The 1102141-nt window shown below is 46.5% G+C and overlaps 12 protein-coding genes and 1 long non-coding RNA gene across 40 annotated transcripts in view; 6 read left to right on the forward strand and 7 right to left on the reverse strand.

Moving 5' to 3' along the window:
- LOC112994432 (cytochrome b5) overlaps positions 1 to 8818 on the forward strand; it is a 13491-nt gene extending 4673 nt beyond the window's left edge. The window contains exons 2-5 of one of the 2 annotated variants that reach the window (XM_064519871.1): positions 2909 to 3037; positions 3559 to 3585; positions 7014 to 7045; positions 8052 to 8818. In XM_064519871.1, coding sequence (XP_064375941.1) covers positions 2909 to 3037; positions 3559 to 3585; positions 7014 to 7045; positions 8052 to 8142 — 279 coding nt within the window. In that variant the 3' untranslated portion in view covers positions 8143 to 8818. The remainder of the gene's footprint in view (positions 1 to 2908; positions 3038 to 3558; positions 3586 to 7013; positions 7046 to 8051) is intronic. The other variant, XM_064519872.1, reaches the window with a different exon arrangement.
- A 16871-nt stretch (positions 8819 to 25689) lies between these two features.
- NFAT5 (nuclear factor of activated T cells 5) lies at positions 25690 to 107259 on the forward strand. 5 transcript variants are annotated; one of them, XM_064519877.1, is made up of 16 exons: positions 25690 to 26138; positions 54063 to 54188; positions 61608 to 61720; positions 66804 to 66865; positions 67337 to 67895; positions 72805 to 72997; positions 79540 to 79730; positions 81713 to 81885; positions 84206 to 84340; positions 84517 to 84569; positions 86940 to 87072; positions 89340 to 89417; positions 92821 to 92969; positions 93500 to 95933; positions 98679 to 98925; positions 99871 to 107259. In XM_064519877.1, exons 5-15 carry the CDS (start codon positions 67366 to 67368, stop codon positions 98915 to 98917), a joined length of 4308 nt encoding a protein of 1435 aa, XP_064375947.1. In that variant the 5' UTR covers positions 25690 to 26138; positions 54063 to 54188; positions 61608 to 61720; positions 66804 to 66865; positions 67337 to 67365; the 3' UTR covers positions 98918 to 98925; positions 99871 to 107259. The 5 variants fall into 5 exon arrangements, with proteins under 5 accessions (XP_064375947.1, XP_064375946.1, XP_064375945.1 ...); XM_064519876.1 differs by lacking the exon at positions 61608 to 61720 and adding an exon at positions 64775 to 64843; XM_064519875.1 differs by lacking the exon at positions 61608 to 61720.
- Positions 107260 to 111761: 4502 nt separating this feature from the next.
- On the reverse strand, positions 111762 to 115316 carry NOB1 (NIN1 (RPN12) binding protein 1 homolog). The gene is made up of 9 exons (XM_026104245.2): positions 115159 to 115316; positions 114946 to 115078; positions 114259 to 114392; positions 114106 to 114177; positions 113803 to 113940; positions 113436 to 113654; positions 112941 to 113038; positions 112647 to 112791; positions 111762 to 112399 (listed from the first exon to the last, which is right to left on the reverse strand). The coding sequence occupies exons 1-9, from the start codon at positions 115219 to 115221 to the stop codon at positions 112130 to 112132; spliced, it is 1272 nt and encodes a 423-aa protein (XP_025960030.2). The 5' UTR covers positions 115222 to 115316; the 3' UTR covers positions 111762 to 112129.
- Positions 115315 to 163605, forward strand: WWP2 (WW domain containing E3 ubiquitin protein ligase 2). 4 transcript variants are annotated; one of them, XM_026104268.2, is made up of 24 exons: positions 115315 to 115419; positions 118695 to 118779; positions 119805 to 119952; positions 120262 to 120380; positions 128273 to 128554; positions 129221 to 129317; positions 135526 to 135665; positions 138664 to 138877; positions 147071 to 147160; positions 149463 to 149637; positions 152859 to 152913; positions 154793 to 154874; positions 155582 to 155710; positions 156068 to 156146; positions 156309 to 156380; positions 156482 to 156570; positions 157566 to 157725; positions 158966 to 159099; positions 159228 to 159368; positions 160035 to 160155; positions 160565 to 160669; positions 161085 to 161181; positions 162074 to 162146; positions 162422 to 163605. In XM_026104268.2, the coding sequence occupies exons 2-24, from the start codon at positions 118710 to 118712 to the stop codon at positions 162519 to 162521; spliced, it is 2772 nt and encodes a 923-aa protein (XP_025960053.2). In that variant the 5' UTR covers positions 115315 to 115419; positions 118695 to 118709; the 3' UTR covers positions 162522 to 163605. The 4 variants fall into 4 exon arrangements, with proteins under 4 accessions (XP_025960053.2, XP_064375948.1, XP_025960056.1 ...); XM_064519878.1 differs by having other exon boundaries at positions 160586 to 160669; XM_026104271.2 differs by having other exon boundaries at positions 128273 to 128410.
- Positions 163606 to 164625: 1020 nt separating this feature from the next.
- On the reverse strand, positions 164626 to 170455 carry PSMD7 (proteasome 26S subunit, non-ATPase 7). The gene is made up of 7 exons (XM_064519880.1): positions 170046 to 170455; positions 169652 to 169743; positions 168718 to 168810; positions 167759 to 167856; positions 167377 to 167457; positions 165805 to 165896; positions 164626 to 165114 (listed from the first exon to the last, which is right to left on the reverse strand). Exons 1-7 carry the CDS (start codon positions 170453 to 170455, stop codon positions 164676 to 164678), a joined length of 1305 nt encoding a protein of 434 aa, XP_064375950.1. The 3' UTR covers positions 164626 to 164675.
- On the forward strand, positions 170407 to 905978 carry ZFHX3 (zinc finger homeobox 3). Its single transcript, XM_064519879.1, has 18 exons — positions 170407 to 170526; positions 220245 to 220389; positions 221497 to 221662; positions 250838 to 250970; positions 328765 to 328896; positions 433523 to 433619; positions 486250 to 486334; positions 614722 to 614835; positions 712458 to 712845; positions 779614 to 782381; positions 786153 to 786649; positions 818718 to 818949; positions 862082 to 862189; positions 875067 to 875200; positions 875402 to 875602; positions 884954 to 885056; positions 886686 to 892148; positions 900012 to 905978. Exons 10-18 carry the CDS (start codon positions 779660 to 779662, stop codon positions 901577 to 901579), a joined length of 11028 nt encoding a protein of 3675 aa, XP_064375949.1. The 5' UTR covers positions 170407 to 170526; positions 220245 to 220389; positions 221497 to 221662; positions 250838 to 250970; positions 328765 to 328896; positions 433523 to 433619; positions 486250 to 486334; positions 614722 to 614835; positions 712458 to 712845; positions 779614 to 779659; the 3' UTR covers positions 901580 to 905978.
- On the reverse strand, positions 707173 to 711984 carry LOC112985555 (uncharacterized). Its single transcript, XR_003259775.2, has 2 exons — positions 708189 to 711984; positions 707173 to 707467 (listed from the first exon to the last, which is right to left on the reverse strand). It is a non-coding gene; the product is annotated as an uncharacterized LOC112985555 (long non-coding RNA).
- A 13759-nt stretch (positions 905979 to 919737) lies between the features above and the next one.
- LOC112985566 (uncharacterized) lies at positions 919738 to 1039956 on the forward strand. 10 transcript variants are annotated; one of them, XM_064519883.1, is made up of 14 exons: positions 919738 to 919810; positions 920253 to 920471; positions 960782 to 961026; positions 961589 to 961705; positions 970643 to 970849; positions 976303 to 976568; positions 979033 to 979145; positions 979351 to 979603; positions 992847 to 992914; positions 995983 to 996015; positions 1024042 to 1024185; positions 1027796 to 1028239; positions 1028371 to 1028451; positions 1037583 to 1039956. In XM_064519883.1, exons 8-13 carry the CDS (start codon positions 979509 to 979511, stop codon positions 1028415 to 1028417), a joined length of 831 nt encoding a protein of 276 aa, XP_064375953.1. In that variant the 5' UTR covers positions 919738 to 919810; positions 920253 to 920471; positions 960782 to 961026; positions 961589 to 961705; positions 970643 to 970849; positions 976303 to 976568; positions 979033 to 979145; positions 979351 to 979508; the 3' UTR covers positions 1028418 to 1028451; positions 1037583 to 1039956. The 10 variants fall into 10 exon arrangements, 5 of the variants coding, with proteins under 5 accessions (XP_064375953.1, XP_064375951.1, XP_064375955.1 ...); XM_064519881.1 differs by lacking the exon at positions 979033 to 979145 and having other exon boundaries at positions 1027778 to 1028239; XR_010391497.1 differs by lacking the exons at positions 995983 to 996015; positions 1027796 to 1028239; positions 1028371 to 1028451 and adding an exon at positions 983236 to 983562.
- A 15112-nt stretch (positions 1039957 to 1055068) lies between these two features.
- Positions 1055069 to 1066607, reverse strand: DHX38 (DEAH-box helicase 38). Of its 2 annotated transcripts, none has more exons than XM_064519886.1 (27): positions 1066468 to 1066607; positions 1065517 to 1065908; positions 1064797 to 1064984; positions 1064524 to 1064628; positions 1063937 to 1064102; positions 1063698 to 1063816; positions 1063467 to 1063543; positions 1062770 to 1062925; positions 1061569 to 1061730; positions 1061376 to 1061483; positions 1060515 to 1060627; positions 1060275 to 1060412; positions 1059834 to 1060020; positions 1059558 to 1059743; positions 1058952 to 1059092; positions 1058665 to 1058775; positions 1058473 to 1058589; positions 1058124 to 1058231; positions 1057893 to 1058005; positions 1057231 to 1057439; positions 1056995 to 1057149; positions 1056762 to 1056917; positions 1056553 to 1056687; positions 1056349 to 1056474; positions 1055856 to 1055951; positions 1055497 to 1055618; positions 1055069 to 1055338 (listed from the first exon to the last, which is right to left on the reverse strand). In XM_064519886.1, the coding sequence occupies exons 2-27, from the start codon at positions 1065843 to 1065845 to the stop codon at positions 1055254 to 1055256; spliced, it is 3708 nt and encodes a 1235-aa protein (XP_064375956.1). In that variant the 5' UTR covers positions 1065846 to 1065908; positions 1066468 to 1066607; the 3' UTR covers positions 1055069 to 1055253. The 2 variants fall into 2 exon arrangements, with proteins under 2 accessions (XP_064375956.1, XP_064375957.1); XM_064519887.1 differs by having other exon boundaries at positions 1066482 to 1066578.
- Positions 1066608 to 1067480: 873 nt separating this feature from the next.
- On the reverse strand, positions 1067481 to 1070182 carry LOC112985572 (haptoglobin). Its single transcript, XM_026104274.2, has 5 exons — positions 1070085 to 1070182; positions 1069693 to 1069754; positions 1069449 to 1069550; positions 1069195 to 1069269; positions 1067481 to 1068280 (listed from the first exon to the last, which is right to left on the reverse strand). The coding sequence occupies exons 1-5, from the start codon at positions 1070087 to 1070089 to the stop codon at positions 1067496 to 1067498; spliced, it is 1029 nt and encodes a 342-aa protein (XP_025960059.1). The 5' UTR covers positions 1070090 to 1070182; the 3' UTR covers positions 1067481 to 1067495.
- A 3719-nt stretch (positions 1070183 to 1073901) lies between these two features.
- Positions 1073902 to 1077704, reverse strand: DHODH (dihydroorotate dehydrogenase (quinone)). 2 transcript variants are annotated; one of them, XM_064519888.1, is made up of 9 exons: positions 1077613 to 1077704; positions 1076728 to 1076922; positions 1076324 to 1076523; positions 1076069 to 1076151; positions 1075384 to 1075571; positions 1075126 to 1075239; positions 1074757 to 1074910; positions 1074526 to 1074685; positions 1073902 to 1074421 (listed from the first exon to the last, which is right to left on the reverse strand). In XM_064519888.1, the coding sequence occupies exons 1-9, from the start codon at positions 1077631 to 1077633 to the stop codon at positions 1074367 to 1074369; spliced, it is 1170 nt and encodes a 389-aa protein (XP_064375958.1). In that variant the 5' UTR covers positions 1077634 to 1077704; the 3' UTR covers positions 1073902 to 1074366. The 2 variants fall into 2 exon arrangements, with proteins under 2 accessions (XP_064375958.1, XP_064375959.1); XM_064519889.1 differs by lacking the exon at positions 1076728 to 1076922 and having other exon boundaries at positions 1077613 to 1077700.
- Positions 1077705 to 1078525: 821 nt separating this feature from the next.
- On the reverse strand, positions 1078526 to 1088547 carry IST1 (IST1 factor associated with ESCRT-III). 4 transcript variants are annotated; one of them, XM_064519898.1, is made up of 10 exons: positions 1088524 to 1088547; positions 1086183 to 1086282; positions 1085295 to 1085475; positions 1084943 to 1085030; positions 1084533 to 1084616; positions 1084040 to 1084150; positions 1083455 to 1083655; positions 1082228 to 1082320; positions 1080949 to 1080997; positions 1078526 to 1079795 (listed from the first exon to the last, which is right to left on the reverse strand). In XM_064519898.1, exons 2-10 carry the CDS (start codon positions 1086268 to 1086270, stop codon positions 1079596 to 1079598), a joined length of 1095 nt encoding a protein of 364 aa, XP_064375968.1. In that variant the 5' UTR covers positions 1086271 to 1086282; positions 1088524 to 1088547; the 3' UTR covers positions 1078526 to 1079595. The 4 variants fall into 4 exon arrangements, with proteins under 4 accessions (XP_064375968.1, XP_064375966.1, XP_064375967.1 ...); XM_064519896.1 differs by lacking the exon at positions 1088524 to 1088547 and adding an exon at positions 1088238 to 1088374; XM_064519897.1 differs by lacking the exon at positions 1088524 to 1088547 and adding an exon at positions 1088213 to 1088337.
- A 99-nt stretch (positions 1088548 to 1088646) lies between these two features.
- On the forward strand, positions 1088647 to 1101708 carry ZNF821 (zinc finger protein 821). Of its 6 annotated transcripts, none has more exons than XM_064519895.1 (7): positions 1088647 to 1088848; positions 1090110 to 1090200; positions 1097865 to 1097990; positions 1098169 to 1098311; positions 1098901 to 1099005; positions 1099919 to 1100085; positions 1100780 to 1101708. In XM_064519895.1, the coding sequence occupies exons 2-7, from the start codon at positions 1090161 to 1090163 to the stop codon at positions 1101432 to 1101434; spliced, it is 1236 nt and encodes a 411-aa protein (XP_064375965.1). In that variant the 5' UTR covers positions 1088647 to 1088848; positions 1090110 to 1090160; the 3' UTR covers positions 1101435 to 1101708. The 6 variants fall into 6 exon arrangements, 3 of the variants coding, with proteins under 3 accessions (XP_064375965.1, XP_064375963.1, XP_064375964.1); XM_064519893.1 differs by lacking the exon at positions 1088647 to 1088848 and adding an exon at positions 1088859 to 1089004; XM_064519894.1 differs by lacking the exon at positions 1088647 to 1088848 and adding an exon at positions 1089011 to 1089368.
- Positions 1101709 to 1102141: the final 433 nt, after the last annotated feature.

The raw sequence follows: 1102141 nt of genomic DNA on the forward strand, positions 1-1102141 counted from the left end.
GATGTTTTATCTGATCCAGCAATCTAATTAGTCTTAGAGCTTAGGGTCACTTCTGAGCTTATTTGTAGTTTATGGTGAGTGTGTAACAGCAGTTGTCAGCCACGCGTGTGCAGACTGGCGCTTGGGCTTTGTGAAATGGTGACTCTAGGCGCTCAGCTCCCGTGGTGGGTTTCTGTGTTGCGCTGTTGGTGCCTTCCTTTCAGCGGTACCTTCTGCCCTGCTGCTGCTGCTTGCTTACTCCTCACTCCTAAAGGCTGCCCAGAGCAGGGCATCTTCTGAGGTCTCGTGAATAAAGACCTTGCTGTCTGAGCACACAACATGAACTGTATGGGCTGCTCCTAAAGGCTCATTATGGGGAGAGTCATCAAGAGCAAACTTTTTTTTACTTGCCACTTTAAAGCATCAGTGACATGTTTAAAGTGAGCTTGGAGTGAATTTGGGGTTATACAGCTCCCTAATTCTGCTGTTCTTTGCTGCCTTGTGGGACCCAGTTTGGAAAAAATAATGTAGAGAAGTTGATTCAAACAACACACTAAAATGATCCTTTCAAGAGCATCTGCTGTAGCTCTAAGTGTTGCAGAGAATGAGTAAGTCTTGGGTTTTACTCCCCCTTAGATCTCCCGACGGGACAAGGGCAGGCGAATGCTCTTCCTGCGCTCGCTGGGTCAGGGACTCTGCAGAGCGGCTTGTATTAGCGATGGTGGTTGTGGCTTTCCTTTCCAAGTGAGAGTGTTCTTCCCATAAAACTCCCTGCTTTCTCCACTCAGTGGCATTGGTCATATCCTTCCAGAACTGGTGCTACGAGACTGTTGTTGCTGTCAGTGTGTACTTCATTTATTGTGCATGTTCCTGACTCCAGTGACGAGGAGATTCCAGTTACGCTCCTGTCGTTGTGGAAGGCTTGCGAGGAGGGGCTGCTGGGCCCACCTCTGCTGGATCTCGTTTGCTTCTGTCTGCTTCTTTCTGGAATGGACAAACCTTCATTTCAGCCATTATTTCCTCTGGAAATACAGGTTTTTTTCTGAGTCCGTAATGCTTCTTGCAGTTTTTGTGTTTTCCTGCAGGAGCTGTAGTTTGGGGAAGTTCTGTGGTGGAGTAAATGACTTCTTGTATAAATAGTCTCTTTTTACATTTGCTCAGGTATGACAAGGTAAGAGCTGTCTGGCTGCAGATGTAGGTGTCTAGAGTAGGGAGTCCTTTCAGAAATACGACATGCCAAAAATATTGAAGAGGTTTTCTTCTTCTTTTCTTTTCTTTTTTTTTTTTTTTTTTTGACTTGGAGATTATAGTGAAGAACAGATGTGCACGAATAGAGGTTTTTTTTCTCTTACTTGTGGATTTAGCGAGTGCATAGAAAGGCTTCAGACCCAAACATGTAAGGAGAAGTAAACTTTACCATTCTTTTCTCTTATACTTACTTTACCATTTTTCTTCTCTTGTACATGCAAAGACAGGCTGTTACCGAAAGCCAACACACACTCCATTTTCCCTGTTTTTGAGGGATTTTGCCTTTTGTTTTAGGGTTGATGATGAGGAAAATAAGGTTAATTCTTTAAAATCTTAGTTCTGGTATTTTTCCATTTGAAATGAGATTTCTGGTGAGCCATTCCTAAGGAGTCTTTGAAGGCTTAAAGTAAATAGTACTACAGAGAGGTGGTCTAAAGGGTGGTCTTGCTCCAGCCTGTGTGCTCCTGTCCGCTCCTTCGTGTGAGCAGACATATGCGTTTGGCTCTGCAGTGAGCTGGTTCACGGAGCTCCTGTCTGGCTACCCTGGCAGGCAATCAGTTCCTTTTCTCTTCTGCAGGGTTGGTTTTCTGCTAGCGTAGTCCCTGCTCTGACTCCCTCTGAGATCAAATAAGTATGAGCGTTGGGGCATGAGAAACGGCAGCAGGACGCAGAAGGAGCAGAGTGGAGCCTGCCTTGCCAGCAGCTACTCATTAGATTGCCGTAGCTGTAAAACCAAACCGTGTCCTAGGACTGCGGACTTTGCCCTTCGTGGCTGCTGAGAAAGCTCCACATTGGTGGTTTTCTTACATACTTGGCCAACGAAGGGATTTATTCAGAATAAAAAGCTCTGGTATGAGGACTGCAGAATTGGCCACAACAACTCACTGGAGTAAACAACTGGACTGGTTTTGTGTCCGTAACTGAGTATGTTTGGTATGAGGTGTGATATCCAAGGGGGAATATCTAGACTTTTGGCAGCAAAAACAGACAGTCTGAAGGAAGAGGGGCATTGACAACTGTTCTATGTCTGTGTGAAGAAAAAGCGTATTGCAGAGAGAAACAGGTGTTTCAGTCCTTTGATCTGAAATTTAGTCTAACGTCTCTTCTCCTGTTCCAGACTTGTAGGTTGCAGGGGTATTTTCAGGCAGCTGTGAACAAGTCTCATCTTCTCAATTAGTGAGTTTAGGTGCCTGATGCTCTAGAAAACTGGGTTAGTCGCTGTGTGTGTATTCAGAATCCTGATCTCTTTATTGGTTTAACTGGATTAGCTGATAGTTTAAACCGAACTATTTGTTCACACACACACGCACACGCTGTAAAGAGATTGTACTTTGCTGGCCTTGTGGTTAGTGCTTTCCATTGCCAGATCTGTTCCTGGAATTAGGGTATTGACAGTGCTAGAGAGGAGCCCAACCCATCAAGGAAAACAGAATTGCATCAGAGTCTTTTGTCAGTTTATACCACTCAGGCTGTTTCTGACACATCAGATGCCTCTGTTTGACATTAGGGTTGTGGTCTGACATGTCTGTGACTGTGTGCAGAGAGGTTGGGCACTTCAATCTTCGGCAGGGTTTATTGTGTGATGTTGTCTTGGAGCATCGGTGGTGACCTGGAAGGGTTAGGAGAGAGGTGCTTTTTTTTTGCGTCTAGCCCTTTGCTCACCTGAAGTCTTCTTTTCCAGCATCCAGGTGGAGAAGAGGTTTTGCTCGAACAGGCTGGTAGAGATGCCACAGAGAGCTTTGAAGATGTTGGGCATTCCACGGATGCCCGGGAAATGCTCAAGCAGTACTACATAGGAGAGATCCACCCGGTAAGGACCAGTTGGGCATGACAGTCTTCTTTCAAACACTGTAAAAGTCTGACCCTCCTTTATGTAACCCAGCAAACAAATACACCAAGATGTGCCTTGCAAGATAAGTTAGGTTTTTGTACAGTCTGTGTATCATCCAGGACCTCTGTTGAGGAAACAAAACAGAATGAGTCTTCTCTTTCCACCATTCAGAACTGATTTCTGACTACAGTTAAATAAGTATCACTTAAAGAAGCTAATCTAATCAGTTCCCTGCTTAGCTGGTGGTACCATAACTTCCCCTTGCCTTGTAGTTTAGAGTTCAGGAGGGTGAGAGTTCACAGGGCCAAAGCACGAACACCAGCTTCCTGCCTGCTACAGAGCTAGTGCCTTTGGGTGCTGAAGGTATAATTGGTTTGAAAACTGGAGTTAAGGCAATTGCAGATATGAGGAGGACTGTGTACAGAACAATTCCTTCATGATGACTACAGGCTTCTCTTAAAGTCAGTGCTTTTTTTTGCTTTTTTTTTTTCCTTTGACAGCATGACCGTAAAAATGAAGGTTCTAAGGTAAGCTATTACTGTTTTACTTTTCCATTTTAATTTAATGCTGAGAAAATTATACTATGTTAAATTAGTATATATTCTATATTTTTCCCTGTAGTATTTTTTTTTCTTAATGGCTTTGGGGTTTGCCCTAAATGGAAAATATTGTGCAAAGCATTAATTAAACAGTTTGAAGACACCTAGAAAGAGTTCTACTTACACAGGAGAATTACTTTAATCTTGTAGACTGATGCTTTTGGGGCAGGGGTGCTCCATTCAGTGCCAGTCATAGCAGGGCTCTCAAAATGGGGATGAAGAGATAGAAAGAGCTGCCTAAGCGTTCTCTTGTATTGCCTGTATGCTTGGTTGCTTGGTCCTTTGCTTCTGGGCTTTCAAAGCATTCTTGCCTGGAACTGGAATTCTTTGTCAAGCCATCTACAAAAGATCCCCCTTGTAATTGTAATAGATGAAGTATTATACTTAATTTTTCTGTTGCAAGCTCTAATGTAATATTGCTGTGGGTAGCTAAACAGCTCCTCTTTTTCATATGGAGTGAGCTGCACTGAACTGGTGGGAAGAGATGATTATATTTAAAGTGCTGTAAATTTAGCCACTAAACAGAAATTTAAATTTTTAAAATAGGTAAATTTGCCAGAAGCTATAGATTTCCTTTGCTGACAACAATTTAAACTTATCTGGATTCTTTTTTCATACCCAGTATATGAAACACATATACTAAGTTTGTGAGACTTAGACATGCCAAATGTTGCATGTTAGAGGAATTCTCTTTTTTAAAACTACAAAATTCGTTCCCATGGGGCAGGGCATGGCCTCACTAATTTTATGTTTACTGGAGGAAAGCTGGAGCTCTCTCTTTTGCTAGGTGCATGTTCAGACATACAACTCCTCTGTGGATGGCTGTTTTTCCTGCTTACTACTAAGTTATACTGTTTTTTGGGTGGCCAAGTTTACACAGCTCTTATGTGGAGCTAGGGCAAGCTAAGGGAGAAATGTTGTGTTGTCAAACCTAACTTTGAACCAGATGTTTTACAATCACTAGGCTTCTGAGTTTAAGTTTTTTGCTCTAACAAATTCCATGAGCCTCAACTAACCTTGGTTGTTCTAGCCAAGGAGGAATAGACATTGCTTCCTCTACACCAGTGTTGCCCAGTGTGGGCTGTGACTCTATGTGAAGTTAGAAGAAATACAAGCGGTGCTGGAAGCAAGATATAAATTGTTTATGCTGATTTGGAGGCTGCAGGTCTGACAGAAGAGATGCTGTACTGCTGCTATAAATTCTTGTCAAAGCAGTAGGAGGAGCTGGGTTAATTACATGGAAATCCATTGTGTACTCCCTGCGAGGCACTGCGCGCTGTGCCTCACTGCCTGTGGCTCAGAAAATGAAGGAAGAAGTTGAGTCACGCTTTTTTTTTTTTTTTTTTTTCCTGTGGAGCTTGTGGCTTTATGTTTACACAAACTACAGTAACGAATAAATCTGCCAAGCAAATTATTCCTTTGTTTTTGCTCAGGAGCTCAGCAGGCACTTCAGTGTGAAATTGGAAGTGTTTTTTGTGCCCTCTCTCCCCTGCCATCAGTGATGTTATTTCCACACCTTGAGCCACAGACTTTTTTTTTTTTAATAACTCGCTGTGTCCTGATCACTGGGCTGTTAGTGTTGTTACATTCAAGCCAGCAGACATGCACAGCCACCATGGGGTTGGCTGTAAAACAAGAATTCTCTGTTAACTGCCTGAGAAATCACTGGTGTTGCTTAAAACTCAGGTACTCCTGGATCAGAATGGGACACAGTGTTGCAAAAATGCCTTTGAAATGGATGGGGATGGGGAAATGGTAATAAATAGAATCCCATTTGGGAGGTAAACATGTGTCTTGCAGCTGGCTTCTCTTCTTGGTTGGCTTGAAGGCTTGGACCAGAGACAGCTCTGCCTTCAACAACGCTTTCATTAGATGTTGTTCGAAGCAGGGCCACTTGCAGAGTACCAGGAATCAGTAAGGAAACTGTCAACAGAGAGAGCAGCAACTGAAGCCCTTGGGAATGTTTGTTTGTTTTAGTTAGCTATAGAAAGAGTAGCTCAGGCTAGGTAAAACCTACTCTTAGTTATAAAGTGGAGCTGCATGATTATGCATATATTTATCTTTCAGTTTATTATTTGATTCAACTCTATTTCACAAATGGAATCACAGGCCTGAAGTATGCATAGAAATAAGTATTAATCTGAATAGCTCTCTTGGATATAAGAGTTAAACATTTTTGCAAATTACTTTTTTGTTTAGATCTATTTAAAAAATATGAATTATAATACTGTCTAAGGAAAGACAGGGGAGCACCAGGATAAGTGGCAGATTAACCTTATTAAATCTCTGATGTTTACTGGTGAACAGGAAAATTGATTTCTCTTCTATTGTTATCAGAATTTGCAAAAGCCTCTAAGGAGAAAGTCCAGTGACTTATTAACAGCTAAGATCTGCTTTTTTTCCATATTAACAGCTAAGAGCTGCTTTTTCAATGTGCAAAATCAGTTTTAAATTATATTTTGGCCTATTTTTAAAAATGATACCAAGAGATAGCAGTCAATAGTGCAAGAAAAATGGGGGAGGGCACAAAAACAAATGCTGTACATATACACTCTTGTAATTCAGCTCAAAGGTGACTCCCCCCAGGTAAGTGTCAATGTTTAGCATCCACTGAATGTATTATGGCAGACAGGAAAGCAGTGAGACCCTCAGGAGTGGAGATAATACTGTTTAGGATGGGCAGGAAAGTGATTTTGGGCAGGTAGATATTGATTAGACTGGAGAGCAGTAACGTTGCATCAGCCAGGCCATAGAGCAAGAGGACGTGCAGTAGTCAACACAGTTGATGAAAGCCTCAGTGAGAATTTCAGGTGACTAGACAGAAGTGGTTATCCTCAAATCCTCAAAACTTTATGAAAGAAGAAATATTGAACTTTGGAAACCGTTTGTATGCAAGGGAGGAGCAGAAGAGAACCTTGAGGTTATATGCTTGAGTGATCAGACAGTAGCATAGAAAATGGGGAAGTGGACACAGCTTTGGAGAAGGGATCATGGGGAAAGGGTTGTCCATACTAAGCAGAGGGAGTCTGCAAGTTCTCACTTGCAGCATATAAAATGAAGAGACAGGTTTGAGAGGTGATGAGCAAGGCCTGCTTTCATTTGAAAGAGGTGTAGCTTCCAGCATGAGGTTGAGGACTGGGCGGGAGGAATTGGATTGATGGAAAGAATGCAGAGGTAGGGAAGAAGGCAAGCATCCCCATGAAGCATCCCCACAAAAGACAGGGTGTTTGAGGAAAAAAGGGGAGCGTTATTTTTCCTCTGTTTCTGTAATCAGATGTTCAGTCTTGTAGTTTTATTAGCATATGTTTAATGTTTCTTTTTTTTCCCTGCTCACTCCCTTCCCTTTGCTTCTTCAGGACCCAAATGTGACATCCTCAGGCCAAGCAAGGTATAGTATCTTCTTAAAATAAGAGATTGAGGGGTAGGGACTTGCCATTTGTAGAACTACGTATTAATTCTAATGTACAGGGAAAAAAAACCCTCAGCAATATTACTGCACTGGCCTTCCAGCAAGCAGATGGTCCGAAATAAGTTGCCAGACTGAGCGCACTGAGTTATCTGCTAGAGCCTACACCTCCCCTGTTGGAGATGGAGGCACAGCCGGGGGTGAGAAGTCCCCTGCTCCACGCTGGGCAGAACAGGCAGCCCGGAAACCCTGGTATTTTGCAGCTTGCAATTTCTGGCCCATGTGTTCATCCCACATGACTGTGGCTGCAGTCCCTTTGCGCTACAGTGGCTATTTGGGTGGTGACTGCAGATCACTGCAAGCCAGGGGCTGGTGCAACAGAGCGATATGCATTTTTTGGAGGGTCTTTATAGCAACCAGCCCAGTTCAGCTGAAATTTCAGCAGTGCTTACAACCAGAGTAGGGCTCTGGTCTTTCGTAGCTGATGCAGAACTTTTTTGCTAAGGAGGCTGCTGAAGGTGAGTTCCTACCACTGCCTGTGGCTTCTGGTTTATGAGCGAAGAAGATTTATTGTGGGATAGCTGTAGCAATTTCTATCCTTGAGTCAACTCAGCTGTTTGTATAGCACAAATTACAGCCTGGCTTATTTAAGAAAAGAAAAACAACCAAAAACAAAAAACAGATTGGTTTCTGTATGTGCCAGGCTGGAAACTTCAGCAGTTCAGCTGCTGTTTTATAAGCAACTAAGCCATCCTTGCAGTGGTAGGGGCCGTGCTCAGGGGCCGGGCAGACCACTGAGTGGGAGGACTGCTAGAGCTGTCTGAGGCCTATGGGCTTGGTCTCTTAGCTGATGAGACAGCTCCTGAGAGTTTCCTAGATCGAAACAGACGTGTAGTAAGTGTCAAACATCTTGAATAAATTATTAACTTGATACTTTCTTCTGTTTTATGTTGTGTGTGGGTTTTTTGTCTTTGTTTTCTCCCTGTAGTTTCTGGTCAACATGGCTAATCCCCATCTTCGGAGCGCTGGTCATAGGTTTAATGTATCGGTATTACATGTTGGATGGGAGATCCTCTTGAACTGCCCGTGCTGGAACCTTGGAAAGCCTGAAAGCGAGAGTGTGTGCATGCACCACGTGGAATTCTGGTTTCCATAACCTTTTATGCTTTGCTTTTAGCTTTGAGTCTGTAAAGTGATGTTGATATCCATGGACCAAGCTAATACCAAACTCTGTCTATCCCAGCTCTGGGACAAGCAGACCTTGTCTTACATTCCCTTCGCTCTGTGGCAGGGCAAGTGCAGCTTCCTGTTACTCCTTTACGTCTGTGTGTGGTCTCCCTCGCGTGTGCGTGCCCGCGCACGCCCTCGCGCTCTCTCTGTGCAGTAAAACACAGATAACCTTCTTCTTTCAATGCCTTTTTTGTTAAGCCAGACAGACAACATGAAACAGCTGCTAGTGAGCCTGTGGATTGCCTCAGTCTTTCACATAGCGTTGTAGGAAATAAACTGCAAGTTGTCTACAGTCCTTTCCAGAAAAGATGTCTGGAGATCCAGTACCACAGTGGCTTCCCCAGTGCATGCAGGCAACACTAACTGGAGCAGCAGGAAATTGTTAGCTTTGCTACCTCTTTCTGTACGTGTCTGTTTTTAACGGTTAAACAAATATAAGTATTTTAAAAGCGATTCGGTTCATTTTGTAATATTTGTACTTGTCCCTTTAACATGTATATTCTATGAAACAATTTATACCTTGGATCTTGGTTTGTCTGGGTGCATTTGTGCTGCATGGGGTGATACCAGAAACAGGAACTGACACGTGGCTTCTTGAAATGGAGATTTTCTTTCTTCCCAAAGTCTTAGTCTGACACGTGTATTGGAAACAAAACTCATTCTTTCTTACTGTGAATCTAGACCAGATGGGGGAAAAAAACCCAAGCACTGCCTCTTCTCCCAAAATGAAAAGGGAAAAAAATCCATTTGGGAATTGAAGCATAATGATGGTTCTGTCCTGGAATTAGAGTAAGATGTTCTTCCTTTCCACTCTTTTTGCTTATTGCGTAGTCAGCCTCCACCAGTGCGGAGACGATGTAAGGTGCTTCATGCATTGTAAGATGTGAATCCTTCCAGCTTCAGGAACTGGGGTAACAATGCTGGGAAAAGGGAACTCGGTTCTGGTGTCTGATGTCCTTCAGTGGCACCGTGTGACATTGGTTCCTCACTGGTTCCTTTAAGCTGGTCACCTTTTTTGAATTGCAGCAAAAAGGGAAGCAATGTCGCCCTCTTTGTGAAAACCTCCTGGGGGATGTATTTTTTTTTCTCACTTCTCTCTTCCATGAAACTGCTGTGCTCCCCGGAGGGTTCTTTAGACAATTTCTTGGTGTGGCGTTGCGCTCTGCCCTCTTAAAAACAAAGGCCATTGAAGCGCATAGTCGTCAGGGAGGGAGAGCCCTGCTCAGGCTGTATTATTCTCTTTACCCTCCTCCAGCCGTATTTTCTTTACTGTCCTGTACCTCCCAGCTCATCAGTCCCTGTTTAGTAGAGGTGCCACAGAGTCCCTAAAGGCCGTTCTCCCTGCAGGACCTTTTCTCTGCCACAGGTCGTTCTGTCTCTTACTGTGAACTGTCTGGCTGCGCCGCACAATCTAGGGAAACCGGAGCTACCCACCGGCAAAATGTCTTGAATATCCTATTGCAAGCTGCATTTGTCCTTCAGTCTGTCCTGAATGGTGGTCTACGTTCTCTTTATTCTATCCTAAGAAGAGCATAAACTTGAGCCAAGGAAGATCCGGTGGGAAAGATCTGGAAAATTCTATTTAGCTACATTTTTAAAGGATAAAGGTGATAGGCCACTTAGTCATACGTTAATACAGGTCTTAAAGTAAGCAATATGTCTGTCAGCATAAGTTTATGGAAAATAGATCTAATCAGACTAACATATTTTTATATTCCAGATTAGTTGATAATGCACTGATGTGCTGCTTAGGCTTCCGTAAGGCATTTGACTTGATACCGCAAGATATTTTGCCTGATTTAGCAGGAGCAACACAAAAATCCACAAGGACAAATGGAAAGTCTTGATTTAATTGTGAAAGTCTTGATTTAATTGTGAAAGGGGAATGGGCACTCGGCAAACGTGTTTCTAATGAACCCCAAGAGCAACGTGTGCCGTTTACAACTTCTTAGCGACCTGGAAGAGGGCAGACGAGGCGATGGCCGCGTGGTGCAGGGGATGAGTTACTGCCGGAGTGGTTGGGATCGTTGGTGAGTTAGATGCAAAGTTGCATGTGTAAAAATAAACAGTTCAGGCTAAGCTCGCAGGGTGTTGGCTGCATCGTGGTCGCAAGTGATCTCAGCATCACATCAGATAAGTAGCAGAAAGTGACTCTATGGGATAGAGGTTTGATATGTTCCTCTTGTGCACTAATGGGAATGTTAACTAGGAGAGTCATGCTTGTCTGTTTGGCACTGTTGCTGCAGTGAATGGATACTGTGACTGCTTTTTGTTTAAAAAAAAATCCAGAGAAAAGCCATGTAAATTATTAAAAGCTTGGAAAACATTATTTATGGTGAGAGACTTGAGCTCAGTCTAGCTTATCAAAGGGAAGGTTACAAAATCACAACATAGAATTGAAACTTTATAAAAGGGCTTTTTGAGCTAAAGGATGGTAGCTCAAAAAATCCAGTAGTTCCAAGTTAGAGCTAGACCAGTTCAAACTGGAAATGGTACTTTTATTCACATGTATCATTAAGCGATTTCCCATGAGAAGAGTTTAGTGGGGTTTATAGTGGATTCTCCATCAATGGAAAGTTTTAAAGCTGGAAGGCATGTATTTTCTAAAAATGTTATCATACTCGGTCAGGGTTAATTCTGGGAAGTCTGGGACCCTCTACGCAGAAGTCAGATGATCTGATTGCAGGAGCCTCAGATGAGCTTGAGGAAAGGGACTTGCAGAAACGCCTGGTATGATGATGGAAGGTGCCTGCTTTCTCCATAAGCATCACTTTTCCCTGGGTTTTAACATATCTCCTTTTTCATATGGTTTTTCTGCAGCTCTCTGCAGTCAGTCTGATTTTGGCTACTCTGAATAACTTTTTGCCATCATCAAATTTTGTCCCTTTGCTATTTACCTTTGGGAAAAAACGGTCATTTATTCCCATTTGTTATGACGCTGGGTTTTTGTTGTTGTCCGTTTGCTTGTTTTTTTGCTGCTGTTTCCTGTTAACCAGTTACCTGCCTGGGACGGACCTGCAATCCTGTCACATGCTTTCTTGGTGCTTGTAAGAGCCCGGGGACAGCAGCCTTGTTCAATGCCTCATGGAAATCCAGGTAGCCCCTGCCAAACAGCCGTCCCCTGTCCTCGCGCTTGCTGACTCCTTCGGAGAACTCGGAGCACCTGAGACGTATTGCAGAAGCGACGTGGAGGCCTCCCCCCTCCTCCGTTCGTCCCGTGCTTAGAACAGTTCCTGTCAGTTCGCCCCGTGCTGGTGTCGGTTCTGCGGGTCCGCAGCTCCTCCCTGGCCCTCTCCGTCGGTGGGGACGGCGTTTGGCTTGGAGGACAGGCGTGTGCGCGATGGCCACGGGGGCTAGCGTGAGCCTGGCAAAGCCACTGGCCAGTCCTTTCCCAAGCACCGAGCTAAGCTGCCTGCCTGCCTCCTCCCGTGAGAGTCAGTGGGGCTCTTCCAGTCCTTTTCATTCCTTTTCTCTTGTGGTTCACGTAATGATGGGTCCAACAGGCCAAAAATTTCGACTAAACAGAAGAGGCATTAACAAACTTGTTTACCTTTCTTATTTGAGGATTAAAAAAGAAAATTCCAAATCTTTGTCCTTATGCTGAACTTCTCGCACAGCAAATGTTTGTTACCAGATCCGCCGCACAATGCAGGCACTGTCTCAGCTTTCATCCGCGCAAGAAAAGCGTTTCAGGGGAACGAAAGCTGGGTGTGGATGGCTTGCTTCCTTCAGGTGCTTTGGAAAAGGGATCGAGTGAAAAACTGCAAACCTGAGCACGGAGGCAGAGCCTTACGTAACCGGGTTCAAGCTGCCTGAGGAACGCCCAGCATTACTGGAGTGCTGCTGTCGCATGACTCTTTATGAACCCAAATTCCTTGACAATATCGAATGTAACTTAATGGGTTTGATGGTTAGCAAAGGATGAGTAGAAGGCTTGAGTACGTTCCCGTTTTTGTTGAAATTAGCTGATAAGGAGCAGCAAGGGAACAAGGTCCAGAACTCCCTGAAGGCAAGGTTCAAATCTGGTAGTCTTGGAAACTGCCCCAAGGAGAGTGCTGGTTGTGGCAGAAGTAGTATTTAAGCAATTGGCTGGTTCTGAAGCAGTAATAACTGTGCAATGCGATTCCTTGTGCATGGATGCCGTCTGTCCAGAGAAACATGCTGCGTTGTATATTTGCCACCTCAAATAAACGTGTACAACAAGCGAGTGCGCGCTCCTCTCTTGCAGCGGGCTCCGAACGTTTCGAGTTAGTCTGTCGGTGTTTAAAACCGGTCTCTTACTGTAGTCTTGAATGTCCACCTATTTTTATGCTTTCTGAATATCAAGTGTTCCTCAGACTTGCAGTTTACAAACTTGACAAGTTCACATCACCTGTGCTTGAGGCACAGGGCTTTTAACTGCACCTCGGTGGTAATTATAATCAGACAAAAGGCTTCGGGGGGGCAAAAAGCATTCAACAGCTGCTTGCTGCTCCCTGCAACAATCCTGCACTCTACTAAAAGTCTATAAAAAAACCAATAGCGCTACATCAGTATATGGCAACGTTAGCTGTAACTTGAATTCCTTAAAATTACATATATACGTGGCGCAGATTGAGCAGGAAAGCTTTGGTAGTGACAGTAGTTCTGGTTAAAACTACTTACTGGTTAAAGCTAAGACAACGTTGAGCTATTGCAGATGCAATATTTGTCTTCCTTTTGACAGAGGGAAGATCTTTTAGATGGCATCGGTCGAAACGGCCTATGCCAAGGAATTTGTTCAGTGTCAGAACCGAATAATACAATTGTTCTTGCGGCGTGTTAGGAAAGCAATGCTCTGTGCAAGCAACACAATCCAGATTTTTGGGGGGTGGATGGGGGTGTTTACATAACTCATTTCACAGTGACCTTAATTTGGATCATTGTTAAACTTGCAAATATTAAACATTATGAAATGATTATCCTTTCTGTTCTTTTACAATTGCTTATTTGCAGTTAAGGCCTTTATGAAGAGCTGATGTATTTACACTGTGAAGTGCTGTCTTACTTTTCCAGTTCTGAGAACTGCTTTCTGCTCAGCAATTGCTGATTCTGTACAGTGCTTTAACACTGCAATAATGTGACTTTTTGCAGTCACGCCAGGGGAGCTGTGAAGGCTCAGTACGTAATCCGGATAAATTTCAGCCGAGCTGCTCGGGAGGTGCCAGGACCAAGCAGCGAAGGAGTTATGGAAACAAATTTTGTCAGACAAGAAGCCATAAAGTCTATTACTGTGGAATAAGTATACCCTCCTGTTCTCTGCGATGAGTTTTACTCCGTAGGATATCAAAGTGTGCCCGGCCGCTGGCGAGGCCGAGGCAATGCCCGGGGAGGCAGAGTGTCTCCACCGCTAAAGCAGTGTGTGTGGGTGGGTGGTGGTGGGGTTTCAATGGAAAGATGAAACGGAGACCAGCAAACACATTTTTATTAGTACTTGTAAATATATGGAGTTTAACACCCATCTCACAGAGCTGCCAGCAGAGTCCGGCTCTTGGCCATTTGCCTCGCTATTTGTAGCGTTTATGGTAGCTGCAGTCAGCAAGTTCAGGGAAGGAGTACCCAGCGAAACCGCCCGGGAAGAGGGCAAAAAGGTCGGAGAGGTAACTACTAGGCAGACACTGACCTAGTAGAAGAGGCAAGGAAAAGTCAGTGAGAATTGTCTCTTTTGGTCCTGCGTTTTAGATGAAAGAATTTAGGGAACAAATACATTCCAGTATGTAAGGATAGCCTAGGGGAAGAGTCACGGGTTCGCTGTGACGGGTCTGTGACAAGCGTCGAACTCGTGGACATACTGGAAATACTCTGCAGTAACCGAAATGAAGAAGAGTACGGTCACCAAAAATAAACAGGAAGCATCGGGACCTGCAAAACAGAGATTTCATAATAATGAAAGATTTTGTAGTAATGAAAATGGAAAAAATAGTAGAATAACTATTTAGAGGATTTGATGACATGAGTCTCCTGCGGGATGAAGCTATTGTGCAGCCCTGTAACTCTTCAAGAAGGGAACGTGCACAGCTGAAGCAAGACGTTAAAACAGGAGCCTGGATGAAATGCCGGGGGGGGGAAAATACTATTAATGGGGTTGAAAGTGGAGGTTTCTGCAGTGGGCGTGGGGGTGTTTGAAACTGGTGCGGGATAATCCATGAAAGCAGCTGTGCATCCTTTGAGAGGTTCCTGGATGTTAAAACCGATCCGTGGTGCAGGAAGCAGGTACTGTGGTCACAGGACAGGACAGGACATCCTCAACGCGCCTCTTCACAGGGGAAAAACTGATTCAGAGCACGGAGGAAGGTTGTGAACTGTTTTCTTGGCAAACGCTGTTTTGCTGTAAATTCTGTTTATCTTTGGTGATCACGAGGAACTGGATCCAAAATCTACAGAGATCGGGAGGAAACTCCTGAACTGCTTTTAAATCTGCCTCCCGGTCCGGCAGGGTCAACGCGTCCCGCCGTCTCGTTTCTTCAAGCACCGAGGAGAGTTTACAGGGCGTCCGAGAGCCGGGAGAGCCCGAGTGCCAGGGCACCGCTCGCCTGCCGACGGCTCCGCTCGTCCTGACGAAACGAGGGCTCAAGTTATTTGGGTAAAGAGAGAAAACTCAGGGCAGCCTCGGTGCTGCAAGAGGCTGTGACACGATAACCGCGGTCGCTGCTCGAGGCGTTGGGTAACGCAGCAGCGCTCGCTACGCTGTCCTCATCTCACCTTATTAATGAAGCTAGCTGGTTTTCAAGTTTTAATTACTTTCGATCGGTAAATTTCCAAATTAATGATGTATTTACTTTCCTCTCCAAAAACTATTTTTACATGGAAGGTTATTTTTAAACGCTTCCTTGAAAGGAGCATCGGCTGGAGAAGCAAACGGTCTGAAGCGACGCTGAAGGCGATGTCTGGTCCCTCTGTCCGTCCTCACCCAGACCCTGCTCCCGAGCAGCACGCTGCGACAGCCGGGCGCTGGGGCCAGTCGCCTTCGCTGTTACCCTGTGACGTTTCACGTGTTCCTTCCATGCTTTTTTTTTCCTACTTATTGGCAGTAGCCTCAAGGCCTGTCTGCCGCGAGAAGAGGCGATGCTCGCGCCGTGTCGCTGGCGGGTGGCAGGACACCGCTCGCCGTCCGTGCCGCAGCCGACAGAAACCCCAGGTGCCGAAAAATGAGCCCAGTTCTTGTATTACCCTCTCCTGCTGTGCCAAGATTTAGTTATTCCCTGTTTTGTGCAGTGCGGGACGTGGCCCGACCTGCTGGCTGCATCGTTGGAAATGGTCTTCGGGAGGTATTTCACGAAGCCTGAGAAACCCCTCTGCACTGGCTGTTCTTCTAATGCTAAAAACACTTTATAGTGTTTTTCTATAGTGTTTTCTTCCAATAGTAAAAAAACACTTTATATTAGGCTGACCTAGATGTAAATAGTTAAATATTTTTAAGAGGAAAAAAGTGGCTAAATTATGTCGTAGAAATTAATACAGATGTCTTCTACAGTCAAATATTAAGTATAAATGTTGCAGCTTCAAAAATACCTTCCGAGACCACCACCAACGCAGCTCGCCTTAGCATTGCTATAATCTGCGTAGTTTTGCCTAACGGACTTGCCAGCAGCCTAAAAACATGAAACATCATATTGTGACATAGGTGACAGGAGCTTTTGAGATGGGGAAAGCTCGGCACCGGCAGCCGCAAGAAGGACCCGTGCGCGGCGGGGACCCGGGGGCAGAGCGGCAGGACGAGCCCGGGGCGGGCGCTTACGCGGTGACCTGTGCCGGCAAATACTCGCGCGAAGCCCAGCTTGTCGCTCGCAGCGGCAGGGGAGGCTGCTCTGTCTTTGCTCCCACTAATCACTGGATAAATTAGCAAGCAATCAAACCTATTCTTTAACATGTAGTTTACTAAAAATGCACAGTTTACCACACGCGTGGACCTGAAGTTAATTCCTCATTATTTTTCGCAGAAGCAGCCAAAGCAGGCTAGGACAACGCAGGCTTTTTGACCTGTGCAGACTACTGGTTTAATTATACAGGTCTCTGTTGACCTAAATACATGTAAATTGTCTCTGCCTGCTCTTATTAGTTGGCATTTTGATGAAATAGCTCCGCATTTCACAGAAAGGCTTGCCTGGTTCTCGTCACTCTCCACAGAAGACCCATTTCTTGGGTTTTGAATGGTTTAAATGATCCCTCTCTTTCCTCCTCCTTACATCCTTGCAAACCAGCTAAATATTCAGAAAATCAACAAACTGCAAATACCAGATTCTAGTCCTTAAAAAGTAACATTATTAACCAGTAGCCAAGTGAGCTGGGACCACCAGTCGCTCCTGTTTCCCATTTCAAGCACTGGGCTATAAAGATATTAATTTCTAATGCCGGCACCGACAATCGCCCTGCGAACGCGGGTGGCAGCGCGGCCGGTTTCCGGGAGCCCGCTGCCCCGGTCACGAGGACGGCGTTCACTCCGGCGTCACATGCTCACTGTTGTCCCTTCTCCAGGGACACTGCTAACAGAAATTACTATAAAACAGGTTTCCTGCCAACCTCAGCAGCCCTAATGAGTCAGGAAGCAGTAATCTGGGAATAGGGGAACTGTTGACAGCCTAATTATTTTCTGACAGCCTTTCTGACACAGTTAGAAAATAAAACACCTACATCGATTCAGAAATTGCAAATGGAGCTAGCGATATTACGCATGCACCTGCTAATTCATCCACATGATCCCGCTTTAGAAACCTTCCCACTCGCACCTGCTGTTATCCAACTGCTTATGTAGGGAGAAGAACTTAATTATAAAAGGAGAAAATACCTTAATTACACAGAATGCGTGATTTTTAATGGGAATGTCTCCTGTTTCAGTCCATTTGCCCCTGTTCAGTGCATGGCAGCTAATTGGTTGGGGGGGTTATGTTATTTCCATTTTTTCATATTTTTTAACTCCAAGATCAAGGCGCACACAGAATGCGTTGCACGTGTCGCAGGTGGGAGGCTGAGACCAGACTTGTTAGAGCCCGCTGGCCCCGTCCCCAGCCGGGCAGCTCTGCGTTTCACGTGCTTTAAGCACTCTCCAAACGACTGTACAGGACGGACCAAAGCTTCATCCCGGCGCCAATGGAGCAGCAAGCGCGTGCGGCGACCTGCCCCGGGAAGCCTTCCCGGGCTCTGGAAAGCAGCAGCCAGGAGACCCCCGTGGCTTCGCAGCGGTGGCCTTCCCTAGCCACAAAGGGACACGGTCCCTCTTAATTTGTCTGGTCCCTTCCTGGGGATCTCACCGCTTCCCACTGTCTCCTCCTGCGCTCGCCGCCGAGCGGGGTGGGAAGCGCGGCGCCGGGAATACGTTCCCGTGATCGGACTGTAACCTGCCCTCGCCGTGAAAGCTGATAGGTGATGCATTACTTCCCCTTCGCTCTCACCCTTTAACCGGTGGGGTTGGACCTTGGAAGGAGCTTCCCCCCCGGCAGCCGGGGTGTCGCCAGGCTTCGGCAGGGCTCCTGCGAGCGCGAGCAGCCGCGCCAGGCGCGCGAGCCGGGGGCTCACCGTGAGCCCGAGCAACACGGGGGGAGAGACGGGAAGCGCCGACCCGCTCTGGGCTCTCGGGGAGCATCCAAAAATTGAGGCTATTTTTTAAGCTCTGCCACAATGAAGACTGGGAAAAAAAAACCCAGTAACTGCGTATCACCACCAGTTGTGATCCCCCCCGCTCCCAAGTGGAACATAGGCTTCCTCTGCCCTGATACTCAAGCTTGCATTGCTGGCGTCATCTACCAAGCTATGACCATCCGCACTCTTTCCACTGGAGTCATCACTTGCAGTTTGCCCTCTTGGGACATTAAAGATTTATTTTGCCCATCAGCCACATGTGACGTCTGAAAAGGGTCTGCAAAGCACATATGAAGGGTGCCACAGCAAACCTGCCCAGAGCTGCAAGCCTGGGCACTCAGCCTGGGCGTTTACCCAAAGCCAAAGGCACAAAATGTTCAAAACTCGTAAAAATACAGAAAAACGCACAACAAACTTCAGTGGTCATTAGTATATGCTAACCATGAGGCCTGAGAGCTCGGTCCCTAATTTGGCTGCCGCAGCAGGCAATCCGCTGGGCTCAGAGGCCAAATGGGGTCAAAAAGTCTTCCTGCACCACCCCAGGGATGGAGGAACCTGCCACTGCTCTCACATCAGATCTATGCTGCTGATGTACAAGGTCATTTATCGCCATTCTTGTTGTTCATTGACTTGTGACATAAGACAAGCACCAAAGTTGTGCTAGTCCGTGAAAAAACACACGGATCTGTTGGTTTTGTTACCGAAACAGCTAGGCTGTGCCAGCCACTTGGTGCCCGTCGGCCCCCCTCGAGCGCAGCGCGGTGCGAACTCCTCCCGGGCTTCCCCTGCTCGTCCCGGTCAGGGAGCACAGCCGGAGCCCCACGTGCTGCAACACAGCACAGCGGCGGGGCGCGACGTGGGGCGCGTGGCCCAGGGCTGGCGAGGACGCCCAGAGGAAAGACTGGCTTAAACGGGGTATTTTCACCCGCAGTTCACCTGACCCAGACCTCGGGCAAGTCGTGGAGGCTGAGTGAAGGGTCCTGACTCGTGTCGTGGTTGGAAAGGGTAGTTAAACCTCTGGCTTTTGCCATGCTTCACCAGGCTCATCTCATTCACGGGGAAATTTTCTCCGTCCTGGGAAGCGAATACCGTCTACGGGGCCGTGGCTGCGCGCTGGACTGGGGACCGGGCGAGAGGGCCTGGCCGGGGCTCCCCGGCGGGTCCCTGAGCCGTAATTCCATGGCTTGGTTGGCCGCACCCTCTTCCCTCCCCGGGACGGTGCTCCCAGAGCTGCACGATGGGCTTGGTGACGCTGGGGAGGCTTAAGCTCCAAACGGCCTAAAAAAGCCAACCGTGGCTCCGTGGAAGAGCAGGTCCACCGCGGGGACCCCCGAGCGGGATTCTCCGCGTCCTCCCAGCTGCGGCCAACGGCAGCCGGAGCGCGGCACCTCCCGCGGCTGCAGGGCCGTTCCCTGGTGCCCGTGGGCTGTGAGCAGCCGGGATTTTGCTTTCACACACCCGCATTACGCAGCACCCAGAACAACTGTTTGCCTTCAGGCTTGTCAAGGGCAGGGAAGCGCCCGAGCTGCCCGTTTGCGGGGGCTGCTCGAAGCGCCGCTTCCTGCGGCATCTTTTGCTGTTTCCCCGTGCAGCCTGCGTCCTCCGCCGGCCCGTCAACGCCGGACACGCGCGATCTCCCGCGCAGCCCCCTGCGCTGCCTTGAACGTCTTTCCGCTCACCCACCTGCGCCGTGTCTTCTTGCTTCTCTGCCCATTTCGGCGTATCTTGTAACTCAAAACTTGTATTGCGGAATTATAAGATAAGGCAGGTACCACCCCAGCTTCCCCAGCAATAACTCTTCCGCGTGCTCCGCACTGCTTTTTTGCATGCTCGGGACCCACCAGAGCAGCACTTTTTGCTTGTGCTTCCCCACAGCCCTTGCTCAGTCAGACAGGCACCGATTTATGGCTCCAGCCGGACTCCAGCAAACCTTGTACCTGTGTTTTTTGACCCAAATCAGTGCAGTTATTTCACCAAGTCCCACTGCTAGGCACTGTGCTATGCTGTCTGCACCCCGGAGAAGTCACGTTCAGTTCTTAAAAGTCTAATTACCTGCGACTGCCTTGTCTTCACACAGAGCAGATTATCTAGTCTTTCCTCAAATTCGGCCTTTGCCCACCGCCTCCCCCCCGCCAGAGACAGGGAGCTGCTCTCCGGGCACCCGGGCACCGCGGGGCCTGTCTCCGAGCACGTCATTCCCGGCCTTTCCTTCCCATCCGTTATCACAGCCTCACTCTGGAACCTCATCCCAGGTTGGGAAAGCCGCAGGAAGGGATTAAAGCCATCGGGCTGTTGCTGCCTCATCCCGTAAGGGATTCTGCCTCCATTTGTCTCCACCTTTCTCCTCACTCTGTGCAAGGTTTTGCGGGCAACAGCTGCAAGAACTGCTCTTGGCTTCCTGCGGGTCTCATGACTTCAGCCACTTCCAAAAACACCTCCCGAGCTCCGGGTGTGCCGCCAGCCCCCCTCCGCCGATGCCCCGTCCGGGCTGGCAGCGCTTTCCCACGCGCCGCGTCCCGCCGGGCAGCCCCGAGAGTGGGGGACCAGCCGGCAGAGGGATGCAGGAAGGCTGGTCGCGGCCGTGAGGACGCGGTTGTCGTGCCACCTGCGGCGGTATCCGCGACCGGAGCAGCCGGCAGCAGCGGGGTGACCCGGCTCCGCCGCGTTCCCTGCTGCAGCAGAAGCCCGTGGCATTGCGGCGTGGCTGCTGCTGCCGAGCAGGAGGTTTCGTGGGGATTTCTGCGCTGTACAGTCTTTCCAGCCGTTAATGAATTCCTCTGCCTCCCAAAGGCTGTTAAACCATCCGCTCTGTCTAAAATTGCTCCATCCATAATCGCTCCCCTTTCGGGAGTCAGCTCTGCTCTTGCTCCCTGTCACAGAGCAGCTGTTCGCGGTCCCTTCTCAGAAAGCCTGTGTTTCCCCTCTTTTCTTGCAGAGGAAGTGATTATATCCCAGTCTTCTACATTTTCCCCGGCTGGTTGCCAAACGGTTTGGGTTTTTTCATGCCAGTACAAGAGTAGCCCTCTTTCTTCACGGGGGAGGCTTCCCCCCCGGCACCGCGGGGCAGGCTGGCGCATCTGCTCCTCGCACCTCCGTCCCTCCCCGCACACGCAGGCGCCTCCAGACCCCTCTCCCCGCTCGTCACCTTCCTCGGGCTTGCAGGGACGTGGCCGCCCCGGCGCGTCCTGCCCACGTGCGGAGTCTCTGCCTTCGGCCCTTCTCAACACGACTACGGCGCATCTTTCTTTCCTCTCTAAACTTCCCATGACTTGATGAAACTAATTGCCAGTTGTGCAGTAAATTTATCAGCTAATCTTTTTAAATCCACAGTCATATAATCTGAGCCTGCTAATTTGTACAGTACTACGTACACTCGGTTTTCCTTTGCCCTCCTGCACGTTTTGGACAGCTCTGCAAGACCCTAATGCATTCAGCAGAATAATACGTTGGGACTCACCCTTTAAAATTCTTTCTTTATAGGATTTATAGCTGATATTTTACTTTATTTCAATCACTTAGACAGCATTAGCGGGTTCAGCAAATTGTTTTGCTGATTTTCACATTCTCAGGTGGCCGAGAGGCTCAGGCAGTTCGGCCACAGTGCCCCAGTCCCCCGAGCGTGGGCGGCTGCCCGAGACCGACGGGGCCGTGCGGCCCCACGACCTCCCCGGGCTGGCGCGGAGCAGGACGGGGCCAACCGGGAAACGGAGCTCACCGCAAAGCAACCTCACACAAAGTTACTGGCTTGTAGGCAGAATACTTTACTAACACCGTTCACGGGGGCCCTGCAGCAGCTCTGGTGCCAGACGTGCAGAGGAGGTGCAAATACGCGGCTAAGAGCAGGGCACAGCCGCCTCTCCCTGCAGCCTCAGGGTACAGTGATGATGGGACAACAGCAGTAGTTTCAATTTTCAACTTTTACTGGCCGGCTACAGAAGCGGCCCCAGCTTCAGCAAATCGAGGCTGGAGTGCCATTGCTAAACCACTCAGAGAGGCAGCACTGGTAGCTCCCAGCAGAGCTCATTAACGCTCTGCGATTACAAGAGGTCGTGCTCATCCTTAGCCCTGCTGCCCGGAGTTCACAGCTGCTTCCCACTTCTTGTGCGCAGGAACGAACTGATGGTTTTTCAGGACAACGAACCAGCGGCAGCAACCGGTAACAGTTCAATGCAACGCTCGAGCCCGTTGTGCAACATACGACGCTTGTGGGGCCCATGAGCTTCCATCAGGGACCCCCAAGTTAACAACCTAAGCCTCCAGCCCTCCTCTCCAAAGAGCGTGTTTTCCATCCCTTCTCCAACAGCAGTTCTCTGTCCCCCCGTGCCCCACCGCCTCTCTCCTCGCTCCGGCACCCCGATGAGCACACGCACGGCTCGCGGCCGCCCCGACCAAGCAGCACGTGCACGCGGCTGCCGCGGAGACACCCGCTCTCTGGCCAGCGAGGCAGGCGGGAGGAACGATCCTTCTGGGGGCATCGGCCCTTTGCAGAGGAGACACACACTCGTTCTTTCACCTCGCAGACAGGTCGAATAGCATGCAGTTCTTCAGCTGCTACTAGGCCACAGAAATTGTCCATGCAACACCTTCAGCCCTACTTCCAGTTCTGCCTCATGCTGTTTCCCTTTGCACCACTAACAAAAGGATTTTTTACTCAGGTAACATGCCCAGAATTAACACTTTGAAGGACTGCTGTAGGGATGCTCCTGATCTCCTTCGAGCGAAGGATTTCTCTGTCCAAGCCTGCTGCGCAGAAATCCGCAGCGGCACACCACCCTGTTACTTGCTAACTCCTATTTACGGTTGCTGTAACTTACGAGATTGCAAAGCAGACATCCTGGTTGCCACAAGGAAATTTTCAACTGCCAGCTGAATGATAGCGTAATGACTATAGCGAAATCCTCTGGAAGATTTTTAACTCGAGAGGATATTCACGTCTGGCTTGGAGCAAACGAACAATGCCTCACATGACGCCGTCTGCCTGCCCCATTTGGCACGAGAGCGATGAGAGCAGAGGAAAAGGCCTGTGCAAGCACTGGGCACAGGCAGCGGGGAAACTTGCTTGGCATTTCTAATAGCCAGAATCACAGCTTTTATTGGCAACAAAAAACAACCGTGGTGATTTGTCCAGGAGGCTTTAACAACCCATTCTGAACAAAATGCATGAGTGCCTTTGTTGGTTTGTACGGAAACATGCAAACACCCAGAACTGTTCCCAGGGATTTCGCTTATTTATTTTGAAGGAAGGAAAAATACTTTGCTTTATCTGTGGGTTCAGCCTGTGAAATTTTCTTTCGGGCATGATGAAGTAACACCTTTGAAAACAAATATACTGCGCTGTTGAACACTGCTGACCACACTGAACCGGCCTCCGAATTACGGAGCGCTACAACGCGTGGTCTCCTGGGGAAACGAGGCAGCCCCAGCCAGGCTGTAACGACTTAGGAAAAGGCCCTGCAGACCTCTGCTCTTGCGCGATGCACACGCAGAGCAACCTCTCAGCCCCATGCCTGGTTTTATTCTGGTGCAGTGAGCTGGTCACCAGGCATTACACTAGTCCGATGGCATCCGCAGGGCAGGGTTCGTAGGCGCTGTTGTAGGCACTGCCCAGTTGTGCACATACTGGCTGCCTTAAAAGACAAGGTGACTTTTTAAGAAAAACAGGGAGAGCCTTACTGAACAAATCCTTACATACGCAGACTGAGGCTTGGTACAAAACTGTAAACAGCAAGTGGGCAACTGGAGCAGAAATAGGAGATACAGTAGAAAGAGAGGGTAGAGTCTGGTTACAAATTAGCCTTTAATCACTGCTGAAATCTGTAGACCTATTCTACTGCTTCAGCACCATGCCCTCGCTAAACGCCACAAATGACAACCAAGTCATGCAGGGGATAGAGAAAGCCGGCACAGCTCTTGGGAGATTAAATCGGTATGTCTGGAATGGAGGAGATCTCTAACTTCAAATAAAACTAAATGTGCACCGCACAGTTGTCATCATTCTTCCGCAAGGCTGTGAAACTTGGATAGCTTGCATTTGTCATGCCAAATGTAAATGCCACATGGAGCATCTTTGTGCCCTCCTCTGTATTAAATGGCAGAACGAAGTCCCAACGCTTAAAGCATCAAAACACGACTCCTGCGAGCTCACCAGCGAAGATTCAGACACCTGGTGAGCGTGCTGGGCTGAAGACTGCCCGAAGCCACTTTCCGTGGCCAGTTAGAGTGGTGAGCAGCCGAAAGGTGGACAGTGAAACGGTATGCGACACATCTCAAACACCCCATCGTTTCGCCACTGGTTTCCTAAGATGGGGAAACACAAGTAAAACTGTCTGATGTGGTGAAAGCTGAGAAGTAAAACTGGACTGATGTTGTGCCACAAAAGATGCTGGAGGACGGAAGCAGAAGAGGGAAAGCGGCGTCGGTAACACCTGCGCTGCGGCCCCGAGACGGATTTCACACTCGGGCAGGGTTCTCGCCAGCCAAACACTCAACCAGTGACTCAAGAGATGACTCCACCGAGGCAGGTTTTTGTGAGAGACCACGAAAGTCTCTGCAGGGTTTACACGGGCAGCAGCACCATGGAGGAACCGTTCTCGCCGCAGCAAAGCTGAAGGCGTGGGGGGCACGTGTGCTGGGAGAGCCGCCTGGCCTGGGGCTGCCTTTCGGTCGGGGACGGAGGCGATGCCGAGCGGGAGCCCGACGAGGCTCTGCTGACGCGAGCGCAGGGAGGTTCAGAAAGCTGCTGCGCTTCTGGAGAGCAACGCTGGGATCCAAGAGCGGACGTGCAGAAGGGACACGAGCAAGTCTTTTGGCGACACAGTTCCCCGGTGCAAATTAGGCTGAAGATACACATCAGCCGTTCACAAGCTTTTCTTTCCGCATTTCTCACACCTTTAATATTTGTCTAACACCTTTGTCCACTCACAGGGTATAACCGTTTTCTTGGTTTCCTGCACCTTCCCCAGTTATGAAGCAGACTTTCATCACCCTAGAATGGTAATTTTAAATCAGCACCGCTGACCTTTCCTTACCTCCTTCCTGCACTTTCTCAGTGAGGGAAACGGGTTTCAACCAAGAGGCCCCGAAGTCCCTCACCTTTCACGTATGTGGACTTTAGCACACCTCATGTTCTCCAGATTACCTGGTTCCAGAGAACTTGTTTTCCTCAGACACACACCATATCCGCTTAATTTAATTAAAACACCCTGTTGATGCTACTTTCCACCTTTATTTGCTTGGAAATACCTCCTTCTTCCTGGGGACAGTGTAACTAGGGGGTTGCTTTGCCCGCGCGCTGTGTTTCCGTTACTGACTACCGGGGCCCGTGGCGGCGGTGCTGTGGCACCTGCCCCCGCCCAGAGCCGGCAGCGGGGCCTGGCTCGGCTGCGGCCCCCGCGACGCCCCGTTCAGCCAGGACGGCCCCGAGCGCGGGGGGGTGCCACCACGCTTCGGCGCACCCCTCGCACGGCCAGCCAGGCCCCGCCGCCCGCCGTCCCCTCTCCGCGGCCCGCAGGAGCCCGGGCAGCCGCGCGGTGCCTCCCCCCGCCCCCCCTTCTAGACGCTTCCGCGCCCCCCGCCACCGCGGCGGCTCTTCCGGCCGGCGGCCCCCCGCCCTCCGCGCGCAGGCGCCGCGCCTCTCGCGCGCCGCCCGCCCTCGCCGCGCTCCGCCCCTTCCCGCGCGGCCCCGCGCCACGCCGCATGCGCAGCGCGCCGCTGGCGGAGGCGGCCGGCGGAGCGCGCCCGCGGGGGCCGCCGCGCATGCGCGCGGGGCCGGGCCGGCGGGCTGTTCCGTTGGGGCGCCTCCCCGCCCGCCGGCGGCGCATGCGCGGTCCGGCGGCGCTGGGGCAGGCGGCGCGCGCCCCCTGCGCGGAGCCCGCGCGGCGTGCGCAGGCGCGGAGCGGCGGCGGCGGCGGAGGGGGCGGTCGGGAGCGGTCGGTTGGCAGCAGCCGGGTTCCTGTCAGCGGCGGCGGGTGGCGGTGCCCGGTCCCCACGGCGCGCGCAGCCCCCGGCCTGGCCCGACCCGGTTCCATCCGCGGCCCGACGGTGCGGAGCGCCGCGCTCTCGCCTCCCGGCGTCTCCCCTCCCCACCGCGGGGCGGCGGAGGCAGCGGCGCCCCCCTCCCGGCCCGGCCCCCCCCTCCTCCCGCCGCCCCCCTCGCCCCTGCCGGGCCGCGGAGCTGCGATGCCCTCGGACTTCATCTCTCTGCTCAGCGCCGACCTCGACCTCGAGTCCCCCAAGTCGCTCTACTCCAAGGGTGAGTGAGGCGCGGGGCCGCCGCGCCGTTCGCGGCCCTCCCGCCGCCCCCGCCCGGCCCCGCCGCCGCCGCCGCCCCCCGCCGCCCGCGGGAGATGCTCGGCCGGGAGGGGCCCCGCGGCCGCGGCTTCGCCCGGCTCCCCCGGCCGCATTCCTGGCCGGGCCGCGGCGGCCTCAAGAATGTGTCCCGACAGGTTCCTGGGCGCGGGGGGCCGCGGCCCGCCGCTCCGCCTGCCGCTTCCCGGCGCCTCCGGGGGATGCGGCCGAGCCCCGCCGCGGCCCCGCGCTGCCCGCGGGCGCCGAGCCCGGGCGCGGTGCCGGGGGCCGCCCGCGAGCCGCGAGCGGCGCGTCCCGGAGGGGGGTTTCGGCGGAACCGGGGGAGACCTTGGAAATCCTGGGTCGGGGTTAGGAATTGGCCAGGAGCCAGGAGAACGGCTGGGTTCGCGTGGGGAGCGGCGCTGGGTCGCGGCCGCGGCGGGCTTGCGGCACATCCAGCCCCGCCGGGCGGGAGGAGGGAGCGGGGAGTAAAATGGCATCAATTTTACGTGGAAAGCCGAGACCACGGGAGAATGTCGGGAATGTGAGGAGTAAACTGAGTGCGTATTTTCGGGATTTGTAAATTCTGGCTTTGACAAGTGCACGGCAATAAGGATAGGTGTAGTAGGAGAAGTGCTAACTACTCAGCTCTTGCTCTTATTTAAAAGATGAAAAGTCCCTGCTAATACTTTAGTGAAAATACCTGTCTGGAATACAACTGGCAGGAGCAATTTTGGGGGCATATGACAAGAGAAACGCACCATTTGTTATTCCTGTTACACTGAAATTAAGGTAGCTAAGCAGAGTTTAATTTTGCTTAGGGAAATACCAAAATTTTCATAACTTTGGGGGGCTGATTATAAGGCGTTTATTAATTGAGTTGTAAGTCACTAATGCTGAAGTTTAAAAAAACTGGTTTCTTTTAAGAATAGGACACTTCTCAAAGTGCTCTGAGTCCTTCTTATACTGTGCAGAGATCTTGATCAACATATAATAGTTTCTAAATTGTTTTTAAAGATGTTAAAGACTTTTTAATTTCTTTTCTTCTCATGTTATTACAAGGGATTTAAGGTTGTCCTGCTATTTAAAATATACGTATTCCAGTTGGTCTCAGGCCTAGTGAGAAGGGAAGGGAATGACTGTTCTGAAAGAAGGCCATTCTGATAAAAAATTCTAGGTGATGGGTGATTGTTCTGGTGGGTTTTTAATGCATAGGAAATTTGAAAAGTGTGCATCATTAAAATAACTTGTAGAGCTTTTAAAATAAAAAGGTTCCATGTAAGGAACTATGGTTCTTCAAGGACTTATGCTTAATTAAGCAGAACTTGTAAACTCACCGATCCTACTGTGAATTCTCTAGACTTTTAACCTTTTTATGTTTAATGGAATGGCTGGATGTCTGTTTTAGGTAGGTAGAGGATCTCAGACTATTAAATCAAGAGTTTTTTTGCTTTTTATCCTAGCGGCACTGATGTGGCTTCAGAGCTTTAAAAGGTCTTGAGAAAGATGTATGGTGCTTAGCAGTGGCAAAAGTGGTTTCTTGATGTAAAGAGATAAAACGGCATATGATAGAGGTGTTATAAACAGTGAATGGCTCTAAAGAGGTTTAAGCAAGGCTTTCTTTTCATATTTTGTCATGATAAAAGATTGAGGAGACCTTAAATTGAAATGCAATTCAATTTAAATTAACATTTGGAACAAATGAAATGTACTTTTACAGAGTGAATAATTAAGCTTTCCTCCTCTTTGCTGCAAGATACATTAGTAAGATTCTAGCTAGATTTAGGGAAAATTGTTAATGGTTATCTGATAATCAGAGTACCCTATATTGTATTATATATATGTATATTTTACAACTTATCCTGTGAAAAAATGCTCTGATTTAATGTATAAATGCAATTAATGAGATTAAGAAAAAGCTTTGAATGCAGTGAGGAGGCTACAAGTATACATTTGTTACCTGGGTGCATTAGGAACATGTAATTTTTTTATAATTGCTATCCCTTTAGAAATATAGTTATCCTGCAGTTCAGAATCCTGTTTGCAGTCAGATTCAGTTATGACCAATAACTTTTTTTCTAGGTCCTCAGTTGTGAAACTAACTGTGTGAACAGAATTGCATTCTTGTGTTCGCATTGGGGTGATTGCAGTTTAATGAATACCTGTCTTGTAAGTTTGTAAATTATGATCATTATGGTTTTTGGAAATAAAAAAATTATGAAAGTCAGATAAGCTGCAAGATCGGGGTTTTTTCATGTATAATTAAGGCTTTCTAATGTTTGGGCTTTGGGTTATTGAAATTAAAGTAGATGAGTTTTAGAGTACTTATTAAAATGTTCTTGTCTGCTTTTAAAAGTAAAGCTATATTTGAAAACCCTATGAATCAAGATGTAGCTTATACTATACAATTCTTCTCGTGGTATACCTGGCCAGTTCCCTGAACAGGCTGAGTTACGTCGTTAGAAGGACGTACTGTCAGTATGCACTAAAGTTTTGGCTTGCATGGCCATTTCAGTTAAGATTTTTGTTTTCATATTCCTTTAAAAATGTTAGGCAAAACTTTTAAAAGCACACAGACCTAAGGCAATACAGGCAAAGCGAGTATCATTAATTTAAAATTTGATCTGATAGCCCAGAAGGACCTGTAAAAAATGTGTCTGTTTTGGTAATATGTTTGTTTTGGTTAGTCTCTGTCCTCCTTTGAGTTATCCCTTTTCACTCATACATAGCTTGGGAAAGAGAATACTCTTCTTTAAGTATTTAAAAATACTTTATCTTCCAAATTTTTACTCATTTGCTGTAATTTCATAAGCACTTCAAGCACATATGAATTCACACTTGTTGAATTGAAGCAGTCTTGTCCCCTGTCTTTTCCTTGCGGTTCTGCTGCTGCCAACCTTTATGTAGCCGTGTAGTGAGTGGATTGGGGAACTATCATGTGAAAATTAACTCAGCTTTTCCCTTCTGCCTTTTCACGCTGTCTCGTAACAACAAAGGAAAAAGGGAGGAAGAATGTTAGTTTTGACTAGATCAGTGTCCTCATCATGTTTACTATGTGGCTTCATAAAGGCTTGTGTTAGCACAAGGAAGGGACATGTGAAAACTAGTAGTGGGGAAGGGTGGGACTATTTCTTTCAGCAGCAATGCCAGTTTATATTGGCTTAAAATGATAGTGAAACTGAACTTAAATTGTGGGCCTCTGGAATAGGACTGGTTAGAGCTCTTCAAGGTGAAAAGAAATGCTAGGTGTTGATTCTTAGGCCTGTTGCTGAAGCTCATCCCCACAGCATGTGAGGAACTGACTGGGGCTAAGGGCTAAAAATCCACCCTTTTATGTATGATCAATATACCTGTGTATAAAAAAAAAAAGGTACATGTTTAGTAGCAATTGCAAAAGATGGTATCTCCTAATAAGAAAATAATGGAGATAACTATAAATATCAATACAGAAAGGACAAGAAATAAATTTCTAAATGCTGAAAATGTTTAGAATGTAGTGGGTTTGATTCACATCTTTACATAACATACTGCCATTTTTGAGATAAAACAACCAAAATGCGCATACTAATTAGTAATGTAGTAGAAAAAATCACTGGAGCATGAAACAAAACCTTGAGGCTAGTTGTTCTGTGGTTGAATATCATATGCAACATTCAAATATAACAAAGTTAGGTATTCATTATAAACAAGCAGGAGTAAAAAAAAAAAATACAGCAGTTCATCAAATGTCAGGCACTAAATCTGAACTGATTAAATGTGCCAGTTTAGCTAATACATTTGTTTTTTTTTTTTTAAAAAGTAACATATTGCCTGTACTAATAAAGTCATGTTTTCACTGGTGCAAGTAAGAGCAGAACTCTTTATTCTTTTTTTTTTCCCTTTCTCAGTTTGCTACTTTACATGGCTGAATTATTGTAAAACTCTGAGGTTTTTTTGAACTTGCAAGCAACAAGAAAAATGTTAGTAGTCCACTAAATAGATCTTTAGCCCTGAAGATGTTGTAGAGTCAAAATTCAATTTCCTCTCCTTGCTTCAGTGTTAAATGACTGTAATCTGTTTGTGCTCACTGAGAATTGCTGATACAAGATATATATTTTTATGTAAAATTTTATTTAACTTTTTCTTTCCGTAATTGAAGAGACTCTAGTCTGCTCTCTGGTAGGACAGTGACTGAGTTGTCAAAGAGGAATGAAGCAGATGCCTTATAAAGATAGTAAGAGCCTACTCTTAGTTTTGAGCTTCAGAACTTGTCTAGTAATAGAAATTCTTAGGAATAGAAATAATGCATGTTTTTTAGCGTCTTGCTTTAGACCACAGAAGATGCCATACTGGACGAACAAGCGCTGAGCATTACCGTCAGCGACTGGATTGTGCACTATGGGAAAGAGTGCTTGGTGCATCTGCCCCTTGCAGTATCCCTACAGCTACCTTCTGCATGTTCTGACTTAAGTCAATTAGAAATTCATTCTACCATAATCCCTTAAATTTCGTTAGTCTTGTAAATGTCTGATTGTACTTTGAATCTTCCTAGCCTATTGGCTCTAAAAACAGACTGTGGAACATGTTGCTGCAAAATGATTATGTGTGATATGGAGGAACCCCCTCCCTCCCTCCCTCCCTCCCAGGATTTTGAATTCACAGGTTTTCCCACTGTAGTTTGAATATTCCTTCCAGTGACAGTCTTATTTAAGCAGACCTTTTTTCCTGCAGTCTGTTGTCAAGTACTGTTCCCTCAGTTGTGCCAACACTATTGTTTTTTGTGGCTGCAAGGTGAATGAGATTGGGAGAACAATCTAGAATGAGTATATATTATTTTTGATAGAATATTTATTGCAGGTCTGTTCCCTGATCTAGTTTACTATGCAGCTGCACAAACAGTGGTGGTGTTAGGACAAGAAAAGGGATATTCAGTGGCTGGGATTAAGTGGTGGAGGAAGTAGCAGAGGAGGTAGACCTGCTAAATTGGCTCTGCCGCAGAAAGAGATGTTCCTCAAAATGTGTCTGCCATTGCAATCAGTGTGCCTGTGTTCTTACCCGGAGACAAGGAAAGCCTGACTTCCTAACTGGGCTGGTTTCTTGAGGATCTGGAAGGGAATTCCCTTTCTGCCCTCTGGTAATCAGGTTGGGATGTGTGGAGTCTTCTCTGCTGAAAGTGTTGAAGAGCGTGGTACAGTTCCTGTCTTACATTCTCCTTTTCTTACATGTTTGTATTTGAGTATAAATGCATGATGTGGGTCAAGGAGTAGGGAAAGTTAAGATGAATTAAGTCAGCTTTTTTCTTTTAGTTCTAAAACTGGCTAGGCTTTTTGTGGTCAATTTTACTTTTTAAAATATTTTTAACATACTTCATTTAGTTCTGTGAAAATTTTAGGGTTTTTCATCAGAGAATCTGCATATATTGCTCAATTCTATTGTCCCATTGTAATTTAGATATTCAAAGAAACTGTAATTGGAGAGAATAAAGTTCAGTCCCGTGGAAGGATCTGAATATTGACATGAGGAGCTTGAACTGGGCTTAATTTAGTGAGACCTAAGCATGAATACAGCAAGTGCCACAGTAATATGTGCAGTGATCTGTTTTGCAAGGAAATGGGCTATGGTGCTTTGTGTCGGTTCATGCTTTTCCTAAATGAGTGGTGATGTTGAAGCCTGAAGGTGGTGAATGTGTGGTTCCCTGCAATCAAATGCATTGGGTTCAGACTTCTTCCAGGTGCAAACTCAAATGAGTTAATTTTATTGCAGTGGCTGTTTATCCAGTACTGTTGAAAGGGCCTCAGGGACTCAGATGTTGGAAAGCTGTTTTAAGTTGTTGTGCGGATACTTCTGATTATTGACATGCTATAGAGGAAGAGAGTCCGTCTCAGTACCTTCTTTCCTCCTGCCTTCATCTTTCTTTCTTCAGTTAATCATATTCTCATTGATGTAAGGTTATGCCAGTGGGCATCACTTATACTTTGTTTCTTTTTGGGAAGTTCTCTGCAGAGTTTTGAAGCTTACTATATAATGAAGAGCTGAAAACTGATAGATTTTGAAAATGCTAGGGGTCAAGAGTACTTCTGCTTCAATTGGTTTGGGAACTGAATATGTGAAATGCATTATAGCTACTTGTAAGGGAAATCTGTAGAATATTGCTTTTTAGTATAGACAAGAAGTATTTTTTTCCGCTGTTTCCCACATTATAGATTAAAAATTCTCAATTTTCATAGAGCATCTGATCTTTCTTGGTGTATTTATAAGTTTTCAGCAAAGTGTTTACTTTCTGTGGTCTGCTGATCAAAATGCTTGTCAGACTTCATATGAAAAATTCTATGGAGCCTTTATCTGATTGTTATGCCAGTACACAAATTACTTAGTTTTAGGTGGAAATGTACTTTTCTGAGTTAGAGAAAATGAATGAGTTGTATCATTGCCTTTTTATATAAAAAGAAAGTGACCTGAACCCATTTTGGAGTTTAGATACGCCAGTAAACCTAGCAGAAATTGATGAGCGGCCAAAGTGCAGGTGAAGTAAAGGTATGTGGTCGTATCTATGCAGCTTATCATGTATGTTATCTTCTCTATGTTTATGTAAAGAGTAAACTGTTGAGGTTGAACATTCAGACAAGTTTTGGCTTTCTCATCAATAAGTACAGCAATTATTTCGGGAACTGACTGAAATGAACTTTCAGGTCTCGCTCTGAGTAACTGCGTGGTAACATCTGATTCTGCTGGGCACATAGTAAAATCTTAAAAGTAACTGCTATTTCCAAAAGCATGCAGCGTTTTAAGTGTTTGAAATGTTCAGTGTTAGTTACTTTATGTTACGAACCCTTGTAGTTGTTGGTGATCTGTGTGGCGAGTGTCACTACACCCGACAAAGAAGAATGTTTTCGCTATTTATGTAAATAGCCTGTGAAGAATCCCTCTCCTGTTCCCATTGATCAGTTGTCCCTGCAGCAGTTGGCAAGGTTTTGCAGTTGCTTTGTAAATAGCTAGGAAGGATTTCAGGCCACCTTAAAAAGTATAAAACAATGCCGTATGCAAAATAATGCAAAGTTCTGATATTAAAAGCAAACTTCAGTTGTGGTGAAGTTCAGGCTATTTAGTCTGTTTGGCAGACAAAAGGGAGATAGCAATTCATGTTAATGCACAGACAAGATGAAGCATGTGGAAAAGAGATTTAAAGACAGTCATAAAAAGTTCTCAAATGCTGGAGTTTCGCTCCAGTTCAGAAAAGCTGACACTTATAAGCCTGTTGTTTCAGTCTCATTGTCAAGAGATCTGATTTTTGTGTGGATTTGCTGAGCAGAAGAATCTGTAAGTTTTGATAGTGGCACTATGGAGCAATTGGAAAGTAATAAACTGCAGAGTTCAGTGGTTTCTATTAACTGATGGAAATTTCTGTTTTCTTGTGCAAAGGGGAAGATAATCTACTAATTCAACTATTAACTGATAGCTGTCGTGCAAACTGCATCCTAAGATGGGGCAGGAAGATGTAAGTTTTATAAGGATGTGACAGTCTGTCCCCGTTAAAATCGTATTTCACTCCTCAGTGCTTTTGCTTGGATAGCAGTGTTGGCAGCAGCAGCTAGCACTACTCATGTCAAACAACATGACATACATACATACATACATACATACATACAGTATGTAAGTAACACAGGTACTGCTAATAATGTGTGTTTCACAATCTGGCTATGTTTAACTATTTGGGGTACAACAGGACTATCTAGAGTCTTAAATTTTAAGTTCTTTTTTGACTCGTTTAGTTTCTGGATTAAGCAAGAAAAAATTCCACAGTCTGATTATATGTTTGGTGAAAAAATATTTCTGGTTTTCCATTTAAAGTTTGTCTCTTCAGTATAATGTTAGGAATAAGGAGGTTTAAAATATTTCTATGAATATTTTTTTGTCTTTTAGAAAAAAATGTTGCTTAGTTTAGAATATGTGTTCCTACTAAAACAAATGTGCTGAGAAGTTGTAATTAATTACAGTACCTAATAGTCTTGGTTGTATCTCATAACTAAACAGTACAGACTCGAGGAACCTGACTGAGGTTAAAATCCTGAAAACGGCTAATGTGCTAGTTGTGCGTGGGAGAGGAGCGGAGTGACGGGCGGTGGCAGCTTTAAGCGCGTGTCAGATTATGCGTTCTGGTGAAAGCTTTTACTGTTTTTGGGGCATTCGTGATTTCTCACATCAGAAATTCTCATGTCTAGTGCTGTGTTGCAGCCCCTTTCTTACAGGGACACTAAGCTGGCTTTTCTGTCGTGAATGTGGAAGTATATCTTCATGAAATCTGTATGAATTTTACACTGAGATTTGTATCCTATTGTCAGTTTGGCTGAAGTTATCTAGTGGGTTCAAAAGGTACTGGAGGACGTGGCTGAGGTATTGTTTCTGTAAGAAAGTGGATTGCAGTGGTTTATTAAGAGTATGTTCCTTTGCGACTGGCTTTCTGGAGTTGCATGCAGCAGGCACGCTCAGCACACTCAGGAGTTTTAAAATCTCTTCTGCATGTATTATTGATAGAGAAAGAATATCAATCATCTTTTTGTCTGTAGGCACATCTATGTGAATGCGGTCAGTGCCCTTCCTTAGCCTATGTGCACATTTCATTTGGGAATAAAACTTATTTGTTTTTCTGCTAGGGCATCTAAATTGTAGAGGAGGCCATCTGTCTCACCTTGAAACTTGAACTCTACCTGCAATGGAGCTGTGCTGTAATCCGATGGGGAAGTCATTTGGTTTCTTATTTTGTGGCATGAAAGGATTCAATTTAAGCTTCAGTACTTCATTTAAGTTATGTACTGCCACTTAAATAAAAAAAGGTGCTTTTAGAGGTGTGGTAGCAAGGAAGGGATTATGTTGTTGAGAGTAAATTTAAGGACTGCCTGCCCTGCAGGTGTTTCAGTACATTAATACAATAGCAAAAGAATCTGTTCAGGAAGATTAGTATCTTTCTGCCCCTGAGTCAGGGAATCTGCAGAGCTTTATTTTTACTGAATTAAGCTTTCAGACATAGAGGAAAGAAAACTGAATTACTCTGGCAGTTTGAAACAGACATTTTATATAGTGAGATATTAATTACCTGTTGAAGAAACTCTGAGTACACTTTTTTTTACTCAGCTTTTTACTAAGAGCTTTTTTAAAACATTCCCCCCCCCCCCCCCCCCCTTGGAAGTCCTGAAGGGAAAGGTAAGTTAATTGAGGTGAAGAGAGATCTTAAGTATAACAGCACATGCTGCTGGTCATTATAAACCAGTTAAAAACCTTATTTTTAACTCCCCATTGCTACAAACAAATGGAGAGTTTTAAACAGCCTTACGTGAGGAATATTGGAATCCCAAAAAGCTTTCGACAGGTATGCAGTTTCCATCCAGATATTGCCTTTATTGCATGCTTGCTGATTCTCCTCATGAACTCTAACCCTCATTGAATTTATCTTCCATTAAATTGTCTCTCCTTGAATCCACATAAACCTTTAGCATATACAGCATCCTATGTCACAGTGCTGTACAGTTTATATATACAAAATTGAAAAAGATTAGAGTGAAGGGGATACTATGGGAGTATGGAAACCATGAATGGATTGTGCGGATAAATAGACCATGTTTATGTACTGGGTTTTTTTTAGCTTCAGAGATAGAAGACATCCAATGCAATGACCAGGCAGCAATCTAAAACAAAAGGCTGTCCCCCCCCCCCCCCCCCCCCCCGGTGTACACCATTTAATTATGGAAACAATTGGCAGATGTTTTGGATGGTAAAAGGGTAAATGGTTCCAAAACTGTTAAATTTGTAGTGGATATATCTGTTTAGAGAAGTCCATAAACTAAGGAGTCCCTAACTGATTATCAGAATCTGGAATGTATTATAGTAGAAATACTGTTCTCAACTTACTGGTTCATATAAATTTTTCCTTACAGTTTGTTGCTATCAGAGAAAACATATGGGCTAAAAAATACTTAGTTTGAGGTAGTATGACCATCCTTATGTTTTTATATAATTTGGCAATTCCAGACACTCAAATGTTTGTCTTTTGTTGTTTTGGCTACTTTTCCCTGTTGTAACGTTGAAGGAATTCATCCCTTCTCTATGTGTACATTGCTTCTAAGAAGTTTGTTTCTGTAGGACATTGAATACTCATTTACGTTAAATGACCCCTGCCTTTCAATGCTGCTCTCTGCTGGAGTTTTGTAGCAGCTAGATCAGTGGTTCAGCCCAGTCTTGCCAATCTTGATTCATAGATCAATCCAAAAATTAATACTTTTTGTTATTGATTACTAGAGCTATTTGCAGAGTGCACGGAACTGTCTTCTGTTGCTGTATTCTATGGCATAAACTATATAATTCAGCTCTTTCTGTAAGAAGTGAAAGCTGTACTTTTTTACTTTTGTACTTTATTGATCTTCAGGGCCTGTTCAAAAAGCTTGTTAGACAGAGAACTGTCATCTTAGGCTTTGTTTAGTGTTCATCTTGGCATTTGTTTGAAAGGGGGTGAAAAACTATGAACATAACGAAAGAATTATGGGAGACTTCTGTTAATCTCAAAGTAAGCATGTCTGCAGATATGCTTTTGACATCTTTTCTTAGTTTTCCTTTACTTCCTCAAGGTATTCCAGGAGGGGAGATATAAAATTTAAGAGCAATGTCAAAAGCTTTGAGAGAGTGTTATTTAAAGTATATCCTGAGTCAAATGTTGTAGACTATCTTGGTGTCATTGCAATGAAAAAACGCAAGAATTCCATTCAAGAAGTTGCTCTTAAGGACAAGTTACAGAGTCCTTACAAGTTATGAGTTCTTTAATCGTTGTTCTCCTTCTGATTCCACTGGAATTTTAGCTCTGTGGTAGAGAAGGGAGTCTTTTATCCACATTTTGCCATTAAATGTTTGGCTTAGGTTCCCACTTGTCTCCTGAGAATCGTGTGTGAGCATATTTGGAGAAGAACTTGCTTAATAGTTTCAAAACCTGTTTTTACAAACAACTTAAATCTTTGTTTCCTTGAGTAATTCCTTCCAGGAGCAGTATTTGTCACGTAGATTTACCTTTGGACTAGTATGCATCTTTTTAGTTGCATCTGTCTTTATCTGTAGTCTAAGGGATGTTTGGGATGTATCAGAAGCGCTGTTAGAGAAATAAGGAAGAGCTTTGCAAATGTAGAGCCTGAGATGGAACTGTGGAATTGTAGAACCTTGTGTGTTATGAGTGCATGCTTTGGAGAAATACTGCTTATGAAACATACTTCAGTTAAAATCCTTTCTAGTAAGCCTGAATTATATATGTATAAAATAATATATATGTGTGCATGTATAGTCTTTGTTCTCCCTTTCCTATTTTCACGTTCACCATGAATGTGTTCGGAGTAGCTAGTTGCAGCGTGCGGTTGTTAAACATGGTAGAAGGTTGAGTGCACGATCTGAGACGTTTATGCCGTGTTCTGAGATGCCTTGTGGTTGTATGAACTGTGTGAAGTGTCTATGCTGTCTGTCATTGTTTAGTGTTGTTTTATCCTTCATGCAGTTTTACCTCCTAGTATTGAATCTTGTAACACTAATGAGAGAAGTTGGTTAGATACAAGAGTCTATCAGGCTTCTTTGGTTTGCGTGCAACATTTTCTCTTTCATGTACCTGATACTCAAATTTATTAGAAGTAGTACTACATATATCAAGCTTTCAGCAGAGCTTTCCTTTAGTTGTGCTACGGAGTTTTGTTTGTTAAACATTATTGTGTATTTAGTTTTAAAAAATTATGTTTAGCATCAAACATAGTACTTGAATTATAAATACAACCCAAAATGATCATAGGAAGCATAAACATTTCTCAGTTTTTGGGAAGATATACGAAAGTACACTTTAATGTCAGTTATCTTATGAAAATGAGTAAAGAGGGAATCAAGATGGCTTGTGGACTCAAGATGCTAGTTATCATGCTAGCAGTTCCTGGAATGTGTCAAATCTCATAAACATAGTTCTTTAAACCCATGTTTATTCTAAAATACTGAATCAGAGAGGTGGTTGCAATATATGGAAAGTCTCTCTAAATCCTTGCACATTTTTATTTTTTCAAGGTCAAATAACCTAGCCTCAAAAGAAAAAAGTTCTGTCCTTTTTCTTCCACCACCAATGTAAGAGACAGTAAAAATCACCCCACTGGAAAAATTTATGCAAACCTGAAAATGTTAAAAAACATTCTACCAAAACAATAGTAAATTGAGGATCGGGAGGCTCTTATGCTCTTTTAATTCAGATGAACTGCAGATGGGTGCATCTTTTAATTCAGATGGTGCATTGTGCCTGTGGATCTAACAACTGGCTGGAGCACCTGATTACTTCTATGTTTCTGGTGAATTCTGATTTTGAAATAACTTAAAATGGATAATAAATATTTATTATTAATATTTGTTCTTTGGACATACTTTGGCTTTCTTGCTTGTTTATTAAAAGCTTTTGGATTAAAATTATATTCATGGTTGAAATTGATGGTCTGTATCAGTGATTTAAGGGTAGAAATGTGTGTGTTGTTTCTTTTCAAGATGCTTTAAATCCAGGGAATTCAAAATTAAGGATACACTGAAATACTCTTGAGCATATTAAAGTATAAGTATTCAAAGACTGGAAGTGTTTGAAAAAATTAATTAAAGTCTTTGTAGTGACAGTGTGAAAGAGGATGGGGAGAAAACTAAGTATTTTTAAAATTCAGTTTAGTATACAATCACGAATAATGCAGTGCCATTGTTATATACAGTTGTTGCATGGCAAAATGGGGTTATTTGAATTCCTTAATTGAATTTGCATGCCTATCATATTTGGACTCTTTCCAAACATAAGCTTAGCTCAGTTTCCTGCGTGCTGGATAATTAAAACATAGCAGTACTGATTTTTTTTAAGGTATTACTAATAGATTTCTTTTGTGTGGGTGTTTGTGAGAGAAAGGTACATTTTGTTTTAAGTATTACTCCTCATGTGTAGTAGTGAAGCCTTTTAAATATGCTGCTGAGTGGTTTGGCTGGTTTGAGGAGCAGTACCCCGTTATGTTCATGTACTTGTAGTCTTGTCATTCCTTAGTTGCTTTACTTTGTACATTGTGGTATTTTATTAGTGAAATCCATATTAAACTCAAAAGATACAACTGCATAGGATGGACTTTTAGTAAGTCATTAATGGTCGATTTCTTGAAGTGACACTTACTAAATAATGTTGTTCTCTGTTTCTAGGATATGTAGAATTGGATGCAAACAAGACGCAGGATTTATACTGTCTGTCTAAATTTGTAAAAGTGCTCTCTGAGCTGTGAATGAGGATGACTGAAGCACAGCCAGGAAAGCTTTATTTGATATTTGGATGCACGCCATAAGCAGAATTCAGCTAACACATGCCTTTGTCAGTTGTTGAAATTCAACTTTAAAAGGATTAATTTCTCAACTTACCCTGCTGTGCAGAATCCTGAATATTGGGATTAACAGCTTTTCTGAAGGGTATTGGAATAGTGCAGTAACTGATTTTTGTTTAATTATAAGTTGTTTGCAAAATTATGCTTTTAATACTAGCATTTTTGGTATTAATGCTTGCAGCATTTAAAAAAGCAATAAGAAAATGCTTTTAGCTCTATTTATTTTTAAGTATAAGAGATAACGTTATTTCAGCCATGATTAAATTTAAATAACTTTGGTTAGTAATATATTGCTGATCATCTTTGTTTAAAATAGGAGTGGCTGTCTTTCAGCAAGCTCTTCCCTCTTCTTTGTTAACTTACTGTAGTTTGCATTTCACTGTTGGAGTAGCTACATTTGCAGGCAAAACTTGGATTTTACAGTATTTAGTGGTGTGTCGTCAGTGCAGAATGCTCAGACCCTGCAGGCAATACAGCTTCTGCTGTCTCTTTGAAGAGTGGCGTTGCAGCAACAGTAAACTTTAATCAAAAAGTGTTCTAGAGTGGGCAAAACCATGGCACCTGCCTTTCACTGTGTGCTCGTGAATCATGCTGATTTAGGGTTTGCCTCTTTTGTCTGAAGCCGGAGGGAACTGGAAGGAAGATTTTGTGTTTGGCTGTGTGAAACATCCTTGTATACACTGCAGCTCCTCTGCAAAAGCCTGCCGCTGCTGCGGTAGCAGCAGTGTAGTGCTGCTGGTACGGACAGTTACAGGAGCACTGGGGAAGACTTGCTTTCAGGAGTTTGCTGTGGTACCATCTAAAGATGCTCTTGAAGGCCCCGTGAAAGAGGAGTGGGGGAACTCTCCCCCACCCTAGTTTTCCACCGTTGTCTCTTCACAGGTGCCACTGAAATGAAGGCACCAGTACAATGTCTGTAAAGTTACCGAAGGCACCAGTACAACGTCTGTAAATTTACTGAAAGTCTTGAGTAATATGTGACGTACCTTTGTTTTAGAGCTATGTGAAAAATAGTGGCCCGGGTAGCACTGGGGTATTTATTCAGAGTACATTAACGGGTGCAGGGACAGCTGGAAGTGTCCTTACACGCTTTAAGCTGTTTCTGCGTTTGAGCTGGTTCCTACGTTCGGTCGCGTTCCCCAAGTGAGACGTGCCGGGAAGTGGGAGTTATTTTAATAACGCCATCTAGCGGGTCGGGCGCTGGGCTGTGGCTCGGGCCGATCCTCCGTCCTGCTGCTCGCCGCCTGCCCGGGCCGCCCTGCGAGTTGCTTTCCGTTGTCTTCCTACGGCACGGTTTCTGCGTCTGCAAAAATAGCAATAATCAGACTGACAACTTTACAAAGTGTTTTAAGATGTATGCATCAAGACTGTTAAGTGGTATATCATTTCCTTCTGCTCAGCTTCACCAACTATAAGCCCTTTCTTTGCTCTTTGACTTACACCATGCAGTTATGTGGGAAGTGTTTTTCCTTCTTTGTATTTTAGCTATTCTTGTATATGCCCATGTAGGGTCTTGCTCTGTAACTTAAATCTGTTTTCAGAGCTGTTTGCCTCATTTTAACTACTGTTAAACAAACCTGTATTACATCCATTAAAGCTGCAAAGGTATTAGGAAATATAGAAGTTAAGGTAGTCAGTAATATACTATAAATCCCCTTTTGACGGATACAGAACACAGAAGCTAGGTGAAGAGTGTCCACTAGTTTTGGGTATCCAATCTGAGAAGTCTCTAAGCTGATTTACTTTTTATATTGTCTAATCTCTCCTCCTTCCAAAGTTTTCCTAAATGTGTAGTCTTATCATATAAACTCTGCTGTGCCTTAAATAGAGCTGCAGTTGTCTTTGGTTGTTGTGCATGATTTTTCCTTCTGCAAGTGAGAGTTTTTGGATCAGCTATGGAGTGCTCAAAAATTGGCAATGCACTGTAGTGAAAAATACTGTAGTGGTCACAGGTTCATCTGGCCTGTCCCTGTCTGACTGTTTCTGTTCTGTTTTTATGTACCAAGCTCTTGGTCTGAGAGAGACAACCAGAAGAAAGACAGTCAATGCTTCCTCTGTTGAAGGAATTTTCACTGAGCTCTATTTTTCCTCCTTTAGCTTCCTGTCTCTCCAGTTGCAGTTCCTATTTACTGTGCCAGCCCTCTTATCAGCCCTCCATCTCATGGAGCAGCATTCGGCAGTGTTCCACTGATTTGTACAAATTTGTCTGATTTACGTATAAGGTATAGGTGTGTGTTCTCAGCGTAGTTATAGTGATATTTCTTGTTGATAATGTATAGTTAAAAAAGCCATAGTCTGACTTTAGTTATACTGTCACTGCAAAACAGCTCAAATTGGTCCTTAGTTACTACTCCCAGTTAGGCTTAAATCAAGTGAGAGCAGTCACTGCACAATTTAATGGTGGCATTTCTGTGTTTGTTCTAATGCCTGTTAAACTCATGGATGACTTAAAACTTCTGAAGCATATCCCGTAACTCTGTACTGGAATAAGAGTTTTGTTCAATGAATTCTTCACGTGGGATCTGCAGGAGAACTGCTTGTCTTTTTCGGACGTATGGAGGGAATTGCGAGGAGGGACAAGATTTGGAGGGCTGGTGACACATCAGCAGAGTTAGCTTGTGTGTCTGCTAGGACATAAGAATAGTGCTAGTTCTGGCTCTTGAGTTCTTCCTATAGGCTAAATAGCTTATTTCAAAGTATTCCCTCATCCAAGCCTTTTTGTGCAGAAAAATCAGAAAGGGTCACATGGCCCTAACACTTTGCAGCATAGCCAAGCACTTTGATTACGAGTTGAATATCTAGGGCTGGTGTTAACGCCTTTGCTACCCCCCCTCAAATCATTCCTCAGAAGGCCTTTGGGAGGTAACCTTTTTTGGTTGAGCACTGGCATATGTATGCATTGGTGTACAATGAGCAACCGCTCCGCTATATGATTTAGCACAGAAACTGGACTTTTGGATAGAACTGAACTTCGGTTAACAACCAACCAAACAAAAAAACCCAAGGTTTTCTGGGAGTTTCGCAGGCCTTGATTTTTCAGGAGTAGAACAAATTTTGTTTTTAGCATATTCTACTCCCAAAAGTTTCTGAAAGACTCTCAATTGCATATACGGTTTTACTAAAATACAGCTACCTTTGGGATGAGGAGTACAGTCAGGCCCTTAGTTGACATTTGATGGTATAGGCTGAGCCCAGAAAACTATGTTTTAACATGAACTGATTAACATCATAGACTCTTTATACATGGAGCATATGTACTTTGAGCCTGAGTTTGTGAGCTTAACTGGGGACACAACGGAATATGGTCACCAGTTTGTTCTTCATAGACTCCCTTTCATTTGCTGAGTGCGTGCTCCACTTTAATTATTTCTCCCCTGCCTCCTGTGTAGCAGAGCGTGCTTGCAGGCTCATGCACTTCTAATTGTTATTTAATCTTAGTTCCATATAGACAACTCTTTGCCTGCCTGCCTGCTTGCTGCTTCTGTGATCAGCTCGGAGTACTGCGGCGGTTCTGCTCGCGTGCTGTCAGCCGATCAGGGGAGTACACCAGGGTTTGTCTGGTCTGTGCTGTGACTGTCACGTGCTGCAGTAAGGAAACGGCTTTGGAAGCAGCAGCCAAAATCTTTACAGGTATTAAAACATGTGGAGGAGACCAGTAGCAGTGGGGATCAAGCAGGCAGCCATTCAGAGCAGGGAGCTTACTAAAACGCAAAGGTTGTTTTCTTTACTGTTTGTGAGCTTGTAGAAGTGGTAAGGGATTTCCAGGCTGTGCCCTTAAAGGCAAGAAGTGCCAGCTGCAAATGGAAATCTTGTATTTGCCTCTACTACAGACGGTTTGGCTGGTTCTCGCCAGCACCCGTGTACTGAGCCCGCTGTCCTGCATGGCTGCCTCTGGAGCAGGATGGGCCCTCGTTTCCTAGACTGAAGGCAAAGGCAACAGGGATGTCGCTGAAGAAGACCCTGTGTTAGAGGGGTGCAGTCCTGGGAACGGATCATGCTGGTAGAGCAGGCCCCAGGGCGGGCCACGCAGCCAGATGGGCTGGGGCCGAGGCTGTTCCAAGCCTCTCCTGGAGACTGGGCCTGGGGAAGGAGCTGGAGAAGAAGCGTCATCAAAGCTGGGCTGCAACTGCAGGCAAGTAAGTGATGGCTGCCATCTTTGCTGTTAAGAGGAAAACTATAGCAAAAGTAGTGAGAATTTTCCAGATCATGATCAGAAATCGATTTAGAGAATATTATGTGCAGTGGGAAGATGGCTTCAGCTGAAGGCAGAAGCCATACTCTTTTCCTGCATTCCTTTTTGTGTTACTGACCATGCAGTGTCAAAAATAAACTTGAAATAGTGGGGAAATGTTGGCAGGTTAACTAGTAATTCTACTGAATTTATTAAAAAAAAAAAGTGCAATTACATGTCTAGCAAGCAGGAATAGATATTTTACTGGGTATTGTTTTCTTTATAATTCTGTCACAGTGGTACACTGTTTAATGCTAGCAACAGAACTCTCTAAAATATTGCCATGGGCACTGTGGATTATAAAAACCAGTCACTATAGCAAGTGAAAAAGTCCCTTGGAAAGCACTAGTAATTGTTATCCTGATTATTTCTGTTGGCAGCATGTTATCTGGGTGTGAAAAAAGACCATTTCTGTGATTTTCCGAAACTTTACTTCCATATTAGCATAATCTTGGTATGTACCCCAATTTCTGCTATTTTTTTAATATAGGAATTGTTTTATATGGGAAAACATCAAAGCAGTTGGTGGATATTTCAGGAGCCACCAAACTTTTAATGGCCACTTCTGTTTCTTATAGGGTGGTCAATGACTAAGTAGTAGATGGACTTTTACTACCAGTCATATGTGCTTTGGGAGCTATAGCAGAAACAGTGCATTCTTTTCGGCTTCTTGGCCTTATATAATTTGAAAACTAATATATAATCAGGCTTCTAGTCTGACTTTTACCCTCCTTTCTTGAACAGTGCCTTGCTTAAGTAGATGTAAAGTCCTTACTATAGCAGAGATAAAGGCTGTAGACATGACTAGCCAGAGCTACTTTATAGGACAAGGGAAAAATTAGGTAATGGCATCTCAGTTTGATATTGGCTAATATATGGACTTACTTTATATAAAAGTGACTTTTATAATAAAAGTGACTTTTTTCTCTTTGCTTCTGTGGACAAAATGCAGTTTCGTTTTCTCAATTTCCTGCTTTCTCTGGTAAACCAAGGCAACCACACAAGAGTCTTGTGGAGAGGGCGCTGAACCATCAGGGCAAAGGAGAAGGCTAAGAGATGATCTGCTGCATGAAATGTGTAGCAGCTTGGAGTGCATGTCAGGTGAGCATCTGAACCATCGTGAAGGAAAGAAAGAGCAGGAGACAGAGAAGGCAGCAATCTCGGAGAGAGGAGATAATGGCCGTATGGTATGGTAGGCTCCAGTTCCTGCAGTAACAGCCGTTCAGGACTATAGCATAATGCTCTCCCGTGACTATCAGTCTATGTGCTCTATCCATGACTGCTGTGCCATGCAAAAATTAGACAGTGCTGACGTCAGCGGGATGGGCTACGCACCAGTTTCTAAGCTGGAATAGGTGGATATCTATTCTTATTGATTCAAATTAATTTTCTTGCATTCATTTTCACACATACAGGTATTCAAAATCCTGATCCAACATGGGTAATAATTGTGTAGCATCACGATATGTCAAGGTTTTAGTTATGTGGTTAAGCTATTAAATCAGTAGTCTGAAGTCCACATGACTGACATTTGACTTGCTACCACCAAAACTGCCAGATGGGGACCTGTAGCAGTCTGAGGTAGATGACTTCCAGATGGTAGTATCAGTCTCTGTATTAATGTGGCCTCATCTGCCAGTAGGTCAGGGCAAAGTTCTCCCTCAGATTCATAACTCTGTTTCCACGTGTGAAAGTTCTGGATTGCATGACTGTGCTGCTGGATAGCAAAGCATAAGGAAATCACTGAATTATGTAAAGAGGACTTCATAACAATTAATGGGTTTGGTGATATTGGCAAAATGAGGATGTCTGCATTTGTACGAATGAACTCGGGGCCTGCTGTTGTGTTTAAGCATTGGAAACTAATATTGTCTGTTATTTTCCATATCTTCTATGCTCCCTGCTTGATGAAGTGTTGAGTTACAAGAAGAAACTGTTTGTCCAACAGACTGGATTCAAAACTTTGTACCAGCTGGAGTAGAAGCACAGAGCTTGCAGATACAGAATCATCTCAGTTACCTGTGTTGGTAGATTAAGAATGCCTTGCAGAGTTTTGGTAAGGACAGACAAGTTCTTCTGCAGCACTGTGAACCAGTCCTAGCATAGCTCAAGTTAATGAGGCACTAAATTACTAGAAATCCCAGTTCTTAAGCTGTATGGCTGAAATTCCTCTGTAGATGCAACTGAAAAGTCATTCAAGACTCATTAAGTATCGGTAACTACAGAAGGGTTTTGCAAGTGCTGCTGGTGACTGAGTACTGGATCAGTGCATGTTCGATTTGCTGCGTTAACAGCTGAACTGATTACGTGCGACTACTTTCATTAGCTATTTTGGTGAAACTGTAATTCTCTTTCCTCTTCCCACCTTTCATCCACTTGAAGTGGTAGCATGACTGTATCTACATTTCAGTATTGGGCTTATATATTTAACAAGAGAGTTTTTACTTGAAAGTGGCATCTGTTCTGACCATGGAAGGTTACCTGAAATTCTACTTTTTAATAACATACAGAGCACTCTCCATGATGAGAATGCAAATGTCTTGGAAAAAGCAGTGCTTTCTTTGGGTCATATCCAAAGCTGCAGTGAATTCTCACAGAATCTTACAGTTATCTTAACATAACTGCTTCCTGTTTGTAAGTGGTATGTTTTGTTCACTTTGCTTCCATTAATAAAAATGAATAGCTTAGCAGGTATGTTATTAAGAAAAATGTTTAAATAGAATCGCAGTTTCCTACTTGGTAAGAAGGAGGAACCTACTGTCACAATTCTAGTCACAAAGTATTATGTATTTCTTGAACAGTCCTTTGATACTGTGGCAATGAGAGTAATGTGAAATCTGAAAAATAATAGGTATTTTTTGTTGAGGGTGAGGGGGAAGGCTGGAGAACTTAGATTTTACTCTTAGCCCAGATGTCTGAAATAGAGTCCATGTAGACTATTTGTGTACAGGAATCTAAAAACATTCCTACAAAAGGGGCAAATGTTATGTGTGTGCATGAAGGCGAAGCTAGCAAAATATGGGGAGAAATTTCAATTTACATGTTTACATTTACAACATGAACTACCACCCTTTCGTGCTTCTCCTGTAGTCATCACATCAGTTATGTCTGTAGTTTCCCGCAGGACTTCCCTTGGTTCTGTTTTGCCTAAATCCCTTCCAAGCCTCGCTTTTCTTCACCTCCAGGACGGTAGGTACCTCCTGCCGTCGGCAAGGCTGCCGTGGCTCCAGGGATGCGCTGGCCGCCTGGCCGGGGATGCGCGTTCCCGGGCCGGGGGGGCCCTGCTGCCTCCTTAGCATCTGGATAAGCTGAACGGGGGGACTGGCGTTCTTATTTTGATTGAGTTTCTGGGAGGTGCATCTTGCCCCAACTTTATATTTTATACAGACTGGTAGTAATGCATTATCTCTCACTTTCACAGGGAGATTTTTGTTACCATTTTTAATTTAAAATGAGCTGATGCCAGTTGTGCGTAGCAGTTTACACTAGGTGAGCATCTCTTCTGTGTTGTGTATCCTTTTGTGTCTCCAGAATTTGTTGCTCCTCTTGCAGCTCTTTTGAGGCAAGTAATGGTGAATACCTTCGCCTGAGACTAAATGTTGGCCAGATTTATGCTGGTAGTGCAGGTGTACTGGAAAGCTTATTCTTTTAGCTCTGGTACATTGTTCTTGCTACAAGTGAGTCCTGTACCATATTATTTTAATTGATTTTTTTTCAATAATATTTCAATTATGAATGACATGCATTTTCAAGTAATACACTAAGAAAAACTGGTCTACTCCAGATACAGAGTTTTACTGTCTTGGATATTGACCTAGTATTTAGTGCTTTGGGGGTCAGTTTAGCCACGTGAAATATAATTTTCTGAACTTTCAGTGTAACTGGCAGGAAGGTCAAAGTTACAAGCAGCTGATATCAGATGAGAGATTAGAGTGGAAGGATAATCGGATAAAAGGGAATTGAAGAAATTTGACATTTAAATACTTCTTATAAATCTGCCTGTCCCCATGTGTCCTTAATTTCATTAGTAAAATTTGTGAAGCTTGGGATGGATCATCTAATTAGTCTAGTGAGGTATTTTGAGAGGCAATGCGAGATTTGGTTTATTGTAAATAGGATGTCTAATAACTGCTTAGATGAATGCATGGGACAGAAGGCACATGAGGGCTTGTATGTAGAAGTGAGTGTAAACTTGGCTGATCATCAGTATTTGATTTATTTATTAGTATTTTTTTTTACCTTTCTCATGTGTTGATCTTGTTTCTATTTCATAATGCTAAAAATAATCCTGAAATGGAGGTTCCTTGTTTCCTACATGGAGAAAGAAAATGTATTTCAGGAAAATGTTGGACATAAATGGAGCTGCTGCTAGGGAAAAACAGAAACTTGAGATCAACTAATATATTTTTCAAAGGGATTTGGAATAAGCAGTAGGTTATGAGGTACCTTATGCTGTCAGCTGGCTGAAATGTGCCTCACTTATTAACACAGCAGCTGCTGGAAGCAGGAATTCTGTTTACATATTTTTCTTGCTACAAGTAGGTAAAACTACATAATGAAGCTGAATTTTTATTTTTACCTTTAAATGTAATACTGTATTTATATAACAGCTTTTATTTGTGGATATGTTTTCTACTTGAAAAAATGCAGAACTCTAGGAGGAAAACTTTATATAATACATATATATATATATATATATATGTATGTATGTGTGTGTGTATGGATGTAAAAAACATGGTGATGGAGGCAAGCTGATCCGTAGGGAAGGGAGCCTTAGTTACGTCAGTGTGGTATCAGGAATAGAGAAAAGCCATATCCGCTGGAGAAGAATTGGTTTCCTTGCAACAACTCTAATCTTTCTGGAATTTGTCAGTTTTTGCTTTAATGCTATTTATAGAGCAGCATACATAAACATTGGCCTGTGTTTAGGTGAAAACACAAAGTTTTATTTGAAGTATGATTTGCTAAGATCAGATTTATTGCAGCGAGCTTTCTTAAAGGTACCTAAACAATTTTAGATTCCTTGGGAAAGTTTTGAAACGATAGTTCCTAATAATCCGGTTCAGTAAAGATGTGTTTTAGACTACGAGGCTTTATCTGTTCTGAAGAAAAGCTAGAAGTTTTTTTCTTTGAAGTTCAGGTCTGACATTGAACTTGTCTTGTGTTAATCCCCTTCCCCCTTTTCCCTCTCCTCTCCTGTGCTGCTTGAACCTTTGCAGCTCTATTTCTTCTCTTATTCCACCATATCTGTGTTCTCTTGGCTGCACCGCACAGTGACTCCTAACAGCACTTTGTTCCTCTCCCTCCTAATACATTTTGCACCTTCCTGTCATGTAGACACCTGTCAACACTAATGTTAAATTCTTTGCAGAGCACAGACATTGCATCTTCAGTTTTAGGTGCAGTATCCAAGTACATCGATACAAAAATTTGACTGTGTTTTAGACCCAGTCTCAAGTAGTTTGCTCTTTACCATCGAAGCATAGAAGTAAAGATTTGTTCTTAATGCTCTTGTGATCTTTGGGAATGTGTTTCAATTCTAATGCTGGCTTTTCTTTCCTTCCCTCTCTTATCGTACCGTTGAAATTACTGTTCACAAAGATGATAGTTGTGCTTGCTATGGATTACTGCTAAAATTACCTGTTCCCCAAGAAAAATATGCTTTGGGAGTTTCGGAGCTGAACATCCCTTTAAAATGGTGAACTTGAAAGAGCCTTCATCACTTCTGAGAGTTAAATATGTTTCTTAACAATAACAACAAAAAACCAGGAAAAGAAACAAAGACAAAAAGTCTCCCTTACCTAATTACTTAGCTTTTGGAATGAGGCTTTGTGATCAACACCAAATATCTTATGACTTATAGATTTTATGATGATGAGCAGCTCTCTCCTTGAAGAGGAACTCAAGAGACAATAGTAAGGAATGAAAATGTGTGTGCATATATTTAATATGGATACCTAAATATGTATTTGTATTCATACATATACACACATGTACACGTACGTGTGCACACACACATTGTATTACGGTCTCTAATTTTTGGGGTCGGTTGCTAACATTTTATGCAGTGAGAAGCATAACAGAAATACTTGCTCCCAATGTCTCGAGCGTAAAAGTGAAGTTGCCTGCTGAAATGACTGCAGCAGCTTTAAATACTGCTGCTCTTCTTCCAGGAGCTGTAGCCTTCCAAGCTCTCGCACAGCAAAGGGTGCGAGTTTCTTAGATCGTTTGGTAGCAAGAATTTGTTGCAGGGCATGTTTTCAGCTAAGATCACCTGCTGTCGGAAAAGCTGAACGGCCACAGCTTTTCCTGAGAGAGGTGGTGATGAGCACCTTGGGTGGCGATTAAGCAGCAGCAGCTGCTCCATGTTGAACATCTGCCTGTGCCTGTTTTTTGTCAGAAGTGAGCGTGGACTGTATTAACCCCTTGTAGGTAGTACTGGCCAGGGCAAATGCTGGTGTTCACTTAAAGGGACTTCTTCTTCAGCTAGTGGCACGTTTCTGACTTCAGGGACAGTAACGCTCAGAGGCACAGAGGCATGGCAGGTAGGGAGGTACCCCTGCACATCGGAACTACGTTTTTCTGAAGCTGATACCTGTGGGGATGAAAAGGTTATAGTTTTTCACTGTAGGGGACAAAAATATAAACCTTTCAGTCTTTAATCTCCTGAATTAAGATACTCATTTTGAAGAAAATCTGTAATTTAGCAGAAAATACACGCACAAATATCCTGTGGTTTCCAAATGCACATTTTATTTGGATAATTCTTTTAACACTGACAGTTTTGCCAGTGGCCAAGCTTATAGGAACCATTCAACACAGAAATAAGTAAACGTTTTCTCTGAAAGCTGCTTGGGATTTTGTGGTTCGCAGAAGCTTTCTCAGAATGCAGCATGACGAATGGACTTTTACAAAATGTGCTGTGCTGGCGATATTTTTGTGCTTGGGCAGCGTGAGGTGGCTTGGGAACTTCAGGTGTAGTTAAACTGCCCTGTGTATGAAGGGGCGAGAGCACGTGTATGTTTCGTTCTTTCACAATAATTTCATTGTTTGCACATGAGGATTGCACTTGTCTTCGCAGTTTTCTGAATGGAAGAAGAGAATTTCAATTAAAAGTTCCTGATATCAGCCAGTGTTGGTGTGCTAATAATAGGGTTATCTCTCTAATGCTTTTTTGCATTAAAAAAGAGATCTAAAATTCATAATGAAACCTGCAGATAAATTATGTTGTCCCTATATTGCCAATTTAGAAACTGAGGGACAGCAATTACTTGAAGTAGGTACTGTTTTTTCTTGGCTTCCGGTTCTGGAGTGTGCACTATCCTTCCTGTCACCATGAGCTGTGAATATAACTACACACAGCCTTAAATATGCTAGTGATATTGCATCAAACGTGCTTCTTTTGCAAGTCAGATCATGCAAGACTTCTGCTTTTTTTTTTTTTCCTTTCTCCTCCTTTCAGTGAATTGTCCACTCAGAAGTCGACTGGCAGGTTTTTTACAGATGGCAGAATATGTGAGGATTGCTTCTCGAGTGCTGTACGTGTTCTTGCTGTTCTGAGAGTTCCCACAGATTTAGCACTTCTATTTCACTGGCAGAAGTATGTTCAATATAATACAGCACCAAATTACTTTTTCCTTTGTTTCTTTTCATCAGACTTTCTTGTTCATATACTTGTATAACTTCTTTTTCCTTATTTATTCAACAGATTTTTTTCTATTCTTAACCTTTCTGTACTCCCTTCCTATCTGAAAGCACAAGTGTGTTTTCATAACCTTTTTTTTTTTTTGCCTCATAGGCACAAGGAGCATAATGAGAGTATTTGGCTAGTACAGACTTTAAATGTTTGTTTGCTTTTTGATTGAATACGAGTCTCCACCTCCACACAATGTAACCTAAATAAAATTCTTAATTTCTTAATTTTAATTGTTCTCTTTTTTTAATGGAAAGTAGTTTACAGTGGGTTTAAACTATCTAAATGCTTATACATATAGAGGATACGCGATACTTCTACTTAATAAAATAAAATACCAGGTCATATCACTAAAGGAGAACTAACCTCTTTGTGGAAAAGTAAATGAAGTATAAAATAAAAAGCACCGTTATAATCCTGTCTTTGTATAATGAGTTTCAAACTGATCTAATCTTTCACTTTGAAAGCTAGTTTTATGGTGTTGAAAATTACTAGTACAGAGGAGTGAGAAATCAAGCCTTGGTATCTGAGAAAAGTGAGTTTAGGGTATCTGAGAAAAGTGAGTTTAGGGTATCTGAGAAAAGTGAGTTTAGGGTATCTGAGAAAAGTGAGTTTAGAAGGGGACTCATCTTTGAGGGAAATGCCAGTGCAGCTGTTCTTCATTGTAGAACAGCAGCCAAAGCATGGGTGTCTGTCTGTTCTTTTCTTATCTTTCTTTTCTTATCTTTTGAGAGATCTTCAGTAAGCACAAGTAAATATTTTTCCAGATGTTCTAAAGAATAAAGTCTTGAATTTAGGGTCAGTTAACCTGAGCTGTATTAAAACATTTTACTTTTTGTTGTCTCAGTATTAAGGATAATTTTTATTAAAAACAAAACCAAAAAAACCTCTGCTGAGGTTTTCACTTGGGGTTTGGATGGCAACAGTTGGCTGCCAATCTTTTGATTATCAGCCTAAATTCAAAAGTGTTTTGTTTTATTTGTCACATTACTGAAAGATTATTTCTCTGAAAAGGGGGTGTAAATAAATAAAAAAAAATACAGCAAAGAAGAGAAAGTTTGACAGGCTGTGGGGTAAACTCAGGTTACATCTCATGGCCAGTTTGTAACCACTCTTTGTAGATGCTTGTGATTTTGCACATAGCAGACAAAGTAGCATTTCCTGTAAACAACACTGGAGTTTTCTTGGGTTCCTTTTATGCCGGTTAGCAGTGAGAGTATTTTCACTCTTACCGGTAAGATAACTGTTCTGGTTGACAGCATGACAAGCATTTGGTATGTGTTATTTTTAATACAATTACATATTGTTAAAAGTGTAGATAGCTCTGCATTTGTATCGAGTGTGTTTCATTTATTACAGGTCCTAATGTGGATTAAACATTTTAGTTGAGCACGCTTCCTCAGTCTTCAGTTACATTACTTTTATAGAAGAAATGCTGCGTGAGTATGTATTACGTTAGGATTGATTGGGTATTATTGTTGCATCATAGGAAAAAAAATTAAAAATGCATATCGAGTTTTCCATACCTGTCCTGGGCACATAAATGATACATATAAAGGGTTTTCATGAAGTTTGGTGGCCTGGAGTTGTTGATTCCATTTGCATCTGTGCATCTAGGTTATTTTATTTGCTGAGCCAAATTGGGTGTTTGAAGTAATGGTGCATCTTTAGTGTATGGTCTTGAAGAGGTGGATTTGCAGTTGTGTGTTTAGTTATCTCAAAATAACTCGATACATGCTCAGTCTTTCAGTGCAGCGAGCTCTATAGCTGAGCTCCTCTAAATAGCCATCTTCCTGTAGTCAGAGACTGACTGAGCCATCAGCAAACACGGAGAAACCGAGGGCGAGGTTAGTTAGCTTTTTATATCTTGGCTGTTTTAGCTTCGTCAGGTGTGCTATGTGTAGCAGCCACAACTGTCTCACAATAGAGAAGTCACAAAATCTTTTTTCTTAGGAATTGTACTACCACGCAGGATCTGCGCGGTTTTATCAGATTTTTGTGTTGGATGTATTGGCAATAGCGGTTTTCTTAGTGGAGACTGCCTTCTTTGGAGTATCTGCTTCAGTTTAGAGAAGTCCCAGGCAACAAAATTTTTGCAGAGAAATGTAAATAAGGGATCCTATAGAACAGGAAATGACATTTATTAAATGGGAAGACTTTATAGAATATTCTGTAGATGATACTAAATTAGTCTTTCTTTCTTTGGAAGTCAATCCCACGGTCTGAGTTCTGAGAACAGGTTTGTCTTCGGATCTCATGTGCTTTCCCGTATGTGCTGTCAGCCCCTTCATTCTAAATGAGTACAGCTCCCATGGAAGTTTATGAATGATTCCTTTGTTTGAACAAATCTCTATCTTTTTGTTTCAGTCTTGAGAATCTGTATCTTAATTTTTTTGGTGGTTTGTTTGCTTTTGAAATGACTTTATTCTGTGGTGCTAAGGTCTCCTAGTACTCAATGTAACTTTTTAGAAAGCTTCTGAAGAAATTGTATCATAGTTAGTATTTCCAGGCTAAAACATTATTTATCCTTCATCTTATAGAACACAGAGATTTGTTTAAACTCTTTTCTTTTTCCTCTCCTCTGCTCAACAGAATCTGTCTATGACCTTCTCCCAAAGGAGCTGCAGTTACCACCTTCCAGAGAAACATCTGTAGCATCCATGAGCCAAACAAGTGGTGGTGAGGCAGGTTCGCCTCCTCCAGCTGTAGTTGCTGCTGGTAAGCATTCTCATTTTTTCAGTTGCTTTGTTGAGGTCTGTGACATTCTGGCCAACATGAACAGTGCTGGCAAAGTTTTGGTTCTAAGAAAAGCTTGTGGAGCAGTAACAGAGTTCATTCTAGGAAACTTTAAGTAATATACATTAAAATAAACTAGATGATCTAAATCATCAGGTATTCTATGTTAGTGGTTACTGTATTTTATATAGGATATATTTAAAAGAAATTTTTTATTTCGCTTTTGTATTATGCAGCATAGGCCTGTTAACTCCTAGAATGCACTCTGTCTTCAGCTGTAACAAATACCAGTTTGGAACTGAGTCAGAATGCTGCCTGACTGAAAAACAGTGAATTCTAGCTAGGATAAAAAGTGTTATGGGAGGTTACATTTTGGGCCATGAGACTTTTACCAAACTTTAGGGAGGAGAAGAGGCCATATTTTCTTCTGTGGGGCCTGAGGAAGCTTAGTATTTAGACTGCATTCCAACATAGCTCTCTTTTGTAAGATGTTATATAATTCTTAAGCATGTGAAAACATAACACGTTAGGGTGGTATATTCATAAAACTGTCTGAGAAATCTAAATTGGTTATATTTTTTAATTGACAGCATCTGAAAGTGAGGCATGTCCTTTTTATCTTAGCGTTTTGTACTCTAATTTACTCCCAGTCGTATTTTAGGCTTCAGTCTAAAGACTGTCGTTGATCTTCCTTAAAAATAAATAAGTGAAGATTTAAAAGCAAAGTTTCGATTTGTGAGGTTAGCCTCAGTACTTTTTTGCATCTGGAATTTTTGTCAGTCCCCTGTATAGATTAGTAAACATCTGCACAGTGAGGAAAAAGAAAATGATCATTATGCTTACAATTGCTGCATATTTCTCCATTGGATAAGATTATTTGCGTAATCTGATCCCCATATTTCTTACAAGGTAATGTTCCACTCTCTTAGTTGGCCTTAGGTTGTTGCTTGAGGAAAAATATATATATATTTAAGGTGAGGATTCTGGTAGTTGCATTATTCTTTTTTTCCCCTATGAATTCATATGCATTAAATATTTATTTGAGAGCATTTCCCAGGTTTGCATGGTACAGTAATCCTGATCAGAAATTAAAATGTTTGTAGACTTGTCAGAGAAACTTTACAGCACTGCTCACCATTCATGTTTTGCCAGACTTCTTCTGAGAGAACCTGTGGATTTAATTGTGCACAGTGGAACTTCATTCATTACATCGAAAGAATTGGATATTTTTATTCATCATATTGAAAGAATTTGATATTTTTGTATCATTTATTCAAAAAATAATTTGGGCATATGTTTCTGAAATTGAAGATTTTTAATAGTCAATCGCTTCAAAGTTATAGCAGCAACTGAACCCTGCAGAAACATAGATCTAAACAAACAAACGAACAATCTCCCCCACCCTGTTACACTCTAAATCCACAGACAGAAATGAACTGCTAATTAATTCTGTATCTAACAGAAAAAACTTGAACACTTGAGATGAATGGAACTAAATGTCTGTTACCTCCAGGTATTTAGTGTCTGTTAACAGCCGTCCGGTTCCTTTCAAAAAGCTAAGAATGGGTTAAACTGCAGCACAAACAATTTTCTTTAATGAAAATGCAAAAAGTAGTGTAGAGATTTATTTGTAGACACTGGATGAAAGTGACATTCTTTCAATTAAGAACACTTTCTTAATGTCATAGATGCGGTAGCTTCGTAAAGACTTGGCATAGGCTGGCACTGAGTCTGACAGAAGGAGTCTTCATTTGTGTGTTGCACAGTGAATTGGACTGAGGAGCTGATCCAGGTTCCAGTCATCTTGGGTTGGTTCCCTGGGTCGGTTGGCTGTGTCTCCACGAATGCTTTTGGTGGCACAAGGAACAGGCGATGCAGGGGTAGGAAGTAGCAGTAGGAAAAGGTTGAGCTCTAGCTTCTTTCAGTGGCTGTCAGTTTGTGCTGGTTTAAAACGCTTACTGAGCTGTGGTTTTGGATGATTCGGTATTGTGAGGAGACAGTTTCTGGATGCTATTAAAATCTGGATCAGTAGTATTAAGTATAAGAAACTATAGTGCTCAAAGTTGTTTTTTTTTAAAAAAAACCAACAACCAAAGATTACTTTTGTTCTCATTGCTCCTGTCACTCTCCATGACAGTGAGGGCATGAATGATTGAGTCATGGTCTTTTAGTAAATAAACATATATCCCTGATGATCAGGATAATTAATCAACAGTCGGTTGTACTGTATACACCGGTAAGAAAGATATAGTCCCCAGCCCAAAGCACTGTAGCTGGTGCTTTTAAAGGGAAGTGGCTGCTTAACTCCTGCAGGCCTATATGAATACTCAACCTCATAATTTGGCCAGTGAATGATACTAGATTTTTTTTTGTGTATGTGTAACATGTTTTTTCTGCACTCCTCCACTGCATCCTTAAAATAAGTGCATTTTAGACACTGTTTACTTGGGAAACAGGTCGGTAAGCTGACTACATTTCAAAACTATAAATACAGAACAGGAGGCTGAAAAGGACAATCCCTGCTCCTTTTTCCAGTGTAGGAGAAAAGAGGAAAAAACTCTTCATACCCCAAGGATGGAGAGGATGGTTGGGTATTTCTGGTAAGTGTGAGGCCAGGCTTCTTTTCTCTTTAAAACTGGGAGTTAATCTAGGAATATGGGGACAAGCTCCAATGTCTGCAAAAGCTTTAGGTGGGGGAGCAAGAAGAAGTGCATCTACTCTTTGCAGTGGATCCCAGTGGATTGATGTATAGTCATAGTCCCCACTGCCACAAATTCCTGATTTAGGGTTGCCCATTACTGTTCTTCCTCCAGCAGACTACTGATTTGCTGTTGGAAAACTGCCACCCAGGGAGGATTCATTTTTACCGAAAGAAGGGGACTTGTGGGTCAGCGGTGCTCCAGAACTTTTCCTTTCTTCCTTCCTATTGATCACAGGGCCATAGGAGAAATACCAGAAGCTTGTTACTATGGTAGTTCAGCTGTGCTGGGGTAGTCTTGAACTTAGTATTTCTGAACTGCTGTTAGTAACTGCTGTGCAGGACTTCTTTGGAGCAGTAACATTCTTAAATATTCTAAGTTGACTTTCAGATTCCTAGGAGTGCCTCTGCTTTTCATCGAGTTTAGCTCCATGGGTTTCTTCTACAGCCAAGCATCTCCGCTTTCTCAAGAGAATAGGATACAAGTGTTTCCATAGTTGTATCATGTTTTGAGATATATAGATATATCATTTTATATTATTTTCTGTAATTATATTAGGATTGCTTCAGTATCTTTAAAAAGTTACTACCACAATTTCAAGCCCTGGCTCTGACAGTAACATGAAGCCTGGGTGGATTGGACTCAAAAATAACAGGAAGATGAGTCTGGGCTTTATGCATGTTTGTATGTTTGTATAGGAATATTATAATATATATCTTAAAAGACCAAGATCGGCTATTCATTCACTTATCTGAAGTCTGTAATAACAGAGCCCAGGCATACCTTCAAGTATCTGACATTGTACAAATAATAGGTAAGGAAGAGAGATGAACTGGGCAACCTGGAACTCCAGTATCACAAGCCAGATTGTTTTTGAAATCTTTCACTTGCTTTGTGTAAGTGTGTTTTGTCAGCTCTTATTTAAAACATCACTGTTCTTCTGAAATAGAGAAATGATAGAAGTGCAGTCTCTGTAGCACTGTAGGTAATCTCATTTACTCTTTGTTTTTTAAAACAAGGGCTAATTTGAAATGCTACTAGCACATTGCATGAGTCAATTACGGATACACTTTACTTTTGATAATGAGAAGATTATATTATAAGGAGCAATCCTAAGTGATGAGAGCTTTTTCTTATTCATGTAAGAGTTCAACACAGTTTGTTCTCTGCTTTACAAAACACAGAGTAGCATAGTATCTGGCTGAAATTCAAGTTACTTGAATCTTTTCTATCAGGCACTTTGCTGTTGGAATTTTGTTCCACATAAATAGCATTATAGTTGAGAGATATATATTGCTGCAGTTAACTTCTCTGGTTTTTTGGAGGAGCAGGATGGGCTGTTTTCAGCTGAGAAGACCTTGCAGGGGCAGACTTCTAGTTCTTCCATTTAAAATTTATTGCAATTTACAGAGCAGTTTAAAAAGTATTAAAATGGCATGTTACTAATTGGATTGTCATTAATTTGTTAATAAATGTGTATCATATTCATCAATCCAGACAAAAGGGCTATTACCCACTCTCTGAATATTGATCAGGCAAGTATAATTTAACAGAACTCTAGGATTTTGAGCTGCAATGTTCATAACCTAAGCTGCTATCTCAAGCTCTTGGTTCTACTTCTTAATTCTACTTTGGAAAGCAGAAGGGAGTAAAAGGGCATGCTTTTAGCTCTACAAACAGCGCTCTGTGTTTGCTATTTGAATTCCTAGTGTCTTTGTTCAGGGGACAGGAAAAAGAGTGGTTTCCCGGATGAGGTACCATGAACACATTAAATATGAATCATTTGACAGGATCTTCAAATGCGTGGAGAGGTCTCGCTGAGAAATGTCACTAAGCTGTGCCTGGAGGTTTCTTACATGATACAAGTATGGCTGACGCTTTAACAGCGCCTTCTTCCCAATAGCCATTGATAAAAATATGTTAAACAAGTGCTTCAAATGCTTAAAACTCAAAGTGCTAATTTAAGTCTTTTCCACAAGGTTTCTTGTTAGTAGGTCAGCACTTTGTCCCTGTATTTTGGGGACAATTCAGATGTATTTTCAGCCATTTACTTTAAACAGTGTTGCTATTTCTTTTTTTTTCCTCTAGTAACAAGAACGTTCAAATCCTCTGAACCTCAATGAAGAAACCTGTTAGAGAATCTTGATTCTCTCCTGTCATCTGTTCCTTTTTTCTATAGTAGAATCTTCTATGGGTTTGCAGGATTTTAGAATGAGCTTCTTCAGCTTGTTGTTGATCTTTTATGCTGCTTTCCACTTTCCACAGAATTGAATATATCCATCTTCCATATTTTTCTCATCGCTCCTCAAGATAGTATTTCCTGCATCATTTCCATTCTGACAGTTTCCAGTTCTTATCTCAAATTGAATTCTCCACAAAAAAGCAGTGTTCTTGCAGTAGTAAAGGGAGAACAAATTTTGTGCCATTGAAATGTATTCACTGAACTCTTTTTGCATTCTTCACATTTAGATACAATTAATCTATGATGTATTGAATTTTCATGGCCCAAAACAGCTACATTTGTATCCTGAGGAAGTATTTGCTAAATGATGAAATCTTTACTTTTTTTTTGGTCAAATCATTTTGTATTCCCCTTTAAATAAAGGGACAAACTGTTTGTCCGAAATAGGAATAATTAGCTATTTTTGACCGAAGAACTGTTATTGAAATACTTGCTATAAGCATTTTGTTACCTTAATTATGAAAATAAGGCTTTGCTTCTCAATTGCTGCTGTGGAGAAATGAATAACCATTTGGATTGTCTGTGGGTAGAGACCAGGTGCTGAGGGATATGGCTAATATATCTATATATTTTTTTTACTACAAAGATGAGGCTTTTTGCGTCATTCTCAAGCTAAAAATTCTAATAAAGCTTCAAAATGGAAATTGTGAGGTTTTTTGAATAGGAAGAATCTGAATTCTTAATTTTTGTTTTAATCAAAATATTTTGTTGGTTTATCATCCATTAAAGAGTTCTTCTTGTTGATACAGAAATAATTACGTTGAATTTCAAAGGGGATATCAATGCCAATATTAATTCTGCTATCCGGGGTTTATAATAGGGTTTTCTCTTCCCTCACCCCCTCTTCTGGGAGGATGCCTTTCAAGGCTGTCTGTCTGCCTTGTGCTTGTTTCAGTCTCCTGTCAAATACTTCTTTCTTACAGAATTAGTTTAAACTAGATCACGGTGCTCTTTAGCACTGCATCTCCTTGTTGTTGTGTATTAGTACAGTGCCCGGGCCACTCTGGCTTCTTAGCAGTAACATAGACGTGAACAAGTTTAATGTTTTAAATGTTACTCCTGAAAATAATGCACGTCTGGCTCTGGAAAAGCTATCATGAAGATATTTTCATTAGTTTAGGATTGGCCAGTCCTTGATTTAGGTATGGGACAGTGAAGGCAGGGAGGAGATTCCTTCATCATCCTGAACTGGTGAGAATTCGTGCCTGGGAAATGCTGAAGAATAAGACTTCTCTGATAAAATTAACACTCTATGGAAACTTTTTGACAGTATTTGTTCTCTGTAAATACAATGGTTTGGGTTGTGGGTGGGTTTTTTTTGTTTTTTTTTTGTTTTTTTTTGGTTTTTTTTTTTGAGTAGATCCAGTCTTGTTCAGCTTAGTCAGCCAGATAGTTAAGAGTAAGCTCTGATGGGGAAATTGCATGGCTACTGCTAGAGAAGAAGTACTGAGTCTGAGATAGTAACCCCTTCTCAGAGCCAAAGTGGATTAGCTCAGACTTTGTGCCACGCTCTGACTCAGCTTCTGATCTGCATGGAGCAGACTTTTCTTATATTTGCCTATAAACAATCGTGTAGATGTACCCTCGTTCCTCTCTTTTTTCCAAATTAAGTTTATTTTCAATCTTCCTGATTCTTACATAGCCAGTAAACCTCAAGTTTCCAGAACTACTCAGTCAGACATGAGCTCTTCTATTGTTCTGACAGATTCTTGGTGGCAAGTTCTTACGTTAAGTGGCTCATATTCTTGCATGAAAGAGGTTTGAGTATTACTTTGTCACAAGAGAATTCCTTGTTCTTTATTGAATAATGAAAAAACAAGTAAGTGAAGGGAAAAAGAGAACAACCTTAATGTGCTATTATTTGGGCATCTCCTTGCAGTGGCAGCATTAAAGACTTCCCAAAGGCCAAGAGAATTTCATAGTTTCTTAGGAGAAAACATAGATCCAGAAAACAAAAGAGCTGTTTCTTAAATGGGATGTTCTTTGTTAGATCTATCAATCAAGATATCATCACACAGTCACTCTTTCAGGATAGCTGGTTATGGAGGGAAGCAGAGGAGATGACAGGCGAGAGCTTGAAGAGAGCAGCTGAGGAGGCCTGGAGTTCTGACTTGCTTGTGCATCTGATTATCGCTCTGAGTGGGAAAAATCTAATAAATGGAATTGTTGGGTGTGAGCCACTAACAAAAGTTCCACTTAGATATCTAAACTGAACTGTTAATTTGGTTGATGTCATTCCTAGTAAAAATAGATTGATTGATGTATTTACGCAGATAATGCACTGCTTGGTTCAGCATGTGACTATAAAGGGAATTTACACTGTTGGGCTTAATGTAAATTAAATTAACCTACCTATTTTGAATCTGAGTGCTTTTAATAACTGGTGAATTGGATTGCTTTATTATATTTGCTGGGATGCTAGTTTTTTTTCTCTATTAATACACTTAACTTGCATTCTAGCTCCGCCATTCAGAGGCAGGCATCGTGTGGTGGGTTGTGTGACAGTGTCTGTCAATAGTGAAGACAAATAGTGCCAGAGACACTTAACCCATCCAATCTCACCCAGGGTATAGGTCGGTCTTGTTTTCAGACTTCTTCATAAGTCTCTTTTCTTTCTTTCTTTTTTCTTTTTTTGTTTTGTTTCTAAATAGTGGATTGATACTGATTTGAAACTAAACTCTTTTTTTTTTTTGGAAAAGTTTTTGACTTTACATGAGTAATACGAGAAGAAGAAAAGTAGAAACCCAAGTTTGGCATGTGAGGTGTTGAAAGCAGGTTTGCAGCCACTTTGTAAGTTCTGGTTTTTACCTTTAAAACCTTTGGCAACATAAAGGTTGATGCTGGAAATCTTATGTATAGAATCTTCCTGGTTTTGTTCTGAAATTGTTCTTCCATGTCCAGTGGGTCTGCAAATAAACAAATTAACATACAGAACTTTTATCAAGAACATAAAATGTTAGATAAATTAAGAATTCAATAAAGGGGTATATTTTGTGTATTAAACTTATACAAGACCTAAAACTCACCTGTGTGGAGAGTTTTCAATTTTTTACAATGTCTTCTGAACATACCGTAGTGGATTGCACAGGATGCAGGCTAAATTATGAGAAATACAGCAAGTTCTTTAATGGCTTGTAGTTTGTAGTGGCCATTCATGCACAGGTGGCTGGAAAAGTTATAAAAATAAAAAGGCCTTCAATTCATTTGCATTTGCAATCTTGAGCTTTCCAATGTGGGAAATTACTTGCCTTATTCTCTAGCTGCAATTAAGAAAAGATGTCATTAGAATGACGTTTGTTTCTTTCGGAGGATTTGGTAATCCTTGTTGTATTGAAGTATCTCTTCGGAAAGAATGAACAAGCATTTCAGGATTGTCTCCATGTGAATTTTATCTAAAGACAGGACTTCCTCAATGTCAAGTAGTGATATATATATATATATATATATATATTTTTTTTTTTCCTCCCTTTCAGACTTTTTTTTAAAGGCTGAATGCCTTGTTTGACTTCACAAGATGATAGGATATAGAAATATGTCATTGCTTTAGTTGATAATCAGGAGGTAATAAATTTTCCTTGTACAATGGTTTGTTATTGAAAAGAAAAAGACTGCACTGATTTGCTCATGGGGATGCTCTTTGCTCTGTGTTCCCTTCTCTGATTTTTAGCAGCATGCATTTGTGTCACATGCGTGTTGCATCACTTCTTCCACTGCCTGCTTTTTGGCTGCTTTTTGTTTTCAGAAAGAACCTGAATTATTTAGTTTCTTGGTTGTGAATGTAATTTTGTTCACTGCCTGAAAGTAAGGTAAATGTTTGGGAGCAGTAAGCACCCTGCTTGACTTTTTGGGAAGCAAATGTACAAATGACTGAAATGAATAACTGAATACCATTTCTATGAAATTTAGTCTTCCCACAAATAGTGCAGAGTTATTTTTGTTTGTATTCTAAACTCTGGCACAAACCACTTAGTTTGTTAATTCTTGGTTATTTTTAGTCTTTCATTTGTGCACTACAGAGTTGGTTATAATTAATGTGTAAATTATGATGTCTAATACAGAAGAAGAAATTCCCTGTATTGAACTGACTGCTTTGTACCATTCTGCCTGTCTTAGCGAAGAAAAATTTGTAGGACAGGCAAAAAAATCTGAACTACTTATTTTAACCCCCTTATTTGGTATGGAGACAGTAGCCAAGATGGGTTTAAGAGGTTTAGTTTCAACAGTGATCAAAGTTGCTCTAACATGAAAGTACCATACTTCTTAACAAAAAAATGAACTTGTAATGCTGGTGCATGTTTCATTTATGATACTGTGCCTGCATACTTGCTGTAACATGCACTTGGCTTTTATTACGTGTTGTTATTCTGAAGTTATTTTTAATTCTGAGATTGTATTAAAATCTTATATTCCATCTTAGATTTCAAAATGTACATACTCACTTAAGCTATATTTATACTTGTGGCTGCAAAGCACTGTTAAGCTGCAAATGAAAGAGCCATATGTGACAATTCTCTAATATGTGTCTAAAGAAAGTAAACCACAAATGAAAGCAATGCTTAAATAGGGAAAGGCATGTGTATGTTTTCACTGTAACTTGGTAGACTATCAACCAGATGTACCCTTCTGATTATATTTTCCCTAGCCTATTTTGTTTATTTTGCATGTTGGGGAAAATTCCGTTGTTAGGTCCTCAAAAAAAAAAGGAAACACAAAATGCTTTCAGCTTTTAAAGCAAGATCAATCAAAATTCAATACCAAAACCTTCATTGTGAAGGGTTTTTTTTTTTTTTTTGTGTAGCATATTCAACCAAGAGATCCCCATTGTGTGTCAGATAAACACATATTTTGTTCTGGCTTTACAACAAATTGATAAAAACAAAATGGGAGCCATGTAAAATATGTAGTGCTTTATTCATTATAGTAACTTTGTGAAGTTACTGATTTGGTTGATCCCACTTATTTATGCACTTTTTAGTTTAAAAGAAGATAAGTTGGCTAAAGGCCTGCTGACTCCGAGAAAACATAAGGTTACTCCATTTTTAGTATTTGCGCAATTTGAAATGTTCATAACGGTTACTAATTTATCCAGAGAAATATATTTTGTATTTGTGTATTTGTTATTCTGATATAGCCAGCTTATTTCATTGGCTTTAATATTTGTCATATTTTCCTATATATTTTTTAGTTGTTATAATAGAAAAGACACTGGCCTGTATCTACTTTATAACACTTAGATATTTGTGGATGGTACTGGCATTCATTTGAGCATATTTGGCTACAGAGAAAGGAAAGCCATGATCGTTTAGCCTGATATTATTGTTTCTATAATTTGATTTTATTGATGTACAGGAGTGTCTTTTGATAAGTGAAGGAGAGTATAACCAATTTGTAAAGGACAGTATTTGTTTCCTTATGTGTGTATATATGTATATGTACATGCACACACGGGCGCTGTCTAGAAAAAAAATGGATGAGATATTATCTTGGGAACCTGGAAGCAATAATGATTGCAATTTAAAGTACTGCTAAATGCTGCACACTAAAAAAAAGAAAAAAAGATACTATTAGCAGCTGTTTTAGCCTTATGCTGAGAAGTATTTTGTTTAGTGACTTTTTTTTTTTTCCAGGAAAGTGAAGGAAAAATGCAACTGTTGGATTTTTGGACAGGATATACTTTGAACCATTTGATATGCAGGGTATGATCAGTGCTTGGCAAACCTATTCCAATGCAGACCTGTGTATGAATTGCAACTTTAAGTTTTTCTTATAGGTATTTTAAAAGACTTTTCTAAAACATTTTCAATTTTTGCTGCAAAAAGATAATCTTCGTTATTAAACTCTCTATAGGAGGATCAGTCTTCCAATTCTAGAGCCTTGCTACCTGGTTCAACGTACACAATTATTTCCTTGTCAAAGTCTTCTCATGGACAGGAAACCATGAGATGTTCATACGCTGTATTGTACTCTGCATGATATTTCGTTTCGTCTAATAAAAAAACCCCACTGATTTTAAAAAGAGGAAATACTGCTATTCAGTAATCCAGTGCTGCAGCTTTATTGCTGTGTGCTTCATGTATTCTATTTGCAAACATTTGCATGCAGCATATATGCTGTATGCATGCTGCATATTTTATTTGCAGTTGAATGTGTAAATGCTGAATGGAAACTAATGCTGTTTTAACAAAAGAAGGTAAACATCTCAAATAGCAACAATCTCTCGCAACTCAAAGTGGCTGCAAATCAGCTCCTAAATATTGTCACTGAAATTAATATCTAGATTTAATAGTTCTTACCAATCCTATATATGTTTTTGAAAAAAAGCATTGCATTAATGCATGGTATAGAAAGGATAAAATTGCCTTTAAATTGGAATGCAGTTCGAAGTGACTGAATTGTCCAATTTCAGCCACTATATTTGCCAAAGAACAGACTGGAAAATGGAACTGGTATCATTCAGCTATCCTGCTTCCCTGGGAGATTTTGGGAAGGGACTTCTACATGGATAAGAGCAGAGTAATTTATTGATAAACTGTAATCATAACTAATTTTTTCTTGGCTCCAGTTTGAAATAGTTGCCTTTAATTTCATTTAGTTCAGAAAAGCTTTAAGAAACAATATCTGTCTAAATCTTCCTTACCATAGATCACTGATTGCTCTTGTAATCCCAAATAGGTTTATAGGAAGGTTTCCTGAGTTTTATTGCTGGTTAAATATATGAATCATAGCTGAACATACTTTATTCTGTTACTTTTAAATTGCTTGGACTGGATAAAATAGTTCAAATGTCTCAAACCACTTAGATTTGACAGATTTGTATAATAATTCGAATTACTTTCTTTTAAAGCCCCAAACAACAAAAATGATATCTCATGTTTCTGTTAACAAAATTAATAGTATACTAGTAATTAGTTGAACAGATATTTTCTATAATATTTCAAGGCAGGTTTGTTTCCAAGATTAAATTGTTTCTATAGTTTTTGTTTATCCCATAAAGTGTTGACAGCAAAGCAGAAATACAGAAAATAGCCTCACCCCTTTAGAAAGCCTGAATCTGACTAGAAGCTTGTTATTTATTCCTCAGTGAACTACAGTTAAATAAATTAAATAAAAAGGCCCATGTTTGTCTTCTTACTACTTCCTCTGAAACGTTTTAGCCTAGGCTTTTTACTGATTTGTCCATAAAAAGTCTTCAGTGGAAATGATTATGCTGCTCTCCAGAAATCTTCAGGGTTTTGTTTTGATCATTTACCTGTCCCTCCACATGTCTAAAACAGATTGATCTGTAGGACTTCCAGAGAAGTCAATCATGTTATTTAAAGTTCTCTGTTTGATACGAACGTTTTAGAGGTCTGTCCCAAACTCTCTCTGTAAGGCTGTGACTATATGTTTAAGGGACCCAGCTAACAAATTTCAGTAACTCTAATGTAGAATCCCAGAGACTGAAAGAGTCAAATTTCATGTCATCTTGTATCAGCATGTCACCAATACAGATATTTCATCCCTATTTTGAACCTGCAAAATAAACAGCTATGTCATTGTGACTGATACCAGTTCCATTTTGCCTACCAGCTCAGTTGATTTTATATTTTATTTCTCATTTATGATGGAATAATCAGCAGCTCTTTTCTCATTTATTTTCTCATATTTTTATTCCAGGATTTGCCTCTGAAGCAGGGAGTGTCTGCATTAAAAATGACCTGTAGTTCTCTGCTTCATAGGTTAGAAACTTATTTTAATATTTCATGGCTAAGCACAGTCCCGTCTTTTTCCAAAAAAAAAAAAACCAAAACAAAACCTAATAATAAATGGTTTAATTGGCATTGAATGTGGACTATAAGCATTTTACATTGGGGCTTCCATTATTTTAGATGAAATGGCTTATTCAGAAATAATTAGTCCAGCTGACACAATGAAAGCTCTATTTACTTGCAGCCATTTTTATGAATTAACTATAATTTTAAAAACATTGATTGCAACACAATGCATTAAGTCTTATTTGGACATTTCCAAAGCACTGTATTTGTTAGGCTGTATTGCTTTAAGCATTTGCATTCTAAAACTTACCAAATTCCAAATATTCATTGGGGGAAAGAAATCAGTTCACAAATCACTTTATTTCAATGGGACTGCTATAGCCAGCACACACAGAACCATGTGTCTTGTATTTACTTCTGAATTGTACACCGCAGATGCTTCTTCAGCTCCTTCCTCTTCCTCCATGGGCGGTGCTTGCAGCTCCTTTACCACCTCTTCCAGTCCTACCATTTACTCTACCTCAGTCACCGACAGCAAGGCTATGCAAGTGGAGAGCTGCTCCTCAGCCGTGGGGGTAAGTAACAGAGGGGTAAGTGACAAGCAGTTAACCAGTAACACAGTCCAGCAGCAGCAGTCAACGCCGAAGAGACACACAGTCCTGTACATCTCACCACCACCTGAGGACTTGCTGGATAACAGTCGGATGTCCTGCCAGGATGAGGGGTGTGGATTGGAGTCAGAGCAGAGCTGCAGTATGTGGATGGAGGATTCACCCTCCAACTTCAGTAACATGAGTACCAGTTCCTACAATGATAACACTGAGGTGCCACGTAAATCACGCAAACGAAACCCAAAGCAGAGGCCAGGGATCAAACGTCGAGATTGTGAAGAGTCCAACATGGATATATTTGATGCCGACAGTGCCAAAGCGCCTCACTATGTCCTTTCTCAACTCAGCACGGACAGCAAAGGCAACTCAAAAGCAGGAAATGGGTTGGTATCTACATTTTTTTTTAAAGTTCTATCACCATGTGTAAAAACAAACTAATAAAACTTTCTGCCCCCCTCCCCTCCATCAAGTGTTCTACTCAGGTTCTCACATAAATCCCTTCCCTGCCCTTCCCTTTTGCGTCCTAGCCCATGAGAAGTTCTCATTAGATTTGCAAATCTGTGTTAGAAGATAGAACTAAACTTTCCTGCAACGATTGGACACAGTGCTGATAAAATCATCTGTATTTTTATTTACATTCCACTTATAAAATGGCAATTAAAAGGTTACTGTATTTAAAAAGAAAGGCAGAAGTGGACTGGACACATCCCAAACCTTGCAGTGTTTCAAAAAAATACCTTGTGCAGGATTTTGTGTGAGGATTTCAGTCTGCAGTTTATCTGCTTCTGTTTGTCTCTTTCTCTATTTATCAAATAGAGAGAGTGATAGTAATAGAACCTAATGGCTTGTTAAGACTTCTCATCATTTAAATTAACATATCCTTTACTTTTTTAAATAAAATGTTAAGATTATATGCTGAGCCAAATTTTGTTTTTTCTTGTGAATTCACTTCTGTATTTGATTTTCAGAAATAAATCTCTAATCCTGTTTCTCTGTTTGCTTCTGGGTTGTGTGCATGCATGTGTCTGTATGTGGGCACGCCTGGGTGATGGTCTCATCTCTGCCACTTCGCACTGTTCACTAAATGCATTTCAGTAGCTGCTTAACGAAAAAAAATGTCCATCAGTTTACAATGATGTATTGAGATATATATTTTTTAACTTGTGGCTTATTTAGTACTTACACAACAGTCAAGTGGATAGATTGGGCTTTTCTTTTTGATTTGGGGGGGGGTTATTTAGTTTTTGTTTTTATGTACATGCTTGCAGTATGTTCTAATGTTCATCATGGTAGTGGTGAATGTTAAAACTTGACCGATGGGAAGTATTATGAACTTCTCAAATTCCAAAGGGAAAGAGCCTGGAGTCTGTGTTCCCAGGGTCATTGCAGTTCCATACTTAAAATTTCACTGTGAGAAACTGATTCCGAGAAACTCTCCAGAGTGTGCTGCTGCTTCCTGATATAGCAGATACATCATTTGGAAAAACAGAGTTAGGCGGTAACGGCAGAATGGTTGGTACACTCACCCCCTCTTTTCCCCTTAGACCTTCAGTGACAGCAAATGCAACGACAACAGGGGTTTTTTTGGTGCCTCTTTACAGCAAATGCCTTAAGTGTGCCTGAAACTGTCCAGCATCTCCCACTTTCACCAGTTGATAATAATAACAGTAAAACATTGGTACTTGATTGAACCTAAGATGCAAATCAGTTGCTTGGAACTAGAAAAGTGGTTCCACCGAGCACAAAAGAAGTCAGTCGTTCAGTTACAAAGGCAAAAAACTTTATCAGAAGGCAAGAACTGTGTGATCATAAATGTAATCTCTAGACAAAAAGGGGAGTAAAGCCTGGAACGATAGATATGATTTCTAATTTAAAAGATCGTGGAATCTTTTATTCCCTAAAATATTAGGGGCTAACCAACACACATTATAAAAAAGATTTTATGCTCATCTAACCTTGCATTTTGAGAATACTGATGACAATATTGATGACTGTGTCATAAAGAGTCTAGATTGAAATGCAGCAAAAATCTGATGTAGTAGAACTGTCTTTTTAAATAAAAGCTCTGGGATAAGAAATCGCTAATACCTTAAAGTAGAAAAGTTAATTTTGCAGTTAGAATACAGAGATTTAGCATTACAAATCTAGGTCACAGTAGTGACTAGATTTTTTTACTTTCCAGTCTGATGGAGTACAGCCAAGTGAGTTAATTTATTTTTGGCTTTAAGAAAAAAGCAGGGAAAGAACACTTGCTAATTTGTGAAGTGGAAATAGTGTTTGCCTCAGAAGAGGCTTTTAGTTGTCTTTCAGAGCTAGAAAAAAAGTTACTTCTGTAGAAACTGTTAGAATTTATGAAAGCTTTCTTTAAAAGGTTTGCATTGATGGAGATTTAGAGGAAAGTTTCTCGTATTTCAGTCATGCTTGGTCTCGCTTTCACTTTCAGTTCATTTGGAACAGCTGTGAAACAAGTGCAGGACCAGACAAACATTAATGTATTAAATCTAGTGTAATAGCAACATGGATTTTCACTTTTTTTTCCTTTTTTTAAAGAAAAGAAGTGCTAGCTTTGAAGGAGACGTTTTCTGGTAACCATTTACCTAATAAATAATTATTTGTGTGTATGAAATATTTTTTGCTATTCATATGTACTTGGATGTTACTAGTATAAATTGACTAAATTAAAAGACTATGTAAATGATACAGCCTCATAATTTGAGGAGAAGGACCAATGAGAAACTCTAGTGAAGGCTTTCCAATTACTTTCACGCATTTATAATCTGATTTAAAGTAACCATAATTTCAAGGTTCTAGAAGGAAAAGTTGCCAATAACTGATAAGCAACATCTCTTCACACAAATATGATGTATAAAGTATTAGTATCTTGGCAATTAAGATAACTTGGGTTTTAAGAGCAAAGGAGTTTCAGGAAAGCATTGAAAGGCCAAAGTATTAGTGTTACGCTGTTTAAAGTCTTGCATTTTGAGTGTTAAAAGTGAAATTAATTTTGCTGCCTTTCTGACTCTTCCCTTCAAAAGTCAATAGTATCTTAGTCTTCTGCATTGATCTGTTTAGCTGGAATTGGCATGTGTGACAAGGCCAGAATGAGCAGTCCACATGATGTATTTCTGCTGTACCTTCTGCTGTGAAATTACAGTACGTAACCTGCCTAAGTAAGGCAAAGACAACGCGAATTCCAGGCTCGCAGTTCTGAATGGTGTCGTTGCGTTCGTAGTGGCTGGAGTTGCTCTGCATTCCTTTCCAGGTTCTCTGTGGGAAGCTAATAGGTTTTTAGTTGTGTAATTTAAAATTCTGAATAAGAAAAAGAGAAGGCATTGATTGAAAGCTAGTAAATGTATTTCTTTTAATTGCTGGAGTAATGGAGTGAATTGGAGTAATGTCCTGACAGGAAATACAGTGAAAGCGATAATCTAACAAGCTTGAATTCAGTTAGTGTTTTTGTGTAACTTGCACTAACAGAATACGGTGCTGTTCGTTACAGTTTATTTAGTATATTGCAGGTTTTGTATATGCTGCATAGGAGGAGAATTTTATCTGTTTTATTTTCTTAAAAGGAGATATGTTTTATATAGCCTGTTTCTTTTTCATAACAGTCTGTTCAACTAGGCTATGGCTGAGTGATGTTTTGTTATGTTTTGTTTTTAACATGTTTTTTAATAATCTTTAGTCTCCACATCTTTTCTGTTACTATTGAGAGCAAGCATACATGACGATCCAGATTTGGTCAGGGAAGTACCCTGAGATCCTGTGCGGTACTTGGACTGAATAAGCTGTAGGCTCACTGGGCAGTTCCAGTCCTAAACGGTTAACCTTCCTGAACAGAAAAAAAAAGGATTCGTACAACCCATGAAACCTCGTAACAGCTCACCAGCCTGCGTTTCAACCCTTTTTGTTACTGATATTCAGAGGTCTTGCAAGGTTTGCTAAAAGTAAGAGCAGGACAAATGGGATATGAATTGTAATACAGTCAAGGGACAAGATCTCCATCATTCCCTAGAGTAACAGAAGGCCCTTTTGTAGGAAAAGCACTGTTAAACTGTGCTTTGGGAATGTTTGTGTGCTCTGAGGCCTTGTGCTATTCCATTGTGCAGTGGGAGTTTTAGGAAAGGTGTCAGGATACGTTTACGTCAGCTGGTAATTGGGAAAATAATGCTGTAGGTTACTCCAGCTTTAAGGTCAATGAAAGAGCCGTGTAGTGGCAAAACTCTCAGCAAATGATTTTGAAGAAAAAAGCATTTCTCTCACCATTTTCCCTCGGGAAAAAATCCTGGATAAATTACTTTTGTATGTTGCACATTGAAAGAGGATTTGTTTTTTAGGCAGTTCATACCTGTTGTTTTAAACTGTTTTCTTCAATCATTAAGCATTAGAAACTCCTTTTTGGCAGTAAAAATAAATGTTGCATTCTGCATGAACTCATTGAGCCTCTTCCTGTCATATTTGCCATGGCATGTTTATATTTGCTAATAGTAAATGTCTTTACTAGACCTCAGTTCAGGCTGTACATGCAAAATAGTCATGTATAAGGTCAGGAGTTATACTCCCTTTTGCTTTAAAGTAGACACAAAATTGATCAATTACAAAAAGTTGTACTTTGGAGGGCTTCTTCGTTCAGATTTTAATTATGGAACTGATCACAAGATACAGTACACTACAAGATACACACCTGGGAAGAAACTGTCTTTTGGCATATACTGCAGCTTTAAAGTTTATGCAGTTATGTCAGTTCTTTTTACAGTAATCAGTTTATTTTAAGATAAATTTATCAATCTGTTTTGATAGAAATTAGCATTTGAGTTTGCATCGATATGCAAGTTCAGGAAGAGACAGGCATGAGGCTGTTTTCCTATTTGAAGTAGTAGTATCATTTAACCTTAAATCCATTCTGTGTGTGTGTACATACATTTGTAACAGAAGTGAAACAATTTATTCAGTGAATATCAGGCTGTATCATATGCTATGAAAATAGCAGGTTATAAGCCTGCTTTGGTTTGCTAACATATTTCAATGCTAATTGCTTTTCCCTTCGTTTATGTTCACTCTCTGAAAAGCAGTTCCTATTTGCAGTGGATGGAAGAGGCAAGGAAGCACCGTTCCTCTTCATCCTGCAGGTTTTCTTCTCTGTCAGAAAGAGAATTCTGAAGTTTGCTCTTAACTATAAATCCTCCATTTGCTAATATACACTCTTATCTTTTTAGCCTTTCTGTGATTTAGTTTGCTTTCGTTGGGGAGCTGCTTATAACATCTTTTCAATGGTCTGCTTTGACTTCTCAGAGCATCAGAGGGCCAGAAAGGAGCTGGAGGGAAGAAGACGCCAATGTTGTGTGGTCAGTATCCTACTAAAAGTGAGGGGAAAGAGCTGAAGATAGTGGTACAGCCGGAAACCCAACACAGGGCTCGTTATCTGACTGAGGGCAGCCGAGGCTCAGTGAAGGACCGGACACAGCAAGGTTTTCCAACTGTAAAGGTAGGCTGTTCAGTAATAATCGATGCAGGAATTCCTTTCCAAGGGATACTTTAGTAGAATGGGAACTGGTTCAGTACAAATAAGGCCTATAATTTCCATTTTTAAAGGAAGGGGGGAGGCTTTTCAGTCTCTTCACTGTACTGTAGTGCTGTACTGTATCTTGTGCCGGTACAAATAAGTCTATTTTCATCATGAAGTAACAGAAAGCAGGAATTTTTATGTCAAGAAAATAATTGTATCATCTGTGATGCCCACCTTGACTACAATTACACGAACTGTGTGTAAACAGGTGGACACTTGAAGCATACGTAAGTGGCACAGTACAATACTGCAGCTGTTAAATTGCTGCTGACAGTGTGGTCATCGTTATGTCTAGTTGGTAAGGACATAAAGCTCGGTTTCACTCCAAAAGACATGTAAAAGTTTTTTCTCTAACAAGTATCTAAATCCATACATTCAGTATCTGTTTTTCAAGCAGAGTCATAAAGATTTGTTAACTGAGATGTTCTTGTGGATCTTACTGCTCAGCATGGTTAGCAGCAGTGTGAAGTACATGTGGATTAGAACAACTGGGAGTTGAGGGAAAGAGAAGAGGAAGCGGTTCTATGCGCGCTTAACAGATGTCGCCGGTTTCCTACATGGATTTGGTGCCTTACAGTTTGTTAATCATTTGCTCTGCTTTATAGAGCTAGAAAACTCCTCCTTATGCAGCAGTTTGCTTTGTTTTGTTTTGTCCCCCAAGTGGGTTTTACAACATAAAGGGTTCTTCACAGATAACTAAGACTGGTCGGCTGTTGTCTTAGTACTCCTTTCTAGGCATGAAAATTGGTGGTGGGCATGTGACCTAAAGATTAAAAAAAAAAAAGTTGTCTGAAACCCTAAGTATGCCTAAGGAATTTATGATCCCATTCTGCAGTGGCTAGAGATTATTGTGAGTTTGCACTCTCTTTAGTTTTCTACTTTTTATTTATATTAATGTCTTGTCAGCAAAACAGCCTCAACTCAGGGAATTTTTACTTCATTTAACTTTTTGCCAGTTGACACAAAATTCTATTCGCTGATTTGGATATTGAGAAAAAAGAAAACATAAACAAACTCGTAAAGGGAGAAGAAAGGTATTACCAGGCTCAACTTAAGCAAAACAGCTCTCCGTCCATTTTCCTAGCCGCAGCTTTCCTTGTTTTTGCCACTGGTCACACTCAGTCTGTCCCCATCCCTTCATTGAGGGTCACGTGCTTAGTGGTTTCTGTCTGCCCCTTCTCCAAGCTTCCTAGGTTTCCCTCTCCTTCATGCTTGTTAACGTCTCCACTTCAGCATGGTTCCTCCACAGGCCGCAGTCTGTCATGGCTGTCCCTGCCCCGGTGTGGCTCACCCACGGCTGCAGTCTGTCAAGGCTGTCCCTGCCCCGGCGCGGGTTACTCCGTGGGCTGCAGTTTGCCAAGGGAGTGCTTGTTTGGCATGGAGCACCTCCTTCCAAGAGCACGTCTTCAGCTGCACGTCTCCTCCAGCATCTCCCTGTGTGTCTTTTTGCACGTCTCCTCACGTGTCTCCTCTCCCGACAGCTGCTGCCCTTTCTTAGAGATCTCTGAGCAGGCAGGGGCGTGAGGTGCTCCTCTGACACGCTGAAGTTTTGGCGTGCGATGAGGTGTTTACACTGGTTTTGGAGCTGGCTGGAACTGTTGTGACTGGCACACAGCAGTTCAGTGTCTCCTCCCACGCAGGTCACCCCTGCTGCCCCCAGCTACCGAAACTCAAATAGTGATGCCCAACACCGCGCTTATGCATGAGCTATGTTAGAGCACTCGTGTGCCAGCTGTTAGAGTGCTCATGTGCGAACACAGTAACACTCAGTAAAAAGTAATACGTCTCTGAGAAGTCTAATGAAGAAACTGAACTTGCAGACAACTGTCTTGGCTGTCATACAGATCGGAAAGATAAAAGACATTTCCTCTCATATTTTCTTAGTTATGCCACTTTGAGAAAGCAGCAAAGCGGTTCTTGATGACAACTAATATGCCAGGTCCATAAAGAAATGTATGTTTATTGTATGGGCCTTAAAATCTGTGCTGACTACAGCTGACAAAGGGAGTATGCAAGTATACTTGTCTTTAAAGTCTGGTTTGACTGTGTTGCAAGCATCTCCAGCACTTTACCCAGTCTTCATGAGCAATGCAGAAACCCAGTAAAGTTTCATAAGAAAAGAATCCATTCATATACCCCAGTTGCTGTGGTGATTCAGTGCTCATTTATGTGAATTTTCTTAATGGGCCTTTGTTCATCTGAACTTGCTTTTATTTCCTTTCCCAGTTACCCTTCAGCACCCGTCAGTGAAAATTCTCTGTTCAGAAGAGTCTCATGTTACTGAATTTCTGGAAGCTCAAGCTTGCTTTACCAGTAGGCAAGCTGGTTCATACCCTGCATACATAAGCCTGACAGGGTTGGACAGTCGTCATAAGTCAAGGGCTGTTCAACGAATCTGAACTAGGGGGGAAAAAAACTATACAAAGACCATTTAAACGTGAGGCAGAACAGTGTAAATTGCTGCTAGTTGAGTAGAGATCTTGTGCCTGGTCTTCTCTGGTAGCACTTGTGACAGGCAGCTATTCAGATGGAGACCGAGGAGGAGAAGCAGCTTCTGTGGTCCTTTAAAACAACGACAACAAAAAACCATGTTACTTGATGACTTCTGAACTGCAGGATCTACAGTCAGTTTGCAAAAGTAAAACTGTTTAAGCCAACCTTAGACTTGTCCGACAAAAGATAGATTATCCAGACTGGAAACTGTAAGCAGAGGTATTCCAGCCACCAGTAAAAGATGTTCTCTTGCTGGCAGTATCACAAAGCTAGAACAGTTACCATCCAGCCAAGATGATGAGAGAAGCTCTTACATGCCTTTCATATCTTCTTCAAACAAGAACACTGTGGAAGAAAACCAGCACCGGTTATCTGTTTCGATGCTGTCCTTGCCAAGGAGACCTTGTTGACATGGCACTGAAACCATTCATTCAGCTGTCTACCTAAAAGAGGTTCCATGTTAAAATACCAGAACAGACTTCCCCCCTTGACTCTCCCTCCCCAGTCTTTCTCCTCAACAGAGTCTGTTGATTAGAGTGATATTGATAATTCTAGCTTCCAAGAAGATGCCTACTACATCAGTATATCCAAAAGTCTCGCTGAGGTTTGTCCATTAGTCAGTGGTCTTATCCCTCCACTAGTGTCTGTATTATGGAATCCTGAATGTTTTCAAGAGGAAATCAGTGCTGTCCAGACAGCTAGGAAACAAACTATTGCTTTCTCTAGAAACTTTTCTGTAGGAGAACAGTGGCTTTCATCACGATCAGATATCCATGGCTCACTTGGTTTTAGAATTCTCTCTTCTCTGTTTTTTTTCCCAAAGTACACAGAAATTTTCTATGCGATCCAAACTTGCTTTTGAATGCCTCTTCAAGCCTTTCATTCTAGCTGCTCGTTAAGCTGTCTCCTTGCATGCTAAGGAGTAAAGTGAAGTTTTTGGTATTAAGTCATATTAAAAAAAGGTTCTCAGAACTTAGGGAACCTAAGGGACCTAATGCTTCTTGGAGGGAGAACATTGGTCAGAACTATCCCTCCAGTAATTGCAGAGTTCAGATATAGGCTTTGGATTGGTAACAGTGCCCTTGCTCATTTGCCTAGGTTTACTGAATCCATAAGAGAAGTTGTGGTATAATACTTACTGTGTCCCTGAACATTCAAATTAACTGCAGAGTTGTTGAAAAAAACAAGCACTTAATTTTTGTTTTATTATTTAGTGTGCAGTGTTTGTTTGCTTTATTGATAAACTAGTAGCTCAGCATAGGAGGACTTCTAACTCTTAGGGATACTGAATGTATTACAGAAAGGTAGTGGGAATGGATGGATCAGTTCCATTAGCTTTCACTGTCTAAATTAATTTGCAAAATACTGTTTATTAAGTTATTTGCAAGGAAATAAATTGCACTGTTCATATGCTGCTTTGTCTAGTTGATACTGCAAAATCCTTGGGGAAGACAGTCTGCAACATTGACATTGGATAGCTGTGCTTTAGTGGTACTCTAGGTGTAGGGTTTGAGCTTTGTTTAAACTCTTAGTTGCTTGTGGCTGGAACTTGGCTGAAAAGAACTATATCTGGAGAGAATTTTATACTAACTATGCATTCAGGACTGTACCATGAATGATACAGTGAACATTTGGTCTAACTGCGCACAAAATTACTCTTTATTAAACAAGGAAGAAAAAAATGTTCCAGCTGTTTGGTTGAAATCTGCATTTTGAGTACTTTTGAGATACTTGCTTCTATTAAAAGGTATTATCTTCTAATAAAGTAAGCAACTTTATTAATTTAACATCAGATAAAAATATTAAACTGTTTATATGAATTGATGGTGATGCTTTGCTGAACTATGCAGCACTATGCTTTAACACTTAAAGAAGCATCTCCAACTGAATGGGGATTATTGTGTGCTTCTTAAAAGAACAGTAGGCTATCTCTTTGAATGATACATCTGCTCTATGAACGCAAACATGTGAATGAAGTGTATGAACATAAGTCGTGTGAGTATAAACGTGGAGAATCGCAAGAGACCAGAGACCTTTCTTCCTTCAATACCTGTAGCAGGTGGGTGCCTTCATGGCTTACCCTTTGTTGAACTTGATGTATGGATATAGGTAGTATTGTATCAGTTCCTTTTGACCACCTGGTGAAGGGAAGCTCGCCCTTGTTTGGCATTTTCTGAATTAAATGGTCTCTTGCTCATTTGCTCTCTCTTAGCTTTTGAGGCCTTTGGTGTGACCTATACTCGTCAGCCTGTGGTTCGCAATGGGAGCCTGTAGTAGGTCACCTCCAGAGACGTTTTCGCCTTGCCCGTCTATAAGTCATAATGCACTTACCTGCTGTGTAAACTATGTGCTCCTTTTGAAGGCAAGGGGCATATATATGATCTTATCAATATCTGCTGATTTTTAGAACTAGCTAAGCACTGCAGAACTAAATTTTCTAAATACGCCAGGGACTAATTCCCCAGGAGATCCTTTGGAGGATTCTGCTCTCATTTGCTGTTGCCTTACTGATGAAATTGAGCCTTCTGCTCTTCTGTAAGTGTTAGCTGGGCTTCCAGATCTAGGGTGAAACACAACATTGACCCCGAGAAATCCCCTAGCAACAATTCTGGTTTAGTGAAAATATTAAAAAATAGGGGTTTTACCTCCTCCTAGGATGCTTTGGCAAAGAATTTCCATCTCTGGCCTGGGAATTTGTAACTAACCTGGCCCTTCTTTTTTGCTTTGGGTCCTTTTTGTGTGAAGTATTTGTGCTCTGTTACCTAGAAATAAGACTAGAGGTTACTTTGTAATGCCCTGTCCAGGTTTACTTCATGACCTCCTCCACTTCTGCATCAGAGTCTTTCCAGTATGTAGCACTACAGCGGGATTTTGCTAATGAAAAAAAAGCATTGAAATGATACTAACCTTTTTATACCATTATGTTGATGCTATAAAAATGAATGCATTTTTCACTAATGTATTCCAGAACAATTCTGGCTTGCTCAGTGGGTTACAGAAAGCCTGCTAAAACTTTATATGAAATGTATGCTTAACATGCTTTTCTTTATTAGGTATTTGAGTGAATCTAACACCATTCACAAAGCTTAACTAGGAGACGTGTTGCCATTTTATTTTTACTTTGGCGTCTGAAGGAAAACTAGGCTTGAATGACTTGACCATACATTTGTCCTGTTTGAATGATTAGACCATGCATATATCCTGTTCTCCCTTGCACTCCTTCCCTACTCACTGCGTCTCACTCATCCAATGGTTATTTTGAGTGTTAGTGTGAATATGGTTTTACAGAGATGTCAGGGTGTAGCTGTTATGAAGATGAGATTCTAGACGTTTGACTGTCTAGTTACTTGATCAGCATGCGTGTATTGAGCAACAAATTCTCATGTGCTTTGGAACCAGCCACAGCAAATATTCTCTTTCTCAACTAATTGGTGGGTATAGGTGGTAGGGTGAAGATCCTGGGAAGAAAGATGGGGAAATAATCAAGGTTTGGCTGAGAGTGAGGAGTCAAAGGAGACCTAAAATTAGGAGCCGGGCTAATTCTGTGTGAAGACAAGATATATAGTGTTCAAGCAGTGTGTGGCTTTCTTTTTTTCTTTTTTCTTTTTTCTTTTTTTCTTTTTTCTTTTTTTCTTTTTTCTTTTTTTCTTTTTTCTTTTCTCTTTTTTTCTTTTTTCTTTTTTTCTTTTTTTCTTTTTTTTTTTTTGAAAAAGTAGTCTTCATTTCAGCTGTGTATTAAATGAGTTGTTTGTTTTTTTAATGGAAGAACCAATGACAAAAGATTAAAAGTATTAATTACCATTCTGTTCATAAACTAGATAAAAATGCTGCTTCCCTTAGAATTGCTTCTAACAACACTGGGAGTAGATTCACTTGAAATATGCTCAGCTGAATAAAATGTTTCCTTGCTTAATTAAAAAACATTGCTGATCAGTTGAAGTAATCTAGTTTTTTCTGCTTTGTTTCAGCTGGAGGGTCACAATGAGCCAGTAGTGCTGCAGGTATTTGTGGGTAATGACTCTGGTCGAGTGAAACCACATGGATTCTACCAGGCCTGCAGAGTAACTGGAAGAAACACAACTCCCTGTAAAGAAGTAGATATAGAGGGGACGACAGTTATTGAGGTTGGACTTGATCCTAGCAACAATATGACACTTGCGTAAGTAACTTCTTATTTATTTGTTTATGTGTTTTAGTGTTTTCATTTACTGGCCTGTTTTCAGAAACTGATTTTCCTTTTTAGGTTAGTGGAGAAGATGGTATGTTAACAGTTGAAAGTATGAAAATCTTGGCACGCACCAAGCATTTAGTGCAGCTACGTGCATAAGAAAAACTCTTAAACTCCATTCTCAGTTCTTGTTTATTATAGTTAATGCTTACTTTTTGTCTTTTCTAAAACTTTTTATATTAATTTAGTTATATTAGAAGGTTTCAAATAAAAAAAAACCAACATGCATATTCAAGCGTTGTATGAACTACAAAGTTGTTACTGGTTTTACAGGTTGTCTTTTCTTTTAATGACTATAGTACTGCTAGCCAGAGGAGAGAAGACCGGGAGTGCTTTATTGGGATCTTCAGATCCTATATTGAGGAGCTAGGCCCAAAAGGGTTGGGAATTGTGGATAGTGAGGCTAAACTCTTCCTGGATTTTCTCTTCTCTCTCTTCGTTTGTTCCATTTCTGTCATTTTCATCAGATAGTCCTTTGTCATGAATGACTGCCTAGTGCTTTGCTAACTTTATAGAACTTATCTGGTCAGAGTACAGGCATCATTCTGGGTATATAATGGTTTTCAGATGTATTTAAACAGTACTTAATTGTTGTTCAGAAGAGATGAAGTCTGTCTGAAGGCAGACTGAGAGATTTTTGAGCAGCCTTGTCTGCCTGGCTGCTTTATATCACCAAAAACTTATTTTTCTATGGATATGTGCTTGAAAGCCACACATCTTCATTTAAAAACCGGTCGTGTGTCAAGAGAAGAAACACTTCTTTGCTTGCAGTGTCTGCTTCTTAAGCAGGATAATAATGTAGTTTGCTAATAGACTAAATACTTTTTTTTTTTAATATGAAATATTTTCCCATGATAAGTTTGGAAACTGCCTCTTAAACAGTAGTTTTGTAATTGTCCTCAAGTACTAATGTAAAACCATATAAGTATAGCGATACTAGAAGGATGAACTAGGAATATCTGGGAAAAAAGATTTAACCTTGGCCATTTTCTCAAAAAAATCTTCCTGTCAGGTAGAACTTTTTTTTCTTTTTTTTTTCCATGGAATTTCAATGATACTATAGCACCTCTCCATTGATAGTAACGCCAGTGCCACCTTCTGAATTGCTCTCTCCTCTTGTTCTTTCCACTTCCTAGCTGTCTCTCCTCGGCCCTCATTTTGCAGCATGAAAATCTGTCCTCCATAAATTAGATATCAAATGGTCCCTGTGCTTTTTGGTCATAGTGCCTAAGATCCTGTTAAAGCTACAATATTCTTTTCCTAATGTTTCAAGCAAAAAATCCCCAACCTGATGTTAGTTTACATCTAATAGATGTCTTTCTAAAAGTTGGTATTGCACCATTCTCTGACCCCAGCCCTAAGTGGAGTATGCACTTCCACTAGGACCATAGATAAGGTGTGGTGTGTCTGTTACTTGCTTCGGCCAAGTTCCACTGGAAATAAATAAATGTTATGACTACAGTAAGTTTTATTCTATTACAACTTTAAATGAATGCAGAATATTTTGTAATAATAATCCTGGAGACCCAGAACTAGTCCCGGGAATGGGAGAATGAAGATCTGTGACGATAAACTGAATGCTTACCAAAATTACTTTGTTATGTTGAGTTTTCAGTTTTATTCATAGTACTTACATCTTCCTTCCTCCCATGATTCAGCAAATTAAGTAGGGATGCATTGGAAATAGGGCTGCATAATGAGAAAGTCCAATATAGAGATTTCATTTAAATCAAAAATCTAAGAATATTTCAGTGATTACTTTGTTACGAGTTTTGATTTTTGTGGCTTGTTTAACCGGTGACAAGATCTTTAAAGATGCTAAACTTACAAAACTCCATGCATTAGTGAACTCTAATATTTGTTGATTTTTGAAGTCATGTTCCGCCACTGACACTAATGTTATGTGTTGTTAGGGTTGATTGCGTGGGAATACTGAAGCTGAGAAATGCTGATGTTGAAGCTAGGATAGGGATTGCTGGTTCCAAGAAAAAAAGCACACGTGCCAGATTGGTATTTCGTGTTAACATCACTCGCAAAGATGGTTCAACTTTGACTCTTCAGACACCTTCCTCCCCAATTTTGTGCAGTAAGTAACAAAATAAGAAGTTGAAATTAGAGGAATCTGGATTTTAATATGACTGAAATAAAATACCTTATTAAAAAAAAAAAAGCAATATTAATCTGTAATTGTTGCAAAATAGCCATGGCTGAGGTCTTTCTCTCTCTCTCTCTCTCTCTTTTTTTTTTAATGGGGGTTTAACAATTGATTTTAAAAAATACTGATCAGTCATAAATCACTTGCTCTTTTATTAAACTAAATGTTGCCCTTTTAAAGCTCAGAGTTTTTCATGATTGCTTTGAACCTGACTTTTTTGATACTGGTTTTAATCTCTCTTGTATTGTAATTTTTACCAGTCAGCTTTCAGTGGTAGAAATGACTTATTAGAAGTTGGTAACCATGGCTTTCTATAGTTTTGGCAGTTCTTTGGGCCAAAGAATGAATCTGTTCTGATTCAGTGCAAAAAAGAAACTTTTTATAGCTATTTATTAAAATGCTTTGTTTAACACTGAGCGCAGATGGCTGCACTGACTATTTAACTTGTACTGTACGCCATGGAAAATGGAATCAGCCTCCGATGTAGTGGTCTCCTCTATCCTCCGCGTACAGGGTCAAATCCAGAGATGGTAGTATGCTAACAGGACAGGGCCTGTGCCCTGATCTACCCTTTGCTTACGGAAACCACAAGGTGGGGAAACATTTTCCCTGCTTTCTGGCAAAGGAGCCTTATTCATCTTGATCAAATTTCTGTCTGTCTTTTATGATTTTCAAAATAAGGAGGAAATTCAATATAGCTCACTACTGACTTCCAGTTGTGGGGATTTCTGTTCATCTGTCCAAGAGAAAAGATAAGGAAATGTGTTTAATACAGCTGTCGATGGGATTTTTACTATTTGTCAATGAACATGAAGACAGAGGGCTTTTCCTCAACGAGTGGAACACAGTACGAATAGGCAAGCTTCTGGGTGTTTCTGTTGTGCTCCTTCTGGTGTACAAAAAGAGGTTATTGTTTTTTTATCTGAATACAGTCAGTACCTATTGTGTCAGGGCTCCTGTTCAACTCATACGAAACTGCAGCTTTGTTGCCACTGAGAAAACAGATTGGAAGAGGAGATAATTGAAAACGTGCTAGCTTCCACGTTAGATGCCAGCACGCTACTCATGTAGAGAAGATTAAGGGATATGTGTGTTTTCCATGCTCTGAAAGTCTTCAAATTTTTCCAAGAAGGAAATAAAGCTGTCCTTCCATAAACACAGAAATGAAATAAATAGACTTAATTTTTAGCAAGCTAAATTTAAGTTAAATGATTTACATTTTCCACTTATCAGTGTCTGTTTATCTTGTGCTTTAAAACTAATATTGCTGTCAAAGTGGCAGTATGCTCCTGGAAAAGGAAAGACATCAGTGGATGCAGGTCCTTTATTTAAGGTTTACGTTTTTAAATAGGCTTTGCTAATTTGTTAGCAAACCTAAAGCAAGTTACTCTTTCCAGAAGTTCATGTGTCTTCAAGCATATTTTCTAGCTGCGTAGTGGTTGCCAAGCAACCCAGTTCAGCAGTTGCAGAAAAATCCTTTCTGAAGGGTCCTTAAATAATTTGGAATGTTACAGTCCAGTTTCTTGTATGTAGTGAGCCCGGAGAGTGCTCCTGGTGAGCAATCAAGGTGGACCCCGTGAGTCCAAAACTTGAGTACAAGCTTATGCCTCTAGGATTTTAAGGTGAACAGAAGAGGTGGTTGAAAAACCTTTATTAGAAACTGGAATTATCAGCTGAATATTTAGCTCTAGAAAGTCCTGGGTTAATTCTTTTTGCATCAGCCAAAAAACTCTGTCATGTAGAACCATACAGACAATATGGGATTTACTATTTTTACACATATGGCTTTTGCTTAGCAGGGCAAATAAGCTTCACGAGGAATGCTTTTATCAGCTTAAACATGCAATTTGAAGGCGTGCTTCAGCTGTATCAGATGAAGAGAACACGTTTGGCTCTGTGGATTTGCTTGTCGTTCTATGTGCTAGAAAATTACAGAAGCAGATTTTCTTCTCTTCTGGGCATTTCCTTAGCTTTAGCTCAAACACTGTAAAAGCATTGTTTCTTTTAAAATTTAATAAATGCAGTAGAAAAGGGAAAACATTATTAGTGGAAAATATATCTAAGTGCCTTTTTTAAAAGGTCATTACATTTAGCTAGGAAATAATAGAAATGGTTATTTCTTGAAACTGTTTGTGATGAGTCATGTAATGAAAAAATTTAGGAATTATTTTCTTCTTTCCATCTTCTGTTTTGGGATATTAATATTCCTTTGATTTCAAACTGTGTTTTTGTTTTGTTTTTCCTATTGCAGCTCAACCAGCAGGAGTTCCAGAAATCCTAAAGAAAAGTCTGCACAGTTGTTCAGTGAAGGGTGAAGAGGAAGTTTTTCTGATTGGCAAAAACTTTCTAAAGGGAACAAAAGTGATTTTCCAAGAGAATGTGTCTGGTTAGTGTGAAAGCAACATTGGTTTGGGGTGATGGAAAGAACATGTTCAGGTTTAAAATTGCATTGTTTGGTATAGTTTAGTTGTAAAGGATGAACTGATAAGCTGAATCAAAGGCACTAAAATAAAATGCTTTCTATGGACGTGCAATAAATTATGCTTTTTAACTGTCATTTAGATGAAAATTCTTGGAAAGCAGAAGCTGAAATAGACATGGAATTATTTCATCAGGTATTTTTATCTTTTTCTTTTCTTTATTAATAATTTGTTCTTTATAAATAACTGAAAAGGCTGCCCCTTAACATCATCAAGACAGATTTTGATTCACAGGTTTGTTATTGTCTTGACAAGTGTGGGCCAGGAGCAATGGCTTATTACACATAAAATGCAAGTGTATACTCAGGGAAACTGACTGCAGAGATCTCACTTGCAGTGCTGTAAATACTGTGTGGGGCTCATGCTGATTAAAGCTGAAAAAGATACCCAGTAGTTTTATTTTCCATCAGTAATGTAAGGAAAAATATTTTCCTGGCTTTGAAGAAAACAAAAATTTGTTTTTAAATAAAACAACATAGTAGCTATATTTGTGATGTATCATTTTTATGATACTTTGGCTACTTGAATTTTGCCCAACTTTAAGCTTCCTTATTTTCTGTACTTAACTGAATAATAACTTCTAAACAATTAAATTATTTGTGTCAGTGTTTTCTGTCTGTAATCTTTGTCAGTTCACAAGAAGTAACACAGACTGTTCTGAAAAAAATGAAATGTTATAGAGGCTTAGAAAGATTCTCATTTTCATTCCTTAGAATAGGAATTGTACTGTACTGAGCCCAAGAAATGGAGACCTCTTGGGTAAAAGTCGGTAGCATACATCTCTTCCCTAGGACTGCCTCTGTACTCTAGCGGCAAACTTCTGTTTTGAGGTTGTCATTTTGCATTCCATCTCTCTTTCCAAAAATGGGAATTTCCTTCTGTTGGATCTGTACTTCAGTTTGCTTGATACCATATGTCAGTTAATTTCAAAAATTTCCTGTTTAAGTGCCTAAACTGACTAGAACTATTGTGATACTGTGGAAGAAATGAGATGGGAGGTAATTGGCAACCAGACTGATTGGAAACTTTTTGGATAGGTGGCGTTTTGTTTGTATGACAAATCAATGTATAAATTGGAAGCTGACATGCACAAGTTCTAATTAAAGTCTGTCTGAAGCAAATCAGTAAGGTGTTTTTGCAAAAGGCCTTCCTTTGTGTTAATTCATATAAGGTAACATCCTATTCCGACTTGGTTATAGCACTTTATATAGACCGTACCTTAAAATCTAATGTTCAGGAAATGTTATCTTTGAACGAGTAGATACACTAAAGCTGTTTACAGAATACAGCTTGTAGTTCTTTTGTGAAAATCAACAGTAAAAGTAATACCATGAGCTTCTTGATTTAGCCTATGTCTGACTGTAGTTGAGATTCTGTTTCCAAAGAAAAATTTAACAAACCTTTCCCTCTTAACTGGCTGTATGGTGAGTTTCACTTAGGAACTAGGAATCAGATTGATTATCTTCTTTTCCTGTGCACTTTTATATAAAATACCCCTTTCCTTCAAATTAGTTCTTCAGTGGGTCTGGTAGGATATCATTGTTATCGGTTGGCTTTACACAAGTGTGATTGTTCAATTCCTAATCAGGAGCTTAGATACCACAGTAGGAGTGTGGTATTTGGAGAGCAAGTGTTTGCCCTTATGTACAGTTCAATTAAAAGGCCTAATACAAATTTTTGTTCCAGTAGTTTTTCTATGGACTCATTAGATTACTGCTGAGTGGAAATATATTGTATGTATTGTGTAGTCTTTATACCTGGCTGAATTTCTATTGATATTTGATGTTTCTTCCAACATGTTTGTTTATTCTTTTTGACACAACTAAGTGTCTTTATAGACTATTGGACTGAAACTGGAGAAATTATTAGATATAAATGACATCTAACAAATGTAGTCTTGCTCCCACTGCTCTAAATACTCTGAAAGCAATACTTTATGCATGCACTAGTAGAAACAATTTCTTGTTTCTAATGGATAGGTAGTTGGGGAGTAGACATTAGCCTATAGATTATTTGTGACTATTACTGTTGATGAATGATTGGGGGCATATCTTTTGATGTCTGCTTAGTGTTAAATCAGCTTAAGTATAGCATGAAACTGCATCCTCCATCTGTTCACCTTGAATACAAAGATCTGATGCAGCAGAACAGTGAAATCTCTGATTCCAGCAGAATTTTGCTTCAAATTCTGATTGTAGTTCAGTAAAGTTCTCGGGCATAAGTTTATGTTTAAAGTACTATACTTTGTATGATTTTCCTATCTGCACCTTCCAGTGAAGCTGTAAATTGCAAATAAGCATCATATAGGCAGAACATTTTAATGTCTCTTCTAGCTCAACTAAGTTTACTTCACTGAAAATGTAACGATCACATTCCCCCCAATGTTTTTGTTCTTTCTAGCATTTTATCAGTCTGTTTTTTTGTTTCAATGGATGTAGCTACAATTAAGACTTGCACTAATGAAATAAAGTCTCCAGTGTGGATTCTTTTGTTCTTGCAATGCAGAATCACCTTATTGTGAAGGTGCCACCATATCATGACCAGCAAATAACCTCAGCTGTTTCCGTCGGAATATATGTGGTGACCAATGCTGGAAGATCACATGATGTGCAACCATTTACATACACTCCAGATACATGTACGTAAAATAAAGTTGTGGGAAGGAATGGACAGTTTTACCTGCTAAGCATCTCATTTCTAATGCATAGTATTTAATCCATATAACAGAAATGTTAAGTAATGTGAGTCTTTTCAAATTTCTCTTGTTGGTGAGATTTGCTCTGTTAAGTAATGAAATCAAAAGGCTTGGCTTTCTACCTTCATGTGGAAGCAGCTCAAATTTCAGCTGCTTGCAGACAGCTGAATTGCAGCTGATTTCATATATTAGCATCCATTTCTAGCATAAGGCTCAAAGTGGAACTGAGCGCAAAAAAAAAAAAAATAGTGGACATACTACATGCAGTGCACCAAATGCAACAACAAAAAGAACCAAACATTATCCTAAGGAATGTTGAAGCTTCACCATTTCATTTTTTTTATGCATATCTGTATCACAGTCCACAGTGCCACTGCTCACTGGCTTTTCTGTTTTTGGAAATGAAAATGAAATTTTGGGCATTAGGATCATTAGCACAGACTACAGTTAAATGGGTTCCTAGGGTCCTAATGTAATTTACCTCAATTTTAAGAGCAGATTTAATACAGTGCTTTTCCTGTATGTAAAAGAGCACTCAGATTTTACATAGCTTTAGCAAACCGGAAGAGTGGATAGTGTAAACAGCACAGACAGCGTAAAACAAAAAGATACATCTGTGCAACTTTGCACGAGACCTTTGTACTAAAATTATGTAGGAACAACTACTCCTAGTTTTAGTCTTATGTGTACAAGATCTTGCTTTCAACAGTGCTTCAACTTGACCTATCCAAAGCTGCATTTGCCATTAATGTGTGCACATACCAGCCAATATCCACTGAGCAGATTTTGCAGTGGTCAGGATATTGTCATTTAGTATCTTCCTTGCTTCAGTTTAAGTTCATTATTTAAACAGTTCAGAACCTTTTATTCCATATAGCAGTCCCTCTTATCCAGAGGAAGTGAGCTGAGCTTTTTGAGAGGCCTTTAGGGTATTTATGGAATGCGTAGCAGTAGTGTCATCTTCCCTCATGAAACAGAAAATCCATGCTCGTCCATGCTTAGGCAACTGGCTTATTTATGGAAGCTATAGCAAAAGCCTGCGTGTGTATCTCCATCTCCCTGAACGTAAATTGGAAAAAAGAGAATTTTTTGATGATGCTTTTGGACTCTGACAATAATAGTCCGTTTTGTCTCCAAACTGACTGCATTCTAAAGTTCACCTAGCAACCACATCAGCTTTACACTTCATTTCAACACTGTTCCACGTTTTACCCTCCAGGTTTTTAAACATGGGAGGATATATCAACCGGCTGTAAAAATCCTTTAGGGTATAAATAATATACTCGAAGGAAAAATCAGCTCACTTTTCCATCCTTTTTGTCCTCAACTACATGATCTCTGCTTTAACTTGGCATCAAGAAATCTCTTAATAGAAGATGCTAGCTCTCTGGCAATATTTCCCTGTAGGGATATTCAGGAAGAGGAGAGTTCATAGTTGAGGCTTCAGCTGAGACATTTTTCTAAATGTAATCTCCAGCTTCCATGAAAGCCTGTCTGCCTTTTTTTCAAAACTATGTGCCAAAGAGCTTCATCTCCACATTGCAATTTGTATGTGTTTAGAATTCTTTTAGCCCAGCTAAATAGAATTAACGCCTTCAGAGTATTTTTCAGATTTTTTATAACCTTAAGGAGATTGTATGAACAGTCAGGTCAGGTCACATCAATGTAGAGACTTCCTGTTGAGATTTCTGTTTGTATCAAGCTGTTCTATAAAATAATACATACAAAATAGAAAAACAACTATTTGTGTAGCTTTCATGAAAAATACTCTGCGTGCAGGCTTTTGAAGAAGAAAAAGCAATTATTTACGTTACATAGCTGTGATTCCTTGAGATGCATATATTTTATTACACAACAAGTAGTCTTTTGCCCTGCTACGAAGTCCAACTAGGAATGGATGTGACATAGGAGAAGGATCTGAGGTATGGCTAGATTCAGTTACTCCTTTACTTGCAGCAAAAGATACAGTACGAGGTGCTTCCCAATGTTGTACGCTACACAGGGGCAGCACATGGTTTAGACCAAAAAGAATTGAACTTAAGTGTTTTGGTGTCTGCACAACCACAAACAAAAGGTTTATGAACGCCGCAGAATGTTTCTGTGGATTTCGAAGAACCTCGGTTACCTTCGAGTAAGTGACAGTTTTGGTTTGGTTTGCTTGCTTGCTGTTTTAATATAAGGAAGCTTTCAATGTGTTTTTGCCATAACAGCTGGTACTCTGAATGTTAATGTGAAGAAGGAAATCTCCAGCCCAGCCCAACATTGTTGTTTTGAAGAGGCTATAAAAGGTACTAAATTGATTCTTATCTATGTAGTTAATAATTTAACTATAAATTCCTGACCAGATTTTGCAGGAACGAATCAGAGGTCCTGTGCAGATAAGTATGATCATATAATCTGACAATATTCTTACAGTGAGGATTGTTTTCTGATTCCGAATATTTCACTTTGTAACTGTATTCTTTTAAGTATATTTTAATATGAGATAGTATAGAACAAAAACTTTGCAAAAATAATTAAATAAAAAGTCATTCACATTTTCCTGTCTCAGACCCTGCATGCTATCTTCATTTAATATGCTTGCAAGGGAAGACTAAGGAGAAACTTAAGATGGGAATTACTACAGGGAATTTAGAAACTGTGCAGTGTTAATCTAAGCAAAAAACACACAAAGAAAAAAAAAGAACTGACCACTGAAAAATACTCATGTATTAACTTGATATTTTCTCTTTAAAAAGTTACAGTGATGTGGTAGTACTGGAGACAGAGTAGAAGTTGTCCTGTGGTTTTTTAAGACTGCTTTCAGTGCAGCTAGTGAGAATGCGAATTTCGGCATTTTCAGCTTACTCCCTTCAGTGTGTCCCCCCTACCCCAACCATTCTACCCATGCTCAAGGTTTGTCATTTTGCTCCAAGGGAGCAAATTTTAGGTTTGCCTAGTTTTGAAGCATGAGGTGAATTGAACCTTCCTATATTCCTATATTGGAATAAAGCATAGGAAGGAAGAGTTTCTTAGTTGATTGTTAAACCTATGGTCGCGTACAAAGGTTAGTGGAAACTTCCATAACCTGTTCTGGTGAAAGTAGTTTGAAAGGTAAGCAGATTAAACAGTGTGATCACAAGTTTGATAGGAATCCATAGCTTCAGGTTAAAATCATGAAGCTCATGTTTAAAGTTAATAGCTCTACATTGGGCCTTGGCAGTGAAGATATTCACAACTTGACTGTACCGTAACAACTAGTCAGGGAAGATGGTACAAGATATGATGAATTCAAGCCTGCAGAGAATACTTGGGGAGAAATTTGGAAGAAGATTTAGGGCAATGAAACAAGCTGATAAAAGGACTGGAAAGATTTCTTAGACAAGATTAAAAAGATAAGGATAATAACAACAGATATATCAGAGCAAGCCTGACATCTGTCTAATCTAGTATGCAGCCTTCCCCCATGGAAGATAACAGATGCTTCAGAAGAACATGCATTGAAATACTACATTAGGCAGATATGAGATAATGTACTATTCTTATTGGTTCGTGTCCTCATATTTAAATTTGTGGGAGAAATGTTGATTTATTTTCTTGCATGGGTTTTTCTGCTAGCCAGCTCTTTTTTGGCTGTTCATTCTTGTACCTATTCTACTATAGGTTGAACAAGAAGCTGAGGACAGACAGTTTTGTCAGCAGTGTGCTTTGTCTCTGTATGTCCTGCCCTATCCCTCTTCACTGTTCTGGAATGACAGAGAGCAAGTGGAGATCCAGTGGGATGCTAGTTCTTTCCTGTTCCTTTTCACTGGGAACAAAATCCTAGAATTTGTGATTTTTTTTTGAATGGCATCATTTACAGCAAACCTGACCAAATAGAATAAACTAGAGCTGCCAGGCACACGTAGAGTTAAGTAATGAACTAAAAGGCCTTTCTGTTCCCATCATAAGCAAATTTAATCTTTGTCTTGAATATCTGTGAATATTCCATGTTAAATCCTTTCTATTATAGCATCTGCATATGTTAAAAAAAAAAAAAAAAAAAAAAAAAGGTTTCCCAAAACCATTTTAATTCAAAGCTTTGAAAGACTGCTGCAGATCTGACATATTTCAACGACGAGCTACATTTCAAGACAACAGACTTAGAATTCTAAGCTGTTTTCTAAAACAGAAAGATGGTATGTATGGGTAACTGCGGTTCAGGTCTTTGCCTGAGGAAATGCCCTTCCTTCTAACATTCAAGTAATGCTATAGCATTATTTTTAAATAGTTGATGGTGGTTTCAGTTTCCACCTTCTTTGGGAGAAATGGGAAAGAGGGTCTATGTGCCTTAGTTTAGAATTTTTGAACAGCTATTATCCTTCAATTGGATTACAGAAACATACATAGTAAATGACGAAAGCGAACAGACAGTGTTTCTTTCTTTGCTTTTGAAACTTCTCTCATTTCTTTCTACTGTTCTTCATTCTTCTAACTAAACATATCACTGTGAACTGACATACTGTTGCCAGCATCTAATCTGTATATCTTTGGGATTCTTTAAATTATTTATATATTAATTTTTCATCATTTCTGATGAGCACAAAATGATTAAGCACATAAGAGAAGCTTGTAAATTGTGACTTTACAGTATAGAAAAATATATAGCTCTATTTAAATAGTGTATGACTAGCTGTTTTGAAGTAGACTTACTTCAGAATTCTGGTTTCATTCTAATTGCATTCTGTGCCAATAGTACAGTCCAACAAATCAGGCCATGCGGTTTATGTCTCTGGAGCCATTCCAAACCTGTGAGGTTTGGGAGGAGGAGGGAAAGAGTTTGTTTGGCTGGTTGGTGTGCTGGTGGCTGGTTGGTGCACTGCTGGCTATGAATTTGTTACTGAAGACAAAGTGACATTTCAATAAAGAATGTTTGGTTTTACATAGAATAAACATACAGGAAGTGTGACTGAGGACATGGCATACTGTTGATGTAAATCCGCTCTACCATTGCTTTGTTTTAAGCTCAAACTATTTCAGGAGTATTTGAAATCAAGAAAGCCCATTTTGTTTGTGACCAAAATCTCAGTTAGCTTAAGTAATATTTTGAACCTAGATCGGAAAAAAAAAAAACCTAAAAAAATTTTAATTCATTTCAAGAAGCCACATTTCTACTTAACAACAAAAAAAAGAAATAAGAGACACTGAAGGTAAAACAAGATCCAGCTTACCTATCGTACTAGACGGCTGTCATGTAGAATTAATCAAGGTTTTTCTTGATCAGTCCTTTAACAGAATGAAAACATAGTTCTGAATGCTCTGTTGTTCATGTGCTTGTGTGAAAACAGACTTTTTTTTTCAAAATGAAATACTGTAATTGTACTGAGTTTGGAGTTTGTTAGTTTGGAGAATAACCTATTAAGCTTCTATGTTCAGGCAGTCTGTGGATGGCCGTCCTGGTCTAGAAAGATGTGAAATAAACGAAAGGCAAAAGTATGGCATTACTGTTAATCTTAAATTAAAAAAAAAAAAATCTTGAATGCTTTAGTTGTTCTCCAAATTAATTTGAAGTTTTCAAATGTTTGTAACAATCTCCATGTTAGGATCTTATAGGAGGATGAGAGCTCTTACGGAAGGGCTTAAAATTTATGGTGAAAGCATTAGAAACTCACTCTTGCTAACAGTTCATTGCCTTTTTTTTTTTTGTATTTGTATTTGTATTTGTAACTGCAGCAGTGAAAGCCACTGGTTGTAACCTGGAAAAGGTAAATATTCTTCCTAGTGCCTTGATAACTCCACTCATGCCAAGCAGTATGATTAAGAATGAAGATGTGGCTCCAATGGAAGTAAGTGCAGAAAAAAGATCCCCCCCTGTCTTCAAGGTAAGTTTGACTGTGACCTGAAGATACTGGCTTGTAATAGTCTTCGTTACATCTTGGCTATCAGTCTGTGTTTTAATAGTGCACAGTGGAGAAGAGTAATGCCTGGGGAAAATGTCATAGCTAAGATCAGTCTATGTTAAAAATATGCGCACAGAGCATGGATAAAGTAATAAATTAGTTTCTTTGAAAGTAACTTACCTTGTTCCTGCATCAAAACAGATTAATTGCATAATAATACTGTGATGATTTTTTTTGCCCTGTGACACAGAACCAGTCAGTCACTGTGAGAATATTAATAATTTAATAATTTCCTAGCATTGCTTTTATTAAATAAATTGTGTCTTGGCACTTTCCTGAACTAGCACTTCCACTGTTTTCCTAGTCATTTTCTTACTTCTCTTTAGTTATGCATGGAGACATATGTATATATCACATCTTCTAGCAGGTCTTTCCTGCATATAGTGAGATGCTAAAAATTTCTAAACATGACCTGAGTAAGCATATGATTTGTAACGTATTGCTTTTTTCAGGCTTCAAAGGTGGTTGGACCAGCTCAACAAACATTAGAAAACAGTATGTCCAGCATATCAACTTCTGCTTCCCATTTACCTTCTGATAGTGAAAAACAGCAACAAATACAACCGAAAGTGTATAATCCAGAGACTCTAAGTACTATTCAAACGCAGGACATTTCCCAGCCTGGTAGTTTTTCGGCAGTCTCTACTCCAGGTCAGCTGCAGAACAGTGATGCACTACTGCAGCAAGCTGCACAGTTTCAAACAAGAGAATCCCAAACCAGGGAGGTCTTGCAATCAGATGGCACAGTTGTAACTTTGTCACAGTTAACTGATGCGTCTCAACAGCAGCAACAGTCTACGCTATCAGAACCAGCACAGGCGTTACAGCAACAGATTTCATCAAGTATTTTCTCATCAGCAAGCAGTGTGAGTCAGTTACAGAACACTATACAGCAATTGCAAGCTGGAAACTTTCCAACTAACACTGCCGCTGGCAGCAGTAGAAATGTTGACTTGGTGCAGCAGGTCTTGGAAGCTCAGCAACAGTTATCTTCCGTTTTGTTTTCTGGATCAGACAGCAGTGAGGATGTTCAAGATCAGCTAAATGCAGATATTTTTCAGCAAGTTAGTCAGATACAAAACAGTGTAAATCCTGGGAAATTTTTCTCATCGGAGACAGCTGTCCATTCCAGACCCGAGAACCTTTTGCCTGGGAGAGCTGAAAATGTTCACTCCCAGCCTGAAAATGCGTTGTCCAGTCAGCAGCAACAGCAGCAGCAACAGCAGCAGGTGATGGAGACTTCTGCAGCAATGGTGATAGGAATGCAACAAAACATTTGCCAGGCTGCAACGCAGATGCAGTCGGATTTGTTCTCTTCAACAGCTTCGGGGAATGGAGCCCTGCAGCAGTCACCTGTTTACCAGCAGGCTTCTCACATCATGAGTGGGTTATCGACAAGTGAAGACATGCAAATGCAGTGTGAATTGTTCTCTTCATCTCCTGGTGTTTCTGGAAGTGACACTGCTCCTGCTGCTCAGCAGCAAGTCTCCAACAATGGACCAGCTATGTTTCAGACATCAAATTCTGCAGATGGAGAGGAAACTTCAGGACAGAATAAACAGATGCAAAGTACTGTATTTCAGACCATGGTTCAGATGCAGCACAGTGGAGAAAGCCAGTCTCAAGTTAATCTGTTTTCATCTCCAAAAAACATGATGACTGTTCAGGCCAGCGGAACTCAACAGCAAGGAGGTGGTCTGTTCCAGCAAGGTGGAGAAATCATGTCTATTCAGTCAGGAAGCTTTATGCAACAGTCTCCACATTCACAAGCTCAACTTTTTCACTCTCAGAATCCCATTGGTGATACTCAAAATATGTCACAGGAAACACAAGGTTCTATTTTTCACAGTGCAAATGCCATTGTCCACAATCAGACCACCACTAATTCCTCAGACCAGCTGCAGCCTCCAATGTTCCATTCACAGAACACCATGGGTGTATTACAGACTTCATCAGTTCCTCAAGACCAGCAGTCTGCCAACATGTTCCTTTCCCAGAGTTCAATGAGCAACCCTGCAACGCAGGAGGAGCAAATGTCGTTCTTTACAAACCAGAATTCCATTTCTCCTCTTCAGACAGCCACAAACACTGAGCAACAAGCTTCTTTCCAGCAACAAACACAGATATCTCATATCCAGAGTTCCATGCTTCCCCAGGAACAGCCCCAGACTCAGCCTACTCAGCAAGGTTTGTTTCAGTCTCAAGTTTCGTTAGGCTCCATGCAATCTAATCCAATTCCCCAGGGCCAGCAAGGAGCTATCTTCCAGCCTCAGCATTCAATAGTTGGTATTCAGAGTAGTCCTCCATCTCAAGAGCAGCAGCAGCAGCAGCAGAACATGATGTTCAGTAATCAAAATGCAATGAATACAATTGCTTCTCAAAAACAAAACATGATTTTCAACCCAAATCAAAATCCAATAGCTAATCAAGAGCAACAAGGTCAATCCATTTTTCACTCGCAAACTAACATGGCATCAATGAATCAGGAGCAACAGCCCATGCAATTCCAGAGTCAAACTACAGTGTCTTCAATTCAGAATCCCGGATCCAACCAGGCTGAATCACAGCAGCCAGCCATCTTCCATAACTCACCCCAGATTCAGTTGGTCCAAGGCTCACCAAGTTCTCAAGAGCAACAAGTCACTCTCTTCATCTCTTCAGCTTCCATGTCTGCGTTGCAGAATAGCATGAGCCAGCAAGAGCTGCAGCAGTCTCCCATATACTCTTCTCAAAGCAGCATGGCGGGAATGCAAGGAACTGCTTCTCCTCCACAGCAACAAGCCTCCTTATTTCACAACGCAGCAGGAGGTGCTATCAACCAACTGCAGAATTCTCCTGCTTCGTCTCAGCAGACTTCAGGGATATTCCTGTTTGGCATTCAGAACAGTAAGTGTTAGATCCCCAGTTCTGAGTTTGCAGTTTAGAAGAGCTAGTAATTGGAGTCCATGAGACCATGATTATTCAACTCCAAGACAGTTAGTGTGATTTTTAAGGCTAAATGAAATGATTACAGGCCTCTATTGAGAAGTGCTAATCATTCAAGATAGGTAGCAATAAATTATACCCAAATCTTTGGGAAACATCTGTTATATTCAGTGAAATATTAAAAAAGCATACATATTTTCATGCTGGTGCAGTTCCCATGCTACTGCCGATAAACTCTCTTCTCCCCGCCTCCATCCTCTTCTTAAATTGTGAAACTGTGGTGACTGGAAAGTAAAATGGAACATGTCATTAATTAGACTCTTGTGAAGTATAGATTTTTTTGAATGGCTAATTTGAATAATACTTAGATATGCCCCTAGTATGTATCTTTTTTATATATTTTTAATATAAAGGAAGACGTTAAGAAGAGAAAATAAATGTTTATAACTTGAACTAATAAAGCAAGTAGTTAATCCATACAATCTGATTTTGGAAACTTTTCCCATTCCTCCTCTACCCTTCTCTGAAATCACCATCACTAGTTTTGTTGACTGCATTAGCTATTGGAGCCATTTTATTATAAACTGGAGTACAAGTATCTTCTGTTGTTTAAATTTAAAAATGAGCTGGAGGATTAGAATTGAAGAAGGACACTTGTTTTCAAGGCAGAAAAAAACAAAGGCTATATGCTGTAGGAAAAATAACTGTGATCAAGAACATCCTGTTTCTGTACAAGCTGCCCAGGAAGTTCAATAGTGAATCGTGTAGGAGGCAAACCACACTTTGAAACCAATGTTCTACCACCCCCTTTAAAACATTATATTCTTTTGATTGGTGTGGGGAGGGGGAGGTTAGATGGTTCTTTCTGAAAAATCTGCCTCAGACATTTCTGTGGAGGAAAACCTGCACTGTTTTGAAATGTAAGTCTTTTAGGATAAATTTGAAACTTGTCCAACAGCCTAATTAGTGTTTGGCCTGTGTGATTGTTTATTCTCTTTCATTCTTTGAAATGCTGAAAATTTAGAGAGTAATTCTGTTTTTTAGAAAACAGCTACGGATAAAATGTTGTTTTAGAAGTTCCATGAACTTTTGCATGATCTGTATTTTCCTAACTTTGCTTCTGTGATCTGGTTGACTAGACTGTATTTCCAGAAGACAGTCTTTTTTAAACTCTGAGGTGCACCTCAGGAAAATGTATTTTCCTTAGCTCCCTGAGTTTTTGGAAGATGGGAACACAGCATAACCACACAAAGAAATGTGTGGAGAACTAAGGTGATAATATGATTTATCCATCCATGTAAGAGTAGATACTATTATGACAAATTTTAAGTTATTCCTATGATTAAACCTTCCCAACTTCAAATAGCATCTCGGTGCCTTAATTGCAAATCCATCTTTAGGATCTAGAAAACTACACAAATTAATTGGAATAACTTGGTGGCTCAATACTGTGTTCACATTTGAAAGATTTGACTGCAACATAGATACTACATCCATTTTATGTGCAGGTGTCAGCAGAGGGCAGGACGTATAGTCAGGTTTTTTTTTCCCTCCCTAATATGCCATTTGTATGTATTCTTTCATTTGTTCTTCCTTTTTCCTTTTCTTTATCAAAAAAAAAGCTGAAGTGGGTAATACAGTACTACAGTTGAGAGTTTACATACCATTCATCATATGCTCTGCATATACACTAATATTGCTGATTTTACATGAGAACTCTTAGCTTAACTATCCGTCGATCTTCCTACACTTACGATTAACGCGTGACCAAAAACACCTTTTAATTGTGTGTATATGTATATATATTTTTATATATATATATCTGTAAGTACTCACACATTATATTAAAAATGGTTATGCTCTCTTAAGACAGTTACCCTAACCTTTCTGATGCTGCATTTGGTTCCCATAATTTATGTAATGAATTTTTAGCACATTGTTAAAGAAAAGGATTTTTGAAGCTGTGCAGTCCAGAACTGTCTATTGTAGTGGATTTGAAACCCCTTTAACTTTATAAGCCTGTTTTTTTTTCCTGTATCCCATCTCTAAGTCTAGCCTCTGTTACAAACTCTTTGGGACATGTATTTCTGTAAAAGGCTGTACATACCTGTGAGGCTCCAGAAGTAACAGATGCAGATGATGATTTAGCCCTCATATAATGTCTAGACAGAAAGCCATAGCTGTGTGCTTGATCCTATTGTAAACACCTGAATGTTTGCTTTGCTGTATGAACTCTGTGGCTGTGTATGGCCTGATTATCAAAGCTTTTATGAAACTGGAGATAATGCTAGAAATGGTAGAAGATGCAACAGCATTTGCAGATTTATAGGAGGAGCTAGTGGATACCATGACTGAACTGAGACACGCTTCTGTAATTAATGAAGACAAAGAATGGGCATGCTCATTAATATTTATCTTGTGCTGTAGGTTTTGTTTTTCTTCCAGCTACATTCTGTCCTCTGGTGGGAATAGTAATAGTGTTTGGTTACAATACGGAATTCATATATTCAAAATGCATACTTTGAGCCTGTGCTTACACACTGAGGGGGTGGTGAGCAAAAGTTTTCATGTGAATAAAAATGCATATAATTTTATATAAAGTGTATAGTAAGTTTGGATATATGTAAAGAAGCTGGCTAAAATTCAGTGTGTGTATTAGCCTAATTTAAATGGTGCTTTGTTTGTTCTTCACTTATTACTTAACAGACTGTGGCCAGCTCTTAACTTCTGGACCAGCTACGTTGCCAGAAGAGTTGATGGCTATAAGTCAGCCAGGTCAGCCACAGAATGAGGGGCAAGCGGCAGTTCCAGCGCTTCTCTCCCAGCAGATACCTGAGACTTCTCCACTACCCTCATCTATGGCCGCCAATCAGAATATTGAGAAAATAGATGATCTGCTGGTGTCACTGCAAAACCAGGGGAACAATATGGCTGGCTCATTTTAATTAGACAAGTAAGTAGTGTGTTGGGGTTTGTGGGTTCTCTCCTGTCGTACAGTTTGTTCAGTAAGCTTTCATGTGTATGGGTACTGAATGTAATGGCTGATTGAACTTTGGAGCGTATCACTGTGCTTTAAGAGGTCAGCTAAAATGTCACTAATGCTGAATTAATGGTATAATACTAGTGGTTAGAGTGAAGAGTTATTTATTACAGTCAGAGGTCAGAATTTCTATGAAACAGTTGGCTGAGGTTGGGTTTTGTCCTTTAATTGTTATCTATTTTGTCACCTGCTGTTACAGTCTGGGTACTTTATTAGGAAGCAGGAGTGAGTAGATCACTGACAGCTTGGCAGATAAAAGCATTACGAGTGTGACTGTATTTAGAAACTTTAGGCTTATTGGGTAAATATCACACCTCAAATCTGTGCTTTTCTGAAGTTGTCCTCCTGGTTGCAATAATGTAAAGGGGGGTGCTGTAGGATATGGTGGGTAGTGAGTGTGCCACATGCTGAGTCTGTTAAAAATGAGTTAACACCATCAGCTGTTGCTAGGAAACATTCTGCTCTTAGGAGGTGCCTTTTTCAGAGGGGTGAAAAAGGCTTTGACTACAGACAAGTACCAAGTACAGAAGGACTCTGAAATCTGGTATTGTCCACCACGTATAACTTGGCTTTAGAAACTGTTTTGCCATCTTGAATCTCCCTTAAGTTTCACTTAAGTGATACACTGCATTTTCTAATCTAAACTGTTAAATGATGTTGTGAATTAAAAAAAAAAAATTACAGTGGAGGGGAAGTAATCCTGCTTGTCCTGTTCTGTGCAAGAGTGCTGCATTCTGACACTTGTTCATGGTTTGTTTCTGCTTGTGAAGGGCATTTTCAAGATGAAGGAATTACCTAAACATAAGAGGATGCTTTTTGTTATGTCTAACTTTTTTGCTTGCTTATTTTTTCCTGCAGAAAATCTATGAAGAAAAAGGTGTTGATTTCCCTGATCCTCTCAGACCTTGCGACTCTGGATTAGGCTGTGTGGAACTGATTGCTTCTGTCAAAAAGTGACCCTCTTCTCTAAAGAGCACATATGCGGCCTATTGCAGTGTATTGCACCTAAGGCTATAACCATAGTATTTGAGATTCCTGGTGCCAATAATGGTTGAAAAGCTATGCTTTGTTTTACTAGGGCATGGAATTGTACTATTACCATATTCCTGGACCTCATTAACAGCGGGGCTCTCTTTGAATTTAAAGCATATCTGGTCAGTTATTATTGTTGTCAGAAGATAGTATATGTTACCACGTTTACTTTTTTTTTTCCCCTCTTCTTCCTTCTTCACATCCCCTCTCTTGACTAGAAAAGCTTATGAAGCAGAAACATCAGATACTTTTGACATGAGCTGTGACTCATAGCATAGTTGTCAATCACTGAAGGGATTGCACATTTTAAAGGAGCATGGGAGAGCTAATACTGTGGTTGGTAATTGCAGTAGGTGATAAAGAAAATACTGATACATATGATAAGCAAGCAGAGAACTGCTTGTTACTGTAGATAGCCAGACAGAGGTGGGTGCTTCCCATCTGAGAATGTGATTAACGGTTTTCTATGTCTCTTACATATAACTGTACATAGAGTAAGTTTGGTGGCTCTAACAAAATGAAGAAATGAAGGGGAACTTACAAAATAAATTACGCTCTGAAAATTTTATCTTCTAAGATACCTTGAGATTGAAAGGAACAATCTGCCTGGCTGAGGAATCTCCTTCATGCCTCTCACTCTGACTGCTTAGGTCAGAACTCATTACAGCTGCATTACCCATTCTCAGACCAGTCTTTTCCCTTTCATTTCATGTTTTTCCTTCTCCCTCCCTCAGTTTCATATTGTGGTTTTTTTTTTTTTTTTTTTTTGAAAAGATATAACTATCCTACTGGCTTTAAAGATCAGAAGCAGCTTTTAGGAATCCATGGTACCTACCTTTGTGATATTGAATTGCTTAGTCAGTAGAAGCTTTGACAACTAATCAAGGATTAAGGAGAGAAGAAGTGATTTTTCCACCACCCTCCAAATGCCAGAATCCTCCTTAACCCAGTAATTTTCCAACTGTTACTGATGCAAATTTTCAGCTTAACTTTAATCCAAATAAGGGGGAAACTACATCGTTTCTAAGCATTCTTGAAAATTTCACTTCATTCTGAGCTGCTGTGTCTTTGTATCATATTGAGCTCATGCAGATTTGAAGTGGTGTTTTCTACTGGCAGTCCCCTACCTATAGCTTCTAGATTATTGTGTTTCAATTTAAAAAATTGACATGTTACAGAATGTAAAAATAACCCACTCCAGACCATGCAGTTGTATTGTGAGGCATGTGAATTTCCTGGGTGCTCCAGCTGTCCTGAAAGTTTTGTGATATCTCACTACAGCCTCATTCACAACCTTTTCTTCTCCTTCTCCTGCACGTAGAAAGCTGTTGATGCGGTTAGAGCCAAACAGCTGCCATGTATGGCTGTTATGCCTTGGTAGAGTGTAGCTGGTATCACGTCATTTTCCATTTTGTTATTTTACCTAACAAAGAATAGCGTGTAAATGGGTTAAGTTACTCTAGTCTCTTTCCTGTGTGTCTCCCCTATCTCGTGTGCTTAGTTGAGCCGTGTAGAGTTTTTGTTTGTTTTAATGGTTTTTCCTGTTTGTCAGTCTGTCATGTTCATTTTCTCTTTCTGTCTCTCTCTTTCTCTCTCTCATTGAGAGGCATTGAATTACGTTTTCAGTAGTAAGGCTTCTTGCCGATATGAAGGGAACTTTTCAGAAAGAGACCTGCTCTGGGTCATTTAATTTTGAATACAGTTTTCAATCGTTCAAGTTTTGGATGGTTTATATCTAATGTGTGTTTCATTTTTTTGGAAAGCTATATTTTGTATTTAGGAAATGGTATACTATTTTGCTATTTGTACTGAGTGAGTACATTGGCATAAATATAAAAATTTATATATATACATATATATAAAATATTCTTTTTGCCACACATTTTTGTGGTAAATTTGTGAGTTTGTCTGATGTTCTACCACAACGTGGCGTCTGATAACAGTGGGGGTGGGGTGGGATTTGTTATGTCTTTATTGAGTATTTAAGTACTTTTTGCAACATAAATAACTTGTTCATCTCTCGCCATTCCATCAGGCAATTTATTGTTCCAACTGGCTATGGGAAGCTTCACTGTGTGTTTTGATGTGTCTGTCACTCAGCAATACGATCTAGTAAGGAAACCCGTAGGCATTTAGGCGTATATAAAGTGATGGGTTTCATTCAGAATGAGCCATTCAGCTTTTATCCACTATCATTGTCTATTTAATATTTTATTATTAGCGCCTTTATGTTTTAACTTTTAATTTATAATTATGCTAAAATGTTTGAAATTTTAATCATGATTAAAAAAAAAAGAATTCCCTGCTTCATAATGTCCAGAGCTGCTTTATAACTTTGAACCGTACTTTTTCTTCCTGTGATTTTTTTTCCCCCTGCTCAGAAAATATATAACAAGATCCTGTTATGGTTCATGACATGAAAAGAGCAATCTTGCAGCATTGGCTAAATGCTCTATGAGGATACGTAGGAGACTGGGAATTATGGATTGAAACAGCTTCCAGATGGCTGTGGAAGTCAATAGCCAGTTATTCCAAAATGAACTGGTGACCCTTGCAAGTTCACAGTCCCAGGACATTGGGTGTCAGCTTGGGCCTTCATACACAGAAGAAGTAATAGGAATGATAAATTCACTTCTTTGCTGCTTCACGTTGTTCTGTTGTTCTGAAGGGAAGTATCCTTATTTTGAAATGCTGTCAGTCAGTGCCAAGTCACCAGGGACCAATTCTCCATTCAGTAATATGGGTGTCCAACAGATAACTTTTTACCAAGACTGCTACAGCTCCAGGGTGAGGGTATGTTTGAATTGTGTGCATATTTTAGGTTGCTGATAACAAGGGCTGTGCTAACACATTTTCAGTTTTGGATAACGCCTTTCTTGTGTTAAATTTATCTTGTCCATTTTAGGTCAATGTTTAAATGTACAACACTTCGAACATGTGATTTGGTTACAAAAAGTATTTGTCTTATGAATGAAGAGATTGCTCAGTGGTTGATTAGTGCTTGAACTGCTGCTTGCAAACAGCTGTTACAGGGGCTAACGAGAAAGATTCAAGAGCCAAGAAAAAGCTTAAAGACAGCTTGCAGGATTTCATGGCAGAAAGACCCAAGAACAGCATGAGCCACATCTGTATTTTATCAGAGTCCTGTACGTTTACTTGTGTGGTTTAAGCAGTTGACAGTTGGAGCTTACCCTGCATTTTGTTTCTTATCCCCTTATTGACTCCCCTGCATGTGCTCACTGGCATGCCTATTAGGCTGCTTGGCTGCAGAGCTGAGAGGTAGCGGTATCATGTCTGGTCCATTTTGGTTGTGAAGGTTAGAAAATATTGAGGGGTGAGTCTCTCTAAATTTAAAGTTCCTGCCATTATTATAAAGGAGAACTTAGTATATCCGCAAAGCAACAATTAACTATAGACAATATTACTAGGTGAAAAATTAAAAACTGTAGAACTGCACAGCTAGGATGGGTTTTCTGTATATTGTCTTTCTCTGCTGCTTGAGCTCTTTGTTTAAAAGAAAAAAAATCGTTTCTCTGAACATCTGTATTTATCATAGGTTGTACTCTCCAGCTGTATATGCCTCTAAAGCCCTTCCTGTCCACTACCAGTACAGCATCTGCGCTATGTGGTGGTATGCAGTACAGCAATTTGCTAGCACAGATTAAAATGTAGGGAGACTTATCTGCTATCCAGCAGACATGTCTTCTGTGTACATTCTCTTGTCTGCTTATATATTTTTAAAGAAATAATGGTTCATATGAATAATATATAATACACAAAATTATTAGCTAACCATCTCCTCTGGCAAGAAGTTGTTACTGATGCTTTAACTAGCAAGTTCACTTCTTGTCATTAGTTGCCTCCTCACTGTCTTCTCTTTCAGCAGTTGCTCAAGCCAAATGCTTTGCTGTTACTTTAACAGAAAAACAGTTCAGGAAGTAGTTTCAGCCTTGCTGTTTCAAAGTAAATGTTTAATCACCAAGCATTTTATTGTAATTATTTTTAATTACTGATAGGATGGTTACTTTATTTTTAAATTGAAATAAAATATGAACTGTTAAGTGTTTTGTAACTTTGGCAGTATTTTCAATGATAGTACTAAGAGCCTGGGCAGCTCTGTCAATGGACATTCCCTTAACTTAAAGTTGAACGTTTTTAAGCTTCTGTTGCGATTTTGATTTGGGATACAATTCCCCAAAAGAAATTGCAATTTTCTTCTTCTGACAAGACCTTCCACTTGCATACTGTCTTTCCAGAGTCTTCAGAAAGAATACCAAATGAGTCAGGAGCTTGCATTCCTCTTAGAACATGATTTAAAGCACTAGTTGAGTAGCAGAAAGATTTATTTTAAAAGAAAATGAAAAAAGTTTTTATTGGAATAAAAAGCTACAAATAATTGCCTCCAAATGTGTGTACGTGTGTGCATGCATGAATGCACATGCACATTCATTACTACTATCCAATTTTGGATCTCACATATCTTTATGACAAATTGTTGAGCTACCTATTCAGGGTAATTACAGGAGAGGAGTGCGAAGAGTTATAGACATTTATCTGAGTGATAGAAGCAAGAACTAGGGATGAATTGCATAGGGTGCTCTGAGCTATGAGTTGTAGATGGAAGGTGAGAAGAGGGGAAATATTAACTGATCGCTGGTGACTTCTCCTTAAGAACAAAATTTATTTTCAAGGAATTAAGTGCTTTCTTGTTTTCTGGAAGGAATTGTGGCAGCTTCATTATTTGAGAAGCTAAAAGGAAACTGGTACAGAGATGCTTTGTACGTTTGTTTTTTGTCTTTCTAATTTGGCATAGTCTTTTGGCATAGATGGTGAGAACTTCACATTCAGACCAACTATGCCTGTTGTATATGAAAATAGCCAGCTGGGTGTGCAAATAGAGGTGTATTTCTCTGTGCACACCTCCCCGTTAAGAATCAAGCACAGAGGATCTTTATTTGAAATGCAATGTGCACTATTTAGATACAAGGAAAAATGCAGCAGCAGATAAACTCGTGTAAAAATGTACACATAAAAATTCTCCAGCTTAGTATTGGGTTCTGAGGGGTTATGTAGGAGAGGCTTTTCCTTTCATATAATCTGTATAGGTATGTAAATACGCAATGCCTGTGTATTCCAGGCTTGTTTATATGTATATAGAAGAATCGTACATCTATTACATATATAAATAATTAGTGTACACATGCATAGAATACTGCTATATTTACATTTTTATAAACCTAAAATAATAAATTTCCTTAGTTGGAGGTTATTTACCAAGGTTTTTGTAGTAGCTGATTAATAGCCGTATCAACACCTGTAAGTACTGTACATGTGGCGCTATTGGTAGTGTTGTTCCAGAAACTTGCCCTGCTTTTTAGCTCTTCACTAAAATCCGTGGGGTTAAAGTGAAGTGACTTTTTGAAACAGCTATATACTTTTTTGTATTTTTTATATATTTTTATTAATCATTGCAAATGGGATGTTAACAGTAGAACTGACAACCTTGGAGAAGAGTCTGATGTTGCCCACTGGATGGGCTGTGGAAATGCAACAGTAGCACCTGCTTTCTATGTCCGTGTACTTCTCTGCCAGTTTTCCTCAGCTGACTCGCCAAGACTGTGTTTTCAGGACCTTTTCTGTTCTTAGTCCCTCAGCAGCTAGTGCAGATAACACAATACTGGGGCTTTGTGCTGCTCAGCGGGAGCTGAACTGACACAAGCAGTTCTCTCCCGGTGCGGGTTGTTAATCATCCTTGCATGGCAAAGGACACTGGCTGCTGCTCAGCTGAGCTGCATTTGAACCAAGAAGATGAGACTCAATTTGTAGGTCATTCCTTTTCTGTTTGCTCTGATTCTTGCATATAAGGCAACACATCTTTAAAACATCTCTCTCTCTCTCTCTCTCTCTTTTTTTTTTTTTAACTGACTTTGTATTGAAGAAATCAATAGCTAGGAAGCTTTCTCCTTGGATACTTTCTAGATATGAGGACCATTGCTCTGACTTGTACTGGTTGCTTACAGAAAGAAATCAAAAGTGTAAGAAATCAAACTCTTTACAAGAAATCCAGATCTGCAAAGCAATAACATGTGTTTTGACCACCAATGCTTTTCTTGCCAAACCACATGTATTCCACTGTAATTGCAAAATAGGTTAGTCAGCAGGCATTGTTATCTTGGTACAGGCTTTATCAAAGCATCTCTCCCAAACCAAAAGTAAATGTCCTTATTTCTTCTCTTTCAGCCATCAATTTGTAGGCCTGAGCTCCATCACTTCCAGAGATGGAAATCTCCTATAGCTTTTGCTGTTGCAACTTATGAAGTTGCCTCGTAACATTCAAGTGCAGTTGGCCAAGGGTGGGGAATGTGCTGCTGTCCTGCTTGCTGTGGAATTCTCATCCACCTCTTTGCAAGTCCTTGTTCAGATGCAAACTCTGGCTGTAAAGTATCCCCGTGGCGCACATTTGGTATTGTTTTCAGGTTAGCAAAAGGTCCTGCGTTGGGGCACTTTAAATTGCCTTAACTTCATTTTTTTAGTCCCTGGAACTACCCCTTTGTAAATCAGATGACGACCTGGCCCAGCATGTCGTCGTGCACGCGGGTGCCATGCAGGAGCAAGCCGGTGCTCTGGAGGTTAGTACAGTGTGGCAACCAGGCGAAAGCCTCGCATTGCTAGGTGTTTGGGGTCTGGAAGCAAGTTCCGATATCCTGCTTAAAAGACCACAGTATACAGGAAGCTTTTGTATTCTGGATGCTATTTGAAATGAGGTGGTTTGAAAGTTTTACATTTGAGCTCGCTGTTATTAGTGGGTAAGCTCCAAACAACTTCAGATCAGAGCTTTCTACCTCTGTCAGTATCTGCATCTTTCTTGAGCGGTTTACCTGCCTTTCTGCCATGTTTCTCTAGAGTGCACTGATCAACCACTGAGCTGCCTTTTCCCTTGTCCTGCAATGTGAAAGTAGCACCAGATATATTCCTTTGTGCATTTCTGTGTATATGGCTTTCGTAGTTGGGATTTTCAAGGCACTGATACCCGGTGTTTTCAGTTTGTTCTATGAGGGGATATTTCATTTGCATCTATGTTTTTAGCTATCCTGTGATAACTTGTTGAATATTAAAAAAAAAATAAAATATTTTGCTTCTATTGGGACATTTGTATACTCGCAACTATATTTCTGTAAACAGCTGCAGTCAAGAATAAAACAATGAAAGTTTTCATTTTGCAGTGTAAACTCTTGTTATGTTTCTTCAAGGGCATCTTCTTCCTGCCAGGAGAAAGTGGCTGAACCCAAGTACTGGATAAACCCATCTGGCAAACAGATGGTGCCCAGGTCGGGAAACGGGAGGGCAGAAACCCGCGCTGCTCCCGGCTTTGCTGCATCCCGCTGGAGTCCTTGCATAAGAAAAGGCACTGTGTCGAGCATGCGTTTTTTCAAAAGCTGTAGTGTTTCTCTTTGGCTTTGTGGCTGCCTTTCCACTCCAAAGTAACCGACAGAGTTTGCTTCCCAGACCCCAGCTTTCACATTACAAAGCATGGAGGGAAATTGCTTTCGTAGTCTGTTTGCACCACGAATCTGTCCCTGAGGTGTCTGTGTGAGGGGAGGGAACGAAAATCTCCCCCAGGACAGCTGGGGGGTTATTCGCCCTGGGGGGTGCGACCCCGGAGTTTTAAGCTGGGATGACTGGAGTTACGGTCTCTGTAGCAGGGGAAAAGACTGGACTTGGTGCCCAGGCCGCCGCCGCCGCGCGTTTTGGCACAATCCCACCTGTATTTGCATCTTTGGTGCGTTTCTGCCAACATGCTAAAAACGAGCAGCAGTTTGCTGAGGCTCGGGCGTGCATGCGTTCCCCTTTGCCGACCTTCCACGGGGATAGTGACCTGGAAGCGGCAACGCCGGGTTTCCTAAGGAATTACTGTGTTAGGGCCTTCATTTCCCAGGATTTTCTCCAGTGATCTATAAGTCTAGAAAAATAATGGCCGGATAAAACTTGGCAGAGGTCAGAGCATGCGCCCAGAGTAGTTTGGGCCACACACCGAAATCAGTAAAAATCATTCAAGAACGAGTTTTCAGCTAGAGCAAGGAATGCATGTTTTCCACCTAAAAACAAAGTGGATGCGAGTTCCTATTTGCGATGCTTGATGAAATGGGCCGTCTGCCCGTGGACGTGCAGAGACAGGCAGGAGCAGACAGGCAGCTTCACTGCTGTATGTAGAGCATCGACGTGGTAAATCTGGGAATACCGTGTCCGGTTCGGCTGTCGTATTTTTCCAAGGGGCTCTTTTGAAAAATTGCAGTGGGGGGGAGAGATAAAGCACTGAAGTTATCCTGAGAGCTGGACAAAGTGCTTTATTATGAAAGATTTAAGGAGATTTAAGGAGATTAGTCTGTTTAACTTATCAACTGCTACTTATCTGTTTAACTACAGCATATAAGTACTTTCACGGGGAGAAAACAGCAATTACTGGAGGACTAATCGGGTAGAGAACATGCAAGGAATATTGCAGATGAAAGCTGAAGCCAGACAAATTCAAAATAAGGACGGATAAAAGTCTGTTTGGAGAGCCTGATGTGTGCGCATTGTCTGGGAAGGAGAGAGGGGGCATTCTGGTTTTTGCATTTGTTTTGGATTTTTTTTTTTTTTTTGGATGATGCATCCGGATAAAGTAAGGTTCACAGTTTTTAACTTTTCCCTGGACCTGCTGAACGTGTGTGTGCCCCTGCCTTGACCTAGGTCCTTGTGTTAAAAACGTGCCCGTGGCTGCAGGCAGGCTGAGAGCAGGGTCCTTCACGTCCTTCCCACTCAATCCTGGCCGGCCGGCCCGGCCGCTGTCCCCGGCTTCCTCCTGCCGGCGCCTTGGACAGTCGGGCTTTTCAGGTCATCTAATGCAATTTTGGAACCAATTTTATTTATTTGTTTGTTTTTGTAGCTGCTGCCCAGCTTCTTACCGCAGTTACTCCTTGGGCTCTTGTTCATGTCTTTTAGCTGCTTTTTTTCTATGAAAGCTCCCAGTCAGCTCCCTCCAGCTGCTCGGAGGAAACGTTTTGTTCACGGTTCTGCTGTATATGTGTTTTCTTTTTTTTGTCTCTGTGCCTCTGCATATGCTTCTGACACGAGGGTGCAATTTGATTTCTGATCTAATCAGAAGTTGTTCAAAAGGAGTAAAAACACTTGCTCCCTTATGTTCTGGAAGGAGAAAGGAGTCTCCTCATCGCACACCGTGATGCTGCACGTGCATTTTGCATGGTCGCACCCCCCTTCCCCGGAGCCCGGGGCTTCCACGTGTCTGTCGCTACCCAGGTTTTTATTGTGCACCAGCAGCTGCGGGCTCTTCCCTTCGCTACAGAAAGGTGCCCACGCGCTGTGATTACCGAGCGGGTACCGCAGCACATCCGCGTGCGCCCACCTGCACCTCGAAACGCGCGGTGCCTCAGCGTGCAGCGTTTCGCTGCAGCGGCCTGGGTTTCCTCCAGCGGCAGCTGCACATTTGCTGCCTTCTCAAAATTATAACCAGGACAAAACCGGAGCGAGAGCACTAGAGGGAGCCAGCCCCGAGCTGGATGTGTTCGCTCAGCGATGGGCTGGAGGGGTGGGTGCAGCCGGGGTGCGGTGGGTGCAGCTGCAGCGCGTGGCACGACGGGGTTGTCCTGAGCTCCCTGAGCTCGCGCCGTTGCTGAGGCTGCAGGAACAGGACGCTCCAGCTTGTGCCGGACTCCTCGGGATGTTGCATCAAGTGCTTGGCTCAGGTCGATACCGATTTGTCGCAGACTCCAGTCACTGGCTTTCTGCTGAAATCGTAGTGCAAATTTGCAGCACCGGCCGGACGAACGCTGCCCCTCCGAGGGGCTCTCGGGGGAGGCCGCCAGCCCGCGCGGGGCGAGCCCAGCGTCCCGAGCGAGGCAGCTGCAGCCGTGAGCTTGCTGAGGGCTGGGGGGATTTTTTTTGCTGCTTTAGACACGCTGGAGGGAGTCACCGCTGCAGCTTCAGCGCTCTGGCAGTGCAAACACGGGTGACCGACCCCGGTCACGGAGCTGGCGGCTCCCTTCCCACCGGGACGCTGCTCCGGCCAGCCGTGCTTCCCCGCTCTGGCGCACAGCCTGGGTCCGTTGCGTGGCTGCGGCTCCTCCTGTCCCCCAAACCGTGCCCTGAAGGGAGCATCGCCCACCGCAGCGGCTGCTGCTGTTGTCCTGCTCCGGGTCCTGGGCGCAGCCGCGGTCTCGCTGGCCTGGTCCATGGCCGTGAGGTGCAAACGCTCCTGCTCCTGCGCCGCTGCTTCAAATCCCACACCAAAAAAATCCCTCAGTGAAGGCAAATCTGGGGTTAAAACCTCAGAGCAATGTTTTTCTTTTTTCACCCACAATAGGTGAAAAGGAGCCCAAACCAGCAGCTCCTCACGCGCAGGAGGGCTGCGATGGCGCAGGCTCGACGTGTGCAGCTGCGGGGACATGGTGAAGGGGTGTTGGTGGCTCCTGCGGGCACCGTCCTGGGGTCGGCACGGCAGAGGGCCTGAGGGCACCCCTGTCCCGGGCTCGGGGTGCTCGGGGCCACCCCCGCACCGGCCTCTCCTGCAAATTCCAGGTAACGCAAACTTTTAATGAAGGTGCGGTATTTAGTCATGTAGCAGAGAGGGAGACACACGGGTATATGTGATTTTTATCTGGCAGAGCTGTCAAAAGAGGTGGCAGGCCCAGGTGTGAAGACCAGCTTCCCTGGCCACCACATCCCTCAGAAATCAGTTCTGGTTTTAGCCTCTCATTCTTCGACCGCAACCAAAATTAGTAGTTTCATTATTTTGCCTCAGATGGACGACAAATTACTACCACGCTGTCCTTGGGACCGGGTTAGCCCTATTCCAGCTTGTTCCTAACAGTTTTACAAGATCTGTGTATGCGGTGTTACATGCGTGGCAAGAGCATTGCTTTGTGCCTGGATCCCGCAGCCGGAGGGTGTTGACGGGTCCTGGTGGCTCCAGCTGGGCTGGCGCTGCCCCACGGGCGGCTGCCGGTGGCTCCCCCGTCCCTGTCCCGTCTGGAGCGTCCCTGGACTGCTGCTGCCCAGCGCGGCACGGGGAAGGCCAGCGACTGCCTCTGTTTGCTCCGGGGCACCGTGGGTTTCTACCAGCTGCATCTTGCTGTTGCCAAACCTCATGCAGGGTCTTCTTTGTTATTAGTATTTTATATATATTTTTATATGTTAGTATATTTCTATCTCTGGAAAGCCGCAGCTCCTGCTGCGTTTGCCGGGTAACCAGGTGCGCGGCAGCTTATCGAATCAGTACAAACTCGGCATCGCATGACCTGGTCGGTGTTGGGGCTGCTCACAGAGGAGCAAAATAGCTTTTTCCTGACAAGCACGAAGATTTCAGCAGGTCAGTTGAAAAACCAGTTTACTGAAGCACAAGATGTGGCTCTGGTTCCCAGCTTCCAACTTCCAGGTACAAAACCAGGCAGGTGAGGCTGTTTGCCACACTAAGCAGCTGTTTGCTTTAGCAAACCTGCCTCTCTGTTCAGCGAGGCCCGGCCCCCCCTGCCATGCTTCAGCCGGGCGCAGACGCGGCTGCTGGGGGAAACGGGAAATCCCTCAGGGCGGTCGGCAGCCCTCCAGGCACCCGCGGGGCCGAGCACTGCTCCCCCCGTGCCGGGGCAGTGGCACGTGCTTCACAGCCCCCCAGCCACGCACCCCAGCCCCTTCCGCTTCCGAGCGAAGCAGCCACCACGACGCTGGTTTTTGTTTTTATTCGATGTGGACAACGCTGCCCTGTGCTGTGGTGCCGCGGGAGACGAGCAGGACCGCCGACGCCGTGCCCGCCCCGCTAACACCCCCAGCAGCGCCCCAGGCCTGGCGGACAGCTCAGGTTTGAGGCCTCGTGAAACGCGACTGCTGTCGTCCCCGGGCACTGGCTGCTCTTTACACAACCCCAGAAGCTTAAAAGGGAAGTCCCGGCCTCCTGCCCCAGGCAGCTGCCTTTGGAACAGTTCGAGGAAATATCTCATCCTCCCAGAGCCTCAGACGCGGGGCAATAACGCATGTAACACCCCGGTCGACAGCCCTTTCCTCAGCGCAGCCGGGAGAAGGCCGTGGCCTGCGTTCATCTCCTCTTTACAAACTTCTTTGTCACCGCGTTGGGGTTCAGGCGCCTCCGGCCCGCGCCCAGGGCCGCGTCTCGGATTTGCAGGTTGGCTGCCCGGCTGTAGATGTCGTTTTCCGCAAAGGGCGACACCCCCGCGATGTAGTCGGGGTCAAAGACGTTGGTCTTCTGCCGAGCCTTCCGGGAGAGCCGCTGCTGCGGGAAGGGCTGGTCTTCCACCAGGTGAGGGTTGTTCGCATGCTTCCCGCCCTGCGGAGCCGGCAGCGGATACTGCGAAGAGAGCAGAAGCTGTTACGCTCAGTCCCCCTCAAAGGGCTTCACCGTGCAACAGGCGGCTTAGCCTCCAGCAGAGAACTTGGTAAAGGAGCCTGACAGCCTCTGGGTCACGCGGAAGGGCTGCAGGGCGACCGCAGCTCTGCCTTGCCTCTGCCTGCCTGGGACCCCCGGCTCAAGGCAGCAGCAGGGAAAGCCCTTGTTCCAGCAGCAGCCGGCCGGCGCGGCGCGCACGGCTACTCACCCGGAGCCCCCGCGGGTTCAGCACCTTGGGGTTGCGGGAGAAATGCAGGTGGAGGCTCCCGTCGTCACTCACGCTCACCGCAACCTTCTTCAGAGTCTTGTTACCGCAGTGAGGACAGAAAACCTTGGTCATGTCAGAAGTTGTTCTGCAGGACAGAGGGATTTACTATCCCTGGGCTGCGGAACACGGGCTTAGCCCGCAGGAGCTAAGGCTCGTCCGGCCGTGTGAGCCAGGCTGAAGCCCTGGAGGGCTCCTGCTAGGGAGGAGCGGTGCTTCTCTGCGTGCAGCACTCACTTGAAGCAGCCGTGGCAGCGGAGGATGTGGCTCCTGGCCTGGCGGATCAGCATGCCGTTCACGGCCAGCACGTGGAGCCCCATCTGCAGCAGCACGTTCTGCAACGATGAGGGAGAAACGGGGCGCTGTGAGGTGGGACTGCCAAGCTCTGTAACCCGGGCCTGGCTGCCCAGGCAGCGAGAAGCCATCAGAAGCAAAGCAAACAGGCTCTGCAGAGGCCTCTGCTAGAGACAGAACTAGCTGTTTTTAACAAGGGCGCTGACACAAAGCGGGTCTTATCCTGTCCCGGGGATTCAGCAGCGCGTTCCTCTGCGGCAAGCGTCTGCGTGCTGGTTTAGCCAGCCCAGAGGTTTGAGGAAGCCAGGAACCTGCTGCTCCAGCCACCAGCGCCAGCCCCCGTCAGCCACCCGTCCCAGCAGGGCAGGAAGGGCACCAACAGGGTCCGGGAGAGCTGGAGGCTGCAGCCTGCCCTGCACAGCAGCTGCCAGCACCCACCTGCATGGCGAAGTCGGTGGTGACGCAGCCGACCTGCACGCCAGCGGGAGCGGTGTCACAGTGCCCTGTGTCCTGCTGGACCTGCTTAATGTTGCTGGGCGTTATCCAACCTTCGTCATCGCTCTCCTCCTCACCTTCGTCTTCCTCAGCACTGTCCCCGTTCTCTGGGCTCGGGTGCTCCTCAGCCGCCCCGGGGCTGATGGAGACGGTGTGAGCGTTCTGGGGGGGGAGAGACTGTCAGGCGGGGCCCACGCAGCGCCCCCCCAGCCAGGCCGCCTGCGGGGAGGCGTCAAGCAGAGGGGTCGGGAAAAGCTGGCCAGAAACCGGGGGAGAAAGCAGAGAGGGGCACGGACACCCCAGGTCTCACCAGCAGCTCCTGCAAGTCCTCCTCGATGCTGGGCAGGGGGGTTCTCCAGTAGAGGAAGGAGCTGAATTCGGGGGTCTCAGCCAGGGCCGGGCTCCTCTCAGGGCTGGGCAGATGCTGCCCTTTTCCTGGGCGCTTGTGCTACAGCGGGACACAGGACAGGGGGTCCCTTGCCTGCCACCTGCCCGAGGGCTCTGCAGGGCCGTGTCCTTGTCCCCTGGAGGGCCCCATCCCTGCCCCTGACCTCAGAGGGCTGCAAACCTGTCCCTGTCCCTCACCCTGGAGCATCGTGTCCCTGTCCCTTACCTTGCAGGGCAGGTGGAAGCCAGCGAGGTGCAGGGGGGCCTCGGGGTGCTGCGGGGTCGAGCTGAGCCTCACCTGGGGAGGGAGCGCGGCGGGTCGGCGGGGCTGGGCCTTGCCACGGCGCTGCAGGCAGCCCCATCCCCGGCCCATCCCTACCTTGTCCTCGGGCTCCCGCCGGAGCCGGTCGGGGCCGACGGTCTCGGCCTCCAGCTGGTAGGTGAGGGCGAGCACCTGCAGGTCGGTGGCCGAGAGACTCGGGTAGTCGCCGGTCTTCTTGGAAAAGTCGGTCACTGCGGAGAGACGGCCGGGGTGGCGGGGTCAGGTCGGGATGGGGCTGCGGCAGCAGTGGGTCTGGGCCGGGGGCGGTGGGGGGACTGGGACAGTGTTTGCCTGGTGCAATGAGGGGAACCGGGATCGGGTCTAGCAGAGTGGAGAGACACTGGGATTGGGGTGGGAGACACCGGGATTGGGCCCGGGGGGGGGCGGGAAGAAGGGGGGACACCGGGATCGGGGCCCGGGGGGGGGCGGGAAGAAGGGGGGACACCGGGATCGGGGCCCGGGGGGGGGCGGGAAGAAGGGGGGACACCGGGATCGGGGCCCGGGGGGGGGCGGGAAGAAGGGGGGACACCGGGATCGGGGCCCGGGGGGGGGGGGCGGGAAGAAGGGGGGACACCGGGATCGGGGCCCGGTGGGGGGCGGGAAGAAGGGGGGACACCGGGATCGGGGCCCGGGGGTGGGGCGGGAAACACCAGGATCGGGGCCCCGTGGGCAGGGGAAGAAGGGGGGACACCGGGATCGGGGCCCCGGGGGGCGGGCGGACCCCGGGGCCGGGCCGGGGCTCACCGAGCCGCACGTAGTCGGGCCGCGGGCGGCGGAAGCGGAGCTCGTAGGGCAGCGCGGCCAGGCGCCGCCGCGTCGGCTTGTCGCGGATCTCGGCCACCACCTCGGGCACGGTGTACACGCTCTGCGCGATGTCCTGCGGGCGCAGCGCCGTCAGCCCCGGCCCCGCCGCCCCGCTCCCCCCGGCCCGGCCCGGCCCCGCCGCCCGCCCGCTACCTGCAGCGGCGCCGCGCGGAGGAAGGCGCCGGCATCAGCCACGACGTGCGCCACGCGCGCCATGTTCGCCGATGGCCCCTGCGGCGCCCCGTACCGCCCCGCGGCCCCCTGGGAGCTGCAGTCCGCGCGGGGCACGCCGGGAGCCGCCCGGCCACGCCGCCGGCCCGCGTGACTCGCTTCCGGGCCGCGCGGGTCAGGTGACGAGCGCGGGTCACATGACGGCGGTTCCTGGAGCCGGAAGTGGGAGCGCAGCGGCCGCCGGTAACGGGGGCGGTGGGACGGGGCGGGACGGGACCGGGACGGGACCGGGACCGGGACCGGAAACGTGTCTGCCCAGCGCTGCTCTGCTGCGCCGAGGGTGGCTTGGCTCGGCCCGCTCCAGTGTCCCCCGCGGGCCCCGCCCGGTGTCCCGGGGCGCTGCCGGGGCCGCCGGCGGGCAGGGCCGTGGGGAGGTGCCCGCCCGTCCTGGGGGCCCCGGTCCTGGTCCCCGTGGAGGCGGCTGGGGCCCCCGCCTGTGCCCGAGCCCCTCACGCCCCGCGGGGTCTCCCGCTGCCCCGGGGACGCCGTGAGAGGCGAGGGGGGAGTCACTTCTTTAGCGAAGGGACCGAGCCGGAGGCGCGAGGGCTGCCCGGTGCTCCTGGGGCGGGGGGAGACGCGGGAAGGGCTGCGGACGTGCCCCAGGGAGAAGGGTGCGAGCGGGGAGCAGGACGTGTGAGAGCGGAGAAGGTCGAGCCGTGAGGAAAGTCGTGCCTGGAAGGGGAGGGAATGCTGCAAAACGGAGACTTTTGGCAGCTGAGAGGTGGTTGTGTGGCAAGGGAAATCGAGCAATGGTGCGAAACCAGGAGAAGAGAAAGCGGGAAACAGAGTGAAGGTTTAAAAACAAACAAACTGAAAAAAAAATCTGAAAAAAGGAAGTACAGCCCAATGGCCTGACTATTCACCATTGCTGGGGGCAGGCGGTGGCCCGTGGCTCAGCCGGTCGTGAGGAGGGGAAGCCGGTGGCAGCAGTGCTCCAGTGCACGAGGGCGGTGATGGGATGGCACGTGCGGCACCGGCTGGGAAGGGGATGCCGAGCGGTTCCTGCCCTCCCGAGCTCTGGCGGAGCTGGCCGAGGGCCTGCCGGGTGCCGGGGCGAGCTGGCTCCGGAAGGGCTGCTGTGCGATTCGCAGTGGGGAGAGCAGGAGCAGAGCCTGCATTTGTGAGAGGGGAACGGGGCTCCAGAGCCCTGCTGGAAGGGAGCGAGCCCTGGGTAACAACAACTTTTGGGGTCAGATCACTAATATTTGTGTAAGAAGCGTGCTGCAGGGCAAGCTCGCGGGTCCGTCTCACCCAGTATCTGGTCGCAGACCGTGGCCGCAGGAGATGCTGTTTAGGAAGGGCATGCGAGCCTGGCCGCTTTCTGTGGTCCCTGTTAATGGCACTAATGAAATAAGCTGGTAATGCAGAGGTGGGGACTCGCAGCAAACACGAGGAATAACAGTGTCCTAAGGGAAGGACAGGGTGATCTGTGGGCAGAATAATTGGAGTAGGAGTAACTGTAATAATAGCAAATGCAATTAGCTTTGTAAGAAGACCTCCTTCCCTAAGTAAATTCTTATCCGTTGGGAGCGAGGGGGAAGGGATAGGTGTGTGTTAGCAAGCTTTGACCCACCGCTCTGATAGAGCCAAGGTGGTGATGGGGTGGCATGGGGAGGGGGATGGAGAGAAGACCCTGTTTTACAAGAGGAGATTTGAAAAGGAGCTGGCGGTGCCTGCCATGGTGAAGCAAGGGCCTGGCTTTGGCTGCCCGCGCTGGCCCCAGGGGCCCTTGGCTGTGGGGGCTGCTCCAGCAGGCGCTTGGGGAGCCTTTGCAGCGTGAAGGGGGCAGTGGTTGGGCGTGGAGGGGATGGGGAAGGAAAGGGACTCCCGTGCGGCAGAGAGCTGGAATTGGAGATGTGCTTTTTTCCCTTTTTGTACTACTTTTTCCTGAGGGCTCCTGATCCGGGAGGATGTAGGAGGGAGAGGCTGGCAGGGGCTTGAATCCAGAGCTGGTCGGGGGTGTGCTTTTGGCTTTGCAGGATTGGGAGGGGGGTTAGGTTTAACTCAGTCCGAGCTCTCGCTGCTGCTCTAGGCAACAGAACTGACTCTTGTGCTCACATCTGCCTGGGGAATGGGCAGCGAGTGCCTCCGTGTGTCCTGTCGTCGGGTGCTTACGTGGGCATGTGGTCTGTGACCTTGGAATTTACTGCAGGCGCCGCTTCTCTGCCACAGGGCTGTGTTAGTCTGCGCTCAGCGGGTCCTTCCCGCTCTTCTGCCTGTGCAGTGCAGAGGGGGTGACTGCTGTCTGCAGGCTCAGGAAGACGATGGGAATCAATAGCCTGCTCTGTTGGGCCCAAACCAAACAACTCGTGCTTGTGCGTGATGTGTGACTGTGTGCTTTTGCTTCCTTGTCAGTCGTTTCGGCAGAGGCTCAGCCGCGTGTTTTGCCGGTGTCCCTGGCCGTCCCAAGGGGTCGGGGCCTCGCGCCCGTCCTGCCCGGCCGCGCTCTGCCAGCTCCCCTGCCCCGGCGGGCGTCTCGGAGGCGAGGTGCTGTGGCTGCGGTGACGGGAACGCGGTCCCTGAGAGAGCGAGGAATTGGCGAGTGCTTGGGAAGCTGGAGGCCTGGCCTGGGTTTCCCACACTGCAGCGTGATCCTTTCCAGCGGCTGAGGCAGCTGTGGTCCCGGTCCCTTCTCTGCTGCTGCTCTGCGGTGTTTTAGGGTGGATTGGACCCATTTTTCTGTGGAATTTTGCCACCTGGAAAAGACCTGGCCTGTCCTCAAGGGACTGGAGCTTCCTCTCTTCTACCGCAGTGTTCCTGTCTTGCTCGCTCCGAAGGATCCTTTGCGCTGTGGCCATGCAGGCTGCTCGTGGACCGGCGTTGCTGCTCGGCAGCACGGAGCAGGCACCGTGCTTCGGAGGCTGCTCTGTCCTTGTGCTGGTTGTGATCAGCAGTGACCTTTGGATCGTGGAGCTGGAGCTGCTCCAGCCCACAGAGCGCCTGTGGGGTGTTGTCCCGCTGGGATCTCCGGGCCGGCCCGGCTCTCTTCAGGCCTTGCGGGCGCTGCTGAGAGGAGTCTCTCTGTCGGGCACAGCTTTACTTCCACCTGTGGTACATAGTTAAAGTTTAACAGGAGCGAGAAGGACCCTGTGTTTATTAGCCATCTGCGTGTGTGCCGAGGGTGTCCCAGGCTGTCTGTGAGGCCTCCCGGGCTGGCATCGGTGTGGTGCTGACATGGCGGTAAAGCCTTCGGATGTGCCGAGGAGGAACCGGCCCCCTCCCAGCGCTCCGTGAGCAACTGGCAGCACCGAGGGTGTCTGCAAACCTTCTCGGTGTGGTGCTTCCCGGTGTGCGCTGCCGCTGCTCCTCACTGAACCCCCGTGCCGCGTGGGTCACTCGTCCTAATACAGCGGCCACGGCGAGGCCCGGAGCAGCCCTGGCCCTGGGGCCCCGCGCAGCCTCGGCTTCCTCCCTGCGACGGCGGAGGTGCTGAGGCGTCTCGTGTCTCTGCTTTCCAGCCCGGTGGTGATGACATGGCCTCTGCGAGCTCCAGCAGGGCCAGGGCAGGGCTGCCCGGCGAGAAGTCCCAGCTCTCCGTGAAAGGTGGGTCCGCCGCGTCGCGAGAGGTGGGGCCGGGAGCCCAGTGCTGGGAATGCGGATTTTCGAGTGCATCTGGCCCTGGCAGCAAGCAGCTCCTGGAGGGAGGGGATGTTCCCAGGCCTGTGCTCTCCCCACACCCTGGGGATAGGACACCTTCCTGGGGAGGGACTGGGTGCTGGGGAAAGCCTGCACCACCCCTGCGGTCGGATGCTCCATCCTCATGGAGAAACAGTGAGCTTCCTGGGGTCCGAGGCACTGGCCGACCTTACCAGCACGTGGATCGCAGCCCTGGGCGCGTGGTGGCTGGGGCAGGGTCTCCTGCCTTGGAAGAGGTTTATCCAGGGAAACCTGGTGACGGCGTTCCAGAGCCACCGAGGGTGACAGGGGAAGGACACCGTGTTCTCGGAGGCCTTCCTCTGCCTGGGGTGCTGCCTTCAGCCCCAGAGCCCTCCTTGGGCGTCTGAGAAGCCTTTGGGAAGCAGAGTGGCTGTCTGCTGAGCTCTGCCTCCTCCTCTTTGCCTCGGCTGCTGTTGGGCTGTTCCGCTGTGGCTCTGCCGGGGCCGTGTTCGTGCTCCCATGGCCACGAGATGGCTCCAGACGCCCGGAGCTGCGTCCCCGGCTCTGCCGTGCGCTGTCCTTCTCTGCCGGAGCGTTGCCCTGCCCTTCGGGAGCACCTTGTGTCTGTCCTGGGAGACTTGGGGGCTCACCTGAGCGGGCATCTCTTTCCCGGTTGCCCTGGAGGACCTCCTTTCTCCCCGGGCTCGTTCACGGGAGGCGTGGGGCCGGGGGAAGGCAGCGTGCAGGAGCTGGTGCCTGGGAGCGCCCGGACCTGGCCGCTGCTGCCATCGGGAGCCTTGCTTCCTGCTCCCCCTCTTCCAAAAGCAGTTTGACACCTCGCTGCTTGCGGGGCCCTGTGGCCCCCCAAGCTGGCAGGCGTGGGGCGGGGGTGTGGGTGGGCAGCCCTGCCTGGGGCGGGGGCCAGAGGCTCCCCGCCGCTGCCTGACCCCCTGCCTCTCCCCTCTGCCCAGTTGTGTCCGTGAAGCCCAAGGCGCCCAGCCGCCAGTCGCGGATGAACTGCTACGTGGAGGTGGCGGGCGATGGACTTCCCGGTGAGACCAAGAAGACAGGGAAGCAGATCGGGAGCTCTGAGGTGCTGTGGAACGAGATCCTCGTCCTGTAAGTGCCCGTGACCCCCAGGTGTGGGGCTGGCCGCAGCGTGCCTGAGCTGGCCCTGGGCTCCCTGGCGCAGCTGCTCGTGGGGGAACCTGACGGCTGCCGTTGCCTGGGGGCGTTCAGAGAGATTTGCCTGCAGACAAGGGCGCTGCGAGGGACAGGCAGGCTAGCGAGGTGGTGGGAGGGGGCTCTCCCATCACCGTGGCGTTGCCCCGGTCCCGTCCGCTCCTAGCAGGCCTGGTGCTGCCCGTTCCCTGAGTGTGGAGAGCGGACGAGGCCGTGCTGACAGCCCCCTTTGTGGTCTCTCCCCAGAAACGTCACGGCTCAGAGTCACCTGGACCTGAAGGTGTGGAGCTGCCATACTCTGAGGAACGAGCTGCTGGGCACCGCCTCCGTCAGCCTCTGGAACCTGCTGAAGAACGGCGGGAAACGTATGTACGAGCCCTCGGCCTCTGCCCCGCGTCCCGTCCCCTCCGCGGCGGGCGGAGAGGCGGCTGCCTGGGCCGGGGTCACGGCTGCTCGGGGCGCTGGGTGGGCGCTGCTGGCCGTGGCGGGCTGCCCTGGGCGCGCTGCCGCCCCGTCCTCCGCGGTGGTCCTGCAGCGTTTCCTTCCCCCGTAGGTGTGTGGCGGAGGAGTAACCGGCTGGAGCAGCTCCCCGTTCAGTCCCTGGCCCCGGGAGGGAACAAGGCAACATTGTGCGAGCCGGGCTGGCCTGTCAGGCGCGGGGGGCTGGAGTGTGACGGAAGCCATACCTTAATTAGCCAGGGTGCCGCAGCCTGCGCAGCAACACAAACCCCTCAGCTATTTGCTGCCATTTGTGGTCACCAGAGTGTGGCCCGTGGCAGCAGCTACCGCATAAAGGCCTCCATTCAGGGCTCGGGCCGTGCACGCGGCTGCGCAGGGCAGGAAAAGGCTCGTTCTCTCTTTTCCAAGCAAAGCTCAGCCACTGGCAAAAGACAGACTTGGTATTGAGAGGGGAGAGGGGCCTCCCGTGCGCCGGAGGGATATGGGGCTGGTTCAGACTCTCCCCCGTGCCAGGGGATGGGGCGAGTTGCTTCCCCTGGCACTGCCAGCTGCAGGCTCTGAAACCGCGGTGGTGTCCCCAGTGTGCCCCGAGGTGGGCAGGCCGCCCTGCCCGGGGCCCGGCCGGTCCTTGGGCTGGATGGCGAGCTATCCTCCCTGCCACCGGCATAATCACCGGATCCTCGCTTCGAGCTGCCCCTCAGCCTGCTGGAGCACAGACGGGCTCGCGCGGGGAGCTCTCTTGCCGCTCTCCTGTCGCAGAGGACCGGGACGTCCGTCCGCCCGTGGGTAGTTGCAGGTGGGCTGCCTGCCGCCTGGGCTCTCTGAGGAAGGTGGCTCGTAGCGTTATCGCCCCGACGTCGGAGCTAGCCGTGCCGCCAGGCCGCCTGCCCCGGGGGTCCCGCTCCGGTCTCGGCCTCGGGGCGCGCTCCCCTCTGCTCTTTCTCCCCGCGCCGCACACAAGTGCCATGCTCGTGTTCCCGGCACTGCCGCCTGCTCCCGCCCTACCTGCCCGCTGCCGGCAGCAGGGGCACAATTGGCTCTTTCATTAGCAGACGTCCCAGGGGGCCATGTGGAAAATGAATGGAAAAGGCAACTGGCTGTTCTAGCCTGTCCGTTAACATGCACCAGAAAAAACGTGTCAGATTTTTCCTTGACACTGTGGGCAGGGAGGGGAGGATTCTTAAAGCTGCAGAGCCCTGCTCAGCTGGAAAGGTGCCGCTGCGAGGTGGGAGCAGCCCGTGCTCCCGAGCTGCTGCGTCTTTGGCGGGCTGCGTGCTCTCACTTGCTGTCTCGTCTAGACTGGGATCCTCTCGCTCCTCTTCTCCGAGATGCTGACTTGCTGCTCTTGGCCTTCATGGCTTTGCCGCGGCCTCAGCTCTGTGTTCGTCCCCTGGGGCAGGGATTGTTGTTGTTCCTCCAGAAGCTCTGTGGTGGCTGAGAGCCAGAGTCTCCAAGGGGGCTTGGAGACCTCTTCCTAGGAGGGGTCTCCCATGCATCCTATCTGCTGTGCCTCTGGCTCCAGCGTCCTCTCCTGCCTGTTGAGAGGTGGCGAGCTCAGAGGCTGCTCTTTGGGCACGCCGCCTCTTCCCCGCGCTGGCCCGCACTTGCTGGAAGTGGCCAGGTCACACGGGTCCACAAAGCGGATTTGGGATTTCAAGCCGCCTCTCGAGGAAGGACAGGGATACCTCCCAGTGGGTCCGAGACCCCCACAGACCATAGTTATCCTAGTTCCCAGGCATGGCTGAGGCAAAGGAGGCTGTCCTGGACCTTGTAGGGGAATTGGCCAGCTGTGTGTCCCCCTCTTTTCCCCGTGACTCCCTGCAGAAGCACCCGTGGGCACTCAGCCGCTCTGGACTTTTCAGCTGTCCAGAGCTGGACAGGTCATGTCCTAATCCAGCCCTGTGACCCTCTGCCTGGGAGAAGGTGCTCAGAGGAGCATGTTCCCTGCCACTCGTGGAGACCCTTGCAGTCAGCGTCCCCTTCCTGGGAAGTCCTCAGCAGGGGCACTTCTCCCCCAAGGGCTGTTCTTGGCTGGCAGCAGACCCATTTTCTAACTTAGTTGGTCTTACTAAGGCTTTCTCTAAGTTACCGATATGCGAGTATAACTGTGACTTTTTGTTTGGATTTCTGTAGTTGTTTTACTTAGTGTGGTGGAATTGTTCTGGTCCCCCTGCGTTTGCACAGATGGGTGTTTTCTGGCAGGGGTGGTGTTCCCTTTCCTTCTCCAGCGATGTCCGTGGTAACGTAAGCAGGGTTTCTGCTTGCCAGAGTGAAGCTATAGCTCCATCTGTTCCTTCTCCTGGTTTTTCTGCCAAACATACTTTGCTTCAGGTGGAAGAGTCTCAGGTCTGAGGCCTGGAGCCCAGAAAAAGAGCTCAGCAATGAAGCCAGTCAGGCCTGAGCTCTCGGGAAGATGGAGAGCTAATAGCCCAGGCTGTCAGGAATGAGCTCCTGCTCCAAAAGGGTCAAGCCTTGCTTTCAGACTCGCTGCAGTTCCCATTGCCTTGGCAGCCCTCTCTGAGGCTCTCTACGCAGCCTCTTTTCTGGCAAGGTAGCACCCTCCCAGCTTCAGACAGGAGGATTGGACAGGGAGACAGAGAGGTGGGTAAGAATAGACTTAATCATAGAAAATGAGTTAGAGCCTTCTATGGAGCTGCTCCCAGGGCTCCTTTAAAACAGCTAATTTACAATGGCACAGCCCCCTGCCCTGGGCCTCCGCTGCTGTGTGCTGCAGAAGAAACTCTTTGTTCTGAGGCTCCAGGAGCTCCTCGGTGCAGGCGTCGTGCGAGGCAGGAGCAGCATCCCCGGGCGGCCTCACGGTTCAGCCTGCGTGGAAGCTGATACTGGGCCATGCTGGTTTTTGCTGGTCGCCCTATCTGCTGAGCAGTGGATGTCAGGGCAGGCTCGGAGCAACAGGAATGAGCCAGGCTGCAGTTCGCAAATGAAAGCGCTGGCTTTTATTACTTGCTGCTCGGGTTGCAAGTTACATCAACAGGCTCCTGTTTCTTGAGTGGCACCATATGCCAAGATTTTACAGATCCTGCAAAGCCTTTTCTTTCCATTCTGCTGCACCTCAGGCAGAGCTGCTGGAGCCGCAGCCCTGAGGAATCCTTTCAGGAAGCCAGCAACAAACCCCCAAACCTCTGGAAAGCTGCAGCTGACCCCACTTCGTGAATGTGCTGTCAAAGGAGCTCTGCTGCATGGTACAGAGCAAAGACTTTTTTAGCAAGGAATCGTGAAAGCAAATACAGAGACTAGCTGAAAGGCACGTTGAATAAGCTGGCTCTATCGGTGGCTGTGCGATAGTCCTGTGAGAGTGGTTTTTGCAAGCTGGTGTGTCACAGTGCAGCGCTGGACTGTGCCCACTCTGGGTCACCTTCCAGGTGCTGTGTTCTGAGTGTCCTACACTGCTGATGGGGCTGTGACCACCAGTGCTGTCCCCTTGTCTCCTGCCTCGTGCCCTGGCCAGCACCAGACTCTCTCTGCATGTCTTAAGAGCAGAGAACAGGCTCCCAACAAGTCGACGGGGTCCTTTGGCTCCAGACCTTGCCGGTGCCCTGTTCTGCAGACAGCTAGCTGCCCACCGTCAGAGATAGCGGCTCTTTGGCTTTCTCTTTTCATCTCGTCTTCGCTCACAAGGCTATGATGATTCAGAGGAAGGAAGCAGAAGTCTGAGGTCCTCCTGGTTATGCTACCTAGCAGTTACGATAAGTGGAGTGGGACACAGTTATTTTTAAGCTGCCTGCGGCCCCTCGGTTCAGAGCAGCCTCTCCAGCGTGACACATCACCCTTTTACCTCTCCCCAGCTCAGCCCCTGTGGCTGCAGGATGGAGCACCCAGCTGAAGTGCGGCCCTGCTTCTTGCACCCTCCTGTGTTGCTGGCGTCCGAGACTGGGTCAGCAGCAGAGCAAATCTTCCTGCTGCCTGGGAGAGTAAGGATAATCCATTCCCCTAAACTCCGGATTGCTCCTTGGCTTATGGATAGCTGTGGAAGGTCTTATTCTCCCCCCTCTTCTCAGAATTTTCGTGGCCACAGCATAGAGTCATTCTTTTGGCCACGGATACGCACAAAATTTAAGTTAGTCTTTGCCTGCCGAACCCCAGGGAGGTGAGTTCTGTGCGTGCGCTGCGTGCTGGGCGGCCACGTGTTGCGGGGTGGCACGGGGAAGCCTGTGACGGGGAGAAGCCAGCGTGTCTCGGTGCTCCCACCGTGCCTGAGAGCAGCCCCCACAGAAGTTACTTGCTGCTGTGCCTTTTCTGTCTAATGCCAGGATGCTTTCAAGGGAGGGCTTTGGCTTTGGGATTTGATTCTTCTGCTGGATTAATTGGGGGTAAATAGATTGCTGATTGCAGCACGTGGCTGTGGCGTCCAGAGGATCTGCTCATCTTCTGTCTGAATAAACGGCAGTCCTGGCTGCTTCGTGTAGGGCTTTCCTTGAGCGGTGACGGCGGACACAGCTTTGATTGAGTGGAGCCATTTGAGTTGAAACTGGTCCCTACGTGCAGCGGAACTGTGCAGAGAGGTGTTTAAGAAATGGAAGGGGTGGGAAGCTCGGGCCATGTGTCTGGAAATCTTTCCGTCCACACGTGAGAAGATGGAGCCACCACACCCAGGGAGAAGGCAGAGGGCCTGCCCCCTCCCCACGCTGCCGTTTGCGATGCTCGCGCCAACGAGCCGTGTCAGACGTGTGCGGTTACGGGAGGTCCCGGGGGCTTTGGGCTCGGCCTGGAGCCTTTATTGCTCTTGCTGCTACCAGCCTTACTTCGTGGAACTGTAAATCCGCTTAATGGGCTGTGTGGGAATTCCAGCTCGCCTCCGCTAAATGGGAGCTCTGATGCTGTGTGCAGGGCACTGGAAGTAGCTGAACTGAGACCTTATTCAGGACAAAATCACCCCCGACCCCCTCCCAAAATAATAATAATCCCTCTGACATTCTGGCTGCTCGTGAGACACAGGCAGCCTTTGTGCGCAGCCGTTCAGGGGACCCTCTGTTGGTGCAATAGCAATGTCCCTTTGTGCCTCCTGTGTGCTGGACGGGGACAGTGAATGGAAGGTTCTGCTGGTGTTTATTTTCTTTAAGAAAGCTGAAGGGGGTGGAGAGGGGGAGAAGGAAGCCGGCTGGGAGGTTCATGTTCACATCCTCCGCTCGGAGACACCTTGTCTTGCTACCGCGCTGCCTTCCCCCGTAGGCTGGGCGCCTTCACAATGAGGGTCTGTGCCGCTCCGGCGGGGCGAGCGGAGCCGGGGGATGCAGAAGGGGGATGGAGAGGACCCCGGAGCGTGCGGACACGGCTTCCGCACGGCTCAGAGGAAACGCAGGTTGTTACGGCTTAGAGAAGCCAGGGAGAAACGGGCTCTGGATTCGTTCTGGTTTTGGGCCGTGCTCAGTAGCATCTTCTGTCTTGGGCTCTTAAAACAGTCTGCGAGATCGGTTCCCTTTGGAAGCACATGGAGAATAATACCTTTAAGTAAGGCAGCAGGAGCTGCCTTCGGCTGAGCCCTATGGACCCCTGGCTCTCGGCCCTCCGGTTGAGTGTGGCCGGGCAGAACAGCTCTGCCCTGCTGCCTCCATCGTCCCCGAGCCTCTGCTGGCATCAGCCCTTGCAGAGCAGTGCTGGGAGCGTCCTCCCGCGTGTGCCCAGCTGGTGGGACCACGGGCTGGTGGCTGGTGGCTGCAGTGTCCTCCCGCGTGTGCCCAGCTGGTGGGACCACGGGCTGGTGGCTGGTGGCTGCAGTGTCCTCCCGCGTGTGCCCAGCTGGTGGGGACCACGGGCTGGTGGCTGCTCCTGCCAGGGAAGGAAGGAGCTGCTCTCGGGGCCTGGGTGAAGGGTGCAAGGCTGCTTCTGGCAGTGGCCAGGCCAGCAGCCGCCTCCTGATCCCTCAGCAGCACCGTGGTCTCTGCAGCGTGTTGGGCTGCGTGTGGCCCAGCGGACACGGCCGGTCCGGGAGCTCCAGCCTGGGGCAGTGCGAGGGGAGCAGTCCCTGCCCAGGGCTGCAGCGGGAGCGGCCAGGCACCGCGCGCTGGGCTGCGCTGAGCTGGTGGCCGGTACCGTAGGCACCACGCGGATGGCGGTTGCGCAGGCTTTTACTGCTCTGGGGCCTCCGCCAGCGTGCCTCGCCCGCGAGCTGGAGATGGCCCGGGGGGTCTGCAGGGAGCATGGTCCCCTCATCCTGCGGTTGCTTGGGACAAAGCAGGTTACTAGAAAATGGTGCAGTTGTGTCATGAGCAATCTGTGTGTAATAAAAATATTATTTGAGCAAATGAGTCAGGAAGCGTCTGGGCTGGCGTCCCAGGCTGGGACAGCCAAATTCTTCTGGCCTTTGGTGGTGCAGCTGGGTGTTTCGGTCCTGCCGGCTCCAGCAGGGCATTGCTGCAGCTGCGCTAGAGCCCTGCCCGGCCCAGGGCCTGGTGGCTCTCCCGTGGCCCCGGGGGAGGCAGGTCCCCTTCCCAGAGCCGCTCTGCGGGAGGGGGGTTAGTGTGGGAGAGGGTGCGGGGCACGGCAGGGCTGGAGGGCACCGCTGGAGAGGGCCGTGGCAGCCCCTCGCTTCCCAGCAGCGCCGGGGATGCCTCTTGCCGCCTGTACAGAGCAGGAAGCTGGCGGGGAGCCCGCAGGGCCTGGACGCGGGGCAGGTGTCCGTCACGGGGGGCCGTGGCTGCTGCACGCCCGCGTCCGCGAGACGGGGCAGGCTCTGCGTCTTGGAGGTGCCAGCGACCGCGCGGCAGCTGCCGGCCCCCGCTCCGTGCCTCAGCTCGCGGAGCCGGTCAGCTAAGGGGCTGCCTTCCCCCGCCGCTCCGTCTGCGAGGGCAGAACGGCGACCTGTGTTCTCGGGGTGGGTGCCTCCGGGCGAGGCTGCGGCGCCCGTCTGCCTGCAGAGCTGTGGCTGCCGCGGTCTCGCTGAGCTGCCGGGAGCCAAACTGGCTCACGAGGGAGCAGAGCGAAGCTGGTGGGTTTTTTGCTGTCTCCGGGGGCAGCTGGGCCTCGGGGCCCCTTCCAGCCCATGGCACCCACTGACGCTTCTGCGCAGGGGTCTGGTGCGTCAGTGGGGCGTGTTGTGAGTGTGTCTGGGGCAGCTCTTGTGCCCGTTGCGCTCCGTGGAGCAGATATATGAGGAATGTGGATGGAGGGAAGTCAACGGGGTTTTCCCGTGTTGCTTATCTGGGTTTTCTGGATGGGAAGAAGGTATCCTCTGATCCTGAAAGATGCTGTCTGCTCCTGCGCTGCAGCAGCCAGGGCTTCGGTCACCCTCTGGCACGGAGCTGTCAGTCTGCTTCGTGTCCCGGGTGTCTGCCGGAGTGCGTCCTCAGTGCAGGACCCTTCCTGCCCTACCTGTTATGTCAAACCAGCTGAGTCTCTCACCTTTCCTTCTGCGATCTCCCCTGCGGCCCCAGCACCTGGACCTGACCCGTGAGTGACTGTGGTCTCAGCTGAGTCGTTGCCCAGGCCCGCAGGGTAGTTATGCCTCTGCGATGGGGTGGGGTGGCCGCTCTTTGTCCCGGGTAGCGGTGGACAGCGGAGGAAGGTCCTTGGCAGTCGGTGCAGCTCGCCAGGCTGCTCCCCGGCAGTGCCGCGCGCGCGCGTGTAGGTGCTGGGCCCGTGTCGACAGCGTCTCGCGGAGGTGCGTGGTCCTGGAGGAAGCAGGCACGTTGTCCTTTGGGGGAGAGGGTCTGGCTCCACTGGTGAGGGCCAGAAGGCAGGTCCTGTGAGAGCTGGGATTGTGGAGCCTTCCTCCGTAGCACCTGGCTTCGCTGGTGGTGACTGCTTGGTCTCTTTCTCCATGTCCCCTCGTCTCCCACAGTGGAGAACAGGCAGCTGACCCTGAACCTGCAAACTGAGAACAAAGGCAGTGTTGTCTCCGGCGGAGAGCTGACGATTTTCCTGGACGGGCCCGCTGTTGATCTGGGAAGCCTGCCTAATGGCAGTGCCGTGACAGAGGGTGAGTGCCGCCCATCTCCGCATGCATGCAGCGGCTCTGAGCACGAGGCGGTGAGCACCGGCGGGGAGAGGAGTGGGGCTGAGATCACAGCCCTAAGGACCTCTGAGCAAACATCCGAGTGCCAGCAGCCACCTCCTCTCCCAGGTAAGGCCCCAGCCCCTGCCTGTCCCAACTGCAGGTTTGCTCGTGGACTGCCGTGGGAGCGAACGTGTGGTGGGACAGGAGCGGTGGCACTGACGGGATCACACTCCTGCCTGCCCCTGATGTGAAAGGAGCGGCTGTTCTCTGGGCCCTCCACAAACTGCCTGAGCGGCTTCGCTCCCTCCCCAGCTCTCCTGTGTTGAGCCCAGGAAATGTCTTCTGTATTTGATGAGCTGCTCAGATCGGGAACTCCCTGAAAGTGCATGCGGGGACGCAGACTGATGTCTGACTGGTCAAGGCCTCCCAGGGATCAAGCAATGAAAGATTCAGCTCGTGTTGGGCAGTGACTGGGGTGTCGGTTTCCCTCAGCTCCTTCCCTTCCTAGGTCGGAGTTTAGGCCTGTGACATCTGGGAGCCTTCAGTGAGGCTGCTCTCCTGGTCCTGCTAGTTCTCGGGAGGGCTGGCCCAAGGGGCTTTGCCAGATAAAAGATGCTGTGCAAACACTTGCAAGGAGATGCTTCCCCTGGATTTTAGTGTAGAGGGCTGGCAGGTCTGTCCTATAATGTATGGGGCTTTTGTGCCTTTGTGTCTCTCTTCTGGAAGGAAGGAGGCTGGAACTAGTAGGTGCCTTAGTCTCTTTCCTCACCCTCCTCTTCTTCAACCATTCAGGGCCTCAGGTACCTGGACGGGAACCCATCAGCATGGCTGCAGCCACAGAGAGCAGACACCAGCCTCCCAGCACGAACTGCTTTGGAAGCAGATCAAGGTAAGGGTCCCTTGCTTGGCAGCACCTCTCAGGCCATCAGTGGGTGATTACTGAGCCCGTGAAGCAGCTAAGTAGCATCTCAGTGGTCCTTTTACAGTGAATACTACTCTAGATCTCTCGGTGAGCTCGCAGCAAAGCAGCCTGTAGGAGACTTGGGGAAAGGGTGAGCTGGCAGGTCTCCTGGCAGACAGCAGAGCTGCAAGGTGCGAGATGGCCATACAGCTGTGGTGCAGCTTATCCGATCCTTTGGAGTGTTTCGTTTCTCGAGGAGTATCAGGTCTGTGATAGCTTGGATAGTTTCCTCCAGGTGCTCTCCTGGCAGCTGAAGGAGTGGTGTATCAGGGATGTGTGTGGAAGGCTGTGACTAGTCAGGTAAACAAGCAAAGGGCCTGGTCTGCGTAGGCTCCCTTCAAGCGGCTCCTCAGGACTATATGGACCACACCTCTCTTGCCTTGAGCACAGCCCTAGCCAGGTGCTGGGCCAGGCCGTGAAGCAGAGTGCTCATCCTGGCAGTGGTCACAGTGCGAACGCTTCAGAAGGTCTGGGGAGGGCAGGAGAAGCAACGCAAGCAGAGCTACAGGGAAATGACAGCTACTTCCAAAGAAAATGAGATGCTTGGGCACCAGGCCATCCTGTGCCTGGCACAGTGCCCTTCCTTGCCTTCTTGCTGGGCTGGAGCAACTCAGAGCTGTTCCTTTTGGAGCTGTGGTTATTGAGAGACGTGTCACGCTGTCAACATGGAGTTGAATTTAACACCTATTTATATTTCCAGAGCGTGGCAGTGGCCCAGCGGCCTATACAGATGTTCTGGTTAGAATTTTGTCTGTAGAGAGGGAGCCTGCAGCCTTGGCTGGTGAGAGATTCTGCACAGCCTGCAGGCTCGACGTCCAGGAGCATTCCCAGCAGCGAGCCCTGTGCTTTGAGCTCCTCTGCTCCTTCTTGATCTGCCAGGCACATACAAGAGAAGAGTGAAGGGAAGAAATGTTTTCCTCTCTAAGAAGTGACCCCATTCCTATCATGTTTGTCTCACCTGAGGAAGGAGTGGGACAGCAAATTAGAAACATATTGCTGAACATATTTTGTGCCCTTTTACTGTGGCTGCTCCTCTTGATTCCTGCTGTCCAGGCATAAAAGGCTTTTCACAGATGAGATGCATGCTCAGTGTCTTGTTGGGAGTTGGTAGCTATCAGTAGGTGCTAGAAAGCCTGTAAAGAAAGTTCTAGCTTAGGAGGCCTAGGTGGGACTACTTACTTCTGAATTCCTGATTGCTCTTCGGCTGCTTGTAAGTAGTTTCTTCTCTTACTGTCTTCTTGAGCTATGAGCCTGTCAAAGTGTGGTGAGTTCTGGACAGCACTTTTGTAGGTGACCTTCAAAGATCTTCCAGGTGTGGAAATTGTGTAAGCTCCTTAGCTGGTAGAACATCTTCTGCTGGCAGGTTGCTGAGCTGTTGACATTGTCAGTAGGCTTGTTGCTTGCATTCATTAAAAATCCCACGGTTTTTCTGCTATGGGAAATTTTCTAGCTAGTTGTCAATTCATCCTAGACTCACCTGAATTTAGGGTTGTTCTGGACATAATATCACAGTTGGTAGTACTGCTACGTGGGGCAAAGCACTGCTGTCTGTACCCACCACAGAGACAGCTGCCTTCTCCAGAGTGGAGTAGGAGTCCGGTGCACATGGGAAAACTGTTTGATATTTGCTCTGTTTATATGCAGAGCGCTGTTTATTTTCATGGGCTTGGTGATGGATGCTGGCAAACCCCCTCACAGGCAGGATGGAAAGAAAAGGGTCATTCTTTGCTCCTCAGCTATTTCTACTCTCTCCCCTCAAGGGAAACTGCTTGGTCAGGGCTTCTCTTTCTTCTCCTGAACAAATGTCATCTTGGGATTTGCTGCTAATCTTGGTGACGGGGTGTGAAATTCCACAGCCTTCTGTGTGAAGAGAAAATAGAGAGCCCAGAGGTCTCTGGCTGAGAGCAGGGGCCTTGGGTGCAGAGGGAGTTGCCACAATCCCCATTTGTTTTGTTGTGGCCAAAGGGGCCTCTTTTGACACTAGGGAGTAAAGTAGTCTGGTTTGCCGCTCACCCTCTGTGGAGGCTCAGGCTCTCAAGCCTTGTGTCATGTTGTGATCTGACCACGGGCGTGTGAAACTTCGCTGTCACCTGTCAAAGCTCGTGCAAACTCGCATGGTTTCTCTAGCGTAGTGTGCTTCGCTTTTTCTACTTTTTGATGTCCAAAATTCACAGCTCAGCTGGTGATGGGCATCCCCGAGGGCAGGTGGGAGACACCCCTCTGGGTCACTGGGTCCAGTATTTTCTCTGGCCCCCTCACGGGAAGCCCTCGCTCTAGGTTGTTCCACAAAGCCCTGTGTATGGCCATGGGACCTCCCTGAACGCGTGGCTTCTGGTGTGATGCCGCGGCAGTAAGAGGCCGGGTGAGCTCTGATCTACCGTTTGCGGCTCCAGGCCCGCGGAGAGGAGAGGTAGGCTGTGCTGGGCAGCGGGGTGCTGCCTGCTGCTGGAGAGCCTCTGGGGCTGGAAAGGGCCAGGACGTTTTGTTCAGGACCTCAGAGAACAAGTTATGAAATGGATCTCTGGGATGAGCGGGGAGGAGTCTGGAAAGTGGTGGGTAACTGGAATAAACTGGGTGGAGTTGAAGCACATTTTAAGGTGATTTTTAGATCTATTTTCAAAGGATGAGTTATACAAGACAAAAATACAGCTTCTTAAGGGATAGCCTCAGGGATACGGGAGCAGATGGATGCTGTGTTACTGCTGGAAGGCTGGTCTACCAGAAACCCAGCATCTCTCACATCTGTCATGGTGCTTCTAGACTGGGGATCTGCAAAGAGACCATGCCTAGGGCTGGACTCTGAGGCCAGCCTGATGCGAGCTGCCCTCTGGCCAGGGATGTCCTCTCGTAGGGCCACGCTAGGTCGATGTTCCTGCTGCACGTGAGAACAGCTGGGCCCCAGGGGTGAGAGAGCAGTGGGGATATTCTGCACTGGAAGGCCTGAGGGCAAAGGCCCTCCCGTGCTGGGAGTCCTAGCTCCAAGCTGTCGGTAAACACATGCGGCCTCTGCTCCCTGCCCTGCAAACAAGAAGGCTGGGTGCGGGGCACCTTGGCCACCTCCTCCCCATTTTTCACAGAGGCAGAAGGAATTTCTTAGCTCTGTGTTTCTGGTGGTGGCTGACGGCAGCGGGAGGTCGGCCTCCCCGGCCCCGGCTGCCCTTGCAGCGATGGAGATCTCTCTCCGGCTGCGGTTTGTTACCTCTTGCACTGAGCGAGGCTGAGACTGGCATCGCCACCTCTCCTGAGGCCCTGTGCCGGGTCGCAGGGATGGGACCGCTGCTTTGGGAGGAGGGAGCTGTTGCTGGGTTTGGCGTCCAAACCAGAGAGGAGCCCGGGCGACATACCGGGTCCTTTGGGCCCGCGTCAGCCTTTGCAAAGCAGGGGCTCAGCCTTGGGAGAGGAGGGGGAGCTGGAAGGTTTATGTCACCCTGGCTGATGTCCCTTTCCTTCTTCGTGCCGTCTGGTCCTCCTGCCTCTGGCCCGAGAGGAGTGATGGGGCAGTGACCCGAGACTGTCAGTCTAGAGGGAGTAACGGGGGCTCGCGCCTGCTGCCTGCTGCCCCGTGCCGCTCTGCTCCTTCCCCGGCATGCTGCGAGTCCGTTCCCATCGACACTCTGCCTCGTTTTTTCCCTGCTCCTATTTTAAGAGTTTGTTCCCAGTCCGGTCGGTGTCACGTGGCCCTGCTCGGTTTGTTTCCATGCATCTATTAAAAGACAATACCCAGATGGGAGCGCTCGTAGGAGGCTGGGCTGGGCTGGGCGGCAGGCTGGCTAATTCAGGCCTAGTAACCCTATGCGGCCGGCTGGCAGCCTGGAAACATCCTGTTTTGGTTTCTAAAAACTCTCCGGGCAGCTTTTAGCTCATCTGTGCTGAGAAGGGCAGGGACAAGATCCGTCCTATGCCTTGGCCGCGCGCTCTCGGCGGGGCTGCCTCCGGCTGCCAGCGCCGCCCGCTCCCGCGCGGCCTCCCAGCCCGGCCCTCCGCTCGTGGCAGACGCTGCCTCTGGCCCGGTGGCGGGGTCCCCTGGGCGCGGGGCTGCCGGGAGGTGTCCCAGCCCGCCGGGGCTCGCCTGGGGCTGGGGGCTGCCCCGGGAGGGTGAGCACGGGGAGGCTGGGCCCTGCCCCCGGCTCCAGTGCCCTCAGCGCAGCGGTCCAGACCCCGAGCTGGATGCTGAACGCTGCAGGGCACGTTGGTCCGCTGCCACGGGGCCGTCGGCGCCGAGCCGGGGCCACCTGAGCCCTCGGCCCGTCGCACAGCGAGGGAAGCTGCTTTGGTGAGGCAGGTGATGTCGGGAGCCCCCGTGCCTTGCAGGGAGGCAGCCCGGGGCAGCGAGGGACACGTCTCCCCATCAGCGGGGAGAGGAGCCAGCTCTGTGCCCGTGGCTCCTCCAGGTCCCAGTGTGCTGATGAGACGTTGCTTGGTGGCCCGAGCAAACCCTCGGCGCAGCCGGTTTCTGGGGGTAGCCAGGGTTTCTGGGGCTGGAGGAGGCGTTAGGCCTCAACAGCTCCTGCTTGCGGACTGCTCTGCTGGGCCGCCCGCTCTTATCCGTGGCTCGCATCTGGTCTATTTTCGACAATCGTCTTCTGCTTTCCCGTGTCTCCTCCCAGTCCCAGCCCTTCCTCTGCCTACTGTCATTGTGAGCTGCTCCCCAAGGAGGGCGATGGGGAGGGACCGCGGGCTCGCTGGAGCTGGTGAGTGTGGCATGACTGATGCCGTGCCCTGTTGCTGCCAAACTGCCTTCCCCTCCCAGCTCAGCAGAGCCCTGAGACACAGGGACAGTTGGAGGGTTTTGCCCTTTTAAGGGGAGAACTTGGCTGGAACAAGCCGGTGTTTTAATCCCTGTGGTCCTCACCCTCTCTGCCGTCGTCGCTTCGGCTGGGAGCGCTGCGCGTTGCCCCGAGGGCTGCCATCCCCGTGGAGGTGCCTCCACGCTCCGGCTGCTCCCTGGCCTGGGAGAGCTGGGGAGGAGACTTGCTGCCGGTGGTGAGAGGCTCTCACTGCCCCAAACTGTGGAGCAAATGTCAACAAGTGCACGCAGAAAATCCAGCTAGAAGATTGCCCTGAAGCAGTTGTGTCTCTGCCCTGACGTGTGGGTGATGTGATGCCCCCCTGCTGAACGTGCCCCGCTGAACGTGCCGCCCCTCTGTTCCTGCCTCCGGCCCCGCGCACATCGCCCTGCCCCACTTACAGTAATTACCAGGTTTCTTAATAAGCGTAAAACTGAACCTTTCCCGGAATGTCCTGCGGCGCTTGCGGGGGCCGGGGACGTGGAGGCCTCGCTGTGTTTGAGCGGGGTGGGTCGAGTTGTGCTGGGGTTGTGGATGCTGCGGATGCTTTGCCCGTGGGGGCCGGGCTGTCCTGGCTGCTGCCACCTGTGTGATTAGTGTCACCGCACAGCGATGGGGACATGGTGGCAGGGAGCCTCTGTCTAGACTAGATGTGGTGAGTTCCCTTTCCTCTCCTATCCCTGGAGAAAGCCAAGTGTCCCTGTGCGGAGAGCTGGGGCACTTGCAGGCGAGATCCAGGCTCGTGCTGTGAGGATTTAAGCTGCTGTCTGTCCCGGCTGTTTGTCCCACCCTTTGCCAGGGACCACGGCTGCCCCAGCAGGGTCAGCAGCAGAGAGTGCTTGCGCCTTCCTCACCTGCCCCTGTGCAAGGCTTGTGGCTGGGCTCAAGCCACTGAAGTGGGTTTCCCCAGGTGCGCGACGTGGCTCCGAGGTGCAGGGAGCATTTGCACGCCATCTCTTCTGGGAGCTGTGTTGCAGGAGTGGAGGGGGGCCACAGCGGTTTAGTGCCGCAAGCAGGTTTTCATCCGTCAGCGCCCGGGGCTGTTCCCTAGCCCGTGGGGCAGCTAAAGGAGCAGCAGCAAACAGGAGCGAGGCTTCTGCACCGCGGTTTCTCCTCCATCGGACTCTGATACCAATAGGTGGGATGCTGGCACCCACGTGCAGGCAGAAATAGCAGCATTGGGAGTTCGGGGCATTGAGTAAGGAGCAGGACCAGTGTCCCAGCAGTTCTTGGAGATGACTGACAGCTGCGCTCAGAGAGGACAGAAGTATTGAGGCAAAGAAGACAGGAGTAGGTTTTCTCTCCGAGGCCAGTTGCATGTCTCACGTCTTGTGTTTCTTCCCTTGCAGGACACACCGGCATTCGGCTGGAGCGGCCAGACAAAACACGGGGAGCGGAGAGCAAAGTCCTAGCACCAGGAACCGGCACCGGCTGCAGGCCAAGAGTCAGAACCACGCTGGCATGACAAACGGCACAGTGAACGGCACAGGTGAAACATGGTGCTCGTGGGAGCCGTGTTCTGGCCTTTCGGTTAGGGGTGTATGGTGGGCAGAGCTTGGGACTGCATTGAGTGGGAGAAAGTGAATTCCTGCTGAAATAAAGAATCTTCTGATACCCAGGAATTTCCTTCCTGTGAAGGAGCTATTGATTTTACTTTTGATAAGCCCGGCAGCAGCCTGACTCCCTAGATCTCACTGGTAGGACCTATTCTCCATTGCTTGAACAATTTCTGTAGCTCCTCTCTGGAGTCTCCATGACATAAACGCTGCGTCTGGTTCCAGGTTTTTTAAGGGAGACTGGAAAAGCAGTGTCACCGGTGCCACAGAGAGAACAGTCATTGCAACTGAATGGACTTTTTTCAGAGTTGTGAACATTCAGCTGAATTTGCCCATCGGTTTTCAGTGAAAATGTTTTTGAGGTCTTTACTCACCAAAATGGGGAGGAGCAGCTGTCTGTATCCAGTGCCAGGGAAGATACAAACCCACCTCTAAGCAGGGTGCTGATTTTTATGCCAGAGGGTATTTTTGGAAGCGTTTCTCTTGTTTTTGCTTGGGTTTGCCCACAAAACCGTAAATACTTTGTGGAGCAGGGACTGGGATCTGGTGAGTGCCTAACTATAAAGCTTTAAACAGTTATCTGTCTCTTGCTTATCTGGCTCTCGTGTGGGACTGGTAAAGGAGTTCCAGCTAGAGACAGAGGGAAGCCCCTCCAGAAGCTGTGAGATGTGATGGCTGGAACAGTGTCCTGGCATGTAGTTGATGTGGGTTCGGAGGAGGTGCAGGTGTCCCACATCCTGGGTGAGTGCTTCTGTCGCTGTGTTGTTGGGTAAGAGGTAGGCAGCAGAAGTGACACCACCGCCACAGGCATTTCCTCCTCCTCTGCGCTGGTTTTGCAAACAGCGCTGTCCTTTCTTTTGCTTTTGTCAGAGACCTGCAAGGAAAAGCCAAGTACTTTGTTTCGGGTAGAAGGAAATGTTTTGTTCAACCCTATATGAAGATTTTTTTTTTTTTTCCGTTTCACTGGAAAAACCTGGAGCAACGTAATTTCAGTTTTGCCAGAATTCATTTTGGGAGGGAGATGGGGGAGTGGGAGGGCGAAGTGAAATGTTACTGTTGAGCTGTCAGCGTTGTCTTGCTTGTTCCTGGTCTCTGCTCCCCTCCCTGGAGCTGAGGCTCGTGTCTGCCTTGGTCGGAACAGTGCTGTGTTTGGAGTAAATGCAGAGTTTTGTCCGCCGTCACCACCCAGCCCTTCTCAATGCCCTTGCTGTGCAGGGGACGGTCCCTCCGGCTGTGGACAGAGTTTTTGTTCCTGCAAGTGTAACTTGGTGTTTTGGCTTTGGTTAGTTAAAACATGTTTTATTGGACGAGCCCCAGCTTTCCCAGTGGCTTTATGACAGTGGTGTCCTCGTGGCTGTTTACTGCTCACCAACCGCTGTGTCTTCCAAAAGTCCTGTCGGCAATGACTTTATATTTCAGGATGGGGAGCTGAGTGTTTTGAGTGGTTGGGGTTAGTACTGGTCCTGTGTGTTACACTCTCTAGAATGCCTCTGGAAACCTTTCTCTCCTTCCATTTTAATAGGTTTTGTTGACATTATTATGTTCAATTTTTGAACAGACTATTGCAAGACTGAGGTCAAGGACTTCCCAGTTACTTTTGTCACTCAAAGCTGTAATTTCATCTGAGAATAAAAGCAGGTGGTTTCATGGCATGTTTCCTGCAAAGCCGTGTCGCTTAGCACTGACTATTCCTGCTGAAGTCCTTTCTTATCAATCGAACTTTGGATCAGCTTTTCCGCTGTTTTGCCCAGGACTGAGAACAAGCTAATTACGCTGCAGTTACCTGCATCATTCTGCAGGTTTCCTTTGAAGATTGACACAATATTCTCAAAGCTTCTAAAATTCCCCCTTCCAAGGCTTGCTATAAATGAACACCAGTCGGAGATCTCCTCAGCCAAGTGCTGCAGGGCTCCTGAGGGAAGTCACTGTGAGCCTCCTGATTCAGGAACCTGCATCTTCTTTAGATGCTGCCTCAGAGGCTCCTTTAGTAACGAAGTGGTGTGCACCAGATTTCCTCCAGCGATGGGTGATATTGTCCTGCTTCCCTCCAACTGAAAAGCAAAAGTGTACTGAGCACTTTGCCTCTTCTAGAAAGTATCTGTAGTTCTTCAGTCTCTATCTGTGAGTGATTACACTATTACGAGGTTTGTTTCCTAGAATACTTCTAAATATTTTGGCTTTTAGGCACAGATATTTCTCTTCTGTCTTTACCTTCCTTTAGAATTTTCTACATTTCTTAACTCTAGCTCATGGAGCTCTGCCTGCTTCCCTTTTTTTGCTGTATTTTGCTGTTTTGTTTTTAGTGCTTTTGTTGTGCCACTGAAACCAGGATGCCTTCTAGCTGAAGTTATCCTGTGCTTGACTGTCAAGTCATGCGTTTTGACTATCTAATAAGTATTCCCAAACAAATTCCCTTCCGTTTTTTTGGTCTGCATTTTCCTCCCGATCAGTTTTCATCATAATTTTCCTTTGCTCTGTGTCTTGCCCTTCCCTTTTCCAAAAGTGCAGTAGAATCCAGCAAAATTTAGCTCTTACCAGCGCAGCTGACTTACGCAATCTGTGCTTCCCCAGCCTGGAGGGGACCTCGTGCCCGCGGTTTTCTGGGCTCCTGCTCGTTACCTGAATGAACTGCAGGCCTGCAGCACGTTTGTGAGCAGCAGCAGAGATACTGAGCACAAATGCGAAAGACCTCTGCTTTTGTCTGGAGACGGAAAAGGTGCAGGCAGTGGCGGCAGTTCAGAGGATCTGACACCTGCGCCTGGGCGAACAGAGGTGCTGCCTTTGCTGCAGGCTGGGGCTCCCTGTGGGTCCCACGTGTGGGTGGCAACTGCTGCCGCCCACCGCCTGCCCTGGTCCTAGGGCTGGGAGCGGTGGTAGATCAGCCAGGGCCCCTGCTACCCTTCCTGAGCACTAACGGCTCTGCCTTTCCAGCGAACGGAGACTCGGCGGGTGCCGCAGACGTCGAAGAGGAAAGGCCGGCAGCGGGAGCGACCTCGCCCACGACGGAAGCAAGCGTGGCTGACGGCACCGTCACTCCTGCTCTTCCCGCTTCATCAGCCTCTGGGGAGACGGAGGAGGCAGCTTCTGGCTCGGGTGCCCCCCAGCCCCGGGCGGCGGTGCTGGCCCTGGATGCTCTTCCCCCTGGGTAAGCAGCTCTGCCTTCTGCTTCGGGCTCTTTCCTTGCCCCGACAGGGCCAGCGTGGCTGCGTGTACAAGCTGGCTGGGCGGACTGGGGTGCTGCTCTGCCTCGGCAGCTCGGAGCAGCAGATGGCTTGTGCAGAAAGACTTGCTGTCTTAGTCCAGATCGTGCCCCCGCTCCACGGAGACAGACTGTCCTTTTTAGTCTGAACTACGCGGCCAGGGTTTGACTGTGCTGCAGGACTCCTCTCCTCCTTCAGGCCAGGAGTCTCATCTGTGTCCGTGGCAGGTCTCTGAAGTAATAGAGTGCCTTGCATCTCTGTAAAATACAGTCTCTCAGTGTCAGTGCCCAGAAGGGGAGCAGCAAAATCCTCTGCTCTTCTGAAGCACAGTAGAAGCTGTTAAAGGATCAGTCAGTGAGAAGAGAATACATGAGAGAGTGAATATGAATTTCCAGGGAGTTGCCTTTGAGCTTTGAGGAGGGCATGACCATTGAAAAAGAAACCTATGGAAACACCAAAAAGGCATTCACTGCTGTTGGGGGAGGTAGGCAGCATCCTCACATAGCTCATTTGTCATGTGCCACCTCGAAACCATGAGCAGACAACAGCAAGCAGTATCAAATGCATCGGCAGCTGGAGGCCAGGCAGGACTTCTCCTGAGCCTCTCTGGAGTTACCAGTAAAGAAGAGGGAGACAAGGTTAGTGGTGGTGCTGAGTTGGTCTTAGATGATGTTTGTGCGAAATATGGAGACCTTGAAGTCTTCTGCGTGGAGGAAGATAACGTCAAGCACTGTGCTGCGCTTACGGAGTGGTGCTGCATGGTGGGGATGGCAGCAGGGGAGGCCCCGGGAAGAGGATGCTGTTCTGGGCCAGTTAGTCTCTCTCATGCTCTGCATCCTTCTTTGCCAGCAGCACGTGGCGGGAGGAGCTGGGGACTGAGTGGAGCAGTGCCGGCGAGCGCACTGATCCTTGGTGAAAGCTGTGAGACAGTCTCTGAGCTCAGCCGAGCTCCAGCCTGCTGCCCTGCTACCTTCTTGCAGGAAGGCTAGGCTGAATCGTTCTCCCCTTATATTTCAGACACCTTTAATTTTGCACTGAAAGTGCAAAGCAGGGGGGTTGAAAATGGCTTGTGTTCCCTATGAAGGGAGCTGTTTATTTTCCTTTGGCTAAGCCAATGCCTGGAAGGTCAGGGCCTCACTCGTGTGTCAGTCACAGGTAATTAGGGTTAACAGCTCAGTGTGCCTTTATGTGGGGTGTGTGAGGGTTACTGTTCTCAGGCCTGGGCTCTTCCTGTTTCCAGGCAGCTGGAAAAGTCCAGGGCTCTGAAAAAGGTCTTTATTCCAGCCAGAGCTTAGGCCTGTAGCTGCTCCTACTAGATAGACTGAAGGTCTCCTTTTCCCTACCTCTGCGCTGCCCGGGGTGGAAGCAGGGTGGTGTTCCTTTCCCGGGGTGCGGGGGCGGTGAGGAGCCTCTCGGCACCGTGTAGGTACTCGGGAATAGAGTTTACGGAGGCTGCAGGAGGCTCAGGGACGCTGCTTCCTAGGACACGTGAGTCTTCCATTCACCTGGTCAGAGGCACTGTGGGGCCAGGTGGAAGAGTGGCCTGTTTCTCCTCTGTGCCCATCTCCTGTGCTGTGCTCACAAACCAGAAAATCTTGCGTGTCCGAGGGGGAGGAGGATGAAACTGTTGCGTTTTGCTCCTTGGAAGATGGCAGGGAAGAGCAGTGGAAGGGGGGAGCAAACTCTCCCCCAAGCTGAGCTTGCAGTTTTTGGGAGCTGTGGAGACACCTTTGATTTGCACCTTGGATCTTTTTCCATCCCTGCCCTGACCGTAGGATCCGTAGGGGGTGAAACAGAGCACCCACCCTCTTGCATGTGCTGTCTGAATTATGCGCTTGTGCTGGGCTGGCCTGGATAGCACTTAATCTGCTCGGTCAGGTGGAGTCCGAGTATCACGTTCTTTCCAGGTGGGGGACAGGGGAGAGTTGAGTCCGTGCAGGTCCAGCGAGCCGTCAGGAGCCACGTTTCCATGGTGCGAGCCCTGCCCTGGGAGAGGCTGGACTGGCTGCCACATGGGCTGCTGCAGGAGTCTGCGTTGCCGTCGGTAAATAGAGACTGCACAGAAGGCTGTGGCACTACGACGACAGAAATGAGCTGCTGGGGCTCTCTTGAGACCCGCTCTGGGGAAGCTCGTTTTTGGCTGGCTCACCACACCAGGGTGTTGCTTTGGCTGGTGGTTTGAGGCCCAGCTTGGGAGGTGGGGATGCAGCTGGCCGGGTGGATGGAGGCAGTGGCGTTGCAGGCAGAAGGGACGTAGGCGAAACCAGGCCACGGCAGGTTTGGCAGCAAAGCGCTCTCTCGAGCGTCGTGCAGGATAGCCCCTCGCTGGCCTGGCTCCCGCTGCGATGGCTGTAGGGAGCATCGCGGGGTGCGTGAGCAATGGTTCTCGCTTTGCCGCTTGCGGGAGCGAAGTCCCCCTGCGGTGCCGTCACTGTCGCTGAAGAGCCCGAAAGCTGTGGTGTCACCCTCCCGTCCTAGAAACCTCCAAAGTTGTGTTTTCTGTGGGAACCCTGGCTCATTTTCTACGTGTCCCCTTTGATCTGCGGGAGCGTTGACAGCATTCAGGCTTTCGTTCTCTTCAGCAGTTGGAGGGGTCTTAGCTTCTCGCAGCTCTTTCTGCTGGGCGATGCTCTGAGGCTGTCGGTCCTGCGCTTGCGCTGGGCCGCGTGCGGACGGGGCCTGCAGAGGGTTCATGTGGGGATTCCTGGCTATTTATGCTGCTCGGATAGCTGTCTCTAAACAGCTGCACCAGATGTGGCGGGCACAAAGGCATCTCACATACAACTGGGAGTTTGTTTTAGGGGCTGGAGGATGCTGGAAGGTGATCTGAATAATTCCAGACCCAACAGCGCTCAGAACCCTCCTCTTTCGTCCTCCTGGCTTAGGCAGAGCTTGTTTTCTTGTGAGGCCAGGGAATGTGGGTGGGACAAGAGCAACTGGTTGCAGCACTCGGAGCCTTCGATGGGGGGTCCTGATCCTCACCTTTGGGTTTCCAAGCGGACTGATAGTGAAAGGGGGGGAGGGCAGCCAGAGTCACTGGCTCTTGCATCTGGTTCCTATCAGCGATGGTCCTGTGATGGGGACAGACGGTCGTTAGCGCGGTGTGTGTACACAGCTCCGTCTCGCGCGTACAAAGAGGTACATTATACTGCCTGGCAGAAGGCATGCTGCTGTGGTTTCTTACATAAGGAGGGCGTTTTGTTTGGCCCGCGGGGTTACCTCAGCACCGACACTTTGCAGCATCCAGCGCTCCCTGCGTCCGCTGCCCCTTGCAGCCGTTCCCTGCAGTCGGACGGGCGTGAGGGAGGTGCGCTGCGGGTCCAGCGCGTCGCGTGTTCCCGACTTGCACCCGTGGTGCACGTGGATGGATGAGAGCTCTAGCGTCTCCGCGGGTACGTCCCCGGACACTGGTGCAGAGACCCGGGAAGGACCGTTGCTAGTGTGTTGTGACTGCAGGCGAGACACGCGTTGAAATATTGACGGGGGGAGACGCTTGCCAATAGGTTGTGCTCGTGTCCTGAACTTGCCTGAAAGCAGAATCCCTGGCTTCAGCAACGGGCATGAGACAAGCTGATATCTAAACCAAACTCAGCCATTTGTGTTTTTACCATAATCCTGCCACTGTGTTCAGTGATTACAACTTTGCACCCTCTTCCACCAAGCTTTTAATCATAGCTGCTGTCGAGCACTGTGGGTGGTTGACCGTGTCCTCCTCTCTTGTGGGATAATGAAGCAACAGCGTATTCTAGATGGCTTTTGAAGGACTGTCTTCTGGCTGGTCCAGAAATCAGGTTCCAACCTATGTTCTCAGAAAATATTAGTGTTTTAAAAATCAGTCATCTTAAAAGACTTTGAACAAGCTGGTTGCTCTTTAGCGGTGTCTCAGCTCTTCCCTCAGATGGACTTTTGCTGCTGTGTTGGGTGTTGCTGTTCCCACTGTCTATCATTTGTTAAACTGTTGATCTTTCTCGCCGATGGTGGTGTGGCAGCACTCATCTAGGAGAGACGTTGGCTGGAAATAGGTTCCCAAGAGGAAGAGCCTGTTGTCATATGTGTTCCCTGACCTCTCTCTTGAGGGATGGCAAATGATGTGCAGGGAAGCTCGAAAAGGTTGAAGCCTTTGAAGAACTGGTGGTCTAAGCAGTGTTGGGCTTTATCAGCTCCAAGGGCCCTTATCTCTCAGACAGTTGCAGCATGACAGCAGGGATGATAGTTCATAGCAGCTTGCTGTTTAACAGCTGTGATTCACTCTTCATAGCAACAAAACATGAGATTACAGGTGAGGCATCCCTCAGCAAATTTACTTTTCAGATCACCAAGGAGCTGCTGACCTGAGGAGCGTGTGAGCTTGGCACCTGTTTCTAGGGAGCGTGAGATGGGGACACTGCAGTGGACATCGGTAACAGCCACTGCTTTGCCGCACTGTTAACAGCTCTCCGCAGTCCTCTGTGGTTCTTTGCAGTCATGTGGGCACCCAGATGAGTATCCTACCAGGGATCCAGAAACCCTCTGCTCTAGAGGAGTCTCTGCCACAGTATTCCTCATCTCTACAACCACAGAATTAGTACCTGAGGGCTTGAGAGTCTCTTGTCATAAGGAACTTCCGAGTCCTCAGAGCCCTATCGATCAGAGGAATCAAACTGTGAACGTATTGCCAATGAGTTTGGAAGACTGTCCCTTCCAGTGATGGACATCAGCACCATTGATTCTGTGAGAGCGACACTGAAGTCGTGTTCACCTCTGAAGCACTGCTCGCCAGTGTGGGCAAAATGGATAGGACACCTGGCTGCGGTTGCCTTGTGCTCTATAAATGACCTGTGCTGCGGTCTCTCGATCCATCCAAGAGAGTCAATTCTGTAGAATTAAATTCCTCACAAAGATGATCCTTAAGGGGGTTTCCTGTGAGGATGATCAGGGAGGTCTACCCTGGCGTTTCTCCAGACTGCGACTCATTCCAAGTCTTATGAGTGGAATTGTGCCTTGGAATTTTATTTGCGACTAATATTATTCTACCAGAGCCTTATTCTGGGTGTGTATCTGATCCCTGGTGAGGACTGGGATTGCCTGCAGTACGAATCTAGAAAGGGGCCTTTCCAGAGCTCCAGTGGCTGAAAAGCTGTGCTCGAAGCGGGGAGCTCTGCAGCCAGCAGCACTTCCGAAGGCCTGCGGTCTTCCTAGAGATACCAGAAATACGGCTCCTTTTCCATCCGCCTTGTGGGGTAGACGTGCCTGTGTCTTCAAGGAATCTCAGTTATACCAGCTCTGATTTTCTTTTTAGGGGTTTCAGTCTGTTTTAGCTTTCCTGATATTATTATGCTCGTGGAACACATGTTCATCACTAGTGAATGCAGAACAGGCTTTTCCCCTCTGGCAACACCCAACACTGTCCAGGGATAACTCGGAGAAAGAGCCGACCACTGACTTTAAAGACGAAGACTTTCTGATCTGCGAGTAGCACTGGGTAGTACCAGGTCTCCATGACAGAGAGTTGGTCACTTCTCTGGGTGGAGCTGTGCTTAGCAGCCCGTTGCTGTCAATGCTGTATGAAAGTGGTAGGTCCTGACTTGGACTGTTTCCGTCAAAGACAACCACTGGTGTCTGTAGATCTGTTCTTTGGGTGAGAAAGATCCAGTGTTGCTGAACAGTAGCTTTTATTTGCAAATTTTACCTGTTCACTGCAAATGCTTTGAGAGAGCTTTTCACAAGCCGCAGGAGCAAAGCCAACAGCTCTGATTAAAGTAAGGCAAATTTCTTGACTATATCTTGTGCTTGGCGTTTAAATTCACATCCTGTTTTCAGGGGACTGACTCTCTTATCTCAGAGTGTAGGATTGCCTTCTGCCTAGGTCAGAAATTTTTCGGGCTGCCCGCTTGGCTTCTGGACAGTTCAGGTCTTCAGCTGACGGCATGCTGCTGAGGTTTGGAAAATCCCGTTGAAACGGTCCCTGTGTTCTGTCTTCCCACCTCTGCAGAAAGCAGCGTTGAGACTGAGGCATGGTCTGTGGACCTGTGGTCATGGTCAGTGTGTGGTTGTGGCTCTTGGGGCACAGGCCACGGTTTGGTAGCTTAAATCTTACTCTGTGGAGGTTTGAGGGTAAGAAGGAATTGTGCAAACCGGACAATGGGGAATTGGCACTTTGCGTGTCTCCTTCACGAAGTGCTGCTTGCGTTCTGCAGGCCTGCATTTGTTCAGTTGCCATCACAGTGTCACAACAGAGGCGAGTATATTAATTTCCTAGGGCTTTTTGCAATGATTAATTGAGGTTGAACATTCAATTGGAAGGGAGACCTGTGGGAGTAGAAGTGTGGCAGGAGAACATTTTATCTGTCAGCAGCTGTACACTAGCCTTTCTCTGCTGTAGAATAAAAGCTGACAGAAAAGCATGGTGCTTCACGGAGGTTTTATGTTTGCCAGGGCATAAACTTTCATGAATGAATTAAGGCAAAGAATGGTTTCCAGTGTAGCTGTGTAAAACCAGCCCTTCCTATCGCACCAGCTCCCCTTAGGGGCCACCTCTAAACCGAGTGCCTTGTGGACACACAATGTTTTTAAGAGGTATCTGTCAGCAATGAGCAGGAGGGCTGCCAAGAAAAATTTCAGCCCAGGCCCAAATTCAAAGGCTCCCCTTTAAAAATGTATTAAGAGAAACCAAACAAAAACTACATCAAAAACTCACAGGGCATAAAACTGACCCTGTGTGAAATCTTATACCGACCCTCCTACTTTCTGGAGGAAATTAGGAATTTATGCTCCAAATTTTGCCTGTTTTCAGAATGCAAACTGCTGCAGCACCTCTATAATAGTCTTTATCTAGCAAGCCAAATAAATGCTGTGCAGATCTTTTAGATGAAGGTTAAAACACTGTAACTAAGCAATGCTAAGAGGTAGGTTTGCTAATCTACCAGATGCAACCCTCTGGATCTTCTTGGTAATAAGGTGATTATTAATTATTCACAGCTCGCGGATCCGTGGGGGAGGCTTGACTGCACAGCTGCAGTCTGAGTGTATGGGAACACAGGCAAAGTTTTCATTCAGAAGCTGTCTGGACACGATTTAAAGTACATGGAGATGCCTGTGAGGTCTCCTGGTCCTACTTGGAGCAAGGCTCCTGTCCGGGTCCGGGAACCTGGGTCCCCTGCGCTGCAGCCATCCCCACGGGAAGGGTGATGCTGCCAGAGCTCGTGTGGCCGCCCGGGGATGAAGGAGCCCTGAAAGGCAGCGGGCTGTCCCGTGAGCGGGAGCCGCGCAGGGGCCCCCGGCACGCCAGCCGCTGCTGCAGCGTTCGGTACATCTCTCCTTTCCCTGCCTCAGCATCGCCAACCGAGAAATGAGGAGAGGATCAGGAGCTATCGTGTCTGTCTTGGGTTGCCCCATGCTCTCGGAAAGGTGCTGGTCTGGATGCACGTGGGCTTTGGTGGCATCCCCAACATCTGGAGATGTCAGAGCGATGTGTTTTACGGAGAGACACCCGCGAGATCCCGCGGTGGGAAGCACGCTGCTCTGGCTGGCGTCGCGGAGGGCAGTTTTGTTAGCTCTGCTTGGACATCACCAAAAAGCAGATGTGAAGTGTCTGTCGGCTTCTGCTGGGTCACGCAGCGTGCAGGCTGCCTGCTGCTGCTTCCCGTCAGGACGTGCTGGAGCAGGGGAAGGGATCTGAGGATACTCGTGTCTTCTGCCATGTGTAAAGTGTCCTTAGCAGGAGGTCTGCACCACCGGCGCCTGAGAAGCACTTTGCTCTCTCTTGCTCTGCTGATGCTTGTGTTGGTGCCTGGTGAGTACCTCCAAGAGCGGGTTAGCAGGGTGGCTGCGTCTCACTCCAATTTCCTCCGTTCATCTACCGCTTCCCTTGCTCCACTGGCCGTGGTCGGCACCAAGAAGCGGTCTCGGCACAGGGCGTTTCAGCCGGCCCCGGGTCCTGAGCTTCCCCCGTCCTAGAGCGAGCTGGGGCGTGCTGGCGGCTGCGGAGCGGGCATCCCCGTCTGCCGCGTGGGAAGAGGCCTTTCACCTGCGGGGCTGCAAATCTCATCCCTTCACTGCTGAGCTCCTGCGATGATGAGGTGGTTGACTCCCCCCCACCTCTGCCAGGGTTCGATCTCTGTGTCAGCAAGTATCAGCTGTTTCATGATTTTCTCTTTCAGGTGGGAACAGCGAGAGCTGCCTAATGGTAGAGTCTACTATGTAGACCATAACAACAAGACAACCACCTGGGAGAGACCTCTTCCTCCAGGGTAAGGTGCTCTGGGGGCAGGTGGTGTCTCAGGTACCGAGCGAGCTTGTTGTAGTGGCTGCACAGGAGTCTGCGGAGAGGAGGGAGAAGTCAGTGGTGGAAGGGGTGGAGGAAGGTCATCTCGCCTAATTTCTTTTTAGGAATGAAAAGACCAAGTGTTTACTGGCTTGAAAACACACGCTTCATCTTCTAGAAGGCCTTTTCTTTTTTTATAAATGATGAAAAGACCTTTCTATCTGTTGTGTTTTGGCCTTTATTAAAAGATTATTTTTTTTAGACAGTCCATGGAAATCTCTGGCAACTTGAGCAGCAGCAATCGCTTGTGGGCAGAACAGAGGGGTGGGCTTTTGGGATAGGAGCCTGCAAAGTCTCCCTGAGGACCGGGAGAGGGGGATAGGCCCCATGTCACCCAGAAAAAGAGACACTTTAGAGGAGGGATGACGTGGAAGGGCTGAGTTCCTGGTGAGCAGAAGCAGCATGCTCAGCATTTCCCAGACCTGGAGTTGGACCTTTGTTCTTAGCGCGCTGAGGGGCTGCCCACTCCTGAGAAGACAACGCTGCTTAGCTTCGTGAGGTCTGCTAGAAGAACGCTGCAAAACGTGTGTCCAGGAGGGACATGCTTTCATTTGCAGAAGTAAACAGTCTTCAGGTCATGAAGACTGTACATAGCTCTCTGGGCCCCTGCGTTTTCCAGAAGCTTGTTGAATTCTCACCTTTGTGCGCCTAAAAACAGAGAAGTCCATAGAGCCAAACCAATATTGTTCTCTAGATGGCATTTGTCTGAGGCTGGGATGACTGGAGTGAGCTTTAAAAGCCAGTGTACTGTGTGAATGTGGAATAAAAGCCTGTTTCCCTCCATGGGAGCCTCTAGGTTCCTCTGGTCACTCGCTACCTTCAGTTAAACTATGACTTTTGCAGCCTTCCCTGCTGATCCTCTAACAGCTTAAAATCTGTCTGGTATTGAAAGAGGGAGGCTGTTACCTGAAAGGCAGGTTTTGGAGTACGCCAGGCGTGTTCCTCCCCTCCTAACACCATGGTGTTAGCTGTTAGCACCTAGGCATCTCCCGTCTGGGAGCTCAGCAACGCTGCTTCGTGTGATGTTGCAGGAAGAGCCTAGTGGTGGATCTCATTTTATCCAAAGAAACCTTCAGCTGTGAAATTGATAGTTATACTGGAAGTGGGAATGGAGCCTTCGTGTTAAAGGGTAGCGCTCAGTCTTGTGAGAGGAGCCAAACCTGCGTGTCTGAAATCAGCCCTTAGTGTCAGAGCGAAATGAAAAGTCGCAGTCTCCATGGCTAAACTCATAGGCCCAACAGCTCTCACCGTCTTCCTCCCTTGAAGGACGATGAGCTGTTTTTCTTACCTGTGTTTCTGGAGGCGAATGAGCCTTCGAAGTGTTTCTGGGAGCCAGAGCTCAATCTGTCTTGACTTCTGAGCCACTGCATGGAGAACACGACTGGAGCTGGCAGCTGGTTAAATTCACAACGCAGTGCTCCTCTAAATTGTGTTTTCAACACGTTCTTGTGTTCTCAGCAGCTGAATATTCTCAAGCTGCTGCTCCTTGTCCAGGGCCCCCGGAGCCAACTCTCAGCAGCAGGAATAGGAGATTCCTCCATGTTAGACCATGTTCTGTGCCTTCTGCCATGCCTCTTTAGCTCCGCAAGGTTTCTTTCTTCTGGCCTCCATAGCTTCACACTAGCATTAGTACTGAGTTGCCACGTGACGGCTGGAGACTCCTGCCACCAGATCTGTCTCTGCTGCTGCTTTCATCAGCCGGAGGGGCTTGTTCCAGGGCAGCTCCAGGCCTTGTTCCCATGCGGCATGCCTTCCTCTTCCTGGGCTGCTGGCCTTGGGGAGGAGATCCAAGGTGCTTCCCTTCTTGGGAGGTGGGTGCCTGGCCCAGTCCTGTCCTTGGAGCAGCGCTGATGGATGCGCTGGTCTTGGGGAGGACTTGCATTTGGGCTGGTTGTCACAGGAGGGAGCATCAGTTGTCTTGACTTTCCTGTGTTACGGCTGTGGTGCTTGGGAGGGACTCTGCAGGGACACGTCCCAGGGGCTCAGCTCTGCGCTGTGGCTGATCTCCTGAAGGTTCATTGGGGAACGCTGGCTCTGCAGTCCTGTGCTGTGTGTTCAGGCTCTGCAGGAGAAGGGTTGTGGGAGGAAGCAGGGTGGTGGTGTGCGTGTGAGTCTGGTGCGGACTCCCTTGGAGTGGGAGATGATCAAGCCCTGAAGCAAGGGCTGAAAGGGCACAGCTTTCCTGAGGGAGGACAGGTGGTGACATTTCCTTCTGGTGGTGTCCCCAGGTGGGAGAAGCGCGTGGATCCTCGAGGAAGGTATTACTATGTCGACCACAACACCAGGACCACCACGTGGCAGCGCCCGACAGCCGAGTACGTGAGGAACTACGAGCAATGGCAGTCCCAGCGAAACCAGCTCCAAGGAGCCATGCAGCAGTTTAGCCAAAGATTCCTGTACCAGGTGAGGGCCCGCGGCTGCGGTGGCTCGGGCGGTGCTTGCCCGGTGGGTCTCACCCAGCCAAGCCCGGCAGATGTGGAGTGCAGGGAGGGTGTTCGCTGGGCTGTGAGCAACCCTGTTCTGCCTGCACGGAGACGTGACTTGCAGCTGGCCTGTGCAGAGACGGTCTGCAGGCTTGGTGAGCTCAGCAGAACGGTGAGCTCAGGCCAAAGTTCCCAGAAGTTCCTCTGCTGAGTGTGGAGAACCTTGTGGGAATAGCTTGCTTTTTATAAAAACAGCTAGTGCAGCCTTGAAAGGTGGTGGGGGGTGTCCTCAGCAGCCTGTCCCTGATGTGTCCCTTCCGTGCTAGGAACAGGCCTTCTCCCTTGGCTCCCGTCAGCCAAGGCGTGCTGGTCCTGGGCAGTGCACTGGCCCTCCTTACGGCCTTGCTCCTGACCTGGTGGAGAGGGAGGGGGTCGGCCTGCAGCAGGACTTGCTGCCGGAGCCTGGGCCTGTGCGGGGAATGCCACCGGAGCCTCCGTGCTGTGGGTGGAGAGGCTCTCGGCGCTGAGCTGTTCCTTCCCAAGTCTCCGTTCAGCGGAGGGTGCTGTGGTTGGATGCTGGGCGGCCTCAGGAGACGGTGCCAGTAAACGTGGGCCCAGGGTGCAAGCGCTGGCACGGTGAGTGCTGCAGCCAGAGCCAGGGAGCCAAAGTGCCCCGAGAGTGAGCGCTGCTGGGCTCGGTGAGCTCCCTCCTGCTTCCTCTGCTGCTTTGATTTGGGCTGAATAACCGTGTTTCCTTGCTGGGGAAATGGTCTCCCACTAGCCCCGAAAAGCCAGGACCTGGCTGCCAGGGCTGGTGAGCATCCTCCGATAACCAAGTCTGCGCTGGCAGCCCTTGGTAGCAGGCTGAGCGGCCGTGAGGAATGAGCAGTCTGGAGCATTTCTGCTTCCCAGACCGGTGACGTTTCGGTGCTCCCCCCTCATCGGCCGGCCCCGTGCTGCATGGGAGGCTGCAGCGCTGTACGAAACAGTGCTCTTGCCAGGAGAAGGAGAGTCCAGAGGGGCAGGTGCAAAGCGGACATGTGAGGAGCAGGGTGACAAACTTCCCATTATCGTTCGGTTCCTCTCTGAGGAAGTCGGGAGGTTGACGTGTCCCAGCAGGAGACAGAGACGCTGCTGCTGCTCCTGCGCTCTGCTCTAGCGAGGAGCTCGGTGCGAGCTCCCTGCACGGAGGGTGTGCGGAGCTCGTGTGCGGAGCTGGGCATGAGGCAGAGCTGGGGCTGCTCCGCAGCACACGCAGGGCACTGCTCCGGGCCCCTTCCCACTCCCGCCCCTCTCTCCCTGGACGCCCTGCCAGGCTGCCGCACCCGGAGGGGCTCCGGTCCTTCCCTTCCGCGCCCCGCGGAGCGGGACGGGCTGCTGCGGCTTCGTCCTGCGGCACGCCGCTCGCGGGACCCGCAGGGGCAGCGTGCCGGAGGGGGCTTCCGCCAGCGGCCGAGCCGGATCGTGCGCTCGTTGCTCGCTCACGTCTCCGCGAGCGCCGGCCCTGGAGCCGCTCCCGCGCTGCGCGACTCGCCCTGGCAGGGCGCAGAGGGAGGGACTCGCGCTCCAAATTTAGCCTGATGAAACGATTGTACTTTTTGTTTCGAGCTTTCTGCTGCCAGCAGCGATGGCTCCTGCTCTGCCTCCTTCCCCGCAGGGGCTTTCTGCTTGGCTTCGCCCTCCTCTGCCCACCGGGCAGGGAGGGGAGAGCAGAGCGGCCGCGGGCAGCGCGGGTCTGGTGCCGCAGGGTCCCAGCCATGCGTGCGGCGAGCTCGGCGGTGCTCTGCCCGGCGCCGGGGGCCTCTCTGGCACGGGGGCCAGGCCGTCTCCAGCCGCGTCCCGTGCGCGCGGGGCCCGCTGAGAGCGGCGGGAGGGCTGGCTCCCCGCAGCGCTGCCCTGCGCTCTCGTCTCCCTGCCGTGTTTGTTTTAATTAGTTATTTTTAGGTCGCAGCGAGGCGATACCTCTGGACGTGACTCGGCTGCGTCTCCGGCCAGTCCGTCTGGGCAGGGAAGGAGCAGGGGCTGCTCAAAGCCCGAGCACGCTGCGGCCGGCCGGCGGCTGCCAGCGGCAGAGCCTCCCGCACCCGGCCGGGCTCGCGGGGCCGGGCGCCAGGGAGGGAGCTCGGGCTGCCGGGGACGTCCCGTGCGGGGCCTCTGCGGGAGTCAGGCCTGGGGGTGCTGCCCCCGCCCCGTCCCCATCCAGGGCGGCAGCGGGAAGGGTGGGCAGCGTTTCCGAGCCCGCGCCAGCTCCGTGCGTGCTCCGTCCCTAGGGCGGCGGGACGGGGCGCTGGGCCCTCTCCCGCAGCTCACTTTCAGGAGATGCAATGAAAAGGCCTTTTCGGTAACAATACGTTTCTTATTTAACCATTAAAAGCGTTCGCAATGCCCCCTTTTCCCCTGAATCCCCGACTGTTCGGGCCGCGCGCGCATCCCCGGGGAGCTGCAGCGGAGCCGGAGCCGAGGCGCAGCGCGGCCGCCCCGCTTCCCCCGGCCCGGGGCATCCCCCGGTTCAGGCTGGGTGACGGGCGGCCGGGGAGGAATAAAGGTGCTTTGTGCGGCAGCCCCCGACCTGCTGGGGGTGGGAGGCGGCGGGCCGGGAGACGCCTGTCTGCGCCGCATGAATGTGCCCTCAGTGCGAGCGCATCCCGCAGCCGCGCTGCCCCGCGCGGGAGGGGGCCCGGGCCCCGCCAGGAAGCGCTGGGCGTGGACAGGGCTTGTGGGAATGATTTCATTGGAAAGGCCTGCGATATTTTTTCCCTCTTGTGTGTGGTTCTTGGAGAAGGTTGGAGGTGTAACTGGTGGGGAGAGTCGCCGTGGCCAGCAGGCGCGGAGCAGCCGCGCACATCTGGACCTCGCAGCCCGGTCCCGCTCCTCTCCGCGCACCGCGGCACGGCCCCTGCCCTGCCGCCCCCTTGGCTGCCCCAGCCTCTGTTTAGGTTGTGCTTTTTTTTTTTTTTTCCTTTCCTTTTTTTTTTCCTTTTTTTTTTTTTTTTTTTAACACCCCTTGAGTGTGCAAGGTTTTTTTTTAGTTCTTTGGGAGCAGATCGCCTCTGCTGCGAGCTGTGGGCCAAGAGGAGGCGAGTGGCAAGCAGGGGGCTGCGCGACTCCCCGTCGCCCCCCGCTCCTTCCGCGCTCTGCTTTTTCCACGTCGTCTTTGCCTTGTTTTTTATTTCGTATTTTCGCCCTCTCTGTTGTCTCTAGTCATCCGGCGCCCCGTCTGACAATGATCCTCTCGGTCCCCTTCCTCCCGGCTGGGGTAAGTACGGCGCCTGCTCACCTGCCTCCGCTCGCCGGCCCCGGGCTGGGCACCGCTGCCCCCGCCGCGGGGGGAGCCGGGCTTCCCGGGGGCTCCCGCCCGCACCTCCCGCGTTCCCGGGACCGAGCCCGGGGAGACGGCGTTCCCCGGGGCCGCGCCGCATGCGGGGCCCGATCCGCCCAGGGTTAGCGCAACCTCTGATTGTAAATCCAGCTTTTTCCCACTTTTTTCCCTTTTCCTGGAGGAGTTCCCAGTTCTCCCTCTCGGCTACTGAGCACAGAAGTGCTTGTGGTTGTGCTCTGGACCTGAGGACAGGCTGGGCATCCAGCCCCCGCCCTGCTCCAGACCCGGCTCGGCAGAGCGGTGCTTCCCCGCCTGACGGTGCTGCCGGGGCCTCCCGCTCGCCGGGGGCCCGCGGTGGCGGCGGGGCCGGGATCTCGCGGCGGCGGGGCCGTTTCGCTGCCCCCGTCCCCAGCGCTGCTTTCGGCTGGGCTCTGCCGTGCCTCCCGCTCCGCCGCGTCCCGGCCCGGCCGGGCAGCGGGGCTTCGGCATTGCGGAGCTCCGGTGGTGGGCAAGTATCCGCGGTGCCGGGGGGAGCCGGGGGACGGGGGGGGGCAGCCCGCGTGCTGGGCCCTTGCGCGCGGTCCCTGTGCCGGCTCCGGGCAGAGCATCCCGGAGGGGGAGCGGCCGGGTCGCGCCGCTGCTCGTGGCCTGCCCGGCCCCTCTCCCGGGAAGCGGCTGTGTGGGAGGGCGGAGAACCCGGCACCTCGTCCTGCTCGGGGAGGGGGCTGTGGAGCAGCCGGGGGTGAAGGTGCTCGCGCGGGTTTGCTGATGGGCGTCGTTGGGGCCCGTGGTGCTGTCCTGGCTGGGCCTGGGCCTGGCCGCGGTTCTGCGGGTCCCCGTCGCGGCCCGAGCGGGGGTCCCCGTCGGCTGGGGAGGACGGCGCAGCTCCGCTCGGCGCTGAGCCCCCTGCCCGGGATGTGGGGCAGCCCGGCCCGGAGCGGCCCCAGGCAGCTCCCTCCAGCGGGAGAGCAGCTCCGCGCGGCTCGGAGGAGAAAGCGGGTCCTGCCCCGGGAGCCCGGAGAAGATTCGGGAAGGTCCCGGGGGCGGACGCGGTGCCGGGGGTGGAGGCAGCCCCGGTCGTCACGGGCATCTCAGCCGGAGCGGATGCGGGAGCCTTGGCGCGCAGCGGGACCCCGGAGCCCCCCTGCTCCTGCTCGGCTGCTCCGGCGGCTCCGGGAGGGAGGGCGGCGGGAGGGCGGCGGCGCGGCGCGTGCAGGGCGTCCGTGCCGGCATGGAGCGGGGCCGTGCGTGCGGGCCGTGACGCAGGCGCGTGGAGGGAGGAGGCGCGCGGGGCGCACGTGTTCGCGGGGGCGGCTGCGCGAGGCCGAGCGGTGCTGGCGGAGCGGGCGGGGATGCAGCGAGCGGGAGCGCGCGAGGCCGGAGGGGCGGCGCGGCGGCATTGCTGGTGCGAGCGTCGCGTTCGTTCCGTGCCAGTGCCCAGCGAAGGGGTACGCGTGTGCAGCGCGGGCTGTGCGGGCAGCAGGTCGTGGAAGGAGCCCGGACGCGCTTGGGAAAGCCTCCGCGGGGTGCACGGAGCGATGCTGCATTTGCAGCATCTGCAGAGCCTGCCGCGCGGCGACGTCTGCCCCGCTTGTGCAAAGTGGGGCCGCGCTGGGGCGCGTGGAAACGCGTGCTTTTATCTCGCCGTGGCCTGGGGAGCGGGGTGGGGCAGGCGGGAGGTGCGAGGGAGGGAGCGACGCGCTGCCGTGCGCTGGGAAGGGGCCGTCTCGTCCTCCGGGACGCGGGCGGTGGAGCCTGCTCCTCTCTGGTGGCCGGGCTGGCCCGAGCTAACGCTTCTTCTCCCTTTTTCTCGTAGAGAAGAGACAGGACAATGGGCGAGTGTATTACGTGAACCACAACACGCGGACCACGCAGTGGGAAGACCCTCGCACGCAGGGGTAGGGAGCTGCTGGGAAGAGCAGGGAGGATGCTCCTGCTTTCTGAAGACGTGTCTGACGGGCTACCGAGCGCGGAAAGCTGGGGGCCTGGGGCTGAGCCCCGAGCAGTCCTGCAGGCTCCAGCGCTGGGGAGCCAAAAGCGTGGTGCTGGGGTGTGAAAGCGCTGAGAGCAACAGGCAGAGACCTCGGAGCGTGAGGGAGCTGGAAACCACAAGCCTCGGCATTGCCGGGGAGCTGCCGGGCTTGTGGAGCAGAGCAGAGCGACCAGGAGATCGCTGGAAGGGCCTGGCCTGGGCGGTCGGTGACGGGGAAGGTTGCAGGGCTCCTTGGGCAGGGAGAGAGGCCTTCGTGTCGCCTTCTCGCAGGGCTTCACCGAGGCCCCTCCAGAAAGCTCTGGCTTGTGGCTCCCCAAGGCCTGCTGCAGCTGCAGATGTGGCCCAGGTCACCAGCTGGGCACCTCTCCCGCGGGTAGAGAGCAGAGCCGCAGCCGTGGCCCGGCCTGTCCATGGGCTGAGGACACGGGCAGGTGCTCGCTAGCTGCACCGCGGAAGGGCTCGTGTCCCCTGGCAGAGCTGCGAGGCTGAGCTAGTCCCACAGGGCAGCAGCAGGAGGGCCCCGGTTCGGGGTGGGCGCGCGTGGAAGCAGGCCGTGCGGGGAGCCGAGGCCCCGAGCCGCGTGTTCGGTAACGCCGTCCTTGTGCCGGGCAGGATGATCCAGGAGCCGCCCTTGCCGCCGGGCTGGGAGATGAAGTACACGAATGAGGGCGTGCGCTACTTCGTGGACCACAACACGCGCACCACCACCTTCAAAGACCCGCGTCCCGGATTCGAGTCCGGGTAAGTCCTTTTGCGGCAGCCCCTCGTTCTGGAGCGGGGCACGAGGAAGTGGGACTCGCCTTGCTTGTTCACAGCTCTTCCACACGTGTCGCAGCACAGGCCGGAGAAACGGGTCTGTGTGTCACAAGGACCTTGAGCTGTGGGCTTAGGGGCTTCCACGTGGCTCTGATAGAGGAGAGCTCCCTGCGTGCGGCTGCGGGGACCTGTCCTAGAGCCAGCGTCTTCCTCCTGCTTGGCCAGCGATGGGCTTGCTTGGCCAGCGATGGGCTTGCTTGCCGCTGGGGCAGGGCAGCTGGTGTCAGAGCACGGGGGGACGTGGGGCTGCGTGCTGAGCCGAGGCCCGCGTTGCTTTTGCAGGACTAAGCAAGGCGGTTCCCCTGGGGCGTACGACCGGAGCTTCCGCTGGAAGTACCACCAGTTCCGCTTCCTCTGCCACGTGAGTGCCGAGCGCCGGGGCCCGGGGCAGCACGAGGCGGGCAGGGCTGCTGAGCCGGTGGCTGGGGCATGTTCCTTGACGGCCCGACCCGGCAGGCAGGCTGGGGAGAGCAAAGCCGCTTGCCGTCCTCCACAGAGGCTTGTGTCTGTGCCTTGCTTGCAGTCAAACGCGCTGCCCAGCCACGTGAAGATCAGCGTTTCCCGGCAGACGCTCTTCGAGGACTCCTTCCAGCAGGTGAGGAGGTGCCGGGGCAGGCGGAGGGGCTGGGCCGGCCCCTCGCAATCGCACCCCACGTGCAGCGGCCCCGGCTGACGGTTGCCCTCGCCTCTCTTCAGATCATGAACATGAAGCCGTACGACCTGCGGCGCCGCCTGTACATCATCATGCGAGGAGAGGAAGGCCTGGACTACGGCGGCATTGCCAGGTGAGCGCCGGCGCGGTGGGACCGCGCGCCTGCCGCCGACCGGGGCTGCACGGTGACCCCCCCGGGGCCGTGCGGGCACAGAGGTCTGCGAGGTGGCTGCACTCGGCGTTCCCAGTCTTCCCCGCGGCGCCGGCTTGAACAGAGGAGGCCGAGGGGTGTTGGAGTGGAAAGCTGTGAGTTCTGGGAACGGCGAAGCGTCCCCAGAGCGTCGCGCCAGCTTGTCCCCCCTCCAGGGAGGGCCGGGGAGCGGGGATGCAGCTCGGCACGCTCCCGCCTGCTCCTTCCCTGCGGTGACGCTGCGCCCGGCCCTGGCGCGGGGGCTCCTGCGCCGTCTCTCTGTGTCCCGCCAGTGGTTTTACCCTATGGTAGGTTACGTCATGCTGTTCTACCACAGGGTAGAACCACGGACGGGGTGCCGGGGCTGCCGCCGCGCCGGAGGACTCGTCCCCCCGAGCTGCCGGGGGAGCAAAGCCGGGCCGGGCGCCCTGCCGGGCCGCTCCGAGCGCGTGGGGCGGGAGGGTCGGGTGCCCCGCTGGGAGCCCCGTGGGGCAGGCGGGTGGAAGGAGAGCGGGTGCCACGCGTGTGAACGAGCGGGCTCTGCGCGACGGGGCGCGTGCGCGTGGCACCGTGCGTGGGACTGAGCCGCGGTGCCTGCTGCTCCCGCCGACCGGGGTGTTTCTTGCCGATGTCCCTGAAAGCCCTTGCAAACCTCGCTCAGCACCTCCGTAACGGTGGATGGACGCTGGGGAGGAGGGTGGCAGGAGGCAGGGAATGCCCTCGCCCTGTCACCCTGGGGCCCAGAGCTTAAACCGGCACCCGAAGGGCTCGGGAGCTTGGTTGGTGCAGGGTGCTGCAGGGGGACGTGGTCTGTCCCCGCTTCGCTTGGGCGAAGGCCTCGTCCGGGGTGGACTGGCTGACGCCGGCCGCGCCGGCTCCTCGCCCGGGCGGCTGCTGGAGCTGCTGGTCACCGCTCTGGCCGTTCCTCCTGCCCCCAGGGAGTGGTTCTTCCTCCTGTCCCACGAGGTGCTCAACCCCATGTACTGCCTCTTCGAATACGCCGGCAAGAACAACTACTGCCTGCAGATCAACCCCGCCTCCTCCATCAACCCCGACCACCTCACCTACTTCCGCTTCATCGGCCGCTTCATCGCCATGGTAAGAGCCCGGTGCCGCCGGCAGCCGTCCCTCGGCAGGAGCAGCGCCCGGGGGGGGCCGCGGGGACGGGCCCCAGAGACGCGAGGGCTCGGGGAGGCGATAGCGGACGAGACGCTCTGTTTGCTCCCTGGTCGGCCGGACCCTGCTCCCGGCCTTGGTCCCAGCCTCCCCTGCCGCTCTTGCTTGGGCTGAGCCCCGGGAGGGCAGCGGGGGAGGCCGAGGGCAGGGGACCGCGGTGGGCATGGGACACGGAGGACACCTCGTGCCACGGGTGAGCTCAGCTCTACGGAGCCGCCCGCGTTGCCTTAAGCTCCTTCTCGCACCGGCTTTGCCGGGCGTGGGTCGGGAGGGGTGGGTGCTGCGGGGGGCCCCAGGGAGGTGCCCGAGGGGCTCGGGGAGGGCGCAGGACGATGGCTCGCAAAGCCGGGGGCGGCCGAGGCCCGGAGGGGACCCGCTTTCCCCAGGGCCGTGCGGCGGGGGTGGCTCAGGTCTTTGGCTGCCACCCCAGGTGCTGTCGGGTCTGCAGCTTTGGGGACTATTTTTAGCCCCAGCAGTGTGAGATTTTCCAGCTGCCCGAGCCCCGGAGCGGCTCCTCCCGTTCGTCTCGCGTTGCCCACGGCCAGCCGCTCGCGGAGCGCCCCGGGCCCGCGGCTGGGGGGTGCGAGGGGTTCCCGGGCCTGGGGGGGTCTCTGCCCCGCGGCCCCCGAGCGCTGCGGGAGCTGGTGCGCTGCGCAGGTCTCCCGGGCTGTCCTGCCCTGCCCTGCGCCTCGCAGGATACCAATAAAACCCCAGACTATTACTCACCGCTGGGCCGTTCTAGACAAGCGTCTGCATTATTTTTGGCTGCCTTTGCCTTGAGGCTCCTGGAAGCCAGGGATTCAGGGAAGCCGCAGCAGAGCTCTGTTTAAACAAGTGCTCTTAATAGAGCGGCGCGGGGAGCGGGCGACGCCGTGGAATTCGCGGGGGGGAGGGCCGAGGGGCTGCGCTCCCCGCTCCCCGCTCCCCCCCGGCAGCTCCGCGGCCCGGCCCGAGCGGGGCAGCACTGTCGGGAGGCGGTGCGTTGCTCCCTGCGCCGTTCGCCAGCCGGGAAGGGGCTCGGCGCAGCCCGCGGGGCCCTCGCCCCCCTCCTCTCGGGGGGGTTTTGGGGCCCGGCGGGGCGATTCCCTGCAATGAGGCGTCGTCTCTCCCGGGTCTGTCCCGGGATCCCGACCCTCGGTGGCAAGGTGTCCCCTCTGCGCAGGCTCTGTACCATGGGAAGTTCATCGACACGGGCTTCACGCTGCCCTTCTACAAGCGGATGCTGAACAAGCGGCCCACGCTGAAGGACCTGGAGTCCATCGACCCCGAGTTCTACAACTCCATCGTCTGGACCAAGTGGGTGCCCCGCCGTCCCCCCGCCCTGGGCCCCGCTTCTCCTGCGGGGAGCCGGGCGGCCCCTCGTCGACGGACCGTGCCGAAGCCTCGTGCTCCATGAGAAGTGACGCCTTGGTGTCTCCGTGCAGGGAGAACAGCCTGGAGGAGTGCGGCCTGGAGCTGTACTTCATCCAGGACATGGAGATCCTGGGCAAGGTGACCACCCATGAGCTGAAGGAGGGCGGGGAGAGCATCCGGGTGACGGAGGAGAACAAGGAGGAGTACATCATGTGAGTCCGGGTCCCGACGCCCCTTACCCCGCTGGCCGCAGGGCGGTCCTGGCGCGGAGACGTGGGGCTGGGGACGTGGCCGCTTCCCGGGGCTACGTGGCCTGTGACAAGTATGGGCTGGCGCGGTCAGCCGAGCCGCGAGCTCCGCTGCGGTCTGGCTTGCTGCTGCCTGGGCCGTTGCCAGCACTTTCAGGAAAGAGGAGAGGGGAGAGAGGGTGAGACTCCTCTCCCCGTCCTGCGGCTGCTCGGGGCTGTCGGGCCTGGGGGGGGGCTACCAGGCCCTGCAGCCCTGCCCCGAGTAGGCTCCGGCCGGGGGAAGTGGCTTGTGCCCCCTCACCCCGCAGTCGGTCGCTGATCCGTCCCCGGTGCCCGCCGCCGCCTTGTCCTCGTGCCGCTCGTGGGTTTGGCGGTGGAGAGAGAAACACGGCGGTGGGGATGGAGGGGAACCCTCGCAGCTTGCAGGGCTCCCTCTCTCCTCGCCCCCACGTGCCCCGGTGGCTCCCAGTGCCGCCGCGAGGCCGGCTGCCTCCCGGCCGTGGCCGTGGCCGTGGTGGTGGCCGGCCCGTGAGGTCCTGACCGGGGGGTGGTGGCGGTGGCGGCTCCCGCTCGCGCCGGGGCGGGAGGGCCCGGCTGCCTGCCGACCGCGCTCGCGCTCCGCCTGGGCAGGCTGCTGACGGACTGGCGGTTCACGCGGGGCGTGGAGGAGCAGACCAAGGCTTTCCTGGACGGCTTCAACGAGGTGGTGCCGCTGGAGTGGCTGCGCTACTTCGACGAGAAGGAGCTGGAGGTGAGCTGGGGCTGCGGGAGCGGAGCGGCGGCACGGGCCGGGCCGGGCCGCGAGGCTATCGGTGCCCCGGGCAGGCGGGAGGGACCGCGCGGGAGACGGCGAGCGCGTGGGCCTCGCTCGTGTGCTCCGCCTGCGCCTCTGCCCCTCGGCCCTGCTGGCAGCGGAGCGGGGAGGCGGCAGCGCCCGTGCGGTGCCCCCGCGTCGGGTCCGCTACGATGACCCCGTCGGAGACCGGGAATTGCCCCCGGACGCCTCCGTTCCCTGTCCGGGGACTCGGCGCGGAGGTGGAGCCTTTCGCGGCCCCGCACCGGAGGACCCGGTGCCCCCGCGTGCCTAGGGGCAGCCCACGGCGCGGGCGCAGGCCGTGTTTCCCCTCACCGGCTGACTGTCCCCCGTGCCCCGTCCCCAGCTGATGCTCTGCGGCATGCAGGAGATCGACATGAGCGACTGGCAGAAGAACACCATCTACCGCCACTACACCAAGAACAGCAAGCAGATCCAGTGGTTCTGGCAGGTGAGCCCGGCCGGCAGCACCGCCGCCTCCGCGTCCCGCCCCGGCGCCCAGCAGCGTCCCCCGCCCCAGGCCCGGGGCAGGCAGGGCCGCCCGGCGCGGCCGCCTCGGGGGCTCTCGGGAAGAATGAAGCATAAGCGAGGACCCGGGTGCAGCGAGAGGCGTTGGGCTGCGGCTGGCAGAGGCCCCGGCGCCGCTGCCGAGGACGGGCAGCGCGTAGCGGTCGGCGTGCTTCTAGCCGTAGCCGCCGCTCGTGGGCGGGCGAGACGAGAGGGTGGCGAGTCGTAAAGCTGCGTCGGTGCAGGTGACTCTGCTCCGGAGGCCGGAGCCCAGGCTGGTTGGGAAGACCCGGCCGTGGCCAGGCTCAGGCCTTCGGGGCCGCGCGGGATCCCGCTTTACCCCGGCGCTGTCGTCGCAGGTGGTTAAAGAAATGGACAACGAGAAGCGGATCCGGCTGTTGCAGTTCGTGACGGGGACCTGCCGCCTGCCCGTCGGAGGCTTTGCGGAGCTCATCGGTGCGTATTCCCGGCGCCCGGCCGCGGGAAGCGGGCTGGGGAGAGCCGGTGGGCACGTGGGAGCCGATTTTCCGTGCCCCCCCGCAGGTCTCAAGGCGGTTCCCAGTAAGCGAGCAGTGAAGTAGCTGGGAAGTTGGAGCACGGAGCAGGGATGCCCGGTGATTTAGTCCAGCCTTGTGCAGTACTAACACAAATTCCTTAGGCATGAACTATGTCACCACAGTTAACTTTGAGAGTCCGGTTTGTAATCTCTTCTTACATGAGATATGATTTCGATTTAATTTTGATTTTTGTGTGACGAAACCTATTTTCCAGAAAACCGCACTGTATGGCATTACTCTGCTGCCGTCCTTTAATTTGCTGCTTTCTGGGTTCTGTACCAGCCTTTCCACTATTTTCCTGGAATCGATGTCAAACTAACCAACCAACTTATCCCGTTAGTTTATTCTTATTGGCACATTAGCTTTTTTCCAGTCCCCTGGAGCTTCTCCAGCATTCACAATTTGTTAAAAAGCAACCTCTGTGACTCAAGAGTTCCTGAGCCAGTTCTTCTAAAGCTCTTGGATGGACTTGCTTGGGGCTGCAGATCTACAGATAATACATTTTAGCACTTGCTATTTAACATGCTACTCAGAAAATGCGCTGTTATCGCTGTATGGTGTGAACATATTTTTCAGCTTTTTTTCTTTTTTTTTTTTTTGGTACATTCTCTCTGCAAAAGGGGTCAGAGCAGGCGGTGTGTAGAAGTATTGATAATGGTTTGTGTCCCACCACGTCTGCAGGATCTGCGGGGCACGTGGCAGCGAGGTCCCTTTACCTGACGCGCGGCTAGCGGCGGCTCTTTCTCTGCTCCTGGTTAGGTGATGAGCTTTGCTGTGCTCTTCGTTAACAGGCAGCAACGGGCCCCAGAAATTCTGCATCGATAAAGTTGGCAAAGAGACTTGGCTGCCCCGGAGCCACACGTGGTGAGTCCAGCTCCTCCTTGGCCCCGTCGCAGCGCGCGGGGACGGAGGCTCACGGGGTCTGCCGGGCTGGGGGGCCGGAGCCGCCTCCGTCCTCTCCGTGTGCTCCACCCGGGGCTTTCCCTGGGATGTGGCCGCGTTCCTGGGAGCAGAGTCCAGCGGAGCATCTCGGTGCAGCCGCTGAGCGGGGCCGGACGGGGGGCTCCGGCGGGAGGGGACCACGAGCTGGGGAGGGAGAGCGGCATCGCCGTCGGTCACAGCCTGCCTTGTCCCGCCAGCTTTAACCGTCTGGATCTGCCTCCCTACAAGAGCTACGAGCAGCTGAAGGAGAAGCTGCTGTACGCGATCGAGGAGACGGAGGGCTTTGGACAGGAGTGACGGAGCTCGGTGCTTCTGCAGCTGCGCCCGGGACGGAGCTGCGTCCTCCCGCTCTGCCGCCGGCGCCGAGCCCTGCTCCTTTGCTCCCGCGCCGGCACCACCCCGGGAAAACGCGCCCGCCTCTCCCTGCCCGAGCAAACCCGAGGGGCAGAGGGGTGCACGAGCCCGGCTCCGCACAGCTAGCGGGAATTGGGCCTTGGTGACCGCACCGATGCTCCCTGTCCCCCCTCGCCGCACCGGGAAACGGGGAGTCGCGGGGAATCGCTCCCGCTGGCTGCGGCATGAGGCCGGTGCTGGCTCCCGCGGGGCCGGGGCGCTGCGCTCCCCTCCTGCCCCGAGGCCGGGCGGTGTCGGAGCTCGTCCCTCCCTGCCGGAGAAGGGGCGAGAAGCCTCGCTGCCGTGGGCGCAGTCCTGACCTCTCCCCTCTGCAAGCGGACATAAACCAGTTCTGGCTAACGAAGAGCGAGTGAGAATTTGGAGACAAACCCAGTCTATTTTTCTGCAGTCTGTTTTCCCTCCTCCTGCCCCTTTTGCCCCGTGCCCTGTCCCTTGGCGAGGGGGCGGCCGGTCCCCCCTGCCCTGGCGGCTGTCCCTCCCTGGGCAGCAGCTCTGCCAGGAGTGCGAGTTTTGGAGCCTGGCGGGGACTTTTCCTAGGTGCAGTTCAAATGTATGTATTTTTTTTTGCCTAGATTTTTCTGCCTTCTCACGGCATCTTAGTAGATGGGAGTGAGGAGGGGAAAGGGCTCCATCCTGCTCCCTCCGCTGTTTTATTCCAGCAGGGCGCTGCAGGGAGGGGGGTCAGCGGAGACCCGGGTGCAGGAGCTGGCGCGGGGCCTTGGCGAGCGCAGGATCAGCCCCTCTGCCCTGGGCCGGGTGCCCTGCCCTGGCTCCCGCCGCGGCCCCTGCGCGGGGTGCTCCCTGCGGGCCGGCGCGAGCACGCGCGCTGTGTATATACGTACCTGTACATACGCGACCTCTATGGATACGGACTACGGCAATAGCTTTTGAGGGATAGTTTTGTACTGCACCATCCTGCCTCGGTGATGCCAAGTTCTCGTGCAATAAAGGACAAGCGGCTGCTGTGCTCTGCGTCCCCGTGGCTGCGTCGCTGGGCGCGGAGGGGGCTGTGCTGTGGGCCCCCCCCCGGCAGGGCCGCCTCGGAGGTGGGGATGGAGGCCGGGGGAGTGGGGAATTATTCTGGCATCTGCTGGGGGTCAGGCAGCTCGTCCTGGGGACATTGTGGGCCCAGGTGGGCGAGGGGGGCTGAGGAGGCCCTCCCCACCCCCTGGCACACCCCTGAGCTGCTGAAACATGCAAATACTCATAATGTAAACCTAATACAGCAATGAATTAATGTCTTAATAATAATGATAATGCCCCATGCAAAACTTTCCCTCCCTTAGTGGAGCATGATTCAATCCTCCCCCCGGTGCTGTCATGGCTGCAGAGTGTCACCTAAGCAGCCAGGGTAGGTTTGTACCTGCGTGGTTTCCCCCCACCCCGGCCCCTTTCTTTTTAAAGTGTCAGGTAACAAAACAGCCAACCAATTCTCATCACTGCTCATATAGAAAGGCCAACAACAACAACAACACAGTATACTAGCCCATGAGGAGGCATAGCTGGAAGAAAGTGGTCAAGAGTAGCAACATCCCCTTTCCCCTTCACTCCTGGGTGCTTCTAGAACTCCCTAACACTTTACACTTTCTTGGCTCAAAAATGAATAGATACCAATAAAATCGGATCTCCTACAGTAGTGAAAAATTTAGCGACAGGTAACACAAGTATGGGATTGATATTTAACACACTATGCAGTAGCACTCTTACTCAGCTCTTGGCCTACATCAGCAAAGGATGAAACAAGAGCAATGGGGATTAGGGAGGAAGAACAGGGCACTAAATTAAAAAAATAGTCATCTTGCTTTTACCCCTTTCCTGTTCAGTGCGAGAATCAAACTGCCCGAGTAAGACTGTATGCTGTGACAGCCACCAGTTCGTGTAGATCTATCCAACTATTTATGAGGAGCACATACACAAATATCAAAATAGGGGCAAGCAGAGCACTTTGATCATTTCAACAAGGGAAAAGAATCCAGCAGCAGAGTGATTAGTTTACAAGATTTTTAATTTACAAATAAAAAAAAAAACCTACACATTTTACTTTTTCTCCTTTTTCTCCTCTTTCTTAACATCACTCTTCTCCTTGTCTTTTTCCTTCTCATCTTTCCTCTCCTTTTTGCTTTCTTCTTTTTCCTGTCCTTCTTTCTTCTCTGCATCCCTATTAGCAATCTTGTTGTTAATAAGGTTGTGCAGGGCAACCACAGAACGGATAAGAGAAGCCAGATAAACTACCACCATCTGGTCATTGGTCTTCAGATAAAAGGCCTTGACGAACTCTTGCAGGTTGACATCTGGTAGCAGGTTGAAGACATCCTGAAGGTGGTAAATGATCTGGTGATTGATGGGTAGCTTGCCCATGGCTACTTTCTCTAAGTAGCTCCTGATGTCCAGAAGCTTCGAGTTCAGTCCCTTTAAACCATGGACCTGATTTGTGATCCGCTGGGACAGAGTGCCCACTGTCGTATCCTTGATGTCTCTGAAAAACCCACAACAGAAAGAATCAGCATTAGACCGTTACTTTGCACATTAATAGGTTTTTCCAGCTTAAAAATAAAAGTACTGTTTGAAGCACAGATGAAGTACAATTAAACTGAATGCTTCAAGTCAAGGACCAAGAACAAACTGGTTTCCACTTGTGCACTCAGAAAGTAGCTCTAATACATCATTGTTCTTTGTTGCATCCTGTTGTGTGCACAGGTTCTCTTTGGAAGAATATTAGTAACACCAGTTGATGGATAGAAATAAAACAACAGGATTTCTTACAGGTGAAACAACTATGCAGTTTGTATTAGGTGATTACCCTTTTTGTTAGGCAGGAAATCTTTGCTACCATTTCAGCTACAGATGTATCAGCAATACTTCATTTAACACTGCTCTGAGAGATGTACAGTGGCTTGGAACAGGTCCAAACAATGTAATCCTCTGAAGCTTTGATACAGATAATTGCAGTTTTCATCATTTGATGAAATTTCAGTAAGTAATCACACATTTCACTAGCAGTGATTGAATATGATAAGCAAGACTGCTAAATTAATACTTTTAAAATTTAAGTAGCATGTTTAACAAGATGTTTTCCTCCAGGAAGCTGGCACTGGATGAGGCCAGATGGATCCTGTTCACTGCTATGCTAGTTTTATGAGGAAGCTTTCCTTTTAAAAATGTTTACCGTAACAAGTGTTCAACGCCAACTTCCTCTGCTTCTTCCGCTCCAATTTCACTGGTCACATGTTCAAACGTCTTGGAGGTTGGAGTGCCATCCTTTGAGGTGCCAGAATGCGAAGACACAAGGTTAGATACAAGCAAATAGCCGACTACAGGTACTCGGATACATATGAACTACCCAATATCAGGTGTCTCACGTGTAAACAATGGACACTGCTCAAACAATGTGAAGGCTAAGATTTACTGAAACCCGGATTTGCAAAATGATCTCAAAGAGGCAATAGAAAATATATGGCAAAGCAGAATATCAGGGGACTGAAGTACACAAGGCAAGAAGTTTATTAGTGAATCGCAATGCCTTTTAAAAATCAGGGCATTTTAGATAGGAAACTTAAGAAACTGTGTTGGGGAATCTAGCAAATATATAGTCCACAAGAAATCAGAGAAGACTCCAGTGTGAGTTTTCTTGGTTTAACTAGCATTAGCAATTGTTACATGCCCAGAGTTGCTAGTGATTTCTTCTCTTCTGGTCTTAGCATAGCTTTCAATTAAGATATTTTTTGCAGGTTTATGTGCTGGTAGGTATAATATGGACAGCGTTGCTAAATGTCACGATAGCTACTTACTTTCCTGATACAACCTTATTATATTTTGGGATACCTTTTGTCATCCTGATACTCACTCTTAGCAAGTTACAAGCACACTCACAATTCCAGAAAGAAATACAAATATGGAACAATGTCATTCAAATTACAATTTATACAGTGGAGATTAAAGAAGAAATTTAAGAGATTTACAAGCTGAATTACTGAGGATGAGTTTTACCCATGTGTTTTCAAAACCATTACTTGGACCAGTATACAGTCATAAACAGAAAGCGCTTCTGGGACTACTGTGAATTCACAGAACTAAGAACAAATCCTACATATGTAAGACCTGCAACACTGGGAACAGCTGTTTCTCTCTAGCAAGGGCCTCAGACAGGCAAGAGAATCAAACTCCTTTATAGCTGTCCAGGATGTATAAAATCGGACAACTGTGAAAGAAAAGCTAAAGCTCGCTTACCACTGTATGTTGTCTGTGTGCACAGTGGTTGCAAGTGATTAACAAGTGTTGCTCATGACTGACCTACTTATTCAGCACTAGCTGATAAACAAATGAATAAGCGTGCAGCTACTTGGAATGCTTCTGCAAACAGGCCGACACGTACAAGTGACATCTTAGAGGCATTCCAGTTTGACTTTTTGCAAGGCTGCAGACATGACAGAAACAGGTAAGAAGCATCTGAATCGTAACAACAGCTGAAGCTGTGGAACCGTAAAACACAGCTCTTCTTTCAAGAGCACTGATGGATGAAAACTTTAATTACACAGGCTTACATTCATATTGGGATTTAAACTCTGGTTTTAGAAAATTTGGCCTGACAGTTACAGGCCCTCATTAGTGAATGCAACATCCCCTACAATTTTAAAAGCAGCTACATGCCATGGGATGTGTATCTCCCAGAAAACATGGCAATCCTTTTAATGCAAACCCTTTTCCTAGGAAATGACCGAGAGGAATGTTAAGTACTTACATCATGTACTTCTTCAACTGAAATATAAGCTTCTGTGGGCAAGCCCAGATCCTTTGGTTTTACATCAATAATCACCAATACCTTATGGAAAAAATAAATACTTCAGAAAAACAGGTATCTTTCAAGGACTAGAACAAAAATACTGAAGCCAACTCTTCATTTTACAGCAATGGCATGCTGGCTGCTCAGAAATGTTAAACTCAAGCATAGAAAAGAAGATATCTATCTATTAGCTATTTCAGAAGATTTTGATCCAAGTTCCTCAATCACTTTACAGCTACCAGTCTTTAACATTCTGTATCACCAGTAACAACGGGCGGGGTTAAGGGTTCCTAGGCATCCCATTCGGAAGAAAAAGAAAAGTTACAAGTTTAACACTTACAGAGTTAGGACAGTATCTCTTCATCAGTTCATTGATGGCAATGTCATTCTTGTGGAGTTTAGGGCCTGTGTGGTACCATCCAACTATTCTTTCTCTAGCTGAGCAAAACCAGAAAGGATTCTAAATCAGATTTGTGCAGTAAAACACCAGAAAGATTTACACACAGAGATTGAATTAGCAAATCAAGGAGGAAAATCTGATGTCTGTGGAAGACAAGCGTAAAGCAGGGGAAAATGAATCTGTGTAGGCAAGATTAATGACATGGCTAGTGACAAAGACGTGTTACCATTCTTACTTTGCACATATAACTATACTTCTAGCATCTTTAGTAAATTACAGTGTTCCATGCAATTTATACGGTATTGAAGATAACATGATTCGTCAGCTTGAAACTTCAATACGTATGGATGCAAGAATTCTAGAAATGCAAACTGTTATGTGAGAAAAACAGTTGCTCCCAGGGCTGAGAAGATTCATAGGAATTGCAGTTGAGACTAAACATTCAGCTCCAAAGTCTCAAACTAAATAGCGAAGACACTTTTTAAAACAGTACCAAAGAGTAAATGGAATTATTAAAAAATGTTATTATATAAGTGGAAATTTGTAATGTTTACATTTGTACAAAAGTAATTTCAGGGCACATCTGTATAGAAAGGACTATGCACCAGAAAGATTTTAAGTTCTGTAGAAATAATCACATTTTTGAAATCTAAATAATTCTAAAGATACTTGGCAAAATTAATGAGATAAAGGAATGTGTTAAGAACACAAACTATCTGCACAAATTAACCTATGAAAAAAATACCAGTAATACAAAGTGAGTCCATGCAAAGAATTAGCATGAAGTAGCTTCTTACAGGAGCTGTTAATTTCCCACCTTACTATGAATTCTCTTTCTCATACAAACTCTTAAAAGTTTCTCAGAATATGTCTATTGCTTCAAGAAGACCCCAACTTACCATTTACTTTCTTAAACATTCCATACATGTTCTCCAGATAGTCATGGTCTAGAAACCACACAGTATCATCCTTATCGTCCTCGTCAAAAGGTACTGGAAAGAAAACAAAATATCAATGTTTAAGAATCCAAATTCCAGCCTGGAAACGTTCAAAGACCATGTTTTAGGATATCTTTGGCTGCTAGAGGAGACTGGATTTAAATCAGCTTAAACTGTCCTGCAGCATTACGATGCATAAACTAAACTGCAACGTCAGTCATTTTTCTCCGACAGAGGCTTTCTCATAATCACTGAATGAAGAATGAAGCAAAGAAACGCAAAGTGTTTTGAAGGTTATCCTCAGTGCACAACAGAGACCATGAGAGAAAAAAATCCTCCCATACAAATTTATGCAAGATTGGCGTGCACAAGCGTTTGATGTGATAATTTGAGTATCCCCATAGACTTATTTACACTTTAGGAACGAACTAGTTATTTTATCAGTTAACAAACACAAAGGAGCACAGCTTCAGTTCCGAGAACAAGTATTTAAGAGGCAACTATCTCAACGCAATTAGCAATATGCTTAAAGGAAGAATCACTACTTTCACTGCACAAAATCCGAGGAAAAGAGGCAAAACCTAAAACACACATCAGATCTTTACGCAAGCAGATAACAGCTCCAGCACCACTGTACGGTAAGATCTCTGCGTGTGCTACCGCGCTGAGACACAGATCGCCGTCAGGTCTGCAGCGAGCTCTCCGCAGCAGAGGTGCACGACAAAAACGGCTGCAATAGGTGCAGTTTCGCGAGCAGTTAGCGTTTTTGTTCGAGACGGGCTGATTTGGAAGTGCGGAGAAGACCATCGGGCCTGGCCGGGCGGCCGAAGGGCGAAATCGAGCACCTCGCCGAGGGGGCGGGCGGCGGCTCGGCGCAGGGCAGGGCGCCGCTCACCTGCGAAGCTGTTGGAGACGTCCAGGATCTTCTTCTGCCAGGAGCCCAGCAGCACGCCGACCACCCGCTTCTGGTTGCCCACCTTGCCTATGCTAAAGGGAGACAAGGCCGTCAGCGGGCGAGGCCCCCCCGGGTTGGGGGGGGGGGGGCGAGAGGAGGCCCCGCACGGCGCGGGCCCGGCCGCGGGGGGAGCCGCTCGCGATGGAGCCGGATCAGGCCCGAACCGCGCTCACAGCGCGGCCGGGGGGCGGCGCGGCACCCCCAGCCCGCGGGCGGCTCGGCGCGGCCCCCGTCCCCGCCGGGGCCCCCCCAGGCCGCGCTGCCCCGGCCGCCCCAGCGCCCCCCCCGCCGCCGCCGGCCGGGCCCGTGACTCAGCGCGGCGGCCGGGCCTCACCGGTTGAAGTGATCGACGACGCTGAGCAGCACCAGCGGGTGCACCACCACGCGCTCCACCGCCAGCTCCGGCATGGCGCCCGCCCGCCCGCCGCCCGCTCCGCTCCGCTCCGCTCCGCCCGGCCCGGCTCGCGCTGCCCCCGGCCCGTCCCGGCCCGTCCCTGCCGCCGCCGCGCTCCCAGCCTGCCCCGCTCGGGGGCGGTGCCCGCCTGACGCCATCTTGGCGAGGTCGTAAGCGGAAGCGGGAGGAGCGGCGCTCGCCTGACGCCATCTTGGCGAGGTCGTAAGCGGAAGCGGGAGGAGCGGCGCTCGCCTGACGCCATCTTGGCGAGGTCGCCGGCGGAAGCGGGAGGAGCGGCGGCCGGGCACCATCTTGGCGAGGTCGCGGCGGACGGGGGGCGCCGCCGCCATCTTGGGAAGGGGCCTGCCTGCTGTCTGCGGCGCGGCACCATCTTGGGGAAGTGAGGTCGCGGCGCCCGGAGGTGAGGCGCAGGGAGGCGGGGAGGCCCTTTCCCGGGGGGCCTGGGGGTGCTGCCGCCGCCTTCCTCGCAGCCGGGCCCCGCCGAGCCGCGGCGGCTCCCGCCAGCGGGGCGCTGAGGGCGGGGGAACGCGCTTCCCCCCCCCCCCCCCCTTTTCCCCCGCGGGCTCGGCCTCGTCCCTCACGAAGCACCGAGGCGGCGCCGTCCGCCCCGCTCTGGGCCCCGCCGCGGCCCCTCGCGGTCCGGCGTGGGCTCCTCTGCCCTCCTCGCCCCCCGGGGCCCCCGGAGCCCCCCGCGGGCCGGGCACGGCGGCGCTGGGGCGGGCAGGCCGTGCTGGAGCCGGGGCGGGTGCTGCCCGCTCTGCCCTCGCCCGGGTAGGAGGCAGCCGGGTGCCCTTGGCAGGGCCTCCCCGGCGGCTGCCCGCCTTCCCTGCGCGCCTGGAAGCGGCCTCGGAGAGCGCCTGCCCTGGGCTGGCCGCGCGCCCGCTCCGGCTCCTGTGGAAGACGAGTGCGACGCTTGCCCTTCTCTGGTTGCGGGGGCTCATCCCCTCGGCCTTCCGGAGGTGGTCGCGAGCGGCCGCACAGCGAGGTTATACCCTTACGTTCACTAGGCGGTAGGCTTAGAAAGCGGGGTGCTCTCTTCTCGTCTGGGTAGAGCTCAAAGACCCAAGGGAATATGTGGAAACTCACTGTGGCCCCAGGTGTGCTGCTGGTGACTTCGGCTCCGTGTCTGCCCGGGCGGCTCTGGGAGCTGTCGCAGCCCGGACTGAAAACTCAGTTCTCTTCCTTGCTTCAGATCCCTAAGTAACTTCAGGGTTCTCAGCACCTCAGTGATAAATGTCTGTGTGAGCGGGGGAATACTGCTGTTGCTGCTAGGAGCGTTAGCTTTCCTCAGAGGGCATCAGGTTAGGTTAATTTGTTTTGTCTTATAGGCGACAACAGCCGTCAGCGTGGTGGGTGGGTTAACTGTCCTTGGTGTGATGGAGGAACTTAAAAATCTCGGAGTTTGAACCAAGTCTAATGCTTAGCAAGTCTTTGTACTGGGCCTTTCCTACCTCCAGAGTGGGAATTAGCACACAGAATTTGTCTCTTGTATTTTACTTTAGCAAGAAAATAGAACCTGAGGCTTTAACTCCTGAATCTACTGTGGAGGTGATGCTAAGGGGAGAAATGCTAGCAAAATTATGTGATATTCTCACTGCTCTAAAGCATTATGAGGTCTCTTATTTTCTACACTTTCCCTGGATAATACTATGTATTTTTACATTTTTCTCAGCTCTGACCAAATGACAATATTCTGGGTGAAATCTAAAGGTTCATATTGCTGCTTCTGCTGGAATCTGCAACAACTTCCAAACTTTACAAGAATTGGAGACCTCTTGTGGAATTTTTAAGAGGTTACATCTTTTAGTGTTGGTTTTATTTTTTATTTTTTTCAATTTCTGGTAGAAGTAGTAGAGGTTTTTTACCAGCAGAGGGAGACATCTGACTGTGAAATTCAAACACAGCCAGTATTCTGTAGCTTGTTTTATCAATATACATATAAAACTCGATGTTCAAATTAACTAGTTCAATAAGTAATTTAGCTCATTGATTTTTGGGCATATCCTAAGTGCCATTACAAGCTACGGATATTTTAAATGCCATTACCTAATAGAAGGAATGTTTTAAGCACCTTTTATTGATTTTATTACTGCTTTATTTTGCTGTCTTGGTTTAAAATCATTTTAACCACTCTGTAATCAAGAAGAAATATATCGTTGGTGAAATACAGTCAATTTCCTAAAAACCTTTGACATCGTTAAATAAGGAATTACAGTTGTTAAATCATGTCAGGCAATAACCAAGGGACAGAAAAGATATAAAATTTGGAGCAGTGGGCCAGCATACCAGTAAGCTGTTCTGACCTTTGGCATTCAGACTCTGTATGTGACAATCACGCTTCAGTTCTGTTCTTGGTTCTTACATCAGCCAGGAGAGATTTAAAATCTCAGCATGCCAGGAAGGTTGTTGAAGGATAACAGAGTACGATCTAGAGACAATTAAGGGGCATTTTAATGACCTGCTGTGACTTTTTGTTAAAATTACTCTCTAACTTAGCACATTTGAAATTTCATTTGCCAGATTGTATTGCTAGTAGCATAGTATATTGATGTTACACACAAAAGGAGTAAATTGAGTCTGCTTATAGGGATTTCAGTTACTTCCCATCCCAGCTCTTTTGACTTGAGAAGATTATCAGTATTATTGAGCTAATCAGTTGGTAGATGTAGACTGGGGAATACAGGCAATATGTTGCTTAATCAAAGAATTGAAAAGTAAGTAATGAATGTTTGTGCTCAATAAAAAACAGCTAATGAGTTGATTGCATTGATGCTTGATGTAATTTTGCTGTAGAGTGGCAAACATCAATACCTATATATGATTTGGCTCATGATTGCTGAGCTGAGATTCAAAGTTTAGAGAGGTTCTGCAGTGAGAGAGCACCTGGTGATTGACCTAAAGTGGGGAGCTGCATTTCAAATCAAGTGATTCCATCATTAATTATTGTTTTTTTTCTTTTTGCCCATCCCTCCCTTGACCCCCCCCCCCCCCATAACCCCAACCACAGCGTAGAAGAGACTTACACATAATTGTTTTCAGAGGTTTAATAAAAGCAAATTTCTGGCTTGAAAAATGAGAGGAATAAGTTGTCATGAAATAGTTCAAAATTCAAATTCATGATTTTTAAATATAAAACCAGTCTCCAGTCTTCCTCTCGTCATGACCTTAACCTCAAGGGGGAAATCAGTCACAAAGAAACGTTATGCTCCCGGTGTGAAGGTGGACATCTGCTGTGTTTGAGCTAGATAATGGAAATGACATGAATGAATAGGATATGGCTATCCATTAAAAAAGAAGAAAGTCTTCAAAATAGTTCATTAGCAGAAAATCAAATGTTGTCTTGAATGGTGCAGCCTGTAGATTCTTTCTGAATTCCCTTTTTCCCCCTTATTATCACCATTTGGTTTGTTAGGCACTGTCACCTCTTGTTTCTTCGTGTACGGGTAATACCAGTAACACAGAAGGACATCTTTGTAGGCTTTTCTAAACCAACCTGTGCCACTGTCAACTGTTGTGTCGTTAGCAGAAAGAAAACTTGGTGCCCAGATTCTGGGTAGTTCCTATGTTTGCTGCGGCGTGTCCTGTCCTCTTCCCCCAAGCCTGGGATCAAGCTCATACTTAAGGAATGTGGTACTTCAGTTGGGAATCAGTATTTGTTTTCAAATTGTGAAGAATATATAGATACTTCAGAAGTTTGCTTTTTATCTCTGTAAACCATCTAGTGTCATGTTTGGGTCTAAATCTTCATTAGGCTGGTGACGTGTTTTCTGAGCAGCCATCAAGCAGAGCTTTCTGGGTCTCTGCTTGCCAACTGTTTTCTAATTTAACTAATGCTGGCCTACAGAAATTATGGTAGCATGGCTGGGGGACACTTGGTGTCTTGCCTTCTTTCCATCTGTCAGTATGGGGAGGGGAGGAAGTAAATTTTTAATGGGTCTAAAAAAAACCCAAATGCAGATAACTTTATTGTTAAAAATTGCAAAAGAGTCTGATTATCTACGGACCTGGCAAAGCACAGATTCACTGAATACGTTTACTGTGTACTTCCTAGGTGTTCTTTCCAGCCATGAGTTAGAAACATACTAGTGTTTTTAATGAAAATGCCAGCATCCTACAAAAACAACTTAGAGGTTCGTAAAGGCTTGGATGACTCTGCGTTATATTACCCCTGCCTAACCTACCGCCTGCTTCGTGTAGAGCTCTTGATGTCTGTTTTCTCTTCTTGTGTGAGAAGGAGCTGCGGCTGGTCAGTCGCTAGCCTCCCCTTTGGAAGAGGGTTGGATTATCCCTATCGCGGAGTCTCCCAGGTGTAGAGGTTCTCCACCTGCGGAAGGGCAGAGCGTGGGAAGTAAAGGCTGTGTAAGCAAGGCGATGGTGGGCTGTAGGCAGGGCAGGCTGGGAGGTGCAGGGAGGAGGGTGAATCGTGAAAAAGGCAGTAACACTTAGTCTGATTTGCTTTTTCTATGTAACTTTCCAGTGCCTGCTATTGATAAGTGACATCCTTGGGACTGTGGCTACCAAAGATCCATGCAGCTGTGAAGTATGGATGCCTGATGTTTTGGATCCTAAGTGACACATATTACTATACTCCTTTAACACTTGTTTTGGTTTTGTTTTTAAAGAAAATCCCTACTTTATTTTTCCTAGATAGAAAAAGAGGAAAAAAGATTAGAGACAATGTTCACTAATACTTATTTTTATTGAAATACTTTCTAAAATGTGTTTAAAATCCTCTCAAGAGAAGCTAGGCTTTCTTTTGAACTGTTGATAGTTTGTCACCTAATACTTTTGTGCTACCAGTTTGAACAGGAAATATATTTATTTCCTTATTTATAAGTTTAGCTTTGTCTAAATAGCTGTAGTTTCCTGTTAGATTTTCTCGACTAGGCTGTGCTGTAAACTCTTTTAGGAGGAATGATACTGTCTGGAATTGAACAGGGATAATGCAAGCCATGGAAGGAAAGCAGAAAGCCACTGCAACATTAGTTATAATTTTTTTAGTTGAACTGTAATTCAGTGAAATGCTAATGCTGTATCTTGAAGGCATAATGCCCTCAGAGAGCACTTAGTACTACCTGCAAAAATCCAGACCTCAAAGTATGTATCAGTTTGCTTCTGAAGATTTGCAAAATTGAGTAATAACAGTATTCTCCAACTGTCTGTTCTAGAATGTCATCTTAAGAAGTAAAGTTTCATTTATTGGTAATTATAAATTGATCTGTTTCTTCTTTACAGTCTGATCTTTAAATATTTATGTTGCAGTCATTTGTTTCTTCGTTTCCCTGTAGCGTACTGTCACTGTACCAAAAGGTATGCATATAAGTAAAACTTGTGCCCCTTACGAGGATTTGACCATCTGTGAATATTGCAGTAGTTCCTGTCATCAGCCTTTAAAACTCTTGTCTGGACATGTGGGCTGGTAACTCAAATAATCCTGTCCTTCATATGATAGTATCACAGTGGAGTTTTGAATGATAATTTCTGGATATGGAATCAGTGTTTTCTTGATTAAAAATTCCCCATAGAAGTGTGGTCAGCATCTAATGGAAAACTGTGGAAAAATCCTGCCTATTTTATATTGTCCGCTTCTGATTCTGGTGTTCTGTCCAAAATCATAAGGCATATGAATGCCAGAAAGGTCTTTATTTTTTAAATTTAGACTCCGTGACTTGGATTGAAATATAAAAATTAATAACTAATGATTTACTTATTCTGATGCTTTTGCTATAAAATGTTTTTTTGAAAGTAGAGGAAACTTAGTTAAAAAAAAAAAAAACACAACAGGTTCCAGTCATACTCATTTTTCCACACCTTGAGGACTAGCAAATTCTTTAATATGAGATTTTATTTGTACAAAGCAAAACTTCAAAACCACTCAAAAGCTTTCTTATTAACTGCTGTCAGTGCTTTGATTTACAAGGGCAATAAAGATCTAGAGGGGGCACATTTATCATGGAGTTCAGCACACCAGGAGCCATTTTCTCAAGCGGTAAAGCCAAGTGATAAAATGAGTTCTTTTGTTCTATAACCAAGACACATTCCCTATTTTTTAAAATGTGTGTGTTGGACTTCTTGGCTTATAGTTTGGCTGCGTTCCTGTAATACTCCATTTCTAAATAATGAAAAATTGCTAACATGCAGATGCTGATGATGCATCTGGAGAAACAGATTGTCTGAATGAAAGAAACTTACTTTCAACTTTGGTTTAGTTGACTTTTTCTCCAGTGTTAATTCTCACTTTAAAAAAAAAAATCTATATGTATATATCTGTATATCTATCTATCTATATATATATGAAAAAATTCAAGTGGACTGAAAAGTGATCGTATACCTCTTTGCAAAGCTGAAGGAATTCTGGTTTAGATGTAATAAAAATACTCTATTTAAAATAGAGCCATGCTGCTGAGGTATAGTGCTATTTTGCAAACCAGTTCTTAATCTGTTTCTAAACTGGTATCTGAGTGATTTTGAATGTTCTTTTATGTTGGCAGATAGAAACATTTATCTTCTTGTCTAGACTGAAATAGTGATGGCTTTTGTGGGCACTTAATTAACAGACATAGTTGTGTGGGAGGAACTGCTTGCAAGAGTAAATACCTGTATATGTGAGCAAGGGGCTCAGAATGTGATGATAAATGAACGTTATCCAAATGTGAATATTAAAAAAAAAAAAAAAAAACCAAAAACAAACAAACAACCCCCCCCCCCAAAAAAAAACCAAAAAAAACCAAACCCCACCTCCCTATAAACATGCTGCTACCTACAGTCTCTTCCTGGAAGAGAGAAGCATCCGTGCTCATTAGTCATCCGTAAAGACCAGTTATGCTCAGCTGGCCAATATTATTGCACAAGTAGGAGAACAGACCTCCAAAAAATACTTTATAATTTTGAACATAATAATCTTTAACTCTTAATCTAAAATTTTGTGTGAAACTGCTTTTGACATTTTGACCTCAGCTGGGCTTTGGTCCTAACGTATGGAAGAGTGAATCTGAAAAAGGACAGAAGCATTAAACCTTGTCCCTGCTTAAATCAGCACCATGCTAGGGTGCCTGTATAACTACAATGGTAAGTATTTACTGCAGTATTACCCATTTGTCCCCAAATTATGCAAAGTATTTGATGGATGGGCTTGGCAGATGTTTTGGACAATAGCTGCTTATTTGGTTTTATTCTTGATTTCTTTTGTAGACAGAGCTTTAAGAAAAGCAATGCTGTAAGCAGATTGCACGCATAGCAAAGCTATTGCACAGCTTCTAAATGTGGTATTACATGGACAAAATGAAAGACCATCAGTATATCTGGCCTATTGCACTTTCTTTGGCTGTGGTCTGTAGCAGAGTCATAGATAACAGTTAGGACAGGGCAAACATGGAGTGGTACTGTCAGAATACAAAATGTGTAACATCGTTTACAAGTCTTACCAAACCTATTTATCAATCCTAGGTAAAGAGTTTTTGACTGTATAGGTGCGTAGGGGACAAATGATTCTTCACTGTATTCTGCATTAAATAGTTTGATGGTAGAAGTCATACTATAGTCACTCTAATTCATATGCCCCCATGCAAGCATATCACTAAGAAATTAAAGACGCTGTTTCTTGTTGGCTGACTCATAATAGTTACTTATCCAGAAGGAAGCAGCTGTTATGACAGCCAAAAGACCCCGCCATAACTGCTTTACTAGCTTATGGAAAACTAAATCTTTGGTTGACCTATCGTGGTCATCATCTGTAGCAAAGTGATTTTTCAGATCTCTTTGCTCTAATTTTTTGTTGGCATTTGAAATGAAGCAAAGAGAAGATTTAGTCCAGGAGGCCCACCTTTTTGTTTCATAAAGCTGCGTATGTTACTTCTGATACTTATCTTATTGTAAAACTTTTAGTCTCTGATATTTAAAGTTGGGAATTATAAAGTGATTTTTTTTTTTAAACCCTGGGGCCTCTTACACTGTAGTCTCTTGAAAGATCCTAAGGCTTTGAAAAAATTTGAAATACTTCATTTTATGAAGCAGTTTTGGGGTCAGTTTTTCTAAAATGTATGCTTTTATGTTGGATAGTTTAAAGACCATCTGTTAACTGAAACCAACCGTAAGTGAAGTTGCAGTTATGTTTCCTATTAGTCTTGTATCACTCCTATTAGTCATGTATGAAGGAATACAGAGACATCCAACAGAACTCAAAACAAAAATTGAAAAAGCAGATGTTGAAACTGTGTTGGCTTGTTGCTTTTCTTTTACAGGAGCAAGTAATTATTAATGGATTGCAAAAATACTGTAAGACTAGTTGTGTAAACTGTTATGCAGAATCACAGCTAAGATGTATTTCTGAGTATTGTATATTGCAGTTGAAAATTGGAGTATTTTACTTGGAGACACTGAAGAGGATTTAAAAAATAGATCATGAATGTTATGTCTGGAAGCATACGATGAAAGATAAAATACAAAATTTTAAATAGTTATGCACTGCTAGTCTCTTAGGGCTCGTATATTATGTTGTCATGGTGAGCAACGAATAAAAAAATAAAATAAAAAGGCTGTTCCTTCAGTAGTTGTGACTTATTGGTAGTTATCTTTTACAAGAGTTCCATGCTGACTTAAGTAAAGATTTCTGAGGGAAGAAAAACAAACTTTATTTTTCAAATAAATTCAGCTAAGAGCTCACAGCCTTCCATGACACCACACTGAATTATTATTAGTGTGCACTGCTGTGAGAATAACACTCACTGCTGTTTAACAATAATGTCTTTCCATGGAATTTCAGAAAGTTGGTAGGAAAATGAAGAGCAGAATTAAGTGCTGAAGCAGAATTAAACCAGTCCATTCTCAAGGCAGGACACTCGTATTTTTGCTTCTGTAAGGGGAAATACTAAAATGTACTGTGTATGCAGGTCCATACAACTTGGTTAAAACTTTTTTTAATAGTTTGTGTATGTTAAGCAGAAAGCCTTCTCTTGTCTGAATAAAATCTCTTTAAGCATATTTCTTTAAGACTTTCTCTTTCTTTCCATCTTTAACCTTTAAGCAATCAAGTATCAAGAATGTGTGCAATTTTGTCTGTTTAAAGCTTCATTTGTCATGGAAAGTAGAGGTTAATTAGTTTTGCTTACTTCTGTCGTAATAGAAGATAATGTGTTGCACGTAGCAGATTAAAATAGCATTCAGGAATGAAAGGCCACGTCTAGGCCATTGTGGAAGATTGTTCAAAAAGACTGTCCCAACAAGGTCCCTGGCTGTGAAATGCCATTCGTGCAGGCTCTTGGGCGCTCGTGAGTTCCCCTCTTGTGTCCCAGGTATCTGGTCTCCGGGGTACTAAGCCGCTCCCACCGATTCTGTCTGCTGCTGGAGCCAGCGACTGCAATTGGCCTGTAATAACATAGCGAAACAGTAAAGGCTAGTGGGGTGTATAAAGAGATGCTGTGGCTTGTGTGTGTAGTGCGGGAGCTGAGGCTTTTCCTTGGGACACTGAATTAGGAGACGGGACAAAGGTCGTTCAAGTGTCGCAAACTCTTGTTCACTGCAAGAGTGCAGAATTATCATTGTTGTCAAGAGTAAATCATTTTATTGCCCTCATGAGCACAACTACGGACAAAAAGCCAAGTGCTTATTGGCGATTCTTGAAGAAAATCTTTCCCAAGACCTCAGTAATCCCTAGCCCCGTGGAAGTTGCACAAGTTGCTGCATAGATCAAGCTTCAGTTCCTGATCCTGCTTAGAGCACTCTCAAGCTGCATAATACAGGGCCCTAGGCTTAGACTGCTAGGGCAATGAAAGGATACTTGATGGAAAGTGGACATCATTGGGAAGACTTTTTGGCCTGAATACCTTTAAAAAAAAAAAAAAAAAATTTTTACCAAATTTTACATGCTTGTGTGTCAAGAAGTTTTTGCCTTAAATATTATAGAATCCCACTAAAGAATTTCCTCCTTACTCTGTTTCAGAGTATTCTTCAAATCCTGTCCAAGGCTCGTCTGCCAAGGCGCTTGGGCAGTTGATCTCAGTGGAAAAATTTCCTACAAGGAAAATTTTAAAGAAGCGCTGTGATACTCAAACTGTCCCTATGGCCCTGCCAGCCTCCTGGTGCCGTCCTCCAGTGCCCTGCTGGTGCGTTCAGCATCCAAGCACCTTGCCTGTCCTTAGAACAGATTTGCAGAGAAGTTGACATTGAAGACCTGTCCTAGCTGCTCTGCAAAGGTCTTTTCTCAAGCAGTTGCCAGCGCTGAGTATAGTGAACAAATTGGTTCAATCTTCCTCCAACTGTTTGAATGCAGATTATTACAGGTGAAGGGAACCTAAACCTTCTGGATTCCTCTGAATTCTTGTGACACCAAGGGCAAGATGGTATAAATGATGAAGTAAATTAGCCTTGAAGGGGCTTTAAAAGGGCAATGTTAATGTAACCAATGTTTCTCTCTTGTTTTGCTATTGTTTCCTGGTATGGTTTAGGCAAAATCACTTTTTCATTCTGTGACAGCTGTTTCATTTAGAAAATGGAAAATTAGTTGTACTGATACTGTGTTTTGAAATTCATATATTGTACATATTTTAGAAATGTTGGTAGTATTCATGTAGTTTACCTATTTGTGTTTAAAGAGATGAAATTATTTTATTGGAGCAAGGATAAGCAAATTTACTTTAAATCATTCGCTTTTGTGGGAGCAGCTGTTGTTGCAGAAGGTGCTGGGACTGGCAGAGGCAGAAAAGGTCTATTTCATCACTTTGCCAGGGACATGGTTACTCCCTATTTTACATGTACTGGTGCTTTTTAATAGGACGTTTTACCAATTCTACTGGTCCTAATAGTCACAATTTGAGGATAAGGAAGAAATGCATAATCTTTCAGAAGACAGAAGTTGTTCCGCCCTCCTCTCATTTTTCTGTAAGCCTGGTATGGAAAAATAATTGAAAAAAAATAAAAGAAACCTGTCAGCTTTTTTTCTTTCAGTGAACATTCGTATCTGTATTGTAGAATAGTGTTTAAAAAGGCTTTATTGGTATTGCATTTCAAACATATTTTAAAGCCTTTCAATTTTTTTTCTGTAACTAACAGGAATTTAAAATGTGTTTATTTCAAGACTTTAATATTAGGCAATTGTAAATCCTGTATACCATAGGTCTACATTCTGTAGGCTAAATTGACTCTTCTCAATGTTAATTATTGTGTAATGGAACATCTACAATAGGAATGTTGCATTAATTTTTCCATGCTTTCTCTAGAAAAATGTATTTCTCCTATAGCTACAACCTGTGGCGCTAGGCTTCTGTTGAAATACTGTCTCCGAGCCCTGCTAAATGCTGCAGAGAGGCTTTGTGACACACAGAGCAAGTAGAATACCTCCCCTTTGCTCCCTGTTTAGCCCGGTCTCTGGCATCCGCTTCCTCTCTTGGATAGTCCTCCTACGTATTCCCTCATCAGTGCTTTTTCTCCCCCTCATCCCGACTTTGATTGCATACATCCAACTTAATCAGTGAGGAAACCAACCTAATGCAGTGTTTGGGAGAAATGGGTTTGGGGGGGGAGAGAATCCTCCTCCTCCCTTTCCCCTTGCTCAGCCCTTTTCTTTCCAAGCCATCATCATTTCTGGAAAGCTTGCATCCCTGGGCAGAGGTCACTGAATGACTGAGGCAGTCTCACTGAAATGTGTATTGAAATGTGCCAAAACTGGCAGAAGAATTACGGTTATCTTTCGCACAGCATAGATGTGTGCGGTGGCTGCAAGCGCTGGTTGGGGTGCTGCTGCGGGAGGTGCAGCAGATGTCCGAACGAGGAAGGACAGAGCCTGCTGAAAGAAGTGCAACCTAGGGAGGACAAACCAAATAGATGGCAGGGTGTTTAGGCAGTAGTGATGGCCCTTGCTTCCTAACCACTGCATTCTTCATGTATCTAAGATACTCTGATTCACTGATAGCATCTATTCGCAGGGGACGGGATTCACATGGGATGCAGTATCTTTGTTGATGTAAAAGTGCGTGCAGGTTCTACTAAAGATTGCTTTCTCAATTTATGGAAAAATGTCATTCTGGCTCATCTGTTCTCAGACCCTGGTGATAGGCCTTTTAATTTCCTTTGGTTCTTATTGGATTCTGGAAAAGGTTAATTAGTTATCCACTGAGCTTGATAGAAGAAGATTTTTTAGAATATAATATTAAGAAATGTTCCATTGGGGTATGAAGGTAACACCACAAGGGGGTACTATAATTTTATCAAATTTGTCTTGGTAAGTTGCTTTATTAAGGTAAAGTGATTACAGCCTGCAGAGTTAATTTTAATATGCTAATACACCACAGCAAGTTGGGAACTTAAATAAAATGATACAATTAATTTAAATTTATAGAAGGTAGAGAAGCTTAGTAAGGTCATCTGTATGTTATATTAAGATTGCGTATAGGCTTACCAGATTTAAAAGTCAGTTTTCTTAGAAGCAAGCTTTAGATGGCTGCTGTATGCACTTTGTTGACCTTTGCATGAGTTAGTTAATGTTGTTCTGTGAAACTTAGTTCAGTTTCATGTAAGAAAAATAACTCTTTACTCTCCACGTACAAAAAGCTCAAGTTGGATACATATGTGTTTTAATGGTTTTAACAGCTGTGTGAAGGTGAAAATTTAGAAGGACTTGAAGATTTTTTTTTCATTTGCAATGGAAAAATACATGTCTGGTATTCTTCCTTTAAAATAGTTGCTCTTGATTAAACCTTTTGATAAAATATATTAATATGATTTGCTGTTGGGCATATGGGTGCAGGAATTATGTATTGCTTGTGGCTTTGGGGAGGAGTTGGTATTGCTTTTGTTTTGTTTTTGAAGGGAAGAAATGCCAGCACTGTAAAATATATAGGCTTTTGAATTCTTATGTCACTGCTGTCCTCAGATAATGCCTCACTGAGCTCTAGAAGAATAGGATAAAAATGAATTTAACAGAAATAGGTTCTTTGAAAATCTTGCTATTGTATTAGGCTAGGAGAAACTAGAAGAATAAAAAGTAAAAAGAAATAGAGAATGAGGGAACCAAAGAAGAATACAGTGAAGCAAAAGTTATGGGATACAATAGTTTTAACATTTTGCTTGTATGTAGCCTATTGGTATTTGGCTGCTTTATATATCTGGAGCAGAATTTATTTGGGGCAACATGAATACTTTTAGTGCAGAGAAGCTGTGATTTCTGACTAGGGTCTCTAGACGCTAGCATCCTGCAAATATAAAGCACCACAAACAGTACTAATGAATGACTGGTGGAAGGTAGACAGATGTTTAAATCTCTGTAGGGCTGTTGGGGGGGGGGGATATGAAAGAGAGGATGTATAACTGTTAACAGTGGTCTTTCTGTTGTCATTGGGTTTTGATAAGGTTCACAGAGAACCAGGTTAGAAAACAGGAAGGAAATAGCGTATGTATGAAACACATTAGAAAAATATATTCTCATAATTTCTGCAGGAGACAATTTTTCATTCTTGTCATCCTGTTGAGTGAATTTTACTTTCATTAAGAGGTTCCTAAGTTCAGTTTCCCTGCAGGATATGGAAAACCAGATTACGCATCAACAAACCAGTTGAGAGTCTGGTTTGCCAGAGACAGTAGTTGGCAATGATGTAACAAAATGGGATTTTCCAAATGCTTTTAAAGATGTTTTCAGTAATGTTTTCAGTATCCGTTTACAGTGTGTTACTAAAATCTCCACCATAACATCTGTGTATATTGAAGGGTATACTGAACTGACAGGGTCGGCATTGCCAAACTTCTGTTGATGCCGGTGGGTGAGTATGTGAAATCCACAGCCATACAAGGACTGACCCAGGTCGTTAGTAAGGACCCGCGATACAACTCTTTTCTGAAATCCACGTGTAGTACAGGCCTTGGCAAAATGAGAATTCCAGTGGCAGCGTCCTTACCTGCAGGACTCTGTCCTTATCTGTTTTGTAAACAGCAAACAATTCACCATTAACCATCCAATGTTTTGAGCTCTTCCCATCGTTGAATTTTTGTCCTTGCATGATGAAATACAGAGACAATGTTGAGCATGGCTTTTTGGCGGAGTATTTGGAATCTGACATTTTAGGAGGTCACAATGAGTCAGCTTTTGCAGAAAACAGGTCCTGTTTTATTGTGATCACTGTTTTTAATGATTTCCAGAGATTTGGCTTTCTCCTAGAAACTGCACACCAACAGAAAAGGGGTGTTGCCTCCAATGGCAACAGAACGGTATTCTTGTCATGGCTTTCCTTGGTCATTTCTTGTCTTTGTACTGAAGATGTGCCTAAGCAGCACCAGCAGAGCTTCATGAACAAAGCTGGTAGACTGTCTTAGGGTTCTGCATCTTCCACAACAAGATCAGGAGGTTGGATTTAATGACACTTAAATAAGGGAATGATTTCACTTGGTATGAATTACATCCTTTTTAGGAAGAGTGCAGACAAAATATTGCAAAATTAAGAATTCTAATGATGAAAATCCTTATTCACAGAAACCTTGAACAACATAACTTTTTTCAAAGAGAGAACAAATGAATGCAGTCTAGATTTGTATAACAAATTATTCATATTAAATTATCAAATTATATGCACAATTAAATTTTTATTAAATAAGAGATAATGTATGCGATGTTATGATAATCTTATGAAGTATAACAAGTTTTTAACTTTAACAGCACCATGCACAGTGCTTCTGTTCTCAGGGGACTAATTTTAAAAGTAAGGCATTCAGCAATTGAAAAGGAAATTATAAAATTAGTCACTTGAGTAATTTAAACATGCAAATAAGTATCCCAACTGTGTTGATACCAGATTTAGCTGAATTTACTAGGGCTGCTTAGACTTTATCACTTTAATTATTCCTGCTTAGTATCAGACTTTAGAAAGAAAAAATGTAGAATTATCTGTTACAGAATTTTTGTGCAGTATTGTATTACTGTGCTGTGTGTTCACTAATGTGCTCACTTGCAAAAACTTATTCCAGGCTTTTTTTCTCCTATTTAGCTAAACACGGGTAATCAAGAGTGCTCTATCACTGCATTCTCATAAGAATATCAGAGATTTGAAAACACTTTGGTTTTACTTGCTGAGCTAATTAAAGTATGATATATGCATATGTTCTGATATGAATCAGCACAGCTAAGTGATTGAATTCTGTGTGGTAGCCTCTTTTGAATTCAGTAAAAATTACATACAAGAATGATAGAGCAGATTGAGTCTTCAGTATGTTACAGATTAAGCATAAGTGCCATAAGAACTATGGGCTAGAAGCATATCTCCTAAAAGTCCAGTACGTGGTTCATAATCATTACCCTTTATTTGTATCACGTTAGTAAACCAATACCCTCGTGAGGGATCAGGAACCCCCTGCTCTGTTCAAGCCTAACGCAAAGGTGGTCGTTGCCCTGAAGAGCTTACGCTCTGCAACAGGTGGGTACAAGGGACAGAGTGCAAGACCCTCGTGAGATGGTGCTATCAGCACGATAAGCAATGGCTGCACACATCTGTCCTAATCACTATGGATTTATTAAAAGCATGACGGAGAAGATTTCTGTTTGAAGAAGAATGATGAGGTACGTCTGTTGTTTGTGATGCTCCTGTGCAACCACTGTATTATAGGAGAAATATCCTACTTTGAAAACCAATTGGCTGACATCTTTGGTGGAGTCAGAAGAATAGTGAACAAAAAATAAAGGCAAAGCTCTTAGGAATTTGTAGCTTCGTAAGGATGAAGTACCTTAAAAATAAAGATGGGTAGTTTTGTTTTTCAAAAAGTAAAAAGGGTAGGAAATAGGCAAAGCTGCAAAGATCGATTTCTCCTACTAAAAAATGGTTCAGGAAAATGATCCTTGGAGCAACTTTTTAAATGTTTAGATTTTGAGCAAGATTGCATTTATCAAGGCTGCAGAGAAAAAGGTTGTAGGAGTTATGATATGAGGAAGACTTGATCAAGGCATTTGGTTGTTTGGATGTAGAGGGAACATTGCATCCTCATAGTGATAGACCAGAAGATTGTTAGGTTAGATCTGATGAAAGAAATAAAGAGAAAAATGAGACTTTGGTAATGCCAAGTTTTAAGTCTAAGTAACAGAAGATGGTGATTACTGCGAAGGTGAGTCAGAAGAAACAAGGCACTCCCAAAGGCAAAAGTTGGAAGGTATGCTTTGGTAAGACTGCGTTTCATCTTGTGGTCGGACATGCATGTGAAAGAAACAGACTGTGATTTTAGTTTGGATGGGGAAGACAAGCAGGAGTAAAGAGATAGAACTGAAGTGTTTGCTTAAGGAGAAGGTGTATGGTTGGAACATTACAACTTGCTTGAATATAGGCAGATGCTCAAATGTGTCCAAGACCTGTACACCGAGTGCAGCAAGGAGTATGTCCCAAGCACAGTTGCAGCTCTCTGATTCTCTGTGCGGGTCCATCCCAATGCAGTTTAGAACTGGTTGAGATCTGTGTCACCTTTGCCAGTTGGGGATGGATGGAATTGATTTTTCTGTCATGCATTTCTGAAGGAAACCTTCATGGTGGAGAAAGCCAAATGGTGTTTGCCTCCTTTTTGTTGCCCGAGTGGCACAAAATAAATGGAGTAGGGCAGTGAATCAGCCTTGCAGACTGATCTGTTCAATCATCTGCTCAAGCTTTGCTTTGATAGAAAGATAACTGAGTTTGGCAATACTCTCCCTTTCTTCATTATGTTCAGACAATGATTCTTTTTTTCAGAACCGTCTCCTTTTGTGAGGTTTACTTTGACATTAAAATATATCTGGCTATGACGAAAATATAAATATATTTTGGAATTCTTATCTACAAGAAACTAGTTAAACCTTGCAAGAGGAATGATAATGAAAATAAATGCATGACCCAATTGCTTGTGCAGGACTGTTTCTAGGCTAGTATTAAGCTTAAAAGAATGTCTGTTAATACAAATGTTAAGAAATAAGAGACCAACGTTCACCTATATAAAGTCTAGGAGCTGTTTGCTGAGCTTTGGTGGACCAGCAGGTGTAGAAGTTACATTATTAAATGGAGTGATTTAGTCCTTATTATAGACATTTGGATGAGTGTTCAGAGCGTGTAAGAGGTGTTCTTTTTATTTTTTATTTTTTTTGTATTTTAGCGATAAAAGGCCGAGAGGCAAACAGATATTTCTTCATTTTTTTCATGTAACTTTTTGGATTTTTCCCCCAAGATCTGTACATAAGAACCACATTTTCCAGATGTGGGTATAAATGGAAATAATCTTTGCAGCTGTGGATACTTCTTAATATTAGTTGAAAGTAAGGATGCACGTAGGGCTTCTGCTCTATAAAAAAGGTGAGAAAACAAATAAGAACAAGTGTTAATTCATGTACACAGAATTTGCATCTGCACAGCAGGTGTAAATGCTACATTAATGCTGGAAATATGTGTCCTGCTGTGTAGTTTTCCTTCCTTTTTATTACTTCAATGTTTGGTCTCGTATGAATGCACCATACTTATTTGCATGTTATCACAATGGATTCCTCTTTGTTTCCAGTTATCCATATAAAGAAATAGATGCTCCACATAGACCTCAATAAAGTATTCAAATGAAATAATATGGTAAAAATATCTTTGTTTTCATATTGCAGTGCATGTGTACATAAATATTACTTTTTAGTCTAGGTTATTAATTGCATATGCAAAAATGCTAAATAAAAAGAATGTTATTAAATATGTAATTTTGAACACTTCTAATTATGGATATGTCAGAAGTAGGTTTCAGTCAGAATATACAAGAGACTAAATTGAAAATTATTTAGATTTCTGAGTCAGTCTGAGATGCTTTAAAAAATCAAATCCAAATTATCTAACATTATTGAGCACTCTATCTATAAAAACAAATCCTATTAACTTAGTATCTGAAAATGCGCAGTACATTGTAAATGAGACCCCCTGTTAGTAAACTGGATGGTTAGAATGCATGAAACAATTATAACTATCTGTGGCAAGTTTGATTTGACTGAGCAGCTTAAAATTGTGAGAGAACTCTATCCAGAGGAAGGATGAAATTCAGTTATCTAAGGAAGCATTTGGTTGCCTTGAACCATCAGAATTTCCTTCTTGTTGCCCCCAGACTAGCCTGACCTTGTATTTCAGAAGCCATTAGCTTGTGGCCGTGTTACCACCACAGCCCAATAACGTGTCTCATTAAAGCCTGCCTCTTCGGAAGGTAGTCACATCTTGATTTCTAAACATACAGAGATGGAAAAGCCACATATTTTGGGGTAACTTCTCAGTGATTGGTACTGTCATTGCTGAAAATTTAAGATGAGTGGCCAATTTGAATTTGTCTTTTTTCAATAAATGGAACCACCATGTTGTGACTGGGGTAGGATAAGAGGAACTTGTGCTTCAGTGCAGACTTCTTTGCCTGACCCAGACTCACTTTGTCATCGTGATTTTCAGATGTATGATGATTCATGCTTTAAATGTCTTTCTCCACTCGTTTTCCACTTTTAAGTGACAGAATGCTAGATTTCAATGTTTTATTTTAAGAAGAAAGGAGATTAGTCTTGTGGTAGGGTAGAGGCTCAGAAGGCTTGAACAGTTCCAGGGTCTGGCACAGACTCGCTGTGCACCTCTTTTGGTGGCTTATACTTGTAGTTTGTATCCTGCTCTTGCTTGTCGCCAGTCTGTATTAGAATTGTAGGTAGCTAAGTCAGGATCTCACAGTGTGTTTCTAAAGGACTTAACAAATAGAGCTGATTTTAAATCCTTCATTTATTCTAAAACACAAATAATACTATATATTTTATATGCTAAATTTGCTCAAGAATTGAATGGAAAAATCTATGTGGGCAATGCTTCAAAAATTTTTTGGGTGCAAATTATTAGCTATTTTAAGCAATTGTGTATGAATAATAGTGAAGTCTTAGAAATCTGTATTTCAGGGATTTACCTTGTTTTGGTTCTCCTTTCGATCTGCACCTTCCTTAAGATATGTATTGTGGGAATGATTTCTCTTTTTGCATAAGAATTATCAGGAAAGAGCATATTAAATTCTAATTAATTTGATATTTTGGTCTTGCCATCCACACATATTCCCAGTCAGTGCTCTTCATTCATGAGGAACTCAATGTGATATGTCATGTCCTGTTTTGATCGTTATGCAGAATTGACAGAATATTTGCCTACCTATTTTATTAATGCTATATAATCCTTTGAAAGGGTCAAAAAAGGCAGTGTATAAAGGAGAATATCTTTTTTTAAAAAAGGAAATGAGTGCAGTAAATGGAAGAAGACCAAAAGCACATAAAAAAGACAAGCATCACATCAGTCATTTTAAGTTACTCTTTCAGACTGCTTTATATGGCAATCACATTTTTCCAGTATATTTTTCTGATAATGCTTTATGTATTTTACTTGACGTAGCGGGTACTTGGGATTTGTACTTTCATATACGTGAATCACTAAATGGGCTTTTTATTTAAAATTGGTATTTTTACACTGTTTTATGTAGTGAAGTGGTGAATCAGTTTACTAGTACTTCAAACTGGCAGGTCAGTAAAATGTAGTTATAGTCAGAACAGTGACTGTAAAAAATTACATCATGGAATCCTAGTTTTATTCATTTTCAATGATTACAGTAAAATTGTGTTTTACAAGCTAAAATCTGTTTTTTTCCTCTTTTTTCCCCCACCCTCTAACTTCAGACTCCATTTGGCGTCTGAAAACTGCTCTGTTTCTTTCTGTCCCATACATTATCATCAGTAATAAGGGCTCCAAGTTAGAGCTTAGCGAATGCTTCCGTTTATGGCGTGTGAGGCAAAGCAGGCTACAATTTGTGCTTCTCGGTATGTGTTGCCTCTGCAGGGGTAAAAGGAATAGAAACTTTTTTTAATTAGTGTAAGCAAAAAGTGATGTGCAGAAGACAAGAAAAGGCTATTTTTATATTGTTACTTTCCTGTTCGTAGCTAGAACTTAAAACTTTAGGGCCAAGCTTGTAAACAAATGGCATGGCAAAACCTCCCCCAAGAGAAAAAGATTGCATACTAGTTACACTGCAAAGAATAGCAATAAGGTAATTAGAAATCAGCTGAAACAATTTTTGTGTGATTTTGGCTGCTGGTCTGGCTTCTTTTCCCTGCTTCTCTGATGTGAAGTAGCCAATGTGATTTGGCACTTGACAATTTCCCCACTGTACAAATTCTGTACAAATCTTATTGGTGCCTCAGATATTGGTAAGTTAAAGTAGTGTTGAACTGCTCTGAGATATATTTGAGATTAAGTTCACAAATCTATTCCAAGATTCAGGAGCCACATACATTCCTCATGTGTGTGGCTTATTGGGCAAAACTGAAAATATATGCTAGCATTTCTAGTGGGGAACTTCTAGAGCCTTTGATTTTCTTCCCTTTGTCTGCCTGTTTAAAAAGACCCAGCATCATTTATCTTCCCTTCCAGCTGAGGTAGTCACAGGTCTATTCCAGAATTACCATAAACTACTCTGAGCATTATTCTAGAAAATCATCAAAGCAACATGTCCTTTTTCTGCAGTAGCAGAGCATACCACTTAACCTGAAGCACTGCACAGCAGCATTAGTAGCCTCGGCTTGATCCTTAAAGTTCTTGAAGTGCTTCAGAGTAATCAGTTTAATAAGAGTGGAGATAAATTAAGCAGCATGTGCATGCTCAGTTGTAGCTCAAATGTAAAGAAAAATTACATATTGAATTCAAGGATGAAGACACAGCTATAACTTCAGTGAGAGAACCTTGCTGGAGATTTATACCTTGAAAAAAGAGAATCATTGTAAACTTAAGTGAAATGAGCAGAAAAAAGCAAACTGTGTCCGTTTGTACTCATCTCTCATCTCATACTCATCCTTCATCTTACTATAGCTTGCAAGATTGGTCATGAACCTCTTTTCTGCCCATCAGGCAGAGATGGAAATACATGAATGTTCTGTGCTTTCTTCTGGAGAAGGCTTTGGGGATCAGTGTATGGGTAGCTTTCTACAGTGAAGTGAAACTAAAGAATTTCAGTCTTCAGGTCTTCCATGTCCAATTCTCAGGTATGTATTGCTTGTACAGCTTAATTGTCTTATTCTGGTGTTCTTTGGTAATTCCCATTATTGAACTGCTCAAAAGAGCAGAGCAGTTTTAGTGTATACCAGCATCTGTAGTTTCCTTCATGGTGTTTCCCTATGAATATTTATATTGAAACATTCATCTTGAGAATGTAGGATATTAATACCTTACCTGAGGTTTGTATCTTCTGCTTCCCAAGTGATGCAAAGAAAAACTAAAAGCTGTCTCCCATCAGCTGCATGATTTTGGGCTGATGCGATGGATGCTGGAATAAACCTCAGCTGTTTTCCTGCTAACTCTCTTCTTGTCATATGACCAAAAAAATTGGAGCTATTATACTTCATGGGCTACAAGCGTGCTACAAGTTTCTCTTAAGTAGTCGGTCCTGAACGTTATCTAATGGTGACCATACCTCTCCAGTTTTCAAGAGCATGTAGTTCATATTACATAATGAAAAACAACTTTTTGAAATGAGCTAAATGGTCAGAAAAATCTCTTGCATGAGTCAATACACAATATACTGATTCAGTAAGTCAAACATTTGGAATTGCTTTGTAGGCATAGAACTTCATGAACTGAGGTATTCGTATTGGCTAGAACAGCCGGGGAACAGTGCGTTGCATCTCGTGTTCAAGTTTTACGTGCATGCTTATTGACCTGTCAGGAGACAGGACTGTGCTAAAATAACACTGAAATGAGCTGACTTGTGTTGGATAAGGTGATTGTTCTGGTCTTCAGATCCATAACATTTTGATTTTGTTTAATGTATTTCATCATTTTAGAAAAGTTCTTTCAGTTCTTCAAGACACAAAGCAATATTTAGTTGCAAGTACAGATTAGGTTGAGGATTTCTAGAAATGAAAGTAGTCTGGATCCTCAACAGAAAACTCAGCTTCTCCAGACAATGCCAACAGATGAGCTGGCTTTTCAATACATAGGTAACCTTGGGATATTTGGACCACAAATCTGAGTTAGCGAGGAGACTTTAGATTTTTCTGCAGATTGTTATTGGAGCTTCACTGGGCAGCAAAAGTATCGCTCAAAAATTAGTAGTTAAATGAAGCTGTTGCTCTGCGAAATATGAGTTAGATGAGGTAGTTTTCAAAATATGTGCTTGTTCCTCTTCTGACCTAAAAAGTCTTTTTTTTTTTTTTTTTGTTCCCTAATGTTATTGGGCCAGACTTTCTTTCTTCATTGACTTTAGAAAGAAAACTATGATTATGAAACCATATTAGATGCATTTAGGATTGTATAATTAACATCTGAAAGCTTTGCTTAATAGCTTGTCTTCATAAATTTAGATTCCCTTCTTCTAGAAAGGAAGTGTTGATATTTTAAGCATTTTAACTGTTCCTGCTTATTTTTTGCTTCCTTTTATGACATAAAAATTCAGTTTGCTGGTTCATTTTGAGCCTGACTGGAAGGCTAAGTTTGTTTATTTTGGCAGCTTAGTTGTAGATCGGCCAAGAGGAAAATGAAAAACTGTAGCCTGTAGGCATTCTGTGTGTATATGCTTATCTAAATACTGCTGGGAGCAGGGATAACTGCTGTTTTCATAGTGGAGAATCCAGGCTATGCAGATAAAATGTTGGGGAGAAGGCACACTTATTTATCTTTTTTGCTTATTTTTATTGTATCAATTATGCACAGGATCTTCAATGTGACAGGTCTGTTGTCAAGACAGGCAGTGGTACAGACACACCTATAAACACTAATCTGCAAATATAGTTGGCAGCACTTTTTTTTCTAATAGCAGTTTAAATTAATATATTAAATATTTGTTTTTTTCTTCCCCAATGTTTTTAAAATGTTTTTGAGACTGCATACCTTCTGTTTGTAAGCATTAATCTAGCAGTAAACCAATGAACAGTAATTGATTTAGGCTCCTTTTTTGGTGTTGTAATGCAAGAAAAGGAATACGCTCCAAAAGATCAGGCACATCTGACTTGTACCCTGAGAATCAAGTTTACACAGAATTCAACCTTGCTTTATTCTTAAAAGTTGAAGACAGACTTTGTAGGGTTTATATTGCTGTGATACCAAACATCTTACAAATTTTTCTCTCTCCTGTCAATACCCATATGGCACATGTAAAAGATGCACAGGGAATTTTGCCACCACCTCTTACTACATAAAGTGTGGCTGACTTAAATGCCACCAGTGGTTGCAAAAGTATAGAACTTAGAACTTGGGGTTGGCAGGTAAGTTAGGGATAACTCATTTTTTAATAGGATCTGTAACACCTGTAATGTGCAATATACTTCTGTACTGATGTGAGATACTCTGTGTAGTTTATATTTAAATCCTGTGATACTTGCTTTTAATTTGGTTGCTCTGCAGCACGAGGACATAAAGCATTATATATTTCACATTAAAACATTTTAAAGATCTATATATGTGAATTTTCTAACAAACTTTATCATTTTGCATTGTGCTTACCATCTAGTGGATTTACATGCTGCTTATCACTGAGGTATGTGAGAATACTTTATGAGATGATAAACACATGCAAAATTTAAATTCATTAAAAGTTGCTAACAGTTAAAATACTATTACTATTCTGTTAAAAAAATGCTTATAAAGTAGCGAAAAGACACTGGGTTCAGAAAGTGAAGGATATATGTGTTTTATTCTAAGTTTTAAGGAAAAAAAAAAGCTTCTTGTTAGAAGACGTCTATCCTGTCCTCTGAGGACTTGGGTATTGTTTTATATGTCAATTCTTTCACAAATAAATTATTAAATTATTCCTTCTGTTATTCTCATCATACGTATACACTAAAGCCTAATAAAATTCTTCCTCATATATCTGGGAGAAAAAAACTGCTTTCTTTTGTTTCAAGAAGTCTCACGGTTGCAGGCTCTGGTGGATTGGCTTATTCCAGACAAAGCTCTTCCATGCAAATGACTTTGACCAAAAACTCTAATTTGTGTGACCAAAATTTACATGCTTTAAAAGTAATTAGGCTAACTGACTTCAATTAAAATAGATAAGTAAACCAAAGGTAACTAACGTTATGTTTAGCTTTTGCTTGACAGCCTGCCTCAGACCTTTGAGTTTGTCATGCTGCTGCATTGCAAGGGAGTTGAGTAAAGGCAGAGAGAATATGGATTTCTGCTGTGGCATAAATTACTGACAAACGGTGTCAAATGTTTATTTCTGGCCTCTTTAGGAAAGCAAAATAATCCCTTTCTTCTAAGTGAGGAGTTCTATCTTTCAAGCATGTGCAGCTGGTAGCGGGGAGCCTCGGCGTGCCGGGCCGCGGTGCTCGTGCCGCGGCTGCGGTGCCTGCTAGGTACGTACGCGTCCGTCCGGCCTTGCACTGCTTTACACGTATCTTCTCGTAACGAACAGTAGAAGCGGACGTTAAAGAAACGGAGCGCTTCGGTAAATATTAAATGTACACTGTCACCTCAGACAGGCGTTACTGGAGGTAGGCGTAGCGTCACTGTGCTGCGGCCGGTATGCTCCCTATGTCACTTCACCTTTAATGCGGCCCTGGAATTGTCACTTGGCTCTTTTCCCCCAGCAGAGGGCAGAAAAGTCTGGGCTGTAAACGCAGTTCAGAAAATGCCTGTATTGGAAGAAGCTTAGCTTCAATATCTTCTTCATGTGTCTTTCTGAATTGTTTAAAAATGATTTTGGTTTGTTTTCTTTTTTTTAAAAGAAAAGCTCTGACAGAAGTAATGTTTTGGGGCTTTTTTAAATGGTCCATACACAGCACTGATCATCTTTTTTCCTCCTTCTTCTTGTCCTAATGATAAATTCAAATTGTGGATTTAATATTGCTTTGCTACTGTAAGCTCTGTGCCCGGGGCAGCTCGTTTCCACTGGCTCGTGTTTCTCCGTCTGGACGTGTACGCAAGGAAAACAAAGATGACTCGCCTTCCACTAGTTTTCTGGGCCAACCTGAAAAGGGCTGTGTACAAGAAAAAATGATTTTACATCTCTTATTGGAGATTAATCTTAAATTGTATTTTATTAGTTTCATTCCTTAAGTGCATTTCTCACCCATCTGTCTCTGATCCTATAGCAATGTAAATCACAGGTTATGATTTAAAAAAAAAGGAGGAGAAAAATCTGTCTGTGTTCTCCTGTTTGATCCAAAAACGCTGTAGTGACCGTGAGAAGCGAGTGAGAGGAAATGATCTGACAATTTCAGCTTGTGTAGTGGAAGTGCTTCTATGTTTGCAGGTTTCTGAGGCTTTTCTTTTTCTTTTCTTGTTGAAGTTCAGGACAAACCAAGTGGTAACTACAATTGCAGATTTTTTTAAAAGAAGCAGATAAATTTAATTTTTGTTAGAAGCTGTTAGTGATTCTTTCCAGCTTCCCCCACTTCCTTTAGGGCATGAAATCGAAATGTGTGTATAGGGCCCGGTGCTTGCTGCAGCAGTACAGTTTAATAGCAGTTGTCCTTTTTCCGTAGTCAGTAATGGTAAGATAGAGTGAAGTGGAGCAGTGCAGGTGGCACGTTTTTGATACAAAGAGGATGTTTTATATAGAAGTCGACTGTCACTGCCGTAGTTAATCAGCATGGACCTGGTGCTTGACGCTCGGCGGAGTAAAGGAACGTGGGAGGGTGCTGCTGCGGGAACGTGGCACTTTCGGAGACTGGGAGATGCGGGCTGTGTCACTGCACAACTGTGCTGGACAGATGCCTCGCTGCACGGCAGGGCTCTGCGCAGCGTGGGGGTTAGAGCGTGCTGGGCCACCCACGCCCGCCGCCGCGAGGGGTATCTGCCCGGGAACAGCAAGGCGTTCCGAGTGTTTGCTTTTAAGCACCATAAGAATTTGCAGCTTCAGGAAAGATTTGTCTGAAATCCCGATTGTTTTACTCATAATTGCAGATACAGATGGCCTCATTGGTATGGAAAGAAATCTAAACCGTGGAAATCTTAGATTATACCCAAATTCAGTCTGTGTTCTGTAAATTTCTTGTGCTAAATACTGTTTTATTTTCCCCCTCAAAGTATTTGCAGGCAGAGTTACCCAGCTGAGGACTTTTTAATGCATACGGGAAATTAAGAAGTTTTCTGCACAAACTCCCTATATTTACTTGTTACTCATTTTTGCCCTGTGCTTACTATACTTAGTTTTGTTTTGCTGAGTGATATCACAGTAAACCTGGCAGTTTCCCAGCAGCCAGCCCTTTGCAGATGGAAGAACGACAAACCTGGCTTATAATGCCAGAGCCTCGCATGAAGAGGAATGCACTAAACAGATTTCCCCCCAAAGGAAACATGAGGAAAACATCTTGTTTTAAGAGAGATATTTAATATGTTTTTCATATTTGGAAAGCAGTTAATGTCTGGGAATGTCCTTTTGCTCCCTGGCCAGCACGATTAATATTACTTTTGATCTTTTTTTTTTCCTTTTTTAAATTCAGATTAGAAGTGATTTATCTGCAATGAAAGCAACAGCAATTACTTATTCTGTATTAATATTTAAGATTGGTTTCTTTTAAATGTTATTTTTGGGAGGGTAAAAGTTTTTAATATAAACATGTTTCAAATTATTTTTAGATTAGAATATTTTATGGAAAAAGAGTTGAATTTTAGCATATGAGCAGTAAAACAGGAAGTCAAGAATTCAGAAAAAATACACAGATGTAGGAAGACAAGCAAAAATGTCCTTTAAACTGATTCAAGCTAATAACATAGAATGTCTAATTGAGATGCTTCAATTACTGTGTCGTAGGTAGGTACATTTTTCTTTTTGCCTCAGAAGCCTGAGACATACTGTCTACCATACAGCTAGGATGTGGATGCTAGGCTAGATCTGCACTGAAGGGACAGCTGACTGCTCTTGTCTATGCCGATAGCAGTATGTATGTGCTTGTAGATATAAAATACGGATTATGTGCAAGGCATTGTGCTGTTATGGCTTATCAAAATGAGTTGAGATAAGCTCAGTAGTCACAAATGGCAAAACCTGAAGTGTTCGGCTTGTTTTATAAAGTATCAATAAAAACTTCATTCAGCAGCATATCATCGTATGCTTTATAAAATGCTCTGAAACATTTCTCAAATGTTTCAGAATGTGCTTGAAGAAGTTTGTTAGAATTTTTCTTGTAGCTTTTTTGCCTGTGAAGATGAATGCCTCAGTTACCTGACCCTAAATGCTGAAGTCTTACTGGGAACCAAATAACCCTTTAAATGGATCTCAAGATAACAGAATGCAATTCATGACATTTATTTATGTGTGTGTGTATATATATATATATATAAATACATATATACACACACATATATGCACATGTCTGTGTGTATATACATATATATGTACATATATATACACACACACATACTAGTGTTATCATGGCCCCTTCCAGAGTCAGCAACAGGTGCTGAGTCCTTGAAGTCTGAGGATCTCTTGTTTCTGCTCCTGTGGGAATAGCAAGCTGTGAAGCCAGGATTTTCTTGTGTGTAGAAAAATGCAATTGCCTAGGGCTGAACGTTGCTCTTTCAGCATTTTGGACTGTTTCTTCTCATGTGGAGTTCTGCACTGGAGGGAGGAGAGAAGCCTGTTTGGATTGTTGTTGTTCTGTTTTCTGGTAATCAAAATGTTTAAAGCTGAGGATTGGGTAGGGTTATCTGAGCTCATGATAATGTATTATGTGTGATAACTAACAGTCCAACTCTCTTTACAAGTGATCTGAATGCACAGGTCGAAACTGTAAATGTGGAAGAACGGCAGTTAGAATAAATGGTCGCAGTTCTGTCACTAGCAATAAGATTATCCTGATTTTACAGGAGTTGGGGTTCTGGCCCAAATTTTTGGACAAATTTTCTTCTCGTTCTCACATGTTGAATATAAAAGGCAGTATTTGGATTATCAGCTTTGTCTAGACTTAATTTTATGTGTGAGAAAAATTATATATCCTCATTTGATTTTTTCCATAGCTTTTTGGGTATATTAGGCTTGTCACTATTTTATGTTTTAAGACTAAAGTCTTACAGTAATGCTGAAGAGCATTTTTATATGATTAATTCTGGAAGAAAAAGGAGTCCTTTGTATATAGGAGTAAGTTTTCCATACATCACATTTCCAGAATGCATTAAGGTTGTTACTCAGATTGATATTTTTCATAAGAAAATTAAATGGTGGTAGAAGTTTCCTGTAACAAACAGGGACATTTTATTTGCACAGTTGTGCTGTTAGCTACACGTGATAGCCCCTGTATTGGCTCAGCTTGCATGGTAAGTTATCATGCTTCTGAAAGCTTACGTGGAAATGTTGTAAACAGTCTTATTAGGCACATACGTTATTCAGGATGGATCTGCCTTCTAGGCAATGACCTTCGCAAACACTTCTGGTTACATATAAACGTAAATGTTATGTGTAAAAAGGGCTTCATTTAATTCAACTTTAAAATTGCAATCATAAGTAAAATCAGTTGCAGTAAAAATGTAATTTTTAGAGAAATAAAGCTTAATTACACTAAAAGCTTTCTTGCTACGTTTTAATATTGTTATCAAAATAGCAAATTATCCCAAGGAAATCATGACTGGTGCTGCTTACTTCTACATTTTTAATGCACCTTCAGTCACAGTAGCAAATATTCCCAACTTTTTAAAACCTCAAGTGACTATTTATTTATTTATTTGTTTTTAGAGACTTGCAGTAGTGTTTTTGCAGCTTTGTTTCTCACTTAAGACTCCGGATTATGACTGTGTACATCTCAAGATGTCTGAAATCTATAATCCCATGCTGGGGAGCGAGAGCACAATCTGATCCCGCGTGTCAGTGTAGAATAGCCGTCAAGCATGCTGGAGTCCTAAGCTTCACGGTGACAAAAACAACGAGTCGGTGGTGGCCGGGTTTTGTCGCTGAACACGGTGATGGCAGCTGAAGCATCGTCCACCGCAGCGGGGCGGCCTGGACCCTGAGCAGGGGCTGGAGGCGGCGCAGCACGGGCACGGGGCGATGCCCGCTCTGCTACTGGACGTGAAACCGCTGCAAGGTCGTTCTCCTTTCAGCCAGGGAAGAATCTGATTCACGCATGTGTTTTACTTTGTCTTACTGAGTTTGCTGCCTCTTAGGGTGGTACTAGAGCTTTCTTAATTTCGCAGTTTAACCACAGGAGGCCTTCTCACTTGGCTGTCAGAGAGGAAAAAAAACCAAAACAACCCTCTATGCCTTTTATTAATTTATAAAAGAACCCATATCACTGTCTTGTGGGGCCCTTAAGAACAAGAAAATCCGTATCCCAAGTTCTTGACTAGCATCAGAAGGGAGGAATCGCGTTCAGCACGCTGCCGCGTTCCCTCCTCGTGCGGTGCAGCTCTTCCAGGTCGGACACGGCGCCCCAATTCTATCGTCATTTAACTTCTTTTTAAAAACCACTTTCTGGATGTTAGAAAAGTTTTTAAATGACTGTGACTAAATTACTCAAGAACTAACTAACTCTGATCAGCTTACTGAAGAGTTTTGGGAAAAAACAGCTAATTATGTGTGTGGCCCCTCTGAATCCAGGATAATCTGGGCATCGGAAGACCCATCGCACTGTGGCTGCGTTCAGAGGAGGAGGGTAAGTTCCCTGCCAGGTCTCTAAATCAATTACTTCCAGCTTTTCTCAACCAAACTTCGTCCAGATGCTAGGGAGAGCTCGCGAAGGTAAAGACAGCGTGAAGAGGAAGGTGTTAAAAGGAGATAAAGGCTGTAGTGATGTGCATCCCGACTGCAGCGCCAGCCAGGTCGTCCGCTCGTCTCCCGTGACGAGTGCCGGAGGTGAACTGTCCCAGGGAAGCCGGCACGGTTTCCTGCGGAAGCCGGCACCGCCGAGGGGACGAGCGTGGCCCAGCGCCGAGGCCTTTCTCCCGGGTGCAGAGCGGAGCTGCTCCGCAGCCTCGTTTACCCCCGTCCAGACGAGGCAACAGCGTAGCTGCAGCAGGTGATACAGCGCTTGTGTCGCTCTACCCATCTGCAGCAGTTCAGTGCTAATTTACTGGAAAAAGACAGAAGAAATAATTCCCTCTGAAAGGAGGCGCCCAGATTCACCGAGGTCTTAACCGGGCGGAAGAGCTCGTCTGGTCAGAAACACGCAAACGCTGCCGTGCTGAACGGAAATACTTTGCCTCTGCCTGTGCCGCAGTCCTAGATTGAGACTGTTCCCTGTTGCAACAGGCTGGAACGTAGCTTCCAACCGCAGCATCCCGGTGTGCCAGTGCTATCTAAAATGGTCTCTTAGGTGCGAACCCATTGGCAGCTGCAGAGCCAAAGATGATTAGTATTTTCAGGACAGCGATTCAGGGGTTGGCGTAGGGCCTCATGTGGCGAGATCTGACCTATGCTCTCTTCATCTCTGCTTTAAAGGACGTAAGTGTATTTGTTTCGCTATTTCCTCTATAGCGGAGTCTAGAGACTAGAAAAATATTCTGGGCAAATTAAGAGTAGCAAAGACCTATCTGGGTAGTGAACAGAATCCGGTGGACCAGGATACATTAAATTTGGATCTTTGCTTTTTCTTCTAATTGTTTTCAGCCTCTGGCCATGCCATGTCTAATAATAATGTCCTGTTAAGAAACAAGACTAATCTGTTGAGTTCATAATGCATGAATGAGCTAAAAGGATAACCCTAAGTTACTTCTTTCCTATTTATAGAAAACAGAACTGAATTTTTCATTTTGTGCTAAGAGTTTTCTTTCTAGAATGATGGCACGTGATGGGGGCATACGTGATTTTGAAAGGGAACATAGTTTATCCTTCTCATTTGATTGAAGTCTGGAATGAATAACGAACAGATTTACTTACACCTTCCATTATAATCTTACAGAAACTATTTGGGCAGAAATATCACACTGGGCTGATTATCATGCAAAATCTTCAATGTTATTTTAAGCCTTATAAGCTCGAAGCAACAAGTGTCCACCACAACTGAGACGGAGATATCTAAAGGTGATTCTGAGAGACTAAGGAGTTTGTTTAAATCTTAGGAAGGGGTCTCTGCTGGAACTCACCTGGGAATTGGTTGTTTTCCAGGATTTGTTAAGATAAGACTGACCTTATCGTAGCCAAGGCAAAGGATCTGGCTGTGGCAGGGAGAAGTGGGGGGAGGTTGTGATCTGCGTGGAGCTGGACCCGCTTGTCCCTCCCGGCTCAGTGCTGGCCCTTTCGCTGAAACCCCTCTCCCACTTCAGTCCCGTATTTCCTTTAGCCAAAGGAATGTGAAGTGTTCAGGTGTGGCTGCACTGAAAGCTCGATACAACACGAGCAGAGCGAGGATTTAGTTTAAATCGAAAGTATTTGAAATTGATCTTCAGTGAATCCCTTTTGCAAAAACTTGTCTAAAAATGTCTTTTAACTTTTGGAAGTCTCTGTGTGTGTTATAATAAAAGTAATGTGACTTCCCACTAAAGTCCATTTTTTGTTGCTTTAATTTATTAATGATCTTTGAAGAGCTGATAAAAACACTGAAACAAAAATGATTTTGTTAGTGTTTCAGCTACTTACACCTTTCTTTAGTTTTTTAAAGCTGAAATTTTTCTTGCCTGGTGTCTGTTCAAATATTTCTTTAAATAATTCATAGTCTGGATCTTAGTGTGAAAATATTGTTCCTTTTAAATTTCTTATGTGTGCATAATGGAAAAAAAAGGTTGGAGATGGAATTTCAAATTTAGTACATATCATAGTCACTACTGAAGAAGGAAGGCAATACCAGCCACTTTTGTAGAAAATAGGTCCAGGTATTTCAAGTTGGAATATTTGTGGATAAGTACTGGAATAATTCTGAGTTGGAAGTTTTTCTGTGATACGCATTTAGCAAATTAGACTTCAAATCTGCAGGTGGTTATCTAAGTAATTGTATTCCCCCCAAAGAAGCTCACTGGGCTAAGTTTCCCCTCTGTCTTCCTTTGCTTGCTAACGTGACTGTCTTTTTGGGTACGGGTACTGAGATACATGTAAGGAGTCCCCCTACTTTTATAATTATCAGTATTTGTAGGTCCTGGTTTACTGATGGCTGGAGAGAAACTGGAGACTTCCTACTCTCCTTTGCGCTGCTTTAAGATTACCTGAACTTTAAGTCTGGCTTCTGTGTAGTATCCTATAAAATACGCAGTATTTACTGCATCCATGCTATTATTTTCTTGGTTATCCTGTGTCCTGTCCCATCACTTACTGCAGAATTTGTAAGGCGGTACAGGTCTAACAGAAGGTTGGCAGTTTGCTCTTTTAATCTTTTTAACCTCTTGTTCTTGGTTTGTAAATTTTACTATTACTTTTAACATTAGATGTACTCCTTTTCACAGAGTTGAGGAAAAGCCCTTGCCAGCCTGTGCGGCACCGTTGTGGACGTCGGGGTTGACCCGTGTCCCGTTCAGGGTGGTTTTGAGGTGTAAGCCGGACAGCCCTCCGCGTTACAGCTGTGATGTTACCTCCCTGCGTACGTGCGCGCTCCGGCCTTCTCCCGGATGCTGTTCATAACAGAGCTCGTGCCAGGGCGTGAATTGTTCTGTGTTATCCAGGACAAGTGTAACCACCAGCAGCTTGTTTGGATATGCTCTTAGTTTTCTTTTCTCGTTATGGCTGATGATGTATAGTGCTCTCCAAACCTGGCCTTTAGGTTATGATGGATACGTGTCCTGGTCGAATCTTTTATTTGTTGCCCTTCATGACTTCTGCGACGTAACTGAGCTGACTGGGTGCTCAGTCGTTGTTAGTCTGGGATTAGCTAGCGGATAATTTTTGATTAATGAAAGCAACTTTTGCCATGTAACATTTTCTGTTTCAGCAAGTTGAGGGCTGAAACCATCAGTTTCACCAATTTTGATACAGTTGTTTTTCTTTGTTTTTAGTGTAAGGAGCATAACTTCAGTAATAATGAGCTTATGCAGCTAAAACTATTCATAACGGCGAAGATTGTCGTCTGTCTTTGTTGCATCTGTATTTAGTGCATTATAAGCAATACTATAACCCGCATCTCTCAGATCCTTTGTCTTCAGGAATGCTTGTCCTTCCTTATTACAAAAGACATTCTGCCTTGTGTGTTGCTCATCCACTTTGGTCCTATTTCAGTTACTGCTTAGGAGTTTCTTTCTTATCGCGGTCTTTGCTGCATTGCTCTTTTGATGCAATAGATTCCTTTTTTTTTTTTTTTTTTGATAATGAGAACTGCTAGAATATTTTTATTGAACCTGCACAAATACCTGCAGTGTTTTACCCTCGTTCCAGTTTTCTGTCAATGTTCATATTTCAGTGGACGGTGGGAGTCTGCTGTTGCCTGCCTCAGTGCTTTGGCAGCGCAGATGGCCACACCTTCGCTTGTGCTTCAGATCCGCGGTGAATTAAAAAGTATATTCTAAAAAGCGCTAAGAATTGTGAACACTGTAAATAAGAGCAGCCTTAGAAGAGAGATATGAAACAGATGTTGTGGCTTCCAGTTTTAATTTCAGTGACCATTGTGGAAAAATACCTTAGATTTATTAGATATAAAAAGATGCTACTGCTAAACCACACTGACCTGCCTGATTCAAATTTTTGCTACTTCACATGGTAGTGGTTATTGCACTGGCTAACGGACTTTAAAAACTTTGAAAAAGGTTATGAGTTCCTGTTGTCTTGAATTTGGTAAAATCGCGTTGTATGTGAGTGGCAAAACTACTTGAAAAAATGTCAATGAAATCTATTTATCTTCCTAATAGGAATATGGTCTATTTTCAGAAAAGAAAATGAGGCATTTTAGAGAGTTTGAAAACGGCTTGTTCTTAGAGTGCTCCAGGTATGAATCCCGACCACCTCAGTTCACGTGTGTCTGTCTCCATGGGCACAGGGTCGAATGCTTGGAGATGCTCGTAACATGCCCTCGCTTGTGCCCTGACATGCAAAGATGAAGAGTCGATGGTAATGGGGAGTTAGAGAGCGACTAATAATCAGCTTGCTTTGATGCTGGTAGTGCGTGCATTACGCCCCTTGGAGCGGCCACACCAGCGTGTCCGCTGCCACGGAGGTCAGGCAGCGCGACGCCCGAAGAACCCCTGCCTCGAGGGGAGGAGGAGGAGGAGAAAGCTTTTCCTACCAGACAGTGTAATTGTACCTAGGTTTGATAAGTTGTGGATAGCTCTTGTGAAGCTGAATTGTAGTCAATGCTTAGGTGAATGTAAGTTATGTGGTTCAGTGATTTAAAAATGGTTATCATCACTATGCTGGTGTGTTTAAAAAAAAAGAAAAAAAAATATATATATACACCTTATATATCACAGACATTACCTTTATAAAGTATACAAACAGGGGGTTTTATCAGCTTTCCATTTACTGTTACATTTTGTTGTCTTTGCCATGGGCATTTAAAACTGAGATGTTCTAAAGAGCCCTGCATGAAATTTTAAAGAGACTGGACCTTTCATCTACACAACAGCAGGACACCAGATATATGAACAAGAAAGAAAGAGAAATTGTTTTTGAAGCAATAGCAAAAAAAAAAATAACAGTAGAAGCAATTATTTTATCAAAGGTTTATTTTCTTTCTTGTTTTTAAAGACCTTTTCTCAGTTGAAGTTAGCTACCTTCTTATGTATGTTTGATTTGTGGTTTTCACAAGGTCCAAATGAAAAATGTCAGCTGAAAGATGTGTATTGTTAATGAGCAATCACAATGGTACCGGTGATTTCAGCGAGTTTTGGTGCTCAGAGAGTTGCAAAACACCAGTCTTCTATCCTCGAAACAGGCACAAATTTCTCTTTCATATTCCAGTATATTCCTTGACTATGGAAAGAGCTTTTCAAAGAGGTAGAAAGGAGCTAGACTTTATGCTTGCCTCATTCCTGCTTGTGGTGAAATAAATTGTGTTTCTTATGAATAAGGAGCCCCATTATGATCCATCGATTCACTTCTTTCAGGCCACAAAATAATAATCTCCACTTATGTTGCTCGGACTTATCTTAGTCACTTGAAAAGTGGAAGGTTCTTTTGATTAGTTTTCTTTCTCCTGAATCGATTGGTCTCTCTTGCCTGTTGCTCCTCACCCCAGTGGGAGACAGTCCACGTGAAGGGACAGAAACGCTCCCACCCCAGCGCATCCAGCCAGCCGGGACAGACGCCGAGTTGGTACAAACGTCCGTACGCCCATACCTGCCTGTGGAATAGCTTCAGTTTTAATTGTGGTTTAATTTTGGTGCTGTCGCTGTGGGAAGGTAAAAATGTCCTATCTCCATACCTGTATTGCGCTACAGGCTGGAAATAGGCTGCAAACACTACTGGATTCTCCCAGAATTGATTTGGTGCAAAAAAAGGCTGTAAGGAGAGAGCAATGCCACGAGCCGTGACAACGCTGAGCAGCAGAACGGGGAGCAATGAAAGGGGCTGTGGTCGTGCCTGGCACCGACGGCTCGACTGTTCTTTACTCAGATACCAAAACCCCGATGTGCCCGAGGAGCTATGCTGTCCAGAACGTGCAGGGCTTCGTATACCATGTTGGATGGCTTATTTAAAGATGAGGAAAACTTGGAGACACCTAAAAATACTAACAAAAGTACCTCATATTCCTCAATTTCAGATATCTGTACCTTGTATTAATTACAAGGGCAAATGGGCAGAGAAAGGTTTTTTGTATTGTCACTAAATACTGGAGCTGGGATCTTGTTTGAATTAAAAAGATGTCTGCTGGGTAAAAGAGCTCTGCAGAGATATATAAGGCCGAAGCTTCCAGCAGTCCATACTGTCTTCACTGAAAGGCATATTTATATCTTCCAGACTAGTAATTAATCACTCAGTAGGATTTTTTGGGACGTGCATTCATAGGAGATCTTTTTGTACTGCCAGGAACCACAAAGCATGGGCGCAATTAAAACACTGATTTAATTTATTGCATAGATGCATGGAACGGGAATGTTTTAAGCAATGTTGACAGGCCAGGATTTCAGAACCACCTATTTTTTTTAAAAATAGAAAACAAATGCTGCTCCTTACAAAAACTAAATTACATTAATAGTAGCTTTCTAATACATTACCAAGAGACAAAATAAAGCTTTTGGTATTAATTAAGATGTGAAGAAATAGTATAATTTTTTAAGGAGAATCCATTTCAAAGCTCTCTATTTATGAAAATGAGAGATATTGCCTTTAGTTCAACTTCAGCTTAACAGTACACTGCTGTTTTGAGAGATTTAAAAATAATCACTGAAAAGTTTTTATATTCCGATAGTTTCCTTTTTAGTTAATCTAGGAATCATCAGTGGGTCTTAGAGGTTTTCTCACGTACTCCAGACCCAGGGCCAAGGGAGGTTGCAAACGCGCACTGCACTTTGCGTGTGAGGCATCCCCTTGGGAAGGGAGACTCTCCCCGGAGCTGGATGTGGTTCGGAGCGGGCTCCTCTCCCGCGTCCCGCCGCGGGGGGAAGCGGCCGGAGCAGCCCCTTGCTGCCGCTCGCCCTCCCTGGTGCGCGGAGCTCCTCGGCCTGGAGGCTGCGCGTGGCTGGTTTCCCGCGGCCGGCACAGCACCGTGACATTGTGCGTGTGTGTGTGTGTGCGTGCGTGTGTGCACATGTGTGCGTGTGTGTACGTCCGTCTGTCCCGCCGCACCGCCCCTCCGGAGCCCAGGAGCCCGTCGGTGCAACCGGCACCTGCCGACGTGTCTCCGGCCTCCGAGGGGGACAAGAGGGATGTCGCCCTTTAGATTTTCTTTTTTTGCCTGGGCTGTTGGCACAACAGTCGGGGACTTCCAGAAGCAACTTCTGTCCGTTAACGGAAATGCCTCGCGAGGAGGCAGCCCTGAGCCAGGACCGCGGCCCCGACGCCTCTCTGGACTGGGCTGCGCTCCGGGGCCCGGCAGCAGCGTGGGGGCACGTGCGCGCGGGCCGTCCCTCGGGGCAAAAAGCCAGTGGTTTGGTAGCGCCTGGAGATGCTCGAGATGTCGTCTACGTGCACGTTCACAGCCGTCCACTTCCCCGGGGTCCTGGTGCTGTTTTACCGTGTGTGTTCTGGGGAGGGAAACCTCGACGTTCGGCGGTCCGGGGGGGCAGGTGCCCCTCTCGCTGCCCGGCGCGTTTGGATGTCCCGAGGCGGCTGAGTCACTCTGCCCTGTCCTCCCCAATGCCCGAAATCAGCTTTCAGAGGAAAGCTTGCGTCTAGCCCGTTGTTTTCATTTTGTTTAAAGGATGTCCTTATTCTTTATTTTAAAAAAATATTTTAGTGAAGCCTAATGCAGCAAAATACCTACTTTACAGCAGCAGCAGGAAAGCAGCCTTTTTCTCCAGTGAATGTTCTCGAGGTGTTCGTGAATTTTCTCCTCATGATTATAGCTTTTATTTATTTTTATTTGACTCTTCCTCTGCCTTAAATATGAGACACAAACATGGTGGAAAGTTACGCAGGAGATGGATTAATTACAGCTTTCACTTGCTGGATCCAATTAGAACAACTCCAATACTTTAAATGTGGAATATGACTTGTAATGTTTTTGTGGTCTTGATGGTTTTAATGTTCTGGAAAATTATATTGTACTGAAACATCAAATTGTTTGAGGTCGTAGCTTAGGGCAGGGCTGCACAGCAAGTGGTCACCAGCTTTGTGTCACCACCATCTATCATAAAAAAGGCTATTTGCTGCCTGGCCTGTTGGTAAGCTGCTAATATGATCTGAACAGCATTTATCAAGAAGGTGGATAGTCCTGGCTTAGAATAAAATTTTTCTTTCAGGGGTTCTTGATGGGTTCTTCTGTGTGATCTGAGCGGTAGATGTTGTTTCACACCCTCCTTGGCATGCTGTTTGAAGGGATTCAGGGTTTATTTATTCCTCCGGAGTTGCAGGATGTGGTTGGCAGCCGGCCGGTCCCGCACCGGGGCTGCGGCTTCCTCGGGCCGCTGATGCGATGCCGGGAAGCAGGCGATGCTCTGTGCTGTGTTTGTGGCCGTGCGAGCTGCTGGAAAAGCCAGCCCGGGACGCAGGGTAGAGGAGGGCGGGTTGGGGCGGCGGTCCTGCGTCCGCGGGTGGCCGGGGAGCTTCCCGTGCTGGCACCTCCGCAAAGGCGGGCAGCGGGGAGGCGCGGACGGAGCAGCCAGAAAGGTGCTGCTCAGCCGCGGCGAGCACTTGCCTCTGGTGGTAGATACAGGGTGGCCAAGCTGGGAGGGATTTCCAGGAAAGCGGTGTTTTTATCTGGGGGATGTTTGTTAGACTGGAGGTCCGAAATTCGTGCTAGCTATCGATGAAGCGCCTCATGCCTGTCTGCGGAGCACAGGATGAACCTCCTCCGTGAATGCAGTGTACGCCGCCCTGGGTAAGGAGCAGCAGCACTTAGGTGTGTAAGGGATGCCCAGCATTCCCAGTCTGCAAAATTTCCTGTTTTTCAAAAGAAATATTGCCATAATGCCTCCATATGCAAGAGGGGATGAGACAAATTCTAGATAAGCTGCTATTTGACTTTTCATTTGACATTGTGTGAGTATCCTCCTTTCCCGTTTGAGAAATACCACTCATTTTAAAAGCTATTACAATGTATCATCTTAGTGATCTGTGAATTAATAGAAACAGGCTTCTGTTTAAGGTCATCCATATGACCTTAATAAAGTGTAAAATAATTGTGTGATCGTTGCTTCAAGACGTTATGACACATGTGAGTGTGTAGTAGAGGCTGTTTTGTTGTTGACTGAGTTATTTGTTGCTTGTAGTGTGATTACAGAGATATGCAAATAGAGATAAAACTTTAGAGGAATCTAGCTGATAGGTAACAGTTTCTAGACTGGATACGGGATATTTAGAATAGCAGAAATGTGTATTACTGCAAGAAAAGGTATATGCTTTCTCGTAGGTGATTTCTGCAGCATCCCGGGCTATCCTGAGAGGGTATGACTGGAAGAGATTTGAGTATCATGGTAGCTCATCAAATAAATATGAATTTCAGTGCAACACCAAGGCTAGAAGGTCTGATATAGTCCTTTCCTGTGCAATCTGGAGGATGCTGTGTAGGATTAGAGGTTTTATGAGTTGTCTATTGCCAGTGCAAATAACCCTGGAATACTGTCTGTTCCTTGTGCCAACACTTGGAGAAGGGCAGGGAAAAGGATGCAGGGAAAATCTGTGAGGGCGATTAAGTAAAAAACATATCTTATAGTGACAGATCCCCCAAAAAACAAACAAGCAAAAACTGACCCCTCCCTCCCCTACCCGCTCAAGCCTCTTAGGTTATCAAAAAGGCTCTTAAGAGGTGACTCGAACACGGTCAATAAGTGCCTACACAGGCAAAAGAAATTTGAGAATAGAGAGCTCTTAAATCTAGCAGAAAAATGTATAATGAGAGTCACTGAATTGAATTAAAGATAGACAAAAATTTGACTAGAAATAATGTACGTATTAACCAGGCAAGGTGATTAATCACCGGAACAGCTTAATAACCATTGTGGTGGATATTTAAAAATTGAGATTGGATGATTTTTCTAAAAACTGCAGTTCAAGTGCAACCACTGAGTTTTAAACTGGAAGTAATACAGAAAATTCCTGTGGTCTGTATTATGCAAAGTGTCAGATCAAATCATCACAGTATCTAGTGTCCTGTGAATTAACAAAGCACTTTTGTTTCCGAACAAACACATCTTCTAATAATTTTCTGATTCTGGAATAGTTCAGCCTTCCTGCAGTCCAGTGCTCTTGATATGATGTTTAATTCCATCACCAGGAATTGTCTGAACATTGGACTTATTCAGTGATGATCCAAAATACAGAAAGTAAATGGTAATGCAGTGAACTGTAAGAAAAAGATATTTTAAAAACAGCCTTTGTTTTTCTGCTTTTTGGTTATCCCTATGCATTCTTCTCTTAAATCTTCTTTGCTTTGTGCAGCTATGGCATCCCATGTCAGACGAGGTGCTGTGCAAGGCGAGGGTGACAATCCCAGCTTTAGTTTTGTTGCCTTTGTGAATGTCACAACATTAATGTTGTCTACTTTATTATTTGGTATTTACCATGTCTTTGTATGTGTGTCATATTAATTTAATGAAAGAGAGCAATGATGGGGTAAACTGCAAGGAACTGAGAGAAGTGACAAAAGAGATAAAGGGTTCTTCGTTTTAATAAACTGCATACTAACATATACTGTTAAAAAGATAGTCCTCACTGAAATGTGATGCAATACTGAGTGAATACAATGAATTATGATCATAAAAAATATAACACCAAACAGTGGCTGAACTGTCATCCTAAATCAGAGGCATACCTTTTGGAAATGACTTTGAAGGTTATCTTGGAATAGCTTTCCAAATTGACTTTACATTTCAAGTACAGAAGAATTGATGGATGGATGGATAAGGTAGTCAAGGAAATTAATATGTGGGTGACCATCTGCATGAGTAGAGACTTTATATAGGCTATCACCTGACCTATTTATTTTTACCATAAAATGATTGCATAGTGTGCCCAGAGCTCTGCAACGGTGATAGCCACTGTGGAGCTTTGCCTCTTCCAAAAAAAAATCTCCATTTGTCTGGTCTTGTAAACAAGACTCATCTACTGAGAAATTATGATGTTAGATGTATTTTCACAGAAGCTCAGAAAACAAGTTTTAAATCTCTACTCACCTCTCTGAAAGGTTTTCCTTCATTTATTAAGAACTTCTGTAGGATTTCAAAAAGTAGAAAGATTTTCAGCAATTTACCTGCTCCCCTAGAAGAGGAGCAAACAACTCTGCTTAAGTGTATACACTTGCCTAGGTTTTGGTTAACTCTCTTAAACAGCCTAAATTCACTCACTCTAATTTTTACTTAGTTTCAAAGAGCAAATTGGTGTGATCTCTGTTCACATGCTGCCCATAAAGGAATAGAGACTTGGGAAGTAAAATCCTAGTTTTTAATCTCTGTACGTAGAGAACAGCATAAAGGTAGAGCAGCCGAGTGGATTATGACTCCTGAGTTCTCTACACCGATAGAAAGATTCGAAGTATGTTTCCTTAGTTTCACGCAGTTAAATGGGTGGTTCAAAGGAGATGTTAGTAGATGCAGCTGTATAACATCATATAAACTGGAGTTTGCAGCAGGTCTTTATATGACTTGTCTGTGTTCTTTGCTGCTTCATTTCCTTCACCCAAGGCAGAGAGAAAATAACGAGAGAAACGCTTTCCGGGTCTGTTGGAAAGGCGAGCTATTCTGGCAAGATAAGTTCTTCAGTGCAGATCAGCTCTCAGGCAGGTGAGTCTGTGAGCTGCAGTGCAGATGCCTTGGGGCAGCGGGATTTCCAAAGCGCTCTCCTCTACGGTTCCCTCTTCTCAGATGGAAATGTTGCATGTGGTGGAGATATCAAACACAGATATCGGTTCTGGGACAGTAACAAACTGTCAGTCTGTTGTGAACGGTATTAAGTGCCCTGTGAATAGGCTTAACGCCTGGCAATCCCTCTTCCTGGGGGCTCTGACAGGCTCCATCCCAGGGATTCAGGTCCTCGGAGCTGTGGATAACATCGAGTGCCCAGTCTGCTGCAAGGACCAATGACTCCCTTGGCTGAATTTGCTTCTCTGCTGCCCTTGGAGTCTCAGCCTTCTACAAGAGCCTTTTTAGCCAAGAAGTGGGTACCCAACTTTGGGGGGTTCAATAAAAGTAGTTCCTTGTTTCCAGCCTAAAGACCTCAGACTTTTGCATATGCAAATCCCTGTTCAGGGATGGTGATATCGCTCCATGTAATTTCTGTTATTCAGGAGGGGAAATGAGTCACGTCTTTTGATCTTCAGGTTACTTGCTTTCCATAAGAAGGTCTCGCCATAAATACCTTTGCTTTATTTTTGGAGCACCCTTATCGGTATGACATGCTTTCATTTGGGATCTACGTGGCATCAACCGTCTTTGCCAACGTGCTGATGTGACTGTTCATTCTGGGTGGAATGGGGAGTCTGCTTCCATGGACGGCTGGTGACGGGAGAGCAGCAAGGGAGTGTTCAGTCCCTGCAAGGGATCCTAGGGGTTGTCCAGCCGCACAGATATCGCAAGGGCAAAAAGTGGTCACAGTCAGTCACTTGTTAGGACACGCTGTAGCCTTTGCGCCACCCTGTCATCTCCTCGCACACACAAATGCCATCATAATAATGCTTCTCCATTAAATGTAAAAGCTAACAGACTGCTGGATATAATTCTCCTTAATGCTTATAAATACAATTTGCAGTAGCCATTCATTGCATATATTGCTGTTTTCTCTTTTCTGAAGACAGTTTCTTCCAGATATTCTCTTTGTTTTGCTCATTTATATTTATTTCAAATTTTCCTCCCTCTTTTTTTTCCTCTCTCAAAATTTCCCTTTAGTTCTTTCAATTTCTTTTCCTTGTGCACATGATTATATTTAACCATACAAGCAAACCCATGCAACTAAATATATATGTTTTTCAGGACAGAAATATGTATGTTTTTCAGGACAGAGGATTTTAACTATTTACATTTTGTTCAGCTATTTCCCTTCTTATATTCCGTTTCTTTTCTTCTGCATGAGTGATGACCCTATGTAGATCAGAGTTCGTGTTATGTTCATTCGCAGCATGATATGTGTTTGATATTTATCTAGACAGGTCATACAACATTAAAACGTTTATTTAAATAGTTGAATTAAAGCCTAATGAGAAGGCTAATTCCGTTAGTTTGCATGTGTTAAATGCAATATTAACTAGTTCTTGCTAGCACTGTGCTAAACTCATGTTTTCCCTTCTGTTCCTTGTCTCTCCTCCTCCTCAGCACGTGGCCAGCCCTGCCACGTTGTCACTCTGCTCTGCGTTTCAGCCCCAGCCTGGTCCTTGCCGGTGCTGCTGCTGAGGCCGGGCTTATTGAGGTAGACAGGAAAGCTCATGTTGACTTCGGTTGCACAAAGATTTTGCTGAAAATGCTGCAGTCCATAGAGAAGAAAATAATCAAAGGGCATGGCAACACCTCCCTTGTGGTAACAGCATGGCAAAAGGTGATTTGAAGGAATGAATCAGTGGAGAAGTAATGGCATTTAAATTTCTAGATCTGTAGAAAGTGATGAAAATAATAAAATTTTTAAACTATAAACATAATTGAATTTTCCAAGCAAATTTGTCTGTAATTTAAGACTATTCTAAAATAGCATGTATAGAAATTCTAACGTTGGAATTTGAAGGACTCTTCTGCTTATGAATTGACCAGATACATTTTAAAGAATGTACAAGAAACCACAAACAGATTTTCAAACCTGTTCCCGGACAAGCTAAATTTCTGCATGATTTACAGGATTCCTGGCGGCAGTACTTCACAGCGTAAGTCTCGGTTTCTTCTGGGATTTAAAGAGGCATTTGTTATACATGTTTCCGTATTTTAAGGAGCAGGTATTACTGCATATACTCGTACCAAATGGTTTTGTCCCTAAATGGCAGGAGTTTTATGGCGCGGTTGATGTCACAGGTCAGGAGGCCGAGGGACACCTGTTTGCGTGGGTCCCCCTAGAAGCCCCGTCTGCTGACATCTTTTTAGATTTATTCACACACTAGAAATTACAGATGACAGTTTCTCTGACTTTCTTTTCAGATTCATGGCTTGAAAAGTTTTTTTTCTTAATGAACTGTTAATTCATAACAGTATTCGCTAGTGATGTAAAATACAAATCTGCTGCTTTCCAAGCTGGTTTGCATTGTGCTGTAGTTTGCAATTTTTAGAAGGAAAGGATTTATTTCCTTATAAGATTTCTTTTTTAGATCTCAGAATTTCTTAAGCAGATTTTTAAAAACTTGTTTGTGGTTGGTGCTTGCACAAATGTATACAGCATCCAAGGGTAAGTAGTTGTGTGTGCATTGTTGCATTTTTTTTTTTAAACTGTATTATCTCATTAAAAACCCCCCACGCATGCATCCTTCCAAAGCCTACGCTCACATTCACTGTATTAGTGCAGGTATGGTACAATTTTCCTGTGCTGTGATCTTGTCTTTGTCTGAAAACTCCAGAACGCCTTGATTTATAAACTCACAGATATGGGAAGCTTGCTCCTAAACTGTCTTTTGGTGTGAGATATAAAATTATAAATATAAAATTATACTATCATCTTGTCAGTATGGTTGTGTATTTATATTCTTGTGGCTTTTTAACTCGAGTTGTTAGCCAAAATGTGGATGTTATTTCAAATGGGAGGAGAAACTGATAATGGAAGCACGTACCTCTCCATTTTTTGGTGTGCAGTCTCACAAGCTTTCTGGCTCACGGTGCAAGTTCAAGGCAGCATACGGGGTGATGAGGATAACTTTGTTTCTTGGCAAGCTGAGAGGCTGTACAAAAAGCAACTCTCCGTCTTTCGTTGACGTAATGAAAGCTCTTGGTACAAACTGATGGTCTGGACTTTGGAGCATTATGGAAATGTGATGGAATCGCAGAGCAGGTGGGGTTGGCAGGGACCTCTGGAGATGACCCGGTCCAACTCCTCGGCTCAAGCAGGGTCAGCTAGAGCAGGCTGCCCAGCACCATGTCCAGATGGCTTTTGGATATCTCCAAGGATGGAGACTCCACGACCTCTCTGGGCAACCTGCTTCAGTGGTCAGTCACCCTCACGGTGAAGAAGTTAAAACTGACAGTGTGCTATCCAGACTATTGGGAATAAATCTTAGTGCCTGGCCCTGTCATCCTGATTTGTATGAGTTTTAGAGATTTAGTTGATTTTAGACAAAAATGACTGGTGAGTTTAAAGTGAGCTGTATCATTTGCTTTTGCACTGTTGGTAATTTAATAGCTTCAACCTACACACAAGCAAGCTTATGCGTGAGGTGAGCAGGCTATACGGGAACTCATGTATATGGTAACCGCAGCAGTGTCCTGTTTGGGGTAGTAGTTTTAGGTTTTGTAGAGTCATATGTTGCCCTTGTGGCAAGTTTTGGACTAAGTTTGGAAAAAGCAAAAACCAAGCTTCCTAACTTATATTAAACCAGCTGTCAGAAAAGGCTAAGGAGATCACTCAGAGCACTTAAATGAACCTAAATTAGGTGCTATGAATCAACCCCAAAGGAAGCCTTTTTCTTTCCATTGATGGTAGATTGATCAGCAGTAGAAGAAAGTTTCCAAGAATAAAGTTAACCTACTTAAGTATTTCCCTTAGCCTTTTCTTCTAGAGTCATTTGTGAAGCTAAATGAGTTTGTTTATTTGGATGTGTTTTAAACAATTAGGCCAGGACTGTCTCCCCCCTCCGGAGCTCTGTTATGATCTTTGGTAGGCCTACAAAGTGAATTTGGAGGAGATGTGAGTCAAGTTCTCAGATTAAGAGTTTATTAACTTGCTTGGGTATGCATGTATCTTCCATTTAAACCCTGCAGCCAACACATGAGCGCGGGGCCTTCATTAATCCTACCTTAAGGGCTATGTGTTGGCCTGCTGCAGGACTACGAGTCAGCTTGAGGTGGCTTGTGGTGTGTTGGTCCCATGGTTGAAAGGGAACATGCATGAATATGCAAGCAAATTCTGTATGGTGAGCTGAAATATTGAGATAAATAGAAAAAAGAAGCCCTGAAATAAGAAGTGTGACTACACATGAAAAACTGCATGATTAGCTCAGTCTCAATACTATATCATTAAAAAAATCTAGCACTTAGAGCCTCACCAATCACTACCACAGAATATATTAAAACATAAGTCTTGCCTTGGGTATCTTAGAAATGTAATTAAAGAACTGATACACCATATGGATATAGTACATGACTAAGAGGGACAGTGAACAGGTAACAAAAACAAGAGCACAGTCTGGTGATTTAAGGTTTGATTATCTATCTGTCTGTCTGTCTTTAATCTGCAGATGAGAAAGAGACTGTCAATCAAAAGTATTATCCAGGCCTTATGTTCAAATGCTTTGATTTCATATAGGTGGAACAAATAAGAGGTGGACAGTGTGGGGTTTCAATGTTGTTTTTTCTCTCTCAAGATAGTAAGAACAAACTATTTGGCGCTTTTCCCCATTATTATTATTACAGTATAGGCATTGCTCTTTAATCTGGTTAGTCATGGACCAGGATCCCAGGTGTTCTAGACATGTGCAAACATGGAGCTAAGTGTTTTATACTTCATGCTCTGCATGTATACGATGGGACAGAGGTTACACGCAGACAGGCGATGGACTGCAAGGATCAGGGAAACGATGTCAGCGCAGTCGGTGGTGTTCTCACAATGCCGGTGTCCTAAACGCCGCTAAGTTGTTGTTCTTTTTTAATAGCTGACTAGGCAAAAAGTGCTCTTAGTGGAATCTCAGTCTTGAAAGACAAAATGAAAGAAGGCACAAATGTGTCTGAAAACCTAACATGCAGACAAGAGGTGCTGGCACCCAACGCTGGTAAGAGGTGGGAGTCGACCTCTTCATTCTGCTTGGGAGATGTTAAATAAAACAGGGAGAGGCTGTGAAGGATCTTGAAAGTGAAGAGAAGAAGGTTTTGTTTGAAGGAGTGGAGAAGAGGTAGCTAATGGGAGGCTGCAGAGAGGTGTGCGATACCTTCTGGATGATGGATGGGAAAATTGCCTTTGCAGTAACTCTCTGGATAGGCTGCGAGCAGAGCAAAAGTGCATTTGTCAAGGGCAGAGAAGAGGATGTTGCAGTAATTGAGAATCATCTCTCTTCTTTAAGACTAGGAATTTAAGGCAGCAGTCCCCTCAAAATTCACTCTGGCCAGTAATCTCCTGTGCGGAATGTCCCTTACCTAAAAGTATTCAGTTTTTGTCCAATAAGAATAAGCAAGATTACTTATAGTGATATTTAAAGTCCATTACACAGCTTGTGTTTGCTTCTAAGACATCCTTCTGCTCTCTTCGGGCTGTAATACTGTGGTCTTCCAGAGAATCACAGGGAAATTTGTTTTTGTGTATTTTGTTACCATAGGAGTAAAGCAGATAAATACTATTTGCTGCTGCAAATATTCAAATACTTCATACTGTGTTCTGGCAAAACACGTAGGGAGAATAATTCCAATTCATCTTTGTCATCAGGTGTCATGAAGGCCTAACCTTTCAGTTATTTCATGCAAAATTTTAAATCAGTTTCAATGCTAAACATGCATAACTTCCGTAAATCAGGTTCTCCGGTAGTATAGAAATAAAACTGAAATGAGAAATAATCATGCAAAGAAAGCACTGATTCGGTAACTGTGTGTGAGGAGAAGATGCAACTGGTCGGTTGCGGTGGCCTTGGAGATCCTGTTCCTACTCCTGACTCCAGTGGCTAAACCAGGAGTCGCTGGTCGCGCTGGAAGGAAGGGCCGCGGCGGCGCGGTCGGCTTGGTGCCGCAGGTGCCGGAGCACGCCTGTGCCACCGGCCCGTTGGCTCCGGCAGCTGGGAAAGGAGCAGCGGCGAAGGTGTCGGGTACCTGCAGCGCTGGTACCTGGAGCACTGCTCCTCGTCCCTGCCAGACACATCGCCCCGGCCGCTCCCGGCGGATAAATAAAAACGGGAGAGCCAGTGAGTGCAAGTTCAGACATCAAAGATGAATATAAATAGGAAAGAAGCCAGAGATAAAAAGGACCATAAGGCTGAAACAGTCCACAGAGATATTACATGTTTATAGCAGGGTCTGTGGGAATAATGGGTGTTTATAAATGAGTTCAAGGGGATAATGTGTATTGAAATATGAGTCCAGAGGGAGAGTATGTATTCAAAAACTATCTACTGTATATAGCATAATAATCCCAGTATTTCATAAACTCATAGGAAAGTATTAAATAAAAATAAATTACAAATGTCTGTGGCTTGATTGCAAATCATTTCAGAGGAAAGGGGAAAAAAAATCCGTCACAAAATGTGGAAACCATCTTATGTTAAACAGCACCAGAAAAAAAAATATAATTGTAAAAAGTAAATGTCAGTTATAGTTATTACAGTGGCCATGTTGTTTCCAATAACAATTTGGCATTTTATTTAGTCTGTAACAATCTACAATTTAAATTTAAAATAAAGATTTTTCTTTTATTTCCCTCTGAAGTTGTGTGCCAAGCACAGCAGAGCAGAATGTAACATCTGTTGATGATTAAAACAAGCTTTCCTATGGGCCCTGAATACAAAGTAAACATGGATTTTATCCATAGTCAACAGCATTTACAAATGTAAAGGGAGGAAGCTACTGAGTTTTTGAAGAATGAGCTGTGAGAGAGGAAATATAAGTATGGAACGGCAGATGGCGATAATTAGTTCCATATCGTGAAAGGCTTCTATTAAAAAATAAAGAGGACAAAGTCCTGTATTATGCTGCCGTTTTATTAAAGCACCCTTTATTTGCCATTACTTCCCGCTCCAGCTGGGCAGTGTCCTTGCCCGCTGATGCGCAGGGCGGCTGCGTTTGGGAGCCGGTAGCTGCGCTTGGCGTCCGCGAAGGCCGACGGACCCGGGCCGCTCAGACCCGTTGGGTGCCGTCCCAGCCTTTCCCGCCTAGCACGGCACGGGCGTTGCTGGCACTGGGTGACGTTGGGGAGGAATTCATTGTGTGGGCCGATGGACTAGTAATCTTGCATTGTACTCTGGTTTAATTTAGATTTTGGGGGTCAGGATATTGCAGGTTAAGGGCTGGTGCACCACGATGGTGCCGCTTGTCTCTTACTTGGACTGTTCTTAATCACATGTTGCCCAGTTCTCACCTAGGTGTTCAGTTGTTATCCCTAAAGAGCTGCTTAATTTCTCTTACCAAAGCATGTTTTTTGCATTCTTCTAGTCTGTATGTTTATTGCACGATCTGTGTGTGAGTTCATTACATCACCCCATTTCACCATATTAAAGAGTTGATTATTATTGCTGGAATCTTTTTATTTCATCAGACTCTGCTCAGCCTGTTTGCCTTGTTTCATCGTGCTTTGATTTTTTCAGTTTTACTTAATGTCTTAAGTGAAATTTCGAAATGAAATTCTGATCTGCTGAAACTTTCCTCCTTCACAATAAGACGACAAACGTACTCCAGCTCTTAAGGCATAAGCCAGCCCCAAGCTTCAATAAAAGATTTTTCAGTCTTCTTTCAAACCTGGACTGTTTTTCTGTTTCTAACAAAAGCCATGTTTTCTCTTTTGTTTTGTATTTTTTCTTTTTCTGGAAATACTTTCTGGAGTTCCAATTAATATATTATTTTGGAGTTCTTTTTAATTTTTAATTACATATTCTACTTTCCTCACTTCCATCTTCCTTCAATTTTCTTTCCAACTGGAAGCTGTTATAACTGAGCTCCTAATGTAGATGCTGGTGGAAGCTGCACAAACATACAGTGTGTTAATCTCCCTCCCTGGCTTTTTTTTTTTTCTTCTTCTTTTTTTTTCCTTCCGTCATTTTATAATTACCTAAGGTGGTAACAGCTCTTAAGAGCCTAGTCTGTCACCCTGGAACCAAATGCTTTTCATTGAAAATTAAGGAGAGGCTTCAAAAGTTTTAGTTCTTTCAGCAATGAAATATAACAGTCCTCCAGTAGAAAGAGTATTTTGATGATGGATCCCATTACACTGAGTAATGTAGGATGTAAGTATTCTTTTGTGGTTAAGAGGAAACATAAAGACTCAAGACTTGTACTTGCTTTCACTAAATGTGTGAGGCTGGCTGCTAACTGTGCCTAGTCTGGTGAAAAGCACCGTATGAATAGCGCGGCTTTGTCAAGATGTGTAGAGCCTGTACGTACCGTGTACGAAACCTGATCTAACACCAAAGGAGTTATTAAAACATTCTTCTTCCTTGAGAGCTCCTTAGCCAATGGCTCTGTTATTCTCAAAGGTGTTAATGAAACTATCTCTTTAAACAGTGTATCTGGACAACTGTTAACTATTGCAACGACAACCAGAAGGTGCTGAGCAAGAAGGTGGTTGTTACTGAATTAAAAAGGAGACAATTCATTGCCGTGATATGAAAAACATGCATTAAATTTAGATTTTGAATGCAAAAGGAAAAACTGTGTAGAAATCAAAATGACTTTTAAACTGCTGAAAGAAATATGTGAGGAGTTTTAGGCAAAATAAAACTAGATCAAATGAAAATAAATATCCAGATTGGCTAAGCTATATATTTTGGCCAAAGTTTCCCAAAGCTCATAGCTTCAGCATGGTCTGCAGGTAACAAATATTGTATTTAAATGTCTAACTTCAAAGAGAAATGACTGCAGAAGAAGTTCTGCTTTTCTTTTTAATTAAAACTTTGAGAATATTATTGGAGTGGACCCCAAAAGTTAAAAGCAGAAGGTAAATAAAATGTTATGTCTTTTAATGTCTTTGCAGCTGGACCTTACAATTGCTCGATCCTGCTGTCTTGGCTCCAAGAGCCAAGGACGCGGGGGAGATGTCGTGCGTCCGTTTGGAGACGAAGCGGACAGGCACGGTGGTGGAGGTGACAGAGGTGTCCGCGAAGTGAGAGACTTGCCAGGTCCGTGGAGGGATGCGCTGGAGGGGGGATCGTGGGCTGCCGCTCCTGTTGCTTTGCTAGCGGTGCTCTCGGGAGCGCGGGTCCCAGCCCTTTCCCCTGAGGGCCCACGTGAAAGCAGTGCCCAGCACCCTCGTCTGCTTTAGCTATTAGTCAGTAATCCTGTTCGGTGGCTGCATGTAAGGTAGCACTGTAATTGTACTTGGCCAGTTTGCAGCAGTCTTTTACTGTTAAACTTCAGAGAAAACCCAGTCTGAACTGTTTTATACGTCATACTGCATAGCATTTCCCTAAAGCAGTCTGTGTACATGACTTAAATAATTTACAAACAGGCTTGTGACATGTGAACTGATAAAGTGAAAGTGCAATGTTTTGAATGACTTTATTACCTTGAAGCATTGGCAGATGCTCTCCCTCTTAAAAAAAACAAAAACAAAAAAGCCTTGCAGCCCCTTATCCCCTTTGGGAAGGGCAGAGGAAAGCTATGGTACAGAGCATTTTGTATTTGCAAGGCCCTTGGCGTCATCCCCGCTTTCCCCCGTTTCCAGGCAGTAAGGACTTTGGAGGCCCAGATGAGTATTGGAGCCCTTCCAGGAGATGATTATACTTCATCTGTTGGCCCTGTGAGGGAGGCTGTTGGAGAGCCGAGTCCCAGCCCGGGCCTCTCCGTGATGTTATGGAGTGCTACTAGAAGGCCACCAGACTAGCTCTGTCTTTCTTCTTAAATAACTAGTTTAATCATTTTCTGCTTGTAATTAAAAGTTTGAGTCAGTCACATGTGTTGTAAATCTGCTCATGGAGAACTTATTTTACTAATAAAAATTAGCCTGAAGTTGTGTTTACCTGAGCAACTGGAAACTAAACTCTGGATAAATCAACTCCAATCTCCTACTACCCACTGCAAAACCTCTGTTCCTGAGGAAGCTCATGCAGAAGCTACCCAAAGGCTAGCTTCGATCCCATTTAATAAAAGCCATTATTTCAGCTTCTGCACAATTTGGAATCAGGCCATAACATAGCATGGAAACACCTTGTAACACTTAGAGATGATCTCCTGCTTTCAGTGGATTGAGCCCAAGCTTCCGTTTTCCCTTCTTATTTTGTCTGCAGAGTCGGACGCTGCAGACTGAAGCGTTTCTCATCAGAGGGGTGGCAGGAGCGAACGCAGTAGCGGTGACTGCCAAGAACGCCGCCGCCGTCATGCGCTCAGCGCCGCAGGGGATGGCTTTCCTTACTGCTCTTAAAAAACATCTGCCTTGGGCTGCTAGGAGAACTGGTAAGATAAAATGGACTTACGTGCCATTGGTATGAGGTGATACTCAGCTTTACTCCCTTTTTGCCGTGCATTCCTATCACTGGCGTGACCCAACGCTTGGCAAGATCAAGCCCAAGTGAAGGCTGGGACTTGACTCGGTGCTGGGTGGTGGTGGTGGTGTGGTGGCCTACACCTCTGCCTGGGTTCAGGACAGCCGTTTCCGTGACCAGGCAGGGAAAGCCCTGCGAGGGGTTTGCTGTGTGGTGCAGCCTTGTTTGCCTGAAGGCTCTGGCTCAGAATTGGTCAATTCAAACTACTGTGAAACCTAAAAAAATCAATGTTTGCTCAATAAGACTCTGTACAAAACATTTGTGACTTGAGTTAATTTTATTCCCATCCTCTAATATTTTATTGATCAAACCCTACATTAACTTTCATTACTTTCTGCTGAGGATTGATGTCAGGTTAAGTAACCTATAGTTACAAGTCGTCTTGCTGGCTCTGTGTGAGTAAGGATATAATCTTTATGCTCTTCCAGTGTTCTGCGATTTCCCTAGTACGTTAACTTTTTCAGTTCATATTGACAGGTCAGTGATCCCTCCTGCCAACTCTCGTAGGATGTAGTAGCGCAAGGCATCCAGGGGCCTGCAGATTTTAGCCTCTTTAATACCTCCCTTGGCTAGAAGCTGACTCAGGCTTGCTTGTTGCCTGCATCTGATTTGTGTATGCTAGCTGTGTCTTGCCTTACAAGATATTTATTCTTGTCTGTATCCTTATTAGTAATATGATCATCTCCATCTAATAATGAACCAATTCTGTGCTTAGAATTTCTTCTGCTATGTTAACACACTCCTCTTCACTGTTCTTAGCTGGCCAGTCTGGACTTTGGCATCCTCTGCCTTTTTTATCATTGATCTACACTTCAAAATTTCTACGCGTGTATTGGTTCCCATTTCTTTTCCCTCCCCTTAACATAGATAGATAGGTAAATTGGTGTTCTGACTTCTCCTCTTGCTAAGGCCTTTCCAAATGCAGTAACAGCAACAGCCCAATGCCACAGGACCTTCAGCCTGGCTCAGATGGATCTGGGATCTGCTATTTTCAGACAGTGCACTGGAGCCTTCCTCTGTCTCTCTCAAAGCTATCACAGCAATATCGTATTAGTAGCGTTCCCACTTGATTAAGACTAAAAATGTGAGCTTCGCTCTTTGGAAATAATGAAAGAATAAATTATCAGTGACTTCTTCAAGTTGAGGCAGAATCTCAAGAACAAGTAATTATACGACCACTTGCCAAAAAAAAAAAAAATAGTTTTATAGCGATTTAAAAATACTCGGATGTCCACAGCTTTTGAGGTTTTGTTATTTATATAGCTCAGATGGGTCTGCATGGTACATTAAAACAGGTATGCAGGCAAGATTTCTGCCTTGCATTTTTTAGTTTGATTTTTTTGACAGAGTGTCAAGATGGCAATCTCCTTTTGGATCATTTTTTCTATTATTACAATGAAATACCTACTTTTAGGTTGCTCTGAAGTTTTCTTTTTGAATTTTTAAAAAAAGAAGTGCTCAAAAGATGTATTGATAAGATAATAAAGGACTTTCGCAGCCTGAAATTGGAGGGTTAAATGTATTTGCTTTATTCTGATACATAGAAAATCCACAGGAATGGTGGAGACTAATGTATGTGTATCTCTTGAAAACTGGCTGTCATTTCTTGAAGATTGCTAGGCTTAACCATAAATAGAAGACTATTAGGTGATCATGGTTTTTTACCAGCAATCTCTCTACGTTTCTCGAGTGCTCTTTAATGGGAGAAAGATGCTGGAATTTCAAAACTGCTGCACAGAGAGACAGGTTCAAAGTAACCCTGCAGATGTGTAGTTCACAGTAATCAGAAATCTACCAGGTATTTGTGATGGACCTGATACAGAAATCATTAAATGATTGCAATAGATGTGGCAGGAAGAGAAAAGTAATGTTTCCTGCACGTGTCTTCCTGGTCTTCCAACAATTTCCAAGTTCACCAGACTTGGGAAGAAGCTTCCTTTGCCTCCCGTGTGCCAAATAAAACCAGATCATGCCACAGCAACAACTGCAAACTTGCCAACCCTCTTAATCTTCAAAAAGTGAACCAAGGAGCTCAGTGTTCATTGAATTGAAATTGTGATAACAGCAGTAAAGGCAAAATGTGTAATTTTGAGGTGGTGGTTTTTTTAGAGCCAAGTTACTGGTCCTGAATTAATACTATGCATTTCTTTAAATAACATGAGAGATGAAGTAAGCACCATCAGACTAACATTGGAGAATGATGAGCAGTGAGGAGTTGTGTAAAGGTGATACCAGGTTATTTATAGAAGCTAGAAGCAGGAAGGGAAAAAATGAAATTCAGTCTTGAAAAATACAGATGATATAGCTGCCTGTGTGTGAAAGTAATAATCCATCACAGGTAGGTTCAATAGGAAAAACTTGGGCTGTGGTAATGCTAACAGACATTTCAGGGTGACAATAGACAGTAAGCTAGATATAAGTTTGCTATGTAACCTAGGAAAAATGACCAGTCTGATTTTGGATGGCATGCATGAAACCGTCACCTTAAAGAGAAGGGGGGAAAAAAAAAAGTGACCCCTGTACTGACCTGTGGCTGCACCTGGGAAATTGTTCAGTTCTGGCACCATGTCAGTAGCTTTTTGTTAACAACTGAACAAGTTCATAGAAAAGCAGTAAAGAGAACTGGGGACCTGGAAGAATTGACTTTTGGGAAAAGATTAAGAGAGTTAAACTTTTGTAGCTCGGCTAAGTGGTGACTAAGCAGGAGCATCAGCATACAAAAACGCCAAAGGCTGTGAGCAGTGACAGAGAAGGATGTTGCCTAGTGTGTTGTCCACGTTGCAAACCAAAGATAAGGGGCTGAAGTCAGCAAAAGACATTTTTATGCAATAGCAAGGAAAAATCAACCAACCCATGAAATCTTTAAGACTATGCAAAAGTCCCTCAAAGAAATGGGAGAAAACTGAATTGCTTGGAGTTTTAAAGCAACATTAGATAATGGCAGAATATGTAGTATGGTAAAATGTTGTAGATTGCTGCGATGTCCACAAGCATTTGATGTTCTCACCACTCCCAAATGCCAAACACTCGGTGATTCCTCAGTGTATCTGAGAGCCCATGTATTCTTTGGTATTGCATAGATGCGAGTTTAACGTATTTTTGTCTTGAAAAATCAGGATATGGATATGAGTGAAAATTAACTTTTTAGCTGTCAGAATCCTCATATACCTAGTTTATACCTTGAATCCTTATTGCAGCACCCCTCTTGTTGATTTTTAAGGTCTGTTTTGTCCATGATTTTGTGTTGTGCAAAGGTTTTTTTGTTGTTCTTGCTTCCTTGAATTTTGCCCATACAGTTTGGCAGGACACTCTGTCTGGAATAGCAAAGTTAACAACTTCCTTTCCTGCAATCATACCAAATTCTAATCTTTCCCCCGTGAGGGACCTTTTTGTGCCTCCCGGGCCCAGATGCGATGCAGCACCACTCCTTCTCTGAAATAACTTCCAGATATGTCACAAATGTGGTCAACCTGTTTACAAAAAAGTATCCACGGGAGCATGCATGCAAGGCAGCTGGGCAAACAGAGGCCGACTCACCAGCGAGTTTCTGTTTGACTTGACCTGTCACAAACAATGAGAATGCATAAGTAAATACTCCACATCTGGCAGCCTGATTTGGGGCCGCATGGATTTGTCTGGTGTAAAACAAAGCCAAATGTTTATAGGCTTACAAAGACTGCATTGGTAAAACACCGAGATTTCAAAATGTATTAATTTGTTTTTTATCTTAATGGCATGGCGCTGAGCTGTCGAACGTGCGTGCCTTGAGACTCATTGCAGGCAAATTGCCTTTTTTACCTTAGCAGCACAAAGATACGGGGTGTTTGAAAGGCTTCCTTGTAGCAGCTCACAGGTGATTATAAAGTTCACAGTGGAGATTCCCGCATGGGACCACAAGGGAGCAATTGATCTTCTGCATTGCACTTGGTCAGTTGCTATCACGTTTATTGTTTTAAGATGTCTGTATAATAAACAGCTAGGAAAACTGTCTCCACAGTGGTGTCATCAAAGCCAGAAACCCATGAGAAGGAGGCTATGATAAAAGTAGTTTCTGCACGTGTTTGGTTTCAGACTGTTAGCTGAATAGCATGTTAATATGGTCTAGTAATACATGATGAAGCAAAGAGTTATGATTTAATCCAGTAAAGGGAAAGTTGGCAGCTTCTCATTGCGAGAAACTAATGGCAAGTCCATCTTAAAATATACAAATCCCACTGCTCTACTACGTGGAGAATTTGTGCCATGGAGCTATGCCATGCTCTCCTGTTCTTCAGCGTTGTGTTATTACGTCCCTAACCTTGTTTTCAGTGCGTGACAAAATCTTCTGTATGGTGTTTAGCTCATGGCCAGACCAAAACGCAGTTTAAAGCCTTAATTGCTCTTTGTGGAGTTGGTCCCTTACGCAAGGATCGGTTTCACGAGTAACCCAGCAAATACTGGAGCAAGTGACTGGGGCTGTTGGACGCTTGGAAAACAAAAGGAAAAGTTTTCCTGAGTGTTTCTCTGCTCAGTAGCAGCTAAGCCCAGGCAGCGCGGGCTGACTCAGCAGCGCGTGTCTGAAAAAGGTCCTAAACGCGGCGTTCAAGCAGCACTTGGCTTGTTAGTTATCTTATCTGCAGCGCCTCGGGCTGGTGGACAGGTCTCATCCGTGGGTATTGAATGCATGTGTTCAAGTAACGCTCACAGATAGCTCTTTTTTCTGAGCCCTGGACAGACAAACTTGTTTTGCTTTTGTAATGTATGCTTTTGCCGGTTGGTGCTCTTATCTCTTCCAGTACATCCTAACGTTCCCTCACACACAGACGCTGCTTTGTTCAAGTATTCATCCTTAGCCTGAATTATTTATTCATTCATTTTTTTCCCCTTAATTTTTCCTTCTGTCTTTCCCCTGCTGGTGTCAAATGAATTCCTGTTTCTCCAGCAGCTCAGCAGGGCATGGATTAATGCAGCTGGAACACGGCTGCAGCAGTGTCAGGAAGCTGGAGTGACCTCCTCGATGGAAAAAAAAAAATTGAAAAGTATCCAGCAGTTAGAAATAGAGGGGGAAAAACTCTTGATACCTCTTGTTCATTTTCACAGCAGATATGTTCCCAGCATCTCTGTTCCGCTGGGAGATGAAATATAATGCAAATCTTTAATAGAAGATAAAATTGAAAGTGCAGATATTGAGTATGAGTTATATTGAAAGAAATTGCCGGCTATGAACCAAAAAACACGCAAACTTTAGGTGCTTAGTTAAGGCTAACAATTACGAGTTCTTTTCCAGCAGTTCTTACTGTTTCAAGCAGCATGATGCAGTAGAGAGCGTCTCCTTTCCTGCTGTCCTTCTGCTAATGGCTGATGAATTTTGATTACATTGCAATTGCATCCCTAAAATGTAGAAGGCTATGGTAACTATTTGGGACATCAGTTTTCCTTCTGCCAACTTTCAGGAGCATTTTATAGGATTAATATTCAATAAAAAACTCTTAACATTAAAAAAATGCTTAGTCCCACAATTGTTATTAAATTCTTTTCCTGTGCCATAATGCGGGTGCTTTGATCTAAAGTCCTGCAGTTTCTGGAAGGAGCTTGCGTGATTACGATAATGTGCAGTGCTCTTTCTGCTATTCCTATAGGGAAAATAAACCCCACATTAGTTCCATATTAGTACCTGACTTGGAGAAGTTAAAAAGTGCCAGAAAAAGGTTAACCAGAGTCAAGTACACATAAGAGAGCTGTGATTATTAGTGTTAAGGGAGCCATTTGAAAAAAACATTTCTGCTTTTACAGAAGAATTTATTGGTGTCTTTGCTTCTGGCTGCTTTATGCATTTTAATAAAGCAGTAGCAGCAGTAGTAGGGTATGGGAGCTGGTTATGCTTGTGTAAAAAGAAAGAATTTATCTGCGTGATGTTGCTCCTATCCCTGTTTTTAGCTTTCTCACTGGCTTCACAAGCATACAGCTACGTTGCCAATCAGTTTGTATATTTATTTTCACCTAAACTGGAAATGGGAGTTACAGGTAAGAGCATGTTGTTCCAACACTGCTCGGAAGTTTACATTCCTACATGTGAATGCAATCCCAGCTCTTTGACTCTGCAGCACATGAACTGTATCCATTTGGAGAGCCATTTAAATGAAGGCAATAATTGCTTTTGTGTGTTAAAAGTTACATATAGCCTACAAGCAGCTTTTGCAATTTCCCTGCCAAATGTCTGGGATTATTTTGAAAATGCACTCTTTCAATTGAAAACAGTTCAGTCTCAAGATACACTAGCACAATTAGGGCAATATTCGGGTGTCTGCTGTAACCGATCGGGCTGGAGAGACATTTTTCGGTAGAGCGCGTGTTACAGTGCTCGCTGTGCAGGGTCCCCGGGCCGCGGACTGTCGGCAGCAGCCGGGCTGCGGGTCAGGAGGGGCTGGGCTCCCCCCGGGGAGGCTTCGCCTCTGGGGCCGGCAGCGGCAGGCACGAGGACGGGGAGTCCAGGGTGTCCCCGCGTGCCCCTTCTCCCGGACACCAGGACGAACGCACGCTCTTCGTCACGAGTCACAGAAACCAGATGGAAATCACGGAATTCCCTCCGCTTTGCTGTATGTAGGTAGCTCACACGCAGAGACCGTCAGCTGTGGTTTGTCCCTCTTTGGAGTCTGATCAGCAATTTCATTTCTTACTAGAGCATATACAGCAGTTAACGCGGGTAAATTCTGTGCGGTTGGTATAACGGTTTGCTTAAAAAGACACGTATGAAATGCAGACACCCAGAACAAATATAAACAGTCTGTGTCTTACACAGAAGGTGTTCTGAGAAACATGGACACATTCAGTACATGTGGAAGCCATGGGAATGTAAAGATCTTGTATTTAAAATGTTAGCTATGCTGGTCTACTCTTATTACTTGGTGTTTAGTTTGAGCTGATTTTCCTTTCACAAAGCACTTTTTTCTCTCTGTGACTGAGTAGTGCCTTTGCTCTGCACAGGGTATTTCCTTGTCTGTCCAGTGAGGAAGGCTAAAAAGAGGGGTGGGAGCAACATCACACAGATAAATTCTCTTTCTCCCTTTTGTTCTTCCCTCACTTACAAACACGTCGTTTGCAGAGCATCTCAAAGTGCACCAGTGAAAATCATCATCTTTGCATAAAGTTTCTGTTTAGTAGGAACAGAGTTCTAGTGATCTGTTGTTATTGTTCTTTGTTGCTGTTTATCTGTGGAAGTTTTACAATTTTTAAGTTTCAGTTCAGCACAAAGACCTGTAATTTAATCGTGAAAGACTGTTACGTTGTTCATGCTTCGTAAGTGCCATTTACCACAGAATGGAGGTATGTCTTAAGGCCAGGTTTTGCTCTATGTCCCTCTCTTCCAATATTTACCTTTTCAGATTGTTTCTTTTTTGTTTTCACTACACTGGCTCTGATTTCAGGATCCAGTTTTCTGTTGCCTGTAATGATGCTTTCTAGGTAGTAATAACTTTTCATGTGTTATGGAACTGTCCTGTTCATTCAGGTGGAGATGGTCAGAAATTATTTTGTTTCCCAGGTCTGTAAGCCTGAACTTAAGTTTCTTTCCTCCTCCCATCGTCTATGGGACACTTTGTTCAACCTCATTTCCACTGTTCAGCCTCTACTCTAGACTGCTAATCCTCTCTCATGACGCTTCAGCTTGATCTGATGCTCTTCTGTTACTCTTTCATTTCACGGTTTTTCGGACTGCGTTTTCTGTTTCAGCACTCCTCCCTTTCCCAGCCCGCATCCCTGCCAGTTTTCTCATATTCCCCCTTACTGCTTTTCTTCAGGATTATCCCAGCTCATGAGGGCTTCTCCTGATCCCTGGTTCCCTTCCCTTGGCTCACCCTTGTTTGTCACTAGTTACCGTTACTTATTCAGTGCAATGGATTTCATTCAGATGCAATGATGAAATCGCAGTTGGTGTTAAATATAGCCCAGGGAAAAAATATATTTGATGAAAGGACAATATGGATCTAATAACAGTATGGATTTGATAAGCAGATCGTGTCCAGTCAATCTAATTTCCCTCTTCAATGGCGTAACTTGTCTGCTGACTAGGAGGAGGCTGCAGACGTGATGTACTTTAAATTCAGTAATGCTTTGGCGCTGTCCCGCACAGCTCTGCTTACAACTGTCTGCACTGAAATGCTCTAAGATGGGTGCACATTTCCTGGGAAAATATTCCAAGTGTAATGATCCATAGTTTGTTTTTAAACTGAGAAGGTAAATGAAATGGAGACCCAGGAAGATCAGTCTTGGAACAGGAGCTCTTCAGTAAGTCCAGGTCTATGACCGCTGAAGGAGCGAATACATTTTTAAGACCAGCGGAGGAAATGTTGAGAGTGGTTGCTATCCCGTTAGAGGACAAGATAAGAATTCAAAATAATCTTGGCAAGTTTGAGAAATAGTCTGAAATTATAGAGTTGAAATTCAATCAAGAAACCTGTAAATGGCCACACTTATTTATTTTTCCTTCCTAAATACAAAATGGAGAGAAACTGGCTAGGTAGCAGAGCTGCAAAAAATTTACAGCGGTAACCACAGATTGATGGTGACTTGACGGTGCGATGGTGTGTATTAGTGTCCTGGTGTTGATGCATTCTGGGATGTGTTATCAGGAGCATTATATCTTAAGACATAGTTATTGCTTTGCACTGATCAGGGCTTGCAAGGCCCCGCTTACTTACATTTCAATATCTGGTTAAAGCATCACACTTTGAAGAAGGTATTAAGTAAATGAAGGAAAACCAGAGGAGAGCAGGAAAAAAGAGACTATTATTTATCCAGGGGAGGGACAAAGTAACCTCTAGCCACATCTCACTCCCTCTCCCCAGTCAAAGTGGGAGATAAGATCTGGGGTATTTGAGGAGGGCTAGAAGCTGAACTTTTTGTTCATGGTTTGCCCGTGCAATTCCCCCTTTTGTTTTGAAGACTATGACTTTACCAAAAATAGTCCAAGGAAGAAAAGAAAGTTTAAAATTACTGTCAATGAACCAAGTTTTCAGTGCTAAAAGTGAATTATTTCCTAATACTTTTGAACCAAGATAACCACTCTCTGGCAACAGGCCAATTCATCCATAGTCACCTGCTTTGTTCTTTTGCTTTAAAAAATTTTGTGATAAAAACTTTTTATTTCCAGAGGAGTTTCGACTATCTGACTTTCAAAAGAGTGCTGATTCTTACGGTCTGTGCTACTGGTAGAGGAAGGTGATTTCATACAGTATTCTGTGTGTTTTTCAGCGTTGCCTGTAACAAATAAAATTATTACATGAAATAAAATGACTGTGTTTGGAAAGAATTGCAAGGTGGCATAATTAGACATTGGGCATTTTTAAGCTTACTTTACCACTTCAGAGCTACAAAAGATGGAAGTAATTTATTTCATCTTGGTAATGCTCCTTTCTGGTCCAGCAATTTATCAGAAATGGTAATCCAGCAAGCAGTAAGTGTGTATAGTGGGAGGAGGTGAGGGGAATGGAGGAAGGAGACGGAGAAAGCATTTAAAATTAGCTTGGAAATATTGTACATCTCATTAAAAATGTAATCATGCATAAAATGAGATCAATGAAAATTTATCTAAAAGTGCAAGGAAAAGGAGTTTTCTGGTATGATACTGGGTATAATAGGCTGGATTTTAATTTAGTCAGTTTGCAACAAAAATCCCTCCAGGCTAAATAAAACAGTTTCCCTCCCAGTTATTGTATGGACAGCTAATTTTCTGCACCTTTCCTTCTAATATTCAACCTTATCTCTGGCTGGATAGAGGTTTCAATATACTGCAGAGTTTGTTTCCTTTACATTTTCTATTACTGCAATTTAATTTGCATGATAAATGATGAGAGGTAAAAAGATGATAAAAGAAGCAGAACACTTCTTTATTAATTTTGTTTAAATTAGCGTAACTTTTTAGTGACTGTTTTTTACACAGAATGCCTATGTAGAGATTATTTTAAGACTGTACTGCAGTTAGAAAAAAATGTTATACTTAAAAAGCTTCCTGCCTCACATGACACTATGCATATTCTTATTATCATACGTTTTCTTCCTATTGTACACCATGTCTAATGATATTTCTTTATTGTTCTTGTGAAAGCCACTATCAACCTTCTTCCAGAATCTGAAATACTGAAATTGCTTTTTTTATATGTGGATTGCATAATACTGAATTTTTTATTTATTTTCTGCTCTTCAAACCTTTCCCCAAAGTTAGTTTTGCAGTCTTTGAAGGAGCACCGGCAGAAAAGACCAGAGTATGGATTTATTTATAAATACTACAGGTTTTTTTTCACTTGGGAGCTTGAAAACTTTTTTATAAAATATTTGACTGCCGCTTTGTTTTCCTCCCCACCGTGATAACTGGTGAAGCCAGTTCATCATAACTGACTTCTATTCAGTCATATGTTTTAGAAAAGACCTGGGGAAGTACCTGATAAGCTGTCCCAACAGTAGGCCTTTGGTAGCTGTGCACACTGTATAAATGGGGTACATTTGCCTTTTCACCTCTATTATGTCTGCTTCTGTATTAGTTAAAAACCCACTTACAGTGATGCATGAACTGTGAGACTCCTTCGCAGTGTCCTGCATCCGTACTAGAAGCTCTCCTGGGTCCATAGGATAATTAAAACAAGCGGACAAACGAACCTGTTGGAAGGACAGTCCTTTGGGGCAGTTAAACACCAGATATGCCCTGGCTCAAAAGCCTGTAGGCAGCGGGTCGCTGGGCGTCGGGAGGGAGCCGGGCAGCGCTGGCGCGAGCTCCCGAGGGCTTGTCGGGCGCCGAGCGAGGTGACCCCGGCTGCACCAGTGCCGCCGGTCTTGGCTTCTGCCCCTGGCTGCTGGAGAGCCCCGGCTTTGGGGGGTCTCTGCGGCAGGAGAGACCATGCCTCTGCTGTGGCATTGCGCCTTCTCGCTCTTTACAAGGGCTGGGATGAAATGACATTAGCTCAAGCAGATGTCATTATGCCCAGTTTATGCCAGTTGTCTGTGTCTTTGCACCTGCTAAATGTGCTTGAAGGCAAAATTCATTTGTCCTGTTTTTTCAGATTCTCACACAGCTTTTGGAAACAGTAAGTGCAGATGCTGAAAACAGTACTCATTACCTCAGCAGAAGTCTGAGCTGATTTCTATGAATAACAATGAAATATTCAAATATGTTTAGATAAAACTTGTCTGTGCCTGTTCTATGTCCTCTGGAGTTCACTCCTCTGGAGTAATGTTGGAGATTTAGGTAGTTATTCGCATGTGATGAACTGTGGATGTGTGTATTGCTTCCCTATTTATTTCTCTGCAAGCATGCTCATTAAAATATCTGAAGTGGTGACTTGGGCATCCTTCAGCCCTCCACCTTGCTTGCCGCTCCATGTTTCTTCCAGTAGCACAAAGATTTGATCAGCTTTATTCACAGCTGTAAGTTTAAAATACCTGCTCATTGCAGTGTTTCCTTTACTTCATATTTTCATTCCAAAGTCCTAGTAGTTTGGAGCAGTGTAGCCTGTACCGATGATCCATTTGGAAGCAAAAATGCATAGCAGCTAGAAAACAAAAACCTTTCAGCACAGACATTGTGATGTTCTTTGTATTTCAGTAGGCACAGAACTTTCTCTTAACTCAGGCAGATTCAGAATAATTAATTTTAAAGTTATGATTTTTGGAGAAGAAATTTATTTAAATTAATTCTAGTGACTGGTTTGACTTTGCTTAATGTTACCAAAGCTAAAGAGAATCTCCACTGAGCTGCTGCAATGAAGGAGAAATTTGGGTCCTTTGTTTGATATTTTTTCACCTTTCCTTCTGAGGTTTATGTTAATTAAGTACAAAGCAGTTAAAGTTTTACAGGTGGAAGAATTCAGTAAGTTTCCCTAAATATATTTGTAAGTGCTTGCTAGAATACTTCCAAAGTAAATTCCAGTAAAATTTATGATAAACGCATGTTATAGTGTATGGCTATAATGTTACTGTCATGCATTTGGAATGCCTTGCCTTACCCCCCCATGGTGCTGCCAGTCATAAAACCGTCATAATACACCATCTCGTTTTTGCAAAGCACCGATTTACATGTTTACAAGTGTATTTGTATATTAACATCTAAAAAGAGAGGCATGCGTAGTACTGGGATTGCTTCACATATTCCACTTTAGCATTTTTGTGAATTTTTCCATAAGCTTTAATGCTGTTGGGGTGTTCTACAGGCGTTTAAAAAGAGGCAAGGAAAAAGCACTGAAGATGGCAATTTGCCATAAATGTCCTTCTTTCCCCACTTTCCTGTCTACCAAATGACATTTCATTGTAGTAGAGTTATAAACTTTTGAAAATTGCCTTTTCCCTTCTCTGTCTGTGTTGTGAGGAAAATATAGGGAGCACAACAAAATAATAAAAATTGTAATCCAAGAATGTGCTGCTGCCTCAGCAGCCTGCTGCACTACAGACCGTTAAAAAAAAAAACTGCTGCATTTTTTTTAGAAGGTTAGAAAAAGATTATTTAAGCTTCAAAGTCCAAGAGCTGGAAAATGATGAATGAAGTTTTCTTTCAAAACTTTTTCTTGTCGTCTTGAGCCTATGCATCATGATGCGGCCTCTGGGTGCAGAATCGTGTACTGTTCTGGTCACACGCCTATACACAGACGCACACAGAGACGACACATTTACAGATCTGTGAGCCCCATCGCTCCTCGGAGCGGATGGTCCTTAGAGAGCGAACTGAAGCACTCCGTGTGTCAAGCTGCTTGTCGGATTTCCGTGCTCACTGGTCTGTCTGCAGCTCCTCTTCTGCATCTCCGATCTAGGCCCGCCTGAATCAGGGGACTGCATCCTGCGCTGTGCCGAGGCTTCAGCTTTATGAAAAACTTCCAACGAAATCTTCCAACGATGTCTTCTCAGCTAACGTGCAGCACAGGCGCTCCAGGCAGTCGCAGAAACTCAGCACAAGCAGTCAGCTTTCTGCTATGTCACTGGCCAGTCTCCTCTCGGGCTGCCTTTTTTTTCCCTGTGTTTTGTGTGATTCTCTCCTGTCTGGGTTATCTTTACTCCTCTGTAGCTTCATGGAGGTCTGACTCCACCAGGATCAATGCTACTGATGCATATATTAAACAGGCATAATGCAGTAAAATGGGGCTTAATTTCATCTAGGTTCCTTATCTCCATAGTTGACAAAATGCTTTGCAAAAATAATTTATTGATCTACACATGTAATATGACTGTATATGTGTTCAGACATCTACATTAAATGATTTATTTTTATATATGAGGAATTGTCCTCCTCCATGTTTCATCTCAAAGAATAATCAGATCAATATGTTTCAACTGAGAAGCAGAAAATATGATCAGATTTTATGTATTATGTCAGAGGATGAATTCTACATTAGTTTTTACTTGTTGCTGTCTGCCAGAGGGAAGAAAGGCTGGTAGTGTTTGAACTGAAATGAGAAAACTGTTTTTCTGCAAAGGAGCACAAAACACACAAAGGGCTGCTAGGGCTCCATGCGGGTCTGCTTCCGTGACATAAAAGAAAATTGTGCTGCGAACATAATATAGCCAATATAGCTGAACAAGAAATCTCAGTCAATAATGTTTTATCAAGAAAAAATAAGGACCACCAAAGGAGAACAGTAAGTGCTGATTTGCATTTTCCTCTGAGTAGCTGTCCCATATGTACCTTCACTCTATGGGTATTTTAATCACAAATACTCAAGACGGAGATGTGGCAGCATTCCCTCAGGACCAAACTTTTCCTTACTTTATTTTATTTTCTGTTTTTCTATTTCTATGTTTCTTTTGCTGCCTTCATCTTTGTTATAATTTTACTGAAGGTGCCGGAGAGGGATTGCTTCTATTTATTGCCCTGTGGTTCTTAATGCTGCTCACTCTCTGGTGTTTGTTGGCCATTGAGGTTCATGTGAGATTTTTATGAATTTGAAGAAATCTGTCCTTTGCAGATGCTGAATTTAGCAGCAAGTTAAGGCCTGAACTTGTAACAAGTGTGAGATTCAATGCAAAATATTTCCCTAAGAGGTGTCTGGCTTCCTCTCATACTCAGAAGTCTGAGGTTTCAGCACTGAGTCGGATCTTTCTTTTGTCCCAGCCAACCTCGTTCCCACGTCTCATTCACGTTAAGACTCGAGGCATGCCACTCCTCTTCCAGAGACATCTAAATGTGCGCTCCCTGACTCACCACGGCGTGGTTCGCAGAGGGCTGAGCCGGTTTCTCCTCTCTTGCCTCCCTCCGTCTGCCTTGCTAGCCTACTGCACATCATGAAATGCTTTGTAGTTATTTCTAAAGCCTCTTTGAGTTTCTTCTGCTGTGTTTCCTCCAAAGATATCATTATATTTAAAGCTTCTAATATTAAAACTCCTCATCTTACAGTTAAAATGAAAATCATGGCTATTATACAGCATATTACTTTATATTCTTCATGTAAGTGTTCAATGTGTTCCATGTGGTTGGATGTTTATGTCATGGTGCTCTTCCTCTTTTTCCTATATGCACAGAGCTAAACATGTTCCACTTTGCTCTGTTTTTCACGGATAACACTACCAGGCTGTTAACTTTCTAGATTTTATTTGTCCATTCAAAGTTGGTGCATTTTTTGACTTGCCATATTTTAATACGCCAGTCTGTGTGCTGTGATGTGTCAAATAACCTTTTAAAACCCAAATAGATTATGTCCAATGTTTTCTTCCTGTCTGGAGACTGTGTTACCTCTTTAAAAAATTCCAGCAGATTTGTCAAACAAGATTTACCCTTTATAAGACTCTGCTGGCTACTTTTTATATCAGCTCACATTTCTCCAGATGTTTTGTGATCTCATCACTTATTAATGTCTCCGTGATTCTGTCTTCTGCTGAAGTTATACAGTTATTATTGGTTAATGTGGCTATGAATGTGTAATCTCTTTCTTCCTTATTAGAATGCATTCGATGACAAGAATCAGCGTGGGTTTGAAGTTTAATGGAAAGAATCCTTTTTTGGGCTCCGATTCGGAGGATTTAGAAATACCTCCATTTTCTTAATCTATTACCTCATTACTTTTATTTAATAATCTTGTCCACAAGGACTTGGGATATTTCCAGTAACGCATGAATGGAGGGCCCCTACCATGAAACGTTTGCAATCTTAAGCAATTTTTTTCCGTGATGACTTCGTTTCCCTATCCAGCCTTCCTTTCTTCCCTACCCTTTTGACTCTGCGTCCCCTCACCTTTCCAATCTCACCTCATTTGATAACTCTCATTCGTACATTGTTTTAGCCTCTGCAGTTACAGACATATTTAATCTGTTTGCTCGTCTTGGCTGACCAGGCTTTTGCTAAGACCTTCTCATTTATAAAGCGATTACCACAGGGCTGTGGCTGGCTCAGGGTGCTTCTTGCAATGCAGACAGACAAGAAAGAAGTTTCTCTAGATCACTGAAGGTAAAGAAGCTGCAGTAAAAAAACCCGGTTCTTGGTTGCCAGCTGCCAATAAAAACTAGCGTACTGACTTTTTGTGGCTTTTTCATGAAGGCATTGCCAATGACAACAACTTGATTTTGTTTTCCCTGTGTGCTTCAATATGTTTAATTTCACCTAATTTCTAGAGTACTGTTTAAGTGTGTGAACTCCATTTCTGCCTTCCGTGTGTACTGTAAGGAGACAGCATGCATAAACAAACGTATCCAATTAGAGAATCAGTGAGAAGATGGCATAGGATATCCATTTGATTTCCATCCTTCAAAAGAAATAAAACTTTATGGGGAAGGATGAGAAGGAGTTCAAGCTTTTTCCAAAGCTGTCCCTGCTCTGGAACTGTTGCAGTGGCTGAGAATGGAGGCATGCCCATGCAGCAAAAATTTATGGGAAAGTCGTAAGCTCCATGAAGCGCATGGAATTTGGATCGGATACAAGTCAGCCTCTCCATTACACGTCTATGGCTTTCTGCATATTTGTGATTATCCTTATGAATTATGTAAGCTACTGCTTTCAGATGGGAGAGACTTCGAGAAGGAGCTAGGGAACATGCCTGAGTGCTGGTAATGAACTCAGAATAAGAGAAGATAAAGCAATTTGTCCGGTGGCTGGAGGACTACGGTCTTATGTAAAGCCAATAAAGTTTCTGGATAAAGGAACAAAAAGCATTTTTTCCTTGCAGCCACTGCTTCTAGAACAATCAGATTTTTTTTTCTTTATGAAAGTTGCATGGTTGGTGAGGAAGAAGTCAGATTGATGGCATTATGCAGCATAAAAATGCTAGCTTTTATTTTGAAAGTCTCATTTCTGTGAAAGTGGATTTTTGTCATGGCAGTGACTCTTGAATCTCTTGAAGACTGCTATACTGGACTTTTTTTAAAAAATATTTTGTAAAAATGTGACATTTTGATTCCCAGAACCAGAAGAATCTTCCTACTCCTTTTCAGGGAAATAAATTTCTTTGTTACAATATTTCTTGAATTTGTCTAGCTGGGAAATCCAGCAGGAGGTAAAGTTGCTGGAAGCCATTTAAATGCTTGTAATGGGTAAGATGTTTACATTTCATGTGCCTGGATCCAAAGGGTCTGTTGTATGGAGGCATTTTGATTAACTCATCTAGGTCACCGGAGAAAATTGTGCTTAAAATTCATCCATCAGCTTGTTTTCTCTGGGTGGGGTGTTGCAGCGGCTGGATGCGAGTCATTCATCAGAGAGGTAATGCATGTCTTCAGAGCAGTTATTCCTGCATCTTGAAATAAAAAGAATTCTCCAAACAATTAGTGTAAAAGGAGATTTTAAAGGAGGTGCAAAGGGAGGTTTTAATCTTTTCTTTGTCCTATCTAAATATGTTTAAGGGACTGCTACAAAAAAATGATGCCAGTATTCTATTGCAATAACATATGGCATATATAGCTGTACTCGGTTCTCCTATTCCTTTATATAAAACTTAGTATCTTGTTACTAGCTGTTTGGGGCAGACAGAAAATAACTAATAGAGAAGCTTAAGAAACCATTTCAGCAGCTTGGTAAAGTGTTTCCACTGCTTTTGCTCATGCTTGCAGTAGATGCTGATGATACTAGAACACCTGTACGTTTATTAGACTCATCCTCCTTTTAGTTGGTGGGAAGACTGCCAATTTAAATAGAAATTTTAATTCTGTGGATGCCGAAAGAAATTGGTTCAGATTAGATTGTGAGATCCCAAGTTTTGTCCATTGAGAGCTGCACTGTTTATCTGAATGAAGATAAGGTTTTGCATGATAGCCTTTCTAGTCTTCACCAACTCTCTCTCTTTACTGAAGGTGAGAAAGACATTGTATTTACTCTAACTAGGTTTAAGGATTCCATACTGGTGATTCAAGTTCCCTATTATCACCATGAATGTATGTCCATGTGGGACAAGCCTATTTTTTTATCTTTAGGCTACCAAATCAGCCAATCTCTCCTGCTTTGGCAATCATGTGGCAAGAGAAGGGAAAGGAGGGGGAAGGTTCCCTTCTAGTTCTGATTCATCACTTTTATTGAACTTAAATTCTTTTGTTTTAATGCACACTTGATTGAGCCAGCATTTATTGAAACAGTTATGGCTTGTAGGAAAAAGAGACAGTTGAAGAAAGAACAAATGAATCTAATGTAAATCAAATACTTAATGCTTTTATAGAAACTACAAAGCCTTAAATGTGTATTCTTAATGGTAATTTTACAAAACTCACTAGGCATCTTCAAATGGAGGTGTGACAGTGATTGTTTCAGTCTGGAGATGGCTTTCCTTTCACATGCTAATCATCTGTTCATGGTGATATTTCTCAGCGTAGTTGCAGTCAGTGAATTGAATAATTTATGGAATGAATTCTGTTGTAAATTTATTGTGTCACAAGCAGGTTGTAATTTCACTAACAGTACACTTAAGTTATTAAGTAAAAAAAATAATGTGGTTGATAAGATAGTGCATTTGGAGGTTCTCTTGCTCCCTCCCCAACTAGTTTTCATCTTATGTATTTTCAAACAGAGTATTTACCTAATTTTTATTCAGAATCTGATCTGAGAAAGAGAGAGAGAACATTAACATAAATGGGTTTGCATTTGCACACTATTGTTGAATCTGGTAGTCGTAAACAAATTACAGAAGATTTTATATAGACAGAAATAGCATTAAAATGGCATAGCTCTGTTGTAGTGCTGCCTTTGTTTCGTATTTGTTTCTGAGTAATTGTCCTAGGCTTACAAGTGATGAAGCGTTGAAGTTGCACACAAATATGCAGAGAAAAGTGAATCCTTTTGCTTCTTCCCTAACTTTGGGGTTAAGATAATTGGGAGTCGTTGCTGGAAGGTAGTTTCCGTCTTGCAAAGCACAGCCAGCATGGGCAGCCAGCAGGACCTTCTCGTTCCCAGCCGGTGTGCGGTGCATCTCTCCTCCGTGACCAGCCTGAGTGCGTGAGTCAACCAACGTCACATGTTAGCTCTCAGGTGCTGGCAGACCATGCAAATAAGGTTGGGGAGAGTTTTGGTGAAGTCTACGTGGTAAAAGGAAAGGGTTTGGCTGCCTTGGATTTTCATCTTCCTGTATTTCTTCAGGACAGTAATAAACAACTTAAATTCCCCATGGGTTGCACTGGTATTTTCCCATATCGTTGGCAGCATCTACGTTCTTTTCTTGGTGGTGTCTTCTGGAGGAGGCTGATAATGAATCTAAAAGTGCAGTATATAGTCTCACATATCACAGTGTCAGAAGAGTTAAATTAGAATATAAGAAAATAATACTGTATTTAAGTGTATATACTCTAAGTAGAGTAACACTCTATTTAAGTCAATCATGAGGAGCCTTCATCAAAGTCTCTTTTCATTCCTGTGCTCTTGTTGTTTCCCAAGAATTTTGTTGTCTTTTTCTTTCTGGCTTCTCTATACAAGCTCTGCATTTCTGTCAGGCCACTGAGGGTCTCGGAGGTAGCTGTCCCTGACTTCATGCCCCCGTTCGTAAGCTGCTTGTAACGTGGCTGGCTGCTTTCTGGGTGAGCTCTGGAGCCTGCTTGGACTGTCTAGAGCAGCTTCTCCTTCCTCCAGAACAGTTCTGGGGCTGGCTTGAGGCATCTGGTCCCTCCCCTCACGTCACTTGTGGATGCGGCTGTTGGAGGACAACCAAACACCCTTTAAAACTGGAGACGGCCTTCTGGATACTGTATTCTGTCACTTCTCTTACTTTTTTGCTGCCTTGCCATATTGTCAATTACCTCAGAAGAAGATATAAAAACAGTTTCTCTTTTAAAGTAATACTGTGTCTGTTCAAAGGAAAAGCATATTCCAGAATCATTTTAAGAAACATCTTTTCCCTTCCGGAAGGACAAACAAAGCAGCATCTCACCTCTGATGTCCAGTTCGTTTTCTCTGTTTCCCTTTGGATGTCTGCACCATGATTTGAGGTTGCATAGTTTGTATTCCACTCTATTAAGTGAGTTCTTCAGCTGTGTTTGTAGGAATAAAATAATTTTTGCTTTTGTTTTTTTACTTCTGAGTCTTTGTGGGAGGCTTGGAGAAGTTTTTTGGTGGAACTCCCAGAGAGGTTTCCATTTTCTATTTCCTCAAAACTTTTTTTTATCATTTTAAAACAGCTGTTGAAACTATATTTGGCTGCCAGCTGCTACTCTTAGGACATGAGCATTTTGGATAAAGGCCTGCTTTCATATTATTTTAGATGTGCTTATATATACAGTTGGTTTTGTATCGCTGTAGATATCTGCAGAACCTGACTGTCCTCTTCCTTTTATTTTATTTTATCCAATCTCCTCTCTATTCTCTTCCATCCTTTAGGGATATTGAAATGAGTCACCTGTGCCATTGTGTTTTTTGCACCTGTTTTTATCTGCAGCAATAGAAGGTGGCAATCCAACTCAGTGTTTCCTAAATTGCCAGAGACTCCTCATGCGTCCTGGCGTTTGTCTGCAGCAGGGCTTTGGCAACTGGAAGGTTGGTTAAGCTCGTGCTGGTTGAGATGTGTAAACAGCATGAAAGACAGAAGCGTTCGACCAGAAAGGGTTTTCGCTCTTTGCTTGTTAGCTACTTCAGTTGTGATTGCTTATTTAAGTCTCTAATTATACTAATCTTCATACACATAGTTATATAATATAGATACATTTAATTATTTAAATGAGCTAAATGACATTAAAACGAGTATTTTTGTATCTTATTCTCCAATTGCAACCCCAGAAATTTTCAGTGGGTGACAAACTTAGAGAAGACTTCTGTTTTCTGTTGACTGCATCTAAATACTCTTTTCTTTTAGGGATAGAGGTGACATAGGGCATGAAATACAGAAGAACAGAATTGCACAATTTAAGAAGTATTTAAAGCAGAGGTTTCCCTGGCTCACTTAGGTTTTAATGATGATCTTGAGAACAGCTGTATAGCAGGTGAAATTAATGAGCATACTAAACTCCCTCATGGAAATTGTAGATACTTATAGCATTGGTGCTTAGGGCTTTGTAACACTTCATATTTTGAAAGTCAATGCAAATTGGGTTGACATTCTTGACAAAATTTTCATGTGATGAGTGGGTACAATATTTTATTTGCATTTTGTGGTGGGAATACTAATGCAGAGGAGTAGCAAACAGGTGCTGGCAGTATCAGATGCCAGAGCAGGACTCGGCACCCCGGGCTGCTCCTGCTGCCCTGCGCCCTTGAAAGCCTTGCTGCCTCCCTCCCGACCATCCGGCTTCAGCCTCGACCATGCTCGTGCTTGAGTTTGGCTAGAAGTAATACAAATAAATCTCTCTTTTTCTCAGCACTCCTCAGAGTGTTAAATACTGGGCTAGTAGATTAAATTACAATGGATTGGTCACAATAATGTTTCGGGACTAGGAATAAAGACTTCATTGAAATCTCCTGTATGGATTTTTGTTTAGTTAGGCTGTGTATCTCTAGCCACTTTTTTCTGCTACTGTAAATTGCAGTTGAAATTGAGAAAGCATTTCTACTTTTCATTTCTCAGATGAAATTCCTGTTAAAAGCACTGTATTGTAATTACAGTTATGTGTGTTAAATTTTTAATTTGATTTTCATTTGTCTATTCAATTGATATAATTGATGTGCATCCTTTCTCCCCTGGGATACAGGTTAATAACCTACTAACCTCAGAATAAAGGGATGATAAAAGGATACCACACCAGGGTTTAAGGGACCGTTTATAATATATGTTTTTAACTGTATCCTTATTTTTTGTCCTTCGTAGCCTACAGCATTTTGTACTTTCAAAACTTTAATAGGCATTAAAAACATTAATTTCTTTAAGTTTAATGAAAAGAACCATTGATACCAGAGCTACAAGGAGGCTAATCATATTACCATTTGTGAACATCTGGCAAAACAAAAAGGAAAAATAAAATTTGTAAGTAGAATCAATAATTGATGTTCATTGTCTGAACAGGTTCTTCTGTTTGCTTTTGCTTTTGCACTTGTTCAAACTGCAGAGGGGACGTGTCAAACGAGTGATGCCTATAAGCTATGAAAGATGATAAGAGTGGGTAAAGAAGTATTCAGATAATATCAAGGCACTTACTAAAAGTGAAGATCATAAATTTGCCTTGGCAGAGGAGGAGAAAATGCAAAGGTATTTCGTTAAGGTAAAATACTTTGCAGATTTATTCTAAGTGCCTATTTTTTTCAAGTGAAAAGTCTACTTTCCCCGTTGTGCTGTGCAAAGGATAATCACCGCAACAGATCACAATCCTAAGTCAAATTCCTTGCTACAGCTTGGCCGTAGGGTCAAGCTGTTTTGCCAGCTCCAAACCAGGAGAGCAGTAATTCTTAGAGTCAGAGAAATATTAGTATCAGGGTGCTAAAAGTATTAGGAAAAGACCCTCCTTTGTTGTGTGTCAAGTTGGGGATATTTACCGTAGTGACTGGTCTCTCTTGATACCTGCTCTTTACTGAAAATGTGCTGTTTTATGCTTGCTGGGGACTGCTTCTCTCTGAGACCTTTGCAGCCAGCCGTGCCGGTGCCTGGAGCTGCCTCCTGTAGCATGGCAGGAAACATCACTTTTTAGGTCCCCCTTTTTTCCCTGCTTGCTTAGTTGTGCTTTGGTTGTTAGCTTTTGTGCACTACTTTGTAAAGATTCATTTCTTCTGGGACAATAATATGCAAAACTCACTGGAATTCCTGCTGAACCCTAGCCAAGCTGAAAGCTTGTTCTAGCAAAGAGAAACATTTTCTTCTAGGTTATGAAGTTGGAAATAAGGTGATTATGTGAGAAAGCAGTAAGTGCAGAATTAGCACATGGTTGATTCCACTCTTTTCCTAGATGATGCTTAAGATCTCAGAGGAATAGCTTAGCTGGGGAGGACCAGGCAGCAGCTGGGCTCTGCTCTGCCTTCTGAATATTGCTTTCTCCAGCAAATCTCCAGAATTAGACCATGGGGCTTGAAGTCATCTGCCTTATGGTTCTTTATGGAAATACAGGCTTTTTCTCCTACCTTTTCGGTCAAGAGGGTTTCCTCTTTTTGTGTCTGATTGTTTTTTATTCTTGAGTTGATTTGGTGGAATCAAAGGGAGGGAGGGGAGTGCACGGTGCGAAGGAATGAGGGCTCAGAAGAGTGGCAGGGGTGCTGATGGGCTGCTGCAAGGAAAGCTGTGGGGCGTGATGGCCATGTGCGCCCGTGGGCGGCAGCCCCGTGCCTGCAGAGCGCCGGTGGGCAGCGTGCCCTGCGAGGGCAGGTGGGGAGAGCTCTCGCTCATCTCTTTTTGTGGTCAAAAATTCCAGCAAAATGATAAAAACAAAAAAGCCCGAGCGCTGAGATGAATAACCGAAAAGTTCCCAAATACATTAAATAGGTAAGCATTGCAAGGCATATAAAATCTCATGCTTCAGAAAGCAACCCAGCTATCATCTGCTTGAAACTGGATAGAAAATATCTTTTGTAAGTTTTTCAATACTTGATTGCTATGGGATTTTCTTTGGAGGATCTAATCCCGAAGGAACGGAGGTGCTGCACGGAGTATTGCTCGGTGCGGGATCTCTGTGCTCATAAACAGCGCTGGCTGCCTGCAGCCGAATGGAGGCTGGCCTCGTCGGTGTGGCTCTGCTTAATCAGCTGCTAGTATCAGAGAAACTGTTCCCAGGTCCAGTATTAAATGAGCCAACTTGTCCTGCTTTTTATCACGGTGCAATTCCAGTACCTTCCGTGTATAGATAAGGTTAAGAGGGTCTGGAAAAAAGAGGCATCTGTTTGTTATGCAGTAAAGCGAAATGAGCAGTGGTGACTTCTTCTGAAACACTGCAGTTGGATATAGAAATGAAAATGGTTAAACATATTCCATGACTCTTTAGGGAGCTGATTGGTAACATATCTGCAGAGTATTTACTGTAGCTGGTAGGAAAGTTGTTAGATGATGGCAATGTAATATATTTTGTTTGCTAATATGGTGGAGAGCTACTTAAGAAGTGAAAATGAGGATTTAGTTAATTAGACCTAATCTTCATATTTCTTAAACCATTCCCAACAATGAAAAAGTAGACATTACCTTTGCATGCTGAAAATAGTGATAGCTTGCTGTGTATGTATCTTGCAGGCATATTTTCTCTATATGTAGAGTGAGTATAGTTCACAAATATTACAGCTTAGAAAGTTACTAAAGGTAGTTTACTGTAAGTTATTGTGAGGTTTAAAAGTATACAAACCGGACAGTATTTCTGGGCACATATATATATGTCTGTGTAAGGAAGGGGTAGTGGTTGGGAAGAGGGGCGTGAAGCTTTTCCTTTCACGCCTGTACCCTCAGGGGTTCGGGAAACAGTTTCAATGCACAGATTCCTGGTGTCCAAAGACTGCGAAGACCTCTGTTTTTTCTGTGCAGAAGATGGTAATGAATAAAACTGCCTTGAAAGACTTTAAATCCCTGGGACAGGCATCTGCTAGATTGGGCCCATGTGATCAAATGACAGTGAGAAACTTGTGAAAATTCCCTTAGCCTGCTCCCCATCCTGCTTGTACTTTTTGGCCATATTAACGAAGGCTGAATACTTTGCATTCAAAATTGTTATAATAAACATGTACAAATGAGCCATCTTTACAGATGCTAGCATAACTGACTTTAACGCCTTTATAAATACGTTCAGTGGTCATAGCCTGTTCTTGTAGGGAGAAAACTAAGTTTGCTATGAGAATGGTAACTCTGTTTTTCTTGACACTTGTGTGTATAAAATCTCATTCTTGAAGACATATGATTCAAAGGACATATCTCCCTTAAAAATTAATCCAATGCCTAGTGTAGTCTTGGACAGTCTGCATAACGATATGAAAATTGCGAAGCCAGAGGTGGATAGTTCATGAGACATGAAAAGCACCATCAGCATAAACAGTGCAAGATGAATTAGCCGCATTTCTGAGGTCTCCGTTCCAGTGGTGAAATCGAATCGGAGTCTCTGGGATTTACAAACAATGTGCCTTTCTGCTGAGGTAAAGCAGACTCCGCTTCGTCCTGCCAGCGGTAGTCCCGGGCACGGTTTTCCGGGGAAGATTGCAGCCAAAACCAACAAATACGTAAAATCATTAAGCGCATCCTTTCCTGCTGCAGGACGAGACTTGCCTACCAGGCTCGCCCGTGGGTGGTCTTAGGTCCGGACGCTGCTTGGGATCACACCCGCCTTACGAGGGTGACGAGGGGCGGTGGGTCGCGAGGGGACCGGGCGGGGGTTTGGTCTGCTCGTCTGCTCCCAAAGCGACCTGCAGCACCGCGGGGACGAGCCGCCGCTGCCGTCCTCGTTCGGCGTCCCCAGCCGTACCCAAGCCCGCAGTGTCAGTGCTCGTCTTTATTGTGCCCTTTGCTGTAAACACGCGTGAATCTTTGTACGGGTGAAAACTGAAAGTTTGGAGAATTCATGCTGCAGGAAACAAACGTGGTGCCATGAAACTTGGGAATTTTATTACTGGTTCTACGCATCCCCGTCTTTAACTGTTCTGGCATTTTCTAGAGGAAAATCCAGGAACCTTAGAGTACACAGGCATTGCGTAATCTCTCCCCAAAATGTGTATTTTATTTTGCTGTCTGATAGAGATTGGCATAAACCCTAAGGCACAAGGTTTAATATCCTTTCTAAATTTATTATAATTAATTAGGAAGAAGTATCGATTTTTAATCTTTTTGCATTTGTGCCCCCAGCGACTCCCTTCGTGCGGTCCAGCAGCAAGCTTCACGAAAACGTCTCGTTTGACCCTGTTTGTCCCGAATCCTGTAAAGTGTATAAGTGTAATTTCTTGCCTCCAGTGTGCGTTTCTTTCTGCTTATTAACATCGATTTCCATTCCCAGCCCTGTTGGCAGTGCCCTGCTTGTCCGGTTTTCTGGAATTCCTCGTGGTCCTCTCCTGTGCCGGTTGCCCCGTGCGGAGTTTGGCTGCTCCGCCTGACCGCTGCGCGCCGCAGACCCCCGGCTGGCGTGACACACCGGGAGCTGCTCAGCACGCAGTGCGGCACCTGGGCGGCTGTTTCGGTGTGGTGCTACCTTGTGTGGCTGTTTCAGCGCGATGGTACCTTGTGCGGCTGTTTTAGTGTGGTAGTACTTTGCGACCCTTTTGGCGCGGTGGTCCCTTGTGTGGCTGTTTCGGTGCAATGGTCCCTTGTGTGGCTGTTTCGGCGCGATGGTACCTTGTGCGGCTGTTTTCTTGTGGTGGTACTTTGCAGCTCTTTTGGTGTGGTGGTACTTTGCAGCTCTTTTGGTGCGGTGGTACCTTGTGTGGTTGTTTCAGCCTGATGGTACCTTGCGCAGCTGTTTCGGTGCACTGGTACCTTGTGTGGCTGTTTCAGAACAATGGTACATTGCGCAGCTATTGCGGTGCATTGGAACTGTGTGCGGCTGTTTTGGCGCGCTGGTGCCGTGTGCGGCTGTTCCGGTGCGATGGTGCCGTGTGCGGCTGTTCCGGTGCGATGGTGCCGTGTGCGGCTGTTTTGGCGCAATGGTGCCGTGTGCGGCTGTTTTGGCGCAATGGTGCCGTGTGCGGCTGTTTTGGTGCGCTGGTGCCGTGTGCGGCTGTTCCGGTGTGATGGTGCCGTGTGCGGCTGTTTTGGCGCGCTGGTGCCGTGTGCGGCTGTTTTGGTGCGCTGGTGCCGTGTGCGGCTGTTCCGGTGTGATGGTGCCGTGTGCGGCTGTTCCGGTGTGATGGTGCCGTGTGCGGCTGTTTTGGCGCGCTGGTGCCGTGTGCGGCTGTTTTGGCGCGCTGGTGCCGTGTGCGGCTGTTTTGGCGCGCTGGTGCCGTGTGCGGCTGTTCCGGTGTGATGGTGCCGTGTGCGGCTGTTTTGGCGCGCTGGTGCCGTGTGCGGCTGTTTTGGCGCAATGGTGCCGTGTGCGGCTGTTCCGGTGCGATGGTGCCGTGTGCGGCTGTTCCGGTGCGATGGTGCCGTGTGCGGCTGTTTTGGCGCGCTGGTGCCGTGTGCGGCTGTTTTGGCGCGATGGTGCCGTGTGCGGCTGTTCCGGTGCGATGGTGCCGTGTGCGGCTGTTCCGGCGCGATGGTGCCGTGTGCGGTGGTTGCGGTGCGATGGTACGGTGCGTGAGGAGGGCGGGGCAGGCCGTGCCGCCGCGTGAGGCGCACAGGCTGCGCCGCGCCGGCGCCCGAGGCGGACAGGTGTCGGCGCGTGAGGCGCAGGGGCCGCGCTGGCGCGTGAGGCGGACAGGTGTCGGCGCGTGAGGCGCAGGGGCCGCGCTGGCGCGTGAGGCGGACAGGTGTCGGCGCGTGAGGCGCAGGGGCCGCGCTGGCGCGTGAGGCGGACAGGTGTCGGCGCGTGAGGCGCAGGGGCCGCGCTGGCGCGTGAGGCGGACAGGTGTCGGCGCGTGAGGCGCAGGGGCCGCGCTGGCGCGTGAGGCGGACAGGTGTCGGCGCGTGAGGCGCAGGGGCCGCGCTGGCGCCCGAGGCGGACAGGTGTCGGCGCGTGAGGCGCAGGGGCCGCGCTGGCGCGTGAGGCGGACAGGTGTCGGCGCGTGAGGCGCAGGGGCCGCGCTGGCGCCCGAGGCGGGCGGCTGTGCCGCTGCGTGAGGCGGCTGCGTCGGTGCCTGAGGCGCGCGGGCCCCGCCATCTCGCAGGAGATCCGCGGGCGCGAGGCGCGTCGAGGAGCGCGTGGCGGCGGCAGGCCGTGCGCGTGGGACAGGCCGCGAGGGCGCCGCGAGGGACGGGCTGCCGCGGCGCTGGGAGGCGGAGGTGAGCGGGCGCCTGGCGGGGCGGCGGGGAGGGAGCGCTGCCCTCCCTCGGAGCCCGCTCGCTTTGCGGGGCCGCGTTCGACTTGCCTCTCGCTTTACCGCCGCCCTTCGCTGCCGAGCGCTGCGCTTCCTCAAGAGGTGTTCCTCGGCTCAGACCGAGCTCTCGCTAACCTTAAAGAATATTTCTAGTGTGACGCTGTGAAATTTATGTTTTGGCTTTCTGGTGCTTTTTGCGCAACACTTCAATGCTGGGTTTCGTTCTGGATATGCAGTATGTAAATCACTATATGAGAGACACCCCGTAGGTAGATATTTGCTCTGTTAGCTTTTTACAAAATAGCTTAAAAATAATAAACTGTAGAGCAAAGGCCTCCTAAAAATGGGAGATTTAATTACTAACCAACGAAAGACCTCAGCATCTCCAAATGATTTCTGCGCTGCTCTCGCCAGGTGCCCGGTGCCTGGGATGGGCCGCAGCTGCGCTTTGCCCACTATCGCTGTATTCCAGCGGTTAAACCACAGAGCCATCGTACTTTTATTTTCCGTCTTCGCCCTTCTCGTTTCTTTCCAAAAATGTTTATTTTAGACTGCGTACTAACATTTGAGCGAAGAGGCGAGATAGCCCTTGTGTGTGGCCTAATGGATCAAATCAATGGCTGCGTTCAATTTTTATCCCCTGATCACTTTATTTTTTGCTAATTATGAGCTGTCAATCGCAGACATCAGATTTCAGACCCAAAGGTTAGCTTTTTGCGCGTTTGCCGGCTGCTCAGCTGCAGTCGCAGCTCCGTTCACGCCCCGTAGCGCTCAGTAATGACGAGCGGTCACTGACACCCGCCTCGTTGTCTGTGTGTGTCCGGAGGTGACCGGTGCTCACCCGGCTGGCTGATGCCGATGAGCGCACGTACCGCCTCGCCACTCGCATTTACGTTACAGGAAAATGTAATTTCACAGTTACGGAAATCCAGCTGAGAGCTGGGAAGTAGGGGGAGGAGTGCGACACAACCAGTAGGAAATCGGTACGAGGGAGGCGCGTTCGACGAGCCGCTCACCCTTGTGGGATAGAGGCTTCTTAAATAAACTCCACATCTTCTTGATAAGTTGACAACATTAAGAAAGGTATAGCTGTGCCAGTTGATAGAAAATCATTGCATGCAACAGGAAATTTCCCCGATGAGTTGCAGCAGAAGATATTGGCAGTCACCCTTCGAGACGTAAATGGAGTATTAATATTAGGAAATTTGTTCTGACATACAGGCACTCGTGGAGCTACTGATTGATTTTTCTCTGGATAGACCCACTACAGATGAGATTTATTTTCTGAAAGAAGAAGGGGTGTGTGTGGGGAAGGGCGGTACAGCCGTGGCACGGGGGGTGCGGGGCTCCGTCCCCCGCCGTTCTCATTCCTGCAGGCTGAGCCTGCCCCGCTCGCGGGCGCTTTCCTGGCTGGGGCTCCTCGCTCCTCCTCACAAAGCACGATACTGTCCCTAGCGGGCTCCCTTTTAGAGAGGGGTACCGCAAGCACGAGCCTGATTAAAGCATACATCTTTTCAACAGATTCAGGACCTTTTAAAAATTTTTCGGTATTAAGTAGCTGCTGGACTTGGCCACTTTTGCTTGAAGAAGAATTTTTCCCATGCTGTCATGCAAGATTTGGCTTTTTATGAAAGGTCACCATGCGACTACAGAGTTGATGGTTGTTCCCAGAGTAACGATAACAACTTCATAGTTTCCTTGGCTAATCTGTTCGTTAATTTTGATTCATGACTGGGCCCTAAAATCAAGAACTCACCCATGTTGCTTGCAAAAAGTTAAAGATGTTACATCAAAGTATCCAAAATAGTAACAGTAATAAATCAAATTAAAAAAGTAATAAGTAAATTAACTTAGATTTTGTTCTGGAATGCTGAATATGTTGGAAAAAAAGTTGAAAAAATTTGCTCAAAAGTAAAATAAAATGCCAACACCTCCTCATCCCAGCAGGCTTTTGCGGATCCTGCTCCTTGCCAGAGATTGTGAAAATGAACACTTCTTGCAGCACGTTCTGGGGAGCAGCACTCAACAATCCCAGCTAGCACGGGAGCGGCGCAAGCCCCAGCCTGCAGGCCCTAAGGTAAATAAAATAGACGTAGTGTCCCCTCTTCAATATTGGTCAGCCTTCTTCTCTATCATGTCACTATGACTGGTGAAAGAATGGGCATTTCTGACCACAGAATTCCAAATTTTTGGGTTCGTCGATTAAATGTAACATCTTGAATTGCACCCAAAACTGGCAGCTAATGCAGCTCAGAAAGCAATAGCAGTTAATAATGTATTTTAGTCTTCTACCACACTCTAAGGCTTTTTTTCTTCAATATTATTCAAAATTTAGGCACCTTTCATATTAATTAAATGGTAACTTTCTGTATCCCATGATCAAACTATCCAATAATGCTTGCTCAGAGCAATCAGAAATGGCAAAAATAAAGTACTAATATAATTCTAATATGAATGATTTGATCCCTGGGGTTTCTATCATATTAAACAAAGAAACAAATTAACAAGTGACTGAATTAAATAGAGGAACTTGCATTATGAAGTGGTAATAGATTTTTTCATAGTTAAGCTGGTAGCTACTTTCTTGCTTTAAGTCTAGTTTTCAAGTTTCCCCACAAATTTCCTAGAAATAATCCTGCTGACATGTATCTTGTGGGCAGTTGCATCACAGTCTCATCCGTAAGTGTATCTTGTTTTTTCTGACAAGCAGCTAATGTTAATGGTTCATATAATCTTTTCTGTGCATGTGTTTTTGGAGTTGTACACAACATTTAGGTGGAGTCTCACCAGTGTTTTGTATCGTTATGGTAGCAGTGTCCTATCTCTGCATCTTAGGATCACATCAGTGGCCCTGACTAGCTCTTCGATCAATAAATACACTTCATTCCTTCTCTTCCTTTTCCATTTCCAATGGACAACATGCCTGTCGTATCCGTGAACTGGTATATGCAGCACTCAATTATGCTGTACTTGCCTTGGTACTGATGACACCTCAGAGCTTCCTGCTATGAGTAAATGCCACGGATGCTCTCGGATGTCATTCATGAAAACCATAAGCATGGTGGGTCCTGTGATATGTTCCTGTGGAAGGCTGTGTGTGATCTCCCAAGCCTGACTGCTTCCTGTTCAGCACAACCTGGTGACATCTCTTGTTTTGTCACTCCCTCACTTCAGTTTTTCAAAGTAATTACTGTCTTCCATATTTTAGCTATTAATTTTCTGTAGGAGACCATTGCAAATGCTTTATGGAATGTCAGACAGAAGAGATTCACAACATTTCCCATATTTAGAAAATATTTATCTTAACAAAGGAAGATACTTGATAGGTGGAAAGCTTTCTGGCACAACCTCCCTTTGGTGAATATATGCTGCAGTTTAACATGTAGTGGGAGATGAGTGTCTTTCAGAGGCTGCTCCAACCACAGACCTCCCCCTCCATGCTTTCTGCTTCACCTTTCCCTCAGGACAGCTAAGACTAGTCACACTGAGGACACCCAGGTCCTCTCTGTGTCACTGGGACAGTGCAAAAGAAGTTTACTGGGATCTGGCCAGTGACATTTGAAAACACCTGTGCTTTTTGAAGTGCTACTGCATGTTATAGTATGTTAAATTTTATATTATATACATGTATGTCATAAATTGCATTGAACTTTCCCCTTTAGGAAAGAGTCAGACTTTTAAAGGAGTCAGGAATCAGCTACTTCTGAGAGGAATAGTCTCTACTCTGCATTAATGTGCAATATTGTATGTGTAGCACCTGTTGAACATTTCAGTAAACTTGGAAGGGAAACACTACAAGGGATCCCCTGTTCCCCAAATAATTTTTCTCAAAAACACGTATAGTGTACTAATAGGACTGAAGTCCTCTTTACAGCATACAGGCAGTTTAGCTAACAAGCATGATGTCTGTCTACCTGAGCCATATAAATTAATATTATGGACACAGTTTTGGAGAAAAAAATCCCAAGATAAAAAGACACCTTATGGATGAATTACCATTTGGTAGAGCATTGCCACTGAGGCAAACTACCCCAGGTTGTATTTGCTGAACACGATTAAGGACCCATCATTCAGAAATTCCCCGTCTGCCTGATCATGGTCATGTTTTTCTGGAGCTTATTCAGAGGTGAAAAATCCAAGTCAGGGCACAGATTGTGGCAGTTCTCATGACCTGGCCGGTGGGGTTGCACCGTTAAGCAGGACACGGGAGCCATGGTGAGGGGCGTTGAAGCATGGCCCCGGGCTGCTGTGCCCAGCTGATCCCTGTGCTCACGCCCTGGGACCTGGCCCTGAAAGAACGGCACCAAAATCAGAGGGTGGGAAAGTGCTTACGAGTACGGTTATGAGGCAACATCATGTGGACTTGTCTCTGAGATACACTATTCCTTTCTAGCATTTAGACATCAAGGAAAACTAAATTCTTGAATCTGAATGCTTTTTTTTTTCCCCTTCAAATTCAGACTTAAAAATTTTCAGGTTGTTTGAGGCTACAAACTGGAATAAACACACCAGTGGGCTTTGGAAATCAAGATAAGAATGTAAGATCCTTCCCTCTGTGGGTTTGAGCTTCACTCAATCTCAGTGCCTACCTAGCTACATTACCGTAGTTTTTGGTACTATTAGTATTTAAGCTGTGTATATGTGCTTCACCCAGAGGATGAATGACAAAGAACGTTATTAAATCCCTCAATTTTTCATGCCACAGCTCGTCCTAATACGCCATATCAGATGACTTTGGTCACATATATCTGTTTCTAGAAAAGATATTATTATAACAGAGGGGTTAATCAAAATTCAGGGTGAGCTAAAGCATGTCCATTACTATCTGCCTTTGGTTTCAGCAGTTAGTGCAATGGCCAGAGTTGTGCTTCTCGCTATAAACATCTGGACAAGGACACTGAAAGAATAAAATTCTGTGCCTGAAAAATGACATATTGAGTAGAAGCTTTGCTTTCATCTCTGTGATAATGTTTTTAGGAGAATACTCACAGTGTCTCAGCGTTAACATTCTTTAACTGCTCCTCAAATTACTAATGCTTCACGTTGCTTTAATCCATTCTGCTGTAATAGCTTTATTAGATTAAACTCCCTGCTGAGCAAGCGAGGAACAGTGGGATTATCACACTTCCCTTTGAAGAGCCAGTAAAGACAAAATAAATGGTTAACAAAATAGAACAAATTCAGTTTGCAGGTGATCTGCAGTTTTTAGCCATCGTAGACGATGTAACTGCAGATAGACTCTAAGTGTTCCTATTATTCCTTGCTTGAAAATGCCTTTTTAGCAGCCTGAAGAAATTTCTGAGGTAAAAAAGAAGTCATAATGGAATAAAAGTTCTTTTTTTCCCTTTAGATGTGTTGCTAATTGCATCATGCCACTGTAGGGACAGTGTGATGAAAACCTGAAACTTTATTTAAAAAAAAATTTCTTTTAGCTTCACTTTTGACTAAGCCGTAGGTAAGCCAGTAACAGGCCTTTATCAAGTATCTCCCAGAGTGGTAACTCTTAATGATGGATTTTTTTTTTTTTAGCAAATCTAATTAACTATTTGAAGTATTTTGTCAAGAGGCTCACGATTACTATACACAAGCAGTGGGTGGCTCTTCTAGATTCTCTTAAAAACTCAGTTTCTTCTCAGCATTCTTAAAATCCTCATCTGCTGGAGCAATTTGAATTTTGTTATTAGTGACTGCTGGAAATCATAATTCAATAAAGACTAACTCATTTAAAAATGCTTCATGCTGAGTGTGCATTAGGTAACTTGGGAAACTTAGGAGACACAGAAAAACATATACTAATATTCAGGTCTACACAGGAAATTGGTATGGCACTGAGCAGTTTGAAGGAGGCTTTTTGTATTTTTTTAAGAAGCTGCAGAAAGGTTGGAAGGAATGCAGTTTTTTTTTTTTTTTTTTTAGTAAATGTATTCCTTCCCTCTTTCCAGCATTTTTTCCTAATGTGCTGGCATCTGTCCAGAGGAATTAACCCCACCCCCCACCATACTAGGGGATAGTGAAAATATGTTTGATAAACATTTCTATAATAATTTTATAGGTAAGTAAGAAAGCAGTCATGTTTCTTTTCTTGAACTCCTTGTATGTCCCTTATTACTTGTCTTGAATGAGTTTGGAAGTTTAAGTATCTCTCATGCCCCATCTCTCCTGTTCCCTTTATGGCAATAATATTATGGCCATAGAATATATAGTCTTGCCATAGGGGAATGGGCCTCCTGCTTGGGTTTGTAAGCCACATCTGCAGCTGCAGCTGCAGCAGTCTTTGAAAAATATTGGTATTATGAAAGGATGTCATTTTCTAACAGTGAATTCTTCTTCAGAGGATGCTCCACCATTTCATTTCAGCCCAGTACTGTCCGGCATCTGTCTCCTCTGCCGTTCATTTGCTGCTCAGGTTCACCATATGAAATACATAGGGGTATTTTTTCCCATTTTTTTCCCCACAAATTGTTTCATCTTTAGAATCACAATATTTCCTACCAGCATCAGAGGTTTCCATTCTTGTCTCCTTTCCCCTCGTTCTTTTTAGCCTTTTTCAGAGTTATATATCCCTTCTGTTTGTTATCATCTCTCCTTTTCATCCTCAGGTCCTGTATCTGTACCTCACTTGTTTCAATTCTCCACTTAACTAGGAGTTCAGAAAACAATTGTCTTTTTCCACCTGTTTTTCTTCCTTTGCTGCTTTGTAGTTTAATTTAGTCTCTTCTTGGTTTTTTTCCCCCTCTCCCTCTTCTTAAATTCAGACAAAATGATCAATATTATTTCCCCCTCTATGTTTGATAAGATAATGCGGGACTAATGCTGTGGAGATAGATTTGTTGTCACTGCCGAAAAGGATGAGATGAGGGTGAAGGTGTTCTAGACACAGCAAAGGGCATGCTGTCAAACTGCAAGGCTTATAAACCGCACGGAGTGGTATGTATTATCAGTCCCCTGTCAGGATTCAATACTTTTGGAGTAAGGCTGGACCAGCCTGAATAAATATATGGAATTCAGGGGATAAAAAACTGGGACAAAGGCCCGGGTTCTTTACCCAGGCAAAATGCCCATGAAAACAAGCTGGTATACGTCAGAATAGAGAGGCCAGTTTTAGGTTGTTTACCTAAGAGATAATTTAGGAAAGCTCCAGGAATGTACTTCTGTTGAGCTTTACACCACAGTTTGGTTGCATTTTCTAGCCTCCATTTTTTTGCTTGTGATCCACAGCTTTGTCCGTTTTGCAGCAAAACAGTGTCTCCTCCTCAGTTTAAGGTCATTAACCAGAAAGAATTAAATGCTATATTGTAGCTACCACACTTTGAAACTTGCCACTGAGTGGAGTGAATAGGGGGAAACCTGACTCTGTTTGCTGATTTGTGAGGCTGTTGCACTGACACCGAAAACCATGTTTGGATTTTAGGGGAGGTCGGGTTTTTAGAAAATTCTTTTTCTTTCTTCCTAATATTGATGATGTGGGAAAAGTAGGTAAAATTTATTGGGGAGAGAGTCAAAACTTCCCTCATTCTGCCCACCTGTTCGGTGTTTCTGGAGCCTTTCATTTTCTAAAGTGTTACATATGGATTACATATGTCTTTCTGCTACAGTTCTGTGGCTGAAAAAAAACCCACAAGGAAATCAATAAACACCTGTTATTCCCAGATCTGCAGTTATTTGGGCTCAAAAGTGCCTGCAGGCAAAGTTAAAACAAAAATCCTGGTAAGTCTATATGCCTTCACAGATTTCTTCTTGCCTGCATGAGGTTTTTTTATTTTTTATTTATTTCACTTTGTTTCATCTTATTTTATCGCAGAGTGGACCCTTCACCTCTGTTATTTTACTGCCCTGGATTTGTTCTCTCCAATGTGCATTTCCCTCTTCCTTATGCACCACATTTTGTATTCAGGAAAGTGGAGATTTTTCAAACGGCTGAAGAATGCAACCTTGCTTTCGCCCTCCCAGCTTTCGCAGCAGGTTCCCGAAGTTAGGTTGCCCCCTGCTGCTTTTGTTCCATTAAAAATAAAGCTAGATATAAAATATGTTTTGGGGCCTGCCATTATAAAAGTACATACTCGGTGTAATCTACTGGAACCAAATCATTTGAAAGCAGGTTTGAATATAGCAGTAAACAGTTGGTAGATGCTTTGGTGTAATATGGTTATTTTTTTTAAAAAAAGTAATGAACGCATTAAGTATGGTTCCTTTTTTCCAGAAAGGAAAAGCTGTGCTGGAAAAATACTTTTATGCAATTATGGATTGAGGAAAGAGTAGTATATGCAGTAGAGAACTTCCATGTCTATTTTACCAGAAATTTTTGTTGTTTTCTGTCTTTCTTTGCTAAGGCTTGAACCTCTGAAGTTTTATGAACACATGTCATTCAATACATGTATCTTGCTCTTCTGAGGTCACTTTGAGACTGCATTTATCTTTGGTAACTATGAGTTTACACTTGGTATATGACTTTATTCCTTCAGCATGTACCTAGTTCAGCTCCACAGGAAAGGTTTGGCATTTATCTGTCTTGCAAAGGCTGCAAAGGACCCCCAAGATTGCCTAGTTCCTTCCCTTTTGAAAGAAAGGAGAGGCAGGGGCAGGGTTGGCCCTGCAAAGCTCTTAAAGAGCCTGGCCAGTTCGAGCGCGATAGGTCCCAGACCCTGTGCAAATGACCTGACTATTTTATCCATATGTGTTAGAGTAAATGTAGACTGATGTGAGCATGCATAACAGCACCTTGTTGGAGGCGGGTGTTTTGTTCCTGTCGTTCAAAGACATCATTCCTGCTGAAGGTACAAGCGTATTGTAGCACAATTAAAATGTGTAGCAAATGCTTCTTGGCATGCCAGCAGGTAGTTCCTTTTTATAGTCCTGGGTATCGTCAGGGACCTGAAAATAATGATTGAAGCCAGTGCTATGAAATATAATTTCTTCAAATGTAAGAAAAAAGAAAAACTCAGAAAATTGTTATGGCATTTTAACTAACTTCAAGTGTGCTGACTGGTTCAGTCACTCCTTTGATGTTGCAGCCTACTGACCTGGCCTCCCTCACCATTCATCACTGCCTTGAAATCAAACTCTGGTTCTCTTGCTTTACAGTCTTTGCTCTGCTCTGCTAATAAACACTATGTTATTTAAAATAACCATTCAGGAGGCATTCAAAGGGGATATCCATATATGAATTTTAGCCAGAGTGCTGTCTCTTGCTGCGAAGTCCTAACCTTCATAATGCAACACAGGAAAAGATGGCATTAGTCTAAATACGTGGTTCTGGATTTGTGAAGCACGGGCTCACATATCCATTTGCTCTTGTGGTTATTCTGCCATCAGAACTCCCAGGAAGCGTGTTTAATTGTTTTATTTCATGTTCATTTTTTACAGCGTTGATCTATGGCTATAGTAACAGCTATGTACATACAAAAAATCCTGTTTGTTAACACAGTATTATCTAAAGTGAAGTGCACAATTCCCTATCAACAGGCTTCAGACACTGCTCAGTCAATGGTCCCACCAGCAGATCAGCTCTGGGAAGCTTTGCTAGAAGTGAGCAAATCCTGGCTCTGACCGTCAGAGCCTGTGGTGGGGACAGTGCATGGGCACAGTCCGTGCGACACAGAGGCACTATGTTTTTCTCCTGCCCTAATTCCTCTTGTGAACTGAACACATTTTAGTTGCTTTATTTTATTTTATTATGTTACCTAGAGAAAGGAGGCTTCTGAATAAATAGGTGTCTTATTCTGTGTTGTTTGTAGTGTGCTAACAGCAAGCATTCAAACAGTCATCACCGCTGTAAGAAGCAGCGGCGTTTTCCAGCGGTTCCCTTAGCAGGGTGCCCGGGTGCTCGTTCTTCGTACCTGGAGAAGGAATGCCGTGCCAGCTCCAATCCAGGATGTCGCAAAGTAAGAGGTCAAGAAAAATAGCAGTGTTGTGATATGAAACTAAATAAGAAATAAGAGTAGCTGATTGCATTGTGCTATGTTTGCCACTGTTGGCCTCTAGGTAGTCTTGCTGCTGCGACTGTCTGTCATTTCCTTATTCCTCCTTTTCATGTCACACACCCAAAGTGCAGCCTCTTTGCACTAACAGTGATTAACAGGATGGCTGGCTTAGAAATGTGAGAGGATACAGGTGCCTGTGGGAGGATGTCAGCAGACCCGAAGCCCCTCAATATAAGATAACTATCCCTTCATCCTCTATCCCAGCTTTCGGCGCAGCCCCTTGGCAGCCCAGGCGGCCCCTGTGCTGCTCCAGTGGCTGTGCACGGTCTCCAGCCCCTGCCGCCAGCCCTCCTACAGACTCCCTGGGGCCTGGGCAGCCTGCTTGTTCTGCTTCTCGGTACCTTCAAGCACACCTGGGCTACGTGCTGCTTGGGAATACCCTAACAGTTGTGGAAAGTTGACTACAGTGAGTAAATGCTCATCCGCAAGCCAAGAGAAACCCACCTGTGAAGGTGACACTGTGGCTTGGTGAGTTTATTCTGCATTTTTCTGCAGATCACCTTTTTAGAAATTATTTTTATGGTATCATGTAAGAATGAATGAAGTAAGGGCAGGGAAAGTCTTTTGGATAGGTTAATACGGCTCTGTGTTGTTTTTTTCATAGACTGTGTATTTTCTCCTCTTAGATCTGGTTCTTTTCATCCCCACTGTCTCTTTGCCTTTACCTTTTCAAAATTTTTATTTCTGAAAAACACTATCGAAGTCGATTCCCAGGTCCAGCCTTCTGTCCACTCTTCCATCTCCTCCGGAACCAAGTGATCAGGGCTCGGTGCAGTCAGTGGATGAAGCTGCAGATTCAGTACTTTCTTTCGAAATCTACCATTGACTAGCGTTTTGAAGACTGATTTTTTTCAATGTGGTGAGGAGCAGAACAATATTATGGTATGTCATCTAACACAAGTATGCCTTCTTAGGAGGAGAGAAAGCTGATCTGGGCTGTGTGCGTTTCAGCTTTATGTCAATATGGACTAAACCAGCTAACAAGAGTTGTTTTAATCTGATCTGTTTAATCTATTGTGTATAGAGTAACAGACATGTAATTCTAATACAGTAAATCGCTGTATGTATTATGGCAACACCATAAAAATATTTCATAGCAGCACCAGAAAACAAAGCATTTAATTTTCTGATTTCTTGCTGAATATGGAATGGAAAATATGTTGATTTAACTCTAAAAAAATGCACAGTAGATTTAAAAAAAAAAAAAGTAGGAAAGAAAGAAACCCTTTACCATATCTAATTTCATTAGTAAACTGTAAATGGAAAATGATGAAGAGGTAAGGTTTCAAAGGGCTGGTAACCCGCACATTTTATGTAGCATTAATCATGTGCTCTTAATTTTTCTGCAGCACAGCTCCGCAGTGCTGTATTTCTGCTGCAGGGCCCGTGGAGCGCCAGCCGGGGCTGGGGTTTGCGTGGACGCTCGCCCCGCGGGCAGCCGGGGGCTTTGGCACGCCGAGGGTGGGCTTGCAGAGCGCCAAGGGGCCAGTGTGCACTGGCAGTGCGAGAGCCCACCGCCCCGGCCCGGACCCCAGCACCCGGCTCGGGAACGGCCCCACCCGGCATGACCAAATTCATGGCCACGTGTCTGAGGTTTGGTTCCTTTCTGCTAGAACAGATTTTAAACACTACTTTTCTCCTGGCCGGCTCTTGTTTTCTGCTTTATCCTTTCATAGGCTCTTTCTGTTCCTGGCTGTAAAGAGGGTTAAGAAAGAAATTGTCTCTATTATGGTAATTAAACTCCCAGGAAACAGCCTCATTAGACTAATAAAGAGTAAATAAAGCACGCAAGGACACACTTTTCTTTCCAGTAGTCCGAGGAAGCTGGGCGATGAAGTTAACACCCTTCCCTTTGCCCACCCACCTGCTCCGCTCCTAGTTTGCAGAGCATCCCACACGTGCGAGTGAAGTGGGGATGTATATCTGTTCTGGAGTTAAAGTTATGGAGATTTATAATTGTTCACATTCGCTCAATCATAACAGCCTTCTGGGCCAAATCTTTTCTTGCTCGGTTTCAGCGCAAGGAAATAAGTGTTTTTAATGCTCAAGGAAATTTACATTTTGATTATCTTCCCTAAAAACAGCCCCCTTTCTGTTTTGTATTTCAATCACTGACAGCGGCAGGGTAACTAAGAGGGGATGAGGGCTGCCGTGAGCTCCCGGGGTGCAGCCGAGACGCGGCGGCAGCCGAGCGCGGGACATGGTGCCCTGGCGCCTGCCAGCCTGGCTCTCGGCATGGGCTGCCCTGCGGGGCTCGCAGAGAACAGCGCCAAAGCAAAATGTGCGAGTTTGTGAAAATTTGCAGGGATGCTGGGCACGTGCAACTGTTAGGCCAAAAACAACCCATCTCCCCTGTAGCATGTTCATAGGGGACTGAGAGAAGCTGTAGAAATCACAGTATCTACTGCTAGTGTTGCTGGAAAAAAGTCACTTTCCTACCTGCCAGATCTGTTGCCTACATAAATTTTATCAGATTATTTTACTTTGCTGAATAAGGACACCGTTTACTCTCATTTTTTTGTGTGTTTTGTTCCTATTCTTGTTAGCTCTCTGAAAAATGGTAGTGCAAAGAAATGAGCTGAAATGTATTTCTTTTTCTTGTGTACTGCTAACAGAATTGCTTACTAACGTCCTATTTGTCAAAACTTGACAAATCCATTGAAGGCAAGGAAAGCGACACGTATGCCACTGAGACGTTTTGAGTACGGCACCTTCAGCTGGCAGAGCCTTGCTGAGGAGTACCAGATTGATTCAGATAAGTCAGCCCCTGTTTTGGAACAAATACAGTGAAAGCTCACAGTGCGCTCACTCTCTGAATGCAAGTAAAAAAATTAAAGTGAGGGATGTTAGGTTTTGTTTCTTTTAAAAATGGACAGTCACAGCACAGTTTTGAACAATATTTCTTTTTAAACATTGACCACAGCTGAGGCAGGGTAGCTCATTGAAAGTGCATACGTAGCTCTCTTGCTTTTCCAGAAAGCAGATTATGATGGGAGAATGAAATTAGCAGTAAAAGTATTAAAATATTGATAGCAATCATTCCATGTCCTGGCTTTACCAATTAATTATTAATTTTACCTTGAAGGTTAGTGTAAGAGATGGACTTTGCTTTATCATGCCTTCACTTAGCAAGATGTTTGACTATATTTTTTTAAACATTATCAGGTCTCTAGCAAATAGCTCTCATTTTGTGTGGTTAGCAGTTGGAATTTACTTTGTGTGGCTTCATAAAATGGGAGAAAAGATTATGTTCTGAAGGTCTTAGGGAAGTGATCTCTCTATCATGTATTAGTAATTCCTGGTGATCTATATTGTTTACTGTTCTTTCTGTATAATACTTGTTGCTTTTTTCATATTAAGGGACCTTTGCAGCACTGTACAAAGTAAAGAAATGTTCTGATAATGTCAGCTCTGAATTGCGAGACAGTTAAAAAGAATTTTTTGGCATAAAACGAAGGAAGCTGGTAGTTGGAAGTAGAGGTAGGGTGCGTCCTTTGAGCAGGACCGACTTTTGAATCTGTCCCAAAACTGTTTTAATGCTGGTATGCAGTGAACAAAATGTGTGACTGTTTCAGTCTGTATGGTAGGCACTGGGGTTCAAATAGCACGTTTTGCCTGAAAGGATATTCTTGTCTGTACGCTACCAAACAATTCGTACTGAGATGACGTGCTACAAATTTTCTGTAAATCTGTGTAGTGAAGTGCTGTCTGGCTTTTTTTTCGTTTTTTTTTTTTTTTTTAGACACATGCATACTTGGATATTTTCTTTAAATAAATGCATACCTTCAGAAGGATTACATGACTTAATGAAAAATATTAGCACGGATATAATTCGTAAATGATTTCCACACTGGGCAAACTTTTGAATTTAGTGTGAAGAATGTTTGTGTCTTTCATACAACTTTAGTATTAATATAAGATTCAAACATGGAAACATTTATGTGCATCTGTGACTTCACTCATGTGAAATCGTATTGATTTCAGTGAACTATACACATGCGTAAAATTAGGCTTCAATTTGCAGGGCCGGGGCTTTACTTTTGTAAACCTCACATTTCCTCTCTTGCATCACAAAGGTTTAAAAGATCTGTTTTATTGTCTTGAGGGTAAATGCCTTTCATTTCTGAAATGATAAAATGTAGTTCTTACTGGTTTCCTTTAAAGTGGTCCTGATTTTAAACGTGGATAAGTGAAAAAAAAGCTTTATTATATCTTCTCAAGGAGAGTGACATTCCAAAACTTGAACCTTGGAATCAGAACATATTTTGCTGAGTTTTGTCAATTTTAAAACGGAATATTGAAAAAGGAAAATTTTGCTTTAACATTGTGAAAAAATGAACATACACAGTCTGGACCCTTTTAAGATAAAATTAAGAAAATTACATCTTTCTTCTGCAAGTTACATTCCATTTTTAGATTCTGAAACCTCACAGTCCCTATGGAACTGCTAATGTACCTAAAGTTAAGATGTGATTACACTATTTGCAGGATTAGGACTATAATTCTGCCTGTCTCTGTCGTGCACAGCCTTATACAGGTGCAGGTGTACGAGAGCATTCATGTGAGTAAACTTTTGCGTGGTTGTTTGGAGGCTTGCTTTCTCAAATGAGTTACAATGCTCTGCATTTCTTGTATGGGAGAGGGAGGGGGGCAATTATGTTTATTTGTTGAATTAAATGGCAAATTTTGGCTTGCACAGTCCTGTAAGTTATCAGGCACTCTTAATGCTGTTTTGCAGCTGATAATTGTGCATTAGATACTGATACGCTTTCACAGCTGCCCACGCATGTTTTATTCCCAGTGCTGTTCAAAGAGCAGGGGGGGAGTTCCCTTTCAGCCACTTTGCCAGTATCTTGTATTAGCAGAATCCATACATCAAGTACAAATACTGCATTGATACAAGTCCGTTGGGGCTATTAGACATAAAGATGCAGACGCAGCTTCTGGCTTGAGACACCACAGGGCTCACGGTGCCTAAGACGGGGAGGCTGCACTGGGGAGGCCCCGTGGACTCGTCCTGTCCGTACTCCTCGCCTTGGGCATCCTCTACGGCCACTGCCAGCAACAAGATGCAGGCCTGGATGAAGCTGATGGGGATGCTACTTTAGTCAATATTCAGTTCTTTTTCAAGAAAAAAAAAAAAATCCTTATGCCCAGAATCACATCTCAGTTATATAGATGCAAATATACATTGACTCAGGCTAAAGTCAAGGAATTTGCACTAGTGTAACAGAAATGTGATTTTAAGAAACTTACTCCCAATTAACCCCCCCCACACACTTTTCAGGGTATCATTGCCAGGAGAAAAACGCCATGTAGCCTCTATCTTTGTCCATCTAATTGCAGAGTGTCAGTCAGCATGATGTGATCATATTTGTATATATGACACAAAAGCAATCAGTTTATGGTATCTAAAAGAAAGAGCTGAAAAGATCATTGTGCCATATTATATGACTGTCCTGATGCCATTTCTATTATAGAAGTTATGGGAATAAATGCAAGATTAAAACAAAGTATCAGATAGAATATAATTAGTACCAGTTCTGGAGAGAGTGGCCGGAACAGATACAGCACTGCGTTGCCACCTCTTGTACTTATTAACCATATAAAAACGTTTTCCCCCAGATAACCATATTTTCAGGATAAATTATAAACCGTGATACTGTATGTCTCCAAAGGAAATGGAGCTTCCTAAGCTCCTCCCTGTGTTGTTTTTTCCATTCATGTCCTCTGTTGCGGCTGCAGTAATCAGCCGGTTTGGGTGCGGGACCGTGCGGGTTGCACAGCGCCTGCGCAGTGTGTGTCTCCGAGCTGAGCGTTCTCTCCTGGAGGTATCCAGAGACAAAGAATTAGAGAGAACAGCAGCAGTAAAAGGGGAGTATCTGAGCTCTGCAATCAAATTAAACCATCTGAGCTTCCTACTTCTTAAGAAATGTTTTTATGCCTATTAGGAGCAGATATAATGTATTAGATCTTTTAAGTTGTGTCTGGTCTTAAAACTGCAGGCTCTCTTCTGCTTTAGAGGAGAGACTGTACTTCCACAAAGTTTTTTTTGTTGCACCTCCTGTGGTTTCTCTTGAAAGCTGTGAGATGGACAGATGGACTTCAAGAGAGTCCAAGATTTAGAAAAGCACTCCAAAGCCTTGGGCGATGCAGGCAAATACTGCCTTTTGCTCCATGACAACTGGTTTGGGGTAGCTGCAGACAAAGGCAGGTTTCGGGAGTGAATGTCCCTGTGCCTCCTGTGGCGACCTCCCGCACGGGGTCCTGCAGCCCTCTCGCCCAGCGAAGGGCACACAGGGATTGCTGTGCTGCCCTGGTTGTTGCGTCTGGTTTTTCTGCATTTGGGGGTTTGATGCTGAACCCTTCTCCCTCTCCCTGAAGTATCACATAGACATTCCTGAATATCTTGTGTCTGGAGCCAAAGCGACAGGTACCCCTCTGCTCCCATAGACAAGCTGATCCAATAAGATAGGATTCCAGTTCGAGCACCGCTGGTCGTACGGGGGCAAACTGAGACTTTTATCTGATTTCATTATGACTTTTGATGTGAAAACCTTGTAGCGTGTTCTGTTACATGCCAGCAGCAAAGAGACGCTATGAGGCTGACTAGAATGAGTCTAGGATGAAAAGCTGAAATGAGATATCCACGTTTCCCCCGTTGTATTCAGTAGCACATTTCCTTTCTCTTCTGGTAGGTCCGGTCCTTTTGGCTTGTCAGGCAAGGATTTTTCCTGCAGGAGGTTTGCTGTTCCTGTTAGCTCCTGGGAATCGGCTCCATGGCAGCTCGTTCATAGGCAACTTCCCTCTTTGAGCCTGGTACTGAGAGCCTATTTTAAAGGTAATGTTCAATACAGTAGGCCAATAAACTGATGAGGCTCAAATTGCCTGTTTAAGAGTAGATGAGATGTTCTTGAGCAGCAACATGATACTAATGAGAAGCATTTCTGGTTAGAGAGGGGGGAAGTTACGATCTAGAAACCTGCTTCTTGCTCTCTCTATAGAAGTATCTGTTAGAGGTCGTGTAGAAAGGTCGTGGCCATATGGCCAGAAAAAATAAGTGACTTGTGGATTTACCTTATATATCTGATTTGTTAGAAATGACGTTCCTCTTCATTAATAGCATGTATTGTTGGAGGACACCATAGGACACTCAGGACAAGTACAGTATTTTTAACAAGTAATTTAGGGCCTGTCTTCACTGCAGCATTAGCTTGAGGTATAACCTGAGTGTTGCCTGTAACCTGACGCTTGTGCATATCTTTAGCTGGAGCTAAAGGGTGCTTTTAACTTGAGCTAGCTGACCCGCTTGCGCGGGGGTGTGAGTCTGAAGTGCTGGTGCTGGTGCGAGCAGCGCCGTGGGGCCGAGCCCAGCTGTGCTGCACATGTAAACACGCTGTGCAGCTCGAGTGTTGTTTTACAGTGGTGACTGCTCTCACTCAAAGCAGACTAACTTGAGAGGAGTTAGTTTAAGTGTAGATAGCTTCAGCTGACACTTAAGTGAGGACAACCCCATAGAGAGCTGAGAACCTGGATGTGACTTGAAAATACACAGAGAAAGTTGGGAGATGGCACATATCAATTCTAAGTTAAAATCTTTTCTTTCTTTTTTTTTTTTTTTAAATTCTTTCCACAGTAGCAGACTTGCAGCTGTTAACTAATCCCATAACAAGTGGCATTTAGCCACACATTTTCCAAATTAAATATGCTTGCATGTTGGACTAGTTTCATACCCTGTAACACAAATACTTTTCCTGCTGGGAAAAAAAATTAAAAGAAAAATCCTCTCAGGCATATGAACAGTGGAGAAAGGGAAAATGGTGTGCGTGCATGTTTGTGCACATTGCTGGTGCAGACTTGAGTGTAGCTACTGCTGTCTCTGTCAGAGGAGCAGATGAAGATTTTGCAGGTAGCACAATATTTGTTGGAAGATCTGGTGGGTTATCAAGGACTGTTCATGCTTAAATTATTAGTTAAGGCTGTGACATTAAAGAATTGTTATTTGGTCATGGTTTCATGACTGTGTTTTGCTAGGAGGTATTTGAAAATTCTTGTCTATGCTGTCACATAATCTGTACTTGCCCTTTTGTTTCATTTTTTTCCCCTGGTTATTTGAATAATAGTTTCAGATCCTCAGTTTAATCTGGATTCCATCTAGCAATATTTGGAAACGAGAAACTACCTGCGTATTTTATTAGAACTTATTTTGGATCTTTTCTGAACGTGTTTGAGAACACCTATGCTACCCCCTCACTCGTCTGCTGCACATTTTTAAGAATTCCATTAAAAATTTTTCAGGATCCCCATACAAGCCAAATGCATTGTTTCCATGGAAACAATTAATGGGGAGAGCAATTTATAAGACTGATGTAAAAAAATGAGCACTTCATCAGACCCCCTGCTGCTCTGATACACAATCTCAGGGAAAAGTCTGTTGTGAGGCACAGGCTATATTCTTGGGGGGGGGGGGAGAAAAAGGAGTCTAAAAGTACTGTCTGTGGCACAGTGAGCAATGCCTATTGTGCTGTGCAGGCATTATTAGGTCTTGGAAGAGCCTAGTAAATTCTCATTTCATGACGTCTTTTGAAATGCTTTCCCTTTAGAGAACGCTTTTTCGTAATCCCACCCTCTTCCGCAATACACATGTCTGCGTTTGGGGAAAGGAATCATGTCTTATGATATACAAGGCAGCTGGGTCCCCGCACTGAACCAGGCCTTTGATTAAAAGGCATTCAGGATGCCTTATATTGCGCTGGCTTTCAAAGGTCTCCTAGGTTCGCTGTTAAAAAAAACCTTGCCTAAAAGTGTTTGGTCTTTTTGTTTGCTTTTTTTTTTAATCTGCCATTATAGCTCTCTCCTGACTGATGTTTTGCATTGATTTTATCCATCTATAAATATAAGCTAAAATAGAATTTGCTGTTTAAAATGGAAAAAGTGAACAGTGCACACAGGGTACAGTGACTGCAGTCATTCCAAACAGGTGTCTGAATAGGACTTTATTTGGAATTTCTTAAATAGCTTATTTTTGGAAAAAATAGTTCCACTCTGTGCAGTTCTGCTGCATAATAAGCATGAATCCCGCATTTCTACTCTCTAAAATGCATGGCATAAATTTTAGAACCTGTCATAAAATTCTATTTTTTAAATGAAAATTCTCCTTATATATTCTTCTCTGTTAACGCCACTATCAAAGCAGATATTACAGGAGAACCAATGGTGTTTGTGTGTGATTGAAGCAGGTTTAGAATTTTTAAGAAAATTCAGTGCAGGCGTTTACCAGTCCACTCAGCATTCATTGCATATATCAATATTGACATCCTGCGTGTAATAATTAAATGAATAAAATAAAACCATAGAAGAGTTGTTATGCTCCTATTTTCTAATACTTCCCAGGGTATCTTTCATGCCTGAGGTTGAGGCTGGTTAGGGAGTCTTGGAAACGGTATTTTTTCCTGCAGAGGGCACTCGCTCTCCATGAAATACCGTCTCGCAGAGCAGGCTCTCATGAATCCAGAGCAGCATCTGAGCTAACAAAACATGATATGTGTATATAAAAAAAAAAATTTAAATTATGAAAGCAAATTATTCCCTTGTAGTGCATGAGGCCAGCTGAAAGAGCAGCTGAGATTTAAGGAAAAGGGAAAAACCATGGGGAGTAAGAGGGCCAGGCTGGAGAAGCTCGAGAGGCTGGAGGTGTTAGTGCGCGAGCACTGAGGCACAGGGGTCCGGCGTGGTGGGGATAACTGATGATAATAATAAAAAGGGTGAAGAAAGAAAAGGCTCAATGGTTGGTTTAAAATTTAATAACATTGAGGATGAGAGAGGCAAATGCCTTAATTAAACCACTGTCCAAAAACAGGAAAAGCCTACAACAGAATGGTACGAATACACCAAATTATTGTTATTCTGTATTCACTGAATTATTGACTATTGCAGTATTTGAAAACGGGTGTTTATTTCAGATTTATTTCTTTCATGGTTGTGTATGAGAAAGAAATATACTTAAAAGGAGATCAGCACAGAGATCAGGATCTCTCCATGTGTGGCTCTAAAATACACGTATGAGGCAGATAAATACTCAAGAGCCAAATGATAAAACAATTTAGATGTTAAGAGTTCTGGAGTTTGTGGAAAAACATCTCTTACTATTTAACCCCCCCCCCTTTGAATATGTTATAGAAAATGTTTGCAGTTATTTCAAAACAGTATGAGAAATGATCATGCACTTTTCCATATCCACAACTCAGCAAAGGTGGAAAAAAAATCTCACAGATCTATTACCGTTTTAATAGGACTTCCATTTTATTATTTGATTTTATTACACTAAAGGACTATGTAAACAAAAACACCTATTGACTGTAAAGCCAGCTCTCAAAAATGTAAGTCTGGATATTACAGAAAACTGTAATCTAAAACATTTTTACATTGCTAATAAGAATTGCAAATTATTTTTTAAACTTTCTTTTTGCTACCAGTTTTATTCTACCTTTCCTTTTTTCTTTGTTTTTCTCTGAAATATTTTCTACTTTTCTTTTAAAATTTGAGCATTTCAAAATGGGAATGAGAATTCTTTTATTTCACAAAGTGTGATTTTCATTTGTTGTGTCTCTTATTAAAATAAAATATTACTTATTTGAAGCAAATTCCGTTACGTCAGCATATAATGTCTTCACTTTATGATGAAGAGGGATGATGCGAACAGTATTAGTAGCAAATTTTGTTTTGGGACTCTGAAGTCTATTTTTAAACGTGTGATTTGGGTTCTTGGAGACTAAGGTGAAAAAGAAGCAAGAAAATGGCAGAGCAATTACTTAAAGAGGAGATCATGGAGGAATGTTGTCAGTTTTCAGTATGAAATTCAGTCAGTTTGTAAGGTGATATTATCTCCCCTATTGTAATAATCCATGCTTGTTTTGCAAATATAAATTATGAACACTTCAAAATCTGTAATACAAATCAGGATTCAAAACTGTATGATTTCTTTTGAAGGACCTGGTCTGTTAAAAATGCTCTTACTTTATTTTAGCAGGTTTTAGCTCTGGATTTAAGGAGATAAAACAACCTGTTCAGAATTATGATGATGTTATTTGGCCTACTCTTATGTTTAAGTTAATGCAACTGTTTCAGGTATTAACATCCTGTTTTCAGGTTTATAATTCAGCTTTAAAAAATTGTTTCAAGTCAAAAATAGACACAGAACATTTCAGTCTCATTTTTTCATAACAACTTTAAATTGTTTTAACTAATTTTAATTTTAGTTGTGATTTTACAATAAAAGCAAAGTTCAGTGGATTTATCTATATTTCTGTTTTCATATTTTAAAATGGTTGTGAATTAAAAGAAGCTTGGCAGGTTACTGTAATTTCATGCCATTTCTTCATTCAGTAGTGAAGAAATAAAGGTGAACAAGAAGGTAAAGTAGACTGTTCCTAAGTATACTAATTATTATAGAGCAATTTTCACTTGAAAAACATATGAACGTTCATCATATTTGTGCATAAGTGGGGTTTCCGGAATAACATGACAAACAGCATTATGTATCTTTTTTGATATATCTACTACAAAATCTATTCTTTTATAAATTGATTCCCCATATACAAAATACATCTTTTATTTTTACGCTTTGCCAAATACATTTATTTTTATCTTAGTGTATGTATATATATAGTTATATATAACTATACAAGATAACTATAATGATTGACTTCTAAATAATCTCACAATGAAAAATTTGCATCAATTCTAAATGTCTCTTTCTCAGAAAATTGGCTTGGAAAGCAAAATAAAAACAGACTTGAATTTTGCAATCCCTCCCTCCAAAAGCAAGCAATAAAAACAGACCAACAGTAAAAGCAGGGAAAGAGCTCCAAGAACGAGGCTGCCCCTGATCCTAGAGAGCAATTCGGGATGGGGCTGCAGGCGCCTCTGCCTCCTGCCCGCAGCCGCCCCGGCCCACGGTGACGGTGACCATGGGCTGCGGTGGCAGCTGTCACTCGCGTGCCCGGGGACCGCCTCTTGGCTTTGACCCGACCCTTCATGTTATTTCAGTTCCATTTTACATCCACTCTTACTACAGATATTTCCATTCATAAAATCTTTTTCTGCTTTCTTGTAGTTTAAAGGCAAATGTTGATGTGTATCAGAAATAAATAAGATCGTAAGTAGAACCTATTCTTCAAAATCCACTGTTTCCTGGAGCTCCTTTTCTGTTCTGTCGCGTGCATTGCGTTATATTTCCAAATCTATTTTTCATATTTTCTCCTGTCATTTATGAAACATCAGAATATTTTCAGTGTGCTGAAATCTTACGTATTCAGGAAATTTTGCCCGGCAGGGATTCATAGGGCAAAAACTGATTGTTCTGGGCCTAATCCTGAGTATTGTCTTTTATGACAAAATCAAAAATATAATTGTGAAAATCCAGCGTGTCTTTTTCGGTCTCATATCTAGAATTAGAATAGCTAATGGCACAGCTACAGGGGATGTGAAGAGTCGGTGCTCTGCAAGCTGACTGCAGTTGTTCGTGTTGTCGAAATTAAAATATCTCGTACCCTTGGTATCATACAGAGTCTGGGTGCAGTTGGCACTCGGCAGGGCGTGATGTGATGGGAATTGTGTGGAAAGTCTATGCAATAAAATGGCTTCTTTGGCTACTCGGTTTGCCAGTATGTTGTAATGCATGCTTTTTTTCTGCACAGTATCAGTAGTGAGGAAAAAATATTGTGACTAATTTAAAATGGTGGGACGTAACTAGTAATTCCTTTCCCATGTTTCCTCTACCTACTTCAGCAGGGCTGGAATAGTTTGTTAGGAAAAAAGCTTTTTTGCAATTATTCTTTTTTTTTTATTATTCTTGATTTACATTCCAAGTATTTTCACTAATATTTCCTTGCTCTTTCGCTTTCTATCTCCTCATTTAATTCATGTTTCACTTTTACCTCATTCACTGGACGGGTTGCATTTTCTTTCAGAGCTGAAGCCATTGCCTCCCTGTGCATCAGCAGGAGAGGATTATATGTACTTCTTTCAGACCTGAGGCATTACTATTTCTTCGCCATACTCAGCATCCAATTGTCTGGATCTATCTGGGTCCTAAATCCATCCTGAATTGGTTTCATAGCTGGCAGATTTGTGTGTTCCATCTTGTTTTGGGACTTGGCTTTCATATGAATATCTCAAATCATTTTATATTTTTCCAAGTAGAAATTTTATTACATGCAGACAATCTGTATATAACTAGTGAAAATGAGAAGATAAAGGATTGATTGAAAACATGTCAAATTCTAGTTTTTGCCAGGGTGCAACAAAACTGATTTTTATTGCTAAAGGAACAGTGACAAAACCTCTTGTTTTAAATGAATGGTCTTGTGTTGCCCTGTGGTAGAGAAATGGTTAAATTATGCACTCGTTGGAGTATGAAGGCAGTTCTTCTTTGCTGACAGATAGTTTGACCAGTGTCAGGTTATCCCGATGCGTTCAGCATACCTTCATTGCATCATAAATAAAACAGACAAATTACTTTTTTTTCCTAGGGTGGAATAAGCACCAGGAAGGGGAGGGATAGGGATTGGGGGTATACGATGATTTGGAGGGGGGGAGTGAAGAATTAGAAGGAAAAGAAAAAAGAGAGAGATCTTTGCAGACACTCTATGAATCTCTGCTTGGCAGCTGAGAACAATGAGAAAAGCAAGCAATTACCTCGAATCCTTCCCCTTATCCAGACATAGGAAATATATTCCTGCCTGAGCCTTTTTTTTCTTCTCTCTCTCTCCCTCCCTTTCTTGCCCTCCCTCTCTCTCTCTCCTCTCTCTCTCTCTCTCTCCCCTTCTCCCTCTCTCTCTCTCTCTCTTTTTTCTTGTATAACTAATTTAATTCTTAGAGGAAGGCAAGGCAGATGTAACAAAGAAAGGAGGCTGTGTCGATGGGCCACTTCCTACTGCAGGACAAAGCTGTCCTCTGTGGAAAATATTCTTTTTAATTCTGTGCCCTAGCAGACTTCCGTAATCTCTGCAGCAGCATCAGTGAAAAATGAGCAGAAAGGTATTTTATAGCTCAAACTCTTTTACAAATTCCTCCCAAATAAAGTGGTGTGAATACTAAATCACCCTGTCCGAGTGCAGGAAGCTGATGTGTTCTTTAGCCTTCAGAAGTCTATCCCAGAGGTGTAAATAGAACCCTTTCTCCAGATTTTTCTAAACTACTGTATTCAATGGCCTTTTTAATAGCGGCTTCTGTATTCTTCTGGAATTTCTATAAGATTTAAATTCTTTCTCTTGAGTCTTTCCTCCCCCTTTTTTTCCAAAGCAGCATCTGCCACCTTTTCCTTAGGGTTGCAAAGTAAATAATAAGAGGGATGACCCCGTGTTGTTCCCTTCTGATTTTCACTATCCTCGGTCCATTGACTCGCACGCGGGAGAAGGGGGCATCAAACTTATTCTGCTCCACTGGATTGAGTTACATGTCTGTGATGGTCCGTGGGCTGGAACTAAACATTTAGGGCCTGTGCCCCCTCATTTGACCATGAATCTTCTGCTTGTGAGAATTATAGTTTCCATAAAGATACTCTGGCCTTTTAATTGCTGATAAACTTTTAGCTAGCAAATTTATGTTTTGTTCCACGGGAATAAATTAGGCAGGCATGCTTTCTGCTAACAGTATTACCATTCTTTTCAGTCAAATATGGTACGTGCACAAATACCTGATTGCACAAATACTTGATGCTTTTGGTTTGCAACATGCCTGATTTATATAAGATTATCTAAAAATGTCCTCAATTACTATCCTGCTAGAAGGAATTAGTGCAGTTTACAGATACAGTGTTCAGGCATGGCTGGTACTGTCTCTCGCTCTTTGTGCGTCCTCCCAGGAAACCTTGCAGCAAGTGCTGAGCACCCCACGTTTGCCGTGCAGCACCCTTCATGGTACCTGCCACGTGCGAGGTACTCAGACATCCCTGATGTTTGAAAATTCAGCTCAGTTACAGTAAAATATCAGCACGCAGCGCTCTGCAGCCAGGGTGGTGCAAGCAATTTGTCTCTCGGTCCAAATATCACTGATCGGCTCACAGTACCCTTGTGTGTACCCTCTTTTCCCAGACTGCCCTCATATCTCTGATAGCTGAAATATTTGTAAAAGTCTGAACAGAGTTTCCTATCTGTACAGGGCTTTCTGGACTGGGCCACCTCTCTGGCTGGAATTGCCTTCTGAGTCCGGGCATTTAGATATTGTTCTTTTAGGGGACAATCAATAATTTTGTTTGTGCTGTACTCACCGTCTTTTGCTCACCTTTTCTTTTCATGGCTTGTAATTATCCTAACACCTGCATATTGTGATTTAAAAATTGGCAAATTATCTATTTCCAGGGCCTTTGCATAAAACTGCCATTAGACTTTTAATAATTTAGGATAAAAATGCTGTTCCTTAAGAATGTTCTTCGACAATATTTTTACAGTTGGGGGATAGGAAAGGAACATTACAGGAAATTTAAAGGAGGCTTTTGGCATTAAATCTTCACCTCTTCCACAAGATAACACAATTCCGTAAATCTGTGCAAGACCTTTGTTTAACCCACCCCCCACTATCACACACCAGATTTTATAGGAGCCTGTCTCGCTGCCGTTCACAGGCTGTGTTTTACATAATACCCTTCAGCATCAGTGATATTAACCTTGATGGCATTATTATTGCTATTTACAGTTCATATGCTGGTAATGGTAAACCTGAATGGGATTAATAAAATAAATTAGGTGATGGAAATATTAATGCTATTAACAATCAGTAACAATACTTGACAGCGTAAGAAAAGGAATAACCTGCCATTAACTAAGCAGAATAGAATCTATCTAGCATATGCATAAAGATATCTGACACTTCAGTTTGATAAATCCAAGATTAATTTTCTTTTAAGCAACTTTTCCAGAGCCTTCACTCTTCTCTTTTTCACAGCTTAGCTCTTTGCATGCTTTCCACTTGCCCCTTTGGGTGACCGAGAGGACGATGCACTGCAGGTAATTGCTATGGGCTCAATCCTGCTTGGCTGAACTCAGCGTCATTTTGCCGATGTCTTCTCTGGCACAGGATTAGACCCCGCAGCTTGATAGTGCCTCGTGCTGCTGCACACCTTGCTCTTGAGATGTCCCACGTTGCTCTACCCCACTGCGAGCGCCAGCAGCTGCACGTGTTCTCTGGTGGCTCCTGTTCCCGCTGCTCCGCGCGGCCTCCGTGCTCGCCCCGTCCAGTCCGCGGCGCGGCCGGCAGCGGGCTGCCCCGTGTGCTGCTGCCCGGCTGCACGCCAGTGCTGCTTCGCGTGGTCAGCAGCTGCATCCCAGCACAGCCCGGGAGGCAGAGTATGAGCAGAGATACTGCACAAGCTTTGTCCCACGCTAACATTTGGAGGACAAGAGTATTGTGTTTTACGATGTTGCTGGAACACATTCTCTGTTCCTTGAGTTTGGTTTTCCAGCAGACAAATGACATCCCCCCTTCTGGATGGGAAGCCGGAGCTGAAAGGCTGGTTAGCAATACATGGATGTTTCTTTTTGAATGTGTGATTTACATCTCTTAAGAGTCTGATGCATCAAAGTAGAGGGTTAATAAATGTGTTTTTGCAAGCAGTGCTGTTGGATGTCATTCCAGGTCCATCTGCCTTTCACCTTCCTGTAAGTGTAGCTGCCCAGGCGAGCACCGCTGCGCCGGAGGGTTTGCAGGCCGAGGGCAGAGCTGACCCTCTTCCCGGCCCTGGGAACTCTGCTCCGGCTGGAGGGAGCCAGCCACCAGCCAGGAGGCCTGGTGATTCGACACTTGTTTTTGAGAGAGAGCGCGATTTTATTAGGGATTGTGAGAGAACTGGTGGTTCCTGGTTTTCTGGTTGAGTTGATGTGATTTTGTCAAAGCTCTTGAGAACAGAAATGTAGACCTTTCTTCCTTTCCTTTTCTCCTTGTAGGAAGTTTCTCCTCAGAAGGGCTAAGACAAGAGCCCAGATTTATCAGATGTGAGCATGTTTCTGATATTTTTTGTAATGATGTACCGACTGCCATAGTATAGTGTTGCCTATGGGTCTAATACTGAGAGTATATGTGGCTTATTTAAGTACACTGAAAAATTCTCAGCCTAATAAGGTGGGCAAAGGTTGGTAAGAAAAAAGCGTTGCTACTTTTTTTTCCCCTTACAAATGCTTCTTACCAATCCTTTACAGCTGGCTAAAAGCTAGGATTTCTCACACTACGAAAGAAAGTGAGACCATAAATAAACCAGTGCAGGACACCTGGAAAGAATAAAGTGCCATTCTAAACCTTGCAGTGGACTCAGGATCAATGCATGTCTGGTTGGTGCATGAAAACAGTGTGGGAAAATGAGCTCAGGCTGCAGAGGTAGAAAAGCAAAGCAATGCTCTCAATTTTTTCTTTTGGAACAATCTATCTTCTGAAAAATACCTTTTTAAAGTTATTGATATTAGTATTCTGCTGAAATCTGGATGAAGGAGCTCTTTCTTTTATTCCGATAGTGCTGTGTGTAGTCAGAATAGAGATTGAAACCTATTTCTCAATATAAAACCAAATTTCAACCCCCTCAACTACTTCAGCAGAAAACAGATCAGCTCAAAATGCCATTCTGGGCAGGGGATTCCTGAGAATTTTGCAGATAAACATAAGATGTTTTGACAGTCTAGTTACAGTATCGACTTATCTACTGCTCTCTTTTACATTTTGGATTATCTAGTGTCCAAATTTTAAATGTGTGGCATTTTGCCTATGTTGACAAAAAGGCTCTTTTAATAACTTGTGTTCTCTTTGCTTTTTGGTGGGGAGAAAAAAGCTAAAACACCTAAAATACACCTTAGAAAACTTTTGTGAGTATAAATTGTCTTCCTCTTGATTCTCAAAACCATATTTTAGAAGTGACTATAGAGGAATAGTGGACTTTGATCTACAGACATGAAATATCACCACAGAAGTCCATTGTTTCCCGAGCAGACCTTATCTCTGATACAGCCCCTGCCCCTCTCAGAACCTGGTATTCTTTTTAGAGCATGTCAGACTTGTCCCTTCGTTATCCACACAGGAAACAGATAAATAAGTATACACTCTTTTCCTCGGGCTCTGAAAAAACTCAAAGGGGAGCCCTGACCTGACAGCTTGTTCCAGGTTTTGAGGGGCCCCGTGTTGGTGAAACAGCTCGCCATGTGCTTCTGGTCCTTCGCTAAAGTGGGAAGAGACACCCATAGCATCCCCGCGCGTCTTTCCTTCCTGAGAAATGGACTCACATGGAGTGCGAAGCACGTTAAAGAGTGAGCCTCTAGCACGTGCTAAATTAAATGTATATTACCAAAAGGTATTTAATACTTACACAATGCTGTCTCCATCTTTGCTGCTCCACTACCGACTACCAAGGTATTTCCTGTGTGATTCAGTTTCTTTAATCTGCTGTCGTCTGATTCATTCCCTGATAGTGCAGTCTGCTGTCTGATGTCGCCATTCCCTGCCCTGATGGGATTACAGTCTCCCAGGCACTGGGCTGTGGCATTGCAGAAAGATTTTGGCACTGGCTTATAGACCGGAATGGAAGAGCTTTCTCTTGCTCATACTAAGTGAAACCACTGTAGACAGGAAAGTAAATTCAGCAGAACTGGAAATTGATAAATTATCATATTTTAAAAATAATGTGCTTATACATATTTGGTGTATTTTAATATTGATTTAATACTGATATGTCAATGTGGAAGCACTTCAGGAGAGAGGCAAGGCTTTTGGTCCTGGCATTACAGAGTAATCTTGAGATATTAAGAAAATTCCTCTCTCTTTTTAAATTGATATTGGCCTTATTTAGCCATTAGCCATTACTTAGCACCTATTAGCATTTGAACCAATACTGTAGTTTATTCAAGGAAGTATACTATTTTCTGTTCAGTTCATTCTTATTGAACTTAAAATGGCTGCACTGCTTTGTAAAATGGATCCTCACTTCTGTACACATAGAAATGGAATTAGCAAATGTGAATTGTATTCAAAGTAGTGGTTCCTATTTCATCTCATTGCACTTGCCTTCCTCCTGGTCCTCCTCTCCTTTTCTCCTAAGCTATCTCAGCCTCTTTTGAGAGGGTAGCAAATAGTCATTACATTGGAGATTTTTTTATCCACTAGTTTAACTTGCATATTTCTGCTTCTATCGCAGCGAAGCTGTAAGACTGCTAGTTAAAGTTACAGCATGCTATTGTTTTTGCTGCACACTTTTACTCTGAAGGCTTATAAAATTGCCTAGCAGAATTCACACTAGGGTATGGCCTGGCATAAGATGTGTAAACTTGGGAATAATTTTTTTAATGTTACAAAAAATTTCAAAATACAATCAACTTTACTATTTTTAGCTTTACATCACTCTGGCTGTGCACATTTCTGAGCACCTTCAATTCCCATTTATTTTAGTGCTCAACATCTCCGAAGAGCAATTCAACATCTGAAAGGTTTGGATCCTAGAAGGGTTTTGTAAGAATAATGCCAGACACAAGGCGGGGGGGGGGGGGGGGGGGTAAAATGATCAAAGAGAGAGAGTTTAATATTGTTGCCTGAGCCTGGTTTGAGACTCATGTTTTCTAAGCAGGGCTTTTTTTCTTCTTTTACACTGACTTGAAGTGAGCCCTTTGGCAAGTCACTTAACCCCTAAATCTGTTTGTTCCATTTAAAAATAATAACACTGTGGTGATAAGGATTATGTAAGGACTAATTATTATTATTCATAATTTTACACCAAATTGGGCTGGTGTTAAGTGTAATTATTTTTATTAGAGAATAATACTGGAAACAACCATTTATAAACCTCAGTAAATATGCAGAAACATTTACTCTTAAAGTTTCATGAAGCTTTTTATGATTTCAAAACATATAGTGGTTAACATTTCTAATTAAGCTATCACATATGCTGCATATATTATGTAATTATACTAGACACACAAGGAGTAACTTAGAAATTACAAGACAAGGACATATACACAAAAAAACAATTAAAAATGTGAAGGCCATAAGAGGCAGCGAGAACAACAAATTTCAGGAAATTAATAGTCTAGATTAAAAATTATTCAGTATCTTAACTCTAATGGAATACCATTTTAATATTCAGCATTCCATGTCAATATTGGATGTTTAAATCCTGAAATGTGAATTTCCATGCTTTTGTGACTTTGACTCACAATCTTAACGTCCTTTTAATGTACTTTTTGTTGTGTAAATCTGTGTAAGTACCATCAGCCATCAAACTTGACATCTGACGGCGTGATGTAGACCCAGCCTGCATGTATTAGGGCTTTTTGTGTTTGTGCAGTGGAACCTACTTACACAAATTCCATTGAAGGCATAAACCTGTAAAAGGAATACATTTTCTTTACACTGAGACAATAGACCTGCATCAAAGGAACACCCAGGAAAAGAACAAGTCATTTCAAAAGATAAATTTCTTTTCTGCAAAAAGGCAAAATGTACTAATGGTCCGATCCAATGAAGAAATGAATTTGTTGATTTATCAGTATGGTGTGCAAACCAAATCGGAATATAGACAATCATTTAAAAATTATCAAACAAAAATCCAACCAACACCTTGTGTGTTTAATGTACTGCTAAGGTTTGAGATGATTTAAAAAATTTAAGGAAAATGTGAATGACAATATTTCCAGCATCCCTAATGTAATTCTCTTATTTCTACCCTCTGAACTTCAGTATATGGCTAAAGTTTAACTTACACATTGAATTATAAAAAACAAGCCCCAAATTATATTCCTAAATGCATTCAAGCTGAGAAATGTAAGTGTATGTCAAAAAATAAAAAGGTAATGGGGCAATAGTTAAGGAATTCAGGAACAGTGGGGCCAGTTCAGCTGGCTGTGGGCAGACATTTCAGCCTCGCGCAGGGTTTACGGAGCACGATCTACTGAGTGGACAGAACTCTGGGTGTTTTTCCTCAGCGGAGACCCAGCACCAAATGCAGCACAGGTTGTGGGTCTCCAGACAAGCCTGCAAGTCACCTCTCCGGTGAGGTGGTAATCCTGGTGCCACCGGAGAGGGAAACGTGTCTTCCAGCCACTCGGCTCGGCGAACAAGACTAGGAGTCTGTTTCCTAAAACTTCTGTCCCAGCAGCCTCTTACGCTTCCCAGCAATGGGGAAACAGGAGTGAAGGAAATGGACTCAGGAGCTAGGATTTTTCCTCTGGCACGTCAAGGTTTTTTGGCATTTGTTTTTAAAGATTACGAGGGGGATACCCATACTGAATATGGTGAGATCTCTGGAAAGTGCCAGGGAAAAGTCAAGTTTTATGAAGCTGTTTTTTCAGTACATCCTCCAAATTTCTGGATGTGTATAAGGGAGGGGAGTGGCACCATGTGCCTGGAAGCAGCAGGACCCAGTGCAGGCAGCTCCGCGCCTCGAGGTGTGCTGGAGAACAGAGAGGTCTACGCGCGCGTCAGGCTGGGTCGCTGGACTGCAGCGTTCTGGCACGGTGGCTTTGAGGGTCCCTTGACTAACATTTATGTGAGGAAACCCGGGCTGAAGGTGGAGCTGTAGGGAAAGGTGTTCTAGCCGGGCTTTGGAAGGCTGCATGTGAGTGCTGCCACCCCGAACCCCTCCTCACAGAGGAAGGAGGAGGGAGAACTGCCCCTTTGCCAGATGTGACCAGAAGTGGCATGCCTTCAATAAATGGCGTTAATCTGATTTACAGCCTCGTGATATGAATGGGCCAGTTGACTTTAGTTGATCCAAAGGGAGAGAGATAATAGGAAGAATTTCTATTTCAAAGAAAAAAGCCTTCAGCATGGGGCAATACCTGGTACCACTAGACTTCTCCGAGGCTAGATGTTGTCGGGATAGTCAGCAGCCTGCTGGAGGCATGCCAGAAGGACTGCATTTCCTGCATAAAAAAAAAAAAAAACCAAACCAAAAAGCCTCTTTAGAAATGTTGGTGGGAATGCAGCTGAGATGGACTGTGTTAAGCATGGGATTTGCCCCAAGTGGCAAAAAGCCTTGTTAGTGCTCTACTGATAATGTTAAAGTGGTTTGCCCGTGGTTAGGGAGCACATCAAGAACTGCACCACAGGGTCTCACTAGCTAATCCATTACTCCATATGGCACATTAAAGACGTTCATATTCTTGTATGAATTTAAGGCATATTATTTGCCTACCTGACATGCTTCAGTTCTAAGTATACTTTTATTGGTATCTGCTCTGTATTTGGCATTCCTAGTTGGATTTTTGGCCAGATTCCGCCCATAAGTAGATTCACTGCTGTCATTTGGATTTGTAGTGGCAGAATTTGCCCATTATTGTGTTATTTTAATTCCCTCAAGAATCTAATGAAAATTAAGTGAAAAAATAAGGCTTTCTGTACTCTATTTTCAGAATGATGGATTGATAGAAGGACAGGCGACTTGTACTTGTAGGCTGAAGATTTTATGCATATATACATAACAGATATGGAGACAGAATTTTTCCCTTATGGCAATGGAATGGTTTTGATAGTCTTCATTAAAACAGATTTGAAAATACCATTTGTTTTATGTTTAAACCTTAAATTAAATTTTTCAATAATAAAGTGTGCTTATTATAACCCAATTCTATCAATCACTGAAATGAACAGCACATTGGTGGGTTCAAGCAAGTAAATAAATGTGTTATTTTACTGCATGTCAGAAAGGTTTATCGGACAGAATTCTTCCCTTTGAAGCAGTGGGTTATAGGTGTAAGCGTCGCACTGAGGATTTGTGCTAATGCAGAGTGCTGATCCTGCTTCTCGGTGCCTCGGATAGAGGGTGGCAGTTCACATGAGATTTAAAAGCAAGTTGCTCTGTGTCCCAGCAGAAGTTCCCATGGTCCCTTTGAAAAGGTTAAACTCTCCGTATCTCGGTAACCTTTACCTCTCTGTATGCGTCGTATTTTGAGATAGATGTGGTATTGTGTAAGGATACTTAAGTTGTTGCTGAAAATCTTCCAGCTGCTGCATTTGTCTAGAGTCATTCTGATATTTAAACTGATTGTTTCAGTAAGTGCTTTGAGAGACCTCGAATAAGAATATAGTTTTAGACAAAATTCAAATCGATGACGTTCTCTGTTGGAAATAGGCATGGGTATGGAAGGTGTGTTGCTCTTTGGTCAATTTAGGGATTTGCACTGCACAAATCTTGCCAAAAATTTTCCTTTGACTTCACAATCAAATAATTGCCTACAAAAGGTGTATCGCACCTCTATAGGATGGCTGGCCTTTTGATGAACGGATACTGCTGGGCGAACCTTGAACATTTCTGCAAGGCATGCAAAAGCTTTTAGATGTATTCGAGCTGGGCTGTAAACCACCGTATCCAAAGCTCACTTCTGCCTCCACAAAAATAGAGGCAGCTCTAGAAGGGAAATACAGCCGCCACTCGGCACTTGTGTTTCTACAGGTGATCGTCCATGCTAGGCACGCACCCCGTTTTCCTTCATGCCGAAACAAGGGAACGGGGAAGGGGGTGGTGGATGCCGCTGTCTTACCTCCGCAGAGAGCTGCGAGGCAGCCGAGGTGTGCACAGGCGTGGGAACGCGGACATGCACGGAGTACAGAAAAAGTCTAGAGACAGTCCCTGTTGCTAGGACAACCCCGTTGTTGCCCGTTGCTGTTGTGCAGACCTGGGTGGAACAGCTTCCCGTGGCTCCTTCCTACGGCCGGTGAGGGCACACTGCTACGAGCTGAACGTGGCTGACTGCTCTTGGAGCAAAGCCATTTTCTTCTCACCGCTCCTTCTCAAACTAAAGCAAACCAAAACCTTTTTACAAGACTTGAGGGAGTTTTATTAACATTCCCTACACTCTCCCTTCGTTTTTCCTCCTCTGGTCTCCAAGCTGTGTATCCTTTTTCTTGTTGTTTCAGGTCGTGAAAGAGCCTTTAGACATCCTCAGAATTTTTTAGTGGTTTGCCTGGACGCTGCAGCGGAATAGGCCATGTTTGGGGCACGAGCAGTTCACCCATCCTTCTGCCACTGTGTGCCTCCAGCACCGGGGCCCGGGGCTCAGCAGGATGCTGCCGTGTGCCGGCTGCTTCGGCATAGGACACGGGGCCGCTGCTGGGCCCCAGGGCATGCTCCAGCTGGGCTGATGTTAAGCCAAAAACCACTTCTAATCTCTCTAACATGTGCTTCCAGCAGGCACCCTGCTTTTCTTCTGCCTGTTTGCCTTCTTTTCACTACAGAGGGAAGCTCAATGGTCGGCTACGCTTCTGTACTTTTACAGTCTCATTTTTGGGGGAAAAATGGTTGCCCGCCTGTTTTCTTCAGAGTCTAGGATGCTCCAGGGGCCATAAAAGGTGCTGCCAACAGGCAGAGCGGTGTTTTCGTTGCACCGAGGACGTGACATGCTGCAGGCCAGTTGGCATCTCAGGCCCTGCTAGGCATCCTTGCAGCAGCGGACGGGGTCCCCCGGGCTGCGTGGCTCTGTGCTGCCGCGGCACTGTGCCGCACGCAGCAGCTCGCGGCAGGCAGCCCTGGTCATGGAGCATAACTCTCACTAAGTCCTAGCTGAAAGCCTGTGCTCTTGTATTCGGTAATACTGCAGCCTGTGAGTGCTCGGTGAAAGGAACCCCAAATAAATCATATTATAGTAGCCTGGAGAAGAAGTCACAAATCTTTTTGAAGAAGAAAAGAGCCACTTCTGGCCACAGCTGAAACATGAACTTCCACATGTATCCTGTTATAAAAAAATGAACTCCATGTTGGAAAACTTATCAAAATGCTTGGGCATAGCTCATAGACAGAGAGAGCTACTAACACTCAAATGACACCTTCCAGATGTTCTCCCCCCCCCCCAGAATTATCAGTCTTATCCAGGTCAGCTTGCTGTTCCACTTTCACCCCACAAACATCCCTGGGTAGGCAGGATGGCAGCCTCCGATGGCCACTGACATGTTTGGCAAAGGTGGGAATATTCTGGCAGATTAAATAAATTCTGAATGTTTTGTGTTATTCATCATTAATATGGGTTAAAATGAAAGAGTAGGGGTAGAGTTCAGAGCTCCTTCCTTCTTTCAGCCTGGGGAGGACACTGTCCCTTTACCCCTGGGGTGAGCAGAATTTCCAATACAGATTTCTCCGTTATTCCAGTCTGTGGTTATCACCATGCAGAGTGGGACCTATATGCGCATTACACACAAAGGTACTAGCAGCTTTTTGAGGCGGTGATGTAGCAGATTGTCAGCTACCATGACTATCAAGGAGAGGAAAATGTCTATGACAGGTTGAAGTCTGTTACCAAATTAGTGGAAAGCAGGAGAAAGTGAGTAGCACTCCCCTGATGTGAGTTACTTTTAGTAATGGGATTTGGCTCCTGGTGTACAGCGGTTAATTCAAAATTCCCGTGGCACCCCCGGTTGTCTCAGGAGGCTGCAGCACTCCACCCTGGATTTTCAAACCCTCCATTTTCTTTAATGTTCAAAAGTTTTCTACTTAATGTCAGTCTAAGCTACCAGCCCATCCAATCTTAATTTTAATGGGGCTCCAATCACTGTGTAGTTCAGGTACAAGTGAAAAGTTAAATAAATATTTTCCCCAGAAAGATAATGAAGAAGAAAAATATGTATTACCAAATGACAGATGAATCTCTTTTTACAAAGAGATTTTGAAGATGAAACACAAACAACACAGCTTACATGGATCTTTTGTTTTACAGAATATATAAAAGCACAGTGATCAGTTACAGGAAAGCCCACAGAAGTGATTACTTCTAGTGTGTGAACAGTTTTGAGGAAAAGGGAGTTATTAATTTAAACAAGAAATAAGACAATGCCTCATCTGGGCTGGCAGTACCTCACCCTCTCCCCCCTTTTTTATCCCTCAGGAAGTAAAAGAACTGAGAAACAGAAGAACTTTATTTTAAGGAAAAAAAGAAGACAAAACTTAGATGGATTTAAAACTTTCAGAATACATGTAAAACTGACATTCCTCAAACACAAAACTTTTGGGGTGCAAATTTGTCACTCCTTAGATTAATGTTATCTGTGTTCTGCTGTTTGTGACTTGAGGCTTATGATGTTATTTCATGTTTATCTATGAATGAACCTGGGTATAACATAATGTGAACATGACAAAGTGTGATGGAATGCCAAAAGCTAAAGAGAAACATATGACTTCTGGACTGAATACCTGCTTTACCCTAGTATCTAATAAGAAGAAAACTGGGATGTGGAAACAGGGTGAACAGTAAGAAGAGAAAAAAATCTGGCACGTCTTTTGTTGAAATTCAATCCTCTCCCTCTCTACTATGCCCAGAAACCATCTGCAAACTTTTCAGTCATTTTTTAGGATACAGTGAATTTTATCATAATTTCGTCAACCAAAACCATATGTGCTTTTTCTATTGACAACATAGAATAACAGAATCATATTTGTTCAGACCACAAGGCAGGTAATAAATAACTGTGGACACAATGCTGCAACTTAAGGTTTTTCAAAAAAAAGTATTGAATATTACCAAAAAATTTAATTTGGGAGGTAAAGTAAACTTTTGAAGAGAAAACCATCTGAGGGAAAGCTTGTGGCTCAATAACTTTCCCTTCCTGTTAGACCAGTTCTAGCTTGGTGTCCTGAGGCCATAATAAAATGAGATCTTCTACCAACTGCCGCTGTACTTGCGTGGAGCAGACATACAGGCAAACTGCAGGTAGTTATGGCCCCGTTCCTGCTATGCACGCATTTTCAGATGTTATTGCGCTCAGACATTTTAGCTCACACTGGCCATTACTCTGGGAAGCGTGAATCTGGGAGGTGAAAAGATTAAATGTGAATTGAGGTAATTTAGGACATGGTTCCTCCTAATTAACCAGCCATGAAATATCTTTCCTTACTGGTATTAGACAAGCTAATCTTGCAGATGTGACCAAATATTGCCATAATCATGCAAAAATCCTCACTCTAGATCATCAGAATAGTCCTGGTCTAGATAGGCTTTGGTGACAGCCAACATTTATTAATCCTTTGGGTCTAAAAATGCAAAAATTTGGATGCACACATAGCTGCACAAAAGGTTGCAGCGGTTCGGATTTCTTCGCTCGGCAGTCTGTGCGGCTTGGGGCATGGTGCCCTCGTGCCTTCGTGCTGTAAGAACTTACGACGTTCACCTGGTGGAATAACGAATGAGAATTCCTTCTGTCTTCCCTTTGATGTAGCTGATTCTTTACACTTGTTTTTTGGAAAGTTTATTTGTGCTGTAATAGCATTCTCTTGACACACATGGCTTTTGGGAGGGCTCCGTACTGGGACCTGTGCTGCCAGCATGGTCACAGATGATCTAGGAGAGCAAGACAGTGGAGTTTGCTGGTGATGCTGAGGGACTCAGGACAGGGAAGGCTGGGGCAGTCTCTGAAGAACCGAACAATGCTGAAGGACTGGGTGAGAAAATGGCTGGTGAAATTTGATATAAGTAATGCAAAGTGATACATTTGGGGAAAAAAGTGCCTAACTGCCCATTTAAAAGATGGGCTCTGAGCCCGTCTGAGGGCGTCTGACCGCTACTGCCCAAGAGTGAGATTCTGGGGTTATAACAGATCATTCAGTGAAAACGGTGACTCAGGGCTCAGCAGTAAAATAAGAAAAGAGCACATGTGATAATCACATAACAGCAAAGATAATATCATTTTGCCATTTTATACGTGCACAGTGCACCTGCATCTCCCCCATCTCAAAAAAAAGGGTATAGAAGAAATGGAAAAGGTTCAGAGAAGAGCAACAAGGATGATCGGAGTTGCAGAGCAGCTCCACACCAGGAGCAAGCACGGATGCTGGGATGCTTGCTAGGAGATGCAATGCACACAAAGACAGCAGCCCTTCACACTGCACATAGTTAAGGAGCAGAACTGCTTGCTGCAGGAGGCAGTGGGTGCTAAAATTGGGTTCAAAAAGCTGCTCAACAGCTTATTGGAAGAAATATCCATATAAGGCTATTGCAGGCAAATAGAGCTGCTCTGGGGTAGGAAGTGCCTCAACTGCAAATAATGAGAGATTGAAAGTATTGGGGGGTTATCAATACTGTCCTGTTCATATAGTCTTTAAATTTCTACTCCCAGACACTCTCAAGGACAGGATCCTTGGCTACCCAGACCTCTGATCTCTCTCAGTGTTTTCTAATGGTCTCATTAGCACATTGTGAGGAGGAATGCATTAAATCTTACTTGCACTTTTAAAACTCTACTGTTGTCATTTCTGAGTTCTAGCTATGCTACAAAATATCTCTGTTTGCAAATAGTCAGAAAGAAGCTTGTTAGCCTCTACCTTCTCGCCATCTGCTACAGACATCTGGGAAAGCATATCCTTACGGTGCAGCACCATGAAAGATGAGCTCAATCTAGAAGACAAGAAACTGTATTATTGGTCCAGATCTGGGCTTGTAAGGAACTACTGGAAAGAAATAAATCAGGAGGAAGATGTAAGTGTATACTGTTCTGAAGTGTAGGGTCCAAGCATGAACTCCCAGTGCAATTTCTATGAAGACAAAGGGTGCATGTGATCTTCAGCTATGGGAAAGTAAATGGTGAACTGGACCTTACAGAAGGCATTACTAGAGACCAGTACTGAAACTCTGTGGCCAGTTCTTGTCACATTTTTGCATGTGACAACATTAATTAATTTGGGAATTTGTGAGAACCCCTACATGACTTAAAAGTTGCCTAAAGCACTTTACAAGACTCAATTTTTTTTTTTTTTTTTTTTGCATAAGCTAGGTTCAAACGAAACCCTTCCTTGTGTATGTGTGTGTCTGCATGGAGAAAGCTGTTACAAACTGAAGTGGGTCAACTTATTAATCACTAAAATTTGAATGAGAAATATGGGACAGATGTTTTAGCAATGATAGTAGTTAACCACTGGAAGAAGTTATGAAAGAAGATGGTGAATTATTCATCTCAGACTATCTATAACCTGGACAGGAAACTTTCCTGGCCAGTGCTTTAGCTTTAGTTAAACAAGCCTTTGAGCTCAAAGGATGAAAATTATTATAGTGTGGTTATACCGAAGTTTGGATTGCGTGTTTTTTTTTTAAAAAATCTATGAATCCATGTGTAGACAAACATGTGGTTTTAATATGATTATATATTACATTAATAAATATGCAATCATCATTGTGTTAACAGTGATAAACAGCCTTAGTGTTTTATAGTAATGCCTCATTAAGACTGACATGAGGACTATGGTTGAATCTTGGCCACTTGACTTTGCATCATTGCTCTTTACCTCTATGTCTAGTGGGTGTAGAAAAGCTTGCGCCCCTTTGCAATGTGCTCTGAGATCTGACGATGAAAAGCTATGGCTAAACTGCCCTGGTATTAGGAATGTTACTGTATTCTTCTTCCTTTATTTTCTTTAATTCAATAATTCTCAGTTTGTTGTCATTAGCCACAGGAGAGGATTCTGCAATATTAGTTACATTGTTCTTATTTTTATACAACAATCAGATAAAGTCATAATCCTTGGTCTGAAGAATTTACTATTAGAAATATGATTTCTGTTTATAAGCGTATAGGCTTGAGGTTGTACATGTTTATAGCATCAGATAGGACAGAGAAGAAAACAAAACCTCAAAAATGCCTTAGTAAACCATTTAATCAGTTCAGGAGATGCACACATTAAAAAGAAAAATATTCGGTTTTCTCTGAGATCAAACTCGGACACTCGGACACAGGTCACACCTGAACCTTTCACAGAAAGTCATCTTTTCTGGAAAGATTTACTCGATGGGGAAGAGAGAGAGAATACTGTCCTAGCCATGGCTTCGGGCTGCTGGCTGCCCCGCCAGAGGAGATCCGGGGTCTGGCCCGCAGCCCTCCTTCCGCGGGGAGCGCGGCAGCGGCTGGACACGGCGGAGTCCTCGTGACGCAGCGCTTCCCAAGGGAAGGGCCCTGCTCGCAGGGTAGGAAGCAGCGTCTGTGGCTACGTACCTAGAGGAAAAAACAGGACAGCTGTCAGACAGTAACCTTCCAAGACTGATTTTGACAGTAGTAATAATGCGTGTATCCATTATAACAGTACCCCAAGACTTCAGCTGGGATGTGGCCTTGCGGTGTCGTGCGCTGTACGATGAAGCAGGGAGGCAATGGGTGTGCCTTGAAACATTCCTGATCTGGAAGCCACAAAGAAGGAAGGAAGTCGTGTAATTTTTCAGCAATGATAATGATAAAATAATTAATAGACTTTTCAGGTCTTTAAAGCCTTCCTGCTAAGGTTCTTGATGATCTTAACAAATAATCAATTAAAGCTTTCTGAGATTAGTGAGTATTAGTATCCCTGTTTTATGGATTAGGTGACTGAGGTACAAAGGGATTAAATTCTCTGTCCTGTATCTTTTGCCCAGGTTAGCCCTGCTCCTGCCCCAAACCCTCTTAAAATAATATAAATGCCAGCATACAGCAAGTTGCAGGAGTGCCTTCTGATGGGTTTTTTTTAGGATAACGCAATGGGAGTGTGAGCGAGTCAGAGTGAAATTTAGCTTGGAGTCTGTGCTTTTATCCATTAGTTAATACTTCTATTTTAACCTGATGGTTACAGTAAATCCCAGTTTTGTAGTCGTATGTAACAATTTAATCATGTTACTAAGATATTGAAGGGAGAAAGTTGGAGATTATATGTGCTGTTTGGGAACCTATATTGAAATGCTGATATGCATTTAATAGACAGGAAGAGCATAAGAGAATAATGATGTAGATAGAAACTTGGTTAACAGTTGACAATAATACGAGCAGTACTACTCTCCTCTGAAAACATGCATGGCATTGGGAACGCTTCAGACAAAATAGTGCTTTAAACTTGGCTTCCCCAAGCCCTTAGGTATGAGTCCTCCTCAGAATGGCTGTTCTCATAAATAAAGCTGTGCATGTCTAGGCACACGTGCTGGTCAGAGAGACAGAATGTCACTGTCACTTTAGACCACAAAACCTACAAAAAAGTGGGTGTGAAAGGTGCCACCAGGTGTAGTAATGGTCTTCTTTCTCCTAACTCCCGTGGCCTGGTAGGTAATTAGCACTTCCTTAGGACATTGCCAGCACCTGGGAGATCCACCTGACTTCTGGCCCCAGAGCTGACTAAGGCTGCACCATGGTGTAGGCTGCTGCTTCTTGCAGGTGCTCTCTGGTGGGGTAGCTGCCTGCTTCCCTGGCTGTGGGGCAGTGCTAATGCTGTTATCCTGCCTGATGCTGCTGGAACGGAGCTGACTGTGGCAGGAGGGCGAGAGGGTGTGTTTTGTGAGCTGAGCCATGCAGAAACGGGTACCCTTCAGCTGCAGGATGGACGAGATGGCCCAGTGTTGGGAGGTAAGGTGGTAGATGTGTTTTTCTGAGGTGGGGAGAGAGACAAAATCCCTGTGTAGCTTGGGTCTTCTCCTACTGTAGCTAAGTGATGAACAAACTTTGTGTATGCAGGTGTTTCTAGTAACATGGAGCTATTCTCAACCTGACCATACATGGCCCTGAGCACCCTGTTATAGCTCAGCCTGCTTTGAGTCAGGAGGTTGGACTAGGTGATCTCCAGAGGTGCCTTCCCGCCTCAACTATTCTCTGATACTTTTAAACTTCTTTCTTAAACTGTGGACACCAGAACAAAGTACTGTGTTGGAAGGTGGGTTGTCTGATACCGCTTGCCATCTCGAGGTCTCCTCGAACCACTGCTTGCTGCAGTGTGGGCCCGTGACTTGTTTCACCAGCTTGGCGGGTTGTGGTAGCGTTAGCACCCCTGCAGAGGTGGCTCGGCAGTGACTGCGCGCTCATCCAGCCCTCGGTGCTCTCTCAGTTGGAGGGAAACTGCCACGTTTCCCTCCCCAAAGGAAACTTTCCAGTGATGGTGCACCTGCATCAAGCTATGTGCATCTGATTAGAGACACCTTTCACCTTCTGAGCTGTGACAAACTACCTTTGGGCCCAGCATTTAACCTTCTGTACAGCTGCTGAAAGAAAATGAACTTTCTTGTTGAACTTATTAAACTGCAAAAGGAATTGTTTGACATACGCTTCACTTAGCAAATCAGTATCTCCATGAGATTTAGGGAAAATGTGGCAGCTATCTGATTAGTGAAAGATGCACTAGAAATATCCAAAAGCCTTTGTTTCCAAATATAGCAGAGATCATATTTTTCCTCTAACAAATATTCTGTTTTTCATTCCTTTGACTGTTTACTAAAAGAATCTGTTTTGTCTCTCTTTATGTGATAAAGAGACAATACTTGTTCTATTACCCAAATGCAGTCTATTTTCTTAGAAATACTAGATATTCAAGCCCAGGCACCTGTGTCCCAGGATTTCTTCTGGGTAGATTGAAAGGGAGGGCATACATTTTGGTTTGCAGTGAAATTACATATTTTCTACTTTCGAGGAGGTCTCATTAACACCTGATTTACAGGTAAAGGGACTACTTGTTTCTTCTTCATTTTTTGAATACTGAATGAAGAGTATTTTCTAACTATTTTCTGCAACATGCTTGAACCTGCAAAGTCCATGACATCTTTTATAACTCACCTTCACTTATCTGTTTGTCTGTGTTGTAAATTCAACTGCTTTTAGCCTCCTCTTTTTTTTCCCCTCAATGTTTTAATATTGCATCTAATATTTAACAAGCATAGAAATGATGAAAATGCTATTGAATGTGTGACACAGAACTGTGAATTGAATCTAGCCTGCTAAGAGTCCTGTATTTAACAATTTACTGTGTGTGTGTGTGTGTTGGTTTTTCTTCCCCAAAACAGAAACCACTACAACAGTACTAAAGTAATTTCAAGAGGATATATGCTTTGCAGGTTTAGGTGCCAATAAATACAAGAACCCTATTCTAAATATGTTTTAAGGAAAAGCGTGATTACAGTTTCTTTCACAGCCACCTTAGCTCGGAGGCCAGAATTTTCAGAAAGCACCTTCTACATTGAGAACCGGGAATGAGATGCCGTGAGGGCAGGTCCCCTGCGCCACTGCGGGGTGGGATGCTAACGGGGTAAGGGCTGGGGAGGGAAGCTTGGTTGAAGAAAGTGCTACTTAAAGTAAATGCTAATGATTTAAAATGTTATTCCTTCTGTGCTTTTAGAAGGGGGGGAGGGGGAAGTAATAAAGGCTCCCAGCCTGTACCTCATCTCCAGTCACTCCAGTGAGATTCCCAAGAGAGCATCCAGGCTCCCCTCTCCTTCTCTTTAAAAATGGTGGACCTGGAACCACTTACAAGAGAGGCTTAATAAGAGGCAAATGTGTTTTATATTTTGTATCTTGTTAAGTGAAAAAAGATGGATTCTCACAAGTAGTCTCCTGGTGCAGATTTGAGTGGTCTATGCATGCAAATGTTGTGATGCTTCGTCTGCCAGCGTCCCTGTTCAAGTCCCCCTTGGCCACTTAAAATCCCACCCCCCCCAGAGCAAGCAGAAATGAAATTGCTTCATTTGTACAATGGATCTGCAGATCTAGGAAACTTGTTTCTATCTGATTTGCTGATAATTTACTCCCCCCCTGTTTTTTCTCCCTCTTTAAGGAAGAAAACCATGTCTCAGCTCACATCCCTTCCCTAAGGAAGAGGGAATTGTTTCACAGAGCTGAGAGTATGATTGAAAGCAACTGAAAAAATTAATAAAAATCTACACAAAGATGGCACATTTATTAGAGAACAAGAAAAACTCTTTGCATCTGAAAAATAGTAGTAAAATTTTTAACTTACATTCCTGCCTGCTGAAAAACCTGCTAGAAAAATGTAACTATTAAAAAATATACAGTATTTTATGTGAATGTATGTGCTAAACAGCAAGACACATTCCCCTTCTGATAATCTTTTTTATGACCTTTTGGTGCAAGATAGTGCCATGCTTACTGTCTGCTTTCACTATTCAGTGTTGAGGAAACGCATTATATTTGTCTTTGATCCAGAGATCTGGATTGCTAAAACTGATGGCCGCAATTAAAGACAGTCCTGTTGAAAACCTGACCTCTGTCTGCTCTCAACTTCATGTAAACTTTTCAATATGGATGTAATTTGGTATTAAATTACCCATGCTTTATTGCTTTTTAGCACAGCTCTGTCCTGTTGCCTTTTAAAAATATAGAGACTAACATAAAAGAAAAATTGCAGTGTATCTGCTTAATTATGTAATTATATACTTGTTTTCCTATATTTAGAAACCTTTTTGGATATGTTGTCTATAGAAAAGCAGTAATACTTGAGATGAATTTCTTTCCTGTGTTCTCAGAGCATATCCAGAACAAAATGTGTAACTGCGTTAAGAGTTGTGTTACTGTCTTGAAGAGCTTGCACTGAAATGTGTTCTTTTGTTAGGATGGCAAAATAAGCCTGTGAGGTTTTTCCCCAGACCTTAAACAAGACACCAGCCCATGATTTTCACTTTGTGGTCTTGCAGACTTTCTGTTCGAATGAGAACTAAACTCCTTAGCTTTAGGAGATCACGGAAATCACAGACAACATGATTGGAACAGACTTGGAGGCATCAACTAATCTCTCACCACTTTTTTTTAAGAAAAGTAGAATTTAGTGGCTGGGAGTCTATGGATTCCTGTTACTTGTGCCAGCTGCTACTGTGTCAGCGTTTGTGTCTCCAGTTAGCTCTTCCTTTATGCTGGTCAGTGAAGTTCTGGGCTTGCTGCAGCCTCAGCTGTAGCTCACAGTCACTCGGACATCCAGGTCCTTGAGCATCCTCTTTGTAAACCTCCATTACCTGCATCTCCTTAACCAAACATCTAGTGCTTGATCCATTGTGCCATCCTCCAGGCACTCAAGGATCACGCATTTTGATCCTGAAATGATAATTCTCTTTTTGCTGTGGCCTTCGTCCGTGGGGTAGCACATTTATTAGCAGACAAGAAAATTACTGTACATCTGAAAACAGCACTAAAATTGCTCCCTTCTGCTCACTGCTTCAGGGCTTCTCCAGCCTTTTTCAGCATAGCTCAGTGTTTCTGGCCCTTTGTTTTCACTTCAGTGCTTTACAGTTTATTACTTTGCAGTTTGCTAGGTGCATCAGTGTTAACGTGGCCTACTGCAATAAGGCCTATCTTCACCAGCATGAAGAGAAATCTGTATGCCAGATCCTTGGGCAAATACTGTCACAATGACGACTATGTCTTGATTGCTGTGTTTGCACTTCTTTATGTCAAAAGATGGTAGGCTGCCTGCTAGAGAGTCATGCCGCCGCTCACAGGTAAAGCGGTCTCTTCAGCAAATCTCTGAGATTTTTGTTCTTTGGATATATGCAACATCCCCTTTCTAGAACATGTTGTTTGATGTGATAAAATGCATGTTATCTGCATGCAATCAAGAGCTTCATTTTTTTTACCTAATAAACTTTAAGGCAGTGTGTCAAACACATCTAACCTTGGCCAAGAAGAGGCAATGATAACATCGTCTTAGATGTTGCCCCACTAAATAAGAGGGTGAATATGCCTTCTTGAAAGGCCATCTCTGTGAAGGCATCAAAGTAATCCTTGGCTGCAGTGGAACAATGGATTTTCTGTGAGCAACACCACTGTGGCGGAGACATCTGTTTTTCCTCAATCTGTAACACAAGGAGGAGGTTAAAGTTAAGGTAGATTTTTCACACTGTGAGTATAGTGGGAGATGGCACTTCTCCAGGTGGTGCAGTGAAAGGAGGAGGTGATTCTGCTAAGCTGGAAATGCTGCAAGCTCTGGGCTTGCTGCAGAGCTGGAGTCTGTTATGAGGATGGTATCTCTCAGGGTTTTTATTATTTCACAAATGTTTGTAAGTCTCTGGTGCCTTTTAAGAGTAAAATGACTGGATAAGAAATTCCTTTGTTAAATTCCTTATGTTCCTATTACTTTGGCCAAATAGGATATACAAGAAACCCAGATAAAGGATGGCCCAAACAGGTCCCTCGGGTGGAGGCTGTGAGCACCAGAGAAAGCTCTGAAAGTGAAGCAGTGTTTTTGGAATTGTCAGCAAGACTGGAAAATTTCATGCCCCAACAAACTAATCTCAGATGTCTGTCTTGCAGAGACAAAGCTAGAACTAGTGGCTAGACTTTACCCATCCATTTCTTTCTTGGAAGCAGCTGGTACTGTGCCCAGTTAAAAGCAAAAACCTGATAGATCACCGGCTTAAGCAACAAGGACATATCCCAGGTTGTTATGTTGCAGCAGGTTTTTCTACTCGCTACTTCAGTTTGTCTTTCTGTTGCATAAACTGTAATTTACACGTTTTTAATGAGATTGCAAGTATGTTTTGATGCATAGTTGACGCAGTCTGTCTTGATCACAGAGGGCACGTGGGCTCCTGGTCCCGGTCCCCAAGCTGCCCTGGTCTGGGGATTTCGGCACCGCATGCTTTCGGGGGTGGCCAGCGCTCGGGGCTCTTGGATGTGGCGAGAGGTGTGGGGCAGGGCCAGGCACAGCTACTGCACTGCATGCTTTGAAGACAAATAAGATAGGAGACATTTTTTATATTTGGAAACATGTTAAGAGAACCTTAGGGTTTTTTTTTCCCCTATGCCTTGCCATGTTAAATATACTGTGGAAAGATTTTTCTACCACAACCGCTCAGGTACCACAGTGAATAAATAAACAGATATCAAAACATAGCACCCAAGGGAGGTAAATGTGATTTATTAAAGACTTAAAATATAAAATTATAAGTTCAAAATCATTAAAAATGAATCTAACAGGTGCAGTAATAAAAGAAGAGTTAAAGGTGTTTGCAACCTAATCTCGTTGTATCTACTGGCTTTCCTCTCTCACACTGCCTTGCTTTGATCCTCTTCTCCTTTAAAAACAAATGCAGCTTTACCCAACTAATAATTTATTTATAGCTTATTTTGTAAAAATTGCATCTACCGGAAAAACACATACTGCATGGAATTTTATTGACTTCCATGCAAAAATATAACTGCAGACCATCAAGAAACTGATGGAAATAGGTTTATATCTTATCTAGCTTTACTTATATATTTATTTTTGCAGCGGTTCATTTTTTGGGTTGAGAGCACTCACAACAAAAGCAAAAACAAACAAATCAAAATCTACCTACAGGTGTTTTTTGTCATCCCCCCACCATGTTGTTTGAATAAGGGTCCATCATTTTTTCCTTTGGTCATGCATCATCCAGCTCCCTGCTGTTGCATATATTTACTACTAGTACTTTATCTTTACAGACATACTGTGGGTATACAGGAGCATATAAAATGTATGGACAGGTATCGAGAAGCAATATGCCACTGTGACAAGCTGAAAATACATTTATCTCTGTTACTGAGACTCAGATAAGTTATATATTTCCCAAGAGAGTGAAACTATGAATGACTTGGTATACGAAGGTACTTTCTAAAGTTTCATATTACCATTAATGCATATTATTCCTCTTCTGCTAAAAGTAAGGGTCCAGTTTCAGTTAAATAATTTGGGTACCGAAATAGCTCATACTATTTGTAGCAGGACAGCCTTAAATGAATTTAGGAGGAGAGGGAGACTTTGCTCTGATCTGAATGCGTGGAGCAGAAGGACGAACAGGGTGGCGAGCGTGCGACAGGGACCGTACGTGGGGCAGAAAGCTGGGAGGCCACCTGTCCTCGTGGCAATGCCGGGACATCGGGGCTACTGCAAAGCAGGTGGTGGTGGGGATTATCGCCCTCCAAAAGAAATTCATCAAAGGAGCAGAGCTCTCTGCTTCTTAAAACATCAGCGCGAAATGGAACTTCTGAGGCTGTGAAGTATAGTTATTCTCATTTGTTAGGTAGGAGTCTAAGGCATATTTTCAGTGACCAGACACACATGTTTAATAAGGTGGCAGGTGAAATTGTGCTATATTATTGGGAGAGACAGAAAAGCATCTTAAAATAATTATTATAATTCTGATTATTAAACTGGGGTCAGGAAACTTTAGAACTGTCTGTGTGTGTTGGCATACAGTGACCTCGGCAGTGATATTTGAAACAAATGCAGCTACTGAAGTTCTGTGAAATTTTGCCTGTAGGGTCGTAAGAAAGGTTAGTGTTTTCCTACACTGCATACTGGTAAAGTGAAGAAACCACATTAAGCTAATTAAGCTAAGGAGCAAGAGATGTTTGAAAAAAGCTTCACTCATACTTTTTTTTTCCCAGCTAAAAATGGTGTTATGAGGAAATGGAATTTTCACCCCCAAATCTGTTTTGACTGAGAATCTTTGACCTTTAACATGAAAAACAACAACTGAATTTTGAGAAAACGGGGGGGAGGGGGGGTTTGCATTTTGATTAAATTGAGCAAAACAACTTTTTCTGTAAATGGAACCGGTTTTTTTTCCCATGCACCAAAAAGGGAAAAAATGTTTTCTGACAAGCTTTAATAAAAAGACAGTTAAGGGGATGTTTTCTCACGTGGATTACATTTCCTGGGATTTTGAATCCAGAAGCACATAACACATGCTATCTATGGGCTTTTTATCCGGGATGTTTGCATATGTCGTTCTGCAGCCAGGAGGTAAACATGGGAATGTTTTCAAGAGTAAAGTCTACAAACAGCTTAGTGGTCTGAAGGTAAAGCCAGGGCAAGTGTGAAACTTAATGGAGTGCTAATGGGGCTTTGGAGAGAAAGGAGCATATAAATTATACATTTAGTGCTTTGGGGGTTTGATAGTGAAAGTATGGTGCGAATGCTTAGCTGTCATCTCGAAAGAGGAGCGCGGCTCTGAAACCCTCACTCAGAGGATGCTGGTGCAACGTTGCCCTTCTACGATGTCACCAGCGCTCGGGTGATAAACGCGCGTTGTAACCGCACGTGTGGGTCTGTGCAGGGCGACGGCCTGGGCGCCTGGGTTTTAACAGCGGCGTTTTGCTGGTGGAAGGAGGCTCCGTCAGGGAGGCCTGCGAGCTGCAGGCTTGGCTTGGTCTGGGGCTCGGAGCTGGCGGCAGACCAGGGGACCGGGGTCATTGCGCAGCTGGTTCACGCACCGGCTCAGGACGTGATGCCTCTTGTATAGGATAATGCAAGGGAAGAAGGACCTATAGTTGGGTGCCATGCATCCCGTGGGGAGAGGGAGCTATGAGGAACGGCTGTCTCGTATCTGGCTTCGATGCTTGGGCAGAGTCGCAAAGACATGGGGGTCGGCAGGATTTCTGCCCTTTGGCTGAGACGTAAAACCAAGCAATAGCCTCTGCGTCTTGGGCTCAGTGGGGTTCACGCTTAGCTGCAGTTACAGAAAAGGGGGGCTGCAAACTGCAGGAGGAGAGCTGGGGTTTTATTTTCATTTATTTACTTTTCTGGGTAACGAGAGCAGGAGAGGAGTCATCTGGGGAGAGCAGGGGGACCGCAGCGGTACCAAGCACGCACAGCATCGCCCTCGGCAGCTCCCCCTCAGACCCTCGTCCCCGAGGCGGTTGTGCCTGGGGTCCCTGCCCTGCCGGGGGGTTAATAGGGTGCTGGGGTGCTAATTGCCCCCTTGAATACAGCGTTTATGCAGTTCTGTAGAGCGAAGCTGCTGTCTCGCCCAGAAAACATGGATGGTGGTGAATGAAGCGGAGGTAGGAACCTGCTGGCGAGTTTTGCGTGAAGTCTTAAATAAAACCAGTTCCTTAAGAAGGGACACAGACCTAGGCTGAAAAAGCCTTTTGCTGTCCCAGCTCAGCAGGATGAGGCAGCGTTATAATCTTCGCTGTGGGCCGTGCTCGCCGGCAGGATGGGGCAGCCCCGAGGTGCCCGGAGCCGGGCAGGCCCTGCTCAAACAGCAAGTGCATCGGCGTGCGCGGGGCCGGGCCCGCAGGCACCAGTGCGGGGCTCGGTCTCCTCCTTCCGAAAATTTGGACGTGGGAAGAGCCGGGAGTTGGGTTTTTGGAAGAATATAAGCTTGAGTGCCTTGCTCCTCACGGGCGTTGCGGTGGCAGAGCGTGAGGCACCGTTCAGCATTGCGTTGAAAATAGCTATGGAAAGGGAAAAGTGGGAAAATAAGCAATGATGAAAGGGAACAAAGGAGATCCACAGGCAAAAAAGCAAGAGGAGATTTTGGTTGGATAAATGTGGAGACAGAGGATGGAAAATCCAAAATAACATGGTGCGGAGGAGTTGTCGCCTGAGTCATTAGTTCTGACATAGCTGCTGAAATATGGCCCACTTCCTCTGCTCATCAAGGGGAAAAGGTAATTGGTTAAGGGCTTGGATCTTGCGTCGGCGTTGGAAGAAGCCGGGGACCCCACGCTGAATCTGGGGCACCATGTGGCAGCGAGACCTTGGGGGGCTGGAGGTGGGAGCCGGAGGGGCGATGCTGGCCCCACGGAGGGTCGGCGCCCAGGACCTGGGGCAGGCCAGGCACCAGCCTCTCCATGAGGGTTTTGTTCCTCAACGCAGCAACTTCCTGGCTTTTGTATTTATTTATTTATTTATTTTAAGTTTTAAAGGTTTAATCTCTGACTTTGAGACCTGAAAATAACAGTAGTCTTTCCATTTTCAGAACCTGTGAGGCCTTCCCTTCTCATTGCTCACTAACGCGTCAGGTCGGGAGGGAGAGCTGCAAATGCAAATGCTGATTTTTTTTTTTGTTTGTTTGTTTGTTAGTTTCTTTGGTTGTTTTTTTTTTTTGTGTATTCTCTGGTAGTGAAAAATATTACTGAGGACCTGACTGCACCAGCCTCTCTGCTCCGCCTAACTCAGTGTCTTGTTCTCTGCCGGCTGCCCAAATGCTTCAAAAAGAGTAACAAGAAGTCATGGGTTAGACATGTAGAGTCGTCTGCCCACGTGCTGTTTGTCCTCTTGGTTCCCTATGATTAGAAACTGAGTTAAGCCACAACTCACATGAGGCAATGCTTGTTTAGAAAATTATGTTACCATTAACTATTATAATTCTGGATATTTTTGATATTAGCAGAAATGTCTAATCCATTTTTGCATCTTTCTACATTCTTCTGCTCTGCATAATCGCTATCAGGTAGTTCCAAAGTTTAATTTGCATTTGTGGAAAGAAATTTCCCTTACTGGTTTTGAACGCATCACCTTTTAATTTCATGGGGGATGCTCAGGTACCTGTGTTAAGAGATAGCCCAGAAGTGGCTGACCTACCCCCCCGTAGGTTATTCATTATCTTATACGCTGTTTTTACATCTCCTCTTATTTATTGCCTAGTTAAGGTTAAAAAAAAAAAAAGTCTTTCAATCTCTCATCATATGAAAGGTTTTCCATATTGCTAATCATTCTTGATGGTTTGCGCTGAATCACCTCTAATTATGTAATACTCTTTGAAATAGGGTGGTCAGTACTATACATTATAGCTGGGAATATATACATGTAGTTGAGAATTACCTGTTGGACATTATTTTTCCATAATATTCAACATCCTCATGTACTTGCTTTTCTGACCATGGTATTTCAGCCTTAGCTTTTCTAGTATCGCGTTCTGGGAACTTCTCGCTTTCAAGCCTATCCCAAATACAGGAGCTACTCTCCTTCCCCTTACCCAGATGTGTCATACCTACCTGTGAGGTTTCTTCACCGCTTTGCTCTTATGTTGTGCTGAACCGCAGATTTACCTTTCTGCCCTGCGCGCGGGAGCCTGGCAAATGCCGCGTTGGACTTCGTCTCCTGACATCGCTTTTGTGGCTTCACTCGCCTCTCCCCCAGGCCTGGAATTTCCTTCTCAATTAGATACTCGGGTCGCTTCACCTTTCTTCATTAAGTTTCTTCTAGAAAGAAGTTAATTTCTTCTGCAGGCCTCAATCCATGCCATTGAAATACTTTCATCATCCTTCAGTACCGAGGTAGAATTTAAGAATGATAAACTAAGTGTCTGATCCTGCAAACGGTTACACATGCGAGTCATCTCGTCGACTTCAAAGGAGCTGCTCACATGAGCAGAGTTATGTATTAGGGTATTTTCAGTAATGAAAATTCCTTAGGCTGCTTTTGCTCGTAGCATGGGACAGAATTTTGTGTCTCAATAAATAACTTCATTAGCATTTGAAGTAGGAGGGTTATTTAGATACTTTAAGTTTAGATACGTGCCTAACTGTCTCTCTGAACAGGTTCTAAATGCTAAATACTGCCACTCCTGACGTAAGCGGTTTGGGTGAGTTTGTGCGTGTGCGGTGGGGAAGGGCGTCCCGGTTACGTCCCCGCCGTAGGAGGTGGGCGTATAGACATCAGAGTGCGGCACAAGGGCGTTTATTGTTATGCTTTTTCATTTAAAGTGAATCACTGCTTATTTTGGAGGTCAGAAAAAATGCAAAGATTCTTTTAAGAAGAAAACTGTTTAAAATGGAACGTCTTCCTTCCACCTAGAGGGCCATATTTAATGTTCACTTTGTAGTAAATCCTTCTAAAGTCCAAGATTCATTGGTCTTATAAGATTATTTGGCACTTTATAAATGAGTTTTAAGCCAAAGGAAGGAAAGGCATTACATTCAAAAACCACTTCCAAACAATAACTTTGAGTAAGCCCATTTTTGTGCTGCGAGTTGATCTATGCTTCGTATACTGCGAATTTTATCTCTTTCTCTGAGCAGTGCGCTGATTTTTCCCTTGCACAGCCGTAGCTTTTAATAAAACATACATTTAATGTACTAAAAAGGAGGAAGAAAGCATACAGATTTTTATAGGAGCGTTGTATGCCGGTGTTGTCAGACATTTCACCTGACGTGTTGTTTGTTGTTTTGAATATTGCTAATGATTTAATTTTAGCAAGATCTCAGTAAGAGATAATTGAAAAAGTAAGAAAAAAAATAGGAAAACACATTTTGCTCTTCTAAATAAATAACATGGTGTCTTTTTCCATGTTTTTCTTTGTTTGTGTTCTCTCACCCATAACCACATCTCTTCTTGTGTCTGAGAGCAGCATTTTGTTTCTTGCATGAGGCAGGAAAGCCCATGTATCAATCACGCTTTGTCATGGTCGCTGTTGTTTTCCACCCTCTGTATGACTTGGGGAATGCTGTTAAGGCAGGTTCCGACCACAGGAATAGAGGACCTAGAGAGACAACCTGTGTCACCTTGTCCAGCGCCCACAGTCAAAATCCCGGTGGCGGTAGGTAGGTGCTAGGTCTAGCATGCGGCGCAGAATGAGCACCCAGCCCCACCTCTGCGCCCCGCGGCAGCTCCCGAGCTGCGGCGGGAGGTGAGCGGGAGGGACGAGGGTCGCCGTTCACATGGCTCCTCTGCCCGCTTGCTCGCCCTCCGTACGGTTAACAAGTTGCACTCGTCTGTACTCGGGAGCAAACCATAAAAAGAGAGAAACTCCAACACTGTGTTTTCTTCTCATCCTGCCCTCAGTTTTAGCTGCCGCAGATGTACATAGTTATCACCATTAATGATGGGGACAAGGGAAGTCAGTGGCTTTCTCAGTTTCTAAAAGCGGCACCGATTTCTCCGGAGAACTCTTGAGCACCCCTGTTAGGATTGCGCTTTGTTTGCTTGACTTGATTTGGTTCTTTTCATTGCAACAGAGACATGTTCAGCTTGTTTTTTTGCCTCGTATGTGCCCTTTGAAAGGGAAAATGGTAGGTTTTAAGGCAATAAAGGGATAGGTTGAAATTTGCTGGTTGCTTTGCAGCTCTCTGTTGCCTTATCATGCTTAATTTAAAACAGTAGAAGTTGCATATAGCATGTTCTGATGTAAAGGAAAGTGTAACTTGTAATAACAGGGACTTTGCATAAGTCCCTGCTTCTTTGGATGAAATATTTTGGAACTAAAATGATTCATCTACAGAACTGAAGCTTGGCAATAAAACCCTTTCTGTAGATCTGCTAAAAACTCCTTTTAAGTTATTTTCTGGAATTAAAATATTTTCTACTATTATTTTCCATCAGTTGTCTGTTAGCTAATATAAACCTGTTATAGCATGTTGGCTAGATTGGACCTGCCTCTGTCCTTTTTAATGCATCAAAGGAATTTCAGGTATTATTGTTTTTAATTGTTCCACCATTGCATGTTCAATTCTCATGGCACCACCAGGCAAATCATCTTTGCTCTTAGTTTGTCTTGGTTTAGAAGTATCTGGCAGATTTATAAACTGACTGAAGCTTCATTAGCTTCTTTGCCTATCTGCAAATTTATTTTATTGCAAATCGTACACCAGATCAAGTGACACAGTCAAAGAACTATTAATGCGGATTTATGTTTTAGGCCCCTTTCATAAAGGGACCCTTCATGACACTAAATTACATAGCGAATCCTACAGACCTTCATCCTGCACCGTGTCGGCAGCACGCGAACGGGTGGGAGAGGGGCAAACGCGGGATCCTGCGCACCTCTGACGTGCAGGTGTTGTGAGGGCAGCCGCGGAGCCGGGCAGGAGGGCAGCTCGTGGCTGCAGCACCCGCTGTATTATTCCCCCAAATCCTACCCTGGAACGGAGGTGGGTTTTGCTGGGGGTCCGCAGTGGCTTAGATCCCTGCCTGCCTCCACGGCAGCCTGGGGGGCCAGGTCCCACCCCGGGAAAGGTGCGGGAAGCCGGGGGGGGACCGAGCCCCATCCCAGGGCGGGTGTGAGTGGCTCCGTACTGGGGGCTTTCCCACCCCCTCCCGCATGTGTGTGCTTTGGGACACGTGGACCCAGTGCTGTTGGGAATGACTGGAGAGCTCTCCTGGCTGGCCAAGGAGATCCTAGTTCTGTTTTGCGTCCTTCTGTCTCAGATATAATCAGCAGGGCAATATAAAGAAACATTTTTTTTAATCTGGAGGAGACTTGCAAATGCACCAGGCTGCAGCTGGCAATCAGTTCCCAGTTCACACTTTCATCCGTTCTTGTTTTCCAGCTCCTGATGGTGCTGGCTAAGACCGGATCCTTGCTGCTTACCTTTCCTTCCTTAGAAAGGCCTGCAGCAGAATTGTAGCCCCAGATGTGCGACATCACATTCATTTTCATATGATCAGCCTGGTGCGAGTTTATTAAATGCTCACGCGGAAGAAGAGATTTGAGAGAGGAAAGCACACAGGGCTGAGCTCCTAGTAAAGGCAACACAGGAAGCAAAACCACCCCGGGCTGCAAGGCGCAGGGTTTTGTTTCGTTTTGTTTGTTTTTATCCCCCGTTTAGTCCGCGGTGAAGCCCTCGAGGCCGGCGCGGCCGCTGCTGCCTCCCGGCGCCTTGCAGCGATGCGCCCGGCTCCGCTAGACGGGGCTGCCGGCTCCGCGGCCCGACGCCGCGCGGACGTGGCTGCAGCGCGCTGCGCCCCGGGCGACGCACGAGCTCTGCCTTAGCGCTCTGCTCTGCTGACGGAGGGCGCTCGGCCAGTATGCTGTGGACTTCAGCACTGGAGTTGTTTCACCAGACGTCCACACAGAGCAATTCTGTAATTATGCCGATTACTGAATTTGCAGTGGAATTCATTTAGGTGTGTTTTAGTGGTATCACGTTTGTCTTTGTGTTATAAATAAATATTTCAAAGAGGCACAATGCTCAGAATAAAAAAAGCTATGTAGTGCAAATTAACTGTGTTTACTGGAAGACAAATGTCTTCTTTTTATCAAGGAGCAAAATTTGCTTGGTTTGTGTAATTTCTGGTATGAGGTAGAGCAATCGAGGCTAAGATGCCTGTTTGATATTTAGGGAAAGATTTGATGCTTTAATAAGGGAATCCTCTGTCTCCTTCATCTATCATTCGTCATCCTCATCCATCCAAACACCACTGTAAATTTGTCAGAGCCTTTTCCATATTCAGTACTTGTATAAATAATGGCTGTTGTGAGCTGAGAAAAGCAAATGTGCATTTTCTATTTCTGCTCTGTCTCCACTCATAGTCATGGAATCGTTTAGCAGTTTTTGTTTTCAAAAACAAAATGCTCAGATCATATAATATAATTGCATAAGCAAAAGTGCATTCCAGTGTTGCCCCTTATTGTGGTTGCTACTTGCCAAAATAACATTAGTTTGTGAGCTTTCTGTAATATATGAAACAGTCTGTGCTTCATTACTACGCGCTTTTATCCTACTTCATCATGTCTTCCTTCTTTTCTGTGCTATCTTAGGGATTATGCAGCTTCTCTGCAATATTCTGAAATTAATCAAACCAAGCAAAACCTCATGCTATATTATCCATCACTGGAGGAGAATGATTTCCACAATCCAGGCAGCTTTACATTGTTTTGTCCAGGGCTGCAGTAGAATTCCATTAACGAGAATACAGTAGAAATTTGATTTTTAACAAAATGGATTTGTTAAATATTTGCAAACAGCAAATTTTTAGATTTGATACCAAATACAGCCCTAATCATATTTTTTTCCTCTTTTTTAATTAGGAAGTGGACAAGCATAATGTCCACTTCTTTCTTTAAATTTTCACTCGGCTGAACAGCTGCCTGGTGCTAATGCAGCTGGGTTGAAGAAGCTTTGCTATGCAATAGGATACGTTAAAACTTAATGGATGCTTACCCAGACTATTTTATATTTTGTCTATTATATAATCAAGCTCTACAAGTAATTTCTTTCAATAAATTAGTAACCGTGCTGCCGATTGCAGACACTTAGTTTGATTGAAAGTAATAAAGGGAGATTATCCATAGAGTTAGTTGACTGACGGTTCTGACTTGACCCACTGCCCAGAGAGATAAGAATTAATCTTATAAACCTCTCCACACTTCCACCCTCTCTGATCCTCCGAACAACAGAGCAGGGTCCCGTTAGCCCCCTTTGTTCGAAGCGGCCGTGGCCGGGGCGTGGGGCTGTCGTCTGGGGTGAGCCGCTCTGCGTCACCTGAGCCCTACAGAATGACGGCGTGTTTTAATGACGGTGGTACCGAAACACACAGACTGCAGCCAGTGCCAAAGCAGCTTGGGGTCAAATGCTGTGAAACGTCTGTCCAGCCTCATACAATACCGCACTAATGCGTAGGAAACATAAAGATGGAAAATTAGAGGCTAAAAGAGGTATATGACTCTGTAACAGACACAGGTACTTATGCTACAGACTTTTTCTCTCTTCTTAGAGTAAGTTAAAGCCTCTGCACTGGACCTGGTTTGCAGATGGGCGTATCTGCCTCAGTTGTTTGGGTGGCATTTGGTAGCTCTCCAGACGCAAGGTTTTTCTCTGAGAAGTGTTACTAGAAGGGGAAAATAACAGCCACAGCTACTGCCCTAGCTTACCCCGGCAACGGGCTGGAAGAAGCCGAATGAAGCTTTAGATAACTCCAGTTTATTCAGGGCTGTTATATAAATTCAAATAATTTCTGCACTCCAAAGTGATTGTACCAGTTTTTCCTTTCACTGCTAGTCCCCTCCTGCTCACTGGTTTCCTCCTTGAGCCTGATGCTGCCATGGTCTAATTTTTTCCAGATATTTTACCATTGTCAAAGGTATTTCCTCTCTCTAAATGGCATTTTAATGAGTGCTTCCACAATTACTGATGATAATGTCATTAATTTATTTTGCACAGCTTTTGATAACAACAATGAGCTGTTTACTTGTAATGATATTGACTTATCACCTCACTCTTGGCATCTTTGGTGCTGAGTGGAGAAAATGAAAATGCCTTTAAATAACATGAATGAACCATTCTGGGCATTTTGGGAGCCATACTCAAGAAGCAGGGAAGCAAGATCCATCACAAATTGGGTGGAAGAGCCAGAACTAAAGCTTGGGGTGTATCTGGAGATGGGGTAGTGGACACACCCTTGTCATCCTTCCCCTTGTAGGCAACACCTGAGCCCAGGTGAGAGGCAGAGCAGGTTTCTTATGGAAGAGGGAAATTTGGATTAGAGCTGTTTGTTTATATTCCTTCATTTGGGAAATTAGAAGGTCACGCTTTTTTGTGCTAGTTTGTCAATATATGTAAATGGTATGCTTTGGCTTTGTGTTAGGATTACACAGATACTTGCCATTGTTCTCAGCATTGCCTGTAAAAATTGAGCTGTAGTCAAATATGCAACATAACTGTCAGGCAGATGAGATGAGAGGGTATGCTCGCTATTTTGTGTGTGTTACTTTATTGTGAAATAAAATACCAATGTTTTCAATTTGTGTAGAAACTATCAAACTGCTGCTCTCTTCCCTTTTTCTTGCCTGAATTTGTGACTTCTGTTAAAATTAAGAGATTAGGATAGCATAAATCTGTTATTTAACCGTCTCAACTCTCAGAAAAAAATAGTATGCTTCTATCTTTATTTCATGCTTTCCATTAAGGATATATACTGTTGTAGAAGAACTTCAGTAACTGGTGAATGATGACACTTCAGAAAAAAAATTCTACCTACCAAGGCAAAGATAAACAAGAATAGTGCAACTTCACTGTATTTTTCAGCTGAAATAGCACAATAGCCTCTTGCCACACCAAAAGCAAAACCCCACAGGCAAATAAATACCATCATAAATTAATGTTATGCAGGGGTTTGGTGGCTTTTTGGTTTTTCCTTTTTCTTCTCTGTCCCCAAATTTCTCTCTAGCTAGATAGCATGAACTTTTGTGACATTATCCATGCTCGTACACAAACCAGCCTCTCTCACTCTTCATTATGCATTCTGCTGGTGATAATACCACTGGGTTAATGCACCAGCTTTCACATCTGCAGACATCAGTTCAAAACCTGATATGCCTACAAGTGAAATGAGTGTGATGGTGACCTCAAACAAATCCGCAGTGGATGGTTTTTCATATCAATGAATAATCATATGATTTGACACAATGGGTAGTTTTTGCTCAGATACTGAGGAATAAAGTCCAGTTCTGTTGGTTTTGGAAACTATCAGCTGCATCTGAATTCAGTCAAACACTTGGTATTTCTCAGCATTGAAGATTTTTAAGCAGTTAGAGTAACATATAGCACATCTTCTGTTACAACACCTCAGTGTAATGCTCTCAACCCCTTATTTCTGCAGGGCGGATGCACAAAAGCAGGTAGTGTATAACAGTGCAGCTCATATATGATATGGAGTAAGGAATATCCTACTTTTATGAATTTAGGATGGCAATGATAAAGTGAATTGGAATCATTGGGTGAATTATGCTATGTCATTCCCCAGTTTCAGATAGGCAAACACAGCTCCACAGTTCTCTCGATTTTTGCTTACTATATTTATACCATGGTGGGATGAGCTTTTTTATTTTTTAATTTTGCTGTTCGTTGACAAACTGAACGTTAGTATATGAGAAGAACACTTGTGACATCACAGATGTTGGTGGTAATGTGATATTTAGATACTATGATGCAAATAATAGGTTTGAGTTTTAGGTCTAGATTACTTGATTTGATCTGTCTGTCTTAAGACCCTATGGGTGTACTGCTCTGGGTTAAAGAAATATAAAAAGGTCAAGCACCACTGAGCTGGCCTCAAAGAGTAAACAATTATTTTAGATGCCATGGTGTACTCACTTTCAGTAAGAGAGTTTCTGCTTGCAAGCAAAACAGTAGCATTCAAGTATTTAGGTCTCCTTAAAACTGTTTCTTCCCCCACTTGTGTTAATACAGATATTAAGCCTAATAGTATCTACTTAGCATAAACAAGAAGATAAAAATGATTTCTGTGATTGAAATGTTTGTTATTTAGCATTAAGCATCTTCATACTCTCATGTGTTTTGCATTTTAATCCACTCTGTGCTTGGTTTTGGGATTGATAGATTAGTTTTAATCCCCTGTCTAATAGTGGAGTACTGGTGAGATTTATTAAACAGGCAGGGTTTGGTACTTGGATTTAAGAGGACTCACATGCACTGTTCATGCATATTAAATTTGGGAAACCACCGGCTCAGTTTATAAAGGGCTGTGATGTCCTTTATCACTGAGTGTTTCTGTTGTGCTTCACTAGTTCAGTAAGCCTTTATATTTCGTAATGGAACATTTTTGATGGTTCTTTCCCACTGCATAAATCTAATATTCCAAAGATATGTTTTTCACTGCTAAAAGTATTATTGAAATTCTGTTCATTTTACCCCGGGTTTGTGTCGTCCCTCTCCTCCGGTGCTCGGAAGCGCTGAAGATGAGGTGAGTCGCACTCTTGCGCCCAGCAATACGAGGGACGGAGCTGCGGGTGCTGAATCCTGGGGCATCAGAGCCAGTTTGAGAGACTGATGCTCACGCACTTTTTCCTGCCCCTTCCTTAGCAGTTTAGCTGCAAGTAAAATGGGCAAAATGATGTAACTTGAAAAATTCTGTAACTTATTGTCATGTGCATTTTAAAAAGAAATAATAGACCAACACAAGCACACGCGTAAAACCAGGTCAGGTGTTCAGATTCGAGGCAAGCAGTCCATCTGCTCCAATCCTTTGGGCACCGTTACCGGACAGTTCCCCGGATACTTCTGGCCCTGGCCTCTTGTGCGCTCCGTAGTCACTAAATCTCCGGATCTTTTGCCCTGCGGGCTGGAGCCCGCCGGAGGCTGCGGGTGTTGCGGTGTGCGCAGGCAGGGCTGGAAGAGGCGCTCCGCAGACGCTGCGGCATCCGGTACCTTCTGCTCGGTTCCTGCGATTGAGCTTGCTGGCAGAGGTGCTGCCTTCCCGCTACGTGCTCCTCAGTATGGGAGCGTTGCACCTTTCCCTGGAGCATCCTTGTGCCTAAGGCTGGACACTTTGGTGTGCTTTCACTGGAACTGGCTTCTGGTTTTTGCTGTCTTTCAAGAAACAAATAATAAGTGCTATAAGGTGATTAGAATATTAAAATGACTCCTAGGTGTGTTTTACTATTATACTGGGAAAAACAAGCTTGCTGATAGTTTAAAAAAAAAACACAGAAAACTTTAAAATCATCCAAATTACAAATTCAGGCCCTATCAGTGGAAGATAAATTGACTTAATCTGCAGTTTTACTGGTTAATATACCAGTTATGCGGTAATATTGGTAATACTGTGTGAGAAATGTGGAAAATTAAGTTTTTTGTTAATGTAATTATAGGATTGCGATATAAAAAAAATGTTGTTAACTGCAGAAGTGAACACCAGGAAAAATCAGCTTAAATTTAATGATAAGAAACAACTAAAAGCTTTTTACAAGAAGATGCTTTATTGTAGTAGGTTTACTTCTAGGATCTCTAGCTAACCTCTATTTTTGATTTGCCTAGTAAATGCATATAGCAGATTATTGTAAATATAAGTGGCAATATTAGTAATAACCACTTTAGGAACCCAAGTATTAGATTGGAACATAGATAATTAAGAAATTCTTTCTGGTATTTCACGTGGTCATTTAGAAATGACAAGTCCAGTAAATTAAGGCACCAGAAAAGGAGAATATCAACACTTGGCTTTAAGATCTGGTAATGGAAGATAGTTTTTTAGAAACTTAAATTGAAAAAAAAAAAAGTGATATCCTGGATAATTAACAATACTTTTCTACCTCAGTTAAAGCAAATCTTTTATTCTGCATAAAAAATAATAAGAGATAAAGAAGGTAAATAGGCAGTTACTTGCTTCTCTCCCCTCCCCTTCCTTCTAGGGCAAGAATCCAATCGGTGACACTGAAAGGTGGCAAATTTAAACAATGATGTTTTTGCACAAGGTACTGTTATCCCTTGGATTCATTGCCACAAGATGCTGATGCAAAGAGATTGAAAATATTAGATATTTTATTTTATGACTAACAAGAACATCCATGCTAATGTATATATATAATTTCAATTAAATAATCAAAATTCTACTGCTCCAGGACATAAGACAATCCCTAACCAATGGTAACGGGGAGGGAACTCCCCTGTGGCCAGGTTATTTCATAATTATCAGCTGTGATGTTTCTTGCACATTTTGGTGAGATAGGATACTGAGCAAAATTAACCATTTGGAACAAGTGAAGCTAGCAAACTGTTTGGTTCATCAGGTTTTTTCTGTTCCTCGGAAAAAATATGTAAGACATTTGCAGCGTGGGAGTTTCATGGGAACCTTATTTCATGTGTGTGAATTTTTGAAAATATTTGCAGTTATGACATGTTGTCAGAAGGGTAGAAAATGACTTTTTTTTCAGTTTTCCCTTTGTGCATAAAGCTTTGGAGACCCAGGCAATTTAACACAATTTAATATATTAAAAGAGGGAGAAAAAATGCTATTTTGTATGGAGATGTCATAGCATCTTCAGAACGGGACCGTTGTGCCCTCCCAGGCTGCATGAGGGCTGCCGGGCTCTCTGCAGTGGCAGTGCAGGGCAGAGAGAGGAGGTGGCACCTGGGTCACCGGCTGGACAGCCTCTCGGTGGCAGCAGGAGGGAGGTGGCACTTTGGCAGAGAGTGTTTGAGAGGCTCCCTTTTTGCTCCCCCCTCTTTTCTTTTCTCTTTTTCTTTTTTTTCCTCAATGTGATGATCCAGGATTTGAGAGAAATGAGGAATAATGTGAAATGCTTCTACTTTTTTGATACCCTTGCTGGTCTGAAGTAGTTGCATTTGTAAGAATAAAATTAGCTTAACATCCTGACTGATGGAAGGTGGCTGCTAAATTAGCGTTCACCAGAGAGTCTGTTTGGTATCACGCTTTCCACAAGCTGAGGATTTGAATTTTACAGAGCCCCGCTTGCAACCTTTGATCTCCTTTAAGACACCGGTAGCCTTAGGTGCTCACTCGTCTTGAGGTATTCTGGCACATCACAACTTTAGCAAAGCAAAAGCCACGGCTGGGAATGGATCCAGCAAGTCTCGATGAACTTGTAGGAGTGCCATAGAGAGCTCACAGTCTGGGTTTCGATTTCCACCTCTATTTCCAAGGCAGTCACGGCACCACTTGAAACAATAGACAGCATATTTTGTTTTATTTTAATAGCCACCTTTGGCTTAAATTAAAGAGGAAATGTAGCAATGTGGTATGCAATATGTCTCATGTTCCTCCTGGCTTGCCTGGGGTATTCTATTAGTGGTGACTGTGCTATGGATAATGTGGCAACGGCACCGCACAGCCCTGCCTAAAATCTGCCCAGTCTGACTGCAGTCAGTGCTCGTTTGGGAGCAACTGGGCAATTGAAAAAATTCCCTTTCCTCACTTACGGTGACTTGTTGTAGGGAAGTACGCTACTAGGGAAAAACGTGAATGAAGCGGGAAATTAAGATCAAAGATTGCGCGCAGCGGTTCTGCAGCCCCAGTCTGTCTGGAGACGTGGTACCGGCTGCGGAGGTGATAATCTGCGACCATAGGCTTTGCCACATCCTCACCTAACTGAGACTTTTCTTACGGATTCATGTAAGACACCAGAATGTTCTCGAATTACAGCATATCTCTTATTTCAAAAGAGACATAATAGTTGCTCATGTTTTTACCATGTTTTCTAAAAATTGTGCAGGCACTGAAATACATGTGTATAAATGGAAAAGTGCTGCTTCAGACAAGACCCATGTGCGAACAACACAGACGCGGGTAGTTGCTGCTGTGTCTGGTATCTAATAGCTCATAGCTTGTCTTTCCAAAGGGGTACGGAGGGGTTTTCTCCCCCAGTCTATCGCTTCATCCATACGCCTCCTGACGCCAGCCGCTGGAAAAGGGGGCCAGCTGCAAGGCCTCGCGGCAAACCCGGTGAAGCGCGCGAGCTCCTAACAGGTAGTGCACGTTCCTGAGCTGATACAGATTTAGCTCTAGGCTTTGTAGCCTTCCTGAGCTTCTGTTGCAATCAAACACGATGCGAATGTAGGTAATTCAGTTTTTCCCCCATCAGATGGTGATGCCTGATGGTGAGAACAGCTATGATCTCCAGCAGTTACTTTTCCAAAGTACTCACACACACAAAAATATTTCACTGATTATTCCTGCTGTTTTAAATAGGTTAGGGGTGCAGCACCAAGACCAGATTTCGGCTTAGCACCAAAATCGAGGTGCTCCTCTGCCCCTCTCGCTCTTCCCCCTAAGCCTACAGACCTTTTTTCCCTTTTGGTTATTTGCAGAAGCCTCTGCCGTCTCGGGCATCGTCCCTATTTTAATGCAGTCCTGGGGTGATGTCCTCCTCCCCTGTGACCGTTTCCGGTGCTCGTAAATTGGGATGGGTGTTGTTTCAGCACATGGTGCAAGGTTGATAATATGCTTAACTTGAAAACAACAAATTTGCTCTTTAAACTTTTTAACATTACAAAAGTTATAGAGCATCACTGAGGTTTCCGGTGTACGACACCAGCCCAGTGCTGTAAGTGCTCCCCTTGATCGCTGAATTTACGTGGCTACTGTCACTCTTCCAGCGTTCCCAACTTCTTAAATTAATTCCCTATAACATGAAGTAACAGCGAATGATATCATATTGGTAGAAGTAAGAAAACGTCGACTTTTACAATAATTTCTGGTTTGCCCCTACTGTATGTCGGTAGTTCTTGCCATTTGAAGAAAAAATTTTTTTGTATCTTTTTATGTAAACACATAATGTTAAAAAAGGCAAACTATAAAATGTTAAAAACCCTGCAGGGTATTAAAAATACCAGTCTCAATGCATGTGTTCATTCCTTTCACTTTCTTTTTAGATCACCAGTGTTGGTACAAAATGAGCTGAGAGAAGGGGAGAATTCTAATTAGGTTTAAAAAAGAAAAAATATGGCAGTTTATTTTGAGCGCATGTCTGATTTGCAAAGGCATATCCCATTTCAGATGCAGGCAGAATGAATCATTATTACACATTTATCATCATAAAAATGCTTATTTGGACTTTTTTTTAAAGAAAAGGAAAAAATTATAAAAAGGGCAAAGCAAAGAGCCATCTCTGAAGGGCAGTTATTGCTTGCCCTTGCTTGGGAAAAAAGGCTTTCTCAATGGGATTACGTCCCCGCTCATAACCTATCAGCCGTCTGATCAGAAATTCATAACGCAGGCCATCCATTTCCAGCCCTGCTAGGGCTGCATGATTGAATTTAAATAGGCAAATGCCAGACTTGAGCTTTGACATTCTCTCTGTCTCTCTCAATCTTTCTCTTTCTCCTGCCCTCCCAATCATAACGCCTTTCTTCCTCCCTTTCTTCCTTTCTTTCTCTCGCACGCCACCATTTTATATCAGGCAGGAACCAGCATGATGAGGAGGTATCAGGAAATGGAGGATGGATGTGGGGGGAGAGGGAGAGGAGGGACGCGCAGCGAGGGAGAGGGGGAGAAAGATTAAGAGAACTGGACAGCAGAAAATTACAAATTGTTGCTGTCATGCTTTCATTGGGACAGTAAAATCTGTTTTTTAAAGCCTCTTACTTTTTTTTTTTCATTTAAAAAGAGATATTTCAAGATATATTAATAGCCTGCATCCCTACCCAACCTATGAGATGTCTGCGAGCACAAAGATCCTAAGCTATGCTCTTTTTTCTATTTTTTACATAGCTGATAAGGATGAAAATGAATTCAAATCTGGGTTTTCAGTCATGTTTTTTTAAGGTACAGCACATGAAAAAGCTGCTTGGTGACAGGAGCTCTCCACCGTTGCAGTGCGGTTCGTGTGCGTTTTACCGAGTGGAGCCAGCGCCCCGTGTCCCCCCGAGCCGGACCCGGGAAGACGGCACGTGCCGGTGCCACGCGAAGGGCGTCCTGCTGCGCTGGGGCCACGGGGCTCGGGCGCGGAGCGGGAACGGGAACGCTGCGGGTCACATCAGCACGTTGTTGGAGGTGTAATCCCGTTGCTGGGGCTTCGTACCGAAGCCGGTGAGAACCCCTAGGAATGATAACGTAGGTACTGAGGGGTGTTTTCTTAACAAAACACAGAACCGTAATGAGCTGGCGTTGCATGTTTTGTTGCCTTGTTTTTCTAGCCGGGGCTGGCATGCAGCCTGCCCTCACGTCAGGGAAACTTGTTTTCTTCCCCTGAAACCCGTTCTATCGCAGAGAGAACTGATTACTGAGTTAGGGATATTACCATGATATTTTTATTGCTTTTTTCCCCACTGGGGCTTTTATCCCCTGCGCAGTGTGCTGATGCAGTTTCGGCCCAAATCCTTGCTGTAAATTGTACTTCAAAACAAACATTTTAAAAGTCTTAGGTTGTCTTTCGAAGAGCATGTAAGCATACCATTGTATGAAAATACGAGTTCGGGTACTTTTTTGCCACGCAAGCACAGTGAAAAGAAGCACCCCGAGTAAAAGAGTGTGGTCGTTATAGAAGCTGTTCTCGACTTGATGAGATGGCTCGTAGGGTTTGGGAAGGGGGTTGCTCTTATTTTCACAGAATTTAAGGTCGGAGGGATCTCTGGCCTGATGTCCTCTGTCAGCTGAGGTTTTTCTCAATTACTGATTTTTCTAGCCAAAAACTGCAATCTCATTGAGGCTTCTCCTCAAGAAAGGCATCACATTTGGGATTAAAAATATTAAAACATGGAGAATCCACCCCTTCTTCCCTAATATTTTCCAGAGATTAATCACCCTCGTGGTAAGAAATGTGTGCTCGGATTCTCACTCAAATTTGTCTGACTTGAGCCTCTCACTAGTGGATCATCGTTTTGCCTTTCGCTAAGGTTGGGGACACGTTTGCGTCTGGAATATTCTTCCATGAAGGTATTTATTCACTGTAATCAAGTCATCTTTGAGCCTAATTTTGATAAATTAGACAGATTCAGCTCCTTACCGCATTTGCTATGAGGCATTTTCTTAAAACCTGGAATAATTTGGGAGCTCTTCTCGTCCTCTTCCCAGTTATTCATGTTTTCAATATAAACATCAAGAGTGGTGTGCAGCACTCTAGCATCAGGCTCATCAGTGCTGTATACGGAGGTAAAAGCCTTTTGATTCATTGTCCTCCTGCTCCTATATCCAAGGATACCATTAGTCCCTTCACGGCAGCAGCTCAGTGGGAGATCAAGTTTAGGTTTTTTTGACCTTTCCCTGTAAATGGTTTGGGGTCAGTACTCCCAGGATATAATCCCCTCCTATGTAAATTTGGTTTATATTCTTTATTTCAAGATGTATAACTTCACATTTGTTTGAATGGGTTCAGTTTAGCAAATGATCCAAATTGCTCTGTCTGTCCTCATTGTTTATTCACTGCTCTGGCACTTTGTGTCATCTTTATCAGCAGGGATATTATTATTACTAGTTTACTTCAGGAGTCCTGATGATGTTGCATGATGTTGGGTCTAGCACCAATCCTGCAGGGCTCCTGCGCACTGTCCCCAGTGATGGCGGTTTTCCACCGAGTGATTAGCTTTATGATCAGTTCTCCCTCTGTTTAACTTGCACTTTTCTGATACTGCATGTTGTTCTCCCTAAGTCAGAGAAAGTAGCAAAAGTCCCCTTTGCCGGATACGCTTACCTCCCCAAAGAACCATCCTCGGCTGATAAGATCCATTCCTCGAAGCCACACCAACTTTCACTGATCCTATATGTGCCCCTCGCAGCTGGTAAAGTAAGTTGACCCCCATATTACCTTTCCTAACTTAATCTCAATATTGTTACTGACTTCTTCTTACTGTGCTACTCCTTGCATCTGCTTTTGAATACTGCCAGAAGTTAAGCGTAGCTGTGGTGTCAGGACGTGCCCAGGCCTCCCTGAGCTGCGGAAGGAGCGTCCGCCGTGCCGCTGTCCCCTGGAGCCGCTACATCAGCAGAACCTAGCTGTTCTCGATCGTTGTTCAATTTTCCTTCAGTTCTTTACTAATAAACCTTTAAGTGCTTCATTTTTCTTCTTTGCTAAGTTTATGTCAAAATCCTTCTTTTGAAATAAGAACTGTGAAGGTTACTGTGTTTTCCACGTTACGTTTTCAGCTTTACCCTCCTTGTCTCGTGACAGCCTCACAGGAGCGCGAGGATTTCTGGGGTTTCTATCACACTTCCAAAAACTCCTCTTTTCAACATAGCTCTGCAGCCATGTTTCTCTGTCTTTAGGTGTCCTTAGCCACCTTCTACTGCCTACAGCTTCTTGTTTATTTTAATTGTGATCTATTTCCCTTGTTTCCGTTTGTCATTTTGGTTTTCTATTTTAATTGCGGCCTTTATTTTGCTAATGAACCAGGATGGCTTTTAGCCAAAGTTGTCATCTCTCTTCGTTGCTGAATTGTCTTTTTGGCCATCTAATACATTTCTCCTGTGGTTTTTTTTTTTTTTGTTGTTGTTGATTTCCTGTTAAATGCTTTCTTCTGATAAGTTTTTTTTTTTTAATAATTTTTGTAGCTTTGGGAAATCCTGCATACATGTACTTTGGAACTGCGATCTGCATAATCATTTTAAATCTAAGGTGAAAGTTCTTGAGGCCTTTGCTTCAGATTTCCAGATGTGAATTATTTGGTGCTAAAATCATATAGTTTTTCCTTTCAGTTCCCTGAGTAACTGAAAACTTAGTCTCCTTTTGTAGCTGAACAGCCTATTCCAAAGTTAAAGCAGGAAAGAGGAGTATAAAACTAACAAAGGAAACAACAAATAAGTTAATATTTTGGTTGATAGGAATAGCCTTCTACTGAATCACAGGATTTGTTTAATAGAATAAAAGAAAAAGGGGTGATAACTAGCCGGTCTCCGCATAAAGCAACTCTTAGAATGTGTTATTACCATTAGCAGAAACAAACAGTGTATACCCAGGAGTTTTTTTTCTTTTCTGTAGGTTGTCAAAATAGAAACAATAAATGATGATGAAAAAAATCCATTATGTGACTTTTGATGAAGGCATGGCAAGTGATTCTTTAAAATATAAAGTAAAGTTTGGCTCTTGCTAACCTTTTCTGCTTTTCATGACAAATTAATTAGAAAATACGTTTTGTCAAAGATACTAAAGCTTGTATTTGGTTTACTCTTTCACCTTACATATGCTAATAATTTAACCATGCACCAGGAGAAAGAATAAAGCAAATTGGTCTTCAGTTGCTTTCAGAGTAATACCTATGCTTGCTAGAGCGCATGTTTGCTAAAGTTGTTCTTTCTGAGATGCCAGATGTGTGCTCATAGCTCTGATATTTTAATAATGAATTGATTTAAAATCTCTGAATTGTTTCTGTTCTGATTCAGTGAAGTAGAAGTTGTAAAGTTCTTATTCCTTGGTCCTTTAAAACATTTGTATAAGTAAGGTCTTACAGTCCAGGAGGAGAGAAGGAGTATTTTGAATCTTAAGTAACCGATATAAAATATTTTAAAATGTAAATATAGTATCAAAGAAGCCAATTCAGATTATTTATTCTAAAGATAGATATAGAATTTCAAATATGAATTTAGAATAAAATGCAGAAATAGAAAACAAAATATATTAAAAGTATAATTTCAAATCATATTTCCCTTAAAAATCTTATTTGAGATTCCAGCTGGTTTTGACCCCTGTAAAGTCAGTTTAGTTAAGTATATAAAGGAGAAAAATAATAGACAGTCATGCTAATCCCCTCCAAAACTTTGCTGAGAATTCTAAAGAAAATGGTACTGTGCTGGAGTCAGAAATGCAAACGTGGTTTATGATTGATTGAATGAGAGATGAGTTCAGTTCACCCGGCAAAATGTTCATTTTCACTGAAAACCAGCTGATATTTTTAATTCAGAAGAATTAAACTCATCAGGTTACATCTATAATTAGCCCGAGACAGTTGAGTAGTTCTTCCTACAAGCTTACTCCTTCTACCTCTGAGTCCCCTATGCCATATTTAGACAGTACAGTCAAGAGCCAGGCGGGATTTATTGTTGGGAGTCCTGCAGCACAGCAGTACAACAAATTTGGGTTGTTTGTAGTTCTTGGTTTTACACAAACGGAAGTTCACCAAAGTGCAGCTGAGCTGTGTTAATTCTATTTAAATTTGAAGAGCATAAAATATTTGCCCCTGATAGGAAATTCTTATTCAGCAGGCTCTTCGTTTCCTTGGACATTTAAAAAAATCAAATGTATGGAAAACGAGCATAATCTTATTTGATTTAATGTTTAAAGATCTGCACACTTGTATTTAATACTTCTTTACGCAGTCATTTTCACACAGAGTATCCTTTTATAAAAATCTTTTTGGTTACTCTAGTCCATTCAGAACATTAAAAAAAAAAAAAAAAGTTTGCTAAGACTGAGCTCTGTGATGGAAGTGGATGTTGCAGAAGTTACACGACTATCTCCCACCATCTGGAAAGGACAGTTCAGTTTTAAATGGTCTATAATTCAGTTGTACAGTAGGCTTTTTAAAAAAATATATTAGTTTTTTTACTGTATCTAACCACATTATTTTTGAGAATATTTTTTCTTGTATACATTTTCCATGTCTTTATATAAAAATGCTCTTCACCATATGCCATGGCTTTTTAGGTTAAATATAAACTATGCAGTAGGATGCATGTGGTATGCGTGTATTTTGTATTTTTCTTTAAAGACACCGTGCCAGCACCCTTCTGGGTTTACAGTTCCAGAATAATCATCTAGTTTGTAAGAACATCTATTTAGTAGTGCATGAGACTTGTCAAGTAGCACCTATACAAGTTAGCTGCTGCTTAAAAGGAATGGTTTTTGTGCTTAAGATACAAGCACAGGAGCTGCAGATAACACTCAATTGACTATCTGTTCTTAAAATGCTCTTCTTGTTTCCCCTTTCACATTTTATGTTTCTTTCCTATCTGATATATATTTTTATATATATATATGTGTGTGTGTTTATATATGTGTACATATATATAAAAGCGCTAGATTGGGAGGAGGTAGGAGGCGGGGGACATTTGTAACTAAGCTTTAGACAGAAAGAAGTAGGCTGAATTGCGCAGTTCCACGTTCTAAACACTGAATAGTGCAATTTCTTGCTGGTCATTGACTGACATAGATACAAGGACGGGGCAGTTTGTGGCCTGCGGCAGTACCCTCCTCACTGGTGCTTCAGTTGGAAAAAACTTTTTTGGGGGTTAACTTTTATGGTGGATATATTTGGCTTGGGAAATGAGACTCTAAGACACTCTTCAGAGCAAAAGCGGTCTCCTGTTCCAGGTTTTATAAACTCCCGCTTACAAAACAGCTTGCTGCTGCTTTGGCTGGTGCTTCTGGGTGGTACTGCAATGCGCGTCTGTAGGGTGCTGCCAAATATAGTCAGAAGGTAAAAATAGTCATGCAACTATTCTTAATTTTTTTCTTTCAACAGCCTCAAAGAAGTTGCAAGAACAAATGGAAACACAGGTTTTCAAAAGCACCTAAGTGACTTAAGAACACAAGTGCCATTGAGTTTCAGTAGGACTTGTGCTGTTTGGGCTGTGTTTACATAGGAAAGTTACACCTTCCAGACCAGTGCAGGTCTGCTGATGGATCGCTCCATCTGGAATAACTGGCTTTTTGGGGTTAGTTTAACTTCTTCAAAATACTGTAAACTAAACCACTGGCTCCTAAATTGTAGTCTATAGAATTACATTAAACAGTGAAATTTATGAATGAGTCTGTTCTAAGTGGTCATGCAAGGTGACTCAGAGAAATTCCGCGAGTGGATAGCGGTCTCTTGGTCTTAACTTTAAGAACCACTGAAATAAATAAAATAAAGACTTTCTTATTCCATATTAAGATCATTTGGGGAGTTACAGCTGAGCGTGTTTTAGTTCATGCCTTTGTTTTTATTAATGTAGCCCCCAACTCGCAAAGGATTTTGAAAATCCAGTCAGGGTTAGTCTGTACTGTACATGGTACAGAACTACACCTAAATCCCTAATGAAAATAGGAAAATAGCAGTAAGATGTAGCTGATGTAGAATATTTTGGATCTTAAAATGCCTTTGAAAGATGAACATACTGATCGCCATTTTTGTTAAACAGCAATGTTGAATATGTGATTCTAAAGTTTCAAAGCGACAAAAAAAAAAAAAAAAAGAAAGCTTATCTGCCATTACTTTGCATACAATTGCCCATTTATGGGGCTTGATTTTTTTTTAATGCCCAGAAACCAGATTTTCATGCTCATGGCAGCTCAGAGATATAAGATGATCCTTAGTAAAAATTTGAATATCACTCAATTTTTCCTAACAACAAAGTCTTTTAGACTGTGAAATAATCTTCCCTGAAAAGGCCTAAAAGGGAGTAAGTCTTGGCACTTACATAATTTAAATGTCTTTCTCCATATCGTCGTCTGCTGTTATTACCGACGATGTGGCTGTTTGTTTAGCCATCTCTAGGCTTCCTCGCGTGAGAGCAGGTCACCCTGGAGTGGGTGCGATTGCGATTACAGAGCGAGCGCGGGAAACTCTGATGCCTGGGCAGCCGTAGCGGACACTTTTTTTTCCTCCTGAGCTTCCCTTTCTCCTGGCTGAGTGTGTACTTCACTCCAAAGCCCATGGCAGCCTCACAATAGACCTGCCTTCGATGTCTTGATCCGAAGCTTTATTCGTAGCTGGATAAAGTGGCCAGGAGTGCCCTCTAGCAGGCAATCCAGACGGATCGGCAGGGAGGAGCTGCGTGACCCAGGTTTTGGAGACGCTCAGTCGCCGCACGCTGTGTGCAGGCTTGCGCTCCTGCTCTGCAGCCCGAGGGTAACTCACGGATCCAGGCACCAGCAAAGGCTGCAGACCTGGGGTTGCAGCCTGCCTCGGTGTGTGTCTTCAAAAGTTTCCCCAAAGCGTATTAGTCACATCCTTTGTTTGAAAACCAAGGTCTTCTCCAGGAGCTTCTCTATTCTATGCAGCAATGCACTCAACAGGCTGCCTGTGTGAGGCTCTTGTAAACAAGATTAATTTCCCTAACCAGGTTGCTCCATCAGATGCTTAAATCCCCCCTGATGCTTTCCTGTTTTGCCTCCCAGAGTTACTCTGTGGTTTTCCTATGGGGGTCCTACATCTAGACTTCTGTTCTTTGCAGCTTTCTCTTCTGATTTTAACTCTCTGGGGGGTTGAAATCCCAGTTGTGATTTCTGTTTTCCTTCTGTTTGTTTTCTACAAATCATTGAGTACCTCTCATTGCCACTGAAGAGGAGGTTATACTTCCATCTTTACCAGACCTGGACCACTGGGCAGCTCCTCTTGTACGTTTTTCTCCATGGATGGTTTTGGCAGCGCTCAGCTGTTTGAAAACAAAGACCTTACATTTCTGTGGCTGCAGCGTAGTCGTGGGTAGGCCACCACGTTTTTATTATTAGCACTGTAAGAGCATTTAGAGACCACAGCCAAGATCAGTGTTTCACTATACAGACACCTGAACTTGTTTAACCTACAATTTTCATTTCTTGAAGTTGGTGCCAAAACTCACTGGTTTGAAAGGAGCTAAAATTTCACTCCCTATCTTGCAGAGTTCTAGTTTGACTAGTTAAAACAGACGAGTCATGGGAGAGGTGAATTACTGTCCTCATCCTACAGAAGCATTAAATAACTTTCCATCGCTCGAGAGGCAGCCTGAGGCACACCTGGAGGATGGACCAGGCCCGCTTCCTTAGCCGTAAGGAGGTGGTTCTCCTCTGACAGTTCTGTGGTAAAAAGAAAGAACAGACACAAATCCAACCCCCCTTCGTAACTTTTTCTATGACACATACAAAGGCTTCATACATCTAGGTACTAAGTTCTGGATGCTAAAAGCCTTGTGAGCTCTTTTTTAATAATTGACACTGATACTGCTTAGTAAATTTAGCAAATGACTCCTGTTATGTAAAATCTGATGTTCTGATTCCCAGAAGAATGGCTTAAAAATATACCCATATATTTGTTACAGATATGTTAGTTACAGAAGGCTTTTTTTTTTTTTTGAAGTTTTATCTGTTTGTCAGTTGCTGTTATAATTACAGAACTGGAAGAGGTAAGTACAACACAGAATTACAGTAGAAACATTGTACAGGTGCAGAGTAGCTACAGGCATATTAGATGCCGATGATATGCATATACAGTGGTTTTGAGGCACGGAAACAAGTCCTGCCAGGACTGGAATGCTGCATTACCACGCTAGCTGCTTCATGCTTCCCCGCTTTCCTCTCCTCCCCTTGGCCTGCTGTTGTTTCCTGGGTGAGAGGTACTAGTCTCCAGCCTTTAGCTCTCTCAGCCTTGCCAGATCTTTAGTCTTTAGTTCATTTCATTTCATTTTCATCTGTTTGAGCCACTTACGACTTCGTAGGGACTTCCCTAACCCTTTCTGATTTTAATAGCTGCTCACATTCACTGCCACCCTTGTGCATCGGTGGCTGCCCGTTGAAGATGGCCATGGAGTATTCTGGTATGGATCTGCTATGCAGTATTTTGGTACCATGGTTTGTTTGATTATGATCTGCAGATAGGCATGTCTAGAGAATTATAATTTATATATATTTAGAAATATTTTGATAAAACATGCTTTAGTCTGAATGTAATCCATAACCTAAGCAGAATTCAATTGCAGTTACCAACAGCACCTTCTCCACCGTCTGCCAATACACTATAAAAGTTATACAGACAATACAGTCTCATGACCAGTAACTCTGAAGTCTATTAGATACCAGAAAGGCAGAAGAAGATGATTTTAGATTAATAAAATGTGGTATCTAGAAAAGCCAAAATGACAAGAGTCATTTAAATGGTCAGTTTAAACACGAGATATAGAATTAAAGGTGAAGCAGGTTAAACACTTAAAACACTGTTTTATGTGGGAGATTTGGAACGGATATAATTTGATTAGGTAGGAAATAATTTTGTCTCTTGTTTTTATAACTATGCTTTTGATGTCATTTCAAGAGGATGTTCTGTGTCACTATGAGAGCTATGGGGGATTAGAAACCCTCAAATCAAACCACTTTTTTGGATGCCTAACTTTGCCAGGGTTTGTAAGGAGAAATTATATTTTTTATGAGATCAGCTGGTAGAGCTGAAAAAAGTCAACATGCTGTTAAGATCAGAGTTTGGCAATCATTTTTGAAAATGGTATTTTAAAATCCAGTAGAGTGTTATCACGGTTCTAATGCTCTCGTTACTTAAGCTTTACCACCTGAAGGCTGAGCCCAAGAGCTGCTTAACACAGTGCCCTGAGCCTCCACACCTTTGATTTCACTCTGAAACTTTTGTATATTCCAATAGAAATGTGAAGATTCACTTTTATTGCAATTATCACTACTAACAGGAGGGATACCTCATTAAAAATATGTATGAATGTATGTAAAAATGGCCAAAAACACTGTAGGTAAGGCTAGCCATATAACAAAGTCTTTTGCAAAAAGTAACTTTATGCTTTGGACATATGTGTGTACACATCAGTTATGAATAACTGCAGGTTAAGATGCAGGTAGAACTTACTTCGCTGCTTTTGATGATTCACAAAATTAGAATCCCAGAAAGGGAATAACTGGGGTGGGGGGGGGTTGTCAGTGTAGCTTCTGGTTTGCCTTTTTGTCCAGACATCCATTTTAATTCCGTGTTTATATTTGACACTATCAAAAATTTGGATTTGACCTTCCTGTCTTGACCGGCAGTTATCCCTTTGTTCTGAAGCAATACTTTTTATTTCTAATTTGTTGCCATAAATAGGTGTCAACGTTTCCTGTTTAAACTCAGTTTTTAAACCAATACTAAAAATTTACTCTGGTTTGTTTTGTTTCGTGATAGCTGTTTTAAAGAGAAGTTTTAAATGCCGGTACAAAGGGTGGCTGGACTGTGGCTCCAGAGGATCATCTTAGGCACACGTGAAGCATTTCCAATGACCTGACTGTTTCCAGCATCTCCCCTGAGAAGCAGGTCTCAACATACATCTTTCAAAGCTTTGGGTCATCTTCGATCAGCTCCTATATTACCGGCTGTTGAATGAACATTAGATGGTATACATGGTCCTAGTTCTGAGTGCTATGAATCCATACTGTGTGGCAGCCGCCCAGGCACGTGGCACGTGAGTCGAGGAATGCACCACGTCCTAGCCCGTCCCCAGGCCTGAGCTCCACGGAGGCCCTTCGTTGCCCCACGGGGTTTTGTTCTGGCCTGCTCAGGTATTTGTTTTAAATTATACCTGCTGTCAGATCTGCAGTTTGGCCCCAGAGCGTGCAGGACTGATACAAGTATGCTCTTTCAGTATCTTATGGCAGCTATATGCATGTCGTCACGTTGCTATGCATTGATTCCTCCTGTCATCCCAGGTCTTCCCAGCAGCTGCGCTGACCACATAAGCCGTTAGAAGAAGGGGTTGTCTCTGGACCTGCAGAAAACACGGTTGGGTTAGGACAGCTAAAGCTTTGCTGTGGCCCTCATTTTAACAATTCTTTCAAACCCCTTTGGTAACTAATTTGATGGAATCACAGATAATAAAACAACAAGAAACAAACAAACAAATGCTGCTTGGTCCATCAGAAACAACCTTGGTTCTGCCAGTCCACTGTGAACCGGTAAATCTTCTTCTGTATTTATCTTAAGGATTTTATTTATCATTTATGACCGTTCACTATGATGTCTCCAAGTAGAGTAAGAATGTAGAAAGCGCAGTCGGCTGGTTTGCTGCTGCAAATTAAGAATTTTTGAGCTCTAATTATTATAGCTACTTCCCTGCTATTCTGAATTGGGCTGGTGAGCAGTGGCTGCAGGTGTTGCACCATGACCTAAGAGTTTGTTTGATATACAGTCTCCCACCCTTACAAAGATAACATTTAAAATGCCTGCACATTAAAAACTGATTCAGAGATGGCAAAATAGTCTGAAAGATTGCTCAGCTCCTTTATATAAAATTTGATCTGTCATGTGAAATGTAAATTGCAGTGTTTTCGGTTGGTATGCTGTCCTCAAAACCTGCCATCCCAAAAGAGGGGCCGGCCCCTTGGGAAGACCTGCACGGTCTCTTCCGAGTTTCTTTTGGAAGTAAGCTCAGGTGAGAGGAGCTGGGCTGTTGGGGGAATGGGCAGGTGGATTTGTGGGAAGAGCTAAGGAGACAGAATACTGATTTTTTTTTTTCTCCTGTTTCTGTCTCTGAGTTTTGCCTTTCCCCACAGTTACTTACAGATCTAATTAGAACCCACAGATTGCGAAATAATTCTACATTTCGACACCCTTTTCACACAGTCCTTACAGATGGACTCATTTTGCAGCAGGTCCTTCCTGTTTCCAATCCGGGAATTGCTGTTATCCACCATGGGTTGCTATGGGGGTTTTTTGTTTTTCCTCTTTTTTTCCCCCCTTCTTCTTTAACTGCTGAACATGTGATGTAAATGAGAAGCAGTGCTACTGAATAATGTTTGGGAAAGGTTTTTGTCCCACAAGGCCTGCCATTGGACACAATCTGACCTCCTTTAAGATGTTTCACGCATTTCCTATTTTCTGACCATTTGCCATGGGGGAAAAAAAATCTTATTTTTCTAAACTAGATTTTATTTTTGAAAACAGTTCAAATAATAAATAACAACCTATTAACCCAGCATGCTTTAATGCTCGGAATCTTAATATAAAGACTACAGAGAGCACAAACATAACATTAAAAAAATCATGCACAGTTATTTATCCTCGCCGGCTCCTCTCCCCCAGAGTGGATGCAAGCTGTCTCTTTAATAATGCAAAGGAGTAGTAAATTTCAAGCTGAGGATGGGCAATAACAAGGAGAGTTATTTCCGCGGTGCCCCGGTGTCAGCGCGGTGGCTTAGGAGCGCACCTTATTAGTTCTAACAGGCTGGTTAGCATCGGGTCACCTCTGCGGCTCCGGCTCCCGCAGCAGGGTCACTCCTCTCCAGGCGATATTTGGGCGGGAGGGGGAAGGGAGGCAATATTTAGCGATTCTCTTATCTCGCAGCGTTTTTAGCGTTGTTTGTTTTTATTTATCCTCCTTCTCTTGCTTTTATTCCGTGCCTTTCTCTTGCCCTCTCTCTCCCACCCAGTACATCTCTGCAGCCTGCATAAATTCTGTGCTGAGCAAACCCCTCCCAAATGAGAGCAAATTAAAGCAGAAACCATGTTACTGAGGGTTTTCATCTGTATTTCTTTTCAGAAGAGAAATAATTCAAATTAATCAGGCTGTGTTTGTGTATGGACAAATAACAAAGTGCATTAAAATTTTTAATGAAAGAAAGCCCAACATGATTGCACTTCCAATTAAGCATGACTGTAGCATGACGATCCTAAATAAATGCGTGTGTGTGTGTATGAGCTGTGTATGTAGGGTAACACCAGAATGCTACCTCTGGTTTTAGAGGCAATAGAAATAATATTTAGGATTGTTCTTTTTTTTTTTTTTAAAAAAAAAAAACCTAGTTGAAGTAGCTTTTTAAATAAATGTTCTTTTTTTTCCTTCCCCTTAAATGAAATGTATTAGAAGCTGCACATTATGGAAATATACATGTGGGATTTTTTATATGTTCCTATCTCCAGCAGCCCCGTGCCTTCCCCTTCCCCCACCCGCCAGTTCCCATCCAAAAATGAATGCAAAGAAATACTATTAGGCTGTCTGGTTATGTATTTTTTATGAGGCCATACAAGACACTGCCTGACCTCGTGCAGCTCATGTTATAACCACATTGAAGATGCTTTTCATTTGGGTTCTGCTTTTCAGCCTGGATGACCTCTATTAAATAAAAAAAAAAAGGGAAAAAAATGGCCTAATATGTGACCCCTGGGACTAGTCGCTTCAAGGATTACATTTAATTCATATGATAATATTGAAATATAATGTTTCTGTGTCTAATGTTTTGGATGTTTTTTCTTTCTTCTTTATTTCAGGAAGCCTTTGAGTCTTGTCAAAGATTTTTCTTTTTTTTAAATCAGTTTTGGGTGGAGGACAAGTAACTCATTCTTGGTGGTCAGACTCTTAAAAATCACCTTTCTTCCTTCAGAGACCACGCGTGAATACAAAAGACCCCTTTCCCCACTTCCCTTGAAGGAGAACAAGAGAAGGAAAGGCAGAGAAATGATTTTTTATAAGCAAGATCTCTTCAGAATAAAGAAACATGCTTTGTTTTGGCATTTGCTTAACCAGTTGGTAACCACTGACCCCCTTTTCCCTTCTCTCCGCACAACTTTGCCGCCGGAGGAGCGCTCACCCCTCTCACGCCTCCGCTCGCCCCCAGCCCCTGGGGTCGGGGGCCCCCGCTGCCCCGCGTGCGGCAGGAGCTTCACGGGCACCGGCCGTGCAAACGCCCAGGCAACCCAGCGCCTGCGCCTGCTTCTGCAGCCCCGTGCCACGGCAGCGCTCTTCGTGCTGCCCTGCCCCGCGATCTGACATCCCCGCCTTTCTGACGGACGGCGCGTATTTCAGGGCTTTGCACCTTGTCCATAAAAGCGTACTCTGGGATGAAACACGGCTTGCAATGTTTCAGCTTAGGAGCGGATTTGGTTTTGCCAACTGCAAAAGCAAATTTGACTCTTCCTGAATATTCTGTATTTAAAAATGTTTATTAAAGTGTGTTTTATTTCCTGATCCTCTAACTAAAAACACATTCGGATGTGTACAGTGGGGTTTAGCTACCAGTCAGCACTCCGATCTCAGACCTTGTCTTGGGAAGCAACGAAGCCCTTAATCATTCAGGGTAATGACATGTTTGTAAAAAAGTGACCGTATGTATGTAGCACGTATTTTCAAGAAACATTTCATATAAGGTGGTTAAAGTGGGGACGTAACGCGGGCAGCGATGGTGCGTTTGATGCAAGAGCTTTCGGCTCGTTGGAGGACCGGCGTGGGCCGGCGGCAGCTCCTCGGCGTCGCGCTGGCTGACAAAGCCGCGTCCTGGCAGAACAATGGGCCTGGGCTGGCGGCCGCCCGCGGCCCTGCACGGAGGTGCCGCCTCGGCGAGGCTGGCGAGCGCGTACCCCCTTCCGACCTTCTTTTCCTTTTTCCTGCTGTCGTTAGAGCTGTGAAATATTAAAATTAATCTGTGTGAAAATACACCTCAAATAGCACTAATGTCGCAGCGCAATAGCCCGGGCTCGTAACGTGTGGTTAATGCTGAACCTGGAGGCTCGACCCTTGCAAAGAGCAGCGTGTGCCGGGTAGAGCCTAGCGCTGCTCGGGGGTCTGCGTGTGCCGGGGAGCAACGGGCAGGTTAAGGACGGAGTTTGCACATTAGCTCGAATGCCATTGCGTTTATTTGCGTCATAGGCTGAACCTTGACAGTTCTTGGCGAAAATCTAATTAGAGATATGTACGCTGCTCCGCGCGCGTGTGTGCATTACATGTAAATGCACGCCACTATTTTGTGTAGGATATTAAAAAAAATATACAGGCTTTTGGTTGCCTTTTGTAAGGCATTAAGCTGTGACCCTCCCCTCCTCTTTTCCCTCCCCCTGTAGCCCTAGACTTCATGATGCCCTGACTGCTAGCTTAACATGGAGTTGTCTTTTTTATTTTTTTTATAAACCCAGTCACAACACAGAAAGAGGAGGAGGAGGAAGAGAGAGAAAGAGAAAACTAAAAACCCCGAAGGATGGGTCTCAAAAATCCTAAAGGAACCACGGGGAATTCCTTTTGAGCGCGAGGCGAGCCAGCCAGCCGAGGTAAGGCAGTTCCATCTCACCCTTTCTTCCCTTTCCCCCGCTCCCTGCCTCTCCCGCTCTCTTTTTGGTTATAAATCGCTGTTTCTTCGCGGAGCAGGGAGGGGAGGTGGGTGGAGAAGACACCTTAACTTCTTCCCCGCTTAAGCAATCTGGGACCGGCGCTCATGTGAATATGCAAATGGGGCCGCGGGCGCTGCTGACACGTGTGTGCGCGCCGCCGCCGCCGCCGCCGCCGCCGAGGAGCCTCGACAGGGCGCGCGGGGCGCTGGGACCGCCGGGGTGCGAGTGGGGGTGTGTGTGTGTGTGTGTGTGTGTGTGTGTGTGTGTGTGTGTGTGTGTGTGCGCGAGTGTGTGTGCGAGTGTGTGTGTGTGTGTGTGTGTGCATGTGTGCGTGTGTGTGTGCATCCCCGTGCGTGTGCGCAGCCCCCGCGGAGCCCTTGCGGGCTGCCGGGCCGGGCGGTGCCGGTTCCCCCCGCGGGCGGTGCGGGCGGTGCGGGCGGTGCGGGCGGGCGGCGGCCCCGGGCCCGGCGGAGGTGCGAGGCGCGGCTCAGCTCCGCACGGGCGTGACACAGTAACGCCGGGAATTAAGCGCGGTGGCTCCCGCGAGCCGCCCGGGGGGGGGGGGGGGGGCGCCTGGTCCCCCCCGCCGCTGATTGATGTCAGGGGCTAAGAGAATGCGTCTCCTTCTCGTGGCGGCGGCGATGGTGATTGCGATGATTATACTTATCATTAGTGCGAAATTTAAATTTTAAAATGGTCAGTGCCGGGTGTTGGGCGTGCGTGCCTGTTCCGAACGGTAGCGTAAATCCTCTTCATGCCAGACCAACTTTTTTATGGTAAAAAAAAAAAAAGACAGCATGCAGGATTCAGAAAATTATTAATTTATGAAATACAGTGGGTTGAATTACAAAGATTTTAATGCAGTTCCATTTTTATTGCGAATATACGAAGACATAGGAGAAAAGATGGGAAAGACTTTTGTTATTAAAAGAAAATCTTTTATTGGAGGGATGTTTTAGAAATTTACAGTCAATGAAATTTAATTTTATCCCTTGCCTTTTGCTTTATCCACATTTTAATAAAACAGCCATAAAGAATAAAAATACCACAATGATTGCTGAACAAAGCACATCTCCGGCGGTTAGTTGTGGGTCTGAATATGATTTAAAAATTGTGGCTGCGTTCTCTGATCCTTGTTAGTGTTTCAGACTGAACCCTTAAAGCCTGTACAAAGCAGGGAGCTGGGGGAGACCATTGCAGATGACACTAAACACAAATTACTTACAAGATGAGTATTTCGTGTTCAGTAGAGCCAAACTTTTTGATGATTTTTTTCGGTGCTTGCTTACCTGATTATTTGGACATACCTGGCAAGGGCTTATTCTGGGGAGAGAGAAATTGCCGCCGAAGTTCAGTGCTGCTCGTGGTGCCTGCCAGCAGCCCTGACGCTGTAAATGACCACTTACGGGTCTGCAGAGCATCACTACCATTAATTCATTGGAACAAAACATAGATGCAAAGCAACTCTATTAGTTTTCCTTAGGTATTACTGGGGACTTTAAAAGGATATACTAATGGGATAACTGTATTCACTAGATTAATAAATAACTAGAAAACCCCTAATTCTTGCAAGGGGTGGGGCTGGAGGAAGTGGATGAAAGTGACTCACGGTTAACTGAATAAAAACCCTGCGCAGAAATTGCCTGATTGATCATACTGTAGTGCACTAAGAGACAGCGAGACAACTGGAAGTAGCGGAGGGCGAGGGCAGGAGCAGCGAGCCCAGGGCGGCAGTGCAGCCCTGCTACGACAGCGCGCAGGGTGAATCCACCGGTCTGTTCCCGGTCTCAAACAATGGCCGGTGCCAGCACCCCGAGTCACTCCCGTGCCGCTTACGCGCCTCGCTTGCCTCGAGTTTTCAAAAATCTCGACTTTGGTGCTCGTAAATGCTAATTTTTCATCTTATCATTCGTGGTTTCCATAACTAACACAGAAAGGTGGCCAGTCGCGCAGTGCGTGTTAGTCCCCTCTGTCGCAAACAAAGGTTCCCGTGGAGGCGGCTTCTGCGTGCAGCGTGGGCCGGCGTCGCTGGCCCTCTGCGCGAAATCCAGAAGCTACTGTTGACATTCGTGTGAACGGAAAGCATTAGCGACTGCGTTTTACCTCTTGCGACCAAATTACAAGGCTACCTCTTCCTCTTGGCCACCATTTCGGAGGCGTTTGCGGGGAATGAGACGTGAGCCGTTCCCTGCCGAGCGCGAGCACCTGCGTGTGCTCCTCTCCCCGTGCACCTGACGGGCCGTGCACGCGTGTGCGCTGCCTTCCCTTCGCCTCAGTCTTCTGTGCCAATAAAGAAGAAAGGCAGGGATGAGGATTGTTGCTATTGATCTGCCCAAGGGGATCATTAGGCATCAGTATCAATCTACAAATCAGTGGGCCTGTGTTACTTGCTTGGGCAGTCATTGCCAATTTGTTCCTATTAGATGGCCGAGCCCGGAGGTGTTTGATGAGCAGATTGGGTCTTTATCTCAGCACTGGAGAGCACGCAGGCTCGCAGGGAAGCAGGGGAGCTTTGGAGGATTTTGTTGTTTGTTTGTTTTCCTTTACTGAAATCTGGCTGCATTTTTACTGCACCGTAAAGAATTTTGTATGGCTTGAATATGTTTCTGGTTTATATATAGTTTTTCATATCATCACATTAAACATATTGAGAGTTAAGGAGAAACTATTTTAAAATAATCCACTCTCTTTTATTTGGTATGTTTACCAGCAGCTCTCCCTATAAAAATACATATTCATGCCAGATTCTTTTGTTATCCTTTCCAGGTCAGACAGAACATTAGAAACGCAAACAATTTTTCTTTCCCTATCCCGCTGCCCATTCTCGGGGATTTATTCAGTGACTGTTTGTGAGGTGACCATTCTTGCTCTGTTTCCCTCTGTGGTTTAATTAAATAAATGAAAAATTAAAGCTTGCAGGTTATGTTTTATTCGAAAGCATTATTTACATTTTTACTCTGAAATGGTAGTCCTAGCTTTTTGACAATATTGATTTGATACTAATCCTTTTGTGAGGAGGGCTATGCAGAATGTTTTAGAAGAGTATGTGTCCTCATCTGCATATTTTCTTTATTTTGTAATTTTTCATACTATGCAAAATGAATGAACAACAAAATTCTACAATTCAGAAAGAACGTAAATTAATAACAAAAGATGGATTAAAATGGATCATGTGAATGTTATGATCTGACATCGATGCCTCGTTATTTAATGCAAACCTTGATTTTCAACTGTTTCGTTTCACTCATGACATCAGCATCGTGCACAGTTTAAACATCTGTCCAGCCGTTAAAGACCCTATTGATGCTTGGTTATTGGATTTCTAATTTTCAGGTTTTGTCAGGGGGTTTAGCAGACTATATGAGTGTTTATAATTTCTAATGAGTTTAATCTGTAATTTGTGCCTATTACCTGTGACTGTCGAATCACTTTCCCAGTATTTGGTCTGTAAAAATTCAAAATAAAGAAATGCAGGCTTTTAAATAACCCCAAATATTTGTCGTATCTTTTATATCCAAGTTCATGTGCAGTAAACGGAACTATACATTCTTATTCTGTTTGAAGATCAGGAATGATTTTAACCCTGCATCTCTGCCGCAATCACAATATATATTATCTAAATCCAAGTTTCTTGGAGGACTCTTTGGATGTATGTCATTATTTCAATTGAGAGGAAATAGTGTATGTTTTCAGATACTGGAAGCCTGATTATTGCTGTTTTATTAGTATTTGATCCAATTCTATCTTTTTTTTTTTCCCTGAGCCAGTTCAGCTCCTCCACATTCAGAAGAGAATTCACCTCATTCTGTCTGACAAGTGTTTTTGTTGTTGAGCAGTCTATCGTAGCTGTGTAAACATACATCCCTGTGAGTTTTGGAAGCAGAGCAGTTTTAATTTATCATAAACTTCGTATAACTCATTAGCTTTCATCTTTACATTGCATGTATAGAAATGAATTTGAAGCGTGCTGAGAGGGGATTTTTTTCTTAGGAGTTTGCTGTACAAATATTTATGGACCTTTTCCTTTGTAGTGGAGATTCCAGTCGAAATAGCTATCATGATATTAGCAGCAGACTTTGGCTTAAGGAAAAGGTTGCCAAAAGCTATTGTTTATTTAGTCATATGGCATTTTGTATTGAAATTTGTTTTGCTACTATTTGTAAAAATACAGGACTCTCTTGGGATAAGAAATCAGGATTTTTCTTATACTGTGAAAAAAAGGGAGGAAAAAAAGCTCTCAGAAAATTAAATACAAGCATGTTTGTATATATGAACCTAACTTTGTAATCGCTGCATATTCTGACTGTTTTCAGTGTAAGAGGTTTGTTGCCCATTCAGAAAACACATACATGGAGATTTTATTATGTTTTTTGTTTTAAAGATAATAATTTGTCTCTCAGTTCTAGTTGTTTATGTTTCTGTCTATATCTCTTTCCTCTTCCGTGTTTTATTTAGTAAGGTTTCATCTGTGAAATTTCTCCATGAAACAATTGATACATTCTCAGCACGCTGTGGTGAGTGAAAAAAAGCCCTTAGATTAATGGTCAGTGTCTCATACACACAAATTTGTGTTACGATACTACAGAGAAGCTGCGAATTACTGACAAGATCTAGAATAATTCCTAATGCTGTCGAAGGCTTCATTTTCTCCTCCGCATGATGGATGAGGCATAAGAAGTGCTTTCTGAGATCGTTAATGTGCATCATTCTGTTAAGTGTTATTAAAGTCCGTCTGTCTTAGGCAGCAGAAACAATATCTTATCCCTTATTTTGTCTCTCTCTTTTCTAAACTACAACTGCAGATCCTGCCTTTTACTAATGTGCCCTTTTGTTGGTGCTCTTCTTTTAATGGCTAGTTTATACCATAACGTTTAGGCTGTTTTTAGGATTGCATTTTCCCATTCAGTCAAAATATTGGCTTGTTACATGGGAAAGTACACAAAATTTCAAGATTACCCTATTTGTAACCTGTAGGCAATAATGGACCAGCAGAGGATCCATACCGAAGTATTGTATTTAAGCTTAGAAAAGATGAGTGAACTTCTATTCGGAACCGGTGCCTGTGTTAGGGGGACAGTTTGGTAGCGCGGTCGGCCTGACTGAGCTGGCGCCGGGCAGACGGCCTGGAAACCTCTGGTGGGAGAACCGCAGCACCTGGTGCAGGTACGGGCAGCGCTGCTCAGCGCGCAGGGCGGCATCGCGCACGGCGTCCGCTGCATTAGCCGTGTCAAACCTGTGATCGTGTAAATATAGAGCAGCCGTGATTTCTTCTTTGGGAGGGAAATCAATGCAGAGAGAGTGTTCAGAGGAGAGCCAAACTTTGGCAGCGCTGTCCTGTTTGGACACAGAAACTGCCCCGCGAGTTGGTCCTTTTGGACATTGCTCCGCTCTTTCAGCTGGAGCACTTGACATTTTGGGAAGGGGGTAGAAAGGGGAAAGGCAGCAGCAGGAGGAGGGAGCTGGGCCAGGTACAGATTACAGATGGATCATATTAAATCAAAAGTAATTTTAACCAAACAGAAGAATTCACTTTAAAGGTTTTTAACCTTTCTTAAGAGCCAATTTTTCCTTAAGCCCTGTGATAATAAAATACAATATAATTTATAGAGCGCATGGGTATGCATTCCTCTTTTTTTTTTTTTTTTTTTTTTTGGTACAGTCAGATAAAACATATGTATATAGAGCATGGGTATGCATTCCTCTTTTTTTTTTGGCTACAGTCAGATAAAACATATCCAACTGGGATGATAATCAAGCAAAAACAAAAAGCAACTGATCATGAAGCCATTTAGAAATGTAACATTCCTTTTAAAAGAGATTCAGACATACTTGGAAAGCCTCACTTATATACTTTTAATAGAATTATAGAAGTGTGATGCACAGCTGGTAAAAGCTCACTCATCCACAGCACAGCTAGTTTTTGAGTATTTAATTTTATATTTGAATAATTCTCCAGATCAGGCTATAATCATGAATGTCATATAAAAAGATTTTTTTCATAAATTACATTATTTCACAGATGTGCAAATACTTCTGTGAAAAAAATTACATTGATCAGTTTTTAATACCCCCCTGTCTCACCCTTCAGTCAAAAGAAAAAATAGCTTTTTTCCCATCTTTGTCTTCAGAAAGGTGCTAGATTGTAAACATCTGAAGGAAATGAAAGGGGGTTGGCCAGTCCACCCCAAATTCTTTCCAGATTTTCATTCCTTTCACCAGCAGCCTTCTGTTCTTAGAAGAGAGGGAGGAACAGCAAAAGAAAGAGAGAGATGTCTCTGTTTCTTATTAAAATTTAAAGTGAAAAGCATTGCTATATTTTACTAATTTTCAATCTGCTAATTTGGAAGGCATTTAACAGAGAGGAGTGCAGGTTAGGGAAGCAAGGTTAGGCAACGTGTATCCGGGCAGTTCTGAATGATAAACCATTGCAGGCAATTAAGATCAAATTTGGAAGAGCAGAGAGCGAGACACAATCCACATTAAATCTGACTGTTTGTTTTGTTTGTACTAATTTGACTTCTAAACAGAAACTTATACAATCATGTTAATTTTTTATAAAAAAGTGACCCTTTTATCAAGAATACATTTTGCAATATGGCCTGTGCTCTTCACAGTTAGTACTTAGGTTGCACTGATTTTCTCTGACAACGTTCAGGTATGCCTGAGAGCAAGTGGTCTGATTTTGTGCTTTTGTGGTTGCTGTAAACACTCACATTTACTCCCGAAATGTCGCTAGGTGCTTGCTTAGGAGCAGGTGCTTTCTCATTAGAACTGCAATTTAATTAAAACTCCTGAACCCTTTTCTTTCATCTGTCCAAAACATTTAATTGAGGAATAGGTAATTATGGAAAGCATAGTATTACATGCAGTATATCTGATAATACTGGAAAAGTTTGCCTTAATGTTTAGTTCATGGAGGATGATTCAGATAAATGTGCATTTAAAAGCTTTCTCATCTAATATACTATTTAGTTATACTTTTAAGAGAAAAAAGGCTAAAAATAACTTTATAAAAAATAAAACAAGGTGTTATACCCTGACTGTTTGGTCTTAAATCATAGTTGCTTGCTTGTTTTTCAGGAAATTTAAGTACCAGATGCACTTGGAGAAAGCAATCTAAACATCAGAGTTTATTTCAATATGCAAGTGGTATAAAAATATGCAAACCCTGATCATAGTGCTATGGAAACTACTCCACAAAAATGTGGAACGAAAGCTGTTACTGTAAGTGTGGTTCATGTATTGTAACAGCTGTGACAGCCTGATGCAGTTTAACACTTGTTCAATTATAAGAAAATATTCAGAAGAAAAAACTTGATTTAAATCAAGATCGTAATAATCTTCCCAATTTACAAAATAAACCAGTAACAAACATTATCTTTCTCCATGGTGCACCCAAATTAGTATTTCAGTGGACTCTAGACGATGGAAGCATTTCTCCCCTCTCTCTCCAGTTCCAGGAGCATTTTTCAGGGTTTATGTTACAGTTATTTGCAGATTATTTTAGGTCTGTGTTCTTTTATATCCACTTAGCAACTTGCAAGGAATATTTCAGGAGCAGACTGTGCTTTACATGCATCCTTTTTGGGGAGCAGGAGAAATGGGTGTGGTGGATTTAAAAGTGATTATATATTTATGACAGATGGTTTTCAGTTTATGCAAGCAAGCCTAAATAGACACTAGCACAGAGACAACCAGTCTTGGAATTTGGATACGTATCATTAGGCTCTTTCTGTTAATCAAATGCAAGAAATACAGTAAATGTATTTTTATACATGACCTGTGAACAAAACTGGCCAATGTATATTAAATATAATAGGTCTTTAAAGGAACATTTATATTTTCAGTTAAACTTTTTTTTGATTTGTTACAAGTTGTACCTATTATCAGGGTTTTAAGAATATTAAGGATTAAAATCATCATACTGCATAAATTTTAGTTATTTACTATAGTTTATAAGTATCATGAAATGACCTTTTTCTGGCTTCATAAAATCAGTGGCTTAATATAATTTAGAATCTGAGAGTGTAAGTTCCTTGATTCATTTATCATTTTCTACTGAAATTTGTTTAGTCTAGGTAGAAATCCTACTCTTTACTTTTCCTACCAGCAATATATGCTTTGTACACTGGAAACTAGAAAACCTTTGTGTTTTTTCTTTTTCTTTTTAGCTTGACCAGAAATAATCATTATAGATTTCTTCATAAAAACCCAGACTTTATAAATAAAGGCTGTTGACTGACGGGAGATCCATGCCCCAAATGAAGGCAGAGTATGACCCATATTAGTTATTTTTCGGAATTGCAAAGTGTGTTAATATACAATAGATACTGAATTAATGATAGGTTTTGACTGTATGCCAAGCAACTCCTTTATGAATGTAATTAAGTGTATAGTTTTAATAGCTTCAACAGGAATTAAGTTCTGAACTTTCATATAAACAATGTTTATAAATATATATGTATCAAAATGAGAGTAGGAAGATATACAGTAATTTTTTAAAAAATTCTGCTTTAGTTAGTATGAATGCTTTCAAATGGGATCCTAAAATCTCCAAACTGAAGCTCTCATCTTCTAAGGAATTTCAGTTACCTGGAATAAAACGTTGCCTTAGAAATTACTGACGTAATAGTCCCCTTGGGAACTCCATAGCAGTCAGAGTGAAACCCAACAATAAATCCAGGGCCACCTGGATAACTACCATTAAAGGCTTTTTCTGTGGAAAAACTCTTTAAAAGCTTAATTCTTCCTAAATGTAAAGTTCAGTGATCATGTTTCTATATACCTTTCATAGTTAGGTCTTTTACTTTTCTTTGTTTAAATAACTTTTCAAAGCATTTTTGACAGGAAAAACATGGTGTTTTCCACGGATGGCATCACTCACTTAGCCCTACATGCACTGAACCCCGGTCGATAAGGATTTTCAAGCGTAGCTAGCCTTAGCAGTGCTAATAAGTCAAATTAGTTTGCAATGAAAGTTGGAAACAAATGGCATGATAAGAGGTAAAGAAGTATGCTTTGCAGTTTTTTTTAAATTACTGAATCATTATAAATGAAATCTGCTTATGAGTTAATCCTGCAAAGTGAATTTTGCATAGAAACCTCTTCCTGTGTGCAAGTGCCTCCTTGGGATGGAGCCTGGGTCTTCAGGTCTGCTGAAATCCATGGCGGGTTTGTCTCGGCGGCTGCATTCCAGCCTTGTTCCTCACGGAGAAATCCCACCGAAGTCAATTGAATTTTCAGCAAAAATTGAAGGTGGAATGTGCCTGAAAAAATGGAAAGGGCAAAATTGATAGACTTAACAGCTGGTAGACTTTGGCAACCGAAAGATGGTAAAAGGTTATACCACTTAGAACCGTTATTTTGCTCTCTTACTGCTGTAAATCAGGATTCATTTCACTGAACTGAGATGTATTAAAATGGTATAAACGAGATAAGAATCGGACCCCAAAGCATGTGTATTTCTGGAGCAATTGTTTAAACTACACCTGTAGATAATTGAAAGGAAAAACACAGGGATCTTGAAAGAAGATTCCTTGTCAGGAACTGGTTCAGCTTTCTTACTGCTAATGAACAGAGCCAGGAATGCCACAGAGCTTGAGATGGTTACTTGCAACTTTTGAGTGCTGTTTTTTTTTTTTTTTTTTAATGATATTGCTTAATTATGGAGCGGGGGGTTTATGACTAGACAAAGTAAAGCCCTGCTTTAACCCCAAGACCATTGACCTGATCGCTAGGGATTATTTACTTTTTTTTTTCCCAAGGAAAAAAGCATAAGACCTTCAGTGACCGTCATGGTCTCTAATGTATACAAGTAGACTAGCAAAATAGCTCGACTTTGAAAGCTTAATGTAGAAGTATCAAAGAATTTTCATGTATATGCGACAAACTGCACAGTTTCCGGAGTGCTCGTCTGCTCTGCAGCTCATCCATTATGTGAATGAGATGTGAAAATAGTTTCTTATTTCTTTGAGATACCAGCAGACCGCACAAGCAGCATTACTTTAAAAATGCTGGAGCTAGTTTGTATAGATTTATTCTGAAAGAGGGGGAATGTGTGGTCCAGATCATTTAAAGAAAAAAAATCCTGCTTTTAAGGGGGTGGGGGTGGGGGGGAATAAAGGCACTTGCATTACATATTATAGCACGGTAGCAGGGACTACATGTCAAAAAGTTAACGATAGGTAAGTTGAGAGACATCTGAGGTTAGCTCTTCTTATTTGCTTCAAGCATATATGAAAATAATTTGAAGCCGTTATTATATGCATGCAGTTAGTTTATGTGATTGCATGTTTCTAATCACGTTTTTATTCTTTCCTTGCTATCTTCCACTTTTCCACTGAACTTTTATTCTATCTTGTCTTAAATGACTATGTAAGGTCTTTGGGAAAGGATGGCTTTCTATTTGTTTAAGCAGTGCCAGTGATTTTCATTATGATACATACATGATGTATTTGTATATATATTTCATATATTTTGTATATATATAAAAATAATAGATTGTGATGACTCCAGTTTCTCCAGAATTCAAAGCTGTATTTTTTTACTGTATCAGAAAGGCAACATCTGAATTTAAATTAAAAATATTAAGAAACGAACAATGCCCCCTCATACCAGTGGAAGTTTTATGGCAATGTAGCTCATTATCAACATTTTTAGAAAGGAGAAAAGGAGACAAGAAGAAAGTATGTTACTCTTCTCAATTGTCTTTTAATATTGGCTAACGTTCTTCTACATCCATGTCCAGTAGAAATGTGTGCTTTAATATTTTGATATTTCAGACCACATTAAAAAATAGACCTTTTTGATTTTTATAGAAATATATAGATAAATAGATTCTGTTTCAGTGTGTATTTACGTATGTATTTACGTATGGCCATTTCACAGATTACCTGGCGTGATGCTTGGAAGATGATCCTCCTTGCTATTATTCCAGACTTCACTAAATTTACCTTATTCTAAATTGGTACATTAATACGGAATTTCAGTAGTTTTATATGGATACAATATTTGCTTCATTTTCTTCTGTGGACTTCCAATTTTAAACAGTCTCTGTTTTCCATACGTAATGCGTGATTTTTTAAACAGGCTAAAATAGTTATTTATACTGTTTTTTATCTTGAAAATTAGATTTATTATTTCTTTTCTTTTTGGTTCATTTACCTTATCCTTCTCTTATCACCAGATCCTTTTTTCAGATGCATTTATTTTCAAATGGCACTTTTTTTACTTCTAGTATAATTCTATTGTTTAGACAAGAGGGTTTTTCATGCAAGTATATGAAGGACTTGTTTTGATGTTCTCCCCAAACCAGTTTTATACACACAATCAAATGTAGGAGCCATCACTCATATTAGGGGAGATGTTTTGTCTACAAAGATCTGGGATGAAAACCTATCCTGAGAGAAATCCCAATTTCATTGAAAACATGGAACTCTCATTAAAATCCTGGCTCCAATGCATTTACCTGTCGGGACAGAAAGGCTTTCTCGATATTGCCTGATCTTAAAGTGTTTGGCTTGTGGGACACTGCATATGGCAGCCGCAGAACAACAGGTCTCGTGAAGCATGATTCAGATCCCGCGGTTTTCGCTTGTGTGCTCAGAGGTGGAAGCGAGCAGGCATGGTTTTCTTTCAGTGGACAGTGGAAGTTCTGCATTTTGGATGTATGTTGGAACTATTTCAGGAACTATTTTCATTCATGAACCACTGCTTTTCTGCAAGTTTTTGTTTTTGAGGAGAAAACAGGTTTCCTACACAGGGTAAGAGACAGTAGTTTGATATGTGACCCACTGGGTACGGTATGGGCCAGATTAAAGATGCCGGGCAGAGAGAACTGACAGAGTGTTTTTGTTAACTCCTGGAATAATTGATGAAAAAGCAATTTCTCTTCCTTCTTCAGCTCGCTTCCTTCCACTCCCCCTGCTACACAAAGCAAAGCCTTTAGTAGCCCCTTGACCTTCTTCTCCCTGCTTCTCCATGCTGGAGACAAACGACCATCAGCACTGCAGACGCTGGCTGCCTGGAGCAGTTTGGTGGGTCCACCTCCAGCCCGGTGAGCCCACCTCCAGCCTGGTGAGCCCACCTCCAGCCTGGTGAGCCCACCTCCAGCCTGGTGGGTCCACCTCCAGCCCGGTGAGCCCACCTCCAGCCTGGTGAGCCCACCTCCAGCCTGGTGAGCCCACCTCCAGCCCGGCGAGCCCACCTCCAGCCCGGTGAGCCCACCTCCAGCCCAACGAGCCCACCTGCAGCCCGTCGAGGCCAGCATGGCAAGGTCCTCATGTGCCCTCTCCTGCCTCCAGCCTCTCCCATGCTTCTGCGGTGGCTCTGCCCGCTCTGCCTCACCGCTGGACCTTGGCCTGCTTTGGCCGGAGGAGCGCGGGAAGCTGCAGACGGGAGATGGCAGGTCGGCTGAGGTCACGGGTGGCAGCGCTGGGGTTCCCGCTGCGGGAACAGGGGTCCGGGTGGCTCCTTCTCTGGAGCGTGGCAGCCGGCAGCTAGTGCCGGGGACCCCGGCGTCGCGCCCAGGCGAAGGAAGGGAAGGGAAGGGCTTCGTCCCCGGTGGGTTGCTGGCGTTGGCCTCGGGGAGGCTGTTCAATTTCTGACTTTTTGACCAGCTGGTTGACTGGACAAATACTTTAGTTCTTTGTTCTTCAGTTTCCCATCTGTAAAATAACGATAGGTTTTTTTTTTTCCCTATTATTCTTCGTCTTGTCTGCCGTGCTTGCACACGCTCAGGACACGGCGTGCCTTGTGCGCAAGTGTGCAGCGCTCAGCGCGGCGAGGGCTGGGTGGGCTCGTGCGCCCTTGTGCCGCTGTAATGCGGCTAATAACACATGAGATAAAAAGCACTTATGCGATTTAGGAGCATAAGAGCGGCCAGATTTCAATGGGACCGAGGTGCCTGTTTCACTGAAGTGCTGTTGAAAATTCCACCCCGCAATGCTGAGAGCAGCTCGGAGCGGCCCGGAAGATCCCGGGCAGTCCGCGGGAGTCCGAGGGACGTGCGGCTGGGCTCTGCTCGCTTCTGGGCACTTAATCCGCGCGCTGGTGCAAAGCACCCAAGGCTGCTTGTGCGCGCGACGCAGAGCCCTTGCTCCGCTCTCGCGGCTTCGAGGAGCCGTTGCGTCACGCGGGTCGCACGTGGCATCGCAGCCGCGGCGCCGTGTCGGGGAGCCGCCGGTGTCGGGCTGGTCCCGTCCTTTGCACCAGCGGTCCTGACACTCGGCGTATAAAAATCACACGCTGGAGAGGGCTGAGGGACACCGGGGTCGCTTGCTGCTAGTGATTATTTTTCCGGGTGTTGTTAACTTGTTACTCAGCAGTGCTTGGAGGGAGTTGAAAAGGACAGGCTTCAGCGGGAAATCACGAAGGAAAACGCTGGGAGGGGATCTCCGAAGCAGAACATAATGAACTATAAAAGGAGCTGATGTTTCAGGGACAATTTTTTTCTTTTTGTTCAGTGCCGAATGTTGGATTGGGCATTTTTCCAGTTAATTTTCCAGTCTTTTGAAATATGAGCTTTTTTAGCTAGATTTTAACTTCTCCCTCCCAGTAGATGGCATTGCAGCCTGCCCAGTGCACGGGGAGAGCTGCTAACGTGCCAGACGTACTGCTTCGTTTTTGCCGGGTATTTTCCTCCTCCTTTTTTTTCTCATCATTAAATACCAACTGGCTGTTATAAATAAGAATCCTGCTTTTTGTAGTTACTTGCAATTGTGAAAGGACTTGATTTCTCTTGATGTGTTACTTTAACTAAGTTAAATATCCCTTACAAATGCAGAACTATGTTGTGATTCAGCTTAAATATATGTATATGGGAATATAAGAGCAACCTTTTATTTTATTTAAATATACTTTCAGTCATCGCTTCTTATATTTACATGTAGGTAACACATTCAAAATTCAATTTATTTTGAAGATTTTTGCATTCAAAATGTATTTCTTATAACAATGTCCCTAAAATCTCACATTCATTGTTATTAGGAAAAAATCTTCCTCAAGGATCGCTAGGAAACAAACTAAATTTTTACCAGAAAAATAGAGGTTTCATGCCAAATAGTTCTAATATATTATTAATTTTAAATGTGTATAGTTATAAAAATTTTACTTTAAGAGGTGAGATTAAAAAGCAGAAAAGACAGATTTTGTGTGTGGTGTATTGGATTTCTGTTGGGGGGGTGGATTTTCTAGCATTTATATTTCTGCCTCAGATATTTGTGTTTGTTTTTCATGGGCTTTGTTAATACCTAAGGGAACCATTAATGCAGCCGAAATAACACGAGATCTGATGTTCTCATGGTATTTTAGTATTTCGATTCCTAGATGGAAATATCATGAGAACACCAGATCTCGCGTTATTTTGGCCCCATAAATAGCTCCCTTGGGAATTTTTAAAAAGCCCATAAAATACATAAACACAAATATGGAAATGTTCTGGTTCCTGCAGAACTTGCATGCGCAGTCTTCTCTCTATTGAAGGTATCAGTCAGCAGCTTTACTTGCCTCCGAGCTGATTTGTCTTTGTCGCTGAGTGAAACCACTCTTTCTCTCTCAAAACTGGTGCTAGAATACTGGACTCATATGGGTAATTTTTATTAGGTAGAAGAAAATTCTAGGTTTCTCATACAGACAGAATATTTTTCCTAATATGGCTTTACTCATATCACTGTTTCTTTTCTATAAACATATTATTAATATTTTGATTTTTGGTACAAGTATAACATTCACGGTATATTTAGTTGTATCTAGTTAATTATTTAATCAAGTAAATGGTGTCTTCGGCTCTTAGCTAAAACAAGATAACATCCCAGTATCAGGATTAAGTTTTCATCTGTATCAACTGGCTTAAAAATACTGAACTTGATTCCTTTTGAATTAACTGAGTCTTATTTTATTTTTTTTTTTCAATATCACCTATCACCATAGTAACCACTAGCTGTCAGTTCAGTTTCTGACATTTTTCTCATTTGGTAAGATTTCAGAATTGCCATCCTCCCTGCCAACATGTCATGAACAAGGAAAAAAAAAATTGCATGAAATATCTAATGGGTGTCTGGTCTGATTGTCCTCACTCGTGGCAGGAAAGACAAAAACTGATGAATTGTGAAATGTATTCAGAGGGATTCAAGAAAAGCAAGTGTCTAGGACCCCCTCCTCACCAACACCTCCTCGTTTTCATCTTGTTATGCTTGATGCACCATACATGCTTGCCCTGACACTTGGGTTTGTAGAAATTTAAGATTAACAGTTTTTACATTCACCTCGCTGATCCCTGTTTTTTAAAGTCATCATTAAAAATAAAGTTAGCAGAGCTTGTATTTAGCACTATTTCCCACTCATTGATGAGATTTTAGCACCTTTAAATTTGCAGCAAAACACTTTCCATGTCTGAAGTCAACAGACAATTCTGTATATTTCTACATTTTTGTTCTGGACTTCTATATTTTATGTTCATTAGAAAGAAACCTTTGAACAGACCAATAAGTGCTAAAAAGAAAAGCAAATTCTGGGTAACTCACTGGACTGATGTTATGCTAAAGTGGCATAGGACAGTAAACAGCAAAAATGTGCTTTCCCTTTTTCTTTCTCCAATCAGTTTAACTGAAAAAAATGTAAATTTGAAAAAGGTCTGATTGTGTTCAGCAAAGAGTGCATGTGCCTTCTGAGTGCAAAAAATATCAGCAAGGTATCTGATTATTAATGCTACAAAAAGGATAGAAGAGAGAGTACCGGTTTACTTTTGGTAAAACAAACAGAACTACAGCAAGAATGTCTGTATGTATAACATTTCTACGTAGGCATGTTGTATACATGTATACAAACATACATGTAATCAGCGTGTTACGTTTGCACAGGTATAAAACAAATATGTGCATCTATCCGTATATGTATAGAAAGAGAGTAACTGGGATGTATTTCAGAGGTTTTGTTTGGGGCTATATCAATCTATTTTTTTTTCCTGGCTGTCTCTGAATTCAGGCTCAGCAGCAGGAACTCATTTCAGAAACATAAAACTGATTTGATAAGCAGCTGCAGTGTTCAGTTCCCGTTTACTAACGGGTGGACAACCCCGCGATTTTCAGAGCTCCACTCAGAACTGTTTGTGGTTCACATTTCAGATGCTGTGTCTACAGTGTCTCAAAAAACATGCAAAACCAAAAGAAAATAATTGAAACAATACTAGACCGTTATAACCATTTGGGAACATTTTTAGAAATTCTTATTTGTAAGTATATATGCTCACTGCTGAAACCTCTATCTGTAATAAGACTAGAAACTCAGAGGATGTAGCTCTTTCCAGTAAAAATATATATTGATATTATAAAATCCAAGACTGCATATTTGTAAATGTTTTTCCCCCTGAATTTGTGGATTAAGCTTTTCAAACTGCATCTTTCGAATTTTTAAAATAGGGTTAAGAAACGTTGTCAAAATAGCATACTGGGGGTAAGCACACTACACCTCATGCTCTGGTATGGATAGATATATGCACTTCTGTATAAAAACACGTGTATGTGGATGCAGGATATATCTAAATTAAATGGATTTCTTAGTTTTTTTTTTTTTTTTTAATTAGACATTTGAGATACAGGTAATGTTTAAATATTTCCTGTATTTTAGAATGAAAAAACATAATCCTTGAGAAATAACTTGAAAATTATTATATTTTAATGCATATTTCAGACATAAATTTTGCAAACTGTATTTTTAAAATAGTTATATAAATATAGCTTATGAAATAGATAGTCTGGGAAAGTGTAACTCTTTTAATGATACTAATATTGTTTTATATAATATTTGAAAATAAATGGTGTAAACAAAATGAGCCCTAATGTCTTCATGGTTTATAAGATTTATAACAATAATCAGCAAAACACTGTAACACTGTTTGCACCTTGTGTGCCCTTAAGCCATTGGATCACTCAGTTAATTGTATAAATTCCATGCACTATGGAAAATCATGATGTATCATTTATATTCAGCTATGTCAGGTGTATAAATATTAAAATATATTGGCCAAAAATGGCTGATTATCCCTCAAACATTTTGTGATAAATCTTCTCTTTTTATGGTGGTGGTAGTGTTGAGGATGGGGTTGGGGGGGGATGAACTAAATATTTCATGTTATTTGGAAATATTCTTTAAATAACCTAGATATATTATTAATGTTTTACAACTGCTTTAAAAATCCTGAAGCTTGTTTCACTTTATAGGATAAAGTGGTTCAGTAGCCGAAGCAAAAGTTATTTTTATAAGGAAAATACACAAATGATAGGGATTATGCTGTTTATTTGGAATGCAACATGACCAGTTCATACAGATTTCATGCTGATGCCCCTTTATAAATAAAGGTGATGTCCGTTAATGCGTGCCATAGTCAGCACCTTGATGCAGTAATACTGGAAACGTTAATGTGTATTTAAGCATGGTTTTATTATTCACCTATAGTCTTCCTTAGTAAATGCACTATTATGCACAGTCACAGTGTATTTTTATATAGGTACAGCTGCAGTATTTATGACACAATCTTTTGACTGAAAATATATTTAAAATTTTATATGTGCACATATTTCTATATATCTTTACCACATAGCATGCAACGTAAAGATATTACTATGGAAGGAATCTATGTGACAATGTGAAGAAAATGCTGTTATACATATTTATTGATAGTAATGTATGTTTTTTAATGAATAAATAAATACAGAGTTGGACTGTGTCGCAAATGTGTTTAGCAACTAGCTGTATCCAGTGAGAAGGTAGGAAATGTCAGAACAGGGTCTTGTAAATGCATGTGGCTGGGAAGAATAAAATAAAAATGATGACTAGCTCTGACAAGCAGACTTGGGGTGTATGATATACTTTGTTCATTTGATTCTTAGAACTCAGTCGGGGTTAAATTGGAATCCAGACATCAAAGAATTCCTCCACCAGACCCAAATTTTGTCCGTATAATATTTTTCTTACAGTTGTCATAATTTTAGCTAATTTCACAGTGCAAAATTTTTTGCTGTTTGAAGTATTTTCCTAAATATACATACAATCCAGCAGTGGGATGTATTCTTTATATATAACGTGTTTCCCTGATGTCCGTGGTCAGGCAGCCGAACACCTCCGGAAGCCCCTGGACGCAGGGGACCTTTGTGTCTGAGCCGTCTGCGCCCTCGCGTGTGCCGTGCTCGGGCAGGACCCTCGAATTCTGCGGGAGGGGAAGGCTGAACACGTTCAATAGCAACGCCCTTGTTTCTTTTTCTGCCCCCGGCTGTTGTGTCTGAAATGCTTGAAGCATGTGGTGCTGCATATTTGGTGGCTTTGCAGATTTCTGCACGATTTCTATCTGAAGGTCAGGGCTGTGGAAATACATCAGGTTGCGATTTGGGATGTTTGCCATTTGCCATTTAGCCTCGCTCCTTCTTATCAGATCGCTCGGGAACACGGGCCTAATAAAACAGGGAGCTGCTAGAAAAAGAAGAAATAAATATTGTTCTGGTTTTACAGAGTTTCTTTACTATTACACAGCATGCAATTTGAAATGTATTTTTTTAAGTTTGTCTTTTTGCTTTGGAATTGTTGAACTTGGTGGAAAAATTTAATGGTGGAGATTTATAATTTTGCTGGCTATTTGCATATATTAGTATTTTTTTAAATTAAAAAATTCTTTGTGTTTCCATATTAAAAAAAAGGAAAAGGTTATAGGAAGACAGTGCAAGAGAGAATGAATGGGGAATGAAGTTTTCCTGTACATCCTAGATTGGTTTAAAAACAAAACATCTTGTTTGTGATAAGTTTTCTTCTGCATACCCTTATTGCGCCGGATTTTAAAAGCCTAGTCGTAGTTAACCATTGAAAACATGAAAACTCCTTTGAAGGCGAAGCTGGTTAATTTGGCTGCATGTCTCTGTGCCAAACGCAGAGGGACGGAGCGAGACGTGGTGAACGTATCGCGCACGGGCACCGTCCGGGCAGCTCCCGATGGCCGCACGGGCTTCGTACTCTCTTTTTAATTTTTATATTCTGCAAAGATTGAAATCGCTAATGCCAATTATCCGATTTTAATTTTTAAATGTAGAATCCAGTCTGTCTATCAAAGGAAAAGGTGGGTTTCTGTCCGCGAGGTCTGCGAATGACCGTCGCTTTCAGCGGTACCGGGGGCGGCTGGGAGAGGGGAGCCGGGTGGACGAGGAGCCCTGGGTGCCCGCCGCGGCTTGCGGAGCAGCGCGCTTCACGGGCGGCCTGCGCGGCTTCACGTGCGTGGGCTTGCTTGCAAATGAGGCTTTAAACCTGCACGCTCAAAATACCTCCAGTCTGCACTTCAGAAGGGGGAGGGGGCACCGCTGCCGTCCAGCCGAGGGTACCTGGGTCGGGCGCCCTTGCCGGGGCCGGCGCTGGCTCGGGGGCCGCGGTGGGCACCGCGGTGCCGGGCAGGACCTCGCCGCGCGGCGTTGCACCCGCGCAGCCCGGCCGGGCGCAGGCACCATTTTCCGAGCGTGCCCATGCAGATAGTTCAGGTAGTTGGGAAATTGTTTGTTGCTTCCAGGCAGTTATTAACGGTTCCATTTGCACAAAGCCGTCCCAGCTGTGGTCTCAGCACAAAATGCTTTGCTTATTATTGCCTCATGGCTAAAGCCTGTCCGACACACGGAGTTTATTTTTTTCCTCGCATTGGTGGGGGTGGGGGGGAGGGAGAGGACTGAAAGGCCACCACAATCTGTATGAAACCATCATTCTCTTATTTTAACATTTTTTAAAGCAAAACACTTTACTTCCGTGTTGATACCTTTTTGCATTTTATTATTTTGTTGCTAATTTACTTAACCATTAGCAAATTAAGGTGTATTACTGCTTGGATGCATTAAAAGCACCAAGGAGTTGCGGTCCTTGTGGCTATTTCGGGCAATGTCATAAGCACACTCTTTTTTTTATTGTCCTCCCAGGGAGCAGAATTTGAACTTAATATTCCATGAAATAAGCCATTGTAATCACGTTGGGTTAATAGAAGAAGTAAAATTGCCTCTCCTCTCACAAGACATTAGAGCAAGGCTGCATTATTAAAGTTTTCTTGCGGACAGGCGGTTTAAAATATATCCTCAGTGGCTGACGCAAGTCTTTTCAGTGGGGATGACAGCTTTTCAGATCTTAATAGGCTGTTCATTTCTGGCCTACGAGTTTTCAGCATTTCTTCTTTTCAAGCCAGGCTGTGACATGATGGCTAAAAACTGACATAAAGAAGTGCCATGTACTGTGAAAACCTTTATTCACTAAGTGGCTCCATGTAAATTGGTGTCAATAAGCAAACAATTAGAACTTTAAAATTGTTGGTTTAAATCCCTTTTCTCCTTAATCATTTGACCTAAAAATCTCTCCTTTATTTTTTACTACTTTGGATGTGGTGCATATAAAACGGTAGCAAAGTGTTTAGCAAGTTAAAGTGGCTCAGATCTTTATTACAAATCCGTAAAGGATATTTAGTCAAGGTGAGTTTGTCATAGATTTTTTTTTCCTTCAAAATGAAATTTACAGTGAACTAAATTCCAGGTAAATGATAATGGAGAAAGAAGGTGCTGTTTTTTCTGCCCTTTTCTTTTTTTCCCCTCCCACAAATTGCCTCATCCACGGTTTTGGAAACGCGTACTCTGAGCAGCAATAATAGCCTGCTGATTCTGTGAGCTTGGCTAATTTCAAGAAATTTGGTATTGTTGTTCATGCTTTCTGGAGATTGTTTACTTGAATTATTTGCAGAAAAGACTTTTTCTGTGTCATTAGATGAAGGAACACAGTAATGCTTAGTGCTTTTTGTACTACCGCTTTGCACAGGAAAATTTTCAGAAGAGCTTTTTGTCTCTTTGTTTTAATTTATGATTTCTCCTTTTCTTTTTATAGCTCTGCTCCTTTTCTCTTTCATTCCTCTTTATGCATCTTGCCTTCATCTGAACAAGGAGGCGAAGCGCCTGCTCTGATGGCTCCACGGGCTGGCTGCAGGCAGTGCTTTGTTAGCCGTGTAGCTCCTCGGCTCTGAGACCGAATGTGTCACTCCGGCAGCTCGCTCGGTGCCCACTGGTCTAGGGGGAAGACGCTCCGGAGCCTCCGACATTAAGAGGCTAATCTCGCCCTCGGTTTTCCCGAGGTCTCCGGGGATGTAACACACTGCACGGTCTTTCACACCGTGTGAGGCTTATAGCTCAGGTAAAATGGTGGCATTTAAAAACAAATCTGTTGCCATAGCAAGTTGACTTTACCTTACTTTTTGCAGTATTTCCTAACGGGGAATAAAGGTAAAAGTGCAGAAATAGGAAAAGCTGTATGCTGAGGCAGGATAGGTGAGCGTGCGAGGAGGAAGAGTGCATCGTGTGCTACAGCCGATGCGCGGTCGGTGGAGATTTGTGTAGAAGCCGCTTTCCCTTTCCGCAAACCGGGAGGATCTGAGCGCCAGATTAGCAGGATGAGACCCCCGCGCCTGGAGTCAGGGACCGTGAGTCTGTGGAGGAAGGCTGGGAAGTGCAGGGTCTCGATAGGGGCACGGGGACGCCTTCGTGAGGGACAGCGCTCGAGGACGAGCTGCTGCGCTTCTCCGGGTGTCCCCAGCAAGGCGAGCAGAGCCCTGACCCGGCGCGACAGCAGGGGCTGAGCGCAGAGGGCCTGGACGCTCGTCCTTCCTCCCTCCGCCCTTCCCCATCCTCATCCTCTGCACCCAGCGGCAGGCAGCAGCGGCAGGGAATTCCCGTGCAGCCCACGCGTCCCTCGCTGCCGGCCTGGGACCAGATCCCAACCCCCTGGGGAAGGCAGGGAGGCGGCAGGGCACAGCAAGCCTCGTCCAAGCCCCCGCGCAGGAGCGGCCGACAAACGGGCTGCGAGCGGGCGGGCGGCCCCGTGCCTCCAGCCGTGCCGGGGCTCCCCGGGCTGGGAGCGACCGGAGGGCTCTGCAGCGCCAAGCCGTCCCCACGGCCGCCCGCGCAAAGACCCTGTCCCAGAAGAGCTGCTCCTTCGCTGCTAATGCGCATGCCAATGGCTCTAGGCATCGTGGGCGGCTGTTCCTGGGTGCAAGGGTAGCTTTGGCCTGGGGTCTCCCGCCCTGGTGGATAATTATAGGTAGACTGCTGCTAATTAGCTCACACTACCTGCAATGAGTTTGTCCTCTGAAATTTGTTACAATCAGTTTCAGTTTAACTCGGAAACACTTCCAAACAAGAATGAATTGCTGTACCTCAGCGTGAAAAATAACTAAGTTTAAAATACCAAGACTGCGACAATATATTTAGCACAATGAGTCTAGTATGACACGTTATTTTATCTGAGTGGTTTTTTGTGATCGTTTTAAAAATAATATTTTTAAATGACAAAAATTTCTATCTAAATAGAGTTACAAAAATGCTAAATGCACCTCTTCAAAACATACCACTCTGTACTAGAAGAAAAATGATGTAACAGTAGTTTAAAAGAGGAAGACTTTCAGCTACAGGATTGGCAGGATATTTACTTTCCGTGCTTTCAAAACTATTATTACTTTTAGTAATAATGATAATAATTATTGCTTCCAATAGTATTATTACTGTTATGAATTAATGTATCAGTGTAATTTTAGAAAGTAAGACAATGCTCATAATTTATATAAGGTAGACATTTTATCCCAAGGAAACTGCATGTAGGGTACTGTAAAAATAGTGGGAATGGATAAAATGTGGGTTATAAAGGGAGATCTTATAGGAGATGTGAAACAGGTTGATGATTCTGATGATAGTAATATTTAGCGCTTGTCTGGCATCTGTCACCTAAGGATCTCATAGAATTTCCGTATGTTAAATAAATACGTATAAATACGTTAAAGTCCTCACAACACCTGTGGAGTTCAGTCTCTTATCCCCATCTTGTACACGGAGGATGCTGAAGTGAGGTGATTTGCTGAACGCTACATAGGAACCGAGTGGAAGGGGAAGGAATACAACCTTGGATTAAACTGTCGATGGGGAAGTATAGTTAGAAGTTACCCCACAAGTTATCCTGGCTGAGGAGCCAGTGTTAAAGGACTTAAATTAATAATCAAGTGGTCTAAATATACTTCAGGTTACCTGTGTGCTTGAAAATGTGTTTTTGTGTCTTCATACTTTGGTTTCTTATTTGTACCGTGCAGAAACCAAATTTTATTTCTCCCACTTCTGAGCAGTCCTTCTTCAGAGATTTCAAGTTACTCTGAAGTGGGAATCAGGACCAGCTCTCTCGTTATGTGCATAGAAAAAACAGCATAGAAGAAGCTGTGCAACTTACTCCAGTGCAAATTATTTTAATAACAAAGTGTGATGAAGTCCAAGCATCACAGCAAGAACAGTAAATGATGAAGGAACATGTTTCAAAACTGTTTGCCATGTAAATAAAAACAACAGTAAATTGAAAGGTTTAAGCCATTCAGATATGTTAGATGTACGCGTCAAGACCCGTTGTTATGCCGGAAAGTTTTATGACCATACCCAGGTTATAAACCAGGGAAAACCATATTCAAAACCTTTTTCATTCTGAGCTTTCATTCAGGTCCGTCTTGAAGACAATAGAGGCTGAACATAAAATAGGCTCCAGTTCTGTTCAGAATCTGTATTTTTTTGTAACTAAGATATAAGTGAGATCCACCTGTAAAGACTTTAATGGGCCCGTGAGAACTGTTGCACTAGACAGGAGATCTTCCACTCTTCATACAGTACTTCAATACTAGAAACACGTATTGCAGGTGCAGCTAATTTTCTTTACAGATTATGAATTTGAAAACTAGATTTAACAATTTTTCTTAAAGTTTAGAGCAAAAGGACTTGAGCAATATAAATATAGTTAAAATAAATCAAAGATAATATAATGAAAGAGTACATGTACATGAACGAAAGCAGCAAACATTTCTTTAAAATTTCCAGAAATAATTTAAATTTGTTTAGGAATTATTGTACTTGTTAGGATATATTTGTTTCAGTCAAAGCATAAGTCAAAAAATTATATCAATGATTTTTAACAATTTTTTGTAATTTTCTAATTACACAGTATTTGATAATTTAAAAAAAAAATTGCTCTTTTTCCACCTAAAGCAATGGACAATAAACCATCAATTATAGTTCTTAAAGGCTGGCTATCCTGACCCTAGATTTGTGTGTGTATATCTTGCAATATTTTTCAGTAATCAAGGCAATATCTTTAAATAAAAGTGAAAAGTTATGTGACCTTGACTGTCAGACTCAATTTAGACTGTGCCACAACACTTTGCTTTTTATTTTTTAAATTAGCTGTTGCCATCTTTTACAATTTGTTTATAAGCAGAAAGACTCCGACAAAATATAGAATATCAATGGGAAGTGTGTAGTTTTTGTCTTATTCACAAATATACTCATTTTTAAAAGCCTTAAATTGCATCAGGTGCTTTTTTATAGTCTTTCTTTAATCCCTCTTCTTAGGTAATCCCTTGATTAATCCTAATTTGTTTTCTTTTCAAAGAATTAGTTCCTTTTTTGAGAAATTTTGAGGTTGTGTTCCCCCCTTCATTTTTATTTCTCTTCTCTCATTTTAGATTTTTGTGAAGTGCATCATTAAAAGATGTGTAAGTTAATGTTTGCTCTTATGCTACACGTATTAAAACATTTTTTTCAAGCTGTTTTGCTGCATCTTACAAGTAGTCAGAAAAACAATTATGTCAGACTAAAAGATTTTTCCTGAGAGTCTATTGGCGAGAAGGTCTCAAACTTAATTTGTATATTATATATTTATTTATGTATTATTTTAGTGGCTTTTGGTTGACATGACTGCTGCAACCAATGCCTCCGTTCTAGGTTGCAGGTTTCTTTCTTGGGCACTTGCAGCGGTATCGATGTTGACTGACTCTCTCCCCTTCCTTTAACTTTGCTGCCAATAGCAGTGCAATTTGCCTGTTCTTGATGGCTGAAAGTAGGTCATCTGCATTTCCAGAGTCACTGATAAGCCCGTCTTCTCACTGATTTTTACTTTTTCATAAGCTAAATTTTGGAAGCAAATGTAAAATAGGACTTAAAATAGTATTCCAAATGCCAGCAGCCCTGTAGCATCTTAGCTGAATGTTTCACTATTTTAAACAGATAAAGTAATTCTACTCAGTGAAAACCGAGTAAAAGCAAATATGAATTGGAGCAAAACTATAAAATATTTTGTAGTACATTGCCAGGTACATAGAAAGACTGCTTGCTGCTTTTGAAGATGGAATATAAAAGGGAAAGGTGAGGCTTTTATTCATGTGAAATACAAGGATTGTTTTGCTCTAGATATAATTTTAAATTTAAGGAAGAGGAATATAATACGGCAAAATTCAAGCATCCGACTACAATGTATTCCTCTGATTGTTTTTCAAAAATAAGAATTCACTTAGTATTGTAAAATCAGAGCCTGACTGAAGGGAGATGATGGGGTGGGCATCACCCCTCAGAGCTGCTGTGTAACAAATAAGATAGGAATATATAATTTTGTCCTTTTCCCTTTACTTTCACAGCTTTGGTATGCATTTTCAAATGAATTGTTACGCTAAAATAGTTACTAGTGAGTATTTTAGGCTATATAGAATCAATTGTGTTGTTGCATATGACGCTTCTGCTACCAAAAATTATAATTAGATCATTTGAGTTGGTTTTATTTTTGTACCTTTAATAAGAACAAAATTGTTATAGTCCACTTGAATAAAAATAGCAAATTAACACTTATTATAATGCATCTTTAAAAGCTGTAACCTCGCCTTTCAGTGTGAGAGATAATGTACTACCAATTATTTTATGATGGTATAGCAAAACCATATAGATTGTTAACTTACAATACAATACAGTTTAGAGACATCATTATTTTCTTTCAAAACAGTAGCTTTTTTAAATGCAAAAGTACGTGGCCAGGTCTGAGTAGCGTCCTACTGTTTTCATTGGACCATCTGAAACACCATGTCTGGAATAAAAAACTGTAGGGAAACATATATCGCCAGATATCCCTTTTTAAGACTTCTAGTGTGTTTGGTGTGGAATTTGCCTTTTTCCTTCTACGTTTTTCTGACTTTCAGTCATATTATCCTAATACTGCAGGTACGCGTTGGACTCGTGACTGTTTGCCAGTAGAGCATGAAAGCGCACGCAGCAGTTCATAATGCAAGGGGATAGACACTGTTGGGCTACCTTGTCCTCTTCTGAACATATTCTATCCCTGTATTATTGTATCAAACGTGAGTTTTAATACAATACCACAGGAAACTAAGGGCCCTATTCAGAGATTACATGCACCCCATGGAAGGGTGCTTTTCATGTATTGGAAGTCTGATTTTAAAAAACAGCCCTACGTGACTCTTCCGTATACTGTAAGTTGCACAAAACGGGTAGTTCTTGAGGTTTCCTGTATTAGTATCTGCTCCTTTGACACGTCTGGCACAAGCCCGACAGGATCTCATTGTGGCATTTTTATTAAGAAAAAGGATGCTGATTCTTTTTTCTCTGTCAGCTGCTGAAATAAGAAGGTTTTAAGAACAAAGGAAAAACTTGGGCCAAGGAGAGACACAAGAGGATTATCATTCCCTAAAGAAGGGGGACGTCCCACACACCAAAAGATCTGCCATCCTAATGAGCCGATAGATTTTCCAAGGCTGGTAAATATATTTAGGGAGAAGTACATTTGGGTGCCATCTTTACTCATTTATTCTTCAAATTGTAATGCTGCACATTTTGGGTTTCAGTATATTGCATTTTAAAACTAATGATGCATTCATTCTCAGAGCAAATCTTATTTCTAAGCCCTAATTTAATAGAATTAAACTCTAAGCTGAATTGGTTTTATGAGATAAAACTCTGAAGTTGATAACTGCATTTAGGAATAGTTCAGGTATTGAGTTTCTAATTTGCTTCCTGAGCATGGAAATCCCTCAGATAGTCAATATTGACGACCTGTAATTGGTAAGAGAGGGTCTTGCTGAGTTTCCTCTCTGCTGAAGAGAGAGGCTCTGCACAAACGGCAGCGATGCGGCGGTGGCTGGGTTGTGCTCCGCCTGGCTGAGCACGGCTCGCCGGCCTCGGGTCCCGTGCAGGTCTGAACCGCTGCCGGTGTCTGACCAGTTCACACCACCACGTCTTATGTCATTAATAATTCCTTTTCCTCCAAGGAAAAAGCTAATCTCCGCTTTCCCTGAACTCGGCTCTGACACACCACCTTTGTGTAGTGCTGACCACTCCGTGTTTGGCCATTCGTGCAGGTACTTTTACAGTGACCGCATCTCATGGGGGCTGAGGAGGAGAATCTTGAAAATGAGCAGGAGCTGCCTCAGACAAAGTGCTGAGCTCGTAAAAGGTACAGATCATTATTGTGAAGCAAAGGGCTTAAGTGAGGAGTAGCTTTTCCGAATAAACGCACACCGAGTGATGGTGCCATAATTCCAGGATATTAAATCAATTCTAGCGTTATCACTTGCTCGACCAGAGCCCTGTAGATTTGAATGCACTGCCTGTAAATCAATTCTGTGCAAATCCTGGGGATGCTAATGGCCAACTGTAAGAAACAGCAGTTATTTTTGGACTCATGCCGCCATTTTCCCCAAAAGAATGAAGTCTTTCCATAAGTGGCTAGTGCATTACTTAGGACATGTAGGGCTTTACCATTACCATATACAATATGATCTAACTTTGATATTCAGAGGTAAAACAGGTTTTAATTCTGTTCCTTTGAGGTATGTGGAAGCTGTTACTGGAGATGCCAGCTGTGTATGGGAGTTCTTGCTGCTTCTGCTTTAGATTTTACTCTTGGTTTCAGAAAGTCTTGATTTAATTGTTTTACTTCAAGAATGGCTTAAGTTTTGAGGTCTCAGTTCCACTAAATAGTAAGACTAGGTTCTTAAAATACCTAGATTTCGCAAATTTACCAATGTTTATTTGTAAATATGTACCACTGAAAATACAACATAATCTTCTCCCAGGGAAATAAATAGCTGTTTAATTTGGAGCTACCTGAAGCTTTGCTGAATGAAGATGTGAGCACATTGACATTTCTGTTAGTTTCAATTTAATAGTGAATTAGTTATTCTAAAAGGACAAGGCTTGTTTTCTGAACGCTTCTGTTGGAAAGATATCCCCTGGTATGGTATTCAACTAGGAGAAAAACTTCAGTATCAATTGTTTTAAATGCTTATCATGTAAGTATCTCCAGTCGCCTTCATAAGTATGTCCCAGGCCCTGGAGCTGGCCACTGTGACCTGTCAGGGAATCCACGTGGCAGCGATTGTCCCGTGGGCTCACTCCAGAGTGTCCTACTTCTTTGCGGCAGTGCGTGGCAGTCGGACAGCACTTCCATTTTTGGTAGCTGGACACTGTATCACTTCCATGGCATTTTTTTGCTTTATTTGTCAGTATTAAATTCTTAAAGTTTAGTTGTGGTTGGTATTTTAGGAATGCTTGTGCCTCAGAAAATGAAAGAAAAGTTATATGAGAAGCCAGAGAAATACTATGAGAAGTCTTACAGGAAGCCAGAAAGTGCACAGAAGTCGTCTATGGTAAATTTTAGAAGACAAAAATTGCAGATATCTTTAAGAATCAGAAAGAATTCCCAGAACAATCAGAGGTAATTCCCAGAAGAGGCTGCTTCTTTCAAATCACTTAAAGTAAAGGACTTTGTCTCTCTTTGGGCGTGGGAGATATTCTTTTGCCTTTAAGAGCATGTCCTGGACATGTACAAGTAATGGGATGGTCATGGAAGTAAATGTTCCTCTTGTCTTTTTATTAGTTCCCAGCACGTTCCTGGGCGGAACTGCAGCAGCAGCACTTGTTCCTGAAGGTTTTAAAGCCTTGCATCCATAGGGGTTTCTGTAACCCATAATGTTAGATTACGTTGCAATACTGAATGCTGGAGAGAAGCTAGGGCTTCCATAAAGGCGTTTTTAGTGAATCCACGGAAAAGTAAATAAAAATTGCAGAAGTAGCTAATATATTTTGAGGCAAGTATGGGTATCATTAGCAGGAGAAAACCAAATACCCTAAGCAAAGCAAAACTACTTTGCCACCGTGAACAACAAGAAATTTAGCTGGATGATCTAGGGACCCCGGCTGGCATGTCGGTCTGTCTGGTCTGTCTGACTGCCAGCAAGAGCAGGGACTATCTCCGCAGCAAAATCCATAACTTACTTGGTCTGCGTACTTCAATACCTATCATTTGGGTCCGTGTACTTTGCACATACTCATTATATCCTCCAAAAATACCAATATCCGTAATGGAGTATGCTATTCATGACATATCTTTCAAGCGGAAAGGAAAAACTGTTACCTGCGATGCATCTGTCTGCTGGACCAGGAGGACATCAGCCAGGATTAGAAAACAACCGGCCTGCCCTCGCTTCCCAGAGCTGTGGCACAGGCGGCCTGCTGTGTATCCTGTTTTGTGCTGAAAAGATGTGCATAATTGCCCAGCAGTTTATGCTGTGGTCATTAAGGAACATCACGCTGTTATGAAATAAGAAACAACTTAGTCCTGTGTGGATGCAGCTCATGAATGTGCTGTCCTGCGAGTGACAGACCGTCTGTACGCACACCCTTCTGTTTCCCGTGGGTTGAAGGTCCTGTTTCATTTCTCGCAGTCTCTAAAGAGTTTGGTTGTCTGAATCCGTCATGTGTCTACTGGCCAGATGATGTGCCTTTGATAGTAAATGTCCTCACTTTTGAAACAGCTCTTCGCTTAATTTCGTTTATCTCCATCTTTTCTGGAGTGCTGTTTCCTGCTTGCTGAGTTCCACCAGCGTTTCTTTCCTGCATGTTTGGTGCTTTGGCATGCCAACCGATTGAGATTTTTTGTGTGTGTTAGCACCCGCAGTGGTACTAACCTGCTACAGTATGAAATACAATGGACAAGATCTTACTTAATGTTGAAGTATGAGTATAAATCGTACACTAACGGAAAGGGCCCTCAAACTACAGTCCCATGTAGCTCAACACACTTCAGCTGGGGAAAAAAAAAAAAAAAACCCAAACACACACACACCAAAACCAGACACAGCCCACTTTTCTTTCTGTCTACTAAATTTCTGCATAGTTTCCCATGGAAAAGCATCTTGTTTTACCAGCACTCTGCTAAGCAGCAGCATTTCCACCGCTGGCAACAGGGTATCTGCTGCCTTTCCCCTGGCAGAGGTGGATGCAGCTCAGTGGATCTCTGCAGTGGAAACAACACCCGTAAAGCACCTGGTGAACTTGCAGGATAAAAGATGCTACTTTCATGTATCTGGACGGTTATTTCTATTTTCATGCATGTTTAAGTTTTTATTAGAGTATATTTTAAATCTCAATCCTCTGAATGCAAAGGACATGATTGCATTTTTGTGCACTTGTGATACACAAGTGGCATCTTAAAAGTGGGGTTAATCTGGAAGAGTGTTTGCCGTGTTTTTGCCTGTGTATTTATAAGGCTGCTAATCATCTCCTTTATTAGACTGCCTTCCAAGAGGACTTTTTGCTAAAGCCCTCCTACCTACCTGTGTGAAAAGGGGAGTGAACAAAGAGAGTGTGAAAATGGATCAGGAGAAAGAGCAATGTTTTGTTTGACTGAGACTGAAATTAGACCTGTTGCATGCTGTAGAAGAGCTACTAGAGCCTGTAGGTAAATGATGGCCTCATACAGTTCACCATATTGACACCTTTTTTTACTCTCAAGTCTATTTTTTGGAGTAGCTATGCCTATCTTTTTGCAGATGCAATTCTTCATGGCATGCCGTTGCGTCACAGTTTACCCTGTTGCAGTCTGTTGGTTACTGCTTTGGCACAGGGCTATTTAATCTGGTATTGTTGCTGTTCTTCACCCTCTTTTTTTTTTCTGGTGGGAAGCTGAAAAGGCTTTTTCTTCCCCATAGTAGAAGCTGCTCGTACAAAGGTGGAAGCAGAATCAAGAGTGGTACTGACTGTAGTACAGGAAAGGAAATGTCCATCCTTTGCAAACTGAGTTTCACTATTGATGGTTGGTGTTTATTTGATTTTGTTTTCATTTATCTTATATAATTTTATTCTCTCACCTGAGGAAATCACATGTAGTATTCTCATGAAAAGTTTGTGTATGTCTCCACATACATCTCTCCTGGGGCAATTTTATTATACTTCATTAGCTTTCTGAGCTGTGAATAGTGGGTGGTTCTGCATAGAAATTGGATATTGAGCCTGTCAAGTTTCAAAAATAAATAAAAGCAAAGAGTTGTGCGATTTTAAAAAAGAAGGTGGGGACAGAAACAATCCATTTCTTATTGTAGTTGCTTAATGGAAAAGTTTTTTACCCTAATGTGTAACAACTTAAAGCATCAGGAAGAGACTTGCCAGATAATTTGACTTCCTCATTAGGTTAATGAGATTTTTATTGTAGATTTTTCAAAGCTGCTGCCATTGCTCCAGGTGTCTCCCTTGCATTTACAGCCTGCTGTATAACATTCGACTGATGAAAATACAAAAAGGTTCGTGTTGCCATATTTTCTCAGGTCTGCATCCGCATAGGGTGTGATGATTTAAGAGCAGTTCCTGAACTCTGGGCAATTACTGGTAGGCCAGTGAAGATAACGATGTACCGTGCCCTGCGCTGACGGCAATTCGTTTAACTTAGTGGGAAGACACCGTGTGGTGACCCAGGTCCATCTTTAAAAAAGGTCTGATGTGTCTTCTAGTCTTGAGCGGCTCTGGGCCACGACAGTGGTTGGAAGACATGCAGCTAGAAGAAACCACCAGCTTCCACTTACTGGTCACAGTCCAGACAGTCCCGTCGGCCACTGCCACCCCTCGAGCAGCCTGGGAGGCACCGAACGCTAATCCCATACCGGTGCCACAGACTTTGGGCCAGAGATTTGGGATCAGGTGTGCTGGGGGCCCTGGGTTTCTTGCTGTTAGTGGGCTAGCTGTACTGTAAAATCGGTTTCCTTGTTAAATCTCTAGGGATTTTCATATAAAATGTTCTATCTATTAAATTATACATCCAGTCATTTTGTGAAATGACTAGTTTTGGTAACTTCATAAAATAAATGAAAATCTTAGGGCAGTGTTATGTGACATGCTCATATATGGTCACTTAACATTATTGACTAAGGGAGACCCATGCAGAGATATACACACATTTAAAGACACAACTGCAAGCCACTGCATGTCGAATTCTGAATGGTATCATGTCGAATTCTGAATGGTATCATGTCGAATTCTGAATGGTATCATGTCGCAGAGTTAACGCTCGGCCTCACAGTAGCGGTGTCTGCGACGTGGACGCTGCTGCGTTCTGCAACGGCTGCACGTGGGACGAAGGCTGCAGCTCCGGCCGCCGGTTTGGTGCGTGCGCTGGGGCTGAGGATGGCCGGAGGGTGCCGGAGGGGACGGCTTGGAGCTGGGGCCATCCGGCAGCCGCGCGAGAGTGGAGGCATCGCTGCTGCGGAGAGCCAGGTGGCCGTGGCGGGACCGGCCCGGTCGGGCTCCCACGCGGTGCTGCAGAGAAGAGCCGGCTCGAGCCGGGAGGCTCCCTTTGGAAGGGAGAAGGATGCAGATCTTTTGTTCTCTGACAAAGATACGGCAAAAGTTTTGTCTTGGCATGTACATCTGCCCGCCGACTACTTGCTGCAAATTCCGCTTTCTCCTTTTCGGAGCGGCGATTCAATAGAGCACCCATAATGCAAGGTTTCACTGTTGTTCTTAGCAGTGATACAAGTTGTTTCATGAAATGCCTGGAAATTTTAGTCATTTTGTGAAATAACTGGTTTCATAATATGACTGTAACATGCACACTGAACAGGCAGTAGCGTGACAGAATAAAATTGGTTGCTATTTTCTCCTGTAGTCAGGGCAGTTTCTAGTCTACATTCTCATAGATTAAAGTTTCTTCTCTATAAATGTTATAAAGTCTGCTGTTTAGCTATAAACAGTTGCAAATGATAAACAAATCAATATTTGTTAATGTTATGATGCACTAGCATCTATCAGATACGCATGGAATGATTTATAGAGTACAGCATTTCAGGGCTGACCCTTGCAGGTCTCAGAAAGCACTTAAAAAATAAATTTACCCTGGCCTCTCTCACCCCATTTCAAAAAGGGTGACAAAGATGAAGTAATTTATAAGTCACACTTTTATTAATGCTTTTAACTTTCATATACTTGGCTTTCTTGCCCTCTGAGCAGCTAAGTGCAGCTCTTGGTCGAATGGTAACCTTCGGTGCTTTGACGGGGGTTTTGTACAAATGATCAACTCATAAATAGGTGCTGTGCTCCGCATTATCCTGCCATAAATTCACAGGACCTTTCAAGTACATCAAGAAAGAGCAACTTGAACTAGGCGTTTTGCGCTGGAGTTTACAGACTAATGCAGTACTAATGAGCAGCTGGGCAAAGGGTTTCCAGAGCATGTCTAATGCTTAATGTTGTGATACCGTGCTTATTCCCTGGTTGGAGCAGCCCTCATGAGGCAGGAGGGAAGCGGACATGATAGTCCGTTTTAGTGACTTCCCCTCTGCAACTCAAGTTAGAGCCTTTTGGTTGCTAACTTACAGCAAAGTTGTGGGGAATATAGGGAATATTAACCAGATTAGAATGCAACAACTAATTATCACCCCTCTGATTTTTGGTATTGTTATAAATTTTGACATAAAAGGCAACAATTTACAGATAAACTTCAAAATATTTTTCATGGTTAATTCCTGTTGCTTGCTGTAGCCCGCATGACAGTGATGCTAAGAAACTCTAGTAGCATTTCTGTTACTGCTTAGCAGTGTTTTCAGAACCAATTGTATACGATAACCACATTTTTGGGGGGAGAACTTGTTGAGCTGTGTGGTGATGCTCATTTGAATAAAAAAGCATGTATTTTATCACAGATGGACAAAAACCAAGTAGGTAACAGAATTTGGAGAGAAGCTATTTAGTGTGGGTTGGTTTGTTTTCTTTTTGAATCAGCAGTCAGATTTCTTACAAAATGGCAATTACACCCCTAATCAGATAATATTAGAATAAATAAATAGTTCAAATTCAGTTCTTCACAGTTAAGACTACATTTAAGCAAACAAGGGTGCACATCTGCTTGTAAGGGAGAGCTCGCCCCGTAAAAGCAGTGTCATCTGCTTGCACACATGCCTTCTGTCTTCCTGGTGGGTCCTTGAATGTCAAATAATTTACTGTGCTCGTGATGCAAAATGGCTGAGAGCTGTCCTAGTAACTGTTGGAGGCATCAGTAAAAGAAAAATGCAATACTCTGAGATAAAGCTGACCATCTAGATTGTTTTTTACATCAAGAGCCTAGAATTGCAATAGAAAAATACTTTTTCTTAAGGACTGTGTAAAGGATACATAAGCCAGTTGTGAAACCGTGATGCTGCCAAGGTATGCACGACTACAGAAATTTATACATCGAGTATATTGCTCTTTGGCTGTTTGGCGAAGAACTAAAGGCAGTGACTCATCCTATATTTGGAGATACTTAAACTGTTTTTTTTCACAGATAGTTCTAAACTAATAGCAAAGCCTTGCCTCATCGAAGGTAGGCAAACAAAGACACGGACTTTGTGAAACTGTGATTTTACCATTTGATTAGAATTGACTCTGGCAAGGGATGTGAAGGACAACGAGAAGGGTTACTGCATGTGTATCATCAACAGAAAGAAAACTAGGGAAAATGTGGTCCCACTGCTGAATGTGGCAGGGGACCTGGTGACAAAGGACATGGAAAAAGCCAAGGTACTCAGTGCTGCCTTTGCCTCAGTCTTTCTTGGAGAGATTTGCCTTCAGGAATCCCAAGCCACTGAGATCAGTGGGAAAGTCTGGAGCAAGGAAGATTTACCCTTGGTAAAGGAGGATCAGGTTAGGGAACATTTAAACGACCTGGACATACACAAGTCCATGGAACCTGATGAGATGCACCCAGGAGGGCTGAGATTGTCTCTGACAGGTCATGGTGTTTGGGAGAGGCTCCTGAGGACTGGAAGAAAGCAGATGTCACTCCTGTCTTCAGGAATGGCAAGAAGGAGGTTGTGGTGAATTACAGGCTGGTCAGCCTCACCTTGATCCCTGGGAAGATCGTGGAGCAAATAATCCTGGATACTATTTCCAGACATGTTAAGGATAAGAGGTTGATTGGGAATAGTCAGCACAGATTTCTGAAGGGAAATCATGCCTTACCAACCTGATAGCCTTCTATGACAAAATGACTAGCTTGTTGGGTGAGGGGAGAGCAGTGGATGTTGTTTAATTGACTTTATTGTGAGAGTGGTTAAATACTGGAACAAGTTGGCCAGAGAGGCTGTGGAGTCTCCATCCTTGGAGACATTCAAAATCCGACTGGACACAGTGCTGGGCAACTGCTCTATCTGACCCTGCTTGAGCCAGGTGGTTGGGCCAGATGATCCCCAGATCTTGGGACCCCAGAGGTCCCTTCCAACCTCAGCAATTCTGTGGCTTTTTGATTAATCCTTTGCAGGAAATTTTCCGTGGGTTGATTTGCTCTCAGGAGAAATCTAGCATTTTCTAACTGGAAGTTACATTAGAACTTGTACAGACTTGAGAAAAAAAATTCTTTACTCAGCTCCAAATGAGTGATGCAGTAAGCAACCCACTGTCTTCTAGATCTTTTGAGAGCTGACGGTTGGCAATTGATGTAATATGTATAATTATGAAAAGATGAGGAAAGAGGGAAGAGGTAAAAACACTTCAAAAACAGCTAGCTATTTTTCAGGAAGTAAAGAGGAATCATGCTTTAAGTGTCTCTGGTGCACTTCTGATACTTGAGTCCAATGTGCATAAAGGAACTCATTTTGGATTTTGCAGTGCTGAGACAGGGATTCCTCTCCTCTTATTGCTGCTTCCTCTACGAGGTCTTTAATAGCAACGGCCTGCTTCTGTGGTGTGCCCCACAGCCCAGACCTAGATTCTCTGCCTGCTTGCTGGCTGACGATACAAGACTCAGCTGTTGAAGCACAGCTGGTTGATGGGATCACCATCACCAAACAGCACGCAGGAGTAGGCAATTCATCAGAGATGTTATCTGGGTAGGAGGGAGTGAGGATAGGTTGACTGAGCGTGCTTAACATGAGTGAGACTGAAGCTGTGGAGAGAATGAGCTGCTACGATGGAAGCAAAGTATGTTTGGGTTTCTATTTTTTGTTTCCTGGTTAAACTTCCCTGTAGTTGTAGGAATTAAAGGCAAACTTTAATTTTACATGTCTCTTATGAAATAACCTTGTGTAATATAAGTTAAGTTTTAAGGGTTTTGCTGAACTCTTCTGTTCTTAGCCAGGTTGTCTCCTGCACTCCTGTTCTGCAGTCCTGAAAATGTTGCCTTACATGCAGTCAATGGCTTTAGGAGGTTTTCATTAGGCTTGTGTGCTGGGCCTGATGGCAGCTATGACTTGAGATTTATTAAACTTTGTACTAGGAAAGGAGCATTCCTTTTTGGGGGGGGGGGGAGGGGAATGCCTGATGTAATCAAAATACACTTTACCTGAAAGGAACGTCACTTCACACGTGAGACTTTCATTAGTAGTAAAGTGAATGTTCTGTTGGATATTGACTTGACTGCAAAAAAACTATAGCTTCAGAAGGCTATTTTTTTAAAAATAAAATCTGACTTAGAAAAGCTGTATTAAGTTTAAGTTATACCTAGTTTTAATAAAAAAGTGTGCACAGCCTTGTGTAATAAAGTGCTTGGAGCATAGGTAGAACAGCATGGATAGAAACAATTTGAATGCATTGACTGCGTTTTTTCTGAAAGAGACCCATCTGTCAGTTATCCTAGGAGGAGGAGAAGAAGGATCACAGAATCAGGATGGTCAAGGTTGGAAGGGGCCTCTGGAGATCATCTAGTCCAACCCCCCCTGCTCAAGCAGGGTCACCCAGACGTTGCACAGGATCATGTCCAGGTGGGTTTTGAATATCTCCAGAGAAGGAGACGCCACAGCCTCTCTGCGCAGTCTGTTTCGGTGCTCTGCCACCCGCACAGTAAAGGAGTTCTTCCTCGTGCTCAGGTGGAACTTTCTGTGTTTCAGTTTGTGCCTCTCACCCTGTCGCTGGGTGCCACTGAAAAGGAGAAAAACCAAGGGCTGTCTTTTATTTCAGTATAAATATGTAATGCAGGGCATGGGAAAAGCAAATTCCCTGTGTTCAAACCATATACATAGTCTGAGCGTGGGCAGTCTGGTCTTTAGTGCTGAGTATTGTCAACTCTAGGATCAGTTCAGAGTCATCTCTGATAGTGCTCTTTGGTGGCCAGGAAGGACTGCTTGAGGTAACCTAAAGATTGTTGTAGACAGCAGGTGTGGAGCTTTGTTTTGGCTTGGTTTTTTAATGTGAGCAGTTTTTCCACAATCATTGTTTCTCATGTGCTACATTTGGAAAATGTGGTTAAAGGAGAGAGATGAATCTCTTCTGGGACTCTGTGACTGACTGAGGATTCATGCAATTACAGCACTTGATTTTTCCCTTCTGAGCAGTTGGTGATGGCAATAGGGGTATAAGAAGTTGGTGGGAAATGATTTTGTCTCCCTAATGAGAAGACGACGGTGAAAAAGTCAGTGAACTAGAACCTAGAATTTTCTTTTCGGTCTCCTCCTTTTCTTCCTTCTACCCACCAGGGTCACTGCGTTTTTTGCAGCAGGGGGTTGATATACACTGGTGTGTAATGTACATCTTTACTGTACATGTTTGTACTTTATAACCATCGTCTTGTTCCAATTCAGTAAGAGAAAGTGTGGGGGCTGCAGAGGGTCTGTTCCACTGTAGCCCGTGGAAGGTGGACTTGCTGGGCTTTACTGCATGCAGTGCACGTGGGCACGCGCTGCTGCTCAGTCCTTCAAATGCTTCCTTTGGAAGCTGTGCCACAAACCGCCAGGACTGGGCTGAGGTGAGTCCAAGAAGTATTGAAGACACTGTGTGCTCTGATGTGTGGGATATCAATCAGGCAGCTTCGGCCTACTGATTACTGGGAGACACTTGAGCATGTGAATAACAATCTGCAGGTGACCATCTGGAGGAGCTTTTCCTACTCCGTTATTCTTATGTTCAAAAAAAAAAAAAAAAACCAAAAGTGGGCACTGAAATGAAGCAATGACCCTGAAGTCTAATTTTTTCCTCGTTTATCTGTGTCAGTCGATGTGTATCAATACATTACAATACAAGGCTTTGTATTTTAAAGCCACCTGTTCTGATAGTTTTCCAGTCGATGTAATTCTGCTGTTAATAATTTAAATGATGAAGTAGACTCAGCGAGAACAATAACCGTGAAACAGACGGAACTGTGTTCAGCGTAGGGCATAAATCCGTGAAAACTCAAGGCTCTGCTGTTGAGCATCCGAGTGGATTACCAGCTACACAAGAAACCCTGCTGCAGGTGGAGACCTTCACTCCCGTCAAGCAGGCGTAAGAATTCTACAAATTCCAACCTTTGATCTCTTTTTCAGGAACAACAACAATAAAAAGTAAACTCAATAGTACTAGAAATGACACGGTTCATTCTTCAACTCCACGTTGTTCTTTCAATTCTGTTTCAAAGCTGCTATTATATATACTATTAATATGCCGCTTTGAGAAAATTCTCCCTTCCTCAAATAAGTTCTTTCTCTTTGTATTCGTATGTAGGTCCTTCTTTATTCAGTCTTGTATTGAATATAGCTGTGGAGTACAAGGATGGGACAAATCTTCCTGCTCATGTAAACTGGCACACTGAAGTCAGATTGCTGCAAGCTCCAACTTCTAAATTTGAGAAGTTTGACTGAAGCCTTGCCAGAGCTAGGAACTTCTGAGCTGAATTCTTACAATTACCTGTATTTGTCTGTATAGTTTTATAAACCATGCTTAATCTTTCCATGTGCCTCAGCTGGCCTGTCTATAGAAAGGGTCCTACTAATACTGACCTGCTTCATATATGCTTGATGAGGAGGGAAAACAGATTGGTACTTACTTAACACAAGACCAAGATGTTGAGGTCAGAATTAATAGAGGATGGATCCTTTAGTTGCCTATGGATGAGTGTTAGGAGGTGATAATAGACAAGAAGAATTGTGATTTCTCGTTAATGAACGTAAATTGTATCTAGGTGGTATTATGGAAAAGTGGTGGCAACATTGACACGATGGAATGTAAATGGATTATTGCTCCTCGAGGAAGGATCACATGGACAGGAGGGGGAAGGATGCTTTGTCAAAAATGTTGTTACAGAAGCACATTATCTCAAATGCCCGGAAATCGGTGTCATTGTAGGTGAAGTAACACATGGGCTGTACTTGGTTGAGAAGTAACACAAGGGAGCAGGATGTGAGTGCTACCGTGAGCGTGCCCTGAAGCAAGCACCCTCTCCTCTGCCTTAACGCGGCTGGCACTGACCTTCGTCCTTTCACTTCCCTGAATGTCTCGGTGTCACCCCTCGTGTTTCGGCATCCCCCAGGCCCAGCCCACCCCGTTGGGGTGCTCCTGCTGCCCCCGGCTCTGCAGAGCGGGGAAGGCTGTTTGGGCAGCGACCTCTGATGCATGCTGGAGCTCCTCGCCCAGGCTGGCCGGAGGCCCCGGTGGCCCCTTCTCTGGTGGGGCTGTGGGTGCTCTGCACTCTCAGGTGTGGACATTCGCATCCGTTACAATCTTTTAGCACCCATTTCAGCTGATGTTTATAGTCATGATAAAAAGCCTATTTAGAAATAGCTTGTTGTGTTTTCAATGGCATCTTGTGAAAATGTGTTCCGAAAATTATTTTTATACTCAGTGCTCACTAATTTGCACTTACATGTTTAAGACTGCTGCATTGCAATATCTTTGTGTGTCCCCTATATTTGGTATTAAAAGATGATGGATAGGATCTCTTAATTTTCTTTTCTATTCTTTTTTTTCCCCACATATGTCCTTCTAATCTTTAAAAGCCCACTTATATAAAAGTTTTCTCTACTCCCTTTTGTGCATTTTTTTATTGCTTTTTTGTGGATTCTTTCTGCAAAATCCCTTTTTCATATAGTAGCCAAAACTGAGGCAATTATTAAAGAGAGAGGGGGGGAAAAAAAACCCAAAGCCTGTTATACTGGTTTCTATAAGGATATTTATAATATATTTAGTAACAGTCTTAGTAGAATCAAATATTTTGTTGACATATTTCAGCAGTATTGTGCGCTGAGCAGATGTTTTTCATTCAGATGCCTCATTCAGGATTCCTTAGCTCATTTCCTGAACAGTAGTATTGAATTCAAATCCTGCCAATATAAAGCTAATTGAAACTATTTCTTCCAGTGTACATCACATTTTAGTAATCCTCAGATTCTTTACCATTTTGCTACCCCATAATCTAGTTTAACCGGGTTCTTCTGTCTGGTGTCAGGTCATGTCTCCTACCATCTTGCAGAAAATCGTCTCCAACTCATCTGGATTTTAAAGCCTCGCTGAATCTCCACAGATCCCGTCTTCAAAGGGGCTGCTCTGGCTCGCGGCCGCCGGGGCTGAGCCCAACCGTCCTGTAATTGCTGCTCCTACGCGCTGGAGCAGGGGCTAATCCGGGCATCAGAATGGAGAGCTGGAAAACTTTCTTGTGATCTTATTGTTCCCGACTCTGACGCCAAAGCAGCATGAGGGAGAAGGAAAGAAAAACAGGATTTAAATGTACAGGGAGAGGCAGCGGGGAGGAGAGTGGCAGGAGCCGGAGTTTGGCAGTAATAGCGGAGGAGGCAAGAAGGGGCTGCTGAGGGCGGAGGAGGACGGGCAGAAGCCAGAGGGCATAGAGGTTAGACGTGCAGGAGGGCGTTAGATGCGGATGTAAGGGAGGGAGGGCCAAGAAACGCAGGGGAGAAAGAAGCAGAAGATGTGAGAGCTGTTCATGGGTGCTATTTTAGCTCCAAAATTTCCTTCTCTTTCTGTTGAAGATCCGTCAAAGGCGTTTGGCATCCCTGGGGGACTTTGGCAGTGCCACTATTGAGCTCATTTTATAAACGGCGTAAACGAGGGCTAGCATAACACAGTATTTTCCAAGACCTTTCGGCAATGATAGTCTCACTCGGACATGATAAGAAGTACTGTGTGAGACTGGCTGCATCCGTAGACGGTATCGCAGGAGGCATGCGAGCCCGCGGTGGCCGGGGTGGCTTGCTGTAGCATGCGCTCCCAGGATGTTGCGTGGCAGTGACTGTGTGACGCTGAAGTTGCCCCTGTCGTGTCAGGGCTGTGGCTAGACTGGTTGCTTATGATATTAGAAACTTTTACTTCACCGTAGTTTTCCCTCCTTTTTTCTCCTTTCTTGTCAGGGAGTAGGAGGAAAACATTTGGTAATAGCATGCGGAGAATACCGTGGTAGCTTTTCATGTGTCAGAGGTTTGCGCTCCCCGTGCTACGCGCTCTGTCCCCTCAGCGGGGTCTTGGGAGCTAGACCTCATTTCTCAGGGATGAACAACGAGAAATTGCTGCAAAAGGCCACAGGTCCTCAAAAAATTCTATTCAATTTTGGAGAAAGATGCTCATTAAAAAGTGAGCTAGCACTTCCTGGGAGCAAACTGTGATTTCACACACAAGAAAATATTGCACAGTTGCCTTGTGCAAAGAAACGAGAGGCTGGAGTCAGCTGCTAATGTTGTGCTCTCCTCCCCTTGGAATTCAAGCCCTCGATGTGTTTGCTTTGTTTCTTTTTAAATGCATTTTCTAAAATGTGCAACCAGAAAATGTTCATGCTGTTCCATGCCGCAGCAGTTGCGACTATATGAACATAATAGCTTGCTCATCTACAGAATAACAACAACAAATGTTAACTAAAAAAAAAAAAAAAATACTGTTTTCCCAAGTCTTCGCTACTGTGTTTTCCTGCTCCTGAAGTAGATGGTGAATCATTCATCGGTATTAGTAAAGTGTCAAGGATTGTCTCTCGTCAGAGAGGTATTTGATTTTCAGATTAAATTAGCTCATGTCCTGGTTGCAAACTCCTGTTGCCTAGTATGGAGATTCTTGTCTTCTCTGTTCATAAAGAGAGTAGAGGACAGTAAGCTGATAAGAAATAACCTGAGTGCAAAGATGACCAATACTGCTCCTATTACTTAGTTTTCTGATGGATTTTTACTGTGGCTGTGCTCGGTTAGCAGCTGATTCGCAATGCAGAATCAGAGCAGATTAAAGTTTGAAATGTCAGGGCGGGTTTCAATCACTGGTGACAGTCCCCACAGTTCGTCTTTCATGTTTAGCTCAATTGGCATTAATAACACTGAATGAATAATATTTGTTATTTTGATTATCCTGTAGTTCCATAATTCTAGGTGTAAAGAACAGGAGAATGAAAGGCACAATTACCTGCACAATTTGTTGTACTCATACCCATTTTTATACATAGATTACTTGTGTATATAGGAGAATGGGATTTTTGTCTGAGCTGCAGACAATATTAACAAAAAATGAAGTTGTGTTAAGGTTATCTATTTCTCCATGCAGCATGCCAAAATTATTATGCACTTCTTCAGTTTGTTCAAACCTTTCCTGGGCCATCCCCCCTTGCAAGCGTGGCGAGACAGGCGTTCCCTCGCGGGAAGCGAGCCCCGGCGTCACCGAGCTGTTGTCCCTTCCTCTGGCAGGGCGCAGGCTCGAGTGTTTTGCTCGGTCTCAACTGCCCTGTTAGGGAATGCAGGAGGAAGCATTCGCTCAGTAAGCAAGAACTAAGATGATTTTGGACTGCCGATTTAGGCCAATGCTTTGAACAGTGCTCAAGAAGGAATTAGCCGGCACCGCGCTCGGGAGGCGTTGCCGGGAGGCTGTCGCACGCCGCGCTGGTCCCCTTTGTTCCCGAAAGGGCTGCAGGTGCGTCGCCGAGAAGAGCACGCTGCGGGGACGCAGGAACTGTCACTGTGGTGGCAAAGGAGAGGCTGAACGAAGGGGGCTCCCGCCTCAGCAAGCCTCTGATAATGACCTTTAAAATGCATGCAAATTCATATTTTAAGGAAAAGACACTGAATAGTACATGATAGTAGAGGAAGGAAAGAAGGATTTCCATGCACCAAGTTTTTTCAGGTTCTGGAAGAAATGTAAATGATTTTAGGATGTCATTTGCCTTCCTTTCTGTGAAAGTCCGGTCTATCCCGTGGGCATGCTGCCCCTGTGTTTTTATGCCTGGTGTTTCTCTGATGTGTTGTACATGGTCATGGCCTGGCTGTTAGACTCAAACCCAACAACTTTATCTCATTGTTTAGAGTAGTACTGTACTTCTTAAATATATGCATTAAACAAACATGAAATATTTGATATAGTAATGTGCTGCACAGCTGCATTGTAGAACATGAGGCTCGCACTGCAGACTTGCCTGGTCGTTTGCGTGGAACGGGACAGGGCCCTTCTCCATCCCGTCCTGCCGTGCTGCCGCGGCACGCGCAGCTGCGAGCTGGCCCCGTCTCTGCTGCGGACAACCTCTGCGAGTCTACGGTCAGTCCTGCAAAAACAAACAAACTGACCTAAAAACCTGTATTTCCTTAAAGCTTTTGGAATCAATTCCCTGAGAGTTTTGACTGTCATTAAGAAGTAAGATCCTGATCTTCATAGTTCCAAAGAAAAGATTAAAATAACCCCAAAAGGTCAGAAACCATTGAGCAAATAAAGGGAACCCCAAAGTGAATGTTTTGTGGGGGAAGTGTCATGCTTTCTGGGCACCCAAGTCATGAATTTGCATGCCTGGACCCGGCAGAAGTGGATCCCCACGTGGGGAAATTCCCCGGAGCGAGCGCGGTTATCAGCTGCTGCAGATGTGGTCGTCGAGCCTGGTTCGAATTATGCTGGGGCAGATGGGGAGCTGAGACGAGCTCAGCGTGGCGATGAGGAGCACGTGAAGGTAGCGACCGAGGGACCGCGTGGGATTCATAAACTGCTTAAAATTATCACCCTTAATCGCGGTCAGCCCCGTGAGGAAGGGGTAGGAGGGAGCCACCGCCGGCACGGCCGGCCGAACGTTTCACGGGCCTCTCCGCAGCCCGGTCCGGGGATGGCGCGGTGTCTGCTGGCCTTGCAGAGCTATCGAGACTGGCCGTGACATTTCATTATGTTGATTTTAACTGGCGTGAGTAAAACTCGTGGACAGGCTCCAGTATGGGGGGAGCGAGGGGGAGAGAGTTGAAAAAGCAAACCATAAATTAAAATAATAACAGTATGGGCCAACAAACAGCGCACACATGTACAACAAAGAGAGTCACCCTAATAAATACATTCACTTTGATTTACGGTGTTGTGATAATCCGTACCGTCATCCTTTCAGTAGTTGGGAGGTTTTTTTGTGTGGTGATGAAGGACAAAATCAATGTTGGGTCTTTTCATTCTTTTAATAAGAAGAAAATAATTCCCTCTCTGTGTTGTGCCAGTCTTGGGACTTGGCTTCAAAACCCATATAAATCTGTAAAAATGTAATACTGCCTTAGGATTTTCTTCCTCCTTTTCCTGGAGGAGGCTTTTCCTGGAGATGTTTGTCTCCGAGCTTTGGCTCATAAACCTGGCTGTTCTCATACGGTCTCCCCGTTCCCGTTAACGCGGCCGGTAATTACACGGCTCTGCTGTAATCGGGCGCGGGGAATACTGATGGGGTGCGTTTGAGCGAGTGAATGCTGCTGATAAATGGCCAATGAAGGATCAGAAGCGCAAATGTTTACCCTCCGCAACTTTCTGGAATAACACTAACAATATCGAAATATAAATAACGGCGATGCAGCATCACTCGTCGGCAAGTATCTCGCAGCGGGCTACAAACAGGGTGTTACTGATATGCGGCTGCTTTTGTGGTGAGCAGCAGTAAGCAAACCGGAGAACGCTGCTCACAGCAGGGGAAAATAAAATTTGGACCGAGACACAGAGCGTGGGCATGGCGACTGGAGATGTCATGGCTTTCCCCATCCTTACGCTGCCATAACAGCAACTTTGTTCTTTGCTGGATTTATAGCCCTACCTCCCACGAGAAAGAACTCCTTCCAAAGAAGGACACGGAGGTCTTCCAGCTTGCTCTGCCTCGGGAGGGTCGCCGGGGTCCCCAGCCTGCGCCGGCTTCCCCAAACCAGCGCCCACGCGGCCTGGTGGTGCCTCCCGGGGCTTTGGGGGTAATCGAGCTGAAAACGGTGCATTGTGTAACAGCCTCAGCGCAGGCCTAGGACCCGCTCGCGGGACGTGGGGCCGCAGGGGAGGAAACCTGCGCGGGGTGGGAAGGAAGCAGGGCTGGCAGCCTGCGGCGCGCTGCTTTGGTGGCTTTCGTTTTGCGTTTCCGTGCTGAGCACGGCGGTGTAGACGGGCTTTCACGGACTTGCTCCCTGGATTAAGCAGTAAATAACGTACACAAAATTCTGATATAGGAATAGGACAAACATCCTTAGGACCCGTAAGACAAAAATATTCATTCCTAATATGTTGCATTTTGTTTATATTTTATCACATATACTCTTGTATATATAGAAAACTTTAAATTGATAAAACTATTGTTAAAATTAGCCCATTTCATTGACTTCTAATGATATGCTGGTATCAGCCTGGTCATCAAAGTCTTATGGTATTTCTGTAGGGAGACAGTAGCAATCATGAAAATTCTTTTCCCAGTATAACTCGGGCATCTTAAAACTCCTCTTTCCCCTGCCCTGAACAGAGGATATTTTGAAAAGTTAAATATATAAACTATTTTCTTCTCTCTGTGGAATTAACTGATGAGTAATTTAATGTATATGCTCTGTGGTACATTATTTTGAAATACATTTCATTATCTTCAAGTGCATTAGCTGATATTTTAAATTCTATGAAGATGAGGCAGTTGGGCTCTGCGGAGCAGCTTTCTCCACGGTGTGGGCATGTGGTTACCCAGCTAATGTACATACTGATACTGCGGCTGTATAAGCAAACAACACAGTATCCTAATTTGATGGGGTACATATAGCGCAGAAAAAACAAGTAGAGAGTTTTTAATTCTCAGTGTAGAACATACTTTTCTTTTTTTCCCCCCTGGAGAGAATTATCAGTGGAAACAAATAATTTCTGTATTTGTGGTGTATTTTTTACAGAGAGGAAAAAAATCCCTCTCTCACGTCAAACGGAGGCAGATATAGTCTGCCCATGTGCAGCAAAAATTTCCAAACAACGTTTTCGTCACTTCTAAAGGCGCTAGGCGGGTTACACGTGTGCGTAGCGAGGCGAGGGTGCTTTGTACCCTGAGGTTGTGGGGCGGAGAGCGGTGCCGGCGGCGGGGCAGGTCTGCGGCGGGATCCCCTGCGGAGGGGCGGCGGGTCGGGCTCCCCGGCAGCGCGCTCCGCTTCGCGGGTCCGGAGCCTCCCGCCCTTATCCAGCGCGGGTCCCTGACTCAGAACCAGTTTCCCGTGTTTGGCGAAAGCCGCGTGCTGCTTAAATCACTTTCCCGGGGCCTTTGACCTGAAAAGATTGCATTTTTTGGAAACTGCAGAGGACAAGCCTGCTGTCAGAGCAGAAAATCAAATTTTTTGATGGGATGTTGTTGCATTAAGAGGGCCGATCTCGTGTCATGTAGCTCGTGAATGATGGGGCTAGCGTGGGATGTCAAAAATCGCCAACCGCCTCGTAAATAAGCGCGGGGGCGGCCCTCCCCCGGCCGCGGGAAAGGTCAGCGCCGAGCCCCCTCGCAGCCCCGTCGCCCGCGCCGCGGCGGGGTTAAAGGTGCAGCATCCCCTTTCAAGAGGCACATGGCGGGGGCTCTGCGGAGGATGATAAATAGCGTTTGAAGCAGGCTATCAATTTCCCGGGCCTCCCCCGCGTCGTGTCGTGTCGTGCCGCGCCGGCCTCGCGCGGCTCCGCTCCCGCGAAGGAGTCCGTGCAGCGTCTCGGTACCTTACAAGGAAATTTCGAGGATATTTTGACAACTGTTTGTAAAGTAGGTGGTGTTCCTACGGTTTAAAGCCAAAATAAATCGCAAATTAACCCCTTTTTGCACAAGGCCACAAAGTCAGCGTGCTGGAGGTCACGCGCACAAGCGACTCCTCCGAGCGCTGCTTCCAGCGAGGCCCAGGCCGTCCTCCTCCAGCCCGCAGCCGCCCTCGGCACCGGGCGCTAACCCCGAGCGTCCTCCGCCGCGCTCGCTCAGCGGGATCGGGCTCCTGTAGCAAAGACAGCAAGCTAGCATATAACTTAAGCATATATAACCATGCATATGCAACAGAGGTGCAAATTAAGGTTGAATAGGTAAATTTGATTATAGTGTTTTCTAGCTCTTTGCAACTTTAGCATTTTCTACATGGTTTTAAAAAACATTTTTTCTATCAAAGTATTTTGCTAGGAAAACTGAAAAAAATGCTAGTCGGAGAGGCAGCCGGGACCCCGACAGGTCGGCGGTGTGAGGCCGCAGCGAGCCGAAGGGCACGCTTGCTTGCTCGCTCGCCTCGTGCAGGTCGGCGCACGGCGCGGGACTTTGCTGCCAAACCAGCGGTTTCTGGGGAGCCCGTGCAAACCTCAAGTAGTTTTGTAGCGCGTTTAGCTTGACTGACCTGGCTGAATGGCTCCCAGCATGATTTTCTGCTTCGAGCAGCGAGCCCTCAGCTGCGGCAAGTTTACTGCAGGCCGTGAAAGTAGCCCGGCAAACCGAATGCAGGGGCAGAGCGCGGGTACAGAAGTGCGCGTCCAAGGTCTCTGGAGCGGTGGGCAGCTTCGGTGGTTGTGTTCAGCTCGCCGCAAGGCTGGAGGATGGTTTTTGCTAGGCAACTTTCATGTTTGTAGGTTTAACAGTTTCTAGAGAATTTTTGTTTTCGAGGTTTATTCTAAGTTTTGAGAGTGCGAAGTTTTGTATCACAGATCTTTGGCAATTTGAGCAGTTCATGGGCAAAAAATACAGAGAAGGGGAACGAGTAAGCATGAGTTTGAAGGTTGTCCCGGTGTAGACGTGGACAGTTATGCAAACCAGATCAGAAGAGGCCGGGAGGTGCAGCACAAATCCGAACGCGCTGTACTCCGGCACGTCTCCGGCTGTGTCCGAGCCGAGGCAGGAGGCTCCGCGGCGGCGTTCGCCTGCTCTCAAAGGTAGGTGCAACCTTTGAGTCATCCAGGCTCTCGGCAAAGCCGGCGGAGACAAATAGCCCCTCGGAGGCCGTCGGGGGCCCCGTCTCTCCGGGGGGGCTGCTCGTCTGACCTGCCCTGGCCCCTCCCGCGGCATCTTCCCTCTCCAGCGACAGCAGAGGGAACATGTGTTCATTAGATCAGACCGACCTACGAGTCAGATGTCCCGGCTGGGGAAACGGATCCCTCCCTGGAGCCCCCCAGCCCCGGGAGGGTGCCGCCCCCCCCCCCCCGCGTCCCCGCAAACCTGAACCGGCCTCGCGGGAGGCGGCGTAGCGACCTGCACCCGGGCGCTGGGGCATCCGCTGCTGCTGCTGAGCCGAGGAGGGAGCAGAGCGGACGCCGCGAGGTGTTCGGGAACCGCTGCCCGCTCATTCAGCGTTAACTAGCCGCTATTGCACAGTCTTCCTATGTTTAGATTAAGATCAATTAAAGGATTTATGTATTATCTCTTGGCACATATTTTCACCTAGTCATTACTCTAGATTATCGGTCTAAGCCAATCACGTTAGATCAGAGTGCAACAAAGTCGAGTATATTTATAAAGCGCTCAGACGCCTAATGGCAAAGGATGTTTGACAACTTCTGGTGGGAGAAGTTCAGAAATCCTGTAGTATTTTGTGAATTTAAAAGCTTTTCTCTTCTTCCTCTTCTTCTTCCTCTTCCTCGTAGAAGAGTTTTCTTTAAGGAGGGTTTTTCCGCCCCTGGTTCTGCCGGTGACATCCTGACTGTTTGGCACTCGTTTTAGACCGCGGCGTTTGCAGTGGGTCGCTTTTGGAAGCAATAGCAGCAATACCTACCACAATTTAAAGCATCTCCCCTGCCCCAGCAATAGCTTGTCTTCTCTTTTTTGTGAGAACCTTCATTTCAGCATGTTCAGACTAATGTTAGATAAACTAGCTCGGCACAGAAAACCTATATTCATGTGTGCTTAAATGAAAGGAATGGATTCCTATCGGGTTAGGTCTGTAAAAGGCACTGGAAATCAATGCAGTTCTCAGAGCCCCTGATGGGGTACGAGTTGGGCTCCGTTTACACGTGCGTTTGCTTTCCGACGGCCGGAGCGGAGCGGGGCTCCGGAGCCGCTGTGCGTCGGCAGCCCGGGCCCGGGCACGAGCCCGCTGACCTGCTCTGTGTAGCAGACGTCAACCCCAAACCCCACCCGAGTAGCTACATCTGTTTTGGCTTTGTTCGCAAGGCGGAGGGGAGGGAGGTGCACTCTGTGGTCAAGGGCCAAACTACATGTCATATTTCATTACCTTCATTAGCTACTACAGAAGGCTGCGTTAAAAAGAAAGGAGGGTGTAGTTAACTCTTCAGCTGCCAGCTTTTTTAAAATTCATTTTTATTTCCACTTCCTGTGCTTCTCAATTTGTCTTTGCCTTCGTTTTTATCTTATCAAATCTACATATCAACCTTTATGCCCGGGATTTTGCCCCCTTAGTGTAAAAGAGGCAGCAAGCTACTGTTCTGCTCTTAGCGAGCCGCTCGGACGGTGAGTGAGCCATCTGGAAACGGTTAAGGGCAATGGTAGTGTAAACCCAAAAGGGAAAGTGTATTTAGCATTAATAAAACTTTCCTTTTTGTTTTGTCCACGGTTGTCTTTTCCTTTTCCAGCTCACATTATTCTGTTGATTTAATATTGCTGATTTCTGTTGGTGGAGGCGGGGGTGAAAGGGCATCTTGGTCTTGTAGCGAGGTTGGGGTGAATTGGTTTGCTAGTTAAAGAGACATTTTCTTACATGAGCAAGTATCATGAAAAAGAATGAAAAACTACCTATGCATTCATTCAAGAAAATACAATATAAGAGTGTTTTAACATATTGGTTAATGTATCAGATGTCTTTGTAACAGTTAGTCAGCTTGGAACAATATTTAAATTGTCACAGGCCTGCCTGGTCTAAATGTGGATGTTTTATTATATCATAGGATGCATCTTGCTAACAAGAATGTCCTCTAATTTAGTAATATTTTAAACGTGACACTATCAAACTTAACTCTTGGATGCTGCTAGAATGTGTAACTATTCCTAGAATCCTAGAAGAAATATTAGATGGAGTTGTAGACAAAAATGAAGGGTTTTTGTTTGTTTTTACTGAGTCAGACTCCTGGAGAACCACCTCCTAGGAAGGGGAGTGATCGAGACCTTGATTCTGCATATGCTTGGCAAAAACAGTGGTCCGTAAACTTTCTGTGGCATTACAGACTGCATAAAATCGCTCTTTCTCTGGTTTTGGAAGGCAGTAAGGATGGGCAGCCCCCAAAGGTGCTGCTTCGGTTCCAGTAGGAAAGAGGCTGCAAGTGGAACCAGTTTCGGTGAATCCGGTGTTGGGACTGGGGGGAGGAAGAGCAGGTCCTCTCCTCTCTCAGGTTGCTGAGAGTTGGAAACATCTTTGTTGGCTGTTACCCATGTTTGGTGCTGCTTTGCTCCAGTTTTGGGGTATTTGTATGTTTATTAATATAAACATACTGCACTCACACCATTGCCCTAAGTGAGAGGAATTGGAAGGGAACGACAAGCTGGCTTCGTTTTAACTTCCCAGCTGACTCTTTACTGCAGGCTTTCACAGCACAGCCTTTTTAGGGGTGAGGAAATGGAGGTCTGTTTTTTTAATGTCTTCTCTAGTACAGCAAGCATATAAAAACTCTGCAAGCAAGTCAATTGGTTACAGAGCCTGGAACTCATATACTATATATATATATTCTATACTACTTTGAAAACAAGCTTAGGAAACACACTGAGAAAATTCAGAAACTGAGAAGTATGTCTGTCTATTTTAAGTCTATCTTGCAAATTGATTAGGAAAAAAAATTAAGAATGGATAACAGCTGTAAATGTGTTTTTCACTGATGTTTCAGTGTTACAAATTTGACAACATAAAACTATATTCTATATTAATTAATAGGGAAATTCTCGAATAAGAGGCTATAAAAATGATGCCATTTGCCCGCATAGTCTTTAAATCTTCTCTCTTTTCTCAGGCACGTATCTATATTATTTGTTTTAACATTTTTACACAGATGTGTTGAGACTTAATCTGCGTTGAGGGAAGATAGCACAGCAGGATTAAGATTAGCTCCTTATCTGATACTGCAACAACAGCATGTAGAGTATTTCCACTATTATTCTTAAAATTGCAAAAAACTCCATTGTGAAACTTCTCACACTTGTGAAATGACAAGTGTGAGGGTCATACTTCTTTGCAAGTGTGTCTGTAATGTCAAATGGGCTGTACTTTTTCTCAATATTTAACCCAAATTTTGATTTGGAATGAGATTTTTATGTGACGGTGCTTTGGCCGGCACAGACGTCTGCCGCTTCAGAATCCCAAACCTTTAAAAATAGGTGTTTTAATGGAAGTACCTACACAACCTTAATGGTAGTAGTGTGAATGGAGTGTGATTAAAAATGAGGCAGAACAGCAAAGTACTGCTTTTAATTTATCATTTACTAGTAGAAAAAGGCTTGTTTTCTTCTTTTTCATCTTCTGCTGCTCCTAAGACTTTCAGCCATTATTTTGAAATGTATTTTATAATAGAACCTCCGTGGTTATGTTGCCTAGGGCTTCAGTGTCCATTTTCAAGAAAGGAAGTATTTTGAAGCTTAAAAAAAATATTCTGTTGACTGATTACGTTTCAGCATTTTAGTTGGATGCTGCTGCCTTGAAACATACTTATTATAGCAAAGATCAAAAATAATTTTGTGATCCTATGAATTGAAGGGGTTCGGTAACTTGCATGCATTTTTTGTACTACACAATTTTTATTCTACTTCAAGCAATTAGTTTAATTTTAAATGCATGGTGTATGTCATCTGTAGGTTCTTTCATTTTGTTTTTGTTTGTTTTTAAGCCTGGTCCTTTCGCTCACATAAATCCATGCACCAGGATGTGGGTATGATACGTGCCTCACACTAAAGTTTTAGCAGAACTGCCCTTTGGTGACTAACGCGACGTGAACAGGCTCCTTCTGCCCGGAGCGGCGTGTCCCCAGGGCTGTCCCTGCAGACGCCCCGGGCAGGAGGAGGTGCCCTGTGTCCCCTGGGGCCACTCCAGCGTCCCTCCCTCCAGCTGCCTCTTTGCCAGCCCAGCAAGGCTTTCTCATGGTAGGAATCACGACCCGTTGGTCTGTGCTGTAGAAACCACATGGGCGCGTGTGCAGGGCGATCCGTCTGCGTCACCTCGGCCGGGGGACGGTCCCCCATGGAGCCGGACTCTCAGGCAGGACTCTTCTTTGAGGTTAGCGCTACAGTCCGACCCAGCTTTGTCACATGCAACAGTTTTTCTTCTGTGTACATATTGCAACCTTTGACGTAGTCTGGAATCAAACACCATGTCCTTCTCACGCAGAGACTCGTGGACACGATGTCAACCTCACAACTGAACAACGTTATGTCCGTGCTGCTCTGTGCTATGTGGTGACCCTGCAGCTACAAGCTCTTCACTGTGAGGACTTTGTTCTTGGTCCTGCAGCTAACGTGTTAACTGGGAGCCATGTTAGTCCCTGAGACGAAAGCGCACAGCGAGACAGGGATTGTCAAGAGAAGCCTCTCAGGCGGTGGCTCTTACGATAAGACCTCACATTAATTCTACTCTGTGTCAAGAGCGTTTGGCCTTAGACACAACGGAGACAGTCACATTTCATTGCAAAGTCAGGTTTCAAAACCTGTTTGCCCAGGTGCTCGTTCAGTTGTCCTCGGTAGAACAACCTCAGGCAACTCTGTCTTTCTAGTGCAAACCAGAAATAAACTCTTGCATCCTTACACTAAGCGCTCCCCGGAGCCTGGAGGCCTGATCCCAGCCATCACTGCCTGACCCTCTGACCGCCGATGCTTCCAGGAGACAACCCTTGGCACAGAGAGCTTGCTGTGTTAGAGTGAAAAAGGAAATAGGAGAATTCAGCGAGGTCAATTAGGATGTGCAAAGATATGACTAGTAGATGAGCTGGAAGTAGATTCCTCATCTATCAGTCCAGTACCCAAAAAGACTTCATTAAACTACAGTCCTTCCTACATATCGATGTGAAAATACCTAAAGTGTGTGTCTCATTCCCCAGGGATGAACAAATATCTTCAGGAGTGCTAAGTGAGATCTACTGCAAGCAAAAACACAATGATATAGACACATTACCGAAAGAAAAACTAATTGAAAGCATCCTACGCAGTGTAGGTTACGTTTTCAAGGTTACATCCAGGCAGTGCACCCAAAGCGAGTGTGTGCTGGCATAAGGAGCGTTGCTAATTATCATATGCCACAGATGGTTAATGCCTGGAATTATTTTCACAAGCCTTGCTTGACTCTTCTGGGCATCTAAAAAGAAGGTTGAGGGGGAAGTGTGGAACAAGATGTGACTTTCCAGATGCGAGAAGACATAAGAGGTGAAATGTGGGTGAATGCATTCGGGGTCTGCAGAGACAACGGGAAGGAGTTTGCTTCTAGCTGTATAAGCTGTATTTGTGTTACTATCACACAGTAAGACTTTCAGGTTTCTTCAGTTACTATCCTCTATTAAAATCAAGGGCTCTGTCTGTCTTCAAATTAAAAGAAAAAGTGAAAACAGTGGCTTTGAGCACCAGTCCGTTTCCTCCAGCTTGTGCAGCAGTGGCCACTTCTGCTCGGCCTGGCTGCAGACCCGACATCCGCCGGCCGGGTTCAGCGGGGCGCTGGGCTGGAGGAGCTGGGAGACGGGGCCGCGCAGGCACGTGCCTGCTCCGAGAGCATCAGAGGGAATCTCGTGCTCGGAACCAAAATGCTGCAAATTTAAGGATTAAGATTTCTAAAATCTGTAGTTACTGTTGAAGATGGGGATTTAGTTTCATCATCTGCTGGTTCATTATTCCTGTTCAGTAGAATAATAATGTTTACTCAGCTTTGCAGAAACTACGTTACAAGTCTAGATTAAGGAAGCCTGTATGTGTGAAGTATTACTGTTATGGTATTGTCATCTCATTTCCACAGGTATTCACAGGGACTATTAGAAGTATTTGCTAAGTTTATGTGTAAGTGCAAGTAAAATGGCTAAGGAAACAAAGCACTTAAAGGTCAGCGTATACTGTAACACTTATTTGACCAGAAGTCTTTCCTTACAGTGTGCCCAGGACTGGAATTGAGGGACAGAGCAGATGAGAACTGTGGTATGTTGGCAGGATCGTGCAGGGCTCGAGGAATGATCTATGGGGGCTAAAGTAATTTGTGGGCGAGGGGCATTGTTCAAGCTCTGTAAGAAAGTGCTTACTTCCTGCCTTTAACTAGAGCTATCAATATATCACGTTCAAAATGAGAAGTTTAAATTAAAAGCTAAACTAAAAGAAACCTGACTGCATCTGGGACTTGTCAGAAGCCTCATCCAGATATGCTATTGTCACATTTTCCAAGAGCCTCAAGATGTGGAAGATAATTATCCCATCCCATAGACAAGTCTATTTGTTCCTTACACCAGTGGCTTCGATGGCTGTGCCATTTGAGTCGTTCTTTTTTCCTCATTTAAAGAGTACAACAGACTTATCAGGCTGCTGCACTCCTTATTTCCTGTTTGCATGTACTGCAAACAAACATGGTGTAAAGTTAACTTTGTCTGGATTCTCCTGTTCCTAGATCACCTTATAAGTCTGCAGATTACGTGGTTCATTATGCCTCTTAAATTAGCAGGTCCGTCACAGTAATCATAGCTTTTAGGTAGAATTCGCCCCATCCTGTGAAGACACATCTTTGAAACTTTTGTGAAGTTACCAGGCCTAGGCTCCGGTATCAGCATAAATTTGGAAGTCCCGTGGCCCGACACCAGAGATGACCAAAGCTCAGAGACTTTCTGTGTCTAAGTGAGCCAGCACGCAGCTAATAAGCCTGCTATGCTGGGCTGTGACTCTTGCTCCCTCCTAGTTCCCTTTTCTTTTGATAGATGTGGCGTATATCTCTAAATTTGGCCCCACCATAGATATTTCATCATGTAGATGCTGTTCAGGTTTTAGCTCTGTTCTAACGTGTTCAAACAGACAGGCGTGGCAAGAAGAGCACGGGCTGTGTTACGGTTCTTGCTGGGCTTTGTACGTGTGCTTCCGCGAGAGCTTACCTGTGAGCTGCAGCACTGACAGCGGTGCCCACACACCTAGGACACCGACTTTGGGAACTAAAATCACAATGTCTAGAATCAGTGCTTAATTCCCGTTCTGGTGTGCTTCAAGGAGCTCTGAAACTAGACATGCTTCACCTTTCCACGGGTCAGCCTTCCGTCCCTTTTGCTGTTCCTAGTATTATCCTGCATTTGGGATTATGTCAGCATCAACAAATTGACTTCTTGACTTCTTGAAAAGAAAACTGTAGTATAGTGACTTGGTGGTACAACACCAAAAATGGATTTCCCCAAAAATCTTTAGGCTTTTTTAAATATTGTTTTAACTATCTGGGCTAAAGTCTTTGTACTGAGCCATCTGTTTTCTCACAGTATGAGGTTAGAGAGGTTGGTTCTCTTTGTGTCACCAATCTTCACAGTCACAAATACAAAATATTCTGTAGAGAAACAAAAATAAGGCATGTAAGCTGTTGCAAAATTTTTCTATGATGGAGAATTTGCTTGCTAAATCGACAGTCAAGCCCTCGCATCCCTCATGTCCAGCACAGAGTCTGATAATATAACCCTAAGAACATCCAGCTAATTGGAATTACATTGTGTTTTCTGATGAGCCGAAGCAAGGTCAGGGTGATGCAGGGCTGACCACCTAGTCTGATGCATGCTTCCTCCTCTTGCCAAATCAGGATATCTTAGTATCTGGTCTTCACTCAGTCTTCTTTGGGCCCTTTGACGCCATGCAAGAAGCTCTATCAGCAGTTCGTCTTGGTCTAGCAGTTCGTGCTCTGTACCAGCTTGAGGAAGCAGGTTCATGCTCCGCTTTCCTACTACACTTTGTCCAGCTTTCAGCAATTTGCTGCCCGTGAAGGTTCCCAGGCACTGAGCCAGGTGCATCCTGCGGTAGCTCTGCATTGGTCCTGGTCGTAGGTGATAGCGGGCACTGCTTTTTGGGCAGAGGCTTTAAGATATGCTTATGTTCTCCTGTTTGCAGCAAAATAGAGACCATATATCTGCGCAGGGCCCACTGTCACAGGGCGTTGAGACCTGGGGGGCTGAATGGTCTGCAGGGGATCTGGTGGGGAAGGAGCCTGGTCCCTCAGCTAATGCAGCCCCCATAATACTGCAGCTCTCATGCTAGAGACATAATGATTTCCTTTAAATAAAGGAAATTTAAATAAAGGAAAATTGGAGACACCCATTTATACTGGTGAAGAAGAAAATATAAATTTCAGAAGTGGAGGGGAAAAAGAGGAAAGGGGTTGCCCTTCTTCGCGTTAGTATAAGATGAAGATTAATTCTGCTGGCAGGTTTCTGTCTTCTTGTCAGAATTCAGTGATTTTCTATTTTGGATCACTGCGGTGCCAGAATGTAAATCCGATCGCCTTGTGTCTTTCAAAATAAAATCAAAAAGCCTTACTGATTGCTTATATGGGCAGCTAGCACACCTTAAGAAGTAAGAAAGGTTCAGACAGGAATATAATAAGGCCCAGGAAAGTGGCAGCATGAAAGGGATGACCTTTATTTGCAATCATAGCTGAGATTTACAGTTTATTACTGATAGCTTTTATAAAGAGCCATTCAGTTCAGAGGTGAGAGGTTTGTCATCTGGAAATGCAATTAACTTTAGCCTTATCCCAATCCCCCTGGTCTTAGTGTGAGAGCAGCACTTCAGCAATATCATGATTTTCCCTCTAATTTCTTTTTTCCCTACATTTTTGTCTCTTATATCCCTTGTTCTTTGGCATAAATGCAGGTGCATGGTTTTTGCTCCTATTATTTCATTATTATTAGTGTCTATAGCATCAGCGCTTAGATACACCTTTGAATTTTTTATTAGATCCAACTTGATTTTTGAATGAGAAGATTTCAAAGAAGAGTGACATTTAAACCTGAGAAGAACGGAGATAACTCGTGGAAGGAGATTGTGCAATATATGTCAAAAATTAATTACAAGCATGGAGAATCTCGCAAAAAAAAGAAAGAAAAGAAACAACAGTTGCTTTTAAAATAGCAATGATTATTGCTCTCTCCCACACAGAAACCCCATATAGTGACACCTATCCTTGCGCTTGCACAGTCTAGCCTCGATGTTTGGTTATCCGCATCTGGTTGATGTATAAATGCGTATATACCGTACACATGTGCCCATGTATACACACTCCGAAGAATAGAGCAGGAACGAACGAAAGCAGGTTTGGTGTCCCTGCTGTGTGCGTATGAGAAATCCCTGAAGGTCTATTTTTGTTTCACAGGTTCACTTTTATGACCCTCTCTTGTCTGTTAAGTCAGGTCTGCAGGAATTTAAGAGCCAGACACAAAAAGCAAGAATTTAGTACATTTGGCCGGTGGTTTAGGTTATTTGAAATATAGCCTAGTATATTTTCCACCGTAGGATCCTGCCAGCTAGATCAGAGAAGAGGGAGGGCGCGGGCGAGCACCCGTGTCAGCAGGCTTTAACCCCGCGGAGCCGAGGACGGCCGGGCGGTTTCCCACCGCTGCCCGTGGCCGCGGCAAACGCCCTCGTCCGCGCGCTGCCCCGGATGCCTCTGCTGTAAAACACTGACCACAGGGACTTCTAAAATTCCTACCGGCTCTGTTTACTCTGGGGTAAGCTAGAGCAGAATAATTACTACCACCGTGTTTTTCATCCCTATTTTATTGTGGCTATTATTTTCATCAGTGTTAGAGGTTAATATCCCTATTTTTCTCCTCTATTGCCTGAATACAATAGGGGCTTAGCACGTAGTCAAACCAGGTGGAAGAGGAAATAACGCTATCTCTAACGTGAGTTCGGATTAAACCGTCTCTAATGAGGTACCAAGCCCTGGGGTGGGACTTGCCCGCTGCAGTTTGTCCCGGTATCGGATGGAATTAGGGTTGCCGTGCGGTATTTCTTCTTCTTTTTATCTCAGTAAAAAAGACAAAGATTCGATATAGCGTGAAACAATCCCGTTGTAGAACGTAGACAGTACTGAACTGGCAGAGTATTACATTAAAGATGTAGGTTTATTTTCCACCTAAGCTAATCTTGTCTACCTAGGGTCTTTCTAAGGCACCCACCTATCCCAGCGCTATTTAAGCGTCTAGTAGTGTGGAGGAAGAGGCAGCCCGGTTTCGGTGTCCTTAAAAACACCTTTCCGTGGTGCAAACAAGTGTTAATGCGAAAGGGGAGATTGCCTCAAACCACATGCTCTCCAACTGGAAAAGTAAACACTGCCCTTTTCTGCAGAAAGCTTTTGTTCTAAGGTGCTCTTTATCTTGATGATATTCCAGCCCCAAAAGCCTCCTTCCTGGCTCTTGACAGCAATAAAGAAGCCTCAGTTGTATTTATAGATTTTTTTTTCTTTTTTTCCCTAAGATCCAGAACTGGGTAAGGGTGTCCTTGGTAAGAATGCTTGCTTTTTTTTCTTTTTTTTCTTTCTTTTTTAAGTGAGTGCTTTTATCTTAAAACTCTTGGTTACACAGGAGAGAGAGTGCTACTTGCAGTGCAATTATTTATTTTGTTTGGAGGCAAAGGATCTGATTTTCCTCAGCTGAGAAATGGGATCGGTTTGTAAATCCTGCGGTAAATGTGCCTTCTAGTAAGTAAAAGGGAGCAGCAATAGAGACGCTGGATATAAAGCAGACCAGAGAGAGCATTGTTTTGAAATGATGGTTATGTTGAGTGTTTCCCATTGTGTAATGGAAATAGAGTAAGCTAAAATGTAAAAAGATTATAAACTTTCATTTTATTGTTGTTAATATCCTAGACAAACTGTTCAGTCCTGATCTTTATTTGTTTTCCTGTTCTGAGAATCCGGGTGAAAAGAAATTAGTTCACAGATCGTCAGGTATCTAGTTCAGGTTTTGATCTATAAGGCGAAGAACAATTTCTACAGCAGTTTTCCTAATAACAGCCAGATACATTTTAAAAAGTCCACGTGAATAAGGCAAAATAAAAATAAATGTACCATATGCTAAAACACACAAACCTAGATTGCGCTGTGCCCTTAACATTGCTGGATTTGGGCTGCTACGACGTGCTGCCAAAATCAGCTAATTCCAGAGATGGAGAATCCAGAGTCCGAACATAGACTCCATGGGATCTGCTGGATACGCGCTGCTTTTGGAGATCGGGGCAGAGACGTCTAACTTTGGGCAGTTGTCTTTAACGTTACGTTTTGTGTGTTCGAGCTCGATTCCGGTAGCCGCTGCTGTCACGCGGCCGCATCTCCCCTGCACCGTGAAGGTGGGTGTTACCTGCAGCTCCGGGGCGGCCGCGTTTAACAAGCTGCTGCTTCGAATCTCGGAGCGGAGCAGCATGTTCTTTGGGGTAGTCTCCACTCATCTTCGTATTTGCTACCATGTGTTAACCAGGTGCATTTAAACGATTCCACTTAACGTTCCCTTTCGTCATTAACTCATAGACGTTTGGTATAGTTCTGTATTCTTATTTAGTCAGTGATAATAGATAAAATGAGATAAAAAATACTTTGGTATGTTTTTAGTTCATAGAGGACAGAGAATAATTGTCCTTAAGACTAATGGAAGGATAGCAATCTGAGGCATTGCCTATAAAAATCAGTACATGCCAATAATTTATGAATTAAGATTTTCATTAAGGATCTAGAAAAAGGTAAAAAGTCAAAAGTGATTAATTTGGTTAACCTCAGAATCAGAGAAGTAGCAAATTCCCACAGGACAGAAACCAACCTTAGGAATCCAGAGAAATTAGGAACATGTACTTCAGGAGTCAAAATGAAAATCAGCACAAAGAAATGTAGTGTTACACCCAGACAGATGGAAAAATAGCACAGATTTGAAGGAAAGATTTAAAGAGACTGAGTTGGAAAAAGACCTGTTGTGGATTTCTGTCAAAATATGATATTGCAGTAAAAATGTCAATATTTTTTCAAACGTGAATATGTAGTGGGATTACGTGTAAAGCTAGGAGATTTGATAGAATGATCTATTCCGCTTACGCCTCCATGTCCCGAATATGTGTGCGTTTCTGCTTGGCAGGCTTCCGCGAGGAGGTGCAGACATTCCCGGCGTGAGCAGGTGTCTTCCTCGGTGCCGAGGAGCGCTGGGAGAGCCGAGCGCTCCTTGGGGAGAGGGAAAGAGGCCAGGCTTTCTAACCAGCTGAGAAAAAGGCAACTTTTTCTTCAGTTTATTAGTAGAAATTCTGTAGAACTGTCCAAGGTTTTCATGCAGTAATAAAAGAAAAAACTACTAACAGCTTGTTCGGTCAGGCATTTTTTATCATCTGCACCGTACACGTTACGGCGAGCGCTGGGTCTCCGCGTCCATCCGCACGCTGGAGAGGGAGCGCGTGGGACGGCGCCCCGGTATCAAAGCGTTGTTTCAATGGGTGATGAGGAAAAAAACAAAGCTGATGAAAAAGCCAAAGGTTTAAAAAAGTCCGTATGTTTGACAGCAGCATGGAAGCTTTTTCTCCACGTTTGCCGTTGTCCTGGCATCGACGGAAGCGTGTGGACAAGCAGGTTGCCCCGTTTCAGTTTTACTTCTCAGAGATGCTAATAAGCGACGAGCACAGAAATGCATCCCCCCCTTGGAAAGGCTGGATCCCGGGCTGTTTCGCTGGCTCTCCAGCTTTTGGGGCAGTTCGTGCTTTCCTCATCACTGCAGAATATTGCCGCTACTTTGAGATGCTGAGGGAGTGATGTACGTTTTGCCTCAAGTGTCTGAAAAATACATGGCAGCTAGAAAATGGTTAATATTTTTAATGGATTTATTTAATCCATAGGTGGCATGTAAATAATTTGTTACTTCTTGATCACCTAAAACATAAATGAAAATAAATACTGTGTGCACCTCCACAGAGGCTTTCAAAATCTGCATTTTCTGTGTAATAAATACAGATGAGAGCATCCCTGAGACTTGAAAAGGCCGCGAGGTCAGTCACCTCGTAGCTGCTCTGCTGTGATGTCTGCGCTTTCTCCCGGGCTCTGGGGCTGCCTGCTCTCGTCCTCGTCGCGGGCAGCGGCGCGGGCTCTGCCCCTCCGTCCGTGGCCGTCGGCTCACTCCGGCTGCAGACCGACGGCGCGTTCACTGCCGCGACGAGCCGGTAACTCTGCTGCTGATTTTCTGCAGGCAGCTCGTGGGGCGGAGGGGATTTGCCTCAGTGTTTTGCTTGGGAGTGTGAAGAATTAACTTTAATCAGTGTATCAGGTACCTCACCTCGTTTTACATCTGCAATAAGTTCGCTTTACATTTTTCTCTTTTCTGCAGAGAAGAAACGGGGTTTCTGTTACTTCTTAGTGTATCTTATATCTGCGGATTCAGTAGAGTTTTACTTAGTCTAAGTCTTTGAGACAGATTTATTTATACAGCTAATTCTTTTTTTTTTTTTTCTTAATGAAAGGCATATGGGTGACTCTGCAAAGGACGTGTGCCTCGGGTCTCCGGGAGGGTTAGCGCAGGAGCGGCGAGGGCATCAGCAGCCGAGGGGCCGGCTTGCTTTTTGTTTGCTTTTGTTTGTTCTGGTTTGTTCGTGTTTTAATTTCATTTTGGCCGAGAAAGTGAGTTTTGGTCCCCAACACGAACACCTCTGCTCCGTCGCGCCGAGCCCCTGGCCGATGTCGCCGTGCTGCTGGTGCCTCTGCCCGCGTGCGCGGGGCTCCCACACCGGGGAAGGCTCCCTTGTATCAGCAAGACGGAGTTAACGATACAGTAAAACAAATACAGTTTATAAAGCATCATCTATTTTACCTTACTCGTTTGCAAATGAACATAAATGGGTTCACATGAAATGTGGAAATAACCAAGATGCAGTAGGAAATTAATTAGAATTTATTTATAATTACACACCTAACTCAAACCTTTTAGTTGCACTATCTCTTTTTTAATTGCTTGCAGTTTGTGAATTTCTTCAGACTTTTAAAAATATGATGGCATTTAATTTAAACATTCTGCAAAGTTTATACTTAGAAACACATGTTAAATCTATTTCCAAATGGGGTAATTTTTTTTGCAACTGGGAAATTATGTTTTGGAGAATTAAGCACTCTGTGCTTTAAATATTTATAGACTGAAGCCCTGGGACAGGACTTAAAGGATATATGTAAAATCCTGAAAAGAAAGAAAGATAATGTATAGGAGTTTATTTCCAGATTGCCATCTCTCTCTCTCTCTCTCTCTCTCTCTCTCTCTCTCCCTCCCCCCCATCTCCTTTTTTCTTTTCTCTCCTTTTGCACGTGCAAGTGGCAGAGTTATACGTGGAATAGGGAGACACATTCACTAAGAATTCTTATGTTTCAAAATCTGATTTTTTTCCAAATTCTAACAGGACCCCTAGATCAGAAGAAAATTCTGTTAAAAATATTTTATGTATCTATCAAATTTTGTTTTGATTTTTACTACTTAAAATTTAAAATTAAATATACAATAGAAGCTCTAGGGAAAAAAAAAATTTAAATAGAGACTATAAATACTTTGTTCCAGAAATGACAAACAGAGCATGAGGGATAATAAGATACTTCAGTGGAGTTAAAGCATTTTTCCAAACTTTTTTTTTCATAAATGAATCTTAGGTGAAATTTTCAAAATTTGCAAAGCGTTTAAGAGTCCATTAGCGCATCGTGTTCCCTGGGAATTTCTTTACTGTGCTTCTGAAGTGTTCTAACCTGGGAAAAAGGGCTTAAAACGTGTCGGAGAGGATGCGAGCCTTCGTGCAATGAAGGTATTAAAAAAATACCTGCTGTTACCGTGCAGCACCAAGCAAGCGCCTGAGATGCCCTCAATCTCAGTTGGCGCAGGCAGGGCGGTCCTGGGAGGATGCGGTCTGCAGAGAGGCTGACGGCGGCAGAGACCCGAAACGCTCAGGACGGCACCGCGTTGCTTCGCCGCGGGCCGAAACCTTGGTGCCGGCTGTGGTCGGGGCAGGCTGGGCCGGGAAAAGGTCGTCTGTGAGCTGATCTCATGGGGCACAGAATGGATTTCCCCCCCAAGTCCTATTCGGGCTTGGGATAACCCTGCTGGTCGTCGCTTATGTTAGTTGACAGCAACTTCTACAGGGATATTTGTGTTTTTATGTGTATCGTTTTGCAAGGAACCTCCGTATGTGAAAGTATTTGGACTTTTGGGGAGAAGTTCAGAACTAACGGACAAATAATTCCTGTCCTTTCGTGGAATAAGAAGGACCCAGGGGTCAGTAAGCGCTGTAAATCACTCTCTACCTTTATTTTGTCTCAAGAAATTCTTTCCCAGTTTTTTTATCGGTCACAAATTTATTATATAATTACAAAAGAGAAATGACTGCTTCATAAATCGGCATGAAAGCAGATCTCTGTATCAGATAGTTCAGACCCCCCAAAATTATATAACTGCAGATGAGAAGAATGATGACTAGGATGCAACAAGACATAAAACGGTCGGTAGTGTTAGCACGGGGCTTACGGACATCACGGGGTTTGATTTGATTCCCTCTCTTGCATCTCTTCTGTTAATGTTTTGTTAGAAGAAGAGTTGGCTTTACGGGCGTTTTTAAGAACTGTGATTATTAGCATCTTGGGATTTTTTTTCTTTCAAGTACTGTAAGTTTCTTTATTTTCATTCGTGTGCAATCACCAACCTTGTTTTTTTTGGTTTTGGTAGGTTTTCCCCTATGTTTTAGCCTGACGAAGGTCCCCTGTTTTGCAGCAAGGCCCACTTGTGTTCTCCCATGCTGAACATCCTTTCCTGCTTCTCAGATATGCTTATATTTAAGTTTTCTTCCTTTACTGTTTTCATTCTTTCCATCAGGAAACTCTTTTGCAACTTAGGGTACGTTTTTACTTTTCAAGCTAGTAACTAGGGTCAAAAACACCTTTAGTTATTTTGCCGGGTTGAGTGATTTGGTGCTGCTGCATGGAGCCACTCACAACATCTGGCCACCGTTCTTTCCACGGGGGGAACAGAAACATTAAATCTTGTTATATGATGATGCTCCATTATTAAAATTTATCCTTATAGATTTGCTCGCACTGATAATTTCTAGATATTCTTTTAAAAGCAGAATAGAAATAGCATGAAAAATTCTTCATACATCATATTCTATCCTCAAAAATAGTCTGGTCCCCTATCTGCTTATTGATATAATTAAAACTAGATTAGTTGGGTGGATTATAGAGTTTTCTGAAGTCATTAGGGAGTTTTCTGTCTTTTGCCATCACCCCATCCCCGAATTTAACTATATTATTAACTGGATCATACCAGCAAGATCTGGCTACATTTTGTTCTTAAGCCTTTTCTGTAGTTCTTGATTTGCACACAAGTGTTTGACAGTTGTTGTGTCTTATTAGAGCTGAGTGTGAGTATGAATCCTTCAGACTCCTAATTTAAATATTAAAGCCAACACAGCGTGCAAGTAGGGGACTGACACATAAAACGATGGTGTCTTATGGAAGTGTAGAAGCAAAACTAAAATATTATCGTATGCTTCAGGGCTTTATTTTAGATTTCTGGGCAGACCGAAGGAGCAGGTTCACACGTAGTGACTGGCGGGGAGGTTCTCAGACCTCTTTCTTCCCTCTTTTGGGCATGCAGCAACCAAATTCCTGCTCACAGGTTAGATACAGAGAAGTAATTTTTAACCCAATGGGATCATCAGCGTGAAAGTCCAGTCTAAACTGAGCATCTCTGGGGAATTAGTGGCGTGTCTTAAGCCTACATCGTTCCATGTACGGCCCAAAGAAGGCAACTTCTCACAGCTGAATTAGTAACACTTATCACTGCCTTTGCGTGGCCTAATTTAAATTTAGCGGCTTGTTTAAAAATACTGGGCAAAGAATATATAACTTTAGCTGTTCTAATGCAATATTCATCCCAAAAGCTAAGAGCTGCTTTACTTCTTCCAGAATTATGTTCTCAAAAATGTTAAATGCATGGAGAGAGATTTATTCCATAGTTTCTTCATTTCTCCTATTCAACAGAAGAAAAAAAAAAAGAGCGCTATAAAGTGCAAGTTTGGCTCATGGTGCCACAGCAGGAGTTGTGTGAGGGAGGTGCTGAACACTTTCTGTGATGCATAAAATACCTGGAGGAGCTTTTGCTTTACCTGAGAAGAACAAATAACTGATCATCTTCATCAAATAACTCTATTTACCAGGGCAGCCAGGATTTTTTTTAGAGAAAAACACTCCTTATATAAAAATACTTTTACATTCCAGGGCCAAAAGATAATGGGATTATTCTCTGCTCACATGGGAACAGCACTAAAGGTACTCAGGAGCTGCACTGCAACTACGTGGCAATGCCAGGCGTTTCCACGTTATTTATGTTCTTAAGTACTTAATGAACATTCAGAGATGATCCTACATTAATCACCAGTTGTTTTGTTTTTTGTATTAATACCTATCCATTCTGGGATAACTATATTATATAAATTGATTGCTTACTTAAAATTTTCCAGTTGCGTATCATTAACTGTTTTGCTTTTAGTGCTTTTTTAATTTAAAAAATTAGTTGTACTTATCACAATCCCATCCACATATATATCATACATTTTCCACCAAAGTGACTTCTATATTAACATATCAGCGAAAGACAAAAAAGCAATCTTTAAATGGTAACTTTAAAATGTACTTAAAATGCATCATATATCATTTTAGAAATGTTAAAAGAAATAATTCTTTTATTGAGAACGAAGTTTTGGTTAGGATTTAGGATGAGTGTCCAGCATATACAGCATTTTCTCGGTTTTGAAGGAGTTTAAAGAACGAGTCTCGATGCTCTACAGCAAAGTTAGCCTGTTGGGTATTAGTAACGTACACGAAGCAGCATCATGTATAGCTGGTCTCCACTCACAGAGATTTTTCTTGGACAAAATTAAACAGAAGAGTCCCTGAAAAGGAGTTACTCTGTTCTGGCACTGTGAAAATAGCTTAATATCAGCTCATCAATAAGACATTCTGCCTTCTGCGTGACACAAAGCCCCACAGAATAAAAGGAATTATTGCTTATAGTGTATGGACTACACACGTCCCGCTCTGCTGCGTGACCATATTTAGTATGATTAAAAAGGGCGGGGGGAAGAATTATAGGTAATTCTTAGGAGCAATTTAAAAGCTGGATTCTGTTGAGCCTGCATCTTCTCCATGAGCGAGATATTTATAGTAAAATCATAACTAGGAGGTTCCCCTCTTTTTTACTGTTCAGTGATAGAATAATTTATGAATCTGACAATCCTACCCCTGGATAATGTTAAGACTAACATAATGTTCAGTTGAGTAACTCTACACTCCTAAAGTTTATTAGACTGTGTAACAACAGCAGCAGGATGGGTATAATGAAATGAGGTACGTAGTCGCTTTGGAGATAGAATGTCCTATTGCGGATCCACTACAAGATGGATATTGGGAATCCTTTCCGCAGGTGGCTCACCCCGTTCCAGAGAGAGATAAAATACAGCAACGTGCATAAGGAAAACTGCTGCTCTCAGGCAGAAGGGTTAACTAATAAATATAAGCAGAGAAAAAGCAAGTAGAAAAAAAAATGTAGGTCATAACATCTACTCAGCCTGGCAAATTTCCTGTTTCTGGCAAGCAACCTTCTCTTCTTCCACCCAGAAGATGCTCCAGAACAGAGGTGAAAACCCGGCTGAGCGGGTGGGATAGCAGAGCATCACGCAGCACCGTTCACCGCAGCACCTGCTGCCCCGTGCCCTGCACCTCGGCAGCCTCGGCACCTTTGTCTCCCACGGGTACCCTCGTCGCCCCTACGTGCCCCTTCGGCCCTGCGACGCCCCAGCCGCTCTCCAGGTCCCCAGCCTGGCTTTCTGCAGGTCGTGCTGGGGAGCAGCGGGTACGGATGCTGGTCCAGGGCTGCGTGTGCTGGCGGGAGGTCCATACACGTGTGCTGATCGCCCGGCCAGCAGGGATGTGCCCTAGGTTTGTGTCACGCCGAAGGTGTCATCTCTTATGGATGAGCTGATATGAGCTATTTTTGCAGAGCCAGAACACAGTCCCTCCTTTTCAGGGACTCGTCCGTGCGGTCTGGGCTGGCCAGTCCCATCCCCGTGTGCTGTGGCAGGACCACGCTGCCGCCGGGTGCGTGGACGGCCGCCTGGGCTGCCGCGGCTCACGGCTCTGGGCCAGCTGGACACCGTGGGCAGCCTCGTGGCAGCTGCAGGCCTGAGGAGGCCCTGGGGACCCCTGTAGACCCAGGGGGGTCAGGCGGGCAGGTCTGCTCCAAGCTCAGCCTCGGTTCAAGAGCATGATGTCTTTCCAGGACTGCGAATGTAGAGGTCTCGCAAATATCCCAACACGTATTTTCTAACCAGGAAGGTGCGTGATGGGCGACAATACTCCGCACTGCCTATAAAAATAAGAGGGGTGGACAGTATTGCTTATTTGGACACCAGAGCAACTGTGTTGTTCATTTCTGAGAGGCTGTCAAGAAAAATTGAAGGGTTTAAGTATATGACCTTTTGCAGGAATTACTTCAACAATAGCTTGTTCTACTGTGTCAACTACAGTTGCGGTTATAACAATGAATTTCACTTTAAGAATGCAAATCGAGTTCCTAATTGTGAGATTTAATCCAGTGTGTGCTGGGCAGTAATCTCTTAAGAGTTTCGTTCCTGCTAAAGCATTTTGGATTCCTGCTAGAATCAAATACACTGTTCCAAAGTTGAAAGTATTAGATAGGGGAGAAAAAAGAAAAAAGGAGAAATGGTTTTGCTGAATGAAAACAATGCAGGCAAGGAAAGAAAAAAGCTCCGAGCTTTGCTAGGGTCAGACAGTGGCATTGTTTAGATATACAGGTCTAGATTTTCATAAACCTTCATAAATGCACTTAGAGAAAGAATGGAAGTGCTCAGTTGTATGCCAAAATCTTCTGTCTGCAGGTGCAAATTAGGAACCTCCTTATGCAGGTGCCTTTGCTTGTGAACACAGGTATACCGTGTGTATGCTCAAACATGACCCTACGAATAGACATCTTAACAAATGCTCTGGGAAATTCTGGCCTATTTTCTGCCATTTTTTTTCTTAGAACCAGAAAAATACACCAAAACCCCAACACCCATCTCCATGCAAACCACAAAAAAGCTCTGTGCAAGTATCAGCCTGAGAGATGCCAACCACACAATAAGCTGAAGCAAATTGCGTGACAACACGTGAGAGGACCGAGGAGACCTGCTCTGAGGGGAGCACCACGTGTCCTTTTTGCTGAGGAAGAAGTTTTGAAAGATTTTCTGAACAAAGTGTTTGTTAAATGTTTTTGGGTCCTGCAGTAGTTGTTGCGCACTTTGCTAGACACATTATAATGCCTGAGTATATTTAGTAAAAATATCTAAAACCATGGTTAAACACCAGCTTTATATGGAGTTGCAGAATTAAATGGATGTTACCTGTGAAGATAGGGATGTAGTGAAATTTCTTTGGATTTTTCACACAAGCCAAGTAAGTATTTGATTGCTTTTGACTTATCTAGAGGTTTATTTAGATAATGACTGCAAATTTGGAACCACTTTTGTATGTCAGAAGACATCATAGACTTTCAGCGTTATGCCCTTTGGGCTAACATATACCCAGAGTCTTTCACAGATTAATGAATCCTGTCTTACAAAGATTAGTTTATGAAATATTTGTTGTTTGTTTATAAGAAGTCACACTAGCAATGTCTGCTTTAGAAAAGCATAAGAAAGGCTAAATTTAAAAGTGAAACGCCAAGGAAAATTAACTTCCTGTGACATGAGGGCATGATTTCAGTAATGACATTGTATCCTGCAAGAATCGAGAACGTTCAGTTGTGAAACATCCTCCACTGCTAAGAGATACTGGGTCATAAGTGAGAGGGATTTAACCATTTCCATTCCACTTACTTCATTTATATAATCTACAAAGCTGAAAGCATCTCACTTGAGGAAGAGCTTAATAGTGAGCAAAATACGCTGTAAATTTTGCAACATTTTGTGAATTCTGTAACAGAGATATCAGCATGGACATTTTCGTCCCATTCAGGGGCAGCAGTCTTTGAAACTAGACATCACGGATTTAGAAGCTCCCGTTGCATGTTAAAAGAGATGAAAGCCTCTAAGTCTTGTATATTTTTCTGTGATACGCCATGGAAAAGACCCTCACGTAAAAAACATGAAGCTAAAGTTTCCAGCGCTCCGTAGCAGCTGGCACAAGCAAAGCACGAGCGCAGGCGCGTGCCGCGGGCGGCGGGGACGATGCCTGGAGAGAAACAGGTAGGAGACGTGACCCGCGCTCCAGCCGGAGAGCAGAAAGTCCTGTCACTGGGGCTAGGTGCTTCTGCAGCCACAAAAAAGCACAGTTTAGTTCAGCTGAGGGAGAACTTAGGAAACTTGCTTTTGACCTGAGATAGATCCTACGATCAGCACCGCAGAGAACGGCCTGTCGGCATCCCTGACCTCCAGGATGTCTCGGTATGTTTTAATACGCTTCTTCAAGAGTTTGTTTCTTTTTCAATTCAAGTATACAGTGTTACAGGCAGGGCAGAAAGAAATAATTTGTCATAGTCATTAAAGCCCACAAGCCATTTGAAAGGTAAATATTTACCCTTCCAAGAAAGTGGTGGGAGCAGAGAACTTCCCATTTCAAGGCAAAGTCACTCCAGTTCTCGTTTCTTGACGAGTTGTGTGTTGTAAAGCAAGAAAAATATATTTTCAATTATTATTCCAATAAAGCACTCTTTTGAGTATTGGTACCACAGATTTAATCTGATACAGATAGCTAGATAGTTCTGTTAACTTGAAGATAGCTTTTGTTTGAACCGTGTGCCATTTTTGGCTAAATACTGTTTTTGCAGAAAATAAACAGTTCCTCTTTTTTAGCGCTTGTTTCTGTAAGTTTAGGACAATTCAGAAAATCATTTTAGTGTGAAAATAATTCTGTTGTTAAATAGTCTGGTAGTGTGTTTTATTGGTAATCTTTATGCGTGATATCGATTTCGCCATTCCTGCTTTTGAAGAAGTTCGAAGGCCGGGTACCGAACGAGCTCGGTGAGGTCTGCGCTTCCTCCGAGAAGCTGCAGGACTGTTGTATCTGGGATCGCTGCCGTTGCCTAACAAAGCGCCTGCTTACGCTTGTATTTTTTTAATGAAACACTCCTTTTTGTCGGTATCAGTTGCTCCCAGAAGTCTGTACATCTCTATTTTGCCCCCTCGTATTTTGCTTTCCGAGCGCTGCCGGGTCGGTGCTGGGGAGCGCTCCGAGCTCGGGGGGTGCAATGCAGCGCAACGCAGCGCAGCGCAACGCAGGACGGTCGCTCCGCTGTTCCTGAACGGCGCGGGGACGGCGTCTGCGTGCCGGCCGGGGGGAAGAGCCTTTTGTGCCAAGTGCCAGCCTTATTAGCCAGCTGGATTTCCGAGAAGGGTTGCTATTGGCAGAGCGCCTGCACGGAGGCAAGTCGGAGGGGAGCGCGCTGGTTATTGAATTTGTAAATAAGGAAGCAGCCGCCGAAGGAAGCGTTTTCCTGAAAGGGATGGAAAAGCCATCCCGGCAGCGCTGCCCCGACTGCAGCCCGCGTGCCTCGGCCGGGCTCTGCTTTTCCGCTCAGGCCCTTTTCGCTTTACGCGCAGCGGGATTCAGTTTCACTGAATCAGTCTTGGAGCCTTTTCACGAAAATCAGACTGTCTGTGAAATGAAATGTAAGCACCCGGCAGATGGCTTGTAAAACAGAATCTAGGGAACCACCTGGGCTTCAGGGATCTGAGTTACCTGAACTGGAAGAAGCTTTTTTGGCATTGCTGCCCTGCGTGAGATTTGCTCTGGAAACTCCACGCGTAACCAGTTCCGCAGATGTGGGGGTTTCTGTCAAACACATGTTCCTTAAGCGCAGGGCACAGCGTCACCCGGCGATGGCCCCAGGGAAAAGGAGGGCTGACGGTGTACGAGGCTGGCGTGGGCGCGGCGGCAGCGGTCCCGGAGGCGAGGTGCGAAGCGGGTCCCCGCAGGGGCTGCCCAGCGGCCGCCTCCAGCCCGCTCCTGCCCGGAGCCGCGGTGACGGCCGAGACGGGCGAAACTGCGGAGCGACGGACAGAGCGGCACCGCTTTCCCGCGAAGTGGGTCCGTCGTCTCTCTTTTTGTCAGGTTCCGAGACCACGTGCGAGTTCTCGAGGTCCCTGTTCCCTCTGGAGAGTTTATTGAATTGTGACTGTGACTTTATGCAGCATGGGCTCCGAGCTAGCTTGTAATTAGTATTGCTCCTCAACAAGGAAGATAAAGCGCAAGGAGTTCCAGGTAACGATCCTGGATTTTCAACAGTGACGCGGGAAGTAAATTAAGAACTCGTAAACTGCGTGACGTTAGGAGACTGCTTATTCCCAGGAGATGCCCGTTCTGCATCCCGTCTTCCTCCGCAGAGTTAGGCCAGTTCTCGCCGAGCAGAAGCGTCCCGCGTAAGCGGTGCCTGCGGGGGTTACACGGCGCGAGGAGGCTCGGGCTTGGCTCGGGAGATCAAGCCACCTTCCGCGAGTTTTCCTATGATCCTGATCCCTGCGGAATCTCCTACTTTTATTTTATTTTGGTGATTGCTTTTTGCCTGACACGTTCTTTCTTGCTCTTCTTCTGTGCAGGCTGTCACTCGTTATTTGAGAAACTTTACTTCAGGAATTTGGAGCATCTTGTTATACTTTGTACATCACCGGTTTGTGTGTGTGAGCTGCAGTAAAGTGCAGTGATTGCTTAAAAACACTATAGTTACTTAAAAGAGATGACTTTGATTGTGTGTTTTTTGTTCCCATCACAATAACACTTTGCAGGTGATTATTAAATTAGAGATTTTCTTTGTTTTTCTAACAAAAAAACCCAACCTTTTTCATGTCAGTGCCAATTATGAGTAGCAATTTTTCACGTTTTACAAAAGAATTTTCTGTCCTGCCTCCACGCCCCCCCAAATAAAGAAGGGCTTTGACACTCTATGACAAGGAGGTGGGGGGTAGGGTTTTTTATTATTATTTTTTGCAAACACAGTGCTTTTGACTTTTCTTTAAAAAATCTGTTGACTCTATTGAAATGTGACAGGGCAATATTTAACCTGAATAGAGGCATGTTGACTCCTCTTATTAAAACTGACAGTTAAGGACATTTCTCTCTTTATTCCTTCTGATATACGCAGACAAGTCTTCACTGCTAACTAGTATACAAAATCAAAAACAAAAAAATACAGAGTGAGGAGATGAGTACCTTATAAACAATATATGAATGACAATTGCAAGTTTAATCTAGCAAAGAAACCTTTTTTTATCCTTTAAGAAAATTAAAGCCCTTTCAAATTAGCTTGATATATGAAGACAGGCTGACATCATTAATTTTCGAGTATTGCTCCTTCTTGCCTGGCTCCCTCTTCACGGGTGTGCGGTGTGCCGGCGGCTCTGGATAGGTCCGCAGCGACACCTATGGCGAGAGCTGCACTTTGCCTGGGCGGCGGTGGTGGAGGGGGAGATCTGCTCGTGGGTCTGAGATCTGCTCGTCCTCTTCCCTGCTGGTTTATCTGGGGCATTTTGCTTTGGTTTTTAGGTTGTTTTCTTTTTAATGAGAAAAAGATTTGGCGGTACTCGTGGCAACCTTACTCTCACTTTGGGTTGGTGTGGAGCATGAAGTTGGACCACGATCCCTGCTCTGCCTTGACCTGCTGCAAGGCGTTTCCGAGTTGAGTGCACTTGGTGTTCTGTCCGAGTTGACATACCGAAGCCTCCAAAGGCTGAAAAGGCCAAGTTGCTCAGCTTTTCCTGGGTACTTTCTCAGACAACCGTGTAAATATCTGTAAGCAAGGAGTACATTTGACTACTTGTTTCCCGTTTTTCACTAGTGCAGAGTTTGGTGGTCCTGGGCAACTGCTCTCCACGTTCACTGCTCTTTAGCACATGCCTGTCTCCAGGGTTTCCCATCAGTTTAGAGAAGGGTCCTTTTACTCCATCATCGCTGTAGAACCATGGGCGACGCATTTTTGCAAACTCTCCCGCATGCTGTTAGTTGCTGTCCAGCGGAGTACGGAGAGTGAAGCCTGTGTAGCACAAGATATCAGTCATTTGTCCATGGACAGCAATGAGGCATTTACCTTCATCATCACTGAATTAGAAGAAAAAAAAGCTCAGTATAAGCAAATAGCAATGAAGACTGCAGGGCAGGGTTTGCATGGCTCCTTTGACTAAGACGGGAATATCAGAATAAGGGTAATTGTCCTACCGCCTAGGAGGCAGCGGGGGTCTGGAAGCCTCTTTTGCTACGGCATGTTCAGCACATCCTGGAGGAAGAGAGAGATGGGCCCTGGGGGAGCCGGGAGCGGAGACTGAAGCGGGCCCATCATCTTTCTGCTACGCAGTGCAGTAACTCCGCATATATGGTCTCAGAAAACATTTGCTATTTCTAGAAGAGGAATCGGTTTCAAAGTAGAGTTAAATAGCAGTTTATGCCCCATGACATCAGGGGGCTGAGTACGCGTGCAAGAGGAAATAGCCCACCCTTAACCTCATCCTGCTTTTTTTGAAGAGCAGGCAGCAAAGCTTAGCAGGGGATGGAAGAGCAGCGTGATGGTTATACCAACACTGTGAATCTTTCTCTTTGCATCAGTCAGTTAATTTAAAAGAGGGAAAAGTCAGATATATATTTTGTACTTGTCTCAGATGAGATTAGGGGAATCTATAACGCCCTAAGGCAGACCATGCAGACTTTTACAAGAAATGGACTGATACACTGCATGTCATACTAGTTTCACAGAGGAATTTGGAGTCTGTAGACATTTCCATATAGGTTTGAGAGAAGGATTATCACGCTATCGGCTGTATAGTTTAGAAAATCCTGGAAGGGCAATGTAAACTGTCCTCACGGACAGTAGCAGAAGACAGGACTGACAGAAGAAACATAAGACTAAAACTGTGCATTATGCAATTTATGATGTCGAACCTTCTGCAAATCTAACTGAACTTAAGGTACAAAGTTTAACAACTTTTTTAGTGGAAGCCACATTTCAGAATTAAACTGCTAATGACAATTTTTCTGAGGAATCTTGATCCCCAAACTTATGTGTAGGCATCCAAGGTGCAAAAGAAGCTCCAAATCTAGCTATACCTGGAAGATGTAAGCTCTGATACCTCATTTAAATGTAACGTGTGTGTTTGATAGCTATGTTTCTACAGAGAATAAAGTGATCAAGGGCTCAGTATGGGCAGAAAGTTCCTGGACGTTTATACCAGGGACAAACGGCATCCCGCAGACGATGCCCTCACGAGAGGCGGGAAAGCTGCGTGTTCCTGGTAAAGCAGAGGCAGCAATTTTGTACCAAATCGAACTTCATGCTCGGTTACTATTATTTCGTTGTCTGTACTCTCAAGGCACCCACAGGCTCTATCTCATAAGCCTGGCTTTAACTTTGATGTGCCATCCTGCTTTGATTTGTGTCAAGGCTGTAACTGCGTCTTGCCCAGGGTCTGTTGTCGGCTCGCAGAGCCCCGGCTCTCGTCTCCGCGATGACCCCTGCTCCTCGACGCCGCTGCGGTTGCCCCCCGCAGCCTTCGCGCTAGCAGCCTCGCGCCACTCAGATCTGCTGCAAACGTGCCCGATACGGTGATTTCACTGTGCTGGCTACGTCGCTGCTCTCTTCAAGGCCCTTCGTCGGCTCCGCTGCATCCAGCAAAAACTCTTTGTCTTTATTTGCAGCCCCTTATAATTTTGCCGCAGCTTCCTCCTCCATCGTGTTTTTGTCTGGATGCCTGCCTTCATTTTCACCCTTCCTGATTACTTGATTTTCTGATGAGTATTTTTGCACTTTCTCCCATACTGTCACTAAAGAGTGAGAAAAGCACTCAAAGTCCCTAAAGTCACTACCTTCCTTCTTTCACATGTTTCCTTTTAAAAAAAAATCTCTGCCTACCAAAGAGTGCAATCTGCAGCCTGATAATGGCAGAGCAAATAGCGAGCTGTGAGCCATGTAGCTCATTTGCTACGAGTTGTTCGTATCCAGTTATGGTTACCACGCTCTCCCCGTCACCTATCCAGACCCACTTACTAATTTTATCCATTATTACAGCTTGACATCTAACTTGTTAGTTCTTTAAGGCAGTTACTGTCATTTCTTCTGTTGGTACAGCACTTGTAGATGATGCCACAATATAGATATCACGTAATAATAAACATGTAGTATCAAACATGATAATCTCGCGTAGTAAATATTTGAGATGGAACAGAAGTCGCTCTTTCTGTAGCTCTGAAAAGGCTCGTGTCCCTTGCCAGCGGAGGTCAAATGTTTAGACTGCAGTAATTTTTTAAAACTATTTTTAGCTGTATTCTTTGCATAATCAGAACTTTAATTCTGTTGTTGTAAGGCAAGGTGGATACGTGGATGGGTATGGATCCTTCAGCCAAATACGTGTCGTGCAGAAAAGCCCTTCGTTTTGTTTTTAAAGTACGATGGAGCAGTGCCTATTGCGGGATCTCGCGTAACGGGAGCAGATGGATCGGTGAGTCTTGCCTGGTGCGTGTTCCGCGGGGAAGGAGCCTCTATGGTAGCTGCACTCACATAGATTTTTTTTTTTTTTTAACTATAACAAGTAAACACAATTTTAAAATACTATAAATAAGTGTAAGCACATAGTGCTCAGGAAAAGAAAGTAGAAAATGGCAAGTACGATGCTGCATTTGTTAGGGTCTGTAAGGGAGGAAGATGCATATAAATGCTGGTAATGGATGGGAGCAGGTTTCACTGCTATCGGGGAGAACGTGACCCACCTCCGAGGGCACAGCTGCAAAGCAGCGAGGGTATTAGATTGGCTGAGTTTTTTGGTGGAAGGTACTTCTTTACCATCACGTGAAGACATCGACAACACGTGCATTCTTGTTATTGATCTAGCCTTTTAAAAACAAGTTTGCAATAAACCATGTCTTAATAGCGGAAAAAGGGAAAACATAGAGTTAAACAGGAATTCTGGCGGACGTCACAAAGGCTCCCTGAAGAAAGGCCCTGGAAAACTCATAAAGTGTTAAGCTATGCACAAAATTCATTAAACAGAGGACAACCCATTGGCATGTGAGGCCAGAAGAGACAGTGACTTTAGGAATGACAAAGCGTAGTGCAAATGAGTGCTCACTGAAACAAGAATATGAGCCCGGGTTTAAGAGTCGCTGGCACTCAGAGATGTAGCATTGATTAGTTGTCATCAAAAAGACATGCTCTGTCCTTTTAAAGCAACAACCTGTTCAATCACGCTGCAAATGAAGGCAGAAGTATAGAAAATAGCGTTAAAGTTTTCTCTTTGCCCTCCCTCCCCACGATGTGGTGGATACTGTAAGTTACATAGGTGCAAGGGGAGACTGGGCAAGCACATGGAAGAGAAATCCATCACGAGATATTAAACAGAAATATACCACTTCTGGCTCAGGAGGTCCCCGAGCTGCCAGCTGACGGAGCCTGGGAGAGTGTTTGAGGGAAGTAGCACTATTTGCCCGGTCTATTTTTACGCTCTTCCCCGCGTGTCCATTTTTGATGACTGCTGGATGCAGAACTCCGGACTAAGTGGACGTTTGGTCGGACCCAGCGCAGCCGTTTGTACGTTCCCTTCTTATTTGCTACAGCAATTTAGAGAGAGCAGAGAAATACAGTTTCAGTAGTACTTGACTTATATACCGGAACAATCACCAGAGAGATCTGGTCACGTTGTTAAGCCGATACCGGCAGGTCTTATTCCTATGCTCTACCCAAAAAGCAGAGGTTTTCAGGTGGCCATCAGCAGAGCAAAGCTGGTGATTCGGGATGTTTTCTATGCAGCAGTAAGGATATTTGCATGTTAAGAAATTGCATTGAATTCACCTATAGCATAATTTACTTTGGTCTTTTCATGGATAATTAGAAGATCTTTTTAATGATGAGGAAAGTAAACAGTCAAGAAGCTGATTTTCATTTGCTGCCTGTGTCCATTCAGTCTTGCATTTGAAGTGAGGCTTAGTTTAGAACTGCACCTTAATTTTGGTTTTGTATATAAAGCTTGTAAAAATACATCTTTATTCTTCAAGAATAAATAAAATTTTAGTGCACTTTTTCTATTGCTGTAAACTTGATTGACCAGATGTTTTTAGGCTTAGTACAGTATGGTTTTTTTTTTTTTTCCAAAAAGTATTTTCCTAGATTTTGACTGGGGCCTGACTTAGTGAATGAGGAAACTATAAAAGGGGAAAAAATAATATCTTTTGCACCTTAACTCTTGCAAATGTTGTAAGTTTGATGATATCCGAAATTTTCAGAATATCTTTGCTTTATTTTGATTTCCTGGGACATGGCAAACTTCATCGTGGAGATATTTAAGTGAGGGCTATAGGAAGTAATGGCAAAGGTCTGGGGACACATTGCAGTCCGTTTCGAACATTAATGCTGTAGTTGCACCTCAGAAGAGAGACAGCCCCAGAGCTCCCAAATCAAGGGAAGTGGACGTGTGTGAACGTGCCCCACTGGTGCAGCGGTTACCAGGGCACGATGCTCCCCAGTCCTACCTCTTCATTTCTCGCCTAAACTTCTCTCAGGAGTCGCCCATAAGACACTTCCATGGACACATTCACTGGTCTCCTAAACTGCAGCATTTCCTTTCACCCTTCTGTAACGCTAAAGGTGGTCCTTTGGTGCGTTTGGGCCCAGCAGTTTTCCTGGGATTTTGCCGTGGGTGGAGCGCGGCCCGGAGGGATGGGTCTCGGAGGAGCAAGGGGCACAAGCTGCACGTTTTAGGCTGAACCTCTCTGGCTGTTCAGGAAACCCCTGGTTCGGGGTCAGCCCATCGCAGGAATGGGACAAAGTCCCGTCTATGGATGAGCTCTGGTCTCATCTCTTCCCATCCAGCTCCAGATAAGTGATACACAAGCAAAGGAGAAGCAGCCTGTCTGACAGCAGAGGAGAAACCCAGGGGCAACACAACATGGGTGGCACTTGAGCACGAGGCATCTCAGCAGTTAATCTGCGATTGGGATTAAAGACAGGCACTGGAAGTGACCGGTCTGCCATCATCCACCGTTTTTCGCTCCCTGCGCGAGTCACTTCCTCTCCACTAATCTCACTTTAGAAATGCTCCATCTTTAAGTCAGAGTTGACTTTGTGCAGCTTGCTGGTAGTTTACTTGAAAAATGCGTGAAAGCCAGGTAAGGGACGGGTACTGACTTTGAGCACAGGCATCAGATTGTGTGTATGATTGAATTCAGACCATAAAATTCATCAGAGAAGAGTTAGTATTTGCGATTTCTATTAATTTCAGCCTTTTTGTTTCAAGACTAATATATGATGGTTATGAGGAACCATAGACCACCAGAGAAACCAGTTCAAGAACTAAGAGTGTTTCTGAGGCCTCTCACTGTCATTTCTTTATTTTTTTCTGATGAAGAATGGACGTTGGAAATATGATTTTATGACTGTAGGAAATTACATAAAAACATCATGGTCATAAGTAAAAATTACTCTTGATTGGACAAGATAACTCGTGTTATCTGAATATGTGTATTCTTTGTTTTACTGGGTAAGCAGTGATACAGGGCGCACTCCAGGTTTCCCTTGAATTAAGATATTCTATATACATTCCAGTTTGAGTCATATTAAAAAGAATTAACTTTAGTAACACCGCATTGTAACAGAAATGGCTATCTTTGCTCGTCACTGTTTGAGGTCCTCAGGTCAACCTCTTTAATTAAGTCTTGTAATGTTAAGAGAGAATTCAATACCCATCCTACCCTATCAGAGCTAACACTCTTTCCTGCACTGCTTTTATCAGCATGCCCAATTTTCCACCTGGAATTTGTTTTAACGAAGCCCAAATCCTATTTTGTGGAGTGCTGCAGGCTGTGCGGAACATGCTGCCCGCTCGTCTGTTAGCCACGCTGTGAAACGCGGGACAAACAGGCTGTAAGCTGCGTTTTGATGTCAGGTTAAGCTATTATGGTACAAATTGTGTTTAATATATTTTTAAATACTTTCTTTAATATTTTATAGGGTTTTTTTCCTATTGAATTAGCAGTAAAACAGCAGTGCTTCATATTTCAGACCTTTTTCCACCTTTCAGAGGCCTGCATTCCCCATGATCTGGTTACCAGCTGGACAGCCAGAGGCTGAACACAAAGAAAGCACAGCAGACTTCGTTTCTATCCCAGCATTCAAGCCAGAGTGCGTTTTTCCACAAATAACCCACTTTCTTATATTTACTCCTTTCCTACCTTAATTCCATCAAAAATATAAGTTGTTTCTTTTACTATTTCTCCATCTCTTGCTCTAGGGGCCATCAAAACCGCAAGTAATTCAATACATTGATTTTTTATCTTAGAAGAGGGTGCATCATTCATCTTATGTGTACGTTTAAGCATCCATTTAAATTTACACTCTCAATTCTACTTAACTCTTCTAAGACAAGTAGTTCTATTCATTTCTCATCATATTAGTATTTGTTTAATGCTCACAGCATGCTTAAAATGTAAGTAAAAACTGTAGCATAAAGATGTCGGATGTCAACAAACATGAAAACAAACCAAGGCATTCAAATACAGTTGGCCAACAGTTGGGTTCACATTCACAAACTGATCAGTATAAAAGAACATGAAGAAAAGTAATTAGGCTACTTGTTTTTTAAAAAAGCTGTGAGTGATTCCAGCAATCATTGTCCAGTTACAGTAAATTTAACCCTTGGAAAGCTAAGGGGAGACACATTAAGCAGCTCCCTCAGAGAGGTGCAGCTGCTGGCCGTGGCCCGTGCAGGAGCTCCTGGTGCAGCCGTGCTGCAGCTCTTCTGCAGTTGTCTACGTTAGAAAACTGGTTCCATGTACAAGAATCGGTCTAATCAGACAAGTGCAGGCACTTAATAAAAAGATGCTTTAGCCAATTTTCCTGTGGGAGTTGTAGGAATACAGTAAGCTGTATTTGTTCGACTGTGATTCAAACATCTCTAACAGAAGTTTGCGCTGGTACGGGTAGATCACCTTTAGTCATATCCGTGTGAATTCCCTAAGTGAGCATGTCCTTAGAATCAGACTTCTTTCCCTTTTTAACTTTTTTTTTAGCAGTTCGAGTGCTGTTAGCCTTGTAAAGGTTAATTGGACACTCACAGATTTCCATACAGCCTGTACTATTTTCAGTGGATTTACACTGGATAAAACTGATTAGAGCTCAGTAAACTATGCGGTATTTGATGGGAAACAGTACAACACAGCGTACTTACTATTATCTGTGTTGGTACTGAAGGGCTAAAAATTGGTAAATAGCTATTTTGTCACTAAAGTCAACATACTTGACCCTGTTTGCACACAGGGAGAAAATCTTCGAGTAAGAAGTTGCCATTTTTATGCAGTGATTTTTCCGAGTGAAGCCACACTTAATGCTATCAGCACGTTCCAGACGAGGAGGAAGGGGGATAGTTTGCATATATTGCACATACGAAGCGAGCAGCCATTTGTTCCACAGTGTAAACATGGGGGCGTCAAAAGCTTGAACTGTTCTGGTTTCAGCACATACTTGTCTTGTGATCGTGGTTAATTTAATGTAGTCTAAAATTGAAAAGTAAAGTGAAGGTTATTTCTCTGCAGGCTGTTTTTTCCAAACTTTTCCAGTCCTAATGTTTTTACTGTACTTGTTACATTAAACAGCAGCCACATATGTGGCTGTGTGCTTTTGTGCATACATCTGTTGTGGTTGTGTATGCATGTGTCTGAACATATGTATGAATTAAGTGGAGCGCAATATTGGCTAAATGAGAGAGACATAAGGTAGCCACCTGCTCTGACACAATGCTTAGTGCACATGTACCAAAGAGCGGAGATTTAAAAACAATTACAATCTACAATGTACTTGTTAAAGTAAAAGAACAAACTAAACTAATTTACACTAATTTTTCCCTTAGGATGGTAATTCACTGACAGAATTACCCTGCTATTGAAATTGTGCCTGTTGTTTGCACAGCAGAGCATATTAGATAAATAGCAGCAATAGCCATATTCTGCATTTAATAAACTAGCTAAAATTTCTTGATCTGCTTGATCTATATTACAAAGTTTATTTTTTGCTTCTAGTGAGAAACCAAGGATGTCTTTGATTTTCTATAGCTACAAAAAGCATACAAAAAGCTCGTGTGCTGTCTGAAGTGAGCGCAGTGTCAGGCAGCAGCAGGGATCTGTGGGCTGCGGAGGACTGGAGGGACGAGCCGTGCAGTAACCGGGGCTGTCTATAAAACCTGCTGTTACCCAGCCAGCCTTTCGGAGATTTGACTTCCTTTCCTTTGAAAATATTTCCATGAAGTCACTGTTTACTGTAAGCAGTAATGTTAACTTATGTTAATATACATATGCCTAGGAAGACCCGTCTGGTTGGTTTATGTATAATTTACTTTTTAATATATAGCTTTTAAAATAAATATGTCTGATGAGGAATAGATAAGAAATATTTGCAGAACACAGAAGTCAACTGGTGTAATGACTATGGACCAAAATGAAATGGTCCAAAGACAAAAAGAGAACGAGCTATGCAGTGCCGAGCCTCTGCATCTAGCCCATCAGTTGTGCCTGAGCATGTAATGAGACTGTCCAAAAAACCCTGGTGCGGAGAAGTAGCTGTGGAGTAAGTGAAGGTGAGGATTTCAGCTGCGTGTCCTGCACGAGTGCTCCGTGCTGATCACCTTTCAGGGCAGCGCGACTTCCTTCACGTGAGGCGGCTCGCTCTGCTTTTCCAAGCATGGTGAGATCGTGCTTAACGCCCGCGAAACGTCCACGCGGCATTCGAGGAGCAAAGCCTGGGTGCTGCAGGAGCAAAGCCTGGGTGCTGCAGGAGCAAGCCCTGGGTGCTGCGAGTGTACACCTCGCTCGTGGTGCACTCGCGTCCGTTCGCCCCAGGACACGCTGCAGCACTTGGACACGGTGCGGTGCAGGACGGGATGGACTCGGATGCACGTTAGGGCAGGATTTAAGGACCTGGGTGCCCATCTTGGAGGGAGCCCATCCCGCAGGTCACCCCGGCCAGGCGCCGGCAGGGGAGCAGCACCGGAGGCAGATGTTTCTGCCAGGTGTGCAGCTGTCAGAGGAGCCCATGAGCTGCTGAAAGCACTTTAGCTGGGTTGGATCTGACTACATTTAGTCTTAATCTGCCACACAGTAGAGTATCCACTTTACTTCTAAACCTCTTCTGTTTTGTTGGCCTGTATCACATCCTTGTAATTACTTGGACATGGGATGTTTTTTTGTGGTTTCAGTACAGCCTAACTGAAGGAAATCCTCTGATACTTCTGCACAGCGGCCTTGCTGTTTTTCTCACAATTTGCCTGGCCTAATTGCTATGAATGGCCAGTTTCAACATTAATATCCAGATCTGCCTGAGAGTCCGGAGGGACGAGACAGACGAGCTTTAAATGCTGCATGTTTGCAGGTACTCATAAGAAAGGGTCAGAAAGATGACTTGTGTATCCTTCCATGCCAACCCGAAGGGTTGAAGGAGGGGTATGACAATTTAAATTTCATCCTAACAAGTGTCCTTACAGAGAGCACCACTTGGAAACAAACTTCACAGATTCCTTGCTCCTCACCAAGAGCAAACTTGCTGCTTTTCATTAAGCTGTTTGATTGCTATCAAGCTCCTTGTGTCAGTGCCAAAGGCAGCCGGGGCTTTGTACAATGCGCCGGGTAATTGTGCCGTTTCTGTGGTCCGCTTTTGGAACAATGTCTCATAAAAATCTTAAGCAGCTATCACTTTTCATGGCTAATGAACTGAGGATCTGGGAATTAGATCCAGAGCCAATTCTTGGATTAAACCTTCTGAGCCCCAAACAAGGCTGTCTTCAGGAATAAAAAACAACCCAGGGCCGCTGGAATAGGGTACTACAGGCTCTGACCTTCGAGATGTGAGATAAGTGACCAACATGAAGGGTACAGCAAAAACTAATCAAGGAGGAGGGATGAATACCAAAGGACTTGTCTGAGAGTCAGTAATGCAACCGGGGCGGGGGGGGATTGTTTGTTTTTAGATGTGATTTCTAAAAGGCCTTTTTCGTTTCAGAAATATTTGAAGTAAGTGTCCCTCAACATTCACATGCTGATCAGGGACAGAATGAGTTTAGTGGCCTCCGCCTGCCCCGGCGAACAGAGCGGGAGAAAAAACCCCAACCCGTTGTGTGCACAAAGAAGCGGAGTGCAGTTGGTAATCGCGGCAGCGGGTGGGTGGTCTGTGTTCAGAGGGAGGTTTAAAGGCAGATTTCATCCCAGGCCAATAATATTTAATAATTGCATCACAACACCCGCAATCTCCTCAATGCTCCTAAAGCCAAAGAAAATACCTATATAAAGTGTAGATTTCAACACTTCCAGAAAAATGAGAACATGGAGAACGCCTGGAAGAGTTGTAAATAGTGGCTTTAACAGGAAAATTCCAGAATGTGTTCAAAGTAAATTAGCTACTGCCGTGCCTCCTCGCGCTGCCGCCTCCCTCCTGCCCCCCCAGCCTGCTTTTAGATGCTTTGAATTTCCCTTCCTCTCCCTTAGTTGACAGCATTTGCACTTATTTCTGTTAGGGAACATGGCCATTCTTTTTTATGGCAAGGTGAAAATAATTTTATTTTCATCACTTTTCCCCCACTCCCGTGATGGATTTACTTGAAAAAAAATAATGACGGGCTTCACAAACTGGCCTGACAGTTGTGATGCAGAGAGTGAGCTGGCTGAGCAGGGACAGTGAGGCATCTCTGTACCTATTATGGCAAAAATCGATAATGCTTTCTGTAAATTGCTCCTCCCAAAGGAGATGAACAAATGCAGGAGACAAGGGAAGCCATCATTCTGTATGAAAGCCCCTGCACATTTGGACCAGTGCAATTATCAGGAAGGGCTTTTTTTTTCTCTCTCTCCTTGTCCTTTTCTCTCTTTTTTGGGGTGGAGAGGAAAGTGAGAAAGAGTGGGAAGCAAGAAAGAAAAGACTTGTTTTTAAAGAAATGTTAATAGAAGGCTAGGATTCTTTGAGTTGTCCAAATGTATTGCTTTTGGGTGCAAGAAAGGAATTAAGATAATTTTCTGAAGCACTCGAACTCACTGGATAGCTTTCCGTACTGATCCTGCATTCAGAATTACCTGTTCAGCTTTATCTGACAGGTAGCAGTTCTCTCCTCTAACCATCTAGAACCTCAGAGGTCTGCTAAACCTCGTCTGTGTTTTGTTACCCTGAGCAGGAATTTCAGAGAGTATCAAGAACAGTTTTTTCCTATCGTGGAGTGATAGAAATTATATATAAACTGGTATGAAAGGTAATCGGAACCAGAGTAGTGGATCATGTGAACAACAAAATCTCACTTGCTTCACCTTGTCTGTGATGCCCTTGCCCTTGCTCAGACTGACATGGATAAAGTCGTTGTTTCGCTAGTAAACAAGGAATAACAGAGAATAGGAGAATCATGGACAAGCCAAAGCTGCAGACCCTGAGTAACAGGAATGGTGAAGAAGTAAGAGGATGACCGAGTAAGATGGGTTTTTTGTAAGTGCTTGCATTTCCTCTAAAATACATCAGATGACCTCTGGTATATCCTGCAGCCCATTTCCTTCTCATCACAAGGACATTCCCTTTGTGAACACATCTTTAAGAAAGGAAAACAGAAGTTGGTGTTATCTGGTAGTTAGAACACAACATTGGGAATGAGGATCCCAGTGCTGGGCGTTATCTTATCGCTAGCTTTGTACGAGACCTTTGGCAAGTCCCATTTCACCGACTTTCAGCTCTCCCGTCACAGAAATGGGGTTAGTAATAGCACTTGTCTTTGTTAAGGTCTTCACCTTCTTCAAGCAAAAAATATTTGACTGCTTGATATGTTATTGATAATATTTCCTCTGTCCAGCAAATGGAGACAGTTTGTCTTTGTGAAAACGCGTCGTGAGAACACCTCCTGCCTGGGCCCTGCAGGAGAGGCGAAGCGCAATTCCTTAGCGATGTGCGGAGCAAAACTCTGGCGCTGGAATGTCCTGCTCTTCCTCTCCTCGGCTGCCGTTTCTGTCTTGGTGAGCAAAGCAGCCAAAATGCCGTAGAAGAACGGAAGTATAATAGAGCTGTTGTTCCCTATTGCAGCTGGGAGATAGGCAAGAGATGCGGCAGGCAGGTTCTTGAATTTAAAGTGCCCTGAAGTTCAGAAAGACTTTTCAGAAAGACGTATTTGGAAAGGGCATTAGAAAGTTCAAAAAAAAGCCATGGTAGGTAAAAGAGTTCAGCAGCTATCATCATGAATTAAATCAAAAGTGAGAGGAAAGGCATCGGTGGGAGACATTCACCCCTTCAAAACCTGTCTTAGAGCTGTTGTCCCAGGAATATCGTTAAATAGTCAGGGATGTTTTGCCAGAAGTAGGGAGATATCACTAACAAGACTTGGGAGAACCTAGGAAAACACTTCTATCGCTGTGGTGTAGGTTGAACTAATGACATAATGCTGGATGAGTTAAGTTGCTTTTTCTTGTGCTGATGAGATATATTTTGGGTGAATATGAGAAAATACAGAGTGAATATTGGACAAATAACAGAAAGGAAGGCTATGATGGGAAGAGAAGGCATTCAAGAGAGGTATTATTTAGTCACATGGATTTCCTAATCTCTGTTTTCTAACATGGTAATTCTCATCTCTTGATTGGCTTCAGTTTCTTTGGCCAGTTTTTTTGCTCATAAATTATAAATCTCTTTTTGAAGCACTAATAATTATTTCAGAGTTTGAGGAGAGTGTGTGAATGAAAGCATACACTGTAATTCCAGTAAACCATTTTGTTAGAGCCATTTCATGGTTGGTTTAAAAACACAACAGCTGTTTATGTTTTTTGTGCATCTTCTGCACCATCCAGACATGTTTTCTGATGAGTGCGTTTTTGTTGTGTGATAGGCACAGAAGGACGGATGAACTTCTTATGTTCTCAGAACCTGAGAAACTGCTTGAATTTCTTTTTTCTAATGCTTTTGGAATGGGACCCTCTTTGGCTGGTTGGGAGATAAGCGTCCGATCAAGTCGCTACTTTGGCAGTAGGAAGCCAGGAGGAAAATTCCCAGCCAGGTTCCGGGGTGCAGACGTTCCTGATAAAGGGCAGGTTTCATTGTTTCCACTGTCCTTCGATGAAGAAGCTGGGATGAAGCAGGAGGTGAGGCCCCCCTCCAAGACCAGTATTCTGCCTCCCTCTCATGGAAGGGAAAAGCATAGCTTTGTCACTTCTGCAAGCGTAGGAACAGAACAAACAAAAATGATTTCTTAAAATCAATAGTTTTCATGTTGTCTTAATGCATTCTCATTGCATCTAAAATATTTAAAGGAAATATGTTTAAAAGCTATTATTATGGTTTACATGTACTGCAAGTTTTAAATAATGAATTTGAAAAATGCTGCTGAAAAATAAGGGTGGTTCTCATAACCGGGAGACGAGTCTGGGAACCCAGCACGCTGCAGGTCAGGAAAGGGCAGCTGGAAAGGTAACATCCATCAAGCCTGTGCCAGCGGCGCGGTATTGGTGATCTGCTTCCGCTAGCAGTAGTTATTCTTCTGAAGGGAAAGCCTTCTAAACAAGGCTGTGAATTGGTTTTCATGCTCGCATTGACAGATTGGGAAAGCAGTTTGTTCTACCAAATTTAACAATGATATATCATTATCACAACTTTGGGGGAAATCTATAAAATCAATAAGTTTGTAGCCTGAACAGGATTTGTATCGCTTGCTTGCTGTGCTGGTGTCAAAGCGTGAGCATATGGATTGAGTCACAGCCTGAGATCAATGGAATTTGTGGACAGTAAGCTCAATAACAAGCCCTTCTGAAAAGAAATAGATGTAAAAAGCAAATTTACTAGAGTATAAAAAAAAAGCTAATATCTTTTCCGTGCCTGGCTGTAAAGTGCTGTTTGGCTGCTGTTGGCTGCTGGTACTTTGAAAGCTGTCTCGGGTATGTGCTCGCAATGCTGAGTGCTGCTGCTGCTCGCTCGTTCCATGCGTTGCATGTACAGTTGGATGCTTCTGTTTGCAGGGCTTGTATTAGGAAACGCGCCAAGAATAGGAGGAGGGGGAAAAATAGCCCTTTATATTGTAAACTGAATAAAGAATAAAAACAGTCAGTGTGTCTGCTGGGGAAAGACCATGGTGGCTTTATTTACTTTGTACTGGCAGGGCTTGCTAATGGAGAAAAATAAAAAGGCATAATTAAATAGTTTAATGAATTCGCAGCTCTTTTGTTTGAGTGGGGCTGGGAATGCATGTTCCAGAGGGCCTCACAAAGAGCTCGGCTGGTAGTGAGTTAAAAGTAGGAAATCAGTCCTTTGAAGGCATTTTTATACTTCATTATCCCAGCATGTAAAATGACTTGTACTAAACGATTGAGGATTTTTTTTTCACTCTCTCTCTTTCTCTCTTCTTTTTCTAAACAAAGGAGAGCATCAGGGCGGCAGGAGCATAATTCCCCTCAGTGTCCTAGAGCCAATAGATCAGCTTGTCAGCGAATTGGTGGGCCTGTACTTATGCTTCAGTAAAATATAGGGCTCTGGGAAACTGTAGTGAACAACTAAACCACAAGCCAACCACCACAGAAACACACACACTCTAAGAGATCCTGGGGGAATGGGGATGATAAGACCTCCCTTTTCACCTCAGTACTTTGCAGTAGGTATATATTCACTTTTAAAGGTTTTCTTTTTTTTGTGCAATCAAAAGAATAATATTACTTCTTTTTTCCAGATTTTTTTTATTTCTTTGTTGTTACGGATTGGTAAAGCTGGCTCAGCTAGGCTGTATTTCCTTCGTCTCAGTATGCCAAGTGATAGTATGTGAGATTTTAATGAAAGTATTGATATTCCTCAACTAACGTGCACACGTTAACGACCATGAGGGTGAGGGAATTGCAAAGAGCCGGTCACAGGGCAGGTACGGCACCAGCCCCGGGCCGGTCCGGCAAAACACCCAACCCCGGCCGGCCCGCGGGCGGGCGCTTGCAAAGCATCCCCGCTTGGTGCAGCTGGCGTTTGCTTATGAACAACACTGTTTGTTCCTCGTTAAAATTTACCTCGTAAACAAATTTTACTGCGCGAGTTCAAGCCAGTAATTGTTTAATCCTGACTTTCCCGTACCTATAACGCAGCAGCTGTAAAGCTGCGGTCGGCGCTTTACGGCGTTTTCCTGCTGCGCTCCCGGCACCGCCTTCGCACTCACGGGAAAGGGTTAAAACGGGGAAAGTCTCATAAGCGAGAAAGTCCGAAAGCAAAGCCTCCTCCGCGCCTGAAGTTTGGCTGACTTCGCGGCGTAACGCCTGAGCTGTGCGGTTATTTACAGCCCGTGGCAGCCGGTGTCGTCCTTCTTGCTGAGTAGCAGGGAAACGCGGTGGAAGTGACTGCTTATATTGATTAGCGAGACGAGAGAGAGTTAGAGACCCTCAGCACTGCCACTTAAAGTGGGCAGGAAACCCAAATTGACCAGTAATAAAGTGTTTGAGGTTGTACAAGGTGGCTCCTGGGGAAACTGCCTTCTCCGAGTGGGGATGCCAGGGCTGGAAAGCTGTCGGTGACCCTCGTTTGAGGCAGACTAAGTGAACGCGCTCTCGAGGGGGCCGAGGGCACGCGGGGGGAGTGTGCCGGGGCGGGCTCCCTGCGCCAGCCGCTCTCCGCAGGGCCGGAGGGACGGACGTCCTCGGGCCCCGCAGCGAAGGGGCACCGCCGGCAGCGGGGCGTCGGGGCTGCTCTTGGTCTCTTTCTTTTCTCCTCTTTTCTGCCGTGGCCTCTGCTCACAGACAGGGAGAAAAGAGAAAATACTGTTTGTGCCACGTGTACTAATAGTGCAACTGGAAACGAAACTCTTGTTGCGAATATATGCTTCGGGGTGCGTGGAATCGGTCCATAAAAGGGACCCCAAAGGCTAAGACATAACTACTTGGGGCCTCATAGGCAAAATAGTAGCAGGTTTTGGAGTTTAATATATAATTAATTAAAAGCCAAGAATAATCAGTGACAGTGAATATCTCAGATGCCTAACGAGGGAATTATGGGGAACTGTTCAGACCTGAAGTCTGAATAATTGCATAAATGGCATCTTTTTATAAAGTGCAAACTGCCCCAGTGCAGAGGAAGCACTCAGGGTCCAAGAGGCCCCCTCGGAGATTGCTGAGGAGGAACGTACAGGAACGGCAGAAGCATGTTGTGACAAAACCAAAGAGGCCAAATCATAGAACGAGAAGCAGCTAGCGAGACGCATCAAAATAACCAAAATAATGATGTTAAGAACACTAGTCAGAACAGGATATTGAAGAAAAATGTAGGATCACCGCTCAACGGAGAGCAAATGATGTTTTTGAGACAGCTGCGTGTTTTTGTATCCTTCTCTATTAAAAGTCAACTGTGGGACAGCAGCTACCATAATTGATGCAGCTGGTAAATGGGTAAGATCTTAGTCCTGAAGAGAGAAGAAACGTGTCTGGGATAAATGCTTTCAGATCTGTGGTTTTCAAACCTCATTAAAGGGACAAGTACAGTTGAAATAAGCCCAGAACATGTAGCGGCTATTTTTGAAAACTTGTGGAGGGAAAGTGGAGTACTGGAAGACAGTGTAGAGCTCCAAATAATACAAAAAAGGCAGAAAAAGAAGAGACAGAAGTTACAGACCAGTCAGCTTAGCTCCAGTTCCTGCAAAAATTCTGGGATAAATAAACTATTTGCAAGCATTTGGGCGATGACAAGGAAATGAATAACAAACAGCCTATACAGATCTATCAAAAAAATTTTTTTAACCAATACGACAGCTTCTATGACAGAGTAACAGGTATGGACAGGGACGAAGCAGTAGATGTCAAATACCTTGAATTTTGGGAAGTTTTTGACACTGCTTCACATGACTTTTTTCTAAGCAAGCTAAGGAAATGTGGTTTAAAAGAGTCTAGGTGTACACCTGGTTAAAGACCACATTTAAGGCATGCTTATCAATGAGCGGCTCACTGTCGAAATAGGAGGACGTATCGAGTGAGGGTGGCAGGGGCCTCCCCCCGCCTGGTTCTTCGCACTGCTTGTTTTAATGACCTGAATCATGAAGTAAAGAAATACATTTCCTGAATGTTAGACAACACAAAACTGTGAGATACTGAGTACATTCAGTGCTGGGAGTACAATTAGCGGTAATCTGAGAAATGGGGAGATGGCCTAAGAAAAACTGAATGAAATCCTGTGGGGACAGCCACAAGATATCGTCCTCTTACGGAAAGTTTGCGACGCACGCAGAAAGTGTCACGCGTTCACCATTAACAGTTTCTTGGCCAGCTGCCCTGGCACCGGTTTCAAACCTTAAGTCATTTTTCTGCTTTGAGAACTGAAATGATTTTAATGGGTAGAAAACCACAACTGAATAATAAAATGGATTTTGTGAAAGAGAAAATCACAACTGCACAAAGCAGAGATAAGAAAATTCATTTACATGAGAGAAGTTCACTTCGTAAGGAAGTTACGTCTGGGCACTTTGCAGTGTTTTAGTAACATTGGCCGTTGAACAGACATGCTAGCAACAAAAGAGAAATAAATCAGGATTTCAAAAGTCATCACTAAGCAGTAAATAGGTGGTGGTACACCTGCCTGGACATTACGCTAATACTTATTGGCTAACTGTGCCAAGCAAAAGCAGCAGAAAGAAAAGTTTTGTCAGAAATAAAATCTGCATTTTCTTACTTACTCCAGTAGCTTTTTGAAAATATAATTTCTAAAGTAAATGTAAGGTACATGAAATGTAATATACATGTAAACTCCATTTTTTACTTTTAACTCAGCAAAGCTCTTATTCAGGTTAATCAAGGCTTTCGCTATGCAATTGACTTGCAGCAAAACCACTCTCAACAGCTGTTTTTTCCCCAACAGAATTAATCTTTTATGTTAGTCTGGGTCAGGCTTGGAGTCCTCTAAGATACTGCAGCCTTAAGACTGCGGCGCGTGTTGAAGTTCCCAGACACCGTCTCAGGGACGTGTGAAGTTTAGGACAGGAACTGGTGCAGAAACAACACGTTGACTCTGTATCATGACGAGATGCTGCGTACACGGGGCATTTTCAAGGATTCAGCATTTCTAGCCTGGATTCCTAAGGAAATGATTCAAACAGTTGCTTCCTAATTTCTTTTGAACCCACTGACTGATTTCTCCCAAGTCTGATGGATGGCTAGGGGTGTTGCAGGTACAAAGTTCTCACCTGCCTCATCAGAATCAGCAGCTGTGTAAAGGGGAGGCGTGGAGGGTGGCTCCAAAGAGAGCAACGGCAGGATCAGGCCTTGTCGTCTTACAGGCTTCCGAAGCTGAACGGCATTTGATGAAGCAGAGTAGAGTGGAAGTGCAGTGTCCTGTCTTCCCCTAAAGCGTCTGGGAGGAACCGCTGGGAGACAGGACACCACCAGGGCTGAGCCAGCATCCTTCTTGATGCGTTTCGTAGCCTATGACTAGAACCGTCTCACCGTGCATTTTTCCAGTGCGTACAACTTCCCATGGGGCACTGCAGACAGCAAAGACCTCAGCGGTATTCCCCAACCAAATTTCCTATTCTTACTAACCCCCAAAGAGCTGAAATTCAGATTCTCTAAGTGTCCAAGCCTTCAGCACTGCTGTGGTGGAGAGATTTTTGTTGGAAATGGAAACATAAAATTGTTATTTGCATTGCTCCACTCTGTCCTTTTTGGTGCTCTACGTTCTCCACCACAATAACCCATCCTGATGTGGTAATAGCAGGACCCCTTCAAACTTGTTTAAGCTTTGTGTTTTATTGGATCCGCAAGACAGAAAATCATCTACTGGCAATCTTTTTCAGCCAACTGTGTCCATCTAATGCGGTTTTGTTTGTTCATTTAAAAGTACAGTCTAACATCTTTCATGAATCCTCTGAGATCCTTAAATCTTTCTATCGCATGAAGCAATTGAGTTAGACACAGGCAGTCAATGACACTTTGTTACTTATTATTAATTTGTTACAGGCAAAATTCCATCTCTCTGTTTTATTATGTTTGTACTATGGACTTTCTCCCTTTTTCCTCTTGACTGCACCCCAAAAGCTCACTTCAGCAGTATGAAGTGAACCATGCTTCTAGTATTATTAAACAATATTCTTTATTAGAAAGAGAACAGGGCTCCTTTTAATGAGTGCTTTAATGCTACTAGTTCATGTCACTATCTAGGGAGCCCCTTACCTTTTGTTCATAATGAGGAACACCTCATTTGCACTGTCCCTAGATTTATGGAAGGACAGGAAAAAAAACTTCAATTTATTACATCTTAAATGAACTGCTCCCAAAGCAAAAACAAAAAGGGTAGTAAACTGGTGCCTCTGCACTATATAGTTTGATTTTTATTGAGCTGTATAGTGATGTTCTGCCTCACCTAGGAAGGGTGAGCATGGGCTATAATTACCTCTTGTGAACCCCATTTCCCGATAACCTCCCTGGCCTCTGCCTCTTCAGTATGGCGAATCTGTCAGTTATGGTATTTTATTCTTCTTGCTGATGGAGCTCTGCATGGTTAGAAGCAAGGAAGCTCAGCTGATAACTCATTTACTTGGAAAAATGGGGCGTGCTCCCTGAATTTGTAACTGGACAGACATTGTTCTGTGAATCTCTTTCGAATGTAGTCCAGGAATCGCGTTCGTTCCCTTTCTTCTTATGCTCATCTTTACCTTCCTGTGCCCCACCTATACTATCAGCTCACTTCTTTGGCAGATATTCTTGCACACCATAAGAGTTAACTGAGGAGAAAACAGATTTTAATTGATGAAATCCCAGTTTTAGAAAAAAGGGTTTTAAGGTCAAAGTCTTTCTTTGTAAAGCGAACAGAGAGAGGCTACAATAGCTGTGTTCTTGGTACGAGATTAAATTCACTGTCTCTTGTGCAAGATGAATTGACATAATGGTGTTATTTCTTGCTTTTCTGACTTAGGAAAAATAAATGTACTGATTCCTTAAAGTTTTAAAATTATTTAATTCCTCCTTTGCAGGAGTATTTTGGATCAACATAATAGACAATGTCTTTGATGTGATTAATTTAAATGAAATTTGAGGAAGGTTTTTGAAGTGGTTTTGGGGCTTTGCGGGGGGGGGGGGGGGCGGCGTGACTTACGTATAGTCCCCTGCATTCAGAAATATGAAGCCATCTGAAACATATTTTTCAGCTAGATAGTAGCAATTTAAAACTTTTTATCTAACCTATGGCAAAAAGCAGAAATCAATAATAAATTATCTGGGTCTTCCTAGTTTCGCTGTGTGTGTGTGTGTGTGTGTGTGTGTGTGTGTGTTTTCTCTGTAGTTCAAAGGTTATGGAAATTATAGTAGACAAATTCCAGGTTCAAATAATACCCCTAGTATTTTGCATAAAATCTTAACACATTTTTATTTATTTCCGTTTCTGCAAGAGTCAAATAAGAGGCTTTTACATACCGACTCAAGGTTTTTTTAGACTTAAACTTCAGAATATTTTCAATATCTGCAACATTATCTTTTGAATAATAATTACCTCTTATATTAAATTATAAGACAGCAGGATTCAGGATTAGATCTCTGCATATTATTCTAGTGAAGGAAATTATGACAGGGGTCATTTTTTAGAATTATGTAGGAGGGTAAAAGGTCCCAGGCAGCATTAGAAGAGAAGGCGTTTATAATTAAATTGTAATTTAGGCCTATGATTTATAGTTTTCTCAATGAAAAATTTGGTGCTGCAGAGAGATCCTAGGAGGAACTTTAGTGAGATACAACTTAATGAAATAATAAAAAGAAAAATTATTCTGGAATAGACTGTATTATAGTGGTACCCGTTAGCACACTACAGTGTAGCTAATGTTCTGTCAGTATTTCCATTATAAATTCTGTTTTCCAGGGTTTATATCTAGGCAGTAAAAATTTGTTTTAGGCTGAAACATGGCATGTAAGGTTTCAGATCAAGAACAATTTTCACAATATATATTTTTAAATAATTTAGCTCATTAAAACTTACGGAAGTATTCTAAAACATACAAGTCAGTTCAAGACAAAGACTGCTGCTTCTCTTTGTGTTGTTGTTATTCACGAGTTACAAGAAAACTGTGAGCCTTGTTCTTCTGTCTAATTTGTGCAGTCATTAACATACATAGGGTAGAAATCTGCTCAGAAAAAAACACCTACTTATGTAGAAACTTATGTAGAAAATGAACTGTTTTCTATCTAATGTAGTTTTGTGTTTCTCAGTCTTATCCTGCAGAGCGAATGGACATTGGGACTAAAGCGGGAGCATTTTTATAGTTATTTTTATTAATTAATAGGCTAAACTCCTCCCTACCCTGATGAAGTATTATTCTACAGGCAGGAAAGCATTAATACAGAAAGGTTAAATGATTTGCCAAAGGCAATTGAGGTAGTTAGTGGCTGATCTGACAATAGGAGCCATCTATGACCTGATATACTCTGGCAATAAAACCATCTTGGTGGACTAGTTTATACACAGGGCTAACAATAGCTCATAGATGTTTTAAAGCCACGTATCACGTTAGGAAGAACTGATTTTTATAAAAGATGACTTTAAGATGACGTAGGTTCAAACATGCCTTTTATACCTTATTTGCTTGTGCAACTTCAGCAGCTGTTCCTACAAATTGCTTATTCTTAGATATGCAGGGGGCTGGCCTGGATTATAATAAATAGCCATTTTTTCTGCAATTACTTGAATTTGGTATGCAATCACAGAAACTCAATGTGCAAGTTTAGTGTGCAGGCTTGAAGGCCAGCTTCTGGATTTTACTACACTCAGTCTAAGACACTGGATCAAGCTTCCAATATTTAAAGTTTTTGTAGTAACTTTGAATGTAAATAAGAACCTGATTCAAAATAAAAATATTTAAATGCCCTCTGAGGAAATGAAACTCATGAATTTGTGTCTAAACACAAAGTGACATTTTCCACATCACAGAAAGACGCGGATTATGTAACTTAAAAATACACTGTGGACTTTGTCCAGCATCTCCATATAAAAGAAAGAATAAAGAATAAGAGGAAGTAATAAAGGAAAGCTGCCTGTATAGGAAGGGAAAATAATTATTAACAAATAAGAAAGGCAAATCATATATTTGCATCTCTCCTGTGCCATCCAGCTCAAATCATTCATCTTTAACCACATTCAGCTAACATGGTTTAAGCCTCATCTAATGCTGATGCTTATTTGTAAACTGGAGATACAATTATTAAATATCGGGGGGGGGGCGGAGGCTGTACTCAAATAGCAAAGAACTTCAGAAGAAATGTGATGTCATAAAGATAAGGACATGTAGAGAGAGGAAGAAAGAAAACAAAATATTGTGATGTTATTTGGCAAACACTGCCTGGTAAATTACGAGGGAGGAACAGAAAGATACTGAATTAGCAGAATTCTCTCTTAACGGTCTTCCCTCTAACAATTTTGTTGAGGATTCAGAAACTCACTACACATATCAGGACAGGCAATGCGATAGAAAAGTTCCAGTAGTTATTTTGCAGGAAACAAAAAAAGCCCAGGGGATTAAATTGGAAGCAATATGTACTAGAGATGCAAAATAACTACTTTTCTAAAGATTGTTACTATTTGTGTTTTAAACACTAACTTGAAAATTATCCAAGTGTCTGTTTGCTTAACATACTGCACACATCCTTCCCAAAATATCCAGTTTATTGAGAAAACAATAAGCTTTTTAAAGACTGTGTATTCACATAATGAGCATTTAGGTGCGTTAACAAATAATGTACGTGTTAGAAGTTCTTTAAATATCTTAATAGCAGAAATCATTCACTGGCTTCTGAATAAATAACACACACTTTAGCATTTATCTAAATAAATAAGTTACACAATAGACTTTACCATCTCCAAAGGAACCATTATAGTTTATTGTCAATTTTACACATTTCCAGGATAGCTCTTCCTTTTTCCTTTTTCTGAACATGAAAAGTTAAAGATTGATATTTGAAAAAGGAAGTATTTCACCTTAAGCAAACATGGAAAAAAAAAGGGATATTTGCAGAGAAAGATTTTTTCCTGCAATTTTCTCAACCTTGCAATAACCTTTGATTACTGAGACATTCATTGGAAATCCCATCGTTTTTCTCCGCGACTCCTTTCCTTCGCCGTGATCCGGTGGAGACATCACCAGTGTCTGCGTTTGCCTCATCCTTTTGTTCGGGAAGGCGCTGCGATCCGTACCTCACTGAGCATCTTAATGTCCCTCTCGGGTGGAGAAGCAGCAGCCTTTGTTTAGAAAGAAAGTTGCTTTGGTAACTGGAATTAGTGAACCCCCCTGAACGTATTAGCGAGCGCGAAGGCACCTGTTGTTTTGACGGGCCGCGGCCGGCCCGCGCATGGGGACGCGTCGGGGTGAAGCCGCATGGCGCGGACCAGCCGCCCCGCTGCCCTCGCTGAGGTGACGCGACCCCGGCACAAGGCGGGGGCTGTCGCAGGCCGCAGGTTGTGGCCAACCCTGGCTCCATGGCCGAGCACGGGCCGCCGCGGCGCCCTGCCCTGCCCTGCCCGCCTCAGGCACCAACACCCAGCGCCACCCGCTCACCGCCAACATGGCGGCGCCCCTCAGGCATGCCCACCGCCCCTCCCCAGCGCCGCCCGCCACCTTCCCGGCGGCCTTTGCGCTCCTGCGCGGCGGCCCCCCGCGCCCGCCTGTGGGAGGCTGCGCGCGGCGGCGGCGGTTGGGCCCCGGCGGGCTCCTCGCCCGCGCCGCGCCGCCTCGGGGCGGTCCCGCGGGCCCCACCACGTCTCCGCGGCCGCGGGGCCGCCCGGCGCCGGCGGCAGGTGGGTCCCGCGACACGTCCTCTGCCCTCCCGTTCTCGGCAGCGGCCGCCGCGGAGGAGCGAGCTTGTTTCCCGCCTTCGCGCCCCGCCTCGCGCCGGGCCGAGCCGCGCGGCAGGGCAGCGCCAACCGGCGCAGACCGGCGCGAGCCGGCGCCCAGCGGCGCGGCGGGTCCGGCGTGAGCGTCGTCGTCAAAAGCAGCGAGTGGTGCGAAGTGTTACGGAGTGAGGGGGTTTGGGCGCCGGGCGAGCGCCGCGGAGAGCGGGGCGGTGCCGTGTGGGGAGAAGGAGCCCCGCTGTGGTGGGGGCGGGGGAAGAGGAGGCGGCCCCCGGTCAGCCGAGCCGAGTGCTCTTTAAAAAGTAAGGTGGTGGGGTTTTTTTTCTTCCCCTTTTCTTGCCTGTCTCTGCAAGAAACTTCTTAGGTGGCGCTTGTCAAGTCACTTAACTCAATTAGACCGTTCCAGAGAACACCGCTAATTGCCTGGGTCCCCCGTTCTGGGCGCCGAGCTTTGATGTGTGGTGGTGGCTTCGCAGAAGTGGTGAAAAATCGCAGCGAAAACGTTCCTGGGAGCATATTAAATGCTGTAAAATGCTATGCTTAAAAATCGAGTCTAAGGTGGCTTAGAGTAGATACCCGAAATTAATAGATGTATTTGACCTTAATCTGTCTTCCTGGACAAGTTTAATTCTGGCAATTTTTTAACTCTTGAGCTCTTGATTTAGAAATGTTAGTGTTCTTTTAGTGTGGACTTTTGTGTTTAATATCACTGTGTTTTTCAAGAAAAGCAAAAATTTCTGCTGCAGAAATATACTGGAGTGGAACACCCCAAGACTCTGGACATGTTTAATTGCTTTTTCCACATAAATTATTATTTTTGAGATGAGTCCAAACTGAGAGCAAGAAGGAGGGAATTAAAAATCCCTTTTCAAGAGCCAAATTCTAAAAGGAAATAAAAGGGAATCTCTTTGGGGATGATAAGGATATTGTTCATCCTGTGATTGCAGTCTCCTGTGCTTCGAATGATGCAGGAATCTTTCAGTGTAAAACACTGGAGTGATCTGGTGGCTAAAAACTGATGATGCACTAGCTGCTTCACACCAAACTGAGCTCTAGCCTGTCTTTCTTTCTTTTTTTTTTTTTTTTTTTAAGACTATTATTTGTCTTATATAGCCTATGTAGAGATGTAATAGTTGTGATACCTGTGTGTAATTGCAAATAAATATTTGAAAATATAAAATATTTTAAAACAGCAGAATGTATTACAAATATGTACATATGACTGTGTATTAGTAGTAGTAGTACTAGTTTTTAATTTCTTCTGTGGTCAAACTCCTCTTGCCTAATCTTTCTAACTTGTTGTCTTCGGTGCCTAGTTTGATGCTAGTAGCTTTCTTTTCTGTGCCAGCAGCGTTGTGAGGTGGTTTTACTCTGCCCTTGAAGAACTTCAGACAAAATCACTAGCAAAACTATGGCTTCGTACAGACAGGAATAATGACCGTGTGTGTGAATTAATGACTGATAGGAATTAAGACTTTAGGTCAACTGTGGTGTTTCTTGGGTTGATGATGGGAAGAAGTGCTTGATGTACCTCTGCTGTCCTCCTTTGAAAATGAAATGAAAGAAAAAGGCTTCTTTTCAGATGATAAAGGCATACGATAGATTTCCAGAGGAGCTAGTACTAGGAAGTTTGCTTGTGTAAAAATGCATTTCCGATGTTCTGAGAGTTTGGGAGGCAAGGTCTGTGAGGAGATGGCATATCTCATATATATGATTTTACTATCTTTCATTCTTTCCCCACTTACAAGAAAAAAGCAGGAAATATAGAAAATCAAACATAAGGAGCAATTTTACATTTCTGTTTTTTGTTAATTTAACTTGTTATGCTCACATGAAATAATTTCAAGTGTGCTGTTAAAAAATGAATGAAACTATCAGTACTTTAGATTGAAGACCTTCTGAAGAAAGTAGTTAGGAGACATGCTGATAGTATAGAATAACTCCTTGGTTATTGAAAAAAAACTCTAAACTGTTTTCTTCGTTCTTTCTACAAGGCTAGTTTTGTGAGCAGGGTTCTAACGGCGCGGGAGAGCTCGTTGCTTGAGTGCACTTACTTTAGTTCCACATCTTATCCAACTCTAGGAACTTGAACTTGTCATTATCAGACACAGAAGGTCAATGCATTAGCTATGGTACTAGCTCTTTCATGTGGCCTTTCTGAAGAGGAAAAAAAACAGCTTTTAATCTTAGCTTTTATAAAATACTGAGTGTACTAGGATACATCCTAACTTGTCATTTTCTCGTCTGTTTTAGTGCTGGGGGATATCTGGAGAGGCTTTATGATGCCACACAAATACACACGTCTGCAGAAGCCCTAATCTGAAGTGAATCTTCTATAAATAATAAACAACAAATAGGCTCCTTTTAGTTATATTAACCCCAAAATAGGTCATGTACATTTGTTTTAAATGCAAACATAACAATAAAGTAAATTCCCTAGGTGGAGAATTTGATGTGTTTGTGCAGATTTTCTGGACATAGTACAAAAAAAAAGCCAACACCTATATTTTATCATTTAAAATATTTATATATTGTCTTTTAAAAGAAGGCCTGTGTTTGAAATACTGTTTATAATAAACGCTGTGCTTGAGAACTAATACTCACAGTGCAAACACTTTTACTTTGTTACTTAACTGAAAACTAATTTTAGAAATACAGAAACTTAGTGGTTTGTGTTGTTACCAGAGTTGTCAGCTTTATCAGTTTCCTGCCTCAAAATAATCTTGTTTTTCAGTATCTGTGCTGATTTGAAGTGTCATCTTCAAGTTGAAACAAGTTGGTATTGAGTTACCAACTGGCAAGGCGTATGTGCATGGTGCATCTATATCTCAGATTAACTTTCTACTAGCTCGTACCTAGTTCTCAGACTTAGCATTTGTTCAGTTTGCAAATATATTAATAGTAAAATGATAGCCTAGACTAGTGTAAATTGGTATATTTAGTAAGTCAGTACTTACATTAAAATAAAAGAAGGAATTCACTAAAGAGGAGGAGCTGTGAGAAGAAAATCTAATTGCATGAATTTTCTGTAAAATGGCTGTCTTATACCTTAGGGGAGCAGGTTTCTTTCAGCTCCTGGTCCACGGGGTCTTGTGGTTCCGTGGACGACGACTCAGGGTTCTCTGAAAGGTGATTACGGAAAGCAAGCCTTGTGTCAGTAGGCTTTCACTCTCTAGGCTATCTGCCTCCATTGGAAATATTAATAGGGTTTTCAAATAAAAAAGGCTGAAAAGACTGCTTAGGTAATCCTTTCAACGCTCCACCTGAATATAAGAACTAATGTATTAAATTCTGTGGGTAACTACAATATAAAGCTAGGCATATCTGAGAAATAGGTAATTTATTGTGGTTGTTTGGAATTAAAATGGCTATGACATCTGTTGTAATTTTCATACTATTTGTGCATAATATAATGGTGTTCGGATTTTAATTGGGGTCTTTAAGTGCTAGTATAATACAAATAATACATATAAGATATCTCACAGCAATATTAGACAAAGGTAAAATGTTAAAAATTGTAGTGCCACGTTTTCCAGCTTGTGTTCTTCTATGAGCTAGCTAGAATCTTAAGTTGTGTGTGTCACCCATTGTAATATACATAATTTCTGCTTCCCTATTCATTTTCATCCCTGAGATGCATTGTAAAAGTGTAAATCCATCACTAGATAATTTTCACTTCCATTATTTACAAAAATGAATAGTTAAGCAAGTCATTGTTATTAGTGGGATGCTATTGTTGTTTCACAGAGATAGGGACTGCCATGGTCTTGAATGATGTACACTTGAGTGTTCTTCCAAGATACTTGTACCTGTTTCATTTGGGAGGAGTTTCACTCATGTAAAATCAAACAGAAACAATTTGAGTAGCCTCTGAAAAGATAAGAAGTGAAAATGGATATTAATGAACTATTTAATATTCTGCTATGGAAGAGATGCAGTGATTTTGCTGTTGACATTTTTGCATGGAATTAAAGAGATCTGGTGGTTGTTTTACTCGTCTGTCTTTGTTCCTGAAAGACTTTTTAGTGTCATCAGATTTGGTTTTGTAACGGAAGAAATATTTTACAGACATGCAGACAAGTAAAAGTTTTTTTTTTTTTTAAATGAGATTTGTTGGTATTCAGAACACAATCCTTTGAGTTAGAAATTTTAGTTAACACTTTAATGAAATTTTTATTTCATGTGTGCAGAAAATGTATAGGCTCTATGATTCCCAATTCTGGATAAATTCTTTAAAGAATATTTCTGGCTTATTACTCAATATTTTATTGATTTGTAAGTACAGAAGTTCACAATGTAAATGGAACTGTTTAGAGCTATAGCTCTTCACTGCGTGGTCTACGTTGACATGCTTTCTTGCTATGTTCCCATAAGCATTTACAGTTCAAGGTTATGCAGATAATACTATGCCAGAAATTATATAGGTAGCTGTAAAAATCTTGTCATAGATTCATCATTATATCAGAACTCTGCTTATTTTTTAATTCTTCATTAGCACAAAATCTTGCTTATAGTTGTCCATATGCTAACGCTTATGCTGAATTGCTTGTGGAGGAAGGAAATTGAGGCAGGGAGTCTGGAAGGCTAGAGTTGCAGATTTTTTTTTTTTTGAATTGTTAACCAGCCCTCATACTGTGTATTCTTTGCATGAACTTTTTGGTAAAGCGTAATACCATTGAAAGTAGTGTCTTTTCCTCTTCAACCCAGGAGAACCTGCGGAGTCTCTAATAGAGGACTCTATGGAAGTAGTCTTTGGAAGTAGTTGTCTCTCTCTCTTCATTCTATCCTTTTCATTACGCATTATTAGTCAGTACAGTAAGCTGCCTTCAGTTTTTCGGCTGATGGTACTGTAACATCAGTGGCTTGTATTGAGACTGGTATTTTCGAGGAACTTTGCTGTGGATGTATGCAACAAGATTTATGTGCTTACCGCATGAATGTAACTTGATAACCATTCATATTATTACATTTTTAGTAAAGTCTTTCATCATTTGGCTGGTTGTTTCATTGTAGATGGATAAGTAATTAGGAAAGCTTTCCGCAAGTTCTCATTGAATGGTCTTAGACTTTATAACCTTTTTTATGTTGTTATAGTATGTTACTCACCAAAATGTTCGTGACTGTAAACCGTCTGACTCCATGTGATGTATCAAATTTTTCCAACTTACATATGTTCCAACATATTAAAATGATAGGAATATTCAAATTATCATTGTTGCTTGTCCATTAATTTACTTTATATCAAATTATTCAGAGGCACAGCACTTACAGAAGTATTTTGGTGTTGACTGAAAAGAAGGGTTAGCAGTATATAATCTTAGCAGTTACTGGACCTTTTTGAAAGAGTATTTCTCTGGCAATTAGACTTTTTTTTTTCCTTCCTCCTGCAGACCGTAACAGTACAAAATGAAGTCAGGCTGTGTTATGTATCTTTGTATTTAACTCTTAGTATTAGGGAGTATTATGTAGTAGTTTTCCTCATTGTTTCTAAGGAATTATTTTGAAAGGTATTTTCTACATTACAACAACGATATGGCTGTAGATGTGGTGAGAATTCTTCACCAATATTCGTCTTAATACACTCCACATTTAAAAGTGGAAAACTGAATCACAGTTCACATTTCTGAAAGTATTCTTCTGTTTAGGTATCCAGCTGAAGGGTGTCATTATTTAGGGCGATATTGCATTGGATATTGTTGTATATGGAGCTAAACCATGCTAAAATTGGCTGTTGCCAGTAAGTGGAACCATAACATGTTTGTGTGGGTTTTTTTTGTTTGTTTGGTTGGTTTTTTTAGTAATCTAAGTGCATCTTACTCAAAATCACCACCCAGGATTTTCTGTTTTTCTCTTGATTCATTTCAGTTTGCTTCCTGGATCTTGTATCTAGCTTCATAAAAAGCACACCTTGACTTTCTGAACTTTTGCCTTCCATATTTAAGTTTCTTTTACCTGTCTGCTTTTCTCTCTACCACTTTTGATCATTAGGCTTTCTCTGAGGCCTTCTCTTGTCTGTCTTTTTTGTTTGTTTGTATTTTAAGGCTCTGATTTTCTGTTTAGCATTGTGATTCCTTTAGCCGTGCACCATTTGTAATACTATATTAGCGGTTCAGATGCAATGCCTGGGAGGTTGAAGAATCTGTATAACTGCTTCAGGTTAAGGATGACTTGAGATTCTTGTCTGCAGTTCCCCTGCTCCATTTTTGTGTTGGGAACTGCCTGATGGGAATGCCTCTCATTATACATGACCTCTCTCTCCTGTTGTATTTTTCTCTCCTTCAGTTTGGAAACATCAGAGAAGAATGACAGTGTTTTTTACAGCCAAGGTCACAGGAGCAGGGAAATTCTAGGCATCTAGCCCAGAGCAGAGAGGTCTTTACTCTAGAGCAGAATGTTGTTATGTTGGTCGCAAGTGATGTCACTTTTCACTGTTAGAAAAATCTTGGGTGTGAATTTAGATTAAAATCTAATATTGTCCATTGTTTATAGATGACAAGAAATGTTTGGGTTATTTAAAATTGTATAGCTGATTCCAGTACCTGTTTTAGATCATCTTACTCCACAAACCTTGCAATTCCTTTTCCTTTGGATTTGTCTACTTGACAAAGGTTGTTTTAATATGTGACAGATATTTGAAAGATATAGTGCTTTTTTTTTTTTTGTGGTTAGTTATGCCCTGACTAGCAGATTTAAAAACAAAATTAAAAAAACTGTTTTTACACAAAAAAGGAGGAGAGCGATACAGTTATTTATATTTATTGCCTCTTTCGTACAACTTACAATGACTGGCCTTTGGGCCTTATTTTTCTGAAAATAGTAACTGATGTCTTCTTCAAAGATACTCTTCCACCTGCAGCTTTTGGTATGACTTAGTACCTGTTTCTCAATCTCTGTATTAATGTATTAAGGAGTAGAAAGAAGGGGTCCACTTGCCTGATAGCTTTCCTTCCGCACCCAACCCCATAGAGAAATACAGATTATAAAAGTAGACATGGGCTGGTACGATTCTTATATGAGGGGAGAAAATGATGTGTGGAGACTAGCACTCTGTGTGGCTATCTCCACACTCTGTTTTGAGCATAAATTCAAATTCATGGTGAGTACAAATTCACCTTGTGTTTATACTGTTATTTGAGTTGTGTGGTTTTGGTCATACTACAGGAGGGGAAACTTGAGCCTGCACCAGACCTCAGTCAGCCCCTCGCTTCCCTGTAGACTGATTGCCCATGAGCTTGGCACTGCTTTTCAAGCCAAGCCTGCTATCACATGTCACAGACTGTTTTGAAGCAATTTCACGTTCTTGATGTTGGGCAGAACAAATAGCTACCCTCCAAGTGTAGAATTTGCTTGCTAAAAGGCAGTGTGGTAGTTGAAGACAGCTGAGCTACTGGCACTGACTTTGCTGCAATGCAGACACCTATTTACTACGTCTCTGAACCAGCGATTGTGGATGCTGAAGGGAACAACAAGAATAGACTGTTAATGGGAAGTGAGGCTGGACTAGGCTGTATAGAGAGGCACAGGAAATGACATTAGATTAATACTGTGAGCATAGCAATAATATTGCTGTCTAGTAATTTTGGTATTTTTATATTAGAGATGTCAGTATTAGCTTGATATGAATATATACTGGTATCGAGTCAAACTAGTACTTTTTCTAGACTCCTCTCATAACTTACCTTTACTTTTAGACTAGGAAGGAAGACCATACAAGAGCTTTTTTCAGTCAGATAGAGAAAAAGATCCTATTTGTTTACACCCAAGCCCTGCTAAATTTGTTTTTTTTTTTAATTTACTTTTGCTAGGCGCTTTCTGGATTAATCCTGTACAAGAAGTGGAATTACTGAATCAATGCCCAGGAAGTGATATTACATACTTCAGTCCAGAAGTCCTTCATATATGGTGAGAAAACCTCTTCCTTTTACATTCCCAAGCTGAGTCCCAAATCCAAGTATTTAGTAATATTTAAATGAGTTTTTTGTAAAAGCTCTCTATGTTTTAGTTTTCAGTCAAACACAGCCTGAATGTGTATGAGTTGTGGCAATAGTGTGCGTTTAAGATTTTAGCAGGTGGATTAGTCAATTACGTATTTTCTAGAACACGGTTATATGTTTAAGCATTTTAAAGACCATACAAACAATAATAGCTTTAGCAATAGTAAATAATCTTCATAATTTTTGAGACAGTTGCAGCAGTAACTGTTCTGCTTGTGTTAATGGCCACAGAATATGCAGGTGCGTTCTGTCTGAAGAGACATTTTTAGATGGAGAAGCTTTGTTCCAGGCTCTTACACTGTCTTGGGAGGTTAATTTGTGAAAATATGGAATATAAATGCAAATATATGTTTAAAAAAACTGAAACAAATGTGTGCATTGGCTGGTTGCTTGCTATGGTATATTGTTTCTGCAATAAGTTTGACGATGATGTAATCAATATAATTTTGTTTTGATGTATCCACATGCAATATGCAATATTACGTATAAGAATATAAGGGTTTTTTTTCTTCATTACCTAGTACTAAGTATAGTTTAATTCTGTCATCAGTGCTGTGGAGAAGTAATTGCACAGTCAAATTTTTGCCAAAACCACTTGAATTTTGCAACAAATAATATAGAAGGCTTCTCTTTATGTTAATTCTACAGACGGATTTGTGAAATTGTTGCAGCAAGTTTTAAATGATGTATGAAATGAAAAACTCCTGTCTGATGCAGACAGCAAAAACACCCAGTGCTTTCTTTGCAGTCACTGCTGCGAGAAGCTATTTGTTGTAATGTTATTTCAGACATTTGCCAGCTTCTAATTTTTAAAAAATTCTCATGCTTCTAATTGAAATAAATGCGTATCTTTATCAGAAACAGAAATTAAAAAAAAAAATTCTTAAGATACTGCATCAGTAAATATCCAGAAGAAGCTTTCTAGATTTTTGTACATTTTTGTTTGAGCCCAAACAGCAAAACTTTACGGTATGACATACGGGGAAACTGACGTCATGGCGAGAATGCGTTCAGCCTTCATAAAGTGAGAATTTTGAAAGCCTGAATGATAAGATTCAAAAGGAGAGAGTTTAGGAATGCACTGAAGTCATTTTCTTGGGGAGGTCTAGTGGGTTTTGAATCTAGAATGGAGGTAAGACTCATATCAAATGAGTTGCAGGAGACCAGGACTAACTCAGCAAAAAATCTCAATTAGGAGCCCAGACAGTATGTCCGTCACAAATGAGGTATGATGGAAGATTGGGCCTGGCTGGGCAGAACATCAGGATGGAGAGAGAGAATTATGGGTAGGGAAAAGATAAAATCTGAGAAGAAAGGCAGATCGGAAAAGGCTTGGAAGAAGGGCCAGGCTGAGGGCACTCAGAGTTAGAAGGGTTTTGCAAATCGGAGTAAATTCTTGTCTAAATGGAAATCTGGAAGCTACATTTCCTGATTTTTTTTTTTCTTGTCAAAAATAGCTGTGAAATCCAGTGTATTTGATCTTTTTCTTGTGTTAACTACATGCAGAATAATATATCAAAGTTTTATGGGGTATGTCATACATTTGCATGATAGATACCTAGTATGAAGTCTTGGACAGAGAGTTTTCAGCATGTTACTCAGTTTTCCTGGATATCCAGGCTTTTCTCCTGCAGTTAATGCTCCTGTAGGACAGATGAAATTATTTCAATTAAGGCGTACATACAAGGATCGAATGTAACATTGTCCTGGTAACTGAAACATCTGTATTTCTTAGCATTTCAGTTTGACTACATCTGTGTCATTCTTAAAATGTTGTTCCGAAAGTTTGTTTAGGGAGTGTGTGCATAGGTAACTACGTACATATAAAATATACAGTTGTGTATTTGGTGTGTGACTTAGTGTAAGAACAGTGCCTAGATAAGTGAGCACTGTCCCTGATAAAGACTTTTCCTGCCTATAGTACAACTGAAACATTTAAAAATATTAGGTGTGCTCAGAAGGAGCAAACTTTTGGAATTATTTAGCTTGAAGAAGTGTTTTTCCATGACCTCTAAAAGTCAAAAAAGAAAACTCGGCGTAGGCTTTTTCCTGAAAACATTAGCTGCTCCTTCTTTTAAATACATGTTAATCTTACCTCCCAAGTACATGAATTTACACCTCATTATAGGCTTTTGGTCACATTAGAAAATGTATATTAATTAAAATTTTTAATCGGAATTGAAAAAATCCATTAAAATTCTTTAAAACCGTGAGAAATTGTAGCCTAGCAATGTCGTACAGTTGTTGGTGTCTTTTCATTGTTGGTTTCACTGACTACTTGGATGCTGTCCTACTGCTAGTTCTTTCTTTCTCATTTTTCTTATGTAATGTTTCAGATGATAATTGTATAAGAGTACAAAAAACCTGCTATACTTCTCACTGTAAAAGCATTTCTATGGTAGAAAATCCAAAAATTTGATCCTGGTAGGGCATCCATGTCAAACATGTATCAAATGCATTTGTTTCTTTAAAGACAGAAAAGCATGATGAATAATACTTTGTTGGATGGAAATACTCCTCCCTCCCTGCCTTCCCTGAAATCTTGGAAATCTCAAAGCTGCAAAAGGGTTTCTGTATCATTTATGATTCATAAGTGGATCAGTGTTATTAAAATCCACAGGAGCCCTTTGTTCATTCAGTCAGTCAAAGAGCTGCCCATCAGTCACTGTTCTATGCAGGAGCATCCTTTTGCAAGTTTCATCTGTTTATTCAATAACCCCTTGGTGTAAAAAATAAACTAATTATGCCCCTGAAGTACAAAGATTATTTTTAACTGTAGAATATTCTTGTATCTTACTTTTATAGACGTACCAAAAGTGATCCTTCAAGCAGAGGAAGCAAGTTACAGTCCCCTTTCTGCATTGAGTATTTGCATATTTATGTTTCCAATCCTCTTATCATATAACTTTGTTGAGTTTGTAAATTGATACTGGTCAGGGTTTTTTCCATTAATTTTGAAAACAATTAACACTGGAAGGAAAATAATTTACATATTGCAGTATCAAATGTCTTACCAAGGAGAAAATAGTGTTTGACAAAATTAAAAGCTCTTTCATAAATCTCGCTTTATTCTTTACCTTAAGTTTTTTTTATATTTTCATGTTGTGTTTCTGTTCTCTAGTAACATGTACTTCCTGACAGCTTTCTTTTTCTTCTGTGCTCATGCAAGCAACCATTTAAGTGGTTAGAACAAAAAAGATTATAAGGAGAAGATGACAGCATGTAGATGGCTTTTAAAGCCAATCTCTAATTTGTTTGTTTTCAAGATGGTCAGTATTGCCCTTTTCTTAATGCTATTTCCTTCTTTCGGTGTTTGGGCCATCAGAATTGCCTGGCTGATCCATCTATTCTGATTTCCCATCTTCTGTATTGTCCTGTCGGAACAAGTGTGCGAAATGCAAATAGTGAAGTGATGAATAATAACTTAAGTTCATTAATGTTGGATCATGCCTTCATATTCCCAGTGCTTTTTATGTCCCCCTTTCTCCTGCTTTCCCAAATGAGGATCCCAGTCTGTTGTTCTGTGATTTCATTCTCTTGCCACACACATCCAAAGTCCATGCTGCAGTTCCCGAGTATGCAAGCGTGTTTTCTGTCTCCACGGTTGTCTGTGTAGTTCAAGTCCCGTACTTTGCTGAAGATCAGGTTCAGAAACTTGTAGGCACTACCGAGCAACTCGCTGCTGCTTTGGCAGTGTGTTGTCACTGTAGGTAGCAGGAGCTGGCCTGCTGGGGAGCTTGGCTGCTGACCACCTGCTGCATGGTAAATACTGTACTGCCGCAGCAGCCGATTGCGGGGACTGTTTACCATGAATCAGCCTTTACAAACTGCAGTTACTGTACATTCGATTGTGGTCCCATACCTGCCATTTCCCTGGGACATGGTGCTTACAATTTCTGAGCAGCTGATTCTCTGTGACTACATCTTTGCAGTGTCTCTTCAGTTTGGAGGAAGCAGTCACAGAGAAGTAGCTACTGCATATAGCTTAGTGGGGAGCAAGAGCTGGTCTGATCAGTGTTTGTGGTGTCTTCAATCTCCCCAGTTCCCTCCCCCCCTTCTCTCTGTTGCAGTACTTTACAAGCCCTTCACACTTCTAACAGTCATCTCCTCAAACTTGGCGTATTCCTGCGTCATCAGTGGAAAAGAGTTCTTGCACCCAAGTCCCTGCAGGCAGCCCGTCATGTGAATGGCCAAGATCAGCAGCTGGGAGCTGCTGATGTCATCTTCCAGCCGCTTGGCCACTTGGCCTCTGCTCGTACACAGGGAGGAGGAATTTGTTCTTCATCCCAGATGATAATCTTCTTTTGGCCTTGAAAGTTGAAACTGAAGGTGTTATGTTTATACTGTTTTGTTATCTACAAATGGAGATAACATTTGTTTTCTAAATGTTATTACAAATGTTAAGTAGGCTTTGCTTTACTGGAAATGCGTCATATTAGAATGCATATACTGCAGAAAAGATGGAAATAGTGGATAAACTGATAGTTGCATGGCAATTATGTGGTAGACTGGTGGAAAAAAGAAGCATGGATAGAACAAATGATTAACCATTTGTTATTAAAATTATTTGATGTAAAAAAGGCTCTGCGTGGTTAAGGCAGAGTATCTGATACTTACTCCTGAACTGGTTTTGACAGAATTTGGTTGTGGATATAAATCTCTAAAAACGTAATAGAAATAGTACTAGGAAATGTGACTTTAATTTCCTAGCACGAAAACCAAATGCTGCTAATAAGAGAAAAAGAATTTTTACTCTCTGTGATAGCCACTAGTTTCCTTCATCTGACAGTCATTTAGCTTAGCTTCTTGGCAGATGTTTCAGTTTTCACTTGTGTGAGCGGTAGGAACTTTGTAAAGGAGCTGCTTATAGCAGAAAACAAACCCTTACATTTGTTTTAAATGAAATAAAGAATAAAAGTAGATCTCCCACTCTATTTCTGCTTTATTTCAAAAGGGCAAACTTCAAAAATTAAGGAAATTGGTGAAATTATCTAGACTGATGAACGTGAGAACTTGGGTGTTGAAAAGTCAGGAAATGTGTTTTAAGTCGAATGTAAAATGCTATCTAGAATTTGCATCCTCAGCAGAAGGAAAAAAACCCTAGGAATGGGCTGTCAGCCCATTCAAAGAACAACCCCCCCCCCCCACACACACACAGAAAGACAAAGAATAATGAGAAATCAACAAATAACGGGGAAAAAGGACAGGGCAGCACAGAGAAGTTATGAGTGGTAAAGATCAAATGGAGGTGAACAAAATCAAGCTAGAGTCATTATGAAAAAATGATGAAAGTAAATAGCCAAAGATTCCATAGTCCCACAAATAAAAAGAGAACTAGAAGAATGTTAGGATGGGGTTAAGGATAGCTCAGGCTTGTTCAAAACTTAATGGGTAATTTGCAGTTTTCAGGAAGGACAAGGAAATTGATTTTGGAGGAAGAGGCAGGGTGTCTGAAGGATATAAGGTATTGGAATGGAAACAATTATACTAAAGATGAAAAGAAATACTAAAAATGATTATTTGTTTCAAGTAAGGGAGATGGTAGTTTCCATCCAAAAGTTCTGAAAGAACTGCCACATAGAGCTGTAGGTTCTGTCTTAGAGACTGATTTTCTTAATATAAGAAAGGGAAATATTACAGTGACATATAGGGAGGAATTAAAGACAGAAGACTGAATGGAAAAGAGAATAAAATGAACTTTGCAAAGATAGACTGTACCAGAAGAATTTAGGATCTTCCTTTAAAATTAGAAAATAATACTACTAAAAAGTGCTTTAGACTTATTTGGTCCTGAGTTCTGTAAAGCCACCTGTACAATGCCATAGTGGAAAATCTTCATTTCAAATGGAGAAGATGAAGTTTGTACAAAAAGCGTAGTGTGAATAAAGAGTTTTTGTGTGCTAAAAATGAAATTATCAGACTGAATGAAAGTTCCTTGTTCCTCGAAACTCAACCTTTTTTTATAGTTCTTGTTGGTAACCCTTCTGTGAAAGTCGGGCATGGACTACTGAAATTGGGCTGAGGACCCAATGCTGAGAGAAACTGTTTAATAGAGTGAAAGTTTGGGATGTTAAATAGGAAGAACTGGATGATTTTGAAGAAGTAATGAAAATAAGGTGAAATGTAGTAGTACAAAGTGCAGATAGATTCTAGTAAGAATAGCTTCTGCCGTAAGCTGGAAGTATACTATTTGCTAGAGATCGGGGTGTGTTGGCTGGCAACTGTATGGCAAGGAGCCAACAGTGTAATGTGTTAGTGAAAAAGCCAAGTGCAACTCTAGGGCACATGAAGAAAAAGTGATTCCAGAAAAGTCAGCAAGATACCAGTGAGATCGTAATAGCAACTGGTAAGAACTCATCTATTTATGGAGGGAAAATGTAGCAGTGTGACATCAGGATTATCTTCAAGCTGGAAAATAAACAGTGCACAGGGGATCTCTACATCTAATCATTACTCAGGTCTGTAGCAATTAACAGTGATTCAAAACTTTTTTTCTTTTCCTTTAACAAGGACAGTATGGTAGATCATTTCTCCTCACGATGGGCTCTGAACATATTCCATACAAGTGATTCAGTAATTGGACGGATAGGCAGAATAATATTATGAAATGTAAGATTGCTTTTTCTTTTTTTTTTTTTTAAAGCATAATATGTGGTAGAGATGCTCTGAGTAACAGGTATAGGAATAAAACAGTTCTTGAACTCGTAACTAAATAGATACACTGATCAGGATCACTTTTCCGAAAGGAGAGTCCCATTTTGCTTGGACTCCATCTTTCGTATTTTGCTTTTTCAGAAATAGAAGATTAAGAAGTGTGTGCACCAATGTGATAAAATGTTTCTGTGATATTGTATTGTATTTTCGCATTGACTTGTGGGCAAAATGAAGTTGTTCACTTTCAGTGATGCTTTGTTTTTGACCCCTTTTTGTGAATTCTCAGAGGAAAGAAACATATTCCCATCTTTTATAGTAATCAAATTTATCTGGCATCTCTCAGCCTTTTGCATTACTTATGCTACAGTTGGCCAGCCTTGGGAAGGCTTTAGCGGGTTTATTTATTTATTGTTCTAAAGTGAAGGTTTTTGACTTGAGGTCCCCACGTAATCCTAGGGGACTTTAAGCGAAAAACTGAAAGTGCTTTCTACCATTATTTTGATAGAGTTATTTTCTGTGTAAGTGTAGAAAAAAACAAAAAACTAAGTGAAACCCCATACCCCAAAACTCCCAAACAAGCATTCAGATACTGAGAGAGAGAAGAAAAATATTTCATTGTCTTAGATGCATTGTAAATGTTTTCATTGTCCTCTTGAGAAAGTCAGTGAGGCTGATGCCATTGTATTTAATTTCAGGGAGAAAAATAAATAGAAGTGTTTCATAATTTTACATATGTGCGAATGAAAATTCTTAGACATGTTTAATAGCTTTTAATGTGCCTGTGTGTTTAGTAAATTACATCACCACCTGTAAATATTAGCTATCTGGGACTAATTGCTATGAGACTGGAAACACGCTTCATTCTTGCTGAAATGAGAGGGGTATGGCCTGTTATGTACCATCGGAGTCAGGCAACTTCTGTAGTTCATGTATTCGGTGTTTTGTTGAAAAGCTTTGTGAAAAATAGCAGTTGTCTGTTCAGAAAACAGGTGAAAGTTCAGCATAAGTAAAGTGGCCCTTGTCCTGTTAGTTGATGACATTAATGGGAAGCAAATTACATTTTTGTAAGTCAGATATAGGTTATATACAATACATATATATATGTACGTATCGGAGATGCCTAATCATCAAGCACTCTTTTCTCTCTCCTCAATCAAACTGGACTTTGTGCTAACCATCCTGTAACAAATGACTTACAAAATTTCAAACTTCTTACAAACCCACAGTCTTCAACGGGCTTATACTTGTTTAACATACTTTGCTCTTTGAAATTTGTTTAAAACAAACAAAACTGAAACAAAGTACGTTCCTGGCTGAGTTTTTCTGTAAGTGAAGTAAGTGTGAAGCACCAAGATATGAATGTATAAAACAGAAGCTTTGAAAGTGCCCCCATGGCATGCAGCAGAGATTAAATGAAATCAAAGCACTTTTATCAAGATGGGTAGTTTTTAGTTTAAAGGTAAAGCAGTTGCTTTTGCAGTGCTTGTTTGTGCACTCGAAGCTCGATTCTACTGACAACAGCCAGTGGGGAAGGAAGCAGAAAGGAATTGACAGTGTTACAGCAGGGAAGAACTGTGTATACTGCACAAACTGGGTTTTATTGGGTCTTGCAACAGAGAGAACTACTTGCCTTTGAGATTTCACAGAAGGTATGAGAAATGCAACAATTAAGTAATTTAATTAGGCCTGAAAAGTGTAGATTGTTCAGTAATTTAATGCTATTTTAAATATTACTTGTGTAAATACATAGGAGTGCATCCCATTTCAAATATTTTGTCCCTTCTCCGAGGTGCCTATGATTTAAGGAGTGATTCTGCACATTGTGCAATGAACAGGGCATTTTCAGTCACCGCAACTTTGATCTTGCTAGTGAGTAGATTTAAAAACGAATGCAGCTTGTATAAGAAGTCTCAAACATCTAACTCACGTTTGGAACATTTTTGAAGATATAACCTGTAGTATTGACTGGTAGAATCTTGGGGAAAAAAGAGAGCTACTTTTATTATAAAACACAAGGATCATTTAGAAAACATGTTGCACTAATACTAAGTCGAAATGCAAATTGAGGACAGAAAATTCAAATTTAAGTCAGGCTGTCAGAAAGTCAGCTTGAAGAGTATCAGCAGAGATCTGAGAACAGTGCATAACACAAATCTTATGCCTCAGCTCAGGGTAGTATCACCTTAATTTTTTTTTTTTTTTTTTTGGTGATTTAAAATAGATTCTCCAGGCTATTCTCTAGGTTAGGTTTAGACAGAGGTAAATTATCAGAAGGCAAAGAAAAGCAAAGAGAGGTAGATCTAGATAAAAATAAGGTTTTTGTTGAATATGCTTAGTTTGTCTTACTTTTTTCTGAAAGCCCATTTCTTCCTCTAGAATGCCCAAAGACCACTTTCTACCTTATGACAAGATTTTTTAACTTCTGTTGCTGTTTACTCATCAATTTATTTCTATATTTGAAGAAATAAAATGCAGATTATAAAGGAAGTAAAGCTGTACTAGGGATATCATTAATTATTCTTCTTTCAAATATGATTTATTTGACTAACAAACTTAAAAGCTTTGATTTAATTTTATTTTATGCTCATGAAATCCACAGAAGGCTGACCTAGCCATCCTTCTCATCTTCTGCTTTGCAAATCCCAAATTGGTATTCCCCCTTAGATTCTATGATCCTATGAAGTTTTTCTTAGAGAAGTAAACAGCGATAGTAAGAAAATGTTCATGTTGCATTTTAGAGGTACGTACCAGTGTAGAGGGTTTTTATTGCTGGGGGAAAATCAAATGCTTGTCACCTAAACTGCTAATTATGTTTGATAAATGTATGGTATATGTTTAATGCAAAGAGAATTTAGGAAATAATACACCTTGTGTAATTACAGCGACCAAGCTACTTCCATCAATCTAATTTTTCTGATTCAAGTTCATTTGCATTGCATTATTTGTATTAAATGAGCTTTCAGTGGAAGCCCTGCTCTCTGTCAAGAAGAAGAATCAAATACTGGAGAATACTTCAACCTGCATAAATCCAGTTTGCATATCACATGCATCATGCATGGCTGCTCCACAGAAATAGAAATGCATACACATTCACAACAGACATGCAAGCATGCACAAACATGGCCATTTCACATAGGTAAATGTAGCAGCTGGAAAAGATGTACCTGTACATAGCAAAAAATATGTAACTTCCCCTTTTCTTTGGTTGTCTGTACTTGTGTGCATGGCTGATTGTAACTGTAATAGTTACAGACTGCCCTCCTCAGTAGAACAGGAGAGTTTGGTGCTGTGGAGTTGGTTCTGAAACACCCCCTCACTGGGAAGTCGTTTATATTTCGTAAGTAGTATTTTTTAAGAATAAACTTGGCTTCCTCTGGTGACACTAGTTTGAAATGATCCTGGCTGCCGTAACCTGATCCTATACTCTGTTCTCCGATACTTTGCAAGTAGTAAGCAAATCATGTTCTGAGCAATTTAAGTGAAGTCATACCCATTTTTCTGTCTGTTCTGTACCTTTCTCGCACTCATAAAATGAAGTAAATGTATGATTGGGACAGGTGGGATGAGAGGAAAAAGTGATGGTCACATGTATTTTGATAGTTTTTGCATCCCAAGTTGAATTTTGTGCATTTCTACCCATTAATGGAACTTGCCCAACTTCACACAATATGTTACCTATCTGATGGTTTGCCTGATCTGATCATTCTGTTCTCCCTTCTCCCCGCCATCCATTTTTGGCACAAAACTACCATTGCTGATCCAACGCCTGTTGTCTGTGATCTTAGTTAGTATCCCAGAGGTGGAGTAACTGTGTAACAGTAACTAGCATATTTTTCTCCTTCTGTACTTTTAATATCTCTGCACATCTTCTGTCCTTCACATCTTTGCGATATTTTTGTGCTTTCACTTTTTTCATCATAATGCACTGTTGGAAATCTCTTATCTGATACTTAGTGAAAAAGGTCTGTGCTTCCCTCTTCTTCTTTTCCCCCCCCCCAACTTCCAAGTTTCAGCTTTTAAATATATATATATTTAAAAACATGTTTCTAATGACAGTACTTTTAATCTTATTGTCTAAGTAGTCATAACTTACATTAATATTCATCTTTCATAATAATTAAGTTAGTGTATATACATTTTTATTTAATCCTTTTCTAGTTGTTTCCTGTCCACTTGCATGGTTAATTTTCCATTTATTGCTCCAGAATGGATTTTCTCTTAAAAATACAACATTGATATCATACTAATAATTTAAAGAATGAGTTTAAAAAATGCAGTAAGGAGAGAGGAGAAAAAACAACATATTTTCAATTGCGAACTCTTTTATGTAGTATCCAGAATTGTTTTCATGCTGGTAATTTTTGTGATGATACTGAGACATGCAAAATAGTCATGCAGCGTGTCTTGTATTTTTTTTCGTTTGAATTGAAGTTGTTCTCAGGCATCTGCCTTTTGTGTGTATTTCGATTCACTTCTAAACGCTCACAATCATAATATTTATAATCTGTTAATTTGTTATTTACACTATGAGGTGTTATTTTATAAACAAATAAAATGTGTTTGTAAATGTCTGTAAGAAGCTTACATTTGCAAATTGCACTTGACAAGGCATTTGTAAGTAAGTGGTGAGTGGCCATGGCACGCTTACTGGGAGAGGGTTAGATTATTTCCTACCAGTTTCTTCCCATCATAACCCCTCTTTATTTCTGATGTCTCCTTTCGGTAGTTTATGAACATATTAACTTTGGAAACGGGAAAAAATTGCATCCCTTGATATAGTTGTAGCATGTACAGAGAGAAGGAGAACTGAAAGAAAGAAAGGTAAAGAAGTGTTTTTAGCTGATCAGAGACTCGCTTCCTGATAACTGTTAATAATCATGTTCTGCATAGTATTTGTTGTTCAGCTTTAGATGGTCCTCCTAAAGGCAGAAACTTCTAAACCACTGATTATTTGAATACCACATATCCTCATATGTGTTGTATTAATTTGTGTTGGTAAGCATAACTTTTGAAAGGAACGTATAATTAAATGGCTACTGATATTTAGGAGTAGCAAAGAATATAAGGCGCTTAAATTGGCCATCACAAAGTCTTGTTGCATAGTACAGGTTGGGAGAGAGGAACAAATACACAGCTTGACATAAAAGTAAGAGTAAAAAAGAAATGGGTAAAAAGGAAGAACAAAAATTAAAAAGAGCTACTAGCGCTGTATGTCAACTGAAAGGCCAATAGTGAGCTATCAGCTTGTGGCATTCCTACAGTGGGATGCGAATCAAAGATGGATGGTGGACTTGCTGCAGTGCATGGCTCTGGATTCTGGCTATGTTGCTGTCCTTTGAACTCAGTACATACTTGTATCTGGAAATAATACTTTCCTGAAGGTTGCATTAGTTGCATTTACCATAGCAATGTAATAAGCTAACATCCTACTTTACCCTGAGTCAAATGTTGATAATACAGAAAAATTACTGCCTTTTCTTGGTGTTTAGTGTTGCTTCCCTCAGTTACCTTATATGGGACTCTTCAAGAGCAGAAATCTTGATACTGCAGCTTGTCCTTCAGTATTTCTGAAAATGCACACAGGAGTCTTGAGCATTACAGTGTTAATGTCTGTTACAGGATTGGAAGTCATGTGAGAAATTTCTATGAAGCAGCAGTCATTTGTCCTTTGGAAACACATGAGAAATTAAGAAGAAACAAAATTTAGAGTTTTCATTTGCCAGTTGACTATTTGTTAAGATCCAAACAATCCTATAAATAAAATAACTCATAGAACTGTAAGTTATTACTACTGTCCTGGTTATACATTCCTTTAAAGCAAGACCCTTTTACAACAGTGCAACAGAGAAAAGTAAAACAGTTTCTCAAGTTAATTTTTTCAGAAAGTTACAGTAAGTTGTAGAATATGCAGAGGTTAGGTATAGTTGCAAGAGTTTCCTTTAAATGACTGAGGCTTTGATTACTTCAAGATAAGTGGAAGGTTTTCAATATAACTTAATTTAGTGCAATGATCAATGTTAATGGATAAAGAATTTTTTCTCCCTGAAATAATTGCAATTCATTAAATCCAGTTCATTGGTAAAAGGCTGTAAGCTGATGGTAAACTGTGAAGTCTTGGGACTAGTTATTAATTTCTCAGTTCTGTGTACCAAGTGCATCAATCCTGTGGAAAATAAAGAAGCAAGTAATTTTCATTAGTTTAATGGGATAATGTCACAGTTTCTGTGGTGTATAATAACTGCATGCTTTATTTGGAGAATAAAATATTAAGTTACTATTGAGAACTGTATATGGTTGCTGCTATTGGAAAAAAGTCATATTTTTTACATTTTTCAGATGTAAATAATCATTGTTAAATGTTAAAATTCTTGCAGGAGAAATCTGAATTTAATAAATTTTAAAACGTAATTTGCAGCTGAAAATAAAATGTGGAAAATAATCTGCGTATCCAGGTCAGATGGCCAATAAGAACTTGAATTTTTCAGGTTTCTCGGTAGCTTGCAACAACTTTGATAATATGCCTGTTTGATCATTAAATCACTCAGTTCCATTTGGCAACGTCATATATTCTCTCAGTGATGATTAGAGTGCATGTATTTCAGTTGCCTACTACGTCAAATCAAGGAACTTCATAGTCTGCCAGCCTCTCTCTGGCGGTGGGCTGCTCCAAATACTGCACAAGAACATGCAAGAAACTCTGTGAGGTGCCACTGCTGTTTTTTTTTTTTCATAGATGATAGATTTTAAGGCCAGGAGGGAATGTAAAATCATCTACTCCTGACATCTGGTAAAACAAATACCATTAAAATTTGCCTGGTTAATTCTGTATTAAACCTACAAACTTGTGTTTAAACAAAGTAGATATTGTGCTGTTGCAACTTGTCTTCATATGGTTACTTAAAGACATGAAGAATCTGTCATTTCCTTTGGTAATTTGTTCTACTATTCAATCAAATGTTAAAATGTATACTACCTTGCTTAAATTTCCTGTGCTTTAGCTTCTGGATGTTGTTCCTTGTTATGGATTTTTTGAGGAGATAAAGGGCCTTTTACTGTCCAATATTTACTCTATATGGAGGTACTTTCATACCTTTATATTTTTCTTTTGATAGCTAGATGCAATTTGGCTCTTGCTTCTTTCGATGTAAATCTTTTCTTTAGCTCTGCTCTGTTCCTCCTTGAGTTTTTCAATAGGCTTTTGAAATTGGACGCCCCAGAACTCGGTGCACTGGTCCAGCATTGGTCTCACCAACACCATATGCAGACAGAAAATTGCTTTCCTATTCAGTTCTTCCACAGACAGCATTAGCCTGTTTTACCAGAACGTTACACAGGGGTCTTCTCCTGGATTGTTTCATCTCTATAATTCTGAAATCCTCTCTCTTTTTATTCCTAGGTTTAATAATTGTGTTTTTGACTTTTTAAAAATATATAATATTTGAATTGATCCTGTTTAAAAATAGTTCCTACCGTGATGAATAAGACTGCTGTTTTCTCATAGCTTTTACCATTCCCTCAACTTTTGTGTTAATGCACAGGCTTTATCAGCAGTCCTTCATAAAAACACTGGAAAGCATTTGACCTACAACTGATCCCTGTTGTTTCCTAACTAAAACACCCATACATTGATTACGTAGAAAAATATTTTTTTAGATCTGTCAGTCAGCTAGTTCTGGATAGTTCATTTAAACTATGCTTCATTGATACATCCTATTGTGAATGTTGTAATTTGAATGTCTTACTGTACAAAAATAAAAAGATAGAACTTCATTCTTTTCAGTTACTGTCAACCAAGCTTATCTGATGGGAGCGTGTAAAGAAGATGGGACCAGACTCTTTGCAGTGGTGCCCAGTGGCAGGACGAGAGGCAACGGGCACAAACTGAAACACAGGCCCTTCCATCTGAAGACAAGAACAAACTTTTTCCTTGTGCTGTCTTACAATTAATTCAATATGTATTCAAGGTTATTTGGTGTCTTGATTCTGTTACAGAATTAACTAGCTTTCTAACAAAGGAAAATGTTTGTCAACAGGAAGTCTTGGGAAAAATAAGTGACAGTTTTGGACATACCTCTAGAGTATAGTCTAGCAAATTTATTGGATTAACTAGTTGAAGTTTTGAGCAATATGATATTTCTGCTGTTTACTACAGTAAATGAGAGTTTTGAATTATGTGTTATTAAGCTTCCAGTTAAATTAGCTTACTGAGGGGTTAACAAGTGTGTTAAAAGGTGATTTAACAAATGGGTTAATCATTGTTATCTGCTATTACGGAGTCTAGAAGGATAAAGGCACTTCTGCAACTTCTGCTGGTGTACTCTTAAGCATTGCTAATGTATATGGGTCTATGTTGATTAAATTAGGATTTTTTTTAATTAACTCCTTATAAAATCATTTAATACTGGAATTTTGAGTAAACAGTTGTCTCGGGCTTTTTATAAATGTATAGCCTGTTTGTTTAATTTATCTTGCAGTTCTGTGTTTGGCAAAATATGCAGCCTATTTCAATCAAGCTTTTCAGGTTGATTAAACTATAGGTTTTACCCAGCCACTAAGAAGATAGTGTTGTTTATAATTTGAATACCTTATGTATTCTTTTTCTTAGTTTTAATCAGTATAAATCAGTATTAATTCAGAGAAATTAAAACTCTGAATTTCATGAAAGTGCAGCTCTGTAAATGTAGTTGATGCTGCATTATAAATTAAAAGCCTGTATAACACTTTCCTTATCTGACATAACAGTTTAACAGCTGTATATTGGAGAACTTTATATATATAAAAAAAAAGCCTGAAAAATCCCTCTGAACTGTGTTGTTGGCTTTGGTGCAGGGCATGAAATAATTTTTCCATCTTACCCCACCGTTCTCCGAAGGTCAGACTTTAAATTGGGCTGTTACTGTCTTGCTGCAGAGTTTCCAAGCTACGTTAATTTTTGGTCTGCCATTGATGGATGGAGCAGTTTGAATTCTGACATGCAGCAGCCTGACTGGAATGACCTGCAGAGGCAGATGTCAGCCTGTTATTTCATGCCCGTTTGTCAGAAAGGAAAAACAGCTTTTTTTATTTTTTTAAAAGCAGGTCTTCTTTTATACATGCAGAGAGTACTTGTAGGTGTATGTGCTTTTTGATATTTGTACATATATGATCATTTATAGGACTGTATATTTATCATTTGTGGAAGACCTGTTTAGGTCTCTTGAATTTGGGAGTGACCAGTATTCAAGAATGTATATATTCATCTCTGTTCTATACACAAGTATACAGGAGAAACCTGGCTAATTTATATTATTTCTTAACAAGATATTATTTTGCCTACAGATAACCTGTGAAGATTAGCATAGTTCTCTTTGAGAGCAATAATATGGTGGTATCTGTTAATTTACAGTCGCAGAAGACTTTCCTTTGTGATCTTATTTTTGCCAATTCATAGCATACCAAAAATCTTTTATACTCATTGTTACAGCATTTGTCTTTGAGGATGAAACGTACACTTTCTGTGTGCACAAGAATACTTTTTTCGTATTGAAGCAAAACTTTCATCCAAAAATGAACATGGGGAGAGGTTTTTTTTTTGTTTTGTTTTCATTAAAAATATAGAAATCAATATAAAGGACTGATGCAAGCAGAAAGAGCTGAGCTTTCACACTTGTGACTTGGCTTGTACAGAATCCTGAGTGAGGAATAATTTCTTTGGTTGATTTGGGTGGTTTAAAAAAAAATCACTGAAAATCACTTTTTAACATTCATGGTATAATCTGAACAGATTTTAGTAAATCCCTAGAATGATTGTCCTCCCTTTGTGCCTCCATCGTACACACGGACTGGTGCTGATCAGAATGGGCAGTGAGTTTGCAGGGTCAGAAGCTCTGTCCTTTAGGCTTTTCCAGTGACATTGTCATAAAATTGAAGGAAATGGAGTGAATGAATTCTGGGGTGATACCATGACATTAATGGAGTGAATAGAAGTCTTGCCTCTAGTTTTGATAGGACCAAAATTTTACCTTGGGATTTTTTTGATCATTCCACAATTTGGATCACTTTTTTTAATAACCTCTGAATTCTTAATTTTAATTTTGAAACTAATTCTTTGTTTCCAAAGTTCACAGATGAAATAGAAAATACATATAGCCAGGAAAAAAACAGTGACAAAAATTCAACGAGGTCAAAAAAAGTCTTGGTGATTATGGTAGATTAATAGTTGAACAGGAGCACCCAGTCTTAGGCTGTAGCCAAGGGAGCAAATATAATCCATGGTTATATAAAAAGGCTAGTAGACAATAGGAAAAGGAAAATAGCATTATTTCTATATAATAAATACAAGATGTATGTTTTTAGCAGCATAAGTAATTATCTGTTAAAACAGCGTAGCTAGAGATGTTGTGCATTCCCCATTACTGACTTGAAATTCAAGTCTGGATTTTTTTAAGGCTTTTTTTCTCCTTTAACTGTTACAGCTAAAGTAGGAATATGGGCTTGATGGAGAAATTACTACGTGAGGTTCTTTGCCCAATGTTATGTAGAAAAAAACCAGAATATTATAATGGTTGCTTCTTTTCTGAGAAACTAAGAGTCTAATTTCTTGAGTCTTTTAAAACAAAGGCAGTAAATACAGAAACTTTTGAGTTGTTGCAGTTAGAAATCACAAAAATAAAAACAATGCAGATTTCTAAAATTTTAATAATGTCTGGGTAGTAGTTGTGGCTCCTAAGAAGTGTACAGTGTATCTTCTAGTAAATATACTGTTGTCTGTTGTAAAATAGGTGCTGAAAAATATGGAGGATGACTTATTCAAAAAAAAAAAAAAGAAGAAAAAGAAAAGGTGCTGATTTCAGTGGTCAGTGCCTGCTTGGAGGCACCTTCTTCCCCCACATCCATGGGCTTCAGAATTCTTTTACAGTCTTGCTGTTGAGTCTATAACCTTCTCTACCAAGACTGTGGTAGTGCTATTTTAAATAGACATTTCATCACTAAAATGGCAAGATGTTGCTAAAATTACAGCATAAAAGATAGTCGAATGCAATGGCAAAAGCTTCTTGCAAGAGGCCTTTTTTTTTTTTTCTTTTTAACTGCTTTCCATATTCCTCCTACTAATAGTCCATACAGTCTCATGGATCCACAGACCAAAGGTTGGAAACAACTGTGTAGATGCAACATTTAGCAGCAATGAAACAGTTCCCCCTCCCCTTATTCCTCTCACTGTTTCAAGATGAAGGAATGTTATAAAATTTGACTTTCTTAGTTCCCTCTCGTGGTGTTGCTTATTCTCTTCCACCAGTATGTACTGCCTCTCCTTCTCCTAGCAACCCTTTCTGAAGATCTTACCTCATTTTATTTAACTTCTTTAGAAAGAAACTTTGGGGAAATTACACAGAAAAATACTGGCAGTTAGCTGCATTTCTGTTATGTTAGGAAACAATTATTCCTTTTAAAGATAAGCTGCTCTCTAACTAGGAAAATCACTCAAAGTTTCTTTGAGGAAATGATTAGTGAATTGAAAGCAAAAATTGTGCACGTTATTTTGTTGCTATAATTTCCATGGATCAGGGTTTTTAAAATCATTTTGTAGGGTGTTTTTAAAAAAGAATTCTGTAGGTGAGTGAGTGATGTGCAAGCTCTGTGTAATGCTGTATCCCAGTGCTTTTTCGCTTCCTTCTTTCAAAGGCATTTGTCACTGGTCTTGCACTGTGTCGCTGAAGCAGGGTTTGCTCAGTTTTTCTCCTTAGTTCTGTTTTTCCATTTACATGTAATTATCCAAAGTTGATGCTGAGTCCTGCAGCCTGTTCACAGGATTTGCCTTAAAATGTGCATGTTACCAGGATAGAGTTGTTACTTTCTGGGTTCAGAGGTCATTAATGGAAACTCACAAAACCTCTCTTTCGTGTTCTTCCTCCCTTTTCCTCTGAAAATCCTGGGACACAGACCTTCTCACTTTTACAGGTTTATTTGTTAAGTTGATCACGCAGATGTAAAAGGACTAAAAAGGGTTTGATGACCTCTCTCCTCTGTTTATATTTGCAATGACAAGGAAATCAGTCAGTTAAAATTCTCCCTTTAATAGCCTGTTCCTATAACCAGATGTTGTCGTTTTCCAAACAAACTATGGTTTGTCTTTGCTCTCTGGCTGAATATAGAAGCAATTAATTTTTACGCTATGTTTCTCAGTTCAACGTCTAAAACGAAATATGACTGTGCTACTTGAAATGTCAGTTATAATTACCTTGGTAGAAATAATCACGTGGATTTTATTTTTTGCTTTCTGTTGATGGATTAAGATACATTCTTGATTTGAACTAAATTCCTTCATCCTTGTTCCTATTTTTGTTTTGGGGGTCACAGCCATTTTTGTACTTCTTTTTTTTTTTTTCAGCAATTTTAATTTTGGTTGTCTGTAACTTCATTTGACTCTTTATTTTCGCTATTAAAATTGGAAACCATACTTCTGTTTCTAATTGGTTTAGAGCATAATAGTGAATTGATAAAACTGTTATTTATTATAGCCTTACTGAAAGAATGTAGAACACTGGAATCAGTTCTGCTGATAAGAACTGAGTAGATGACACAACAGTGATGGATCTCTGTACTTGTGGAACGGGACACAGAACAATCTTATCCGTGAAAAGTTCTTGTATTTTACAGTTTGTTGTCCGGAGTCAGGATTCAATGTGAAAAAAATTAAAAAATTGTGCAGTTCAGAATTTTCTGGAAAAATGCCTTGGAACTGTCACCATTAAAACTTCCATTATTTTCTGTCAGAACACAACATTCTGAAAAAAGGGTACATATAGAGGTCAACAGGTATCAGTGGCACCCCTAGCAAGAAAAGAGAAGAGGTTTGCATTGTGAAGGATGGCCAAGATCTGTAAAGGAATAAAGTCAGTATTGTTTAGGAATAAACGTTGGTGCATTAACTTTTTATTTTAAAGAAGAGAGAGATAAATGCTTTAGTGGACACCTAATGTTATTTTAGCCTTCTGCTATATGGAACTAGCTAGAGGACACAAATGGCAATCATCTGAGTCGAGAGTTAGCTGGAATCACATCTATGCTGATACAGTATAACTTTCAGAGCCATGTATACAACATCTGTCTTAGGGGCCTGCTCCTTGGCTGGTGCCACATGCGATGCAGCTATTGGAGTAATGTGCTCTTCAACTCTTAATCACCCCTTCGCTAGGCTCTGTCCTTGTCCCTCTTTCCTTTCTACGTTGCACTCGTAGGTGTTACTTTCAACAACTGTTATTTCAGTTACCCTCTTTTCACCAAGGTTTAGCAAATCTCTCTCCTAAAGGTCTAGTTTCATCCATGTTTGCTGGCTTTTATGACATCCCTGTGTGCATGTGAAAGTATATTTTTCCAGAAGTAAAAATACCTGACAGCCTGTACTCCCTACCCATACATAAGTGGTTATGACCTTACATGACACAACAAGACAAGTGGCACATGAGGCAAAAGTGTTGTCTCAGCTTTTGTTATTAACATTTCTGCAGAACTAGGTATTTAAATACTAAACTTTGGAATACATAAAAGACATGTACTTTTTGAAGCATAATCTTGACAAATACACTAATGCCACAGCTGTGACATGAAAAGTGACAGTAGACATATTATACATACTGTGATACCACTTCCTTATCTATATTGTGTCTCCTAGAGTACTGATGGCTAAATAGCAACTTACTGTTTTGCCAGTAGCACCAGCATAGAGAGGTCCATTTTGATTGCACTTTCTTTCTTGTAGATGAAAAGGTAATAATTTTTTCTGTATTCAGGAAGAGCTGTATCACAGGATTTTAAAATGATCTATAGAATGGCTATCATGATGCAGTGTGTGCAGCAGTCAGAGCTGAATATATGTACCTGAGCAGAGCATCTCTGTTCCTTACGCAGTGGGAAGGAGAGATAGGCATCTTAAAATGTGGTTTACCATTGTCAGCATGCTGCAAAGACAAGGATATGTCTGATATTCTGGACACAGGTATTTAACTGCATCCATGGGCTAAGTAACACTAAATAAAATGGAGCTCTGTGCTCGTTTCTCTGTACCTGGATCATTGGCTTGCCTTTTTGCTGTAAAACAATAGTGCCAAACTTCTAAAGCTAGCTTAGAGGTTGGATTATTTTCCCAGAAGTTTGTAGATCTGTTTTCGTTTGTTTTTTTTCCTCATCCTGAAGAGAGTCAAACTTATCAGTAGGGAAAATGTGCTAACCACCAGAGTTAGATATAAATGACCGCTTGTGTTTCAACAAATTAGTATTCCTAACTTGAAAAGGGAAATTTTAAATATCTCACCTGTAGTAAATTATTCAAAGAAGGCTGGACTACAGTATCCAGCAAGTTAACTGGCCTTTGCCAGTCATTGCTTTTAGGGTTTGGCAGTCTTGCTCATTCAGATACCCTGTAAAATGATGCATAAAATCTGTAACACTGCTATACTAAGTAACTACTTTTTTTGTCACCCATAGGAACAAAATATTAGATTTCTCACCTTGAAATCTGGGTAGTGGGAAGCTGCCTGAATAAGGTATATGGATTAAGACGCCCACCATACTGATGCGATGTTTTAACATGTGGCCCCGTTGATCCCACTGAATTAGCAATGACATACGTAAAGCCATTAATTTATGAGATTTCTTCATAGGTGATGGCTTTTTAGGATCCACAAACATCTAAATAGAAGTTTAGGTGTTGATTATGTTATTGATTAAATAGTTTATTGTATTATTGATTATATGTTATTAAATAGGAATTGGAACCTTAATGACAAGTTCATGTAAGCATCCTGCAACCTTGCTCAATCTTGGGTTCACTTCAGCATTCAAACCGATTTACTCCAACCAGCACAAAATGGTGATATTTTTAAAAGTTGCTTCAATATAGAAACTGCAGGCTGTTCCACATTCCCATGATTTAGGATGTGAAATGTTCTTGGCCTTTGAAAGATGAAAACTAAGCTTTAGGACTAAGATATTCGACTTAATAACAAAGGTAAGTGCTGAAAAATACAAAGCAGTGTTTGGAGGAGGAGTGAAACTAAATCCTGAGCCTGGTAAGATGGTGAGGAATAATTAATTATTCAAGTGCCATCCATTACTAAAAGTATTCCTTCAGCAAGACAGGACAATTGTTTTCCATTGGAAATTGTACAATTACCTATGGAGTAAATGGTCTAGTAAACATTGATATGTCATACTGCACTTCAAGATGTATGTCAGCACTTCTGTGCAGAAGAGAGAAGTAAATCAGAGACATGCCTGAACTATTCTCCCTGTGCTGGCACTTCTGAAGACCCATTGCATCTACTGCTATTGCTGTTTTCTGTGGAAAAAACTGTTAGGACTTTCTTCTCCTGCTTTTGTTATTTAACTTTATAATGAAGTAATCAGATACAAAATTTTCTGTTAAAATGTTTCATAACCATATCAGAATCAATTTTGATAACATTTTTCTGTGAAAATCAAATGCCATTCATTCTCGGGTGAGACCTAGGTATTGAAATACTCCATGAATAAGAACTGTACAAAATTTTAAAATATCCTTGCTATTAATTGCATTTTCATGTTGGCGCTCTTAGCCCTGTTCCAGACCATAATGCTATAAAATGCTGCACATCAAGTAGCTGTTTTTTATGTATAATTTTTTCAGAACCACAGAGTATCTTGGCTGGGGATGGCAGTGGTGTGGTTACTTCAGATACCAGTATTTCTCGCATGCCCTCTCTCCCTCTCTCCATGAGAGCATGGCAATCTACTGAGTCATAGCAAAACTCCAAAACTTCAGTGTTAAAAAGGTCCAGTTGCTATCTGCAACTTTGTCACATAGTAAGTAGCTTTTATGTTATTTAAAAATGTGAAAAGGGTGTTTTCAATGTGCTGATTCCAGAACCACAGACTATGACCTGCCTGGACTCAAAATCCAAATACTGTACCCAGTACCATGGAGGTATTATGCCTAAAAGGGAATAGCAATCCAAATGACGTACAGTTAGGAAGCTTTAGACTGAGTGTATGATTTCTGTACGTTGCATGGCGCATAAATGTGTTGCAGGGCGCATAAATGTGTTGCAGACTGTCACACACAACTATGAGCAAGAACAATTTTCAAACTCTGCTTGGCTGCTGCCAAAATCTTGCAAGGCTCGGAGTACTGGGCCGCTGACTGAAAGCTGCGGAGCGGCTCTGTGTGGTAGTGATCGGCTGCTGTAGAGCTAAGGTTCAGTGCATTTGGTCTATTGGTTAGGACCTTCGGGTGGACAGCCAGGATGCTGATTCATAGGGATATAATAGCAATGTTTCTGCAAGCTTTAGAAAATGTTGTTTTCAGGGAATCATTATCCTATCTTAGGCTTCAAAAGTACCTGATAGAGAACTTGCTTGAACACAACATGATGTTTTTTGTGAATGTTTCTGCATCTTTTTGCGAAACATCTGCCTGGGTGAGGAGCTGTTTGCATCCAGGGACAAAACTGAGTTGCAGTCTGGTGTGCTGCTAGAATGACGGTTTTCAGCCTAGAGCACAAGGAAAACTGCCTTAACTGGGAGACCAGCAGTGCATGACCTTGGTCAGAGCTGGCATGGGACTGTATCCCAGTTACTGCAAGGCTGGATTTATTCTTGTCCTTAGGCAACTTCAGCAGGCCTCGCTCATCACCACTGCCTTTTGATTCTGTTTTAAGCAGCCTGCTGCCTGCACGAAGACCAGGGTGCTTGTAGTTTAAATCTGTGCAGGCTGGTGTGTGAGTAGCCTGGTGCATCCTCGCTTTCTGACCGGCCACAACTGCTGACATCGTTCAGCTGAATTGCAGGCAGCTGGTGCACCTTGGCTGTTGGGCTTGTCTGCTTTTTCAGGTAAATGGCTTGTACTATTCAGCTCCTTTTGCTCAAAGAAATAATATTAATTCCTTTTTGTTACCTCTCCTTTGCCTCCTCCAGGTGTCTTTAAATGACAGCAATGATCCTTGTTAAAATGATAACATCCAGGAAATTAAAGTTAAGTCCGTTACTGTCCTTAGCTTGGTGTCTCTGCATTCCCCATCTTAACCATGGTGTAAATGAAGGATGAAGCCTCAGCCTGAACTTTCAATTTCCTGGCTGTTGTCAGTTTGTATCACAATGTTGCCATTTTACAATTTTCATTTCTGGAAGGGGTTCATCTACAATCTATTATAGAAAACCAGAGAATAGCCAAGGCAGAAACTAAATATTCTGCAAAGGTTCCTATTAATCTAAGATTACCTCAATTTTTTGTTGAGTAAGTGACATTTTTTAGATTCTGAAGTATTAATAGTAAAATGCCTGGCACTTGTGAAGGAATTATTTTAAATGATAGCTTATAATTTCTTTTTTTCTAATATTTTTGCCTTTTAGTAGTTGAGAAGTTGTTGCATCATGATGTGTTCCTGTTCCAGTTTTGTTGAAGAAAGGACCTGACTTGCTCTGACTGTTGCAGTGCTTGTCAGGACCCAACAGTGCAGAGAAAGCGGTAGAAGAAAGATTCAGAATGCTAGGAAAGGTGTTAGTGCTAAAGAAATAATCAGAATAATTTTGAAAAAGAAGTATTGGAGTAGCAAAGAAAATTAGCAATTGAAAAGCACAAGAGCATGTCAGATTTTGGCCCCATTAATCTGTTGCAAAAATGTAATTAAAATATGTTATGAAAGTTTATGAAAAACTTGTACTTCTTCAGTAGATGGAAGTTGACCAAGGCAGCCGTAGTAGGGCATGTTTACACTGTAACTGCACACCTTGTTGTCTGTTAATGTTTACAAGATCTCTCTTCTGTTACTGGCAATTCATATTTTTTTCTGATTTTTATCTTTACTGAGTTTGTGTCTTCCCTATAGATTCAGTGGTCAGGCTTGTGACAGGTGCATCTTTCTTTGTAGCTTTGAAAAAATGGGGTGCCTTTATGTTTATTAAACTCAAATTATCTTAAATGAACTTCAGATTTATATGCAGAAGTCACGTTATTTGTAGAATGTATCATAAATGTCAGTAATGCAATTTTAAAGAGGGGTTTTCTCATATAGGACGAAAAGCCCTTGAACCTGGGTATCCAGCTTACCTGTTCTTGCCAAAGGTTCTGGTAATATATTTCTGTATCCTGTATGTTGTTTTAACAGTACAGAGATAGAAAAGAAGGGAGAAGAGAAAACTCATAAGAAAGATATTTTTCTAGATGTTTACTTATTTGTGGGTGGTTTGTGTTTATATGTATGTGAGTGCCTTGTGTACTCACAAATACACAGATAAAAACAAACTAATACTATACTCACTGGCAGCAAAACAGGATAGGATTTAAATATATATTGATATTTCATGTCACTGGTTTTTCTTTTGCGGTATGTATGCTATCTATCAAATACAGGTAATAAGTGTCTGTATGTATGTGGTAATGACAGCAATAGCTGTATTTATCTATTCTAATTATATTTTTACTGACTATAAACAACTCTTGAGAAGGATAACGTTGTGATTTGTTGGGGAAAAGGTACAGTTTTGTTGAGAAATTTTATTTAGATTTTATTCACAGATTTTACTCGACAGAATTCGAAGCCCTGTTCAGTCATTTTATAGGGATCCCATTGGAAAAACAGCCTAAGCAATTCACAGTCTAGTAGTTCCATATCTTCAAATACTAAGACATCTGTTCTGGCCTACTTTATCTTTTTTATTTGTTATTTCTGTGTCTTCCAAAACTTAGGAACAAATACTGTTCTATTTAGTTCAGGAATAGTTCCAAATAATCTATATTCCAGAAGAAGACGAGTAAGTTCCGAATGTTACTAAGTAGCTGGGGACAGGATTGGTATTCTTTAATTTTCTAGCCAGCCTTATGTTCAGAAGTTAAATATCCATTTATTATTTTAACCATTAGAATAGTTTTTAAGTAGCTGTATATGTGAATACTATATGCAGCCCAACTTTTGAAGTCCAGAACAATGAAGTAACTTAGAAAAAAATTGCTCACAAAGATCTAACTAAGAAAAAACACTAAAGCAAACATCATTAAATTAGTTTCTTTGCTGTCTGCTATAATTACATATGATATATCCACATGTTTGGAGCATTGGGTGTGGACAGAAGGGATATGAGTTCAGTTTCTGCTTCTTCTGTTTGCCTGCCATGTTACCTTGGACAAATCATTTCATCACTTTATACCTCATCTTTCTGTGTTAAATAGGACAACGGTACTGATGTCCTTTGTGAAGCGTTTTGTGATCCACTTTTAAAAAATGTTATATAACAAGTTGTGTATGAATATTAACAATGGCATGAGCTTGTTCTCGAAAAGTGTGAACGTTACAATTACCAAGTAAATAAGTAAGCACCATACCTTCTCCTCTTCCCCCCCGACTATTTCGCAGAAGTGTGTCCTTTCCAAAAACCTTGTATTTTCAATGAATACGAATCCTGCCAATCATACACAATGTAATCAAATGCCAAGTACATTTCAGAGGTTATTATTATTTTTAATTACTAGCAGCATGCTTTCCATGAAAGAGCCAGTATGGTATGAAATTCCTTAGCAGAATTTGACGAAATGTTCAGGCCTAACCATGGCAAGGGGGGAATATTGTTGACTTTTTTTAAATCAGGGTTTTTTTAAAACCTTCATAAGAACAGCAAAGAAAATTCAGTATAAAGCAGTGAGAGGTGAATGTGTAACTCTAAGCTCCTTTGTGTTTTTGTACCCATTAAGGCCCATTCCAAGAAGTTGCAGAATTTCTCCAATGAGCATGTGAGTACTTTATTCAGTGGGAAATGCATGTATCCAGATTACAGGAATGCTTCCCAATGGTGCTGGGCTTTTGGTAATTAATACTGTAGTCTTTTGTTTGTAGTTTTCTCTTACAACATTTTATATATGCTTATACCAGTAAAAAGGAGGTTTCTTGAATAATTATGTCTGCCATGAATATATACTGTGTGTATAACTCAGAGCCTGTACATGTGCGACACGTCTAAATATGTAGACGTGAAAAATAGAAATGGAGAGTATGAGTATCATACAACACATTGGTGTTAAGAAACACCAACTTCATGAGAAAAATTAAGGTGTGTTTACAGCTAGAGATATCTTACTGTGTCCTGCTGCAAAATTGGATCAGGTTTTCTCCCAGTAGTGCTGAAATGTGTGTGCATGTAAAAGTGTGATATCTGACTGTAATGTTTGTCGATAAGACATTACTTACGGTGGACTGTTTTTCTTAATTTTATATAAAATGATGGATATTCTCTAGTTTTGTTTTTCATATCAACTCATACTTCTTTTCCTGGGCTCCATTCCCTACTCTGTTCTGTTTCTGAGCTTGGGGCAGCTGTGTTCTTCCTTTTTTATGCTTTCTGTTTTTTTTTCTATTTTTCTATTGTTCTAGAAAACTGCAGGCCTTTTTCATAATAAACCTGCACTATCTACAGTGAAATTTCAATTTATAGCTGGAAGTAGCCCTATTTGTTTGAAGAAACAGAGGGGGTTTTTTTGCTGTTTTTTCTTTCTTTGAACTATACCTATGTGGATTATGTACAAGTACTGTTTAAAATTTACAGAAAACCTGTTATAATTGATAATGATGCTTAAGCAGCATCCAGCACCATCCTGTGTAGTGCAAAGTGAACCATCATAGGAGTTGAGCTTAAAATATTGCATTAACACTTAGAGAAAATGAAATTTTATACTTGATTTGCTCATGGTCATATGGTTGCTACTAAACACAATTCGAGCTGTCACTTCACTGCAGACAAAAATAAGCAATTTTGGAATATTTTAAATGAGCTTGATATTAGATTCTATAACTCAGAATGACATAGGAAATAGTGTTTGCAACATGATTGGTTCATTACTATTTGGTAATTGTAGCCCATCATTTTAAAGGGGAAACTAAAACACAAACAAATGATCTCGGCATTCAGCAGTCTCTGTATCTGGGTTGTCATTTTGGGGGCGGTTTTAGAGAATACAAGTTGTGTATATATGGAGGCTTATATTTTTCCCTCCCCTTTATCATTTCAAGAGAACGATTTTTGTCATAAACTAACATGTCAGCCAGAGCATCTACATTTAAGAAAAAATATTATTTCACAATTTTCCACATGCACATTCGATGTAAACCCTGGAGGTGTATTCCCTGAGTACCTATTACCTCCATTTTAGGGAAATTACATTAAATTATTAGTGACAAATTTACTTGTCTGCCAATGTGTTTTTCTTGAATTTTACTACAACATCAATACTTGGCTGTTTTATATGGGCCCTCATTTACCTGTCTTTGAAGGCAGTCACCCCTCTGGGAGCTTTGCCTGTCACTAACATGCACTAGGAAGAGTCTTTAAGTTTAACATTTGCTGTTTTGAATTAGAGAAAAAAATATGTTGCACTTTAAAAAATACAATATGCTTTTCCGACAAGTCATTTTAATGTCTACTGTCTCTGTTTTTAGAGAGCAACCCCAGTTATAAGCACAGTATGCTCAAAGCAGATACTGGTTGTCAACATAAAGGTGTTCGTTTGGAGCTGACACCCAAGAAGAGGAGCTTAAACGTCCGTTGTCTTGCACCTCTTGTTCTCGTTTGGGGGATATTACCAGGTTTTGCTTGTGTTTGTGTCTATGCAAGAATCTCTCCCAGTCTGATACAAAAGTAGAAGCAGATGGAAAAAAAAAGTGTCAGACTGAGAGCAAAAGTCAACTATAGGAGTTTAAATCTGTATTACAGTTGTGTCAGCAAACACAACTATGAGGCACATGGAAAACATGGGCTTCCTAGAGGAGACGCAGCTTCTCTGAGAGGTGATTTGCCTTTTTTTTTTTTTTTAATCTTTACAGTCTTTGTCTTCAAACACAATTAATGTTAATTCCAAATAAATGAGTGTTTCTGGACTTACTGTGCTGCAGTAATATTTGTTAAGTCCACAAAAAAAACATTCTGCTTGTTAAAATCTAAGGCTTTGTCAGTCTGAGGTTTTCCTGTTGAGTGTAGAAATGCAGGGTTTCATTCTAAGGAAGGGTCTCTCGCTGCTTTAATCCCCTAGTGTGATCGATGTACTGGCAGCAGTGTACCACCTTACGTTGTAATCTTCTCAGATCTTGGAAATTAAGCAAGATTCTGCCAGTTCAGTGTGGGTCATAGACTTCTGGGCAATGGTTCGGTGCTTCAGCAAATAACACTGGATATAGAATATCACAGTATTTTATACCCTGAAGTACTGATCTCTGGCATTGAAGGTGGCTGCATTTTATTGGACATGAGGGGATGTCACCATTTGACGTGGCTAATGCATAAAAAGGTTTAGAAGCTGTTATTAATGCCTGAAAATGTATGTGAGAATTCAGGTGAATGGAGCTGTGTCAGTACAGTCATTATCATAGTATTGTTGTGGGAGAGATTCTTTGCTAGTAAACTGGTGCGAACAACCCTGTTGAAGCAAGTGAAGCAGTAGTGATGTACGCTAGCTAATGAACTGCCCTGTGGCTTTATTTATTTGTGTATCATTCGCTGCCTTGTGGACCAGATTCTGTTGTAGCCCTTTGGGTGTTATACATTCTAAACAAGAAAGGATCACGTTGATAATAAATTCTCTGTCAGGCTTTCAGCAATTGGGATTTCTGGTGCTGGAGCATCAGATTTCTGGGAGCCGGCATGCCTGGTAAACTTGAGGAGGTGAAAATGGGTTATGAAGGTTGATAATGTGGAGCAGATTAGAATGCTTTAATCAAGTTCCTCTCATTTTGACAAGCATTTGATTAAAATCATCTTTTAAATGGGACTTTAGTTTGTACCTCTACCTAGCCTGTGCCTGAACAGTTTGCTGAACCGGGATTTTAAAAAGAGACGAGGGAGGTGTCTTTGCTGAATATCAAGATTGTGGAAGGAAGATGATGGCAGAAACATAATTGGAATCACAATGTCTGCTTTATGTTTAAGTGGCTAGATTATCCCACAAGTGTTTTGTTGCTATTATTATTTGTATTGTGGTAGCCCCAAACCAAGGGATACAGTCAGGAGCTGGAGCCCTCTTGTACTTTCTGCTTATTATTTGCATGCACACATGTATATCCTAAAAGCACACAGTGCCCCAAAGAGCTTGTAATTTAACCAGTTTTTTGTGCGTGTGTGCATGCGTGTACATATGCTACCGCAAAAAGGACCTGGTTCTTCCCTGTTTGCGTTTTGATGAGACATAACAAGTAAAGAGCAGCAAATGTGGGAAGAACAAAGGAAGAGGTAGCAGTTGCTTCCTGTCGGTAGCAATCTCATTCTGTGTTGGTTTAGACGAGAGTAATTTTTTTCTAATATTGAATCTTTCAGAATTAAGCAACATAATAATAGTAATATATGCAGTTTTAATATTTTTCAATTTCTATTAGCTGTTGCAAAACTCAGTTTCCTTCTTTCACATCTTTCTTTGATCTAAGTATTTTTTTGAAGAACCTGCTTTGCCTATTTGGCATTGAGAGTGTTGTAGATTCATGAGACTTTGGCTGGATGTATATTACTTTTACTCGTATTATATCCAAACCTTAAACAAGTAGTAAAATGGAAGGTATATTTAAGATGTACCTCATAATTCATTTCAATTTATTCCCTCACTGAAGCAAAATGATTATATGAATCAATGCAATTTTAAACTGATTAACCTCAAACCCTTTTAATTAGAAAATAGGGGCTTCAGAGTTCACCTGCAGTATGTGAAATGCCTTTACATTATTTTGCCTGACTTCTTATCCTAGGACTGAAAATAGAAAATGCATATTATTGCCATTAAATATAATTTGATTGAGGAAATTATATTCTTCTATGACTTTCCTCCTCCTTTTTTAGAAGTTGCTGTGCCACAATGCTTGCAAAGTCTGTGCAATATATTTTGGTCTGTAAAGAAAATGAGAAAGCTACAGGGACCTTGGTGCTTCTCACAGAGGCTTGTTTTCTCCAATGTGTTTTAACTGTTAAAAGAGTTTTGCTCTTTTCTTGAGAGCCTAGTAGAAAATTTTGAAGCATCACGTAAAAATGTTTCTGATAGCATTCAGGAGGAGTTCCTTGCTGCTGAATGAGGCCCCACTGGAGAATGGCTGTCCATTTCTCTTCATCAAAACTCTTTTCCATGTCCATGTGCAAAATAACTTCATAGTCCATGCATAAGCTCTAAGTTGGTGACTACCAGCAAAGCAACATGGTTACAGTTTTGCTTTCCTTATTACAGAACTGGCCCAGAAAGAGAGAGCGGGGTGGATAGCCCCTCCGACTTCTCTTCTGTTTTATATATTCCAGCTCTAATGGATTTGATTGTTACATTGCCAGTCAGTGCAGGCCTTCAGCATATGTAAATTGGGAAATTAAGCCTTTTGTATGTTAATTTTCAGTAAAATACATATGAATGCTGTTAAGATGAATCTTTCTTTCCTTTATCTGTTTCTCTTCATTTCTTATTTTGGGCAGAATGTTGGCCAGTGGCATCAGTGATTTGGTGCAAATTGATTTTCGTGGCATTAAAAATCTTACACTGCACCTCCTATTCTCTGCTCCACCGTTCACTCCTGGTGAACTTGATTGTAGTACTTCTGAGCTCTGCATTTATGTATCAATGAAAGAAGGGTGAAATATCTCACAAATAGGTCATGAAATGAAAACAGTTACACCGATTACTTCGTAATTTGTGTAAGGTACTTGTTGTTTAACTTGGTGACCTCCGCAGTTATCATAGTGCGCAAGTGTTAGGAAACATATATGTGAAGAGGGATGTGCAAATTCATGTATGTCCTGACTGAGCAACATGCTGAAATATGTGCTTCAGATGGATGAAGGATTTAGTCTGTCTGGCAAAGCATTGAAATGATACTTACCTATAATTATATGCCTAAGTGCTGCTGATGCCAGGGGCTAATTGAATTGGGGCCAAATTTACCAAATTGTGGCATAAGTGACTCAGAAAGTGAAACATTTTAAAATACAAGTGAGACAGTTTTGAATGGAAAGAGTTTAGAGCAGTCGCCTTGCGTGACATCTGCGTATCTTGCTGAGAGTTGTTCCTTTCTCATTCAGAAAACCTATAGGCGATACTGCAGTTGTCTTGCATTCTGATGATAGGTAGTTTAATAAAGGTTTAGCAAGCCATGTCTGTACCGAAGATGTGACCTTACTCAGTTTGCTAAATATTTTAAAGAAATATTTAAGTAATTTGGTAAATTATTTCATTTTTTATCATGTAATTGCAAATACAGGCTATAGCTTTATTAAAATGTTTTATTGCCTATACCTTCTCTTTTTTAATATACGATAAAAACATAGGTGATATTTGTTTCAATTGCAAATAAAAATTCCTTAGTGGAATACATGAACTATTTCTGAACAGCCCAGTTAATATGTTCAATGTGATTTTTATCTCACGTTGGAGACTGTAATTAGGTATGTTTGTTCTAAACCTTAGTATTTACTTGTTCTTTCCATCTCGTATACTCATATATATATATGCATATATAAAACACATATATAAAAAAAAATCTCATGTTGTGGTTAACAGGAGCTTTGTGTAAATATGTACACTTGCATATACATGTGTATGTAGGAAAAAATATCTAAGTCTGTAGGAAAAAAAAAAGGTATGCAGCAGCTTCCACAGTCCATCTCTACATTTGTGTTCACTCAAGTTTTTTTTTCTATATCATCCTGTTGTTTATCATGAACACAGGTTTCAGCTGTACGGTTTCATCTGTAGCTAAATGCCTGTTTCCTTGGCAGTCTATCTTATAAATTATAGTTAATATTATTACCCTTTTCCACAATGTAAAGAATGTGTCCAAAAATGCAAAAGGATTCTTCAGTTCTGACTGAAGAAAACTTTCTCTCCTGATTCCTGTGCACCTAATCTCTTGTTTAAGCTCAAGATGGAGGTTTTATGATTAATACAGTTGATGCAGAAAATGGCCGATTGCTTGGCTTCTTTTAAATGTATCATGCTCAGTGCACACGGTCTCTGAGCATCAGTTAGAGGGAAGTGACAGCAGACTTGACCTTTCTCTCCGAATCATATGTGGGGGGGAAAAGAAGGAATTAGCATGATACAACAGGATTTCAACTTGTTTTAACTGGTAAGTTTTGTATTTAGAAATGCTAATGTGCTCTGGAAATATAAATTCACCTTCTAGCAAATGCAGTCACATGTTATTTTAAATGAGATTTAACATTTTAGTCACTATATGCATAGTAAGATAGCTTTAAGATATTTTACTGACTTGACTAATGCTCCTAAAAGGTCAATACAAATATTTAGCTTCTACTTTTACTTCTGCTGTTTCACAGATTGGACCGATTTTTAATTTAGAGTCATCTCGCTGAATATTTTAAGGACTATTTAGACGGCTTGTGAGAAGGCATGAACAATAGGTCCTATATGTAGGAAGGTGTTAGTTATAAAAGGGCTTAAATTGGCTTTAGTGTAACTGGAAACCAAATAAATGGTTCTGGAAACTACGCTAAGAGATTTAGCAGGTTTTTTCCATAGTCACCAATTAGTGCCATTAGAAAGTCTAATATGCACAGCGTGGACCCGCAACAGCTGTGATTGATACAAAGCTCAGCCAATCACATTGTTCCCTTGTCAGCTCTCATTAGGCTGTGATCAATTACCAGGATTTTAGCCCAATTTGAATGAAAAGTAAAAACACATTGTTACCACAAATTTCATCAAGTGAATCTGCTGTATAAGGAAATAGATCAGCTATGACCTCTTTGACATTTTCAAAATGTTTAAAAGCTGAAGTTAATTCTTTGTGATGTCCTTTCATCTTTAGTTGACAACAGAGAGACCTGGAGTGGTGACAGGCCTTGTCAAGTGGGTCTGTCTTATCAAAAACAATACCCTCAAGATCTTTCAAGCCAAATATTCTAATCTAAGATAATTGCATTTAAAATTTCATGTAGCTTTTATGTCTTTCCCTGAACCTTTTTTATATTAAGTAACAAACCTTTTCACTCAACACTTTCTTCACTTTAAAAGGTGTAATTGTTACTAAAAATGTTTAAGTTACTATGGTAAATCGAATGCTGGAAAGAAAGCTCAGGGATATCTGCCTTCTACTTCTGGGATTCTGAGCAAGCTTGTGACTTGATTGTGTCTCATTTTTTGTGAAGTACTTCAGGTACATTCTGTTGGATTTTACTATTGTCTGTGTTTTTCTACCAGAACTTAACAAAAAACTGAAATGCAGCCTCCTCTTGTCCTCTGATTAGGCTTCATTTGATTTTGTCTGAGTATTCTAGCTGAGGTTCTTTCTTGGTGTGCGATGGAGAGAGAAATGCGAGATAGGGTCACTCCGTTTTTGAGACTCGGTTTTTACTGGTGTGCACTGCAACAGCCGTACTAGCATGCAAAATTAAACAGAAAGTTAACGTGATTTTTATTTCTTTTTGTTTTGGGCTACTTTTAACTCGTGGAGATTTACAGAACTGTCTTCATATCTTTAATTTGGCAAAGTTTTGCTTTGATGAGAGAGGGAGATGGTTACTGCAAGTGATAACCACACACGGCTGCTGCTGCTGACGTCTCCAGCTCCGGGCCTTTGCAGCCGCTGTGCGCGCAGACCAGGCTGCGGCAGCTCCTGCCAGCCCAGGCCTCGCTCGTCCTCGTGCTCCCCGCACCGCCGCTGCGTTTCGTGCCTGATCGCTGAGGGACTCTGTTACCGGCCCAGACTGCCCTGCTCTTGGCTGCCTGCTGTGTTCGGTATTTGTCAAGCATGTTGGGTTAGCTATATATATAAAACCACAAAGCTTACTTCAATAAGGCAAAGTAAAAGACCTGTATAAAATTTTGTCTCCCTTCCCTGGCATATCTATCTTCGTCATTTTCTGTTCATAGCTTTCGAATCGGTAAATAAAATAGACGGAAAGCAGTAGAAGAGGAGGAATAAGTCTCTATACTACAAGCTGATACTTGGGAGCACATTTACCAGTGGACAGACTTGAGAGAGACTTCAGTAGCCAAGCTGTTAATTAGAGGATAGTTTATTCATGAAAACGTCTTTCGTTAGCTGATATCCTCCTTAGATTATCCTGCTTGTGGTGAGCGCTCTAGTCTTTTCGGGTGTGCATTTACATGCCATGTCAGTAACCTCTAACATGGATTTCTGCTGTGTCAGTAAACATTTCAGAAAATAAGATTTTCAAGTCTGAATTATTTATACTATATGATAAGCAAGTAGAATGTTGAAATTCAGTACTAGTTCATAAGGGGTTTTTTTTGCTTGATTCCTCTGTCTTCTACTCTAACCAGCCTTTTGTTAGAAAGAGTACTTTATTCTTTTCTGACACACAACTAAAGGTATTATGCAAACGTAAGATGCTGTTCATTGTTATCTGTTGAAAATGGAGGCAGCAGAAAGCTGAATTTCATTGTATAACTTGATCTCATGATCTAAGAGAAGATTCTAATGGAAAACAGCAGTCAGCTGAAGGTGTTGGGTCTGATTGCAAAAGCTGATTTTTATTATGATTTTAATATTAGGCTGCCCGCATTCTCTCCATGCTGACATAGCACAGCTCGTGAAATGAGTGTGGAGTATTGCTTGCACATCAGACACAAGTTGAGAAAACATGGGGTCCAGTTGAGAGCTGGACCTAAACCCAAATTTACTCTAACACATAGTTTTTTGAGGAAATATAGAACACACTTGTTAAGAGTAATCCCCTTAGAGTGGAAAAGAAGCAATGCGTGTTGTAAGAAGGTTCAGCTCCTTCTCCATGTATCGTCTGAACCTTTGGAATCCACAAAATCAGACGTCAGACAGATGATAGCTTTTTCCTAAGCTGCTTTTCGCTTTGCCTGGGAGTAAGCCACAATTAGCAGAGGAACTTAGAAGGAAGTTCTGCAACCTTTTCCAGCTTTTGCTGCAATCAATAAGTTGTGGATTGTTTTATTAACAAAAAAAGGTAATAATGAGAAAATTATTCATACTTTTTGACTTTTTCAATTGTTAGGTCAGTTCTTAATTCATATGGACTGTCTCACCTTCCCTACGTTTCTCTGTATCAGCTGTCAGTTATTGGAATATTAAGAGGGATGCTGAATATAGTTGTTCACTATAGGCTTATGGAAATTCAGGTCATAATGTTACTTAGCCTTCACAAGCTCTTTGGCTTTCCAGAATGCAACAAAATGTTTGTTAACGCCAGGAAATCGACTGAAATACTCTATTCCATTTTCTATATTTAAGTATATCCTTTTTTTTTTATTTTCATTTTCCAACCTTTTCTGTTTGTTTTCAAAACAGTCACAGTATTTATTTATTCAAATCCTTCTGTTCTTTCTGAATCTCTTTTTTCCCCCCCTCTTTTTAAAATATTCATATCTACCACATAAGGTTTCTGTTCTTGTATCCATATTTGCATATAGTTTTTTGGTTTTTTGCTATGTTCATTATTTCATCTCATCCCATTTGTATGTGTTTAGCCTTACATTTCTCTCATTCTGTCTGCATTTAACTCTAAAATCAAAGTTACTGAAAACTGTTTAATTTTCAATTCTGGTTTCCTTTAGTTCATTTGAAAATAACAATACAGCAATACATTCAAAGATTGTAATAACTTTATTCCTCGGACTGTTCTTCCGCCTCCTCTGAAATTAAGGGTTTGTTTTGTTGGTGATTGATAGGCTTCTCTTTCTCTCCATTTTAGACATACACCTTTGTTTTAAAAGGTGTATTCTGTGTCTGAAAATCTTAATTGTTTGAGCTGTGATGGAAACCAGAATATAAAAAGAAAATATCACAATCTACCTTCACAGAGCCTCAGAAGGACAAAAGTGGATCTTCATTAAGACATACAAAGCAGGATTTTTCTTTTTACTAAGATAAGTTTATTATATGAAACTGGAAGGCTGAGTGAACATGTTTAGCTAAAGTTAAGATTTTGGTTTTATACATGTTACAAACTTTATTTTAAAATGCAACTACTTTGTAGTTGTTCAGGAGTGCAGTGTTGCTCAGGCTTTTAGCATAAAATGAGAGCTTTGGAGAAAGTTAAATATTTTTTAGTTAAATCAGTAGTAAGTACACAGTATTTGTGCACCCAGCTGAAAAATGGATCTTTGTCTTTCATAATTACGTAACAAAAACCTTTTGATTTACAAAGGAATTTACACATTATTGACATAAAATAATTATTTTCCTATTTAAAGAGAAAAATAAGATTTTTAAAATGACTATATTTAGAATCATATCAGTACTGTTGTTGTTTTATAAAATGTAAACATGCTATTTGCGTGTTTTTTTCAATACCTCCTTTTATCAAGGAATGAACGAAGATACCGTGTATCTCACAGTTCTGAGAAGGCAGGCATTTCTGGAATAGTGCTTTGTCTTCTAATTTTTAAAATGGGAAAATGTGAAGTTATATTTATACGCTCATAAATTTTAAGAAATGAATCCTCATAAATATAATGCAGAAACTTAGCTCCAACTAGGGTAGCTTATAATTAAGGGTTGCTACTCTGAGCAGCAGGATTGGCCCAGCTGCGGGAACATCTGTTTCTTCTCCCTTTGGCATCTGTTAGAGCTTGCGGCTCCTGCCCTTGCACGCACTGGCTGTGTGACTGTCAGAGGAACTGTGCAGGATCACACGGAGCACCAGTCCTAATTCCTAACTTTTTGCCGGTCACTGATTTGTGTCTCAGTTTTATCTAGGTAATCCTTTTTGTATTTTTACTAAGGAAAGTTGAGCCAGGAACCAAACCGTTTTCCATTCCTCTGCTGCCCCCCTGCCACGGTAATTTCCAGTATTAGGGAGACGGAAAGGTTTTGTATTTTCATATGCATACCATGTCATTCATCCAAGGTAAGCTGGTGTCCCTAAGAGGCCCAACAGCACACACTTTCAGACTTTAAAAATCCTATCTGATTTTTTTCCTTCAAGCTGTAGAAATTCTGAATTACTTAGACTTGCTGTTTAGAGTGTAATATAAATAAGTGTAGTCTAATGTGTTTCTCATTGCATAGCACTTTGATACTATGTGAGGTGTGAACTTGGACTAGAGAGGAATTTTCTGTTAAATGAAACCTCCAGAGCTTTTGCCATGGCTGAAAACCTCTTCAGTACTAAGCCTTGAAATATGCTGATTTCCTGCGTCTCCCACCCCAGCCCGCCATTATTTCTTAATAAGGCATTGGTTGGAGGAAGAGCTTCTCATACAAAAATGAGTACTGACATGAAAAATGTATTTATTTCAGAAATGTTCTGTTAGGAGTTCTAGCAAGTATGTATCAAGCAAGTCTGTATGGTGGTTTTTTTAGAGGACTCTTTAATAAGCCTGGCTGGTTAGCAGGCAGGCAGAGGTCTGGTTAGCCTAGTGACAGTCACGTGGCTCGCCCTGAAATGGAATGTGTATTTCTGACCTTAAAATTAGATATTACATAAAATGCTTTAGGTTTTATATTATTGAAATACATTTAACTAATAAACACAATTAGAATGCTTAAAAGCTCAGCAATGTTTACTGACATTAGTTAACAAAAGATGGGATCTCTGTTTCCCAGCAGAATTTCAGCTTTTAGTGTTGTGAAGGAGTTTAATTTACCTGCAGTAGTATAAACCTTTTTGAAATAGGTGCCCCATTCCACAGAAGAATCTCTTTCCACATGCTCTAAATACTGTACATATTTACCAAATTTAATTACATATTTACATACCTCAGACTGACCCAATTGAATGGAATGACTCCCTTGGTACTTTTTATAGTCTATTAGGTAAATAATAAGCATCTCAGAAACTCTCTCTCTCTCTTCTTTGTACAGTAGATGGTAATGTAGATTAGAGCTAACTTTGTTTTGGGTCTCTATATGGTATTCTGCTTTACAGCTTGCTGGAGAAAATACTTCTATTTCTTCATTTGAGATATTAGTATAGCTATAAGAAACAAATAATAGAACAAAAATTGTTGAAGATACAGTAAGTCGAGTTGTAAGCAGTCCTGATCAGCATAAGGAAGACAGTACTCTAGTGTGGCTGCAACTACACGATGTCCCTCAGCAGTACCTGCTGTCCGTGTTGGCTAAAGTCACTTACTGTTATCCCCTCCACACGCACGCTAGGTAAATCTGTACTTCGTAAGACTGTTAAAAATACTAAGATAAAACCCTTCACTGTTAATGGAGACATTTTATTTAACACTTTTTGTTTAAATTCATCTTTTATAGATTTCTCGCTCTCTTTGTATTGACAGATGCAATGCAAAGAGAAAACCATTTCTTTTTATCTCACCGGAAGAGCATAGGCTGTGCCATAACATTGCTGGAGTGCAAAGTGTTGATTTCCTCACTGCATCTACCTTTATCTCTGTCTTCATGAAGTGCAGTTCCAGCACAGAATAACATATATTACTTAAAGTTCTGGAAAAAACTGCAAGCTGGGATAGGTCATGTGCCTACCATGTGCCCTTGTGCTGAAAGTGAGAATCATTCTGCATTTAGCTTCCATGCTGCTTTCAAGTTTCTGATGGCCTTAGAGTTGCAAAATAATTGATATTAATGATCTGTCCTTTTATATTCCTCAGTATAAGTTGATAGGGGTCACAAAATTTCTTAAATGGCTTGCTCTTGCTCTAGAGCAGAATAAGATACTATCTACTCACTTCTCTCCCTAGAGAATAAAGGTAGCTTTCCTTTTTTTAAATAAGGATAAAAATTGGGTTGCTTGCATTTGTTGGTTAGTTTTAATTTGTCTTAGAATAATCAGTATAAAGGTTTTTACGAATCTCAATTAAAATTGCCTGAAAACAATTCTGTATATGAGCGTTCAAAGCCTGTATTGCAAAGCAGGAAAGAGGCACTGAAGAGGGACTCACTCAGACAAATGTAAACAGAAACTAGATGATTTGAAGTCTGTCTTCAAATGGTGTGACAATGAATAGTTTAGTATACATTGAAGATAGATGATTTTGGACAAAGGAACTCCAGTCACAAATCCTGAACACCTTTTCTGAACACTGCACATAAAAACAGTGAATGATTTTGATACTACTGTCATCACTACACACAATGGTTTTGATGGTGCTACCTCCAGTTCAGCAAAGTTTCCATGCTGAAACTGCCCCTATGTTAATTAAAGCTTTAAATAACCAGCTTGGAAGTGAAGCATCATCAGCATGTTGATGAAGAGCCTTGACCTGTGACACCGCCATTTTCAGCATTGCAAACAGAATTCCAGGCAAATGCAGCATAAATTCCACTGAGCTAGCTCAGGACAGGCACAGAAAGATTGGGTCATTCCACTGGGCCAAGAGTAAAAGTCAAATCTTTCAAAAATGAAAAAGCCGTTCCAAACCATCACTGAAAGTAATGACCCTTTGCCCTTTTCAAAGCATTTTACAAACAAGTGTGTGAAAATTCTTTATAAATGTTTAAATTTAGATACAGACTTTTATCATAATCTCTAAGAATAGATGCAGAAGGCAGCAAGAAATACGTCAAGTAACTTGCCCAGTACTGCAAGAGAACTGAGGGAAGGGGATACTTGGGACCATATTTTTGACTCCTTTTAACTAATGCGTTATATAATTTTTAGTAATGATCTTTACCTGTAGGTCTTGGAGTCCTTCGTGGGTGGAGTAAAGTATTGCTAAATCCAAGTTTATTTACGAAAATTGAAGCATAGAAAGAAGTTTCTTGTCCATAGTGACACAGCTGATCAGTGTTAGAGAACACGTCTCTTGGCTGCCATTGCCAACATTAAATGGAATTTGTATCTTCTCAGTGAGACTCCAGTTCATAGGTGGAAATAGCTCTAAATTTTGTGATTTCTCAACCTGATGAGAACAGGCCTTCTCGATGGCTATGGCAGTGATGAATGATGGGTGGGTCTTCCACATGGGCACTTTCTGTGGTGGGTTATATCTTTGTCTTAGCAGGTACGGTCTTAGTTCACTGCCTGTGCTTCTACACTCTACACATTATGAAATAGATAGTCAAAACAGTGATTTTGGACTCTTTGCACCACGGTTATCCTCTGGTGTTTTTCACAGACCACTATGAGCACTGTCACCATGCTTTTAATTAAAAACATTGAAATTACTTCTTAATATTGAAACACTTTTTTGACCAGATGGGCTAACTGTAATCAAAGGAACACATTCAGAAACCATGAAAGTGGGCCTTAACAAATCAGTGTAAAAGAGGTGATTAGACCCTGCTCTCTTTTTAGATTCCTATATTTAACTCTGTTCTGTGATTGTAGAACCTGACTGCTGTTAGGCTTCAGCTAGAAAGGACGAAGATGTGATGGCTCATGCCTACTGAGCGGCTTAAATCCTAAAGGCTTAAATCGAGCCATTTCAGTCCAGTGCTTTAGTTTATGGAACCATCATCATCTTGTGACCAGAAGTGTCACAGACATCTGATGCACTACCAAACCTTTAAACCTAGTATTTAATGGGGAGTGTATTGAAGTAGAGGAAACTTCATCTTGATTTTAGGGGGTTATTTTACTGCAGCTCTTTGATTTGGTTTTCAAGTTTGAGTCATGGCAATATTAGTATTTAACTTGATTCTTATTTGCTTTGAATGACAAATTATTTTTCATCATGGCAACTGAAGCAGTAATGATGAAATAACTTTGGATATCAATTCTGTCACTCAAAGATGACCCTATATAAATAAATTGTTACCTCTAAGCACCTCTGTGACCACTTTCTAGATACCTTGCTCTGATGATCGAGCTGTTTTTCTGTTCTGAGTCTTTTGCTTTTGGAGATTAGAATCAAAAATCTGAAAATTTTACTAAGAAGGTGGTAGAGTGCCTCTAAACTGTAAATATATGTACTGCGTGACATATTGACAGAGAATGCTCAGCTTATTTGACTCTGGGCTAATTCATCATCTGCTGATTTATAGAGCTGTTCTAGTTTTATCTTACTGATTTGCAAATTCTAGTGACCAAATACAATTCAAACATCAGTTATTTTTATTATGTAATTTGTTTTACTGGAGCATTTAGAAAAGCCAAGTCCTGCTCCAGAGAGCTTACAGTCTAGTTTTGGATATCATATATAGAGTGTAATAAAGAGAAAAATGAGGAAAGCCATATAGTAATGACAGTTACTTGGTCAAGGCACGTGCCTACGTTGTTGTTCCATTTAAGCTCTTTAATTTTGGTGAAGAAAAGTCGGTTCTGTTTTAGGCAATAAAGCAAAAACTTATGTCCAGAAGAATTTTTGATATTAAATCCATGATGGATGTCACCGGGAATAAAGATGAAGTGAAATGCTGATTACAGATGCAGGATGAAGTGAGAGGTGCAATGACTGGGGACATAAGCTACGTGGAGAGATGCCGTGACAGCTTTGGAGGGCAAGGTGACAACTGTGGTAACAGTGGCAGAAGGCACCGTGATAGAAATATTGACCCTAGGCAGCAGTGTGAGGTGACGCATCTTCTGACCAGGGGGGTAGGGCAGCGTATCGGTGTGATGTCTTAGCGTGCAAATGCAAGGCGGGGTGACAGCCTTGGTGACCTGCAGGATCCAGGGGGAGAAAGCAGGTGGGGTAACCGGAAAGATGCAAAGCAAGGTGACACACGTAGTGACTGCGGAGGGACAAAGAGAGCTGTGCAATGGTGCAGAAAAGAGCAGGAGCTCATACAGTTGGGGACCATGATCAGAGATTTTTCTGGTACGGTATCAGTCACCTGGTTCTTTTGGAGAAGTTCTGGGACAGAAAATAAAAATGGGGAGAATTTGATAATAGAGTCACACTTTGCACTGAAATATGATGTAAAAAGCTTTTTCTGCTGGGAATGTATTTTACCAGAAGAGTTTTTGGACTTCTTTAATTTCCGCTACTTACTGCATTAAAATATTATCAGGAAAAGTCTTAGAAAATAAAAATTGTGTTTGTGAGGTAACATTTCTGTTAATATGCAGGATACTTAATAAATTTATCCTTGATTTATTGTTGCAGCTTTTCTTTCTGTTTTATTTTAAAGCTTAAAAAGGATCATCCTATTGCACTGCCTCATGGAGCAGTTGCGGCTGGTTAGCAGAATTACTGCAGGAATACTGCTAAGAGAAAGAAAGGTCTTTGACTATGTCTAAGAATCATTCCCAAACTGTGCATAGCTACTGACAATTACGGATTGGATGCTAGATTAATATCTGAGGTGAAGCTGAAACAATAAAGCTGTTGAAAAGGGGTATTAATTACAAGACAAAATTTGCTATTATAAATCATTGTTTACTGTATTCATTACACTGGTGCCAAGAACTGCAGGGCAGATGTTTCTTACCTGTGAGAACCTTATTGCTTTGCACCTATTCAAATGCATGGCACACTTGGCTGCATGGATAATATTTATTCAAGTGCTTTTTAAAGGACATGTAAAAATGTGCACCTTTTCATCTTGAATTTATCACCCTCAGTCTGATAGCGAAAGGGAATATGTGTGAAATCCACAGAGAAGAATGATATATATATATATTTATATATGTACACATACACAATATTCCCAGCATTTTATAAGCTGCTTGAAAGTAACCCTGTGCATGGCAATATATTGTGTCCAGAGCTTTTTCAGTGACCTGAATAGTGTCATTTTTTGTAGGTTTGTGCATGTCGTGGTTACCAACAGATGAAATGATTTATTTTTCTGTCCCTACGTCAGGCTTTCTGTGTATCAGTATGTTTATCAGTTCCTTGTTCAAATAAAAATAAGTCAGTAATATGGGAATGGAATCTGTAGTGTTGGTCAGTGCTTTTTCTTTACTAGCTGCAGTTTGGCAAATTAGAGGAGAAAACAGAAAGCTCTCCATTGTTGTATGGAAATTTTTCAGAATGGTTTTGGTTCGTTTCTAATCTTTCCTCAGTGGCATAGAGATTGTAAAGCTTTTTGTATTTTTCCTATTCAAATGCCTGATTGAATGAAAACCTGTAGAATCTAAATTATAGGCAAGGCTGTATGGAAAGCATGTTCGCCTCACGCTTGCCTATCGACAGCTGAATTTAAAGCTGTGGCATCTCTTCTGAAAATGCACATCAACCACAGAACTTGTAAAGCAGGACAGGGAGTATGAACAGCATCCTGCTTTAGGGCCTGTAGGATGACCCTGTGGCCTGAAGATATCAGTCAGTGTAACCATTGGGAATAAATAGTATTCCACAGCGTATTTGTTCTTTTTAAAAAAAATTATAAGGACACTGTTTCTGCCATTTCTCAGTCTGTAGTAACTGGAACAGTTTGCATTTTTTTCTAGTTGGGATATAGAGGGAAACTGAAGATAACACAGTTGTGTAACAAAGAGGTCATTTATTTCTTCTTTTACCACCTCTACCGTAGACCACGCAGCCCACGATTCCTGGTACGGAGCAGGTGGCTCTGTTTCGTTTTTCTCTTTCATGTGTCAGAATGACCTGTCTGCTGAAAAGGTCAACCCAGTGCAAAAGTGACATATACAGTCACAATTTTTAAGGTCTGAATAGTTTTAGGATCCCACACACTTCGGGACTGTACCGATGCTTGAGAATGAGAATATGAAACTGTCTCGAAACAGACCAAGCCAACTTCCTTGCTGGTGGTTTGCAAAGTGCAAAAATGCAAGGAGATCATATTAGTCTAAGAAAGCAAATGAGATTTCATGTATTTGCTTTATGATGTTGAGTAGTTGTAATATTTTTAAGTAAAAGAAGAGTTTTTTATGCCTAACTTTTTAAGTTGGTGTGGTAATTTTTCCTCTCCATTTTAAGAGATACGTCTGAAAACAAGTAACTTAACTTCTTCAACTCAGGGTTATTTGTCTGGTCTTTCCTGTGCAGATGACAGTAAGATTAGGAAAACAGTGATGATTTCTTGAAACATATTCTTTTCAGGTGGTATTATCTGGATCCCTATCTTTTTCTTTATTATTATTATTATTATCATTACTGCTACTGCTACTACTGTTATTACAGTAGGCTGGGAGAGAACATCCTTCTAAAATACATTTTGGTGTAAACAAGCACTGACAGTTGTTCAAGTGAAATACCATCAGCATGGGTTCTACCAAATTGCTTTTTAAAAATTCTTCTGGGTGTATTATGCCTTCTCAGGCTGTCTCAAAACATAGGCAATGTAAAAATTGTGAATTATTAAATAGCTGCTCTTAAACTTCTTGAAAACTTCCTTCTAGAAGGAAAAGCACATACTAATTGTCTAGTCATTAGTCTAAAGTTTGTCTATCCAGAATACATATCTCAGTATGATGAATTTAAAGACAGAAGCAAAAATGATAGTAATATAATGTGAAATGTAATCCATTTCTGTCCCATGTATAATTCTGGAGCGCAAATGCAAAAATTATAAATACCCTGATAACCTGAAAGGAAAAGTGAATACTGCTCCATTGTACTTTTGCAGCAGGCTCTTTTCTTGCACATTGTTGGGGTATCTGTTGCAGTGGTTTTGTCCTGAAAAGATACAGTATGGTCTCTGGTAGGAAGTATTTTCAATGAAGCTGCTATTAATAGTGGATGAATGGGTGTGAGTGGGTGTAGCACTTGCAAGAGTTGCTTTTCAGAATCCCCCCTCTCCCAAGAAATGTAAAAATACCTCTTTCAAGAAAGATTCATTTTTTAGTGATCAGGTGTCATGGAGACCAACACTCCCAATATATTCTTATTTTTCTGTGTCTGACATGCTGTCTTTCTGTCACACACACACACAGTGGGTGAATATTGTGTGTCTTTACACATACACACATGAGGTCAAAGTATACACTCAGCTGCATATATATACGCACGTGGGCCTTTATATGTGTGTGTATATACATATAAGGCAGTGATCAAGCTGTGACTGTTTTAATGAGTGCAATTCAAAAATGGAAAAAGAGATTTTAAACTTTTGAGGGGAACGTGCAGAAAAAATATTTTTTCATAAGGCAGAATTTAACCTGCATCAAATGCATGCCAAAGGAAAGAATCTCTCATCGTGTGAGTTAAGACTTAGCAGATCCGTGTGTGCAATATACACAGGCCCCCCCTTCATGCTGTGAAAATTTGCTGTGTGCATAGAATATTCTGAATGCCAGGATTATATTTTAAGAATATCCAAAGGAAAAAGCTGAATTCAAGACATATTTCTAGGAATACAAAGTAGGCCAAAAGGTCTGAGTGGTTTAGACTCTTTGGTAGCTTTTTGCTGTCTACATTCTTACAAGGTAATTTATTTTGAATGTTGTAGGGAAGGTCTGTAACCAAAACAACTCAACTGTCTGGAGACATGCATGTTAAAAACCAAAAAAATGAGAGGGATGTTGCCTGGGTCACTGACCATTTAGCAGCCCTTAAGCAGGATGTGAGAATGTTGCTTATGGCAGAGACTTCACTTTCTTTTTTTTCCTCTCCTTTGTAATAATTCTTTATCCAAATACTTGTAGTGAATGAAACCTGCTGTAGTGAGAGGCGCATTATCTATTCTTGCCCACTCTTCAGGTCCTTTGGTTGTCCTAATGTCTACTGTGTCGAGGGGTAAATATTTGACCACTCTGCTAGCCATTGCTGCACAGCCTCTGAGTGACCCTGCATTAATTAGCTGGGAATTTCGGGGCTTTGAATCTGATTGAATCAAAATATTGTTTTTACAAGTTGATGAAGGCTTGACTGATGTGGGTTCTGCTGATTCTTTAAAGGATTAAATTGTATGTACAGATTACAGAGTCCTGCCTGTCACTGCTTAAATGGGAATTGTTTTTTAACAACGCCAAGAGAAAACAGTGTGTTTCTTTAAAAAGAGAAAGAAGTCCCATGGTTTCCCAAGGTCTTGCTCTCTCTGTCTTTGTGGGTGGTGTATTTCATTCAATCTAAAAGTATTCTTTTCAGGCTAGAATCATGCTTTCCTTCCCCTCCAGCTCTGTTATGCTGCATCTTGGCTGTAGGAGAGGGACTATCAGGGTTCCAGGCTCGGAGCTGGTGGAGATCACAGCGCGCAGAACAGTCTGTCTGCTAGCCCATAGATTCACCTGGACAATAGCCCTAACATCTGTCAGCTCTCTTAGACCTCCTTTTTAAAAGAGGAAAGGATCTCAGGGGACTAAATAAGTACACTAAAGAGGATAAAGGGAGATGTAGTGGCAATCACATGCCAGTAGTTTGTCAGAAAAAAGCTCTTTAACGGTACTGTTTAAGAAAGAGGAAATTCAGAGTGTAGTTATTCCTTACAAAGGCAGACACTGTGGGCAATATGTCCCTCTTCCGCAGCTATGGGATATATGGGTTTTTTATCCTAGAGATTTATAAAACCATAATCTAATTTTACTGTAAACCTGTTACGTTGAAAAATGGCTTGTTCCTATAGACTCTGTGCTATGTAATGAATCAACCCCAATAAACATATAAAAGAAACAGTAAAATGAAAGTAATTTGGTGTGGGTCCTACTGGAGGATGTGCAGGCTGAATCACTCTCAATTGCTATTTAAAATGCATGTGATCATTTTCAGAATTACTGCGCTTTGGATTTACTGTAGCCACGGAGTCTCTTTGGGAGAATGAGATATGGCTGTGGCTGCCCTCCATTCACCTGTGCCAGGGGTGATCCCCCACTCAGACAAGGGCAGGGGAGAAAATAGGGGATACGTGTGTTTTTAAAAGCCATCGAGGGAAGAGAGAGGGTAATATAAAAGCAAGTACATCACCATAATTGCCTGACATTTCACCCAAAACACATCAAACACAAGAGCTAGTGGTTCTGAAATGAAGAGAGGGAAGCAAACTTTCCTCAACTAGTATCCTGGGAAAGGAGTTTCCAGATAAGGTCTGGAGATAAAAAAGCATATCAAACAACAGATAATTTCTGCAGCTCTCTCAGTTTGAATGGAGGTGACTCTGGCTGCTTTTAGATTTAGTTTTTCTTAAAAGTCATCATGTAGATTTTGTGTAAGAATGTTGTATATCAAGAAATCTTTCTGCTTACCCATTATTGTTAGTATATAAATAATATATCTGACTTTCCTACTTTGCTTTTAATGCTTGAAGAACAAAATTTGTGGAAACAATTAAATAAAGCTTTTACAGAAATCGGATACCTGTGAATAAAGAGCAGCAAAATACAAATGAATGCCCAAGTCTCAATTATACAAAAGATTGTTTTCTAGTGGTAATGGGGTGGGGAAAAGATAAGGCAGGAATGAAATGAAGAAGAAAATGTATGATTTAAATGGTCTGCTAGATTTCAAGAAAATTAAGGATCACTGTGCTTTTAACATAGGATAAAGGTGTTCTTTTTATGGACACCACCTTCCAATAACTTGTCCAGATAGCAAAATTTCACACTCTTATCGTAGCATATGTTATCTCTTGAAAACATACTTTGAATCTGGTCTTTTTATTTATTTTCAAAGTCTGCTACACAAGAACAGATTTGTATTAAGTGATTTGTGTTTTTCTAGAGCTGTGACTAGCAAAGTACTACTTAATATTATTTTTGTACGGGACAGCTAGCCTTATTGATAGAATTGTGCCTTGTTACTGCTCTTAGAATCCGAATAAGTAAATCATTCTTAGTCTAGATTCAGTTTGGAAGATGTTTGCTACAAACAGAGAAATTTTGCTTAAAATACCAGACAGGCTATCATCCTAACCATCAAAACCTGTGTAGCCTCCTCCCTGATTTCCCTCGGCATTGTCAGCGTATAGAGACATACGTCAGATGCGTTCAAAAGGTATTCCAGCATTCAGGTCTGGGTGATACAGCTGAAACTGCCCTGCAGATCCTTGGGATGAGGCCTCCTCTGGATAAAACAGCTTGGCTGTCCAAACTATCTGGTGGTTGTACCTCATAGGAAAGGTGAAATCTTACACAAACTGTTTCAGTTCTGTATGTATTAGATATTCCTCTTTGATGGGTAGCAGATTCGTAATTTGATTTTCTTTTGGCCAGATCCCTGTGTTTTCATGAATGGATGTGTATGTGCATACAGGGTTTTGTGCTTACGCTGTTAACCGTGTGTCGTTAACCCGAAGGACCTTTACCCATCTGAACAGCCTAGTCCTAAATTCTGTTCAGCAGTTTATTTCTGGAAAGTGTCTTATTGTAGGTTTGTTTTGTGGAAGTGGATTTTGCTTCCTGAAAGCAGTACGTACCGGTTTGCACTACCTGCCGTGTGGCATCATGCAGCAGAAAAGTGCTGTAATGAAATTAAGGCTGGCTTAACAAAGCACTTTGGTGTGAAATGAGCCAGCTGGAGAGTCTCTAGAGTAGAACTTACTTGGGACTGAATTTCTAATAAAGATGGTACAGTGAAGTTTTCAGGGTTTTGTTACTTTTGCTTTAAAATTACAAATATTAGTTTACTTCCTCAACGCATCAAGATAAGTAATTAACATACCTGCATTTAACAGAAAGCAAATTTAAAGGAGAAAACCGAGGAATCCAAACCAAAAAGTCACTGTCACACTAAAAAGAGGTTTGATAGTGCTGATTCTCAGTTTTTAGTACAGGCCGGTTCACTATGTTCTGCACTCCGGATGTACAGTAGATGGGCACCTTTCTTAGGGCCGCGTCGAGGCTGCGTCCCTCGGACAGCCTCCTGCGCGCCCCGGGCTGCCATCCCGCTTAAGTTATGGCTCAAAATAAGTTCTTTGTGTTTATAGCATTAAATTGTATTGGCTGTAGTTATTTTGTGAGCAAAACAAAACGGTACTGAGAAACACCAGTGTGCTTTCAATTTGTATTTTTTTCCGCTGTCTTTAATCCTGTTAGGAGCTGTAGGTTTCTTCAGTGTCACACAGCTCACCAGCCAGGTCCAAGATCCCGGATGGGAAAAAAATGCAGAAGCCTTCTTCCATTTTAGCTTTCAGATGTTTTCTTTGCCAGCCAGAAAGCTGCACAGAGGGATAGGGGTTTTTGTCAGCAAGCTGCTATAATACCTTTTTTTTTTAACCTAAATTATTGAATTCAGAATACCAACATTCACAATAAACAGTGCAACAATACACGAATTATGATATTCTTGCCCAGGCCCCCCTGCCTTTTTTATGAGGAATAATCGGTGATCAAGAGGGAAAGCTTAACGTATCTTTTATGACCTACATGCTTCTCCAAACTTCCTAGATATATATTTTTAAAGTAAGTGTCATTTTGAAATGCGTCTTCCAAATCCTGAGGTTCTGCTCCTGGGATACGCCTTCGCTCTCGCTGACCACTTGGCCGCATCTAATCAGGAAGCGTTTGCTTGCGTTCAGCTTGTTACTCTGAACTAAGACACCCCTCACAAAGCCTCTGCCTTTGAAGTTCCTTCTAATGGCTACATGCATTGTTTAGAAAATATTTTTATTTTGTTTTATACGTAAATTTGTACAAGAGAAGTAATGATTGTGTTTAATGTATTGCCTTTTATAATTTTCGTTAAGTAAATTGCCTTGCAAAAATGAACACTGGGTGATTTTTAATATAAAATGTGTAGTTTTTATAATCTTGTATTTATTTCAGTATTTTTTAATACATGTATGTGTTCAGATATGTGTAATAAACAATTTTGAAAGATAGCAACAGACTTTAATAACAAATAAAAGAGCAGTTCCTATTCAGCTTAAAATTGCCCACAGCTAAATTCAAGGAAACATATCTGCTGTTAAACTGAAAAGTGCAGGAATGGGTTTAATCATTTAACCTCTAGATTGCAAGTTAGGGCATTTAAAAATCCATAGCATGGGGTTTACTTATTACTTATATGAATCACAGCTCTATTTTACTACAAAAAAGCATTCCAGAAACTCTTGTTCCCCTCTCTAAGTAGTAGTTTAGATTTCCTTTTTTGTCGTTCTCAACCTCCGAAAAGAAAGGAGGAAGAGCATTTATAATTGTTTAAAATTGTCAGTGACATTTAATTTCTGTCAACAATTTCTTAATTATTGCTTTAAAAGCAAAGCTTCAATGTGTCAGTCTAAATAGTGATACAAAAGGCTTTTTAAGAAATCACAAATTAGGCTGCTAACATTTACCATTTTCAGATGCTACTGATTAGATTAGAGATAATTATTTCTCATAATTCCGCTACTGAAAAAGCTGTATGTCTAGTCATATCAGAACATCTAAACGAAATTATAGAGAAACAATTTCTGAGCATAACGTTTGCACTAGTATTCAAGAAGGAAAGTGTAAAGGTTCTAATTTTATCAAATGTTTCCTTAATTAAAATCTCTTAGAAGAAAACTAAAGTTTTCAACTGATCTGCATTTCCTATGGCAAAACACAGTGTTATATAATATGTTGTAGCCATGCTTCTTGGAATAAAAGTGAAATAACGTGTTCAGTTTGAACATATATTTCCAAGTTATTCTTGAAAATATTTCCTCGTGTTTAAAATGGAACGAAATATAGTTAATGGTAATATCTACCAGCTTCTCTTTCTTATCATGCTTAACAGAAAAGCAAATAATTATAATAGTGAGATACACAGTCCAAAATAAAAGTTGAGAGATTTAGGCAGGGCCGCTGTTCTAAAATGGAAATTCAGCTGAGCTTATTTGTAATGTTTTATTAAAATAAAACTTCAAATGAAGTATTCTAACACCACTGCAAAAAAGTCAAAGAACAGTATCAACCCTAAAAAAAATGTCATGCTTCTGCAGCAAAAGGCTTTGACTTTAGTTAAGAACTCAGGGCTATTATCAAAATTAGAAATGTCATTTTCTCCATTATTTTAATGGAAAGTTACCTTTGGAAGAATAAGTCCTTTCTGACATGATATAAATGTTTTAAAATAAAAAAGCATTGAGGGAATCACAGAAACATTTTAATCTTAATTATTCATAAATAGCTACCTCAGGTCCATTTTAACAAAATGTCAGTTGGCCAAGAAACATGCTTATTTTGCATGAGAAAAAAGAATATTTGAGCTGTAAAAGGATGCTTTATCAATGTATATTTAACTTAAAATGAAACCTGCAAATCAGAAACAACCTTTTATCACGAAAGTGCATTAACATTGCAGCATTTGCTGCTGAAAATTCAACAATACTATGACATTTTTAACTCTTTGGCTAACTAACTAAAAAAGAAATGACAACGGACTGCTGTTATTTATCAAGCATTTAACAGGAATTTTTTGATAAATTCATCTTAAGTATTTGGGGGAGCATGATAGGAAGGAAAGACATTTAAAATGTTCTATTGGTAAAGTTTTGAAATGTTACTAATACTCTTTTAAATATTTGAGAAGCTTTATATTAATTTTTCCGAACCCTGCCCATGAGAAATGAACTCCCAGATGCATGCTTTAATATAGTGTGCACTTCACAGCTAACCGTTTTCTTTCTATAAAGACATCTAGAAAAAGACATGCTATTTGATTTCTAAATATGTTTCACAGCAATTGTTTTGTTCTTTTTAACTATGCAGATTAAAGTAATAAAAAAGGGATTTTTGGAGTTACAGGAAGAATTAATTGTTCCTTTCAGCTCTTCTAGAACCCATAATATTTGTGTTCATGCTGTCCTGCATGGTTGCTTGTATGTTTGTATATACAGGTTTCATTGGCAGACCTAATTTCAAAATACATAATGCATGATTTTGAAACCAATTTGTTATTGTAATAAAATATTTTTAGGAATGCATGGTGGTACTTGAGAGGAGAATGTTAAATTATACATGTATTGTGGCCGAGTGCATTCATTTAGCTCAGTGTGCAGGTGAATCTCCCCATGACCTTGGCACTTGCAGGGTAGCATAGAATAACAATCAAATCTAGGATTGGAAATCCTACCATTTCCAAATATTAACAACTTCTTTCAAAGGAAATGCTGATTTCAGCATTTATGTTAATGGAAACATCAGTATATCTTTCAGAGAACTTAAAAAAGAAGCCCTGATCTTAATAGGATTAAAAGCCATGCTTTTTATTTTCAAAATGCTAATTTGTTTTCTGCATTCTGTTTTCATATCAGGTCTTGTTATTCAGTACACTGGGATCCGGAGGACACTGAAAGCTGCCAGAAATGCGTTGGTAATGATAGGAAAGCTACATAAAAGGTTTCTGTCTGAAAGAGATTCTGTATTCCTTCCAAGCCTATTTTCTCCATTTCTGTTAGTTGGTTAGAGAAACTAAATGCAGTGATACTGATGAGAAGCATAGGGAGGGGATTTTGTTCTGCATTGCTTCTTTGTGTATCTCTGTATTTATTCCTTTCGCATTAAGGAACAAATGTTAGTCATTAGAGGTGCATTAATTGAAATAGCCTGTGACCCATATTAGTGAGATGAACTGATTCGGCCAGAGAAGTTTGGCTGTGAAATTTAGAGTAGCCCGAGGCACCTGACATTCTGTAATCTGCTTATCTTGCAGGCTTTCACAAGCAGCTCTCCCATCGTCATTCATGCTGAACAGTGGGGTGTAGAGAGGAGGCCAGAACAGAGATAATAATTTACCATGTAATTTGTTTTGAGATTCCTTTGATAGATTTCAAAACCGAAGCATCCTGCAAGAGAACAGGGCCTTTAAAACCTTTAAGCCAAGCCAATTCCGTGCTTGGTGGTGGGTTTTGCAGTGTGCTCAGCAGGAAACTACCTTAACGAATGGACACCCAAGGCACTGACCATTCTCAATGGGGACCCTCTATTTATTTAATGGCTTTTAAACATTGCTGCTATTCCTTTTTCTCCTACAATGACTCTTATACCCAATGTTGTAAATTTGGAGAGAACGCACTACAGTTCAGAGCAGGTTGATGAAAACCATTTGCAGCAATCAAGAGAGGCAGGTAATTTTCTAGACAGATTTGTTTTGTAGATGAGGTGTTCCATTTGAGGAGCTCAGGCAGCAGGCACCTGTTGGCCAGGTGTGCTCCTGCAAGACAGCTTGCTTTAATTCTCTACTAGTTAAGGGATATTTCTTCAGCCCACAAACTTTTGTTTTAATGCCTTCATGGAGGCGTAAAACATAACAAAAATTTGGGGGTTTTATATTCAAGGCTTCAAAACTTTCATCCAAAAGGGAAAAGGATCAAAAGGAAAAGGTGGTGCGTTTCATGTTCTCTTGTGGTTTTAATACTTGTTAACTGACCTATAAACTGAGTTTTCCAAGTAAAGGAACATAAGGGAATTTTATTACAGAAAAAAATCTATTGTGAATCATCCCCAGCTGCTGTTAGAGATAGGGGAAGCTATTTTCACTCTTGCTATCAGGGATGATACGTGCAATCTGTACACCTCTCCTTTGTTTCTGTGCTAACATTGTGCATCCATACAGATCCATATTGCTGTTCTTGTTTATTTCTGAATGCTTTTTTTCTCATTTAGAACAGCTGTTTCCCACTTTTTTCAGTTAAAGAAGAGAGATTCACATACAAGAAATAGTTATCTTTGCTTGATAACTTTCTTTGCTGCAGTCCAGTTAATATTATCTTGATGTTTTTAATTATCTCTGGATTTCCTTGGACTCAAAATACTTTTAAAAATCTGGCTGTAAGTTTTGCAGAGGTGACATCACAGCCTGTTGCTATGTTTATCTTAGGGTTGTACTTTGAACTGGAAAGAGAGGTGCTGGGAAAATTCTAAATCTGTATTACAGTGAAAAAAATTACTAGGGTTTGGGAAGTTCCCCTTAGAATGATAAAAATGATTAATGTATTGAGTGAGGAAATGCCTAGAGAGTATGGATCTGGAACCTTTTAGACTGAATTTAAGTTTTTTAGATCAGTGTGTTCCTATGTATTCTGTACAGTGCCCAGTGAAAATGGACTCGGGCAGGGGCCTCTGGGTACTACTGTAATAGAAATAATAATAAATCATAATAATGCTCAAACCACGTTGCTTTTAAAATGTACAGCCTTTTGTTGAGGACCTAAAATGGTTTTAGGGCAGTGCTGGCTCTATAATGGCAATCACAGTAGTTTTGACAAAGCTGTAATATTGAGAGAACTTAAGCATTTAAGAGCCAGCTTTTGGTTGAATAGGAAACCATGATAACTGAAACAAAATGGATACCAGAATTAAATAACTAGAATTTACTTATCAATATCCTGTGTAATTAGAAAAGTCGCTGTGAAAGTATACAGAAGTATATGATCTGCAGTGGAGATACGATTTAGTTTGATGTGGTACTGACTGACTGAAAACAAAGACTGTCAAAAATGAAAGCGCCAAAATCAGATAGAAGCCAACAAATAGAAACCTGTAAGATTTCTTACAACTTCTAAAGAATGGAAAGGCTTCTTTCTGACAAGAAAGTGTCCCAGCGTGGGTGGGAATGATGGAGGATAATATGCCAAAGTGGAGTTGCTTCTGAAGTGAGGCCTTGGTTCTCTCCCCGTATCAGATTAATTTCGTAGTGTTTTTTCTTCAGTACATTCCAGTTCTCCTCAAACCTTCATTTCAGTCAGTTATCACACAGCAGGAGGAATTGCAGGGAAAAAAAAAAAGCATTACTTTTTATATGATATAATTTTTCAAAAGAAGAAAAATCCTAATTTTGTGAGTAAAAGATTTTATTGACTACTGCAAAATGGATTTTTTTGCAAACTGCCTGCCTCTTTAGTGCAGATGTAGTTACCAGCTGATTTAACTTACAGACGTGAACTAGCAGAGTAATACAATGTACAGTATCGTGCAGGGACAACTCAAGTCTTAAATATTCTTGGTGAAGCTGTCTTGCTCAGACCCCTGCTGGAGATGTTAGGGAATTAGAGGTATCCTCCTGCAGACGCAGTGGATCTTCAAGCTTTAGTTATGATTTTTCAAGTTGGAAATGGTGGTGATGTCTGGTGTGTCATGCAGAAGGGTAATATTTAAGAATTTGCACTTATATATGCTGTTGGTGTGATTTCTTTGTTCTAGGAAGTCACGTTACTCTTCCTGAACTAAATTATTTCATCAGCGTCACTGTCGTGACGCTGCAGTCTCTTCTGATAGGTTTGATGTTACCATTCTTCTTTCCTGTTGCCCAAAAGCTTGATTCCTCCGTGGAAATATTTTCCATGCAGTTAATACTGTCCAAATGGAAATGGGTCTCTATCTCTTTTGGTCACAAGTGGGTCTCTTCTCTACTTGATTTATTAAATTTAGATAAGGCTTACCTTAGAAAACAGACAAACAGCTTTTCCCATGGCTGTATATGACATCCACTCAGGCTCATACAATCTCGAGATTCACTTGTAGTACTAATAAAAAGAGTGCAAGTTGTAGCTTATGTAACAGCATTTCAGAATAATTATCTTCGTTAAGAATTGTTCTTTTCTAATGTGCCTCGTTTTATAGGAAGTACTGAATGCTGCTGTACAGCAGAAATTTTCCAACCCATACGTTATGTCAGTGGCTTTTCAAAATCATCTGCATGGTTTATAAAATATCAGAGAGGTCTCCTTTATTTGCAAGAAGGATTTTCTGCTTATCTTTCTGTAATGGTGCAGTAGCTTTGCTACGGGGCGAATTCTGAAGTATCACTTAACATCAATCCATTTCCTTAAGATTGTTGATAACACAGTTTGTATTTCACAACTCATAAATAGGCCAGGTTTCTTAGCAAGGCTTTTTAAAAAAATAAAATCTGTATAGCACCTACATTTTTTCTCCTGAAGTGCTTATTTTTGAGTTTAAAAAATCTCAGGTTTTGACAAAATTGTGTTTTTCTCATTCTGCTCAGGTTATGTGGTGGGACTGTGACTGTTTTAATCTATGCCCGCTGTCATATTGTTTATGCTTGCTGTGATAAACACCACTGGACTGCTAGCCATACTTAAAGCTTGCACAGATTGGTCCCCAGACAGACTAGGGAATTCAGCTAAGTATTTTCAAAAGTAAACTGCTCAGACTGAAAAATTTTAAGATTGTATGATTTTCTGACAGGTTCCAAAAGCTGCATTGAGAGAAATATGCTAGCTAAGTCTCTAATACTGTTTTGATTAATTTTTAGTTTTACAGGAAAATATTTTGTGCAGGTGCTTTCCCTTAGATGCTTAAAAATAACTGTAAGGTTGAACAGAAATTTAACTTTTCAGGTTTTAAAATTGAGTTCTTCCTCAGTTATGTTGGACTTTGGTCTAATACAGGTATGCACAGTGTTCGTGGTGATCTGTTCATTTTTCAAAAGAGAAATATAAGTACATTTATATTATGAAAAAGACTTTGAGAGCTGTAGCTGTCATTCAGTCATACAGAGAGCACAGAAGATCAACATACTAAGAAAAAGAGGAAGAAAAAATAGCAAAATATGAAAATTGTCTTAGTGCCAAAGCACAGTAAATAAATACTTAGAGATGAGTGAATTTTCATTCAAATATTGTGAAATTCAACAAAGCAAGTAAATGTGAATTGAATAATGATTTTTCTGTTAACAGGACAGTGTTGAAAACATGCTCAGTCTCTCTCTATTACACAAGTTAGGTTTGGCTCAAGCTTAAAAATCTGTTGAGGTGAAGGGAGCTATCCAAGCCGCAGTTTTGACCAGGATGTATTTAATGTTACTTTGTATCCCAGGCAATTGCCGTTGCAGTTTTCATTTCTCACCATTCACAATCCGCTGCATGAAGTTTTTTTTTAAATCTTATTTTGCTTATTTAGAAGAAAATGTGAAATTTTATAAAAGTGCATGAGGTTCACATGGGATGCTTACTGCGGGTTGTGAAATCACCACGGCTATCTTGCAACCATTTCACAGAGGAAAAACAAATAAAAAGAAGGTTACTGACAGATGAACTCTAAAGTGAATAGCTTTTTCCTTGAGATGAAAAGTAAAGTGTAACAAGCACATTTAATTTCTCCTCTTATAGCCAGCTTTTAATAAAAAGGCATCCTGCAATGGGAACAGATAATGTTTGTCTTACAAAATGTAACAGCTAGTTCCCATTTTAAACACAGATCGGCTTGCTGGACTTTGTTGTGGGCTGAGAACTGACAAGTTTGCAGATGCTGCAGCTTGTTACCTAATCAGAGCCAGATGCTGTTCCTAGGCAACTTTCTCACTGTCACCACATCCCTTGCCACAGTGAAGGCACAGCCAGGATCCACGGCAGACCTTTTTGTTCTTGGTAGTCCTGCCATATTTTTTGTTATCTTGATTCTCTGTTTGTTTTTAATTTAAGGGGGTTTGCACTGACCAGAGATACAGAAGAATGAATGGGAGAGGTAATCTGAAAGAAGCTGATGTCCACTGGACATCTGTTTAAATTCAACATTCAGACACAGAAAGGAGCCTGTGTGCCTTTAGTTTGTTCTCGGGAAATGGCCTGCAGCAAAATGAGAGTATTTGATTTGAGAATTCATTAGATAATTCTGTACATTATACTTCAAATAATACATAGGCCTGAGAGAATGTTTTAAGTAAAATTAAACATTTCGGTGTGGCTGCAGCTGTTGTCAGGCTATTCCAATGTAGAGAACACAGGAAGGTTTGTTGCCCCCTCTGAACTGCAAATTAAGTTCAATATTCTGTTTGCGTTTTCAAAAAGGCAGCAAAGGAATCCAGATTCTACAGAGTAAAAGGCTATTTGTTTGAGATCATTATTTGATTCAGCACCTTTTGCAGCAGGCTTTCCTTTCTCCCACAGAGCAAAATACTCTGTACTATATGCTGATTACTTTTTATTAACAGTACTGTAACTCTGTATATTAATTGACTTGTTCCCATCTGCCATGGAAAAGGAAAGTTTGCAGCCCTTGTCATCCAGTGTTGTGCCTCGTGGTGTATACTTCTTGGCTTAAATACCATTTGACAAGAAGGGTTCTGACTCCTCATGCCAAACGATGCCAAAAGTGTCACGTAGCGTGCACAGCGACAGAGGTGCTTGCTTCCAGCACTCCTTTCACGTACGAAATTACCGTCTTGCTAAACCATTGCTACGTGAAATGTTTAGGAGTTGGAGCTGCTCCTGTTTACAGAGGGATCTGCTTTCTTTCTTTCTCTCTTGAAGAAACCTGTTATGCAGTGGGTAATAAAACTGAAAATAAAGATCAGAGCCAATGGAAATGCTGTAATGTTTCTCGGCAGAAGCATTAGAAACTGCCCATAAACCATGAGGTATTCAAAAATTTGCACCCTATTACTGTGCCCTGCAGCCCCTCTGGAATCTCTTTTCTCTAACAGACCTTTTTTTTAATCCCAACACCTCTGCACTTTTAGCTTGTGCTTATGAGCCTTAATTCTCTGACACCCTGCGTGTCCTTCGCTGGCGACTGGTGGGGATTTATACTTTCTGCTTTACTGCCGCCACTTTTCTGGGAGAGGTCTGAACTGTATGCTCCCCTGCCTTCCCCGAAGCCGTGAGAAAGGCTGGAATGTACAGGTGGGAAGGAGCGGTTTGAGAGAAGCTGTGGTCTAATCTGTACAGCTGAAAGTAGCGGTGAACTCTGATTTATCTTACATTAAGATCATATTTTAGAACTTTAAGTTGTGCTTGCCAGGAGTGTGCACTGTCTTGGGGTTTTTTCTTTGTTCTTGTGTTTGGTTGTTTTTTCAGATTCTTTTGTGTTACTCTCTTTCTTAGCAAGCTATGTCCTTTCCTGCATTTATTTTCCCTTTGACATTTCAAATGGCTAATGTTTTTTATGTACATCTGGATGGATTCCAGACAGAAGAATTTACAAAATCTGTAAGCCAGAATCCATTGTGAATCAGCTTCATTTTTTCCCCCATCCCTGTTGTTTAGCCAGTGACTGCTTTTTACAGACAGGTTACAGGTTTTAAAGAAAAGTCATCTCTCGAGACTTCTGACAGAACGAGTCGGGAAGGTTTGCAAACATCCTCACAAACAAATCCTCCCCTCCTCCAAAACAGCCGAATTAAGTCACCTCTGAAACTCTATCTGCGCCTCTGCGGCCGCGGCTCCCGCCGCCCCCGTCGCGGGCTGGGGGGGTCTCGGCAGAACAATGAGCCATCTTCTCCCCTTGCGGTGCCTGTCCAGGGCGGAAAGAGAAAGCTGAGGTCAAAGTGGCAGGCTGTACAGCTTTCTTTTGAGCCAAACAGATGGTGAGGGTTAAGTGACAGCTCTGTGACTGCCTGTTTTGAAGTAATTGGAGATAATTTGTATTTTGAATCAGAACTTGACCACTGTCAGAAGGGAAGAAGGTTAATATGTAAACGATTTTACATTAGCCCCTGTTTCTTGGGATTTTTTGCCCCCCCCCTCCCCTTTTGGAGTCTTGTTTCTATAATCCTTGCTCCAGGCTATTGGTAAGATTGTCTTTGAGCTCGGTGTGACTCGTCCTAGGCTGCAGTTGTTATGAAAGGCAACAACAGCTTATTAAGGCCAGCGATAATCTCTGGTACTGATGCATTGTTGCTTTCCTGCAGTCCAGTTAAGACTGTGCATTGGAAACAAGATCCTGGGAACGCACAGTCTCCTTCTAGAGTGACTGGCAAAGAAATGCACAAACGGTGTTCCTGTTTCTGCAGGTGAACTTCATTTTGCAGGTTATCGTTTTGTACGCTTAAGATGCTCCCCCTCTACTTGCTTTTGTCCCGATCAACAATGCTAATTTGATTTTGGCTTCCTCTTCTCCCTTAAGATTTTTTTTTTGGCCTTGAGCAGACTTCTGTTTGTCTAGTTGAGATATGAATTAGGAAAATAAGAAATAACAGTTTTGTTATTCGCTTGAAGTACAGGATGTACCGTAAGTGTTGCATTTGCTTGTGCTTTCATGGTGTAGATGTACAATTAAAAAAATGTGAAATATTTGTAGAACCTGATTTCAAAGGAGTGAAGAGCAGCTGACATGTTGCTTTGCAGCAATTCTTGTTGATATAACAGTATAAACCATCCTGGCACTTCCTTTCTGATCCTAAAGCTTGTCATAAGCAGCATGTGCCAAAAGCGAGTGGCGATCAGTTGGGATTTCTTTACCCAATCCTAGTTTTTTATTCGGACACTGAATAGATCTCGTAATGGCTTGTTCATCCTAGCTGGTGTCCTGTGGCCTTCACAAGTGCAGGGAAAACAGGCAGCAATTCTCAGTTTCTTTCACACTTGTTTAAATGCTGTAACTTGGACTTCTGCATTTCTCAGATGATGAATTTTACTTGTTACTGTAGACGTTAGTAGCCAGAGAGACACCTGGATATGCTATTTGGGAGGTCACTGGTACCTTTTATGGAATAAAGTAAAAGGATAATTATTTTGTATTGGCCTGAAAAAATCTTTTGCATGCAGGAGTCAGAGACAGCAGTGGGAAAGGCAACCAGAACAGAAAGTCAGTGATGTTTCTGTGCATTTACGTGCTGTTTCCACAGAAGCACAGAAGGCAATATTGTATTTTATTCATATATATCAGGTTTATTATGAAACACATTTTTTCACTAACTTGAAGAAGAAAAAGGAGATATTGGCTTGTTATTTCTGCCTTTTTCTTAACCAGGCAAAGTAAAGAAATGGTTGCAAAACCTTTAGAAGCATTCAAGTACCTCAGTGACTTTCATCAGATGTTCTCTGTACAAGAAAAAGAAAAAAAAACGTTCTATCTTTTTATTTTTACTTTGCTTTAATCTTATTTGATGATGTCTCAACAGGCTGGGACATGCTTTCTTGGATGGCAATTTCACTGCACCATATGTGTCTCTCACAAGATAGCAGAGTGAAATGAGTCTTGGCAGGAAGAGAACTAAACACATCGACAAAGAAAAGAAAAAAATTATTTACTTAACTCCCTGTTGCCTGCATACATTTTCCCTGGGACTGCATCTGGTGCAGTGATTCAAAGTTAGTTTCTTATAAATGTATGTCTGAAGCATAGTCCCACATTTTACCACTTTTTCTAGCCAGTTGCACTGTTTTTTTTCTTTAAATCCGGTGTTAAATGCTTTACTGCCTAGATGGTGACCAAGCTAAGAAAAAAGAAAATCTGATTTTAGCTAAGAATTTCTGTTAGTCCTGATCTCAGAGAGAGAGCTGGGCTTTATTCAGCTGCAGAAAAGACACTGTCATTCTTGGGGGGGAAAAAAACCCCAAACACTTAACAACATGATATTCTTGACCTACCATCGCATTCTTCTGGTGAGTTCGAGGCCTGATACTTAAACTCTGTGGTGAATGTAAGAGACACTAGGCCAGGCTGCGCGTCCCCACTGGGCTTCCTGGCGACAGAGAAGAGATTGCAGGTATTTGTCTTGATTGCCAGAAGATTCCAGTTTTGTGTGAGAAGTTCAGAAAATTTACATTTGATAAATTTCAAAGTACAGATATTGAATACTCTAGGTTGAAATAGTGAAAGGTATGTTTGCATGCTAAAATCAATCAACCAGACAAAATATGCCGTATTTGAACACGCGTGTGAGATAAATGTCGCGCTGCTGCTCAGGTTGGCAGTGACCACTGGCTAGGGTGGCCAGCTTGTTGTCCCGACGGTGGCAATGTTTGGTGCCCCGTTCGTATCCGCGGCTTGTCCCTTGTGCTACTGAGGTCCACGCACAGCCAAAAAAGGGTTAACTAGCCGTTTATTCTGAGAGGAATCTGTGGAAGTCCATTTGTGACTCCATGTTCCAAAGGCTTTCACAGCTATATTGGTTTATGTTTACATTAGTTCTCAGTGATGACTTCAGAACTGTTTGTAAAATATGTATTTGTACAGTTGGATATTTAGGAAGAAAATCAATACAAGTTTTGCAATGACCTTGCTGGTTAACATGAAAATGTCCTGCAAAAATGAGAACAGATGACCATGCAGGTTATTTGTGAAAGAAAAAAATCAAGAAGAAACTAATGCCAGCGAGTTTAGTGTGCTAATGGAATTTGCAGTTAAAAACAGTAAGAAGGTTATATGTGATTTTAAACAGCAAGTGAAAAGATAGAACAAAACCAGTCAAATGAGTGTATTCTGAGGTATTAAATTTTATCTGGGAATGTAATTCCTGCTTCAGTACAGAAGCAGGGTAAGGTTCAAATGAGGTGCACTATACAGGTAGCGTGTAGAGTAGCGCGTGGGAATGGCGCGTGGAACAGAATTGGCAGGAGAGCGTTTTGTGGGTGCTGAGCTTTGTCGTGCTGCTCTTCTCTGCGTGTGCATGGGGGAGGTAGGAAGTCAGGAAGTCTGGCTCCTTAGCGGTCATCAAATGTTTGTCCTTTATGGTTTATTTCTTACGGGTCCTGCTTCTGGACATGAGAATTGGCTTTTCAGTGTGCGAGGAAGGGTTTTCCTCTAGAGGATCCATAATAGCCAGCTAGGCATAAAAACAGTGATCATGTTGATGCAATTTTTAGGTTTTTTATTATCCATTTAAGTATATTTTTCCGTTGTACTCCTTCTAAATTAAGCGGTTAGAGATTTCTGAATTCATGCTCTTTTCACAGGATCTTTCTTTTTTCCTAGGTTGTACGTATTTTAAATATATAAAATAGCTATCACTAGGAGACCTAAATGATTGCCATAATATGATTTCTGTGTAGATTCAAAGGTGAAAGTTCAGGTATGTCAAGTTGAATTTGCAGATTTTATCTTCATCATTCTGTTGTGGATATAATGGAGATAATTTAAGGCTAATGTTTATTCAAATGCAAAATCAGATTTTGATCCTACAGTGTTTCAAATCCTCTGAGATAGATTTTCATGATCACTAAACACTTAATGCTTGTAAATATTGCTGCTTGCATTACCTAACATTTAAAAGCTCCGTTCAGAAACCGAGGCGGCATTGTGTCAGGTGCTGTGCATGTAATGGAAAAACAACCTCTTTTCCAGAGAGTTCAGTGTCTAAATAAAGCTATGTATGCAGAGAAAGGGTACAGTTTTGCCCCAAACATTCTCCTGGCTATACAAAATTATTTTGTAAAATTCATGATTGGCAGTCGGTGCTAGGTTCAGACTTTCTGCTGCAGTTTCTCCGCTCAGTGGATAGCTGTGCCTAATCGGGGTAAAGTAAGTTTCCTAAGATTTTGAACAGGATGGTATTTTGCATTATTGAATCACATTGCAAGAACAGGACCTTGGTTAGTTTTATAAGCTGTCCAGAAAGAAATAATTTCATGTCCTGTGACAACTGTCAGTGTTCACAAATGATTTATAGATCAAGCATTACTTTACTAAGAAGCTGGTGAGTTACTTGAATAATGCATAGTCAGAAATTAAAAAAAAAGCTTTGGGGAAACTTTGTGAGCAAAAACGTGAGATTATTGGTTCTGATTTTGATATTTAGGAGCTTCTGTATTTCTTATTTAGTGATAGTATTGTGTTCCTACTAAATGTGGGTTTAATAAAAATATTTATATAAAATATACATATATGCTGTATTATTAAATATTAGATGTTGAAATTAATCTGTGGCGTTATCACTGTGCAGTTGTTTGAAATGGAAATGCAAAGAGAAAAGATGTGAGAGGAATGTAGCACAAAGCGGAGCTATAGGTGAGGCTCCGAGCAACGGTGCCGGCTCCCCTTTGACACTCCGGGTTCTGCATCCTCAGGCCCAGTGAAAAACACGGCAGTCCGGCCATCATAAACAAGAGCAGTTACGCTGAATTGGTTGAGAAGGGTTTCTACAAAAATAGGACTTTTTTCTTTGCTCTGCTTTTTCTCTTCACCTTTTGATACACTAAATTATTACTTATCTACAGTCTATGTGCCCTCATGCCCTGGGATCATGCACTCATGGAGAATACCGGACAATTTATATTATCTTAAAGTAGCAGTTCCTACAGGGGAAAATAATAGTTGGCATTGTCCTTAATTTTATATATTATTTTAATCATAATGAGGAATAAGAATTTCAAGAAATAGTCACCTGTGTTCCTAAGAGGGCAGCTTTTAGATTCTAGATGCCAGATGCACACACAGTCAGAATAAATGCAGGAATCACTTAACAAATACCATAACATGGGTGACAGAAAAAAATCCTTTTGTTTTCCTGCTCGTATGAGTGCAGCAATAGCTGAATTAGGGAGAAATGTGTGGCAAAACTGTTGTCTTTTAAAATGGCTTTTTAAAAATATCTTTAAATTTGAGCACAGCATAAAGGTTAAAAAATGCATTGGTGACAGAAATAATGTTTCCTTTGTAAAAAAAAAAAATGCTTTTTTGACTGAAAATACAAATCATAGTTGAATAATCTGGATTACACTGACATTTCCTTTAGCTATGTCACTTTTTGTTGGATATTAGATTGAAAGGAAATCTCATAGTGGTTTTAATTTTTTTTTTTTTTTTTTTTTTTACTCATACACTACTTAAGGGCTGGGTTTATTTTAAATTAATTTTAGTAAATTATTTAGCTGTTGTCAAACTGCTATTTATGTGAGCATGTGTATATGGGTAATATAGATATGTTTATATGTTACATAAAAAACCTTACATTTTTGCGATGAAGTTTTTTCCAGTAGAGCTTTTAAAGGATATGTCAGTTTTCCGGTTGTGCGGACTGTTTAAAATTCTATATCATTTTCTGTTTTAATGCAGTATCAGTTAATTCTCTAGAGGAAAAGAGATAAGGTGTTAAAATTGGGATAAAAGCCTCCAAATGCTGGGAAATTTGCTCTGTCAAACCTGGGGTCCTTTTTACTGGCGGAAACTTATGAAAGTAAACACTAGTAAGCGCACATCTAACAAAAGATTTAAATATAATTTCTTTAAATAATATAAATGCAATTATCAGTACTTTCTCTGAAAACAGCTAAGGTTGAATTTCTTACTAATTTTTTATATTTGATTGACGAATATCGAATCAATACTTTGAAACTGGATTTTGTTTGCAGTGAATTGCTCTGCTCATGGAGACAGGCAGTTAATCTTAGTGTTTTCCTTTCTGCTTATTTTGATGTTTAAAGATGTGGCACAAAAGGAACTGCTCTTGGAAGCTGCCTTCAAAATATCGTAATCAGAATGGAGTCGATTCCATGGAGTCCCTTTCCTTCCGGAGCTGCCCCAGACTCCTTGGTCTTTCTCACGGAGGGCAGTTACGAAGTGGGTTTCGAAGCGTGCGGGCGGTAGGCAGGACTCTTGGAAGAAAGCAAGCAAAGCAAAACCTGAGGGCTGCAAAATGGTAGCGGGGACCGTTTCTGTGAGCCGCGCTCGGAGCTGGGCCCGTGGCCGGGGCACTTTCGGGGAGGCGCGCTGTGCCGCGGTTGTGCCCGGGCTGGGCCCGCTGCCCGTGGCCGGGGCACTTTCGGGGAGGCGCGCTGTGCCGCGGTTGTGCCCGGGCTGGGCCCGCTGCCCGTGGCCGGGGCACTTTCGGGGAGGCGCGCTGTGCCGCGGTTGTGCCCGGGCCGGGCCCGCTCCCCGGCAGAGGCGGCCCCGTGGTGCGGTGCGGCGGGGCGGGGCGGGCAGGGGTGCAGGGCCGGGGCTCCCGCGGCCGCCGCCGGGCAGGCCCCGCTGTCAGCCCGCGCGGCCGGGAGCGCCGTCCGGTCTGTCCTGTCAAGTTTATTGTCCACTCCATCAACGGGTCTAATGGTCAGCAGAGAGGGCTAAATGCGTCCCCTGTGACCTGACATTAACAGAGTGGACTTGTTTAAGCGTTACCGAGGGTGTCTCGGGATGATTTGGACGCCAATACCCGTTTCCCTCAATGAGCAGTCATTTGGATCATGGCTCAATACAGCTTTGCCCTGACGTGGCCGAGCCCCGGAGTGCTCCTGGGGGAGCTGCCCTCCGCGCGAGCCCGCCGGAGCAGGGCTGATCAATGCCCTCTGACAACAAGTGAAACCCCCGGCTGCCCGGCGCGCAAGCGATAAAGATAAATGGTTTTCCCCAAACCTGGGGACTGATGCTGGGGGAAGATAGGGAGACAAATCTAATTGGGTGTCTGGAGAGTCCTGTAATGCTGCTTTTTGCCTCTTGCATTCTTAAAAAGTTCGGTTTAGGGAGCAAAGGCAGAGCTAGATTAAGCCAGATTAAACGATTTGGCACGACTTACACTGCTCAGCCTTTTTATCTCCAGCAGCACTACTGTGTGCAAAAGTACCTGCTAATGTAAGCGGGGTTTGTTGTTGCGGAGAGCAGGGGCGTTTGTACAGGCACTCTGACATCGCAAAGCTCAGCAGTAAGAGAGCTGCCACATTTAAAATATTAAAAGTAGTTCATGGGAAATTTCTAAATGAGGTAACTTTTTCTAAATTGTGATTTCTACCAGTATGAGGAAATCTCATTTCAGTCACGCCGTTTCTCCTTTCGATAGCATTACTCCTGAAGGATCAAATAACAAAATAGGAAGACTTAGCATCCTAAAATGAGATCAATAGTGAAGTGCACAGAAACACGTATGGAGATCCATAGGTACTTGCTGCACAGTGTAATCATAAGCCGGCTTTTCATATTCGTTTGAAATACATCGTTTCTTTGCTGAATGATTTTTAAAGTGTTTTGTGTTGAAAAATTAAGATATCTTCTGCATATTAAATTGTTACTTGAAAATGTGATTTTTTTTTCTGATCAGACCAAACATGCTGCACAGTAATATTTTAGGGAAAATAATTTCAGGTAAAAATAGCTTTATCTTGTTTAATTTTTTAAACTTTCGAGAAAAAAAATTTCCTCAACCATTTTCTAGAAAAAAGACATGAAAATATTTTTTAACGTATAGGTGAAGAAAAATGCATTAGACTAGACTTGTTTGTACTGTGTTGACAGATAGCAGGGAAGTTTCTGAATCTGTCGTCTTATTTTCAAGGCAAGCTAAGGATGGAAATTGCATGGGAAAATGAGCCAAATAATTTGATTTTTGATAGGTGTTTGTAGTTTGTCAAAGCTTTTTGTCATTCAGATGACTAATTTGTATAAATAAGTCTGAAAACACATTGTATTAACATAATTATTTACATACAATATCTTTATTTTTCTGCTTTTATTAACAATTTTTTTGTTTACAGATTCAAATACACTGTAGTAAATACTTTGTGCATATGTATATATTTCTGAGTGTTGTCTCAAAAATGTTTGATAGTATCAGTTTCCTAAAGATTATGTTTATAAAATGCACATAGTTGCGTGAATTATTTATAACAAATGAATGAAAAAGAGATCATGCTTTATATAACACTAACAACAGATTCACTTTTTCTTTGGCAACACAAATATTTATCATATTATTGTACTTAAAAAAGGCTAAGCCTCTAAAGTGTCAAAAGTCAAGCTTAACAAATTTAAAAGCAATGAAATGAAAACCCAGTTAGGCACAAAGGATCTTTTCTGAATTTACTGAAAGGCAGTTGCAGGAGCTAAAGAGGACAAGATCTGTGCCTCCAGTATCCTGTTCATTAGGTCTAATGATCATCTTCAAAGGAATATCACAGTTGTATGGCATTTAAGGTTTTAAAGGAATTCTGTAAGTGTTAGTGTTTTCAGCCAGGGAGCATGTGTAGTATTTATCTGCAAAAAACAATCTGGTGCTCTGTATTCTGTGTACAGTATATAGCATGAATATTCAGTACGAGAACAGATACGCAAAGTGTATGTGCAAGTGTGTATTTGTGGAAAAAAAATCAAAATCCGAGAAAGGTATATCCAGCCAAAAAGCACTACCGGATCCGTTAGGTTCTTTTAAATTCTCCTTTCCAGGTTCACAGGCTCTTCCATTTACATTTTGCTGTGCAAGATTTACAGGGAGGCGTTTGTAATATTTTGAAAAGCGATATTACTAATTATTTGCGCTGTCCAAGGAACTCGAGGGCCTGGACGGACACACACAGACCTGTCCTCTTCCAGCTGTGGAACGTGTTTGAAAATAGCGTGGCATGTGAGCTGGAGCATCCGTGGGCCGCAGCAGAAATTCAGGACAGTGCAGCACTATCAGGCAGTAATTAGAGAACAGAAAAGGTGATGCCCTTCAGTAAGCTTTGAAATCTGCTTTTACGAGCATTTTGGAGCCAACTAGTTGTTTATAAAATATCAAATTAAGTTTTTTTTTTTAATTAAAACTCTATTTAAAATTAACCAGATATATTTCCTTTAAGTTTCACAGAAGGGAATCATGTTTTAGCATTTCAATTGCGGTCACAGAGCTGACAGCAAATCTGAAAAATCCAAATTCAGAAAAAGCTGCTCTTCATTTTAGGAGTGCTGAAGAAATAAATCCCGAGAAAGCAACGTATTAAAAGAAAGGGAGTTAGAAGGAAAGTAGGAAATCTGTGCAACGAATGGAAGTGGCCTAAGATGCTACTCTGAACCTGGTCTTTAGTTTCTTTCTTTTTCCACAACGAATTGAATTCTCCTTTTAAAAATTATTTTTGTGCAAAAGCCTTGAGTTTCAGATGCAAAAACAGTGCACCGCAGAGGAGAAGGTGTGCGAGGCCAGGGAACTGTGGCAAATAACCTGCTAAATAGTGAACTCCGTTATGATAGAGGAAGCGTATGTCTGAACGGAGTGGTTAGCCCGTGCTTTTGCCGTGTTAGTATTCTCAGCAGAAAACAAGCGCTTTCTGCCACCGCCGCCGCTCCGCAGAAGTTAGGTGCGTTTGCCTGCGAGCGGCGGCTGCGCGGACAATGGGGACAGGGCAGGGGGTGGGCTGCGGGGGCCAGAGTGACAGAGCGAGAGAGGGGCGCACAATGGGATGACCGTGACTTTGAACAGATAAATAAAACATGCGACTCATTCTCTGCTCTCTCCTGCCCCCACCCCCACCCTCCCCGTCCAACTGTGATTACATTTGCTGTGGTCATTTCCCAAATGTCTGCCTGATAAAAACGCACCCATAGCCTTTCTCACACCGTAGCTGGGAGCAAGGACCCTTCCTGTGGCTACCAATCTGCAACCCTGCCAATCACACACACTTGCACAGACATGCATGCCGTTTTCATTAGCAGAAATGCTTCACATTTGATTGTGGCCCAAAAAAAATCATCTGTAACTCCGACTCAGCCCACTTAATAAACAACCGCTCCCCTTCGCCTCTGACTGTGCAGCTGTAATGGGGTTTCCTGAATCCCCCCCAACCGTACCCACCCACCCTGCTCCCCTGCAACCCGGGCTGTGTGCAGCGAGAAAGAATACATTTTAATAAGACTGGGAAGGAGAAAAATGAGTTTTGCTCGGCAGTTCTGTTCTTTTGGAACAGAAAAAGGTGAGCATGTTGCAGGGCAGGGAGGGGAAATTTAATATTGAGAGAGATAATGGCAACTATGTTAATATCCGGAATTTTCAATGTACCATAAGTACATTTTGTTTTTCCTTTTAGCACGATTTATAATTAAAGATTTTAATCTGGCTTCACATTGAGTTAATAAGCCCTTTGATTGATTAGGATTCATAAAATTGCCATTTCCCGCTGACGCTTTGTGTTTCTGGGGATGTTCTTTTGAAAAGCTGGGTTAAGGTGAATAGGAAGCAGCCATTGTTTAGGCTGAGCTGTGCCAATTCTGGGAACTCAGAACTGCTTTATTCAGAGTTTGTCCCCAGCAATATCTTGTTGTTCAGCCAAATTAATGCAGATAGAATCTGCTGAGCTACATTTTAGCCATTTTTAGGAAAAACTTTTTTTTAATTGCAGCAGGTGTTGCACACAATTACTGCCTTTCTTTACTGACCTGTTCTTGATGAAAGAATGTTGAATTTGTAAGCAGCGTGTTAGCTGTTAACTCTTTTGAAAATAAAAGGAAAAGTATGAGAAAACAAATATATGTGAATACGCCAGAAACCTAATCTCTGGTCGCTCGCCTGCCTTTTAAAACGCAGTTTGCAATTCGGTGCCCTAGCAGGGTAACCTCCGTCCTCGTCAGGGGCCGGTATGGCCACGGTCCCCTAGCAGAGGTACGTGCTATAAAAGTAAATAGAATAGAAGGAGGAGGCTGTTTTACTGTTCTTTGATCACATTTTGAGTACCTTATTTAATTCTTTTTAAGTAAATTATGATAGATTCTAAAGTCTAAATGGAAAAAATGACAGCCGGTGATTTTTAAGTATTTTGTCAAGTGGAGGCAGGCAGCTTTCTTCAGCTGGATCATGCATGCGTGTGTGTGTGTGTGTGTGTGTGTGTGTGTGTGTGTTAGAGAAAAAAAAATCTTTTTTCTTTATTTTTAGGCAGGGTAAAAGTGACCCTCTTTAGCCCCAGAGGGGCCTCACTGTGTGGACTGAATCAGAGCAAATTCCCTTTGTGTTTTCTGCTCCGAGGGGACATGCTATTGTTGAGCGCGGGGCCTCTCCTAACACCAAGTAGTGCAGGACTGTGAGCAAATCCTTTCTGGATAATACTCAAGTTGTTTCACAGTCGCTCCCTGCTCCCCTCCCCCACCATTCACCCCAATTTACTTGGCACAACTATCATTTCCTGATCCTTTTATTACCATTCAGACATTCTACAAATGCAAACATTTAGGACACAAGAAAGGAGTTGGGTGAAGCCAGGGCAGTTCTGGTCGTCTAGGGAGAGCGCTGCTGTGGAGCCCGCTCGGCTCCTGAATGAGAGCAGCAGACGCCTGGTTAGGTTAAGCAGCTAGCTTTATGTGCCACTACTTACAGGGGTATTAATTGGCTTTATTTTTTGTGTAAGTATTTATTTCCTATTTCTATTTTGCACAAAAATATTAAAAAATACATTTTTAATCTTCCCCCATTAATTTTCCAGCAGCCTCTGAGGTTATTCCGTTTTTTGATATCTTGTACCGGCACAAACTGACAGTGATGAAGAGATGAAAACCTTGCAATAACACAGGGTTTTGCTTACAAATTGACAAAAATGTCCCTGCCAATCCCCAGTAATTTCCTGCATCTCCATAACTGACCTCATGCATTCAGCGTCTTCGGAGCTGATTGGTGGAGGTATAATGTGAACAATGAAGAACATTTATCCCAAAGAAGAAAAGCAGAATAAACCACCATGAAAATAATTTGCCTCTCTAATTAATAATTTTATACAGCTCAGCATACAAGTTTGTGGAATTACAGAATTAATATAAATTTAAAGCAAACTCCATTTTTCCTAAAGCAGGTCATAGGCAATGACGAACAGAGTAAGAATAATTCCCGGTGCAGTGTTTTACATCAGTTAAAGGTACCTTTGAATGAATGTCAGCTCCTTTCTACCTTAGTGCCGGCCGATCGATGCTTCATTAGGCCGAATTGTCTTTTGCCCATGCAACCTTGAAAACAGTCCCTTTAATTACCTGTGGGGAAGTCGGGGACCCTTCTCTCCCTCTCTTCCTCTCCTCTATCTCATTTCTTTTCTCTCTGCCGGCCCCGGCTGGCAGGCGGCCGGGGGGAGCGGGCGGGCGGCGGGGGTCACTCGCATTTATTCACAGCCGGAGTACGGCACCGCTCGAGAGGAGCGGGGACGAGTGACGGGGGCAGGGCAGGGGGGCGAGGGAAGAAATATCGGGCCCCGGGGTGAGAGGGCAGGGTTCAAGTCCAGACTACAGCTCTGCGGAGAGGCGGCAGGCGGCCGGGCCTCCACGTGGCTCCCCGTCAGCCGGCCCCGCGATCGCCGAGCCGCTCCCTCGGCGCTGCCGCCGCGCTGCCTGCGCCGTCCTGCTCGGGACCCGGCGCTCCGCGGTAGCGCGCCGAGGCCTGGCGGGGCCGGGTCCCCTCGTCCGGGTCGCGAAACGTGCAGAGGGCCAAGGCACAGCTGGGAGGAGAGCGAGCGTGCAGAGGGCACGCAGTGTGTGAAAGCTGCTGCAGGAGCTTCCGCGGGAAGAGGCGAGGCGCGAGTAGCCGTAGGCCCTGCGAGCAGAGTGAAGAAAGTGCATAAATAATCTTATCTGTTATGCACTATTAAAAATTCAGAAAGATTTTAAATTCAAGTGAAAATCTGATCATCCTGAAGGATAGCTTTATATTTAATAGTCAGGTGTTTTACCTGTTCAATTATGATGGAAAATATTATAGTGAGGTAATAAACCTTAGCACAGAAATGTTAATCATATACACGTGGTCTCAGAAACCCCTTGAAACACAGACCCCTTCTGCTGTCCCGAGCTGTCTTTATTGGCAACCTCATGATTTAAGATAATTTAGGTTTTGGGAGAATGCCCGTAGACCTCGGGGCACAGTTGTTAATAACAGAAAGCTTATTTGACTGCATTATTTTCTCTGACCGCTTTTCTTATCTGGCCCATTGTTGAGTTTATAGTCTATCACACGCTATTTCTTTGTTACCCGTTTTAGAACACAGAACAAAATCCTGAAGATGATTGAGGCTATTATTAATCTGATGTAAAAGGCTGGAGGAATTACAGATAAATGAAAAGTTGTAGATGGGTTCTTAGGTGACTTTAAAAACTCGCGTAGTTTTTTCATTTTAATACAAAGGGCTTTTTTGACTACTCTGTGATGCTGAAAAATGAGACGTCTTCCAGTGCTTGCTATCTCTCCTCGCTTGAGAACCGTCTCCTTCCCGTCTCATGTATAAACCCCGTTGAGTTCAAGTGATTCCCGGGGACAGGTGACTAGCCATTCAAGTCGGGTGTATAAAAATGAGTGAACTTTAATAAAAGTCTCTTTTCCTCCCAAGTCTCGCTCCGGATTTACACAGTCAGACGCTGCGCTGTCATCCCCGCGCTGCAGCATGGCTGTGTAAACTCGCAGTAAAACCCCACGTTGGGCTGCACCTAAACGCAGCACCTGTGTGTGGTGCAGTGGTGAGCGCTGAATACCGGACCTCACTAATTCCCGTCGTTTGGAAGTGATCGGTGAAGCCGTATTCTGTATTCCCTGCAAGGGCTTTATGCCGCTAAGAGCTGTGATGTCACCACATTAAGCTAAAATAACCACTGAACATGAGAACAAGAGAGATGGGGTGGGGGGAGGTTAGAGTTAGGGGGGAGAGCGAGGGAAATAGGAGCAGGCATATTACAACTCGCGTGTGCGGATCGCACAGCCAGACTGTGAGCAATCCCTGCGCTCAAAGTGCCTAAGCAGGAAAGAGAGAGGGAGAGAGAGGGAGCCAGAAGCCAGTCTTCAGTCCCACCACTGAGAGCTCTCGTGCGTGCACTCGGCCAGGGTGTCAGAGGGCGTGTGAGTGCATTTTTCATTTCTTAGCCTTTATGCGGTCTGCCAAATAAATAGGATTCGATCTGTATTTACATGTGTTTGACTAACTGTTCTGTGTATTTTTTGTACTGTATGTGAGCGGGCATTAACACACAAACTCACACACTTGAATAGATTTAAAGTAAATACTCCTCTAATACACAGGGGATGCCTTAAAGATAGGGTGAGATTCAGCTTTTTACATGAACTGCCTACCTGACGGTACCCAGTGGTGCTCCCACTCTGTCCCTCAACGTACAGGACCTGGATGTTGCTGTAGCAAAGGGCTGGAATGGGAGGGGAGGAACATTTCGTTTCTGCTTCTCTATTTCATGTTGGCCTTTGCTTCATGTCACGTTAGACAATATTGCTTGTGAAAATGGTGATACTGAAAAGACACCATTCAAAATGGTGGCTTTCGCCTTTTCTTATGTAGGTTTGTACAGAATATATCTACAGGCCTTCAGTGTACAGAGACTTGATAAATTAATTCTAAGCAGTTCTGATGCATTCAGATATACAGATATTTTGTGCGCGTGTGCATTTGTTCAGTGCATGCATGAGGTGTGTCTGTCTGCAGTGTTTGTACTGTGACTGTACAGCAAGCGTGTGATCTGTGCCTGTGTGTGTGCATCGTGCACGCGCGCTCATACATGCAACGCCTCGTACTGTGCTTGGTGTATGCCGATCTTTAAAAGAATGTGGTGTGAACTGCTCTGCCTTCACCGTAACTGGCCTTCTGGATCCAAGCTGATCTCAGGGTTAGAGAAAAGAATTTACAAAAGAATAAAACTGGACCTGATGGCAATATTTCAGCAGGCCAGAGGAAGCGCTAACACAGAAGTGCTTGCATTGCAGCCTAACTTAAGGAAAGTGGCAGAAGGAAAGGTCCCCGAGTATCTTTGGAAATGTGGCCTACCTGAGGATGGCAGAAATTGTCCCAGGAAGTAAAGCAGAGGTGAAAGTCTTTGGTCAGGAGAAAGAACAACAGGCGGGAAGAGTCGCCCGGACTTCCCCAGAGAGCCTCCCAGAGGTAAAAGGACGTCTACCCTGTACTTACCGACAGTCTATCTAATTACGTGAAACTTATCCCTACAACAGTAGACTCTTTCCTAATCCCCTCCCTGCCTTTCATGCTTGTACCTAGCTAAAACGAATGGGACTTGACCCCAGTTCTTCCCAGTAAATTTCCAAGGCAGTAGGTTTTATGGTTGTGAAGAGTCTTCCGAGGAAGGACCAGAAATGCAGTAAGTTCATGGTACAGAAGTATCACACTCAGTATTAGCAACTCAAAGTAGTAAAAGCACGTGTGATAAAAAGGGCTTGGGGCTAATGTGTCATCCATATATAATATGCACTTTCACAGGTACAGTAACCATAGAGGTACGGCAGTGGAGAATGAGATGATGGAAAGTTTTCACATTTTTGTATAAACCAAAGAGATTTCAAGGAAATACCAGTAATTTTAAAAGGGAACTTCCTGGTAGTAACTCCTGGGGAAGAGAAGAACTGCACAGTGAAGGGCCGAAGTATGCCTTCACGTCTGCTGAAACTGTGGGTTTCCTTTAGATCAGCACCGCGTGAAGGCCGCTGTGCCCGGCGTGGTGGTGGGAGTGTGCGTTGGCCGTTGTTAGTGTGTGCAGATGGCTCTTGGTTGCCACGTAGCGCATGTGACGCAGCTGGTGTATGGGAGGTACCCACACGTGCTAAAGCTGCTGCCCGGGAGATACGCAGTCATCTGCACTCATAAAAATAATAAGAGCTATCTGTGTTACGTGGCTAAGAGTTGGGTTTTATATGCCTTTTGTGTAACATGTGCTCTGCTGTCACAGATGAATATGGTTCCTGCCTGTTTTTTGGTGGTCATCAGTGTTGCTAACGAGTATCTTGCTTTGCCAAGTTTCATATCTTTAGTAGACACATCATTTTTTTGCCTGTGTTAACTGCTGAAATGACTTTAGGAACACTTAGCCTCGGAATGCACAGAAGCGCAGCTTGTTTGTGCGGTGCAGTGCTCTCGCCTCGTGCTAGTGCGTGCGGCCACGCCGGCAAGGAGCTGCCTCCCTTCGCTGCACAGCATCAAACAAGGTCAGTGATTCTGCTTGTGCCGCTGCCTTCTTTTATTGCTGGTGTTATCGAGGACACCTGTAAAAGCTCCTGCTTTTGATATCGTGACCTGTGGCGTTGCTCATGTGCTGCCTGGTGGTTTAGAGTTTTAAAGAAACAGAAGGGGAATGGGAGAGGGAGAGTTTGCCTTAGGTGATGAGCAGCAGTGCAAAGCCAGAGGCCTTATGAAAGGAGGAGTTGGGGGGGGGGGGTGGGAAATGTTCAGAGTTTTTATTTTTGTAGTAAAATCAGTTTATCAATAGTTATTATTCATAATTGTTTATCTAGATATAATTACTATGTATATAAGAATGCATAATTATACATTTTATTTATTTATTGCTATGTAGTAGTAATTATTTATAGTTACAGCAGACATCTCGAATCAGACCTGTGCATGCATACCCTGGTACACGTGGTAACGACACAGGCATTTCTTACAGTAATGTAGGCTTACCCTAAGTGTTCAGATTTAGCTCTTCAGACACATTTCTCTTTCCCCCTTTCCTCCTGTGTACATGGTAACCTACATATGTTTCTCTTTCCTGGTATTACACAGTGTGGATGACACTCTCTTACCGTACTCTGCTTTTCACCTTTGTTCTTCCTCTTATTTCAGAGGTGCCCTAAGAATTGAGTTCCTGTTTACACTCCCTGTCCGCTAATGTTACGTGTCCTCCTAAAATTATGTGCTTGTTTATCTGCCTGGTTTTGAATTTGTAGCCTGTTTGCAGATGCTGATGTATAACCGTACTGTGGTTGGTGCAGCTCATTTGGGGCCTGGGTAAATTTGTTTTGATTTTTGCAGGTAATGTGGGAAGCTGTAGAGCCTCTCACCTGAATGGGCTGTGTGTAAACTGACAGCGTGAGTATAATGGTGAGGGAACCTGAAAAACACTCTCTGTAGCCTAGAAGCAGCTCAGGTTTATATCAGTGAAGAGAATTAGCATGAAAAAATTATAAGCCAAATGAAGGAACAAGAATTTGTTTTTCATGAGAGAAGAATATTAGGACTGTTGTAACATACTCCCCACTTTTGACAAGCTTCCCTTTGTGTTAATTTTTTAAATTTCTTGTTGCTGTTTCATCAGAGGGAGGAGGAAAATAAGTCTGAATTCTATTACTAGAAAATAAGTTACTAAATTCAGACTTTGTTTGGATACAAAAATAAATCATTTCTGAGTCTAATTAACGTCACATCCACCGTGAGATAGCATCCGGCTGTTTGCCTAAATCCATCTTCCAGGTTCGGTTGCCCTTCTCTGGAACGTCTGTTGGACATGAGCATTTAAACAGGAATTTGTGAAATTGCTTTGGAGCCCTTGATGGTAGATTCTGAGAAGCAGGTAATGGATGAAAAGTTTGTGGCTGGGGCAAAGTTGTTTTCATTTTTTCTGTTTTTTTAATCTCTCTAGTAAGAATAAAGCAAAGCTAATGAGTATAATTATGCCAGTGACCCCCTAAAAAAGCTGCGGTAGCTCAGGTTTAACTCTTTTACCCTTCCTCTTACTTTTTGTCATAAGATACTGAAATTAGAAAGTGGGGTTTCCTGAAAAAATTTCAAGTCAAGTGACAGAGGGCTGAGGAGGATCCTTCATTCGTTCCAGGTGGCTCTTTCAGAGCACCGTCACCTGGCTCTGGCTGTAGCGATGATGTTGGCCGCTCGCAGGTGCTGCACCAAGCTCCCCAGCGAGAACCGGCTGGTGCGGAGGTGGGGCCAGACAGGTGCCTCCATGCAGGGCCGCGTTAGCAGCCCGTCAGGGGAAGTTCTTACCGAGCATGTCTGTGCGGCAGCTGTGCCAGCCTAGGGTATGGAAGTAGGTGTCATCGAGATTATCGCTCCTAAGAGCACTTGGACCACTTAAACTGCATCCTCTCTGCAGGCTCGAGCTCTGCTGTGAGGCAGATGAGAGTGGCTTGCAAGATATACCTGTAATGACCAAAAATTTGGCTGTGACTGAGAAGATGCTGTCTAATAAACATTTAAGGTAAGATACAGGGCGTCGTCGTGGTTTCTAGCACTGCAGCCGGGCAGTTGGCAGGCATCGTAACGTTGTGGTCTGAATGAACAGCTGAATAGCAAGAACACTTGAATGTGATTTTACAAAACTGTTGAGTTGATTTCTTTAATTGATTTAAAGATGTGAGTGCTGAATATCTTGGAAATTTAGGTCCTTCATGTTCAGGCGGTTCTTAAGTACATTGTCTTTGTTTAAAGTACTTCTTATACTACTTCATAAACATCAGAGAGACCTGTTAGCAGCACCTGAATACAGTGGAATAATTAAGCAGTTGTCCTTCTTTCTCTTTGAACAGATAAATCGAGCATAGCTGAGTATGCGGTAGTCTAGACTGAGCAGACTGGTTTGAGGTGGAGTCCAAAGATGTTTTCTCCAAATAATAAGTATAAGTAGTCCTGAGCTGACTCTTGCTGACAGTGCATCTCTCTTGGTTTAACAGCATAAAATCAATTCAGCCTGGCACAGCAGGCTCGATATCTCCAGACCGATTGAGACTGGTGTGTACAGTGCTGTGTGCCATGGGCACATTAATCAGAGGGTGGATTACTGCTTTAGAAATTCTGACCTTCTTGTAAGTCCTCAGGAGCCCAGTTATTGCTCACAAACAAGAGAGGCAGAGGTAGGAGCACTGTAAACATGCAAAAATACAGGTGCATGGTTGGGGAGCAATGAAACCCTGTGAAATGGTAGATGGGAAAGGAGCAGGCAGGACGTACCACCAGGGAAGCAAAATGGCAGAAATTCATCTAGTTTGCTCTGAGAATAAACAGGATTATAAAATGTGGAGAGTAATGGAAGAAATGGTATTGGAAGGTTTCCAGGCTGTATGGGTAACACTACTATTTACAGCATTTCCTCAGAGGGCATCATGGTAGAGTGGTTAGGTCACAGCTGCAGCCATCAGAGGGGCCTTATTTCTTAAATACAAAGTTTATATAGCTGGTTAGCTGTGTGGCCTTTGTTTATTGCTGTTGTTATTAGCCACGTTGTTTGTTATTCGCTTATCCTAGGCAAATCAGTTACTCCTCAGTTGTCTGTTTCTTCTTCTGCAATATACCATAGTATTTGTTTATTTCTGTAGAGTGTCTGAAAAGAACCTATGGAGAAGTATGGAATATGTTTGAAACAGTTTTATTTCCTTTATTGTAGAAATCCCATAAGCACCAAGAAGCGAGGAGGCATAGCGCTATGGCACGCTCTTTCTGAATTCCAGGCGGTGCTCTCCTTACGCGTTACCGAGGTGCATGGGATGGGGATCGCTCTTACGCTTTGGTACTTGCAGCTAACGAGCAGGAAACATCAGCATGTAACCACGTAGTTAGTGGCGAGGTGCTATTCAAAAAGAGCTTGGTAATGCAGACAGATGGAGAAGAACTGGGTTCTCTCCACTGCCAACTGTTTTCTTACTCAAAAAAAAAAATCCAAAGTAGAGGAGAGGCTTAAGGAGCTCAGACTTCTCGGGCTGTTCAGAGATGGTGACAGTTCAGGGCTCATCTTGGCTAGATAACAAATGCTTCCCTGTACATCTGTTTTGGTATTCGGATGTGTTGCCAAAACACATTCCTACAGGTGATGTACTTGGGAAACCACATGTCAAGAGGCATCTTCCAGTGGCGTTCAGCAGACGTAGAAGCTTCTACATAGCGCGTGACCAGGCTTTCGGTACTGGGCCAATTTCTTTCTTGTATGCCCATGGATTGATTAACAGCAATGTATTGCACAGCGAAGGGCTTTGACAGGTGATAGAATTAGCAATTGCTCTTGGACTTCTTTTACTTTTTCTGGCAGGATTCCTGAAGTGCGCAGCTGACCTAGGCTAAAGGTATGTGTTCAAGCATAACTTAAAAACATCTCTGCAGCATCCCTCAGAGTTATACTGTATGTTCATAGGCTGCAAAAGATAGAGGGCATTGCGTGCAGCTTTCTGCTACTGGTACAATGTCTTGAAAGAGAAGAATGCTTCTGAGATACTCTAGCTAGTCTGGTAAGAGCTATGCTAAGGTTCGCTCACCTGCAAGTTGCTATTAATGCTGAACATCAGTGCAGAAAAAATAATTGAACTGGATTGTCTAAAGAGCTTCTTATTTGTATTTGGTTACCTAATATGAAATTCATGTTTGCACATGTCCATGCTCACAGTTAGGAACTTCTTAAGAAATAAAAGTGCCTGTTGTTAGGAAACTTCGGTTTCTTTAGCTTTTGTTAGAATCACAATGTATGGTTACTTCTTCTGTACCTCTTAAAAGAAACAAAGGTTCAGATGGAGAGATTCAGAGAGATGGGTGGATTTCAGTTATCAAAAAACACTGGTTTAGCTCATCAACATATTAATCTCATTTTTAGCATTGTTAGCAGCAGCGACCGTAATTTCAGCTTTTGGGCGTTTTTTGGTTCCACTTTTTTATTTAAATGTGATAGACCATTCTGTTGGCCAATCAAATGGAAAGTCTCCTCTCTGTTTGAAGGAAGTATCTGAAAATGAACCAGGTTTCATTGATGGGAGCCTCTTCTCTCTGAAGAGGCAAGAGACATAGGCGGGCAGGGATGCCTGTCTGGCACCTGACTTGGAAACCCAGAAGACAGTGGTTTTTAGGTTTTTGAAAAATTTTCAACTCATTAGAAGATATATCAGCCCAGCACTGAAATCTGCCACGATCTAGTCCTGTTCAAAAAAAAAAAAAAAAAAAGCCTTTTCTACAGTTTTGTATTTGCTGTAGGTCTTTAACTGCCTGGCACAAACATTTTGTAGGCCTTGAGATTTGATGTTTTCTGCTCTTGAGGTGCACAATTAATTGTGAATAGTCGTCTTTTGTGCTTCCACGTAGCATAAGACAATAAATTAGGGCAAGGAGGAAGAAAAGCATAAAACAGAGACTCCACAAAAGCTTGAGGCCAGAGCCCTAGTCGTTTAAACAAGGAAATAAACATCTTTTGTGTGTCAGACTTGTGAATTTCTGTAATGAAGCTGAAGTGTAGTATTAAGGGGAAGGAATGGGGATTTTAGGTTTTGGAAGGTGCAGCAGACATCAAGGTTCAAATTTGGCCCCTCCTTACTAGGCAACGTTTATTTTTCAGCACTTCTGTCTAATTAATATAAGGCCTGCTCAGGCACAGCAGCCCTCATTGGACATGTCACTCGTTAATCATGCGACCCTCCTAGCCTTGGGTAATGACCTTGAAAGAATATATCAGCCCATGATGGCGGGAGTGAGGAATTAAATTGTTTCTCTGAGTGCTTATGGTCATTGCTGACAATTTATATGACACAGCTGCCCTGCGCCGTCCGCGCTGGCCATTGTGCGGTAATCATTTTCCCAGCCAGGAACGGATTGCAGGGCAGACAGCAAGTTGCCCAAGCTGTCTCCTGTCTTGGGTTTATTTGGGTTTTGCTCCTTTGTTTGAGGAGGGCCGTGCAACCTGGAGAACACCGCCGAGGTTGCTGAGATTGAAGGTTCGGGGTAGCGCGTTTGTTGAGCGTTGTTCTCCAGGTATATTCAATTTTTCCATAATGTTGGAAATGAAGTTAGTTTGATCACTGTAAGTGTTTTCAAAACGGACGAGGCCGAGGAGGGCACCTAAGTCACAAATCAAGGTCCCTTTCAGGAGAGGCTTTCATGAGGTTTGGAAGATCTGCCAGACTCGTAGGACAGTTTGAATAGGAATTATATTTATGTAAAATTCAGATACAAACGTATTAATCATTTAAATGTGTATGTACACAAAATTAGAAAGGACCTTTAATTATCATAAGAAACCACATGATACTTTGTATGCATTCATGAAAATGAAGAATTAAATTTTAAGATACCGTCACGTAAGAAGGCTTATAGATAAATATCTGTATTTTCGTAGTTTCATATTTTCTGAAGTGTTAAATGTACTTGGGAAGATACGTATTATTTGCACATAAAGACTAAATGGCATTCTTAGTTGTTGTATATTGGTATCTGCTTTTAGACTGATGAAATAATTTGTTACAGTTATTCAATCATATTATTTATAGAAAACATGTAGCTGAGGATCTAAACATCAGATTGTTCTGCTATTGCCATATGGACTGCTTTTATCTAAATATAAACAGTTGACAATTATCACTAGAACTATTGGCTAAAATCACAAAATAGACCAAGAACAAATAACAATCTCATTCTTCATTAACATCTTAAAAATGAAATAGATGTACTTGTTTATGCCTTCACTAGATTTGGCTCTGTTTTTACAGAACTGTAAATGAACCAGAACATTTGCTTTGTATTATCTAAAAAATATTTTATACACATATTTGTATTCATGATCTCAGTCTGCTTTATTTTGGGAATCCTGGTATGAGATTATGTATGACTGGGTGTCTGCGTGCGTTAAGTGTGGCTGCGTGGGATAACAACAGTATATGCACGTAAGATGGGGCCTTTGCCTCTCTGCTGTACTCGTCATTTTGTTGTGCTGCGACTTAGGCGCTTCGTGTCTGTGTGCTAAAGGGTGTAGAGATGTCACAGTGGGTTTAGTGACATTCACAGGTATTTTTTTTGTGTGAATCAGGGCAATTATTTAAATGAGTGTGTGGATTTCTGTCCGTGAGAGTCCCTCATATGCTCTGGTACAGAAAGCGTGTGCTTCTTTATATCAGTCTTTGTTCCATTCCGGAGAGATTGTTTCTCCATGCTCCAAATGGTAGATAACGTTTTCATTGCTCTTCTCGGTTTTAACTGTGTGCATTTTGTTTTCTTTATGCAGTATCTTTTTCTTCTCTGTATAGTACTGAAGAGGACAAATGAGAACGTTTCATTTACACTGCTGCTTAAATTCTGCTCTTCTGTCAGAGACCTTCGTGTTTCTTTCCCCCCCCCCCTTAATTTGTTGACGTACTCGAAAACATTGGTAGATTGGAGATGCACAATTCTGCTGTTACAGAAGCTGATTTGTCCTGCTGTGTCAGACTTACCCAAATGTTTCGTCATTCTGGCGTAATCATTACTTGAGCTGGTTTACTAGATACCATGTATATTGCTCTGTAAGAAGCTAGTATAAAACATATTATTTTTATCTAGGTATTAATTGCTTCAGTCTTAAATTCCTTCAAAATGCTTGGCTTTTTCATCATGTCTAGTAACTTATTATTTCTTTATTTTTATATTTCTTCCAACACCTTCGCTTTAGCACCTCAGTATGTGGCAGATCAAAAGTAAGGGACTTGGTAGTTGTCACCTCAGGATTCTGTGTATTTAGAATACTTGAGGGAAAATTATTATGCAAGTCAGCAATGGCTACATAAAACTCATCTGTAAAGGATAAAAATGAGCAACAAAACAAAAGTGTATGTGTTGATCACGAGAAAATACTCTCCCCTTTGTATGGGAGCCTCCATTTTAATAGGTGATCAAAGCAGAGAGTGGGAGGGTTTGGATTCCCGTTATACTTATGTCACTGACTTATTAAATGGAAGGGGACAAATTAGTTTGCGCTGTTGTTCCCATTTCTGGTTTTGACCATGGATTTAAAAAAATCAGGAAAGATTAATATCAATGTTGTAATTATTACTAATACATTTTTGTATCAGTAGTATTTTTCCCTTTCTGAAATTTTAAAACATCCTGTACAAATCTGTTGTCGCAAGTAAAGATAGTTAATATGTATACAGATGAGAAGTCAGGAGACAGTGCTAGGGTTGTACATGTGGTCTTACTCAGCTGTTTATTTTGCATTATGGTACGCTCTTTAATTATATGGTCATGTTCTTTTTTCAACTCAGTAAAATAATGTTCTCCATCACCTAAGATAATGGAATATTTTTCAGTGCAAGCATAGCATGTAATTGTCAGGTAAACAGGGTCCATAGCAAATTTACAGGAAAGCAGAGGACTGCAGATTACGTATACAGAATTTACAAAAAAAAAAAAATTCTGACGTATAGATTAAGACTTCAGTTACATTTCCTCTGAGCGCTACTTCCAGCTTTTACTGATTCGGGTAACGAGGTGACCGTGGGGTTGGTGGGAAGCGTTTCTCCCTCCCGCGGGAGGCACCGATGGTGGTCCTGGTTCAGCGCCGAGGGGGGTCGGTGCGGCCTGATGCAGAAAGTCACAGGTCTGTGGCGTTACGGCAGCTCCGAACCCGAGAAGCAGTTTGTGGGCTTGAGTTCTCGGAAGATCGACTGGAATCTCAGCTCATTCCCATTTGCAGTGTTTCTGTTCTCCTTTGTCTTCCGTTGCCCGATCCTTTGCTGGCTGGGAGATGGTCCTTTAGTTCCTTACAGGACGAGAGCCCTAAATACCCCCTCAACCCAGCCATCCAGCAAGATGTTCAGTTCCTTATTTAAATTTTTTTAATCATTTGAAGAGAAAGCAAGCACACTGCAGGCTCCATTCCCAACGCTGCGCTCTCCACAGTGACGTCAGCCTTCTCCGTGTGGCAAGGATATTTTAAATTTGTTTATCTTGATGATATCAGGTGGTTTGGTTGCTGGCACTCCACATTAGCGTGGCAGAGCAGCGAATATATACATATATATTTATATTTAGCATTTTTTTCTGGTATGTTCAGCTGAAAAGGCTTGGCTTGATTAATATTTTCCGCTGTCCGGTAACCATGGCAATGGGGTCAGCAGATATAATACTTAATTTAATCTTCCAACTGCCTCAGTGTGCATCACCAGTGTCCCGAATAATAGAAAGCCTTTTGCTTCTCTCTTTCTCTCTCTCTCCCTCCCTTCCTCCCTCTCTTTCTCCCTCTTGTTCTCTTGCTTCATATATTATTATCTTTGCCAGTGGCTCCCTCATATGACCCAAAAAGAATAAACTGAAGGTTTTTTCATTCAATGTATGTAGCTTAAAAAAATAAAGATCCTGCCCAAGCCTCCCCACCCAGGCAGATCCCCCCAGCACTCCACCAGCTGGTCCGGCCCCCTCCCCAGCACTGCTCCCGCAGCCAATCTCCACCGCACGACAGGGGACGTGGGAAGATCCCGAGCGCCCGGAGCAGCACCGCCACGGGAGCAAGCGCTCTCCAGCCAAATGAGCCCAGGCGGATCTTCCTGCCCGCCGCAACCCCCCGGGGATTGGCTAACAGACTGGATGGCCTGTTTGCTCTCCAGGTGGGTTAAGTACGCTGCTTTGTCTTCGTTTGGCCCACTTCCCCTGTTTGTTTATCTTTGCGCTGTCTTTCTGCTCGAGGAAAATTTTTTTTTCCTTTTCCATTAAAGCTGCCTTTTTTTCCACAATGAACACATTCACTTTTGGGTTGGTTCTGGGGAAGGAGAACACCTGTATATGTGCTCTCAGACAGGCTTTGTCGTAGTAAAAAACAGCCAAAAAGGAGAGCATTTTCTTACCGAAAGATTTACTGTGAATTCTATGGTTCAGGTCAGTCTGGTGCTCTGCTCTTCCCGTCCGCCACACCATCCACATCTTTAGTGAAAAGAGAGGAATATTATCTGGGATTAGAGAGAGATTACTCCAAAGACAGAAAAGGCTATCAAGGGAGGAAGGGACCCTTGCAATTTAGTCATTAGGAATCCATAACCAAAATTCTTCCATTTTTTTGTTTGTCAGTTTATATTTTAACCCATCCTTGAATTTAATTGAAGCATATTTGTGGTTTTTACTGTCTGGTGTTCAGGGAACAGGATAGTTTGACTGCAGAATGGGTAAATGAGTGAATTTATTTTTCCTTTTTCCAAGTTTGGGAGAGAGTTTGTGTATGTGTTAATTGCCTTCAACGTGATTTCTTCAGACTTAAGGCAGAAGGCCGGGGAGGCCACTGAGGTCTCAGCAGTCTCAGTTCTTACTCTGATCTTGCTCACTGCAGTTTGGCAAAGAATATCAGACATGTTGTTCTGGCTCGGTTCTTACCCCGGGGTTGAGCGCTGCCTGGAAGGGCTCACGCTTTGAAAGAACTGAAGCCCGTCAGCCCAGGGCCAAGCCACTCATTTGTCAAAATACTTGGTCCCAGGCAATAATTACTGAGAGGACATTAAATTCCCTTCCAGCTTCTGAAGCATGCCCATCAGTTCTCTTTAAGCACAGTATCATGGCCACAGTAAAAGCGCACTGGTGTAAGCAGATGTAAAGCTGTCAGTAACAAACCCCCCCAGATTTCACTAAGAAATGGCCCGGGCTGATGCAGTTGCCCGTGTCCGTACAAGCAGAACTGCTCAGTCCGCTCCCGTGTTTCTCTAAGGTCCTAAATGTTCTTTTTATTGGGTAGCGCCTTTCCTTTGATTTCTGTGTACGGCTTTTTTTGTTATTCCTCTTCAGCATAGTCTTCTTCGGTCCTTTCATCTCCTGAAATAAATCTCGTCCATGTTTCTGCAAGGGAAGAAGGCCTGAGTTAGGAAATCTGACACACGGTTCTGCGCTGGGGAGCGGGCTCGTGCGAGGCACCCGTCAGACTAACGTCCTCCGCTCTGCGGGGCAGTCCTGCTCTCCAGGGACTCCGCCGCAGGCACGTCGAGGCTGCTGGGTGTATCGGTGTCTACGTTAGCACAGGTTTGGCCATTGTATTCACAAACGTGTGCATTTGTGATTGCAGTTGTGAGCAAGTACTTAAAACTGCATTTGTCTGTACTTGGAACTACGCACATTTTCCAGAATTCAGAGCTGGAAACCTGGGAAGCATTTGGAGCCATGCACTTGGAGTGCAATATTTGCCAATATTTCTTATGATTCATTAATAAAATTAAATAGATTTCCATTCTGTGGTTGAATCCTAAAGGAAACCATCTTGTAGGTAAAACACACAAAACAGTGCATTTGTGTATGCTTATTGTGCATCTTAAATACTGCTACAAGGTGAGATACAGAATGATGAATGTCATTAAGTCCTTAAAAGTTTGGTTGTTCCCTAAAACTGTATAGGTTGTCTGTTTTCTGGCAGTGTAATACAAGGAAAAGAACCTAGGAAATTAATTTACTCAGCAACAAATAACTACTGATGGAAAGCTCAGAGTTTTTGGTCATAGGTGTTCCCCTCTGAAACCTTGTCTGAGTGGTTGTGCTATCCCTGCAGTTCTGTTTGATGGCTTCAAGGTTGGTGAGCTTTTGGGGCAGGTAAAGACAGCAGTCTATGAAAACGTGGACCCCAGGCACGTTGTTCAGGAGGAATGGGTTAGTGTCCTGCTCTTTGAGAGGACGGTCCTTCCCGTTAGACCAAGCGCAAGAGGAGCAGGCATGCTTCTTTCACAGCAACTCATCAGAGCGAACCTAGGTTTTATTTCAGATGTCTTTAATGTTTCTGTTTAAGTTTGAAAGCTCTTTGAGATTTTTACTCAGAATTTGACTCTTGGTCTGAGGTGTTCTCAATAAATACTGTGAAGCTTTTAGTAGAATTCTTTTAATAGATCCTACTCTTTTTAATTTAGATGACTTCTCTGATTGTCAGTGTCATTCCCACTGTTGTTGTGATTATTGACTGATAACTATAAATGTCAGGCACTTAGAAGGCATCAAAGGGAGAGAGAGAACCGGCTTTAAGTTAGTAAATTGTTTCATAATGATGGACTCTGATGCAATACATATATATTAATATTTGCAGTAACTGCATCTGTATTTCCTCTGTTCGTACAGATCCAGAATATCCCATATATCCCACTTTTGCTCCCATTTTTATCCATTTTAAAGCTACATATTTGTGTCATTAGCACAAACTCAGATGCCTACTTAGTCTTCATGAAGATGAAAATTATTGAAATGGACCTGTAGATTTGATTTTGCATAATTTGAATATTATAGTTCCGTGACTTTCTTTTTTAAAATTAATGCGTATTTAAAGTTTTTTTTTATAAAGTAGCTTTTTGGCCCATAAATCTATTCCATAACCTACCATAAGTCCAACTCAGAGAGAGAAGAATTAAAATTGATTAAGAAATGCTTCTAAAACAGCTTTTTCTTTCTTTTTTTTTCTTTTTTTCCCCCCCCCCCCCCTCTGCTTGCAAGAAGTTCTCAGTGTTATGGTCTTATTTCTCAGGGACATCAGTAATGCAGTGAAAATACTGCATCCATTGGTAAGACAGACCATGTCTGTTTACTGGTCAGAAATCCAGCTCTCAGCCACTATAATAGAGTTATCAAATCTCTATTAAATCTCACTGATCTCACTAGTGTGAAACTGAGTTTGTCTGTCCTGCACCCTAAACAAGCTTGAATGTTAAATGCAGTTTACTACGTGTCCTTGCATCTAACCACATGGATATCGCTACCACATACACTGTAAGGGTATAAATGTAATCCTTCTCTCTCTCCCTTTTCATATTTATGCCATAACAATAGGAAATTACATGCAGTAATTCCCAAAAACATAGAAGAAAAATATGGGAAATAAATGAACATTTTCAGACTTTTGAGAGTGCCTGCCAGTCATTCACTGCCTGATCTAAAGAAAGCAACGAAAAAGAATGTGAAAGTGAAAGCTAACCCAAAAAGCACTAACAACCATACCGTCCGTGTATTACTGTACCTGTAAAAACTATTGGTAGTTAAAAAAAAAAAAAAAAAAAAAAATTACAAGCAAATATTCACAGCCTCCTCCTGAATAAACATCTCTTTCCTTCTCTTCCCTTTCTCATCTTTCATCTTTCTTTACAGTATGGTCTTAGTAAGTCTGAATTCATCTCCCGCTGAAACCAATGGGAGTTTCAGGAAAATCTGGGTCAGTGAAGTATTTATGGCATACCTGAAGAGTCCTAAGCCCGCCTGCCTTTCAGTACAAATAGGATGATTGGAATTGGAGTTCTTTTTTATTTTTGAGCTAATCTGATAGCCTCAAACTTGCAAGTGAGTCTTGGAGGAGGAGGGGAGAGACCACCTCTCCTCTCCAGTGAAGCCCCGTCGATGTTGCTGGGGCTCCTCGTGGTCAGGAGGGCTTGCTCCGCTCAGCCGGGCTTGTGCGGCTGGGTTCCAGTGTTGCTCCCGATAAACTTTGAAGCAGCAGCTAAACTTTACTGGAAGGTGGTGTTTACTGTGTCTTTATGATACTTACTATATTGATGCTTTAAAATTAAAAATTCAAATTAGAAATAAAAGAAAAATTTGTCTTCCTATTTCAGGCAAATTATTTGAATAAATAAATAAATAATCTTTCTAGACCTTCTGTATCCCACAAATTAGCTTATCCTCTTTCTACCGGCAATTGTTGGGCCAGAGTGCTCTGTTAGTAAAAGAAAATGAAATAGCAGTCTGAAAATCCCTTCAGCAAGGTTGCTGAAGCTGTCTTTACCTTCTGTGGAAGAACTGAGGTTGAAGGAGGCAAGAGATGTGAAAGAGTTGGAAAAGTTTTCTTTGTTGTAGTTTGGTAACTCAGTTTCTCAATTTTTTTTCTTTTAAGTCTTAGATGAGATGGAAAAGGGGCTGAAAAAGCTAAGCATCTTCATTACAGAGCTCGAGCAGACATGGCATTTGCTGCATATTCCAAGTGACTGTGCAGTCCGGCTTCCGATGGAATAAATGCCCTTGAGTCGGAGGGCGAGGAATTAAATATCTAGAGAACAAATGGGCATGTAGGGTTTGTGCTCCAAATTTTATACCCTTTGGCTGCTGGGTGCTGAACTGTATTTAACAGAAAAAAACAGCTGTGGACATCTCCAGCAAGGAGAAGTAACTCTCTTACTTGGCAGTAAGACACAGGATTTCATTGTAGAGTCTTAGAAAATGGGATTGAAGGGGACCTTGAGGGAGAGATCACTTATTCCATCTTTTTGCCTGAGATAGGATCTCCTCTATCTGAGCCATTGCTAAGCGTGTGTGTGTATGTGTGTGTGTATAGATATATATATAGCACTTTATTATAATAAATAGCAACAAATTATGCAAAGTTGAAGTTTGCTGCAAGTTTACAGGTTTTAAACTTAGTAGATTTACCATTTGCTAAGTCATTTAAATCAGCACAGGGCCAGTGTAGGGAAGGAGCGGATTTTTTACGCTCCCTTTGAACCGGAACACAGAAAGTGACTTGCTCGACGGCACTGCGGAAGTCTGTGGACTTCCCGTCTTTTCCCTGGGCGGTGTCTGGGCAGGGCTGAGTCACTCTTTCTGGACACTTCACCATCGCAGATAAGATTAGAAGGCCACAGCTCGTGCTCTGCAGAGGCAGTTCCTGGGGGATGCTCCCGCCGCACAGGCCCTTCCAGTCTGTCCCCGGCCACCTTGGGAGCCCTGCTGGTGATCCGTGAAGGTCTCTGGAAGGCTTGGCTGTGCTGGCGGCAGGCCAGACAGCAGTGACACCCTGCTTTACATCTGAGAACTGGAACGACGATCTTCCTTATTCTTACTGGATGTGATTGTGGTCTTAAATCAAAAGAATAGACTATACGCTGCAACACATGTGTATGTGCATGGCCTACATGCATGTTTTTGAACCTCGTCTTGAATTTGGTGCAGTGAATTACTTGGTTTTATATTGGTTAACTTTAGGTCCTTAAATGTGGTGCGATCTCTGGCCAGTTCCCTCACTTCTGTACTTTCCATTTGAAGGACACTCAGGAAGGCGTTAGGAGGGAATCTGACTTCCCTTCCCTTCCCTTCCGGATCCAGCCCTGCTGGGCTGAGGGTGATGCAGGTGGGTGCTGCAGGTTCGTGCTGCTCTCCTCCGCAGGCAGAAACAGCCAGTTATACCAGTTAATACAGTCAACAACAACTGAGTGAGAAGTCTAGAGGAATGGCGCGTTTATTTTCTGGTTGGGGGCGGGTGGAGGCTGTGGCTGCAGATCCCTCGCGCGCGCGTGTCGGTAGCTTATGAATTCGGCACTGTACCTTTGTGGGAGTTTCGTCAGTCAGTGCAGCGTGCTCCCTGCGTGTAGTCTGCACGCTCTGAACTCATACTAGCTGCCTTTCTAGGTAGCATTGTATTTATGGATGTTTTCCATAAGTTTTATTCTAACTGCTTGCACTACTGACTTGGGGCGATGGCGATGAATAATTATAAAATGAACAATTAACAAATGATAACAAAAATATAAGAAAGAAAACATTCACAGCACTTTTAAAGATACAGTATTCAAAACCGCTTAATGTTTATCAATTGCGAATTTTATCTTCACTTAAGAAGAATTTCTGCCTCCGTTTGGCAACCTGCCGTTCAGGAACCTTTCTTAGAAGGCGACACGTTCCCGAATAACGCTTTGGTGTGGATATTCTCTGCCCTCTCTGTTCTGGTTCATTAAACCTTTGGAAACTTTCGCATCCAAGCACTAGGAACTTAATTCCATAGTTTTCTGAAGTAGCTGCTACTTGTTCCCAAAACAAGGCCTGGGAGTTTGTCCGATAGTAAGAGAGAAGCCAAATATTGAGTACATTTACAGAAATCTTCAGAAAATACATGTATTCCTGTGTTCTAGATCTCAGATGGTGATGTATCAAATCCAGTGAGGCCTAACAAGAATTTTAGTCCCTGACTTAACCGTTGGCTTGGCCCTGGATTTCAGAGAGCCCTTGTGCTCTGTGAGGGTGGGGGAATGGACCCGGCCTGGGCTGATGGGTGCAGACTGACCTGGCTCCTCTTTTGTCAAAGGGAGCACAAGACAATTTCTTCTCCCGCTTACTTTATTTTTATAAGCTGCTAATTCTGTTACAATGCTAAAAATACAGAGCTCTTCATAGACAGAGGTATTATATTTGCTCAGAGGGGTGTCACCTTAGAAGGAGAACAGAAAAATTACATAGGGGGAGGAGATCTAAAATTGCGGAATAGGACTAAAGAGCTGGATCTCATTTTCTCCGTGGTGCCTTAGACATACATGGAACCTTACAGAGAAATTAAATGTGGAAAGTTCTTAGACCGAGCACCCGATACGATTATAACATGTTCATTTGTAATGCGGTAGCGCTTAGTAAGATCAGCTCATTCTGCCACATCCTTTACAAACACAAACAAAAGGCTGGCATTCTCTATAGGACTAGGAAGAAAAATACTGAAGAAAGAAAAGGTATTATGGGAGAGGGAGAGATTAATCCAGTATTGTTTATTGCTTACATTTTCCTTTATCATTTCGTATTTTGAACCATGTCTCTGAGTGTGCAGCTTTTTCTTAACAGTAGCTAGTTCCTGATTTTTTCAATAACCATAGTAGTTTTGTTTCATATAACATCTTTATCTTTTTCTAATTTTTAGTTACACGTTACCCTAGTGTTTTCTCTGATTAAAAAAAATATGTATTTTTGACCTTTGCTTTTTTTTAGTTTGTGGCCTGTATATGCCATTTGAAGCCCTAGGTGTGAGCAAATGCAGGAGGAGCAGGGAATGGGAATGGTAACGATTGTAAAAATAGTTTTTTTCTTCTTAATGTGTGGATCTGAGTTACACCTCTTTTGTGCTAAGAGTGCGGGAGCAAAGTCAGGCAGGAAGGTAGGGGCAGCAAAATAGGGGTCTGCGTCTGAAGGCTCCCTGGAAGAAGTACGTCCGCAAGACGGAGATGAATAAGGAGAATGTGTCTGGGCAATGCCTGCCTGTTGTCTCCTGTGGGCTGCGTGTTTCTGTAAAGTATGGTCCTTTTAAAAGCAGCACTTCCTTTGTATCTGTATGCTGCTTTTTTCAGCCACATCTCCATTAGCTGAGAGAACCCTTGGAGGCAGCCCCTCCATCCTTCAGACATTTGCTTTACGTAAACCAGCTAGCAAACCGCTCTGTTAGTATTGATGTAGACATTACCACAAATCGCCACTTAGGGACCTGAAAGAATTGACTAACTGGTTTCAGATCCAATACACATAACTTGATCAGACGCAAACTTTAAGTACACTTGCAGGCGTGCCAACTGCACCTACAGGGGAAGTGACTCTTCTGCTGGCTATTTAAAGAGGCCCTGAGGGGAAACCACGAAAAAATAAAGATCTGGGGTTAAGACAGTTTCTACAGTGGTTTTAAGATAAAGAGTTAGTCTGAGTATGAAAAATTAAAACACTTGCGTTCTGTGTGAGCCTTCTTAATTTTTTTCCTACAAATTTGATAAAACTCTCGTTGATTCAGGTTTTTATCAGCCATTACAATGGCCACAAATTCCTGAAGTTGTTGCGATTCATATTGAGTTTAAAAGCCCTTTGCACTCTTCTGGCATTTGCAGTCACTTTAAAGACTCTTTACACTGCCAGCCTGGCGTAAAGAGACCTGGTATAAGTTAGGATCAGGCGTTCGATGTCGGAGCCCTTGGGAAACACGTGCTCGCTGCCTGGGAAGTCTGACCTGGGCAGCCACTGCTTACCCTGTTTGCACTGGCCGGCGGTCTGTGTGACGGCAGGATCAGCTGGATTTCTGTGTTAGCTGCCGTCTCTAAGCTGTCTGGAAAGAGGATGACGGGAAAGCCCAGGACTGGATGGGGATGAGCATTTAAAATCTTAGCTTTTGGAGGACTGAGGTCCAGCGCAGCTCAAGGTTTAGATGCATTGATGGTGCTGCAAGTGGTCTTTGGGGGAATTTGCACCTTTCCAGTGTGAACCAGGTCATCAAAATGAACTGCTTTATGGAGTCATTCCTGTTCTGACTTTCCCCAGCAACACTGTTGGAAACTAGCCTGATTTTCTGCCAGCCCATGTGACAGAAACTGGTCAGTAACCCCATTTTTTCCAGGTTCTGTGGTTCGGCTCTGTCCTGCCATACGTTTTGCCTCTGAGTCAGTGGTCTCAAATTTCTTGGATTCTTTAAAGCAGCTCCAATACATAGCCTGCTTCGTGATAAAGGAAATCGCTAGTTGTCCGTGTCCCCTGGTTCACTATATGGCAGTTTTGTCTTCACAGCAGAGCAGTGGGAAGCTGTCAGCGCTGTAGATACAAAAGTGGGTCTTGGCATTTTTGGTTTCTTTCTGCACAGGCACTAATCACTGGATCAAGCCCATAATGTTGTTATGTGTAGACTTTTTTCACCTTGAATGTGAAGTTTAATACTTGTTTTTCTGACGGACTGTTTGTTTGTGCAAAACCTAAATTTTACAAATGTTAGCCATAATTTCACTCACTTAATAATTAGTAAGCCATTAGCAGGCCCCCTCAAAGACCATTTCTGTTACTCAGAACAAGGCATACCCTACCCAAAAGAAAAATCTTACATATTATTTAGTTCCAATGCAAAAAGAACTCTTCCTTTTGTGAATTTTAGACCTAGCTGTTCTAGGAAATGACTGTGTGTGGTTTGAAAAGTTTGTTTTTCGTCTGTTCCACGTTGACATGGTATATGATTGCTTGGTGTACAAATACTATGTCCTTAAGTTTTGCTTTTTATTAGAATCAAAATTACAGCCGTAAAGCTTACTTCCAGATTACTGGATCCAGGAGATCTGCCAGTTCCCTGGTTCCGTGTGTGTATCACAACTTCATAGCAAGAGAAAAACAAGTTCAGCTCCAGCCAACTCTGTCTTCACATCCCAGTTTCTGTGGGCAGGCGGTTTGGGTGGATGGGTGCTGCCAGGAGCACGCTGCTTGGCAGGGGCCCGAGCTGGAGCATGCAAGCCTCGCTGGGGCACCTGGGTGCATATAAAGACATTCGGGATTCTAAAGTAAGATTTATACAGAGGTAACTACTTAAATCTCAAATGTGTCATTAAAATCACCAGTTAATCCTGTGGGCACTTAATTTACTGCCAGAAAAATTCTTCAGGTGCTCGAAATGTTGTTTTTCGTATTAAAAGTGTATTAATTGTGGTACTACCCCGTAATTCAGTATCTATTTCAGAAAAAGCCATGTCCGGGTCCACAGAGTAGATGTTCTTATTTGCATTCCAAAAGCCCTGATCCGGCAGGCAGATTCGGGACGGAGCTGCCACGTGCTCGCTGCCTTGCTCTGCGCACAGAAGGGAACAGATGTTGCCTCTCTTATCCACAGCGGAGAACAAAGGTGCTGGGAGCTGCGTCCTCTCTTTGCAGGCTGGAGCGCTACCTGAAGGGGTCCTTTCAGCCTGAAATGTTCATACCTTCATTCCGTTGCCCTAAAAGAGTGCTTTAAAACCAGGCTATAGGATGTTCTTGGGTAGGGATCCTTTTTGCCTTTTTTTCGGAAGTTGTAGTATTTAGCATAAACGTGAGTTAGAAGATACTCTTGGGAATTATGAGACTTCGATTTTTTTCCTGGCCATACAGATTTTTGTGTATGTAAAAATAAGACTGTTAAGTTGAAAGGAGAGAAGAGAGCATTCTCAGCTGTTCCTTTAATAAGAGAGAGACATGCCCTGAATCAGATGAAAAAGTTTTAATTCTGGGGAAGAGTTCAGTGTTAGAGCAGACAAAGACACTGCTTCACAACCTAGAGCCAGACCCTTAAGGCGTGATAAGGGGGAAACAAACTGTCACTGGCTACCTTTATAGTCATACCTGTGTACATTATACAGTATAGCTTTTGCACTGAGAAATATCATTTCCTGAAATTCAAATAAGTCTGGAAAATGCGGTGTGATTTGCTTGCCTTTATCTTTTGCTTAGTTTTATCCTATGAATGAGTATCTAGGAGTAACTCCTTGTTTTGGCCAGTCTGTCGGTCGGTCTCTAAAAGGCCTACGGTGCCATGGAAATCTCCCTTTACCAGCCACCCTACCTCACCTGTTTTTTCTTCTAAATTTTTCCATTGTGATGAATTTTTTGTTTTTCTCTCTCTGCTACTGTTTTAAATTATTTTGTTTTCTGTAGTATACATCAGAAATTTAATTCATTCTTTTCCTTCTTAGACCTGTACTAACTGTAATTGCTGGCCTTTCCTAAACTCTGATATTAAAAAAAGGTAGATAAAGTTTAAAACAGGACTCTGGCCTAAAATTAGCACCTGGGAAGAAATATTAATAAGTAAGCCTTTGTAGTTTGGACTGTTCTTCCCTTCTGAAGGCACCGTGCTCTAATTTTTGTACTGAACCAAAAGGAACCCAGGAAAGTAGAGCTTTAGTCTTAACTAGGAAATGTAATCTCAAAGTTTACAGGAAGCAATATAAGAGCAAATGAGACCATTTTCTGATTTTCATTGTCACTGTGATTTTCCAAAAACGTGGCCTTTGAAGGGGTTGGATGTACAGTATTCCCAGGACTGCGACTGGGGAGCTACCTAAGTTAATTAACTGTGATAGCACACGTGGGTCTGGTCCCAGCCCAATGTCTCTAGGTACTGCAAGATGACATGTGTGAACTCGGCCAGGAGAGTTCGTGGAGACCATGAACTATGTTCTTAAGGGGGACTTAAGGACAGAAACAGTTAAGGTTTTTGACGTTGGTTTATGGTTTCTCAGCCTAGACTTCTGCTCAAGAAGTTGGCAGTAGTGAATTTTTTAGTAGATGATGACAATCACGTGGTGGTCTGCATACTAGAACTTAGAAATACGAATGATCAAAGAAGGTGGAAGAGGGAAAGGCAAAATCTATCGTCAGTAGAAAATATAGCTGTTTGTGCAGCCAAGTTGGGTGATTCGTAGAACAAATCTGTTTTTATCTGCATGAATCAAAGTCAGGGAGAAAAAAACTTAACTCGTACTCTGTGTACTGTTTTGTCCTGTGCAAGTAAGTGTCTTGCATGGAGACTAGCTATGTCTCTTCCTTACTAATTCACACAGCTAAAGGCAGCGTAGAGCAGAGACCGCGTTGTCTGAGTACTGTGTCTGCTCCTAGGGCTTCTGCTCGGGGAATTTGGAATTGGTGTTGCTGTCCCATGTTTAGTATTCCCCAGAACTTAATACTGCTACGAAAAGCCCAAGAGGGTCCAGCAGGGCACTGAGAACTGTTTTCTTATTACTAAACAGAGAGGTATTAACAACACAATATAGAAATAAAAAAAAAAAAAAGAAAGAAAAGACAAGAAAAGAAAAGACGGCTGCCTGCTCTTTTCTTCTTGGTATTATTATTTGTGACAAAGCCTTTGGTCCATTTTTCTTCATAATTTGCAGGACTCCTAATGGGAACAGCACCTCCCAATTACCATGGTTGCCAAAGGCTAATTTGGTTACCCTCAGGATCCACAATAGAGAAACTGTGTCGGCCCTTTGTAGATATTTGCATACTATACATACCAGGAATGTAAAACAGCTGCCTCGGCCCTATTCCACTATCATGGCAATTATGGGTCATTAGCTTTTTCTTTTTTTCCCCCTTTCTCTCTCTTCTTTTCTTGTTCTCATCTTCTGAACTCTGCCAGGCAGCAGAAGCAGCTGATGTTTTTGCAGTGAGAGAAGCGGTAAGAAAGGAGGAACTGCCTTGTCTTATTTAAGAGTTAGGGGCTGACAAACGGCCGCTCAAGTGGTGTTAGCGCGGTTCTCTTTATGCCTTGATTACGTTCGTTCTTTTCATTTTGTCTTCTTGGCTTCCTCCCCGGAAGCGTTTGCATGCAGGGCGGCTGTGCGTGTGCGCGTGGTGTGCGTGTGCACGCTTTGTGCTGCCTCTTTGGGGTTACGGTTGGTGACTGTCCCTGATGGCAGCAGCAGAAGCCCCGGTCGGGAGCAGGAGCAGGAGCATGTGCTTCTGCTTGTCTGTTACGTTCCCATCAGACACTCCCTGTCAACACGTCGCTTCTCTGGGGAGACGCTCAAATACTTCTGAAACTTTTGCAGGCTCCCAGGGGCCCGGAAATTAAAGAAGGGGACAAAAGGGAACTCTATCTTAATTCGTTTGGTATTCAATTTGTTAAATGGCCAGAGGCTTTTAATAGTTTATCTCCCTTTTGTTCTGAACAACATTTACAGTCTGTGTGCAGTTTTCACGGAAGTGATGGTTTTGCATATACATTAATTTTTTTATGAACTGCTAATTTTATTGACAATAAGGATAGATTGAAAGACCCAAAGCTTTTGTGTTGTTTTGTTAAAGCAAATAAGTAAAGCACAAATGTAAATTACATCTCCAGGTTCACATTAGAGGTTTGCAAATAATACTGAGCTAATGGTTATTGCTAAGGAAAATAGCACTGGGATCAATATTCTATACAGTAGAACGCAATACCTCTCTCTCTTTTAATCACCTCATTGCAGAAATGGCATTGAAATTTGAAATCTCATTTTCTCCATTTGTACAAATTGAACATAAATCATTGTGAGTGAGGGGAGGTTTCGGGCAACTTCACTCTTTGCGGGATTGCATTACTAATTAGTGCTAGAGGGAACCAGGGAGATAGACCGGGCTCAACCGGACTCCGCAACTGAATGCAGATGGTTCTGTAAATAAAGAACCAGAGGGAAATAAAGGATAATTTTCATCATTCTCTGCATAAGGGCCTTCTGAGCACAGAAAACAGTTGTGATACTTGTTTCTTATTTCCACTAAAAATGGATAAATAATTAAGAACAAAATGCTAACGTCAGTTGTGGTGGTGGTGAGTGTGTACCTGGTGCTGTACAAAACACAAAATCAGTCTCTAGCAGTTTCCCAAGGCACTTGCTTTAAGGGGGAGTCTCGCTATATTTGAAGTGAAGTGCTGTATCCCATTCTGTGTTTGGGGAGGGGAGGGGAGCACCACTGTTCATAGCACTGCTTGTAGGATTAAGAGTGGGTCTAAAAACGTCGTCGTTCCTGCTGGTTAGATTAAAAAAACTGGTCACTCTTCTGCTACTCTAATTTGCATAAATAATGTTTATGTGAGAAATACTGTCAGAAAAATCTTTGCTACTGGTAACTTTAAAACCTCTTTTCGTGTGGGCAAGTGAGCTTCTCGGAAAGATGGCTGGCGGCGGGTGCTGTGCGTGTGCTCCCTCAGCAGCTCAGCTTACCCAGGATGATGCAGGACATCAGAAACGTTCAGATAAAGGTGGTAGCTATCGGGTAAGTGATACAGACCGGGAGATGTAACAGATTTGGATTAAAAGGGTTAGATAAACAGGGTTTTGTTTGTGTGTGTAGAGAGGATATTACTATGAGTGCTGTGGAAGGAGGAGTCTGAGCGGCTCGGAAAGGCTCACGCAGAGTGGGTGGGCTCCAAGCAGCACCCCCATGGATAAAGACTGTTTTAAATTATTCCCTATCAGTCCCAGAGATTTATCACTTCACCTATATTTTGCCATCATTTTCATGCTTTCTAAACCACTACAATAGGAGATAAATAGGTAACTTTATGGGAGAAACTGTTATAAAGCCGCATTATCTAAATTTGTTCTTGCCAATTTCTATAGCTGAAAGTGACGAAAATAAATAAAATACCCTTGAAAGTGAGGAACAAACAGGGAGCTGGCAGAGCTGCTAGCAGAGAGCTAACTCAAGTAATTTTAGAAGGTACGGAGCAGAAATCTCGGGATCAAACCAGATGTGGTGTTCAGGTCTGAAATATTCAGGAAAATGAAAAGTAGATAAAATTATTACAAATGTTAATTTCAAATCAACTCCAGACTCTATTTAAAAGGGGTACTTGGTCTCAAGGAAAGGTAAGAAAAATAATTAGAGAAGTGTGTTCCTCCATGACTGTCTGCTCTGTCAGGTTCCCGCAGAAGCTTCGCGCCTTTGCCGTTGGCCGGGGTGTCGGCAGTCGCTGCAGAACGCGCCTTCCTCACCGAAATCCAGTTCAGAGGAGGGGCAGTCTCTGCGTTGTTTTAACGGACAGACTGCCTCTAGCTAGTGTCTCCTGACACACACACCATCCTGTAAATGGCAGAAATCTTTGGGAGGCAAGATGTTACATAAAGGATGAAATAGCCTCTCTGCTTCATCCCTAACAGATGCCTGTGAGTGAATCATTTAAGTTCCAGAGCAGCTTACAGTACTCCTTTTCATATCTGACTTGCTCAGACATACGCATGGACCTAGCAGAATATACTGCATCACTTGCTCTTCTGCACGTCTCATGTAGCACATAGCAAGAGGTACTTGAAGACAGAGTGAAATGCCAGTAATATATATAGTCAGCTCTCCAGCCCTGTGTTTAACTAATACCATTTGCCTTCATCATGCTTGGTGCATTAAGAAAACATAAAAATATATATTTAAAGGAAAAGGTTGTACTTAAAATCTTAGCAAAACAGCCTCTAGAGAAAGCTTGAAAAGAAATCTGGGTTAAAAAAAAAAATCCTGCTAAGTATTTTGCATTGAGTTTAGGCAGCTATCAGCACTGGAAAAGTGGCCAAATGAGCTATTTACCAAGTAATTATGTAGAGACATATTTATTTATTATGTGATTTACCGAGAGGTTTGCAGTTGTGCGCACAGTACAGTTTCTGTTGAAAATACAAAAAATTGAAAGTTATGCTGACATATTAGCAGCAAGATGTTTTTGAGCAGAATCTGACTGATTTCCCAAGGATTGATTGTTGTGGGCAAAAGACTGATTGAACTGAGCTCTAGAGGTGAGAAGAACCGGTTTTGTTTAAGACCAGTTTGGAGAAATTTCTTCTCTTCCCAACCTCCCGATTCTTTAGACTGCTGTTATCAACAGGCTGCTGGTAAAAAGGTCTAGGTTGTTTCAGTTGTAGGAGGGAGAGAGTTCCCAGCTAACCAAAGGTGGTGCTCGGCTAGCTGATAGACGCTCAGAAGGTTGGTATTTTTCTTTGGAATTTGTTATTCATGCTGAACAATGTAAACTTTTAAAAATTATGTGAATGAATAAATAAGTACATGCGTAAACAAGTGATAAATAACTACAGGCTATGTACGTAGATGCTTAGCACGTATGTTTGCACACCCAGTGCAGACAATGCAGCAGTATCTCCTGATTCTGCAAAGTGGCGGAAGCAGTATTGCGAATTATCAGCTCGTCATCTCAATGGGATGTTTCTGGAACATAACAATAATAATTAAAGTGTCACTTTTTTACTTCCATTCCTGCTTATAGAACAGGCTTCCTTATGAAGATCTACTTAATCTTTTAGAAGTGTTGCATTTAGCTTCACTGGTGCTGGTGGATAGAGTTCATTGGGTGAGAAGGCTAGAAGAAACTACTGCATTTTCTAAAGAAGTCCCCAAAGTATGCAGAGGTTTATGAATCCCAGCTACCACATGCCTTGAATATTACATTGTCTCTTTTGTACAGATGAGAGTCATATAGATGAGTACTAAGTCATTATATAAGAGCTGGTATACTGATTTATAGTGTCATGATCTAATGACAGTGCAGTGTCGTTACCCTAAGTTGATTAGAAGGCTGCAAACTCTTGTAGCTACATAAGGCAATGTGCAGCTCGTGTGCAGCGACTGCGCTGCCTCCGGAAAGCTTCAGGCCCGCCGCGTGTGCGCGAGGCGGCTGTGGGTCTGGTGTTCAGGCAGCGCTTGCCTGCGGTACACGCGTTCCGCTGTCACCGTGCCGGTGAGGTGAGCGACCAGCTCCGAGGGTATTGCAGGTGTTGATAAAGTCTGTCTTGTCGTGCCCGGGGGTAGAGGCAGGATGGAGCACTAGTGCCGCAAAGCGGGACCTTTCTCCAAGGCGTGCTAGGAGCACACGTCCTGACTGGACAGGATTTCTCTCTGGAGCAATCGGAGCGAACAGTGCCCCGGGTAACAGCGCGTTTCCTCAGCATCCATCCCTAACAGTTTCCAAGCCAAAGAAGAGGGTATGTGCAGGAGGAGAAACAGGCTTAAGGTGGACAAAGATCCTTGCGTAATACTTGCCTTGTAGAAAAGGCACTCATGCGAGGTCATGGGCTCGGTGGTAGTTGGGTGTAAGATACAAATATGTTTTTGAGCCCCATCAGTTCCCTAATCTAGTGCACAGCGCAACTGCTGAAAGTGTTGAGGAACGGAGCAAGAGCAAGCCGTTCTGCAGCACGGGAGCAAAGAATACAGGAACACTTCGTGTGCCTTGCTCCCGAACACTACATGCTATAAAACCACACATGAAGATGTGTTTGATCAGCCTGTAATCCACATCATCTCACTTGCCCCCAGAAGAACTTCACATACGTGATGGAGAGGCATTTGCAAGCCTACAGAGCCCTGAAGGAGAGAATTATCGTATGAGTAATAATAAGCACTTAAATAGCACTTGACAACTTGATTGATATAAACATTAACAGATTAACTCCTACAGGACCCAGTGATGGATATGTGTTTCCCTGTCTTCAAACAGGAGAAACTGAGGTGTAGAGGTAGCTTAATTTACTTGCTGACCCACAGTGTTGCTGGCGAAGGCAGAATTAAACTGTAGACTTCTTAATGACCAATTAACAAAATTGTAATGCAAAAGAGCAATGTCCAATAGCAACCTCTCGGATCAGTGTGAGAGGACATCACGAAGCATCACACATTGTGTAACTTCAAGATCTCATTTCTAAATAGTAATTTTAGCCAAGAGCTCATCACTGTATATGGGAAATAGAATTATTTTTATCACTTCCTTTGTCTTACATTTATCCAGGCCTCTATTTCACTGACCACTGAGGGTGTGCAGATTCTCGCTCTAGAGATACCTATTTATATACATCGACATACAGTTTTAGCTGTGCTTGGAAATATGACTATCTCTACTTGTTGACACTCTCCTTTTTCCTATATGCATTAAATATGTCTATATTAGTACCTGAAGAAAACAAAATGAGCAAAATCTAGCTATTGCCTGCTACTCTTTTGATTGAAAAATTGTGTATGTTTATAGTTTAGATACTTGGTTTGTGCTAGGATGCAACAGAATAAAGGTGTTATTGATGAGTTTGAGGTGTCTGCAGTACTTAGGAGTAGCGAAGCCCTGAATGACTTATGTGGCTCATCCCAGACTAATGCCAATAAATCCTTTGTGCCACAGCACATCTCAGTATATTTTGTGTATGCTACATATTTTACAGGCAAACTATTTCTGAAAGATGTTAGAGACTTAAGAGATTATTTGTACCATTTTTCATGCACTTCTCATGTAAAGCCAGACTGCCATAGTTATCAGGAATCTAACTCTAAGCAAGCAAAGAAAAATTTAACAAATACGATTTTAGAAACCTTTATTTATCTAAAACGGTATTTCCGTATATAATAACGGGAAGATTTTAAGATCATATATTGTTCAGAGTGTTCTCCTCACTGGAAGGCTCTAAAATCTCAGAGTTCTTACTCTGTTCTTAGTGAGTCACGGAATATACTTGATCGTCAGTATCTTATCAGTGACTGAATGCTGTCACTGCTAAGCCTCAAAATTGTTCTTTGTGGATAAGAAATTTTACATTTGAAGAAAAATTCCCCTGACCATTTGATTAATAAATTACTCCTCCTTCAAACAACGAATGTCAGCTCTTCTCAGAGCAGAAGTTTGGGATGTTTGAAATAAACTGGTTAGAGAAAGATGGGAGTGCAGAGCTCGCTTCCTCTGTAGCCTGAACACGTGCGTACCAAATCCGTCCGAGGAGAAGCAGTAGTGTTCAGTCCTTAGCTGGTGACACAGAAAACATGCAGTTAGGTCTCAGCAGTTTTGGAAGGGAGAGTTATATATTAGTTGATGAGAGAAAATCTGAAATTTCTGGGATGCTAAACTTGCTTTTAGACTGCGTAGTTTGCAAAACATTGAACTTCAGATAGTTGACATTCTGATGCATAAAGAGAGATTTTTTTGATGTTATTTGGTTTATTTTCTTCAAGAATCTTGTATAGCTGAAAGGATGCAGCCTAATTTTGAAAGTTGCATCTGTTTTTGACTGCTTCCATTTTCCAGTGTCCAACTTTGTCTGTCTGTCCTGTACTCCCGTGTGCTCCCTCGGAGTTATGGGCGCTTAGCACTGCTCCGGGTGAGTCCCGGGATAACTCAAGTTGATCCTCCCGGAGCAGAGGTACTCAAAGCCAAAGTGCACTTCAGAACAAGGTAGCATGTACGAACTGGGCTTTGCAGAGTGAAGAGTTTGAAAAACAGCATCATTAAATACAGTTGTCTTCTAATAATTCCAGTAATATTTTAGACATTTTCTAAACATTTTTATCTGTATATAAATAGCACACAAGAAACAGATGTCAGTGCAGTATGATACGACAGCTCTGGTGCCAGTCGTGTGAAAGAGCAGAAAGCCGTGTCGTTGTCCTGACAGGTAAAGAATTATCTCAGTCACCCTGAACTCATTCTGGTTAAAACCCCCCACATTCGTACTATCATAGACTGTCTATATTCGTGTATTTTCATACATGTGCAGGGAGGGTGGGTAAGAAGGAGCAAGAAGACAGGAAAATAATTGAATTCCTTTGTGCTCTGTGGAACAGTTTGGGAATCAGCGGTGGCAAATGCTTGTGCTGTGTTGGTGGCACTTCTGGTTCAGAGAACCACACTAAAACTTAGTTGGGAGAAGCGGAGTTTCACTTCCCAAGTTAATGTGAATGAGGTTGCATTTCTTGTAATAGGAGTCTGCATCTTGCTGCAGCAGCTGAAATTTCCAGGTTCGTTTCCGCTGCGAGTGCTCGTGCGGGGCCGGGGCCTGGGCGCAGGGGTGGCCGCCGCTGCCGCCTCCGTAACCAGCGCGTGTGCGGCCTGGAGAGCGGTCCTGTCCCTGTGCTGTCAGCCAAACTCGTCCGAGTCCAGGGGGAAAGAGATGCACTTCAACCATTTTAAGTTTGACAAAGAGACTTTGTTGTTCCAAGTATTTAAAAAATGAATTTTACGACATGACCAAATAATTCTGTAGAACAAATATGATGAAGGCCTTTTTCCAGCTGTCGATTGAGTGATGCCGACAAGCAAGAAATACAGTTTTAAGCTGTTTCTCTTGGCCCTTTTGCGGGACGCAGCGCCAGCGTTCTCGTTTCTCCTCGCCGGTCCCAGCCGGGGCAGGTGGGTGCTGCCGCCGCGCTGCCCGGCCTGCTGCCGGCGGGCCGCTCCGCTCCACTCCGCTCCGCACCGCGTTCCTGGGAAGGGCCCAGGCTTGGGAAGGGCCCGAGTTGGCCTGCGGTCCCCCTTGGTGAGCTCGTGCCGAAGCACAGCTGTGACATTAACAGGAGACATTTGAAGCATAATAATAATTCTGCAGATCAAAGCAGCTCTTCTTCAGACAATTACAGTAAAATTGAAGCTCTCCTCCAAGAGAAGCGTGTGCCCTTGTTGTGGTTTTCCTTTTTTGCCCTCCTTTTCTTTCTTTCTTTCCTTCTTTTTTTTTTTATCCTTTATGAGCAAATTGCTTTTTCAGGGCTATAGAAAGAGCCGATTGGAAGCTGAAATCCTCCCTCTCTGCCCAGGGGTGGGATTCCCAGGGTTAGACATGTAACATCTGAAGGGTGATTTTTTTTTAAATTGATATCCAAGAATAAAAGAGAGAATAGTAGGAGAAGCTGATCAGGAATGAATAAAGTCTCCTTTTAAGCTGAAATAACCCCCCCCTCCCCAATTTTCCCTCCAGAAAAGCCGGACTGTAATTGCTTGCAATCACTCGGCACAAATTGTCTGTGCGTATTTGCTTTTTAATTTTGTATAATCTGGTCCATTTCGCTCTCTCTGCCTTTGAGCTTAACCTCTCTCTTTCTCTCCCTCTTTTTCTCTCTCTTGCATGCCTTCCCTTTCTCTCTCGCTTTAATTCTTCAATGCTGCTAAAAAAAAAAAAAAAAAAAATTACTAATTCACAATGATATTTGATGGCTTTTACTAAGGAAAGGCACTTAGAAAAAATAAGAGACTGAGTGGACATGGGCTACATCTGGTGAGATTTCATTGTTATTTTTGAAGTGTTTGTTTATTTATGTATTTATTTCATTTCTGTTTCTTCAGGATGCAGAAAGTTGCTTTAATAAAAATATAGGATGATTTCCCCCCCCCCCCCCCCCCCAATCAAATGGCCTGAGCGCAGGGGTCCTGTAGACCCTGTCCAAGGAAGGTCCATGTTAGGAAAACAGTGATATTTCTGTATCATACTGTGTATGAATTTCCCAGCATATGCTTAGGCTGGCCCTTTGTATCGAGGACGTGCCTTGTTTAAGACAAACATTAACGTCTTTCCCAGGTGAACCTAGTATTCGCTTTTACTGCTGTAAATGATTTACATTAGGTTGGTTTTTAGTTACTCCTGTTTTATGCAAATTTTGTAATTATTTCGTGTTTGAGACAGGGATGTTGTGTGCGTCTTCCGCGGCCTCTGCGTTAGGTGTGCCACGTGGAAAAGCAGCAGAAAGAACTGAAGTTAGCGCAATCCTAAGCGGTGCACGGAGGCACACCGATCAGGGACTGCCGCCTTGCAGAGGGTCCCTTACGCGCTTAGTAAGTAACGTTTTGGGATTCGGTGGTTAGAGTTTAAGGTCCTTACTCAGGATTTGCAGTCAGTTTTTCCTCAAGCAGATGCCTGTAGAATCCAGCGTCTCAAGATTTAGCCCAGTTTTTGAGTAGGAGCATATCTGATATTCTGGGGGAAAAAAATTATGTATTAGAAAATGGGAACAGAGGTTCTAGGAATCGGGAAGTATTGAGATAACGTCTGACAGAGAGAGAATGGTGTTTCATCATTAATACTCCGTTTAAAGATGGGTCCACATAGCTTCGGTGGCGCATCAGGAGTAGCTCGGAGATCAAAGGGATGAAGACTTCCACCACATTGCAACCTTTTAATTTTATTTTTTAAGCAGCTGATTGGCTTTGGCCACTTTTGCAGCTCTTCCTCCAGCCTCGAGGCAGCCTCCTTGCTCTGGTCCGTCACCGATGCTCCGGCCGTCTCCCTGCACGGGCCACGGCGCAGGCGCAGCTCTTCCTCCAGCTGCCCGCTGCCTGCTCGCGTGCTCCCCTTGCTGCCCCCAGTCTGCCTTTCCAAGGCGTAATGCAGGGTCCTGGCTTAGCATCCGTGCTCCTCTCAGCTCTGTGACTGAGGAGTCCAGAAGGGCTGAGGCGCTAGTGGGAATTCTTTAGGCGATATGTTGCAATTTTTTGTTTTGGCATCTTTGGCTCTGTATATGTGGGGGTTTTTTTCCCTCCAGTGTTTTTTGCTCATTCCGTCAATGCTCCCAGCTGTTGAAAAAACAAAACCAAACAAACAACAAGTGCTGTCTAAGTCTTACACATGAATATAGTATTTTGTGTTTTCTGATGACTTTGTTCTTGCTATTCTCAGGAGTAGTATATTCACCTTGCTCAGATTTTGGTGGTGTGTTGTTTTTTTGCTCTGTGATTACTAAAAATGGACTAAATTGTTTCATTTAGTTCAAAGGAAACCTTAAGGATTTGTTTTACGTTTAAATGAACTCTATTGGACAGTCCTAATCAGCGGCTGAGGTATTTTGTGAGCGAAGTCCCCTAGTCTTACGGAGCTTTTTGGGGACCTGACATATGTGTGACTGTTGTACTGTCACCAAAGGAGGGGATGTATCAAAAGCCATCCGAAATCACCACCTGGGGTTATTCTGCCAAGAGTTCTGCAGGTAAAAATTGAACTTCCTTTCGGGAATCATTCTGTGATGGGATGCTGCAGTAAGCTCAGGCTCTGATTTTTCTTGAGGTTTCTCCACAGGTACATAACTTATTCTTTTACTTCTGCTATATTTAAAGAAAAAGAAAAAGCTATGGCTACATAGAAAAAGCTGAAAGGTGTCTGGATTCCATTCTTCAAGCTGTAGAGGGACCAGGGAGACAGGCAAGCAGAGGCCTTTACTTTTAAAAAAAAAAAAAAAAAAAAAAAAAAAAAAAAAAAAAAAGAAGGGGGGGGGGGAGGACAGATTTACCCTAAAAACAAATAGTTTCTGATTCCCAGCAAACAAACCTTTAGGAAAAAACAGTGCAGTTTAAGAAGGAAAATCACATGTATATTTTTCTTGATGAATTTTAAAGGTTGTTTGGAACAGATTTATAATGCTTGTATTATTCAGCTTTTCATTTGAAATTCTAATGAGTCTTTTGAATGGACTGGTGCAGGCTAGGAAGTAAAGAGCATAAAATAGTTCCACTGACTTAGGATTTTTTGCTGGCTTTTCCATTGTCATCCCGTATCTTCGTTCCGTCACCAGACCGTTCTGGGAATGTCCTCAGCTGCCTGTTTGATAACACATTGGAATATAGAAAACTGTGAATTACAGACAACTTGATAGTTTATTCAGGTATGGGCTGTCTTCTGTAGGTAACAGCAAAGACAGCTTTAAATATGCAAGTCGTCTTCTCATTTTCTTCCCTTATCCCAGACATGAAGAGAAGTATTTTTCCTGTGACTGATGGCGTCTCTCTTAATGGTATAGCCTTATTCGTAGGCTTGCAAATTTAGCTAGAACTGGCTTATCGGATAAGAAGTTTAAGCAACACCTTGTATTTATTTTATAATTAATAGTGAATGTAACAAGATTTGTTGAAACACATTGTTTAAGAAGTTTGCAGAACTTGAATTTTTATTAGAGACTAACTCTATGTTTTTAAATAAGATTCTAAACCTTAGCAGGAAGAATAACATCTCTTAACTGTACCACAGGATTTCTGAGGCTGGAGAACCATAGTTCAAGTTGGTTAATGGTAAAGGTGTTATGTGGAGTTTAAACTGATGCTTATCCAGTCATCCAGTGAGATTTTTGATAGCTGTGAATGTTTGGACCTTTTTGTTCCCCTGGGCTGTCTCTTCTCAATAGATATTTCAGGGTCTTTCAACCAGTTAGGAAAGTTCATTATATTTTTAATACAATGTAAAAAAATTAAAATAGTGATTTGATATACAGGCATTGATGAAAGATGTATTTTTAAAGTAGTAAATTAAAATCTCATTAATATTTCAGTGAGAATATTTTGTGCTTATCTGTTTCATCTCTATTTTTGACCTATGGCTTGGAGTTCACAGCATGAAGGAGATGGTGAAATCTGTTCACCATAAAATGTTAATTATAAGTAAATTACAGCACAAACGTTCAATCAGCCACATTAATTCTACATAAAGTGAATTATTGTAGCAGAAAATTTTAAAATGTGACTGAATTTTATAATCTTCATCCTCCATTTTCTACCTTTGCTCTTATTGCTGTGCTGTTCTTCTCCAGCATGGCTGAGCTCTTTGTGCACTAATGGTAAGTGCTTTCTGCCTGGATTATGTTAAAAATGGAGGAGTACAATTGATCCATTTGTTTGCGGCCCACTAAATGTCTCTTAAATACGTAAAATTTCCTTTGCCCAGTGAGAAAATGTAATGCAATTTGAACGGTTCGAAGTGTGGACACCGCGCCTGCGAACGTGAAGGCGCGGAGGCCTGGCCTGGGGGGCTGCGGCCGGCAGCCCTGGGGCCCTCTGCCCGCCGAGCGCTGGGGGATTCGCCGCTAATCAGCGCAGCGTTACGCGCGTGCAGGTTTAGTCCTGAATTTCTTTTGCTGAGCAGAAGGTACAGCTTAATCCCTGTGTGCTTTAGAAATTTGGATGTCAGTGTTGCTGGCCTCTTGACTTCTGAGGAAAAAAGTTTCATTTTAATACCAAAATGATATATAATGTAACTTCCTTTGTAAATTCAAATGTTGTGTCTCGTTATAAAAGAATTTCTGCCGAGATGCATATTGGAAGAAGTGCTCGATGAGGTATCCAGGGGTCCTTCTGGTGACAGTCCTGAGAGATCATCGTTTTATCAGTGATCCCCCAAAAGAAAAATCTGTCCGAATAATTTTATTGTGGTGTTTTGGGTCCACATAGGGTAAAATATATTGGTCCACATAGGGTAAAATATGTGTACCAGGTGTTTCCTGTAACTTTGTGCAGTCTCTTGGAAAGAAAGAAAGAAAAAGTGAGTGCTTGTTGTGCAGGTGTTGAAAGTTTAGAGGCTCTGAATAGTGCTGTAATCCTCTTCTGTTCGTTAAAATGTTTTGTGAATCCGGTAAGTTAGGTATCATCGCAAATTCCCATCTTTGACTCTACAATGCCATAAAGTGTTTCCTAATACATTGGTTTTGAATTTGACTTTTTCCTAAACCCTCGTACAATGACAGACAAATTTTTTTGATATTGAAATTGTGGCATTTTACATGTCTACTGCTTTTGTTACTTTGGAGTAAGAGTCTTGAGTTCAAGGCCAAAGAAAAATTCTGCAGCGCGCTGTCTATTGCAGCAGTGCTAAAATGTGTGTCGTCTTTCACACGAATATGGAATGCTTTTATTCATTAGGAAGGGGTATCCTATTTGCCACTCTTAAATGGTTTGTAGACCAAAGACTTCCTAGTTTTTAGGTAACGCATCTACTCCTATCGTACATACAGATGAATCATTTGGGGTGCTAAACGATCTTTGCTGAAACAACTGCTGATTGATAGATTTCGAGATTCTCTGTTTTGACAACGTGGTACAATTTTAGTGTGATGTAATTCAAACATTCAATTTTCCATCTCAGTGAAATCAAAAAATGCTGCTGCAAGCTGGTCCATAATGCCTGTACATGGCTGCTGAGTACCTAAATGCTTTCTGAATCTGCCTGTAGTCAGGTTGTTTGAATTCTGAATTTGTTATTGATAGTAAAGCTGTATTTGTGCCTTGTTGTGAACAGATGCTTGGCTGCTCTTATATGGACTAGCTCTCCACACTAAGGGAATTTAGGGACTTGTCTTCTTATATTAACTGTTCCACTGAAATCCGTGAATATGCTTTCCAAAAGCTATTGCACTCTGTGAAAATGATTTTAATGATCATAAAAAATGTTCAGAAATGGGAGTCCTGACACATTTATGAAAGGAAAACAGATCCCACTGTAAAAGTAAGAGTGCATAAGCTTGGAGGAAAGGGAGCAGAAGAAATTTCCAATTTGCTAATGGTCGGGCTGCTAATCTGCAAATGTATGCAGGGACTGGTGATCCCGTAGCCCGCTTGAGACAACCTTAAGGATTAAAATGTCTGAGAGGAACGAGTTAGAAAGCTGGTGCCATTAGAAGAAAAGGAGTGGATCAGGGCACGCTGAATCCTACTATCGTGACACCAGTTAGCCCAGCAAGTGAGAGCTGCAGAAGGAGTGTTTCTCGTTTGTGGCTTCAGCAGTCTGTGCTCACCGGCAGAGCTGCTGCCGCGGTCCCACGCTGGCTCTTGCAGATCCCCGCTGCACGTGTCTAAGCTATCTGGCCTCCACGTATCTGAATCGTTTGGTACCAGCGTAAAGTGTGGACTCCAGAAAACGTGTGCATGAGTCACTAAGATTTGGACTGCTATATGCTGCAAATATTTCTGAGGGGAATCTCTGAACATTTAATAGGAGATGAAAGACTCTATTTTATGGTAAGGTTTTATAGGGAGGCCAAATGAAATCCAGAAATCTAAACAAACGTAGTTTCTGAAAAGACAATTATTGACAGCAATTTTATTTACATACCTGCACAAAATATTTATAATTATAATTTTGGTACATGCATCTTTTACTGTAGTAAAATGACAGATTTGACATCCCATTAGCTCACTATATTGCTGCCAAAATTCAGTGCACGCTATCCATGTGCATACTTGTCCTGGGAGTTTCTGCAGTCCTTACTTTAACGATTTAAAATTGCATTCTTCTTGGGTGTGTGTACGACTCTGCTTTCTCGCCTCTGTTCTGGTTGGTGAATGGGTATTAGAAACTTGTTCTAATAGGAATGCAATGTGATACAGTGGTGTTCAAGATTACTGCGTACCCAGGCAGATCAACGTATGTTTGTGTATATGAGCTCTGCTAACTAGTTATCCTATATAAATGGCATCTGCTGTACAGACTTATCTGTAATCAATTTGGTGCACAGACTTACTTTACAAAGAGGCATACAGCTCACAGCATTTAGACTATAATAGGTATGTGCAAGTTGAGTGATGTTCACAAGACCCAGAGAGTCTAACCATTGGAACAGGTGTGGTTAAAGATAGGGGGGAAAAATAAATCATCACAAGGAACTGAGAGATCACACATGCCTTGAAACGAAGCCAGCGGACCTATTTGGAGTCTCTGAGACGTGCCCAACATTTAGTCATTTAGAGGTGCTATTTTACGAGTAAAACAAGCTAAAATACAAAGGCTTCCCCTGGTTTCATTCACCTTTCATCTTTTTGGTTGGGCAGAGCATAGTTGAATGATTAGATTTCAAATGGAGATTATTAAATTAAAGGTTTTTGTTGGGTTACTATCAGCTGTCTTCATCAGCTAATAATAAATAGTAAATGTTTATTTGCCTCTTCTCTCCTGTTCTCATGTCCCATGCAGCTAGCTGCTGACGGGATAGGTCATTCCTGACATACAAAGCTGGATGCTGGTCCAGCAGTAACATACCTGGCCAGGGGATGACCTTAAAGGCAGATTCATCCGGATGTTAAAAAGAATTATATGTGATCAGCAAAGCCTCTCAGAGTGGAAAAGAATAGAGGAGAAAAGGAGCACGAGGCACGACGGATGCTAAGAGCCCTTGTTTTCCAGTAAGCGGCATGATTGGCAGCAGAAATAAACACTAGCGGGAAGCTTGTGTATCAGTCTAATTGTATAATTGCAGGTTGCTTTCTGCCTGGTTTGATGTGCAGATTGTGGTAATGTGTAGTGTCTCTTTGGTAATTTGCTATTAAATCTAACACTAGGAAGTAGTTCAGTTGCTTCCTGTGCAGATACCTGATGTTTGCATTCATTTAGCTCCGGTATACTGACATCATAACCTATGCCTATCTTTTAATACTTTTCATGTTATTTTTGTTCATATGGTGTTCAAAGTTTTTCAGCAAATCACAGAAGGTGAGTTAGATGTAAAGGTCAAAATGAGATAGCTCATTACAGTGTTGTGAAAGTCACTGCCAAGAGCTGAGAGAAATGTTTATTTATTCCCTCTGAACTCGTACAAAATATGATTTTATATTTATAGTAATAAGTACGCTGCAAATACTGTCTTCCTGAACTTCTGCGCTAGCTTTCCACAGAGCTCCCAGTAGGTCATTGAACAGGAGTGGAAGAATGGAGTCTATGAAACTCGTGCTTGGAAAATTCCTCGGGGGGAGAAAAATGCCAAATATTGCTGAGGGTGAATGTAGAGCAAGGAGGAGGAAGCTCCTTTTTAATGGGAGACTAGGGAAAGGCTTATACCATGTAGGATCTGTTTAGCTTCCTACATGCCTGCCGCTTTTTGAGTATATGCTTTTGTGTTTGTATCTTTTTCTGTGTTTTTCTCTGACTCTTTCTTTGAGACCTTCTACCTTTAGGAAACCTGAAATACAGCTATTGCAAGAAAATGTAATGAATACATGACAGATGTGTTTGTTATTTTGCTACTTTTAACTTGTAATGAATGGTTGCAATGATTAATTAAGAAAATATCTGTGTTTCTACAAATTTGGTCCCTGTATAGATAGAAACAATATGATTCAGTATTCAGGAAGTTTTCCATAAAAACTGAAAATTGATAGTTATCGCTGCTCTAAAAATATCTGCTCATTATTTCTATCCTGATTCTGCTATCTGCATTTTGCCTTTCACTTTTTGTCTCTTTCCCTTATATTACGTTTTTCTGGTTAACTTTCTCAAATGTCCACAAGTATGGTCAAGGTTTTATTGAGTCTCTGACAGCTGCCTCATTTGACTGCACAGGTTTTGTGCTATCAACTTCTGAGTCATTGCCGTGTGAAGTACCGTGGGGTATCTTGTCTTCCTGGTTCACTTGTGCTTGACGCACGTTGTCCTCAAGGACGTGCCGGCATTCCTGAGTCCCTTTTCCCTGCGCAGCTGCCCTCCGTGAGCGCCCACCTACCAGTTCCCCAGTTCAAGTGAAGTCTGCTCCCCTAAAGACCAGGGTCTCTGCACTCTCGCTACTCTCTTTCCTCATTCCCTGCAGGATCCTGAACTGCACTGTTTGCTACAGCCGTGGCTACCAGTGACTATCCCATCCCCAGCCGGTTCTCCCCTGTCAGTAGATGGACCTGTGTGTCACCCATGGCTGGCCCATCTGTTGCAAGAAGTTATCCCCAACCCTCCAGGAATCTCTTTGGTTGCTTATGTCTAGCCCTGTTGCATTTGCAGCAGATACCCAGAGGGTTTAAGTACCCAGTGAGAATGAGGGTCTGTGATGCAGAGCCCTCCTCAAGTTGTTTAAGGAAGGCTTTGTCCACTTGATCATCCTGTTTGGGTGATCAGTAACAAACTTCCACCACGACGGCACCCTTGCTGGCCTCTCCTCTGATCGTGACCCACAAGCTCTCGCCCTAGCTGTTGTCCATCCCCCAGAAGAGCTCCCTACAGCTGAGCTGCTCCTTCACGTTGAGGGCAGCCCCAGTCCTCATCTTCCCTGCCTGTCTTCCCTGAAGAGCTCGTATCCGTCCGCAGCAGCAACAGTCATGTGAGCTGCCCCACCACATCTCAGTGATTCTGATGATGACACAGTTCTGTGGCCATAGACAGAGCTCTGGATTCCCCTGCTTGTTTCCTAGGATTTGTGTACATATGCATGAGGTCTGCTTCCTTCCACCCTCTTTTATGTTCTCAAGCTTTCTCTTGTACCCATCGCCCTGAACCTTTACTTTCTGTGCTGGTCCACCACTTCCTCACCTGACTGTGAGATGTAGTCTCCATCTCCTGTTGTTCCTAATCTAAAGTTCTCCTCATCAGGTTGGCCAGCCAGCTGGCAAAGATGCTTTTGCTCCTCGTGGTCAGGTGGATCCCATCTCTCCCTGACAGTCCTCAGTCCTCAAAGATGGTCCCATGGTCATGAAATCCAAATCTTTGTCATGGACATCAGCTGTGCAACCAGGTCTTGATCTGCAGGATGAATCTGCAACTACTCAAGGCTTTTCTCTTCATTGGCAGGATTGAGGAAACACCACCTGGGCAACCATGGCCTTGACCCTCATCCTCAGAGCCCTATAGTTACTCTTGATATGCTCCAGATCTGCCCTGGTAGCATCATTTGTGCCACATGGATTAGCAGCAGAGACGAACAGTCGAAGGACAGTAGAGGAGACCTGATTCTGTTTATTCTGGGCACGATAGAAACTTGAATGGATGAAACTTGTTGAATTACTTTCTATTTTGTTAAACCACATACCAAAAAAATAATGTAAGCCAGAGCCATTATACGTTAGTTTCTGTGAGCTGCAGAAACACTGGTTTTGACAAATTCTGCTAAAAATATTCCTTGGAAGATAACTGTAAATAAATATTGTCAGATCATAGGCTTTTTCATTTGGATGGATGTATCCTTCTGCATCAGTGTACTTGCACTGTCTAACTCAGATTATAGTTTCAGCTATGACAGCTAAAATGTTTTTAGCTTTTTAGCTAAAATGTTTTAGCTTAGGAAGGTTGCAGAAGTTTTTAATATGCTTTGGGACATGTGATCTGCTGAGCTTCAGAGGAAGAAGGATTCATCCTGTGCAGTTCAGTCGTGCCAAATGTCACCATTTTTCATCCCAACTGGAAGGCGCAGCACGCTTTAGCCTCATCTTCACTGCAGTAACATAAACATATGTAGCTCATAATATATTTCTAAAAAATCAACCTATAAACAGTTTCCTACCCAGGACAAAGAAGGTAGGAGCCACACATGGCATGCGCTAGTCACATGGCTTAATGCACATCTAGAAAGCACTCGGGTATCGTTTTGGTGGACAGTTTATAATTTAAAAGCAGAAGAGGATGTATTTTGCACGTAGTTGAAAAGGTGTAGGAATTAAGCATGAGATGGTGCATGCTTGCAAAAGTGTACGGCATAGTGTTATAATAATGGCGATCTTTCAGGCTCTGATTAAGTATTACAAACTTACATGAGTATTTTTCAGTCATTCTGTAGGAATTAGTAATGAATTAGGATCTTGTTCCAGAACTGAATAGACCAGTTAAAAAAAGTCTGATCCTTTCTTTTGAATTCTATCCATTTTTAGATTCATTTGCTAAAATGTTAGAAACTTACTGTATTTTGTTACTGCAAAGTTCTGTACTTTCATGTGTGGATCATGGTCTAATCTAGCTATAGTACTGTCTATTCTAGTAACTGAAAAGTTACTTAATATAAAAAAATCATGTTCTGAGCTCTTTCCTTGGGAAAATAAGAGGACAGAAAGCCTCTTTCCCTCTTATTTCTTGAACTACATGGGGAAAATAATAGCTAGATTATTATTTTTGCCCTCATGTATGGAACAGTGTTGACATCATGCTGGCATACAATGCATTTCTTGTTTTCTTATGTTGAAAATTCACAATAGACCAATGGGTAGATAGAAATGCAATAAATATGATTTTTCGTGCATATTGATAGTTGATAACTATTGACCGTTAGTCTTGATAGAGTTGCAAAGAACAGGTCAGGTCAAAGGCACTGGGGAAGTATCCTGCTCGTGGTACGACGCTTCTTCTGTCGTCTGAAGTGACGCACAAATGATAGAGAGACCTGTATGATTCGGGGGCTTTCTTCCTCCTCCCGCAGTGCCCTGACATAACCGCAGCGCAGGCTTGTCCTGTCTCGCTTAGACACTGATTGCATCCCCAAAACTTAACCTTTGAACTCCCAGAGGTTATGTTCAAGCCAAAGATCACTGAGCTTTTAAAGATCAAGAGGAAGTCAGTGAGAAGGGGTGGCTTGCATTCAGGCCTGTGATAAGCTTTAGACACTCATTAGTCCTAGCCGAATGCTAGAAAATATGTGCAGAATTTCAGCTTAGCCAACTGCAGCAAAACACACGTACTGCATCTGGATTTCCTTGAAATGTCTCTTCCTCGCTGGGTCTAGCAAACGGTGTTATCAGGAGGGAAGAGCTGTCTGTCTAGTGCTCTCCTGAGGAGGGCTGTGTCCTCGCTTCTGCAAATACAAACCTCTCCTGGCAAGCAGAAGTTTAATTAAGAGCCTCCCTGAAACTAGCCACGCTGGGCACTGGTAGCCGTGAGGGGCCCTCGCAAGTAGATTAAAAAACATGCTAAGAAAAAGGTTTGATTTCTGGTAAATGTCATCGGGCTGCTGTCTCACTTTGTACCTCTGCGCGCACGTGTGTTTTTAATACAGTTGCACTTTGTCTACCTGGAATATGCAAATAGTATTCAAATGAGCGCTCGATGCGCGGGCTGTCAGCACGTACCCCCCAGCTTCCCTCCAGCAAGTGACTAATGGGAACATGTGTTCTTGCTATTTTTATAAAGCTGGGAGAATAAGGGGAAGGCAGGCCTGAGCTGCTGGGATTAAAACGTAGCCTCTCTCTTTCCTGGGGTCTTTTTCTGTCTGGATAGAGTCTGTTGGCAGAAGTATGGCAGAATTTCTGCTGTTCCAGATTGCTTTTGCTCTCTTAGGCCAGAATTCTTCTGGACTTTGTGTTGAATTGGCAAACGTACTGCTGGAGAAACCCTCTTGCTGGGAGAGGTGGCTGCCGGAGGACGTACCAAACAGCCCGTGCCGCTGCGGGGTCTGAGGGACCGGTTGCAGCTCTTGGTGCTCTGACAGGTCGCCAGCGGAGAGGACTTGAACTTCTTTGATCGTGTGGGCCATTTTCTTTCTTTCCCAGTCCATTTATTCACAATTGTACACATCACCATATTTGTTAATGTTCCTATGGCAACAGCTTTAACTGCTTGCATAGAAATGTCATGTCGGGAAAGTATTTAATGCCTCTGTGGATGACCTAATGTAATTTAGTCCTCTAGTGCAAGCAGGAGAAATCAGCATCGTGTGGCTCCTGGGCACTGGCTACCAGCAAGCGTCCTGGGTGGAACCAGTCTGGCTTTGTATGTCGTGGGTTTTCCACGGTTTGGGAGTGTTTGCTTTTGTCTTTTGAACTATATCATTTTGGGGGCAGGATGCTGTATTCTGTTGATTCCGAAAGTTGTTGCAATCAAAATTAAAATAATAACATGTGACTAGCACACGTCTGCCACTCCCAGTGGGCTGTAAACCAAATGCTGAGGGCTGGAGTGCTGTCGAACTCTGACAACTGAAACTCGTCATCCCTCTCTAGGCCTCCTTCGGTCAAATACGATGACTACTCAAAACAGGGACAATTACGTATCTTGCAGAAACTGTTGTTCCCTGAAATGTTACAGTCGGTGTGGATATCGCAGTCTGCTCTCCCTGCCTGTTTCTCCACGCTCCTGCCAGTGTGGGTTTGTGTCGCAGAGGCTGCAGCCGCGGCCACTCTGTTCCTCGCGTCCTTGCGTGAAGAGCTAATAGCAGCTGCAGCAGCTAGAATATAGTTTGTCCTGCGTAATGAGTAGTATTTGGGTCCTATGGAAGAGTAATGTCATGTGGTAGCTTATGCGTGTGCAAAGGGAGAATTTTGTATTTTTGTTCCTGTTTTACTGTATGAATAATGGTCCTTTAATACATATTTTTCTATGTCAAATTGCCTAGCTTTTTAAAAAGATAAACCAAAAAAAAAAAAATCCAGGAATTTCAAAGCATACAATCTAACAGGTATAGATAGATACCGGGTTCATCAGCAGAGCTGGAACCTCTGTCTTAACAGCCTGAGCTCCTGCTTACACTAACAGAATACATGATGGAGCTGGTTTATTGGCACCCACTTCACGGACCAGCCACCAGAGGAGAATAAGAGAGAGAGTTTCCTCCTGTATTTCAAGAATATTTTCTGATAATGAAAGAAAACTGAGTCTTGGGAGTTTTGGTTGGTCAAAGCATAGAAAGCAGCTTTCTGGGCGAGGGAGTACGGACCTGTGCAGCTCTTTCGGGAGGGCCGGATCAAACTTGCGTCTCACGCTGGCTGTATGAAGTCCTGACACTCCCCCGCGCTCCTGCGCACATGGCTTAGGAGAGTTCCTGGATTCCCCCGCGTAGCGTGTACCCGAGCAGCGACCTCACGGTGTTCTCAGGAACGGTGCTGACTGTATGAAAAGCAGTTTGACTGCAGTATTGGACTGTTGTCTTGATGATCCCGCCCCTGTTATAACTCCAGTTAATCTCGTCTTTTGTTACGCTCTAATTATAATACCTTAATGAAGAAGATCACTTTAAAGCGGAGGAAGCAAAGTTTGTGGGTTAGATCTAAAAACGCGCGGCTGGGTTGGTGCGGGTTGAATGGCGTGAGGCGTCCTCGGTGGGACGAGCGCAGCGGGGTGGCTGGCACGGCGCCCGGCGGGGAGACTGTGCCCCGGGCCCGGCTCAGTGGCGTGTGCTGGTACCCTGGCACTGGCTCTGCCGCCTGTTGACGTGGCTCAGGTGGATCGGAGTCTCGTTCCAATACCACGAGACTCGCTAGTCCTTAGAAAGCAATCCTTTAGGGCTGCCGCGGGTTTCTGTTTTAATGGACCGTGCACTACAATTCTGAAAAAAGGCTGTATTTTAAATACGCTCATTTAGGATGTTCTCCCCATTTTGAATGAAAGTTTTTCCAAGCAGGATTCTCTTCATGCTTCTGTCTGAGATGCAGATCTCCAAGTCTTAGAAAAAGTGCGGCTTTCCTCGGTGTTCCCTTTGTTTTGCTCTGCTGACGCTGGCACGCTGTGTGGATGGCGTTGTGCATCGGGGACGCGAGCTCGCAGGCCCCGTTTGTCAGATGGAGGCATTACTGAGGTGTTTCCTTCTGCTTTTAATAAGATTGTCAGCGCTCCTTTCTGCTCTGAATAAGCAGAGGAGTGTGATTTAAGCAGCCAGAAAAGGAAGCTCACTCTTCTTAATTAGCACTAATGCAGTGAAGGTTGTTTTCTGGCCCTGGCAGAGGGGAATAGTAATTAATATGGCAGGGAGACAGGAGAGAGGCAGACGGAGAGTTCAAGGCCAGCATGTGCGCCCTGACCAGCGGGTCGGCGGGGAGGGGGCCCGGGCAGCGCGCGCACGTCCGCAGGCCCCGGAGGACGCCGGCCGCTTCCCCCAGGGCAGGGCAGAGCCCGGGCCGCGCCGCCGCGTCCCTCTTCCAGCTCGGCGGCACACATAAATCCTGCCCTCGCTCTGCCTTGACGTGACCAGCTTTTCTGACCCCCAATTTAGGTGCTTTTTGTGTTCTAATGAACAGCTTTCATCACACCTCCAAACACAGCCGTCGGGGTCTCCGCTCGGTGCGCTTGCCTGACCCCGTTAAAGCCGAGCCGAGGCACGGTGCCGGGGGGGAGAGGGGGCCTTGCTCTCCCCAGCTGCACGCTCCGGATCTCCTCTGGGCACCCAACGGCGTCTGGCAGCACCTGTGGCAGACAGAGACCGAGGGGTCTTTCACTTCGGCCACGCTGACTGGTGCTGTAAATACGTGCGTTTTTCTACGTTATCCTGGTGCTATGTATGGCTGTAGGTAAGCGTATCACTAGAACTGCAGGAGGATGCGAGCAGGACCACTTTATTGGAAGGTGGCATTATGACCGAGAGAAGACAATAAATGGAAATATTTCCGATAGCTGCTTTCTTAGTCCCTCTGGGACGGGTTCTGCGGTCCCTGCACGCTGATGGCAGTGACAGTTTGGTCCGTCTCAGGACTGCAGCATTAAGCCTGTAAGGTACTGTGCTAATTCTCTGTGTTTGTGCAAGATCAAATTCTGTTTCCAGTGTTTATTCTCGGATCTCTTTGGTGTGCTTGTACCCGCAACCTTCTGTCAGCTTGCTTTCTTAACGCGTATTCAAAACACAAGCCCGCAGAGAGGGTTCGGTCACGTTAGCCGTGTGACGAGGTTCGTAGCGGCCTCCCCTGCGCGCATATTCGGACCAGAGACTGAAATACGATTCACTGCAGTAGCCAGGCTGCAGGCAGGGTTTTATGATTTGTCACCTTAGCTTCTGCCCCCCGAAACAGGTAACCCAGACCGATAGGCACCGGAGCAAGAGCCCGCTGGTACTTGGCCCTCACTTTTATTCAGAAGCCGTGAAACAGATACCTAACCGTATGCTCCGGAGAAATTTAAACGGTTTATTTAATTTGAAGTTTTTGATCCTGTTGGAAAGTAGAAATGGAATGATGCCTGTTAAAAGGGTTCTCCAGTTAGTCATGCGGTTTGTAAAGGCATTGCGACTTGTCATTTTAGCTCATAGAGAAGTCAACCAAACCCCTGAAATGAGATTTCCCTAGGTCCCTGGAAGCTAGATAAACCAGATAAATGTAAGCAGTACCAGATTTACTCCTTAAATGTTCTAATAAAAAATGGTTTAGCTGAGGAATTGACTTCCTCAATTAGATAGCCTTGAAATCACCTTTTGAAAAGCCAGGCAATATTTAAAACCTTGCAGGAAAACCAGTAAGTGGAGTGGACGAGGCATTTATGTTCTGGAACAGTGTTTTTGAAAAGCAACTTAGTAAACTCTTGTAGGGAAGTGTTATCCTAGACAATACATTTTTCAATATTTAATGATTAGAGGAAACTGCATTTGTAACACCCAAAAGAAAATCCAGGCCCTGAGGTTATTTTTAGAATTCTGTGCGTAAAACGGAGAGTGCAAGCGCGAAGCTGATCTGATCCGCTGGCTGCAGCGGTGGAGCTTGTTCCTGGAAGCTTCGCTTTCCTCGCCTGTTCCCCTCCTCGCCCTTCCCCCATGGCGTTATCCCGGAATGAATAAACCAAATGTTTGCATTTCGAGCAAGAAGAACCTGCCTGAGTGTTCGCCCTGGATCAAAGCACTCTTCTCTCTGAAGCAGTGGCAAATGTGTCTTTCCAAGAAGAAAAAACAAGCAGCAGCTTACGAGTGACCCTTCCTGGGTTTTCTTTTTCATTCTGGATTTAGGGTGCTCTCCTTGTGAATTGCAGGGGTTTTGTTTGATTGTATGTTTTGATTTTCCGTGTTCTGGGAGCTGAAGCCTTATGTGCGGGATGGGAAAATGCATACGGCTGTTCGTCCCTCGGGGACTTGCTGCGGGCTGGAGGCTCGCTCTTCCCCCAGCCAGAGCGCTCCAGTAGCGTAAGAAGCACTTTCACATTTTGTCTGCTGCTGTCCGTCAGGAAGGGAGCAGAGACCAGGAGACTCATGTCACCCAAGACTGAAGTTGAAGTAAGGTCAGAAAGGTGCAAAGGCAATATTTTATCCATTAGGAAACCTAAGGCGGTTGGAGTTGTGCCAGAGCAGCAAACTCTAAATCATCATATCCCGACTGGGGGATTTATGGCAGAATTACGAAGATGATAATTTATTTAAGTTCTTGTGCTTAGAAGTGTTTGTTTTTTCTGATTTTTATTAGCATAGAATGTTTTACGCTTTCTAATGTGTATCACAGTGAAATAGAGAACGTTTACAAAGAAATCTTATCCAAAATATGTACGTTGTTTAAATCAGCTGTTATCCAGGCTTTCAGCAATTTAAACATAGGCACATCTTACATTTTATTAATTGAATGTAAACATGAAAACTGTCAATATATCACTTTTGTAAGAATATAAGTAGTAGTTTACAATCTCGTGTAAAATAAAGCATGTCAAGGTATCAATTTGCTAGACAAAATTGACTGTAGTAACAACTCATGGTAACCAACGATAGCAGTGTTTTCCAGTATTATTTAATGTTATACCCATGTGTTCTGGGTAAAATTTGTTCTGAGCCCCATTCAATTTTGCATAGTTATCACTGATTTTCTACCAAAAAATGTTTACACTATTTTTTCATTAGCAAAATTGATGTTCCAGTATGTTACATGCAAACTTGTTCTGTTTTTACGGCTTTGCTGTGACAAGTTTGTGTCAGAAGGATTCACATAAGCGAAACAGCGATGCAGAAAGTGTAGCTGAGGAAGAAGTAACACTAAACCTGAGCATTTATTTATGGCATAAGCTATCTTTTACTGTCCAAAACAAACAAAACTTACAATACTGACCTCAGGTGAGCTGGGTGACTAGGGGAAGATGCTGGGGCACATGACACGTGTTTGCTCAGCGCTGGACAGAAGTGAGCGGGACGTGCCGCGATCCGGTTAAACGCTGCCGAAGAGCTTTTGAAGGCCGTGGTGTTTTCTGCCTGTTCCTCATCCAGGTGATGTTTGCCACCTAAGTGGGGGGGGGGGGGGGGGGTTGGTTGTTCCAGTGTTTCTTTCACCTTTATTTCTAGAGATGATTTCTTAGAAAATCCCGCTTTTGTATTTGCTTGTTTTTGTAAATGCAGAGATACTTCTCTAAGATTTAATTGAAGGAAATCGTACAAGTGCAGCCTGATAGTGGTACCATGGGATTGAAAATCGGAGGAGAGTGGTACTGCTCCCGAGCCTACCATTAATTCACTGGGTGACTTTGGCAATTCACTTAGGGCCCTGTTTCTGCCAGCACTTAGGCTCATGAGTTATATCACTCACGTGAGTTGTCATTGACTCGAATGGAATTGCTCTGGTGGACAGAAGTGCTGACAGGCTCAGGACCTGTTTGTAAAGTAGGACCAGTTCAGGAAGAAATCCATATTCAACAAGGTCCTTAAGTATGTGCTTACCCTTGGGCTGAGCAAGAAGACCTTAGTATATGTTCAAAGTTCAGAGCATGCTTAAATGTGTGTTCCCTGCTTTCCTATGGTGGGCCCTGAATGAGAAGTATTAAACAAGAAGTGCAGTGATTTACTCCATATGTACATCTTCCCAATAGAAGTTGTAAATAAAGTAAGTCCAGACTATAAATACTTTCTAATGGGAAGATTGTATGTTGACCTATGACCATAGGTTATGTTTGCAAAAAGCAGTAACCAAAGTTTAAAATAGACTTTTCCCACAGTTTAGCGAATTACTTCATGTGAAGTAGCATGCAGCAAGGGAGCCAAGCGCTCCCTTTGCTTTGCTTTGCAAAGCTCCCCAAAGCTTTGCTTTGCGCGGCCCCACGGTAGAGGGTCGCCAGGTTTGGCGCTCCAGGCTTGCGAGAATCAGGTCCTGCTAAAAGGCGGCTTTATGAGGAATAACAGTCTAACCGGACGTTTCCGGGCAGCTGAGAAGCTTTCCGACTTAGACCGAGTCTGCACAATAGACTGATGTGTTGTGTATGAACTTCTGCCGAAGAGGCTTTCACTTTTTGTGTGCAAGCTTAATCCAGTGTTTAAATATAACTTCTTTCAGAAAAATCAGGATGTTGTTTGTTATCATTAGCTAACGCTGTGTTTTTAGTTAATGTTCCAGGGTCAATTAGCAGGTAAGCAGTGCTTCAGCCAGACACTGCAGACATCTGATTTTGAGTAAATTATTACAGATTTAATCTTTATTCGGCTCTGCGTGTGTGAGTCAGTGACATAAGATCGAGAAGGTAGCAGGCAAGAAAATTTTGCTTGTTTCTTAGCCAGGTTGTATTTCTTTCTCTGCCAATTACATCAGTTAAAATTATCATCAAAAATTATATGAGAAGGAGCATCTAGCATCATATGAAGTAGGAAATAGGCTTAAAATCCCACTTGATTTCACTTTACAAAAGCTGAATCTCGTCTGAATCTACAAGAGCTTTATGTGAAGTTGGTCTAAAGGTAACGTCCCCACTTGCTCTGTTCGTTTATATCGCGCATGGAAATGAACACGGGAAAGGGAAAGGCTCGGTCAGGGAGACGCTGCGGAAACCCTCAGCTCGCTGTTTCCCGGGATGCTCCTGTCCGGCCCCTGGCACCTGGCCTCGGTGATGGGTCTGAGTTTGCCATTTCAGAACAATTTAAAATATTTCATTGGGATGGTAGTGTTTTCTACTAAAAGGAATTAAAGGGAAAAATCATTTTGAAGTTAAAAACTGAAATGCTTACTCTAGAAAATGTTGAAAATTTGTTTCAGTATTCAGACCTCTTTTTTTAGGCATTTTTCCCTGAATGCAGTTTTAGTAAGCTGTATTGTTGCCAAAACGTAGGAATTCGGTTTACAGGAGGAAACCCGTCTTGCCAGGCTTTTCCAGCCGCCCCTCCGCAGCACTGCGGGGTTGTTACTGTGTCGCGGGGGCTGGACTGGGGCACCGGTTTCTAGATTTCGGACGTAGCTCCTCGCAGGCGGGAGCACTGGCCGGAGCCCTGCTCGCCGGTCCCCCGAGGCGCGAGCCTTGCTCCGGCCCCCGCCGTGCTGGCAGAGCGGTCTCGGGTGGGTCGTGCGTGCTGGCCCGCGGCCCGTCCGGGCTGTGCCTGTTGCAGGGCTGCGGCTCCGCTCCGTTAGTTGCGCGTTTACAGTTTGCGTTGTTTCTCCTGCCGTAGCTGGAAGTCGGTGGATGAGATTCCTCCCCGTGTGTCACTTCAACCTGGTCCGTGCTGCGCCGTCAAGGTACCGTTTCCCGCAACTGAAACCGGTGCCAGGTCCTTTTCCTTGCGAGAATCCTACTGTAGGATCAGTTTCTCTTTGCTTCTATTTTTCATGGTATCTACAACAAAAGACTCGTGTTTCTTCTCTGTCTGTTCCAGCCTGACACAGCTTAATGCAGCAGTGCCTACAGGGGCTGGAAAAGAGCAGCCCTTTTTTTGGCCTAGGCCAAATTCCTCCACCCAGGCAGAAGGATCGTCTACACTTACTGGCTTTTACTTTCAGAGAGCATTTTCCATCCTGTCGCCGCTCTCCTGTGGAGCGAGGCTCCCGCTCCATTCAGAGGAGAAGGGTGCATTTTACGCATCTGCCTTTTGTTTTGCCAAAGCCTCTGGGACTCATAGAAAGGGGGGAGAATTGATAAAAGCAAAGCATTTTGCCGTAGAAAGAAACTAAGAGGGCAATGGAAGGCCATTTGTGTAATTCCCCAGGCTGTGTCTCTTTGAAAGCGAAGGTCTAGCAGATTCTGCATAACCCGCTGACTTTGGATCTCCCTTTATATTTTACCATGTGCAATGTGTTCTCATATATGAATTAAAGATTAAAGGCAACTTAACCTGTATTTTTCTTTTTTGCAATGTTCTTTGGTAGTGAAATGGTGAAGTGGCATTTCTGATCAAAAAGGGGTGTGTATGTGAGTGCGCAGGAAAAAAAATGACAGTTTACATATCTCCTAGATCAGCGTTGCCATTTCACCATATCTATGCAATGGGTCAAGGCCTTGCGGGCCTAAAATACTCATTAGCATTTATGCCAGGCTTTCCTTCTCATGGATCTAAAACTGTTTCATGATTCTCGGTGGTTTTTTTTTGCACGTGAGGGGAGCTGAGATCTCCCGAGGAGGAGTAACGTGTTTCATGTCAAACAGCTCTTGCAGAGGCAGGGATTCCCAGGGCCCGAGAGCCCCGCGACGGGGCCGGGAGCATTAAGACTCGGTGCTGGGGATTGCCTGCCTTTGTCCTGTCCCTCCCGTGGGTGAGACATGAAAGCAGAGGTGCTGTTCCGGGGGTCTGAGGAGAGACCTCCCCGGGGGCTGCTGGCTGCGAAGCACGTGAAGGGAGCGTGTCGGGGAGGAGGAGATTGCTTCCCAGGGGAAGGGTCTGGCTTTGCCCGTCCTCTGCTACTTCTCCGTTGACTGTAGAGTGGGGACTTAAACGGTAAATATTTCTTTACTGAGTTTGTTTTTAAATCTAGGCAAGAGCAATGGGAGCAGTCATAAGCAGAGTGAGATGTAGGGTAGAAGTTAAGAAATTTAAATCATTTAGTCATTCAGAGAGACTTCCTGGGAAAGGGGTAGAGGAGCTGTGCTGCCCAGTGACACTGGAGGGAACGGTGCGTTCTCCGAGTCGTAGCACAGTTCAGGAAGACGTGTGAAATGTGGAAGAGAAGAAGCTGGTCCTTAGAATGGGAAATCTCTCGGGCCAAAACTTACCTTGGAGGGAGGCGGGCAGGTTGTGGTGTAGAAATCCCACGCCTGAGGAAGTCTGCAATGCTAGATATCAGCGAAAGCAAGTCGTTTAGAGGCATCATCACGTCACAGGACTGGAGGTACGGGGCACCCCGGTACGCTCCTGCGGCGCGGTCACACCTCAGAGTAGTGAGTTCTGCTCTGGACACCTCACTGCTAAAAACATATTGACAAACCAGGGGGAGATTAGAGAAGAGCAACAAAAAGGATTAAGGGGTTGAAGGGATTGATTTATGAGAAAAGATTAAAAGAGCTAAATACATGTAGCTTGGCAAAGAGACGAGTACAAGGAGGCATGATAACAGTCTACAAATGTTTGAAGATGTAAAGGTAAAGGGGTTGATCCTGCAGGCCTTACTCTCATAATATCCCTACAAGATCAATAGTCATTGGGTAAAATGTTGGCAGGACTGAACCCCAACAGCAAACTCAAATTAGGTATATTAGTGTGTTTTAGCAGATCAAATAATCTGAAGATTGCAAAGCGCTTCCTAACACTGATGCACTGGAATTTTACAGTTCTCTTTAATGGAAGCGACTGACTCCTTCAGCCCGGCCGTTCAATCTGGAAAGCGTACGCGGGAGGGAGGAAGGAGCAGTGTGCAGCCGCAGGGGGTTAGCGTGGGTTCACTCCATCGGGTCTTTCCTCCTTTAGCTGCTCTGGTTCTACAAAACAACGCCAGGAATTCCCGTGAAACCAAGAAATACGCTGTCAGGCAGCCGCTGCAGTTTTTGTACACGTGGTCAGAGATGGTTGTGATGTTGGTAATACAATACTGGATGAAAACCTCCCAGGTTTCTGCCAGGGATTATTGGATGCCTGAGCGACAGGATTCATTTCACTCCGAGTACTTCTGAACTTCGGCCTGGTTCTGTTTACAGATTCAGAAAATGGATGTGTGGCTGTAGCACCTTTAGGTCAGGTAGTGAAACTGCGTGTTTCTCGGCCGTTGCTTCCTGCTTGGAGAGGCTCTTTGTTGTAGAGCATATTCACCTGGTGTTATTCCCGGCTGTCACCCTGAAATGAAAATTCCAGCCTGGGGTGTTTCCTAAGCCACTGCTCAACCTTCTCTGAGCTGGGAGAAAGCATTATGTTCTCTTCTGTGTGTTCAACAAGTCCAGCTATTTCCCTTCTTCTCAAAAAGGCTCCAAATAAACATAAATCTGTCTCTATCTGTGACAGCCCACAGTCATCTGTTTATCAAAATAAACTTTAAGCATATATTGAAAAATAATTTCTATTGAAATATGCATCCCTATGGCATTTGAGCTTGGTATTTAATGCCTTTTTTATGGTTAATAATGCATCAAAAGCATTTCTAGTCTGGAGCTGTCATTACATCACATAGATGATGTGCCGGATGCGTTTAATTGACTAAAAAACTTGGAGTCAGTTTTTGTTTTAAAGAACACTAATATATGATTACCAAGTCCTACTTCTCCTGTTCTGTATCCTTAGTAAATTGTTTGCTGGTATAGCTCAGTCCACTGAAAACACTTAGGGAAGGCTTAGCTTTGAATAGATGAGGCCAGGTCGTACATAAACAACAAAAGCTGCTTATTGGGACAGTTTTCCTAAAACAGGGTTTGCTGCTTTTTGATTTTTTTAAAGTGAAAACAAGTTAATTCAGGAAATATTATTAGACCCTGCAGATTCTTAGATTCAGGGGCTCCTAGGCTGCGATCAGAGCAGAGCTCTGTCGTGTCCTGCAGCCTCGGGGGCTCTCTGCCCCCACGGACCGCAGCCGCGGCTCCCGGGGGTGTTGCCAGAGCTCCCCGCTGAAGGAGGGCGACCGGCTTTTGTAGTGATTCCACTCCGTGCAGGTGGAGTCCATTTATCCGTGACCCCACATTACACGGTGGTACTAATTATTTTTTATTCATGAAAAGTAATAAAACACATTTCAAAAGCCCTGTTGAAGTCAAAATTTTTCCCTTTTGCCTTTGATATTATGAACTCAGAGCTCAACACTAAACTCGCGTAGCGCTGTCAGGGCTGTTCCTGAGCTCCGCTCGGGGCCGACCAGCCCCGCCTGGCCCCGCAATGCCCGCCGCGCTTTCCAGGTTCAGCGGACGTGTGCGAACGCAGAAGCGGCCATGAATCATGCCCTGAAGAGAGAGGTTGAGAAAGCTGCAGATTCACAAAGGAAGATACTTTTATCTACATACGTATTCATGAGTTGTTAAAACCTTTGTACTGTGTACTCAACCTGCCTATACTTAAACCCCAATATTTTCTGTGGCCCGGCTATCAATACCTGACCAGGTCCTGATAAGTACCATAGCAGAATTGCAAATTATGACTCCTTCATACAGTTTTTGTGGCTTATTTCAATTCACTTTTTTTGCATTGTTGACTTTGTTCTGCTGTTTCGTAACATACAGCTCACTGCTTCCCTTCCCTCTTACATAACCTGTTTCGCTCTAATATTATCTCACCCATTCGAAATTCAGAAGTCTGTTTGCTGTCTAAGTGCCAGTTCTGTCCCTCTCAGTCTTGTGACTTTTAAAGTGAGAGAATTTGCCGCCGCAGCTTTTAAACTATTTTCCCTATCTCTCTGCTTCATCTGTTCTCTAGAACGTTTTGCGTGCAAGTCGCCAGTGTATTTTCCTTTAGCTGCTCTGCCTTTAAGTATCTTTAGCTGTTTCTTACTTTTGTCTTTTAAGTTTCTGTTAAGCTTTTCAAGATGCTTTTTGACTGAAAGGTAATGCTCAAACTCCTGTCATGATATTCCAGTGGAGGCAAATGAAGAAGGTAAAAAAGACTCATGTTTTAGAAGGACTGAGATAGTTGTATGTGTATGGAGAATGTGAATGTAGTTTTGGAGCGGTGACTTGATCTTATTTGTAGGATTCATTTTGTTAATATAGGTTAAACTGAGTACTCTGGGGATGGCTCTTGATTCCCTTCTCGTGTATGATGTGACCTGTGATTGAGGCAGGTATGCTGTATTCCCCTGAGACGCCTTCCACTGCCATTTCTCCCACCGAATGGTACCGGTGCTGTTCATTATGAACTCGGATCTTCTGACCTGAACATTTGCTTCTTCTGGGTAACTCTCTCTTAAATAGATGGTATGACATTTTTTAGCTACATTTCTAAACTCTGTATTTCCAGTATAGCTAAAGAGTGAAGCCCTTCTAAGATATGTTTGAAATACTCAGAAAGATTTTTAAATGACAAAAAGTGGGTATTGTGCCTTTCTTTCATTTTCCCTACTCCTCCTTCACCTGCGCATCTCGATCCCAGTGGTCACTTAGAGTTTCCTGGAAAATATTCTTGATCTTTTGCCGAAGGTAGTTATCCGTTGCTGTGTCTTCAGTCATCGTTGCCCTTTAGCGTGGGGCTCTTACTGTCTCCCTCCCCGGGTCTAAACTGCTCTTTCAGTCTCCAGGTCTTTGACTACACCGTGCTTTTGCAAGTGCCAGAACAATTTCTCCTGCAGCAGGAGGGACAGGTTTGCTAACAAATGCTTGGAGCGGGACCACTTGCAGGGGAAACTGGGCCTTTTTTTTGAATGCAGGACAGACACATGTACTGTGTCACAGGCCTTGAGTTCTTGCGTGCCCTCACGTATATATGGGAGCACACTTGCTCCCTTTCACGCGCTCTTTGCTTCCCGCACACACTCCTGCTTGTGTATTGTAAAGCTGGCCGAATGCTAATGTTTCCAGGTCAGATGTGAGAGGATATTGTGGAGGGCCAGTCACTTAATGAATCCCTGTGGGACTTACCTCGGTTACTAACAATTTCTCTCCAACTCATCAGGCAGGGGAATCACAGCCCTTGCTGTTTCCCTCCATCACTCTCTTCCACTGCCGTTTCCTCCTGAGCCGCCTGCCCACTCCGCACAAACGAACCAGTTATCGACGGAGATACGAATTGGGTCCCCTTTCTAGGAGAACTCCCTCAGCCTTCCCCTCGCCCCAGTGTCGCACAGGCACACGTCTGCCTGCGTTTCTTACCGCCTCTTCTCTCTCCGGCCTGTCTGTCCCGCACACGCCGGCTTACGTGTGCACAGTGAGGCGGCAGCCTTCGTGTCCAGGCCTGGTACAGGCTCACACAGGACAGTTCAGTCTCCCCACGCCTGCGCTTACGTGCGTGTGGGTGAGTGAGGGCACGTGAAAGAGGATGGAGATCGCTCGCCAGTCTGAGTTTCCCTTTGTTTCAGTCGGAGGTAATCTTACCTGAAAGCGCCAAAAAATCTGCCCCTCTCCAGTTCACACAAGCAAGGGCTCCATGTGCCAGACAGAACACAGGGTGAAACGAATGCCGCTGAGCGCGTGTGCGGAGAACGTCACCTGTTCTGTGCGTGGCGCGTGCAAGCAGGCGTGTGTTCTGGAGATCCGTGCGTGCTTTTGTCGTCTTTAAAACGTGTGTGTCGTCTTGTAACTCTAAATATTTTGGGAAGAATGTGAGATGGCAGCTGTGATCAGCTACTATCTGTCTAATTTTGCAACTATGCCCTAATGTTTGGAAGTATACTTACCTTGTGGATATTTGGCATCATCTAAATCTAACATAAGGAAGTGTAATTGGTCACCTCTTCCCAAACTGCATCTGTAGTTGAGCTTCCATTTACATCTCATACTGTCCGAGTGTGTTCACTAGTAAGTGCAAATAATAGGTCCTAATTGAGGTTCTCTCATAATTCAAGTACCTAAGTAACTAAATCCTTTTCCTTTTAGATGCATGTAATTGAGTGCACACATAGCAGCTCCACCTGTAAGGACTGTTTTTGAAGATACGATTCTGGGTCTAGAGGCTAAACCTTCCTGCAGGTCTGGTCTAGTGTCAAGTCTAGTCATCCAGTCCACACTCAGTCATTTTTGCTCTGTGGCGGGGAAACGTAAAGACAAGCTAGGAAATGAGAAGTGTCCCATATTTGGGATATGCTCTTATTCACTAGTCTGGAATTCCCAATGGTTTGGACACGTTCCTGGAGGGACACCAGGGCCTCCCTGATGAAGCCCCTGTGTACGCATGAGCTTCTCTAGCAAATCCCTTTCCAGATGCTGCAGATCTTCGGTCTGCTGTTTCTTTTCCTTATTCCCTCTTCACTCTGATTACCCCTGCTATCTGCAGCTACAGTGAGACAGATATATTGGCTGAAAATTGTAATTAGGCTGATGCTGTAGTGACATACCACTCAGAGGCAGAAGCCTCCAGTGCACACTGGCACTCAGTTCCTGTTTGAGTCGGTCCTAAGTAGCCAGTGCCTGCTCAAGCGTGGCAGCAGTCTGACTGACTGCTCCAGCGCATTACAGCTTGTCAATAGCCCTAAATAAACTGATCAACCCGTTTGCACCTCTATGAAAATGCATTGCGGAGTCTGTGAAATCAGTGCAGTCAGAGCAGTTTGGAAAGCGTTAGACAGCAGAAAGTGGGAGTTGCAGCAAACCAATAGCCTCCTTAAAACAAAAACTAAAAGAGAAGGCTTTAAAATTTGCAGTGTTTTATCAAGGTATTGAACGTTTCTGAGAGATGTTCTTCCAACCCTGACCTTGTCGAAGGTACTTAGTGTTCCTCTGGTTCTGCTGGCTTTCATCCCCGCGCTCTCTGGGGCCGTGCTCCAGTCTGAGGCCTCTCACCCAATTTAAGAGGAAATTAGTCTTAGGCAACTGGTGTTTTCTTAGGCTTCATCTCTTCCTTCGAGAGATGGTTCTTTTGGACTACTGGACTGGTTCATCCCTCAATTCCTCGGAGGACCATTGTGCTTCTCTGTAAGGACCTTATTGATTTGTTCCAGAAACTTTTAATGCAGGCAGGTAACAGGTTAAGCTTGCGTAGCCTGGAAGTGACTCTCAGCAGGTGGTGGTTTTATCGGAAACAAAATCCACAATGAAGAAGAGTTTTCATTCCTTACTCCATATTATTTAAATTAAAAAAGACTCCAAGGAGCTGGGACTTACCTTGCAGAATCTATCCCAACTTTCTCTGAAATAATGAGATAATTTATTTTAACAATTTATTTTAACAGCGTAAGTGATTTCTTTCAAATATAATGAAACCTGTAACATTCTAGTTACTGGTTTTGTGTCAGAAGCATGTTTTATGAATAATTTTGTATCAATTTGTGGATAACTAGTTGTGCATAAAGGAGTCTTAGAGGTAGCCGGTACTCTTGTGGATAGTTTATGGTATTTGTGTGTGTATGCCGCAGGGGTGAGAAGTACGTTTTTGGTGTGTGCTGGCTATATGTTGGCGTGTACATGGACTGTGATTTGTGCCTTATGCTATGTCTGAGGTATGTCATGGTAAAGTTCCTTTACTATTGAAATATCAGTAATAAACATATTATTTGTGAGACATGCCCTTAATTGTTGGTGTAGCAGTGGGTATAGGATGCTGCCATGACATAGGGAACCTCTATTCTGTGTTTGTGTATTTGCATTTTTAGCAGTGAAAAGTAACAGCAGCTAGCAACCGCTGCGCTTTGGAAGAAGGGGGAGTTTCACAGTTGGGGAAACAGGACTTTTTCCTTCCAGCTCCAGAATGAATTTTAATGTTCTTTCACTGTGGATACTCTCCCTGTGGCGGAGCAGGCTGGGCAGGTGCTCGTTGGCCTTGATTGCCCCAACGAGCCTCACCTGGGGCCTCAGCCCTGCCCCGGAGCCCATTTCAGCTCAGCTGGGGCTGCGGGGAGGATCTGGAGGTGTAGTTTGGGTTGAGGATTGCAACCCCCCGGGTAAGTCTTTCTGAAATGTTCTCTGTGGCGTGTACAGGACCGGACTGAGGGAAAAATAAAAGGCCATTTCTTAGGAAATAATGAAACTTTTTTGAATTAGATGGGCCCTGGTGTATCATCTAGGTTATTGGCTAGAGATGAAGTCCTAAGAACTCTATCCTGGTTTAAAAAAAAAGGAGGGGGGGGGCAGGGATAGCAGTAAGTAAAACTAATAGAAAGGGTTAATGCTCTAAGCAAAATCCTACTTCAGCAGGCCACATAAATTTGGCAAGCAGGCCAACACCAAAATATGTATGTGCATCTATATGAATGCTAGGCACCTAAAAATGGAAGTAGGTATTCTGCACTATCTACAAAATCATTGTCAGAAGAGGTCTCGGAAACGTGATAGAAGGAAGATAATCGGTAAACACACTTCTTCAAGGATACAAATTAAGAAAGAAAGAGTAAGGCATGCTGATACAGCAAAAAGCTATACATAGAAGAAGCAGTAGATTTAATTAAGGTAAAAATGCAACCCAGAAGGACTCTCAGTAACTGCATTTATTGATAGTTACAGCTCCATAACAAAACAGCAGAAATACTGTTTTAGACCTATCATGTTAATGAGATGACTGCATATGTAAATGCCATGAAACAGTGTGTTGCTGAGATGAAAATTTTAGACACTGCACATGACTTTTGTTTGACACAATGCATTATCTTAGAGATGATCCAAAAAAGCAGAGACCAAGCCACCAAAACCTGACTACAGTAAAGTCTAACTTTGAAAAGATAATTACTTGAAAATGAGGGGGTTTTTTTAAAGGAAATTAAAAGATGCAGGGAGAAGGTTAAAATGCTATGAGTGGAATGGTGACAGTCAAATACATGATAGCAGAGGCTCAGAGTGAAAAGCATCTATTGAAAAAGCAGACTGTTAAGACAGCAAAGTAGATGGCATTATTTTTAAAAAAAAAGTCATATTTAAAAAAAGAGGAAAAAGCATGAGCATTGGCAATTACATATAAAGCCATAATAACACAAGGGAAAAAGGTTTGGAAAACAATTTGCTGAAGACATAGAAGCTCATAATAAATACTTTCTCAAATACATCAGCATTATGAAGGTTGCCAAAAAGTCTGAAGGGTTGCTGGATGACCGAGTTATGAAACCAGCAGCTGTCAAAAAAAGCTGTGATCTTTGCACTGGCGTTTGCTGTGGAAGAACTTTCAGAGGTAACCACTTCAGAGGCTTTCTTTTTTTAATGGGGATAGGTATGAAAAACTGTCACAAATTAAAATGTCAGGAGAAGGTTTTAAAACAAATCAATAAAAACAACTGTAACAAATTGTCAGGACAAGATGCCAAGCGTTAATGAACTCAAATTCAGAATAGCCAAATTATTATATTGTGCAACCTATAGCTTAAATTGGCCCGGCACTGGAGGAATTGATTGTGATTACAGTTCTTTTAAAAGCCTCTAGGGGGATATAAGGAATTTCAGAGTAGTAAACCTTACTTCTCTTCTGGAAAAATAGGGATATGTCAAATAGAATTTGCAGACACACAGTATATTTGATATAATAGAGAAGAATCAACACAGCTTTTGTAAATAGGAGTTAATCATCGCAAACCTATTAGACTGCTTTAAAGAAATTGGTAAATTGGTGGGGTGATTTGGATGATATAATGTATTAGATTCCCAAAAAATTATGGAACAAAAAATCCTTTGCCGAATGCTTCTGGGTTTGAAACTCTGCTGACAGAGGGCGAATGGGCTGCCGGCTGCTGGCCACCTCTCCCGAAGGAGGGAGGTCGCAGGGGGAGTCCCGCAAAGGTCTGTGCTGGTCAGCACCCTTACAAGCGTTCTGGAGGTGGAGTAGGTGCTGAAGTAGTGATGTTTGATGGTGGGAGTAATCCTGAAAGTAGAATTTGGCTTTGGGAATTGCAGAAGGCGCTCATAATGAGATGGCAGGAATTATTAGGGAAGGAAGAAGGACCAACACAGAAAATACTGTTATGCCGGCATATATAACCATAGTATGTTGTCATCTCAATTGCTGCGTCAAGTTCTTGCTACCCTATTTTATAAAAAGGATATGGTAGAAATTTAAAAGATACAGAGAAGGACATCGAACTCATGAATTTGGGAGCTATTTCAATCTTTTGGATTTGATGCGCACACACGCGTTCACCCCGTTAAGTCCACAGCTTGATGCGGTATTCGCTGCCGATTAGGAATTGCTGGAAATTAGATGCTTATTATCAAGAAAAGGTATTACTCTGTATTTCTTTAGTTCTTAAAATTCTTGCCTAAGCCTCTAACAAAATGGCTGCCTTCAGACAGCTTATTGAGCTCGGTGGGCCTTTGGTCTAACCTAATATGGCTGTTCTTGTGTTATGACACTTTTAGGCAGCTTTGCACCAAGGCAGGCATACTTCTTATTTATTTAGTTTTTATTCATTTATTTTAGGAACAGCCTTTTGCTGTACAAGGTATGGCAGGTACCAGCCTAATATCCAATAACCATATGCTTCAGAAACCTCCTTCAGAAAGGGCTGCCTAGATAAGAGTCATTCTATCAGTAGTGAAATTTCTATTTTAATGTAATTTTACAGACCCTGATTCACTGTCCCTTAACTGCAGCTTGTTATTTCTGGCATTAGAGGGTAAAAAAAAATAGCTTCTGGGCATGTGACACTATTCACAGGCCTTTAATGTCAGAAATAATGATCATGTTAAATTGGAGCTCATTACGACGAAATGAGACCTCATTGAGCCCTCTTTTTGGGGGGTTGTTTAATGATTTTCCTTTTTCTCTTCTTTTTTTCCTTCTAAGTAGCTCTGAATTGGTATACTGGGGGAGAAGCTGGGAGGTTTGGTGGTAAATTTAAATCGCAGGAAATGTATACCTTTAAAATATGAGAAAAGGGCTTGATTTTTCTACTGTTCTCCCCAAGTACTCTGTTCCTTTGTTACGTTTTCAGTTATAGAAATTTCTTGCACCTCTTAAGGCCACTAATAATAGTTATATCTAAGGCAGCTACAAAACATATTTGGAACTTTATTTCAAGTACTACTTTTCTTGTAACGAACAAGGATCCCATTTTCCAATTTTTTTTTCTAATCACGTTCAAAAGACCGAAGCTACCTCCTGAGATACAGCTGCGCTAAAGCAGCTTTGCCGTGCGTCTGAAGCCCAGGTGTGACCGAGGGGTGCCCGCACGGCCCTTTCCGGGCCTGCTGCGCCCCAGCAGCTCCCACGTCTCACGCGTGTCCGGGCTTGCGGCGGTGGCAGCGTGTGTCCAGCCATCCCCGCGCAGAGCCCGGCGGGTGCCATGTTGTGCAGAGCTGGCGAGGAGCAAGCCGCCAACGATGTGCTGCTGCTCTCCGATCGCTAATAGGTTAAGTATCTTCAAGGAAAAACAAGTTTTGTTCTCTGGTGCTTCTCCTTGCTTCTCCTAAATGTATCTTAATTTTATGGCGCTCTGTCCATTTGCGTCTGTCCTCAAAGCAGTAGACAGTTATGTTCTGTTTTTCGTGAATCCAGTCATTGGACCTGCCTGCTCTGTTACCACCTTCATTCTTTTACATAGCTGCCTCTAGCCCCGGTTTATCGTTTCCTCTCAGTCCCTGAGATTTGTTTATTATTTGCTTTTCCTCAGGTTTTCACTTAGCTTTTCATGGCATTTTTACCATGCTTTGTCCTACATCTTCATTAAGCTCCGAGTCTTGTAGACTGCACCATGTTCTTCTTTAAACCTGCTGCTTTTGGCTGTTTTTATACCCTGACTTTGATTTCACATAAGACATATGCCAAATATTTAAAAGCTGGAAGTAATGTGATGAATTAAGAGTTAATTTAATTGCTTGGTCGTATTTTCCTTCTCTAGCCCCCTTTCCTACAAGATATGTCACAGTGCTGTAAGCTCCGGAGAACTCTGTCATGTTTGCTTGTTAAACCTAATATAGCTTAATTTACTGTGTAAGTAGCACCAGTTCAGATGGAATGGGATACAAGTGGGTCAAAATGAGAGCTCCCGTCTGCAGCGATACCTCCGTGTTGCGTCCAGCGCCACACGTCTCGCACGGTCACCTGCATTCCTCCCCAAGGAGCCCGCTTGGTCCCCTGGCTGTCCCGGCCGTCCCCGCTGTCGTTCAGCGCTGCAGCGTCACCAGCCCTCGGTCCCTCCATGCAGGCAGTCCCGCGACGCCGCTGCTGCCGTCTCCCTCTCCATCCTGCACTCGGTAGACGCTCCAGAAAAACTGCTGTCTCTCGAACTAGGCGTGCTCCCCTTCTGCTGGGAGATGACCTTTCGTGCAGGAGATAGGTGTCATATCAGCGATTCCTGAGATAGAAAATAGTTTTTCTCTTGCATCCTTAAAAGATGAAGTACTTTATCGGCAAAACTCTCACAGATAGTAAGGTGTGTACGGGTTTGTGTGCACGTGTGTGTGTATAGATAAGTATATTTAAATGCAAAACTTCGTATATAAGACTTTCATAAAAATGCAAAGATGATGATGTGTCTTTTAGAGGTAATTTTTAGGGAGTCATTGCTCGTCCTCTTCCTTGGTGTTAAAGAGTAATTTATTTTTTTAATAAGTCTTTTCTGCTTGTTTTTGATAGCAGAACTGGGGAGGTGAGGGAGACTGATCTCTAACTAGCAGAGTATTATTTGTTCTCCAGTATCTTAAACCATCTTTCTTCAGTTCTGTGGGTGAGCAGAACCAGAGAAACGCTGTTTGATGTCATTCCAGATGGGTCCTCAGAGCAGCAGCAGCACAGCTGCCGTGCACTTTGTGTTAACATTGTAAGGCTTAAATATTTACTATATTTTAAATATTGCACTGTATATGTAAATGTGTTTTTGGTATGTCAGAAAAACAGTTTAAAAATTAAACCTCATCTGCTGTTGGTTACGCTGGGAATTTCTGGTGAACCACTGCCTCTCTGTTACATTAGCTAAGCAAGGAGCTGCGCAGGTGCTTGGGAATCTCATGGCTTAGTGGTGCTGACATAGCTGATTTTGAGGATTTCGTTGCTTCTTTTGATGATGGAAAAGGAGTGATTTTTGTAATCAGACACTGAGCAGTATTGTCTTTAGAAAGTATAAAACACCCCATCTCATTTTTGGATTAATGAGGAAGACCAAAGCATTGGTGGGAGAGGAGTCTCTCTGACCAGCCTGTGGTAAATAAGTTTATCTAGTAAATCCTCCAAATAAGTTCATTTCTAGGTATGAAAACTTCTGTGTGATTTGTAGCACTGGGAGATCCTATTATCTCATTCAGATGGTGTGCTTCAGTGTTTAAAGCTGATGTCTGGCATTGGATCCTCGCCCCTATATTTGTGGTAGCATCTAAGTTTATGTTCAAAGGCCTACTGCGTCATATTCTGGTTAGAAATCCAAGTACAGACACAGATATTCTTAAAGGAACCCAAATTCTGTGGAAATTCAGGGAATAGAGCCCCAAATTCCATACTGATGTCATACTGAAATAGCAACCTCACTGGGGTTGTTTTAGGAGCCCTGAAGTAGTTTCATGCCGGGTGTAGACAGGTGCATTAGGTTATGGAGAATTAAGATCTGCAGTAGATGTATAACATGGTTGAGATCAGCAGTGTAGCCTTGATAGTGAACACTGAGGAGTCCTCCCTGCCTCCAAATCTTACGTCCAGGAGATAAGTCCTATTATTCAGTCTCAAAAAGTGTCAGATGTTACAATTTCAACTTTATCAAAGTATATATCCCTAGGTGAAGGGGGTAAAGTAGGTGACTAACTTAATTCTGTTATGCATTAACTAAATTCTGTTATGTATTCTGCCAGTTCTACACTTTTTTTGTGTGTAAAAAGACTAAAAAGGACATAATGATCTCTCATATATTGGTGCAACTACCAGAACCAAGAAGGGCTACTTTTTTGTATCCTCCCGGGGTGCCTTGGAAGAACTGAGCAGTGGATTCCATCTCTTCAGCGTGACAACCGCAGCAGCTGCTCTGAATTGGCTGAGAGGAAGAGTGTTGTCTGGCTGTTTTTATTAATAATTTGTTCCTCTGTGCTCTGTCAGTTGGGTGCCTGTCTCTGAATAGGACCCTTCTTTGCACTAGATGCCATACAAACAGAATAAAAACAATGTCTGCCAAGGGGATTTTCATATGAAGTCTGAGATAAGGGACAAGTGTTGTAGAAATCCAGAGGTGATGCACAAAAAACTGGCGTGATCAGCAGTGGCCTCCATACACAATCTGTGTAACTGCTGTCAAGTATTTTGGAGGCAACATGGAAGAGGAGAGCTCTGATAACTAATTTTAAAATAATGATGTGCTCATTTTATGAATGATTACAGAAGGCCCTTTCCAATTATAAAATGAGCATAGGGTAAAACTTGAGGATGCTTTTTAAAATTTGTAATGGAGACTGATAGAAGTCCAAAGGGCAGAATTAGCCTCTAGATACTGAAAGAGAAGTAGTAGAGAACAGATCATAAGAGGCCATAAAGAAGGAAGATAAATATATTATGTATGCACTAAAAAGGGAAGTGCCTGTAGAGGATTGCAAAGTGATAAACTTGGAAGATGGTCTTTGCCTCAGCTCTCAGAGGAATATGAAGATATTAATACTAGGGAAAAGATGTTTCCATTTTGTATGTGAGAAATGATGGGTGCTTAGACAAATATTTTTGCAGTGGAGATGTTTAGTAGAAGATTTTTAGAGGTGTTATGGAGAAAGAAAAAGTATACACAGAATCTGAATATGATGACTTAGGGAAAAGCTGGAGTAAAAAAATGATATCTGAGATAGGGACTTGAGTGTTAAAATGTTCAAGAAAGCTGGTAGCAAAAGAGGCTTAGTAGGGCAGATTAAGACCTCTGCTCTGGCCGGTTGAGTTCTTGATGCGATAGCCAGACAGGCACGCTGTATTGGATGCTGGTTTGAATTACACCTTTAGATGGAGGGATAGACCTTGATTGCTCAGCACAGAGGTAATTGAGTTTGCAGTTGTGGTTGAGAGTACCAAGGGATGCAGTGGAAAGTGCTCTTGGTGAAGAGAGCAAAAATGGGATTCGCTGAAAAGCTATGCTGAAAGAGAGGTGGAAGAGGAGGAGAAGCAGAGCTAGGGAATCCAGGAGAGAAGTCTCAGAAGAGTGTGGTTGACTGTGTCAAAAACCATGTTATAGGTCAAAGAGGCTGAGAGTGGAAAGCTAGTTCCTGTACAGTGTCATGTCAGTGCTGAACTTGAGCTAAGGAAAAATCTCCGTAAACTTTGAGAATACATTTAATGGATGGGAAGGTATGTAAACTGAGGAAAGTCTGATGCGGCCGTAAAGGAAAGGATCAGACAGTCTATTCAAGTAACTTAGAAATGATAGTCAGTAGAAAGATAAAAATGCCTGCTGGAAAGGCAGGTGGAGCGTAGGGTGATCTTTTGGGGGGAGTTGGGTGAGACTAAAGTGTGCTCACCGTGTGACCCAAGGTCAGTAAGGAAGAGTGCAGAAGGGAGACCAGGTTATAGAGTCACTGAAAGAACTGAAGAGGTTAGGGGAGGAAACAACATGAGAAACTTCTGCATTTTTTGTGAGACTAGGAGTTGAGATACAGGTGTCTGTGATGGAATCTATGTGATCCAGTGGAACTGGAGACATGGAGCTGTTTAGCTAGTGAGATGACAAAACCAGAGGGATGAGTGATTCTGAAGTGATGAATCACCCATTTTCTGCCAGAGATTCATATATCACAAGAGCAGAAAGGGAAAAGGTGAATACTGAGTGTGACAGAGCTGAGAGATGGTCAGATAGGAATAAAAGTCAAGAAAAAAGATTGCAAAGTTGAGCATGCATGAAAAAAATTAAAAGCACTGAAAGGGGAGAAAAGGAGGAGGGAATGGAAAGCAAGCATGAAGTCACCAGTGCGGGTGGATTGGATGTCATGAGAAGACTTGAAAATGAAAAGGAACAGCTAGGTGGTGAAGAATCTATGGGGATGGTCAGAGATCTTCCTGATGACAGGAATGTCTGAGAGAACACAAGTTAAGCGGAGGCTTTAGACAAATGGGAATGTTAAACTGGGACTTCAGATTTCAGTTGAGGAAAGGTGCAAACACAGGATTCTGTAGATCATAAATTTGGAAGCTGAAGTTCTTGAGAATGAATGAAGAAGGCTGTGGAGAGAGGGACTGAAATTAGAAAGGCTGATGTGGAAGAGCAGAGTTGAAGGAAAATGATAAATCCACAGAGGAGGAGAGTGGAGAAGAGATGAATGCAGTGCTTTGAGGGAGGAGAGAGAAGCAAGAATACAGCAGAAGTCTGACACCACATTATGGTCTTATTCAGGTTTAGGACTTGCATGTAGGAGAGATCTCTCTAAGAGATGGCAGCTGTCAGAAAATGGGAGACTTGAGATCATGAAGAAGTCATTGTTTTGGAGATGTAATGGGCTTTCAAGGGCATCATGAGAAAGGAGCTGGAAGGTAGTGGTTGGATGTGTGGTTAGGAATCTGAAAGGATTGGAGCAGGCAATAAAAGCAGGACTGGATGTGGAAAATGTCAGATGGAGATTCACATTTGAGGTAAATGGCACCGGCGTGAGTTACCTCTAGATTTGGGCTAGTTGGAAAACTGGGATGAAGAGGAGAAGGGAGGAGCTAAAAAGCTGCTGGTAGTAATAGTAATCCAAGATGTTGGATTTGATCAAGTAGGTGAAAGGAGAGATTAAGGAGAGAAAGAAATGGATGAATGTTACGAGCGCTGAGGTCGATGAGTGAAATAGTCATTCATAAGAGTTGGGTAACATACGAGTGTGACACACAGTGGGTTTCTTACCAGAAATTTTGAATCCTGAAGAAAAGGGAAACTGACCAATTTCCAGGATTTGGGTGATTTGGCAGGAAAAACCACAGCAGACAAGCTTTCCTTAGTGCTCAGTCTGAACTGGGAGATGTGCAAGAAGTTCTTAAGGACAGTGCTGTGCACACAGCATATGGTAATTGCGTGATCTACCCCAGAAGATGAAACTCAATGTTGCACCTAACTTTCACTTAATATTTTGAGGAAATAATTGGACTTGACTTTGAGCTAGCTCTCAGCACAGCTATTAACTGTATTCCAAAAAGAAAAAATTCAACCATTGTATTCAAAACAGTAGGCTCTTCCCCTGTGCAGCTTTTGGTTAAAATCTTGGCAATACCACTTAACTTGAACGTGCCTAGGATTTCCCTCTTGGTGTTTGGTAACTGGGCGGGAAGGGGGTAGCTACCCTTCTTAGTATCTTGTCCAGTACAAAGACCTTGGAGGGTCACATATTTTTGTATGAATTTCTGATAGAGAATCTCTAAATGTTAAGGCTCATCCTACAGACTAATTTAAAATTATAGATGCAAGACTCTTCCTGCACGCACACATGTATACATATATAATATATATATATATGCGCACTCTAAAATGATTCAGAAACAGGCACACTTAGGAAAAATGACTGCCTGTTACTTCTCTCTTTGCCTGTTCACTTCCACTGACACAATGACTATTGTTTAGCTCTGGGAAAACAACATTTGAATTGTATTAAGCGTATTCCAGTGTAAAGAAAAATCCTGAAGATAATTATTTCTATCCAAATTAGTTTCCATTCTTTAGTAGACATTTTTCAGACTTCAGATATGTTGTTTTCTGCAAGTGCTGCATAATAAATTAATTAATTAGTAATAGATGTGTCACACCTTGGAGTAAAGCCCTTACTTTGAACAAGTAAACCAGACATCCCTTTCATGTTTAATATGTTGGTTTTAAGACTTTTACCTCTTTTTAAATATGTGTACTTTCATAGATCAGATAATACCTTAAACTATTGTCAGTGTTCATGTGAGATCTCACAACACAGAACTGAACAAACTACAGACATTTTTTGACTTTAATCAGCAATAAAAGCAGGAAGAAATTAGAATTTACTTTCCCTCAGTAGATGTACTGCACATGTTCCATCTACCCTGAGTATCGAAGTGGTCCTCATCGTCGTGGTGTGTGAGCACCTCGCAGTTCTTAACATCTTCGTAATGCAATCTAGCATGAAAACGTGCCTTATGGAAGGGACGAGGCACAGAGAGACTAATTCACACCCGGGAAGTCTGATGGAGCAGGAAAATGAACTTCTGACCCACACCACTGGCCTCCTTAGTGGGAGACCCTTCTTTATTTTGAGCCTGGCCAAAGTACTGGTAACCACCGGTTGCATCAGTTAAATTGCGCAGGAGATGCAGAAAACGAACCCCTCCCACGTGGAGAGGAGAGGAGAGGAGAGAGACGTGTGGCTGCCACGAGGCTTCTGCTAATCACTGTAGGAAAGTAGTGCTGCTTTTGCACAAAGTTGTTTTTTTGTTTTGGTTTTTTTGCAGATGGTGCCTAGCCAGCACAAAGGGACCCTCATGCAGTTGTTCCTCAGCACTGTTACAATCAAATAATGAGTAGTAATAACTGTATACATACTGCAGGGTACTTGTCAAAGCATTCAGCCATTCGATCTGGGGTTTTTATGAATGTGGTTTTAATTTTTTAAATATTTATATATTCATGTATTCAGCTATTTAACTCCTTGTAATTACAGAGTCCTTACTATTTATAACTACTGATTCTAGTAGTTCAGCTTAGACAGTATTGGCATTATGGTGAATTTATGCTATGACCTTGCTTCTGGCTTGCCTGTAGGAATTGCCAGTAAAGGAGCCAGAAATACAGTATAAGCTTTGGTTACCTCAGAATATTTTGCCATTATCCCATGGGATACAGTCCTGGAGAGAGGAGCAGTGCAGGAGAGGTGCTTGATTTTTCCAGTATCACCTCCTCCAAGCTCCAGAATGGTCCATCCTGGTGTGCAGGAAATCAGCCGAAGGCGCGAGAAGCCTGCATGGATGAACAAGGAGCTCCTAAAAAACTAAACTCAGACATAAAAAGGAAGTGTACAAGAGGTGGAAGCAGCTACAGGTGACCCAGGAGCAATGTGGTCCCGCTGCTGAATGGGGCAGGAGACCTGGGCACAAAGGACATGGAAAAGGCAGAGGTGCTCAGTGCTTCCTCAGCCTCAGTCTTTCCTGGTAAGATTTGCCTTCAGGAATCCCAGGTCTCTGGGACCGGTGGGAAAGTCTGGAGCAAGAAAGATTTGCCCTTGGTAGAGGAGGATCAGGTTAGAGAACACCTAAACAAACTGGACATACCCGAGTCCATGGGCCTTGATGAGATGCACCCAGGAGTGCTGCGGGAGCTGGCTGGTGTCACTGTAAAGCTTCTGCAGATCATCTCTGAAAGGTTATGGTGTTTGGGAGAGGTTCCTGACATGCTCTGTGCTCCATCATCCATGTCATTAATGAAGATGTTAAACAGTATTGGCTCCAGGATCGACCCCTGGGTGTCACCACTAGTGACTGGTCTCCAGTGGGACTTTCTGCTGCTGATTGCAACCCGCTGAGCCCGGCACTTCAGCCAGTCTTTTGTCCGCTCACCTCGCCCGTACTTCATTGGCTTGTCTGTGAGCATGTTATGGGAGTCAGCACCACCGTAAACGTGGCTAAGGTCTCTGTGGGTGCTGTAGAGCTTTATTGCCAGAGAGGAAAATGGGCAGGCAGGACGCCTCGTCTAGGTGGTTGATCCCGTATTCGCCAGCATGATGGTGCACAGTAAGGCGATCCTCTGTCAGTGCCCCCGAAGCAGCAAGTGCTCCTTTGCACTACCCACTCCTAGGGATTTGTGAAGTTTCCCCTCTTTCATTAGGTGGAAGGACAGAAAGTGGCCGTGCTTTGCCGTCTTCCCGTCCCCTTAGCGCATCTTCCGTGCTGTTGTGGGACTGGGCCGTCTGGTGCGCTTGGAGCGTGCGCGCTGCGCGGAGGGCAGGTCTGCTTTGTGTCTGCGTGCGTCGCGGAGCGCCTGCGCGTAGGAGCACCAGTCGCAGCGGATCTGATGGGGCTCACTGCTCTCCAGGGAAGGCGGTTACAGGAGCTGCTGGACTGCTAAGTTACAGCTTTAAAGATTCACCATGGCTGTGTATTGATCGCAGGGCAGGTTTTGTTTTCTGTTAGACAGAATTTTTTAACAGTCAAATGTATCAGTTAAAGGAGGGGAGAGAACAGGGAAAACTGTTGAATCCTCAGCAGCAGCTCCGAACCTACAAAACGCGGGGGCCCGAGCTCTTCATCGCCCTGGAGCCGTTCGTACGGCCCCGAGGGGCAGTGCTCCTTGGTGCCTGAGAGCAGAGTAGCACCTCCTCCCGCGGCTCTCCAGGCAGCCTTGGCTGCGGGGGGCTTTTGTGAGAGGTCCACCCAACCGCTGCGAGTTGTCCTGAGACCTAAAACTTGTTTAACCGGAGCCACCAAGCTGACTTCTCCGGAAACATCAGCTGTGGTTGGCGCTGCCCCGGCCGGGTGTTAACAGGTGACTCGGAAGTGAAAAGCTCTTTGTTCCATCACTGTCCCTGGTCCCTTCGCTCCTCTCCCCTCAGCTTTTGTTATCCCTCCAAATTGGTAGCAGAGAAGATAGATGTATGCAAAGCACTTTCATAGAATCCAAGCTGGAACAGCTGTCAGAGATGCAATCCCACTTAGTTGGTCTTCATAAAATGCGTGCGGCATTTTTAAGAGTCTGGATAAAGGGTAAAGGCAAACTGCGCCCATTTAGCAGAAGGCAGCGTGTGACAGCTGACAAAGTGACAGTGGGCCCCTGAACAGCCCGTGTCACTCTTCAGCAGGAGGGCCTGAAATGCCCATTTTAATTTAAATGTTATTTTCAAATAAAATTGCCACTTTGGGATAATTGCTTCTTACTGTGTAACTTTGAGAACACCGTACCGAGCAAAGTGGGTGCAGCTTTCCTTATTGTTGTTCTTATTTGTTATTATGTGGCACCATATGTGTCTGCAGTCCTGTCCCATAGGTGGTCTCCCGAACTGCCTGCTGCACAAACAGGCCTTTTGTTCTGGGAGCTGTTGTTTTAAAAAACAAAACAAACGCCCCAACCTTCGCGTAAGGTAAGGAACGTGAATTAGGGTGATTTTAGTCACATGCTTTGTTTGGGGTTTTTGTGTTTGCACAGAGTTTTCTGGTAACCATATCTACAGTGATGGGCACAATGTAAACAAATATTTTCTTTGTGTGGAATGACTTACATGTCTTTTCAGCTGAGAGCTCCAGTAACTACTCACTCACTTTCCCTTTTCTTTCTAGCCTCCTAAAGCCTCCTGGTATCGCATGAAACAAAAATTTTCTGCCCGTTTTCTAGCAGTTTCGCAAATGCAATCAGCATGTTTACAAGTTCTGTTTACTTGAATTGTTCCCTTTATATAAGGAAGAAAATGTTGGCTTAAATCCTTAAGCACCAAACTATATATATATGTGTGTGTGTGTGTGTGTGTATATATATATATGTATATATATAAAATATACACCCTGAGGCTTGGTGTGTCTCAGGATGTCCTGGTAATGGAGTAGAGAGGTCAGAAGAACAGCAGTGAGAGACTCTATCTAATTCACACCTTGGCACTAGCACACTAGGGCTGACACGTCCAATTTACTGTGGCACTGTTTGACAGGTGTCAAGACTCAACAGTCGCACAGAAGTACACATGGCTGCAGAATCAGAAAGAGAAAGAGGATGATTGAACATTCTGCAAATGAGACACCCGGGGAAAAAAACACACGCGCGCGCGTGCCCGCGCGCACACAACCATTCAATAGAAAATCTAGGCTAATTAACGCCTGCTGTTGCCTGATGCGTGGCATGGCCCCTCAAGGACTCTTTGCCATTCGGGAGTTGAAAACATGTCAGGAGGCTCCTCTTTTCTCTTCCATGAAGAATATTATGACATTTTAGTGCTAAAAAAAAGTTATGAGAACTTTCTCAGCTTTCATAGCAAGTTGTAAAACTTCTTGAGTTTTAGCTTTACGAGCTCCGTTCCTTACTTCCCTGTCTTGTCTTATACCTAATCGTGTCACGCCTTACCTGGCAGGAGATGCCTCGTGGAACCTTCTCCCCTTCTGGGTATGTCTATATACTTCTTATTTCCTGTCGACCCACAGAACGGGGCGTACGCATAGCGTACTTGCTGGCAGCACCGGTGGTTTCGGGGTGCCTGTCCACACCAGTAAAGCTGTATCGGTATCTGCGTTGACTTTGGAGGGGCTCCCTTCGCAGGCTGGTCGCTGGCCCAAGCGCTGCAGCAGTTACTCTCTTTCGCCGCAGAGGCAAAGGCTGTACAGGCTCCGGCAGCTTTCGTTGTCCCGTGTTCGGTTTGGCCTTTCCGCCGAACCTGTGTGCGTGTGCGGGGAATAGCACCGTTTCTGGCAGATGAAAATTTGCGAGAGAAGAGCAGATGTGTTTTCAGAGATCTCCGTGAATTTCAATGTTGTTGGGGAAGGAGCAATTCTTTAATACACGTTTATCAAAGTACGTAACAACGTGGGCCCTAGTCCTGACTGCCGTTGCCTCTGGAGACAGCTGTAATGTATCTGATAGCCGTTACGGTGGTGGCTGCCGCGGTGAGTAACGGAGAAGAGCAAGCAGAGGCTGCGCGGGCCACCTGGGCTTTGCTAGCCGCTACCTAATGAGGTTTGCCTTAATTTCACCAAAAGAAGACTCCTGGATCTTGGATTTGCCTGGAATGTGAGAAATGTGGCTCAGTCCTGGCTCTCCATTCTGCGACCTTCCCGTCGTGGCGTCTGCTGCAGTGCAGACAGGTGGCTGTGTCAGAAGCTTTGTGCTTTGCTTTGGGACTGAGTTTTAGATTGGGTTAGCGGTGGGAGATTATGATATTTGAAACTTGTCTGGAGCGGGAGTAGCCCATCGTTTGGGGAAACAGCTCTGCACAATACTGCAGAGTGACGGGACGTGGTCTTGTCCTGCTGAGAGAGTCAGAGCCAAAACCGAATTTAAAGAAAGCCTTTATTATTATTATTAATGTCAGGACTCCATTGGGAAAATCTTTATCTGCGTTAAAATATCCATAAGAAGAGCAAAGGAGAAAAGGCCACGAAGAGCGTGTACTGCAAAGCATCCCTGAGCTCAGCTCTGTTCTCTGTCAGGTTCGTTGCCAGGCTCTTTACGGGGATACAGCTGGGGTTCGGGGTTGAACTGGATGCGTTTCCTGATGGAACGTATATCCCCTGAACACACCTTTAGGAGATTATCCCGTCATTAAATGTTTGTAGGATAACAGGAGAAGCCTAATTTAGTTTTTGTTTCTTTTTCTCTGTGGTTTAATCACAGATGAAAGAGACTAATAGCACTACAGAGCTTTCTGGTGATCAAAGGCCAATCAATCCTCTTTGTGGAGTAATTAACTATTTGCTAAACTTGCAGAATTGATTTCCATTTAGGGCTAAGAGAGAGGGTTTTAAATGAAGACCGATTTACCAGGCGTGAGGAGGGAATCTCAGCACTGATGCCAGGAGATACTCGGAGTGATGAATTGGAGCCTGCTAATTGGAGGATGAAAAATACAGCTGGAATCTGGCCCCATTTGCTCCTACTTTGGAGAAAGACAGGAAAAGGGGAATAAGGCTGAGAACCTGACAGATGGCTCTGCAGTTGCGGCGGGGAGACTAGGCTGCAGTTAAAACAGCACCTGACTGACTGGAGGAAACATAGATGTGACCAGCACAAAATTGTGTTGCACCGAAACCATTATTCAGGTGAACGCTCCTCGCTGCGAGTGGCCGCTGTCTGCTCGCTTGGAGCTTCCAGCTAGCGCTCGCCGAAGGGACTTGCACCTGCACGCGCTCTCCCAGCACCAAATCAGTTACACAGCTTTGTCTGTATGGAGCTTTATTTTACTCTCAAAAAATTTCAGCACCATGGATGAAATAGTGACTTTGTGAAATGCTGAGGAGTTGTTAATACTCTTTGGACTCTTTGCTGGAGCGGTGAGGGGTGGGGAGGAGGAGCTCTGTACTAGTAAGTATTGCAGCCTTGGAAGGACAGTTAGGATGTTGGGACTTATTTGAAAACGTTGACATGGGGAACTGAGTTGACTAGAAGTTGAGCCTGTTTGAAGATACAGGGCAGCTTCCACAAGAGGAGAGACTAAAAAGGTTAGTATTAGTTATCCATGAAAACAAACGTGAAGGGGAATGCAGTGAAAAGGCTGGTAAATTGGGAATGGTACAGAAAAAATGATTAGGCTTTAATTACAAGTAAGGAGTATTCACCAAACAGGGAAAGTTTAAAACAAAGAAAAGTCAGTGCCTTTTCAGAGAGCACATAGTTAATACGTGGAATTTATTGTACCGGACACAATGGAGGACAAAAGTATGAATGAGTTCAAAATGGATTGGACAAATTCGTGGAGAAGAGGTTCATTGCTGGACATTGAGTACAGTCACCTGGAGGAGACCTCTGGCTTGGGAGGTCCCTGAGCAGCTCACGGCTGTGTTAGGCTGTGCTGCCTCTGCTCTCTTGGCATTCTGTCCGCTGCCGGAGAGAGGACTCTGGCTCATCTCGGGCCTTGGTTTGACCCAGTATGTCAGTTCTTTAGTTCCTATCCAGTGGCGTATGGAACTCATCGTTTCTATGGCCTTGTTTAAATCATGTGTTAGGTCAATAACACCGAAAAGTACTGTACATATAACTGTTTAGTGGTGGATATAAAGCAAGTTAATTGCTTTTACTTCTGTGCTTAGACGAGTACTGGTACTACAAAAGCATCATCGTTGCCACAACTGCTGTGAATCGGCTGACGATGTTGCCAGTTTCCTTGGTGTGGACTTTCTCCTGTCTTCCAGGCAGTTTGCTGTGTTTGGACAAAACTCAGCTGAACAGAGCTCCAAGAGGTGCAATGAGGTCTCAACAGTTTTGCTGTGCGCTGGATGTATGTGATTGCTATGTTTCTTGTGTTAGGATAATCCATCTGGTTCTAGAAGGAATTAATACTTCGTTCTGATGAAATAGGAAAACCCCTGTTAGCATATCCAGTGCTACTTAACATCATTGTTTTTGGAAAGGTCCATCGGAGAAGGTCCAGTATTAAGGCCTGGACATCTTTTTATACACATCTTAGCAATACAGACCTTGGGGGTTCTCTCCTAGCATTCATAGTCCAAACCTTCACTGAGAAAGAGAAAAATACAAATTACAGGAAACACTGTAGAATTGATCTTGCCCTTACCTGATTGGCATGCAAATCTGATATTACTTATCGCTGAGAAATTTAGTTTTGGCTCTTGTGTACCAAATGACTCCCTAGATGTGACTTGATTCATGTCAACAGCTCCAAGAAAGGAGCTATATGAACTTCATTAAGGATTTAAGCTGTATGTTAAAGCGCTTTAGAAATGCGTTCTCTCTCCAGGTAGAAAGCACAGCTTATTCTCAGCTGTGTTATAAGAGCGTAGGAGCCAAGCGTTGTGCTGTGCTGTAATTCTGTTAAACGTGTTTGACCAAAGATCAGTCATCTGCAATAGCCCCTTCACGTCTCTGGCCTGGGAAGTGAGGTGCTGTTTTAGGACAGAGCGGTAATTTTAAAGATGATCTGAGTTCTTCTTGCATCACCCAGCTGAGCTGGTTGCATCTGCCCGCGATCTGGCAGTACGAGGAGGTCGGCTGTGCCGCGACGCCCACCTAGGCACGTGCTTCTCCGGAGGGCTGTGGGGTGGGGGACGGCGACCGGGCGCCTTGTGCTGGATTGTGCCTCTCCGTGGAGGGGGAAGCGGCGAAGCTCTCCTGTGCCGAAGCAGTAGCATCGAGATGATTGTATTTGTTTGTTATAAATTGAATTCACCCATTAGAGAGCTATGACTTGATTTTTTCATTAGCACACAAAGCTTCAAGGGAAAGTTTCTTCTGATGTCCCTCTAGACCTCTTTAAACAGGGAAATAATGATTCTCGGTTGAAGAAAGAGCAAAAGAAATTCCATTGCTCTTTAAACAATTAAAAAAGAAGCTGTATTTGGAAGAGAAGCTGGCGCTGGTTGTAACCTCTCCTCTCCACTGACCAGCAGCTTTTAAATGCAGGGGCTGCTGTGAACTGACTCACTGCAGGATAATTACGTTAGGGACCAATACGGCCTGTTGAAAATCAATTCTGTTGGACCAGTGTGTTTGTTCGGAAATCCACTCAGCCAATTCAGGAGTACATTAGGCTGCAGGCCCAGCGCGCTGACCTCTCCAGGATTGGGGTTGACACTTGAACGAAGGCGTTTGTCCAGTTAAAGGACAGTGCTACCAGCAGACTCTTATCTCCCCTAAATTGGATTACTCAGATCTGCTTGTTCTCTTTTAAGATAGCTACTGCAGGTTTTTTTCCCTCTCTTTCTGTCTGTCTGAGACAGTTACCTAGTGATTACTGCTTAACGCGCTGTTTTTAGCTATTCCTGGACAGTTAACATTTAATATCACCACTAAAGCTTCCTTTCTTGTACGGGGCTGTCTTATATCAGAGAGCTATTTATCCCTGTGCTTTTCTGTAAAGAATCACTTCCTACTGGATTATGCAGAAAAATTAAGAGCTCATTGTATTTCAGCAAAAGGCAGCACCCTGACTCGAAGGTTATTTACAGGGAAAAAGCCGACGTGGTTCAGTGTTTTCGTTCTGTTGAAAATGTCTGTGCTCTGATAGAAAGGAGTAGAGCTGACGGGGTGGGAGAGTGGTTCCCAGCGTTTCCTTTGAACACGAGAAGGCTGCTCTGCGTGAGGAGGAGTCCACGCTGCCGGGTGCATGGCTTGTTGAAATCGGGTGTGAAGCGTCCGATAAGGCGGCGGTGAGCGAGGGGCTCTGGGGCTGTGGTTGGAGTTTGGACCCCCCATGGTGAGGACCCAAAGCCTAGGGACCTTGGTGCACTTGCAGACCATTCACATGATGGGCCGTGCAAACCAGTAGTGGTTGCCAGATCACAACTGGAAAATCTCAGAGCTGAGGGCACTAACTAGGAAATACAAAATCTGTTCATTTGCAGATTAGAGCTAGACCTTACGGGCGATGTCTGCTCCTTGCAGTGTGGCAGTGTGCACAGATAATCGGAGCTCCTTGCTGGGCTGGAAGCAGTCCAGGCAGGTCAGCAGTGATGCGTGCAGACAGATCAGACAAACCTGAACTCATCTCTTCACCTTTAGCTTGAGTGCTCTGGATTGCTAATAGCTGCTCTAAACCCATTTCCCTTTTCCTATCGGTGAACCCACTGGTAAACCCATTCCCTTTTCCTTTCCGCTGAAAGACTTATCTTAAAATGTCCAACCCATCGCGTATAAAGAAAATACTAGCTTTCTCGACCAGTTTTACGACACAACCTTTCTCCTTGCACTCTTTAAATCCTAACCAGGAAGCAGGTTACCAGCTAGGACTGTCTTTGGTGGCAGAGGATAGCTGCATGTGCACAGCAAACTGAAATGCTGCTTTTCTCCTAGAAGAGCAGAGATGGGAAAGTAAGACTGAGGAAGAAATGATTTTGCTGGCTCCTTTGCCTCCCCCTTAGCAGAAAATACCAAAAAATCTTCCTGTTTTATACCTGGTCCTTATGTAGATTTTGAGTTATGTTGTCGTAAAGTCTCAGAGCTTCTTTTACTTTAGGTCCAGACAATGCTGCTTGTCCTTGTTTTAGGCAGGATACTATCTAAACATCAAGAAATGCCTTTTGGAAGAAGTTATTGTATGCATTTTGTACATTATGTATGAGAAGATGGGGAAACATGAGAGGAAGGGCAGAAAGGGTGTGTTTGTGTGTACATGTTGTATTAGTCCTTTTTTTTTCCAGTAATGCTTGCAGGGAAACGGGACTTTATAAAGAGCCGGGCAGTGTTCTTCCAGTGGGAGCAGAGTAGTAAGATGGATATACTGATAGTGTGTCGTTGGCACTAGTGCTACCACAATGAAAACAGTCTATTAGAATGACTGTGAAGGGACTGAGTGGATGTATCCTGGGTGTTAAGATTCAGTTTAACTTTTTTGTATTAGTAGAATGCTTCCAAAAAGAGTTTGATGGTATCTTCATTTTGTGAAGGATGCACTGAAATATCAAAAACGTTAAGTCTTCTGTGTATATTCTAAATATCTGCTGCAAGCTCCTATGGGATTCAGAGTTTTTCCTTAGCATACAAAGGCTTATGAGTTTTATAGTGTTCAGACTCTTAATCTACAAAGCATAATTCAATCCTCTTTTAGCTAGCTGCACCACAAAGCCCCAGTTGTAAATAAATCATATGGTGACTGTGGATGCAGCTGCAGTTTCCGCTTCCCTCACCTACCCTTGGTAAATATTTCTGCAAAACAGATGAAATTGGCTAGTGTAACAGATAAATAAAGAGCAAGGTTTGCAGAACAAAGATTGTTACACAGCAGTAGAGCTTGAACACAACTGATAGCTCTGAATTTCTGCTCAGCTGCCTGCCGATATCAATGATTTTCTGTTTTCATGAGTCCCAGCACTTTCCCTTCTATTCTTCAGGGCTGTAAAAGGATGGGAAAACTAAGAAGTCCTCCAGATTATCTTCACAAATGTTACTATTTAGGAGATGGAAAAAAAATTGTATCTGAATTAGTTTGTGCTGCATGAAGGACCACATCTGCGTAACACCCAACCTGCTGCTCACGTGCAGGTTGCAGCAGATGTCTGCAGTTTCTAAAAGTATGGCCGTGTAAGTCATGAAGTGGCGAGTCATCAGCAAAAGGAAAAGCTCAGAGGTTTGCTGCCCTCCCTAACAGTGTGTGAATGTCTTGGGAACCTTCTTGTCTCCTCCGAGGCGAAGAGCTTTCGGGGGGAGAGGCTTTCTGAGAGTGCTTTCGGGGATGCTGTCCCTCCTGGGTGGCATCGCATCAGTGCCAGGTGTCTTCCGCGAGCACAGCTGAGCATTTCTTGCATCGCTCTGCTGGAAGTGCTTCCTGAAGACCATGATTTTGACATCTTGAAGTTACCAAGGGATGGATAGATGTTGTTTGGGTTAAATGCAAAACCGAGGTTCCAGCCATACCCTGTTACTTATAAGTAATATAGTGATCATTTTTTGATCACTTTATGAAAGGTTTGTTGTCTACTGTACTAAAATTAATAACATGCTTGACTAAAGAATAGTCTTTTTTCTTTTTTTTTTAATGTTTATTGCTGTGGCAATGGCAGTTTTTCATAGTGCTTAGATAGATGCCATTAGGAAAGATCAGTAGTTCCTGAAATATCTCTTTCCAACTGCAGAGTAGAAACTCCCATTCAACAGGTAATAAGTTGACTTTTTTGGATGAGTGTCGTGGATAAAGTGGATCAAAATCAGAGTCAAACTGGAGCTACTCCGGACCTTTAGAAATGAAGCTGGCCATACCAGTTTCTGTGCTAGAGAACGTGCAGCTGTACTTCTAATTGACAGTTTTCCTGGCAGAAGGAAGCACTGCTGCCAGGTTCTTTGCTGTTGTAAATTGGGAGATTTCCACTGAAATCGATGGACCTCCGGCATGAAAGCTGGTGAAGTGGGTGGTTGTGCCTGCTCTGTGGAAGTAGACACTGACTGAGACTAAGTTTTAGCTTATATATGCCACCACACCTGCATCTTTCTTCTTCCTTCCTTTTGCTACCTTATTGTACTCTGAGCAGAAAGGAGTAACTTCAGTTTCATTCTTCTCCTTGATAGAAACATCCCACCAAGACTTCAGAAAGCAGAAGAGAAAGCAACTGCTAAAGAAAAATAGAAGTAGAAGAGTTGTGTTTTTCTTCAAAATTACTTCAGAGAGTAGCCCTTACTGGGGAAGAAAGGGGATTTATGACAGGAGGGGGGAGATGCAAGTGACAGTGCTGATGTGTGGTATTTTGAAGAGAACCTGATCTACTGGGGCTGCCGTCATGGTTGCACAATATAATGTATTTGCCTGCTGTCCTTGATTTGCCTTCCTCCTCCTCTTTCCTGCTTTTACAGCTCTGGCCCACCATGACCCTGATTCTTGCGTTGCTCTGGTCTCATGAAAAATTAGCTATTCCTCCCAAGATAGTTACAGTCTCCTTGTCTTGTATGCCATGTGGCAAGATCTCTGTGCAACTCTTATAATGACACCCTCAATACTAGAAAAAGATGAATAATAAGAACTGCTGCCCTTGGTCCCAGAAGGGCCTTCGAAGGAGGTTTGTTTCGGAATAATGAGTATGGAAATTCTGCGTCCGTAATGAACTGCAAGCAGTCTTCCAACTCACTCGTGCCGAAAATTCACACTTGCCTTTCCCATAACTTGTCACTTTTCTTTTATTATTATTGTTCAATATGTAAACAAGGCCAAGAAATGCTTTGTTCCTTTGTGCCGCCTTACATTTGCCCATTAATCCCAGTCTCCCCTCCCCTCCCCCTTCCCACCAGTGCACACAGGATTACACAAAGCAAAAGTCATTAATTTTTATCTCTGACTATCTGTAGGCTTTTTAATGTGGCCTGGCTTGCTTATGCACCACCAATTACATGTCATAAGTGCTTGTAGATGCTGAAGCGGTATCGCGGGCTGATGAATCACTGCCTGCTCCTCTGATTAGTATGCAAGGGGCTGTGCTCTTCTTTGAGCAGCTGGCATGCCAATGAGGATCTGGCTCTGCTGGTCAAGGCATCTGGACATGAATTCAATATGGATTGCTTTAATTAAATGGCTAAGCACACAAGGAGCTAAGAAACAACTCCATCATTGAGTGAAACTTGAAAATAAAGTCGACGTGAGCGCGTAGGTAGAAGGAATTGTTTAAACACCTGTTGTTTCACCTGTGAACCTCCAGGTTCCTTTTCCATCAATGAACTTCTTGTAAGTGGCTGAAATTCCTACGTTAAGGTGCTGTTTATAAAATAAGATTTATCATTAAAAGTTTAGGAATCGGATCATCAGCAAACTTGATCTCATTTCTCCGCTCTTTATAGGCATTGATTTTTTTTTTTCCCGATAATAATAAGATTATTGCAATTTGTGGAAACAACTATTTTAGAGGAGGTGTGGGTAGGTGTATGCTGAGCACTGCCAAGGCTTAACCAGCAGATCGCCTCTGAACATGCTTGGCAGGGAGCAGGAGTAGGTGAGAAAAGAAAAGAATCAGGAGCTACTTCCTGCGCTCGTTTTGAAAGTCTGTGGATCGTATTAGTTGATAAAATACTACAGGTATATCTTCTGCAGCTATTTATCAGTTTTTAGAAAGTGGAAATACAATGCCTGGGCAGGGACACCTTGCCCGTTTGGGAAGAACCTGCTTTGGTTCCTCGTTAGGTGCTTACCCGGCCAGGAGTAACAGGAGCGACAGAGGAGCATGCCGAGCGAAGGGGCTGGCGAATGGACTATGGGGAACGGCAGTGCGGTGCCTTGTGGTTGGGAAATCGTGAGTTTTGGTCTAAGCCAGGAGGCAGGTTGGCCTCCCTCGTGTGCTCACTGATTTCCTGCGCTTTCGAGTTCTTCTGCCGCTCAGAGAGCAGCCTGCATGCGGCTGTCCTGCTGGCTTGGTGGACGCCAGAAGGCTTCTCTTCGTTTTCTCCCCACGTGCATTTTACCATCCTTAAGAGCCGGTTATTGTCCCCTGTGGTCCAGGGAGCAGAACAGAGCTATCGTTTTGTCAGTAATTCAGGTAAAAATAACCTTCCTCAGCTGTGGCGGCTGGTCAGGTCACGGGGCCCTCATGCTCTCTGCCCTGGGGCCTCGGGCAGGGCCCCCAGAGCTGCACCCGCCGTCGGCCCGCGCAGCCGTGCCACCGCAGCAAGTCCTGCCGCCGTCCTCGCTCGGCGGCGGGGAGCCGGGCGCGGGGGCCCGCGGCACCTCTCGGACATCCTGAGAAGAGGAGGAAGAGTTGCGAACAAGCGAAGGGCAGCGTGCAAAGGGAATAGCCGCAGCCGAAAACAGGGGAAATGAGTGCTTGTGCTTGCATGCGTTTTCCTGCCAGTATGGTTTTTGTTTAACTCTTCAGGGATAAAAGGGTTAAGTAAACATAGTTAGAGTGCACTTGGCATCCTCAGATCGTTGGTACTCTACATCACTGGTTTATCTAAACATGATTTTAAGCTAAAAATTTGTATTAAGGCTGCAGGAAAGATACCAGGCTATTGGCCGTCTATAAAAAGCAATATAAGAAAGCAGGCAAAATTAAAATAAAAATCTGGGTTAAAGATATTTTTTCTCATGTTTTGTATTTTCAGGGCCTCTCTCTTGTCTCTTGCATAATGTACATGCTTCAGAGATGAGAGATTCATCCTGTCCTTCATCCTGTCCTTCATCTAAATGAGGGACAACTGGATGATGGGTTCCCCAACAGTATCACAATTTTCTCTGCTATCAGAAGGAGGTATTGAAATATGTTAAAATTAAAAGAATTGCAGAAAACACCAGTAATACTGCTATGATGAGGCATTTTTTGCAATCTTGAGTATTCATTTTGACTAAGTAGATGTTGCACGATTTACTACTTGATACTTATTTACAAGGATTTTGATGAAAATGACAAACTACATGATTGCATTTCACTGCCATAGGAGCTATTTTTTTTAATTTTATTTTTAACAAAACCAGTTTTGTGTTGATAGACTCTCCAGTGAATTCTCTCCCCCACCAGCTTTTTTTCCTCCCCCTTGCTTGCTTTCCAGCGGTGGTTTTTGAAGAGTTCAGTGCCCTCTGGAGCATGTTACCAACGCGTTGAAGCCAGTCGTTAGCTTACGAAGGCGAATTTTATATCAAAACCAAATTTACTTTTGTAAAGTACCCGTCATTCAGCTCGGATGCAGGCCTGGACCGCTGTCTGTCCTCCTTACTCCCCCCGGACGGACACTGGCCGCAGCTCCGTCCCCCCTCCTCCTGCGCGGCCGCGGCTGGCCCCGCTCCCTCCGCCGCCGGCTTGCGCGCGCACCCGGGGTGCTATACTTAGTGCAGCCCGGTTCACTCTCCGCGTTTTAATAGTGGACCTAAGGTATGTTGCCATGTGAACAAGTCATCACGTCTCCATGGCAACCAGCCGGATTGCAGTGCAGTCTGAGGAGTGGACTTTTTTTTTTCCTTCCCTTTTTTCTAGTCAGTGCGTTTTCTTTTGTTAAATTTGCCGAAGGGCTCACAATGGGAGGATTCAGGCCGCTTTAGCAAGCCGCTCTTCATTTAAAGCAGTAAGTTGTTGTATAAACAGAAAGGCCAGCATGCCGCTGGATTCGCTTTGAAGGCAGACTTGATGAGGGCTTTGAACCGGGACCCCGGCGCATTCGGCGGCTCGCTCGGAGCTGAGCCCGTTGCGCGTCCTGGCACCTCTCCGGCTCGGCTGCGCGCTCTCCTGCGCTGCCCGCCGTGGGGATCCCCGGCGCTCCGACGGGGACGGGGACCTGCGGACGCCCCTTCACCCCTGCTCGCAGCCTCTCTTGCTTTGGAGATCTCAGTAGGGCCGAGATTAGACACACTGAGAGGCTTGATTTTCTCCTGCACCCCACGTCGCGTAGGCAGCTTCCGAGAGCCGGCAGTGGGGGCAGAGGAGGAACGTGGAAAGACAGATGATTCAGGCATTCAGCAACCAGGGCCGTGCGTGCGCGTCAGGACCCGGAGCAGCGGGAGCACGGTACAGAGCACAGCCGAGAGCGCTGGGGAAAACAGGCAAATAAAACATGGCTGTTAAGCCGGAACTGTGGAACCATATTTTATACATTTAATTCCAGTAATGCAATTCTTTTTCCCTGAAACTGTCTGAAAAGTTGTAGGCTGGGGCAGGGCAGCTCATCACGGCCGCTTTGCAGGTGCGGTGTTTTGTGTCCGCGCTGTCCGTGTGCGTGGTCTCGGCGCGGGCTGGCGAGCTCGCGGGAGAGGGGGCTCCCGTCGCCTTTCCCCAGCTCGCCCGGCAGCCTGCGGCGTGGCCGCCCAGCTCCTGGTCTGCTGCGCAGGATCACAGTCGCGTAACCACAGCGGACCCTCCGTTTACTGGGATCTTTGGCTGATGCGGCCCTAGGGCTTCCTCATGAATGAATCAAGCAGGAATGAGCAATGTCAGACATACAGCGGGGACAGACTGCCCAAAGCGCGTCCGTACGAGGGGGCAGTCGCTAGGCCGGGAATGTGGGGCTGCTGGCTCGGCTTGATGTGTTAATGCAGACGAGACAGCAAATACCATGCAGGAGGCTGTTGTCTTGCTCTGCGGATGAAGAGGAGGGAAGAGGAAGGTGGAGGTGTTGGCTGGGTGGTGGTGTGGTCCCCCCTTGTCTGGAGCATTATGTGAATAATGAGTTATAAAATCTACGATTTCAGTACTGTTCTATAACACCTCAGCAAAACCAAAAGAAATCACCTTATTCTGCAGTTGATGTTCCTGCGTGGGTGCTGTTCGTAGTACGTGTTTTTGGCGTTGCTCGTACCGCTTGCGCAGCAGCGGCGCTTCCCAGCCCCGTTCAAATGAGCGTGCGCTGATGGACGGATAACACAGGACGGGCTCCTGCTCCTGCAGTTGTCGTACGCGTTTAGGCAGGCAGTTGGTAAGGTGAATCGCCCTCCATGGGCAGCAGGGATCATTTCTTCTTTGTGCATAAAATTACAGCAAACAAGCCTCAAATAACACAGGACACTTTCATAATTGATTTACGCGAGGACTCTGGAAGTTCTATTACCTTTTGTTTAGCTCAGGGGGCCTGACTCTGTGCAATCCATTGCTGAAACTAATTACAAGATATAATTAAACTGTGACACGAAGATATTATACCGTTAGTTTACTAATGACACCGCGAAGCTGTACCACCAGCACAGGACAGTGATTATGCTTCATTCATTATTTATCCGTTTGCTAAATGAGACGCTGACATTTTCAAAAATTACTTTGAGGTTTCTTAATTGTCGGCAGCAGGATGGACTAGAAGGAGCCCTCCTTCCTCTTAGTTACTTATCTAAACCTCAGATGTATTATTAGCAAAAAATAAATAATAAATAAAATACAACACTCAGCCTTTCTGGTCATTGTTCTTTCTGAAACGGGGAGCTGCAGTGTTTCTGAGCACTGATGTCAAGTGGTGAAAAATAAGTGTCTTCAGGAGGAATTGTCTACAGCACGTTATGCCATAACCTGGTTCAGCTCGGGGTGCTTCATACGAATGTAATGCCAAATTTCAAGTGCTTCAGTACCAGCTGGAGAAAACTGCCCCACGTCTTCCTTTGGGCTTCTCAAAGAATCTGTGTGCGTCTTTGACTGCTCTTGTAATAACTTTTTTGTACTTTATTGATCAGTAAATGAATTTGTCCATTAGTGTTTTTAAAATGGAAGTATTTACCTTGGGGAAAAAAAATGTCACGCAGAAGTATTATAATTGGCGCAAAGTAGAGTAGGTGCTCCCGGTGGGATGGGGATGTGTACGAAGGTCCTCTCCTCCGTCTCTTTGGTGTTGGGACTTTTCTCTGGAGTCCAGCAAAGCCGGGTGCTGTGGTACTCGGCCGGCGGATCAACCAGACAGGAAAGCCTGGTGTTCCCTGTTTATCCATCCTTCTTTCTGTTTCCACCTCTCTGCCGGTGTGTTTGGCCCTGTCTGTCCGGTAACCTCCCAGTAACCTTGCTGGTAATGTGGTCGGCTTGCTTTCATCAGAGGCACTGCCGGACAGCTTGAGACAAGGTTTAATTTCTTCTGAGTGTAATGGTATCCGGCATCTATAATTATGCTATTTTCTCTCCTGCGTTGATTAAATACGATTTACCCGGAGAACTAAATGATGAATATTTGCGTGGAGTGTGTTGAACCAATAGCTGGTAAAATAGCCATAATAAATAAACTTGTAAGAGGGGAAGAAAAAAGGAGTTAGGAGTTAGGTAACATTAGCAGGTGCGAGAAGAAAGGAAATGAGATTAATACTAGAGGCAGGAGAATATTTCTAGTGCTTTATTTAAGGAAAAAGCCACAAGTTCCAAGTTTGGATTTCTTTCACTTTCTTCCAGTTCAATGTGAAACATTTTAGGTCAGGATTTTCCTTTTTCGTTGTTGTTGGGTGGTTTTTGTTGTCTGTTTCTTTGTTTGTTTTAAGAGCACTTCAGGATGTGTTCTGATTTTATTATTTGTGAGAGTGATGAACTTGCGTGTATTTTTTGTTTCGACCCCTGGAATTTGCATTGGGAAGCGGCCCGGGAGGGCTGTGGTGGTGGTTGTGGTGCTGGTCCCCGTGCTCCCGAGGTCAGAAGCGCTGGGGCCAGCGACACTGGCCAGCGAGCAGGTGCGTGCGGTGTTTGGAGAAGGGCAGAATATTTCTGTGCTTTAGTTTTCCACTGTTCCTTAGGCTGTGGTGGAGGAAAGGATAAGAGACTGAGAGGAGGATAGTGGGGTTCCGGTTCAGCTCTCGACTTCTTCCGAAGTGGGATCAAACAGCAGTTCAGGAATGAGTCTGAAGGAAACTGGATGACTAAGTCCCTGGGAAACATGAACCAGTAAATGTTTAAAGGTCTCTGAGTGGGCTGCGGAGAAGCCCAGTGATTGCCGTTCTTTAATGAAAATGGCAGGAAAGCGATTCAGCGGACGTTGGGTGAGTAACTCGTGCTCCACGGGCTCCGGAGAGGAAACGGGAGCTGTGAAGCTGCTCGCTATTGAATTTACCCGGGACTGTGTCCTCGCTGCAGGTTAGATTAGGCCGTTGCGGTGGGGCCGCAGAGCTGAGCCGGGGTGCTGGGACTGCCAGCCCGAGGGTCCTCGGAGCAGCTGCCGTCGCGCTCTGCAGGGCTTGCTTCGAGGACCGACCAGGAGGGGCTGCAAGAGCTTGTTCAAAGACGGGACGTGGAGCCCCACGCCCGCAGCGTGAATCTTTGATACGACAAACGTGGGCTCCTAAACCAGTGCTTTTGTAATGTCACTGAGCATATGCGTAGGTGGAGGAGCAGATAGACTCTTTTAAATCTTTCTGTAATCCTCCTCTTGGCAGATTCTTTGGAGCATATTTTTTACACAGGTATTATGTTTCAATATAGAATAACAAAAAAAAGCATTGCTTAGCTGCAAAAAAAGAGAAATAAATGAGCAATAATTTTTCTAAAACTTGAGCTTCTTTGAATTAGATTGTGCATGTTCCTTGCCTTTGCCCTTGCTTCCATGGTGCTTCCATAGCTCCTGTGTATTGTATATACCTTTTCCCCCCTCTTTTTCTCCATTATCCCCTTGCTGCTTTCATTTTCTTTTAAGGTTCGAATTTCATGCTGCATTTTGGAATGGAAATGGAACAGAATTTGTTGGAGGTCCTATGCATGATGAAATATTTTCTAGGTTCTTGGTTTTGGAGCATTTTTTCAGGAGTTTAGATTGTTCTTATTCCTGCACTCTTGTACCTCAAGACAAGTTAGACTTTTCTATGACCCTCTTGATCCCAAGTTGCAGGGAGTGGGAGAATTAGTGAAGATGTAGATGACTGCAAATTGACCAAGAGTTTGCAGCCAGTTTGCTATTAGATCAACATGACCCGTCCTTTCAATCTAGGATGCAAGGATACGAGGATGCTGGTTCTGCCTGTGAGCAGAAAGATCGATTCAGTGACTTTTTGAGGCCCTTTTCAGACCTGTTTTCTATTATTCTAACTGTAGAAATTCTAATCATAGATTTCTGTAATCTGTTAGTGAGCTAGATGCAAAAATAGTTTGAACAGTATTAATTGAAACACCTCTTCCCCGCTCCATCAGATGGGGGAAAAGTGTATTTGGGTTGAGCAAGTGCTGTGTCTGTGTCCCTGCCCTGGGTCCCTCGGCCAGTTCTGTTCAGTGCCTCTGGTATTTCCCCAGGTTTATTACCACCATCGCAGGAATAGCATGCTTTAGCATTTTCTCTAGCTCTCTTCTCCCTCTCTCCCCCCCCCACCAATGAACTGCAAGACTCTAAATATAGGTCACCCCAGGCAATTAGGGAAGAGTTGCTGTTTTTGAAAGATATTCAGCAGGCAGGAAGCCCAGTTTCCAAATGAGTTATCAGGTGATATGATGTTTGGCCTCAGTCAGAGTGATTGACAGGGGGCCTGCGTGTTCACAGATGCATTATTTAAACATGGTGAGATATAAGAGATCTTCTGCACTAATTACTTCGAAGGCTGTATTAATCACAAGACACTTTAATACCCAATCAATACTTGCATTTGTCAATGACCTTGTAAATCTCCTCCACTTCAACGCTGCCGTGTGGCAAAAGCATTCACTCAACATACGTGGGGTATGGAAGATCTGGGGTGGCGTGTTTCGTATTGTTTGTTGTTCAATAATACGTATTTAACAGAGTCTTAGTTCCACTAACTACAGCGTCATCGTTTCTGGTGTGAACTGGGCAACAGATACGCTTCGGAGGACGTTACCCTGCGCAGAGAGGCTAGGGGAACAGGTCTGACAGCGTGGCATCAATGTGTTCTGACTTCATTTGAAGTCTGGACAAATAGAGTGACCTCGTGGTGCTTCACTGACGCATTTAGCATATGTTAGAGCTGGGCATGGACATATTAACATGAAGATACTGGAGTGCTTACCCTGATATCTTTTAGATGTAAGGAATGTAAAACGAGCTACTTCTGTAAGAAGAAAATAAAATAGTGTCTTCAAATTAAGGTAAGATTGCACTGCAGCCCATACAATATTCAGAATTGGAAAGCAGAGAGTCATTATTCTATTTTTATATAAGGCCCTAAGCTAGAAGAGAGAAACTGAGAGGATAAAAGTTTGGTGCACTATGATCTCCTATCTAGCTGGGACTGTTTCTCATAATCTTTTTACAGAGGTAGACCATATTAAGTTCATTTTTTACGGGTAGGTTAATACTGCTGTTTGAGCAGATACTTGTCATATTCCCAATTGAATTGTACAACTAATAATAGTTTACCTACCTGCTTTTTGGGGGTTGGTTTTTTTTTTTTTTTTTTGTTTGTTTAGTATTTTGTAATCTTTCTGGTAGTTTACTGGTGTCCTATATGCTGTAACCAGAAAAGAAAAAATAAAGCCTAGGTTGCTCAGGTAGATCGCAGAATCTGTAAGGTTGGAAGGCACCTCTGCAGATCACCTAGTCCAACAGCCCTGCTCTCATCGCTGAGAAGAGTCTAGCTCAGACTTTTTTACTTCCTCCTGTTAAGTATTTATAAGATCCTTTCTCAGCCTTCCCTTCTCCAAACTAAGCAATCTCAGCTCTCCTCTCATGTTATATGATAGATGCTCCAGTCCCTTAATCATCTTCATGGCCCTTTGCTAGACTCATTGCAGCAGTTTGATGTCTTTCTTGGCCTGGGGAGCCCAGAACTGGACACAGCACTCCAGATGTGGCCTCACCAGTCCTGAGTAGAGGGGAAGGATCTGCTCCCTCAGCCTTCCGGCAACGCTCTTCATCATGCAGCCCAGGGTACTGTTGGCCGCCTTTGCCACGAGGGGACATTGCTGGCACATGCTCAACTCGTCATCCACCAGGACCCCCAGGTCCTGCTTTGCAAAGCTGCTCTGCAGCGGGTTGGCCCCCAGCCTGTACTGGTGCGTGGGGTTGTTCCTCCCCAGGGACATGACTTTGTGCTTCTCTGTGTTGAACTTCATGCCTTTCCCGTTGGAATGTGTCTCCCTCCGGTCTGTCAGGGTTCCTCTGAATGGTGGCACAGGCATCTGGAGTATCAGACAGTCCTCCCAGTTTTGTATCATCTGCGGAAGCTTGCTGAGGGTGTGATCAGTCCCATCGTGCAGGACGTTAATGAGATGTTAAGCGGTGTTGGCCCCGGTATCAACCCCTGGAGCGCGCTCAGCGTTGCTTTGCAGCATTCCGCGTTGGTACCGCAAGATCCTCGTGCCAATTGCAACTTCTTTTTGCGTGGAATTCCCATTGGTAATTGTTACAGCATTCCTCCTTTGCACAGTAACCTCGATATCGGGTCCTCAGTGCAAAATTTGCAGATGTTTAGATCATTTCATTCACAGATTGCTTTCATAGAGCAGTTCCTTTGCAGGGGTAAACACTCTATTTCCCCATTGCTGGCACAGTCGTTTTGGCAGTGTTGTGATGGCACACACACACCCGTGTTCCTGTGTCTGCCTGTGCCGTGTGCATTGTTCTCTATGTACCAATTTTACCTTTAGATTCCTTTCTGTAGAAGCCTTCTGAAGAAACCTTCCTGCAGCATACAGAAACTGCCTTCCTCCCATTCCGTATTGCCCCTGCCTGTAGTCACTGCTGTCATCTCTGAAGCTCAGCTGCAGAGAGGTGAGTTTAGTGCTTTCTCTCTGCTCTCAGGCCATTTTTCCTATGCTTCTTTTTTATTATTTTATTTTATTTGTGGTCCCTGTCATTCTGCCGGGGCAAAGGGGTAAAGAGATTTGACACTAAGTGCGGGGAAATGCTGTATCTGGAATCTATCTTCCAGACGGCAAAAGAATAAAAATTCATGGCAGGACAGCAGCTGCTGACACGTTCCCAAAGACATATTGCAGGTAGCATTATTTATTGTGGCACGGAGTTCATAGAAGTGCTACCTCAAAGCACCCTGAGAGATCCTAAAAAGCCCATCTCCCATCAGGTAAGGCAGATTTATGACGGCTGCTGGTGGAGGGGGTCAGGCAGCGCGGCGCAGGAAGCAGGCTCCTCGCTGGAAGCCTGGCTTCTCTCTTAACGTATTCAGGGCAGTTTGATTGGTTCAAAGGAGGACTTCAGCCTGTAATGTTGACCATAAAATTGCAGTGACACGCTGCCTTAGATAAGGAGCGCTGGAGGGAGGGGACAGGGTGGTTTCTGGGAGCAGAAACACTAGGGGCAAGCACATGCACTCATATTTTAGGTTAATATAGGAGAAGGAACAGTGGGGGCTGGGGATAGGGACAGATTGATGGTCTCATGAGAGAAAGATGTACTCCTGCTGCTGGAGACTGATCTGAGCATGCAATAATATGTTAAGGCCGAGGCACACCAATTTGACCTCAGTTTTGTCTAAGACGGGAAAGGAAGAGACTGTCTCTCAACCCTGCAGGCCTGAGCAGGTGTCTAATGGGCTCATCAGTGGCCAGATTAAAATCGTGCTATCCCACCGTGCCACCCAGCTAGCTGACCCTGCAAGCAGAAGGCCCGCAGGGTGACCGTGGGCTGGTAGTACAACTTCTGCCGCAGTCTCCGGGGCGAAATAACAGATTCCTTGGAGTCAGCCCCGCTGCTCGCTGCTGTGCAGTGTCTGTGAGTGCTTGGCGGTGCAAATCCGATACCGTGCGAGGCAAGCGCCCAGTTCACCAGTCGTATTTGCAGTAAGAGGCAGGGCAGACATGTTCCTCTTTGGCTTCCACCGTGTCTGCTGTTGTGTGTTTTTCTGCAAAGAATTGGTTAGCACATTCAACACTACTAGATTTTCCTAAACTAGAGCGAGTTTGAAGCAGCTCTCAGACTTTGAGGTGACGTTCAGAGCTCATTCTCTGAAGGCCCTGCATGGCTGGGCAGCAGGGTACTGACCTTTGCTGTTCTAGGTCATGGGGTTGAGTTTCACATATGGTAAGTAAATTTTATTATCTGAAGGATCAGTGACCATCCTGAAATGTAGAGGGAAGTTCTCTGAGCATCTTTGTCAGTATTTTCTTCCACCTTATCTTTGGTTTTACTTGTTGGACATGTCAGGAGAGAAGAATATGAATAGTTGTGAAAAATGAAATAATAAGTGTTCAGGTCATAAATTGGGCACATTTTCAGGAATATGTATTATATTTTTCAGGTAAATATGTGGCATCTTTCTAACTTTCTGGGCTGTCTCTGTTCAGCTGCTAAACTGAGAAATATCGACACCTTTTTTTTCCCTCTGTTAATTCAGTTGAAAAGAATCAGAAAGCTGAATAAAAAAGAATAGTCCTTTCTAGAGGCTGGTGACCAAAAATTACCTCAAGGCATTTTCTACATATTATTTGAACTTTGTCTGCTTCTCTGCACCTCCGTTGTCTCATTGCTCTTCTCTCACTGTGGGTGAAATTTGGATTGTGAGGAATTCATTTGCTTTCACAGAATGATATTGCAAGTTCCACGGACGATCAATGCTGCTGCCTGGGCAGTTAAGCAAACTGTGACTTTGTTATTGTGTGGGGCTTTAGGAATGACTTTGACAGTATATATTCTCTCGGTGCTCCTAGCAACCTTATGCTGGCCTGTAAACTTCAGAAATGTTAAGCACTTTAGAGGTCATTAAAGGGCTCTCTCAAACTATGCAAATATATTAAAGATGCCCGATTAAACCCTGATGGCTTTCTGAATGTTACTTCCTCCTTCCTCTCATCTGTAGTCCCTACTTTCTCCTCTATGACAATTTAAGTACAAAGAAGAGCTCCTACCTGCAGCTTTTGGAGTCCTAACACAGCAATCAAAGCAACAAAAGCAGAGCAATAGAAGCAACAAGACTTCAACTGATAAAACCACAAAAATTATATGATATTAGCTGTGTTAAAAACAACAGCAAATTTGCTGAGTGCTTTTCTTAACCCTGTCTCTACCCATCAAAAACAGATTCTTCTTGCAGCATTCCCAGATAATGAAGATTTGGGTTTCTTTACACACACAGAGCAGTTTGTGAGCAGTGGCGCAGCATCCGGCATCTCTTTTGTAATCAGAGGTTTGTGGGGCCTCCTCTGGTGATGGTACCAGTCGGGCAGTTTTCTCTCGTCTTCCCCCTCTCCATTCGCAGTGCTGCAGACCTGGGTCCGAGTTAAAGGAGTCAGGTCTTTGCCTCTAACTCATCTCACCTGCCTTTCGTAGCATTTGTTGTTGTCGAGACTGTTCCTTTCCAGCTCCGGAGCCGAGTGCGTCACCCAGCTGCTATGGGGTGTTGTAGCAGCCTGGAAATCACCGATGGCTCCATAGTCCTCACTGCGACAGCGTGGACCCGAAACGCTCACCCCACCTCTACACCCTGTGGTTCCTCCTCAGTTTGCCGTAGTCAATCCGCAGAGGCCAGCACTCGCCCCTGGGGATGCAAAAGGGGAGGAAGCTATGAGCGAATATTTCCACCGTCTCCTTTTATTTGCAGGCTGGCTGGAGGTTATCAGGGCCAGAGGCTGCTTTCGGGCTTCATAAACCGCCTGCGTTATTCGGAGTCATGATTCTCTTGTTCAGCTGTCTGTGCTTTTCCTTGGGACGGCTAATCCCGCAGTGTGACTGGTGGAAGCTGCAGTATTGATTTCTGGGTCTTTCTAAACCTCGGCTGTGTTCAACACTGGTTAGACGTCTGAAGGAGATCCGCTGGGCTCCGGGGGCAGTCGGAGAGCGGACCTCGGTCAGCTGCGCTCAGAAGTTTGCGTCAAGTTTCTGGGCAAGCCAACAGGAAGGGCTGAAAGGCGCGGGGGGGTCTCTAACCCCTGCAAAACTCTTGAAGGATTTAAGCTAGCATGACACTCTCTGCAATAAAATAGCATTTTTATGTAATTGGGTCGGAGGGTTTGAAGGTCCATCTGAAGATATGCCAGAATCCTCTGAGAAAGGAGACTGTTTTTAATACAGTGTGTGTATTTGTCCAGTTATGCGTGTCGAGGTGAAGGGGGATCCAGTGTCGTGTTGGCAGTTTTCGCCATGGTAAGTCACCAGAGGTCCCTGAATTCAGGGAGTCCTGTTGGTAGAACATCCATGGTGCTCTCTGGAAAGGCGGTTTTGCTGGATCAGTCAGATTCCCAGTCTTCAGGGTCTGGTGTTCTGCCCGCCTTGTAAGACTGTTAGTCTTCAGCATATCCAATTCCTGTATTACCTTAGGTCTGAATAGCTGCTTTATGTGGAGGGAGAGTTGGGTGATTAGGGAAGGTTATGCAGACACTGGAATTGAAGCTTAGAGCTTGGATGAGAGGGCTGAAAGAGACAAAAAGAAGGATTTAGCATATTTTTAATTAAAATAACAAGCCGGGACCTGTCACTACATAGATTCCTTTGTATCGTGCATTCCTTTCCCTCTTTTCATCTTTGACTTTTTACATTACACAGTGTCAGAGTAGGAAGCATGTTTTCTTCTGATTACGCCTAGCATACTGTGAGGGCTAGCATCGAAAAAACTAGCACTGCTGCCTCACTGCTGTCCTACTCCTGTCTGCCATCATCGTGAGGTATTTAGCACTTAAAATGATTGCACCTAGCACTTACATAATACTTACGGCTGTTCACAAATTAATCCTTCTACCTCTTCTGAGATCAAAATTGGTATGTGCATTTTATGGATCAGGAAACAGACGTAGAGATACCAACTGATTCATCCAAGGAAATGGAAGGAACTGGTGGTAGGAGCTGGACTATGGCCTTCTGCATGAATACTTATACAAACCTTATAATTTTTTTTAGCATCTTGCAGTAGCAACTTAAGAAAAGTGGCTAATTTGTCAGGTGCTTTGTTTACATTAAGATAGAAATTAGTAGATTTAAGTCAGATTTTGCTCTGTAAAACATGCGGAGCCTGGTCTAAAGTGAACCTATCGATCAAAATGATGATTGTATCACATGATTTAAAATGTATGTTCTAGCAGTGGCACAAACAAGAAAAATAAATTTCTTAAGTGAAGCGTGATCCTCCATCCATGTAATTTGAACATAAAACCTAGAGAAGCAGCAAAGCAAACTGAAGTAATTGCCAAATACAAATTTTAATAGAGCTAATGCTCTGGAGGATCTCTGTCAGGGGAGTTGAATGTGGGTTTGTTTGCACAGACGAGACTCGACGGCACTTCAGCGCTGCTGCAGAACTGCTCCGCGCGCTGCGTCTCGAGAGGCGTGTTCTGCGGCGCGGCAGTCCCGCGGAGGCCGGCGTGGTGGTGGAGCCTGCAGAAGGCTTCCTGAGGAGTAACCTTCTGCTTTCTCCTGTTCGCCCTTTTTTCACCTCTCCTACTCAAGTCTTGTTCTGTGTGTTATTTGCTTTGCTGGTTTATCAGTTCACCCGGTCCTGTATGGATATAAGCTGTCGTGTACAGGAGCTTTCTCCTTACCTGTGAAGACAGATGCACGCTGCAGTGTGCAGCACGCGGTAGTGCCTGGGCTCAGCAGGCCGGGTGAAAGGGAACCTAACTTCTGTGGCTCAGACTTCAGCATCACTTTAGGTTTTCCCTATCTGTTACATATGGTCATGAGGTAACTCCTGAGCTGTTCTGTAAATCACGCTGATCATGGCTAATGTTCTTTCCCTGCCCTGATTTCACCTCTTCTTCTGCCATTAATAATAGATTCCCTATCCCTTCTAGCTTTACAAATGCTAGTCAGCATTTTTTCAAGCCTCTCAGCTGTCTGTCAGATAAGTAACATGTTGAACTAGGTTTTAAACAGCACCAGGATGTTCTGATCCGTTTGGGTTGATCAGGAGATGCTGGCAATGCCAAACACGCTCCACGCTGACCCGGAGTGAAAGGCGAGAGGCTACCAAGGGTCCATCCACATCTGGTAACGTGATAACAAAACAAAGCAAAAATGAGCACGTTCAGCCAGTCACGCTCTCCTGGAAAGCTTTCCCGCACTGGTATCACCTCCGCAGACAGTGTCTGGTGGCTTCCTTAGTGCCCTGCTCCTGTGCGACTTAGCGTCGATGCAAACTTACCTTGGAAAAGAAGTGAGCCCAGGCGTGCGTGGTGCGCTGCGTCCTGACGAGTCAGCGGCCAGGACCGGCATACCTGTTTGCCGGGTGATGAACACCTTGCAGTGATCGTACGTCTGAGGGAGGTGACAAGAGATGGGAAGAGCAGATGTCATCTAGATTTCTGAGCTTCTGATCAGGAGGCAGCAGATCTCTTCTAACAAGCTCTGTGGTGAAATGAGTAAGGTGTTAGGTTTTTTTTTGGTGCTGCCAGAATACGAGCTTTCTGTTCTCTCTATTCCTGGAGAGCTGTCGTATAATCTTACAAACAGTGAAAATCCAGAAAGACCCCAGCTGGAGGGAGGTGAAGAGGGAGGGCAGAAGTTTGGCTGTTATTCCCGGGTTTCTGGAGCACGAAGCTGTGGCTCCGCAAGGCCCTTCCTCTTTCAAGATGACTGGCCTTCTCCCCCCCTCCTCTTTTCAGTGGGCCAAATTCAGACTTTCGTGTTAGTGGGAGCAACTCCATAAAAAGTGCTGAGATGCTGCACCTGTTTATGCACCTCATTTTGGCCTTCAGATTTTACCCTTTCCCAAATTCATCCAGGTGGGAAACAAAATAGCTGCTGTACCCAGAGCTGGTGAAAAAGCGCAGATGCATAGCCAGACAGGATTCAACAAACCTGGCTTAGTTTTTCGTGCTGTTTTTCTTTATTTAAACCACTTAAGACTACTTGCAAATTTATTAATCCATTTTCATGTTCCCTGAACATAATTCACAGTCCTTTTGACATTCAGATGTGTCCTGTGTGTACGTGTGAGTGCTATTAGGGTTTCTTTGTGATCACAGCACAGTTTCATATTCTATTCTATAGCAGGTGGCCTTGACCAGACTATGCTGGGTTTTCTTTTCAAGATCTGATGCTTTTAGATATTAATAGTTTAGCCGCAAACGATCTTCATACCTCTGATCAGAGATTGCCGTTCTATTTTAATATTTGTGTAGCACCAACAATGAGTGGTGGTTGCTTTTGGTTGTCGCTTCTGCTCCCACTGTAAGGAACAAAAATAGCCTCAGCCATGAGCACAGGTCGAAGAGGTGGCTACTGCGTTACCGCTCCGCGGAGTCCAGGCAACTCGTTTCCCTGCAGACGTGTTTGATTTTCGCACTCCGAGGGTGGGCTCACCCTTAGCTTCAGCTCGCCAAGGCTCTGGTCTTGGTTAGGCGCGTGGCCCCGTTCCCGACGGGGCAGGCAGGCGGTCCGGCAGAGCCCACCCGCCCGGCGGAGCCACGCTCCCGTTAAGGCTCACCTCGCTTGCGGCTATCGCTTCCTTCCTTCTGAAGGCGTCGGCTTGATTCAGTGCTTTTGGGACTTGGTGACGTTAATGTATCTGTTTTATGTAACATGGGGTCATCATTACCCGAATCCTAGATCATAAAAAAGGTGTAACAAGAGACGAGGAGGGTTTTTCCCCAGAATATAACAGTGGTCCTGCTGGAGAGGAGGGGGCAGAGGTCGGCGAGCGGCTGCCTGATTGGGTGCTCGCGCACCGCATTGGCATTTCTGCCGTTTCATCAGAAAGTCTAAGTAATCCACGTGAAAACCGAGGGTTATTTACAGGAGATACATACGCGCTGCGTGAGCCTGCGAGGTGCCGAGGACGTAAGCTTGGCTCCCGGTGCCCGCTTTGGTGCAGCGGTGCCCGGCTGCCGCTGCGGCTCTCGCGGTGCAGGCGCGTGCAGCCCGCGGGCCGGTTCCCGCAGCTGGGGGGGCCGAGGGAAGAGATGGAAAAAATACAGGAATCCGAGAATATTAAAATGCAAGCGGTAATGGTCTCAGGGAGAGGGAGGGAGAGGCAGGTAGGCAGTGTGGGTTGGTTTAGCGCTGCTCTGGGAGCGAGTGGGGGAGAAGGTGAGGTGCCCCTAGTTTTCACCCAGAATCTTTGTTTTCTGTGTTTTGAGCGTGCGCGGCATCCAAGCCAGCAGAAGAGCTGGCTGCAGCGCAGGTGCGGTTTGGGGAGGGCCCTCACCCGCAGGCCTGCGAGGGCGGGGAGCCGGCGTAGCCCGGAGGCCTCGGCAGCTGTCGGAGCCGCCTGGAGCATCGGCCTGGGCACCGGCCCGTGCTTCGCCTCGCTTCCTCCCGCCGCCCTCTGTGCCACCGAAACGCCAGGCCGTTCACGTGTTCCCGGTCGGCATATAATCCTGTGTTTTGTTGTCCATTTTAAAACTGATACTTATTTATGAGCAGCTGAAATGCTTAATGTGCTTTTTAGATCTCTGCTTTAATATTTTTGCATTTTTTAGTAAATTGGTTTCGTTTTATGTAAATTGACGTGCAAGTGTTTGGGGGGGGGAGGGGAGGATTTGGGGTGTTTCCCCTAAAGGCTCTATTAAAGAATCATGCACTCTTATAATCATATAAAAGAAATAGCAATTATGCTGTGCGCAGCGCGGCAGCTCCTTTTCACCTCTGCGTGGGCAGCACGTTCAGTGATACAGTACGATGTGCAGTGCGGGGTAGTACGTGCATCGGGTGCGGTAACGGTGCAGCCACGAGCAGCCCCTGACCCCGTGGCTGAAGCGGCCTGACGCAGGCGGGCACGAGGCGTTTGCACAGTTTGCAGGGTGCAGCGGGACTAAGGACACCCCTGTCCTGGGTTCAGCAGGGACACGCGGCATTTCTCGTAGTGTGCCGTGAGCCGGTTCTTGGAAGAGCTCAGACTGGTATGGGGTCAAAATCTTCAGATATCCCCCGTCTTGAAAGTCTCTGGTATGAGCCGCTCAAGGGGTGGATGCTTATACATAAGTTATCAGGTTGCTTTTCATATTAGGGAGCCCAAGTCCATCCCAGTCTGTGGATATTGTCTTGGGGACTGAATTTTATTATTAATATTTTTAAAGAAATATTAAGAGAATCTTCTTGGCTACTTCTTTAGCTCTGTTTCTATTCTAAAAAAGGGGTGGCAGCTGAAGGCTTCCAACTTTTCTCCTCTTCTGCATACCTAATGGTTTTCTGTCTGTTTTTTTTCGTTTTGTCCCTGAGTGGGACACAGTTGTGAGCAAGGAGCCCAGGAGCTCCCCTCGGCCTGGCAGGCGGGCTAGGCGGGCCGATGTCCGGCCGCGCGGGCGGGGAAGCTGCCTTCCTCCCTGGTTCCCTGCGTTTCTGCTGCTGTCGGACATGTGAGAACGCTGCCTGCTTTCTCCCTTCTCTCACCAGTTTACCTTGCAATGGAAATATAAAGAATTAATCTTCTGATTAATCTTCCGATAATCTTCACAAACCAGATTTATGTTAAAGGAAGAAGAAAGAGCTGGTTTTGTGCAGTTAAACTGGCCATAGAAATTTTAACAAAATGACACTTGGCTTCTGGGTTCGGTAGTCGGGCGGGGACATCAGGAGATACCCCGCTGCAGCTCTGGGTGCAGAGGTGGTCAGAGGCGTATGCGGGTTCAGCGGTGATGTGAAACAGTAGTACTGTCATGGGCACGCGCTGAGCTCCCTAAATCTCAGACTTGACACAGTTAGTTAGAGTTTATTAAAACTAATGTATTTTCTATTTTCATTTGTATTCTGGTTTCTAACCCTTTAATGCTTTCCACCAGAACTACGAGAGCTAGAAACATCTCTTAAACTGAAGGCTGAGCTTCTTACACTGTTGGGTAGAGTCCAGAAGCAGGAGCTTTAAGAAAGCCACCAAGTAGTGTAAGATAAAACCTCACCAGTAAAACCTTGAGAGTTGTCAGCACTAGATTTGAGTAAAACCTTGAGAGTTGTCAGCACTAGATTTGAGTTACTTGGTTTAAAAAAAAAAAAAAAAAAAGGCCCCACGTTTGAAAACCAAGCTTTAGGCCTCAAACCAAATGCTTAGCTGAGTTTGCAAAAGAATAAGTCAATTCTCTGAAGCAAAGCACATTCAGAGCCATTTGACGTTTTAGTTATAAACCCTTCTTTCAATTTGTTTTGAGATTAAACTTGGCCACAAGGTCACAGCCTAGGGGGAAATTTTGGAACAATTTTCAAAGCAGTTAGTTTGGACATTTTTCAACTATTTAAATGCAAATACAAATGAATAAATAATTTATGCATTGCTTTAACTGAAAAATGTTTTAGTTTAAGAATATACAAATTGTCCCACAATTAGTACAGCTTGTCTATAGAGCAGCTGGCAGTTTGGAAAACCAAGTTATAAACCTGGGAAAGGGGCCACTTCGCACGCTGCACCTTTTCAGTTGTGTTTACCTTTGTATCTGTTGCTTTGACGGGGCTGTTAAAGAGTGAACGAAACTGTGACAGTACGGTAATAAGCACTTTAAAAAAAGATTACAGAGCATACTACAAAGTTATTTTAAAATCATTATGATCCAATAATAAAGTTAGATGATATGTTTATAGAGGACTTTAACTCTCGAAGAAGTCCAAGCTGTGGAGCCAGATCTATCAGCAGGCTGAAGTGACAAAATCAGGCTAACTTTCAGAGAGGTGTGCGTGCTTATACCGGACGAGGATCTGGCAAAATGCGTGTGATGTTATAAAGCCATCGTGGTTTAATCCTTGTCTGCAGAAGGCCCTTTCTGGGAAAGGGCCTGGAGAAGCCGAGTCCCGCGTGGCCGCGGAGATGCCGGGCAGGGCAGCAGGCCGGGCAGGAGATGTTTGAGATAGCGCTGCGCTGGCGCGGTACGTCGTACAGGTCTGTATGGGTTACTTATCTGTGTACTGAGGTTCACTTTTTTTTTCCAAATGTGTATCGTAAAATTCTATACGTATTGTATTTTTAAACAAAAACCCTAATGCCTAGTTACACTTCTCTCACCATAGCTTAAATTTGCTGATAGCGTGGAGGGAAAGATCTCCACAAAACACGTATGCAAAGTAGATCACCTCTACCTCAGTAAATGTGGGTACAAGGTCCCTCAGGGTAGCATAGGAAATGCGTGGAAATAACACATTTACAAAAACCAGTTGTAAACAGTTTGTAGAACTGTATTAGCTTGACAAACAATTGAACAAAAATGAGGTTCTTTTAGACAAACGCAAATGTTTTCTCTGTTTTGTTTTGTTTGAAAACGTTTTGTGTGAAAACTGAACGTTTTCTTTATTTTTGAAAAACAAATAAAATGTTTTGTTTGGGTAAGCACAATATTTTTCCTGAACAAAAAATATTATTTTTTTTCAGGACAAATAAGGGTATTTTTCTCATTTAATATGAAGCCGTTTTGCAGGCTTCAGTTTTTATGGTTAGTCATCAAACAAAAAATAAGCAACAGTCATTCTGCATTTCTCTGTATAAAAATGCGGTAACATGGTGCTGCAAAACAGGATCAGAGAGGTGGAAGAGTCGGTGGCCAGGATGACCCTGGTACTGGGGGATTGCGGGTGACTGCGTTTCCTGCCTTTTGTCCTGCCGTATCAGGCTCTGGACACTATTATCTCTGGTTGATTTTGCTGGTTAATGCTACAGCAGACTGGGCTCCTTTTCCTGTAGATATTAATGGCCGCAGTGAGGCTACTGGTCCTTTCAATTACACTGCTGTGAATCCCTTAATCTCTTTAAGTAGCTGCCCTGTTCTCATCTCCACACGCTCGTCACCTCCCGTAGCATCTGTATCCCAGTCCTAGTCTGGAGTTGAAAGTAAGTAGGGATTTTTGTTTTTTCTTTTTAACTTTCATTCTACTTGGGTTTGTCGTGTAACTGAGGAAGCCAGAAAAGAAGCACGGTTGTCTTTAACGCTTTTGGTGACGTTGCTTCTGAGCGTACTTGCTTTCTTCAGTGCAGAAAAGCTGTGCGGAGCAGTCGGGGAGCAACACGAAACGCGCTTGTCCGGGCAGAGCGCTGCCCCTCCTGCCGCGGCTTCCCTCTGCGACGCCGCTCCTTGGTCGCCGTCGCTGTAAACCAGAGCTGCTGTGGTCAGGGGTAACATACCCTTGGACTAGATGGAAATAGTAGTGGCTTTAAGCAAGTGGTGAAGTGCTTTGTTGACCTGAGGACACAGGCTCGACTTGCAGTACGGTCTGGTTGTCGTCTTGAAACAAACTGCAGCCCCGTTTCTCGCTGTTGGGGCTAGTACAGGTAATCCACGGCTGTCCGGGAGCACGGGAAGAAAAACATGGGCTGGTTTAAAATAGCAGCGCCGGAATCCTAACAAGATCATTTAACTTTTAAGGGGGAAGTTTTTTTCTGCATTTTTATTGATTTTCAATACTGTACAAAACCCAGTCATGTAAAGCAATAACACGGAAAAAGATACAGTCATTGAAAAACAATTACAGATCAAACGTCTGGTTCTTGAAGTCAAGCCGCGTGCCCAACCTGCTCTCTCTAGGTCAGGCCCCATTTACTGTGCAAACTAATGGGATAAAAACTAGGATTTAAAACTTAGTAATTAGATGTCCTGTTGAAATACTGAAGTGGCAGTTTTCCTCCCCGAGGCACTGACCCGTCTCCCCCTTCTGCAGTCAGTAGCTGTTTGCCAGCGTGTCCCGTTCCCACGTGTTTGGCATCACCGTGTTGTCGCAGAGCGGAGTGACGCAGTCCGCGTGAGCCCTGCTCGGAGCAGGAGGCCGCGTGCCGTAGCGGGGTTTCGGCAAGCGCGGCAGCACGGTGCTTCCCGGTGTGCCGGATCGGTCGCACCGAGGACTTATGTACCTTCTGCAATTCCTCAAAAATTAATCCCAGAGCTCACTAAAATGACTGTATTTGCCCAGTGAAGCAAGGCCGTACACTGAAATCAATGGCATTTCTGTGTTTGTGTGTCTGTTACATTGGGTACAAGGGTCCAGCCAAGTGTACGAGCAGTGGAGTATAAAAAAACCTCTAGGGCTACTAAAGTATTATTCTTGTTTTACCAAATATATGATAATACAGTTCATAATTTGTTATGAGTTAGCATAAATAAGAATCAGCCTACAGTTAAGAATATAGATTGTGTTTTGTGAAGCATTCGTCTGCCTTTTTTGAGTTGTTTGCTCACATGCTGCTAATCTGACAAATTCAGGTATTGCGAGCATCCTCCACCTAAGCAGTGTGAATTGCGGGGGTTTTGCAGTAGCCTGTACGTAGGGGTTGCAGTGACTGGGGATGTTGAAAACAGGCCCCTGAGAATCCCGGTGAATGAAAACTACCCGGTCTTGGGAGAGCCGGGTGTCCTTCAGGACCCCCCCGCTGAATCGGTGGCAGGAGCTGGCTGTCATCACCACCCAGAAATGCAGGTAGCATCACTGGCTTCACCACCAAAAGTCCGTGTGAGGAGCAGTGGTCAAATGGTGATCAAAAACAACAAAAAGGCCAGGAACGTGCTTTCCTGACCCAAAGCGGTGGTGTCTGGGGGGGGCTGTTTGAAGGTGTCCTCCCGCGTGGGGAGCAGCTGGCTGGAGGACTCTCCCTGCCTCCCGTGGCCACTGCTTTGCCTGGAGGAAGGATGCCTCCGTTGGCAGCCCGCACACTTGCCAGGGGTGGCTGTTGGGGAGCAGAGACCATGAAACACTTAATGACACTATTTTCTTACCAGTTCCGTCTCAGGCTGTTGAAACGATGTTCTGTGTGCAGCCAGACAAGTGCAGTCTGGGCACACTCCTGCCCTGAGCATATTGGTTTTAAACATGTTTTCAGAGGTGTGAAGAAGGGTAGGACGGTGCCTGTAACATGCAGTTGTGTATTTTTTCTTAGCTCTTAATTCTGCTATTGGATTGGTTTGAGGTGAGTGGGGGAGATGAAGGGACCGCATTCCTCTCTCTGTTGCTCTTCTGTTTCTGTTTTCCTTACGCTTGCAGAGCTCTGCGCACCAGCTCCGCAGCGCAGGCGCATCTGCATTTTCAGCGTCTGGGGAAGAGAGGACAGGTCCTAATTTGTGAGCTGGCCATGGCAGATGAGGCAGGGGCTAGCTGTGTTTTCGCGTGCACAGACATCCCCTGGGCCAGGCCGCACGGCCGCTGCACCCTCCAGCTCCTCCACGGAGATTTTGGACAAAAGGAGCGTCCTCGCGCCCTCCCTCCTGAAACAGAAGCGTAGCGAAAGGGTCGGCGTGCCCCGGGTCTGCCGCGGCTGGCTGTAACGGCCGCGACGTGCCCATCCTCCCGAGTTAGCGCAGGGCACGAGGAATTTAGCACGGTGCTAATTGCACCCGGATGCAAACAAGCGGCTGCAGCGTGTGGGCACGTGGCGGGACAAAGCGCACGCCGGAGCCTCGCAGAGCCGGGCCCCGGCGCGAGCGGCCCTGCCTGCGCGGGGCTGTCCTGGGCGGGCAGCGTGTCCGGGCAGCCGCCCGCCTTGCTGCCCGCCGGCTCCCCACCCTGCCCGCGGCCCTCGCGGGATCCTGCCGCCGCCGTTTCCGAGCTCTGGCGTGGCCCGGCTCGCGCGTCGCCGGGTGCTCGAGCTCTTCGCTTGCTGTGCAATGGCCCCATGGCCGTGGGGGGAGCGGGGCAGCTCCCGCTGAAGAGAGCGATGTGAGCAGACTCATCCCGGCAGGTTCCACCGCGGCCCCGAGCTCCGGGCGAGGAGCAGACAGGTCCGTGGGGGAAAAGCCTTCCCTCTGCTGGAGCCCCCTTCCCGGGGAGAGAGGACCCCTGCGGAGGGGCGCCGGGGCTGTTTCTCTCCTCCTCTCCCCCCCACGTCTTCCCGAGGGCTGCTGGAGGCCAGCGAGTTCCTCCGGAGCGGCTGACGGCGGGGGGGGATCTCGGTACCTGTCCCGGCGTCTGTCGTTTTGAGCGGGGTTCACCAGAAACGCCCGCGGTGTTCTGGACCACCGCTTTGCATCATGCGGTGTCATCATTACACTTTCTGTTCTGCTCTTTGTGTTTTTGCTAATAATTTCTAGCTTTCCGTTGTGCTCTGGAGCTGCTGCTGAATCCCGAGGCGCGGCTTCGGGGGGCACCCGGGGTGACTTCCCTATCGCCTTCCCGAGCGACCGCTGGTTCCCCGCAGCCCGTACTGCGGAGTTAAAGTTAGCGTTTGTTAACTAGGGGCCTGAATCTGCGTTTGATCTCCCAGTCGCTGAATTCTGTGAGATTGTTCAGGAACTTTTTGCAGTTAGTTTTAAATCTGACTTTCCCGAACAGCTCTGCGTGCGGACGCTACTCTCTGCGTGTCGCTCGACGGTCTCCTCCTCCTCCGTCGTTCCTGAGCGCAGAGCCTCGTGCTCCCCGCCATTGCTGACGCGTGGTTCGTGCTCTTTCTTCCCTATCTTTCTATCACGGATTCACGAGAAGATTAATCCTCCTTATGCCGTGACCCTTTAGTGAAGGATGTTCCGCAGAGCTTTTAGAAAATCTGATTCCCCTGTGTCAGACCAAATTGCCCGTATTCAGAGCTGTTGTCTCTGTTGGAGAACTTGGATTTATAGGTGTGAATTCATCCCGTGGCTTAGTGACTCTCCCCCAACATGCTGTATTTATTCATGCCTGCTAATTCAGATTTTTCTTAACAGTTTTCTACCCTTTTGCCTGTTACGGAAATCTGACTTCTGGTCTGTAATTCCCAGGATCACCAGTAAAGCCCTTTTTAGAGATTTGTCACCTTCCAATCCTCTGATACTAAGAAAGAAAGGAAGTTCAGCAATTTCATATTTGAGCTCCTTTAAAACTCTTGAGGGAATACCGTCTGCTCCTGGTGATTTGTTGCTCTGGTGTATGAACCTTCCCGACCTCCTCCGTGGTGCACGTCAGTGCAAAGAATTAATTTAATTTTGCTGCTGTGTCCTTATCTTCCTTAATTCCTCCCTTCACGCCTTGATCATCTATCAGCTGCGCTGGGTGACTGACAGGCTTCCTGCTTTTGTGTTTGGAAAGTTTTTATTAGCTTTCCTAACTCGGACAGTTGTCCTTCAGCCTGTGTTTTGGCTTGGCTTTTTGTGGTTTTACGTTTCTCTTGCTAGACTGAACGTCCGTTTCTGTTCTCTTTGTTTGGAAACAACTTCCATTTTTCTGTAGGTGTCTTTTTATTTGAAATAGCTTCCTTTTTTCTGTTGTTTCTATTTCGCTCAAGCCGTGGATCAGCACCGTGGCACAGGCTTTATGCCCCGCGCTGCGGGAGGAGCGCGGTGTCCGGACGGCACTCGGGCCCCGACCTCCGCCTGCGCCTGGCACCTTGCAGGCTGCGCTCTGCTAAGAGCGATCGTGTGACGGCGTGACCAGCAGCCTGCTGGGCTGCTCTCTCAAGGCCATCCTGGATGTGTGCTGGATGTGCTGTATGCTGGGCTGCTCTCTCAAGGCCATCCTGGATGTGTGCTGGATGTGCTGTATGCTGGGCTGCTCTCTCAAGGCCATCCTGGATGTGTGCTGGATGTGCTGTATGCTTTTTGTCCCTGTCGTGCAGATGCTGTCTAAATTAGGCTTAAATTCGTGAGGTTAAACAGGACTCTTACCAGGGAAGAAGGTGGTAAAATGCATTCAAATACAGAAAAAGGTAGATAGAGGAGAAAAAAAGTTGAGGAGAGGAGAACATTACTTTGCTAGGTTTCTGAAATTCTTGTTCATAAAATCACGGCAGCTGCAGAGCTGCGGTGGTACCAGGAGCCACCGCGGGAAGGGGAGAGGTCCCGTGTCCCCTGGGTCTCTGACACCCTTTTGCTCAGCGACCCACCTGGATGCTGAAGTTGGGCGCTGAAAGTGGTGCTTTCTGGTGGGAAGCGGAAGGCTGGTGGTGAAGCCAGCTGTTCCCTAACTCTTCGTTTCGTTTGTTTTCCCTCCTTAGGTAGCTTGTTACAGAAGAAACAGTACTTGGCTGTAGTGATTAAAAAAGACAAATAATACCGAAAAACTTTTATCTTTGCCCACAGACGAGTCAGAGGGGGCCACGGAGCACATACAGACTTGCGTGTTTTCCATTAGCAGGGCCATCTAAATGTAGCTCATCGTTTTTATACCTTAAGCAACCCTGGAAAGTGCAGCTGTGTGTTTTGTGGAAACGCAAAATGCACCTATCATATAAACATGTTAAATGTCAACTTTCAGGTGTCTGAAATGAGAATGTGAGCTAGAACAACTGGGAATGTTGACTGAATGGGAACTGAACACAGATTACAAAAAATATTATTTATTCTATGCTGTGAATAAGCTTCTGGTTCTTTTGGTGTGTTATTCCACATTCTTCAGGATTCCTTATATGCTTCATATTTTTTCGTTTGCAGGCATTAATTTGAAGAATCTGCACCAACTTCTTCCAGTCTGAATAAGAACCATTGTCCTTTCTCCACTCGTTGGCGCTGGATCCTGCCCCGTTATCTTCACGTTTCCATATTGAGGTAGGGAGATCTTCTATGACCTAATTGTCTTACGCCTTGTAAAAATGGTTTTTGTGTTGGTAGCCCTCCTGGGATGTGTCATGTAAGTAGCACGGATTAAAAGAGAGATGATTGCATGTAATACAGCCATGCTGTTTTCAAGCAGAGATTTTAGAGGTCTGTGTGTCATTTATCCTCTGTCATTCTGGTAAGCAGCAATATTTGCTTGCTCTTTCTTCTAATGGGTGTATGCTGCTTTATAAATGCCATCTGCATGAGGTATTTCCTCACACTTGTTAGTTATTCATCTTTGTGGGACAGTAATCTTCGCTCGTCTTCCTTGGAATGTGATGGGATGAATGAAAAGGTATTTGAACAAGACCATCCCTGCTGAGATCCTGTATTCCTTCTGGAGGTCTTCAAGCTGCTTCCTAGTCAGGTTATAGCTCTGTGTGGGCTAGTGAGTAACGATATGGGCTCCGTTATTTAATTATTTATGATGGCCCTAACTGTTAGTTTCTGACGTTAAAGAACAGGCCAAACGATTGGTGTCCTTGGCTTAATCTTCTTTGCGGGAAAACTGGCCCTTGAATTTCTGTCACAGTCAAACAGGCATAAGGAGGGATGAGGAAATGACAGGACTCCTGACCTGTTTCGTTTTCCATGTGGGTTGTTGAAGTTAAATCATATTCGGATGGTCTGTTTCAATTCTTAGATACTCAGTTTCCAGAAATGATGGTAGATGATGTGCTGGCAGAAAAAATAGCTTACAAGTGTGGTAAAAACAAACAAATAACTTTTCTTCTAACTTGTCCTGAAGAGTCTCTGCACCTTCTCCATTAGATTTGGCTTTGAAAAAGTACCTACTGTCCCACATGTAGTAATTTCATTCAAAATTCAGTTTTATTTAACTGAAATTCACTGAGTTACTTTAAAGTACCTGTTTTTAATATAGCTGTATATCTTGAGTCATTATGGTGTCACTCATAATATTTGGGGTACTACATAATATCGAAGTATCTTTGTGTAACAGTGATAACAGTAGAAAAATTAATGGTAGGTTTCATGAAACACACTTCAGTGTCCTCCATCTATCTAGATTAAAAACTGAAAGGTGTGAGTCTGGAGTTGGAGTTTTTTCCTTTATTTGCTTTTATTTTTTTCATCCTTTAAGGAAGCTTCCTTGTTGGTTTCTTCATACATTTTTACCTGAAGTATTTTGTTTACAACGTAGGTGAGCACTTCAGTTGCTTGAGAATCATCAGACTTATAAATTAAATGGAAACCTTGGGAAATTCTCGATGGGCAAAGATATTTAATGTCTTAGAGGATCCTGAGTAAAGCATCTACTTTTTCCCATTTAGTCAGGAAGCGTTTTGAGGCCCTTGTATCCTGTGTGTGTGGGGTGTGGTGTTCTTCAAATGCTGTAAACTGAATCCAGAGATTTGAGCAAAGAGTATTAACACTGAAATCCCACCTTCCCCCAGGTCGAACTAACGTTTTTGACTTTGATTTGAGACTGAGAGGGAAAGATTAATGAAACAGAGAAAGAATAGAAAAACAGAGAGAAGGTAAGAGAGAGAGAGGAGAAAGGTACAGGAGGCTGGAATGGAGAAGTCTGGAAACATCGTGCAATTGTGCTTTTTTCATGCTGTTATATCTTGACTAATTTTGTTGTGTTGTAAACTGTTTGTATTCTTTAAAAAACATTCACTATATACCAATGAAAGCAACAGCTATCCTGTAGGTCCCAAGCATCACTGTGTCATTCTTTTTCTATTTGCATCCTGATTAGTTACTAGGTTTGTTGTGAACTGTTCTGTGAAATGTAATGCACATCATTTCTATTAGAATTTTCTTTAAAAAACAGGTAAATATCAAAAACAGAGAGCTCAGTCTCCAGTTGTAGTCATTAGCTGATCAGCATGGTACACCACTCTGTTATGGGTCTGCTTCAGCCTACGGTATGAAATTTCTCTAATTTTGCTCTACTACAACATCCCTGAAAAAGGCTCTGCGGCTTGCACAAAGAGAAAAGCTGAAACCTCCTGAAATCTGAGGTTTAAAAATAGTCAAGAATCTGTATTCCAAACAAAAGGGGAAAATTAAGAAAGGGTTTCAAATCTAGCTGTATGAATAGGTTCTGTGAGAAGGGTGTTAGAAATAAATGGAAAGCCTCAAAGGAGTGGATAAAAGACTGATAAGAAAGAAAAATTGTATCTTACTTGTCAGGAAGCAGAGAGTCTGGCTGGATTAGAGTTAACACTAAAACAAAGAACCTTAAAACAAATAGCAAAAGGTTCTTCAGCTATATAAATAAAAAAAGAATAGGAAAGCAGGCCAGAAGGCAGGTATCTATATAGCAAGGGAAGGGTAGAGATTAAGGATTGAACAAAAAGAAAATTAAATTTTGCCAGTTTTCAAAGAATGTAAGGGGAAAATGAAGATAGACGATGAAGAAAACAATGTAAAAGCCAGGTTCAAAACTTAATGTCTGAAATCCAAGGGAGTAGAGAATCTCTGTCCCAGTTCAGTGAAAAATTTTAATTCCACCAGGAAATATTGCTGTCTATCATGTCAGGAATCGTGACAGATGTTGAAACACAGCAAAGGTATGCCGATGCCTTAGGAAGATGCAGAAGTAATCCAGGCCTGCTGCTCTGGCCTCAGTAGTGTGCAAGGCTTTAAAACGTATTTTGGAAGAAAAAAGAATTAATTAGGTAGGTAGAATGGAAAATGGGATAAAACACAATATACATGTACTGACGATAGACTGTGTCGGACTGACATGATAGCCTTGTCTGATAAGGTAACTAATCCTAAAAAACAACAGAAATGTGTGAAATCTCATGTCTCTGGCTTTCAGTGACGCGTTTGGTGTAATGCCATGAAGGGAATTATTACTGAATCCAGAAAAAGCGATGATTTTAGGAAGCCAGCTGAAAAGGAGATGGCTATGGGTAAATGTAAGGGAAGCGATGGAGGGCTACAGAGGAGGGAGCTTACGCTGGGAGTTACTGAAAACTCAATTTTGGGACCAGTCTGTTTACTGTATCTATTAGTGACCACGTCAGAAAAAGTACCAATATGCTAATGGACTTCACTGACCTCCCACCTTCTTCATACGCTTGGACAGTGGGAAGGCTGGGCTGCGAGAAAGGGGAAGAAGGCCGGTGTGTGAATGAAATGGAAAAGTGACGTATAGTCAGGATGGCCAGTGTACGCACTGTGTAACTTAGTGGATGGTTGGCTTGAGCATCTGTTAATTTAAAGTGTATGGCTTCAGTCTGTTGGAGAGACATCTGTAAATACGCATGGCCAAAACCAAGGCATAAGGGACTGGGATGGAAGTACTATACTGCAAGTGGAAATAAGTGAGAAGCTTGTTCAGTTTATAGCATGTAGGTGTGCACGGACAGCTCTACGCAAGCACATAGCTGTGACCATGGTACTGCTGGTAAGGACAGTATTAAATATGTATGTAGGGAAAAGATAGACATTTGTACAGTTGCTAGAACGTGAGGTTCGTATACCTTTTCACTGCACCCATTGTTTTCGGTTGTTCCCAAATTCTTAGAAACTTTTATTTTCAAGCTGTGATTTCCCTCCATATCTAAACTTTGCCTGAGATGAGTTTTCCGTTTAAGCAGAGCTGGTTGTGCTGTATTTGAGGATGATAACAGTGTAATAATTCAAATTTCTGTTACTAAGAAGTATTTCTGTGACTTTCCTGGAGCTAAGCAAACACTAAACAGTTCGACTTCAGTTTGGCAGGAGAAAGCCTTAGAGAAGAAAAGCACCCCTAAATGTTCAGGTGAGAATGGGCTTTATTAGGTGAACTGTAACTTTTAAAAACTTTTCTTTGAGCAAACTCAGCAAAACTGGTAACAGTTCTAAGCTTGTTTTGCAGCAAGCAAGACAACGTGAGGCTCACATCAGACAGAAGGGGCCCGGCTTTCTAACCAGCTGCAGAAAGGAAAATAAACCATTTTAGTCCTGTGAAGGCCGAGCCGTGTCTAAGGGTCGAGTAAGGCTTGTTTACCTTCGCTTATAGAATGGAACTTGTTTTTTCTGCATGTTGTTCTGATTTTTCTCTTTGGATCTAAAATAGAGGAGGTTATTAAGTTGAAGGCTTTGAATTCAACCTAGAGTGGTAAGGAAAACGTCGTGGTTTGGATTTCTACTGTATTTGTCAGAGATTTTATTATGCAGTATTATTATAATTACCTGTTTATTGACAAATTGTCCTTCAGTGAGCGCTGAGGAAGCGGGGCCGGTGGGACCAGCGCTGTGTTTCGGGGTGCAGGGTGGCACGCTGCTTAAAACGCCCCGTTTCTAAAGCTGGCAAGTCTCGTGCTTTTATATCTCAAAGGCAGTTCTTAAAAATAACACCAACCGGGAACGGTGGAACCGGCTCCGAGGGTTCCCGGGCGGCAGGGGAGCGCGGTGGGATGAGCCGTGTTGTCCGGGCTCGCGGCGGTCGCTGGCGGCTCTCGCGCGTTGCGTTGGCTTCGGGGCACTGTTCGCGCCGACGTCCAGGTTCCTCCAACAGCCCCGTCCTTTCTGCTCGCATTTAAGTGCATCTTTATCTACTACTATAAGAGTGTGACATGCATTTTTAGTAACTTCTGTTGTATTTCAATACTGAAAAAAGAGAGGGGAGGTGTTGGTAGCTTGTCGTCCGTGAGCGACAGTGACGTGTGTTGGGGTGTGAAGGACAGTTCCTGTGCGAGTTCACCAAATACCGGCTTTTCAGGTGGCACAGAGGCGCCTTCAGAACCTGCAGGGAAAATACGGTTTTATTTTAGTGGCTCCAAAAGCCTGTGGTCCCACACCGTAAGCAGTCCAGCAGCACACCACGGGGCCATAGCAAGCAGCAAGACTTTTATTAGTATTTGCAGTGTTTTCAATTAAAAGTTTGATGATAAGGCTTCGTTGTGGTTTAGGATCAATTTTGAAGATTCTTAATGGCTTGAATTTGTTTATGCAGTTGTCAGGGCAGATGAGACGACACTGGGTGAGGTTATCCAGCACGTCCGCACCGGGTGCAGATTAGAGTTGTTCTTCAACAGCAGCTGATGCTCGTGCTGTTGGCAGGCAGAAGACATGGGCGCGTGGCAGGCGTTCAAATGAACGAGAGGCTTCCTCCAGTTCCTTCAACAGATTAAATGTTTAAGTTATCTATCGTTAAAACACTTAAGCTGTGCATTCCTAGCTGGTGTAAATGAGCGTGGCTCTGCTGAAAGTCTCGGGCACGCGGCACTCGACGCGCCCGGGCTGAGCACCTTCGCCCAGCACGAGCTGCCGGCGGGAGCGTGGGGCAGAGCGACAAGCTGGTCTGAGACGCAGATGCGTCTCCCGCCTCCCCCCGCCACGTGCCCTCTTCCAACAGCATAAACTCGGTGGGTCCCTGGACTCCGCGGGTCCCTGCGGCGGTGCCACGTTTTCTGTGACGTGGCTCTCGGACGCGGGCGGTGCCGGGGATCCCTGGCTGGGCCGTCGCAGCCTCCGTCGCTGCGGTTTTGCCCTCGTTGCGGCAGAGACACACGAGCCTGCGGCTTGAACACACGCAGCCGGCAAGGGGACCTTGGGCTCGAGCACACACTCCTCCTCCTCCACATCCGTATTGCATGCAAATGCTGCTGGCAAAATTACAGACTGTGCCTCTGTGATGTTTACAGCCCACGGTATTTTGAAAAAAATCATACAGTATAGAATATCTTTCAGATTTTCCCTTATTTGATAGTTCCTTCCAAAAAGGCTGTACTGGGATTAAATCTTTTTATTCCCCACCAAAATATGACAGCTTAGGGGGCAAATTAATTGCTGCGAAGTAATTTGTTTAAAAAATAACACACAGGACGGAGACTTCTGAAGAGGCAAGTGCCGGGCGCAGGGGCTGCTGCCGGCCAGCCCACGCGCGGGCGGCCGGGACGCAGGCAGTGCCCCTTGCCCGGGGCCGCGGCCAGACCGAGCGGTCCCCTCCTTCGGGGGCTGCCCTCGCCGTTCAGCTCGCCAGAGCAGTGCTGGCGCTTCAGAACCAGGAGGCTGGTGTGAGTGAACTCAAATTATTGAAAAATTTAGTGTTTGACGGCACTGGAACTTTCTTGCTAATTTTCTAAGCTTGCCCAGTAGTAGCTGTAGTGTTATAATAATAACACTGACAGCAGGCAGAGCAGGAACAATTAAGACATCTCTTTTTGGCCACGTGCTGACATTTCTTCTGAGTCTTTGTGAAGACGGTGCTGCAGCACCCTGACGCAGACCGCTAGCGTTTTAGCAACCGTCTTTTTTGGACCTTGGCACTGGAACGGACACTGCATTTGTGCAGGCATTTTCCAGGCTGCGGGATTGTCTTTTCTTCTGGCCCCAGTGCTGTAAATCCCCTCTTTTTAGCCTGAACACTCTTTAAATAGGTCATTTGTTTTCATTATAGGTTTTTGCATCTCTGCCTTTCTTTCTTGTTAACGGATTTCTAGGGTCTAATCGAGAAACAAAACCTAAATGCAAACATAAAAAGAGACCTGACAAAGGACGCGGTTAAATCTCGGGCAGGGTCTGCTGCGCCAGCGATGGCCATTTGCTGATTGCCGGGGGTTGACATGACTCGGTTAGTATGCTAATCTGGCCGTCTGCATTTAACATTCAGATCAGGTCCGAGCGGCTCTGCAGAGCAGCGGAGCGCCGGACGGCTCTGCCGGCAGCGCTGGCACCCAGCGCGTGGATTACATAAATACCAAACGCCGTGCCTGCTCCTGCCGGGCCCCCGCTCGCGCGCCCGCTCTCCCCCTCTCCTCCCCTGCCGCCCGCCCTCCCCGCTGCACACACGTACCTACCATCCAAAAAGCTTTCTGCAAATGCTGAAAAATAGGAAACGTGCACAAGTCATGTGTGATTGGCTCGTTCTCGTTTCTCTGCCTCCATGTCCCCAAAGACTCGCGCTTTAATAGACAATGTGTTTCTGCTGCTGGAGAAGCCCAGTGTAACGTGCCAAAATGCAGCGATAATGAAATAAGACAGAGTTTAACATCCAGAACAAAGAAATGGCATTTTTGTAGCTCACTTACAATGCAACAGTCCTAAGATGGTTTAAGATTCCCTCCGTCCTTTTTCCCCACCCAACCTCAGCCCAGGTGAAAAGGCACATTTACTAAAATCCGGTTGTTCAGTGTAACGATCAGCTGCCCGGTGGGAAGGAACGCTTGCTCCTCTTCCTCCAGGTGCTGGTCGCTTTTCCTCTGTGCTTGGAGCCGGTGCGTTGCAGTCCCCCACCTCTAGTAAGGGTTTCAAATTTCCAGAATTAAGAAAGGAATTGATTGCAGAATCGCTTTGCGTGATCAGGTCCATTGGTTCAGATCACCTTGTGTGCTCTCTGGATCTCCAGCCACAGGAGAACTTAATTCCTCCAGCTCCCTTTCCTTTGTTTTTGTAATGTCACAGCAATTCTGAAGAGACGTATGGAGAATCACCAGCTTCTGCTCGCAGTTAGAGGATTTCAGAAGTTGTATTTTCACAGACCAGGTCAGATGTGAGTAGAAACGAGTCTCCATCTGACATATAAATAGACAAAGCTGTTTAACCTCTGAATTATAGCGCAGCTCGATAGTTCTCTCCTCTGTTGTTTCATTCTCTTAGCGAACTGCTCCTTTTAGTTCTCCCTCCTGGTGCCAAACGTATTCCATCTGCAGCAAGAAAGCCCTGGGAAATTCCTTCCAAGTCCCCGACAGAATAGTCGGCGCTTTCTCCGGAGCTGCAGGCTTGATTGTCCTTGATTATTTTATTTCTTTGGCTCTGATCCAAGATGTTTCCTGTCATCATTTCAGTGTCTTTTCTCATAATCCCTTTTCTAAACATCATCAACAATTAACTGATTCTCTCGTATCTACAAACACATGCACACCCACGCAGGCGCGCATGCACACACACTCCACTGAGTCTCATCAGTGTCTTTTTTGCCTTTAAGTATAAGAAATTACAGCTTCTCATTAGCTGAAGAGCAGGTTTTGAAAGGCTTTGTGTTTACTCACTTTGCAAGTGATGCTGGCGCTTTTAATTATTCTCCTTTTGCATATCATAAGAGAGCAGAGAGCTGCTTCAGTCAGCCCAGACGACTACATATTCCCAGGAAGGCAATAGGAAGGAATCCTGTTTTACCTCACTGCTGCTGCTTTCTTCCTTCTCTGTCAGCAAGCCAAGGAATCCCCCCAATGCTCTTACGTAGCAGATACCAGAACCGTGAGTCACTTTTCGCTCCCAGAGCAATAAGTCCACTGCATCTGTGTACGCAGCGGCGAGCGCGGGGCTGGGAGCCTCCCCGGGCTGCCAGGGCGCCCAGACCCGCTTCTCCCGTGGTGACTTTGTCTTTCGTGCTCTTGCTTTCTCCCTCCAGCTCCCTCGTTTCTTCGTTCTTTTTTATGCCTGTTCTTTATTCTTTCTTTCTTCCTATCCATCCATCTCCGTTGCTAGCAGCGGCAAACCCAGCAAGATCTGGGTCCCTCTCGCCTTCTGTGGATTTTTTTTTCCTTTTTTGTGTGTGTGTTACTGCAGCAGCCTTTGGCTGCTCACTCTGCCAGGTTGGATCACCAAAGACACACGACTCGCTCACAATGAATAATCAATACCGATATTGATCTGCGGAAAATGTTTGTAAATTCCTGAAAGGGGAGCCGGGAGCGCGGGACAGGGAGGCTTGTGGGGGACGACGGTCGGCGTCCAGCGGCGGCGGCAGGCAGAACCGCGTTCGGATCCCCAGCCCGGCCGGCTCCGGGGAGACGGGTGCAGGAATGCGCGCGCCTGCGGGTCTCCGTCTCTCGGGGGGGTTCGGTATTTTCGTTTCTCTACAGCTGCTTTCTCCGAAGAACCGGGAGGCGAGCAGCTGAGAGGCCCCGTCAATGCCATGCCTTGGCTGCAGTCCAGCGCTGTTTTGTTTCCATCATCACACGCCACTTGTAAATTTGCATAAATACAAGGGTTATTTTCCATCGTGGCTCCAAAAAGACTTAAAAACATGGAAAAGTGTTTCTATAAAGCAGGATGGCTGTTTTTAATCGTCATTTCTTAGGATTTGCCTTCAAATCCGTGTATTTGAATGAAAGGGAGACGGAAGGGAAAATAAAGGGCAGCGCGGAGGGCGCGGGGGAGACCGAAAGGTGTTAACCATGTGGGAGAGCCGTGGAGGGCGGCACGGCTCTGCGGGGAGCCGCGAGGGCCGCCGGGCCCAGCCCTGGGGCCGGGCTCCTCCCGCGCCCCCCGTCCTGGCGGTGGGGACGCTGGGGGCTGCGGCCGGGGCTGCGCGGAGGTCTCGGGAGCAGCCCCGCTCCGGCCGGGCCCCTCTCCCCCCAGCCCGCTCGCCGCGCAGCCGCCCGCCTTTGGCGTGCAGCAGATGACAGCGGTCCGAATTACTCTCAGCAGAGCTGACCCTTCTCGTACGCAGCGACCGTTATTTTTCACGTGGGATTTCCTTGTTACGTTTTTTACGTCGCCGTCCCTCTGGTTTCCTGCCTTTCCTGGGAGAGGCATCCAAAGACGCAGCAGTAGGAGCACTGCGCGTGCACCCCCCTTCCTAGCGCGGGAGGCTGGCGGTACCGCCCGTAGGGTGGGTGAGCCCAGGGCGAGGGGTGTCCGCGTAACCCCCTGCGCCCCGCTGCTGTACCGCACCCGCCTTTCCCTGCGGCTGACGTGCGCTGGCTCGGTTTTGCCCGCCGCCAAGGTAACCCCGCAGGGATGACCGTGGTCTGTGTGACAGCTTCTGGCTAGGGACAGCTCGTTGGCGTGGTGGCTCTTCTCGCCTCTCCCCGCGCGCACGTGCACGCCACTACCTCCCCCTCCGTGTGCGGTGTCTCCTCTCTCCCTGCGAGTGGTAGTGAAATCCTCCTTGGACGACTGCGTTCCCCACCGCCATTGCCCCTTCCCCGTCCGTGCGCAACCGTCCTGGTGTCATGGCAGGAGGGTGAGTAACCTTTGAGATACCCATCTCCAGCGAGACCTCCGTGTGAGCGTGCGGTTCCAGCGGCTCCTTCCCTGAGCGAAGCTGTCTGCTTTATCAGCCGGCACCAGCAGGAGGGAAGCTGATTTTTTTTATTCTCTCTCTAGCTTCTGATTAGCTCCAGCAATCCAATTAGCAAAGGCATTTATATCACAAGGGGCTGAGGCGCCCCTGTTCATCACAGCAGCTCAGAGCCAGTCATAAATTCTGCCGACACTCCATCTTCCCGGTGACGTGGATTAATTACGGCTCTGGGCCTCCACGAGCAGGTTCGCAAACGAAGGTGCACATGAATATAAGAATTCAGAGAAGGCGAAACAGGACGAGTTTGCTGTCACTGGGAGATGAGTCCGGTGGTTGGCAGGGGAGGGGCTCGGGCACCTGTGGATGCACAGTGGAGGATGGGGTCAGGCGGACTATGCCTACACCGCATTAACAGCGTGAAACGAACCGCCTTTGGCCGGGGGATATTGTGAATACTGTGCCCATGACCCTAATGAGGAATTCTTCATAATGCCGCTTCTTACGCTGCAGTGCAGATGCTGAAAGTGATGCTAGAAGAGCCTTAATAAAATTACGTCTTTCCACTTGAGATGTTGCAGGCCCTAGCCAGGAGCGTAGCGCGGCAGGACGGGCGCTGAGCCTTCGGGAGGGTGTGGGGTTGCAGAAACCCGTGTTTGCTGGCAGAGGAACAGCCTCACTCTTGCTGTTTTTCCCAGAAGCTTCTCCATGATATCTGCATTCCAGAAATAGTAGTTCACTGGTGCCGTAGTATCACGTCTGTTTTCTTGCGACAGTACTTGTGATGCTTTCCGCAGGCCGCATTGCTAGTCCTTCCAGAGGGGCTGATTTCTGAAATGATGCTGCAGCAGGTTGGAAATAGGCTATAGCAGAACATCCAGAAGAAAAAGGAGAATAAGCACAATTTGTATTCCCGTATATGCCTGCCATTACCCAGTTTTGTAGCTCTGTATTTCCTCCTTTAGACCCTGGTACCTATCCATGCATTTCACTAGCACTGTCACCTGTCTGTTCATTTATGGATCACCTACCTAAGCACTTACCCATTTATACCTATCTGCTTAGCTGTTAATTCAGATATGCGTCTATCAATCCCCTGACCTGTGATATTGCCTAAGTATCTGATCTATTGGGGTTTTTTCCAATCATATTCCAATTGAACAATTCATCCAAGTTATCTATCCATCACTTAGCTTTTAATTTATGCATCAGTCTGTGCCATCGTATCTTTTCATTGTTACGTTTCTGCCCATTTATACTCCAGAAATAGTTGAAATAGTAGTTACTTAATAAGTCCACAAAACTATCTTTCACATGTACTGGGTACATTTAAATTTTAATTCTAAAGAAATGAAGATGCATATTAAATTTAATAGCATATCAGCTCCATTCGATCTATTTACTCTGGTCTAATGACAAGCCTTCTATGTAAGCAACTATGGTTCAAGCTAAAAATGGATAAAAGATAATTTTTTTAGTAGGTGAAGGTAGCTTTAGCCAAAATAGGCCTCTCTATGAAACAGTTGTTCTTCCATTAAAAAGAAATATTTCTAATCTTTGAAACAAAAATTACTTTTATTTTTTATAATAATAAATCTTGCATTTTCTGAGCAATATATTTATTGCTTACTGTGGGACAAAAGCATGTGTTACCCCAGCCCGTATCTCCGAGAACCGGTGGGTGTAACCTGAAGCTGGACAAGTTAAGGCTGGAGAGAAGTTGTGCGTTTTGAAGAGTTGTGAGCCATTGGAACAAGTTACCATGTGATCCGGCGGCTTCCTATTCAGTCAAAGCCTTTCCATGAAGATTTATGCTTTTCCTAACAAAATGCTGTAACAGCAGCTTCATATCTAAATTTTTGGATGAAATCATTAGACTGTAAGATCACAACATGCCCCCGACCTTAAAATCAGTAAGTCTGTAAATCTCAAACACAGCTGAATTTGGTTCTTTCCAGTTTCCTTGGCTTTTGTTTTTCTGGAATCGCGCTCCCAACGTGTCATCACTTGGGTGAGACTGTTGCTGCTAGATGTTTATTTGCCCAAGTTCAAACAGGACTTTTCATTACATTACCGTGTAATTTGACTTCTAATGTGACTTTCTTCCACGTTTTAGTGGACCATGAAATTATGCGGATACAATTTCTTTTTAGCAAAAACCTGACATGTTCTTCCTCGCTGGTCAGAGTAAAATGACAAAATGACCTCCTTCCAGGATAGTATTTTATTAGTTATTTTTTTGATTAAAACTGGCTGAAAATACTGTGGCGTAACTGCTTTCTTCTTCCCCTCACGGAAATGTCATTTAAACAACACTGATAAAACATATCTATACAAACCCTTTTGACATTTTTCCAGGTCTGCCTGAAGTAAATCAGATGTTTTATTTTGTTTCTCTGTCGTCTATTTTAAGATTTTTGTTTCAAGTTTACTTTTTTGTTCCAAGTTTCCATATAATTTTTGACATTACCCGATACATTCTTTGACTGGGTAAATGAGCAATTTAACTGAATGTGTTGAAAACAGTGAAGTGCCTTGGAGCGCTTTTTTTATGAAAAGCGCTTTTATGCTTTTTTAATGGAAACAGAAGATTTAAAAACAGTACATGAACGATCTTAAAGGAGAATTTTTGGAATTTCTGTTTTGAAAAAAAAAATTGGTTTTAGCCTGATTCCAGATCAGAGAGGAGTTGTGAAGCGTTTCTGCGAAATGCGAATTCGTCCGCTTGCGCCCGTGCAGCCCCCGTGGCCAGCTGCTCCGTGCATGGGGCCGGGGCCGGCGCGTGGGCCCCCCTCCCGCGGCCGGGGCACAGTCTGCTGCGTCGCACTAGCGGGAGAACGTAAGAAAAGCCCCGTTGGGTCAGCTAGCAGATTTTGCTGGGGCATTTTATTATTTTGCAAGATTGGCTAACTGAGTGTCCCGAGATCCACGCGTGCTTGGAAAGCAGCACGAGAGCTGCTCAGTTTTAGGAGAGACTTTACACAGTGAAATCGGAAACATTCATCCCGTTCCTGCTCCCGAGGACGCCGTGGTCACCGAGAGCCGTTCCCTTAGGCTGGTTGAGGACTTCCAGCAGCAGAGTGTTGCGATACCCGGTGACTGACAGCGACGGGCAGATTGGAAGGGGCTAAGAGCTCGAGGATGCACGAGTGGTGGAACAAATCTTTCCAGAGCGCTGTGAGGTCTTTTCGCTGCCGTCACGCATGAAGTAGCAGGTGGGAAAGAACTTATTTAAGATTAAAGCTGATTTAAATTCTTTTTTTCCAGGAAGCAGCCCATTTTAACGGCGGTACGCAGTTTGCTGGGCTGCAGAGGCAGCGGTGCAGCTCGGGATGCGCCTGTTGAACTCGGCACGTTGCGAGGGTCTCGCCCTCGCCCGGCGTTGCCGAGCCGGTGGGTCACGCCGTGCTTTGCCGCTTCTAGCCCCTGTCCCGGCGTGTCGGCTGCCTCGCGTTTGCCTTGGGTCGTTCCCTGGAGAAGCGTCACGCTCGCAGCCTGAAAACACCGAACTCGGCTCGTTTCTGTTGCCTTTATTGCCGCCCCGTGTCCCGGTGCCGGCGGCGGCCGGGAAGCGCGTGCCTGGGCCTCGGGTGGCTGCCGCCCGGCGGGGCCGGCTCCGAAGGGGTGGTGGTCTCTGGAGACCTCCCCCGTCTCGGGGGCCTGAGGGACACCAGGCTTGGCCGACGTCTCGGTTTGCCACCACGCCGCTGCTGGGTCGCTGAAGGAAAGACTCTTCCTTCCGAAGGCGGTGGTCTTTTATAAAACTGTCCTGCCTGAATTTTCTCTGAAAAAGACAGTTTAGGGGGAGTGTTGTCAAGAATTCTGTCTCTCACTGTAGTTTATTATCCCCTCTTTTTTTTTGTCATTTAACTCCAATTATGGGATGCTAAGTGCTTTTGGAAATTTCATTGTTAATATCTTCTTACAGTGCTATTAACGTAAATCAACGTTAATAGTGTCCCAGCAAGTGTAAAAGCAATCAAAAATTCAGTGCTCACGAATCATTCTGTAATTTCAGCATAAAATGTTAATAGAAATAAAATCCAATACCATAAAATATCGGCAAATTCAACTTTAAATACACGTGATGAATGACTTTACCATTCTGCAGCATCCCATGGACTTCTGCAGCACGAAACATTTTATTGGCGAAGGTCTAATCCGTACCACTCCCTTCCTCGTCTCGTTGTTTTCAGCACAAGGTGTACACGGGACTGTACTTCTCCAGAAATTAAAAATCTGTCTTCACTTACAATGTGGCACCTGTATTCAGGTGTTCGGTGGTGACAGGGAGGATTACCAGGAATCGGTTAACTAATAGGGACTCGCTGCTTTTTTATTGCCATCGGTCTGGTTAAAAAAGCTTCAGCTGCATTACCTTTGATTGGGCTGGGATTTTCTTAGAGACAAATCTTTTAAATTAGAGTTTAGATTGTGTAGATCTGTCAGTTACTTAAAGATGTCAGGAGAATGGTATAGATTTCTCAAGAAGTACAGGTGTTGGCCAGAAAATTCAAATTGAAATTACAATTTAAGACAAAAAATCTCCCCCCCCCCCCCCCGCCCAAGTACATAAGCAATTGGTAGGTATTTAACCTTTTACCTGTTATCCAGTCAGTCTAGGATCTTTTGGGTTTTTTTGTGTGCTCATTTTAATGGATTTAAGTTCTTTGTGCTGTAGTCTTTAAAAAAGTGTTTATGAATTTTCTGCTGGTAGAGGAAGGTAAAACAGCCGCAGGCACGGCAGGAGGAAGTCTCGTTTCCCTGCGTTCCTGGACAAGGGCCTCCCTGCTGGCAGGAGATTTTGGGGATCATGGAATAAGAAAGCTGCGGTGAGAGAGACCTGTAAATAGAGTTTATTTGAGAAAAGGTCTCCTGGACAGTATATATGTAAATACACCGTTTCTTTGCTGATTTGTTACCTTTTCCCGTTACCTCCATGTAACGCCCGTGCCAGCGGTCCTTGGGCTGGCCTCTTCCCGCGCCTGGGCTCTCTCTCTTCTTGCCCCTCTCTTCCCCCCTGTGGCTCCTTACCTGCAGGTTTCCCTAATGCAGCCATACGGCAGAGCTTTACGGATCCTTGGAAATCTACGTGGGATTTTTGTGACGTGTATCAGATATTTACCTGAACTTTCCTCGTATCTTCTATCTGTAGAGGCCATAACGGGTGTTAGCTGCTAACCTGCTGTGTCAGCACTGTCTTCCTGCCCGTCCCCACGAGCACCAGAAGCAGGAGAAGTCGAACGCCTAGGTTGTGTCGTTTCGGATACGTGATGCCCTGAAAAATTAAGAGAAACGCTCAAGAATTCAGACTATCTCAGGTTTTGGACCCTCGTATCTCACTCATTTTTTTATCCAGAACTTCTGAAAGGAATTTGTCCTGATAGCAGAGCACAAGTGGGGAATTCTGCGAGGATTACTTTAGTTCTGGTAACGTGATAGAATTACCAAAATCATTCTTTGGCTGGACATACATGGCAGTTTCCCTTCCCGCAGCGAGTGCACCGGAGCGGCGGCTGGCTCAGGGCTGGTGGAGAGCAGTCGGGAGCGGCTCAGCTTGCCGCGTCTCTGCCCTGGGGGCCTGGGGGGCGGGGGGGGTGTTGCTGCCCTAGCTGGGTGCTCGGCGGTGCGCGCCTTGGTGCCTGCTGTCCTGCGGGGCTGAGACGCGAAGCAGCTGGGCCGCAGCAAAGATGGACTGTCTGCCTGTGTGTTTCCTAACTTATTTTCATCATGTTTGTTATGTAAAGCAGCGTTAAGGTGAGCAGCAGCACCTGGGCAGTGATCCCCAGCCTGTTTGCAGTAAGCGGCTCTCAGGGAGCCCGAGGCGGGTGCTGGAAGGGGACGGTGCGGGACCGGGAGGAGGTCCGTGCCGCGCTCGGCCGGGCCCAGGGAGCAGGACTTTGGTGCAAAGCTCTTAGTTTAGGTAGACTGCTTGATCTGAGGAAAACTGTTTTCAGCGCCTGGAATAACATGTAATCTAGTCTGTGACCATTCCGTATGATTTATTACTGTTTTAATATATTACACTTTTCTGTTTGAAATAAATCTTTGAAATCAAAGGCTTTATTCAGTGCTCACTGACATAACTGTAGAGTTTTGCTTTGAACTCAGTGGACATTGGATCAGTCCTTAAAGTGGAGAAGCCTTAGTTAAGATTAATGGCTTGAAACCTGCAGAAGCATTTTTGCTAGGGTTTAGTTTTTAAATCTTGAGATTTAGTATTTTAAGATAGTGTGTTAAGACTTGCAGCATTTCCTTTTGCTCCTCTTCCCCCTTTTCCTGCCTTCTTATGAAAGGGAACTTACTCGTCCAGGCGGTTCCCAGTGTGAACCGGCCAGTGCCGTTCCGCCAGCGCAGGCCCGATCCGACCTGCCGTGAGCAGAAGGTGCCGCTGTGGATGCTGCTGCACCAGGACTCCTGCGGTACCTTGCAGTTTTGGTCTTACAGGACCGATATTACCGATGTTCTCATTGCTTCTTCCAAGGCCATCTCAGGCTTCTTCCCTGTAGTGTTTCAGTGGTCTAAGCTTAAGATACTGCTTCTTCGTCCGCTTGCATTCGGAGATGCTGATCTCCATCTCGTTTACTGAAGATGGTAGTATACTAAGAACAGTTGGAGAAAACCAGTAATATTTTCAACTGCCGTTTTCAAAAAGGAAATTACAGTTCTCTGACCTCAACAGAGGTGCAGTGAGTGGTGAGGGATCGTTCCACATCCAGCGAAGCGGATCGGCAGGGCCGCCCCTGCTGCTGGAAACCCCTCTCATTGCGGGTGCCAAGACCCCGCTGCCGTTAACTTGTGGGAATTTTATCCTAGCGCAGAAGGGCAGCGCAGAGCCGGCAGCGGTAGCTGTGCGGGACGGACAGATTCTGTTCTCTGCTACGCGGGAATCCCAGCTTCTCCGTCTCTCTTGCATAAACGAGAACAGAAGTTTGCCAACAATTTTACGTCTGGCTCCACAGAAAGGAGAGTCAGAGGGCAGCGTGCCATGGTAATGTGTACAAGGTGGTCGAGAAGAAAAATTCACATGATTCAATGCACTAATGTATGTACAATATCAGAACAGGAAAAAATGAACGTGAAAAGAGAATAAAATACTCTTTTGATGGTAGTTCAATTATGGCTTTCTCTGAGACCAGCTAAGTCAGGGTTTCCATGTTTCTGTTGCAAGAGATACTTACAGAAACACCAAACAAAGAGAAGAAAAGGTCTTAAAGTTAGTAGTTATGTTGTTTTGAGGGTCTCCTCCTTTGCTGCCTCCTCCAAGACTACCACGAAGCCCCGGAGAGCAGCCCCAGGAGCTTCAGGTAAGTGCTCGTGGCTCACTTCTGTCATAGTTCATGGGCGTTTGTGAGGACCTGAATTCTTGCAGTCAAAAACTGATCTGTGAATTGTTTCAGATAGTCAGTAAAACAAGTGATTTTTTCCAGTATTTCAATATTTTTCAAGTCTGCCCTTGTGTCCTGTTAATAATTTAAGGCTTTAAGCACGTTGTTTAACTTTTAGTTTAAGAAAATTTCAGCCCCTCCTCAGGCTCTCAGGATGGAAGAGTAGGGAAATTTCTTTGTCGAAAGTAATTTCTAAACGGAATAAGTAAAGCTTCAGTAACAGAGTCTGGGGAAGTTCTTGTAGCCGTTCAAGGCAACGTGCCGGAGCGGCGTCCGATCCCGCGCAGCGTGGCCGCCCCGTCGCGGGCGGGAAGGATGGGAAGGGCGTCCCGGCCCCATTCCCCAGCGCCGTCGTTCGTCGCCTCCCCTGCTCCTCCACGGGCACGAAGCACCGTCAGTGTTAGGCACAAGAGATCGCCGTATTACAAGGAAGCAAAAGAAGCAATCTTTAATCCTTTCAAAGCCCCATAATATTATGTATATTGACTGAAGCCCTACGGAGTGGGCCTGGCAGGGCTTTTTCATTACTGCGGCGCATTGTAACCTAGCTACCTTTGAAAAGTAACCAATATTGAGAGCCACTTGACATTTGCAAAGGATTATGGGTGTCCTCTCTATCTCTTCTCAAGTTCCCAAATTTACAATGGTCTTAATTTAAAAGTTAAGCCAGGGGATCAGTTGCTTAGTCTGGTGCTGGGCTGCCCTTTAAAAAAAGGGGGGGGGGGGGGAGCATGTCTGTGTGGAGGGGGAAAGGTGGGTAATGAAACCCTGCGTGCTGGTGCGACCCGACTCGAGCCCGCGGACCCGACCGGCTGTGTTTAATTGTAGGAAAGGTACCTAAATCAGCATCGGATAGACAGAAGTGGGCAGTTTCGTTCCTGCCGGTGTTGCTGAGACGCACGAAGCGGCAGCAGCTGGTAATGAGTTGGTGAAAATGAAAAAGGGACATAAGTAGCTTCTTTAGCAAATCCCCTGGAAATGACATGGAGCCTCTGGGATCGATAGGATCGATCCATCCAAAGGCTGCAGGCTCCTCTCGTCCGACTGCCAGCATCTCTCGCAGCGCAAGGATAACAGTAATGTTATTATCAGCAAAACTCATACAGAATCTGCTGGGGAAAATGGCATTGTGTTTTCCCCCTGCCCTGGGCCGGCCTCGGTGCCCTGGGCTCGGACGGAGGAGCTCGCGGGAGAGGCCGCGTGCAGCCCGCCCCAACGGGCTGCCTGCTGGGAGCACGCGTTTCAGCGCGGTTCCCGGAGGCGTAGCTACGATGCTGGGGAGCCCTTGGCCTGGTGGCAGGTAGCATTGCAGGAGCCGATCGCCAGGTGACTTTGCTGCGAGCCAGACGGCCTGCAACGCCTGAGCGAGTCTGGGTCCTGGCACACCAAACCGTGCGTCCTGGTGGGGCGGGAAGCCCCCCTGCGGGGAAGGGCCCCGAGGACCTTCTTAACGCTGGAGGTGACACTGGTCAGAGCACCCCGAAGTTCCCCTGCGGCAGTCCCACCCCAGGCCTTGAGACGTCCATGTCTCCCAAGGGCTGCCGCGTGGATAGAAATCCCTTTCAAACCGGCTGAGTGCGCATGTCCTCGGGGCTGGGAAGCGGTGTTGGCAACAGCTGCCTGCCAGCTGCCCATATGGTTCAAATTTAGTGACTTGCATGTGGTGCAGCTGTGGAATTTGTTTCTGCATCTGCCTTTCTGGGAGGCGGGAGAGCAGAAACCAGCCCTGCGGAGCAGGCAGAGAGAAGTGGCACTGCAAATGGGAAGAAGGTGTTGGGCTTTGAGAAGGTTTCAGCAAGCTGTTGGTCTTCCTCGCTTTGTGCGCGCACTGTCATCGGCTATGTTTGATTATGATTTGATATATAATACTTTGTGAGGTTTGTGTAATTAGTTTCATATTCCTAATCCATAGCATCAACTCAACTTTTTAATTCAGTGTTTCTGGTTAGGCTCTAAATTGCCTCCTTCTATAGGAAGCATTTCAGCACTCCACTTAATTGGTTGTGTAGCCTGTGTCTCGAACTGAAATGATCCTCAAAAACTTACTGTTGTATCTTCTCTAGAATTCTGCAGAAATGTAATGAGAATGGTTTTACTCTGAGATTTACTCCAGGAAAGAAAGGTCTTAAAACTCACAGTCAAATAGATAAGTTTAAGGGGCCTTTTCTTGGGGAACTCAAAATTTCTTTCTTTACCTTTCTATAATTCTGTTGGGGAAAAGGAGCAGTGACGTTATTTTACTATACATGGCCTGAAAAGCGTGCAAAGATGATGCAGAACCTGTCTCAGATGGCCCTGCCTGATTATTTCCGTGTGTATGGTATGAGGGCGAGAGGGACCGCTACGGGGAGCGCCCAAAGCCTGGTGCTCCGAGGCTGGCTCCCTCGGGCTGCTGTTTGGTGAGACCCCTTCGATCGGCCTGCGCTTCTGTGGGCTGCAGGGCATGGTAGTCTGCAGACTTTACGTCATGTCCTCATCAACAGTCCTGCCCTAAATACAGCTTGGGCCCAAGAAAGTAGACTCTTTGGACATATTTTTGGCTTTTGTCTGTGGCACGTGCTCTACAAAATGTGTTCATTTGGATCCTTAAAAGATAGTATTTAAACTAAATTCTGCATCTTCAAAGAGGTGCATTGATGTAACTGTGTGCTATTCATACACCCTCTAAATTAAGGATATAAGAATATTTCTTTTATCCCTAGTTAATTAGAAGTTTCAGCAGGAAAGTTTGCCATGCAAAATCAGTTTGCGAGAAGCCCTGATTCTCAGAAGTTATAAGCATCACTGCTTCCACAGAATCAATTAAAGTATCACAGCTTAGTGTTTCTGAATAACACATCTTAGAGGCTTACACTCGCTCATATATGACCTTTGTAGCAAGACCATAAATTTTGAAATGCAAGGGTTGAGGAGGATGAAATAAAACTATGAAATGAAGAAAAGTTATTATGGTATTACTGAAACGCATGTAAAATTTGTTGTCTGAATGGCTCATGGTAGGTAACAATGGGGATAGATTGACCATTTCAAATTCATTAACTATTCAAATGAACATGCAGTTCTTCTTAAAAATTTTATTGTCTGAAAATTTTCACTAAATTGGATGTATTTTCTTTCCTTTTGTAATGAACTACATTGATCGATTCTCAAAAAAAATGCTGATAACTGAAATATTTACTATTTTCTTAGGATCTAGGGTATCTTGCCAGGATGTGCTTACTAACACAACCATATTTTCATTTTAGTGATTATCTAGTGACTTCAAAAAAGCACGAGTTGCAGTCCACAAGGTCGGTGTTAGTGGAGTGCTATCCCACAGGAAAACCTAGCTGTGACCGTGGTCCGCAGGCGCTGCACGGCAGTGATACGCTGCGCTGGGAGCGTGGGCTGCCAGGCAGCCGCAGAGGTGGGTGGAAGGGCAAGCGGGCAAGAAGGTAGGCAGGTTTCCATCAAAAACCTACTGGGACCCCTCACAAAATGGGCTTAAATTAACACGTTCCCATGGAACATTTCACTTCTGACAAATCTAATAAAAAAATGTTACACTGGAAAGTTTCCAACTGATTCTGCAGCTGTATTCAGCTCCAGTTTGGAACTGTGCATAAAATATTGGTGCACTTCACACTACTGAGAAAAAGAGACTTAAAGATTGATTTAAAAAAATAAATTTGGATTTTTGACAAGGTGATTGCATCGCAATAAAAATGTGGACAGTACATGGACATTATAATCTTTTTGACTGTATGAAAAAAATTAATTTTCGTACTTTCTGCACAGCTTGATTTCTAAATAATAGCAAGGGAAAAGCTCCAGAGCAAAGTGTTCTGCTTTGCTTTTACAGCCTGCCTTGGTGAGCGGTGTAATTCCTTTAAGTCTGCTGTAAGAAATAAGATAAAAGATGCTACAGAAGTGCTAGGTAGGAACTGTGCTTTGAAACAGCGTGAGAGAAGAGCTTTGATAGCTTTGTTTCACTTATTTTAGTAGAGATCTTTGTTGTTGTCGTGCTGTCAGTGTGCTGGTGACATCAGCTTGGTCTTGTGGAGGCATCCCACCTTCTTTGCCCACTTGTTATGTTACTGCTGGTAAAGAACTTGTCACCGTAAATGGTTGATACGGAAAACAATGACAGCAGAAATGTTTTTTTTTAAATCAAAACAGGTATTTTGGATAGAGACGACCTTTCCTTCTGCTCTCGGATTTCTCAGATTTTCCTTTCCTGCAGTATCTTCTGGCGGTTCCTGGGGATGATTGGTAACCATCCTGCAAACTTCTGTGGAGCAAAGGCAAAGGCATCCCAAAAGTACAAGTGTAATAGGAATTTAAATCACAGTATAGCCACATCCTCATTACCGAGGGTGCTACATTTTTGTTTTGAGTCTGGACAGTGAGTGTCACGAGAGGCGTAAAGCACGGATTATCAGAAACTGCTCAGTAGTGTCACATGCGCGTTTTTTACATGTGCTTTTTTTTTTCCATTTCATTGTTAGCATTTGTTTGTCCTGTTTCCCGTAAGACCGGTTCCACATGACATCATGAGGAACGGAGAAAATACAGGCCTTTTTTCTCTCACAACTTTGTGCATGATGAAACAGCACGGTGTTGGTGACAAACGTGTTCGTGATGACAGTCCCAGATTCAAGAGAGAACAGCTGTACTAGACTTACCAAGTCTAGCGCTAGGCTAGATTCACAGCTTCCGTGGGGAGGTGTCTTTTCCTGCTCACGCCGCAGCAGCAGTCCCCAGCGGTGCGCGTCTCCCGGGAGGATGCTGAGGACCAAGCCGCGGTGCCTGCTCGCGTGCCCGTGCGGCCAGTCGGCCCTGTCCCATCAGCTCCTTCAGGTGATGGTCCTCATCAGCAGCGGTCGGTTTAGAGGCGGCAGTGTTGTTCTGAAACCTGCTGGACGTTTTGGTTTTTAGTTTCTACAGATTAGTGTGTTCTTTATCCTTCAGGCAGAAAAGTTCAATTCTACAGTTATCATTAAAGTTTAAAGATACATCCTAACTGGTCATAAGAGGATACAAATCTTTGTGCACACCATCAAATAAAACTAGCCAATTTTTTTCCGTGCCTAACTTGCAAATACACAACAAATCTAAAGCTAATAATTTGCAGAGTTTCTTTTTAAGGAGTGTCAAAAAAATCTGGCAGCTTTTGGAAAACTCTCGACACACTGTGCAGTGCTTTTCTAAGCAGAGTCGAAACCCTGTTCTGTATGCTACAGGTTATTAGGGTTAGCAGAAAGAATGTGCATTTATTTACTGAAGGTACTTTATAAATCAATACCTTGTTTTTGAACGCAGGTCAATAGGAATAACTCAGAAACACAACCAACAACTACTGCAACCCTAAAACAGCACTTTCAACATATTGATTTTTTTGAAGAGTATCTTTTCCTGGCATTATTCACACAAAGTGAATAAACAGTTTCATGCAATCAAAATTGTAAATAAGCTTGAGTGTGCATGCACATGCATGTGCACAAGTGCATGTGTGTAAAACAAAAGGCTTTTAATGTAATGTGGGTATCATAAAAAATAGAATTGGGAATTGGCATAGTTTAAGGTTCATATAAGTTCATTCATGTCTTCCTTTAAAGTTACAGAATAAAATATATTGTTGTGATCAGAAATAATATCATTAACTTCGCCTCATTTACATGTATAATTTAAATGTTTAACACTTTTTAACAGCGATCGATTAGAGCAGATACTTGGTGAATTAAGAACAATAAAACACAAATAAAACTAGAAATACACGTAAAAAACAATGCCAATTTGGCCACTGTAGGAATTTGAGAGCTTTCTGGTTGTGGAGTTTCTAAATTTTATTATATAACTCCACAGCTTTGATATTATGTAGCAAAAGTTTTTTCTTCTGTGTTTTAATGATGAGGTTTTAATGATGAGTACATATTATATCTGGCTCATTCTCCTCAATATAAAAACAGAGATCAGCTCCTTATGCATTGTTTTTTCCATTTCAGCTGGATTTTTTTGTTTCCTTTCTGTTTTGTTTTCAGTCAAAACTGGAAGCTGATAGACCCTGGGAAGTGATAGCCACTGTGTGAATGTGCAGAATGAGTCCAGTGCTTAATATACCAGGCAACTCTTTGATGCTAATAATGTGTTCATGTGGCCGAAATGTTCCCACCCTTGCAAATGGTTATAGTGTTTAAGATCACTAATGTTGTTACTATGCATATCTCCTTGTTTCAGTAACTTCATGTCTTTTTTGAGGGTTAACAGCCACTTACCATCTCTTTACTAATGGTGCACAGAGCAAGGTCTAGATAGTCCCAGCACTAGAAGTAACGCAGCCCAGTGTCATGTCTGTTTATCTCCGGTACCTAATCAGCTATACACACTCTCTTTCGTAAAAGTTAGCTATAATTATCATGTAACAGTACTTAAATTTGCAAGAATTTGCCGAAGGCCTAAGCAAAAGGGCTGTGTTTGAGGGGCCAGGCAAGCCACATCCGCGGAGATGGGAGGTAGAGAGAGACCCGGGAAGCGACAAAGCCAAGCTGCGAGGAGGTGGTGTGGGCTCCAGGCGATACCTGGAGAAGGTGCCCTGCTGCGGACCCTTGGCGCCCGGGTCCTCGGGCTGCGGGAGCAGCTCCGGGCGGGCGGTTCTCCCTCTCCTCCAAAGCCGCCTGGGATGGGCTGGGAGAGGAGAAGGTGCAGGCCAGGGAGCCTGAGGCCGGGGGCAGCCCGGAGCGGTTCCTGGTGCTGCTACGGGCCGGTCCGGGGCTGGGGGGACGGCGAGCCTCGTCTCCTGAGGCGCGAAGAGCCGAGTCGTGCGTCCGTCCGTCGTGCGTCTGCTCTCTCCTCCTCTCTCCTCCTGCACTCCCTGAACTCGCTGTTTGATTTCAACCAAATGTGGCAGTGGGAGGGAGATGTGAAAGAAATGAAGCGGCTGTGAGTTTAATAAAAATAGGTAGCTAAATCGAGAACCATCTGAAGGGAGGCAGCCAATGAGCTGAAATTCCACACAAGGAAGAGATGTTTCAAAATTCTCCAGCTATAGAAAGAGCTTTAATAGCAATTTAGAAGCAACCGCATGGCTTAAATCTGTAACAGACCAGACTTCATTAGTTTTTGAGCTCATCCAGTTATTTACTTTTTAATACTGATTGCAAAAATGGAGGATCCTTTGGAACAGTTTATCCAAACTGCAGGAAAATGGAAGATTTGGTTTTTCACATTTTCTTTGAGAAGCTGAATGATTCGTCAAACTGGACCTGTGATGGGTATGGTTTAATGACTCATTTCAGTGTGTGGCTTAGGGTTGCAGCTTGCTAGAGCCTCCAAAAATTGGTATGATAAACAAAGGTCTTTTTATTTAAAACTCAGCATTTAAGATTAAATAACATACTATCCAAAAGTCACAGAGACAAGTAATTAGATTGGCATTAGTTATTAGTGTTTTGGGCTTCCTTTAAGATAACCTGCTTATAAGCTTTTCCATGTGTTGAGTACTGTCTTTATGGTAAAACTTAAGTCTCCTGTTTTTAAAACTCTGTCGTATGCTACAGTCATGCCGCTGAGTGATGGGCTTACAGGAGTGGCTGGGCAGTGTGTGCCCATCACTAATTAACAGTTCCTATCATAAGACTGGCAGCCAGAATGAAGTATTCAATAAAGCAGCGAAGGCAGATCTCGGTCCTGGGCAACTGTCACAACTAATCAAGATAAAACAGAAGTTGTAAGAACTTTTTAAGAGGATTAAAAAGAGCTAATAGCTAACAACTTACGCCTGTATAAAGGCTAGGTACAAAGGAGCATGTTAGCATATATCTCTGCCTTCCTCAGTTTGGACCATTTTTCTAGTTTGTTGAGATCGTTTTGACTGTTCATGTTGATGTCCGGTGTTTCTGTTACCCTCTGCGTTCCTGTAGCCAGGACTCCCACCTGCAGTATTTCACTCAGCAGCCGTGAGCCCCTGGTACCTGCTCTTCAAACACTCTGCTCTTTCCACCCCTTCTGCACCATCTGCTAGAGCAGCATCTAGACCGTTCCTGTCTCCTTAGTGAGAAGCATTGTGAGGTCGTGTCAGTAGCCTTATTAGTATTTTTAAAATACTGTGTTTATTGTTTTTTTCCTGTCCATAAAGTCTGTTTCTCCCTCCTGGAAGGAGGTGGTTTTGAAGTGGTGTATTCTAGACAAATCCATGTTGTCTGTTGATCATCATTTTTATTTTTTGGTAGTTGTAGCTAACTTACTGTTTCAGCGTTTTCCTAGGAAATGAAGGTAAAGTGTGCTGTATTTCCCCTAGTCTTCAGGTCCTTTCCTTTTAAAATAGATGTCAGATCTGCCCTTTTCCAGTGTCCCAGAACATCAGGTGTCCTTGCTGGTCAGTGTGATGCGAGTTGCGTCCGCCTTAGCCTTCTCAAACAGGTCAGGTGAAGGGGTCGGACTCGGACGTAGATGACCTTCCTCTATAGTTGCTTTCTCTGTTTGCAAAATTAACAGGTTCTCACCATCCATTTCAAGACTGCGCTAGGTGTTCTGTGTCCTGAAACACTCTTTTCTCAACAGTTATCTGGTAATTTGAAATCTTCCATTAATAAAAGCCTCTGCGCTTGGGACAATACTGATGGTAGCTTATGAAAAGCCTCTTCAACCTCACCATTACCGTCTCCATAGTCTTTTTTCCACTTATCGCTGTCAACTTTCAGTACTTTGGAGCACCTGTAGATGCTTGATATACAGCGAACACCCCCCCACACGCACTTTTTTCCCTTGGCTCTCCTTCAGTTTCTACTCATTTCAGGAATTATATGATTAATTCAAAGCTTTTAATCTTGACCCTGTTAAACAGAGACTTAGGGTTTTCAAATACCTGTATCCTTAATACCCTCTCCTGAAGTGCTGCACTGAGCGACTGTTGCACCAATAATGAGCGTTAGTTCTGTATCTCCTGGCTTGTCGAATTCAGAGGGAGACTTTCTCTCCCAGTACTGTCTAACCCTGGAAGGGAGATGGACTGACCTCTGACTGTGAATCGAGATTGCCGACTCTCTTAACCTGCCATTTCGGGATCGGGACAGTAATAAAGATCTCTCATGCTCTCACCAGAGGCATAGGATGATTTGCAGCTTTCAGTATTCGGGTTATCTGTTCTCACAGAACTATCTGTGAAACTTAAGAAGTGTCCGAAGAGCCTGCTGTTAATACAGATTTCTGCCATTTAGTGACATCATGTTCTTTGCTAAATACCTGGTGTTATGAGAGATAACCCAAGAAAATAACATATACTTATATCTGTATAAATATACCTGTACTGTATACCTGTATAAAGTATACCTGCATCTTATTACGGGTATCTTCCAGGGGAAAGCATGCTCCTTTAATGAGCTATTCAAGCTTTTCACTGTATATCTCAGGATAAAAAAAAAGATTAAAAAATGAAATTAATTTAAAAAGTTGATGTTAACATCCTTGTGGAAGTTAAAATTCATAGAGGAAGTCCTAGACTACACAGCAGCAAATGCTTGTTACTACTTTACTTACTTAAGTTCTCACTGTGCCATGGGACTCTCATGAACGCCAGGGCAGCAATACAAACGCAGGGCAGCAATACAATGTCTGCTCCAAAGAGGTACCGCGCGACCAGGAATCAGCCACACCTCATACACTAGCTTCAGTAAGAACCACAGACTTTTGTGAAAACGTGATAGTGCAAGACATCCTTTTATCTTCAGGTTTGTGAAAGGTCTGTTAAAGGTGTGCAAGGTGGAGGGTTTTTCTATCTGCTGTTTCACATACTGCTGCACTACCTATAAAGACCTCAGTTACCCCATCTCCAAACTGAAAGTCAGTGACATTATCAGGAAATCCGTCTGCCCATAAAAATACTAGAATTGAAAGGTATTTGTTGGTCCTATATAGCATTGAGAGGATTGTCATTTTAGATCGTAGTACAGGGAAATAGGCTAGGTGTGCTTTTGTGGGTCTTCCCAGTCCTGTTTTCCAAGATTTTAGGAACGCTGGACAGGCATCCTGATGCATGTGCTACAAAATTGTATTAGTATCTCTCCTATTACTAGTCCTGGCAGATCACCTGGACTGGCGGTCTGTGAGCATTTTCCATTCATCCTGCAAGGCACTTACCTCTTCTTCCAGATAAAATTTCTCAGAAGGAAGGGCAGACCATCCACCTGAACCATACTTAAATGCACTTAACACAAAAGATGCTCTCTAGCTGGTCACCTTGGGAAGAAATTGTCTTCATAATTTCAGAGTTTGCTATTTCATACTTTAAAATTTCAGAGTTCACTATTTTATATTTTAAAAAGTTTCGGCCATATTTACATAAGCTATCATCTGAAAAAGGCTGACACTGGGCTCAGCAGTTAACTCCATTGAAGGTCCTTACATGTTTTAATTTGCATTACTTTTATCGGTCTGTTACAGTACACCTGATGACAAAATAAGCTAAATATCCACCCATAAAAGTTCACACAAGATCTTCTCATCTTTCGTTAGATAAATTCTATGAGAGCCTTATATGTGTTTTTTCTGCTAATGAAACTCATTTTTCCTGGGATTTTGATGTGTTGAGAGAAGCGATAGCAGCTGTTAGTTGTTGGGTTTACTTTATCATCTCTCCATTCAGCCTCCTGCTTTCCTGTAGAGAAGAGTTTTGGCATTTGTAGATATGCACTGTAACAGGTTCATGAGACCTTTAGGCCTTACCCAGAAGTCATTTCAGACTTCTATATGAAATTTTTTTTCTAAATTATGTTTCAGTCAGAGAGAAGCCAGGCTATGAAGTCAAGATTGCTTGGAGTAATGTTAATCCAACTATGCAGGAACAGGCATTTCAAAAATGTCTCAAGCATTTTGTAGTTTACTGAGATAGAATGAAAGGCCAATCACTATTGCCTCGGATTTGCTAACGCAAATGATGAATTAGTAGAATAGGACCCCTTGGTAAGATCAGAGCTCATTTCACTAAGCAGGGAGCAGTTTGCTGTAGAAGCATGCCCGTTTTGGAGCTCCGAGACGGCAACCTGGAGGTGGGTACTTGCATTCCTACAACGTCACTTCATGTTAGAGACACCAAGTTTCGCTGTCCATTTTGGTCAAAGCATACACCTCCCTTGCCACAGTGACTGCTTCTGAGTTATTGAGAATGGCAGAAATCTGGAGAAGTATTTGAAGAAGTAGCTGCTTGCTTCAGCTCTGTGTAGTTCACTGTCCTTGTCCTTGATGAAGCTGCCTCCTCTGCTAACAAACATCCCTGTAGACCAGTGGTTGTCTTTAGTTACAACAAAAAAAGCATTAGTTCAACTGCTATATGAGGGATGTACGTTATTAATTTCTTGGTTTCTAGCCATATACTTTGCAGTTCCTTATTGGTATAGCCAATGTGTGAGTAATTTCTGGGGTACAAAGCTGCTCTAATTCAATGTGGCTAAGAAAAGTATCTTGATAATTTAGTGTGTGATACACCTTGAGCTACTCAAATTTCCTCTTTGCCTATCAAGTTTGTCGATTTGTCATCTTTTCTGAGGAACTTGTTGCCTACCTTTGGTATCTCAAGTGAACTCCGTGATCTCACCCTGAGGTGTTAAGAATCGCTGAGGGCTATCAGAACTTGTGTAAATTACAGCGATGCAGACAGCATGTTGAAAAATCAATAAGTAATGAAATAGTACTGCAGTGAAGTAGCCAAGAGAGCAATGGGTGAAAAAATCCCAAGGACTCAGTTTCATTTTGTCAAAGTATAAAAGATAATGTTCTGCTATGATGCTATAAAATCATCCCCACTGGCCAAAGAAAATTGAAATACAAAAGAGCAGTAGAGAGGTGTAGGGTGAGCTTCCTCCTGAATTCTGAGTCTCTCTCCCCTTCCATTAAAATGCAGTGGGTTCTACTGTGGTGATTTGACGTCATTTACTTTTTTAATGAAGCGATGGATGGAGTTTTCTGCCTTTGTGTGCTATTGACTAATACCAACTGGCTTGAAGTATCCTTTAAGCCTATTATGAATTCCCAGTAATCCACACATCTACCCATACTGACTTAGCTACATCATATTTGCAAGAAGGGAAACACCACCAGAAGGTTTCTGCTTCTGTCAGGGAGACCCAGTACCTTATAGTGCTTTCACAAAATGTTAAAAGAAACTAATCATGAGTTTTATGAGATACTTGAATTTTGTCTTCAGTGTTTATATGAGAAAGTCCTCCTTAAATTGAGACTACATATTCCTGAACTGCAATATTCTACATTAGAACAAATTGTTTTGTAGGCAGGCGAATCAACAAAGCTTAGTTTTCTATGAATGCATGCCCTATATTCGCTGTATCTGTCCCATGCAATAACTACAGCTTTTTCCATCTCCTCTGTGGTATATTGGCTGTGTGCAAGACAGAGTACGTTGTCGTTCGTGAAGTCGCGATCTTGCTGGCGGGTTTGCCAGCTGCGGCTGCACAGACCGTGCAGCAGCTGGACTTTCTCTTGGTGGGAACTGTTTCCTCCAGGCATCGGGCGATCCCTCAACATTTGTAGTAACACAAAATGTCTTTTAGGCTTTCACTGTTCTTTCAGTTTTGGTTGGAACTGGCCAAACTGAGAGCGAGGTGGGAACTGACAGGCAGACAATGTAATTTCTTAAGGATTATGTCCTCAGAAAATCAGGCTTAAAGAGAGTAGTTGTTTCCAAAGGAGAAGAAAAACATTGAACTGAAACAAATTTTCGTAAGCTGGGTATTCTGGGAGTCTTTCATTTAAATCCATAAACTATGAGTTTCTCTGGAGTGAATTTTCAATTTTAATGAGATTTTTCTGTATGTATATATAAGTTAAAATGTTTTATTAAAAAAAGAATGATTGAAATACCGGTAAATTAAATTAGTATTGTTAAAATTAAAACTGCCTAGATTCCTGTGTTAAAGGAGAGACCCCCCACTTTAACCTTTTCGGGCTGGTCAGCTTACTGTCCTCTCTATATATCGGCCTATAAAAAGAAACACGTTTAAAATGCAGTGAGCTGTTCGTTGGTCCTGAAAGACCTAAAAGCTACATTCAAATGACGGTCCTTTCTTCCCTGTTTTCCTCTTGATGATTTTGCATGTCCTTTTCTGCGTGCTGTCTGAAAAGGTAGGGTTTTCTCTTGTCTTCTGGGTTAGACCTCTGTCAGAGGTGGACAGAGAGAGACAGCCGAGGAGGAGGAGGAGAGGAAATGGGTTACCTAATGAGCATGAATTATCTGTTTGATATAGATTAGCACTTATTGTCTAAGCAGCTGTAGGATTGAAAAATTCTTCTGAAAGATCAGTTATATCAGTTAACTCTGTCTGGAAGAGCTGGCAGTTAAGATGATACTAGTTCCGTTTCATTGGTTCCAATCACCTCTATAGACCATCAGTGTCTTTGTTTAACTTTCAATGATTTTGTTTCATTATGGTGGTATGCGTAAAATGGACAACTACTCTCGCCACAGCTAGAGAATATCTTGACTGAGACAACAGGGAACTTATATTTAGTTGTTCAACAAACTCAGGTTGGGCTTTAGTGAAAAGAGCCCTGTTAACTTTGGTGGCTTTGGAGAGGGTCCTTTGTTCTGTTCAAAGCTGTTATGGGTTACAGAACTCAAAAGCCTCTTTTCTTTCCTGTTTTTAGAGCAGTGCAATGAATCACTATATTTGGCATGGACACTTTGTAATGTTGCAGATACTACGGGGTTGTTTGCAGTGAGGTAGCATATAAATGCTAAAAAGATCTCAAGGAACCTCTTGGAATGTAAAATGTGGACCTTGGAAACAGAACACATTTCTTTACACACAAGGATCATGGTGTAAATCTGGAATATCCTATAGTACATTCATTAGAAAAACTCGGCAAAAACATTTACAAGATTGTGATGTATTATGCCTTTTTAGCTTTTAAAGACTGTGAGATATAGTATGTGGTGTTTACATCCTCCCTGAGTCCAGGAGACTGCTCTGAAGAGCCATTCCTGCCCCTCAAGACTGGGGAGTCCACTTCATGGACACAGAAGATATCATGCATTTTCCACCTCCCTGACAAATTATCCGTTAGCGTTGCAAGCTTTGCTGAGGTTTGGCCAGTATACCTGTACCGGAGACATATGCCGAGACATTCTGTACTAGCATCTCACAAAACTTTGGTAGTTATGCTTCCCATTACGAAACGTTGTTTTCAGTTGCTTATACCTTTGTCAGTCATAAACTGTATGGACTGGAAATTTTACTTGTCTGCCGCAGACTTTTATATTTTTTTATTTTCCCAGACAAAGTTCTTGATTCATGTTGAAGAATTCAGTTAGGGATACATCATTCTGCTTATATTAAAGAATTCTACCAGCCTTTTTTCCAAAAATTTCTAGCCCTGCTTTGAAACTATAAATTTGGCCATGGGTGGATTTTGCATCAGGTATATGTCTTTTGTAGTTTCTGTGAGTGTTTGCCCAAATCATAAGCCTTAAAATATCCCCCGTACCCAACGGTTCCCATGTGTTTGGAAGACTGGGGTTAGATTTTAATAGATTCCCCAGAGGCTCCATTCTTGGTGGGCACACCGCAGCCGGGCGCTGGGCAGGATTTTCCCTCAGTTTCAGCTTTCAGCTGTTGCGTGCTTGGGCATTTACACAAGTGGTGGGCGATGCTCTTGAGAACTCCCATGGTAATGGTGTCGCCTCTTAGGCATCTTTACCCCATGGTGGAAGCTACAGAATAAAATAGTGTTTGTCACTTCTCATCCCTTCCCTGGGAGAAATAGGAGCCTTCTATTTCGATACCGCATGGGCTCCACAACAGCACCTACGGGTCTGCTGTCCTCTGGCACTTCTCTGGAGAAGGAGAGGATCATCACCAGCTAGGGAGAGGAGAAGATAAGCTCACCACTTCCAGCCTTCCTACCTTCTGCCTACCGAAACAGCAAGACTACGTGGATAGCACCGCCTTTTCAGGAAGGGAGGCTGATGAAAGCAGGAGGAAGCTGAGGTACATGTAGATGGAATGGAGGTAGGTGATGCTGGCTGAAGCCAGGCTAACTGCAGAGAGGGGCACAGACCGGGCACAATATTAGTATCAGAAGTACAGTGCTAATAAAAATGCCAAATAACGTTGGTGTTGCCTGGCGATGCATCATTTTGATGTTAGTGTGATCCCAGTAAGTTGCCCATCGCCAGTGTGAACTGAGCTGGGCTCTCTATCGTTCCTGGGCTCCGAGTGACCCCTGCTGGGGCCAGAAAGAGAGGAAGAGGAAGGACCAGGGTTGGGTCGGGGAAGAAGTTACTATCTCCAGGACTCCTCTTTTGTTTATTCCAGAAGTTGGAAGTAGTGAATCAGTCTAAGAAAAGGAGAAGAAAGGATTACTTGATGGTTAAGATGGCTGAATGCTTCCTTGGAAAAATGATTGTTTTCCTTCCTCTGCCACCTTTTTTGCTTTGTGAAGCTAGTTAATCACTTCAACCTAACTTTTCACAGACTGTTACTAATTGGGTATTCGTCAATCTCTTCATGGGTCATTTGAGATGCAGGGCTCTGAATTTGTACTCGCAACTGCTAGTGAAGACCGTTTTCAACACATAGGAGCAGTCTGAGAAATCAGTTTGTAGACCTCTCTTAATTAGGCATCCGCGGTTAGAAGAGACTTTTCCTTTAATCACTATGGGTCTCAGCTCCCCAGTCTAAAACAGAGATAATAATAGCAACTCATCTCACAAGGGATTTGAAGAAAATACACGTGTTAAAAAAGCTTATAAGGAATTTAATAACTTGGACTTCAGGGCAGCATTTGAATTGTATAAAGTAAATAAGAAAGAGGACCATGCATTGGGCAATGAGGAGAAAAAAATATACATCCATTACATACACTGAATGGAGCAGGGTGCTCTGGAAAAAATATTGGGTGCCTCCAGATTATAACCTGCATAATTATATGTGTGTGTGTGTTTATATGTATGTATGTATGCATATATACATACATATATATGCATGTCTGCATTTCTAATCCGGTCTTCTGTCATGTTTCTTGCTCTAGTATGTTATTAATAGATCATTATAAGTGCCTCTGTCTCCTCACACAAATGTCTCCAGGCAGCCAAAATCCTTTTGCCAAGAAATCAGTTTCATCTTATGTATCTCCCTCGAAACTTCATTCCTTCCGTGAAGCATCTTAAGTCTCATAAAAGAGAGGGCTACATTTTTGCAAAGATGATTCAGAAGGAAATACTCAGTACGTATTCAAATCACAGTGTAATCACTAGTACTCTCTTCCATAGACTCCCTTTTCATGAACACCTCAGTTTTATCTATAAGCATTTTCCATTATCAATATTCTCACACACATGCAAATATAAAATTCAGTTTGGGAGATCTTCTGTATCAATTTAGAAATTTGTGTTCTATGCGCATTTGTTTTGGCAAAATCAAATTGCATAAAATTGGGTCAAAACGTTATACAGAGAGGTATACCATGGCAAAGCATCTTCACTGCTAACTTCAAGAGAGCATTCCCAAAATTTTAGTTTAATTTAGTTCACCTAGCTGTGTGACCAACTATATCAACACTAGATTTTGCTAGACAGAAATAGAATGAGCATTTCTACTTTCATAGTGAAGAACACGACAAATGAAGCAGCCCTCTCTGTGGACTTAGAGAACCGTTCTTCCTGCCATGTACAGGTAGCTCACTCGTGTTATTGCTGAAAGTGGCACTAAAGATTAAGGTCATAGCGTTGGGTGTTGAGTGTCAGAATGGAGATTTGGTGTATGTTGCTTCTGCTTCCACTTTTCCAAACAGCCTTTCTTTCCACTTGGAGATTAAGGACTGGGGAAGAACGTAGAGGGGGACGGTGCCGAGGTGCTTAACCAGGGTACGGAGGACTCTCCACTGAAAACCACGGTGCACTTTTTGCCTAACGGTCCACCCGCCTTGTTGAGTGAGCTTGTGGGGCCTAGAGAGGGACGGGAACTGTATCATTCATCAGGAACAGGGCATTGCTTCGCAGTTTTGAGTGCAGAAAATAAAGGAACTGAGGTGAAATCATATTTAAAAGCTTTCTGCACCACTTTCTGCTTGGAGCTCTAAAATCTTGAAGCATTGCCGTCAAAGCTTTTCTGAATGACTTGATGAAGGTTTTTTGTTTTGGTTGCTGCACTCTTGGGACTCATTGGAGTGGCAGGATTAAAATTAATTAGAGGCTGTTTGGAGGGGGCTTTGGAAGGTAGCCTCAGGCTATACTTCAGTCTGGTTGTTAGAAGCAATATCATCACCGCCTCCTCCTCCAGCGAACAGACCTGCGCTGGTGCGGCTGGGGGGAGCCACAGAGCGTGCAACATAGACATCAGAGCAAAGACTTCCTCCCAAAGAGATTACTTACCACAAAACCAGGGGATCTACCTGCTGACAACCCCAGAAATATGTCTTGTTTCATTTTACGGTTTCTAAAAGAGGCTGCTTTATGAAGCTCACCAGAATCTTGATGAAATATCCGTACAAGATGTTCATTTTTCTCCCTCCTTACCATGAATTATGTTGATTAGATTGTCTGGGAAGAGATGATAGAAAAAGCTCTGTTTTCGCAGCCAGGGTTTTTTTGTTTTATTCTGTTTTGTAAAGAAAGGATGGACGTATTAATGAGTGAAGAAAATTGACAAATAACCATTTCAGACCCATTTGTCACCTTGACTTTGAATTTTTCTCATTGAGGCGGGTCAGTTGCGGAACTGATAAAATGCTGCATCTCAAAATTTGTGTCAAGTTTTCATCTGATTTATGCATATGTAGACTCCTAGATAACCCTCCACAGTTAATCCCTCTGCTACATGGAAGTTAATGCTTAGCTGATTATTATTCTTACTTAGCTGTAGTTAGCTGAATGTAAGAATTTTAGCTTTTGGGATGAATTTTAACTCGTAGTCAGTTCCTGTTGACTGTAAGAGTTGGCATTTCACGCACAGCTTCTGACTTTGTATTACAGTGTATTGGAGTAACTTGAGACAAAATCTAGATCACATCACTCTAGCAGAGTAATATGAGACAAAATCTAGCTATAATCATAACTCATAGTAGCTACAGTTTTTAAAAACTGTTACACTACTCCCTCTAGAAGTACAACCAGAAGTCATTTGATTTTTCCAATTCTCACATTTTTTTCTGATTTCCATTTCAGTAATACCTACTTATCAAAATTACTTAAATATGCAGGAAGAAATGGTGGAGTTTAATCTCTTTACTACTGCTTATTCTACGTCCCTTAAAATAAAGTAAATAAATTCTCACAAGGTTATATAATTTGGTGCAATTCTTCACCCTTCTTAATTAAATCGTCCCAGAACTGCTCTTATTTTTCTCTGTGCTTAGTTGTAGCAGTGTCTAGAAGAGCTGTATTTCTGTGGCATTCTCCAAATTTTAATACTGATTTAGAAATAATTCTCTTTGTCCAGGTGTCTGGGAACAGTGACAGTAATTGTGTTGTTTTCACTCAGTATTTTAGAATTACTACAACATTTATTGTGAGTGTTTAGTGTTTAGAAAATACAAAATAGCACAATAACTCACCTTCCAGAGGTAAAGATCGTGATTATCAGGATGTGATTAATGAGCGCTTGATTGTAAACATACTGAGAATGTCAGTAAACAATATAGAAACAACTGGTAAACAATTTTAAAATGATATTGTAAGTCTCGTGATGCAGATGACGCCGTACCGGGTTCCTGACTCCGCGTTCCAGGGATGTGGTCGGCAGATCAGGTTTTTGAGACATTCGGAGTTGGGTGTTCCTGGGATCAGGATGACGAAACCCGTCGTTCCCACATTGGGCCGTAATGGGGTTCTTTGGGAGCGGCTGGTGTTAGGGCAGAAATGCCTGTGAAGATGAGCTACTCTGTGAACTTTCAAATACGATAAGTGCCCTTTCCTAAATTTTTCCAAACCAGCAAATAATTGCCTCAAAAATACAAGGGAGTAAAGAACGTACTTCAGAGCTGTAGGACGCAGCGCGAGATGCTGGAGGGTGTGGAAACTGCAGAGGCTCGCGGCGAAGGCCCCACGGCTGCCCGCGGAGGTAGCGGGCAGTTGCAGTAAGCGGCGCTGCCGTGGCTCAGTAACCCGCGCAGCCGGGATGGCACGGTCCGGTCGGTGAAGGGCAGCCTAACTCTGAGACACCCTGATGTAATAAGGTAAAAGCGAAAAGCAGAGCAAGAAAAAGATGCCCCCAAAGAAGCCTGGGATTCGCGCAGGGAATTCTGCGTGTTCAGCACGATTTGTGGGGTCTCCTGTGGCAGCCAGGGTGGATTGTGCCAGGAGCCCCCCAAAAGCCAAGGAGGCTCTTTCCAGCCTGTAACTGTCCTTCGCACCAACCTGCCTTCCCAAACAAAGTGTTTATTTCTCCGGTTGTTTTTCCTTAACCAAGTTTCAAGCGTTAGGAGACTTAAGTTACACCGACACCGTAACAGAGCCGTGCAGCTAGGGCCCTTCCTCCCCTCCTATCTCACCCTCTTCCTCTTTCACGCTAAAAGCAAACAGAATTCATTATCTCATCTCAGCATTGCAGCTTTTTAAGTTCAATGTCAATAGCTAGTTAGGAAAGGGCAGGGAGGTCAGGGATTAGGACTCCGAACTGTCCTTGACGCTTCTCTGTAGGATGATCTGCTGTTTGCATCAGCCTCATAAAAAAAATTCCTTCTGCTCTATCCTGGGAATGATCAGGACGGGAAAATGTCAGTTTAGGGGCTGACAGAATTCTGATAAGAATGATATGGAAAGGACAGAGAGAGAGAGACGGAAAGAAAGCGTCAGAGAAGTGCATGCTGTCCTTCTAAGTTTAAAATTTCATTTTTAAGTAATTTGCTAGTGTATGTTCTGTCTTCATCCAGCGTTTTCAGTTCGTAGACTTCTTTTTCAAGCAGTTTCATTTTAAGAAAGTCTGAATCTATTTTTATTTGATTTGATTTTACAAGTTCTGGAAAGGTCATCCTGCCTGGCCTGGAAGCTGCAGACACATTCACTCCCACAGAATTACTTATAAGCATGGAAATAGTTTCCACTTTCCAAAGCATCTATACATGCTGCGGAGTTAGCAGCATGGCTCGGATTCTCAGACTTACTCAAACAGAAGATGGAAGCAAAGCAGTTAGTTGAAAATATTTTTGAAGTGTGTGACCTCTGAATACAAATTAAATACCTACTTTATAAAAGATTTCTCTGTTAATAATGATTTTTTTCTGTTTCTATGCCTTTATTATGAATTTGATAGTACAGGAAACTTACCGTATTTATTATTCATACTGCATTCTGTTTTTCATCCATATAATCTCGTCTGTCCACAAAGATACTCTTTTTTGTATGTCTTTTATTAATAGTTTCTATTCATAACGATATTCCATTAAGATTTCGCAGCTCTATAGGTTGTTTTGCTTATGAAGGACTACCATTTTCAAAGCCATGGCAGTCATTTGTGTTTTAAATTGCAGAATGAATTACGGTCTTAGTTAGGGTAGGAGGAACATGATCATGTAAAGGTAGGTTACAATGGAGACACTTTCCTTCCAAAACTAACTGTCCTTTTATTAGTCAGGGGAGCTACCGGGTTCTTACAGACCACTAGGGCTTGTTGGGAGCCCACTAAGGCTAGGGTTAAGCGCTCATTAACTAATAAGAACCTGAGTTTCTGTAAAACAGTCTTTATTTTTATAATTTTTAAGGCAACTTTCTGCGTGGTGTTGTAGTTACTTGTGGGGCAGCCTGAAAAAGAGGCAAAATATTTTCTCTTAATTTATTTTTGTAACATAATTATGAAACAAATATCATCAACGTGTGGTCTGTGGGCTCCTGGCAGTTTACATGATGGCAGTACAGAGAGGCTGCATTTCACCGGAGTTTAGCTTTTCCCTTTATCTGTTAAATCCCAGTGGAAGGAGCTAAAGTATTAGTTAGTTCTCAGCGTTACTCTTCCTTGCAACCATTTGCTGTACTTTTCCTGGTATTGCAGAACCGCAAGCGTAGAGAGTATTATCACAGTGGCAGAGGAGGATATGAAACGTATGATTGCCTAAAGTGATAATGCTATTTAAAGTAAAATAGGAGAACAGTTTATTCCAAATTCTAAACTTACATTTGCTCTGCTGGCATGTAGTATTTCCGATTGGTGCCTAGTTCAGCTGTAGCCTGCTCAGCCTCTCAGTGTCGCCAGCTACCGTCCGTTGTCCAAATATCTGACCAGGTATTTGCAGAGTTTTATACAATTGCCGCAGGCCAGACCATTTTATTTTGAAGAATGTATCTGTGACCATTGCATTTAATCTCTCTACCCAGTATCAGACGAATACATTGTATTAGTTCCCTCTCTTTTTAATAGCCCTTTTGCATAGATATCGAGTAACAGTTTTCCTTGGAGAAACTCAGTTTTCAAAATCTTAAAATTATTAATTTTTCCTGATAGTAGTAGTTTTTTTTTTTCAGAAACAATAGCTTCTACTATAGTTTGCCTACAAGAATAATTAAAACATCAGGATGATTTCTTCCTGTAAGGCCTGGTACTGAACTGTATAACTTTCTATAAATCTGTTGAACAGAATAAAAAATTAAGCTCCTACTGCTTAAAGCTGTTTTCTGCACAGTTTGTAAATCTATTAATTAGTTCATTTTAAAAGCCTCAATTGATTCTAAGTATATTTGTAATCAGATTCCTACATTTACTATTCCAATATCCTGTTGTTAGAGAACCAGCGCTTTGCCGCCCGCCCGCCAGCGCCTGCACGTGCTGGGGTCCCGCTCCCGTGAGTGACGTGCCGGCACTGGAAGCAGTGCAGCGGTGCTCAGTGCGCCGGCTGCTTTAAAAAACTGAGCTTTAGCAGCAGTTGCATCAGCCCAGAGAGTCAGTGAGACTCCAGGCCTGATGGCTAACCTCCTGCAAGAAGTAGATGATTATATGTCCGTATCCTACTCTGCCAATTTATTTTCTTTGAACCTTTCATTTTACCTGGAAAGGCTCAACTACTAACTTTAAAGTTGTTTCTTTGCCGAGTGATAGATTCAGGTGTTTCTAGTGGCTACATTTCCCAGTAGACTAGAAAGTGATAACACAGACTCAAAGTACTCTGAGCCCTATTATTGGGAGGAGAATGTCCGGTACAACCTGTAAGCAATTCCATTTGTATAAACTCTTGGTAAGAAAATACTAAGTTCTTTTGACAATATCGTCTTTTTTTATTTTCAGTTGCTGTTTTTTCAGTTTTAGCACACTGCCAGTTCCTCCACCTGCACTGTATTTCCCATCTGGAAACCTCTTAGCCCAAAGTCATGAGCTTTCGACAAAGCGAAGATTGTGTTCCCAAAGCTAAACGTGGTCTCTGTGGGGTGGGCCTTTCTGCTGACTCTGTGGCAGCTTCACAGACTGAAATTTAGGTAGATTGACTACATCCACTCTTCTCTAGGACCAACTCTTCTGCTCATCTCCATCCAGGCAAATGATAGATGTTTAATCTATACAGTTCCTTCAGCAGCTCTCTAAATACATTTACTTTAACCAGCCAAGACCAGGTCCACTATGTAACCCTCTCATTGGAGAAGTTCAGTATTTGTACTGATCAGCTACGATGTTTGTTCTGTTAATACCTCTGCCATAACAATAAATTAAAACTGCTTTGAGATGCTATCAGGAAAGGAGTATATTGAATCGTAGTTTCTCTAGATAGTTTGTAGATCAGAGAAACAAATGCAAACGGGAAGCAAGCTCCATTCATAGATTTGTCAACATGAATTAGATCATGCATTCAGACTTTTTAAGAACTTGCAGGTTACTCTATATCTGAGGGCCTTATGGTAGAGTCTAGCAGATTTAAAGCAACAGTAGAACATACCTGATGAGCATTTGGCTTTTTCTCAGTCCTAAGCACAATCTGTGGGTTCTTGGTTTTTAAGCTGGAACAGGGAGCAAAGAATATGGGCAGAACGAGTTTGGAAATGTAAGGATTCGTGATGCATTATTCTTTTCCTCAAGATGCAGACATTCATTTTAATTTTTGGCATTTTAAAGCATTTGATTATGTTCAAATTAAAGATAGCGATCTCCAAATTGATTCATTCACAGAGACCCACGGCTGGCCACCCCAGGAAACACTTCTTTTTTCAAGTGAGTGCAGGGTATTTGGGCCTCATTCCTGGTCTTGCTAAGGTTCTGCTACAGAGATATTTACAGTCCAAATTGTAGCCAGCTGCTGGGTGATTTCTGCACAGTTAGGGAATACGTAATATAATGCAAATCATGCGGAGGCCGACAGAGCAGACTGTGTGCCCAGTTTCTTCCCTTCCCCTGCCCACACGTGTCAGAGTCTGGCTGGGAAATGGGAAGGTCGTTCGGGGTACTGCTGTATTTATCTGATTTTTGCCTGCCCAAAAGAGCCCTTCAGGTGATTGCCAGCCTGTAAATATACTCTGAATTGCCGTGAAAGGTGTAGAGCCTTTCTTCAGCTGTGCTTGTCATCAGTTCGGTGGCTCCAAGGCTTAGGCTAATGTTTTCTACTAATTTTCTCCTAATACCTGTATTTAAGAAATGAGTCTGTCTTTAGTCTATTACTGTGTGCCTTCCTCCATCCCCTCTCCTGATCACTTGGTGACAGAGGTGCCCCTCATGGCATATTTTTGATGCATAAAAATTTAAGATTGCTCTTAGGTTTTACTTTTGCATGTGCTGTGTACAGAAGTAGATTCATTACTGTTCCAGTTCTGCAGAGTCCTGTTTTCATCTTCCTGGCTTTGTAGCGTGATGTAATGGTTTTCAAGTACTGACTTGCAGTCCATGTCCGTCACTTACATCTTTCTTTAATCTGCCTTATATGACCGTACCAGAAACAAAAACCCAGATGGACTGGTGTAACTGTGTGTGGCGTTGCTGGACTGTGCAACCTGTGGTGTTTTCAGTGCTCAGTCTTGGCTCGGTCATGTTGTTGCTAATGACAAAACTGGTGGATCAGCATGGGTCAGCAGTGTTTAAGGCATTGTCGTGATATAATCCCACCTCGAAGTCACAAGTACTATCACAGGCCAGTGGTCTCATGGCAGATTTTTGGCTGTGCCAGGTATTTCAGGGTGCTCAGAGCTATTTCACCAGTAGCCAGGGACTGTAGCAATTGGTCCCATTCTTGCTGGTGGTGGTGAGGCTTCCGAAAAGCTAAGGATTGACAACGTGACCGTGGGATAGCTGTCTGCCTCCCAGCAGCACAGTCACTAGATACTGAACTAGAAAATGGCAGTACCCTTGCGTGAGCTTCTGGATGCCTGAGAGGGTCTGTGCAGGACTGCGCTGTTGCCCTGAATGAGGAGGAGGACGGCGTGAGAGCACTTGCCTTGGGGGAGGCTTGCTGGAATTACACCCTCAGCCCCGGGGGATTCAGACTCATATCTGCCACCTCCCAGGGGTCTCTGCCATCCACGGTCCAAAAGTGATGAGCTTCCTGAGGCGGGAGAGGAAATCGAACTCCCGCGCAAGCACCCGCACCTCGAGGCTGTTAAGGTAGGGAGCAGCGCTGCGCTTCCTCCCCTTTCCCGTAAGAGCGGCTGCTGGTCATCTGTGCCTAAGGAAACTGCCTAACACAGAGCGTGGCTTTGAGCCCTGCGTGCCGGCCTCCCAGCAGCACCACGCTCGGGCCTGCCCTGAGGCCCCGGTGCGCGATGGCAGGCCTGGCCGCTCCGTGCTCCCGCTGGGGCCTGGCCGCCGCACCGCCGCGGTGGGGCTGCTGCCAGGGCCGCTGCCGAGCCATCCTTCCCCGTTCGCTGTACTCGCTGTGTCTGAAACTTGGACAAGTAACTTGGCCTAATGAATTCCACTCCCGGCACTTGGAGTTTAAATGCTTTTCTGTGTTTGGCCCTGACAATTTACATGCATATGTTAGACAAGGGGAGAAACGGCGAGCGAGACACGAAGGAGGGAAGAGATTGCCCAAGGCCACACAACGGGTCAGTGACAGGATCAGAAGTACCGGTCTGATTTCTCTCCTGACAAGCCGGTGACATACCCATTAGATCGCGCTGCCTCCTCGCAGTGCGTGTGTATGTATCTTGCTGTACAGAGCTATTAATCACCCCCCTAGCTCAGACCAGCATCTCCGCTTAATCAAAAACAATCTTCCAGTGAAAGAAGCCAGTCTTCTGCCAATGATAAACACTGCGCCTTGGAAAAGTACTTTCTATTCTTGGGCTTCTTGCAGAAAAAGGTGGACCTGTCCGTGCTATGTTCTGTCATGAACAGCTAGTTTAGCACCGTACTTTGTGTCCTTCGTTGTAAGACGACCATTCCTGAAGGGTGCCTCTTCCTTAACATATCTTTATTCTTGCTTGTTCGCAGCAAGAATAAAATTTTAAAAAGCTTAAGGCTCTGGTATTCCAGAGGAAAGTTGGATCACTCATCAAGAAGGAACGATTAGGCTGACACTTTAGTTTGTCTCATCTTCTGAAAGTTGTAATGAATTTATCTGCTTCAAAAATGCATTTTCATCCAAAGACAAATGCATGCTCTGGACATAATTCAGAGGAAGCTCAGACGGGTGCAAGAACAGTTGTTTCTATAAACTTAAACATAGCTTTCTTTTTAAAAGTCTCAGTGTTTTTTTAGAACTAAAGACAGTATATGACATCTGACCTGTAACATCAACAACCTTCAGAAGCAGATGGAAAAAGATGGACTCACTGACACGGTCTAGCTAGTAGCTCAGTGCAGTAGGAGAAAGGGCTGCTGGATCCTTCAGAAAAGACCAAAGGCAGAGGAATGCTGACATCCATCTGCAGTTCTCAGGGACACGTTAGAGAAATCTGGAAAAATTATACCGGGCCTTTGCTGCTTCTGTTTTCAAGTTAGATGCAAACTAGTATCTTTTAATACATACATTTCTCATACATTTAGCACCTTCTTTTTACAATATTTAAGTGGTTACAGAGCCTATATTAAAAATTTTGTTTAATATTACACAAGCTTGATTTTCAGTCTGACACTTTTTGGATTTTTTCAGAAAAATGGAAATACATCTTAATAACTAGTTAATAGTGGAAATACATCTTAATATAGAAGATATTCCAGAAAAAATGGATTTACATCTTAATAATGAGTTTGGAAATTAGTTATGCTGAAGTCATTGCCTTGAAGTTTAAATATCTAGTGTCAGAGCATCCAGAACCCCTGTGCAGAAGTGCTAGCTCTCTCTCCGCTACCTCATCTCAGTGTGCCCTTCTGCTTTGTAAATTTGAGTTAAACACCCTAATGGGATTTTAAGTTCCAAGAAGAAAATGAAGTTTTTGAAAATACTCCATGCTTGCCACAAGGTGCATTCCTGAAAGGGATAAAATATGAGAGCTGAAATATGCTCTGTGTGGAGTCATCTTCCAGAACTCAGCAGTACTTTTGAATTAATATGTATTGTCAACTTTGAAATTCATTACAGAGAATAGTTAGCAAGGTATTAGTTCATATCTGCTTTCCCAGGGATTCCTGAACAATTTAAGTTAGAAGCATTGTTTAGTTTTTTCCTGCGGAGAACTAAAGAAAGCCAGTTCCTTGTTGGTGGAACATATCTGCTGTATTCAAGGATTCACCTTGGTTATAATGGTATATGTTGCTTTTGGATCCCTTTATCAGTTATGTTCTCCTCTTTATATCTCATTTTAGCAAAACAAAAACAAAAAACCCCAGGAACATCAGAAACATTGTGTGTAATTATAAATAAGTGATTATGGGCTGTGGTGCCTTTAAGTTGCTGGGCTCTGAGGTGGTGAAGTTGGGTGGGTGCTCTGAGTTGAAGTACCGTGCCTTACAGATTTCTGTTCAAACCTTATATTTCATCTTAGATCATCTTACATTACAAGTCAAGGTTGTCTGCAAAGCAAGTGGTATTCTAAAGTTGACAGTCAGCATGTCTTTCCCCATTTAATTGAAAAAATAAATTGCCAGCAAGTCTGTCTAATGGTATTTTAAAAGTCAAAGATATCAGATTTACAGAGAGTGTGTTAAAATACCAAATCCTTCAAAAAATCAGATTGCAAATGCTTTTCAGAAATTTAAGGGGGAGGAAGTTGCACCGTTTGCAAGGGCCTGTACCTGCTCCTGCGGAGTGGGCTGTCGCCGATGGGGACCTCACCACGAGCGTGCAGTGGGAGATGCTCGCCATCACCCTGGCTCGCTGTTCGTGCCCACCCCAGGCTGCAGGAACGAGGAGAGGAATATTATTTCCAAGCATTTTAACTCACTGCCTCGGAGGAACTGCGTGTCAGTGGCTGCGTGCTGTGCCGGTCCCTTCCTCAAAGCTGGCGAGCTGAAGCGCTTAGCAGTGACGGGTCCGCGTGCTTGTCCCCGTGGCTGAACCAGCACCGGCGATGAGTGAAGCGCAGCAGTCGCCGTCCCTATCGGTGCCCTCCCCGCCCCAGTCTCCCTTCCTCCTTGCTTGCCTCTGTCCTCATCGCTGCAAATCTGACCTCGGTCTCTATCGGCCCATGTACGTCCTCCGTTTCATGTACCTTTTCTTTTCAAACCCGATCTCAGGCTTCACCCTGTTTCCCTCAAGCCTTGCTCTTCCGACTCGCCCTGGGAGCCTTAGGGGACGGCCCCGTCCCGGTGGCAGGCTCCTTGGAGGCAGCGTGGATGGATTTTTCAGTGGCAGGTTTTAGGGTGTGAAAAGCTATTAAGAGAGATTAGAATGAAAATCATTCTTGCAGTATTTAAGCCGTGATATATTACATTGCTCTTTTCTCAAGAATTTTCTATGTAATGGTGTCCACAGAGCAGCCTCGCACTGTTTTTCATTGAGTCAGGCTGATGAAGCTTTTACACCTGTGGTTTTATGTTATCCAGCTAAAAAGTTGTACTGAAAGAAATTTTCAATGTAAGACTAAGAAGTTCTGACTGTCCGATGCCTTCTGTTCAGTTTGCTTATTCCCCAGCCATTGCATCCTATTTTCTTTCTGCTGTGCATGTTGACGTGGAGGTATTTATTTTTGTTTTTAAGTTACTTTCATTGACATATCAAGTAAAGGGAAGTAATACTGTAAAATTTTTTTTGTCTTAAACTCTTAGAACTTAGTCCAGAAAGAGATCTCCAGGTTGACTCTTTATGCATTAGAGACTCTCAGTTTTTACCCAAAGATCTCTATTTAAAGTCCAAACACTATGCTTAGCCTAAATTATTTCAGTTTTTTATCCCCTCAGAAATGCAAAGGGCTAAATGTATCCAAAAGTGCACAGTTCCTATAAAAAGAGCCATTTTTTGAGAACTTGTTTTGAATGCTTTTTTAGACACCAGAATAAATCGCCAGATTATCAGAAGGGCTCAGCACCTGTGACTTAGGTAATGAGACCTGCTGCTGGTTATTGAACAGTTCTGAAAATCTGACCCTGACGTAAGCGCAAGTGCATGTGTGGGAAGTCAGGGATTTAGGCTGGGTTTTGGTTTGGGTTTAGATCATGCTTAGGTTATGCACATGAAAATCTGACCCTACGCTGTGCTGAAAACTGAGTCTAGATGGGCCCGAAGCCCCGGCGGGTAGTTCTGGTGGCACCGCTGCTGCAGCCGTGCCGGGTGCTTGGGCGCAGAAGAGCATCGCTCGGGCTGGCCCGGCTGGGCAGAGCAGCGGCTGCCAGGCTGCAGAGCAGTCGGTCCGCACCGTCAAACTCCTCCTGTCTCGTTTTGCGTAACAAGCAGAACGGAGCCTTCCTCATCTCTAATTTGGATAGGAAACCTTCGCAGAAAATCCAGGTGTCGTGTGGTTGAGTCGATATGCTGTTCTTCTTTCTGAGTTGGTACTGAACCAGTTCGCTAGTGTAATCTCAGAGGGCACTGTGTCGTTATAAGTATAGAAGTTTATACTTAGTGTTTTTATTATATATTTCTGCTAAACTATGCAAACCATGGCTGACAGGTTTTGGGCGGATAAGGTATGAAGATTTCTACTCCAGATCATTTGAAGTCAAAGAACAGCATGCAAGCAAAGAATGGCAGCTCAGGTGCAGTAAGAAGGAAAGTTAGCAAGCAGCTCATTTTGTCTGAAAGCTTTTATTTAGTTCAGTGAGTTGCGGGGGAAGTGAGGTTCTGCTTGTGAAAATGTTCTGTCGTAGGAAATCAGTACCTATTTGTTGGTTTGCTGTAATATCTTCAACTAGGGTTTTTAAACCCATGTAGAAGTAGCCCATTTTAGAGAGGATATGATGTAGGTCAAAAAGGATTTCACAGGAGAAGTGACAAGAAAGGGTTGTAACCACGTGGCTGACGAAGCAGGTGGAGTTCCTGCTGCGATGATCGTTGAGGTTGTACAGTATATTCCTGCAGCATCAGATAGGCAGCTTCACAGCTGCGTGCGCCGGTGTATTTGTATCCCGAACAGAGGTTGTAAATATATCTCAGATACTCTGAGAGGTAATGAATAGGCTTAAAACAATTGAATATTTTTGGATGAAAGTAGAATGTATTTTAGTGATTCTTATTATTAGTCATACGCTTAGATCCTAATTACTTCGGGTTATTAAGTAGTCCATAGTATTTCTATTAAAATAGTTTTTCAGTATCTTGATCTAATTGAATTTAGAAGATCACTTGCCAAGAAAATGAGGACTGAGCATGGATCTTTCTGTACATGCTACAAACCCTCACCAGTACTCCTCCAGTTATAACGAAGACTAGCAAGCAGATTGCAAGGAAGAATTAAGACACAGAATATAAGAATGAAAAAGGAGATATTTACACTCATTGACTGGAGTTTATAGTCTGAGAAACATCAGAAAGAACCGCTATAATAGTTAGTAAACTAATAATAGGGCACTGTTTGACAGCCTGTTGGTCTATTGGTGGTCTGAAGAACATCAGAAGATATCCGTGAAAGGAATACAAAGGCAAATGATAAAGCAAAAAACATTTCTGCATGTGCAGGCAAGCAAACCAAAAAAAGTAGAAGAAACTAAAAGTAATATAAGAACATGCTAAGTTTAGTCTAGGTTTAATTTGGCTGTAAATGAAATCACTGTTGCGAATTTGTACAAAATGAACCTCCTTTTCTTCCCCCCCCCCCCCAAAAGGTTAAGTAGCCTTTGTACTTTAAAAAAAAAAAAAAAAAAAAAAAAAGTGGTGACTGAAGAAGATGGCAAGCAACAATCTCTGAGATCTAACTCTGTGTAGTGTGGTTTGGGCATAATTTTTCCAACTATCCAAAGTTTTCACACGTTTTTGCCCTTTCTGTTCTGGTACCTGTTGCACATCTTTGAGGTGCTTGCAGAAGCAGGAGGACATACACTTTCCAGGACAAAGAAGGTGAATTTAAAAGAGAGGTAGGTGTTTTTAAGCCAGCTGTGCCCAGCTTACACCGCGCTGGCTGTGCAGACCGCCCGTGGGGAACGTGCCCGCAGGAAGGCCACGGCGGGGCAAGGCGAGCGCGCCGCGCTCTTCCCCAGGGCTGCACGTGCTGCTCCGGCGAGCTCTCCACGCCGCAGCGCAGGGGGAGGACCATCGGTGCAAGGGTCTTCTGTAAGGAATGGCGTTTGGGTTTTGCATCTGACCCTCCTCCTTGCGTCATCGCGGTTCTTCCCGTTCTGCGCTCGTTTCTGAGCCCGAGAACAAAGTGAGCCACGTCTGTGCTTCAGACCGGAGGCCGTGAGAGGTTTGCAGTGACGAGTCTGAGGGACCTATGAAGTGAGATGTAGCCTGCTTTGGAGCAGCAGTCAGACAGAAGTCTCCTGGGATGTAGTCTAAGATTCCTATTAGGCTGTTCTCTGTGTGGGAATATTTCAGCCTTGAGGAGGGAAGTAGCAGCGATCTTTTAGGTGCTATCTAGTGAAACCTCCATCAAAGGAAGGAGAGACATAATGGTGCTGGGAAATGGAGCAGGAATTTCAAACACTTCATTAAATGTCAGTAACGTATCATCTGGGTGTCGTCTTTGGAGAAAAATGAAATCATTTGCAAACAGCGTGGATAAAGGGTAAAAATGTTAAAAATACACTTTTAATATGATAAAATAAGAGTGGATGCTACAAGCCATGGCATGCCGTGGCTTTCAGGAAATCGAGCCCTGAAGAAGTACAAAAGGCCTTTAGTTTGAGGTAATGAGGTGCATCTAATTATGTTTAAGAAAGAACAGCGAGAACTACTTAGGAATACACAACCCACTCTTTTCTTTTCACGAGGGCCAGACAGAGTTCCAGTCCTGACACCCTTATTTTATAAAGGGTGAGGATTTCAGAGAACATCACAGAAAACAAGGTTATTTTCCCATAACTGTGGAAAAAAAATGGCAAAAGCTTTCTTGTCTGTTCTCTTCTTCCTCTCAATAACTCCCATTAGGGGAGGAAAAAAAACACAACAAAAAAACAACTAAGCCAAAATAAGCCCGACCATCATGAGAAATGAAGGCTGTCAGAATGACATTTGACACCATCAGGCCACAGCTGAAGAACAAGGGAAAAGTTTTCGGACGACTGTCACTGACCCATAGTCCCTCGCTCCTAACCTTGCTCTCCAACATATGTTTCTCATTTCCTTGCTTATAGCTGGTCCAAGCTAATGATATGTGTTTTGGCAGCCATCCCACGCTTGGCATAGTGCCTGCCTTGTTCTCATTGTCTCAGCTACTTACAGAAACCCCTTTCTCTGTCTTTTTCTCTCTCAGAAAATCAGCTTTATGGGACTCTAAATATGCAAAGCAGCCTTTGCTTTTAGGGCTACCATCTTCAAGGCTCCTCCCTTTGTCCCCCTGCCCTGCCGCCACCAGACAAACATACCGAGAGAGACGGCCTAGGAGTGGGGCTTAAGTTAGAGTGGAAACAGTGGAAAATCAAACATATTGGCCCATTAGAGTCCTGCTAAAAATACGGAGAGCGCAGCTATTCTGAGGACGATGGCATGGGAAAATTCTGCCTGGAATCTTGGATCTGTCAGAGGAGACAGATCTTTCCAGCAGACATGGGAAGAGGAATTAAGCTCTCAGGACAGAGGGGAGGAGGGCATCGCTCTTGGCAGATGCCGCAACGGAGTGGAGCAGGGGGTGGGAGATGCCAGGACCGTTAGTTTTCTATTTGGAATCAATAACGGACTGAAATGGTGGGTCGTTACGGGTAAGTGTGGGGAGCATGCCCCGGTGGGTGCCATGCTGCTCTGGGAGCCAGAAGCCCTGGCTTTGATTCCCGGGGCGGCCACAGACGTTCTCTGTGACTTGGACCAAATCTAGATACCAATTTAGGCTGTGCCTGAATACTTCTGCTTTAAAATGTTGCCGATGCTAGTATATAGAGTAGTGCTGTAGGATAAAAGCTATTATCGGTTTTGAAGTGCTCAGTTACCATTATATCTTGACACATGGATGTTTGCCATTCAGCTTTTTTTTGGCATGGGGGAGCATGTCCCATATATCTTAAAAACAAAAACAAAAACAAAAACAAAAAAAAACCTACTACTTTTTCAACCGGCATAAATAACAGAAAAGACCACAAAAAACAGAACGAGTGGTAGCAGCTAGCAGTATCCCAGGGCTATGAAGTGGCTTTGCTCCAGAGAAGTTCTGATGAATCTTGGTATTTTCATCTTATAACTTTCCCCGTACTGAAAAATGTAATATATAATATTTAGCCAAACCCCTAGTGTTTAGAAACTCTGCACCTTCTTCAGCAGCACGAGTGATGTTGTAAGACACAGAAATACACAGCTGTATAATATAAATGTACATATCGAAGCCTTTACAGCCAGTCTGTTCTCCATAATCCTGCTAATGAGCGTAAATAACCACTAGGAAAATTATATATATATATTTATATATTTCAGTTACTGTCTAAACTTTTCTTTCTTTTTATTGTAAGAATAAGTCTAAAGATGGTGATGTAAAATCCAGTCCCTGTTCCTCAGGTTAGACTGTTGTAGAGAGTGCATTCCTTAGGATTTTGCACCCCATCTGATAGTTCTTAGGCTGTTGTCACCTCTTTTATATCCAGGGCAGGGCAAAAGACTCACGCTAACTCCGATAAATCATCAGGAATTAATCTCTGGCAACAACAAAGTCGTGCCATCTTTTTAAAGATACAGAGCCAATTAACTTCAGCGGTAGCCACTCCGCAGTATTTGTTGCAAACTATTTTCATTTGTGAACGACTGAACAATAGAATTTCAGCAGTTAACTCATACTCAGCATGATGAAAGTGAAACTTAAATTTGTCTTTCTTTCCTCCTCTCTTTTCTGACACTGCCATCCACTTTAGTGTCTGCTCTTTTAGAGCTTGGTCCAGTGTCACTGAAGTTAATAGGAGTTTTTCCGTTCTCATTGTATGAGAGCAGGAGCAGGCCATTACCAGGGCTCGTAACCTTCTTGCCACATTCAGCTATTTCCTCTTTGTTCCTGCTCCGTGTATCAAGGTCATTGCTGAACACTTTTCATTTTTCCCTGCACTGTCTGCAGCAACCATTTCTTGCACAAAACTTTACTCCACATCTGCGATCCCAGGTGTTGACTGTGGTGACCTCCACATTTCTAGCCTTCCTGGTTATCATAGTGTAATTTAGGTTAGAAGGGACCTTTGAGGGTCATCTTGTCCAGACCCCTGCTGCAGGCAGGGCCAGCAGAAACCACGTTGCTGAGGGCCTTCTGCAGTCAGGTATTGAAAATATCCGCAACTTCTCTGGGCGCCTGGTCCAGCTTTTGGCTACCTTCCTGACTTTTTTTGTTTGAATATTTGCTCATAATTTCCCTTGTTAAAACTTCTGACCGTTGCCTCTCGTCCTTTTACGGTGACCTCCAAGAAGGGTCTGGCTCCATCCTCTTCACATGTACGTGGCTGTCGCACGGCCCTGGTTTCTCAGGGCTCTCCGATGTGCTGCCACGACCTCCTCGAGCCTGCCCAGCGTTGAGGGCCGTGCTGTGGGTTTTGGTCCCCTCCTGACACACGCTCCGAGCCTCTGCCAGGTGCCTCTCCGTGTCCCCGGATCACGAGCCGGGGTGCCGGTGAGAGCTGGCACGCACCTCGTCCGGCGCCCGCGGAGCCCTGCGAAGGGGGCACCGAGGACCCGCTGGGAGCAGCCACCCAGCCCGCGGGCTCGGGCTGCTGCCGGCAGCGCTCGGAGCGGGGTTGGGGCTTTTCTGGAGCCTCAGCCCCCGGCCCTGCTCCGGCACCGGCTCCCCTTCCTCCGGCAGCAGCCGTCACGGCGGTGCCGGCCCTCTCCGAGTGCAGGTGTCACCAAACTCTTCTCTTACAACTCGCTTGCAAATGTCGTGCTGAGAGGTAACGCGAGTCCTCCCGCTCTTTCTCTTACTCTTTGCCATGAAAATACCCGGGTATTTCTTTCTCCTTTCCACGTGGGCTGGTCGAAGCCTTCCGGGAAGCGCGCTCCGGCAGGGCGTACGACGACCGGCGCCAGGGCTGCTCTGCAGCAAGGCCGGGTGCGTTTCCCGACGCAGCGGTAGGAAACAGCAGCTGAGCAGCATCTCTTGGCGGGGAGACCCGCTCACTGGTCGCTGAGCGCGATCTTCGAAGCCTTAACACGAGTTCGAGGCTCAGCGCGGGAGTGACTGCGAAGCTCTGCTCTGCGTGGCAAGGGCAGTCAAACTGCGAGCTCGCTGCTGGTGTTACAGCTCGGGCGCAGTCGTTTGCCTCGGCCCTTTGGAGGTGCAGTGGCTGGGATGCAGCCGGGGGAGTCTGGGAGTTGAGGCCGAAGCAGTCTTCTCCCTTGCAGCGTTTTGAGGTGCTGCGGGGCTGGAACGGCTCTGGGGCGAGAGCTTTGCGGTGGAGGTCTCAGACTATTTAGTAAATCTCCTTGTCGAAGTGAACCCGGGAGGACCGCGTGCTTACCTCCGCTGCACAGCCGCAGCATCCCTGCTCCGCGGCGGTGGAGACCAAACTCTCCTTCGGTGGCAGAGCTCTGTGTCTGCTAGAACTGCGGGGCACCAAGAAGGGTCCACGCAGGGGTCACAATCTCTCCTTTGTAATGTAATATTTGTGAGTAGTGACTTCGTGATATGGTGACTTGATTATTAAGATGGCAGCGAGTTGGCAGGGCACGGATTGCTTTGGTTTTCCTGCAAAAGCGTAGTTCTCCAGCATGACGTTTCTGCCCGAATGCACCGTGGCGGTGGAGGGAGGGGGACACTGGTGCTGAGACGTTACTGAAGAGGAGAGCTGGCATTTAAATGGTTAAAATATCACCACATTTCTCTCGTCTTAGGTTTCTCATAAACATTCAGCAAAGCAGTTTCATTCAATCACACATATTAACTACTTAAGTTCCCCTCTCCAAGGATGCAGATTGTTATTTTATGGCAAATGTGCTGTAATTAAGTTTGACATAAGCACATGGATTAAATATGTGGTTTGGTGGGCAAATGGGAGGTGGCTTTTCCTTCTGGCCATATGGAGAATGCAACGAAATCATATGAAGAGAGGAGGGATTATTCTTTGTTCTTTATTTTGTTATTCAGTGTTGTCTCTTTTAATAAAATTGCACAGGTTAATCGGCTAGCTGCTGCAGTACCAAGAACAATTTCATTTCACCAGTTCAGAAGTTAATATCCAACATTACTCTTAGTGTACCCCTTATGAAATTAATTAATTAATTTGTATATATATGCATGTATAGCTATGGTGTTTAGGCTACAGGTGTTAGAGACTGCATCTGTCAGGTGACAGTGGATTACTACTGGATTAGCAGTGAAGTTTTTCCTCAGGGTAGTCACATTAATTTTTTTTTTGGTGGCAAACCCTAGTAAAAATACTGTGCTTTTCAGTTTTGCTAATTACATGGTTGTGCATTTTATCATTCACTTGTTGTAAGTTGTATTTTGCACTGATGAAAGGACCTCAGTTGAGGGCCTTTATTGTATTATTGTTGTTATTATTAGTGTTGCTACTTACTACCTTTATGACAATAGCACCCAAATCAGGATACGGTCTTCATAGCGCTTGGCTTTACGCAAGTTCAGGACAAAATATGATACTTATTCTGGAAAGATTAGTATCTAGTTTAAGACCAAATGAAAGTGACAATAGTGAAAAATAAGGAGGTAAGGAGATGAGGAGGATGAAGATCACATCTTCATGATGAGTGAGCACGAAAGATAGTTCTAAGTAATAAAAACTTATTTTTAAATATTATATTTAAAATGCCATACAAAACCATCAACTTTGCACATTCCTCAATACTTCCCTCCTCTCCTTTAAAAATTGGCTCTAGAGTCATTTATATTTTGCGTACTAATTTATTTAATATTTGTTTTCCTAATTCTGTGTATTCCCAGCTGCTCTGCTGTCTCTCATTTCTGTTCCTCAGTTCTGCCTGTGGTGTAACATCTTACACCTCTTCCTATAGCAACCAAGAGGTTGGTCTGTGGACCAAAGTCACTCCTAATGTTGGTCATCCAGCTTAAAATGCTGCAAAGGGACCTGATTTGCAGGCAGACACCGTTATCTAGGAGCTAAAAAGTGAAGTACTGCATGTTAAGAAGTAACTCTGGAAAGGACTTAGGCTTGTGATAGATAACTAAATATGAGCTTTATAGCGATGTGTTTGTAAGAGCTGCCAAGGTTCTTGGCAGCACACCGAACAGGCGTAACTCGGTGTATACCCCGCTTGGGACCCTGTCACGATTCCGAGTCTCACCGGTGAGTTTGGTTTCGGTGAGCATACTTCAAAAAAAAAAATCACGCAGGGTTTAGAAAAGAGCTGTAACGACGATCAGTAGTCTGGAAAATCTACTTCTCAGTGAAAAATTTAAGAAAATTAATTCACTTATTTTATCCAATGAAACTGTAGACTGTTAAGACAAGTTATTTAGGGAGATGAAGAAATCTGTGTCACTTAGCATTTTTAATCGAAGATTGGATGGTGTCTTTTTAGAAGATAGGCTGCAGCTCTGACAAAGATGACGGGCTTGATGCAGGAATGAATGGAAGAAATACTGCATTTGTGCATGCAGGAGGCGACGCTATTTCTCGTGGGACATAGCCGCCTTGTGCAGTGCGTTCTGGGGCAGGACCGACGGTAGCTGTGTGTGCAGAGCAGTAGCACAGGGGAGCTCCGCGTGCGGTGAGTACCCCGGCCCAAACCAGCTCGGACCCTCTGCGGAGCGGAGCAGCTCAGGAGCAGCTCCAGGGCTGCCAGTTCCAGAGCAGTTTGCCGGGGGCCTGGCACCATAAGCAACTGCACCGCAGTCTGCAGTTCTCTCTGCTGGCATAAAAGTCTATTGCTCTAGTACAGATTCTTAGGGGAGAACATAGGTAAGAAAACTAGTCCTTTCCAAAGGAGAAAAAGGAGAGTGGAAAGAGGACTCAACAGCTGGTTTAGAGCTGAAAGACCCATAGGAGGAGGTGCAGGGAAGACCCTGCAGCACTCGTTTTAGCAGTGTACTTTGCAAGCAATTCTTCTTTCAGATGGGCTAGATGCAAAGAGAAAGATGAGCCAGAAGATTGTACTGATCTGCATAATATTATTGTCACTGTCTTGCATTCTCTGATGTGATGAGATATATATATATATATTTTTTTTGCTTGCAAACATGGTCTGATGTATGTATTGACCAGCAAAGAAGAAAGTAAGAGATGGAAATTCCAAAGAAATGACTTCAGTCTGCCAAGTAATAATAATAAAAAAAAGGATGTAATGCATCTTCTGTATTATATGAAAGGGGTATTTTTTGTAGCTGCTTGTGTGGACACCCAACGAGATGCAACTTCTACATAACCAAAAAAAAAAAGGAACAAATGGAGAAATGTAAGTTTTCAGGAAAACTTTCTACTTGAAGTGCTTCTAGCAGCAAAGAACAATTTTTAGTTTATGAGCTGTCCTCAGGACAGACTCCTTGTTTGGCTTACAACTGCTGTCAATTCCTCTGGCATGTTCTTTTTAAATATTCAGCAATGGCAGCTCAGTTAAATTAAGCAGCAGCCTCAAATATAGCTTATTTTTCAACATGCAAAAAGTTTTAATCATATCAGATACGGAAAATGAGATGACTCAGTTTTCTGCAATTTGGTACACCAAAAATGGGTACTGGTATAAACAGGGTTGCTTTTCAGAGATCCTGTATACACAGAGCAGTGGTGGGTTGCAAAATCCTCAGCAAACAACTAAGGAAGCTCAAGTTCAATATGGAAATATAGAAATCTGAAATTTTATTGCAATGTGGTCAATTTAATTTTTTCCAAAATCAATACCTTTCTTCCAAGGAGATGTTTTATTTCCAAGCTATCTGGAAGAGAACTCACACCAGTTCCTATCCAAGCTTGTCTTCTGATACAAAATTCCATCCTTCTGGATGGTCTTTAGACACAAGGGTGTTCACCGAGGTCTTGGAGACATCACTAACAGCTCTCAGGGAATGGACCATTCTCGTTTATTCATTCCTCTATGTTCTGTTGACTTTATGAATATCATTTCTACAACAGAATGAATTAGATACCCTTACAGAACCGCGAATTCTAGAGATGCACACGTTTCATATATCAGAAAATGAGCTAGTTCCCCTCGCAGAAGATTTAGCACTTGGACGGACTGATAGTCAAAAGAAGTGTCCATCTCCTATGAGCGACATCAGAAAACCGGCACAGCAGTTGAAGCTGAGTAGTCACTGACTTTATCCATCCAGGCACTGATAAGCCTCCTGAGATGGTTACTGATGTACAGCCAATTCTTTGCAAAGACAACTGTGCAAAACCGTATTCTCTCCCTTTCTCCAAAAAGCACAGTAGCATTCATCTACAAAGCTAGAATCTTTTATCAAATTTAGAGCGTTTAAACATGATTTGCAACAAAAGAACAAATTCCTAAGATGATCCATAATAGTGAAATTCCCAAGTTAAAATCCAGCATTGAGTGCAGACAGAGGATTGTCCTGCTGTCCATGAGTATCTGAGCCTGGTCCTACCAGGAGAATCAGAGCAATGTTGTTTTCTGATGCAGGAAACAGTGACTTCAAGGGTTTATTACCCTTGTATCAAAGAAAATATATTTTTAGAGTTACTGACATTCTGCACCTATTGCATAGCATAACAAACAGGGCCTAATTTCCTGTGTTTTGTTCTTATTCTGTGAAGCAAAGAAAATTATTCTCTCCAAAATAGTGTTAACAATTTAAGGAAGAAGTAACGTCAGTTTAGACAAGTTGGACAGGCAGGTAGGTATTTGAAGTAGCACTTGCATCTGCACATGGAGTAGCCTGTAACAGTTTTTTGCAAGTCGTAGTTCTGTGTCCGAGTAAAAGATAATAATTCATAAAGGGTAGATGCGTTGGTGACTGTTAAATAGGATGACTCAGTGCAGCTGCCTCTTCAGTCGTTGGTGGAAGTTCGGAGGTCGTCCCAGGGAAGGTTTGGTTGGGGAGGTTGGGAGGTCGTCCCAGGGAAGGTTTGGATGGGGAGGTTGGGAGGTCGTCCCAGGGAAGGTTTGGATGGGGAGGTTGGGAGGTCGTCCCAGGGAAGGTTTGGATGGGGAGGTTGGGAGGTCATCCCATGGGAAGGTTTGGAGGCAGTGACCAGGGCAGTCTTGAGTAGGAGGTGCTTCTGTGAGTAGTGCACAGATATCTGTAAATAGGTGTACTGAACATACATTTGAAATGTGAATTTCAAATTACCACCTGTTGATAATTTTTCTAAGATTGGATTAGATAACTTGTCTGTGGCAGCAACAGCAACAAAGCAAAAAATGTACCTGAAATTTGGATTGTTTGAAATAGGCAAGTCTGCAGATTGACTCCATTCTGTTAAACAATTACAGGAAAGGATTATCCTCAGGATTTAGAGGGAAAGTTCTTATTTCCAAAAGAAAAGAGTTACTAAGGTTTCAGTTGACCAATTTGGCTATGTGTCTTGGATTTGATTTTTCTTTCTTTACTTTTTTTCTTTGGCTAAACTCTGGAAGTTTTACACTGGGGGGGTGATCTGTAATAAAAAGGTGTGGTCTGCATCCCAAAGGGGACAGGGGAAACAAGTGCTTTTTGGTTTTGTTTTGATGGACCTGCCTTTTCAAAGTCAAAATCTCAAATAAGAAAGGATTTTTCTCATAATAGCATGACCATGCTATTTCTTTTTAGTATTCATGTTTCTTTTCTACAAAAAGAAAGAAACTGTCCCCACTATTCCTTATGAAAAGTCAAACATACATATGTTTCCATACTGTTTCTGTACATGCCTTGGTCAAATCAGGTTGTCCTTCCTTCTCTGTTTATTTTTCTGTCCAATTTCATAATTATCCAGTGGAAGACAGATGCCACAATTTATTGAAGCACATATACCTTCATTAAAAATCTGTCTTCATTCAAGAAAGATATTAAGCATATACCTATACCCCATGAACTTCAAAATTAATCCCATTGCTGAAGTAGGTCTGTCGTCATTTTGCTTTGAAAACTTTTATTTTATTGCTTCATCATATTCAATTCTGGCCAATATTTTTTCTCATTCCTTATTTGCCTTGCTGAAATTGAGCAAAACTACTATTCATTTATTTGAGTTAATTTTTATATTCTTTAAAAATCTAACTGAATTTTGGTCCTTGTGGCCTCGCTTCCCCGTAACTGCGGTTGGGCCCTCGTTATTATCTGTATCTCCAAAAAAGAGAAAGGAGCGTTTTCCAGTATCAGATCCTCAAACCTGACTGACTTACTGCTTCACAAATTACTGCTCATTTCTGTGTGACTTACAGCCCTCATCATTAGTAGTTCCCAGAATATATATTTCTTTAGATACTTCATCAGGAATTGATATACAATATAGAGAATTTTTTCACATACACAGTTTATGTGTTGAGCCACCCTATCACAACTTCTGTTTTGCGATTTACCTGGCATCATACATAGTTACGTGGTTTTCCCTCTTTTCTGCTATTAATGTTTCATAGTCCTTTCCTCAAATTCATTAACCTCTCATTAACATTGTTGAGATCATTAAAAAAAATTATTTCCAGTGCAATAGCGTTAGTTAGTATTAAGCATATTTTCATTCTTTATCTCTTTACTGACACATGGCAACTGTTGGCCTACTATTGCCTAGGTCAATGCTGTGTACTTTTTAAAGACATTTAATATAACTTCCCCCATGTAATATAACTTCCTCCAGCCTTCTGGAGACTGTCCTATCTTTGAAGAGTTTCCAGATAATTCCTTTAAAATTAGTAGTTGCAAATATTCAGACTTTCTAATTTAAAAATCTTTAGATTTAACAGATGCCATTTAACCTACACCTTTACTATATTATATGACCTTCATTATATTTTTACATCAGCTAGTTTGATTGCAAATGTGCAGCAGAAATGTTTACTGAATATAGCTCATTTTTCCACAGTTATTGACATTTTTACTGTCTCTGTTTAGTAATGGTTAATTATTGTATGTAATAATCAATTATTGGAATTTCTTACATCAAAGACGTACTTCAGCAATCGCTGTTATATTCTATGTGACTGTTTCGCTGATACCGCTTGATACCTTTGGCTTTTCTTACAAATTGTTCACATATATTAGCTTCTGGTTTATACTAATTGTCACAGATGTTTCCTTTTTTAATTTGTTATACTTTGATTCCTGTTTTTTTATAGCTGCTTTCATATCCTCTTTTAGCAAAGATGTGTAAACTTCCTTGTGAATGATAATTTGCAGCTTTTGGGGCAGCAAGTAAGCTGTTCTTAAATGTTTACAAGTTTTCATAGAAATTTTTCTATTTATGGTATTTCTTCCAATCGGTGTTGCTCATAGGTGTCCTTGGTGTTGGGAAATTTACTTCTGTTAGACACGTGTGAGTGGCATTATGTGCTTCGTCAAGGAATATAGGCAGGTTTGGGGTTTTTTTACATAAGCACCTAGAGTATTTAATTCGCTTTAGTTTCGTCCTCTAGGAAGAGGATCTAACATTACATCGCCGTGTCATTTTGCACACTACATTCATTTTTCGATGCCTTTTTTTCCTTTGGTCCTGGAAGTGACCCCTCCAGGGGAGGGCTGTGGGCCGTGCGTGGTCGGTGGGAGCAGACCCCTGCGTCGCGTTTCTAGACCTGTGCTAAGGTTCCTCTAAAGAAAAGACGGACTGGTTACTCATTTTCTCTAGGTTTTTTAAATGCGTTGGGTGATGCCGAGCTGAGTGTGCAGACTCCTGCTAAGGGACTTGCTGGGCTGTGTCAGCTGCCCGGCCGGGGTGAGTTCAGACCCGTAGCCCTGTTCCTTCCTGCAGCGCCGGGGGACATGCACTCGTTCTCACAGGCTTTGCTGTATTTAAAAACCCAAATACGCAGCACTAGCAGTAAGACCGATAACCATTGGAACTTCTCTGTATGTAATGTAAAACAGGATGATTTCCAACTTTCAAACATTAAAAAATAATTGAAGGCCTGGTCTCTCTGCTTACTGGCAAATGTTGAATCATATCTAAATATTTCACGCAAAATCCAAAATAACAAGCTCTCGTGAAGGTTTAGCAAAGGGACTCCTTTTTGGATGGAGTTGGGATTTTTTCCGATTTGTCGGCGTTGTCGTTAGATATAGCATGGCTTTTTGCTGCTGCCATACTTGGTTTTTTCTTTCCCTAAATCATTGCCACACCATCACAGTGCTGATTTCAAAAAGCATAAATCTTTTTTTGAAGCCTGGTAGATTTATACCCGTTCAGAAATTAGCAGGACTGTGTCACGCGTTGACGCGATTGATGCCGACGGCAGGGAGGAAGCAGCGCTGCGAACTCGGCCTTGTGCTGCAGTGCACGAAAGATAACTCGTGAGGTCCAAAAACTACATCCAGACGTCCCATTTCAAAGTTTCTTTTCAGGTGGTTACCCTGGATGTAAACTGGGGGCTCTCCTGGCGCCAGAAGGATTTTGTTCTTTAATTGCAATGGCCATATACGTCCGTGAATAGAAATAGCAAAAGCAGCATGTAGTGTGTGGTGGTTCTGGTGCATTAACAGCCGTTTTGCCCAGGCGTAAGAAATCAGCCGTGGCGCAGGGCAGATGAGGATCTGGCCCTCCGTCTTAGGCCGGGTGCGAGAGCTGAAGACGTGTCGAAAAAGGAACAGGAAACAGATGGGAGATGAGATTTCTTAGAACTCCACAAATTCTGAGATTTCTCAGTCCGGTCTCACACCTGAGAAATTTAGGGCAGCGAAGAGCAACCGTGCGCTTTGCACAGACGTGGAAGCAGGGAGCAGAAGTGGGAAGGAGTTTCAAGGAACCTGCGTGGACACGGGAAGCGTTTTACCGCTCCTCGGCAGGTTTGGTAGGTGGAAAATCGAACGCCCGCTGTAGCACCGGGGCGCTGAGAGCCACGAGCCCAGGCTGTGCTCCGCGCCGGAGCTGGGCGGGTGGGACGGTCCCGCGGGATCCCCTCCGTGGGGCGGCAGAGGTGGGCGAGTGGGGCGGTCCCGCGGGATCCCCTCTGCGGGATCCCCTTGGTGGGATCTCCTCCATGGGGGAGCAGAGGCAGGCGGATGGGGCGGTCCCATGGGATCCCTTCCGTGGGATCCCCTCTGCGGGATCTCCTCTACAGAGTGGCAAAGTCCCTGTAGGAGCCTGTCAGCCCGGCTCGCTCGCAGCCTTGCTCAGAGGTGCTGAAGGGGCATCCCAGGGACGGAGGAGGAGGAGGAGGAGGAGGAGGTCTGCGGCATCGCCTCGAGCAGCCGAAGGGTCTGCGGAGGCTCCCGGGAAGGGACTCGGCACGTTTTGCAGTTGGAGCGTTAGCACCTCATGGCAGCTTGTCTTGGGTGATTGTGTGGCAGTTTTATTTACGTTTGCGTTCGGAGCGGGGCTCAGCTCTTTAAGCATAAGGAGAAATTTAATCGTTTTGCTGGTCAGATGGGGGAACGCCGCAATCCGGCTGACCGTCTGAACCCAGCTCCGAAGACCCGAGATTCCCTCCCCCTCCTCTGCAGCCGCGTTTCACTTGTGACCTTGTGCAGCCCGTGGTCAGACACGATGCTTCGGACACGGCCCCGAGCAGCAGTGATTAGAAGCGCTTTGATTGCCCTGCTCAGCTGGTGCCCGGCCCCCGCCGCGCCGCCTCCCCCTCGCGCGGGCTCCTCGCGCTCGGCAGTGTTCAGGGCAAAGCTCCTTCTCTCCCTCCTCCCCCTCCGACCCCCTTTCATTTTCGTATAGCGTATTAAACCTCAAGACGTAGTTAACACTAATCCTGATTTATTTAGGATTTATCTGCATTATTAATTCCGGTCATGTTGTGAAAAAGTACTAAGGGTTCCAGTTTGTGTATCAACTTTGGCCGTTTTGGGGAGAGGGTTTTTTGAATCTTCTTGAAGTGATATTTTAGCCAAAATCTCACTTTCCCATTTTTAAAACACTGCAGATAGGGGCTGGCCATAATAATTTGATTTATTGTTATTTTTTTCAGTAAATACCCTCTTGGACTATTTTATGCATTAATCTGGATTTGATGTGGATTTAAACATTTACAATGCAAAATAATTTGGGTTAAAAATAATCCTCCTTGATAAAGCTAAAAAAACCCCACAACTGTCACCATCTCTGACAGCCAGGCATCGACGGCAATCCTCGAATATGCAAATCAAGGCGCGGAGCCGGCGGAGCCGCGGGACCGGGCTCGGTGCGTTCGTTTGATAGTCCGGTCAATCAAGTGACGACCGATGAACGGCGTGAAGAGTCTGGGTCTCGAGCTGCTGCCTCTCAAACCTGAACTCCCTGCTGTTGCTCGGTAAATGTGTCTTCAAACAGTGCCAGCCCGTGCTGCACCTCTCCCCTGCTCTCGGTTTGGGATTTCCAGCAGGAAAATGCTTCTCCGGGTTCAGAAGAATGCAGTAAGGACAAGGGGACTGAGACACCCTTCCCCTGCTCTGTGCAACCGTACACAGTCCTGTTCTTAGACTGATGGACTCCACCTCAAACTGGGTACAGGTTTCTTGCTTCCAGTATGGCTTTTAGCAGGTTGTATTGAAAATAGCTCCGATTGCTGGAAACCTCCTAATTGCCAAAAACCTGGTTTACTGCTGCCCAGTGCGTGTCTGGAAGCCCTTGTGCCACCCTCGTGTTTGGCCTGGATGGCTCTGTTCTTCCCCAGAAAACAGAGGCATCGGCTGTTGCAGATGTGGTCTGTTGGTGGGGTCTCGGTTAGGTCTGCCTGCCTCTCCGTTCAGCCTCGATTTGTGGAAAGGCTGTTTAAAACAGTGTTACATTGATCTAGTGTCTGTTTTTCTGTGGAATCAGTGTTGATTTAACCAGTGCAGAAACAACAACCAAACCTAAAGCTGATCCGATATCCCGTTCTCCCGGACTTCATACAGGAGCGCCAAATTACTGTGTAATGCCATAAAACTAGATGGTAGCGCTTCACATTCCCTTACAACGAGCAGCTTTCTGTCCTTGAGGCCATGGCGATGGATAGGGGCTGGAACATGGCTGTTTGGAGGATTTCTGCCTGCTGTCCCGGCCATCCTGACCCGTCCTCTCCAGCGATTCTCTGGAAAGAGTGTTGTGCCGTGCTTTGGCATGCAGCGAGTCTCGTGTTACACAGGACATAAAGCTTATGTATACCAGCGGTAATAAGCAATCAGAAGTCATTAGTATCTCGGTTTATTCTGAGCATTTTGTATGATCTGCCTTCTGTCTGCAGCTGATAGGCAGTAAAAGCTCGAGTGTCTTTTAGGAAATGGCACTGGCACAAAGTTTCTAGAAGATTAATATTTTTGAGAAAATAGTTCTCAAATGCAGATATTCTCGATTTAGACCTTTCATCAGTAGAGGTGCCAGTATATATTTCAGCCATTGCTCTCTCTAAAGCCGCTGTGCTGTTGCTCCTCCCACACCTCAGGTCTGTTCTCCATCAGGTTGCCTGGCCTGGGTGGAAGTTTCCCAAGGTATTTGTTTCCTGAACAGGCACTTGGGGCACTGGTGTGTCTTGATAATCTCTGCATACCAGAGCAGAACTACAAGGGCTTCCGACAGTGTAATGCAACACAGTATTCCTGGAGTCATATTAAAACATGCAAATTATCCAAGATATTATTCCATAGCAGCCACGAAATCTGGAATCATCTACTGAAAAATGACAAGATAGGATGTGCCGTCATATAGTGGGGAGCTAACCATCACCACTCGGGCGGCAGGTCTTGGGACTATAATACATAGTTCTCTGAAAACATCATTTCGGTGCTCAGTAGTAATCAAAAGATCAAATCAAATGTTAGGAAATATTAGGAAAGTAGAGCAAAAATAAACCTCATTGTCGCATTTATATGCATCTTTCATGTGCCTGCTTCTTAAATAATCTGTACAGTTCTCATCTCCAAAAAGTTATAAGAGAATTGGAAAAGGTTCAGAAAAGGGCAGCAAAGATGATCGAAGCACAGAACAGCTTCTGTATGGGGGAAGACTATGAGGCAGATTAGGTCCCTTCAGAGGCAACTGACAGGAGATGTGAGGATGGTGATAAAATGTTTATAATTTAATATACAGGGTAAATAGGGAATGGTTGTTCATTGTCTATTCTGGTACGAGAATGAGGGGGCATCAAATGAAAATAGCAGGCAGAATGTTAAAAACAAAGAAATGAAGCTGTTTTTTCACACAGTAAAAAATTATTTCCCACAGCTCCTCTGTAGCAGGACTGCAGATGCTAGCAGTAGGTAGGTTCAAAAGTAACTGAACACTTTCATGGAAGAAGAATCCATTGAGGACCGTGAAAAAGAGGAACATGACTTGTAATTCAGAAAGTCCCTTAATCACAAGTTTTGGTGGCTGGAAGAGTATCCTGGGGAAGCATCATGGCTCACTTATTGCATATTTTTGCCAAAGGGCTCTGGGTACTGGTCATTACTCATGACGGGATATTGGCTAGATGGACCTTTTAAGTACATCTAATTTATCTTCTTATATCTTCTTACATCTTCTAATTTATCTTCTTACATCTCTTAGCTACTGTAAAAATTTGCTGTATCTAGTTTAGTTACAATACTTTCCCAATACTGTAGGTTTTAGAATGCCGTAATGAATATACCGTAGTTACACCTTCATAGTAGCGGCTGTGGTACCTGCAATTGTAGGTGTTTGTCATCGAAAGATCACAAAAATCTACTGGATCTTCCTTTCAGTCATATTTTGAATTAGCTGCATAGTATGGCATGGGATAGATCAAAAACTATACGTTTATCAAAATTCTGATACCATTGTTATCCCAAATTCTGGTAATGTCTTTTGCCTCCTGCTTTTATAGTTTCTCTTGGGTTTTTAAAGTGATCTCTGATGGTGTCTCAGCAGAAGGTAGTCCACAGTCCCCTTGCGCTTGGTCAGGCATCAGGGTGTTTCTGCTGGTCCGTAGGGTCCATCTGTCAGATGGTGAGGAGGTGCCTGGCATGGTGGCAGTGCGTGAGTCGGTCACTGGGGATTCCTGGTTTTTCGGGAAAGGTGAGCCCAGGTTGGCCACTGACCAGCGGCCTCTCCAGCTCGCTAGCTGCTGCTCCTACGAGCGGTGCTAAGCTGCACGCGAGGCTTGAGAGAATCGTCAAGTGAGGAAAACCCAGCCGTCAATAAGCAGCTCCGTGGGGCCAGTCGATGAACTGCTTTCAGATGGTTACCGACCAGCGACCAGCGAGCTGGTTCTCCAGGAACCATCAAGCAGTCTTTAGCGGCTATCAGCCGCTTCCATCACCTCCGGGACTGGCAGTTTTCCAATAAAGCCAATACCCCCCCCCAGGGCAGGGTCGTCAGCGGGAGGTGGGCATTGTCCTTCCACGCCAGCAATTTGACAACAGTGTTAGCTTACACTCTATTAGCGCAGCGACACCCTGACCCCTGACCCTGGCATTGACCGGTGGCCCACGCCGGGGCGGTTAAGGTGGTCTGGTGCAGTTCCTCGGGGCGGCTCCGGCCACGCGCGTCCCCCAGGGCTGGTCCGTGTCGGAGGACCGCCGGCCCGCGCTCTGCGCCGGAGCCAGGCGCCTCTGCGCCCGCGGCCACCGCGTCCGGGTGCCGCTGTGGCGGGAGCACCGCGTGGAGGTGGGCCTTGCCCAGCGCGGGGCTCGCCTAGGCTGAGCTGCTCCCTGCGCTGGGCTGAGGAGCACCTGGAAGGTACCTCAAATTAACACAGCAGAGGGGGAACATAAAGGACTGCTCCATCCAAATCGGGTTGTCTCAACTTACTGCCTTCCACATCACTTATCTGTGCTTTTCCCTGTTGAGGACTTAGAGGCCTCCCCGTCAATAAAAACATTAGCTCACTAAACAGTCTTTTGCCTTTTCTTCTCTGGATTAACCCTTTGGGAGCTAGGGTTTCCTTTGGATTTGTTAAGATATTGATCACAGATCATGTTTGCCTTTCAAACTCCTTCTCTGCTTTAGACTTGACAGATAGTTTCAGTGTTGCAGTCAAGCAGCAAATTCACTGTAGCCACACAGAAAAAGGAGTTGCAGTAAAAAATTCCGTTGTTTTCATTTGGGGATGGAAAAGATACCTCTTCTATAGCCTTCAAAAGAAACACGTTCACCACCATCAGGAACAGCTTATAGGTTATTTTTGCAAGGCATTGTTAATTAAGCAAATACTGAAATGTTAAACAATGTCAGATGTAATATATGTATTTTTTCAGTATTGGCAAAAATTGTATTAAATTAAATTAAAATATGCTTTAGTCTAATTCAAATCTTCTTTTCCTATTGAAAAATCATGCCCCTTTTCAGTAACTGTCTGTAAATGGGCATGAAATTTTAAAAGGAAGCCAACTGAGATAGCCCCACTGTTACTGGTTAAGATCAGATTAAAGAAGCTCTTAGGAGAATGACTTAGAAGAAACTTTGCAAAATGGAAAGGTCATATTTTATGACCCAGCTGACCCAAATAGATGCAAAAATATCAGGATTAGTGACCTATCCAGAAAGTGAACATGGCTTTTTCATACATGTGGTAAATTTATTCTCTCAGTTCACAGAGCCTGACTGAGAATCTGGAGTAAAATGTGTGCTCATTTTAGTTAGGGCTGTTTGCTCTCGCACCTCTCATATACGTTGTGTCCCTCTTACACACACTTTTAAAAATGCAGCTACACCTGCCTGGCTCAGAATTGGGCAGGGCAGGTCTGGTCTCCCCCACACCCTGGACAATATTCTCGAGTCTTTGGGCTCCGGGTGTATCTCCTCGCGGAGCTCCCCTGTTCCTGCACAGTTGTTGCTGTCTCTTGATACTCCTTCGTAAATCAGATTGAGTCTACCTGCTTCGGTTTAGGGCTGTCTATTAGACCTCCTACGATCTTCTCTGTTTTTGTATCTCATTCAAGATTTCTTAATTTTTTCCTCCTTCCATGATTTTTTTGAAGAAGGATTTTTTTTTTAATTCTGCCATGGACTGCATGTGAGCAATGCGTTTCCCAATCCACTATACAGAGGGTAATGCACACACTGGAAAACATCAGAGTTCTTCTTCTTTCTGTGTTTTGGGTTTAACAAAAAGAAAAAAAAAAGGCAATATAAAAATTCATCGAAGCCTTATCTCCAGGCTTGGTCCCCCTTATGGTCCCTCAAACCAAAAAGGTCTGACCTTAGCTGTTCTTTCCTCAAATAATCGCTCCTTCTCCTTCTATGGACTTTTGGGTTTAACAACAACAACGTCTTCCTTTGTGCATCAGCTGGACTTTCCTAACCAGGCCTGAGCAGGAGGAACAGCAGCTGACAGGGTGGCACGTTTCAGGCAAAGAATGCTAAAATGTTGTAAACACGCTATAGCACAACCAGGTCTTGCAGCTCTGTCGTCCACAGCTTGGAGCTCATGCGGCAGAGCAGGCAGCCGTCACAGCTCTTCTGTAAGCGAGACAGCTACATTCCAGGAACGTAACATGCTGCCTCCCCCTCCCTGTCGTGTTGTACGGAGATTGTTTTGCTTCTTTCCAGACATCGTTCGGTTCTAAACGTTATTCCTGTGGTTTTTGCTAGTCTCTTCCCGGCGTTTGCTTTTTGACTCTTACTCTCGTTTAGGCCACTGAGATTTCTCATTGTCTTCAGAATTCATATAATGGGTTTGCATAATTTTCTGTATTGCGCATTGGGGAAATTATCTATTCAACATATAGCTACTGAAATTACCTTAAAACGCTCGATTGACGTATGAAGCATAATGTTATTTATCTTCTGACTTACCCGCCTCTGTAGCTGACAACATTCTCTGGAAATTCCTTAGTGCAATTTCAGCGTTACCATGACTGGCTTAAAACTGTCGCATAAGCCTAAAGGGAAAGGTTCTCTGCCCTTGCAGGGCTCACATCAGATAAGCAGCAGTAAAAGTCCTGACTTGAAGAAGTTCCTACAAGGCTGGGAATGATGACCATTGCCGTGCTGCCGTTGGTTTGCTCTGTCGTGCTCAGGAAATCACGTCACTTCCCCGCTGCAGAGATGGTAATAGTTCCTGTTTATTTCGAAGGAGTGATGAGAGGATCAGTTAACGTTTCTCCATCATTTGCAGTAGACTAAGTATGAAGTTTCTTTGTGGGCAGCTGTTACATTAATAACAACACAACGTATCGCGTTTATTGATCAGACTTCTTCATGTTGATCTGTGTGATCACCTGTCCTCTGCCAGGCCTGATCCTAGGCCGTTTAATAGGGACGTGAAGTCTTATTCCTGTGGAGAGTATTTGTTTAAGAGGATTTCCTTCCTCACGCAGGGACAGCAGTAGCCATGCCAATAAGGGTGGGGGTGATTAGGAGAGCTCGACCGGGGGAATATAATCCCTGCGCTATAGTGATCTGATCCGGGAAAGATTGCATTTCAAAGGTAGCGGCTCATCCCTGCCCTAGGAGTGGTGTTCCACCCATGAACGGGCCTTTAATGAGAGCCGACAGGCCTGATTTCTCTGGTGATACAGTAAAACAACACGACCGATTCTGATGGTTTGGGGGTCCTGACCTTTAACAAGGACTGGTGACGTAGGGCGAGCTGCCCAGGAGAGACGGAGGGGCAGGAGGCCAGGGGGACAAGGTCGGCGGATAATGAAGTGGTCAGCATTGGATTTCTGTCACTCACAGTGGTTAAGTACAGCAGTGAGGGAGTTTAGTAAAAGAAACTGTTAAGAGCACATACAGCAAATAACAGAGATCGGGGGATCTGGGAAGGGTTTTAGTTACCTTTCGCTGTGAACTCTTGCATCTGAGTGACTTTGGTAATGGAGATAGCGAGTAAAAATCATGCAAAGAAAATGAGAGAACAAGAAGGGAGCAAGAGAGATTAAAGTGAATAGTGAGGGAAATCCAAGGAGACTCTCAGTGTGACTGAGCACTGCGATCAGGTGCTGAGGCCTGGAAAACAGGAAGGAAATACCACCGGCCCCAGCAGCAAAGGAGAGGTCTGGGTCTGAGGTGCCTGAAGACACAGGCCGTGAGCTGCCAGCTGGTGCTCCAGCAGCTGCTTTCCAGCCGGCAGGTCGCCCTCCTCACCCTGGGCAGGTCGGGACCTTCCTAGGGCCTGTGCCAGTCGAGCATCACCTTACGGTGGTGGTGGCCTCTGGGGACCTGGTGGCCACGAGGAACCATACCTCAGTGGCCACGGAGGAAGAATACCCCGTCACAATACCCTGGTGGCCACAGAGGAACAATACCCCGTCACAGTGTTCTGGTGGCCACAGAGGAACAGTACCCCGTCACAGTGTTCTGGTGGCCACAGAGGAACAGTACCCCGTCACAGTACCACCTCACAATACCCCGGTGGCCAGGAGGAGCAGCACCACATCCCGATACCCGATACCCGTCAGGGCTCTTCCAGCGGGTTCCCAGCCCTGCTCTGTCCCCGGTGCTGGGGACGGCTGTGGGTGCGTGGGATGCGATGCCCGCTTTTAAGTTCCTCCATGCTGCTAGATCTAAATCTAGTGGCACTATTGCCTAAGAAAATACTCCATTTGGTATCAAACTGCCTGTTGTGAATTCAGACAGTAAAACTGTGAAATACAGAGGAAACTAAGACGTATTATTAAAGAAGCACTGTCAGGTGATTACGTCCAAATTAAAGAACTGTTTTCTTTTCAAGTGTGTACCTTTAGATCTGGTTTTAATAGAAGTATTTCATTGCCATTTTGGTAATACATCTGTCTAATGTACAGATAATAAAGATTAAATACTCTCAGCCCAAACACTGAAGAATAATATTACTGCATGACAACCCCAAAATTAAGCTAACCAGAAACAAAAGTGAAAATGGGAAGTGTGGACATTTTATTCAACCTAGATAAGATGCTGAAAGCCACAAAAGATAGTAAGTCATGAGTAGGAAAATGTATTTTAAAAACACTTTAGACTCAGTAGCCCAAGCTAGTTTTATTTACATGAAGAAAAAAAACATTATGTATTGTTTTAACATTGCTGGTCTCTTTAGAAATGTTCATATAGCAAGACCTACAAAGAGTAAAATCATTAAATCGGATGTGTACAGTAGTTTCTTATATTATATAACCCTTAGTCAAAGCTATGCTGCTAAAAGAATGGGTGTAGAGATCAACCTGCATCTATATCAGCTTCAGTCAATGAAAGGCTTGCTCTTCAGTTGTTTTTTCTTTATTTTAGCGTCTTATTGTTGCTTTTTTTCTTTCGTAAATGTGGATATTGAAGCCAGACAACCTGTTAGCGAGGTGAATTGCGTGATTACACTGCATTGTTTTAATTTGTCTTTGGATGAATTCTCATAAGCTTTCATGAGAAAATCTCCCATTAGAAGCATTCGTTTAATTTAAGAACAGTTGGGAGAGGAAGGGTTGAGATGACAGATGGAGGACTGTGGGTGTCTTATAAGAGAGGGCAGAGCTTTTTGTATTTATCTTTTTGTGGCACACAGTTGCTGTACTCTGCTGCTTCTGTTTTTTTAATCTGTGCTTTTTTGTGCAGTATTTCTTAGAAATCTCTCCTCTTTTGTACTGTAAGTCTAATAGATTTCATTAGTTTTTCCTGTACTGTGTCAGCTTTAAAACATAACAATATAGCACAGTGTAGGGATGCAGCTTGGTAAGAAAGCAGAAGAATAAAATAGGTTGAGCCTTAACATGTGGATTTCAATCCAGTTTTGAATTGCATAGTATTTTGCAGGAAACCATAAGGAAATAGAGAACTGATTTCTTCACTAAATCTTCTTACTGTTTGTTCAGCAAGTAGTCTGTGGTGTACCGAAGACAGTTTTGCTAGCTGTGCCAGTGCCATTGCTGTGCGGTTAAAGGTTCATTGTCAGAAAGTGGCTGAAATCTCACATTTAACTTCTATTTAAATTAGTATGAAAGTATAGTGTTTGAAAACATTATTTTTAAAAAGCATTCGCATAAAAATTGTGGAGTTTCTGAATGTAGATGTGCACTCTTAATGTTTGTAGCCCAGGCACTTCAGGTTGGTGTGGCAAATACTTTTAATAGTAAAAATCAATTGGTATTAGAAATAAGTACAATAGTTTGGCTTTATAAATACTTAAAATATCAACATAAGCAAATGCAAATTTGATGGCAACGTTTTGAGAATCATGTCCCTCATTCGCAACTTATACCTCTTTTAAAAGTCCTTAAGTTTTAACAACAAATAATAATTTGTTAATGCCTATACATTAGGACTGCCAGTTTATGGAACAAATTTAAATTTAAAAGTAAGATTAAATCCTGTTAAAATAAGACAGACCAGTGAAACATTTGTTCGGTATAAAACATATTTTGGTCTGCAATATAAGAAACAAGCTATGCATACAGGCCCAGAATTTCAGAATATTAGAATGTGACTTGTTCTCATTATGTCACACACATGAATTTATTTGCATTTGTATGTGCTCTGCCTAAATTTGTATTGCACATAACAATTCAGTTGATATGAGAAGCAAAGCACATTAATTAGATTTTTGTTACTTTTCCATGGAGTCTTTAATGGAATTCCAGCTTTTCCCACAAATTCCTTCCCCTTCACAGTTTCTGAATGATTTGATCATTCTCTGATCAAACAACAAAACCTTTTTTCCAAGCCTCCATCACCTCTTACTTTAATCACTGCAGCCTCTTCTTTTTCTCTTCCCACGTGCTCCAGTCCATATAAATGCATTGCCATGACTGTCTTTCTTTGTCTGTGATTTGACTGTTTCATCCCTTTAGATCTCTTTGTTTCATCCCTCCTTCCCAACAAATCAAGCCTCAAGTTCACCAGCTTCAGACCTGTTAGCCTCGTGGTCCTACAGCTGCTCCATCAGCTTCATTAGAGGTTCCACACCCGAACATTCATTTCTCATATTCTTTCAGTCTTGGAAAAACATCTCCATGATTTCTTCCATTCTGTCTCATCTATAGCACTTCCCACAAACTGAACTGCAAAACGTCCGCTTTCTCCTCTTCTAAATCTGCGCTGCATCCACAGGGCTTGGCTTTTCTTTCTGTAAGGTGTAGTAGTCTGCTGCAATAGTACTCTACTGCGTTCCATCATCGCAATACCGAGCTCAACAAGGCGGTCCATGGTGTCGCGTCCCCGTTACCTCCCTGGCAGCCCAGACCTCCTCCTGCCCTGGCCAAGCCTTCCAGTGCTTTGGATACACTAACTGGCTTCCAGCCTCCTTTTCCTTCCTTGGCCTGCTCTTGGGTAGATTTTCTAATACCAGCTGCCCTTGCCCTGGAAGCTGCTCCCAGTCGTTCTGTGACCCCTTGTCTTCCTGGATAGCTGGATAGACAGGCACGCTCCTACATCCGTCCTTTCCTGTGTCCTGATTTATTACTTTGTAAAATATTAAAACGTTAAAAAGGTTGAACCTGAGCTGAAGCTATGACTATGACACTATCAATCAAACTGTTGGAGAATCACTTTACGTTAGGTGCCTTAAGCATTGATCCAATCCACTGAAACTTTGGCCTGGAACATAGTTAGTCTAAATATTGAGTATTGGGTCCAGGAAAAAACAATCCAGTAGATTTTGATTGCTTTGTGTTCCCTTACAATAAATGCCCATACAATGTCACAGGCCACAAAGCAGAGCTAATCCTAGCGATTCAAAGAGGACGACAGCTAATAGCTGCCCTGGCCGGATTTGCCCAGGAAGGGAGCAAACAGCTCCTGGGAGAGCTCCGTTTCTCTTTGCTTGCTCCAGCCAATGCCACCATGTGTCTGCACCCCTTTCCTATGGCAGGCTTCCATAAAGATGTGCATCATTTAGAAAATGATTTTGTGTACAGTTTTGAATTCTGCAGTCCTTCCTGGACCAGAGACACCTCTGGACTGGAAAATGGGAGCGTGAACACGGCAGCGTTATACAAGAGCTTCAGGCAGAAGTAGTGCTACCACAGAAACCAGCCCACAGAGCATCTAGCTGACTTTGAAATTATTTTTGGTCAGCTATGACTGTTAAAACTTGCTGTGCATTTTAGACCTTGAAAGAGGCTCTGGTGGTTGTTGGTCTCATACTGTTACATGCAGCCTCCAATCAGTAGAAACTGGGACTGGACAATCTTGCTGCTGCTTTACGTCGAGCGAGCGGCTCTCTGCCAGGCTTTGAACAGCGATGTCGGATGGGAGGCACTGAAGTGGTCGTTGCTTTCTCTCCATGCAGTAGGTGTTTAAGCAGGGATGTGTCTACCCCGGGCTCGGTCCCCGTCCGGCGGAGGAGCCTGTTCCGGGGCCGCGCGGGCTCTGCAGGGCTCTCCTGCTCCGGCAGCCATCACACGCATCTTTGTTATCTCCGCTGTCGAGGCCTGGCGCGCGCCTGATGTCTCAGTTCCGGAACAGAGACGCTCCAGCTGCTATCTGGGAAGGCTCTGGCCCCAAAAATATTTAGTTAGCAGCCATTCCCTTAAGTGGAATTGACTTTTTATCGGCTTTCCTCTGTACGGCTGCCACCAGCGAAGGCCGTTTCCTCCTTCCTCTTCTCTGCCTGTCAGCTCGCTCCACATTCCTATCGGCAGCCTTTAGCTCTGATCGATACTAACCACTGTGTAACAGCTCACGCACGGCTGCTCCAGTTTGCATCGATCAGACCCCTCTTCCAACAGGTAGCCGGCTGTTTGAGGCGATGGCTGGAGATAAACACCTACTTTTACTTCAGGCTAATTCATTACAGACGGGTTTCAAGGAGACCCGGTGCCCCAGTTCTGAGAGGCTCACAGAGAGCAGAGATTCGAGAGCAGCTTCTCTCCTGCTCGAGATTGTAAGAGACCGGGTTATTTTCCCCATCCTTTCTGAAATTCGGCCTGTAAAAGGGCTGTTATCCAAATGCTTTCAGAAGACCCCGACTGGAAATTACGCTTCAAACTGTTCTACTTGTAGTTAGGGGAATTGGGTATTTTTGAAAATGAGGAATTTGAGTGCTGATCGGAAAGGGGGCAGGATGATGAGGGGGTCAGTTAGGTCTCCTAACAGCCGTGTCCAGTCTCCTGCCCCGTAGGCGCTCCTGCCCTGCGGCTCGGCTCGGGGGCACGGGCGGGTGTACCTGCGGAATTACGTCGATACTAGGAAACGTTTAGTATCCAGATAAACCAGATTGTTTTACTAAAGCATGAAGCGCGCAGTCCTCAGCACAGCACCTGCTGACCGTCGTCCTGTCTCGATACCGTAACGTAGCAGAGAGACCAAGCGCTCCGGAGGACTCGCCGCTGAACAGCGGGTGTTGGTGTTGGTGTTGGCAGTCGTACTTTTCCTTACTTGCTCCTGCCCTAAAAATTGCCGGCGTTCAGGAGAGCAGCAAGTGTTTTCTGAAGACTCGTGACAGAAGACGCGGAGGCCGGAGGTGCTGCCGGCTGTGTCCCGGCCCCCGGGGCGGTGGGTGCCCGGGCGGTGGCAGGCCCCTCCGAGGTGCTCACACCCTGACGGCGGGGTCGGCCTGCCCCACGGGCTCCGGCGTGGATCGCCCGTGTGATAGCGAGGGGTTATTGCCCCCTGTGAGAGACGAGTGCTGTTGGTCAGCCCTGCTTCCACGCAGTCGTGTCACCGGGAACGGCGGGGGTGCGGCGCTCCCGGAGTCGCTGCCGAGCGGACGCGAGTGTCGGCCCCGTCAGGCGGCCGGTCCCAGCCGAGGCTGGTTTTGCCTGCAGAAGTTTTCTGAAGCTTCGGGAGCTGCCAGGCTGCAGCGGAGGTGCCGCGGTCTGTGCAGCCCTGTTCAGGGTGCTTGCACGCGCTTTACACGTGCACGCTCAACAGCAAAAACGCTTAATTAGGATCCCACTTCACAGCTTTTATTATTAGGTTTGGAAAGACGGAAGAAACAAGCAAAAACAAGAGCCTTTGCTGAACACAAAATGTGTAGTTCTTAATCAGATTGTTAAAAAGTCTGTGGATCTGACACCTCCAGTCCCGAAACCTCCTCTCGGAGAAGGTACCGAGTTCGAAGCAAGCAAACCACCTTCTCCAGCGCTCCTCTACCTGTGCCCGTTTACAGAGGCATGAGGCCTGCGGGGCTGCTGAGGCCGTTACAAACCTTCCAGTGAAATGAGTGTTTATTATTATAGGTTTGATGCCGTTCCCGAAAGGACCTAATCAACAAGTAATAAGGCCTCAAGAGAGCAATTAGAAACCTGAACTTTAACTCCCTTATAACCACGGTGCAGAAAGTAGCATTTGTTTTGACTTTGGGGTATGCAGCAGAGTATCCTGCCAAGGAAGAACAGGAACATGGAGAGGACGCAAATACTGTTATGATACAAGAGGCCAGGAACAAAGTTTCTCAAGTGCCTGAAAGACTGACTATCCATTTTGAATGTTTTTAATCCATCAACAGCCTTGGCATTATTGCCACGGAGATGGTATCAGTGGGTTTCCAGGTCATGGCAGGGTGAAAAGTCTGTTTCTTGCGAGATGACAATGAAGTGAATACAAATTTTTATGTTATTAGATACTGCAAGTTCTCCCTTTCCAGTCACCGTGTCGTTAGTGGGGAACGTAATGAGACTGTCAGAGGGCAGCGTCCTCAGTCAGGCTGTGGCACGTGTCTCCATTACATGTCCGCTAGAGCTGTCTGCTTGGCTGAGGTTTAATCCAAAAGGATGAAGCTGATGCTACTTGGCCAGAAGAAGCAGTTAAAGAAGTTGGTGGTGGTGATGTTTGTTCCTCTGCTGACAAAGACAGCGTATGCCCCCCACCATTGCCTCTTCTGACCAAGACAAAAATGTAGTATTTTTCGTGTTGCTCAGTCATCACTGCAGAAGTAAAAGTAATACCAAATAAACAGTGAGAACCAGGGGAGACGTCATGGTAAGGATTAAGCAGTAATACTGCGTAATTGTCCCTAGGAGAGGCAGTAGGCGTATATCTTCTCACTGAAATGCAAGTCATGGTATCAGGAATGGTCTAAACCAAGCGGAAATGGGATAAAACTCTTAGAGCACACTGTAGAGCAGTGTCCATGCCAGATATTTTAGTCTATTGTTGCTTTCTCTCAAATATTTGTAAAGCAGACAAACTTTGGCAACATTCGTATGGCTTGTCAGGACACTCGCGTGTCACCGAGATGACACGTGTGTTCACAAGCGTCACTGCGAGTCACACGGCTGTTGAAGCAAGGTCTGCTCTCTCCTGGAGCTGCGAACACGAGCAGGCAGGGAGTCCTTGCGTGGGGAAACCACCCGAAAGATGTGCGCTTTCCGCTTAGACCCGACACGGGGGATGTCGGAGATCACTCTGTGGTCTTGAACCTGGAGGGGAATTCCAGGGCCTGGGACAGGAGCCAGGAGGGCCGTGTCCCCCGTGGAGTGGTGGTGCTTCTCAGCAGTCTGGAGACTGAGGCGAACCTTTAGAGATCCGGTCTTCAACAAATGTAAGGCCTTGAAAAACTTCGTATGACGTATAAAATGGAGCCAGCAGAGGGAGTGAAATGCAGGAATGTTGTGCTGTCAGTGGGAAGAGAAGCGGCTGGATTTTGATCCAGTTGCAGCTGGTTCAGTGACACTACACAAAAGCCATGACGTGTATGCGCAGTCTCAGGCCCGGACCGCCGGTAATGCAGGTGCGGGTTAGTGAAGGCACGTTGTCACTGGCAGCAGTGAGAGGCTGTCTGCTGTATCGTTATAGCTGTAAGAATAGATTTTTTTTTCTGTGTTTCCGATATGAATGAGGTATCCAGAGGAACCTTACCTTGTCACATAGTTCCTGTAGGGGCTTCTGTGTGCTGTCCTCGTAAGAAGATACAAACACTTTAAGAATATTTTTCTGTTTTTCTGGGACTGTTCACATGGTCCTGTGAGTGACCACATAAAATACCGAGGAGGAGCCTAAAACCAAGCATGCTGATGTTTCTCCTTTATCCTCTTATGCCGCCTAAACATCCTGGTCTTGACGTTATCTTGGCCATTGGATGTGGATATAAGTGCTTACAAATAGCTCGTTGCTAGTTTCTTTGTTAACTTCCTCAGAAATAGGAATTTTGCAAATGGGTTAGTTCTGCTGCATTCATTTAAGATTTTTTGGACTCATCTTTAATGCATCTCCAGAGATAGAAATAAAATTTCCTCTTTTAATTGAATGTGGAAAATCTTTGTTGAGCATCTTTATTAGAAGAGATAGGAAATGGTCTTTATCCCATTTGCAGTGTCTGAGCTTCCTCTTAGATACTTCTGAAGGAGAACTGGTGAGAAAATGCCAACTTCCATGGTCAGAGACCAGGGTGGGACTTGGAGAGAGAGGCACAGCCCATTCTTAGAGCTTGTCTTTCAGGGCCTCTGCAGCCTCCAGCAGCCGTCGGTTGAGGCACCATTCGTGTTATCAAGGTTGCCTACATAAATATGAAGACTATAAAAAAGTGTATTGTCATTTTTAATCAAGCTGAAATTTCCAAACAGTGATGCAGCGAAACGCAAGTTCTACAGCCACGGCTCCACAAAACACCGGAGCGCTTCGCTCTGACGATGCCGTTGTGTGAACGTCTGCACCGCAGTTCTCGTCGCGGTTCCTGGGTGCGTTTGAGCTGCCTAGTTGCTGTGCCTTTCGTGTCTGCACAGCACGTAGGTTATAGTGTATCAGAAGCAGAAGGAATTCGCAGGCTGAACTGCCTTTCTGATTCAGAGTGAATATTTGAATAAAAGGTGAGAAACAGATATACTTATGTGAACAATCAAAGTTTGGCTAAAAGTGTGAAGTGCTGTAGCTCATTTAGAAGACTCCAGCTGCATCCCCCTGTCCTGGGCTGGCTTTGAAGAAACAGCGGAAGAACCTGGGAAACAAATGTTAAAGTTTCATGCTACACTTAGAAACTTCATCTTCAGCTGATTGGAGGCGAGGGAAAGTGAGGACCTGGCTGTAATGCTGAAAACTGAGCAGCATCTGGAGCAAGCGTCAGGCCCTGTCGGTGATCTGATCTCTGGTCCAGCCTGAGCTCCGCTACTGCACACGAACCCCCAATAAATCTGCTAGTGCATTTCAGTCCTGACCCCCAACAGCGCATTCGCAGCCGTTCGCTGCCTTGGTGCTCCCTCCGCGTCGCTGGTGTTGCCACGGTTGGCCTCTGCAGGACAGTGTCCCCATCTGGCATTGCAATGGGAGACCGTGCTAGCCTGCAAGCGGGTGAAAGCTGGAAAGACTTGTTAACTTTTTGTAGAAACCTCTATAATTCCTCTGTGCTGCGGACAAATACATACTAGGGCCTGGCCTGGAAATACCGTATTTGTGTCACATGTAACTTAGTCAAATATGAATCTAGACAGGTCTCCAGGAGCGAAGAAGAAAAAAATACTTGCCATGCTCTGTATCGTCCCCAAATGAAACACATTCCTTTTAAACTTGGTGATTCAGGCTGTGCTGAAAGGTGGGGTCAACCCCGTTTTTCATGGGTTGTGGGTTATGAGCCGTTCTGGAGCAATCGGCCTCAAAGCCCACGTAATGTTTGGAAACTGGCATGTGTAGACCCTGTCCCTTCATACGGTTTTTGTTTGTTTCTCTGCGTGAAGTTCAGAATTTCGAGTGAACACAGAAATTAAGACCTGGATAAGAGAAGTCGGGCTGAGGCGCGAGGCAGTGGGAGGTGCTCGCAGCGGGCAGCGTACAGACCTTACGGGCGGCCTCAGGGCCGCGACCGCTGGAAGGTGACCCAAGGCCCTGCTGAAACCGAGACCTCCTGGGAGATGGCCATGCACGTGCCACAAACAAAGACTTCTGCACCTATTTTTAAAGTATCCATTATTAAACCGAGAGGACTAAAATAGTATAAACTAATTTGAAGTTTCAACTAATAATAGAAATAGACAAAACAAACTCTTGTCTACTCTTTTGCAAACTTCCTATGGTGCAGAGAGTCCGAAGTGTGCTTTGGCATGTTTTTTATCGGCGAGAGTGATCAAAGCAAGTTTTAGACAGAGTGTAGACTTAATTTTGTGGTTCGGGGGAAGACGGAGGAGGGTCGCTCCATTGCGTACGGTGAGGAGCCTTCACTTGCAGTTATCGGTCCGGTGGGAAGTCCCGGTCTGAGTATGCCGGGAGATTTCCGTAGGTACGAGTGAGACTGGAACCTACCGTGTGAATGCTACTGTCAGGTGTAATGTAGGTTGTGCCGTTCGGATTTTTTTTTTCATTTAGTAGACACCGCAAATGAGATAAATTAGATCAATTACAGCTAGAAAAAAAACCTTAAAGAGACAGAAGATTGGTGAAGCATCTCTTGGAAGAGCGTTTTTTGAAAATCAGCCCCCAGCCCAGATATTTTCAGGAATCTTTCCTTGGAGAAGCGCTAAGTACTCACTCCTCCGATTAAGGTTGGTAAGAGCGAAGGGAAGGAAGTCAGCTTTTCTGCCAATCGGGTGCTATATTTGATATCCGAAGACAGGTTCTTGCGGTTGTAAGGAGTCTTAGCTTTCGGGTGGCTGTTTTCTGCCTTTAAGGGGTAAATGATAATTTCCCAATAAAATCCACAAACTCTGTTCACACAATAAGCAGCTGGGTTCTTGTGTATCTGATCCTGCTTACTCTGTATCTGTGTGCTGTGGTGAAGTTTGCTTAATAAATCAGACTGAATTTGCTTCCACTGGGCCTGTCTAGGGACGGTGGGTGAGACAGGCTCTAAATTTGGGGATGTCTTTAGATTATATTTATTTTAAAGTGAGTTGGTTTCACTTTGCAGTCTTTTCACTTTATAGATAAATGTTTCCTGACTTGTGGTCAATCTGTACCTGAAATGCAGAGTTTAGGACTTTGTTCTCGTTTGCTTTGTCTTTTCATTTATTTTAGCTTTGTAATGTTTTCAGTCAGCTTTTGGTTAGAGCATGTGGCAGTATGCGGTAGATATACTGAGACCTGAAAGATGTCTTCTGGTCCAAAATGTTGGAACACCTTTGCTATACAGGTTGCAAATAACAAGCCTGTAATAAGTTTATCTCAGCAATTTCTGCTCATTGACCGTCTTAACAAGTGTTGGAATTTGTGGAGCTTTATGAGAGACATTTAGCACTAATGAATCAACAGACAAGCTGTGTGACACAGATATCTGGTGACCAGTTCGCTCTGATACTCTTTTCACTGAAAAATAAAAATCAATGCAGAGGTAGTTTTGGAAACCAAATATGATGTGATCAGTCAGCAGAGTCCCAAATGTCAGCGTCAGGGTCTTCTGGGTCTGTAATTTCATTCCAGTAACCCGTCGTTTGGAGATTTTGCTTTGCAGTGCTGTTGAGACCACTCTGACTTTTTACAGTCGCCTCTTTCCAATATGCCGTGTCTTTTTTCAACCAGAAACTATTCAATTTTATTTTTTAAAAGTATTTGAATCTGGGCTGTTTATATGTGAATCTTCAAAGAAACATTTGTTTCAGTGAAATACAGAAATGTAACAGTTTGGTAGTCTTGATGGGCATGTTGAATATTGTGGAATTTGCTTAAAATAAGTTTTCCTCCTTGAAATGAGATTGTATTTGTGCCTGGATCAAACAATTCTGCATCAGTCTTGAACTGTTGAAGGTGAAAATCAGAATAACCACTGTAATATTGAAATGGTAAAATGAGTACAAAATGGCATTTGGCCAATGTTTATGAATCACGGAATATGATCATGAAATCATAAAAATAACCACCAAAAGGTAAATAAATTACCCAGCCTACTACTTATTTTCATGTACAGTTTGACACAAAAGCTGAAGCCATGAATGATTTATACCTGTTTTAACAATAATACTCATTTTCCTGAGAGATGGTCAGCACTAAGGCTGCTGTGGGCACAGTGCCAGCTGTTGAAAGGTTAATGTCTCAGCAGCAATACATTAAATTATGAATTATGCCAGTCCCAAAATGGAAGGTTATTAGCTCAGTATGTTTAATTAGCCCAGCTCGAGCTCTGCCATCTCCTAGCTCTGCCCATCCCTAATGTACAGCCATGTGGGAGAGGGAGGTTGGAAGTGAGGTGCCAGAAGCAGGGACCTTCCGCTTGCACTGACCCACGTCGCCTCGGGAAGCCGCCCGGCACAGGGGTGCTCCAGCATCCGCGGCAGAGCCGCGGCTCACCCGGACGGCCGCGCTGGTGAAACCCTGCCGCGGGAGCACCAGGCTGGACCCGGGCCGGAGGGGTGGCTTGCTGCCGCGCGGATCACGTCTGGCACCGCGGTCTCCGGTTTCACTGGGCTCGCGGGCACGGGGAGACCCGGAGGAGGAACACACATCTTGTGTTCCCCTGAACCCTTGGGGCCGATGCTCCCGTCAAAACGTTGGCTTAATGTTTATAATCTTAACTAGAGTTGGGCCCTGACTACTTCTGCCCAACCGTCGTAGACTTTACCACGAGAGGAGAAGGAGGAAAGATGAGGGCCCAGCTTGTACCCGAAGCAGTGTATGTGCCCAAAAAAGATGGGCTTTCCTGGTGAGATGCCTGGAGCAGAGAGAGAGCAGCAGGGCAGGTCGGGAATAGCAGGGCAGGTCGGGAATAGCAGGGCGTCCTGGCGCTTGGCTATGCAGGAAGAAACAGGGGCGGGTTTCCTGGCACAGCTTCTCTTGCCACTAGCTGTACAAGTCTGCAGTATTTAGTTCTTCAGTAAATATTGAAATGTCCCTTCTTTGCTTACTTATTTTTTTTCAAATGAACAAAAAGTAGATTCTGTTGATTTTTTTATTTGTTAAGATTTAAAATATGAGGTGCTAGGTATTACCATAAGTAATTATTCATTATTATTCTGAGGGTGTTTTGGGGGGGTGCATTAAGGCTGAGGTCAGGAGAGTGCCTTGGAAAGGGGGATGTACAAGCACAGGGGAGATTCTGGGAGGCCAAACACAGCCTTATTTTTAATTCTTCTTTTTCTAGGTAGGATAACCTTGCCAAGGAAGAAAGGAATTTGGCCAGACTTAACATAGAGCCAGTGCAGCTTCCACTAGATGGACATTAAAGTGAAGAGAGAGTTCATTCATTCCCATCCCATCACAGTCCACCAGAATTAAAAGCTGTTTTAACTTGCAAGGGAGATTGGTCAAATGCTTACCAGTTCACCAAAAAACTTGTCTCCAGAAAGAGGCCTCTTTGAGTCCACTGGCTTTCAAGTCTCCATGTTTCTTTATGTTGTACGTGAAGAATAGAGGAAGAGTCTGAAAGAAATTAGAAGGCATCCGAGTCAGCACAGGAGACAATGTCAGGTAGAGACTCCGTTCCTTTTTCTTATTTTACTTACAGTAATTCTTTCTTCTCCTCCCCTTGGGTTTTTGCCGATACCCTCTCCTTCACATTAGTAAATCCTCTCTACTTGTATTTTTGGAGCAGGTGGCATGGTTGGAGTATTAGAGTAGTATGTATTGGCATAAAACCTGCAGGCAGAAGTAGGAGGTAAATGGACGATGAATTGTTCAGAGGAAACGCAAAGTATGGAAGGGATAAAGTGGAGAGAAGGACAGGGATGGTACCTGACCTGTGCACTGCAGCAATCTGTTGTTTTTTATATGGAGTCCAGGGTGTACAGTATCTGCTTACCGAACAAAAAGAGGAGTTCTCAGCCCCGACCAGCTAGCGTATTAATGTGTAACGTGACAGCCTGACCGAGCAAGTCGGCAGCTCGGTGCGATGAGGAATAATTAGTGCTTACGGAGCGTGAGTTACTCTGGTATCTGCACATGTGTATGCGTCAGGTGGGAGTCTCCTGTTTTTGTAATAACTTACTGTAGAAGAAAAATTTCTTTTTCAGGGAAGTTCTGAGTGAGAGAGGGAGGTTGTGGGGCGTGCGCAAGTATTTTACCTAGAGGAGCAAATAGATTACTGCTTTAATACGTTGTGATAGAAGGGATGACAGATGTAATCACAGCCGCACAGCGGAGGCAGGGGGAGGCGTCGTAAATGACCCGCTGCCTGCGGTGCGAGGAGGCTCGCGCTGGACCTAGAAGTGGCCCAGTGGAGAGAAAAGCAGAGGATTCAGGAGGAAAAAACTGGAGTGTTTGTCTTGAGCCATCTTGAGCTTGAATCTGTAATGAGCAATCCAGATGGGACAGTAAAGAGATGACCTGAAACAGCATGACTGCACAGGCGAGGGCTCGAGCGGAGAAACAACCTCGCCGTGACCACAGAATCCAGGGAGCAATAGCAGAGTTGTTTTCTAGCATGGTTATTGCAGTTTCAATTGCAGTTTTATTCCAAAAGCAAATTCCAAAGTTTTATGTCCATAAAGGTTTAGACATAAACAAGAAAGAAGTCGGGAAAGTGGTATGTACTTGTATAAACAGTTCCACTTCATAATTAATGCTGGAGATCAGGGGAGCAGGAATAGCTGTGCATGTGTGGTCATTCAGATTTACTGTTGGTCTTATTAAAACCTAGTTCTACAATAATTTTATGCCCAGGTAGGGGCAGAAAGAGAGCAGGATGCCCCCAAGCAACCCATAAATAGCATGGTGAAGACAAAGTGTTTATTACTTAGCTCCACAAAGGCTCTGTAAGTGCTCTCCCAGGGTATGTATACTTGTACCCCAGATGCCAATTCTACAAATTAGTATTATTTCTTAAAATACTATATAAACAGAAGTCATTTGAATACTTGATTTCATCAGACAGAGAGTCTCACATGGAAACGGCAATATCTTCCTTTCCCTTTTGCAGAGTGAGAAGCAGTTTTCATTGCCTGTCTTTTTATGTCCTTGCAGTATCATTACTGGTGGAAAAAAAAAAAAAAAAAAAAAGCACTTTCAGGGTCTGGAGTGTGTACAGAGCTCAGTTCTGCAGGATTTTGTCCCGTCTCATTGCCCCATGCCGTCTTTCATCCTTATGCTCCCCCTCTACTCTCCGAAAAAGCGGTTAGCCTTAGTTCTGAGGAAAGCTTTATGGAAACAAGGTGAGGTTGCAAAACACTGAGTTTGAAAGAGAAACTCTGGGGCATGAACTTTCCCATTTATCACTGAAGTGTGCTATTTTGAGTCTTCTGCTTAATGGTTTAAATGACTGTGCCATAAGTTATTTCATGGCTGAGACACATAAGGAATTGCAGGGAGATGAGATCCTGTCCAAATAGTTTTGGCATGTCCCCATTTTTTGCAAATAAAGCCACAAGTGAGTTCAACTCAAGTGTTTGCTAATGAGCACCTATTGCATCATTCTGTATCTTACAAATATAAATTGTTCAAAAAGCTCTTTTAAGAATACTTTAGAAAGTTTAACAGATTTTTTGACCCATTTTTGTATTGCATTTCACATAGAAATAGGTGCCTTAGTTAACAGAAGAGCAATAAAACAGGGTAAGAGAGACCCATAAAACAGTCTTTAAATGACAAAATAGTTTTCTTAGATAAAATATATCCGATAAGAAGGTGGATATTTCAGGGTTTTCCAGGGCTAGAAGCAAGTGTTGCATCTCGCTGGGAAGATGCATATCTCATGTTCAGTGGGATAAGGCTCTACTTTGAATCCCAAATGTTGCAGGATATTGGGCCCAGCATCATTACATTCTTGTATTAGAGCAGCTGCCGTTGACCTGGAGGCCAGTGCTGGAAGTGCTGCACATGCTGGGAGGGAGAGAGCACTGCTTCTGGTAGCTTTGTTTTGTTTTTTTAATCATAATTGTTTGGACCCGCTGATGTTTTGAATCTTTAGCGTTAATTCCACGGTAAGAGGGAAGTCGGAAGAGGGCAAGTGAGAGCGATCAGCAGTGCGCCGGGAATTGGTGTGATCTCAGGGCACCTCCCGCGGCCGTCGCGGGTGTCCGGGAGCACGTCGGGAGGATGCCCACCACCCTCGCGCCTGACGTGTGCCGCTGCCTGCAGGCAGAGCAGCGCTGTTCCCGTTTTACAGTCGGGAAAACGGGGCAGAAAGGGGAGGAGAGCGTGGGGAAGTCGGTCCTTACACGCCTTTGCCTTCGGGCGCTTTTACCCTTCCCTGCCGGCTGCTCCGGCCGGTCCTGCAGGCCGGACAGCAGGTCCGTGGCAGAGCTGGGAGCAGGAGCCGGGCCCCTCTTCCAAGGCCCGGAGCCCCAAGAGTGTTTTTAGGCACCTAATACCATTGCTTTCATCCTTCTTTTGGCCAAGGTAATTACAAACAGGGTCATGCTTCCTCCTGGACCATTTTTGAAGTCGTACTTGTGTGCTCTTGGAGAGTTTGTTTCAGGGATCTTGTGCAGTTTGGCTTGTTTTACGAAGAAGTGAGCGTCAAAATTACCTTTGGGAAGGTTCTGGGTGGGCTGCGCTTCTGCATAGCGTTCAGTTAGGACGGAGTATACGGTGACGGTGTTGCAGGGTCTGTCTTCTGCGGGGCAAACAGCGTGCGAGATGAGCTGTTGCAGAAGAAACTCGTTAGAAAACACTGCCGCTGTAGCAATAGGAAAATCCGGGTATGGCATGTAGGGTGTTACTAGACGGGTCCTTTAACAGCCATAAACTTCAGAATCCTTTAATGCCGTCTCTGGAAGGGAAAACACTGTGCTGCACCTTAAATAACTTCTGCATCTTCTTTATTTTGGTTGCAACTTCCTCCTTTCAAATACAAGATCTTTTAGATTTAAAAAGCGGAAGGACCATTGTTGTACAGCAGTTTTCTAATACCTTTGTTAATACGATGTTAACCCACACAAGTGACATCCAGAAATCCCTGCTGCGGCTGGCCTGCAGCGTGCTGGGACTTCCACAGCCACAGAGATGCGGCCCTTGCTCGAGGTTCACGGTGGCGTTTTAAAGCTGAGACAAAAGATGTGAAAAATACACAATTTTCCTACATATGATCATATTTTTATTATTCTAACAAGACAAAATCAGCTGTGTCCCTGCTCCTGCATCCTAGCTATTATTAATTAATTGATTTCATATAAGCTCGTTATTTAGATTGCTGTAGCTTGCTCCGCGTGTGCAAGGCTTTGCAGTCAGCGGGAGACAGTTGCCGTCACAAAGAGCAAACAAGCCGAAAATGCCAAGTCAGACAGAGGCAAAAAAGCAATATGAGAAGCAAACAGACGAGCGAGCCGGCCGTGACGCCCTCGTGCCGTGGCTGTCCTTTTAGCGAAGCACCCGCGCTCCCGGCGACGCTGGCCGTAGAGCATCTGCGCGCTGGTCCCCGCGGCTCGCCGGCTGCCGCGCGCCGTTCCCGCCTCTCCGGGGCTTTGGCCACATCCAGGCTTTTCCGCCGTGCGGATGGCTGCCCGCGGGGCCCGGGGGGTTGAGGAGCTGCGTTTCTTCAGCCATCCCCAATCGCCATCGTCCCACGGAGGACGCCGGGGCCGGACTGCTCCTGGGGACGATGGCCCCAGGGACAACACCGTTCCCACGGGGATGCGGTGGCCACAGGGAATGCCATTCCCATGGGGGACACTGTTCCCGCGGGGGATGTCATTCCCACAGGGGACACCGTTCCCACAGGGGACACCATTCCTGCAAGGAATGCTGTTCCCACGGGCGATGCCATTCCCACAGGGAATATCGTTCCCATGGGGGACACCATTCCTGCAAGGAATGCTGTTCCCACGGGCGATGCCATTCCCACAGGGAATATCGTTCCCACAGGGGACACCATTCCTGCAGGGAATGCTGTTCCCACGGGGGATGCCATTCCCACAGGGAATATCGTTCCCACGGGGGACACCATTCCTGCAGGGAATGCTGTTCCCACGGGGGATGCCATTCCCACAGGGAATATTGTTCCCACGGGGGACACCATTCCTGCAGGGAATGCTGTTCCCACGGGGGATGCCATTCCCACAGGGAATATCGTTCCCACGGGGGACACCATTCCTGCAGGGAATGCTGTTGCCATGGGGGACACCGTTCCCGCAGGGGATGTCATTCCCACCAGGGACACCGTTCCCGTGGGGAATGCCGTTCCCGCGGGCCGCACAGCTGCCGGGAAGTGCGGAGGTCTTTCTCTGCCCTCTCCCAGTCCAGGACTAAGTGGTAAAAGCGCTTATTAAAGCGCTAATGTCCTACGAGTAGAATCCTGCCTCCGAGTACATTAGGGTAATGAGTTCACACCTAACTAACGGGGACTTAATAGAGTCTCTAATAGGCCGCCTGCTCCCCCGGCAGTTTATGAGCCCTGGGACGGGGCTGCTGGCGAGGGAGGGCTGGCGGCCGGGCCCGGCCCGCGCGGTGCAGCCCTCGGTTCGGCGGCCTCCGGCCTCCCCGGCTCCTTCTGGCTCGCGAGGCGGTTTCCAGGGACGTCGTCTCTCCACCTTTCTGCAAGGAAAAATAAACAGTTTGAGGCTCCTGTGTCTTTATTAAACATTTCCTTTAAACTGCATACTTTGGCAGCGTGCCCGAGCGCACCAAGAAAGCGCGCACGGAGTTGCCGGAGCCCCGAGCTCTGCCGCACGCTTCCCCGGATAAATAACGCTTTGCGGAGCGGAGCACCTGCGTCGCGGCTCCTCCCCGGGCCCGGCCGGCGGGAGCGTCCCGCTGCCCGGTCCAGGCCGCCAGCGCCTGATGCGGCCCCGGGGAGGAGACGGAGGCGACGGAGGCTTTGGCCTGCGCGGAGCGGCCGCGGCCGCGTTTGCCGGGTGCCGCACGCTGACATGCAGCCGCGACGTGGCAGCGAGGTGGGTGGGGAGGCGATTTTTCTGATACAGCGACGTTTCTGTGTTGCCGCTGCTGGAGAGGCCTGAGGTGGTGGATGCAGACGGGGGTTGCAGAGTGGCTGGGGCTGCGCAGCACAAGCAGTGGCGTTTTTAAATGTCGCAGCAGCAGACGGACGCGCCGGCGTTTAAAGATGCGCCGTGCACCGCCGGGGCCGGGCTCGTCCTGGCCGTCGGCCTGGGGCCGAGGTCTGGCTCCCGCGGCCCTGCCCGGCGGCGGGGAGGGCCGGGAGCCGGCGCGGAGCCGCCGTGATGTCAGCGTTTCCGCGCGCCTCGGCCGTGCGGCGCTTGCCAGGTAAACAGTCCCGAAATAGAGGGGCGCAGGCGGCGAGGGCGCGCGGCGTGGCTGCACCCTTTCCCTGCCGCCGCCGAGCCGGGCGCAGAGCCAGCGCGGCCCTCTCCCACGCTGCCAGCTCAGCCGTGCTGCGCCCGCTTGGGAGCCGGGGCTGGCAAGGCGGGGGAGGGAGGTCTCGCTGGTTCGCAGGGCTGCGGTGACGGCAGATGCGCCTCGTCCCCCGTTGCGCGGCAGAGCCCGGGAGACCCCCGGGGACAGCGGGAGCGCGGCCGGGGGAGGCGCCGGGCTGGGGGGCTCCCGCTGTTTAGAGGCTCCCGGAGCTGGGGGAGACGCTTGTCCCGGGCTGGGAACAGGTTAAACCGAAGCTCGGCGCGGGCGGGCGGCCGGCTGGTGTCACGGGGAGCCTTCCCGGCGGCCGAGCAGCGGCAGCGCGTGCATAGAAAGTTCGGTGAAGTGCCAGGAATACGCTGCTCGGTCCGCTCTTTCCTCGTTCAGTTCCCCCCTTGCAACGTGCCTTTTCTCTGACGCTTTTCGGTGCAGCCTAGCAGTTAAGCTAGTAGCTACGGTGAGCGCGACCCGTGCTGCGGGGGTGCTGCTGGGGGCCGGGGTTTCGCGCTCCCCAGCTGCCCCAAGCGCTGGGCCACGCGTGGCCAGGGCGGCCGGGTGCGCTCCCTCTGCATCGCGCTCCCTCGGCGGAAACGCTCCCTGCGGGTTGGTGTTCGGGAGCTTTTCCAGGCGCGCGAGGGGGTTGCTCGCGTGGGCGATGCACAGCCGTCACAAATAAACCCTTCTGGCGCGGCGAGGAGGAGCTGCGGGAGCGGGGAGCGGGGGAAGCGCTGCCACAGATGCTCCTGGGACCAGGTGCCTGTTTCTCCCTGCTCAGCACTTTCTTTTAGCCCCAGAAAACAGAGCTGCCATCGCAGAAAGTGCCCATAAAATGCAAGGCATCCTGAGTGCAGAGATTAGTGGTAATTTTACAAGGACTCGAATAACGGCGGTCTGCAGGGCGCAGCACTGCCTTGAAAGGGAACAGCAGACATTTCCCCTGGAAGCCAGTTTCCTCTTCAGAGCAGTTTGCAGCTGGAGCGCAGCGTCAGGCTGTGGCGCAAATACGCTCGCGGCCTTCGGGTTGAGAGGCAGACATTTGATCCCCCCTTCTGCTGCTGCGGCGCGCTGCCCGGCCCGGGCTCGCAGCACGGTTATTTTCTGAAGCATTATGTAATTGGGTCGCCTGGTCAGCGGCGCTTCCTTAGCGAGCCTTCCGCAGGGCTCCGGGCCGCGCAGCCAATCCGGGCGCTCGCCGGGCGCCCGCTCACGCAGGCTCAGTCTGGAGTCGGCCCGCTGCTGAGCGCGGCCGGGGAAGGGAGCAGCCGGGCTGCAGGGCCGCGCCGCCCTCGCCCCGCGCGTCCCCCGGCCGAGCCCGAGGCCGCCCGGCCGCCCCGCGTCCCCTTCCCCGGCCTGCGCGGGACGGGACCCCCGCTCGCTGCGGGCGGGCCGGCACCCCGGCCCGGCCCCGGCCTCCCCCTCCTCTCGCCGGAGGACCGGGGTCCGCCATCCCGCGAGGGCCCCGCAGCCCTGGGTCCAACCGGCGGACGCCCCGCTCCCGAGGCCCGCCGTGCCGCGCCCAGGCCCAGGGCGACGCAGCCGCCGTTCTGCTGCTTCCCCTCCCCTGCCGCGTTTCGGTGCGTGTCGACGGGCCGAACGGGGAGCCGAGTCCCCAGGCAGCCGCGCGGAGCAGGCCGTGAGCTGCCGTGGCCCAAGCCCGCAGCGCGGACGCCGCGGCGGTGCCCCGTCCTCGCTCGGGGTCCTGTGGCTCTGCCGGGGCGGCCGTCCCCGCCGGCTGCGGCCTGCTGAGTCACCGCTTCCTGTTTGCGCCTGCTGACTCGTGGCAGCAGTCGCAGAGGCAATAAGAGATATTAAAAAGCGTGAGCTTCCACCGGGACCAGAAGATGCAATTAGGCCGCGCCAAGGAACACGCTGCAGCGAGCGGCGGTTTAAGGGCTGCAGAGCTCCACAAACCCTCCGCTCCCTTGCTGCAGGAAGCAGGAACATGAGCATCGCCAGCCCTTTATCATCTGCGAACCCAAATAAAATTGTGTTTGACTGCTGAAGCTCGCCCTGGCTCCTTTCCATGCTCCTCCTTCCAGTCTGGATCTTCTCTACCTGCTATTCTCAGCTGCTGATGAGGGAGAGGGATCCTTGTTCCTTGCTTTAACCCAAGATTGATTCTCCTTGGAAAGTCTCTGCGAGGCTGTGTAAAAAAGGCTGCTTTAGAAAGCACACAGACCCGTAATGTTATTTCCATTCTTTTTTTTTTTTTTAATGGGAAATATCTCTGGGGAAAAGCATGGAAGTATATGGAGAAGGTGTGCTTTGATCACTAAGATTGAAATGCAGCATCCAAACAGCATGCCTGCTTTTTCATATTTTGCTGAAATTCAGCTGGAAGTGCTGCTCCTGGGTGGGCATTTTCCTGCTTCTTTTTCGCTTGAACGTTTGGGAGCATTGCCACCAATTTCATCTTTGGCCTTGGTGATTATTGTCTCTAAAAGTTATTTCTCCGTTCTGTTGCTTCTGTGTTTGTATTGGCCTTTCAGTTTGTATTTTAAATCCGTATTAACTTTTTAGCACAGGAATTAGAGGAATTAGAAGTTCTCTGGGTTGTGTTGCACTGGAGGATAGAAAATGTACTTGGACCGGTCTTTGCTGGATTGAACCTGTAGTAGTTTTCAGCTAAAAAAAAAAACTTTTGTACCAGTATTAGACTGATTTTTTTGTTGTTATTTTTTTTAACCCTATGACAGACATAAGGCTGAGGACTGGCATAGAAAACATACATTAGGAAAAAAGCAAAAACAAAAAAAACACCAAAATAACCTCAGTTATTTGAACAAATACCAAAAGTGGATTGAGAGTGGATGAAGAGGAGGAGGAGGCTAGGGTGAGCGCACAGCGCAGTTCAGGCTGGCAAGGAGCCCTTCCTTGAAGAATGCAAGTTTAACCTTTAGCATTCAAGTGTCTGGGCTTAAGTGTCATTATGAGCAATACTTTCCTCCAGCGCAGGCCCTGCTGCCGGAGAGGGAGGGCTCTGTGCAATCCCATCCGTTTTCCCCGTTCTTCGCAAAGTATGAAAATGTGTATTTCTGTCTGCGTATGTTCAGCAAAGTGACTCTTGGTGGAAGGCCCTTACGGATAAAACCGGGCCGGCTGCCGGGCCGCAGCGAGGACGGGTTTTGCGCTGGCGGAGGTTGCGGTGCGCCGGCCTCGCGCCGGGAGCAGGTGGCGGCGGGTCCCCCCCCCCGCGGCTCTCCGCGAGCGGAGCTTCGTTGGGGCCCCGTCGGCTGAGCCTGGACCCGCCGCGCCAGGCAGCTCCCGCGCTCGTCCGGGCCGCGGGAAGGGGGACGAGGAGCGGCCGGTGGGTCGCTTTGGCACGAAGCAAGCTACAGCGAGCGGGGAGGGAGGGACAGGCCTGTTCCCCTCTTTCTCTCTAGTGCGGAACGGTTAATCTCACCTTTTGATGGCGGCAACAGAAAAAAATTAGAGAGAGAGCAGCAGACAAACCTCAGCCCTGGCTGCAAACGGACAGGCCGGCTGTGCCCCCCAAATCATCTCCAGCTGTACAACACGTCAGGGCTGATAGAAACCACGCGCAGACCCGGATCGGCAGAGCTGCATTCCAAGGAGAACGCGGCAGCGGGGCGGAGGGAGCCCGGCGCGGGGTCCCTGGTGCGACGGGGTGCCGGCGGCGGGTGTGGCGAGAGGCAGCTCCCCCGGCCCCGGCTGCACCCCGTCCACCCGCCCGCCCGTCCGTCCATCCGTCCGTCCATCCATCCCCGCTGCCAGGCCGCGGAGGGAGGAGCGGAGCCTGCGCACGTCTGGCCGCAGCTCCCTGGCGTTTGGTTCCCACATCCCGGCCCTCCGAGGGCACAAATCACGGCCGCTCGGCGGGCTGCTCGGGGAGGGCCGGGGTTAGCTGCAGGCTACGTTGCCGGCTGAAATCACACGCGGGAGCCCAAATTTAAATAAGCACGCCGTGCATCGGGGGCTCGGCTGCCAACGTCAGATGTGCTTATGTTAAATACAGGTAATGTTCTGAAGTGTACGTATGGGCGCCTGATCCTTTCAGATATCCTGGCTGATGGATTTTACGTCTTGTATTTGTGATTGTCTGTAGGAAAATATGCAGACCCCCCCTCTTGTTTCCACCTTTCGTAAATTTACAGGAATAAGAACCTATATATATATATATATAAAAAGAGGTAAAGATGAACTATTTGATTAACTGTGGCGAAGATGCAATGTCAGATCAGATTTCTCATTACTTAGGGTAGGTTTTGGGTACCTGGTCACTATACAGTAAGTGGAGCTGATGTCGGTGCTTAAGTTACTGACTAATTTGATGCAGGCTTTTCTGCAAATCTGGATCTTACTTCTAAAATAATTTGGAGGGGGAGAAGGCAGACAGAATATTTTCAAAGGTGTGGTTGGTACCTGACTTGCCTCGAAGGAGTAAGGGTTTGGCTGGTGGGACTTGCTCCCGGCCCGGGGGGCGGCTGCAGGGTGAGTGGGGACGGGCGGGGGTCCCTCCAGCGTGGGCTCAGCCTGGAGGACCCCGAGCAGCCTCCAGACAAGCAGGTTGTGTTGGTTACTGCATCGACACGCTCAGTTTGGTGGGAACTACCTGGTAAAACAGAATTTTCCTCAGTGCTGAAAACAGTTCTTTTCTTTCTAATTCTGTGGGATTTGTAATTTTATTTTGTAACTTATTTTTCTCTTTTCCTTTTAAGATGGTTCCCAAACAGTTAGTTTTATTGTGAGATTTTTCATTTAAAATAGTTTTCAAGGGAAATTACTGTGACAATGATTTAATTGTTTAATTAAAATCTGACATTGATGACAACATAAATACAATAGGCATGAGGTGATACAGGCACTAAACAAGTGCGATTGTGGAATACATCCACGGAGTACTCTGAGCACAAGCAACAGCTCACAAAGAAATGATGTTCAATATTTATCAGGTTAGCGAGTCCTAATTAAATGCCAAGACTTTTTCTTCCTTTCTTTAAAAAAGCAAAGAAACATAGTCGTATTCCAAGTGTTTGTTTCCATCAAAAACACATCTAGTCATCTTGTGTTAAGGCCTGCAAAAAAGCACATTCATATAAAAAGAAATCTGCCAGTTGACTTAAGGGGCGTTTACTGCGTCCGAACGCGGCGACCTAGGCGGAGGCTTTGCGCTGGCGAGAACAGCCCGCCGATGCCCCGTCGCTCCAAGTGGCTGTGCTAAGGCCGGGGATTGCAAAATGGATGGACAGATTTCTTTTAATAATCAAGTGAAAGACTGGCGATGCATTAAAAGCAAAGGAAGGGAACCAGCATTCCTCGGAGTATCCCCCCTGCCAAATCTCTCCCAAACCATGCGCCGTGCGTTTCTCCCAGCGCAACCCGCCCCCCCCCGCACGTCCCCGCGCCTGTCCCTGAGCAGGGACGGCCTCGGCCCCCGCCCGTAGAGCAGTACGTACACGGCTCCAGGAGCCATCTGAGGTCTGGCTGGAACCGCTCAGCAGCGCGTCGCTCCAGCCCCGTTTATGAGCCTCGCTGCCTTTCTGCGTCCCGGCAGCCAGCGTGCGGCTCTTGGAACAGCCCTTTCCAAGCCCCTTGCTAGGCGCCGTTAACGGTGTCAGGTCGCTTCTGCGCCGCCAACGGCCCTTTGCCGTCGGTCCCTTCTGATCGTCTGCGCTTTTTCCCTCCTTTTCATACCCCAACATAAACGCATCTACTCCATTTATTTCATGTCAGCCTTTCCCCCTGCTTGTATGCAACTTCATGTAAACAAACTTTCTAAATAAAAAGGTGGCTTACCTGAGCAACGCTTTGAGTACAGCAGTAAAACTGATAAAGCCAGGCTTCCCAAGTCTAGTGCAGGGATTTGATTGCAAATTTCCATTGCAAAGGAGAAGAGGGAACTGGAAATCTGACAAATGCCTTCAAATTGACCTGTGTTTTCACAATGCATGCTGTGTTTAAAATGAATGGCAGACTTTATCATTTGGAGCTACTTCAAGGACTCTGGCCTTCTGCGCTTTGTTCTAATTCTTTAGACATATTTCCAAGAAGCACAAAGCTACGTAAATGGATGATATGACAGAGATTTTCTTTTCTGAGCAGGATTTCTCTTCAGAATGATTTTTTTAAGCCTGACTTTAAAAAGATAACCTCAAACTTTTTTCTTAGTATATGCATGCCACATCCATACATTAGTCTGTAGCATCAATTTAGTGGACGGTCCAATAGACCTCTTCTACTTTAAAGGTTTTGTCCGATTCCCCCATATTCCCAAGCGGGAAGAGATAGCATGCAGCCGGTTTGACGGCAGAGAAACGTGATACGGTTGTGGCTCCCTAAAAATTCACTGTAGTCAACTGTTTTCACCGCGGCCGTATGCAAATCTGGCCCGCTCGTGCCTCGGGACGCGGCTTCCCCGTCCTGAGGAGCCAGGTCACGTTTCCGGAGCAGGGCCGTGTCCTGGCAGGGCGGCGGGGGCCTGCGGGCACCTACCCGCGCTGCCCGTCAAAGTGACAACGTCTTCTCCGGAGCTCAGTCCAAAAGTTAAACGTTTTGCAGCCAAGTTGTTCCTCGTAGTCTCTATACGTTCTAACAAATGGCAAGTCTCCTTTCAAGCACCGGTATTAGTTCCATCTGTTCAAAATAGTGCATAAATGAAACTGCATGTTTCTATGCACAAATGTATCAGCTACGCTGCAAGACAAAAAATAGGGTTAATCTAATAATTCAGCTGTCTTTAACATGTTTCCTATGGGAAAAATCTGTCTAATTTTTCCTGCAGATCTGATACTGTACTGAGAGCTTCTTTCTACTGAGCACATTAAAAGGTATTTGAACCAAAAATCCTGTCTATGTATATGTAGAGGTACATATACAGAAATAAGAGGCATCCATAGCATTACAGATCAGGTTGTTTCAAGATCGCTAATTAAAGCAAGGGTAGTCCCTTCTTGTATTTTCGCAACTCGGTTGTCCTTTTGCCCAGAACAAAGAAATCTTAATGGAACTAAATTTTCTGGACAAGAACCGTACATGTTTGAATGCTGTTCCTAACAGTTACTGTACAGATTATTCCCTAATTCCTTAGATGTACGTTGATCTTCGTGCGTGGTTTACGTGGCCAGTCCCGCGGTTGCTGCTTGTTTGTCTCCGTTTTCTCGCGCAGACCCCACCGCCTCTCTCGGCGCCCCGGTGGGAAGGGGAGCTCTTCCCCTCCTCAGCGTCCGTGGTCCGGACGAGGGGCAAACCGGCGCCGTCCCCTCGGCGCGGCCCCGTCGCTCTGCCCGGCTCCCGCCGCGGCCGTGCCCTCGCGGAAGGGGAAGGACCATGCCCTAGGACTTGACCCCGGCGCAGAGCCTCCCACCGCGGAGCGGGCTCCCCCAGCGAGCGGGGACGGGGACGGGGACGCGCCGGCTCGCCCCTCGCCCGGCCGCTTAACCCTTGGCTGCCTCGGCGAGGGGCTCCGGCCCCGCGCCGGCCGCCCTCCTCCCCGCCGGGCACGCCGGATCGCCGCCGGAGCGTGAACGGACAAGAATGCCGGCGCGGCGGGGACGGCCGCGAAGGGGAGCGCGGCAGAGCCACGGGGACAGCGGAGCCGCCGAAAAGGGGACGTTTGGTTTGTGTTAACTGCCCAGACAGATGCGCTCCGGCATGTTTGCGTTTATGGGATCCATATGTTGTCATGGGAAATTAAAGGACAGCAGCACAAAACTAGGATTCACAACGCAGGGAAAAGGAAGGCGCCTGCTCGACCCTCTGCGTTTGCGCGCGCTGCGTCCGGGGTGCCTGGTGCCGAGTGTCGGCGGTGGCGTTCGGGCTGCCTGTCACCTTCCCCACACCTTCCCCACTTCTGCACTCCACGAAACGCGTGTACGCAGGCGGCACCCGCTCCCGGACGGGTCCGCGGGACCTACCGCCCTGGTGAGAGCGTGCGCGTCCTACGAGTTACAGCGAGCGTTGAAAGGCAAAGGTGACTTTAGTCTCCTCTCCCCATCGCCATCCAGCCACGCTCGTTTCGTATTTAGTAAGAACAGTTGCAGATTACGTTCACCTTTACGGACAGCGCGAGCAGCCCGCGCGGTTCTGCCTGCCCAGGGCTGCTGGTTGTCCCTGGAAGGGCAGGTAGCGTTAGGGCTGCTCTGCCAGCAGAGCTGGGCAGATAGTTTTGTGCAGGGAACGGCAGCTTTTTAAGGGCAGTTTTTAAGGCGAGCTGCAAGCGTACCTGCGTCTCTCCCTTTAGCAGACTGTGCAAACTCATATACAGCGTGCGCGTTACAGTAGTGCACAGCAGTGCTGCGCTTAAAATACTCAGATAACTAAGGTACATATTAAACCTCGATTATTACAACCTGTGAATATCCTCCAAACGCAAGACGCTTCCAGTAACAACCGTTTCAGCGCTGCTCCCAATTCCTGGTAGCCTTTCCTCTGCTTTTATCCCCCCTCCTCAATCCCACTGAAGGGACTTGTCACAATTTTAAATGGCTTCTTCCCCCATGCTGAGAAAAATGGAAAGCTTGATACATTTCATTAAAAATATTTACTAACAAACATGCAGTTTATTACCTTGCAGTATAAAATACACCTACATTAAGGTTCTCCCAAATGGAAAAACTGACCGCAACTGCATCCGTGTTCAGTGCTACGAAACAAACCAGGAAGTTAATTATTTGGGTTAGTATTAAAAAAAAGAAGAAGAAGAAGAAAAAAAAACATTTCCAAAAGCTTCTTTAGATTTTCAAAAAGAGATGAATTAATTCAGCTGCCTTTGTGTCAATAATAAAACAGGCTCTTATAGAAAGATGAAGAAAGCGTATTCCTGAATCCCGGATAGTCTCTTTCCTGGTTCACCTCCCAAATTCCAAATCCCACATTCCCAGCGACGATCTACATTTTTCGCCAAGGCTGGATCGGGGAGGGAAAAGCGATAAGCTGCTGGAAATAAAGATTTTAAATAACAATCACAAATGGACCAGAACTGAAAGTGAAAAATGTTACCGTAACACTAGAGAAATATTTATTTAATCAAACCACAGATTCTGCAGGGACTGGAGGAATGTTGCATCCTTTCCTAAAAGGAAAAAAAAAAGAGGAAAAAAGAGGAGGGGGTGGGGGGGAGAAAAGAAAGCAAGAAAGAAAAAAGGCAGAGGCACAGCCGCCTCCTGGAGTTCCCCATTGTCCGGGGCTATAGAGAGCCCCAGAATGGCATTAAACTCACAAAAGGCATATTGTGCCGGGGACAAAAAAAGCCCCTTCTTCTACAATAACTTTTAGCTTCTTATTTTTAGAAAATGACAAAGCTGCTGCCAGCGATGGCTGGTGAGACCTGTAGCCCGGCTCGCGGCGAGCCCGGCCGCGCCGTATCGATCAGCTGTCCCGCGCCGCGCCGCACCGCACCGCACCGCACCGCACCGCGCCGGGCGGCCCGCGGGGGTGGCGGGGCCGGAGCGGGGCTGCAGCAGGGCCGGGCCGCGCCGCCTCCCGCGCGGGCGCCGCCGGGGGGCAGGAGCGGCGGCGGCGGCGCGGCACAAAGTTGCGCTCGCTCCGGCCGCAACTTTCCCGGCTCCTCCCGGGAGCGCGGCGGCGGCGGCGGCGGGGGTCGCCCCGGCCCGGCCCGGCCCGGCCCTGCGCGGGGCGGCGCGGCGCGGCCCCGCCCGGGGCGCGGGGGCAGGTGGCCCCGCGCAGCGACGCGGAGCGCAGCGCAGCGCAGCGCAGCCGCCCGCCCGCCCGGGGCCGCGGCGCCCCCTCCCCGGCGCGGCCCGGCGCGGAGCAGCGCGGCGCGGCGCAGCGCGGAGCCCCCCCGCCGCGGGCTGGGGGCCGGCCGCTCGCCCCAAGTTTCGGTGCGCCGCCGCCGCCGCCGCCGCGCTCCCCCCGCCCGCTCCTGCTCGCTCGCTCCCTCCCCCGCCGCCTGGGCTGAATCTTATTGATCCAGAAGGTGGCTAATTAGCCCTTCCCGTCGTGCCTGGGTAATGAGGCACATGCGCACTGCACTAATCAGCCATTTTTTGCAGGAAACTAATTAGCAGAATAAAGATCCAAAGAGTTTTTTTTCTTCCCAATCATCAGATCTGAGTCCGGGCGCTTCCTGCTCCGGCGACCGCCAGCCCCGCCGCCCGCTCCGCTCCGCTCCGCGCCGCGCCGCCGCTCCGCGCCGCTCCGCTCCGCCCCGACCGCCGCCGCCGCCGCTGCTGCTGCCGCCGCCCGCGGCCCCCTCTCTCCGGGGGGCTGCAAACTCCCCGACGACGATGCTGCTGCTGGGCAGCGGCGGCGGCGGCGGCGGCTCCCGCTCGGCTCCGGCTGCTGCCCCCGGCTCCCGCTGCTGCTGCCCCGGGCCCCTCCGCGGAGCGCGCCGCTCCTGCCGCCGCAGCCGCAGCCTGCATGGGCTCCGTCCCCCCCGCGCCGCCGCCGCCGCCGCCGCCCGGCTCTGAGAGCGCCGCCGCCGAGCAGCGACCGCGTAAGTGGCAACTTTTCCGCCCCGTCCCCGCGCGGCTCCTCCTGCTCGGGCGCCCGCGCTGCTTTGCATGGGGCCGGTCCGCCCCCCGGCGCGGCTCCGCGGCGAACTTCGCGCCGCGCCGGCCGCCGCGCAGGTGCCGCTGCGCGCCCGCGGAGCCCCCGCCCCGCCCGCGCCCGCGGAGCCCAGCGCAACGCAGCGCAACGCAGCGCAACGCAGCGCAGCGGCGCCGCCGGGCTTTGTGCGGGGCGGCGGGGCGCGGAGCGCGGCCGCGGGCGCGCAGGGGCGGCGGCGGCCGCGGGGCACCGACCTCCGCCATCTGCATAATCGATGGGGCGGCCCCGGCCCCGGCCCCGGCCCCGCGCAGCGCCGCGCAGCCCCGCGCCGCGGCCCCGCTGCCCCGGGCGGGCGCGCGGAAGCCGCGGAGGAAACGCGCTCCGCGCTGCCGGGTTCGAGCGGGCGGTTAAGTCGGTTGACGCTCGCGGGCCTGCGAGGGCAGCGCCGGCGCTTCCCGGCCCCTCGGCTGCTCCGGCGGGGTTAAACGTGTGTAATTCGCCCAGTTAATACGGGGAAAACAAAGGGGCGACGAACTACTTGAAATTGCCGTGGTCCGAATCCGGCGGCAGCCCTGTGCCCGGAGCCCGGGATTGCGCTGCCCGCGCACACGGCGTGGGGACGTGTTTCGAGATGGGATCGCAAAGGGGAGCGACGATTATTTTTATTTTAAGTGGAGAGGCTCAGTTTTGGAAAGAATGCGGCTAGGGGGATGGGAGAGGTGAAGGCAGCGAACGCCACTGTAGGCCAATCCCCCCTTTCTCAGTTTCAGTTTTTAATTACTTAATGCTGAATCGCACAGTGCTTATCTAAATATTTGCAAATGCTCTTTCCTATTGATTCCTCTGAATAAACTGCTCTGCCCTCCTTCAGAGGGAAGGCGATTCGCACTCTTTTGAAACTAAATCTCCAGAGAAGAGTGTGCGTTTGTGTGCGGGCACACGTACGTGTGTGTATGTGTGTGTAGCTACACGTATGTATGTGCCGCATGCACACGTTTTTAGTGTGAATTATTTATAAATTGGGTTCGGTTTTTTGAAATTCTTAAACTCCCTCCCCCCCACTTCTTTTTTTTTTTTTTTTTTTTTTTTGGACTCAGAAAGGTCTGTTTCTCTTTCAAGCTGTGCTCGAGGCTGCTCCTGGGTATGTCCTGCACTCTGTGTGCATGTGTAATACGTATCTATCTGCCTCGTCCGTCTGTCTGTCTTTCCCTTCTCCTGGCTCCTGTTTAATATGGAGCAATTTTCCGGAGGCTCGGTGACTCCCTCCTTAGGGTCACATTGAGTTCGAATCCGACTGAAGGTGCAGGAATCCTGCGACGGGGGAAATAAGAGAATAGAGAGAACGGGGTCAAGTTGGCTGCTTAGAGGCCAAAACTCCCACAGCTGCCTTAAAAAATATATATATAATATTTGGCTTTCCTCGCTGTATTACAAATTGCAGCCTCCCCTTTCAGGTATTTGCTTTAGAGCTTAAAGCTTTCTCTTCCTTTTGCCTGCCTCTCTTCCCCCCCCCCCCCTTTTAAGGGAGAAAGGGGGGGAAGAAGGGAAAATAAAAGGAAAAGAAATGGGGGGGAAGGGGAAAAAATAAAACCCATTGAGTTTAGGCAAATAAGGTTTGGTCTCCGTATCCTATTACAAAGCACTTTGAATATGCAAGACATCACACAAGACCAGTTATTCCAGTTACGACAAACTTAAAAAGAGAGAAAAGAGAGGCACCTTTAGATTGTAATTTGTTAGAGCAAGAATCGTATTTAAAACTCTTGTCTTTTAATTTTTTTTCCAGCCTTGCATTGTATCCAGCCTTTTTCTGATGTCTGTTTTTTTCTTTTATTATTATTATTATTAAAATCTTTCAGTTGAGTTTGGGAAGACTGCTGCAAGCAACACATTTTCTGTATTTTTGTTCCTGTATCTCGGAGGAGAGTTGGCAGGGATTCTGTGGTTTGCAGTTACACAATACGTTATCATGTTTTTAATCACTAAATCATTGCAGCGGTTATAGATTTACAGTCTCAGGGTATGACGGCGAGGAGCGGCGGCGGCCGCGTGCGCGCAGACCCACGCGAGCACGCCGCGGACACGCGGGCGAACTTTGGCTCGGAGCGAGCGGTCGGTCCCCGCCGCGGCGCGGAGGAGGCGAGAGCGGGCGTTGCGGCGGCGGCCGGCCCCGCGCTCCGGGAAAGTTTGCGGCAGCCTCCCGACAGGGCAGGAATCCGGCGGGGCTTTGTGCGGGAGCTGTCATGCGGCGGGCGGCGAGCGGCCGCGGCGGGGCCAGGGCGGCCACCTGCACCGCCACCGCGGAGCCCTCGGCAGCGGTAGGAGCGCAGCGCCGGGAGCCGCTGGCGACGCTGCCTCCTTAGGGAGCACCGTCCGGTCCGGCTCGGCCGCGCTGCCGCTGCCTCGCCGGCTCCGGCCGGAGGCTCCCGGGTCCCCGTCCGGCCCGGTCCCGCTCCGCCGGCAGCCTGCGGCCGGGAACAAAAGCAAACAAAAGAGACGGAGGGGGGAGAAACTCCGCTCCTGGCCGCGGAGGTTGCTTTGCCGGGTCCCCCCCTCCTCAAAGGCCGCCGTTTCGGGGCAGCGGGCGCCGGGAAGTTCGCCCCGGCCTCCCCGCGGCGACGGTGACGGCCGTCCGGCCGGGGATCCCGCGGCCCCGTCCCCCCCGGCGCTGCCTTTTGTTCCCGGCCGGCGGAGCCGAGCGGTGGCAGCGCCAGGAGCCCCCGGCACCTCGGGGCGGCCTCCCGGGCCGCGGCGTGCCGCGACCTCTGTGCCGTGGCCCCCTGCCCGCGCCCCGGCTTGCCCTGGGCCCGGCCGGCGCCCGCGCGGCCTCGGCCGAGTCCCGGAGCGGGGGCCTGCGGCTGCCTGCGCCGCTCCCCCGCTAACGCCTTCTCCAGCCTTCAATAATAATAATAATAGTAATAAAGTGCTGTACTGAGAAGCTGAGAAACGAACCGCAGGCTTTTACGGTAACTTTGCCGGGTGCCGTTTCTCGCTGGCGCTTCGCCCGCCGTGTGCCGGCGCGGGACCGGCTCGTCGGCAGGGGCAGAGCTGTCGGGCGACCATCTTCCCCCCGTCCGCGGTGCGTCGCGTCGCGCGGATCCCGGCCTCCGCGGCCGCGCTGGGATCGAGAGGTATTTTTGCACCGGAGGGATGGGTGTGTGTGAGACGAGGCCGGGTAAAACCGTCCCGGCGCTCCGCTTTGCCCCACGGGAGCGGCGGTCCCCGCGGCGCTGCGGCCATCGAGGGTGGCGTCGTGGCTGCGGCGGCGGGCGAGGGCCCCGGCAGCCGCTCCGCCATCCCGCTCCTTTGTTTCCCCGGGGTCGGGCATCCCCCTCCCCGGTCGCGGCCGGGCCCTGCCGTGGCCGTGGGCCCCCGCGGGAGCTTCGCGCCTCCGCGGCCGGGAGGAGGGAGCGGGCGGAGGAGGCTCTCCGGGGAGAGGTGCCCGTCTCGGCGCTCGCACGGAGCGGCCCCGCTCCCTCCTCCCCTCGCCGCCTCCCTTTTCCGCCACTGGAAATTTGGGTCGGGTTTTTAATTCGCGGCGCTGGCGCGGCCGCGATAGAGTTGTTGAGGGCTGTCGTGTCGGGAGAATGGGAATCAAAACATCTGTGCCCGGCCCGGGCGCAGCAGCCTCTAATGGTTTTGACGGAGCTGTTGTGGTCTGTTGTCTGGAAAATCTGCATTCTGCGTAGCGCCCGAGGGGGGCCGCGGCACCGCAGACCGTAACGCGCGCCTAAATATAACCGCCGCCGCGCACGGGGGTGAGGTGAGGGCAGGCCGAGCCCGCGCCGGTCCCGCCTCCCGCTCCGGCTCCCATTTGTAATTCCCGTGTTTTTGTTTGCTCCGGAGGTCTGCTCTGCGTGGAGGCAGCGACTGGAGAGACGCGCGCTCCAGCTGGTTTAATTAAAAAAAAAAAAAAAAGGGGGGGGGGATGAGCAGGGTTTCCCTTGTGCCGAAAACTGGGAATCTGGCAGCGCCCGCCCTCGCGCCGCGTGCGGGAGGACGAGGGATGCGGGCGGCCGGGAGCGCCGGGGGCCAGAGCAGGTGCCTCGGTGCCCTCGTTCGCGGGGTTTCTTTCTTCTTTTTCCCCCTCCATCACCACCGGTTCCCATGGCCGGGGTGGCGAGGAGGGCCGTGTCCTGGCGTTGCCGGCCGAAGGGCCCGTCCGCCGGGGCAGGGCCGAGGCGCCGTCCTGCCGTCGGGGCGGTGCTGCTCCCGGCAGGCGGGCGCTGCCTGCGCCCTCGGAGGGCCCACGGACGCGGCGTGAAGTCCGTCCTCGCCTGACGGTGTTTTTGCCCCCGGGTGTCGGGGAAGGGAAGCTGGCCGCGTGTCCCCGTGCACATCCCGGGCCCCTCGTCCGGGCCCCCCCTGCTCGCGAGCCCTGTCGTGGGCAGGCCGGAGCCGCCGGGCTCGGCCCTGCACGTCGTTGCCGTTTGGCGGATGTTTAGCCGTGGACTGTAATTTCATTATGTCGCAAGTGCCAAACGCGCCTCTTGCTAATGAAGGGTAAAGCAGAGCAGCGATGTTTTTTCCATTCCCTGGAAAACAAGCGTTTCCTGGTGCTTCGGTCGCGTGGCTGGTGTTCCCGGGGCGTGCGGAGGTGCCGGCCGTGTAGCTCGTAAGCTTTCAGGTTTTAATCTGGGAAGAGATGAGCTGTGCTGGTTCCTCTGGTGTGGGACGGTGCTGGAGCAGATGATGTCTTTAGCAGTTCTGGTGAAAGGTTTTCTCCCATCTTCCCCCCCACCCCGCCCCGACACCCCCTTTCCCTGTATGCGGAGCAGTTAAGCTTGGCTTGTAACGCATTAGCTCTCCGTAACCGTTTGTGTTGATGGTGCACGCGTGCCTGCCGGAGGGCAGGACGGGAGCAGGGGCGTCCTGGGAAGGCTCCGTTCGGCCTGGGCCGCGTCTCCGGCCTTGCTCTGCGTCTCCAGCCGCTCGGGGCGGCTGCCTTCCCCCGCTGCAGGACCCCTGTCCCCGAGATGAGCCGTCCTGCTTCCAGGCTCCTGCCAGGCGCTCGTGTCGGAGAGCCCCGCTCCGCTGCTCGGCCGCGGGCAGCGTCCGCCGTGCCTGGCTGGTTCGCTCTGGAGCTTCGGCCCCGCTTCGCCCGGGCTGCTGCGGCCGGCTTGGTGCCGGCGGGCTGATGCTCCCGGGAGCGCGCAGAGCGCGTGTCCGGGTGCGCGCGGCAACGCTGCGCTGATGTGCTCGATGCCGGTGGGTCGGGTTGCCGGGTTTCCCGAACCGCTGTGACGTTCGGTGGTGTGCTCATCGGTTTGGGTCTTTCCTTCTCGTTACGCCAGGGCTGGGCGAGGAAGCGGAAGAGCCCCGGTGCGGGCGAGGGGGACGTGCAGGTGCAGCTAGTCGGAGCTCGCGGGGTCGCAGGCGGGCGCAGGGCTTCGGGGTGGTGCAGCGTCTGTGGATTCCCCACCGAGGTGGTGTTGGCGAGATACAGCGTAACGGAGAGACGTGCGAGCAGGCCTGGAGATGAGTCCGGAAGATCGAACGTGGGGAGCACGTGAAGCACAGAACCACTTGGTTTCATGGGCATACGTTTGTGAGCTACAGAAACAGTTAGTCAGGGCCATTCCTCTGTTTTGAAGGTGTTTTGGGTTCCCGCCACACACCCCAGCTCCAGTGTTCATTCCCCGCTTCTTGTGCCGCAGGAGCCCGTGTACAAACCCCGGCCGCTGCCACGCGAAGCAGAGGGCAGGGCTGCTCCGAGCCGCGGGCTGAGGCGGGACGAGGCCCCGGTGCTCTTCGGCTTTTCTTTGTGCGACGGTGTGAAGCGGCGGCAGGAGCTGGGTTTGGGTGGCTTCACGTGGGGCATCGTGGCCGTGGTGCTGCGGGCAGGGCAGAGCTGCCCGGCGAGGCGGCCCGCTCCCACGCGCGGCCGGGTGGCCCCTGCTCCAGGGGCGCCTCCGTCCGCGGGGCCGGGGTCGGTCTGCGCCCGCCCGGCTCGCGAGGGAGCAGAGGCTTTCGGCGAGGCCGTGCGCTCGCCGGAGGAGCACGAGAGCGGCCGGCTGCCGTGTCGCCGGCGTCCCCGCGCGTCCCTGCCGGCAGCCCCTGACTGCGCCAGACAGAACTGTAGATGTCAGGCTTTGCACAGGAAGGAGAGCCGGGCGCGGGGGCGAGACGAGCCTGCCGGCAGCAGGGCTGTGAGTTTCAAATTAACCTTCTGCTTTGTTGATGTCTAACGCGGCCCCCCCGGCCCCCTCCCCGCGCGGTGCGCGCTGGCGCTGGCGAGGGGCCGGCCGCATTTGCATAAAGCCATTAGAGGAGCGGGCAGCGGGCGCCCGGCTGGGGCGGCCCCCCGGGAGCCCGCCGGCTCCTCGCCGCCGGCGGGGAAGGCGGAGGGGATTTTCCCTGCTTCGGCGGGGTCGTGGGGGACGCGGGATGGACGAGTGCCCTGGACGTTGTTCAGCTCGGTCGCAGCTGCCAGAGGTGAAAGAGCCTAATGGATGCTCGCGCTTAGCTCGCCGGGCCCCGCGCCCCGTCGCTTCCTGCGGGATGTCACCGTCAGCTTTTTCACATCCAGCTCTGAGGAAAGGGGATTCCAGCCCTTCCTCTGGGAGGCAATTCTGCAGCCTTGATGCGTTCGCTCCTCGAAAGCTCCTTCAGATGTCTCAGCCTAAATTTCTCCCTTTTAATTTTCTCTTGTTAATTTTGTCCCTTTTAGTCTTACATACTTCCTTCCTAAGTTCCTTTCTTCTCGCTGTTTTTCATCTTCCGTATAGACAGTTAAAAGCAGCTTAACACTGTGAGCTTGTTTGGAAGTCGAAAGATCCGTTCTAGTTCTGACGCTGACTTTGGGCAAACCACCAAATGTTTGCCTCAGCTGGAGTGCGCAGTGCCATAATACTTAGTTCACATGCAGAGAATGCAAGTGAGGGCTAATTATGAAAGAACATAATATGTCTTAAATTCCAGAAGCGTTGTTACATCCTTAAATCTCGTTCTTTGCTACTTTCTCCTTTTTTTGTTTTTTGTTTTTTTCCTTCCAGATCATTCATAAGCTGTAACTGTTTTGCTCCTACCGCCCTGCTGATGCAGTAATGCCCTTCTGCTGGGCAGGAACCTGGAGCAGCGGTGCTCCAGCTGTGCTCGTGTTGGAGTCCTTTAGGGAAGGATGCCCTCTCCTCCTCTATCCGCTCGTACATAGAGAATTAACTTATGTTGTAGGCCTTTCTTGTTTTCCTGATGTCTTCCCCACGTGTTGGGGGTTGGCCTCTTGGAATGGGAGGAAGACCGGCTAAGGTAATATATCTGTGGTTTGTGATAGTAACGTGGCAGTTCTGAATCCAGCCAGAGCGCGTCTAGTCCTGGAGCGTCGTGAGCGTTCTGAGTCTCAGATGGTGACCGTAGTTCTGGACGACTTAGAAGGGTTCAACTACCTTTGTCCTGTTCTGCTGTGTTGTAGCGGTTGCAGTTGCCACTTGCGTTTGTTGCAGGCCTTGTTCTGTGGGGTTGTTGTGAACAGATGCCTGGAGTCCTGGTTTCGTTGACCTTTATTTGGATGGAGGAGGAAGGGTGAATCTTCTTGCCTGAGCTAGGTTTTCCATTGGCTCGCGCTTGAGCAGCGAGTGCCATCTCCGTTGAGCGGGGGGAAGACAGGAACAGTGCTACCCGCAATACAGATGGGAGGTGGGGAAGCAGGAGCATGCCTGACCAAGCTGGAGGTCAGCCTGGAAGGCAGAGCGGTTGCCCGAAAGAGCTTTTACACCTCCATGAGGATGGGCTATGTTGGAAACCTGTGCTCTGGTACTGTAGAAACAGTGGGGAGGTGTTCTTTTGTTGTTTTTTTGGGGGGGTATTATTATTTTTAATCTTTCCTGGTTTTGCTGCTTCCCAGAGTGCAAAGCACTGGCTTGGGGAGGCCTGTTCATGTGCATCAGTATTTGCAGTTTTAGAGACTCCAAGTCAAAGCGATGCCATGTGTGATAACGTAGGCAGGTGTACCTTTTTGAAGTCCGCCCTGTTCCTCAGAACGAGTTTTTACAGGCATCCTGTTGGCTTCTGTAATGCACCTGATCCCGTGTAGTGGGTCAGAACCAAGACAGCTCTGCGACGGCCTGCTTGGAGGAGCGCATCAGCTCTGGTGTTGGCTCGTTGGCCAAGGAGTAGGGGACGTGAGTAAGAAGCGTCTGCTGCATCACAACAGACTGACGTTAGTGGAGGACGGACTAGGATGAGCTGTGCGATGGCCTGGATGGCAGCTGAGGAGAGACGAGACGGAGCGCCCGGTATTGCTGTGTTTTGTGCCTTTTGCTTACTCTGTCCTGGAGTGGGACTGGACGTGCGCTGCGTGCTAATGGAGAGTGGCTGGCATCTCAGGAGGGTGTGTAAACATGTGCCCCACTGCTATTTCAGAAACCCATTTGGCCAATAGCAGCGTCTGTTTGAAGGAGGTGCCACGGGTTTTTTTTGGTTGTCTTATTTTAACCAGCCTCTCTGCTGTTTCCTCTTTATTTTGACCGGACTGAAACTCTTGGAGGTTTGCATGAGATCCTGGAAATTCTTGAGGTGGGTCTGGTGCCAAAGCAGCCCTGCATGAAAAGCTCCCTTCACGGCAGGCTTGCAGCAGTTTTACCTGAAACTGCAGATGTTTAAGCAACTGAACAGAACTTTGAAAGAGTCTAGGGAATTGCTCAAAACTAAGCTGTGAAGGAAGGTTTAACTCTGTGCTGTGGAGCAGTAGCTAGCTGGGGTCGGTGTAAAAGCAGGGATAATGTAACTAACTTTTTTCCACTTGAAATCTCCAAGCAGTGCCCAAGGTCATGGACCTGGTTGTCAGCACAGCTCTTCTCCTAGGTCTTACTTACGTGCTGTTGACAATGGAGTTGGAAGTGTTTTAACCAACCATTTATCCATAGATGCTTCTGTGAAGAATATCACTTTTCCTGCAGGTATCTTAAGTGATACGTGATTTTTGGAGTTGAGATTTCCTTCCATTTATTCTGAGTGGCTGCTGAGCTGTGACACATCATCTGGTTGCTCCAGACAGTAGCTGGATGCCAGGACTCCAGTTTTCCATCTTTCAGCTATCTTTTTCTCAGCTGCTTCTTGCTTCTGCGTCTGCAGGTCGTGAAGTAGTAATGGTCAGAGAAGGAGCACTTGCCATCCTCTGGAGATCACGGGCTGTGCAGTTCCTCTGTCGCTGGTCTTCAGCACAGATACAGCTATCTACTGCGTTCAGTTGTCTACCAGAAGCATGTCTAGATCTCTGCTGGTGCACAAAGGGAGGGGCAGTGCGGTGATTTATCTACTGAATTGCTGAGGCCAAAGAAATGTCCAAGTGCACATGTTGGGAGCACAAGCAAACCGTCTCCCTCCTTATCGCTTGCTTTGGCGCATGCAAAGGTTGCTGGGTGCTTCACAGAGCTTTGCAGAGGATTTGGAGCTTTTGGAGCACAGCAAGGCTGCTGTGGGAGGGGTGGCCTTTTGCTTGCATGAAGCAATGGGCGAGTTCCCCAACTGCAGCTGCGTGAGGCAGACAGGGAAGTGCCACCTAAACAGGAACACGCTGGCCAAGTGAGGTGCTGGGAGCAGAGTTCTTGTGCTGCCAAATTCCCGCTGCGCCTTCGGATTTGGGTTCTGGTTTTCCTAGATCTCTTGGTGGAGGTCAATGATTTCTTTGACCCGTATTTTAGGAAGATTCCAGTTCTCTCTGTGTGATGGTGAGAGCAGGAGCGGGCTGGTGGAAGCGGGCAGGTTGTTGGTTCGCGGTCTCTCAAGGGCTCCGTAGGTGGGTCTTGGTGACCGTGTCCCTCCGTCGGAGGTCACGGGCCGTGGGCCGGGAGGACGTCCTGGCTTCCCCAGCGTCAGGGTGGAGGAGTGTCGGACGGAGCCTTGTTTGTACCGCTGGTGGCACTCGGTGAGATTCTTCTGCCTTTTGAAACTCAAAAAAGACAGAGGAAACAGAAAAGCTTACAGCCTTTCTTTTAAGGGTGGCGTGCCAAGAGGAGAAGATGGTATTTCTGTCACAGTCTTTCCCTCTTGAAATATTAAAAGCCTTTTCTGCGTTTCGTTGGAGGCCTCGCTGGGTTAGGGAACAGGAGTGGGTACTTTCTCAACTTCTATTTTAAAGAATGTCAGATTTAACGAAGGCAAACTTTCTGTTTTGTTATTACTGTAGTTACCTAGCTGTTAAGTGACTGGAAATAGCTCAACAGCCCAGCAGTGCAGAGGGTCCCGGACAGGTCCCGTCTCGCTTGTTCGGTCTTCAGCCCCCAGACACGGTACCAAAACGGTGTTTGTTAGTTTTGTGTAACCTGTGTGGTCCCCGTGGAGGGGGAAGGAAGAAAATGGGGAGGCCACTGCCTAACGGCACGGCGGGCGAGGGAAGGGCGCGTGCCGGGAAGGGAGAGCCGTCCTCCCGCTCCGTCCTCCCACTCCGCTCCTCGGGCCACCGTGCAGCAGTGCGATGGGCACGGCGCGAGGATCCCGGGCAGGTCCGACCTTCAGACGTCACGTTTGTGACTGCAATCAGTCACGGCTCGTGCCTTGACAGCTAGAAGTAAAAGAGGACCCAAAGTCTAACAGTACCGATCATTCATAAAAGGAGAAGACAGTGGTAAAAGAAGACTTCTGTTGGGAGGAGCAATACCCAAAGTAGCTGCAGCAGAAAAAACAGAGATGCTCTTCTTTCTGTTTGATATTTTCACTGTGTTGTGTGTAAAAGTTCTTTTTTTTAAGTTTCCTTCTTGCTGTATGAGCCTCTTGTACAGCAGAGCGGAGGAAGAGAAACACTTTTAACAAAAATAGAGCATGTGTTTTCTTAAAATGAGATTGCTGTGGCATGTTTAGGGCTTGAAACTGTGCGACTTTGAAGTTGGCTTCATTTCATGCTGGTGATATCCTTTTAACTGTCTTAAGTAAACAATAGCATTCAGCTGTGAAAAGTGTCTTGTAAAAAGCTGTGCTTGGTTTCTAATTCTGATTGTTTCAAAGATTTTCGTAACAAATACTCTCCTTACTAGCAAACCATTCCTTCGCAGAGAAGTTCGCATTGATTTATTATTATTTTTCAGAGGATTTACTTGCACATTAGATTGTCCTGTGGACATTATTTTCAGGTCAAGAGTGGTTTATTTTAGTTTGGCTTAATTGAATTGGAAACAGTTGTAAGTGATACCAAACTGGCCGCTTTTAAACCAGAGTGGGAATGTCCACACGCAGGTCTATGCTGCAGTAAGTCGAGCCGCGTTCGCACCTTGGGCTGAGTTTCTGCAGTTTTCTCGTGTGTGCAGAGCCTCGGCGAGCCGCGTCCTGGAGAGCCCCGTGCTGCTGCGCGGGGAGGAGAGGGGTCGGAAGCGGGGAGGGGGTTGCGGAGGCCGCGGGCAGCTCTGCGTGCTGGGAGCTGGTGTCGATGCTGGGAGCTGGTGTCGCTGCCGAAAGCCGCCTCGCCTGGACGCTCCTGGCTCTGCTGCACGGAGCCGCGGGGCAGCGGCGTGGGGAAGTGGTTTGGGGAAGGGTCCTGGGTGAGAAAAGCTCTGGCAAAGGAAGAGTACGAAACTTCCTCAATCTTTTTTTGTTTGCCTTCTGCCAGCTTCCCTTTAAGTTGGAATAACTGTGTGATGCAGCGTGTGGCCGCCCAAGTTGCTGTGCTGACGCAGAGAGGGGCAGTGCAGTAATTCGTGCCCTTCCCTGAGGGGTGATAGCAGGGGACCGTTTCTTTCGCTGCCATGGTGGCTTAAAGCGTATTTTGAATTATGGCCTGAATATCCACTTGGTATAGGGTTGCTGTAGAAAGAGGCCCTGCTTTTGCTCGTTTTTCCTTTCAGGAGTTCAGCACAGTTAAAGGGTTTTTGTGTAGCCTTTCAGGCTCGCCGTGCAAAAGCGCTACAGCTTTAGGCTGGTGCTTTGGGAGGAGAAGCCGATCCGCTCGGTCCTGTAGGCACCGTCTGGACACGTCGCTCGTGTGCGAGTCCCGCTGATGAGAGCTGGTGGTTCTGCTTGTGGCTGCGGATGAGAACTGCTAAAATCCACAGTGGCAATTCTGTGTTCAGCTGTGCGGGGTTTCCTGCCTCTAAACACCGGAGTTTCTCCCTTAACTTTCCCCCTCGCGCCTGCTTGCTGCTGGTGGGCTGGCGGGGCGTGCGTGGACCAGGCGGGCTTTCAGCCGAGGTCCTGGCTGGGCAGGTCGCTTTATTCTCTGCACCTGCGTGGCTCCAGCCGTGCAGCTGCGCTGGTGCACATCTCTGCTGCAGATTTTGTGCTCCAGTAGTTTTTATTACTGCACCTCTCGCCCCTGCCAAAGGCAGGCACGTCCGAAAAACTGTTTAGTCTCGATTATACTTCTGTCTGTGTTTTGGTCCACTTAAAAAGTCGTATTTGCTTCCCCTTGGTCCTCTGTAGTATCAGTGGTCTATGTAATTTTGAAAGAACTGTCTGCTGTTCTGCAAGACGTTCACACGTACCCTGGGCATCTCTGTTGTCCCCTTTCCTTTCTCTCCAGCCAGGTTAACCTGGAAGCTTTCAGTCATCCTATTTAAAACTTTGTTAGTTTCGGTAGTTGTAGCTCTTCCCTCTTCTGTTTGCTGTTCTTTGCAGTTACAAAACAAATACTTGCTGCAGCTTTTGAAACTTACTTTGTTTTTATTTAAGCAGTTGCAGAGTAACATTTAGGAAGTGGTCCCTTCCCTGCCTCTGCTGAGGTTGCAAAGGCCGCGGAGTGTGACTGGGCCTAGCGGGAGGGGGTGGCAGAGGACTGTACCGGCCAGAAGAGAGGGGCGCGAGTTGCCTAAGCATAGTTAATATTCTTTCTCCTCATGGCAGGTTATATTGGGGTTGAATTTTGCACTTCAGTTTTTTTGGATGTCAGCTTTGTTTGTGCATGTTCGTGCTGTTTTTGTAAGCCCAGCGCGTTCGGGCTGCAGGGCCGGGTCCTCGCTCAACGCGTGCCCCCCCACCGAACGGCAGAGGCCGGGGGGTCCGCGGGGGAGCCCGCCTGCGCGCAGCACCGGTCGCCCGCGGTAGGGCCGGGCGCTCGGCGCGAGTTGCTCATCAGTCACGGGAACGTGACGTTATAGCTGCGACCATCAGGATCGCTGCCGCTTCCCTGGCGTCTGGCATGGCCAAGTGTGCAGTGGGGTTTGGTTTGGTTTGGTTTGTATTGACTCAAAGCCAAAACTGTACGGTAAGTCCTGCCAAGTGAGAAAGTTCTGCCAGGTTTGTTGGGATATTTCGGAGGGGGATGAACTGGCCCAGCTCCGTTGCGCAGGTGACCTCTGCTCGTGTGCAGGAGTGCCCTGTCCCTGCTCCCTGTGGTCAACGCTCGATTTGTCTGTGCGGGGCGTTGCACTAATCCACCGCCATCAGTTGCTATAATGATTTAGCTTCGTTGGTGCAACGTTTAGCTGAGTTTCACGTCGCTTTGGCCTTGTCCTCCGGCAGTAACAGACATCTTTGTATAGGTGCCCGTTTCCCTGGTTGTTAGAGAACAGTTGCCTATATAAAGCCATCAAATTCTGATTGTTCCCACAAATTGAGGATTTCTTAGTGGTTTAATCTTTACAAAGTGGTTGGTGAAGAAAAACTTTATGCTCGAGTGAAAGTGTGAGTTCAGCAACTGGCTTCCAAGGTAGAACAAAAAACCAGATTGCTCCTTCCAGCAGTCCCTCAAGAGCTGGAGCAAGAAGGGTGGTTTCCAGGTTTTATGTTAAGGGACATGAGAGAGAAATTACTGACAACATTCGAAAACAGATAAATCAAAGAATTTACAACAACTTCTGAATTGGGGGGGGGGGTAAAGTGTAGAATATTGTAACTTTATTTATTTATTTAAGAACAGTGTAGGTCTGTATCATCTGTTGTTCTTGGGCCTCATCCTTTCCGTCTTGCTCGATCATTTAAACTTGGCTCCTGTTTAGATGTGTCATGCTGCAGCCTCTCCAAGAAGCCAGGCATGCTCTCTGACTGCAGATAAGGAAGGAAGGAATTTCTGAACACGGTTTGAAGATGCCTGCCTAGGTGTAGCCTAGTGAACGCGTCCTGTTTGCAGAGGGTCTTCATGTGTTTTGCATGGGGAGAACTGGGCAACTGCAGAACTGTCTGGAGACCTGGGGCCCCGTCTGTCGCTTTGCATGCTGTTAAAGTTGACAGTCTGTGTTCAGAGTTTGTGACTACAAACTTACGTTTAATTAAAGTCACTGTGGACACTGTCTTGGGATCTTGCCAGGGAGAATTTCCTGTTTAAAGTTAGAAAGTGGATTTTCTAAAACCTTGATGTAAACTAGTAATTGCTAGAGTTTTCTTCTAAATCCTAAGATGCCAGTCGGGGGGAAAAACAAAAATCAAAACGGGTAGAATTGCACGGTTTGGCCTTTTGTGAGAGGAAGAGTAGCGAATGTCTTGTAATGCCGAGCTGTTCCCTCCGTGGTAATGAGTAACTCGTTAGGCAGTGTGCAAGCGCAGGGAGTCTGATCGTCTCCCTCCTCACCCCGCGTGCTTGGAAAGAGCCGGGATGGTTGAGCTGTGCTGCCAAACACACCTGCGGCCTCTGGTGACGCTGGAAGAGGTGCCAGGAATCTCAGCAGCGAGGAGGCAAGCCAAAGATGAAATACAGTGCGATAAAGAAAACTGTTACAGTTTTGGCTTTTGAAAGGGTGAACTTGGTGAACTATATAGTACCCCGGATTTTGGCCCGTTCGAGTCATTTTTACTGTTTCTTTCCTAATGGCTTTTGGGCAGGTTCTTTTGATGCATCAGGTTAGGTGTGTTATTTGTTATTTATAACATGTGGCTTCTGCATTCGCCCTGGAGGAGGAACTTTGAGGTGAAGATTCCTGCCGGTACGCTGTATCTCGAGGAATCAAACTTCTGAATCTCCGTATTTTCCTAAACGCTTGCCTTTTTTTTTTTTTTTTCAACCCGAGTTTATATTTCTTAGAACGGGGTTGCTGCAGTTGGAGCCATGCAAATGTGAGCCAGGTGCTTCATCCACAGTCTGCATGAAGTGTTTGTGGGTGGGTGTCTAGCAACCTGCACGAGGCCCTTGCGGTGCAAGGGAGAGACAGAGAGGTGCTCCACTGCTTCCGCGACCACGTAACGTGGGGTTTGTCCTCCCCGATGGCATCATTGTCGTTGCAGTAGGGCTTGCGGGAGATGTCCGGTTACGGTTCCCCCAGTCATGGTGCTTGCTCTGCCGGGCAAAGGCTCCCTGCACCCTCCTGCCCGTCCGGGAGGACCTCTGCTCCCGTTCTGGGGAATCGCCTCCTCCATGAACGCGGCTTTGGGTTTTCCATTGCCAGCTGTCGCTTTGCTGTTAAGTGAGATGAATTTATTTTTGTTTTTTCCTTTTTGTTTTCTTTTTCTTTCTTTCTTTCTCTCTTTAGTGGAAGGAAACCTTATCCCTGTTGGGCTCCTGTTGCTGCTGGTAATAGGAGTGTTTAGCGAGATAAGGACCCCTTTCCCCCTCCGCCCTCCCCCAGGAGGAAGTTGGCAGCCTGCCTCAAGTGAGCAGCTCCGCTCAATGACCCACCTAGAGCGGCTGTCCGGGCTGGATTTGTGTATGCTAATAGGCCCGGCTTGTCCTGGCTTGTTTGTCGTGATTTGTGGCTGCATTTATATGCAAATACTAACAACTTGCTGCTGAGTTAATTAGCGTTTTTTCTCTTTGCTTCCTGGAGCTTTAGGAAAAGGTCTTTATTCTGCCCACTTGGGTTGTCTGACCCATCCCACCCACTCGCCCACGGTGGCAGCGGGTCGCCCGCTCGCCTGTCCCGCTCTGCAGCACGGCTCAGCGTGGCAGGGCTCAGCGCGGCGTGGCCCCACCTCGCACCCGCTGTCACCGCGGCGCTTCTTCCTCTCTTCCAGGCCTGGGTGCACGAAGCCGCTGGGGACTGTCCCGTAGCCCGCAGGAAAGCTGTGTGTTCTGTGCATCGTCCCAATAATCGTCGAGGTAGGATGCGAGGATACTTGCAGCATCCGCGTGAGAACTTTGCTACCTGGCTCTGGTAGTTGCCGGTTTAGCGACCAGGAGACCCAAACCAGCTTGTTTCTGCTCAGGCCGTGCAGAGCACTCGCTTCTTTATGTCCTGGCTGAGAGTTAGATGCGATCGGATGGATGATCCTCACCAGGCAGGAGGCTCTGAAGGCCTCTCTGGTGACCTGGACATGGCAAGGATGGAGTGGGAATTGTTGGCCTTTGACATCAGCTTTGAGTTTGATTCTTACTTTTGAGGAGGGCTAGGCAGGCGTTTGCTCTTCTCCCGGGAACGGTGTGTTTGTGCACTAGGGTGGACTCAGGGGTTTTACTCGCTCATTTTAGTTTTTCTTTGTCTTGCTTCTCACAGTCAGGGCAGTTCGCTTTTGCCGGAACTGTGCGAGTCACGAGTCAAGTAAGCTGAGAGATGCTCGTTTTGCTCTTGGGCCGGAGGTGGAGCGCAGGGGTCTGCAGTGAGGAACCCTGGACGTAACAGGGCAGGGAGAGTCCTGGGTGCTGTTTTACTCAACAAACATAGAAGAATGGAAGGAGTGCGATTCCTGAGCAATTTTAGGAGCACTAGGAGCTCTTTGCTAGCGTATCTTGCACTACTGCTTTGCTCTTTTCCTTGCTTGTCCCTCCCTCCCTCCTTTCTGCCCTCAAGCAAAATCTTTTTCACAGTTACTGAGTCAGAACAGCTATTTTTTTTTTTCTGAAGCCTTTGTTTTTACTCTTGAAAGGTGGGGCCGTGGCTTCACAGCTGCAGGGGCAGAGCGGAGGAGCCCCAGCCTGCTGCAGCCTCTAATCTCCGCTCGAGCTCCCGCTCCCTGCCCTGCGTGGGAGGCAGGCGCCCGGCCTGCGCCCGGTCCGGCTGCGGAGGAGGCTGTGCCCGGGGCTCGGGGCGGCTGGGGCCTGGGACCGGCCCTCATGGGCAACGGCAGCGCCCGCGGGAGTTTGGGGCCGGGAGGCTGGTGAAGCGGGGATTCGCTCTCCCCTTGTGACGGGTATTTTGAAAGTTTGCGTTTTAGGTGGCCTAGTTTTATTTACTTATTTTCTTATCTTTTCTGCGCGCTGTTTAGATTGCGAGTTCTTTGGGCCTTAAACGGAATGTCAGATTTGGGGAGTATCTGGATGATGGGAAGGAAGTAGGTTACGATCTGAGGCGAAGGCCTGAAAGTCAAAGTGGAAATTGGGGAGCCTTTGCCCCTAGACTGCCTCCTCACCCCCACCCAGCTTGCTAGTATTCCGAGCACTGGTGTTTTCTTTTGTGGTTGTGAAGGAGTGAATTTAGGGTGGGACGGAACAACTTCTGCTGATTTGGACCCGGTAATAAGAGGGGAATGCGCCAAGTCAGGTGTGGAGCTCTGTATCCCGACACGAAAGCCGACAGAATAGGCAGCTAGCTGGGTAAGAGGCTTTTCCCCTGCTTCTAAAGCATCGGTTGTGCTGTGTTTTCACCAGCACCTGACGGCTAGGTCAGAGAAGGGGTTTTGGTGGAGTGTTTCATCTCTGTTCCCTGCTCCGACGTCCTTCTGAGTTGATGAAGCTCTTCTCATGCCCAGCAGTGTTTGTTGTCTTTGGATTTTAGGCCTAGAAGATGTTTTCACCCTTTTCTTACTTTTACTTTACTTTTACTTTCTCGTTTCATGTCCTACAAGACGGAAGGAGGTGGAACTGCAGACCTGTCCTGCTGCCATGCTGGATAACATGGTTTTGATTAATCCAAGGGGAGAAAAGTCAGGTTCTCATAGCAACCCCGATGATTAAAATTTCAGGAGAGGCAGTTATTCCTGGTGTACGGAGCTCCCTCACCACGCTTGTCATGGGTGGATGGGTGGTTTTTAGAGCTCATTTGCCGCGGCAAGTTGCTGCTGCTTTTCGTGGCAGTGCTCATGGAGGTTTTGACAGACAGATGCCTTCCCCTACCCCTCTCTCTCGCCTTTTCGTTTCTAGACTTTTCTGTGCAGAATACATTCCTCCTACGGCAGGATTAGCACAGGAATGCAGATAGCTCTAATTGCGGGATCCAGGATTGGGCTTCGGCAGACGGGCAGGTTTTGGAGGGGGTGGTTACGCAGCTGGGTTTGCAGCGCGTTCCCGTGGGCAGTTCTCAGCTCCCTGTCTCAGACTAGCTGGGATGAGGGCACAGAAGTGGATTCCCACCTGGAAAGTAGCTTGGGACAGTTCCCCTTTATTCCTGAGTTGTACGAGCAGAGTCGTGCTCTGCCGCTGCCGGAAGAGCCGAGGCTCCCTGAGCCGACCTCTGTGCCGCCGCTGCCGGCCCGGCCCGTCTTCCACCGCTGCCGGCCGCGTGGCCTCCCTGCCCAGGTGCCAGCCGCCTCGGCAGAGAACAGTTCCCTTTCCCTTCCCTTCCTGGTCGCTCCTTGTCCGGGCCCGTTTGTGGAGGCGGTTCGGCACGGAGCCGCGGGGAGAGGGCCGGTGCGGGGAGGAGAGCGGGCAGAGCTCGGCTGTTGGCTGCATGGACCCTCTCCCCAAACGCAGCAACCAGCCGCAGCGCTTGCTGGCAGGGAGCAGTTTTGTGGTGGAGTGTCTTTGGCAGCAAACTGCTGTACGCTGGATCGGTGAAATGATCTGGAATAAAACAAGCAGCACCTTTCTAGTGGGGGGCTTAATCTTGCTCGTTCTGCCGAAGTGAGAAGCCGGCTGGTCCTGGCTGCAGCCTCGCGGTGCACGGTGTGGATGGTCAGTGTCCTCTGGTGGTTTGCGGGCTGGGGGACATGTACTGACTATCTCGTAAGGGTTTCGGGCACGTGGTGGGCATCCCGTTGATCTCAGGGGCTTGCACACAGGTGGAGAATGCATCCTTTCGTAACTAAAACCTGTTGCTTCTGGCTAAGTTGTTTTCAGATCTTGTAGATAAATTGTTTGAGCAGTTCCCAAAAGCCAATCAAAACACGTCAGCCTATAGAAATGTTTTCCCTTAAGTTCGGAGAAAGATTCTGTCATCTTGAGCACTCATAACAAATAGTAGATGAGTTTACGTTCAGAACGTGCAGATGCCCATAACGCTCGCTCCCCCTTAGTTTGCCTTCGTTCTTGGGGTTTTTCTTCCTTTGTATCTTTCTTTTTTGTTGACTTAATCATTATTCAAGACCTCCTTAAACTACCTGGTTCAGACAGACTCTGGCCTGTGATGTGACAAGTGCCGGTGACATTGGTGGCACATCGCACGCAGAAGGTCGGAACTGCTCACGTGGAAACCGCGCCGGGCGGCATCCTCGTGCGTGAGGGGTTCAGCGGGGAGCCGCGCCGGCCGTGTCGCTCGCCCCGAAGCGTGAAACCCGGACCGTGAGCCCAGCCGGGGCTGGGGGGTCCTGCGTCTGGAGTCCGTAGCAGCGGAGCTGGGGAAGGCGTCCCGCGAGCGCGGCTGGCAGGGGCTGTGTGCGGGCACGCGGCTGCGTTGTGCCGGGCGAGCTGGAGCGGGCCGGCACGTGCGCAGGATGTCGGATGTGCGCTGGCTTTGTCGCTGACAGCATTTGTATGGCCTTCCCGAGCTTTAAAAGATTTTGTGTTACTTTGGTACCCAAGCCCTTGCCGGGGTTAACGCATGCATCTTAATTGCCCCGTTTTTCTCATTTTGGAGGCGGAATAGAGACGGAGGCTGATGCCTTGGCAGGAGACCTGCTTGGGCCCTGTGGCGTTGGACCGCTCTCGCAGCAGAAGCGGGGAGGTTCACGCAGAGCCTCCGCTGACTTGCAGGTGTTTTCGCGTGAGCGTCCCCTGAGCAGAGTTGGTGACGACACGGCATGGTGACGGGGACCACGGGGTTAGCAAACCCTCGCGTCGATGCTCCGTCAGTGCCGCGGCCGCGGTGCCGTTTCCCGGAGCTGCGTGCGCCTGGGCGCTGTGGTTGAGGGACCTGCCCAGCGTCACCCACGGCCACAGAATTTGGAATCCGTTGCTGTAACCAGGTTGCTCTTTTTTCCCTTTCTGTTGGAGACAAGACCTACGTACCTGTTTACCTTAATGAGCAACTGAACATCTCAAACTTCTCCCTGGAGAAGGAGGTAATGTGTTTCCCTGAGCAGCAGCTTTGAACATCAGCAGTCTGGGGGATGGCCGTCTTTAAAAACGTTCGCTGCAAGCACCGAGTTATGCTCTGGACTGGAGCGGTCTTGTTTAGCTACAGCTGTGAAAGAGCCTGTGCGAAGCCTGCAGTGAAGGATCCGGTTCCTGCTCCAGTGCAGGACTCCCCTGAGGTTTTCGTTATTCTGTGACTTCTGCTTGGGACCCACGTTAAAACTGGGAGAACCTGGCCAAGTCACTGTTGCTCTTGAAATCTGAGCTTCCACTTGGCATCCTTATCTTCCCAGGAAAGCCGTGGGTGGAAGAGGAGTTGGTGTCTGCCGGGGGGACGGTGTGGGCAGCGTTGGGGTGCCCTGCTCCCCCCCCATGCCCTCACGGCTGGGGTGCCGCGGTCCGTGCGCTGCCGCGCGGATCTGGAAGGAGACGGAGGCGGGATGGTTCTGGCGCCTGGTCCCTGCTGGGACGAGCTGTGCTCCAGCTGCCTGACCCTGGGTGAAAAGTTCAAATCTGCATTTAAAAAGAGGAGAGCGTTTAGCAGTTGGGACAGTCTCCAATCCGGTTGAAACTTTATTTATTTACAGCTGAGCCGGTCTCTTGCTAAGACCTTGTTCAGCCTTGCATCTGTGGCCAGTACGCTGCAGGATCTTCGCCGCTGTTGGTTGGACTTGGGCTCGTTGGAGAGCTCGGTTTGTGCGGGGAGAGGGGGTTTGGAGCTTGCCGTGTAGAGTGCTGCAAGCCTCACGTGGACTCTGAAAGCTTTCTTGGTGAGGATATATTCCAGGAAAAGCTGGAGAAGCTTGGGCTTCCTTCCTCATCTCGCGTGTTCCTTCACAAGGACCATGGAGAGCTTTGCTCGGGTCCTGTCGCGCTCCGGTGCTGGCTCGGCAAAGCAGCAGAGGCAGTTGGCCAGGGCGAGCGCGCAGCCCGTGTCCGGCTGGTCTCCCCCGTGCTGCTCCCGGGAAGCTTCCCGCCCCTGGGGAAGGCGTTGACGGCTCCGGCTCCATGGAAACCACGCGGGATTGTAGGGAAAGTCTCCCTCCCCCCCGGCGTTCGGAAATCTGCCTCGGGATGGCCAGGCGTGCCTGCGGAGGGGACTCGTGTTTCCATGGCAATGCGGCCTGGTCCGAGCAGCGCTGGCGTCTGGCGAGGGTGAGCAAAGCACCGAGCGGTGTCCGTCCCGCCGCGCCTCGCCTCCGCTGCGGTCCTGCTCCGGGGCCTCTCCGCTGCGGTCCTGCTCCAGGCTCCCGCGGAGCACGGGCAGCCGGAGGCTCGGCTGGATGTCCTTGGCGGCCTGGGCGCCTCTCGCCGAGCCGCCTGCCGCATTAGCCGCCTCCTTCCCGGCAAGCGCGCTGAGCTCTGCGGCCGTCTGAATAGCACCTAGTAGCCTTCGTTTGTTTACAGGAGCGTTAAACAAATATAAACGGTTCAACTTCTCTGCTTGTGGCGTCAGGTTACCTCTGCTGCAGCCTCGAGTGTGGCTGTGAATGGAGATTAAGGAGGCCCCCAGGGCTGCCTTTACTGTTCTTCCTCCATTCTGATGCTAAGCAGTAGGTTTGTAACCTGCTAGGAGCAAGATACCGCTCTGTTTCTTCTGTAAGGCTTCGGGACCCTGCCCTCTGGTCCGCACAGCTATAAAGAAATGAGTTTTGTGACCCTTATTTATAGGGTGAGGCCTGGAGAACAAGGAGCCAGAGGAGGTCTCTCCCTGTGTGTTCATTTTGTCTGCTTGACTACTTTAGCTTGGGGAAGGGGATGGGGCGTATTTCCACCCGGTTCAATCTTCACCTGTTGATAAAGAATCTGAAAGTTTAATTTCGCTTCATTTTCAAGGGTGACCCGAGAAGAACCTCAGCGGCTCGCTTGCTTTATCGCCTCCGCAGCCCAGCAGCCCGCTGGCAGCTCTCTGCAGAGACGGGCTAACCCCGGTTGTGCAGGTTATCTTGTCCAGAAGGGCTGAAAAGTGAAAAGTGCCAAAAGACAATTTTATTCAGGCGGTTACAAAGTCATTGATACCTAGTGCCTTTTGGGAGAGGGCGTCGTATAATGGGATAACTGCGATGGCAGGGAGCGAGTTGAGATACGACTAGGAGATTGAACCCAGAGTCCCCAGAGCTGCCTCATCAAGTCATCCTGCAAAATCCTCGGTGTCCGTGCCAGCGAGACGCTTGCTCTTTTGCTTGGAGCGTTTCTGGATACCCACAAGGAAGAGTGAAATTTTCAGCGCAGCATTTCTGCACACTGCTGATTTGGGGAAAGCAGCTCCTGCAGACGGGGAAGGGGCCGTTCGGCTCCTCGCTGTGATGTTAGCTTTGCCAGCACAGGACAGTTTTATTTGCGGCACTATCATCATTACAGAGTTACTTTTTTTTTGTCTGGAAACACTTAAATAATGTTTACTCCCTGTCTCAACAAAATGCAAAATAACAAACAGATCTGGGGGAGGGGAGGTGTAGGGATGCGTAACAGATGGTGAAAACAGGTTGTTGTTTTCCCTAGTCCTTCCCTTTTTCCCAAGAAAACAAATCTGCTCTTTTCCTGTTGTTAAACAGCAGCAGGTTCGCTCTACACCTGCTAAGTTTGTCTGGTTGTAACGGGGAAAATGAAGTGGTTGGTGTGTTTTGAACTGTTTGAGGGTGGGAAATAAGGCTGGGGAGATAAACCTCACCCTTTCTCCTGTGGCTTCTATTTTCTGTGTGAATAAGGGTGGAAATACTGATTTGCTGAAATCCTTGTGAGCAGGTTCCCAGCACTGCGGTGGTGTTTAAGCTTTTGTAAGGGTATATGATCTTGCAGGAAGCCGAGTTCAGCCTGCGCGCGACCCAGGCGGGAGGGTCTGCGCTTGGGACCTCGCGGGGAAAGCAGAGGCTTTTGGTGTTGGGGTTGTGCTGGCCGGATTGCGGCTGTCCGAGTGGTGTTCTCAGTGCAAAGGTCTAAGGTAAGAGGAGGAACTTGAAAAGGCGGTGTGGCGTGTGAGGGAGCAAGTTAGCTCTTAATCATATCATATATTAGCCTCCTTTGCAGCAGATACATCTGCTGTAAAATGCTTAGTGCTGAGCGCCTGATTGGACAGCCCATGCTAAGTGTTCAAACTCCTGCTGCCTTTTTTCTTCAAACAATATCTTCTGGCTTCCAGATTTCTGATAAATTGATAAGAGGAATTGCGTGAGTCAATAGAGTTGTAGACACTTTGCCAATATAACCCTAGCGCTATTGATCTGCCAGTAAATTAAAGTCTTACTTAGAGGCTGCCGATATTTCTAATCTCCTGCCTCACCAATTACAACCTTCCAGCTACCTGGGAAAGACAGCGAGAGGGAGACGAGGCTGCGGAGGCCTTTTCCGAGGGAGCTGGTTTTGCCTTGGCCGCGAGGAAGCGCGTCAGGTGGAGGGGGTGACGGGCCGGGGTTGCGCCAGGCGCCAGCTCGAGCAGGATGGACGACTTTCGGGGCAGTAGTGAATTTGTTGCGTGTTTGGGAATCCTATAGAAGGATTTCCCTAGATCAGGCTTTCCCTCACTATTTATTCCCAGGGCATAGCCTTGACTGTTTGAGGGAAGAGATGGGTTAGAAATGCAGTGAGACCACATCTCCAGGCTACTTATTTCCATATTTGGGATTCTCTCCCCGGCTGTATCGGAATTAGAACATTCTCTTCCTCCCTGACCCCTTTAATTTCCTTTCATGGCATAGAATTTGAGTGGCTTATGCTGTAAAATCGTGATGTAGTTGTGGTCACGTGAGGAAGAGCCTCAGCTTTGCAAAAGGGGACCTTACAGGTCTTTCCGGAAGAGGCAAAGATATCCGAAGCAATAATTTCTGGAAAAAAGGCATGTGGGAAAGCCTCTCAGTCGCCGCAGTGTTTGCCCTGCTCTGTTTTCCCTCGCCTGTGCCCCTGGCCGGCGTTTGAAGTTGGGGACAATAATGGCTGCCCTCAGATGTCCGAGGAACAATGGGATCATAGAGCTCCCCGCTGGGGCTCCCACTCTCAGCGATGATGGCTCCAGCAGATCGCTGGGCCGATAAGCCCCTTTCAAGTCTCATTTACGTTTGAAAGTCCGTAGTTAGCTTTGGGAAGAAATCTCCAGATAAATGCTGTGTTCTTTCTAATACCCCAGAGCGAAAATCAATGGGAGGGATAATTCCTTCCCTTGTCCTACACAGACTTTCATGTGTTTCTACCTCCAGCAGCACCTTTTAAATAAAGAAGAGAAAAAGCCCTCCCTTTAGTACTCTGCCTTTTGGGGCAGAGCCCTCGCTTCTGCCAAATGATCCCGATATGCAGAGCAATATGGTCACATCAGAGGCTTTCTATAGATATGTCTGAATTCAGGCGTGTGGCTGCGAGAGCAGCGGGGTGGCTGAGCTTGGAGGGCATGAAGCTGACTTTGCTTAGAGTGACCTAGTACTTGGAGCAGAGGACTGGGACCTGACGATAAGTTGGTGGTAGAGTAGTTCTGTGGTAATTCTTTTTTTTTTTTTTAATTTTCTCCTTTCAGTAAATGCGGTAGATTGAAGGTACTCGCTGTTACAAAATTTTTAAGCAAATGGAATATATACCCATAGTGTTACAATTTTTTTCTTAAGCTTGTGCAAAGTGCTTTGGACAGTGACTTCTCGTCTGCTGTGCGTCTTGTAATGTCTATTTTGATGCAGATTCAGCTTCCAAAAATATCTTGGTTGGAATTAGTGGCTGAGACTGTTACAGGACGACTGTTTCGGACTGCTCCGGAATGTGCTTATGTCCACAAGACACATCCTTCAGCAATGAAGTTATTTATCTGGCCACCTCTATGCTACCTGCATCGGATTGTATTTTCCCTGTTGTTGTGAAGGATGTACATTAAAAATTGTAACTATTCCAAGTGAATTTGCTGAGTCTCATGATCTATCCATAATGGAGTGGAGATGCTGAGCTGCAGTAGGATATATTTACACCGAGTGCTTTTCTGCGGGGGAAACCTCTAAGTGGCAGAGCTGTCCGAGTGCTTTCTTTAAATTGCCGGTAGCTCAGCCCATGGTACCAGCAGCGATGGCGAGGGTCGAGTACCAGCCCTTTAGGCATGAGGTTGCCTCCGCAGCGAGAAGAGACGTAAGAATTACTGCGTCTGCTGCTGCTCTACCTAAAACCGAAGCAGCGGCCGTGGGAAGGCTGAAGGAAACCTTCAGCGTTGACCAGGCCCTCAAGGGGGAAGACACTGAGGCTGATTGACTCTTTCTGTATTATTTGAGATGTTTGAATCCTGTTGATGCCCGATGATGATGACGATACTCTGTGCAAGGGCAGATTGGAACAAGGTTTTTGTGTTGTTTCAATATAAGGTTTTTAGGGTTGGTTTGTTTTTTGCTTTGTCTTTAAATGAAGATGCAAACTTTGCTTCAGCAGCTCGTTAACGTTGAATTACCTCGGCAGTGGCTGCCCTGAAGTGGTGAAGGGGTTCTCTGAAAGCAGCATACTGCTGACGCTGGTGCTGTCCTGGTCCATGCAGAAAGCCCCAGGGCACGCGAGCACCCCGTGCTGATGCCACTGCTGTTTTCAGGTGATGCGTGGTGGGGGGACCTCGCTGGGCGGTAGTCCCCGCTCCCGGAGATGCGGGCGACGTGCTCCACGGTCGCTCGTGCCCGGGGAGGACGCAGCGACGCTGCGCAGTTTGGTCGCGGTCCTCCTCTTCCTCTTCCTCTTCCTCGTCCCGACGCCGGCAGAGCACCGTCCTCGACTCGCGCCGCTCTGCGGGGCCAGGGCGTCCCCGAGCGAGGCCGGGACCCCGACCCTGCCGCGTTGCCCGTGCGTGGGAGCCCTGACGGTCCCCCGGGCTGGCCCTTGGTTCACGGCTGTTTGTGGGAAAATTGCAGATGGCAGATTATCCTTCACTCGTGTAAACTGGCACACGTAACTGACGCAAATTCAGCCTGTTTTTCCGTATGTTCCTGTTTATGAAGGCTGGGTAGCTGCTTCCTACAGCTCCCGGCTGAGCGGAGGAATCATCCGGCATGACTCCTGTCATAAATATTACATGGCGGGCGGCCGAAGGGACAGCACCGAGGCGAAAACCATCCATTAGCAACCTCTCTGTGTTCAGCTAGGCTTGCTTTTAGGATCGGGATCAGCTGAAGTGTTTTTCCAGTCAGTCTGTGCTGATTTCTCCTCCTCTGCCAGAGGAACAGAGCGTGATTCAGCACCCAGCCCTTGCATTTTCCCTTCTTCGAGTCCCAAAATACTTAGCGCTCTGCATACGCCAACTTAACTACCCTGAGCAGCAGTATTAACGGGTTACAATCCAAAACCTCTAATTCAAATGTCTCTTGACTTGCAGGAAATCTAAGTTTGGGATTTTTATGCTTTATGCTCAGTTTGGTAATTTGGACAGCATTTCTAATTTATTTTCCACAAGCTGGGGAAGAGAGTAATTTACTATTTTAAGAAGCATGTGGTTCAAAAGAGCTTTAATTAAAAAAGAAAAAAAATTCAGTGCATGTCTCAGACTGTAAGAATTACTAGACTGGATCAGAACAGTAATTTGTAGTAATTTAACCTGTGCAAAGTGGATGTTTCTTCCTAATTTTCTTCTTTTTCGACCTGTCCACTTAGCAGTATATTTATAGTTGTATAAGTATAGGTCTTGAAGGGAACTCTTGTTTTACCAAAAGACTGATTTTTGCTTAGCCCGTGGCAGACTGGCCTTAAAATCTTGCACAAGGTAGCTAGTTCCAGAGCTGCTTCACCCTTCGATAGCAGAGCAAAATCTTAAATCTTAATCTAAAACTTTTCTTGTAATGGTGTAAGACTGTGGTGTTTTGGCTTGGTGGGCAATGAGTGAAATAAGTCATAGCTGATTTTACAACAATTATCTATGTCTTGGAAAATTTATCCCTGTTTTTTTTTTTTTTCAAAGCTTAACAGGCTCAATTATCCAGTGAGGCAGAAAGGTTCATACAGCCTTCTTCAAACCGAATCTTGAGTGTGGTTTTACTACACATCTAACCCGCAGTGTGTTTATGAGTCTGTGTAATCTCAGCTTCGGTGATAGCTGGTGGCAGCGAGTTTCATAAAGTAACTGAGTGTTGTCGTTCAGTGTAATCGAATGCCACTTTGATTTTTGTAGCATAAGACAGGAGCACCTGGCTTACTTCCTTTTACGTTTGTTATTTTTGCATGCTCTTGTTTTATTCTTCTCTTTTCCTCTGCCTTACGTTCTCATTCAGTTCTTGTAATCTCGGTGTTTCTGGACTCCTCTGTGTAAAGGCCTTCCCATGCTTCCGGCACTTGGCTGCCGGTTTCGGAGCCTCCTTCAACCCCGTTTTCCCGAGATAAGTTGCTCAGACCCGAGCGCAGCGCTCTGAGAGGGCGCAACGCTGGTTTATGTAGTGCTGGCTTACGTACAGTGCTCTCTGTTGTGTCCCCAGGATCTCATTTGCCATCCTCACTTCCACAGCATGTTGTGCAGAGGTTTTCACTGATCTACCCATGCTCCTGCACAGCTTCCCCCCCCCCGGCCCCGTGAGGCTACTGCTAATTAAAAACCTGGAAATGCACGTGTCGTTCATAGAAATTTTTCTGTGTGTGCACTCTGTTGCAGAAGAACGGCATATGGAATTACCTGTCAGTAATAAGACTCTGAAGCTCCTCTCTGTTTTTCTCCACAAGTGACTGATCCAATTGTTCAGTTTACAGATCTTGCTACCTCACTATTCAGTCATTTTTTAGGATCACTGCTATATTTAAAAGAAAACACTGGACTTGGTGCATACAGTCTAACGAAACGTGCTTTGCTGCCATGTGGGAATAAACAGTTAATTTCCAGTTCTCCTTGTATTAGTCTCCTAACTTCATGTTTCATCTTGAATATTAAAAAGGAAGTTGAAGCTAGAAATAAACTCTCAGTTTTTGTAAAATAGTGAAAGTTGAATAAGAATAGACGCTTCCATGGAAGCAGTAACCTCAGAGTGCCCAGTGTTCACCTTGGGTTCAGACTGCAGACCTGCCACCATGCACTGGGCTGTAAGACACTGGACCATTTCTGTGCTCCTCGCTCCTTCTTTTCGTGATGTATTGAAATACAGGTATGTAATCTTTCTTTGAAATGAAGGCTGGCACTGCAGGCTCGGCGGGGTGGCACTTGTGCATGCCCATCTCTTACCACCGAAGCTAGCTGTGCTGGTGCAGCCCGTAAAATACTGTCCCTGATGGCCTCGCGGAGGTGTGGCGTTGAGCTATAAAGAGTGCGAGATGCCCAGCAGTGTATTAAACACTGGTTGAGTACAGGAGGGCAGCATATCACAGGAGAGAGATAAGCAAAGTTCTCTGATTGTGGATCAATAAAGGTTAGTGACATCATATCTCAAAGTGAGAGAACCTGCTTTCTGCAGAGCCATTTATCAGATTACAGGCTGAAACAGCGTTAACCTTTTCCTAACCACGTATCTGTCCCCCATCTGACTCCGAACAGAGGAACCATCTCTGTCTGCCGCAGAAGATTCCCTGACCTTGCCTCCGTAATCCTGGAGCACGTGATGTGAGAGCGGCTCCTCTGCACCTGCACACGGAGGGGGTCTCCTCCTCCGAAGGCCGCGGTGCGGCTCCGCCGAAGCACCCGGGGTCCCCGGGACAGCCCGGCGCTGCACCGGCCGTGGGCTGGGCTGCACGGCGCGCCGTCGGCAGCAGCGCTTTGCGCTTCGGTATTGGTGCGCTGCTCTGTTACCTTAACGCTCTTATGGCCTTGGTGGGGTGGAAGATGCTGCTCACGGGTGCTAGGAGACAGCAGAAGGGGATTGTTTTGGTTAGAGATCCGGCGTTGTGCCCGGCGTCGCGGGATGCGGTTGCAGAATGGGGAGGCGCGCTCAGACGGACGCGGTTGCGGCAGCAGCGGCAGAGCGAGCGCGGTGGCGTGGTCCGTGGCAGAGGTGTCCGAGGCGGCAGAGCGAGCGCGGTGGCGTGGTCCGTGGCAGAGGTGTCCGAGGTGGCAGAGCGAGCGCGGTGGCGTGGTCCGTGGCAGAGGTGTCCGAGGCGGCAGAGCGAGCGCGGTGGCGTGGTCCGTGGCAGAGGTGTCCGAGGCGGCAGAGCGAGCGCGGTGGCGTGGTCCGTGGCAGAGGTGTCCGAGGCGGCAGAGCGAGCGCGGTGGCGTGGTCCGTGGCAGAGGTGTCCGAGGCGGCAGAGCGAGCGCGGTGGCGTGGTCCGTGGCAGAGGTGTCCGAGGCGGCAGAGCGAGCGCGATGGCGTGGTCCGTGGCAGAGGTGTCCGAGGCGGCAGAGCGAGCGCGATGGCGTGGTCCGTGGCAGAGGTGTCCGAGGCGGCAGAGCGAGCGCGGTGGCGTGGTCCGTGGCAGAGGTGTCCGAGGCGGCAGAGCGAGCGCGGTGGCGTGGTCCGTGGCAGAGGTGTCCGAGGCGGCAGAGCGAGCGCGGTGGCGTGGTCCGTGGCAGAGGTGTCCGAGGCGGCAGAGTGAGCGCGGTGGCGTGGTCCGTGGCAGAGGTGTCCGAGGCGGCAGAGCGAGCGCGGTGGCGTGGTCCGTGGCAGAGGTGTCCGAGGCGGCAGAGCGAGCGCGGGACGCGTTGCGTGAGCCGGCCTCCGCCGAAGGCTCTGCCCTCCCGGTTTTGCTGTTCTTGTTACCGAAGCAGATTAAAGCGCAGTGGAAGGCGTGTGCCTGTTCCGCAGCCCCGTTAGCAGGGGGAGGAGGCCTCGTCTGCGGGGCCCCCGCTTTCCGCGTGAACGTGGCGCGCGTGCAGCAGCGTGCCCTCGCCGTCTAAACGCAGAGCGTGGGCGCGTGGGTGCATCCTGCGGGCGCTGCTGGCCTGAGCTCTTACACTGCCGCTTTCATGTGCCGCCAGGGCAGGTTTCATCAGCTACATGGTCCAAGCTGAGAGGATCCTCCAGCAGCTGTTTTTATTGCTCTTCACTTTCTGATCTTGTCTTCATATTAGTGGTAATACTCGATACTTGCAAATGGGCAAACTTTCATTTTTGTTATGTAACTCATGGTGGTCTGCACTGCCAACCTAACTAGTAGGTGTGTAATAAATTAAGCAAGAAGCTAAAACCCTTAATGGCTAAGATCTATTGAGTGTTCCTGAAGTATAAAGCTCACTTTTTTTGTTTGTTTTGTTTTGTTTTGTTTCCTTGATCTGTCTTCTTCCATCTGCTTTTCTTCTCTTTGCTGCTCTTCATTCAAGTAACTGGGATGACTCTTTTCTTAGTCCTGGTGGGTTTCAAGTGGCCGTGAAGGTTCCTGTCTGGCAGTGAAAGCATCAAGACTTCTCCTGCGCATGGCAGTGACTCCTTGTGCCAGAGTGTCCTAAAGCTTCCCAGGGAGCCTCCAGCGCCTTGTGTGGCTTTTAGTTGTAGAGCTGCTGTTTTTGGGAAGCTTTGTATTGTCTGGTGCTTCTGTTGAAGACTTCTGCCTTGCAACCAGCCTCTGCTTGCGTCTAATTACCGGTTCATATCATGGCTTATATTCTTTAAAAAGAAAGAAGAAAAAGTAACCTTTTGAGAAGCCATCTGTGTGGTGTGGGGTTTCGGTCTAGGAGGTCTGTGCAGTGGAGGATACAAACTTGTCCCTAGATGTGGTAGGCGAAACACTGCGTTGATTGAAATCTTGTGGTGCTTCGAGCCCTACTTTTTCACTGATGTTGAACGTGCATTAAATAACTAGTATTTATATTCTAGCTTGTAAAATAGGCATGCTTGTCCACTTTCTGTTGCGTTTTGAGGTTTATGGGTGACAATGCTGTATTAGGACAAAGAATGAAATCCTGCAATGTATTTGGGACTCGTTGGGTTTTACTATGTAATCCAAAACAAGAAAACAGCCTAATTTTCAATGAGAGCCCTTTGTCCAGTCATTGCAGTCAAGATGGGCTTGCACACCGGAGGCGTGTACAAGAACACGCTTGCACGCACACCCGCGCAGGTGACAGGTAAAATGAGCCCCGCGCCGCTGCGAGGCCGACGGTCGCAGAGCTGTGGGGCTTCCTCCGGGCGAGGGATTCCCAAGTGCCGGGGGAGATCCGGCAGAGATCCAGCGCTGGGCGTCTCCGATCGCATCCCTGCCAGCGGAGAAGCGCTGATGCTCTGCTGAAGCATTTGTGCCCCCTCACATGGACCTTGGATGCAGCTGTTTCTGCCGTGCGAGACCAGGTCCCTGGTTTGCAAGCGAATGAAAGGGGAGGCTTCTGCCTGGAGGAATCTACCGCCTAAGTTCAGAGATAAGACAGCGAGGAAAGATGACAGACGGAGGGTCAGGGGCAAGAGGAGAGTCAGTTCCCTGAATGAACTTCTGTTGTCTAGCGAGGAAACACCGGGGTTTTTTTTTTTTTTTTCAGAATCTACAGAGATTTTCATTGTAATGACTTTTTGATTACCTTTCATCCTTTTTCCATTGGCGATTTCTCATCGGAAGAGCCCCTTTTCTGTGATCTCTCGGCTGTGCTCTGAGGAGCAGCTGGGGGCTGCGCGGCCCTGCATCCGTGCGGGCTGGGGGAGATGCTGGCCTGCACTAATGGGCTGATGTCCAAGTGGAAAGTGTATTTTCAATGAGGAAGTGCTGAGATGTTAGTGGAGCCTGGATTACCCTGTGATTGTGCTGTCAATACTGCTGTATTGAGTCGGAGAGAGCCTGCACAACACAGGGAAACACTTAGCTCACTACTGCTGCTTATTGAGAAGCCAATAGCAATTTACTTGCTGACACTTGACATCGAATCCATTCCCGGAGGTACAGCTCCTGCTAAACCCTGACGGGGTTCTCCTTAACACCTGCTCCGTCCCTCGGTTCGGAGGTGCAGGTGTGAGGGAATGGATGAAGCTGCTGCTTTTCCAAACGCACCCACCTGCGGAGAGAGGGGAGACCCATTTCGTGCCCCCCGTTTGTCCGCCTTGCTGTGCTTGACTGGTGGGTATAGGCCAACTTTCTGTGGTGTGTTGGGAAACCTTTACCCTGGAGAGCTCGTCCCACGTGGGATTAACGTTGTGCAGATGCAGTTCCTTTTTGCATGTGTATTCGCTGAAGACGAGAGAACGTGGGTGCCCTAGTCCTTCCATCCCACATGCTGAAATCTCGATGTGCCTGAGACCTTTGGGCCCAGCAGATGGATTTCTTCTGCGTTTCTGCCTTTCCTGGGACATGTACAAATGAGCTCTGAGGCCCCATACTGCATCCGTGCATACTTTTTTAAGAGACACTTAAAAGCCGTTATTGCTAGATACTTTTGAGAAAAATAACACCATGATATTTTTCTGAAGAGCTAACTCCCTAAAATAGAGAATAACCCATGAAGGAATAAGGATAGGATGAAAACAGGACTAGAATACCGATACAGGATGAGTAGAAAAGGGAAGGAGACAACAGGATCCTGTATCCTGGTTTTGTTACCTGATGATATATTCTGCTTTGGAGCATTGGATCCTAGGACGTTGCAATGTTGCAGAAGTCCTCTTCTGAGGATTCAGGAAGCATAAATGGACAATTTTCTTAGCCTCTGATGTAGTTGGGCAATGAAACTCTCTTGTAGTTTTTTAATGTTGCTTTTGCTCTTTTCCTGTTTTGCCCGGCAAACAATTTAAACATTCCAAAGAAAAATCTTTTCTGGTTAGCTGTGATGTTGCTCTTTGGCACGTTATTCCCTTAGCATTTCACTTGTTTGTCTACCCCTTTTGGGAGGGGTAGAAAAACCAGCATTCAAAATATAAAAGGATGTAAAGAAAGATGTGATGCACAAGCAAGATACTTGGAGCTACTATTTTAATTTTATAGAGGTAATATAAAGGTCATTGCAAGTCATATCTTAAGTACGTGTGGTGTTTTGTGGTTTCCAGTTCACGTTGCCTTTGTATGCAACTGTCTTGGCTCTGCAGGACGCGGACGGGAGCTGTTGTCCTCCGTACCTCCAGGGATGTGTGTTTCCACACCAGTCGCACAGGAGATACCTGCCAGCATGGGGGTATCTGTGTATCTGTTTTGCCTGCTTTGATGCTGGGCACAACATGGATGCATTACAGTTTTGTTAACATCTTCTAAAGGCAGGTACTCAGGCTGGAAGTGTTGAGTAGATAAGTTTTGGGGCTGTCCTGTGTCAGTACTGCGTGTTTCTTTTTCTCTATGGCCGTGCAGGCTGTATGTGGTTCCAGCGCATGGTGAATTAATGTAGCTTTACTGGTTGCCAGTCAGATATTGACCTCCTGTGTTTTCTGAATATGTCGTTTTTGCCAGTAAACTATGGACATACTGTGCCTGTTTCACCTCTTCCCTTCCCACCCCAACACTCATCCTGAGACCAGTGTTCCCGTTCGTAGTCCTGAGCCAGAGCAAGCATCAGGAACCGGTCCTGGAAAGTTCTTGCTCTAGCTGACAGCTTTAACCGGGGTCTGGAAGTGATGCAGCCAGAAAGCCGGTGTGGGGAACTCCAGGGAGGCGTCCGGCGTTGGAACAACGCAGAGATAGGTTTGGTGACAACGTAAGGACGAGCTGCGGTGGCCTGTGGCGGAGGGGAGAGCAGAGGGTACAAGGAATAGGAGCATCTGGTATCTTCTGAACATCGGTGGAGGGTGAAGTAGCAGGAGGGTGCTTTGGGATGCCCGATGGCCGGGGTGGCAGATGCAACATCTGGGTATATGCTTTTGTGGAGGGCCCTGTTGCTTACAGTGTTTTATTCCAGTCTTGTTCAGCTAATCTTGTCCAGCGGTTGCTCCTCCTAATTACCGAAGTACTTTTACAGAGATGTAACGGATTAATCCTTTTAGTTCTGCTTGCTGCTAGAGGAGATTGTCACCGTTGTTCTCGTGTTATAGAAGGAGAAGTTGGAGCAAGGAGAAGCAGGGCTAAATTTAGAAAGTCTGTGTTTGTACTTAAGTGCTGTTGTGTAGATGCAGAAAAATATATGCTGGCAGATACCGGTTGCAAGCTCTGAATGCCTATAGGCGAAGGCCAGGTTGGAAAAGGACAGCCGTGCTCTGGAGAGGCACGAGCTCGGAGAGCTCTGAGGGCGTAGCAGCTGCTTTGTGACCCGTTCGTATGCACCTCCGCGGCCCTTTTGCACCGGTTGCTAGCAGGGAGGAGAGCAGCCGAGACATCGGCTGTGTGGTCCTTGTCTCGTTGGAACACAAATATTAACTGACAAACAATTGCATAATAAAAGGCAGAATCACTCTGTCCTGTTGACTTATCTTCCTGCAAAAGAAATAAACAGGGAAAAGTAGGAAAGTTAACTTATAAACCAATAAACTGTTACTGCGCTTGCGTTAGTGTGGCCTGGGGCTTGCATGACGGCTTCTGGGCCGATGTGTCCCAGAAGCTCAACTTAGAGAAAACAGAGGAATATTTGCTTGTTAAATATGCAGGACAACATAACTGCTTTAGGCACTGTAGTATAACAGTTCTCATACGTGCAGCTGATTCCAGTGGTATGCAATCTCTTGGCTGTGTATTTTCTTGAACATTTTTTATAGTAACAGTTTTTAAACAGTGCCTGGCTCTTTCCACAGCAACCTAGTAATTTTCTTGAGGAAAAGTATCTAAGGCTGAAAGCTGCTCTGTCAGTGTCTACTAAAAGGTATCTGGAGTGGAAATGTAAATCAGCCAGGACAGATCCTATGTATATTTAGGGTTGCCTAAGTTACCTGTTAGAAACATTAATGCTGGGTCATTAAAACTGCCTCCCTTCTGCTGGTGCAGACGTTTCTCTCTAAATATTGATATAACAACTTCCTAACTCTGACATGGTTTGTAGCGCTGCTACTTCCATTGGATCGGTTCCCAAATTCTGCTGCTTTGCTGTGCATGTTCCCACACCCATGCACATGTGTACGCATGCACACGCGTGTGCACACACCAGCTTCCAGCCAGAACACGTGTGGCTTGTTCAAAACCATTCGCTTTTGTGCTGTGTTGTACTGCAGTCACCCCAGAGAACACCCATTCTTGTGGTTGTTCTGCTAGCTGCCTTCTGCATCTGTTCAAGTGTAAATCATTTTTTCTGTAATGTGGTCACAATTGTACATGCAATTCCAGCTGAGGTCTTGCAGTGCTACTAGTACGCGATTTATTACTTCCTTATCTCTAAAAACACCCTGAATAACATATTAGGGCCATGTTTTGCCGTTTTCACAGCTGCATCACTTTGTTGGTTCTGCTGTCTTGACCTAGTACATCAGTCTGTCTCCTCATTTGTAAGTTGTCATTGATAAATCCTGAATTTATTGCAGAAATTCTGGAGTTTTTTTTTTCCTTTTATACACTTGGCTATAGTTCCTTTTCTGTTACTCTAGTCCTCAAATCATATTTTTTTTGTGTAATATTCTGGTCTTCCACTGTATTGGCGCTGCTTCCCAGTTTAATTTCGTCAGCAATACCAGTTGTCTCTGCCTGCTGATTTGTAGCAACATCATCAGTGACGTGACCTAGCAAGAGGACTCCCAAGACTGTTCCAGATAATCTTTATCTAGGCCAGTATTTCCTTTAAAAATTTCTGGTGTCATCATCTTTTGCTCTAGCTCTCTACCTTCCTTGGATCTTGGCTAGTCCCCATCTTTTCCACCTGGACTTCCCTCTGTAGTACTGTATTGAACACTTCAGTGGAGTTAAGGTGGAATAAATTGACTGCATTTTTCTTGTCTTTGGGACTGTTATTTTAGTAAGGAAGGGGCAGGTATTTTAGTAAAGAAAGGTACTGAGTTAGTCTGCACAATGTATCTTTGATAGTCCAGTGTTACGTTTTAGCCTTGTTTCCATTTATCGCTGTCTCTTTAATTATTCTTCCCTTCAAAATACTTACGGTTTTGTCTTCTGCTGAGATAAAGCTAATGAGGCTGCAGTAGTCGGTATTCCACTTCTGTTCCCCCCCAGCCCCTCTTTAATATACGGGTACTCTGTTTACTGGTCTGTAGCCACATGGCAACACAGTAATTCACAAATTGATAGATGGTTAGGAATATTTGTTGTTGAACCTGTCTAAGATACGCTTGGTTGTTCCTAATTATGATCAGATTGCTGTTTTCTCTATTCATGCATTAAGCTTGCAAGTTTTGTTTCATTCTTAGTTACACTAGGTCTCACTGCCCTTCCTGTTTCGTGTTAGTTATCCTGGCCTTTGCCTCTGTTTTTTCAGCATCCACATCTTAAATTAAAATTGAGGTATTTGGTTAGTTTTTGGATCTTCACTACATTTTTCTTTTGCACATGCCATATGCTTGAACAGGAAAAGCATTTACATATACCTCAAGATGCATCTGCAAACTCTTGAAAGTCTTAGCCTAATTGTCTTGCTCTAGTTCCTCAGCGAGGTGATGACAGCTGTAATTATAGCTCTAATCATGAAACATTAAAAGAAAATATGAAGGGGGGAGGTATCATTAAAGCTGGGGGTGAATATTTCCGCCTAGGAGTGAGAGGTGGGGGAAGAGGCAGGTCAAACTTTGGGAGCGAATCTCCTCAGTGTTTTGGTGAAGCGACCAAGCTCAGCTCTTCATGGTTGACAGCGCTGAGCGTTTACCAGGCCATGCCGTCACCATATGTTCTTAGGAGAAAAAATGATGTTATTTTGAAAGTTCGGAACTCTTCATTGTGAAAGTAGCTATAGCCGCAAACGTGGAAAGCGGTTGTCAAATACAGAACAAGATTTATCAACGCCCCCACCCCCGGAAAAGCTCATAATTTTATTAGGGCCGAAGAGGAAGGAAGGAATACAGCCCACCGCCGGAACGAGCCAAGGGAGGGGGTCTGGCAGCGGGTTCATGCTGGATTGCTGCTTTTGTTGACGCTGCTGGTGTGGAACCGTGCTGGAGCAGAGGCTACGGATGGAAGAGAGAGGCAACAGAGAGGTCTCCAGTGCAGATGCCAAAAAGAGCACGGCCTCATCGGCAGCTCTTCCCTGCGTGAAGCGTTTCTGCGTGTGCTGGTGACTCCCTGTAGTGCCCTTCCCTTAGGGCACGTGCGTGGAGGTGGCGAGGGTGCCTCCGAGCAAGTCCTCCTCCCTCTGTTCTGCCCCAACTTGCTGCCTCTGACACCAGCCCCTGGTGAGCACCACCAGCGCGGCGGGGTCCGGTGGTCTGGGCAGATGCTTGTCTGAGAACGGGCGTCTCTGCGGCACCCAACGCCCAAGGGTTGGGACAGGAGAGCCTGGAGAGCGGTGGCTTGTGGTGGGTGGTGGGGGCTTGTTCTGGCTTAGTCAGCCCTGTCCTGGAAAGCCGGGGCTCGATGCAGGTTCTGGAGAGCAACGGGCCCCATCTGACAACCGAAGCCATGCCAGAAAGGGTGTTGATCTGTGTAGGCCTGGCCTAGTCTGTATTGAAAAGAAGTACTTCTGGGAGCAGTGGTGACTCACATCAGCAAGTTCATGTCCTCTGGAAAAGGAGGATCTGCACAGGAGAGGGGCCAGTCCCTAGGTCGTGAATTCAAGCACTAGGGAGCAGCTGAGTCACCAGAGACCAAGCGCAGGTGAATGATGTTTGCTCTGTTTCAGATGAGCAGAGATGGTCCCTCTGCACTCCTCCTTCCCTACCTAAGGTGTAGGCTGGGAGTAGCAGTGTTTTTACCCCCTGCCTCCCTCAGGCTCGCAGGTGTTGCTCTGAGGGACGTGTTCCTACAAGGATGATGGGCTTCGTAGTGTCTGGGGATCTCAGCCCAGCTGAGGGTGTACAGATGGTCATCTGGGGGGTGAAGGTGCTCTGTTAGGATGCTGTCCCATTTCAGGTGTAGGTGGATTCACTTTCTAAAGGAATAGTTGTTTCTTCAAACTTCTCTAAGGCGCCAGTTGAAATTAACTGACTTGGTTCCTACTCCAGCAAAAGCAGAACTTCTCTGTGCTGGTGTTACGCCATGGCATGTGCTAGGAAAGGATTTTTTTTTCAGGTGTCCTGCAAATTTTCAGGTTTTGTGTGTGCCTACATTCCAGTATTGCTGAATTTCTGGAGTTTCCTCAAAAACAAAGCCTTTGGGAACTCTTGAGTTCAAGGAATGCCGGTGGCTGGGTCGTGCAGGCATGGTTCCTCATATACTTCGGTATAAACTCTCCAGTCCCTCCTAAGTACCTGTTGTCTTCCAGCAAGCTACAGTAGGGACCACATGTCTCTTTGTTCAACCAGTGGTAAATCTAATATTACAATTTGATTTCAACTGTAGGGATCTGAGAGCGGGAGCTTCCCTGTTATTTGGGAGAACAGGCTCATATCTGCAGACTGTGGTGCATGTACTCTCCTTAATACCTGCATTTTTAAACACCAAATATTCCATTTTTAATAGTCGCCCAATTGGGAGGGACATCTTTCCTCCCATTTGCTGTCAAGCTTCAAGATAAAAGAAGGTGTTTCACAACGGACCTTGCTGTGAATCCAGTGAACATGAAAGGAGTTTGTTCTCTGGCTTGACTCTGAGGTTGTCTTCAGTGGTCTCCCTGATACTGAACACTGCTGCTTTTGGGAGGGATTTTTTCTTGTGCTTCTTCATCTTTTGACTAGCAGAAGGTCTGTCTCTAGAACTAAAGGAGCCACACACATTCCTTAATTTTGTGGCAGGCATGTTTCAAGGCTTAGGTAAGCTGCTGGTTTTGAGGGAAGTGTGAGTCACTTTGGTTAGCTGGGAATCTGATGAATAACCCTGCTGTGTGGTTACGGGATTGTAGGTAGCTCGGCTTATGTCTCTGAGTGGTGCTAGTGCTCTCCTTGTTTTGATTCAATCTCCCTGAAGAAAAGTGGGGTAATCTTTGACCTGTTCTATTTTTTAGTTTGGAAAGGCTCACATTCGGTTGGTATTTTTAGAGAAAGTAATTGAATACTCTATGCATTGGGGTTTACTTACCATCTGACTGCTGTGGGCCTTTCAGAGTCACACGCTTAGGCTAAATACAGTCCTGAAAAGCTAAAATTGCATAATATTCATAAATTTGCATTAGATTCCCGGTTGGCTTGCAGCCAGCCGGCGGCTGGTGAGGTCGGCGAGCCTGTGCTACACGCTGCCGGGGTGCTGCCGAGGCTGGAAGGAAGGTGCTGGCCGGGGGCTATGGTGCAAGTGAGCAGAGCACTGCTCCCTTTCTGTGTTTTTCTAACCGTGCGTATCGGGAAGCTTTGCCTGAGAACTTGCGCTCTGCGCTTCTGGAAAATGCCCGCTGCACAGTCATCCGGCTGGCCGGTATCCCCTTCTCAAGCTGCAGGCTCCGTTTCCACTTTACTGGAGTAGCTTGGGTAGAGGGCTCGAACATGGCACAGTCCCACCGTCCTCTGCCTGGTTTGCAGAGGTCGTAGAGACAAACACAGAATTAAAAGTTGACGTGTGAAGAAGAAAGGGGGCAGAACGCTATATTGCTTTATCTGCCAGTTTCTGGGGTGTTTGGAAAAGAAAGAATGCCTTAGTGATTACAGAGAAGAAGTTCGGTTTCTTCTGTTCTCTGTGAATAAGGTTAACAAAGGAACTGCCATCTTTTATCAGCTTGTCTAGGTGAGGCTGCTTTGTGCGTTGGGTTCCTTGATTTGCCATGGGGAGGTGGTGAACTGGAAATGACAAGGACACAGGGCTTTCCCTTTCTGCACTCCACCTGAGCCCTGGGGCCACACTTGTGCGCTCTCGGATGCGTCGCACTGAGGCTGGAGAAGTCAGCTGGCTGAAGGCAGGTGGTTTTAACATTCCTTGGGGTTAATGCATTTTCATCCTTATATCTTCATATGAAGTTTGATTTAAAAGTGGCTGTTGTAACAGAGTGACAAAGGAAAACGGAGTATCTAAAGCAATTAGGAACAATATTGGGCAGCTTAGCAAATTTAAGATTCGTGCGCTCATCTCGGGAGCTTTTGAGAGACTTGGTGCTGTAGCAGTTCTTCAAATTCCGGTGAGGAGTGGTTTAAACAGGAATATCATCTGCTGTTCAGGCAGCATCGTGGCTTAAAAGTGAAATTGAGGTTCGTCTTTTCTCAGTACTCTAATATGGACAAGACTTTAAAGAAAAAGTAAATAAGTATACTTAATAACAAAAACCAAAATTAGATGGGTAATTACAGTTGAAACATTTGAAGTAACACAAAGCCTACTGAAGCAGAGGTCCTTCTCTAGGCTGATCTCCCAGATGCATGCTGCTGAAGGTGGCTTGAAGACAGCAAGCATTCAGGACCAAAAAATGCTTTTACCTGAAGAATTTCTTCATGTTCAGCACTTTTCCCTTGTTACAAAGCAGTGCATGAGCAAATAACTAGGGTGGATGGTGTGAAGTTCCTCTGCAAAGCAGGCAGTGGTGTTCTTGCTCTGCCTATATTTTTCTTGCGGCTCCTTTTAGCTTTTCTACAATTTTATTGCATTTACAGTCAATAGTCTCCAGTATGCAGGCTCACCAAACGTTTGTCCCAGCATCCGTTCTGGTGCATTGTCCCTCGTGTCTTCCTGAGCTGGTTCAGCAGCTTCCTTCTGTCTGAACCTCCTTGGTCTCCTGTAAAGCTCTGCCTTCTCTTCCATGTGTTGCATGCACTGCGCACGTGCCAGTTTCTGACGTGCACCATGTCTCATTTCTGCAAGAAATTCCCAGTGCTTGCAGCTTGTGATATATAGCAGTCTAAGCTGTGGTGGTGGCTGGTTATTCTGGCAATTACAGTTTGTGATGTCAACCAGTCACTGTCATCTCGGAGCCCAGTACCAGTGACTTGGCAGGCCACAAAACATCCGCTGATCTTAGGCCCAGGACTGCCCCAAAGGTTGTCCTCTGACTCAGTCTGCTACCGGAGAGTTTGTCTTACCCTTTTATGACTGGCACAGCTATCCACAAGACTTCCCTGACTGAAGAGGCTACCGTGAGACCTCAGAGGTCTACTTTTTGGTCAGTTCTTCGGTATCTTGGTGTGTAGCTTGAAAAGAAAACCAGAGGTTTAGAAAATGCAGTTACTGCTGCTGTATGATCACATCCAAGCAATTCCCTTGCATCCTGCCTCCTTAGAGGAGTTTGCAGCCATCACGTTGACCTTCCAGGCAATGCTGAGGTGAATCAGTCAAGTTCAGGACAGTGACTGCAGCTGAGATGTCTCATTTCTTAAAAAGAGGAACTGGTTTGCAGCCTAGCTTTCGGAGCATCTAATTTTGCATCTCATGTGACAGCTGTGAAGAGGAGCTGTCTCACAGCTGGTAGACGCTTTCAGAAGATGCTCGTGACTTCTCTATATGCAGAGTCATGGAACTTCCTAAGAACCTGATGGCTTTGACAGCCCACGCCTGCGGGTGGGATAAGTAGAGGGAAGACAAGAGTGTGTTTCTTTGCCCAAATATCGAGCTGATCAAAGATTCCTGAAGGTTCAAAGTGTGCATATCTTTTATGGATAATGTGTCTCAGAATGCAAGCTGATTTGTTTTCCAGAACTTCCAGGCCTTGAAGAAAATGTAGTCATGCAGTGTTAGTTTTCATCTTCCTTCTCACTGCCACTATCTGTAGTGTGTTAAAACTCAATTTTAATGGAATTTCTTGTTCCCAGCTGTATTTTACAATGCTAACATTTGTTGCAATCAGAGATATTTCAAGTAAGATGAAGAGTCATCCACAGGATTATCTACAGTAATATATGGTCCACATCAGGAAATGGTGTAGGCAACACAGTTTAGGAAATGTTATTTGTAAAATATCTTTTAACGAGTCACATCCCTTTAGGAATTAGATGCAAGGAAGAGATTCAGTTGAGGTTTGAAAAGATGACGGGCTGGTGCACACTTAGATCCAGAATATCCGTTCCAGGTTGTAGATACTTCAGAAAAGGCTTTTGTCATCTGTGGCAAGAAACAAACTGCATATACTACCAAACACTATGGTCACGGGTTGTGCTAGTTTCAAAGATTTGCACACTGGTTTTTTTTGTCTGCCTTGGAACTGAAAGATCAAACGTGGGCTGGCTGGGCTCCAGCTGACCCTCGCTACAGTTGGGCTCATGGTGTCATTGAAAAGGAAGGGCCTCGATCAGGGTGGAGTATAAAGGGAAGGACATTCGGACAGGACGATCCCGATGGTCTGAAGGTACTACAGATCTCTACATCAGTAGAGGCCTACGAGCACAGAAGCAGAAGGACGTCATGGAGTTGGACCTCCCCAGAGATGTCATGTCCTGGGCAGCCGGCGTGTTGGCTGTTACCAAAGCATACGTGCAAGAGAAGTTCTCCAACGCGTCAGCAGAGCTCCTGTTTCGGGAGGGTGTTAAGCGGCGTGAAAGCCTTCACGGCTGGGCAGGGGTGACCTGTGAGGACCGCTCGTGCGGCCGGCCGCGTGGAGCAGCGTGCTGCCCCGGCATCGGCGCCCTTCGCCCGGGAAGCGCTCGCGGAGCGACCTCCCTGGTGGAGGGAGGGAGAGGAACACGCCCGGCGGTGGGAGAGGGCACGTAGGAAGTCGGGGTGCTTGGAAGTGGAGCTTAGCTGTGAGGTTGTTTTGTAATCTCACCCGCCGTGAACTTGGTGTGAGTAGCTGAAGGACGGTCCAGAGAGCCCAGTGCAGGGAGTGAACGTCTGCTGCGGCTGTCGTTACGTCTTTGATGTGCTGTTCTCCACCTCCTCTCGTGGAGCAATGCATGCGGATCCTGGAGAAATTCGATGCCTGAGGAAACACGGAGTTGCCCAGGAAGTGACTCCTGAGGTTATATTTACTAAACACACTAAATACAGGAGGAAACAACGGGGGGGGGGGGGTTGTCTGCTTGGCTTTTTACTCTGCAGCACAACTCGGAGGGAAGGAGAACGCCATCCCCTACACGCGCCGCTTCCTGCGGAGCAGGAGCAATGCTGTCAGGGTGAGGGAGAAGCATCGTCGCTTGGTCTGTTACACCACGAGGTTTTTGCTTCTTGTGCGAGTCCTGGCTGGTGTGAGCGGAGGTTTGTGGTGCTCCGAGGTGTGCTGCACCTGCAGGTTCCCCAGGAAGGAGGTGTTCGGAGCCCTCGCTGTCCCTGCCCGGTTCACGTCAATTTGAGAGTAGAGTTGCCTTTTCAGAGCGAGAAATTGGTGTTTGGACCAGGACTCCAGGGACTGGATAGTACATGCATATTGCTTAATCATTTTTGCTCAGTCGTTAACTAATGTATAGAGCAGTGTGAAAAGGAGATGAAAATGCACCTAAAATGGGCTTTTTCGGTTTCCCATTAAAAATAACTTTTACAAAATTATGACGGTAATTTTTGTGTAATAATTATCCCGTGCTCTTGCAGTGTTTAACAGGGACCTGTCCATAATAACCCTTGGCTTGAAGAGTGTGTATTTTCTGTTTTCTAGTGATAAATGGGAGCTGTGGCCTTGTGAACAAGTGTGCAAACCACTGCTCTGCTTGCCTGAGCCGATCATGTCAGTGGGTAACAGTGATGAAGGGCCGTATTTGTTTAGCCTTTGATATGCAGGAGGCCAGACTAGGTGTAATGATTCCTTTACGTTTGCTATTCTGTTACTCTACTTCCGTAAGGTTTGCTCCTTATTCTAATTTATCCAAGCAGTTAAAACCTTGCCTGCAAGGGAATGGCTTGATGCCTGCTGATCCTCCCTGCCTTGCAGGAAAGGGATGTGGGCTGAGGAGGAGAGTTGTTGTAAATTAGAGAGTTGTTTTGTAAATTGATTAATTCTTCGTCTGATTTGCAAACCTGGTGCCTCAGCCTTGTGACTAGGCAAAGAGGGGAGTGTGTGAAAGGAAAGTACAGTAGTAAAAAGAAATCACTTTGGGGAGACACCCTCAATGACCGGAGGAGGATCGCTAGGCGCAGCTCTGGCAGTCTTTGGAGTGCGCCTGGGATTTGAGCTCTCAGTTCTGCCCGTGCCGCCGCCTTGATTTTCAAGATCAAGAGAATATCACTAAAAAGACCAGACTTCCACTTGTCTCAAAGTCCCTACTGAGGAGCGCTTAGCCCGTTGTGTTCTGCGTCGCGGAGGGCTGCTTCGACTGCGGGTTACGCGGTTAGACAGTCCTGCGCTGCTCGGAGGAGGAAGCCAGAGGAAAGGGAAGGGATGCGGCACGCGACGCGTCTCTGCTGCCCAGGTGGCGACCGCAGCGCTGCGGGGGAATTTGGTACGGGAGCAGGGTGTCTTGGTGACGAGTGAGTTTTGAGGCCGTTTGGGGGTATTTCCACCTGGGCCGTGAGCAGCGCGGCTGTGCCGAGAGCTGCCGCGCGGACCCTGGAGAGGGGCTCCCATGGCGACCGCTGTTCCTGACGGTGTGGGTTGCTGGAGGGGTCGTGGGGAGACGGACCCCAAGTCCGGGACGGGGACCCGGAGCGCGAGGTGGAAATGTCGGGCTGGGAGGCTCGCGGGAGCAGCGAGGCCCTGCCCTGCCGCTCGGTGTGGAGCACCCGCCGTGCCGCCACCGGGTTTTAGTGCTTTGTGAATACAAGTTTTACTATTAATTACTGTCTAGACAGGAGGGAATCGCTGAGGCTAGCGTGCTCCCTGCTGCAGCGCCAGCTGGACGCGCTCGGCTGCGGGTCACACCTCCCTCTGTTCTGGCGCCGGTGCCGCTGCCGCCTGCGCCGAGCGGGCGCTGCACCTCGCCGGGGCGCGATGGCATTCGCGAGCGCCCGGCCGCAGCCGCCTCGTCCACGGCTCCGTGCTTAGCATAGCGTAACAGAAAGCACTGCTTTTCTAGTTCTGTCACTTAAACGGCTTTTCTTTATTTTTCCCCCTTCTCTTCATATTGCTGTCTTCTGTAAACCTTCGAGGAAGGCCTTCTCCACTACGTCTTTCCAAGTTGAGGTTTTTCTCGGAGATTCTCTTCCTTCTGATTCCAGTAGTAAAAGAAGCACAACTTTCCCATTTAACTTCTGTTATGACTCTTTCTAACTCATCTTCTGTGTACCCTGTGGACTGTTCTCCTAAACTTCTGTTCCTGTATGAGGCCCCCTTTTTTCTCTCTACAGAATAATCAAATTGCTGGGGATTTTTTATAATTATTATTATTACAACTACTAAACAAGGATATTCCACATGATGGACAGTCGGGCTTCATGAACAGTGAGATCTGCAGATCTTGCCTGTATGGTGACATTAAATTGAATTGGTTATTTTGTGGTGACTTTCTTTCTTAAAGTTATTCTGAATTCTGTTCTGGAGTTACTCTTCTTTTTGGTCACTGTACTTTAAAATTGAACTATTTAGTTTTGGAAAAAGTTACATTTTTCCCGTGTTGCTCCTGGGAAAGTGCTGAGCAGGGAGGTATTCCAGGGTAACTGCTGCAGAGTAGCATGTTCCACCAAAGCTCCACTGGTCAATAGTCACCTCCAGACCATCCATCAGACTGGCTGACGTCTCACGTGCTTGTTTCCATTCATGCTTTCAAAAACCCTACAGTCCTGCAGAGCTACAGAGATGTGCAGCGAAAGCTGAGTAGACCAACCGACCTTGACATTATCCCGGCTGTCCGGAGGGAAGGGGTCAGCGAGGGACTAGTCTGGATCATCAGCCTCCCAGCAATTTGGCTCCCATCCTCCCTGTGGGGGAAACAACTTCCTTTCCCCTTAACCCTTTCTGGTCACAGCCTCCGTCCTTATGTGGTGCCCAGATGCCATCAACCCTGGGGAAGGTCTCCTCTCTTCCCCTCTCCTCCCCCATTGCAACTCCCTTTTGTTTCAAAGGTTTTAAAGTAAAAGCACAGTCCCTTCTAGCCCTCGTGTCTAGATGGCTCAAGGGATAGTTTAAGGTTTTTTGTGTAATTGCTGCTGATGTGCATGTCTGGGCTGGAGCAGGTGTGCTGAATTATCCATGGAGGAGCCTTGCAATTTCAGGGTTGAGGAAATAAAATCACACATGCAAATTCTGGTAAAAGGTTAATTCAAGTCTCAGCATGGGCAGCACACGGTTAAAGTGGACCAGTGTGCCCTCGGTTTTCATGAGGAAACTGCTGGAAAGCAAATGCATCTTCACTGACTTTGTGATAATGAAGTTACAAGTCTTGAAAAAGCCACACATTGTTCCAGGCTGTTTTATGACTATGAGAGATTATTTTTTCCATTTAGTAAAGGTGACCTGTGTGACTTTTGTCATCTTCAGAGATGTCGATCGTGGTCATTGTACGTATATAGCGATCTTGTATTCTCCCTGTGGTAACCGGCATGATTAGCAGTTGAGTATGATTTATGCAAGTGTTTTATACATCTTTTCTATTTTGGACCTTGACATAGAGAAGGAAATAAGCTACCTTTAGGAAATGGAGGCTGAATTTTAAGCCTCTTGTTGAGATTGATTATGATGTAGAAGTGGAGGATTTCTTGTGTCGAAGTCTTCTAGCTCTTTCCTTTGTTTATATGATGTACACATTACTTCAGTTGTTGAACAGGTTTCTTTCCTTTCCACCTAACAGTTTCCCTTATCTGTGTTTTTGTTTATTTTTCTTCTGTGAGAAATTCTTTAAAGAGCAAGAAATTATTTGTACTTTGACATTTTATTTCTATTTCAGTTATTCAGTTGACTTTCCCATCAACCAAAAAGATTTTTGCACGCTGTCTTGCAAAGGTTTGTTTATGTGGCTACCTGTTGTGCTAAGAGAGGTCTGGCTTAAGTCTAAGCCGCGTGGAGCTGGGTACGTCGTGGATCCTGCCAAGTAGCCTTCCGTCGCCGGGGCTGGCGGCACGGAGGGGGCACAGGCAACCCCGTCCCTTCCGCCGCACCGACGTGGTGGTTTCCTTGAGTGACTCGGCTCACCGCGCCGAGCTTGACTCTGCACATCTGCGTTCCTCCTCTCTGTTCTCGTGACCTTTCCTTCCCGCCGCCCCAGCTGAGGTGTGGCTGCTGCGGATGCACGCGTTGCCCCTGGAAGCCTTTCAGAGAGCTGTTAAATGCTTCATCCCTAAAATGCTTATCTTAAAAAGAATGTTTGTTGCTGTAAAAGCAACAATTTAAGTGCTTTCAGTGCCAGAAGTCCATGAGATCACAGAGACAGTTCTGCGTTGGGCAATTATCCTGCAGATTTACCGCAGAGGCTCGGTTCCAAAGGTAAGCCGGGCCTTCGGCGTAGGCTTGGACCAACACCTGTGTCGCCCCCCTGCTACCGCAGTGGCAGCACTGACCCCAGTGGCACATGCTGTAGGCGGGTCTTGGTGTGAGCAGACCACGTTACAATCCTGTCACAGGAAAAAATTCAGTTGGATGGATGACGAAACCCACCAAAAAATGGGGTAAAACCGTGCAGTGGTGAGGCTCTTCAGGCTGTCTCGCGCGGAAGGCACTGCCCTTTGGGAAGGCAGGTGTGGAGCAGCCTGTGTCCCGGTGCTGTGTTCAGACCCGGGAACAGCAGCTGTGTTCACTTTATAGCTTAGCCCAGTTCCCTCTCCCAGGGGCCTCTCACCAGTTGGCCTGGGCACAGAGAAGCCACAAGAAATGCTGCCTGGGAAGTTTTCTGTGTTCGCTCTACCCGGGAGGTTTGACTGAGCCCTCACCTGTTGGAGGGAAGCCCTGTGTGCTGCAGTGTGGGAGCCAGTGCTGGTGCCCCTGGGGCTCTTGGAGCGAGGCCCGGCCTCCGTCTGTTCCCGTCTCCCTTCGCTCTGCCATGCACCTTCCCCTGCCTGGAGCTACGACGAGAAGCCAAGAATTAATTGCTTTGTGTTTTCTTTCTCCCCCCTTGTTGCGTTGTGGTCTGATCAGTATCTGGGCTCCTTGGACACTGGAAGCTTTCACTTCCCCCTCTCCGGAGACAGATGTTGGAAGTGCAGCCCGGGGAGAGTCGAGCGAATGTTTGAGGACAGAGCGGGGGAGAATTGACGTGGAAACGGGTCCTTCCACCCAGGCACCTCCTGGGCTCCCGTGGCTGTGCAGTTGGCGGCAATGGGACGCTCTTGAGGCGCATCAAAGTTCAGCGTGACGAATGCGTTCTTACCTGCCGGCACGCAGGCGCTTTGGTGCAGGACCTGGGGTAAAACGTCCCGGTATTTTAATCTTATCGCCTTGCACCGATCCGGGGCAGTGGAAATGGCGGCGCGCCCGTCCTCGGTGGGTCCGGGCTGCGCGTGCTGGACGGCTGCGTCGGCTCCCGGGGCTGGGCCCCGCGCGACAGCAGTGGGGCCCGGCCGCCGCGTCCGGCCCTGCCGTCTCCTCCCCTCCCGAAAGCGGAACGACGGAATTTCTCGCGCTGGTTTTCGTCCATTACGGCAGGCTACAGGCTGCAGACGATATCCCGCCTTCGTAGGTTAAGTAAACTTTCCAAGACAGGATGTGTAAACAAAGGTAAAATGAGTAAGTAAAGCTAATTTGCTCATCTACCAAGCAATTTAACTGATGTGGAAATGCTCTGAAAAGAACTGTGAGGGAATTTGAGTGGAAACAATGATACTGGTGTTGTTTTAGGCCTCGTCTTTCGGTAATCTTTAGGCTGGGCAAAATAGTTCTAGACTCTTCTCTGTTAAAAGCACAGCACAAGTTCTGTATTTTGTACACAGATCTGGACGGTGATAAATGCAGTACTGTTGGTATCTTCTGCTTCAGTGGAGCTTAATGAGATATGAAGAAACGGAGGGAAAGAACAAAATGTACCTCTTATATTCAGCAGACAGTGCAATTATAAGGAAATGATATCTATTAATTGTTTTGGTAACTTCGTTAATTCTTTACCTGTTCATTTTGCCTGCATTAGACTTTTGGACTTTATCTTGTATGTGCTTGTCTATAAAATTTCAGTCTCAATTTGACAAGGGGACCAGATCTGAGAAGGAATGATGGGCACCTCTTGGTCACCTTTTAAGTTTCCTGTCCTCCTGGTGGGAGGCTGGACATCGAAGTCGGGCTCTTAAAGAACAGCCCAGGTCCTGGATGTTTTGGGAGCAGCGTGGTGGTGGTATGTCAGCCCTGAGTGAGGTAGAGTGGGATCATAGATGTGATCAGGGCCTGGTTTTCACTGGCGTTGCCTGAAAAGCTTTGGAGCTTCCTGACCTGTTTCTGGTTTGAGCCCTGAGTGTGAGGACACGGTACTGCGTGCGGATGGCGAGGAGGTTGTGGTAGCCGGTCCTTCCCCTTGCTGTTCCTTCTGACATCTCACTGTCTTTGTCTTTTTGCTTTCTTGGAAATGGTCAAGGGAGCCTGTTGGAGCTTTTTGTGGATGTTTCTTGGTTCTCTTTTCTCAAAGAAAATCTTAATCGAGAAATCATGTTTCTGGTAATTACGGTTCCTATAGACCTATTTTCTTATGCATTTAATAGGTCTCTGTGTTTTCAGCTTGTGCTTGCCCTGAACCCTTGGGCAAATTAGATTATGTCAGGGAGTTTCCACAGGTGAAATGGGCATTAAAATCTTTGATTTTTTTTCTGAGAGCAATTATTGTGACCAGGTGAGGAGAAGAGGCCATGTGGTGAGTGGTGCAGGGCAGAGGCAGAAGACCCCTTCATTAGTACTGCTGAAGTTCAGTATTTCAGGTTCCCGACTTCAGTAGAAAGCTCATGTGCAGGAGTCCCGGAGCGACCTGCAGGCTTTTGAACGTCGCCTGCAGATACCCCTGCGAGGGAGTTTCGCTTAACCGAGTGACTTGCCTTTTAAATCTGCTAAGCAAGCCATTTCTGAAGATAGGAAAAACATTCCCTTAGTGCACCTTGTAGTTGTTCGTTTAAGAGCAGAACTTTCCTCCAGCTGTGAGGGTTTAAGGCTGCTGTAAAGTGCTAATTGAAAGTAATAGTGATAAAGAAAACAGGTGTTTCCAAGAAAAGTAAGTGGCATCAGGGCGTCAGTCTGCTGCCCCTGGCTTCTCTGCAGGTGGAATGCAAGCTAGTTCCTTAGGGCAGCGTTTTCAGGACAGATGGGAGCAGGGGACTGGAACTTGGACAGCTTATTCTGCTTTAATGAACTTGGTTACCGTTCTTGATAAAGCATGGAGGTGCAGCAGAAAAACCGCATTGGTTGGACAGCTCTGCGGCCCCTTTGCTGCATGTGCTGCCTTTGGGCGTTTGGCGTGGAAGGCTGCGGCACGACGCCGGGGGTGAACCTGGTGCCACCAAGGTAAGGGAGCACCGCGCACCGGAGATAGGAAGTAGCGGCAGGCAGCCTCTGCCACGCACTAGTCCGGTGTCAGTGTAGTCTTTGGATGCTATAACTATGTGCATGTTAAATAATGCTGGAAGCAGTGAGGTACAAGCAGTATTCGATCCACAGCAGAAACAGCTGAGTGCTTCACAGTCCTGGGTGTTGCAGTGGCTCCCAATAGCTTGAATATGTCACTGCCGCAGTTGTCCTGGGAACGTCTGCTCAAATGGGCTTTGCAGAAGAAAACCACTGAAGAAAAAACATGTATTTAGTACCTTCTCGAAGCTGCTTTCTGCTTGTCCTCAGCTGTAGTTTACTAGGACCTGGGACTGTGCTGGTGTTTCGAAGAAATGTTGTTGTCTCATTTGGGATATGAGCAGATGCTTGTGCGTGTAGGTTACAGTTCCCAGGAAAGTTGTTTTCTATATCTGCTATAGTTAGAAACTGCTTTTACTGTTACAGCACTAATTACGATGCGTAATGCTAAAGCAGTTTACATAGGGAGCTTAAATGTATATTCAGCAAAGGTTAGTCTCTGGCTTAAGAGGCTTTTTGTGATGGCTTTCCGAGCGCAAAGGTAGGGAAGAGCACTTGGAGTTTTTTTGCTGCTGTGTATGGGGGTTTTGGGGAGGAGGGGGGAGGAGGTTCTTTTGTCCTCCCGTGCTGCAGGAACAGCCCTTCTCACTGCTGGAAAGGGTGTGAAAGCTCTTATTTTGTAGAGCTTTCCTTAAGTGACAGGAGGATTTACTGACACTTGTTACTTGTCCCTCATTGACTCCTTATGTCGTTCAAATGCTTCTCCCATTGCTGAAGTGTCCCTATTTTCTCCCATTATATAGAGGAATAGAACAAAATTATTTACAGCTCTGAACTGTTTTCTTGAAGATTGTTCTAGAACAGGGCGGGGAAGGTCCAAGGAAGCCTTTGGGGAAGTGCTTCCCCCCAGTGCCCTGGTCGCTATGATCAGTGGTGCCTTTCCCAGCGAGGAACCTGCAGGGCCCTGGCTCCGGGGGTCATGCCTTGCCGTTACTAGGTGTCATGTAAAGCTGGTGGTTTTTTGCTCACTGTGTGGCTGAAAGATGTTCATAAAACAAGAAGCTTTATGTATGGAGTTGAGCTGCATGTGTTAGTACTTCAGATGTAGAAGTCAGCTTTCAGAAGGCTTGCAGCTGTAAGCAGATGTGGAGCTGGGGTTAGCTGTAAGTAATTGCAGATTTCCTAAGAACAACAAAGGATTCATTGTCTTGGAGAGCTTGACAGATTGGTACTTAGCACTGGCTGCGAGTTGAGTCTTTTGCTTCTTTTGACTCAAGGGAAAAAAAAAAGTTGGTAGCTGGCCCTTTCGAAGAATGATAGGGAGGGAACTCTCATCCCTTTTCCAGACTTTAATAAGAAAGGACTGTTTTCATCTTGCTCATCTTCAAAATTACTGATGAAAGTGCGAAAGAGCAGCACCAGCCCTCTAAGACCCCTGTGAAGAGTTTCCCAAGGCTCTGTGGCCTATCAGTCTTTTGGGGCTAGAGGGAACAGATTTCAGAAGCTCACTGAAAGTCAGATATCCCTCCATGGATCCATTGATAAAATACATCTAATATAGAAAGATGAAACTAAACACAGGCCTGTAAAGTGTAGAAGTGCATCAGACAGGGAAAGCCTGTTGCTGCCAGACTCGAAATCATCTGGGCTTTCTCATGTAGAAGAAATTGCTAAGAAAAAACTGACAGCATCAATATGCTAACTTTTGGTGGGTGTCTGAAATGCCAGCAGATGTGCCCCAGAAAGCTGTGCAGTGCTGCATGGTCATTAGGAGGTGAACATTAAATATTTTGGAGTAGGTGCCGTATGCGGGCTCTAATACTCCGTTCTTCTGTGTTAATCTTACAAGATTGCATCTACTTAAAGGCATCTCTTGTGCCTGTATTCGTGCAGTGCTCAGGTGACTGTCTGTGGGGAGAGGCGGGGTGGAAGGAGATGGAGGTGGGGAGAGGCGGGGCGGAAGGAGATGGAGGTGGGGAGAGGCGGGGCGGAAGGAGATGGAGGTGGGGAGAGGCGGGGCGGAAGGAGATGGAGGTGGGGAGAGGCGGGGCGGAAGGAGATGGAGGTGGGGATGCTGGGGCTACCCTGCAGCCTGAGAAGCCTCACCGGGCTGGTGCAGGGTGGTGACGTACTGTGGCTCCAAGCTTGGGCTGCAGCAGCTGCTCATCTTTTTGCTTAGCTGAAGGCAGCGTGCTTTGGGCTTTACCAAATACACATATGCAACTAGTTTCTACTTTGGGGGTAATAGGCCGATGGATACAAAAAGTAAGTCTGGGAGAGGCCCAGAATAGAAGAAACACTGTTTCTGATTACTTTTGTTCTTTCTCAGCATTATCCAAGGGGAAGGGTAGTTGCCCTAGGAAACAACGTATACTGACTCTTGCTGCAGTGCGTGGCAGGAGCGTCCAGACTTTGGAGGACCAGCCAGTGCAGCTTAAGAAAGCCCTCCTGACTTGCTAGTTGTTGGAAATGGCAAGTGGATTTTCAGTGAGATGGTCCCTGCTGCAAAGAATCTCCATAAAGCTGAAGGGGTATGACTTGGCAAAAATATCCAAATTTGCAGTCTCTGAGGCAGTGTCTGAGAGGTGTGGCCTGTTCACTCATCAGAGTGCCAGTTTTCATGAGATTGTAAATTCCACCATTAGCCATTTAATTGCTATCTAAATAAGTTGGAAAGTTGAAATACCTTCTTCACCAGCCTCTTATGATGCAGACGTGCACCAGCCTAGAGAAGAGGGGTTGGCTCAGCAGTGAAAGGATGGGAGGGTTGTAATAACATGCAAGGGTTTTTCCCTTCATCCTGAAGACCTTGGTTCTCCAGGGTTTGGGAATGCTTGCCTGACTTGAACTTTGTGGAGGAAGTGGCAGCCTTAAAAAAAGGGGAAGGCAGCAGGGAGGGAGGGAGGGAGATGGTTCCGTTGTCGGGTGGATGGTATGAGAAAAGACATGAAGATGAGAAGAAAGAGAAAGAAAGGGCTAGAGTATTAGCCAGAAGCACCATCTATAGCCCCATCCAGAACAAAGCTGGTCTGTAGTAAGAGTGCTTTGACTGGTGTAAACTTTATTTTGCAAGTGTCATCTGTGATTACTTAGAGGAAGTGATCCAGATTTTATGAAAGCAGCCAGCCAAAATGGTGACGTTCTCTTCTGTACCAAGTACTACATGCAGACAGTCTTAGTATCTGGTCCTTTGGCTTGTTATTGAAGTGAAGCTTTCAAGCCTTTTCGACGCTGGAAAATAACGGAATACATACTTCATAACTAGTGCCCGTGGAGCTGCTGACAGAGTGCTGGAGCTCCAGCCTTCTCTTAAGCTCCTCTTAAGCTGCGTTGGTTGTGACAGTGATGGTAAAGTGGAGCCCGGTTGTATTATAGTTTCCATTCCTGCTCTTGTTGATGGAGAAGTACAAATGCTTTTCCCAGGATGGGTATAATCGAGGAGTTTGTACTTTAGTTACCTGCTGAAGGTCAGTTGATGCCTGTTACTGTATTTAAGCCAAGAGAAACTTTTCAATGTCTGTTGTGACTTCAGAATCAAAATGTTGTATTGCTTTGGCCCTAGTAGATCAATAGCTCGCCTTGCAGTCAAGCGTGGGCCCTGGTGGCAGGGTGACAAGCTGCCTTGTCATGGTGTGAGTTTCTGAGGTGTTCTGTGAGTGTGCTGGCCTTTGCAAAACGTCCTCCACTTGCAAGGTTTGGATTATTAACCTTCCCGCTGCTGCCCAGTTCTGCGGTAGGGCAGGTGCAGCAGAGCTCCAGGAGGAGCATGACACTGGAGCTCCTCAGCAGGAGACAGTTGGCTGCTCCTCATCTATTGCCTTCTTGGAAACAGTGAAACTGGTTTGCCCAAGGCTGCACAGGAACCCTGTTGCAGAACTGATACTTTGCTATGGGTCTCATGGGCCTTGAGCAAGTACCTGAATAGCTAGTGATCCTTCCTGTTGTCTGCCTGTATCTTCCCAAAAATTCTTTGGATTGGCTCACTTGTTTGGTAGGTTGACCCAGCCCTACGTTTAAAAAGGGAGAAGAGACACAAAAGCTTTTTATGGAAATCTATACATTTGTTTTCATTGCTTCATCTCTGACCAGTGCTTGCTTGTTTTTCACCAGCACAAGGCCTGAATTCTTTTGATTTAAAAAACCTCACCAAGTTTGCAATAACTGAACCTCAGGTAGATTTAGAGCTTGTGACAGATGAAAGAAACCAGTTTGTCTTAACCAGCATGGCAGCTGGAGTTGCAAGTTTTGGTATTTAAGCTCTTGCTTCCCTTCTTTCAAACAGCAGGGAAAGGGATGCTCAAGAGAAAGGAGTGCAGGTGTGTGTGCGCCTAAGAGTGAGACCGCAACATCAGGCATAAGCACCGTAAGCAGTGCAGGGACTGTCTGTAGTAACGTGACCCTCTCTGTCCAAAGAGGAGCTTGGAGGCGAAGCTAGCTCGGGGTCACTGCTTTGACTTTACCGGAGCGTGGAGGACTTCAGCCCAGGTTCTGAGGGGCTTCAGACAGAATCTTATGGCCTGGCAATTTTTATTTTTGTAAAAAGCTCACACTAGGAGCATCTTGCAGGCACCCTGCAATTATCATAATAAACAGTTTTATCATCTGCTTGGCAATCAATAATGTGGCTTATGCTGCTTTAGTATCTCACTGGTATTGATTACCTTAACAACTGTGCTGCGGTCAGCTTCTGTTAACCCGTGCTCAGCTGATGGGGCCGGTCTGTCCTGCCGTGGGAGGCAGGCAGGAGGCAGGGAACTCTGGTTTCAACCTAGGCATGCGCAGAAATTTAACAGCAAGCCAGGTCAAAGATGCTCGATGGTAGGAGTTTAAGCCCAGGCTGCAGAAATATGTGCATATTCTATGTACATGGTATTTTAAAATAAAGCAGGATTGAAAGGTGATTCTCGGTTTGAGTATCAGAACCTTAAACCGTTGCCTCTGTTCTCCCTGCCTGTCAGTTCGGGCCCGTAACAATACAGCGTTGTGCTTCGTCGGAAGAGGCTTCACCCCAGTGGAGCGTGCACCGAGGTCACCGCTCGTGCAGAAGAAAGGCTCCAGAAGCGGACCGGAGTAGGAGCATGCGCTAGACGTCAGCTTCTTCCTGGTCTACCAGGACCACCTGGGAGCTGGTTAATTCACTGGCACGCAGTCACGTCTCGGCTGTTTACCTGACCTATGAGAATAACTGCTATCTAGTGGCTATGGAATAGGGGATTTGCTCATAAAACTCGATTGATCCCGCGGTAGCCGGCGAGGCTGTGAGCTGGGGGAACTGAATAGTGCTGTGTGTACGAAAGACTTTGTTTCAACTAAGTGAACCCTTGGGGGTGTTTTGACAGTATTGCCTCAGCTTCCAGCAGAGCAGTCAGTGATTAAGAATATCAGGTTAGTGGCTCATTCCATTTTGGGAGGAAGAAAGATGACTTTTTGTGTCAGGATCCAGACAGGACTTTAGGGAAGGACAGGACTTTCTGGGATTTGGGTGTAGCTCGATAGTTGGGTCTCATGGCCCAGTATTTCTCCTAATGGAATTTCCCATCATTTACTGCCCTGCTGATTTCTGATCAATGAAAATAAAATTGCATTGCCTCCTGAGAGGCTCCATGTATGGCTGCAGCCTCCAGCTGTGTCAGTTCCGGTAAGATAATCTCATCAGGCGTGCAAGAGGGTAATAGGAAATAAAAATAAAACCCACAATTAGCAAGAGGCCAAGTAGCAGAGTAACACTTTCAGTCCTGGAGGTCTGGAGAAGTGTATGAGGCAACTTCTTCCCCACCTTAGAAATGACAGCTCTAAAGATGCCCGTGTCCCGTGCAGGTGTACCACGATGCGGTCATAGCCGAGTCCTGGAGCTTGCGCAGATCCACTGGCACATGCTCTGAAACCTCTATTTATCTGAATCTCAGTTTCAGTTCTCCCTTGTAAGATAGTTAAACTTTCACGAGAGATGTATTTGCTCTGAAGTGTTGCAGGGAGGCAACAGCTGATAGAGACTGGCTGGATACTGTGGACCAAAAGAGCCTGAACTTGAGACTTTGAGCCTGTCAAATGGTGTGCAGTTATTGACTCTGCATGGTTGCTGCAATCAGTAGGGTTTAGTTTGATCAGATAAAGAAAATCCTTAAACTGTATCTGGAGTCTAGAGCAGGACACTGCTTTGGTAGCAGATGAGTGTGCAGATGCTCCATTTATGGGAACATGGGACCTCTCGGAGCTCCAAAGAGTTTGCCTGACAGATACTCTACAAGGGAAACTTTTCCAAGTGTACTAGTGGATTTCTTTAGCTGTTCTAAAGTTTCTCTTTTTCAGGTTTGCTTCCAGAGTGATACAACAGTAACCAGAAAAATGTACTCTGTACTAAAACACAAATAGCCCACCTGAGCACACATCCCGGTGACCTTTGCAACAGGGGCTTTGCAAGACCAGTGTAATTCGGCACTAGCCTACCAGACAGTTGCAGTGTTTGTCTCGGCAGAATGGTTACTGAGTGACCTCATGCTGCTGAGGTCCTGCGACTCCGTGTGTTGTCGTTGTCCAAAGCAGAGGCTTTCCCAAAGGGCGAGAAAGAGTGGCTGAGCCCAGAACCAGGCAGCTTGTCTGCTTCCTAACAAGGACTGGATCTGAGCCCTGGCAGAGGAGATCTGTGTGACAGCTCCTACCCTCTGTTTGGCCCTTGACGCTAGTCTGGAATGCATTTGTTGTTTGGGTAGATCAGCAGAAGGGAAGCAGTGTTGGCAGGACTCCCTCCCTAGGCATGTGAGTCCGCAGGCCGTGCGGTGAGGAGCATTGCTGGGAGAGTGCTGCCTCACAGCAGAGAATTAACTTGTCAGGCTGGGCCGTGCGGGGTTGGTTTTGTCAGCTTCTGGAGTCTTCTTGCAGGGCTGGTTGGATCTCAGCTGTGGTGGTTTGCAAGAGTTGGTTCTCTGTACAGCAGTTAAAGCACCTGAAGTGTTTCTAATTGGGTGGGACTGCTCGGCACAGGCTGTGGGAATAACTGGAAGATGAGGGATAGATGAACCATCAGCACGGCTACAAAAGCCAGCTGGAATTTCTCATTTTCAGGAGTCATTGGTTATTGCTGTGGTTTGCATCCTGAAGTCAATTAGAAATGCTACACTTTCTTCTTGGATTCAGGAACAGTGATCTGGTGATTTGAATGCTGTCTTTAACATGTTTATGTAGGGCTTCATGGTGCTTGAAACTCAAAACGATGCAAGGCATCTCTCTCAAGCTGCTCAGTGGGGTTAGGTGAGGATAGGTATTCCATAGTGCAAGGTCTTGTTGGACCTAACTGTCCTGTGTAGTAAGGGACAGGCAGCCTGAACACAGCTGGGACAATAAAGCTCTTACTGGTACAAGGAGCTGTGGAAGTCCCGAGTGTAACAGTGACCCTGATGCCAGAGCTTTCGTGGTGGTTGCCTGTCATGGCAAGAGACTGGGTTTGATCCAGGAGGTCCTTTCTTACCCTGTCCTCGTGGAAGGATCACATTCTGTGGCAGTTCTGGCTTGCTTAACCACTGTAAAATAAAATTACTTTTATCCCTTGTTCCCAAGTAAATACAAGCACATACAGTTCTTAGGTGAAAGTATTTGACAGCGTTCATTCATAATTCTTTTGACAATGTTTTTGAGGGTGAGTGGTTTGTTATCTCTTAAGACAAACTGATTGTGTTCACGAGGCCTTCGGGCTGTGTGACTCACCGGTGCTCTCTCCTCGCTCTGTTCCCTGTTTTCCTGATACTACGCTGTGCTGTAATCCCGTTCTCCTTGGCAGGTGGTTACAGAGCAAGGGGCAGGCCACCAGGCTACAGATAGAGGAGAAAAAATAGCAAGTTTCAGACTGTACCAAAATGGTAGGAACGTTAAGGCCATTTTGCGAAGGTGTTAAGGCATGGTACTTGGAGAACTGCCAAGCCCGTGTGACCGGGCGAGGTGGTTTGTCCCTGATAGCTCTTTGGTTAGTTTTGGGGTTAGGTCAACACCACTGCACCGAAATTGGGAACCAGATGCACATTTAGTTGATTTCTGCAGCAGCATAGCCCGAAAACGGTGTTTGGCAAGAAATGTTGGGTTTTTCAAGGAAACAGGTGAATTATGCAACTGCAGAGTCATGGAATGTGCAGTGTTTTAAAACAAACTGATGTGGAAAAAAAATATGAAACTTTGCAGTGTCCTACACGAGAGAATAGTTTCATGTGGGACCTTAAACCAAGCTGCATGTCCCAGGAGTGTATAAATGACATGTCACCTGTAAACTAAACAAGTGCTTTACTTTGTTTTGTAGAGTGAAATGTAACTCGAGCTAGTTTACCTCAGCTTCAGAATACTTTCACTCCGAAGGATCTGCCTGCAAGAATCAATGCTCTTTTCCGCAGCTGTGTGCTTGGACCCTGTGGCACGCCTCTAGGTTACTCGGGTCTCAATGGCAGTGGGTTGGCAATTATATAAACATTTTCGTGTGTAGTACGGTAGCTGGCTCAAAGAGATCAGCCGACTTGGAATACAATTTCATAACAAAATGTTTTCTGAAAAGGTGCCTGAACGAATCTCATAGTGCTCCCGTTGGTTCAGTTTTAGCTGGTATGCAGGACAGGGGAAAACGTGGGCGCAGTGGAAAGTTCACCTTTTCAAGGAGACCCTTTCTCCTAGTTCCAAGCCAAATGCTTGAGCCCTACAGCTTCCAGTCCTGTTTTGTTCAGCATTTCCTCTGCTTCCTGCTGCTTGGAAAGCTGTTTATGCTAATGAGCCTGTGAAGATCTGAGGAACTTGCTGTGCCTATGCATGTGAGTCCGTGTGTGTGAGAGCGCTTGTATTTTCTGTCCTATTAATGAGGGTGTGCAGTGCAGCACTTGTTTGTGTTGTCAGCGTGCCAGTCCTGGAGCTCCGTTCACTGCCGAAGGCAAACCTTCCATGTAGCTGTCTTCCTGCTGGGAGAAGATTGTCCTGCCCTTTGGAGGGGCCTGATGAATCTTTCCTTTCTGTCGACCATTGCATCTTACCTCGTCCTCCCCTGGGACCTCGTGCCCTTTGGGACCAGTTGGCTGGAATCCCTCATCCAGTGCTCGCAGGGCTTTCCGAGATGCGTGTGAGTTGTTGGCTTTGGCAGGAGAGTGGGCCGGTTCGCGAGGAGATGCAGTCCCGGGAGTAACGCCCTGGTTGACAGGGGTTGTAGCCTGCGGGTCAGTGTTGGCCAGGTCCTCCTTCCATCAGCAGACGTGTCTGGCCTGCTGCTTCCCCCGGCGTAACGGGGTGGGAAGTGGCCATGTGTTCAGCTGGAAACAGCAGTCTGGCTCTGAATAGTGTCTGCAGAGAGACTCTAGGAGACTGAGATCTGGCTTTTTTCGTTGTCTTTATGGTAAAGCCTAGCCTCAGAAGAGGAAGAAGGCTAGGTATGGAGTTTGCAGGACTACCGCCTGGTTACAGATACGCCACAAACCATGTCTGGTGACGAGGCAACTCTGCTGTGATGAGGTGTGTGCCAAAAGGCAGCTTTGTCCTGCATGGAAAGTGCAAACTGTGGCTTTTGAGTGAAAGAGACAAATCAGTAGTTCTTCTTTAAAGTATTGAACTTGGAGAATAATATCACTATTTTCTGTTTTCTTGTTAGGAATCCCATAAGAAGAATCCCAAGTCACTGACTAAGTAAAATGTTGATGGGAGCCCCCAACTAGAAATCATTCTCCAAGCCATGCACCTGCTTTCACTATTATACTTGCATTTTGGTTGATAAGTACCATTTTATCTTGATATTCCAAGTCATGCTGGAGAACTGTCAACATCTCCCTTTAGTAGTGAGAATATCTGCCAACCTTTCTGGCACCTTAATGAATGGGGAGGAGCTAGAATCTGTATCTTCTGTTCCAGTTAGAGGATAAAAGCGTTTTGTGAAACTGGGATTTGAAACTATCCTTGTGTTGCTGCCTGGCTTGAATTTCCAGCCCTTGTTGCTTAGGGCATTTAAAGATGAGATCTTTATATTTTAGGAAGTGACTTTACACATACTTGTGTAATAAATCGTCTTATATAAGTCTCATAAAGTAACAGTATGCTTATACAACCTTAATTTTACCCTCTTTTGTGACTGTCCTGCTTACTGAGTGAGGCAGCGTGTGATCATGTAATTAAGGATGGTATCATAATGCATATGCATAAGGGAGCAAAATTAAAGTTGCTTTGGCAACGTATATTCTGTTCTTTCTTAACTTTAGAGTTCTTGATAAAAAGTATTGCCTAGGATCGTGTCTTTCCATATGCAGTTTCCTATGGGTTATTGGAAAAGATTGCTTTGTGGCGTGCTGGCTGCTGAGAAGCAGCACGGAAAGCTTTGATGCTCCAGGTTCATCACATCACCAGAGGGACATGACAACAGCCTTGCTTCCCCCCTCTCAGACTTTCCGTTCTCAGGAGCATTAAGCTTTGAATGTACCTGGTCCTAGGGACTATGGAGCTTACTTAGCTACACAGTCACCCCGAGTATGTCCATCCCTAGGCTCTTAGGCTGGAACAAATGTCATCTAGTGCCATCCCTGAGTCAGGAGCTTCTTGGCTAACCTGAACATTAGCATGCGTGCCACGCTCTGTCCTTCTGAGGATGCTACAGAAGGCCAAGGTGAGAGTGTAAGGAAGGGTGTGCACAGAGCGTCTAAGCTTTTCCCAAGCCTACCGTTGATCCTTATGCTTTCTTTCTCCTCTTGCCACTGTCCCCTTTCTCTTCCCCTCTCAATCCCAAGCACCTGCAGTTGCCTCTGTGGCTGGGCAGAAGTTTGTGGCGTGTTTATTTTGTTTTATTTCTTTTTTCCTTCTTCAGTTGCCCTGTTTTCAGGGTGCAGGTCTAGACTCCAGCTGCTTGTAGCAGTGAAGCTAATCTAGGGTAGTTTCTTGGTGTATGTTTACGGTATGGTTTTATAGGGCGTCTGTTGGCACAACAGGTAGGTGTGTGTTTACAAAGTTTAGAGGCCGTTGTGCCGTTTTCCACAACGGGCAGCACTCGGGTTCTGTTACTGTGTGTGTTTGTATGAGCCATGTCTTCTGTGGAGCCGTAGCGAAGAGCTTAAAAACCAGAAGCGGGCCGGACCCTGCGGCTCTGCCGCCTGCCCGAGTGCCCAGGCCCCGCTCGTCGCGAGGGCGGGCAGGGGACGGCCGCGTGGCTGGGCGTCTTCCAGGGTGATGGCCGTGGATGTAACGCATCTGCTTGTCTCTTTTCCCTGTCCTCAGCACCCTTTTTTTTTTCTTGGTGCCATGTGGGTCATTAGCCGAGGGAACGGTTTCTCACTGTCTCTTTCTCCTTTTGTTTTCCTCCTTCCTCATTGCTTCCAGTCTTGGTTTACTGCCAAACAGCCTCTTGTGAAAGGGCCGCCTAATTAACCCTGTGCTAATTAACAATTTAAAATTACACAGCACGGCTGTTCATATTTAATTCTCGGGAAGCCTGGGCAACAGCAGGACCCCCTCCTCCCTCCCTCCCGCTCTCCCGTGCCGCTGCCGCTGTAGAGGGGCCGAGCAGCGCGCGTCGCGCTCCGGGGGCTGCCCCGGCCTGAGGCTGCGTGCGGAAGGGAGTCGAGGACGGTGGTTCAGCACCGCCTGCCCCTGAGTGGGAGAAGCGTTGCTGCAAGGGGGTGTTTCTGTGTGTGCGAAGGGCGAAACGGGGAGTTTAAGGAGGAGACCCGGGGAGCAGCGGGGATTGGCTGCACTTGTTCTGGACAGTCGTGGTCAACAGGAGCAGCCGCGGCTGGTGGGAAGCCCTGATGGAAATGCAGGGAACGTACTGCAACGCTTTCCTTTACCCTGCGCTGTCTACGCGCAGCTCAGCTCTGGACAGCTGTGGCTGATGCTGCTGAGCCTGGAGGAATTGGTCCAGATCCCCAAACTGGTCCCCGTTCATCGGTACTGGGCTCAGTGGATGGTTTGGACTGGGTGCCAGGTCCGTGCTCGGAGGGACGAGGATGTCCGAGGGGGAGGGCAGGCAGTCGTGGCATTGCCCATCGGCGATGCAGCGAAAGCAGTGCCGCGAGCAGCAGACGCCGTGGGGTAGCGGTGAGCTGCGTGGGGCAGCGCCGGGACAAGAGGCCGGAGCCGGGAGCGAACGGGAGCGCCTCGGCTCGGCTCAGCTCCCGCGGCGGCTGGGAGGGAGGCGCGGGAGCCTTCGGGTTCCCAGACTGTTCTCTCTGTAACTGAAGTTCATTGATTTTACGGGAAACCATGTTTACAGACAGAGTGCTGATCGACCTGACGAGTTGACTTCTGCCTCCTTAAGTAAGAACTACCTTTTCTTATTGACTGGCTGATAAACAGAGTAAAAAGGGCGGGGGAGAGACGGGAAGAGGATGGGGAAGTGTTGCGCTCGCAGACGGCGAGTGCGTGCGAGGGTCGGTCAGTCCCCATAAATTCTCGTTGCCCTGCGTTTGGGTCACTTAGCGATGCCGAGCGTCAGGTCCAGGGACGGAGGGAGATGCAGGGCCCGTAACATCGAACTAATAACACCTAGTACTCCTGTTTAACTCTGGTTTGCTTTAATGAGGAAGTTGCTCTTTTCAGTTTAAAGGGCTGATATCTGCAATTCCTATGTGGATGGAAACAAATGTTTCTGTGCCTCTTCCTCCTGCAGCTCCATTCTTTGGGAATAGCTCTGAGGAGGATGGACTGAATGGGCAAGAAAACCCCTGGCTTGAGTAGGGGCTTGGCGTTTGTGCAGGGACTTGGACGGCGTGGGCAGGCCGTATTTTGACTGGAGAGTTTTCACCTGCCTGGAAAGGGCTCCATGTCAAGAAAGTGAATGAAGAAAGACGACTATTTTAGGGAGGCATCGCCTAAGCTGATTAACTTGCTGAGTGGGGGAAGCGTTGTTAAAGCAACACAAGGCAGAAAAGCCCACCAATTAATTGGTAAGCGCTTGCAGGTTTGCCTGGTCTGGCCTGACTGGGAGAAGAGATTGGCTTTCTTGTCAATAAACAAGTCCCTAGTGCAGCATCAAAGCCGCAGTCCTTTATCAATCGCGGCCTCCTCTTCCCGCATGTTCCTGTAACTTACCAAGCATTTATTACATTGATTTTGCAATCAGGCTGTTAACCCTCCCACCCCATCAGCCCTGCTAACCCTTTTGGCCCAACTGTCAATCAGGCAAATTCCTGCCAATCCGGAGTTCGGGATAATGGAGCCTCTCCGAATTTGCATTGTGCCTTTACATGTTCTTGGGAAACGCGCTGCGCTTTGTTATTTTACTGTCTGCTTGACTTTGATCTTTATTCATGTGTTTATTTTAACACAAGAGGAACTTTTTGTCCAGCCTGGGAAACTGCGTGCTTTGTTCTAGGCGGTTTGAAAGTAAGGTGCTTGTTTCACAGTACGTTTTGAAGTCTGCAGAGATATTCCCAAAATTTTTCTCTACAGAAATGAAAAATATTGCCTACTGAGCATACAGTAGTTAAGAGTTCGGGAGTTTCTTATTTGCCTCAGTTTCTCCCCCCGATATGGGTTTGGTTTGGAATCCAGTTCTCGGTGCATAAGGTAGCAGTGAAGGGGGACGAGTGTGTCGTGTTGTGGGAAGGTGACTGTGCAGCCTCGACACGGGATCATCTGGGATCAATTTAAGAAAAGAGCTGGTCAGTGCTCGCTGCTACAGTGCAGTGTTAAAATGTCATTTTAGCTAAGATAAGCAAAACTGTGACTTACTAAGACTGAGCCTTTTGGCAACCAGACTATTGTGTTCCGTCTTACTCCCTTCCATGCAGTGCACCAGGTTATTTTTAATCCAGATTAAATTGATATTCATTCCCAGGGCAGCCGCATAGACAGCCGTGTTGTGGCATAGGGTCGGAGGCAAGGAGGGACTGGAAATGCTGTAAGCTAATATTGCAGCTGAACGCTTCGTCTCATTAAACCATTACCCCGCAGTGTCCTTCCATAGACAGCATCTCTCTGCTTGCTTTGAGAAATGTTACTTCCTAGCTTGACTGCTAGTTGTAAATACCTTCTCTGAAGCTTTGCCCGTAGTGCAGCGGAACACGGAGCTGGCCGGACAGACGTGTTTGGAGCCCGAGTCCGGCGGGCAGCACCGGGCCGTACGAGTTGCACGGCTGCTGGGCACCTCTGCTCCCCCCCCGCGCAGCAGCGGTGTGCGACATGTATCGTAACATATTGCTATTAATTTTAGTCTGCAATATTATCACAGAAATTATGAATTTATGTTGATGTGAACAAAGAGGGACTTGGAGAGAGTGAAGGCATATAAACGCACGTGTTACAGATAGTTGCATCTCGTACATAATTACATAGGAGACAGTATAAGGGGAAAAGAGATGAGTACTGACAGGAAATCAGAAAAAGTGTGGCTTATTGTAGTAAGGAAAAATAAACTGGTAGAGGATGAAGCTAGGAAAAAGAGAGATCATCTAACGTTGAATTTTCTTATGTTTGAATCAGGACAGTTCATTCAGCACTTCTCTGTCAAGTTACCAGCACTGCAGCTGGTCAGGTGTTCTCTGACAAATCTCCCGTTTATTTTGTACTCTTCTCTTCTCTTTTGCCAGTTTTTTGGGTAGTACTTGGTATCCGTGCAGCGGAAGGTTCCCCAGGTGTCAGTACAGTTAAATGCCGTGTGCGCTCATCAGGCGGATGTCATCCCGGAGTGAAAGGGCTGGTTATCTGTGTTGCAGGTACAGCGCTCTCAAGGAGCTCGCAAGGGGTTTTCGTGTCTGATAGGTTCACATCAAGCTAGAAAGCACTGGAAAAACTTTCAAACTATGATTGTAATGTTTAACCTTTAGATAGCAGTTTAGTTTGTCAAAACACTGATGGTTCCTGTTGAAGGAGAAAAAGGGCAGTAGAAGGCTGCTGATGAGACTGGAGCTTTCAAAGTAAGGGAGCTCTTTAAAAAAAATAAAAACACAGTGTCAGTTTGTATGGACACAGGTCTCCTCTGTGTAAACTGGTGATGGGTGGTCCTGCCTCATAGATCTAGTCTGTCCAACGCTTTGTTAGTGTCTTGAGCCGAAACAGAGCGACCGATTAGAGGATGCTCAAGTAAGAGCAGCTGTGAGAAAGGTGTGGTACAGAGATGAAGCTGTAATAAAGGATGAAGATTTTCGGAAAGATTTAAAAGAATTTATACAGCTGTAAATGCTAAAAATGTGGTTTTTTAGATTAAATCCCATTGAGTTTAAGCATAACATATTGTTAAATTCCACCCCCCAAAAGCCTTACACTGAGTATGAGCAGAAACTCTCTCCAAGTGTGTGTTCAGTTCTGAAACAGTCTGACAAGGAAAGCAGTGTTTGCGTTTAGGTGGTAGAGGATAAACTGCTTTGGAAGAACTCCTGCGCTGCGTTGGCAGACTCGTGTTCTAGATCAATGGTTTTCACTGTTTCTTGATTCACAGATCCTGAAAACGTGGAGCAGTTGGCCTCTGCAGGTATAGCTTTTCCTCAGTTGTCTTTAAGGGATGCTTTGTGTCTGTATACATGGGGAAATCTGTGAAGCACAGGTTGGTCCTGTTGGTAATGGGGTTTTAATTTTTGCCGCTGTTTCTTCTCTTTTGGCTTGCGCGGGAGCTCTCTGTAGGAAGGAGACCGTAGCAATGTCTCTGTGCAGACAGAATTCCTCTAGGTTTGCAGCTGAAGCGGCAAGCTCTTGCAAATGTGCAGTCTGCAATATAACGCCCCAAGCCCTAATGGGGGACCTCGTGTCTCAGACGTGTCCCCTGAAGGGCTCGGGCAGGATTGCAGCATGTGAGGCGTTGGCAGCGCTGGCGAGGAGGCAGCGGGGAAGCAGCTGGCACTGGTAGCGCTCAGCGGTCGGAGCCCGCTAGCTGCCTCGCTGCCGGTGGGCGTTGTCTAAGTCTCGTTGTGTTCGGCAGCGTAGAAGTAGCAGGGGCGGTGCGAGTCGGTGCTCGGCAGGACCCGAACCGGCCGCTGGCGCGTGAGCGTTGCGAGGCAGCGGGCTGTGCACGGAGGCTGCGCAGGGCCAGGTTTCGGGGCTTCCTGGCGCGCGTTGCGCTGGGCGCTTTCAGAGAGTCAGGACAGACTCTTGTCAGATCTGGAATTTCCTGTTTGGTTTCTTTCCTGACGTCTTGCAGCTTAAATTCTGTCCAGAACACAGCAGAGTAATTAAATCTCCTATGCACACTAAATTTTGTTATTTTGAGATCCTTGGGAATCGCTCTGGGTTGCGGTGGTCTACCGCGGAGGTAAACGTGTAAAGACCGTAAGCGCAGGACGCTTTCCGTGTTCCCAGAACTGCTCGCAGAAGGGAATCGTCTGAAACAAGAGTCTGACTGAGGAAATTGCACTTGGCATAACGAGCCACAGATAGGATGGGAGTCTGTAGCGTGATTTTTGCAGTTTTTAAGCTCCAGCACTGTTTTGTTGTTGTTTCTTAATTCTGTTTCTGTCAAAGGCTTTTCTGTTAAATATTTAATTTTGTTTTTTCTACAGATCTAAGCCTTTTGGGGGTGGAAATGCAGGTCCTACAATCTTCCTTTCCCCCTTCAGGGAAGGAGGGGGATGTTCTTCACCACCTTCCAAGTCCCCTTGGTCTGCCTCTTGCTTCCCTGCTTCCCCCAGTGAGTCGGGGAGGGGGAAGGCAGAAAGCACCTCCGTGTTTCCATTGCTTGTTTTCAGCGGTGCTGTGCTCCTTGCATTAACCTTAGATTAAGCCTTCTATTTTGGGAACTTGTTCCTGGGTCATGAGCTCTGTTTAATTCTGAGGAGTCCAGGGTCTGTCAGCATTTGCGGTGACTGTTCTTCATGGAAACTGTGTCTTCTCTCCAACTTACTTGCCTTTCTTCTCTCTTTCTCCCCTTCCCACGTCCCCCTGTCCGCCTGTAGGTCCAAGCCGTACTGGGTGCAATGAAAGCTCCATGCAGGCCTTACCATGGAGGGCTGTGACTCGCCTGTCATCTCCGGGAAGGACAATGGCTGTGGCATCCCTCAGCACCAGCAATGGACTGATCTCAACAGCACCCGCCTCCCCGACAAGCCCAGCAGCATGGAGCAGCCCGCAACAGAAAACCACGGGCCCCTAGACAGCCTGAGGGTCCCCTTTAATGAGCGCATCCCGGACAGCACCAACTCGGCCGGCCCCAGCACCGAGTCCGCTAGCAAAGAGGTCAGCTGCAACGAGTGCTCGGCCTCCTTCGCCAGTTTACAGACCTACATGGAGCACCACTGCGCCAGCGCCCGCCCGCCGCCTCCGCTGAAGGAGGAGAGCGGGAGCGACAGCAGCGAGGAGGGGGACGAGGAGAGTGACGTGGAGAACCTGGCCGGTGAAATCGTCTACCAGCCGGATGGCTCGGCGTACATCGTCGAGAGCGTCAGCCAGCTGATCCAAAGCGGGGGAGCCTGTGGCAGTGGCAATGGCAACGGCAGTGGGGCTCTTCCTTCGCTCTTCATGAACTCTCTACCCAGCGCTGGGGGCAAGCAAGGAGACCCCTCCTCTGCCGCACCCGTCTACCCACAGATCATTAATACTTTCCACATAGCCTCATCCTTCGGGAAGTGGTTTGAGGGCTCAGACCAGTCCTTCCCGAATACCTCAGCCCTGGCGGGCATCAGCCCCGTCCTGCACAGCTTCCGCGTTTTCGATGTGCGACACAAAAGCAACAAGGATTACCTGAACAGCGACGGTTCTGCCAAAAGCTCCTGTGTATCCAAAGATGTTCCCAACAATGTGGACCTGTCCAAATTTGATGGCTTTGTGCTCTACGGGAAGAGGAAGCCCATCCTGATGTGTTTCTTGTGTAAGCTCTCCTTTGGGTATGTCCGCTCGTTTGTGACCCATGCGGTACACGATCACCGAATGACTCTGAGTGAGGAAGAGCGGAAAATTCTTAGCAATAAGAACATCTCCGCTATCATCCAAGGGATAGGCAAGGACAAGGAACCCCTTGTAAGTTTTCTGGAACCAAAAAACAAAACCTTTCAACACCCTCTTGTTTCTGCAGCTAACCTCATAGGCCCTGGACACAGTTTTTATGGTAAATTCAGTGGCATTCGAATGGAAGGTGAACAGGCTCTCCAGGCCGGGACTGCCAGTGGAACAGAGCAGCCACAGTCGGGCATCTTGGCACCTGGTGCGCTCCTGAACCTCGGTGGGCTGACCAGCTCGGCTCTGAAGACGCCAATTACCTCAGTCCCCCTGGGCCCGCTGGCTTCCAGTCCTACCAAATCCTCAGAGGGAAAGGACCCTGGGGCAGCAGAGAGCGAGAAGCAAGAGATGGGTGACCAGGATAGCCTCTCGGAAAAGGCAGAGCCAGTTGAGGAGGTGGAGGATGAAGAGGAGGAGGATGTGGAGGAGGAGGAGGAGGAAGAGGAGGAGGAAGAGGAAGAGGAAGACGATGATGAGGGTTGCAAAGGACTGTTTCCGAGTGAGTTGGAGGATGAATTGGAGGACAGGCCCCAGGAGGAATCTGGGGCTGTGTCAGGCAGCAGCAGCAAAAAGGACCTTGCTCTCTCAAACCAAAGCATTTCTAACTCTCCCTTAATGCCTAACGTGCTCCAGACCCTGTCACGGGGCACAGCTTCTACTAGTTCTAATTCTGCTTCTTCCTTTGTCTTTGATGGTGCAAACAGGAGGAATCACTTAAGCTTTAACAATGAGGGCGGTGGAGCCAATGTGGCAGAGGGCAGCAGGAGGCTGGACTTTATCGATGAAAGTGCCAATAAAGACAATGCCACAGCACCAGAACCAAATGAGAGTGCAGAGGGCGAGGACGGGAGCTACCTCTCCCATCACCAGCATGCTGGCCCCCTCTGTGAACTTGGGGGTGGGGAGTGCCCCTCGGGGAGCGGCGTGGAGTGCCCAAAATGTGACACTGTCCTGGGCTCCTCGCGGTCGCTGGGTGGCCACATGACTATGATGCATTCTCGCAATTCATGTAAGACGCTCAAGTGTCCCAAGTGCAATTGGCACTACAAGTACCAGCAGACGCTTGAGGCGCACATGAAGGAGAAACATCCCGAGCCGGGTGGCTCATGCGTCTACTGCAAAAGTGGACAGCCACACCCGCGGTTGGCACGGGGTGAGAGCTACACTTGTGGTTACAAGCCTTTCCGCTGTGAGGTCTGTAACTATTCCACTACTACCAAAGGCAACCTCAGTATTCATATGCAGTCTGATAAGCATCTCAACAACATGCAAAACCTGCAGAACGGAGGGGGAGAGCAAGTCTTCAGCCACACTGCTGGGGCAGCCGCGGCTGCAGCAGCAGCTGCAGCTGCTGCAGCAGCAAATATTGGTAGCAGCTGTGGGGCCCCCTCCCCGACCAAACCAAAAACCAAACCGACGTGGCGGTGCGAGGTGTGTGACTATGAGACCAATGTAGCTAGAAACCTCCGTATTCACATGACCAGTGAGAAGCACATGCACAACATGATGCTGCTTCAGCAAAATATGTCCCAAATCCAACACAACCGGCACTTGGGCCTCGGTAGCCTGCCGTCCCCTGCCGAGGCAGAGCTCTACCAGTACTACCTGGCGCAGAACATGAATCTCCCCAACCTGAAGATGGACAGCACTTCCTCTGATGCACAGTTCATGATGGGGGGGTTCCAGCTGGATCCCACCAATCCAATGGCAACCATGGCTCCATCCCTAGGTGAGGTTGAACCGCTTTCCTGTTGCACAGTGTCTGTGTGTACGGGAGGGAGCTGATCTCGGGACTGTTGAAACCCTCGTGCGTGGCAGGGGGCTGTGTGCCAAGCGCTGTCTTTGCAGCCTGCCCTGACGTGGTGAGTGGCTGCTGCATAATCATGGAGGATGAAGACTCTGTGGTAGAAACCTCTCTTCTGCATTCCCTCCAGACCAGTTTTTCTCATCCTGAGAAAATCGTGTCACTTTTTGTGTGTTTTCTAAGAATTTTGGTAGGGAGCTAATGAAACAGTGGGTGTGGGTTATTGCTGACAAGCATTAAACGTTCATCCTCACTGAAGTAAGAATGCTTTCCAAATGTTTCCTGATGTTTCCTCTTGGTTTGGTAAGGTGCTTGAATGCTGTTTTATGGGTGGCTTTTTGAGAGTCTGATCAGTAGTTAGCGCTCTCAAAGGTGGATGTTGAGTTGCTTTGTGATGGAAGTGCTGTGTTGCCCTGAGAGGAAAAGGTATGCAAGTCTGAAAGGAGTGATGAATTGCTGTAGAAGGGATGTTTTTCCTTTGCTGAGGGGATTGAGCTGAAACCATTCCTCTGATGCCGGTATGAGATGCATGATTCAAGGCTTGAATGGAGGGGAATTATTAAACTGAAGAAGAATGGCTATAGGGAGAAAAGATCATTTCTCTCTTCATGACAAAAGCACTTCAAAATAAACTGAGATGCATTTTTCCTGAAAACAGGCACTCTTCATATTTGTGTTGGCACGATGCTTGGCACAGTGTGAGAGATGCCAGAAAAGGCACTCTGTATCCTCACAGAATTTAGCCCAAGAATTAGACTCAGAATGGGATGGAGAGCCACGTCCCTAAAAGCACTTCCATGGTGCTGCTTTTGTCAAAACATCCCCAACAGCAGCCTTTTGATAGGAGTGCACCTGCCTGCCTGCGTATCTGAACTTCACAGCACTCCAGGATAAGAGCTGAAGCATAACAAAATGCACCACAACACTTAGGACACGCCAGATACTAACTGAAATGGCTCTTGTCTCTACTTTGTTTTGCTTTTGCTGAGACTGTCACAGTGCCTTGAGAAAGTATGTGGAAAGAAATCTGCCGCTTTAGCTGCTCTCCTAATTTCTCTGTGCTGCTCTCTGCCCTTTGTAACCTTGTCCATCCATGGATGCTGTTATTACTGATGCGCTGCGTTACTGGTTCATTGGTCTCATGCATGTTCTCCTTTCCTTCAGCTATTCTTAGTACAGTTTATTATTAGTCCAGAAGGACTTTAAAGTCGTATGAGAGAACAACAACACAAGATACTAAAAAAGTGAAAAAGAGAACGGAGGAACTCAAGTGGCTATAAATTAAAGTAATTCTTTTTCCTCTGTGATGTCCCAGCTTGCATCTTTGGGAGGTCAAGGACATAATATTTTGAGTGTGTTTTCAATTGCTCCGAGTTGCCAAAAGATACAATTGCCAGCCATTTGTAATTTGTAGCTTATTGTGTATAAAATTTATAGCGTCATCCATGGTGGGTTTCTTGGAAGGTGCCCTTTTGGCATTCATAGCCCCTCCTTATTTAAATACAGGGAGATTGGCGTGAGAGAAGTTTGGAAGTATTTTAACTGAAGTCTCTTAAAGTGCATGACAAGGACTTCAATGAATGTGAATATAGAGAGTGATTTTTACATTGTACTCTTGATGGTTACAAATCTTGAGCTAGGGATCAGGGAGGGAGGCCCTTCCCATGTCAATAAGCACTTGACACAAGCTCAGCTTATTAGACTCAAAGTAGAAGATTTATCCTATCAGAGTGGCTTTGCTCTGCATGAGCGCATCTTAACTTCTAGACCCTTCATTTTTAGATGTCTGTCATGTTATTTGCTTGCTTGTACATTTGCGTGTCTTTTATGTATATAGAGATAGAGCTTTTTTATATGCACACACACTATTAAACTGCTAGAGGTGGAGCAGATTTTTTCCCATTTTTACACTTCAGTCCGAAACTGGGTTTGAATAGAATATTAATAATTCAGAAAATTCTACTTTCAGGTTTTTACTACATGATGTGTTTAGGATAGGCTGATTCAAAGAAAGGATTTCAGGATGTATCCTAAGAGGAAGGCTTAGAAAAATCATTGGGTAGGAGATACGGACTGGAAAAGGCAAGCGGTGGCTTTCACGCTTCTGGGATGTTTAGTGAGCAGGTACCCAGGAGCAGTTGTAGGGACACAGTTCTGCACCGACAGCGGGCTAGAGTGGATGGAAAAAAAAGACTGTGAGTACTTTGGGAAGACAAGCTCCTCTTCTGAGAAGTGGCACGTGGGAATGGCGGTGCACCCAGATGGGACTTGCCTTCTCTTAGCCAGTTCCTCTCTCTGTGAGTAAAGACACGTTTGGTGGAAGTGGGGTGCTGTTCCTCTAACGAGCTCAGCGTTCAGGTGGTTTTGTGAGCTGCGGTTCTTCCTGCCTCGAGCCGTATTGAACATCGTGGCGTTGCATTTCTGCAGGAAAGACGGTAGTATTTGCCCTGCCCAAAGCTCCAGTCTGCACCAGCTGTGGTGGCATGCTCTCAGGAAGGTTGGTGTGGACTTCTGGTTCTGCCCGAGCTGTGAGTGTCCTCCCAGCACTGGCGTTTTCCCAGCAAACAGATTGAAACGTAGGAAACTAAAAGTTAAGAAAATAAAAATCTCTGTTTTCGATTGACTGAGTAACTGTTGACCTGAAGGTTGCTTTGATAAAATAAGCTTTTAAGCCAAGCTGTGACGTAAGATCAAGGTATAATACCAAAAAGCTGCGGGAGGCACGTAAATGTCTTCGGAATGGAAAAAGGGAGCAAGGTGGAGCAGAGATCCTAGGGAGAGGCTGGTGGTTGGTCTCTGTGCTTTGGCACAAGAAGTTAATGTTAGAAAAAAGTCTCTCTGTCCACATCTTCAAAGTACTCTGATGTAAATCAGAGCTTGCTGTAAGTGAATAGAGTTTGGCTCTTGGTTTGAAGAGCAGATCTGTGGCAGTTAAAGATAGTAAGCTTCCTGCTGGCTTTCCCTGACACGCTCTTGCATTCCTACTCTTAGCAGGGCTTGTCTCTTCCTTGGGCATACAGTGCACCTATCAGCACTGTTTTTAGAAGACTGTCTGCCCTTCTGAATTGTTTCTCAGAATTACACTTTTCGATAGGCTTTTGTACTTGCCTCTCTCTGCGCTGTTCTCTGCTTCTGATTGCAACACGGTGACCCGACTGCGGTACTCATATCACTCGGGTTTATGGCCAAGATCACTGGTTTTGGGGGGCAGGGACTGTGCTCAGATACGATATGCAGTAACATTTCTTGCTTCTGCAGGGTGGTAAGAAAAGACAGAGTAAAGCATTATCTAGCTCTCCTGAGCAGGTCGCAGGGACTTTCAGTGCAACACTCGTGAAATTTTCTTCCTCTGAAACTGTGCAGGAAGTAGGTTTTCTTGCCACTTTTCATGGGCAGAGGGCTGGGTACTTCTCTTCCAGAGCTTGGCATTTACAAGGTGGATAGCAAGGGCTGCTGCACTCCTTTCCCACTGGATGCAAAATACGTGCTGGCTGCTACCGCCTCTTCCTTTGCGTATGGTACTGACCAGCAGCACGGAGGAATGAGTGAAGGGACTGCTGTGCTTGGCTTTTGCTGCAGGTTTGGTGGGTGTAACCGTTGCACTGAGAGCACGTGTTCTGCTCTGTGCTTCTCTTCTCCTGGCAAGTAAAGAATCTAGCTCTTCTGATGTTTTTCTCCCCTTTTTCCTTCGTGCAGTGGGTGGAGAGATCCCCCTGGACATGCGGTTAGGTGGCGGACAGCTGGTGTCTGAGGAGCTAATGAACTTGGGTGAGAGTTTCACACAAACAAATGACCCGTCGTTGAAGCTCTTCCAGTGCGCTGTGTGCAACAAGTTCACTACAGATAACCTGGACATGCTGGGCCTCCACATGAACGTGGAGCGCAGCCTCCCCGAGGACGAGTGGAAGGCAGTGATGGGGGACTCATACCAGTGCAAGCTGTGCCGCTACAACACGCAGCTCAAGGCAAACTTCCAGCTCCACTGTAAGACGGACAAGCACGTGCAGAAGTACCAGCTGGTAGCACACATCAAGGAGGGTGGCAAGGCCAATGAGTGGAGGCTGAAGTGTGTGGCCATTGGGAATCCTGTACATCTGAAATGCAACGCTTGCGACTACTACACCAACAGTCTGGAGAAGCTGCGTCTCCACACCGTGAACTCGAGGCATGAGGCCAGCCTGAAGCTCTATAAGGTAAGGGTTGGCTTCGCTTAATCTTTTTTCAGGGCCCAAATGTTGGGACAAAGAAAAATCTATTTTTAAGTGCAATGGATTGGAATCATTTGGAGAAAAGCTGCCCTCAGATCTCTCAAGTGGGACCCAGTTTCATTTGCATTGTGTAGCTCTTCAGTTTGCATTCTGCTAGTAAATATGTTCTTTTAAAGCAATATGTGCATTGCATATGTGTTTCAGTGATACATTTACACATAAAAATTCAACAGTCGCTGCTGAAAGTGTTCATACAATATAGCATTTGCCACTGTAAACTGTTTTCCGTAAGGTAGTCTGTTCACCATCTTACGAGATTCTGCAGAAGGACGCGAAGGCTTTTGGTATTCTCGGACAAGTGTGTTGATCCTGACATTGAGAGGGCTGGGTGGGCTGGATGGATCGGGGAGGAAGAGGGGAAGAGGGCTGCTGTTCTTGTGCTCAGTGTGTGTTAATGCTGGGATTTGTAAGCAGACTCAAGGCTGGAAAAGCGAGAGAAGGCCGAAGGAGAAATCTATTCAAGAGTGTGTGTGTACTCGTCCACACAAATGGCCAGACGGTGTTTGGAGGCATTGTAGGATTTTATCCGTGGCAGTATTTGGCCTGTGACTCCATCTTGTTTTCTCTTTCCTCTTTTTTACCTCATTGTGTATCTTCTTCATAACCACCTTCTTTTTCCTGACTTATTTTTCTCTCATTCCCCGCCTTCTTCCCCTCCCTGGTCTGAACACTGTGGGCTGTAACCCAAGAGGAGCTCCGGATACGGTAAATAGTCCTTTCACTCGGGCAGCAGAATTGCTCCAGACGTTTCTATTGATTTTCACTGGACTTAAAGCTTCACCTTTTTCTCTAATCATCCCGTAATGGCTTTAGTATGAACAATCAGGTACGAATTGCCATAAATCTGAGCAGCCACATACCTCCCGTTCACACTGCTGTCCCGCTCGTTGTCTTCTCTTTCTCTCTCAATTTTTATATACTTTGTCCTCATTTTTGCTTTTCCCCAAATGTGGTGCAATTTTTTTATATGCGTATATAGATAGATATACATACATACACACAGACCATATTTTGTTGTTCTTGGCTATTTCTCTGAATGCTTTTCTGTACGTAATGGGATGTATTTCTGCTGCGACCAAGACTTCAGTGGCGATCGCTGTTACCATCATCAGCCGGGAGCCAGCAAGCAGAGCCTGGCTCTGAAAATGGTCAGGTCTGCTGCTCTTCCTCTGCTCTCAGAGGTGCAAGAGACCTGAGAGAGGAAAACTGGCTTGGAAACTGGGGACAGGAGGATTCAACTGAGACCAAAAAAAGAAAAAAAGCCAGCTGAGGGATCTTGTCTGTCTGTGGAATTCAATTTGGGTACGAAAGAGTTATTTGAAAGCTCTGTTGTGGTTTGTAACACTTATGTTGTTCTTTAAATATACATTGCTAGGGTTTAAAAATTCTTGGTCCAGGCCCTTCAGTTAGTGATTTCTACTGGGGAAAAAAAGCAATTAGGGCACTAGAATTCTCCTCCTACCTTGCAAAAAAAAAAAAAAAAAAAAAAGGGGGGGTGGGAATTGCAGGGAGTCAGGTTGGGGGATGTAGATGCATGTAGTAAAGATTCCTGAAATGCTTTCCTCAGACAGGCAGAGGAAAATTGTTGTCAGCTCTCAGATTCATGGAAGCCTGGGCAATTCTGAGTTGTTACAGTCCAACCTTGGTTCTGACACAAAAACAGCAGCGAAACACTAGGCAAAGAATCACGTTTCAAAGTACAGAAGTTTGTGGTATGGTCCATATATAAACTTTTTAGTATGTCTGTATAAAGCCCATGAATAACACTAATATGGGCTTTTCTTTGTTTTGATTAAAGCCCAGACTATTTTATCGTAAGCTATATTCCTGTTGCCCTGCTGTCGCAGGGGACAGCAAGCGCAGGACTCCCAGGGTCTTCCCCAGTGTAGGTGAAATCTTCCACTTCGTGGAGTAACTTTTCTATGGGTAAAGCGAGCTCTTTGCTGAGGTCTCGGCTCAATTCTTCCAGTGTTTAGAGTGGTTGTAATGTCATGTCTCTTTTGATAGCTGAAGAGATGCAGTGGGAGTGGGGGTGGTTCGCAGAATGGTTTCTCTTCTCTCAGGCCTTGGTGTGGTCTGCAGTAAATTGAGATTGATTGGATGTTATTTTTCCTCTTGCTAATGTAATCCATTAGCCTGGCACATGCATAATCAGTTTAGAGCACAGTTAACTGGATGTAATCGAGTTCTTCCCTGCCTGCTGGAGAAAATCCTCTCCAGATGCTGCTGGGTGAGAGCGCACACTAGGCTTATCACACACAATCCTCCTTATTCTGCTCTTTTGCCATTTTCCTCTTAAATCACACATTATTGGCTGCTCGTGTTGCCCAAGAGCCACTTCTGTCGGTGCTACTTGCTGCCAAAAATGTAATCTGGAGACAGTTAACCCATACTCTTGTGAACCTTTCAGTCTTCTCCTGCCATGCACCCACTGCCAGAGGAGGAGAGCCTTTGGCCTTCTGCTGCCACCTTTATCCTGCACGTCGTAACAGTTTGCATCAGTTCCCCTTCCCACGTCAGCGATGAGGGTGCGGAGATCCAGCAGTGGAGTCCTTGCTTACAACGAGGAGCCGAAAGCTCCGATAACCTTGCCTGTTATCCTTCTGTTCCCCTGAATCCTCATTGCCCCCTTAGGATACTGGCGCTAATTTGAAAACATGGTTTATCCTGTACATACTGGGGGAACGAGGTACCTATGCCTCCTGCCATGGTGACTTACCTCTTTTTTTGTAGTCCGTGTTTTCTATATTCCTATATAAACTTCCTGGGAAACACCAGTACCATTATAAATGTGCATGCTTAAATTTTTAAGGAATGGGTGTGCTGGTTTGGGGTAGATGAACAGGTTTGAAGACCCTTCATCTCTAGCTGGAATAACCTGACAAATATATGAGGCTGAGATAGAGATACCTGGAGTTGGCTTTCAGGCTTTGCTCCATCTTTTGTATATGATCTTGGAAGATTTTCTTGAAATCTGTGTAAAACAGAAGTATAACCTGTATCCTTTTTTCTGGAATGATTTGAGAATTACAGATTTGCATGCAGACTGTTTCTAAGGAGCATTGTTTGGAACCAAAGAATGCTGACTGCATCATCTTTGACCCAGTCCAGACTCGCAGTGCAAATTCAGACTGAACTGGGAAACGTCCTGTCCCGAATTCATTCAGGTGACGTAGGAGAAAGGGCTTATTGCAGTGTGCTTTCTGCCCAGTTGGCATAGCTGGGGCTCTTGCTAGCAGCTTTGCACATACAGGTCAAGACTAGACTGACTTTGCAAGTCTTCTGTCATTCTAAGAAGTTTTTCGCCTACTTGAGGTTGTGGTGTGAAAGTAGGACAACATAGGAAGCCTGTGATTCTGCCTTTTCTGTTTCTCTGTTTATCCCCACATATCTGGCTACTGAGACCCTTCCATCACATGCTGAGTTTCTGTAGTTTCTAGAAGGAGGGATTCAAAAATACATACTTTTTCTTTTGTATTGGGTTCCAGGAGCCTATTTTCTTGAGAAATAGCTGTTTTGAACATGGCATCAGCAGAGAGCGTGGGCACAGAGAGATGCACTGATACGTTTTTACAGCATTCCCAGATGAGTTCAGGCGCGTCCAGAGTACCGCTTATTCCGAGAGCAGTTACCTGGAAGGGTACATAGGTCTACCAGGAAATGCCTTGGTCTAGCAAATGGCTTAGCCAGTCCAGAGAGAGGAGTACTGCATTTTGTGCTCTAGTTACTTAAATTTCATTATTTATCTGTTTGCTGGCATAGTGATACCAGGAAAAAAAGGTAGGATAATAGTTGGAAGAGCCTAGAAGAGGTTGCTGTTGTAAAACTCTGGCAGAGAAGTTCTGATTTCCTCCCCTAGTTCCCTGGTGTGTTTGTTTCCTTCGGAGATGCTGAGATGTTGTTTATGCATCACCATTTTCTGATATCTAGAGATGTATAGGTCCTTACATGATTTATTCATGGTGAACAAGTGCCCAGCTGCTACAACGCAGGCACTCCGTGGTGAGTCTGGTTGATGCTGAGTGCCAGGGCAATGCACCATATCAGAGATGCTTTGATTTCAAATCTACTCTCCCACCCCTGACAAGGATTCCTCCACCACCACCAGAAATCAGGTGTTGTAAACATAGAGACTGAGATTGTACAGACTCTTTGCAAGTGCAGGCTTACTGTGATGGAACCTAAGTGTTTCTCCTCGTGAGCATCGTGGACTAGAATAGACTCAAAACAAAGCAATGCTCCCCACATCTAGAGGAGGTCAGGCATGAATGTTATGCATCCATTGCACAGGTGGAATATCCAGAAGGAATTAATATGCTAGAGCAAAAGCCAAGTTCAGACATTTCGTACAATTTCCTGAAAATCTTCAGTTCAAAACCTGTAACTCTGTCAGAAAAAGCTTAAACAAAGAGCTACTGAAGAAACACTTTGCTGGCCACACTGCCAAATGAGTTCATGCAGTGAGATCATTCAGTGTCTTCCTATTCAGTGTCTTCAGTCTTTCCAAGTGATAAGTTAACTTTTTTAGGAAATAGGGAAGTCGAAGAAGATGGTTTGGGATACATGATGCCATACATAGAAGTTCTTTTGTTAGCCAGTAGATGCAGTGCATAGGGGAAGACGGTTCCTTAATACCGGTACTGCAGATGCTAGCAGTGATGAAACTAGTTGGATCTGTGCTGACTTGGAAAGAAACAAAGGCACCCGTGAAAAGGAAAGCAAGGTGCAACTACAGACTCAACCGAAGGTGGTGGGGCCTGCCATTTCCACAACATAGCAGCATTTGTCTAATGCTGCCTCTTCCGCAGGCACAGCGGGAATATGTTCATGTTCTGCCAGCCAAGATCCATCTTTTGGGAGCGGAGAGGCTGAGCTGGAGTAACTGAGCTGTGTTGGGGACTGGGAGGCGATCCTTAAGTTCCAGTTAAGTACAGTACGCAAAATAGACAAAACCCCAGAGTATGTGTTCTGCGCAGTATTAATCAAAGAGCTAAGGTGGGATTGTTGGTCTTAAGATGCTGGGTGAATAGGCAGTTGAGGAAGTTGGTGAAAAGGAAAGTAATCAGAAGGACATAGCAGTATGAGAGTGTAGGACATGTAGGAACGACAGAAATGTGTACCAGAAACGATAAGCCATTAAGTTAGCAAAATGACAGAAACAACAGTAAGGATAGTCTTAGTAGGCATGTGATCTGAAAAGAGGATAAAACAGACTTTTGGAAGAGGAAGTTCTTGCAGCGCTGCTAGTTGTCTGGCAGAGCCAGCCCAGACAAGGATGCTCCGGCTCATCCAGAGCGGTTGAGTTTTCAGAGAGCTTTTGCCAAGGTTCTTCAGCAAAGGCTCTTGGCAAAGATGACATTATTGTCACTGGGATAAGAAGTCTGTGAATTGGTAACTAGGTGAAGGATGGGGGGGGAGGAGAAAAAGTAAGAATAAAAATTTACTCACAATGGAGAAAAAAGACTGGAAAGATCTGTGTGGTTTGCTGTCTTACCCGCAAGTAAAATGCTTTAGGTATCAGAAGGTGCCTGCTTACTAAAATACAGCCTTTTTTCTTGTGATCGATAGGAGTTAAGCATGCCACGGGTCTAGAGTGTGCTAGAAGTGACAGTCATCTGTTCCCGCTGTGCGGCTGACAGTAGATGTTTCCTGTAGGACTTCAGTATGTGAAGGGTCTGCATTGTGTCAGGTACAGAATTTTAAAGAAGCAATTTGGGTTCTCAGCTTTTTATAAAGAGAAAATTAGAAAATTAATGGCATCAATGAGAAGAGAATGAAAAGGATTTTTGGCTTTTAGCTCAAGTATGTGACAGACTAAAGCGGAAAGTTTGTGTTCTTTGGATTTTTAAAAGTGTTTTAATCAACCTACGGGAAGCTTGGAAAACACTCTGCACAGTCCAGTCCTTCTGCAGCTGTTGGTAGAGATCTGTCTCCTGTCCCCCAGGGGATCACAGAAAATTCTAACTCGTGGGCACCGCTTGCAAAGGCCGTTCAGCCTGCGGGGCCGAAACGGGCTTCAGCCTCGCGCACGGAAACAGCAGAGCACAGCTCGGCGTTGCCAGAGCGGGAGCAGCCCGCGTGATTCAGCTTTGAAATACCCAAATGGTTTAACGTAGGCAAAAGAAAACATGTTTGGGTTTTGATTTTTATCAAAAACTTCCTTCTATCTCTGCCTTTTAAGGTTCTTAGGGTAAAGTTGCTCACAAAGAATCTATCGTGCTTGTTACAGAGGATGTAGAGCTGTATTAACCTTTGATTTGCTCCCTGACTTCTGTGTGTTTGGGGTTTATTTTTGCAAGTTTATCTTTTGAACTACAGCTGCAGCATCAGAGTTCTGAATTACGCTCATGACTAACATGAACTGTGCCAGAAGCCTGTTTAAATTATAGAATATAAAGGGCTTTTAACTGATTTCCTACAAGATTTTAAGTTAAAATTCCAACAGCAGCTTCACAACTGAATATCCTTTTAAAAGGCTCCCTACAAAGTTGTTCTTAAAGCTGCTCACTGAAACCTTTAATTCACGTTTTAGACTTCATTATTTTTCACAATAATTTTGGAGCATGTGAATGAATGTTTAAATTCTTCACGCCCAAAGCAGGAATTTCTCCCAGTTCAGGTAAGGCTCGTCCTCGCCCCGCCTCCATCCGAAAGTCCATGTGGACAAGGTGGCCGTGGCCGTGGCCGTCGCTCTGATTTCAGGCTGTTGGCAGAAGCTCTAGCAGACCTTTTGGGATGGTGAAAGCTGCTACTGCGGCTGCTGTCTCTGCAGTACCTTTGTAGGAGGTTGCCGCTCCACGGAAGAGCAGAGCACCGTAGCTGAGCATGTGTCAGAGGTCCTGGTCTAGATCCAAGACGTGCATTTTTTTTTCTCCATGTGATCAGTCGCTATAAGCTGAGGCTGATGCAGAAATGCGTGTGCTGTTTGCTTCCTCCTGTACCCGGGATTTGGCATTGTGAGGAGAACCTCCAGTCAGCAGAGTTGGAACGAGATTTGTCTGGACAGGGAATGAGCCTGTTCATCGGGAGCCTTACCTGGGCTGCCCCTAGGATATTCCCATGGGCATCTAGTGCACGCGGGTGAAGGCAGGCACACGACTGGGCCAGTCTGGGAGTGAGATGGTTTCCACTGCCTGATATTCCCAGGGTTGCATCTGGGCAGTCATATTTCTGCTTTGCCTAGTATGAATTACAGATAACCTAGGAAATGCTGTGAATTCCTTTTCCCACTCTGTGGGGGAGGATCTAACGTTCAGTAAGGTGTGCAACAGCCCTTGGCAGTTAGCAGGGAGCACAGCTGTAGGCGCTCTCGTGATCCGCTCTATTAAATAATGGATGTCCATTTGCTAATATCCGTCTTTAGCAATGCGTTGGTTGGCAAGCGCAGGAGGTGTCTGCCAGGTGCTTTTCCCCAACCTGTTGAGCGTGGCATGAAGTGGACTCCTGCTTCCAGTTAGGCTGCGTTGGTGCTGCCGTATGGCAATGCACTTTCTCCTGTGCTCTCCTGAGGTAGCTGAGCCAGCTGGGCTATTTTTGAACAGCAGCAGTCCAAAAAGTTGCTGTGAAAGTGGCATGGGAGGTTCTAGGCTTACTATCTCGTAGGAAATTGATTAAATTGCAATAAATAATGCATATATATAATATATATAATGCATTATTGTCCTACCTGACAGTCCTAAAAAATCTGGCTTTGCAATATATTGCATGCAATCAAGTTTTGCAATTCAAATTAGGCAATAAGTTATACTTGTGCAACAAGTTCCCTGAAAGTTGTGCCTTAGGGTGTGATTGGACAAGATCTGGTAAATCTTATTGCAGCTGTCTGATACTTGTCTCTAGGTTACTTTGCCTCTCTGCCAAGGATTGTAACCGGCAGTGCGGAGCTGCGGGGCAGAGCAGGTACAGCGGCCGTCTCGGCACGGGGTTTTGCAGCCGTGCCGCTGCAGAGCGTGTCCTGGGCTAGGGTCGCCCACGCGGCTCCGCGGCCCTCCTGGCTGCACGCTGCCGTGTGCCGCTGCCTCGGCAGCCGGGTCCCTGTCTGGAGGATGGCAGCAGCGTCTTCAGTTGCTGCCACCACCTGGCAAGTGAGCATTTATTTAAAGATGCATCAGTTTGTGTCTGTGACCTTTGGGGAGCTCATGGATCGCCCTGCCCGGAGCTCCGTGCACCGCCAGGCGTGTGGCTTGCTACGGGGAGCGGCACCCAGCCCGTGCGACCCTGGCAGGACTTGGCACGCCTGTCCAGAGTACACGTAACGAGCAGGCATTTGAGCAAGCTGTTTTTCCCCAGAGTGCTGTATTGTCGTTCTCCTCTCGACTGCCTTCCCTCTGCCACATTTTGAAGCCTTCCTGTTGCCACAAGCTGTGCGGGATTAACGGTTTGGATGCTGTGGCACTAAAGGAAAGCTGCTGAGATCAACTTGTAATAAACGCTTGCTTAGGTACCAGTTTGATTTATGCTGGAGTTGCCTTACACTTTCACTGTTACGTTGCTTTTGACTTGACACTAAAAACAAATGCCGTGATTCCTTCTCTTCTTCCCTCTGTTGTTCTGCATTTAAGATGGGGAGATGGATTTCTAAGGAGGCACCTTTACTTGGCCGTTGAATTGTCGGTGAAGTGCAGATAGTCCCAGGATCTTGGTTTCCTCATTGTCCTAAACATCAGACGGAATTTTTCTCCCCTCGGAGCAGATCATAAGGATTTGGCTAGAAACACAGTCGTCGTCTCGTTGCGTGTCTTTACCTCGTGAGGCTGCTTCGCCTTCCCTCTTGCCAGCTCAGGGGCTCCCCAGCTCGGGGGTAGGAAGAGGGGGGAGCTAATGCGAGAGGCTTGAGGCCAAGATGCTCTGATCTAATTTGAGATGATTTAAAATGCTTGAATCTTATCCTTCCCCTTCGCCCTTCATGCGGGGCTGCCCACAGCTACAGAGTGCGCAGGGCTGGATACGTGCGATTTGTTTGGGTTTCACCACTTTTGTGTAGTGGTCGGAGTCCTCTGACCTCCTGTCATCTCCCTTCAGCTGTCTCACGGCCTCTGCCGTGATTCCTGCCTCTCTTGCTGAACGTGCCCTAGAATCGTGTCCACCCACCCGCTCCGCTCCGAGGAGGATAGTTACAAAGAAAATCACCTGGGGAAGTTTCAGGCAGCAGTAACAAAGCCCATCTCCACAGAGGGGAGGCTAATTACACAGCTAATTAATCCAACAGATGTCACTTTAAATGCCTGTTTCTTTGTGATTCTGTTGCACACATCATGCTGGTTAAACAGGCTTCATGGACCCCGTTCAAAATGTCTGCACAGGCTGCTGGAAACTCGTTTTAGACCCTGGCGTGTCTTGCTCGTTCCTTAAGGTTTGTATCAAGAAACTAGTCCCGGAGAGTTGAGTCTAGACTTCATTCAAAATAGATTGCACTCAGAGAGAAATGCTGTTTAATAGTTATGTTTGGTTTAAAAATGTGAAATAGCAGTTACGAGTATTAAAGTGATTGTTTACATTCTTGCTCTAAAACTATTGAAGTTAGGCAGAGACTTGAGGGAGAAGAGACCCTGTCTGGTACATCAGAAACGTAGTTTGGCTCAAGGAAAACAGAATTCGGAAACCTGAGCCTCTCCCTGAAGGTCAGCAGTTCAAATCCAACGCGCTCGTGTAGCGCCTGAAGCCGCTTGTCTATCTGAAATGAAATGCAGTCTGTCTAGTTCCTGCAGCGAACACCTCGCATGGCGTCGAGCGGGTTTCCATACTTTGTCTCGCTAGGATAAGAAAAAATGGACATTTCTCCGACATCTCGCTGCTCCCCTGCTCTCCCGCTCAGGAGCAGCAGCCGCTAAACGTCTGCCAGGAGACCCAGCAGAGCCGCGACCCGAAGGTGGAGCAGCCCCTTGTCGCTGGCCATCGGTGGCCAACGCATGGCGGTTCTGGTCACCCCTGGGTGGGACTCTCCTGGTGTGGTCTCCTGCCGCAGTCGGTAGCCGAACGGCAGAGAGCTGGGGGGTGCTTGTAGCAGCGCAGCGTTAGCTGAGTTTGCTCCCTGCTTGCCTGTCCATCTGGATATTTGATCAGAAGAAAGCAGACCAGACGCAGGCCCCTCTGAACAGGCTGCGCGTGGGGCTGTGGTGGGATCCGCTGCTTTCCTGCAGCAGTGCTGCAGCCGGGTCGTGCTGCCTCGGATGCCTCGGCACGCACGTTTGTTTGCACCGTTGCTCTTGTATGCAGATGCTGCAGTATTTCCTCTCTTTTAGGCTGTTCTGGAGGCTGACAACATTAAGCCAAGGTGTGGATGCCTAAGCGGCATATCTAATTGTCAGCTGGAGTTAAACCATGCCATATCAAATACTGTCATCCCACGTGTGAATGTCCTGGTTGAGGTGAAGTGATTCCTAAATGTCCCACTTTCCGTGTGTGCGCTATGCTGCGCTGCATTTTATTCCCCTTCTAATGCCAGCAGAGCTAGAGGGCTACATCTGTCTTACTGAGAAGGTACCGTGCGGCTTTATACGCGTCTTTTGTCCCTATCTGCAGCACTGGAGTAAGGCCCCCAGTCCGGCACTTGAAAGGTGGTTGCTAGAAGCAGGGGAAAGCAAAGGAAATTCAGCAGATCATGCCTTGGATAAGGCAAGTGAGGCGGGCTTAGGGACGGCGGGTTGAACTGTACCGTATGAAACAAGCAGGAGAGAGGGAGAGTCAGTGGGGGAAGAGTATCTTTCTTGGGGTCTTAACATTATCGGTAAATCACAGTTGGCGCACTTGATTCAACGTAATGGATGTGTTCTCATTTCCCACAGCTGATGAGGATTATATCAGCTTGGTTTAACAGTCTCATTTTCTGTTCCCAATGCACCCTTGTTTTAATGTGTTTCAGTTAATGAGGTAGAAGAGAGAATGAGGTGTTACTGTTTATATACAGACAGCAAGTCTGTGCAGAGGACTCTGGAGTCCACGCAGTCCCTTTCCGTTGCTCTCAAAGGGGCGGCATTAGCTGGCACTTGTGGAAAATTTGTTGGCTGTGGTTTATGCAGGTAAAAAGCCAGCCTCACAATTTTTTCCTGCTAGCGCACATTTCTCTCCCCCATGCTTTTCTCATGCATTATTACAGGCTACGAGATGCGTCAGCAGCAGTCGGTCTGTGGGCAAGGGACGTGTGAGAGTTAAGGTGGCCCAGATGTCTTGTGTCGCAAAGCAACACGATATATTAATATGGGCAAAGCTACTGAGATCTCCTTGGGGTAAAAAGTTCACGTATGCCCTAACATAATTTATGGCTGGAGCACTTCATACCTCTATTGTTTTGTTGCAGCGGTGTTTGCAGGTCCCAGGCAGGGTCAGGGCCACTGTGTGCCAGGCCCTGTATGAGCAGAGGTTCGTTAGTCCCCGTCCTCTAGCGCTCACAGTCCAGGTGTTGTCTTCGCCAGCAGAAGAGGTGTGTCGTACCCTGGCTGATGCGTGGTGACGGGGACCCGAGCAGTTTGCAAGCTCGGGTTGTGGCTTGGCTGTGTTAACGAAAGGGAACTCTGCGTTCATGAAAAACAAGTTATCCTTGTGGTGAAGGCAAATATTTACCGTGGTGCGGACTAGAGTTGCGTTTCTCAAAGCAGCATCCCGTCTTCCTCGTTTCCCGTTTCGCTGCTGGCGAGAAGCGCCTATAAATAGTTAAAGCTGTTATCTAATTTCTGGCCGCGCGCCAGCCGCTGGCATCAGTTGGCTGACAGCAGAGCCTGGAAGGCCCTGCACATCGTAACGCTTTTGAAGGTAAAGCTGCCGCTGGTTTAAGCGGGAATTAAACAATTACCACGTCTTAGTTCTCCCCACCTTCGGTGCATTGACTCTATAAATTGTCAGGCTGTTGACATTTTAATGTGAATCATGTCATATGGTATCCCCTTTGATTTCAACATGCCTCGGTTTGTAAATACACGAGCCTCTCAAAGGATTGTGGTTAGCCTACACGGAGGAGGCCTCGGGGGTTTGGGTGGGGAGAGCGCGCAGCGCTCGTCTCGGCGGCGAGCACGCCTGGCACCGCGTCCCGCAGCCGCGCGGCACGGTCTCGGCACGTGCGGCCGGGCTGCCGTGAAACGCCAGCGCCTGCCCGGGCTCCTGCCAGCGCCCCGCTGCTTGGGCAGCCTCGAAGAGCCCCGGCCGCCGCGCTTGGGTCCCGGAGCATCCGTCGTCATCCTTGGTCTGGGGGACGGTGCGACGGAGCCGCTGCCCCGCACCTCCGCGGTGCGAGAGCCGTCCCACCTCTGCGGCGGGGTCACGGGCTGCCCGCTGCCCTGCTGGTGCTGCGGCCGTGTCCCAGGGCCAGCTGCAGAGGGTCCAGACCGTGCTGGGTGCCGTGCAAAGACCCGGTGCTAGTCTGTCCTTGTGCCAGCGATCGCTATCTAGACAGCAGTCTAGGTCAGGAGCGAATGAGGGAATGCTAATGGGGGAACAGCTGCGCGTTAATGCTAAAGGCTTCTTGGGAGGTGCAAGAAAAGAACGGTGAAGGGAGATGGAGACGGAAGAAAAGGTGGGAAGAGCTTGTGTGGATAAGGCCGGTGTGAAGAGGCTAGGACAAGGATCCAGTCACATGGCCGCACAGCGCAGAGTGCGAATGGCTGCCCGCGCTGCGGCAACGTCTCTCGGACCGCCTCGGTGGTCGTGCTTTGTTCGAGCAGGTCCTATTTCTGTTTGGTTTCTTGTGGGGTCTCCTTGCGATCCTGTCCACATCGGTCTGTCCTTCCTTCCCCCCATTTATGTTGCAGAGAAACTTCTAATTCAGCGGTTCTGAAAGCAACCTTCGGGATCAGGCATGCTTGCTTTTTTGAAACCGGCTCAAAGCAGCGGTTTTACCTTTCACGTACGTGCCAGGGAGAGGAGGATCCTTAGGCAGAGTAAGGAGAAGAGAGAGGTGAAGGACAGATGGAGTTTTCCTGGAATAGTCTTCCTCCTTTCAGATGTGACTTGCTTCCTCTCCAACAAAAATGTTCAGGGTGTCCCAGTTTGGTTTAAATTCTGATGCCTACAGCGTTAGGGGAAGGCTTCCTAACTCCAGAGGTGTTTATGTACAGTCTCGTCGTGCTGGGACCACGCTGTTTGCATTTCTGTGGGGGGTCACGGAGCACACTTGCTTCTGGTACTTGCTCATGCCCCCAGGAGGGAGCACGAGGAAGGGTTGAACTACGTGAGTACGGCCTCACCACCAGCTCCGTTCCTAGAAATCGAGCTGATGCTGATGCATGTGCCGTGTTAGAAGCCCCTCGGGGGAGACCAGGTGTCCCAGAGGCTTGCGGGCATCTTCTCACAAAATCCGAATCTCGTGGGCCCTCCGGGCGTGCGGTTTGCTCGGATGTACGTGGTGAGGGGAGGCAGAAGGGCACACGCAGGCTTGGTGACCCTTCCAGAGCAGGGCCGTTACTCGTGTAGCACGGGGAAACCACAGTGACCGCGCACAACTGTTCGTATACGGAGCGTGCCTCAGTTCCCGTGGCGGTCTCCACCGTGCTTTGGGCATAGGTGGGAGAGATTCAGTGATTTTGGAATCCTTTTCCTGTCGGTGCCGTTTTCAGGTCACGGCGTCTGTGTATTTTCCTTCTCTTGAACGCTGGCAGACAGCTCCTCTGTTAGCCTCTGCATGTTTCCTCTAGTCCCACAGGCGAGGAGCCCTGCTTTTATTGTTTTCCTGCCTCCTGGCAAAACCAGTCTTACTGCTTCTTTTTCACTTAACCTGGCTTTTCTGGTGCATTCACTGTATTGCCCAGATATGCCTATTCAAATGCCTAACTCCGGACTGGGTGAGTAGATTAGCAAGACGCGATGCAGCGTACTGGCCTCTTGATCACATATGCCAACTCCAGCGAAGTATCTTTGCAAAGAAGTTAATCCCGCATGGACACAGAAATGAGAATCTTGGGACTGCTGATGTAAATGGAGTTACACACGCTGTTCAACCAAGATTTAGAAAACTGCTATCTCTTCACACTCTTCCTCTGCACTGACTGCTCAAAAAAGGTTTTGCTGCTTCCATTTTATTTCTAAATTGCAGTACACAGTACGCATGCTTAATGCTGATTAGTGCTGCCTTGATAGTATTTATCATTTACCCTGTATATGTCTCCACAGACTTTACATTGTGGATTGCACAATCAGAATTGTTAAAACCGATAAATATTGTGCCTGGCTTTTCCCAGGAGCTTCTGTACCCGTATACAGCAAGGAGCTTCTGTACCCGTATACAGCAAGGAGAAGTGGATGCAGATACACTTGAACAAAGAGCACCGAAGAGCAGAGGCATTTATCATCTCGGGTTTTATGATGTTTGCTTCGGTGTACTTTTACAAGCTCCAAATTCATATTTTCTAGTCCTGCAGTCTACCATGGGGGGAATAGATGCAACTAACATTCAGACTAATTCTGGTCTCATGTAAATCTCTCCGCAGAAGTGTACTGCAATGGAATTACGTTTTAGATACATACAGGGAATTATAGAAAAACATTTTCATCAGTTACGGTTATGCCAAAACAGAGTGCTGTATAAACTGGGGAAGCTGGAGATTCAGGTTCAGTAAAGATCTAAACATGTTCAGGCACTGAAATCACTCCTCATTACCTTTGTCATGCTAGTGCTCAAAAGTGTGAGCCATAGGCTAGATAACAAAATGATGGTCACTTCTCTTTAAATTCTTTAAAGCTGCGCTTTTTTTTCTTTGTTTTAAAAATGAGGGACCCATCGCAGTGTGACCCCAAGGGAAGCCATGGTATCTTACCTTGTACTTTCTGCATTAAGTCTCAAACTTCTGTTTTCAGTTACAGAATCTCATATTAGAAAACCCAAAGTAAGGAAGAGCTTGCTATATCTGTTCGAAGAGTTAACTACTGACCTTGTTCAAACTATTTGTGCTATTTCATGTCTGCATTCATTTAGCTTCAGGTTCCGAGTGCTGGATTTTGCTTTGGCTTTTCTTAAAGATAAATCTTTTGGTATGGGAAGCTTCATGTGCAAGTGCTTGCTAACTATGATCATATTAGTTTAATTTCTCTCAAATGAGGTAAAAAGATTGAACTGAAATCTGTTATTGTAAAGCTTACTTGATGCTGCCCTATACTGAGGGCATAAAACTAGGATTGACGCATAAATGCATATTGCTCATTTAACCCGAGACCCAAGTTTCAAACCTTTTAGAGTCCACTCCACCCTTGGGCTGAACTAATTCTGATGTCTTACCCCTGTGTTTCTCAGCAATTCGTGAATTCAAAATGTATGTCTTGGGGTTAAGCATATCATATGCCCATAACTTTTTAATGTTAAATAAGACCTTATGCCTTACCTTTATGCTGGCAAAGCTTTTGCTGGGAGTTTTCCTGGTGTTTTTTCCTGTTATCATGAAACTGATAAGCAAAAACAATGGGGGAAAGAAAAGAATATCACATGGGGCATTTCTGCTGATTTAAAGAAAACTGGGGGGGGGGGGGGTTCACATTCAGCATCAAGACTGTAGCATATGGGCTAGTTCAGCTGAATTTGCAGCTAACTCTTACTTTCCAAGCAGCACAAAGCAGTTGGCTGGCAAAGCTGACTTTCACCAGCACAAACTTCAGGTTTCTCTTCTGCTGTCTGCGTGGCTGCCACCGAGGCATGAACACGCAACGGGTTCTTCCTCCTTCATCGGCTGCTTTCTGTTTGCTGCTGTTCATCACTGCTGCGAGATGACCTTCCTGACGAGGAGGCCCCGTCTCCTCTTGGGGAAGCTCAGAGAAGCGACTTCCCTTGGGATCGCCCCTCTGCGGAGAGGGCTCGGGGTGTCCGTATGGTCTTGTGAGCAATGGGGGAGAGCGGCTATTGAGAAAGAGTGCAAATACTTGTGAAGTTCTCAGGAAAAAGAAGCTTACTCTTCAGTGTGTTTCAGGAGACACTTCATGAAAAGGCATTAATGGAAAACTTTATAAACTTTTAGACAGATTATTCATTGCGTCAAATGTATTTAAGATGTATTTCCCTGACAATTTTTGTATAGCTAGATTATGCCTGAACTGAGATCCCTAAGCATATTTTTAAGTCTAATATAGTGCTAAAATTCTTTTAGAATCAGTTGTAATTTAATATTAACTAATAGATTTAGCTTGTCAAATCTAGTGATGTAATTTTGGGCAGGGTACAGTGCCTACATTTGATATATGTGTGTGTGTGTGTGTCTGTATTAAAAAATCTCTTCTTTAAAACAACTCGGTCCTGGTGGTGAGGTCAGATCAGACATTCCCTTAAAGGTGATGATAACAGAGTGCAGGTCCTGGAAGGAGAAGCTGTTGGGCACCACGCAGATGATTCCAGGCTCTCTCTGGTAGCCGAATGCTGCATTAGTGGCAGAGAACCCCAGGAGCACCTCACAGAACTGCGTGGGTGAATAGATGGAAGATGAGCATCAGTGTAATTAAGTTTAAGGTAATGCAGCTAAAGAAAACCCAAACGTGGCCTAGGCAGTGCCCAACTCGGACCTGGCAGTTGCACCACGGACAGATTCGGAGGCATTGCCGACGTCTCCGGAGCCACCGGCTCCGTGCACCAGGGCAGCCGGAGAAGCAGCAACGTGCCACGCGCTGCCGGGGGCCCGGGGCGAGGCAGCGGCACTCGTTTGGCTGTGCATGAAACCCCGGTGCAGCCACATCTCAAGCAGGGTGTGCGGGTCTGGTCTCCACGTCTCAGAAAGGATGTAGGGAAGGTCCCGGGAAGGGCTGCTGATGCAACCAAGGGGGCTTTTCAGTTTGCGGGGAGCGGGGCGGAGGGGTAGGGCTGAGATTTACAAACTCACGAAGGTGGCTGACAAGCTGAACGTCCTTGTCCAAATAGTGAGTGAAATATTAATGAGCTGTTGTGTTTCAAACGGCACCGCATGAGCAATACAGAATTTAGAAGAGTTCCTCCAGTCTGATCGTGCCGGTCTGTGGCACCTTCCAGTGAAGGTGTAGTTCCCTTCTTGTGGGTCACTGCACCATGAGGTTAAAGCAGTACCACCACCGGTCTTGGAGGTCCCCATATGTGGGGCAGGCCATGTACTGCTTTAAATCAGCTCCTGTAATGCTCGTGGGGCAGCCGCAGTCTGGAGTCCCTTCCCGGGAGGCTGTGCAGACTCAGGACTTCACTCTCCGGTTCAGTTTGTAGCTGATCCCCTGATGCGGGTGGTAAGCAGAACTGGTTTTACTTTGTGATCCTGTGTTAAAATGAGAACAAGGGTTTCTCATCTGAGATCCTGTTCCCCGTATCATACCTAAAGCACCAGCTTTTTCTTGATGCATATGAATGCTCCTGATTAAGCTAGAGGCAGATTAAAGAAATTTTCCGATATTACTGATTTGTCCCTGGTGATGGTTCCTTGGTTGCTTTTACTCTGATTTGCAGTCTTGCCTTTTCTGTATCCTCCTAGGAGGGAGAGACCTTTTGAGGATGGTTTATGTACATCATGGCTGGGACCCAGAGCCTGTGTGTGCTCTATCTTTAGTCTGCAACATGATCTTAAGGAGACAAAGCAGCCTTGTACTTTCACAGCTGTAGGTGTTTAGTTTGGATCTACTGGCATTTCCACCCAAGGTTCTTCTGCAGAGTTTGACAGTCCTGCACTTCCAGTTCTTTGAAATTCTCTAAGTGAAATGCTGTTGGCCGACACATCGGGGCAGGAGGAGGGAGTTACCTAAGTGCGGTTGTGAATCACTTCTCCCCTGCTCCTGGAGTGCTGTGGTGTGTGCGTGAGCCCTTACTTCATCTCACCGCTTCCCTTACCAAAGTCCTTTGACACCCCTTATGCTCTTAAGAAACGTTAGAATTGGACTCGCTGATGGGATTTATTGCACAAACTTATCTGAGAGCAAAAGCTATTAAAATTATTTTTCCTCCTAAGCCTTGTGTTGCTGTTGCTGTGCATTGCTAAATATCTCGTGCAGTACACAAAAATAGCTGCATTTCAGTGCTGGAGAGGTGATACCTCTGTGTGCTAGGCATGAACTTTAATGTGGTTTTGTTGCCTTTCTCAGTTTTGTGATATTGAAATAATGCTAATTACATATTTCATTTTCAAGGTATTTTATATGATTCCTGTTGGATTCTCCCAACCACTCGGGGAACTTGTAGTCTTTAGAGGAAGTCTGCCGAAGCGGAGCACTTGAGTGGTTTTACTGAGGCGCTGAACCCGGGACTAGGGTTTTGGGAGCCTGTGTGTCTTAGGCCCGGAGTACAGTCCCCTCCACACTGAGGTTGGCTGGGCTCTAGAGACCAAATAATTTCAAATCTGAAAGCTCCCAGTGAAAGATATATGTGTGGGCTTTTATTTCGGAGATAGTAGCAATTCATATTGCTCCTTCCTGAAATTCACAGGGTACTTTATCAGCAGCTGTTTCCTCTTCCTTCATCACTCTAGACGTTTCTTTGTGATTATCCCCGCAGAATAGCATCCGGGTCCCGACTGGCGCTGGCGCGTAGAATGAGCCCTTGCTCCGAGTGCAGCTCGTCTGCTGGGGCCTGGCACGTGCTGACCCACGTCCCCTGCGTGCGCGCTCCCCGGCGCCGCTGCCGTCCGCCCTCCGCGTGGGTTGCCAGGGAACCAGCCTCTCCGTCTCCGTCTCCGTCTCCTTTGGACGAAGCCCCAGCCAGTGCCGCAGGGCTTGCGGCTAGCGTGGGCGAAAGGCAGAGCACAGAGGGGCAAGTGGACTGCTCTGACCCCGGGCCCTGCTCTCCTCATGCACCTTAAATTCTTTCTTGGGCTTAAACTGCTTAGAGATGAAGACCGACAGTTGGGAAAGGGGCAGCGGGTATCTGAGGCCGTCCTTTTTATTTCAGGTTGAGTTTCCTGTTTGCATAGCGCTAAGACAGTTGTACCAACAGTGCACATAAATCTGTTGAAATCCAAAGGCTGTGCTCTGTCTCCGTACAGTCCTGCCCTCTCCTATTTCTGTGGTAGTGGAAAGCAGCTTTTTTAAGCTGCACTGCACTGCCCTTCTGATAAGGAGGATGCCTTGTGTGGGTGTCAGTTCGTGATGAAGGGATAAAAAGCAGAAAATCTGCAGCTGGAGTAGAGCGTTGACCTTTTCCCCTGCAGGGCTTGGAGGAGTCTGCTCCCAGGATGCAAGCCTGAGCCCAGGCCTAGCCTCTCTTAAAGCTTCTCGGGCCTGGTTTGCACTTTCCATACTAGAGTAAGGTGGGGTTAGTTGGGGGGGGGGATTGCACCTGACAGTTGCGTTAGCTCAGAGCCCGTTCTGGATGGAGTAGAGCAGCAGAACCAGCCTGCTCATAGGTTACAAACTGTTCAGAGAACATGTATGTAATGCACAAGCCAAGCAGTTCTGCTGCTGTGTATCGTTAAGGGTCACTGCCGTGTCCTTTCGGGTGGAGACCGGGCCTCGGGACACGTGGTAGGAACCGTTCCTGTTGACGGGCTGAAGAAATCTTCCACTTAAGCTTGGGAGGGGCCGCGGTTAGGCGGCTTCTCGTCTCAGACGATACTTGGTGCCTTTCCTTACGGAGCAGTTGCTCAGTGATGTGCGGTGTAAAGCAATTCCCTGAATTATATTAGTGTCCGTTCAGTTCATAGAAGTCCTGACAACCCTCTCAAACACAGAAAATATCAGACTTAATTCAGCCCTTTGTGTGTAGGCATTATGATGGTTTTTAATTATGATTATTTTCATACATATTTTTCCAAGAGGTTTCTTGCCTCATTCTGTGAATGAGTAATTATTCAGTTTCTTTTTATCTTCCTCTTTCATTACATTGCCCCAGGCTTTGTCTAATACAATCCAAAGTGTTCACTGAATGAAGAATTATTTATTTTCTCATAGGCATTTCTGTGATACTCTGTGTTCTGTTTGTGTGTTTCACAGACATTTAATGAACTTGCCTATACAACGCTTGTCTGAAATCAGATGATGCACTTTTCCTTGTTTTATGAGTATACTGAAGTGCAAGATTTCATCAGAAGTTGTAATTTTGGATGTCCAGCTCCATGCTCAGCTCTGCACTCTACACCTCTGAAGGAGGACTGGTCCACCGGCAGGGTCGTTTTGCTTTGTTTTGTTTTGATCTCACTTTACTAGTTTTAGTTTCATCTTCAGCTCTGAACTCTTGGAACATCATACATGTCCTCTTTCCACTTCCCTTCTGTGCTGTGCTAGTTCAGCACCGTGCGTCCTTAGACCATCTCAGCTCCGCCACCACTGCTGTCCAGCCCTCCTTTTGCTGTAGTGCATCTTCATGTGCCCGAGAGTGCAGATAGTCTTTTGTCTTTGTCCAGGGCTATCCTATATCCTGAGCTGGTGCTGTGAGCCCAGCACGTTCAGGGGTGTTGGGTAAAGAGAAGGTCAGATGCTCTGTGGGAGGCCGGAGAGGTTCGTTATGGTCCTGATGACTTGCTTGCTGAGGAGGTACCACGATGCTCTGTAGCAGCTGGAGTTTTGGAAGGTTGATGGCTTCATGCCTAGGCGTAGGTGCTGCTGTGTTGCAGGGAGCTGTGGTGAAGGTAGTGAGAGCGTTCGGATCTCATTGCTAAGGCTGCGTGGAGTCTTCTAGTTGATTGGGAATAGTGGGAAGTGTTTCTCTGAGGACTGTTGAAGAAGTATGAGCTCGGTCTGTTGTTCCTAAATGCGTCTTTGTTGGCCTCTGCGAGGGGAGGGTGTCATCCATCTGCGATATTGATATTCTTCGATTTATGGAGAGGATTAAAAAATTGTCTTGTGTATTTTTGTTGTTATTGTATGGTTATCTGTTGGGATTCACTGTGGTACGTTGCTGTAGGAAGTTATAAAGAAGCTATATGAAAACAAGGAAATCTTCAGTCTATCATAACGCTTGTAACTTCTCCAGAGATAGATGAAACAATAAATACTGAGCGAGGGAAGTTAATCTGTGCCTGTAGTATTTTATTAAATAACGTGAACTCGGTGTGGTTTTCTGTGGCTGGTTCAATTTCCCATATGGTTTTTGGAGCATTATTACAATGGTCCCTCGTTGTGCGCATGTCCGTAGGAGCTTGTAAACACTGTCATTCGATTAGAGGCAGTAGTGTATTCCCTTCCTCCGCAGCTCCGGAGCGCCAAGGGAGGGTCGGCTCTTCCATGGCACCCGTCAGACCTGTAGCACAGTTTTGGCTGCTATCGTTCGGGTGCCCGTGCCTGGAGCTGGCGATGCTGGAAGCACCATCAGGTGCCAGCGCGAGGCCTCAGACTGGGGAAGCAGGGGCCGTTCCTTCTCAGCTCGGCTTCAGCATTTCCAGCTGCCTCCGACCCAGCCGCAATTCCCCGTGACTTGTGGGATGCACCGGGGAGAACCGTGCTCGTGGGTCCGAGCCTTGGTATCTGGCGTGCCAGGACCCAGGAGCAGCTCGTCATCAGAGCCACGTCCCTTCTCATGGCCCCTCCTCGTGCCTAAAATGGTAGATAATGTCCTAAAGAGAGGAGTGCTCTCTGAGCTGTGCTGTGTGCTGTGTAAAAATGAGAAGGCTTTCGACACGGGGTAGCACAGTTTTATCTGTGGTGGAGCAGGGAGCTGCTCTTAACAGAAAAGGCAATGAGGGCAGAGTATTGCACCTGCCTCAAGAAGGATTTGGGAAACCTAATGTAGGAGCTGGAACTTTTCCACAAGAGTAACACGTGGGCTCTTATTCACTTATTCTGGAATTCTGTTTTATAGTAACTTACACTGTTCAGGTTACAGAATTAATAAACAGAGAAAACACATCTGACTTGAGAGTCCACTGTTTCCATTGTTTACTGAATGACTGAGCGTACCTGGACCAGACAGCACCAAAGCGACAGCCGCCTGCCTGCTGCAGAGGTTCTGGACCTCACCAGGACCTTGAAGTTGCAAGTACATTTAAAGCAAAAGTTCCATTTTTTCAAAGCACATTATTTCTGTTTCTAGAAAGTAATGGTTTCTCTTCCAAAAGAGTTGATTTGGAGAAACAAAGAACACTGTTTTAATTTAAATTTGTATCCTGTTAAAACAGTGTGTGCGTGCTGGGAGAGGGTTTCAGATACTTGTTTTAACTCTGAGCCAGCTTTAACATCACAACACCGAGTGTGTTCCGAGCGTGGCTGCGTTTCTGTAGCGTGCTTTTGATATACGCGGAGCCTCCTTGGAGCTCTCTCAGAGAGTAACACGTGGATCATTTCCATTGCTGTTGGAGGCAATGATATGTCCCCTGTACGGATAGCCCTAGTGTTGTTCTGTATTACAGAAAGCCTTTTTCAGTCACTCAGAAGCCGTATAATTACAGTAAGGACAACAGCTTTTTATTCTGCTGTCTTTTCAGGGTCCCACAGCCCTTTTTATTATATAATTTGCCTTTTTATCCAGTGCTGCTTCATATCCACAAACTGCTTCAGTTCATGTAAGTGTTCACAGCTTCACAACTTACACTGAACTCATTATTTTAAAGTATACATACAAAATATATTAAAAAAGAAAAACTCTTGAGCAGTAGTGTCTTTGAGCCCAAGCCTGCTTTTGGCTACTGTCTTGCCTTGATGTTCAAGCTGTTCTTTTCCTGTTTCTGTCCAACCCCCGGAAGATTAAGGCTCTCCGAATTCCTCGACTCTCGGCTGTCCCGAGGTTGGGAAAAGGGCTGACAAAAAATTTTGGCGTGGCAAAAATTTTGTTGCTGTTTTTATAACCTCATCCTGTTGCTGCCCATACAACGCTTTCCAAGCACTGCTTTTAAAAACAAAGTACAGCTTTTTTGTCGTATATCCCCAGAGGTGACAGCCTCCCTGGAAAATACAAATTGACAAAACTGTATGTTTTTCTGAGGAGCAAAATGTCATTGATTTAGATTTTTGGTTAACTTACAAACCTGTAAAAGAACCCCGCCATCGTTAAGCTACTGAACTGCTGTGTGGGGATGGCTGTGTAAAGCTCGGCTCCTGTTCGACGTACCTCATTTATAGGAGTAGAACAGATTTCTTGTGACGTTTACTGGGTTCATGTTTGTCGGATGTGCACAGCTGAACTGTGTGCTGCAGTCTGAAAATCTGTGTGAATTAATGTCAATGTAAGTATAAACCAGAAATAAAATCCCGGTCTTGCTTTCTGTTACCTTGATTGGAGGGTTCTGGTAAGTGCGCTTCTCCAATTTATTCATAATTTATTCATAATTTACGCATGCGCTTCTTTTAGTTTTGTATGACTCATTTTCCCTTTTAAAGTGATAATTCATGTAGAATTTTCTTCTCCATAAGCAGCGTTGCTGCCTCACGTTCCTGAACTCCTAAGCCATGAAGGAGTTTTCGTAAGGGTTAAAAAGGTAGTGTAATGGGGCTGCTGTACGCCCGCTTCTGCAAGGTGGAGCGTGAGACAGCAAGAGGAATCTGTTGGTAACGGAGAGAGAAGTAACAGTAAATCACTGCAAACGGCAAGGCTCCGTCATGAGCCCTGTGGTGGGAGCTTGGGAGGCCACGACAGGCATGACCAGAGCAGGAACCTGAGATTTGAGGGCAGCACTTCCTAGAAGAGCTGATAGGAGATGTTCTGTCAACTGCACTTTGTTTTTATCGCTATAATTAGCAAGATCGATACACGCACTCCCGCAGTCATCTCCTCGTACAGCAGTGCTTGTGCCTGCGGAGAGCTGCGGAGAGCTGTGAAGATCTCGGGGATCAGGAAAATTCTTGAAAGCTGCAATAGTCTGAGTTGATCTGTCACGACTGCAGCTCGTGTAATGAAATAGCGTGAGAAAGGGAAGATCCACAATTGTAAGAACGATCCCAGGTGCAGCAAGACCTTTTCTCTGCGCTCCCTGTCCTGGCTGGTAAGCGCTCTGCTCTGAGCACAGTCCCTAGCTGTGCGAAGGGCTGTCTGCGTGCTACCACAGAAAAAATAACTTGGATGGAGAATTGCATCTTTGACTGTTGCCTTAGCTCCATTCACATCTGCCGCCCTCCGAGAGATTTGCAGTCGATGTATCGTAGTACTTTCTGCTGTCTGTTGATGTCTCTGCTGTGGTGGGAGTGGATGGCAGACGCAGCTGGGCAAGCAAAGGGTTTACTGGTGGACTTCGTTCTTCCTCGAGTAGCCGGGAGGAAGCTCAGTGATGCTTTTGTATTTTTAATGGTCACACACAGTTTTTCAGCTTCTGGGATCTCCTCTAAGGAATGATTAATTAGTACTTTCAGGTCTGCTGTACAATTAAAAGGGTGGGGAGGGGGCGAACACAAGTTAAACCTATCTTGGCTCTTGTTTTCGGTTAATCTGTATGTCCTGCCTACCCAGGGGACTGTGCACATGTGGGGATGCTGCTCATCACAGCCTGCATAAGCAATGTCCTCATTAAGAGCTGATATGCTTAGCAAGGCCCTGTGAAGAAGTTAGCTGCCAAAGAGGAGCAAAAGCTGGGGCTGTTGCCTCCCTCTGGGCTTTAGCCCCTCCTCATTAAGCTGGTCCGGGCTATTGATTGGGAGCTTGTGTTTGGAAGAGTCTTACTTACTCCATGCATTATCTTGACAGATTGATCAGACCTGATTGAGAACCTCTTAAAGGAACGAACAGCTGTAATGGGAAAGTTGGACTCTGTCATCCGTTAGGATGATTCTAGGAGCGAGAAGAACGAGGCTGACATCTTGGAGCAATTGTATTTACAATTAACATGGCTGAAAACGATTGCCTCTATTGATCCCCCCTTCCTGCAATTACAGCCCCATTGTTTACATTCCAGCACTTCGGTTATAAAAAGGAAATTCAATAATTATTGCATTATTTAAAGTTAAAGTGCCACAGAGTTTGCTGGCTACGCTTGCTGGTTGATTTAACGTTCAGTAAAATCCATGCTGAGCTCTCCATCTTTAGGCTGAGCAATATTTGGCTTTTAATGAGACTTAAAGGGCTGGTGGAGCAAACCCAGTTTGCTGGGTGGATTTTTGGGTCGTTTGTGGGGGAACCCAAAAGCATTTCAGGGCAGCAAGTAGCAGCCTCGCGGTCACCAGAGCGAGCGTCTACAACCCAGTTGTCGTCCGTCGCGTTGGGTCCCGTTGGCCATCTCTTGTCCCTTGCTTCCTCTGATAGCATTGCTGAACATCTGGTTCCCTGCAGTGCTTCAGTGAAGCCGGTCTGTGCTTCAGGAGTGAAGAGGTGCGAGGGGAATCAGCTGCCGCGCAGGGCTGCTGCCAATTTTATTTGCTGCATGCATTATGACTGACCTTTCTCTGGAGCAGGACAGCTCTCCGGTCAGCTGCGGTCTGCACGGCCGCTGGGCTCCTGCGGAGCGTCACGTGTTGTTGCTTCTCTTCTGCTCGGCAGCATCGCGCCGGTGGGGCTGGCGGCGTGACGGCGGTCCCAGGGCTCTGCAAGCCGCCCTGCCCTGCCCTTACCTGCTGCTGCCTGCGCCGGGGGGGCTCTCGACGGCGGCAGCCCCATCCTGGTCCTGGGGGCACCCAGCTCCGTGCAGCGCGGGGGGCAAGGGAAATGACGGTTCGGCAGCGGTTGTTAGTTGGGGCTTTTAGTGTTATTCTTAAAGGCTTACTGCATGATTCAGAGACTTTCATCAAGTGTCTCAGCCCGTTTAGCAGGAAAGATTACTACATTTCTAGCCTTTGGAAAAGAAGTATCAGAAAGGAAAAAGTGAATTGAATAACTAATTTGTTGTTCCTCGTTGTCGTCTTGTGTTGTTGTTTTTAAGGGCTTGGGTGATACTGAGGAAACTGCAGCTAGAGGTGGGAGGGCGAATGGAGCTGACTGTGAGGCCATTCAAGTCACACAAGCTAAATGCAAGAACTTGTGGTCGTGTAGGTCTGCACTTGATAGCGTTTGCAAATTGTATGGAGAGAGTCGTCATGCGAGGACCTGGGGAGGCTGTAGGGAGGGGAGGGTTTCGTAATGCTGCTACTTCGCTAGCCGTAAACAATTGCAAGACGTTGGCAGGCTACGAGGGAGCATAAGTTCATCTTTTGAACCTGCTGCAAGGAGAATAAATTTTTTCTGCTCCTCTCGGAACATCTGGGCAGGCCCACGCAGCGGCGGGGCGCGAGGGGCGGTCGCGAGCACACCAGGCCTTCGGGCACGTCGCCAGCTCGTGTTCTCGCTGCGTGCGGCGTCTCCCCGGCTTCTCGGTCCTCTTCAGGAAATTCCAGCAGGGCCTGCAGGTGTGAAAGGAGAGCAAGACGGATGAGCCGGCCCTGACTTTTATGGAGTACTTGGAACAGAGCAGGATCAGACAGCTGCTTCCACATGACTTTCATTAAAAATTCAGATTCCTGTCTTCTAGGACTGCGTGATTTATCTGGTGCAGCAGATCAGAGGCACATGGGGGCCAAGAGCTGCTTATGAGGTTTCTGAGATCTACCACAGGGTCTGGTCCCTTTCCACGGTGACCTGCAGCCTCCCCTTGAGCTCCGGAGTGAGTTTAGCTGCTTGCCTAACTCTCCTGAAGCACATCGCCATAGGTGCATTTGTAACCCGGGAAATGCAGTTTGTGCTGGCATATGAAACGTTTCCTACCAAACCTGTTGCTAATTACCCATATCTGACTTTACTCTGAGGACGAATTATGGCTGGGCATCCTTCCTTCCTTCCTCGAGGATATGCCGTAGCCCAGCATTGCTTATATGGCTGGCATGTCTCCAGCACCTTTTCTGAACGTGGGAGTATATGTTGGTGTTGGCTTTGACAATACAGTGTGCAGTTTTATGTCTCACCTCATCCCTGCTGTGCTCCGCTGTTTCTGTATACCTCCATGGCCATAGGGGATTTGCCAGAGGTCCAGCTGGCTCAGGATCTCGTCTCTGATGCTGACCAGCGGCAGATGCTCACAGGTAGGATTAAGAACAGTGCATGGACACGGTGGTACTCCCTTTCGTGGCTTTTGCAACCTTCCAGCTTCCAGAAGTTTTTTGGCTCCATCTCTCTAAGCCACATCTGTTAATTATTTTAAATCACTATTAATTTTACCTATTTTAACAGAACATGTCATTCTGAGTTCAGTGTTATTAAGAGTGCTATATGTGGAAAATATATTATTCGATCATTAATACAGTTTCTCCAAAGATATTCTAGACTGAAAAACTAGTGTTTCTTAAAGAAGCTCTTGGTAGTTCAGTGGCCTGTGGTTTTGTGGAAGGATTGTGCTGTAATGTAAGAGCCAGCTAGAAAAGGTGACATTAAAAGTGGTTTGAAAGAGATTTCTCCAGACTCTTTATCAATTAATTATCCATACCACCATACACACATTAGTGAGTTATCAGAGAGGGCAAGTAAAAAGGGCATTGGTATAAACACAGGGTGGTAGAAGTGCTTTGATTGTCCTACTTAGTGCTCTTGCCTGAATTTCAGATTCAGTGGTTTAAAATCCAACTCACTGTTGAGGTTGGTGGTTCTGTTAGTCAGCTGTCGGTGAAGAACGGAATTTTTGTTGTTGTTGTTGTTGTTGCTTTTCTATTTGCTGCATAGAGTTCATGAAAGACTATTTCATCCACCTTGGTGTTGGGCCCTCAGGAACATCTCATCTGCTTTTTCCACCTGCAGATACCCTGATATTAGCAGGAAAATCTTTGCCCAAAGAGGGGAGCTGGAGAGCACCGGTTGCTTTTTTAAGGACAATAAAGGGATTTTTTTTTCCCGTCTACTTTTTGTAATAATCTTGAGGTCTGTAGAAGAGGAGGACCATACTCCAGCCTGCAGTGAGTCTTTTTACAGGCTTTACATTTTTTCTGTACTATAGGTAATTTTCAAAGATGGAGATGGGACCTCACAGCTTGCAGACCAGGGCTTGTGAGGTTGTCACCCTTGTCACGTTGGTTCTTCTTGAGCAGATTCTGGGCCCTCAAAAGGGGCGACAGTATCCAAGGTGAAGTTAAGACTGCACAGAAATTGTGTGGTTTATTTCTAATGAATAATAAACATTAAAAGCACAAGATAATTCAAAGTGATTGTTTCATCTCCCCAGTGAACTAGGGTTATGCTTCAGATACGTCGGATATCCCCCAGAACAGTATCTGACCCACTAAAAATAGCAAATAGGTTTTGGAAAAAAACTGTGTCCCTTCTGGCAACAGCACTGTAAGATGCATAGTCTGTTAATGCTACCATAGGAATCAGGCTGTTTTCACAGTAGCTCTAATAAACTTAGTACAGAAGAGGTTTCAAGCATAGATCAAACTTCTTTTTAAATCTAAAATAAAATATGTAAAAAAAAAAATTAGAAATTAGGTTAAATGGTGAGCATTACCTACAAAAACACATGCAGTGGTATTCAGCAGGAGGCCTTAATACTTGTGTTACAGCGGTTATGTGATCCTTAGTTCTGGTTAAAACAATCGCATCTAAAAGGAACTTGCAGTCTAGATGTATGGCATGGGAGAGAGAGGGACTGCCTGCAATCAGACACAATAATACAGCTGTTATATTGCATTCTGTGATTATTGCAAAATACTGTGGATGAGGCAGCGTTAGACTGGGAAAAGATAGATAATAAAATAAACAAAGTTCAGGGGTGCACGGAGGATGGAGGAGGAGAGAAGGCGAAATAGAGTGTAACGTCATTCCTTAGTTTGTTTGAAAATCAGATTTCCATAGCCGTGTGCTGTGAACGTTTATTATGCTGTTATGCCTTAGAAGAAACTGGATTCGGACCGTCTGAGCGTGCTGACGTCCTGCAGCCGAGAAGCGGCGGGGAGGCTGCGCGGTGCTTTCTGAGTGGGTCTGCAGAGCCGGTCTGGCGGAGCAAAGCTTCCGGGCCGAGCTGGGGCTGCCGCAGCGCCGCGGCTGAGCACCGCTCGCTCCGGGGCTGCCGCTCGCTCCCCGCCGCGCCCTCCCCAGCCCTGACTTCCAACGCCGGCGGCTCGCAGGCTGCCGTCAGCGATGCCCCTCCTGAAGTGCAGCAGTCGGGATCGCTGCGTGATGGTAGCTCCTCACGTTTGTTTTTCGGCACAGTAGATTCATTCATTGTCCCGTTTTGATGCGGTTTTGCCTGCGGGAGCCCATCCGCTCTGCTCGCCCTTTTGGCTCTCTCACCAAGCAGAAGTTTTTAGAAGGGGCAGAATCAAAGCGGATATTCGCTGAGGAGACAAAATAAGCAAAAACTGGAGTTTGCTTCATAACTGATCAGGGACTGATATTCCACAGAGCAAGTTCTGCGGTAACAGTCCGGGGGGAGGGAGTAGTACAGAGATAACAGCAAATAAATAAAATGAGGTATTTGAGCAATATCCTCCTTCACTAATGACTCTCTTACGGAGCGAGAGGGTAGCTTTGCACAGAGATCTGCGCATTTCCCGAATGGAAGATGGGCTGGATTTGGGTTGATTTGCGTGTAGGAATAGGCGTTGTGAGCAGCACGATGCTGTGCTGTGGTTGGAGTGTGTACAGTAACGGGCCTGGCTCTCCTGGGAAGCTTTACCCGTGAGCCTTATGGTTTCTATCAGAATGTTCTTCTGTCTGTTTCTGATTTAAAGTGGAGCTTTGACTAAACCTGATCAATATTTTGCATTCCATGCGTGAAGAACCAGATGTTAGAAGTTTCCTATTGCTGAAAGGGAGGGGGAGCGGACACCCCCCTCGGACCTGCAGAAATCGATGTCCTCTGACAGAAGTTGGTTGGTTTTCCTAGGAACAATATATTCTGTTGATTTTTCAAGTTGATTTCTCTTTTAATGAGGTTCTAGTTTAATGTTTTGAATTTGTGTTTTGTCTGATATGGACAAATTCTCGTAAGAGGAAGGTTTAACAGTATGATGGACAGTAACTACACTTATTTGTCCAGCGTTTCATCGCTTTCAGTAACTCGCAGCTTTTTCTTGTCTTATCCTTCCCTTCTCCTTTCCTCTGTTGAAAGAGTGAAGTAAATTCACGCTGCTGAGCGTGCCGTGCCGTGCCGCCGCTGCGGTGCCCTCGCAGGCGCTGGCACGCGATTTTGGCTGCCCCCGCGTTGCAGCGGGTGAGAGCGGCCCCGGCGCGGGGGCTTTCTGAACGGAACAGCGCTGGAGAGGGGCACGCGAAGAACAGAACACGAGACCTGTTTATGAAACTGTTTAGAACAAACGTTCTCCTAAAATCCCCTTTTAAATCAGAGCAGTGCAGACAATACCTCTGGTTCCCGGAGGGACCGTGTGCCTAGTGCTTCCTTGAACCCGTGACCAGATCTTTGCTGTAATTGCTCCCGAGGGCTTTGCTGTGCCTCTCGCAGAGGAGCCACTCCTGAGCCCGTTCACACTTTCTGAGCTCAGATTCTGTGTTGGTTGTAGACCCCGGGGCAATAGCCTCAAAATGCAGAAAGGTAAGGGGCAGTGGGGCAGATTTTTCTGGAGAAATCTGATCTAAACAGAGTGCAGTAAGGCTGGTTAAACTGGGCTGTGCAAGCCAGTCGCACAGCTTTTGCGACTGGTTTACCAGCCTTAAGCTTTTTATGTTTTAGGCCATTTCTCCTTTCTGGCTCTGGAATAAGGTAATGCATGCAAACAATAGAAATAGGAAGAAAAAGAAAAAGTTCTTCTGAGAGAAAACAGCAAAAAATCTTTTGAGGGCACCAGTGGGATTAGTGCCCTAGTGGATTCTTCAAATATTACAGTGAATTTAATTAAATACATTGTGATCCCCAAAGAGGCTGGTCTAATTAGCCAGATCTAGAATACATTTATTCTCTTCCCTTACTCTTCCAATCAGAAGTCTCAGCATCAGCTCCTATCCTATTTTTAATCATTCCTGCACTCAGAGGGATCTCCTTTTTCCATGTTAGCTAAGCACACAGAGCTGGGTAAGATGTGTCTTTAATCTTCTCTTAGCTGTAACTGAGATAATTCACATAAGGATTTATATCAGAAGGTCCTGGCTGCACGTAGACAATATTTGATTGACAAACCTTGAGTGCATGTCCAAATTACCTTACTTATGTGCCTTGAGTGGACTGTATGATAAGAAAAGTTTCATGAGATGACACAAAAGATGAAAGGAAGGTCTTGAGGTTGGATGGTAAGAGCTGATATGGACTATTGCTTAGCTATAGTATAGGTATGTGGTAGAAAAACCAAATGGCCTTCACTAAGGAATCTTTCATGTCATTTGACTTCAGTTTTGGTAACTGTTTTTCTTCAGCTTGTGCTAAGTCCTTACTGTGGGAACCTGCAATGTTACTGTGCAATCTAAGGGAGCAGCCCTGATGCTACCCAAATTAAACAGAGCGCAGCGGAGCAGCGACTCCCAACGTAGCTGCAAGCAAATTCTTCCCTGTGGTCTTAAGAAGTAATTGCCTCATCTTTGGGATCACTGACACAAAATAGTTAATCATTTTCCTAGTGGCATTGGCCTCTGTGCCAGGCGATTGATAGGTTTCATCAAATAATCAAGGATAATACTCTTGGATTAGCTATATTGGCTGTGATAGTGCTGTTTCAGGGGGTGACAAGTCTTTTTTTTCCAAGTTCTAACATCTTTAAGTGATCTCCAGCTGTGTGCTTACCACTGGCTTTTCAGTTTAGATTGCTGTCACAACCATCTTCCAGGCCAGATTGCTGGTTCCTTCCAGTTCCAGGGGAGTAAAACTCAATGCCAAGGAGCTGAGCACTGAATGATGCACCCTCAGATGCTCTGCTTCCATAAGCAGTTTCCAGGACCTCTCGATCTAAGGGGTTCTTTGTGTTCTGGGATTGCTTTTGTTTTATTCTTCATAGTTTTCAATGACATTTTATCAAATGTAATCTGTTTGACATGAAGTTGGATAAGCTTGATATGAAAGAGTTAGCAATGCATAGGTCATGAACAGTTGTTAATGTTGGATCTGGTATTTTCTTTCACTGAAGATGATGATGATCTTGCCTATCTTGATTGTTGGTTCTGCACTGATTTTGGTATGCGCTATGTTTTTCTTACTTTCTAGGCAGGAAAGTGTGTGGTAACTTGAGAATAAAGAGGCTTGATCTTACGTTTCTTCTTCAAAAGGGTTTTTGTTTTGTTTTGCTTTTACCTAATTTCCGGGTAGCTTTTAGCAATTTGCAGTGGGCTAACCCAAAAAGATGGGAGATGATACAGGAAATTCATGTCTCTCTGCTTTGTTCTTCACAGCACCTTCAGCATCATGAGAGTGGGGTTGAGGGTGAAAGCTGCTATTATCACTGTGTCCTCTGTAACTACTCCACCAAGGCCAAGCTGAACCTTATCCAGCACGTGCGCTCCATGAAACATCAACGGAGTGAGAGCCTACGCAAGCTGCAACGCCTCCAGAAGGGTCTCCCTGAGGAAGAGGAGGACTTGGGACAGATCTTCACCATCCGGAAGTGTCCAGCTGCTGATGCTGGTGAGTAGTGCATCTCTTACGTGAACAGAGCTGGTCTCTTGGCTTGTGTGCATCCCCGTGCTTGACTAGCAGCCGTCAGACCGTGCACGGAGTTTCTTGGCGAGCTCAGTGAACGTTTCTCCAAGGTCACGGTGGCAGTGAACACGCACCGTCCCAGAGGGGACAGTGGCTCTTACAGTGTTTCTGCTTCTCCATGATGTTTTACTGTAGGAAAACCTTATAGTTTTGAAAGGATGTGTTGATTGGTGTTGTATGGTTTGTGACTTCTCATAAAAGCAAAATGAATAGAGAGTAGAAATCGTCTGTGCCCTTTTGTGATGTACAAAATAATCTTGAAAAGTCTTTGTTTATGTTTGTCTTTTACTTTAGAAACTTTTTTCCCCCGTACCTCTGCCAGGATTATGACACTGCAGATACTGAGAATGTAGAAACTGAGTAGCTGAGAGAAAAGGATTTGCAGACCATTTAAAAAATGTGTAGTTAGCTTTTTAATTAGAACTCTCGACAAATCACTGAAAGGAAATCTCAGTTCAAAAATATTTCCCTGATACAAATGGCTTGAAATAATTCCTGTTGAGCTTGTTGACTGCAAACTGACTCAACTTGACAGCAAGCAAGATGCTAAAAACTTCTTTATCATATTTTATTTCAGTGTTTTAAAAATAAAAGTATGACTCTTCCGAATGCAAAAGAGGGTGAAAGAAAACAAAAGAAAATCCCGATCTGTTTTGCAGGTCGCTTTGACCTGAGATTTTTCACTTTAAATATTATTTCAGTCCGTTGTTGGGAGAGGCTGAGCAGACACGCCTCGCGCTCACTGCTGGGCGGTCAGATTTCAGTTTTCGGTGTAATCGTCGTCTTACGCATAAAAAGGTCTGCTTCGAATAGCCCGATCGCTCCCCTTTTTTCCTGTGATGTTTAAACTCCCAGTGTTGTAAAATGCTGCTGTTATTTCGCTGGCTGTCGTTATTCTTCTGTTGGTTTGGGTGTCAGCAGCGTGCACAAGGAATGCACACCTAGGCTTAAATTCACTCTTCCGACACGTTTGCGTGGCGTTGGTTTTGGAATTTGTGGATTTTCCTGTGGGACACGTGCAAGCGCCCGGCCCTTGGGAGGACGGCGAGGTGGTGTCGCAGGACCGCGCTCGCCCCTTACGCCGTGCGATGCTGCGGGCGATGCTCGCCGCTCGCTCTCTGCGCTTCCTCCCGCCGTATCGTACAGCGCTGATCCTGCCGTGTCTTGTGTTTTTAGGTTTTGGGAGGGGGCTGAGGGTTGGGCAGGCTTTCCTCATTGTTTCTTGATGGGAAGTCTCTTGTGATAGCTGGTAACATGAAAAAAATCTTCCCTGTGTTTCAGAGACCCGAGTCTGATCTATGACATTTCTCTTTCAATGGTCCCAGAGGAACAGTGACTTTTTGGCTGGTTTGCTGCATTACAAGTGCAGTGGTTTGTTTCGATGCCTGATTGTACTCTCTGGTAGTCATCAGTGCGGGTTATTTCTCCCTTTCTAGTTAATTATTTTCCTTTTGAATTACTTTTCCCTAAAAATAAAACATCTTTTTTCCCCCCCCCCACAAAGTGAATCCCCTTTTGTTATCACTAATCTTTCTGGGGTCCCTTAAAACATTTTAGACCTCACAGCATCTCCTGCCTTTTTACCTTCTGCAGAACTTCTTTGCTGCGAGGGTGGTCGGACCCTGGAGCAGGTTGTCCAGCGAGGTTGCGGAGTCCCCGTCTGGGAGTATTTAAAACCCGCCAGGACATGGCCCTGGCCATGGGTCTTCTCTCCCTCAAAAACCGCTACCGATTCTTCTTCTCCTGCAAACCTTTGTGGCCTTATTGGAAATGCTGGAAGATCCTTTAGCACTTTCTTCTTTCTCTAACTTCATCCAGTTTGTACCACTATACTCATCTCCAACTTCACATAAAATTGCTGGTTACAGGAAAAAACATGTAGCTTAGCCCTTTCACTGTAGCTTTTTGTTAAATCAGACTGTGTGGACCAAGCAAGTAGAGCCTGGGTTGTTCTTCCCACTGTCATCTTCTTTTGTTTTGTGACAGAGGACAGGTGCCAGGGTTAAATGTTTTTTTGCCTGTGTGTACTTACTTGTTGGTGTAAGTGAGCATGTAGGAAAAAGCATTGCTGTCTCTGGGGTGGAGTGTAGATAGTTGCTTGTATAGATGCATCTCAATCTGTTGGAAGAGAGTGTCTGATCATACCTTAATTAGTCCTCTAACAATCTACAAAGGTCAGTGCCAATTGCCTGTTCATTTACATTTGTAATTGTGATGGTTCTTGATTGCACATTAGTTGCAACTCATTCCCTCCCACCCCTTAGAAAACACATGCAGCAGTCTCAGCAACAGCCTTGTAGACACAAGGACCTTTGTGTCTTTACTTGTGCCAGCAACACAGCCTTCACTGAAACTTTTGTGTCTTTTATGGAAAAGAGCTTTGGAAGCTATGCTCCACTTCCAGTAAAGGGATGAAGTCATTGGCAGGGAAATTATATGGACATCAGGCAAGAAAACCAATCTTCTTGAGCTGGATAATTAAAGACAATTAAACTTTTCTGCTTGCTCTGGGAAGTGTGCTAATTATGCAGCAGACAGGGAGGTGGGCCCAGACTGGACATTCAGCTGTTTTGTTGATCAGAAAGAATACAGCTTTAGTGGTGGGGGTTTACTTTCCTCTGTTGGATATTTATGGACATCCATTGCTGTAGTATCTGGGCTGTTGCCACTGCATATGTCAGCCCTCCTGCAGAAGCTTCTGTATTATGTTACCCATAAGCTAATTGATTTTTAATGATGAGGGGTTAGCAAAAATAAATAACAAAAGGTTCTAAAGATGTAGGGGTGGATGCACTTATGACTGATTAGATAGTGATAGAAATAAAAGAATAAAAGAACCTGCACCAAATTTTTGTTCTGGCTTTGCAAGTGTTTCCTTCCAGAAGGCATCAAGTACAAGCAGCCCATTTTGTAACTCACCTGAGACGACTGTGCTCGGAGTCGCCAGCCCGGGGTGGAACCGCTGGCTTTACTTCTAGCGTTTGTTTCACAGCGGCGCACGCAGCCCGATGCTCGGTTGTTATGTCCCTCTGTACATGCAATCCATATGAGACGTGAATTTGTTACAGCCCCAGCTGCTGAGCCTGCTTCTCTTTAGGCAAGTGCTGTTCGTAATTAGCCGGTTTCCTCCTTTACATATTGCTTCTGCCTTTTCCTGGTCTTCATCTCCGTCTGCTCTCTTTCCATAGCTGTGCTCCTGTGGAAGGAGCAGAGTGGGTTTTGCTCGCTCTTTCCACAGTACAGAAGTCTGTCACATGCCTGCGTTCCTCATCTCCCAGCAGATCGGGGGCTTCCCTGTCCCAGGCCTGTTTCTTCATGCAGCTGCTCTTGAAGTCAGGACGAAGTCCTACCGCTTGCAGTAAGTTTGACCTGAGCAGAAGTTCCTCAGGTGGAAACACTTCGTGCTTGGGCTCAGCAGAAGTATAATTAGATCCAGATGGGTCAGGTGGAACTGAGGCAAGAGGAGAACTTGAGATTTTGTGATGCCCAGGAGTTTCATTTTGACCTTGTTCTCATATGAGCCCAGAATTTCTTGACGTGTTTGAAGAGAAACACAGATTTTTCTTAGATTTAAATGCAGAACATAATACTGAATTGCTGAAGAGTCATGTTTATGTAAGCGTGCTCTGCAGTCCTCCCGTGGCTAGCATGGTGGGCTGCGTGCAGTTGGAGAAGACGGTTCCTGCTCTGAGGCACCAGCAGCTGAAACGAGCACCCTGCACTGTCCAGTGAAGAAACAGTGCAGCATGGACAACGGTACACACCTCTCTCTTTTTTCTTTTCTGTTTTCAAGGCAATGCTGCTGCTTTAATTCGAGTACCGCAATGTGTACATAATCTGTGTGACTGTTGAGAATGCTTAAAGAAATGTGGCAAGTTAGCCCCAAAAAGTCAGATTTTATGATCTTTAAAGGTGAGCTGGAGACCATTCCAGAGCATTGCAGGAGGAATGAGATGACTTGTGGAAAAGCCATATAGTATTTAATGGGAAACGCTGACCATCTCTAGACTCTGTTAGTCATCCTATAGACTATTTTACACAGGTTTATATCTTTACTGTGAAAACCTGTAGGAAGGTTAAAAAATAAATTAAAAGAATATCTTCTGTTCAGTGGGGCTTTAGATTTTTTTTCTCTAGCACCATTTATTTCTAGAGAACCTCTTTGTCCTTTTGGAGATGGGAGTCTTTCCCTAAGACTGCCCTAAGCCAGCCAGAGATGCCATTTGTAGATTTTGAAAACTTATTTTCCTGGACTTGTACGGCAAGGGGATGCCGCCGTCTGCATTCCGTTGCAGAGAACCGATCCCCTATGGTGGACATACTGTTTCAGCAATTTTGCTAATCTCTGCCAAATCCTAGCAGCCATCTTCCTCCGACACACAAAGTCATTGTTATGGGCCCTTGCATGTGAAGAATGAGGGCAGGCTCTCTGGAAGAAGTTGCTGAACTAAGCCAAGAGCAGTCAAAAGAACCTTTGTTTGGACAGGAAAAGGGCTGGAACACAGTGTCAGCAAGAGAATTACTAGCTGTGCGTCTTTCCCTGTCTGTCCTGGTCTTGCTGGAGCATCCATGCTGCTCCTTCTGTCAGCAAACAGCCAGGGACCTGCCATTCTCCTCGCTCCGCTCAGGTTGATTACGATTATTGAGATTAATACCTTTACTGTAGAGCTCTGTTCTGGTAACCTCTTGAAAGCTGTTTTGTTCCCGGAGCTCCCTGGGAGGAGGGGATACCCTGTCACTCCCTCGTTTCCCCCCTCCTCTGCCCCTGAACAGAGGCAGATGCACTATCCAGCCACATGTTGCTTCTATTTCAGTGTTTGACTTTCTGAAGGGCTTCAAACTGTAGGCTGAAATCAGGATGTGAATTTTTAATGAAACCAAGCGTGTAAACAAAACTGCAGTGTAGTTAACGCTGTTGCCAGATGAGAAAAACCCCGTGTGGTTTAAAGTAGTAGTTACCAAACTCAGCTTAGTTTTGCCCGTGGTGGTTGCAGACAGCTGGGTGCTCATATGGTGTTTGCACCTCTGCTTTAATTCCAAGTCATACGAAACGATTTGCTAACGTTCCTCTTTCTTAAAAGCAGCTTCTGTAGCTGCAGAAGGAAAGTAGCGGCATCGCCGTCAGGAGAGAGGTGATAGCAAATGGGAACAGGAGCGAGCGCCCGCGTGAGTCGGAGCAGATTTGTTCATGAAACGCTCAGGATGTGGTTTGCAGTATGAAAAGGTTTTCTCTTAGGCAAAGAGTTCGTATTTAGCAGAAGGGTGGCTTGATGTCAGCCACATTTGTCAGCTTAAATTTGTGACTTGGAAGTCCCGCAAAGCGTGTTATCGTTGTCTTTGAGGCCTGTGGCACTGCTCTCTGAATTCCCCTCTCCTGTCCAAGCTCTCCAGATTCTCCCTTTATTTGGTGGCCCTGCCTTGGACTTGGAAGTTGTGATCAGCCAGCCTGTAAAAGGAAGGGGAATAAAAGATGGAGAGGGGAAGGGGATTTTCCACAGACGCACTCTGTGAGGGGAGCCATCCTGTTATTTTCCCACCTTGAAGAGTGGCAACCATGCAAGACATTTCTCATTCACAATCATCAAGCGTGAGGAGTAATTATTAATGTAATTTATTACAACAGGGATGAGACACACTCCAAAGGAGTGGATTTTACATGATTGCAGGCTCTGTACTTCCACTGAAACTTTCAGACTTTCTAAATGGAAATTGGTAGTGCAGAATGAAATTTCTCCCTGCTTGAAATAGCTCAAATTTATCAAGATCTAACATCCTGTACTTGGTCTCAATTAAAAGAAATGTGGTCATTGCTAATAGTGGAGAAACATGCATGTTGCTCTCCTACATCTGATAGAGGTAATGGAGGGTTTCAGGATGGAATAATCAGTTGGGTTTTATAAGCCTCTCTCCGCTTTTCCCTGGGATATAACTACATGCAGCAATTAGAAATTTCTCGAACGAGGTTACTTGTATAGTGTCTATAAGAGAACAGGGTACAGATTTAATACTGTAATGTCCATGCAGCCCGAAGCATGCTACAGCTCTGGGTCTGTGATGATCCAAGACGGATCCATCTGCTTCTGGATTGTCCACTTGTGTGTTGCTGCTGTCGGCGGGGCTGGGGCCCTTGTAGAGGGCTAGGGAAAAGCGAGGTGTGAGGTGCGTATTGAGGGAGTTGAAGTAAAATTTTTCCATCTGGTAGAAGCAAGAGTTTCAAAATCATGATTTGCATGCCACCTCTTTCCACTTCCCTGCCGTCCCTTATACCTGGGAGAGTTCCTCCGGGTTCGTACTGCTGCCAGTCGCTCGCTTTCTCAAAACTAGATTCCTTCCTCTGGTGTTTAACAACTAACCTCTTTTTACGTGCTTCCCCTTGCCATTTCCAGGCTTGTCCTTGATTGACACATTTAATAATCTGCCAACCCAAATGACAACCTGAGCTCCTGTGTGCAAACATCAAACGCTGCCCAGCTTCATTAGCGTCTCTCAGGCTTTTTACCTCTCTCTCGCTCCCCGCAACCCAGTGTTGTCTCTTCCCAATATGTTTTCTGTAAGCCCCTGAAGGCAGGTACCTGCTCAGTCTTCGTTTCCGAGTGTTATACGTACTGATAATTTGTTTGGATTTATATAAATCCTAGAAGAAACGCTCGGTGCTCGGTGTCCCAGCCCGGTCCCAGCAGGCGCTCGGGAGCGGGCCAGCGAGGGCCGTTGGGGCCTTGTCGCACGCACCCAGCGTTCTCTGCCGGGGGCTGTTCCCTGCGGCCGGGGCCGTGCAATGGCTTTGTTGTCTGAGGAGGAAATCCGCTTCTGTCATCTCATCATCAGCGCATAGGGAGTAAGACAAGCTATTGTCCTGTTTAGAGAAAACATTCACCCGCGGTGCAATAACATACGCGAAATAGCAACAAAGAGGAAAACAGCTCTTGGCGATATGTATGTTAAGCTGATTAAACTTGCAATTCCCCTTTACTGCAGCATTTCTGATCTCTGTGCCAACCCCACCACATACCCCCACATGCTGGATTATCATCTTGTTTTCCAAGACTTCATTTCATGTGTGTTCATCTAAAATAGGACAGCTTGTTGCTCTCGCCTTTGTTGTTTTAATGAACCTTGGAATTTTGTCATTTTTTTGTGGATTGAATGGCTTAAGGAACTTTTTACCTTTCCAATAAAGTCGTCATGGGAGTCGTAATATTTCTGCATTGGGCCTCCTTTAGAGGATGTGATCACAAGCTGAGCAGATTCCAGAGTGTCTCCTTTATGGTCGGGCAGAGAGGCAGGTGGAAACTTGATTCTGCTTCATTATTACTTTGCTTTAATGGTTATCAGGATGTAGAAAATACATTTCTTATGGCTGAGGAACAGGGTTGTTCTAGATAATGAGCTCATTTTGGAGGTTTAAAGATGTGAAGATAGAAATGTACATTTTAAAGAAAGTAAGACTGTCTGTTTAGAAACACAAGGGGACTTCTCTGTCCTGGTATTTATTATCTAGTGTAATTTGTATCTTTTCCCTCTTTCTGCCCCTTGCCACATGCGCACGCATTTTGGAGAAGATTATTCCAGTCCCAGCAGCATCTTTCTGTGCTTGTGCATACAGGACATCATAGGACTGCCGAGGTCTAGCTTCTTAAACACAGGGATAAAGTTTGTTCCTCTTTAATATCTGGCAGAGGCAGATTTCCTTTGTTGTTTATTTTTTGGTTTGATTTTGAGTTTAAAGTAAAAAAGCAGTTGTGCCCTAGCTCTGTTTTGACCAACCAGCAGTGAATAGATAATCTCTAAAGGATATGAAAGGTTTAATCATTTTAATTTTGTTTTTATTAAAGTTTATCGTGACTTTTTTTCGTGTGCCCCTGGTAAAGCATGAGAGCAGGATGGGGGGGTTACAGAAATACACGCAAACCCCCAAGCATTCGCTTAATGAAACTCTCTAATGGGAGGCGCCTGGCGGGAAGGAAGTGGTTGGATAGCGGGGCTGGGGAAGGCAGAGCAAAGGCATGCTATAATATCAGTGAAACGTGGCAGGAATCTCATAAACTCCCCATCCAGCTCCAGCAGACACTTGTCGTTGGGAGCTCATGGCTTTCATTAAGCAGAAAGAGAGGAAGCTCTGACGGCTGACTTATTCCGGAATGTTTTTCTTGTTCAGCTGCATCTTAAAGCCTTTTCCACTTAAAGAAAACTGAAGGGAAAAACACCAACAGATGCTGTAGAAAACTAGAAAGATCTTGGTCCCTCTCCTGCTCTCCCTTTTTCTCCCCATGAAAACAAACTCTGGAGCCAGACCGAAACCAGGTTGTTAGCGTCTTCTGCTCTGAATTCAAGCCAACCCTGGAATAGAAGAGTTTTATCCCTGTACTTGCGGTCTTATCCTTGGTACTGAGTTTGGTCACCAAAAGCTCTGCTGCCGGTGTCAGCTGTACTTCCTACTTCTCTGTCCTTTTTCTCTTTCCCCCTCTCTCCCTTTCAGTTTTAGAGTGGGGACCTCTGCTTGTGCCTTGTTCCTTCAAGACTTTAAGGCAGTGGTTGGAGTGGAGCAGGTTAAATTCAAGACCGAAGGGCTCTTCCCCGTTTGGGGTAAATCGGTAAAGCCATGAAGGTGCTGCAGGCTGAATGTCTGTAGATACTGCAGACCTGTCTCAGGGTGTATTAAGGGAAGGATTGCATGTCAGAGCGAGCAATAAATGGTTCTTTTTAGGAGCAGATTCAGCTCATGTTTACAGCCTCATCAGCACACCTGTGCTTTTTGTTTCATCCGCTGCACTTGCTCAGCTGGGGTGTCTGAGCTCCCTGCTTTGACATTCTGGTGCAAGCAGAAAAAGGAAGCCTCCAAAACCTTAGGTACCTCTTGTTTCAGCAGTCTGCTCCTCCACTGTCGGCCCTAATTTATGATGATCATTTCCACCGTATTGCGTGGTAACAGCTCATCTCCAGCATCTTTCCTACAGGTTGGACTATTCTGGCCATCGCTGCAGTTTCTCCCTTTCCACGCTGCTAGTCTTCAGATTAAGTGTATGTGAAATGAGCCTGCCTGCTTCTGTGTTAACAGGTTAATGAGTTTAGAGAGCCGCTTCACTTGCGTGCTTTTGTTAATGTGTTAGCTTAGAGTCCTTTTTCCTATTCTGCTGTTGACATGAGCTGCAAGGGCTCACGTCATGATCTTCTTTTTTCCTGCTGATTCGCCCAATAGCACATGTTTGGGGACAGTGGCAGAAAAAAAAAATTCTTAGTCATGTTCAGATGGACGCAGGCTTTGTTCTCAAAGCTAAAGACAGTGTTTAACTTGGTCGTGAGCGAACAGTGGAATATAGCGAGGAGGGGCTGTCAGAGGGTCAGCTCTTACCGCGGGACTTCATGCTCAAGCCCTTGCTGAGCTGCTGTTATATGGCAGGGTCCAGCAGCTGGGCTTGGTGGCCAGTTCATTACTGATTACTGATACAGAGCAGGGACTCAGCTTCGGAGCAGCCGCCTGGCTCTGCTTGAGATGGAGAACAAGTCTCCAGGCTTGGAAGCCAGCACTGCGGATGCCTCCTGGTTTTTGCTCCGCTCCTTGCGCGGAGGTGCAGCCGTGCCCCAGCACGGTATCCTGGTGTCCATGGGGCAGGGAGACCGGCCAGCTCCTTCTGGCTGCATGCCACTTCCCCGCCTGTGCAGCCCCGGTGCAGGGGCAGGAGCAGCTGGGCCTGTGACGGGGGGGGGACGGGGGGGTGTCAGCAGGACCCTGCTCTGCCAGGTGGTACTTGGGGGTTTGCTGCAGCCAGCAAAACTCCCCCCACACTCAGCTTTGGTGTCTCCGCTGCGAGGAGCCTGGAGGTCTTTCCTCACGGATTTCCGAAGAGAGCTGGTAGTTTTGGAGTGCGGCGCTTTGCCGCGTCTTCCCTTAGTCACAGAGACTCGCCTGTGCGGCGTTTTCCCCGGGGTGGTTTGCCCTGCCCCAGTTCGTGTCCGGCTTGGCGGCGGCATCTCGTTGAGGTGGTGGAGGTCCCGGGAGTCACTTCCTCTCAGCTGTTTGCTGCCAGTCTGTGCGTGTCGTCAGCAAGGAGCGTTTCTCGCTGATTTCTGTGAGGGGCGATGAAAGTGAAAGTTGCGTTTAAAGCCAGATGTCTCTTCGGGACACGTGACGGTGCTCCTGACTGCCGCTGTTCCCTGAAGGCTCAGGGCCGGGAAGGCGTTTGAATCTTGGGTGACGCTGACGCCGAGAAGCGTTTTGATAACACCGGTACTGGCTGACCAGGGACAGCAGTGCTGTGTCCTCTTTGCAGAAAGCGGTGATAGGGCTTCAGGAGACAGCGGGCAGGACCCCCTGCCTGACAGCTGGCCGGGTCCCCAGACCTGTCTGCGAAGGACCTCACCCTGCAGCCGGTTGCTTGTGCTGTCCCGTTTGGCAGAGTGATGCTGGGCAGAAACTGCCAAGCTGCTTTTCCTTCTGCATTTTCACTGCGGTATAGGAAGAAGAACAGGGAAAGAGGATGCGGAATGGTTTGTGCCTCTTGAGAGGTGTGCACACACTGGATGGAGTCCCCTCAGTGTAGCTACAACTATGTTTTTCCCTAAGTCCCTTTTTCTTGAAAGAGCTGGACTGTTATATATGAAGGAAGTCAGGTTCTTTTAAAGGAGCATCTGAGCCAGTCTAACCATGAGTTCTCTCTGGGACTGACTGAGTCGGTGCCAGATGCTCCTGGGCTGTGACAGGGCACGCTGGAGAAGGGAAGGCAAATCCACGCTTCCTGTGAAAGGTAAAACTACACGGATAGCAGGAGCATGCTGCCAAGCAGGATGCTTTCATGGGATTCTTTCTGTTCATCACACAGGACATTTATATTGCATTTCTGGTCTCCAGCTCCATCTTTTCATCAGGAGGAAATTGCAGGGCCAGATCACTTCCTACCTCCTCCTGTGGTGCTTTTAGAGCATTGGTTGTTAAAGAAACTGCCTGTGGATTTTCTGAGATAGACAAAGTTATGTTCTCTTCTTTCTGTCAGGATGAGAACTCCTATCCAGATGTTTAACGCAAATTGTAATGAAAAGATCACTGTATGAGCTTACAGAGGATGTAAATCAAGCTCCAGAAGCAAATTCTGGGACTTGGATTAGTGAAGATACTGAGCACACTTTAGCAATGCGTCTGTCTTCAATGCTTAAAAAATTGTTGACTTAGAGATTATATAAATATGTTGCCAATTTGCTTTAGAAGTTCTCGGAGATGTTAAAACATGGTACTGAGGCTCCAGAAATCTGGATGACTTCAGAGTTCTGACACTGATCAACAGGGACAAGTCAATTCTTGATTTAGGATTTCATCCACGGAACAAGAAAAGTATCTGCTCACTCTTCAGGGTGATTGTGAAGCTGAATTTCTTGACATTTTTCATGAGCTTTTTGATCCTTGGAAGGGAAAGTTAAGGTCCCTTCCAATGGTCTTTCCTTCAGGTCTTCAGAGACAGACATTCGTACATCTATGAGCCAAACATGCATGGACAGTGCTCTTGGTCAAACCATTTCTTGCTCCAACCAGTGCAGATTTCTCTCACAGCTGACCAGTTGAAGCAGTTGCAGGAGAGAAAACAAGCATGAGAGAGCTTTTTCAGAGCTTGCGTGCTCAGACCTGTAGTGTCAGCACACTAGTGTGCTGTCCTGTTTGGAAGGTGAATTTGAATCTTTTAATTTTTAAACATGCTGATTTGGGATTATGGCGTAGGTTTCATTGCACTCTACAAAGAACCATTTGTTTATATAAATCAGTGTAAGCCCACAGAGTTGCGCTGAACGCTGGAAGAGAATAGTCTCAGCTTTTTCTCTGATCAAGGAATATCCCTGCAGAGCATCCATTCCTCTGCTTTGTTTCTGTCTTCTCCATATCCTGATTCTCTTACGCTTCATTCTGCTCCAGGAGCAACATGTCTAATGGTCTTTATCTAACTGACAGCACTGAAGAAGAAGAATATCTGACCTAAATGAAAAAGTGCCTTGAGATCTTTGTTTACAGGAGGCATTATGGAAATAGAAAGTATTCTCATCCTACAGGTCATGTATTAGCATCATGGACTTAATTGCAAAAGATATAGAGCCTGGTTTCCAAAATTGGTTTTGTTTTTCTTTAAGATCCATGGGCAAAATGAGATTGTATACTTTATCAATGGGCAATTTGTGAAACAAGGTTTTGCAGCAGCTGGCACAGAGCTAGAAGTAACCCCTGGCCTGGCCCACTTTAGGGTTTTCACTGCTGTTAAGTGTACTTTGATGTGCATGTCAGGAGAGTGCTCTCCTGTGTACATGCTAGTGGTCCTCTATTTGCTTGTATTTTTCAAATATACTTGCTTTGTTTTCCTTGCCGTAAGGCCTATTGATCCTACGGTGACCATATTAAAGTCCTCATAACTGCCCCAAAAGGAGCTACTACACACATTTATTCTTCCATGAAAAACTTGAGATTGTCAGTAATGTGTCTGGTCCCTGGCAATGTCCGTCTCTAGCTGCCTCAGAAGGAAATGTAGGAACCCACAAACAAGTAATGACCTGTCTAAAGGAATGACTCTTCCTTATTCCTTTTAAAATTTAGCTCATGCCCTTAAACAAGAGGTTTCTGTTTCTTCCAAAACAGTTGTCGGTTTCCTAAATCTTTATCCTTGTAACTCTAAATGTCCTTGTCATATATTTCATTTTGATCTCTGTGATTTCTTGAGGCCGTGAGTTCCAAAGGTTAACTGGGAGTTGTGTCAGAAGGTATTGTCTGTACCTGCTTCAGGTTTGCATTCTCTTCCGTGTTCGTTGTCCATCCTCCAGAGACTGGAGGATGAGAGGAGTATTGGTCCAGCTCCCTTGAACCAGCCTTCGGTTTTGATTCTCCTGTCAAAGCCACCTTCTTTTTCCTCCTTAGAACAAGCAGCCCTAATTGTCTCCTCTTCTGCGTCACGCCCTTCTTATCCTTTTCATTCACCTGAGGCCACTTTATTAAATGCACGACAATGTCTAATTTTTCCATCCCATTCCACGTGTGTGCTAACATGTTGTTTTCTAACCACTACAGTGCGTCAGATCTAGATTTCCTTAGGTCTGACCGTGGGGGTGACCTGGTCTTTCTCTAAGCTGCACTTTTCCTAAGCTGCTTCCTAGAGTACGCTGTGTAGATCCAGCTTGATGCCTTCCCTGGTTCTGAACTGGGACCTGAGCCCTTAAATCTCATCTTTCTTCTGAAATGGTGTGTGCTGGGCCCCAGAGCTATCTCTGCTATCACCCTCAAACGCAAGTGGCAGGTAGTCCTGGACAGAAGGTGGGGATGGACTGAGCGTTACTCGAGAGCATTTTTCTTGGCTGGTCTGATTTGCTTGTATCCATGCAAAGTAGAAACTTCTGCTCCTTTTTGGGGAACTAGCCTCTCAGTTGGTTAGCTGTTTAAGCTGAAGCATTCTGGCCCTTTCCATCCTTCTTTTTATTGTTATGAAGAGTGAATTAGGGCTTGGTGTTGAGGATTGTTTTCTGCCCTCCGCTGCTACTTTGCTGCCTCCTTTGTGGCAAAACAACAGCATTAATTTTAGCCTTTGCAGGCGATCTGGCAGTGCACAGCGCCTGTCCGTTCCACTTCACTTGTGCAGCCACCTCTCCTTTCCACATCACCTACTCACTTCTCTCCTTCTTTGTTTTTTCCCTTTCCTTTGTGCGCGCGGTGTGGAGGATTGTTTGGAGTTTATTTTGTTTAAGGCTGGAGGAGGTCAGAGGTCAGAGCTTGGGTGCCGAGCGCAGGGAAATAAGCCTGCGGGTAAGTACGGAGCGAGCAGAACGTCCCGCCTTGCTGTGCCCGGCTTCCCTGTGAGCCTGGGCTTGGGTTCCTCCGCCAACGTGTCACTGGCCTGTGCGGGTCCGGTGAGACTTGGTGAGCAGGAGACAGGCCGTGCCCTTCCGTTACCGCTTCACCGGACCGTCCCTCTTCCAGGGCTTTGGCAAAAGGCAGGGTGACGCGGCGAGGATGGAGCGCATGTAGCGATGAGAGCTCCGAGGTAGCGGGCAGCGAGATGCAGAAAATTCCCTTAAAAGCAGCAGAGAAGCAGCTGTCTGTTACGCTGGGAACCGAGCCGCTGACAGGCGTTTCCGCAGACACCGGGAGGATTTGCACCTCCGCGCAGCGGGTCTCGCACAGCACGGACCGCAGGAGGAGAGCGGCGTGGGGCAGGAGGCAGCGGAGGGAATTAAGCTGCTCTCTTCTCCGCCGTGCTGCCGGGCGAGAGCCGCCAGTGCCCCCCGCCACCGCTCCGCTCGCTGTCTCTGCTGGCGGCTGCGAACCGGGATGCAGGGCCGGCACATGTGTCGTCCCTCCCTGTGCAGCCAAAGCTGTGCAGGCTTCAGCCCTCCCTCCCCTCCCCGGGGGTGTCACTTGCAGGTGGCCTTTGCCTAAATTCGTAAAGTTGGTTAAAGGAGCTAAACGGACGAATGTGCTCCTGGGCAGCATGATGTCAGGTACGCTCACGCCTGCTCCTTGGCAGTGACCGGCCTCCGCTGCCTCTGTTCTGGGCTTGACTCTTCCCGCTGGTGGATTACAGGGAAGACGGGTGCGCGTGAGGTCGGGGGAAGGCAGCCCCCCGTGCGTGCACCCTCCCCGGGGCGCGGAGCAGCGGCTCGCCCCGCGCAGCACCGCTCCTCCCCGGGGGCACGGGGCATCCCTGCCGTCCCCCCCCGGCGCTGGGAGCGCTGCGGCTGGAGGAGGTGCAGCCAGACCAGCCGGGCCGCCAGCTGGTAACTGCAGCCACTGGGGAGTTAACGCGGTGTGAGAGTAACTAACCTGCCTTTCTGGAGCTCTTCAGTCAGCGTTAACAAACTTTCTGCCTAGTCCTGCACCTTGCTGCTGTGCCGGCTGCGCGGAAGCACCGCGTGCCGCCCCGCGCCTGTGCGGCCGCGTCACGGGGCACCGGGAGCAAAGGCGGCCGCGGCCGAGCGCGGGGACCCTCCGGGATTGCGGAGTCTCGCACACGGGGGCAGCACTGGTCAGAGGGAAGAAGGGAGAAGAGAGGTTTGACGTGAGACGCCAGAATCGTTCTAAAATGGCAGAAAGAGGAAAATGCTCCAAAGGCAGGAAATGTCTGTACATCAAGGAGGTGCTATTTGCAAGAGGCAGTAGAGTTTTTTATAATACCTCTCACCGGATCTAGAGTTTCAGGACCTCCAAAGCTGATAGCATTAGAGAGGAAAAATTGAGACCTCAGGCAAACAAGAAAAGCTAGTTCTAGCCCAAACTGGTAATTAATATGAAAATAAAAGAATGTTAAGCACTTGTCAGATGGAAGACTGCTCCAAATGGCGCAAGGTGCAGAGGGAAAGATTGCCAAAAAGAACAACGGCAAGACTGTATGAAGGGCAAAGGAGACATTAAAAATTAAGTGCAAAAGCAAGTTGGAGCACTGGTGCTTTTCAAAAATCAAGACAGGTAATTCTGAAATGAGCAAGTTACTTAATTTCTTTGCTTCTGTTTCTTTTCTTACAACGGGTGTGATGATGGTGCCGTGCTCGCGCTCAGAGCTGTTGTGAGGAAGAGGAGTGTGGGATTAGGGACAGTGTACCCAGGAGAGAGAGCTTGGATCTGAATGGAAAACACAGAGCTGAATAGGGACATCCAGAAGTCTCTGAAAATAGATGAAATTCAGGAATGCAGAATAGAAAATCTGTGCTTATGTGTGGCAATACCCCAACTTCTGCTTTGCTCCTGCTGAGGTTGGGCCATAGGTGATGGGGAAGCGGTAATATCACTTTGCAGTCTGAGGTCTGGATCTCTCTTTGTTTTCTTTTAAGTAATGTAAAAAAGAATAGATGAATCTGAAGCCATTGTCCACAGTCCTTTGTTATTGCTGGAAGCGTAAGGCAGTGCTTTCCCTGGCTCCGGATGAAGTAGCAATTCCGTTATGGAAGGAGGAGGTTCCCGCAGCCTGGCCTCCACCCCCGTGTGCACCCGTGGGCCTCCAGCTGCCGAAACCATGTCGGCGCGGGGGCAGAAACGCAGCCCGGATCCCACGGGGCCTTCTGCCGTTGGGACGTGGCTTGGGGCTCAACGCGCTTCCTCTGCTCGTTGGACTTTCTCCCTAAGACTCATCTTACCTGGCCCAAAGCCTGCTTTGGTCTCCAGCTGGGTTTTCCTCTGGGTGGAAGGAACATGGCAGATCAGGTGGCTCCCTGGCATGTGGCAAGCTCGTCCTTTGCCTCCCGGAAGGCAGTGGCCACACGCCTGAACGAAGCACGCGTGCACGCACGCACGGAGTCAACGGTTTCCCTTCTTCTGCACAAATTGGCAAGGACTAACCTTGTCATATCTAGTGCAGCACTAACGGGTGCCTGCCTCCAAGGGGTAATCATGCAGGCATAAATTCGGAAAGTTGCTAAGCTATGAGCAGTCTTATGAGCATTAAAAGTGTCCTCTTTGCCAGAAAGGTCATTCATAACTTGGCTGCGCCGCTGATGTACAGTCGGTGATATTGATTGATTAATGTATAAAAAGCACCAAATCCATTTGCTTCTGTGAAAGAGAATAAAGTGCAGTCGACTCTCTCTTTATTTTCACCTCATCCTTTTGTTTGAAGGACATTTTTTTTTTCCTCTTTTTGTTTTGCCAGCTAGGTTTAAGGGGGTTACAAAAAGCCAGTTTCTGCCAAGTAATGCGTTCACAAAGGGAACATTGATTCACATCAGTGTCGCTTGAATTACCCTTAAAGGTTTGCCAAGGAGTTGTTCTTATATTAACCTTCTGTTCATCAAAGATGAAATAAATAAATAAGTCAAAATCAGCTTCACTGCCTGCACTGGAATTGGATGCAAAACAGGAATTTCTTCTATTAGTACTTCGTGCTCAAGGTACCGCTGCTCTCCCCCATCCCCTCCTGCCCTAGGTCTTCTTCCCTCTGCACAGCCACTTTTTCCTGACCTTCCCCGGTGGGTCCCCCCTGCTCTCCCCCACGGGCGCTTCCCCGGGGGGGCTGCCCTCTCCCCGCGGGGTGCCGCCGGCTCCCCCCGCGCCCGCCCGGGCCTCTCCCGGTGCCGTTTGGCAGAGCAGCATGGAGAATTTACTTCCAGCGCAGAGATTAGTTCTGATCCGCTGCCTCTCTTTTCACATTGTGCGGCTGCTTCTGAGCCCCGGCACTTGGAGACGGCTCCAGCGCGTAGGGTGGGAGAGGGGGGCTGGGAAGGAGACGCTTTTGTTGGGATGAGCTGAAAGAGCGGAGTGTGAAAGGAGCACTTCCAGCGCCGGGCGCAAGGATTTAGCCTCGCGGTTTAGAAACTCGGTGCGGCGCGCTGAGAGTCTGCAGGGGCTTGAAAGAGGGCAAGAGGCAAATGAGAGGAAGGAGAGCGAAGTCCCTTGCCGAGCTTTCCGGGATTAGGGCAGTTCAGAACTGCCGACAGATGCCAAATGCAGCGCTGCTCCTTCATGGGTGGAATTCAGTTCTTGCAGCAGTGACAAACTATGAAATAAACTGCCATACATCTTTTGTAAGTGAGCAAAACTGGCAAGTTCATCTGACCTAGCTGGAAAGCATAGGAGGGCTGTGGTTTTTTCCTCTTGTTGGCTTTGCAGTTGCAGTGTTTTTGCAGCCATCTTGGAGACGGGGGTGTGGGGACTGCGTGCTGACCCGCAGCACGGTGCGTGATGTACCGCTGCAGTTCTGCTCTGTTTTGGACTGGGATGAATGTTGACAGCTGTGAGGGAGGGCATCGTTGTGTGTGGGGGGGTCCTTTCTGAAGAATTTCATGTAAAATGTTGATTTAATCATTGCAACCTTAATTAGGATGGTTTCTGAGCAGAAAGCCTAGCGACCATCAAGTACTTTCAGCCCTGTCTAGTTCAAGCCAGTGCTTTTAGTATTGTTCTAACTCATCTTAAGTCCTGTCTGGTTTTTTTGGACTTTCTTTGGCTACTGGTAGTTAATTACATGTTGTTCTCATTTCCTTTTGGTTAATTCTGAAACGGGAGATATTCTTGAGTCCGTGGAACTAGTGTGTCAACATCTCTTATTTATCTCTCCGGGGTGCATCCGCATGGTCTACCCCAAATTATCCTGTCCCCAACTGAATGGAGTAGGAATGTTGCAGCTCGCTCTCACTTGCGGGAGGGTGGTTGAAGGATGCGAACCTGAACGACTGCTGTCCTCTGCAAGAGGAACCGTAGGGCTTTTTGTCAGTGATGTTAGATTCCAGCCAGACTGTATGTTCGTTTGGTCCCTGTTCCAAAACCTCTGAAGGACCGTTCTGTTTTTCCTTCGATTGGTGGCACTTCTTCTAAGTAGGGAGTTTCTTTTGCCGTGTCTTGGCGTGCCGGAGAGCTGTGCACATCACCCGCTTGTGTGGCCCCCGTCACGTGCTGGGCTCAGATAGCCCCCCTCGCTCAGAAACGCTCTGTAGCAAGCTGGGCACGTGGGACTGTCACTCGATAGACCCTCTCTGCAGCGTGCGAGCATCTCGAAGGCTTCCAGGTTTGGTACGTCATTTCAAATAACCTTTGTCACTCAGCCGCAAACGGTCGTGGCCTTCAGCTCGGTTGCGTTGGGTGCTGCGTGTTCGTGCTGCGACTCCTCGTTCCGGAGGTGCCGCGCGGAGCAGCAGAGATGCAGCTCCTGGATGTCCAGTCGCCCGTCTGCAGCCGAGGTCCCTGCAGGGAGCAGTGGAGGTGCCGTGGCACGCGGGGTGACGTGCCGCGGTCGGGCGCCAGCGGGCCCGGGGCTGCCGCTGTGTCACGGCGGTGGTGTTTGACGGCGTTCCGCACCAGCACGCGAGCCGTCACGTAACCACGGCCGCAACAGCCTCTTCAGCACTGTCTTCATGATGCTTTTATTTCAGTTTCTCTTAGCTAGCAAGGAAAAATGGTAGTGGTAATCCTAAAAGTCCTTGAGGTGCGTGCTCTGGTATGTGCCAGCAATGGCAGGAATAGCAGGAGGACCAGAGGACCTTTCTTTGCACACATGGCTTCACTCACAGTGTCTGTATCTTGGTCTGCACATATTTTCTTGCGTTGTATAAGAGCTGTGGTGTGCCTTGAAACTTGTGCTACCGATTTAACATTCCGGGGATGCAAATCCTCAAACCTCCGCGCACCATCCGGCACGACTGAAAGCAGGGGCTGGCGCCGTGCGCTCCCAGGAAAAGCTTTTTCTCCATTGCTGCTACAAAACCTGAAAGGAAAATCATCTTATTTTTTAATCTTTTTCTCGTATTGTGGGAGAATCGCAGAACTCCGACTTCCCCTCCCCCTCTGGCGAGGCGGTCGGGATTGGATCAGAAGATACAGAGTGAGCATGCTGAGAGTGAATCCATTTTCTCTCCTCCATCTCCCCAGAATAAATTAGAATTTGCCTGATTTAATAAAATGGCTTCATCTCTCTGCCATCTTTTCTATCTCCCAAGCGTTTCTTCCCCACCCCCACTGCAAAATAATAGATCTCAGCTGTAGCTTCTCGTCGTAGGCTGGCGATTTAGCATATAGGTTATGTATGTGAGTGCCTGTATGCAGAGCTTGCAAAAGGATCTGGCCGCCGAAGGTGCACAAAATTTGTCCCTGTGTCTCAATTTCCTATTGTCAACTGTGATAGTTCTAATTGCTGTCGAGGTCAGTGTAATTTACTGTCCGTCTGTCATTAACCTGACCTCGTGGAGTGGATGTGACTGCCATGCAGATATTGTTTGGGGACTGGGAGTGGTTAGTGATAGAAATTTTACAGCACAAATTTGCCCCAGCCACTTTTCTCTTTAATTGGCGCATATTTGCCTATGCATATAATGGAATTACAGCTCTTTTGCCGCAGACTGAAAGGAGGGGTTATTGTTAGAATTTAGGTGGTTTCACTACAGCTGAACCTTTTTCTCTCACTTAAATCTGGTGTTTTAATTTCTGTTTCCTAGGTTGATTTTTTTCCTTTCCGTTCTGACACTAATTATGCCAGGCGCATTGGGAGCGCTTGCTGCTGAGAGGTACCCAGCTAAGTGTTAAGAAAGGTTTTAAAAACAGACTGAACTCTTTCTTAATGAGGCTCAATCGTGCTCTCCTCCGGGTGGTTTTGTTTTGCTGATCTGTCAGTTTTTCGAGGATTTAATTGCACTTTTTTCATATTAGTCTTTGAAATGGGGCTAAGCAGCTTTCTATAAAATATGAAAAAGGAAAGAAGTTACTGGCTTTTCTGTTTTCTTTTCTCTTTTTTTGCTTTCATCATTCTAGGATCATCGTCTGCCACTGGCTCCTGGGACCCAGCGGTAGTAAAGAATAAAATTTATGAGAGCAGCAAATGAAATGGCAGGCTAGACTTTAATGGCAGCTCCCCAAATTTAAACCCTTGTAGGTGATATTCCTTACTTCTCTGCTTCTCAGTTTGGCTTCTGTTCTGTTGTTGCTTCTGCTAATCCTGGAAGATGCTCCGAATGTTTATTTTGGAGAGGGAGCTGGGAGGCAGAGGAGGGGTGAGGAGTGCTGAAGTGACTTGTCTGAGGTAGCTCATTTCCTACAGAAATGGCATGAAAATGATACTCTTGCGAAGCTCGAGGACAGAATCACAGGGTGGCTGAGGCTGGCAGGGACCTCACCTGGTCCAACCCCCACTCAAGCAGGTCGGCCAGAGCAGGCTGCCCAGCGCCGCGTCCAGTCAGATTTTGAGCATCTCCGAGGATGGAAACACCACAACCTCTCTGGGCAACCCGTTCCGGTGCTTGGCCACCCTCAAGACCTCCTCGAGAGCCAAGAGTCCAGGGTGGAAGGTAGAAAGTAGAAGTTGTTGGGTTGGAAAGAAGCAGGGAGAGAGGAGGTGGAGGTATCCTTTACGCTGTTATTTTTATGGCGTAGAAAAACGTGTTTGAAGCAATCAGCATGGAATTCTTAATTGCTTCACTTACTTCTGCTCTTCTCATGGGACAGATTGTATGAATGCAAGAGCTGCCAGGACCCTCATATTAGCACACTGTCCCTGCTGTACACACTATTTTTAACTAGCGCTTTGTTTTGCAAAGATGCACAAAGCTGCTTCCTTTTTTTTTCCCAAGGATGCTAATAAACAGCAGAGGCAGTAAGAGCTTTCTGATCAGCCTGACAGCGGCTTTGCTTTCTTAGACCGCAGTTCTTTTCCCTCCTCTTTGCCTTTAATTTCTTTTTTTCTACTTTTCTTTTCCTCTCTTTTAGCTTTGGTTCTTGTCTCTTTTTTTTTTCTTTGTATTTATTCCTTAAATATTTAAATACTTTTTTCTTTCCTTCTAGTCTCAGCCTAACAGAAATCCTATGCTCCTTTCTTCCTTCAGATGTGTGCCTTCCTCTTCTAGTTTCCAGCACACCTCTCATGAGGATGTAAAATCCAAGAACCAGATCTTTGACATTTCAAAATAAAATAAAAGTAAACTCTGCTTTAAAAACACTTTAGCAGGAAAGCCAGGCTAATTGTAAATCAATGAGTCTTAAAATGCAGCATTGATCTCCAGTTAGAAGTTTGAAGGGGAAAGCAGTAATTACTGCACTGAAGGTAGTTTTTTTCTCTTAGTAAGTTCTGGGCAGAAAGAAGGCTCATTAGGGCAGCACTTCGGAATCTGAGTAATTAGTTTAAAAAGTACTTTTGTGGTGTTATTCCCATGGCTGGAAATTATCAGAGTCTTCCCAGATTTATAGTTCAGCTCTGATAAGGTTTGATTTATTATTGTGTTTGGCGGGGAGGATCCTCCCTACATACTCACCTGGGTGAAGCCCCAGAGCAGCGTGCGTTAGCCGGAGGGCTGCAGCGTGTGCTGGGCTTCCCACGGCGGGCGCGTAACCCCGGCTTTCCCGCGAAGCTGCTCACCCGACGCAGCGCACAGTGGTAAATCCTGAAGGCATTTGCTTCAAGGGATGGCCTGGGGAGCGGCTCGTGGTGTCAGCCTGATGGGTAGATGGGATCTGCATAGCAAAGCCCTGCCTCGCCCGCGGTGAGCGGTTCCTCAGTGTCTCTCAATTACGTGTAGCTACATGCTTAAGTTTTATTTCATCTTTCCACAGTGACACTCTCTTTTTGTTTTAATACTAATGTGCGGTTGTTACATGTAACATAATACATTCCTGAGAAAGAGAAAATGCCAACGCTGGAAAACAGTGCTTTTGACAAGTAGTTTGCCTGAAGGAGATCAGCTCTTCAGTATTTTGAGAGAGTTTTATTTGTATTTTTCTGCTTACGGCTGTTTCTTGCTGGGGATTGCCAGGAGTGGTGTGTCCTCTGCAGTGGCTGGTGGGGCCTTCTGGAAGACCCCGTGAAACCCTTGGTGACTGCGAGAACCAAGCCGTGCTGCCTTTCCAGAACCGGTACCTTCGCTGGAAGCCTGCTCTGGGTTTTCCTTTTGTTCTGGGGGGTTTTGTTCGTCTTTTGTTTTTGAAAGAAACAAGTGCTAAATCGCTGCCCCTGCAAAACGCAGTTTGTAAACGCGCAATATTCTGTGTTGTGTCTTGAAAGCGTCCGCTCGTCGTTGCTGGCTGTGGGGGGTTTGGCCCATCCGCGGCTGCCGGGTCGCGGCGAGGAGGAGCGGGGACGTGGCGGCGGTGGAGGAAGGGGTTAGCGACGGCTGGCTCGCTGCAGCAGGGCTATAAATAGCGAGCGCAGGAAGCCTGGAGGAGGAGCGCGGGGAGGAAGGGGAAACGTCTCCCGCCAAGGCCAAGGCCGGGGCTCCGGGAGGAGCAGGCTGCTGCCTCACAGCCTGGGAGTTTTGCCAGCGCAGGGCTGCTTGCTGCTCTGCTGCCCTGTGGTGGTCTTGCACCTCGCGAGCAGGAGGAGGGGGCCTGGGAGCCGTGGGCCCGTGCCTGGAAGAGCGCTGCCGCCCTGCCCTCCGCTCCCTGCTGCGGAGCATCCCCGGCAGCCCGAGCCACGCTCGTGCAAAGCTGTGCACGCGGGCGGCTGACACTGCTGTGGTTCTGTGCCTTAATCTGAACCAGCACACCACAAATGCGTGCTGGAAATTGGGGTGAGCGGTGGCTGTTGGGTTGTGGCTGGGGAGTCGTGCCGCTGCCCCGGGTTCTGGGGTCCCCACGCGGATGGAGGTGCTGCACGGGAGACCCGTCACTTCTCCTGCGCTGCCGCCCGTTGGGCCACCTCCCCGAGCTCTCTGCCGGGGCGCCGGTCCCTCGCCTTCCCTGCGGCTCCCTGTGATCCTTCAGCCTCGCGTGGCCGCGGTGTGCGGTGGGCTGGCGCAGAGCGGGACGGAGGGAGATGCCGTGCCGCTCGGCGCGGGAGCCGCTCGCAGATGCGCCGCGTGCCGCAGGGCCGTGGCCGTTCCCCGTGCACGCGCGAGCTGCCGCCCTGCTCCGTCCCTGCAGCCGCCTGGACGCGCGGGCAGAGGCCCCGGGAAACGGAGGGCGGGCTGGCAGTCCGCAGGCGCCTGGCCCCAGTGGGACAAGGAGATGTGGAGTGGCAGGAAAACGGGGCGATGCAGCAGCTCACAGCCATCGGCTGCAGAACAGCTGGCTGCCAGGGACAGTGCCCACGGTGAGAAAGCAGTTTGTATGTGCCCTAAAGCTTGTGGGTTTATATTTCTTCCAAATTCTTTTGTTATATTTAGCAATTATATCTCTAGATATTCTCATTAACCTTAATTATCTAATCCCTTTTGTGAATATTGCTGAATTCTTGGCCACAGCAACATCCTGTGACAGTGATTCCCACAATCTAATTACCAAGTCTAATTCTACATGAAGAAAGTGTTTGTTTCACCTACGAGGTCCTGCAGATCCATTAGCCACTGAGTTTTCTGCATTTATGCAGCTGTATAGGCAGAACCAAGGCAGGCAGTAACAGGGGGAGGGGGAGAGGGACGAAGGTCAGGAGCACTGAAAACTGCTGGTTTTTTCCATCTACTCCTGTGGCTGCAGGAATATTTACCAGACTTACTGTCAAAGTGCAAGCACCTGCTTAAAAAAAAGAAAAGAAAAGATAACCTGCTGCATCGAGACAGTTGACATGGCATCTCTTCAAGCCAACTGTTAGCGTCTCTGGCAGCGGGCCATGTCGGGGAGCACAGTCAGCCTGGACTGCAGGATCGCGTCACGTGCTGAGGTATACGTGTAAGTCCCGGCTGTCCCCCACGTCAGCCGGAAATTCCGCAGCTGGATGCTGAAATGAGTTAAATCACTGCAAACCATGGCCTCCTGCGGGTAGAGGGAAGCTCAACCCCAGCAGATTGGTGCGTGAGCTCCTCCTGAACATGAAGGCTGGTTGGCCAGTTGGCCTTGGAAAATGGAGAGGGAAGTTTCTCTAAATCGGAATAGAGGTTCTTACTCCTTTTGAAAATCACTTCTTTTCTGTCACATTAATTGAAATTAACTTCTTGTTTATGAGAGAACGGCATCTGAAAGTCCCACTTAATCTTTTTTAGACTGCTGCCAGTTTTACATTCTTTTATCAGTTTGTCTCATACATCACCTTTCTCAGGAAAGTAGGACCAATCTCTCCAATTTCTGTCTGGGTTTTTTTTTTTTTTTAGGTCCTGTTTCTTTACGCCATTTTATTCCCCTAAAACTAGCTTTCTTTTTTGAGGTGGAAGAACCAATATTCTGTGTAGCATTGCAGCCAAGACTGCCAATCTCCTTTAAGACCATGTAACACTCTGTATTTCCCTGCTTCCCGTGCAGCTGATTTTTGGATTTCAGTTTGCATATTGAGCCCGTCTCCCAGAGCCATCTATGCTGCTTTGTAAGTTCCCTTTGATGATGATCATTTAAAAGCACAAGTAAAGCGTGTCATTCTCCAGTCCGTGCTGTCTTGCGTTTAATCTGGAACGTTATCCCTCATTTTGGTTTTGTTCCCTCTTTTTATAGCGAGAGAGTTCAGAAGATAATGGTATTCCTCTCCATCCTTCACTAATCTAAAATTGTTTTCCTTGTCTCTGAAGTGGTCCTCTGATGCCGCATTTGGGATGATAGTTTGGGCTCGTGAGGGTAAAGATGGCAATCCAGCAAAAGATTAGTTTTGTGGCTGATCCAGCAAATCCTCTTTACCTCCACAATCCTTTCTCTTCTTTCTGAATCTGTTTAAGCCATATGGCTCATTTTGGCTTCTTTTTTGAAAGCAATTTACCTCATGTGTGATGTGTGCAGACTTCAGAATATAGGGCATTCTTGGATTTTGAATTCCTGTCCACATGCCAAAAAGGTGATGGATCAGGCTATGGTATATGTATCAAGTTATTCTCCCCAAAATCCATAGTCATAAAGGATAAGTATAGTGTATATGAAGTATACTGCTGGGTACCTTTTATCAATGGCTGAATGTGGAAATGGCAGATAGAAATTGTAACAGTTGTCTTCTACAGGTTTGCCTGTCCTGTACATCTCCTCGTGAAGATTAAAAGACATTTTAGGGGCTGGTAGAGTAGAGCTGCTACTAAAGTCTTGGAGAATTTAAGGACTCTTGAGCTTAAGCAGAACAACTTACAAGCAGTCCTTGTTGCCGGAGCCCCTTCAGGTCTTCAGTAGATGTGTGGATGGCTGCTGCTCTGAACGTCCTTCCTGATGCGCTTCAGCTGTTTGGGGTAATTTAATCCAGGTTCGGGTTTAGCATACAGCATACGTGCAAACTGAGAAACAGTCGCTTGTAGCCAGTTCTCTCAGGGTTGGAGGTAGCCACGAGGCTTCTCCGGTGCTTGACGTGGTTCATGCTCTTTGCCAAAACTGGCTCTGTGCTCTGCTGCGTTACGGGGCTCGCGCACTGGAGCAGAACAAGCCCTGCCGTCATCCCCTTGTAGGCTGGGGGTTAATGAACAGGATGGGCGCAGGCACCAACGGGAAGTTGATGTCGGGAGACCCGTGTGGCAAGACTGTGAAAATGCAGAAGTGTCCTGGTTCACTCTGGAAGGTGGGGTAGGGCAGGGGCATTAAAGGCTTAGTGTTCTCTGACAAAAGTGTGCTAATAGCAGGGAATTGACCCTGCAATTAAAATTAATCTATGTGCAGGGAGGTGTCCTGGCATGGTTGTTGAGCCCCTCCCTGCCTGTCCTTCAGGAATGGGTTAGTGCTCCTGCCCATCTCTTCAGTGTGTTAAATTGAAGTCGTCATACAGGTCTGACTTCTTAATCTGACACCTCTTGCTGTCCTACTTGCGTAACTCGGTAAATATTTTTACAGAAATGATTTAGTTTGCAGTGACTGATATAGATCTGATTCTGCAATAGGAGGGAAAGGGAAGGTCTCTGGAGGCAGAAAACCCTTGTGTGGCAGAAAGCCTGCTGGGAAGTCAGCTCAAGAAGAATTAGAAACCCTTTAAATAAATGCTTACTTGACATGACTCTGTCTTCCACAGTCTAACAAGCAGGGAAGCGAATGGCAGCCGCTGGCCAGAAATTGATTGCATTAATTGATATGCCAATAAGAGAGCTTGTTACATCCGCCATTGGTTAGGAGGCCGGCTAACAAGTCCCGCTGATCAATGGAACCAATAAAGATTTCATCCATTAATGAGCAACATGGTAATTAATGTTATCCATAAACCAATTAGCCTGGGTAGCTAATGTGCTGGTTAGCACAGTGAGTGGCAGAGCAGTGGGTGTGCACAGACCGGCCATCCGGTGCAAAGAGGGGTGTCGTGTCTTTGATATGATTATGGAATTGAAAGAAAAACGATTCCTTGGGGCTTTCTTGAGAGGAAGAAGGTTGGGAGGATGGGTGATGGAGTGGGATCCCTTTTTCTGGGAAAGGACGAATTTCTCTAGCTTTATGAGGCAATCTCAATCACTTCTTTCTTTTTTAATGTATATATAGTGTGCTTGAGGATCTTCCAATTCTAACAAATGTTTTCCAGTGATATGCAAATTTACTTGACTTGTGTTTAAATGGGAAAATACAGTATTTATGTTCACCTGCTCTATTTCATCAGAAAGCACCTTCCATACCTCCACCCAGGCCCTGAACTCTTTGGTCTAGCTCGGAAGTGCTGTTCTGAATGCTTTATTGTGTCACCCTGTTTCTGCACCATCCGCATTAATAATTGCATTAGCGCAGAGAAGACAATGTGTATATTGACGAATGCTCACAACAGGGTTGCTTAAAGGTGATAACCACCAACTCTTTGTCTGCTTTTAGTGCTCTTGTCTCTAGCACTTGTGGAAGTGGCCTGGTTTAAGGCAGGATACCTTATAGACAAGAAATTGGTATGAGCAAGACTTGTTAGAGTCTCGTATTAGCTGCTCGGATATTCCCCTTGCTCTGACCACGAAGCAGGACGGTGCACTGGAGCAAAGACCAAATGATTTGGGGCTATGCTTGCTCATTGGCAAAGGGGCATGAATTGTTACCACGTAAAACTCTTCCGGCCTCAGGTTTTGGAGGTCGGTCTCCTGCCTGCAACGCTGCCTGTGATGGCTCAGAAGTTGCAAGGTGCCGCCCTGTGAGAAAGGATGCAAAACATTAATAGCAGAGAGTGAGTGGTGACACATGTTTCTGTAAATCCGAATTGTGTCAGCATCGTCCCCAAAGCGGGTCAGAGGAGAGAGCCTAAGGAGGCTCCTCTAGGCACTTACCCCCTTTTCAGAAAACGGTGGTGCTGGGGGCATCCGAGCGGACCTGCAGCAGAAGGTGCAGGAGCAGCCCCGCAACCTGCTTCTCGGGATCAGGCCCCCTGCTCCGCCGTGGAGTTACCTTGCGTCGTTAGATATTGACCCTGGGAGACCCCTCTGGATTCCCTAATTGAAAATTAATACTGGATCAATGCCATGGGCAATTTGCATATTGATCATAAACAACTGTGAAGGCACCAAGTGTGCGCTGGATCAATAGGGCTCTTGAGCAGACTGCGGAGGGAGAGCATCCCCTTACGCCGCGCTCCGGGAGAGGTTAATGATTTGGGAAGTTCGGTAACGGCTTAGCCGAGGCGGCGGCAGTGGCAGCTGCCTGCAGCAGGCAGCGAGGGAGGGAAGGGGCCGGTGCCAGCCTGGAGCCAGGGCATCATTTGGAGTAACAGCGTTTTCCTATGGTTCACTTGGGAAGTGCCTTTAAGGGAAATGCATTTTTCTCTTTTTTTGTTTTTTCTCTAACCAAATAAACAACACCCAAAGGCAGGGGAATTGCGTAGTGATGAAGAAACTGCTCTGCCTCCCTGATGCACAGACCTAGGGGATATTTACAGTCCGTGTTCAGCTTCGTTCCTCCCTCCTTCCCCTCCTGTGACGTCCAGCCAGACATGCTTATTTTAAAGCACAGACCTCCAATAGCAGGAGTTTTTCTTTTTCTGGGGGCACCAGAAGAAATCCCATCAGTGATTTTTTTTTTTCTGGTGGGTTTTTTTGGTGCTATATTTGCTTTTTGAGGGCAGTATTTAGATTCTCTGTCTACCTGAGACATGTACAGGGTGTTTTAAAATGGTCTCAGGTTGAAGGGAGTTAGTATTTCAGAACAAACTCCATTAAAAAACAAAAACTTCATTTGCAAATATACGAAGTGTCTCTGGAATCCTTCCCTTAAAGGGGGGCCTGTGTGGGCAGTAGAAATGAAGTGTATGAATGAACGCTGGTTCATACGGCAAATTCTCTTTACCACTCGTAAGCAGGTACGCCAGTCGCGTCGAATGGAAGAGACGCTTCAGGCCTTGCGGTGAAACGGTGTCTGAATTGGTAATAAAACCGGGAGACAGCATGCGGTTTGGGAGCAGAAGGGAGGGCAGGGTTGAGAACTTGCTTCCAGAGGTTGCTGCTGGGTTGCAGAGCAGCGCTGGCCGTTGTGCGTAGCCAGCAGATTCCAGGAAGTCGCTGTGCATCTGATTACTTCATTACAGAGCTTTCATTGACTTGGCTGCACTGCGCTGATGAACTGAGACTGGGGACAAGAGCTCATAATTGAAAGGAATAAATTCTTATCACAGGCCCCTGCTGGAGTCACCACCTGGATGTGTGCCTTATCCAGGTTTCGGGAACATTTCAAATCTCCGGAGCACCTGGTGCTCCCTCGTTAGTGTTTCAGGAAAGCCCAGCACCGGAATCGCAGGGATTGCGAACTGTCCCAGGGTGACTGTGAAACTCTCCTCTCTCCCAGCTGACGGGCCATTACTGACATTATTCTGCTTAACTGCTTGTCTGCAAGCCAGGCAGCTTGTGAGTCGCAAGTAGCTTCAGTGTCTCATTGGGAGTCTTTCCATGCTCTTCCCTTTCACTTGGTCCGCTGTTTTTCACTTGCTGGTTAGAGCAGCCATGTAACGCTCTCCATTTGCTCTCTTAGATCGGACAGTGTGTGAAAGATCTTCCCCGCTGTATGATGGAGTGCATGGGCATTTTAGGGGAAATTGTCTCATTTTGATGTTGTTCAATTGTGCTGTTTCCTATGCAGAAGAGCTTTTTTCTGGAGCTGGTGCTTCCTGAAAAAATATAATTATTTAAAGACCTATGTATAGTTTCTTTAAAAAGAAACCCACCTCTTGTTTTAGATTAAAAAAAAGAAACAAACAAAAAGATGGAGGTGTCACCAGGGCTCCACTGTTTGGATGCAGCTTGCTGGCTCCTCCTTGCAAAGGCATGACTGGTTGCCCTTCCTCCCTACCGCAAGCCAGTTGTGGGACGATTTCCTTGGCTCTTAGCAGCCCCTTTTGTTTTGTATTCCTGCGGGCCATGGAGCAGGCTGCCTCAGCTAACGCAGTGCCCGTGGTATGCAGGTGAATGGAAAGTCTTCACTTGATACTCTCTGACCTCGCGGGCACGGCTGAATGCTGGAGAGTCAGGGCTGAGATTGCAGTCGCTTTCAATTACTGGAAGCCAAGAGAGGTGGAGAAAAAGGGCCTGTTGGTTCCAGGAAGCTGATATCTTCTGCTGAAAAGCTTATTAGTAGAAGAGGAAAGCAATTACTGACATTCTGTTAGTGCCACTAACCCAAACCCAGGATAGGGTCAGCTCAGCCTCTAGGACTTGGTCACTTCTGCCTTGGTGGTTGACGGGGAGTTCCCCAAGTGTGTCCCGAAAGAGGCCCCCAACCCTAGTGCTGCGTAGCAGTGATTTTTCTGGGTTTCCACTGCTGATTGTCAGCTGGTGCTTGGTGTGCATACAAGAGCTTGCATTTATTGTCTTCTCCCATCTTTGCGCCAACACAAATTTTCTTTGGTCCTGCTTCCTTGGAAGCTGTCAACATGGCAGCAATGTCAGGAGCCATCAGAAATTACACTGAGATGGTGTTGAGTATAGCTAGTATGCCTAGGAGAGAATGTGGTGATTTACCGTACAGATCACAAATGCAATTTTCCCTTCTAGACTTCTTGTGAGAGTGCCTGCATGGCCTACATGAACAAACACGTATCATGACAGTGATACTTTACTCTTTGCTGGCATGTTTTATCGATAAAGCACAAAATGCAGATGCTAGGGAAGTCTTGCAGCATTTTACCAAGAGGATAACTGAATCATGAGGAGAGAAAATCTTTATGGAAAATAATTTGGGCTGCATCACAAATATTGCTCAGATCTTTTGAGTTCCAGCTCTGCTCTGAACCATGTCACCCTTCTGACAGATGGGCATCAGCATCCTCTCCATTGCTCAGCTAACATAGTGTGGCCGTGCACGTGTGCTGGGTAACGTCACCGTGCTCCCAGCAGACCCGGTACTCTGGGAAGAAGCCCCCTTCTCTTTGCGCTTCACGAGCAGCCCGAGTCCCAGGCAACTTGTTTCTGGCTCTCTTCATCGCCCATAGGTCATTCTGCTTCAGTGTCTCCCGGCTTTTCTCCAGCGCGGAGATGCATCTGCGTTGGAATTATTTTCTCCTAGATGTAAATGCTGATGTTCTGTGGTTGAGTCTATGTATACCCTTTGTTGCCCCTGTTGTTGAAGTTCCTTGGACAGTATCAAATTTGTCTTCTCAGCACCTCTGAGGGGCAGACAAGTAGCATTATTTCCACTTTAGAGCTGAGGGATTTGAGGGTTTTCTTTGTTTGCAAGTATCAAGGGTTGTGTCCCTGGATCTTGTTACACTTCTGTGCAGGGTCTTCTAGCATGAGATGAAGCAGAACCCAGATGAACACCTCTCGTTACCGTAGTCCACCTGTGAAACTTGTCCAAGAGCCTTTCTTACAGGTCATCTCTGATGAAAAATGTAGAATTGATCCTCTTTTGATCCAGTAAGACTCTGTGCACATACTGTTTATGGCCGTTCATGATTCTCCATGTTCATATCTATTGACAGTTCCTGGAAATAAGGTCCTGTAAAAGCCTGGCTTCACAACACTGCAGCAGACGTTTCTTCAGTCTAGTTAAGAATGAGTCAAATTTTGCCCTTCTGCACAAGTTTCCTCCACATTATTTTACATTGCTAACACAACATGCCTTCCCCATAGTGACTGGACTGAATCTTTGAGTGTGGGATGAATTTTTCAGAGCAACTGGAAGTAAATCTGATCACCAATGAAAGAGCTTACATTAACTTAAAAAGCAGTCTTTTCAAAATTCAGTTCCCTGTTTTTGTCCTGAATGCTCCAACAGAGCACGCTCTTCCGACTTGCCATGTAGTTTAGGCTTGCCGACTCTCTGTGTGCAAACTGTGCCTGAAGAAATTTGTTCAGGACTGTTGATCATCTTTTCCTTGTTCTTCACAACAGTAAGAATTGTCCTCATCAAGGAGTAAAGGGTGATGGTCTAGCAAAGACCTTCAGGTGATAGCCGCAGATCCCTGCTACTGCATCGCCCTCGCAGGCCGACACCCCCGGACCTCCTTTAGCTGCAGTTTCTGCGCTCAAACAGACCAAATCAGAGCGGATGTGAGTGTTGGCAGCAGACCGACAAAACAGCCACAGCTCCTGGGCGTGCATCAAAGCCTTGAAAACTCGGGGCCGGTGGCTGTTTGTGCTTGGGGGAGGTTGGAAGCATCTTCCACCACGGTACAGGGTGGCCCTTGCAGCAGCCGCGGGTGCACCCTGATCTTCTCCTCTCCCTGGCAGAGGCAAAGCCGCGTGCCCAGCTCTTCACCTCTGCTCTGCTCCTTCTCTCTGCCCCTCTGTTCTGTGGCAGGAATGGCCCAGCCTCGGCCGGTCCTGCTCAGGGAGGCAAAATTCGGTTTGCTTTCACCGCGCAGGGGCTTCCTCTGCTAGGCAGGCTGTGCCTCAGGGTGTTGCTGCGTCCTGGCAGCCGGGGGCACCTCCTCCCCACCTCAGCCCTCCGTGGGGAACCGACCGTGCTGGTCACGCAGCGGCCTCTTGCAGGCCTTTGTGCGGAGCACCAGCTTTTGTGAAGCAAACTCTGTTGACGGAAGCTATATTTGTGTTTAAAAATAACACAGGAAAGTTCTAATCCATTATAAATATTCCCTATAAAAAAGACGGGTGTTGCAACAGGGAGACCAGGAAAGAGCGTGTGCTCCTGGCCGAGCGCAGAGCACAGCGGGTTCGCGGGCACGTGCCACGGTCGCGGTGCGGTGCCCACGGGGCCAGCGCCGTCAGCCGGGATGCCCTGCGTAGCCCGGGGTGGCTGCGGCTGACTCCTGGTCACGAAAGTCGCGTGCAGAAGGGTAACCCGGATGTTTGATATCAGCATAGTGATGGTTTCTCATTATTAAAAATATAACAGTTCTGCTCTTTCTTTCATCTTTAGAAAGCATGAAAATTGAGAAGAACTGCACAAAGATGGAGGTACGGGTGCATCCATACCTTGTGGTGTAATGTGTTAGGGGAATGTTTTGGTTGTCCCTAGAACAGGGCACTATAATTATGGATTTCTTAAGTTTTTGCCTAAGCTTAAAAGAACTCCAAACATGCTGAGGTCAGGAAATGCTTGGGGAAGGGAGAGAAAGGGGTCAGCAACAAATTAACTAACTTTTCCTTGGAGCAATACTGTGGAGAGTGAGAACAGAGTAGGAGTTGAATATAAAAAAAAAAAATTAAGCAGAAAAAGAGCATTTTAGTGTTTGATTTAACTGTGTCTTATGATGATGTTCTAGGGCAGAGTTCAGGTTGTTGGGAGCACTCCCTGTGCATTTCCAAACCTTAGGGCTAGGCATGGATTAATTATAGCTAATTTGTGTTATGGTTACAGTATTCTGGAGATGTAACTTGTCCTGGAGTTGCTCAAGTTAGCTTTAACTTCAGCTTTACTGCAGCTCTGCGTTTGGGAGTGTAGAAAGTCTCTAGAGTGAGCTTAGTAACGTTCAAACAAAGCTTCTCAATTAAGTATATTATTTTAAATAACTTAAGCTCATGTCGTGGATCAAGGATGCTGCAGATACAGCGCGTTGGTTTTTTTTCCTGAGAGGTAGAATGTGCAGTTCCTGAAGAATCTCGGCTTCTCTGAAAATGCAAGTTTGTCTTCTCAGCGTCGCGGCAGACCGGTGCCATCGCTTCCACCCGTCAGCCGAGCCAGCCCCGGTGACGCTCCCTGCCCGCTGTGGGACACCTCAAGAGGGTTTACGTCCTCCTTGCTCTGAAAAGGCATTTTGTTTGCACGCGGGGCGTCTCGCGCGTGTTCAGCGGGCGGAGCGCCGGTGGGGAGAAGCGAGGAGGCGGGCGGAGGGCCCAAGGCAACGGGGCCGGGCAGCAGGGGAAGTGAGGGTTGCAGGGCTCTCGCGGGGAGCAGGTACCTTCCAGGGCCGGTCACCTGCTGCGCGTGGCCCCGCGGTCGCTGCCAGAGCCAGGCTGCAGGTGCAGCTCGCGAGGAGCCGCCGGCCCTCCGCGGGGCTCCATCCGCGCCCGGTGCCCGGGCAGCGGCCCAGCGGTGCCGTCCCCGGCGGGGGCCCACGGAGCCCTCCGGCCGTCCCACCTCTCTGCTGCCCCGTCTCCAGGCTTCCCTCCTCCCGGTCCTCCCCGCTTTGTCTCCTGACCCCTCCTCCCGCTGTCTCCATTTGGGAGACCGAGCTGTCCTTCCCCTGCAGACCTGCAGCTGGAGAGGGGTCCTGCTTTTGTTTTGCTGTTTGAGCTGTTTGTGGTTTTGCGCGAGTCTCCTCTCCAGCTGATTCCAGTTCGGAGCTAGGTTAAACTGCGCAAAATACTGTTTAAGAGAAAAAAAGAAAGGAACTTGTCAAGATGCATTTGTTATATCACATTTAAAATGAAACAGAATTGAAGGTAGTTTTTGTCTAAAGGGGGGGGAGAGCGCGGGGGGGCTGAAAAGCCGTCAAGCCGCAGGAGAAAGCCCCTCCTTTGTTGTCCTCCTGACATTGAAGTGTAATTTTTCATGGTTATTTGGACTGGAAAATGGGGGGAAAGAGAGAGATGGGCTTGCGATTATTTCCCATAAATGACAACACAATCACATCACGCTCCACTACAAATATGCTCAAGGAATTTGCCTTTTTTTTACATTTCATGTGTGAAAATAACGGCAACCTTTCTAGTTCTGATGAAATTCAAGGGGACAAATCCCTGTTGGGTTCCACGGACTTAAAATTTAGCCCCATTTGCAAAAACCAGGCACCCTTGTTCCTGCACAAACCTGCAAGTGGCCTTTGTCTCAGGGAGCTGAGTCTTGGATGTTTTTCTCTTTACGTGGAATCACGTTCATCCTTCGGAGGTTTTTCTCGTGGCAGTCAGTTACTGTGCTGCAGAGTATTTTGAAAGGTAAACTGAGGAAACGAGACTGCAAACAAAGATGGGGTTTCTGCTACCCGATTGGAGCAGCAGCCCGGGCCGTTTTGCCCGCGGCCGGGAGGGCGGCCGGCCCAGCCCAGGCTGCTGCGACCCTCCAAAGGGTCTTTTGCATGTCGTGTCGTTCACATCCCTGGCTTGGTCCTTCTCTGCTGGATGAACGTGGCCTTCAGTTAGCGACCGTGAAACGGGAGCATCTCATCGTTTACTCTAGTTTGGAAACTGTCCTTGTTTGTGCAGAACTGTTTTCTAATACGTTATTTTCTGCGGGGCTACATTCTTGCCTGGCTTGCCAGGGAAATGAAGGTTTCCAAAGCAATCAAGGCCTTTCTTAAGCTCATTCTCTGCACGTAGCTGTCCGAGCTCCGGATCCCAGGGAAGTGAATGGCTCTCCTACATGCTTAAAGCTAACCACATGTGTAATGTTGGCAGGTTTGGGCCGACTGCTGAAATGACAGATTGAAATTAAAAAGGTGAAAATCTTGGGTTCTCCTCCTCAAGGCTAGACCTCTTCCTTTGCTGACAATAACTGTGCACTGTAGACATAGACAAGCCTCTTGTTTCTGCTCAATGTCCTAGTTTTTCTTTAAAAACACAGTGGCAAATTTCATTACTGCTGGGTTTTATTTTTTTAAAGACAAATTATTTTTTCTTCCAATTATTTTAATAATGGTATTCTGTTTCTTAGTGCTGCTACACTTCTTTTTTTATCCAAAATCACAAAGCAAAAGGTTGCATGATGTCATCAATCTTTTCCATCTGCGCCATGTCTGAGGGCACTTCTCAGCCATATAAAACTCTGGGCTGTACCTGGATGGTTCAGAAATGGGGCCTCTGCCTGGAGTTGGCAAATCAGATGAAGTGACTGAATGCAAAAATAACCGTATAGTAAAAGCATTTACATTAAAGAAGGAAAGATGCTAACATATGGTGGAGGGTCATCTTGTTTCTATTCCATAAGAAGCTTGTTTGGGAGATAATCAAAGACCCGGATGGTTGTCAGAGCTGTTCATGGAAAGTGGCCGAGGCTTTTGGAATCCTTCTTTGGAGAGGGAGACAAGGAGAAGCTAAAAGTTTGTGAGCAGTTTTTTTGCTGCTGAATTTCTTGTTCTATTTATCTGAACACTTGGCTCTATAGTCGTTGCACAAAAGCAAGGTAAAGCTGCCTCGCCTGGAGAAGATAGGCATTTGAGGATGGCTTTTCAGCTGGGGACATGTTCATAGTCTGCATTTTCTTTCTTGGCGATGAAGACAGCACAAGATGCTCTGACCATGCTTTTAGGTAGGGCCATCTTAGAAATAAGTGTCATTATCCCAAGATAAATGTAGGGATTATTATTTTTCTGCCGCTGTATGTCAGATGAGGACTCACCCACAAGCTTTTTGCATGGAGGCTGGTGCTCCGTGGCATTCTCCTTGTAACCTGTGCCTGGTGCACTCTTTTCACTGCTTGGAGTCCTGCTTTTTCTTTCCTGAAAGTGAAAGAAATGAATGAGTTTCTATAGAACAATTCAGTTAAGAAATAGCACAGAACATGTTTGTTCATATATATATGCATCTCGAATCTGAGCTGCAAAGGCAACGACCGCGTGGTAGCCAAGGGTCCCTCGGAAAAAGGCTTGTCCCACACGGGCTAGAGCAGGGTGAGAAACACAGGACCTCAGCAAAGCGTCAGAAAAGGAATTTCCTACGTTTCCATGTGGATGGATTGTCTTTACTTTATATACAAGTAGTCTGCAAGTCAGGGAGAGGTGGGAAGGGTTTTTGTATTTTCGGGTTTTTTTTTTTTCTGTTGGGCTGATCACAAACAGTCAGATTGTTTCCAGGATGTTGCTCTGTGTCCTCACCCTTGGTAACTTACCCCCTTTCACAAACCTATTTGGAGACCGTGGTCCCATTCAGATTTCAGTAAGTAGGAGGGCAGGAGGCGGTGGGATTCACCACCTCTGTGTTCTCTTCTCAGGCCAGCGGCTTCAGGAACGTGTGTGGCTTCGTTTCCTCTTCTGCTCCCCTACAACGGTGTGCGTTAAATGGGTCCCCTGAAAGAGTGAGTGATCAGAAATACAGGTGAGGGAGTCGGGGCAGGGGAAGCCAAACAACAACTTTTTTCCTCCTCCGGATAAGGAGGTTTTACATGCTGCATGCAGGAACCGTGCTGCGCTCCGTGGCGTTGGAGCCCAGCAGCTTTCACGACAGTAGCCAACAGCTCAGAAATCCCACAGCCTTTTGAATCACGCAGTGGGGGTGAGGAGAGGTATTACTCAAGCTGAGATTTGACTGTGGCACCAGGGATAGTGCCCTGCCTCCTACCAAATATCCTGTGGGATGTCTGATAATCAGATGTCTGATGTGAGTCTTACAGGGAGCCGTAACCTCACTAGCGCTGCTGGAACAGCAGGTCAGCCGGGCTCCCAGGGAAGTGCATAGCCTTGTGAACCGCTGGCACCGGTTCATTACAGACCTCCTTTTCAGACGCTGCATTTGCTCTCTCTCTACAGCCGAATGCACCTGGCCTGTGGGCAGGACGGACTGGCTCTCCCCGGGCCCGTTGTGCAGCCCCGTAGCACTCCTGCCTTGCAGCCGGCTCAGGTGGGGGGCGAAAACCCCTTTCTGTGCCAGTGTCGTAGTCCTACCTGTGCACGGTCTGGGGACAGCCGAACAAAAGCCGCAAGCGGGAAGAGCACCCCTCGCTCAGGGTGACTCTGCCCAGCCGGCGGGGCGGCTGTGCTCCCGGCGGGCTTCTCGGGAGGGGCCCGAAGGCAGCTGGCATCCGCATGGGGCTGACAGGCTAAAGCCCGTGGGATTTGAGGACGGAGCCCCTATCCCTTCCGTAAGGGAATTTTTCACCCAAACCATAGTGAACGTCCTCCCGGGGGTGCGGGACCTCGAGCTTAAACTAGTCGAAAGCTGCTGTACTTCTGAAATGTGTCTGGGGTGCAGCCCCGTGGTGTGCCTGATCTGGACCACTTCCGAAATTTCCCAGGAGTCAGGAGCATCGCTTGCTCTTTGCTCGCCCTGGGAGGCTTCTCCTGTAGCCGGATGGAGTGGTTTGTCTGTGCACGTGCAGTCGTATAGCTGACTACGCGCACGGCATAGCTGTCACCTCTCTTTGCCAGTAGCAGCCTGCAAAGGTCAGCCAGGTCTCAATTCTGCCGTTCTATGGGCTTTTTTGGTTAGTTATCCTGAAAATGAAGGATCGGGGTTCTTTTTGTTTCAAAGGAGAGACCCTGTGTACAATTAAAACTTGTTTCTGGTAAACCTTATTCCAGGAAAGATGAGCTTTTAACAAAAGGCTTTTGACAGCTGCAGGGTATTTCATTTTTTTTATGCCGAATGAAAAATCAATACATTTTTCTGGGTTATACATATTCAGAACAGGCTTGATATTTCCATTATAATGGAAAATGGGTGTCTGCACATCTCGCCTGTCAGAGCTGCACCACCGCATTTTCCAAGCCACTGCTAAATATTTCAAACCTGATTTGATTGTGGATCATGACAGCTAATGTTTCTCAGCTCTTGAGCCTGCCGGAGGGTGGGGAGGCAAACACACGCTCTTTCTCTTCCATCCCTACATTTCTGCCACCCCTGCGATGCCCCTTATCCCTTTGGGTAAGAGATACTGGTTTGTTAAGGAAAATATGGCAGGAGGTCATAAGCTGTTCAAACTGGCATAGATTCAGTCAGGATTTGGTGACTTTTCCACGCGTTCAAACTTTTTTTAATCTCCATTTCAAAAGGGGCAGAAATGTTGTAGTTTGACCCTATGTAACTGCGTGCAGGGATTCGGACGCATTTTCAGTACATCACGGGGCTCACAGATTTCTTGACACCTGCAGATGTCAGAAAATACCCAGGATTTTCCAAAGTCTTCTCCCTCTTTCCCTCCCACCCCTTTAGTGAGTGGTTTAATTTCAAATTAAAAGGAAATGCCATTGTCTGAAATGATTTATTCACAAAGGAAGAAAAGATTTTTCCTAGGAATTTGCATGGGAGAGATTTCAGAAGATGGAACAGCAGATTCCTTCACCTTGCAGGTGCCCTGTAGCTGCAGCTAGTTATTCTTGGTACTGAACTGACCCCAGGCATTTGTAAAATTTTTTATGAATATTTATTAATACAGCATCATGTGCGTCATGGATGGCACTCAGGCACTGTGACCTCTGAGCAGGTTGTTAGGTTTGTGTTTCAATGGGACACAATTTGCCTCATGCAAATTCTGTAGCGACAGCCCTTGCCCCTGCACTGGTGAGCTCCTCGCAGGGGAGTCCGCTCACCCTTCCCGAACTCAGAAATCCTGTGTAGATGGAGCTTCTGGAAACCAAAGATGCCCATCTAGCAGCTACATCCTCTGTACATAGACTAGAATAACGTCTCTGGCCTTCCAGAGCCCCTTATTAAGGTTCCCAGGCCAGGAGTCAACCCCATCTGCATCTGATAAAATCTCTCTTGTGGCATGCTTCTGTACGTCCGGGTGCTGTGCCCCAGACACGCTCTCTCTAAGTCCTAGTCAGTCTTTGGCCTGCTGAGACTCTCAGTATATTGCTTAAATACTGCAGGGAAGTTTCACCACTTGGATATCAATCTTGATTAGGACACTTCTTAGGACAAATGGCTTTGAGTTGAGTACCTTTTAACTGCAAAATGTCTGGTGGAATTCTGCTCAAACTCCGTGAGAAAAATAAAATAAAGCCTTTAGGTGATTTAGGCAGTCATAATAAACAGCGGTTTGCAGCCTCAGTCTGGTGTCACTGAACAACAACGTCATTATGTAACGGAAGAATTACAGTTCTTTGGAAATGCATTTCTTGCATCTTGCTCACCTGCAGCCTCGCTCTGCCTTTGGGAGATGGTCGCAGGATATGCTTCCTTCTCAGCTGCAGGGCTACCTGACGTGGGTCTCAGACATTAAGTGAAAGGCAGTGGTCAGCTCTGGATGCAGTATGGGAACAGTGTGACATCGGGATTTACAGTCAATTAGAATGGAAGAAAACGGGAGCTTGAAAGCCCCTTGTTGCCTGTGCAGCTTGAAGGGTGGCGGACCAGGGAGCACAGGGAACCTTTCCCGAGCAGGTGTGATGGTGGCATTGTCCTTTCAAAAAGATGCCCCAAAGAAGTGCAAGAGGAGAGATGGCTGGGTACCACTCGCGCAGGTGTTCACTCTAGACCCTGCACCTCGCCGGAGCGGTGCTGGAGCTGCCGCTGCAACGCAGCAGCTGCAGAGCTCCCATCAGAGAGAGGCCTGTGTTTACATGGGTGCAGATCGTTGGGAATAGAGGTCTGCGTTTCACTGCCTGTGTTGGAGGATCTCGTTAAAAGCTGGGTCAAATCACGTGTGCACGCGTTGTCTGAAGTCCGCGGGAGGCCGGTTCTTAGTGCTTCGGAGGAAGAAAAAAACGTCAGCAGTGCCTGCAGCCGGCTGAGGGAGCGTGACCCCGGCTGTCCCTCTGCTCGGCTCAAGCACTGGCTGCTGGGGCGCACTTAGACCAGGCTTAGGAAGCACGGTTGTTACCAGCCTCTTAGAAACGGCTCCTGGCAGAGGATCACGAGGAAGCCTGAGCTACTGCTGTCCCTCTGCGCTGAGTCTCCCTGCCTGGCCGCCGTGTCCCCAGGGCCTGTCCGGGCCCAGGGACCCTCCCGGGGGCCGGGAGCAGCGGCCAGGCCCCGAGGGGAGCGGGGAGGTCGTTCTTACCTGCCGCCGGCCCGCGGGCACCGGCGGGGAGCCCGTAGCAAGGAGTCAAGTAAAGGCAGAAACTCGGGCTTTCCCAGCTTGTTTGGAGCCCAAGCAGCCTCCCTGGACAAATGCATCTTGTGTTTGGTTCCCTCCCATCCTGTTTTAAAAAACAGTCCTCAAAAAAAAATCTGCTTGGGCTGGAGGAGGGAGAGGAAGGTTTTGAAGCATGCATGCTTCTTTTTTTTCTTTTTTTTCTTTTCTTCTTTTTTTTCTTTTTTCTTTTTTTCTTTTTTCTTTTTTCTTTTTTTTCTTTTTTTTTCTTTTTTTTTTCTTTTTTTTCCCCTCCAGCCTGCCTGCCCAGTGCAGAGGTATTTGAGCCAAGCAGGCAGATTTTTTATCCTCAGAGCAAAGCCACTTCCAAGAGCAGGGGTTTGGTGAATACTTGGTACAAGTATCTGTCTGGTGGCTTTGTTAAGACACCGACCAGTAAGACAGACTGCGCCTGTGAGTTACAGTGGGCTGCGCACTGAGCAGGGCAGAAGAATTTGTTGTTTGTATCCTTGTTTTTTAATCATTTTTCTACCTTTATTGGTATTCATAGCTCACATTTTTCCGGTTACTGTCAGCCTGGGCTTTCATCCATTTTAAAGAGCTATTTTTTCCCCTTGTTGATGATGATGATGGTATAAAGACAGATGGTGTAACTGCTTACGAATGTCCTATTTTATTTCCCGCGAACCAGACAGCTCCCTTGAAGACGTATATTGTTTCCACATGCTCAGGTTAGAGCCCAGACGGCGTCTGAGCCCAGCAGCCAGCTCAGCCTTCCTCTTCCTCCCATGCAGATGGTGACACCTCCGGGTCGCAGCCGGGAGTGCGCGGCGCCCGCCGCCCTTTGTTGCGGCCGCCCGGCGGGCGAGGAGGGCCCGGGGGCTGCGGGGTGCCGGGTGCCCCTCGCCGGGCGCGGGTGGTCCCCAGGCTGGGCACCCCGTGGGGCGCCCCGCTGCTGGCACGGCTGGTGCTGCGCGGGTGCTCGCTCGGAGTCCCGGCTGGGCTGGGGGACGGACGCGCCGCTCGTCCGCCTGCGCCCGCAGCCACGGTTTGTCTGGAGGGCCTGGGAACCAGGCGCCACGGGAAGGCCTGGGCAGAAAGAAGAAACTGCGTTTCCATTTGAACTACCTGTAATGAAAGCTAAAATGAAGCTTTTAATAAAATAATAGAAAACTTCTAATGAAGGTTGTGATAAAACCAGCTAAAACCTGCGTTTTTATGCTGCCTCAGTTAAATAGAAGCTATCTCACCTCGGACCACAGCTTTTCGAAGACAGCAGGATAGGGTTAGGTCTTGTTGGTTTTGTTTTCCAGAGTGGGAGAAATTTTGGAATTCTGATTTCTGAAATGTGAATCCAAATGCTGATTCCGCAGCGCTGACCTCCGCAAACTTGGCTGCTCATCTCACAAGGGAGGGCACTCGTTTCCCCTCTGCATCAGTTTGTAATTTTCTACGTGTTGTGTGTCTTTGCCTAGTGGTGCCACCCATCGCACCCCTCAGTCTGGGGTCTTCCACTGGGATCCCTGCAGCTCTCAAGAGCTTTGAGCTTTTAAAAAAGTGAAAGAGGGGTAGAGTGTAAATCACAGCTCTTACTGTATCATGCCATGTCCACTTAATATCAGTGCTGCTCTGTGAAGGCTTTTTTGCAAGTTCCTCCCTGATGGAAGTTGTCACGTTCTCAAAGTGCACTGTTGAGTTTCTGCACAGTCTCCTAATGTTTATTTTTAACCCTGATTTCTAGCCCTGTTTTTGTTAGGGGGCAACTGGGGAGGGCTGTTCCTTTGACTAGTTAGCTAGTTCAGATAAAACCTCAGGATAGCCTAGGATTTACCGTGACCAGATAATGCAAGTTTGAAGTATAAACTGTCGTGCCTAAAAGAGAATATCGTAGCTTGGAAGTCCTCTTTCTTCCTAGCGTCAAGTAGCCCCAGTCGATTACACAGAAGCTGTCAGGTTGCATGTGCTGTACGTTAATAGCCAAGATATCAGATGATAGATGTGGTGGTTGTATCCTGGTCTAAGAGGTCCGGCAGGTATAGCTGTCCTGCTTCCAGCATCCCAGCTAACTGGGTGCTGCTGTGCGGAGCTGCGCCTGCCGTATCGACACGCTCTGTGAACCCACCGCCTCGGCACTGCGATGTTCTTGTTAACGGGTGGGCGTTGGCACTTTGTGTTTGTTCTGCTCTTTCAGCACGCATTTTCTTTCTTGGTGCTGCAGCACCTGAACTAATACTGGCGTGTGTGCTCAAACCCTTTCTGTTGCTGGGATGGACAGAAGACCCCTCAACAGCTTCTTCCTGTGCCTGTGTCAGGGCCGTATCGCAGAGGACAGTGCTACCCCTTGCTTTGTCCAAGCAGAAGCGAGCTGTGCCGTTTCTGCAGTGAATCTGGGGGGGTCTCAGCGTCCAGTGTCAGTACTGCGCAGCACCGTTTTTGTCCAAAGAGTTTGGGCCGGGGATGTGGGGGAAGGCTGTGACAGAAGGTGCCGAGAGCACCTCGCTCTCGTGAGTTCCTGGCAGCTCTTCAGTCCGTGGTGAGGTTGTGGTAGAACCTGCTCACACCAGGTAATGTTTCTGCTGTAAGGTACGCTGTAGGGGATGTGTGGGCAGCTGTAGGTCAGTGTGGTCAGGTTCTTCAGTGGCTCTCACTGCTTTCCTCTCCAGCTTCTCTCCTGGCTACGTAGCGAGTAGTCATGGGGAAAACGCTGGGTGACGTTAGGTACCTGTCTCCCGAGACTTGTGCTTCAGCCTCGAACGTTGGTATGTTCAGTGGTAGTTACTTGCTCTTCTCTTTTGACTTCCATTTTAAATGTTATTCCTTTTGTTTCTCATATTTCAGAAGAATCCATTGAAGATGTGGAAGGGCCCAATGAAACAGCTGTTGATGCTGAAGAGCCTGCCAAAGAGCAAGAGAGTGGAGGGGACAAGGACCAGAGTAAATGGACAGGTCAGTTTTGGTCCCTCTTTTTCTCTCAATTCAGTCGGACTACAGGCTAGACTTGCAGACATGTTCATAAAAGGTTGTTTAATAGATGCCTTGTTGCCCTCTAAGGCTGTGCTCTTTTCTTCTGTTGGCTTCTTAAAGGGAATTTTAAAAAATTCTACAAATTCTCAAACAACTGCTTGTTTCCAGCCATTTTTTGACTTCTTGGTTCATGTTACCATTGGAAATGTTTGTCTCCTTCCGTTCTCTGCACCCCTCTTCTCCCCAAGCCTGAAATACCAGTTGGGTGGCTGATGGTATACTGGGCTTCCCAAAAAGTCCCAAGAGAAAAGAAAGAAAAGGAAAGTAGGAAGCCGCAAAGCAGCAGTGTGCTCTTTACTTAAATGACCACGCTAGGCAGCACAGCCAGCATGGTGTAAGTGTTGTTGTTGTCCTGTAGTTAAGTCTTCGGGCGTAGCTTCGTGAGGCGCTCCGTTTGAGCCGTGCTCAGTCATGCTTCCCCACGCCCAGCCCTGCATTTACAGTGGGGCCCTGGGTTGGAGTTAACCTGTGCCACATGGTGCTAGACCTGACCCTGAGATGGTGAGAAGCGGCAGCTGGGAGAGGAGGGAGGGAGAAAGGGACTGCCTGTTTTGGCAGCAGCTAGCACTTAGGTTGGATTAAGGCTATCCTGAAACCCCACCCTAGGCTTGCTTAGGCTGTTAAGACTGAGAGACTGTTAGCCTGCTTTTTCATCATGGTTGTAGCTGTGGTAGCAAGGTCTCTTTGCAGAAAAGCAGAACAGAGAGGCAGACTCTGTGCTTCTGTTCTGTTAGCTGCTCTCTTTCAGCTGGGGCGGTGGCATTCTGAAACTGAAAATGCAAATGCACAGCAACATTTATGTTGTTGCGGAGGAATCTGATAGGTTTTGCTTTGCAAAACCCTTGGATACATTTCAGTTCACTTATAAGGTATTAGAAGGTTACTCTGTCTTTCCTAGAAGATAGCTGCTACTTGCAAAGGGGGAATCTTTTAAATATTCCTTGCCTTTGGGCAGAAGATAGCTGCAAGGTTGTCCTCCTCAGGAGAGGGCTCTTCCCCTCCTCAGCTCATGCTTGCTGACCACTTCAGCTTAGTTGTGGAAATGAGGGCTTTGAACGTGGTTACTCGTTTTGCTTAACCCAGGACTGAGCAGTTCTGAGTGCCCGCTTTTCTTTCTGTGTGGTAACCAAGTGAGCCTGCAAACTTCTGTTTCCTTGACATCATGCCTCTCTTTGCCCAAAGACCCTTCTTCCAGCCAGCCTTCTCCGGTGCTTCTCAAAGAGACACAGCCAACGAGACATTTCAGCTTGCAAAGTCTTCAAAAGAATGGGAAGTGGTCTTCCACCTCCATACAGTTTTAATCTCTGCCATTAGATGTGTCCAAACTTGGGAAGAAAAGCAAGCTGTGCTTTAATGCTTGTTGAAACTCATGTTCTCAGTTCATGTTCTAGACCTCGCTTGCTGGGGTTGCTCTGCATGTCATCCCCCATCACAGACCTACTCCTGAACCCAGAGATGCAAACTTTGCTTGTCTTAGGGGATGTTTTAGTTTCTTTTGATGCATGAGACTATGTGATTTTATGAAACATCACAGGAAGATCTATGTATTGTATATTAAATCTCTTAAAGTAGGGGCCCTTTGCCCAAACCTGAGGCACTTGCAAAGCTGATCTATGTGAAAAGATTACACATGAAAATCATTTAAGGAAAAAAGAAAAACTTACTTTTTAAACCTTTTTCTATACAGAAGTTCTAAATTTGAATGGTTTTATTTTTTCATCCTGCCTGTGAAATTCCTAACCCATTCTTGATGTTTGTCAGTCAAACAGTAGATAAGAAATGGACAGCTTCACTGAGTCTTCAAAGGAAAACACAGACTACACTGCTGTGTATATAAACCCCCAGAGCTTTGGACAAACTTGTGCAGACGTTTCAGCAAGGCTGAAATGCACAGCTTCAGCAAGATTTACACATATGCTTGTGTTAAATTCAGGTCCTGCTTTCAAACATGTAACAACATTACTCCTAAACTTTAAAGCAACAAAAAGTTGTAATATCATTTATGTACAGCAGATATGCAAAACAAGTCTTACGGCTCAGCCTTGCGTAGTTTCTGCTTTTAAACTCCCTAGGCGAACATAGCAATGTCATCGTGTCCTTGTGGACCTCAGACCTAGAAGGAAATGGAAACTAGGTCAGATTATTCATGACAAACACAGAAGAATAGTGTCTGCATGTACGGAAATATCAGAACACCTTGGTACAAGTTGAGATGTAACCAGTGAGGGAAGTACGGAGTATCAAGGAAGCAATCAAAAACAACCTTGTTGTCAAAAGAGACTGCAAGAAAAGAGCTGATCTGCAGCTCGGCAGAGTGGGAAAGCTATCAACCATGATGTCAAGAAAACTAAGGCGCTTCATGCCTTCTTCACGTTCGTCTTAACTAAACAGGTTGGCTGCATGTGAGAGACTAGAACAGCCTGTATCAGCGACAGCACAGTGAGATCTCTGCCTCAAACAGTGAAGGAACAGGTTGCAAAGTATTTAGTTAAGCTAAATTTTTCAAATCTGTGACCTGCTGCTTCATGCTTGGGTATTTCGAAGAAATGATGAAACAACACCAGATCTGTCAGCTGTTCTCTCATGTGAATTTACAGAAAACAGGGGAGGTATCAGGAGAGGACAGACATGGGTCTTATCTTTTAAAAGATGAGTAGCGGGGGAAGTCTGTAACTGCCAACCTTTTTTGCCCCAGATTTTTCTGGAAATTGACCAAACTGTTTGTAAGTACTAGAAGATAATGAGATGAGTAAGAGCCAACATGGATTTGTCAAGAACAAATCATGTCAACACGACCCGGTTTCCTTCTATGTGAAGAAGGCTTTGTTTGCAGTCAGTGTCTCATATCTTGGCTTCAGTAACGCTTTTGACCCTGCTTTTCATGACATTCTCAAAAGCAAGCTCAAGAAATGTGACGTAGGTTAAAATACTACAGGATGGGTGCAGACCTGACGAGGAACCTTCGCTTAAAGAGTGGTTGTCAATGACCCATTGTCAAAAGGAAGCAGTGCTGTGACGAGAGCATCAGAGGAGTCCCTCCTCGAGCTCGGGCTTCTCGGTGTTAGATTTGCAAATGAGGGTCACCTGAGGGGCACATCTGATGCCTTGAGGAGCAGGGTTTGAACTCTGGGTGATCTTGACAAATTGGGGATATGGTCTAGGGGGATAAAGGGATACTGTTCAGTAGGGACCATAGGCACGCAACTGCAAGCAGGTAGAGATAATCAACTGTATAAATGTAACTGCCCAGGTAACAGCAAAAAAACAAAGGAATTAGGATCTGGTGTTGGCTCTCACGTGAACAGCTTTGCCCTCTTCACAGCAGCACAACAGAGTGTATCATCTGCAGGATGCAGGCAGTGGCCGTTTCTTCAGTGCTGGAAAGCTGCTTCTGGAGTATTCTGCTCATTTCTGGGCGTGGGGTATCAAGAAGGTTGAGGAACAATTTCAGAAACCTGAAAAGCCCAAATGAAGAGCATGGTCTGCATAACATTACCGGCAAGGAGAAAATGGAACAAATCAGCTTATTTGGCCCAGAAGAAAAAGACAGAAAGGGAGGACGAGATAAGTCTTGTGCATAAAATGCTTCTTGAAAGGAAGGAAATAATTTGTTCTCCGTGTTCAGGGTGTAGATGACAAGAAGTAATGGGCTTAAATTGAAGGGAGAAAGATTGAGGTTAGATAATATATTTTAAAAAAAAACATATTTCTCCTGGTATACCTTGTGTTCCCAGAAAATCTGCCCCAGTGTAGATTTTCTGGGAAGGTTCCTTAGAGGTCTTTTAAGAAGATTAGACAAGCTACCGTCAGGAATGAAGTAGGCACAGTTCATCCTGCTTTGGATGGACCGTCTGACCTGTCGAGGTGCCTTGGAGCCCTGCAGTTCGTGGAAGTGGGTGACGGGCGAGAAAGGAGTGCAGGCTCCAAGCCAGTAAATAGCATGTTGAGGTGGAGGCTGACGGACCCGATTGCTGCTCGTTCTGCAGTTTGATCATTACATTCCTGAGCAATTTACTCACCTTTCGTGCCTCAGTTTAACTACAGACCGTATAGTTATTTTTTCAACTTTCTTAAAGATTTGTGAGCTCTCTACTACAATGTTCTAGTACATCTGTCCAAGCTCTTTTTGCAAAGAAGAATGAGTGATGAGTCAAGTTTGTCAGACTGCTTTATGCTGCATGTGGACACATGTGGCAGGCAGTACCCCTCTGCTTTCATTGCAAATTTATTAAAATGTTTCAGCTGCAAGACAAATTTGTCAGTTTGTTCTCCTATTTATTTTAAAATGAGATATTCTTAAGCAAAAAAGTTTTATTTTCAGGTAATATTTTCCATAATGTGGAAAACCAAATCTCAAATAAAAATTGTTACATACGTTTTTATGTATATTTTAATAAATCCTAAAAGATTTGTCAAAAGTAACAGTGCTGTGTGCTTTCAGTAGTGCACATGCTGTCTCCCTTGCACTGAGCTCATAACGAGCAGCAGTGTTTCATAGTAACTAAAACTGTTATTCCTAAAATATTCTGTGTCGAAAGAAATTGCTTACGTTTGCTGTTTCTGGACTGAATTTGTTTGCTTTCTCTTTTTTTTTCTTTTCCTCTAGTACTTAGAGTAAGCGACTTCTAAACACCTTTCGATGCAGCCACCCAGCCCGGGGCTGCGGCTGTCTGCTCCCTTCCTTCTGGTCAAGAGTTTTTTCCAGTTTTAGTGTTAGAAGAGGGAGACTGTCCTTCGTTCAGTGGCTGAGCTTTAAAAATTATCTCATCATGACTAACATGAGATTTGTCACAAATAAACCAGCAAAGAGCAAAGAAGTTGCAGCTCTTCCTGACTCCTTTTTTAAGTCAGGAGGTAAATGATTAATACTCAACACACTGGTTTCCAGCTAAAGCCTGAATCAAACCGGGGTAGATCAGTTTGAGACTTTTGAGAGTTGGGGTGGAGCTTATGTCTGTTTTTTAAGTAGAGAGAAGCACTTCAATCTGCAGTGACCCAGCTATGAAGGAGACTTTCTTAATGCACTCTCGGTTGTATAGCTGTAGAATATCAGATTTTTTTTTCCCAAAAACAAGAAACAAGCTCTGCTTAAAATATAGATTGAAATGAAATATTTCTAGAGGACTAGCCTGAAGGGCTTTTATTTTTTTTAATGATTTTTTTTTTTTAATCCATGATGCTCACCTAACACAGAGCAATTAGTGCAATGGAGCGTCCCTGATTCGAATCCGTGGTAGATTGCTATTAAAGGAGGTATTAATGGGCTGCCGAGAGCTGGGAAATTGTTGCAGAAAAGTGTGTTTATGGAGTATGGTGCTGGCAGGCATGATTTCAATCGTATTTGACATGTTTAACATAAATGTATACTGCACAGCTCCTGCAGTTTATGAATAATTCCTACAGGCCCACTGCCTTTCTAATTACTGAAATTGAAAAAAACAGGTCAGGCACATCCTGACGGAAATCTATTACCGCCCCTCCCCCCCACTGCTGCTTTCTCCCCCCTACTTTTTTAATATATGGTGTTTGTTGAGCACTTAATGGCTGGGATATTCTACAGTACGAGAGTAAAGGGAGAAAGCGAGCTGGGAGAGGAAGGAGGTGGGGGGAGACGTTAGAGCATCTCCAGACCCTGGCTGCTGCGCGAGGGAGACCTAAGAAAGGGGGTTGGAAAGCTGGTGCAATTCTGCCTTTTTTCCTGAGAAGGGTTTGCAGAGCACGAGAGGCTCTTAGGCACCGGCTCAAACTGAGGAAAAGGGCAGCATCGGATGTCTCGGCGCCTTCGTACGTTCGAGAAAGCTCCTGACCTCGAAAAGCACAGTTCAGACTCAGAAGCACCCTTAGCCCAGGGACGGTTGTCTGCAGATTCCCTTTTCCTAATCTTTTCATTAAAATACGGAGGAGACGATGGCTCGGCACTGGGCCCTCCGCGTGGCTCGGCAGCACCCGTGTTCCCTGCGGATGCGCGGCCAGCTCCGGGGTCAGGGAGGGTCCGCGGCCGGAGCGTGGCCCGTTCCCGGGGCTGGGCCACCGGTGGCTGCTCCGGGGCCGGAGTGTGGCCCATTCCTGGGGCCGGACCGTGTCCCGTTCCCGCGGGAGCGTCGCATCCCAGGAGCTCCCGCGCGCTTCCCGCGGGGCGGCGGGGAGGCCGGGCAGGGCCCCGGCTGCCGGCTCCTCTGACCTCCAGGCGAAGCGATGCAGCTCGCTAAACCCGACAGAGCTCTGACCTCGCGGAGTAAAAGTGAGCGATGGCCCGCGGGGACCGCGGCCGGCGAGGAGGGGGAGCGGGGCTGCCTGCCGGTGGTGCCGAGCCGCCAGCTGCCGCGCGGAGCCGCGGCCGGGGTTGCTTCCCCGCGTCGCGCCCGGTGCGACTTTGCCGCGTTGGACTCGCCGAGGCCGAGGGCTTCTCCCGCTGTGCGGGAACTGTTCAGCTTAGCCGTATGCATCGCTCCTTCATTTTGCTTAACAATCGCTGCGATCATTTCTGTTGCTTTTTTTTTGAACTTTCTTTCTGTTTGCACCTATCAAAGCATTGCTACTTAAAAAATAATAAGCAGAGAATTGCGGAGCTGGCCGTACTGCGGCGATTATTGATCTCCAGCTGGGCACGTGCGGTGCTGCGTGCACCCGACTCTGGACCGGCCTCTGCTCGCGTGTCACCTCGCCGGCTCTCGCCTGCCTCTGCCATCCGCCGTTCGTCCTGAAAGGACATCCGTGTGCATTCACCCCTCAGAGCACGCTTGCTCCTTTCCCGGTGGTGATAAAACATGCTAAAACTGGTACATGCTACGGTGCATGTTTTCTAGGACTTAAACACAGACAAGGAAATGATTAAGTGCTATTCAGCTACTTTGTGAGACAGAATTGTTTTACTGCTTTCCGAGATGGCTTTGTGGTACCAGGGTCCCTCAAACCGGTACCCGCAGCAGAGCTGGTAGGATGTGCCGTCGTCGACTGCTCTTTCTCCTTCCTGCTTTGCTTTGCTGCCCTGCAACGCTGCCTCTCTCTGCTCCCCCAGCGAGTGGGATCGCGCTCGCCTGCTCTGCCCGTCTCTGACGTCTCCGGTCCCTTTGTGTCCGTGCTCCGTCCTCGCGAGGCTGCCGCTCGCCGCGTGCTTCCGTGCTGCCCAGCGCTGCCGCTCGTTCCTTGTTCGCTGTTTTTAAGGAGTTACTAAAACTGCTCTTGCTTGGACCATCTCCCAGTGAGACCCACATTGAACTGTAATAAATCTTTTGATACGCAGTCGCATGGTAGGTTAGTTGAAATATTTTTTCAACTGAATTGGGCAGTAATATTTGCACAAATTGACAGCTGGCTCAAGGACCACATAAAATGGTTAAGTCTAAAACGTTATCGCTTGTTTCCTCTCAGCCACTTTGTAATAATAATAATAGTAAAACCCAAACATTTCTCACATGTCGGATGCAGTTCTGAAGATATAATGTAGAAGTTGTTCCTGAAGGAAAAGGTGCAATGTTTCAGGGTGCCGCTTTGCAAGCGTGCGGGTCATGATGGCGCAGGGCGGGATGCTTTTCTCCGTACCCTGTCGTCGCTTTCGCCCTGTGCAAGTTTCTCTTTAACTGGACATGACCGCGAGGAGCCGTCACTCGGAGGCCGTGAACGCCTCCAGCTTTGATAGGGCTTTTTCTGTTTTCTGGTGCAGTCTTTTGCTGGTGCGTTTCTGTAGTAACGTGCCAAAGTCAGCTTTCCCTCCGGTCGCTCCCACGCTAAGTGTGTATCAGCGCCCGAAGCCCCATTGGGACGCGCTGGCGTGACGGTCTCCCCGGGGCCGCGCTGCTCGGGGCTCTCCTGCTCCCCGGGGCCGACTCCAGGAGTCATCCGCGGCTTTGCTGCTGCCCTCTCTGCCCCGCTTCCTCTCGCTCCGGTCGTTTCTTGCACCGCGAGTCCTCTGGATGCTCCGCGTCTGCAAAGAGCGCAGCAGAGAGGTGTTGCCGTGACTGGAAGTTCTGGGTGCTGTAGTATGAATATTTAATCGTAATTCAGTTGTTCAGACCCGCTGCAGGCTGAAGGTATGACGCAGCATTAGGAAAACGAGTTACTCGACTGCTTTTAGGGCCACATTTTTGAAAGGCAGCAGTAAAGGTCTGGGTACAAAAGTGTGCTTGCAAATCTCTGTATTTATTTCTGTCTATCCTATGATCATGTTATTTATCAAATACAGACTTGAAAAAATACTGTAGAGCAACAGGCAATATACTGCCCTGCTAGCAGGGCTACAACATCCTATTAGAATGAGCAGTACCTTCAGGGAATAGGAATGTAAACAGACAGCGTTTCGGAAAGAAACATTCGACCATATATTATTAACACGCGAAGTAACAAACAGGCAGTGCCGTAGCGGTGTTTTACACCAAAACTCCCTCTCGGCGAGGCCCGGGCTGTGCTCCCGTGGCCTCTTGTGCCACCAGAATCTCTCGGTGGAGTTATTTTCTCGTATTTACTTTTGCTGTATTAATACAAATTGTGTGTTTCTACTGAATAGCGACTGTCTGCTGGAGGGACTGACTGAAACTCTGTGTTTCAGCCCATTACTCCGGGCTCCTAAGCTGCTGTTACTTATCCTGTGAGGACAGGTCCGAGCACAGGGCCTTGCCCGCCGTCCGCCCGTTCCCGTGTGGACGAGGAGATGGGCGCTGCGTGAGCGTGAAAACGGATGAAATTAAACCTTTCCAATCTCAGGATTTCCGGAGGAAAACAACAGCCGTTTTAAGGATGTTCATCTGCTAGGCCTTCGCTGTGCTGCCGATTGCCGTTCCGGTCATTTCTAGCCGCAGGGCTGTCCGCAGACGAGGCAGGCAGATCGGTTTGGTCCAGAGGTTCGTGATGCTGAAAAGCAGCTCCAAGAAAATGTCAGGAAGACGTTTGAGGAGGGAGGCACCACCAAATATGGAATTTTATTTTCCATCAGGCAATGAAAACACAGTTCCCCAGGCCAGCTGAAGAGTTTTCCCAGACTGGCTGTTGGACTCAGTAGGAGGAAGGTTTTTGCAGTTGGCTGGGGGCGGGGGGTGGCTGTTTTTTAAATCAATGGAGATAGCTAAAACCCCACTGTAAATTTCTAGGGCAAGTGGCAAGCTGGTTTACGGAATGCAGGGAGATGAGAACCTCTGCCTTACGGAAAGCAGCATGAATTAATAATCATTTAATTGGCTTCTCCATTATGTTGCTGGTTGGGAGATGGAAGTTCGGATGAAGGGGCTGTCAGCGGTGCTTTAGCTAAGAGAGTCTGACGGTCGGGAGGCGGGGTGGTGACTCCCTTTGCACCAGGATCAAGAGTAGTCAGCCTTTCGGGACAGTTGCCATTTTCACCTCTGGACCTAGCAAAAGAAAGGATCCACACTTCTAAGCAAGCATCCCCTCTCACCTCTGAAATAACACCTGGGAGGATTTGTCTTCCTCTTCTGAAAAGCAGAAGTTGCTGAGAAAGAACAAGAAGAAAGGTAGGCCTCCCAAAAGTGCTCTGCTGGCCAGCGTGCCTGCAGCAGCTCTGTCCCGTTGCCTTTGGCTTTCAGGTGCATTTGTTGAGAAATGCAGTTTTCCTCAAAGGTCAACAAATCTGAAATAAATCCATTTAAAGAGTCAAAATAATAAAAATACTAACTGAAAATTTGTCATACATCATACTTCAGACCCAGATAATCCTTCCTTTTTCTTCTTTGCAAGGCCTTTATCTCTAAGCGTGATCTTTTATATAGTTGCAGTACAGGCTGTGCGCTCTACCTTGTCTAGTACTGAGCTGTGATTTGGAGGTGAGGCCTTTCTGACATTTTCAATCTAGGACATTTAATCCGGTCCACTCCACGCAGAGATGCAAAGGTCCCGCACAGCTGTCAGAGCGCTCTGCAGGCAGTCGCGGAGTGTGCTCAGAGCAGATGCAAGCTGCATGTCCTCATTTCTCCGAGACAGAAGAGAGTTCTTAATTCTTCTGATCTGTGATGTGGACTGAATGTGTCACTTATATATTTGGCAGCTTATGAACAGTAAACTTTGGTCTCAGCATTAAAATTCCCATTTGAGTTGTCAGCTAAAAAAATAATACTTAGGGCAAATATTGAGCATATATTTTTCAGAACTCTGCAACAAACCCGTTATTCTGAGGCCTGGACAAATACTAATAATTCCAGTTTTGAAGTATTAATGTTATGAGTTGGAACAAGTGCACTTAATAAAAACGGGCACTTTGGAGACAATAAGCAAAGGTAGATTTTTAATTACCTTTTACTTTTCCCTACTTCTAAGCAGGCTGCTTCCCAGTAGGAAGGAAATAGGAAAAAACATTAACGGCTTCAGAGGTTATAGCTAGTATTCAGCAACTATGGGGCAATTGTCTGCAATTGGGAAACTAAAATTAGCGGCTGTGTCTGAAAACATCGCATTAGTGCGTTGCTGGAAATTGCAGACAGTGAAATCGGTGGCGTTGCAGAGATAAGAACCAGCGACTCCCTGAGCTGCTTGCTGTGCTTTGCCGTAGACAGCACCGGATCTCATTGCTGATGGAGAGATCAGTGGTGTAAGTTCCCAAAGCTTAATTTAGAAGTGGATATAGCTGTAGGAGGTCACCTGATTTTTCTTTTTAGTACAGTTTTGTAGGTATTTAACGATACTTGCTTTATTTCCAAAACTGAAAGTGTTTTCATTCTTTAATTTGGAAGGGTGGCCGGTACACTTTAGCCAAGATTTCTCTGCTCATTTTATTTTCCTAGCTCGCAGTCCCTTTCCCCTCTTGCAGCGCTGGTGACGTCCACACGTGACTCCCTGGGCGACTGATGGGGAGTTTTGTGGAATAATTGATACTCAAAGGTTTGAAATGGCAGTTGATGGATTCCGAGCCCAGGGAGACCCTCCCCAAGCCATGTCGCAGGCGTAATTGCCAGTCAGCACAGAGAAGTCAAAGGGGACCCCAAATTTTGGGAGGCCCGTTGTCACGGCCCCGGGGGCGGGAGAGGAGCAGAGCTCCCAGCGCTGCCTGGCCACGTGCGGACGGGCCTTGGGGTCTCTCCGCGAGTCAGTCCTGATCCTTGGCTTCCTGATTGTGGCTGACATTTTAATGTCCGGGGTCAGCCTGAGGAGCGGACCATGTCAGCGGTAGTTAACCTCCGTATTGGGGCCGCTCTCACGTCACACGCCGCTTAGCCGAGGCGTTTCGGCGCAGGGCGATCCTCCGCCAGCCGCGGCACGTCGGATCTCCTTCAGGGTTGGTCTCGCTCTTCCTGGCAGCCCGCGGCTCGCTAAGTACAGCGGGCTCCCGGTGACGTTTTCTCTGCGGTCCCGAACTCACTCAGGAGCGGCTGCTTTCCTTGGCAAGAAGCGGGGCCGGTGGGGACGGAGTGATGCTGCGCTTTCATCCTCCAAGGATGCTGTATCAGGTGGAAGTGAGGAAATCACCGCTAAGCAGGCTTTGCCGTGGCCAAGTCTACGAGGAGATCCCTAGTAGTGCTAGAGCTCATCAGATCCCTGCCTTCTACTAACAGTGTTGTTACCTATTTGCAGTATCTATTTTCCATTTCCTGGAAGTTATTTTGCCTCTGTTTAATTGAATGCTTAGAAGTGGGGGTCTGGCGGGGAAGGAGGTTAGAAATGTGGATTGCACTTCTTATTTTGGTATGGTTCTTTTTGAGATACATCTCATGTCAGTAATTGAAAGGATCTTTGTGAAGGAAACAGTTCACCTGATTTTACTCTTACTGCATCTTCTGAAATAAGGTGCAGATGCCAATGAGTTCACGAAGAGAAAAAGAGACAGGGAGCAGAGTATGGGGGACCAGTCTAAGAATGCTACAGTGCCTTGTTAATCGGCAGCCAATCCATCATATTAAATATCCAGCTGTCATATATTACCTTTCAAGTGAAAATGAATAACTCCCATTAAGGGCGAAATGGGTTTGAAGTCGATTCGAGACAGATTAAAGTACTGTTATGAATGTGTGTTCGGGGAGGAGGAGACGGGGGCTGTGTATAATATACTTGTCCTTACAGTTTTTAAATAATAGATGTCCCACAAATTTATGTACTCCGGGATACGGGGGGAGGGTAGGGGTCAGAGGATGTGCCTGCTGAGAAGTGCCTCAGCTTACGAAGTGTTTTGCTATTGAGTTCTGGTTTTGTTTGCCTTTTTTTGTTTTGATGAATTAAAATTGCCTCTCGTTAACTTGTTACAGTTGGTGATTGCCTGGATCTAGTCCCAGCACTAGCTATAGGCCAGGTTCTGCGGTCGGTGTCCCACTGATTTTGGTGGGACTGCTTGCTGGGGAGGGCCCTCAGATACGTTCTCATCCCAGAGCTCGCGTGAGTTGCGTGCGCTGAGCGTGCCGGTGCTGTCCTTCTAGCGACGTGCCGGTGCTTCCAGGACTGAGGTGCAAACCGCTCGTGTTGCACTGCCGCAGCTTTCAGCTGGCTCTAAGGCAAACGTATTTCAAAGCGGTCGTATGCAAAACTTTGTATGTTCAGAGCTGGGAATATGAATCCTACTTTGTCGTAGGATTTGTCCAGCTGCTTGTGGAGGTGACACGCACCTAGCAGGTTGTGAACAGACCACATAAATAGCTGTGATTTTTCTGCTTCTAACTGTGAATTTAACACAATTCCTTTATTATGGAAGATAATCAAGAAAGACCTTTCTTTGGCCAGGTGTGCTTTGTAGGATATAAGTTAGTCCATATACTCATTCTCCTCCAAGTGCTATGTTTCAAGAAACTGCAGCAGTGTAAATAGAAATACTGTCTTCATCCAACTTAAGCCTCTTTGGGGATGTCCTGATATAAATCTCTTTTTGTTGCAGCACCAGCCAGCCAGGCAGAGAAGGAGCTGACAGAGCCTCCAGCATCCTCTAAACGCATGTCATTTCCCAGCAGCTCTGAGTCACCTCTCTCCTTTAAATGGTCGAAAACTTCAGAGGAGACCAAATCAGAGCAGGTAAGGAGCAAGAGCCCAGCTTTCTGCGCATCTGCAAGTAGTTGATTTGTTTCATATATGCTAAAAGCAAAAATAAGAGGACAACGATGAAAGGTGGTAACTGGTGGTAGGAAAAGGCACCAAATCATTAAAGTCTTGCTCTAAGGAAAGAGGAAAACAGCAGCTGTAGCAATTCCGTGATTCATTTGTCTTGCTCTGCAGATGTATCAATGTCCATATTGCAAGTACAGTAACACAGACGTGAATCGACTGCGGGTACACGCCATGACCCAGCACTCAGTGCAACCCATGCTCCGCTGCCCACTTTGCCAGGACATGCTGAACAACAAGATCCATTTGCAGCTGCACCTCACACATCTGCACAGCGTGTCACCTGACTGTGTTGAGAAACTCATCATGACGGTAAGTTGCTGCATATTCAAACATGTCTGCTGCCTTCCTAGAAAATACGAAGATGAGAGAGGTGTCCTCAGTTGCACAGGCTAATACTGCTGTAGTGTGCCACTCTGGGCAACTCCCTGATCTGTCTTGGCTTTCTCATCGAGACGTTTCCCATCCCTGCATGTTTGGTCTGCAGAAGCTAGGTTGTCCATGCTTGAGCACTGTGAAAACTAGTGCTGTTGCCATACTGAGTAATTGTCCTATGAAGAGATTGGAGCAAATAAGATTTCCCTTAACTACTGAGGTCATCACATAGGACTGCATTTTGCGCAGAAGCTTTCAGAGATGAAGTAGTTGATGTGCTGCGCTGCTCCTGTTGCAAAGAGAATAAGTGCTCCGTATGCAGATTAGCACTTCCAAAGCGGGACACCCAGGGTTGTTAAGGTAACATTACAGGAAATTGGGTATCAGGTTTCTGCTTAACATATGATTTTAAGAACCAATAGGGTTACTTGCACTGGCAGTCTAGTCTTACAGAGGAGAAACAGTCCTATCGTGCAGCCCATATTCTGTGCGCGCTTCATCCACTTCACGAAGATCATTGTTATGGTTGTATGAGATAAGTTGGATCTGTTATTTTTGTGGGGAATCATTCCATCCAGATAATCATGCTTTTGATATATAACAATTCACTTTCTTCAGGGTAACCTGAACAAGCAAGGGATGTAGGGCTGTTGTCCCAAGAGAGCTTGAATCTTACGTGACTGTGAATACTATAAAGTGACTGTTCCAAGTGCTATTTTCAAAATATTTTGAAGTGCCTGATCTTAAATTGGATTTTAAGAATAGACAATTAAAATTCTCTGAAGTAGGAAGTTAGGCCGCTAAACTGCTGATTGAAAGTTCTCTAAATAAAGTCAACTATTTTCATATAGAACTCAAAATTTTTAACAAATCCATTTCTAGAACTGTTTTATCAAACAAGACTGTGGCTTTGTGTGGGTTGTGATTGTTATTGCTTGTGCAGTCTGTTCTGAAGTGGAGCAGAAGCTTCAGATAGCAGATTGTGGTTCACAACAAATGTATTTGCATCAGGCTTTTGTTCTGTCCTGCATCACTGTTTTAGCAGCTAGTGTGGGAATCTTCCCCCAGCACTGCCTCTGGGGAGTTGAAATTCAGCTAACTTCAGAAAGAATGAGTTAGAGTGCTTGATAAGTAGTAGTAAATTAACAGAGCAGTGCTCAAATTCTCATTTGTGAGACCTGTTCTTTTTGTTCTGGCTTCCTTTTTCTCCCAGAGTTGTTGACTGAGACTTTCTTTGCTACTGGCCTGTGTGTACGGTAGTGTCCCCAACTGCTGGACCCCATCTCTGGGACCTCTGCACACTTGCAATGCAAAAATGCTCATAAAGGTGCACCCCATTCTCCAGCGCTGAGGCACTTGTTTGAGTAAATAACATTTTGAGTCTCAAACTGTTTTTCTCGTGAATTTCCTTTTCATAGGTTTTACATGAATGCGCTTTGCTGTTTCCTAGTGTCAGGTTAAGATACAGGTAGAATTAATAAGGCACGTTTTCAAAAACCCTTCTAAATTCACAAATGGGATGTATTGTCAGATTTCTACACTGTTATTTCTTTGGTATAATCTTCAAGGCAAGGTTGTGTCTGCATTTAAGAACTTGTCGCCAAGTATATAAAATCAAGTGTTTATTTTGATTCCTGTCAGTTCTTTCCCTTTGTGATATTTTTTCTTGCACCCCATTTCTGCTTGTTTTTCTCTTCTTTTCTGATTTCTGACAATGGAAAAGAATAATACCACATTTGTCACAGTGCTTGTGTTCTCTTATCAGCTCCCCTTCTGTGATATTGTTTGAGCAAGCCCACGCTGTGTTGCCCAGCTTCTCTTACCTTCTTTGTTCTTTTCTTTCTCTCTCCCTTCCAGTCATCTTGCGTCTCCCTCTCAACCCCGTACACTTTTTATCTTCCTTCGTTGGTTGGCTGGCACCTCTCCTCTCACTTCTCTGCGCCGGCTGTCCTGCGCCCCGGGCAGGCCAGCAAAGGCTCACAGCGGCCAGCGTTGGACGAGGCTCTCAGCCACCCGCAAGAACTCCTTGTACTCCCCGTAGGAACCACATCCTAATATCCGTTAAAAAAACAGCAGTGTTGACAGATCCCAGCGTTTTCTGAATGCAAACTATGAGAGATTTGGGGGAAGAGAGCAGCAGCAGTTCGCCTAGACAAGGTGGTTGCAGCCTTGGGCTCCAGCGAGCGCATGGCCCTGCTCTGCTGGATCCGCGGCGTGTGTCTAGGCTAAGGAGCTGTCCCCAGCCCAAAGACCCAGCTCTCTGGGACCTGCATCCGTTTTAAATGATGGTAGTTAAGTATGCAGATACTTTTTGAGGACTTGAACGAACCTGGTTAGCTTCTAACTACGTTCACGGAAAATATTTTGACCTTAGAAAAGCACTAAGCAGAAGCCGAGCCCCTTTCTTATGCCAGCCAGTGTAACCAGTTTGCTGCGGGTGTCTGTTACGCTGGTGTGAAAACGGTTAGTTTCCGAGTTGGGCTCGGAACTACAGAACTAGCAGTCCAGAAGTGGGTGTGGTTAAATTAGCGCATCCTCTTAACCTGAGTGAGTGTATATCCTGCAGGATGCAGGACAGACAGAAACGACTCATTAAGGAGCTCAAATACACCCCACAGGGAACATGCCCAAGCAACGGCTTTGGGGTGGAGCACAGTGCTCTTAGGTCCCTGTGTCTTCTGTGCTGCAGCGGGACCTCCTTCTGTCCTGCAGCGTGCAGGACTTCTGCTGAGAAGTGAGGAGCATGTCCAGAGAGCTCACCCTCCTGCTCGTTTCTTGTTTTAGTCTTGCCATTGCCAGCAGCCCTGCGTAGCTCTTTCCTTTGGTACCCAGATGTGTCTGGGGGGGGGAGATTGTCTTTTCTGGTTCCAATAAATTAACGTGTGGGTCAAGAAGATTGTTCTTTTTTTGCATTAAATGACAAATACATTAAGAAATCAGCACGGCTCGTGCAGAACGTGGGATCATCAAACGTTCCTTATTTCGCTTCTTCTAGCTAAGATTCCTGTCTCGGTCTGACGCGCGAATCGGGCCCTGGTGCCACCGAGAGCGAATTGCAGCCCAGTAAATGGGAGCCGGGCTCCTTTCGACACAGTGTCTTTGCACTCGGCGTTTGGAGGAGGCTCCAGTTAATAATACCTTATCAGACGCCTTTCAGGAACCTGCAGTGTCTAATATGTCTGTTGCCATAGTAACAGCTGCTTGCTTATGCTCAGCATCTCATATCTGTGTGTTTCATGCCCCTTCCTTTCCGTATCAACAAGCCGCCCGGACGACCGTCCCACCGGGAGCAGCTGGAGCGGCGGCCTCCTCCCGGGGACGGCTCCTCCGGGGACGGCTCCTCCCGGGCACGGCTCCTCCCGGGCGCCCTGCCGCCGCGTCCGCCGCCGCGGGAGAGGGACCCGCAGGATGGCGGCGAGCAGCGTGGCGGGGGCCGTGCTGCCGCCCAAGCACGGAGCAGCGCGGCGAGGGGCTCGCTCGCGTGGGGAGACCCGGCGGGGCGGGGGCCGAGGCCGTGTGCCGGGCCGCGCTTGCCCGTCCCGCGCTCTCCCGCTGCTTCCATTTCACGGGGCTGGCGAATAAATGTGACAAAGTTTATTTTATGTGGCATTTCAGCAGCTCTAAGCTAGTCTAATCGCCATCTTTCCACATAACAGCCTCTTTGCTAATCTTGGGCCTGCACCGCTTCAGCAGAGAGCTCCTTAATGAGGGTGAAGTGCAGTTCGCCTGCATAGTCGATTGACAAGACTGATGGGCTCAAAATAGGAGAGCGGGCTGCTTCCTGAGCAGCCTCCCGTAATGGGGAGCTCTCCCTCCTCCCGCTCCGCTTCCTTTATCTTTCTGCACATTCCTCTCTCTCCCCGTTTAATTCTGTTGTCAGTTTTCTCTTCCTCTGTTTAAGGCGTCCTTCCAGTGTTTCCAGCTGTCTTTTCATCTTTTTCTTTTCTCTCTTGCTCTAAAAGTAATTCCTCCCTATCTCTGCCATCCTCGCTTCTCTCTCATACTATCTTTACATTTTTTCCTCTTTCCTATTGTCTTTTCTTATTGCTCTCTCCCTTCTGCTGTCATTCAATTTTTCTCTCTCCCTCCTTCTCGCCCCCTCTTACTCCCCCCTTTCCCTCTCACTCTGTGTCTCATTCTCCATCTCGGATGAAGGTAATGAAAATAATCGGGCTTCATTAATTCTGAGCCCTGTGAGATGATAGCCATTTGGAGCCATGTTTGCCAATTAGATGGTCTAAATTAGAAGTGACCTTGGTATACTGCCATCGCTTTGCTTCTCCGAGTCTAATGAAGCTTTTCACTCCAGCACCCTCTCTCTCTCTTTGTAATGGAAATTACCTCCTTTGTCTGGTTCGGGAACCTTGCATTGCATGTGTATTTCCCCCTGGTTGCATGGACATGGGGATAGTAATGTATCTCCTCAGACCCTTTCTAGAGATTTTCTTTTCAAAGCCACAGGGTTTCAGCATTCTTGGGGCATTTACAGAGGAACCGTGTAGAACCTCCGTATGTTTGGTCATTTGGTCCAGAGGAAAGTGAGAGAAGACAGATCCAATGTACAAAGAGCTGGCTATTCACACTATCCAAAGATTAATTTTTCGGACGTGCCAAGAATGTGCCTGCGTCATGCTGCCGGGGCCGGCGCGAGAGCGATGTTGCAGCTCTGAGCCTCGGGCCGGTGCTCTTGAGAGGCTCTGTGGCTTGTCACCCTGAAAACATGGTGGAAGCAGTAGTAGCAGGAGCCGCGCTTGTCATTGCTGTGGGTTGTCAGCTGTGAGAAGGAACTCGCAGGTTGTTCTCAAAGCTGGTGACAGGTAAATCTTTTGCTGACAATACACGTCAGTGTGCGTGGTCTGCTGAAGATATTCACGGCATAGGGAGGCAGGAGACATGGTTTTGCTCCTTGGGGTTTTTTGTAGCAGTTAGTAATTCACTGGACCACATTATTTTTAGAAGCAGCCATCAATTTGGGATGCCTAGGCATACAAATGGATCTGTTCAACTTAAAGAAATTTCATCTGCGTAAGCGGATCTGAATGTTGTCCAAAATGGAGGGTACCTGGAAGTGCAGGTGCCTGTCCCAGCAACTTCAGCAGAACCTTCCATCTTCTAAGGCAGATAATTGAGTTCTCTGCAGTTTATCGTCAAGTGAAATTCTAAAGCCAAAGTTTCCGTGCTCAGTACAGACTACAAGAGAAACATGTTGGATGTGGGGAGAGGGAGAGGTTGCCAAAGTCTCTGGCCCATACTTTTCCCTTCTTGGCTCTTCAACCTAGCAAGTTCTTTGGCCGTGGATCATGGGGTGGGGACAGAGTCGGTTCCCTCGCTGTTGTCGGTGACGGCTTTCCGAGCGAAGAGCGCTTGCTGAATGTTTGCTGCAGCGTCGGGAGTAGAGCCTTGTCTGTGTGTTTGTGTTCAGAGATTGGGCTGTCAAAGACAGCAGACAGACTGAGCTGCCGATTCTACCCCATCTCTCATTTTTATTTAGGCAGAAAGATCCAGGAGAGTGACCCAGTTCAAGGAGACCGTTTGTATGCCGTACAGTAATATTGTCCAGGAGAACAACCCAGAAGAGACCTGGGAAATACTAGCAGGTGGTGTGGGGCGTGCGCTTTCAGCACTGTGTGCAGAGCTGGATTAGAAAATCCGAGTGTGCAGGAGATCAGTATTTCTAAACCTGAAAGCTTTGCTGGTGGTTTATGGGCCAAAATATCATGGCTGCAGCTGCAAAGGGGCTACAGTTTAATATTAGACAGAGCAAAATGAATATGTATAGAAGAAAGAAAGGGGAATACAAATCACAAGTCCTCCAAAGCAGGGACCATCCTCGTAATCCATTTGTGTGATTGCAGGGGGTTTCATCCAACTCCTTGACGCTGCAGCAGTTAACAGATTCAAAGATAACAAATAACAAATGTGAGAAATTACGTTGTAACTTACATTTGTAGGGCTTTTCTTAAATAATGGTTCAAATTGACTGACTTGTTGATATGGTGAAAAAGTTGGTGTTAAAGAGAAATTAAAACAAGGAGATACAGTTATTCAGCATGTGTTAGGATGGATGCCAGATTACATCCCTGGTGTTGCCTGCTCAGGTGAAGGGGGTGTAGAGAGCACACAGGACCACGTGAGCTAACACAGCCTGTGCTCAAGGTAAATACATTCCTCTCTATCCCCAGAACAGCTATGCTATTTAAATACATCTAAAGTACGAAATTCCGCGGTTAGGAGCATCACTCCGTGTTTAATCCGTTGGGTGACTGTGGCCTCCAGAGCCTTCCTCCCCCCTTGATGCTCTTATTATTTGTATTACAAAAGCAGCCACAACACGCGAGACATTTTCTGCACACGCACAGAAATGGTGTCTACGCCGAAGGGAGTAGTTTGCAGCGTGAAAGGACGTAGTAGTTCAAAGTGGGGAGTCTGGAACTCAGTGTAAATGCAAAGAGATTTGAGGTGTGTGGCCCATTTTCATTACGCTTTAGCTTTGGTCCTGCTTGGGTGGTGGTCCGTGCGGATGGAGAGACAGAGTAGTCCTGCCCTGGAAAATGGCACAGGAAAGGGGTGCGGTGTTTTAAAGAGAAACCTGAACAGTGCTGAACTGGTAAATGACTAAAGCAGGGACCAGATCAGTTGCTGAGGCAAGACAAGTGCCTTATTTTCAAAGTTTTATTTCCCAGTGGCAGCCTTGCACGTCTGTCTGGACTGCCAGCGGTTGCCCTACATCCAGACCTAGAATTTCTAGCTTCCTGCACTTTCCTCTGAGCTTTTTTCTTTTTGCCTTTCAGGATTTTGTGCCTGTAACAATTTAATGTACCGGAGCCTTTTTTTTTTCTTTTTGTGGAGGGAGGGGTAGCAGGAGGGTGCGAACTGTGGCTATGGAGATGCAGGTAGATAAAGGTAATTACTTAAACATATATAGGGCAGGACTTACTGGTTTGGAGACCCAGATTAAGATGCAGAGGAGCATGTGAGGTTGATGATTATATTTCGGGGAGAGTTAATTGACGGAAGGTGAAGGCAGACAAAGAACCGCTGCTTACTGCCTTCTTGAATCCCAATCAGGAATTATGATTAAAGACGCGGCGAGACAACAGAGGCCTGATGAATTGGTGTCTTTTTTTTTTCTTTTTTGCCGTCATTCACACTTGATTGACTTCAACCTTTCAAGTGCAAAAGTCTCTCTTTTCCATTATTATTCATAGCCATCTGAGTTTTTCTAATTAAAGTGTATGAAAACAATTACTGATCCGTCGTACTGAGTCTGGTAGTGGGGATGGCTGCCTTACTGTAATGCGTATAAAAGCCCACAGTTTTCTATAATGATGTGCAGCTGAGGTGTTAGATAATTTTATTCTTTTTCTACTCTGTTGGGGCTTTTTTAATTTCTCATGATTTATTTTTCATAATTCCTGAAGATCCTAGGAAAGCACTCTCCCTGCTGATACAGCGGAGAGGGACAGCTCCTTTCCTTGCCTTTCCTCCTCTGCCTCCCTGCTCGTCCCCCTCCTCGGAGCTCGGTCACTGTGAATTGACCAGTGACCCTTCGCATCTCGTGACCCACCGCCCACAGCCATCAGATGCTCCCGGTTAGAGTAAAAGTTGGAAGGATTTTGGTGCGTTCAGCTTCCCTCCTCGTGGTTTGTCGGCATCAGCTGCCTTTCCTGCAGATGTGTGCGGAGCCAGACGCTGTGGCTCTGCCCCTCCTCACCTTCACCCACCCGCTCGCTGCAGAGACGGCGGCGGCTCGGCATCCCTCCCCGCACGGGTGGGGGCCTGGAGCCACGCACGTGCAAACCTTCCTTTCCGAGCCTTTTCAGGGGCTGGTTTCCTTCCATTTTCTTGATGAAACCAAGTTCTAGTCCGTGTTGGCTTGGATTTGACATACGCGTAGATAAGGCAGGCTTCAAGTCCTGCACAGAGGTTTACAGTATTTCGGCTGCAGCTTTGCCACAGATTTGTTAATACCTCGTGTGGTTCAGTCAGAGCTTTGTGGTCTCCGACTTGCAGAAAGCAAGCTATGCTCCGTGAATGTAGCAGCCTCATTGGTCTCTTCCAAAACCCGGGGTTCACATGCCTTCTCAGTGTCTGACATGGACGGATGGGGAGATTTGTTTTTCTAGGAAGCATACTTACCGCGAGCGTCCCTTACACCGCACCCTTAGAGCAGGCAGAGGCTGGGAGCACGAGCACTGTAGGAAAAGCGTTGCAAGTCAGTTTTGGTTTCCGTTGCTTCAGGTACCATCAGCCCTGGTAAAGTGGGAATGGTCCTTTGATGTCACCTGTGAGGGAGCACACAGCTGCTCACAGCTGTAGTGGCGTCTTCGCTTGCTGCAGGTCTGTGGCCGGTGCTGGCAGCCAGGCACGTGAACGTCGGTGGTGCAGGACTGTCCTTCCCGTGACTGCTCCGGGAACCGTGGCTGGGGGGTAGCTTTTAGGATGCTGCTAGACGCTGACGCTGAAAGTTTGAAAGGGTATTTTGTCCTGCTGCTGATACCATCCATGCACAAACTGCTAGCTAGGTAGTTTGTATCTTCAGTGTGACTGGATGCACACAAAGGAATGTGGTTTTCCCCTCCCAAAAAAGATGAGTATTTGACTCTTTCAAAGAGTGGCTCTAGTTGAACCACACAAAATTTCCAGCTCTTTAAAAATCTTGAAGTTTAAGTCCTACACTGGTAATGATAATGCAGGTTCTAGACAAACACTTGAAGAGAGGCAAAAGGACCATTCGTTTTGCGGACAGTTCGCTCTCTTTTTAGTCTTTCCTTATTCATCCTTTCCTTTGTCACCTCTCTCCTTATTTATACTCTGCTTTCTCATGCCCCTCCTTTTCCTGCATCGATACACTTTGAAAACAGTGCTGCAATGCTCCCTAGTTCAAGCTTACAGTGTACTTTACAAGGTATGATTTAATTAGGGGCCTTTTTATGTTTTCAGCAGCTTAAGGTGGGCCTTTCAACTTATCTCCCTAATTGGTTGCACAAGAAGTTTCACAGCCCATGACAAAACATTGTCAGTGATCAAAGTCTGAATTCTACATAAAGAAAAAATATTAATAATAAGATTATTCTTCAAGTGTGCACTGCTAATTATGTCCAGAATGTAACTGTAGAAACACTTTTGACTGATGTGAGCTTTGTCTAATAAACATGAGTCTTCAGTGAGCTATGAAAAGTGACACCTGACTTTACAGTACTGGTGTCTGATTTTGCCGCTGAAGATGTTTAAAGCATTTTCTTGTGTTTTTCTACTCCCTACATCCTTCCCTCCCTCTGTTTCCAGGTGACAACACCTGAGGTGATGATGCCCAGCAGCATGTTTCTCCCAGCAACTGCTCCAGACAAAGATGGGGCCTCCAACACCGAGGAACCAGGGAAGCAGCCTGGTGAGTGCGACCGACCAAGGTCTGCCTCTGATAAACCGGGGTCTCGTGGTTCGCCCAGCCCGGGTCACCAGGCCGGAGGCTGTCTGGGGACATCTGCACCTGGCTGATTTCCCACTGCACAGCTGCCTCCCAAGGTCCCCAGCCGGCCGGTGCACAGCAGAGCAGTCTCCCCTCACCTGTGCCACAGACAGGCCAGCGCCCTGCGTGTCCCCAAGGCAGGGCAGAGCAGAGCAGCTCCCAGCTGCTGCGAGCAGAAGTCAGGTGAACACAGCTCTCACTGTGGCAATTCTTGTGGAAATTATGTGGAATCCTGGCAAAGGAGGACACCAGATGTGAACAGTGAAAAACAGATGGAGTAGAGAATTGGTAGGGAAACCACAAATTTTGCTGCTGCTGGCCACAGAGACTCTACTACCACCTCTGCTCTATTTGCTCGGTCCACATCATGGCTGAATTATGTACATTGCCAGCAGTCTGGGGAGGTGTGAGCTGCTGTAGTGCTTATCCATCCCAGAGCTCATTGCCATGTTGTGTTATGAAGGCATGCCTGTAAGTTAACAGCTATTTGCTCCTGGCTTTGTAGCATGATGTGAGAACGTCATAAGAATATCATTCTGCATGCAGAAGTGTCTAATGTCACACCTGTTAGGGAAACAGTCCTGATAGTCCTTTGGTGGTGACCTCCCGGAAGGAGTCTGCAAGGAGTCTGGGAATTAAGAGGACTGTTGCTTCCTTTCAGGCATGCAGCACAAAGGGAGAGATCCTGGGGACAGCACGGACACAGCCGGGGTAGCTAGAGCTGCACTGGACAGTAGGATCCCGTTTGGCCTCTACCCATAGCTCACTGTCTTTTCTGGCAGAACTGTGTTCTCAGACCCTGGAAACGCGGCAGAGCAGGGACTGCTTATTCTCTCCTCTCCCCTCATCCCTCGCAGAACACCCTTCGAGCTGCCACCGGCAGGGCCTGGATTTCATTCCTGTTGGTTTTAGCTTTGATAGGGCCAAGACTCAAATATTACATTCAGTTTGAGGAACCTTCTTATTGGAAAAGAGACAGGACATCAAAGAAAGACAGCAAAGACAGATAGGTGGATGGGGGGCCTTCACTTAAAAGGAAGAATTAAAGGTGATAAATGCAGCTAAGGGAACGTGTGTGTGTGTGAATAATTTGCAGATATTCAAAGTGGGCAAGAAAGGAAATTGTATAGGTTTATGCAATGGGCCATGATAAGGGTAATGGGCTGGTATTAAAATAAATGAAAGAGGATAGATGAGAAATGTTAGAAATACCCGTCCTCTTGCAGAGAAAATAATATTGCCATACCAGAGACAAAAAGAGGGTGCTGATCAGCCCTTGTGTGCTGGTGTAATCTTCGGTGGGCTAAAGGAAAACCTATGAGAAATGTCAGCCTTAGCCAAAGTAATGGTGAGGGAAAAATGCTCTTGCCTATGATCAGGAGAAGAAAGTGCTGGAGCTGGGTTCAGCCCCAGGCAAAAACAAAATCAGGGCTGTTTCTTTCTTATTTTTGATCTAAACAGATGGCAGAGGTAGGCCTTGTCGAAACTTTTTGAGGAGAGCACTCAGCATCTGTTCATGCTTCTGGTTTTGTTCTGATTTTGTTTTCACAGAGATCTCCGAGGACTCAGGAAAGAGCCTTTTGTCATCTGAAAGTGCAGAGCACAGTGGAGATCCTAAACCAGTTCTAGCTGATCAGAGCTCGGCCAGGGAGGATTCTGGTTTCCTTTGCTGGAAGAAGGGGTGCAACCAGGTGTTCAAAAGTTCAGCAGCCCTGCAGACACATTTCAATGAAGTTCATGCAAAGCGGCCTCAACTGCCGGTATCCGATCGCCATGTCTACAAGTACCGCTGTAACCAGTGCAGCCTGGCATTCAAGACCATTGAGAAGCTGCAGCTCCATTCTCAGTACCACGTGATCCGAGCAGCCACCATGTGCTGCCTCTGCCAGCGCAGCTTCCGGACCTTCCAGGCCTTGAAGAAGCACCTGGAAACCAGCCATCTGGAGCTGAGCGAAGCTGACATTCAGCAGCTGTACGGTGGTCTTTTGGTCAACGGGGACCTCCTTGCCATGGGCGATCCTTCACTTGCTGAAGACCACACTATAATAGTTGAGGAAGATAAGGAGGAGGAGAGTGACTTGGAAGATAAGCAGAGCCCTACAGGTAGTGATTCTGGGTCGGTGCAAGAGGACTCTGGCTCAGAACCAAAGAGGGCCTTACCCTTCAGGAAAGGCCCTAACTTCACTATGGAGAAATTCCTAGATCCATCTCGCCCTTACAAATGCACAGTCTGCAAGGAGTCTTTCACACAAAAGAACATTCTCCTGGTCCATTACAATTCAGTTTCTCATCTGCATAAATTGAAAAGAGCCCTCCAGGAGTCTGCGACTGGGCAACCCGAGCCTACTAGCAGCCCAGACAACAAACCTTTTAAGTGCAACACCTGCAGTGTGGCCTACAGTCAGAGCTCTACCTTGGAGATCCACATGAGGTCTGTCCTGCACCAAACCAAGGCTCGTGCTGCCAAACTGGAGGCAGCTGGGGGCAGTGGCAGTAGTAATGGAGCTGGCAATAGCAGCAGCAGCAGTCTCTCCTTGGGTTCATCCACCCCAAGCCCAGTGAGCACTAGCAACAGTAATACTTTTACAACCACCAACACAAGTAACTCGGGCGTGACTCCAATTCCCAGCCTACTCAACCAGGTATCCAGTGACAGTGTGGGAATTCCTCCCTTGGGCAACCCTGTTAGCACTAGTATCTCCTCTCCTTCTGAGCCCAAAGAGGTAAACCGGAAGAAACTGGCAGACATGATTGCATCCAGGCAGCAGCAGCAGCAGCAGCAGCAGCAGCAGCAGCAGCAGCAACAGCAGCAAGCTCAAACCTTGGCACAGGCCCAGGCCCAAGTCCAGGCCCATCTGCAGCAAGAACTGCAGCAGCAAGCTGCTCTCCTGCAGTCTCAGCTGTTCAATCCAGCACTTTTGCCGCACTTTCCCATGACCACTGAGACCCTTCTGCAGCTTCAGCAACAGCAACATCTTTTGTTTCCTTTCTACATCCCCAGTGCCGAGTTCCAGCTCAATCCAGAAGTTAGCTTGCCTGTCACCAGCGGTGCGCTGACGCTGACTGGTACAGGCCCAAGTTTGCTGGAGGACCTGAAGGCTCAAGTTCAGCTCCCGCAGCAGAGCCATGCACAGCTCTTACAGCAGCAGCAAGGTCAGCTGTCCTTGTCACAACCTCACTCTGTCCTTATACAACAGAGCCAGCACCCAGAGAAGAAAAATAAATCTGTAGTGAAGGAGAAAGAAAAAGAAACCCCAAGGGAAAGGGAAAATACAGAGAGGGCAGACAATAATGCAGTGTCTAAGGAGCCTCTGCCTGACAACTTAAAGCCCAAAGACAAGAAGGACTTTGCACCAGGCAATAATTCAGAGCCCTCTTTACTTCCTCCACGTATTGCATCTGATGCAAGAGGGAATGCCACGAAAGCCTTGCTGGAAAACTTCGGCTTTGAGCTCGTCATTCAGTACAATGAGAACAAGCAGAAGGTGCAGAAGAAAAATGGGAAGACAGAGCAAGGTGAGAACTTGGAAAAGCTTGAATGCGATACATGTGGCAAGTTCTTTTCAAACATCCTCATTCTGAAGAGTCACCAAGAGCATGTACACCAACATTACTTTCCCTTTAAGCAGTTAGAGAGATTTGCCAAGCAGTACAGAGAACACTATGATAAACTGTACCCGCTAAGGCCTCAGACCCCAGAGCCACCACCACCACCTCCACCTCCCCCACCACCACTCCCTCCAGCACCTCCTCAGCCAGCTTCTACTCCTACCATTCCTACTTCTGCCCCACCTATTACCTCTCCTACGATTGCACCAGCCCAGCCATCTGTGCCACTCACCCAGCTCTCTATGCCAATGGAGCTCCCCATCTTTTCACCACTTATGATGCAAACCATGCCACTACAAACGCTACCTGCTCAGCTGCCACCCCAGCTTGGTCCTGTAGACCCTCTGCCTGCCGACCTGGCCCAGTTGTACCAGCATCAGCTCAACCCCAGCCTTCTCCAGCAGCAGCAGAACAAGAGGCCACGCACACGGATCACTGATGACCAGCTCAGAGTCCTTCGGCAGTATTTTGATATCAACAATTCCCCAAGTGAGGAACAAATCAAGGAGATGGCGGACAAGTCTGGATTGCCCCAGAAAGTGATCAAGCACTGGTTCAGAAACACTCTGTTCAAAGAACGGCAGCGCAACAAGGATTCCCCGTACAACTTCAGTAATCCTCCCATTACCAGCCTGGAAGAACTGAAGATAGACTCGCGGCCTCCTTCTCCGGAACCTCAAAAGCAGGAGTACTGGGGAAGCAAGCGGTCCTCCAGGACCCGCTTTACTGACTACCAGCTCAGAGTTCTGCAGGACTTTTTTGATGCCAATGCTTATCCAAAGGATGATGAATTTGAACAGCTTTCTAACTTGCTGAACCTCCCAACACGTGTCATAGTGGTGTGGTTCCAGAATGCCCGTCAAAAAGCTCGGAAAAACTATGAGAATCAGGGAGAAGGCAAAGATGGGGAACGGCGGGAGCTTACAAATGACAGATACATTAGAACAAGCAACTTGAACTACCAATGCAAAAAGTGCAGTCTAGTCTTTCAGCGCATTTTTGATCTTATTAAACACCAGAAAAAGCTTTGTTACAAAGACGAGGATGAGGATGGACAGGACGATAGCCAGAACGAAGACTCTATGGATGCAATGGAGCTCTTGACTCCAACCAGTTCCTCCTGCAGCACACCAATGCCCTCACAAGCTTACAGCACACCTACGTCTTCAGCTAATGCAGCCTCCTCAGCTTTTCTGCAGCTCACCGCTGAGGCAGATGATTCCTCCACCTATAGTTCTAAAATAGAAGCTACAGATGAGAAACCAAAGCAGTCTGAAACTCCAAGTACACAGCAAAACCAAACTCAAGAGAAGCAAGTGCAACCAAAGCAAGAGTCTCAGCAGCAACAGGACCAAGGAGAACAAAAGACAAGTTCAGCACACCAAAAGATTTCACAGTTATCCTCCCCTTCCTCATTGCAGCAGCCGCCTCCCCCTCCACAACCCCCTCAGTGTTCCTTGTCACAGTCAAGCCCAAGCCCATCTCAGCTCTCGCATCTCTCCCTCAAACCCATTCACACATCCACCCCTCAACAGTTGGCAAACCTACCTCCTCAGCTAATCCCATACCAGTGTGACCAGTGTAAGCTGGCATTTCCTTCCTTTGAGCATTGGCAGGAGCATCAGCAGCTTCACTTTTTGAGTGCACAGAATCAGTTTATCCACCCTCCATTCCTGGACAGGACGCTGGATATGCCTTTCATGCTTTTTGATCCCAGTAATCCACTGCTTGCGAGCCAGCTGCTATCTGGAACATTACCACAGATTCCAGCAAGCTCAGCCACTTCACCATCGACACCGACATCCACAATGAACACCCTGAAGAGAAAGCTGGAGGAAAAGGCCAGTGCAAGTCCAGGAGAGAATGACAGTGGGACCGGAGGAGAAGAACCACAAAGGGATAAACGTCTAAGGACAACGATTACCCCAGAGCAGCTGGAAATTCTTTATCAGAAATACTTGCTTGACTCCAACCCAACACGGAAAATGTTGGATCACATTGCACATGAAGTGGGCTTAAAGAAACGTGTGGTGCAAGTTTGGTTTCAGAATACCCGTGCACGGGAAAGGAAGGGACAGTTCAGAGCTGTAGGGCCTGCCCAAGCCCACAGACGGTGTCCTTTCTGCCGAGCGCTCTTTAAAGCAAAGACAGCTCTCGAAGCTCATATTCGATCCCGTCATTGGCACGAGGCCAAGAGAGCTGGCTACAACTTGACTTTGTCTGCTATGCTCTTAGATTGCGATGGCGGACTCCAAATGAAGGGTGACATCTTTGATGGAGCAAGCTTTTCCCACATGCCACCAACCAGCAGTGATGGTCAGAGTGTTCCTCTCTCCCCAGTGAACAAGAGCATGGAACTGTCACCTCGAACTCTGCTGAGTCCATCCTCCATTAAGGTAGAAGGGATAGAAGACTTTGAGAGTCCCTCCATGTCCTCAGTCAACCTGAGCTTTGACCAAACAAAGCTGGACAACGATGACTGCTCTTCTGTCAACACTGCAATCACAGACACTACAACAGGAGATGAAGGGAACGCAGACAATGACAGCGCAACAGGGATTGCAACCGAAACCAAATCGGCATCCGGACCCAGCGAAGGTTTGACAAAGGCTGCCATGATAGCAATGTCTGAATATGAAGATCGGCTGTCTTCTGGCCTAGTCAGCCCAGCCCCCAGCTTTTACAGCAAAGAGTACGATAATGAAGGTACTGTGGACTATAGTGAAACATCCAGCCTTGCAGACCCCTGCTCACCCAGCCCTGGTGCAAGTGGTTCAGCCAGCAAGTCTGGAGAGAGTGGGGATCGGCCCGGACAGAAACGCTTTCGCACTCAGATGACTAATCTCCAGCTAAAAGTTCTTAAGTCATGCTTTAATGACTACAGGACACCTACCATGCTGGAGTGTGAGGTCCTGGGCAATGACATTGGACTGCCAAAGAGAGTTGTTCAGGTCTGGTTCCAGAATGCTAGGGCAAAGGAGAAGAAGTCCAAGCTCAGCATGGCCAAGCATTTTGGTATAAACCAAACAAGTTATGAGGGACCCAAAACAGAGTGCACTTTGTGTGGCATCAAGTACAGCGCTCGACTGTCTGTACGTGACCATATCTTCTCTCAACAGCATATCTCCAAAGTTAAAGAAACCATTGGAAGCCAGTTGGATAAGGAAAAGGAGTATTTTGACCCAGCTACTGTACGTCAGTTGATGGCTCAGCAGGAGTTGGACCGGATCAAAAAAGCCAATGAGGTTCTTGGTCTGGCAGCTCAACAGCAGGGCATGTTTGATAATACCCCTCTGCAAGCTCTTAACCTTCCTGCTGCATACCCAGCACTACAGGGCATCCCTCCAGTCTTGCTCCCAGGCCTCAACAGCCCATCCTTACCAGGCTTTACTCCATCCAACACAGGTGGGTATGGATATTATCACACTGCCCAAAGACACACCTTAACTTTGGGCACCTTTAGCAGAAGTGGATGTTCCCTTGGGAATGTCTGATAATAGGCTACCCGGCCCTTTAGTTGAGCATGTTTACTTGACAAGGTATAAGCAATAGGTATTTTAAAGTTATATTAAAGGTATAAGCAGAAGGTATTCTTTAATTCAGGTTTTTCTAGCAAAGTCTGAAGCAGAGCAAGATCCAGACGTGCTGCATATTTCTGTTTCCTTGGCACAGACTAAAAAAAATCTGAAGCACCTTCAAGGAAATGATAAATAGAGGATTTATCAAACAGAACATGAAAAGGACAAATATGCCGAATGCATTGTTCATTGTAGCTTTCCTTTTGATATTAAATTCAGTTTTATGTAGTGCCATCCCAGGTTTTCAAGAATTCTGAGCTGTTTCTAGGGAAAAGTATGAAATGCCTCATAGCAGTGTGACAGAAACCTGGAAGATCTCTATGTAATGTCCTTATAGTGGCCTCCAGGACAAGTCCTGTGTCTGGCCATGTAGCTGTGGGTTGGTTTTTTAGCAGTGGCTGACATTCAGATCTGAAAATACCTTCTTGACCAACAACAGCATAGTCATGAGACAAATGTTCTTTGTATTTTAATATGATTTTTCTAACAGTACTTCAGAAAAATGAAATTTGGTATAGTCGTTTGGGTAGCCTAATCCCAGAGATCAGACATCATTGTTTTTTTTCAGGATGCTCCTTTCCTGTGTACCTGGTAGAGAGGTGGAAGGGATATGATGCATAGCAAACACTGGCAGTGCAAGGTACTGCTCAGTAGTCTAGCAGTGACCTATAAAGCTTGATCCAAGGGCCTTATTTCACCTCTGGTACATCTGTGGTATCCCAGAGTATCTGTCTGAATTGCAACTTGTGAAAGAGTAATTCATGTTCCCTAGGAGACTTACTTTCGCTTGGCAGACTTTTCCATTTACTTCTGATGATCCTGATGTTTATTCCAGTTGACTTTCACCAGGGCCTCTCTACATTTACAGAGCTACCCCTAGAACTGGTTCCAAGTATCTTGTCTAAGCAACAGGCTGAATCTGTCTCAGGTTGGAAAGCCTGATACGGTATAACGCCTGGGAGCACTGCACCGTCTCCCAGTATGCACCTTGCTTTTCTGTGCTACAGTGATGCAGGTCTAATGCTGTCCTGATGTGATAGCTTTCTGTCATTGTACTGAACTAATTAGCTAATGATGAGTTATAATTTGTAGTGTGAAGTCTAGATAGGATCTGAGAGTCTTCCTGTCTTCTTTATCAGAAATCAGAGTGATATCAGTGTCCTTTCAGACTTTCTGATGCCTTTAGTCAGCAGGCTGCCTCTTAAGTTCCTTTTCCAACAGATTGAAAAACACAGTGCAGACGCTGCCAGGTAACATGTTTATGTCATGTTGATAAAGCAGCCTTCTTTATTTGTCACCTAGGAGGTAAGTCTTAGAATAAGTAAATCAAACCCTTAGGCAGCAGTCTGCTTCAAAAGGAGACTAGCTGGCACAAGCAGTTGTGTGGGACCTGAACAGCTCATCTACTGTTTGCAGAATGGGTTGGCTGCAGAGCTGTTCACTGTAATCACAGTACTAGAACCTGAAGTTAGCGTGTTGCTGCAATGACATTGTGGTGTAACATCCAAAAGAGAGCACCACAGACACGTGTCTCAAAACAGGCATCATTTTCTGCCTGTGGAGGGAAAGTGGCTCTGTTCACCCTTTTCTCCATCACTGCTCATCTCTGGAGTGTCTGCCGTTGACAGGTGAAAGAGAGTTAAGTGTCAGCGTATTCGGTGGGTTTCAGCCTGTCCAAAGATGATTCTGTCTCTTGGAGTAAGACCCTTTGTTCCACCAAAGCAGCGGAGGGGAATGCCTTGCAGCATGATTGCTGATGCTCACGTGCAAATGTCCTACTGGAGGGCCTAAGAGATCAGAGCAGATTTTTTTGGAATCTGGCAAAGCTGGGCCTTTTTTGCATGGTTACGGAACTCTTTTTTTTCCTCTAAAGAAAAGTAAAGTAGTTCTTGACTATGGTTGTGGGCATAGTTCCTTGTAATTAAAGCATTTTTAAAAACAGTTTTTAGGAGATGTTCCTCTCTTTGGGGATGCTGCCCGTTCCTGTTCCTTGAATCGAGCCTAAGCTACGTGCCTGAAGGGAACCTTTGTGTGCCAGGACCTTTTCATGCTATTCTTACTCTTACAGAAGATCTCATTTCAGTAGCCAGAGCTAGGCCAAGAGGATCTCTTTGGCAAATTATATTGTCAGCCTGTCACAGGTTGCCTCTGTGCTTTTTACTTAGTACCTCAAATTTATAGCAAGATCTAGAATTACATTTTTGCACTTTCAATCTGTACAGTTGCTTTTTTTTCCCTCCAAAGACCAGTATGTGTCCTGAGGAGATGGGGCTACATACTATGAATGTTAAAAGCAATCAGTGACTACCTAAACAGGGCTAAACTATTTAGAAAGTCAAACAGACTATTTGTGGCCTTTAGATAAAGCTCCAAAGGTCAGGGCATCTCAGCTCAGAGCCCGTTGAACTAGATAAGGCTGTGCATCCAGGAATGTTATGAATTAGCCACTGCTCCTTGCGCTTGAACCTCTCAGGGACTGTTCAACTAGGGACATCAGCTTTAATGGCATCTATCCATAATATGCCCTTATCTGAAATCTATAAGGCTGCTGCGTGGAGGCTCACTTCATACCTTTACAAATCACTATTGTCTCGATACAGCATCAAGAGTAGTTGCAGGTTTCCGAAGCGCTTTGCTTCAGTCTTTGCTGAATTCTCCGGGGCTCTTGGCCTCCCTCCTCCTCAAGCCCTCCTGCTAGTTTCCTTTAGCAGGCTGTCCTCTGTGGAGCCATATCGATTTTGTCTCCTCCTCTTTGCTCAGGAGGCCAACTCTGCATGCAGGTTTTCAAAGTCAGTGGATGAATGCAGCGCTGTAGAAGAATGAGCCATTTATATCAGGGTGTATTGCAAGCAGGTTTTGGAGACCTCTGTGCCCCCCTTAGCTGCCAGCTACTACTCAAAACGTGATGCTGCAAGAAGTTTGTTCCTGTGCTCTGCTCCGGGAGCCAGGAATTCCCAGCTGGCTAGGTAACTTTACAGGACAGTGTTAAGTGATGGGCTGATGTGATGTGACTGTGCAGGCAGCAGTCTGTGGCTTGTTATCCAGAAGCCAGAGGAACAGGACGTATATATCTTTGCGTAGTGTTTAAATCTTGCACTCTGCACTTCAGCTGCCCAGTTCAGCCCTTCTGTGCCCCAGGTCCTGCTGTCTGTGTCTGGCCAAGGAGGGATGCAGTGGGGGCTGGCTGCTGGTGGCAGGAATGAGGTGGTTGTGGATGCCTCCGTTTCTCAAGATCAGTTTTGCTGGTGTAACACCTCATCAAGACACATGGGGCAGTTCCAGCTCAGATGAAACTGGCTCCAGTTCCTAGCTCTTTTCAGGTCCTTTTCTGCTGTCTTCACAGGGTAAAGGAGCCCCATGGCAGCTGGATTTCCCTGCCAGCAGTCACCACCAGCGCTATGCACAGCTGTTTCCCTGCTGGTGTGTTTCCTCTTGGAAAACACCTTAAGCTGCCGTCTTGCCCTGAACCATCCCCAAAAGCACCGTCTCTCCCCCCTTGCCCTCCTGGCTGTGTCATACAAGAGGTGCAACCTCAAATAAAAGTTGCTATGCACCAATTGGTGTGTCCTAGTTCTGTGACTGTTCATGCTCAGTTCACCTTGAACAGTTGTCACTGCAGCTGAAAGGACTGGAACTTTGTTAATGAAAGGTTAGTTTTTGTCAAGTGGTTTTGCGGTAGGGGGTGGATCCTGCAGCAAATTCCATGGCTGTGGGATCACTGCGCATACGGGGCTGTGCCTGTGAGAAAATTAGAGCTTTGTTTTATTTTTATTTTCCCCTAATGGCATCAAGAGACTTCCTGAACAAAGTGTTCCTTTTTAGGAGTGCGTGTGCCAGCTGCAGTGGACATGACTAATGCTTCAGACTCTTTCAGCCACACTCCTCTTGCCCCAGTTGCTATCAGCTATGAAAGTAGAAATCGATACCCAGGGGACCGTGTTGTTACTGGCTATTCCTGCTGTTGGGAAGATTAGCAGACTTGCATTCCACCATTAATCCATGTCCTTTGTGAGAATATATTACAGTGCTTTTAATTCCACCCAAAATACTATGTTCTTGCCCTACGGGAAATCTGAATACCACAAAAACTTCCAAATCATGCAGAAGCTGTGTGCCCAAAGCCTCTCATGTTGGAAGGGAGAGGCTGTGTCTGAGGTTGTGGATCCACGAAGAGCTGCCCAGTAAGGACAAAATAACCTAGACTTAGCCTGTTCAGGCCTCTTCAGTTGCTATGGCCAGGGCTTTCTAATCTGTGGAGAATGTAACAAGATTTGACAGTACCTGGTGTCATCTCCACTTGGCACAGTGCTTGCCTTCTTTCAGAGCCCTTGAGCCAAAGGAACAACCATTTGGTGCAGATGTAGGAACAGGACCTGTGCATGACATGAATTGTTAATCATTTGGGAATTTTGAAGGAGTTAGTGAAACAATAACTATGAATTTTCAGATTTTTTTGAGGAAAGAGGACTGTTCTTTGCTTCTTAGTAAATGATCTAGTTCTAATACCCTCTGCTGTCTTTCATGTTCTCTGCTAGACCAAGCAATGCAGCTAGGGAAGTCTTCAAGGGAAAGAAAACACAGGCTTATGGCTTTGTTTTGAGGCCACCTTTACATTAAGACTTATTTTCCTACTGCTGTCAACCTGTGCAGCTGTATTCCAGTAGTAACAATGCAGCCTCATCTGTATCAGCATTTCATGGGTGATAGCAGAGATTACAGTTGCTCCTGTGGGAAGTGGGAAGGAAAAGTGTGGGTGTGAATGCAGACTTGGTCCGGTTTCCTGAACAGGTCTCTCCTTGTTGGGTGTTCTCCAGCTAGGACCTTCCTTTGTCTGTTTCAGTCTGGGGAAAAAAAAGAAATCAAGGAGTTAAGCCGAGGTACAACAATTTCTAATTTGCTTTGATCATTGCGGACTGGGTTTGCACATCCAGTGCTCATGAATGAGCTACATCCCAGAAAGGGAAAGAAAGAAGTGTCTTCTGAAAAGACCAAGTCCAGTTCAGGGAACTGGAATAATTCCATTGTGCAGGGGACAATGTCTAAGGAGATTTTGTTCCAGTTACTCAGGAAAGCTAGGTGCATTGTCTGCATTGAGAATATTCTTCAGGGCACTTGCCTCTCCTCAGTTTGTCTGTGAAGGGGGGTGATTTTCTCTCTTTTAGTAAATTGTAAATATCTGACTAATTTTTGCAAATGTAGTATTTTCTGGTCTGCTGTTCCAGTTTTGTGACCCTGTGCCTATGCATAACAAAAGGCACATGGCTTGGCTTCCTTGCTTCCAACATCAAAATAGGATTTTGAGCACCTGGTAATTCTCAGGGGTGAAGAAGAGCCTTGTCTGGAAAACCCACTCCTTCCCCAAGAGCCACTTGGGTTCCCTGGCTTCAATCCCCAGCTCACCTGCCCCAAATCCCCAGCTCTTCTCCACTCAAGTGCTCATGCTGACAACCTTTCTGTTGCAGAGCTTTTTCCCTGCCTTGAGCTACTCCTAATCAACCCAGCTAAGATCCACCTTATTCTCTCACCAAATGTCCTCTGCTGCCTCCAGCCCTGAGATGCTCCCCTCTCTCCTCCTGCTCAGGGACCTGCTCACCTGGTGCCTGCTTTCCCATTGCATCCCTCCTGAGCCTGTCTTGTATCCCTCTTTGGAAAAAGGGCCTTTTAGACTTGGTGTGCCCTGCAGGTGGGGGTGAGGGCCCTTAGCTGTGGCACGTGAAAGAGTAACACGAATACAGGCAGATGAAAGAGCATCTGTTTGGCCAAAGCCAAAGTGGGGAAGGAGAATGACTTTGTCCTTTGGGATGACCCAGCCACAGCTGAAGAAAGGGGTGGTGGAGAGAAGTGTTAGCATTGACTAGGATGAGTTGCTATGAGAATGCTTTGCCTCTCCCTTCTTGAATAGACTCCCTTGTTTTTCTTTTCTGGTAGTGTTTTTCGGATAGTCTAATCCTCTTTCTTCTTACAGAATATAAGCATGGTCATTAAAGGCGCTTGGCCCAGAGCAGCCAACACGGCTGTGTGTTTTCTTTACAAATCCCTCCTCAGGGTTACCTACTTTTCTTCTTCGAATGGACATTTCTAAGTGAGTGCCTGCAGTGACGAGGAGGTGGCAGTGTCGCAAGAGGCCTGCCCGTAAGAGACAGGGGAGAGAGTACAGCCACGGTCCTGTCCGTGCCTTGCAGCCCTAGTACCTGCATTTGGTAGGTGCTGCGCAGATCTGAGAGGTGGAAAAAGTCCTGCCAAAGAGATTCCCACACTGCTCAGTGAGATTTGGGCACTCAGGTCCCTTGCATGTGTCCGAGTGTCACAGCTGTGGATGCTGAGAGCAGCAAACAGAAGGGGAGGAGGAGGTCCTAGGGGAGTGGGCCATCTCTCCGTGATAGTGCTTGACGTATAGCAGAGAAAGCACATGTCTTTCTTACGGCTTCTTGCATTTGGAGATTTTCCTGCCTTCGCAGTTCTCACCGCACGGCGTATTCCTCGGTAGACAGAGATGCCAGGTTTAGACGGGCTGGCTGGCGTCGAGGTGTCCTGGACGGTGCAAGAGTCGCGGGTTCTCCCTCTCGCCCTCCTCTACCTGTGCCACCGCCCATCATCCGCAGTGCTTTCCCAGCTGGTCTCTCCTCCCCGCTCCTGGCATTTTATTTTCTTTTCCAGCCTGTGGCTGGACAAAGCAAACATCTTATCGCTTTGTACACTGAACGGATTAGTCACAAGGCAAGTGCTCTTGCTCCCTTCTGCTGCTTCCGCTGCCCATGCCAATACTCCCCTGGCTGCTCTCTCGCCGAACCCTTGGGAGCTCCCGAGTCGTGGATCGTGGCAGACGCTCCTCCGTCCTCGCCAAGCAGGGGACGGTCCAAGTAGCTGGCGCACTGAGGGGGACTTTGCGCTTTATCCATGATAAATCTTCTTAGGAAAACAGATCCTTAGCCAGTATTTCTCAGCCATACAGTGGTAGATTTTGCCAAGCATTAGAAGGGGGAAGCGAGACATCCGCCAATATATGGACATGGGCGGCTGGGGGGGGATTTCCTCTGCTTGGGGGAAGCGGAAGCTGATGAACGAGGAAGGAGAATAAGACAGACTGTGCCTCTTTCTGCTCCCTCCAACTTGCCCTGCCTTCCTCCTTTCCGCTTTCCCCTGCTCCCACTCTTTCCATGATTTTTCGTGTATTTTAAATGCTTTCTTAGTCCAGAACCAGTTAGCTGTTGTGAGATGGAAAGCTGCGGTAGCAATGAGGCGCGGTGCGAGCTCCCCGGTCAGCAGCGGTGCATCGCTGGCCGGACGCAGCTCTCGGTGCCGCCGGGCTGGTGGGGTGCCCATCCGCGGAGAGGCAGCGGGTCCCGGAGCGGGGCAGCGTCCCCACGCCCGGAGAAAACAGGAGCAGCGGAGGGGCTCTCCAGCTTCGCTGCAGCGCATGCTTGCACCGGTCGTTGTGGTGGTGCAGGGGAGAGGCTGGCGTGCGCGGAGGGAGGACCAGCGCGGGCAGCACGCACCAGGAGCTCAGCCCCCAGTCCAGGCTCGCGCGCCGGCCGGGCTCCCGGGGCGCTGGGGAGAGCCGACGAGCGTCCGTGTTAGAAAGTAGGTTGTGCCGCCGGGATGCCCACTGCAGCCGGCCCGCCGGCACCACGTGCTTCGCCCTCTGCTCGGCGCCCAGTTACTTTTTACCTCTTTCTCCTCCCTCTTCCAGCTTTAACTTCTCCCAAACCCAACCTGATGGGCCTGCCCAGCACAAGCGTCCCTTCGCCCGGCCTCCCCACCTCTGGATTACCAAATAAGCAGCCCTCGGCCTCGCTGAGCTCGCCCACCCCAGCACAAGCCACGGCGGCCGTGGCCCCGCAGCCGCCGCCGGCGACGGCCCCGCCGCCGCAGCCGCCGCCGCAGCAGCCGCCGCCGCCGCCGCGCAAGGACAAGGAGAGCGAGAAGACGAAAGAGAAGGAGAAGGCGCCCAAGGGGAAGGGGGACCCGCTGCCGGGGCCCAAGAAGGAGAAGGGGGAGGCGGCGGCGGCGCTCCCGGCCCCGCTGCCCGCCATGGAGTACGCGGTGGAGCCGGCCCAGCTCCAGGCGCTGCAGGCTGCCCTCAGTTCGGACCCCACCACCTTGCTCACGAGCCAGTTCCTCCCCTACTTCGTCCCCGGCTTTTCCCCCTACTACGCGCCCCAGATCCCCGGCGCCCTGCAGAGCGGGTACCTGCAGCCCATGTACGGCATGGAGGGGCTGTTCCCCTACGGCCCCGCGCTGTCGCAGGCCCTGCTGGGCCTGTCGCCCGGCTCCCTGCTGCAGCAGTACCAGCAATACCAGCAGAGTCTGCAGGAGGCATTGCAGCAGCAGCAGCGGCAGGCGCAGCCCCCGCCGCCGCCCAAAGCGCCGCCGCCCAAAGGAAGCCAAACCCCGGTGCCCGCGGGGGCTGCCGCCCCGGACAAAGACCCTGCCAAAGAACCCCCCAAGCAAGAAGAGCAGAAGACCGCGCCCCGCGAGGTGTCCCCCCTCCTGCCCAAACCCCCCGAAGAGCCCGAAGCGGAGAGCAAAGGCGCGGACTCCCTGTGCGACCCCTTCATCGTTCCAAAGGTGCAGTACAAGCTGGTCTGCCGCAAGTGCCAGGCGGGCTTCGGCGACCAGGAGGCGGCCAGCAGCCACCTGAAGTCCCTCTGCTTCTTCGGCCAGGCCGCGGTGAACCTGCAAGAGATGGTGCTTCACGTGCCCACCGGCAGCGGCGGCCAGGGCAGCGGCTCGTACCAGTGCGTGGCGTGCGAGAGCACGGTGTGCGGGGACGAAGCCCTCAGTCAGCATCTCGAGTCGGCCCCGCACAAACACCGAACAATCACGAGAGCAGCAAGAAACGCCAAAGAGCACCCCAGTCTATTACCTCACTCTGCCTGCCTCCCCGATCCCAGCACCGCATCTACCTCGCAGTCTGCCGCTCACTCAAACGACAGCCCCCCGCCCCCTCTGCCCCCCTCGGCTTCCCCCCACGCCTCCAGAAAGCCCTGGCCCCCGGCGGCCCCCCGCGCCCCGCCGGCCAAGCCGCCGCCGCCGCCCTTCCCTCCTCTCTCCTCATCTTCAACGGTTACCTCAAGTTCATGCAGCACCTCAGGGGTTCAGCCCTCGATGCCAACAGACGACTATTCGGAGGAGTCTGACACGGATGTTAGCCAAAAGTCAGATGGACCGGCTAGCCCGGCGGAGGGGCCCGCGGACCCCGGCTGCCCTAAGGACAGTGGTCTAACTAGCGTAGGAATGGACACCTTCAGATTGTAAGCTTTGAAGATGAACAATGAAAAATGAATTTAAATAAAAAAAATTAATAACAAACCAATTTCAAAAATAGACTAACTGCAATTCCAAAGCTTCTAACCAAAAAAAGAAAAAGAAAAAAGAAAAAGCGTGGGTTGTTTTCCCATATAACAATGCCGGTGGGTTTTACTTTTTTTTTTTCTTCTAATAAAATAAAATTTAAAAAAAAAAAACTGTTACATTTGTCCTTTTGAAGGTACTGTTGGTCTGGGAGACGCAAGTCCGTACTGCCTCCTTCATGTCTTTGGAGCTTAAACCCCTTGTATATTGCCCCTTTTCAATAACGCCCCACGTCGATAGCACAGCAGAGGCCGGCATGCACTGTATGGGAAAGCAGCCCACCTTGTTACAGTTTTAAATTTCTTGCTATCTTAGCATTCAGATACCAATGGCTTGCTAAAAGAAAAAAGAAATGTAATGTCTTTTTATTCTCAGGTCAATCGCTCACACTTTGTTCTGTTTTCAGAATCATTGTTTTATATATATATATATATAATTTCCTTTGTTTGTTTTGGGGTTTTTTGTTTTGTTTTTTTGTTTTTGTTCCAGAAAAGGTTTTTTTTTTCTTTTTTTTTTTTTTGTTAATTTAAAATGGGCAGAAAGTATTCAAGAGAAAAAAACAATGTGAACTGCTTTAGCTTTTTGGGGATTTTAAGGGTAGCTTTTCTGCTGAAGCCAATTTCAAGGGGAAAAGTTAAGCACTCCCACTTTTCAGAAAAAAAAACACACAAAGAGTGTTGAGGACTCGGAGCTTAAAAAAATAAGTTTTAAAACAACTGACTTTCTGTATTTATGATAGATATGACCATTTTTGGTGTTGAGTAGATTGTTGCATTGGAAATGAACTGAAGCAGTATGGTAGATTTAAAAGAAAAAACCCTTTTGTGTACATTTAGCTTTTGTATGGTCCAGCTGACGGCTTCTCATTTGATGTTGTCTTGTTCATTCCTAGCCAGATAGATTGCAATCCATTGACTCGCCTAAGCTTTTCTCCCCTTTGTACCTTTATTCCCCATTTTCCCCATCCTGTAATCTTCCACTTATGGTTGCTACCTTCATTTCTTAGAGGGTGGTTGCATAATTATTTTATAAAAACTAAAGAAAGAAGTTCAAAGGGTTTTGGGGGGTCAGTAGGATCCCTTGCAGAATATTTTTTGTTGGGGGTTTGAAACTTTTTAAGGCGTATACATACGATTTACCTATGTCTGTTACCCTTGTGCACTTATCTCTTTCTTATTTTCCATTTTTCCTTTTTTTCCTCTTCTTTTCCTCATTTTGTAAATGCTTCAAAGACTCTGTTCCTAAACTATAAGCATTTGTTTCTGTTTGTGTAATTAGGCTGCACTCTGTTCCTTCTTTTAAAAAAAACGTTTTTGTTACATTTTTTTCTCTAAAGAAAATTCATGCTTTAAATAAAATCCAAAGACATACCCTTTCACCACTGGTGCAGAATGAGCAAAAAGGATTCTTTTTACTTGAGAATTTGTTTCTGATTTAAACAAACAAGTCTAAGTTTAAATAAAGAAAAGAATAAAAAAAGTACCCAGGTTGTTATCTGTGCTTCTTCTGCAAGCAGAGAGACAACTCTTAACGAAAGTCCCACGTACCAGAAGGCAAGTTTCTGTTCAGTTTTGTCCCTGCGTTAGGCAGTGTGAGCGGTGAGTGACCCGGAGGTGCAGCCCGAAGAGGCCCAGAGCGGTGCACGGGAAGCCGAGGAGGAGCTGTGGGAGAGGCACTCGTGTTCCCGTCGCTCTCCGTGTTCCTGTCTGTGGAGAACACGCACACACGTGCACACACGCACGCACACCTGCACACACACACGTGCACACACGCGCACACACACACGCACACCCCTCCCATGGTCTGGACTTTGAAAGGAAAACTTTGTGCTGCTAAAACGTAGGTTTTGGAGACACGTAGACGCTTGCTGTTTCACTTCCGTAGCCAAATGCCAACAGAAACAATCTCCTCCCCCTTCCCCCTCCTCTGCCCCCACAAGTGTGAAGCTCTTCTTCCCCATCATCCTCATCCTCCTCATGTTTCGAAAGGGAACGTCGAAGACTGTGGATGCAGGTTCATGGTTCGCCCTTGGCTTCTTTTCCCAGTGCTGAAGCCGCTCGTCGACTCCGCGAGAGACTGGAGCATTCCGAGATGCGAGAAACGGATTTCATTTTTTAGCGGGACTCTTTTATTTTTATGGATTTTTGGTTTTAGTTTAATGAAAGACTAGATCCTGAACTGTTGTACATATTTCTAACTAGGCTAATGCACAGTGCAAATTCCTTTTTTAATTGTTTTTTTAAGTAGACAATACTAAAGAGAGTACCATCTAATATTCCTGCCAGTATCCAGTTGTAGCATAAGGTGTCAAAAACAAAAACAAGTACACAGAACGTTTGCTGTTTTAACAAACTGTTTCTTTTAACAAAAATTCTTGTATTTCTCCCCGTGTTTGAGATGAACATTTTTTAAATTCTAAAGTTGTACAGTTTTCGTTTTCCATTATTTTATCTTGTTTGTAATTCTATGAAATATATATATATATATTTTTTGCCATTTAACTGTTGTATGTTACTCTGTCTGTATCATATAGAAATTTTTTTGTTCGTTTTGTTTTTGATTCTCTATGTGATACAAGTTAACAATTTAACACTAGCTTTATCTGTCAAATTCTGCAAGGTCTCTTTTTGAAATCCTTTTGGTTTGGGGTTTTTTTTTTTCAATGATATTGCTTGGTCATAGTGCAATTTCTCTCTCCTCCTTCCCCCTCCTCCTTCCCACCCACTAAAAAGTTTTATAAATTCATTTCCTTGTATTTTTTCTAAACGTTTCTAGAGACCGTCAGTGCGGGACGCCTCCCCTTCGGCGCGGCGGCGGAGCAGAAGGGCTGCCGGGCTCGCGGCCCCTCGCCCCGCGCTGCCCGCGGCGGAGACGCGCGCGGAGGCCCCGGGACCACGGCACGGCGGGCAGGAGGGGCACGCGGGGACGCCCGGGGCACGGCCGCCCCACGGGCCACCCCCATGGCCTCGGGGATGGCTGCTCCCTCTGGGCACCGCGCTCGGCCTTGGGGATGGCACCTCCATGGGCCTATGCTTGGCTTTGGGGATGGCACCTCCATGGTCTTGGGGATGGCACCTCCATGGGCCTACGCTTGGCTTTGGGGATGGCACCTCCATGGTCTTGGGGATGGCACCTCCATGGGCCTACGCTTGGCTTTGGGGATGGCACCTCCATGGTCTTGGGGACAGTTGCTTCCTATGGGTCTATGCTCGACCTTGGGGATTGCACCTCCATGGTCTTGGGGACAGTTGCCTCCATGGGCCTACGCTTGGCTTTGGGGATGGCACCTCCATGGCCTTGGGGACAGCCGCTTCCTCCAAGCCCTGTGCTTGGCCTTGGGGATGGCACCTCCATGGCCTTGGGGACAGCTGCTTCTTCCGGGCCCCGTGTTTGGCCTTGGGGACAGCCACCTCCATGGCTTTGGGGATGGCCACTTTCACGGGCCATGCTCGGCCCAGGGACAGCACCTCCATGGCCTTGGGGACAGCCGATGCTGCCGGGCCCCATGCTTGGCCCAGGGACAGCCATTTCCATGGCCCTGGGGCCAGCTGCTCCCTCCCCACGGTTGGCCCGGGGTGGCGGCCACCTCCATGGCCCCAGCTCCCCAGCCCCGTCCCTGCCACGCGGCCCGGACGCAGGCAGCTGCCTGCACGGGGCCCTCGCCCTCCCCACGCCCGCGGCACCAGGGAAAGGTTTTAAACTTAGCCTTGAGCAGGTTTCTGTTTTATTTGTAATACGAGCCTTTTTTAAGTGGTGAAGATGGCCAAAGTTTCATACACCTGAGAATAAAGCGGAGCCCGAGGCGCCGGGGCCAGCCGGTGCCCACGGTGTCTGTGCAAATATATTTTGCTTTACAAAAAAATGTAAACTTTTAAATAGAAGCAGAAATTGGGTTGGTCGGTCGGTTGGTTTGTTGGCGCTGAGATACTGCCCACTGTGAAACACAAAGCTTTGACTATTTTTTTTGTTTTGATTTGGGGGGGGGGCAAGTTTGGGTAGAACAGAAAGCATAAATGCGGTGAAGAGGGATATGAACAGCCTTTGCAATGTACAAAAAATAGAGCAAGTGAAACCAAAAATGATGTTCTTGGTGTTTTTCTATAATGTAGTCTTGTTAGCTTTTTTGTTACTGTAACAATGCTGATCTCGAACTGTACCAAAATACATGGAGACGAACAGAAACAGAAACCACATGGAACTTTCAAAACTTAAAAAAAAGAAATTTGTCACAAAAGACTTTGTTGTCATAGTTGAGTTGACTGTAGATGGTAATTGAATATACTCCTTTGGAAATATTTCATCACGTATGTTTCCTGCTCATTGTGATACATTAAAAAAAAAAAAAAAAAAAAGAGTGAGCCCAAGCTCTCGTCTCGGCTGTTCCCGCTCGTGCGGCGCGGGGCCGCGGCCGCGGGGGTGGCACCGAGCGGCGCGACGCGCTGGACGGCTGCGCAGGAACGCCGGCGCCCCGCTGTCACCGACGGCAGAGCGAAAGCATCGCGTCTCCGTGAGCCGGGGTCCTCTCGAACCCCCTGAACTAAAAACGAACTAAAGTCACCGTCCGTTTTCTTCTCCCGATTAAACCGAGAGGAAACACAGGTAAGGAAGGTAAGTGGCCGACTCGCTGCTCTTTGCTTTGCGTGCCGGACCCCTTCCTGCAGAGCAGAGCGATAAACTGCTGAGTGCTAAATACACAGTTCTCACCCAAAATTGCCCCTTACAGCAGAAAATGCTTGAAATTCATTAACAAGGACCACACCAAAAGAGAGCCCAGGGGCTACCGTTCAGCTCTAATTTATAACTGCAGCAATAAATAACGCAGGGAGTTGCAGGTGGGACGCGAGGCCGAAGGCATGGGTGTCCTTGGCCGGCCCGGGGCCACCACGGCCTCCCCGGAGCGGGCTGCGGGCGCTGAGCGAGAGCAGCGACGCCCCGGCGAGGAGGTCTGGCGGCTGCGGAGGCGCCGGTGCTCTTCAACTGATGAGGGCACAACATCAACCCGCGAGCTGGGAAGGTCAGTAGCAGGGCTGTTGATGCACCTTCGGGCGAAACCCCCAAAACTAGCGCACATACTGATTTGGGCTCTGAAAATACATGAATGGTAAAATACAGAGGGTCAAAACCGCCAGGCCCTGGTGACCCCCGGAGCCGCGGTCCAACCTGCCGGAGCCGCGGGACCGCGCGCTGCAGCAGCTCTTCGCACGTCCGTCTCGGAAAGCCGGAGCCGCGTGGCCTTGGCCCGTACGGGCTCGTTGGGAGCGGGCGGCCCTGCAAGGAGGTGACCCTGCTCCGTCACGGGGCGCACGGCCAGCACAGCGGTCCCTGCCCGCCCGCTGCAGCCCGGCGTTTGCAGCCTGTGTGAAGCCTCAACCTTGCTTGCATGTTTTTCCTTACTAAATAATTCCCCTTCAGGAGCGTTTTGGAAGGCCGCAGTTATGCTGTGTGCGGGTACGTGCGCGGAGCGGGGGCAGCTCCTGTCCCTGGTGCACGGAGGCACGAGAGCCCGGGCGCTGCAGGCCGTCAGGCCACGCACTCCCTCCGCTGGAGTCAATCCGGTTATGAAGAGTGTGCATATTTGCTAGCTTTGCGTTTGTAAAATAACATAATTAAAGCTCTCAGGATTTTTTTTTAATGAAAACTGCCACTTTCGTGTTGAAACATGACAGATTTTTCCAGGACAACCTGAAATTTTTATCAATTGTTTTCAATAGCCGACATCAGTCAGACACCATTTGAGATGTTCCAGTGCGGGCCAGAAAATAATGTCCTTACAGCTTAGCTTTGTACAGGTTTCCCTGGAAAAACACCCGGGCTCGCAGGGCTGCAGAGGCGGCTGCAGGAGCCGCTGGCACCGCCGGCGGGGCCACATCGCGTCCCGGCACCACGTCTGCTCCCGCCGTGCCGGGGGCTGCTTTGGCCTCAGACAGCTCCTCGTCCACAGCCCCAGCCGCGGCAAAACCCAGATTTGGGGGGGTTTTTTCCTCCTCCGTCCAGCACAAGACGACACCGCAGCCTCCGTTTCCCGCGGTGCTGACGGGGACCCGCCAGCGCCCAGCGCCGCGGCAGACGCGCGGATGAGGCTTTTGCACGCGGCGGGCGGCCGAGCTGCGGGCGCCTGGGCAGCCGTGTCCTGGGCGCAGGGGCTGCTCCGCCGCCAGCCTGGCCGGGGCCGGGGCTGCACGCGGGTTTTCCCAGCGCGGGAGAGCAGCCGCTCTGCGGTTTGCACCAGCCAGCAGGGCCGCAGCCGGCGCGGGGCTCAGCACGGCCCTTCCCCGGCACTGGCGCGGTGCCGCGTTAGCGACTCGGCATTGCTTATAGACCTGCAGCGTTGCGAGCTCATTATGTAACGTTGCTGTTTATTTCTAGGTTGAGTTCCAGTTTAGAGCAGCTATGCTGGAGAAAGCAGCTCTTGAACGCGCAGGAAGGTGTAAATGGTTCCTAGTAACTGCAAGCGAAAACCTCTGCAAGCGCCTGTCCGCCCAGAGCCGAAGTCGTGCAACCCCTGATGTAAGTAAAAAGGCCTTTCCGTGTTGTGGTGCTGGTAAGAGGAGACTGGGACTGGGCTTGGGGGTGGGTTTTTTTGATACCCTTTCGCTGACGTGACCTAAAAGCAAGGGAAGAGCTTTAGCTGTTGCTGGGACACCCTTGCAGGGCGAACGAGGAAATGGCCGGGGATGCCTCAGGGGATGCGCTGGCTGCAACCCGCTCCCTGCTTGGAGCCGGCTGGACGGATGGATGGACGGACGCCCGAGCCGGCCCCAGCCCACGTCCCTCATCCCTCGTCCCGCCGGCGAGCCGCAGCCCGGCAGTGGCCGCCGTGCCGAGCGGGGTCCCCTGTTAGTGTCCTCGCTAAATGGCCGGTGACGTCTGCCCAGAAAAGCCCGCTCGTGCAACGCAGACAGACGCGCCGGCGAGGGTTAACGCCACCGGTGCGCATGGGCTCGTTAGCAACGCGCACCTGACGATCTAAAGCACCAGAGAGTCATTTTAATTAACGCTCTGCCAGAGGGGATGTGGTAAAGATGCTGAGTTCACTCCGACAACTTTCTATTTTGGGCCGTGGCAGGGTCGGTGCATCAGCTCCCGCGCGGATGCGGGAGCCGGCGGTGCGCAGGCACAGGCACCGGCACGGCGGCTCGGCGGGGGCTGCGGCACCGGGGCCGCCCCGCGTCGTGGGAGCCACCTCTGAGCTCCGGGGCGGCCCTGGGCCCCCGCGGCCCCCGCGGTGCTGGGGGGAGACGTCGCCCGAGCAGACACCGCGCTGCCTGTCACCGGCGTTGTGCTGCCGGTTTGATGGTAGCATGATGTTACTTAATTAATGTTTTAATACCCTAGGCATCTTCCGCGCCGTATAATTCATATCGATTCAGCTGTGAGCATGTTCGGTTAAAAAGACTCTCTTTCCTAAGCAAACTTTCAATTATATTGAATTGTCACAGAGAAAAAGGGCCTTTTCTCAGCATGGGGGAGGGGACGCTCTGCCAAACGGCTGCCGGCTGGGCAGGCGCTCGCACACGCAGGTGCACACCACGTACGCATGCACGCAGGCTCACGCGCACACAGGTCCGAACACACACAGGTGTACATGCACACACGCAGGTGCGCACACGCAGCTGCACGCACGCACACACACACACACACACACACACACACACACACACACACACGCATGCATATAGGTGCACACATGCAGGTGCACACACACACATGCATATAGGTGCACACATGCACATGCACACACGCGTGTCAGGTGCACACGCGCAGGGGCACACACACACGTGCAGGTGCGCGCACAGACGTGTGCATATGCACACACATACACACAGGTGCACAGGCACCCCGGCCGCTCTTGCGCGGGCAGGAGCTACGTGCTGGCACTGGGCACCGCGCAGCAGCGGGCGGGATGCGCCCTGCAGACCCCTCTCGCGGGCGGTTTCCGAGCACTGTCGTGTCTGTCCGTCCCCACGGGGACGAGGTGGCGGGGGGGCGGCAGGGGGGGCAGGAAGGTCCCGCACACCCTGGATGAGCAGCCGCCGATGGATGGAGACGGAGCCGGGCAGACAGGCACCTGTGCGGCGAGGAGCCGCTCCCGTGGGGCCGGGGCAGCCGGAGCCGATGGGGAGCCAGAGCCACCGGGGAGCCACCAGGAGCCGGAGCCGTGAGGATCCCAGGCTGCCGGGGATCCGGAGCTGTCGGGATGCAGAGCAGGGGTGGGGGGCAGCACCCGGCTGCCCCACGGCAGCGCAGGGTTGGGGCGGCTGCTGGCACCAGTCTCCCTCGGCCCCGGGAGCCGGGATCCCGGGCAGGCTGGAGCCTCCGTGTGATATATTCCCGGACTGGGCATCCCGGGCGCTTTCCGACCCTGTTTGGTTCCCCGTGTCGCAGTGTGCAGAGCGGCACCCGAATGCACAGAGCTGCTGTGCTGTCCTGGCTGGTAGTGGGGACGTTCCCAGCCACGTCCTGGCCTTTCCCGAGATTTCCGCACACTCCCACCAGCGCTGTCGTGTTCCCGGCGGCTCCCAGGCTTCGTTCCCACGGCAGGCGGGCAGGAGCCTCCCGGGCTGCAGCGAGCTGAAACCCAAACCAGGATCGACGGAAGATTGTCAGCAGGGCAGCGGCGAGGCAAAGCCCCGCTGGTGCCCGTGACCAGGTCAACGCGTGCCGGGAATGCTGAGCGGTTTGGCAAAGCAGCAGCTTTTTCTGGAGCAGAAATTCGGTTTCCCTCATGCAAGGTTGCATCCCGCCCGCTCCGGCACGAGCACGTCGGCACCTGCCCCGACAACCCGGGATGCGGTGGGACCCTCCCGTGTCCGTGCGTCCCGGTGCGCTGCGGTGGCCCCGTGCACATCGCCGGTCCGTCCCGCCGTGGCCGCCCACCCCGTCCCGCGAGGCCCCACAGGGCCGACGGGCTCACCGATGGGACGGGATGGGATGGGACGGGACGGGATGGGACGGGAGTCCCGCACAGCCTCTGCTCCTGGGGAGCAGGCACTGAGAGGGTCTTTAAGGACGGATGGTTGCTCTCAGCAAAGGAGATGCAGCTTGTCTTTGCAGCAGGAGAAGCAGCATTGGAACAAGCCCACGGTGCATTGATGGGTCGCGAGCCCCATTCCCATCCTCGTCCCCATCCCCATCCTTGTCCCCGTCCCCATTCCCATCCCCATTCCTGTCCCCATCCCATCCCCATCCGCAGCCCCTCCGTGTGTATGTGCGAGGGACACTTTGTTAAAGCTTTCTGCCATTTCTTTTTTAAACAATGAGTCAGAGACAGAAAATCTTACTTTCATTCCTCCCGATTTTCACCGCCCACCAAACAAAAACACCGCTCGCTTCTCCCGCGCCCCGCGCTCCCGGCCCTGCCGCCTGCTCCCACGGCGCCCGCGTTAAAGAGAGGCGAAATCGGAGCCACGGTACGCGTGGTGACGGCAACGCGCATATTAGATTTTTCTTTTTTTTTTTTTATGATGGATCTAAATTGCTGAATAAGGCCGGGAACAAAGGGAGCCGGCGGCTTCCTGCCCGGCGCAGACGGCAGCGCCGGCAGCACAAAAGCGCCGGCCATTAGGGCTCGGCGGGGCGGTGCGTTGCACGAGATGCTGCCGTCGCCCGCCCGGGCGCTCCGGTCCGCGGCGCGGAGGAAGGTGTTTCGGTGGGAGGAGGAGGAGGAGGAGGAGGAGGAGACGGCTCGGTCGGAGCTCGAGGAGGCTGCAGCGGGGCGAGCCAGGGGCCGGGGAGCCCCACGGGCACCTCGCCGGGGCTGCCGGTGCCCTCGGCCCTCCGAGGCCGGATTTCCCGACCTTCCCGGCACGGGCTGCCGCTCCCGGCACCGGGTCAGGCTGTGCTTTCCCTGCTAGGGAGCTAAACTGAGATGCTGTGTGTAAGAAATGGGAAGTGACAAGATATGACCGAAGCATTGGAAATCAATCCAAACTAAATGTGCTTCTTAACTATAAGTGAACAGTTGAAAACAATCCTCTTTTATAGCCATGGAGATAAATACTCTGTTTTTATTAGGAAAAAATTGCTTTGGACTGAATAAAGTCGTTTGATTAACAAGTCAAAGCAGATGGTTTATTGATGTTTCAGAAAGGAGTTTACAAGGTCTAGTGAAAAAAGAGACCCAGCTCTGAATTAACAAATTACCCTGGTATATGGGACATTGACAGTTCACTGCTAATAGATTTATGGGCTACTGCTGGGTGTTTCGTCCCCATTTGGTTTATTATGATAAAATATTGGGGCAGGGGTAACCTATAGCCTCATTGCAATATACTATATCGACCCCTGACCCTGAGAACCTGACAGCAAACCTATATATTAGATTCTTAATTTGTCTTAATCTAACAGGATCAGCTTCCGCACTGTAATTATTTTCCGAAGGCGGCTGCGCGGGCGCGAGCGGGCGCGTGGGAGACGCGGGCGAGGGCGGATCGCTCTGTCTGTCCCCCCGGCCGGACACTTGAGCCGCCGAGGACCTGAGAGACGGCAGCAGCAGCGAGGCAGGAGCATTGGTGTCCCGGGAAGCAGGACATGACATTGAGAAATAATATAATTCCCAGGTGCTGTAAATTACTCCCATAAAAAGAATTGCCGTGAGGCCCGGAAAGAGGCGCGGGTCTCGGCTGGGAGAGCAGGGACTCGAACGGCCGGTGCGGCTCCTTGCTCCGGCAGTGCGCGCGGCTCGTTCGCACCCCCAGCCCCGAGCCGCAGCTTTCCGGAGCACGGCGGTGTCCGCGGGGCAGCCGGAGGACCGTCGCTGCGGCCGGCAGCTTTCGACTCCGCGGCGGCTGCGTGTCGGTGTCGAGGTTTCGGGAGGGGCGTGCAGCGAGTGCCTGCCTCCGCGTCGGGTGCCAGCCAGCAGCGCAGGCTCGTGCGCTGCCGTCTCGCGCGCTGCAGCCCCGACTCGCGGGCGGTAGCTGCGGGCCAGGCGCGACGCTCGGAGCGGTCGGATGGGGCCGGCTGCAGGTCCAGGCAAGCTCCTTCCCGGGGCCGAGCCCGGGCAGCACTCCCCGACTCCCAGAAACAGCCCGTTTTCGGACACCCCCAGCTTCGGCCCACGATACTCGGTGACGTGCATCGACCCGCGGGCAGGCACCGCCTGCGTCCGCGCAGCAGTCCGGGTGCCGGGCAGCGCCGAGCGCTGCAGGTCCCGGCGCTGGTGGTGGGAAGCAGGGGGACGGTCTCCAAACCACCGCCGTCCTCTGAAGCAATTCATCCCAAGGACTTTTGTAAAACCTGCGCTTCCTCCGGTTCTTTGCAACCGGGGTTATTTCTGCATTTGGCGTTTCTGGTGCAGCGATAGCCGCTCGTGCAGACGAGACACGAGGGTTTGCTTGTCAATGTGAGCAAAGCCCGTGGAGATACCGCTGCGGTCCCGCTCCGGCCTCCCGGAGGGTCCGGCGTGGCCAGGGCAGCGGGAGGCCTGGGAGCCAGGACCGTGCCGGTCGCGCTGCCCCGGCTCTGCGAAGCGACGTCTGCACGCACCGACGGCGACGCGGCGATGAACGGGACACGCGTGCCTCTCTTGTGACTTCCACCACACGCTCGCGTTTTCCCTCCCTTGTTCTCTCTCTCTTTTTGAGGGACTGTCTGACAGCTGGATACAGGAATTCACATGATTTGTTCTGCAGCCCTTTCTCCTTTCTCTCCTGTAATAGGATCTGCAGAAATAATTTAAAGAGATGAAGGTAATTTAATGTCTTCTTCGCCTCTCTCCCCACACTTCCTACGAGTTCACCAGGTACCCTCCAGATGAACTAATCCTGCTGTAAAATATTACTCCTAGGCTTTATTCGTCTAATTTGTTAACTGTCTGCAGTTTTATTTACCCGGTTCTGGATTAACTCCGCGCGCAGTCACTGCTGGCCGCTGCGGCTTGCTCGCTTGCTGCCTGGCGCGCTGTTTATCTTTCCCGCGGAGCGGAGGGCTCGGGCATATACAACCCGTCCTGATCTTTAGAAATATTCCGGGGAATAGCAGTGCTGCGTCCCATCTCGCCCGTAATTAGTCACTGTCTCAGGCCTCACAGCAAACTTTCTTCTACGTTTCACCCTCCCCAGAAGCGGGAGGAAAATGAAAAGCTCATTCAGTGGTTAAGTGACAGCTCTAACCCCCCAGGTGCAGGGCCCGAGGGGACGGAGCTGCCGGGAGCTGCCCCAGCTGAGCCGGCCCGAGCACCCGCCTGCGACGGTGCCGACCTGACATAACAGGCGGTGGTGGGGCTGGTCGCTTTGCGGCAGTGCTGGGCGAGCTCCAGGGAAGGGACAGTGCTTCTCTGCCGCTTCTGCGGCTGCGTGCTGTGCTCCGGGGCTCCTTGGGCAAGCGGGGAGCTCAGCCTGAGGACGAGCAGGTAAGTGGCTAAAGGAGGAGAGCGGTGAAGAGTCCCTCGAGATGAAAACGAGCTGGTGCAGCAGCAGCCAGGTAGAAGTGGGCCTTTAGGAAAGCCTGAACTGGGGCCTCGCAGCGGTCTTGCAGGTGATGTCCCGGAGTTTGGGGCAGTTAGCAGGGCTGCGCTGCCCTTGTGCGCTGTGAGGGCCCTGCAGACCTGCCCTCTGGTGAGACCCGCGCACGGAAAGGGAAAACGTGGTGTGTGTTTGTGTGTAGCTGGTTGCTGCCCACACTGGTGCTGCAGGTACCGTGCATCAATGCAAGGGCGTCTCTGCCCTGCTGAAAGGGGGAGAGCCCTGCGGTGCGGGGAGGTGGTTCCTCCAGGCCGCATCCAAACGAGCTCAGCTCCAGAGATGCTTGTGTTGGGATTTCAGCATGCGTGAGAGATGGGGATGAAGATGCAGCACTCGGGCCCTGCAGTGCCCTCAACCCGCTGGGGTCTGGTGGAGGACTGGGGACCTGTGGGAGGCTGGTGTGTAGGCAGGGCTGCCCATGCTCCTGGCACGGCAGCTCTGTGCAATGCCCCGACGGCAGTAAAGATGCAGGACTGGCATCAGCACTCCACCTCTTAAACAGGATTCAGCTGTGGGACTATTTCGGGACTCAAACCCTTCTCCCTGGAAACTGCAGTTGGGAATAGCACAGTGCAGGGCGTGACCTGGGGCGCCTGTGAGGGGCCGCGGATGTGTCCCCATCCAGGGCAGGGGTGGCTGTGTCCGGAGAGGATGTCCTCAGTGGGTGGCACTGGACCGGCATGTCCTCCGTGGACACGTGGGCCACGGTGCTCCTCATCCTGCCGTTACTGCTGGCGTGTGCCATCCCGCTGCCCCCATCCGTCCGGACCAGCCCGGGGGCTCCTGCAGCTCCCCCAGCCGCAGTGCCGGAGAATTGCACCGAGGTCTTTACTGGGGAGGGCTTTTCTCTCAAAGTCAGTCTCTTCATTTCAGTGCTTTCTAACTTTTTCCCCTGTGGCCCAAGCTAGAAGAATCTCAGCTGGGCACAGGGCTGATTACACCAGCCTAATCAAGTTAAAGTATCACACTGTCTGTGCAATCAAGGTGTTTTGAAGAAAACTTTCGAGACTTTTAGAGTTATTATAAATACAGCCTCTGAATTCCCACTGCTCTTGTGTGGTGTTGCAGCCTTGGTGGTGACTGCTGTTGCTGCTCTTCTCTGCTCTGCCTGTGCTTCGTGCCTGGCACCCCGCGCAGCGCGTGGTCCCTGGGCAGCGGGTGCTCTGTGCACGCTGGCGCCCAGCGTAATGCCACGGGAGCCAGACCCATGGCACGAACCCTACACGCTGCTGGAGGCAAGCGAGAGTCACACCTGGGAGGGGGAGATATCTGTGCTTTGATATAAAATACAAGCGTGTTGTCAGAAACAATGCATTCATTTTTGTGCGCTGTGTGGGTGTTTTAGGGCTTTTTATGTTGCTTTCAGAGGGCGCAGCACTGACACATCAGTGCTGGCGTTGGCATTAAAGTGGTTAATGTGGTAATAGAATTCTAAACTCCTGAATATAGTAGCATGTTCTCACTATTATTCTGTTCTTTCACTTCACCAGTCATATGTTGTCTAATAGTAATTTACTGTATGTTTTTTATATAAATTACCTTAATGGACTCTTTGTCCTGGCTGCATTGCATGGTAGAGTGTTACAGGGTGTCATATGAACAAGGTTATAGAAAAGATTGAAAAGACTATAAACTATTGTATGAGTCGAGGAATAGCTCATGCCGTAATGATGCAGGCGTGCAAGGGGCAGAGTTAAGGGCTGTGCTGACTTCACAGTCCTGACTTCACAGCATTTCTCATCTTGAATATTTAACTATGGAACCCTGGAATTTTTTTGTAATGGAGTATTTTCTAATGGAGTTTGAGGGGATTTTTTTGAAATGAAAAGCATAAATATTCTGGAGTGCTACAGATAGTTGGCGGGGGGGGATGCTGCACTGTCCCTGATGTGGTTCATGTGCGAAGCATCACAGCCATGGCTGCCTGCACCTCAAACGGACCCCGCTGATGCCCATGTGAAGAGGTGCTACCCCGAACCGGCCTGGCTGAGCACCTTCTTGCTGCTGGACTAGCACCGCCCTGCCTGAGCGTGTGTCCCGCACCCTTTAGTGGGGAGGGATGGCACGTGGGGTGCGTGCAATGGAGAAACGAGCCAGGGAGATGCTGGCGGCTGCCGGGGCTCTTTCTGTCCCCTCTGGCAGCTCCTGGGAAGCTCCAGGCTCTTGCCTTCCTGCTGCCCTGGACGCTGCGGCCATGGTGGCTGCTGAGCCAGCAGCTGGGCTCAGTCGCATCACAGCGGATGCAGCTCCTTTGGCACTGGGACCAGGGGAGCATTGCTGGTTGCGGGCACCTTTGGAAAGCTCAGGCTTATTGAGCATTCCCAGCACATGCCTTAAACACAGCCCCAGAGTCCTGCGAAGGGGATTCTGCCTCCGGCCCAGGGAGGCGGCGTGGTGACACACTGCCCGGGGTGCTCCGCGCAGCCTCTCGCACCACCTCCACCTGGCTGGAGCTCAGGCCATCCGCTCTTGCACCTGCAGGCTTGTGTCCCAGCGTGGGGACACATGAGCTTCATGGAGGATAGCCAGCGTTGTGTATCATCTGCTTGTTGCTGGTGCGTGGGTCTGTGTCGTTATCTCACAAGTCTACTTGGCAGCTCACGGTGGTTTTTGCAAAGGACTCTTCCCAGAAGAGTGATGGGCTGGCTGGTAGAAGTGCAGCTGCCTTTGACAACCTGTTGGACAACTCTCTCCAGGAAAGATGGTTTTGATGCATTGTCCTGGACTCCTGCCACTTCTCTCTGGTAAAGATCTATTTTATTATCATAGTCAAGGCTGTAGGTCCAGGAGCACGAGAATGGAAGTCTTCCTTCTATTCATTGACTGGAGCAAATCATTTACCAGGAAGCAATTTCAGTTTCAGGCCTTGGCTCGATTCCAAACTGTGATGGGTCCTAGTCTATTAGTCTCAATAAGATAAACTAGGAGTCAGCTTCTGGCAGGCTTCCTTATGCCCTGCTTAGATGCAGAAGGTCTGACATCAGGCACTGGTTGACTGGAGCAGAAGACCTCTACGGTAGATTTCAACCAGGCTTGGTTGAATTATTGTGTCCTTGAAGGAGAGGAAAGGCTCCTCTCTGAATGAGGCATTAGCTATATCAGCTAGGAGTAGCAGATGTCCCTGACCGTCTTAATCAGCTTAGTAAAAACAGTCCGAATTTCATATGTTAATGAATGGCAAATCAAAACCAAATTACATAAAGGCGAGTTTTGCTTTTTACTGTGGCTCACTGCTGTGCCTAATTTCAGATTTTTGACCCTTGCACATTTCAGCTGAAGGAACACTAAGAAAAAAGTTAGATTGCTTTGTAAAGATGGGAAAGTTATTGTAAAGTTGTTGAAAAGTTATGAATGATGGAAAAGGTTGTAGTGGAAACCATTATGAAATTTTATTGTAATGACCAGTACCCAGCAGTGGCTGTGACTGTGCTCTAAACTCCGCATGGCTCTTGCTTTCTTACTGTCTCACTGGCTTTCACACATTGAAGTATGGGATCCTATTCTGGAAAAAGGATCAGGAACTGGACTTCTGTTCCTGGTACTGTACTGCAGCACTATGCCCTGTATACCATCTTGTATTTCACAAAATACACCTGGACATGGGAATATCCTTCATTTGAAATCCTTTTCTGTGTTTTTCATGTGATGGTCATGAAGGTCCATTGGACTTGGCCTTTTTCTTGGCCTTGCAATGAGCTTACATTTAAAAGTTTCTTTGGTAGTAGGAACTGCTCTGTTATTTCATAAGCATGTTGCCTGCCTGAGGCTAGCAGGATTAGTGTGGAATTGATGTGCATGCGTGCATAGTTTATAAAGCTGCTTTGATTACAAAGTTCAAAAAAGGATATTACTTTTTTATTACAAAATTTGTTTTTTCATTTCTATTTAAACAGAAGACAAAGTTCCAGGCATTCTCTTGTTTTGCTGTCACACATCAGTTCCAAAGAAGGAAAAAGTGAATTTCCATTGCGTTTTTTCCTTGATTAACTTTTTTTGTTTTCTTTCTGCATTATACCTCAATATCCCTTTTGCACTAACTGCAGCAACCCCCCGGCTGCCCCTTGTGTTCGTAGAGAAATCCAGTCCGTATCAGCGACTGCCATTAGAGTCCACAAACCAGGATCACAGCCCTATTCTTTCTGTCTGTTTTCCAGCACCATCATTGCAAGCAGTTGCTGGGCCAAGCAAAACTTCATCCTGCTATCAAGGGCCTATGGCTGAAGGAACAGCAGCCCTCTTGTCATTATTTATGCCTTTACAACTCTAGCAAGCTTGATTCATTCCCTGCTTCTTTATCAAGAGCACTGGAACAGAGTCTTCCAGCTCCTTTGTCTCCTGTGATTTAGCATTTGTCTATAAACTCCCATTTTTTGCCTACAGGAATTGGGGTAGTCTATGTGGTCTTGCAAACAGATGTTTGCATTGTGCAGGTTTTCCAGCTCAGTTTGGTACAACCAAAGGTTGGTTTTCACCTCATCTGTGTTAATGCTTATGTTTTTGCTATCTTCATCTACCTGTCAATTTCTAAAGCTGGCTGCCCTTCTTGGAAGGGAGAGCTGGCCAACCTCATCTCCTGGATTCCCATGCCTTCCCCTATCTAGTTAGATCTGTGTATTGCTTAGAGGAAGCAGTAATTCCTTCAGCTGTTTGTAACAGTCATAAATCTGGTCCCTGCCTTGATAGCTTCAACTTGTTTTATAGCTTGTGACATGAATGCTTGTCAGGTGATTTGATACAGGACCTAGAAGGACTACTTTATAGCAGATGCACTGAGGAAAGCCATGGCTGTGGGACAGGGAAGGACAGCTGCCTACCCAGCCTGAGACAGAAGCGAAGTTGCTGTGAAGGTCAGCCGGAAAGCGGAGGTTTGTATCTGCACCCCACTCCGAATGGGGAGGTCCTGTAAGCCCCGGGGCCTGGCCCTGGAGGGGAGGCGCGTGGAGGGGGGCGCGCAGGCCTCGGACTCGTAACCTGGCACCCGCTTGCGCAGCTTTCCCTGGCGTGAGCCTGGCCTTCAGCGCCGCGTTTTGTTCTGCCCCTCAGTGTTTCACCGCAGGATTCAAAGCTGTTAACCTGGCAAGTGCAGCCAGCGGTTCGCCCCGCTCCCGCGGAGCTGAGCCGCGCCGCAGGGTTTCCCGTGTGGGCGGCCGACGCGCTCAGGCCCTGGAGCCGACAAGTGCTACCGCTCGGCTCCCTTCGGCTGAGAGGGGCTGGGAGACCCGCGGGCGGGCACAGCCTGCCGCTCTGCGGCCGGGGGAGGCCGGGGCGCCCGGCTGGGCCGAGAGGGGCGCCGCGCCCGCCGCCCGCCCGCCCTCCGGTCCCCATGGCGACCCGACGCTCCCCGTTCACCAAGCCGGTTCGGTCATCCCCGCCCCTTCCTCCCCGTGGCCAATCGCCGGCGAGCGTGGGCCGGCGCTGAGCTCTTATTGGGTAGTTCTTACGTTAATCAGCGCCTGTGGGGCCTTTCGGGTTAGGGAGGCTTTCCGCCCAGGGAGGCGGTTACACACGTGACACGGCTCCTACCCCGAGGGAGTGCTGATTGGTTATCCGGAGCGTGGGGGGTGGGGCCTTATGCCTCTCGCTCTAGGATTGGGCGGGAGCGCCGTCAATAGCGGAGACGAAGCGGGAGGCGGGCTCGGCGGGCTCGTTCGAACGGCGCGAGGCGGCGCGGCAGGTGCGCGCGGCGGTGGCGGGGCCGGGGCCGGGGCCGGGGCCGGGGCCGGGGCCGGGGCCGGGGCCGGGGCCGGGGCCGGGGGTGGCGGCGGCGGCGGCGGCGGCGGGGCCCGGGCGGTTTCCTCGGCCTGGCGGGGGTCGGCGCCGCGGCCGAGCCGCCCTGGAGCGTCCCGCGGCGGGTCGCGGCCTGGGCCGGACGAGCAGGCCCCGCTCTGGGGGGGGGGGTCCCTCCGGGCGCGAAGCCTCGCCGCTGCCCCGGGCGGCAGGGGCCTCCAGCGGGAGCGGCTTTGTGCGGGGCCCCGCTCCAGCCCTGCCGCTCCCCGGAGCTCCGCCAGACCCGCGGTTAGGCGGCCCGAGCGCGCGTCCTCCCCCGTGTAAGACAGCAGCAAACCGCCCCCAGCGCCTGCTGCTCACGGCGGCCTTGTTTGTCTGTAACGCGGCAGCCAAACGCGCCGCGCTCCAGGTGAGAGCTCGTCTGCGGTGCCGCCGGAGCCCAGTCCTTGTCTGTACTCTGCTGGAAATGCACCTGTGCAAACTTCGTGTGGCATCACCATCTCAAAGTGTTTCGTGAGTATTGTCTGGCCGTAAACCAGTAGCTCAACCCCGCTGGAAGCAGCTTGCACAGGAAGGCCGCTCCCTCGTCAGCTGATGTTTCAGAGAAGGTAAACACATTTCAGCCACTAGAGCTTATTTAAAAAGTTTATGCGATCTTTAAACAAAAAAATGTATTTCCCTGCATATATCTGCCAATGCATGTAAACCAATATCTTTTATAATTCAAAAGCCCCACCCCTGTGCCCTTCAGTGTTGCTGCCAGGAAGGATTAGGGCAAGTGAACATACCTAGCCTACTTCTCAAATCTGTTCTCAGGTATAAGAAAAAAACATTAATACATAATGACCCAGGAAAACCATTGATACTGTTGATAACAGATAATATAGCAGGTATTGTTGCACTTAGAGGCCCAGCTGGTGAAACTTGGGGCTGCTCTTTCTGGCAGCCTCCCTTTCTCCCCAATATCTGCCCTTCGTGGGAGCAGCGATAGGAAGCAGCTTTGGTGCAGTGAAGCAGAGGGATGGGGCGAGGAGGAGGCAGTGAGCTGCGAGCCTGATCCAGCATCTCTTTGCTTCTCCATTCATGCAGTCGCAGTAAGGGCTGAGCTCATGGACAAGATCTGCACTCTCTTACTGGCCCCTTGTCTTCCTCCTCTCTTCCGGGGGGTGGGGGAAGACCAGGTCCTCTCCTGAGCCCTTGCGAGAGCTGCCCACTGTGTCCCAACCTGAGATCAGGCCATGCTGTTCCTTTGCTCTGTCCATCACCATTTTGGGAAAGTGATGGTAGTTACTCCATTACACAATACCTTGGCAGGGAATAAAGAACCTGCACTTCCAGGGACCTGGGAAAATCTCGAACTAGCCAGATTGTTTAACAGGTTAATGCTTGGGGGAGAGGGTGGCGGGGGTGTTACATCTACCCAAGAAGTTTCCTAAATTATTTATAGGAAATAGTGGTTTGGCAGCCAGGACCTCTGGCAGAGGGCTGACAGGGAGGAAAAAAAATCTCGGTAAGCTGCTACCATTATCAATACAATATTAACTTTTGCTTCAAGCTGGTAATAACACTTTTTCTCCAGGCAGGCTCTGCAGCAAATATGTTAGGAACCATGATGTGGTTGGTTTTCTTACTGCAAAGTGGGATCGAAAGGACGTAGGCAGTTTCTAAGAAATGTCTGCCAAACCTGTTCTTAAGTCTTCAGGGCTGGATGTTTAAACTGGAATTCCAAACTTAAAAGCTGAAGCGCTAAATGGTGTGGGCTCCTGTTCATGTCAGTTCTATTTGACCTCCTTAACTCAAGACCTTTTTATGTCACTGAAGAGATCTAGAAATAAGGAGTTGCTTTTATTGAATCAAACTCTAGGAATAATGGTACTTATTGTTCAAGAAGCCAGATACACAATTCACTGATGTTCAGCTATATTCATTTTGCCTAGAAAATGCTCCTAGACCCACTGTGGACCATCATTGCATTTAACTGAATTGAAATGAGAAGAAAGGAATAAATCTTTAGCATTTGGTGGATCAAGGCTTAGTTGTACATATGCTTTTTTGACTTCTAAATGGAAAATATGATGCAATTTCATTTTTTAAATACTTGAGTTAAAGAATGAGAAGTTCAGTGCGCCTCTTTACAAGAGCGGCTGCCTAGGAGTTGTGTTCTAAAGTGCGAAAGGATGGACTTTGTGGTTTGATTCTTTGCGTGGGGGTGACGGTTACTCTATCCTGTTGCAATGCTTACTGCACCTAATTTAGAGTAGTTGAACAAGAAATTAGTTTTCATTGCGAAGTGTGGTATATACATTGATCTATATCTAGTAACAGTAAATGATCTGTTTCTAAAAAAAATTAACATGTACTTGAATGTGTTGAGTCGCTTGACCACAACAACTGAAAGAGCAGCTCTGAGCTCTCTGGTACCAGAGTGAGAAATCAGTCCCTATCAACTATGAAATGCAGGTAGCTTGCTTGAGAGAACACTTATTTTTCTGTTATATTGCTTTCCAGAAGTTACTCTAGTGTCTTTTACTTTATAAGTTATGTTGCTTAAAAATAATACACACATAAGAAATCCCAAAGTGAATGATTAGCTGTGCTTGTTTCAACCAGACAAGCGCAGCCAGAGAGGCAGAGGCTCAGTAACTGGCGTTCCTGTGCTCCTGCCCTGCTATCCCTGTTACGCTGCTGCGATCAGAGAGTATCAGTCTGTGTTATAGATCTATACTCCTGTGGCAGTCATCATCTTCACAGTTTACTTGAGATTTTGCAACCTGGCTCTTAATACATTTGCCAGCATGTGAAGCATTTCTTAGTTAACACAGCACAGTTAGGTTCATGCTAGCTGTGCATGTGCATCCCCTCATTTTAGCTGGTTAGAGCATATGTCTAATTCTGACCTGGTTTTGGTCTTAACTATGAGTTGAACCCTATAGTCAAGTCATGATATTTGACAGTGACCTGGTAATTCTCTGGGGAGACCTCTTTGTATTTGACTGCGTGTTTAATAATGAATGCAGGGCAGATATAAACACACTTGGCTTTGTGGTACTCTGAGATAATGGCATCTTATGTAGTGTAAGTTGTTTTGATTGACTTGAGTTTATGTATGTTTAAAGATTGTGTAAAAATTTAACTTTGGTTTTAAATTCTAGATGCGACTGCTGTGACAGAGCAGACTACAGCAGCTGTCTTGTAACTGGAAGTCATAGGGACAGCAGTCACTTCCCTGTTACAGAATGGAACAGATCAGAGACCAGATCAGAGACAAGTAGCCCCTTAAACTTAATTGTAATTACCTCCACTTCTGCTTTGTATTTTATGGCCTCAGATTTCTTTGGTCTCTAGTAATTTTTCCTTTTATTTATTTTTATTTTTTTTAATTTAAATTCTTGCCTTATGGTTTCATCAGGAGTTGTTTTTCCTTTTGCTTATACCAGCGGCTTAGGTGTGCTTTCCAAAGAGCTGAGAAGATCTTGATGTTATCCATAAGTATTTCAGAGAGTGAAATAAAGTTCTTTTGCTGCACCCATTGCTCAGCCAATACTGAGGACTATATTCCATAAACAGCCCACTACCCTCAGTGTGAAAACTCTTGAAGGTGGGTTCACAGAAATCATTCCCTCTTCTGTTGATATTTTTAACTAAGATAAGGCTATAAAGTGCTGCTGAATGCACCTAGAGAGTCCATGCTTGCCTTCTGTTCAAGCAGAGGAAATGCAATTGTGAAGGGTTGGTGTACTTGAAAAGAACTGGCTGATCTGTAGAAAGATTTTGCCCCGAGTCTGAGTGTTAGAAAAGGGCAGGTGTTTGGGTTTCTTCTGTTTCTAAAAACTAAAACATCATGTGCAATTCAACCACCTTTGATTCCTCAGCCAATGCTGATTTAAGGATAAGTATTATAACTGGTGAGGAAAACAAAGCAGAAGTGAGCATGTCCTTGGTGATAGAATCCAATTTTAGAAAGCCAGAATATTCATTTCATTTACAAAGAGACATTTCTTGTGGAAAATATGTGGGTTACAGTGAAAGTAACTCTGGTGGAAGTGATGATGAGTAGTTTGGTGTAATCTGTGGATCATTTCACTTGTGAGTATTAGGGTGAAGTGGAGCTGGGGGAAATGAAAGAAACTGTACCTTATTAGAAGCATAAAAACTAGTGACTGTATCTTGGCCAGTGTTCCCGTTTTTCCAGTAAGCTGTCTGCTGTACGGAGGTGTATAACCCTAATGGCTTGTTGTATGCCATTAAAAGGTATTGTACACTCATAAAAGAATGACATTTTGATCAATGCTGTTAAAAGAATTACTGTCTTGACACAGAAAAGCTTTCCTGCTGCAAGTTTAAAAATATGCCTTTAAAAGCTTTTTATTGAATACCTTTGCATCCCTCAGAAATGTGCCATTTTGGCACAGGGCTGCTCTGAAGTATTCCATGTTGTAACTTAAATGCAAGGCCCTCTGTTTACCATCAGAAGGGAACAAGGCCAGGCAGGTGTATTCACTTAACTACTGTCATGGGGACTAAAGAAAAAGCACCTTGAGCTACTTGTATGCAGTCTAAAAATAAGAACTCCCCATTTTTAAAGAATCCAAAAATCATTTGAAAGCTATTTGTTTTGTCTTGCCATTGATTCTTCCCTGTCCCTCCAGCTCTGTTTGACTGTCCCTTTGGACTTTGAAGCTGTATATTGATGTTGGGAGGGAGGAAGCAGGCAGGTGGTAGATAGGAAAACCACAAATGTCTTCACTGTAGCTGGATGCTGGCTCGTAGACAGGCTGGCTGTGTACAGTGAAACTTGTTTTGGAGGTTTCCTTGGTGGTTCTGTTGTGGTAATACTTTTTGTAGCAGAAATTTCCCCTTAGTGTTATTAACAGACCTTGTATGGGAGCTATTGTTTAATCACAACTGCTGAAGCAATGTTGTACCTGGTTTGACTGGGGCTAAAATTACAGCTGAACTGTTCAATATGGTTCAGCCGCATCTGCTGCTGACAAGTGATGTCATGTGGGGGCATTAGGAATCCCCTCTATGGGTCTGGCTGTTGTCGGGCGCTGAGCTCACATCTCTGTGCTGTTCTCAGAATTTGTAGCTGATTTAGTTATATCTGACCAGCTTCAACAGAAGTGTTAAAGCTCTAGTTTGGCAATTAGGGAACATGGGTGTAAATTCTCAGCTTTGTCATGGCTTTGTGTCCTCGAGCAGTTCATGTGTTCCTTGAGTCTTTGTTTCAGGTCTTCAGTTGTTCGGTTGCGTGTGATGTATTAAATACAGCTTTATTTAAAGATGAAGGGATTAGCTGAAAGAGCATAGCAGAGCTGTGATTTTTATGACATGAAGAGATCCTAGGCAGCTTTTCTGAGGCGAGCCCCCCTGGTCCTTTGCATATGTATGATCAGAGCAAGGACGTGGATGCTCTGGGTGCATTTGGTATACTTCATTTCCTGACATGGGGCTGTCAGCAGCCGGGTGGGATAGAAGTGTTATGTAGGCTCTATAATGGGTAAATGAGAACATAGCAGTAAGTGCATCAGATAGAAAAGTTGTAAAACTTAGCAGTGGAATTCTATTTCTCTGCAGCAGGGATAATGTTTAGCTGGGCCATACCAAAGTAGCTTCTAAGCATAGCTTTTTAAGATACAAGATTTCTTTCAGGAAAAGGAAATGTTAATACTCTCCATTATCTGGAAAGACAAGGTATAAAAGGAAGAAACATAACTGCTGCAGGAGTGCCTGAATGTATATTGTTGCCATATTGGGATGTTGCTCAGAGAGGTATGACTAGAGTTAAGATGCATACAATCATAATCGCTTCCTAATTACCTATCAGACATTTGAATTTTGTTCAATTTAATGTTCTGGAAAGATGTGAAAAGCCAAAAGGCTTCCTTAACTCTATCAACTAAACTTTTGGTAACTTTCTAGTCTGGTTTCTAGACCTGCTAAAGCTGAATGATGATGTGTAATTCCAAATTAGTCCTCTCCTCTCTGTGTTTCCTTATAATGGAGTAGGGGTAAGGTTAGTATGTGGAGAGCAGAGGCTGACACACGGCAGAGGACCCGGACATGGTACATGTTCAACAACTTGAGAAACTAATTACAAGATAGTAACAGTAGCTTGAAATGTATGAAAGGACACAAGAGTTTTCCTTCTTTGTTTATTGGCTCCTACAACATACAGCTTCCCACTAACAATTCCAGCTTGTTTTTCCATCTTGGCCCAAAGACTTCAGTAGTCTGCTTAAAAAAGAAAATATGCTGTATATGCTATTGGCAGTAGCTTATTAGAAGGTCACATGCTTATTTGCAAAGTCCTGCCTCCTTCCTGGAGAAGCTATACATCCATGCCTTCGGCTCAGCCATTCTGTATTCTTTCCTTTCCCTGTAGGGGCTGGGTCAGTCACTGACCCACATAAAAACAGTAAATTCTTTAATTGCGTGTTTCCTGTTTTTTTCAGAGATTTGAATTTGCATCCAGATACAGGAGGGAAATGGGGGAAGTAAAGGGAAGAGGTTGGGACCTCCCAAAGGAAACATATCCCTTTATTATTGTTTGTACTCACAAGAGGGGGGGAACGCGGGCAGGAAGCCTACCAGTCCCACGCTCTTCTCTATCCCCTACGCTGGCTGTTCTTCGACTCGCCGCAAAGGTCCTCGCTCACCTTCTGTATGGCACCTGACCCTTTCTGTCACCTGCTGTTGTCTGCTGTTTACCAGCTAAGCCTCACTTGTGTAATTTTAGCTTTAGAGGAAATTTGAAAGTTTGAAAGTAAAATTATCTCCATAGTCCTGTTTACCCACAGTATGTCCCTGAAGCCTGCTTTCAAATGTTTTTCTGCAATGACCTTTCAGAAAACCTGCTTCTCAGGATAGGCTTCCAATGTGTAAGTGTGGCTTAGACATATTTTCTTACATTTAGCTATATTAAAAACTGTGATCTTTGCTTGACTCTTGCTTACCAGGCGAACTAGAGCATTTTCTATCACTGATCCTTGTTTTTATCGCTCTGTAATCTCTAAATTTGTTCAGTAATCATCTTACGCTTTCTTACAGGGCAGAGACAAAAATACTCAATAATAAAGGATCAAGCTCTTGAAGGTGGTATAAAAGAACCCATTCTCTTTTGTGCTGATATTTTTAATTGATGGAGGCTGGAAACATTGATGTAGTGTTTGGCCTCATCTACTGTTAAATTTTGAGGCCTATCAGTCTCTAACCTGCTGGGTGTGTGTCATCTTGATTTTGAGTTTCTTAATCAAAATGTCATTTTGCATCATGCAACCGCTTTACAGAAATCTGCTATATCTCTACTATTAGTTTGCAACAAACTTTTAATTAAGATCAAGCTAGTCCAGAAATATATTTTTTCAATCTCTATCATTAATGTTGTATTACCCCCTTTAATTCTTTCTAATTAGAGTCCTATACTGGGCATTCTGTTACTTTGAGATCAGTGTTGGACAGACCAGATTAGTTACTCAAGTCACGTCATCTACTTCTTAAAAAAAAATACTGTTACTGTTTCTCTCTGTACTCTCAAATATCTTGTGTTTTCCAAGGCATACTAAAAATGAGCATTAATGGTGCAAACGGCTCTTCAGACGAGCTCTTTTCTTCTAATCACCATGGAAATCAAAACCTAGATCTTAACTCTTTCCCATTTGACCTAGTTCAAGCTACTCGCTTAATTTATAAATGTCCTAGCAGAGTCATATGACTTCCTGTGGGACTTCAGCTTGCATTAATCCGTTATCAGTATGATGTTTCCTAGAGTCCCTCTATTTAACAGGCCAAATCGACAGCATTAAATGGTTGATTTTGACCTTGAAGGCCTTGTCACTGTTTTTGGCATCTGTGGCTAGATGAATGAAGATGGGATAAAAGCCAAGGATAAAAATCTCTTTGGGTTATTATTTTAGGTGGACTATACTGGTTTATATTTGATTGATATTTTGAAGTTAATTTTTGCAGCTATGAAATACAGAAATTCAGCAAACTTTTACAGTTAAACCAAATCTATAGAAATTGATCGGGCAAGTAAAGTGCTATAATCAACCCATCTAGCATAGAGGCTAACTGTTTGATGCCTATATCTAAATCATATTGTTCTTAAATGTCAAACTGATTGAGTTGCTTTAAGGAAACTGGGAGTAAATCTTTGGGCAATAGAGGAAGATATTCCATTTTTTTGTGTAATGATTTTCAAAATCAGTGAAAGCAATCATTAAAGGTTGTATGTTACAATATAAGAGGAATAAAGGGTGTCAAGGAGTAAAATGATGTCCCTTCATGGAAATATTTATGAAAAGATTGTATCTGAACTGGAAAATAAGATGGGTGATTGATACCTGTTGAATGTCTCTTGGGAATAAACAGATGACTAAAATCAGTAAGGTGACTAGGAAGGTGTGGGTTTTGTTACTTGAGTCTTGAGGATCACCTTTAAATCCGGGAAGCTCTTGCAGTTTTTTTATATTGTGTTAAAAATATTGGGAAGGAGTAAATCAACCAGTAATTTGAAGTAAGGTTTACTTTTTTTTTTTTTTTTAAAGTCTACAGTTTTGGCTGCGGTAAAGGTATACTTTCTTGTTATGGGCCTTGCCTGAGGAATAGTATGCATGTGGATGTTTTAGTGAATCACATTGAAAAATGATCTAGTTTGTTATACTTTCCTTATATTTCTAGAAGTGCATTGTTTGAATTGTGAGATGTTTTCTTAGTAGCTCTAGCGTTTGGGCTATAGGGGTTTCAGATCTTTCAGAGGAAAGAAGATAGCTTCAAATTCAGTTCAGAGTCAGATATTTGTTTTATTAGTGGAAATTTGTCTCCTGTGTTTTCCCCATTCTAGCTAACCTTTTCTTGTCATCTAAGAAATTAATTTCTTTGTTGGAATCATTGCAAGTAAACTTGATAGCAGGAGTGCTGTTATTGAGGCAGCTTACACAGTGATTTGCTAAGTACAGCCTCTTCATATAATGTGAAGCAGAAGTCGATTTATTGACCACTACTGGGATTTCAGGAATCTGTTGAACTACCTGGCTTTTTTCTCCTTCTCTCATAAAATTCACTATTGAATGCCTTTTCTTTGGCATCCTCTTGGAAAGGATTCTTTGATGTGCAGTTGTACAATAAGAGCAAACGATCATTCTGTTTGTTACATGTTCCTGTACTAGAGAGTCGTGCTTTAGTAGTGTATATGGGGTCATTTAAGGTAGTTTTTGCGACATCAGACTATTAAAGGCCTTTCTTAAAAGTACTTTCTTATACAAAGAGGAAACTTAGGACTGTCACTTATCTAGACTGAAAATACTGGCTGTCTGGTCATGCTGGCAGCCCTTTCCACTTGAGCATATTGAAATTAGAACAAAACGTTATTGAAAAAGTCAATTTTATTGTGAGCATAATATTACTTACGTTGCAATATCTCTCTCCTGTGAACTATAATCTCCTACTTTTCTGGAATCCTAATGAAATTAGTGTGTAATCTGATTAGATTATGCTATTTGCTGTGTATTCATCATGCTTCATTGTAATCTTCTGCAAAATTTTTCTCCTCCAAAGGAAGGTGAATGGGAAGAAAAATGAGTTGGGCTCTGACTGGTAATCTGTGAGAATGTTGTTTTAAAAATTGAACCCACATGAACTGTACAAAGTGAGTTACTGATTCACAGAGATGAATAGGGAGGTGCTTTCTGCCAAGTCCTTTTGTGTTGCTTTAAAGTTTAGACTAATCTCTAGAGGGTATTTGGGGGGTGAGGGCAGCTGTTTGTTTGGTTAACAGACATTCATGGAGGAAATCCTCATCTTACTTCTAGTTTATCTGCTGAATTTTTGACAACTCTGCCTAGCCACTATTGCATATAGAATACTATAGTGACTTGATGTACCCAGGGACGGTGATTCAAATGTTTATGGTATAAGGTAGTAAAGGCCTGGACACTAGGCATATTTCTATTGTGTGAGACGCATAACTTGCTGTGTGATGTCTGACCACAGCAAAATTCTACCTGGAACTGAGAGGTCTGGTATTAAAATGTCTGGACTACTATTATGTGTATTAAAAGAGAGGAGGAAACCTAATGCAAAAGAGGAAAAATGATTAGAATAGGTTAGGTTACTGCATGCAGACTAAGGGGGAAGGCATTGTGTTAGAATTCTGATACTGCATCCATAACTGCAATATCTTCCAACCAAATGCTTGAGTGGGACAAGTCCATCTAGTTATCTGTTGTGGTTTTTGTGATTATTTATGTGGAAATCTAATTTATGGAACTGGCAGCATTAGTATTTTCCAAACTCCCCCATTATGCTTTCCTTAGTCTTGTATTTCTTAATATTTCTGATTTACTTCACTGCTGTATTGTGACAGATTCTCAGCTGATTTGACTAGTCCCAGAGTTTTTTTGCTGTCAGCTGCAGAGACTGGCAAGACTCAAATGGATGCTGAAAGTTTGCTGCTCAGAAAGATGCTTCTGCCATGTTGAATGGTGTGATTATCATGCACACGGCAAGCTTATTGCTATTGCCAAAACATTTTTTTTCCCTTTATCTAGATGGAAGATTGACTCTCTGAAGATGAAAAGCTGGGACATCAATCTGCCTTCCCAACTCAGCTTCACTTTCAATATTGAACTTCTGCCTGTGTGCTGAGCTGTTCTAGTCAGAGCCCCAAACTCAGTGTTTTTAGCAAATGCTTTGTCAGAGAGCTGTCCTCTTCAGAGAGACTGAAATGAGTAATAGTCTTTCAACGCTATTGGCAAGTGGCTTTCATGGTCCATGGCGGATCTAATGAACTACAGCTGCCTGAAAATCCTGCTTTCGATTCTCTGAAAGGACTTCTGAAGTCTTGACTTTGAATCAGACTTTGTTAGGATTTTTTTTTTCTTTTTGAGAAGCAGACGGGAAAGTACTCTTGTGAAATTTCTTCATAATCTGATCACAAATTTCAAATCTAGTAGTTTTGCATAGGAAAAGTTATGAAGCTGACACATTACAGACGTGCTTTTAAAGGGAAATACGGTAAAACATGGGCATTTACTGAAGAAAGCATATGTATAAGTAAGTTTCCACACTTTCAGTGAAGGCACCCCAAGAGCAGAGACTTGATACCTGCTTTTTGTATCAGGTGCAATAGCTCAGGTGGAGGTGCCATTTTTTTTCCTCTTGGAAGCTGGTACATGTGCAAACAGGAGATACATTTCTGTTCGGCAGGAAGGCAGTACATGTGGCTGTATCTTCAAAGTCTCAGTATATAACTGGGCCAGATTTTCAAAGAATTCTTGCAAACAACATTAATCTAGCATGCTCAGTTAATATGAAAATTTGGCTATCCTATGAGTGTCTTAATGAGAGCTAGATTTTTTTTCTTTTTGAGAAGCTGGCCGAGAATTTGAATGCTTTTTCATATTACTTGATGTAAAGGTATTTCTTATTCTGTGTGAAAGAGGGGGCAGGAAACAATTTGATACACCTACCCATAAACTTTTTTAGGCAAATCAAATTTTTTTGCTCTTTACATCTTTCTCTGTATTTCTGTTTGCTCAGCCTGCCAGTTGAAAAGTTTCCTTTGCAAGTTTAGAAGATAAATTATGACTGCCTGTGGCTTATGATACAGTAAGTTATATATGTTACACTTTCAGTTTATTTTTAGAATACATAATCATAGCCTCATTAAACTGAGATTAGACTGGCATGGAGTTCTGCAAACACTAGTAAATGCTGATCCTTATAGTCCTGTTAAAGAACAGTGTTTCTATGCTTTCTCCCATTTTTGCTTGTTTTTCAGTTTCATTTCTACTTTCCATTTTGTTGCTGCTTTACAAAACTCTTCTTACTCACTTCTCCTTATCTTCTCATTTAAGGACACTAGTTTGGGCTAACTGTTGTCTTTTCACCTTGGAACTGAAATAAGTTTTGAGAGAGCAGGGTCAGATACTAGCAGCAACTGAGCACTGAAGCAGGTTGCCCAGAGAGGTTGTGGGGTCTCCATCCTTGGAGATATCCAAAAGCCATCTGGACATGGTGCTGGGCAGCCTGCTCTAGCTGACCCTGCTTGAGCCGAGGAGTTGGACCGGGTCATCTCCAGAGGTCCCTGCCAACCTCAGCTATTCTGTGAATATTCTCAAGACACTGCTGCTTCAGCCAGTGACTGTGGGTGTTGCAAACTGAAATAGGAAAAAAAAATTGGCGTGCTACTAAGAGGTAACCTTAGTTCCTTGGAGAGGGAATTTGGATGTGAAAATGCTAGCAAAATTAAATCATTAGAAATGAGGAGTCTCACTTGTACAGTGCAGGAAAAAAAACTGTCTTGCTTTCTTGATATTCCTGTTTGTAGTGTTTTTTACATGTACGTTATTAAATAATATGTAATAGCACCTCTGGGTAACTCAATAAACCCATAGTAAATGGCTAGTGTTAGTGACTTTCCGACTGAGCAAGGAAAAGCTGTAGAGTGACTGAATGCATCTGCAGTTTGGAAGGAGCAATTCTCATTCAGCTTGATAGCTACTGGGACATTCCAGATGCAAGTCTAAAGAAGCTACCAAATATAGCTCTTGGATACTGTGTTTTGATTTTAATTTCCAAAGGTTTGAAGTATTGTGTGGCCAGTAAGTTTCTTGGGTTTGTTTGTTACCAAATTCTGTGAAGAATTTTTCCTTTTATCTAGTTAGAATTTCCTTGTCTGTAACTTTTTTCTGTTGCCTTTTGTCCTTTCTCTGAGCAGCTCTGAAGTCTGGCTCACTCTTCCGTGTAATTGTCCATTAGGTAGCTGAAGACAACGGCTAGATTGCCCCTTAGCCTTCTCTTCAGGCTGAACAGAGCCGGTTCTCTCAGCCTCTCCTTGCATATTGCCTTTCTTTAAAGCTGTGAAACCAGGGCAGCAGGGGCCTGACAGTGGCAGGATGCTGGAGGCATGCCAGCTGGTGCTGCTGGCAGGAGAGAAGGGAGGAAATGCTGATAAGAATAACCTGAGATTTGAGAACCTCCAATTTTTTTGATTTATGGGCAGGAGTAAGGGAAGGGAACTGCAGATGTAACTGAGCAGTCTCCTTTAATTTTTCTCCCTCTCCCTTCTGTTCCCTGTAGACTTCATCTTCCTCCATCATGGGATGAGGCAGTCTCGCTGGGCTCTTTTCTAGCAGTCCTGCTGATGAATGGCTCAAGGATTTCTACCAGAAGCATTAGATGCTACCTTGTAGACTGTATGTCTCTTGTTCTGCTGCTTACTTGGAAGTGGAAACACAAGGTTTTATACTATCCTTAAAAATGGAGCATTTTGCCTTTAGAAAACTGATGCTAAGCATTCCATAGTTGCTGGTGAAATTAGCTTGTCAAACAGAGATGGATATTAGTTCACATCATTAAACCTCTCAAACTGGTCAGTGCAAGCCCTAGCTTTGGATTGCAGGGCTGATGTGGAAGTGTTTGACTTCTGGTATGTCTTTGCATTAGGAATGTTTGTGTCATGCTTTTACTGTTTTCTGGGTAAACTTTATAATGCTCATGAATCTCAGATACATGGTCTTACCTTTCTGATTTCCCATCTGAAAAGACATTTGTTTCTTGTCCTCCCTCCCCTCTCTTCTCAATCATCTTTTGTCTGCCAAACAGTCATCCAAAGAGGAAGCTGAGCTCAAAGATGGTGAGTGAGCAAGAGATCATACAATGCATCTTTGTGGCTCAGACACCACAATGCAGCTTCTCCACTCTGTCTTTAATTAAACTTGGGTTTTTCTGTTGTTGTAGCTGGAAGCAGTGTGCTGACACAACTCACTCTTGTATAGAACAGATTAAAATGTCAATGTTTTAATGTTCTCATCTGTGGGAAAAAGAAAATAGTTGGGTGTTTTATTTATAACTTAAAAAGACTGTACTATGGAGAGGGATTACTTGTGCGAGATGGAAAAATCACTTCAACAATTAAAGATACAGAGTCCCATTTAATATTAGGCATCTATAAAGGACTGAAAGGATGAAGTGGCTTGAGGAAAGAGGTAATACTGAGACAAAGCTATTAAAATAAATTACTGTATTTCTTATCATTCATTATGTTCTGTTTTCATTGCATTTGTGGCTTTGTGTACATGCATACATCCCATGAGTTAATGTAACAAACAAGTGAATGTATGATGAGGAGTGAGAAGAATTAAGGTACCTGAAAAGAATGATCAAAAGTCAGTATTGTCCTTGATGCTGCGGCCCATTTCTGGAGGAGGAAGCTATATCTATTTCTTGGAGAAATGTTCATATGAGAATAAAATTACAAATTCCATTCATGTTTTGTGCAAATTTGCTTCCTCAGCAGTTTGGGGAATGATGATGAAATTGATTTGTAGGTGTAGACTATAACCCTACTGTGCAGGAGATACCTAAGGTGCTTCTGGGATAGCAGTTATAGAATATGATATGTAGAAATATGAGCTCAAGCCCTTGGAACAGTGCGGCTCTGTTAGCTTGGCTTTGGACTGGGCCGTTAGCCCTACATATCAGAAGCCTTAAATTTATTGCCACAATGAATCTGCTTTGTGAATTAATGAGAGCTTCAGTTTTCAGGCTTATTAGTTGAGCCCATTTCAATATCTCAAAATATTCTCTCTGATAAGAGAGAACAAAAGGTAAATACGGAAGATACTAGGGATTGTTCCTAAAGGCGTGTAACCATACTATCTCAATGATCTGTTTATCCTTTTTACCTACAGAAGTGACGAATTTATTGTAGGGTAACCAGGTAAGTGTAGAATGTTGCTTGCTGGACTGGGGTTAAGTTGACAGCTGTAACTGCCTACTTTGGAAAAATGCTGCTTTTCTTCAGAAAGTGCCTTCCAGACCTTATTTAGAGATTTGCTTAATTTGGGCTGTCCTCTGGGTTAACATCTGTGGAATCTGTATTTTTCTGGCAGTTGTCTCCCTTGCATGTAAATTACAGATGTTCACCAATGCCCTTTTGGGTTGCCTCGTAAGAGAAAAAAGAAACAATCCATTTTAAATAAGGAAATAAAAAGAGCTTCCACTGAACACTTACGCTAAAAGAGGAGTGCTGCTTTTACAGTGTCTTTCCTTTACTTTTTTTAACCATCTCCTACAGCCTTGCTGCTGTGGGATCAATTTGTTGGCAAGGGTTATTCAAACATTAGCAGAATGCATGTTCTGACTGTTCTTGTTGGGCTTGGGTGTTGAAGCCAACAATAACAGCTCTGGTGTGGGAACTGGTGCTGGGTATTTGAGTCAAACTGTTCTTGGTGGTCTGTGTTTTACTACAGTAAAAAAATGTGAGGGGTTTCTTTTCCCATAGCGTTCATTTGTGTTCCGTTCATTTATTGTTTATAGAACCACAGTGTCTGTGGACAGTTGAAATAAATACTTTGAATGACTTCTGTGGCTTTCCTCACTTTCAGCCCTTCATATATGTGCTTTTTGTTGGTCTTGGTCTGCCTCCCCAGTATGGCTGGATTTCTCCTCCTTCCAATTGTTGTCATAGGTACCGTTTTCCCAAGGTGAAACCTGACTGTGGGGACATTTGCTAGAACAAATAAGCTTCAAGAGCAAATAAAAGTATCTCTGGAATGGCTCCGAAGCATGGGGTGTACGGCCTTTCAGACTGAGCTGTGTCCAGGCCAATAACATCAGGAAGATGCTGCAATCTGAGCCTGGTTCTCCCATCACAGAAATCAGACTCTGCTTTTCCAGGAAAATCTTGGGCTATTGAAGCATTTAGTGCTGTGCTTTGTAATACCAGTTCAAGTATTCAGTAACCACCACAAATTCCTCACTGGTTGTGCTTTGTTGCTTAAGTGGAAGTCCAGAATGCAGAGATACTTGTGGGAGCTGAATGGTTTGAAGCTTTCTGTAATTTTTCCTGTTACCCTCAGGGCACTCTGAAAAAATTAGTTCTTTGTAGTGTCTTTGGGATATGATGCAGTCCCTGATCAAACCTTTTGTATTAAATAAAAGGTATGATAAGCCTAAAAGCATTGCATTTGGTATTTAAAATCTCTAGAGACCAATCCCAGTATGAATCTATCTGGGCTAATTTACCGAACTATTTAGTTTCTTCTCCTGAATAACAACCATTCCACCCCCAGCATTTTGAAGTTAGTTTTGTCTCTGTGGCTGCCAGGAATAACTTTACTTTGCATGGATAATTAACTGGATTGAGTAACAGAGGGGAAAAAAAACATTTTATTTCCACACTGTGGTAATAATAAATCTGTTACTACTTTTGGCTCTCCATGTTATTACCATAGTTGGGTATGTCTTAATGAGGAAGTGGCTTCCTTTTTCTAAGTTCAAATACCAGCCAGGAGCCTGCCTCTTGAACATGGGTGTGGGTGTGCGAGAGTAGAAGAGCAGAGAGGGTGTTTTTAACTAAGCAGTCATTCCTGCACACAAATAACTGGGTTAGTTATTTATTATTTATTTTTACTGCAAGCTATAAATTTCCAATCTTTCTGTGACAAGGTAAAGTTTGGGATTTCTGATCATATCAGAATCAAAGCTTTGCTGAGATGGAAATCTTTGAAACCAAATAATCTTTTATTTCTTTTTTTTAAAGAAATTATTGAAAATAGGCTTAATATTGGGTTGCTCAGGAATTCCAAACCTCACCCTTTGGTTTGGAGATGACTGGAGTATCCCACTCCAGTGTTTCTTCCAAAATGCACAAGATGAATGATGGATGGGGCCTGCTGTGCATGCCGCAGGGACTCTCCCTTGAGAGAAGGAAAGACCTGAGGCTTAGTTCTGAAGCTGTTGTACCCATGAGCTACTCATAACTTTCCTTTCTCATGAGAACTTATCTGATATTGTCTTGGCCTCTTGCAGAGTACTTCTCCTTTTCTCATTTATTTTCATCGCCTGTTTCTTGCCTTGTGTTATGGTGCCTTGTCTCCCATTAGCCTACGAGAGGATGAGCTTGCTTTCCTTTTAGCCAGTTCACACTCAAACAGCTGCAGAGAAGAGGTTTGGGAGGGCGGCAGGTGAGATGCTGTCCCTAAAACCAGAGAAAGGCAATCCCTCCTTCTGATGACCTGAGAAAAGAAACATCTGTTTATGGTGAGGTAGGTCCATCTCATCAGCTTTACATCTGGTGTGTGAAAGGCTGATCTGAGCAGAGCATGGGAGGATGCTTTAGGAGGCCGGGACTCCTGGCACTGAGACATCCTGTGTGATCTTGGGTGCTTCCTCGTGCCCTTTTCTGTAAACTGGGGCTGATAATTTTGCCATATCTGACTTTTTGCGATTAATGTATTTAACTTCTGTATACATTTGTCGTTCTTTTGTGAAGTGGTAATGAACAGCAGTTTTTCCTAGTTGCCCCTCACCTGATTGCTCTCATCATTGTGGTACTGAGCCTTAAAGATCCTTGAAAAGGGAAAGTGACGTGGCCTAAGTATCTGTTTGAGGAAGTTTTGGCACAAAGGACAACGCAATGGAAAGCGAAAAGCACTTGGGGAAGAAATGTACAAACTGCTTTGGTAGTGAAAATGAGAGAGGCTGCTCATCTTTGTTTATGCCTACTAGCATTTCCTTCTACCAGTCTAGTCCATATCCTACTGCTTAATTCCTTCTGCGCCTAATCCATTTCTGCTCTTTCTTTTCCATCCTCCTTTCCCTCTGTAAACCTTCTTACTCTAACCACTGGCCTGTCTGCTCCTGCAAAATTTGAAATGTAAAAATGAAGTCAGCATTATTTAATACTGTTAAATAAGTGTGTTTTTTAAGGATGGTGTGCAGAGGGGGGTAAGCATGCATAACTATAGAATTAGAGTTGCAAAAGTTTGAAGGTAGTCAAATCAACCACTGAATTTACAAATGACAAAAAGCTGTTCAAGAAAAGCATTAAAACAATTTTTGGTGGAAAGTGCTCTTTGCCAAACATAACTTCATTTTATTGAATCATGCAAATGTTGGGAAAAAATTATGGCAGGAAAAGAAAAACTTATAGAAATCATCAATGCCCATGTTATGTTTTTGAAAGAAGTTTTTTTTACTTGGTTTTGAAGCACCTTTGTTTAAATAGTTACATAACAGCCAAGGTTAATTTCAGTTATCAAAAGGCAGTTTGCTTTTTTCCATAGTTTCCTTTATCTTTTTGTTTTTTTTTTTTTTTGTGGCTTGAAATTTAAAACTATTTGCAGTTTTCCTCAAAAAGGGATAATTTCTTAGCACAACATTGAGCTTATTGGTACAATCTTAATTCATTCCATCATATACACTATGGTATGGTTTCAACTAAATTGTTACAAGGGGGTTGTGATAGAGCCAGGGATAAAACATGTTTTTTTCAGGGTCCTAGTCTAGTATTCTATAATGCTTCATACATTAAGAAAGAAGATTTTCCCAGTGTGGTAAACCGGATGAAATGGAAGTCTTGTACAAGTGTCACATATATGACAAAAGTAAATTGGGGTAGAGTAGGCAACCTTGGAGTTTCTGAAGTTCAAATGTTTGATTTTGCAACCTTATTGACCTCTTAATGTGGATTGCTGCTTGTTTTTCAGGGTAAAATCAAATTCAAGGTTTTATTATCCACCCTTTCTCCTCTTTCCTCCCCTCCCTTCCCCCCCCCCCCCACACTGTTTTTAGCCCTTTGAGGGTCATTACTAGGATTTTAACCTAGGCCTCTTATGATTAAGTTTGTACATATGACTAAATGCATAAATAAACGTTATCTTCTGTTCAGAGCAGCCACGATAGGATAAAGATGAAGAAAAGAATGTAAAATACTTTTCAACTGTTTTAAATAGCTACTGTTATAAAACTGGAAGATGTGGGGAACCGAGATTAATTTCTTCTCTCTGTGGTGAGCAAAGGTAGTGTTGTCTGGTGACCGAAGGATAGGGCAGTAAAGTGCATGGATGTAGCATAAGAGCCTACAGATCTGTATCGTTAAATAAGTCTTCTGCTTGCTGCATTGTATCTGGGTTCTGATACAGGTCACATCAAATGTAATTTTGCCTAAATAGCGCTTGCTGAAGTGATTCCTGTGTAAGAGGTGAAGGATGTCTGAAGTGCACCAAGCAATGAGTGTCAGTCAGTGGAAAGTCCTGTTTCCTCTCCCAGCTGGAGCATGATATTGTGATGCCAGAAATGCCTAAAATTGACAAAGCTGGTGTCGATGATGGAAAAGTTAGCAGCATAAGCTTGCTGTTACCAACTCGGTTATTTATGCTTTGGTATGCCTAAAACCTTTATCTGCTTTCCATAAACAGGCAAAAATAAGAACAAATATGAAATTGATGTGACATACTGCAAGTCTAAGAACTATTTTCAAGCTATGTCCTAGGCATCCATGGAAGGAAGAGATAGTCTGTACTGTAGCTTTAATTATCTGCTTTAGAACTTGTGTTAGGAGGAGAAAGTATCAAGGAATACTGTGAACACTGAAGGTAAGTAATTGCATCTGTCTTGAATATAATGCCTATTATTCATAGGAGTTGAAAATCAAAAAAACAAATTTGGTATAAGGAGATGTAAATCATGGAAGCGGCATTCTTTTTGGATTAAGAAAGCAAACAGGGAACTCAATTTAAAATGGGGGCGTGCATGAGGAAATAGAATTTGCTAAAGAAAGATGAGAATGGCTGGAGCAGCCTGGGATGGACAGGGCACGCTTTGTCACTTCTGGACAGCTTTAAACACTTGTGGTCCGAATTGGTCACATGGAAGACAGTGCATATGTGGGCTTGATCCACAGCTGTTTTCGCTAGCAAAACACACAAGGGATTCTAAAAGGCATTGAAGATGGATTTTTTTAAGCATAATATATGCAATTATAAGTTATTCTTAATCTTGTTTCTAGCTCTGTAATTGGAAATCTGACCTTCATGTCTCACTGTATAAATCTGTATTTTGTTTTTAACAGCTAAGCTATCTCTTATTGAAAATAAGTCCAGATAGTGACAAATTTGGGATAGTTTCTTCTTTGAGATAATAAATCTGTAGATACCCTAATGATAAACTAGCATCCTGAGGTATGTGGGACTCGGGGCTTGCAAAGTGGCTCATGTTAAGCTGCAAGATCAGTCTAAATACTGACACTATTAAATGAAGGATTGGTCAACACAAATCAGCCGCCCCCCCCCCCCCTTTCTGCATGCGATAGGCATCGCAGAAACTCCTCCCAGCTCTGGTTAGTCCCTTCAAGTGTCACAGCATTTCAGTTTGCTTTGTGGGTACTGGAAGACTTCCAGGCTACAGCTTGCAGGCTAGTTCCGTATCCTCTCATCAGTGGGGACGACGTGCGTCTGGTTTTATGGGAAGTTTCTGGCAGTTTCAGACATGTGGAATGGATGTACTGTTAGCTCTAGCTGATCACCTCCCAGCGATGGGAGAAGATAAATCAAAGACTGCGTGTTTAACTTCACGGGTCTTCTGCAGATTGATGGATAGTTTTGTTGCATCTACACTACTTGTAGTAGATGGAGTTTTCCCTCAATCTCTTACTCATTAAAGAGAGTAGTTTGAGGCACTTAGTCATTTGGTCTGGGACCTCTTTTTTTTATGCAGCATTGCTCCTTTATCACTGCATCTGTTAGTGTTTTATACATGCTAATAGTATTCAGCTTTGCCTCTTTGTTGTGAGCTGCCTGGTGAAATGGAAGTGTTTACTTGGTAACTGTGTGAGAACTAGACAAGCCTGGGATAATGCTGATAAATTGGAAGAAGCTTATACTAGGATTTCTGAGGAAGCAGGACAAGCTGCTTGTAACATAAGTTCCTAATTTATTTTTGTTTTTATTCAGCTTCTGGGTACTCTAACAACTATGGCATGTGTGCTGGTTTCCCATCTGCTCAAAATGAGACAAATGGAATTGTTTAGTGGCTTTCATATGTAGACCCCAGTTCAGTTACTCACTGCAGGACTAGACAATTGAAATGAGCTGTAGACTGACCAACAGCTTGAGTCCATCTGAAGAACATCTGGAAACTGAGGTGAATTCAGAACATGATGGCCCAATTATTTAAGAGTTGAATTTGACACACCCTGCTTTTTTTCCACATAGGACTTTAGGGAATACTCCATACATTTCTGTAGTGTTTGTGCACACCTTTGTCTTTAGCAATCTCACCTAGGCTTACTCAGGGAAAGCTGTGGGTTGTGTGCGTTCTAAGCTTGCTCCTTTGTCAACATACTTTCAGTGCCTTCAGTATTCATCTATGCCATTGCAAAACTTCAAGAACAAATGCTGCGAAAATGCCAAATATAATCCAACAGTACAGAGTCCTTTTGCTTCCACCTATTTAGTTTCCAGGTGGGCTGCAAAGTGGTGCTACTGACATACAAAATCCTACATATGAAACTTGGCATCTTGTGATGTTGCTCAATCTGTACGGCTCACCACTGTAATTCAGATGTGGGTATGCTTAGAAGTAGGGATGGGAAATACAGCTAGGGATTCCCTTCTTGTAAGGGTGGAAAAAGAGGGTGACTCGGCCCCACGATGAATGTGTTACTCTCTGGGGTTACCTTAGATCCTTATGGCTGATCTGGTGCAGAAGTCTATAGAAGTTAAGGGGGGAGTTTGGAGAACTTGCATGTTTGTAGGAAATGTATCAAGGATGTAATTAAAAATAACAAAAGCAAATAAACTACTTTCTCTGAATAACTCTCCAACAAATTAAAAATAACACTCTTGACTGATAATACAGGATCCTGAAAAGGACTAAAACATGGGTTAATACTTTGTGGTTTTTACTGCAGTTAAGTAAAACTGAGGTTTGGAGATATTCTTTTGAATGACCGAGAGAAATGTATACTTATTAACATGAACAGAATAATGTTCATTATCCTAACACCCCATGATTCTCTTTCATCACTCTCCTGTATTTTGTCCAAATTAAGTGATCCAAATTTCTTTGATCTCTGACATTTTCCTGAACTCTGATTATTCTTTCCATTTTGTTAATTCTTGTTTTTTCAGTCTTTAAGAATTATTCCTCCTTATCTGCTTATTCAAAGCAGTACCTAAAAATGAAAGCTTTATCTGCTTTTGAAAAATTTTCCATCATGGACAGATTCATAGTCTCACAATGAAAAGCAGTTCATCATTCTTTGCTGCAATTCTCCAGCACAGATGTTCTCTGAAGTCAGGAACTACTTGCTGTCATATATCTTACAAAGTGTACTTTGACTAGATATTGCTAGGTTTCTGTCAAAGAGGTAGCTCGGGTAATACATGCAAAATATGAAGGTCCACAGGCCAGCTCTACAAAACTACTTAGCTGGCTAAAGATGTGGATGTCTTCTGAAGACTGGCTAGCTGACCTCAAGTGATTAATTTCTTTCTTTGCTGTTGCTCCATGCTATGCAGGGGACAGGTACTTTATCTCTGAGTTGGGACTCAGTTCAGACCTGAGTGACAGGGACTTCATTTTCCTACAAGCGCCTGCTTTCTAACAGTGGCACATGTCTTGCTGGCTACTAGGCATGCTGACTAGATGAAACTAGTACCTTACAGGATGCCCCGAGGTTAAGCTGGTGTCCTTTGCTACCACTCTGTGACAAAGTAGTATGTGACCTAATTATTGAGATGTAGCCTGCAAATCCATTTAGCTATAGCATCCTCTTTATCCACCTGAAAATATTTAAAAAGAGATTGCCAGCCTCAGGATGAGCACGGGGAGAAGTCCCTGGGTGACAGACTGGGCACATAGCCAAATGAATGATCAGACTGCTTGGAGGCTGGTGGAAGATGCATGAAAGCATGTACGTGGGAGGCAGGGTAGGTAAAGGACAGTGATCTCGTAATCGGAATCTGTTTGCTCTGTGTTTCATGGCAAAACAAGGCAGGCCTCTGTGGACTTTCTAAACAAAATGAATTATGGTCTTGAACAGTAATGTGGTATTGCTAATGATTTCATTGACCACAGCTGTTGGCAGTAAGGCTAGCATTGTCCTTTCATTTCTGATATATATTTTTGAGGCATTTTGCTTATTAAATTAGATGACTTCTGTACATACTGTTCAAGCTATTATTTTGAATTAAACATAGGTAGTGCAAGTTGAGGTCTGAGCTTATGTTCTTTTTTGCTTGGTGCTGCTGAGGATGGACATCAGATTGATTAGAAATAGCTATCTAGATAGCTTTTCTGTGTTAATTCTGAGGCCCAAATGGGTTTGGTGCAAGTGAGAGCAGCCTAAAGGCTTCTTTATACAGCTGTTTCCAGTTGTCTAGCCCTAACCTGATTCTAATAGAGTGGATGTCTGAGTTAGCAAGGGTTGAAAGATTTTGAGCCATTTGAAGATTCTCAAGAATCTCTGAGAAGATCTTTATTTTCTAGGGCTGCTTTTATGCCTTCCACTACTTGAGTAGTAGTGCAGTTCAAACTAGGGGTGAAAATGTGGTCCTTCATCTACTAATGCACTGGTAAAATTATGGTGAAGTTAAACTGCAGAAGATGGATCATTTGGTTTTGCCTTCTCGAGTTCTAATGAGGCTGCCCCGACTTGGGTCCTACCTACACAAAAATTCTTAATTAGAAAGATGTGCTTCAAAGATAATAGGCCCTGAAATTGTCTTGAGCTTGAGTGTATCAGCTGCTAAATAATCCTGGTCTGCAGAGCAGATCCCAGCTAACTTCAGTGTTCATATTAGTCCTCTGAAGCTTTTTCTTAATTACCCTTCTTTCCAGACAAATTCCAGTTAAGCGTGCACTCTCACTTCACTAGGGAAGAATTTAGTGTGGCCTGGCTTACTGCAGTACAAAAACACTCTATGTATATTTTTTTTTATATTTTACATATATATATATATATATATACGCTCAAGCCTAGCAACAAAAATCAGTATGGCACTTGTGGTCGGTCATTCGAGTGGTATTCTCTAGTGTGCTGCTCTCTGGGAATAAGCCAGCTCAAGAGAAATAATCTGAGTGATCTGTATAGTCTAGACACGCTTGAAACAAAGACCAGCTTTATGGAGGAATGGATGGTTAGGATGCATGTGGATAAAATACTGAGTATCTTTAATTTGTGGCTATCCTCTCTGAGAGCAAGGTAAATTAAATTCCAGGAAGATTAAAGTTATCTATTTGCAGAAATATTAAAGTATTTTCTCTGCATTTGTCCCATTTCTGAAAACCCCAGGCCTGACCTTCCATGGCTTTGTTTCAGAGGCAATGCAGTAACAATCTTCTAGACGAACAGCACACGCATGAGTCAAAAGCAGATTGTTCTGTAGCTGTGCTCTTCATTCTCTGTCAACGGCCCTCATTTTTTTGTTTTGTCATGAAAAGGGGGTTCCCAAATTCCCTACCCCATTTTTGAAGAGACATTGCCCATAGAAATGGGTATGAGACACTGAAAGGGAAAATCAAAGTAAAGCCAGCATCTTTTCAATCTAGTTAGATTCTAAGTTCCGTAAATGACCATGGATGATATAGCATCTGTAGGGACTGGAAGACAGTCTTGTTTCAGAGGCAGATTTGCCCGAATCCTTCAGACAGAAGCTGTGGTGCCGTGTGGCAGTCACGGATCGCTGGCTTTTGCTTGGCTGAAGTCGTCATGCTGCATAACCTTATATTTGGGAGGCAGGAACGATGGGTCTGCTCTTGCTCTTCAAGGATTCGCGTTGACTTTAGAGATGTCTTCTGTACCTCGTGATACCCTTTATGTAGTGGCTGCCCTAAAATCTCACCGTTTTCCAATTGCCGCCTGCAATGCTTAGAAGAGGAGGAAGAAGGGTAATAGATTATTGGCAATAATAAAAGCTAACATTTTATAATAACTTTTTTCATATTAATGAAGTTGAGCATGTGGACCTAAGCGATTTTGAGTGCCTCTCCTTTAAGAGCTCAGATAAAATTGCTAATCCCTGTCCTGAGCCTGCATGCTTTCCGCGGTTCATGCTCCGGACTTCAGCGAGTTGAGTGAGTTTGGAGTCTGGCAAAGCGTGGAACGCTCTGCTGTGGAGTCACCGTGAGGCTTGATGAAGTCCCTGCTGCTCCCGTGTTCTGCAGTAGTGCTAATACGCTTGAATCAGCAACCTGGGCAGCCGGGGCTGAGTCTTCCTGTGGTCTTGTGGTTCCTTTATTTTGCATGTGTAGTGCAAAAATGTTTGTGTAGATTCTGGGTTCCTCTACTCAATGTAATTGGCCTCAGGAAAGAAGAAATGTTCAGCACAATTTTTTCCTCAGTTACATTTGTACATCCTTACTGATTTTAATTACATAGTTTGAATGAAAACTGAGTAATTAGCCTTGGGCCTGTATGTATACCTAGTACGTGTTTGATACATGCTGAAAAATATTCTTTAATCTAGTCACTAGTTTGTATTTTCCCAGTTTGGCTTTTTGAAAATACAGCATAAAAAGCAAAGTATGCTGACTTTTTCAGGGGAGCAGTGTGACTTGCAAGTATTTGATTGGTTCTGTTCCTGTCTAACTCTTCTGTGTAAAACTCATTCACTGTGTTTTCTTTTAAACTGTTAGCTGACCGTACATACGAATCCCAGCTGTGCATTAGCATTGCTTGGGGATGTGTTTGTATCTTTTGTCTAAAAATATCCAGCCGGTAGGATTCATGATCCATGAAAGCTAATTGAAACAATTTCTCTTCAAGTTTTGGCAAGCGAAGCATGCATTATAAGCATTAATATCTATAAATTGAATTGTTAATGAATCTAGACACTAATAATGAATGCAATTTTGCAGGCTTAACTAGAAACACTAAAATTATCAGGATCTGGAACAGAATTTTCAATCATTTTTGCTTATTAAATAGCAAAGCTATGCTTTTAATAAGCTAATCATTTATATTTGACCCCATAGGAGTAGCTTGGCTGATTAAAAACAGGTTTCTAAGTGCAAAACAATGTTGTTTTTCTCTCACTGTTTTAACTACCACAGTGCTGAAATTTCAGATCAGATACTTATCTCCCATCGTGAGTATGGCACAAATGCTTATTCTGCGGTTCCTCCGAAGGAATTTACAGTAAAACCTATATATGTCCCATTTAGCAGGAGAGTACTGTGTAGATGAAGTCTGTTTTATTTGCCTAAACAGTGCATAAAATGTAATTTATGAAAGAGATTAGAGACTTCTATTCACCCTTTTTTATATCCAAAAGTAGAGGAGCGTTTGATAAAATTCAAAATCAAAACTAATAAATTGAAATCTTTTTTCCACCTAATTTAAACTAGCCCTTATGGTGATCTTATGATCTTATTCAGACCAAGAACATGGTAGAACTCAGAACAATAACAACAGTATCTGAAGTTCTGCTGATTTATTTTGAAAGGAGTTTGAGGAAGTGTGCAAATCCTCCAGACTAATGGCTGGAGACTAGGAGGACACAAGGAGACAAATTCTTTAAGTCCCTTAGGTAAAGCTGCTTCTCCCAAAACTGATATTGGCTGCTCTTGCAGACAGGCTGTCCAATTTTACAGATCACTGGTGTCTTTTAGGCAAGCAATTCCTTATACCAAAAGATTTAGTGACACTGCACCATTTGTTAAATGAAAAATCAAACTTGGTTATCTTTCTAGATAATGGTGAAGAACTGTCGGTGAAATTCTGTAAGGAGATGGAAGGCTGAAAGGGATGTCAAGAGTTTACCATCGGATATAGGGCTGGAAAAGACAGTGAAAGGTTCCCCCAGCTATGGAGATGATTGACAACTTTATAGGAAATGTATTCCAAAGCTTAATCATTTTTTTTTTTTTTTTACTACCTGAGTGTTTTCCTTTATTTAATCTAAAGCTCCCATACTACAATTCATGCCTACTTCTGCTCGTTTGTGTTCCATGAACATGGAGGGGTTTTCTCTTCACCACAATCTAACTATTTAATGGCTGTTACCATATCTCTCCCCTCTAGATAAAACCTGGTTCCTTCAGTTCTTCAGTATGGACGGATGTGGGATGGCAGTGATGCTTACTTAACGGCTACTTAATAATGGCTATTGGGAAGAGAGAGGCACTGGTTAGTTTGCTAAGGAAAGAAGCATTAACAGATAGAATTTAATACTGCAGTTGCAGGATCCAGGATTCTTCACCAGAATAATAATGGGAAAGGAATGGTGTTCCAGGCCTTTGATTTAAAATTCAACAAGAAATTCATATTTGTTTTAAGTGAATATAGAAATACCCATTAAACTGCAGAGCACTGCATGCAATAGCTCTGACAGCATAGTTTTAAATGTTACATTTAGTCTCCCATGGTTATCCCAAGCAGTTCAGAAGCTTTTAGTGGCTGGACTTTCACATTTACACATGTTCTCCATGTACACTGGAAGAGTGTGCTACCTTCTCTTACAGTTATTAGTGAAACCAAGCCCCATCACACACAGAATCGTTTCCCCCTCATTTGACAATTTTTTTAAATATTTTTATGGTCATTATAAATGGTATGTTAATCACATCTGATATTTGCACTAATCATATTAATGTTTCTGTAACTCTTTGAGAGCCTAGTCTTGAGGATAAACATTTCCATCATTGACATGAATTAGAAATGAAAGTTCTGAGAAGTCTGGGGGGGGGGGGGGGAACGCTAATACTTTTTGTTGGTACAGCTCTTTGAAAAGTCTGATCCTGTCATACCTTGAATCAAAATGTTTGTCTCATAGTTCCTGTATGTGAACATGGCTCAGAAATATTTGACCTTTATTGCACATAACCAAAGAGGAGTTTCCACTTGGGTAGTTACCTTTTGCAAGAGTTTGGAGTCTTTAACTCCAAGGTAGATGGTACGCTGCCCAAATGAAAACAATTGCCATATCCTTTTCCTGTCTAGTTTCTCTAATGAATAAAATATTCTTCAGGCTTAGATGCAACTTTCTCCCAGTTCTCAGTTAATCTAAGAAGCCTCTCAGATTTGAGTATGTGTTTTTCTAAGAGGCAGGTAATTGGTCATCAGCAGTTAGCCTCTCACAGCTGCCTTTCGTCTGCTTTGCTATTGATGGAAAACAGTGTTAAGCCTTACCAGGTAGCTTTCGGTGGCTGCTGTTGTACTTCCCTGTACTGTTTCTATTGGGAGATATCCATATTCTGGGGGATAAATATTAGAATCAACTTCAGTAATTGGTATGTGAAGTCATCCATTAATGACTAGTGTATTCAGTTTTATTCTTTGCTATCTTCTGCTTTGAAAGATTCTTTTCTTGTTTTGTCCTATTAGTTTGGAAAGTCTTCTCAGTCTCCTGAACGTGAATAGCTAGTAACACTAACTGTCCTGAAGTTAATTCCTCCTGTTCAAGTAAACTGCTTCAGTTAATGCTAATAGCACTAAGGATATTGGCATTCCTATTTCCTGAACACTAGTGGTGTTCTATGATGTTTTTTTTAGATAAGTTTCATAAGTATACTTTTCAATAAGTTTCACAAATTATCCAGATAAACCTAGGAAGCTGCTAGTGAGTCATACACAAACTAAACAAAAAATATTTTTATCCTGGAACAAATATTTATGAAGTGTCTGTGCTACCCTTTGCAAAGGTATCAAATTCCTCAAATTAATGGGGAAATTAACCTATATTAAACTCCAGCATAAGTAAGCCTTACTGAGTTACACAGCTGTTTCGGTAGCAGAATGTTTTGCAATATGTTCCTCCTAGTCTGAAAGCAACTGCTGGAAAATGTTGGTGGTTTTTTCCCTTATAACAGAAATATAGAATGCTACCACTTGGTAGACCTGTTGCAGTCCGCTTCCAGAGACCAGTCCTGCAGTCCTTACTGTACTATTACAAGCTTTTGTGACAATCTCACAGTGGTGAGTGTGCTGCTAAAAGGGACGTTACTCGGTTAAACCTGTAATTCCTTGTGGACTCTCTCTAAATCCACATTTTCCAACATCTGCTGCTGCTTTGTCAAGTCTCTTACACAGTCATTGAGAGAACTGGATCAGCAATTCCTTACCTAAAATTTGCACTGAGTAGTTGGTTCAAGGATGGAAAAAAGTTTGCTGCTATACCAGTCAGTAAGCTACAGTGGGTCTGTGTGTGGAAATAATGTTTTTTCTTATTGTAAACATTTTGCTGGAAATGAATGTGTAAATTGGATAACGTATTAAAGCTTTGCAGCCTCTCCTCCTTTCAGTTAGAAGGCCAGTTGTCAGATGCCAGGCATCATCCTCGTTCAGAAAAGCTTATATAACACAGATATGTGTCCACTGAAGTTCTGCACTGATACAAGTGTGAGTTAGAGAACATTCAAGTTTCGTGGTTTGAGATGCAATTGTTTCAGCAGTAAAAAGAAACTATACCTTATTTAAAACAAGTACTAGAGAATGAGGGCTTTGCCTGAGTTGTTTTTTCCTTCTCTCTATGAACAGAAAAATCAATGGTCTTTGTTCTTTTTATTAAAAAAGTGTACACTTTCCCGCATGGGAGGGCTAATGGGATAATCTGGTCCACAGTGCAATTTCAGCTACGAAGGAAGCATCCCCATTTGATCTTTGCTAACGCAAGTCTTCCATCTAGCCTTGCATGACTCTGCTGGTGAGAAAGTTTCCAGTTCTGGCTCTTTTGATTCATTGCTTTTCTGAGTATCTATGAAAATCTGTACTGGAATACTTGGGTATTGTCCCAAATAGAGGTACAATTAGAAAGCCATGGTCTTTATTTTTATCTGGCCAAATGGCTAGTGGAGTTGTAGCACATCTTTATAGGTTTGGCTGCAAAGGTTAACTGTTACAGTGTCTGCATGGAAAATTAAGAAAGGTCCACTTCGGACAACTGTAAATCAGAATTTTCTTTGGGATGGAATTTCATATGCTTTTTCTCTTCTCTTAAGCTAATGATATTTCTACTCAAAGGAAATGGAATTTTAGTAATAGGGGTCTCTACTGGGCTGTGCTCACTTCACACCTTTCTACCCATTGTATAGGTGAGATGCAAATACAGTATCCAAGGCAATTTTCTCCAGAAGTTTCATTGCTTTTATTTTTGCTGCATGTTTTTGGTACATTTCTTCTAGCTTCAGTAGCTTTCTTACTATTTACTGTTTTTAAGATGTATTGTACTATAAGTTATACATTGTATATCATGAAACTTATTCAAACATAGATTTTCAGTAAAGACATTTCTGTGTCAGTGTTGGATCGCCATAGACTGCCCTTTATGTCAAGTCTAGTTTGCATTACTAGTTAGAACGCTTTTTTCGCACTGCCTCCCTTGTCTTTGTTCCACGTTCCACTAGTTTTGCAGTCTTGGGGCCTATCTCAAGTGTTTGTTTTCTTTTTTTAACTTATGATTTATTATCCACTATGCCAGTGCAGAAGCATCAGGGCTTTGCAGAGTGAGCCTGTTGTCATTGCCTACCTGAAAAGTTTCATGATCTGCCTCCTGATGACACGTGAAGTATGTGGAAAGGTGCTGCTTGGTGTCACCCCTGGAGTGAATGTACATACACACAAAAACTAGAAGGGAAGGTTGCTTACTTTCAAATTATACTGTGCATGTGCATATTTACCTTCGTTCTTCATCTTCAGAGTTCCAAGTGCTGTTGGAGTTCTGTGGCTGAGCAGAAGTCAAGGCTGTTTGATATGCCCCCTTCAACAAAATCTTGCACCGAGAACAGGGAGAAGTGCTTGTGCACATGTGCTGCCTTCGGGTGTAGTGAGAGCAAATTCCCCCCAGTGCTTGATTGTGCCACATGACAAACGTGAATAGATGACAATTACTTCTATTTGTTGAAATGTAGGAACTAACAGGCAACAAGTTATTAAACAATTGGCTTAAAGAAAAGGAAATACTTTTAACAACACCTAGTAAAATTCATGGAATTCATTGTAAGGGTCAAAACCAATGCTTTGCAACTCTTTGAGTCTGTGGCCCATTAGTCAGGGGAATTAGAATTATTTCATACAATGATTCCTTGGGAAGGGTGTGCACAGTCACTTAACGTGGTGAAATTTTATCTCATCTTCTGCTGTCCTGCTAAATTTGGTTACAACTCTAATCATTTAGGAAGAAAATAATCGAGCTTGCTCCTGAAACTGAAGAGATGGAAGATAGCTACAGACGATACCTTAACAGTTATAAATGTAAATTTAATAATCTGGGGAAAACTAATTGCTTAACAAAGACCATTGAAAGTGCAGGACCTATTGGTAAGTTGTTTCATGATACATTTTTGTCTGCAGCTGCAATAAAAGTAGATAGGTTTCTGAATAGAATCTTGACACCGGTCATCTTTCACATGAAAGCGCAAACCAGTGCTAAAAATATGGGAGGAAGAGAGGAGCTTTGGAATTAGTCTTGATAGTTTCTTGACAGTACATCAGCATTATTTTTCCATCACTCTTCTTTGTCCACCCTTCTCTCCAAAACTGAATGGACTTGCTGTTATGGTAAAGATGTTTTGTTAGAGACTTTTCAGTTTAACCAGTATCAGAATTGACTGCATTTTACAGTCTGTTCTTCATTCCTGATTCAGGACCTACAGTCTGTTCTTCTGCAATGTGGTAATGAGATCTGGGATAATAATGTCAAGCTGTATCTAAACAATTGGATTAGAGGAAGCCCTTGGAATAGGACAAAGGTTGGTGTAGCACACTGCATCACATGGCTGAATGCTAGCCAATTCCCCAGGGACAAAGTTTTTACTCCTGGCAGAGCTTAGCAGCTAGCTTTCAGCTTTTTCCATGATCAGCATTTTGTACCCAATGTTTTAAAATGTTTGGAAAATGCAACATCAGGGAGATTGAAGGTGTTATCTTTAATTGGACTAACTTAAAAAATTAATACTGAAAAGCTTTCTCCTAGTTTTGTGGTTATTGACCTGATGTTGAGAATAGCTTGCACTGTTGTAGAGGAGGGGAACATAATTTGCTTTTGTTTTTTGTGCTTTGCTATGTGGATTTTGGGGACAGAAGAGGTTGAATTGGAAAACTGAGGAAGGAGGAGACATGGAAAAATGGAGAAAGTGTCTGTAATTTGCTGTAGCTATAGTTAAGATAAAATGTGAGCATGAACAGGACATGTTTTCTAAGCTGCATCTACTCATTGGTCTACTTTTCTTGTCCATTTGCTCATAGATTCAGCTATGAGAGGGTCTGGAGACACAGCTTGCAGATGCTGGTGACAGCATCATTAATTCCCTTCATTTAATGTTTGATCCCATTTATGAAATACATTGTCTGCTGCTCTTGTTAAAGTTGTACTCATTACCACAATTGTAAAATAAGCCTTTGGGAGCAAGACTGAGGTAGTAAGAAGTGTGAATGGATACCTGTTTGAGAAGTTTTAAACCAGGGAAGTCTGAAAGGTGGATGGACTGTTTTTTCTTAGTTTCTTCTAACTGTAACTAACTATATTCAGGAAGTGACTGCCTTATTGAACAGTATTGCAATTGCTTACTTTGACCTCAAAATGTTATTTTGTCTTTTTCTTTCTCTTTCCTTTTTCTCTTTGCAAAACTAATATTAGATAAGTGAGCTAGATTCTTTCCTAGCTTATTCATTAGCAGCAGCATCAATGTTAATTATGTTTTGATTGTAGATTCTGTATTATGGGTGGTCAGAGAACACAATTATTTTCAGATTTTCATAGCTAGAAGGTGGGAAAATCCTCTTTTGGCTTGCAGACTAAGCAAATTTACTCTGGAGACATAAACTGCAATTCTGATGCTTTTCTTATTATAGCATTGCTTTCGATGTACAAATCTTACTGTAGGAAATAATATAGCCTATATTTTCCTTTCGTGTGTTGTTTTGGGGAGAGGGGCTGAATCTTACAAATGCTTAAGCAAAGTTTATTCCTCAGGAATGCTCAGGTAGGTTTTTGTGTCTTAAGCATTACCAGTTAGAAGCCTCTGAAGTATATCAAAGCCTACAAACAGTCATTAGTACCCAGCAACCAGTAGAATTCTGCTTTGTTACTTTGGATCTTAAATGCCTTTAACCTTTTTTTCTTCTGGCTTTGCAATTTAAATTTGTAAAGTTTTTTTAATCAGTTAATGAATGCTGTAGGTCTGTCTGAGGCAGTGAATTGACTGAAAATGTCCAATTCGTCCATTAATAAAAATGGCATCCCAAGCCCATGAGTATGGAAGTGTAGCATACTTCAGTGCAATATGTTCTTAAATTCCCTTCTCTTGCCTGTTCTGACCATCCCAACTAAGGTGCTAGTAATTCTGACAAAGCTGAAATGCAGACATGCAGTTTGTCTGACGCTTCATTATTCGAGACTCTGAAACTTCTGATACGGTCTTCCTATTCTGTATTGTGTTACTTTTGTGTTCTTTTGTTCCTTTCCAAGTACACATGGGGTTTTTATTAGTTGAGTATGTTCAGTGTTGGAAGAGTGTTTCTGATAACCAAATTTTTCTCCTTACATAGATATTAAATTCCCTCAGGTCTTCATGATTTCTTCTGAAGAAGTCAGTTTACACATGTTCCTTTGGGCTTTTTGCATCAAGACTTTATGAATACTTTGTGTTGATAAACCATGATAGCACATTCTCAAAGAATCCCTGAAAGCACACTGCACATATTTCATTGCATAGAAACAGACAACCCACACTTAAAAAACCAGGCGTGTCACCGATAGTGATGGGGGGCTTCACTGGCTCCAGCACCAGCTCTGACAGGGATAGGCACAAAGTCGCTTTGTGCCTCACAGGCTGTGAATTCTGTGCTGCATCCTGTAGAAAACCTCTCAAGAAATCTTGATCCACAGTTTAACTCGGAACAGCACAGAACGATGGGCTCCTCAGACCAGAGAGCTGATTGCATGTGGAGGCATGTCTGTCCCTTGTGCAATGCTGCTGAAGTACATGCTGTTCTGGGCTGGAACCGCGTGAAAGACTCGGTCTCGTCTCTGGTCAGTGTTGCTGACTCCAAGAGCTTAAACACAAGAACTTATGTTACTGCTCCTAGGTGTGTTCTTTCTGGTTTGTTCTGTTAGTGTGTCTTCAACAGAATTAAGGTTACTCAATCACAATAATGTAAAACCCACTGAAAGTATCAGGTTATTTGCATTTAATTAAAGAACATAGTTTTTGCACTTACAAGAATAACTTTTTAAAATGCCTAAAACATAGTAGGTATCTTGCCAAAAAAAGGACAGTGTTCTTACTAACAGCTTCAATTCAAACAGTATACTGTTTGACGTGCATAGATCAGAGAATAGAGAAATAGTGACAGTGGTCATAGAATTCAGTGGAATTAACTACAGTGCTTTTTTTGGTATTAATTTTTACATGCAAGATAGCCAAAGAAACTTCAGGAAGAGCTGAATGATGTGAAGAAAGGATGTGTGAGGTTGACACTGAACCTAAGATTTTCCCCATATTACTACTGAGAGTGCACAGACCAAGATCACGGAGTTGGTACAAAGCACTGGCAGTTGCAGGGGGGGAAATGGAATAGTTGCTGTGAGATTAGTAAACAATGCAACACCATTTCTAAAGTAATTTTTCTTAGCAAAGCTGAATTTAAGGGCTGGAAGTAATGATTTATGAAGAAATAGAGAAAGAATTATTTATGTTTAACTTGGCAAAGTAAATGAAGAGTGTTATACTTGTTCACAAGCACTTCAAGCACATAAATGGAAGCCATGGAAAAGAATTGCTTAGGACAGGGCCTGAGCAGTGCAAATGAAAGCCTTAAGATCATAATACAAGAATGAAAATATATTTTGGATATTGGGTAATATTATCCATTAGCAAGTTTTATTAGACCCATCATGATATGAAGGAAATAATAAAAAGTCCATTGACTGAGTCAACTGAAATTAGATTAGAAGATGTAGAACAGTTCAGCCCTGGAAAGGATGTTGTCAAATAATATTTTTTTTAATCATGTCTATAGTAAAACCACGGCACTACTAAAATCCAAGTCAGAATTTTCTCTCAATTTCATTGATGCATAGGTTTTGTCTTGATGTGGGAATTCAAATGTACAATCACTGAGTGTGCACTGGTTATGCTAAGCATCTGGAGGAGTTATTTCTCAGCTGAAATGACATCTGAATCTTGTAGCAATAAGACTTCATAAAGTAACACTGGCCATATGCTCCTGCACCCAATGAGTGTCCCTAGAACCAATCTCCAGAGAACTGGGGACAGATCATCTGATTCTACTCTGCTTTCTAGCTCTCAGTTTCTTGCACTGAGGCCTCTGAGACCCTACAGTTCACTTCAGAAGCTCAAAAGTGTTGAGTCTGGTTGCTGGGCTCTGTTTCAGAAAGCTCTGGCTCTGGCTGGTTGGTGATAAGCCTAAGTGGTAGCCTTGGAAGTAGTCCCATTCTCTTTCACCTTCAGCAACCTGCTTTCAGGAGTCAGTTGCTGCCAGAGCTGATGCAAACTGATGGTTTGGCATCTAGCACCAAGTGTTTCTTTGGCACTGCTCCATATCTTACGTCGTACTCAGCACAAAATAACTTCTGAGTTTTTGACCCTCTTTCTCTGTAACTGGCTTTGTCACAGGGTGTTGGGTCAGTACTATTGTCATGACAGCAGATCTTATTTAGGTTCCTATCAGAGAACATGGCTGCAGATGCATTTCTGCATGCATCACTGCTAGCATGCAAGAATCTCCTCTTTTACCATTCCTGGAAGTGACTCCTGCACGTTCCTCAAGGAAGGACTGTAGCTACCACAGGGATATAATGCTGAACCAGTAAGTTCCCCCAGTACAGATGTAGCTGTGGACAGATCTCAGTGAAAACATCGGTAGTGATCCATTCTTGCTGCTCTTGTCATATTGTGCCATTATCTTTGTGTTGCCTCCACTTTTATCTGTGACAGGTTTATTTTCTGTTGACTGTCCCAAAGAATGAATGATTGCAGGGCAAGGTGGCTCTTCCAGCTTGCCTCTCATGTACTTTGTCTCTCCCGCTTCTGAGTATGGAATCAGAAAAAATTAATGCTCATAAATGTTCTCAAAGAATCCTATTCTGTTTAGGCAGCCGCTGCTTCTGCTCTTTCAGGGAAAGATTAGGTTTCTCATATATAGGATGAGGAACACAAGCCCTTTCAGGATGATCTAAAGAGGACAGAATGGTCTTTGAGTATTCCTCTGGAGAAGAAATTAAAATCTTCTAGTTTTTAGGTGTCTTGCACCATGTAGCACTTCAAATGCACCCCAGCTAATGAGAAGCAGCTGTAATCTGTAAGACTTTCTGGCAGTCTCCAGTCTGTTGTCCTCTTAGGACACTGAGAACAGATGGAGTGTTATGACACTTTGGAAAGGACTTTGAATTCTTGTTAGCTTATCCAGTGCAATTCAACATACAGCTGAGGTAATCTAGGGCTTTCACCAAAGATTCTGGATCCTGTGACTAGTGATGCTAGGTAGAAGTATTTGATAATCTCACTTTATTTCTGTCAAGAAGTATAGATGACTTAGCTTCTCTTACCTCACTTTGGCCTCCTCCTTAAGGTTTCTTCTGCTCAGTAACTTGGATCCTCAAAGGATTTCTATGGACTGCCCTCAGGGCAGCATATTTTACCTCGCTAACCCTTCTGGTATTGATATTTACAGAAAATCACCATCTTGGCTTAGGTCTAGGGTGGGTGAGATGTTGCTCTTTTAAGTTTTCTGCAGCCAATTGAGATTCTTTGGAATGTTCCTACCTGTTATTGGGATGGGCTGGAGGGAGGTCTGTTCTCTTTCATTTGGGCAGAAGTGGCTTGTATTGTCTTCTGTGGAGGCTGTATTAGTGGATCTTTGTCACCTTCTGTATCCAGATCAGGGCCGCAACCCATTGTGCTTGAAGGCACAAATACCACAGACTACTAATGCTCTTTCTTCCTTTATTTGCTAATAGCGATAGTTAACAATTGTGAAAAGTGTTGATGGTAACATTCACATCGCTCTTGTGTACCACCAATGAGGATGTTCTGGGTCAGTTTGTTCCCTTGGGATCTTTCTGCTCCATTTGTTCCCACTGATCTGCTCACTAAGTCCCTTTTCAAAAAGAAATACGCTCTCAGCTGATACAGGAACTGGTAGGATGAAGTCCTTTGCAACACAGGAATGAAACCACTGAGAGCAGGCATCAAAGAGGAATGAAGGGGAATGAAGACCTAGCCTACACTTAAAGCTGATGCAGAAGAAATGAATGAATGCTGATGAAGAAAGCATTTGCAGTTCATGTTCAGTAAGATAATTCTGCCAATTATTGTGATTGTGAAAGGAAAGACTGATTTGTAGCTCTTGACCTCCAGGAAACCTGTTTCCACATTGCCATAAGGCGTTGCTGTCAAGCATCTCTGCTTTCAATACAGTGCACACCCATTTAGACCTCTACTCTGGGTCCCTTCACGAAGGTGCTAGCAATTGTAGCCCTATGCCTGAGACTCAGTGGTGTATCTGTGTGCCTGTTTCTGGATACCTGACTGCAAGAATCTTCAGATGATAGTTTCTTTGTGCTCTCTTTCTTTCCTATGTCACTTGTGGGATAGGAAGCAGGCATGGGTAATATTGGCTGTGCAGGACTACTGTACCCTGCAAGGGAAAGATACTTCATAGCTGCATCATGAAGCTTAGAACTGTGTATTTAAGCCTCTTCTGAGGGGTTGTCACCTGTAAGTGATGATGTGCAGCATGACATGCTGTATCAGCAAGCAATGTCTGTAAGAACCATTCCCCCCTGGAAGCAATAGGCAGTCTGTACATCACAAATCTAATTAATGCAGAAACTGTTCAACTTCTGGAAACTCTATATTGTAGTGGTTGGTCAGGAATTGCCCTGTTTTAGCTCTTTATGAAATAATGTTGTCAGTTCATTTGTATCATGTTACCAATGCTGTACGCTCAGATTACTTCATTGCATTTAGGCCCATGGATTGGAGTCATTTACTTGAGCAACATAGTCTGTGTGTTGGAGGGCCTTTAGGTGTCAGTTCCATCATTTACTCTTCTCATATTGGGATCCTATAGATTCCAGTACAGTAGGTCATACATTGACATAAGATTTAATCACGATCTTTTCCTAAGGGATGTAGATGCCTTTTGGGCACTCTGATTTGCAGCTCGTCCCTTTGGGGAATCTGAGACAAAAACACAGAAATTTTTAGAAGAAATCCTAAAAATGGTTGCCCTTGAAAGGGCCCTTGTGGAGCCAGATGTTCAAAGAAAGATCAGGACAATGACCATGGCAGAGAAGCTCTTTCGTAAAGAGGATTCTAAAGACTGGTATGACCTTCGAGAAGGAATATGATAAAGATATAAAACCAAAAAAGTAACGATCCAGGGAAGTTCTGTATTCCCTGTCTCATTATATAAGCATGCGAACTCTTCCTCATGTACAGCATAGTAGATTTTAGCCTAGCGTAAACCTGCAACTGGTATATAGTTTAATAATAATAAACCTGGTTCGTAGTCCTGGTTTCCTGTGTCTCTTTGCTGCTTCCTGCTATGGATGTGCTGCTACGCGTGCTAACAATCCACCTTCACATGTCTGTCTGCTTTAGCAGGGTGTATCTAGGCCCATTGTGGTATGCCTTTACTAACAGTACACTGTTCTCCACCCGATCGGTTTTGTGCCTCAGGGTTGTTGGTAAAGTACGAGGGGGTTCAGCTTGCTTCAACAGAGGAAGCATTCAGATGTTCCTCTGTCCTTACAACAGACTGATCTGTTGCTGTCCCAGACAACAGATCGAACATCTCAAGAACTACACACCCCAGTTTTGCATGAGCCTGCTAGTAAACTAGGGCAAGTCAGTGCTGAATTTTGTCCCTGATACAAAGAACTGAAGTTACTGAAGTAGTTCTTGATTTGAGAAGAGCAGTTGCTTGATTGCTACCTAGGTCAAAAATGGCTTTTAGTCCATCTTGGGGTAATGTACAAGCCCATTCAAGAGTAGCAGTAAGCATTCTTGAGAAAAGGGGCTTCGTGGAAAGCTCAAGATTGTAGAAACTGATAGACATTTTATGCTTCATTTCTGCATAGGAGGTAATACTGCCCACAGACAGCTCGGTCTTGGAACGAGCACGACTGGTCAGGCACCTGCCAGCCCTGACCACCCATCCGAAGGCAAGCACTGTGTTTTTGACTGGTAACTGGCTGGTAACTACAGCTCAGTTCTGTTTGATTATAAAGAATGTTTCTTTGCAAGCCAAAAGTATGGCTTCATACATGTGGCCCTGGGCTTCAGCAGATTTGTCTGAAGTGATTTTGCCGTGAGTGTGGTCAGCATGAAGCATCCTCAGGAGCTGGAGTGTGCTAATAAGGGCAAGTGATACCAGTTGTTAACTCTGTCAGGTCTCTCATTGGCACGTGCAGTCTGTATTTCTTTATGGTCAATAACGTAGCCAGATTTAGGCCGTTTTTCTTTCACAGTGGAAATGGCATGTACCTGTTGCTAGGGCTATCTGCTGCCAAATTTTAAGCCTTCAAATCAAGATAATGTTAGAGCTTTCCTTACCTATGATAAGCCATTAAATATCATTCAGTTACCCTTGTATTGAGCCCTTTTTAAAACTAAAGCTAACTTTCCTGAAAGGCATCCTGTCTTGATTTGGAGATATTAAAAGATGAAGAATTCTCCTTCCTTTGATAGGGTTTCTTTTTTTAATGTCTAATCGTTCTCTCTATAAAACTCTGCCTTATTTCTAATTTAAACTGGTCGGGCTTCAGCTTCCAGCAATTGGTTCTTGTTATGCCTTTCTCAGATAGATTAAAGAGCCCTTTAGGACCTGGTATTTTCTCCCTTTGAAGGTACTTATACATCGTAATCAAGCCATCTCTTGATCTTTTTAATAAACTAAACAGATTGAGCTCCTTAAGTCTCTCATTCCGAGGCATTTATTCTAGCTCTCAAATAATTTTTATGACTCTTCTCTGCACTGTCTCCATTTTGTGCTTCTAAAAATGCAGATACCAGAACTATAGGTGCTCAGAGAATTTATAGTCAACTGTTTGTCCATTTTCCCTAGATCCTTTACAGATTCTCTTATTTCCATGGCATGGTTTCCCCAGTCTGTAGAAGACTTTCCTAGCTCCTAGAAACTGTGACCACTAATGTAATTTGCTCCAGGTGGTCCAAGACTGGTAATCTAACAATGAAAAATGTAGTCCTTATCAGACTTCTTGTCCCATTGCAGATCTTTAATTGTATGTTGAATGTTGTTTCATTTGAGAAATACAAGTAATTAAAGCTCTGTTTTCTTCATTTCCTGTTAAAAAGGGACTTTCTTACTCAATTACAAACTGTTTATTTGTCCCTTATTTTGAACTCCAGTCTGTTGGAAAGACTGAGGCAGAGAAGTGGTATTTATACTGGCTCTTTGAAAAAGTCGCAATGAGCATAACTCCGAGAGCAGCCTAGTTGTACGTGCAGTGATTGCAGTTTGGAAGACTGCCTTCTCTTTCCGGGAGACCAGGCCCTGTACTAGCACCGTGGGCTTCCAGAGAGGTCTTCGCTCCTGCTGTCCACAGGGCCTATCCAGTACACCCACAACAAATCTTATCTTGGGGGCACATCAGCTTCTTGCACGGGTATCAGATAAGAACATTTGTTTTCATCGTCTTTTTGATATGAATTACATATAATTAGTCCACCTTTTCTCACGCTTACCATTGTTCTTTTCTTCTCCATCTTTTAGTTTAAGTATGGAGATGCTGTGTCTGGTTTGGGAAGTGCTGACCAGCAAACAGGGAGTCTTTAGAAAGCACATGGACAAGTATCGCATGTGTTGCCCTGTTCCTCATGCTCTTCGTTAGGCTCCCGCTTTTGGCTGCTGTCAGACCGGAGATACTGAACTGCATGGACCTTTGGTCTGATTTGTGCCACTGTTATGCTTGTCTTTACACCCTTGTGTTAACTATTTTAAATGATTAGCTTTTTGGAACTGGGATCTTTGTGTATTTTATATTCTAAAATGAGAACGACCTGAACTGTTTGGAGCCTTTAGAAATTGCTATAGAAATACTGATTTTTCAGCTGAGCCTATTAACTTTTGTAGATGAAAGTGAGGCTTCTGCAGCCCTACATAAGCGATCTAAGTGGCCAACATGATGTTTTGGTTCAGGCAATGAAAGAGCTTAAGAGAGAATCCAGGTTGGTGGTGGCCAGACTGGAAGACGCCGTTCGGAAGCTGCTTGTTGTCCGTCGGCACACCCAGAAGACGTGTCCCGTTTCCTGCAGGGAACGATGGCAGCCCTGAGCATCGTCTGAGACTGTCTGCCGCTGCTTCTAGGATTCAGCTGGCGGCTCGTCTAATGCTGCTGTGTATCGAGGGGATGGTGGATGACCAAAACAAGGAAATCTTTACAGGTGTGGCCTTAGTGAATCATACTGTTTCTGCTGAAATTTACTACTGCCCTTCTGGTCTCCTTTGCTATCCTGTTCCAGTTACCGACCATAGTTATCTTCTGCTGAGCAGAAGAAAACTGTAGGCCAGTCTGGGGGTATGCTGTGCTGACCGCACTGAGCATTTTGGCTATGAACTAGCTCTCAACCTCCGAGGTATTTATCCTTGCAATTATCTGCAAGGTAGGAAACTGCTATTCCCCTCATTTCAAGATGGGGAAGAGAAGTTAAGGTATGGGAAGCTTCAGCAGGTCATGGCTTGAACTCAGATATTCTAAATCTGGGGTAATTGTGCCTCCTCTCTGTTTCATCTTTAAAACATAAAGCATATATGTTAGTCTAAGAATTGCTTTCATCTTCGCTGTATTGCCTTCAGAAATTTTCTGTCATCCCGGCTGCATTGCAGTTGCCCACTAATGGTTGCACAAAGGCTGTTGGTTGCTTAGGCTCACAGTTACTAAACACTGAGAAAAATAGGAACAATTACAAGTTTAATATTAAAAGAAGTAATTTCATTTCCTTTCAGGAGTTGATGTAATCTTTTTTACCACTACCTGAAGAAGCAGAATCCCTCGTGCATAGTGGATCAGACGCATTTACCTTGGTGTGATTTTAATTTCACCCCCAGCTGCAGGTGGTTGAGGTAAGCATGGTCCTTGAGCAAGTTCCTCGCGCGCTCCTTGGTGTCCCCCGCCTCGGAGTGCGGCGCTCTCAGCTTTGGTGGAGTAATGCAATTTTATATTTTCATTTGTCTACTTAAAAGGTTCGTTGTTTTTTTAATTAATGCGGGGGCGTACTAAGAACGGCAGTGCTGCGAAGGGCAGATGCCGGGGTGCAGCAAGATGGAGCGCAGCAACAAGTCCTGCCTCCCCGCGACCACCCCCCCCCCCCCCCCCCCCGCACGCACACTCTGGCGCTGATTTGGAGTTAATTTGCGCCCGGGAAAGACTGGGCGCGCGGCAGCCCGGGGCCCCCCCCCCCCGCCACCAGCCCTGCGCGGGGGCTGCGCTGCGCTGCGCCGGGCGGGGGCTGCGCGGGCTGCGGGGCCGCACCGCGGGGCTAGAGCGCCCCCTGCTGCGCCTGCGCGCGGCCCCGCGCTGCTCCCGGCGGCGCCCTGCGGCGTGCGGTGCGGCCACGGGGGGGGGGGGCGGGGGGGCCCCGCCACGATGTGTGCGGTGGTTTGCGGTGCGGGAGCAGCGTGAATTCCGGCCGCGACCGAACACGCGCTTTGCACTCGCGTGGCCGTAGCAGCGGGTGTGGGGAAGCCTTTGCGTTCGGTTCGTCTGGTGGGGCGCGATCAGCCAGGCCAGGTACGCGCGGTGCCGGCACGCTGCAGGCGCGCCCACTATGGCCGCGAAGCCTCCGCGCTCGCCGCGGGCAGCCAGCCGGCACTGGGCTCGCTGCGTCCGCGGGCAGCACGTCGTGCACGGAGCTGATGGCGGCCCAGGGCCGTCTGCCGGTGGCCCTGCCGCGCCCGGGGTGCCTGCCCGCTCCTGCTCCCGCTCCCGCAAGCTGGGGATCCCTCCTGCCCGCGCCGGCGATGCTGTGAGCAGAGCTCTGCCGCCAGCAGCCGTGCTGAGAGCACGCCGGTCGGGGACCTGCACGGAGCGGTCGCCACCTCCCAGGCGCCTTGGCGCCGCGCCGCGGGCAGGGCTAGCCGCGGCCTCCCGAGCCGGCTGGGCTCCACGAGGAGAGGCGTGGGCGCGGAGGAGGGCTGCGTGTCTGCGACGCGTCGCGCGGCCCCTCTGGCCCCCGTCCTCCTCCAGACCCCAGCCGCGGGCGGCACCCGCGCCCCCGGGCAAGGGGCGGCTGCTGGCCGGTGCCGGCTGCGCACGCGGGGGCAAAAAGGCTGAAACTGCCAAAAAAAACGTTAGGAAGAAAACCCTCTACAAATTGGGAAAAGCATTCTGCTTTCACAGAATAAGAATAAAACCTGGAATGGGAAAGAAAAGGTGTGAAAGAGTTAGTGACAAAATATCGTGTGCAGCTGGGGAGATGATGGTTTTATTGGTATTGCAGGGGGGAGGGAGAAGCTGAGAGGCAGTGAAAACACAATTTGGCCTAAAATTGAATTTCTCTGATAAGGAATTTCAGAAGCGGCTGCCTCATTCACTGTGCGGCCAAATAATCATATGCGCTTTAATAATCTTTATTTTACAGGAGTACGTTGCCAGGGTAACAGAGTGTAAGCAGGAGAACAGCACCTTGCAGATCACAAAGGCAAATCTGCAGAAAGAAATTTCAGCGAGTTTCTCTCTCCCTTTTTGCAATGTAATGACGACTTATTTTTCATGCACTGATTTAATAATCTTATTGAAAGATCCTTTCCCTGTTTCTCTTATTCTTGTCTGTCTGAGCATGGACAATGGCAGAAACCTGGAATTGTCAAGCCCACTGGGCTAAGCAAACTAACAGATGTAACATGTTTAGCATTTTTATGTAATTACTTTTTATTGCTATTTTACCCCTACTTCTATCCCTCCCTGGTTAGTTGCCGCTTCCTTTCCATTCCGGCCCAATCAGGTGATAGTGAGGGGTTGGGGGAGAGTTAGTAATTGACTGCATTAATCGGAAATTATTAGTTGAACGTATTTTCAAGGGTGGGGGTTGGTTGCAGAAATAGACCTTTTAGGAAGGGACGAATTGAATTATGGTCAATGCAATAATGAAGCCTGCAGGCTGTAAGCTGCAGAAAGGACAATCATCTTCACGAAGGTTTTAGTGTTATTTATAATGGGCTCTGCTCTTTGGGTGAAAAACAACGTGTGGCCCTGCTGACATCCAGTGGGTGTGGGCATCTCGGTGCGCTGGTCTGAAGCATAGGCTGAGCTGATCTGATTAAAGACGAAAGCGTCTGAAGATTTTTGGTGATACCGGCAAGACTAAGAGAGGAGTGCTACTGCCAGTCCTTTGGCTGGGTGCAGTTTGTGACAGGTCTGTGGCTTGTAAACGTTTTGCCCCTTGTTCCCTTTCCCGAGGGCCAGAGCTCAGGAAGCAGGCGTGGGAAAAGCAGGAGCCGTGGACAGCAAAGGGAGGGTGGGGGGAAAAGGTTCTGTGAAATTACGTACAAAACTCGGTTTGTCTCGCTGTGGCTGACAAATTCCAAGAAACTGAGAGTGAAGTTTGTCACAGGCTGGGCTGGTCTGTGTCGCAGCCTGGCCAGGTCTCACGCAGGCACCGAGAAGCAGCAGAGGATCGGAGCGTGTCTCCGGCACGCCGAAACGCCAAGGCCGAGGAGAAAGACACACAGGTGGAGTCTTGCAACCTTACCTAAGAACATCGGGCTTTTTGTGGGTTGAAAGCAGGCTCATTAATGCTGTTCAAATAAAAGTTTTTCAGTTCTTTAAAAAGTAGTACACAGATTTACATATTCTGCCTTGCACTAAGGAATATATATAAAAGCCAGGTAACGTTTTCCCTGCCGGCTTACTTCCTGGTGGATATTACCGTTTCTCTCTTAGTTAGCATCCACCAGCTTACTCTGAATGTGCAATGTCCCCAGGATTTCCTAAAGTAGGAGAAACTGGTTTGAGGCACATTGCAGCAGTCTCTGCCAGCTGGTTTAGGAAGCGTGTGGCTCTGCAGAGCGCACTGGTATGGAAATGCTGGGAGCTGGACTGATCAGGCGTGGAAACGGTTGCGCGCAAGAAGGGGCAGAAGCATTCCTAGTGAGTTGGGCATAAGTTCTGTAACCTCCTTAAATATACTTTCTTGTGTCTCTGGGTTTAAATGTTTTCAGTCCTATGGAAGCATTAATAATAAGGTGCTTGGAGTCTCATTATGACTAATGTCAATTCAGGCATACAAACAGCAATCAGAGTTCTAAGGCCTAATTAAAATTGTATGATTTTCTTCAAAAATGGGAGAGTGTTTAGACCTTTGACATGAGCATCAAATAAGGATATAACAGCTTAGCATAAGGTAAAAAGGCGCATGACTTCTATTCAAAGAGTAATATGGGCACCTAACCCTGTATCACATTAGCATTTTAAGTTTAAATGTTTATAAACCAACTGAAAGGACATTTTGCTAACGAATGCTCTTACCAAACATAGCTTCAGCTTTATTTGTAAAATATTTGCAGTCCTAATGCTGGACGGCATTGTGACAAATAATGCTACGACATAGAAATGATTCAACTGTAACGTTACAGAATAAAATAACGTACATTAAGTATATATAATCAATGGGTATAATTTATAAATGCATATATAAATTAAGCAATTTAGGAACAAAACCCATACATATAAGGTTATAATAAAAGGAGAAAGAAAACAAACTTCTTTTCCTGAGGAAACATGTCTCAGGATTCATCTTCCTGCTACTAACCAAAGGAATTAGCAATGTTTTTACTACTAGTAAAGGTCTTACCTTGTTAAAAGATTTAATGTTAGAAATGCATGGTGTTAAACTATCTCGGTGTTTCTAATATGTATTTTCTGTAGTAATTTTAATAATTTTCTTGTGATTTTTTTTAAACAGACAAATGTAATTAGTAAAGCAATTATTTCATTACCCTGTCTTTGTCTTCTGAGAAGCAAAAGAAGGCTCTTGTGAAAGTCTTAATGCCACAGATAAAGCAGAAAAGGCTTAATTATTTATTAACCATTTTTATTCACTATTAAAAAGTGCATGAGCACAAGTAGCTTAACCAATTGTAAGTAGGAACTATCTGAAATAGTAACGAAAAAGTATTAGAAAATGTATGAAAAATTGTGTGCTGCATGAGTTTCCAACACATTTAGTTGTCTTGATGGGGGGAAGAGGGCAGTATATGAAGAGAAACATCACATGATGATCATCACATTTTGGTTTCAAAACTATTGCAAAACTTATTTTCTTTCAAATTATGAAGAGCGATTAGTTGAGATGAGTTTGTCCCCTGCCCCCTCGGCCCCCCCCCCCCTTCCACTGCACCCTTAAAGCGTTCATGTGGGGTGGGGGGAGCGGGGGCGAATGCAGAATTTTGCATGCGGGATACTGGCTTCATTTGTCTTTTTCCTCACCAAACTAGGGGCTGCAGCACCCTGGAAAGGAGATCGGTTGTTTTCGTTATCGCAGTGTTTCTCCAGGCTGCCGTGATGACAAATGAATCCAGGCAGAATTTCAGCTCCTGAAACAGGGCTATTCAGAAAGGGCTTATTTTATTTCTATAGATATATTTAGAGAAACTATGGGGAAAAGCCCTTCCCCGCTTCCGTGGCCGCGTTAGTGCCAGCGCCAAGAAGGGAGGGAGGAGAAGCCTGCCGATGCGACAGGGCTGAGGAGAGACCTTTCCCTTCGCGTTGCTCCGCGTCGGTGGAGACGCGGTCTTCCTGCGCCTTGGAAACCTCGAACCAGGCTGATAGCGCAGGATCCATCGATCACTGCGACGCAGCTGAAGTCAAGTCCCGTGCTGTTGCCTAACGTTTGCAGAGTGTTTCTGGCTTTGTATTGGCTGCCTTCTGTTAGCTCTTCTCCCCAAGTTATATCCAAGTAAATTTTCAAAGATTTTGCTGTCTCTGCAGAGCCACTTTTCACAGGAACTCTGCATATTGCTTCAGTTAAAAATGTACGATCTAGTAAAAGCGCTTTTCTTCCTTGGAGCCCGCAGAAAGGTAGCTGACTGCGCCCAGAGTGGAGCACACAGAGAGCTATGGGGCAAGATAACGAGTTACTGGCTGCTGAGCACGGGGCAGTATTCTGGGGGGGGGGGGGGGGGACGACAGGTTAGGAAAATGTGTTGTTGATTTCTTAAAGTAATGCTGGACAAGAAAACATAGTACCTGGAGCTTCCTCTACACTTTTTTTTCACCTATTTATTTCTGTTGTAATCATAGTAAGTTTTAAAATGCAGGAAGTTGAAAGGAAGATTACATTCTTTGTGAGACTGGGTAGGGAAGCCCAAAATTTGAAGGAAGATGGCAGAATCTATACTTGCTCTAGGTGGAACAATCGTTGGTCACCATCACAACGTGGGAGGGTTCATCTTGGCACTGGTTTGCTCTGTCTTATTTTCTTTAGAACTAGCAGGATAAAATTTTGGTAAGAAATTGAAGCCCGGCTGCTTAAATACCCATGATATTTCCAGCACAAAATCCAGGTAATTTACTTTCCCCTTTCCTGTTAGTTTGTATCCTGCTGCCTTTTGAAATGGAAACTCTTCTGACCCTGTAACCCCTGTGTTACTGTGAATAAAACTCTTTTTAATTGTGTTTTGAAGGAGCACGCAGGGAGCTCCCACACTGCTAATCAGCTTTGCTGGTTTGGATGTGTATCTCTGGGATTCACGTTGGCAGAATAACTTGATATAATTGCAGCTCTGCATCAGTGATTTAACGCTTGAGGACTTTAAAGGTACAGGTCTTCATTTCTATCTGTGTGCTGTTGTCCAGCGGGGCAGCTCCCGCGTGCTCTCGTCCGCTGACGCTGTGTCGTGTTGCAGGAGGTGAGCAAGCTCCACGCGCCCTTGGTGGTGGCTGGGGACGCTCGGCCTGTGCTCGCGTGCCCTGCTGCCTGGCAGGGCTCGTTTGGGCGTTGCATTAGTGCAGTGATGCGGTTTCTGGGTCAGATCTTGTATATATACCTTTTTGCTTGCAGTGTATGATGTGGAAATGCAGGTGATGGTTATTGATGGGTACCTGTTCATACAACTCAAAAAATAGCTGTTCTGGCTAGGATTTGAACTTGTGCTGGTCAGAAATCTGGCTGGATTATTTAAATGAATGTTTTGAAAGCAGACCTGTCTTTATGAAGCTGTTTGGAGGCATTTTCAGCTTTGATTTGAAACGCTGAAGCATTACCTTCCAGTGCCAAAGCTTCAGCAGCTATGACAGACTGTCCGGCTAAAATATTCCTCCTTCGTATTTGGAAGGAGGGCAGTGAATCAATGTAAATTTCTGCCTCACAAAAGCTATCACTTTGGCAGATGCTCATGCATTTTAGCCCTGTTCCTTACCTTGTTTGCCTCATCATCTTTCTCAGAAAGCATAAATATTGGATGGATTCTTTAATTTGCTTGCCCTTTAGTATAAATACGTTTAACATTCAGGCTTGCCCCAGTTGGAACCTGTAGGCAGTCTGTGCACACAGTTGCCTTCGATTTGCAGGCTTTTTCTTTTCATAGCTCTGCTAATGTGCCGCTGTTTGGCCTTCAGCATTCCAAAAGTAGGAATGCCACTTAACCCGAGTCCCGGCTCACTGTTACTGTTTGATCAGTAACAGTAATGCAGTAACTGCCTTGGACAAATGACTATACTAAGAACACTCCCAATTGCCCTGTAATAAAACTGCTATCCTCCCAGAAAGCAAAGATGAGGATAGAAAGGGCAAGTATGATTGGAAGGTCAACAAGTTTGAGCACTGACAGAATGAAAGAAACAAATTACAACGCTGAGGACATCTTGCTGAAAATGCCCTGTGTCTAATTCTTGGCTTAGCTAGAGCCAAGGTGTGTTAACTTGAGTGTCGCGGCTATCCTAGCTCCACAGAGGAGGAGGCAGGATCTTGCAGTCCTCTCAGGCTCTTGGGTGTTGATTATTTATATACTAAACTTCAGTTCTTGAGATCATTCCCAGAAATAAATTAGAAGTGAGTGAATATCGTGGAGCAAGCCACTCTGCGTGAAAAGGAAAGTCAGTGCTCAGTACCACTGAATCTTCAGTGATCTTCAATTGCAGCCCCCGTTTCCTGGCCCGAAGCACCTGATGTAAATCCCATCCTGTACTGGTTTATCTGGGCTCTGAGGGTGCTTGTCTGTTGCTAGAGTTGCTTCAGAATTTGTCTCTTAATAAGATGCAAGGAAGAACTTTTTAAGCATTCCCTCAAATGAGGTAGGAAAAGAAAACTTTTACAACTTCTGCTTTTTGTCACCTTTTGCCTTTGGCCCTAAGGAGACAATTCAGCAGAACTGGCTGCCTTGTTTCCTCTCACTGATAGCACTGCTGGGAGATCGACCTGTTAGCATAAGAACCCAGCTTGTGGAAGTCCTGCTTTATTTGTTTTGGCTAAACCTTTTACTGTGGTAAAATAAGTATAAAAGCAAATTTGGGGAGCTTTCACCATCTTGAATTACTGCAGACCCTGAACTCTTAAGTCATGAGCTAATTTTAAAAGGCTGTTTGCTTCTTGCATTCAAAACCATTAAGATTCTGATATTTTTAGTTGGGTTTTTTTCTTCTGTAAAACCGGAAATCTTATGTTTCTACGCAATAGTCTTGCATTTCCACAAGAAGAGTGCTGAATATAGGGGGGATGGCAATGTTGTATTAGTGCAAATATAGCCTGTCTGGATGTGAAGCGGCCAAATGTACACCCAAGGGGCTGGTTTCTTTTGGAGAGTGAGGGGTGACCAGAGATACCAGCTGATGGAAACAGAAGCATAATGCACAGAAGATTAGAAAGACCAGGAATGTTGCCTTGGCTCGGTTCTCCTGTGGTATCTCAGAGCCCATGGCTGCCTGTTTCAGACCGGGGGCCAACACCACCTCGCACGTCCTCAGCGAGTGCCGGGGCCGGCTGGGTCCTGGCCGTCCTCGAGCGAGTCCATTGCAGCCTGCTCAGTTGCAGCCGTGTCGTTTCTCTAAGTCATTCGGTGTTCGTTGGAGTAATGGCTTGAACTTGACTGTTTTATGTTCCAGGTACTACTTTGACCCTTGGGCTATAACATCAGCCCAGTGATTACTCAGTTTCTTTTATGAAGTGCATTAGCGCCAGCAGGAACGAGTGCAAGACATCCCTGTGCAGCCTGATGCTCCCCGTGCTCATCTGGGATGTATGAACATGGCAGTATGGGGCTTGGGCATAGATCTCGTGTTGTCCGGTGTTAGCTGTGACTGGTTGGATAATGCAGGGTTTTCTGCAGTCCCAAAGGATGCCATAATCTCTGGTTTTTGTTTTTGTTTTTTTATCATTTAAAAGATTGATTTTTTGTTTGTTTGTTTGCCCTAAAAAATGCATGAAATACTGTAGTACTTATCATTTCTAAATGTGAAGTGTCTGAACAAAGGAGTTTAAAGCAACATGTTATACAGGCTGCAGTTTGGCGTGTTTCACGAGGAAAATAACTCCTGCAGAGAAAAGGCCTTGGTGACCAGAGCTTACTCCAAGAGGAGCTGCAGAAATGTGTGCAAAGCTGGGTCAGGTAGAGTTTAGACGTAGTTAACCAGCAATCCCCTTGAACATGACAGATGAGTGTGTCCATGCTTCTGATTACACGTGCAGAGGTGGATTTGCCTAGTCTTCTCATGGATGAATACCCATGGCTTGCTGATTGGGACACAGGAAGGAGATCTCCCTTTTACTGTCAGGTTCTTACCACAAAAGTGCTAACCCCGAATGGGATTTCCTAAGCATCAAAACTGTTGAAACCATGTTTCTGTGGCACTGCTCTTCAGAAATCCCTGAATCTCTTTTATTCCCGGGTATCCTGTAGGCCTTGCTGTCCATCCCAAGGACACCTCCGTAGATGAGGTGGTTACAGGTCACTGCCGGTCTGTATTCCTGCAATGACAGAGATCAAAGCATGGCTAGAACAGTTCTTTGCTTGCTGTTTCTCTTGGAGGATTCCCCCAGAATAAGACTTTGATCTCCTCTTGGGCAGGGTGGAGGCAGCTGCTCTGAAATTGCCATCTCGGTCTGTTCGAGAGCCGCAGGACCACGCCGATAATCCAGGATAGCTGCAACTGAAGGGAAGATGGCAGCTGCGAGGGAGCTTCAGCTGTGCGGTATTAAAACCTTGCAGGCCGGCGGGGGACTAATGTGTTACACACTTCCAGTTTTGATGCGCTATTGAGGAAGAACGCAAAAGGTAAAGATCAGTGGCAAAGTGTGGTTAGGGGGATCAATAAACCACAGGATGTTTCAGATTCTGGAGTGGTGAGAAACGGTACGACCAGATGCTGGAGGCACGGGAAGGGCAGGTATTCAAAGCCGGCCCCCGGAAAGACCAACACCTGGGGTCTGCTCACGTGCCTGATCGCTTGCACCAAGCTGAAAGGTAAAGAAGTGGTCTCAGAAAGCTTCAAACTGAATTGCCAAGGCCCCGAAAAGGTGGATGGGGAAAGAAAGAAAAATGGGACCCCAGCACATCCTTGAAATTACTTACTGTGAAGTGAGAGGTCTGTCTTTGCCTAGGCTTTGCCTTTTACTGGATGGGATGGCCGAGTAAAAAGCTGTTAACCTGAAATACTTCATTCTTTCCCTCTGCCCTGTTCTTAAATTAACTCTTACTGATGTTCCAACTTTAAACATATCTCTAATGAAAGAAGGTTGCTATACAATTTTGTGTTGGCCACATTCATGTTTTGACTGTTGATGAAGGAACATACATTGCTTTCTGTGAAGAAAACAGACATCCAATCTGTGACTGGTTAAATCGGGGGGGGGGGGGGGGGTGGCAGTTCTGAGGTTCTCCACCTGTAATCGTTGCGTTTCGGTCCCAGGAGGCACTGAGCACTCCCAAGGAGGGAAGAGTCATGCTAGGATGATCATCTGCTTTGTAAGGGGAGTCGAGTGTTCAGGAGCATTTACACTTGCCAGCCTTTACCAGTAAAGCTGGTGCTTAGGGTAATAGCAATTCAAAGGAAAGGCTCTGGAATTCTGTGACTATTACTGTGATTATTAAGAGAAAATAATTTTAGAGGAAAGCGGAAGCTGCCGCTCTATCAGCTGGGATGCAGAATGACATTTATGCAGTTGGAAAAGACCAGAAGCTGTTGGACTGTTGCATGTGATATGCTTGATGGGTAGCAGCTGAATTGGTAATGCCTCAAAAGGAATTTTGTCTCTAGAGCTCTTTAGTGAAACCAAAATTTACCAGAACAAAAAGCTTCAAGTCTTTTTAAGCAGAATCCTAGCTAAACTGCTTAGTAGTTTGTGAACTGAGGTGATTGTACTAATTGGATATTAGAGAGAGGGCTGATTGAGTTCACGTGCATATCACAAGCAGTGAAAGCTTAATTCACCATGCTGTTATCACATCGCCTGTTTCAGAAATCACTGGTCTGTGTTTTCACATTAGACTCAAATTCACGTCTTAACATTTAGTCCTTCAAGTAGTCTGGAATCTGGGTACCGCTTCCAGGGCCAGCGCGGGTGGAGGAGTCTGGACCTCCGCACTCACGGGCTGCGCAGAGCTCTGCTTGGTCCGAGGACGGTAGCTGCGTAACACGGGCTTTCACCAGCTACTGAAAGCTGTCCCTGACGTTGCAATGGGGATAGACTGGAGAAGGGGCAGAGTGTTACCTAAACGATTCTTTCCTGATACTGGCTGCTTCTCTGTTCGCTAAGATCACTGGAGGTACCATTCTCACCACTTCATAAAGCAGGACCTCCTTTGGGGGTCTGCCCGTTGAGACTTCTCGCAGCGTGCATGCCGGTTACGTGCGTTAGACTGGAATCGTTAGCAGGGGCGTCCATTCTGGTTGCATGGACGTGCACATCCCCATCCCTTTTCCTCATGAGCAGAGTGGTCTTGCATCTCACTCGTACTGTTTTCCTTTGGCTCCACTACAGTAGGCGGATGTATATAGTGCTTTCTTTTTTCTTTTCTGGAGTTCAGCACATGACCTTACTTGCATATGAAGTTGAAAATTGACTGTATACTTTGGAGCCAGAGCGCCAGTTGAATGACGATCTCTAAATTTCCAAGTTTGAAAAACCAGCCTGTTGCATTGTGCCCCTGCACAGCTGCAGTATTGCTCTCGTGTTCTGCTACTTAAGCAAAGAAGTCATCTGCGTTGGATGAGGACTGGGCTAGAGGCCCCGCGTACACTCAGTGTCTCCTAGGCCTTCTAGCCTGCAAGAGCATCTAGAGAAGCTCATCAGAGTATGTATGCACGGTTTGTTCATCCTGATGATGTTTGTGGTCCCACATTACGACTTTTTCTGAGAGGAAGCCTCTAGCGCCTTGTCTGTACCCTCTGCAGTCCTAAGCATCTTGGAGATATTTTTCTGAACTCACCTTTGCTATTACTATGTCTGGCAGCTTCGTCATCAACTTGACAAGGCTGAAAGGAATTTTTGGTTCTTTCATTGGGGCATCAAGTAAAGAAGATGCAATTCTTTGCACAATAGTCTACTTACAGTGATCAAATCAGGTGGCCAGTCTGCATCTTCATATGGGACATCGCTAGGACCTGCATCCCTGTAAGAAAGACCACAGGATTATACGGACCTGGGCTATATAAATCCCAGTGTATTGGTACCAATGGGCAAGGGACCATTTCCAGACGGCTTCTGGAGCCACACGTCTAGCTTCATAGATGGGGTGCTTAGAGAGTTAGCTTTCTGCACGGTCACAGATTACCAAAACATGGGTCGTCTTTGCCTTCTGCTGAGGACTCCTTCAGAGACCCTTTGCCACTGGTGCTCAGAGCGTTTCTGCCTGTTTGTGGTTAGGTGCGAGATGGCTTAAAAACTTGTATATGCTCTGACAGATACCATTAAACCTAATTCTCTGATCAGTAGCTTTACAAATGGTGTTACCCGTGGGATGAAACAATACATTTCAAAGAACAATGGTTTCACATAAATAACCTTTCTTCATGTGCCCTGGTTGGAAGGGAATTAGTTTTAAGCAAAATCTTCTTTAAAAGATGAGTTTATTGTAAAGTTTTCACTTTATTTGTCAAATTAATTTTCTGTGAACTAGAAGAGAGAATAAGGTTTTATTTATTTAAAAAAAAAAAAAATCTTTTCTATCCATCTTACCCTTGCTACTTAGGTCTTTCAGCCCAGAAATCCATGGTAATTTTCCATAATGCTTTTCATACTGGCTTACTTCGCTGACTAATTGTTTATTGAATTTCTGATTTAAAATCTGTTTTCTTATTGTTTTCTCTTTAAATTCCTCTTCTTTGCAGGGTTGCGTGTAGGTAAGCAGAGTCCCAAAGCTATTCTATCCTAACTTCTGGTATTTTATACATATAAAACTTCAGGGCTGATGGCAGTGATACCTGGGATTATTTATGGGTTTTCATAAAAAAAGAAAGAGGAAAATACAGAACTGGATGGCTTCTCTCTTCCTTCCCCTTTTCCCAACCCCCTCCCCACAGAGGAGTTTAATTTTAAATGATAAATGTGGAAATTAGAGACCGTCGAGAAAATCCAATTTGGTGAGGAGTTTTAAAAATCCCATAATAAACGCAGAGTGAAATGTATGATTTAATGCGGGGCGCCAATGGCTGCTATTATGTGCTATTAGCAAATCGGGGTTGAGAGTGAATCTTTATCACTCGGCGAGTGCGGGCTGGGCCTGCCTTTCCTTCTGCTATTGATTTGTAGCCGCTTGTCATAATGACATCGGGAAGCAATGAATGGAAGATGTGCTTTTGATAGGATTGAAGGGGTGCAAAGGGGGGAGAAAAAATTCAGCAAGTTTTCTATCTCTTCTGCCTGATTAGATTTTTTTCTTCTTTTAAGAGCTTTCACATTCCAATAAAAATGCTAAATCAGCTCTGAAGCAGAATTGTTAGGGAGTAAATAGCTAGTCACATTTAAAGGAGGAAAAGATCTGACTTTACAGCAGTGGATGGATCTAAAGAGTACTTGTGGCTCCACGAAGGTGATGGCGGTAGGTGGTGAGGGCGGTTGGGAGCCGGGAGGGAGCGTCTGCGCCGGCGGCGACGTGGACGACCGGAGGCGGATAGGTGTTGGGTGCTGGCGTGCGCGCAGGATGCGGCCAGTCAGAACGCACAGCAATTCAATATCCGAAGTGCTTTTATTTAAGGAAAGGAGACGAGCGTGTGTTTCTCGATCTCTGAACTAAAGGTGCCTGAAAACGAAAAACCCAGGCTTTGCCTTATAGCAGCAAATAATAAATGTCTGCTTTGGATCTGGGAAAGGGAGATTTTTGTCACTCTAACTGTAGATGCTTCTCACCAGCAGTGTAAAACAAGCTTTGATCGAAGGGATTATAACGGCTGCGCTGTTTGGAGATTGCAGCGCGCCTGTATCGACGTGCGTTGTTAGGACACAGGAGTAGGTTTGTTCCCAGCGCACACCCACGGTGCACGTGGCGAGTGAGCCCCAATGCATTCGTACCCGGGGGTGCAGCCGGGTGTGAGCCTGCCTGGCACGGCCCTACGAACCCGCGTTTCGGAGCGGAAGACCCGTGCCAGTTTAACTCGTTGCCTCCCCATCGTTGTGCCCCCCGGGAAAGGGGCCGAGGCCAGCTCGGAGGAGCAGACCTCCACGTTGAGTTCCTTCGTATGGAAGTGCCTCGCGCGCTTCTCTCTTAGGACTTCCTTTTTTTGTTTTTGGGGCTTTTTTTTGCTCCAGTCCGCTCTGCTGAAGACCTGCGGGCTGAGCGAGGGCCGAGACTCTGCTTTTCGATTCCTCCCTTCTGGCCTAACTGGCCTCGGCTATCCGTATTTACGGAAACTTCACGGGGCAGCTGAACGCGCCTGGTTTACGGGGCTCCCTGTCGCAGTGTGAAACGGCAGATGAGAAATCAATGCGCGGAGTCCAAGAGCCTACTTCGTCATTCAGGAGAAAGAAATACAGTACTCCTGCTATGAGCCTTGCACTCATTAAAATCAAATCCTTTAAAAGACCCTTTAAATTAAAACAGTGACCAGCAGGGCGGGGAGAATTTCACCAAGAGGGAGGCTTCTGGGGGAGGACGGGCTGAAGGCAACGCGCAGATGAAATACGGTGCTCACCGGTGCTGCCTACTGCCTTGGGGGCCCCCGGGGCGGGCGCCGCGCTCCTGCTCAGAAAGGTCCGCAATCCCGCGCGGTCGTAGCGTGGCCGCGATGAGAAGTGGAAGCGTTTGGGCAGCGGAGGCGGCGGCTGTGCTTCTGCCGGGCAGCCCGCGCCACGGGCAGCACCCCGGGCTGGCTGCCGGCGGGACGAGGCGACGGGGCCGGGGCCGGGCGGATGCTCGCAGCCGTCTGCGCGCCCATCAAGTCGATGACTGGGCTTTCAGTTGCAGAGAACTGCGCTTAAAGAACGCAGCTTACAGAGAGATGTTTATATCCCGCATATCTTATAATGATTTAGCAACATCAAGTAGAATATGATGAAGCCATTTCTAGTGACTGACTCTGGGAAAAAGTGTGGGGCGGTTCATCTGCTTTTGCCTGTAAGTGGATAGCTTGTTATTTATTCTCTTGACTTTCCATACAGCAGAAACTTATCAGCTAGTATTTTGAAATATACATTAAAGACTTGTAATCAAAGCTATTAATAATTAATTTTTCCATCTTTCCAAGCAGATTCACGTTTTTCCTCAGTTAAAATGACTGTTCTTTCTGCTAGGTTGCCCCAATGCCTTTGTGAATTAAGGCCTTGAAAGCAGTTTGTCCTCAGTAAAGATGGTCTTACTCCGCTTGAAGGTGCAACTCCCCTAATAATAACATCCACCATTTGCTGCTGACTGCAGTGAGACCGATGCCAAAAGCTGTTCCTCTTCCTGGCGTCTGGCAGCAGTCAGACCCACACCCGTGCAGCGCAAGCCCGGGGTGCTCGGCAGACGTCTGAAATCTGGCGACCTCCCTGCCGGCTGGCCGCCCCTGCGAGCTTTGGTAAGGGCTTCGCTATAAAAACTGCTCGTAGAAAACGTTTCTCTGCTTGCTTATTTCAGTTCCAGAAATGGAAACTGGGATCCCAGCGTAAACCTGTCAGGATTTTCACCATAGACTGTCGACCAGATTTGATCCTCGCACCTTCAGATTCCAGTTCAGATTCTTTTATCGCTTGTAAAAAAGTCGGTTTCCCTTCTTTACGTAGGCCTGCTCTGGGAAAGAGCGTGGCCTCTTCATCCGCGCGGGCAGCAGCTGGTTTTGCAGCAGCAGCACGCCGTGGGTCCAGGATTCCCGGACGCCCTTCCCGGGTCCGGGAGGCAATGCCAAGCGCTGGCTGGCATCAGCGTAACCCAGCACGGAATTAGCAGATTGCTTGTCCGAGGAAGGGAGAGTTGAATGTGAGGAGGGCTGGTGTTCGCTTTCCTTCAAAAGCGAGCGCGGCTTTGGGGGTGTTGCTCATTTTCTCGCTAACTGGAGCCCTGCTTCAGCTCGGCTGCAGCGTGCGGAGTTTGAGGACGAGAGTGTTTGGTTCAGCAGTCCAGCATCCCCGTCCGGGGTTTCTGCGCTGGCGTTTCCAGCGAGGCTGAGCTGCAGGTGCCTCGAGGGAAGCTGAGCCCCATGAGTTCTGGGGGACCTGGTCCCAGTCTGCAGCTTGCTCACTTTTTGACATACCTGAGGCTTTGGCATAGTTCAGCACGTTCTGCTGAAGAATCAATGGGCAGAGTGCGGAGGAAGTGGCTGAAAAATGCATAGTGAATTAGGCTGGCGCATGTACCTTTGATTCACCCTCAGACCGTTTGGTATAATTGGAAATATTCTAAAGATATTAAGGTTGCACAGTTAACTGTCCAAATATAAAGAAGTGCCTAAAAATGGAGGAGCTCCCACTCAGTCAGAATCTAATTATATGCTTGCTTACTGTTACTGCCCATTTTAGGACAAATCTTGCTCCCATTGAAGTTTCTGGCAAAACTCTCATTAATGCCAGAGGAGCAGGACAGGGCCGCAGTGCTCTCCTTGCTGTTCTGCCACTCTGGGTTACAACAGTCCCGGTGTGAACAGAACTTGCACTCAGAAATGGCAGTAATCTCCAAGAACACCAGCTTGTTCCTTGCCAGCCGTCCAGCACAGGCAGGGAGTAAGACCTAGGACTTGAGGAAATGGTTGAAAACTTATGTGAAGGGATAGTAGCGTATGCAAACCAGCCATTTTCATCATTTCTGAGCTTTGAGTATTTATCTTTCCTACATCAGTATTAATCTTGCTGGTTGTGGTTGGCTGTTTTTATTGGTGGACCTTAAGAAAAGGAACTGCTTTCTCTGCTCTACCCTGAACTGGTAGAGAGCCACCAGAGGAGGGAATATCCATGCGAGTGCAGCAATGGAGAGTGCAGAGACCATCCCATACTCGCTCCTGGAACCATGTTTCATTCCCTCAGTGTTCTTAAGGTTATATTGCACCTTACCTACTCTTTTACAATATTCCAGCTTCCCGTGGAGACTCTGCCATGTTCCATAGACAAGTTCGTTATACCCAATATGCAACACAATCTTCTTACATTTAGAATGTGAGCAGAACGTGTTTTTTTAAAAGCAACCTCCTTCCTCTGTACCTTGCATGTTGAAAATGTAGTTTATCCCTCCACCCTGGCTGAATCCTAATAGCTCATACCAGAATGCTCACTGGTAATCCCTTCTCTGCCCTGCTGATTTTCAAACTACATCTACCAACGCTAGTATTAAGGCTATTAAGAAAAAAACAACAACAAAAAAGTTGCAGACAACACGCTTGTAATTCATAAGGTTAAGAACTTAAATAAAAAAGTAAATTTTAGAGATGTATAATTTGCCAAGTAAAGATGCTAACTATAGACATAGCAGACGTAATGGCTAGTGATGAGAATTTTGTCTGTCATGCTACTAACAGAAGACCCAGTTTTATGTAATTCTAGGTTTACCTTTTTTTGAGTTATAGCTTCAAACCACATGTCTGAATAATGTTGGTTAGGCAGACTGAAAAGAAAGAAGTTAAATGAGAATTTAAGAAGGATAATGTTTTGAACAGCTTTGCCAGGTCAGTCATTTTTAAGGTAGAAAAAGCACAAGAAACGGCCTGCCCGGGTCGGCTCGGTGGTCTGGCTGCTCCAGTGATGTCTCCCCCAGCGTCGGAGATGCGATGGGGGGAGCGCGTGCAGGCCTGGCCCCTTTCCGCCGAGCCTCCCCCCGCACGTCGGGCGCTGGGTCAGGGATATTCCTGCCAGTTCCTCGCACTTGCCGGCTGGTCACTTGTGCTGAGATAATGACTTTGAGTTGTTTTGCTTATCTATAACTTCTTCCATCTAAGGTCCTTGGGTCTTTTAAAACCATCAGAGAATCAGGCCCCCTAAGTAAAGTTGGAGCGTTTCTCAGCCACTTGATGGGAATAACTTAAGCTCTTTGCTCCCCACTAAACCCTCATGTGGTAGGTCCTGGTCGCAAAGGACGTGTGTGGCAGAGCCCCAAGTAGGATCCGAGCCTTTCGGCCTCTCGTAGAGGTACAAGACCATCTGTCTTCAGCAGCAACGGGCTGCTTGCGTAGGTATGCGATACGGGAGAAAATATTTTATTGCGAGTTGTTAAAACCAGGCCACACGCAATTGTGCTACGGTCTCCAGTCTGTCTTATTCTCAGATAGAAACCTGTGCCCAACCTTCCAAGCTGCTGCCTCGCTGGAGGTAGCGACAGACTCGCCACAGAAGTTCAGTGCAAACTCTGATGTGCCTTACGCTGCTTTTTTGCTGCAGACGAAATGGAGAGGATTGCCACCTGACCCGCTCTCGCTGAAGGGTCTGTTGACTGCGGATCGCAAAGGGCCGGACTCCTTAGGAATCCTCTCGCCTCTCCAGAGCAAGTCGTTTCAGCGTGCTGGTGCAAACAGAACAGGTTATTTCTGCGGGCGTGAATGAAACCGAGGGAGCCCCACGCCGGATGGGAAGTGCTGTTCTGGACCAGTCCTTCGTGGCGTTTGATAACGTGCTTCTCGTCATTTAACAGAAAGTAAGTGGAAGTTAGGAACCACCCTTGGAAAGCTTTCGGTGCTAATGCAGTACTGCTTCTAGGATGGCTGCTCCTGTGACGCTTCCAAAAAGATGAATCGGCAGAAGTACAAAAGGCAGCATGCCAAGCTGTTTGCTGTCTTGTCCTGTTGGCTTTTACATGCAAGTTTTATGATAGAAGTAGAGGAGGCTGATATAGCAACAGCTTTCAAATATGAAGGGCTGCTGCCAAGGGTAAGGGAATCATGTTTTCTATGTTTAAGAATTAATGGCTTAAATAGCATCTGGGTTAGACCAGCAGCCCTGAACCTGTAGTCTGTGGACCCCTGGGGTTCCTCAGAAGGCTCTTTGGTCCATCTCTGTAAGTGTTATATGTAAGCGCTTCTTCCAGTTAAGAATTAACCATTTATATTGTGATTTTTTGTATGTAATTTTGGTTGTCATCTTTAGGAATCACACTGAATATATACTGACAAGTTCCTGAGTAAGCTGATCTGATTACACCTGCTTTGAGCAGGTGGTCGGACTAGATGAGCTCCGGAGGTCCCTTCCAGCCTAAATTATTCTATGATTCTGTATTACACGTTTTCTGAGAGCTCAGAGAGATCTTTCTGCAATATGGCAGGGACAGGCCAATTTCAAGCCTTCTCTCTCTGTTTTGCCCAAGGGTGCTGGGGTTATGTGGCCCCTGGCACAACTTTGAGCAGCCTCAGGGCTGACCCGAGTTGCACTGACTTCTAATGACTGTTTAGATCCCTGCAGGCTGAGACCTATTAATTGTGCTAACCCCTTCCTCTGCTGTGCCACAAGAGCGAAGCAGCACAAGTCTAGCTTGACCTTATCTGTAGGACTACATGTAAAATAAACCAGGACTGGAGACAAAAAAGACCAACAAAACCTGGATGTCTTTAAGTTGAAAGAATTATCTGTGCTAGTAAGGCATTTGGGGAGTTAGTTTATTTCCATAATAGATGTAGATAATAATTCCAAATTCTAATTCCAAAGAAGAGTTTATGAATGTAAATTCTGAAGGGATAAATTGACACTCTTTTCTAGAAATTTCTTTTCTGACAGCTAGGTGAGAGGGAGGCAGAAGAGTTAGCACGCAGTCATCCTCAGTTCTTATCTGGGACCCCACGTTTGCTATCGCATCACCCTCCCCCCTGGTCGGTCCATTGCCAAAAGGGAGAGGAAGCTGCTGATTACACTGTCTGCACGGGGACAACTGCAGCTTTAAATGTTTCCTCTCACCTTATGTTTGCTATCCCCCTCGTTTTCCTTTGCTTCGTATTTCCTGAGTCTGGCGTAAGCCTAGACACCGAAACCGCCAGAACGGTAGCGGCAAGGTAGAACAGTGGCATGGTAACTCATAGCGAAACTTTGGTAAGACTTTGTCAGAAACTGGAGCTGTGGATTACCCAGGCTATTTTTTCCTCAGCCCCTCTTTTATGCGCTTTTCTTTGGTTTAAAAGGGGAGGAGGGGAGAGTGGACTTTAACAGCTGTTTCTAAAATTGGCTCTCTTCTTCCCAATGAGTACGGGTGGTACATCTTTGATGTGCTTTTTGCTGCTATCAATCAGTTTCATTTTGGAGGCTTTTATATAATAAGTTTGTTACAGAAGACGAGTTTGGGGTGCTTGTCGAATTACTGCCTCTTAGAAGGGGTCTTCGAAGCCCTCCCTGGTGATGGGGGTTCAGAGCTCTGTCCCCTGCGCCCGAGCCCTCTGCCCCCAGCCCCAGCAAGGGCTCTGCTTTCCGCTGCGACGGCTGGCAGCTCTGCTCAGAGTTCCTCCAGGTCCTCAGCAACGATGAGAAACGTCGAGCAGTAAGAGTGTGGGAAAATGGTGGATTGGGATAAATCAGGAGTTAATCATGATCTTTTCAACAAGATGCAAAAAAATTGCTCTGCAGGCAGTACAAGGCAGCCAGCCCGTCCACTGCCAAATGTTCTTCCTAACTCTCATTAAAAACTCTCTCGCATCCTAAAGCACAGGCGCCTTTGCAGCAATGCCACCCAAGGACTAACGTGGTGTGGTGGAACGCGTTGCCTTGCTCGTGTGCATTGTCTGAGCTGGCTCCTTTCTGGCCTCGCTGTGTGAACATTCATGTGTTTGCAGTCTGTGCTGTACACCCCTTCTCCAGAAATTACAGGTGCAGTTTCCCAAACTAGTTAAGTACAGGCAATCTAACATGCCTAAAGGGAAAGTTGCACTCTTCTCATTTTCCCTTCCCAGCCTTTAACTTCTGTCCCTGCTCCTGCCTCGCACTGCCGCTGCCGCTCCTTCAGCCTCGCCACGATCAGAGAGGTCGTTTTGGCGAGAGAAACGTGGGTGATGTCGTCAGTGGGAGATGACAGGGACACGATACGCAGGAGGAGGAAGGCAGGATATCCCCCTCCTCCTCTGTGGTAGCAGTCCAGACTTAGCAGGTTGAACCCAGGGTAAAACCACAGCCTGGCATGTGATGAAGAGCGCGGGATGTTCAATACGCGGCGCTTCGGGACGGAGGGCACTACGAGGTGGGCTCTAAGCTATTTTCTGTGATCAAGGCTTGTGGTGTTAAAGCTAACGGGGAGCGTGACAGCCATACGCCACGCTAGCAAACAGCCCTCGCCCCGGTGTGCCCTTCCGGGAGGCAGTGGCTCTGCGGGACGCGTGCCCGGCACTTGGAGCCCAACCGGAGCTGTGTACCCGGGGAGGCAGCACCGGCGTGCGCAGCAGCGGCCTCGCTCCCGGGATGGCAAGTCTGCCTTAAAGGCGTCCATTAAGGCAAAGTAAACCTGTCCTAATGTATGTAGGGAGCATACATAACGTAAAATGTATGGAGCACCTATGTATATTTGCTGCATTTAAAAACTGAACCTGTGAGAATGGCAGTGTCTGCTTTGTACAAAGTATGTTCAGAGCCGCTCAAAGGAGGCCAGTGTGTTTTGAGACAATTCTTCTTCTCAAATATATTCATATTCTGTGTTAAGTGTATAAGATATAGGGCAACAAGCTACTTTGTGAGACCATGCATTTCCTTTCATAAGCTGACAGGCTTCATCTTAAATGAATCAAGCTTTTTGCCACATTCTGGCAAGAGGAGGGCTGTTCCAGATGTTGCTCCTCTGGTTAGAAACATTCTAATTTCCAGCCATAATTCATTTCTACAAGTTTATGTGTGTCCAGCTTTCGTTCTGGTATTGTTGTCCTGCTTTGATGGTTTTCTGCCTCCATGATATTTACCGCTAACGTAGTTAGTCATCTTTCTACTTTGTTAAACCAAAGAAATCAAGGTATTTTAGCATTCTCCCATAATAAACTTTCTGATCTCCTGACTATCCCAGTGCCTCCCTGGGAACTCCTGTTCCCATTTGAATGCGTCATCTCCAAATCCCCTTATAAATGGTGCTTCATTCAAGAAGATATGCAAGTTCATTTCACAGTTTTTCTCCACAATTTGCTTTGAAGGGGATTTCCAGGTAGTTTTCACACTGCCAGATTAAATAAACACTAAATCTTTTCCCCACTGAAGCCTTTATGCCCAGTTGCCTGTAGCAATTAGTTTCCTTAATTTTTCAGTGTTTGCCTATTTGAAGTAAATATTTTGGATATATACCTAATTTTGTTTATTTTCTGATGTGAATTTCAGCAAAACACATGTATGGTCACCTGGTCCAAAATTCGGCATAACCAGATCTTGGACTGTGCTCCCCATATGATTCTAAATGACGGTGAAGCCTAAACTGGTTCCAGTTGGCTCAGAGGTAAAGCAACAGAACCGGGAGAGACGTCCTGCTTGACCGTCTTGGTTCCTGGCGTCCCCGGCATCTGACTGTGCCTGGCGCTGCGTGTGCGCAGTCTCCCTGGGTGGGTGCTTCTGCCCTTGCCCTCTCCCTGCCCGTGCTGCCGGCCCGTCGGAGGTACCCGCGCTTAGGAGGCCTGTTCGGACCTGCGGAGCTCGCCGCAGTGCACGCAGGTACGCCCCTGCTCCCGGCGTAGCCCGGCGGTTTTATTCTCAGTGTGCAACTGCAGTGCTGTTGAACCAAAACTTGCAGGCTATCTTTCTATGGAAAGCACTAGCCTGGCCCCAGATGTTTGTGCCGATTGATGTCACCGTCATGTGTGTAAAATAGAGGCTTCTTGCAACCTGAATTTGTTAAAAATGTTTCTCTGAACATTGCCCTACTCAGATTTGGAGAAATATAATCCTGCGGATATATAGATTTGAGGTTTTTCACTCAAGAAATGGAGATTCATGGCAAGCCACATGCTCTAAGTTCTTTTCCAAAAAAGGATGAACACATTTGTTTTTAGATGCATTCCTGATGGATTGGAAAAAATAGTTGTTGGGTTTTTCTCCCTGCTACTGTTGAGAGACAGGCTTAAAAAATGAAAGAAAGAAATAGGTAGATGCAGTGCTCATCACATCAAGTCATAGGACTAATGTCTTGAAAGAGTGAGAGATGAGCCAGTCCCCAGCTGACCCAAAGCCAGGTTATAATGAGTTGCTCCAAACCAGTGGATATTATTGGTGTGCAGTGCTCTCCGTCTCTCACGAGAGCCCTCCTTTCTGGTACCGTCAAATGAGACTGGTCTCATCTGGATATATCACTCATTACTGTAGCTAATTCTGACCTGGTACTCTTTGCGGAGGTGCAGAATACACTGCTGGAATCCAGGTCATTATTTTTCCTGAAACGTTTCTCTCAACACTACAAAAGGATTCTGTAGCAAGGAATAATTATTTGTGCCAGGGTTTGGTGTTTCATTTTATACTTTGTCCTTGTGTCTTCTCTTTCTGGTTCTCCTTGTCAGCTGACCCGGTGTGCTGCTTGTTGCCCCTGTGTGCTACCCGTCCCAGGAAAGGATTTCTGTACTTGCTGTTTTGCCATAACCAGGTTACTAGCTAGCGATGCTTCCCCAGGCGGGAAGCTTGTTTTCATGGGGCCGTGACCTGGCCGATCTGCCGAGTTCTTGGAGCGCGCAGTTTGTGCAGCCGGACGCTAGGTAGCATTTGAATCGGGAGGACATCTGAAAGAGTTGTGGGTTTTGGAGGCTGACCGTCCACTTACCTTATTGCCAGGGCAGTTATCTTTACTAAGATAGCATTGCTTAACTGCAAGGGCCTTCCCAAATGCTTAGGCAGGGTTTCAGAGCGGGAAGCCTTACCGTCAGGTCTGTAGGGTGAGGGGATAAACCCAGTGGGAACGTTCTCCATGTCCCAAAAAAGAAGGTAAGGTGGATGCTTTGGGGGCCAGAGAACCAGCAGCTTTGCAGTAATTAAGGCAGGTTTCAGTGAGGCTCCGAGCGGGGATGTGACTGTGGGAAGAGAGTACAAGGGAAGTGCTGCTCATCCGCCATCCCGCCGGTCCGGGAGCGCGGCGGCGGTGCTCCGTCCTCACCCCCGGAGCGGGGAGGCAGCAGCCGTGCCCAGAGACGAGGGGAAGCGAGGAGTGAGGTCAGCCGTGGGTGTCAGCGCGAGAAACGGGGCAGCGTGGCAGCGGCAGGCACCGACGGAGGAACGGGAGCTTGAGGTTCAGCTGCGCTTGCTTTCCGGGAGACGCGAAACCCACAGAAGTGCCTGGGCGGAAGGAGGAGAGTCGGCAGAGGAGAAGGATTTCTGGAGTTACGAGTGCTGCGTGGTGCCTGGAGACAGCGTGCCGCTGAGAGAGCAAAGGGCCGCAGCGGGTGTGTGCAACTGAAAGGGACCAGCCCAAAGCTGGGCTGGTGAGCTGCAGGCATGAAGCGATGCGTCCTGACGGCCCGGGGGGCTGGGCTGCAAGGGGGAGACGAGCACAGCACTGAAAAGAGACGAGGGGAGGTGGCCGAGAACAGCCCTTTGCACCCTGGTAACAGCTTCCCAGCGAAATGGAAGTAAGGTCCTTGCCGCAAATAACCTTAAGTCGAATGCGTCGCAGCACGTTGCATGATTTTAGGGTTGAAGGTGAGGAGAGTGGTGGAATAATAATCAGTAAAATCATTTTTTGCTCACCAACATAGTTATTAAAAAACATTTGGGAGGGGGTTAAAAATGTCATGATGTGCTGGTATTGAGAAATCCGAGAGCTGGATTGTAAAAAGAAAGGAGAACGCAGGATGGAGAAAATAACGGTGCAACTCAGCCGGTCTGGTCTTGGTCTGTGCGTCGTGCCCAGAGGATTCCGGCAGTGCTCGGCACCTGGTGAGGCTGATACAGGCAGCGAGGGCTCAGTCAGCCCGGGAGGAGGAGTACGTGACTGTTGCAGCAGACTGGGGATACTGCTCTCCGCAGGGCACCGTGCTTCCCTCCAGGGACCCCTGGACGCGATGGGCCCCGTGCTTCCCGGGGGGGCCACTCGGGCAAGTCTTCTGGGACTGCTGGCTCTTGTGCTTTGGGCTGGACTGTGCCTTCCTCCGTATACCTCCCGTGAGAGCCTAAAAGTCTGATGAGTCTGAACTGCACTGAAATAATTTCTGAGCGAGACAGCAAAGGTTGCTATTTAAACTAAAATTCAGTCTGACATACCTTCCTAGCAAATAACCTCAAGTAATTACTGCATTTTAACAGTAAGAAAAAAAATCTGTCTTAATTACATTGCAGAGGATTAAAATCTACCACTTTGTCTAAGTGCAGAAAGAACAGCTGACAGGCCGAGAAGGTTTCTCTGTACAACCTAGATGAAGGTTCCTCTGCTCAATCTGTTCTCACCAACCCCGGTTATTTCTTAGCCTGTTTATTCCTCCCTTCATTAAATATGGCCCTTTTTAGGGACTTGGTCTGAGGAGAGCGAGGAGGCAGCGGCTGTGTTCTCCCCTCTCTCTGTGCAGATCCTGCCTCGTTGCCTTAGCAGACACCGCTTTGGCTTGCTGCCTTGGTGGTTCCTGCAGCGACTGTCTGAGGGGTGAAATTGTGGTGACCAGGACTTTTCCCGAGGGTCTGAGTCCTGCTTGCTTGCCACGAGAGTGAATGCTAAGGGTCGTGTTTGCTGGTGCCGCCTGGGAACTTCAGCCGTCTCATCAGGCTGCAGTTGTGGGGACAAATATAGGAATCGGCTTTGAAACCACCAAAGGTGTCAGCTCCTCCAGCATTAGAAATAGTTTCTCAGCCTTGGGCTGGTTTCACAAAAATAAAAAATAATATGGAGAGACTTTAATTATATCTCCACTGGTGATAAAATGGCACTTCCCCCCAAAATTACTGTGACTGATGTCTGTATTCTATTGAAAAATGAGATCTGTCATTTTCGCATAGAAAAAGTGAATGCTTTTAATGTCAATCACCGTTTCCCCCGATGCCTGCAAATAAGAACGTGTTCCTGTCCTTGCGCGCTAGAAACTATTTGTTCCTCTTGCGTAGCCTTTGAAGACCCTCGTTCTTCGTTACAAACACGACAAGCCTGTGATGGAGGGAGCGGCCTTCCTGCAAACCCGAGCCAGAGCAGACCCCTCGCCTCCCTCCCGAGGCCCCTTTGGAGCAGGGAAGCTGCTGCCTGGGTGTCTGCACCTCCGCGGGGGGAGGGAGGGAAAAGGGCTTTGCAGGGAGGGGAATTTCGGTCTAAATTGAAACTCGGCAATTTTGTCAGAAATGGAAAAGTAGATGTAGTGAGCAACTGAAGAGGGAAGTGCCCTGAACTCTTTGAAAATTCCTGAACTTCCTATTAATAGATTTCTGTTTAAAATAATGTGAAAAATTAAACCTCTCTAAGGCATTGAGTCATGTACATTCCCACGAGTGCTCAGCATGTGTCTGCGCTCCACATATCTCATCGGATATTGTCCCTCCCAGCTTGGCTCCAGGCTCACACTGCAGCAGGAGCCTTGGTGGGTCTTGCAGCATCTCAGCTTCGGAGATTCATAGCTGGCCTGGTGATTTTATAAAACATTTTTGTTCTCCATACTTTATTAGTCACTGACAGACTCATTGTTTATAACATACTTCTCAGCAAGCTGTTTGCGACTCATCGCCCTGCTTGCTTTATAGTCTATAAATATTTAATTCTTTAATAAACTGCTTATATGTAATATCAAATGACTGATGCACTTCTCTCCCCTCTTCAGCAGTGCTACTATTTGCAAAACAATTATTTTATTTTCTTTGAATAGCAATGTGTTCCATAAATGCTTGAATTTCCTTTTTCGCGATAGCAGTTTCTGCGGGGTAGTTGCTAAAGTGACAGGCAGAGCGATGGTTCCCGTAGCCTTACACGGGGAGGTTCGCTTCAAGATGGTCTCGGGCTGTGACCAGCAGATAGGTGCGGGGCCGCGACGGCAGCGTGTCGCACCTGCGCGGGAGGAAGAGCGGCGGTGGCCCGTCCGGGCGGGAGCACCGCGCAGGAGCCGCGTGCGAGCGGTCTGTGCTCGGCAGAGCGGGGCGCCCGGCCTTCAGCACGCGTGCCGCGGGGCGAGCGGCGTTGCCTCTGCCTGCGTGCCTCCTTCCCGCCTGCCTGGCCCGTGCACGATGCACTGCACGCCCCTTTTCTCAAGCCTGACCTCCTTCCTGCTGCGCTTTGCGGAGCACTGGTGAAAAGAGCAACTGTGACCAAGCTGTTGGTGCCTGAGCTGCTCGATCCCCTCTTCCTCCTCGCTGGAGCAGGCAGCTGCCTGCACGGGGGCTGTTCTGGCAGTACCAGCCTGCTTCCAGCCTCTCCTTCGGCAGTCCCTGGCCCTCCCGTAGCGTCCCCGGATGCTCTCCTGTACGGATCGGAGCGGGGAGCTTCAGGGCTGCAGGAACAGCCTCAGCCAGGGTGAGGCCACTGCCGGAGCCGTTGCCCAGGTCTGCAGCCTGCGCCGTGTCTCAGAAACCCACCGGAACGGTGGCAGTGGCTCTGCCCTGGGTGGACTCGGCTGCAGGCTGAGCCCGAGGTGCAGGAGAAACTGCCCTGCCCGTTCTGCCCTCAGAGTTGTCCTTGAGCACGGTCGCAGGACGGGTCGGCGAGTCTGTGCACTCCGTTCCCAGCGCTGCACAGCCTGTATTTCAACTTCATCTTACCCTCCACAGGGCAGGCTGGCGTTCGGGCTCCTGCCCTTGCAGTGCCTTCCTTTCCTTTCCTTTCCTCCCTGAGCAAGACTGACGGCGTGCAAAGGTGCTGCTCGGGGTCCGGGTCCCCGCTGCACCCGCCTCCCTGCCACGGAGCCGGAAGAGGGAGACGGGCAAAGCCCCGGGGAGGGAAGGATATCTGAAACAACGATGGGGCATGGCGCATGTGTGACCTTTCTGTGGCATCGCTTTGCATATATTCCCTATTCCCAGGCCCCATTTGATCTTTGATATTACGCTATCTTGAGGCTGGGGATCAGAGCGATCGAGCAGGTAGCACAGCATCCTCTCTGGTTGCCGTCGTGCTGGGTCGAGGTCCCGAGTGCCATGGTTCTGGGGTCGGGACGCAGTCAGTACGGGTGGGTGGGGTGCCTCGATCTAGGCACGGGCTGGAGTTGGTCTGCCCAGGTCACCCAGGCGCATCGTGGCTGCTCGGCTCCTTACAGGCCAACAGACTTTGGGCGGCTCACCCTGCTCTGCCTAGGCTGATTCTGGCCCACAAATCCCGTTTCACAAGGACAGCAATATGTCTTGACTGTGCCTTTGAGGGTGCAATGTCATGTTAGGAGGAAGATTGATGTCTAACTTCAGAATAAGGTTGATGATCGAGTAATCCCTCGTGTCCTGAATTTTTGCACGCTGCGTAAAGCTGTGGGCAGAGAGAGGGCGGATTCAGGGTTCTTGCCTAGAGGTGGTACTGGTGTCCTGTTTCGGGTCAGAACTGGCTATGCGTTGCCATCTACTCGGTCTCCCAGATGGCTTTGTAGGAGGAGGTGTGTGTGCATGGGGGAGAGGCATGTTCCCCACCCAGGAGGAAACTTGCCATGGAAGAGAGCTAGATGGGCCTCCGGTTACAAGTCCTTCAGCGTCTTGGGGCAGCAGTCCCCCTCTGGCTGTGGGTCACCGCAGCCTCTGCATGTTGGCGTTTAGACGGACAGAGGCCGAGCACAGTGCTCCCCTTGGGGCCCTCGGTGCTCCCTTCCCGCTGGGGCCTGCCGGGAGGAGACCCGGTTGCTGTCTGCTGAGGGCTCTGCGGCTGCCTTTGGCCACGCGCTGGTACCAGGCCCCTTTGGTGAGGGGCCCGGTTCCGCAGGGGCCGAGCACCCGCCGAGCCTGCGAGCTGGATCTGCGCTGGCAGCGCTGCTAGAGCCACGGCCCAGGTCTGGGCAAGCCCGCAGCCCGAGGGGAGAGGAGAGCTCTCCTCGCGGCAGTCCCGTCTGCGGTACCCTGTCCTCCCCGTCCTGCCTGCTCCCGTTTCGGGTACGGAGCAGAGCAGTGCCCTTTCTCCGGAGACCAAGTCTGGTCGCGCCTGAAGCCTTACCCATGCCCGGGGCACCGCCAAGGCACCGCCAAGGCAAAGCTGCTGGGAACCTGCGCGAGGCAAGCCCCCAAGACACAGACCTTCCTAAAGCTGATGTCCAGCGCAGCTGAAGTCATGTGTTGCTGCTTGGTGCTGGCCCACCGTACCTCTCTGCTAACCCCTTCTTGATGTACGCAGGTGAACACTAGTCCAGAAGAGCGTTTCTAGCAGAAAACAAGGTAGCCGCAAAGTCCTGTTTCCATGCGCACGTGTTTTTGCACTTGTAGTATCCAGTGCTAACATTCACCGTCCTGAAAGGAAACCCGCGGAGGAGGATCTAGCCTGCTCCTTGCGCCCCGTCTGCCCCCGCCGCTTTCCCCCAGCGCGAGCACGAGCGGCCGGGAGGAGCTGTGCCGCGGGCCGGGGCTGCAGCTGAGCCCCGGGTCTGGCTCTGCGGTGGCAGAAGCGGGCGGCGGGGCGGGACGCGGCGTGTCGCTGCTTCGGAGCTCCCGTCCCCGGGGAAACGCCCAGGAGCCGGGCGCCGGCCGGCACTGGTGCCCGAGCGCTCGTACGTGCTGTCTCGCGAGCCCTCTGCTCCCAAGTTGTGACCCTTGACACGTTCTCCCTCTGGTTCCCCTTCTCCCGTCTCCCTCCCTTCGCACACCTCCCTGAAATTCCTGAATGAAGACCGGGCATCGTCCAGGCATCCGGCTCCCGGTCCTCCAGGAGCCTCCGGGCAGCAAGGGCGCCTGCTGCCCTGCCTGAAGCAGGAGTAATGGCAAATGCGGAGAGCGCGCGGTGGGCTGTGCTATTCCCTAAGGAGCCTGTTCGTCCCCAGCGTGGTGCAGAAAACCCTCTTCTCCTTGGCGATAACCTTTCTGCGTATTACCATTATGCATGTATTCCATGTGACTTCCCCTGCCTCGCCACCACCTCCTCCGACTCATTTAAATAAAAATAATTTATGTGGACATTCCTTCAGTCAGGATTTTCTCCCCCCCCCCCAATAATATTTCGTTGATGCTTTGCACCCAAACGGGCTCGTTATGCTTTCGCATGTCGTTAGGGCGTTATGCAGACCAACAGCGACATCTGCGTGTGCCGCAGCGCTACCGAGTTGGGGGAAACGCAGAAAACAAACCCCGAACGAGCTCCGAGCTTGTCTGGCTCTGCCTTTGCTCAGCGCCTTCGCCACCACCATGGACACGAGTAATTGTACAGTGTAATCACATCACGGCTCATCTGAATATTCATAACCGAGACAAAGCCTTGGAGGAGAAGACAGTGGGGGAGGGGAAGGAGGAGAGTTTAAATATAAAACAGCATTTCTTTGGAAGCAAATTTCTGCCTTCGGCTCGAGGAATGGGCTGGATGCTGATCCCGTCTGTCTGTCCGTCTGCCGTTCACACCCGGTGGGCAGCGGTAGCGATGCACGCGTAGACCCCTCCGTTGGGGAAAAATAAAGCAAAACAACAAACAGCCACAGAACTGCCCCCAGCGAAAGTGGTATTTGAAGAGTCGCCAACGGTGGCTAACCAGCTGCTGTTTTACCAGGAAAGAAACAGTCTATTGAGGGAGCTTTATAAAGACCCCAATTAATATGTTGTGCATGTATAAGATCTACAAAGAGCCCACTGTGTTCCTCCCCCCGCAGCCACCACCACCTCTTCCTGATCGGTGCCAGTGGAGAAGGATCTGAGCTACCAAATAACTGATTAATCACTTCAGCAGTGACAACACCCCTCTCCAAAAAAAGAGAGAAGAAGAAGAACAAACAAAAAGAGGCAACTGTTCGCTAATTAGTGTGTAAATTACCGCTGGTTCCATCCTTCTTTTCACCTTAAAAAAAAAAAAAGAGAGAGAGAAAGAACAGAGAAATATAATCCCCATGTTAATGTATACGTTGTCTTCATTTCTTTTGTTTTACTCTGATATCCTCTACTAATATTAACCAAGAAATTGTCGAAGCTGTGGCTGGCTCTGCCAGTGCGTTCCCCAAAGAGCTCCGATTTCCGTTCCACTGGAGCTTATATTCCTTTAAATGTCTAGCGCAGCACCATTCCTCCCTTTCTAGTGCATCACTCTGCTGGAATTAGAAGAATCCAAGGTTATATCCAACTTCAAAGGTTTCCAAGTCATAATGATTTTAGTAAAAGTAGAAGACAGATCATGGAACAAGTCCCTGGCTTTTGAAGATAGGCATCATAGGGACCTTCCTCTCCCTCTCCGTCTCTCTCCCTCTCTCTCCCCCCAACTTTGTACCTCTCCAGGCTCTGAATGTCCCGCGCTAACGCGGTTTAATGATATGCAAATGAAATATGCATAAAACCATTCTACTGTATGATGATTAAACACTGGAGACATTAACAGCCGACGCTCCGCTGTTTGACTATAATAATCTTTCCCGAACATCCACTTTGATTGCGGAGTTATGGAAACCCATAGCAGTTGGCAGAGAGGGTGTAAGCGAGAGAGAGAGAGAGGGAGAGAGAGAGAGAAGGAAGGAGAGATGCAGGGATGCATCACCCATCTCTGCATTTATCCCACTCCAGGAGACGTTCCCCCCCTTTGTACTGCATTCCTACTGCTGTCTTTTGTAATCCATCCATGCGGTCGCACCAGGGCGATTAACGGGAAAAAAACCTCTTTTCTCTTAATGTTTCAAAGCTCATTAGCCAAACGATTATTCCTCATTAACAGCGAAAGCTCATTCATTAAAAGAAAAAATATGCCCAAAAGATGCCAGCGCTGTTAATCCCGAGCCCTGTAGCTGGGCTGTAAATCCCATGCTAGTATTTTCCGTGCAGAAAGGAAGCGCGCCAATCCACGAAAAAAAAAAACCAAGGAAAAGAAAACATTTTGTGTGTTTTGTAAAATCCGCAAGAGAGGCAATTAATATTCCCATTGTATGACTTTATTTTTTGTCTCTGCCTTTTGTTTGCAGCGCCCTTCCCCGGCTCAGCGCCCGGTGCCAACAGAACACCTCGCAGGATCCACGGCGGCGCAGACGACGTAAGTAGCCGGCTGTCCCTTGACGCCCTCTTCCACAGCCCCGGACCCTGCGGACCCCGCCGTGTGCGCGGCGCGCTCCCTCGCTCGCCCCTCCGGACTGCCACCCGGGTCTCAGGAGTAGCACCTTCCAAATCCCTCTGTCTTCAAGTTTGTGCGTGTCTGTGGCATCCCTCCTCCTCCTCCTCCACTCCCATAGTGGATCTTGTGAAGGGCTTCAGATCGGCCCCATTCATCTCCCTGGTGATAGCAGTGAATGTAGATAAATCTCTGCCTGCCTGCTTGCTGCTGGAGTATGATTTTTATTTTGTCTTCTGTGTATACCTGGGTCAAAAAGTGGGATGTCTACTCGCACCGTGTGGCTGTGTGTGTGTGCGTGCCTGTGTGCGTGCGTCTTGCAGCCTCCGCGCCTTTCTCCCTCGCTCAGACGCGCAAACACGTCGCTGTGCATGTGCGCGTTACACGCGTGCACACGCACAAACACGCACACGCGCGCATGTGTGTATACGCGGAGGTATACACGCATGCCTGCCGCAGGCACCCCCGCACTCACACGGCTCCTCTGCAGACGTCCGCGGCAGCGTGTGCATACGTGCGTGTGTGTCCGCGCGCGCCGGTCGGCGTGTGCCTACACCGGCACCTCCAGCTACATCCCTATAAACGTTCCCTCTCCTCCCAGCAGAGGCTGTGTGCAGCTGTGATCCTGCCCTCTAAGAGCGGCATTCCTCCCTTCCTCCCTTCGGCGTGCTATTCGGAGACCTTCGTGCTCCCTTCTCCGTGTCCCCAGCTGCAGAACTGGCATCTGTCCCTGAGGTTCTCCGCATGGCGAATGGCATCGGCGGTAGCCCGCATTCTCGCAGCTTCCTATGGCATTTCTCCCTCGATGTCGGCTACTCCCTTTTGTTTGTTGTTGACTGGGCTGGGTGTGGTTTTTTTTTTTTTTTTTGGAGTTAATTATAAACGAACCTGAATGGCAAACGCGCCAACAGCTTGCAAAAAAAAAAAAAAGAGAAAAGAAAGAAAAAAAGAAAGACCCACACAAACGCCTTCTGCTGCGACAGATGCCCGTGTTGCCCCTGGCACGGAGACGCGGGCACAAGGGGGTCGTCGCTGAGGATTTTTTCTTCCGCCGTTTTTCTCGGTCGCGTCCCCTTTCCCCGTTATCCTCGGAGGCTCCGGGATGCCGGCCCCGGCTTGGAGCGGAGCGGCGTCATGGCGGAGACGGCGGCCTCGGTCCCGCGGGGCGCGGAGGCGTCCGTCGTGCCGGCTCCGCCGCGGCGGGAGAGGGCTGGGCGCCGAGCGGCGGGGTCCCCCCCGGCCCCCGGGAGCCCGGCGCCCGCGAGGAAGGGCTGGCGGCGGAGCAGCCCGGTCCGTCGCGCCGGCGCTGGCGCCTGCGGTCGCCGGCGGCCGTTCGCTGCGGGGGCCCGGGTCGTCGCCCCGAGCGCCAGCGCCGTCTGGCCCGCGCGCGGGGCCCCCGGAACATATACCCGCCGCCGCTGCCGCGCGGAGCCGTGGCGTTGCCACTGAATGGATGGCACCGTGCCAGCTCCGCTGCCATCCGCCCTTGCAGCTTTTTTTCCTTTCCTCCCTCCTCCCTCCCTCCCTCCCCTCCTCCTCCTCCTCCCGTCGACTCGACGTTAATTAACACACGGGTTAATTGATTTTAAAAGCTGCAGAATTACAGTTAACTTTTCCCACCGGGCGCGGACGCCAGCCGCTTGGCACGGTCCTGCCGCTCGCGCGGCGCGGGGGGCCGGGAAGAGCCCGCAGCGAAGCCGGCCGCTGCCGAGGGAGCGCGGCGGAGGGGAGCCGGCGCTCCCGCCTCGTCCTCCCCGGGTGTCACCGCCACACTCTGCCATGAACAGTCCCAACGATCCCTCCTCCTCCTCCTCCTCCTCCTCCTCCTCCTCCTCCTCCTCCCCGCCCGGGTCCGGGCTCCGCGAGGGCTGCGGTGCCGACGGCCGGCCTCGGCTGCGTCCCGTCCCGTCCCGTCCCGTCCCGTCCCGGCGGCCCGGGGACCGCTGCCTTTGTGCACTTGTCCTCTTCCCCGGTGCTTTTTGTTTTGTCTGCCTAATTGGCTCAGACGCGTTGCTCGTGGTGGGGAATCTCAACCAGGGGAAAGTTAGTTCTTTGTAACTACGGGGGGATCGTCGCGCGCGAGGGCTTTGTTTCTGTGCTTTCGCCCTCCCGCACCCCAGCCGCTGCCGTGCGCGCGGGTGAATGACAGCGCGGCTGGGAGGAGACACGGCACTGCTGGGAACTTGCCGCTTTCACCTTCTCGTGCTTTCATTTTATTTCATTTTGTTTTTTAAAAGCATGAAGCAAGTGAAGCGACGAGAGGAATCCATTATGCAAATCAGGTCACATTTGCATAATGTCTCATGACTGGAATATGCAAATGAGCTGTATAATTTATGAGTGCCAGTGTCTGTCTAAAAGTGTTTCCCAGAATTTATAAAAAAAGTGCGAGGCGGGGAGGGCCGCCGAGCGCGCTGCCCTGCCAGGGAGGCTCTGCGCATTCTTCTCAAAGTCTTCTCCGAGAGCAGCGGCTCAAACGCTCATTAATGAGAAAAAGCCTCTCCTTGCACGCGGCCCCCCCGGTTTATTTTCTGCTTCTCCCCCCCCGAGCCCCCACCTGCTCGCTGCTGCCTTCTCGCAAGGCGTTCGGCTGCTGCGCGGGACTCGGGACCCCGGGGAGAGAGGCAGCCCCGTGCGGGCTGCCCGTGCCCCGGTCCGGCTCCTCCGAGCAGGAGGGACGGCCCTTCGCCGCCGTGCCCCTCGCGCGGGTGCCCTGCGGGCACGGGGAGCCCCCGGGGCACTTGCCTCCGGCGGCGCGGTGGGGTTGCGGCTCACCGCCGGCACCGTGTCCAGCCTGCGCCGGGGGCCCGAGACCCACCCCGACCTCCTGCGGAGCTGCCGGGGTCGCTGCGCAAGTGGCAGCGCCCACGGAGGGACACCTCGCCCTTTCTACGTAAAGCGGCAGCGTCCAGTTCCAGCACTCGAACAGGTCTCTGGAATGCCCTGGCAGGGCAGGACAGGTATCAAGACTTCTTTTGTCTGTTTCTTTGCAGTTTGGCGATCTCGGGAGCTGCAGAAGGCGGCAGGTAGGCTGTCGTTGCGCGTGGGGACACTGCTGCTCTGAGCTGCCTGCACAGGGAGCGCGTAAATCATAACGGGGTCTGGCGGAGGGACGCCGAGGTGCGTCCGTGACCTCAGCGCGGCTGCGGAGCGCGCGGGTCCCCGGCGGTGCCGTCCGCGGGCATGGTCCAGCCAGCGGCAGGGCGGCGGGTCCGGGGGCTGGGGTGGCTCTGGCAGCCTTTCTCCGTTCCGACTGTCAGCCGTAGGAGCTCCCTGGGGTGGCTTTTGGGCAAGAAAGTGTGATTTGCTTTCGCTGAGAATCTGCAGTTTAATTTTAAAACCATATGTGTTTATCTCTCTGGTTTCAAAACACATTTTTGGTCTTAGTTACTGTCTAAACCAATGAATCTCACCATCAGTTTCAAAATAACATCTTTGTATGGTTTGTTTAATACATGCATATGGCTAGAGAGTACAGAAGGTCTTGACTCTGGTAGTGCATACCGTACCAGACTTTTCCAATATGAGGAAATGATTTCATAAATTGTGCTTTTACCTGTGACCGCGGGATTCCTGGCGTATGAATATAAAGGGACCCACTGCGTTAGGTATAAAGAAGGCAAAACTGATCTCCTTGAATCCGGACAGGGGAGGTGGGAGGCAGCAGCACATCACGACTCCAGAGCATGTTTTGCTCGGGAGTTTGCTCAACTTTGGTGCTTTCCGCCTGCACCGAGGGGGTGGCTGGTCCCCAGTGCCAGTCCCCCCGTGCCAGCCCCCCCGTGCCAGTACCCCAGTGCCAGTCCCCCCGTGCCAGTACCCCAGTGCCAGTCCCCCCGTGCCAGCCCCCCCGTGCCAGCCCCCCCGGTGCAGTCAGCAGAGGGGTGGCTGAGCCTGACCTGGAGCTCGTGCAGAGGCCGGATCGGGGCCATGGGAGTAAGCGGAGTGTCCGCTTCGTGTTTCTTGGGGAGAGGAGGAGCTGCAGCCCCCGGGGGGCTGGGGCACCTCCCAGGGCTCCGAACAGTGGCTCTGCGGTGGGATGCACCGTAACGTAAGGAGCTGGGGTCGTTTTTAACCTTAAGGCAAGCTGCCCTGCTTCCCTCCTCCCAAAAGCTCCTGTGAGCTGGGAAGGAGCGGAGAACACGTTCACTTGTTTGGCGTCCGGTGTAGGACCCACTGGTCCTTCAGCAGGACTTGGGAGTGGAGCCCACGGAGAGCGTTCCTCCCAGCACTGGCTGGCACGGGGCACAGGGGGAGATGCTCTGCGACTGTAAAGTAATCAGCAGGCATTACATTTTGTCTCCGTTTAGGGAGAATCCACCGCTCTTTCTGAAACTCACCCCGCTGTGCTCTAGGTGCGTCAGGGCCGCTGGTTCTGCTGTGCCCTCCTGGCCACTCGTGCTGTGTGGGCACAGGTAGTCATCAACGAACGCAGGGACGGGAGAGCCAAAAGAGCTCTCTCCTCCTCTCAGGGCACGCGGCACAGTTCGGGTTTCCCTGCTGCCTCACCTGCTCCCCTTCCAGGCACAGGACCCCCCGGAGCCCTGCGACGCCTTCCTGACCTGCACAGCGGGTCTCCTGCCCTGGCGTCCCCAGGGAGAGCTGCTAGAGGACTCCTTTCCGTGTGCAGGACCTCCTGCCAGCGCTCATGGGAGACCGGTACCAAGAGAGCAATTGCCGGGTGGGACATCCTGCGGGGCGGGGGGCACAGCAAAGCAATCCCTGCGAGCTCTGGCAGCTGGCACTGGTTCTCCACGGCTGCATTCATGTTCGACGTAGGCATCCCCAGCCAGCCCGGCAGCGGCACGTGAGTGCATCTCTCTAGGGCAGGGCAGAAGCGGCCCTCCAGATCTCTGTCTTCTAAGGGTCGTAAAGCACGGAAAACTTCCAGCATTGTTGCACTTTTGCATGATTTCCTGCCCTTTTCCCTTACTGTAATCATTGATTTTATAAAGGGCATTTTTCTGTATTCTTATAAAACCGCCAAAACTCACGAATATTCTCTTTTGTACTTTGATGCTACGCTGAGGACTGGTGAATGTCCTGAGCTTTGTATTTAGGGATGAAATAGGTTTTTTCAGGTAGGCAAGAGAAAGCTCATGGCATATGGACTGAGATATGTGTATCTACCAGACAAGGATTTTCTGGTCTTTTGGGGTCGTGTAGCAAGAGACGGTAGCGTGGGGAATCCCTCACACAGTGTTGCTCGCTGTGTGCTACCACCGAGGTGTTGTTCTTTGTCAGCAGGGCAACGTGCACCTGACGAAGCCCGGCTGCTTTTTCCAGTGCTTGGCCTCCAGCTTCCTGCCTGCGGAGTCTGAAGGACTCCCTGCAGCCCCTTCCTCGAGACTCCCCGGGCCTTTCTCTGCAGTTCTCGTTCCCTGTCCCGCATGAGGGTAAGCCATCTGAAACGCGGATCCAAGCTGACTGGCAGAGTCGTGCTCCGGTGGCGTCTCTGGCTGCCGTGAAGCCCTGGCTGCTATGGAGATGGGTTCCTAACCTGGCATCCCTTACACAGCTTGTTGTTTTTTAGCCCATTAATATGAGTGCACCACTTCCAGAGCCTGCACTGAAGGGCATCTAGTCTGCATTAGCAGGGAGTTATTAGGGTAAACACATGTGTGCATCCTGATAATTCAATCCAAGTGTACTTTAAAAATAATGGTTATTGTTGGCACTGGCGCAGAACTGTGCTAGCCGTGGAAGAAGCCTATTTCCAGGGTGAAAGATGAGACAGGCACATACCTCTAGCCATGTATTTTCAAATTATCTACTGTGTTATCTCAGTATTGAAGGTAACTGTTGGATAAGCGGCATGTGCCTCACCGCTCACCAGCCAGTCTCATCATTTTCCTCTTGACTTGTGGATTTTGCAGTCATCATAGGGAAGACTCTTGTACTAGTCTTGTCTACAGAGACCAGGCCTAAGCAAAGGCATATGTTCTTTGCTGCACATTTCTTAATGGAGGAGTTTGCAGTGGGGGAGTTCAGTGAAAATGCTCTGCCTTTCTGTTCTTGGTGCTTTCCCAACCATAATGTCTGTAAATTGCAGCACCATGCAGTGCTGTTGCATAACATATCCGTAGGATTTGCTCTCCACGGCTGTTCCAGGCAGGAGACTGGCTAACGCACATGGAGCCAGCAGGGTCTGTTGGCAGTTTGACTCCTAGTACAAGCAGAACATCCTGCAACAGAACGGCCGAATGGACGGGAAGGCCACTGGCCACCTCCTTTGCCATGAACGCTGACCATGCAGTCCTGCCGTTTGTGTTGTCCTTCAACCACCTCTTAATGCGAAGGAGGAGCTCCCTCTCAGGCCGTGACAGTGTAGATTCTCTAAGAGCCACTGATGTTTGGTCTTCGCAGAAGTTCCGCATGCTGTATCGGACTGATTCCCTTATCCGCATGCTCACTGACTCATTCAGAGAACTCCAACAGACTTGTGCGTGGAGGCTTCCCTGCATCTGGGACCCTTCCCTGGTAGGGCATATTTAGCCCTATGATTACTAAGATTACCTGTTGTTGTAGTTTCTGCCAGGTAGGGTTCCCACATCCAGTGCAGAATTCCTGTTTTAAAGGATCATGTCACCTCTGCCACCCTCAGTTTCTCCAGTACCAATGCTGGTCCAAGCAATGGGATGCAGCAATAGATAAATATACCTGGAGCTTCGGTTCCCTCCTCACCTCTTCTGGATAAGGCACGTGGTATCGGGCAGTGCTAGCCGGAGTGGGGTGGACCCTCCTGAGTTCCCATTCCTGCAGGTGCTGAGCACCTTGACCCTGTGAACTGTTAAAGCCCATCTAGCAACTCACGTTCAGGGCTGCCAGCTTCGTCCCACCCGCTCTCAGTTTCGCACGAGGGCAAATGCAGGCGGAGGTCGGAGCGCTGCGTTCCGAACAGGTCCGTGAAGACCCCAGTCTGCCCACAGCAGGATCAGCCCTCAGCTTCGTGTTACCCGCGCTGGCACAGCCGATGGTTGTGCCCGACATTAGGAGCAGCTTGAATGCATGGGGCTCATGGCCTGGTAACAACAGTTGTAAGCAAAGTCTGCAAAATCTTTAAATCTTTAACAAATCTCTCATTAATCCCAGCTAAGTAGATTAAAGCTGACTGCAGGCTTTAAAAGGAAGCAAGCTGCTCACTTGTAGGACAGAGAAAATATATACAATGAAAAACAGCCAGACAGATAGGCTGTAATGTGCAGTTCCTTTGTTCCTCATCTAGATAAAACTGGGATGAGAATCAGACCGCTGGACCTGGGTTCAAATGGAGCCAAAGATACAATGAGATGAAACTGGATATCTGTATAGTACGATTCAAAAGTATCAAAGATGCTGCACACAGATACAGTCTGTGTGCTGCAGACACAGGGAGTGAAGCAGTTCCGTATGAATGGCATCTTCAAAGAACCGAAGCAGGATGCTAAAGGCTGTGTGAAGATCAAGATCCTTCTCGGGGTTCAACTCGATGTTAAGGTCCTGCTCATAGCCTCTGATACGCTATCTGCAGCAGTCACTGGAAATGGTCTGTATTTATAGACGTAACTCTCTGATTGGCAATGAAATGGTTAGGTACCTTAGAGCAGTGAAATTCCCCCAGATATTTACAGTTTGCTTCTGTAACTGGAAGTCAGAGTGGATTTTGTAGGATTAGACTCTCAGAGGGAGTGACTTGCTGTTTCTCTTCCTCAGAACCTAGTGTCCCTTCTCTAAATGCGTATTCTTAGGTGTGAAGTATATAAGCGTTGGTAGGTGTAGATGTTGCAAGGACAGATGAAAGCTCTTCAGTAAAGGCCAGACTTACCTTGATAACCCGCTCCTGTTGTAATTCAGTGACTTGCTCTCCGTTGGTGCTCCCTCCTCTGCTCGCCTGCCTGCCCACCTTATTTGCCTGCTCGCACGGCTGTCCGTGGCTCCCGCTCCCCGGGGCTCTGTAGTGCCTGTCACTTTTTCCTCGTGTCGTGTCTGCCCTGGTCCCTTATTCCAGCGATGCCTGCTCTCTCTGCCAGTTCGGCAGCTCTGTTCTCTCTTTGCCTTTGATCCTTGCCACAGCGCCGGCCCCAGACTGGCAGCAACAGCGAGAACTTTCTCCTCTAGCATCGACGTGTGCGTGCTTCAGCGGCAGCGCTGTGGTGGCTGGTGCCAACAAGTGCAGCAGGACCTGCTGCCTCTGTGACCGTACGTCCGAATGGAAGCACTGGCGTTCCTTCCCGAAGATTCAAGGTGACGGTCAGGGCAATGACGGGTTTCTGGCGGTCGGTGACAAGCAAGGGAAAACGGGAGACAGAATAAATCTTCTGAAGGGACAAACTTCGCTTGACCAGCAAAGCCTGGACGAGCCCAGCTTCTCAACAGTGCAGCTTTCCCGCATTCCCAGGTGGTTTTGCTCCTCTGAGAGCAGCTGAAATTTGAGGGTGTTTGCGAGAAGGGCAGGCGGTCATGGCCCTGCTCTGCACCTCTGGACGCAGGCAGGGCAGAACGACAGGCTTGACGCGGATGATTCATCCAGGCCCTTCACTCTCTGTGCAGCTTGTTCTTTAATGGTGGAGGAGAAGCAGCTGACCGAGGGTTTCCTAAACAGTGGTTGTGGGCTCCTAAAGCAGTGATACGTCTGTTTTAGTAAAGCTACATTTTACCTAATCCTGTGAAGAGATGGCTGCAAAAAAAAGGAGAGGAGGGTGCCCTTCTTCTCCCCCAGCTCTCGCAACATGACGAGAAATTCTTACTGTCGCTCTCGGGTGATGACAGGCTACTGTACTTAAGTGCTGAGATGCGCTCGCCTTCCTCCCAGATAGGCAGCTTCCTGGCCCTGCAAACTGCCTAAGGGTGCAAGCAAGTAGGTTAATGCTTGCTTTAGGGTTAGCCTGAGGGTGAGAGCTCCCAGCAGGCACAGCAGAGTTCTGCTTGGTGTGCCTGTGTGCTCGAGCTCGTGCACACGGGCGCCTTCGAGGTGAATATTCGCTGCCCCCAGTTCATTGCCGTGTACCCTTCCCTCCTCGTTTCTGCCACAGTGGTGGGAACCCGGGCTTGTTACAGACTTCTCTCCTTACTTACGCGGCATAAGCTTGTGGCTGATTACTGAGCGGTCGCCTTCCGTAGTAGGCCTGCTTTTTGTGTTATTTCTGTGTTTATTGATGCCTTGAGCTGTTCCTTATAGTTTTTCACTCTCTCCTTTGGGAGCAGGTAGAAGGAGCAAGGGACAAGGACGGAGAAGTGGAAGAAATGCAAAAGGTGGAAACTGCATCTCTGGATATGATTTGCAGGCTGCAAACATTAATATATTACAGTAGGGAGGAATGGCTATTGCTGTGTCTTGTATTTCCAGCATGCAGTCCGTGGCTGGGTTCCCGCGTGGTTCTCTGCCGTCAGACGCCGGGGCACGAGCTAGAGGCAGTTGAGCATCTTGGAGAAGGTCAGGAGAGCCAAAGGCATCCGTCTGGGGCTGTGGGGCCAGCTAACTCGGGTCAGAGCAGGCAGCACTGACGGGGGTCCCAGAAACTGCGCTGGTTTCAGCTCCTTCTCGGGAATCTTTGCGGGGCTCTCCGGGGCCGAAGGACTCGCACCCGCGTCCCGTGCGCGCTGCGGTGGACACGGCTGCGGTGGACGCGGCTGCGGTGGACGCGGCTGCGGTGGACGCGGCTGCGGTGGACGCGGCTGCGGTGGACATGGCTGCGGTGGACGCGGCTGCGGTGGACGCGGCTGCGGTGGACGTGGCTGCGGTGGACGCGGCTGCGGTGGACGTGGCTGCGGTGGACGCGGCTGCGGGAGAGGCACACGCGGTTGCACGTTCGGCAGCTGCCGGGCAGCCGCTTCCCGCGTTGCTCTTGGGGAGGAAGGGGGGCTGCCAGCTGCGTGGGGCCGAGGTCCCACAGGCCAAACGTCGACTGAGAGCCTCAGGCAGATCTCAGACCCAGAAACAAGATCCCTTCTCCGTGCTGTGTGGTTGCTCACCCCTGGCATCCTGTCCTCCTGTTCAGACAGTGGTTCACCTGGCGTGTCCAAGCGTTGGGCTCTCCTGTGGTACCCTGTCATAAATTCCTATATATTACATATATATATACACTATATATTCCATAAATTCATAAATTCCATCCTGACAGAGTGACGTGGGCCTCTCTGATGCTGCTTCAGGCCCTTGGCCCCCGTGCTTGCTGCCGAGCCCTCTTAGATGGAGGCAAACTAGCTTAGGGAGGAGCAGGACGCGGCACACGTCGTCGTTCTCCAGCTGTTTCTTAGGAATCTGGATGATGCGTGTGTTTAATGTCTGCAAGGAGGACTGCAGTCCTCGTGCTGCTGTCTCTTGCACAAGGAGGATTTCAGGAGCGTGGATGCACGGGTCCCGGGGCACGTCCTGCAGCCGGGATTCAGCCCTCTCTGCCGGACGGGGCCCGGTGAGGCAGGGAGGGCTGGGATTTTCCTCAAGCTGGTGATGGAATGGATATTCCAAAAAGGTTCTTTCAAGAGGGGTTTGTGTGTGACCAGGAGTAAGCGGTTTGCTGAAGATTGCAGGCTGTTCTGCTGCAGAAAAGGAAGACGACCAGAGCTGCCAGGCTGTACTCTTTCGGACGAGGCTTGTGCAGAACCTGGAGCCCCCAGAGATGACGTCTCGTTGCAGAACCTGGCTCTCACGAGCTTTCTGTCTGGCTGCTCCAGCCTCGACTCAGTCACCAAGGACACACGTCTGGTTTCCCCTGTCCTCTTCCGATAGTGCTTTAGTTTCCTTTTTGTTTCAGCCTCCTTTTACCAGGGCAAATGATTAATCAAGAAGAGCTGAGGATTCAGCTCATTTTTAAAGAGCAACTTATTTATTGATTAAATATTCAACTCAGGGAAGTAAATCACAGCCAGGAAAAGGCAAAAGAAGTACGTTCTGCCTGCTTTCGAGTACCGAGCCTCTGCTCCGAGGGGCCTCGAGCTCCTGAAGCCTCCCAGCAGCCCGGCTGCTCCTGCGCTCAGCTGCTTGATGTGCGTGCGGAAAGCGCAGTCGTGGAAGAAAGCCGGGGTGCTGGGTGATGCCACGCGGTGACGGCAGCGATGGCACGGGGTGCCATCTCCGAAGCGGTGTGTCAGTGCTGGAGGTGGGGTCTTCTGGCAGGGGTCTAGCTGGAGGCAGTGCTGGGGGGAGCGGGGGGGCGCGGCGGGGAGGACGAGCTCTGCAGAGGGAGCTGGGCACCGCGGGCTGTGCCGCCCCGGGCGGGAGTCAAGTACTCGTGCGGGAAGTGACCCGCGTGGCTGGTGCTGGAGCAGGCGCCAACAGAAGCACGCTCCGTCCCGCAGCACTGCGTCGTTCCTTTGCTGAGGTTTGTTGGTCTGCGCAGGCGGTTGCGTTGGACTGATGCAGTGTACGCTGGCCGCTGGCACCCGCACGTGAGGTCCTTTCATTGTGAAACTGTAGAAGCCACCAGTGAATACACCGATAGATGTTTTAAATGCAGTGAATGACCTGGAAAGGTGCTGACAGGGTTCAGACAATAACAGCGTGGCATGGGCAGGGTACAGAGTCCGGCCTGGCTGGCCGGGTGCGCAGGCACTGCGCGGGGGTCGACGGCCCAGCTCCGTCTGCACAGACAGGGATCCAGCTAAGCACAGTGGAGGACGGCAGAAAAACTAGGCAAAGCTTTAGGATTTTCTCCCACAAAATGTAGAAACACCCAGTAGATTGTTCTACCCCAGAATATTTTGAGACCTTTTGAAATAAAGCTAAGAACGACTCTAAGTCCACTTGTGCTCCTCAGCCGTGCACGTGAACACCCAGAAAGTGCCAACGTCAAAATATTTAGTAGACTCGTGGATCTAGTCACTGGTCACAGAAATGAGGGCTGCCCAGAGCTCCCTCCCAGCAGAGCAGTAGCTTGATTCCTTCGGAAAAAAATCAGAGAAATCCTGTGGGTTTTTGCAGTGGTTTAGCATCAGATTTTCTGTTTATGTTTGTATAGCTGAGAATTTTCTGTTTGCTCTGTGGTTTGTTCTTCTTTGATGCTTCTTTGAAGCATCATCCGTTTTAAAACTTGAATTGTCTTTAAAAATGCATTATTTAACTGGTGTAAAATCCTGTCTAAACACTCTTATCTTCATTTAAAAGAGCCATGCATTGATTAATTACCAAATTAAGCTATTCTGAACCCAAACTAAGAGTTTGCAGTAGACTTTCAAAACTGATTTTCAAGCGATGCTGTCTTTAGACAAGGCTTTGATTTCAGCCCTGGTTATATGCTTTTCCTTGCACATTTCATTTCTCACTCGTTCTTCCAGTTTCTTCTCTCCCTGCCATCTGTTCTCACCTTCCAGTGTTGTGGATTTTCTTTCTTCCTATCTTCTCCCTTTTTCTGCAGCTTCACTGCCAACTTGCTCCTGTTTTTTCCGTCTCCACTTTCCTGGCTATCAGTAGCACGTCCTCTCCCCTCTCCCCCTTCCCTGAGCTCCACGGAGGCAGCTTTTCTTCCTGGTGGGATGCACGGAGGTTACCAAAGAAAGGAGGGGCTGGCTTAGCGAGAAAGGTGCTAAATGGGAGTGACTGAAAGACACAAGAGCTAATGCTGGGAATTCCTTCCAGTCATCCCCGTCTGTCTGACAAACGTGCTTTGCTTTCATTGAGACAGAGCAGCGGAGAGCTCGGTGCCCAGAGGAGCTCGTTTGGGCTCTGTGGTCGTGCCTCTCGCATCAGGCTGCCCTGCTTGCTTTTACTGCCGGACTCATTCCAAAAAAGGAAAACAAACCAAAATACATCAGTGATTTTGAATTGCAAATGTGGGTGTGCAAAAGCCATGAAATGAGAAATTTAAGGTGCTTACTGCAACATGAATGTGCCCATGCTGGACATGAGCAGCATTTCCTATTTCTGATCAGAGGCCTGAATACATGTCTTGGTTGAAGCAGATGTTCAAGCAGCTACAACCGGCCAGAAGTAGAGTTAGAAGGGGAGCTCTTTTGGCAAGTAAATTATGACAAACTTTGACTGTGGCAAGGTGAGGTTAAAAATGTGAGTGTGCTTAGACCTATGTATTAAATGTCAGTTTACTATTTAAATTTTAATTTTTGAAGTTCTTGCATTTAATTTCCGTAAAACATTAATTTATATTGTCACATAAAGGTAGTGTTAACATTTTCTATTAAAAGATCCCCTTTTTTATTTGCTTGTCACCTCTTTACCCATTTTAAACCTGAAATTTTCCATGTTCATTTTGTCTTGGCATGATTTTTTTGTTTTTGAAAGAAACAGTTCTGCCAAAAATGAGTTCAATTAAAAAATATATATGGTTTGCTCAAGATTTGAAAAGAAAACCCTTACAGCTGTTTCCATGAAAAACACAAAAGCCTCTGTGCTCCGGTGTCAAGATTTCCGTATTCTTGCCAGAATGTTTTAACAGGGTGCTGCACCTTGCCTCTAGAATTAGCTCTTCTGCCTTAACTTTAAAATTTCTCACTCTGCAGCCCTGCCGCGAGTGCGGGGACTCTCGCCCCGTCTCCCGCTCCGCGTGCCCTCCCGGCGCCAGCACGGCAGTCCCACGCCCCGGCTGCCACCCCAAAACGGCAGAACTTGGCACGGTCGGCGCGCCCGTTCAGCCCTGCTGTGCGTACGCCTCGGGCTGCGGCAGTGGGTCGTAGACGGGCTGTTGCTCTGGGCGCGGGTCGGCGGTGCGGTGGGGACAGTTGCTGTCGCGGGGACTCAGTCGTGGAACCCGGGAGCGCGGAAGGACCGAGCGCAGGCGCTGCTGGAGGAGCTGGGATTCAGTTACGGGCACGGCCGCGGGTCTCTCGTGTCACCCGAGACGCTGGGCAAGCCACCTTCGCTCGCCGATGGCTCTAGCTGTGCAGCCCTCGCCTCGGAGTGTGCAGGTTTTCCTTACAGAGCTGCCGACCACTCGCAGTGCTGCTTGGAACATGTGAAACGCTGTAAGGTCGTTAAGCGCTTCACACATCGGAACCGGACACCTCAAATCAGGCACCAAAAATTAGTGGACACCTCTAACGCTTGAATCCCTCTCTGCCTCTACTCTGGGCCTGTAAAGTGGGGATAATAAAACTCTCCTTCCTCTCCCGGGTGCTGAGGAGATCAACTAATGTTCCTGGAGAATTTAGGTAATGATGAATGCCGTAGAAATTCCTACAAGGAGATTAATAACAGTGTTGTGTGTGAGGTTTGAAAAGTGCAGTAAATGCAAGGTGAAGCCACAGCCTAAGCTGTGAGAAAAGAAAGGGAATATTGACGGATTACCTTTGCCGTGTACATTATCCGCCGTGTGAATGAGCGAGTCCAGGACAGTATTTGATTGCTAGTTGGAGACTGTGTTGTGTGCTTATGCACAAGGGCCCAAATTACACCGACAGCCTTAATTCTGTCAAATCCTAATGTTCTAATAGCAGACCCTGTAGTTGTAGTGGTCTTCTAGAATAGTTCTACTGTAGGCACTGTTATTACATTAAGAAATCAAATCAGTTCTCATGCATGTTTCCATACGTAGTCCGGCTAATGAGAACTGTAAGGGTTAGGCATTCTTCGAAAGCCCTTCTCAGTAGTTAATGTTAGCAGAGACACCAGAGCATTCTCCTGGCTATTAATCTGCAGATAATAGAAGGTCCATTTCTTAAGTACACACAGAAGAAGGAGAAGAAGAAATACTGGCTATGACACAAAATGAATTGTCGTCTTCCGTGCCCTTGTAACCCAGGGCATGTAGTGCAGGCTGCCAGCCATTGCGTTACAGATTTAAAAGTGCTGGAATCTCTCAGTTCTTTAGCAGGTTGCCTGATGGATTGGTGAGTAATGTACTTGAGGAGTGCATTAGTAAGCCCCAGACTAATGGCTAGCTCTTGCCCATGGCTTTTGCTATAGATCATTCATTGTGCTATTCATAAGCTCTCTGCCAGTCTGTGTCTGGCACTTGTGCTGCTGCTGCTAACGCCACATGCCTGATGAATTCTGCATGAACACCCCCAAATTTTAGGAAGGTGGGCAGCGAACAAGGAGATAGCAGTGGGTCACGGCTGCTGCAGTTCCCCTCCATCTGCTCTTTTGGAGGACGTGGTAAAGGATAACGTGGTGGACATGCTACTCATTCGCCACGTACTGCTGGAACAGTAGCCTGTATAAGCTACCTGGAGTTTCTACGTACAAGCTACCTGGAGTTTCTACGTACCCTAGGATCCCTTCCTATCACTGCCAGAGGAATGTATGTCCAGGGAGTTTGCTTTCCTAGCAAGACTGATGTTCAAGGCCAGGGTAAGCAAGCTAGAATGGGGGACGATAGGTGATTGGGTTGCTGACTGTGGCTCTTGGTAAAGGCAGTGAGGAGTTTCTCTGGTGTTGTGTGTTCTGGTGTGCTAGAACAGGGTGCCCAGACGTCGTTACTAGGACCTGGATGTTGTGTGAGTTAAAGGAGGTAGAACCAAGCTTCACAGCAAGAACCATCCTCATGGTCGCCTTTTGGACTGGCTTTGCAGGACAGGGCAGGCATCTATGCTAAGGTCTTCTGGATGAGTTGCTTTCCTACCGGTCCCTGCCTGGCTTTGGAGATTTTCCTCTATCTTTAGACTCCGCCGTATTAGTAAGACTCCAGGGAAACCACCCAGGAGTTGTGGCTTTCTGGTTTTCACCTAAGCAGGGTTCAGGATTCCCACATGGCATGACTGAGAGGGACATTTCTGGCGGCAGAAAGGGTCTTGTAGCCCATTCTGGTTTTGGCCTCTTGTGCATCTTCTGGGTGCAGTCAGAGCCTGCGACGTGCTGTGGTGTGGTTGTGTCTGGCCGGACTCCTCCCCGCCCGTTTCACCTGGGCCCCTGCACAGCCACCAGAAAAGAGCAATCTGGCCAGCTACCGATTTGAACTGCTCACCTCGCCCATGTCCAGTCACTTAAGCCACCCTTTCTCATTCCTGAGACCAGTCTGGTAGCCTTGCTGTTATAGCAGGTTTAAGCTTTGCTCTACTATCCTGCACTCTTTGGCTTTATATCTTTGCAAGTTACTTAAAAATAAACTTATACAGTTTGTTATTAGCTTCTTCCTGAAGAGCTTATGGAAAGGATGAGGCCTTCATCCCACGGAATTTCCTCTAGGGCAGTCACAGATGTTCAGCTTAGTAAAGACTGATGCTAAAACTACATTGCAGAACCAAAATTGTAACAACAGTACAAATAAGTAAAATTCTCCAGTATGCAGCCAACTACAGAACTAGAAATATCCCAAACTGAGCAACAAACATTTTAAATTTTCTAGTTTACTCCAGATGTAGGAATGTTGTGCATTTTTAGGGGGTAGTAGTAATTACATCAATGTGTTTGGGGTGCTGGATATTTTATACTTCTAGAGAAGACCTCCTTTTAGAGGAGCTATTTTTCTTTATGCCCTTCTGCAAATACAGGTTGGGCACCTTTTCATTTCCCCAGGCAGGAACCAAATGCTGGTTCTTTGTAGTATTCACATTAATTCTACAACCAAAAGTCTCAGGGTATTTTGCACATAGAAACAAGTGGAGGATGTGGAAGGTTACAAAGAGAATGCTGCTAAAAGGAAATATACCGTGAAAATGGAAATTCCCAGTGAGTATTGTCAATCAGTTTATTTGCATGCTCTTTTGGAAGATGTTTCTGGTAATAAAGCATCATCAGTCTATTATTTCTCTTGACCAATCTCTCTCTTTCTCAATCTGCCTATATAAAATCTTACAGTGGCCTATATTTATCTGAGAATATCCTCTGCTTGTTTCCCATATTCCTGCTTGAGTTTTCTTTCTTTAACAAGCACAACAGCATGCTGTTCTGTCTTCAAAGAGGAAATTAATTCCGTCCGCAAAAGGGTCAAGTGCTAGAAAGTGCATAGCAATGCAGTTTGCATGGCAGGATCCAGGAGATATGATGCTAATAAGATTCTAAGATGAGAACAGCAGACTGGCTCTGGGGATTCAGATGAAGGGTTCTGTAAATTTTAAAAGAAATGGTCTCCAAAAACTAATGATGTCTGCTTTCCAATTCATTAATAATGTGGAGCAGGGAGATGGGAGTGAGAAGCAGGCCATGCTTTGAAATATCAAAATGTAACAAGGAAAAAAACAGTGAGAGCTCATCTCATTGGGGTCATAAAGCTGGGAGAAAGAGGCAGGCTGCAGGGGAGCGTACTGTCAGTGCCTGAAGGGAAGGAAATTGCGCTGTATGCTCTGCCGTGTGTAATTTATGCACAGCCTCTGCCAACGCTAATGCAGAATTTCTACGCTGAAAAAGATGTTGCTATATTGACAGAGCTTTTCAGTGTTTTTGTTTAAGGTGACTTACTACACAGGATGTCTGATGGATTCTGAAATCATATCTGAATCGTCTTAGCATATTTACAAATGGCTCTTGGTAAACCTTCCCCTTCACCTTCTTGCATTGCGTGCACGAAACTGAGTAACAAGAACCTGAACCTTGTTTGTAGTTAATAGTGGAAGAAACCCCCTCAGGCAAAGCCTAATGAACCAAGAGCAATTCTGAGCCTTCCTCTGTAATATCTGCGGAGACTGTGCCTTTCCAAGGGCTGCCTGGACACATTGTGTGACCTTGCTGCTTTACATCATTAAAATTTCCCATTACTGGTATAGCGTTTGCATGAAGGTGCTGTCGTGCAGATATTATGCTGGAGTTTCTCCCTTACGCGTGCGGAGTTTACAGCTAATAGAAAATACCTGCGCTCGAACAGTTTCCCGAGCGGGAAGGTGTGCAGCAGGAGGGTTTAGCTCTGGCTTTTATTTTGACAAAGCTATTACGATTTGCAGAGTGGGGTTAAGGTTTTCCTCCTACCTTCTCGTTTTATCTGTGCGATGTTTTCTGATCTCAGCTCTGAGCCGCCCGTCGGTGATGACTGGCGAGGCTCTGGGAAGCTGCCAGCGCCTCGCCACCATCTCCAGCTCTTCGAGGCCCATGAACAGGGCGAGCGGTCGGGCAGTGGGTGCTCAGCTGGGCCCCGGTGTTACACGGAGTACTTTTTAACCCCCGGTAAAACTGGAATCTTTTCTCCGCTGCACTGTGCTTCCCCAAAGCTTTTTTTGTGCTTTGCTTCCACGGGCTCCAGGTCCCATCTGTTTTCTTTAGCTTGAGTCTCACAATCTCGGCAGCAAGTCATTCTCGAGACAAGTAATTTCTCTTGGGGACAGGAGTCGGGGTTCGGAGGAGTGTTTAATAAGTGGTAGAGGATACCTTGGTCCTCTCAGAAGAGCTTTCTTCGTGAGGGTTCCTGCTGAACTGCGGAGGCGAGAATGGACCCGTTCAGCCGAATGCCTGGGACCCGGTGAGGGACTTCCGAGAGCTCGTAGTCCGGCTGGGAGGCTCCAGCCGAGTTTCGCTCTTGCTAAAGCCACAGCTGTGGAAGCGGGTGAGGTGGGGCTCGTCATGCCTGCGGCGTGCTAGCAAGACGGGTTACTCTTACAGAGGTTAAAGACACTGTACGTCCTCATCAAGGTATCTCTGAGGTCCTCAGTATTGACGGGTACGGCCAGTTGTCCCCAGAGCAAACCGTGGATGCGCTGGCACCAACTTCAACAGCCACCGCCTTCACCTGCAGTTTCTCCTGGATATTACTTGCCCTTCAGTGACCGTAAAGCTTTACGGCCTTCCCATGAGCTGCAGGGGTGGCACAGCCATGTGTGTCAAATCTTCCACTTTCCTCATGCTTGGGTCTCGGATGCTTCCTTGGAGAAGATGTGGGGAATTTGTTTCCTCAGGAAATCTCAAGATAGATTGATAACAGTTTTTTTGAAGGTTTTCCAGTGAAGTTCCTGCTTGCTATCCAGTTTCTCAGCACCAGATCACGGTATGACTCGCCTGCAGTCACACAGTCCGTCAGTGGAGCAGACGAACTCGCAGCTGCTTGGCTGATCAGTGGAGATAGAGTCGTGTGCATCAGGTCTGTCTTGGGGCATCTGTAAAGATATGAAAAGCAGCTGGAATAGGGAGGCCCTTTTCATTAATGTTCTTAACCAAGACACTTAGCAACTGAGTTGAATTTTGTGTCAGCAAACTCAGTTGAAGTCTTTCTGGCTTGGCAGTAACGTGACCATGGCCACCAAGACCCAGATGTGAGAGGTTACATTCTCAAGGTCTTCACTTGTGGTGAAGGGGGAATGCATCAGCATTCCAATGTAAAATACAGGGATTTCATAAACCCCAATTTCTTGAGTGCTGTGCCCCAGCTAAACTGACTGGTGTGATGACCACTTCATCCTGCCAAAGAGTTATGCATTCCTTTCTGATCTGCCTCAGTTTGCTGCTGACTGCGTTTTCCAAACTTATATCTAAAAAACAAAAAAACAGTAGTTTTTGCTGGAAGACAAAAAAAGGCCACAAAGTTTTCTCTCTTCAAAACTCAAGGCTTCAGCTCTATCTTGGGACCCTATTGCTGGACACATTCCCCGGTCTTCCTGGATGACAACCCTCTCCTGTTCCCATCAAGCTGCAAAAGCCTCAAGGAGAAGAAGGAAAACTACAAAAAGAGGCATCTAAATTTCTGCGGATCATGAATGAGGCGACTTCTATAATTGTGGAATCTGGGCTCAAAAGAACCTGCGGAATCCTTCTGAAATGCAGTAGGAAACTAGAAGCCAGCGAGCTCCTTGTTCCTGGGCTGCAGTTTCCACGGCAGCACGCTGGCTTTGTGCTCGCATTAACAGCTCAGGTCGCATGCATATGGCATGTGCCTTATGGACAACATAGACAAAGCTACTGCAGAGACTACCAGTGATCTTACTGTCTCGTAGCACCCTGCATATCGAGAACTGCGGTGTGTTTCTCGTCCTGTAACAGCTCCATGCGGTCTGAGAGATCTCATGGAAGAAGCATCCTCAGCAATCCTGAACGAACTGTCCTGAGCATTTTAAAATGGCATCTGTAATTAGAGGAGGCATTTCTGAGTCTGTGATACTTGAGGTCATCTCACATGCAAGTGCCATCGTCTGGGAGCTCACTTTAGCAGAAACCAGGCTTGCTCTGGGTCACGTACTCGCTGAGCTGTCAAAACAGACTCTTTGCTCTGCACACAGGCATTTATCTCTGATACTCAACGCCTTGTAAAAGTCAAGGTTAGGGGAGTACCAACTACTTGCCTTCCTGTAAGCGGGTAGCTCCGGCCCCCCTTCTCTGGGGCTTAGCTTTTAGGAGCATGAACCTTTGCAGCAAGTGCCTCAGCTGTACCTGCTTAGAAAGCAAGTTCTTCCCACACGGGTGTAGGAAGGCGGAAAAGCAGGGCTAGAAGAGGCCCATGAGGAGTCACCTATCCATCCTCATACACTGGAGCGTGTCGTTCCTGACAAGTGCTGTGTGCTATCTATTCTTAAAGGCTTATGAGGATGGAGACCTCACAGATCCACAGCTCTGAACTATTAATTCCAGTTCTAACTATCCTTTCCCCTAGAAAGTTTTCCTTAATCTCTTACCTGGTATAATTTAAGCTCATTACTATTTGTGCAATCCGTCGTTAGCGTGGGGAAAGGATTATACTCTTTCTCTTTGCAAGAGTCATGTTTTTATTTGTCTGAAGAGATGTCTCCCTCAGTTGTTCCTTCTTCAGGCTAAATAATATGGACTCCTTCACTCCTCTCTTAGGGGGTCGTGTTTTTAGATCCGAGTTCATTCTTACTGTTCACCGCTGGGATTTATCCAGCTGCTCTACTAATCCTCTGAAGCACAGTGTCCCGGACTGGACACAGAGCTTCAGCTGGGGAGCAGGCATGAGGGTGGCTTCACACGTCTTGCAGGCTATACCCTGTTCGTGCGTCCAGTGTGACATTTTTCTTTTTCCCAACAGTGCAGTATTGCTGGCTTGTGTTCGTATGGATCCACAGTAATACCAGCGCCCTCTCAAGCTCCTACCTAGCGACTATTCATTCTCTATACGTGCAGGAGGGATTCCTGTCTTTGCACTCGTCTCTGTTGAATTTTACTTTATTCTCCCAGCTCATTTCTCCAATTTATGAGGAGATTTTAAATCCCGTGACCCAGGAATCTTGCAGTTTCACCCAGATTTGTTATTTGCGAGTGTAACTAACAATCTTTATTCCATCACCTGCACCATTAATGAAAATATTGCCCAGCACATAAAAAAGAGCTAATCCTTCAAAAGCTCTAGGTACATCTTTCCATTTTGACAGTGAAGCGTTCATAACTACTTGTATGATATGGTTCTCCAACAAGTTTTGTACCACAGGTACCTTGGTACCTTACCTTATAGTAGTTTTATCTAGATCGTGTTTCCTTAGCTTGCTTGCCAGAACACTGTGTGAGCCAGCACCCGAAACTCTACTAAGGTCAAGGTGTATGACGTCTGGTGTATCTCGTCTATCTGCAACCTGTTACCATGTTGTGGAAGGAAATTAGATTGGTTGGAGACAATTTGTTATTGAAAAATCCATGTTAGTTGTTACCCGTCTTGTTATCTTTCAGGTGCTTACAAATTGTTTAATTACTTATTTTCCAGGAACTGAAGTTAAGCTGGCTGATCTATAATTCTCTGGCTCCTTTCTCCCCTTCCCTCTTTTTAAAGGCAGATGCTGTGTTTGCTCTTTGTCAATCTTCCCATAGTTCATGAGGTCTTAAATGCTCTGAAATGGCTGCAGGCATTTCTTTACACACCCTACACTGTGATTCCTCAGACCCGGAGAGTTTGAAAATATCTAACTTATAACTCCATTCCGTTCCTGTTTGAGTCTGAGATCTTCCCTGTTGTCCTTGGTATTAACTGTGGTAGCCATCTGCTTGCTGTTGACCTTTTTAGACAAGACTGGAGCAAGACGCTATGAAAGACTTTGGCCTTCTTAGCATCATATGTCCATAATTGTACATTTTTTGTTGAGTAGCAAGCCAACGCATTTTTTTGGTCTTTCCAGTAAATGTTTCCTTGGTACTTTTGATTTCCCTTGCTGATTGCACCTCATGTTGTGTCTTCCTAGTTTTTCCCTCTACTTGCTCCTGCTTTCATGCTTGTGCTTAGAAATCTGATCATGTTTTCTATTTGTGTTTGCGCTCGCTGTAGAGCTCATGGTTTAACTGAGTTCATTTCACACTGTACTCGCTGCACTTGCGTTGCACGACAGCTCAGCCCTGTGCAGTTAGTGTCGTTCCTCTGAGACCTGTCCTGCAGTACGTTAATATTTCAGTGGCATGAGGCATCCTTCCAAGTCTCCCTTCTGCCCATTCAGTTGTATTCTTTAGCGTGTATTAAGAGTCGTAAAATCACAGAATAATGGGGGTTGGAAGGGACCTCTGGATGTCTGCAGCGCAGCCTCCGGCTCGAGGCAGGGCTGGCTTCACAGTTAGGTACGCTTGCTCAGGGTCTTGTTCAGCTGCCACGAAACCTCGTTAAAGGGCCCTGAGACGGTGCGTCGAAGGCAGGGGAGGTGCTCGCTGGAGACCGCAGGAGCCGTGCCCCGTGTCGGGCAGTTACCGCCTGACCCGCGCTGTTGCTCTGGGTCGTTCAGCTTCCATCGCCCCGAGCCTCTCCCCAGTTACACCAGAACGCAAGCGCGCGTCAGTGACCTGGGTAGTCCCGTGCTGTTTTACAGCCTCTGCTTCCCCTCCCGCCGCATCCAGGGTTTCCCCAGCCCAGGCAACGTTTGCGGGAGCTGTGCAGAGATGCACCACCTCCGAAATGCAGACTGGTTCCTGTCGCTTCAGGATGTGCTTCGTAACCTCCATGTCGTACGTCGTCACCGAGATGCTGGCTGGGAGGTGGGGAGGCGCAGCGAGAGGACGTCCGTGGTGGCAGGAACGTGTCCACGCTCCTCAAGTCCACACAGGGTGCCAGCACGCAGGCAGGGAAGACTTCTCTATTCCGAGCTGCCTCACTGTAGATTTCTTGTTTTACCACAAAACCTTGAGTTTTCCGTTGGGAAGGGCTCTGTCAGAGTGATCATACCTCGGTGGTGTTCACTGGTCCCTTACGTCCCTTCTCCATCCCTTTTCCCACCCGCACACGCAGTGTTTCCCAGCGGTTCCCTCGCTAGCGCCGCACCGAGCAGGGCTCTCTGACTGGTTTTCATGGCAGATGTGTGTGTAAAAATGCCTGGATCTGTGGCAGCCCTGCTGCAGAAAATGCCTTGCGGACAGGGAGCTTTCGTCTCGGATGAGGAACGCGACTCCCAGGCACCTCGGTGCTGGGGCGATCGTCGCCAGGCCGCGGGGCGAGAGGCGACCGTGACGCGAGCACCCGCGTCGCCCTCGCAGCCGTTCCTGGGGCAGCGTTTTGTGCCCCGTCTTTCCCTGCCTCTCAATTCAATTTACTACGAACACTTCTGAAAACCTAATTACGCAGCATTTAATGCTGCGAACTGCTGATTTGTGGGAGAGAGATCTGTGAAGAGCTCTGTAAACACCAGCAGAATGAAGTGCAGCATTTCTTCCTGCTCAGGGCTTCTGCACTGTGCTTCCTCCTTCGTTTTCACATAAATCTCACGTTCTGCCTGCTGAAGCTGGCGCTTACGGATACGCCTTCCACAGACCGCTCTTCTCCCCGCGGTGTAACGTTCCCTGGGGTTAGGGTTAGGCCTCCCGGCCGCTCCCGAGAGGGCAGGGAGGGGCAGGGTTTGGTGAACCGGGCAGCGCGGCATGGACAACCCAGCAACGCTTCTCCTGGGTTTTCCGTCTGGGAGCCCTGCAGCAGCTGCCCCCTCTCCCAGGCCAGTGCAGGACAAGGCCGTTGGATGAGTGGGTTCGCTCGGTGGCGATAACGAGGAAGAGGAACGGCGGGTTTTGCGACAGGCCAATGCGGCGTGACGGACCGGCCGGGGCGGGAGCCGGCCGCTGTGCAAGGCCGTGCTGAATCCCGGCGTGGCCCTGCGCAGTCACTGAAACCTCTCTGGGCCTCGGTTTCCCCGCTGGTGAAGGCAGCAGCAGCACCTGCAAGTCTCACTGGGCCGGGGGACGCTCTGCAGCTCCCGCTGCCTCGCATCCCCGGGCTCACGGGGTTGCTGGGACCCTCCCGCTGCTCCACGGGCAGATGCTCCTCCGCGCGCCGCGCGTCCTGCGCCCGCACTGCAGAGCCCCGGCGTGCCTTTCAGCCGCCAGCGCCGCGAGGCACCGGTCTGCCCCGCGACCGGTCGGCAGCCACGTCCGGACCGGCTGGATGATCCAGGCCCCGTCCGGGAGCGCAGACGCCGCTGCGGACGGCTTTGTTGCAGATCCCAGATAGCCGGGATTCCGCAGCAGGACTCTGTGCTTACGACAGTACCCAAAGGCAGATTTTCTTTTAATTAAATATGAAAATCTATAATGCAGTCAGCATGGTGCCTCTTGGTATGTTTATTTTTATTCCGCATTTATTTGCTTTTGTTCTCAACATATGCTTTTATTATGATGGAGATTTTTATACTGACCATCTGTACATTATGAATGAATTTCAGCTAAAAGTGGAGGACTTGGGGAGCAAGATAGAGATCAGTTGGTTTTCTTAATATCTGAGTGGAAATGAGTGTCATTTATGGTTGTGGAATGAACACACTAACTAGACTTTTCCTTAAAATAGTGAAATTACAGCGTTGACATTTTAGGCTGTTGTCCTTAGGTTTCAGGGTTAACAGGCAGTTGCAATTAGTGAAGTAATTCATACCTTGTGTAGTTGTTGTTTCACACTTTCTGTCTCTAAACTCAGAAGATATTTATTGTGCCAGTTCAGCCATATTCAGCCTTCATTGTAACGTTTTCCTCTGCAGCCAAAGGGCAAAAAGCATTTAATTTCCCCGGTACCGGGGTGATGGCCGTTGTCTGTGTGCCCGTAGCTGCGGCTCTGCCTGTTTTCAGTGTCGGGGATGGTTTAGGCATCGCCCAGCAGAGCTCTGCTGGTGTTTACAAAAAGCAGACGCGCGCGTGCCAAGCCCAGGCAGTGGCTTCACCTGGGTCTGTATCTGTCTGCTGAGGAAAGGGCTGCTGATCTCTCGTCTGCTCCCGGCTTCACCCGTCCCCCGGGCGAGGTGCGGGGCGGTGAAACGTCCTGCTCCGAGGGAATCGCCGCGGCGTCCATGAGCGTGCGAGACCCCTTGCAGAGAAGCCGAAAGCTCTGCTTCTGCCTCCGCCGCGGCAGGGCCGAGCGAGCCCGGCCGGAGCCCGGGGGCTCAGGTGAGCCGGGGCTTGGCGGAGGGGCGAGCTGCTGGGAGCCCGGAGCCTCCTGCACCGCGGAGCGACTCCGTCAAGCTCGTGATTCCTCTGCGTCGCCCAGCCCCTTCGCCTCCCTCCTCTTTGCCTTGTTATTTTTCCTTCTGACCACTTTTCTGTGCTGTCGGGTCAAGGCTTTGCCCTGTGGAAAGGAAAAGCTTAGCCGAAAACTAGGCGGTTTGAGCAAAGCTTTTCCAGGTGCGTTGAGCCGGCGGGGCCGGGGAGCTTTGCCCGGTTGGAAGGACCCGGGAGCGGCGTGCGCTGGCTCCCGGCCGGGTGCCGACGGCGTCCGCCCGCGGTGGGGACGCGGCCGCTGCTCCCGGGCACGGGCAGGCGGCTGGGCTCGCGGCGGGGACCTGCCCCTCCGGACGAAGCCCCGGGCGTCTCCTGCCCTTGCCGTGCCGCTGCCCGCGCCGGCCGCCTGCTCCGGCCCGAGGTCCCGGTGAGCCCCGGCGGCTCTCGCGACGCTCCCGCGACCACCGCAGAGGCACCGCGAGGATCTGCCCCTGGCCGGGCGAGGTGCTGCCGCGGCAGAACCTGCCCCTGCCGCCCGGCTCCCGCCCGCCCGCCGGCACCGAGCCACCGACCGCGCCGGGCAGAGGCCACGCGCTCCGCGTGCGGGCCGGGGCCGGGGCAGGGACGGGGACGGGCTGCCGGGTCTGTCGCTGGCAATTCGGACTCAGAGACGTTTCCTCTGCAGGTCCCTCAAGCGCTGAATAAAACCCGCCGCCGCGGAGGAGGCGGTGGGGGAAGGGCTCCGAGCGCTGCCGGCCGAGCAAAAAGAGACGGGCGGCTCTCCGGGAAGAGCCGCGGCCGCGGGCCGGGAATTCACGTCCACCGGGAATGGGGGCACCGGCGGCTCTAGCGTCCCGCGCTCTGGGCCGGTCCCGCGGTCGGTTCCCGGGCTGCGCGAGCGGCTGCTTTGTCCTGCGGCTGCAGGTAGAGCCCAGCGGTGAGAACGGAGCCTCTGCCTTCGTTTGCTGTTAAAAAAGCAAAATGCAGTTCTCCTTCCAAAGCTTCAGGGGGAGGGTTTGGGAGTGAAACCCTCAAGGGTCAAAGCCCAGAAGAGAAAGTGACTTGGCGTGTATAATTCTGCAAGCGCTGGCTGTCTGGGGCTCGACTCCGGCTCCAGGCTCAGCCGTGGGCTGCCAGCTCTGCCCCCGGTGCCGGGCGTCCCCGTTCCTCTGCTTTGGGAAGGGAGTTGGTGCTGGCTTGTCCTGGCCGTGCGTTGCAGCCAGTCGTTCCCCCTCCCGCAGAAAAGACGGCTGCTTTTGTCCCACTCGGGCAGTTTGTTCCCTCCCTCCTTGGACGACGGCCTCCACGGGAGGCAGGCCGGGCTCCCCAAAGCCACTGGCTCCTCTGTTGCCCTCCAGAAAGCAGCGGGCCGTCTGGGCGGGGAGAGGGGCTTGTCCCAGCTTCTGCCTCAGTGTCTCACCCGGTGCTGAGAGCCCGTCCAGCCGTGCGCTGCGAACGTCCCCGCGGCCGGGCCAGCTCGGAGGTGCTGCACGGTGTTTGCTGACACGTCTTGATGCATCCCAGGGTCCCCGGCTTGGAGGCAGCACGCGGGCAGGATCCGCTCCCCCCCGCGCGTGACCGTGGGCTGCCCGAACGCCGGCGTGACTCGAGCCGTCTGCTGGCCTCGTCTCGCCCCTCTCCGGCGTGTCCGCCCCAGGCAGCCGGCGGGGCACGAGGGTTTCACCCTGGGGGTGTCCGGGCCTGCGCCGAGCCCCACGCCGGGGCCAGTCTGCACCGGCATCCCCGGCAAGGTGGGAGAGGGTCAGCGGTTGCTGGGTCACCGCCGGTGCTGTGCGTCTGACAGCTCCGGGTGCCGGCGGGGCCGGGTCGGCTGCTCGGGCCCCACAGCCGCTCGGGGGGGCGGGGGGGCGGGTACCACCCCCAGAAACGTCCCCTGCCTCGGGCCCGAAGGTGGGTCCTCCGCTTGCCCCGCGCCATGGACTCCCGCCCCTGTAACGGCCCAGCGACCGCGCTGACGCGGGGCGCGTGTCGGGGCTCCCCGGGCCGGCTCGTCCCCGCCTCTCCGGCCGCTCCGGCCGCCAAGCCGGCCGCGACTGGGACGTGCGCCGCGAGGATCTGGGAGCGCGGTCGGCTCCCGCCTGCGCAAGGCGGAAGCCCGCGCGCGGCTGCAGGCCCAGAGAGCAGGCGAGGAGCGGGGCTGCCTCGCCGGCGTCTGCGCTGCCGCCCTGGTTTTCCCTCTGCCGTCGATCTAGCGGCTCGCCGAGGTGCAGCCCTGCCTGCGCCTGCCGCAGCGGTTCCACTCACTCTTCAGCATCGTTATCTTCCATGTTGTGGTCTTCTGCTCGGGGCGCTCCTCACCGCCATCCCCAAAATGTCCGCTGCCGCCTGCGTCTGGCGGCCTGCCCCGCTCCCCCCCCCCCCCCCCCCGCACGCCGGGGAGACGCGGCGGCAGCTTCAGCTGCACTGAGCAATTAAACTGCAGCAGCTCAGGGATGAGCAGGAGGCCGTGATTTTCTTTCCCTTTGCAGTAATTGCCTCTGCAATCAGCTTTGATCACCCGAGAGCAGAAGAGATGAGTGCTGCAAGTTGACATCAGTGGTTTTAATATATCCATTTACATATACAGGAGCAGCGCAGCATACAGCTTTCCACAGCGCCTCTGACCTGAAACCATCGCTGCTCCATAGACACCTCATTTAATTTAATACTTCACCGCCACTGCGGAAGCCACAGGATGGGGACGGGAGGGGGGATAATCAAGCCCTCACTCTCTCGCTCTCCGCGAATGTCTGTAGAAATGACATGAAAGTAATTGCTTTTGAAAAGCAAAGCAGAAATGGCACAATTGATTCCGCTTAAATGAGAGGAGAAGCGGTGGGGGCGGGGATGTTCACCCTAAGCGTGCCACCTCCTTCCCTGCCGCCAGCCGACGGCCCCGCGGCCTGCGCGGGGGTGAAGGTGGGCTCGGACCGCGCGGCGCGAGCAGGATACGTCCCCGGGGCGGCCGCTGCCTTACGCGGCGTGCGGCGTGTCTGGTCCTCGGGGCGCTTCCGTGCCGGGGACCCCCAACGTGCCGGGCAGCAGGGATCCCCGAGCCGCTTGCGCGGAAGTGACCCCATACATGGATTTTAAATACGCTTCTGCGCCTCGCGCTCCCGGGCAGGGAGGACGGCATTTACTAGCCGCTTCACCGCTTCGCATCACCTCGCTGTCCTCCATCGCCTGCATGGCGGCCGCGGTCTGTCTGCGCCAGGCTCCGACCGCGGTGGCTGCCGGCTGCGCATCTCCCACGCCCGGAAGCCCCGGGTCGTCTGCCCTCGGAGCCCCGCAGAGCAGGCCCAGGGCTGCTGCACAGCGTTCGGGTCGGGATGCGAGGGGGACACGGCGCCGCGGTCCCGGGGCTCCAGCTCCCGGCTTGCAGGCAGCTGTGCGGAGCGTCGGCCTCGCACCAGGCAGCCTTACGCCGCACGGAGAGGGAGAAGCGTGCGAGCCCGGTCTGTGCCCCCCCCCGTGCCTTGGTGCTTGCTCTGTTCTGCAGTACGCACTGGGAGAGCCCCGTGCAGCAGCCGCATGGACTCCTCCTGGCTTAAGAAGAGACAGATAAATCGGTATTAAAGCAAAGCAGAGAATTTGCAGGCTGTCCCTGACCTTTAGTTGTGCGTGTTGCCATGGTGGCCAGGTGTGACTGCAGGCAGATGAGAAGGACCCGAGCACCCGGCAGCCTCGTCTGTCCGCTGCGGGCCGGCACGGCCCCCGCGACGCCCGGCCACGTCCTCCGCTGCTCGGCACAGCGGTGGCGGCCGGACCCCGCGTCCAACACCGAGACGTTCTTCTCCGCTGCGGCAGCGCCCAGGCAGACGAGCGCACGCACGCGCTTGGATCCGCTCAGAATTAAAACACTTTCTCGTTTTATTTGGTGCGTGGTGGACAGCTAGGACCTCCGTCACTGGGCGTGTGAATGGGCTAGCGCACACAGAACGCGGCTTGGAGGATAACAACGCCTCCGATACAGCTTTAATTTAGACGTTAACATCACTTTATGTTAATTACATGCAAACTGATTGTTAATGTATTTGTTGAATGTTGACAGCCAGGTGACAGTCTTCGATAAATACATTTTACTAGTCAGTTAGCATTTAATTAAAACCGAAATGCTCTCCAGGTTCAGTCAGGCAGCGAGCAGTAGTCAGGCCCCTCGGTTTCCGTGCGCGCCCAGGACGTCCCGGCGGTGCCGCAGGGCCCGGCCCGGCTCGGCAGCTCCGCGGGGCGCGGGCAGACGGGGAGCCGCGGCAGGGCCGGACACGGCGACGCAGCCCGGGACAGGAGCTGCCGGGAGACGTTCGTCGGACGGCTCCCGAGCGCGGCGGGTCGGAGGCGGCGAGGACGGTCCTGGGCCCGGGCACGCCGAGGCGCTGCAGGACACGCTGCGGTGGCCCTGCCACGTGCGGCATCGTGACAGCCTGCACGGCTGGCTGCTGGGCTCGCAGCCCTCCTCCCCGCCCGTCGTTTGGCCCTTTCTGTCCTTGGTTTCAGGACCAGCGAATTGCGTCTGTGCTCAACAGCAGGAGCCTGGGGTGTGGGGGCAGGTCTGGACGTGAAGCCGGGCCTGGAGACTTGGGCACCTCGGTGCTCACGGAGCTGTCTAGACCTCTGGTCTTCCCGGTCCCAGGAGGAGACTGACTTGGTGGTACAGCCCTGCGACCTCCCTGGGCCCTACTGCGGGGGGGAGCATGCACAGAGCTCTGCTCCAGATCTGTTCTCCGCGTGCTACCTTGTCCCGGTACCTCTGGGTGCCGTGGCCAGGCGCCGCTCTCCGTCCAGCCTTCGTGAGCTCTGCGGTGGCTGCGCCCTGCGCGTCACCGTTAGTGTTTTCGGGTAGCTCTGCACGGTCCATTTCTGCATAAAACAAGGGTGCTTCCAGTCATCCCTGAGCAGGAAAAGAGGCTTTGCTGGTTTCACCTGCGGGGACCGTTCTACTGCGCGTAGGAGCCTTCGCCGTGGCAAGGCGTCGCATGGCTCCTGGCCGACAGCGCTTGCACAGTTAGGAGGTTTTCTCGATGCCGGATTTAAAAACCAGCCATATCAGCTTCTGGGATACACATTCAGCATTTTCTCCTGCCTCCCTGCCACGACCAGGGGCCGGAGCCACACGCAGCCCTCGCTCCCTCCTGCACCCGCGTTCCTGACCGCCGTGGCCCCTCCCGCCTGTCTGAAGACGAGCAGCATCTCCGAGGTGCCCGTCGCAGAGACATCGGGGCTGGTGGCAGGAGACCTGCCCCACCGCGGAGCCCCAGCAGCACAGTTAGCACGAGTGGATCAATACTTCAGCCTTGTCATGCTAATTGCTCTTTGGATGGTATCCGTGAGCCTCTCCTGCTCCCGCCTTGTGCAAACTCTGCAGCTGCAGTGCGGAGAGATAAAAACGCAGTGCGCAGAGCCCGCTGCTGGTCCTGGGGACAGCGGGGACGTCCCGGCTGCGAGCTACCTGCTCCCTTCCCCTTTCCGCCACGGAGAGCTGCCGCCAGACGACGTGCACGGGGGCCTCTTTAGGGCAGGGTAGATGAGCACAGAGCGGCAACATTTAGCCGGATCAGGAGCTGGTTATTTAGTTATTTGCTTATTAGTTATCCCAACTTTGCATTCGCTTGGTTGCTCTCTTTGCCTCCCGTCTGCCCAGAGGGCCTGACACCTCCTCCGCGCGCAGAGGCAGGTGCCCAGGCGCTGCTCTCTCCCTGCCTTCCCGAGCCGGACGTGTCCCTGCTGCCACTGCGTGCGTGTCCGCTCACACCTCCCATATTGGCTTCCTGTCCCCGGAACATCAGGTTTTGCAGCTCATGGCGGGGGTGTCTCCTCCCCACAATCCCCACCCCCAGCGGCATCAGGTCTGTGCTGTTCGGGGTTTTGTTAAGCCGTTTAGTATTAATTGATTTTTTTTTCCATTTTTTCTTTCTTTCCCTGGGCGGGTCAATAGCTGGATGCTCAAGAGCAGAGGATCTATCAACTGCAGACCAAGCAGAGGGGAGGCAGGCAGAGCTGGAGCAGCGATGCAGCCGGAGCAGCGGCTCGGGCAGGAGCTGGAGGCCAGCCGCCCGCCGAGGAGGAAGCTCGGGAGCAGGTAGGGGCGGGCGCCGGTCCACTGCAGCCCGACGGGCCACGCTGGGAACTTCACTCCATGTACTTGCAGTAACAGCGATGTTCTACTGTTCTCATCTGAACGGCAGCATCAGGAAAGGCTAAAGACACAAAAGCGGAGACCAAACTCCCAGTGAGGAGGGGAAAGTTGGGGGAACCAGGGAGCAGCTGCGGCTCTGCTGACTGCGACCGGGCGCTTGGGTCGCCCTTGACGCGCGGGTGTGGCTGCGGCAACGGGCAGGCGTCCTGCACGTCGATCCGGGCGTCCTGCTGCTGCCCCCCCCCCCCCCCCCGCCCTGGGGAAGGGAGCGGGCGGCCGGCGGAGAGCGGGGGGAGACCCGGCCTGCCGGACAGCGCGTCCCAGCCGGCGATAGCAGCGGCATGAGACGAGGTGCTTCAGACCTGTTGCGCTACGCTGCCGTGCATGAAATGCTGAGTTTGCTGCGGGACGCGCGGCCGTTTAGGCTGGGACTACCCCAGGTGCTCTGCAGCCTGACGGGCAGCACCTCTGCCGGGCAGCACCTCTGCCGGGCAGCACCTCTGCCAGCGCTTTCCTCTCTGCCCTGTCCGCAAGGTCCCCGCGCTGCCGCGGCCCCGCTCTTCAGAGCCCTGTGCTTCAGAGGCTGCCGCAGCCAGACCGCGTTGCCCCCGCGCACGGATGCCGCCGGGGAGAGCGCGCCGCCCCCGGTCCCCGGTGGGGGGGCCCTGGGGACACCCGGGGTCCCCGGGGTCCGCGCGGACGCCCGCAGCCGCCGGCGGGGTCTGGCCGCAGCTGTCGTTCGGGTCCGCGGGGCGAGCGGACGCCGGGCCCTGAGGAGGCTTCACCCGCGCCTGGCCTCCGCCGCACCCGCCCCTCCGCGCCCCAGCGCCCCGCGAGCCAGAGGAGTTCTCGGGTCTGTCTTAGCCAGCTCACACGCTCAGCATGGTGGAAGACGAAAGCAGCTGGGAGTTGATACTGGCGTGTCAGGTCCCAGCATGGGGGATAGCAGGAGCCAGCCCAGCGCAGCTGCCTTCTCCACAGCGAGGGCAGCACTGCAGCAGTGGGGGGGTTCCTCATCATTCAAAGTGCAAATGCTTTGTTCCACTTGATTTGTTGATGATGAGGTATGTTCATTGCCTTTGAAGGACCACAGACAGACACTTCTTCCACTGCTAAGTCCCCCATTGTTCTCGATGGGTGGGTGTGCGTGTGCGTGTGCATGTGCCCGTGTGCATGTGCCCGTGTGCGTGTGCGTGTGCCCGTGTGCGTGCGCGTGTGCCCGTGTGCGTGTGCCCGTGTGCGTGTGCCCGTGTGCGTGTGCCCGTGTGGGCGGGTGGGTGTAGGCAGAGCGCGCAGCGCGTGGGCACAAGTGCGTGCTGAGAGCCTGTTTTCGGACTGCTCGCTGCTGAGGGCTGGGTGCCAGGACTCCGTGTGCATTTGTCCGTTTGTGTGCGCGAATGGGGAGGACAAAGGAACCCGTGAGTGTATCAGTGCGCGCCTGCGTTCTTTTCTGTGTGCGTATACATGCGTGTGTCCACGTACCGATGTGCACACGCCCTTGTGCAGGGACAGCGTGGGAGGGGGAATCGCGCTTCTCTTTCTTCTTATAGTTACTCTGTCTTAGTGCCTTTCCTTTTCCTCTTCCTTTTCCTCCTCTTTTTCCTGATGCTGAGTCCAGCTGAGTCGAGCTGCTTGGTTTTGTGTTAACAGTGAGAGATCTGACAGCCCAGGTCCGAACTTTCTCGGACAAAACTCCCAAGTAAAGTGCTGAACATCGAGCCCTGTTACATACGAACGTAACACTGTTCTGGGTCAGAGCTGTGCTCTGCCCAGCTCAGCGTCTGTCTGCTGGGAGAAACGGGGGATATTGCCCCAAGATGCTTTCCCACCTTCTGGGGATCTGTGGTTAAGGGGCTTCCTGAGCCCAAGCTGAAGTCTTCATGTTTAATAGCCACGGCAGGGAGTTCCACTGCTCAGCTACGTGTAGGATGCACAGCCCCTTCATTTTATCCTGAACCTGTCGCCTGATCATTTCTGTTCAGTGTTTTATTGGAAAAGACCATGAGCAATCACTCTTATTCACCTGCTGTATGACGCTCATGATTTTATAGACCTCTGTCATGTTTCTTCCATCATCCCTCTTCCAAACGGAAGAGCCCGAGTCTTTTTTTTTTTTTTTTTTTAAACAGGGAAGCTGTCCCAACATTAAATCATCTCTGTTGCCCTTCACCATATTTTCATTTGTTCTGTTGCTTTCAGTTCTGTTATTTGTGGAGTTACAGGGAAGGGCAGAGTTTCACTGAAAACAGAGCACACCTTCCCATCTGCCACATCTCCAAACCCGTCTGGCTGTGCATGATCTCTTCTCCCATCTTCTCCAGCGGTGCCAAAATCTCTTCTTGTTTCCATCCCTCCCAACTTCTGTCAAGAGCTACTGCCCCTTTCCAGGGCCGCTTTTCCATCCCTGCAGTCCTGGTGGTCCAAGGGCGCTCAGCGGAGAAGAGCCTGGCTTTTGACCTGCCCCTCGTACTTTCTCTGTGCCAGAACCTTCCCACCGTCCCAGTCAGCAATGCTCAGTTTTTCCTCACTCTTTGTGCCCATTTCACAGTCTCTTCTGGCCCAGGAGCATCTTTTCGCTTGTGTATTAGTCACTTGCCTGTCCCTGCAATTTGTATTTCTTACTCCTCGGGATTTCCCCCCCCATCAGCACTTCCTTCTGCTCTTGTACCAGCCGACACGTGCATCCCTGGTGCGAAGCCATCATCCACGTGAACTTGATGGCACCCATAAAGCTTGCGGGAGGGAAGAGAGCAGCACGGCACCGGTCCTCTTCGTACACTGCCCTTACAGCAGCGTTCGGAAACGCTTCTGTCCTCTGCAGCAGGGGCTCACAGCTCTGTGTTTTCTCCTTACGCCCTTGACTTTGCATGGCTGCAGAGCAGACCTAGGCAGCAAAACGTTTCACGGCTCTTTCCCCTTGCTGCTGCTTTACTGTGGCCTTTCATCACTTCGCTCCCATCTCCTCCAGCGCACTGAAGTGCTTCCCCGCGGCGCCTGGAGAAGAGCAGCACAGGGACCGGCCCGAAGGCGAGAGCAGGGAGGAGAGTTTGCGGGATCTAGTCCTGAGGAGCAGGGGCCTGCGACGGCTGGGTCTGCAGGGGCAGCGACAGCCAGCAGGGCCGGCGAGGGCTGCGGCGGGGCCAGGGCTGCGGCGGGGCCAGGGCTGCGGCGGGACGAGGGCTGCTGCAGGGTGAGGGCTGCTGCAGGGCGAGGGCTGCGGCGGGGCCAGGGCTGCGGCGGGACGAGGGCTGCGGCGTGCACAGCTGGAGGGGACGACGCACGGAAGGTGCAGAGTCAAACCTGGTGCCGGTTTTGCTGGCTGGGGCATAGAGAGAAGGCAAAAACTCTTCAGAAAGAGAGAAGAACTGGACCAAAGGGGCAGACCCCTGAAGGAGCACGTGTGACCAGAGAAGGATGCAGACACGGTTTGCTTGTTCACCTCATCTCTGGTGACAGGGAGGGTAGATTTAGCTCCAAAGGGCAGAAAAGAGAAGGGAAGGAAGGGGAAAGGTGAGTGCAAACTTTTTCATGTCAGCTCCTACTGCTTTCGAAGCCTCACAGTCCCTTGGACGCGCTGCCAGAGAGGAAAAGGAGGAACAACACGCGTCTGACCAGCGCTGTACTGTGCACGCGGGACCCGCAGCGGCCAGCGCCGTGCCTGCTCGGCTGCCAGCCTGGCCCTGGCTCCCCCGTGCTCCGGACACCAGGGTGACCAGTGCGGCTCGGCGAAGGCACCGAGGGCGCGACACGGGCACGCGGAGCGCGGCACTGCCGGCCTCGCCTCTGGTCCGCTTCAGCTCTCGAGCACTTCGTGTCGAGAGCACCGTTCCTCCCTTCGTCGGTGCAGAGCAGCGCAGCTGGGAACGGGGTGCCGTGGTGAACCCAGCACCGCCACCGCGCCCGTCGGCCAGGGCCCCACGGGTCACGCCGCGCCTGGAGCAGAGGTGCCCGCGCTGGCCCAGTGCCGCTGCCCAGGCAGGCGCTTCCAGGACAAGAGGTGAGGAGAGGGGCAGGAGCGGCACGCGCGCGGGGAAGGCATGGCAGGCTTGCAGGGAAGCGCTGCTGCTGCATGGCAGTGCTCGAAGCTGGGGCTGAGCGGCCGGTCTCAGGAGTGCGTTTCTTTTCCAGCTGGCAGAGTGCAACATGCGTCTGGCCCAAGCAGCAGGAGAAAATGAGGTTTTAAGAGCCCACCAGCAAGGGCAGCTGCTGGTAAGCAGCTAGTGCACTCAGTGTGAGAGGGCTGAAATGGGAGAGCCAGAAACTTGACTGAGACCAAGCTAGGACTGAAAAACAGATGCAGGGCTAGTCCGCATCTGCAGACCAGTAAGTACCGCTGACGTTATCACGGGTACCTCCATAACCCTACTGGAAAAGCTTGGATGGATGCTGAGGAACCGTAAAGAGCAAGAACAGGCACGGGGCTGCTGGCAGACGCTAAGGCTGAAGGAGGTGAGCAGGAGACAGGCAAGACAAGGGACTAGAGACCAGACCTGGAAGCGCAGGTGCCTCTTGAGGCAGTGACACTGGGGACAGGAGCAGGCGGTCACGGAGCAGTACGGAGGGCAGGTGCCTCTGCTGAGCTGGGAGGTGAGGTGGGATTTTCAGACAAAGCTGCTGATAAATCTCCTGGTTTGGGGGCCTGGCTGGTGTTCTGGGGCTGCCTGGGTGGTTTTGTGCTGCCAGGGCCGACAGACGCGGGGTGCCTGTAGCGGGCTGTGCGTACCAGGAGCCCTCTGCCTGGCGTCTCAGCTGCAGTTCAGCGCTGGGCGCGTGAGTTATGGTCCTGCCCTTTAGGAAAGGCGAGCAGAACAGCCCTGCCTGTCAGCCGAGTCCCCCACCTGACCACGAGCTCTCCTGGTGAATGAATCAGGATTTGGCATATCGCTGTTTAATACAGCCCCCATGCTAATGTCTTTTTGAAATGAAACTGAGAAAGCTGTTAACCTCAGTTAGCCAGCTGTCCTCACCGTGACCTGGATAAATCACTGTAGCAGGGGCTCCCAGGAACGCTGCTCTCATTGCTTTGGAAAAGGGAGCTGAGGGAGGGACTGTGCTTCTGGTTCGTGCCGGGAAGGTTCCTCCGCGCTGAGGCTGTGCAGCGAAAGGACCGGTGCGCGATCGTGCCAGGGACCCTGCTGGGCTCCAGGCTGGCGGTGGGGTCCCGCAGACCTGCCGAGGCTGCCGAGCTCCCTGGCACCTTCCCTCCTCTCACAGCCACCAGGGAAGACGTCGCGTTACGCCGCGGGGGGAGAAAGGCCGTGTGTTGTGTCGGGAGAGGGGGGATGTCCACGGAGCCCAAGGGACCGGATCCCTCTGCCACACAGCCACCAGGCACCTCGCGTCATCCGGCCCTGCTGGCTGCGGATGCAGGGCCGGGTGTCCGAGCCCGTTCCTCTCCAGGGCTCTCTCCCTCATCGCGCCTGAAGGCAGCCACCCCTGAGCTGCCCACTCCCGTGACGGGAGAGGATGTAGAGAGGGCAGTCTGTTAGCTACCCGGAGGCAGGGCCTGGGACCTGGGTCTGCTGGAGCCTCTAGAAATGGAAGGGGGAAATGCTTCCCTGCGATTTTTCTCCTCCTTCCTCCCAGGACTGTCATGGCCAGGATGGGTTTTCCTAGCACAAAACTCCGAATGCAAAGTGCGTAGAAAGCCCCTCGGCCAAGGCGCAGAAATCCTCCCGTGAGCCTGGAGCAGGGCTGTGCCAGGACAGAGGCCGCTGCAGGGGTGAGAGCAGTCGCTTTAACTTCAGTGCCACCAGTCGCCTGGCCTGGCCTGCGGTCAGCATCTTGGGGACCTGGTGGTACAGCTGATCTGCACGAGTGTCTCGCACGGGCCGAAGGCTGGTCGCGGCGCTGCTTGGCACCACTGCGTGCACACAGGCTGCCGGGCAGGGCGGCTGCCTGACTTCTGCTGTGGGCCGTGTGTCTCTCGAAGCTGACCTGCAGCCTGAGGAACCTCTCCAAGCAGGCAGCAGGCACCAGCCGGAGGAGCAGCTCAGCCTGCAAGACAAAGCTGCTGCCCTCCGGGGGAACCGTGGAAGAGGGACACGGTGATGTGCCAGCTCCGGGCCGTGCTCTGTGACGCTGGCCTGCTGGTAAGGCGCTCGGGAGCACCCAAGCCCATGACGAGCTGGGAGACCTCAGCAGCAAGGGTCTGCCCTGTGCTTGCATGGGCAGTCAAAGCATCTGCTTCGGGCCCTCACGTGCTCTGGAAGGGATCCGGTGCAGCAAGAGCATCATGTATTGCTCTGCAGGAGAATGTGGTGCTTTGGCGTGTCAGACTGACTGCTCAGAGCATGGTTCAGATTCCTCCCTGCCAAGTGCCCAGGCAGCTGTGAGGAGCAGAGAACTGCTGCAGTGTTTGTCTGAGCCAGTGTGGCCTGTGCTCAGCAGGGCCAGCATCAACTACTGCAGAGAAGGTGCCGGAAACTCGCAGCGGGTGGTTTAGAGCAGCTTGTTCCAGGGGCTGATTTAGAGATCGGCTCATGCCCAGGACAGGGCATTTCTTTCTGCAAAGCTGCTCCCTGTACACAGGGCTCATTACTTTCTGTCCTCCCAGGGCACTCATCGCTGCTGTCTTTGTGTGGCGGTGAGTTGCACCAGCCAGGTTCCTTTTGTTGCTTCTGATCTGGCTTGAATTTTTTTTTCTCCTTCGTGACTAAGGAAGATCACAACACCAGCTTTGTGTAAGAAACTCCTGAAAAGAGGAACAGAGCCACCTGTTATCCATGTCCCTGAAGGCACCACAAAAACTAATGGGCGTACCCTGCATCATAAAAGAGTCAGGATAGGAAGAGTTTTCTGATGGGGAGGAGAACAAAGCACATGAACAGGCTGCCTGGGGGCCTCGGGATTCTGCATCGCAGAAGATCTTTAACGACAGATAAACAAAAGACAGGGCACTTGGAGGTTCCCCTGTCTTGGCACAGGAGGATGAGCTACCAGTCTCTTAGGGTTCCTGCCAGTCTTGCTCTGGGAGCTGGATAATTTCCTAAGTCTAACCCTGCTCATACCTTGAAACCCAGCTCTGCCCTCTTCAGAGCCCCACTGTAGAGTCTCCTTTAATGTTCACGGTGTATCAACACATCATTTCCTGGGGTGATTCTCGTCTCTAGAAAAATGAGTGTGCTTGAGGCTTAGATGGGTACTCACTCCTGCTGTGGTTCACCTGATCTGCACAAGACCCAGCCCCAGCTTTGTGCCGCAGGTGGTCTCACATCTCCAGATGTGCTGCCCGTATTCTTGCGCTGGGTAGCAGCGTTGGTTTGTGGGAGTATTCTTCCCTCTTCCTTGGCACCTCATTTTATGGTTCTGCAGACTTGCTGGCAGGAGCACTATGGAATCACTAAATCACTGTAAAGCAGGCTGAAGAGGTGAATCTTAGCTCAGCAGTGCCTACTCATAGGTAAGAATGGTTGGAACCACGTGGCACACACGGGTTCTGCTTTCCTAGGGTCTTTTCACAAGAGCCCAGGGCTGAACCCTGTTTCCATTACTGGTGGTGCTTCCGCTGGTATTGATGTCCTGGTTTATCTTACTCTGAGTCTGCTGTTCCTGAAACAGCCTATTCCGCAACACTAGCGTGTTTTCCCATGTAAATTCATCCTTATGCGGCTTCCTGGTTAGTGATGGTCTTTCAGCTCTCTTCTCGGGGAGCAAGGCGCTCTGTCCTGCGTGCCGTGGCATGGAGGAGTCCCTGCGTGCAGACACTCTCCCCTGCCCGTCCTCCGGAGGGACAAGCTGGCAGCTCTGCCTGGTCCCTCGCACCGCAGCCTTACCCCTCACCCACGTGTACTGAGCTGGTGGCTTGGTGCTCCTTCGGGCGTTTCAGAGGAGCCTGACGGCCCGGGACGCTCTTGGATAAAGATGTGGCGCGAACAAGTGCCCCAGCGCTGAGAACTGCTGCCAGGGCCCCGAGCGAAGCAGGACCCAGGTCACAGTGCTGCAGTGGGGTAGTACTGCACGGCCAGCAGCCCCGAGCTGCTCTCGTTGGTAGTACCTCCAGCCATCTGCATTGCTTCAGCGAGAGCTGATAGGAGCCTTGTTTCCAGAGCTGTATCCAGGAAGCTGGAAGGGCATTTTCTAGGAACCTGCATGTGGAAAGAGCTGGGTTTGGTCCCTTTTACTCCCTGCTTATCTGGTCACAGGTCACCCAGTAGCCAGAACATGTGCTTTAAGGTATGCTGAAGTGAGCAAGCAGGGCCTGGAGGATGTCAGTGGCTGATGAGGGCTCTGATACCACCATCTGTAAGACATGTGCTGCTGTGCCTCAGGCTTTGGCGTGAACATTGCAGTTCCACCCCCGGTGGTAAACATAAGGGTGGATGAGGCAGAGATGGGAGCGTAGATTTGCTGTCAGGACTTTTGGGTTCAATTTGCGTTCTCAGTAGAATAGCTGTGTGCAGTTTCCTACATGCGCTGCTTCGCAAATGAGCTGTGCAGGACGTGGCTGTCGGGCGAGACCACCTGGAGAGCAAGGCTGGCTGGATGCCATTGAGTCTTGCTACGCGGTGGCGGTGCCAGGCTGGCCCAGGCAGCGTGGAGGTCCGGGTGAGGCTGACGGCGAGGGCTCACCTCTGCTCCCCGATGGCCGTAGGAGCCCACTGCCCTTTGCCCACCCGCTGCTGGAGTGCTACCATGGCACTTTGGCTGCGGCAGAGGTAAACTGCCTGGACCTCAAGGGCTGATCTGCCTTCTTCTCGGTAACCAAGGGGGACGCAGCTCTCTGCGAGCCTCGCGCCTCTGCGCAGAGCCACGGCCGTGTCAGCGCTAAGCAGCCCCCGCTCGGATGACGCGTTCTCGGTGGGAGAGGGCGGAAGGTGCCCGGGCAAATACCAGGGCCCAGCACAGAGGGGATCATGCCAGCACCCGCTGTGGCTCAGATGGGGCTGGATGCCTGCAGCCCCGACAGCCAGAGCTGCGAGCGACAGGAGAAGGTGAGCGAGGTTATCAGCGTAGGCGCTGGAGAGGGACCCCGCCACGCACCGGGGTCCCGGAGACAGTTATACAGCACAGACCGTGCAGGGAGAATAAAGAAAATAATAGAGCATGGACTAAAATGATCTGCAGGGCTGATTTCTCTCCATGCAGTCTCTGAAGGAGCAGTCTGTGGGGCTGTGGAGGACCAGCGAGCCTCCAGGCTGTGAGGCTAATGCAGAGCCACGGCTGTTTGTATAGCTGCAGAGCCTTTAAGAGAGACTTGGGAAAACTAGCTTGGATTCCAATGAATATTTACAATTACGCTGCTCCAAAGCTGAATCCAATCACAGCACTGCAGTGCGCAGGCTTTGTGCATCAAAAGAAAATGAGAGGAAAGCAGGAAAGATGGAGTTGCCTTCGGAGAGACTTATAAACACAGATCTCCCTGCTTGTGGCAGAACTAAAATGCTTTATTTCTGATAGGAGCAATTTATTCTTCAGGCATTTTGCTTGATATTAGAAAGTGCCTGGCTGTTTTTTGAAGTGAGAGTCTCCAGTAGATGGTCTTTAACTCAGAGTGAAAGAAAGAAATGGAAAGCATTGTAGTCCATAATTTTGATTTTGTACTAACAAACTCCAGAAATAGGGAAGCATTTCCACACTAGAGCAGGGACTCCTTTCCCTCCCTGGGTTCTTGGTTACCATGCGGAAGAGTTCTGGGCAGAGCTAGCTTTGCTGAAATCATGCTTCTAATGTGATGTTTGACTTAGCGCCACGCTCAGTGATTAAACAGGATGATCGGACAGAGAAAGGAAAGGGGAAGGCTTTCATCGCAGCTCAGTACTGGGCTCTTCCTTCTGTAGCGGAAGGTGCTCAGAAAGGACGGGGTCGGGAGTCGCTGCACGGCAAGCAGACGGAGGGTTTGTGCCTGCCGGCGCCCTGCAGAGAGCCCTGCGCAGCACAATATGCAGTGTGTGACAAAGTGGCTGCGCTGCTGGAGGTGACGGAAGGGACAGCAGCGAGCAGCTCACCTCCAGGAGCTGCTGTTGCGGCCTGTCCGTATTGTCTGTTCGTGAACTCCTTCTTCTACGTTGTGCCAAGGGAAATCTTCTCGGATTCGCTGCCTTGCTTTGGCACCTGGCAGAGCTGTAGCTACCCACCCACCCGGGTGCTTTAAGACCTACAACGTGCCCATCAGTTGCACGTGATGGGAGCTTGTGCACGCTGACACACTGGAGCAATCGTGAAAGCTGGCAGGCGCGAGACGGGCCAAAGGCACTGGCTGGGGACAGCGTGGTTGACACAACCAGCGGTTATCCTCCTTAGGTCAGACACTGCACGCAGGACGCCAGGCACCAGCGCTGAGTGCTGCCTGCTGCTCTGCCATGCGGGGCTTGTGGATAATCCGTGGCTTTTGGGTCCTACAGCACCCAAACACGATTGCTCTTAATTAATTACAAATAATTAAGGCATATCCTTGCATCCCACCATACGGAGCACTACAGCAGCATGAGAGCCGATGCTTTGAGAGAAGTCAGGTTAGGAACCATGCTGCAAGTATGCGCAGTTACGTCGACGCAGCCTGCGTGCTTGCAGGCACACCTGGCCTGGGAGAGTCATCTGCAGGGCTCGTCTCCTCCGCCCGCGGCCCCAGCAGGCAGCACGTCTCCACCCGGAGCAGAGGCAGCCTGTCGCTGCTCCCAGACTGTGCTAATCCCTTCGTGTGTTTTGAAGATGATTCTGTTTCCTGGTGCATTTCACCTTCCGGCTGCGCAGATCCCTTCTGCTGGACGGGGATCTTAGAGGATGCTGAGGGGAGATCCCAGGAAGCTGCTCTCTGATCTGAGTCGCGCTGCTGGGCCAGGGAAGCACTCCGTCACTCGCAGGCATGGCACAGGGCGTTCCCTGCAGCTCGGCGCATCCCGAAGTCGATAGCCCTCAGCAGGAACTTGCATTCAGTACTATACTGTCTGAGAGGCTTAAAATCAACTGTGAAGTTTCAGTATAGCTACAAAAATCCTGTTTTCAGTTTCTCCACTGGTAGCTTGCTCCAGAATGAGACAGTGCAATTTGGTGATTGATTCCTAGAATCTGGCTAGTACATCTGAACTAGGGTATTTGGAATCACTCTGTGCAATATGAAAAACAGTAATTCATTTCATTCATTTGAAGTTGCCTTGTGGGAATGGCAGCTGCCCAGACAAATTCCACATGAAGATGAGAAATGTGACAGAAATCAGAGGTCTCCCAGTTCTGTATGCTGCAGAAATAATGGTGCAGTTCTACACCCCCTGGGAAGCCACTGTGTCCATCCTGCTCCCTGAGGTTCACTGTAGGCTCCTGTACCAGCTCCTGACAGACACCAGTTCTCGAGGCAAAACCAGCACGCTGGTTGACGAGAAGAGGAGCAGCCTGCTTGCGGAATGCTGATAACCCATAGCCTGCTGGAAAACACCAAGTGGTTGCTAATGTTAGAAGCGGGTAAAGGCTCAAAGCAGCAAATGCTCTTGGAGCAGGACTTGGCTAACAGTCCCCGGGAGCCATCGGTGCGAAAGCTGGAAGGGCTGTGAGGGTTTCCCTTCACCTTGCTGCGTAACTCCTCTTTGAACTGGCTCTCCGGCCGGCTCGGCTCTGCCCTCCCCTCTGTCCGCATAGCCCTGAGATGGAGAAAGCTGGCGTGGATGGGTGCTGTCAGGAGCGGGAGCAACTGCAGGCCGTGGCCCCGGTTGGCTGCGGAGCCCGGGGCGGGAGCACCAGCAGCACGGCTCCGGGCGGCAGCCAGGGCGGCAGTCTGCGCGGGCTCTGGGGATCCCGGGCCCCGGCCAGAGCCATGTCCCGAGGCCGTCGTGGACCGGTGCCTCCCCCAGCCTGTCCTGGGCAAACCACGGCCAGAGCTTGTAATTCTGCGACAGCAGAAAGTGCATGCAGTTAGGGGTGGCTGTGAACTGGTTTACGTGCTCTGCAGGAAGCATCCCACCAGACATTAACGGACAAACACTTCCTAGAGAAGTGTCTGTATGTTCTCCAGCGTAACAGACAGCAGTGACTATGTAAACAGCTGCTGCGGCAAACAGCCCTGGAGTTACTGCAGTTACTGTCATCATCCTGGGAGGGTGTAAGAACAGCTCTTAGCCGCCGTGGTCCTGCCCAGGATGCTCTGCCAGCCTCCTGTGACCGCCGGCTCCGAAGCTTCAGAAGCAAAAGTGGGGTCTGGGGTTTAATCAGTATCAGTGGATTTTTTTTCTCCCATGAAAATATTTAATCTCCTTGAATGCATATAAACTTTGGGGACCTACCGTATCCTGTGACAAGCAATTTGGCACAATATATGGCATGTAAAAAAAAAAAAAAAAAAAAAAAAAAAAAAACACTTTTTGTTTTGTACTTGTTACCTGCTGATTTATGAGGTGCTGCTAGTTCATATATTAACAGGACAGTGAAAACTCATACTGCAGTCAACCTCTACATGCCAGACTTGATTTTATAATCCTCTGTCACACTTCCTTTCAGTCATCGCTTTTCCAGGCTGAAGAGACTATCGAGTTTTTCCTCATATGGAAGATATTGCTTGTATTTGATCAGCCTTGTTGCTCTTCTCTGAAACCTTTCCAACTCTATTTTTCTTGAGCGAGACAGACCAGAACTGCGTATGGTAATCACAATGCAGATTGCATTATGGATCTATTCAGTGGCATAACTATGATCTGTTCTCTATTATTCTCCTAGTAATTCTTAATAGTCAGTTTGCCTTTTGGACTACTCCTGAGCACAGAGTAAATGTTTCCATAGAACCATCTCTGTCCATCTGTATCTGCTTTATCCGGTACAGCCCCAAGTTCTCACTCCTGGGGAGGGAACAGAGCTATAGGACTTGGGGCTGCAAGTGAAGTATCGTAAGAAAGAGCAAATGCCCCAGAACTTCAGCAGAGTTAAGGTTGTCTGGCGGTGTCTCATGCCTTCTAGAGCATGAACAGCTGCTGAACATTTGAAAACCAAGAAATGAAGAGCTAAAAATCAGCCTCACAACACTACAGCGCTGTCCTCTTGCAGGATGTCTGCTCTGAAGCACCCACGCTGCCTGACAGGCTGTAAACGCTGTGGGAAGAGAGGAAGAGCCTTGACTTCGCACCTGCGCTTACCCCTGCCAGACAGGCCACGGGGCTGCTGGCAGCCCGTGCGGCACAGGGAGAGACCCGCGCGCTCCGGCTGACCCGGGGGAGGCTGCCTCCCTCTCCCGAGACGCACGTGCCCAGTCCAGCTCCCGTCAAGTGGCTCCCACGAATCTTCCCACCATCCAGCACAACCACACCTAACCAGGGAACGCAGCTCGAACGCCGGCAGATAAATGTGGAAGTGAGGTCGCTAGCAACGAACACAAATAATGGCATGTTCTCTTAGTCCTTCTTCATGTTTTCTTTCTGCAGATTCACAGGCTGAGGCAGGAAAGCATCACATAGTCTGATCTTCTGCACCTGCAGTCCGGAAGACTTTGCCACGTTACCGCTGCGTTCAATGACCTGTTTGACAAAGGCACCTTCAGGAGGGCGTTCAGCTGGACTCGAAGACATCAGGACATGGTAAATCCACTGTCTCCTCCTTTGGCAGTCAATCCCTTTGCATCACCCCTACTGAATTTTTTTCTATGATTATTGCATGCGAATGGGGCTAATGAAGTTTTTATTCAGCAGTAGTGTGTTCCCAACTTTGCGCTCCTCCTGGGTTTTATGCTTTTTCTTTTCTATATCTCACTGCTCATTTCTTTTTGTCCAGAGGTAAGTTTAATCATGAAGAGGAGAAGGGCATGAGGTTCCTCTCGTTCTGCCTGTCCCATACTCTCAGGCGCATTCTCATGCCCACCCCCCCCTTTAGCTTTTCTTTTCATTCGAGGTCCTCCCTGTTGTCCCCACCACGAGAGTTTTTTTCCACTCACCCAGCTCCCTCTGCCTCTCCCCACAACCCCATTCTCCCCTTATCTTTTCCCACCTGCCATTGCCATTGCGGCTGGTTTGCGAGGAGGTCCCCAGAGCTGATACTGCTGTAGCTGTGTGGGTGCGTTAATGGCCACAACTGAAAGCAGAACCTGGGCATCGCACGCCGTGACCACAACTGAGCACTGCTGCTTTTCCTTCTCCCAGTCTGCCCCTCTTCCATCAGATCTCTGCTTTTGGCTGATTTCCAGCTCACAATTACTTATGGAAACATGGCAGCTCCTACCCAGCTATGGACATCCTTCACCCACAGGCACAGGAAAGCAAGGCCCAGGCTGCAGGAGCAGAGGTGGCGGTGGTGACCACGAGCAGTAAACAGGACGCAGCACCAGAAGAGGCACTGCCCAACGCCGCTGCTCCACAGCAGGCAACCGCGTTGGGCTAGCGTGCACCTCCGGGGCTGCGCAGGGCTGGTGCTCGTCCGAGCACTTTCTCACCACCCCCGCTGCTGGTGTGCATTCATCCCTTTAATTCATGGCCGAGACCCTGGGCCTGTTCCCACCAGGGAGCTGGAAAGGGGAAGGAGGCACAAACGTCTGTGTCGCCAGTGGAGCCCCCAGCTTCTTCCAGCAGCAGAATCTGCTCTGTGCCAGGGCCAGGCAGCGAGAGCATCCAGATGTTGGCTCCTGCGCGGCTGGGCTGGGTGGGCACCCCACATGCCCCACCAGTTGCCTCAACTTCCCCCTCCTGCCCCCCGCTTTGGAAGGAAAGCAGAGGGCTGGAGGGACAGAGGAGGCAACAGCACTTCGGTCTGCTCCAAGATGGGGCTTGGGCTCTCAGCAGGTTCTGAAATGCAGCCAGGCACGTTCCCACCTATTCCTGCCACTGTAGCTGTTTTCTACTGCTCTCTATTTTTACACTTCCATTTCTTTTTCCCCTTGCTCTGGAGGGGACCCTCTCCCAAGAACTGCAATGTTTTTTTAATAAGTATTTTTCAAGTAGCTGGCTGAGTCCCTGGAAAGGATAATGAGATCATTTTCATTGCAGAATGCAAAGCCATGCAAGCCTTTCCTGTTTGTTATTTCTCCCCTGTAGAATCTGACCATGCTGCTGATAATTTATGTTTGTTGATATTCCTCGGCAGCCAAACATACAGAATGTGCCCTAGACAGTATCCAAATGTGATTAGACCTGAGGTACCCGTTTCCTATGAACATAGAGAATTGGAAATTATCACTAGAACTGCAGAGAAATAACCTTTAGGGCTCATTAAAATTCCACAAACGCAAACTCTGTTCCTGCTTTCCCTTTCATGAAGCCAGCCCGGTGCTGCAGATGCTCAGTGTGCAGGCGGGCTGGGACCCTCCTCTCCCCCTTTAATCTGCTCCTCGGGTTCAGGCAAAGACTTGGCACGCCGCATGTTTATGTCTCCTTCCCCCCTGGGAGGCGTGCTGTAAATCTGAGGGCAATATCTCTATCGAGAGACCCGGCAGCTCTACCTCTGCGCTGGGTTTTGGCTGTGGGGGACGGAAGGGAAGGCGGCAGGAGCGGGCGATGGCGCAGACCCCGGGCGGGCAGGGCCGGAGGAGGCCCCGGGCACGCGGGCTGGCGGCCATGCGGTTACCAGCGGGCGGTGGGGCCCTGCCCCATATCCGTGCACCGGCGGGGGGCCCTCGCCCCACAGCCACCTCCGCGCCCACCTCCATGTCCACGTCCATGTCCACGTCCGCGCCCACGTCCACCTCCATGTCCCCGGCCTGGCCGGACCGCACTGCACCGGGGCGGCCGGCCGCGGCACTCGAACCTTACGGAGCGACCGAAAGTGCCGAGGACGCAGAACCTTCTTATTATTAAACAGATGGGAAATTGATGTTTACGGAATCTGTGTTTTAATCGCATTACTGCAGGTATTTGGCAGGGACCCTCGCGCGCGGGGCGCCAGCGCCGCCTTTGATCCGCGGCGCGGCCGCTCTGGGGCATTTTCCGCGGCCCGCACAGCCGGCTGGGCCCGGGCAGGCGGCGGAGGGTGAAACCGGCGCCGAGGCCCCGGGGGGCGGCGGCTCCCCGCGGGGCCGGGCCGGGCCGGGGCGGCCGCGGCACAAGAAAGGTGCGGGCGCGGCTCGGCGGCCCCGCGGCTGGGCCTGGCCGGTCCCTCATTGTCCGCGGCCCGCGCCACCTCCCCCCCCCCGCCGCCGTCGCCAGTCACCGCGGCCCCGCCGCCATCTTGGGGCCGCCGCGGCGCCAGCGCGGGCCGACAGCGACCCCTGCCGCCGCGCGGGGGGAGCACCGGGAGCCGGGGGGACCGGGCGGGGTCCCGGGGGCCGGCGGGGGATCTCGGGGAGCCGGCGGGGGGGCCCCGGGCTCGGCCGCCCTGCGGCTCTCCGGGCCGCGGCACCCCGTGGTCCCGTGGCGCGGCCTCCCCCGCGGGGCACGGCCCCCCCGGCCCGGCCTGCCGAGCCCCGCGGCGCTGCCCCGGCGGGCCCAGAGCACCAGCCCGGGGTGCCCCGCCCGCTCGGCCGGCCTCGGCCTCGGGCTCAGCTCAGGCTCGGGCCTGGCTCGGCTCGGCCTCGGGTCAGCCTCAGCTTGGACTCAAGCTTAGGCTCGGGCTCTGCTCAGGTTCAGGCTTGGGTTCAGGTTTGGGCTCGGCCTCATGCTCAGCTCACACTCGGGCCCAGCTCAGGCTCTGGCTTAGCTTGGCCCAGGCTTAGCTTGGCCTTGGATCAGCCTCAGCCTCAGGCTTGGGCACTGCTTGTGCTCAGACTTGGGCTCCATGTGGCTCCGGCTCTGCTTGGGTTCAGGCTCGGGCTCTGCTCGGGTTCCAGCTCAGGCTCCATTTGGCTTTGGGCTCCGGCTCCGGCTCCGCTCGGGTTCGGGCTCCGATTCCAGCTCCAGCTCCAGCTCCGCTTGGCTTCGAGCTTGGGCTCAGGCTTGGGCTCCACTCAGGCTCTGCTCGGATTTAGGCTCCAGTTCCAGCTCCGCTAGGCTTCGGGCTCAGGCTCCAGTTCTGCTTGGCTTTGGGCTCGGGTTCAGGCCTGGGCTCTGCTCGGGCTCAGGCTCCACTCAGGCTCAGGTTCAGGCTCTGCTCAGGCCCAGGCTCTGCTTGGGTTTGGGCCTGGGCATGGGCTTGGGCTCCACTCGGCCTGGGCTGGCTGCGCTGCCTCCCTGCCCTCCGGAGCGGGGACCCACCGACCACCTTGCCCAGCCTCTCCAGCCACCTTCCCCCTGCACACAGCTGCCATCCTGTACCCTCCAGGAAGGTGAACGCAAGTGTCCCCTCTTTGCTGTTCGTTAAGCTGGGCACCTGTAAATGGAAGCAGGATGTTCTGACGAGCAATACGCAGCTACACCACAACCTCCTCAGCTGCTGGCTGGGAGGTGCAGAGGGGGTTCAAAGCCCAAGTGTCTGTGTCCAGTGCCCACGTGCGTCCTGGGGCTTGGCACGGCTGAGAGGGAAAACAAACAAACAAATCTCACAACATCATCATGCTGCAGGGAGGCAGGTGACCAGCTTGGGGTCACCACTGTTGTTTAATCTCCACCTGCAGCAGAGGATTGTCTGGGTGAAAACACCCAGAGCAGCCTAGGAAGTCGCCAACAGCCTATGATTTCTATGGAAGAAAGCAAAAACCAGCATCTTCTGACAAGTGATGGAGAATGGGACTTTGGCGCGGCTGGAGCTGGTGACCAGCAAGGTGGGCCTGGACGGGCAGCGGCTGTGACCCTCGGTCTGGAGGGCTCCCAAGGGAACCCATCTGCTGATACAGGCAACACAGGCTGCTGCCCTTGGAGGTGACAAGGCAGCCCCAGAACTGGTCCAAGCACAGGAAACCAGCCAGCACGTTTCCACCAGAAGGCCAGGCTCTGGTTCTCTGAGCGTGACGGCTAAGGAGAGCCCAGGTCTGCCAGGATGATGCCCAGAAGCCTCTGCTGTTGCAGGAGAGGCAGGGCAGGAGCTCCAGAAGAGTTTCTGACCGGGGAGCATTTCCTACAACCAGAGCTTTGCTTGCCAGCTGCAGCAGCAGCACCAAGCCCTGCCCAGTCACCGGCAGCAGAAGGCCTGCAGGAGACATTTGACCGTATCCTTGGACACGTGCATTAACATTTCCTGTTCTGTCCTTAAGCAGTAAAGAAGCCTCTCTGATAGTGATAGAAGAGATGGAGCTGTTTGGCGCTGCCCATGCATCTTTCAGGAGTCTGTCAACGTGCTCGAGCAGAGGGCAACCTCGGCTCGCTGCACACCTGCAGCAGAGGAGCCGGGTGTCAGAGAGCAGAACAGGGACAGCACCGCAGCACAGGTGGCAGCAGGTCTCTTTCCTGGGCCCTGTGATCCGCACTGGTCACCCTGCCTCCGAAAGGACACTGGGGAATGGGCAGGAACTCAAATAAAGTCATTGAGAATAAGTCAGGAGCCTGGAAATATTTAATGTGCAAAACTGAAAAACAAGGTTGTTACCTTGAAAAGGAAGGAATTAAGAAAGAGTACTGTGACAATGCCTGAAGTAGTACTGGTTTGGCCGGGCAGACCAGTGCATCTCTAATTCAGTGTTGCATGAAAAAAAGCATTTTCTTCTTCTCTTTTTTTTGAATGGAATAATTTTACATTTAATTAGTCTGTGACATTCACTGGTTTGGAATGTCCCCAAGGTAACAACCTGGCAGGCTGGTTGGACCTTTGTATGGATAAACTGAATATCCAGAGTTATGATGGCAAAGTCTTGGGGGAGCTGCCCGGTCTCTTTTCTGCATTCCAGGCTGCAGTGGTTGAGGAGAGCTTTCCTGGGTGGAGAAGTCACGCGTAGTGTCCCACTGCATATTCTGGTCTTTTCTCAGCGATGGTTAGCATAAATCACCATCAGAGAGGGCAGATACGGGCCTGCTCCAGCCTGCGGATCCCGTGCGCTGCTGTCACCGTGGCAGCAGCAGGCCCGCTGATCACGGGAGAGGTCCTATCATCCGTTTTAAAGGGCCCAGGTGCTGTGCTGATGTCTCCCGCCGGCTGGGACATCTCCAGCCAGCAGAGCGTGCTGGACACGTGGGCTGGCATGGCAGTGCAGGGGGCTGGATCAGGGCGGCGGCGGCAGCAGTAGCACCTTGCGGGGGGCTGAAATAATCACAGGGCTCTGCCTGGTGCAGGTCCTGGAGCCCCGGGCTCTGGGCAGCGTCATGCCGCCAAGGTGCTCGCTGAAACAGGCCTGTCTGGGCCCACTGGGCAATGCCAGCCCGGCAGATGATCCAGGCCCTGCCTTGGGTGGCAGCGGGCACGGAGGGGTGGGCAGCTCCTCTCCATCTGCAGGGCCGCGTGGCTCCCGTGCTGCAGACGCTGCCGTCACGGGGTCTCTGGAGACCCGGCTGTGTGGCCGTCCCGGAGCCGCGGTGGCAGCGGCAGAGCCGGCGTGCTCCTGCTCTGCTGGGTTGGGTCCGTGGGAGCACCCCGCATCTGTGTCTCCCGACCTGCCGCCAGCGCCTGGCCAGCTGCCGGGCCTGCCGCGCACGGCACTGCCGCACCGCGAACGGGCCTTCCGGGAGCTCCCTGCGGAAAGAGCCGCAATGCTTGTGCTGGCTGCTGCTCGTGGGGGTCTCCGTGACCCGCCGCGTCGCACCGGCGTGTCCAAAAGGGACGGTGTGTAAGGGATGCGCCTCAGCCACCTCAGTCCCGGGCTTTCAGCGTCGTTAAGCTGCATTTGCTTCATCCTCTCCTTCCAGCCCATCCTCTGCCTCCCGGTCACTGGGTTTCTCCAGCATCAGGGCCGCGCACACCGGGGGCTCAGCAGTGGCTGCGTTTGGCCCTGCGGAGCAGACGCTGCCCGGCTCGGCACGCAGCCGGCTCCGGCCGCCCCATGCTGCAGCACCGAGGACGCCGTGATGTGCTCCAGGCCGGGGTTCCTGCCGCCCGGGTTCGCCAAGGGCCGTGCCGCAGCCAGCTGTGGTCTTAGTGCCCGAAACAACCCTAGTCCTGAGCTGAGGTTTGCTCAAGCGCACGCTCGCGTGCTGTTTTGCCTCAGCCTCGCCGAAGAGCCGGCGTGCCTCCCCGCCGCCGAAGATGCCCTTGTGCTCGGTCTGAGCGGCCTAAGGGGGTGGCGAAAGGCAGCGGCTCCTCGCAGAGCACGTGTGAGCAGCGATTGCTCGGCTGCCTCGTTCGAAATTCCTGCGTGGGATACTAAGACTTGTTCAGCCGGGCGCTGGCACACGGCAGCGGGGAGACCAGTGCTCCAGGCGGGTCGCTCCGCAGGGCTGCAGCGTGTTCCCTTCGTTAAATCCTTCACTCACGCTGTAAAAGCAATAAGCAGTGCTCAGGTGGTGCAGCCCTCCGCTGCAAGGCTCTCCAAGCAGCGCTGGATTAACCCTCCCCAAATAAACAGAGGCGCACGGTGCGTGGCATTTGCGCAGGCAGTCCCGGCGGCGCGGAGCCCAAGTCGGCGGCTGGCCACGGAGGTGTTTGTGCTGCTCCCTCCTAGCTGTAATGCCCCGTAGTGGCTCTGTCCCCCGAGGTGGACGCGCGCCCTCGCGATGCGCGCGTGAAGACCAAGGGTGGGCTGCAGCCTGCCGCTGCTCTGCCTGCGGGCAAGCACAAGCCCTGGAAGCGGGCGAGCCGTTGCCTCTCTCGGGATTAACCCAGCTGCCGGCAAAGGGGCGTCACGTCACGGGGCTGCAGGCATCGCCCTGCCCCGGCAGAGCCGCGTGTCCCCGTGGGCTGCAGCACGGGGGGCCGGCTCGCTGGGGGGGGGAGCACGGCTGCACCTCGGGTCCCCAGGGCCGCCAGCCCGCTGGGTGCTGCACGGCAGAGCTGAGGAGCTGGCGGCCGTGGGGCAGCACCCCTGGTCGGCACTGCCCGTCTGGAATTCCCTTCGTTTTCACTTCTCTTTTTCCCTTTTTTTTTTTTTTTTTTTCCTTCTTTCTCCTGTTTTTCCCCCAGGCTTGGCGTGTGCCACCTGAGCATGCCCAGGGTGTCACTGTGTGTGCTCGGGTTCGTTCCCGGGGAAGGTGCTAGGCCACACGAGGATGAAGCCTGGCTAAGCTTAAAAATATGTAGTTATTTTCCTGTGGTTAGAGGGTGTTTTTTTTTAAACACTGGTAATTTTGTCACATGCAAGTATTTTTCCACTCATTCCATAATTCAGAAATAGTTGAAAGGATGTTAATCAAACATGTGAAGTGAATGAATCTTCGGGCAAAGGCTCAGCATGGAAAGTTTTCGCTGGAAAACAGCAGCGTCTCAGCAGGCGCTGAGCCCGGGCGTGACGCTGTCGTGTCACGCGCCCCACGTCCCCGCGTGCTGCGGCCTCGTGAGCCCTCGCGCTCGTCCTCCCTGCAGGCAGGTGCCGGGGAGCCGCGCCGAGGCCCTGCCGCAGCCCCTCTCGGCATCCCCGCGAGCCCCGACACCCCATGAGCCCCGACGTCCCTGTGCGCCCCAACATCCCCATGGGCTCCGACATCCCTGTGAGCCCCGACATCCCCATGAACCCCGACATCCCCATGGGCTCCGACATCCCCATGAACCCCAACATCCCTGTGAGCCCCAACATCCCCGTGAACCCCAACATCCCTGTGTGCCCTGACATCCCTGTGAACCCCAATATCCCCGTGAGCCCCAGCATCCCTGTGAACCCCGACATCCCCGTGAACCCCAGCATCCCTGTGAACCCCGACATCCCCGTGAGCCCCGACATCCCTGTGAACCCCAATATCCCTGTGAACCCCAACATCCCTGTGAGCCCCGACATCCCCGTGAACCCCAACACCCCCGTGAACCCCAACATCCCTGTGAACCCCAATATCCCCGTGAACCCCAACACCCCCATGAACCCCAACACCCCAGTGAGCCCCGACATCCCTGTGAGCCCCGACATCCCCGTGAACCCCAACACCCCCATGAACCCCAACACCCCCGTGAGCCCCGACATCCCTGTGAGCCCCGACATCCCCGCAAGCCCCAACATCCCCATGAACCCTGATATCCCCGCAAACCCCAGCGTCCCCCGCAACCCCCAGCATCCCCACAGGTCCTTGCACCCGCGCAAGCTCCCGCATCCCCATGAGCCCCGATGTCCCTGCAAGCCCCGACGTCCCCATGAGCCCTGGCATCGCCACGCACTCCCACGCCATGGCGTCACGGGTGCCTGCGAGCAGCTGCAAGGCCGGTCGCCCCACAAGCCGTGGGTCCCGGACAGGCCCCAGCGCTGCCGCAGCAGCGTCTGTGCTTCACCCCCGGCAGCAGGATTTGCCTTTTGCAGTGACCGGGCGATGCCTGCCCGCACCTTGCTCACTGCAGCGTCCAGCTGCTCTGCAACTGCAGAGCATCCCCTGTGCCGTGCCCACGTCCTTGTGTGCACGAATCCATCACTGATGACTCATTTCTTTGTTTTCTTCCATTTTGTAGGTAAAAATACTACTGCCTGCTATGACATAGCTGCCCCTCAGCTGCTGGAGGAGTTCACCATCCCCTGTGCTGCTTTTCATGCTCCCAGGCTTGCTCTTATTAAAGCAATACCACTGGGTTTTGCTCTAAACGGGGTGTGGTTTTTTGGGGTTGGTTTTTTTTTTTTTTTTTTTTTTTCTTCTTTCCATTTGCTCCATTGCAGTATACTGGGAAATGGTACAGAGACAACCTGGTCTAGGAGACTGCAGGCAGAGTGAGCGCACGCGCGCGCGTGTGTGTGTGTGTGTGTGTGTGTGTGTGTGCGCGCTGCGGGGGGGGGGGTGTGCGCACGTGTGCACGTGTGTGTGCACGCGTGTGTGTGTGCATGCGTGTGTGTGTGTGTGTGCGTGTGTGTGTGTGTGTACGTGCGCACGCCACGTGCACGCAGGACATGCCGACCCTTGGCCGAGGTGACATGCAGCCTTTGCCCAAACACAGTGGTCCCTCCGTTTGGTGGTGGGTACAGCGCTGTCAGGGAACGGCAGCTCGAAATACAGGAGGAGACGCCTAAGCCGTTAAATACTTGTCATACTTGGGTAGTTCTGCCTTCAAAACACCACCCCAAACCCTCAGGGTTTTGTGGAGTTGGACCTCAGGACGGGGCGCTGGACATGTCTAGACAAAATGAGACAAGAAAACAAAGAAAATAATAATGCAAAAATCTTCCCTGTCGAGGGGATTTTCCAGCGTGCAGCAGCATGACCACGCAGGATGGCTGCTGGACACGGTGCCCTGCCACGCGGGAGCCCAGCATCCGTTGACGCTTGCGGAGCGAAACGCCTGGTCCGCTCAGACACCGCTGCAGGCAGCCGGGCCGTGGGGCGCGAAGGGAGCAGCGCTTGCTCCGGGGCCGCCTTCCAGGCTGCTCCTGGCACCGGTGTTTTGAGAAAGGGCCGTGCAGAGCTTTGCAAGCCGTGTGCTCGTGCGCACTGCGGCCAACGCTGCCTGCGGCCATCGCAGGTGGCATCTGGCTGCTCCGACCACTCTCCGTGTGTCCAGCCTTTGCAACCCGGGTGCAGAGCGCAGTGTCACCTTTGCAACCCGGGTGCAGAGCGCAGAGCTGCCTTTGCAATCCTGGTCACAGAGCGCAGAGCTGGCGCACGCGCGGTGCCGGATGGCACCAGGGAGCCGGCGCGGCCGTGGCTGACGGGCGATGCCAGCGCAGCGGCACGGCACCAGCCAACCTCCGCGCCACCTGCATGCTTCGCGCAGGGAAGTCTCGGCTTCCTTTGTTTTCCCGATTTCCATTTTGTGTCCTAAAATATTCACTCCAAGTTCCGCTTGACAGACGTCCCTAATCTAATCTCCACGTCTGCTTTCTAATTTTCGCAGTCAGGATAAAACAAATCGGCTGGCGTTAATTGCCTGTGCAGCGGCCTGGAGCTTTGAGCCGTGATTTACGAGCTCAGAGCAGGCGCTCTGCAACACATTTTTCTTAATTTATTTTTAATGAGTCTCTCAATTAATTTTCTTGGAAACATCTTAATGATGTTGGAGGCGGGTGTTAATGAGGTCTGCACCAGCTCCTCATTTTGCATATTTTAAAGGACCGAACAGCACCACGAGCGAGCGCCTCGTCCCGAAACGCGGCTCGAGGCCGGGGAGAGGCCTCAGTCCGCACCTCCTCCCGGTGCCGCCTCCTGGGACGTCCGCGCTGTCCCTGTGTCCCCGGTGTCCTCGTGTCTGAGGTGTCCCCATGTCTGCGGCAGCCCCATGGCCGTGGTGTCCCCGTGTCTGCAGCGGCCCCGGTGTCCCCGTGTCCGTGGCATCTCCATGTCTCCGTGACCGAGGTGTTCCCATGTTCGTGGTCCGTCCAAGGGGTCCCTATGTCTGCGAAGTCTCCGTGGCTGCAGCAGCCTCATGGCTGCAGTGTCCCTGGCATGTCTGCAGCATTCTGGTGGCCACGGTGTCCCCATGTCCTGTGTCCCCACATCTGCAGTGTCCCTGTGTCTGTGATGTCCCCAGTGTCCACGGCACCCCCGTGTCTCCAGCACCCCCGTGGCCCTGGTGTCTCCTTGGCCCTGATGTGCCCAGTGTCCCCTTGGCTGCAGCTTCCCTGTGGCTCCAGCGTCCCCGTGTCCATGATGCGTCCCCCTCCCCATCTCCATGTCTGTGGCATCCCTGTGTCCATGGTGTCTCCATGTCCCCAGTGTCCCCGTGTCCTGGTGTCCCCGTGTCCGTGGTGTCCCCAGTGCGGGTGGCCCGGCTGCCGTCCCTGCGCTGGCGAGCGGTGGCAGCTGCTTCGCCGCCCCTCCCGGCCCGTCGCTCCTCGCTGACGCAGGGTGGGATGAGCACGGAGCCGCCCGCGTCCCCGCCGCAGCGGAGCAGCTGGCCGGGCTCAGCGCGCGGGTTCAGCGCGCCAACGCGCACACGGCCCAGCCGGACGGGCTGCTGCGCGGGGCGTCTGCTCCGCCCTGGCCCCGGCCCCAGCCCCGGCCCCCGCCCCGGCGGCATGGGCATGGGGCAGCATGGGCCCCGCGGGCTCCCCGTGACGGACGGCCCCTCCCAGCCCCGCCGTCCCTGGGCGGCAGGACGAGCCCCGGCTGCAGCACGCGGGGACGCGGCAGCCGGGCACCTGCGCCCGGGGCAGCGGCCGACAGGCGAATGCCGGAGCACCGTCCCGGCACGCAGCCCCGAGCCCTCGGCCTGGGAGCAGGCGGGCGACCTGGTCCGCCCGGCACCGCATGGGACAGCGTGGGACAGCACAGCACAGCACGGCATGGCACACACTGCAGCACGGCACGGCATGATGCAGCACGGCGCGGCACGGCACGGCAGACAGCCAGGTGCAGGCAATGTCCGGGCCAGTGGCGGGCACAGGCTGGCAGTGCGGCCAGCGCTGCTGCCGTGCAGCCATCAGGGAGGAGGTGACAAGGGCCCACGCAAGGGGCAGCTGCAAACGGGCCCCAGCGCTGCCGGCAGCCCGGGTGGGCGCTCACCCCCGCGGGGCTGCAGAGCCAGGCTGTGCCACGCAGAGCCGCGCCGTGCAACGCAGAGCCGTGCTGTGCTGCACCGAGCTGCACCAAGCTGCACCGCGCTGCACTGAGCTGAACCAAGCTGCACCGCGCTGCACTGAGCTGCACCGCGCTGCACTGAGCTGCACTGAGCTGCAACCCGCTGCACTGAGCTGAACCAAGCTGCACTGAGCTGCACGGCGCAGCACGCAGCCTGCGCTGCCGGAGGAGGCACAGGGCAGCGCGGGAGCGCAGGGGGAGCAGGGCGGCTGCGGCGGGCGCTGCCCCCGGGGAAGCGCTGCTGCTGGCCGAGACCAGGCCGGCAGCCGGGGCGGGAGCCGGCAGCGGCACCGCGTCCCTGCGTGCACTGTCGCGCATCGCCGCGCTGCAGCGCGTGGCCGCAGCCGCTGCCGGAGCAGGTTGCCACGGCAACCGGCAGGTGCTGGTGCGGCGCATCCCGGTCCACCCTCCGGGCCAGCCCGGCCCTGGCCGTTTCCAGTTAAAATACGAGGGAACCGGCGCCGCCGTTCAGCACGGCCCTGGGGCGCCGGCGGCTGCAGCGGGACGGGAGCGGTCCCGCGTGCCCGGGAAACCCGCCGGAGCCGCTGCACATGGCGTGTCGCGGTGCAGAGCAGAGCGCGGGTCCGTCCCCACGGCAGGCACAGCCACCGCCGCGCAGCCACGCGCCCGGTTTGTTCACAGTTACTGCAAAACGCACACACACCGAGAGAGTGTTTTGTTTTCTTTTTTTTTCCCCCCCACTATTGATCTGGTGCTTTTGCGGGGGGGGGGATCTCCTTGGCTGTCTAAACACTATTGATCCGTGCTGGGAAGCCGCGCGGACGGGGAAGGGCGTGGAGAAATTGAAATTTCATTTCCGACAACTTGTTCCTGTTATTTTTACCCTTTTGGACAGGGAGAAACATGGAGCAACAGCCTCAGTCAATGTGGTCGATAGCTCCTCGGAGAGCGCGGCGCAGCTCCTCGGGCAGCCGGGCGCAGCGGGAGGCCGCTGCAATCGCTGTGTGCTGCCCGCAGCGCCGTGCACACCCCGGCGCAGTGCCATGTGCAGCGCCGTGCACACCCGGAGCAGTGCCACATGCAGCGCCGTGCACACCCCGGCGCAGCACCACGCGCAGCACCATGCACACCCCAGCACAGCGGGAGGCCGCCGTGTGCAGCGCCGTGCCCAGCCTCCGCGGCTGCAGGGCTGGAGGCCGTGGCACGGCGAGGCGCCGCTCCGTGCGGCAGCGCAGACACGCCAGCCGCGGCCGGGAGGAGCCGGGCGGATCCATGCGCGGTGGCGGGTTCTGGTTCTCGCCATTGTCCCCAGAACCGCGGGGCTCCCCGGGCCGAGGGCAACGGCCCGTCCCGCGGCGCGGCAGGAGCGGGCGGCCGGGACGCGGCACCACCGGGGATGCCCCCGAGCGGCCCGGGGGCGAGCGGGAGGGCGCGGCAGCGGCGATGGGGGAGCTGAGCGCCCTCGGGCAGGCCCAGCCGGAGCCGGCCGCGCCGCACGCCCAGGTGAGCAGGGCCGGGCCGGGGCGGCCCTGGGTGTCCCCAGCACCCGGCAGCGCTGAGTCCAGACGGCCGTGCCGCCCCGCGCCCCAGGGACAACAGCCGTCGGCGGCGCCGGACCCGCAGCCCGGAGCGGCCCCGGCACGCGGGGACGGGCGGCAGCCGGCGCCGGAGCTGGGGCGGGCGCTGGCCTGGATTCGGGAGCTGCGGCAGGGCCTGGACGCCTGCCGGGGCCGGAACCGGGAGAGCCTGGCGCAGCTGCAGCGGCAGGAGGAGGCGGCGGAGCAGGAGCACCGAGACCTGGCGCTGCTGCTGCGGCAGTGCCAGGCGCTGATGGGGCAGGTACCGCCGCGGGCGCGGGGCAGCCGTGCTGCGGGCGCGGGCAGCCGAGCCGCCGGCGCTGCCCGCCCCGCTCTGCCCCAGGTGCTGCGCTACGAGGCGGCGCTGCGGCCGCGCTCCCCGGGGTGCCGGGGCCCGGACGAGAGCTGCGGCAGCCCCGTGGGGAGCGGGCCGGGGTGGCCCCGGGAGCAGAGCGACACGCTGCCGAGTGGAGCCGGGGAGCTGGAGGAGCCGGAGCCGCACGGGACCCAGGAGCGCCCCGACGCCGGCGGCCAGGTGGGCGACGCAGGGCCGGTCCCGCGGCCCCCAGGCACCGCGTGCCGCTGGCAGCGCAGGGCCGACGGCGCATCACCGTGCCGCTCGCGCAGGCGGAGGCCGAGCGCGGCAGGCAGGAGGGGCCCGCGGCGGAGGAGCTCCGGGGGCCGGCGCGGGACGTGCAGCCGGCGAGCGTGGCCCAGCAGAGCAGCGCCGCGGAAGGTGGGCGGCCCCGGGGCGGCAGGGCTGGGGGTAGCGGGGCTGTGACCCGCGGGCAGCGTCGTCACAGGGGAGGGGGAAAGCACCCCGGAGGGGACCGGCAGCGGGGCCCCGCTTCGGTTTGCACCGCGTTGCCCACGTCGGTGGACGTGCTCTGCCCGTGCTGGGGCCGCACGACCCGCCGCTGCCGCAGGCCCCCGTGCCTTTGGGGCGTCCCGGGCCACGGGGCCACAGACCGCTGCACCACGGCTCCCCGGTGCCCGCGGAGGTGCAGCGGCAGCGCACGTCGGCCCACGGCGCGCCTGCCCGGAGCCGGGGGGACGCGGCAGGAGCCCAAACCAGCCCACGCGCCCCCAAGGCCAGGCGGGGCCCGGCTCCGCTCCGCTCTGCTCCCCTCCCGCAGCGGCGGGGCAGGGAGCAGGCGATGCCAGGCGGCCCCGCTCCCCGCGCAGCCCCAGCGCAGCCGCCGCCGGCCCCCAGTCGCCCGCCACCCGTGGAGGCAGCGCCGTGCCCGTGCCCGGGGAAGGGCGTCCGGTGCCCGGCCAGCCGCGAGCTGGAGGCCGAGCTGCGAGCGCTGCGGGAGCAAGCGGCCAGCAGCAGGGCCGAGGCGGCGCGGAGCAGGTAGGCGGTCAGCGCCCATCCCTGGGCCTCTCTGCGCCCAGGCGGGTAACGGCGGGGCCTGGGGCTGCCGCAGCTGGGGCCGTGCCCTTGTCCAGGGAGGCGGCCGCGCAGCTCCAGGCAGAGCTGAGCCAGTGGCAGCAGAAGCAGCAGCTGACCCTGGAGCAGGCGCTGCAGCACATGCACGCCGCAGCCCAGGCAGACGAGAGGCTGCAGCGGAGCCAGGAACAGCTGCAAGCCCTGAGGCAGCAGGTGAGGACGCTGCGAGCCCGACTGCGGGGTCCTGCACGGGGCCCTCTCCCACGGGGGAGACTCCTCCCCGGGTCAGCCTGGTGCCCGTCCCCCCGCAGCCGTGGATAACCCAGCACCTCTCCGCCCAGTGCCAGGAGCAGGCTGCCAGGCAGCAGGAGCTGCGGGAGGAGCTGTGCTGGCAGCAGGACAGGAGCGAGAAGCTCCAACTGGAGCTGCAGCAGGCAGAGGAGTGGACGAGCACCCTTGAGAGAGAGAACGGGGCCCTGCAGCAAGGCCTGTGCCGCAGGGAGCGGGCGGTGAGCTGGGAGCAGCAGGAAGGGCACAGACCTCACGCTGGCATGGGCCCCACTAAGGTCCCGCCTTGCCTGCAGCTGGGGGAGCAGGAGGAGCTGAGCCGGCGCCTGCAGTGCCGCCTGCTCCGGCTGCAGGAGGAGCTGGGAGCCGCCCAGGCCAGGGAGCAGCAAAGTCAGCGGCAGCTCCGTGGAGCCCAGGAGACCATCCGTGCCCTGCAGCAGGAAGCGGCCTCCGACCGAAAGCACCTGGCAGAGCTGCTGGGACAGGCGAGGGCAGGCACAGCACAGCCCCAAGCTGCAGCAAGCTGCCGAGCAGCCCTCGGTGCCAGAGCAGCAAAGGGGCAGCGCTGCACAGAGCCCTGTCCCGCCTCGGGGCAACGCTCTGACCCGCAACGTCGCATGCAGGTACAAGAGGTGCCGACCCTGCGGGCAGAGCTGGCCCAGGCCCAGCAAGGAAAAGCCCAGCGGGAGGAAGAGATTGCGGCCTACAAGGAGCAGAGGCAGCAGCTCCACGGGGAGCTGAGGAAGCTGCAGGGGTCCCAGGAGCAGAGGCAGCAGGAGGTAGGCGTGCTCCAAGCCTTGGCCCAGGGCGCAGGCTGCCCCTCCCCACCACCTCTGCTCCTGGGGCAGGCCCGCTCCCTGGGGAAGAGGCTGCAGGAGCTGAGCAGCCGAGCCCAGCAGCAGCAGCAGCTGCACCAGGACAGCGAGCGAGCTCTGGCCGCGCGGGAAGAGGAGCTGGTTGTTTGCAAAGTGGAGCTGGCCTTCCTCAAGGAAAAGCTCAGCAAGGCCCTGGAGCAGGTGCGAGACAGGAACAGGCAGCACCGCAGCCTGCGGGCAGGAGTCCGGGCTGGATCCCTGGCTCCAGGGGAAAGCAGATCCTAGCCCAGAGGGAGGGCAGAGCTGGCGAGGACAAGCCAGAGGCAGCGGCCTACTGCAGAGCCCAGGCCGCCACGGGAGGGGGCTGCGGGTCTGTCAGCAGCAGCAGGGCTGAACACCTTGCTCTCCTCAAACTACCCTTCTTTGCTCCCTTGCTAGAAAGAAGCCCTTCAGCACGAAACTAACATGTTACGACAGAAGTTCGCAGTCACTAGCGCTGAGGTAAGAGTCCTTCCCTTCTCCAGAGTCGCTCTCCAGAGCATCAGGCAACTCCAGACCCTCTGCTCAGCCCCAAAGGCTGCTGCCCTAGCACAGCCTGGTTCTTGCAACTGCCTCCAGCCCTGGGCACATACCGACTAGGGCCAGCAGTTGCCCGCGCTGAAGGCTGTCTCTTTCAGGCAGAAGCCCTGCGCTCCTCCCTCACCGCGGCACGTTCTGACAGCAGCAGGCTGCACCGGGAAAGCGAGCTGGTGCTGGTCAACATCAGCCACTGGGTGAAAAAGCAGAAGTGAGTGAGAAGATGCACTAGAGTAGAGAGGGGCAGGTGGCTGCTTTCTCCTCCCCCAGCATCAACTAACCCAGCCTGCACCTCATTTTCAGGCAGTCAAACGAGAAACTAGGGCAAAAAATCCAGCAGCAAGTCAAGCAGATCGCTGAGCTGACAGGCGAGAAGGAGTAAGTGGTGAGCACGGGGAGATGGGCTGAGCTCTCTGCGGAGAGCAGTTACTGCTGACCACACTGGTGCATGGGACAGAGGAAGAACCACTGGACCACCCAAGCTCTCATAACACCAGCGGATCAAGATACATTCGTGCACCACTTCCTCACCTCCTCTTCCCTGCAGGCAGCTCCGAAACACACTGGGAAGACTGCAGGAGGAAAACAAGTACCTCAGGGTCAGAGCAGAGGAACAGCACCATGAGCGTGAGCAGCTGAAGGCGAGCAGAGCTCCTGTCACAGCCTGGCCAGAAACAGTGCTAGGCCTGTGCTCCTGCGTGTAGCGGGACAGCGGGGCAGTGGCTGCCCGGGCACAGGTCGTGCAAGACCTGCCTTTGCAGGAGCACAGGCCACGGCTGGGCCAGGCTCAGGTTGTCTTTGCCCTCCGAGACGGTGTAATTCTGTGCATCGTCCCAGGCTCTGTAGGGCAGTAACTTCACCATGCTAGCCCTGCACAGTTCTGCAGGGCTGCCTCCACCCAGCACTTGTCTCCAGGACGAGAAACAGCACAAAACAAAGCAAGGGTCAAAGACTAACAACCTTTAAACAAATAAAATTATTTCTGTTCTGTAGCAAAAGTAGTGCCAAGCACCAAAGCCTTCCTGGGCCACAAGCTGTAGCAAGCCGCGCAGTCGGGGGAGCTTGGCACTCTCCTGAGACTCCGCTGCTCCTGGAAGCCCATACACCTCGAAGCAACGGGCACTGCTTTCTCAGAGGCCAAAGCGGGCTGGGGTGCGTCGTGGCGTCAGGGGCTCCCCCTGCTCCTTCCGCCCAGGGGTGTAGATTTTAGTAGACCTACCAGGAGAGGACGAGGGTGATTAGCGGAGGACAGAAGATGCAACCTTTCCCTGCATCAGGGATGCCTGGGGTGGGAAGTGTGTGTGGAGATTCGGGATTCTCCACGCAGCCGCCTGTTGAAGGGCAGCCCAGAACCAGGCAGGGCCAGTACCCACCTCGCACTGCCCAGGGGGTTACGGCGCTCCTGTTCCTCCCGGCGGGCACGCAGCTGCTCCTCAGCCAGAGCCATCTCCTGCTCCATGAGAGACGCTTCCTCCTTGGCACGGCGGCGGTTCTCCTGCGGCAAGACAGCAGCAGGTCAGGGACGGGCAGAGGCCCGGGCAGCAGCAGACTCTGCAGGCCCACAGGCCTGATCTCTCCATGTCGCCGCACACACCCACCAGGACACACCGCACTAGAAGGGGCAGGCAGGAGGGCTGTACGCAGCAAGAACCCCACCCAGACACACGCTCCTTCGCAACGTAACAGCCTGCTTTCTGGTATTCAGCCATCTGATCCTGGACAGGGGACTCACCTGGCTTGACTTGCCAGCGTGTTTGATACTGTAGAACATGGGGCCCAGCTCGGCCAGCCACTCTCCGTCCACAGCAGTGACACACTGCATGTATTCCTGCAGAGACAGAAGGAAAGATGAGGATAACAGGATGGCACTCTCAGGGCCCAGGCACCATTTCCAGAGCCTTGGCAGCTCCCTCCCTCACCCACTTGCCAACAGCAGTTCTCCAGCTGGGGATATACCCCTTCCAGGCAATTCCTCCTGGCCTCAGAAAGCTGCTACGGGTTGGACCTGGTGAGACCGCAAAGCGTCTCAACATGACCTACATCTGCCAGAAAAAGTCACCCGGGAAGGAACAAGCAGGACTCTGCAGGTGGTACAGACATGCACGGCTGGCAGGGCGGAAGGCCAAGAACTGCCCCTCTGATACATCCTGGTATCACAGCAAAGCCCTCCCACCTTCCTCAGAGGTCTCCTCGTTCTTCTCACCAGCCCTGAAGCTCAAACTCACCTTGGTGGTCATGACCAGCTCGTGATACACAATGTAGTCTGGTGTGTAGCCCATGCCAAACAGGGAGCTTGTGGGGTGCAGGTGGCAGGGCATGCCTGTGCGGATGTTCACGTACTCCCCGATGCCCTGCACAGAGAACTGCGGTTAGCACACGTGCGACGGACACGGCCTCCCGTCCCCCAGGCTAGCACAGAGCCCTCTCACCTTCAGCTTTGCAGCCTGATGGAAATACGCAGCACAGATGCACTTCCTGACAACATCCCAGTCAGTGCCACATGACGCCAGGCTCATCCGCTGCTGCACCATGATGTCCTTGAGCTGAGCACGCACCTCTCGCACCTGCAAGGATTCGTAGCAATTAGGTCCCTCTCCTGCATGAGGCTCCTTCCCGCTGCCCACTGCCGCAGCCTCACCTTCCGCATGGCCTTGGCGTGGATGAAATGCTGGTTGCACCACAGCGTAGAGTAGTTGTTGTTCTTCCACTGCAGGTAAACGTTCAGGTAAGTCAAGTGATCGCTCTCCGGAACAGCAAATTTCTCCCGCACCTGGTCACTCTCCTCCTCTCGGCCCTGGGGGATGAGCAAAGAACACAGGTTAGTCAAAGGGCAGGGGAAGGCCCCGAACTGCTAGAGGAGCAAGCAGGTACCTTAGGCCGATAGAAGATGGCAGGCACAGAGAGCATGGACACAATGAGCAAGATCTCTGAGCTGCAACCCATGTCGCAGGAGACAATGAGCATTTTGGAGAGCGCAGGATCCAGTGGGAACTCCACCATGAGACGTCCCGTGGAGGTCAGACCTCCTGCAGGAACAGCACAGGGATCAGCAGCCGAGCAGGTGCCAGCAGTCCCACGGGCTGACAGCCTACCCCAGCAGCCAGTACCTGTGTTGTCTAGTGCCCCCAGGATCCACAGCTGGTACATGGAGTTCAGCATGTTGTCCTCAGGGGGCGGATCCATGAAGTGGAACTGCAGCAGGTCCTGCACACCCAGGGACTTGAGCAAAAGCACCACATTGGCAAGGTTGGTGCGCTGAATTTCAGGCACCGTGGTGGTCAGGAGCTCGTTCTTGTAAGCACTCTGGGTGTAGAGCCTAGGGAACACACACAAAGAGCATGTTCCCCCTGTCCAGATCACTCTGTTCCTCCCCGAACGACCAAGCCTTGCCCAACCCGGACAGGCAGCGCCCAGGGCAGCAGCTCTGCACTCAGCCGGGCCAGCAAGCAGGACCCCAGGGAGGAACCTCTCCCCGAGACACAGCGCAGCCTCCCAGCACACGAAGGTGCCTGGGCTGCAGCACAGCATACGCTCTCGAGCACGGCCCTTCCCTGTGCACACACTAGTCCCAAAGCAAAGCCTCAAGGAAGCTGCCTGTGACTAGGCTGTTGGAATGAAGACTGGCAAGGGCAGAAACTAGAGCACACCCTTTCCTCTGCTGAGGGTATTGGGTCCGAAACAGAGGGCCCCAAAGCCTGCCCCCCTACATATATAACCAGATACCAAGCTGAGGACATGACAGAAGCACAAACACCAGTAAGGTGCCGACCTGAAGCAGTGACCTGGGCCTGTGCGGCCAGCTCGACCTGCCCTCTGATTGGCGTTGGCCTGACTGATGGGGTAGATCTGCAGCGCATCCATGCCTATGCGGGGGTTGAAAACCTGCGGGGCAAGAGAAGAGCAGAATGAAACAAGAGAAAAGCTGGGTCACTGCCACAGAACTCCCTCAACCCAACCCCAGAGATCAAGGATACGAACAGGACAAGAAACCTTTGCTCACCTTCAACTTGCAGTAGCCAGAGTCAATCACAAACATGATGCCATCCACCGTCAGCGAGGTCTCTGCAATGTTGGTGGCAACGATGCACTTCCTGACCCCATCCGGAGCCTGCAAGCGTACCACACACCGGTCAGATCCCTGGGCAAGATCCCTTCCCTGAGGAAGGGTGTGGAGCAGCAAGACTGAACCCAGAAGGATAGGGGAACCCTTTGGAAGGTGTGGAGAGTACATGCTGTCTGTCACCCTCCACATGCAATACAACAGGTATCTCTGCACCTCTCACGCTCAGTAATCTTTCCTGCACTAGCAGCCCCAGTCCCCACCCAGATCACAGACCACACATCAGCACCTTCTGGAAGATCTTGGCCTGCAAGTCTGAGGGTAGCTGAGAATAGATGGGCAGTACAGCAAGAGCAGGTGCCTTCTCCAGCTCCTCAAGGTGCTCCACAATTTGCTCTGAGGTCACCTGGACGCAAAAAGACCCGTTAACTTGAGACTAAAGCAACAAGGGGATAGGACAGTGCCTGCCCTCCCAGCTCACCTCAATGTCTTCCTGGCCGGGCATGAAGACGAGAATGTCTCCAGGAGCACCAGACAGATGCACCTGTAGGGCTTGTTTCACTGCAGCCTCCACATAATCCTCTTGTGGGGTCTGAAAGGCACAGCCCAGGTTACAGATACTGATGCTCTCGCCTCTCTCATCCTGTACACAACACTGCATCACAGCAGGTCTACCCCTCTTCTTCCTTCCCTGCCTAGCGCAGGGCACGGTACACCCAAGTCACAGCCCCCTCCCACCACAGCAGAACTCTGCAATGCTGACTTCACCTTGCTGAAGAGAATGTCGACAGGAAATGTGCGCCCGGGAATGTGGAAAATGGGAACGTTCCCAAAGAAGGAAGCAAATTTATCTGCATCCATGGTGGCCGACGTGACAACAAGCTTCAGATCTGAGCGTCGGGCCACCACCTAGGAAACAGATGGAAAGAACAATAAGGAAGTGACATTCATGCAAGGCTCCAGGCTGCTTCCATTATTACTGAGACGACAGCACAGGACAGAGCTTCCTCCATACCCCAGAGGCACTAGCTACTACTGCCAGGAAGGGTGTATGCTGTATGTTCTGTCCAGGCAAAAGACAGGCTGAATCCAGTCCGGAAAGCCTTAAGCCTGCAAACATCTCTGTATCTAGAGCTTCCAGCAAGCCTCTGCAGCATTTACGCCCTAGAGGAGATTTAACCCACCAGAACCAGGGAACAGGGGTGTTGCCACAGCGAGTGCAGACAGACATGTGGCACAGTCTCCGCTTCTTTCCCTCTCCCGGGCCCTGGAGAGAAGTGCTGTCTATGCCAACACCCTACTCCATCAAATACTCTTAAGACCAGCTCAAGCGCTCCATGCCACTGCCCTCCTCTCGTCCATCCCCACACGCACCTCCCGAAGCAGGCCAAAGAGCACGTCGGTGTTGAGTGAGCGCTCATGTGCCTCATCCATGATGATAGCACTGTAGTTGTCCAGGTCAGCCTCTCGCAGTGACTCACGAAGGAGAATCCCATCCGTCATGTATTTGATCACCGTGTTCTCTGACGTGCAGTCCTCAAAGCGGATGGCATAGCCCACCTGGGAGGACAGAGGTATCAGCAAGTCTCCCAACAGCCCCACGCACTCGCTGCTTGCACGCTGCACCTCTGCACTCACTGCCAGACTCACCTCCTCTCCCAGACGCACCCCCATCTCCTCACTGACCCGCTTGGCAACCGACATAGCCGCAACTCTGCGGGGCTGGGTGCAGCCAATCATGCCGTAGTCCGTGTAGCCATCCTCGTGGAGGTACTGCGTCAGCTGAGTCGTCTTCCCACTCCCCGTCTCCCCCACCACAATCACAATGCTGTTGTCCCTGAAGAGACGGAAAGAATATTTCTTCATACACCACAAAGAAGGGCTCTTTCATTCGCAGCCCTGCTTGGCCGCACAAGAGTCCTGCTATAGCTTAGGCAGGAGAGGTGCTGCCAACCACAGAAAGCAATGGGCTTTTTCCTGAGAGTACAGCTCCAAACAGGCCACACGTTCAGGAGAGATTCTCCCTTGGGTTCCTGTGATGTAAGAAAACACCTCAAAGTTGCACTGTGACCAGATCTCTAGCAGCCATACCTGAGAATGGAGAGCAGCTCTTGCTGCACAGCAAAAATGGGCAGATATTGTCTCTGCTCCAGGATTGATTTCTTCTTGGCAAACTCGCTGCTTGCTTCACTCTTTTCTTTCATGTGTTCAGCAAACTTCTGCTCAGTCCTGAGGAAACACCAGAAATTCTGAACCTGTCTCCCTATAGGCTTTACTATGCCTACAGACTCACCACCAGCTAACCAGGAGGAACACAAGGGCAGCTCCTACCTGTAATCCACTTTGCCATCTTCCGTCACCATCTCGTCCTTCTCCTCCTCCTTCTTGATCCCCATAATGTCTCCCAGTTTTGTGCCTGCCAGTTCCCAATGTTTATGTTGAGCCTGGAAGGGCAGAAAGCAGCATCACTTTGGCAACCGACACAGCTGCAACTCTGAGAGCAGCATCGCTTTGCCACAGCAAGGACTAACAAATCATTCTTCTTCAGCCTTATTCAAAATATAAGGCTGGAAAAGTGCTATCCCACAATTCCACAAAGTTATGACACAAAACACCCTTCCTGTTCCTACATCAAGTCTCCCTCTTCCAACTGAGCCAGAGCAGAGCTTTTAGACACTGGTCAGGATGCAGAGACTTCAAGCACAGGATAGCCAACAACCTCCTAAGAAAGTGGTTCTACCCTTTCATTAAATTTGCACTTAAACCTACACAAATCTGAACCAGAGATTCGTCCTGCTCTTGACAGGTGCCCCACATGCCTTTCTCTCACCTTCCTGTTTTCTCTCGCCTCCAATATCAGGAGTACAGCTTCCCCTCAATTCCACTCGTAGAATAAATGCCTCAAACCCAGTTCATTCTGTTTTCAAGGAATATATCTGAGCTTTTTCCGCCACTCCCCCATTGGCTTTAAAGAAATCCCTTGGAAAACACCCAAAAAAACCCACATCACAGCAGCTGCTTATGAGACAGTGCAATGAACTGGACTACCAGGACATCCCAGGTGGTAAAAACACGGTGCACTCTTTATTGCCATTGCTGCCAAAACCCATATTCTGCAAAGTCCAAACAAAGGCTGTAAGGCACGATATAACATACGTAGCGTGGGAGATAAGCCAAAAGGTCACACCATACCCTTTTACGCTCCTTTTGCTCCCTGTGCTTGCGCACCAGCTGGCTGCCTTTCCGAGCAATGATGGCCAAATCTGAGGTGGCATCCTTGACAGGGATAACTGGCTCTGGCTAGAGGAAAGAGGTATCACTTCAGTACAGACTGCTCACACTTGTGGGGCTCCCCACCATCAGCACCTTTAGCCACAGTCCCTACCTGCTTGGTGAAGACTATCCTCCCATCTAGGAAAGGGGGCACCAAGTTGTGCACCAGCAGATGCACTTTGGCAGAGTTATCCTCCTCAAAGTCTTCATCCACTTCAAGACGGTGAACCACTCCACTGGTCAGCATGCGATTTGTCTCCCAGCGTTCATTATCCTACAAAGAACAAGATTTCTTTTGTGTAACACAAGATTTAACTACTACCTTCCCTCACATTACACTCAAGAACAGCCAAAAGACTCCTTATACCTACCACACAATACATACAGCTCAAACCAACTGCAGGGCAAAAGAAAAAGCAACACAGCCAACTGCAAAGCACTATATGACTTTCACCAACTCAGGTTGGCCTAACTCTTATTCCTGAAATAGCAAGCTAAAAGCAGCCAGTCACTCAAGGCAAATCTTTATCTCTGCCTGGGGATATACGCCAGAGTTATGCCACATGGCTTCAAGCACTGACAGCATCCACAATTGCATGTGCAAGTCTGCCTTTCCCAAAATGGGAAAGAGACTGAGGCCCCGGAAAAAGCCTGAGGGATCACCTCAGAACACTGAGCTCAGGTTTAGGCCCTGCACTGACAATAGGATGAAACTGAATAAATCTGGAAAATGAAGAACAGGAACACTGAAGGTTCCTGTCTAGGGAGCCAGAAAGCAAGCACTGGGGAAGAAATGTTAACCAGAAACAGCAGGGTATGGGAAACAGACTGACTGTATGAAGTAGCTGCTAAACAGGACTGTCTCCATGGAAATGCATGACGGATATTGTCCACAAGGCCCCTGCCATACTCAGAATACACCAAGAAGCCTGGACACAACCCTACGCACGTGCTGAGGCAGCAGCCCTAAGTGTCCGCTGGGCAACGGTGCACAGCCCTAGTAACGCGACTCATGCCCAGAATGGCAGCAGCACGGCCCTCTGCATTCCTGAAGCTCTGGATAATGGGATCCACTACAAAGTGGCTCTAATTAGGAATTCTGTCCCATGCAGAAGATGCAGGGCCTCACTTTCCAAGGGAGCTTACCAGTAGTTTCCCTGGAATCCCTCATTCAGTCTGGGCCAGTACAAAGATTGTCCTCTCCATCCGACAGCAAGGGCTCAGCCTTCCCTGTCAGCACGCGGGTCTCTTAAGAAGCAGCAAAAAAAGCACTCCTCACACGTTCAGAGCAGCCACCTGCATCTCACCCCTACCTCATTGATCTGCCGCCGCTGCGCAGAGATGCGCTTCTGCCTCTGCTTGTGCAAGTGCTGCTCCCGCTTCTTCACGTACTCCTCAGAGGAGTAGGCCAAGGGATTGTGAAACTCGTCGTAGCCCTCGTCCATCATGTACCAGTCCCGGTCAGCTTGCTGGAAGGGCAGAGGGACGAGACAGCTTAGGGCTGCACCCCAGCCCAGCAGGCCAGGGAGGCGCTGGAAACTCCTCGCGACACAAGCCCACACAGGACGCTCTCCAGCCCGGGCCCCGGCCCGCCACTCCCCATCTTGCCGCCCGGGGGAGCCCGCGCACCGTGAACAGCCCCACCGCACCGGCCGCCCTCACCCGGGAACAGCAGCCCCACGGCCCAGCTCTCCCCGCCTCTCTGGGGCGGCGGGCAGGCGGCACAAAGCCGGGTGTAAGCCCAGCTCTCCCCGCCTCTCTGGGGCGGCGGGCAGGCAGCACAAAGCCGGGTGTAAGGCCCAGCTCTCCCCGCCTCTCTGGGGCAGCGGGCAGGCGGCACAAAGCCGGGTGTAAGGCCCAGCTCTCCCCGCCTCTCTGGGGCGGCGGGCAGGCAGCACAAAGCCGGGTGTAAGGCCCAGCTCTCCCCGCCTCTCTGGGGCAGCGGGCAGGCGGCACAAAGCCGGGTGTCCGCTGGCAGCCAGCTCCCAGACCACCTGCGGGGGCTCTTACCCGCTGATCATCCTCCCACTGCTGCCGCTCCTCCTCTGTCTCAAAGGCAATGCCCTCTTCTCCATCTTCACGCCGCCCTGAAGAAAGCAAACTAGTCAGTACAGGCCTCCCAGCCCTACTCCGCTGCCACTCGTGGAGGGAATCCCACAGAACCTTTCCTTGTGCTGCAGAGGGTGAAGAAGAGGATTAAGCCATTCCTCAGCCTAGGCAGCCCAGCCCCGGGCTCCTCACCTTTCCCTCTGGACAGCCGTGGCGTGGCCCCCAGGTGTCTCCGGTCATCAGCCCACTCATTGTATTTGTACGATGGGGTGGGCAACGGCGTCTTATCCGAGTACCTGCTCCTCACTGACCTGAGGAAACAGCAGGAGGGAAGAGTTAACGCCCACAGCCACATACTGCTCTCACACACGCCCTCCCCTTCTGCGGGTCACCAACTCGTAGCCACAGCCCTTTGCTCCAGGTACTGATACCTGTCCCGATCTCTTCGATCCGTGTCTCGCAAGGACGATGCCCTGTGGCTGCGCTCAGAGTCCCGATAGGAAGGCATAGGCGATGGAGATTCCCACTGTGAGCGGCGGGTACTGCTGAAACCACTATCATCTTCCTCCCAGCTGGAGCGAGACGGAGTGGCTGCATCTAGAAGAGACAGGGTTTGGCACCTGATGCTCACACAGTGGCCCAGGGCCCCTGGAGCCACCTTATACCTTCTAGCAAGGAGCACAGAGACAGTGTACCCATTTGCTCTCCCTCTAAGAGATGGTGCTGACCCAGTAAGCCAAAGGAAAATGGCCAAAGGATCACATCCTTATCACACCGACCCAGAAGAGATCTCCAGGGGTCTGGGATCAGCCAGATTTCCACATACAACTGGCAGGATCACTCCCAGGCCCATGCCCAGGAAAAGCCAGTAGCTTTAGGCTTGCCCTAACCACAGACCTTAGAACACACAGGCATTGTTACCCATGCTTGCCTTGGAACAAAACAACAGGAACCCAAAGAAGAAATGCAACTCTTTCCATTAAGGATCAATAGGAGCCCTACCAGGTCTCGCTCATACCTTTGGGCCTATGTCTGGGACTCTCTGGTTCACTCCTCCTGCTGCTCCGCTCCGATGAACCATCCCTCTCTGATCTGCTGCTGTGACGACTTCTGTCCCGATCCTCTGCAGACATAAGATAAAATAGGTATGATTAGGTGCTCAGTGCACAAACAGGCTCCCTAAGCCTGCCCTAGAGGACTCCCTGAAGATTAGTCAAGGACTATAAAGATGCTGAGGGACAGGCCCAAAGGCCCTAAGCACGAAGAGTCACGAAGGTCTCAGAACAGTTACCTCGGTCCCGTTTACGGTCGTGGTCCCGATCTCTACTGCGTTCCTTCTTTCGTTCCTTCTCCTCCTTGGAGGAGGCAAAGACACCTTGCTCCCGACGCTCCTTTTCCCGCTGCCGGCTGCGTTCCCAAAACTCCTCACTGACACCCCCTGTGTAGGAAGGTGTTTCCACGTGGGCAGAACGGTAATGCCTAGAGGAACAGAGCAGAGAGAAGAAAACTGCTGAGAAATAGCTCGCCTTTCTTTGGCTTGCCTCATGCAACTCTAGTCCCAATCTCCGCTACAGCAGGCATGTGTGGTCAGAAATGCTCTCCCCATCCTTTGCTAACAGTCCTGCAGGTCTGTTCTTGCTTTCAGCTACAAGCAGACCACAGCCTCCACAGAGCTGGACACAGCCAGGCACATGGATAAGATAACTGGCTTTTTCAGGCCTAACAGCACCCAAGAACACTCCTGGCTGTGACATCTCAGGGAAGGCACCAGCAGAAGAACTTTTCCCGGACCTCCTCAGATCTGCAGAACTGTCCTACAGACCTCCACGGAGACCTCCAGACCTCCTCGCCACGCCGAGCCCCTGCTCATCTCAGAGCTCAGCCCCGGAGACACGGAGCAATCGTGCAGCGCCACAGAGCACGCTCGTACTGGGTCCTCCCGGCAGGGACCCGACGGCCGCGAAACGCCCGGTGCTGCCACCAGCCCCAGAGACCCGCCAGCGGCCCCCACCTGTCCTTGTGGCTGCTCCGACCGCCTTGGTCGACCTCCTCCTCCTCGTCCTCCTCCTCCTCCGCGGGGCTGCCTGCCTCGTCCCGGCCCTCCTCCCAGTCCTTGTAGGAGGACACCCGGGACCGCTTCCCGCCGGCCTCCTCCTCGCGCTCCCGGCGCTTCTGGGCCGCCAGCACGTCCAGGCCCAGCAGGGAGACCCGCGGCGCCGGCGCCTTGAAGACGTGCTGCTCCGCGGCGGCGCTCCGCTTCCGCACGACCAGCCCGCCGGCCTCGCCGCCCGCGCTCGTCCCCGCCAGCCGGTGCAGCGACTCCTCGCCCGCCTCGCCCATCGCCGCCGGCCGCTACCACGCCGCGCGGGGCCGGGCAGCCGGGCCGCGGCGGGCGCCCATGGGCTGCGTGCGGGGCAGCGCTCAGCCGGGGCTGCAGCGCCGCCGCTGCCGCCCCGGGCCCCGGCCGCCGCCCCGGCCCCGCTCCCCGGCCTCGGCCTCGGCCCCGCTCCCCTCCCGGCCCCGCTCCCCGGCCTCGGCCTCAGCCCTGCTCCCCTCCCGGTCCCGCTCCCCTCCCGGTCCCGCTCCCCGGCCTCAGCCCCGCTCCCCTCCCGGCCCCGCTCCCCGGCCTCGGCCTCGGCCCCGCTCCCCTCCCGGCCCCGCTCCCCGGCCGCCGCCCCGGCCCCGCTCCCCGGCCTCGGCCTCGGCCCCGCTCCCCTCCCGGCCCCGCTCCCCGGCCTCGGCCTCAGCCCCGCTCCCCTCCCGGTCCCGCTCCCCTCCCGGTCCCGCTCCCCGGCCTCAGCCCCGCTCCCCTCCCGGCCCCGCTCCCCGGCCTCGGCCTCGGCCCCGCTCCCCTCCCGGCCCCGCTCCCCGGCAGCCGCCCCGGCCCCGCTCCCCGGCCTCGGCCCCGCTCCCCTCCGGCCCCGCTCCTCTCCCGGCCGCCGGCGCCCCCCGGCTCCAGCACCTGCCGGCAGTTGCCTCAGCGACCGCAGGCCACCACCCTGAGCGCCGCCATTGCCGCCCCACAGTGCTCCGCGGCAAGAGCCGCTCTAGCCCACGCCCACCATCGAGGCACGTGCCGAAAACACAGACGCCCCAGCTACCATAGAGACGAACTGCGGCTAGACAAGACGCGCCGCCGGGGCGCGTACTTCCGGCATAGGGAAGCGCTTTGGGGTCACGTGGCCGCGGCGGGAGCGGGGAGAGGTCGGGGGATCCCACAGACCCCACGCGTGGGGGGGGATCCCACAGACCCACACGTTGGGGGGGATTCCACAGACCCCACACAGGGATCCCACAGGCCCACACGGGGGGGTCCCACAGACCCCACACAGGGATTCCACAGGCCCACACGGGGGGGGTCCCACAGACCCCATACACACGAGGATCCCACAGACCCCACACAGGGATTCCACAGGCCCACACGGGGGAGTCCCACAGATCACACACACACACAGGGATCCCACAGACCCACATACGGGGATCCCACAGACCCCATACACACGAGGATCCCACAGACCCCACACAGGGATCCCACAGACCCACAAACGGGGATCCCACAGACCCCATACACACGAGGATCCCACAGAGCCCACACAGGGATCCCACAGACCCCATACACACGAGGATCCCACAGAGCCCACACAGGGATCCCACAGACCCCATACACACGAGGATCCCACAGAGCCCACACAGGGATCCCACAGACCCACAAACGGGGGATTTCACGGACCCACACACAGGGGCGTCCCACAGACCCACACTCAGGGAGCCAGACCCACACATGGGGGGAGCCCCCACAGACCCACAGGTGGAGGGGGAAGTGGGCACCCCCCCCACACACGTGCACACACACGCTCACACACACACGCTCGCGCACACACACACGCGCGCACACACACACACGCTCGCGCACACTCGCACACGCCGCTGCGGGCGCTGCACGGGGACGCGGGGACAGGGAGGAGGGAGGCAGTGTCGCAGTGGGGCAGTTTATTGCTGGCCGCCGGCCCCCGCCCCGTCGCCCGCCAGGGTCTGCTGCACCCAGTCGCGGACGTGCTCCAGGCGGACGTAGACGCCGTACTTGGAGGCGGCGCAGGTCCTGTCGTGGCTGAGGATCCCGGCGGCGTACCAGGTGTCGTCCTCGGGGTCCTGCACGGCGAACGCTCCGCCAGCGTCCCCGTAGCACGTGTCCTCCCGCAGCTCGCTCATGCCCACGCAGAAGGTGTGCTTGCTGAGCAGGGGCAGCACGCCGTGGGGCCCGCGGGCCGCGTAGTACGCCCGGCACTTCTCGTCCTCCGCCACCGGCAGCATCACGTACTTGAGCAGCTCCGAGAAGGCAAGGGTGGCCCCGCGGCCCCAGCCCGCGACATAGCCCACCCGCCCCGGCTGCAGGTAGTCCTTCCGCGGCAGGCAGATGGGCATCGCCTCCTCCCCCAGCGGCACCTTCTCCCGCAGCTTGAGCAGGGCCAGGTCCACGGCTGCGGGGTAGTCGGGGTGCAGCACGACGCGCTCCACGCGCCGGGCGGGCTGCCCCTTGCCGCCCAGGAAGACCCGCAGGGTGGGCGCGATCTCGGCCGGCTCCGCGTCCTCGCTGTGGTTCATGTACACGTTCTTGGCCGTCGTCAGCAGCCACTGGTCGCTGACGAGCGTGGCCCCCGCCGTGAGGTTGTGGCGCGTCACCAGCCGGCCCTGCCAGGGGAAGCTGCCCTTGTCGGCCAGCAGGCCCCCGATGATGCGCTGCACCTGCCTGGCCGGGTGCTGCGGCTTCCCGCACACTGCCGAGGAGGGACAGGACCTGTCAGTCACCCAGCCGGCGTGGCCGCGGCCGGCATCGCTGCGGCCGGCATCACCACCATGGCATTGCTGCGGCCGGCATCGCTGTGTTGCCGTCACCGTGGCCAGCATCACCACGATGGCATCGCCGCAGCTGGCATCACCACCATGGCAATGCTGCGGCCGGCATCGCTGCGATGCCATCACCGTGGCCAGCATCGCCACGATGGCATCGCCGCGGCTGGCATCACCACCATGGCAATGCTGCAGCCAGCATCGCTGTGTTGCCATCACCGTGGCCAGCATCGCCACGATGGCATCGCCGCAGCTGGCATCACCACCATGGCAATGCTGCAGCCGGCATCGCCGCAATGCCGTCACCGTGGCCAGCATCGCCACGATGGCATCGCCGCAGCTGGCATCACCACCATGGCATTGCTGCAGCCGGCATCGCTGTGATGCCGTCACCGTGGCCAGCATCGCCACGATGGCATCGCTGCAGCTGGCATCACCACCATGGCAATGCTGCAGCCGGCATCGCTGCGATGCCATCACCGTGGCCAGCATCACCACGATGGCATCGCCGCAGCCGGCATCACCACCATGGCAATGCTGCAGCTGGCATCGCCGCAACGCCATCACCGTGGCCAGCATCGCCACGATGGCATCGCCGCAGCCGGCATCCCTGCAGCCGGCATCGCCCAGCCCCTCAGCGCGAGCTCCGGGTCCCTGCAGCCTGCCCGGCACAACCGGCTGCGCGCCTCCCGGCACGGTGGTGCCCCACAGGGCCCGGGCTCCTGCCCCAGCCAGCCCGGCTCACGGCAGCCCCAGGAAGCGCAAGCGCAGCGCCAGGGAGAGGGGCTGCAGCCGCCCTTCAGCTTCCCTCCAGCCCAGGCCTCCGTGGCTCTGCTCTCACCTGGCTCGCAGACGGGCAGCTCCTTCCCAGCGTTAGGGTTCACCCAAACGTCATTCTCTTGACACTTGTACGTGCCTGGGGAGGGAACGGGGTCAGCACCCACCTGCGAGGGAGGGCAGGGCCCAGCCGCCAGGGCGGGGGTGCACGGTGCATCCCCAGGAGCGGCATGGGGGCCCCGCGCCGCCCCGCACTGGGACCTCCCCGCGCGTCTCCCCGTGCCGGGGCTGAGCCCGGCGCCGTGCCGCGTGTCTCACCGTCGCCAGCGCTGCGCAGCTGGTAGTGCGGGTCGCAGCGGTACCTGATGACGTGCTCCACGTGGCCGTGCTCGATCTCCGGGGGCTGCGCACAGCTCGACGCTGCAGGCAGAGGATGCTCAGCCAGCCCAGGGAGCTCAGCCCACCCGGGCGCCCCGGGCCCCCCAGCACGCGCATGCCCGCTCCTTGCTGAGCTGCCCGGCTGCTCTGAGCCCGGCGCTCCCGCCCGCACCCCGGGACTCACGGGTGGCAGCCGCGGGGTCCAGCGTGGCCCAGGCCAGGCCGGCGATGAGCAGCGCTGCGGTCCTGTGGGGAGGAGGCGGCGGTTAGCAGAGGGGCTCTGCCCCGAGCCCGGCCGGTTCTGCTGGGACCGGACGCGCCACATCCCGGGCTCCCCGGCTGGCAGGGCCCCGGCTGCACCGGGACGGGGACAGCACCGCGCTGCACGCCGGCCCATCCGCAGCACCTGAGGTGCCTGAGCCGCCTCCGCACCAGACCTGGGACCTCGGTCCCTGCTGCCGCCGGGTCCCCAGGCAGCGGTGCTGGGGCCCGGAGCCCGCAGCCCCCGGGTCCTCGGCCGGCGGGAGGGATGGGGACAGCACCGAGCGCACACGGGGCGCGGGCGGCGTTGCTCACCTCATGCTCGTCGCTTGCTCTCTGCACAGCAGCCTCCTCCTCCGGGCTGGTGCTCGGGGCTCCCTCCTCGCCCCTTTTATTGCTGCCTGCCCTGCCCCGGAGCAGCCCCGCAGGCCCCGCGCCGCCTGACCCGCCGCTCGCAGCCAGCACCTTTCCCGGAAAGACCGCAGGACCCGCCTGGCCCGCGGCCAGCCGAGCCGAGGCTCCCGCGCAGCACGCCAAGCCCCTGCGGGAAAGCACTTGGTCCGGAGTTTCCTGGATTTTGCAGCTACCAGCATGGGGGGAGGACCTGGCCGCGGCCCCCGGGGCCCAGGCGTTGCGACACCAGCCGAGGACCCCAGGACCAGCGCCAACCCAGCCCCCCGGGACGCCGCGCTGCCCCCGGCCCACGCCAGCCCCGGGGGGGCACCTCGGGGCAGGTGCCGCCGTGCCCGCGGCAGGGCGATGCTGAGGATGGGGCGCACGGGGCCGCGCGTGGCCCTGACCCCGGCCCCGGGCAACGCCGGCCGCGCAGGCAGCAGGGCTGTCGCGCTCCCTCTGCCGCAGCGCTGCGGCGCGGGGCCGAGCCGGCCGTGCCCCCGGCCAGCCGTCCTTGGCCTGGCACCCTGGCAGCCCCGGTTGTTTGTCAGCGGAGGCAGCACCCAGCCCAGCTTTACGGGAACTCGCCGCAGCAATCGCTGGCCCCGGCCCAGCCGGTGCAGCCAGCTGTTAGCGAGGGGGCAGGACGGCAGGCAGCCCCCGTGCCGGCAGCCGCCCGCGGGGACGGGGCCACGGGACAGCGAGGGGTCCGGGCAGGAGCCTGGTCCGTGGCCGTGGGGCCCAGCAGCAGGAGAGGCCGGGAGCAGGGCAGCACGGGGGGGTCTGTGTGCACCGACCGCCTGCACCCGTCCCACGGTCTGCGGGGCAGCCCCGGTGCTGAGCGGGGCAGCACAGGAGCACCCGCACGCACCGACCGCCTGCACCCGTCCCACGGTCTGTGGGGCAGCCCCGGTGCCGAGCGGGGCAGCACAGGAGCACCCATGCCTGCACCCGTCCCACGGTCTGTGGGGCAGCCCCAGTGCCGAGCGGGACAGCACAGGAGCACCCATGCCTGCACCCGTCCCACGGTCTGTGGGGCAGCCCCGGTGCCGAGCGGGACAGCACAGGAGCACCCATGCCTGCACCCGTCCCACGGTCTGCGGGGCAGCCCCAGTGCCGAGCGGGGCAGCACAGGAGCACCCATGCCTGCACCCGTCCCACGGTCTGTGGGGCAGCCCCAGTGCCGAGCGGGACAGCACAGGAGCACCCATGCCTGCACCCGTCCCACGGTCTGTGGGGCAGCCCCGGTGCCGAGCGGGACAGCACAGGAGCACCCATGCCTGCACCCGTCCCACGGTCTGTGGGGCAGCCCCAGTGCCGAGCGGGGCAGCACAGGAGCACCCATGCCTGCACCCGTCCCACGGTCTGTGGGGCAGCCCCGGTGCCGAGCGGGACAGCACAGGAGCACCCATGCCTGCACCCGTCCCACGGTCTGCGGGGCAGCCCCGGTGCCGAGCGGGACAGCACAGGAGCACCCGCACGCACCGACCGCCTGCACCCGTCCCACGGTCTGCGGGGCAGCCCCAGTGCCGAGCGGGACAGCACAGGAGCACCCGCACGCACCGACCGCCTGCACCCGTCCCACGGTCTGCGGGGCAGCCCCAGTGCCGAGCGGGGCAGCACAGGAGCACCCATGCCTGCACCCGTCCCACGGTCTGTGGGGCAGCCCCGGTGCTGAGCGGGGCAGCACAGGAGCACCCATGCCTGCACCCGTCCCACGGTCTGTGGGGCAGCCCCAGTGCCGAGCGGGGCAGCACAGGAGCACCCATGCCTGCACCCGTCCCACGGTCTGTGGGGCAGCCCCGGTGCCGAGCGGGACAGCACAGGAGCACCCATGCCTGCACCCGTCCCACGGTCTGCGGGGCAGCCCCGGTGCCGAGCGGGACAGCACAGGAGCACCCATGCCTGCACCCGTCCCACGGTCTGCGGGGCAGCCCCAGTGCCGAGCGGGGCAGCACAGGAGCACCCGCACACACTGACTGCCTGCACCCGTCCCACGGTCTGTGGGGCAGCCCCGGTGCCGAGCGGGGCAGCACGGGGGGATCCTCACACACCACCGCCTGCACCCAGCGCACGGTCTGCGGGGCGGCAGCTCTCCGGGGGCTGCGGGGCCTCTCCAGCGGGACGCTGGGGACCAGCACGCTGCTGGCAGACGGGCGCACGACCCGCAGACGTCAGGCGCAGCCCGTGCCCACGCGGTGCCTGTGCCGCCTGCCCACGGGGCTGGCAGCGGTGCCGGGAGGGTCTGCGCGGAGGCGGAGGCGTCTCCTCGCACGCGGGAGCACCGAGCTGCCCTGGTCGGAGCAAGGCTGCGACAGGCCCAGCACGCCTCGACGGCCGATCTCAGTCCACGAAGCGGCTAAGCCGGCCACGCTGGCTCGCGGGGCCCCGGGTGGGAACCCGCCGCGGGCAGAGCAAGACGCGCATCCCGGCCCCGTCCAGCTGCCGTCCCGGCCCCGGGCTCTGGGCACGGAGTCGGGCAGCAGGGGTGGAGGACGAGCTTTACTGCTAACCGTGCTGCCCCGTCCCGCGAGCCCCAGCGACCGGGTCCGCAGCCAGGAGGGGCGGCAGCAGCTGTGGTCTCACCTCGCCCGGGAAGGCGCTGGACCCAAGGACACCCCTGCGGAGCTGGGTGCCAGGGAAGCCCCCACACAGACCTCCGCGCCGTGGCACAGGGACAGAGGCCCGGGCGGGAGCTGCCTGGGGCACGCGGGGACAACCCCAGCCCCAGCCCCAGCCCCAGCCCGGGCAGCAGCAGTGGCCGGGGCTGCTGGGGGGCCGCACGCTGCCCTTGCTGCCCCCAGGGCTGCGGCCCGCCAGGCACAGAGGCAGGGATGGACGTGCCAGGATGGGGCATTTCCACCCGGTGCAAACTTGCTCCTGCCTCAGCGGCACGTCGTGCACCTGCCCCCGAGCAGCGCCGGGCTCGGCCTCCCTGGACCGGCAGCCGTCCTGCCCGTGCGACCACGGAGCCCTGCGCAGAGCCGGGGACAGGGACAGGGACAGCCGCTGCCAGGGACGGCCCTGGCGCCCGCAGGCTCCGAGCACCCACGCCACGGCCACGAGCCCGCTGCGGACGCGGGGCACAGGCCGCAGTGCTATGGGGGGACGCGGCACCACGGCCACCTTGGGGCTGGGGGAAGAGGTTTCCCCAGGACCCTGCCCAAACAACACACGGAACCCCGCCAGAGCTGGAACCACGGTCAATGCGTGGGAGAGGCCGGCGCAGGGCCGCGCCAAGGGGGAACAGCCCGCGGGGAGCTGCCGGCGCTGCTCTTGCGCAAGGCCGGTCCGCGGGACGGTAAACAGCTCGGCCCAGCCCGGCCCGGTGACGCAACCCTGCCCGCGCTGCCAGGGAGCTGCGGGGGACGCGGCGTCCCGGCACGGGGTGCTGCTGCAGAGCTGCCAGGCCGGGGCAGGGCAACAGCCACCTCCAGAGGCCCAGGGGACACGGGCCAGCAGGGGACACGGGACAGCAGGGGACACGGGAGAGGGCCCCGCAGTGGCGCAGGAAGCGTGCAGCTGCCCGCGCCTCCTGCGGCCTCGTCTCCGGCCCGGGCCCTCCCCGGCGAGCTCGCTGGCTGTCCGGCAGTGCGCCCCGTGCCCAGCTACCTGCGCCTCCCCCCAGGCTGGGAGCAACGTCAGTGGAGCTGGGGGCCCTGGGCCGAGAAGCGGAGCGTGCCCCCCCGCCCAGCCCAGCCCAGCCCAGCCCAGACGCGGCCACAGGGCAGAGCACAGCAGCGGCTGAACGGCATCTTTATTGACGCTGGGAGCAGGACCCGGAGCCGGCGGCGCGCGGCGAAGCGGGCAGATGCTCCCCGGGAGGCTGCTGCACCAGAGCACCGGCGGCCGGCCAGGGCGAGCAGCGCGGGCGGCCAGGCCCCGGCGAGGGGCGTGCGACACCCCGCTCGGCCCCGGGGCTGCTGCGCGGCTGAAGGCGGGCATCGCGCTGCCCACGCTGTCCTGTCCCCGGCTGCATCGCGAAGGTCCTCCTGGGGTGCCGGCGTCCCCTGGCCATGGCAGAGGCGAAACACGGGCACGTGCTCTGGGCAGCAGCGGCGGCGTGAAGTCATCTCCATCCCCTGCGCGGCCCTGCTCCGCTTGCCACGAACCCTTCCCGGGGCCGGGAGGCGGGAGGGGGGCCCGTCCCGCGCGGGGAGCATCGAGGCGCCCCGGCCTCGCCACATCTCCTCCCGGCCGGGCCTCAGCCCCGGTGATCCGCTCCCACGGCCTCCGCGACGCTCTTGAACCCCTGCTCCCTACGCGAGGGCAGGGCGTGAGGGCCGGGTCGGCACAGCCGCTCCGTCCCGGCGTGCCGCCACGGGCTGCCCGGGCCCCGGGGATCCGCCCGGCCCTCGCTCACCTCAGCAGCTGCTCCAGCTCCTGCTTCACCGCCCCCACGGCCGGCGGCCCGCGGTAGACCAGCGCCGTGTACATCTGCACCAGCGAGGCTCCAGCGCGGATCTTCTCCAGGGCGTCGCGCCCGCTGCTCACCCCGCCGACCCCGATGATGGGCACCCGGCCTGCGAGCGGGACGGAGGCAGAGTCGGCGCCGGGGAGACGGGCGGGGGCCCCCCGCCGCGCCGGCCCCTACCTCGGGTGAGGGCGTACATGTCCCGCACGGCCTGGGTGGAGAGCTCCCGCAGGGGCGGCCCGCTGAGGCCGCCGGGCTCCTCGCGCCGCCGGCTCCGGAGGCCGCTGGGGCGGCTCACCGTGGTGTTGCTGACGATCAGCCCGTCCACACCCACCTGCGGGAGACGAGCGAGTAGCGTGAGCCGCCCTGCTCCCACCGCCCGCCCAGCCCGGTGCCGGCTCCGGGACGGCGCCCGCGAGTGCCGGGGAGGCAGGTGCCTCGCCTCGCCTCGCCGCCCGCCGGCCCCCAGCGCGGTGCCAGCCAGGGGGCTGCCCCGGCGGCCGCTGCAGACCCGCCGGCCCCAGGGAGGTCGGCTCGGCCGGGCCTCACCTCGCACACGACGCTGGCGATGTCCTGCTTGTCCTGCACGGTGAGGTCCGGGGCGATCTTCACCAGCACGGCCGGCTTGCGCGCGCAGGGCAGCGCGTCCCTCTCCGCCAGCACCTGCGGGGCGACGCAGAGAGGCTCCCGGAGGCTCCCGCCGGCCGGACCAGCGGCGGGCCGGGGACATCCCCGTGGCTCTGCCGCCGCTCCGGGAGCCCCGCGCCGAGCGGGCGCTGCGGCAGGAGGGCCACGGCGGCTGCTCACCTTGGTCAGCAGCCTGCGCAGCTCGGCCCGGCCCTGCAGGTCCCGCAGCCCCGGCGTGTTCGGGCTGGACACGTTCACCACCAGGTAGTCGGCCAGGGGGCCCAGCGTCCGGACCCCGGCCACGTAGTCGGCGGCAGCGTCTGCGGAGCTCTTGTTCTTGCCCAAGTTGACGCCAAGCGGCATCCCCGCTGGAACGGACGCGGCTCAGCCGGGGCGGCAGGGCCGGCCACCTCCCAGGGGCTCAAAGCGCCCCACGGGGAGGCACCGGCACCGGCTACGGTCAAGGCGGGACGTGCAGCCCGCGCGTCTCTTGGGACTGGGCCTCGGGCGATCCTGCAGCCCCGGGAACACCGCTGCAGCCGGCCCAGCCCCGCAGCCCCCAGCCCGGCCGCCCAGCAGAGGCTGCCGCGGGGAACTGCCCGGCCTCTACGGCCTCTCCGAGCTTTGGCTGCCCTGAGCAGACTCATCTTTCCCAGAGCAGCAGTGGGAAGAGGAGCCGGCAGCAGAAAGGCTCCTGCTCGCTGCCCCTGGCAGGGGAGGCTGCCACCCCAGGGGCTCTCGCTGCCCGAGCGTCCCCCACCCCGGCAGGGCCGCCCCAAGCCCCAGCGCGGTGCCGCACACCCCCCCAAGCCTGCACCCGCGGCCCCCCGCGACCCCCCAGCAAACGCTCGTGAGCTCATCTCACCTTCAGTGAGCCGGAGCTGCGTGTGCTGGCGGGCCCGCAGCCTGCGCTCCACCGCGCCGTGGCCGTGGCTGTTGAACCCGTACCTGCAGCGAGCAAGCAGCGCTCAGGGCCCGGCTGGCGCCCGCAGCCCCGAGCAGGAGGCGGCAGCAGGACAGCGAGGCAGACGCACGGGTCGCTGTCGTCAGGCCTCGGCGCGTCCAGCCCAGCAGCCCCACAGCGCGGGAGCCCCGCAGCGGCGGCGGCCCTGGGACCCACCGGTTAATGACCGCCTCGTCCTCCGCCAGCCGGAAGACCCGAGGCTTGGGGTTGCCCTCCTGGGGCTGGGGCGTGACGGTCCCCACTTCCACGAAGCCGAAGCCCATCTTGTACAGCCCGTCCACGGCTTCGCCATGCTTGTCGAAACCAGCCGCCAGCCCCACCGGGTTGCGGAACCGCTGCCCGAGGACGCGGACCTCCTGCGGGCCAGGCCCGGGTCACCGCGGGAGCCGGCAGGGCCACGGGCACCGCGGAGCCCGGCCTTGCACCGGCACCCACCCGGGGGCGGCCGCAGTGGGTGTCTGCCGCCTCCCTCCTCCCCTCGCCGCCGTCCCCAGCCTCCCTCCCCGCGTCCCTGTCCCCAGCCTCCCTCCCCGCGTCCCCGTCCCCGCCGGGAGCCGCACCAGGATGGGGCTGTCGGGGCGGGCGGGCGGCAGCAGCCCGCAGGCGGCCGCGCGCAGGGCCAGGCCGTGGGCGGCCTCGGGGGGGACGGCGCGGAGCAGGGGCATCACCGCCGCGTAGAGCCGCTCGTCGCCGGCCGCCAGCGCCCAGCCCAGCAGCAGCCCCCCGCCCGCCGCCGCCAGCACCGGCAGCCGCCGCTGCGCCGCACTGTCAGTGCCCGCGCCGCGACCTGCACCCCTGCACCCCCCAACCCCCCGCACCGCCCCCCACACCGCCACCTGCACCCCTCAAGCCCCGGCGCCGCCCCCGCCCCCCTGCACCCCACAACCCACCGCACTGCCCCCCGCACCCCCCGCCCCGCCCCCCATCTCCCTGCACCCCACACCGCAATCGACACCCCCCCGCACCGCCCCCCGCGCCACCACCTGCACCCCACAACCCCCCGCCCCGCCGCCCGCACCCAACCCTGCACCCCCCGCACCCCGCAACCCCCCGCCCCGCCGCCTGCACCCCCCGCGCCGCCCCCCGCCCCGCAACCGGCACCCCCGCACTGCCCCCCGCACCCAACCCTGCACCCCCCGCGCCGCCCCCCGCCCCGCAACCTGCACCCCCCGCCCCCCCCAACGCCCCGCGCCGCCCCCCGCCCCCGCTCGTGGCCCCAGGAGCGCCCCCGGCCGGAGTCTCCCCCGCGGGGCCCGCGTCCCCCCCGGGCCTCGCACCTTGGTCAGGGGCCCCCCGTCCCTGCGGGAACCCCCGGCTCCCGCTCCGCCCCGCCCCCGGCCCCGCCCCCCCGGCCCGGCTCCCGCTCCTCCCCGCCCCCGTCCCGGCTCCTCCCCGCCCCGGCCTGGACCCCCGCCCCGGCTCGCCCCCGCCCCGCGCCCGCTCACGCGCAGCGCCGCCGCCGCCATCCCCGCGGCCGGACACGTGGACGAGGCGCTTCCGGGAGGCCCGGCCCGCCGATTAGCCAAGGCCCGGCTGTGCCAGCCAATAGCAGCGCAGCAGCGCGCTTGGCCCGGTGGCACGGGTGGGACGGGCCCGCCCAGACAGCGTGACGTCACCAATGACGGACGGGAGGGGCGTGGCCCGGCCTGGGAGGGGCGTGGCCCGGCCTGGGAGGGGCGTGGCCCGGCCTGGGAGGGGCGTGGCCCGGCCTGGGAGGGGCGTGGCCCGGCCTGGGAGGGGCGTGGCCCGGCCTGGGAGGGGCGTGGCCCGGCCTGGGAGGGGCGTGGCCCGGCCTGGGAGGGGCGTGGCCCGGCCTGGGAGGGGCGTGGCCCGGCCTGGGAGGGGCGTGGCCCGGCCTGGGAGGGGCGTGGCCCGGGCCACCCGCGGTACCGGCGCTGTCGCCCCCAGCTGCAGCCCCCGCCGCGCCGGAGCAGCCGGGACCAAGGCGCAGCTCGGCCCCCCCCCCTCCCCCACGGCTGCAGCCCCCGCCGTCCCCGCGGCTGCACAGCAGCCCGCACGGGCTGGCCCTCCAGGGCCACTAACAGCGAGAATTCAAACGTAGGGTGGATTTTCACAGGAACGCCCTTTTTTCTCCCCTGAAAAGATTTATTTGCCCTCTCCGTATCAAACCACCTGCATTGCTTAGAGCAAGCCCCACGCCTTGAACCTGCAGGCCGCACAGCAGGAAAGAGGTTATGAATACTGAAAAACGCAAACCTGAATGACAGCAGCTCTTTGACGCCGAGGCACCTGAACATCGACCCAAGCATGCGCCGCCCAGCACTAGTGCCCACCTCCTCTGCAGGCACCTGTGGCAAACACTGTCCTCTTGCCCCTGACCCACGCAGACACGGTTACTCACACTCCTAAACTTTATTAGGAACTACTCTGTAAGATACAAATCAATCAAAAACTCCAAAGAAAAGTTGTGTGAAAGTGTTATGTACAGATACATTACAGAGGAGAGTAAGTCATGGTCACCGGTCCCTCCCCCTGAAGAAGTGCAGCCCTGGCTCACGGAACAGACGCCACAGCTGCACAGGGAGCTCTGCCAGCACTCAGGCTGCAGCTTTCCCATTACCTTGCTCCGTAGGTAGGCAAAGTTACTGCCAAGTATCCAGTCAGACTCCAGTCAACTTTCAGCTCTCCACAGGCTTTTTAGCCCCCAGCTGCCCGGGGCAGAGTTAGAACACGCCGTACGGCTCTGGTAGCCTCCCCCGCCCTGCCCTGCCCTGCCCGCGCGCACTCCCCTCACGTTCAGGCTGAACGCGCTGCTGGAACAGGAGACAGTACGGCCCTGCCCTCCTGCAGAAGGGGAACCAACCCTCCCGCAGATGCAATGCTGCTAATGCGGCAAAGGCCACGGAGGGCTCCCTGAGAAGCCAGGGGGACTAAAAGAGAACTTCGGCTTCCCAGGCAAACTCTGCCGCTGGATCCAGCTGCAGCCAGGGGTGGCCTAAGTGCCAGGGTACTGCAAAACCTCACAGGCAGCGCCAAGTCTACTCACTCTCACCATCTGCGCCACAGAGCAGAGCTGGGCAGCACATGCGCGATGCTCCCCTTGAGACCACACACATGAGGAGCAAGCCTGGTCACCTTTCAACCTTCATCTTTCTTCTCCACGGAAGGAAATGCAGAGCCACTGTGGAGGCAGTCAGGACTGGCCTTCCTGTATAGCACAACCACCCGGACTGACAGGAGCTGTTCCCTGTTCCAGTCTCACAAGATCCCACCACAGTTCACCTCCTGGAGCAACAAAGACTGGGAAAGTGGCAGCATTTGGTATAAGTACAGCAGGAAGAGGGCTCAAAAAAAAGAGCGCGTTCATTTTAAGTTAATACAGGAAACCAATTTCTAGGAGAGTGTTTCAGAGAGAAGCAGCTGTCACAGCTGCTGCCTCTCACATTGGAGTTACAGCCCAGTCAGTCTTATGTTTTCTTCTTTAGCTCCTCAAATCTCCGAGAAAGATCATCAAAGTCAATGTCTTCAGAGGCAGAAGAATTGGCACCAGCGGATGCTGTTGGCAGAGTATCCGGCACTGATGGTAATTCAGGCAACACAAAGTTATCGCAGGTATCAGGAGCTACAGCTCTTGGTTTTGGAGAAGGTTCTGGCTTGGGCCCAGGCCCTATTGAAAACAAGGAAAATATCATTTCGCTTCACCAGCATTACACTCTCGCCACACCAAGAGCCACACAAAAAAGGACATACAATCAAAAGGCAGTATTTTTCTAGAGAGGGCCAATAATCACACACTTCCAACTGCACTTACTCAATGAGGAAAAAACACAAAGAGCCAGGTTTACATTGCTGCAAGGAGCCGCAGTCACGGCAGATCTGGGCTGGTCACCCTTATCCTATGGCTGCACCACATGGAAGTGGATCCATCTCCTGTCACCAGACAGCTGCAGGTGGGCTGAAGCACCCCCCCTCCCCCCAGAACAGCTGGACTGCATCATGGGGATTCAAAGTCCCCATTTTCTCCATTCCAAAACCTCCAAAAGAGAGATGCAGGTATCACATGCTCTTACCATCCAGCTGTCAGACTGAAGCATCCAGTGTACTCACAGGCCTGCCTCCTTCAGCATTCATCACCAACAACGCCTTTCCAGAGGACTCTGCTAAATTGCTAAAATCCTTGCTGGAGCTGGCAAGGTTCTATTTACACTATACCCTTTCTGCCCTTATCAAGTGCTAGAGATAACAAGTGTTTCTGAAACATACAGAGTAGAATCACACTGTGCAAGGCTGGAGAATTTTGTTATGATCCAATTAAGATGCATGAAGCACCTCAGAATCTTTTAGGCAGTTGGATCCAGGGATAACAGCTCTACTAGCCCTGCTATATGCAGTCTCCACACTGAAATTAATACAGACTTGTCTATCTTAGTGCTTACTTCTTTCATTCTATAGTTGCAGAACAAGATTTACCTTGTATAAAAAAAAAAAAAAAAAAAGTCACTTAAATCTGTTGCACTCTCATCTTATCCTGCAACTCCCTACATTTGGTCTGATGAGATGGCTTAAGCTGGAGACCCAGTGCTAACTCCAGAGTCAAGCTCTAGTTCTAGTTTCCAAGTGGAAGTCCAGATCCTCCCCATTTGAGAGGATGCCCTCCATTTGACACAGTCCTCTCCAGACTCGGACAGATCCTGCTTTCACAAGTGTCAAGTTCAACACATTGTTGCCTGTATGGAAAGCTTCCCCCCGGGATGCTAGGATCCCAAACTAACCACAGCCCCAGGCCACCCCACATTTCCCATACCTCTTGATGTACTTACCAGACACCTGTGCAGAAGGAACATCCTTGTCAGCTTTAGGCTCATCAATCTGAAACAGACACTCAGTTACTACAGACCTCTCTCTAAGCAGAGAAAGAATCACACAGGCCTCTAGGTGCTACTCATGGACCACAGCAGCCACACTCACACAGAGCAATAAAAATACTCTACGCCTCCCAGGAAAACAGACAGCCCTAGCTCCCAGCACACTCAGAAGAAACTCTCTCCCTTCCTAAGAAAAGAAGGCGGTGCTTCCATTCTGCTCTCCCTCCTTGTCAGTCAAAGCAGCTTCACTGGCCATATTCTGGAACTGGATTTAAAAAACAAAACAAAAACACAAACACCCCACCACCCCAAGGCACATATCCACTAGCAGGGCAAAAATATTAAGATAAGTGAAAGAAGACTGCTATTTACACACCAATGCAGAGACTGCTTACTTCTTGCTTTTATAAGCCACAGATAAGCCCTTGTGACTAAGAGAAGGCAAGGGATGAAAGGACACCATCTCAGCTGGGACAAAGGCCCACAGCGTGGTCAGGTGTGCTGGGAAAGCTCCTCCTGCGGTTGCAATCAGTACCATCTACCTCTACCCAGCTAACAGCTCCTGCATCTATGCCCGCACCTCCTTGACCCAAAGGCTGCTGCGCAGCTAGCACGTGATGTCAGCACACACAGCTGCTGGGCTACGCTCATCCCTGTTCAGGACACTGCAAAGACAAGAAGCCTGTCACTGAAAGCAAAGTGACAGGCATGATCATGAACTGCAGCAAAGACACAGGCAAGCATGGAAAGAGAAAGCTCCAGCACTTCCCTTCCTTGTCCCCAAATGACTGAGAAGAGTTTGGGAAAGGAAGAGTGTGTTTAACACATCAGCTGGGTCAGCCAAAGTTTTCATCCAGGCCAACCACTGAATTAGTTTGAAAGCCATAATAAAACGGACCAAAAGTTATAAACTCTTTACACTGCAAAGAGCAGAATTTGTGGACTCTATTTGTTAACTGATTATCACCATTTTAACAATGCAGTAAAACAAGTTCTGGCTTTCTTCGGTAGCCAAAGCATACAGCTGAAGAAGGAACTTCCCCCTCACCAGCCACACTCACCACACACACTCAGCAATTCACCACACCCCAAAGCAATGCCAACCGCCTCCCCAAAAGCTCCAAAGGTTGAGAGCAGTATACGTAATAAACATGTGCCTTCCCTGTGGCTATCACTGCCCTCTTTTTGAGGCTCCCTCTGTTTTCTACAAGGATGATTCACCTCAGGCACTTACAGACTCATATGTTGGTGGGGTTGCCGGAATTGGTGGTGGATGAATGTTAGCAAAAGGCTGGTAGGTCCCCACTGGTAGGCCATTGAAGTTCTCCTGTAAAGAAAGACAAATTAAACAGTCATGCACAGACTGTGCTCACCAGGCAACTCACCTGGGAGAGCCACCATGGGACACAGTACTCCTGCAGCTGCTATGGGAGTCAGAGGTTTAAGACACATATAGACAAGTATCCAACGTGATATTGTTTATACTCACTACGAAAAAGTTCCCAAATATTAGTCAGATGCAGTCACCTGGAGCAACCAGACCCAGCTAAGAGGACTGCAGGTTATTCTGAAGAACCAGTATGACTGAACAGTTCATCTTTTAAAGCATTAGAAGTACCAGGCTAAAAGGAAAATACCCTGCCTTAAGAATTCCTGAGCTACCATCACAAAACAGGAAGGAGGTCTCTCTAGCTCACTCTAGGCTTTGTCTTACCCTTATCTGTAACACAACAGTGCCTCAAAGAGCTAGACTTGGAGGGAGTCTTCAGAATATTCATGCCTGGGCCTTCAGCCAGCTGATGATACTTGGCCCCGATTTTCTGTGAAAAACACTGCAGCATTGCAAGGACCATATTAAGATACCAAGCCCACTGTCTTGCCACTCTCCAGTGAACATAGACAACTGTAAAGTGCAGAATTCAGCAAAAGGCCTGTGACAATGTGCTCTTCCCGGCTCCCGCCTTCTGCCCTTGCAAGGAATCACCTCCAAGGGCCTTTAGCCTGGTCCCCTCCCCTCACAGGTCTGAAGACAGGGCATTCTTGTATTTTTCCCTTGCTTTCCTCACTCCACAAAACTCATCTGATTTCCTTAACTGAATCTTGGCACACTACCAGCCTACCAACTTCAAAGCGCGGCTCCAACCCCTGGTCAAAAGCCTGACAGTCATCAGAAGACTGCCTCAGGAGTTAAGTCTGGACTCTGTTCCCTGATGGAAGAGAGGGCTGGCTGGAGAACAGGAGTAGAAACTTTCAGTCTAGAAGCAACAGGAAGCTTCAGCTGCACTGCCAACAATTTCCATCCCGTGCAGTCTCACAGCAACGAGATGGCCTTCTGACACATCAACGAACCAGGTACACATCTGTACCAGGTACAGACACTTCCCAAAAAGCAAGCACAGGACTAAGCATCACAAGCAGGCTCTCCCACAAAAAAGGTAACACTCAAACCACAAGCACTTACCGGTCCTTTCGGGGGCGGATAAGAGAACGGTGGATTTGGTGATGGCATGGGCATAGGCATCGGCATGGGCATTATTCCATCATGACCAACCAGCGGGGCTGTAAATCCACCACCTCCTCCCCCGCCATGGCCACCTTTCTTCACATCATCTGTGAATCCCACATCGATCAGATCCGCCTCTCCACCCGCAGGGGCTTCAGCCTGGGGAGAGGGGGAAGAATTCTGCTCACCAACACATCACTATTCTGATCACAACCCACTGAACAGCATCAGATGCAACATTTACCACTGGAAAAGATGGGACAAAGCAAGAAGGGCAAAACAGACAGCAACTACAGAGTGATGCTCATGGGAATCAGAAAGGGGACCAGACTACTGCAAGACTCACTACAGCCATGTGCCTTAGGGCTGTGGGTAGGAGCAGGGATCCTGCTACATTAGGGCTGTCCAGAAGATACCAAAGCATAACTACCAGAGTTTGTGGCAATGCCGCAGCCCCCTGCTCTGAAAGCCCACACAGGAGTGATGAGACATTCCAGTCTCTGGAACACAGAAGGCAGTTCCAGACTCGCATGTCTCACTCACCATCACCACGGAGTCAGGCTCATAGGGTATGTTGTAGTTCTTGGCAATCTCGATGAGGTATCTCTCCACCAGGATCTTGGGTGGTGCCTCCACACTCAGCTTGTGCATCAGCTGGAAACGCAAAGGTGCGGGGACACTCAGCAGGCCCAGGGCAGCGCAGCACAGCGAGCTCTGTCCCAGCCAGGTACATCTGCTGCGGGGAGCAGAGCGCTGCCCGGGGGAGGCCTTTCCTCCCAGCCAGTGCTGCCACAGGGGAGGCTGCTGGCACCCAGAGGACAGGGCTCCACACACTCTGCTCCTCTCCACCCACGGGCAGCACAGCAGGGGCCCACTTACACCACCCTCACGTGCTCTAGGGCACACAGGCCCTCAGCAGGACAGCGAGCCCACCCCGCTCTGCAGTGGGCTACAGGCATAGCCGCTGGCCACAGGATAGCGGGTAAGCCTGGGCTGCCAGCTCCAGCTGGCTGTTGCTGCTCCACCAGTTTGTTACCCTGTCATTGACTGTCCCGATCTGGTTTGTCCGGCACAGCTTCCCATATTCCTTGCTGTACTTAGCACACAGCTGGTCAGCAACCTGCAGCAGGAGAGAAACTCTGGGAAACTGCACACCCTTGTTTTCCCCTGCCACACTCCCCGCATCTGCTGCAACGCTTGCAGCCTTCCCCCAGCAGTTCCCCCTTGTTTCTGCAACTGAGTGCTCCAGCTGAGAAGCCATAGCCACCTCCGAGGCTCCAGGGCTCCTCACGGAAGTGGCACCCATGCTGGGGTCTCAGTCTACGGAGCCAGGAAAACGCATCCTTTGCCTCAGCAGAGTCCTGGACGGCAGCTTCCACCGCGTTGTGGCAGTGCCACCTCCACCCCACCCTGCGCACGTAACACCCCTCAAACAGCCCCACTCACAATCTTCAGCTCAGCCACTTCCGACTGGAGGCGTGGTGCAGCCCAGATCAGCGTGGACACCGCTTCCGCCAAGCCGGAGTCCAGCTCCCTAGGAACAGAACAAGACAGTCCCATCTCCACACCAAGTACCTAGTCTTTGCAGCCCTCAAGCTGCTCAGCCTGAAAGTCTCCGTCCTCCAGGCTGGGCTCCAGAGTCTCCCCCGCCTGAGGGAAAAAGGTCTCCCGAGGCCTTGGGACACCGAGACAAACACAGGTGCCCTTCTGTATCCCAGGCCTGCCCCAGCACTACCCCTCCCCAGGCCCAGAGGGCCCGGCCCCTCTACCACAGCATACCCTCTAGGCCAGAGCTTACTTCATGGACTGAATCAAGCCAAAGCGGGCTAGCAGCAGATCGCAGTACAGCTCCAGGATCTCCATGGCCTCCACGAGGTAATCTTCTCGGATGATGTGCTCCACACGAATCCTGGCACGCTCATCTTTCCCAGCTGCCAGATAATCTGCAATCTCCTTCCTCGCCTTCTGGGCCAACTCAGCTACAGCACATATCCCCAAGGCTAGTCACTGTGCTGGCAGGGGCTGCTGCCTCCATCCCTGCCCACAGTCCCTGGACACACAAATCCATTGCCAGCTTCTCTCTCTCTCCTTCGCCGAGTCTCTGTGGTGCGAGACACGTGGCCAAGGCTTTGTGGAGCCCTTGTGTCTCGGTCCTAGCACACTAACTCACGAGAGAAAGGAGAGCAGGCTTTTAGCGGCCAGGAATGCTCCTGCACCTTCAGCTCTACCGCAGAGTCAAACAGAACCACAGGGAACCCTCTTATCTGTGTCTGACCAGGGCAGGACAGCACAGGCTGCGAGGGCCTTCCTCAGCACACAGCAAGCTCCTCTCTACGCTGTGGTACAGAAGGGCTGGGGACCTGCGGGACAAGGACCTGTAAGGACCCCGTGGGCAAACCAGGACATCCCTGCACACAGAGCGCCCAGCTGCCACCCCACACACCTTGTCAGCTGCACTCCAACAGCTCTTGGGAGGGTGGAGGGAGGCCCCCCACAGCCAGGCTGCTCCACCAGGCACCACGCACCAGGGAAGACTGCAAGGCCTGGGTCCAGGGACACGAAAGGAAGAGCAAAAGGCTGCTCCACACTTCTTTCATGAAACTTCTTCAACCCCAGAAAAATCTCCTCTACAGTCTCTTGAGCCCCAAAACTGGCCTGACTCGCACCTACCCCCAGAAATACTCACTCTTCTTTTTCTCCAGCAGCTTGAGCCGATTGATAACAAGGCGCAGGTTGACTCGCAAGCGCTCAGCCTTGAACCCGGAGCCCAACATGATAAAAACTTTCTGTGAGAGAAGAGCAGAAGGTCATTAGCACCAAGAACTGCTAATGGTACCAAAAGGATAGCAGTCACTGTTCTACTCAGAAACAACTAATTCTTCAGACGTACAGCCACAGGTCTGTTATTCCTGAGTCTGCTTCCGTACGAACAACTGGACTCACAGCACCCATCATGCATTTTCCCTCCTTACAACTCACCAGGGCCAATAGGGAATACATACTTCCTGGGTATTTCTGTTCTGACAGACTGAATCTCAACCACAGAAACAGCAGCATTTTCTACCAAAGTGGGAAAATGCCTTCAGTCCTCCAGTTACTCCAGAAAAAGATTCAAGATGATCAAAATCTGGGACTATTCCATAAATAGAAGCAGGGTTAGAAAACATACCCTAAAACAATAACTTAAAGATCTAGGTCTACTTAGTCCAGACAAGTGACACTAGCCACTGATTTGAATACAAGAGGACATAAGGTTTTAAGAACATTAAAAAAACCATCCATCAGCAGTAGTCTAGAAAAACGTGGTTGTGCCTCAGCTCAAGAAGCTGAGCTAGGTGGTATCTTGAGGTTCCACCCAGCCCTCGATTTCCATGAAACCCAAGTGGAAAAAACCCTCAGACTTCACAAACAGCCAGTAGCAGTAAGAAATATTCTGCAATAAGAATAAACAGTGTTGTTGTTAGAAGACATGCTCTCACTTCCCTCACCTTTCAAAGTAAGGAAATACACCAGTGCCTCAAGATGCCACCTGCTACAACTATCACAGTCAAATCCTCTTTCTCTGTTAGTTCAGCTAACAAAACCACATTAGACTTTCTCTTTTTTAAAAAAGCATGCAAGTGAACTCCAAGAAGCAAAACAATAACCTCTGTGCTAATAATGTGCAAGCGCTAAAACAGCCATATCATTAACGCAAGGACTGTGAACCAAGCTAACACTCCCTGCCAGCAGCAGGAAGTTCCCGGTTCATATTCCCCACGCTCCTGCTGCTTACGACACACTTGCTCTGGCACTCGCCCAGCCTCTCGTGAGCCGGTACAACCCCCCAGTCCGACAGAAAACTCCCTCAGAAGACTCTTCAGTAAGGCACCAAACTGACAGAGGAGTCTGCTGAGCTTTGTGACAGCCTTCCTTACGGGCTATCACATGGGGAGGCCTTGACTTGTATCTGGGGGAGATACTAGATCAGAGTTTTGGCTAGTCATAGTATTTTGCACATAACATGTGATTTATGTATGATTCGTTTTGATCTGGGGCGCAGCTGGTCTATTTAGCTGATCTACTCACACATCAAAGCACTTAATATTTCGAAGATGCACAGAACCAATAACGCTCAAAAAACATTGCTACAGAAATATATGTGCACAATGTAAGTCTGTCTGACGCCATACAAAGTTAATTAACTCTTGCCATTCTGTAAACGCAACATATTCCTACAGCATTAAAGTAACTTTATACCATCGCAAGAAACGGCCTCAGCACGAGCTGTAACATCCTATAAAGAAGAACTCTATTAAAAACTACTCTCATTAACAACCACCTGTCTCGACAGATCCCTCCAAAACAGCCTCCGGCAACTCGCTCCCCAGCTCCTCTTCCGCAAGGCCCTGCCGTCACCCCGAACGGCCCCACCGCCCCCTCCCCGCCCTGCGGCTCGCGGCCCGGGCTGCTCTCCCACAGCGCCGCGAGAGGGCCCGCCCGGCCCCCGGCCCAGCCCCCGGCCCGGCCCCCGGCCCTCTCCCGCCGGTGCGCGGCACCGACCTGCTGCGAGGGCGGCAGGACCCTCCCTGCTCGCCAGCCGCCCCCGCCGCAGCGAGGCCGCGCCGACGGCTCGACCCACAGCGCGGGCAGGGCCCGGCCCGGCCCGGCCCCGCCGCCGCCGCCGCCCAGGACAAGGCATCGCTGCGCCGCCAGCCCCGCCGCCGCCGCCCCCACCTCGGCCGCCCGCCGCCGCGCTCACCGCCCGTCCCGACGAGCAGGCTCCAGGCACCCAAAATGGCGGCCCCGGCTGCACCACCTCCCCGCGCAGGGATCCACGGCGCCGGCACTGCCCGCCCCCGGCTCCGCGCCCGTGCCCCCGGCCCGGCCCAGGCGATACGGGAGGCGCGGCGCGGCGTGGCGCGGCGCGGCGTGGCGTGGCGTGGCGTGGCGTGGCGTGGCTGCCGCGCCGGCTCAGCTGCGTTCCAGGCAGGGAGCCGCGGCGGCGGCTCCAGCGAGGCGGCGGCGGCCCCCAGGGACTACTTTACCTGGCGGAGGGAGCCACGTCACGGAGCACCGCCCCGCCCCCGTGCGCCCCGCCCCTCGCCGCGCCCCGCCCCCCGTGGTGCCCCGCCCCTCGCCGCGCCCCGCCCCCCGTGCGCCCCGCCCCCCGCGGTGCCGGCCCGCCGGGGAGGTTCCGCGCACGGCGCGTTCCGCCGGGCCCTGCCCGCTCGCCGGTGGCTCCGGCCCGCGGCGGCTCCGCCAGGAAGGCCCGGCCCGGCCCGGCCCGGCCCCGCGAGGGCGGCCCCGGGGGACTGCGGCAGCCCCGGGCCCCGGCTCGTTTTCGGTCGGGCTCGTGCGCCGGTGGCTGAGGTTTCCGTCAACATTAAAATCGCGAATAACGAACGCGGAGGCGGCGGCTCGCCGGCGTTAAGACCGCCCCGCGGGGCGGGGGGCGCCGAGGCGCCCGGCAGCGGCGAGGGGGCGGGCCGGGGCGGAGCAGCGAGGGCCGCGGGATGCCGCCAGCGGGTCAGTGCGCGGCGCCGGGGGGACGCGGGGCTCCGCGGCGGCGGCGGCGCTTGGCAGCGGGTCGCCGCACCGGCACCGCGGGACGGGGCAGCGGGCGCGGGCCTGGCGACGGGCCGGGCCGGGCGGGGCCTCCCGGGGACGCCGGGGCCGGGCCGCGCGGGGGAACGTGCCGTACCGCGGCGGGCCGAGCCGAGCCGAGCTGTGCTGAGCTGCGCGGGGCCGCGCCGCGCCGTGCTGAGCCGAGCCGAGCCGGGCCGATCCCCGCCGTGCCCGCGCTGCGCGCGCTGGCGGCGCCGCCATCTTCCCCGTCTGTCTGTCCGCCGCCCTTTGTCTGTCTGCGGCTCCCGGCGCGCGGCGCAACCGGGTAAGGCGGGACGGGCCGCAGCCACCGCGCCGCGCCGGGGCCGCTGCGGGGCGGGATGGAGCCCAGGCCCCGGCCGAGGGGCCGCCCGCGCCGCGCGGGGATGTCGGTCCGTCCGCCCGTCCGTCGGGCTGCGTCGCTCGTCCGTCCGCCGCGGCCGGGCTCCTGCGGCCGCCGGGGAGCGGGATCCGCTCGGCCCGGGGTGCCCGGCGGGGAGGCCTGTCCGTCTGTCCGCCCGCCCCGGGGAAGGTCGGGGGTTCAGCCCCTGCCTTCGCCCCGTCTGAGGAGCTGCCGCGATCGCTCCCGCCCCCCGTGCGAGGGCTGGGGGTGCCCGTGTCCCCGTGGGGCGGCGTGTCCTCGCGTCCTGCCTGCGGAAGGGACCCCGCTGCCCCCGGCGTGTCTGCCCTGGGCCGCCGTGGGTCTGGCCTGTGCCTCCCTGGGCACAGCCGGCCATGGCCCGCGCGGCCTGGCGCCCTGCCGCAGCGTGACAGCGCGGCGGGGGCTCCCTGGGGCTCCCTGGGGCCCCGCGCGGCGGAGGGAGAAGGGGCTCGGCCGCGGGGAGCGTTGCCGCGACGCGGGACAGGGCTGCGGGGTCTCGGCCGCTTCGGCGGCAGGTCCGGCCGTGCGGCACCTGCGGGTGTGCGGGTGCCCGGGCCTGGCACGGCCGGCAGCGCGGCGAGGCCGGCAGGCAGGAGCGGCCCGTGAGGTGCCTGCGACCGGCCCTTCTCCTCTCTCCCTTCTCAGGCGAGGCCTCTGCTGCCCGGGGGAACGCGCCGTGCTCCAGGCCCGGGAAACATGTCCCGTCGGAAACAGACCACTCCCAACAAAGTTCACTGTGAGTATTGGGCTGCGCAGCACGTGGGTCCCCGCCCTGGCTGGTGGCTTGGGGCGCGCGGGGAGCAGCGGAGGCTGCGGCCGGCGGGGCAGGGGTCACTGTGTTCTGCGCTGGGGACGGCAGGAAGAGTCCCCGAGCTCTGCGGAGCGGGGAGCCGGCCGGGCCTGGCATGGCAGGGCTGGGTGCGCTTGGACAAGCAGCTGGCGCTGTGAGGGCAGGCGCGTGTGCGGGAGCTGCAGCCGGGCTTTGCGTTCACACCGTCACGAGTGCAAGTTAGTGTACTAAGAAATGTGACTTCGGGTAGCCAAGGAAATTGTGGGCGAGGTGGTCTGAGTGTGTGGCTGGAAGCCAGAAAGCCTGGGTCCTCATCTTTGCCCTACCCCAGGCTCAGCCGGCCGACCTTGGACACATCACTTCAGCTCGCTGCACCTCGGTTTGCTGCGAGGTGACGTACACTGAGCCGTTTGCCCTTTCCTTGCAGGGAATGGGCAGTGGCCGAGTCAGTCAGTGGGCAGGTAAATGCTGTCCGTTAGATCACTCTTGGTCTCAGCTGAGAGGACAGCTCTCGGTTTCTCCAGCAACGTCAAGACCCTGGCATTTGTCCCGTAGCGGAACAGCTGAAGATGCTGTTCATCAGCACTTTCTGTGGGCAGGCTACAGCGCGACGTTAGCGGAGCTGGGAGACAGACAGACGTGTGGATGTTGGGCTGCAGAGTGGGAACCGCACATCTGCAGCTTTTGTTTGACTGGCTGTAGCAGAGGAGAACTGGGAGGGGGCCCTGGAGATACGGTCTTGCATAAACCTGGCCTTGTGGCTGGAGACATGTCTGGACTCAAGGCTGGAAAGAGGACAACAAGTTCCTACTTGGGGGAAATGTGAAAACAAGGCTGATGAGATGAGAGGGCACAGGTATTGCTAGAGTGTCGTAGCCGTTGTGAGTACGGGACAGGGAGCGGAGTGCTGCAGCCCTAACAGTGCCTCACTTTGCTGATGCTGCTGCCTTGCATGTGTCTGTGTTTCTCTGTGCTGTCTGTATGTATGGATATGGCAACAGAAGTCTGTGCATGCTGTTCTCTGCACACTCAGCAAGCATAGTGTGGAAAATTACTTCCGTCTGGGATTCTGTACGGGGGAGAATTACCTCTGTCTGGGATTCGAAAGCCCCCTAGGCTGCTAGAGCTATGCATGGGAGGGCTGACAAAGCTTTCCTTGGTGGCGGGTGTAAGAGTGTTGAGGGCTGACTTTCGGCGGCTGCACTGTGATTGTGCTCTCCAGTTCCTGCTTCTCTGTGCTGGGTTCAACACTGGGCACAGTATAGCTCTGATTTGCCTGCTAGTACATTAATGACTTTGGAATTGTCTTAGGGAAATTTGATACGTCCTGTGTTTTCTCCTACCATGCCAGTTCTACACATACTTGCTTCCAAGAGTGCGCAGATGCTACTTGCTGCTGTTAGATTAGACTCACATACAGCACGCTCTTGTGCTTCCTCCCTTGGTGTAGAGTCTGGACGTATGGAGACCAAGGGATACAACAGCTGTAATGGTGCAGCTGGATTTTCCATGGTGTTCAGGTGGGCTCTCTGTTTGCTCTTCTGCACTCCACTGCGTTGGGGTTATGTTCCTCAGCAGCTAGTACTGTTATATACAGAACTGTGCCTACTGTGGAGTTCAGTTGCGCGCTGTTTTCACAGTGAACATTACCTTTAATATCTGCAACAGAAGTGATTGCATCACCCGTTTTGGTCTCAGGGGAGACTGACAAACATGCTACCAGCAGGCACGAGGCTGAGGTACGGTATCTGATATGCCTTAGAGAGAGGAGGTCTGGGACCAGTTCACCTCCTTTGCATGCAACACATTAGCTCTCAGAGCAGCTGTTTGGTAGGAGTCGCCAGGAGCAGCAAGCAGAACCACGGGAAGATAAAGGGACTGAAAGATACAAGGCAAATGACAGTGATGATGTCTCCACCTTGCGATGGAAAACTTGTCTGTCTTATGATGAACACCACCAAGTCGTTGGGACTTCTCTGTCTAGCTAGCCTGCTGTGTATCGGCAGGGCCCAGAAATGCCATGCAGTGCGCTGGTGAATGATGAGGATAATCGGAGAGAGCATCAGCTCCGAGAACTGGGTGAGCCAGCAGAATGAGGAGTCAGGTTGAGAGATAGCAGGCACCTTACTGAGACTTCTTCACAGGGACTGAAATGGTTTGGAAGGAGAGAAATAGAAGGGACAGCAGGTATGCAGCTTTTTATGCCGTAGTCTGCAACTGGGGTCTGATTTGGCAGGCTTTGGGGCTGAGGAACTGCTTTTTGGAATTGCATAAATACTGCTGTGAATGACTAATTGGACAAATTCATGGGAGGATTGTGCCTACTTCTTTGCTTGACCGCTCCACGTTATCTTTCTTCTCAGATTCACTTGGGCAGGCAGCCGCTGCAGAGCTCTCCCTGGCTTGCTCAGTGCCACCCCTTGTTATTTTCCCGACTGGGCATGCCCCTCGTTTCACCTTGCTCTCACAACGACATGGTTTGCTGTCCCCAATTAGCGCAGAAGCACTTTGTTTGGCATGCAGAGTGACTGGCTGGGAAGCTGTATGGTTACAGGTCAAATGGTTTGAAATGGAAGGTGAAGTGGGAGGAAATTTAAAATCATACAGAAACAACCACAAAAGTTACTGTTATTGCAAAAGTCTCATTTTGCACAATGGCCAGGGCTTCTACCCTTCTGACTGTAGTCGTTTCCCCTTTAGCAGGGCTGCAGCACATAACTGGCTCTTAATTTCATTTTGCTTTGCCACATGGTGTTTGAAAAACACTTTCACCCAAAGACATGATAACAAATAATACTGGAATACTGGAATATACTTATTGCATTACCCATTCCTTACTGAATTGGAAAATACAATGCAGTTCTCTTGTTCATATGGAGATATCTTCATTAGTTCAATTTGGTCTTCATTTTCTCCCAGTCTCTAAAGTACAAAATCTCTCTGAGCAAATCATCTGATCTTGCATTCAAGCCCATCCACTGCTGCACTATCACTCCATCAGTTGTGAACAAGTCCACTGTTCTCGTGCTTGCCAAAATTCTGCTGCAGGTTTTAGATGGTTTTTTTTTTAATGCTTCTCTCCCTGCTGTCCCATGAGCTGCTCTTCTTTCTGTGGCTTGTACCCTTTGCAAGTGATGCGTATTTCAAAACTCTTGAAAACAGCCTTTGTTAGTCAAATTAATTACCACTTCCTAGCTATTTATCATGTCCCAATATCCAATTAATCCTGCATTTCCTTCCCTCTCCCTCTGATACATACATAGTCTCTGCTCTTCAGTGTTCCTTGAATTCTGCTGTCTTTCATATCCCCAGCTTGAGGAGAAAGTACCTTGCAAGAAGTAGCACACATCGTTCAAAACTAAGCAGAAACTGTTACTTACATCAAAATCCTTTGTTCTTCAAGTGCTCTGTGGGCTGTGGTTATTAACTCTTTCAATTGTTGTTTTTCATTTCAGTAACCACTACAGCAGTGTGGACAACCCAGAATAGCGATGGGGCAGGTGGACTAGATCCACAGTGGTGGAAAGACTTGCAGATTTCAGGTCCAGTAAAGGAACACAGAGAAGACCTACACGAACAGGGACTTTAAATTGATGTACAAGGAGGGGAGAAAGGGGCTCCTCTCTGAGAGAACTTTCCGTTTAGGAAGAAAGACAGGGGAATGATGCAGAGTTTCTCTTGATTTTTGTTTTGTGGGTTTTGAGGTGGGGGTTGTTTGTTTGTTTGTTTTTTTTCCAGAACACCTGAGAGTTGTCCTGCATTCATACAGTTCACGAAGGGAAGGGCTCAGGAAAAATGATTTCTGGCTGCCAAGTTGATACGCCACCAGATCCTAGCAGTCGTAACTGCCCCGTTGCACAGTACCACAGGGCTGCCCCTACTTTCACAGCTGCTCTCCCGGCATCCCACTCATTTACAAGACTGTGGAGAGGAGAACTGGAGCACAAAGCAGAGGCATTTGTATGACCTTTCACTGTCCAACATCTCTAGCTGTTTGTAAAACAAATACAGTGACTTGTTTTGGTGTTGCAGTCAGCCTGCATCCCTTTTTGTATTTAATAAAGAAACTTCTGGAGAAGAGTCTGTGAATTCAATATTGAACGTAATGTTCTTTACTGATAGTGGTGATCTTAAAGCTGTTTCCTCTCTTATTCCATTCCGAATGAATGTAAGTGTAACTGAAGGGGGGAAGTGTTTGTGTCTGAGCATCTGTGTGCAGAAACAATAAAGGCGTAACGCTGTACCCATCGAGCATTAAAGCTATGTCAAAGTACGACTTAGTCCGTAAGTAGATGAATGGAGCACTCCTCCCTGGATTCTTTGGGAGACAATATTAGTTTAATACACAAGAAAATCCATGTAAGCAAAAGATAGAGTTTAAAAATATTTTTTTCCCAATCCCATGATGCCTTTTACATACAGGCTAGTGGAGAGTGCACAAGATGTTGAGTGCCAACAGCACGGGTTTGGTTAACGGTTTGCATTCCTAGCTGTAAGCTGATAGTTCTCTGCACTGTGCTGAATCAATATTAACTTGGTTTTGTGTGTGTTATACAGAAAGGCAATTGACAGATGCGATTGCTATGTTAGTTGTTGTGATTAATGTTAGTTTTACTGGCAGGAATAGAGTCCCCTCCTCTGATAAAGATCACAGCTTTTTAAAATCCTGACACTACAGGCTGTCTGCACAGTTTCTATACCTGAGCAGGAACCTACCTGCCATTATTCTCCGGGCTGCTGCTCAGTGGAGACAAAAACCGTCTGGGAGGGGAAAGGGGGAAGAAAACAAACCCAAAGCCGTGCTTCCACTAGCAGCTGCAGCGGTGTTTGGGAGTCCTGCTTTGCAGCTCTGACGCAGGTAGCGTCTTCCACCGTAGTTTTACGTCTGTTCTGTGTATCGCAGGTTTCCTTGTTTCAGCATACTTTCTCTTTTACTTGCAATGCTCCTTTTGTCTCGGGGCTCTCTCCCGGGTGTTTGTGGACACCTGCTTCTCAGAGAGGCACCCTAATTCCGTGGTCTCTGCTGCTGACCCACGTCCTGTATCTCAGTGCCGCCAGTGTGAGGTTGTGGTCCAGACGAAAGGTCCAGCTCCTGGTGGCTGTGAAAACCGTTCAGTGCGGCTTGGAGCGGGTCTGGCTGGGGCACGTGTGTCACAGCCATAACCACGGTACCTGCTGCTTTCCGTGGCAGACGAGATTTAGGGCGCTCCGCGGCACCTCTCTCCAGCCCGTGTGGATTGCGTTCCCGAGCCCTCTGCAGAAATCTTCCTTGCATTTCTGAGAAAGCATGAGGAAGGCCTTCAGATGCTTTGGGAAACCTCCACGGGGATGCTGGGAACTCAGCCTCCTCTCCCACGGTCTCCATGAAACTTCTGAAGGTCTTTGAAATCTGACATAAATTACTGCTTTTTAAAGCAATGCCAGAGCCTGTGAGGTAAGCACCAGAAAGGCAGTGTGAGGATGGGCAAAGCCGGCTGAAACAGCATTGCAGGGGGGAACGTGCCTCTCGTAACCAAACCGGTCCTCTCCAAGGGCCAAGAATTCCCTGGTTCTGCCGTTGCTAGTTGTGACCCTATGCTAAAAGGTTCAATTTTGTTCTGAAAGCTATGTTTTGACTTCTTTGTTACACGTGAAAAATGTATAGCATCTTCCTTGGTGTTTTTGTATTTATGCTTTGCGTAGCTCCTGAGAACTTGCAAATTAGTTGATAAATTTAATCAAAAAGCTGGAACTTTGGGAACTTTAGCGCTTTGTCCCAAATACTCCCAGCTCATCTGTTGATAGAGGCAAATCATGACTACATCTGGAGGAAGGCTGTTTGTTTGTTTTAATGTGAAAAATAATGGTTGGCTTTTACTGTTATTCTTTGGAACTGAAAGTTTTCCTTAGCAGAGACTGCTGTAATAAGTTTTCTTCCAGAGAAGCTCAAATAACTGCCTTCTTCTGACGTGTTTGGCATCTCCTGTTCTGCTGTAGAGTTGCGTCTGTGATCAGTCTGCTGTTTTCAACAAAGCAGGCTCTAAGCTATCCTCAAAAAGCAGCTCAGCTGTCTGGGTTCGCTCCCTTACGGTTTTTCCTTTCGCACGTGCGTGGTGTCCCTGGGGCTGACTGCAGCAGGGCGAGGCAGGTAGCGGAGCCAGCAATCCGTCACGCCGGCGGGAGAGCACCGGCCCCGCGCGCAGAGAGCTGCCTGCCGGCAGCAGGGCCGCGGTCCTCAGGGCCACGGCACGGACGGCCTCGGGACGGGACCGTTTCTGTGCGAGCCTCCCGAGAAAAAGTACTTTAGTCTGTCCCTCTTGAAGGAGAAATCCACAGTATGAAAGATGATGCCAATAAGTGGCAGTCCCGAATATCTCACCCAGGAATCTCCAAGCGTTCCCGTTGAAACGTTTCGTCTGGAGGCTGCGTGGAGGAAGGAGAGGAACGCGTGCGCAGTGCGGAGCGGGGTGGGCAGGGGTGCTCGAGGACGGCCGCGTGCCCTGCAGAGGGGCCCCGGGCAGCAGGGAGGGGAGCCGGCCGCGCGCGGCAGCAGCCTGGGGCTGCCCTGGCAAAGCCCGGCCTCGGCGTGCTGGTCGGGACGGGCCGAGGTCGTGCTGTTCCCCGGCCATCCAGCTGCTGCCGGGCCACCGGTGTGCACCAGCGGACGTAGTCCAGCCCATTAAGATAATTAAAAAAGCTGTAACTTTCTTTCTCCAAATAACTAGAAATAGTGTAGGATAGCATTTTATCCAGTTAATGGAAGAACTTTTTAATAACTAAAGAAATTCACAAACAAATGTTACATGGTGATTAAGTTAAGGTCGAGAATGTTTCAGTGGCACTATGTGACAAGGAAACATGACAAATATTATAAGCAGGAAATGCCAGCATAGAATAGCTAGAGTTTGACTTGGAAGTTGTAATGATTTTAAGCTGTGGAAGACTGCAGTTGAGGCAGGCACACAGACTTAGTCTGCCCTGTAGTTACGCAGCAAGGAAATGCAGAGAGAAAAATAGAGCCTGTATTTAAAATTAGTCTAACCTAGCTTGGGAATCGCAAAAGCACTGATGTCTGTGCTCTCCCAGAACTTGGTACGCCTGGATTGTTTCTGAACGTCCTGACCAGCACCGTGATCAGCTGCGGTACCCACTGGCTGCCTGCAGCAGCAGGGAGTGATTTGGAAGAGCCTTACAGCCCTGCGCTTGATTCGGGAGACCGCCCTCGCCCCACGCGCCGTCCCCCCTGCCCGTGCAGTAATTCCTCTGGCAGACGGTGTGTCCGGGGACACAGGAGTGTCTGGGGACGCAGGAGCCACCCGGCTCCGTCTGGGGGTGCGGGGGCCTCGCAGGCTGCGAGCATCGCGGTGTACGAGGGCGTGCCGCGAGCAGCCCGATGGCAGACGTTTCTGCTGGCGAGGCTGTTCAAGAGCTGGGGACTGGGCTCCCGCGGCAGGCGCAGGAGGCTGGAGCTGCGGGACGGGGGAGCGCAGAGGTTGCATGCTCTGGAAGAGGTGGCTTCGGAGGTGCTGCACGGTGCCCCTGAGCAGCCGCTGCCTGCTGTGCTGCGGCAGGCATTAGTGGTGAAAACAGTGCGACGGCGTCGGTCTGACTTTTGTCCTTGTGCCTGCCAGGGGAGCAGGTCTTCGCAGGGCTGGAGGAGCAAGCCCGCCAAGCCATGATGAAAAATGACTTTCCTGGAGCTCTTGGGGAGCAGAGGCCAGCCATGCGTCAGCTGCAAGACCACGACTCCAGCAGCAGTGAGTTCTGCCCCTTGCAGCAGCGCAGAGGCAGTGGAGTGGGTGGGCTGGGTGCCGCGGGGTGGGCTGGGTGCAGCACGGCTCGCGGGGCTCTGCGAGGACTGCCCTGTCCACCTCCTCCTCTGGGCTAGCCCTCGGCTCTTGCGTGAGCGGCCTCAGAGCAACTGCTGTGTTCCAGGTGACAGTGACGACGAGGAAACCACACAGGATGAAGCTTCCTCCCATACGTCTGAGGAGGACGGCTCGATGGTGAAAGTGAAAAAGGAATTAGAGAATGCAGACCAACCTGCGGCTGGAACCCCACCGGTGAGAGAAAACAAGGCAAGTGTCCTGGCACTGCACCGCTCTCGCCTCCCTGGGAGAGAGAAGGGCACCGTCTAAACACCCTCCTCTCCCCACCAAGACTTCCTATCTTCTCGTTCCCCCTCTCACCTCCTCCAACGAGCCTCTCCCGGCAGGAGGAAATGGTACGAAGAGCTCTTGGAGTGCCAGGAACAGGAGAGAGCGGGGACAAGCTGCCGTTCTCCTGGCTGGCTGAGCAGATGGCTCTGCAGAGTGTGCCCAGCTCCTCCAGTTCCAGCTCCTTTCTCTGGCTGACTTCCACTTCCCTCCTACCACAGAGCAGGTCTTACCCACCAGAACCATTGGGCTGGCAAGAGCCTAGGTTCACGTGGAGGCCATGAGGCCTCTGTTTTTCCTCGCTGAGACTGCAGGAGTTTTGCTCAGAGGTTGCATAAAGGAAATTTTGGACCATCCTCACTGCCAGAGCAGCAAACCCGCCGCAGCGGGACTGGGCACAGCGCCTGATCTGCGCGAGGCCTGTGCGCAGTGCTGAGCAGGTGCTGAGGGAGGGTGGGGTGGCGACGTGAAGACCTCTGCATTACACCGGCACGGTTTTCCCTCCCTGTAGGTGCCGGAGAGTTTGCACGCTGACCCCGTGCTGGGGCGGTCGCAGTGCCCGCTCTGCCAGCTGGAGTGTGGAAGCAGCGAGCAGCTCATTGCCCACGTATACCAGGTAGGGGAGGGCTCCACACTGCGGGGTGTCTCTGGCCCTAACCTCAGCTGCCCCACATCCAGAAACAGGCCCGGGCACGGGGCACAGGGCGACTGTGCTCTGGTCGGCAGTCACGGAACTGAGCTCTGAGCTGGGGTGCGAGTGAAGGTTGCAGCCGACAGTCCAGAGAGAGTCCTGGGGAAAGGAGCAGCCAGGCGCCTGTGTGGGGGAACGCGGCTCCGTCCCGAGGCCGTCACTGCCGGCAGCTCCAGGCTGAGACAGGCGGTTCTTTCAGATTAAAAGAGGAAGCAATTTTGCGTCATTCAGTGAGATAAGGAACCCTCCTCATCACTCGGTTCTTTATTCTGCCACTTTATCACAGGTCCTACCCCTGACAACAGCTGCTCTTTCCCTGACATGATTCCAGCCTCCCAGGAAATCTGTGCTGGGATCTCACAGGTTTTGTTGTCAGGGCTCTCTTCATAGCACATCAAAGGCTGTAAAAGGAGGAATGAAGCAATGCTGAATTGGCCACTTGTCTGCACCAGCTCACTGTCCCCAGCTGCTATTACAGTGAGCGCTTCCTCATCGGCATCCTGCCTGCTCTGAGTCCGGTCAGGCCTTGTCCAGCAAAAGCAGCTCCTCAGATGCGCTACTGAAAACAAGGAGCGGTTCTTCTGATCCGACTGTTTTGGCCCTGTTTCTCTTGTTCTGGGGGTGGAGCTGCAGAAAGGTTTCCTTCTTGCTATTTCATCTGCGACACCCCACATGTCTTGGGCTTGGTCAAGGGGCTCTCAGGCAGAAGTTTTAGCGGTTAAGTGGTCCTGTTCCAAGAGACCGAACTGAGCGGCTCGCTGCGTCCGTCGAGCCAGCCTCGGGCGGGGCAGGGAGCTGGGCAATTTGTCCAGCTAACAGTCTCACGGTTGTTTTGCAGCACACTGCAGCTGTGGTGAGCGCCAAGAGCTACGTGTGCCCTGTGTGCGGCAGAGCCCTCAGCTCGCCAGGATCCCTCGGACGACACCTCCTGATCCACTCGGAGGACCAGCTGTCGAACTGCGCGGTGTGCGGCGCACGCTTCACCAGCCACGCCACGTTCCACAGGTCAGGGTCGCCCTGGCTGGTGAGCGGGCTAGGGCACCCGTGGCCGAGATTGAGTGGGGGGCCCTAAGTGATGCAGGAATCACCTCTCTGGCCCGACCCTGGCCTGGAGGGCTGTGAACACCCCCAGGAAGCGACAGTCCCTCGAGCCCTTCCTGCCCGTAGCGCCAAATCACCTGCCAGAGGCCAGACCTCCATAAGCCGTGCTGCCAAAACGCTCCTACGTGTCCCTTAGGTCTGTGAAGAACTAGAACTATGCACAGAGCACTGGGGCCTCCAGCTGCTGGAGAACGACCGTAGCTTCCCGTGCCCAGCACAGCGGGTTCCTTCTTTCCAGGGCAGGACGAGAGGCAGAAACCAAAATGTTCCTAGTTTGTGTCCCGCCTGGTGAAAGTTTATCCACTGACTAGTGGAAAAGGGCTGAAACGAGAAATCCAGAGATGGTGGGGAGGAGCAGCGTGCTTGGAAATTCCTGCCCTTGCTCTCCGCCACCCCAGAAACCGCTCTGGGCTAACTAACCCCCTTCCTCCGCCTGCATGTGATGTTGCTTGGTTTGGGCTCTGCAGACCTGTCTGTCGAGCACCGGCCTCTCTCCTGGCCGCCAGCAGGGCCCTGTTCATTGCACCCCCAGGCAGAGCACGAGCAGGGGACCCCGTCAGCACCAGCTCTCTGATCCGCTGCTCTTTCTGCTTTCCAGCGAGAAGCTGCCAGAGGTGCTCAGCGCAGAACACCTGCCCGCGCCCCAGAGCGAGGGGCCCTCCGGCGCTGAGGGCAAGGACGTTGCTTTTCACGCCCCCGTGTACCCCGCGGGCGTCCTCTTGGTGTGCAACAACTGCGCTGCTTATCGCAAGCTGCTGGAGGCGCAGGCGCCCGGCGTGCGGAAGTGGGCGCTTCGCCGGCAGAACGAGCCCCTGGAAGTGCGGCTGCAGCGTCTGGAGCGGGAGCGCACGGCCAAGAAGAGCCGGCGGGACAACGAGACGCCTGAGGAACGGGAAGTGCGACGTATGCGGGATCGAGAGGCCAAGCGGCTGCAGCGAATGCAGGAGACAGATGAACAGAGGGCACGGCGGCTGCAGAGGGACCGGGAAGCCATGCGGCTGAAACGCGCCAACGAGACCCCGGAGAAGCGGCAGGCCCGGCTCATCCGGGAGCGCGAGGCCAAGAGGCTCAAGCGGCGCCTGGAGAAAATGGACATGATGCTCCGGGCGCAGTTTGGCCAGGACCCCTCTGCCATGGCAGCTCTGGCGGCTGAAATGAACTTTTTCCAGCTGCCGGTGAGCAACGTTGAGCTGGAGAGCCAGCTGCTGGGCAAAATGGCCTTCGAGGAGCAGAACAGCAGTGGACTGCACTGAGCTGCAGGTCAGGACCGTGCCACCCTGCAGCACCTGTCACGGGGCACGAGCAGGCTTCTCTGCTCAGGAGGCTGCTGTGGGCACCCCGGCCGACTCCCAGGCCCAGCCTCCCTCGCATACGGTTCTGGTTTTCTCCTGGACATGGGAGGAGAACGGAGGTGAGAGGGGTCTGCCAAAGCAGCCCTGATGGGCGCAGATTCTGTGGATGCAATCTGCTCTGGGGGCCATGCCACAGCCTGTGAACAGAGGGAAAATAAATTAATTTTCACACTTATTTAGTCCCCTTCCTTGCCTTTTGCTTCATCCTGTGCTTGGACCCTTGCACCATAGTTGGGGTTGAGCTGCTGTAGTTCTGCTGCAGGCAAAAAGCCTTCCTTACTGAAAAAGGATCTTGTTTACTGCAGCATGAGTTATGGCGCTGAGGACTTTTCTAGTCCACAACTCCTCCAGGGATAAATCTCTCGCTCTTTGTGTCCATAAAAAGGAAGGAGAGAAGGACTTAATCTTCCTGGAAATGGCTGTGCACACCCTCTCTCAACTCTATTGTTATGTGCTTATTTGCAGTAGCATCCATGGGAAAACTAAGAGGAAATTGAGTTCCTGTTCTAAAATACACCATGTAAAAACTAACAGAAATTCTGACTGAGGTAAGCGCACAGGGAACAGAAGTTTGCTGGTCTACTTATGAGTTAATTTTCACTTAAATA

Source organism: Dromaius novaehollandiae, chromosome 13, assembly GCF_036370855.1.
Source record: "Dromaius novaehollandiae isolate bDroNov1 chromosome 13, bDroNov1.hap1, whole genome shotgun sequence".
NCBI lineage: Eukaryota > Metazoa > Chordata > Aves > Casuariiformes > Dromaiidae > Dromaius > Dromaius novaehollandiae.

What these genes read in the sequence shown, in the direction of transcription:
- PSMD7 (XM_064519880.1), bottom strand. Translation starts at nt 170,455, where the DNA reads ATGGCGGCGGCGCCCCCCGTCCGCCGCGACCTCGCCAAGATGGTGCCC. An exon ending in GTCGTCGATCACTTCAACCG is followed by an intron (nt 169,744 to 170,045) that starts GTGAGGCCCGGC and finishes GTCTCCCTTTAG; the next exon opens with CATAGGCAAGGTGGGCAACC. An exon ending in AATGTTTAAGAAAGTAAATG is followed by an intron (nt 167,857 to 168,717) that starts GTAAGTTGGGGT and finishes GGTTTTGCTCAG; the next exon opens with CTAGAGAAAGAATAGTTGGA.
- LOC112985572 (XM_026104274.2), bottom strand. An exon ending in GCTGCGCAGCGCTGGCGACG is followed by an intron (nt 1,069,270 to 1,069,448) that starts GTGAGACACGCG and finishes TTCCCTCCCCAG; the next exon opens with GCACGTACAAGTGTCAAGAG. An exon ending in GCTGCCCGTCTGCGAGCCAG is followed by an intron (nt 1,068,281 to 1,069,194) that starts GTGAGAGCAGAG and finishes CCTCCTCGGCAG; the next exon opens with TGTGCGGGAAGCCGCAGCAC.
- ZFHX3 (XM_064519879.1), top strand. Translation starts at nt 779,660, where the DNA reads ATGGAGGGCTGTGACTCGCCTGTCATCTCCGGGAAGGACAATGGCTGT. An exon ending in AGGAGACCAAATCAGAGCAG is followed by an intron (nt 875,201 to 875,401) that starts GTAAGGAGCAAG and finishes CTTGCTCTGCAG; the next exon opens with ATGTATCAATGTCCATATTG. An exon ending in GGAACCAGGGAAGCAGCCTG is followed by an intron (nt 885,057 to 886,685) that starts GTGAGTGCGACC and finishes TTGTTTTCACAG; the next exon opens with AGATCTCCGAGGACTCAGGA.
- NFAT5 (XM_064519873.1), top strand. Translation starts at nt 25,706, where the DNA reads ATGCGCGGTCCGGCGGCGCTGGGGCAGGCGGCGCGCGCCCCCTGCGCG. An exon ending in TTTTGAAGAGGCTATAAAAG is followed by an intron (nt 89,418 to 92,820) that starts GTACTAAATTGA and finishes TTGTAACTGCAG; the next exon opens with CAGTGAAAGCCACTGGTTGT. An exon ending in CCTGTTTGGCATTCAGAACA is followed by an intron (nt 95,934 to 98,678) that starts GTAAGTGTTAGA and finishes ATTACTTAACAG; the next exon opens with ACTGTGGCCAGCTCTTAACT.
- IST1 (XM_064519898.1), bottom strand. Translation starts at nt 1,086,270, where the DNA reads ATGTTGGGCTCCGGGTTCAAGGCTGAGCGCTTGCGAGTCAACCTGCGC. An exon ending in GGCTTGATTCAGTCCATGAA is followed by an intron (nt 1,085,031 to 1,085,294) that starts GTAAGCTCTGGC and finishes TTCTGTTCCTAG; the next exon opens with GGAGCTGGACTCCGGCTTGG. An exon ending in AAGTGGCTGAGCTGAAGATT is followed by an intron (nt 1,084,617 to 1,084,942) that starts GTGAGTGGGGCT and finishes CTCCTGCTGCAG; the next exon opens with GTTGCTGACCAGCTGTGTGC.
- DHODH (XM_064519888.1), bottom strand. Translation starts at nt 1,077,633, where the DNA reads ATGGCGGCGGCGGCGCTGCGC. An exon ending in GACGAGGCGGTCATTAACCG is followed by an intron (nt 1,076,152 to 1,076,323) that starts GTGGGTCCCAGG and finishes TGCTCGCTGCAG; the next exon opens with GTACGGGTTCAACAGCCACG. An exon ending in TGCGCAGGCTGCTGACCAAG is followed by an intron (nt 1,075,240 to 1,075,383) that starts GTGAGCAGCCGC and finishes GTCGCCCCGCAG; the next exon opens with GTGCTGGCGGAGAGGGACGC.
- NOB1 (XM_026104245.2), bottom strand. Translation starts at nt 115,221, where the DNA reads ATGGCGCGCGTGGCGCACGTCGTGGCTGATGCCGGCGCCTTCCTCCGC. An exon ending in AGGACTTGCAGGAGCTGCTG is followed by an intron (nt 113,655 to 113,802) that starts GTGAGACCTGGG and finishes CTCCCCCCCCAG; the next exon opens with AACGCTCACACCGTCTCCAT. An exon ending in CGCTGCCACGGCTGCTTCAA is followed by an intron (nt 112,792 to 112,940) that starts GTGAGTGCTGCA and finishes TCTGTCCTGCAG; the next exon opens with AACAACTTCTGACATGACCA.
- LOC112985566 (XM_064519881.1), top strand. Translation starts at nt 979,509, where the DNA reads ATGAAACCGAGGGAGCCCCACGCCGGATGGGAAGTGCTGTTCTGGACC. An exon ending in GGAGCTGCAGAAGGCGGCAG is followed by an intron (nt 996,016 to 1,024,041) that starts GTAGGCTGTCGT and finishes GCGGGTCAATAG; the next exon opens with CTGGATGCTCAAGAGCAGAG. An exon ending in AGGCGCTTCCAGGACAAGAG is followed by an intron (nt 1,028,240 to 1,028,370) that starts GTGAGGAGAGGG and finishes TTTCTTTTCCAG; the next exon opens with CTGGCAGAGTGCAACATGCG.
- DHX38 (XM_064519886.1), bottom strand. Translation starts at nt 1,065,845, where the DNA reads ATGGGCGAGGCGGGCGAGGAGTCGCTGCACCGGCTGGCGGGGACGAGC. An exon ending in TCGACATTCTCTTCAGCAAG is followed by an intron (nt 1,058,776 to 1,058,951) that starts GTGAAGTCAGCA and finishes TGTGCCTTTCAG; the next exon opens with ACCCCACAAGAGGATTATGT. An exon ending in CTGGCTACTGCAAGTTGAAG is followed by an intron (nt 1,058,006 to 1,058,123) that starts GTGAGCAAAGGT and finishes CTTGCCCCGCAG; the next exon opens with GTTTTCAACCCCCGCATAGG.
- ZNF821 (XM_064519895.1), top strand. Translation starts at nt 1,090,161, where the DNA reads ATGTCCCGTCGGAAACAGACCACTCCCAACAAAGTTCACT. An exon ending in AGACCACGACTCCAGCAGCA is followed by an intron (nt 1,097,991 to 1,098,168) that starts GTGAGTTCTGCC and finishes GCTGTGTTCCAG; the next exon opens with GTGACAGTGACGACGAGGAA. An exon ending in AGCCACGCCACGTTCCACAG is followed by an intron (nt 1,100,086 to 1,100,779) that starts GTCAGGGTCGCC and finishes TCTGCTTTCCAG; the next exon opens with CGAGAAGCTGCCAGAGGTGC.
- WWP2 (XM_026104268.2), top strand. Translation starts at nt 118,710, where the DNA reads ATGGCCTCTGCGAGCTCCAGCAGGGCCAGGGCAGGGCTGCCCGGCGAG. An exon ending in TCCCCTTCCTCCCGGCTGGG is followed by an intron (nt 152,914 to 154,792) that starts GTAAGTACGGCG and finishes TTTTTCTCGTAG; the next exon opens with AGAAGAGACAGGACAATGGG. An exon ending in AGGCTTTGCGGAGCTCATCG is followed by an intron (nt 161,182 to 162,073) that starts GTGCGTATTCCC and finishes CTTCGTTAACAG; the next exon opens with GCAGCAACGGGCCCCAGAAA.